This window comes from Myxocyprinus asiaticus, chromosome 28, assembly GCF_019703515.2.
Source record: "Myxocyprinus asiaticus isolate MX2 ecotype Aquarium Trade chromosome 28, UBuf_Myxa_2, whole genome shotgun sequence".
Classification (NCBI taxonomy): domain Eukaryota; kingdom Metazoa; phylum Chordata; class Actinopteri; order Cypriniformes; family Catostomidae; genus Myxocyprinus; species Myxocyprinus asiaticus.
In genome coordinates, this window is record NC_059371.1 from 24,687,790 (window position 1) to 25,740,677 (window position 1,052,888).

At 38.6% G+C, this 1,052,888-nt stretch overlaps 19 protein-coding genes and 3 pseudogenes across 50 annotated transcripts; 9 read left to right on the forward strand and 13 right to left on the reverse strand.

Annotated features, from left to right (window-relative positions):
• The window catches only part of LOC127418509 (inter-alpha-trypsin inhibitor heavy chain H6-like), a 7,373-nt pseudogene extending 7,035 nt beyond the window's left edge, over positions 1 to 338 (forward strand).
• Positions 339 to 4,706: 4,368 nt separating this feature from the next.
• Positions 4,707 to 15,370, reverse strand: gdi1 (GDP dissociation inhibitor 1). The gene is made up of 12 exons (XM_051660712.1): positions 15,143 to 15,370; positions 14,943 to 15,030; positions 14,027 to 14,134; positions 13,627 to 13,726; positions 12,222 to 12,356; positions 11,915 to 12,113; positions 10,945 to 11,076; positions 10,720 to 10,819; positions 10,001 to 10,172; positions 9,459 to 9,603; positions 7,703 to 7,757; positions 4,707 to 7,581 (listed from the first exon to the last, which is right to left on the reverse strand). The coding sequence occupies exons 2-12, from the start codon at positions 14,985 to 14,987 to the stop codon at positions 7,429 to 7,431; spliced, it is 1,344 nt and encodes a 447-aa protein (XP_051516672.1). The 5' UTR covers positions 14,988 to 15,030; positions 15,143 to 15,370; the 3' UTR covers positions 4,707 to 7,428.
• Positions 15,371 to 17,835: 2,465 nt separating this feature from the next.
• Positions 17,836 to 708,961, forward strand: LOC127419036 (V-type proton ATPase subunit S1-like). 3 transcript variants are annotated; one of them, XR_007893595.1, is made up of 11 exons: positions 17,836 to 17,971; positions 18,248 to 18,374; positions 20,719 to 20,793; positions 20,892 to 21,085; positions 24,266 to 24,297; positions 24,421 to 24,506; positions 24,696 to 24,940; positions 25,053 to 25,103; positions 26,022 to 26,259; positions 28,695 to 30,603; positions 708,945 to 708,961. XR_007893595.1 is itself a non-coding variant. In XM_051660069.1 (10 exons), the coding sequence occupies exons 1-10, from the start codon at positions 17,847 to 17,849 to the stop codon at positions 28,902 to 28,904; spliced, it is 1,383 nt and encodes a 460-aa protein (XP_051516029.1). In that variant the 5' UTR covers positions 17,836 to 17,846; the 3' UTR covers positions 28,905 to 31,507. The 3 variants fall into 3 exon arrangements, 1 of the variants encoding a protein (XP_051516029.1); XR_007893594.1 differs by lacking the exon at positions 708,945 to 708,961 and adding an exon at positions 174,075 to 174,114; XM_051660069.1 differs by lacking the exon at positions 708,945 to 708,961 and having other exon boundaries at positions 28,695 to 31,507.
• On the reverse strand, positions 46,080 to 69,728 carry LOC127419035 (complement receptor type 2-like). 2 transcript variants are annotated; one of them, XM_051660067.1, is made up of 15 exons: positions 69,408 to 69,727; positions 68,720 to 68,844; positions 63,599 to 63,790; positions 63,130 to 63,229; positions 62,928 to 63,007; positions 62,570 to 62,752; positions 61,459 to 61,632; positions 61,023 to 61,205; positions 58,904 to 59,095; positions 58,098 to 58,289; positions 55,364 to 55,411; positions 50,462 to 50,494; positions 49,287 to 49,332; positions 48,693 to 48,759; positions 46,080 to 47,953 (listed from the first exon to the last, which is right to left on the reverse strand). In XM_051660067.1, exons 2-14 carry the CDS (start codon positions 68,787 to 68,789, stop codon positions 48,705 to 48,707), a joined length of 1,548 nt encoding a protein of 515 aa, XP_051516027.1. In that variant the 5' UTR covers positions 68,790 to 68,844; positions 69,408 to 69,727; the 3' UTR covers positions 46,080 to 47,953; positions 48,693 to 48,704. The 2 variants fall into 2 exon arrangements, with proteins under 2 accessions (XP_051516027.1, XP_051516028.1); XM_051660068.1 differs by lacking the exon at positions 58,098 to 58,289 and having other exon boundaries at positions 69,408 to 69,728.
• Positions 76,917 to 80,534, reverse strand: LOC127419041 (uncharacterized; annotated as a pseudogene).
• Positions 82,205 to 120,573, forward strand: LOC127419029 (tyrosine-protein phosphatase non-receptor type 22-like). Of its 3 annotated transcripts, XM_051660055.1 has the most exons (26): positions 82,211 to 82,529; positions 95,202 to 95,310; positions 97,165 to 97,241; positions 100,050 to 100,145; positions 100,282 to 100,320; positions 100,702 to 100,773; positions 102,833 to 102,892; positions 102,991 to 103,133; positions 104,165 to 104,231; positions 104,618 to 104,695; positions 105,029 to 105,109; positions 105,327 to 105,442; positions 105,714 to 106,291; positions 106,400 to 106,489; positions 107,819 to 107,890; positions 108,004 to 108,075; positions 108,177 to 108,304; positions 109,117 to 109,144; positions 109,304 to 109,381; positions 113,102 to 113,164; positions 113,256 to 113,386; positions 113,769 to 113,796; positions 114,141 to 114,250; positions 119,132 to 119,162; positions 119,301 to 119,375; positions 119,891 to 120,573. In XM_051660055.1, the coding sequence occupies exons 1-26, from the start codon at positions 82,428 to 82,430 to the stop codon at positions 119,950 to 119,952; spliced, it is 2,586 nt and encodes an 861-aa protein (XP_051516015.1). In that variant the 5' UTR covers positions 82,211 to 82,427; the 3' UTR covers positions 119,953 to 120,573. The 3 variants fall into 3 exon arrangements, 2 of the variants coding, with proteins under 2 accessions (XP_051516017.1, XP_051516015.1); XR_007893593.1 differs by lacking the exons at positions 113,256 to 113,386; positions 113,769 to 113,796; positions 114,141 to 114,250; ... (1 more) ...; positions 119,301 to 119,375; positions 119,891 to 120,573 and adding exons at positions 112,072 to 112,238; positions 112,383 to 112,419 and having other exon boundaries at positions 82,205 to 82,529; XM_051660057.1 differs by lacking the exons at positions 113,102 to 113,164; positions 113,256 to 113,386; positions 113,769 to 113,796; ... (2 more) ...; positions 119,301 to 119,375; positions 119,891 to 120,573 and adding an exon at positions 109,620 to 112,059 and having other exon boundaries at positions 82,205 to 82,529.
• LOC127419030 (lysine-specific demethylase 9-like) lies at positions 119,891 to 133,056 on the reverse strand. Its single transcript, XM_051660058.1, has 7 exons — positions 131,734 to 133,056; positions 129,572 to 130,209; positions 126,611 to 126,748; positions 126,042 to 126,184; positions 125,757 to 125,924; positions 125,544 to 125,652; positions 119,891 to 124,172 (listed from the first exon to the last, which is right to left on the reverse strand). The coding sequence occupies exons 1-7, from the start codon at positions 132,323 to 132,325 to the stop codon at positions 123,594 to 123,596; spliced, it is 2,367 nt and encodes a 788-aa protein (XP_051516018.1). The 5' UTR covers positions 132,326 to 133,056; the 3' UTR covers positions 119,891 to 123,593.
• On the reverse strand, positions 133,569 to 337,135 carry LOC127419027 (membrane-associated guanylate kinase, WW and PDZ domain-containing protein 3-like). Of its 2 annotated transcripts, XM_051660052.1 has the most exons (21): positions 335,901 to 337,135; positions 212,456 to 212,572; positions 199,473 to 199,592; positions 191,016 to 191,222; positions 181,704 to 181,872; positions 177,376 to 177,455; positions 176,597 to 176,654; positions 172,212 to 172,336; positions 162,487 to 162,678; positions 158,085 to 158,657; positions 154,911 to 154,942; positions 152,105 to 152,294; positions 150,855 to 150,949; positions 149,040 to 149,232; positions 147,990 to 148,184; positions 147,640 to 147,825; positions 147,332 to 147,428; positions 144,305 to 144,410; positions 143,715 to 143,852; positions 140,801 to 140,939; positions 133,569 to 136,181 (listed from the first exon to the last, which is right to left on the reverse strand). In XM_051660052.1, the coding sequence occupies exons 1-21, from the start codon at positions 336,205 to 336,207 to the stop codon at positions 135,370 to 135,372; spliced, it is 4,131 nt and encodes a 1,376-aa protein (XP_051516012.1). In that variant the 5' UTR covers positions 336,208 to 337,135; the 3' UTR covers positions 133,569 to 135,369. The 2 variants fall into 2 exon arrangements, with proteins under 2 accessions (XP_051516012.1, XP_051516013.1); XM_051660053.1 differs by lacking the exons at positions 191,016 to 191,222; positions 199,473 to 199,592; positions 212,456 to 212,572; positions 335,901 to 337,135 and adding an exon at positions 181,955 to 182,055.
• LOC127418510 (tyrosine-protein kinase STYK1-like) lies at positions 336,317 to 342,385 on the forward strand. Its single transcript, XM_051659100.1, has 9 exons — positions 336,317 to 336,333; positions 336,772 to 336,947; positions 339,405 to 339,656; positions 339,817 to 339,976; positions 340,048 to 340,143; positions 340,249 to 340,467; positions 340,633 to 340,673; positions 341,454 to 341,550; positions 341,750 to 342,385. Exons 1-9 carry the CDS (start codon positions 336,317 to 336,319, stop codon positions 341,919 to 341,921), a joined length of 1,230 nt encoding a protein of 409 aa, XP_051515060.1. The 3' UTR covers positions 341,922 to 342,385.
• On the reverse strand, positions 343,207 to 362,056 carry tmem269 (transmembrane protein 269). 11 transcript variants are annotated; one of them, XM_051660080.1, is made up of 9 exons: positions 361,819 to 362,056; positions 360,720 to 360,784; positions 357,638 to 357,748; positions 355,547 to 357,466; positions 353,039 to 353,186; positions 352,671 to 352,768; positions 345,467 to 345,610; positions 344,684 to 344,884; positions 343,207 to 344,435 (listed from the first exon to the last, which is right to left on the reverse strand). In XM_051660080.1, exons 4-9 carry the CDS (start codon positions 355,626 to 355,628, stop codon positions 344,326 to 344,328), a joined length of 783 nt encoding a protein of 260 aa, XP_051516040.1. In that variant the 5' UTR covers positions 355,629 to 357,466; positions 357,638 to 357,748; positions 360,720 to 360,784; positions 361,819 to 362,056; the 3' UTR covers positions 343,207 to 344,325. The 11 variants fall into 11 exon arrangements, with proteins under 11 accessions (XP_051516040.1, XP_051516042.1, XP_051516039.1 ...); XM_051660082.1 differs by lacking the exon at positions 357,638 to 357,748 and having other exon boundaries at positions 355,547 to 355,595; XM_051660079.1 differs by having other exon boundaries at positions 355,547 to 357,748.
• Positions 363,196 to 373,892, reverse strand: si:dkey-205h13.2 (uncharacterized). The gene is made up of 12 exons (XM_051660070.1): positions 367,702 to 373,892; positions 367,496 to 367,531; positions 367,367 to 367,397; positions 367,225 to 367,251; positions 366,870 to 367,041; positions 366,668 to 366,774; positions 366,090 to 366,261; positions 365,757 to 365,863; positions 364,563 to 364,734; positions 364,328 to 364,431; positions 364,076 to 364,247; positions 363,196 to 363,586 (listed from the first exon to the last, which is right to left on the reverse strand). Exons 2-12 carry the CDS (start codon positions 367,505 to 367,507, stop codon positions 363,388 to 363,390), a joined length of 1,275 nt encoding a protein of 424 aa, XP_051516030.1. The 5' UTR covers positions 367,508 to 367,531; positions 367,702 to 373,892; the 3' UTR covers positions 363,196 to 363,387.
• hspg2 (heparan sulfate proteoglycan 2) lies at positions 374,029 to 545,817 on the reverse strand. 8 transcript variants are annotated; one of them, XM_051660037.1, is made up of 83 exons: positions 545,382 to 545,817; positions 490,918 to 491,032; positions 490,497 to 490,568; positions 471,717 to 471,826; positions 471,408 to 471,466; positions 470,853 to 471,013; positions 469,275 to 469,403; positions 468,934 to 469,107; positions 468,061 to 468,180; positions 467,709 to 467,840; positions 464,977 to 465,121; positions 463,718 to 463,875; positions 462,598 to 462,738; positions 462,226 to 462,389; positions 461,690 to 461,869; positions 461,239 to 461,435; positions 460,487 to 460,631; positions 460,247 to 460,374; positions 459,885 to 459,971; positions 459,696 to 459,757; positions 458,571 to 458,632; positions 458,321 to 458,461; positions 454,698 to 454,871; positions 454,368 to 454,547; positions 454,031 to 454,149; positions 453,758 to 453,869; positions 452,758 to 452,868; positions 451,377 to 451,501; positions 450,865 to 450,948; positions 446,289 to 446,356; positions 445,602 to 445,666; positions 445,352 to 445,492; positions 444,888 to 445,079; positions 430,204 to 430,296; positions 430,023 to 430,112; positions 429,480 to 429,710; positions 429,270 to 429,383; positions 427,706 to 427,833; positions 427,286 to 427,372; positions 427,147 to 427,199; positions 426,855 to 427,019; positions 426,526 to 426,636; positions 424,197 to 424,297; positions 423,879 to 424,059; positions 411,672 to 411,731; positions 408,045 to 408,167; positions 407,655 to 407,807; positions 407,408 to 407,562; positions 405,144 to 405,221; positions 402,993 to 403,128; positions 402,234 to 402,385; positions 401,980 to 402,115; positions 401,258 to 401,401; positions 401,032 to 401,166; positions 399,835 to 400,016; positions 399,519 to 399,714; positions 398,330 to 398,509; positions 397,626 to 397,886; positions 397,347 to 397,509; positions 394,931 to 395,028; positions 394,571 to 394,837; positions 394,066 to 394,178; positions 393,668 to 393,815; positions 393,105 to 393,221; positions 390,853 to 390,870; positions 389,786 to 389,870; positions 389,526 to 389,670; positions 389,288 to 389,390; positions 389,040 to 389,149; positions 386,181 to 386,289; positions 385,989 to 386,087; positions 385,674 to 385,895; positions 385,027 to 385,271; positions 384,607 to 384,778; positions 384,351 to 384,473; positions 383,277 to 383,333; positions 380,884 to 380,959; positions 379,522 to 379,600; positions 379,192 to 379,272; positions 376,831 to 376,901; positions 376,049 to 376,132; positions 374,539 to 374,642; positions 374,029 to 374,399 (listed from the first exon to the last, which is right to left on the reverse strand). In XM_051660037.1, the coding sequence occupies exons 1-83, from the start codon at positions 545,454 to 545,456 to the stop codon at positions 374,227 to 374,229; spliced, it is 10,635 nt and encodes a 3,544-aa protein (XP_051515997.1). In that variant the 5' UTR covers positions 545,457 to 545,817; the 3' UTR covers positions 374,029 to 374,226. The 8 variants fall into 8 exon arrangements, with proteins under 8 accessions (XP_051515997.1, XP_051515995.1, XP_051515999.1 ...); XM_051660035.1 differs by having other exon boundaries at positions 462,598 to 462,768; XM_051660039.1 differs by lacking the exon at positions 411,672 to 411,731 and having other exon boundaries at positions 462,598 to 462,768.
• On the forward strand, positions 551,876 to 567,536 carry LOC127418511 (ceramide kinase-like; annotated as a pseudogene).
• On the reverse strand, positions 578,439 to 595,211 carry galnt6 (UDP-N-acetyl-alpha-D-galactosamine:polypeptide N-acetylgalactosaminyltransferase 6 (GalNAc-T6)). Of its 2 annotated transcripts, none has more exons than XM_051660065.1 (11): positions 594,910 to 595,211; positions 592,707 to 593,207; positions 591,348 to 591,520; positions 587,649 to 587,798; positions 586,957 to 587,191; positions 582,604 to 582,721; positions 582,126 to 582,326; positions 581,846 to 581,977; positions 581,635 to 581,736; positions 581,306 to 581,464; positions 578,439 to 580,470 (listed from the first exon to the last, which is right to left on the reverse strand). In XM_051660065.1, exons 2-11 carry the CDS (start codon positions 593,183 to 593,185, stop codon positions 580,357 to 580,359), a joined length of 1,863 nt encoding a protein of 620 aa, XP_051516025.1. In that variant the 5' UTR covers positions 593,186 to 593,207; positions 594,910 to 595,211; the 3' UTR covers positions 578,439 to 580,356. The 2 variants fall into 2 exon arrangements, with proteins under 2 accessions (XP_051516025.1, XP_051516026.1); XM_051660066.1 differs by lacking the exon at positions 594,910 to 595,211 and adding an exon at positions 593,850 to 593,884.
• Positions 601,573 to 728,774, reverse strand: LOC127419028 (adenylate cyclase type 6-like). Its single transcript, XM_051660054.1, has 23 exons — positions 728,633 to 728,774; positions 718,649 to 718,840; positions 698,570 to 699,455; positions 657,638 to 657,787; positions 656,959 to 657,080; positions 654,545 to 654,656; positions 642,424 to 642,551; positions 642,164 to 642,322; positions 640,969 to 641,110; positions 640,570 to 640,698; positions 639,594 to 639,622; positions 625,116 to 625,263; positions 624,903 to 625,000; positions 624,724 to 624,811; positions 624,406 to 624,522; positions 623,249 to 623,404; positions 620,207 to 620,382; positions 617,759 to 617,785; positions 617,175 to 617,307; positions 616,785 to 617,048; positions 602,536 to 602,740; positions 602,305 to 602,429; positions 601,573 to 601,909 (listed from the first exon to the last, which is right to left on the reverse strand). The coding sequence occupies exons 3-23, from the start codon at positions 699,452 to 699,454 to the stop codon at positions 601,781 to 601,783; spliced, it is 3,522 nt and encodes a 1,173-aa protein (XP_051516014.1). The 5' UTR covers position 699,455; positions 718,649 to 718,840; positions 728,633 to 728,774; the 3' UTR covers positions 601,573 to 601,780.
• Positions 728,775 to 760,765: 31,991 nt separating this feature from the next.
• LOC127419038 (voltage-dependent L-type calcium channel subunit beta-4-like) lies at positions 760,766 to 790,594 on the forward strand. 2 transcript variants are annotated; one of them, XM_051660071.1, is made up of 15 exons: positions 760,766 to 761,155; positions 781,223 to 781,342; positions 781,419 to 781,541; positions 781,648 to 781,769; positions 782,362 to 782,417; positions 783,147 to 783,166; positions 783,599 to 783,679; positions 784,670 to 784,728; positions 784,834 to 784,934; positions 785,301 to 785,452; positions 785,686 to 785,781; positions 786,102 to 786,272; positions 786,355 to 786,403; positions 787,898 to 787,935; positions 788,058 to 790,594. In XM_051660071.1, the coding sequence occupies exons 1-13, from the start codon at positions 761,120 to 761,122 to the stop codon at positions 786,382 to 786,384; spliced, it is 1,167 nt and encodes a 388-aa protein (XP_051516031.1). In that variant the 5' UTR covers positions 760,766 to 761,119; the 3' UTR covers positions 786,385 to 786,403; positions 787,898 to 787,935; positions 788,058 to 790,594. The 2 variants fall into 2 exon arrangements, with proteins under 2 accessions (XP_051516031.1, XP_051516032.1); XM_051660072.1 differs by having other exon boundaries at positions 785,304 to 785,452.
• Positions 790,595 to 806,161: 15,567 nt separating this feature from the next.
• Positions 806,162 to 825,134, forward strand: rnd1b (Rho family GTPase 1b). Its single transcript, XM_051660089.1, has 5 exons — positions 806,162 to 806,394; positions 806,992 to 807,079; positions 821,160 to 821,269; positions 821,487 to 821,621; positions 822,066 to 825,134. The coding sequence occupies exons 1-5, from the start codon at positions 806,275 to 806,277 to the stop codon at positions 822,309 to 822,311; spliced, it is 699 nt and encodes a 232-aa protein (XP_051516049.1). The 5' UTR covers positions 806,162 to 806,274; the 3' UTR covers positions 822,312 to 825,134.
• Positions 825,135 to 856,942: 31,808 nt separating this feature from the next.
• Positions 856,943 to 870,641, reverse strand: dtx3 (deltex E3 ubiquitin ligase 3). 3 transcript variants are annotated; one of them, XM_051660074.1, is made up of 5 exons: positions 870,146 to 870,641; positions 869,945 to 869,992; positions 860,633 to 861,441; positions 859,611 to 859,828; positions 856,943 to 858,350 (listed from the first exon to the last, which is right to left on the reverse strand). In XM_051660074.1, exons 2-5 carry the CDS (start codon positions 869,955 to 869,957, stop codon positions 858,275 to 858,277), a joined length of 1,116 nt encoding a protein of 371 aa, XP_051516034.1. In that variant the 5' UTR covers positions 869,958 to 869,992; positions 870,146 to 870,641; the 3' UTR covers positions 856,943 to 858,274. The 3 variants fall into 3 exon arrangements, with proteins under 3 accessions (XP_051516034.1, XP_051516033.1, XP_051516035.1); XM_051660073.1 differs by having other exon boundaries at positions 870,185 to 870,640; XM_051660075.1 differs by lacking the exons at positions 869,945 to 869,992; positions 870,146 to 870,641 and adding an exon at positions 866,716 to 867,308.
• A 6,433-nt stretch (positions 870,642 to 877,074) lies between these two features.
• ptges3a (prostaglandin E synthase 3a (cytosolic)) lies at positions 877,075 to 884,105 on the forward strand. Its single transcript, XM_051660090.1, has 8 exons — positions 877,075 to 877,249; positions 881,006 to 881,119; positions 882,012 to 882,081; positions 882,158 to 882,256; positions 882,345 to 882,434; positions 882,571 to 882,627; positions 882,806 to 882,833; positions 883,057 to 884,105. Coding segments are annotated over exons 1-8 (480 nt in total). The 5' UTR covers positions 877,075 to 877,247; the 3' UTR covers positions 883,077 to 884,105.
• Positions 884,106 to 893,614: 9,509 nt separating this feature from the next.
• mipa (major intrinsic protein of lens fiber a) lies at positions 893,615 to 900,483 on the forward strand. The gene is made up of 4 exons (XM_051660076.1): positions 893,615 to 894,354; positions 894,961 to 895,125; positions 895,777 to 895,857; positions 895,981 to 900,483. Exons 1-4 carry the CDS (start codon positions 893,995 to 893,997, stop codon positions 896,164 to 896,166), a joined length of 792 nt encoding a protein of 263 aa, XP_051516036.1. The 5' UTR covers positions 893,615 to 893,994; the 3' UTR covers positions 896,167 to 900,483.
• LOC127419031 (signal transducer and activator of transcription 5B-like) lies at positions 894,183 to 940,519 on the reverse strand. 2 transcript variants are annotated; one of them, XM_051660060.1, is made up of 22 exons: positions 940,416 to 940,519; positions 931,099 to 931,241; positions 928,931 to 929,075; positions 927,752 to 927,835; positions 927,216 to 927,420; positions 924,143 to 924,234; positions 923,491 to 923,639; positions 920,009 to 920,143; positions 919,286 to 919,462; positions 914,543 to 914,630; positions 913,877 to 913,999; positions 913,263 to 913,355; positions 912,951 to 913,154; positions 911,529 to 911,623; positions 911,260 to 911,393; positions 910,646 to 910,795; positions 910,356 to 910,416; positions 907,032 to 907,121; positions 906,888 to 906,908; positions 906,574 to 906,651; positions 901,525 to 901,592; positions 894,183 to 894,303 (listed from the first exon to the last, which is right to left on the reverse strand). In XM_051660060.1, the coding sequence occupies exons 2-21, from the start codon at positions 931,227 to 931,229 to the stop codon at positions 901,526 to 901,528; spliced, it is 2,322 nt and encodes a 773-aa protein (XP_051516020.1). In that variant the 5' UTR covers positions 931,230 to 931,241; positions 940,416 to 940,519; the 3' UTR covers positions 894,183 to 894,303; position 901,525. The 2 variants fall into 2 exon arrangements, with proteins under 2 accessions (XP_051516020.1, XP_051516019.1); XM_051660059.1 differs by lacking the exon at positions 894,183 to 894,303 and having other exon boundaries at positions 898,044 to 901,592.
• An 8,017-nt stretch (positions 940,520 to 948,536) lies between these two features.
• Positions 948,537 to 1,035,562, reverse strand: LOC127419032 (fidgetin-like protein 2). Of its 4 annotated transcripts, none has more exons than XM_051660062.1 (3): positions 1,035,436 to 1,035,562; positions 968,894 to 969,035; positions 948,537 to 953,156 (listed from the first exon to the last, which is right to left on the reverse strand). In XM_051660062.1, the coding sequence occupies exons 2-3, from the start codon at positions 968,973 to 968,975 to the stop codon at positions 951,106 to 951,108; spliced, it is 2,133 nt and encodes a 710-aa protein (XP_051516022.1). In that variant the 5' UTR covers positions 968,976 to 969,035; positions 1,035,436 to 1,035,562; the 3' UTR covers positions 948,537 to 951,105. The 4 variants fall into 4 exon arrangements, with proteins under 4 accessions (XP_051516022.1, XP_051516021.1, XP_051516024.1 ...); XM_051660061.1 differs by lacking the exon at positions 1,035,436 to 1,035,562 and adding an exon at positions 970,726 to 970,820; XM_051660064.1 differs by lacking the exons at positions 968,894 to 969,035; positions 1,035,436 to 1,035,562 and adding an exon at positions 958,151 to 958,195.
• Between the last annotated feature and the right edge of the window lie 17,326 nt (positions 1,035,563 to 1,052,888).

The window sequence follows — 1,052,888 nt, forward strand, 5'->3', positions numbered from 1 at the left end:
TTCTTGAAGAGTTCTATGACACCACCAAGTACTTGAAAACCACTTCTTCCCAGCCAGCCAAAACAACAACACTAGCCACCTTAGTCAAAGCAGGACCATCTATGATGAAGGACTCATCCTTAACTGATGTTGAGAACTTTACTACCTTAGAACTTACATCTCTTCATCAGGGCCAGCAAACATTACCCTCCACCGCAGCATCTACAACAGATGCAAACTTAGATTTTGACCTGGAAGTGGCCACGCTGCTGGCTCCATCTTTTATTCCTTTGCCAGGAATGACAGGTGCACCTAAGTTGTGGGAAGCCTCTCATATTCTGGATGAGTTCACTTTATGAAAGTGAAGCTTGCCTTGCTTTGAGACTTTTGTTGCCAGTGTCATCTTACAACATCTCTTGCATATTATTGCCATTATTTAAGGACACAGTTCACCTAAAAATGAGAACTTTGTCATCATATACTCAATCTCATTTTGTTCCACACCAGTGTGACTTTCTTAGTGGTCTGCACAGGCCTTAAAATAAAACCCAAACCTGATCCATACTCGAGAGTGTGTGACTCGTCCCGAACTGTATCGTCAGATTTTAAGCCCGAACAAGACCCGAACATGAAATTGTTCATTCTCTTTATAATTTCTTCTCCTAGCAAGAATTGCTGGAGTAGGCTGTATTTTATGTAAGCATTTTAACGGTATTGCAATTGTAAACATATGTTGAATCTTTGTGACACCTGGGCTAAAAAAGCTAGACACAGTGCAACAAATGAAACAGAATGCAGGTGTCTGGACATTCCTTTTTGAAAACTGGTGTCTCAAAAATGTGGCAATCCTGCACGAGATGCTGAAGAAACAGTCAGATGCAATGCAATGGTCAAAGACAGCACGTGTTTACATAGGAAAACAATGGAAAACAGAGCAGAAGCACAAAAAGACGTTTGGTGTGAACGGCCCTTAACTCATCCGTTTGCGAATCTGTGAGTGAGAGTGTGTGCACAGCCTGTTTATTTTTTTCATTAACTACAAATGCAAACCCAAAGTTGTACTTAAAATAACTGACATATTTGGCACATATATGTGCCAAAAGTAATCATTTAGTCAACTTTTAGTAGTATTCGTGCATATAGATGGCTTCAAAGCTAATAGTCATCCATAGACTAATTTTCAATTATCAAAAATAATGGGTCACACTGTTACCTTAAACAATGTTGCTGTGATTTTCCAAGATTGTTGGTTTTAAGGGATAGTTCACCCAAAAATGCAAATTTTCTCATTATTTACTCACCCTCATGATATCCCTGGTGTGAATGACTTTCTTTCTTCACCAGAACACATTTGAAGAAATTTAGAAAAATATCTTAGCACAGTAGGTCCTTAAAATGCAAGTGGACGGTGATCCGATTTTTGAAGCTCCAAAAATCACAGACAGTCAGCAGAAACGTCAGCGATACGACTCCAGCGGTTACACTAATGTCTTCTAAAGCAATGCGATCACTTTTGGTGCGAAAAAGATAAATATTTAAGTACTTTTTAACTATAAATCATCGCTTCCAGTAAGCTTCCTGAGAGAGTGGAGTCCAAGTGGTCTCTCATGTGATGTATTCACGTTGCCATGATACAGAAGTAATCTCACATTCTCCACTCAGTTGAGATATCCAGGATAAGCACACAAACACACCATTGTGAGTAAACAAACAGATAAATACAAATCTAAACCAAAACCAACCAAGCTTTACAGTGTTCTTCCTTCTCACTTGTAAACAGCACTGCTCTTCCGGCTGTGACTCACGTGCCTCAGTTCTTGCTTGTTTTAAATGCCAATGCGATTATGTCACGCGCATACCGCTGCAGAACTGAAGCATGATTTAGAGTTTAAAAAAGTACTTAAATATTTATCTTTTTTGCACCAAAAATGATTGTGTCGCTTTAGAAGACATTCATTTAAGAGCTGGTGACATATGGATGACATTTATGCTGACTGTCTGTGATTTTTGGAACTTCAAATGTCGGATCTCCGTTCACTTGCATTTTAAGGACCTACTGAGCTAAGATATTTTTCAATTTTTCTGTTCTGGTGAAGAAAGAAAGTCATACACATCTGGGATATCATGAGGGTGAGTAAATAATGAGAGAATTTTCATTTTTGGGTGAACTATCCCTTTAAATCAAGTTGCACAGGTCACAATGTGTCCTAAAGTTTGATTTTATGAGTTGCAAGAATTTGAAAGTTATGTATTTATTGATTATCTTGCCTGACCAGACCACTTACAGTCTCAGGTATCATTGCTCATTATTGTCACATACACTTTAAATGAATAACTATAGTGCCTCTACATTTGTCACTGAATGTAATAATCTTTTATGTCCTCCATCTAAATAACATTCTCCCTGTCCATTAGATATCTCCTCTACCATTCAGATTCAGAAGAAAGGTACAGCAGTCCGCCTCAATCTGTTACTTGACTGCAATGAACTGAAACTACAATAATCCTGTAGCCTCTGATCATGTATTTTGTCAATATGTATAACATGTATTCTTTTCCTGAACTCATACAGATATCAAACTTGTTAAAGGTAAGGGTCACACTTTATATTAGGTGACCTTAACTACTATGTACTAACATTAAATACATACAAGACTATGTATTTACTGTATAACTACATGTTGTTCTGCAAAATGCCCACATTTGCTGCTACTGAGGTAGAGGTACGGGTAGGTTTAGGAGTAAGGCTAGGGTTAGGGTTAGGATTAGGGGTTAGAGTTAGGTTTTGGGGTAAGAGTGGGGTTAGGGGTAAAGTTAACAGTGTAACTACAAATGTAATTAAATGCAAGTACTTTAAATTCTTTCACTTTAATTCCAATGCAACAACATGTATGCACATAATAAGTACATTGTATCACACGGTTAAGTACATAGTAGTTAAAGGAATAGTTCACCCAAAAATGAAAATTTGCTGATAATTTACTCACCCTCAGGCCATCCAAGATGTATCTGAGTTTCTTTCTTCATCAAAACAGAATTTAAGATTTTTAGGATTTAATTTCAGGCCTCCTCCTTTAAACAATGCAAGTGAATGTCCTCCATTTTTTGACGGTCCAAAATGCATATTTAGGGTGCATCAAAATAATCCACACGACTCCAGTCGACAAATAAAGTTCTTCTGAACCCAAACGATTGATTATTTTGAGAAACAAAACAATACTTATATACTTTTTAACTCATGAGAGGGATGACATAAGCTTGTTGGTAAGGTCACGCGTCACGTGGAGGAGGAGGCAGGAAGCGCGTCATTGTTTACAATAGAAACTTGCACAGAGCACAGACCAAGCGCTGTTCACAAACCAAAACAGTCCAAAACAATTTCAAAACAATATAAAATAAAATAAAATAAATAATTTCCAAATAATTATTTTAAAAAAACAATGTAAACAATGACGTGCTTCCTGCCTCCTCCTCCACGTCTCATATGAATTATTATGACTTCTATCCTCCATTAGCTGTTTCTGCTTTTATTGTTTTTTACAAGATCACAAAAACTGCAGATTTATGTAATTGTAATTGTGATGTATGTAAAACTGACTTTGGAAGTGTTAGTCTCATAAAATTGTCTATTAAGATACTTAAGATACTGTTGTACAGCTCCCAAAGAAACCCCCCCCACCCCAAACATTGCCTAGTTTATGGGCTTAACCAATGCCGTACGCTTGAGGCAGGGACTATTTGTTTGCTGAGCAATGGCAGAGGGGAGGAGTGTTAGGTGAAACCTTTTTGAAAACATTTTTGCATGTCTGTTTGGTGACGCTAATGTTCAGAAGTAATCCACTTCAGCTTTAAATTCTATTCACTAAGACAATGTTAATATAATGTTGTTTTCAGAAGTATTTCTCCATTTCTGAGGATCTCAGTAGGGTATCTCTTTTCAGTCCTAGGCCAGTTTCAACATACCCATATGGAGGTGATAAGGGTAACAGACCGAGCTGGTCTCTATCATGCACAAACAAACAAGAATAGTTTGAAGGTCATGAGCCTGCTCAAGAAAGGAAACGAGCATGTTCCTGTCACCCTACAGGACAAGATTCTGAAGGACTCATCCAGGAAGCGACACTCAGCCCAATATTGGGAAGTGATAAAAAGTTGGATGTAAAGAGACTTCTGGGCCACTCCTATTAGAGCTATGTTGTGGATCACCAATAGATAAGACCCCAGTTGTAGCTCACATCTCCATATCTTTAGAATTACTGTAGGTATAAAAAGGACACTGGAACACTCTTGTGCTAACTGACAGTGAACAAACTTCAGAACAAGAGTATACAGAACAAGTACAGAGTGTTATACATACGCTGCAAAGGATGGTGTTGTATTGCTTGCAAAATCAATTAATGGTGAAAATAGTGCCTTTTGAACAGAATGGTATAGGCATAACAAATTATCATTTTACCAAGGAGATATTTAAATTTCTCACTGTGATATGACTTTAAAGACAGGGAATCAAAAACATTTCTTAATAACCAAATATTTTTTCTAAGCTTCCATTAAGTTGGCATAAAAATGTATGTGTATGAATGCTTCCATTTAAAATAAAGTAACAGTTAAGAATTGTGTACAGAAAATAGTGAAATGTATATTGGATGCTCTTTATCCTGTTAGAAAGCAAGGGTAAAGGTCTTCATGTGTGCCAATAATCAAATTTAGCCAAAGAAAAGTTTGAGTTTCATTGTATTCATATTTATTTTTGTTGCACAAGACTGCTCAAACACGAGATGAAATTCACAATTTAAAGTCATCAAGTTTGTGTGTCCATTTTTAAGATGTTTAGTTAGGGTGTTTAAAATAAATACAGTACAAAAGAACAGTAATACACTTAATCCAAACATATGCGACAATGTGCTGGAGAGGTGCAAAAGATAACGCCAAATAGTGATGCATAATTCTATTTAATTCCAGTTATCATTGTTATTTTGATCTAATTGTGTGCACTAAAGAAGAAAGTTCAAGACCTGTATGGTTCTATGTGAATCTAATAAGGCCATAAGTGACTTTGGCCCAATAAAAGTAAAAAATTTAATGAAATTGTTACTGTCACAAACTCCCTTGTTTTTCATTAAAACATTCAGAGGCATTATTCTCAGCAAGGTGAATATAAAAAACAAAGCATGACATACAAGCAATGCTTGCATATTCTACATGATAGCAGTACAGCAAGTGTTCAAATGACACATCATGATTAGCTGGTCCAGTAGACTATTGTCCACTATAACTACGTATGGCAATAGAAATAATCTGAAAGCAATAATGAGCATGATTAAGACAACATATAAGTATTGATGAAAATGACCAGTCTTTTGTCAAAAGTTTAAATTCAGAGACTGTAAGTGTCAATCACTGATTAAAAATAAACATTGATGCATTTTCATTGCATGGTACAGTGAGTTCACAAGAAGAGGCATAGTGTTCATTACAACTGTCAAGTCAGAGCACATTTGTATTAGTAGGTGTTCTCAGGTTTTTAGACCGGGGCCAGCCTAGTTTACAAAAGCTGGAATGCCAAAGGATATGGTTATTATTACATACCAAAGGATCTGATACTCAATAAATTCAAATTATCATAAACTGTCACAGCTATTGGAATGAAAATCGCTTCCACTCTTTTTAAGTTTAAGACTGATTAATCCTGCCTTTACTACTTCCTGTTACAAACTGTAAACTGATCATGATAGATCCATGTAGAATTTTTGCAATCATTTCATTCAATAACAGTTGACTCTATCAGCCATTACTCAAACAAATCGAAATCTTCCATAATAACTGGACAATGTAGACCAAAATCATTAGGTATTGTGACGCCATACAGTGTTTTCAAGTTAGCACGAAGACTTTAAAGTAGTTACTATAAAGCTAATGGCTTACAATTCACATCTATACTGCATATTATACATCTCATTCAATTTAGTTGCCAGAAAATATCCACCCATAAAAAATAATATAACTTTAACAACCATTTAGTGGTAGAAATGAGAGTTAGATCTATTAAAATGGAATATACCTATGAGTCTGTCGGTTCAATTCAACAACATTGTGTGAAACGGATCTTGATTGCAGCATACACCCAAGGGAGATTTATTTTCTTACTTCTGTGTCTCGTAAATATAATTAATGTCATATTACATCCTTTTCCAGGTCTCAAACCATAGTGTATAATGATATCAATGATTGGTGCTTGATGATTACACTAAATGTTTTGTGAATGACACTTCCCTGGAAGGCTACTGTTATAATGAAGCTGTTTAAGTCAAAGTGAGCAAAACTAACAGTCTGAAGACTCGAATAATGTGGAACTGCTGAGCACTGCTTCCAACCAACGAATCTGTTGGAGGGAATGCTTGGGGACAATTCACTTAAGTTCATAAGAAATCATATTACATTTCCTTCAATATTCAAGGAATTGTTCACATGTATGGGCATCAGTCAAAAAAATAAATAAATAAAAAGAAACGAAAAAGACACGTGTTTCTACTTCAACTGAATATTTGCACAAAACAATGCATACTGCGTTCATAAGAATCTAAAATAGCATGTTGCCGTGAGCCCACTTTGTAGTGCAGATAGGTGAGTTATGGAATGTGAGCAATAGAGCATTGTGTCTGTGTGCTGAACTGTATATATCTGAACAAAGTCACAGGTGGGTGTGGAGACAATGAGCAAAGAACATTGAGGAAAAGGACAGTTGAAAGAGATTTACAACATTGTTGTACTTTCTGTTCTGTGCGCCATAACCTCCGAACACAGACCATGTATATCAAATTCCATGATCTCAGTATATCGAAGATATTTGAACGTCACATTGACATACATTTTTGTACGTTTGGACAGACACTGAAACGTACAATATAAGTGTCTTCACAACATCTAAAACATAACCGCTTTTATGAGGGAATGTCAAAGAAGCTTTGTCTGATAAAGACCTTTTTAATGGCATATTTATGTATAAATAACATCCAGATGGGACTAATGATAGTATAATTATTCCCACTCTTTTAATGGCTGAACTTAATTACCATTATAGCTCCACAAGTATGAAATACAAGTGGCACACTGTTGATGTTACAGTGTAATATTAATGTGTTTCACTCATTTCCTGACATGTCTGTGTGCAATTGTAATTGTAGCAAAACTTTTAACCCCAAAGGATTCGTAAACTGTAATCCAACCATAAAAGGGTTTAAGTTTTAAATGCTGTCAATACGTCAATGTTGTACATTTCGGTCTCTATGCAAGCATCTGAAAATGTACATATGATAGAACCACATTTTACGTACGAATATAAAGAAATGCTTCTGAGATCACATTGCAAATCCAACCTGCCCTATCTCCCCACTCTGCCCTTAGATCATTGCCTCTCCATTCCCCCCTCATCCATCCCCTCTCCACCCCTCACTGCTCATCCTCCCCAAAGACGTCATTCTGTTTGCGCTTCATATTCTCAAAGTCGAAGTCGCTGCCTGTCATGCGCTTGTAGATATCTTTGATGTCATTACAAGTTGTTTCGAAGTGAGTGGTGGCATCATAAGACCGTGATGCAAATACCTGTCAAAAGAACACCAATATAGTTCATGTTTCTATGCTACACCCAGAGCTTTTATATATAACTGTTATAAGCACAGAAGTATCTTGTTGAAGAAGAAATGGCTATGAAAGTGAAGCTGACCTGACTCTCTGAGCCATCATCTGTGGGTTCATACATGTCACTGATGGCCACAAACCTGAAAAAAAATAATAAAAAGAAATCAAAAATGAAATATTATGTCTTAAAAGGTATTGTATATGTTTTCTAACATCAATGTTTTAACATGCCTTAGATGTCTAACATAATTCATATGATATGTGTTTTAAGATCCATCTTAAACACTGCTGGGGAGGTCCAAAATTAACACTCATCAAGAGCTAAATGTGAGTAAATTGCAGTATATTTTTTGGAGTAAATGTATTCACCAGTTGGCAAGTTTATTAGGAATAAATAATAAGTTTCTTAGGAACTTTAACATAACGTAAAAACACCATCTAGTAAGTTTTAATATGGAATATTTTTTTGCATTAAGACATCAAAGTGAAAATATGAGGAACAAAATCACAATGTCTTCACGTTTTTGTGACAAGTACAGTTTAATGAGAGACAGAGACTGGTTCATCTCATATGTGATGCTGTGAGTGAAAAAATAACCTGCACTGTTTGTCACAAATATGCAAGTAAAGAAATTAACTTTTGCATTAGGGGTAATATTTGCCCCCTTGATTTGATTTTCAGGGGCATTTTGTACCTTTTTTAAGGCATTTTTTTCTAACCAAATAAAAATGTTTGGTGTTATCCTTTTATGTCAAATACTTCAATGTAATCAGTCATAGATTAACACAAATATGAATGTATAGATTGAGAATGTATTACCTCTTAAGCATAAATTCAATCAACATCAACTCATACTATATACGATATAGCAATGTTTTATGGGGCATTTTTTTGCCCCTATATTTTGAATTTCGGGGGCATTTTTGTGACATTCAGTGGCATTTTTGCCCTGAGCCACCCTTAATTTCTGACCCTGTTTACTTATTACTTCATCAAAAAGGACTCACATTACTAAGTACTTTCCTTTTAAGTTACTTTCTAAAACAATATTTACAGAAAAGTTTGCTTTTTCGCTCAACAACTCAAAATAATTCAAATATTCAAAATAATGTATATTTCCTCGTACATTTTCGTTGTCCCTTCAACTGTCACAAAAACACAAACAGATGAACATATGAAGATTATTCATGCTTTAAATGTGTTCTACATAAACAATATTTTTTGTAATGTACTGAAAAGTAATTACTTTTTACTGAAAGTCAGTAAAAGTAATCTGATCATATTTAACATAAACAATATAAAAATATATCAAATATAAAAATGAATATAAACAATAATTTAAATTGTTATGTATTACACTACTTTTTTGTCTTAAAAGTAATTAAATTACTATAATTACTTTGTAATCAGATTACACCCAACACTGCCCACCACTGGGAGATCAAATGTTAATTTGGGACCCTACTGCTAGGTCTACTTCTATTTCCATTCTTTATGAGAAGATCTTTATGATTTCCATTAATCATATCTTTAAAAATGACTGAGTGCACCTGGTTCTGTGAGACCTCAACTCATAAGAAGAATATCTTATCTGTGTTTCTGGAACATCACACGTGGTTTGTTCTTAAAGAGAGGAGAAGTGAAACTGAGGTATACCGTAAAAGCAGCTTTGCATTCTGAATGTGTGACAGCTATTTCAACTGTCAAACAACGATTTCTCAAAGAGTTAAATAACAAAATCTTGCAATCTACATAATACTAGTAAAATTCTTCACTAACACAGAGTAAAAAATACCAGGTATAGAAAACATAGAAATGTAGGTTTCAGAAACAAACTGACTTTTGGTCAATGGGCTCAAGGAGTTCCAGAGCAGGTTCAATTTCAGCTTCAGGATCAGAAGTTTCCACAGTGGTACTTGCAATGGCGATGTATTTCCCCTGAGCCGCCACGTTATGGGCATAGGAAATCATGCACACATAGATATCTATGTGCAAACAACAAAAAATACACATTAACATTGAAATCCTTAAATTCTTAAACTTTTGCAACATGCAGCTCAATTTATTTTTAAAGTAATCAGCACCCTCCAGTGGTGAGTCTGGTGACTGTACTGAATGTACACATCAGTAACACCTGCTTTAGATGATTAAAGTGTTGGCTTACTGTTCTCACAAGTCCTTACAATTCCTGTTCTAACAAATCATCCTTTGCAAACCTTCTGCGGTTATTACTATGTTCTACTGATTACTATTACAGATTATTCTATGATTACGATTTCTATAACAAAAATCAAAGCATCAACAAAAGGCTAGCTTACAACCCTGCTGAAAGGACCAGTTTATGTTGTGTTATGGGGTGCTGGTTGAGTGTCTGCCACTAACCTGATTTGCGATTAACTTGGTTCTGAGGGATAATGATCTGGCAGGAGTTGGCATCATTAGTGTTTTTTATGGGATGGCTAAGGATGCAGATGACCCGGATCACCTGGCCAACTTTGTGCACACGGTCCGGGATGTAGCTGGGGTCACAGATTAGCTGTTTGCACCGCGCAACCTTGGAAACACACAATGATTGGGTCGAATCAGATAATAACAACACAAGATCTTGTATATGCACTTAGCAAATGTTAAACACCTCATAACTTTCATGATGCATGGTAAATGAAATAAACCAAATTTAAACTTAAATTCTATCACAAATTCATAAATAAATATTAGATGGCCCCATCGATATAATCATACATCCTCTCTTTAAAAAAAAAAAAAAAATATATATATATATATATATATATATATATATATATATATATATATATATATAGTGCTAATTAATTTATTTTAAATTGCAGTTGCAATTTTACTATTGTTTGTATGCGCATGTTTGCATGTGTCTATGTTTTGTAATGGCTGCTGTGCACCAAGTCTAAAACAATTTTCCCTTGGTGAAACATTAAAGTATATTGAAAATATTCAGATTATAATGTCAGCAGACCCATACACACAATGATTGACAGGTAGAAAGCATCTTCGGCTGTCACAGAGACAATTCACTTATATCTAAATGTTTAAAACATATGAGGGATATGGCTAGAAAAATGTACCTCTCCCTCAGATTTCACACCCACAACGTGGCCACCCTCCATCACTATCTCATCCACTGGTTTGTTCAACATGTAGGTTCCTCCGTAAATTGCACTTAACCTGAAAGTCCACAAGGGAAAAAAGTCAATACAGTATTTATTACAACAGAATAGCCTCTCAATGACACTCAATACATGATTCCTCGAGGATGACTGGGTTGCAGGAACAAATACTGAACGACTGACCTAGCAAATCCTTGAGGCAGCTCCCCTAATCCGTACAGGGGGTACAGGTAGGGGCTCTTTCCATAGCGTGCCAGAGATTCGCTGTAGAGTTTAATCCTATTGACGGTCTCCAGACAAGGCTGCTCAAGGTAACTGGGAAGAATTAAGAACAAGTGAAGACAACACTAAATACAAAAAGTATTTAGTATGAAACACTAAATCACTTGAATTTCAATACATTACTCACCAATGTAAAATAATGTGTTGTCAATTTCTGGCATAAATGATAAATAGATATAGCATAGGTAGTCAGATGTTTATCATAAAGCAATAATAAGACTCTATGACAAAACTCTAAATATCCTCTGTTTGGGGGGTAATTCCTAAGAATGAATTGACCCTTTGCTAAGCTCCGCCCTCCTTGGTTACGGTTGCTCGCTCTGACAAGCTCTGCAGAACTCCCCATTGGAATGAATGGGAGGTTTTTGGAAAAATATTCTTATAAATGGAGGGGATAATATTTTTACGTGGGCTGGTATGAAGAGTGACACTTTAATGCATATTTATCTGAAGTTTTTTTGTAAAAAAAAAATGGTTAAATAACACAGTAATATGATTAAAAACTGTGGAGACTGTGAATCAGAATCAAGGCAAACGTTATTACAGTCACTTGAAAAGAGAAAAAATGTATGATTACTGCAACTCTTGAAAATAAAATGTTGTTTACCTGTTATCTGATTTCTGAGGTAATAGTGAAATGTTAACTTCATGTCTTTTGTGAATAAGGCACAGTCTACGTACAATATGCCTAGTACGGATAGAAATGAAGCGTGTTTGCGCTGAAAAGAACAACAGTTACTTAATTTTAATTCAAATGGGACAGCCAGTGCAGGTGGATTAGTTTTGGTGCAGACATTCTGCACGCAAAAAGCGCTGCAACCTTTTAGTGAATTCAACCCAGTGAAGTTTTTTTAACAAAAGCGAAACTTACTCATCTGTCCTGTAGAGGGCCAGGGCATGTCCTGTGAAGTCTATGACATCCTGCCCTAAGTCAAACTTCTTGTACACTTCTCCCATCGTTGTGAGCTTGGGATCAACGCCCTCAAAGGTCTTGGGGTCATTCTCATCAAAGTTGGCCACAAAAACTAGGAACTTCCGGAAGCGTCTCTTCTCAAACATTCCCATTAGGTCTAAACAATGTTACGAGACAATTGAGCAACATAGCATTTTCAAAATCAATAATTCTTGATTTAGTCCCAAAGGCAAATCTAAAAAAATTAAATGCTAGCACTACTTACTTGAAGCTAGTGCTTCCGTCTCAGTAGAGGGCACTTTGTAGATTTTTCCCCCTTTATACACAAAGCTTCCCTCGACCACTTTGAAGTCAAGATATCTGGTCACTTCAGTGTAGAGAAGCATCTTAACTAACTGACCTTAAGAATGAAAGTAATGGCAAAATGTGACCTTGCATCATTATTGAGGATGTTATAAAAATTAGAATAGAATTGTCTAATTTCTTTTACGGCATGCAAGTGTCCCGCAAATAAGAAACAAGTGTTACTTAAAGTAGAAGTGCATAATTGCTTTGACATTTAAATAAATACTTTTTTCTATCTCCGCCTTATACACACAGACCACTACAAGTATTCCATTAGACTGATTTCCTGGAAAAGTGTAAATACTGTGACTCTTAACAAATGATTTCTCTGTTTGTTTGAATACAGAGATTTTTGGAACGTGTAAGTAAATGATTGCAGGGTAAACTTCAATAGCGTTAAATAGAAGTGAACTGGAGACCATGCCAAGTATACTTTTTGCTCACACATTTGCTCCCACATCAAAAGAAAAATGTCACTATTACGCTGTCCAAAAAAATTGGACAGCGATGGATTATGACTTTAAGAAGAGAGAAGATGGCAAATTTACTGCCACTCTCTCAGCAGCTGTACTAGAAACCTCATCGCGTTTTTTAAAACTAATTCCAGGATAATGTCACACTACGCATAATATTATAAATGTAGTTTACGGGGGCCTGGGTAGCTCAGCGAGTAAAGATGCTGACTATCACCCCTGGAGTCGCGAATTCGAATCCAGGGCGTGCTGAGTGATTCCAGACAGGTCTCCTAAGCAACCAAACTGGCCCGGTTGCTAGGGAGGGTAGAGTCACATGGGGTAACCTCCTCGTGGTCGCTATAATGTGTGGTTCTTGCTCTCAATGGGGCACATGGTAAGTTGAGCGTGGATGCCGCAGAGAATAGCGTGAGCCTCCACACGCGCTACGTCTCCGCGGTAACGCGCTCAACAAGCCACGTGATAAGATGCGCGGATTGACATCTCAGACGCGGAGGCAACTGAGATTCATCCTCCGCCACCCGGATTGAGGCGAGTCACTACGCCACCACGAGGACTTAGAGCGCATTGGGAATTGGGCATTCCAAATTGGGGAGAAATAAAAATTAATAATAGTAAAAAATAATAGTTTAAAAATGGCGACTATAAAAAAGTTTGCTAGATTTACACAGCTAAATAAAGTAGAAAAGCATCATCACAGTCTGTGAAAAGGGTCCTTGGAAGACGTAGGGAGTGTTCAGGAAACCTGTCGGATAACATATTTATGCAATTGCATTTGGTGTCACTAGAGGCACAGAAATTACACACTTCACTTTTCTGAAGTATTCTAAAGAGAATTTTTTTTTTTTTTACCATTGGCCATTAGAAATTTCGGGATAAGGTCAACATTCCAATCTCTTCCCCGGCCCATTGACTCTGGAGGGCTATCTGAAATTCCAAATCTCTTATAGAGCTGTGGGAAGGGCACACACAAAATGTTAGGGCATGCATAGAATATAACAATAACTAAATGCACTGCAGGAACATGAGATGGAAATATTCAAGTTTTGCATTGAGGATCTCAAATGATTGATTTCAAAAGACCGTCCACTTTGTATTATTCATATATTAAATATTAATCCATGCTAAAATACATTAACAGCATGTTTTATTGTGCAATTATTCTTGGACAAAACATTCACAGTATAGTTAATATGTGCAGTCTCTAGCAGACATCAGAACAGTGACATCGATGACTGTAAAGCATCCTCACCTCCTCCAGGGGTGTGATGGAGGAACTTTCCCCGCCGTAATACGGATTTCTGTCCATATGCAAAACTTTCTTCCCATTCACGGACATGATCCCAGAGAGAATACATTCCTATATAAATAAACAGCATTAATTCAAATCTTCCATAAGGAATATATATTTGGTTTGTTTGTGTTGTCCATTGCCCTGACTTCCGCGTTGAACAGAGGGATGCGAGTCACCCCACCCCACCCACAATACGAGCCGCAGCCCAGATCAGCTCCACTATTCTCCATGCAGGAAAAATAGAGGAAGGCTGACGGGGAAACCGCTTCTGCTTTGTTCTATTTTAATACTGTATTCGTTATATGTTTAATCAAATAGTAGGTTCCCAAGTCTGTCAATAAAGACGATGAGCGATTTACAACACTGATGCTCACTGAATACACCGCACAGCCACGAAAACACATTATATGTTTTTGTCGCTTGGTAAAAGGCTAAATAAGTGCAATAAACAGACATTTTTCCCCAGTTTTCACGCGCGAGCAAACGGGATACCTGATGCCACTCCTTCGAACAAGACACTGCATCACTCATTGCTTTTTAATAACCGCTTTCATGTCATTATAATGATGCACACTCAGTTGCTTTGAAAATTCACGGGAAGGTCCCAGAGGATAGATTGAACTGGTATACAGACAGAAATTGCGAGAAATGCTGCCTCACCGCGCGCGCGCACACACACACATACAGTTCTGGTCCAAAGGATGCGTCAGCAATAGGCCCTCGGGTTCAATTTAACGCGAAGCATCTATTCATACAGTGAGATCTATGTGAACACAAGTATTAGGCATCCATGAATTCATCTACAATATATTAATCTTGTTGCATGGAGGTCGTTTAACATGCACATCACCAGTGACTTCAATTAGTTACTCACTGTGAGTCCGGTTCCCAATACGATAACATCATACTCCTCATCCATGTTGAATTACAGTGGATCTCCTGCCTTTATAGCCAAATTTCCGCTGCAAAATAATCAGCAAAACGGTGTTGACGCTAGGATATTTTTATACAGAACGTCTAAACAGTTTGTTACCATACAAAGGAAAAATGTATCTCTTTGCAAACAGTTTTCACCCAACGTATTTGATAAGTATCACAATTGATGACTGCCTGTGGTCCGACCGGCGAGAACAACCAAAGATGGCCCTGACCGCAGCACACGCTCCAGCGGTGCTGGTACGTGCGCGAGATGATAGAGTGCAACTTCCAAAAAGAAGAATGTTGTTTTGAGTCACAGGTGAATGTCAGCAACCTAGAATTAGATATCGTATATAAATGCAGACTCTTCAAAAACATCAGCAATAATTCATCATCTAGGAAGTATTATTTACATTTTTTATACGCTCGGTGGCACTTTCATTTTCCCACCCACAGCTGAATTGCACCGGGCGCATTCACACTACCCGATATTCCTCCGCCAACAACATTGTGTACAGAGAACCGCTCAATAACACAGTATGTGAATTAAAGTGGTGATGATATCGATGAGGGCTGTTCTTAGTGCTTTCATAAACGCAAATTAGTATTCTGCTCGTATAATAACATTTTCATATTAATATGTGACTTGTCAATTCGTGATTTTAAAGACCGTGCTTAAAACAACGATTACATGACAGGCATCCTGTCAATATTCAGTGGTTTACAGTCAAAAGAAAGAAAGAAAGAACAACAAAGAAAGAAAGAAAGAACAAACAAACAAAGAAAGAAATAACCGGCAATTAAGACAAATATACGATTTTTTTATCATTGTTATTCTGCAGTGCGAATTGAAAGACAAACGCGAGATAACGAGTTTAAAACTTGAATTTTGACATTAAGAGTTAATTCATTAAACGTGTTTTTTCTAATAGTATCAGGATGCCATTTATAATGGTGCCTTTTAAAAGCAGTTGGGTGTTCTTTATTCATTGCTTAAAAACTTCCTCTTCTTTTAAAAAAGCGAACAATGCAAATTCAGATTATTAGGCCTATATGATGTTAAACGTTGCTGTTCTGCATCTTGCACCACCTATGCAGCGCAAGCTCATGCCTAGAAGGGAACCCTCGGGCTGGGGAAATCTCGCGAGAGTCTCACACGACATTAGGTGTGTTGGACTTGAACTGCACCTCGATTTGGCAATCAGCGAGATTTGCCGGCCCGGTTGCAGTCGGGGGAGGAGTTGAAAATAGAGCAGTCAAGCCGGACAATTGTGCTTCTCGTTGTCTGCTGAACCGACACCAGTCACAGAATTGGTTAAAACCAAAAAGATACAAAATTGCTGGCTGCAGAGAGACTTAACAGTCTCTTATCTAAAGCTGAGGGTATATCACGTTTAGTATATCTTGCTCTCTCACTATATATTGATAAAAAAAAAAAAAAAAAAAAAAATAAAATAAAAAAAAATGTCAAGTCTATTGACTCTTTGCTGTTGGAACATGATCAAAGGAAACCTTTGATATGAAGTTATAAGGAGGGTGGTCTTAATGCTTTAGATTTCCAAACAATCAACCAGGTGTTCAAAATTAATTGGATTAAGAAATGTATATTTCTGGCAGTGATTTACCCTGGTTTTGGATCCCTAACCTGATTTTTGAGCAGTGTGGTGACCTTAATCTTATTGGCTTATCATTTTAAATGCAGTAAACTACCCATTAAACCCATCAACATATTGTTGTATGTTGTGAATTGGTATAGTTGTTGCAATAAAACAATAATAAAAATAATAATAAACTGTGTGAAGAAAAAAAAAGTCACAGAAGATCATGCAATGTTTGTAGACGAAATGTGATTCAGATAGACAGATGCTTGATTTTTACACAAAAAAATCAGAAACATTATTCATTTGAAAAGGTTTATGTGCTGATTAATACAGTGCCTGTTGTTTGTACAAGAAGAAAGTCCAATAAAAGCCTGTATTATTATAATACCAATAAAGGAGTCAGTTTTTTTAATCACTTTGAATTGTTTTATGAATAAACATAATATTACTATGACAAACATAATATAGCATGATTTAAACATGATGTACAGTTATAAAAACACAGAGTTGTGAGAGCTTTCGCAGACCTGGAGGTGTCAGAATAAACACCATGGTAATGGCATACTACCACACTACTCTTATTTCTCCCACGGACTGACATAGCAGAAGTAGTACGAGTAGCATGTGAAGTATGCAATTGCGAACGCAGTCCATGAAACACGTGTAACTGTTGTCACGTTGAGTCTGGCCAATCATGAATGAGCTGTGTCGTCATTCAGAGATGTAATGCATCATCTTATTTTTATATATTTTTATTTTATTTATTATTTTATTTTATTTATTTTGTTTTATTTATTTATTTATTTATTTATTTGTGTTTCTTTTATTAGTGTTGTTGTTGATTTTATGTGCTGTATGTTTATTTTTCTGTATGTTCCCGTTCTCAGCAATAATAAACTATAAATAAAAACATTTTCGAATCGCTCTCACGGTACTTTGATGGCATACGTAACAGTGACGCGGCGGTCCAAGTTGGACAAAATTTCTAACCGAAATGCACTGCTTCAAGTCCAGCGCTGAGCGGTCTGCACAACGCTGCATGAAGTCGAACACACCTATTCATAAACTGAGTTTACTGTGTTTGTTTAAAGTCCCACAGAAACCCTACAGCTACACTTAACCCTAAACCGAACCTTCATAACAGCAAATGCAACAGCCCGAGGAACAGCTCGAGTCAGTAAATAATCACATGACCAAAGGGAGGAAAAAACAATCACATGATCATCACCGCTCTGCCATTCACGTGACTCCTCAGCAGGATGACGGAAGTCAGGTTGCGGTGTGGTAGTCTCTCAACAATGGCCTTCACTTCAGTGTTATTTGTCATATTCTCAGTTTATAGCTGTAGCGCACAAGTGCCGCTGCTCATGTGGACCAGTGACGGGTATGTGACGCGTTTGTCTCTTTAATGTTGTTCTTAGTTTGATTTTCAAATGTTACTGTACTCCTAGACACAGTCTAGATTCAGCTGTCACATATTGCTTTGCTTCATTTTATGTTCAGCCAGCTAAATAAGCTTCACTGATTTGCTACACTCTCTTGGTCTTAATCGCTTTAGAATTATTAGTAACAGTTTGGCAGAGTTCTTTATTACCCAAGTCTACTTAAACTCAACGTGTTCATACATTTGAGGGTGTTTGTGGTATTTTTGTCAATACAGGTACAGCTTGCCACATCTGACCCAGCCACCAGCTGGTCAGGCAGTCTCTGGTGGGCAGCTCGTATCTTATCTGAAATCTGCATTGACCACTGCTCCACACAATGTGTTGCTCTTTTTACAGGATAAGGTGAGAACCCTTAGTATGACAGAGTACAATATACATGCAGTTCACAATGCGATTAATGTAGACAAAGCATTTTTCAATGTGGAAACATTTGGACTATTAAAGAAGCTTCCCCTTCAGACACTGGTATTTTTACCCTAATATTTACTGGACTTGTCAGTATAATGTGACTTTGAGCCACAGTCTTACTTCCCCATCCATCTTCCTCTGGACATACAAGTATTGCATTAACCCTGTGGACAGTTGGGATCATCTGTACTTTTGTTTTGAAGGGTACAACGGGGCTACCCACATGGAACCCTATTGCAATATTTCTCTCTCTCTCTCTCTCTCTCTCTCTCTCTAACATTCACTTAACCCTCCTATTCTGATCAAGTAGGGCCACTTTCCAAGTACTGTCAGTCACATTCATTTATAAAGTACAGTACTGTGCAAAAGTTTTAGGCACTTGTGAAAAATGTTGCATAGTGAGGATGTCTTCAAAAATAATGAAATAAATAGTTTTCATTTATCACTTAATGTCATACAAAGTCCAGTAAACATAAAAAAAAGCTAAATCAATATTCGGTGTGACCACCTTTGCCTTTAAAACAGCACCAATTATCCTAGGTACACCTGGAAACAGTTTTTCTTGGTTGTTAGCCGATAGGATGTACCAAGCTTCTTGGAGAATTTGCCACATTTCTTCTATCTATATAGTCTCAGTTGCTTCTGTCTCTATGTGTAATCTCAGACTGACTCAATGTTCAGTGGGGGGCTTTGTGGGGGCCTTGACATCAGTTGCAGGGCTCCCTGTTCTTCTATTATAATCTTTTCTATTTGCAAAAGTAATGTTTTAATGTTGAAACACTAAAGCTGAAGATATAAACAGTCATCTTAAGACAAATGCCTTTGTGAAACATCTTATGTGCCTAAGACTTTTGCACAGTACTGTATATTTAAAATCAATAATTGTTGACCAAAGTGCTGTACAATAAGACCAAACTTAAAATAAAGCATTAAGAGACTTAACAAGATACACAAAGGGCAACATCAATTTGACAGAAAAAGTTACAGGTGTAACTTAAAAGAAAATAAATGATAACATTTCTTCTTCCCTGAAGTAAAAACAATTAAATTATGCTCTTCTTTTTGGATCTTATTTACATATACATTTCTTGATGTCACCATTCATTTGCATATGCAAATTTATGTAACTTCACGACAGTAAAAAAAAAAAAAAAACTGGTTGAAACATGAAGAAAATATGAGAACGTGTCCTGTATTAAAGGTAGATTGCTGCCATCTGGTGAAAATAGTAAAATAACTTTACTTAAAAGTAATGTTATGACATTAATAGCCAGTAGATAGCTTCAGTTTTCTATGCAGCCTCGTACACTGTAGTATTTCAAAATGTTATCAGAAATTATGCATTTAAATGGATTTAGACATTATCAAACTATTTTTTTATTTTATTTGAACTGTTTTGAAGTGTCAGTTTTTGCAATAATGTCACATTATGCTTACAGTCAAACCTGACCTGATGTTAAAAAGAGAAGACATAAAATAATAATATATTTCAAATATCAAAATGTAAAAACTTAAAGTAGATTAATAATAATGTAATGGAAATGAACAGTAATAAACAGAAATGAACCACAGTGGACTGTGAAAATTCAGTTAGTGTATAAAACTCACACTCAGACTTTGTTCATTGTGTGCGTGTGTGCGGGCGTAGAGTGTGTGTGTGTGTTGTATTCTGTGTTCTGCCTTCTGGCTGTGTTAGTCTCATCCATTTGTGTGTGTGTTCTGCATTGTATCTGATTTATAGATTTTATTTGACAAAATTAAAAAAATATAGCTTTCTGTTATGGTGTTATTTTTGTGTGTTTGTTCATTTGTATGTGTGTGTGTGGGGGGGGGGGGTTTGTTTATGTTTTGCACTCTGCATGTTTTGTAGTCTCACCTGTTCATTTCTGTGTGTTTTCTCTGCATTGTGGCTGATTTATACATTTTATTTGACAAATAAAAAAAAAAACTGCTCTGTTTTTTTTAGTCTATACCATTCATTCCCTATGGTCAGTTAAATTTGACCTTTTTTTTTTTTTTAAGACCACTTAGACTTATTGAATCAAGTCCTAATTTTGTGTGTGTGTTCAGGTGGCAAGTGGAGGAAAAGTCACTAAGTCTTGTACTGCTCAAATAAACTAAACGATTTTTATTACATTTGTCAAAATTGACCAAACAGAATAGGAGGGTTAAACAAGTGAGACTGGTACTGTGAATGTTGTAATGCATACCTGATGAAGGAAACATTTTAATATATTTATGCAGTCACATCTGACTATTTTTCATGCCCACTATACAGCTAAGTATAGATGACTTTACTATGTACGGTGGAGTGTTTGGGAACAAGCAAGATGGTGCCTTTTTGAACATAAAGGTGAGCTTACTCTTAAATTGTGATCATTTTTAAAAAATGCTTGAGAGATGACAACTAGAATTTAAACATGAATAAACATTTCTCTCTTGTTACACAAGTCAGCACTTCAGGCATCTTCCAATCCCTTGGTGTTGCCAGCCCTTGAATGGTCAGCGTCAGACTCAGTGCTGGAACTCTTCCAGGGAGAGCTTTATATACCAGCGGTCCACATCGACCCAAACACCCTGAAGGAATTCCAGCTGAACACCTCACAGCCGTCACTGCTGGCCATCCATCTCCCTTACTCTACTGGGTAAGTGGATAACTGAGACCTGCACTATTAAATACAGTGTCTTGCAAAACCAATCCATCACTTCCAGGTTATAAGGCATTAGAGCGCAGCAGTGCCCGTCCACTTTTTCAGCTGTCTTGGCTCTAGAATTATTTTTCCCATAGACCAAACCAACCAGCTCCGAAGTGAATCGCACAATAACAAACTTTGATTTGAGGCTTTAAAGTATTTGAAAATCAGACAAATAGGCAATGATGTAATCAAATAAAAAAACAATGGAAAAATATAAAACTCTTCATTTAAAGTTCATTCACATAAAATGATTATAAATATAGAAACAATATATTTTTATTTTATTTGCAAAATGTTCAATATTTATATATAAAAGTAGTTTGAGAATGAAGGGAGGCCGACTGGATTATAAGTTAACTTAAGTTAGTTAAGTTATTGTTAAAAATCAATCTGTCTGTGGAGAAAATTATTGGATTTTTTCTTCCGGAATGAGACTGTTGCTCTCTATTGGTTTCCTGTTTTTTTGTTTGTTTGTTTTTTGGGGGGGAGGGGGGTTGTTTTATTTTTTAATAAAGCTTCTGCACCACTGGGATTTAATACAGACAGCCTTTTTATATTTGTTTACATGAACAATGTCATGCCAAAATTATTATGGTAACACTTTACAATAATGTTCCATTTGTTAACATTAGTTAATGCATTGGGTATCATGAACTAACAAGTGAACAATATAATATTACAGCATTTATTAATTTTGGTTAATGTTAATTGATAAAAATAATATTGTTCATTTTTAGGTAGTAATGTTATTAACTAATGTTAACTAGGGATGCAACGATGTATTGGCTGCCGATATTTATCGGCTGTTGACCAAATTAAAACCATTGGTTAGAAGCATGAAAACGCAGATATAAAAATCAGATGGTTTATTTATAATCAATTAGTCACACATTTGTAAAAACAATGTAAATTAAAATGCACACTCCAGAATTAATATAGCCACAATATGTAGGAGGGTTGGCACTTCTAAGACCATGTATTTATTTTTTACTCTTTCTTGCTCTCACATTAATGCACCATAACCAGATGGGACCGTTGTGAAAGTGGCAATAGGAAAACCGTCCAAAATGGTTTGACACAGTAGACTGTTCTGAGACATATGTATGATATCCATCATTGCTGCATGATTGATTAAATTAAGATTGAAATTGCAATATGTCCTTAGTGATTACTAAACCTTAAAAGGCTGTGTTTTAAAAGATAATCTGCATTCAGCAATTCAGTCAGCGCTGTGTGAGCAAGCGATGCCCTCTAGTGATCGTGACAGCATTATCCATTATACCACTATAATACAGAATTTGAAAGGGCTTTTTTCCTCCTTTGGTTACTTTTTATTTTTCCATTATGTAGTTGACGTTTCTGTGGAATTGCCCAACATATGTGTAGGATGAATTTGTAATGTTCTGTCATATACAGTACATACTGTACATGTAAAATGTGAGTACTGTTGTTTTAAACTGTGCAAAAATGTTTTAGAAGTACAAAATATGTATTTTTTCATATCAATCATCATGTTATCATTTTTAGTTTTCTTTCTAATCGTATTTATCTTTTAATCATTTATTTAAAGGTGCTATATGTGAGATTGACAACAAGCATTTGAAATGGGTACTGCAGTCCAAATTCAAAATATCGGAGAGTTGTCTGCCTCGCCCCAGACTTGAAGCTCGTGCGGGTTGCCAGAATGAACGAGGCAGGAATGAGCGAAACTGAAAATGTCTCCAGTATTTATCCTTGTTTTACTACGTCTCTGGTCATGGTGGTTTTTAGATGGATGGCGAGGCTTTTTAGGTCGGGTGGAATTTGTTGGCTTCTGGCTTCCATGGCTGCAGCACGCAGTGTTGTTGCCTGCAAACTTGTTGAAATCTGGCAACCCGGTGGTGTCGAAATACTATTGGTGAATGGGCAGTGGGCGGGATCACACAGGCCAAAACATAAACAGAAATTCCAGCCCAGAATGGAAAATTCAAAGTAGAATATACTGGCTGTAGCATTGTTATCGGAGAAGCCAGTATTTCAACTTGGCATGTTTCCTAAATCTCTAATGACATATTATGGTCATTTTATGATTACATTTTTATGATTTATGATACTACATGTAGCACTTTTAATTTTCATTTTGGCTCTCTTTATAATTTTGTCTGGTCATGTGTTGAACAGATCCAATCTATGTTCAATAAAAATGATTTATTGTTAGAACAGTAAAGAAGCTTTTGTACCTCTTTGTAAATGTTTAAAGCGAAATTCCTAAGGAAAAAAGTAATCTGAAATATCAGTATCGGCCTGTAGTTCTTTGTTAAAATCAGTATTGGTATCAGCTAAAAATGTTAATATCATTGCATCCCTAATGTTAAATTTTTTTTTTTTTTTTAAATGTGTTATGTGTTGAAATTAAAGAGCACCTATTATGGTTTTTCTAATATTACCTTTCATGTAGTGTATTATATAGCTGTTTGTAAATGTAAAAAAGTCTGCAAAGTTTCAAAAATCAAAGTGCATGACAAATGGAGTTATTGACTCCCAAAAGAAAGAACCGATTCTGAACACCTGAAACGAGTCGTTAGTAATTCCAGACTTACTTCCTGTACTAACCTACGTAATTTGGTAACAAAAAACCCACCTCTGGTCTTCATTTGCTGCTCACGAACAGCTTTGACCCGCCCTCAAACACGACACTAAGTGGTAGACCAATCGGAGCAGAGTAGGCTCTCTGAAAGGAGGAGTTTAGAATGAATCCTTTAGAACGGATCATTGAACGAGTCGTTTTTGACACATTGGGGAAAAAAAAGGTAATGCTGCAAATTAAAGTGTTTTTTGACCTTGGATGCAAGTAAATCTATTGTATGAGACCTTTAAAACAAAATTAAGCATGTTTAAAAACCATAATAGGTGCTCTTTAACATAAACCATGAAATGTTGTAAAAGTATTTTTTATTGTTAGTTTATGTTAACTAATGTTGTGTTACTTCACTATAATCAAAGAATGGGTCAAGGATCTGAATGCTTAATTGCAAGACACTGCATTTAAAATGAAGATGAACTCTATTAATAATAAAGTTTTACTCATAACCGTAGCATGTTAACTTATTCTTTTTGTTGTGTTTGGGTTCACTTTGTATAAAATGGCAGTGCCGAGTTAAAGAAATTGCTCTTGAGTAATGGTGAGTAGCTGCATTTCTTTCTTGGTCATGTTTGATGGTGATTATTGTAATTCTTTTTGACCTGATTTTGAGTTTTTTTCAATACTGTTGTTCTGTAGCATCTAATATTTCTTCCCCTGCTAGATGAGATTATTGGAGACATTCTGGACATGTTCAATTCTCATGCTGTGCCTTACACTGCTGTATACACTGGCTTGAAGCCCTCTAGAGTAAGTAATCACAATGCTAGTGTGTACTGCACAACGCTCTGTTCTCATACACTTTGTTCCCCTGCAGTTCACACATCAAAGGACATCACAGCTTTGATGAAAACCTATATCAATCAGTTTACGTTCATCACATTCATATGAACAGAATAAAGAAAATATTTTTTTTTGTCATATGTGCATCTTCTGTAGGTCATTCAGGATACTCCAATATCAGCCAGAAGTTCTGTGGGTCGATCGTTACTTCAGGCTCCACTACAACCATCTGTGAAACCTCCAGTTACATTCAAGAACACAGAAGGACAACCATGCATCCTACTCTGGGCTGACACCCTCAGCATTAGTTACGCTCAGGGTCAGTGGGTTGATTTGGGCCCAGAGACCTTTAATTCTTCTGCCAACTTGACTGGCTCAACTTGCAATGAAACACTTTCAAGGTCAGAATGTAGCGAGTGTTATTTTTAAGCACAGTTCAGAGATTATCAAGCATTTTATAATTTTATTCAATATGTTAATCGTGGAAGGATGACATTTTGATTTATTTTTCAGACTCGTTCTGAATTACCAAAATGTTCGGAATTTTCGATCCTTGCGGCTTATGTGAGTATTCAATACACAATCAGTATACTTTCTCTGACATATTGTTACCCCAAAAAGTATTTGGACACTTATAAGTCACACTTGAAAATCATTGCATTAAATAACCAAAGATCAAAGCTAGTATCATTTATTGCACAAACACACTGAAAAGTGTAAAAAAAAAAAAAAAAAAAATCACACAAAGTATGTTTGGTTCAGACTTTTTTGTATGTATTGTGTTTATATATACATAATTACATAAAATAATGTAATGAATGTGATGAACTACACATGTGGTTACTCTGCTAGGACACCAATGTGAACTTGAGGGAAACTGACTATATATCCACTAAAAATATATTTACATTTTTAAAAAGCATTTGAAGGCATATCTTTTTTTAACTAGCTTTTCATTGATCTGTTTATTTATTTATTTATTTATTTTACTGATTATCAAGTTTCAATTTGTATGTTTATAATTTTGATTTCCCTACATTTTTTTTAATTCACTTTATTTTATTTTTTAATCTTTATACTTTCATTTTTATTGCAATGATTTGTTTTACTTTCTCTGAATTCGATGTTTTTATACTTCCAAGCATGAGGCACTTTGAGCTACATTTTGTGTATGAAAGGTACTATACAAATAAAACTTATTTAAATACAAAAAAAAAAAAATGTTCTGAGAAAAGTTCTAAATTCATTTGTTAGTAGATGCCACTTGTTTTCATATTTTCTGTCTAATGCAATGACGTTTAGATATTTTTAAGTGTGACTTAAGTGTCCAAAAAATTTCCAAATACTTTTTGGCAGCCACTGTACATAATTTGTGGATTTTAAGTACAGTATTCACTAAAATTGTTTCACTAAAAATGTGCATGCTGTGCCATGAGAAAAAATATCTTGCTCATCTTCTTTAATGCTTCCCCAAATCTCTAGCTTCTCTATGCGCAAGATCTTCTTTCCTGTGTCTGCTCGCAACTGGGCTATCATGGAGCAGGTGGTGCTAGAGTATGATGGGCAGACAGCGATCTTTAACGGCAGTGGTGGTATCTATGCTCCTGCAGAGTTTTCTTTCCACTGTCAGAACGTGAGCAGCTCTGAAAGCGCCCTGCTGGTGCCTCGCACTCTTACTGACAACGCTTCCCAGTGGAGACTGTCTTTCACTGATTTTCAGGTACTGTTGTAACGCACCGCTTTATAATGGTTGTAGTGACTACAAGTAAAATTCCTATAATTAGTCACTTCTTGGGTCAGCTGAGGTGTTTAGACGCTTCCTTTTGTTAATGATTCCATTGTCCACAAGCTTGCATCGAGTTCCTTGTTTTATTGACTTAATTTGTGTTACAGAATATTTAGAAAATAAAGCTGAATTGAAAATACAACATTTACCAAACAAATTAAAGCAATGCAAGCTACGGCCAAGCACAAACAGAAGAAGCTCTAAAGAGCGTGTGCTCTCAGCAAGCAACACCTGGGCTTTTAAGGCATCATCTGTCCTGCAGATGGCGCACAACTCAAGAAATACAAAGTCATAATATAATTAAAAAATTGAATAAATGGGTCCTAAAATGGTAGTGACTGGAAAGGGTTTAAATGAGTCTTGCATTGCATATCCTTTTTGGTGACTTCATATTCTTGTCATTGAAAGATTGATCTCAGGGCTTGTTTAATAAAGCTGATGTGTGTAATTTGTTTAGAGTTTAAATTCTATCCCAGCTTAATTTGCAGAGATAACTATGAGTAAGCCATTTGCTGGCTGATTTCCTTAAAGTGTAAACATTGTGGCGCTGACCTGCTTTCAAGACATTGTTCTGTTTGTTTGAGCATCCTGGCCAACCAGACTTGGCAACATTGGCTAAACCAATGGTGTGAGTTGGGGGTTGGACTATCTGTTTTCAGACCAATGATGGCAGACGGGAGAGGTTGGAAAACATGTTAAAAAACAGACATTATTTTAGCAATTCTGCTTGGAGACATTAGTGCTGCAGAAGTTTCAGCTTCACATTTCCACTTTAAAGGTGAGGTATGGCATTTATGTGCACTTAGTGACACCAGATGTAAAGTAATTTCTAACAGTAACAGTTAGCTAATACCTAAATAAACTAATGTTACAAATTGGTGACCTAGCCAGGCTTACTTTTCAAAAAAGGAACTCTGCAAATTTGGCATCTGTAAAGAATCAGTTTTGAACTGTGTTAATTTGTTTTACTACATTGTGAATGCTTTATGATTTTGTTTCTAGAATTTGATGAAAGTGACGTTTTTTTTTATTTATTTTTTTGGCCAAATAAGTCAATTCGCAGCTAATCAGCTTATTATAGGTAGTCCTGGCCCACGTCATTCCATCAATTGAACAGAAGTTTACATTTTGGACTGCTCCAACAAGCAGAGCAATTTTGCCAGTGCCACAGAGCCATAGTGTTTACTCTCTTTTGGGAAATCAACCTACAAATGGTTTACTTAGAGTTGTCTCTACACATTCAAATAAATTGCATAGTTCACTTTAACAAAGTGCACCGTGATCATTGTGTCATACATAAAAAGGGATAGTTCACTCAGAATTATTTAACTCATAATTTACTCACCCTCATGGCATTCCAAACTCCCCTGCGGAACACAAGGATATTTTGAAGAATGCATTATGTGTTTGGTTTTTTTCCCCCTACAAAGCAAGTCAATGGGGTCCAAAACGTTTAAGTTCCAAAAAGCACAAAGGTAGCATAAAAGTCTGTCCTATTTGAGTGGTTTAAATGCACCTCTTCTGAAGCGTTACGATAGCTTTGAGTAAGAATCAACCCAAAAATTCAGTCTGTATTCACTAAAACCTTCACTTCACACCAGCTCTCCTATGCGCGTTCACGAGACACTTGATTACACGCTTCCTCATACTTGATTCATGCACAAAGTGCTATACACAAACCATACAAAGTGTTGCCCAATTCGGATTATTTTTTTAATTCAGATGCGGGTTAAAATTGTATAATCTTGAGTTTAAAATTAATTTTACATTTTACAGCGGTCACCAGAAGGTTGATAGTGAACACTAGAAAATATAAATGTAACATCTTTTTGAGTATGACATTGGGATTGAGACCCTGGCAACCCCATTGTCTTGAAGCCTGCACTATGTTCCAATCAGGCTAGATGTCAAGATTTATAGTGAATAAGGACTTAAATGTTGGTCTGTTTCTCACCCAAAGCTATCATATGATTTCAGAAGACATAGATTAAACCATTCGAGTTGGAATACTTTTATGCTGCCTTTGTGTTTTTTGGAGCTTGAAAGTTTTGGACCCCATTGACTTGCATTGTAAGAAAAAATAAACACCTCATACATTAATCAAAATATCTTCATTCTTGTTCTGAAGAAGAAAGTTATTTGAGTTTGAGATTGGTATGAGGGTGATGGAATGATGAGAGAATTATCATTTTTGTGTGAACTTATTTCTTTAACTATTGTTTTTTTTTTTTTTTTTGTTTAATTGCATTGCAGTGACTGGTAGGATTGCAACCACCCTGCATTATTTACATAGTAGAGTGAAATACAAAAAAAAACATCAATTACAACTAAATGTCGGCTGACTGTGATATGTAATTTGTTTTCAACAGATCCAAGGATTCAACGTTACAGGCGAACACTTCTCATATGCAAGCGATTGTGCAGGTTTCTTCGCTCCGGGGATTTGGATGGGTCTGCTTACCTCTCTTCTCATGGTTCTAATTCTCACCTATGGACTGCACATGATCATGCAGCTGTGCACCATGGACCGATTTGATGATCCAAAAGGCCCAACAATTTCAGTGCCTCTTAATGAGTGATTTTAGCAGAAAAAAAACTATCATGTTAATTTACATGATTTGTAAAGGTGTCAAAAAGTTCCAGCTCTCAGTGTGGTTGGTACTGTAATCAGGAATTTATGGATCTAACGCAAGTATTTGAATGTTTGTAATTGTGTTTTGAATGTGCATTCTAAGGTAAATAATGTTTTTCAAATTCACTCTGGTTTTTGACAGAAAGTGGTGAAATAATCATTTACATACAGTGTATGTTCCTCTTTCTAGTGGAAAACTAGACTTGAGGGAAATTCCTTTTTTGACGTATTTTGCATTAGACCAACTTTCACTCATTTATTGTTTTTAGGACTACTATTATTTATCTTGTTTGTCTTTTAAATCTGTTTCTTTCATACTGTACTATATTTTTATGTTTGTGTATTTGTAAATTGAAGATTTGCCAATATTTAAATGCCAAATGTAGTAGACAAGTGCCTATGGTGTATGATAGTTCCCTCTCCTAATATAATAATTAATATACTTAAAAAGGACAGAGTGGGTCATTTTAAATATAATAATCTTAATCATTTAATCTTAAAGCAAGTAAATACATAAAATCTTCAAAGTTTGTCAAATGCCCCCCTGTAGCCAATGTAAAATGGCAACTCATTATGCAGGTATGCAAAAGTATATACAGAATAAATTATTTCCAGTGTATCTCCTGGCTAGAAATACATTCAGCTATAAACAGCCCTCTTAAAATTATCAAAACCCCAGATTTTCAATTCAGTTTTATTTCCATAGGGCTTTGGAAAAAAACACATTCCAAAGCAGCTTTACTGAAAATACAAAAATAGAAAGACTGTGGATTCCCTCCAAAATAAGCCAAAGGCTACAGTTGCAAGGATATTTTCTCTATGATGTTTTATAGGTGATATACAGTTGAAATCAGAAGTTTACATACACCTTAGCCAAATACATTTAAACTCATTTAAAAACATTTAATCATAGAAAACAATCCCTGTCTTAGGTTAGTTCACTACTTTATTTTAAGAATGTGAAATGTCAGAATAATAGTAGAGAGAATGAATTATTTCTTTCAGCTTTTATTTCTTTCATCACATTCCCAGTGGGTCAGAAGTTTACATACACTTTGTTAGTATTTGGTAGCATTGCCTTTAATTGTTTAACTTGAATCAAACGTTTTGGGTAACCTTCTACAAGCTTCTCACAATTAAGTTGCTGGAATTTTGGCCCATTCCTCCAGAAAGAACTGGTGTAACTGAGTCAGGTTTGTAAACATCCTTGCTCGCGCACACTTTTTCAGTTCTTCTCACAAATTTTCTATTGAATTGAGGTGAGGGCTTTGTTTTGGCCACTCCAATACCTTGAATTTGTTGTCTTTAAGCCATTTTGCCACAACTTTGGAGGTATGCTTGGGGTCATTGTCCATTTGGAAGACCCATTTGTGACCGAGCTTTAACTTTCTGGTTGTCTTGAGATTTTGCTTCAATATAGCCACATAATTTTCCTTCCTCATGATGCCATCTATTTTGTGAAGTGCACCTGTCCCTCCTGCAGCAAAGCGCCCCCACAACATGATGCTGCCACCCCCATGCTTAACGGTTGGGATGATGTTCTTCGGCTTGCAAGCCTCACCCTTTTTCCTCCAAACATAACGATGGTCATTATGTCCGAACAGTAAAATTTTTGTTTCATCAGACCAGAGGACATTCCTCCAAAAGTAAGATCTTTGTCCCCATGTGCACTTGCAAACTGTAGTCTGGCTTCTTCCTTGATGAGCAGCCTTTCAGGTTATGGTGTTTTATACTTGCAAACTATTGTTTGTACAGATGAATGTGGTACCTTCAGGCATTTGGAAATTGCTCCCAAGGATGAACCAGACTTGCGGAGGTCCACAATTTTTCTTCTGAGGTCTTGGCTGATTTCTTTTGATTTTCCAATGATGTCAAGCAAAGAAGCACTGAGTTTGAAGGTAGGCCTTTTAAAATACATCCACAAGTACACCTCCAATTCAGTACACCTATCAGAAGCTAATTGTCTAAAGGCTTGACATAATTTTCCAAGCTGCTTAAAGGCACAGTTAACATCTGACCCACTGGAATTGTGATATAGTCAGTTAAAAGTGAAACAATCTGTCTGTAAACAATTGTTGGAAAAATTACTTGTCATGCAAAACATATACACAAAATAATGCATACACACAATGATGGTCTTGACTATTTGTTGTTCAATTATATTTTATTATAATGATTTTTAACTATGGAATGCATACAATGTGCAGATATTAGGCATGTAAGGAAAGTATGTTAGACTCCGGTAATGGCTGGAATAGGGTGGGTGAGACTCAACTGAGATGTCAGCCTATGAGCCAAAAAGGGGGGCAGTGTTACAACAAACATACACATTCTCAGTTTACCAATGAACCTCTTAAACACATTAGAAAGTTGCATAGTTGCCCATTTTCTTACCTTGTGAGAATGTTATAACTCTCCCTCTTCATTTCTAGTCTTCAATATACAGGTGCATCTCAATAAATTAGAATGTCGTGGAAAAGTTCATTTATTTCAGTAATTCAACTCAAATTGTGAAACTCGTGTATTAAATAAATTCAATGCACACAGACTGAAGTAGTTTAAGTCTTTGGTTCTTTTAATTGTGATGATTTTGACTCACATTTAACAAAAACCCACCAATTCACTATCTCAAAAAATTAGAATACATCATAAGACCAATAAAAAAAAAAACATTTTTAGTGAATTGTTGGCCTTCTGGAAAGTATGTTCATTTACTGTATATGTACTCAATACTTGGTAGGGGCTCCTTTTGCTTTAAATTACTGTTAAATTACTGTTAGGTGATCAGTTTGTGGCACTGCCGAGGTGGTATGGAAGCCCAGGTTTCTTTGACAGTGGCCTTCAGCTCATCTGCATTTTTTGGTCTCTTGTTTCTCATTTTCCTCTTGACAATACCCCATAGATTCTCTATGGGGTTCAGGTCTGGTGAGTTTGCTGGCCAGTCAAGCACACCAACACCATGGTCATTTAAACAACTTTTGGTGCTTTTGGCAGTGTGGGCAGGTGCCAAATCCTGCTGGAAAATGAAATCAGCATCTTTAAAAAGCTGGTCAGCAGAAGGAAGCATGAAGTGCTCCAAAATTTCTTGGTAAACGGGTGCAGTGACTTTGGTTTTCAAAAAACACAATGGACCAACACCAGCAGATGACATTGCACCCCAAATCATCACAGACTGTGGAAACTTAACACTGGACTTCAAGCAACTTGGGCTATGAGCTTCTCCACCCTTCCTCCAGACTCTAGGACCTTGGTTTCCAAATGAAATACAAAACTTGCTCTCATCTGACAAGAGGACTTTGGACCACTGGGCAACAGTCCAGTTCTTCTTCTCCTTAGCCCAGGTAAGACACCTCTGACATTGTCTGTGGTTCAGGAGTGGCTTAACAAGAGGAATACGACAACTGTAGCCAAATTCCTTGACACGTCTGTGTGTGGTGGCTCTTGATGCCTTGACCCCAGCCTCAGTCCATTCCTTGTGAAGTTCACCCAAATTCTTGAATCGATTTTGCTTGACAATCATAAGGCTGCGGTTCTCTCGGTTGGTTGTGCATCTTTTTCTTCCATACTTTTTCCTTCCACTCAACTTTCTGTTAACATGCTTGGATACAGCACTCTGTGAACAGCCAGTTTCTTTGGCAATGAATGTTTGTGGCTTACCCTCCTTGTGAAGGGTGTCAATGATTGTCTTCTGGACAACTGTCAGATCAGCAGTCTTCCCCATGATTGTGTAGCCTAGTGAACCAAACTGAGAGACCATTTTGAAGGCTCAGGAAACCTTTGCAGGTGTTTTGAGTTGATTAGCTGATTGGCATGTCACCATATTCTAATTTTTTGAGATAGTGAATTGTTGGGTTTTTGTTAAATGTGAGCCAAAATCATCACAATTAAAAGAACCAAAGACTTAAACTACTTCAGTCTGTGTGCATTGAATTTATTTAATACACGAGTTTCACAATTTGAGTTGAATTACTGAAATAAATTAACTTTTCCACGACATTCTAATTTATTGAGATGCACCTGTATTTCCTTCATGTCTTGAGAGTCCTCATTTTCTGAGGTGCAATCCAAAAGTTTGTTGATGGTCAACATGTGTAAGTCAAAACAGCTGGGTATGTTAAACATCAGCACACCATCCACTTACAAACCCTCACCCCAATAACACACAGACAAGCCTTCCACCAAAACAAGGAGACAGCTTTAAATATAGGCTATTGTCACAGATGGTTGCAAAATTCAATCCATTTGCAAAGTTTTTCATCGGAACTTTTATCCACTGAGAATTTCACTAGGATTTTGATCCACATTGATTAATTTAGTTCAAGACGTTACAGTAAATAGTTTCCATTGACAAAATCGAGACAAGCTGTGACTGAGTACAGCCAGTACTTTTTTCCTTTGCAAATTATTTTTATTTAAAGTACTGTGCAAAAATGTAAGGCAGTTGTTTTATGTTGTATAGTGAGGTTGTTTTCAAAAAAATAATGGCATGAATATTTTTTATCTATTATTTGATTTCAAAGAAAGTGCAGTAAACATAAAAAACTACCCTATGCCTTTAAAACAACACCAATTTTCCTAGGTACACTTGCGCACAGTTTTTCAAAGTTGTTGGCAGATAAGTTGATCCAAGCTTCGTGGGAACTTGCCACAGCTCTTCTATCCATTTGGTTTGTCTCAATTACTTCTGTCTCTTCAAGTGATCCCAGATTACATCTCAATGATGTTGTGATCCGGTCTCTGTGGGGGCCACTACTGGCTTCTATTCAATTTGCAAAAGGAATGTTTTGAAATCTAAAATTTATATTTCTTATTCACAGACTAAAGCAGAAGATATACACTCAGTGACCACTTTATTAGGTACACCTGTACGCCTACTTATTTATGAGATTATATAATCAGCCAATCGTGTGGCAGTAACTCAGATAACCGCTCTGTACAGTTGTGGTGAGAAGAATAGCATATTCTGAGATGCGGATTGGCGCTGTTTTGGTGGCACGAGAGGGATTTACAAAATATTAGGCATGTGGTTTTAATGTTGTGACCAGGGGCAGACTAGGAAGAGAATTCGGCCCTGGATTTTAAATAGAAACCGACTCAAAAGTTGTTGAGCAGGGTGGGGTGGGGTGGGGTGGGGTGGGGTGGGGGGATTGTCCCTGTCTTTTTCTAAATTTCGCGGCCCCCTTCGGCATATCACGGCGCCGTTTTGCGACCCTGCGTCAGTCGCAGTCCGTTCGGCATAGCGCATTTCACCCATTTGGCCGCATTTCACGGCCGACCCACCATCCCGGTGTTGTGCCTAATTTCAACTGCCTGGCTGAAGCCTACCCCACTTAGCGTGAACGCGCACAGTACCGCCGTGTTTCCACTAGATGGCAGTAAAAAAGTGGGGATTTCGTCTTCACCAACCCATCCGAAAGTTCAGTTAGGATGACAAGTTATAAATTTTCCAGTAGATGGCAGCACAGACTCTGAAATTTAATTCAAAGGATTTCAAACGTCATTGTCCTATGTCCTTATGGAAACAGTTATCTGTGTTTCTACACAACTCGTGAAACAAGTCGATTCTAGGTCTTTTTTGTCTGCTATTTGAACGTTAAATCACTAGCCTACTGGTAGATTTTACACTAAGGTGTCACATGCTTTACAAAAGAAAATTAGTTTGGCAATCTTACACACTCAACTCTTGTAATGTTACAATGCTGTCCAAATGAACACATAAGTGTATTTAATTTGCATGATAATGAATAATGTTACAGGCATTATATCTAAAACACTTGTTAAAACTGTACATGTAGTAGATGTTGTAAAGTTCTGTAATTGGTTCTTGGTGGAAATAAATAATATAGCCTAGCTTTATTTCTACTGCACCTTTCAGCATTTAAGCAAAACGTTTTTAACAAATTAATAAGAGAAATCTACATAAATGAATAACAAAAACAACATAAACATACATGAATTATATATATATATATATATATATGTGTGTGTGTGTGTGTGTGTGTGTGTGTGTGTGTGTGTGTGTGTGTATAGTCATAATATTCAAGGGGGTATTAAATGGGCAGGGTCATTGCCTGATTTCTGCCTCCATCATTCTTCAGAATGAAAAGAAAGGTTTAGTGTACTGACACAAGCAACACTGTTTGTCCCATAACATATTCTATTTATTTAAACAGTTTTTCTTCTTGGTTATTTTGAAAACGTTTTAGCATACAGTAAGTGCACACACACACATCCCGTGTCAACCCACACAGTAATGGCATTGCCTTATATTATTTGAGCAGGCAAGACATAGAAACGCAACAAAAGGAAAAGAGAACATTAAACATGCAGAATTAGAAAACAAACATGACAGTAAAACAAAACATATAAAACATTAAGCCTTGCCTCGATCCTGCTTCCCTCATTATTCTGCATGGATGCCCAAAAAGTCATAAAAATAGGTACAGTGCATTGACACAAGCAGCACTGTATGTCCCATTACACATTTGATTTTATTGACTTAAACACATCTATTATTCAGGGAGGAACTATCTATGCAGGACAATTTTTACACCTCTGCCTGGATTCTACCTCCCTCATTATTCTGCATGGATGCCCAAAATGTCATACAAATACGTATGTTGCATTGTAACAAGAAGCACTGTATGTCCCATACAATTTTTGGTTCTATTAAGATAAACACTTACTATTCAGGGGGGTATTTTCCGCACAAACATTTAACATTATCCCACTTTCAGGAGAAACAAAATACTTAACATGTAGATTTTTATTTTATTTACAACAGCTTTCAGTGTTTGAAAAAATAACATAAATATTAATAATAAACAAATAAATAATAATAAAAAAAATCACAGATAAACATATTGAAGAGAGAGAAAAATACAAACAAACAAGTTTAGCCAATAACACTGAAGAATGTATTTCTGCCCAAGCATTCCCATTAAATAAACATCAGAAGAAACAAAATATGTACAAATATCCTAATTTACAAATAGCATCCAGTGTTTGAACAATGTACAATGTAACTTAATAAATAAATAGATATGTTTATTTTACAGAAAAAAACAAAGGTATTAAATTAACAAGAAACCACCAATAAAAACAGTTATTTCTTTGTTTTTTTTTTTTTGTTGTTTTTTTTTGTGTCTTTTTTTATGTCATTTACACAAGCCTCTTTGTATGTGTTCTTCATGTCAGCAGAATTTTAACAGGCAGAACACAGAAAATACAAATTTGATTTCCCCTGGACCCATGATTGGTGGTACCAATGATTGCAGGAGTCACAGGCGATCTAAAATTAAGCAAGAACTTATCTTTCAGCAATAAAAAGCACAGACTATAACTGTCGGTGAAATTGCTCTAGATAAAATGAGTGAACAATACTGAAAGCACCATGGGTTCATTTCCACCTGTTGGCTTTTGAAAAACAATGTATGATGGACACTTGCATTTGGTCAAGTAAAATTGTCAAGTCTTACCTTCTGCTCAGACATTATGGTTAACAACTTTGATATGTGTGGCAAATGTAATAAATGTTATTACAACAAGTGTTGGAAAACCCTTGAGCAGTCCAAAAAAGAATATTATTATTTAACTTGTGGCTATGATAATATCACTGAAGATATAAAAAATCCCTTTACATATCAATATACACTACCGGTCAAAAGTTTTGAAACACCTAATCATTCTTTATTATATTTTTTTTCTTTCACATTTAGAATAATAGTAAAGTCATCAAAACTATGGAATAACATAAATGGAACTATGGGAATTATGTATATACTACCGGTCAAAAATTTTTAAACACTTGACTGAAATGTTTCTCATGATCTTAAAAATCTTTTGATCTGAAGGCGTATGCTTAAATGTTTGAAAGTAGTTTTGTAGACAAAAATATAATTGTGCCACCATATTAATTTATTTCATTATAAAACTAACATTTAATAATAATAAAAAAAAGAGTTTTTGAAATTGATGAAAAGAAAAGCAGCCAATAAGTGCCCAGCATAGATGGGAACTCCTTCAATACTGTTTAAAAAGCATCCCAGGGTGATACCTCAAGAAGTTGGTTGAGAAAATGTCAAGCGTACATGTCTGCAAATTCTAGGCAGAGGGTGACTACTTTGAAGATGCTAAAATATAACACAGTTTTGATTTATTTTGATGACTTTACTATTATCCTTAAACACTATACTAATGTATTAGAGCATTATGAATGTCAATTGGTGGTGGTGAAGAAAGAAAGAAAGAAACAGAGACAGACAGTTTACATGTATAAGTGTAAATTGTACTTCTTTAATTGATGCTTTGGCAGCCTGACATGGCACACATTCAGCCACCTGAATAAAAAGGAAGTTACAAGATAGAATAAAGTTTTTATTAATTTTCTGAATTTTGATAAACATTTTTAATAGTGTATTTACCCATTTGTCAAGATATACTGACATCCCTGGCCAGTAAAATATTTTTGATATAGCATCTTTGGGTTTTTTCTGTCCACAACTCCTAAAAAATTTTGTTTGCATCCTCTGCACCACAAACAACCTTCACTTTGAGTTTACGTGAAGTGCCTTTATATCTAGTATAGTAGAGCTCACCATCTGCAAGATAAGTTTAATAAATTAATTTATTATTATTATTATAAGTAGTAGTAGTAGTAGAAGTAGTAGTAGTAGTAGTAGTAATAATAATAAGTGATTAATTTAAGCATCAAGAATGTATAATATGACATTCCTCTGTTCAAACTAGACAGATAGAGACAATATTTTTTTTTTAACTATTAGATCTGTTTCAATCTGTCATAATTAACTGCCTAATTGTTTGATTGTATGATTAAGTTTCAATGTAAATGCACATTATTAATACTAAACTGCAGTCTGGAGCCTTAAAATAAAAGGATGAAGTAGTAATATGCATTATGCAGTTATATGTAATTTGATAACATTTATTAAAGAAGTATTATTGGTAATATTAGTACTATTACTATTGGTAACCAATGTTAAATACTGTTAAATTTGATTGAATATTCATTTTTTATTATATAATTTCAAATATTTTATAATTTATTTGCTTTTTTAATGTTTATGTGGGTTATAATGGGGCTTCTCTCTGGAGCTCTAATCTGAAAGTTTGGGCAAAACAGGCATGGCTGAATCAGCTGATAAAACCAATTGTTTGAGATAAAAAAAAAAAAGAGCATAACCACTTAGATATGTTGAGATGAGGTTCAGTGGACATCTTAATCCACCTTCCCCTTCTTATAAAATCATTCACTTTTCAAATATGTGTGACAATATAGCACTTAATTGTTTGCTATTTCTGTTATTTTGTAAATATGACTGTATAAAACAGCAATAAGCAATCTGTCTAGTAATCTGTCGGTCTGGCTTCCTAACAGTTAAGAACAGTAATTAATTTATTTGTCACGTTAAATTGTTGTAAGATTGTAAAGTTTTTTGACTGAATCAAAGCTAACAAAACTGAAGAAGGAACATTTGCTACCATGTTTTTATGCATATACTGATAATGACAGTTCAAACTTGCACGAGTAGGGCACTATTCACTGTGTTACCACTGTACTCCAATACAACACTACTCAGTATACTCTATTTGGCAGGTCTTATTTGTGAACAAAAGGGGAGGGGACAGTGCTGATTCCAGCCATCTACATGTAAGATATTTAGCTACGTTTAAGACAAAGTGGTTCATTTTATGACCAAATACAATTATAACTTCACTTCCAATGACACATAGGTGAAGATATATCTGTGCAATACAGTATTTACCAATAAAAACATTTTGAATGAATACAAGTAATCTTAAAGTTGAACTTTATGCTAGATAAGTAAAAAAGTTTATGTAATACTCTTTTCTTTTTTCTTTTTATCCAGTTTTTGTAAGTAAAAAATAATGTATTTTTTTTCCAAGAGTCACGAAACTAGATTCCCTAAATTGTTTAATATGTTTGATTGTACTGTACAATGTATAATTAGTACAACAATCAATTTTAGAAATAATCAAGTCAACATTTGTAACGTAGTGTGATGGTAAACTAAACATCTCCATCAGGTCCTTTGAATAAACCTGGTAAATTATCAATAATAACATAATAGGGATTAATTAAATTAAAACAGCAGGCCTTCATGAAAGACTAATGTAGCCTTTAATAAAAAGGTTATTCCAATATATTGCTATATTGTTATTCTGTAAATGGTTTACAAAATAATAATAAAGTTTTAACAGAATTGTTTGATTAAGTTTACTCACCTTCAGTGTCATAAAGAGCAGCTTTTTTTTTTTTTTTGGACTTGGGACAATACCTGAGGGTAACCACCACCTGTTTTGTAGGTCACAATACCATGGTATGATGCGGGATCCATATTCTATAGACCAAAAGAGAAAAATTGACTTAGTAAGAGAGACTGAGGTTGGTTGGAACAGATTAAATTTCTGGTCATTTTCTAATTACTTTCACAGAAATGTAACATCTAAATGCTCAGCTTCTTGCTCTACAGTGATCCTGTTAGGGCATTTAAATGTAAAAAATCTCTTAAGGTGAAGATTACAAACCAGAGAAAGATTTAAACAATTCTTTAATTTTAGTTAAAAGTTATTGGTATAAGTATTATTTTGATCTAAGATTTACAAGTTATGCTAATGGACTAACATCATGTACAGAAAAAGTATGACTAGGGTTGGTTGGCAAAGTTTTTGAAAGGGTAGGGGGATTAGTGAGTACATTGCATATAAGAAAGAATACTTAACATTTAATTACCTTCAAACACACTGTTTACAAACTGTCTAACTGTACATACGCAAATGTTTCATAAAATGTATTTTTATCAAAGAACTTAAGCTTTATTTGATGCTGTGTTTCAAGCAACCCTCGTCATCCCCTTATGTAAGTCTGGCTATAATTTTGATGCAATGTAAATATATACCTCTCAAAGTGACAATTTTGAGGGGGTATTCGATTTCTTCACGTTCTACTGTTAACACCTGAATATTACCCTGCGGTTAAGAGAGCACTCAGCACCCCATCTTCTGCACACGGCATCAGCATAAGCTGAGTCTTGATTGGCCGATTCTCTACATCATCGGCGCATGGACAAAACATGGGGCTTCCACTTCTGCAGATTAAACAACTGTTTTGCTGTAAGCTAGTTGTTGAAAAATATGCTGACATTATTTACCTTTTAAGTGTTCTTGAAATAAAAATGTAGCATGCTCATTACATAATTTCACAATGAAGAGTAATAATTGAATATCTTAATAAAAATACACAAATAAAAATCAAATTAAAAAAGTCCCAGCTAAACAGACTCAGCAAAAAGTTAAACCTTTTCTAGTAATTTTAAACGTAACCAAACTGTGGTTAATAAAAGCTCATAAACGTGTTTAAATGATTAGAGGGATGATATAAAAATAAATATTCAGATTTAATTATAAAATTAAATTAACGTGTAGGTTTTCATGAACAGTGTACGTACATCAAACGCATATAAACATACACACACACACACACACACAATAATATTAATAATAATAAAACAAGCAAGTGGCCATATTTGGGCATCTAGTCAGATGAACAGAGAGGTAGAATCCAGATAGGGTGGAAATTGAATTGAATTGAATATACTTTATTGTACCAAAAAGCAATTTATTTCCCTGTTTATACATATTAAATTTTTTTTTGTTTGTACCCCTGAACAATAAGACTATGTCAATAGAATCAAATGTGTTATGAGACAAAGAGTGCTTCTTGTGAAAATGCAACATACTTATTTGTATGACTTTTTGGGCATCCATGCAGAATAATGAGGGAGATAGAATCCATGCAGAGGTGTAAAAATTTCCCTGCCTAGATAATACCCCCTAAATAATATACATGTTTAAGTCAATAGAATCATATGTGTTATGGGACATACAGTGCTGCTTGTGTCAATACATGTACCTATTTTGATGAATTTTTGAGCATCCATGCAGAATAATGAGGGAGGTAGAATCCAGGTGGAGGTGTAAAAATTGCCCTGCCTAGATAATAACCCCCTGAATAATATAAGTGTTTAAGTCAGTAGAATCAAAAGTGTTATGGGACATACAGTGCTTCTTGTGTCAATGTACTGTACCTATTGTAATTTTTTGGGCATCCATGCTCAATAATGAGGGAGGCAGGATCCAGGCAGGACTTAATGTTTTATATGTTTTGTTTTACTGTCATGTTTTTTTAATTAATTATTTATTTATTTTTTATTTATTTTATTCTGCATGTTTAATGTTCTCTTTTCCTTTTGTTGTGTTTCTATGTCTTGCCTGCTCAAATAATATAAGGCAATGCCATTACTGTGTGGGTTGACACGGGATGTGTGTGTGTGCACTTACTGTATGCTAAAACGTTTTCAAAATAACCAAGAAGAAAAACTGTTTAAATAAATAGAATATGTTTTGGGACAAACAGTGTTGCTTGTGTCAGTACACTAAACCTTTCTTTTCATTCTGAAGAATGATGGAGGCAGAAATCAGGCAATGACCCTGCCCATTTAATACCCCCTTGAATATTATGACTATACACACACACACACACACACACACACACACACACACACACACACATATATATATATATATATATAATTCATGTATGTTTATGTTGTTTTTGTTATTCATTTATGTAGATTTCTCTTATTAATTTGTTAAAAACGTTTTGCTTAAATGCTGAAAGGTGCAGTAGAAATAAAGCTAGGCTATATTATTTATTTCCACCAAGAACCAATTACAGAACTTTACAACATCTACTACATGTACAGTTTTAACAAGTGTTTTAGATATAATGCCTGTAACATTATTCATTATCATGCAAATTAAATACACTTATGTGTTCATTTGGACAGCATTGTAACATTACAAGAGTTGAGTGTGTAAGATTGCCAAACTAATTTTCTTTTGTAAAGCATGTGACACCTTAGTGTAAAATCTACCAGTAGGCTAGTGATTTAACGTTCAAATAGCAGACAAAAAAGACCTAGAATCGACTTGTTTCACGAGTTGTGTAGAAACACAGATAACTGTTTCCATAAGGACATAGGACAATGACGTTTGAAATCCTTTGAATTAAATTTCAGAGTCTGTGCTGCCATCTACTGGAAAATTTATAACTTGTCATCCTAACTGAACTTTCGGATGGGTTGGTGAAGACGAAATCCCCACTTTTTTACTGCCATCTAGTGGAAACACGGCGGTACTGTGCGCGTTCACGCTAAGTGGGGTAGGCTTCAACCGGGCAGTCGGAATTAGGCACAACACCTGTTCTCCCTATGACGAGTCCACTCCTGGTTGTGGCTGATCGGTGTATGTCGATGCACAGTACAGTGTTGTCTCCTGCGTTGTATCTCTGGGGCAAGCTGCTGTGCCCTCCGGGCTTCTGTCGTGCCAGGCAGACGTGCGTTTCTGTTTTGAAGCATAGTTAGCGCTTTTAACTTGCCGCACATTAAGGGATGTTATCGTTGTTTTACTTTGTAATTGTGGTGAAAAATAAATGTCATGAAGTTGAATACATTTTTAATCAACTAAAGTAACAGCACTATGACTACGATGATCAATTACACACAAAGTGATGCTACTGTATATACACAAGAAAAGCAAGAGATTCATCGCTTACAATCAAAAAAATAATTACTGAAATCAATATTATATCCACACTTGATATCTTTTATCTGTGATTGGTAACGAGGATAAGCAGCATGGACTGGTGGGTATTAGACCACTGTAGGGCTTACACCAATACGGGCTCAGCCAAAGGGAGTAAAAGAGTCACTCGTTAGCACCTTTCTGAGTGTTAAAATTACAAATGGGAAACCCACACGGCCTTGTAGACTTCGTAGGTGGGCGCAAATAAAGGCTGCAAGACCATATCAAGTGTGCTATTTGGGACAGGGCTTATGCAATAAATTCCCAATGGCAGACTTAAGATGTTCACTATTATAACGTTCCAGGCAGATGACAAAGGCGATGATTTTAAGAGAACCCAAGTGCAGTTTATTAAAGGAACTTTCATTTTTGGGTGAACTACTCTCATTTACTCACCCTCATGCAATCCCAGCTGTGTATGAGTTTATTTCATCTGCTAAACACAAATGAAGATTTTTAGAAGAACATTTAAGCTCTGTAGGTCCATACAATGCAAATGAATGGGTGCCAAAATTTAGAAGCTCCAAAATCCACATATGGGCAACAAAGGTACCCCAGACAACTCCATTGGTAAATCCATGTTTTCAGAAGCAATGACCGGTGTGGGTGAGAAAATATTTTTTATTATAAATTCTCCTCCCTGCTCAGTCAATCTCCACTTCAGTTTCACTTTCCCCTTCTGTTTTTGGTGACTCACATTCTTTGTGCATATTGCTCCCCTACTGGGCAGAGAGGAGAATTTATTATATAAAATGAATTAAACATTGATCGGTTTCTCATCCACACTTGAACACAATGTCTGAACACATGGATTAAACCACTGGAGTCATATCGCTTACTTATATGCTCACTTTGTGGATTTTGGAGCTTCAAAATTTTGGCATCCATTCACTTCCATTGTGAGGACCTACAGAGCTACATAAAAACAGCACATAAATTATTTGTTTATCAACATGATTCATTATTAAAAAAGTCTAATGGCAATTGCAAGAGTTCCATGTCTCTATTCTGGCTGTAATGCAACTCTCCCTTTACTTTCTCCTCTGCTCAGAGGGGAAAGGCCATGCAGTGGATGATCTGTATCATGCATGTCAGAGATAAGTTGTTTTGCAGTTTTCTTTGTATTCTTTCCAAGGCCAGCTCTTGCTTTTTAGAGCTTCCCACAAAGAGAACACTGGCACATTCCAGATGGGGTCTGATTAGTGTGAAGTAGATGATGAGAAGGTCTTCCTGAGGGACTTTTTTCCCAACCATCACAGATAAGAAATTAAGTCTCTTTGAGACTTTTAAACAGCCTAATCAATGTGATAGTCATTAGAGTGTCTGTTAAATGATACTCCAGGCATTTAAATATTTATTTATCTAAAGTTAGGGGAGGAGGTGAGGGAGGGATTTTAGAGTAGCAAATGCAAAGTTCAGCTGACCTCTTCTGATTAAGAAGCATGTTATTTTCAGAAGCCCATTTCTGCAAAGCCTCTGCTTCCAGTTGCATTCTGTTTTCTACACATAACTCAGAGACTCTCATGGGTTGAGACAGAGTGATATCTTCAGCATACTCAGTGTCTAAGGTATCAGTGAAGATACATATGCGGGTTGACATATGTAGCAAAAACAGGTAAGGAAACACTACCCCACCTTGAGGTACTTCCTTCCAGGACCTAAATATGCCATTTGCAATTACTCTGTTTTCATCCAGTTACATAGCTAAACAACCATGGACAAATCTCCATACTCTGTAGGTGCAGTATTAATATGGTATGGTCTACACGGTCAAAAGCTTTTTGATATATCAGCCAGTAGGACACGAACCATAGTAGGATCGGTTGAGTCGGTCTGAGTGAGCCATGTATGTGTGGACCATATGAGAGCATTTGTTGTGCTGTTCTTTGGGAGGTAAGCGTATTGATTTGCACACCTTTCTACCACTGTGGGCAAGAGTTTTTCTTCAAAATGAACTTTTTCTGTACTTTTCATATTGGTCTCCAATCATTTTTCACTGCTGGACGAGGGATTTTTGGTACCTGACACACATTAGCTTCTTTTCAAATTATGAGCACAATTCCAGTGTGATAGGAAGAGTTAATTAGATGAGCTATAACAGGGGTCAGAATGTCTGTATTATCTCTCAAAGGAGTGACAACACTCTCTTAAAAAAAAAGAAAAAAGAACTACATAGAAAGTGAATTAACCACTAACTAAAGCCTTCATCTGTTAAAAGGACAACGCATCTATGAGGACTTTAACACTAAAACTTATAGTTCATACAAAATCATTTTGTCTAAATATTGACCCACAACACAATTTAGTCATTTTAAATACTATTAGATCTAAACATAACTAATATTGGCATTATATTCATTCTTTTTCTGTTATAGCATAATTTCATGTACAGCTGCTTTGAAACAACCATACAAATAAATTTGTCTTGACTCGAAAGCCATGGTGGGATTCCATCAGGGCTGCAGGACTTGCGTGGATTGAGATTGGACAGAGCTTTCTCAACCTGTCCAATACTACACAGAGCAGCCTCACACATGGACACAGTTGTATTAGGAATGGAGGAAATTGATGGAGCAGTCCAGGAGTCAGTAAAAAAACTCATTCAATGTGTCAGCCACTTTGTGTTCATCGATGCCACTGATTCTCATTTTCCCTCCTGTTTTTTTTTTTTTTTTGGGATTGAGTCCCTTGAGAGCCTGCATTCTTTCTCGTAATAATCCTTCTTGGCTTTTATGATCAGCATTTGCACTCTGTTTCTGATTTGTTTCCATTTGTCTGTTTTCCCCCCAACCTCTTAAAGTTTTTTTTTTTTTCTTTTGATTTTCTGTCATCCAAGGTTTATCCTTATTTGTGATCATCCATTTTTGAATAGACATAAAGGTCTCAAGAGCTGTTTGTATACAGGTGTTAAAAACTTCCATCTTGTTATCAATGTTTTGTATTTGATACATTGCTGACCAATCTGTTTGATTAAGACATATGGCTGACACTTTTATTATTGAATAATTATTTTAAATTAATTGTGAAAATATTTAATTACATTTTAGTATTTTACATTAAATGACCAAATTACATTATTATGAATTTTATCATATGTGCATTATACATTCTGTACAAATCAGATGACATCTGGGATAAGTTAACCCTGTGGGGATCTTACCCCAGTAGGGATAAGATCTTTATGAAAAATTATGAAAAAGGACTCAAAATAAGCAATTTGTTTTTATTTATTTCCCATGTTAATATACTGTATGGTGCATCATCATCCTGTATATGCTAAACTCTAAATATGTTACAATTTATAAGAAAAATGCACATTATTATTAAATGAATAGTTGAAAATACTCTCATCATTTACTCTCCCCACTTACTAAAAAAATAAAACAAATACAAAAATAATCTACCTGTGAAGCAAGAAAGCGATGTAAAATCTGAATTGACATTTTCATTAACATTTTATTGACATTGTTTAGAGAAGTTGTAGCCTAGGTTGACCAGAACTCCTACTTAATATACTGATTTCTATCAAAGAAGGAAAAATGTATTTAAAATGCAACAGGAAATGTACTAGCAATTTTTATCATGTCTTTATTGCAATCAATTTCAGTGCAAGTAAAGACATTTCATCTTGCTTAGCAGTCATCCAGGAATTCTTTCTTGGCACATATACTGATTCTTATCAGAAGCACTTGCAGAGAAGAGGCAGTTATGTGCCCAGTTCAAGGCCACAGCAGAGTGTTAAGCTGCTCCCCAAGACTCGAACCCCAAGCGTTCTGTTCTTATGGTGGAGCTCTTATTTTTAGGCCAACCAGAGTTACACAGAGCAGAGTGAGCAACAGCATAAAAAGATGCAGAAGTGGATGATTGAAGCAATTTTGTTGTATTTTAGTTTGTATATTACCACAATGGCACTGGATTTCATATGTATGAGTACATTACTGTAGTTGTTCAGTGGTCTAAAACCATTAAACACAACAGGTAGTCACTACATCACTTGCTGTAATATACAAGCTTTTGATATTACAAGAAAGAAAATGCAATTACAGTGGCTAAACAGCCTTAATTTAACAGTGTAGAAAAAGCAATACAATGATTCAGTAGAAATCACTATTTACATAAATCATTCACTGAAAATGATGACAGAGCCTAACTGACACAACATTCAGGAATTTGGTAAGTGCATCCAAGACTTTCAATAACCTACTCAAACAAACATTTAATTTAGTCTTTACTTTCTGTTTAATGACTTTGGCTCAATCACATGAACTTTTCATAATATACATTTTGTGAAAACAGAATAAAGCCCCATGATAAATTTGTGCAGAAAAAAATTAATTAGGCATCTCAAAGACCTGAAGATATTTGGGGCTTGAGTTTGATGGCCAATTCTACAATTATAAATAAAACAAGAGAGACAGACAAAAGAAATCTTGACATTTAACACTTAAAAAGAACAAGTTTTCTCTTTTTCTTCATCAGACCAACAGCTTTAATCAAGGCTAACAGCATAGTGGTGTTTCTGCAACATCTGTACAATGCATAAAGCTAGATAACGCTGCAAAAATACCCTATAAGAATAAAAACAGCACGCTCCGTTCTACTTAAAGGCACTTTTAGTACAGTAGCAGGATTTATGAATGCACTACTTTAAAATCTGCCCTGCAAATCACATCCTTTATCAAATGTAATCAAAGGTCCATGCATTCACTTTTGTTTTAGCCAAATTAAATCTGAAAACAATGGAAAACTACAACACAGCCTCATGCTTAGTTTATACAATGCAGAATAAAAACACTGAAATGGTCAAGAATATTTCAGCACATAAATATTATGCTAAATGTGGCCCGCAACATGAATGGGATTGACTGCAGAGAAACCGCAGTTCTTAAAGTGAGGGCCTTTAGACTTGGCTATCCACTTAGGACAAAGAGTAATTGCAAAATCATTCTTAAGTGCAGAGGGATCACTCTGTTATAGGGATCACAGTGTTATAATTTAGAAGTTATAAATTAGAAGAAATTACTTTATAAAAGTGAATTCAAACTTATTTGTGTGGTACCAGATACTTTGAGTACAAACAGAGAATGCAGAATGCAATACAAAGCTGTCGACTGCTATTAGTGAGTGAAGTGAAATTAAGCTTCTCCACACAAATGTGGGTGTTTGATTATTCTGGTATGGAATTTGTTGGGAGGAACCTGTATGCCTCTACAGATTCTGGGACGTGCTTGTATGAACGGAATACATTTTGAGGAAGATTCATTTTGCATCTAAAATTTTCTTCATGAGAATTAAGGCTTGTTATTAGATCTGTAAAAGAATATGATAGAGTAGTTTAAGAAACAAAACTTGAAATGTACTAATATCCAGTAGATAAACATACATAAATGTATGCAAGTACATGGTCCTGAGGATGAAAAAAGGGGTCATAGAGTGAGAAATCACATTTTCAGAACTTATAACTACCTCCCAGTCCAAAAGACTATTTAGTGTTCAGAAACTTGGCCCGCCCAGTCACAGTGAGGTAATGGATAGCCTACTATTATTTCTACACACTAGAAAAACTAATAATAAAAGTAGAAGTGGGAAAGTCTGTCTATACATTCAAAAAGTTAAAAACATGTGGCAGAAGTTTATTTTTAAAAATGAAGTCAAATATTTCAGTCAGACTTTAACAGCTTATCGGGGCACATTTCAGTGCTGGTTGTTTTGAGATCCTGACACAATGTAATGCAGATATCTCAAAGACGCTGTTATTAAAGTAAGCAAGTAAATACATAAAATCTTCAAAGTTTTACAACTGCCCCCTGTGGCGAATCTAAAATGGCAACTCATTACACAGGTATGCAAAAGTATATTTACACCCTACTAAAATGATTTCCCATGTATCTCAAGGCTAGAAATATTCTGCTCCTTGCTGCTCTCTAACAATGATCAAAATGTCAGCCTATGTGCCAAAAATAAGGGCAGTGTTACCACAAACACATACATTCCCATTGAACCTCTTGATTGCTTAACACATTAAAGAGAAAGTTGCCTATTTTCTTACCATGTGAGGGTGTTATAATCCTCCATCTTCATATCCAGTCGCCACCTTTTGAGAATAATGTTTTGAGCTGCAACCCAAAAATCCGTTGATGATCAATATGTGTATGACTGAACAGCTGGTTATGTTAAACTTCAGCCCACCATCCACATACAAACTCTCACCCCATAATAACACAAGGACAAGCCTTCCACAAAAACAAAGCAGCACACAGCTTCCAATACAGGCTATTAACATAGAGGGTAGCAAGATTCTATCCACCACTTCAAAACATTTTCATGGGAACTTAACAGCATGTTTATGGACATTCTTTTTATATTAAATTATGTTTCCATTGGCAAAATTCAAGCAGTGAATAAAAAAGGAATCTACATTTCCAATGAAAAACCTCTGAAAAAGTTATTCAAACCTCCCACCTCTTTTGCAACCCTGAATATAAAGCATTTATTTATTTATTTAGCCTTTTTGGCCTCTTAATAGGTTTAAAGATCTGGGTGATCTCAGTGTCAAACTTCATATATAATAAAATAAAAACAGCCTACAAAATCAAACAAGCACATGCACAAAGAAACAAACAATACAGTGTATTAAACTTACTTTCTCTTTTTGATGTAAAAACATCCTCCAGCAGCTCCTAGTAAACCTAATAAACAAATAGAGGAATTTGACCACAGTTTAGTGTCACAAATGACTAACTGTATGTCAATTCCAGAACAACGTTTTGGCCAAAATGGACCGGAAGTAATTAATTTCCAATGGAGAGTCGCACAGGGGCAGCGGTTTTTAGAATGAGCTGAGCTTTAAAAGTTATTAGTGTATTGCTGTGCATGTAAACACTTGTGAACTGATCTTGAGACTGCTGAAAACACTATTAGGAGCCTGGATGTGCCGCGTCTTCATTTTGCAGCATGCCAAGCAGATGACAAATGTGTTTAATTTAATCACAGCTTTCAGCACTGTAACAACCACACTAGGCCACATTATGATTCAGATCTTTCCTTCCCCAAATTAAAAACCTCTTCAAATGATAATTAAGACTCTTTTGATAACATTTAAGAGTTTTATAGCCTTCAAATTTAAAAAGCAAATTTAAAGGGATATTTCACCCATAAATAAAAATTCTCTGATCATTTACTCACCCTCATGCCATTCCAGATGTGTATGACTTTTTCTTCTGCAGAACACAAATGAAGATTTTTAGAAGAATATCTCCACTCTGTAGGTTCTTGCAATGCAAGTGAATGGTGGCCAGAACTTTGAAGATAAAAGCACATAAAGGCAGCATAAAAGTAACCCATATGACTCTAATGGTTAAATCCATGTCTTCTGAATCAATATGACAGATGTCGGAGAGAACCAGATTAATATTTAAGTCCTTTTTTTACTGTACATTTATACTTTCGTATTCAGCCACCTACTGGTTGGGAACGATCAAAGGTGGAGATTTATAATGAAAAAGGGCTTGAATATAGATCTTTGTCACCAACACCTATCATATCGCTTCTGAAGACATAGATTACTTTTATGCTGCCTTTATGTCCTTTCTGAACCTTCTGAGTTCTGGTCACCATTCACTTGCATTGTATGGACCTACAGAGCTGAGATATTCTACTAAAAATCTTCATTTGTGTTCTGCAGAAGAAAGAAAGTCATACACATCTGGGATGGCATGAGGGTGAATAAATGTTGAGATAATTTTCATTTTTGGGTGAACTATCCCTTGAAGACATTTTAAGGACCCACAGGAACCCTTTATATATTGTGAGACTTACCAACAATCACTCCCAGCACTGATAGCACAATAACTAATGAAAAGAGGAAAACAAAATTAACATTACAACATATGTCTTTGTACGGTTACATGCATACAGTATATGCTTGTATTCCATTACATTTCACAAATCAGTTTGCAATTTTAAATTGTGCAAATTTTCCCTCAACTTTCATCCTTTTAAAACACTGTTGCAACAGCCATCAAAGCAGTGCTTAAGTAACAAATCCAACGCCTTCAACATTATAAACCCTAATTCCCCAAAAGTTGGTACAGTATGGAAAAAGCTAATAAAAACAAAAAGGAGTGATTTGTAAATTCTATTCACCCTGTGCTATATTGAAAGCACTACAACACAATGTTATGTTTTACCTAATGATTTATATATATTCACTTCAAATCAGATTATTGCAACACGCTCCAAAAATGTTGGGGCAGTCGAGTGTTTACCATTGTGTAACATCGCCATTTCTTATTATCACTTAAGTGTTTGGGCACTGAAGTCACAAGTTTGTTAAGTTTAGCAAGTGGAATTTCCCCCCATTAATCCATTATGCAGGTCTTCAGCTGCGCAACTGTACGGGTAGGGGTGTGACGATACGATACACGATACTGGGTTCATGAGAACGAGATGAGACAATATTTTAACACTATATACACTACCGGTCAAAAGTTTTGAAACACTCATTCTTTATTATCATTTTTTTTATTATTTATTTTTTATTTATTTACATTTTAGAATAATAGTAAGGTCATCAAAACTATGGAATAACAAATGAAACTATGGGAATTATACTGTGACTAAACAAAATCCAAAATAAATCAGAACTGTGTTATATTTTAGCATCTTCAAAGTAGTCACCCTTTGCCTAGAATTTGCAGACATGTACGCTTGACATTTTCTCAACCAACTTCTTGATGTATCACCCTGGGATGCTTTTAAACAGTATTGAAGGAGTTCCCATCTATGCTGGGCACTTATTGGCCACTTTTCTTTATTATTTGGTCCAAGTCATCAATTTCAAAAACTTTTTTTTTTTAATTTTAGTTTTGTAATGAAATACATTTATATGGTGGCACAATTATATTTTTGTCTACAAAACTACTTTCAAACATTTAAGCATACGCCTTCAGATCAAAAGATTTTTAAGATCATGAGAAACATTTCAGTCAAGTGTTTCAAAACTTTTGACTGAAAGTCACAAAATGCAAAACAATGCAGGTGCATTTTGAAATGTTTTAACTAATCATCTTGTAATGAATGTCACTTCAGTTCTACTTTCTGAGTATGAATTATCATATGCAGTAAAAGACAGAACATTATGCAAGCACTGTAAAAGGTTTTGCCACAAACTCAACTTACTGGCTTCTCTCCTGTAGGATTTCACATGAGTCTCTTCAGACCTGGTTGATTTTAGTTGAGAGCTGCGGTGGTTCTGTAGGTGTCTTTGCATAGTGCTTGTGTTAGCTGTGGTGTAAGGCACTATTTTCTGTACAGTGCAGACAAGACACGAACAAAGGCTGTGTCTCGTTTGGAAGGCTGCGTCCTCCGGAGGTCGCATTTATCGGCCGCCTACGTCAAGGCTGTCTCGTTTCATTTTTTTATTTTATCTATTGACAATGCCTTTTATGTATATGCACTTACATTTCTACAATTGTTAACCTTTTTTGCATTCCAAAAAAAAAAAAAAAAGAAACAAGACAGCCTTGATGACATATGCGGCCGACAAATGCGACCTATGGAGGACGCAGCCTTCCAAACGAGACACAGCCTTTGTTCGTGTCTTGTCTGTCACTTTGTCGCCATTTATCGTTTCCACCAGGTACCTAAAATGCTGCCACACAAACGATTTAAAAGTGGCTGGGGCATCTTCTATGCTAATTTCACCCTCACACTCCGTCATGCTGATATCGTGAAACAGCTTTTCACCTCAACAAGAAATATAGTCACATTTTAATATCGCAAGATCTCGTGGCACAAGATTTCGTCATACTCCTATGTACGGGGCCTTTTTGTGCTTCACAATCTGCAATACATTCTCAACTGGAGACAGGTGTTACATCCCTAGTCCACTGTTTGCTTTGTCTTTTTTTCCCCCTCTGTGTGTTTGTGATGTGATTGTGTTTAAAGGTGATTGCGCGCAGGTTTCCTGGTCTACTTAAACCGCCTTCCTCCCGCAGAAGAGGGGCAGATTGCATTCTTTCCTTGCTTTGCTTCAGTGCATCTCACCCATTTTTGTTTTCCCTTCCATTGTGCTCGAGCCAATATTCATTAGTTCCTTTTTTTTCTGTAGATACCTGTATGTGTGTTTAAAAATAAAATTGTATTTTGTTGATAACTGTACTCATCTCCTCCAGTTTTTGTTGCAACCACAGTGTTGGGTTTTGTAACACAGGTCAGGACTACAGGCAGGCCAACTGAGCACCCGCACTCTCTGCTTACGCAGCCATGCACTTGTAATCCGGGCAGTATGTGGTTTGGCTTTGTCCTGCTGGAAAATGCAGGGATGTCCCTGGAAAAGACGGTGTCTGAATGGCAGCATATGAAAAAAGCGTGGATGGTCCTCTTTGTCCCGGAGATCACAATGGCTTTTTCCAAAAACTTTGAAACGTGGACTCGTTGGACCACAAAACACGATTTCACTGCTCTACTTTCCATCTCAGATGAGACAGAGCCCAAAGAAGTCGGCAGTGCTTCTGGACATTGTTGATGTATGGCTTTCTGCTTTGTATGGTAAAGCCTTATGCCTGTTTTACACTGCACACCAAAGCAGGGCAGAAGCAGTGCAAATTTTTTTCGCAATCCATGTTAACAAATGAGTGTTTTTACAACAGAAGTAGAGGGCCAGTGCGAAGCAGACGCATCATGAGCAGCAGCGCAGCAATAGTTTCGGCACCAAGTCTATTTATGCCGCGCTGCTCACACTGAATTAAAGTGACAGTGCACTGTTGGTGAACATCATAAAGATGAGTTGACACGAAAATAAACAGAATAAGCATATATTTGTAGTCAGGCGCATTTTTGTATGAATAACAGCTTGTAGGAAATGAAATAAAAAAATTTAACTATTTTAATTATATAGCTTAAGCATACGTATGGTTTTATCATTTAAAACTACTGTATCCTACAAGTCATAGCCTTAAATAAACTAAATAAAACTGCCTTTTTATATATTATTAAATATCGAGTAGGTCTAAAGGGTTAACAGCAATGCCTATACACAGCCGAGTGCTAACAGCTGCAGTAAATAAATGCACGCGACAGCCCGTGTGGTCTGTAAATTCAGAACTTACCTCTGTCTTGTATTGATGATGGATGACATAAGACTGTTTGTGGAGAAACAAAGTGATCTATGACCCCCAACTCACCTTTTCATAGGGATTAATTAACAAAGGAAAAAGCGTGGGAAGCTACCTCAGCTGAGTTTGCAAATATTTTTGGAAATGCATCCTTTGTGTGAGGAAATTACACAACACTTCAAAGTTTTAGCTGGTGTTTGAAAAAAAGAGATATCGCTGGTTGTGCATAATTACATATTTCTCACTATATTATTAAGCGACATTATTAAGAGTGATCGAGCCAAATAGAGTGATCAAACCGTGCTCTGTAGCACAACAACATTCAAAGGCTCATCGTCCTCCCCCACTCACAAAAAATGTTAGAAATGAACAGAGCTTATTGTATTCACTGTCACTACATTAAATAATTCTACAAGACTATTTTAGATTATACTAGCATTATGTAAATACGATTTCACAGTGATCAAATTTGTAATACTTATCAATAGCTCACTCCTGATAAGCATTTTATAACTTTATTTTCTGTATAGAGCGCAGCAATTTCCACAGCAGAACACTGCTGGTGTAAAATCACAAGCGTTGTTTGCTGAGAAGGTCTCGGCTCATGCACTGCTTCTGTGTGATGTAAAACAGGCGTTAACTTGCATCTGTGGACGCAGTGGTGAAAGGTGTTGACTGACAAAGGTTTCACGAAGTATTCCTGAGCCCATGTCATGATATCTATTACAGACGAATGATGGTTTTTATGACAGCGACATCCAAGGAATCGGAGATCACGCACATTCAGAAGTGGCTTTCCGGCAAGACAAAGCCAAACCACTTCACTGGATTTGAAGTGGGATATAAAAAATAAATAAAATAAGTTAAAGGTAAAGGTAAAACATCAAATAATGTGTTGTTGTAGTGCTTTTAATATAGTGCAGAGTGAATATAATTTATACTCCTTTTGTTTTTTTCCCCATACTGTCCTAATTCTTTTTCGGTATTGAGGTTGTATTTCAAGACTATTACTGCTGAATTGAAATGCATAATCCGCAGGTCTCCATTTTTGGTGTGTACTAAGAAAGCTTTGTGGATACAGATACAATTGTTAGTAAGCCTATTTTTTGAAAATCTGTTATCCCTGAAATACCCAATTGAAGGCTGAGTGCTCCAGGATTCAGTGCACGTTGTTTTTTAAATGTTGGTCAGATTATACAGGGGTTCCTTAAGACCAACTATAGTTGACTAGTCATTAAATAAAACACCCACTGATGGACACATGGTCATCCCATACATTTGTGGAAATACTACAATTCTCTCATACTATCAGTTTCATTCAGATTTTAACAGGGCTCCCACACCTTTTGACCAATAAGATTTTCCAGTTGTTTGTGATTAGTGGACAAGGATTTTCAAAAAACATTTGATAAAAATTTCCATAACTTTACCTGGCCAGATTTTTCATGATTGTGAGAAGCCAATTTTAAGCAGAACAAGAAGCTATGTGTAATCTTTAGGAATCAGCTCTTCATTCAATTGTAAATTAATAATAAATTAAAAAATACTGACATCGATTGAGCATGAACTAGGTCTAAAGTATGATTAGAACAAGGAAACTCACCATATACAGGAGTTGGAGGAGGTGAAGTTGGTGTGGGGGTTGGAAGACCTTGTGTGGGGTACAAAGGGTAAAGTTAGAAAAAAAAAAAAAAAAAAAGACAATTTAACTTTAAAAATCGCCACTAAATTGCCTTAACACTTCATTAAATTTGGAGATTTAGGTGTAGGACATCTTGAAGGTGTAGACAGGAAAGGTAAAATGCACCAGTTCATTAAATTAGAGAGACACAGCACTATCAGTGTGAGTTTAAACAGTCAATCCAGCGTAAGAGCAATAATTACTCTCTTACATGCTACGACAATTAATGCTAACAATATCAAGATCTGGTGCGATAGAGATTTTACTGGCCGAAACATTCTATACTCCTGCTATTAAAAATGATATATTATGTTATATAATCATATTTCAGAGTTAGTAGAAGAAAATGTATGTTTAATTGGCAATGACACAGACAGTTAGTATCAATACAGTCAATAACAAAATTATGTTTTTTAGCTCATTTTAAAGGGACAGTTCACACCAAAATGAAAATTCTCTTATCATTTACCCTCATGCCATCCCAGGGACAGTATGCATAAAACTTCTCAGAACTGCTCTTAAGAATAGTCTTAAGCTTTGACTTAAGTGTCAAAAATTCTTAGCAAAGATTAGGACTTGTGTAAGAGAAGGAGCTTTTTATAAAGGGGCTAAAAGCATCTTTCAGCAAAGTCTAAGACTGATTTTTAAGTGTTGACTGAGGGGACACTTAAGTGTTGTGAAATAAGGACTACAGTGATGTCGACCCAAAATGGCCGCCCTCAAACACTGAATCAGCCAACAGTGAACCTGCACAAGTAATGAGTCCCAGCTGGTATGACATCATTAAATCACTCATGATTTAATTCAACACGTTATTAAACATTTTGATAATAGGTTATTTCTGTTGATTCATTCTTTGAATGAATTTAATTTCCTGTATTTTATTGCCATATTTCATGTATTTTAAAACATTATTCCACATCTTGCCGGATGTTGTCCTCGAACAATGTGCAAATTGAAGGTTACAAAAATCTAAATGCAAAATCTTGCAATATAAATTGCATATGCTTTTCACATTATTACAACAAAATTTATCGACAGTTTTAATGTAGAAGGACAATTTAAATCACAAAATGAAATAAAACAAACTGTTATAATCCCATTACAGTTACAGTTAAACACGGTTCAATTTAGTGATAAATTTGACGCTGAAGCGGCATTGGCGCAAACTCCAAGAAGTAAGCCTATTTTTAATTTTTAAAAATATTTTTTTTTTTTTTTTTTTTTTTTAAAGTAATAATGACTCACTTGCGGTTTTGGACATGTTGTTTTGCAAAACGAGAATGGAAACTTGCATGACTTTAGTTTATAATATTTACAAATAAGAATAAATCAATAAAATGTAGGTTATGAGCTGGGGCTAAACATCTCTCAAGTGCATTAAACAGCAGTAGGAATCTGTTAAAGCACCTGACACCCCACACAAAATAATGAGCTTATGAAACATTTTATGTAGTGCTTAAGTTGGGCTCTTTTCAGATGCAGCTCTGTACCATTTTTCAAATGTCTTTTCCCATCTAAACACGTTTGCGTCTCTGACGGAGACTGCAGTGCAAAGATATTCAACTAATCATAACTGAATTTATTGTTGATTATTTTTATCATTGATATTTATCATTTTAGTGATATTTAGACTTTATTAATTAGTTGTTGCAGCCCTCTGAAAGCTTAGGCATGTAGCTCATCATATTTTTCAAATGCTAAATTCACAACAATGAGTATCAATGTATTCAATAAATGAAAAAAATGTGCTGCAATTAAAACAATTATATTGATGGATTTCATTTAGCTCAACTACAAAACACATTTGCCCTGATTTCCAACTCATTCTTTCTTTGTTGTAGAGTGTGTTGTCTCCGGGGAACACAGTCATCGTGCTACTCCTAACTAGGTTTGGATACCTCTCCAGTACTCTTAAACAATTCAGGAGCTGAGACTAAATCTTAACACTTATGAACCTTTATAAATCACACTTATTCTTAAGTCTAGAAATAAGAGTAAAATTACATCATTCTTAGAATTTTGATACACTTAAGACTAAAATTTTACTTTAAGCGGCTTTATACATACAGAAAAAATGGCCTTAAATTCTAAATGAGCTAAAAGGCATCGGTAGTCGTTAAAATTGCTTTTTGTATCCATGTCTGTTACATACAAATGTTAATACATTGTTTTTTTAAAAGGAATAATTCAACCAAAAATTTAAATTCTGTAAACCTTTCCTCACCTTTCTTTCATGGAACATGAAAGGAGAACTTTAGAAGAATAATATCCTAAAGCTCTAAAAAGGCCAAAAAAGCAACATAAAAGTGGTCAATATGACTCGTGTGCCAAGTCTTCTGAAGCCATACCACAGTTTTAAAAAATGAGGAATAGCCTGAAATGTAAATCATTCAGTGAAATTCTTCATCCCCACCATAGCTCTCAAATGTCATTAGCCTGTGCATTCATTCAAATATGTCCCATCAAGACTTGGAATATTGCACACAAGTTGTATGGACTACTTTTAGAGCTAGACATGCCCTGCCACCATTCACATTTGTTGCATGGAATACAGCAGTCAGGACATTCTGCTAAACATCTCTTTTTGTGCACCATGGAAGAAAGTCAAACATACAGGTTTGGAACAACATAAGGAACATGTAATGACAGTTACCTTTGCAAATGAGCTGCAGTTTTGTCCACTGCTTTTCTACACAGGTAACTGATTTAAATGCTGTGGAGTCAACTGGCTCATGTCCAGGTTTACACTCAAATGTTACAGTGGATCCACTGGAGAACCATTCAGTTGAGCGGAATTTGTCTGATAAGACGACATTCCCACCAAAATTAGGCGCTCTACATTGTGCTGTGGAGAGACAAAAGCATATGCTATAAAGTCATCTGATACAAAACTCCACTAAACAGATACAACACTATTCTAGTCATCATTACTCCTCATTTCAATCTTAATTGTTTTTAAACAAATCATTGAAATGCATTGATCATCTAGAACAGTGGTTTCAAATGGGGGGGCACCTTACTGGGGGGCACCAGTGCATGTCAAGAGAGCGCAGAGAATGATAATAAATTCACAAAAGTAAAAACGAAAACTAAACAGACATAGGAATTAAAAAGAATTTAAAATTAGTAATATAATAATAATAATAGACAGATCATTTTCAGCATAGTAGACTATAGCGTTGTGTCTGTTCATTCATACAAATATTTTCCCTCCATGGATGTGGAAAAAGTTCCTTCAGAAGCTTATCTAGGATGTAGAAAAGATTTTTCTCTAGAACTCGCACGTCTTTATGGTGCAGTTTCACATAGAGACAGTGACTGACTCGTGCAGTTGCAAGTTTATCACAAATGTCATAAGGACAAAAATGTACTTTTTACATTTCATGGAAATAATGCAAGATACTGTTTGATATTACATACAGGTTTGGAACAACATAAGGAACATGTAATGACAGTTACCTTTGCAAATGAGCTGCAGTTTTGTCCACTGCTTTTCTACACAGGTAACTGATTTAAATGCTGTGGAGTCAACTGGCTCATGTCCAGGTTTACACTCAAATGTTACAGTGGATCCATTGGAGAACCATTCAGTTGAGCGGAATTTGTCTGATAAGACGACATTCCCACCAAAATTAGGCTCTCTACATTGCGCTGTGGAGACACAAAAGCATATGCTATAAAGTCATCTGATACAAAACTCCACTAAACAGATACAACACTATTCTAGTCATCATTACTCCTCATTTCAATCTTAATTGTTTTTAAACAAATCATTGAAATGCATTGATCATCTAGAACAGTGGTTTCAAATGGGGGGGCGCCTTACTGGGGGGCACCAGTGCATGTCAAGAGAGCGCAGAGAATGATAATAAATTCACAAAAGTAAAAACGAAAACTAAACAGACATAGGAATTAAAAAGAATTTAAAATTAGTAATATAATAATAATAATAATAATAATAATAGACAGATCATTTTCAGCATAGTAGACTATAGCGTTGTGTCTGTTCATTCATACAAATATTTTCCCTCCATGGATGTGGAAAAAGTTCCTTCAGAAGCTTATCTAGGATGTAGAAAAGATTTTTCTCTAGAACTCGCACGTCTTTATGGTGCAGTTTCACAGAGACAGTGACTGACTCATGCAGTTGCAAGTTTATCACAAATGTCATAAGGACAAAAATGTACTTTTTACATTTCATGGAAATAATGCAAGATACTGTTTGATATTACTCACTAGCTTATGACGCACTAGCTAGTTTCCATCCACTTTTCGACTTATTTTGTTATCGACAAAGTGAAAATGCGTAAAAAAAAGTTTAGGAAATTTGCCGTCTTCTGCCTGTTTCCATTCAAATGGACTTTTATCGATAAAAATGGTGTGCGTGATGTCATGCCTAAATTAAACAGTCGCATAGGTTTTGGTTTATCACAAAAGAAATCTGCCCTTAAGCCGTTTCCATACAGAAATTTGCGTTTATCGCTAATTGTGTACCTTTCACCACCGAGATGTCCCTAATTTGTTTTGTTTTTTTTATAATTATTTTTACTTAAATTTACTGATTAAGACTTAAAACCCCTGAACTAGAAGTTAACAAATGCTCAATTATTTATTTATTTTTTTCTCCCCCTTTCTCCCCAATTTGGAATCCCCAATGCCCTGTAAGTCCTCGTAGTGGCATAGTGACTCGCCTCAATCCGGGTGGCGGAGGACGAATTTCAGTTGCCTCCACGTCTGAGACCGTCAATCCACGCATCTTATCATGTGGCTTGTTAAGCGTGTTACCGCGGAGACATAGCACGTGTGGAGGCTTCACGCTATTCTCCGCAACATCCATGCACAACTCACCATGCACCCCACCGAGAGCGAGAACCACATTATAGTGACCACGAGGAAGTTACCCCATGTGACTCTACCCTCCCTAGCAACCGGGCCAATCTGTTTGCTTAGGAGACCTGTCTGGAGTCACTCAGCATGTCCTGAATTCGAACTCGCGACTCCAGGAGTGGTAGTCAGAGTCTTTACTAAATATTCTTAATAAATCAAGAAAAAACAACCTAACAGCAATTATCTATACAGTGCTGTTCAAAAGTCCACTTATGAATGCTTCTATTTAGAGTTTTTCTAATTTAAAATAGTTTTTTTTTCCATAAATTATATTATCATCATAACTGTTTGTGTGAAAATGTTAAATTATTTTAGGACTTTCTAGTTATTTAAATGACAGCATGCGCTTGAGCTGGCATGGACTCCACAAGTTTGTGCAAAACCTGATGATCCATATTATCCAGCATACTTCTAGAATGTTCCAACGAGCATCTTTAATGGTAGCAAGGAAATATGATCTTTCATACAAAGGGTTAACATGGTCAATGTGCAGAATTGCAAATATTTCTTATTCATTTTATATTTTTATTTATGACATTTTTTATTATAATAATTTTTTTTTTAAATGCTAAAACTTTTTAGATCCAGATTAGAAGCAGATTTTGAATCCCATATTTACTGTGGACTTGCACTTCAACCAGCACTATATTCAGACATTTAACTCTCCTCTGGAATCTCAACTGTAACTTACCAACACATTTTGGTGGCTCTGGTTGAAAAGTTTCATCTCCAGAACATCGAAGGACTGATTTTCCAATGAGAAGAAACCCAAGGTTACATTTGTAGGAGACAGATTGTAAATATTCATAACTTTCCAAAGGCACATCTTCAAGCTGCCCATTTTCTACTACTGGAGGTGGTGGACATTTCACCACTAAAGAGAAACAAACAGAACAATGTTTTGGTGAATATCTAGATGTTTACAGCATTTTTTACCAACTCATTGTGCCAAGCGAAGAGCTTAACATTTTGAAAACAAAAAATACATGTTTCTTATTCTAATTAGAAATGACTTTTTAACTCTCACACAACTCTTTCATAGACTGACTTTAATAGGAGATGAGAGGGTGTGCAGTCATACTTTCAGGCCATTAAAATACCATTATAAATCAGTATTTCTGTCTTACCAATGCACTTTGGTGGTTCAGGCTGCCATCCATTTTCTGTACACAAAATATTACTGTCTCCTTCCATTTTATAGCCATCTTCGCATTTATACTTTATAAAGTTGTTTAGATGGTAGGGGGGCGATTTTCCAGCGATTCGAAATGAATGTGGAATCTCAGGCTTTGGACACCCACCTAGAAAAAAAAATCACGCAGTATAGGGAGAAAATATAATCTCTCAGATTTACATGCTCTCAATATCAAATCTGTGGTATACATTACACAATTAAGAAAATGTATATGTTCTGTTAATGAATTTTGTTTATTAATATTTTTAATAATAAAGAGAAAAAACTACCTGAAGGGAATACAATTATTTATCGATACCAAGGTCTGAAATTAACATGTTTTATTAAGGGGCAATATTTGCCCCCTTGATTAGATTTTCAGGGGCATGTTATACCTTTATAGGTCATCTTTTTCTAACCAAATAAAACATTTAAGGTGTAATAAGGTGTGATGTAATACTTTTATGTCAAACATTTACATTTATTCAATTGGTTACTATACATTCTCAATATGAATAACTAGACTGAGAATTTATTAATTCTTACCAATAAAAAATCAACATCAACTCCTTTCTACAATAATACGTATTATTAGGTCTAAATAGAGGAATACATTATGGGTATTTTTGCCCCAAATTATAAATTTTTGCCCTGAGCCTCCCTTAATTTTTTGACCCTGATCTATACCATGCAGTTCTAAAGTCTGAGTTCACCAGTTGCAAAACCTGATGATCCATGTTATCCCAGCATGATTTGAAAATTTTCCAAGGAGCATTTTGTGTGCTTCAATGGAAGCAAGGAATTCTAACCTTTTGTACAAAAGACACATTGACATAGTCAATATCAACAAATTCACTTATTTGATTAGTGACCTGAACATAGTGAAGAATCATAAATAAATTCTTATTCATTTTTTTATTCATAACTTTCTTTGTTTTATATTTTTCAAAATCTTAAAACTTTCTTTGGAAAGTTTCAATTGGATTTTGAATCCCAGATTTTCAATGTGGACTCAAACAGGACTGTACAAGTTTCTCTCTCCACTAGTGTGTCAACCAACTTACCAACACATTTTGGTGGCTCTGATTGAAATGTTCCATCTTCAGAACAATAAAGTGTTGAATCTCCAACCTGAGAAAACCCACTGTTACATTTGTAGGAGACAGATTGTAAATATTCATAACTTTCCAAAGGCACATCTTCAAGCTGCCCATTTTCTACTACTGGAGGTGGTGGACATTTTACCGCTAAAGAGAAACAAACATATATTTAGATGTCTCCAGCATTTGTTACCAGGTGCAACCTACTGTGCAGAGCACATGAAAGTAACATACATGTTCCTTATACTAATCAGGAACGGCTATAAATGCATTTGTGCTGTTCAGTGTTATTTTATTTATTCCAACACAAGAAATGACAAACTTTCACAGACAGGATCTCTGCCATCCCAGACTCCCTCAGCTCGACACGTTCTTTGACTTTGACGGCCACTTAACATATATCTGAAATCAATGATTATCTTATTACCAAATGCTCAACGTAGACAGTGCATAATTTAAATTCCATACTGTTCAAAAGACACTTAAAACAGCATAAAAGAACTGATCTTAATCAATTCACTTACCCTTTGTTACAAACTGCTGTAACCGTGTCGCCAAATAAAGTTCCATTAGGTATTTCATATCTCCCATTAGAGAAATCTGGAAGGCTTCCACAGGACTTTCCTGCAATGTTTTAAAGGAATTATTGAATGGTTTAGAAGTGGGGGCATTACATTTGTGAACAGACTGAAGAAAATAATGGGAAATAATCTTGAGTCTTTTCGATAATAATAATAATAAAGTTGCTTAATTTAGGGCACATCAAGGCATTCTGAGGAAATAATCTATGATGTTTCCTGTATTCAAAACTGCTGTGATATTCAGCTACTTTAGGCTTGTTTACCTATGCTGTGTGTCCTCAAACTATCTAAATTGTAGATATTAATAAAAAAATTTAAAAAAAGTATAATTTTAAGGTATCATAGCGGAATTTACACATGTAGTGTGCTGCAATGTAAAACTACATTTCAAACATGTAATGACAGTAATTACTTGTGCAACTGAGGGCCAGATCTGTCCACTGGTTTCCCGAGCAGGTAACTGATCTTGATGCTTTTGCATTAACTGGCTTATATCCTGATACGCACACAAATGTTACGGTGGATCCATTGGAGAAACTATCAGTCAAGATGGAGCCGTCTGATAAGACGACATTCACTCTAAAATGAGGCTTTGTACATTGTGCTGTGGAAATAAAAACAAATCATATGTTTACAGTAATCTGATGTCATACTCTTGTACCAGATCCAGTACTTTTCTAAACATTCTTATTACAACTCATTTCAATGTTTTTATAACAAATAACTGAGATGTGATAATCAGCTAGAACAAAAACTCAAGACTTTCTCTACAAACTGCTTTCTGCTTTAAAGAAAAATCAAGAAGTCTACCTGGTAAAGTTACAGTAAGAAAGTTTAAGTGTGCATTTTTAATTTCTCAAGAAAAATGTGCAGTAGTAGGCCACTAGAAAAGTAAACATCCATTTTGTAAGCCCTCGCACATACTTCAGAAATTTACAGAATGGTTTTTTTTTTTTTAATTACTCTTTTTTTCCATATGCGTTCCTCAGAACAAGCAAGGGATGTTTCTTATAAATCTTGTACACTGGCTTTCTCAATACTGAAACAAAGGCAACTGTTTTGGATAAACATGCAGAAACAAAACGAGACCCATACATTTTCCACCGAAAACTCAAAACAGGAAATCTCTTGTCTAAAGCTACGCAGATTAGCTGTAACTGAAATGAATCAAGTACAAAATTTGTTGTCAAGAAGATACAGTGACAAAGGCTGAAGATGATTTCATACAATTATCATGGTAAGCATTACAGTATGAATAGATAAGCATTAGTGGACTGGTGACAAGAACACACCTGCTGGTTAAGTTCTTGATAAGATGGGTCTTGGTAGCATATAGCCTCCTCTGGAACTTATAAGTGCACAAAAGAAAAGCTGGCATATAGAATTCTAATGGCCTGTATGTCTGAACTGTCAATGTGATTGGGTCTATTACCATGATGACATCACTGCAGGCCATTTCAAACAGCAAAATTACTTCTGGGTTAAGCATGCATTTATTTCAAGATCAGAAGAAGCCTGACTGGGAGTCAGGTGTGTTTATGGGCATGTTTACCCAGTCAAGAATTGGTTAATTATGCGTGAAGTGGCGACATGCTGTAACCCTGACTAGAAAAATGTATATTCATTTAAGAAATGCCCATGATATTTTAAGATTTTATACATTTTTATGACTTTTCTAGGCCTGCAAATCACTGATAGTTGCCTTATATTTCCAGGTTTTCCATGACCATGGGAAACTCGTTTTTATATTGAAGCTAATATTCAGATGCCAAAGGCATGCTGTTGGAAGAATTTTATTTGATCAAACCCTACAATACCTTGAAGGACTAAACACTACATGAAACACATTTACCACTTACAAGTCTTCTTCTAGAGGTAGACTAATATTTTGATTTTACCAATTAATCGGTGCCAATAGTTGCTTTTGAAAAAAGTGTAATCGGCAAAAAATCTGTGCTGATAGTTGCAGGTAGTTTTATCATCATTTCAAATAAGAGTGCCCTGTGTATTTCGGTCTTGTTTTTAATTAAAAGTTCTGCAATATGCCCCAAATCATTTTTATTTATTTTCTCTGCATCTGAGATTTTATTCATTTGGGACTCTTTGTCTAAAAATGTATTTTAAAAACGATCAACCGATTAATCGGCCTTTCCCACCACCTTGGCTATCGGTATAGGCAAAATCCACTATCGGTTGACCTCTAATTTCTTCAGTTGAAAATGAACCTCACTCCTTTAATATTCCTTTTCCATTTTGCTAACCATTCTTAGTGGTTAGTGTCAACTAGTGCCTGACCGATATATCGGCCGGCCGATATTAGCCTTTCACTGATATATCGGTATCGGCGTATATTTTACCAATATGCGCCGATATGAAAACTTTTTTTCCAGAACATATAATGCAGAAAACAATGCTTTAGAATTGGTGTCATAGCGTAGTTTTTCCCAGCAGAGCATGCTCCGACTCCATCGTTTACAGAGCTGACTCTGAGCTGACGGTGGCTCTGCAGACAGGGCAGAGTTAAGCGGTGTCTCAGTAAGTTAACTAGTTTGTGAAATACATACTGGAAACTTAATACACAATGACCCCATCATTTTCCCTTTTCAATATAACTAATATAACATTAACCTTGTCCCTGACAACCATGTCACTCATGTCTGTTTGCTGTTAGCCAGCTATAGTTTGTCAGTAATGTAGCAGATTGAAAGGTAAGAGAGTATCTTTTTGCAGCTCAGCAGACAACGGTGCGGTGGTGGATTGTGTGTGGTGAGTGTTGATTTCACACTTCGCTGTTACCTAGTTGGTGAGACACAATGCTGGAAAGTAAATAAAGTCCGTCTTTTGCTCTCCGTGACAACGAGCTTATAGCTAACTAGCTAAACACATAGCTACTTTCAGTAACTACGTTTGCATCCAATGATTTTTTGCGTAAAAAGTTTTAGCGCATCAAAATATAGCTGATGGAAATGCAAATTATCGCTAAAATTTCACGTGTCGACATAATATTTTTCCGTTTAACTCTAGCGCATAAATTCTACGTCGATACATCAAATGTTGCAAAAAACTAGTTTGGAAACACTTTTTGTCGAGAAAATTGGCATTAACACAAAAATATAGTGTCACATGACAGAATTTACCCCAATCATTAGCCTGTGTTAATCATGACGACAAGGTACACATCCTTGAAAGCCAATTTATTGTACGTGATTATGGATTGATCTGAACGGCATAAAGATCCGATCACTGCAAACATGACACTTCCAGCAGTGCCAACACAAATATCTCATATCATGCACATCAACAAGTGCACAAAGAACATATGAATGGCCACTCTTTGCGATTAATTTAAATCGCAGTAGACATCCGTTTATTAAAGTTGCTTTTCTACACCATTCAAAATAATAGACGGCAATCACGGAATTAGCCCACAATACAAAAAACATATAATTTCTATGCACAAAGATGTTTTAAATTAAAAATACATACACAATACTAGGAGAAAAGCATCAATGTGCTTTTTTGAAACACTAACATACAGCCCAATTCTGTAAAATTATTGTTTAGTTTACTTTTGGAATAAATGCCGGCAAAATTCCCTGTTTTAAATTAAATAAATTACCAAATGAATAAAGCATTAAATAAAATAATTATCAAACAAACTTTATTTTTTATTTTTTGACCTATATATGCCTTTTCTTTACACAAACTTAAATTAGCTTTACCCTGTTCTGTAGATGAAAAAAGTCGGCTGAATGACATTTTCTACACTTCAAGACTACAAATTATCAGAACTATTTGTCCAATGCGGAGTTCACTTTCAGAAAATGAGCTTTTGAACCTTTTAAAACTTTTAAATATTTTAAATCTAACCCTCTACCTCGGATCGCATTTGCTGAGCTTCTTCAGAAAATGTAAATTGCATTATGACGCCAAAATTAATTTTAGATGATAATCAAGTTCAGTTGGTCGTTAAAAGTTGCTGGACAAATATACGGGACATAATGCAGTTGTGATGGTGATGCTTTAGATTAGATGATTGTTCAGTATAGCCTATTGAATATCAGGAATGTATCAAATGTAAACCCTGAAACTGCACCGCAACAGATCTTCTTTAATAGTTGTGCACACAGCATATAGACATCGATGGATGGTCCTTATATTATGACCGAAAATTTCCCCAGTACTTGGTGCAGGTTGCCAGCTTGAACAGGGCCATGACGATTCGCTTTCGGGTCAGAACCGGTGGCAACCTGCGATAGGTGCAACATCAGAACCAATATTACAGTCCTATCCGAAGGGCAACTGTTCCCTTTTGATTGCAATTCCTCGTCTTCTAATTGAATTTGTGAAATTAAAATGACAGTTAGCTGGCTAATTTCAATGAATTGTCTCAATACTCTCCCCATTTTACCAAAACTTCAGAGGAAAAAAATTATGGACATCTGGAGGTGAATTAGTGATAAACACACATTTCTGTATGGAAACGGCTTACGGGCAGATTTCTTTTGCGCTAAACCAAAACTTATGCGATTAAGTGTTTTTTTAGGCATGACGTCATCACGCACACAATTTTTATCAATAAAAGGCCATTTGAATGGAAACAGGTAGAAGACGGCAAATTTCGCAAAAAAAATGTTAACGCATTTTCACTTTGTCGATAATAAAATAGCGCGAAAGGTGGATGGAAACTAGGCTAGTGTTGTCAGCTGAGTGGATGAAAATGTGTAAACATGTATTCACCAGACAGTTTTGTTCAGGATTCACAGTTTGGTACCCCCTTCAACTGAACAATTCCAGTTATTGCATTTATAATACGTAATATTTAAAAGTCTGGTTTTCCACCGTTGAAAGTTTCCCCTGAACTTGTATAGCAGAACACGGTGTAACACCACTGCCGCTGTTTATCTTGACTCAGCAGTATTAATATAGTCAGCATTTGACTGATACTAAACAGTACTGATGTTTATTTAGCTATTTATTTTATTTGTATTTATTCTTTATTTTCTCAGTGTTGATTTCTAGAATTTGTTGACAATGTATAATAATAATAATGTCAAATATTCTTTGATAAAAATATTTGTTTAAGAAAGCAGCCTTCTGAGTACCTTTGCATAGTCATATCGGTGCAAAATCGGTGCAAAATGCACATAGAAAAACTCTGTTTTCATTCCTGCTCAAAAATTTAATATATTGGCCACCATATCGGTAATCGTTATGGTAATATCGGTAATTTTCCCTCTCTAAAATCGGTATCGGTCTCAAAAATCCCATATTGGTCGGGCTCTAGTGTCAACACTATGTTTACACTTATCTACTGTACGATCAGTGAATGGCAATGTCCTTCCATTGTTTGTGTAAGAGAGGGATCACAGTGAAAGTCCCTTATTCTATTTATTTATTTTTATACACTAAATAATATCATTGAAACTTAATGTAAGAAAGTAAATGTGGTTGGCACCTAACTGTGGCATATAGACTAATTTACAGCCACAGTGGATGTATAGACAGACAGACAGACAGATAGAGATCTCACCTCTGACATGTTCACCCTTCATTAGACACAAGAAGGCAACAACGCTGAGACACAGCACCTTATACCCCATCCTGTATGTATCTAGATGAATATTAGCTCCAGACAAAGCCCAGGTTAATTGTTTTCTGCGTTTAATAAATAAAAAGACAATAAAGAATGATGAACTTAACATTTTAAAAACAATCAACGTCAAAACACAAACATTTACTATAACAAAAAAAATAAATAAAAAATAAAAAATAAAAACAGATGTGCATGAGCAACTTCCTGTTAGCCTCTTAGCGTCTAAGTAATGCCAAAACGGGCTCTAAATTACCAACAGGTCACAACATTTGACAACATAAACATCTGACAGCTTTTAAATATTGCCTAAAGTAAGTTCAGTCCATTACCCAGTTTAGTTTGACTGTATTGTTGTGTAACGGCTGTAGAGGATCTGCTCTGCAGCGCGTCAGTCAGCAGGGCCTGATGGCCTCTATACTTCCCATTCAGTTAATAATCCATCAACCACATTACAAACAATACAGCAATTATAATCAAAGCACATTAGATTGTGCGATGACAACAGGCACTTTCAATGTATCTTTCCTGACATTATTTATCCAGTTATCATTTAAAGCGGAGGACTCGTTCATACAGTAGTACACTTCGGAAAATGAAAATAGCTCCCTGTTTCATGCAGCCTTACCTTTGATGGAGACCTGGTTTCTCAATGTTCAATGAATAACTCAGGCTGAGGCATACAATGTCAGGAAGTGTCGGCTGACTTCCAGGGAATGAAGAAAGGTGGAGATCAGACCTCACTCTGTGCTAAATTCCCGATAATACAGCCCTCTACAGACGTTCACCATGCTGTGGTTAACAACCTAGTCAGTTGAAATGTTATAAGATAGAAGTTGGTATGTGTTGGTGATGAGCACAATTTAAAAATGCTTGATTCCCTTGATATCAAGAACGACCACTACTAGCTGCTGTTTAGCGTGTTCGTGTGCAGTTTTACGCATGCGCACTGGGCGGTTTATTTCTTTCGCATGAGGGCGTGTTTTACACGGTTGTTTCCCAACAGTTCATATAAGGTTTACAGTTGGTTTTATGCTCTTTTCATGGAGTTTTCCAGTGTCTCAGATCTGAATCACTGTGCTTTATCTTTTAAGTTGTAATAGGGTTTAAAAATGTAGAGTCAATAGTCTTCCTATGAATAAACTGTGAGTGATATGAATTTGGCCCTAGAATAAGGAAAGGGTGTGGCATTGTTCGCATTGTAATAACTTCCTTTTGGGCAACAATGTAAGTGCTGTTCAAAATTATGAGGCAGTTAGTGTTTCTCAATGACAAAAAATGAGTGTTGTGTTTCTCAGGGGAGTTTTTTCTATTAGGCAACAAGTTTAACACTTTATACATATAACCTTAAAATTTAACAGAAAAATAGTATGTTTTAGTAAATAATTAATGCAAATTAACATACATAAATTATTAAGTAACATTTTTGGACATTTCAAGATATTCAGTGGGCAATCCAACCACACTTCTGTTCAATAACTTTCATGAAGCTCCCAACCAGGGGCGGTACCACACACTGGCCACCCCACTCGCAATTGCCGTTTTGGTCATTTTTTGTCTTGGGCACAGTTGTTTTTTTAGAGGTGGAACCATCTCTGTACAACCACAATACACAGGAGACTTTGTATCCACAAGCCTCCACTTTCTACACCGACAACCACCACCCGCCAACCCCCCAACTGTTTTCTCTCACTGTACATCTCATGTTTTTGAAGTTCTTGATTGGTGTAAATGGAATGTGCCAGTCATTGAGTGATCATAGATCCTTATCCTGCATGAAGATAATGGTCATCTTGAATGCTGTTGAATTCCTCTTGTACCAATGTTCGAAGAATGTGTCTTCCAGAAACTGGCAGTATTTTTTAGGTTGATTTTTTAGTCCATCCGCAACCCGAAAAGGTCCAATTCATTAATGACAGCAACCCACATTATTGCCTCTTCCCCACCCTGCTAGCATCTGACTCGAACTAGTGTCATGTATGCATTACACTTCTGGTCTGTCAAGAGTCACTCTCATTACATTACTGTCCATAAAACCTTGGAAAAAACAGTCTTTAGGTTTTTCTTGTCCCTATCTTGATACTTCAGCTTGGGATTCTTATTAATTGTGTGATTCAGCCTTTCTCCCCTTAGCAAAGACTCTGAGAACCAGCTCTGGTAATTGGCGGTGCTGGAAGCTAAAGTGTTCCTGATGGTTTCACATTTTATCTTTTGTTGTTAATTTGTGATTTTTATTTTCAATACATTATTGCGGCTCTTCCAGCTAAACAAAGTGTTTCATTGTCTGGTGGTCACACATCAATAGGATGGAAATTTCATGAGTGTTTCATCCTTCTGCATCCTCCTTTTTCATAACTTTGGATTTTTCTATGTCAGTAAGATCTCTTTTTTTGGCCCATTTTACCTGTAGCAAGAAGCTGCCTAATAATTATAATAATAACTTACTAAAGGGTGTTAGTAGCTTTAAGTCACATCCTCCCACATCAAGAATTAAATAGCACTTGAAAATAACTCTAGTAACTATTCAGGTTGACATGGTTTAGAATTGGAAAAATAAGCATGGAAATTCAATATGATAAGAATATTAATAATTGTGCATGCACTGTACAGTTATAAGAACTTAAACTGCACTTCCACCTTTTAAGAGCATCGGTGAGGTCAGGCACTGATGTTGGGTGAAGGAGTCTGGTTGGCTGTTAAGTGTTCCAATTCATCCCAAAGGTGTTCAGTGGGGTTCAAGTCTGAGCTTTGTGCAGGCCAGTCAAGTTCTTCCACACCAATCTCTGTAAATCATTTCTTTATGGACCTCGCTTTGTGCACAGGGGTACTGTCATGCCGGAGCAAGAAAAGGCCCCTTGCCAAACTGTTGCAATAAAATTGCATAATAATAATAATAATAATAATTATAATTATAATTATAATAATAAATTGTATTTGCAGCTCAAAGTGCTTCACATCTGGAAGTATAAAACATGGAATTCAATCAGAGAAAGTAAAACAAATCATTGCAATAAAAATGAAACAGTACAAAGATATAAAAATAAAGAAATTAAAACAAATGTAGGGAAATCAAAATTAAAATTGAACAAATTTAATATAATGATAATCAATCAAAAACATAAAATAAATTTGTCTTCAAATGCTTTTTAAAAATGTAAAAGCTTGGTGCTTGTCTAATTTCAGTTGGTAAAGTATTCCAGATTTTTGGCACATATGATTTACATTACAGTATGTAAGAAATTCAGCATTGGAAGACCTCAAACTGCAAGTTGGATAATTTGACAAACAATCAGAAATGTATGACAGTGCTAAAGCTTAAGTGCTTTAAAAACCATTAAAAGAACCTTAAAATCAATAAGCAATGCAAATCAGCTAAAACTGGTGTAATGTGGTCTCTCCTCCTGGATCTTGTAAGCACTCTGGCTGCAGCATTCTGCACCACTCTTAGGTACGCCAGTATAAAGTGCATTACAATAATCGATGCAAGAAAATCTAAAAGCATGAATTCATTTTTTCTTTTTTTTTCTTTTTTTTTTTTTGCATAATCAAGTGAAACAAAGGGTCGAAAAGATAATAAAAACAGTAACATAACATCTTAGTAACATAATTTATTTGAGACTGAATACACAGAATTCTCTAGAATGTCAATATATGTTATATCATTAAGATTTATCCTCACAGAAATGACTGGAATAGTCAAACTCTTTAAAAGTGGTTGTTGATATAGTTTTGGCCATATAGTGTATATTTATTTATGGATACATGTACATTGCATTAATGTGGCTAGGGATACCACGTTTAGTCTTTCCATCCACACTCATATTCTAATTCTGCAAAATTAGGTAAAACAAAAAACAAAGCAAAAACATATTATTTGGAAAATAATTTTTAAAATTCTATTTTGAAACACTTTCACTTGGTGTAAACTTTTTCTTTTACTTGAATGGGCCTTCGCTTCCATGTAGGCTATTCATCATATTGTCCTCTGCTCTTTTTGATATTGATTGTGGACATTTCAAAGGCAAACAAGAGCATTCTTTCTGTTAACTAATACATTTCTCCACAGTTCATAGAGACCCTCAATAATACTTAGTACTTGATAAAGTGTGGATTAAAAAGTTTTCTAATTAATGTATATGTGTTCTTTCCTGTTGACAAGAGCATCCTCAGTTCTGTTTAGAATGTCAGGGCTGTGTAAAATAGTTTCTACTAAGTGTTTGACTTGCTATAGTGGTTTGTGGTTTGCACAGCACTGTTTAAAATTGGTCTTCTAATAAATAGCAAGCAATAGACTTCCTCTCCACACACGATAAAATAGTAAGCAATATGTTTTGTGTTGAAATGCCACTGGTGATAGCAAGAGTGCCATAACTGGTTTCTCTTAAATAACCCCACAGTTCTCTCACCTAATATATCAAATCACCACAAATTAGAATCTAGAAATTCGACCTTAATTGATTTTCTAGTATTTGACTAACTGGGGCCCAGGTCAGGAAGCAGACAAACTGGCAAAATCGAACATCTGCTAGCTGCCTTGAGACATCCCACAGGTCACATAAACTACAACATATAGAGAATGAATCACCTATACAGTATATCATATAGAGACTGTGTCTGTTCCCTGACCTACCAAAAACAAAACCCTCATCAAGTAATTTAGAAAAAAAATTATTGATGTCAAACTTGAAAATAACAACAACAACAAACTGAAGATAAACATCATATAAAGGTCAGACTACTAAACATTAGAATCCTTTCATCCAAATAACCAAATTGTAAATGAAATTATTACAGATCATAGTTTGGATATGCTCTGTTTGACTGAAACGTGCATTATATTATATTATAAACAGATGAATATATTAGGTTAAATGAGTCTACTCCCTCAGGTTAATGACATAAACATGAGCCTCGTCTGAAAGGTCGAGGAAGAGGTGTTGCTACAATTTACAGTGATATTTTCAGTATTACTCAAAGGTCTGGATATAAGTTTAATTCTTTTGAACTGATAATATTTAATGTGGCATTGTCAGATATAAATAAAAAAATCTTTGTCATCTTTTGTTCTTGCAACAGTATATACTGTAGACCACCAGGGCCATATTCTGAATTCCTTCGATAATTTCCTGATTTTCTGTCAGATCTAGTGGTTGCTGTAGATAGAGCTTTTACTCGTCTGTGACTTCAACACCCACATAGATAACGAAAATGATATACCGGAATTAGCATTTATTTTCAACTCTGTTGGGGTTAGACAAAATGTGACAGTCCAATCCATCAGCAAAATCATACGTTAGATCTAATTTTGTCATATGGAAATGATGTTGATTATATAGAAATTCTGCTGCAGAGCGATGATATCTCAGATCATTACCTCATCTCTAGTACGCTGAGCTTAGCAAAGGTTACCCAATCTATGCAACGTTATCATTCAGGTAGAACTATTCTTTCAACTACTAATGATAGCTTCACTAATAATCTTCCAGACTTGTCTCAAATACTTAGTACGGCAAAAAATTCAGAAGAACTTGATGTTGTCACAGAAAATATGGACACAGTCTTCTCTAGCACTCTAGATTAGTCACCCCCCTTCGATTAAAGAAAGTTTAAAAAAAAAATCCTGCACCATGGTACAATGGAAATGGAGTGTAAGTGGAAGAATACAAAATTAGAGGTATTTTGCGGTGCATGGAAGGATAATGTCTCTAACAACAGACGGGCTCTAAAAACATCAAGGTCTACATATTTGAGCAAATTCATAGAAAATAACCACAACAATCCTAGGTGTTTATTCAGTATGGTGACTACATTGGTTAGGAATAAAACTTCAATTGAACCAGATATTCCATCGCAGCATAGTAGTAATGACTTCATGAATTTCTTTACTGATAAAATCTAAATGATCAGAAACAAAATTGGAATTACGCATCTGTCTGCCACAGCACTCCAGAAGACTATAATTATTCCCTACTAGCAACTTCAATCCTTTGCTGTTATAGGTCAGAAAGAACTAACAAAAATGATCAAAACATCAAAATCAACGACATATATGTTAGACACAATACCGACTAAACGGGGGTCATGTGACGCCATGTGAGAAGCAGACGTGTGAGCGGCTAGCGCTGCACACTTTGCTGGTTTTTTGATTATTTTCATGTTATAACCGGTGAGATTCGATACACCCAGTTACATATTTGCTCTTTGAGGTAAACATGGCAAAGAAGTCAAAATCCTCAGACTCTGGAGACATTAAAAGACACTTACGTGTTCAAGCTGAGTCCTCTGATGGGACTGCGAGCCAGGGACTCGATTTGGACGGCACGTCGGGAGATGAAATACAGCGTTAACTGTCCAACATCTCGGTGATGCTGACGAAGTTGGTCACGAGAGTGACAGATGTTGAGAAACTAATCGATTGTCTGGAATCATCAGAAAGGGAATTATCCGCTAATCCGCCCGCATCCAAAACAGACTTGGAATTTATTTAGAAAAACTGGAAGATCTCGAAAACAGGAATCGAAGGAACAATATCGAATTGTTGGAATTCCTGAACATGAAGAGGGCAAAGATATGGTGAAATTCCCAGACGAGCTCTTCCAGAGTCCGCTCGACATAACAGGCCATAAGCTGAAAATCGAGCAAGCTCACAGAGTCCCGGCTCACAGATCTGCTGAGGGAGACAGGCCCCGATCAATTCTGGCCAAATTTCTGAGATCATCCAATAAAGATCTCGTGTTGCGCCAGGCGAGGAACAAAGGAAAGCTTTCTTGGAAGAATTACAATATTTTCTTGTTCCTGGATTTTACAAATTTGACAAGAGAGAAACGCGATCGGTTCAAGGAATGTAAGAAACTCTTACATCAATGGAAGATCGCTTTTGCACTGATGTTTCTGGCCAAACGGAGAATAGGCACCAAGGACAGCAGCAAAGTATTTTTATGCCCCAAAAAGGCACTGGCATTCATACAAACTATGGGTGAGTAAACCATTGGGCGTTTCTTATGTGAGTGGACTGACTCGCTGTTGAATAACTCGACTATCTAAGGAAGCTGGGCGCCATTTTTTGTTTCTTTCTGCATTGGCTCCGCCTAGCGGCTGGAGTTTGTTTTGTGGCATGACACTCCAAGAAACTTTTGCATTGATGGAAGATCACTTTTACACTGAAGTTCTGGCCAGATTGAGAATGGACACTATGGATGACCGCAAAATATCTACATGCTCACATAAAGGACGTCTTTTATAAAGTTGACGGGCTGAGTAAGTTATGGTGTATTTTTTCTGTGCGGCCTTGGTGTGAATTTGACTCTTGATCATCCGAGGAACCGGGATGCCTGTTTTGTTTCTTTATGTGCTGGCTCCACCCAGCGGCTGGAGTTCGTTTTGTTGAATAATACTCCTTCGGGTCAGCTGTGGATGGATCTGATCGTTCTTTGTGCTTACGCCTCCTGTTGGCAGGAGTTTGTTTTGTGGAGTAATTTTAAAGGACATTAGAATGATTATGTCATCTGCTGCACTCATAACAGCCGGCTCACTGAACAATTGTCTGTCTGTCCGAGGAAACTGAACGGCTTTATATCAGCTGGAATTTGTTTTGTTGAGGAACACACCTTCAAGACAATTCTGTGAATTAATCTACATGTTCTTTGTGTTTATTCTGCCTGTTGGCTGGGGTCTGTTTTACAAAGTATTTTCTGTTATGTAATTTTGCCTCACAAAACCTTTGCAGAAGCACCATACTTGAGCAATCCGATGGCAAAGTTGTCGCGGGGGTTCTCGCATGTGTACATGGACCTTTTGAGTTTAGAGGGATTGACGCCGGTTGGTGCTGTCGTGTGTGAATCAGATTAGAGGACCGGAACTAGCTATTGTATAAATATTTTTTTACTGACAAAAAATTATTAACCTAAAATGTGTGCATGTAGTAAAATGAAAATTAATTCATTTTATTAAACTCAAAAATATGACTTAACATGACTGAATCAGCCTCAATACATTGTTACACCAACAGAACAAATTTTATGGGTTATGATCATGAATAAAGTGCAAGTAAACATTGCAGGTTACCACTTTTTACAGTGTATTTAATACAATCACAACTTACCCTAGTCGTCTTTTGATTGTAGATAAAGATGTGTGGAGAATATCTGCCATCTGTAGTACTGTAAAACTGCAAGACCTCTGAAATATCAGCTGACTCAGAAGACTTGTGATCCACTAACCAATGGTGGTCGATACCCAGATCCGTCTGAAGAAATATTATTCTGCTATGCTTTGTTTTAGACTGTTGAGTAAATAGCAAAGCAAACTAAACAATTATTCCATGAACTAGATGATTTTTGAATGATATTATGATTGTCTCAATAATTACTACTCAGAACAACCTCAACAAGAAAAGTTTTTTTATTTTAATCTTTGAATGAGTTTCATTTCAGTGTGATGTCAATTTCCTTTATGTGTTCTCCTGTCTAAATTCTGAACCATCTGAATAAACTCTGTTATCCCATGGATTATTTAATCTGCAGCCTGAGCATTTAGAAGTCCACTCCAGACTCCTATGCATGGTTTCAATTTTGAAAATGTAAAAATAGTTATGAGAATGAGTACATCAATGCTTTTCCAATACTTGCAACACACACACATGAATGTGAATGAAGAATGTTTTCTCACGTTTTGAAAGAATTTGCTACTTTAGTTAGCTTGCAAAGTTTGTGAAAACCAATAGCCATCTTAGTTAGTCACCTAGCTGTTAAACCTGAACTCAACCCCTGAGTCAAATTCTGTGTGAGTAGTTGAATAAACAGTTTTGGACAGCGGAGACAAAATCCTTACCTATTAAGTGATGACAGAAGAACATCAGGTCCTGGATTATCTGTCAACAAAAGTCGGGTGCAGTCATTTAATGTGCGTTTGCACTGTGAAACAAAATATATCGTTGGCGTTAATTATATGAATCCTCCGACTTGCCGTAGATACCTCAAACGCGATAGACCTTATCTACTCCAGGGGCACCATATCATAGCTGACCCTGCACCCAGGTTAGCTAGGATATGTGAAAACAAAGAAATTTCACTGTATATATGAAAATGTATAATGTGTGACAACAATAAAGGCTTTCTTCTTCATAGCTGAGATATATTTCTAAAAATCTTCATTTGTGTTCTGTAGTAGAAAGTAAGTCATTTACATTTGGGATGGCATGAGGGTGTATAAATTATGAGACATTTTTCATTTTTGGTTAAACTATCCCTTTGCAAGAATGGTTCACCCAAAAATGAAACTTCTGTCAACTTTACTCACTCTTATGTTGTTGTAAAGCAATATGACTTTCTTTCTTCCGTGAAACAAAAAAGAAGATGCTAGGACAAATCATAACCTTAGTCACCATTCACTGTGAAAAGTGAATGGTGACGAAAGAAAGTCATGCGGATTTGGAGCAGTATGAGGTTGAGTAAATGATGACAGAATTTTTATTTCTGGGTTAACTATTTCTTTAAGCCAACTGCCTTGACAGCTGTTACCTTATTCTGAATTTGGATTATTTATAGTTTTACCATGTTTAACACGCAAATGTTATAAATAACTAGCCTTTTAAATATTCTTACCATGGAAAATAGCTTTCTGTCCAGGTCTGATTAATATACAATGTCTGATTTTGACTTCCGGTGGGTTGAGACACTGTCGCAGGTCTCCAGTATATCTCAGTTGTTTGGATGGTTGTCAAGGGTGGAGTCATGCTACTTATACAGTCATAGCTTGTGAGAGCTGATCGAGAAAGAGAGATCTTGTCAGACTGCAAAGCCCATTTAAACCAAAAATATAACAATTATTGCAATGAAAGCATCATAATTACATAGATGATATCACAAAAAGAAGATTGTTATATATACCATTAATAATGTCAGATAAGTATTAGGACACTTTTTGGTTGTCAGATATTTGTGGAACATGTCTAAAGTTAATGTGATGAACTACACCTGTGGTTTCTCTGCTAGGGCTGTGTGAACTTAGAATGAAACTGACCTCATACATCCAGTAAAAATACCCCTTGGGCCAGTTGGCTACAAGTAATTAAAAAAATGGCTCAGAAAAGTTTTTGCCGTCTAGCATAATTTGTTTGCATATGCAACTTGGTTTGATATTTTGTTATATGTGTATTGAATTTCATACATTTTTAAGTGTGATCTAAGTGTCCACAAGTATCCAAATACTTTCTGGAGCCACTGTATAATCAAGGTTACACTCACTCTTTGATGTGATGAGATAAACACAGCCCTGGACTGCAGGCTGAAGTAGTTGCACAGAAACAGGTTTGCTGTTCTGGCTGCTGATCTCATTAGAGGCAGAGCAGAAAAAAAGGCTGTCTGCAGTGATCTTTGAACAGTGGAAATGAAGATCAGTTGCATGGTGCAAAACAAAGTTGTCTGTGTTTCCAACTCTGTATCAAGTGTACTGCACATCCGATTCTTTCTCACTCCTACAGCGCAACACAACTGGTTGTCCCCAACAAGTCATCTCTGGGGAACTGAGAGGCCAAACCATTAGTTTCATCATATCCACTGAAAATAAAACTGATACACTATGTTAATTCTACTTCTTAGTGCTGCTAAACATAAAAAAAAAAAAAAAAAACATCAGAAATTGGCATTGTTACTCGTTGTGACTTGATTTGTTTCATACAATGACTGGTGGACCTGTAGAAATGAAAAGATATTTTGAGGCATCATTTGGGGTTCCTCAGCATGCTACACTGGAGGAACCCTCAGGAGAAGCTCTTTTCAGGGTGCCTCAAATATATTATTGTGTAGGCTATTCAAGTAACTTCCAATTTTTCTGTTAGAGGAACTGTTGACAGTCTTTAGAGTTCTTGCAGGAACTTATGGGTTCCATTTCATAAGCTCCTTGGGGAACTGGCCTTTCTTTCTTGCGTGGAACACAAAAAGGAGATGTTAGGCAGGATGTTAGCCTCAGTCACTATTCACTTTCATTGTATGAAAAAAAAAAGATGTATTGAAAGTGAATGGTGACTGAAGCTAACATTCTGCATAACACCTCCTTTTGTTGACCACTGAAGAAAGAAAGTCATACAGGTATGGAACAACACAAGGGTTTTATTTTTTTGGGTGAACCAACCCTGTAAGTTACGTGAATAGTTTGATTTTGCATGGTGAAAATTAAGTCTTAACTTTTGTTACTGTAACTTGGATCCTGAGCATTATATAAGCATAGATAACAACCCAGTACATTCCAGTGTCGTCCAACTGAAGATCGCTTATAAAAACAATCAAGCCTTTAGAAAATGATTTTGGCCCGTTGTCGGTACCCAGCCTGAGTGAATCCAATTGTGTCCATTAGAACCTCGCATGTGTCTCTTGAGTGTCCAAAACACTAGTACTTCTTGCTTTTTTTTTTTTGTAGGTGCAGACAATAGTGAATGAGCTTCCAGTTGTGGCTTGAATCATTGTTTTATCACACTGAAGCTGAAAACTTGCTAGAAACAAAATCAGATTTTTGTACATTTGATGAATGAGGAAAATCAAAATGTGTTGTTTTTCCATGCGCATAAAAGAAGATTTCAACCTGACATAGTTATGAACAAAATTACAGTATATGTGACTATACTCTTCGACAATGATTCACCAGGTGAATTTCAGATAAACAATGTGAAGAATTAGGCATAAAAAAGAATACAGTCAGGAATAAATTAGTAAAACAGAGACTTGCTCTGTGCCAGCAGTTGAATTTACAGCACCTTCATGTTTCCGTGCCTGCTGATGTTGTTTAGAATGTTTTTGTTGGTTGTGTTTAGAATTTTAAGTCAGTGGTTCTCAGCTGGTGTTTGCAGGTCTGTTCCGATAGACCTGAAGACAGCAGCGAAAAAAAAAATCAATGTTAAATGTAAATAAAAAATAAATAAAACTAATGTAACTAACTATAGTTAGTGATCTTAACATGCATCTTAACATGCTTTGTTAAGATTGTAAAACAAGTAGGTCTCTATCAATCTATTGATTTGAAATAGTGTAATGATATTATATTTCTATTAACTAAACTTTTAACTAAAAGTTTAGTTAATAGAAATTAGTTAATTAGTTAACTTTTTAACTAAAATTAACAAAAATGTATAAATGCTGTAAAAATGTATTGTTCATTTTTTGTTCATGATACCTAATGCATTAACTAATGTTATCGAATGGAAAAGTATTGTAAAGTGTTGCCATCTGAATAATGCCATGGCAGTAATAGAGCATTTTTCTAGGAATAGATAAGCCAAAACAGAACAGGTAAGAGTCTGCACTTTTACTACCCAGCCACTAGATGGAATTACAAAGCAAATTTTGACAAACCAAGAGAACATTGTGGTGAATATAATCAGTGAGAAACAGATCAATATTTAAGTCCCTTTTTTTTTTCTTTTTTGTTTACTATAAATCTCCACCTTTGACCAGCCCCAACCAGTAGGTGGCTGAATGTGAAGGTCACTTCCACACTAGAATGTTGAAAGTGAAAATCATAGCACTTCAGAAGATATGGATTTAACCACTGGAGTCATATGTATTACTTTTATGCTGCCTTGATGTCCTTTTTTGGACCTTCTCTGTACTGGTCACCATTCACTTGCCTTGTGACCAACAGAGCTGAAATACTCTTCTAAAAATCTTAATTTGTGTTCTGCAGAAGAAAGAAAGTCATATACATCTGGGATGGCATGAGGGTGAGTAAATTATGAAAGAATTTACATTCATGGGTGAACTATCCCTTTAATAAATACTTCACAGGTGTCTAGGTTTTGCATGAGGCACTCATTTTTTGGATGTTGCTATAATTGCATATTAATTATTTATAATGCATTTGAATTTTTAATCCCTTAACAAATGAAACATTCATGTAAAGTGTTACCAGTACAAATATGTAGTCTCTTAAATAAATGGAGGCTATAAGAATTGCATGTGTAGGCTAATAATAATTAGAATTAGAATTAGAAAATGTTGTTCAGAATAGTTTTAGATTGTGTATACCATGTCACAACACAGTACACCACTGTCACTGCTTTACATGTCATATCAACCTCACAGTAACATTTGTTGTAAAAGTCTGCTTACCCACAAGGGTATCTCTGGTCTCACTAGATTTAGCCATGCTCCAAATTCTAGTTGTTCCTGAACTGTTGTGAATGTCATCAAACAAGCTTGGCCACTTTAAGCAATGACAGTCTTTCACTCTCGCACTATATCTTTTTCCAGATACAAACACACCCACCCACAAAAGCTTCCTGAAAGGGGGGTAGAGGCTCATAGATATTGTGCTTAAAAATATTGGGCAAAAACATAAATAAAAAAAAATAAATAAAGAGAGAGAGAGAGAGAGAGAGAGAGAGAGAGAGAGAGAGAGAGAGAGAGAGAAGTGAGAGAGAGAGAGAGAGGAGAGGGTCACAGTGATATTTAGATTTGACCACAGAACCTGTTAACTGTTGCTGCCACTGCTTCCGTGACGACAGATCAGATTGTTCCTCAACTCAAGTACAGACCCACAACAGAAAAGGACACACAGAGAAAAGAGAGAAAGAGAGTGAAAAATGCCCTCATTTCAAAAGCTCCTAATCACCCCTAATCTCTGACATGACGGAGGAAGTGTTGGTGCACATCATGCCATGGACACCCAAGTCCAGATTCTGAAGGGCATATTGGCTCAAATTGCCAGCAAGGAAGCAGAAGGAGAGGGGCCAGAGAATGGCTTTGCTGGAGAGTTTCTGGTAAGTCCATCTTAACTAAATATTTTATTTTGACAAATGTCACAACTGAGTTCTGTTAGAGAAAAAGAAAAGACTTAATGCAGCATGTGACTCCTTGACTTTAGTAAGTCAATACTGATCTCTCATTGCATAGTCATAAAGGGTGTCAATGTGCTCAAATACATTCTTTGCTTTTGTGTGGGCATTTGTACATTATTACGTTAAGGTGTGATGATGAAAATATTGGCACAGCAAAATTACATTATACTTTACAATAGTTCTGTCCACTGAGCTAATGCAATGGCGTAAATGTCTTAGTATAGACTTCCTCTCCTCAGTACAGTGCCACTCGTTGAGCTTTTGAAAAAAAAAAGTTTTCATGAGATTAAGTTTATTGTTTATTAATAAACTAATAGCATCATTTAAAATAATGTTCTGGGTTCAATACAAGTTCAGATAAATCGACCGTATTTGGAGTATATTGTTGAGTACCACAAAAAAAAAAAAATAAATAAATAAAAATAAAAAAAGTGTTTCTTCCCTCATTTATTTTAAGCAAAAATTGCAGTTATAATATAGACTCTTATAATAGAAGTGAACAGGGCCAGTCAATAAACATTAAAATTCACACCGTTTTAAAAGTATAGCCGCAAGACGTAAACATTATTAGTTTTAACATCGTTTTAGTGAGATAAAATCGCTTAATAACCTTATCTGTGTAAAGTTATATCCATTATTACAACTTTTTTGTCATGACAACATTACGCAGGTAAACCTTGTAGTGTAAATTCCTGATTTCATCGCACTAAAATCATGTGATCATGTATAATGTTAATGTCTTGTGGCTATACTTTTGTAACAGTGTGTATTTTAATGTTTATGGACTAGCCTCATTTACTTCCATTGTAAGTGCTTTACTGTAACTGGGAGTTTTGCTTGTTTTTAAACAAATGAGGGACGAATCGAAATTATTTTTTGTGGTAATCAACATTATGCCACAAATATTGTAGACTGAGCTAAACTTTTATTGAACCCAGAATATTTCTTTTAATAAGACTTTCAACAATGTGTGTCTTCTCAGTGTTGCTTAGCTGTGTTTCAGCAAGGACATACATGTGCTATTCTCCTCTAATGTCAGCTGTCAGATATTCCGTGGGTACAGTTAAGGCGGCTGAGAGGAAGTTATCCATGATTGGCTGACACATTCTGAACTGCCATGTTACTTGACAAACCCTAAGAATGCAGCAATTAAATTGTGTTGTTTTAACATTATATATTTATTCATATGGCAGATGCATTCAACCTATACATGTTCTCCTGGGTTTCCTGGTAACTGAACCCATAACCTTGGTGTTGCTAGTGCTATGGCCTACTGTTAGAAAAAAATCAACCTACATATGGCTTTCTTATAATTGCATATTAACCCTATAATGCCGTGTGTATCAAATATGATACACAACGTTTGACAGCTCCTGTTTCACTCTCTGTTCAAGCTGAAAAGCTAAAGGCGTATGGTATGTAAGTTTCACATGTTTGTGGCACCATCTAGTGGTTATTTGTGGAAAAAAGTTGTTTCAATGTTTGTATCAATCAATTTAAAATGGCAGCGTACTTGCACAAAAATTACTCTTATGTTGGGATAAATTACAGCTTATTTTAATAAAGTAAAAGTGACAGTAAGGATTATATTGTTACTGATATTTTAAAATGAGTATTTGCTGAATATGGGCAACTTATGCTTGGTTAAAATTTTGTATATTATTTTATTGGAAAAGCATGTTGAAATTACATGTATCAAATATGATACAACAGGCTTTTAAGGTATAGCTCTCAATCACCATTAAATTGCATTCATGCCCTGTATCAAAAAATAAAAAAATAAAAAAATCACGGAGCTTTGAAAATTCTAACATACTTTTATAAGATATATTTAAAGTGTGAACAATATTTCTGTGTATTTTCATATATGTAGCCTGCTCTGTCATTATAAAGATCTCATTATTTTACATTACAAGCTATTATGATGTCATCTTACCATAAGTTCCTGAGACCCAGGGAAAAAGTTTTACAATTTTCCTTTTTAAAATGTCAATAAAGTGTTTGGTGCATAAAATGCATATGATAAAAATTGTTTATTTAAAAAAATAATATTTTATTCGTATTGTATTTGATGTGCTGAATTAAACTGTGATATATTTCAATCCATATTTATAGACCAAGGAGAGGAAGTTATCATGGCCAAACTCTAAAAACATTTGGTATCTCTGAAAAGCCCAAGGAGTCCTTTGATAATACCCCAAGATTTACCACTGTAGCATGTATGGGCTAAGAAAAACTTAAATAACAGTTGTCCTATACAAAAATGGATAATGAAGGATAACAGAAGGATAATGACCTTTAAAGCCTAATGTATCAAATATGATACATACAATTTCTTTTTATAGTTTGTCTAATGGTACTACAAATAGTTTAATGTAAAAAAATTTGAATATTCTGACAATTCTTTCATATGTCAGGAACGTATTTGAACATTGAGCACGTTCTTACATGCATGCATGCATGTTCTTACACAAATTATGCTTAAATAGCACACAGCGCGTGTGGTCATGTAAACGCAATAAACAACTTTCCTTTAATGCCGTAAGAATATATAGATTGACACAGGTAGTTTTTTGCCCATTACGCAGATTTCGCATGGCATGTAAACACCTTAACTGGCGTTCTTACTGGCATTCTTATGTGCGCACGTTGAGCGCATGCCTCTTCACGGTTTGACGTCAAAAGCAGAGAATAATGCGATTGTTTCAAATGGCATATAAAAGCGGATTTCTTGATTTGTCATATTTTTTAATAAGCGGATTTTGGAGAGCAATCAGCGAATTGGTATGCATGTAAACGAGCTCATTGAAGAAAAAAAAACACTTCAGCTTTATATGTCTTTTACCAAGTCACAGGCTTGTTGCTATAAATATGATATCATGTAATGTACTAAGAAGTGACAATCCTGTAAGCATTTGCCACACCCTCACTTCTTAAGTGCCACCCAGATTGTGTCATGTCTTTGCCATCATGGGCTCGTACTACACTATGCAGAACAAAAAGTGCACTGTAGTCCAGCCTGAATGGTTTGAGTGCCTGTTATAGTCCTGGGCAGCTTCACTGTGTTCAGCAGACTGCGAGGCACAATTTGTGCCTTTATACAGGCTTTCCTAATCTGAATTCAAGCCAGAGGGAAGGCCCTGTCAGCCCTGTCTATTGCCTGTTTTCTCAATCGCATGAAGTGGGCTCTCCTTACTCTTAGGCCTGACTGAAATTACTATTAATGGCTTTTCACACTGTGCTCAACCAAGGGTATCATCTATTTAAACCTCTTTTAACCCTGGGTAAAGCAACGTTTCACATTTGTAGTTTTGAAAGAGGAATAGCACCTCTTTTAACCCTGGGTTCTGACTTTTGTGGTACTAACACACAATTGTGGTACCAAAGTACACTATATACTTTGCAAAAAAATTACAGGGCTAGGATGCAATAGCAAGTTATTTAGCAACAGACAACCAATCATAAACTGCCTCAGTGCTTACCTCATTAAATATTCAAGTGCTTTGTCCAGAAACTTTCAAGTGCTGGGTTTAATTTCCCAGGGTTTAGGTTAACAGTTTCTTTAGACATACAGGAAGCTTATTAACTCTATCAAACTGGCCTCCTGCCAAACAAGATTGTGGCGCGAGCCACAGCTAACCTCTGCCAGAATGAGTAATTTCAGTCACTCACTAGTCTTTACACTCAGCTCTTAACAGAAAAAGATAGCCAACTGTACTGTATATTTGGCAGGGCATGGAAACCTAAGTTCCTTTGACACTCATGAGAGCAGAACTACTGGTTCTGTTTAGGGGCTGTTCACAGGAAACACACTCTTGCTTACATAAGCTAGATGCAGCGCCACAAACATAACTGAATGCAATTATCTTGAGATGTGTTTTTAAAAGTTTAACTTCTTTTTGACCCAACACAGCGTCTAAAAAGGTTGGTTTGACATACTGAAAATGATTGCCTGACATTGTCTTTTCTATTAAATTACATGGGAGCTTTTATAGCAGTGTGCCATTCTCTCCTTGTTTTGTGACACGCTGAAAAAACAGAGAGATGAGGTGCAACGGCCAAATACATAAGTACAGCAAATGTTTACATAGGAAAACAATTGAAAAACAGCTCGGACAGACGTAAAAACGCCTTTGGTGCTGAAAAGACCAGCATATGTTGTGTTTTGGATGCTAGTGTGCTAGTGTCCCTACCAGGCTTCTTAACTAACCCAAACAGAGAGCCTTCATTGGTCAACCAGCTTCATCAGAAATGTCATGCTGGTTGAACTTGATCAGCATTTTTTGCTGCTGAATATCATGGTTATGGTGGCCCACCAGCTAGACCAGCAACAAACCAGCACTAACCAGCACTAAAAAGCATTGCTGGTCCAAGCTGATCATTTCAGCAGGAAATGGATATATGTAGGTAAATGTAGAGAATTGTATATGTCCAATCTCACTGTCTATGAAGAAGTAAAATTTATTAAAACACAAGGGTTTCCCATCCTGTGATGGTTTGTTCCTCATATGTAGCTTTGACTGTTTACACTCAAAGATCCCATGGTAATTACTCAGTTGGCTATATTTTCTCATTGCTTTTTGGGGTCATAAAATGATTTCTCATAATGCTTTGCAACAAAGCTAAGCTGTGGTCGGAAAGTCTCAAGGTGCTTGTGCTCACAGATCAGAGAAATGCGAAGAAGAGTGATGGCTCATTCCACACGCATATGTGGCAAACACATAGACTCACACATAACACAACAAAACATATCTAGTTTTGACAAATTTTTGCCACAACTTCATGTTGCAAATAAGAAAGCAGAATTTCGAGCAAGGATTTCTTACTCTGTATGCCAGTAACAGTGTTGAGTGTAGTCTGATTTCATAGTAATTATTTACCGTAATCGAATTACTCTTTTTGTCAAAACGTAGTGTTAATTTACGCATTTCATTTAAAATTCTTATAATCAGATTATACAGACTTTCAGTAAAGTGAATTACTTTTCAGTACATTACTTGGGGTACACATATTTCTAAAATAATAGTATTTATGTAGAATACATAAAACACACGTACAAATGCACGCAACAGATCCACACACACACACACAGCAATCCACAAATGCACGTAACAGATCCATACACACAGCGATCCACATATGCACGCGACAGATCCACACACACACACACAGATATCCACAAATGCATGTAACAGATCCACACACAGAGATATCCACAAATGCACGCAACTGATCCACACACACAGAGCGATCCACAAATGCACATAACAGGTCCACACACAGCCATTCACAAATGCACGCAACAGGTCCACACACAGCGATCCACAAATGCACACAACAGATCCACACATACATACAACAATCCACAAATGCACGTAAAAGATCCACACAAAGCCTTCCACAAATGCACACAACCGATCCACACACAGAGATCCACAAATGCAAATAACAGGTCCACACAAAGCCTTCCACAAATGCATGTAACAGATCCACACACAGCAATCCACAAATGCACGCGTAACAGATCCACACACACAGCCATTCACAAAAGCACACAACAGATCCACACACAGCAATCCACAAATGCACGCAACAGATCCACATACAGTAATCCACAAATGCACGCAACAGATCCACACACAGCAATCCACAAATGCACATAACAGATCCACACACAGAGATCCACAAATGCACATAACAGGTCCACACAAAGCCTTCCACAAATGCACATAACAGATCCACACACAGCAATCCACAAATGCACGCAACAGATCCACACACAGCGATCCACAAATGCACGCAACAGATCCACACACAGCGATCCACAAATGCACGCACCAGATCCACACACACATACAGCAATCCACAAATGCACGTAACAGATCCACACACAGCCATCCACAAATGCACACAACAGATCCACTCACACAGCCATCCACAAATGCACACAACAGATCCACACACAGCAATCCACAGATGCATGTAACAGATCCACACACAGCAATCCACAAATGCACGCGTAACAGATCCACACACACAGCCATTCACAAAAGCACACAACAGATCCACACACAGCAATCCACAAATGCACGCAACAGATCCACATACAGTAATCCACAAATGCACGCAACAGATCCACACACAGCAATCCACAAATGCACATAACAGATCCACACACAGAGATCCACAAATGCACATAACAGGTCCACACAAAGCCTTCCACAAATGCACATAACAGATCCACACACAGCAATCCACAAATGCACGCAACAGATCCACACACAGCGATCCACAAATGCACGCAATAGATCCACACACAGCGATCCACAAATGCACGCACCAGATCCACACACACATACAGCAATCCACAAATGCACGTAACAGATCCACACACAGCCATCCACAAATGCACACAACAGATCCACTCACACAGCCATCCACAAATGCACACAACAGATCCACACACAGCAATCCACAAATGCACGCAACAGATCCACACACAGCGATCCACAAATGCACGCAACAGATCCACACACAGTGATCCACAAATGCACGCAACAGATCCACACACAGCGATCCACAAATGCACGTAACAGATCCACACACAGCCATCCACAAATGCACATAACAGATCCACTCACACAGCCATCCACAAATGCACACAACAGATCCACACACAGCAATCCACAAATGCACGCAACAGATCCACACACAGCGATACACAAATGCACGCACCAGATCCACACACACATACAGCAATCCACAAATGCACGTAACAGATCCACACACAGCCATCCACAAATGCATGCAACAGATCCACACACAGCGATCCACAAATGCATGTAACAGATCCACACAAAGCCTTCCACAAATGCACGTAACAGATCCACACACAGCCATCCACAAATGCATGTAATAAGATCCACACACAGCCATCCACAATTCCACATAACTGATCCACACACAGCCATCCACAAAGGCACGCAACAGATCCACACACAGCCATCCACAAATGCACGCACCAGATCCACACACACATACAGCAATCCACAAATGCACGTAACAGATCCACACAAAGCCTTACACAAATGCACATAACAGATCCACACACAGCCATCCACAAATGCATGCAACAGATCCACACACAGCGATCCACAAATGCACACAACAGATCCACACACAGTGATCCACACACAGCGATCCACAAATGCACGCACCAGATCCACACACACATACAGCAATCCACAAATGCACGTAACAGATCCACACACAGCCATCCACAAATGCATGCAACAGATCCACACACAGCGATCCACAAATGCACACAACAGATCCACACACCGCGATCCACAAATGCACACAACAGATCCACACACAGCGATCCACAAATGCATGCACCTGATCCACACACACATACAGCAATCCACAAATACACGTAACAGATCCACACACAGCCATCCACAAATGCACGCAACTGATCCACACACAGCGATCCACAAATGCACGCAACTGATCCACACACAGCCATCCACAAATGCACGCAACTGATCCACACACAGCGATCCACAAATGCATGTAACAGATCCACACAAAACCTTCCACAAATGCACATAACAGATCCACACACAGCCATCCACAAATGCATGTAATAAGATCCACACACAGCCATCCACAATTCCACATAACTGATCCACACACAGCCATCCACAAAGGCACGCAACAGATCCACACACAGCCATCCACAAATGCACGCACCAGATCCACACACACATACAGCAATCCACAAATGCACGCACCAGATCCACACACACAGAGCGATCCACAAATGCACATAACAGGTCCACACACAGCCATTCACAAATGCACGCAACAGGTCCACACACAGCAATCCACAAATGCACACAACAGATCCACACATACATACAGCAATCCACAAATGCACGCAACAGATCCACACACAGCAATCCACAAATGCACACAACAGATCCACACACAGAGATCCACAAATGCACAAAACAGGTCCACACAAAGCCTTCCACAAATGCACATAACAGATCCACACACAGCAATCCACAAATGCACGCATAACAGATCCACACACACAGCCATCCACAAATGCATGCAACAGATCCACACACAGCGATCCACAAATGCACACAACAGATCCACACACAGCGATCCACAAATGCACACAACAGATCCACACACAGCGATCCACAAATGCACGCACCAGATCCACACACACATACAGCAATCCACAAATACACGTAACAGATCCACACACAGCCATCCACAAATGCACGCAACTGATCCACACACAGCGATCCACAAATGCACGCAACTGATCCACACACAGCCATCCACAAATGCACGCACCAGATCCACACACACATACAGCAATCCACAAATGCACGTAACAGATCCACACAAAGCCTTACACAAATGCACATAACAGATCCACACACAGCCATCCACAAATGTATGCAACAGATCCACACACAGCGATCCACAAATGCACACAACAGATCCACACACAGCGATCCACAAATGCACGCAACAGATCCACACACAGCGATCCACAAATGCACGCACCAGATCCACACACACATACAGCAATCCACAAATGCACGTAACAGATCCACACACAGCCATCCACAAATGCACGCAACTGATCCACACACAGCGATCCACAAATGCACGCAATTGATCCACACACAGCCATCCACAAATGCACGCAACTGATCCACACACAGCGATCCACAAATGCATGTAACAGATCCACACAAAGCCTTCCACAAATGCACGTAACAGATCCACACACAGCCATCCACAAATGCATGTAATAAGATCCACACACAGCCATCCACAATTCCACATAACTGATCCACACACAGCCATCCACAAAGGCACGCAACAGATCCACACACAGCCATCCACAAATGCACGCACCAGATCCACACACACATACAGCATATGAATAGCACCTGTACTGGGTCCGGCTAGGAATTCCTCCGCCGAATTCGCCAGCCACAGGGCTAGGGAGGAAAGACATCCAGGGTTCATGGACTCGTGTACTTGCATGGGAGAAAAGAGCGCACGTCTTCGCCTCATGGAGGGGAAAGGCGCTGTATGCAAGCAATACACCCGGCCAGCTGTCCTGCACACTTACCTGTTCGTACCTGACAATACACGGGACGAAACTGGCTCAACCCGGGGCCAGCTGTGTGCCAATGCGTCTGTCCCGAGGGGAGCCCCGTCAGGGAATACCAGAGCGGGCAGTGGGAGGATTCCTGGGAAGCAAACAGATCTACCTGTGCCTTGCCGAATCGACTCCAAATCAGCTGGACCACCTGGGGGTGGAATCTCCACTCTCCCCTGAGCGTCACGTTTGCTGTGGCGTTGAGGTTGCCCGGGATGTGAGTGGCCCACAAATGACTCCAAAGGAGGAGACGGCGGGCGAGTTGCGACATGTGACGTGAACGTAAGCCGCCTTGGCGGTTTATATATGCTACCGTCGCTGTGTTGTCCATCCGGACTAACACGTGCTTGCCCTGGATCAATGCCAAAAGCCTCCGCAGAGCGAGCAGTACTGCCAACAACTTGAAGAATTTAATATGCCAACACAGTCGCGGTCCTGTCCAGGAACCGGCGGCTGCATGCCCGTTGCACACGGCGCCCCAGCCTAGCTTGGAGGCATCTGTCGTGACCACCACGCACCTGGACACTTGCTGTAGGGGAACCCCTGCCCGCAGAAATGCAAGGTTTGTCCAAGGGCTGAACAAGTGGTGGCACATCGGCGTGATGGCCACTCGATGTGTGCCGCGGTGCCATACCCATCTCGGGACTCGAGTCTGAAGCCACTGCTGAAGTGGTCTCATATGCATCAACCCAAGTGGCGTGACCGCCGCAGAAGATGCCATATGCCCCAGGAGCCTCTGAAAGTGTTTCAGTGGAACCGCTGTTCTTCGCTTGAATGCATTTCAGCACCGGCAGTGCGTGTATGCTCGTGAGGCACGCTATCATTGAGACTGAGTCTAACCCCATGCCTAGAAAAGAGATGCTCTGAACCGGGGAGAGCTTGCTCTTTTCCCAGTTGACCCGAAGCCCCAAACGGCTGAAGTGACTGAGCACCAGGTCCCTGTGCGCACACAATGTCTCAAGAGTGGGCTAGAGCCAGCCAATCATCGAGACAGTTGAGGATGCGGACACCCACTTCCCTTAGTGGGGCAAGGGCTGCCTCTGTGATCTCCACAGGCGAGGGGGACCAGGGAGACAATCGCGTTGGACGTACCGGCGGGTGGGGCCTCGCGGCAGGGTGGAACCGGAGGTGCCACGTTGAGGGGGCTTGAACCCCGAACTCGTGGCCGTGCTTAGTTTGGGGACATCGAAGCACTTACCTGGCTCCAGGTACCCACCATAGGACCAGTCAGCGAGGGGGGAGGAGGGAACCATCCTCATAATCCGCCACTACTACCCAGGCATGTGTGTTGTACCACAGCTGGGCGTGCAGGGGCGGGGGGCCCGCCTCCGCAGCGTCGTGCCTGCATAAATGTGTGGTGTCCGGTGATCACAGTAACGACAGCCGTAAACACCATGTGTGTGACCCAGGAAATGAGGAAACCGTTCCTTTTCTGAACATGTGGGTACCTTTCGGGCATGTGGCGAATCAAAGAAAAGGCAAAGGATTCTCCTCCCGGCCATCCACCGGGGGATGGAGTGGTCTGCTTACCATCTCTAGGCCTAGAAGCCTTCCTCGGGTTCAGGGCGGAGGCGGCCTGTCCAGCGGCACCGTAGGTTTTAGTCACCAGAGACAACGTAAACCTACAGGCGCTGGACGGGAGTCTTGTGCGGTTCCACCAGGTGGCGGCGTTTTGTGGGCACAGGTGCACCACAACCACCTTATCCACCTGGGGAATTGCTGAGCTCCTGAGCACCTCATGAGCTCCTCATGCACCTCCGGGAAGAAAGGGACTGGGACGGGGCGCGGCCATGAGTGGTGCTCCGAGCCCAGGAACCAATCGTCAAGCCGCGAGGGTTCAGGGGGGAGTGGAGGGTTCCACTCAGGCAAAACTCTAGAGAGATGGAGATGAGAGATGTTACAGGTGTTTATCAGGATTATGAAGCTTCTCTTCACCCTGCAGCTGAGTAAGTCTGTTAGCATTACACAAAAAGCATTTTTACTATTTCTTCCTTTCCAGTCAAAGGTGCTGTTTTATGAACGAACAGCACGATTTGAGACAAAACTAGATCTCTTCAATGATGTGCGCTTGCACTGACAGCTTTGTTAATTATGAACAGGAACGATAGTTTTATCATGTCGCTCGCTTTCAGCGATGCGGTAAAATGGCATTTTCATGTCAAATTAACAGGCTTATATTTAATATTTATTGAACTTATATAAAGTTCTGCAAATACACAACAGTGCACTTCCTTTGCCCACTGTGCACTCACACTAAACACGACAAGCGTCAAATGAGCTGCGGAATGCTGCATGAGAGAGAGAGAGAGAGAGAGAGAGAGAGAGAGAGATGCATTAGTGCCTATTTACCAGAACTAAAAATGTTAATGAAGCTGTAGGAATGGAGAAAAGTAGTATTGCCATGGCAATACTGGTGACGGCAGCTATTGTGCTGTGTGTGTATCTGTTGTGTGCATGTGTGGATCGCTGTGTGGATCTGTTGCATATATTTGTGGATCGCTGTGTGTGGATCTGTTGCGTGCATTTGTGGATCGCTGTGTGTGGATCGGTTGCGTGCATTTGTGGATGGCTGTGTGTATGTTGATCTGATATGTGCATGTGTGGATCGCTGTGTGTGTGTGGATCTGTTGCGTGCATTTGTGGATCGCTGTGTGTAGATCTGTTGCATGCATTTGTGGATGGCTGTGTGTGTGTGGATCTGTTATGTGCATGTGTGGATTGCTGTGTACGTGTGGATCTGTTGCGTGCATTTGTGGATCGCTGTTTGAGGATCTGTTACGTGCATTTGTGGATCGCTGTATGTGAGTGTGGATCTGTTAAGTGCATTTGTAGACTGCTGTGTGCGTGTGTGGATCTGTTGCATGCATTTGTGGGAGGTTTGTTTTCACTCCACAGAAATGTGTAGTAGGCTAATGAGTGTATGAACAAAAAGAAAACATACATTTTTAATTCGTTGAGCAGAAAAACTCTTTTCCATGAAGAGTGTTTTAAAAAGTAACTTTGTGATGAGGAGGATGTGGCCGGGCCATGATGGAGCAAGTTTGTTTGTGCTGGTTTTAAGTTTACCATTAAACTTTTATGTTTACTGTTCAGCCGGTTCCCACCTCCTCCTTGCCCATCCTTTCTGTGTTACAAACTTCAACGTAAAGTAATTAGTAATGTGGTTACTTTTTTGATGAAGTAATGAGTATAGTAATCTAATTACAATTTTAGAGAAGTAATTAGTAATATGTAGTGGATTACATTTTTGAGTAACTTTGAGCACCTGTGCCCTGAACTTGTGGCTTGAACAACCATCAGTATACTATGAACTGAAAATAAAACTAAGCCAAAAGAATACAGAAGTTTGAAAGCACAGTTTGATAACTGAATCTTATGTAACATGGTCAAAACAGAAACTGAAGAGGCAGTCTACCAAGTATCGTGCAGAGAAAACCTACCCCACCACAGCTGCGGATAAACAAGATAATGTGAAGAAGAACAGATACAAGGACATTGTGCCTTGTGAGTATGACATTTTACTACATATTACTACTTTACTATCCTATCCTACCCTACCCTACACTATCCTGTGCAATCATAAAATAGCTAAGCATCTTACCAGAGCCTGTGTGACCTTGTCAAACTTTTGCCTTATTTTTCAAATGTTTTCATAAATATTTGTCGACGTTGACAAAAAAAAGAAGAAACACATTTTTGAAACCTTATAAAAGAGGTATATTTTAAAATGAACGTTTTTGTTCCTTCTGTCAAGACATAGAGTAGATGCAATTCTTCTTTTAAAGGTATAGACATATTTATTATAAAATGTATATTTATATTTCTCATATATCAAATTGTTCTTAATCTTTTGACATAAAAGTGGTCATTGTTCTATAAAAACATACTGTAAGTTTCAGAACTCAAAACTTCCTTCTCACTGCAAAAAAGAGCATTTGTTCAAACCAAGCTGCCAAAACGACTCGTTCTCTACTTCCTCCACATTGTGATGTCACAATGTGGTCGACATTTGCATCTGACCACCTCCACAACAACACATCATGACTAATTTATCGTATCACTTCCGTAACCCCACCCAGTAGCAGTGAGATGGCGAGGAGAGAGCTGGTCAGTCAAGAACCAATCATAACAGTTGGTGTTTACAGTCAAGTCTTAAAGGAGAAGCAGCACCAGAACTGGGCATTTCTGACAGAGGGTCAGAATGAGGGTGGAAAATGAAAATGATTTATATACACTACCGGTCAAAAGTTTTGAAACACTTGACTGAAATGTTTCTCATGATCTTAAAAATCTTTTGATCTGAAAGCATATGCTTAAATGTTTGAAATTAGTTTTGTAGACAAAAATATAATTGTGCCACCATATTAATTTCATTATAAAACAAAAAAATTATTAAAAAAAAAGTTTTTGAAATTGATGACTTGGACCAAATAATAAAGAAAAGCAGCCAATAAGTGCCCAACATAGATGGGAACTCCTTCAATACTGTTTAAAAAGCATCCCAGGGTGATACCTCAAGAAGTTGGTTGAGAAAATGTCAAGAGTTCATGTCTGCAAATTCTAGGCAGAGGGTGACTACTTTGAAGATGCTAAAATATAACACAGTTTTGATTTATTTGGGATTTTGTTTAGTCACAACATAATTCCCATAGTTCCAATTATGTTATTCCATAGTTTTGATGACTTTACTATTATTCTAAAAAAAATTATAATAAAGAATGAGTGTTTCAAAACTTTTGACCAGTAGTGTGTATTTGACTGTTTTTTGTGCAAAAATGTATCTTTACTAATATTATAAACCTAAAAAAACTTAATAAAGTAATAAAAAGGCATTTCATATTTAAGTTAAATGTACATTTTGATCTACAGTATGTGAAGTATTGAGTTAAGGTCTGAGGACAGGAGGTTTAAGGACGAGTGATAATGTAATATCATAACTGTGAGAAATTCAACATCACATGAAATTGGATATTTATGTTAAGAACCTTTTTATTTTTCTCTTTTGTCTCAAGAATCAGTGTGAAACTATACAGTATACTACACTATGCTATATTATACCATTTTAACAATTCAAGATTCAATAGGTATTTTGGCCATGTTTATTAAGCAAACTGGAATTCAGGGTTATCATTTACTGTAAATAATTCTGATGAGAGATGCTTTAATTATGTTCTATAAAGTGTCAAAAACACAAACATGGTTGGCAAACGATGTGACGGATTACAATGCAATGAATGTGGTGAAATAAGCAGTTTCTGCACTTGTTAAAAAAAAAGCCAAGAAGTGTGATGATTGTGAAGATTAGTATACAGTAGCGAGTCTCTTGAGTGTGCTGAAGATGCTTTATTTTCCTCACAGTTGATCACAGCAGAGTGAAGCTCACCCTCATTACATCCAAACATGACACAGACTACATCAATGCTAGTTTCATTAAGGTAAGCAGGTTCTGTCAGTCTGTTTCATGATAAATCTGCAAACTTGGATGAAATCTAAAACCTTTTGGTCTAAAGGATACCTGCCAACACTCCTGATTTTACCGGGTTTCTCCCGATTTTCCACCCCTCCTCCTGCTTTACTCCCAATTTACAATTTTTTACAATAAACTCAACATCCACACTTTATCCATGAGAATGTATTAGACCTCCAGGTATGGTTGCCACCCATCCCGTAAATTAGGGGATCATCAGTGCGGATTTAGGCATGGGCAACATAGGCAGTTGCCCATGGCGGCATCTTGTGGGAGGGCGGCACAAGGCACGAGGCGGTGTCCATGAATGAATTTCTATACATAATTCTAATTTTAATAAAAACAGTTGGACCAGATTATGAAGGAAAATTAGCCAACAAGTGCCCAGCATACATGTGTAACGATGCTGGCACTGGCAGTGATGATGATGATGATGAAGTGTAGAGAGAACCCAAGTGCAGTTTATTTACAAAGTGAGAACCAATAACCCTGACTACAAAACAAAACATGGACTAGACTTGACTATGGCTTGACTACAAAGTTACATTCAATACTTGACAAATGACAATGGTGAACATGAGGGCTTAAATACATGGACATGGGGGAACATAAACCAATGAAAAAACAGAACTCTAAGAAGATAATTAAACAATAAACCAATGAAAACATGACACATGAACATAGAGGGAAAACAGGAATCACATGACAAGGGAAACAGGAAAAAAACATTTCAAAATAAAAAGACATGAATCAACAAAATACACATGACATATCCCCCCCACTAAGGGGCGGCTCCCGACGCCCCAGCACAAACAAAACACGTAAAACATGACATAAATTCAAAGTTCTATAGGGAGCTTGGGGGGGGGGGGTGTCTTGAGGCGTGGGGCGTGGTGTGGTGAGAAAGGGCGAGGGGCATGGGACCAAGGCAGAGTCTGAGGGGGGTGGAGCCATGAGAGGCTCGAGGGGCGGAGCCATGGAAGGCAAGCCCAGAGAGTAGCCGAAGACTCGAAGGGCCAGGGTGGAGCCGATGGCAGGGAGGACCAAGGCGGTGCTGGAGGAGCAAGGTGGAGCTGGGGGATCAGAGGACCAAGGTGGAGCTGTAGGGAAGGAGGTCCCCGGAGGAGCTGACAGATCGGAGGGACGAGGCACAGCCAGAGGATCGGAGAGCCAAAGCGGAGCCAGTTGACCGACAGACCAAGGAGGAGCCGGAAGGATGAGGGACCCCGGCAAAGCCGACAGGCTGAAGGACCGCAGTGGAGCTGAGGGAACGCAGAGCTGAGGCAATGTCGAGGGACCGACAGGCCAAGGTGAAATCCAGGGCTTGGAGGGCCCAGGCGGGGTCGGAGGGCCAAAAGTTCCCCTTGCCTGCTCAGGAGAACTAAGGGTGGGAACCATCTCCAGGTCCAACTGTTCAGGTGTGGCTGTGACGTGGCATGGGGCAGGCTGAGGCGTTGCTGTGACGTGGCATGGAGCAGGCTGAGGCGTTGCTGTGATGTGGCATGGAGCAGGCTGAGGCGTTGCTGTGACGTGGCATGGAGCAAAAGATGGCGCTAGCTCAGCGACCATGACTAGGAACTCTGGTTTGGCGGCCATGACGTGGAACTCTGGCTCGGCGGCGGACATGTCGTGGAACTCTGGCTCGGCGGCGGCCATGTCGTGGAACTCTGGCTCGGCGGCGGCCATGTCGTGGAACTCTGGCTCGGCATCCGCCTCCCCCACAGTGAACGTGGAACCAATGAACTGTAGGGTGAGGTCGATATATTGAGCCAGGCTGAGGGAACTGCGACCGCCAGGCATCAAGGAGGAGATCGGCTCACTCAGACCAAAGCAAAAAATGTCTTTGAGGGCGACTTCATTAAAGTTCACCTGGCTGGCCAAATCGCAGAATTCCTCAACATAATCCTCCAGGGGACGATTCCCCTGACGTAGCCGTATGAGTCGAACTGCTGGGTTCATAGTCGGTCAAGTATTCTGTAACAATGCTGGCACTGGCAATGATGATGACGATGACAAAGTGTAGAGAGAACCCAAGTGCAGTTTATTTACAAATTGAGAACCAATAAACCTGACTACAAAACAAAACATGGACTGGACTAGACTTGACTATGGCTTGGCTTGGCTTGGCTTGGCTTGGCTTGGCTATGGCTTGGCTTGATTATGGCTTGGCTTGACTACAAAATTACATTCAATACTTGACAAATGACAATGGTGAACATGAGGGCTTAAATACATGGACATGGGGGAACATAAACCAATGAACAAACAGAACTCTAACCAGATAATTAAACAATAAACCAATAAAAACATGACACATGAACATGGAGGGAAAACAGGAATCACATGACAAGGGAAACAGGAACAAAACATTTCAAAATAAAAGACATGAATCAACAAAATACACATGACAACATGGGAACTCCATCACTACTATTCAAAAAACATCCCTCAGCTAACTAAATAGCTACCTCATGAAGTTGTTTGAGAAAATGCTCAGTGTGAAGAGCTGTAAAGGCAAAAGGTGGCAACTTTGAAGGAAGCTAAAATAAAAGATAGTTTTCATTTGCTTATTATTATTTTTCGGTTATTCCATTATGCCGATATATTTCATAGTTGTGAAGACTTTACTATTATTCTAAATTGCGGAAATAGTAATAGTAAAGAATGAGTAGGTGTCTAAACTTTTAAATGGTAGTTGACACAAAAACCAATACTGTAACCATTTTAAAGATACAACTATGCATTAAATGTTGGCTCAGTTCTTTATTTATTGCAGGGGGTATTGGGCACTAAGGCATACATTGCCACACAGGGCCCGCTGCCAAATACTGTACTTGACTTGTGGAGGATGCTGTGGGAATACAACGTGCAGGTGAGCTCTTCACTGTGCAGCCTATGACCATTTGACACACATACCACTACCTGGATAAAGCAGGTGCAAATTATTAAATGAGCTATTTTTTAAAAAAAAGTTAAAAAATGTTCGTTCAATATCTCTCTCTCTGCAGGTTATTGTTATGGCTTGCCGAGAGTTTGAAATGGGAAGGGTAAGTTGTAACTGACTGAGTGTAAAAACCTTGCTAGGGGGAAATGTTGAGAGTCACTCTGTCTTTAAGTAAACATTTTTATTAACCACATCTTTGTTGCGTCAGAATGGAAATTCAAAGTACCAGCATGACATTTTAACAACTTTTGAGCTATAGTGCTGCAATACACTCTTGATTTAGCATATAATATCTCATAGCCAGGGGCGGACTGGGAAGAGAAATCGGCCCTGGACTTGAAATAAAAACAGCCGTTCGGTCCCGTTCTGCCCTGTTTTGTGGCCGGCCCGGTTCTTCATGTCTGCCCCTGCTCATAGCATACAATACTAGACACATCTAAAGAGATTGGTTTAACTTGAATGCTGCTTTTCTTCTTTCTTTCAGAAAAAATGTGAGCGTTACTGGCCAGTGTCAAAGGACAACATTTTTGTGTGTGAGCCCTTTACCATACACTATGTAAGAGCTGCTTCCACCCTCACTCACACCACACTTCCCGTCCTTGCATAAGGAAAACATTTTTGGTAAGGGGTGCTGCAGTTTAGGCGGATGATATACACATGTATGCGCAGCGAGGGCATCAGAGAACCACGTGTCTCCCTGGGGATCATGTCTATCACTGCACACACACACACAATACACGATTAAATGTTTTCACCAGCAATTAAGTCATTCAGTATGCCAGCCAATGCATTAGTTATATTCTACCTTCTGGTATCGTAATCAGCAATAGCGAAAGTGTCAGGTGTTGCATCAAACTACTCTTCTTTCTTAATTAAAACGATTGATCACAAGAAATGTCATTATTTAGTAAAATCAATAAAAAAGAATAAAAGAATAAAAACAATCTAAGAAATGAGCTCCAATAAGATTAAACACATACAATATGAATCTTGCAGAATGGCCAAGAACCGCTGTCCATTGTGTGCAAAGTGTTTCAATTACACTTACATCCAGCTACTGTACAGGAATACAAATTTTTGCAAATAAAAGGAATAAAGGGAGAGTAAAAAGTTCATTAGTATCCATCACAAGGGCTCTTTTCAGTTCGGCAGAGCCCTGCCCACAAGACAGATCTCTCCGAAATGGGACGCAATTTTTATTAACATAAATGACAGATATATTGAAAGCAAAACATTTATTATATATACTGCATAAACACAATTAAAAAAATGAAATCTTGTGGTTGACACTGTTTTCCTATTTTGCTCACTAGCACCCCCCTTCTGGCGCCTTTGTGTCCTTGTATTTGGTTTGTGCTTAGAGACATCTTCTCCAGCCTGTTTTGCAGTCCTCGTGCAACAGCCCTGAATCTAAAACACTAAAATCTACAAACACTCAGTATGATGCAAATACTGTAAGATAATGAAAACATTGTTCTGAAGTTTTATTAGTGTTCTTTCACAAATATCACTCGACAGCATGATCAGTTGAGTTTCCATCAAGTAAAATAGTCATTTACACCATAAAAAACAATTGGCAACAAGATAAACACTGCAACAATATTAGAATATTTATTTCTATCTCATTATTAATCTGAAATCCAAGTTACGTTTTCTATGGAATGGTTAGCTAATACATTTAGCTACAATGTAATGTCTTCCCCCATTTTAAAGTCTCTCACATTTAACTCTTTGTGTCTCTTACCAGTTCCTTGCTCTTCCAAGCAATGTTTTCTTTTTCTTGGGGACTCTATAGAGTTTCTAGCTGTCTTATCAATGGTTTTATACCCATTCTGTACAGTATATTAAAATTAATACAGTTTTACTACAGTCAGCTAACAGAGTCACAAGACGCCGCCAATTTGTTATTAGAACTTGTGTTGATACAGTATGAAAGGAGCAAGATAATGGAGTGATATGCACGCCATGGAAGTATGAGACAATGAACTCTTTGGTTTCTTATACTTCTGAGTGACCTTTTCTACAGTTTTTATTACAGTCATCTAATCTTTTTGAGTTTTGAGCCAGTTAAAAATTCTAACTTGCGTAGACTGCGGAGTGATACAGTATGTTGCCGGATGCAACAAAATATTTGACCGCTCAATGCCACAACTGACCAATCAGAATCAAGTAGGGTACAATGGGGCTAAAGGCACTGGTAAGGAAAATGTGCTTTTCCAAGTGGTCTTTTTTTACCCCAAATACCACCCTTTCACTTATTGGATAGTTATTTGAAAAACTGAAAATGATTTTCATTAGCTATATAAATCTGCAAGCTTTTAAAAAAGATTAAATGTTAAAAATGTGTTAAAAATCAGCCTTTAGACATTATATGTGATGACCTCATGGATCAGGAAAATTTTGGGGTGCATAGTGACAAACAGGTGTTTATGAAACTGTTGTGGCAGTATTTGTTGCTACTTTGTGTTTTGGAAGAAAATAAAAATTAAAAATGCCTTTTACCCCATATGGAGCCCCATTGTACCCTATTCCAGAGAGCCATGTAATAATCCAAAATAATATCTGCACATTAATAATCTGATGAGCATTCCATGTACATGTTTGATCTTTTCTAGGAGTCTGATGACAATAAGGAAGAATATGTGACAAGGACACTGAAGGTGACATTTAAAAAAGTAAGAGTCTTTTGATTTAACTTGACTGATAAATATGATGGTTTTATGACCGTAAAACCCAGTTATTAGAATAAACATATAACACTGACTATTTCCAGGAGACCCGGACCCTGAAGCAGCTGCACTATGTGAACTGGCCAGATCATGGAGTACCTGACTCCATTCCTGCAATCTTGCAGCTGCTGCAGGACATGCGCATTTACCAGGATCATGAGGACCTTCCTATTTGCATTCATTGCAGGTGAATACCTTCAGCATTTAAATGAGCTGCCGATGAACGGTTTTTGTAATACTTGCAGTTGAGGTCTAATCAGCAGTCCAGAGGTTATAATTGTGGCCATGGTGGTCAGAAACATACACAACTGGGTGGAGCTCCACTTTCTGTTTGTATCTGTAACCATGGAAGCAGAAGCTCACCATACACAGTGCTCTCTGTTTAGAAAAAAAACAAAAAAAAAGAAATCTTTGTTCAAAGACCCTACCACCATTTTGTTAAAGGAAATGTGTAGGTGGTTGACCAACAACAAGCAAACAACCCAAAACTCATCTGTACTACTGCCTAACACAAGGTTATAATGACAGATTATGGTACAAAGAAAAACTCTCCTAGAATATACAGTATATTTGCTTAATAATTCATTATAATCTGCTTGCATAATTTAGAAATTAATTTTTTAATTGATTATTTTGATTGTTTATCAATTTTACATTGTAGCTTAATGTGCAAAGTCCAGACTCAAAAATAAATTAAAATATTGTATGTTGCTTTGTTTGTTTGCCAGTCAAATGCTCTGATCTTGATTTGATTATCATTTATATAATAACTTAGAATATATTTGTTTAGACTTCCCTCAACCGATTATCTACCCTGACTTAGCTTTAGACCATTAATTTAAATTAATACAAAACTATTCTGCTTGTTTGCCTACAGGCTCCAATGCCAGTTTTGCCACAAGTGACTTGCCACATATTGAAAAAGGAAATAAAATTGGTATTAGAACCCTATTTTATAGGCCTCAAGTTCTGCCTTCAGTATCACAATATTAGAAAAAAGCCACAAGAAATACAGTCACGCTTCTAGAGACAATAAAAGATAGATATCAAGATTCATTTTTCTGTTGACTGTTCAGAAAGATAAACCACGGTGCAGTGCAATATACTGTAGTATGCTTTAAATGCCACACAGTCCATCAATTCTAGCTATTTTATTGATAAAAGAGCATTGTGTTTTGACTGTGGCTTATCTTCTTGGGACTCTTTGGGGATTTGCAGTGCAGGCTGTGGAAGAACAGGTGCATTGTGTGCCATTGACTATACCTGGAATCTACTGAAGAGACAGGTAAGAAGCAAAGGCTGACTTTGTTAAAGATGCGCTTCTATGTGTCATGGCAAAGAGCAGACCTTACCATGCAAGCTGATAGAAGGAAACCATGTGAGCAAATTGTGTTTACAGAGAAACGCTGCATAGAACCAGCTAATCTGCAAACCTGAGTCATTTAAATGACCAAAAGAGACGATTACAATACAAAAGTGAGAAGTTGTTTGGCTACCCGATTACAATTCAAAGGACCAATCAGCTTACACCATGCGAGCCGATTGGCTAACAGATAACAAGTCAAAGAACCTGTCAACTTGCACCACTTAGTGTTGCATGGCTGATCTTTGGTCATTTCAGATGATACTCTTTATTCTGACAGGATGTTGATCTGATTTGCTCTTGTTTAGATGATACCAGAGAATTTCAGCATCTTTGATCTGGTAAAGGAAATGCGTACACAGCGGACCTCTGTGGTTCAGACTAAGGTAACCAACTTAGTTTCAACTCAAAGACACAATGAAGCACGCCATCTGTATGCTAATGTACACCTAAAAGACCAACTTTAAGTAGATATATTCTCTTCTGGGAAAACAGACCGTAAATACTGATGACTCACTTTGCACTCAGGGGTACATCCAATATAAATTTTTGTCCAATCAGATGCTCTCTGGAATGAGAATGTCCCTACAGCTTACTAGTAATAGCAAGGGACAAGTCATTCAATATTTTCTGCCCAAATGTCCTGTTTTAATAAGAATTACATCATCACAATAATTCCATAGTGCTTTCTTCGTTTGCCTTTCCTCTCTCTCTTTTAGGAACAATATGAGTTGGTGTACAGGACCGTTAAATTGCTGTTTGAGAGATATTTGGCTGCAATGGATGAATCAAACCAAGAGGTTAGATAACTCACCATTATTACTCAGCATGCATATATAATTACTTAAATTACATACATTAGACTCAGTATTTCCCACTGATTTAGCTTTCCATTTATGACACGCTGAAATTCATAGCCAGAACATTTGCTCACACTTTTGCAGTGTAGCAGTTATTGGTTGGAAATTTGGATTTATTGAGTCATGAGCAATTCAATAACTTTTATGATCAAAATAGGTCCCAACTTCCCCCTCCCCTATGCACACAACCAGTGAGAGTGAGCTCTCAGATTTCAGTGAACCAGATTTAGAGACTGGGACAGACTTCCGAGTGTTGCTTCAGACTGAACACAGGTAAGAGGAAACCTGTGCTTTGAACGCTATTTATCCAGATATTTAAACTGAAGCGTGTAATTTCTGTCCCACTAGTGTCACCAAACAGAAATCCCAGAGAATTTATGAAACTTTTCTTGTTTAATAAGAATGTTTAGATATTTTTATGGAAATTAAGACCAAAATGTTGATTACAATTATTATTATTAATTTTTTTAAATTAAAGTATATTCTTGATCATGATGCCTCATAATAAAATCTGTTGATTTGGTTGTTTTCATCATTCTAATAGGAATTGTGAAAAGAACATTCCTATGGATGACTGCAATCACATTACTCAGAAAGTCACTTATTGGCCACAGACTCATTTTCCACCACTCAACCCAGTGGGCGTTTCCGTCAAATATATTCCTGCAGACACACTTAATACAACGAGTGAATGGGCCCAGATTAGAGAAGACCAGAATCCATTAATAACACAGGCTTCTCAAACAGACTTCACGATCTATGGAACTCAAAGAACTGAGCCATTCACTAGCCACAAATCCGATCCTTCCCAAGCTGCATGTTCAAATTATCCCATCAGCCTAGTACAAGAGCTGAAGCCAAGTCTGAAGCATGTGGAGTGGGCAGAGAACCAAGATCTTAGACTTGTTGCCGAACACTTCAACCCTGTTATCCCCAGCAGCCTCTGTTTTACTGTGGAAGATCCATATTTTAGTCCTGAGTCTCCATCAGCTGGTGAAAGTCCCAGTATTATAGAATCTACAGCCCCTGGAACATGGATGGAGAGCCCTTGTTTCACAATACCTAGTTTAGTTCTTAATAATCAGGCTTTAGAACTGCCAAAACATGACTGCAGTGAAAAAGGTATGAAAACCTCAAACACAATCAAGTTGCAGATATCTGTGCAACTGGTTTTCTCAACAATGATTTAATTGAATCATGATCTTTTTGTGTATTTCAATTTGTTTTCAGGCATAAGTATGCCTTCACCGAATGAGAACTCTCCTCCTCCTTTGCCCGAGCGAACCCCAGAGTCTTTTATTCTGGCTGATGAAATCAACGGTTGGTCCATCCTAGTGTTTTTAAAGTGCCAGTAACTTACATGATTTTCCATTTACTGTTCTCACCTCTGTCTACTGACATTTCAAGCCATAAACCTATTCAATTATAGTTGCAGCCCTTGTATTCGCATTGAAAATTAAAAGTGATTTTTTTTTTATATATATTTTTTTTTTTCTTCTGTTGCATGGGTGATATGACAGTCCTTTTGGAATTGTACTGACACCGAGCATTGTGGATACAGCATCATGCAGAAGCAAGAGCAGTTTTCAGTTATCATTGCCATTAGCTGGGTTTCCATCCATGTATTTTTATGTGCATTTTGGGATATCGCATTAAAACTGCTGGATGGAAACACAACAATGCAAATTAAATCTCCAAATGAACATAAATAACTTATACGCTAGCTTGAGGTGGATACATTTTTTATTCAATAAGAACAAATGCGCATAAACTATAATATAAACATATTTACCGAATAATCTCCTACTGAATTTATTAGGAATTCAAAATGTGCATCAAAAAAGTTTTGTGACTGTATAATTAGTTAATAACTGGACTAAACAGCGGACCAATCATTTGAAATGTTGCTCTGGTCATCCTGAAATAACGGTGTCCTGAAAATCCAAAGCCTGCAAAGAGTTTGCACAGCAAATAAGTCAAATACAAACTTGATCTGTGCCGAAGAGCAGGTTTATTGATACTTTTGAAAACTATATTATAGATCAGTATGACAAAGTCATAAAATGGAGGAACGCACACACATAGCGCTCCCAGAACTGTGTGACGCGCTGTCGCTCCCAGACATGAGACAAGTTCTTTAGAGTATTTTATCTGTGTGCTCTAAACCGTGAATATTTTTTTAATCCAGTATAAGAGTCACAGTGGCTACAATTTCTCCAGAAGTGACAATTTTTTTCTTTTGAACACATGGCATGGAAGTGCGGCTTTATTTGCACATTGATTTTGAGATAATATGATTTTTTCGCATAAATTAAATTCGCAACTTGTATGGAAACATAGTTATTGTAGAAATGTGTTATTCACAGTTAGCCATGATGAATTTATTTTGTGAGTGAAAGTTTCTGATAATAGGTGGATTACTGAGATTTTTTTGTTTTAATATTTGGCTGGTCATGTGATCTCAACATTTCGGCCCCCATGAGACAGTCAAGCTCACTGTAAATTAAAATGGCTTTTATTAGACTACTAATATGACTGGAGTCTTACTTTAGTGGTAGAACTTTTTTAACGAGGAAACAAATTATTAAGTGCACCATTAAAAGAGGTTTATTTAATCTAATGGCATAATATGTGGTCTTCTGTTCCCAGATATCAGTAAAACCAGTGAGCTGTTGACATTGGTCATCCCAACCAGTTCAGACTCTGAAAGTGTCAACAAAGGTAAGCAGTAATCAGACCAGACAGCTCAAAATAGATTGCTCAAAAGTTGTATAAAAATTTTGTAGTGGTCTTCAGTGGACAGCAGCTGTAAATGTTCCTCTTTCTGCAAAAAGATAAACCCCCCTCACCTGCACCCCCACTGCCCGAGAGAACTCCAGAGTCTTTCGAATTGGCTACTGATGAGGGTATGGCAATGCTGGGAATGGGTGATGTAAAGGAATTAATCAGATAACTTCCTAGAAACACATTTTGGTAATTTATCTAATTCCGCTTTCTGTTTAAACAGATCTGGTAAAAAGTGCAACACAGGAAAATCCACAGGATGTTGTAATGAGAGTCGGGAAATCTTTAGAATGGTCTGGGAAGACATTTGAGGCTCAGACAGATTTGAAACGATCCTGGTCCAGGAGCAAGGTGAGCTGTTGCTTACCTGTTCATATATGAACTAATAAGGATCTGTTTGAATAAATACAGAGCAAATTTACACTTCATGGCCGAAAGTATACGAATACCCCTATCTAATTCACAGGTTTGGCTATTTCAGCTACACCCATTACTAACAGGTTCATTAAATCAAGCATACACACTGCATTTTCCTTAGACAAACATTTACAGTAAAATGGGCCAAACAAAAGACCTCAGTGACTTTCAATATGGCACAAGTAGGATGCCTCCAGTAAAATGGTATACTAAGTCTAGGATGGAAGAGCTTAATGGCCCTGCACAAAGAACAGGCTTGAACCCTATTCAACACCTTTGGGATAAATTGCGAGCCAGGCCCCATCGTGCAACATCAGTGCCTGTCCTCACCGATGTCCCAACATTTAGTGGAAAACTGTTATATCTGCAAAGGGAAGAAAAACTCCCTATTAATGCCCATGCTTTTTAGATTAAATGGACAACAAGAACATATTTGTTTGGTGTTTAGGTGTTCACATACATTTGGCCATGCTGTGTAGTGTAAAGCAATAACCAGGGCCCAGATTTATGAAAATCATAAGGAAAATTTAAATAAGATTTCTTAGAATAAGTTATAAGAAGTTAGTAAGAAGCTATTGTAGCTATGTAGCATCGGTGTATCAAAACATTCTTAAAAGAAAAGTAAAAAACAAACAAAAAAAAAAAAGGCTTCTTCAGTTAGAAAATAAGAACATAATATACAACACAAAATATACTCATAATGGTAACTAAAATGAAAACTAACAGGCTTGTTTTCTTTCTTTCAGAGCTTAAAACTCAGAATGTCACTTCCTGGTATGTCAGTCAAGTATATATCTCTATAATTCAGAAAACAATTGCAGCATTATTTTGCAGATATTTCTGAGATAAGATTATGCACCACAGCACACTATGAAGACATTTATCTTGGCTACTCAGGATCAGAATAATCCTGACAACTTCCTTGTTTTGCAGCCTCAGCATCTATTCCATTAAGCCCTTTTCCAATCACAAGTCACACCCCTCCTCCCCTACTGCACAAACACCCACAGGGTAAGTCTCACTTACACATGTCCAAGATTACAGGAGAATAGTGCATAGTAAAAGTTCAGTTCTCTTTGCAAGATACTTATTTAGTCATGTCAGAATGCACTCTGCAGGAGTCCACAGTTACAGCCATACACTGGTGTGTTTAGCTGGATTATGTCACCAATCGGAAACAAATGCAAAGCTGCAGTATTTAATGCAATGCTAAAATGCATCTACTTACAGTGATGCATTTGTTTTTTAGTCTAGATTTTTGGGGATCAAGTTCCGCTGACTGGTACTATCATACAAATTTGTCCTCACAGAATTCATGATATATTCACTCTCTCTTGAAGATAAATATAATTATGAGATAAGTATAAATATAAGTAATATTTACATTTATATTTATACAGTACTTACAGTTGAAGTCAGAATTTACATACACCTTAGCCAAATACATTTAAACTCAGTTTTTCACAATTCCTGACATTTAATCGTAGAAAACATTCCCTGTTTTAGGTCAGTTAGGATCACTACATTATTTTAAAAAATGTGAAATGTCTGAATAATAGTAGAGAGAATGATTTATTTCAGATTTTATTTCTTTCATCATATTCCCAGTGGGTCAGAAGTTTAAATACACTTTGTTAGTATTTGGTAGCATTGCCTTTAAATTGTGTCAAATGTTTTGGGTAGCCTTCCACAAGCTTCTCACAATAAGTTGCTGGAATTTTGGCCCATTCCTCCAGACAGAACTGGTGTAACTGAGTCAGGTTTGTAGGCCTCCTTTCAAACACACACTTCTGCCTACAAATTTTCCATCAGATTGAGGTGAGGGCTTTGTTTTGGCCACTCCAATACCTTGACTTTGTTGTCCTTAAGCCATTTTGCCACAACTTTGGAGGTATGCTTGGAGTCATTCTCCATTTGGAAGACCCATTTGCGGCCAAGCTTTAACTTCCAGGCTGATGACTTGAAAAGTTGCTTCAACATAGCCACATAATTTTCCTTCCTCATGATGCCATCTATTTTGTGAAGTGCACCTGTCCCTCCTGCAGCAAAGCACCCCCACAACATGATGCTGCCACCCCCATGCTTCACGGTTGGGATGGTGTTCTTCGGCTTGCAAACCTCACCTTTTTTCCTCCAAATATAATGATGGTCATTATGGCCAAACAGTTCAATTTTTGTTTCATCAGACCAGAGGACATTTCTCCAAAAAGTAAGATCTTTGTCCCCATGTGCACTTGGAAACTAGTCTGGCTTTTTTATGGTGGTTTTGCAGCACTGGCTTCTTCCTTGCTGAGCAGCCTTTCAGGTTATTTCGATATAGGACTCGTTTTACTGTGGATATAGATACTTGTCTACCGGTTTCCTCCAGCATCTTCACAAGGTCCTTTGCTGTTGTTCTGGGATTGATTTGCACTTTTCGCACCAAACTACATTCATGTCTAGGAGACAGAATGCGTCTCCTTCCTGAGCGATATGATGGCTGCGTCGTCCCATGGTGTTTATACTTGCGTACTATTGTTTGTACAGATAAGCGTGGTACCTTCAGGTGTTTGGAAATTGCTCCCAAGGATGAACCAGACTTGTGGAGGTCCACAATTTTTTTCTGAGGTCTTGGATGATTTCTTTTGATTTTCCCATGATGTCAAGCAAAGAGGCACTGAGTTTGAAGGTAGGCCTTAAAATACATCCACAAGTGCACCTCCAATTCAGTACACCTCCTATCAGAAGCCAATTGGCTAATTGGCTAATCATTTTCTAGAATTTTCCAAGCTGTATAAAGGCAAGGTTAACTTAGTGTATGTAAACATCTGAACACTGGAATTGTGATGTAGTCAATTAAAAGTGAAACAATCTGTCTGTAAACAGTTGTTGGAAACATTACTCATGTCATGCGCAAAGTAGATGTCCTAAACAACTTGCCAAAACTATAGTTTGCTAGTATTAAATCTGTGGAGTGGTTAAAAAATTAGTTTTAATGACTTCAACCTAAGTGTATGTAAACTTCTGACTTCAATTGTATATTTACATATTTATAATTATTTACAGATATATATACTATATTTTATGTATATTTATTTACTTACGTAAGAAAAATACATACATATAATCATAAGATTCTATAAATATAGTCACACAAGCTCTGTTTTTCCAAGAAGTCATTTTCAAGGAATTCCTAACATCTAAAAGCAATATACTGTAAGTATAAAAGTGTTATCAAAACACTAGGGATTCACTGATACAACATTTCTGTGCCAATACCGATATCTGATTATTTAGAAGAGCATCTGCCGATACTGATAGTTTGGTTATTGTGCTTTTTTTTATGTTACCTTGTTTCAAATCACTGATAATTACTTACACAACTTAAAATAAATGTCAAAAATAATTTATTCTCTATGTCTCTATATGTCCATGTTTCAGAGTAACTGGTCTTAGTTATAAAAATACACTGAAACATAAAGCATATTTTAACTCGCATTAACTGAATTCTATAACTTCTTGTTAGGCTCACAATAAATTGGTAAGGTTTCTTAATTTTTTTAATGTTCTTTACTCACATTAACTGAATTTGGAGTCCCTTTTCATAATCTTTCTTGCTGTGTCGAACTTTAAAGGGATAGTTCACCCAAAAATGAAAATTCTCTCATCATTTACTCACCCTCATGCCATCCCAGATGTGTCTGACTTTCTTTCTTCTGCAGAACACAAATGAAGATTTTTTGATGAATATCTCAGCTCTGTTGGTCCTTACAATGCAAGTAAATGGTGACCAGAACTCACAAGGTCCAAAAATGACATAAATGAGGCAATAAAAGTAATCCGTATGACTCCAATGGTTAAATCCATGTCTTCTAAAGCAATTTGATAGGTAAGAAAGTGAGAAACAGAGCAATAATTAAGTGCTTTTTTAGTATAAATTTGCTCCTTTGACCAGCCCCAACCAGTAGGTGGCTGAATGTGAAAGTGGAAGTCACTTCCACACCAGAATAAAAATTGTATTTGTGTTCTGCAGAAGAAAGAACGTCTTGCATATCTGGGATGGCATGAGGGTGAGTAAATGATGAGAGAATTTAAATTGTTGGGTGAAATATACCTTTAAGATTAGTAATCAAATTAGTTGTGTTATAAGTTTAATGGTAGTTCCGCCTCATGAAATTCTAGCAGTGAAAAGTTTTCAAATTGCTAACGGCCAATGTCCGAAAGTGCAAATAATTGCTTTTATTGGCCGATACTGATTTTGGCAGATATATCTGTGCATCTCTACAAAAACTGACATAAATCAACAAATCATCCAGGACTTAAACTTTTGTGTGGCTCTGTTATTGAAAAATTCGTTCTGCATAATATGTATTATGCTCAGTGGGTCAGTGTTTGTTTTTGTTTTTTTAAGCAATACTGAGGTTATATGTTTGTTAACTAATTCCCACAGTAGGCTTATTTTAATCAAAGTAGTGCAGGGTCTGACTTTTGTTCTACAACTGCTAAAAATACATCTAAGGAAGTTGGAAATTTCACTATTGTCCTTCTAGTTCATTCATTTAATATACAACAAGCTTTTTGTTTTATTTTTTTTATTTTATTTTTTTAAACATTACTTCTCCTGTTTTACTTCTGAATTGGCATGGTATCATAGCCTGACACCACATGAACAGACCACTAAAACCATCTTTAAACTTCACTCTTTCAGTACATGTAGACTCACAGTGTATTGTGCTGTTTTGTTTCATTAAGAATGTTCAACTCCCCTGCTCCCTGAAAGGACTCCAGAATATTTCATTTTTGACATGGACAAAGGTGCAGTATGTCAGCCTTTCATCATACAGAAGAACTGAATTGAGCAAATACATTTTTGATGAGAAAGTTGTTCTGTTTTTTTCTTTATAAGTGCCCAACAACAGCGCCCCCCGTTTGCCAGCTGAGACTGAGCAGCAGAGACTGAGAGTGGGCTCGTCATCTGAGTGGTCAGGCAGCTCTCAGCCCAGATCATTCTTGGATCATTCGTGGACGCGAAGCAAGGTTACTCCCCTTATACTCTCACTATATATGTAAAAAGAGGACAGAGGTGTATATATAGATGTATAAATGACAGATAAAAAGTAGCCCCAATAAGTATTTGTACACTTAAGCCATAGCTCAACTTAAAAATGTATAAATGTCTTTGAATTATATAACAAAATATCAAACCAAGTGGCATTTCTATACACATTCTTCGATTTTTCCACATAGCATAATGAAATTACAATAGCAACTTCATTTTGCATAAACCAGTGAAAAATAACTTGGCTATAGGCTACATAGGTTTACTGTGCTATGACTTTCCTCTTGTTTGATCAGTGCTTGACTCATTCCTGCCGAGTCTTACAAGCTTTGTATGCTACTATTTGTCATTTTCCAACAGAGTGTGAGATCAAAAAGTTCTACACAAGGTAGGTTAATGTTTCCACTGTCCTCCCTCTACACTAGTGTCATCACAACATAATGTGTACAAGCAAATTCCATCTCTGAAATCTAATACACTGCTGTGTTTGTGAGTGTGAAACCAATATATAGAGAGCACTATTATTTGATTAGTGTGTATGCACAGCTGTGTTTAATTTTACAGAGCCTCTATCTGTGGCTCCGCTAACTCTACCAGTATGTGTAACCACGGCAGTTGGAGGGCAAGTTGAGCGACAGCATAAACCCCTTGACTGACTGATATCAGTTCAAGAAACTGCATAACCAAAATTAAGAAACCTTTGTGATTTAGCTCACCCTGTGCCCAATACAGTAGAGAACCAAGCAGGAAACAGCAGCCAGCCAGAAGCAGGTGGACCAGCAGAGAACCAGTCAGACAACAGGGGCGAGAAGACTTCACTGGTCAGCAAGGCCAGGACCAAGGTTAAAATCTAAAGTCTCTGTCTGTATAGAGCGCACACGTCTATGAAGACCTTTTTCAGTCGTCTTGGTTCCGGAAGTATTTTTTTAGTAGGGATTTTATAAGATCCTTTATATAAGAGGTCTAAGCCATGAATCAAACAAACAACTGCAAAAAAGTATTTGAAAATCAGACAAAAAGATAAAGGTACAAGACTGTGTACTTCACCTACTGAGACCCGAGCAAGACTGTTGTGTACATTTTCCATTTCCCTTTTTGATTTGTAACTAGTAGCACCTAATAAACATGAGAAAGAAAAAAAATAAATAAAATCTAGAGCAAATACAGGTGCATCTCAATAAATTAGAATGTCGTGGAAAAGTTCATTTATTTCAGTAATTCAACTCAAATTGTGAAACTCATGTATTAAATAAATTCAGTGCACACAGACTGAAGTAGTTTAAGTCTTTGGTTCTTTTAATTGTGATGATTTTGGCTCACATTTAACAAAAACCCACCAATTCACTCTCAAAAAATTAGAATACATCATAAGAGCAATAAAAAATTTTAGTGAATTGTTGGCCTTCTGGAAAGTATGTTCATTTACTGTATATGTACTCAATACTTGGTAGGGGCTCCTTTTGCTTTAATTACTGCCTCAATTCGGCGTGGCATGGAGGTGATCAGTTTGTGGCACTGCTGAGGTGGTATGGAAGCCCAGGTTTCTTTGACAGTGGCCTTCAGCTCATCTGCATTTTTTGGTCTCTTGTTTCTCATTTTCCTCTTGACAATACCCCATAGATTCTCTATGGGGTTCGGGTCTGGTGAGTTTGCTGGCCAATCAAGCACACCAACACCATGGTCATTTAACCAACTTTTGGTGCTTTTGGCAGTGTGGGCAGGTGCCAAATCCTGCTGGAAAATGAAATCAGCATCTTTTAAAAGCTGGTCAGCAGAAGGAAGCATGAAGTGCTCCAAAATTTCTTGGTAAACGGGTGCAGTGACTTTAGTTTTCAAAAAACACTAATGGACCAACACCAGCAGATGACATTGCACCCCAAATCATCACAGACTGTGGAAACTTAACACTGGACTTCAAGCAACTTGGGCTATGAGCTTCTCCACCCTTCCTCCAGACTCTAGGACCTTGGTTTCCAAATGAAATACAAAACTTGCTCTCATCTGAAAAGAGGACTTTGGACCACTGGGCAATAGTCCAGTTCTTCTTCTCCTTAGCCAAGGTAAGACACCTCTGACGTTGTCTGTGGTTCAGGAGTGGCTTAACAAGAGGAATACGACAACTGCAGCCAAATTCCTTGACGCGTCTGTGTGTGGTGGCTCTTGATGCCTTGACCCCAGCCTCAGTCCATTCCTTGTGAAGTTCACCCAAATTCTTGAATCGATTTTGCTTGACAATCCTCATAAGGCTGCGGTTCTCTCGGTTGGTTGTGCATCTTTTTCTTCCACACTTTTTCCTTCCACTCAACTTTCTGTTAACATGCTTGGATACAGCACTCTGTGAACAGCCAGTTTCTTTGGCAATGAATGTTTGTGGCTTACCCTCCTTGTGAAGGGTGTCAATGATTGTCTTCTGGACAACTGTCAGATCAGCAGTCTTCCCCATGATTGTGTAGCCTGGTGAACCAAACTGAGAGACCATTTTGAAGGCTCAGGAAACCTTTGCAGGTGTTTTGAGTTGATTAGCTGATTGGCATGTCACCATATTCTAATTTTTTGAGACAGTGAATTGGTGAGTTTTTGTTAAATGTGAGCCAAAATCATCACAATTAAAAGAACCAAAGACTTAAACTACTTCGGTCTGTGTGCATTGAATTTATTTAATACACGAGTTTCACAATTTGAGTTGAATTACTGAAATAAATGAACTTTTCCATGACATTCTAATTTATTGAGATGCACCTGTAGTTCTCCTAAAAATGTATGTCCACATATTTGGACAGCGGGACTAAGTTGTGAAATTTTAACTAATACCAGTCTATAGAAAGTCTTTTTTTTTTTTATCAAATTGTTTATTATGTTTCTAGAAGTGTTGGTTATTCATGTTTTTGAGACATTGCAGCTGATTTTATGTAAAGCTGCTTTGGAACAATGTGTATTGGGAAAAGCACAAATCAGCATTTATGCCATTTTATGCCATTCGTGATGCTTCATGGGTTTGTAATTCATTCACTAATGACAGACATTAACCTCATGCAACCCCACATCCTTCTGCGTTGACATTGTTTTTTGCCTTTGCTATATGCAACACATAATTTAAATTCATTTAAACTGACTGATTTCAGTTCATTAGCCTCTGGGCTGTCAGTAAAGGGTTAAACTTTTGACGTACAGATTAATGACAAAAAAAAACATGGCGCTGATCTCAGCAATGTTTGTCTTTGGGAGAAAGGCCAACAAAACTACATCTAGTAAGAAACCTAATTAAGTTTTACATCAAAACCTGCTTGAGTAAAAAATGGCACATTGTTCAACTCAGTGACCACTATAGTGGACAATAGCGCTACTTTTCCATTAGAGATCCTATATTTACTGTGCATTTTCACATTGAGAAAAAATTGTTGCTTTCAGAGGCTTTATATGGAGTTAGGATGGAAATAAGGTGCATTTCTAACTGTTCTGAGACCATTGAAGACAGACTGCACACTGGAGGTTCAGTAATTCACTAAATCTTTCATGTCAAAAGATTAAGAAAAATTTGATTCCTCATGTCATGACCCTTTTAAAGGATTATAGGTTAACATTAATAATCAATATCCCTATGGAATTCACTAAATAGGGAGCATGGGAGAATCCTATAGCTTTCCGATGCAGCCAAGTGCATTCACTCCTTACATCTGACCAAAAGTTCAGTTTCAGGCTGCAGATGATTTTTGGACCACTCAACATGTTTGGCAGACATGGGACAATGATAATCAGTACATAGATTCAGAATTTTATAATGCAACATTTTATTTTAACATGGTTGGCCGTGATTGGATGATGCTGGCTATTACTTTAAATAAGAATTAATAATGCCAATTTCTGATTGGTAAAATGCTTCAGCACTGACTATCACTTGTTTGTTTGACAGTGCTAAAAGAGTACATACAATTTGTGTGGCAAAAGTAGAAAAAAAAGCCCCATTGTAACATAAAAGTCAAATTGATGCAAATAATTTTTATTTGTATAGTTTTTTTTTTTTTTAAATTTGTGCTTTTCCCAATACACATTGTTCCAAAGCAGCTTTACAGAAAATCAGCTGTAGTGTCTGTAACATCTTAAAAACACGAATAACCAACACTCCTGGAAAAACAACAAACAATTTGATTTAAAAAAATAATAATTCTATAACTATTATTAATACTAACTTTCTATAGCTTGGTATTATTTAAAATTTCACAACTTTGTCCCGCTGTCTCCATATGAGGACATACATTTTTAGAAAAACTATTTGCTTAAAAACATTTTTATTAGGGGCTACTAGTTACAATTCAAAAAGGAAAATGAAAAATGCACACAGCAGTCGTGCTCGGGTCTCAGGAGGTTAAGACTTGACAGTAAACGGCCACTGATATGATTGGCTCTCTGCTCTTGACTGACCTGCTCTCCTTGACCTCTCACTGTTCACCACTACTGGACAGGTTTACAGAAGTGATAAGGTAAATTAGGCACTGATGTGCTGATGTGGAGGCGATCATATGCAAATGTCGACCACATTGTGACATCACAATGTGGAGGAAGCAGAGAACGAGTTGTTTTGGCAGCTTGGTTTGAACAAATGCTCTTTTTGCAGTGAGAAGGAAGTTTTGAGTTCTAAAACTTACAGTATGTTTTTATAGAACAATGACCTCTTATATCAAAAGATTAAGAAAAATTTGATTCCTCATGTCATGACCCCTTTAAAGGATAAGTTAACATTAATAATCAATATCCCTATGGAAAATATGAATTGGATTTTTACTTCCAGAACCAGACTGCTCCATTTGATACACATATAGTATTATGTACAAATGTCATAATAACATACACTAAATGTTTTTCTTGGCCACAAAAAATCCTGTTTATTGATAGCCCTGATGAAAACAAAAACAGCTTGAAGGAATATTCTGGGTTCAATACAGTTAAGCTCAATCAACAGCATTTGTGGCATACAGTAATATTGATTACCACAAACATTTATTTTCACTTGCCCCTTCTTTTCTTTAAAACAAAGGCAAAAATCGAGGTTGCAGTGAGAAGTGAATGGGGACCAATCTGTAAACGCTAAAATACTCACTATTTCAAAAGTATAGCCACAAGACATACAGTAAACAGTATGCGTGATTTTAGTGTGATAAAATTGATTACTAACCTTTTGTGTGTAAAGCTATAATCAATTTACAACTTTGTTGCCATAATGATGTAATGTCAACAAACTTTTAAACCTGAAAATTACAGTAAAAAATACTATTTAAACAACATTACAGCTCAAATCATATTTAACAGAAGAATTGATGCAAGTGCTTAAAAATGATAAGCTTCACAATTCTGCCTTTAAACCCTCCAAAAATTGGCCACATTCACTTCCATTGTAAGTACCTCACTGTAACCTCGATTTTTGCTTTTTTTTTTTTTTTTAAGAAAAGGAGGGATGAGTCAATTAATTTTTCTAACAGACCAGCCTGACCAGGCTGGGAGAACTGCTAAAACCAGCATAACCACCAAGGCTGATCTGAGATGATTTTGCTGGGAGGGAGCAGGGAGCTTAAGCCATTTATAATCCTGTTTTGAGAATACAAAAATCCTGTTTCTCAGGAAATACACACATATTGATAAAATGTATGTAATATATGTAGCTTTAGATAAAAATGTCTGCCAAATGCACAAAATTTACAATGTAAATTCGTATTTCTCTTTTCTTACAGAGCATTAAGTTTTTGAAAGGAAGACAGAAGCGTATGTATAGTAACTCATTTGGTTTTACATTTTGACACTGCTAATTCTATTAAATTGTGCTGAGACTTTAAGAATGTGTATCAAATGAAGTATAAACAACTGGAAGTGACTACATGAATATGTAACTGTAATTTGCAGCAAAAACAGCCCTTCCGCCAGCCCCGCCTCAGTCTGCTCCACCCCCCTATGGTGCCCCTTCTGGATTCTTATTTTGTAAGCTTTTGTTCCCCTTGTCATATTTGTTTTAAAATATAAGTTTTCTTACCTTGAACCTGAATGTTACTAGCTGTTAAAGACCCCGTGGAATTAAACATTAGAGTTTTGTGGCTTATAGTCACTGTGTGTTTTCTTTGAGGTCATCTATATGCTAGATGGAAATGTGTGGATGATAGATATGTACTCCTAAAAGTTGATCAAATTTCTGTTGTCGTTTTAGTTTTAGCAGATATACACATTTAAAATGAATAGTCTTCCTCTTCCGGGAAAACAGACATAAAATATTAAAGACTCAGCGACTACTGGCTATTTCATAAATTTTTTTTTAAAAAAAACAAGCCCAAACTTCCTGTTTCACACAGGACAGAAAGAAACTTCTCAAGTGATTTCATGGGGTCTTTATGTATAGAGTTGAAAAGCTCTTGTGCTGCCACAAGATGGAGCCACTGTAATTCATATTTCCACAGTTCAGGTTTCTAGCTTCTGATAATGACACTGTTCTAAATCCACAGCTTTTGGATCACGTTTTGGAAAGCCAAAGGGGCCACGGAATAAGCCAGAACCTTGGGTCTAGTTCATGCTGAAGGTGAACTGAAAAGGAGTAGTCTTTCAGAACAACACTTTGGGGACAGAGAGAGTCATGAAACATGGCTGCTTGCAAAAGATTTTTATAAGCCTTTCAGGAAGAGGAGTGCAGTGGACTCTGAGGGAGAGTAACCCAACAACTGGCCTCACATTATACACATACAAGACTGTGCCTTAGATGACTTTATGACCTTTTATGGCCTTTTTAATGGGGTAAATTAATATATTGAGTAAACTGTATTTACGCAATCAATTATTAAAATGTATATGAATGAATATAATATTATGGCAACTAAACAAATTAATTTAAGAGATGTATTGTATTGGAAATGCATGTAATTGTGGAAACTCCTCTAAATGACATTGGTAACATTAATGTTAGTGTATTTTATCATAAGTACACCTGCAGATAACCAGGATCAATCAAGCTTTTGTATTTCACATCTTGTTTACCTCAGTAACAGCACATTTAATGGCAGGTCTGTCTGAAAGAGAACAGAATGACAAATGACTGTGGATAACTGCTGACAATGCATATTTTTGCATATTTTCAATCTCTGTTGCAGTGATATACTCATAAAATTGTTTTATTTAAAAAAATACAGAAAAAGTCTATGCATTCCATTGCATTTTTACACAATCGAAAAGATCCACATGACAGTCCTATTAAATGTAATTTAGCATTTACAAAACATTACTTCGACTATGTTCATAATTGACCATCTATTTGTCCTTAGAAATCAATGAAATTGAAAACTTTAATCCAAATAACAAACAGAGCAAATAAAGAATCAAACTCACACAGAGCATTCCTTGATCCATAAGTGGACTTTTCCTATATTACAAACAACAATCAAAAACCTGATCAGCACAAAAAAGAAACTAGCTGCCAAAATTCATTAGAATCATAGAACACTAAACATCATCATTTTTATTTTAATATACCGTGAAATCACCTGCGTATGGTATAAAGCATAATTGTGTATGACTGAGCAGAGAACATGTCCAAAGCCGTATGTAAGCTTAAAACATTAATGGATTGGTATTACTAACTTCAATAGCCATAACATCCAAATATTTTTGACTGATTTGGGCTTTATCTTCCAAGTCCATTCATTAATTGTAAAACCGTTAGTGTGCAGAATTAGGAACTGCGGAAGTGCCACTGAATGGTGGGGGGCAAAAACAGCTTTGATAATAGTTTAGCCATTGATGCCTGCCTGAATAATTGTAATACCAATTCAAAAACAGTGGGAAACACAAAAAGTAGGTATGATCCATATTGCACATGATTGACAAGTCTGTACAGGTCAGTTACTGCAAATGCTAATTTTTTTCCTTATGCATTCTCATCATTTGGTGGCCAGTGAAACTGTCCCCTTAAATTGCTTCTGGATTACAAGAATTTGTTACAGAAGGTAGGCATGAGTTTTGAGGTCTCATAGATTTTCTGAGATACAATAAAAAATCCCCAACCATTACTTATTGCCAGATTAAAAAATTCCTTCACAATCAATGTTTTCTCAAATTTGAAACATCAATTAGCGAAATAGCTGACAATTAAAGACGTGATAAAAGGCACTCATTTATGTGATGCATTTGATTACGGAAAGCCATTACATAATTTTGTTAAATCCATAATCCATGTAGACTGATTGGTTTGCTGGTGTACAATTACATTCAAATCAGTCACTTCCGTTACTCTGCGCCAATGCAGAAGCACAACTGCTGCCCATAACCCTATCAAAACAAACAAATGCCTGCTTTAAGACTTAATCCCATTTAAGAGAATGATACAACCACACATTGGCACAAAACATTGACACGTAACTACACTCAAACAGTGAAATCTAAATTGCACTCACCCAACTATCTCGGATAGCATAATCACATAGAATGCTTACCATACATTATTATGGACAACTTCAATTCTAACACATTGGAGCACTGGACATACCTTCTGATATTATACTCACAAATAATATCAAATGCTTTCTGAAGGAGAAGAACTGTTTGATTGGGGAAGCAACGTAACAGATGGCAATGGCAAAATGGGAAAAAATAAACCCTCTGATTACAGATAGGAATTTATTCATACCTTATTAATGTATATTGTTGAGTTAATTCATAGTTGCACTCTTTCACGTTTTTTTTTTTTTAAGAGATATTTAGCAAAGGCTTGCAATGGCTGATGCAACAGGATTAATCATTTGGGACATAAAAAAAAAAAAAAAATAAATAAAAAAAAGACATTACAAAAAGTCCAAAGGACAATAAAGCAAATCAACATATCAGAAAAAGTATAGTTTAAAAGTTCTCAAATGGTACATTCTGCACTCTAAAACTAATCTGAGAAGCAGGATAATGTGTGACATCTAAATGGAAGCTTGTTAAAATTATGCAACTGAATTTAGGGACTTTCCATACATAAAGCCCAAATTCATACACGTCAGAATTATTTTATGAGGATAGCATACGTTCAAAAGTGAGTGAATCAAATTCCAATAATTCTAATGTATGGGTTAGACCACTATAAAACTTTACAGTAAATGCAATAAGGAAGGAGACTTGACCAAATAAAAAGGCATTAGGATGTTGCCCCTGAGTGCAGGTTTGGTTATTGTATTTTCCATCTAATTTTCTGCTAACTTCAGATCATATGCCCATATTTAGATGGAATATGTCTTCCTGCTCCACAATAAAAATGTAAATAAAACAAACGCTTCTAAATACAATACAGACAGAAAACAAACATGGCAAATGAATTAAAGACTATGATATTAAAAAGACTGCCATGACTATTCTGGACAGAAATAAATAATTAAAATTAACAAAAATGAAAAACCCTCTTGCAGAGGCCAAATTCTATTTCCTGCATACATAAGAGGTGAATGCACACGTTCCTCTTTGATAATTGCTGCTATTTATTACTCAGTCGAAAAAGTAAAAAAAAATTAATTAATTTTCCTTCAAGCGAAGCAGTATAATTCAAAACCAGAGAACAATCAATGAAAAAGCAAATATCTCTCACTTTAAACTGATATCTACTCTCTAGTCTAGCATAAATACTTCAACATCAGACTACACCATGGGAAAAAATAAGACTATTTCTCTTTCAAGGAAATAGTTCACCCAAAAATCAATTATCATTTACTCAACTTCATTTTGTTCTTCATGTCGTGACTCAACATCAAGGTGAATGAATGAGAATGCAAATGAAAAACAGATTTTTCATTTTTGGGTGAACTATCCTTTTAAGATATGATTGCTGCTTTCCACTTATGACAGGCACTTTTTTTTTTCTTTTCCTTTTTTCATAAAAACCAATTAGGAGATGGACATGAAACACATGACACAAAACTGTGAAAAGAGGGGAGACCCTCCAGAGAGAGTTAATCTCAAATATATAAACAAATATAAAACAATACCGAGTATTCAGCAAAAATATATTTCAAATTAAATACTTTGGTTGAGAAAAACCTAAGAAGTACTTTCTTAACCAAAATCTAAAAAAGAAACAAATATACAGTCTTCATAATTTTAGGCAAAGTCCAAATATTCCATTATTTACTCTGCGGAATGTCAGTTAAATAAAGTTCCACCCCTCTGCAAAAGGAAGCATTTGGGAATTCATTTAAGGAAATCCGTGGACCTGTACTGGGCTCCACTGCCACTGCTGCTCAGTGGGGAGTCAGTTGCAGGCTCGACTGGAGCCTCTGGAAGCATTGGCTCTGGTGTGGGCGAGGACGCTGAGAGAGGGCTGATCTCAGAACAGAGAGCAGTGGCGGGGGTGTGGGCGGATTTAGCCGGCTGCGGAAGGGCAGATTGCGGCTCTCTAGGTGGCGTTGCGGGCCTCTGGAAGACCAGTTCGTCTGTTTTCGCCACTCCACCTTGTACGGTGTCCATTTGTAGCTGAGCACAGGAGGTGACTTTGGTGTTGGGGTGAGCAGGGGACGAGGAAGATGGGGGTGGACAGGATGTGGAGCACAGGTCATTTGTCTTTACCTCCACTGACTCCTCCTCGTCAGAGTGGTACTGCTTTAGGCGGATGTGCCAGGCGAGACTGCACACGGCCGAGACGGTTTTGAACTGGTGGATGACATTGCGGGGGATGAAGTAGATGTCGTCATCACAGAGCTGCACACGAACGTATCGGATGCCTTCCCTCCTTAACTGGTTGAGTTTGGCATCGTCCACCCACTGGACACACTGTAGAGAGAAATGGCATCATGGAAATGCGGCCCTCTTTTAGACATGCCTATTGTCATTCTCATGACATTTATGATAACGGTAACACTTTACAATAAGGTTCCATTCGTTAACATGAGTTAATGCATTAGGTATCATGAAGAAACAATTAACAATATATGTTTTACAGCATTTATTAATCTCTGTTAATGTAAGGTAATACAAATACAATTGTTGATTGTTAGTTCATGTTAACTAATGTTGTTAACTAATAGAGCCTTATTGTAAAGTGTTACCATGATAACTGAATAAAGATTTTTCAAAATAAATTTAATTTTGCACAAACAAATTTCACACATTTCTAGATGATGAAATACTTCAGAGCTGAGCATAACAAGAAAAATGTACAGTATACTAACTTTAGAAATTAGCAGGAGTTTTCCATGTCTTGAAATTGCAATTTTAAAATTTGCTTTAAAAGTTTTCCTGTCTGGTCACGTCTCCACACTCCACTATGATAATTTATTATTGCTTAACTAACAGCATATCAGTAAAACCAGAGACTGTGGTATTAAAATAACCATAAAGATGGATTATTAACAATTTAACCACAGCAATCCATTAATAATAAATACAGTAATATGAAATATATATTTTTAAGCCATTCTTAGTCTAGTTTAGAAGACAATGAGACTTCGTGATTGACATTATCACCAAAATAAGCCATGTAATTCCCGTTTAGAATGAAATATCTCAAACAGTCTGTACAAACCCTGTGTTCACTGAAACTTCTGTGAAGTCCAGTCAAATTAAAGCGACAATAGAAATTGGTTTTCCAATAAATTTACACAAGAGAAACAAAAAATAATATTGAAGTTAAAATAATAATAATAATTTCTAGAACATCAAAATGTAATTAAGTACATCAAAAACACTTTTGGGCCATATTCATAAAACATGAGAAAACACATTTTTTAACTAGTTAGTAAAACCATTCTTACATAAATTGCCCCATTGAATTTAAGTATGGATACATGAATGATTTACACAAATTCATTCTGCTTATGTTTCATGAATAAAGCTCTCCGTGTTTATAGGCATTTGTTCAAAAACTATTAATTTAGAAGCCATTTTATACTATATTTGACAGTGTAAAAACACCACAAATGGCAATATTGATATATTAATAAAGTACATATTGAGTATGCCATAAATATATTATGCCATTACAATACTGTTCCATGCAACAAAGGCAACTAAATGCCTCGAACTTATGTTTCACAGCCCAACTTATCATTTCAGCCACAGACTGATTCAGGCATACTTAACCGCCAAGTCTCAGAGACTTTTGTCCTGATAAGATATAATGTTTTGGAAGAACATAGCTCTTACCTGTGACACAGGTGGCTCATACAGGTCCAGCTGAAGCCTCTGAACCACTTCATTAAAGTCCTCAGCATGAAAACAGATCGCATCTTTGGTTATCCGTGGCCGGTCACTCCTACAGGAGAATGGATCATCAAAGGTCATTTGCTCTAGTCAATTAGACATTGCTTTTTGAGTCATGCACACGTTTTTGCATGGCAGATGGTTACACTTCCTCACCATTCCCCAAACTGCACTGCTTTCAGGACGCCTACAGCTGCTGTACTCTGCCAGTCGAAGCTCTGGCCGACGTGATCAGCGTGAGCTCTTGTCCGATCCTCAAACATAACCTCGCGTGGTTCACTGGTTCTCGGTAGGTAATGCAAGTTCTTGATCTCATTCATAGATCTGTAAAGACATTAGGTTTTTGAGGCATTTCTGTGTTTTAAAAATCTTGAAGAAAGGGCTTCTTACGGTCCATTTTCTGGTTTCATCAAGACAGAATGAAGTTTTAGGAGAGTATACCTTCGCCTCTTGAATGGAGACTTGGGCATATCGGCCGTTGGAACCATCTGCTCTCCAGGCCTCACCCACATAATGGGACCATCATCACTCTGGGACCTGCAGTCTAGCTTTAAGCTGGACAGACTGCCCCACGGCAAAGTCATCTGTACAGACAAACAGAACGTGTATAAAGATGTGAAAAACAGTAGTTTTGCTCTAAGCGTTGTCTGAATGTTGCACAAGCTACCTACTGCACAATAAAGACCCCATGAAATGGCTTGACGGGTGCTGTTTTCTTTCCATTGCTGACATATTTTCCCAGAAGACTGTACATTTAAATGCATATATCTGCTTAAAGTTTATTATATAAAATGTTAGGAGTACTTTAGCATATAAATGACCTTAAAGCATAAAGCTAATAGACAGATTAAAAGCCAGAAAACTTCATAAAAAAGTATTTATAAGCAGGACAGCACCATTTCGCTGTGTCCAAAATGTTAGAAACTAGCAAACAGTGAAATGACAGAACCATTAGCACTACAAAACAGCCAATCATCACAACTCACTCATTTGTGAGAACATTTTCTAACCTTCAGAAACGGAGATTCCTCCAGCATGTCCAAGAACTCTGGAAAATAATCGCCCACCTCCTCATCTACTGCACCCACCAGACTGATCTGCCTCATGGGGCCAGCTCTATACGTCCCAGAGCAATATGTCCGGCTCACCTGCAACACGAGTGCACTTCAGAGCAGGGAAACATATCCTCACATGCACCTTCAAACTAAGCGTAGCAAAGTGTACATAAAATAAATAAATAAATATATATATATATATATATATATATATATATATATATATATATACACACACACACACACACACACACACACACACACACACACACACACACACACACACACAGTACATATCTATTAATAATTAATTAATGTCAGGGTTCCTTTGAATTTAAATGTTGATTGCTTTTCCAGATGTTTATGATTAATATTTATATTTATGTTTTTTTAAGATTTATATAATATTATTATTATCATTTTATTGCATTCACAAAGACCATCTAGTCGATTACAATAGTTTGTTTTGGATTTAACGCCATACCAGCTTCCATGGCGAAACCCAGGTTAAAATGTAAAAAAGGTATCGAAAACATACACAAGGTTTTTTTAATCTATTTTTGACAAAAAGTCTTAAACTGATTATAGTCTGATTTACTTATTACCTGTTGTTTATTTTTTGGCAGACAAATAGAAACATTTCTAAACAATCAAATATTTCAGACTGTAGACATTTACATTACTTTTTCAGGACTGGAAATCATCAATTTAAAATTCCCTGATAAGCTATTGCCAGGTTTTCTGTCTTTTAATGTCTTTGTAAACTATATAATTCTCCTGCCTGTTTTTATGCAGAATTTAAGCCATAATGCCCATTTATTTAGTCTCTAAAACATTATGGAGGAAAAAGCTTCACAGTTCAGTACCAGGCAACATGGACAAATTTGGCCTGCATCAGTTGAGACTGTTAATGTACTTTGGACTGTGTCACCTTTTAGCCACCTGACTTAAGTAAATAATAAATGTGGCTGCTATCATGGCCCTCTAACAGTGGGAATAAGAATGAGTGAAAACATGTGATGGATTTGTCTCTAACCCTGTCAAGTCTCATAATGTATCCAGTCTAGGGTTGGGATAATATAACCAGTTCTTGTTCAGAACCGATTTTGTTCAGAACCATTTTTAATATTATTTTCATGACTTTCGGTTCCGTTAACGGTTCTCGAAAATGCAATTTTCCGCTGATGCTGGCCGAACACTGTACATAAATACTCTGGCAGTGTTTCCTGCAGCTCATTTCTGTGGCAGTGCTTCCCCCTACTGAACATACAGCATGAAACTATCAATGCATCCAGTGAATTCTGATCCTCGAACAAATGACTCTTAAGAGCCGGCTCTTATAACCTACAGCGTGGCCAGAGTTGTCCAATTCCTGAACGAATGACTCAAATGAGGTGGTTCTTTTCAATCTACAGCACAAAACATCGGCCACTTCTGGTGTAGTCCGATTCCTGATCAAACGACTCTTACGAGCCTTTTCTTTTTAGTGTATCAAAAACACTTATACATCAGTCAGAGCAGTTACTGATTTTTTTTTTCCTCCCCTTTTTCTCCCAATTTGGAATGCCCAATTTCCAATGTGCTCCAAGTCCTCGTGGAGGCGTAGTGACTCGCCTCAATCCGGGTGGCGGAGGACGAATCTCAGCTTCCTCTGCGTCTGAGACTGTCAACCCGCGCATCTTATCACTTGGCTTGTTGAGCGCGTTTCCGCGGAGATATAGCGCGTGTGGAGGCTTCATGCTATTCTCCGCGGCATCCACGCACAACTCACTCACAACTACCCCATGTGACTCTACCCTCCCTAACAACCGGGCCAATTTGGTTGCTTAGGAGACCTGGCTGGAGTCACTCAGCACACCCTGGGATCTGAACTAGTGGACTCCAGGGGTGGTAGCCAGCGTCTTTTCCACTGAGCTGCCTCCTGAGCAGTTACTGAATTAATAATATACTGATTTGTGTGTTCTGAATGTCTAACTCAAAATGAAAAGAAAACTGTCTCACTACTCTAAACCGTCTCTGGAACTGTTACTGTTATGTAATGTTGTACTTCAGACCTGTGAAACTTCAATCAGGCAGTGCACTTACTGACTGGTTGGTCATATGGCAATGTGTAGTAAAAGATACACATGTTTTGATGTAGGCTAATCAGTGGAAAAGAATAATTAAATTAATAAAATATGTTATCACATTTCTTGTTTGTTTAGATTTTTTTTATTCAATATACAGTTTAGTTAGGATCAATTATTGGATTGCATTTATAACTCTAAAAATGATGCGAACATGCCGTTTACAAAAATGTAATTGAATTTATTTCTCATTTGTAATATCTGCTCAGTAGAAATCTGAAATGATCTCATCAGTTGGCAATAGGCCGCTAAAGGCAGTAAATGCAATTAGAATTGCATTCTTATTTTCAAATAATTCTTCCTCAAAAGTACTGAAAGAATCTTTAAAAGGAATCAGAATCATTAAGAGGAATCGGAATTATTAAATTCCTCACGAACCCCTTTTCTAATCCCACCATTAGTGCAGTGCAGAAAAGACTTCAAAGCTTGAAAATATACAAGTTAACCCAATAAAACACTCAAAAATTGAAAGGATAGTTTAAAAAATGAACATTTTGTCATTTACCCACCCTCATGGTGTTCCAAACCTGTAAGAATTTTTTTGTTCCATGGAACACAAAAGGAGACGTTAGACTAACTGTTGGTCTCAGTCACCATTCACTTCCATTGCACGAAGAAAGAAACAAAGAAATTGAATGGTGAGGCAAGCATTCAGTCTAACATCTCCTTTTGAGTTCCACAAAGACTTTAGGAAGAAAGAATTTAGGAATGACATGTGGGTGAGTAAATGAAGAGAGAATTCCAATTTTTTAGTGAAACATCCCTTTAAGAGCACAAAGTGCCACCCTACCTGGGAGTGGAAGTTGGCGATTGTGGTGGTCTCAATGTCCTTCTTGCCAAGGATCTCCATTTTGACTGGCGTACTGGGAAAATTGAAGGCAAAATAGTCCAAGAAATCAGGCAGGTAAGCAGCCGCTCCGTGCACCACTGCGAGTGCATAGCGCGCCGCTCCTTTAGGCTTTTCAGCAAAGGCGAGTTCCAGAAACTCCTGAGCAAATTTCTCAGTGTCTCCCGGCTGCAGTAAGGACAGCTCATCTGCATAAGCGTGTAGTACCGATGCCCCTCCATTGGGCTGCTTTTCTTCATGGATGAGTCTACTGAAGGAGGTGTTGGTCTGAAGCCACGAGCTGCGAATGAAGTGGTCTCGGTGTGAGAGGAAGGGCATCTTCATACCTTTGGGAGTGTGGTACTCATCTAAGCCAGAGCTTGTGTGACAGAGCTTTTCATCTTTGAGGTATGTAATCACTGTGGGGTCTTCAGAAGGTGGAGGATTGCCTCCTGTCAATCCTGCCCACACCGTTTGGACCTCTTTATTGTGCATGCGCAACTTCTTGCCACGCTCATCTTCACGATGCCGCTTCTTCTTTTTCTTTTTCTTAAGGAGGTATTCCTCCAGCGTCTGGGTTTTGCCATTCTCACTATGGGACTCTGAAAATATCAGAAGACATTGCTAGTAGAACATCAGGTGATTTTCACATCTCCCAAGATTTTCAACTACATAAACATTGGACAAAATATGAAAAATCTGCTTAGAGCAAGCCGAGCAGTGGACACTTCTGTCTAATAATCTCATTATTTGATGAAAACTTTTTAGTTACTTTTGTGGGATAACCAAACAGCATAATACGATTCTAGACATCTGGTTTCTGCATGGTGTTTCTAATCGATATCTAATACCACCCTTTCATAAATGTACCATGGTGACAACAGTTTTAGCCAAAATACCATAATTACAACAGCTATAGGTTACACAGGAGCCTATTCAAACATTGGTAGAAGCTTGCCAATGACAGTGATGGTTATTACGAACTCTTATAAAAAGTACTATGGGGAATGATGGTATTGGAGCACATATCAAGGAACATTGATATTTACCATGGTACTGAATGACTACCATTGTGTATTACGGTATCTAGATGGTACTACAAGGTACTTCAAAGAATACCATGGTACTTGTTTGTTTGTTATGTTACTATGTAGTAAAGACAAGTAAAGTAACTAGAAACTACCCACCTAACAGGGAATGTTCCAACAACGTTGGCTAACATTATGTAAAGGTTAGAAACCAACATTCTGCTGATGTTACCAGTATTCAATATAAGTTCTCACAATATTAGGAGAAATCAATTTTAACATTGTTTGTCCTTTAAACTAAATTTAAATATGCACTCAGTAATTTTTCTTAATTAAAAAAAGTATTAATCCTAAAGTATAGTCATTAAGAAACATATGTATAAAATCATGAGCACTTACTTACATGTCACATGCATGTTACAGTCATATCAGTAACCTTATAAAAGCCGTTTTATTCTACATAGAGAGGGTCCCCTCATGGGGGCTGCCATGTTAGGATCACATGACCAGCTAACGCCCTGTTATTGGACACTTTCACTCATAGATTGAATTAATCATGGCTGAATATAGTGAATTTTTTCATCAGTAACTGAAAACGATTGCATGTAAATTAGATTGTTTTCGCCTGAAAGTAAAACTGATAAAGAAGCTGACAAATTAAGCTATCACGAAGGTTTCAGGAATGTTTTGGTAACCTTTAAATAACGTTCTACCCACGTTCAGAAAACTGGATATTTTCGGACACAGCCACAATGTAACGTTTGGAAAATGTTATAAGAACACACATTTGTTAGCTGTGTAAAAATCATTACTATAAATAATCATTAACTCTAATTCTCAACAGTACAAAAAGATTGCTTAAGATGAATTTTAATTTTCTTTCAGCATTTGACTTTCTCAATGACACTTTATAATTCTGCTTACGTTTCTCAGGTGCATGTAAACTGTACTTGTCTGAATGGGGGGCGTTCACACATGCATGCTCGGGCATGGGTTAGCAGCGGAGGCTAACAGCACCTTCTCTGCTGACTTCAAGTTGGAACCAAGCCAGGAATTGAAAACTTTACTTTATATACACACAAAATATATCAAAATTACCTTTATTCTTCTTGAATTGCCCCACTTTAACATTGACCTCGGCATTTTCCTTCTTAGGCTTGAGTTTCACGTCCTTCTCGGTGTGTTTCGGTTTGTTATTCAGGGGCTTGGCCTTCGCTACTTTGAGCGGCGTGAAAGTGAACAGCGGGGAAGGAGGCAGGACCGCAGGCACCGATGTCTTCTGCGGGACGTGGGCTGCTGGTGGCACTTTCCGCGGCGGCCAGCCCGGAGGTAACTCTTTCTTGGAGCTGTGGTGGTGGTGATTGTGATGATGGCGATGTTGCACAGGTGCCTGCTCTTTGCTGTTGCCGCTAAAGTTGCACGCTTGACTGTTCTGTTGTTGGTGCGGTGGATGCACTCGTTGTTGGGCATGTTGGTGGTGATGTAGCTTTATTTTCTTCGCTTCCTTTTCCGATCTCACGCGCTTGTCATCGGACGGCGAGCATTCGCGTTTTTTCTTCTTTTTCTTCTCTTTGGTGGCTTTGTCAAAGCTGTCCCTGCTCTTCTCCTCTACTTTGACGCGCAGCAAATCGACCTGTGCAGCCATTTTGCACATATATTTAAAAGGCTTAAAAAGGGACTTTTTGCGCATGTCTACTGGGATCTGTAGTTCCTTGGTCTATATCCAATCAGAGGCCGCTCGTTTGTAGCGTTCACGGTCAGAGTTCGCATGTGCGCTATCGGTAGCTTTGTGGGTAGTGATGTTTCCTGTTTCTGTTCGGCAATGGTTCATGAGATGCGTGCGCGACTGCACGCACCTTGTCCAGTGGCTGACGTAATACTGTAGCCAGATTCATGGACTGGGCGGTTCCGTTGCGTCGAGTTGAGGAGGGATTTCTGTGCGCTTCTTTGCATTCGTTGAGCTTATTAGCAACAAAACAAGGATCTAGAATTTGAAGATAAACTATAACAGTAATGTAATACACCACGATGATAATTATAATTGTGCTTCAGTATTTCTTAAGGGGGCGTTCACACCGGGCGCTTAAACGTACCGTTTTATCGATGTTTTGTAATATACACACGCGACAGAAGGACGTCTTTGCTGTTTTTTCCACTGTATTGGGCCGTTCCCTCCGAAACGTTTTCCGTCCGTCCGTGCCGTTTATAAATAGTTTTTCTCTGTTAAAATGCGCCAGACTGACGTCTTTGACCGTTGCGGCCGATTGTCGCTGTGCAGTAGCGCGTTTTAAGACGCCGTATCAAGTAAAAAAAAAACAATTTTAACTGTTAAAAGCGCCTCTCAAGACACCTGCGTTTCCATTCGTTGTGCTTTGTCGAGTTTTTGTTTTACACCTAGAACGCGTTCTGTCTGAAACAGCCCCTGACGCGACATAAACGTTGCGTTTTGAAGACGGCGTGATAAGTGAAAGTTCTGCTTTTAAAAATGCGCCATAAACAACGTTCTTTACCATTCCCCTGCCCCCCGTCTCGCTGTTTCAATAAAACTTATCCTGTGTGAACGCCCCCTCACACAATGAAACCAAATGCAGGGTCGCTATTATTTACTAGGCGTACATTAATTTGAACATTAAGTCTAAAGCTCAACATTACTGTTTTTGCCCATTTATATTTCATCCACAGCCCCTAAGCAATATCAGAAATATAAAGTCCAATTAAACAATGGAGGCAAGAAATTTTTTTCAGTAAATCTTTATTTAGCAGTGCATGATCAGAACGTCATGACCAGATTATTTTAATTAACCACTCTTCTCTATATGTTCATACTCTCAATTACTTAAAAAAATAATGGAGCGATTTATATATATTTTTTACTTTTTCCCCACATGAAGGCAAGTTTTATACAGGTGCTGTACATTGTTTATATATATATATATATATATATATATATATATATATATATATATATATATATATATATATATAAACATTTACAACTACCACAATGTAGAGACCACAAGGCTTTTTTTGTGTAAGATAAAGCAATGCAAGGCCACATTATCATACATACAACCTCATGACATGAGATGCACTAGAGAAACAAGCTGCAAAAACTGTTGAGATTCATGATCAAGAAGCAATCATAAACAGTTTAAAACGTATTCACATTTTTCAGCATCATATCACTCAATTTTGTAGCATATGCAATGTTTGACCGATGTCTGCTCTGCCCATATGACTGTAAGAGACACAGTTGCAAAAATACTGTTATGGAAAGTAGATCAGATACTAAAAAAGGACATTAATGCAATAGCTCACTCAAAAAAAAAAAACAAATAAAATGATCTTCATTTACCCACTTCATGTTGTTCCAAACCAGCTCGACTTCTATTCTTCAACATTAAGCTCAGTCAACATTTGCTTTTATTGCATCTTTTTTCAATACAATGAAAGTGAATGGGGGCTGTCAGTTTCTAAAATTCTGCCTTCCACTGAAAAAAAGGTTATACAGGTTACGTTTGTATAAGTCATACAGGTGTGGAATAACATGAAGGTGAGTAAATGATGACAGAATTTTTATTTTAGGGTGAGCCATCCCTTTAAAGTTTTATCTATAGTTAAAATCTTTACAGCGATTATGGACATTGGATCCAAAGAGCTACATTTTCCTTGGGTACAAGCGTCTTGACGATGTGCAAAGACAATTTAATTAAAAATAAACTGTCAATATTGCGATTACAATGCAGTACAAATCATTTGATAGAGAAGGGAATGTACTAAAAAGAATAGGATAAAATATAAATGTTAGACTGAATGCAAAAATATATCTGATTTTCTCCCAGTTCTGCTTTACCTTCTAATTATATGACCGAACATATGATCCCAGAATTTATGCCACATTTACACACCTTGCTAAATGGTCCACCAAAAATAACTTTAAAAGCTCTAGCACTGTGAAAAAATACATACCTTTTAAACTGTTTGTTAGAAAGCCTTAAGTGTTATCAGAAAGCTGGAACACTAATAAGTGATCTGGCTCAGAATGGATACAAATATCTATCTATACATGTACATTTTTATATTGTAATATTAATTTCAATAAATTACATTTGTGTTTTCATAAACACACAGGTAGTAAACAATATACTTAACCACAAGTGTCTGGTCTTTTATAGATGGATATGTGTCAAGCTTAGAAAATGATCAAATCAAAGCTGATTTATGCACAGCCTACACACAAAGTGAACAACCTCTGGTCACTTGTTTGGACTGGATCTTAAGGACAAAGAAAGTTGCATCATTACAAACCTTAAGTTGTTCTAAAGACATGCAGTAAATCAAAGTTCGAGAATTAATACAGAATTAATAGATACACATTTTTTATGCCTTCACACAAAAACATCCTTCATGTTTCCAGACATTTCAAAGCAAACAACTTCATCATACCCAATGGGGTTTCACAGGTCCAAGGAGACATGGACAAGTCTCTGTAGCTGCAGTCTGATTGGCACAAAACTGATGGCTGTTATTGTTGGTGGGACAAATACACCATCTTTTCAGTACACTGAATAAAACAATGCATGTTATCAGTGTAAATGCTATGTGTAGATACGAAACATCCAAAAAAAATCTAAAGTTACACAGTGATTCACAAGTTGCCAGTTTTTGACCATCATAACTGCACTGCCAATCCTGATGAGCCATAAGTACTTTGCCAACAAGCTCCAAAATGTATTAGACTCCATGCACCGGAGGCTGAATCCTAGCAGAACTGGGGACCTTCCATGGACCTGGAGTTATAGGGGCTTTCTTGGTGGTAGGGTTCCCATTGTGGGAACTCTCTTGAGGGGCACTGCTGGAACCCCTAGGATCACTCTTTACATCCTCTTCTGTTGACCCTTTAGGTCTACTCTCTTTCAGTGCCCTGTCTCTTCCTCTATGGTCCTTCCGGTTGAGGGTACTGCTTTCAGCCTGTAAGTGAGACCTCTGAGGTTCTGCTATCTTGTCTTTATGGTATTTGTCATTGCCATCTCTGACCTCAGGCCTGGTCTCTCCAGTTTCCCTGTCCTGTCGGTGCACAGTGTCCTCCTCTTTGTGTCTCCGTCCATCAGTGCCCTTTTGAGATAAATCCTGTCTGATCCCAATGTCCCGCTCCTTCTTAGTCTTTCTAGGGCTAGTGGATCGATCTCTCTCCCTATGACCAGAGTTATCAGTATTCATTTTTTTTGGACTTTGAGAGAGTTCCTTCCCATTGAAGTGTGATGCATCCAGTCTTCGAGGACTAGCAAAATTGTCATTGCTGTCATGAGGCATGCTTGAGTCACTCTTTCTAGTTTGGTGCTTGGCTTCTCTGTAATGTTGGTGAAGTTGCCCAGGAAAAGCAGTCACCGGGTTGAGGAGCTCCTCAGGTGTACTGGTTTGGACTGAAGAGGGGTTAATCTCAGTGGAGCGAGAGGTGGAGGATGGAGATTCTGGTGCTGACGGCTCACTGGATGCGGAATATCTTGGAGAGTTTGCAGATGGACTTGTCATAGTTTCCTTAACATCTGAAATGAATGCAAAACATGACAATGATCGGAAGTGTCAGAGAAGTGAAGGGTTAACATGAAGGGGAACATAGGGTGCTTGTTCACAATTTAGGCCTGAAACATACTCTTTCCGTGAATGGAAATGCATCTAGCTATGCAAGCTTAATTTCATGCATTGTTGCATGTCAAAATAGGTCAGAGCACAATTCAACATGCAGTCCAAGTATGTCTTGCGTTTTCACACTTGCCGCAAAAACTGCTGTAGATTTATAGTTGCACCAACTAGTCGACTACTCAGGTTGGTTTTGCGCCTAGTCGACGCGTTGCGTCCGTGCCAACTACTCATGGATCACATGATTTCAGTTGCGTTTGTTCTATATGGTGATAGCAAAAGGAAAATTAATGTTTTGAAATATATTTGAAATTATGTTAAAGTGGAAATTAAGTAAACAAGGAGCGCTTTGCATTACAAAGCATGTATGATGGAACCACGCTTCAAAGTACTGCAGATACTTAGTGTTCATTTTCACATAAAAGCCAAAATTCTTGCAAAGTGCCCTGAAACCTGAAACTTTTATGACAGATTGACACGCTATGGTTTAAATGGGTTTCTTTCTCAGTATCTGTAAAAATGATGGACATCATTTGGAATTATCTGTCAATGTTTATAAAATGTGGAAAATAGTAGAAAAATTTAGGGTAATGCAGCCTCCAAGTCACCTGCATAAGGTACACATTGACCCACCAAGTAACGAACTACTTGGCTACTTTTCTTGACATTTTCTACAAAAAATGAGCAGCCGTGCAAGCCCATGTCTTCTATGGTCAACTACTTTAACACATACAGTTTAATGGCACAAGCATTTGAAGCTAACTCGATCGCCCCCTTGAGTTCTGAGATTTGTTAAGGCGACAGTAATGCATAAACGCAAGTTAAACATGTAAAATCGGACCACACGCTTACAATGCGATGGCCAAGCATTCACATCTGAATACTTGTGAAGAGTATGTTTCTGGGCTAATTTATAAACATTTGTTTTTATCCCCTTTTTTTCCCAATTTGGAGTTTCCCAAGTTGGAGCACTACTTAGTAGGTCCTCGTGGTGGCGTGGTTACTCACCTAAATCCGGGTGGCGGAGGACAAGTCTCAGTTGCCTCCGTTTCTTAGACAGTCAATCCACACCTTATCACGTGGCTCGTTGTGCATGACACCGAGGAGACTCCCAGCATGTGGAGGCTCATGCTACTCTCCGTGATACACGCACAACTTACCACGTGCCCCATTGAGAGCGAGAACCCCTAATCGTGACCATGAGGATATTACCCCATGTGACTCTACCCTCCCTAGCAACCGGGCCAATTTGGTTGCTTAGGAGACCTGGCTGGAGTCACTCGGCATGCCCTGGATTCAAACTCGCAACTCCAGGGGTGGTAGTCAGCGTCAATACTCGCTGAGCTACCCAGGCCCCCTTGCTAATTTACAAACTTAAACATTAAACATTTTATTTTAAACAGTATATAATGGATTTCGTAAACCTGCAGAATACAAATGGTAGACCGAACATAATTACATTTCTGCATTCCAATAAAGACGTTCTCAATGAAACTGTCACAGTTTTCAGTCATCAGTGGCTTTTGGCCTTCTGACAGTGTGATACATATCAGCAGTTAAAGTAGCTATGAGAGAGAGTTAGACCCAAAATGGTAGAGTTTCAATTTCCCTTCAAGATAAGATCTTGCTACCAGACGTCAAAATCAGTGGCTCCTGACATGGGCTTCATTTTCTCAGAGATAACATTCAAAGGGGTTCATTTCTTTTATTTTCAGGTATAAAGACACACTTTGTCACTTAGTAACTGTACTGATGTCTGGTCACAAGAAATATATGTAGTAACATGTTGCCCACAGTGGGTATCAGACCACACAACTGTGTCAATCTATATATTAAGCTACAGTATATATGATCATGGAAATGGATATCTATGTTGGAACTGTGATTAATTGTATTTATTATTTTTATTTTTCTTATTTAAACTTTGGACATTTACAAGCAAAATGTTCATTTTAAAGCTGAAGTGTGTAATTTTGCCCAACTAGCATCACCAAACAGCAAAAATAATAATTGTTTTCAAACAGATAAAAAAAAAAAAAAAGCCCTTCTTGCATTGGTTGTACAAACAGATAGTTCCACCACAAACTCACAGCACTGGTCGAGTCAATATTACTGTCGGGCTGGACGGGCCACACAATCAAACAGAGGAATGCTTTAAAAGTGCCACAGTTTTAGGTGAAATCAACCTTCAAAAGGCTTACTTATAGTTGACTCTGCATGTAAAGTTGGGATATGAGTATTTTAACAGTATTTAAAAAATTACACACATCAGCTTTAAGGCAAAAGAAAAGGAAAGAAAGGCAGACCTGCACAAAACAAAAAAAGCATAGACGAGGAAGGCAAAATTTACCAAAGTTATTAGGGACAGACCGAGAAAAGCAGAGAAGCCTTTAGTGATGCTCTGGTTTCATGTGGAAGCACAGTGTGGAGGAGGAAGAGTTCAGACCTAAATGAGGAAGAGAGAGATGCATAGACCAGTGCCCAGATGGAGAGAAAGAAAAACAGAAATAGAGAGAGAGTGCGTAAGAGTGACAGCATTTTTGAAAGGGGCGATGCATGAAGATAGGAAGATCTGACATAACATGCATATGATTCCACATACCCAAATCACTCAGCTAATATCTGAGCATAGCTGACAAATTTTTGGAATTAGCACATTTGCATGCAATGTTTAGACAGGGGCGGTTTCTAGGGTCAGTAGGTATTCAGGGCTTAGCCTAGGCATCTATGGATACATATTTGATGAAATATCGGAATATAATACACTTTATAATAATGGTGTGTTCACGTCATGTTGGAATGACCGTAATTACGAGATTCCGACTCGTAAAAAGCATAAAAAGTCTCGGAATTGTATGAAAGCTCCAACCTGACAGTTGTGACGTCATGAAAAAAGAACCAAAATGGGAGCGGCCTCATCAGTTAACAACACAACAACATATGGCATCTTTTATTGCCATGATTACCTGCAGTGTTTTCTTTGTTCTTAAACATTTTGCAACAACATATTGAGGTGAATTAATGTAGTGATACATATTATGCTGTTATCAACAGCAAAGCCATTCTGGCGTCATGAGTTTTGTCATAGAAACGGATAACTTCCAAGTTCCCAGGACATGAACTGGTCCGAGTAGAACCTCCGCGCTGCCATCTCGTGATTCTAGTAATTACGGCACGACGTAACACAGCATAAAAGTTTAAATGTTACATCTGTGAGGCATCTTTAAATATTACTCAAACTACTAAAGGTCCCACTAACTGTTCTCTCAACTTCAGATATGCTCGAAATTCAGAAATTGCGTGCTTTTAACACTATGTGCTTAAAAACATTATTTAAAAAAATACAATATTTGTCCTTTTCGGCTTTCCGTAGGTCGACGCGGGTGCTTTAAGTCCATTTTTAGAAGCTAGCAGGCTGTAAATAGGCAAAAAGAGGTACTTATGATAAAAACAAACAGATTTGCCAGTATTTGCAAGGTATAGTGCATTGTGTCTATTTCATGTCAAGAGTGTTGCAATAGAACGTAAATGTCCTGGCACCTATCTTAAAGTTTGTAAAGTCCTTGAGCACATCTGTATATTACTCTTTATTTTCAGGGTTATAAATTTAAATATTCGGTACTTACTGAATCTGGATTGACCAACTCAATATAATTTCCAATTTCTTACCTAGACAGGTATGTTGGCCAGACACAGCCATAATTGTGTCTGCTGCGAGCACTGTTGCATGCGCGCACATACAATACATGAGATCTGGAAAGCAGCTGAGAAGACAGCACATTTGTACTGAATTGAGTCTGTATCTAGTGTTATTTATACTGTAGAAAGATAGCTATCATTAATTTATTTACTGTATATTACATAGTATTCAAATACATTGTTAAAATATTAAAATAGAAAATCTTTTAATATCAACTTAATTCTGAAGCACTGGTACTTCTGACATTGCTATAAAATGATAAAAACATTTGGGGCTTTACGGAAAACATTTGTGGCTTAAGCCCCGGTAGCCCAGCCCTAGCGCCGCCCATGTGTTTAGATGGTGTATAGGTAAGTATGATGATGATTGCATTTCTCAATAAATCAGCTTTTGTTGTTACATGAGTATTCTTTGTGTCGGCTGGTAATTTTGAGGTGAATGTCAACAGAATTTTTGAACAAGAGTATTGATGTAGTGTGAATGGCTATTGAAAGTACCTTTAGAAAACACAGTGCACAGAAAAGGTAATTGGCACAATACACTTTCAATGGCTTTTAAAACTAAAACCGTAGAAATCAAAACAGTCCCAAGAAATTGATGTGTTTTTGAAAGGGGAATGTGTAGGCTTCAGGGAACTGATTTTTTTGTGGTTCATGAAGCGGTAGGAATTTAAATGAGGGCTTCTGCACACCTGAACAGACTTAAAGAGCCAGTTTGGTACTGAGAGCATCTCTCAGCTATGTCCTCTTTTATTTGACAGCAATGCTTTTATTATTTACAGTTAGTGTGTGTAATTATCTCTGAGCGTTATATATACAGACTCACTATGATCAGGCACTAGGCCCAGTCCAGGCCTCAAAAGCAGCAGCACTTTATTGCCCCCTGCCTGGATGAGCTCAATGGCCCGTGTGTGTGTAATGCCCTGTGTGGTTTCACCATTGATCTCCACTATTTGATCTCCAACCTGTGAAGTCACAAATACAAACACACATACAATGTCATCAGTCACTTCTAGAAGAACTGATTCTTTAAGTGGAACAACATTAAAGTAAAATGAGCTGTTTCAATTATCTGGTAATAGTGTGAACATTGTAAAAGAGATATTCAAATGAGCTGGACATGGACTGAATATATGAAAAAAGTTATATATAACAATATTACATTAAAGGGATATAGTTGTGCTTAAAAGTTTGCATACCCTGGCAGAAATTGTGAAATTTTGGCATTGATTTTGAAAATATGACTGATCATGCAAAAAAACTGTCTTTTATTTAAGGATAGTGATCATATAAAGCCATTTATATCACATAGTTGTTTGGCTCCTTTTTAAATCATAATGATAACAGAAATCACCCAGATGGCCCTGATCAAAAGTTTACATACACTTGAATGTTTGGACTTGTTACAGACACACAAGGTGGCACACACAGGTTTAAATGGCAATTAAAGGTTAATTTCCCACACCTGTGGCTTTTTAAATTGCAATTAGTGTCTGTGTATAAATAGTCAATGAGTTTGTAAGCTCTCACGTGGATGCACTGAGCAGGCTAGATACTGAGCCATGGGGAGCAGAACTGTCAAAAGACCTGCGTAACAAGGTAATGGTTCTTTATAAAGATGGAAAAGGATATAAAAATATATCCAAAGCCTTGAAAATGCCAGTCAGTCCTGTTCAATCACTTATTAAGAAGTGGAAAATTCGGGGATCTCTTGATAACAAGCCAAGGTCAGGTAGACCAAGAAAGATTTCAGCCACAACTGCCAGAAGAATTGTTCGAGATACAAAGAAAAACCCACAAGTAACCTCAGGAGAAATACAGGCTGCTCTGGAAAAAGATGGTGTGGTTGTTTCAAAGAGCACAATATGATGATACTTGAACAAAAATTAGCTGCATGGTCGGGTTGCCAGAAAGAAGCCTTTACTGCGCCAATGCCACAAAAAAGCCTGGTTACAATATGCCCGACAACACCTTGACAAGCCTCACAGCTTCTGGCACACTGTAATTTGGAGTGACGAGACCAAAATAGAGCTTTATGGTCACAACCATAAGCTTTATGTTTGGAGAGGGGTCAACAAGGCCTATAGTGAAAAGAATACCATCCCCACTGTGAAGCATGGTGGTGTCTCACTGATGTTTTGGGGGTGTGTAAGCTCTAAAGGCATGGGGAATCTTGTGAAAATTGATGGCAAGATGAATGCAGCATTTTATCAGAAAATACTGGCAGACAATTTGCATTCTTCTGCACGAAAGCTGCGCATGAGACGCTCTTGGACTTTCCAGCACGACAATGACCCTAAGCACAAGGCCAAGTTGACCCTCCAGTGGTTACAGCAGAAAAAGGTGAAGGTTCTGGAGTGGCCATCACAGTCTCCTGACCTTAATATCATCGAGCCTTTCTGGGGAGATCTCAAACATGTGGCTCGTGCAAGACGACCAAAGACTTTGCATGACCTGGAGGCATTTTGCCAAGACGAATGGGCAGCTATACCACCTGCAAGAATTTGGGGCCTCATAGACAACTATTACAAAAGACTGCACACTGTCATTGATGCTAAAGGGGACAATACACAGTATTAAGAACTAAGGGTAAGCAGACTTTTGAACAGGGGTCATTTCATTTTTTTCTTTGTTACCATGTTTTGTTTTATGATTGTGCCATTCTGTTATAACCTACAGTTGAATATGAATCCCATAAGAAATAAAAGAAATGTGTTTTGCCTGCTCACTCACGTTTTCTTTAAAAATGTTACATATATTACCAATTCTCCAAGGGTATGCAAACGTTTGAGCACAACTGTAGTTCACCCAAAAATGAAAATTATATCATCATTTACCCTCATGCCATGTAAGATGTGTATGATTTTCTTTCTTCAGCAGAAAACAAAGATTTTTAGAAGAATATCTCAGCTCTTTAGGTTCAGTGCAAGTAAATGGTGGCCAGGCTTTTGAAGCTCCAAAAAGGAGATAAAGTCAGCATAAAGGTAATCCATAAAACTCCAATGGTTTAATCCATGTCTTCAGAAGAAATCCAATTGGTTTTGGGTGAGAACAGAGCAAAAGTGAAAAAGGAGTTACATTTTGGTCTGTTCTCACCCAATACCAACTGATGGATTATGTTAATGCTGACTTTATCTGCGTTTTGGAGCTTCAAATTTCTGGCCACCATTTACTTGCATTACACCTAAAGAGCTAAGATATTCTTTTAAAAATCTTCATTTGTGTTCTGCAGAATAAAGAAAGGCATACACATCTGGGATGGCATGAGGGGGAGTACATGATGAGAGTTTTTGGGTGAACTATCCCTTTAAGATTATTTAAATTAAAACAAAATTTAAATAAATAAATACAATAAAAATATTTTTTTTTAATATAAAACAATATTGCATTAAAATAATTGAAATAAATGTAATTAAAATTATAAGAGTTTCAGCGCTAAGAAAGAAAAAAAATGCACTTCTGTAACGCAACTATTAAATAAATCAAAAAGTAAATAAATAGACATTATTGGTTTGAAATGTGTAAATACTGAGTTGAAATGATTTTATTATGTGACAAGAAAGAGACCTGGGAGTGATATGACAGACATGACACTAGTACAGCATGTAGGATATCGGTTGCTTGGGACAATGGTCAAAAATATTTGAATGCAGAATAGTACGATTGACCAACAACAATAAAGTATTTTAGAGGGCCGTGTAATAAGTGCCGATATACGTGGCAGTGTTGTGAGAACTCACGTGTATCCTGCCATCTTTCAGTGCAGGGCCGTCCTCAGCCAGTCTGAGGATGAAGAGACCCATGTTATATTCCTTCCCTCCCCGCAGACTGAAGCCAAAACCTCTAGGCCCTCTCTCTAACTCTACAGGGTAACAGCCCTGGGAAACAGAGAGAATACAGCTGTTTTTAACAATGTTTTGCATTTTAATACAAAAATGAAGATTTTATGACACACTAAAATCTACTTACATTTGTGCTGTATAAGCCAGAGTAGCTAAACTATGCAAATATATGGTCAACACATTCTTACATTCACCTTAAACAGCAGAATGTTTTCATAGAGTGAAAATGCAAACTATTCTATCACACCTGTTACTGCTAACGAGAAATGACACTTGATTTGCATATCTTTATGTAGTTCTTTTCACAGATTGTGTATTTGCAGTATAGTACAAAACCTTAAGGTAACAAATATTCCCATGATCAAACTTGGGCTGCATAAAAAAAATTAAGTACTTAAGTGAGTTGCTTAATAATCTGTGAATTCTATTATTGTAACAATGAACATGAATAATTGCTCAGAGAACTGCTGCTGTCATGTAAATCTCACCTGCTTTGGCCCTGAGGTCATGGCAGTCCCCATATCACTATGAGGCAGGGTTTTGTACTTGGATCGGGCCATGCTGTCTTTCCTCTCCTCCGTCTCCATGCCATTTCTACATCACCACAAAAAAAGAAATATTGCTTTAGGGCATTAAATGAACCCAACCTGAGGGTGAGTAAATGATGACAGAAGTTTCATTTTTGAGTGTACAATCACTTTGATAATAATTATTTTGTTTACTTTTGACCAATAAACAATTGTTGTACTGTGTTGGGTCGCCACTTGCTGTGCAATGTAAAATCTGGGTCTTGAAGCGAATCCAGTTGTGCACCAATGGCCTTCATCATATTATACAGTACAGTTAACAGTGTTTTTGTTTAGAATAATGAGCAGTTCAGGCTTTAAAATGTTATTCCTACAAAAAGAGCCTCTCTTCAGCATTCTAGACCTCGATGGTCTGCTGAGCTCATTACATCCTTTTGTTGGACTTGAGCATGAGAGAAATCTATGACAATGGGCACCCTCTTATCTCAGCCCTGACTGTGAAGTGAGTTTACAACAACACTACTAAGTTTTACGCTGAAAAGAATGACCTGAACAATGCACTCGGGATTAAATAGCTGTCTTGACAGAAGAGAAATGGAAAGAGATAATCGAAAATTGAAGGACGTAGAATAAAAGAGAGCAGGATGCAGGAGATCAGAGCCGTTGTTATAAGAAACTATTTACAAGATAAAAGACATCATGCTTTTAGAGGCTAGGGAACTATTTCTTACATGTATAAGAGGCAAACTGTTTGACACTAAGGGGCTATTCACACATGACACGTTGTTGTGATCAAGAGTAAGCCAAAGAATTAGACACGACCTGCTGAGACTGTTGTAATCAAAGTTGGACTGCAGCAGCATGACATCTCAGTCAGCACGTTCACATGCACTTTAAAAGTTTGATTTCAGTCAGACTAAAACAATAATTTGTCTTTTAAAATGTCATGTAAATGCTTTACGAACAGATCAAGATAGTTTGATTGTGGCTCTGCTTTGTCCAGCATGTACTGTGCATGTACAGCATACACACTCATTGGACCATAATTGGCATTGTGCATGTAATCCAAAAAGATAGAGGAGCAAAATAGTGTTCTTGCACGAAAAACGAACATGCTAAATATGTCGTTAATGATGAATGTTCAGCTACCAAGTGTTCAATGTTCTGCTCAGAAAATATGGGCTGCCTTCTGAACATGCAAAATGACTCGCAGTACAGTACAGGCAGAAATTGTTTCAAAGCCTTCTGATTGGCTTAACAAGGAATCTGACCACAGCAGTGTGAATTTTTCCACTGTCTGTAGTTTTATTCTTAGTTTAAGTCTTTTGTTGAAAAAATGTCCTTTAAATTTACTCAATATTTAGTCATGCCATATTTATACATTTTAGTCAGTTTTACTCTGACTAAAACAGCATATAGATTTAGTCAACAAAAATAACACATTTCAGTTAATGTGCAAAATGACAAACATGTGTCAAACTGTAACAGACCAAACTTCAATCAAATATATAGAAAAATGCATAAACATGCATTGATTTAAACATGCATCACATACAGTACATAAAATATACAACAAAATCCAACTGTCCTTGTTTTGAAAACCAGAGCTACTGAAATAATAGCATTATATAAATAATACACTGAAGTAGCTAGCTACCTTTCAAGTTCTGAATTCTTCATGCTTTATAGACTATTAATTTTCCATGTTTTTGACAGTTTAAGGTATTGCATTGTGTATAGCACGTTTTATGAAAAAAGCGTATTCACAATGCAAGTTCCACATTATGACTAGCATGTAATTTACAAGTTCACCTGTTCAGTCTATGCAGATGTAAGTTGTAATATTAATATATAATTAGGATGTGTTTGAGTGAGGTAATTAAAAGGATAATTCACCCAAAAATGAAAATTCTCTCATCATTTACTCACCGTCATGCCATCCCAGATGTGTATGACTTTCTTTTTTCTGCTGAACACAAATTAAGATTTTTAGAAGAATATCTCTGCCCTGTAGGTCCATACAATGCAAGTGAATCGTGCCCATAACTTTGAAGCTCCAAACTCCATATAAAGGCAGCATAAAAGTAATCCATATGACTCCAGTGGTTTAATCCATGTGTTCTGAAGCAATATGATAGGTGTGGGTGAGAAACAGATCAATTTCTCAATTCAAATAAAGTATTTTTTTTACTATAAATCCTCCTCCCTGACCAGTAGGTAAAAACAAAAGAAGAAGAATGTGAAAGTGAATGTGGAGATTTATTGTAAAATGTTTAAATATAGATCTGTTTCTCACCAACACTTATCATATCGCTTCTGAAGACACAGATTTAACCACTAGAGTGGTATGAATAACTTTTATGCTGACTTTATATGCTTTTTGGACCAATACAATTCTGGTCACCATTCACTTGCATTGTATGGACATACAGAGCTGAAATATTCAGCTCTGTATGAAATTATGAGAGAATGTTCATTTTTGGGTGAACTGTTCCGATAACCAGTTTGTAAAGCAGTTCATTTTGCCAGTGTTCAGCTCTTTCTGTTTGTGCATCTTAAGCAGGGAAATATCCAACATACTGGATTATTGGATTAGATAAATCAATTCTTTCAAGATGTTTCTTCTTCTAAAAACAGATGTTTCTCTAGATGTTTCCTCTTCTATTTGTGCACTGTTCATCTCTTAGTATAATTTTTTTCTAGTCATATTTTCGAGAACAGTACGTCTGAATTAAAATCGACTAGTTATTGTCATGATACATCTTTTAAGTCTTGTCTTCATTATCATTGACTAACAGTAAAAACGGTAACAGTACCTTTGCCCAAAATGTACAAATTGAGGCATTTCTAAAATAAAATGACCTAGAAAGGTAGACCAAAAAACTTGTATATGGGCTGTTATACCTCCAAAAAAATTGTTTGTTGTAGACAAAAAGTATGAGTGTGTGTGTTATATGATTGAATGGGCCGCTGGGATGGCGCTTGTACCTGTCATCTCGGTTGGCAGGCTGCTGTCCCACGGCTCTGTGCTGGGCAGCTGGGCTCTGCTTTGCTGAACTTGTGCCTGATGGGGGGCCACTGTGTTCTGAAAAATAAATAGGATTATCAGTGTGGCAGGCACACAGATTTTCAAAACTCCATTCCAACTTTCAGTTTCAATCTCAAAAGCAAAAGGACTTAACAGCTTTTTCTGTCACAGCAAAAAAGAAATATCCTTTTATAATCTACTGCTTCCTTACACCAGCAAACACTGCACAAAAATAATGCAGAGAAAATGTATTTTTCCAGCAGCTCACCCTCCTCAGGCACCACAGTGAGGGTAACAGCATTTCCTGCTTCTTTGATAAGCTGCACAATGTCGTTGTGTGACAGTTCAATAATTGACTGGCCATTAACTGCAGAGATGCGGTCACCCACTTTAAGCCGCCCACAGCGGTCCGTGGGACTGCCATCGATGATCCGACCAATCTTATGGGGAATAACTGGGGAGAGAGATTAATTAATATTTATATTAAACATTTTTGACATTCCGAAAGACTAGAGAAGTACCACAAGTGCTGAGAAAGAGTGATAGAGAGAGAAAGAGACTAAGAGAGAGAGACAGATGGAGATGGCTGTGGGGAAAGCTATGAAATTCAATCCTAACCTCCCGGTGGAGGCTTGTTTTTAGAGGTTAGGATGACGAATCCGAAGCCCTCGTTGTCTTTGCGCTGCAGAGTGACGTCGTAGGGCTGAGGATGGGTGTGGCCGGGCACCTCGATGTGGGGTGGTTTGGGCGAGCCGTTTACCAGAGCAGAAGTCGGTGGAACCTGAGGTTGTGCTCCGTCATCTTCCTCTCTTTCTGCTTGTCCAGATTAAATAAGCAAACAAAAGTTTATGGTCAAACCAGCACTATATGGCCAAAAGTATTTGGACACCTGAACAAGACATTCATACTGTATGTGCTTGTTGATTTTAATTTAAAGGAATACTCTGTAAATATTTGTCTTTACTGGAATAGCCAAACCTGTTCATTAGAAGGGGGTGTACACAAACTGTACTTTTGGCAATGTACTGTAGTATATGACAAACAATATAGATTTGTATTGCTTGCTGAACAATAACAATCAGAGAGGTTATTCACATTTTGGTAGCATAGCTAAAATGATGCTGCATTAGTTGTAACGCAAATGTTCTCGGGTGATTATTATTGCTGAAAGCAAATGAAACAAACTCAATATGATGAACTAAAAATTCCCGGTGTGCTTTAGCAGCACTGCAACATTTACAGAAGTGTTGAAGAAATTGCTCAGAAGGATCGAGCCAAATTTTCTAATAGCTTCATAATTGCAAAATTTTTTCCAAATAACACAGTTTGTGGTGCCTCCAGGCTTTTCTTTTATGGTTACTCAGCGCTTCTGAGTCACTGTTATGTTAGCACATCAAGAGTCTCCTGCATTGACTGAGAATACTGGCCATTAATTTTTGATTTTGTGGTTATTATTGTATAGCTCCCCTCGCCCTTTCACTCATAATTAATGGAGCAAAACGCTCAGTGCTGCTGGGACTGGATCTTTTACCAGACATCAGTCCTGGATATGAATGAAGCCTGTGGAGAGTGTCTACAGCACTTAGAACATAAACGCACACATTTAAACAAATACACAACCACACAACATTGGATAACCTCAAGATTTTTAGCAGGAACAGCACAAACCTGGATAAGTCAGCTTTCTGCGCACTGTCAGCATCACCTGCCCATTGCGGGCAGCGTTGGTCATGAGCTCCAGAACTTGTTTGTGTGATTTGCCTTTGACGGGAACACCATCGATACAGATGAGCTCGTCACCAGCCCGGAGACGCCCGTCCTTTTCTGCAGCACCTAGAGGAACGATGGCACCAATGTACACCTAAAGGGACAGCAGGGCAAAGGGTTAAAATTTTACATACAGTATTGTGATATTGCAAAGTGTAGGCATAATAAGCTTTTGCTTCAGCCTATTCCTTTTTGGCAATAATTAAAAGATACAGTGTTGACTGAACTGTCATGAAATACAAAAATGCTGAAATAAATAAATGAAATCAAATATTGTGACAGCAGGATCCAAAATTGGCTGTCTTCTGCAATTATACAAGGTAAAAACAACTAAACAATTCCATTGTTGTACAGACTAAAGTATATTTTTATAGGAAATAATGCAAAATACAGTTTAATGGATAGTTTTATGCAGGGTGCGATTTGTTAAATAAACAAGGGGGGGACATGCGAATGTGAATGTCATCATTAAAATTTTAATGTGGAAATTCAGACGACAGTGTAATTTATATCAGACGCAGTCTCAAATTCTTTTTTTTTTTGTGGATTTTTAACCCCCTTTTTCACCCAATTTGGAATGCCCAATTCCCAGTGCGCTTTTAAGTCCTCGTGGTTGCGTAGTGATTCGCCTCAGTCCGGGTGGTGGAGGACGAATCCCAGTTGCCTCCGTGTCTGATACCATCAACCCACGCATCTTATCATGTGGCTTGTTGAGCGCGTTGCCACAGAGACATAGCGCATGTGGAGGCTTCACGCCATCCACCACGGCATCCACGCTCAACTCACCACGCGCCCCACCGAGAACGAACCACATTATAGCGACCACGAGGAGGTTACCCCATGTGACTCTACCCTCCCTAGCAACCGGGCCAATTTGGTTGCTTAGGAGACCTGGCTGGAGTCACTCAGCATGCCCTGGGATTTGAACTAGCGAACTCCAGGGGTGGTAGCCAGCGTCTTTTACCACTGAGCTACCCAGGCCCCCCTGCAGTCTCAAATTCTTAAACTGTATACTAAAACCACAGAAAATAATTATTGTAACAGAATTAACTGAATTTAATTGCATTTAAACAAACTGTATTGACAATTAACTGTCTTATTAACTGTAAATTATGTTAAACAATTAACAGGCCACTGAGGCATTAGGGTAAGCTGTCAAACATTTGTTGCAGGGCTAACATTAGCTATTTCTCAGATAAATAACAAATCTGATCATCAGCCATCTGTCAGTAGCCTAAGTTTTCTGGACTTTCACATTCCCATGCTGGTAAAGATTACAGCGTTTTTTTACCTTCTATAAAATGCCTCGTAAAATAATCCCAGGTTAATGTCTGATGGGTTATTTACATGTGACGTCAGTGTGTAAATGCAGTTTACACATCCATCTCTGGGATCTCTACAGACATCCCTTATTCCCTGTAAATCGACGGTAAACATTACAGATGTCCATGGTAAAAATGTATTTAGAGTCAGACATTTGTCCAAATAATTAATCCCATCCAAATAGGGCTTTACTTAATAGCACCATATACTGTTGGATATGGTAAATGCATTCAGTATGATTAGAAACAGGGATAAAACGTATCCCCTCCGGAGATAAAAAAAAAATTAACAATTAGAACGGGGTATATCAAAAGCAGAGGCAGGGAAATCCCCTCAGCAAATCGCACCCTGTTTTATATAATTATGTATTCATCAGAGCATGTCAAGATTTACTGGCTGATCCGGCCCTTCTCCGCCCAGCACTCTGAACCCAAATCCAGTCTCCTGGTTCCTCTTGATAAATACGTCCAGCTCTTTAGTGTTGGGAGCTGAAGATCACAGAGGAAAATTAGTTGTCAGCTAGAAAAACATTCATCCATTTCCAGTGTACTCTTAAAGGAATAGTTGACCCAAAAATGAAAATTCTCTCCTCATTTACTCACCCTCATGCCATCCCAAAAGTGTATGACTTTCTTTCTTCAGCAGAACACAAATGAAGATTTTTAGAAGAAAATCTCAGCTCTGAAGGTCCTCATAATGCAAGTGAATGGTGACCAACATTTTTAAGCTCAAAAAGAACAAAGGCAGCATAAAATTTAATCCATATGACTCCAGTGGTTAAATCTATATCTTCAGAAGTGATGGTAGGTGTGGGTGAGAAACAGATCAATAAGTCATTTTTTAGTATAGATTCTCCTCCCTGCCCAGTAGTTGGCGAATATGAAGAATGTGAATCACCAAAAACAAAAGAAGAAGGATTTGAAAGTGAAAATGGAGATTAATTGTTAAAATATTGATCTGTTTCTCACCCACACTAATGAACCACTGGAGTCGTGTGGATTACTTTTATGCTGCCTTTGTGTGCTTTTGGAGCTTCAAAATTTTGGTACCCATTCATTTGAATTGTGAGGATCAACAGAACTGAAATAATCTTTGTATTCAGCAGAATAAAGAAGACCATACACATCTGGGAAGGCATGAGGGTGAGTAAATGATAAGAGGGTTATCTATTGTCCAGTCATGCCAATAGTTTAGATTTTCACTTGCCCTGCCATCATTTTCACTGGCCCCACCACAAAAAATAAAATTTTTAGTAACATTATTATAAATGACAGGAAAAATACAAATAAAATGCAACAAATAATTTGTCATGTTTTTCATTTGCAATAATAGCTGGAAATTTGGCTAATTTAATGCTTCCAAGATCATCAAGTCATTCTCATATTTTCACCAACAGCTCATCTATGTCAGCCAGCTAGATAACGTTACCATGTATAAAATAAACAGAATTCTATGTAATTCAATATAACAACAATATTCAATTTAACACAGAAAAAAAATATTTAAGCCAAAAACATATATACATGATTAATAAACATGTAATAATGTAGTTACAACATAACGCTGGCCCAAAGGGGAAAGTGACAGTTCCACCATCAGGCCATCCTTATTGTTGAGCCCTAATATGCCTAAATTCAACTCACGTTTGCTCTCCAGCACGGCTTTAGACTTGAGGTACAGCTCAGATGGGTCCAGTTTTGGTGAGTTGGAGCGGATAGCATGAGGAGGAAAGGGGAGGGACTGTGGGGCTGGCTCAGATGGACTGGGAGTTTCAGTGGTGACAGAGCTGATGGCAATGTCCTGCTTTTGGGTAATGGGCATAGCAGGAGTGATCTACAACAAACAAATCACAACAGACACAATCAACAAACCTCACGCAAAGCTTCATCAACATTATAGCACTTCAATGAAAACTAAAAAACTACAGTAACATATCCAAGTAAACTATATGGCCAAAAGTTGTGGACTATGTGGACACCATATGTGCTTGATGAACATTTGATTTCAAAACCTTAGGCATCAATTTCCCCATTTGTTGTAGTAACAGCTTCCACTCTTTTGGGAAGGCTTTCCACTATACTGTATTTAGGGATTTGCTCTCATTCAGACACAAGGCTATCAGTGAGGTCAGGAACTGATGTTGGTCAATGGGGCCTGACTTACATTTGCTGTTCCAGTTCACCCCAAAAGTGATCAGTGGGGTTCAGGTCTGGGCTTTGTGCAGGCCAATCAATTTCTTCCATGCCAGACACAGTAAACTATTTCTTTATGGATCTCACTTTGTTCACAGGGGCATTGTCATGCTGGAACAGAAAAGGGCTATCCCCAAACAGTTGCCACAAATTTGGAAGCACACAAAGCCCAAGCCATTACATAAAGAAATATTAAGATTTTTCTTTACTGGATTTAATGGAGTAACCAAATTCGTTAATTAGAAGGGGGTGTCCACAAACTATTGGCCATATAGTGTACTTTTTGAACAACCAATTCCACAATCATTGGCATTAATGGAGACTTGGCCCTCCCTTTGCTGCTAAAACAGCTTCCAATCTTCAGTAATGGCTTTCTACTAGATGTTGGATGATGGCTGGAAGGATTTGCTCCCATTCAGACACAAGAGCTTCAGTGAGGTCAGGCACTGATGTTGGGTGAAGAGACCTGGCACAAAGTTGGTGTTCCAATTCATCACAAAGGGGTTCAATGGGGTTTAGTTCTGGGCTTTGTGCAGGCCAGTCAAGTTCTTCCACCCGACTTAGTAAAGCACTTCTTTAAGGACCTTGCTTTGTGGATACAGTACATTAATTAGAAGGTGTCCACGTATTTTTGGCCATGCAAGCTACTCAATGTTCTTATTTACCTATGAAGTCACTGCCTTTGGTACTGCAGAGCAAACATGTCTTAATCATGCCTTTATGACTCACATGTTTAAGCATGTCAGTGTGTGTGTGGCAGAAGCTGAATAGGACGCTATACAAACAGCTTTAAAATAGATAATCTTCTGCAGTAGTTCTTAACTGGTTTTGTTTCACCCTAGATTTTACATTGGCCATCAAGTGGTGACCCAACAGTACAAACATTGTGGATCATCCAAAAGTAATGTCCTTTAAATACATTGTAAATATGCTTGTTGAATATAAACCTAACAGACCTCTCAGATCATTAGGATCAAGTCAGTTAGAAATACAGAGGGTTCAGTTGAAACAAGGTGAGACAGCGTTTAGCTATTATGCCACCTGCAGCTGAAACCAGCTTCCTGAAGAGGTCAGATGTGCTCCAACAGTAGCCACATTCAAGTCCAGACTGAAAACACATCTGTTTAGCTGTGCATTTCTTCACTGAGCTGCACTCACTGATTGCATTGCATAATTTTTATTTCTGTATTCTTTTTCTGTTTTATTCATTTTTAATTGAATTGCCATTGTGTATGAAATGTGCTATATAAATAAACTTGCCTTGCCTTAAATAAAACACTGAAATGTATAACTATTGCCATTGGCCCAACAACATGCAAAACTAGTAACATGATTAGGAAAATCTAAACATTTTTGTATGTATAAACCACAGCAGAAGTGGGTTTTACCAGCCTAAGGGGCTGTTCCGAAGCAGTGCAACTAATGGAACAGAATGCAGCTGTCTTTAGATTTTTAAAAGATAAAGTTCTTTTAACTTGACACAGCATCTTTTAAATGTGTCGCTCTTGCACAAGATGCAGAAAAAACAGCAAGATGCGGTAAACAGTCAAAGACATCCATCTAGCGCATGTTTACATAGAAAAACAGTTAAAATTCAGCGCAGATGGATACAAAACGTGTTCTGTGTGAACACACCCTAACACAATTTGGTGGATGGTTTTCGAGGATAAGGGCATGTCATGCAACCTGTCCATCTTGGCATTTGCCTAATTAGGCTAGCTTCTACCTAGTGAACATAGAGTTTGATTGGATGCACAGTCTTTTGGTATACTCATGATGCACTATTATATGGTTAGTTGAAATTAATTTGCATTTATGAATGTTATTCCCTGCTGTCTATGACCCTATCAGAACATACCTGGCTGCGAGCCATTTTTGAATCGCAGCTGATTTATAGTAGAGCCTGTACGAAACTCATCACTTGAGAAAAACTTGTGAGAGCAGTCCAAAAGGAAGTGCTCCAGAGGGGCAGGGATGTTCCACTGCAGAGCCTCATGTTTGCTTTAAGGTGATTCACCACATTCAGCTCTTAAAGTAACATTAGAGCATTTGGCACTTGCTCTGTGAATAATGTAAAACTGCAAGGAACATGCCTCGCTGGAAAACCGTGAACGCAAGCGAGGGAGGATGTTAAATAATTCATCCTGTTCATCTTCATTACACACAGCTTCCTTTCTTCAAAACTCCCCAGTGTGTGTCTAAATTAAACCCCAACGATTGAGTAATTACAGACATTTAAGGTTTGAAACCAACTTACAGGTTTGAGAGACTTCACGGGAGAGGTCTGACCTGCAGGCAGAACAGAAAAAGAGAGTGATGTAATTTAATAAAAAGAGTAAATTAAGAATGAACCTGTACAATTAGAGAGGTATGTTCCAAGACTAAATACTTGGGCATTAATGGTTAAGAGAGGCCATAAATATCAATTCATTTGAACCTTTAATGGCAATATCAGGAGGTTTGCCACTATTAAACATTTGAACCCTCATCACTTGGTGGAAATCATTACACAGTTAAATGAATAGTTTTAAACCAAAATCCGTCCCTGGAGTTAGGTCTGGATCCAGTTTATAGTTCTGATATTAATACACAGTATTAATACTGTAGAACAAAAATGAAAATCAACACTGTCCACTAAGTGGCAATGTACTCCACACTGGGTTTATGTAAACTGAAGAAGTAAATCTGATGACATAATCTATACAATGCGAGGTAGGACTGCCTGAGGTAGGCATAAAGCAGTCAATGTTTATGTGCGTGTGCAATTGATGAATGTTAAATAGACAGTTCACCCAAAAATGTTAATTCTTTTAAATTCATTTACATGTTTTTCCAAACCCATATGACCTTCTTTCTTCCGTGGAACACAAAAGGAGATGTTAGGTTGAATGTTCAGTCTCAGTCACCATTCATTTTCATTGTATGGAAAAAAGATGCAATGAAAGTAAATGGTGACTGAGGCAAACAAACTTTCAGTCTAACATATGCTTTTGTGTCCCACATTGGAAAGTCATATGGGTTTAGAACAATGTGAGGTGAGTAAATGATGAAAGAAATGCCATTTTTGGGTGAACTATCCATTTAAGAGGACAATGACTATTTATATTTGGTTGGTTTGAGAGCATATATTAAGTTTTTAACCATGTTTGTGCACATCAGAGAAGAAAAGCTGGGTTACGAATCAGCTTGACCTTTATAACGCTAGTCTGACTGGGGCATTGGGACAGCTGAAACTTAGAAGTGAATGCAGAACCTGATATTTTCACTTGGGCTGCAGACAAACCACAGACCAGACACAATATAGATCTGTGTGTATAGCCACTATGTGCTCACTGAGTCCATCTCTCAACACAGGCTTCAATTAAATTCAAACACTGTCGGTGGTTTTGTCTACAAGTTCGAGAGATAGTAGCACTGGTCTAACAACCGTTTTGTGGCTAACAGCATGATAGTAAATTCAGAGGTTCTTTATAGTACATATCTACAGTATTTGGACTACACATAGTCTTCTAATGTTATACCACAAATAATTGACTGAAGATGAAGTTTGATTTTTAGAGACAAATGAAAACAGTGAAGATGCAAAACATGCCTAAATTCTAAAATATTTAAAGGGATAGTTAATCCAAAAATGAAAATTCTCTCAATTCTCTCGTATATCTTTCTTTCTTATGCTGAGCACAAATTAAGATTTTTAGAGGAGTATCTCAGCTCTGTAGGTCCACACAATGCAAGTGAATGGTCACTAGACTATAACTTTAAATCCCAAAAATCACATAAATCAGGATAAAAGTAATCCATAAGACTCCAGTGGTTTAATCTATATCTTCTGAAATGATATGATAGGTGTGGGTGAGAAACAGATCAATATTTCAGTCCTTTTTTTTTTTTTTTACCATAAATCTCCATTTTCACTTGCACTTCCAGATTCTTCTTCTTTTGTGTTTTGACAATTTGCATTTTTCGTGCATTTTGCCACCTATTGGTCGAGGCTGGTCAAAGGTGGAGATTTATAGTAAAAATTGACTTAAATATTGATCTGTTTCTCACCCACACTTATCATTGCACTTCAAAAGATATGGATTTAACCACTGGAGTTTAATGGATTACTTTTATTCTTGCCATTTTTGAAGATTCAAAAGTTCTGGTCACAATTCACTTGCATTGTGAGGACCAACAGAGCTGAGATATTCTTCTAAAAATCTTGTTTGAGTTCAGCAGAAGAAAGAAAGTCATACACATCTAGAATGGCATGAAGCTGAGTAAATGACGAGATAATTTCATTTCTGGGTGAACTATCCCTTTAAGAATGACATCACTTTATCTCAATTACTTCACAAATTGACATTATCACCCCAGTAATCTGCTGTAACGAGACAGAGCAATCCATTTTCAAGTGTCACCACAGCATGTAAGTGTGAATGCTTTTTGCTTCAGGCATTAATGATGTCATAATGATGTATGCTTAGATGATAGTTCTCCCTAAAATGTGATTTCTCACTCTCAGGCTCACACACTATTCCTCCATACCTCACACAAACACAGCAATCTTTCTTACTCTGAGCTCTCTCAACCTCTCTGCTATCTCTCACTCTAAATTCTCACTTTGTCAGCAGATCTACAACTTAAATAAACCATTTCTCTAACTCAACTTTATGTCTCTCAGTTTGCAATCTCTCTTTCTTTAACTGTCACAAACATACACAGCTGTTTCATTACACAATCCTTGGTTTTCTCACAGAACTTTTTTGACGCATCTGCATGGTGAGTGAATTGAGAAAATTGACTGGCCATACATATTACTTACTGGCCATGAAACTGTATTTTGCATGATTTTTATCCCATTTTGGGATTTAGGATTTATGGGATTCAAATGTTTTTCCTTGCATATTAGTGACAAACAGTGCAGGAAAATGTGTAACTCAAAGCTTCATAGAAAAGATCACTCTCAGTCTCTCAATAACAGTACATCTAACACAAAAATGTAAAGATACACCGTGACTTTGTTTCCTAATACAGGCCTATTCATTGTGGTGATTTAATGCAAGGAATATTACACAGATGTGTCACCACATGGAGTTGTTCTGGAGACAAAACCAACTTTAGGCATCCTAGATAAACTTCTGAGGTAAACATTGCTAAAAGACAGATGTTTTCTTTAGTAGAAGATTTGTATGTCTTTTATTTTAATTGCTTGCTTTGCTTACATCAGTAAAGGTCAGACTGTCATTCTTAAAAGTAATTGAAACCATATATTACATTGCAGTAAAGGCCACTGCGAGTAAGGGGTCGTTCACACCAAACATGTTTTTTCCTATGTAACATGCGCTAATGCTTTTTTAACGCAAGAACATATTTGGTCTGTACAGCCCCTGACTCTTACTTCCTGAGTGTTAATTTTGGACCCTATCACACTCTCTTTTCTACTCACCTCCTCTGAGTACCAGCACGTTGACCTCACTACCCACGGGCAGATCTTTGAGGATATCCACAACCTGCGTGTGACTGAGGGTCTGTACATTCTGCCTATTAATTTCCTTAATCACATCCCCCTTTAGCAGGCCTCGGCACCACTGCGCATCCAGAATCATTTTCACCTTCTGGCCCAGCGGGCAGTCGGCGATGGCAAAGCCGAATCCACTTGGCCCTTTCACCAGAGGCACGCTGACAAGCTCGGGCTGCAGTAAGGTGGTCTCCCCTGCTTCAGGGTATCGGCCATTGGGCATAGGTGCGGCCGGGTGTCTACCGTCAGGGGTTACATAATGGAGATCCTGTGGAGAGGGTGTGGCATCTAAAGGGAGGGGCTGCCCATCCATCAGTGGCATGGCAGTCACCGTGTCTCCTGTGCCCTCTTCACTGGAATTGGTGTCCTCAGGCAATGGGTATCCACGGCACAAGACCATATCCACATACTGGTTCACAGGAATGGACTGGAACATTTGGACTACATCTGCATGGGTCTTACCCAGCACGCATGTGCCATTAATGTCCACAATAACATCACCTTAAGGGACAGAAGAAAAATGTATGAAAAACATGTTGGCTGTGTTGCTTTCTAGTGCACTGCCCAACAAGACTCTAGTGCACTGCCTACCTAGACAGCATGCACATGCATCATAGGTATGCACCTACTGCAAAACTGTTCCAAACAGTAGGCAGCAAAATTACAAGATATATCGTTTGGCCAAAATCAAAGGCAGCATCACTTTTAACCTCTGTGGAACAGTGCTAGAATGCATTGCGTCAAACTAGATGAAAACATTCAAATTAAGCATATTTATTCGATACCAAAAAGTATTACAAGACAGTAGTTCAATCTAATTAAAAAGTACTCTTTCACTCAATATTAGTACGTGGTATGCATTTTTGTTTTGCATATTAGACTATTCAGCCTTTAGCTTAGCAAAATGCTAATATCAGACTCATTTGAAATCAATTTAGCCGAGTCTGTCATGCACTGCACGTGAGTTGTGTTCGTGTTGTGTGCATTAGTGACAGTTAAAGGTGTTGCTACCTATGTAGAGTGTTGCAAATCAGTCACTTAAGAGATTCCATTTTGCTTAGAATGCTGCCTTAAAAAAACTGCAGTGCAACGAATGAAACAGAGCGCAGGTGTCTCGAGACATGTTTATAAAAGTTTCTTTTTGAACTAGACACAGCATCTAAACAACACAGTGATGCTGAAAAAACAGTAAGCTGAGCCGTAACAGTCAAAAACGTCCATTTAACAGAATTACAAGTGCCTTTAAACTGTTTTGATTCCAGCAATGAAAACATCTTAGCTCCTTCTGTAGAGTTCACAGAAGAGTATGTATTAGTATGAGGTGCACTGATAAAGAGGCTGTGCCCACATAACCATTACTTGAGCTAAAGTCAATGATCTGCCTGGTTGGGTCAGTCTATCTAATGGCAAGTGTGTCTATTGATCTATGCACAGTCGTTGGGGGTTTCCTGCATCCGTTCTACTCTGGGCCAATCAATGGCATCCTTCCAGTCTTCACTCCCTGCATGCACTGTTAGCTCAGCAAGCAAAACGATCAATGCAGAGCAGGGCAGCAGGTACAGTACTGATCCATCTGTGGACTGGATCTCATTTCTTTCCAACACAGAGGCTCCTGTTAAAGCAATGGAGCTGCATTCTCTTGGAAGTGATTGTTTTAGCTCTGTCATCCTGCTATTCATAATACTGGCATAGAACACACATCCTGTCAAAGTGCCGCAGGAGTCAAGGTGTTTAGTGAGAGAACAACACCAGGAACTCACAAGGTACAGTTGTTTACAGTGAGTTGTTTCCAGGCAGGGTTAGGTCTACAGCAAACCATGATGGCCTTAGGGTGGGGTTAGAACTATACTAATACCCTGCTGAAAAAAAAAAAAAAAAAAAAAAAAACTTGAACCAGCCTAAGGTGGTTTAAGATGGATTAGTTTGTCTCCCATCCTAGTCAAGTTGGTTTTTAGCTGGTTTGGCTGGCCTCCCATCCTGGCCAAGATAGTTTTTAGCTGCTTTTCCTGGTCTCCCAACCAGGCAAAGTTGGTTTTAAGCTGGTTTGGCTGGTCTCCCAACATGGGAAAGCTGGTGTTCAGTTGGTTTAGTTGGTTTCACAGCCTGGCCAGTTTAAGTCCCTTCTAAAAACCTCTTTAAAACAAACCAGCTTAAAGGTATAGCAGAGATGGGCCATTTCTATTAAAATTAATGGGAGAAATTGGAACGCTCAACCAAGAAGCTCTAGCGCCCAACGGTCAACAGATGTAGAAAGGAAGTCCCGCCTTACAAGTAAAAGAGCCAATCACTTTTTTAGCAATACAAGCCGGGGAAATTTCATTTTTAGAGTAATATGAAGCACAATTTATGATTCCAGTATTATCAAATTTTATCGCTGATTTGAAATATGTTCTTTGATCGAAATCTTGACCAACCATTTTTTAGATTTCGGTCTTTCCCCATTCAAGTCGATAGAAGCTGCACTGTCATGACTGGAAATAGCCTTCTGAGAGTGTTCCAAAGATGGCCGACAGTGGACTGACGTGCTAGAAAGACTTTGGGCATGGTTCACCCAAAAATGAAAAATTCTCTAATCCTTTGCTCACCCTCATGCCATCCCAGATTTGTATGACCTTCTTTTTTCTGCAGAACAGAAAAAAGCTCTGTAGGTACATACAATACAAGTGAATGGTGACCAAAACTTTGAAGATCCAAAAAGCACATAAAAGCAGCATAAAATAAATCCATACAACTCCAGTGGTTTAATCCATGTGTTCTAATGTGATCCAATCGGTTTTGGGTGAGAACAGTCTAAAATGTAACTGCTTTTTCACTATACAGCTTGCCAATGCAGTTTCTAGGCACAATCATGATTTCAAACACGTTTACACTTCCTAGTGCCTGACACATGCACAGATTGCTAGAAGATGTATCGCTAGATGAGCACTAGGAGGTGTAATCATGGTTGAAATCATGATCGGAAAGGAGACTGCTGATGTCCAGATTTATAGTGAAAAAACATTTTGATCTGTTCTCACCCAAAACCGATTGGATTGCTTCAGAAAACATGGATTTAAGGTATGGATTACCTTTATGCTGCTTTTGTGTGCTTTTTGGACCTTCCAAGTTCTGGTCACAATTCACTTGCATTGTATGGACCAACAGAGCTGAGATGTTCTTCTAAAAATCTTCGTTTGTGTTCTGCAGAGGAAAGAAAAACATACATCTGGGATGGCAAGAGGGTGAATAAATGATGAGAGAATTTTCATTTTTGGGTGAACTATCCCTTTAAAAATCTATGCCATGCTGAGACAATTTTATTTTATTTTTTTACTGGTTTGGCTGGTCTCCCATCCTGGCCAAGTTAGTTTTGGCTAGTCTCCCAGCCAAAGTTGGTCTTCAGATGGTCTAGCTCATCATTCAGACTGGCAAAGCTGGTTTAGCGGGTTGGCCAGCTGGTTTCTTAGTCTGACCTGCTTAAGTCGCCAGCCTGACCATTTGGCCAGGCTTAGAGACTTGCTAACCACCTTAGGCTAGTTTAAGATGTTTTATCAGCAGGGTACTATATCAACATATATGTAAACGGTACATATAAGTAAACTGTGAGAATTGAAATGTATGCAATTAAAAATTGTTCAACACAAACACACTTGGATTAGTGTTTTATAACGTGTGTATTTATGTAGATTTGTAATGTCAGATATAGAGGAAGGGCTCATAAAAAGCCATTTAACCATTTTTGATGGCTTGTTGACACAATGTAAGAATTTGCATAAACAAACTAGACGCTGATGCATTTACCCCTAAGCATGCCTCTTTGAGCTGGCTGAAGCATGTGTATAGCACCAGAATATTCCAGAATTAAATGTACAGTTAACTTGTTAACTTGTTTTACAATTCTATATACAGACTGAAACACCTTGGGAGCTGAAGTATGGAGGCAGTTGTTTCCTCACATTGTAATGGAGGGTAGTGAGTGTTAGTCTAAGCTCTGTAATTATCGCAGAATGCAACTCTGCAGGAATGCCAGTTCCCCTGATGCTCACCCACCAATTCTGATTTATTCTACCACTATGTATGCAATCATGCTGTCTGTACTTTGAGAGGATTATTTACTGGAGGTCTGGCAGCCCGGCAATGCTCCAAGTAATGGAGTCTGGCCAAGAAATGCATCCCACATATCGTACCATTCAAGATTGCAGGGATAAACATGAATGAGCATGGGTGTTAAGTGGGTAAGGCTACTTAGATCAAATTAATTATGTGACAGCTTGAAGGATAGTGCTTAGATATTCATAGAATAAGCACAGGATGCCTCAGAGGTAAACGGATAGGAGCCAACTGGATTTACCTGAAGCGATTTTGTTATCGTGTGCAGCAGGTCCATCCCTCAAGACATTCTTGACCTGCAGGAATTCGTCTGGTCGATCTCCACCGATGATGGTGAAACCAAAGCCCTGGGGACTCTTCTTAAGTGCTGTGCGCAATATCGCCCCCTGCAGCTGAGACGGGTCCCGTGTGAATGCCCTCAAACCAGCTTCATCTAAACGAAAGGGGGAGTATATTATGTGCATTGAGACAATAAAAATGTTGAGCTTGTTGAGGTGAAATGTGTACTTTAAAAAAAAGTTAAAATACGTTGAGCTTGTTGAGGTGAAATGTGTATTTTAAAAAAAAGTTAAAATACTTTCTCCTATCCCAGTTTAATATACAGAGAAAACATAAGCCACTCATAGGTTGATCTCCCTGCAAACTATAAACACAGTCGTGCTTTCACAACATTGCTTTGTTTGTTTGAGCATTCTGACCAGCCCAATACTGCAACACTGGCTCAATGGAAGAGGGGGAGTGGTTTGGGAAAGCTGTTTGAAAACATAATTTTTGCAATTCTGCTTTGTGACACGTGTCACTAGCACAACATTTTATTCAATAATGTACTTTATGTAAGCTGTTAGTATAGAAATAATTTTCTGTGTCAAAATAAATGAAGTTCTCTTTTAATTTGAACTGTTCCTGCAGGGCTCTTATTAATGCACAACTAAAACCATTATGAAAACAGACTCTAAAAGAGACAGATTTGAGAATGTGGGACAGAGAACTACAAAAAAGAGTGACTCAGAAAGAAGTCTCAGAGGGAGGCCTGGATTCCATTAGTCATTTATTTTCAATAATGCAACAGAGAGAGAGAGAGAGAGTAAAAGATGTATTACTAAATGAGTGAATGATTGTGGGATTGGATCCAAGTAATCATTACAGTCCATTCATTACTCTCTCCCTAAATAACTGCTCGCCATTTACAACCACACCAGCATATTTATAAGAGTGTTCTGGTTAAGAATTCTGTTCATTAATAAACATTACATAAATGATCTAGCAACATTTGGTGACAATGTTTTCATCTGATAAAATGTTCCCTGATGAGGCAGTAATGATCTCATTTTTTCTTAAACCAATTTGTGGGGTTAGTGTGCATCTAGAAATTTGAGGGCTGTATAAATTATGTTGCCATGGTGACCCCTCCACGTTGAATTGCTTTACATAACTTTAAATATTGCACTGCAATAAACAGAAAGCTAAAAACAACTAGCAGGAATTAAATTTTCGGCAATTCTATGGCAGGCGGTATCATGCAGTAAAAAGAAAACTGGATTACACTTGATAATTCTTGGAAGGACATCTTTCATTAAGGAGATGGGATTACATGTCAGAGATCTCAGGTAGTTTTAGGGGGGGTTTGATTGGATTTAATAGTAACATATTTGTGATGAGAAGAATAAAACATTTCTCTATCCACCTGTTCTTTAAAGCTATCTAAATGTGTACACTATATATACCATAAATGTCTATTATTTTTTATTTATTTATTGATTTTTATAAAAAGATACATTTGAAATATTATAGAATAACCTTTTCCATTTTTTTTTTTTTTTTGTTGCTTTATTTATTAATCAGTTTCCCCACAATGATTTGTCAGATTTATCTAACTTTTCAGAACAATTCTGTTCTCAAACTATAGTTTAATACATAAATACACAAACACACACATTTGCCTTTTTATCATGGTTGACTTCCATTGATTTTTCACTAGGCTAATGATATTTCCTATCCCCTAACCCTACCCCTAAATCTAAACATAAAGAAAGGTTATTATTTTGTATGTTTAGTAAGCGGTTTTCCTAGTGGAGACCATTGGCTTGTCACCACAATGTAGGTGTTTTCAGGTTTTAATATCCTATATTTTACTTCTATTTCCCTTTTCATTTGACTATATAGGCAAAACCTGTCTGGTGTTAGATCAGTCTTGATCTTTTGCTTCTAATTATTTTTCTTCAGATAAAGATGTTTAACACTGATACTGGATTGGCAGTAAATGGCAGCTCGTACACTAATTACAGTAATTTATGTCTGAAATAGCGCAGCAGTATGATTTATTCTTGCCTCATCTGAGAGTGCCAACTGCATCAGATGAGACCACATCAATCTCATTAGGAGAGCAGGGATGGATATCTCACCATTTGCCATGGGAACTGGATTTGCATAATAACCACATTGATGAGTTGGACTGGCCCTATGAAAAGGATTATGTTGACTGTAATAACCATGACACGCATTTGGACTGTGCAACACCTGCACATGGGTGCATGCGAGTTGGTTGTTTAACAAGAGCAGAGTACAGTGATAGACACAGGTACAAGCGAATGCATCCTTGCATACTAGATTTATCCTTATCTCTCTTTGCCCTTAGTGCTGCTTTCACAATTGGTCGGTGAGGGAATTCAGGGAAAAGGAGGATTGCTTATGTTTATGTCCACTTTATTATGCTTGTCATGCATAAAGAACCACTGTCGCACTCAGGGCGAGCTGATTATCAAATGTCACAGTGTTATTAAAGGTGTAATATGAGCGTTGTATATACACTGAGTATGGGCACTGCCGCCCCATGGAGCCAAAATGTTTTTTATCATAGCTTAAGTGTATAAATAAAACATATAAAACACATAAAACATTTTAATATTATTATTTTTGAGGGTCAGATGGAGGTTCGATGAATGACATACTGTTTGCGAACATTCAGGCGCCCACCACACCGCTGGGGGAGTTGTTTAGAGGAGCATTTAAATATGAGGACACTCAAGACTACATGTAAAACATTAACTAATGTGATATTAAAATGACTTTTCACACAAGATCAGTAAAAGAAGCTGTTTAACCACTCCATGATGATTTAAATGAATATATATGCAGTAGATAATGTGTTATTTCTCATGTTTACATTCTACATATGATGCTAATGCGCTAACACACAATACGCGGCTATAATATGCGCTGATTACACTGATATGACACTGATACTACTGCAAATATGGGTGTATAAAAGAGTGTTAATGGCCAGATTACAGACAGAAGAATGATGATAGGCAGTAGCGGCTTGTGATCAAAGATCTAGATGGGGCAGATCTTACTCTGAGCACTATAGGTTAAGTATAACCAGGTTTTTTCTCCTTTTTTTTTCTTCACATAATTCAACTCATTCAAGTCATTATTCATATCATAATACATGCCATTTACACGATTTCACAATACTAAAAAACTAAATGCTTAATAATAATGGAAATAATAATAATAATAATGTTTTAAATCAGTTTCGAGTAGTAGATAGGTTCACAATAGAAATATTTTAAATCACATGCACCACTACTGTAGACTATACAACCCCCTTATCCCCCTGTAAAATAAGAATGAAAAAATAAATATAGGAAACACAACATTTTATTCAGTTTACACAAAGCCAATGTTTGCTGACCTTTGTCTTTTGATTTCCAAACAATTTTTCTTGACCAAGCTGTTAGATGGCAAATTTGTCTAAATTTGCAACAGAAACGACACACTGTTACACATACGTCCATCGATAGCGCTCGCCATGTTCGCAATCCGTCACACTGCTGGCACACACTAATACTAAAGTTACCTTCGGGTTGGCTCAACAATTATGGGCAGATATATTTCTGCACCAATGCATCTCAATGAGGGATTGTTGCAGTACCATATTTGACCACAGATTTCCATTGGGGAAAATGAGGGGCGCTGTGCAGTCTGAGAAGGCAGCGGATTCTCTGGCCCACATGCTCCTAAATATATATCAAACACAGTGTAACGGAGGTTTCGGCTACATACCGACTTAAAAAATAAAATAAAACTTATACTAGGCCTGCTTTTAAATACATATGTCAGCATTCTGAACACATGTAAGGGTTACATTACATTATTGTCAATTTATATTATAGATTTATGTTTTCAAGTGGATCAATATTTAGGTGGGGCTCTGCCCAACCTGCCCATACGGACGAGCCGCGCCTGATGATAGGCATATTTTGCTATGGGAGATGGCAGATGGGTGAATGGCTTTCTGCTCCAGATGGCACATGAGTGAAACAGCATTAAATAAAAAAAAAATAAAAATAAAAAAAAAAACATGGGCAGTGAATGGGCACTTAAGAGTATTTGAGTAGATTTTTTTTTCTTTTTTTTTTTTTTTAAGAAACTAATTAAACAAACAAACAAAATAAAATGCATGACATGTTTTTGGAAAATGTCTCTATGCGAACGATAGTACAGATGTTGGTAAATTTGCACCAGTTCGCTAATACCTCTGCACACCCGTGTGTTCATATTGACTAATCTTAACGGACTAAATAATGTAACTGGAATTAGCTGTCAGACTCAAAGTAGGTAGAGCTGAAGGGCACATCTACCGATGATGTGGACCAATGGCAGTAAGTATGTGTTTAGCAGCCAGTACAAAGTTTTTCCTGAAAGTTTGTCTTGGCGAGCTGTTACGAACCACTGAAACAAACTCAAAAACACCTTAGTTTCAGCCATATTTTGTTCTAAATGACATCACACCCATTAGTTCTTCGATTATAAGTAAAGTGTGATGGTGTCGAGTTGTTTTGTGTTCCACGGAAGAAAGTAAGTTATACGAGTTTGAAACAACATTTGGGTGAGTAAATGATGACAGAACTTTCGTTTGGGATGAACTATCCTTTTAATTGCTTCTAATATGCCCCCAACACAAAATTCAAACGTTTATACCTAAAGGAACCTGATTAGATCAGTAAAGTAAAACAGCGCACTCATCCCTGTCCTATTCTCAGATAGGCAGTCGCCATCCACTCATTAAAATTTCTTGGCCAGCTAAAAGAGCGTAGCATAAGAGGGCAGCATGTGCTTTCACTAATGAGACAAAACAGACATCCACTGCCTTTTCAATGGGGACAAGAGGACAAAATCAGTGCTCAGAGGACACAGGAAGACATAGGAGACAGAGATGCTCCGTGAGCCCAAACATCGAACAATCAGAGTCCTGCTTCTCACCAGTTTAACCTTCATCAACCTGAAACTGAACTCAGTCATGTGCTCAGCACACCAAATATAACACCCAACAGAAGCCAATGCAAACATTCATGTCAAACTGGAAATAATCCCAGGACAGATAGCTAGGTAGTGCTGATGACAGAGCAGAAATGTTCAGAGCAGCATGTCTTTTAATGGAAAGTTATTGTAGTTCTAAAGGGTGAGCACAAAATCAGTCTTCAACTCAGCTGAAACCAGTGTCCCCTGCTGTGTGTGTGTATGGCTGCATCGCGATTCGTAATACTTATACTATGCACTACAAGTATGTGGTCATGTTTTGCAGTTAGCCTCTGCTTATAGATACAAAAGCTACAAAAGTAGCTATGCATTCGGGCAAAATAATGTGTTTTACAAGGAACATATAAAACACATCCAATTATAGAGGCTGAGTGTTTTATTATGATTATTATTAAAAGCAATAAAAACACACAAAAAAGTTTTGGAAGTTAGTATGCTTTTCAACTCAAAAAGTTCTCAAAGAACCATTGTTGGCAATATTAGCTGAAAAAGCATACTGCCATGCACAAATGCACACATTAAAACATTGCCTGAAAAAAGTATTCCTGTATCATCCAGGCACATTTGGCATATTATTTTCTATGCACTATGAGTTGGGACAGACTATGAGTCCTCACACTATTTAGGACAGAAAGTATATGATTTAGGATGCAGGACATGAGTGTGTATATCAGAGAGGGGCTTGACTCTTAGCTCTAAGGGCCAATGGTTGAAACAGGCCACTCTGAAACCTGATAGATGAGCAAACACTTACTGAAAACAAGAAATAAGCACAGAGATAAAGAGAAAAAGAAAGTGAAAGAAACAGACCTAGTGCTTAAAGGGTTAGTTCACCCAAAAATGAAAATTCTCTCATCATGCCATCCCAGATGTGTGACTTTCTTTCATTTGCTGAACACAAATGAAGACTTTTAGAAGAATATATCAGCTCTGTAGGTCCATTCAATGGAAGTGAATGGATGCCAACATTTTGAAGCTCCAAAATCCACATAAGGGCAACATAAAAGTTCTCCAGACGACTGTGGTGGTTAAATCCATATGTTCTGAAGCAATATGATAGGTGTGAGTGAAAAATTATTTAAGTCCTTTTTCCTTCACTTTCTCCTTCTTCTGTTTTTGGTGATTCTCATTCTTTGAGCATGTCTACCACTACTGAGCAGGGAGGAGAATTTATGATAAAAAATTACTTAAATATTTATCTGTTTCTCACCCACACCTATAATATCATGTCTGAACACATTTAACCACTGGAGTCTTATGGATTACTTTTATGATGCCTTGATGTGGATTTTGGAGCTTCAAAATTTTGGCACCCATGCACTTGCATTGTATGGACCAACACAAATATTCTTCTAAAAATCTTCATTTGTGTTCTGCAGAAGAAAGAAAGTCATACATATCTGGGATGCCAGGAGGGTGAGTAAATCATGAGAGAATTTTCATTTTTGGGTGAACTATCCCTTTAATGTCACATTAGTGAATAGAACAAGGTTGTGACATTTTTAAATCAATAGTGAAACACCTACAGCACCAGAGAGGAACATGAGCATTAACATACAGAGCTGACGCAGGTGAGCTTAATTGAACAAGTACACGGTCACACATAAATACACAAACAGATGCTAAAACACACACACAACACGCGAGGAAAGTAGCTATGAGCCTCTAGGATTAGCTGAAGTCATATCAAGCACAGATGTTGCTTATTTTCTTCTGATGAAAGCGTTCTGCTTCAATATAAACAAACACCTGACCACCACTTACATCACTCGCTTTATGAGTTCACTTTACATTTAAGGCTTATTTACACTTACATTTACATTTATTCATTTGGCAGATGCTTTTATCCAAAGAAACTTACAAAAAGATGAACACAAGACATAAACATAAGAAAACATAAGTGATTAATCTTAAGGAGACAGTAGTATGAAAAGTGCTGCATTACAAAGTTTCAGCTGCATCAGAAAAATAATATCCAAGACAGAGATGCCATTATCAGAGCCTAGAACTTGATACGTCCGGCAAACGGCAGCCAGTGTAGAGAGACAAGGAGGGGTGTAACGTGCTCTCTTGGGTTCATTGAAGACCAGACATGCTGCTGCATTTTGGATCATTTGCAGAGGCCTAATTGCGCATGCAGGAAGGCCTGCTAACAGAGCATTACAGTTGTGCAGTCTAGATATGACAAGCGACTGAACAAGGAGTTGTGTGGCATGTTCAGAAAGGAAGTGTCTTATTTTCCTGATGTTGCAGAGTACAAATCTACATGATCTGGTTGTTTTTGAGATGTGGTTGGTGAAATGGAGTTGGTTGTCGATGGTAAATCCTAGATTTCCAACTGACTTACTGGGTGAAAAGGCTTCGTTTAGTTCACTAAAAAGTAATGACGAAATGCACTGACGTATTTGTTCTGCTAAGGTGTTCGTTTGGTGATATTTCTCCTGTTCATGCACATAGCTGAAATTAAGTAGAAGTATAAGAGTGTTGAAATACTGTATGTGTTTTGGACTTGACATTCTTTACTTATTTTCCTCCAAAAATGAATTTAAAAACGAAGGCGAGTGTAGTATAAACACTGGCATTGTTCGCCTATTGTGCTTTAGTTTGTTCAGTAAATTTGCATAAATTAGACTTTAAGCTGCTGTATATTGAATTAAAATTATTATAAAATACAAAGATGAAAATAAATATTCAAAACTGGGGGTTGCAACGGAAATATATTTAGTAATTTAGAAAAGATTTTCAGAGACCCCACAGCCCTTTTAAAAGCTGAAACAAGCAAATAGTACTTTATGACTTTTCCAAATCTTGTGAAAATTGTAACAATATTTCTACTTGAAAACTCGCTTCAATCATCCCCTATGAACATTTTTACATTACTTCTATTTGGGGTCTCAGAGTCCACAGATGTAAAACATAATTAAAATAAATAAATATATATATTTTTAATGTCAAGATTCTCTGATTGGTGTATTGTACACTGCAGCACTACTCTCTCCTGCCTGTTTTGTATTTGTTTTATCTGTTTTTTTTCTCGGTGTTTTTGCTGAGGTCAAATTGACCCAAACCATAACTTTATCGAATAAAGTAGAAAAACATAATGAACATTTGTTCACCATTAGAGTGAATAATGCTCTCTCTAGAGTAATGTAGAAGGTTGGGATCAGGTGCTTTTAGTGAGTGCCATCCATTACTGTTTCAGCTACAGCTTGTGAATCACATTCACAAAAGGCTATGGACACACTTGTCTGCTTCTAATCATGTTAACACTTATATTAGCTGTTCAAGTTGTCATTTTAGAGTACAGAGTACAACAATTTAGAGTCAGTATTTAAATAATCTTATTTTTATTACTAATGTAAAAATACGGCTCCTGACATTTAAAGGGGTCATATCATGAGAATCTGAACAGTTTGAGCAAGACATGGATGAAGCAATAAGCAGAGCACAGAACTTAGTGCTGTTGCTCATTACATATGCAATGGGGGTGCTTCTTAAATGAATATTCCGGGTTCAATACAAGTTAAGCTCAATCGACAGAATTTGTTGCATAATACTGATTACCACAAAAAATTATTTTGCCCCCCCGGCCAATCCGTAAACGTTAAAATACTTTTTCATAAGTATAGCCACAAGATGTTAAAAATGTGCGTGTAAACATGATTTTAGTGTGAAGAAATCCCTTACTAACGATTTCTGTGTAAAGTTTACAACTTTGTTGCCATGATGATGTAATGTCTACAGACCCTAAAATGACTGTTAAAATGACGATTTAAATTAACTTTACAGCTCAAATAATACATGAGTTTTAACAGAAGAATTGATGTAAGTGCTTTTCTAAAACTATAAGCTTCACAATTCTGCCTTTAAACCCTCCAAAATTTGGCCCCATTCACTTCCATATGAAGTGCCTCAACTCTAACCTTGATTTTATTTAAAGAAAAGGAGGGACAGGACGAAATTATATTTTGTGGTAATCATCATTATACAAGAAATGCTGTCGATTGAGCTTAACTTGTATTGAACCCGGAATATACCTTTAAAGACACAAAGTGTATAATTCTAAAGGTCAAATAAAAGGTGGACAATGGTCATGGAAACTAAAATGTGTTTTTGCCACAAATAAACTTGACTAACATTATAATTGGACCTCCCAGAAGAAAATAATAATAATAATAATAATAATAGTAATAATAATAATAATGGGTTTGATTCCCAGGGAATGCATGTACTGATAAAACGCACAGCTAAAATGCACTGTAAACTGCACAGAAAAGTGTCTGCCAAATGCTTAAATGTAATGTAATAAATTTGGCTTGTAACATTTCCTTTTCTCAATCCCTTTCTCTTCTCCCTTGTTTCCAGTCACCTCTCCACTCCTTGCAATTTAAGTAACAAAAGCAGAAAAAAACCTTGATGAAAAAAATGTAACCTGCCTAAGCTGGTTAGCTGGTGGTTCTTGGCCACTTTTTAGCTGGCCAGGCTGGGAGACCAGCTTAAACCAGCTAAGAGCAGCTTCAACCATCTTAATCTGGCTTTAGCTATTTATTTATTTTTAGCAGGGAATACAATAAAAAAAAAATAAATAAAACAGAGGTGGTAGAAAAATGAGGTATGGAGGAATAATGAAGAAGAAATTTTTACTTAAGGGCACCGGAACGGCTCCTGCTGCTGCTGCTATTGGCTGGTTGACTGGAGACGTGTCCTGGCTGAGTTTCTTCTTGGCCTCCAGCACCGGATTCTCAAACTGAGTCTTCTGATTGATGTGGCTGAGGGAAACAGTGAGACAGTGAGTGTGCAGGACTGGACTAAGCAAATACGAAGACATGCATGCTTGCACAAACACTCTGAGAACAGAACATGAGCAATGCTTATCTATTTATGCAAAGAGTCATTGTGAATAACAACAGAAACGTATAACAGCCAAAAGGTGAGGCATTGTACGCATGCGTCTCTTCCTGTTTGTCGTCTAAACAGCATTCAGTAACCAGGCAGTCACTTTTTCCTTTACCACAGACATGTAGTGAATCAACAGAAAAAATAAACACTATACTGAGATGGGAACTGGTTTGACTTAGAAAGTGTGTAACCCTTTCCAGTACACATTTTTATTTCTGAGGGTTAATTCTAAAAGGAATGTTGAGGGTTTAAAACAAGTTAAGCTCAATCGACAGCATAATTTAAACTTTTCGTTCATTTATGTAAAAAAAGAAAAAGAAAAGCAAAAATCGAGGTTACAGTAAGCTACTTACAATGGAAGTGAATCGGGCCAGATCATAAACATTAAAATACACATAAAAGTTTCATAAGTATAACCACAAGATGTAAACATTATAAGTGTTAACGTGATTTTAGGGTGACACATTGGCTTACTATCCTTATCTGTGTAAAGTTATATCCAATATTACAACTTTGCTGTCATGATGACGTAATGCTGGTAAACACTGCAATCTGGTAAATGCCATAGCACTGGTAAATCGCTGATTTTATCATACTAAAATCATGTTTACACATATAATGCGGCTATACTTTTGAAACATTTATGGACTGGCCCTTATCACTTCAACATTAACCCTTGTGTGGCCTTAGGGACATTTTTGTCTTTTTTTATTTTTGCTTTTTCTATCATTTTGGCTGTGTTAATGCCAACGGCATACAATTTGCCAAAGGTGTGTATTTTTTGGGGAATTTTGATATTTCAACCTCAGTTCCTATAATACATCTATAATACACTGTGTTCACAAAATAGTTACACTCAGGACCTTCAAGACAAAAATTGAAACCCATTAAAACTGCAATATTTGACCCCAGTGCCATTAAAGCATAAAATCATGAATTCTATGATATTATGCTTTCATTCCGGAGCCCTGGCTTCAAAATGTTTAGCCTATGGAGCAAATACATGCTTTTTTCCTATTTACTGTTTGCTGTATTATAGAGCACTGCAGCCCAATTGAATAAATGATGCAGCTAAAATTGTGTGGGTGTGTTGGTATGGATGTCAGAGTGTGTTTTGTGTGTGTGTATTGAGAAATTTGCGCGTGTGTGTAAAAAACAAGTGTCATTATGTAAACAAACTGGCATTTAAAGGGTTAAAATCCTGAAAATGAATGAATATTTGGTAGTTATGATCAGGACTAATGCTGGCAAAAAAAAAAATTAACCCATTGAAAATGGAAAATAATATTAATATATAATATTATTATGGTTTTTTGACATGGACATTTTTGTCCTCTAAGGACCTCTGAGTAACTTGAGATGTTGCTTCAATATAGCCACATAATTTTCCTTCCTCATGATGCCATCTATTTTGTGAAGTGCACCTGTCCCTCCTGCAGCAAAGCACCCCCACAACATGATGCTGCCACCCCCATGCTTCACAGTTGGGATGGTGTTCTTCGGCTTGCAAGCCTCACCCTTTTTCCTCCAAACATAACAATGGCCATTATGGCCAAACAGTAAAATTTTTGTTTCATCAGACCAAAGGACATTCCTCCAAAAAGTAAGATCTTTGTCCCCATGTGCACTTGCAAACTGTAGTCTGGCTTTTTTATGGCGGTTTCCTTGCTGAGCAGCCTTTCAGGTTATGTCGATATAGGACTCATTTCACTGTGGATATAGATACTTGTCTACCTGTTTCCTCCAGCATATTCACAAGGTCCTTTTCTGTTGTTCTGGAATTGATTTGCACTGTTTGCACCAAACTATGGTCATCTCTAGAAGACAGAATGCGTCTCCTTCCTGAGCGGTGTGATGGCTGCATGGTCCCATGGTGTTTATTCTTGGGTAGTATTCTTTGTACAGATGAACGTGGTACCTGCAGGCATTTGGAAATTCCAAGGATGAACCAAACTTGTGGAGGTCCTCAACTTTTTCTTCTGAGGTCTTGGCTGATTTCTTTTGATTTTCCCATGATGTCAAGCAAAGAGGCACTGAGTTTGAAGGTAGGCCTTAAAATACATCCACAGGTACACCTCCAATTCAGTACATCCCCTATCAGAAGCTAATTGGCTAATTGTCTAAAGGCTTGACATAATTTTCTGGAAATTTCCAAGCTGCTTAAAGGCACAGTTAACTTAGTGTATGTAAACTTCTAACCCACTGTAATTGTGATATAGTCAATTAAAAGTGAAACAATCTGTCTGTAAACAATTGTTGGAAAAATTACTCATGTCATGCACAAAGTAGATGTCTTAAACGACTTGCCAAAACTATAGTTTGCTAATATTAAATCTGTGGAGTGGTTAAAAAATGAGTTTTGATGACTTCAACCTAAGTGTATGTAAACTTCTGACTTCAACTGTATATAAGATTTTGCTGGAAAGTGAGACAAAAATAACTTTCTCGTTTTCATATTTTCTGATTAAGAAAATTATTATTGCAGTAAATCTCTTCATGACCTTTCAAGTAATCTTAAATAGCACATCCTTGGTTACAGGTACCATAGAACAGCCATATTTCAAAGTTTCCTCTGTAATTGTTGTGCATGTAACCTCTAGTCTATAAATGCCACATTTGTTTTCTTGTTTGTTAACTGCTGAAATGCATCAATATTGCCTTGGCAAGAATTTCAAGAGACACAAGCTTCACAGCACAAACTTCTTCTGCAGAGGTTAGCACTTGGTGCTGGGGTGTGTTGTTCTATCAACAGAGACGGCCCCTACCAGCCCACAGTTTGCACGTAAAGTGTAGAAAACTGTTCGTCTGCATAATTTACCATTGCTGGTTGTGACTGCACCTCGGGAGAACTTTTAACAGCCACAGATAACTCGCAAAATCAGTTTATGCACTGCGAGTTTGCAGAAGAAAAGTACTATTTGTGCTTTTGCAGTGTATGACTCATGCTGAGACTTACCCACCCAATCCACAGAGAGAGCGAGAGAGAGTTACAGTTCTAATATGATTGATGAAGTTTCAGCTTTTGATAATTCAGGGAGAGCATAGCGAGGTATTATGCCATGCTGTATCATTCAGAAAAAAAGGTTTTGTTGACCTTCTTGCATAAACATCCTCGCACGGCATGGATGACCTTACACATAATAATGGCACTAAAATTAAATCTTGCACTGGCTATCTTTGCTCTCTGCTGTCAATTTTCTACACTGCTAGTTTTTTGTCTCTCGTATCACTATGTGGTCTCTTTCTTCTCACATAATAAAATAATATCAACTCATAATTTTATGCCAATGTATGTATTTATTTGGTATGTAGCTGTGTAATAAGCAGGATAATGTATCATCATTACATCATTAGCCATCATTATCACAAATTAGGATGATACACAACCTGATCACTCTGATCACAAGTTTTGATCACCCAGTTGGGGCCTTAATTTTACGATAATGACAGACTGACTGTGAATTAGCCATAACATACACTGGGGAAAAAACAGTTAACCTAAGAAATGTGTTTCATGTGGTAACATCTAAATTAACTGGATTTATTAATGTTAAAAATATTATTTCATATGTCTGAATCAACCAGAATACATTAGGTTACACCAAAAAAAAGTATACACTTATTTAAAGTGTTAGATCAAATAGAAATAGCTCCTTAAAGTAACAATTTCAGGTGACCAATTTTTATAGAATAAATAAATATTTTTTATCAATAGTGTCACTTAATGAAAATGCATATTTCATGACCAATAGTTAGTCTGCAACAGCCTCAAATATTAAAATCTTGCTCAACACAGAACATGATGGTTTAGAATTGTGACTTGGCATTCTAAAGTCATTTATATAATACCACTGCCAAATCAAACAACTTATGTAAGTTGCATTACTTTCTTCTGTGTTGACTTTGATCCTTTGGCTTGAGGATGAGGGCTAGGTCGTTTCTAATTTGCTTTATTTTCTGTGCGACTGTTATTATTCCCCCAAAAATTAATTTTGAAAGATGAGATGAAAATTGAGAAAAGATGAAGCCAAATTTACGAGAGAAAACTTCTGTGTAAACCAAGATGTTGTGGACAAAAAACGTACCACCCACCATTCCTACGAGACCATAACTGATAAGCGCATACTCACTCCACGAAATAAGTCCCGTACTGCGGGTCTTCAATCTTCTCCCAGCCATATGGAAGTTCTGCAGAGAATCAGACAGGCATATCAGAGACAGCTGTAACAGATGCAAATCACCCAAGTGCTTAACACCAGGGGGTCTGATTTTTTAATGTTAAAAATTATGAGATGCCAAACACCAGGTATGTCAAGAAGGATTTACATGTGTATTTGGGCAGAGAAGAGATCAGAGGGTGGAGGTAATAATAAGCTGTATGGAGAATCATGCACTGACTTTTCTCTTGCAGTGTTGGGGAGTACTTTAACTAAAAGTGGTTACGATACTGAAACAACTGCATTTTGCAGTAGCATAACAATAGCTCAGCCTTCTCATATATATTTAAAAACACTAATGGTTAGGTTTAGGCATTGATTTGGTAAGGATGTCTTTTTTAAACATCTCATTTATATTTTAAAACACTGTTGGTTAGGTTCAGGCAAAAGTTTTAGGCTAGGGAGATATGTTTTAAAAACATCCATCTAAAATTCATCTAAAATTCACCTTAAAACCTCGTCTGAATACACCATTTTACTCGCTTTTGGCGCCCCCTGCTGGATATTTCACTGGAAAACTGCAGCCAAACGTGTTATACAGCACGTAAATTTTGAATTGCAAACATTTTGTCATGTTCACGTAAATGTAATGAGATCAGGCTAGGGCTGAGAGAGGATAATGTCTCACATCTCAGCTATAGGGTCTATTTACTCTTACTGTGTGTGTGATTCATGAACAGACTTGGTCTTACCTCCATCCTCACATTTTTCAGGGGGTTTAGCTCTCTTCGCCAGCCGCGGGTCAAGCCAGGTCGTGGTCTTGGTATTGTGACTACACACAGGGATAAAAAGCATACAAACAAACACTTAGCAAACAAACCCTATTTTGCATGCCCTAAATTTTTATCATTCCATCCCTACATTTAATTACACTGGAGTTCACTAATCTACTACTAAAAAAATAGCTCACACAGAAATTAATTACTTAAGATTTCAAATAATCAGCTCACTGGAGGGGAAGATTATCAGTGAATACATGCTTAAAATTCGGGCTGTTCAGCTTCAGAACACTTAGAATAAAGCACTCAAGTCATCCTGTGCTTTTTAGGCATTTACTGATTTAAAGATACATTCAGTAACTTTTTTGTTTGTGTCATCTTAGACTTACAGTGACACCTACCAGTGTGGATGCAGCATCATTCAAAATCAATAGTTTTCAGTTAAATATGCCATTGTAGAAATTTACTTTCACTCATGGATTAAATTAATCAGGGCTGACTGTGAATAGTGTCCAATAACAGGGCGGTTACTTAGATTAAGCGAGTTGTATTGGACTGGTCATGTGATCCTAACATGGCAGCCCCCATGAGGAGACCCTCTCCATGTAGAATAAAACAGCTTTAATAAGGTTACTGATATGATGGGAGTCTTCAAGGAAAAAAACACATTTTATTTTATTTTTGGTTGAACTATTCTTTTAAACATTATACAGTATTAACAGATTCAACAGTGGTTGCGACCCAACACTGCATAAAACTTCAGCAATGTAAAAATAAAGCCAACAAACAGCCAATAAACACAGCTCAACAGTCGCTAACAAACAGATGGCAAGCTTTTCTTTCGTGGAAAAATCTGGTCTTTCATACTGTTAGAGGAAAATGTCCTTTTCAAAAACTGCTTTTGTTGTCTCTCCTAGGGAGTAGTAAGAAGTCTACTTAAAACGTAAATGTGTCTTTAAAATCTGAAATATTCATGACAAGGTGTTGCTCATCTTCTAATACTCATGCAGATAGACACATGTGAGGAAGCAAGGCCCGTTGGGAAAGCTTCACTTAGCCGATAGTTTGCACTGTTCAGAGAATGAAGTAATGATTGGCTGGCTCTCTCGTCCTCTGTTTGGGCAGCAGAGATGCTTGCTTAAGGGCTGTGTGACCACAGACAAAGGTAATGGAAGAAAGAGAAAAAAAAAAAAAGAAGCTAGCGAGGAAGCTTCAAAGTCAGACCGCTGGAGAAGAGCCGTTTCTATTTCCACCAGTCTTTCACACTTGATGTGTCTGCAGGAGTTCCGGAGGTCTGTTTACCGAGTGAGCTCTTTAGCTGGAGAGCTGCTGTCTACATATGGGGTAGGTTACAGTGCATCACAGGCAAAACTGGAAAAGATGGACCCACAAATCTTTCTTTGTTCCGTTGTCTGGAAATACACCACAGTGGGTTCCTCGTTATGCAGCACAACTTGTGCAGTGTTTATGGGCAGAAATCGCCCTGTTGCATATATTCTAAAATAATATCTCTCCAAAAACTGCCTTGCAGAGTTTTGCCAGATTTTACTAAGGGCGTGTCTTCAATACACAACGCAGCAGAAATAGAAACCAAGCAATCAAACAAAATGTCCTGTCGCTTTTTGTAGTTGTGGCTGGTACGGCCACAAGAAAGAAAGAAAAAAAGAAAAAAAAAACATGTAGAAAGCTACACATTTATAATGTAATTCTAGGGGGCAACGAGTGGCCCATGGACACCCATTGTCAATATGGTGTTTTGTATTGCATTTAGCTGTATTTAGTTGTGTTTGTTTATATTTGCACTCAGCCTGGAGCTTTCTCTAAAAAAAAAAAAATGAAGAAAAGCAAAGCATTTTTCTACCTGGTACACAAAATGTACACAATTTAATAAAGCACATAATTGGACTGACTTCAAGAAGCACATAAAAGCGGTTTTCAGTCTCTTTAGTAGATTTTGCTAAATTGCCATTTGCAAAAGTAAAATTATTTTAAAAAATCTATTCTGCACACACAGTTACATGTAAATGTACAAATGAGGAGTTCATTCTAGGACCATGTCCAAACTAAAGCCCCGGGTATACTTTATATGGGTTTTTCTGCGTTCCATATCGGATCACACCCGGTCGACCGTGTTGCCTTTCAAAGTATACAATTTTGACAGCGAACTACCATTCCTTTTTTTTAATTTTCTCCCCTTTTCTCCACAATTTGGAATGCCCAATTCCCTCTGCGCTCTAAGTCCTCGTGGTGGCGTAGTGACTCGCCTCAAACCGGGTGGCGGAGGACAAATATCAGTTGTCTCCACTTGAGACTGTCAATCCGTGCATCTTATCATGTGGCTTGTTGAGTGCGTTACTGCGGAGATGTAGCGTGTGTGGAGGCCCACGCTATTCTCCGCAGTATCCACGCACAACTCACCACGCGCCCCACCAAGAGCTAGAACCACATTATAGCGACCACGAGCAGGTTACCCCATGTGACTCGACCCTCCCTAGCAACCGGGCCAATTTGGTTGCTTAGGAGACCTGGCTGGAGTCACTCAGCACACCCTGGATTCGAACTCGTGACTCCAGGGGTGGTAGTCAGCGTCAATACTCGCTGAGCTACCCAGGCCCCCACTACCATTTCTTTTTGATACTCTTTTCAGGGACTAAAAATGAAATGCTTTTCATTTAGGTTCGTTCTGAGCAAAAACTGTATTTTTTCGTTCAGAAGTTCTGCAGCCTCCTTTCCAAATGGTTACCGGTTAGAACAAAATAAAAGCATGGTTAATAAAGTCCTTTAAAAAAATGACAGTACTCTACGCTAAGGGTGGGTGAAATACCAATTGTAGTGTCATCAGATCTCACAAGTTAAACAAGCAACCTGGTCTGGAAAAACAAGCTCAAAATAAGGGAAGTGCCTCACCAAAATAAGCTAAAATAGGCAATTAATTTTTTTCCTGTGTGGTGGATTTATCAGCATAGAAATCATAACAAGCATACAGTTAATTAGCAGTTAAGTATAATTTTAATAACAGATCTGCTTCACAGTCAAAACCCGGCAGCATCAAATCTGTATTAATGCATCATATCTAACAATAATTCAGTGAAGACTTGGAAACAACTGAGATATTTACTTTTTACCTCTAATCATGTTTTATTTGTATCTGGATTAGCCATGCATGTACAATATACAGTATGTAGTAATTATACAATATGCATAGTTAAATAAATAAAATGTTGTTAAAAAGGTCTTCATTCACAGAATGCAACATCCACAACAATCAATTAGGCAAAGAAATGTGTTGCAGCAGTTTCCTTCAGGATCAAAACACATGTTTCATTTTTATGGGCAACATGAAGTGGTGTAGTTCCAAAAAATTACTGTGATAAACACTTTGGCCTTTGGTTTCATGAAAAAATTATTGGAATGAAATTACTGGTTATAACCAGTTACCAGCATTTAAAAATATATTTTTTTTCTCTGGAACAATTGTAAATCACTTTGTTCCTGTTTTCAGTTACGTTCTGCAGAAAAAAAATAGTTTGTTTTTTTGGTTTTGGTTTTCATTCCTTGAACCGTTTTTAGTCCCTGACTCTTTTAGTACAATCAATGGCAGGCACATGTGCAGTCGATGCTCACAGAGGGGGACTGTTCACGTGTAGAGAAAATCTGGGATGCACGCGGACAGTCAATGCAGACTTTGCTGATAACGAAATTTACATCACTTACAGTACACTGTGCGCAGAGCGATCAGCAGCGCGGACAACCGAAGTATACTTTGACCTTAATCCGTTTAATTTGAAAACTCTAATGTCATTTTTTTCTAAAGTATAAGGTAATGGAGAGCATCTTCGAAATGCTCCCTTTTCCAGTGGAAGAAAACGCCATTCCAGTGTGGACAAGAGGCGTAAACGTAGCGAAATCAATGCAGTTTCAAAAGAAAATGTATTAGTGTGGACATGGCCCAAGAATGTCACCATCCATCCATCATTGATGTTGGCTACGATTTTGCCTAGGACATGTTCCTGGAACAACATCTTTAACATTTATGCATTTGCAAGCCCCATCCTGCAGTTTTTAACCACCCTTACAATCAGAGGGAAATGATTTCTTAAGAATTGCAATGAAATGATACAAAAGTAGTTCAATCCCAAATCCCAGCCTTAATCCTCACTATAACTCTAAACCAAACCCTAAAACCGATTGCTTGATGAGCATGCTGGTCCTGCACCAACAAGCATGTTGATCCATCACAGTAAGCCATCACAAACTAACTGTGTGCCTAATTGGCCCAGTAAACTGCACAAGCAACTCACTCTATAAAGTAGACCATTCCCGTCTCTGTGTAGGCCATCTCCCAGTTCTTGGGCAGCGGGTCTTGGCCCTCATCACGTGGCAGTGTGTTCCAGTTGCGAAAGTCCATGCTGCTGCTGGACTGTGTGTAGCTGGGTACTGTCTTCCTCCAGTCCAGTCCCTCCTTATGATCTTTGAGAGGACAGAATGAGAGGACAGAGTGAGAGAGAAAAAGAGGTTAGGAGAACAAATTAGAAAGGGGAACAATACATACTTCAACTCTCGCTAGCACTGCAGAACAAAGTTTCCAACCTTCTTATGAGACGGAAAGAGAGGAAGGCAGAGACAGAGAGAGAGAGAGAAAGCAGACAACAAGCGCCACTGGATTTGCATGCCAGTACTGATGTTCAAGGGCCGCCTCTCAGGCAGGGCCAGAGCTGGACGATGCTTCCGTGAAGCTGATATCTGTCACACAAATGTGTGTCTGTTTGTCTTTGTGTGTTAGACAGATAGAGAGGGAATATGCTTGCATATGTGAACAGATGCAGAGCAGCTAGAGGGGGAGGAGACGGTACACTCAATATAGCGGCTTAAAGTCCCACCTTTCAGTTAAAGGAACCAATCGCCTTTTTTGTTTTAGATGTTTTGGACTTTCCTCATTCAGGTATGTAGAAAGACGCTGTACTTAAATGCCTCTTGCTTACATAGAAAGGGATTGCCTGGGGTTGTTATCTTAAAGGGACTTTGACACAGAAAAAGCCTGTAAAATTACGTACGTACTTAGCTTTAATTTGAGGACAAAATTGTAATAACAAAAATATTTCCTGACAAAACCTCCCTCAGGAACATTCACAGACGTTCTCATTTGGAAAAAAATAAATAATAATAAAATAAGCAAATAAAGTTTTTTGAAGGAATACTCTGGGTTCAATACATATTAAGCAAACTTGACAGCAGTTTATAAAAAAATAAAAATTATTAAGGTCAATTAACAGCATTTGCAGCATAATGTTTATACCACAAAATGCTTTATTTACAAAAGCAAGGTTGTTAAAGTAAGGCACATACAATGGAAGTGAACAGGACCAGTCCATAAACATTAAATACACACTTTCAAAGGTAGATAGAGCCACAAAACATTACACTGTATATGTTAACATGATTTCAGTGTGACAAAATCGCTTTAGTAATCTTACAGTATCCTTATTTACCACTAAATTACATCATTCCTTAACAGATTTTATGTTATCTTAATACATTCATACTAAGTTATATCATTATTAATAAATATTTAATGTCATACATTGGGGCAGATTGCTGCCATCTACTGAAAAAAACAATCTAATAAAATGACAAGTTTAAACACTAGATGGCAGCAGAGATCACTAATTCAACCCTAGTTGTACAGAAGATCATTTCTAGATATTATTACAAGCTCTGCATTTGGTTTGAGGTGTTGTTTTATAATGACAGTTTTTGCAATGATGCCACATTATGATTACAGTCAAAATCTGAACATGGTGTTACAAAGAGAAGACAGAAAAAGTATGTTGCCTATAATTTATTTCAAACATCAAAATTCAAAAACTCAAGTAAATCTATAAAACTGTCAAGAAAACAACCAACAAGAAACAGAAAGATGCAGTGTTTTGTCTGGAAGGTGAAGCTCCCATACCTAAATATAAACTTGATCTGTATATGTGTGCGCTTGCGTGTGTGTGTGTGTGTGTGTGTGTGTGTGTGTGTGTGTGTGTGTGTGTGCGTGTGCATTTGGGGTTGCTGCCAAAAATTACATAAACTGACAAGGATATCCATTAATGGCTGCAGAGGTTCACTAATTCATCCCTGGTTGTAAAATGAGGAAACTTCTCCATGAGCACTTAACCAGTCATTAAAATAAATAAATAAATAAATAAATAAAATTCCTGTTGCACTTATTCTGTTTTGAATACTATTCTGATGCTAGTGAAACTTTGTAATACAGCACTTTTCATACCACTGTCTCCTTAAGATGATTCGCTTACGTTTTCCTCTTTTGTAAGTCGCTTTGGATAAAAGCGTCTGCCAAATGAATAAATGTAAATGTAAATTTCTCTGTGTGTGTTCTGCATTGTGGCTGATTTGTATTACTTTATTCGATACATTTATATAAAATTGCTGTGTGTTATAGTCTTGCCAGTAAATGTTTTTGTGAGTGTGTGAAAGTGTAGATGTGTATCATTTGCACTCTTGATGTTTTATAGTCTCACCCCTTCATTTCTGACCTGCAATTTTGACCCGAAGATTACAAGTGTTTCTTTATTTTCTTTTTTTTTTACGACCACTTAGACTTATCGAATCAAGACCATTTTTGTGTGTGTGTTCAGATAACCAGTGGAGGAATAGTCACCAAGTCTCATACCAATCAGATAAAGGACACAAAAATGAAAAGTGTTAGAAATGACCCAAGGAGTGTATAAGCAGGGTTGTGAGGATTACTTTTGAAATGTATTCTACTACAGATTACAGAATACATGCTGTAAAATGTAATTTGTAACGTATTCCATTAGATTACACAAGGTCAGTAACGTATTCTAAATACGTTGGATTACTTCTTCAGCACTGGTAGATTTTTTCACTTGTTTCGACTATAAAAACTCTGCCAGTACAGTAAGACAAAATACATATGTTAAAAATACATTCTCTGAAAAACATAAATATCTTATGCAGTGTTGCTTCTAAAACAAGATGAATCTAATTGATCTTGTTTTAAGGATTTTAAGATTTTTTTACAGGAAAACAATACAAAAATTATGATCAAGAATATGATTTTTGCCCTAATATCAAAGGTCTTTCTAGAAAAAAGAAATTATGATCCAACGTGAAATTTCTTGATAAAAAAATATGATCGTGTCTGGTATCATGTGCATGTAAAATGGCTAGAAATAGCATTTTAGCTTAGCATAAAGCTGACAATTTACACAAGGTTTATTTCTATTTCTTCGTCTGCTCGTATGAATGTAACACATCATAAGAAAGTGTTTCACCGCTGTTCAAATGCACTTTGGATCTCATCATTTATATGTATAAATGTTTTCCATCTGAAAGGACTAAATATTAAATGAAACAAATGACAATAAAATGCAAAGTAATCTCTTCAGTAATTAAAATACTTTTTGAATGTAACTGTATTCTAATTACCAATGATTTAAATTGTAACTGTAGTGGAATACAGTTACTTATATTTTGTATTTTAAATACGTAATCCCGTTACATGTATTCCGTTACTCCCCAACATTGTGTATATTAATTATTTGAACCTGTAACACTCTAAAAAAATGTCTTTTAGAGGTAAAGTTGGGCTGTGGGTTAGGTCTATAGTTTTATTATTAGCTTAACTTTTTCATGAGTAGTGTCTAAATTCCCCTGCAGTGCCCCCTGAAGTGAGTTATTTTAGCAAGTGACACTGCACAGCCGGTAGAGGTGGGCAGAGTGTAGAGGAGTATTTTTTTATATTTTTTTTTTATTAAAATTTTTGATTTCTTGTCATAAAAAAATTACATAAAATACTGTATATAATATAGTAAACATGTGAAAAAATGGGTTATGTCTGCTGTACTGTATTTGTTTTATTTTTATAGCTGTAAAAAAAAAAATGAACAAATAATATCAGCAGTCCTGTTTGCCTATATGCACTGTTTGACTTCTCAGGCGTGTGTGTGTGTGTGTGTGTGTGTGTGTGAGAGAGAGAGAGACAAGCGCTAATATAAACAGGCTTGGCTGCATGCATCGGATAATCAAGGTCGATCAGCATGTTTTCACTGTGAGTACACAAGTTTTAAACTGTTATCGTGGGGCTTTTGTGATAGTTTGGCTATCACAAACTATCTGTTTTCTGTCTGTTTCATAAAACAAATGTATTATATGCCTGAAAAGACTGTTTGAGTTGCTGTTTGTATGAATGAAAACCGCATCTGCACCTAATAAGTAGACGTTGCTCCGTACATGGGAAGATCTCGTTTAGATATGATGGCTGTGCATATACAACCTGTGAACTGTTATCGTGGTACTTTGGTGACAATTAGGCTGTTTGTTACATAAAATAAACATATTATGTGCTTGAAAAGACTCTTTGAGTAGCTGTTTGTTTGACGAATGACAACCGCTACTAATGTGAACAAATGGCAGCACGCATCGGAGGAAGATCACGTTTGATGTATTAACTGTCATAATTATATTTCTCTTGACAACACACTGGCAACTGACTATCAACCGACAGCCTGAATATCAATACAACACTATACAACCTTACTGCACATTTATATATATAATTTTTATTGTATACTGTGTATTCTATATTGTGTGTATTGTATACTGTACATTGTATATTATTATTTGTATATTGTGTTGTGTAACTCTGATGTTTATTGTAGATTGATATATGTCTCATCACTGTCATGACTGCTATGTTGCTTTGAACTGCACCCAAGACTTTCATCCACTGTTGCACTTGTGTATATGGTTGAGTGACAATAAAGTGATTTGATTTGATTTGACTGTGCGTATAACAGCTGTAAACTTTTTTTGTGGTACTTTGGTGACGAGTTGGATGTATGTATATAAAATAAATGTATTCTGTGGTTTAAAAGACAGTATGAGTAACTGTTTGAGCAAATATAAATTACAGACACTTGACAATAGCAGCCTGTGTTGGTGCGAAAGCTAATTTGAATCTGGAAGCTTGCAGAAACACATATGTGTGTCGCTACTCTGCAGGTCACAGTTATTAACCGTATGTGACGGTACGTATGAAAGGGTTAATTGTCTGCTAAGTAAACATGTATGTGTGTGTGTGTGTGTGTGTGTGTGTGTGTGTGTGTGTGTTAGTGTACTTAGCAATATTTTGGGGACATTTAGCACCCAAAAGTGAGCCAAATCAGACAAAACATTCTGTTGGGGACATTTTGGGATGTTCTCATTAAAAACAAAACAACCCATAAATAAATTAAATAATGATTTTTAAAATTTTAATAATATAAAAAATTTTCTGTTAGGGTTAGGTTTAGGGTTAGAGTTAGTTTATAGTAATTAGCTTTATATAAAAACTATAGAAGTCTATGGTACATCCCCATTTACTGCTGAGCAAAAGTATGTGTGTGTGCTTCTATATGCAGCAGGGCTTGTGGGCAATTCCTCTATACTGTATGTAGATTTACTGGTTGTACACTTGCAAAGGAGGTAAGGAGATGGAAAAAGTGCATATATTGGCAAAAAAGATTTGATACGATTTTGCTGACATAGTCATGATCAAAGCCTGCTCGTCTGAATCATTCCACCCTGGCACTGGGACACCAGCATGTGTGGTGGATGAATCAGCACTTGAGTTCTGAAACTTACAGTGTTTTTATAGTACAATGGCCTCTTATATGTCAAAAGATCAAGGAAAATGTTATTCCTCATGTCATGACCATACCTGCCAACATCGGATTGTGAAAAATAGGGGGGGTGGGGGGGGCGTTGTTCATTTGTGTGAGGAACGGCAGCCGGAGGAGTTTCTGGTCCCCCCCAGCATAAGATGTTGCCCCCATAGGGAGTAGTTAAACCACGCAGACTACATAAGTATGTACTAATACTACATTGAAGATGAATAATACCAAGAAATTGACCATGTATTCAGACTGTCCCTTACCACGTACTTTACAATTTTAGCAATAAATGCTTTTTGAGTTATTAATAATGAAAAGTGTATCTCCTTTCTTATATGCTGAGAACTTTTTTTGTAAACAATTTATGTAAACATCTGTGTTGGTTTACATGTATTTTTACGTTTTTTTTATTTTTTATTATTTTATTTTATTTATTTTATTATAACTATTTATTTTCCTTCTTGTCTTTATGACTCAGTGATTGTATTCATACATTGTTGGATCTGTGTAATTTTGTACATCTTATTGAACATTTATATTGAACCTTCTGTTTTTCAATAAAAAACCCCCCACAGTTTTAGCACGATGTGTGGACTTTTCAGACGGTCCCTTACCACACTCTCCACATTATTAGCAAGTTTCAGCACAATGTGTGGACTTCTCAGATGACCCCTTAACACCGTATGAAAAATTTCCAACTCATATCAATGTTAAATTAACGATCTGGAACGATTTCGCCGTGGCGCCATCTGACCATCTTACGGGACATATCGCTTCTCGTATTGATTCGATATGGGATGCATCATTTCATATTTAAATACGGGATGATCCCGTAATTTACGGGATGGGTGGCAACCTTAGCTGGAGGTCTAATACATTCTCATGGGTAAAGTGTGGATGTGGAAAATCGTGAGTTTTTCGGAAGAAATTGTAAATTGGGAGTATAGCAGGAGGAGGGATCGAAAACCAGGAGAAATCCGGTAAAATCTAGAGTGCTGGCAAGTATGGTCATGACCCCTTTAAAGTTCAACTGTTGTATGGAAATAAGCAATCACAACATTCTTTATAATATCTATATTTGTGTTCTGCAGAAGAATGAAAGTCATATGGCTTTGGAACAACATGAGGGTGAGTACATTTGAGTACATTTGGTAAACCTATTCCCTTAACCAGTCAACTACTTTTCTGGACGAATCATAAAAATGAGTAGTAATGGAAGCCCTGTAGAAGTGCGTAACTGACTTCCTGAGTGACAGGAAACAGCATGTGTGGAAAGCCTACATCAGGCATACCATCCCCAAGCACTGGAGCACCACAGTGCAGAGTGCTCTACTCACTTTACACAACTCACTGCACATCCAAGGACTCCTCTGAGAAGCACTTCATGTTGTCCTCACAGGGGACAGCATCAAATAACAACTTAAGCTCTATCGACAGCATCTGCTGTTGATTTCCACAAGAAATAAAGTCGCTCAGCTTGCAAAAATCAAGGGAAAACATGTGTACAGTAATATACTTACAATGAAAGCATAGCAGGCAAACTGCCATGAGAGCAAATAACACTGTTTCGTTGAGGTACAACCATAACACTCACTAATAGTGCCTTTGCAAAGTTATATCCAATCTTTCAACTATGCAGAGTTGCATTTGTACCATTTGAACAGTATTGATTTTTTGATTCTCGTCCATATGATGTATACTATGGATACTATGAGGTGCATTACAATACTGTAACTACATACAGTGGGGTCAAAAGTTTGAAACCTGGATTTATTTCATTTAAACCTAAAAAATGAAAAACAAAGAAATATTATGGTGTAAAATTTGCACTGTCTAAACACTAATCAAAAGTAAGCAAATTAGTGGCATTGACCATGTTAACTAATTTGTACAAAAGGTCAGATTTCTTTCCTTCCATTCAAGCACACAAGATGCTGACATATCATCCAGTTATAACATGCATCATTAGGTTTTGCACAAACTTGTGGAGTCCATGACAACAAAACGTAAGCCACAACACAACCAGTGTTGAGTAAGTTACTCTAAAAAAGTTATTTATTACTAACTATTAATTACATCTTCTACAGTGTAATTAGATTACTGTACTAGTTACTCTGTGTGACAAGGAGGAGGGCGTGAATCAGCTGATCAGCGGGACAGCGAGATAAAGGGCAGACAGAGACGCTGGTTCGAGAGAGAGAGAGACACAAGCGGCCGCATTGCATATGTGTCTGTGTTTGTTTACGTTTGTTTTAAGTTGAGTTTCTCACTAAAACTTTATGTTTACCACTCTTCATGTCTACCGGTTCCCGCCTCCTCCATGCCCATCCATGAACTGTTACACTCTGTCAGAAAAGTAATTGCATTACTTATTACTATTTACTTTCTGAAACCCTTATCAACCTCGACCAGATGAAAAATACAAGGATAGAAACTGTTCTTTTAATTCTTTCAAATAAATCATATAAAATCAAATAAATGATTCATGAACTGGCCAAAGAATTTAAGGGGGCAGCGTTAAATTAGAAAACCTATTTTAACATTAGATGTTACATTTCTATTTTAAATTCACTATTGTTTTATATATAATTGTTCTATAGTCTATACAGTATTTAACACAATTACACCAGAAGTAGCTGTAACTAAATTACTGAAAAATTAAGAGTAATCCCTTACTTTACTTTTTCCAATGAAAAAGTAATTTAACTACAGTAATTAATTACTTAGTAATGCATTACACCCAACACTGAACACAAGACAAAAGCCACAACATAATGGAAATAAGCCACAACACATCAAAATTAAGCCACAACAAAACAGAAATAAAACCATATCACAACAGAAAAGCCACAACACAATGAAATTAATTCATAACACAATTGAAATAAGACAAAAACACAACAGAAAAGCCACAACACAATTACACTGCCATTCAAAAGTTTGGGGTCACTTGACTGAAACGTTTCATGTGATCTTAAAAACCTTTTGATCTGAAGGTGTATGCTTAAATGTTTGAAATTAGTTTTGTAGACAAAAATATAATTGTGTCAACATATTAATTTATTTCATTACAAAACTAAAATTTTATTTAAAAAAAAAAGTTTTTGAAATTGATGATTTGGACCAAATAATAAAGAAAAGCTGACAATAAGTGCCCAACATAGATGGGAACTCCTTCAATACTGTTTAAAAAGCATCCCAGGGTGATACCTCAAGAAGTTGGCTGAGAAAATGTCAAGAGTACATGTCTGCAAATTCTAGGCAAAGGGTGGCTATTTTGAAGGTGCTAAAATTTAATGTATTTTTGATTTATTTAGATTTTTTTAGTCACAACATAATTCCATTTCTGTTATTCCATAGTTTTGTTGACTTCACTATTATTCTAAAATGTGAAGAAAAAAAATAATAAAGAATGAGTAAGTGACCCCAAACTTTTGAATGGAATTAATCCACAACACAACAGAAAAGCAACAACGCACTGAAAATAAGCCACAACGAAACAGAAAAGCCACAACAAAATGGAAATAAGCCACAACACAACAAAATTAAGCCAGAACATAACAGAAAAGCAATGGCACAATGGGAAAAAAGACCCACAACACAACAAAATTATTCTACAACACAATGGAAATAAGTCAAATTTACGCCATAAAACAACTAAAAATTAATTATTTAAAAATATTTTTTCTGTTGATTTTATTGTATTGTTGCTTAATATTGTTTTGTTGTGGCTTATTTCCATTGTGTTGTGGCTTAATTTCATTGTGCTGTGGTTTATTTCCATTTTGTTTTCAACTTTTGCAAGTTTAGTTGTGTTGTGCACCCCTGGGCCACTGTATATATGCCTTTAAGAATCTATTTCAATTCACCAAAAAAATCATTTAGACTGCTGGCTATTCTTTCAACACACGTATGTAATACTAGTCTCACCTGTGAGCCCGTTAACCATGGCTGGCTTCTCTTCCTCCTCCTCTTCCTCAGGAGCTGCACTGTCCTTTCTATCCATTTTGCTGACAGATGTGGTGCGTTTGCGTTGAACCTCTGCATCAAACTCCTCGTCAAACAGAACCTGGTCCACCAGGTCCGGCTGCACTGGACTGGGCTCTGCTGGGGGTTTTGGGGTGCCATAGTAGTTCCCTGCAGAGGAAGAGATAAAAAAGGTTAACCTACAGGAAACTGCCCCACTGATATTCTCTAACCAGAATTTTTATCTCCTTTTTAAGCTAAAGTGTTTGTGTGTGTGTGTGTGTGTGTGTGTGTGTGTGTGTGTGTGTGTGTGTGTTTTATGTTAAAATACTATTGCATAGTATCACACTTTTGACACTAGTGGCACAGAAATTGCACACCAGCTTTTAGTTTTGCCACTTATTTTTTGCCATTATCAAGCCTCAATGTGTCAAAGCATGTGCACTGACTGCTAGACAATGGTTTGAGGTGGTACTGCCACTTTCCCAAATGTATTTCACAGATGTGTCATATGTGGATGTTTAATAAGATGTAAATAATAACTAAGCCAACCAAAACTCAATCAGACAGAAAAGGTATTCCAAAAGCATTGCATCTTACAGGCTTGGCCAATTGCTAAACTTGCAGAACAGCAACTATACCAACATCGATCTTGCAATATATCCTGCTGCCTCACACTCTTTGGTATGACTTACAAGTTTTGTCCGTTGTTCGTCAACACTGAAGCTCGACTCCCTACTGCTTTCCTCTAAACCAAGACGCAGCACTCTGCCATTTTATTGTTATTTATTGGCAACGGTATTCCACAAGAGATTAAGACTAGCTGCATGGGTTCTTCCACTCCCCAAAGAGGCAGGAGGTCTATCTTATAAGCTTTATTGCCCTGTGCCTGCATTTGGATGCCTGCCTGGTGTGAGAATGGTATCATGTCACCATATGGGAATCTACACCGGTGTAGCACTTTATGTCTCTCTCTGATGCAAGCTTTCTCGACAATTCACTGAAACATACATGTAGGCTACTTGACAGAATTAGAAGGGAGGACAGGAAAGAGACAACTCTGAAGAATACTGATTCATTTGATGTGCTCGACAGCTCTGAGATTTGGGGAGTTGGGAACATCAAGTACTCTACTATCACAATCATCTCCATCTTACAAGTGTTGTCATGTTCTAGACGTTTGGGGACATGCAATGAAATTAAAGAGAAGCATTTTTGCTTTAAATACAGCATGGCTCAATTTTACTGCCTGAAAGATGGTTTAACTATGGCTTTCAAAGAGGGGTGTATGCCTTAGGGGTCGCCATTGCATCTCGCCATTGCATCATGGAGGATGATGATCAATTTAACAAGTTAAAAACTACAAATAAATAAAATTCAATTTTTAAATGTATTTAAAGAGAAGTGCTATACAATACATAGCTTAAATCGAGTAGTAGAAATCAAATACTTCCGACATATACAGTTATATGTGGAATAAAATATTCCTTGGATTAAGCCACCGAAATATAAAGTAACAACAAAATCACAATTTTACATTATTGTGACAAGTGCAGGCACCGTCTTCAAAGTTTTGTCAGAGGGAAGGCCCACTGTCTTTATAAAAAAAAAAAAAAACTGGTACATTTCTTTGAAAATAAAAAATAAAATTAAAGTTAGAAGTGCTGACAATTGCCTTTAGCACTGCACTCTAAATACTTAATTAAGCAGTATTTACACTCTCATATGGCATATTGCATTATTTTCAAAATCTCAAGACACAGAGTTGACTTCAATGTATTCCTAAAAGAACTTAATTTAATTACATCTTTATGCCATTAATAATTTACCTGCAGCTGTGTTTGTTGATATTAAAGAGAATGCCAAACAGATGATATGTCTATGCAGCCCAATTAATTACACCCTTAACTTTAAAGTGACGATAAGGGAGCTAAAGACTTCACATTGTAAACATCTGATATCATCACTGTCAACAGCTGGGAGGTCATGTGTGTAATAAACCTGCTTACTTTTAAAATGCCTATAGGAACGTACGTGACTGGATAGAATGAAGCATCCAAAACTGCATAAGTTCAAAGGCAGTTATGCAGTGATAAGTGCAGGGGGATTCCTCCTTAAGTCCAATATCATCAACACTGTTTTGAATGTGTTCAGCTCAAGGTTGTTGTGACCGCACCAGACAGACAGCTGTTCAACCTCCCGTCTGTATGCAGAATTGTCACCGTCACAGATGAGGCCAATGACCGTGGTGTCGTCTGCAAACTTCAGGAGCTTGACAGAGGGGTCAAGATGCTGGTATCATGCCTGTCACACCATACAGTGGTATAGTAGTCCATGGGAGAAGGATCAGGTTGCACAATCAATTAACTCCTTATGCAGTTTTATGGTGTGGCTGTATAGAGTGAGTGTATGTTGTGACCACAAACAGCTTGTTATATACATGGCGGATTTACTGACATATTAAAGGATGTATGGCGCCCTCTAGTAAACAAGTTACTGTATAGACTATACATACAGTACACAGTATATACACAGTTAAACTACTTTTAACATTTTATGATGAAAAGGTGAGTGGTGCATGCCCATGCAAAAACTGTTGCCAAGATGGCAGGGTGTTGTGGGTGGTTGCCAGGGCATTGCTATGTGGTTACTAGAGTGGTTGCTTATCTATGATACTGTGATACATTTGTCAATGTAAGCCTACTGGACTGTTTCACCTGTTTAATCGTACAGTACACTGGGTGAAAAAAACTGGGTGATCGTAAGTCCGATCACTTGCAAAAGTAATAGCACAACTCTCCAAAACAAGCCACATGATTTGAGATATCATTCATACTGTATCTACAACACAAATGGTGCATGACGGGTTATGCACAGTTAAGTTTTATACACAGGGTTAGGGATTTGTTCAAACTTTAGCAACCATCACAAATAACGGTAACTTTAAAATAAGGTTCTATTTGTTAACATTGGCTAACAACATCAGTTAGCATGAACTAACAATGAACAATGCTTTTACAGCATTTACTAATCTTGGTTAATGTTAATTTCTATTTTTTTTATGTTAATTTCAACATATACTGTACTAACACATTTATTCAATGTAAAAATTGTATATGTTGACATTAATGCACTATGAACTAACAAGAACTTACAATGAACAATTGTCTTTTTTAACTAACATTAACAAAGATTGATAAATATGATAAAAATATATTGTTTATTGTTAGTTCATGATACCTAATGCATTTACTAATGTTAACAAATGTAACCTTATTATAAAGTGCTACCCTAATAACTTTACAATCTCATCTTACAATCAATCAATTAAATTATGTCACAGGGACAATGTACAATTATTTATATAAAATAGAGCACTAAAAGTTCTTTGGTTGGTGGAATACTAATGCTGTCGGTCATTCAGGGTCAAATTTTCTCACTTTTAACATTCCCGCCCTCTGTTTACCCCCCAGGAAGGAGGGGTCAGGAAGGCAGTCTACCATACAAAGGCAAAATTCAGTTAACTATGCCAATAATGAGTGTGTTTACATGCACGTTCTTACACCGATTATGCTTAATAAGCTGACAATGTGTGTGGTCATGAAAACTCATTAAACTGCATTCCTTTATCGATGTAAGATCAGAAACGGCATAAGAATAAACCGATTAACACACATACATTTTTGTCCATTACGCCGATTTCACTTTGCAAGTAAACACCTTAACTGCCGTTCTTTCCAGCTATATCCAAAGTGCGCACGTGGTGTGTGCATGCCACAGCAGGGTTTGATGTCAAAAGCAGAGAATAAAGCAAATTTTTCGAATGTCATGTAAACACGGGTTTGTGAATAAGCTGATTTTTGGGAGTAAGCAGCGTATTGGTATGCAAGTAAACTGGCTCAATAAACAAAATTGGAAAAAAGTGTGGATTTTTGTAGTTAAAGCAATTTTTTTTCTACATAAAACAATACGCAGATTTGGTTACTGTTAAAAAAACACTGTAAAATATCTGTATTTCTCAAAAATTTTCTAAAACCCCTTAGCGCCTCCTTTCTAGCCCCCAAAACTCAATTTTGACCAAAGGTATTTACAACATTTAGGCTTTGCACGGAAGCACTGTCAGACATATTTTCCAGTAAATGTCTTGATTATACCCAAGCACCTCACACAGTAGACAAGAGTGATCAAATCATGAACATAATCATGCCATGTCACAGCCTCCAGGTTAACCTGTCAAACAGCCACAGCATGATGGATCGCTCATAAACAGCGCACTGCGCCATCCTTGATGAATGGGCATTAAAAAAAAAATCACGGCACAGAGGAGGGGAGTGTCGTCCACTGAGATGCGTGATAATATTTGTTAGCATTAATCTGTGGGAGATGCCCGGGTGCTGTCAGAGCGATGGGGGTGATTTGAAACCATCTTCGTTTCACCAATGATTACTGAATGACACACAGGAGGAATGAGAGACAGCCTGATAGCAGGTAGTTACTTGAAATTTAAGTGTTTCATGTCAAATAAATAACATCATGTCTGCTCATGCGTACCCGATGAACTGATGGAGGTTGCCAATTCACCCGTGACGATCAACTAGCACAACAAATACAGACCTGTCATTGATATTTTCCATGAATGAGGTTCTCACAAACAGTACACCCACACAAGCGCATACAGGCACACACAACCTTAAACCTGAATGAAATGAGAGCTGACTCATCTTTAACCTTTTCCCACTCAAGTTCAAAACTTGCAGTGCAATTTCACCAAAAATACAAATCAAAACATGCAGTTCAGACACTATTATGTTGCATATGAGTCTGCTAAAGTTTCTAAAGGCCTGTATGCAGAAAATCTTACAAAGTTAAGCATCTTCATTTGACCATTACTGGTTTATGTGACAATTTATTCACTGATGCATAAAGGCAAGAGAAAGTCAAGCCATCTGCTGTACCAGAAACAATGCAGGAAGTATTTGACTAGGAAGGTTTAAATCAGTGGTTGAGTTTGCCTTTTCTTTGTGTGGGTGCAAAACCTGTGAGAAAACTGGTTAAGTACAAGCTTGAGATACTGGATAAAGCCTACAGTATGTCAGAAAGCTATGAAAAGGATATTGGTTGAAATGGGAAAATAAATAGATGTCATTAACATTTTAAGGCAACTTTTTTCCAAATCATTTTAACAAATATGTGGTTGCCCCCCCCCCCAGCAGAAGGGGCCTGCTCACAAAGAAATAAGAAAGGTTTGGCAGCAGTTCTCTGGATGTCACAGCAAACAAAGCCTCTCCAGAGAGGAAGACAAGATGACCCTTTGGTAACATGGGGATATAAGGGAATGAGTGTCTGATTGGCATCAACTGTCATCATCGCTCACTTCTCATGGAATGGTAGGTGGACGTGGTATTGTCTGTAATCTTTGTCTACATGCATCACTCTTAGTTGGGTGTCCTTCAATATTCAACATTGTAATAATCATTAGAAAAGTAAAGAAATTTGCATAAGACCTCCCTCGAGGGATTCCAGTGGCATTATCATTATTTTCAGTCACTTCTGTAAAAAGGTAGTTTACAGCACAAAACTTCAGTGCTGTCTGCAGAGAGCAAACCAGTTACCATTGATTACATCATGCTCTGGGAATGTCAAAAATCTGGTCAATTATTTCCTTATCCTCCACAGCAGAGTTTTGCTGTTTTCAGCCTCTCTCTCTCTCACACACACACACACACACAAATCGCTCCAACACTTTCCTTCCTGCAGGCAAAAAACATTTTCTCTAGCTTAGAGGTTTTGCTTGACTATGGCCTTGAATAGATAGTTTACAAGAATGGTGAAAGGTACTGGGGCCCTTAGAGAGTTTCAGCAAGCCTACAGGCTCAGGACTACATGGAGATCTTAAAAGACTCAACAAGGACTTCCTGTTTCTCACACACACACACACACACACACACACACAGTATAACCAGGACAGACTCTCTTCCTCTGCTTGTGAAGAGATGGAAGAACAGTTTGTTGCATGGAATGTTCCACTACACTACAATGTCGATTCACTGAGGACAGGATGGCCCATGAGAAAGTGTTTTGTTCATTGTAAAGATGGAAGAGAACACAGGGTAATGGCAACATTCCCAAACATGAGATCAAACTGTACTATTTTAAGGAACAAGTGTTTATGGGCACCAAAGTCAATTTATTGACTAGGAGAAAGCTGACTGTTTGGCCCAAGCAACATCTCAGCTCTGTAGGTCCTTACAATGCAAGTGGATGATGACCAGACTTCTGAAACTCACATAAAGGCAGCTTAAAAGTAATCTATAAGACTCCAGTGGTTAAATCTATGTCTTCTGATGCTATATGATGGGTGCTGGTGAGAAACAGATCAATATTTAAGTCCTCTTTTACCATAAATCTTCACTTTCAAAATGTGAAAGGATGTGAAAGTGGGGATTTATTGTAAAAAAAGGACATAAATATTGATCTGTTTCTCACTCACACTTATATCACTTCTGAAGCTATGAATTAAACCAAGTGGAGTCTTATGGATTACTTTTATGTTTCCTTTATGTGATTTTTGGAGCTTCAGAAGTTTGGTCCCAATTCACTTGCATTGTTAGGACCTACAGAGCTGAGATGTTCTTAAAAATCTTTTTCTGTGTTCTGCAGAAGAAAGAAAATGACACATCTGGGATGGCAAGATGAGAAATGATTTTTGGGTAAACTATCCCTTTAATAAATTTTAACATAGAGAGGAAAATGAAATATTTAACTGAACTTTAGCTTCATAACCTAAGCTTTGGTCGAAGTTGTTTTGGACATTAAACAGGCAATAAAATTCAATGTATTTTTTATTTAACACATACTTTAATTTTTACCCTTGAAGACCCTTGGTTTATTTTTCCCCTTGTAGACCCTTGGTTTTATAATCATTCCCCAAATGTATCATTGTAAGGATGTTCAGAACAAGTTGGTATAATGTAGGCATATTATACAATATACATTTATTGGCTCAATAAATCATGCTGGTTTCAAGCATCATATCTTGTGCAGTGTAGAGCGGCTCATGCCAGATGTCATGAGAAGACAAGAAATCACTGACCAGGATTGGTAAGTGTGAAATTATCCTTCAGGTTGAAATCATAAGAGTCTAAAAAAACAACTGAGATATGTCATGTAGATGGAAAGGCCCTAGTAAAATCACTCACTGTGACATCCACATTCAACAGATTTACTTTTACCCTGGGAACTACAATCAGAACTTCTCATTAAACAAGGGCACCTGGTGACTCACCTACGGATCATTAACCAAATCTGCCACCTTCCCACACAGTCATAGGCCAGTGTTGAAGTGTTGGTTTGCTAAGCATCTTCTGGGCTTATCAGTGAAAGACTCACAGACAGAGAGGCTATGGCATTAATAACTCAGACCTTGTGAGTCTCTAGACATACTACTGAGAAAACATGAATCGAATCGCAGTATGCTGAAGCCCTCTGGTTCACCTCTGGTTAGTCAGCAGAGGAATTACAGGTATATACAAAATATAAAAAGACTATGCAATGCCAACTATCAAGCACAAGAATACAGACTACAAATAACGTGGAACGGTGCAATGCTATTTGCTCGCTAAGGCCGTTATTAGACATTTCTGCACATTTAACCTTAAAACATTTTGAATGCAACAGGGTTGGCATAAAAAAATTTTTGCAAGACAAATGTCATGGGTTATTAATATAAATTGTTTCAATTATGTGTGATTTATTTCAGGGCACACTAAACATTAAGTGGTACTAGAATTAGAGGCCGTTCAGACAAAACACATTCTTGTGCTAGACAAAAGCTAGTTCTAGGTCAAAGAATATAACATAACGTAGAAGTCTTGAGATGCGTGTTTAAAAGTTGATGTTCTTTCTAAGTTGACAAGATGTCAAAAGAATGTGCCACTCCTGCACGAGACGTGGCACAATGGTTAAAGACATCCGTCTAGCACGTGTTTGCAAAGAAAAACAATTGAAAAAGGATGCAAAAATGTGTCCGGTGTGAATGGCCCCTACTGTAATTCTGCAAAATTATCTATTCAAAATTTAGCCTAAGTATATATTTTAAATTCCAGAATTTAGAATTCCAGAAAAATCCATATTTGTTCACTAGTCTGAATATTGGGGGCATCAACATTTAGCACAACTGACTACCTTAATTAACATGAAAACATGTTGTGATTCAGCAATTACACATTACTGTAACCCACATAAAGTTTTGGTATTGTAATCTAGAAAATAAGAAAGCAATAATTTTAGAGTGAAGGACAATTATGTTCTAACATCAACTGAGGTGACCTAGTTAAGAATGTGTTCTCCACAAAATAAAACTGCATAACATGCCCACAGGAATTATCCTTGGCACTCAATGTTCCTACACATTTTGCATACCATCATAGGTTCCGCTCTCAAGTAGCAGTCCGCTCTCCTCCAACACACGAAAGTCCCCCACACTGATGAAATTATAGTCCACTCCTGGAACCTCCCCTTCTCGAGGCTGCCTCGTGGTACCTGCCAAAGGCAAACAGTACAAAGAGTCACAAACTGTTAGATGAAATTGCTTCTTTTGTGTACACAGTATACATGTATGTACCGTACATCAAGTAAAGGAAACGCTTTTGATAAACAGACTATCTTAAGTTGTCAATCAGAGACAGAAGAATATAACTCTATAAATGGATTAGTGTAACCTCATTTCATTGTGGTAAACATGGATTTTGCCTTCCTGGTGAGTGTAGCAAGAGACAGTGCTCACAATGGCCATTTTTTTCACTGAAACTCAGACATGAGGAGTTTATTGTTAGTTTATGATTAGTAAACTGTTTTTTAAAATGTTAAAATGTCACCAAAAACATTGTTGTACAAAAAAAAAAAAAAAAGCCCAATGAAAATTGCCATCTGAAACCCAGCTGCTTAAGCACATTACCTTCCATCCCAGCACAATGCAGTCCACACCAGCATACAGTGCTTCAGAATGCACTGCAGCAGAAAGTCTTAAATACCTATGAAGAAAAGGCTGCCCCTGTCTGCCCCATCCTAAAACAATACTTTCATTTCAAAGATCAAGTAATTCTAAGTACCAATCATTCTAAGAATGTGAGTCAAACCTTGTGTCACAATTTACCACAAATGTAGGTGTGAATTATTTGAAGATTACTGTGTAATTGTGTGCCAAGTATTTTAATTATATAGTACAGTTTTCTGGAATAATTAATTCTGATAAATCAATTGCTGCATTCTGGGGTCAAATATTTTAAACAATGACTATACTATGATATAACAAAATATTAACCACTTTACTGTACATTTGACCATTGTTGTCGCTGACAACTACACTGTGCTAGTTTTGTCTCTGGTATCACTCTGTAGTCTCTCTCTTTTAACATATAAAATATCAATAATCAATATTTCATTAATCAACAATCAATATTTCATTATTTCAATATCCTGTCAGGGTTTATATATAACCACCGGCAGACAGTTCAGTATCCCTTGTATGTACTGTACATATACACAGGGCTGGAATTGAGGGGGGCTGCGAGGGGATGGCATCCCCCTTGTTGCAAGAAATATTAAAAAGCATTGCCCTTGTACAACCACCATCCCCTCTTACCATCCCCTTTAGATCAGTTGTGTCATGTATTACTTAGAACTAATCATGCAACTAAAATATTTAATATTTTTGAAAAATAAAAGACTTAAAAATAAGGGCAATTAGCCAGTCAGAATTAGATTTCGACATGTGTGAGGTTGCCAGATTTCTACAGGTGAAATCCCCCAATCAGATCTGGACACTTGTACAGTTTGGATATATTGTGGGAGGGCGACGCTTTAGTCACGCAATCTGGCAACCTTGAGTGCGTGAGCTCTCTCTCCACTGTGAAAAGACACCGGTTTTCTGAAAACACTGTAAAACATGTAGGCTATGTTGGAGTTTAGCGATGGGTTGACATGTTCTTCCTAGTGTTCACATGAAACTTACGCCACTGAAGGTAATGCACGATTTCAAAAGTTTCGCGGACTTTCAAATATGGCCAAGAGAACAGTTCAAGAAAATATTTAGTCTTTCATTAAAAAGAAGATAACAGAATGTAAGATATTGCAATGACGAGTGTACACTTAAACATGTGAATGTTTTTAATTCAAACAATTTTCAGGGTTTCGCCCATAAAATATGGGATCAAAATCCCGTCAAAAGTATTGTGGTCACGGATCCAAAAATAATAAGTGTGAATCAAAATAACAAGCGCGAATCAAAAAATAAAAAGTGCAGATCAAAATAATTAGCGCAGATCAAAAACTAACATGATATTAAAAATATATAAACATTTATATATTTAACAAATATATAAAAAAAATATTAAAATATGCTGAAAAAAAAACAACAGAAAAATTAAAGCAAAGTCATCAGAATTGCAAACAAAATCATGTTTTCCTTGTTTATATTACTGTTTTTTGTGCTCACAATTTTACTAATATTTTCATTTTTTTGAACGCTTACGCTGTATTTTTCTTTGTTTTTGTTTCCAAGTTCTGCGCTTGGTTTTCCAAAACTTGTGAGTAGAGTTTCATGTAAATCAGGGGGCGTTTTGCGTCCCCACTGGTCCACTAGTTCTTGATCGACAGCTCCTCCTCTAGCCAATCATTCGAAGAGGGGAAGTGACGTCACTACAATGCGACTCTGACGGCTGCTGCTCAATCGCAGGATGGTAGATGAAGATGGATAACCGTCAGTTGGTAAATCCTGGACAATCACAGGTACTTGAATATAAATATATTATCTGTGGTTGATAGATATGCTGCTTGTGTTTGTTTTGAATATTTTCTGCAAGCTCTAGGAAACAATGTGTTGTCCGAATAGGCCATTATCATAGTCCGTTAACACATGTATCTAGTCAGATGAATTTAGTTAGCAGAGTCTTTAGTTTAGGCATCATTTAAGACTTCCTTGTTTGTAGGTTATTGGCTGCATATCTAAAAAAACACACAAAAAACAAGGCTGGGTTGGTGTGGATGTTTGATGCATGTTTTTACTAGCTGTACCAATGTAGTCGTGAGTTCAGAACCCAACTTGATCCACTTTTCCATGCTGCTGAATGTGCCATTATGTACTGATCCTACTTTGGCATCGCTGGCAGGCTACATGCAGTTTCTTTTTCTACGATACTGCAGCGAAATCAGAAACGAGTGACCAAGCGTCCCCACGTCAATAAATAATGCAATAAAGTTGGCTTGACGTTGGACGTTCTTTATTCACAATTAGTTGCAAATTTAGAGACCGTATCTAAAGATACAGGCAACATTGGAGCATACACCCAATATCAAAAACATTTACATAACATGGAGTATACAACTTGTAGGCAAATGACTTACATTCATACAACTAACTTCAAGGTGTGCATGTAGGTGTCAACAATAATGCACACATTTTAGATTTTTGATATAATAATAAAAAAAATTAAAAAAAGCCCAATCATTTGTAAGCATTTATTCATCAGTATTGTAATAGGCCTTGGTGTCATAATTATTATCTTAAGTCAGGAAATACTTGTTTGTAGGTTGCTTTGCAGGATCTTTGTGCCTCACCCAAACAAGAGTAGCCTATTAAATTTACACAAAAATACATCAATTTTATGTACTGTAAACACAGTTACAGAAGTACTGAAGGTTGGGGGAAAAATTGCGTTCAATTACAAAAATGTGTTATATCCAAAAGGGTCTTATCTGGGGGCCAACTGACAGAAATAAAATCCAGATCCCGATACCAAGGCCTATTACAATACTGATGAATACAGAAATGCTTACAGACTTTTTTTTTATTTTTTATTATTATATCAAAAATCTAAAAGGTGTGCATTATTGCTGACACCTACATGCACACTTTTGAGTTGGTTGTATGACTGTAAGTCATTTGCTTCAAATGTTACTGAAGTTGTATACTCTATATCAGGGGTCAGGAAACTTTTTTCCACAAGGAGCCAAATTTTTGGTTGATGCATTTTTACAGATAGTTTTGTTAAATGCGCGTCTTTGTGTCTAATTTCTTGTAAATATATCATTCCGAGAAGTCTTACAGGTCGCCTTCCACAGTGGCTGGTACATCAGCAAAATACTCTGCATGAAAAATCCGCATTTGGCGGGTGTTCAGTTCAAACCTTGTTCACCAGAAGTAGGTTGTACGACAAATTCGGGAGAAAGAAAATCAAAACAGTTTCATTGACTTCAAGCTTTGCAATCACACCCACACTTTCTGCAGGAAACTTATCTCTAGAAAGTTTTAAACTATCATGTGTTGGTGAATGGTGAGACACCCAGCGAGCCACTTGAGGCTTGCGAGCCATAGGTTTTCGACCCCTGCTCTATATTATGGAAATGTTTGTAAATGTTTTGGATATGTATGCTCCAATGTTGCCTGTATCTTTAGAGACGGTCCCTAAATTTGCGACTGGTTGTGAATAAAGAACGTCTAACGTCAAGCCAATTTTATTGCATTATTTATTGACGTGGGGACGCTTGGACATTCATTTCTGATTTCGCTGCAGTATCGTAGAAAAAGAAACTGCATGTAGCCTGCCAACGATGCCAAAGTAGGATCAGTACATAACGGCACATTCAGCAACATGGAAAAGTGGATCAAGTTGGGTTCTGAACTCACGACTACATTGGTACAGCTAGTAAAAACATGCATCAAACATCCACACCAATCCAGCCTTGTTTTTTGTGTGTTTTTTTAGATATGCAGCCAATAACCTACAAACAAGGAAGTCTTAAATAATGCTGTGGCAGCGGGGGCATGGTCAAGCGTCCGTCTGGAGAGAGAGAAAGCGGTAATGGCGCTTGCACCTGAGCTAGATTATGTGTAACATCTGTCTCTAATTCCAGCGAGCATGGGGAGAGCGGCATATAAGCAGCCACGCCACCAGCAGAGGAGAGAGAGTTTGGTACAAGGAAGGCCATGGTGCTCCTGAAGCTGTTACGTTCGTTTTGTTGTATTTGTAAAGCTGATGTGTTTAAGTAGCAACATGCCTGTGAAAGCTAATGAGTTTGTGAAGTTGTAAAGCACTGAAGTGGCTGATTAAAAGTCTTACCTGAACCTGGAAAGCCCACCCCCTGATTTACATGAAACTCTACTCACAAGTTTTGGAAAACCAAGCGCAGAACTTGGAAACAAAAACAAAGAAAAATACAGCGTAAGCGAACAATTTTTTTAATATATTATCAAAATTGTCAGAGAGCACAAAAAACAGTAATATAACCAAGGAAAACATGATTTTGTTTGCAATTCTGATGACTTTGCTTTAAATTTTCTTTTTCTTTTTTTTTTTGCAGCATATTTTAAATGTGTTTATATATTTTTAATTCATGCTTGTTATTTTTTGATCTGTGCTTATTATTTTGTACTGTTCAAGCATCCTTCATAAAAATAGTTACTGGAGTAGAAAAATGCATGTCTGCAGTGGGTGAGTGATCTAAAAAAAAAATAAATAATGATCACAATGTGGATTCTTTTCACAAAATTAATAATAAAATACAATTACAGAGGGTAACACGTGCATATTATGGCCACGTGTTGTAAGGGTTAATGAAGTGACGCTCATTTTTGTCCTGATCTATTAAATTAAAAATACATAAAAAATGCAATTCACAAAAAACATTTACTTGAATACACCTCTTCTATGATGAAAATTTTTCAATTGCTGACTTTAAAGTCATATTGATATTTTTCTGGGGCTTAAAGCAAAAAATTTCATATGGTGTCCAGAGACAGCAAAAAAAAAAAAAAAAAAAAAAACATTTAATCAGTCTCATTAAAAAGGGAAATTCCTGAAAAAAAGAAATGTTGGCATGACTAGTGCAGAATAATCTTTTACTGTTATTTCTTTAAAAAAACAAAACAAAAAAACAAAACAAAAAAAAAAACAAACAAAAAAAAAACAGTGAAACAACTGTGTTTTAAAATATTTAAAAATGCTTTTGTCCACCAAATAAAAGTAACTGGGTGTAACCAAGTTTTAAAAGTTTTAAAAAACATCTATTTATTTTGACATTTTTATGAAAAAGCACATTTTGTTCAAATCATGTGGTGTAACCCTGAGAAAACTTCTTGGTATTTTTGACTCAAAAATTAATAATATTTATACATAATATATATAAATTAATACATAAATTATATATATATATATATATAATCTTGAAAAATGTGTTTGAAAACTTTTTGGAAATGAATAATTAAGTTGTTTATACTCTCATGTATTCAAGGTGCAAATTACTATTTATTTTAAATATAAATAAATAAAAATTGACTACACCATCCCTCTTCAAAAAATTTACAAATCGACCACTGCATATACAGTATATACAGTTGTGCTCAAAAGTTTGCATACCCTGGCAGAAACTGTGAAATTTTGACATTGATTTTGAAAATATGACTGATCATGCAAAAATTATTATTGTGCTCCTTGTGTTTCACTTGTAACGATACTTGAACAAAAATGAGCTGCATGGTCGAGTTGCCAGAAAGAAGCCAATGCCACAAAAAAGCCCGGTTACAATATGCCCGACAACACCTTGACACGCCTCACAGCTTCTAGCACACTGTAATTTGGAGTGACGAGACCAAAATGGAGCTTTATGGTCACAACCATAAAGCGCTATGTTTGGAGAGGGGTCAACAAGTATTGTGCTCCTTGAAACAACCACACCGTCTTTTTCCAGAGCAGCCTGTATTTCTCCTGAGGTTACCTGTGGGTTTTTCTTTGTATCCCAAACAATTCTTCTGGCAGTTGTGGATGAAATCTTTCTTGGTCTACCTGACCTTGGCTTGGTCTCAAGAGATCCCTGAATTTTCCACTTCTTAATAAGTGATTGAACAGTACTGACTGGCATTTTCAAGGCTTTGGATATCTTTTTATATCCTTTTCCATCTTTATAAAGTTCCATTACCTTGTTACGCAGGTCTTTTGACAGTTCTTGTTTGCTCCCCATGGCTCAGTATCTAGCCTGCTCAGTGCATCCACGCGAGAGCTAACAAACTCATTGACTATTTACACACAGACACTAATTGCAATTTAAAAAGCCACAGGTGTGGGAAATTAACCTTTAATTGCCATTTAAACCTGTGTGTGTCACCTTGTGTGTCTGTAACAAGGCCAAACATTCAAGGGTATGTAAACTTTTGATCAGGGCAATTTGGGTGATTTCTGTTATCATTATGATTTTTTGCATGATCAGTCATATTTTCAAAGTCAATGCCAAAATTTCACAATTTCTGCCAGGGTATGCAAACTTTTGAACACAACTGTATATACACTGCATATGTTTTTTTGTTTATTTTGTGACATCAAAGATGGATTGAATTACACTTACACCTCATTAAAGAGCACCTATTATTGTTTTTTGTCATACAATAGATTTACATGCATCCAAGGTCAAAAAACACTTTAATTTGCTCATAATTTAAATTGCAGCATTACTTTATTTTTTACCAGTGTCAAAAATGACTCCAATGATTCGTTCTAAAGGATTCATTCTAAACTCCTCCTTTCAGAGAGCCTACTCTGCTCTGATTGGTTAGATGTCTTAGTCTGTTGTGATTGGTCTACTGCTTAGTGAAGTGTTTAAGGGCAGGTCAAAGCTGTTCGCAAGCAGTCAATGAAGGTTTTATGTTACCAAATTACGTAGGTTAGTACAGGAAGTAAGTCTGGAATTACTAACGACTCGTTTCAGGTGTTCAGAATCGGTTCTTTCTTTTGGGAGTCAATAACTCCATTTGTCATGCACTTTAATTTTTGAAACTTTGCAGACTTTTTTACATTCACAAACAGCTATATAACACACTACATGAAAGGTAATATTAGAAAAACCATAATAGGTGCTCTTTAACTGCTCATGGTCAACCCCAAGATCTTATACAAGCTCAGGAAAAGTTTAAAAGGGCAGCCTTAAATCTGCTCAAGCAGAAAAAAGCAATCCTTAAAGACTGACCACCTAGAGCACTTTTTTTATTTCAGCATTCAGTCTTTTTTTTTACTGCGGATAACTTGTGCCAAGCCAAACGGATATTAATGCCAGCAGCAGGAGAAGGAAGGGAGTTGGAGGCTTCAGTTGAGCTTCAAGGATTATGTGGCAATTTGGACTCTGGACACTCTTCTTTCCCCCTTATTTTTCTAAGGAAAGAGCTTTAATGAATTTTCTGTCCCCGCGTCCAAAGGAACATATGTGATACAGAATCAGGCACAACGTGATAAAAGCTTTATCTTCCATGTAAATCTGAGTTTTTTGTTGTCGTTTTTTTTGTTTCGTTTTTTTGCGACCGCAAAAGTCATCGAACGCCAGGAAATTCTGTCAATCGCATGGTTCCTATTTCTGAAGTGCGATGCTGGTCAGCCCCACCCTCTGTAAAATCTCACTGGTCCAAAATCCTGCTCTTTGTAACTATACATTAAACATCATATTTCTTCTGATTGGCTGAGATTGTGTCACATCGCAAACCATTTTCACAATCACTGATCAATGTAACAATCACTACATTTGATTTGTTTTTGAAGGCAGCATAGATGTTCCTTCACTGCCAATTAAATATCACAATTCTGTTTGTTCTTTTGGTGGAAAGAATAAAAATGGTGTCCGAAGGAGTGGTTGAAAGGAGTACATTTATTTCTATATATATATATATATATATATATATATATATATATATATATATACACACACAGTATATATATACACATATATATGTATATATATTCAACTTTTACTTCAATTTCTACCAAGAAAGAAGCATTGTAGTCACTAATTATGTGTTCAGCTCTAAAATTCAGCTAACTTGAATTTGTTCAAGATCATTATACATGATGTTACGGTGCCTTGGGAGGCTGTCCGGTACCACTATCCTTTGGAAAATGCAAAGTTGCAAAATGCTGCCTGTTAGGCTATTGATTCACTGGGCAGCAAGGCAAGGCTTAAAGTTTTGAACACAACCTCAGTGCAACACTTAGATTCCAGAAGGGCTGTTAGCATTTCTGCTTTTAAGTTAATTTGGCACCATTTCATAGAAGCATTGCTGACCTTTTATAATGGGACGTAAAAAAGTCGAAGATTACAACATTTTAACAACACGGTAGAAAACATGTAATAGGAGTGGCCATGGATCAAGTATTAAGAGAAACTGTATGAGGGCTAAGAAATCAGAAAATATTTACACTGCCTTTACTATCTAGCCATGTACTATTAAATATTGACTGCAATAAAAAATGCAATAGTGAGGTCCAGGCTGTTTTTTACCTTTATTGTTATTAATATGCTACATCTAAATCATGATTGGTTAGTATACTAGTGTGAAGCCTGAAAGATGAACAATGACATTACAGCTACTATTGGTACAATTTAATATAATTAGAACTGTTCATCATCTAGCAATCTGCCGAATGCATATGGTTACACTGAACAGAAAAATGTGAATGGAGAATTGTGAGTTTATCCACAAGTCTGGAACAAAGAGGTCTATAATACCTGGAGAACGCTATCTGTTTACATTCCCATCCCAACTGACCCTTCGCTAAGCCCCGCCTTAAAAGCATTTCTGACCAATCCTGTCTTAGCAACTGTTGCCCCACCGCTATTACTCTGGCAAGCATTTGCCTTTTTACAATGACAGCCTACAGGAGTAATGTGTGTTTGAGTAGTTTTAAGCAGGATTTTATCAAAATGATCCAAAAAAAAAAAAAAAAAAAAAAAACTGTCACTGGGTCACTTGTAATGGTGACACGAGGTACCTAGAGAGGATACATGCAGTGTTATATCTTTCTTTAAAAAAAATCTTTAAATAAATATTGAGAAGAGCATGCTATGGATTAAAGTGTGCCATTCCTCATTCCCAGATGAGCATGTATAACATCAGTGAGGACACCTACATTTCTACGGTAAATTAAAGCTAACAACTTAACATTAGTTCATTTACGTATTGATTCAGATCTTAGTAAAAGTGATAGTAAATAAAGAGTTCACAGCATCAAAATGAGTGTGTTATAAGACGTTATACGCAGTTCTTTTCAATTACACTAATGTTATGAGGTTTGTAATCGCTATCATGTTACGCTTTTCTCTTTTTATGCGACTGTGATGATCGTTTGCCTCAATTCTGATTCACAGTCTGCACAGTTTTCAATCAAATGACAGTGTAATTTAACAATATCTTTTACAAAAAATGTCCGATAAATATGCTTTACAATGTCACTCTTCATTCCAGCCCATGTAATAATATTATTCATTCCGTTTATGAGAATATTTTGACAAATATCGCGCCATTCACGGCAATCTCCCATTCATTCCTATGGGGAGTTATGCAGAGCTTGTCAGAGCGTGCAACGGTAGTCAAGAGGGTGGAGCTTAGCGAAGGGTCAATTCACCAGAATGGCAGTTGCTCTGCCATTTTTGCTCATGGACACGCAGTCTGCATACAGGTTTTTTTGAGCCAATTTCCTGAGCCATAAATGCCATGTGACTAATAACTCTTGAGCTATAGTAAAGTGACATCATAACACTTCTGAATGACTGATAATGACACAACAATACTCACAGTCTGAAGCCCTTTACTAGCAACTATCCTGAATTTTGGTGTCAAAGGCAGCAGACAAGGAAAAAGTCCACAATTTAGCAGAATACACAGTTACTTTTGAATATTTGTCAATGGAGAAGATGCTCCTTCGTCATAGTTACGGCATTTACCAGCAGAAATTAACCATGCTTACCAGTCAAATCTTAACCAATTGGTCTGGATCGCCTGAAACAAGGACACTGGATGAGAATGACATTAGAGTTCACCGGTCAGGCCACACACTGAGCTTGCATTTTATGCAATGCTGAGACAGAGCAAATTCTACATTTTCTGAAGTCTGGTATCCATTCAGAGAGCTACATGCCAGGTGCATGACTACTAAAAAAAAAAAAAAAAACCCACTAATCACCTCAGAACCTGAGAGAGATTAAATAGAATTGAAAGATTACACTTCAACAAAAGAGAACAAGCACTAATTAAAGATGTGTGGGTAATTCAGGCATATGTTTCACTAATTCTCTGGTTTGTGGCCAGACGACAAATTCAGCAACAAAAGATAAAAACACATTAGTGATTATGTGCTGGTGTGTTGGCAAATCATGTCATAAAAATAAAAGGTGGTTGGTGTTCTGTTCCAGTAGGTCTATATCACACAAATGTTGCACACGAATTATGGATGGATGGATGGATGTTTTAAAGCTCAGGGCCCTTATTCACAAAAAAATCTTAAGGCTAAAATTAGCTCCTAACTCAGAAAGTTAGGAGTAATTCTTAAAAATTAGGGGCATTTCACTCCTAATTTTTGGACTAAAGATTCATTTTTAATTTTTTAGCACCATAGTGTTCTTAATAAAGTGTGTGTGCTCATAAAATGTGACACCATCCTTCGCAACTTTACTCTTAACTTAAGATTTCCCACTATTCCTTAGTAACACTTGCTCTTAGCTATTTTGTGAACAGGTTTTAAGCAAAAACTCTTAGTTAGGAACTCCTTGGAAAACTCCAGATAAGATAAAAATCTTTGTGAATACATGCCCTGGTTTATAGTTTATATATATATATATATATATATATATATATATATATATATATATATATATTTTATTTTTTTTTACAATTAAAATAGCATTTATTACAATAAAGCTCACATGAACAAATGGTTGAACAACTGGTCAGTAATGATACTGACATAAGCTACATGACCCTTTAGTACACAAAACAGTTCTTGTTTCATTTCAAGTCCAAAAGTTAATTAGTCACTTGTTACTTCTGTAATTGCTCTGATGGATTCAGTTGGTTCATTCACTGAAGGATTTGTTAGACTACTTCAAATTGATAACTCACGAGTTTGTGAGTCTCTTAAGTAATTCATTTAAAAAAATGCCATTTGTTCGTAAACTGGACTACTCTAGTCGCACTGTGTTTGCTTTTGATTGCACTGTAAAACATTTACGTAATTTTAATGGTAAAAGACTGTAAAAATGCTACAGTAAAAAAAGACACTGGTTAATGGGTAGTTACCTTGAAATATATGGTTAAAAAGTTATAATATATTTAAAAAGAAAATACATGTAATTTTACGGTTAAATGCTATAAAAATTTAAATTTTTAGATGTAAAAAGTATGATTTTCCTGTATAATTAACGATAAAAATGTATATTATGTTTAATAACAGAGTACATGTACTTTTTACAGTAAATTATTACTCAAATTATGGTAAAAAAATAAAAAATAAAACATAATCTGGTGTTCCCGTGACCCATTACATTTCATTTTATTTTAAGAGAATAGTTATGTTTCTTATTTTTAATATCAGTTATGTACTTTGGAGTGTTTTGTGTTATATTTGATGTAATTTAATTAATGTTTATTGTATTATTTTAATTCCACATGTGTTACCCTGATGGTGTTTAGTGTTTGTGTGAGTGACACTGAGCACTGTTTCTACATGTTCATTGGTTATTGCTCCTGGAAGGGCCACTAATATTGAACTTCATGTCATCATGTGCCCTACTGTAATTACTACGGTGACTAACAATACATTATAAAGTGAAAAGCAGATTTTTACAGTTTCAGAAGGTTAATTATCAAGTTTATCATTTAATAATTTAAACGGTAAGGCACCGTAAAATACACAGGCATCAAAATTGCATCCCGTAAAGACTGAAATGTGGTTACCGTATTTTTCACGGTAAATCCCTGGCAACCACAGCTGCCTGTAATTTACAGTACATTTTACAGATTTTTTTTCCCGTGTGCAGCCAGCAAAAATAATGCAATAGAGAGACATGTAGTATTGGCAGAATTCCGCCACATTTGATTGACACTGCAAACTCAAAAATCTAACTTCTTTTGCTGTGGAGCTGAAGATTCAGCAGTGCAAGAAACACTGTCATGCAGGCATCAGTGGACATCAGTCAGCTAATTGTTAAAGCAGCAAGTGACAGGAATAAGGATTAAGAATGGAGGAACTGCTCAGAATTATGATTTTCTCCTGCAACATATGTGTATCAGGGCAGAATTTAAGAGTCTCTGCTAATAGATGAGGTAATATGAGGGCAGAACGGAGTGGAAGAGCATGCAGATGACCCTGGAGGACACAGTGCTGAGTTCAACACATTCAGTCTGAAGCGTTCATACAGTCCCTATCAGGCCACTCTTAAGAATGAGGGACTGAAGACATGCTCCTGACATGATAATAACTGTCTGGAGCAGCTGGTGTCATGGCTGAATGTTCTCTGTGTGACCTGCACTAACACCTTTAATGAGGACAGAGAATCAGAGCAGGATCAAATATGTGAATGTGTGGGGTACTCACAGGGAATAGTGCGCAGGTACAGGTTATCTCTGATCACTTGCTGGAGCTTGTGGTCCAAAGAGCCTTTCTGAAACTGCAGGCTGAGGTAGTGACGCAGATCAGTGTTCAACACTTTACCTGCAGAGAAAAAATTACTGCAGGTTAACTTTGGATACACTATTGTTCAAAACAGTACAGGTAGAACAATTGTTATAAATTGTTATAAAAGGGGCTTCCACATGACTATTTAGTTTTTCTTGCCTAGTAAACTACAAAATGCATAATTACATTACACTATCTGCTAGTTTCAGAGACTAAGCAAGTTAAAAGCATCTTGATGAAAGTATACATTCAGTGACCACTTTATTAGGAACACCTGTACATTTACTTATTCATGCGGTTATCTAATCAGTCAATCATGTGGCAGCAGTGCAATGCATAAAATCATGCAGATATGGGTCAGGAGCTTCAGTTAATGTTCACATCAACCATCAGAATTGGGAAGAAAAATTGATATCAGTGATTTCGACTGTGGCATAATTTTTGCTGCCAGATGGGCTGGTTTAAATATTTCTGTAACTGCTGATCTCCTGGTATTTTCACACACAACAGTCTCTAGAGCAGGGGTATTCAATTAAAGTTCCAAGAGGTACGGTCTCTAGATTTCCTTCCCAGCAATGGTCTGGACAATAACATACATGGTGTTAGTAGTCAGCATAGCTATGAAATGACATAAGGAATGCTCATATTTTGAAATAGTAGGCCTAATTGTAAATTTCCAAGTTGGCAGTAATAGTACTTTGTATAAGAAGAAAAAAACCCCATCAAAGTCAAAACAGTCTCTTTAAAACTGGGTAAGGATTAGGACATTGGGGCTCCAGAGGTAAAGCCAAAGCAGTTGGGTTTGGGGGATCTTCTACCAAAAGATTAAAATATTTAAATGAGTTCATCAATCGAGAGCACTTTATTATAAATATTAAAAGATAAAATCAACTGTTCATTTTGAAGCTGAATGACAACAGTCCAGTATTTGTGTTTGAATATTTTTTAGATTCTCAAGGGGCATAGGAGGCCTTGTGACTATTAAGGAAATACAGTGGTGTGAAAAAGTGTTTGCCCCCTTCCTGATTTCTTATTTTTTTGCATGTTTGTCACACTTAAATGTTTCAGATCATCAAACAAGTTTAAATATTAGTCAAAGATAACACAAGTAAACACAAAATGCAGTTTTTAAATGAAGGTTGTTATTATTAAGGGAAAACAAAATCCAAACCTACATGGCCCTGTGTGAAAAAGTGTTTGCCCCACCTGTTAAAATATAACTTAACTGTGGTTTGACAAACATGCAAAAAAATAAGAAATCAGGAAGGGGGCAAACACTTTTTCACACCACTGTATATTGTTTGGGGGTTTAGGGGTATCCCCTGAGAGAACATTTTGAAAATGTAAAAGTCTGAATGGACCATTTTTATATTTTCCTTAAAATGAAAATCTACCAACAACAAACAATGTACAGCACAATAGTGAAGCTTAAAAATACTGTTAGCTAAAGTTAAGTAGGCCTATAAATGGTCAGACTATCAAATAATGGAAACGTTCTCATGAGAACTCCACTATGCTACTAGTAAAATCACACTTTTGGTTGTTTTTCCTTGCCATTTATGCGAGAGATGGTCTTTGATTAATTTTCACAAAAATAATATGTTTGTGAAAGGCTCGAAACATGCTGATTAATAAAGCTAATTTTAGATGGGAAAAAAACGTTATAGTTTAAAGGTGCTCTGGAAGCACATTGTCCTGTCACAAACCTGGATTATCTGAATGGTCTGATTAATTTCAGACACATGAAGTTAAATACACTTCGCTTCATTCTTGTTTTCTGTAGTGTGTTTTATGAAAGATGCCAGTATCTATCTATATTGCTGCTCACGGTATTTCTCCACTATGGTCTACTGTTGTAAAAATAATCGCGTCTGCAATTCTGCGCGTAGTGCGCGATTCACAATAGGGTATAAATGAAGTGTGTTCTGTAAAAGATAAAAGTATTCGAGAATACAGAGCTGAAAGATCAGTGCTATCTGCACCCGAGCGCTTGCGGTGTACACAGCTCCATTGTTTTGTCACGCTGATCACTTGAAGTATAGAAACGGTGAGATGGAGCAGCAAATGACAAGATGTCTCGTGGTCCGGATGGAACCAAGCTGAGGTCTAGACCTGGACCGCGGTCAGCTAATTGGTGACCGCTGCTCTAGAGTTTACTCAGAATGGTGCCAAAAACAAGTCACTACGCCACCACGAGGACTTAGAGTGCATTGAAAATTGTGCATTCCAAATTGGGGAGAAAAAGGGGAGAAAAAAAAAAACATTAAGTTGAATATTTTTTCATTATAAGAGTGTTTGCATCACTATCCACCCATTTGTGGGTGCTACGACCCAATTTGATTAAGAATAAGCACCTGGGTCTTTTTTTAACCACATTTGCATTTTATGGGGTTAAAGTTGCATATGCATTCTGGGGTTAAATATAAAGGTTCCGAAAAGAACCAAAACGGGTTGTTTTTTTCTAAGATTATTTGGAAATGCCTCTGTAGTGCTTTAAAGAACCAAGAATGTAACCAAGAACTTGAATTTTTAATCACCAGCATGCCATCTAAACAACTCCAGAACCATATACAGCCAAAAACATTTTTGATTAGAAGAGCATTCTTTGCTTAATCCAAGGTGCTGCTAAAACCATGTAAAGACCTTTAGGAGTGTAGAATAATATGTGTGACAGTAGTGACAGCTGTTTGGGTGACAAAAAATAAACAAAACTCAAAAATAATTTGCAAATGAGTAGAATATGACTAAACCATGCTAAATTGGCGGAATGTGGTCCCAATCTTCCTCCTAATTAAACAACAACTCTCAAAAAATGTTTATTGGCTTCTACTCGCATCCAGATGTTGAATGCATGACGAGCATTAAAAAAAAAAAGAAAAGAAATGCAGGTCCTATTGCATTGCTCTTACAGCAGAATCCCAGGGAGAGGAGGGGAGGGGAAGCCCCTCCAAAAGGAGAATGACAGAGCAGGAGCCAAGATTCTTGTGGCAACTCAAAGATAAGGAGGGGAAGAAAGCGCTGCCTGTCTGAGCTGCTCCAGTCTCCAGCTGTTGGTATTATGGAACTGACAGTGTCACACCATACTCTTTCCTCTGGGTGGGGAGGATGTGCTTTAAAACGGTGCCAGTCACATGGCTGCTGCTTCAATAAGCATAGTTTTGGCTCTTGCATCTGCTGAGCCAAACTTGGCTGTCCTCACAGACCTGAGTAATCAGAGCACAGCCCTGCTAAACACATACACAGATGAAGGTGTATGTTACAGATGAAGCAGCTCCTCCTGCTGCTTCAAAAACAGGCCAAGACTTTACTAGTGCTATGCAATGTCCTGACATTTGGAGCACATGCAGTTACATCAAAATTACCTCCTTGAGCTAATATAAGGGTGTTTCTTCAATTCTGAACATTTTAGGCCCTGTGGAGTTTTAGAAAAGAAACTCTCTTTAAACAAACTTTTCACACTCTCATTAGTTTATTTAATTTGATAACTAGGAATATCCAACAGAGTAAATACTTTAGAAAAGTTAAATACATAGATAATTTTGTCATATTTTAATCATGAACATTTCCACTACAATGTCATTTCCACCACATCTCAAATTATGTTTAATAGAATTATGTGGAGAAAATGACAGTGATGAAAATGAATTTTTTTTTTCAATCATGACAATACGGTCGTAATAACAAGACGGCAAAATAATAAGAAATCATACGAGTTGGCTCTTACAAAAACATTCGACTTTTACTCCCATAGAGAAAGATAAAAGAACCCAGTGAACGACATTATAAGACACTGATTCTTGAGATAAGGGACAAAACATGTCTTACATACAAAAGTCATCTTTATGTTAAAAATCAAGAAATTCATAATAATAAAAATACTGAAAAAGTTAAATCTAAAGGAAATGTGTATACTCAGGGCATTTATTTCTTACCTGTATATTTTTAAATAATTTCAGTAGAATTTTTACAAATTCATGCTCTGTACTTGGAAGCACATGTAACTCAACCTGTCCTCAGCAAAGTGTTTAAAAATACAACAAATTCATAAATATAAATATGAAATGAAAAGTAGGTATCTAGAAGATATCAAACAATACATAAAGTAAACTTCAAATTATATTTTCTATAAAAAACTACCAGTCAAAGTTGTGTCCTCACTTTGCATCAACTCTGTTATGCTACAACTTATGGTTAGCTTAAGTTCGAGTACCCCTTTCCCACTCATGGTGGATGCAACAGTAGGACACGTGGTCTGGTATGTTTAATATTTTTTCATATTTTAAACAATGTTTAAGTCTCTGCGGTCACAGCTTCAACGTGTCAACACAGTCACCCCATTATGATAATTTTTGTTAGAATTGTGGGATAAATTTGGGCATTATGGTTTAGGTTATAGGTTTTATAGAAAAAAAAACAAAAAACAAAACTAAATGGCTCCAGTGTACAACACATGGAAAAATACTGAATTTTGTGAACTGTCAGAATTTTCAGAATAGTGTGAAAACCGAAATAAAGATGTACAGAATGTATTTTATCACTTAACTCCTTTACCGAACACTATTATTAGATAATTAAAGACTTTACACTCTTTTTGGATAGATCAAATTAAATAAATAACATGCTTCTTTAGTGTGTCTGATGAAGTTGACACAAATTACAGTAAGATGTAAAAGTTATGAAGGGAATACATTTTCAGAAAAAAGCATTTTTATAAAAACATGTTCCCTGAGGGTAGCTCAATGGTAAAAGACGCCGGCTACCACCCTTGGAGTTCGCTAGTTCGCTAGTTCGAATCCCAGGGCGTGCTGAGTGACTCCAGCCAGGTCTCCTAAGCAACTCGGTGGGGCGTGTGGTGAGTTGAGCGTGGATGCCGCGGTGGGTGGCGTGAAGCCTCCACACGCGCCATGTCTCCATGGCAACGCGCTCAACAAGCCACGTGATAAGATGTGCGGGTTGATGGTCTCAGACATGGAGGCAGCTGGGATTCATCCTTCACCACCCGGATTGAGGCGAATCACTACGCCACCACGAGGACTTATAAGCACACTGGGAATTGGGCATTCCAAATTGGGTGAAAAAAAAAAAAAAAAACTTTCCCTCACATGGTTCGTTAGTTGAGACTTTTATCAACAAATATATCTTTTTCAAATTAATTTAGTATTAAAAAAATAAAAACTCTGATTTTAAACATGTTTTGTCCCTTTTCTCAAGAATCAGTGAACATTTTCTAAAGTTGAACCCCTGTCCCTAAACTAAATCTAACCATAAGTCTAACTCCTTACCCAAACCCTAAACCTAACCATGATTTTAATAAGAAAATAACTTAACGAAAACAAATGTATTACAGGTTATTGACATACATTACATCAGTCATTTGAATTGCATAGATATGGAAAGAGTAACCAAATTAGTTCACTGACATTTTTTTATTTTTATTATTAAGTTTTGTATTCACCTTATGTGCCAAAGAAACTAGAGCGCAGCCATCTTGAACATTTTGTCTCGGAGCTTCCGCTCTAGCGGGTTTATATAGATATCTATGGTGTTGATGTCAAAGTGTAATTAGCTAGTGATGTGGATTTAATGGTTATAGAGTTGTCAAAAGCTGTCATGAGTATTTTAAAGTATTCAGGGGATGTCATAACAACCGGAAGCAGACCGGGGAGATTTTAATACAAGAGTACTTCATTCATAAATACACAAGGTCCTACCTTCAAGTTGTGGACGTACTGATGTGCCTCTGTGTTCATGAAACTCCAAAAGACAACACAAACTCATAAAAAATATCTCTGTATGCATTATTACTAAGGTGAGCAGATTTTTTGAGTTTTAAACCTGGATGGGGGTGGGGGGTGACACTATATTTATACACACATACACATACACATGTGAAAGTGTATGCTTTATTTATATTCCATTTACAACTATTTTAATCACATTTAAGCCTCTAAAAAAATGTAAGGTGACAAATTAATTTGAAAAAGTACAACTGTAATTTTCTTTAATGTTGAACTTGCATGTGTAATAATATGAGCTGTCACTGTTGGAAATTTCATATCTACACATTTTGCATCACTACACTACACATTTTCACACAAATTATTAACAAGTTGAAACCTAAAAATTAAGCCGAATTACACGTACAACAATTAAACACTTTATTATGAAAAAGTGCTGTGTGTCACAGCTGTCTGAATGTGATCTGCCAGGTACAATTTACCTCCGTGGGTGTGGTAAAAAGGAACATTTACAGTGACACAAAAAACACCTCACTAGCATTTCCACGTTGAAAAGGGGTGCTGTAGACTCACACCATCAACTCTTGCTGAAAAATACTTTCTGTGCTCCCACAAGCAATCCATTTTGATCGACTCCTCTCAGTAGCTTCAATACAAACACAAAGTCAGATAGAAGTGCGGGAAAGGGGCGGGGCTGAATAAGGTGAATAGGAGGCTTGCTGAAATGTAATGCCTGTAATGAATCGATTAGAAAGTCTGTTTGATGTTTGGTTGATCTCTTTTGGCAAAAAAGTCGTAACTTTTCATTCATGCCAACCTGTAAAATATCTTATGATTTTGCCATCTCACACGATTTATTACAAGTTGTCATGAGGCTATGTTCGTTGTGATGGAAATGATGCCACAACTGAGGGACATTTGCAATTTGCATATAAATACATCAAGTTAAGTGAAAGTATAACTGATGTGGCCTTGAGAGCAACATTCTTTCCAGTAATACACCATTTCTGCCTCAAGACAGAATAAATACAAACATGTTGTGATATCTCCAGCTAATTTAGAGAACGAGGTAATCAAAACAAGTCTCTCTCCAAGCAATTCTCTCCCACCCTCATGGGGAATGAAATGGATGTCCCACTGTGATTGCAGATTAGCTTCATTCCATTGGTCGGCTTCAATGCATACTAATTTGCTCCAATCTAAATGTGCTCAAGAGGTCCATTGCTCTCATTTAGAGTTCTAGTATTAATACCACTTCCATGGCTGTTTAGCAGGACATTACAGCATGCCTTCCTGTATCATTTTGCACTCATTTTATACTGTGCTCATATCCAATAGTGTAAAACATGATTTATAGCTGGCATTCATTAGGGAGTGTCTTGGTCCAGCATGCTTGCTTACTGGGATGATGCTGTTGAGCTGCAGAATGAAGGACTGAACTGAATGAGGCCAGTTGCATCTGCTAGGGAGGCTCTGTGAGTCATAATTTGTGACCTCAAGAGTAGAGGCAAAAAGAGTAGAGAGAAGCCCCCCCCCCCCCCCCCCCCCCACTCCTCTTACACTGACTATGGCCAACACACACCTGGATGTCATTAGCTGCTCAAGAGCATTGAATACATTGAGGATGTCAGGACTTTTCAAACTTTCTAATGCCAAAGACCCTCAAAAATGATGATCCCTTTGTGATGGACCCCTTCCTAAAATTTTAAGGCAGCTATATATATTTCATGCATAAAGACCCATTCATACTTAAAAATATTAAGTGTGATATTAAAAAGACAACATGTTGTTTGTAAGATTAATTAATTGGCTTTTATATTGTCACTAGACTCAATACTCTGTCATATTTACCTTTGCACGTTGAAATTCTGCAGGCAAAGGAGGTGTGGGATGTTAAGCGCATGTAAAACCTGCAAAAACTACTTGCCAAGCAGCCACTTTTGCTCTTTATGCTGAACTTATCCCTGGAGAGTGAAGTTACAAAGAAACTCACAGCTAAAATATTTTCCTTGTCTATTGTGGATATACAGTGCAGCTATTTACGAAGCACCTACACAGAAGTCACTGAAAAACCAAGCATTGCTATTGGTCAATGTTGCGAATCTGCCTGTCAAAGTTTACCAAAGTTGTACCCCACTTGAAATTCGTGTAGGGTAATTTCCTCACCACTGGATGTCCACCGTTTCTAAAATTCCTGATCATGCCGATACCCATTGAGATGACTGTATTTCGCCCATGGAATTTGGCTGTGCAAAGGCAAATGTGATGAGCCTTAAAGCCAAAAGAAAAACATTGTTATCCAAAAATTATGTATTATAATATTAAAATTATTATCTGGGAAATATTTACTTCGTATTGTAGTACGTTGATAGTATATCTTTTTTTACGCCCACTATAAAAGTAATGATACATGTACGGTATATATACATATACACAGGGTTGGGAGGGTTACTTTTGAAATGTATTCCACTACAGATTACAGAATACATGCTGTAAAATGTTATTTGTAACGTATTTCGTTAGATTACTCAAGGTCAGTAATGTATTCTAAATACTTTGGATTACTTCTTCAGCACTGGTAGATTTTTTCACTTGTTTTGACTATAAAAACTCTGCCAGTACAGTAAAAAAAATACACATGTTAAAAATACATTCTCTGAAAAACCTAAATATCTTATGCAGTGTTCTTTCTAAAACAAGATCAATCTAATTGATCTTGTTTTAAGGATTTTTTAGATATTTTTACAGGAAAACAATAAAAAAAATTATTATCAAGAATACGATTTTTGCCCTAATATCAAAGGTCTTACAAGAAAAAAAGAAATTATGATCCAACATGAATTTTCTTGATAAAATCGTGTCTGGTATCATGTGCATGTAAAATGGCTAGAAATAGCATTTTAGGTTAGTGTAAAGCTGACAATTTACACAAGGTTTATTTCTATTTCTTCTGCTCAAAACTTACTTCAAACTTACTTCTCTGTCTGCTCGTATGAATGTAACACTTCATAAGAAAGTGTTTCACCGCTGCTCAAATGCTTTTTGGATCGCATCATTTATATGTTTAAATGTTTTCCATCTGAAAGGACTAAATATTAAATGAAACAAATGACAATAAAATGCAAATTAATCTCTTCAGTAATCAAAATACTTTTTGAATGTAACTGTATTCTAAATACCAATGATTTAAATTGTAACTGAAGTGGAATACAGTTACTTATATTTTGTATTTTAAATACGTAATCCTGTTACATGTATTCTGTTACTCCCCAACCCTGTGCATATATATATATGTATATCAATATATATACATATATATCTCAATTAAAATGTATTTGTAATATTTTTTATATTGTTTTCTTTCTCTTTCTTTCTTTTTTCTTACTTTCTTTTCTTTCTTTGTCTGTCTGTCTGTCTGTATGTCTGTAACCTTTATTACTTTTTTTAACTAGTGCTAAACTTTTAGACAAGGCTTTGTCAAGCCAGAATCAAAGTTTATCCTGACTATTTTTACCCATCTACAGTAGTTTAGTAAGAGTATTTTAGTATTTTTACAACCCTTGAACATCATTCTCAATACCTTCTCAGTGGCTACATTCACACAGTCCAGTTAATGCAGTTATCAGGAACGTCTCAAATACTTTCTGTATGAATTAATAACCAAAGTCAACCCCCTTATCTGTTCTGACAGCCGTAAATAATGTCAGTGACAATAGTGACAAAGAATAAAGTAAATTTCAAAGATGGTGAATTCCATAACACTGGAAAGTCTTATCACAATTAATTGACACAACATTATCTAATAAATGAGTCCAACTCTGGTATGAGTAACTCTGTCAAATCTTAAACTGACAAGGGCTTCTAATGCTGTTTTTATTTTATCTGAATGTAGAGTGCAGAGTTTGGGTCACGTACAGACCATAAAACTGATGGGAGCAGCTCCAGTGAAAAGACAGCAACAGAGCCTTGAGGTGTCACAGAGACAAATGTGATTTCTTAAGACACATATTTCAGTGATACCAGTAAGGTAGTGTAAGGCTGGCACCAGAATGTCTACAACCAAAAGGCGCCATTTCCATCTAAAAGTCAAAGAACTCTGCGAGAATCAACGTCACAGAACTCTCTCACAAAAGCTGAAATCTACACCTGAATATCACCACGTGTGATTAAGTGCAAATCGCCTTTTGCTGAGATCTACACCTGAATATCACCACAGTGTGATAAATTGCAAATCACCTTGCTGCCCCCCCTTCTCTCTCCCCTTCTCCCCTTCAACAGCTCTGGACCAACACAAAGACATAAGATTTATATGTAAAAAATATAACAAATAACATGAAAACAAAGAATGCAACTGTATGTGTTTGATATCATTTAAGAGGTCTCTGTGCGACTGGTATAATGGTCTCTTTCCCATGTTGATAAAACTAATGGTAACAAAGTTATAAGGTCTTTGCCAAATACTGCATAATTCTGGAGGTGGCTCCCCCTCATTGACCAACAATTGAAATTATCTCCTGTATGTTAACAAGGTTAAACCCCAGGAAGTCAAGAACCCATTCACCCCCAAATCCTCATTGTTCAAAGGATAATACCATTTGGTACATAATGTTTATTCTGTCTAGATATTTAAGGAAAGTTGGCATGAAGCTCTGGGAATCTGTATACAGATCTCCCATGCTGTACCGCTGCATGTAGTTTTGTCAGGTATGTTTCTTTGACTTGTCTTTTATTTTTAGTAATGCTTGTTTATTCTGATCATGTGAAATTGGCTTTGATTTGAATTTCTGCAACAATGTTTTATATCCTACCTGACAAATAATTGTTATTATTTGATTTATTCTGAATTCCTCTGAAATCATTACTGGAGATTTAACATAGGAGGAAGCCATTTAAAGACTCTCAGTTTGAATTTAAACCACTCAGGACAACCAGGTAGGACAACCACCTAGGACAACCAGGTAGGACAACCACCTAGGACAGCCGGGTAGGATTTGAATTTCAATAGACCAGGGTAGACCAAACTGGAGCTTTAATATAGGAGAAACCACTCAGGACAACCGGGTAGGAGAAAGCCATTTAAAGACTCTGTCACTGCTCACCGACTGTCTTAGCAAGTTGTATGTACGTGACTAAGCGGCAATATGGTCTGGTTATGAGAAAAGCCAAACCAGACGATATTAGTTAACCCTACAACCGCTGACTAAGAACGGAACTGGCTATCCATTTTCGGGAGGTTTACGTAATTTAATAACGGCCGGCGTAAGTCTCCAAAGATCAAAAGGACAATGAATAGAAGAGGATTTAGAGTAATAACCTAAAAATGTTAAATTAAAAGAATGATCAGAAATTAATTAGAGCTTAAATATAAATTAGAGGTCAACTTAAAATTGGAGTCAGATTAATATAAAATTGGAGTCAGATAAAATGAATAATGGAATTAAATGTGTGAATTAACAATAATTGATTTACTTCAGCGCTCAGAAAAGACAGAACAACGCAGAGACCTTCAAGGGCAATTTATTGAAGTTCCGCTCCGGAACGGATATGAAAATTATTTATATAGATTCCACTTTTTCCTCTTTTTTACAGTAGTATGGTCATTTTATTCTTTCAGAAGCTTGAAGGCATTTCTTTTATAAACTTCTTTTGAGTTTTGAGGACATAAATTAAATTGTGTTAGCTCATAAATGCAAATTTTTTTTTACAAAACAAGGACTCTTTATACAGGGAAGGCACCAAAGCTAGGAATGGTTTTCAAATTAAGCTGTACGACAAGGTCCAAGAGCTACATTGTGTAATTCTTTGGACGCTGTAAAAGCAGAATAAATTTGAGGAATTTAGGTCAGGCCACAATAGCTTTGTTTCATCCTTCATCAATAATTTTTGCACACAGGAATGCAGTCCATGTTCGCTAGCAAAATTCTGCACGCTTGCAATTCATAAAAACCCAGCCTGTTTCACTTTACTGTGTGCTAAATGCATTTTCCCCAGATCTAGCTGAAGTTCTTGTCTAATTTCGCATGGAGATGGCCAGGTGGGGGGAGTTCTCACAGTCTCAAAATGCCTAGTTTTCACTTTGAAACATGGGGAAAACTTTGAGTATTTTCATAAATAGCTTACAGAATGGGGGGAGACTTGGATTAGTCAAGATATGCACTGGGCCTAAAAAGTACAGTATTTGTACTCTCAAACCACATTTAAAAATGTCTGAAAGTCTTTGCATTATGTAAGAAATAATCCATGGCTAGGTGTATGTTAAACGATTTTAAATACACAACGTTTGCCTCTGCGAAATGCATTTAAAATCATTTAACGTACACCTAGCCGTGGATTATCCAGCTTATACCATTGTCACTTGCCAGAATTGATTAGTTACAGCTGTAATATTTTTTTTTAGCGGCTCAAATTTTGAGTGGAAGAATACAAAATAACGGTTAATTTTATCTAATGGCTGTTTTAGCAGCTCCGCCTGTTCTAAATCAGGCACAGAGAAAAAGAAGTGCGACCACACACTTGGTCAAAACTAGGGGTGGGTAAAAATATTGTTTTTCAGATTTATTGCGATCTTCATTTGAACGATCTCAATATCAATTCTTAAATCCCAAGATCGATCTTTCACTCAATGCACAACCTTCTAAGGGGGCCTGGGCAGCTCAGCAAGTAAAGACGCTGACTATCACACCTGGAGTTGCAAGTTCGAATCCAGGGTGTGCTGAGTGGCCCAGTTGCTAGGGTGGGTCTTAACCTCCTCGTGGTCGCTATAATGTGGTTCTCGTTCTCGATGAGGCACGTGGTGCGTGGATGCCGTGGAGAATAGCGTGAAACAAAAAAAAAACAAAACACTTTAAGCAAAACATTTCACCAAAAGATGCTTACGTTACAAATTACAATGCAATAAATATATTTTCCAAATTAAGACAAAGTGGAGATTTTCTGGTTGTCAAAAGTGTAACTTGTCCATAGTTAATGCGATGAACTAATGTGATTAATGTGACTTCATAGATCCACTAAAAACCACCTTGAGAACAGTTGGTTTGATGTCATTGAAAAAATGGCAAGTAATGTGAAGTTAGCTTTAAAAAAAAAAAAAAAAAACTTGGTTTGATTTTTGCATCTCATTCAACAACACTGAGACATATTTAAGCAGGGCCGTAATCACCATAGACATTGAGGGAGACATGAACTCCCCCCAATATTCATAATAGTGGTTTATCGATATGGGTTTTTTCCATGGTTGATTATTAAATTATTACATTTAGTACCCCCCCCCCCCCTCAATCCTGAATATGTGGTTAGATCCTTGTATTTAAATGTGACTTACGTGTCAAAAAGTGTCTTTTTTTTTATTTTTTTTTTGGGGGTGGGGGGGTTCTGTATACAGTACATGAACACAGCCATTGTTATTTTGGTACCATTCTCACACACACATACACTCACATATACACACTGAACCTCTCCCCCACCCCCCCAACACACACACACACATTCTATATCAGCCTCTGTCTTTGTTTACAGAACAAGTCACTCTTTGTGGCTATGCTGTCAGGTAGCGTTAGCGAGCTGTGTCATATCTCTGGGGTGCCATCCTCTGTCTCCCACGAGGCTGCACCAAGTTCCACTCACTGTACCAACAGGCTGCCCATGGGAGCAACAGGACACAATAGCACCTTTTGTGCCACATCATCAAGGCATCAAACCATTTTCATCAAGGTGGAGGGGGTTGGCCATGTGACTGAAGGCCGGACAGAGAAAAGAAACTATGACACAATTCAATAGCACTGGATTCTTCTTAAAGGCACCTAAATATGCTTTTTCCACCTTTATTTTGCATCTAACTCGCAGTGTTTCAGCTTCTTACACAACACCCTCAAAGATGTCTCTGATTTTCACTGCACTGGCTCCTCTCCTTGTATTCTTAATTGTCCCTTGGAATCCCTATGACTAACTCTCTGTATCTGACTTACAATAGCTCTGGTCTCATCTTCTTGACTAAACTGCATTAGTCATGAGGAAAGGTGATCTCTCTCCAGTCATGCTCAAATGTCAAAGAGTGGGAGTGTGGATCGGTAGTCTATAGACCTTAGTCAGGGTAGATGCCATATTTAATTAGAAGTGATTGAAAATGAGGCTGTGAGGGATAGAAGCAGAGTCCATTCAATATGTTGTACTGTTTTAAGGTCTCAGGTCATGTCTAATATTCTCAACTCATTTACTTTCTGGAGGTTTTATCCCCTGGAAGTTTTCAAAAAGGTGTATTTTTAATGTTAAATGCATATCTCATATCTCATATATCATATATGCATGAATGTTTCATGTATGAACAGCCACTAAAGTTTGTTCAGGAATGTTTAGGAATCTGCCAATAGTATTACTGGAAGAGTGAATCAACGCAGGAAGGAGTCCAGCTCAGCATATTGTCTAGACTCCCAAGCCAACTTCCCAATCAATGTGTACTTCAAAGTCTCCACAAGTCTCAGTATTGTTCTAGTCTCTAGAACAATACTACAAACCACATGCAACAACATGTTTGCAAACAAAGGCTTTGAGCTAAAGCAACTCAAAGTTTGCGCAACCAGTGATCCGCCCTTATGTCCATTCTTTATGTATGTTGTGAGAACAGCCAACTGGAACAACCTTATCGAGAATATATCTGCACATTCCACTTCAACACTTTCCAGCACACACTCAGGCATGACTCCTCCAATATTTGCCAATTTCAAACAAAGGAAACACAAATGTACTGTACAGCAGCTCTCACATGACTATTTTTTCTATTCTATCATATTTAGCCACGCACCCGACACTGTACACCTGAAGAGCACTGCTTACATATCACAGTCACATTAGCCCTAAGAAAATGCCACATGCAGAGACCCATTCTTTTTTCAATTAGGAGAGTCACATAAATGCCATAGACGAGCCATCACCGGAAAATAACAAGGCCATGTTATGACAGTGCTGCAGTGGAGATTCATGGAAAGCCCAGTGGAGAGTTAATTAGCAGCCAGAAAGAGGTGCTTGGCAACTCGGTCCCGCTTGCTCTCTGCTCGTTAGATCTGCAGGGATTTGTTGGCGCTCAAAATTTTGCATTGTCTGATTTTTTGGTAGTCAATTTTTGGTAGTTATCAGTGTATTGGTGTGCATGTAAACACACTCAGTAATGGGCTTAGCTGCAGTGCCCAAATCAAATATGGTGACAATAGCGCAGGTTTCTTTAAATATTCCATTAATATGAACATGTTCCATTAAGCTTTATCACCACAAAGTGTCCAAGTAAGTGCCCAACAAAGGAAGATGATGAAGATATTTTGGGCTGGCATGAGTTTTGCATAAAGTGGCAAAGACTGAAACTAAGACATTTTACATTGACAAACAAAATCCATGACCATGGGTCTCTAAATAATGATAATAATAATAATAACAACAATGTGACAATGTTTTATCCTCTCAAGGTTGAAATCACTGCTGGAGAGCATTGAGGAAACACCTCTACAGCTCAGCTGCCAGAATATCATATGTTACTATTTACCACTATGTGTTTCAACTCCCATGAATCTCAGATAGAGACTAATGCTAACAGCACCCTCAGGCCATAACTTGCCATGACAATATAAGACTCCAATGCCTGTGTCCTCAGTCAATGAGCCAGCAGTGAGCATACCCTGCTTGGCACCAGCACAATTCACAAACACAAGGACAAAAGGAGAAAAACTAGAGGGAAGAATCAAATATTCTCTCAATCTATCTTCCTATTTTAAAATTCTGTCCCATTCCTTTCACTCTACAGTTCATAACATTCATAATTGTACCCCTGATATTCATAACCACGGCCCTGGTGTCAAAGGAAGTCAATGAAGAAAGAAACAACAATCACAAAAAGCAGACAAGAACAGAGAGATCTGTCGAGATCTTGGTCCTGCAGCTGCCTCCTTCCTCAAATCATTCAGCCTTTGTAGTGTCTGATGCACCACAGTGTCCGAGATCGAAGTTTCTTTTCTCCTCCTGTACCATCAGATCCATGATGAAGCCACAGAACATCCAGGAGCTTTTGAAGGTCCTGTATGTGCCTTTGGGGAGACAAGGAGAGCCTGAGATAGCAGAGATAGGTGGAGAAGAATGAAAGCTTGTTTCCAATGATCCTGAAGCAACTGGATGTCTGGAAACATGTCCTTTGTACAAGAGCTCCTGCTGTGCATGGGAGATTTTTTTTAACATGGGTGTGAAACAGTGGCGGCATGTGCATTTTAAGTCTAGGCCTTCAATGCGATTCATGCCATTCATGCCGCTTCTGAATTCTGTACATTACTTTAATGCGTGTTTGCGTCACTCAAGGCCAGCTAGAAGGGCTCGACCGGGACATATCATAAAGACCACACCCAACAAGAACAAATAAATCAATCTGATTGGCTGATGAATCTGACAATCTGTCATTAGATGCCTATTTCACTGTACTGTTGAGGGATTCTGTAGAAATTCAGAAGGCCAAAGGGGGTGGAGCTCAGACTCACGTGCTACTTCGCTGACATACTTGGCTTCGAGTGTGCGATTTGTGAAACAGCCGTCAGGCTTCGTTTGTAAGCATCAAGGAATAAATTATGATTGTTTAAACTTTTCATTTTCCACTACTCATTTGTAGGTAAATTAGGAGTGGAAGGTGATTGAAAATAAATAGGAAAAAAGGTGAATGAGAATGAAAAGATGAAAAAAAATTATTAGGCAGCAGAGAAGGCTTTGCTGGCCTTAAGAATTAATAGCACAGTTCATAGAATTAATGTGAATTGTTGCAATCCCCCAAAAATTTGCTCTCCTTGACAAATTCATGAGAGAAGCTCGTTTACATGCCCTGCGTGAGAACTTGCATGGTTTTTCATATAACCAGAAATGCAGTGCTTTTTACAACAGAAAAGGAGGAATGCTATACAAAAGCTACATTTGTTACACTCTGAATTAGATTTGCATTAGATGTTTTTGTTTATTTTTCAAAATGGTGCATATGTGTGGTTTGGTTTAACAAGCTTCTCTTGTGAATAGGCTAACTAATATCTAATCATCATTACTAGATATTTGTGATCTGCTCCATCATTTTGAATCATTTTGACCCAGAAACATTTTATGCACAAAAGTAAAAAAAAAAAAAAAAGCTTTCTAATGACATAATAATTATACTTCTACTCCAAATCATTTCCAAGATATAATAATTTTAATTTCCTTTTTTACTGAAGTGCATTATTCTCAAAATGAGTTTCTAGGTCAAAATGGCACAAAATTTTGTTGCAGGTCACATTTATTTTTTCTGGTATAAGGTACAGTGTGCAATGAAGCTATAAAGCATCCACTGTACATAACAACTAGCAGCCATTTAGGAGCAGTGGTGCAGTGGTTAATAATTAGTGCTCTTGCAAGGATGGGGGTTCAAATCCAGCCCATCATTTCTTGCTGATTTCACTTAAAGATGCACACAGTAATTCGAATCCAATACACTTCTTGTCAAATTCTGCAAATATCTCCTCACAGTCTGCTAGCTGTCCGTTCTGTGGGTGGGCTGAAAAAAATCTAGTATTTGTACACAGCCCTGTCTCTGTAAAAAAAAAAAAAAAAAAAAAAAGTGGATCAGACCGATCCACTCAACACTACTCCAGCCAATCAGCAACAGGGGGTGGTTCTTGCACGTGCACAGGATGGGGGGTGGGGGCAGAGTGAGAGGGAAATTCATTAGAAGAGTGATGGCAAATCTGGTTGATGCAAACTTTCTAAACTCCAAGGAGGACAAATGAATGAGAAACAGACCAAGAGAAAAAGGTCAGACGAATATAAACTAAAACAGAAGGATTATGATAAGTCGAGGGTTAGGAGCCGCGTCAACATTGGCGAGGCTTTTCAGCGGTGGAGAGACCTCTGAGAGGTAAAAGGCCTGAAGACGGATGCAGAAGTTGCACTTTTTCTTCTCGATAGGTGGCTAACACAGATTTTGCTATGTTTCACAGAACCCATATATGCTGTTATTGTGATGTTATATTTAGTAGCAGGAGAGTTGTGTGTCTGGAGCGGGTGGAAGCTTCCAAAGGAGCATTGAAGGGAGAGGTGTGTTTGTTTTGGCAGTTGAGTTCGAATATCAATAGTGTTTCTCAGAGAAAATTCCCATTAAAAATTGCAGCATTTTTCCCAGCAACTAGGGAGTAACTATAGGCAAGGATGTAACCAAATGTTCAAGACATTATGCCAGCCACATACTATAGTTTGTGGATCCATGACCTCAGCTGTCCACCCGGCCTGTTGTTATGCCGTGCTTGTGCTGTCTGACTGGAACACAGCCTTGTCAGTCCACACGCTGTCCACTCTTAATGAGCACAGAGATGTCTGCGGGCCATCTCAAGTAGTTTCCACACTGATTTGCATAAGTGGATCTGTGATCATGAATACATGTCTGAGCATGTATGTCACCCAAGTGCAAGCTATACATCTATTTTTATATAAAATGCATGAATGTGATTTTGAATAGTATGTGATTTTGCATATATGTGCTTGTGTGTATGCATGGGTCATTCTTACTATGCAATACATCATGTTCTTGTCATACAGTATATATCATATAGTATAATATATTACCTAAAATAATAAATTCAAAATTTTTAGAGATGGAAAGCAGATTAATTTAGCCTTTATAACAATATAATAAATAAGTAAACATAGGGTCAATGTTAAGAGACATTCAAGGCATTTCTTTGTTTCTTTTTTTCTTTAATTGCTACATTTCAAACAAAACATGTTTACTTGGGAATATTGATTTAATTGGTAATCAATTTATAGGCTTCTCCTATGCCCTCAATAGAGTCACATGGGGTAACCTCCTTGTGGTCGCTATAATGTGGTTCGTTCTCGGTGGGGCGCATGGTGAGTTGAGTGCGGATGCCGCGGTGGATGGCGTGAAGCCTCCACACGTGCTATGTCTCCGTGGCAACGCACTCAACAAGCCACGTGACAAGATGCGCGGGTTGATGGTCTCAGACGCGGAGGCAAATGGGATTCATCCTCCGCCACCCGGATTGAGGCGAATCACTACGCGACCACGAGGACTTAAAAGCGCACTGGGAATTGGGCATTCCAAATTGGGTGAAAAAGGGGAAAATGGCGTTTTCGTTTTCGAAATGCTCTCCATCCACACTGCCCCCATTTTCAAGCGTTTTCCAAAAGTTGCTCATCCACACTGAAACGTATGAAAATGCTTAAATCCCTTTACTGCGCATGCAAAAAAATCTCCATTGCATGTACGGTCTGCATTGTCCTCTTGTTCAATCGTCGGACACCAATTCCGAGTAAACTTCCTGTTGTCTTTAAAGGAATGCAATGTGAATGTTGTACAATTGAAAATTGAATGTTATCAATGCTATGAAAGTGAATATCATGCACAGCAGCACTGCTATAACACGGGCCACAATCTTGATTGTTTTGGTTGAATGGATCACATGACTCCGTCAAATGACAACAAATACTTCACAGTTTTCAGATATATACATTTTCCCAGTCCAAACTACAACATGAAGACTGCGTTTTTAAATTCATCAACTTGGGAGAATGTTTCCAAAAAGCTCAGTTTTTACTGACAAAAACGCAGTCTCATTGTGGACTGAAGGCCAAAATTTAGAGAAAAAGATGTGTTTTCAAACAAAAATGTGTTAGTGCGAACATGGCCTAAAACTTTCCATTTTGATAAACTTGCAGAATTTGGTATGATGCGCTTAACACTTCAAAAGTTGATTAAAAAATATCAGCATTACCTTCCAGCGGACACCCTCATGTTTGCGAAGCTCAATCCCTCATCAAACAATGGAGAACCTCTTTTTTTTATTTTTTTTTATTTTTACAATTTTATCCCCTTTTCTCCCCAATTTTAGAATGCCCAATTCCCACTACTTACTAGGTCCTCGTGGTGGCACGGTTACTCACCTCAATCTGGGTGGCAGAGGACAAGTCTCAGTTGCCCCTGCTTCTGAGACAGTCAATCTGCGCATCGAACTCGTGACTCCAGGGGTGGTAGTCAGCATCAATACTCGCTGAGCTACCCAGGCCCCCAATAACTTTAGGTCTTTATTTTTCTATCATGTTAGCCATATTGTTAATTTTTGATTTGTTATGATTAATGAAGTTTAAGCACCTGAGATTGACCAGAGCATATTTCTGACAGGATAATTTACCATTTTATACACATCCTTCTTTAAATCAAAATACAAGCATATTCATTTTTTAAACATTACAGAACTCAAAAAGGATCTGCATAACACTGTGTATGTTTGATTTCAGTGAGTGTGTGTTCAGCCAGAGTATCAATCTCAAAACCACTTTTTTTTTCTTTTGTGGCACCACGCCACAATGCTTTCTAGCACGATGCAAAGAGGAAGAGGAATGTTTTCCACTGTCAGATTGACTGAATCTAGCAGTCGCAAGTCTAGGCTAGGATGAGATAGCACTGCGAGGGGCCATTCACAGTCATTAAAGCCATCCATCTCCTCTCTGGCACAGTGACTGCCTACAAGAGAAACCAACCAGTTGGCTGCTGTGAAGAGATCAGGGTGACTAAGCAACAAAGTTGATGTCCAACTCATATCAGTCTTGCACTCCTGGGAAGTGCAGAAGATCAGAGGCCACCGATCTAGGGTGGGGGGAAGCCAAGTGCTCAGGCATTCTCATCCTGGTGGAGACTGCCATTAGGCTTGTCAATAAGGTCCAGACAGAAGGGCAGAGGAGAGGTAGATGTCCATGCTGAATGAGGCAGAGAGGTATATTCGCTAGCACCAGAGTAAATTAAAGAGTCTACACAAGAATCTTGTATCCAAGCCAAGCATACATAAGCAAATGCTCTTTTTGCACTCCGTCAAACACACTTAACATGCGCTTCTGTGTTGATCTTGTGTTAACAAGGCTCAATACTCAAGATGGCGATAGAGTTACCTTTAAATGTCTGTGCCAAAATCGTATTATTCAGGAAGTTTATCATAAACATGTTGATGGTAAGATTCTCTTCAAACTGTTGCTTCACTATGGTCCATGACAGTAGTTGACTCTGAAAGAGAAAACTGGCCATAGATGGAGACAGTTCATGCTGATCACTATAGCGACAGTTACAGCAATGCTAAGATTAGCAGTCGACACATTCGGAATACAACAACACACAAAATCAAGCTTGTGTAGCTAGATGCATATACAGTCATTTATTCACGTACAGTGGGCCTTAAAGTGCAGCGATAACTATAAGTAAGCCATTCGTAGGTTGAAAAACTATGGTTACAGTCTACAGTATTACTATAGTAAAACCATAATAACCACAACATTAAGGTTTTTATTACCATAGTTTAAATTTTTCCTACTACGAATATCAAGGTTAAAATATGGTTATTGTAGTAAAACTATGATAAACTTATTGTGAGGGAACGCAAAACTATTTCGAGAGAACGCAAAACTTATTGTGAGGGCACGCCAAACTATTTCAGAATAAAAAAATCCTGCCCTGTCCTCTAAGGGGCTCTGTAGTGGGAATTTTAACACTGCTCTGTTTATTTGAGCAGTCCAACAAGTCAACATCTGGGTCGACCAATGGCGTAAATTTGGGGCAGGATTACTTGTTTGTGCAAAAAATGCTGAATGTCCATGGGCCAGAAGGGGAGGTGGGAGTGTATTCTTTTTTCAATTTTGTTTGGTGCTGCTAGTGGCACATAAATTATATACATCAGCTTTAAATGACAGTTCTAGTCAAACTCAAATAGATGAGTATTAATAGTTTTTATAGAGCGCTACAGTGCCCGCACTTTTCCAGCCATCTTGGTTCCGGAAGTATTTTTTTACCCTATGAAATATTCAGAATATATACTAAAATATATGTAGTTTGTGGGTGTAGGGAGACCGACTTGCATCATTTAAAGTGCATCATGGATGCACTTTAAATGGGTGGTCGCTTCTGTGCTGTACCCGCTCACTTTGTTTGACGTGATTCTCTAATTGGTCGATTTTTCACTGCAAGATCATGGTAGTGTGGTTCTTAACCAGAAGTTTAAAAATGAAGTTGAAATAACACAGACTGACAGCTTCAATAGAAGCTGAAGTGTAACAATTTTGCGCCACTGAACGGAATTGTAAAAATAAACATTGCTTAAACAGCCTTATGAATATGCATGCTACCTGCTGTTGATCGAAAAAACAGTGCCGCCACCAAACTCACGCCATTGTTCGTGAGCAACAATGTTGTTGTGTCGGGCTGGACTGGTTGCTCAAAACAAAAAGAGGAATTTTTACAGCCTGATCTCATGAAACTTCGTGATTGACATGCTGTATAACACGTTTGACTGCAGTTTGCCACTGAAATTTCCAGATGGGGGTGCCAAAAGCAAGTAAAATGATGTCGTATTCAGACGAGGTTTTAAGGTGAATTTTAGATGGATGTTTTTAAAACATACCTCCTTAATGTAAAACTTTTGCCTGAAACTAACTAATAGTGTTTTAAAATATAAATGAGACGTTTAAAAAAGACATCCTTACCAAATCAATGCCTAAACCTAACCATTAGTGTTTTAAAATGCAGAAGCAAAATGAAAAATCACATTTTCTGAATCAATCACATCATTCTATGACTCTATAATGTCACATGTCAGCTTGAGTCCATTGCTGGACTTACACCATGGTTCTCCAACTCTTAAGTCCATCGCCCTATCAGGTAAGATACCGCTTAAGTTGGAATAAGTGTATATATGTAGGTGGGTCTGTAATTCACCTACAAATGACTTCCTTTATGGTGGAATAGGAGAAAGCATTTAAATACTGAAAAGTTATAGTTAAAAATATTAGTCTGAATTAGTCTGAATTTTTACTTCTGGAACCAGACTGTTGTGCTCTATTAGCTGTGATCTCTTTACAACAGGATGTGAATTCAAGGTCTTTGAAAATAAAATAACCTCCAACTTGATAATTGTCAGAGGAATGCAGCACATTGATCACATCATTAATTCCAGCTGTTCCCAGGGAGTGGCCTGAAATATGCCAGTGCCTAAAGATCATCTGTGAAGACTTCTGGCTTAGTTTAAAAATGCCACAATTAAGTGTAAGAGGCTTTTTGTTGAATAAACGCTACATCTGGTATACTATGTCATCCTGAATTTAAGTATTTTAAGTGTTAATCTGGGGCAGTACATCATATCAAAACACAGCAAAAAGCTATTCTGCTTGAGATAGCATTGCACAGATCTGTACAGGATACTTTAATTAATGGAGACTTCAAGTCCAGGCCTGTGAACTTAGGGGGTATTTACACTTGGTCACTTGATGTGCTTTTACTGATCGGACTGCTTTTGGATCATGAAAAGACCAACAGAGGCACATTCAAGATGTATAGCATTAAAGACATGATACAGCCAAGAGTAAATGCAGTAAATGGTTGTCCACATACGTAACCTTTACTCTTCCCAAATGGAGTTACATAGCCCCGGAATCCACACATGAGCCAGCAATCATGGATAAGATACATGGATGGAGTAACGGTGAAACTCAAACACTATCTGCCATAAGGGGCGATGAGTGCGTCCAGCAGAAACTCTCTAAAATTTACAGATAGAAAATTATTAATTAAATCATAGCAAAATGTTTCACTGCCTGGTGTTCATCACAGAAGTGACTCTAATAATTGCATGTAGTGTGGGAATAGTAGACTGGATTTTACTCCGGTTTGCAGACGTAAATTAATTTGGCCATGTTTAAATGAAATTTGCATACCCAATCGGATAGAAACTCATTGATCAAGATGCATGAAGTGAGTGTGACCCTTGTATGTTGGATGTATGTTTCTTTCATAGCTCTACCACCACTAATCAAGGTAGAGCAAAGACCCAAGTTAATAAGAGCAAGCTGATTAGGGTTGTATTTTAAAGATAGGGATTGCTGTAGGGATTGAGTCAAATAGGGCATCTGGGAAAAAGGGGTGTGCTATTACACAAGCATATCAATAAGAGACAACACAAAGGGGAAGTTCAAAGACACACTGAATTATTAATAGACTTGGAGTGTATGTCCCTAACAAGGGTAAGGTTTCTTTCTAAAACATTTCTCAACCAATAATCCAACTTACATTTTTCATGGAACCAACTCAAGGTCAAGCCATTTCATCTTTTCCACATGTATGAAAAGAAATAATTCTGTTTTAATGCTTTAATGCTAGAATAAAAGGATATGTTTAAAAACAAATATGTGTTTGTTGGGGGAAGATTTAAAACAACATCTATTTTACACCAGTTGTGTTTAAAAGTCTGAGTTCACATTAATCTATGGGATTCAAAATTGTATTTAAACCTGGAAGTTAAAAAAAAGACTTTGAATTTTGACAAATTTAAAATATAAATTTTATGACATAAAATTAATAAATGAATGAATGAAATATTGAAGATTCTGCATCTCTGGGTCACATTATGACATAAAATGAATACGAAATATTTAGGACTATTACACTATTTCTAGGTCACTCATCAAATAAGCACAATTATGACATTTACCATGTTAACTCCTTTGTACAAAAAGTCAAATTTCTCATGAATCACACAAGATGATCTTTAGAACATTCTCAAATCATGCTGGATTATATGGATCATCAGGTTTGGACTTGTGGAGCTCGAGTGCATGCTGTCATTAAAGCAAAAGCAGAACATACCAAATACTATTCTGGAATAAATGTTATTGTTTTCAGTTCAACTTTTCATTTGGTTGTTCAAGTTGTTACACTGATGATATCTTTTGTAATGAAACTGTATTAAATAAGAAATCTACAACATTGAACCATTTTTATGTGAACTCAGACCTTGGAAGTGTTTCATATCCATATACTCCAATTATTCACTGATACTGTCTAACACTATCTGACACAAATACTTATAAGCCTCATGATAAGTAACATTCAAACCATTCCAGACATGTTCAAATTACAGAAGCTGCATGGGTGCAATCTAACCATTGAGACAAAAATGACAGTGCCCTTTGCATCTTCATATTTTATTGTGATATCAGAGCTCTAATGCCAGGGAGCCACATTGTGAGTTTATGTTTCTAAGCACTTGCTATCTCATTAAAAACTCAAGTGTCTACCAAGTCTTCCAGAGCACTTTCAGGCTACCCACAGTCTGTTTGCTGACCGTCTGAGGCATATTGAGTACTTTCTCGATCTGGCAAGCTCTAAGCTGAGCTAAGTTTACCTAACATCCGGGTGTAATGGCACATTTGGATTTTTATCAGTTCATCTGTAAACATGCTTACATTACATACCAGGCTGATACAACAAGTGCTTTTGAGGACAAAATAATCACTGCATTTGCTAAAGTTTACCAGGTTAGTAGATCAAATATTTAAACAATATTCAAAGTTTTGTTTGAGGCATTTAGTAGTAAGTAAACTAAATATCCACAAGCAGAACATTATAATCTTCTTTGTTATTATTATTTTTAAATAGTCTGTACGTAACTTTTGGACAGACAGAAATTGTGAGTCACTATACACATTTTATGGTATTTTCCCTGTGTTTTCTGTACATCTGTTTTAAGAGAATGCTACGGGATTATTTAAATTGTACTACTGTGGTCTATTATTGTGGTATTATCTATTATAGTCCACTATAAATCTGCCAGGTAGCGAAAGAATGGGACCACCGCTCACTCAAACACAAAGTGACTTTTGTCCCTCTGCATCATCAGGCTGACTGAAAAAGCCAATCTAGCTGTCAGAGCAGGAAACAGCAGCTTGTGACATTACGTGCCTGACATACAACATGAAGAATTTGCAGTGGGCTTTCGGGTTACCAAAGACAATTATGACAGGTCAACTTGACATTGACCTAAAATGCACTTAGTCATATTGTGAGTGCCCAACAGGATGGTTCTATAGACCAGCAGGGGTCAAGCAAACAAAGTCATGACTTGGAACTGCCACTTATAACTTGATATACTGTATGTCAGTGTTCATTTTGGGCGAGATCATGCTGAACTCTAATGTAATGAAATAGAAAGCATGTACAGTATGTTCTATTACAATAGGGTTCTACCCTCTACACTTGATCAATTGCAATATATCTCTGAAGCAGCTGATAGGGAATATTTTCTTGATAAGCCCATAAGCCTAGGGGTGTGGCAGACGATACTGGTGGTCTGGGAAGATTAAATCAATAATTCAATGCAGTAACACATGGGAATCCCTTGCTGAGGAAATACTGATACTCTTGAAATTGTCCCAGTGAGAGCACACCAATATATGGCTTCAGGGGTGCTGGTTTTACATGTCACAATGAAGAGCACAATACATGAACATGAAACATGAAGGTTTTGTGGTTTTTAGTCCATATCTTTTAGCTTTGAGGTCATATACTGTATAAGCTAGTGTACTCCAAAACATTAACCAAAATCAGTTTTAGCAGCTATACACATTTAAAATTTACAGTCATTTTCGTGTGGGTTCTATAGCTCTAAGAAGACCAAAAATATTGATGACTCATCTTGCACTACATACTTTTTTGTCCAATCAAAAACTTTCTTGAATGAGAATGTTCCTCCCCCTAAAACCACCAGCAACTAATTAGTAAGTAGCAAATCATGGTTCTTGGCTGGAGCCCTTTGATATGTCCTGTGTCTATAGGTAATATGTCAACACAAGAAAGATAACTGCCCTTGTAAAGTGAATTCACAGGGTTTTTAACATACATATTTTGCTTAATAAATGGCTAATATCACTATTGAATTCAGTCCATCCATAGTAGCCTCACAGTCTAGACTAGAGGTTCTGTTTTCCACACATTTTCATTGTTGGATTTTTTTCCACTCCAGAATCAGAGAGAGCCTGACCCATAATCACATTTCAGTGGCTGCAAACATTCTGAGAGTAAAAGACAAAAACCCAGGTGAGGAGAACCCATTAGGCTTAATTACAGTACCCTGACTCTTGTTTATTGGAGAAAATGTCCCAGGGAGAAGAATGCAAGCTTTTAGAAGACAATGATACATTTAATTAAGTGTGAGTGAACTGTGCGGAAATTCATAGTGCACTACAACATAATCCTCTTTCTCTGAAAATATTTCCAAACAGGATTAGCTGGAGGAACGAGCTGGAGCTAGAGTAAAGGGAATGAAATGGAAGAAGAGAGGGACCTTTTTTTTCTCTCAATTGTCTTCATCTCTCTCCTCTGAATCCTGTAACCAAGGAGACTGTTTCCACCTCAAAGACATTGGTATATGGGGTAAAGGGTAGTGAAAAAGGCATTAATTATGTGTGCTATGAAGTCAAATGTTCTATAATGCATTTCCTCATATTATACATATTCACAGTTGTTGAGTATTTTCCAGTCCTCTGATTAGATTGGATAAGCAGCATTCTAAGAGATAAACTGCCAGAGACTGTTCACTCTCAGAGAAAAAAATGAACAAAATAGCCAGGGCAGCTTCATGACAAAGACGTCACTGTTATGACTTTTTTAAAATTTTAAAAAGAATTTTATCCCCTTTTCTCCCAATTTGGAATGCCCAATTCCCACTACGTAATAGGTCCTCATGGTGGCGCGGTTACTCATCTCAATCCGGGTGGCAGAGGACAAGTCTCAGTTGCCTCCGCTTCTGAGACCGTCAATCCATGCATCTTATCCCGTGGCTCGTTGTGCATGACACCGTGGAGACTCCCAGCATGTGGAGGCTCATGCTACTCTCCGCGATCCACGCACAAATTACCACGCGCCCTAATGAGAGCGAGAACCACTTATCGCGACCACGAGGAGGGTACCCCATGTGACTCTACCCTATTAGCCTATCAGAAGATAATTGGCTAATTGCCTAAATGCTTGACATCATTTTCACTAAGTTACACAGTTAACATAGTAAATGTAAACTTCTGACCCACTGGAATTGTGATATAATCAATTAAAAGTGAAACAATTGGTCTGTAAACAATTGTTGGAAAAATTACTCATGTCATGCACAAAGTAGGTGTCCTAAACAACTTGCCAAAACTATAATTTGCTAACATGAAATCTGTGGAGTGGTTAAAAAATTAGCTTTAATGACTTCAACCTAAGTGTATGTAAACTTCTGACTTCAACTGTAAATTTAGTCACAATAATTTGTAATATTAGACTATAATATTGATATTTTTAAACCCTAATCCCATCACTATGTCTAAACACATTTTTAGCAATATAAAAGATTTAACAAGCAGTCAATAATTTATTTTAAAAAAAAAGACCAAAAAAAAAAAAAAAAAAAACACTCAAAGAAAACTAAACAACTCATGCTCCATTTAAAGTCTTCCAAAACCATACGTTGGAACAGAACAGAGTGAAACTTGAGGTTTTAATCACTGAAAATCTTCCTCTCCGTGAGGGCAGTCACATCTCATTCAAAAGATGCAGCTGAACTTTAGAAGGTTGCGATCAGTCAAGACACACAAGAGCGAATGGCATTTAATATCACTAATGTCAAAGTTGTCATAATGCTTCTTGAGGCAGCAATACTGGAATGTTTAAATAAGCACAGGTTGGGATCTGACTGTTACGGTGGATAGGAATGCTGATCATAAAACAAAGACTTAAATTTAGATCTGTTCTGTACAGAAAACCTTAACACAGCCTCGGAGGATCCAGTATACAGCACATGAATAGAGTATTACTTTTATGATCATTTTATGGTGCTTTTCTCATTATTTGAGCCACAGATCGGACATTTGGTAAACTCTCTGTGTCCCATGGCAATCAAAATAAACAATAAATGATAAAGCAATGAGCAAAGAAAAGACTACATGTAAAACCTTAACTAATGTGACATTAATATGTGTTATCAATGACTTAATGCATCATTCTATGAGTAAAATTCACATGAGATCAGTAATAAAAAGCTGTTATAACCACTCGATGATTTAAAGTAATATATGCAGTAGATAATGTGTAAATTGTCTTGTTTCCATTCTGCATTCATGGCGCTAATGTGCTAACACGCTATACGCTGTCATAATATGCGACAATTACACTCTGTTATTGTATTTTATGATGACACTGATATTACTGCAAAGATGGGTGAATAAAAGTGTGTCAGAATATAGACCAGGGGTTCTCAACGGGGCGGTACTGTGGTTCATCTGATTTTGAAGTCTAGCGACGCATCTGAAGTATCTGGTTTAACAGCATCAAATACACAGATATAGCCCTCCATCTGCTTGAATTCAAGAAACGCAAGGTTTGGTCTCACAAGCCTGCTGAATTTATTAACAAAACTTAAAATTATGCAATGCATCGAAGTTGCATTGAGCAAATTAAGCAAATAATACAAATATTAAGTTAATTAATATTGCATTTTTTGGGTACAACAAAGTCTCTGCTTTCAAATTATGTCACATAACTGGGTGCAGCTGGGGTAAGGGAATGAAGTAGGGGGGCATTCATCAAAAAAAGGTTGAGAACTACTGATATAGACAAAATAATTATTATAAGAGAGGCATAACTTACTATGGGCAGATGTGTGAATGGCTTTTGCCTGCAAACGGCACATGAAGCAGAATAGCAAACAACAGAGAAAATGGGCACCTAAGAGTTTTTGAGTAGATTTTACCTCTTTAGTAGATTTATTAAACAAACAAAAGAAAATCGCATGACATGTTCTAGGAAAGTAGCTCTACAAGAAGAATCTTACAAATGTAGGTAAGTTTGCACCAGCTCGCTTATAACTCTACACGCCGGTGTGCCCTTACAAAAATTGAGAGTTCACTGCAAATTTGCTGCAAACTTGCGGAAAATTTTCCATTTATACCAAAGGTTTGCCGGAGGTTCACCACTACCGGTGAAGAGCTGCAAACTTTTGGCAAACATTTTCAGCGAATCACAAGCTCATTTGCATGTGAAAATAACGAGCGACAAATTTGTGGCAAGTTTGCAGTTATTTAACATTTTTGGTAAGGGTATTCATGTTGTCTGAGCTCCAGGTCACACCTACAGATGACGTAGACCAAAGGCAGTGTTTGCAGAAGGTGCTTGAATATGAAGTTGGTATGAAGTTTTCTTGAAAGTTTGCAAGCTGTTATGAACCACCAAAACTAACTCAAATATATTGGCCAGATTTAGTTTTAAATGACATCACACCACACCCGTTCGTCCTTCGATTTCGTATGAACAATGAAGAGGCCTTAAATTATTACAGAATTTTCAATTTACTTCATTTTAAAAAGTATCCTTGTGCAAAGTACTAAAATCCTCTGATATGAGTTGTGTATGGCATCAGAGAGATTTAAAGAAAGGACCAAGGGCATAATGTTTAGGTGCAAAAGTTATTATAATGATAGAAATTTACTCGATTTTAACTTTTTGTTTATAAAACTGCTGTATAAAAGCAAAATCAAAAAAGCAATAACTCATAATTGTGCTTTTGTGCTGAACATCAGCATGGCCAAAGGTGAATTACGGACTAGGCCAATGGGGCCAGTGCCCAGGGGCCCCTGACTATCACATAATCCCAATGGGGTCAGTGCCCGGGGTGGCCCTGGGCTGCAAGGTCTCGTGTTCCATCAACCTTGAAAACAAATGTTTATATATGCTTAAACATGTGGGCGCCAGAGCTTATACAAGGCCCCCTCAACAGGTCCCTTTTGCCTTCCTGTTTCTAATTCCATTTTTTGAGCAACTCTTTAACCTTATTGTGGCAGCGGGGGCGTGGTCAAGCATCTCTCCGGAGAGAGAAAGCGGTAAGGGCGCTTACTCCTTAGCTAAATTATGTCTAACACCTGTCTCTAATTTCAGTGAGCACGGGGAGAGCAGCATAAAGAGAGCGACACAACGCTCAGGGAGAGACTGGATATGACAGAGCTGAGCCAGAGTGTCCATTCCTGAGTAGTGGAAGTTATTTGAAGAAGCAGTGTGTGTGTTAGTGTGGATAGAGTGTATGAACGTAACTGTAAAGTGGTGTCGAGGAAGAGGTGAAATAATAGTGCCACCTGAAAAAGGAAAACTGCTTCTCGCGTCTTCGGTTACACTTATAAAGCCTCGTATCATATTTGGTACATGACTTTCCAAAGCCTCTCCATCATAACGATGTGTATGAGATTTCTACTGTCTTCTGGTGAAAGTTTCAATGCTCTTCTGGAAGTAACATATGTTACCTTGTAACATAATTTCCAAAATAGCCACCTTCATGTTTTGATGCACTCATCTTGTTTATGTGAAATCTTTGCTGATTTTGATAAAGTAAAATTAACATTGTTACTGATATTTCAAGTTACTAAAAGAAAATTGGCCCCGGGACCTTGCTAGTGATAATCCGGCCCTGAGCATGGCTATGATTATCAGTGGCCGAATCACAGCTATGCTGATATTCAAAAGCACTTTTCCTCATGTGATATTGCTTAAATGTCTGGCGCAATTAAAAACTGATTGAATAACTGAATTCTAAACTCCCTGGCTGTTTAAGATATTTGGTGCCAATCCACATCAAAGTGGATCCTCGAGCAAGGAATAAAGAGAGAGAGAGAGGCATGCACCAGCTTTCTGTCTCTGACACATCCTATGAATTTGGCTGGTGCATAAATGTTTTGAGAGTTTTTTTTCTTTTTTTTTTTTTACAAAGCACATAAATCATTATAGAGCTGCACTTTTTTATTGGGTTAAAAGGTGAAAATGTAATCTTGCAGAGGGCAGCTTTAATACTGCACAATGTTACAATATCCCTGGCAGAAAAAGATAAACTTGCATTGAAAGGCCTTGCTTCGCATTTCTGACCCCCTCCCACGGACAAGGCTGATTTATAATGGCATGAACAGGTGTCTTCAGAAGAAAACCAACTATATCACCCTGTTTCAGCCACCCCAAGCCAGCCAGCTTGCTGGTCCAGTGACAGGATTTACAGTATACGGGCCACAACTATAGGTCTCTCTCTTTCTTTCACTACCCCTTAAAACAAGGCAGTTTTGCTATGGTAAAATGCAGTTTTCTGGGAAAGAGGTCTCCCTCACACATATATTGGCCATAAATATTGCATACACGCCATGAAACTATATTCTTTTAAAATGTATGTTTTATCCCTATGACTATAAAATTATAAGCAGTTTTTTCCTTGCGTTGTCCTTGCAACAATGATCTCTGCACAGTCACACAAAAAAAAAAAAACAAAAAAAAACATAGTGACCCATAGTGATATTGTCCCTCATATTTTCATTTTGGTAGCTTAATGCAAGGAATATTTCACATATGTGTCATTTTGGAGAAAAAAAATTATAAAACATTAGGCATTCTAGATCATTCTAAGATATTGCATAACTTACATAAGTAAGGGTCACACTATCATTCTTAAAATTTGATTGAAACTATGTAATGTTGATGTTCCTTAAAAAGTTCCCGCCAAATGCCCAGTGACTCGATTTTGTAATTTTTATAAGGATGTGCCACTTGGCGAGGGTTAATTATGGACCCTGCTTAGTTACATTTTGAACAGCATTACAGAGAGCAAACTGGGGAAAAAGAAAAACTGCTGATGCAATAAAACAAGTCACTGAACGATCAAGAATTCAGGCTGATGTGAGTTGATGTTGTCTGCAAGCTATTTCCTATTATCAGGCTAAAACGGTGCAGGGAGGAAATGCATGCATGAATCAGCATGTGTGTAAAAGCATATAGCATATTTTTCTTTCCAGTGTGACCGTCTGTTCTGTGGATCAGCATCGTTATCGCTGCTAGGAAAAGCACGCTCTCTCAACCCAACCTGCGATTTTTAACTACACTATGATATTAATATTAATTAACACACAGGTGGTGCTTCTAATTTGCTATATCATGTGAGATTGCATAAAGCTGTTAGCAGAGCACATGCTTTGGTGTGATGTTTACCTTCATCATATTAGGAAGGTTAATTTGGAGGGACAAAAATGGAAGTAAAGATCTGTTAATGCCCATTAAACATGTGCAAGTCTTGTGTACCATTCAGAAATTAATTGAGAATGCCTTGTTCCTGAATATGAGGGGCCGTTTCGGCTGTAACTCAAACTTTACTTCTCGTATACACACAAAACACTCTCACATTCATGTAAAATACCCACATATAAGCACAGAATGCATGCTGATACAAGCAAAATGCTTGCACATACACACAAAAAGCTCAAACATTCACTGCTTTTACCTCACACACACTGTACACATAAACACTCATGCTTTCACTACTTTTACCTCTCACACATACATACAAAAGCTCACACATTCACTGTTTTTACCTCTCAAACACACACATACAGTGCCCGCATATGAATCATTCTTTTGAGCTGGTTCTTTTTTTAAGGAATCACTCTAAACGATTCGCAAATTCGGTCCTTGAAAGAGACTCCTGAGCTGTCAGTCTAAATAATTTTGTGTAAACTGGACGTAAATGGATTTAAAATGGTATGCAAGCCTGCTTAAATACTCAACGATTTTGTATTATCCTGGATGGTTTGTAAAAACACTCTGTCTACATAGGACATGGGTGGAATTTCGCATCAAAAGTAACTCGCTCCCATTATAGTTAATGATGTTGCTTCCAGGGGCCTGGGTAGCTCAGTGGTAAAAGACGCTGGCTATCACCCCTGGAGTCCGCTAGTTCGAATCCCAGGGCATGCTGAGTGACTCCAGCCAGGTCTCCTAAGCAACCAAATTGGCCCGGTTGCTAGGGAGGTTAGAGTCACATGGGGTAACCTCCTCGTGATTGCTATAATGTGGTGCGTTCTCGGTGGGGCGCTTGGTGAGTTGAGCGTGGTTGCCACGGTGGGTGGCGTGAAGCCTCCACACGCGCTATGTCTCCATGGCATCGCGCTCAACAAGCCACGTGATAAGATGCGCGGGTTGACGGTCTCAGATGTGGATGCCACCCGGACTGAGGCAAATCACTACTCATTGAATCACCCTCATTGAGATTCATACTGCTCCTGTGACCATAAACAACATAATTAAAATAAAATTATATAGTCATGGGATTCACTATATAATAACTTTTTCTAATAAACAAGGCTCTCCCTAACAATACGGTGATTTGCAAATGCTAATCAACCGCTCACCATTGCACTAACTTTGTGTCAATTTATTTAAAATAGACAAGTTTCAGTTTTACACCCTGTCTTGACCGGAACAATCAGCTGTGAGCTCGAGGCTGAAATAGCTCTGCAGAGCAAGGCATCCCTCCATTGTGCCGCGGCACGTCGGACGCTTCCGGTGGAAACAGCATCATTAACTATAAAAGGATAAATAGGATAATACAAAATCGTCGAGTATTTAAGCAGACTTGCATACCGTTTTAAATCCATTCATGTCCAGTTTACACAAAATTATTTGGACTGACAGCTCGGGAGTCTCTTTCAAGAGCCGAATTTGCGAATCGTTTAGAGTGATTCCTTAAAAAAAGAACCAGCTCAAAAGAACGATTCACAGGCGGGCGCTGTATGTGTGTGTTTGAGAGGTAAAAACAGTGAATGTGTGAGTTTTTTTTGTGTATGTGTGAGAGGTAAAAGTAGTGAATGTGTGAGTGTTGTATGTGTGTATGAGATGTAAAAAAGTTTTTTGCGTGTGTATGTTCAAGCATTTTGTGTGTATATGCGAGCGTTTGAAAGTGTGTGTGTGTGAACATTTCTTGTGAATGTGAGAGTGTTTCGTGTGTATACGACTGGTAAAGTTTGAATTTGCACTGTGTTATTTTTCCAGTATGAATAACCAATAAACAAGTCTATCATACACAAAGCTTAACTTAACTTAAGAAATTAATAACACTGAGGAAAACTTTCCCACGCTATTACATATTTTTCAACAAAAAATATTTTTTGAATGTATTTGATGAAATCTTGTTGTACATACAAGTTGTCACATCTACTAGATGAAAATTTGTCAATAGCTATGTTTCCATCCACAAGTGCATTTTGGTATATTGCATAAAAAATTTAATAAAAATTTTTTTTTGAAATGCCACATGAGAAATTTGAATTAAATTGTTTTATTATTTCTTTTTATTTAATAAATTAACTTTCATTTTATGAACCATGGTGGAGGAACACTTTTTCCCTTAATTGCTCGAATTTACTCAATATATTATTTAGTCAATACATTTAAATTTTGATGTCAATATTTTCTGTATTTTAAAAAAGTTATCTAATAACTATTTGGTGGGCATTTTGTTGTGCTACATGGGAAAATTAATATTGGTTTTGATTGCCAGTTAATTGTTTAGACAGTATTAAACTTAAGATAAATATGTATTCTACATACCAGGAAATAAATAGGCAAAATTATTATTATTATAATTATTATTAATAATAATAATAATTATTATTAATATTATTACAAATAATTAATACACCACTTTTTTTTTTTTTAATTGCATAATTATTTTTTTTGTAAAAAAATCACTTGTGTACATTATATATGTTTTTTTTGCAAAACTCAATTTTCCATTTCCAATTCAACATCCTGTGGGGGCATGGCCAACTCAATTCAAATTTTTAAAATCTGAATTTTGCCCAACTCTGGAGCAAGGACCTTGAGCATTTTTGATAAACCACCACAAACAAAAATCTTTAAAAAAAGAAGTCTGGCCAGAGAGAAATGATGAGTAATGACTGCACAAGAAAACACAGACCAGGTAGAATATAATAGTCAGAGAGAGAGAGAGAGAGAGAGAGAGAGAGAGAGAGAGAGAGAGAGAGAGAGAGAGAGAGAATTTGAAGAACATTTCCCTCGGGCTGCTGTGTTGAGTACCACCAGCAACACCATTACAGGCTGTTCTGAACATCAGAGAGAATAAAGCGATCAGAGACGATCACAGGTTTATAAAAGATCTGTGAAGTCTCACACATTCACAGTGCTGAGCAGCTACGATGTGTCCTGACCTGGTGTCTTCTCATCTTACACAACAGTACTTACACTGATGACAACGACTACAAACCTGTGGTTTTGTACAGCGGAAGTATATGGGCTGATGTCATATTAATGGCTATCATTTTGTGTAGTGTGTGTGCAGGGTCCATTTAAAGTGTCTATTATGAGAAAGGCTTTGGCAGAATTAATGTGATTTGATGTCCAGCATATAAATCTGCAGAGGCTGGTGCCAAAGTCCCCTTAAAGGCAACTTACACTTTAAGTTTGTATAAAAGTACATGCCAAATGCATGAATGTAAGTGTACACTCTTAAATCATGAGTTTTGTGATGTGATCTCTGCTGGTGAATATTTAAAAAAAAAATGTATTGTGGTGGAACTATAAAGTGATGGTATCAGATGGTCATAGCATAAAACTCTGACATATACCATGAAACCATGGTACTATGTTTACCATATTCATATTCAATCCATTTACATGGTACTTAAAGGTACTTTAAAGAATACCACGGTACTATCATGATGCCATGTCCAAAAAACACAGTAATACCACAGTACATTTTTGTTAGTATTGTTTATTCTGCCACTGAGAGCATTTAATGGGAGACTGCTATATTATTTCCTGAATGTGATTCACCACATTGTGATAATCGCCCACATTGCAGTTTAATGCAGTTTAGTTTTCTTAGGGCAGAATGAGCATACTATGCTTTTAACAATGCCTAAAACCCCTCTCAATCCAGCTTTGCCAGCGCTGACTGCAAGACCAATGCAGTCCATTAATGCCTTGTCTTTCAGTCTGCTCATCTCAGGGCACAGAAAACAGGGCAAGGAGAGTATTACAAATCAGCAGGGCTATAGGCGCTCTCCGGCCCCGTCTAGTTCTGATTCTGCCAAAAGCGTAGAGGTAAGTAAGGGCTCCCCTCTCCCATCCAGATTAATCACCATGGAGACGAGCAGGCAAGCGAGCACACAGACAGGGCGAGTAGAGACCTTGAGAGCCAGGAAGACAAACACTTACAGCCAATATTATTAACAGGCATAGTGGGAGACTGGCAATATATACATCAAGAAGAATTTGCAAATTTTTACCTAACGGTTGTATTTCCTTTATTTAGAGGGGGATGACAAGCTGTTACTGGCAGAGCCGACTGGTCAACATACTAACTGGGAACTGATGCTCTGAAAGCTGAGGGCTGTAATTCGATGATTCTCATGAAACCGGTCATGAAAGTCCACATCTGCACTAATACATTTTCACCACTCATCCACACTTAAACGGCATTATCCTCCGCCAAAAATGTGATGTTTCGAAAACATTCTCCATAACGACATACATTGGAAAATGATGACTTTAGGAAACTTAAAATTGACTTTTCAAACTTAAACTTGATGGACTTAATAGTGTGGACGTTGTGCCATTTTTTTTCAGGACACTTAAGTACATTTAAGTTTAAGCCCACACCACACAATCAGTTTCTGTAGGGTGTGCAGTCAAGTCGATCGTGTACCTCCAATTTTAGCAACAGGAAGTGGGGGAATACATTAGGAAAGTTTCAGTAAGTGGAAAAAATGGATACTGCATTAATTGCGTTATTTTTTTAACACGTTAACCAGTTAAATTTCCCAGGCCTAATTTTAACATCGAAAAAATACACAATTCGGCTTTAAAAGAACCATTTTTGTGAATATGTGTGTAGCATCTGGACCAATCAGACAAACAATTATTCATTATTTAATGAATAATCCAACAGACGTCTCAAGACCTTAAAAAGCAAAGGTCCAAGTAGGCCAAAGCAGACTCCGAGATGTCTGCTCTCCCACTAATCATTATCGCTTTTACTCCCCCTTTGCTGACACTGGTCCAGCAACTAGTGGACCTAAGAGACATTTCAGTTGGGGGAAGGCAGCCACATGCAAAAGCAAAGGAATGTGGGGAGAAGTAACTCACTCCATTCCCCCATAGGAAAGACACAAAGCCCATAAAACAGACTTTTCTTCATTAATTTAGAGACAAACTGTTCTATAAATGAACATGCATATCCTCAATCATACAATGTATGATTATTACTGTCTCGTATAGTGTCTTTTGTACTGTATACCGTTTTGTGCATGCTTTATGACAGAACCACTAGATAATGTAAAATGATTGGTATCATGCTTCCTATTAAATTAATCCTTGTGTGATGCCCTAAACATTGGTGTATAGCACCCCCTTATAGCATGCATTGTATGCTTGTTGTATTAATCAGAGCATAAAGGGGTACAAACTGCCAGCTTACTCCAATCATGCAAATGAGTCAGCTTCCAAACAAAGGAACTTTTTCCCACTGGAAAATTGCATCTTTCTCATTGGTCAAGCCAAACTCGAGAGGAATGGCCTCCCTCAGGAGTTAAAGGGCACTGTCGGAGTGACCTCCTTCTCTCTTCCTTCTTCCCTCTCTCCCTTCTTTTCCTGGTTGCTGTTCGTGTGGGACCAGAAACATCCGGGCCAACCGCGAGGTCGCGGGCCGGCAGGCCTCAAACACATCAAGCCATGTGTAACTTCCTCGACCATAACGTCAAACTAACACCGCAAGTTCATCATTTCTTCATTCAATGCGGAAGAAATTGATTGCAACTTCAACACCATCGACTCAAGGAACCATCAAGACTTTCTCCTGAGACTGCATCCGGGCACTCTCTCAACAGCCAAGGCATTGCAAGTATCATACAATTAACTAACTAAACAGAGGTTTAGTATAAGCTGTGAACCCCTTTGTTAACAAAGGTGCTTTGAAGTAAGAAACTGATGGTTCTTTCAGATGGTTAAATGACTCTTTTCATAGCTTCATTCCCCTGTTCTATTCCGGTTTCATTCACGTTTCCATTTCACATGTATGTGTGATTTGTGTGTATGTGTTTGTTTAGATTAGTTATGTGTTCGTGATTTAGTTAAACAAAGCTTTTGTGTACATTCTTGTGAGTTGATTCTGGTCTGCTTGTAAATCAATGTCAATTTAACGATTTGATCACAGCTACATGCTAAGAAAGAGTTATTTTTCTATGGCCACGAAAAATATCCTTTCTGAGAGTTGATAGACGATCAATACTGAGTGTTCTCTGGATGAACAGATTAATTGATTGTAATGTTAATTCAGCTACATCAAGTTAATTCTATTAACTGATCCAAATATTTATAATTAATTATAATGAGTTATGATTAATTATTCATATTTCCCTTTTAAAGATAATCTGACGGTGGCATATTTTGATAAATAATCTCATCCCTGTTTTTAAAAGATTTCACTTCAAAGCTGTACCTAAATATGTGTAATATAATTTCAATAAGCCATGAGAATAATATTACTCCAATAAGAGAATTAATCAATTCCCTTTTTAAAGCTAATTCCTTACAATAGAAATTATGAGCGTATACAACGAGACATTGTATTACGATTTTAATGGTGGAGAATTTTATTCAGACAAATAATCTAGTTATTTGTCATTTATCTAATTTATAATGGTTGTCAAACGCGACTAATTCCATTATACATTTCCTTACATAATAATGTAGAATAAGGACAGTTTAATTTAACTCCTAGCTCACACATACTGTTTCCCTACATATAATGGTGGAGGTACGCGGGCACTTTAACCCATCCCGTGTATATTTATACTACCAAATTTGCTACATTTGAATTTCTAAACAAAATGTCTAATATGTTTTTTCAGTCTTACTACAGAGAGGCAAGTTGTAGCAAATACTAGTCTCGCAGCTCTGTTTTGAAAGCCAAATTCTTTGGAAACTTTATTGTGCTGCAGCTTATTCACTCAGCATGAGCAAACCTAATGCTTTTATTTCCTGTGCACGATGGTGAAGCAGACTGCACTGAGAATGACAAACCAAACAGTAGCTCCTGCCGTGATAATAATCCAGTCCTGAACAAAACCTCTGCTTGCTGCTATTAATAAACATTTGTAGCTCACATAGTCTTTTCAGATACAAAATTAACTCCCAGGTCACCAGTAACTGGTTTGCATGACATCATTACTCATAGGAAGAGGAAGAGAGGCCACATGACATTCCAAGCTGATGTAGGATTTTCATCCCTCTGTTACGCAGAAGAGAGACAAGCATGAGACAAGCTTCTTCCGAAACCACAAAAGGAGATGTTAGGCAGAATGTTAGTAACTGACAGCCTTAGTCACCATTCACTTTCATTACATATTTTTCCATTCAATAAAGGTGAATGGTGACTAAGGCTAACCTTCCGCCTAACATGGTGACTGAGGTTAAATTTCTGCCTAACATCTGCTTTTGCGCTACACAAGTCATATGAATTTGGAACAACATGAGGGTCAATGATGAGAGAACTTTTATTTAACAAATCTTGATTGATGCAAGTCATGTCTGTCTAGTTTTTTGCAGGTGCAAACATTTGCTGCTCTGAATCTGCCTGGAATTTCAAGTGTAGGCCCACTGATGTGGAAAATGACCATTTATTTGAGCTGCTACAAAGAAGCAATAATTGCATTTGAAATCAAAACACTTCGCAGTGAGTGTGAGTCCTGGCACAGATTCGCTGTACATAATTTAAGCTACAACATGTTCACAAGGGGAAAACAGGGGTGAAAAACTCTTTCAAATCCTCAGGGTCATTATAATCTTGTGATGGGGCAACAAGTCTGCATACTCAATGCTATTCACAGCAGTCTGCAGAGACTCATCTTAAAAATTTCACAGACTTAAAAAACCAACAGTGCTTTAATATTAATGATGATCATGATAATTAGATTCAGCTCATGCTGATGAAGTTGTATTGTTCTGTAGCATGTTTGCCACCAGCAAGGAGGGTTCGGAAACTTCAACAGTTAAAGGAGTTGTGTATCTGCATAATTGAGAAATGATACACTACCAACCCCTGTCAAAAGGGAGAAAAGACTCCACCATAGTGAGATTAGCATCTGAATGCTTTCTTAGGATTGTTTTCACTGGATAAGTTGAGGCCCCCTAAAAAATCTGGTAGAATGATAACTCGAGATAAAGAGCTAGAAAAGCAATCAAAAGGAGTGAATCAATCCAAATGTGTGTGTGTAAGTGTGTGAGGGAGACTTTTCTTCAAGTGTGAAGTTTGTCTGTGTTAGTGTACGTGTGCTAACCCTGAACAACAGGGCTTTTTTTCTGATATTCACGCACAACCAGTCAAAAGTTTAAACCCACCTTATTCTTTATTATTACTATATTCCACATTTTAGTATAAAAGTCATTATAACTATGAAATAATACAAATGGAAATATGGGTGTGACGAGGAGGAGGGCGGGGCCGGGCCGGGCCGTGACTACACATGCCCAGCCCCCAATCGGGCTAATCAGCTAAGGAGAGGGATAAGTGCAGCGGAATGCGGCAGTTCGGGAGAGAGAGAGCCAAATGCAGCTGCCTTGTGTGCGTTTATGTTTTTGTGTCTTTTTAAGTTCCTATTAAAATATTACTTTGATTGTTCAGTCGGTTCCCGCCTCCTCCTTTCCCATTTGAACCCTGTTACAATGGGAATTATGTAGAGACCAAAAAAATGAAACAACTCAAAAACAAATGAAAAAAATATCTACAGTATTTTAGATTTTTCAAAGTAATCACCTATTGCATATATAACAGCTTTTTCAACAGTATTAAAGTTGTATATTAATGTATACTGGACAATTGTTGGCTGCTTTTTTCCTTACTAAAATAATATACACTACCGGTCAAAAGTTTTGAAACACTCATTCTTTATTATAATTTTTTTATTTTTTATTTTAGAATAATAGTAAAGTCATCAAAACTATGGAATAACATAAATGGAACTATGGGAATTATGTTGTGATTAAATAAAATCCAAAATAAATCAAAACTGTGTTATATTTTAGCATCTTCAAAGTAGTCACCCTTTGCCTAAAATTTTCAGAAATGTACTCTTGACATTTTCTCAAACAGCTTCTTGAGGTATCACCCTGGGATGCTTTTTAAACAGTATTGAAGGAGTTCCCATCTATGTTGGGCACTTATTGGCTGCTTTTCTTTACTATTCGGTCCAAGTCATCAATTTCAAAAAAAAAAAATGTTTTAATTACATTTTAGTTTTATAATGAAACAAATTAATATGGTAGCACAATTATATTTTTGTCTACAAACTAATTTCAAACATTTAAGCATACGCCTTCAGATCAAAAGATTTTTAAGATCATGAGAAACATTTCAGTCAAGTGTTTCAAAAGTTATGACTGATAGTGTATATATATTTAATCAGGGGCAGACTGTGAAAAAAAACTGGCCCAAAGAAAATTTGTCGAGCAGGGGTAGGGGTGTTGGGGGATTGATGGATGTGGCAGTGTGTTTTGCTGTCCCCTTCTGGATATCGCGGCCACCTTCTGCATATCACGACGCCATTTCATGGCCCCCTTCATCATATTGTGACCCACTTTGGCATATCGTGGCCCCGTTTCGTGGCCGGCCCACCGGGAAAAGTCCTGGTTCTCCCGATGGCCAGTCCGCCTCTGTATTTAATAAAAATGTACGTTTTATTAACAAATTCATCTGTAGGCATAATTCCCAAAGGGCTGTTCAAAAGTCTAAATCCACTTGTGAAAATGTTTTTATTATGTATTTTTCTGATTTTTTTTCTTTTTTTTTTCTCATAAATGTTACTATCAGCATAACATTTGAGTTAAATGGTGAATAAAAAAGTTAACATGAATTTAAGAATTTCTTAGTACTTGGTTCAAAGAGTGTCTTAAGGTGCTTCAATGGAAGCAAGGAAATCTGACATTTTACAAATGAGTTAAAATGTTCAATGTCACAATATAGCTTTGTTGTTTGGTAAGTGACATAGAAATAGTGAAGAATCTTAGATATTTAGAGATACATTTTTTTGTGTTTGTTTTCAATTTCTCAAAATCCTTAAACTTTGTTTATTTTCAGGTTTACATTAGATTATAAATACCAGATTTTCAAAGTGGACTCTTTGAACCCCTTTTGAACCCCTCTGTAATTTAAATTTAAGTTTCATACATGGGTACAATTTATATGTGCCTACAAAACTAATTATAAGCATTTAAGCATAAGCCTTTAGATCAAAAGATTTTGAAGATCATAAGAAATATAAATTCAGTCATGCATGTCCAAACTTTTGACTGGTAATGTATGTGTGATGAGCATTTTCTGTTACTTGTGACATAAACAACAGAGAGTCCACCGAAATCATTATTGAGCTTTGAGATCATAAGCAAGTTCAACCTTTAAAGTCTGAACTGCTCATTTTAAGGCATCTCACGTCATGGTTTACTAGCTGCTATTGCATTCAGGTCGGTAACGGATACACCGGCAAGATAAGTGATGAGCTGATCCACTTCACTCACTTTAGTGATAACCTTGTACCAAGAATGGAATGTAAATGATTAGAGAGATTGGAGATGCACTTTGCGGAAAAACAGCACGGCAGGCGTGAAGAGTCACTCTTTAGACACTACGCCGACCTTGTTAACGGCTTTGATGATTTTGCTTCTACCACGTTTTCTCTTTCCCTATCATTTATCCTCTTAACATATTCGCTTCTTTCAACTCTCCCTGTTCCCCCTGCTCATTTTGTCTCTATATGAGCAGGTACATGCTGTCTGTAACCCTGGTCTTAGGGGAGCGTGTGTACTGGTGAGCTCCGTCTAGAGAGGATCTTTGAGCTCATGTGAGGGGTTGTCTGACAGGAGCTGTTCTCCAAGCATTGGACAGCAGGGATTACAATCCTGGGCTTCTCTCTTGGGAGCTGAATCTCACATTTAACCCCAAAATAAAAAGAAGAGAAAAATCTATTTTGCATAAATGAATAATTTTATGATCAGTAACATTTTACTGCATTGCGACATTATTTTAATGGCAATTAAGCACATTTCCCCCCAAATTCTCATTACTGAGTTGAGAAATGCATCCAGACGATTTTGTAATTCCCGTTATTCTCAATGGTGATTCACAATAGCCTCTCATTACTGTCATACAGTATTTTTTGCTTAGTGAAGCATCATCAAACAGAATTGCAAAAAGAATGACTGTTTCAAACAGGTTTATCAAACACTTGCCCTGTCTTCAAATGGTTGGCCAAACAGATAATCCCGCCCCATATCACACAATTGGTTAAGCCAATGTTGCTGTGTTGGCCTTGGTTGGGATGTTCAAACAAACAGGGCAGTTGGGGAAATCGATTTACACACTAGCTTTAACTGTCATAAAAACTGTTACAATTAAAAATATCTTATTGGTCCTAAAATAGGCTTCATTTTCTTTAAGTAAAATTGTATGATGTCTTATTTCTTTCTTCAAATTTTGGAGTGAAATATGATCCAGATATGTTTTTGGCAAGTTTTGTGAGATTCATACATTTATGTAGTTAAAAAATGAGGGAGAACTAAAGAAGGAACCAAGCAGGTTCACTAGAAAGAATAAATATAACATCCACAGGAGGTGTGTTAAAATAGCAAGCACAAATTAGCTGCATTACCATCAACACATAAGAAACATATGTTTGAAAATAAATGTTAAGAGGAAGGAGTTTTAAAATCTGGAAAAAGACAAAAATAATAATAATAATAATTTCACCCAAGTGCAAATTGCTGAAATAAATGCTTCCTTTTTATCAGGTAGTCAAGCTTGCCATTAGAGTTGCTGTTGTACTTTGACAGATCATGCGATTCAATAGGAGTGAAGAGGATTTCAAAAGGAATAGTGCACCCAAAAATGAAAATTCTATCATCATTTATTCACCCATGTTGTTCACCAAACCAGTATGACTTTCTTTTTTCTTTGGAACACAAAAAAGATATTAGGCAAAATGTTAGCCTTACTCACCATTCACTTTCATTGCATCTTTTTCCATACAATGAAAGTGAAAGATGACTGAGCCTGGACTTGACATCTCTTGTGTTTCATGGAAGGAAAAATAAATAAATAAATAAATGAAAACAGGTTTTGAATAAATGATGACAGAATTTTCATTTTGCGGTGAACTATCCCTTTTTGGTGGGTGTAAATCTTTAAAGCTGTCTGTATTTGTATGTGCTGTGTGACAGAAGCTTCACGAATAATGAGTCAAGACCTCCATTGTTCTCTTGCAGTGTCAGTTTTAGTCAGCAGCTTATGTAAGGAGTAAGGTCTACTATTCTGACAGTCCTCATTTCTGTGAAACAAAAATGTCTGAAGACTTTTCAATTGGCATGATAAAGGGCTGTATATCTTGGTTACATTGCTCTTTACAAATTCTGTATGTTGATACACATACTCTGCGGGTAGTTAACAAAATATATAAATGAATAAATGTGTTTTCATAATTTTTCTAATTCTTTTAAAAGTTTTATTGACCTTGTATACATTTATTTGTCACACCTCAGGAGCTTTTAAAAGAAACTACTGAAGGCAAAATGTGATTTTAAATGGTGGAAAAACTTAAAAGAAATGGTAACCCATAACATCACCTAAAATATTCACTTTCCCTGAAAGTTCTTATGCTGTACATTTTAACCTGAAATCTTAAAAATCTGTTGATAAAGAAAAAGGTAATGGACATGTTATGCGTCAACTTTCCATGCAGAAAAGTATATGCAGATTCGCAAGCAGACATTGTAAATAAAAGAAATCCAATTACCTGTAATGACGGGCGTCAGAGATCCATGTGTCCACATGAAAGAGAAGAAAAAGTTGCCATTAGATCAATGCTCATTCGGTGCACAGTGAGCTACTCTATAAAATAATATAATTACAATCAAGGCATTAAACAGCATTAATCTATGCATTTGTCAGAGGTTCACTGATTCATAATAACAGATTCAAAGATAAATGTTCTGTTTTTCAGCGACCAGTGCTCACTGAGACGCAATTGTATTTTCAGACCAGAGAAATCTATTGAAGCATGACTCAGTTCGACTGTTCCACTGTTTAAAGGTGATGTTGAAATACTTTCTCCTTTCACAACTTAAGGACATGTAAAAAACACTCTTAAGATACAGAGTAAAGTTTCAGATTTCCCAAAACAGCTTTTATCTATGAGAACAAATTACAAAGCAACCTACTGCACCTCAACTGTTTAGAGATCCATTTCAATGTGACAGGTAAAACCTACAAACTTCACTGTAAAAGTAACATTGCTGAGTGCAATGGCTCACTTAAGGTTACTTAACCTTATCACTGGCTCTACCACATCCCTTCAGGGCATAAACAGAGGATGCAGAAACAATATAAATCAGTTCAGATAAATGTGCCTACCGATAATTTGTCTATTCTGGCAGAATACTCGAAACAGTTGAGTCGCAGAAACTGAGTTGCATCTCAGAGAGTAATGGAACTCCTTCATGCAAAGCATATAAAACATGCATTACGGGATGGATTGAGTTTACATGCCATTCAACATGACCTTTTGTGGCTCAAATGCTGCTGATGCTGGCTGCCTGCTTTCTCGGAAAGCCGTACTGCTTTCCAACTCATGCCTGTAATCTCGATGTGGCTTTTGTCTAAATATCCTGTAGCTCCAGAGGCAGTCAGATATACGGGAGGTTGTCGCAGAAATGACTGTCAATAGACTATAAGACTAGGGATGTGCAAAACTACATATTTTCAAAATCAACTAGTCGATGGGTTGCCTCAATGGCTAGTCAACAAATCGGTCTTAAGGATGCTCTGTATATTTTGGCTGGTTCTGAGTATATGTAACCCCAATAAGATGGGTTTCTTAGGGTGTGTTTACATAAGAAACGATCTTGCATTCAAAAGCAGCTAGAAGGGCTATATGATTATGAAAAAAATCATAATTGTTTATTATTTCCCTTGATATTGTAATTGCGATTATTCATTTCAATTAATAGAATTTACAATAAAATATTTATTTTGTGTGGGGCAACTGCAATGGGTTACACATCCAAAACAAGCTGACAACTGTGTTCCTGAATTGCTTTATTATTTTAATTGCATGAAAAACAAAAGTGTTATTCAAATTTTGAATAAATCATACAAAGAAAGTAAGCATTGATTTGTCATTGCCTTCATGCATACAATGGACCAAAAAATATGTTGTAAATAGAAAAGACGCAATGTGAGTACACCTAAATGGAATGCTGTTAATGACATTTTTCATAATTAGCTAATTGTGGCAGCTGAAATTGTAATCTCAATTATTTGTTTAATTAATTGTGCAGCCTAAGCAGCTGTATAAAAATGGAACTATTTTTAACTTGACACAACATCTAAAAAATGCAAGGCTCATGGTACAAGATGCTGAAAAAACAGTGCAAGATGCAATGCAAAGGCTAAATGTGTATTTGTGTGTGTATAGGTGTAGTGGCAGTGCTGTGAAGTGGATGATGCAAAGATAAAAATTTTCAGTGTGGGTTTAACCATCCAAACTAACCGCAATCTTACATTGCTTTGTCAGCATGTTAATTAAAGCACAACCTTTAAAACTTTCAAAACAAATAAATAACAAATAAATAAAGGAAGAACAAAGTCTAAAACTAATTAACCTCATAAATTAAATAGTCAAACGTTGAATGACTAGTCAACTATTGTGACCCATTCGGCTTGTTGCATGGGAGGCTCTAAAAAGACATGCTGGAGACATGTTGCTCCCAACAGCACTCTAAATCTAAGAGAAAGAGCATTTGCTAATTTAAACTTCCATCTTTTTAAAACTATAAGCATAATAAAAAAGCAATAATAAAATTGCATCCATTACAACAACATTTCCTCACAATATCCATGCTAAAGGTAGGCAAATAAGCTTTCTCAGCTAAAATGACTTTTACCAGCTGTATAAGGTGGTAATTCAGACAGCCATGCAACATTTAGCAAGCACTAATTACTCTGGAGGGAGACGGAAGGCCTTCTGTTTGCCTGCCAGCAGCTGCAATCACAGAGCAAGGACAGATAACACGACCTTGTTTGTTTTTCACAGACTTTAACAACTCATTACGACTGCAGAACACTGAGAAATTACAAGCTACCGCTGCTAATATTTCTCCTCACACATATTAACACATGTTTTATAAGGCACTGTACTGTATACAGTATATCAGCATTTTATAGGACATTGGACATCCTGTTCCCTCAATATTGCAATAAGTCACTAAAAAATAACTAAATTGATTGACTACTATAGTACAAGATGTACCATTATGTGCAGGATATGTGCTTGAATGTGAGTGTTTGCATCTGTCAGTGCTGAGCACTTTGAAGACATGCCCTTTGCAGTGTTAAAGTTCTTTGCAGCCCAAAGTAACCCACAGTCATGCATTGTCTGATGCCTAGCCAGACATCATAAACAGCTGCCTTATACCCAGCCTAATTCTGATTCTTGAACAAGTCTGACACTGTAACATTCTTTCTCAATCATGGTTGGAGCCAGTGCTGTATTAGATGAAAGCAGATCAGGAGAGAGGAACCCCACCCTCTCTTCTCTCGTCCATCTTCTGTCAGGGGTTGAACATATCGTCCACTCTGTTTATGATCCAAGTCAGGCTGGACCGGTCATCTGATTCAGCCGCACCAGTCTCGACTCCCTTTCAGAAACCGTTTGTTCGACCATTACCTGAGTGTCATTATGAAGTGCCATCTTGAAACGGCCATCAAAGCTGACACTGTACAAGAAAACAGAAGGACTCTGCTAGAGATGGATGGAATGTTGTGCTTTTTATGGATGGAGGGAAAAAAAATCAGCAGAGCTTACCGACTGTTGGAGCATGCCGACTGCATCATTAGATGTGAAGCACCCTATTAGAGCTCAAAATTATCACTGTGACTGAAGTATTCATATATACATTATACTTAATATATGACATGCCTATAGACTGCCCAAAATGGCAAGCTCTGGCTGAAATCACAGCTCCAATCTTTCCAGGTTTGTGACTTGCTGGAAATTGGAACAGAGGAAATAACAGAGGTGACTGACATAGAAAGGCATTAACAGCATTTGTTGTCTCTGCACAGTGCATTCTGGCCAATGTTTGTGATTTAGAGATAGCAGTAAGATGCACAAATCACACACCACAAAGCCATACTACCCAATAAAGGCCAGCTCTTCCTCATATTTCACATCAGCAGATTCAAACTGTTCTCCAAATGCAAATGTGGCCTCTTCATATCTCTTAAAACACCACTTATCACCAAACACCACCCAACTGAAGAGGAATACTTATATATCCACCTGACTGGACTGGTGAAATTTGTTTCCATGATTATCATGCACTGTCACCATATTATGGGGATTATTCATCATGTGCCTACTTATCTGGGAAAAATTTGGGATTAAGTTACTAACCGTAGAGCAACTTGGACTTGAGTTCTTGCTCAAGGGCACAATGCTGACAGTGGATTGTCGCTTGAAGGGTTCAAACCTACAACCTTTTGGCAACCCCAGAATTTCAATTTCAACTTTCATAATAGACTACACCACCCATGTTATTGTAAGTTATGTAAAGTTCCATAGAGATAATGCTTTATTTGCTGAAACAAGACAACCAATGGACTATGGATTTGCCTGACCCAAACTCCAGGGGATTACATCACAGTTTTATGGGTAAGAATTACCCTGAATTGTTACAAACTAATCTCAGTCATATGGAAAAATGCAGACATTTTTGCATACATATTGTCAGGTTTAAACAGGTTTCCATGCTCTACTTGTCTTCCACTGGTTAGACAAACACACAGTCCCGCCTCAAACTGACTTCAATGGTTGAGTAAATGAGTGAACACTTTTCAGGGGAATCAACATACAAATGGCTTACTCATAGTTGTCTCTAGTGGTCGACCGTTATATCGTTGAGGCCAATAAATCAGCCGATATTCTGACTTTTTTAAATGATCATATCGGCTTATACATTTTCCTGTTTGGCCGATTTGTTTCTTGAAGGCGCCAAAAATCACCTGTGAAGCGACTGAGACATGTAAACGTCCAGTCATGGTTCGTTTTGTTGTTACGTGCAATCGTGTTACTACAATAACAGACCGATGTGCAACACGGTCTCATTTAAACGGTCCGCATATCAGAGCCACGGCAGAAGAGTTTGAGCTCATAATGTTAAAGTGCTCGCTTGTTTCATTCTCCCTCTCTCTCCTCAAAGAAAAAGGCAAATATCAATAAAACTAAAATCATATACCATCTGCAAATATGCACATATCTCGTTTAAACAGATGTAATAAACCAACCTCACACAATTTCAGCAGAATCAGCATCCTGAGGAGCGCTCATTTATTTACCTCTAAAATACGCATTCTAACAGTCTCTCCTCAACAGTTCCCTGTAACTTTTCTAATGATAAAAGGCAAATATCAATAAAACTTGTATTATATACCATTTGCAAATATGCAGATATCTCGTTTATACAGATGTCATTCACGAACCTCATGAAAATCCAGCGTTTTCTTCCCGTAAAGCGCTCATATAATATCTTCCTCTTAAGCGCGTATTCTATCTGCCAGAATCAAATACTTTAGGATCAGGATCAAAAGTTCCTCTGATTCACAAATCATGACAACAATCCAAGCAGGCGATCCAGGCCATTTAAACTGTCAGGAGATTGAGGCTCACACTGGAGCCGCACAAGCACGTGAGTGCAACTTCTAGGCTACATCTAAGACCAAGAAAATACTGCTGCAAGAGGCTGTATAAGAGGTACAATGAAAATAAGGTGCTTTTCAAACTGTTTGGAGACCAGTTTCCTTTAGAGTTCCATTCATTCAAAACAGATGTCAGTTAAGCCATTAACTGATTAGTCAGCAATGTAGCAAGTCAGCTGCCTAAGTTTTCGGATAGTAAAGGTAAAAGCGCTTCACGTGTGCTATAAGTAAATGTCTTATTCACTATGCACTGTATGTACAATTGGTTTGATTCAATATATTTTTTTTTTAGTAAATGCAATTACTAATGTGGACATGCCATCCACGGTTGCTGGACTACTGTATGTACTGTTATTTCCTAATATATTAACAATTTCTTCATGTGCAAATAAATTACTAAAATTTGATGACTAAACAGAAATCTAAGGAAACTGCTATCTATCATTTAAAATATAATATTATTATTTTTTAAGTTTTGTGTGAAATTGAGTAAATATAGTGCTAAATAAGAGTTTATTATTATTATTTTTTTAGCAATTTTATGTTTATTATATACTATATTAAATTGTGTGATATCGGCATTGTATTGGCCTATCGGCCACCCTGCTCTCTGGATATCGGCATCGGCCATTAAAAAACCCATGTCGGTCAACCACTAGTTGTCTCTGCACATTAAACTGGGATAGGAGAAAGTATTTTAATATATATATACTAAAAAAATTAAACAGGGAAAAGAAAGCCATACAAAGTATCCAAAAGAACAATAAATTTTTTTCTCTCTCTAATTGTAGTGTTTGTAGTCTCTTTATGCTAAACCCCTGCTTTATGCTCTGCAAACTATCATCATAAAACATTTAATCTAATTGCACGTTTGCAGGAGTTCAGCTGATTCAGGAAAGGATTAAACAGGATGATTAACTGAACAAACAGTGACTCAACCACTCAACAACTGATAACGCAGACATCCACAGATCTTCATCAGAGTGTTTAAAACCACCGTTGCGCTTGGTACGTGATCCTGCATCAGATACGGATGTTTCGTTGCTCTCAAGCAAGAGCTTTACCATTGCTAGAGTTGCCAGGAAGTAAGTACACCTGCATGTTATTGTCTTTTTCCACAATAGATTATGAATTTTCCACAAAAGGGCACAGAACCAAAAACTTTTTTGAGTGCCTTCAATGGCAAATGATCAAAGGAACAGAAAAAACCTAGAAGTTCTTCAAGGAACAGAAGAATTTCTATTCCTATTCCTTCAAAAAATCTAAGTCCATCTGATTCATGAGGTTTAAGTGCAAAAGTGTTGCAGAGATCCATTTTTTTCCCCCATCTTAAATTTAATATGGGCACTGTTGATGATTATAAGCACAGCCACAGAACAGTGACCTTTGAGGATTGAGCTCTAATGCACAACATTTCTGTAACAGATTTATGCGTGGGAGCATGGATTTTATAGAAGCTGATTAAAACACCCAGTATAACAAGATTCAGCCTGTATGACGTCTGTATGTGCAGCATTTCACCTGACTTATATCTCCTTCACTAAAACTGTCAGGAAGCTGGACCAGAGCTTCACAGGGGACACTAGCTTGTTAGGTAAGCATGCCATGTTTCATAACGATATCATGATGGATGATAGAATTAATTACATAGCATTTGTCTCATTAAGTGGTCACCTTTAGCGAATTGAAAACTACACAGAAAACTACATAAAAATGTCTGATGGAACATAACATTTACATGACTCTTACAAAAAAGTACTGTGGCTGTACCAGGGTGTAACTGTTCTCGGTAAAAAACTGAAACGTACGGTTCGCCACCCATGGTTTGGGAAGAATTGGCACTGCGATCGGTTCATCTCAAGTTTACTGATGCATCTGGAGCACAAGTTTTGGTCAAGACAACAAAGCGTCAAACAGACAGGCACAGTTACAACCTCCGTTAGTGCACCTGAACGGATCTGTAGATGGATACACTCCGCCTGTGTTTCACGTGGGTCAACTTGATGACATCACTGTTCTGCAAGCGTTGGGTGTAGCTGAAAATGGAAAGTGGAGAAAACGAGATGCTGATAGAGAAGCCCCCTGCGTTTCTCCTTTCTGGGAACATTTTCTTTTTGCAGTCAATTACAACAGCGATTGTCAAAAGACGTTTACAAAACAGGCACTGTTTGCAGACATCGCTCAGCGCAAGTTCCATATACTGGTAATACATGTCAATTAGGCGCGTGAGGGTTTATTTCAAATGCGCACACAAGTTCTTCCTGTTTCATTGCGTGGCTATAATCTATCGTGACTGTCAATAATGCACTTTGATTAATGGCATTAAGATGCCGTTATTGTAATACATTGATACATGATTAATAATTTACGCTGACATCACCCAGGGAAAGAGATGCAGGTGAGTTGAAACTGCACACACTCCCTTCCATTTTTAAGCAGGCACTCCGTGTTAATTAGGACAGACATGAAACAATAACTAAAGCGCTTGGGGTGTTCATGTGGGATTTCCACGTATTTTTAAAACACTCAAGCAGCATTCACACAACATCACTTCTCATATCCATTTTAATAGCAAGGTTATTCCTTCCCTCCCTATATATTGTAACCATGACAGTAACCATGTTTATATTGTGGTTACTATGATTTTACTACAAATACCATGGTTAAACTATGGTTACTTTAGTAAAACAATGGTTGTTATTTAAGGGCAAACCTGCTGAAGTGTTTACCAAATAGATTATTGTTTGGATTTGGCAGTAATATTCTGAAAAAAGCAAATACCAAACCGTACCGAAACCGTGACCCTAAAACCGTGATACAAATCGAACCGTTACACCCCTAATTCATACCCATAATGAGTAATCTTTAACAAAATACATATTATGAATTAAGCATAATGTGAAGTATTTAATTAAACATATTGCACAGCTCTCTGGAATACTCTATTCTGATTGGTCAATGGCACCATCTAACGGTCTGATATTGCTCAGTAACAACAGCACATCCACCTGTCAGACCGCTCATTGGGGTATTGCAAGCCATCGTTCCTGCTTTTCGGATCACTGTGCAATCTCTACAAGTAAGTAAATTAAATAATTTCAACTCAAATAAATGATTCATGTACATTTATTTATTTATTTGGCAAATAGTCTTGTAATAGGCTGGACAAGTGAGTGAGATGATAATTTTTACAAAATAAATAACAATAGAACTCCGATGCAAACCTGAGGTGGATTTCAGCTGTTTAGCTATTTATTTCTTCTCACATAATTACATAATTTTAATGCAAATCAATATTTTTTGGTCATGTATTTATTTATTTGGTTAGTAGCTGTGTAATCAGTGGGATAATGTACAGGCAGCCAGTTGTTCCTTTAGGTTGATACAAGATCTCATAAGTCCTGATCACGCTGTCGAGGTTCATTTTGCGATAACCACCAGCAGCCGCGGCCCTTGCATTTTAAGTCTAGGCCTTCAGTGCGATTCATGCCATTAAGAAAACACAGTTTCACAATGGAAAAGGCGGCGTATGCCCATCATACATCACGTGGCAGTCAACTAATAATACCAACTGACATTTTAAAAACATGTCCACGCACGAAAGCCAGAACCAAGGAGGTCTAATACCAAGAAAAAGCTCTAATAATATTTGCGATTTAAATTTTGCTTGCAATAAATTTTGTCTCGTCAGGGTACATGATTACTTTTCAAAACTTGATCTGACACTGAATGCTCAAGCAGCCTAATTTACACTTGGAAAACTCCTGATGTTGCTATAACAATGCAAAAAGCACTTACCAATTTGCTTGAGTGAAAAACAGTCCTCCTTTCCTGTTTAATTAATCAATCGTACGATCATGCAGAACATCTCGTGTTTTAAATCCATAAGGATCTCTTTCTCAACGGCAATAACAGCAGTGATGACAGCCAACTCGTCTTTCAAATTACATAAATCACTTAGTGTGATTGCGTCACTCAAGGCCAGCTAGAAGGCCTGGACTGGGACATATCCTAAAGACCACACCCACAAGAACAAATAAATCAATCTGATTGGCTGATGAATCTGACAATCTGACTTTAGATGCCTATTCACTGCAGTGTTGAGGGATTCTGTGGAAATTCTGAGGGCCTGACGGGGTGGAGCTCAGACTCACGTGCTGCTTCGGCTAAGGAGCATGACTTCAGGCATGCGATTTGTGAAACGGTTGTCACACTTTGCTTGTAAGCATAGAGGAATAAATTCTGATTGGATAAATTTTTTTTGGTTTTTTTGCTATTCGTTTGTAGATTAATTAGGAGTGGAAAGCGACTGAAAATACATAGGCAAAAAGGTCAATGAGAATGAAAGGATGAAAAAATATGTATTTATTAGGCATATGCCAGCAGAGAAGGCTTTGCTGGCCCTGAGAAATCACCACTGATAACCAGCTGACTGTACATTATCCCTTACTTAATTACATTTATGCTTTATTTATTTTAAATGTACATTATTTAAACATTTTTCTCAACTCATTTTGTTGGAACTTGTCATGATATCTTTTTGAGTGTATAAAGCTGGGAAAAGTATTTTGTCCTTGAATAAAACTGCGCACAATGATTTTAACACTTGCCCTAAGCATTATTTTTACGACAACAAAGGCTGACAGAACCACCTATACAAGTAAGAGTGCTCAAATTACAAGTGAAGGCCACAATAATAAGACATAAATCAAGGCAGTTGGATGCAAAGCAAATATTATTCAATCATATAATAATCTGCTGCTCTGATATTGATAAGATCATGACATTAAACCTGTTCTGAAACTAAATAGTGTAATTACCCAGCAATATCACAAACCACTCCCAACCTGTACCCTGCAGTAGTAGGGCAGTTGGGCTGGGAATTTAAGGACTGTTAACCACCCCGCGGGAGCCACAAGCATACACTCCTTACTCATTAATTACTTTGTTAATTACCTAGCCAGCCATTTTGGGAGATGTTGGGTGCCTTCAGCTTCATCTTTTAGAACTGATTTGTATGAAGATGCCATTTAGTTACAGAAATGCCTTTAATTATTCAAGACATTACACCATCTTTGCCTCAGCCAGCATGTTTTTTCTGAGTTGGAAATTTTGTGGCTGAGGTCAGATTGAGTTGATGGTGGATGTTTAAATTCTATTGTCTAACGTGATTTTACTAAATTAAGTGGAACCACTGTCCCATTGGCCCTCAGTAGCCAAAGCCAATGAGATTTTATCTTATCGACGTAGCCACCACATTTGATTTCACACAGTTATCAGATCTGCACTTATTCTCTTTCTCTCATTAATTCAAAAGCAATGCCGTTCCTCCATCTGTGCCTTATCACACCATTCTCATTTAATTTGTTGTGTTTACATGCTAACGAGATAAGTCCCCTTTGAGAATGCAAAAACACAAGAGCAACAGGGTAGCAATATACTTCTTGTTTTAAATGTTGTATATCCCCCAAAGGATACACTGTTGTTTTGTTACTTTGTAATCATCCAAGCCTCCATATTAGCTGTGTCATAGGGTTTAAGTCCAATGCTTTCCCTTTATAAAAAAAGCCTTTTTGCATAGTCTTTGTATTTCTCATGAGGACAGAGACACTCTCTTTCCACCCTGGACTGACAATGAGATTGACAAAGCCTTATTGAATGTTTGTCTCCAGTCGCTCACCTGCTAAGACAAATTTCATATAACGCCATCTACACCTGGGGAAAAGGTAATCAGAGGACTGGAGCACCCGCATACAAATAAAAGATCAGTACCTCTATTTCTCAACCGACATAAAGCAATCATATGGAAATGGGTTTGCTCTTCAGGCCAGGACTGAATAGGCTGACACAGGGTGGAGAGGATATAGTCTACGAAAACAGTTCACTCCAAAAAAGCTCCTTAAAGAGGAAGTTCACCCAAAATATAAAATTGTATTATAATTTACTCAGTTATGTTGTTTCAAAAAGCTTAGTCACCTTTTTCTTTTATTTAATAATTTTTCCATAAATGAAAGTGAATGGTGACTAAGGCTAACATTCTGCCTAACATCTCCTATTGCGTTCCATGGAAGTATAGTCATGCAGGTTTGGAACAACATGAGGGTGAGAAAAATGAAAAGCACTACCTTGAATTAGGGCTGGGTGACTATTTAATATTCGCTAGGATTTTGCTGGTGATATAAAATAATGATCAAAAAGCAATTATTTTAATGCACTTTTTATTTGGTTATTAGCCTAGTTTTCTAAAAAGGCTGTGTCATTAGACTGGTTTCGCAATTCCTTCTTGTTTCATGACTTGAGAATATTTTGACACTGATGTTTTAATACTGTAGCAACTCTGATTTAAAGTTGTAATGTTCAATTAATTTCTCTGAATAAGTTAAAACAGTCCATTTCAATTGATCGATTGACCTATTCTTTTGCATAATGACTCAAAATTGTTCACTGAAGTTTCCATGTGGCAATTTTAATATATTAAAATGTTTTAATAAAAATGCAAGTAAATATTGCCATTTATAATTATACTTTGTTACAACAGTGTATATAAATGACTAAATAAAACAATTCTTTCTTCTGTTCCTTTAGTGCCATGATTATTTTTAAATAGATTTTACAATCTTCTGGCTTTTAGATTAAAAAAATTTTAATCTTTACCTGGCAAAAATGGCTGTTTGTGTGAAATGGTTTCGTTGATTTAAAAACAAAAAAACAAAACAAAAAAAAAAACAACAAGATATACAGTAATATAGAATATATAGCTTAATATAGAATGTGCAGTCATAGATGGTGTGTTTTTGTCTCTTTTACAATGAGTTTAAAAGTGACAGATCCATATCACCAAGCTCTACCCTGAATGCTCATCACATAGTGCAAGTATACTCAGAACCACAGAGGAACTGTCCTATTGGCAATGGTACATCACTGCTCAGTCTTTGTGCTATAATGAGCGCTGCCTGGCCAGTTCAAGCCCCCAAAGTTCAGCTTATTGTGGCTAAGCTAAAAATACCACAAACAATATAAAGGTAGCCTTGAACTATGTGTTGTGAGGGCACTGCCAGAGTGAGAGCCCGGCATCCTTTAGAGTTTACAGCTAAATTGCAGATCCGACTGTGGCCCCTGCGGAGGTTAATAATAAACTGCTAGGAGAGCATAAACAGAGATTTCAAATAAGCCTTCTTGACCATGTTGACTGATCCTCTTAGACTGGAAGAATCGAAACACCAAGAATGCCTTGTCCAAAACTTCAGAATATGATGAAAATATGTATTCATAATATCCATATATTATCAATCTATTTCAGTTGTATTGGGCTAATAACCTGGCTTACCTTGGAAGCATTAAGGTATATTTGATATACCAATCCATGACACACATTATATGAAACATATAATCATCTAAGGGCCAGGGGCTTAGCCACACCAAAAGTGGTTTAAAGAAGCATGAGTCACCCACTCCTCTCGCTACCATAACTCGTTAACATAGATTTAAAAGAGGGAAGAAGTTCCAAAGTAGGCACTTATATGGTCAGAAACACTCTTACTCATTCACTTTCGCATAAACGCTTTAACCACAGAATGTCATAAAGTTAAAGAAATAGTTCACTCAAAAAATGAAAATTCTGTCAGCGTTTATCTTACTCTCATGTTGTTCCAAACCCATATTACTTACTTACTTCTCTGGGACAGACAAGGAGATATTAGGCAGAATGACAATAATGATGTAATGAGTAAAGGATGACAGAATTATTCTTATAAAAGACCCGCTGTAACCTCACCCTAGCCCTCGCCTCTCCAGTCCCACTTTGCTGTCATTCTATGTCTTGAGTTCTAAGCAGAGCAACCCCTTCCTTCTCAACAACATTCCAAATTCCTCAGAACCAATCAGACGACAGCAGCTGATGACGATGAGAATAAGAATGTGATTTTGAACGACTGCACTCTAGGGGGGATGGCAACAAACAACACTAGAGAAGTGATTCTTTGACCTCTGTTGTCAGGTTGTGATGTCAAACAGGAGGGGATAAGGGGATCCCACAGCAGGAAACACAATGTAGAGCTGCTACCCTTTGTATGAAAGGCCGTCTGGGGGCATGTTTACAAGCTTCTCCAAGTGGGCATGTGTTCAAGTTCGACAAGCTGTTTAATGAGGTGGAGGCAGCTGGGCAAGTAAAGGGCTGCACCACTATTTTTTGTTCTCTACAATTGCCAGTGAAATTTCTTCAGTGGGTTGACAAATTTCTTCATTAAACATCTTATTAAGAGAGAATGCACCTCACTGAAGTTGGTCGAGCGAATGCCAGAGTATGCAAAGCTGTAATCATGTAAAAAGTGGCTAGTTTGAAGTAGCTAAAATATAAGATTGCTTGATTTGTTTAACTTTGCTCACTTTCATTTGTTGTTTCTTTGTTTTAATAACTATTACATTTCCCCCTTATTTTAGAATAATGGTAAATAATGAATAGCTGTGCCCTAACCTTTGACTGGTAATGAATGACAAAAAATATATTTAGTAAGGGTTACATTGCTCTAAACATTTTACACAATATTGAAGTAAAATGAGCTGAAACAAACCATCTCTGTACCAAGTGAGCACAGCATATCTGCATTTGATGGTTCAAAGCCTAACAAGCCCTTTGATGCACTTAACTAACACATATGTGGACATCAAGCAGTGCTCTGAAAGTGAGGGGCCAGAGGACAGAGAACAGAAAACACTTTGCATCACTTCATGCTGTTTCTGATGCTTGCTGTAGGCTGGGCTTTAGAGGCTCTGCTTTAGTGGAAGGGCTGTAGGCTGGGCTTTAGTGGCAGGTTGAATGCAGGGCTTTAGCATCAAGGCTGAGGGCTGGGCTATAGAGGCATGGTTGAAGGCTGAAATTTAGAGTTAGGGCTGTGGGCTGGGCTTTAAAGACAGAGGTCTGTGTGCCGAGTGACTCCAGCCAGGTCTCCTAAGTAACCAAATTGGCCCGGTTGCTAGGGAGGGTAGAGTCACATGGGGTAACCTCCTCGTGGTCGCGATTAGTGGTTCTCACTCTCAGTGAGGTGCGTGGTAAGTTGTGCATGGATCGCGGAGGGTTGCATGAGCCTCCACATGCGGAGTCTCTGCGGTGTCATGCACGACGAGCCACGTGATAAGATGCGTGGATTGACGTCTCAGAAGTGGAGGCAACTGAGGCTTGAGCTCTGCCACCCGGATTGAGGTGAGTAACCGCACCACCACAAGGACCTAATAAGTAGTGGGAATTGGGCATTCCAAATTGGGAGAAAAGGGGACAAAAAAATAATAATAATAAAAAAAGGCAGTGGTGTGGGCTGGGCTTTAGAAGCAGGGCAGTAGGCTGGGCTACAAGCTCTTCTTCAGGGGCTGCACTGTGCGCAGGGCTTTGGTGGCACTGTTAAAGGCTGAGCTTTAGAGTCAGGGCTGAGGGCTAGGCTTTAGAACCAGGGCAGTAGGACTGGCTTTAAAGGTAGGATTGAAGGCTGGGCTTTAGAGGCAGGGCTGTGGGCTGGGCTTTAAAGGGAGGGTTGTAGGCTGGACTGTAGAGGCAGGGCTATATGCTCGGCATTAGGGCAGGACTACAGGCTGGGATTTAGGTGCAGTGCTTTAGAGGCTGGGCTATAACCTGGGCTTTAGGGACTGGTCTATAGGGGCAGAGCTATAGGTTGGGCTTTAGAGACAAACTGTAGGCTGGGCTTTAGAGGCAGGGCTATAGGCTTGGCATTAGGGGCAGGACTGTAGGCTTGGCTTTAGAGGCAGGCTATCCAGCTTTTTCCTGAATGCGGAAGTGTTCCGTGATTCAACTGTTTTCAATTTCCAGTCTGAAGTGTTTTCACTCACATCGGCATATATTCTTAGCGGGTAATGTGATATTTAAGGTATTAGTAAAAATTAATTTGTAAAAATTGTCAAAAAACATGTACAGGTGCATCTCAATAAATTAGAATGTCATGGAAAAGTTCATTTATTTCAGTAATTCAACTCAAATTGTGAAACTTGTGTATTAAATAAATTCAATGCACACAGACTGAAGTAGTTTAAGTCTTTGGTTCTTTTAATTGTGATGATTTTGGCTCACATTTAACAAAAACCCACCAATTCACTATCTCAAAAAATTAGAATACATCATAAGACCAATAAAAAAAAAACATTTTTAGTGAATTGTTGGCCTTCTGGAAAGTATGTTCATTTACTGTATATGTACTCAATACTTGGTAGGGGCTCCTTTTGCTTTAATTACTGCCTCAATTTGGCGTGGCATGGAGGTGATCAGTTTGTGGCACTGCTGAGGTGGTATGGAAGCCCAGGTTTCTTTGACAGTGGCCTTCAGCTCATCTGCATTTTTTAGTCTCTTGTTTCTCATTTTCCTCTTGACAATACCCCATAGATTCTCTATGGGGTTCAGGTCTGGTGAGTTTGCTGGCCAGTCAAGCACACCAACACCATGGTCATTTAACCAACTTTTGGTGCTTTTGGCAGTGTGGGCAGGTGCCAAATCCTGCTGGAAAATGAAATCAGCATCTTTAAAAAGCTGGTCAGCAGAAGGAAGCATGAAGTGCTCCAAAATTTCTTGGTAAACGGGTGCAGTGACTTTGGTTTTCAAAAAACACAATGGACCAACACCAGCAGATGACATTGCACCCCAAATCATCACAGACTGTGGAAACTTAACACTGGACTTCAAGCAACTTGAATGAGCTTCTCCACCCTTCCTCCAGACTCTAGGACCTTGGTTTCCAAATGAAATACAAAACTTGCTCTCATCTGAAAAGAGGACTTTGGACCACTGGGCAACAGTCCAGTTCTTCTTCTCCTTAGCCCAGGTAAGACGCCTCTGACATTGTCTGTGGTTCAGGAGTGGCTTAACAAGAGGAATACGACAACTGTAGCCAAATTCCTTGACACGTCTGTGTGTGGTGGCTCTTGATGCCTTGACCCCAGCCTCAGTCCATTCCTTGTGAAGTTCACCCAAATTCTTGAATCGATTTTGCTTGACAATCCTCATAAGGCTGCGATTCTCTCGGTTGGTTGTGCATCTTTTTCTTCCACACTTTTCCCTTCCACTCAACTTTCTGTTAACATGCTTGGATACAGCACTCTGTGAACAGCCAGCTTCTTTGGCAATGAATGTTTGTGGCTTACCTTCCTTGTGAAGGGTGTCAGTGATTGTTTTCTGGACAACTGTCAGATCAGCAGATTGTGTAGCCTAGGGAACCAAACTGAGAGACCATTTTGAAGGCTCAGGAAACCTTTGCAGGTGTTTTGAGTTGATTAGCTGATTGGCATGTCACCATATTCTAATTTTTTGAGATAGTGAATTGGTGGGTTTTTGTTAAATGTGAGCCAAAATCATCACAATTAAAAGAACCAAAGACTTAAACTACTTCAGTCTGTGTGTATTGGATTTATTTAATACACAAGTTTCACAATTTGAGTTGAATTACTGAAATAAATGAACTTTTCCACGACATTCTAATTTATTGAGATGCACCTGTAGATACTTCAGAGAATCGAGATGACCGTTTTTTTTTTATAGACAGTGCCTCACCTGAGTGTGTAGATGACATGAAGTGATGGTCAGAGGTTAGTTAAGTTGAGCCTGAAATTCATTTTTACTCCCAAAAAATTTTCTCCATCTGGATTGCTCGTTTCTGTTGTTTTTACATTGCGTCTCGAGACCAGAAACGGCAAACAGGCAATTGGAATCATCATGGCATTAGGGGCAGGAATGTAGGCTGGGCTTTAGGCGCAAGGCTTTAGAGGCTGGGTTACTGTATAATCTGGGCTTTAGGTACTGGTCTATTGGGGCAGGGCTGTAGGCTGGGCTTTAGAAAAAAAAACTTTAGGCTGGGCTTTAGAGGCAGGGCTATAGGCTTGGCATTAGGGGCAGGACTGTAGGCTGGGATTTAGAGGCAGGGCTTTAGAGGCTGGGCTATAAGCTGGGCTTTAGGGAATGGTCTATAGAGGCAGGGCTGTAGGCTGGGCTTTAGAGACAAACTGTAGGCTGGGCTTTAGAGGCAGGGCTGTAAGCTGGGCTTTAAAGACAAGGCTGTAGGCCGGGCTTGAGACAGGTCTGTAGTTTGGGCTTTCGAGTCAGGGCTGTATTCTGGGCTTCAGATGCAAGGCTACGGGCTTGGTTTAGAGGCAGCGCTGTAGATGGAGTTTAGAGGCAGGGCTGTAGGCTGGGCTTTAGAGGCAAGTTTGTTGGCTGGGCTGTATAGGCAGGGCTGTAGGCTGGGATTTAGAGGCAAGATTGTAGAGGTGTGAATCTTCACTTGCCTCATGATTCAATTCGATTACGATTCAGAGGGTAACGATTCGATTATAAAACGATTCTTGATGCATCAAGATGCATCTTGTCCTCCAATTGTTTTATTAATAATGAGCAGTTCCAGGGTATGGAGGAGGAAGCGAAAGCAGGTGTTTCCACGAACAAGTAAGGGCGGAGATCCTTTGCAATAAATGTGGCAATGGACTGTGTGATCTTCTTTGCCCTTTCAGAGTTCTGAGGTAAATTTGATACCATCGCTTGTTGTATTGTTGGCGGATTAGCTGCATTTTGTGGAGTTGCTGCTAACTTTAGCTCTGGGTGAAAAAGGGAGATGTGATTCCTCATATTTGTTGTGTTGCTGAAGTATTTAATCTTGGTTCGACATGTGTTGCACACAGCATATTTTTTATCAAGCAAATTTTTCTACTTATCTTAGTAAAAACCAAAATGTGCCCAAATATCTGCTTACAAGAAGTTAGGTGCATTTTTAAGCACTGGCTGCTGCTCTCCCTCCGCCATGTCTCCTCTCTAGGAACATCAGACGCAAGTGCTTTGATTCCAGAGGACATAGGCAATTTTTTTATTCATATTTAATAAGACTACTTACTTTATTTAAAAACATATACTGCATATACTGTATATGATATTTATTTTTTTTTTTAATCGATTATTTTGTTTTTATGCATTGATGCAGAATCGTTAACGTCAGCGTCGCGATGCATCGTAAAAACGATAATATTCCACAGCTCTACAAGATTGTAGGCTGGGCTTTAGGGTGAGGACTGTAAACTCGCCTTTAGAGGCAGGGCTCTAGAGACAGCATATTTTTCCGCAGTGCATAAAGACTTGAGGTTCGGCATAAATCAAGGCTTGGTAGAGTGGAACTCTTGAGGCCCGAGTCTGCCAGAGAAACGATACACCTAATTAACTTATGTCTGTAAGGAGGATCTGTACTGAAAGGCTTGTAATAGAAGAGATACATCCCGGTGAGCCTGCAGAGATATATGCAGTACAGAAAAAACAGTGTCAAGCTGTGGCACACTGCGTTCGAGACGGAGGGCTTATGCAACCCGATAGCACACTGGTCAATTACGCCACTGCAACGTGTCCTTCTGCATTAATGAAATAGGGAAAGATCTAATAGCTGTGAATGAGTAAAATCTTTAGAACAGTATCCTTAGCAGTGACTGCTATTTCCTGGGATAATGGGTAGATAACTTAGGCTACATGACAGCATATGACAGTCTAATTCTCTATGTGCTAAAGCATCACTATTGACTTAAATATGGTTCTCTGTGTATGGTACGTTGATAAGAATATTCTCAAGACCAATCGAGTATTCCTGTTTAAATAACATTGCTTACTTCCTCTAGTCTTTAGGGATGGGTGGATCGATCCTAAAGTATCGATACTTCCGATTCTGATGTTTAATCAAAAATATCGATCCTCACACAAAAATATAGATTCTAATTTTTTTTTTTTTTTTTACCATGATATTATTTGGTTACCATGAACAAGAACAATAATCTTCAAAGTGCTTCAAAGTGAAATAAAAAGGATTAGGTTATATTAGCAAATATTTGTGCAGGATGGGATCTAATTTCTTCTTCCGCTCATCTTAACATGCAAGAATGCTGAAAGACAAAAGCAGACAAGCGCTTGGCCATCACAAGACTCGTTCAAACAAAAGAGATCAGTGCTTTGTAGAGGTAATGATAGAAAATCAGAGAAACAGCTTCTGGAGTAAATTCACACTAAAATAATAACATGTATAAAGGTGACATTTCTTATAATGTGTTTGTGGATAATTGTTGTTAATGAATAATTAAATAAAATAGTTAACCATTGTTTTACTAAAGTAATATTGTAGTAGTAACCATGGTTAATTGTGTGGTAACTATGGTTTAACTAAATACTATGGTTAAACTATAGTTACTGTAGTGAAGCCATGGTAAATTTTTGTAGGGGTACACAAAACAGAAGCCTAATAGTTTTCTGTTTAGGCTCACAAATGTAAAAACTGGCTACAGAGGTGTGGCCCAGACTTTTTGCTGTTTACTGTCACAGACACAGGTGTGAAGTAAATAAATAGGTGAAAAAGTAGATAAATAAAATAAAACATTTTTATTTGTCACTCCACCGAGACAGATCCCATGTCACCAAGTAAGGCTCATTTCTCTGAGCTTGTGGGAAATTTGCTTTGCCTGTTCACACACCCTTGACATGCTCCAAATGGTCTATATTCAAATAAAACAAACCTCAACATTCACTTTCTGTATTACCACATACTTATTCACAAACAAATTCTCACTGGTAGGGGTAGATCTTTTCTTCCTTCCCTGCCGCTGTGTACTTCTCTCAAAGATCTTTTTGCATTGCATATTTTTGATTGTTGCGCTATGGCAGTATTTAATTATTGAGAAGATTGCTTCACGCATTGTGTCAGCCACACATTTTTTCGATCTGATTACAGCTCACTCAGATTCATCATAGAAAGCATTAAACTTTACTACTGTCTCAAGCCTGGTGTCACAAAGAATAATTCCCAACCCAGAGGAAAATAAAACATTAAAGCTCAGGGTGAGGAAGAGAGGCAGATAGTGGAGGAATGGGTAGAAATTACATGGTCAAGGTCGCATCTTTGGTAGGTGGCAAAAGAATCCCTGGGGCTCAAAAAAAAGTGCAATAACTCACACCACTCCCCTAAATCTCATCAAAACGACACGTGGAGGTGCCACCGGTGGAGGAGAAATCTGTTTAGCATGCTTGTATGCACGTACGATAAACACGGTTGCGTGTGCACATGCACCAGACAGCTTCCTTTACTTTAGCTTCTGGCTGAACATAATACAAGTTCCAGGTACAGGGTGTTACAGGGTGATGCACATTACAATACTTTGATTGTTTTGCCTGTACTTAAGAAATAAGTGGATTAAAATCCCTCACACTGTAGTGTTAATTCCACTGACCAAAACTATAAACAAAAATACTTTTTAGATGAACATGTGATAACAAAAATCCATGTTTCATTGCAACTAAATGTGCTTGATGATGCTATTTGTTTATTAAATGTTTTGGAGAATTTGATTATTTAACCAATTTTAAAATCTTTCAATTCATTTCACATATTTTCCCTAAACATCAGCTCCAAAAATGCAACAAAATCTGTATCTGGTCCTGGTTATGTATAACAAATAAACACAAAAAAATGCAGTGAACCAATAACTGGACATCGATACTATAAAACTGACAAAATATTGTATGGTGAGCAGCTCGATGGGAGGCCAAACTCAATTCTCCTGTTTTATACATTTCTTATTCTATTAACCAACAAGTAGACTAATGGAAGGGAACATTGATGGTGCACAATTTAGCCTGCATCAACATAAAAGAATTCATGTGACACATTAAAACTACGACAAAACACAATATACATAAACACGTGGGCTCTCATTCAAGGACTTCTGGGAATGTCCACTTCCAACATTGACCCACAACTGCTTCAGTATGTAAGCAACTTCTCAGGACTTTCAATCATTAACTCATGAAACGGTTCAGAGTTTGCAAGTCGTGTCCATGCTGATGATTTGATAAAGCAATTTTAATTTAAAATTTAATTTAAAATCCAATTTAGTCAGAAGTCTATGACTAAAACTAAATGCAGATTCACTGTTATTACATACATGGCTTTACTGCCAAAATGCATGGACAAGGCACAGATGATCTGGTGACGCACATGAACTGTCCTTTGTGGGATGAACATACACAAACATGCTCTAATGAAAGCTAAGTAATTTGAAGTATTAATCTAAAGTGAATAATCCCCATACAATAAAATATTTCTTAATGGTTATTGGCGCAGGCTTAGTCAATGTGTAGGACAAGGACATTTGGCCATTTTACTCTTCAAATAGAAATACACTTAACAAGAGAAATGTTCAAATTAATTTTTCCTTGGTTCCTATTTTGCTATTACCTTTGTTGTAGGTTAAAAGACAAACTGAAAAGAAATAAAAAGAAATGACACACTGCTGCTTCATTCAATTGCCCTGCCATCCAGCTACCTTGATCAAAGTGGTATCCTCCCTCACCCTGCACTTCTTTTAGTAAAGCACATTCATTGCACATCCTAACAACTTTTCTCTATATAACTGGAACAAGCCCAGGATCCTAAATGGACTTTCAAAATCATTTATCGGGTCATTTTGTTGGTCATTTTGAGACACTGATAAAATCGGTTCATCATTGATTAACTGACTGGATAAGCTGCGCTCCAAGAGTGCTGACATTTAGTTTAACATCAAGTGAATGGTGACTGAGACTAACACTCTGCCTAACATCGTCTTTGGTGTCATACAGGTTCATATGGTTTTGGAACAAAATAAAGGTAAGAATTTTTCTTTTTTGAGAGACCTATTCCATCAGTAAACTGATGATTGAACCATACTATGAAACTATGAAACATTTCTTGATGAGACTTTTCAAGCACACAAATAAGTTTAAAGGGTCAGAAAACAGTGTCAGGCTTGACCTCTATAAGTCAAAGGTAAGCCTAGGCAATTCTCTGTGAAAAGACTCAGTTGTGCCACGCTTCATCAGTATGACTGATTCAGACAGCGTGTTCTGATTATGCATCTCCTGAGTGGGCCAATTAATTCACATTATCTCCCCCACATCTGGCTCTCGGACAGGAACAACCTGCTGAGCGTAACCCTGTGCTCTGGATCTCATCAACAAGCCCGGTCAAAGCTCCACGTCATCCTGAACAGCTGTGAATGCACCATCCTGCCTCTACCAAAACATGCTGTGAAAGTGGGCTGCTTCACAAGCCGGATTTCCCACACAGGCTCTTACAAATGAGTGGATGGCAGGGAGAAAGAATGCTGTGGAGTAAAGGAGAGAGAGATGAGAGGAGAGGGGGAAGGGTGTGAGTAAAAAGGGGTGAGAGAAGACTGCGGTGCCATCCATCAACCTACTATATGTGGCTTTGTATCACATTACTTTTTGTGTTGCTTTTCTATAACCGACCTGTCTGTGCTGTTCTCTCCAGCAAAAGAGAGCAGAATTTGACCACCTGATACTGATGAGCCAGTTAACCTGACCACAATCAGTAATAGTACTGTTGAGTAACTAACTAAAAAGTAGCGATGCTACTAATACATTTTACAGAAGCGTGAAAGGACAGTGGTCTTTTTTCAAAAATGGATTTTCGAGAAACAAGTTACTTTTCCAAAAAGTATCTATATAGTGACAAAATGCAGTTTTTTTGTGTGCGTGTTTGTTATCAAACTGCAGTTGTTTGAAAGAAGGCGATAACCAAAAAGAACTCTTCTAGACTGTCTTGTACAATATGTGTTCAGAATCTGTCAAGTCTGATTCATGCTAGAAAATCCACTCCTTTGAACATAACTGATTCACTATTCACGTTCATAAAACAATTCACCAAGGTATTGCACAGTCCTGGGCCTTATTCAGGAAACAAAAGTAGAATACATTTCTGTGTAAATCATTTGAAAAAACATTCTTTCATAAATTGTTGCACTGAATTAAATTTAGGCAAGATTGGATTAAACTATGATTTTGTTCTGTTCGTGTTTAATGAATTATGGCGATGTGTGGCATTTTACGACTTTAGTTTATCTAAATTTTTCCATAAATGTTGTTGTTCATCACCAAGTTTTTGACTCGTAAATTGATGCATTGCGTTCACAGTGACAATTTAATCAAGACTGCATTAATAAACGTTTAACACAAATTCGTTCTACACTTGTTTCATTAATAAGGCCTCTGTGTGGCATTTTACATCTTGTGTATTGAAATGTTTTGTTAAATGTTGTTGTTTGTCACTATGTTTTTGATTCTTAAATTGTTACATTAAATTCAATATGACGATTTACACAAGATAGGATTCATTAATGATTTACACAAATTTATTCTGCTCGTGTTTCAGGAATAAGGCCTCTCTGTGGCATTTTAGGACTTTTGTTTATAAAAATTAATGTTAAATGTTGTTGTATGTCACTATGTTTTTGAGTCATAAATTGTTACATTAAATTCAATGTGACGATTTACACAAGATCGGATTTATGAACGATTTACACAAATTCATTCTGCTCGTGTTTCAGGAATAAGGCCTCTGTGTGGCATTTTATGATTTTGTGTTAAACATTTTTATAAATGTTGTTCGTCCCTTTTTTCTGACCCATACATTTTTTGCATTGAATTCATTGTGATAATTTATGCAAGATTGGATTAATTAATTATTTACGCAAATTCATTCTGCTTGTGTTTCATGAATAAGGCCTCTGTGTGGCATTTTACAACTTGTTATCAAAAATGTGCATAAATGTTGTTCGTCCCTACGTTTTTGACTCAGTTGTGTAAATTAGGGTGTTTTTCAGTTTTACTAGCTGTATTTAGTAAAACTATCTGTTCATCTGAAATGCTGTCACCCTAAGTTCTCACAGTTTTGTTCCAGATTAATAACGAAAAATTATTTTTCTCCCTTAAATAGCTTAAACGAGTTTTAAGCCCATAGCTAACTTAATGTTGCCCTGGAGAAGTTTTGACATGCCTTGACATTTGTGCTTTTTTCAGTTGCTTAAAAACATATTAATGGCTAAAGTCTGATAACACTGTATTCAGCACAAACTGGGCTACAATAATATGTGAAAACATGTATGTACATGTTTGTATTTTTGAGAAAATAACATTTATGTGTGGTTTTTGAAAAGTCACTGAAATAAGGCCATATAACACATACTAAACATTTGTTCACAAGACTTTTGAGAACTGGATCTTGTAGCCTAGAGTTTTTGCTACAAAAATGATGTGAAAACCATCCTGATCACTCATTCATACAAAACAATATAGTCATTTAACTTTTGTAAGACACTTTTAGTGTTAGAAAGGCCATATGCGAGGAGGCGTGGATGATCATGAATACTGATGTGATTCACACCTGAGGACCCCTCCCCTGAGAGAGAATGAATGTGAGGAGACTTAATGATTGAATGTATTATCTGACTATACATTTTCTTTACATAAAGACTTTACTTAAAAACTTTGGACCTATACTACCATTTAAAAGTTTTAGATCTGTAAGATTTTTTAATATTTTTAAAAGAAGTCTCTTCTGCTCACCAAGGCTGCATTTATTTGATTCAAAATACAGCAAAAACACTGATATTGTGAAATATTTTTACAATTTAAAATAACTGTTTTCTATTTGAATATATTGTCAAATGCAATTTATTCCTGTGATCAAAGCTGAATTTTCAGCATGATTACCGCAGTCTTCAGTGTCACATGATCCTTCAGAAATCATTCTAATATGCTGATTTTCTAATATGGGCATATTTACAGCACATTTTACACATTTACACCCAAACAGATATTTGCAAGCACAAGCTTCATTGATGATAATGAGGCAGCATAAACACTAGTTAAAATATAATCTAAACATTCATATTATTTTTATATCATATTACATATCATATTTATATCATACAGCATACAATTTAAATACCTGCTTTAGCCGAAACAATATTTAAATGTAACTAAAATTTGCCTATTAGGACATATTTCAAATGTCAATACTCTGAATCCAGGCTGGCAAGTCTGGAAATAATCCAACTAGTAAAATACATCCATGTTTATATAAAATAGCATGTCAACTAATATGTAAGTAAAACTAAATGAATTACTCATCCGAAAATGTATCCTCGGCTGGATCAAGTCGCTCTTTAAAATGCAAACGTTCTTCGTCTGATTCCCGCTCTTCTTCTGAGGAAAACGTGAACTCTTTGTCACTATCCAGGAGCTTCCTCACCCGTGTAGCGTGCCATCTTCCAAACGCGCAGAAAAGTGAATGAAATTGATGTATTTTAAGGCATTGTTGGGGGCGTTTACCATTTGCATTGATCACCTCAGCACATTACTGTATGAATAGCGCGCTCTGTTGGTGGGTGTGATCACATTAGGGATAATTAGCTGAGCCAGGAGAAACTGTACATCGCTTTGTTTCATACAGATTACATTGCAGGAGAATATTTGTTTTAAATGTGAATTGTTTTATTTAAAAGTAGACATTTTAAGCTTTCTTTAGACATATGTTTCATGTTTGTCCGATAAGTATTTGTGGAGTTTCTGTTCATTTTTGTGATGTGTTTCAGAAAGATGCTCGCGGAGACAGAGACGGCTGAAAGCGCACCCTGTTTATTTTCTTTATTTTACAAAAGCACAAGGTTTTGTTGTTATTGTGTGTACACAAATAAAAGTAGACCCTTTATAGTCTCTAATGATGTCTTACACTTATCTGTATGCCCAAAAATGATGGAGTATTTCAAGTTGTTTCCGCTGTTATGAGGAAAAAATCCAGCAGTACGCGCCGGCGCGTCCGTCGACCCCAGAGGGTTAACTACCTGAAATTCTGAATGGCTTGTAGTATGGAATGTTGCAGTTTCAAAGTAACTTAGCCACCACTAATCATAATATCACCATAAATGTGTATTAAAGTGGACTATAACAGTTCAAGGTTGGGCAAGGAGGAGGTGGGAACCGGCTGAACAGTAAACAAAGTTTCACTGTCAAACTTAACTTAAAACAAACATAAACAAACAGACACACATGCAAAGCGGCCGCGTGCGTCTCTCTCTCTCTCGAGCTGACCCTCCTCCTCATCACATGGACATATCATATTTCTGAGATTTCTTGTGATATTTTTTCCTTTTCTGCGACACAGATAGTCCATGCACACAAACTTATTGTTATTGTGTTTATGCAAGAGTCACCATTTGTCCTCTATTGTACACCATTGCAGAAGCCATGGCAGGTTTATAGAGCTAATCCCAAGCAAGCAGGCTGTGTGTTAAAAGGAGATGAGTGCAACAAAGGCTGCAGTGGTTGAAGGATGGGAAAGAAAATGCTAACTCAGAACTTCAGAGCCAATGACTAAGAGCTGCAGAAGCGAATGAGCTCTGGAGACATCAAGGTTGAAGAACAAAGTGAGAAAGTGTGTCTTGCATATTCAGTGAGGCTCAGGCAAGTGTTGCATGCATCACATGGAGCTAGTGAGACATTAATGTAGGATAGTTTCCAAGCAGTCTTGTCTTTCTGCAGAGCAGGAGTGGAAAAATAGCAGGGCATGGAAAATTCATAATATAGTTAATTCTGTTTTAAAAGCAAGGTACGGCAAAAGGTCTGTTCCACACTGCAGTTTATTCTGGCCAAGAATCACCTACTTAAAGGTGCATTCAGTAGTTTGGAGCCAATTAAAAAAGTTTTACACATTAACGAATTAATTGTGTTTTTGTGAAGTTTGATCCGAATGAGATGAAGACAGTTCTCATAATAATTTTCTATAAAAAGTGTTTTATTCTACATGGTGCGTCACCCCCTTCAATGTATTTCGCCATGTTGAAATCACATGACCTGTGGTGTTTCACTAAACGTCGAAGAAGAGAATCCTCATACTCATTGGCTGCCGCCTGTATAGATACTCTTGGTTATGCTTAGAACATTGGTGACACGAACAGCGAAAAGAATCAGAATGAGCTTTATTATGCTTTAGTATGCTTACACACACAAGGAATGAGTCATGGTGACAGAACACAATGGAACATACTTATTTATCGTGCTTTAGCAGCGGAAACAACAGAAGATCCAGTAGCTGTACTGCCGAAGAAGAAAAAAAAGGTCTGAAGCAACTTGCTTCAAGCAAGAAGACAGAAAGGTAAAAAACTAGAGTAAACATTGGTAATGGTAAGGCATCTACGTCTTCATTAGTTTAGTGCAAAGTAGCTTGGTACAGCGATTGTTGTGGATTTTGTGTAAACCATGATGTTGGTTGCTTGGAAATAAAACAGCATAGAGTTCTTCAAATACAGTATTCATGGACATGCTAAATTTGATCATCAAAAACAATTCTTTCTTTTACCTTGACATTCTGTATCGCTAGATAATTAAGGTTTATTTTACGCTAAGCAGTTCTCTAATAAAGGTAATAGCTGGCTTTAGAAATAACGTGAAACGTAGATAGTCTCCAAAATGTATTGATATGAGGGACAATAATAATCTATCCTTAACAGCAGAAGCATGTTCACTTGATTTCTGACGTTTGTTTTAGGCAAAGCAATTATATTATAGAAGTTATAAATAACTTTAGAAATGACCTCAAACTCCAACATTTTCCAGATGCAAATGATATTCCAGAGCTGGCTATCATGCTCATCCACATCGATAGATGACAGTACAGCATCTAACACCACTGTCACATCGGTACTTAAAGTGCACGAAGAAGAGCAATGCTAACGCTAGCTAGAGAACTACTGAATGCCCCTTTAAGAACAAAATTAACGTAAAATCAAAATAAACTGCAGTTGGTCACTTTATATATTAGTCAGTTTTGTGAGCAATATGCATCAGATGGTTAGTGAACAGACTGAGGATGTGCCGTCTGAGGCTGAGACTAGGTAAAGGATGACTTTCCCCACTGAGCCAAGTGCCAAACTGAGTTAAGTGACAGGAAAGCATCTCTTCCTATTAAGTAAAGTATTATGGGAGGAGATGACATATCAAAAGCCAATGCCGGAGGGACCACCTGCATTCTGATGCTCTGTATTATGGTAATGAGGTTGTATAGTTCATGGACATCATTTGGAGGGTGTCACTGGGAGGAATTTTCAGCTGTAATGAAAATGAGAAAGCTGTGACCCCTTAATTGTGTATTTAGCAGCTCTGTGACACACATCTTAATATTCTCAACAACAAAAAATAACAGACACAGTGTGGGAATGAATAATCACTGTACTTTGATGTTAGCACTGTAGACAGCTCAGAATGGCTGGGTTTTACACATTTTGTCGCTTATTAATGTCAGAGCAAGCTTGAAAGCCTGCCACAGCTGAGCCATAACATTTACAAAATTTAGTAAAAAGTCAAGGCATTTTGGAGGACACAGGGCTGTATTATTTGAGAACAAGAAAAGAATTAGCTGTTTGCTGTTTTGAGGTTTTATGATATTATTAATTACATAAAATCAGCATACATTTGGAGCTGTAGTTATGAATATCTCTAAAGTCTGCACAATTTCTAATTCACAGAAGCCTATAGTAAAATGTATACGTTTTTTAATGCAGCACCTCAAAATAACTAATAAATAATGGAAATCCAGTCAAATGGAGAGCTTCACAAATTATCTTAATTTACGCTGCTTGGCTTCCTCAGCTTACAAAATGTGAACTAGAAAAAAAGATCTGAAGCTTGGTTTTCCAAAACCCCTGAAATACCCCTTGTCAACTTCAATCACATTTCGCTCCTACTCTGAACTGTATAATCTACCCACTAGAAAAATGCTGACTTATTAATATTTCAACTTGAAAGCTGTCCAAGGTGATTTTAAAAGTAAACTGGTTTGCTCAATTGCCCATTTCATGTGTCAACATTTGAAGGGAAAACACAAGAACTCGCTAAAGGATTTGTATTTTTTTTTTTTTAAGTAAATGAATAACTCAGAGAGGGACAAACTCTTATCCAGACTTCCTCTGAAACATCACCTTTAAAACAAACAAAACCTGGAAGGAAAAGGTTCTTCTACAACCAAAGACACTCCCAGCTACCCGTTTAAGCCCCTCTGGAAAACAATGGCTATTGAGCTTGATATCATGAGGCCAATGGAAAACGGGCGGAGTATAATGCTGGAAAAATATGTTTTATCTATTCTACTAAAGTCTCTGCAGCATAAAATCTATTTTACATTGTCCAGCAGAATGGAAAATCGGTCTACAAGTAACAATACACCTTTTATGTACAACAATCAACACCTCACAGTACAACAGTTGGTATTTGGCACATTTTATGGAGGTTTCTTTGCTGTATGAAGGTATCATTTTGCATTTGCTGTCGCTTATTACAATACATATACTTTCATGCATTTGGCAGACACTTTCATCCAAAGCAGCATGCAGTGCATTCAAGGAAGGGACGCCCTACCTGTATATCAAATATTGATGATTTAATTGTGATGATTTTACTGGCAATAATTTTAATTCTAAATGTATAAGCAACATCATAAATTTGTAAGTAAATACTGCTGTTTATACTATGAATTGGTCCTTCTGGATTTCTGAGTTGAACTCTCTAGCTCTCAATGGCATGAATGAGGAGATGGACTTGGTTGGTTTTCTGATGTCATTTGTTGTTGTATTGTTTGTTGAATTTCTTCAACAAACAATGTGGACAACTTCTCTAGTGGATTTTGTATTGGTGCATATAAATTAAAATGATTAAGCATTATTAAACATTATTCTTTCATTAAACATTTTGAAAATACTTGGATACATAGGCTGTTATTATATATATATATATATATATATATATATATATATATATATATAGATAGATAGATAGATAGATAGATAGATAGATAGATAGATAAATAAACTCAGCCAAAAAGAAACGTCCCTTTTCAGGACACTGTATTTTAAAGATAATTTTGTAAAAATCCATATAACTTTACAGATCTTTATTGTAAAGGGTTTAAACAATGTTTTCCATGCTTAACAATTCATGAACATGCACCTGTGGAACGGTCGTTAAGACACTATCAGCTTACAGACAGTAGGCAATTAAGGTCACAGTTATAAAAACTCTTTCTACTGACTCTGAAAAACACCAAACGAAAGATGCCCAGGGTCCCTACTCATCTGCGTGAACGTGTCTTAAGCATGCTGCTTGGAGGCATGAGGACTGCAGATGTGGCCAGGGCAATTGAGCTTGTTGTCATTGCTGGCAATCTCAACGCTGTGTGTTACAGGGAAGACATCCTCCTCCCTCATGTGGTACCCTTCCTGCAGGCTCATCCTGACATGACCCTCCAGCATGACTATGCCACCAGCCATACTGCTCGTTCTGTGCATGATTTCCTGCAAGACAGGAATGTCAGTGTTCTGCCATGGCCAGAGAAGAGCCCAGATCTCAATCCCATTGAGCACGTCTGGGACCTGTTGGATCGGAGGGTGAGGGCTAGAGCCATTATCCCCAGAAATGTCAAGGTCAAGTGCCTTGGTGGAAGAGTGGGGTAACATCTCACAGCAAGAACTGTCAAATCTGGTGCAGTCCATGAGGAGGAGATACACTGCAGTACTTAATACAGCTGGTGGCCACACCAGATACTGACTGTTACTTTTGATATTGACCCCCCCCTTTGTTCAGGGACACATTATTCAATTTCTGTTAGTCACATGTCTGTGAAACTTGTTCAGTTTATGTCTTAGTTGTTGAAACTTTTTATGTTCATACAAATATTTACGCATGTTAAGTTTGCTGAAAATAAAAGCAGTTGAAAGTGAGAGGATGTTTCTTTTTTTGCTGAGTTTATATATATATATATATATATATATATATATATATATATATATATATATATATATATATATATATATATTATACACTTTTATTTGCTTTTATTTATTATTTGTATATAATTTTTTCATATTTTTTGCAATTGATATTTTAAAATACAAAAAAAAAAAACATATTTTTGCAAATACTAGTGGAATGTGAATACGGACATACTGTACATGCTCAAATATATGAAATATAATTTTATATATACTTTGGCCATATATATTTATATAACCAAAAGTATGTATTAAAAATTGTAAATAGTGTCAAAACGCTGAAAACTATACAGATTTAATTTTTATAGCTACTGTGATCGGTGGGAATCAAACCCACAACCTTGGTGTTGCTAGAGACTTGCTCTAGCTCAAGTTGAGCTATTGAAACAACTTCTTTAGAATAAATAGAGTTACCATGAGACACAGACATGCCAGCAACAAAATTAGACATTCATCTCAAACACAAGCTCACAAATTAATGAGGGTCATATAATGATGAGCTGGATAATGAGACAATTAACTCCTCCAATGACATTTACACTACTGTTCTTTATAAACACAGTTCTCTAGCAGAACAAAAAGAAGAAAAAAAACAACAACAACAGCCCTTCACCTCTTCACCAACAATCAAAGACAGAGATGGTGAATGAGTCTGAGCTCTCAGAAATGGGTGAAGAACACAATTTGGAGAGCGTCAGGTTTGGCAGCTGAACTGGGAGGAGAGCGAATGCCTGGGGACAGTGATGAGTTAAAAACAGCACGGGAAAGATCGGGGGCCAGGAGGTGAGGGCAGCGGCACAATTGCCTTTCCCAAACACTTTTTCTGCAGCCACATGGGACAGGCTGATTGGGTCTGGAGGGGGCCTGTCACGGAGAGACTGAGAGATGGCCCCTCTGAACCTGTCGCTCACAGGACTATACATTATAAGAGAACAGCTACAGGCTGTAGATGGAATTCTTTGTTTCATAAGAAAGCTTTCCACTAGATGCTGAAACATGGCTGTGAGGATTTGCTCCGATTCAGACAAAAGTGCATCAGTGAGGTCTGGCACTGATGTTGGGCGACGGGGTCTGGTTTGTATTCTATGTTCCAATTTATCCCAAAGGTGTTCAGTGGGGTTCAAGTCTGGGCTTTGTGTAGGCCAGTAAAGTTCTTCCATAGCAGCCACATTAAGCCACTTCTTTATGGGCCTCGCTTTGTGCTGGAACAAAAAAGGCCCTCCTCAAACTGTTGTCACATAGTAAGAAGCACAGAATTATCTAAAATGTCATTGTGTCCCATAGCATTAAGATGGCATCACTGGAATTACAGTTAGAAGTTTTGCCAAACTTGTAAATTAGAATGTGGTATCCGCATGTAATCTCTTACAGAAACTGTATAGCTTTTTTGCCATTCTTTCTGGAAATCTGAAAAAATATTGTCCCTATACGAATAAAGACCCATGTAGTCCTTGTAATTGTATACAGTACAGTCACTCTATACAGCCATTACAGCAGGTTTCAAAGATGATCATAATAATTCCTAAATCATTTGTACAAAGAAGACATGTCAATATAAATATTGTCGCTTAAAAAAAAAAGATCAGATTTATTCTGAAAAACTTCCAATCTCACAAACATCTCATTTTACCCATTGAAGGTCCTATCACATGTCTCCGTCACAGAGACGGTCTGTTACCCTGGAAACGCTTGTTTATGTGTGGCAGGGGGTGAGCCCAAATATAACAATGACAACAAGCAGTTAATCAGGTCCACATTGATGGACCATCAATCAATAACCTAAAGCTTTACTTGTGATGCAGTGACAGGTCAATTCACAGCCCTAATATGTAATCGTGTTTGCACGAGCAGTTGGGGAGAAGTGGTGAGTATCTAGCCGACACACAATAGGCAACATTGTTTTAATAAAGGCTAGGGTGCTGGAGGCTGTCGGAGTGAAGATTAAGAGCATTGATCTGTGTAAGGACAGACAGATTCAGGTAGATCTCACTCAATCTCAGCCCTTCTGGCAAACATGCAGTAGACATCTGTTGGCCTTAGGAAGACTCAGAGGGGACATGCAATGGAGACATTTCAGCATTGGGGTAGGGGGCCATGGAGTTAGACAAAACATAAACCGCTTCAGGTGAAAATGTCCTGTGATGATGAGCCAAAATAACATCATGATTTCTATAAACAGGTGGTAAAGGGGGGAATGTTACACAACAAGCAAATGTAACCTGCTCATCATTGCTCATTATGAAACCCTGGAGTGCACTTTCAAATCAGCTCTTTCCCAAACCATGCATGCTGAAATGGTTATGTAATCACATGAGGTTTTTAAGGTAAATATTTGATGGAGGTTTTAACAAGTAAAGCATACCTCCCTTACCAAAAACTTTAACCTAAACCTAACCAATAGTCTTCCAAATGCAAACTAAAGACAAACAGATATCCTCATACCTCAAACACCGAACAGATTGCATCCTAAAAGCAACTGCAACATGAAAAGCACAATTTCTGAAGTGACCATGTCATTTCTTGTCGCTTCCAAAGACCAACACTCTTATCAAGTGAGCTACCATTAAAGTTATATCACATTGGAATAAGTGTGTAAATGGGTCTGTAATACAGATGTTAAAATGTGTAGTTTTTCAAATGATGCATTATTGTAAAAGTATTTTGATAGCAAAACATAGCAGTGTGTGAGTAATAGAGCAAAAAAAAAAATATTTTTATAAATCATAATCAACCATTGTAGTCATGATTTGTGTGAAAGTGAATAAAACTTAAAGTTGTTGTAGGGCCTCTAGTATTTATTTCACCAGGAAACTGCAGCGAAACGTAGATCAGAGTCAGTTTGCAAAAATAATACTTTTTTTAAAAGTCAGTTTGCAAAAAATTACGTAGTTATAGGAACTTTCATTCTAAGAGACTAGGTTGCAAAAAAGCCACCATATCAACCACTCATTATTAATCCTTGTTAATTGTGAAAACAGGACAAAAACTACTCTACACCCCCTTAAATGCCCTTTAACTGAAACTCAGCCACCTGATCTCTATGACCCCACCTCCCCTCCATCTCCCACAGATTGCATATACACCCATTGTGGGTCATGCTTCCACAAGCCTGCTGCCAATTAGCCCAAGACACCAAAGCTACTTATTTACACAGATCAGGACATATGTTGTGGGCGCACATGAGGTGCATGTCTAGGGGATTTTGGCAAGAGTGGCTTTTGTAACCCTGGACCCTTATAAAGAAACAGAAGAGCTACTTAAAGAGGGTCAACATTTTTTTGTACTCAAGCCTCATTTGATTCCATTTATTACCTGTAAGTATATTTCACAAAGGCCAGGAAAGTAAAAGTCGACTTCTTGAATTCAGCTCTGCCTGTTTCTACCACACAATATGCTATTTGACAGTTGGCACTTCCCTCCCAAAAAAAGCTACATTTGAGAAGAATGTAAGTCTACAGAGCTGCTTGTTTGTAGTGAAGAAATACAGTATAAAATCTACCTTCTTTTTCTCAGTACTTAGAATGCTATATTCAGTTACAGCATCTCAATCTCAGTTTTGAATGCAGCTTACTTCTTTTTTGGGGGGCAGGGTATGACTTTCTTAGCCCATGGAACACAAAAGTAGTTACTATGATAATGTCATGTACTGTACAATGAAAATTTATGGTGACAACTGCCTGTCAAGTTCAGTTTTAATTTTGCTTGGTTTACTAAAAAAAAAAAAAAAGTACGGCTGGGAAATGAACCCGGGTAGACATATGCTAATTGAAAACTCCACCATTAGATTAGCATGTTTTACCCTTATATAAAGAGCTACTTCTTTAAAAAACTTTTTTTTTTTTAATGTTGTCCCACATCCGAAAAAAAAAAAACTCAACCCAGCCTGGCCGAAACAATCAACCAGGCATAGGTTGTCTATGTCTCCAGAGAGTTGGCACACATCCAAGATCAATAGACCCAATAATGGAAATGTCAGGTCGGAGATCTAAGGCCCATTGACCAGCCATCAAGGGCGAGAACAGCGTATCCATTCCTCCATTGAGCTGGCTTCAATATTGTTTACTCAGCAGGTGCCTATGGATGGTGCACTGGGGAATAAAATAAACCGAGATACCAACCATTCAAAGTCTGCTATGGGCTGAGGGCAGGACCTGAGCAGCCTCCATCCTGATGTTCTCTCTCCACATAAGTGACGGAGCTCTGTTGAGGGAGCAGCAGGACTGACTGCGGTACTGCATGGCTTCTTCTCCTTAGAGACAGGGATAATGTTATGCCAAGCCCAACTGTGCCAATTGTAAAACACTCGTGCCCTGCTGCGAGTGAGCATTCAAACATCAGCCAAAGCCATTGACGCCTTCAAGCGATGCTGTTGCTGTGGCAACCTAGCAACTGTTGCCTGCTCTACATTCACCTCTTCATCTCTCTGCCGGTCTCTGTCCACAACACAAAGGATCTTGGGAAGAGAACCCTTCAATCCCTTCAATCCCTCAAAGCCTCAATTAAAGCAAATAATCATTAGGCCATATTCATCACATCTATATTAATTAACAAGCTAGCATCAAAAAGGCCCTTGTCCACCCTTTTGTTCCACCTGTGTACCTGATGAAACAGGTTCATTGCTCTTTTATCTGAGACAGCAGACAAATCTCGATGTGATCTTATCAGCTCTCCTCAATGGCTAGGGTTAGGTTTAAGAAGCAAGACACTCCAAAAATAAACGTAATAGGAGACAGAAGTTGTTTATCAAACCGAGATGTTCACAAGTCTCTGGCACAGAGTCTCTCTCAAAATCTTTTGTCCAAGTAAAGTTTCAGTGGGTAACATTTAGGCTTGGGATCGATGCCTTTTTCATGCATCAATAATCAGGAAACTTTCCGAATGATTATCGATCTATATCTGCATTTATATATATATATATATATATATATATATATAGGGCTACTCGTTGCACAATAGTCTTTGTTTCTTCATGCATATTTCTCAATACAACTCTGGTGCGAGAGTAAGGGTAGCTTAAAGGGGGTCACACATTGTACGCATCTAGTGGGTGACATGGTGCATTCTAAAATTAGACAAAAAAATTAAATGAATGTATGCACACCGCCACTGCTCGCCATCTGTCGGCAGTACCCAGCTACGACTCCGAAGGCTGCTCAAAATTCTGAAGCGCCACAGAGCACAACTCGCATAGTTTTCCTTTAAATTCGAACCAAATCATTATCAGAGGACAGATTATTTACTCTAGCCATCAACGTTTCAACATTTTTCAATGCTTTTCAAACCTTCTTAACTTTTGTGTATATGTTGACTAGATTCACAACTTTGGACTGCCACCTGCACCAGATCGACACATCCTGTGTGTGATACCTGTGCCTTGTCCAACCTACGATACGGCGCTTCTCGTCCAGTGTGCAACCAGCTTCAGTAAATGTTATATAACCCCCTTGTGGTCTTCCAAAGCTATTACGCCAGACTACATTAAGCGGAAGGCCAACTGAATGTGAATTGGAAAGCACACAAATTAGGCCTTTTAATTTAAATGTCAGCTGATGTTAATATATCAATGCCTCAAAAACATATCGAGAAAATAACATGCAGATCAATAATATATGTATTGCTATTTTATGACATTCCAAGTAACGTTTCTATATGCCACAGATTCGTTTTTTAAACCCTGTGGCAGGGCAATTAATTGAATGGTTTTTTTTTTTTATTTCTAAAGATTTTCTAGAAAAAGTGAGCAAATGGCCAGATATTTTCACAGGAAAAGGCATCATTGCATGGGAGGCTCCCTTGCATCAAAACGGTATCTCAAAATTCAGAGAAAATATTTTTCCTTGTAGACATTAAGATTTGTGTTGTTCACAAGTCTCTATTTTGGAGTCAAAGTCAAAGCCTCAAGACTCATTTGCAAATTAAGTGCGACTTGAGTTTCCATCTCTGGTTTCAAATATTGTACAACACACTATGTATCCCTGACCAGTTAGTGTCAATTTTCGAAGGGTAGTATAGTCTTAGATGGAATAATCGTGCTTTGTTTTCTTCATCACAGATGTTTAGGTTGTTTTCATGTCCATCACCTTGATAATTTTTTGTCTGGCCTACATTGCGGCCAACTAATTCCACTGTGTAGGGAAGGCTGTGACGGTTTAGTGCCTAAAGTGTCCAACAATTCAAAATATCCAACAATTCAGATTTGTAATACACTACAACTCATTGGATATTTCAGTGTAAACACACCACTTTCACACCTTATTCTACAAAATGGCATAGAAAAGTGGGGGAAATGGGACAGATAATATAGTAAATACAGTATATGATGTGAAAAGCATGAGTGGGTTAGAGAACAGTGTCTGGAGTATGTCTCTGCAGTATGACACAATGAAGATTCATTTATCGATCTGCTTGCTTCCCTTGACAGTTTGTGCAGATTGAGAAGAAGCCAATTAAGAGCACAATCAATATCACACTTGTAATTTTCTGCTTTGAGGTATGCTATATATCTCTGGCCATATGGAGGTGAGGTGACAGATTCTTTGTCCCTGCCAAGGACTGAGATTCGGTGGCAACCAGGTCTGGGGACAAAATAAGCATTAAAGAGGCAGTAGAAAAACCTGAGCACTGGTTCTAATCCTCATTCAGATATTAAATCCTTTGGTGATATATGACATTAAAACATGATTGGATTTCTGAGTTTGGTTCCTAAATGGAACATACGAAGAACTGCAGGTATGCATGGAGGGAATTCACATACATTACTGTGGCCTTTAAAGGCTTACACAAAGCCCTTCACCAAAATCAATACAGGGCTTGTACAATCCCACCCAAGTACAATGTTTATAAAGGCCTCTCTCTCAGCCCATATTGAATCCAGTCATAAATGAAGTTGCTGAAACAGTGATATCGATCCCTAAGGAGCACCATCTCCAGAGGACAATTTGTTACTCTTTCATTTATACCTCATATTTGCTAAATAAACAGGTCGTCGGTGTTGCCCATTAGGAATTTACACGATGCTATGGTTCAGTGGTCCAGTACAATATAGTAGAGTGCTCCTGAAAATTTATTTACATACAGTTTTCTAAATCAGAGCACTAGTAATGGCAAAAGGTATTCTTTTTAGAATAAAGCTGCTGTATATTTTCCAGGTGACCTGTTGGCATGTGATCCAAAGTCATGTGATAGCAGTCCAATTGTACACTTTATTCCTACAGTAAGTTATATATGCTTACAGATAGGGCTGGGACGATTCATCGACGTAATCGACGTCATCGATTACAGAAATACGTCGATTTGCATAACATGCATCAGCGCGTCGCAATGGAGTAATTAAAATGGCAGCGCCCGGTTTAAGTATGGATTACCCCGAAGAACAAGCTGAGCTAAAAAAAACTCGCCTACGGTCATCTAAAGCTTGGGAGTATTTTAGCCAGAGACCCAACAATGTGGTTCTGTGTAAGCTATGCAAATTGGAAATGGCTTATCACAGCAGTATAACCACCATGAACGAACACTTGAAGCGAAAGCATCCCGGAGCACTTTGTCAAGATGGCAGCTAGGCAGCACCGTATGTCCTGTTTACTTTTTGTCCCCACCCAAGCATGACATATTAGTATTACAACACTTGTTTCTGTTAGTAGTAGTCACTTAAAATTTTCTAAATGTTTCGTCATCGCCCCCATGTTAAAAGTAATTTCTGCACCGCTGCTAACGTAGGGTGACCATACGTCCTCTCTTTCCCGGACATGTCCTCTTTTTCAGACCTTAAAAAAGCGTCCAGCAGGGATTTCTAAATTTGCGAAAATGTCCGGGATTCGGCTTTAGTTGCATTGTAATGTGCATCTGGTCTAATACTTTGTGTGTGCACGCAAAATTGCATTGCTTTAACCCCTCTTTGTAAGTCCCACCTTCTCGCACACCAATTGGTCGATTATAAGAGGCTTGCAGCAACAACTGGCCAAATTCCTGCCTGTCAATCTCTTCGTGAACGCGCGAAGCGCTGTTGTGTTCGGCGTCAAACAGTTGCATGACAGTAGCAGCAAATGACAGCTGAGTGGAAACAATGCCCAAACAAAAGTGCAAGATTTGCACAAAATTCCCATGCTTTCGTCCAGGTCGAGATCCGTGGGAAGCAGAATGTATGACATGTAAAGCTGGCACTTATGTGTCAGTTGCTAATAAAGATGCAAGTGATTTAGAAGCACACATTAGCTCTGCGAAGCATAAAGGGTCAGCAAAAGGTGAAAGTTCATCAGGTAAATTAACAGACTACTTTTTGCGCCCAGGTAAAATTGTTATCACTTTGCTTCATTTTCCATGGCCATTCAAAATAATAGTAATAGTAAATGAAGGCACACTCATGGCATCAAATATTTTATTTTAGTACATGGACATTCAAAAGAATGTTATAAATAAATAAAACTTTCCATATGTTTCTGTTATGCTAATAGAGTGTTTTTCACTGTTTTAAAGTTTGCATTCATAGTTGCTGTTTTGAACCCTATAAAGAATCTTTAGATTAATCGATAAAAAATAATCGTTAGGTGCAGCCCTACTTACAGAGCATATTGCAGGCAAGTAGGGTTGGGCGATAGGATGATGTAACCGGATATCGACGATATCTTAGAAATATGACAATGTCGACTGCGACACTCATTGTCAGACGGTGATCGACAATATCGGGAAATGGCAAAACCATGGATCTGATAATATAGTAGTTATAGTTATACATAAAACAGCAATGGTGAATTCTCAGGGCCAGCAAAGCCTTCTCTGCTGGCCTAACATGCCAAATAAATAAATATTTTTCATCCTTTAATTCTCAAATCACCTTTTTGTCTATGTATTTATAATCGCTTTCCACTCTTAATTAATCTACAAACAAATAGAGAAAAATGAAAAGTTTATCAAGTCAGAATTTATTCCTTGATGATTACAAGCAAAGTGTGACAACCATTTCACAAATCACATGCCCAAAGCAGCACGTGAGTCTGAGCTCCAGCCCCTCAGGCCTTCAGAATTTCTTCAGAATCCCTCAACAGTGCAAATGAATGGGCAACTAAAGTCAGATTGTCAGATTCATCAGCCAGTCAGATTGATTTATTTGTTCTTGTGGGTGTGATCTTTAGGATATGTCCCGGTCGAGGCCTTCTAGCTGGCCTTGAGTGACGCAATCACGCTTTAAGTGACGTACGTAATTTGAAAGTGAAGAGCACGAGATCGTCATCACTGCCACTATCGCCATTGAGAAAGAGATCCTTATGGATTTAAAAACACGAGATGTTCTGCATGACCGTGTGATTGCTTAATTTATTAAACAGGAAAGGAGGATTGCTTTTCAAGTAAATTAGTAAGTGCTTTTTGCATTGTTATAGCAACATCAGGACTTTTCTAAGTGTAAATTAGGCTGCTTGAGCATTCAGTGTCAGATCAAGTTTTGAAAAGTAGTGCTGCATTCCATTCAACTCGGAAAGTCGGATTTTACAACTTTCTACCAGGAAAAGTGCAATGGAATGCATCTTGAAGTCAAAATTACAACTTGTAGGCTCCGATTTCGCCGAGATGCAGGGGCATGATGTCACACAAACATGTTGTCACTCAGAGAGATATACAAAGTAAGTGATAAACATTCACTTTATTAAGTAATATCGATAAATGTGTTCGTTTCCACATTACATGATATTAAAGCATGCTTAACAAACGCCTGCAGAAACAGGTGTATAAAACATTATAATCTCTCCTGAAGCACAAATGCTAGTGCTGCAGCATTGTTTATCAGTTGGGTTGCTAGGAGACATCTCTAATGAGAGTCAAACCCCTGCTAAGCTAACGGGAGCGTTGCAGTTCTGAATATCGGGGAATGGAATACATTTATGGTCGGAGATATCAAGTAGGAATATCCCACATCCAACCTGAACGGAACACAGCATAACCGTGTACCCTGACAAAACAAAATTTATTGCAAGCAACATTTAAATCGCAAATATTATTAGATATATTTTTCCAGGTATTATAGACCTCCTTGGTAGATTCATATGAAAAATTATGATTTTTGACATTAATTTCACAAAACAGTTATGCTGCAGTTAAAATTAGGCTTGCTTGCGCATTAAGTGTCGTTTCAAGTTCTGGCTTTCGTGCGTGGATGTGTTTTTCAAATGTCAGTTGGTATTATTAGTTGACTACCATGTAATGTATGATAGGCATAGCATCTTATTCATTGTGAAACTGTGTTTTCTTAATGGCATGAATCACACTGAAGGCCTAGACTTAAAATGCACGGCCCACAGCTGTAAAACAGTATAGCCCATTGTGTGAAACTAGCACCCACCATACACCAAATGCGACGAGGCTGAATCCGGTTCGCAAGCTCCTCATCCAAATGCAGGAATGTCATGTGCGGGAATGCAAGACAAGAAATGCTGTTAGACACAAAGACACGTGCTTGAAGAAACACACTTTATTATAATTTTAAGAACAGACAATAGAAAAGCCGTCAATGCCCGTGTCTGATTCGCTGTTTGTTCAGAGGCGTGCAGCACAAGCCTGTCTCGTGAAACAGGTGCATGTAAAGAGTTATCACTCTTTTTTCTCTGTTTCATTAGTCTGAAAACTGTTTGCAAGAATAATGTCGTCTATGAGAATGCTGCAAATGATCTCCGATCATCTCAGGAGGTGCTGTGAGTTTTGTTTGCTTTATTTCCACAGAGCAGTTCATGATTAGCATGCAATGTGTACGCAACTATGCAGGTTTAGTAATGTATATCTTTGTATTAAAGAAACAAAGATGAAAGTGATTGAATCATAAAATCACAAAAGACACGTTCACCTTGAACTTAAAATTGAGTATTATTTTCTTTTCTTTAGGCAGCATTAACTGTATTATCAAACCGCAAGACAAACACAAATTCGATAAGAACACACATTTGGCAGCAGTATTTTGGGAACAAAATAGAATTTATTAGGCTTATGTATTACGATTATTATTATTGTCTTTACATTTACAATTGTCTTTAGTTCTTAATTTGTAGGCTATAAGTAATTTTGCACCTGTTGTCGTTGACGGATACTTGCGTGATCGTGTTGGAGACTATAAATGTTTGAATTTGAGGAAGTGGTTATATTAGATTTTTTGATCACTTCGTTATTTTAAGTGCTTTTTTCATACTGTTTAACGTGCATTTTAAATTTGTTCAAGTTTTTCATGTTTCAATAAATGAATTACATTTTTAAAGCAAAATCAATAAAGAAAAAAATATTCACCGACCCTCGGCAGGGAGGCTGACGATATAATCGGATATCGCGATATTTTTTAAGGCGATTATCAATAAAATATTTTGTACATATTGCCAAGCTCTATAGGCAAGGCACATGCACTTACAATGAAAGTGAACTGGGCCAGTCCATAAACATTAAAATGTAAACCGTTTCAAAAGTATAGACATTATACATGTTACTTTTACTAATGTTATCTGTGTTAAGTTATATTCAATAATACAACATTGTCATGACAATGAAACCCTGTATTCCTGGTATTGAATATAACTTTACAAAGATTCACACTAAAATCATGCTTAACATGTATAATGTTAATGTCTTGTGGCTATACTTTAAAAAAAAAAAAATATTCTAGTGTTGTTGGACTGGTCCCATTCATTGTAAGCGTCCAAAGTATACTTCAGTCAGATGTGAATGCTGAGTGTCCGCGTACAGGGCGTGCGATGCAATTCTCGTCATCAGTAGAGCGCTCGAGCATTGAACACAGCCCGATTTTTCAAACTGCGCGTCTTTGAACGCACAGAATGCGCATGCACCTGGAGTTATTTGCACTAATTAGTAGGTCCAAAAGGTGGCAATACTCTCATTTGATCCATTGTTGTCATGAAGATGAGCTAGAAGATCATCTAATCGCCAATAAATAACAGGAGACGAAGGTAAAACTTAAACAGTGGATGTGTATGTCAAGAGCGTGTGTGTGAAGTCTGGAGATATCTGCATTTGTTTAACTCAAGTCTGAAGGACTATAAAGTTATCTTCATGGCTGAAGAGGTATAGTCCAGTGTGTTGTACAGCTGTAGTGTGCATGTGCCAACCACCTGTGAAAGCATACAGTCAGACGTAGTATACTTTGATGGGCTCGCTTTCGACTGTACGCAGAAGCTGAGCATTCACGTCAAAATCGAAGTATACTTTGGGCTTTACTGTAACCATAAATAAAAACCACATATTGATTTTTTTTTTCAATAAATGAGGGACGAATCAAAATAATTTGTTGTGGCAATCAATATTATGCCATAAATGCTGTTGATTCAGATTGAACAAATATTGAACACAAAACACTCGTTTAACATTGCTTGAAGAGACTTTTACATTTTGTTCTCTCCTCAAACGTGAATATTGTGGTAGATGTAGTCCTTAATTAACAAATTATCAATGTTTGTTTTTAAAAAGACTTCAAAGTCCACATTTGACACATGACTGTGTAATTTATGGTGTGAACAAAACATGAAAGTCTCCTCAAGTAATGTTCGTAAATTGAAAAACACTTCTCTAAAATCCCATTTGAAGTTTCTTTAGGAACCTATGGTAATGCCAATTCTCTCCCAGGTTTTGGGACTACTACTCGACATCTCTATTAGGAATACATATTTTACAACATGCAAAACAGGATTAGAATGTTAGCCTGTTCAGCCTCCAGCATGTTGGTCAGACAGCAGTTGTGAAAGGTGAGGTCCACTGTGTTTGTGTAACTCCCTGAATCTGTGCAGAACTGTCATAGGTTGTGACACTCTGAGGTTAAACAAACCAAAATGGAGCCACACAAAGGGGACCCGTGGTGTCTTGTGCTAATTGCAGCAGCATTCTCAACTTAGTGCCCCTCATTTCCTGTTTACTGAGAGAAATATGGCACAAACTAACACGCACAAAACATCTATTGTTCTGATGAATGCACTAGTTTTTTTGTACTATGTTGGTGAAGGGGAAGCATTTGACAAATTACTGTATCAAGCAACTAAAATCCATTGATCATCTTGAACTAGTAGCTATCAACAGAGACAATCAAAATCCAGTTCATCATTAATCCACAGGTGACACAATGCTCCACAGTGCTATGTGACGGCAACAAGCTCAATCTACAGGAGACTCTCACACTTTTAATTGCAAAATGATTGTCTGAGTGGCCCTTAACCCATATCCAAACCCACAATCAAAATTCCAAAATCTATTGCCTGCAATGACACTAACACAAGAGCATCAAATGCTGTGTTGTACACAGCAGGGCGCATCTCTCTCTGTCGGAGCACTCTAATTAGAGCAGCAGGCGTCCGACAGGGCTGTAATTACCATAGGGGCTTGTCCTTCAGCACAAGTGCACCACTTGGGATTCAAGAGAGTCAAAACTTTATTGCAGTATTGACCAAGAGCAGGCCACTGTGCTGTAGTCCAGCATAAACACAGGACTGATGCCAGAGATCGATAGAACTGCTGGTAGCAACGCATCGCCTTGGTATGCATCCACACACACACACACACACACATTGGTGTGGCTATCCTTATGAGGACTCTCCATAGACATAATGACTTTTATACTGTACAAACTATAGATTTGATCCCCTAACCCTAACCCTAGCCCTAAACCTAACCCTCACAAAAAACATTCTGCATTTTTACTTTTTTATATCTATATTTTTTATATTTTTTTTATTTTTATCCCCTTTTTCTCCCAATTTGGAATGCCTGATTTCAACTACTTACTAGGTCCTCGTGGTGGCGCGGTTACTCACCTCAATCCGGGTGGCGGAGGACAAGTCTCAGTTGCCTCCGGTTCTGAGACAGTCAGTCCGAGCATCTTATCACGTGGCTCGTTGTGCATGACGCATGTGGAGGCTCATGCTACTCTCCGCGATCCACAACTTACCATGCGCCCCATTGAGAGCGAGAACCCCTAATCGTGACCACGAGGAGGGTACCCCATGTGACTCTACCCTCCCTTGCAACCGGGCCAATTTTGTTGCTTAGGAGACCTGGCTGTAGTCACTCAGCATGCCCTGGATTCGAACTTGCGACTCCAGGGGTGGTAGTCAGCATCAATACTCGCTGAGCTACCCAGGCCCCTGCATTTTTACATTTTCCAACTAACGTTTAGTATGTTTTAAGCGATTTGAATTATGGGGACACTAGAAATGTCCTCATAAACCACATTTATAGCATAATACCCTTGTAATTACCAGTTTGTAACCTAAAAAAATGTCCTTGTAAACCACCCAACCCCCCCCCCCCCCCCCACACACACACACACACACACAAACAATACTGAGTCTGTTGAACACTCTGTAAGGGATAGTTCACCCATAAAAATGAAACTTCTGTCAACATTTACTCATCCTCATGTCATTCCAAACCAGTATGACTTTCTTCCTTCTGTGGAACACAAAAGGTGTATCCTGGGCATTCATTTCCATATTATGAAAGTTAAAGACATTAAAAACATTGATTTGCACTGAAATTATGCAATTATGTGAGAAGAAATAAATCGCTGAACAGCTGAAATCCACCTCGGGTTTGTGTCAGTTCTGTTGGTGCTTGCTTTGTAAAAATGACCATCTCACTCCTCATTATTCAGCTTATTACAAGACTACTTGCCAAATAAATAAATAAATGCACATGAAACATTGATTTGCACTGAAATTATGTAATTACGGGAGAAGAAATAAATGCTGAACAGCTGAAATCAACCTCTGGTTTGCATCAGAGTTCTGTTGGTGCTTGCTTGGTAAAAATGACCGTCTCACTACTTATTATTCAGCTTATTACAAGACTACTTGCCAAATAAATAAATGCACATGAAACATTGATTTACGCTGAAATTATTTTATTCGCTTACTTGTAGAGATCACACAGTGAGCCGAGAAGCAGGACAGACAGCTCACAGAACCCGGATGAGTGGTCTGATATGTCTAAATCCAAGGATATGCGGTTGTTACAGAGCAATATCCGACTGCTGGATGGCGCCATTGACCAATCAGAATCAAGTATTCCAGAGAGTCGTGTAATGATGAACGTTAACAGATACAATCATTTTGTAAAAGGTTATTCAGACAATTTTGTCTCTATATCATTATTCTATATTCTCAATATGGAAATTCTATATATTGTCTCATCCATAGTGAAGAACCTTTTTTGTACATTTCTGAAGACTTGGAATATAACTCACAAGTCATATGGAAACTTACTTGCATGATATAATGTATGTTGTTGTTTTTTTTTTTTTTTTGTCATTTTGGAGTTTGACAGCACCAGTCCTTATATGGAAAAGAGTGGCCAAGACATTCTTCAAAATTAATCTTTTTCCTTTCACGGAAGAGAGAACGGTATACGAGTTTGAAACAACATGAAGGCATAAATGATTCCAGAATTGCCATTTTTAGGTGAACAATTCCTTAAAGCACAACAGCAGCCTCCCACAATTTTGCTATGTTAACCAATTTAACACATCTGACTAAACTGTGCCTTTGCTATTGGAAACTCCAAGCAACATAATGGGATCTGGCCCTTATCTCTAAACACATGCCCAGTTGAAGGACAGGCTGGGAGAATTTGATTTAGGTATGGCCTGCCCAGACAAACAACCGTGTCCAGTGCAGAGGAAACAGCCTCCTGAAAAGCCCTGAGAAGGCTGCCAACAGGCTGTGGGGAATGCAGAGTAAGGCATGCATGGAGAACCGAGTCTAAACATCGGCTGGATTAGCATGGCTTGTGAATAATGGGGGCATCCACAAGGCCGACATAAAACAAAACGATCCCTGGCAGGAATCTAAAGAAGCCTTATTAGAGTGGACTGCCCAGAAATGCACACAAGTGTATTCCCACCCTTCCTTAATACCACTGTCTGCAGCACACCTGTTGCAGTTTACAAGAGGAGTTTTGAAGGTTTTGTGTTCGTAATTACTTTTATTTGCCACCGAATCAGTTCATGCTAACACTAGTGTGACAAAACGACTCCATAAAAGCCATATAAATGGTTGAAACTGTGTAATTTTCAAAACAAAATATAGCTTAGCCGGAAACAAATGCCAACTCACATATTTAGTCTGGATTAGAGGACCTTTAGTGATGAGCAAAGCTTTCAAATGAAAATAATTTACTGTGCAAAAACAGTGTTCACTGTTAACCCTTACTGTGGTTTATAGAGTAAATAACTGTAAAATGACAAGTAAATTACTATAATATAATCATACAGTATTTAACTGTTATATGCATTGCATCATGGGTAATTTATGTGACGTCACTCATTAATAACAGTAAATTACTTTTCTAATTAATACAGTAACAAACTGTAAATAAATACAGCAAATTACTGGAGATGTATATTGGCGGGAATCCCACACCGTCTTTTCCTGAGGGATCTACATCTTTCTGTGTTCATTCTCTTTTTCTTTTTTCTTTTTTTTTTTTTTTTCATAAATCCCGGTAATTATTTGCATTAACACAGACATGATCTCAGGGCATTTCTAGAGGAAAAATGTGCCATCAGCGCCTGGTGTTACACTCAGTTTATAATGGAGTAGACACAGAGACAATTGCAGTTAAGTTAAACAATGAAACTTGCCTCTATAATATTCGAAATTCTAATGTTTTGTATTGGTAGTAAGATAAACTGTATATTTGTAACAATAATGAACTGTAATCGTGGCTCTGTCTCTCTCTCTGCCTCCCTCCACCCCCGACAGATGGAGGTGAAGTTTACCTCAGGTACAAGCATATGAGCAGAGCAGAGTCCCACGGAACTCAAGTGGAAAACATCAAATTAAGTAAGTACTGTACAAGCAGTAATAAGCAGTAATAAGAGGATAATTAAAGATTTTTTTTTATAGAGAAATACAAAAACTTGAATGTTATTGAAAGGATGCCATTAAAGTTTACTTTGGGGCTGTTCACAGAGGACGCTTTCTTTTCTTGCTTTCCGTCTGTTATTAGGTGTAAATCGGACGTTTCATCACAATACGATCTTGAATCGATTCTCTTGGACTGCGATCAGATATTTGCAGATACTTCAGAATCTGCTGCGATACCATTTGAATCAGGGGCCTGCGATCGATATTCCGATATTATGCGCCTGTATTACACAATCAATTACAAAAATTGTTTTGCCCTCAAATGCAACCAAAATATAATTTGATTATTTTCTTGAGCTCTCTGTATACACATTGGGACATCCACAACAAAATACGGTACTTCAGATATTGAAATAAAAAATTATACAAATAAATAATATAAAAAATAACGTCACACACAATTGATCATCACTCATTTGATGACAGCTAATTTTTCAGTTTAGTCCAATTCAAAGTACTTACATACCCATGACTTGTTTCCAACTATCCGTGCTATCCATGGTTTTCTTGGCTACAACTTCCACAGTTGTAATGAAAAATTTTGTTACAGTTAACTGGGATAAATGTTAGTAAGTGTGTTGATGTGTAGATGTGTACATTCTTATAGCTGATGCTAATGCTGAGCAGGTGTTTCTCTTTCCATTATTAGTGCTGTTCAGGATGTCGGCATTGTCAAAATGCTTCACATGATGGTTGAACTTCTCCATGGTACTTAAAAATAGCAAATTCTCATGTAAAATTCAAATGGGTCGCATGCGCAACAATATCGATGGAAGCACGAATTAAACGTGCATGTGAACCGCTCTGCGTTTGTCACGAGAGCTCGCATTTTAAAGAGCGCCCGGTTGATGCGCTCGCACTGATCCTGTCTGGAGCTTGCATTTCACGGGAAGCCCAGCTGACGTGTGCGCACAGATAGCAGAGTGCAATTTGGCTTCACAGACCCGGCGCACATCCTTGTCCCACATGAAAAGCATATTTAACACTCATAAAGTTAAATGAATGTAATAAGGTTGCTTCATCGCCTGATGGAAATGCATACGGACATGGCTGACATGAGTATTAAAATAAAGGGGCATCTCTAAAAAATTGTCTATATCGATATTTACGTGTTGTATTGATAACATTGGATCGTTGGTCATTGGATCGATAGATCCAGATCGTTGGATCGTTACACCCCTAGTAATTATCATATACAGTAAAAAAAAAATACAAAAATGGGTTACTGTAATATATAACCATATTATTGCTGTTGAATTGTTAATTTTTAGGAAAAAAGTTAATTAATTCAAATAAATTTATATTTAAAAATATATTTTATTGGTACACTGCAAATGTTTCATATACATACTGTATACCCTTGACGTTCTCTAACACAAATACCATATTCCACAAGCATGATCTGCATTTAAATGGAACATGGCACATGTTGTAGACATTTAAACATTGTCTTTAGAAGAGGTAAATATAGCTAAAGCAGCTGTCGTGAATGCTTCACTGTGTCCACTGCGCATCCTTGACAAAGCGATAACCCACTTTATTGTTTTCCCTGGAGACCAAATTGACAGCACAATAAACAGTGGAAACCATTCACAAGTCATTTTTCACATGCCAAAATGGCAACAGCAGGGTAGGTAGTAAAATGACTCATTGTGCTCTAGAAATGATAGGGTTGCTTGGCACTGCATGACACATTAAATATAAATGAAACACCACAGAAGGATTAAATGAGGAGAGAAAGTGATCAAATTCAAAGAAGGCATGCAAGTAATTATCATAAATGAAGTCCAAGAGGAAGTTACCAGAAGCGTGATCAACAAATTCAAATGGAAAGCTGTTTTAACGTTGTAGACTGCTTTTATCTAAATATTTTCACACTAGTTAATAATTAAAATGGCACATACTTTGGGTAGTAGCAATGGATGGGAAGGATGGCATTGATCTGGGAACGTGTGCATCACTAGTAAATGTCCACAGCCAAAAATCTTGATTTGCCAATCGTTTTAGTGGATTCACTTTTAAAGGTTCAGCATCAGCGTTTGTGGTCCTCATAGGTAGTTCAAGGTCCACTGCAGGATTTGTAGTGCTTTGCTGAGCTGCAGCTGCCTCCACTCAGTGTGGTTTTAAAGGCAGGTAACTGTGACATACTAAGGGAACTCACATAGAATGCTAATTGGCTTCTCTTTAAAGCTTTCCACTAGAGACACACCGATACTGAGTATTTGACATATTTTTGACTGATATTCACACTTCTTACTTAACTGGATACCACTGATAAATGGTAACATTTGGTAGGTCTCTAAAGAGCAATACATCTATAAATCTTGGCAGCAGTCTCTTTGGCGATCATGATTTCAAGCTCGATTACACTTCCTTAAGCACCATCCAGCGCTCTGAGCCGCGATGGGAGAAAAGTGCCTCTGTTTGTTCCTGGGAGGGTACTCAGTCTTACAGGCTCCATATGGTTAGGTTTAGGGTGGGGGCAGGGTTAGGGCATCTGCTGCCTCCCAGGAACAAACTGAGGCCCCTTTGTACAATGGCGCTCTGTGCATGCGTCAAGCACTAGGTAGTGTAATCAGGCTTGAAACCATGATTGTGTCTAGAGACTTCAATGGCAAAAGGAGTTACATTTTGTTTTTCTCATAACCCTGTCAATGACAACCATGTCACTCATGTTAATCACATCTGTTTGCTAAGTTAGCCAGCTATAGTTTGTCAGAGCATCTTTTTGCAGCTCAGCAGACAATGGTGCGGTGGTGGATTGTGTCTGTTGAGTGTTGATTTCATGCCACATTGTTACCTAGTTGGTGAGACGCAATGCTGGAAAGTAAATAAAGTCTGTCTTTTACTCTCTGTGACAACGAGCTTATAACTAACTAGCTAACCTTGTAGCTACTTTCATTGCTTGTCAGCTGAGTGGAAGCTAAAGTGTAAACATGTATTCACCAAACTGTTTTGTTCAGGATTCGCAGTTTGGTACTCCCTTCAACCGAACAATTCCAGTAGCTGCATTTACAAAATGTAATATTTAAAAGTCTGGTTTTCCACCGTTGAAAGTTTCCCCTGAACTTGTATAGCAGAATACGGTGCAACACCGCTGCCGCTGTTTATCTCTCAACTCGACAGGTGTAAATGCTTCTTGTTTTACAACCTGCCCCTAATTGACAGAAAGCTGTTTGACGGTTCAAAAGGCATATTTAGGCAGAAAAGTAATCCATACGACTCCAGTCGATCAATTAATGTCTTCTGAAGCAAATTGATAGGCTGGTTTAAGAAACAAATTGATAATTAAAATGTATTTAACTTTAAATCGTTATTTCCAGCCAGCGCTGGATTGCTGTTTGAAATAAACTAACTCTCGCGTGATGTTCATTCCTCTGTTGTATTCAAAGCGCACGCTTCTGACTTCTCGCGTGAACGCGCCATTGCGCTTATGCCACGCAAAGGTAATGTGATGCGTCGACTGCTGGCAGGAAGCAATTTTTAAAAATTAATAAAGTTTTAATTATCAATGTATTTTTTTAACACAAACCTCGATTAGGTTCAGAAAACATTAATTGATCGACTGGAGTTGTGTGGATTCATTTTATGCTGCCTAAATAAGCTTTTTGGACTGTCAAACAGCCAGCTGCCTGATGGCACCCATTTACTTGCATTTTAGGGACAAACAGAGCTGAAATGGGCTTATAAATTTCTTCATTTCGGTTCTGCTGAAGAAGAAAAATCATACATATCTGGGATGACTTAAAGGTAAGTAAATCATGAGAGAATTTTCATTTTTGGGTGAACTAATCCTTTAAGGAGACAGAAACATTATAAGTGCTACAATACAAAGTTTCAACTGTATTAGAAAATACTAGTCAAGTTTTCACACAAGTAGTTTTTTTTTTTTTTTTTTAGTGTAGGGTTAAGTGTTCATGGAAATGTTGTGTCTTTAGCCATTTCTTGAACACAGAGAGGGAGTCTGTTTCATGGATAGTGATCTCCTTGAACAAAGATCTCCATGGTCCGAACAAATAACCAAGGGCATAGGTTTGGTTTGAAAATTGGTAGGGACATTGCAAGATACACATTATTCAAAATGTTGCTAAGAATGCAAGAACGTATAGTGTCTATAGGCACAATATTTCCTCATATAACAAGTCTCATTTTCTATTCCTCTGCCCCATCATATTAAATATTAGCTTGTTTTTTACTAGCACTATTTTGACCATGAAGGTGTAATTTTATTTCCTGTATTTTATAGACAAAACATTCTTTTCATATCTACTCCAAGGTTCTTCACAAATGTGCAATAAATAAAACATGTATTGGTTAAATGTATGCTAGACATTGTGTGCAGAAAATATGAAATATTAGCTAAAAATGCAAACATCCGTGCGCTGACATAGAACGACTCATTTTGATGAGCTGCTTGCTAGACTCTCTCACACAAGCCTATGTCGTTATGAAAACACACACATACTAGATGCATGCCTAATATTTTCTGCTCCCTGTATCTTTATAAACTTTATGGATGAATGCATTAAAATCATATCACAAGTTACTTTGTGTGTGTATATATATATATATATATATATATATATATATATATATATATATATATATATATATATATATATATCTCGTGTAGCCCAACTGGACACCAATAAATTCTTAATTTAGGATGGCAATCAGTTGTCTGTGCATTTATACTAGCATTTTAAAATCTTGCACCTCTAATTTCCTACCTGGAACCTAACTAAATTGTAATAATTTACACATGAATAATTATACTGATAATTTTTATGGTCATTAAAATGAAAATACAAACATATAAGTACACATATAAATATTTTCTATTTTCTAAGTGGTAAAATTGCCCAAATGTTGGTCTGGACATTTTTTATTTTCTGAATGTTGATAGGGTCATGTCCCAATTGTCCCAATCTAAATCTATGCCTATGCCAACAACTACACAGACTTTGAGCTCACTTACTCCAATGGATCTGTCAAACTGCTGGTAATACTTGTGTGAGGTTCTAGGTTTCATTGCTGTGGTTCTAGGTTTCATTCCTGACTGAGGTATTTTTCAAACTCATTCCATCTGTCTAGTGTAAGGCGAGAAGGGTGTCTGCCTTGACAAAGCAAAGTAAAGCATACTGAGGTGCAACAGACAACAGTCGTTGGTTTGTTTTCATAGTTGATCTTTTCCATTAAAAAAAAGATACAAATTGTTGCGTTAACACCTTTAAGAAGAGAAAACCAACTCTATGTGTGAACACAATAATGATCTCCTTTTCAATCAGCTGTGAAGGAATGGTGGTGTTTGGATGGAGACTATGGAGGGAGCTGGAAATACAGGCTTTGTGCAGGAACACATTACTAAAAGTTACTCCCCGAAACCCACAAACTGGAGCAGCTAGTTTTCAGCCACAGTCATTTCTCATCCATCAGATGAAATGAATCAGAATGAGCTTTACTGCCAAGTATGCTTTACACATACAAGGAATTTGTCTTGGTGACAAAAGCTTCAAGTGCAACAACAGGAGATAAAAAAAAAATAAAAAAAAAAAAAATAAAAAATAAAAAGTGAATAGAAAATATAAGAATATATAGAAATACACGATAAGACTATATATATATATATATATATATATATATATATATATATATATATTACACATACACACACACGTATGTACAAATACAAATCTGTTATATACAGATGCAAGGGAATGTATGGCAGAAGAGGTAGGGTATGTTGGATAAATATAAATAGGAAGGAAGGAACAGGAAGGACTGTATCATTTAGTCAACAAGCATATGAACTGAATGCAGTGGAAATGAATGAAGTCAATTAGTTCTGGAACTGGTCGACGCATTGAGTCTGTGTCATGGATCATAGAACAGTCAACTTAGGTTACAGTTCTTATGTCTAAAACTGCATCCCGTTGTTTCTCCATCCAAATGTGTGTTACAATAGATGGATAAATGGATATATAGATGTAAAGGACAGATGGATGGACGGACAGACAGAAAACACAGGACAATAACTCTATATTATAAACAAGATACACAATTTACACAATATGCACTGTATACATAAGGTAAAAATCAACCCACAAAGTAATTTTCTAGATGACTCGACTAGTAATAATGGTTTTTCAAGCAAGCACTTTCTCAGGTAAATGAATGCAGAGGGTATGAATCTCAATGATCAAATCATCCGGGAAAGAGGAGTTGGTCTCTCGGATGACAGTCCTCCTCCATATTAACAGCCCCCTTTAACCCACTTCATCTTCCCAGAAACAATAGCCCAATTTATTCAGCTTCCTGTCTTTCCCACATCACAGGACAATAAACAATGGTGAAATTAAAAAGAGAGAGGGAGAGCGACAGAGAGCAAAAGAGTACAAAGACAAAAATGGAGAGCGAGATATGACAGGTCAAAAGAGATAAGAAAGTGAGGAAGAACAGATGAGAAAAGAGAAAGAGGACAGCAGAGTTATTATATTTTTTTATTTCGTTTTCGTTAATTTTCACTCTATGGCTTTTCTAGTTTCAGTTTACTCTGAAAAAAATGTCCATAATTTTAAAGTTGGTACAGTAAAATAACTTTAATTGGTTAATGAGTAGTTACCGTAAAATATACATTAAAATGTTTAATACAATACATCTAGATTTACGGTAAAATGTTGTAAAAAAAAATTATATTTTTTAGATGTAAAATGTTATTATATAATATATATATATATATATAATTAACGTAACATTTATATTATCTTTAACAAGAGAGTACATGTAATGTATATGTAATTATTGTTAAAATTACGGCAAAAAGAATTCCCAGAATTCCCTGCGTGACCCATTACATTTCATTATATTTTAATGAATAGTTATGTTTCTTCTTATTTTTAATATCAGTTATGTACTTTAGGGTGTTCTGTGTTATATTTGATGTAGTTTAATTAATGTTTATTGCATAATTTTAATTTCACATGTGTTACCCTGATGGTGTTTAGTGTTCGTATGAGTGACACTGAGCACTGTCTCTAAATGTTTATTGGTTATTGCTCCTGGAAGGGCCACTAATGATAAACTTCATGTCATCATGTGCCCTACTGTAATTACTACAGTGATTAACAATACATTATAAGGTGAAAAGCAGATTTTTACAGTTTCAGAAGGTTAACATATTAAGTTTATTATTTAATAATATAAACGATGGTACTGCACCATAAAATATACCATAAAAACAACAGTTTTAAACTGTAAAATGTACAGGTTGTTCTGTTGTTTACATTTTAACTGTATTTTTTAGTTATTCAGTATATTTAGTTTAAATATTCAAGGCAATTGAATGCATTTAATGTGTTAACTCATATGATTTAAATATGTTATACAGCATTATTACATTTTCAGGACCATCTTATCACTATCTAGTGGCATTTTCATGTTTACTGCAGGCGAGTTTGTAAAGATTTAAAATCGGATAAAATACTGTGTATCAAAAGCTAAAATTAATTTGTGGTCGTTTCTATTTTATTTTAGTTTTGGACTCTTGAAAAAGTATTTTACTGTAGTTTAGCTTCAGTTCTCCTATTATGTTTTTATGTTGGTACACTAAAATGTGTTCACTTAGTCTTCGCTTTAATACCCGTTAATGATAACACTGAAACAAAGAAGAGAAGCGTGTGTGGAGGGAATCCAGGGAGTTGCAGGCCGCTTATGCACCCTGCCACCCCACATCACAAGCCAGAGGTTGATGAATGAATGGAAGAGCATCCCAATAATAGAACTGACCAGAGCAGTTGGGATGATCATAGTGAATTTGTGTCTGTAGGAGGGGAGGGGGGTTGTGCGAGCCATTTGAAGAGGGAAGTTCAGGGTAATGACCTTGGCTGGCTTGATCTGAGCTCATTTGCTTGAGTTCAAGTGCTAAAACATGCAGAGGAAAATGTGCAGAAGATGAAAGAGCACCCGTAAATTCCTGGAGCCAAGCATGAGGAATTTAAAAACAATGAGGTCCAAAAGTCTGAGAACACTTGTGAAAATGCTTCTATTTTAAAGACAGCATGCACTCAAGCTGGCAAGGACTCCACAAGTTTGTGCAAAACCTGATCATCCATGATATCCCAGCATGATTTGAGAACGTTCCACAGAGCAGGAAATCTGACCTTTTATACAAATGAGTTAACAAAATCAGTGTCACAGATTGCTTATTCAATTAGTGACTTAGAAATAGTGCAGAATCGTAAATCTTTTTTATTCATTTTATGTCATAACTTCAAAATACAGATACAGGCTTACCAAATTCCCTGAAATAAGTGTTGTAAACCAACATCTCATTCCAAAATACTGCCGTTGAAAATCTCAACAAAAAAATAAACAGTTCGCACTTTGAGGCCACTGAGAAAAGAGAGTGGGCACCGTGCGGGGTGTTTACAACACTCAATCCCCAATTCTGAATACAAACCTCTGCTAACAGCAGTAAGTTAAAACAATAAAGCTGGGCATATATTTGCATATCACAGAGCTGGCTGGAGACAGGCGATAAAACGCATTCATAAATCTGGATAAACAAACCAAGGGCCTGACACTCACTGATACAAAGAGTGAGGGCTGCAGGTACTGTGGCTTAAGGCCCATCTCCAGTTTTTTCAAGCTAATCTAATCAGTGTTAAGTGTAATGAGGCAAAGTGGTGAGCAAGCCGGCAGGTCTAGATGACAGCCATTCACTTCATAAATCTAGTAAGTGAAGCTCCCCCTGGCGACAGTGATTGCTTTGTTGTTGTGATGTTGTTAGAATAAAACCTCTTGTACAATTAGCCAGCAGAAAAGCAGCACGCAAGTTTGCGTGCTAAATCATAAACTGATTTGTTTATTATTCACGTTGGACAGTCATGGGTATGTGACGGGTATGTTAACGACAAACAGGTCGTATCATATGGGTCCAAATCAACACTGAATCTGGGATTCAAAATCCAATTTAAACCTGAAAAACATAGAAAGGTTTAGGATTTAAAAAAATATAAAAAATCAATGTTATGATGTAAAATCAAAAAGCATTTATGAAATACTTAAGATTTCAAAGTCACTGATCAAATAACAACTGAGGTCAGATTTCCTTGATTCCATTAAAAGACACAAGATGCTCTTTGGAACATTCTCAGATCATGCCGGATAACTTGATCAGTAGGTTTTGCACAAACACGTGAAGTCCATGCCGGCTCAAGTGCATGCTGTCATTAAAGCAAAAGGGAGACATACCAAAAATACTTAGGAATAATGAAATTCATGCTCATTTGTCAATTCAAATCTTCACTCAAATTGTTATGTTAATAATACAGCTCATATTTAAACTACTGCATTAAATGAGAAAAATTCTAAATAAATACAGAGGACTTTTGAACTCCGCAGCATATGATTTAATGATGTCCTTAGAACTTTCTCATTATGTTTGCCAATTTTCCACAGCTATATTTAAAACAATTCCCATTTCTTGGCAACATACTCCACTGATGAATCTTTAAAATATGTTCAAAAATGCCATACGCTAAACCCTTCCCCTAAGAGAAAAAGGACAGCCACTGAGCAGAGTCTCGCTCTGTCAGACACAGTTCAGCCAGGCCCAAGACGATCATAAATTGTGCACTGGCAGTTGGTCTCACTATAGAGGCAGAGGAATGGGGCAGCCAAGGTCTGCTCCAACTGCACAAAGAGTCTCCCCCAGTGAGACACAAGCTGCCGCGCATCTGCTGGGATAAAAAGATAGCAGCTGGAGTCAAGAGGGCCATTCATGCCATCACACAGCATATTTAATACCATGATTCATTTATAAGAGAATTTGTGTTCACAGGATAGAAAGTGACAGCGGCTGAGTTGCTTGTTTGACTCCAGTGGGTTGGATGCGGTCCAGGAAAGAAGAAATTTGTTCAGTCCAGTCCTCCCATTCCAAACAGACACAACTAGTTTCGTATTTGACAGTGGGTAGAGTTAGAGTAAGTGTTGGGTAAATTACTCAAAAAAGTAATTCACTACAAATTACCAACTGCTTCTCTAAATTTGTAATCAGATTACTTTACTGATTACTTCATTTAAAAGTAATCACATAACTAATTGCTTTTATTTTAAGTTACCTTGTAGAACACACAAGGTTTGTTTTTCCACTCACTTCACAAGAATGTCTATATTCCCTCATTGTTTGTTGTCGCACATCCTTCAGCTGTCACAGAAATGCAAACAAACATACATGTGAACATATAAATTCATAAATTCAATATATTATTCATAAATAGTATTATATTTGAAATATGTATAACCTAAGTAATGCACTTATAAAAAACCTTAAATGAAAGTCAGTATCTGTAATCTGATAACAAGAATTTAAAATGTAATGCACTACACTCCTAATTTTTCTTAAAAGTAATTCAATTACCGTTTTCAGATTTGTAATCAGATTACATCCAACAGTGGTCACTACGGCCGACTAGATTCCAAAAAATAAAATAAAAATTCTAGATAGAGTTTTGAAATGTTTTATGGTGTTGCTTTAACGTGCTGACAATGCGCTTCAGCTGATTGCAAGGTAAAACCCTTTTGGAAAAGTTGCGTCTTTAAATTGAACCCCTTTAGAGCACCGCCGCTACACTCATACACATGCAGACGGACGTCTTAGGCCATTGCAACAATTCTCACACTGTCACGCCATGAGCGTGGTGTCTTTTAAAAATGCATTTCAAGACCCCTGCATTCTTTTCCATTCCTTTGCGCTCCATCTAGCGGTCAACACACTGCTCAACACCAGCGTCAAGTGTTGCTTTGACCTCCACATGAAAAGCGCCGCAGAGGATGTTTTTATTCTAGCACTGGCATCACCCATGTAATGATATACTGTATCATCTTAATTGTCCATTAATCACTTTTAACCCCATGCCAACTGAGTCAAGTTAAAATTGATCGAACTTTTAGCGCAACATATGAATGCTTGATGGAAGCGCTATACGTGCCGCCAGGGGCAACGCTGATGCTTCACTCCATTGAGCTAAATGTGTTCAGCAATGCTGATGGGAGTCATGTGGAAACCCCTTAAGAAACATGTCTGATTGGGGTGAGGTGACCTCGAAACCAGCCTATTAATATGCGTCTTCCTTAAAACCAATTAGACGATTAATCATTTAGGCAATCCACTAATTAATTTGAATTTGCACATCCCTATCAGCAGGCAAGCAGCGACCAGCATGCGTCCAAAGTGCCAGATGTCCAGAAGACCTCTCAATATGTCCTTAAATCTGGGTCAGCAGGATGTAGCTCTTGTTAGGGGGTGGCTGTCAACAACTATCTCAACTTTATCCATCATTGGGGAGGTGCTTGCAAAGCTGTAAAAGAGCCTGTGTAGAAAAAGTGTCGAATCAAGTGTTGAATCAGTGAAAGAGCTCAACCGTTTCAGTGACCCCCCAAGGAACTCATTTGCAGTCTTAGCGGTGGCTGTTTTCCCTGATGTTTGCAGCCTGTGAGAGATGCCAGCTCATGAGTCTGGGCCTAATACAGCTAATCAAAGGCATTTCCATGCAAGAAAGATGAGATGCTTTTTTTACCTCACACAAGTATATGCACACATTTTAGGAATTAAGCTTCGGTTGCAAGGTCAAAGCGGGAATGTTTAAGTTTAAAGATGATCTGCTATGCTTTTTGTCTTGTTTAAAAAATTCTAAACATCCTTAAAGGTGCAATATGTAAAAAATTTTTGCAAATGTGTGAACGGCTTGTAACGCAACTTAAAAAATGAGCCCTTCCCGGACTTCCTAGGTTGCCTATTAAAGCCTGTAGACTGATTTTCATGCGAAGGGAGCGGGTCGCTTTTGCCCGGGAAAATCCAAAGGATGTGACATTCATACGCGCTCCCGAGAGCCTTGCCTCAGTAATAGCTTCTCTTCCGCTATTCAACAGCGACAACAAATTACAACACTAGATAACGTTATCTTCGAGATGGAATCCAGCAAACGTCCGGCTCCCAGCACAACACCGACTCCCAACACAAACTCCAAGTAAGCCAAAAACAAAAGAAACAAAACATTTATCTACGGAATCACGAAAACTAGAGTGAACATCGGCAGGGCATTTGATTCCTGGAGGGACCTTCATTCGGTTTTGGGGATCAAAACCGACCCTGAATTGGCGTTCTTCTTACTGGACAGGTAAGCTTACATAACTGCAAAGCATGTGCAATATAGTGCCATAAGGATTGATCTGTGTAATTTTAGCTAACTTGATCTTGCCTGCTAACGCTGACGAATTGCAAGCTACCTTGCTTCGTAACTTTCAAATAATTTCAACGATCTTCTCTTTATACTAAAAGTCAGGTATACAGGATAAATTTAAGCAAATACGCTGGTTTCTTATTCATAGTACAACATATGACATACAAAACATACAATAGTGCAACATAACAGTGCAGTGCAACAGTAAACTGTGGTATAGTTCGGTAGTATGTAGCTGTATGTGTGTATCAGTATGCTATGTCAGCTGATATGTAGTTTTAGTTTAGTCTCAAAGTTTGTAGTAAAACAGTCATAACTGTGTAATTTAAATTATGCTACCTCATCTGTCAGCATGATGCCGGTGAATCACGTTCAGTCTCTTTGTATGTTACGTCATTGTTTTGGCCGATGCTCGCGTCCCTATGAATTGTGTGCACGAGCGTGAGCACGAGCAACAGGTAGCTGGCTGCAGTTCACTTAATGGCCACAGGTGTCATTAATAACAAGGGTTTCTGAATCTCACATACTGTACCTTTAAAAGATTTTATTTTACAAAGACAACTTGCTTTCTGAGAACATATCTTGAAATAAGTTTTTATTTCTTAACCCAGTTGCAATTTTTTTTTTTCTTGTTTTAAGCATAAATCTATACTTTTAGATTAAGCTAAAATTTTAAATAAAGCTAAACATAGAGATATTTATTCTTAAAACAAGAAAAAAAAAATTGTCAATGGGCAAAGAAAGATAAACTCAATTCAAGACATATTCTCTGAGAAATGTTACCATTTTATACAGTTTTTCTTTTGTCCATTTATCTTGTTTTAGGGATGTTTTAGATGCATTTGCTCCAAAACGACACAAAAATATTGATAAGGATAATGATTTTTGTTGTGTATACTACAGCTGACATTTACAACAATGTACATATGGATCTATCAAATTGTGACTCTACAAACAATGGAGGAAGCACAAATTTACGTCCCTCCATCAAAAGGTCAACATTTCTGTGATGACAGCACGCTAGTGGTTTAACCACCTCCTTCACCCCTGCTAATGAGCAATTCCAAAAGGTAGTACTTCTCAAGAATGAGGTTATGTATGTGTAGAATTAAAGGCATTTTTAAATGCCTACACTGAAAAGGTGCTGCAGGGCATGAACTCAAGCTTGTTGACCCCTGTCCAGAAATACCATAAAAGAGAGTAAAAAAATACTGAAAAAAAAAAAAGTGGAGAAATGCAAAGGCAAGGAAAAACAAGGCTCTCATTGCTTAGAGAACCTTAGAAAACATGGGGGAAAAAAAAGCTTTGAATGGTTAATGTTTATGGGTATTTTTTTTTACCTTGAATAAAGTTTGTCTACACCAAACCAATTCTGCTTGCAGCAACTCTAAAAGGAAGTCTTCAAAAAGTGACAACACTATACAACAAAGAAAATAATGACAGATTGTTCATTTTTGGGTGAAATACCCCTTTAAAGAGGTCTGTCATGTACATAACAGGGTACTGAATAAGTCTAAAATGGGAAAAGCATTGCTGTATGACATAGCCAGAGCAAACACCTGCTAACAATACTCCATTGTAAGCTCCTTCCACTAATGGTACAGTGTGTACAAACTGACATTCTTGACATTCCTTTATTATTTTGAACTCTTTATTCACACAAATACATGACCCATTAGTTAGACAGTTATATGCTGACATCAGTGTATTACATAGAATGGCTTTGTCTTTAAATACAATAGTCATTTTTTATTTGAACTAATTAATATTCATTCTGATAAACTTTGTCTGGTCAACACTGGTTTTCACATCATGTTCATTGTTATAACCCTGGTAAAGTAATGCATTTCTTTTGGTCTGTAACTGGAGACAATACATTTCTAAGTTCACTCCTCCAACTTTTTGTAAATAATCATAATTTAAGGGTTTTGTTTTCCTTAGCCGTGGCACAAAGAAAGAAACTGTAGGCTAGCCGACAGCATAAAACAACAGCATTGACCGAGGACTAAATGAATGCGTGCTAAATGGTAATCGGTAAGCATTAATCCTAATATTGCTAGCGCCCGCTTACCTGCCTTTCAGCAAATCATTTAAAACTACTGAGCAAACCTTACGTTAACTAATTAATATTCATGAGCCATGCTGATAAGATTTATAATGTGCCTCTCCACTCCCCTGCATAACACTAAGCCTGCTGAAATATTTCATAAAAACAGGAAGTTTGCCAGCCTGCAATTTATACTATATATATTAAAGCACACAGGGTAAAAAATCAGACACACTTGCAGATATTGGTGTAGACACATCTGCCTCTAAGCCTCAAATTCATTTTAATATCAAAGTACCATATTGCATCCAACTTTATTATCAGAGCACTTGGTTTTTATGGCTGAAAGAAAAGTCATGTTGCATACTGCACGTCTAGGAAGATGTGAAACTCACAAGGCTATGCTGACTTGAAGAACAGGAAAATCTGGCTTTGTGGCTATTCACCCATTTACAGCATGAGAAGAAGTCTCTGTAAAGAGATTCTTCTGAGTCCTTTAGAAAGGATATGGGTCTGGGGAGGTGAATAGGAAGTTGTTTCAAGTCAACAGCTGAGAAGAACTGCATAAAGAACAGGCACCAAAATCTGGTATTGAAAGAACTGAACATAATGACACTACATCAGATTAAAACTGATTTTAGTGCTCTGTGAGACCTTTTGTTTGAAATGTTGACACATTGTTCTGCCAAAATGAGAATGCACATGTGAATTTTTGACTGCCCAGACAGGAGCAGTGATTTTTGTTGATCCCATTACAAGGATTTGGCAGCTGTGTTAAATCCTTTATAGTGGAATAAAGGGATCAAATGAAACCAGACAAAAGAATATTATATAACAGTCTATATCAAGTGTAATTATTGCTACTCTGTGTAGATTTTTTTTTTTAAAAATGAATAAAGCAATCAGTTAACCATTAAAGCTGCACTATGTAAGATTTTTTGGTTAAAAATGAACAAATTGCCATTACTGATTAAGTACATAAACAATCAGTGTTCAAAACAATGTCCTTACACCGATTCATTTCGGTAAGCCAAATAAAGTATATTTTATTATCATTATTGCTCGTTTTATGTTTTTAGTTTACAGTGTTAATAGGCCTACAGTTTCACCTGCTTTATCAACTATTATAATTTGAAGTATTAACTACTTTTTAGAAGTTAGCCTGTATTCTGAATTTTTCATGATTTAGAGACTTGAAAGGACACATTGCTTGTAAATTGTTTCTTATGGAAACCGCATATTCACAACACAAGTTACGCAATGCAAATTACCCATATTCTGACTAGCGTGTCATTTAATTCAATTCACAAGTTCATTTGTTTCGTTGTGCAGATGTAAGTTGTTCCATAAATGTTGTGGAAATATTGATGAATCTCATGTATAAACAGGATGCGTTTGAATGAGGTATTTACCCCATTTAAAAAGCGGTTCATTTTGCCAGTGTTAGTGCGTTCAACTCACACAGAGAGATCCCCAATATATTGGATCAATGATTAGATGAATCCATATCTAATATCTTCTTCTATTTACAGATTCTCAAGGTGTTTCATCTTCTGTTTATATCTTGCACTGTTAATATCTTGCAGAATAATTTTTATCATCATATTTTCATCAACAGTATGATTATCGTCATGATATGCACCTTTTTTGTCTCGTCTTCATTATCGTTGACGAAATCAAAAAACCTTTGATCAACGAACGTTTTTGTCATGATTTCTTTGAGTCTCACATTGAACTGGAATCAGCAGTATTAAATTGATAAGTATAATACAATACAAACATTATTAGTTGACAAAACACTTGAATAATCATATTAATATATACTGGTAACTGGTGGTGATTCAGTGGAATATCCAGGTAACCTCAAATCATGAGATTCATACGCCAGAAGAGTAGTGTCGAAACACGACGGACGTAAAGTGTTAATCCTCAAACTGCTTGAAATTTTTTTATTTCAACCACAGATGTCGCTAGAGAGCACAAAGTTACGTAGTGCAGCTTTAAATTATGACAATTCTCATTAATAGACAAAATAACTAGACTTGCATTTCCTGAAGAAGAAAAAATAGATAATGTGTTTAAGGTAAGCTTAAGTATTAGGCTTTGGTTCTGTGTTAATGAAATGCCTCATTAGAGTCGCTTGTTTTGTGTTGGCTGCTCCAAGAAAGAATACCAATTGCATTAATGTAATACTTAGGGTTGGGGGTTTAGATCAAACATTAACCTGAATGTTTGAGGAATACCAATACTTGTAAGCACTGTAATAATTATGATGCACCAATTGGAAATATCTCTTAAATACTGCCATAATATAATTAATTAATCATAGAGAACCCATTTGACATTCCACAAGGTTTCTAAGCATTCCATGTGAACATAACATAAGAACACCTTTTAGCACAAGATGTCATTGGTCTATATTTTAGTGTAAACGCACAAGTTCAAACAAAAGGCTGAAAAGTCTAAATGGAAACACTGACAACAGGCACAATCTCTTTGAACTCTAAGGGTTTGTTCACAACATCAAAGGTTGTGCTGTATTTGGTTTAGAAGTGAGTCATTCCACTTTGATGGTCTACTATTATCCTGATGCTTATAGGTGACACTGAGGTGGGCTGCTAATATGGTTTTGGCCAAACGTCTTTTGCGTAGCTTCAGCTAAACAAGGCTGGGAAAGCCATTTGCACTTATCCTTTTTAAAGCCATGCAAAGAGCAAGTGGCCTTGGTTGTTCTTCACCTGGCCCTTAGTTTGGCTTCAAAGAAACTTGGCCTGAGTGCTGACTTATAGGATGGGGCTAAATCAATAAGCTGTTAACACACCTAACCGTAATGGCAAGCCAAATAGCTCGTACAGAGATCTACACATCCATGAATTCTGATGAGGACATGGTGTACTAATCTTGTGCAGGCAGAGTGTTGAGATGAGCTGCCACAATGAGATAAGTGGAGCGTTTACTGTATCCTGGCAAGGTTAGAAAAAAAAAACAATAATTCACTGCCATCTAAAGCTGGAGATCGTCTCTAGGCCATCCATTTCAGATTTAGATTAAGTTTACTGATAACTTATAGACAGCTGCCCAATCATGAAGCACTGCTGCCTTCGTTTAATGCAGACTGAGATGTTACAGTATGTTTCATTTAATGGTCTCCCAAATGCATAAAGATCTGTTTAACCCTGTAAAGCCAAGCTTATTCACAACAACAAATAGTTATGCAATTAGTCAGTCTCACATAGCCAGATTTTTCTAGTATCAAACTATCTACTATCTACTATAGCTACTATCGCATTAAGTCTGGTCCTCACTGCATCATAGACAAGAACTGCCCACTTATATAAGACAATAACATCTGATTGAAATGGAAATGTCAAGCAAACACTGTAGGGCTGGGTAGTTCCTGATATGATTCAATTCCGACACAATTAGATTAGATTCTGATTAATTTGGATATATTTCAGTTATAAAGTCAATGTGGCCTACGTATCAAAGAAATTCTCTCGCAGCTAATGATAAAAATTATAGTAGGGAACCTTCTAATTTGGTACATTACTGAAATATTAATTTAAATATTATCAACAGGGCCCAAACTATGTAGTGCAATTCCTATTTAATCAACAGATATAATAATTAACACAATTAACAAAACTGAAGTCAACTTTAAAGTAAAGGTAAAAGATAAATCTTGGGATTTTAAGAATTCATAACAGAATGATTCAAATGAAGATCACGATTAATCTGAAAATCTAAAATACAGTATGCTTTGTTGTTACATGCCATTTCATGGTGGGGTTATCTGAAATAGATTATACTAATAGTGAATATCTAGTTAACTTGCTATTAAATGCCACAAACAAAACTCTTTCTTGGAGGATCTTTCAAAGATTTGAATTTCCAATAACCTGGCAAACTTTAGCCAGCGATTAGTTCTTCCTCAAAAGTGCTCACTGTATTAACCTGGTACCTTGTAAACACAACTTTGTTTCCATGCAGACTGATAAAAATAACCTTAGTGCTTTTTCTCCAGGAAACTGAATGAAGCTAATCAAATTGAAACTGGTGATTTCAGGCAGCAGTTGCTATTTTTTTATGCAATATGCATCAGACTGTGGGCAGTCTGAGGACGTGCAGTCTGAGGCTGAGATTCACAAACTCTAGTAAATGAAATGCTGGGTCCAAACTGCTCTCTAGTCACTATGTAAAACCCACAATACAAATGCAGAATAAGCTCTCATCCCAGGTAGCAACTCTCTCAGCCTATAGTGCACTTTTGCTGGGACATAGGGTCTCTGGGAAAACACAGTGATACTGTGATATAATAATCTCAAGAACTAAACTCCAAGACCTCACAAGCAGCTGCTCTAGTGACATTAAATATGTGAGAGAGGCTTAAAATACTTCCATCTCCTCTAAACGTCCTCCAGGGACAGATGTTGGCTCTGCAGGAGAGCTGCAATGTTGAGGTAGACAAACACAGCAGCAGTTTAGGCTGTGAGAGATTAGAGCATATATCAGTCACTCAGTCAGTGTGTGGGACAGAATGTTCTTTTTTGGGGTGAACTATACCTTTAAGATTCACATTCTTGTCTTTGACTGCACTGCAACAAAAACAAAGGGGGTGTGAAAAAGAGAGGGAGATTGAGAGGGAATGTTTAAACAGGTGAGAGACGATTTCAGCTGTGAAACAACTATGATCAAATAAAATAACCTAAGAGACATGGCCAAAAAAAAATAAAAATAATTCTACAAATACAGCCATGTAAAGCACCTGTGATAACGGTGCACACAAACAGCAGGAAAGAAACATGTGTGGACATCTAAATTATCACAAAGTGAGCAAACAAATAGCTAACGTCAACACGGCCTTCAGGACCACACAAAATCCTATCAGTGTAATTACTTTTCATCTCAAAAGGGCACTAGAGAGGAACAATCCATATTCCTGTCCTAATTTCTCATTTTCATACATAAAGCATGCTCGCACACACATACCGATTGCTCAAGGGAAGGGCAAGTTATTTGCAGGCATTAAGATTTCAAAAGGCCATAATTTCTCAGTCTCCGGTGGTTTGCACTACATGCCAGCACAGGAATAATGATGACCCCATGGATCACAGAAATAGTCGTCACAATAATGCAAATGAGAGGGAAAATTATAGCAGAGACCACCCCTCTGTTCTTTGAAGCAATAAATTTGGTTCATTATCTTTGTTGCAGCTTTTGCTCTTCTCACTCAGGAGAACTTCAGGTCGTTACACTGTGATGTCTTATTGGAAGAGACTGATGACATAAAATTACTAGAAATCACCTTCATGGGTCTCTGATGTTCCTTATAAGGACAGTTCATGCAAAACATTAAAATAAAGCCCTTATTTACTCGCTTCCATGTTGTTCCAAAATCTGTGTGACTTTCTTTCTTCCATGGAACACAAAAGGAGATAGAAGACAAAATAACAGCCACACTCACCATTCACTTTCATTGCATCTTTTTCCCATACAATGAAGTAAATTGTGGCCGAGGCTCTCCTTTTACAGTATTTGCAAAAGAATGTCATACAGTTTTGGAAAAACAGGAGCGTGAACTATTAAGGTCAAAGTATACTTTGCGCATCCGCGTTGCGGATCGCGCTGCACACAGTATGCGTGACATAAATTTCGTCATATCCACTCTGCATGGCTTGACCGCGTACCGGACAGATTTTCTTGACTCTCGGACGCGGTCATCAACTGTACACATCGTAGCTGCATGCACTGGCCATTGACTGTAGTGGGCATGCATCAAACGTGTATGTATCCGCTCGCGGTCAGAAGAGTATACTCAAAAAGGCATCGTGGTCGACCAGACGAGAGCCGATCCGGAACACACAAAAATGAAGTATTCCGAGAAGGTGTCTCCTTATCGGCTCCACAACTGCTTGTCTCCCGATCCAGATCACTTTTCCCAGAACACCTTTATTCATCCATTAAAGCTCTTCCAAGCTCCCATGGACAATTTACAGTGTTCAGTGGCGTATTTCCACTTTAACTGAGCAGGATAAATAGAACAAACGTTTTTCTCTCTTAATGGAGTTTTAAATAAAGCTGCTGAGGCAGTGACAATAAATATGGCATCTTTCTCCCTTCTGACTGCTATAATCCCATCTCTCTCCTAATTTCTCCTCATTTGGAAAGTCATGGAAACATTATATTAGATATGCCCTTTTGCTTTTGGAGCAAGAGGGAGCACTGCAATATTATTTGCTATGGTCTCCTATTTACATCTATTCACCAGTGGTGCTGTTTAACTTGCTATAGTTTATTTATAAACCCAGAAATATAAAAAGGGTCCATTAACAAAAGTAAGTTGCTCAACACAAAAACTGAGATCAGGAGTGCTCAGCCTGATCTTACGAAAATTACATGACTTGTGGCGACGTTTTTGCAAGATGATATTACGTAGTTCAATACATGTTTCCCAGCAATTCCAGGATCCAATATCCACTGAGTGGCTCTAAAAACAAGTTTATTAAATTACTCCCAAAAGGATTGTATTTTTAAGGTTAATGCTCTTTCGTGTCTTAAATACAACAAAGCGTACCTCCCTACCTTAAACCTTAACCTAACCGATAGTGTAGTAAAAGCAAATGTGAATTGAAAAATGTAATTGTTAAAGCAACCACGTTATTTTGTGGTGCACACGTTGACTGGACTCCTACACTGGTCCTTAGCAATCACAAGTGCAACATTCTTTATTTTCTGCACAATTTAATCATGCTCATTAATCAAGCTTGTAAATGTAGTTGGTTATGTAATCTAAACGTTAAAATGTATCGTCTTCCAAGTCATTTTGATGTCACTCAATAGCATGGTGGAACAGAGCGAAGTGTTTACAAACTGATAATACGCCATTGTAGTAAAACTTGTTGTTGTAGTGCTTCTAGTGTTTATTTCAGCAGGAATCTGCTGCAATACATAAAACGAGCCACGTGAGAAATCCTTTTGCAAAAATATAGGTATAGTAACATGATTCTATAAGACCAGGTTGTTATCCCCTTGTATGTCAAATTCCTATTGTGTGCAAGCACACTTGGCCAATAAAGCTCTTTCTGATACAGATTGTGATTCACTCGTTGATGATGGGCATGCTCACAGTCCAATACTGTGTGTACATTTGACAATGAAAAAGGTTAATTATTCATGTTCATTCCACCTCACAGCAAAGGAATACTTTCATTTCCTGCTGCCCTATGAACCATCAAACTGTGTGGACGATTGCTGCGCATCAGACTGAAAATATCAAAGCCAACTCTGTTTGAAAACAACAATCCTTGGGTGAAGGGGAAAAGATCACCATGACACATCTCTCAGGCTGTTTAAATGGACCTGATCAGGCCACTGGCTGCAGTGTGTATTATAGCTGGAGGCTAATGTTCACCCATGACTGTCTGTGTTGGTCTGGGTCTTGTAGAGGCTAACCACACATCTCCAGGATGCATAAATACCAAGAATGTTGATGTCTCTGATGTAAGCCAATTAATGTCTCTGATGTAAGCCAATTAAGCCACATAAATAAGAATGCATGACTGGCTCTTATTCAAGAACATGGTGTCCCTGAGACTCAGAAAAGGCCTCTTGAGACTGTTCCGCTGAATGAAAACACTTTCTCATTCTGCAGCATTGTTCAGCAAAGATTCAACACATTTAAAGGGACGGTGTACCCAAAAATGTAAATTCAAGCATTATTTCATCACCCTCATTTTTTTCCAAACCTGTGTTTAAAAAATGACATGTCTGTGATCTCAGAAATGGCAACCCTGTGATCTCAGCCATAACAATACAGTGGAGATAAGTAACAGCGGCAGGCCTGCTGATGTGATGTCACTCCACATTTCGCCCAGTGTTCATTCCCATGGGCACTCTCCCATTTCCATGATATCACTCATCATTAAGACTCCACTGACAGATAAACAGAGCAGGAATGGTGGAATGTTCCACCACATCACAAGCAGTGACAAGTGCCTGTGCAACAACAGAAGCCCTCTGCTCAGCCTACTCCAGCTTCTGCCGACAGGAAGGCTGATAACAGGAGTTGAGAGTGTGAGATGGTTGCTGCGGGAGATGGGGCTCATCCGTGATGCAGAGGTTTGAGATATGCTTTAATATTCTGAGCAGATGCTCCTATGTTGGGGGGGGGGGGATTTCAGAGGGGCGATGCGAAAGAACGGTGAATGGATGCCAGATTTATTTTCATGTTATTGTCAGTTTTATTTTCATCAGTTTGCATGTACATATTGCATCTGTAGTCATTTAAAAAAAAAATAATATTTTGAATGAATTTTTATTTATTTTTATTTGTTTACAGTTTTCCATTTTTTGTTGTATTTTCCTTCATTCACACCAAATGGAATGAGGAGATTTAGGACATGATTGAATCTGTAAGTACATGCTGAATTTAGAGAGAAAGCCATCACTTAAAATGAAACTAATGATGTAGACACATCAAATTGTGCCATTTGGAATGGTAATTTAAATTATGTTTTACCCCATAAATGTCGTAGTCAATTACATGACAGGCAGTCTTCTACAGGTTTTACTGAAATGTATGTAGCTAATTTTGTTGCTTGTTGCAATTCCTCACTGTGGTGTGGAAAAACGGTTCTTAAAGCAGGAATTGTCCATGACAACATGATTTAACATCTCACATCTTCACAAATTACCTCAAAACTTTTCTTGAAATTGTGACAAAACACTCTAAGTGCTCACAGAAGCAATAATAATAATAATAATTGTATTTGCTTTAAGGCAGGTTGAAGCATGCGAACAAAACACACTTTCAATTACACTAGACTGCTAATAAAAAAGCAAGTTTGAAGGAAGGATGAAACAAGAATGGGAGAGAAATCCATTCTGCTTCTGTCAGATCCAAGTAACACCCACTGGGGGTGGTTACAGTGAAAAATGTATGTCTTATTCTCTACCATTGTATGAAACTTTGAGAGTGGGACTGAGGGTGTGTACACAAATGTATGCATATTGTTTGGTGACTAAGCAATGAGCCTGAGGCCCACAAAGAGAAAAACAGACTTGAACAGAATGTTAAAACAGCTGTAGAATGGTTTTATAGGTATATGTGAGCAGCAAATGTGTAAGTAAAGTTATATGACCAGAGCAGCTGGTTGTGACAGACCGCTCATAAGCTGCGAACATTTAAAAGGAAACCACAATAAAGCTTCCCCTCCTGCTCCACAAAGCTGATATTAAACTATGTCTGCTCTATAAACTACTGTAATCAACCAGCAGTGAATTAAAAATACTTACTTTACATGGCGCAGCAAAAGAAAATGTGGAGAAAAGTTCTTATGCAAAGCTGTAGATTTGCTGGTTCCTATGAGCAACAGGCCTAACTGTGATGGTCCTAAGGTACTGAGGGTGGTTACCAGGTGGTTGCTATGCAATCGCAAAGATGTTCAGAGTCGTTTTTAGTGCACTGATATGTAGTTGCTAGAATAATCTGGGGTATGGTTAGGTGATTGCTTGATGGCAACAACTCTATAAATTTTGGTCCCTAGATATGGCTTGTGTCCCTCGTCCAATGTAGCTTTGGGGGATATTTTTTCACCCGTTTGTCCCGAAACTAGAATGAGCAATACGGTAGTAATAATGCAACATACTGTATGACTACAGTTATAGTAAACAACATCATCAATGCTGTCTTTATCCTGTGGCAAAAGATATAGCAAATATACATTATCAGTAGCGGTTCTAGCTTGTATGGCGCCCTGGGAGAAACAGGCTTCAAGATGCCCCCAAAGTTGTTGTTGACCGGGGGGGGGGGTTGGGTGGTCGTGAAGCATGGGGGTGGCAGCATCATGCTGTGGGGGTGCTTTGCTGCAGGAGATACACAAACATACACACACACCCTGTATATTTATGGAATAATGTATTATTTTTTTAGAGTTGGGTCAAAACAACAATTTTCTCAACAACAACAATTACAGGTAAAAAAATAAAAATACCGTAGAAAAGATTAAAAATGTGTTGTTGAGTGCCTATAACTCCAAGTATGAAAGATATCTTAATTTACTTTTGGATTCTGGTTCAGGACAAACTTGCTGTTTTTCTGTATCTTTCTTCAGAAAAATAATGTACTAATCATTTCTGACATTTTGTTGATTTGACATGGAATGACCCAAAGGTAGTTACTACAACCCACATTCCAAATAAGGTCAAATAATGTTGAAGGTGTGGAGAAGTTAGTGAAACAATTTTTAGTTCAATTCTGAGAGCCCATGGATCCTTTATCAGGAGAGTTTAGTGCTTCCTGCCAATCCGGGCCAGTTGGCACAGTTACGGTTTCTTTTTTCACTGTGGTGCTGTGAAATCAGGATTAGAATGTACGTACCAAATACATCTGTAAGTGATGCTATGGGAGGTAAACAATGGAGCGAACAAATATTCCAGTTTTTAGACTCCTTTTTTCCCTGGTTTTTATTTTGCTAAAGCACAGACATTGCCCATGTCACAAAAAGGAAAGCATAAAGATAAAGGCGACTATCGTGAATCGCCACATACTAAAGCCATTAAACCAGCAGCTAACCGTGCTGAGAAATCAGGGTTTTAGAATGGTTTTTAATCATACCATGCCGAACCATACTCAAGTGGATATGCTACTGGAACCTTTCCTCACCATGCTCAGAAACGTTCGCCCGATGGTGGAAAAGAGATTTTTGTTACTGCTAGAATTGACAGTAAGTTCAACACAAGGAAAAGTTGCCATGATAACAATCCAACAACGCAGTATAAGTACCAAAACAGTTGTTGCTTCATAATGGCACACAGCAGCATGACAGAAGGGCTAATGTAAGTCAGCCTGTGACTCAATAATGATACACTCACTCACCCTTCCTCCACTCTCACATTACCACAATGTGTGGAAATTGCACCATTGTGGCCAACCAAGGCCGTACTGCTCAGACAATGCCTCTGAACACAATTTCACAAATCTATGACCAAAAAAAAAAAAAACTTCATCTGGTCCGGATGTATGATGGCACTGCTGTTAAATTCTGATGAATAAACATGTTTATGAAATTAATGGTAGTCTTGCAAATCTGACGATTCTCTGCTGGTGATTTAGTTCATACAGAGATGTTTTAAAGAGATAGAATTTTCAGTTTTGGGTGAACTATCATCATACACTCACTCTCATGTTGTTACAAACCCCTATGACTTTCATTCTTCCATAGAACACAAAAGGAGATGTTCGGCAGAGTGTTATCCTCAATCACTATTCAATTTCATTGCATCTTTTTTTCCACACAATGAAAGTGGTTGTTAACAGGATTAAGCAACTCAAAAGGGGAATGACAACCGTATTTATCTGTAGTGTGTACATGGCCAAAATGTGTTCACAGTTTTGTGTATTTACAGAAATCTTCGGTAGCTGTAAATGTAAAATATGTGAGAGAACACCATGGCAGAAGAGGTGTGGGGGTGAAGAACAGGAAAACGGAGGAGGAAATGACAGGTTTGAATGAACATGTGGGAGGGCAAGAAGCTTCACACCATGGGACAGATAAGACTGGAAATAAGACTGGAAAAGGTGAGTAGCGAGTCCATTGGGCAGCAGAGGACACAGCAGATAGGGAGTGTGCAGTGCACTGCAAATTTGCTCTCATCGGGACAGAAAACAAACTGGCACACAAAGCAAACTTTGCTAGCTAACCCCAGACCCCTCATAGAAGCCCAATAAAGATTTTGTGTGATTGTGAAGGGAAGAAACTTGGTCCTTAAAGAGACAGGTCACCCAAAAATGAAAATTCTGTCAGAATTTCCAAGCTGCTCTTTTTCATGTAACAAATGTGAATGGTGACCACAGCTGTCCCTGATCCTTTTGTGTTTCATGCAAGACAGAAAGTAATACAGTTTTGGAATGAAATGAGGGTGTCTGTGATTGTTTTTATTTCACCTCTAGAGGCCACTGTTATACTGTAGAACCAAGTCATTCTAACTGTAGAATCCAACATTTAGAGTAGGAATAAAAAATAAATATATATTTGGCAACTACAGCATAGTTGAGCACAGTCTTGAGCACCACCTGAGTGTAACTTAAAACTTGTCCACCATCCCAATAATTTTAAGCCTTTTTGCTACAAATTCCACACACAGGAGATGGTATAATGCCATCAACACCTCCATTGAGCCGTGTTTGGTGTCTGACCACTAGAATGGCCTGGGAGCTTTGAACCGAGCCTCAGAATGGAGAACCTTGAGTGTCATATCATCTGTGTAATGCACTCAGCCAGTGTTACTAGCAGCTCAAATTTAAGGCTAAATGGTCTCCTGGTAACAACCCTTGAGCTGGCAACTTCTATGAAGCACAGTGGACTCATCAATAATTGAGATGGTATGAATTAAACATAAAATGAAGGACAGAGAGGAAACACTCACACACATACACACAGAAATCCCATGGCCTCAGAGGCAGGAACTTACAAGAAACTTGGTTGAACTTTCAAAATAACAAGTTTGACGTTGTTGACAAATTCTTGATAAATTGACAATTTAAAAAGTCATTTTCAATAACAAAATTTCACTAGCTTTCTGGTGTCCACTTCTCTCCTGCTGAGTCACCACAGATATAAGAGAGTAATTGAATCAATTAGACTTGGATTCAGTTCAAACTGCAGTCTTTGGCAGCATTGATAAACTCAGACTACCTTAAAATAATCAGTGGGAGACATCTGATACTAACCCCCTTTACTAATGCCAATTTACCGTGATTAGGACGTGCAAGGAGAACTACTTTATGTTCAAAGTACAGAACATTTACGAGTACCTAATAAACAGATGTAGAGTGTCCATAGCAACATAATGACCTTTGATTAAAACATCTCCAAAATAACATTGTCATAAAGGAGCCAAATGGTGATCCTTCAGGCAGGCTAATATGCTAAATGAGGAGGACAGTGGAAGCAGGGGGAGGCTGGGAATCAGACGACATCTGTGCTGCAGGCAAAGAGGATCACAGGTTCATGACAATAAATGTTTTAACAGTTTACTGAATTCCCAACATTGGATCCTAAGATACCTATAACATGATCTGTGTGTCCTGCTCTTCCCAAAGTTCAGTTTTTGGTGGTGTTTAGTGACTCCAAGATGCTGTGAAGTCACAAAAAAAGCCTACAGACAAACAATACCATTCTCTCAATTTAACTAAAAAAGTCAAACACAAACACAATGGTTTTCATACTAAGATAATGAGATTACTGTCCCTCACCCTTAAACACATGGGTGTTCGCCAAACATTATTACATACTCAGGTCTTTAGCAACTAGGCATGTATTTCTATCACAAATTGATCAACAAAATGCCCAGATTGTGTCCAATTTTCAAAACATTAAGACAATTAGAAAATAATAGAATACATTATGATATTTTTTCTAATGTTTTATTTTACATATAAGAGATGATGCAACAAATATAAAACAGGATTCATTAATTTCACACTATAATTTCATGATATACAACTGGCTGTCAAACGCATACTGAGCTACACATAACACATACGCTACACATGAGATACACATGTATTTTCTCAAGCGCTTTTTGAGTCTAAATTTATGCACAACGTACATCATTTCAGTAGAACACCCACATTACAATAGCCAAATCATACTGTTCATGTGTTACACTTGCTATAGTTTTCTTCCGCGTTGCTTCTTCATCAAAAAGCAATGTCAAATGTAAATCAAGTCAATCACTGAAACATCAGCGCCACCTTGAGTAAGAAATAGCATGTTTAATATGTACAATGTATGTGTATGGAATACTGATAATTCACCATTGTCACACAGAAAATCAGCAGGATATAGTAGTCATTTGTGTGAATATAGTACTCGCACATGCATCAGTTATCAAGTGAACATGCCTACGCGATTACATCGCACGCGCTGCTGACCAGAAGCGATGGTACTTAAAAAGTACTTACATTTTATTTCTTTTTTTTTTTCCCCAAAGCGAGCATGTTGCTTAAGATGTTAAATTAACCCCTGAAGTATGGATGACATTTATAATAACTGTTTGTGATTTTTGGAGCTTCAAAAGGTCTGATAACCATTCACTTGCATTTTAAGGACCTACTGAGCTGAGATATTTTTCTATTTTTCTTCAAATGTGTTCTGGTGAAGAAAGTAAGTCATACACAGCTGGGATATCATGAGGGTGCGTAATGAGAGCATTTTCATTTTAGGGTGAACTAACACTTTAATGACCCTAAACACTTTTGGTAATTAAGTAGTTATAATATTATTTATATATATATATATATATATATATATATATATATATATATATATATATTGCAATTTTGACTATTTTATTTTTATTTAACTTTTTTTTTTTTTATGCATTTCTTTTTTTTTTTTTTTTACACTATTTAGAAGAGAATGGTTTAGGAATATTAAAGAGGTGTAGGCTTAAAAGGAATAGTTCACCCAAAAATGAAAGTTTCTTTCTTCATCAAAACAGAATTTAAGACTTTTAGGATTTCATTTCAGGCCTCCTCCTCTAAACAATGCAAGTGAATGTACTCCATTTTTTGAAGGTCCAAAATGCATATTTAGGGTGCATCAAAATAATCCACACGACTCCAGTCGACAAATAAAGTTCTTCTGAGCCCAAACAATTGATTATTTTTAGAAACAAAACAATACTTATATACTTAAACTACAAATTCCATACATCTGTGATGCGCACTCATGAGAGGGATGACGTAAGCTCATTGGTAAGGTCACGTGGAGGAGGAGGCAGGAAGCGCATCATTTTTTACATTGTTTTTTATTATTATTTGGAAATTATTTTTTATTTTATTTAATATTTTTTGAAATTGTTTTGGACTGTTTTGGTTTGTGAACAGCGCTTGGTCTGTGCAAGTTTCTATTGTAGACAATGACGCGTTTCCTGCCTCCTCCTCCACGTGAAGCGTGATCTTACCAACGAGCTTACGTCATCCCTCTCATGAGCGTGCATCACAGAGATGTATGGAAGTGAACATTTGTAGTTAAAAAGTATATAAGTATTGTTTTGTTTCTCAAAATAATCAATCGTTTGGGTTCAGAAAAACTTTATTTATCGACTGGAGTCGTGTGGATTATTTTGATGCACCCTAAATATGCATTTTGGACCGTCAAAAAAATGGAGTACATTCACTTGCATTGTTTAGAGGAGGAGGCCTGAAATGAAATCCTAAAAATCTTAAATTCTGTTTTGATGTAGAAAGAAACCCAGATACATTTGATCAGCAAATTTACATTTTTGCATGAGCTATTCCTTTAACTCCAAAATCTGGAGGTATAGGTGGTTTAACGAGGTCCCGGAACACTAAAGACCCAAAGTATGCATTGAAGTATACATAACCCTCACCTGTTGACATTATTACATTTGAAGCAAATCGATTTGGCCTATTTATGATCGTTTTAAATAGTGAGGACCACTTCAAATGTCCTCACAAGTACGTTTTTGGCCTGTTTCACCATTTCTGAGTACATTCTCAATAATTTGGCATGTATAGCCAAACCTTCACACACCTGATCCTAAGCATGCCCTGAAGGATCAAATCTCACTGCCTATTGCAAAGCCTCATTATTTCATACCAACAACACAACATTAACAGATACACACCTGTGAACACTTGTAACTCATCTTTAGCAGCTTAAATAAACCTTGAAACTCCAGATAGAAAGTACCTAGCGGCACGATAAATAAAATCAGTGTGGTTACCCACAAACAGAAAGCATTTATCTCTGCTTAGGAGTGGTACCAAAACCTGTCCATGATGGATAGTCATAATTTCCTTCTGGGAGTGGTAACTGATCAATGGCTTCCGTTAAAAATCCACTTTTCCTTAAGAGTCTTATTTAATAAAAGACAGATTATAAAATGCCAACTGCGTAATTTTAAGATACAAGGTTTTGAAATTGGCTGGGCCTCAAAAACCCAGTCAGATGCCTACCTACATAGACAGCATTTTGAACATCTAAGGGGTCGTCCACACCGAACGCGTTTCTGCGACCGTCTGCGCTGTTTTTCAATTGTTTATCTATATAAACATGCGCTGAACGGACGTCTTTGACCGTTGCGCCGCGTCTCGCGCAGAAGACGCCGGGTCAAATTAAAAAGAACGTCCACTTTTGAGAGAGCGTCTCGAGACACTTGCGTTCTGTTCTCTGGTATTTTAGTGCAAGAATGTTCGAAATTCGAAAATAATGCTGTCTTGAAAGGCAGCTCACTAGGTTTTGAAACGCAACCATTGGGTTAAAAAAAAACTAACCTGGCTTCACAGTCTTCAGACGGATGGACTCGCGAAAGTGGCGGATGACGGCGAGGGTGTCTCTGTTTGTCAGTCCGCTCACAGGCGTGCCGTTTACCTCCAGTAGCACATCTCCGGGACCAGGCAGCCTGCCGACATGGCACACTAACGCGTCCGACATCACCTGTCCCAGGTGCGGGAACTCTCCGTGCTCGGCTCCCCCGAGTATCTCCAGCACGGAGCTCAGCTCCCCGGCGTTACCCCACGAAACCGCGCATTCCTGCACTTTACCTGACCAATGTTTCTTCTTTTTCAGCGTCTTAGACATGGTTTATCCTTCGCGTGAATGGGCCTTTTAAGAAAGTAGGTTATTTCCTTTTTTTTCCTTGTAAGACAAACGCGTTTAGAGCACGGTGACGCACAGCGGTTTGATTCCCATGTCCTGGTCGAAAAGGTAAAAGGATTCAAAACTTGAGAGGCAGCATCACTCGGGTCTCGAATATTCCTGTTTTGAGTCTAAAATTCAAGCTGTCCGTGTAAAACAACAAACAACTCAAGCCAAGGCAGAGAGATTGTACCGCAGCTTCACACTATACCGAACTTATCACCCCGTAGTATCGCCCAATATTGTCTTCAGGATAGAGCTTTAAATGATCCAACAAACGCTTTCAAGGAAATAAAGACCAGGAAATAAGAAGCTGTACCATCCGTGGCCGGATCGCCTACTTTATCCAGGCACGTAAACACAATACAGCCTTGAAACGATGCGTAACACCGGTTAATGAATGAAACACAGTTTGGGGGGGGACACTCACATCCGTTGGTAATCCCTTGTGATATAGAGCGACTCTGTTGTTAACTTGAGTCTCGCGCACCTGTTCAATTACATCAGCTACCGGCGCGTGCACGGGAAACGAGGAACAACAATATACCTGGATCAGGAATACCCGACTAAAGGTGATGGTCCACTATCCATCGACCTTCGGTTCCTGTGCGAAACGCCCTCTTATGCGGGTTTTGTTGTAGGCGTAGAGCTGTCAGTGGCCGATGTCCTGTCGGGCATTAATTGTACGCACAGCTTTGCAACTTTGTAGTCATTTTCACCTTATTACTTGCTCCGAATGAGAGCACTGACTGTCGGTGGCGCACACTGACACCAACGCAAACAGAGAGAACGAGCGAAAGGCAGCCAATCAGAGCGATAGGGCGGGCTTTCCCTATTTTAACCATACAAAACATAAAGCCACATGACCGTCTATGCAGATAGGATTGTTTTGGCTGGGAAGAAATATAATTTTCCTTGCAGCCCTAACAACTTTTAAGTACCTACCGCATGCGCCCTTACACAGACCAGGAAAAATCTCAGAAAGTTCCCCTAAAAGTGTATGTATGGTTTCAATTTGGTTTGGTATGGTATTTTTTAAATAAATAACCAAATGGAGGGGGCAACTTCTAACGCTAAAAGAACACTCTTTTAAGGTTTTAATTTTCATAACCTTCCAAGAACGTTGCAGGGAACATCCTAAAAATAACAGTTTTTAGGTTTTTTTTTGCAGAATTACTTAATTTCATTACTTTTATTATTATTATTATTATTATTATTTTGTCATATTTTCATTTTCTTTTTTTTTTTCTTTTTTTTGGGGGGGGGGGGGGGGAACCAACTCCTGACGTTCAAGGACGTTCTTTTTAGGTTTTAATTTTTGTAACCGTAAATTAACCTTCCTATAACGTTGCAGGGAGGTTTTTGTGTGAAACCTAAAAAGAACGTTTTTAGGTTTTGATTTGCAGAATTATACAATTTTAATTATTTTTCATTATTATTATTAATATTATTATTATCATTTCATTATTTTTTATGGTCATATATATATATATATCTATATATATATATATATATATATATATATATATATATATATATATATATATATATATATATATATTTTAAGGGGGTCCTGTTTTTTAGGTTTTAGTTTGCAGAATTATGTAATTTCATTATTTTTCATTATTATTATTTTCATTTTTTTCCATAATTTCTTCATTTTTATGGTTATATTTGAGTTATTTTTCATAAACGTTGCAGAGAGGGGTTCGATAGTCAACAGTGACTGACACTAGTAAGTGGCCTTAACAATGTCAACGAAAACGTCATAATTTTGCCAGAAACATAGGTCTGCTATTATGGATCCATGTGTCGAACAGCTGTCCTGTACCTTCACAGTTCACACTACCTGTTACACATTTTGTACACATCAACGTATTTTGTATGTATCATTTTGCACTGTTTCTGCAACAACAACATCAACTCATATAACAGCTACACTGGAATTCATTTAAAATATGTCATGTTTTATGCATGAGCAGTAGTTTTAAAACAGATGATAAAATACAACATGATTGTAAACTATCTATTTCAGGAGTTAAACTGGATTAGGCCAAGCTGCATGGCTTGGTGTAGTATTATAGTGCCACCTACTGTTGAATTCTAGTTCATCTCTGCAAAGAAAACTTCAAGAGAGAAATGTGTGAAAGTAATCTGTCCCAGAGGTTGTGTTATTTGCAGAAAATCAATTAAGTCTTCTATTCCACAATTTACACTTCTTTACAAAATAGGAGCTGTCATAATTAAAGAAATAGAAAAAAACAATACCAAAACTCAAAATACTGTGCTCATGGCAACAGTTAAAAGTGTTCAGTCAGTCATCAACTGAAGTGTGCAGTCACCCACACGGTCATTGCTCTGAAAGTCAAAATCAAACCCTATGCTTAAAGATTGAGGTGGAACAAGAGATACAGTATGTGACTTGTGTTTCCCAAAAACAGCCAGTGTTCTTTAAAGACAAATCATCTCCATTCTAGTAAGGTAAGGACTCATTGGTGTCTACTCACAGTACATACAGTTTCTTCAGTTTTTCACACTATACATTGTTTTAATAAGAAAAACATGTTTGGAACAAGAGGCACCGCACCTGTATTGAGTTGATTCGATCAATGCACATTTCTGGTGTATTTTGTTGATATAATGGCCCCTAACATCTCTCCTCTCTAATATCCAACATAACAAATGTGTGATTTGTAATCAATTTGTAAGTGATTTCTGTTCAAATTATGCTGTTATGTTTTTTTAATGCCAGGTGTGGGAAATGGTAAAGGGACACCTCTATGGCAGTACAGGTGCAGTGCAACAGCTCTTCTGACCCGGTCTGTTGTACGTAAGAGTTCACTTTTCTTTCAGTGCTATAGCTTTTAAGACTAAGCCTTAGTGTGAGAATACAGTACCTCTAATTTAAGATGACATGATATTTGAAACAAAGCTCTTTCTTGTATTCAAGTAAGAAAGAAATTTACTGTAATATACTTTACATATAATAATTTTACAAAAAGAACTTTTTGAACTGTGCAACTATGATCAATTGATTGTATTGTCAGCAACCCTTAGTTAAGTCACCTTTCCTCCTCATCTTCTCAAGCAAAAACTATTTGATGTGCTTGAAGTTCTTTAATTTTTATGCTTGATTTGAGCCATTCTCTGCTCTTCATATCATGAGAAGTCATGCCTAATCAACCATCTTTCAGAAGGGGAACCAGTACCACTGGGCGCAATCTCTTGGACTCTTCAGTCTGCACAGGATGCACTTAGTCCATGGGAGATACCTGCTCAGTGCACTCTTGAAGGGGTGGAGCTCTTTCAGATGGGACACTATGGACCCATATGCAAGGGTCAGCTAAAACAAGACAGCATATCCACTGCTGTAGTGATTAAAAGTTTAAAAGGTAAAATAAGTCAATATAGGCTATCCTACTTTGGTCAGCACTACCACATGCTCAAAAGACAATGTTTTTCAGACAGGTGAAGAGGGCCTTACATTTTGAGGTCTTGTGATTGTACTGATTTTAAAAGACAGTGAATGTTATACATGTCTTCATGTTTCAGACATGTCAACTCAACACGAGGCTAAAGAATTTGTGGATTTGGTCCTTTTCCTTGCATCAGTAAGCAAACATAAGAATATAGTGAAAATGTTATACTGCCAGACTCACCGGACACCCATGTACCTGGTTTTGGAGGCAAGCATTCCAGGGAACCTTCTTACATTTTGACAAAGATTAGGCTATGCACATGGCACTGGCAAGTCATATCACTGATTTTTCTTCTGAATTCGACTTTTACTAAACAGGACAGATCTGAGACAGTTGATAACTTGCAGGGGCTTTCAGAGAGGTCTGTTTATCTAGTAGCTAAACAGGTAGCAGCAGGTCTGGGGAGTCTTTATCATTTGCAAATTCATTCTATAAAAATAAAGTAACTATAAGACAAATATTAATTAAGTTTGTTTCATGCATCTCAGTGTTGTCCATTTCTTTAGGATTACCTACACTCCTACCATAGAGTTGTTCATGGGGATGTTGCAGCCCGAAACATGTTGATTAGTTCAGGGTTCTCTGTCAAAGTCTCTGGATTGGACTTGGCTTTTCAGAGTCGACAAGCAAGGAACATTGACAAGGACATGGATGCCAATGTCCCATTAAAATGGCAAGCCCCAGAATGGATCATGAGATGTCCCCTAACAGACAGGAGTGATGTGTAAGTCTACCACCTTATTTTATCTCTTTTCAGTCAAAGAAAAATACACTAATGGCTTTCTAATGGTAACACTACTGACTTTAAAATAAAAAAAAATAAAAAAATAGCATACTGCATTGTAAGTTGACCAAGGCATTAATAAGTTGTGCTGTCTTACTCCTTCAGATGGTCCTTCGGAATTCTGCTTTATGAGCTCACAACCCTGGGTAATATTCTTAAAAAATCTTACATCTTGCATATTTTCTCTGATATGAAGTTATAATTTGAGAAACTTTGGCAAGCACAATATGTTGAATACTTTTTCCATCAAAGACCATTTTGAAGCATTGTGTTCAAAACATATACTGATCAACATCAACATTAAAACCACCTGCCTAATATTGTGTGGGTCCCACTTGTGCCGCTAAAACAGCGCAATGCTCAAACCTGCCCATTTGGCACCAACAAACATCCATGCGATTAACTAATCAGCCAATCATGCGGCAGCAAAGCAGTGCACAAAATCATGCAGATACGGGTCAGGAGCTTCAGTTAATGTTCACATCAACCATCAGAATGGGGAAAAAAATGTGATCTCAGTGATTTGGACCATGGCATAATTGTTGGTGGCAGATGGGCTGGTTTGAGTATTTCTGTAACTGCTGATCTCCTGGGATTTTCACACACAACAGTCTCTAGAATTTACTCCGAATGGTGCCAAAAAACAAAAAATATCCAGTGAGCGGCAGTTCTGTGGATGGAAACGCCTTGTTGATGAGAGATGTCAACAGAGAATGACCAACTAAATAAATTTGGTTCGAATGAACAAAGTCTACGGTAAATCAGATAACCGCTCTGAACAATTGTAGTGAGAAGAATAGCATCTCAGAATGCTATTCTGAGATGCAAGTTGGCGGCATGAAGGGCACCTACACAATATTCGGCAAGTGGTTTTAATGTTGTGGCTGATCAGTGTATTTACACATGCCTGGCTTCTCTTTTGATAGGCTCTCCTCCCTATCCTGAACTGGAACTGTCAGAAATGCTCCCTCAAACTTTAGCCCATTACAGAATGAAAAGACCAGAAAACTGTGGAGCTCCATTGTAAGCCGTTGTGCATTTCATCTGTGCTTTTTTTAATTTCATAACACAAGGGCATAACAAATTGCCCTTGTTTTCCTAGTCTTCCTCTCTGTGATATGTGAGAACACCTAAAAAATATTGGTTTCATGCTCAGTGGCTAATTGTAGCAGTGGATACCAAATAATGATAATAATCTGGTGTCATCTTGTATATCTTGCAGATATGAGCTAATTAAGTACTGCTGCATGTGGAATTTCAAGGACCGGCCTGTTTATTCTGCCATTATCAGACTTTTAGACTCTTACATATATCTCGCTGACACAAGACCTCATCGCTGTGGACAACAGATAGACATCTGTGAATACAGAAGGAAAGCAGGGCTAGCCCCATGAGCTCTCCACATTCAGAGACCAATTTCTTATTAATACAGTGCATTCACAATTGCACATTTTCATTTCATATTAAGCTACTGTAATTTGCATCCTGTGCTCTGATCACATCATTACGGCGAAACATCAATAGAGGTCTCCCGATTTTTCGGAACTATTAAAGATGAAGAGATTAACAAACAGTAATGGCCAATAGCACAGTGGCCTCTAGTGGTGAACTGAGATTAATTGCTTACTCTCTGACACTCAATGGTGCTCTCACCCACACCACGTGTTGTGTAGTAGACACTGATACTGAGAAGTATATCTCAGCTCTGTTGGTCCTCACAATGTAAGTGAATGGTTCCCAAAATTATGAAGCTCCAAAAGCATTTAAAGGTAGCATAAACGTTATCCATAAGACTTCAGAAGCGATATGAAAGGTGAGAAAGAGATCAGTATTTATTTATTATCAATCTCCGCTTTCACATTCTTTTTCTTTTGTTTATGCCAATTCACATTCTTTGTGCATATCGCCACCTGCTGGGCATGGAGGAGAATTTATAGTAAAATAAAGGACTTAACTGATCTGTAAGAAATGGATTTAACCGAGTCATATAGATTACTTTTATTCTGAAAGAAAGTCATTCACATCTGGGATGGTGTGAGGGTGATGATAATGATGAATAATGAAAGAATTTTCATTTTGGGGTGAACTAACCATTTAAAGTACTGAGAATGCCTGTACTTACATGTGTGCAGTCAAAATTTTACTATTAATTACAATTCAAAGTATTTAGACCAAACAATAGGTGATAGTTTGAAAAGTAAATCCCTAAGTATTGTACTTGAGTATTAAAAATTCTGTTAAATTAAATTAAATTCAGTAGCATTTAATTTATAGTGGTTTCACATTTGAGTAAGCCTGTAGTTGTTGTCAACTGACCATCTTCAATGATGGCTGAAACATTTTACATCAGATCGAATGAAATGGAATGATGGATGAAATGTCTCTTCTCAAGGACAAATGAGTAACCAATTACGTTTTACTTTGAAATGGATTTCAATGGCTTTTTTAAAAAAGTGAAGTAAAATATGTAGGATTTGATTGACTTGTTAACTAAGTAAGATGGACAAAATAATATTTGATCTGTGAAATCTATAGGCCTACTGGGTAATGTAAATAAAAGTAGTATAAAATACAAGTAGTACTCAGTTCTTCAGCAAAGCACACATTCCCCAAATTTCAGTAAGGTTTGTCCCAGCAAAATGTTCAAACTCAGTCTGAAAGTAAAAAAGAGATGAGACATTTTATTTTTACCACCACTAAATTTTAATAAAAGGTAACCACAAGTGGTGCACAGAACACAAAATAATGCCTTAATACTGTTATTTTGCAGGGTACCAATCTCCCATTGAACCTGTACACAGTACAAAGCAAATCTAATGGAAGATCACTCGCTAAACATAAGCAATAACTCCAAGATAACTGTGAGTGAGGAAGCAGGGCCCCTTAAAACAGAGACCAACATGCACAGACATACTCCAGCAAAATGCTTTGGTGGGATGCTAAATTCATTTGTCAAATTAAACTGCAAATTAAACTATTCTTGACACTGTTGCCTGGCATTTGCTTTGAAGGCCTACCTAATACAATATGGGACATACAGTACAGTATTTATCAAAGTCACATATGAACCAGGCACTAGATAAGTAAATGATAATTGCAGTTTTTATATGCAGCCTAATTACACAGATCAGGAGGATACAATTCCCTTTAGAGTAGTTAGATGTTCCTTCAAAAAAGTATCACAATTTCATTTCAAGGACAATGTAATATTATCAGAATAAATCAATAAAGCAGAAATGTGTTTCATGATTGAAAGCTGAGTTTTGAATATTCCCACACTGATTATTCCTATATTCAACTGTTTTAGAAGAATTTGCTTTTTACAAGTTATAAACCAAATGGAAAAAAAATCAGTTGATACCTTTGATACACATGAAAAACTTGTTCTGATCTACCTCTTCAACAATAACAGCAGCAATTCTACAAATATAAATTCCACAGCAAATTTGACACCCTCTACCCTGCTTCTTGCCTCTTCAGTTTTTCTACATTCAGTACACCTATGTGTACTGTGTAATAACATTTGATGCTCCGATCATTTAAACACATGACAAGATGTGTAATGCCGAGGCAAAGAGCATTTCTCATCCATAGCGATGAAACAAAAGCAGCTATTCAGATAAGGTAGATTTAATCAGTTTTATGTTCATCACCTCAAATTAAAAATGGTAAAAAAATGTTTTCAGAGTTTCCAAATTGGTTTTCAAGAAGCAGCAGGGGATTCCAACAAGCTGCACAGACCTTCTTCAAACATGAAGAGTTAGCCTTTAGGACAAGGCCTTTAAGGCCATTACACTTTTACACTTTGCAGCTCCACAGAGCTGTTGGAAACAATATGTAGGAAACAGACCATAACAAGTAGTACACACATGCTGGAGGGAAGGAAGAGCAAAACACCATGGCAATTCCTAGGGAAATAAAGGAAAAAGCCATATTATATTTATTCAATTACAAAACACCTTCTTAAAATTGTCCATGCTTACTTGACATAGGCAAGGCAATATGATAGCCAAAGGTCTTCTAATGTTGTTGAAGCATATAAATTACTGTACTATAATTGTTCAGCTTAAGAACATGTGCATCAAAATGTTTAACAAATTCTGTACTTTTGGCACACTGGAGTCAATCTTTAAACCAATACTCTGAGTGGCTTTACCTCCAATGTAGACCACCTTCTTCCAGGCCTGAGACTCCAGTATTCTGTCATGTGGATAAAAGTTCTGGCTGACCATAAAAAGAATCATGGCCAGTGCTATAATTCTCAGTACTGCCATATTCCCTCCAGTCAGCAGAGAGACACAGGCTAGGATGGCAGAGGAGTAGATGCATGGGAGGCCACGGTACATGAAGGGGATTCCTAAAGAAAATAGCACATATATACTTTTAACTGAAGAAAACAGCCATTGTATTCAGTGTTTTATATTGTATATACAAGATATTTTATGTACAGGAACCATAAAGTAACCATACATTAACCAAAACCAAAATTGCTGCACATGCCAATGGCAAGTGAATTGAGAAAATAAATATGTATTCATAAATATTTCTTATTGACCATAAGACAATAGGAGTATTGTTGTTTTTCTTTGCATTTTGGTGTCAAACTGCGCAGGTCATAGTGTCACAAATGTGATGGCACATGGAGTTCATGGACTTCAGGCATCAACAAACTTGATACATTTTGTTAAAAAAGAATGGATTTTGATATCTGTTGTAAGAAGGCATATAAATCATGGCAGATGTCTTATGCTGATGTACCTAATAAACTTGGTTTCATTGTAGCCCTCAAAGCATGTTTGTGTGCTTCTATTTATTTCCTTGGTAAACTCTCAAGAGTACTGAATTGTAGGATGCAGTTGGGTTTGGCAACTGCAATGTTTTAGCTAAAGACTAGTGTGATACGTATTTATTGTAACCAACACTTGTAGAAGTTCCTCACCACTAGAGAAGAAGCAGAGGCGAACAAAGACCGACATCACGTAGGACATGCACAGGATATTATCCAGCAGACTGGGTGTCCTTAAGAGTAGGGATGTTGCGATTCCAAATGTTGTAAAATCAGCAAAATCATCCAACTTTGCACCTGCAGTACACAAGAAACAAACACCTTGTCAGAGATTAATACATAAATCAAATGTTAATGCAAGGCCTATTTAAAGCTATAAGCCTTTAACCCCTTAAACTCTGGTGCATTTTTGTGCTAGTGCAGATCAGCTGTGCAGATCTGAAATTTAGGTGACGCTCTAATGCATCTCAGCCTCCACAGATGTGCTTGTCCATGGACATTCAGTGTATTTTTCAGTTCATGCACCACCTCCATTGTTTCATTGAATATCTCGGCCTCAGAGTGGACTAAAAATTCAATCTAGGTGTCAGAAAGCTGAGATCCTCCCCTTTGCGATGATATATAACATTTTATCAGCAATAGTCGATATCATATTTTTCAGATGATTTGTTTAGCATGCTTTCCTGATGGATGCATATTTTGTTCTGGACATCTAAGATATAACATTGGATTATTCACCCAAGCAAGCTCACAGACAAGTAAAAAATAGGTCATTTTGTAGAAAACTGCCTGAGGTAAGAGCACATATAAAGTTTGTGGCTATTTGAATCAAATGTTCCTTGATATTTTGACATATAAGAGGTATTAAACAATAAAAACATACTGTAAATTTCAGAACACAAAACATAATCCCCAATGCAATAAATGCATTTATTGAAACCAAGCTGCCAAAATGCCTCCTTCTCTACATCTGTATATTATGTCACAAATGGTACTCATTAATTCATGACCACCTCTACAGCAACAACATCAACATCTACTTCACGTCATCGCACACTTGGCCCCACCCAATGGTGACTCAGTTCGTAAAGAGAGAGTGAGAGAACAGGTTATAGGCCTACTGCTCTGCCTCTTGTTGTTTTGTGCATAAAATGCTCAACAAACTGTTATTTCATCCATCTGTGCTTTTTTTAATTGTTGGTGTATGTAAACATGCACTAGATGGATGTCTTTGACTGTTTTGATGCGTTTCCAATGATGTGCACCTTAGTACAGGATGATACTGGAAACTGGATGGGTGCGTCTTCAGAGTGCTTTGGACTGTGTATGTGTGTAATGTGGATGTTTCATCGGCGTATTTCAGCATGGACTGCATGTTTTGTCAACTGATATCAGCGTGGATTGCTTGTGAACCAGTCATAAACGATTCCAGCTTTGCCAAAGAATTGTCATTAAAAGGATATGAGGCAGTTAAAACACTTGGACCTGATCAAAAACATAAGTAAACAGTTCCATTCATTAAAGTATAAAATGTCTTGACTGTTTGATAGTTTATAGTGCTGACACCTTGTTTACACCGGGCATGTTCGATGACATGACACAAAGCAACGACTTGAGGCTGTTTACACCATGCACATCGACATGAACTTTCTAAACCATTTATTTGTGTTGTTGGCAGTACTAGCACCAACGCAAAATGGAACGGGATATCTGTTTACTATTGGCGTGACGCACTGCAACTGCCGCTTCCATGGTAGACAGCATCATTGATTATAATGGGTTCTATTGCTTTTGACACGCGCCTCTCGCATCTGGTGTAAACAGGGTGTGAGCGTTAACAGTTGTGCTTGAGATGAACAGTTTAATATATTCGGATGCAATGTGTTAGATGTGCGTTATATATAATCCCTGAAATGTAGTTTTATAATATTGTGTGGTTGTTCATTCTCTGCCAACTGAGCTTCAAATATGGCTGTATTTGAGGGGCTGCACAATGTTAGCCAATCAGAACAGTGGGTGTTTACATGAGCTGAGGCCAAAACCGAGCATTTAGACAGAAGGCCAGAAACAGGATAGAAAATTAACATACTGTATATTACTAAATTATGACTGTTTTGGTGGGGGAAAAAAACTTCACTAACATTTTCAATGGACCTCAGGGAAGATAATAAAAAAAAAGAGCACTTCATGACCCCTTTATGTGATGTGAAATACTTTTATATTCATATTAATATTTCTACTGATATACCCCTAGGTGGCGCTTATTTACGACATGTTTTATATAACATAAATGGAAAAGTGATGGTGTTCTGTGGAGAGTTCAGATTTTAAGCTTTCAAATGATTCCACATATGCCTGACTTATGTATCCGGAGACTTTTATGTTTTCAGTGTAAGCTTATGTCAAGTTTAAGGGGTTAATTGAATCTGAAAAGTGATAAATCTTCATGTCAGTCCAAAATAGCTCATCATCATCATATATAAACAGTGTTTCTTTATCCCTAGTGCATGTTTTCATCAGGTTGTGAACGTTGGCTGATTCAGATATAGGACTAAACAAGCAGACTGGAATTCCAATCCCATGGTCAAAAAATTTGAGCAATGTGAAATATGCAGGGGGTCCAAAGCATCAGGATAAAACAGACAATCAGAACATGATCCCCATGAATTAGCCTGCTTCATCACAATGTGACAAAACAGGGAGGGGACTGAAGGCAAAATAACACCTAGCATTGAGGTCATGCAGAACGACAGAGCGGGAACACAAAGCAGCTCAAGAGTGACTTGTGACTTGGCATTGTTCGAGCATTGCTGAGCTATTTCAGGCAGCTGGGTCAACGTGACCATCTGCACATAATCAACTGGTTTCCCGCTCAAGAGATTTAGCAAGGTTTTCTGTAGTTATTGGTTTGGAAGAGTTGCTTGTTCAATGTTCTACAGAAACTCAGTAACTGTTTAAATTAATACACCTACAGTGGGGTCCAAAGAATGTTCCAAGGCTGGCAAAGACCTATCACCTCCATCATGGCTGGGCAATAAGACTTCTGGTCTCGGCTAACGTGAAGGCACCCCGACGTCAGACGGAGCGACGAGCCAGTCGGTGGGATTTGTATCTCATGCAAGCAACTCAAGATTTGATTTGGGGTCCAACAGTCTGAGGCTACATGTAAAAATGCCTCTGTTTTGCAATTTTCTGATTTAACACAAAATATTTAATTATTAATTATATTATCTGCAAAACCAATTTGTATTGAATTTCTTAATATTTGTTATCGTATGTCCCAATTTTGTTTTAATGACAACATACACTCAAACCGGCATGGACTCTAAATGTTGCAAAACACCATGATCCACATGATCTATGCTATACCAGTATATTGAGAATGTTCCAAAAAGCATCTTGTGTGCTTCAATAGAAGCAAGGAAATATGCCGTTATGTGGAAAGGAGTAAACATTGTCAATGTCACAAATTTGAGAAGGAGTCATGTGACGCCATGCGAGGATTAGACGTGTGAATGGTGAACTCTGTGCACTTTGCTAGTTTTAACTATTTTAATGACATAAACCGGTGAGATTCGATACACTCTGTTCCATAATTGTTCTAGGAGGACAATATGTCAAAGAATTCAAAATCCTCAGGCTCTGGAGACATTAAAAGACACTTACGTGCTCAAAATGACACCCCCGAGCAGGCCGCAGGCCTAGGAGTCGACTTAGTCGGGGAAGTGCGGCAAGAGATGCTGAACATGTCGGCAATGCTGACAAAGGTCTTGCTGACTTAGAGGATCTTGCTGTGATACGTCGATCAATCACTGCCATGGAGGCGAAGTTCACGGAGATGGTTACAAGAGTGGGGGATATTGAGAAACATCAGAGAGGGAATTATCTGGTAATCCACTAGCGACCAAGTTGGATTTGGAGCATGTCTGGGAGAAGTTGGAGGACATGGAGAAATGTAGCCGGCGGAATAACGTCCATAATGTTGGAATTCCTGAGGGTGAAGAGGGACAGGATATGGAAATTCCTGGATGGGCTCCTTTCGAATCTGCTCGAAATAGCAGGCCATAAGCTGGAAATTGAGCGAACTCACAGGGTTCCTGCTCGGCGATCCATGGAGGGAGGCAGGCCCCGATCAATTCTGGCCAAATTTCTGAGATCATCCATAAAGATCTTGTGTTACATGAGGCGAGGAGTAAAGGAAAGCTTTCTTGGAAAAACCACAGCATTTTCTTGTTCCCAGACTTTGCGAATTCGACAAGAGAGAAATGTGATCGATTCAAGGAATGCAAGAAACTTTTACATCAACGAAAGGTCGATTTTGCACTGATATTCCCGGCCAAATTGAGAATAGATGCTAAGGATGTCCATAAAACATTCACATGCTCACAGCAAGCGATGTCCTTCATAAAGTCAATGAAGTAAGCCATCTTGTGGTACTCACGTTGCAGCCGAGTGGACCGGCTCACTGAACATTCACTTGACTGTTTGAGGAAACTGAACTTTTTTTGTGCTGGTTCCGCCTAGTGGCTGGAGTTTATTTGTAGAGTAACACACCTTCAGGACAGTTTTATGGATGAATCTACATGCTCTTTGTACTTATTCCTCCTATTGGTTGGAGTTTGTTTTGTGGAGTATTTCTTGCAAAGACATTGGAGTGATTAAGTCATTTGTTTGCACTCATGTTGCAGCCGAGTGGACTGGCTCACTGAACATTTGTTTGACTGTTTGATGAATCTGCGCACTTTTTTTGTGCTGGTTTCGCCTAGCGGCTGGAGTTTATTTTTTAGGGTAACACACCTTCAGGACAGTTTTATGGATGAATCTACACGTTCTTTGTGTTTATTCCACCTATTGGCTGGAGTTTGTTTTATAGATTATCTTTTGCCATGTAATTCTGTCTCACAAAATATGTATAGAAACACCGGACTTGAGTAATCCAATGGCAAAGTAATCACAGGGGTTCTTGTAGGCGTACATGGACTGTTTGAGTTTGGAGGGATGGACGCTAGTTGGTGCTGTCATGCGTGGGGTTAATGCACACGTTTTTCTTTTTTCTGTTTGTTTGGTTCTGGGGGATGTTCGGATTTTGATGGCTGCACTAATGTTGGAATGTGCTCATTATAATCTTGTTTTTGACACACAATCTATTTTTTCCTATATGTCAAAATGTCAAATGTTAATATGAGTGGATTGTCTCTCTCCACGTGGAATGTGAATGGGTTGGGGCACCCCATTATTGTTCTGTCTTGCCCTGGAACCATTAGCAGCTGCGATAAGAAAGGAGGATGATTTTCCAGGGGCGATGGCGGGAGGTGTGGCGCATAAGATTTTGCTTTATGCAGATGATATTTTATTATTTGTCTCCGACCCTACTAGATCTATGCCTTGCCTCCACTAAATTATTAATTCCTTTTCTAAGTTCTCAGGATAGTTGGTCTAAATCCAAAACTTTGGCTCTGACAGCGTACTGCCCGGTAACAGCTTTTCAGCCGGGCAACTTCCAGTGGCCCAAACAGGGCATTAAATATTTGGGTATTTTATTCCCAGCAAATTTGTGTGATTTAGTTAGAGTTAATTTTGACTCTTTAAAAAAAGGTTTGAGCAATGTGGGCAGGTGGGCTTCATTACATTTATCTATGACTGGGAAGGTTAATGTTATTAAAATGAATTGTATTCCGCCCCTCTTATTTCAAGCAATTTGATAGCATAGCGAAGTCCTTCATTTGGAATGGAAACGTCCCAGATTACATTTCAGTAAATTGCATAGGCCGATTGACAAATGTGGACTAGGCCTACTCAAGATTTTGTTTTATTATTATGCATTCGGTCTCAGACATTTGGCTCATTGGTCGCTTCCACCTGAGAAAGCCCCTCCCTGGTTTTGTATTGAACAGGAAGTTCTTGCCCCTATTTCACCATTGCAAAACCTTTCTATCAAACTAACCGGAGAAGTTAAGTTACACCCCGTTATCTCGCATTTGCACGCGGTATGGACAAAAGTGTCCAGAGTATTTAATTCGGATATTTATTTAAATGTTGCTTCGAGCATATGGCTGAACCCAAAATTATGTATTAATAAGTCCCCTTTCTCCTGGACAGAGTGGATTGTGAGAGGTTAATACGCTTGGTGACCTAAATGAGAGTGGAGTGTTGAGATCCTTTGAAAATATGGTTCAACATTTTGGGATTCCCAGGTCTCAATTTTTTAGGTATTTACAGCTGCGCCACCTGTTCTGTACTATTTTTGGGAGTAGCATATACTCCCCTAAAGTGGCAGATACTCTGGGAGTGGTGATTACTGCTTATGGAAAATGTCATGAGGCATCAGTGTATTACTCCCTGCTAATTCAGAGTCTAGGGGACGGAGCTTCAACTTCTCTCAAGAGATTATGGGAGAAAGATTTAAGCTTGATATTGGAGGAGGGAGTGTGGACTAGGATTCTAAAAAACATCAAGTCTACATCTAGTGATACAAGAGTGCGCCTTATGCATTTTAAGATTTTACATCCATTCTATTGGACCCCCTCTAGATTGTAAAGACACACCCACCTGTGGGGGGAAGGGTTTTAGTTTCACATAATTTGATTCCACATTTTCTGTTGTCTGTTTGGCTTGTTGTATGGATATAAAATTGTTACAAATTTTACAAATTTATGGATACAATTTTTTTTTTAATAACAAAAAATGTCACAAATTTGATTATTTGTTTAGTTATCTTGAAATGCAGAATCTTCCATATTTCTTATTCATTATATGTCCAAATGTTTCTATACATTTTTCAAAATCTAAAACTTTATGTTTATTTTGTGGTTTAAAATAGATTTTGAGTCCCTGATTTTCAATGTAGTCTTAAATTTTGGACCCCATTGAGTTTATCTTTGATAGCTGTTGCACTTACTAATTCAATTTAGAGAAAGTTAGGCATTGCAGTGACAATTTAAAAATGGAAAAAGGATACACGCAAACAACTTAAGTATTAAATAAATCTTTTTGAAAGTGCTTAAAATTCAACATTTAGAGTGAAGAATTTACATTAGAATGTCCTTACTGATTTTTGCCTAGATACAGTGGTTCCCAACCCTGTTCCTGGAGGCCCCCAACACTACATATTTTACACACCTGATTCAACTCATCACTTCATTAGTGGAGACTCCAAGACCTGAATTGGGTGTGTCAGAAAAGGGAGATATACAAAATGTGCAGTGTTGTGGGGCCTCCAGGAATAGGGTTGGGAACCACTGGCCTAGAAGGGGATTGTCATTGAATGCAGTATAATGTATCTAATCAATGCATCAATCATTTCTGATGTCAAGACTCACCCTTGGCCTTAATCATGAAGACATTCAACCCTACTCACCCAGTGCAGAGCATGCATTCAGTTGCCTAGCAACTGCTCCGTCTGCCAAATCCAACAAGTAACCGATCAAAACCAGCCAGCATGCGGCATGGTGATGGCTGTGAATAACAATGGTGGCAGGATCATAAAGTTAGGAGTTAAAATAAAGCACTAAGCTAAACAACAAAAAACAAACTAAACTAAATTTGACCAAACTATTTTCGTTGTTGTCCCTAAGATGAAGCAACTTTTATCTTTCCAAAACAAATGTATACAGAGTTTATATTCTGTCACCTAAAGTCAAAAAGAAGATTTTTCTCATGAAAATCTGAATTGAAAAGTTGAATTGATTATGACTTAAAAACACGATTGAAAACATGAGTGCATACCCGCTGAGACTGCAGAGGATTGAGGCCATGCCCATGACCATGTTCGCAACAGAAAGGGCATTGGCAGCATTTTTACGGGCAAACTCCTTCAGATGCAACCAATTAGCGTGTTCGGTTAGGAGCAGTTTGTTAGCGTCCTGGAAAAATGCTGTGACCAAAAAGAAAAATCAGCAATTACACAACAGTTTTGCCAGTAGCAGTGCATGGTTTGGGGAATTCTCAATTATGTGAAAATATCCTAAGGGAGTGTGAAGTGAGTGAAAGAATTCCAGGAAATCACTAGCAGCTACATTAGAAAGTAAGTATAATACTAGTTACACTTTATTTAAATTTCCTATTCATTTTTCTAAAGTACAAGTTCTTCCTTAGCCAAAACAAGCGATTTTTTTTTTTAAATGATTTTTTTATTCTCTCTACATAAATTTAATAAATAAATGACCCCAAATAATTCTCTCACTTACTTGCACACAGTTTTAATGACATGTTCATTGAAAAAAATTATAATAGCCCAATCGCCCTATTAAACCCATATTCTATTTTGAATGCCCAAACACAAAAATACAAACAAGCACAACAGTATGTGAAACAAAATCAAAATTTGATGCCATTAAAAGCAAGAGTAGATTAGAGTCATTTTTTTTCGCATAGTGAACACCCCCCCCCACCACATCTAATTCCCCTGAAAGTTAACTCTAAAAATACCCCCAAGAAGGCACCTCAAAAGCTCTATGCGAACATTAGATATGCCTGCAAAACAAAAATAATTTTACAAACTATAAAGTACTTCGTTTCATAAACACACATGCACACACACATTGTACAGTGAAAATATACAGTCAATTATTTATTTTTTCCCAATAATAAATAGCTAAGTAAAACATAAAATTTAATTTAGAAAGACTAGTGTTGAACAATATGTGTAAGGGTGATCAAAAATGGCTTAATTAGACAGTAAGCATTATATTTGAAAGGTAACTGGGATGTATTATAGACTATTAAAAAAAGACATGGTGGGGTAAAAAGGAATACACTTACCAACAGAATGAAATACTCTCCCAGTTATTTAATATTATCAAAACAACTAAATATGATTGCAAATGACTGTTCATCTGAATGTAATGCCATCAATGCGCTAAAACCACAAGGCAATATTAACACAATAATTAAAATGACATGGTTTAATACTGTAATAGACAGAGGTCTTGGGAGAAAACATCACTGGGGTTAAGGGTTATTATTCATTTAAATATCAAATGTAACAACAATCTACAATCACTAGTCCTCTAGTCTGACAAGCTAGTGACCTGGAAAAAAGGCTCTGTTCACACTGCAGACAATTCCGATTTGTTTTTCAAATCTAATCTTTAGGACAAATTGTCCACACTGTTATTTGTAAGCAAGCAGATCTGTGCATATCTACATTGGTTATAATAGTAATGATACAGAAATCAACATTTTGCCAAGTTACTTTTTTTCTCCAACAAGATGCACCAAACTGGAAGTATGGAGAAAGCAGCAAATTTGTCCTCTGTTTATGTACATCATGGTGTTTAGCCGACATCTCCAGAAATGGATTTTAAACCACCTAGGAATGTACTGTATTTGTAGCAATTTCATTCCATCTTGCTTTCTATAAATAATGTGGACTAAATAAAAATACTGTAATCAGATCTGCTAAAAAATCGGACATAAGCTGCCAGTGTGAACAAAGATTCAGCGATACCCGGAAAACCCCAAAGACAATTAAACCATCAATACCTCTCACAGCGAGAATCAGTCATTTGTATTGCTTAATTACTGTGCTCAAAGTATCTATTTCATCTAGAGGGCAATTTGAGTATGTTACACTTACGAAAGATGGTGAAATAAGAAAATTCAGATGGTGCTACATATTTAAAGAATATCTTATGTATATATTAACCAGGTAAAGGATCTAGAAAGTCTTCTTTAAATTCTAGTGCTTTTCTTTAAGTGTGCCCAAGACTGTTTTTCTACTGAAACGCTGCAGTGATTTTCAATGAAGTCCCACAAAGCGGTCTTTGTCCTGGAGCAAATCAGTGGGCATAAAATCTACAAGAACATCTCAAGTGGATAGAATTGTGCTTTGTTAGAGAAATTCACAAAGTATCATTTATGTAACATAACATTCATAATGAAATAAGCTATCAAAAACTCTCCATTGGGATTTTAGTGGAGAATTAAATCCCCCACTTACATATATTATATTGGTTTTAGATATTATAAAACATAATTTGTATGCATGACAGACCCGCCATTTTACTGGTCAAGATGCATTATGAAATTAAGTATACTTTCATTTCTGGTCATGTGCTGCTTTTCTATAAGGTGAGGGGAGCATGCAAGGAGACATGCACAATATTTGTCATTTAAGTATATGTTCATTAGCTGTAAATATTTTAGGTTCATTGGTACAATACTATCTTGCCTAGCATTTGCAAAGACATCAAAAAAGTTTAAGGCAGGGTTCCTACTATTGCGTTTTGTAACCTGAACTTGCTGTGATTCCAAAGCCAGTCGATTTCAAGCGACTCTTCATCTGAAAGAAAACAGTCAATGAGATACAGCACATGCCAATACACAGAATTTACCACAAAGCTAAGTTAACGTTTGTACTTTGATTCAGAGGCAATTAGACCATAATGTTATTGACCTACCATCTTTACATGTCTTCTATAAAGACTGTAAGAGTTATCAAAACATTGCATAATTTGATTACAAAACAATATACGATAGTAGGTCCAGTAGCAAGTAGCTTAATAATACGATAGCAAGTATTTTAATATTAATTGAATTACATTGGTGCTTAAACAAAAATCAAACAAAATTAAAACATTCCCAGCATACAAAAAATTGTCTCACATGATCGCAAAATTTTACTTTTGATGCAATTTAACAAGTACTATTAGGGCTGACAATATTATGAAATTTGGCTGATGATTAATTGTCAAAAAATAATTGTGATAATGATGATTATCTGTCTGTTTTAGGGCTCTCGTGATTATGATGATTAATTGTCATTAGGGCTGCCAAATTAACATGTAGTACTGTATATGTTTGCTAATACATAGTGAAATAAAAAAAAGAGAGGACTTGTGTGTTTCTGGTGTATAACATATTTGGCTTTACATAAAAGCCTCACGGTATGTTTACTGTATAATTATTATTGCTGATGCTTGAATTTAATTGGCTTTATTGCAGGAGCTCCAGTACATGAGGACAATAAAACATGACATGTTGGCCTTTAACCTGTACCAATCAGGACCAAAGAATGTTCCAGTCCCAAATACACAACATCAGACTTCTCTCTGCATTTATATAGATGGGTGTCTACTAGCATATGTTCACTTGAATTAGGTGAATGCAAATATTACTCAGTGTTGTGAAAAGCTGAATATTGCAAGAGTAAATAACTTACCTTATTTAACCTATTCAGACCCTGCGTCTATTCCAATGGACATCACTTTTCTCCAGTGTTTTTTAAACATTTTTGTCATTTGGTGACACCCAAACGACAAAGAATTATTAGATTAGATGCTGCTAATTCAAACTGTGAGTTTCATATCACAAATTGTTACTTTTTGCACAGAAAATCTTCCTTTAAAATGAAGCATGGTGCCATGAGACACAAGACAAAAAAAAAAAAAAAAGCATAATTCAATCGATTATATTTATATCTTAAAACTACATAAATAATACTTTGACAGTTTTAAAGAAAAGTTGAGATGTGACATTAGTAAGACAAGTCATAATATCATTTTAAACAGTTACATTATTACACAGGATTTTTTATTATTATTATTTGATGTCCATTGTGATGGACAGTGGGTCTCAATGTAAGGAAAAGAGTATACTACTGCAAAACTGATAGATGTCATTTCAGGAATAATTCTACAAATTTCTTCACCAAAACTGAGTCAGATTATCTTCAGAGCATGCCTGACAAGTGATCAAATTGGTATCATGAATTCAAAACCTGTAACAGCAGCAGCAGTAGGTTATGCCTTTGTATGCTCTTGGAAACAGGATTTTTTTGTAAACATAAAAGTCTGAGCTGCACACTGAAGGGTTGAAGGTTCGAAGCTCACAGAGGACAACCCAAGAGGCATCACCACTGAACCCTTAAAGCAGGAAAATAACGCAAGGAAACTATAGGGGATTGTACATGAAGAAAGAGTTATGTATACCTATAAACTTGGCCCCATAATCACTGCCAGACTGACTTTTACAGTGAAATTGGAAACAGTAGGTTGACTTTTCTTTAGCTAAAATCGGTCTGTTCTTACCGAAATTCGAAACACTGCCCCCAGTGGCCAAAGCGGTAAGTGTTGTTAGGCGTATGGCCACATGTGAACTCCATTTTCCTGGTGAAATGTCCACGGAGGGGTGCCAAAAGAGAGTTGTTTTCAGCTGTATAGAATGTAATACAGTGAAGAGGAATGCATTGTTTATAAACTGAACCCCCCCCCCCCAACCCAAACCCTAAATCTAAACAACCATCAATGGAGTAAAATTGTAATGTAAGGGGGAAAAATGCAACCTCTGAATCATGCTAGTCACTGATTATGCGAATGCAATTACTTCCTGGTTTCGATGCGGGCTACAAACCCGGGGCTCCCACGGTGCTGATGCAACACACTTCTGGCCGCACCACAAGAGAAGGTGAACACGCTGGAGCCGATGCAAAAATATCTGATGGGAGATGACGCTTGTCAGTGAGTCGGAAGAATGTCGATCCTAGGGTACTGGAACTTTCGGAAACAGCATGCCAACTTCCCGTGTGATCATGTTGTCACTGCACGCAGCATTATTTATTATTTGCTTCTTTGTTTGCTATGAAAGTTTTAAATGATCTTACACTGTTTCACTTGTTACAGTTATTATATTTTAGCTTTATCTACTTCCAACAATGGAATTCATGATCAATCCCTCAAATTCCAGCGTAGTCTATAAATATTTTAGAAAAACATTTGATTTCTTAAAAACAACCAGAATCCACAATGGCTTATAATTAACTTATATTTATTTCGTTTTCTTGAAATCATTTATAACAAATCCATAAGCATAATTATCTGGATGTTGCTACCATTCAGAAATGGACATCAGAAATACTGTAACTATTAAAACAGTACCACAAACTGAATTTTTGAATTGATTATCATTTATGACTGCATTTAGAGTAGAAATAAAACATGGTCATATTTTATTGTCCCCGGAAGTTAATAGAGGTCTGAAAGGGTTAAGAAATGTTAATTGCATTGAAATTATAACAATTTCACAATGTATCACAATGGATGTACAATTGATTTCAATGTACTAAGTTTGTAGCTTTGATTAGATTAGTTAAATTTGCTATAATTTGTTTACTATTTTACATCAGGTATACCAGTGTAAAGACATACAAAACATGTTTCCAAAATTGGCTATTTACTTTTAAGATTCCTTATATTCTTTGTACAATATTCCTTTATATTTTTAAACACATACCTGTACTGTAAGTAACTAAATGTGTTTTCTTATTAAATATATTTTCTATGCTGACAAAGGCCTATTTATTTATTTAGTCAAGAAATTTAGGATAAAATGCAAAATGAAATAAAGAAACAAGAATCTAAGGTCAACCCGAGTTATCTGCAGGAAAAGTGGTATTTAACACTTGACTATATAAATGCAAAGCAATGATAAACATACTGGCCACGTTGCTGGTACGAAAATACATTTTCATCAATTGGTATTGAATCACCACGTTTAAACAACATACAACGATATCGTCGCCACGGCGAATATGGGACTCAAAAAGTTATGTGGGCACAACGTAATTAGGTACGTCACTGCGACGAGTATGATCCGGTCTGGTTACATCGTCACAGCTTAACTGTGTTAGCTGGGCAGAAGAATACTTAATAAATGCGACAGGCCTAAATAAAATCTAACAGAGTTTTTGGGTTAATAGTTTATGTTTCTACTGTTGAGTTTAATTTGCATTATTTTAATTATGTGTTATTGTAGAAATGTGTTTTTGTGTTTAAGCAGTAGGCTAATTATTGTAAGTAATTAAAAACTGTCCTTATTTTGGGATAGGCAAGGGATGTTATGTGAATTAAAGAAATGTTTAAATGTGGGGGCTCAGAAATACATTGAAATGATTCGCATTACAAGAATTAAAGAGTCAAAATGGCATATTTTGTGTAATATATATGAAATACAATTATGCATAAAATTATGCAAAATACTCCACTATTAGACTAACAAACTAGTCGATGAAATATGATGCTAGTTTTGTGGTAAAATACAGTATAATAGCTTTTTTTGTGTGTGCTTTCTCTGATATATTTTTATATTTAGACTAAGTATGATGCCATTTCACTAGTGAGTTCAGAATTAGTGTGTTGTATTCCTTGCGAGCCACCTTCAACTGTTTCAAGTATCAACAGAGGATATAAATACACATGGAGATCCCAGTTTACAGTCCCTTAGATCAGTGGTTCTCAACCAAGGGGCCGAGGCCCAATAGTGGGCCTCAGCAAACTTCCAAGGGGGCCACAAGGTGACTTAAAATTATTTGAGAAATTGTATTAGAATAATCTAACTCAATAACTAAAATGCTAAGAAGCACTAAAACATCATGCCTACAACATATAAACTGACAACACCTGAAACTTCTGGAATCATAAAATTAATGATTCATTATTTTAATCTTTTAACACTTCTAGTTTCCGGGATAGGCTTTGGAGTCAAAAAGGTTGAGAACCACTGCCTTAGATAACACACACTTTGTCCAAAGTATAACAGGACGAAGTGATGCAAGTCAGGTGAACTTTGGGAACACCTCCTTTTTGTTGTGGAAATGTAATCTTAACAATTGTAAAGCATTGTATTGTATGCTGCGACACATTGCATGAGGCAGTTTTGCTTCAGCAGAACTATATTTAAGATCAGGAACATCAAAAAGCATGGCAAGTACGCTCATTTCTGATAAATGACCCCAGGAATTCATTACCAAACATCTACTGGCATGTCTGGCCCCTCTATTTCACATAACAGAAGCCCAGATAGACAGGATTAATGTTTATCTGTGTTTCTGGAACACTGGCTAATACACTGGACACATAAACGCTCAAGTTGTGTAACTGCACCTCAGTGTAACCTGGTAACAGTTCAAAACAAGAGTTAATTTAACCACTAGCCTAAGCACCATGGAACATATTCCGCCATGGTTATGTGAAATACATAGCTGGGGCACATATTTTATAAATAATGGATTAAATGTACAAGCCAACCTCTTGGCAACTACTGTACTGTTTACTCTAAACAATTACAGTTCAAATGTTTGGTAATCAGTTTGCATGTAAATATGTTTAATCGACCTCTGCGTTTTTATTCGGGACAAATAAATACTCCAAATGGGCTTAATTCCAACTTGAGTCAAAGTGCAACCAAGCCTCTAAAAGCTGTAGTGCTGTCCTCAGCATATAAGGAAGTCCAAACTTGTTTTTTTACACCTTCACATCCCAACCCTTCATAATTGACCACAAGAACAATTAGTGCATATTGCGACAATCCTAAACGTTCATCTAACCATTATAATCTGCCATTTTCTCTGTTATGGGAAGCAGCAAAGATGTTGCTCTTATACTTATAATGTGATGTTAAATCTACGTACCAGATGTGGGAGTTAGGAGGATCATGGTGGTCTCCAAATTTCTCAAGAGTCAAACAATACTGCAACTAAACCAAAAAGAACATTGGCTTTAAAATAAGGTAAACTGAACAATTTAAAAACCATATTGTATTACAGTGGGTAATTTGTACAAATGTGTATCTAGATTAATGAATTATACTATAATCAGATTAGGCATCAGAGCGAAATCTTTTTATTATTATTATTATTATTATTAATCACATTAGAAGCGCTCCTGCTTGAATTCATCACGCTTCTCACAAAGATCCGTCCAGTAATAATACAGCGACACCTGAAGGAGGGAGCAGACTTTAGAGGATCCAATCAGGACCACACGTCTATTACATAAGCATAAGTGACTCATTCTGGCTGCATATGAACAAGACATGCGTTTCGACGAGGTAAAACGAAAAATCTGGTTATCTCTAAAGAAGTTATTCACATAGAAAACGTTTTTGCGTCCGTCAATAGTTTCCATATGTAAACATGCGTTAGACGGACGTATTTGACCGTTTCGCTGCGTCTCGCTGTTTATGATTATTAGCGTCTAACGCAGGAGCGCCACGTTTTTTAGACGCAGTGTCAAGTTCAAAAGAACTTCACCTGCGTCTCAACACACTGCGTTCTGCTCTATTTGTGGCGCTGCGTTGCCTTTTTAGCGCAAGAAGAACGCGTTTGGTGGTAATAATAATAATAATAACAATAATAATAATAATAATAATAATAATAATAATAAAACCGAATCATATTTAGACATTCTTTAGGCATGACTTTAAGCATGACCAGCAATCCTGCGATCTGCGCATCCTTATCCGAAGGATGACTTAGCAGCAGATCATTATTTCTAAGGGCATGAAACCACTGTCTGAATGTTTTCTGTGGTTTATTATACATGCAAATATGGATCTCTTTATATTTAGACGTTCCTAACCTGCCCCATATTCTGTCCCTCAAAACGTCCAATATGTTTCTGTTATGCCAATACAATTAGAATTTTATCAATTTAGGCTAGTCCTTCAATATAACAAGATTATTACGCTGTTATTATCAAAGAGAAAGTCCATCATATTTTAAAACTTACCTTCGATGTCAAGGAAAGAGTGATGCGACACAGAATGAACGCAGTTCTACAATTGACGGATTTGATCTGGACTTTACTTCGATGACAAAATATTAGTATAGTTTAATTCACATACAGCGGTTTCCCACTAAACAGAAATGACCTTAGACGAAGATGACATCTATATTATGGACTGCACCTGTTTGTCAAAAAACAATGCTTTGCCCATTTTCAGCGCGTCTCTTTTAAAGGGATAGCGGGATTCGCTGGAATATTCCACCGGAAATGACGCCGAAATAGTTCTAGTTCTTTCTCAAAGCGCATCAGTGGACAGAGACTGTAGCAACAGCAGTCTGCAGGTCTTATTCACAACACTGCAATTTTTCTTACTTAAGAAAGCGTCAGTAAGGTATTGCACAACAATGAAATCATATCATAGTGAAAAAAGGGCATAAGTCTAAAGAGAAACCGCAAGAATGTAATCAGGGGCATAGATTTCAAGGGGGATGGGGAGTAGGTAACCCCCCCCCAATAATCAAAACAAGCAAGTACTGATCTACCAGGCTAACACGAATGTCCTTTTATTATAATCACATTTAGCAAGTTGCATTACGTTTATATCTATAAATCTATAATTTTTTAACATTTTTAAAGTCAAGATTGTCTAGATACTTTGCACACCAAAACAGTAGATTGCTGTGATTTATGAGGGAAAATTAGCATTTAAAGGGATAGTTCACCTAAAAATTAAAATTCTCTCCTCATTTGCTCCTCCTCATGCCATCCCAGATGTGTATGACTTTCTATCATCTGCTGAACACAAAGATTTTTTTAAGAATATCTCAGTTCTGTAGGTCCATATAATGCAAGTGAATGGGTGCCAAAATTTTGAACCTCAAAATGCACATGTAGGTGTGAGTGAGAAACAGATCAATATTTAAGTAAGTTTTTTTCCCATAAATTCTCCTCCCTGTCCAGTAGGGGGCAATATGCACGAAGAATGCATATCACCAAAAACAAAAGAAGGACTTAAATATTGAACTGTTTCTCACCCACACCTATCATAGCATTTCAAAAGGTATTTAACCACTGGAATCTTATATGGAATACTTTTATGCTGTGTTTATGTGAATTTTGGCACTTCAAAATTTTGGCACCCATTCACTTGCATTGTGAGGACCTACAGAGCTGAGATATTAAGAAGGTCATACACACATGGGATGGCATGAGGGTGAGTAACTGATGAGAGAATTTTCATTTTTGGGTGAACTATGCCTTTAAGAGCCATTGATTAGTAATGTATATTTAAATCTTGGCTATTATGGATGTAATTGATTAAAACAATCTATATAAAGACAAAGAAGTTTGCACAAGTTTGTTGAAATGCAGGCAGAGCATTGTCTTAGAATAGAGTCCAGAATTGAAATTTTGAGTTCCCTCCAATGTTCTCACAAATATGTCTTGTTCAGCATGTCACAACACAACAATGAATCGAGGTTAGGAAACACAAAGCACTGCAAACAAATGTTTATTTGTAAAATTTATGTTTCATTCCATCTAAAATCGCTGTCTAAATTTATATCAAGAGCATTAAAAATCCAATGTCAAGTTAACATTTTCAGTCATGTTTTGGGAAATTGTTGCATTCTCCCTTTCGAGGCTGGGGAATTGGGAAATGGAGAAAGTCTTGCAGAAACTCTTTGGACATGTGAAGCGGACCTTGTAGTCCTGACAGAACCCTCCGCTCTGCTGCGCATTCACACAGGCAAAGCCTTGTGTCGGGTTATACCTGCAGAATGAAAGCAAATGTATATTCACCATATTTAGAAAGTGGTCTTCATAACACCACTATAATAATACAATAAAAAATGCTTCCATTGCCCATACAGATACATCATACAGAGCAAACATAAGAAAAACAACAACAAAGTACACAGCTCATTAATAATAATAATAAAAAAATACTTTACCAATTACTTACTAAATATACTTTCCATATCTATTTTAAGGTTCACACATTTAACTTCACTATACTTAAAATTGGATTCCACAAGATGATAATAGTTAATTCCACCATTGTGTTATTGATGATGGTGCTTTTAGAGATTACTAATGTGTAAAGGAATTTGCAAAGGTGTTATTGAAGATGGAAGATTAAAGAAAACACAATGATTGCACTGTGCCAAAAGTTATTCAAAATTGCATATAATGTTGACATCATATTAATAATGCATCTGTCTGGTAATTTACTATGAATCACTAAAATATATTGCCATACACTTGAAAAACGTTTCCAGTCTGCAGTGCCGGGGTTCCACTAATTGTTGAGACCTCAATGGCAATGGGCTGAGAGCAGACCTGTTGTGGGTAAGTTGTCTGAATATCCACCAAAGTCTCATAATCTCCCAGACCTCCTGGGTTATCTCGGTCAATCCAAGATGTCCTACAACCTGATTAAGAAGATAACCAGCTGTGTAACCATCATCATCTCATATAAAATCAGATATTCTGTTTTGAAAATGTCACTCACTTGAACAAAATTTTTCTGGGCAGCTAAAGCGCACTCTATAATCAGCACACAGCACTCCTCCTTGGTCTGCGTTGGCACATGCAAATCCAGAGGTAGGATTATACCTTCAAACACACAGAAAATAGTATTAAAATTTCAAATAATTTTCATTTAAAAAAAAAAAAATATGGTCAAAATGTCACCAGAAGCACATGCCCTGTAAAAACTTGTTTTGTTATAGTTTTGATACACTCACACTTGAAAGATGTTTCCCGTTTGAGAAGCTGTTTGGCCAGAGATGGTCTGAGCCTCTATTCCTAATGGATCCGGACATATATACCCAGGGTACATATTGAGAAGGTCAGTCAAAAGCTCATAATCTCCATTTCCACCAGGGTTGTCGTGGTCAAACCATTGAGTTACACACTCTGATGAATACCATGCAGAGGAAAAATTTGTTATATGTGTGCTCTGCTACACAGTACTCAAAAAGCAATACATAATATCTGTGTCCAAAGTGCTTCAATATAACAATATTATTATACTACTAATTTGAAATTTAAAAAAACATAACATCCCTCGCATATTCCATCAGAATGCAAACAACTTCAAAACAAAAGTTGGTAAGAGAGAACTGTGAGCCTGCACTTTTCAAGTGATGTTGCTTCTCATGGTGAAATTATACTTGTTTAACAATATCCAAGTAAATCATTGACTTGTTAAAGGTTTAAACTAGCAAGATTGAATAGAATAGCTTTTTGTACGTCTTACCATTTGTTGACTACTAGGCTGAGATAACCTCAATGAAATGGTAAAACTTTACAATAAAGTTCCATTCATTAAAATGAGTTAATGCATTAGGTATCAGGAACAAACAATGAACAATATATATATATATATATATATATATATATATATATATATATATATATATATATATATATTTACAGCATTTATTAATCTTTGTTAACGTTGGTTAATAAAAATACAATTGTTCATTGTTAGTTTACGTTAGTTCATAGTGCATTAACTAATGTTAACAAATATATAATTTTTAAAAATGTATTAGTATATGTTGAAATTAACATAAACCAAGATTAATTAATGCTGTAAAAGTATTGTTCATTGTTAGTTCATGTTAACTAATATAGTTAACTAATGTTAACAAATGGAGCATTATTGTAAAGTGTTGCAATGACACTAATCAGTTCACATTCAGTACACTGAAGAAAACCATAACTATCATTAAAATATATTTTAGGCCGGTGTAGCTACACTAATCTGGGCAAGTGATTGGGCAAGTTTTTATTATGTTATTTGTCAACATACAAAAAAGAAAAACTAAAGAGGAAAATGGCAACAAAGAAGATGTAGTATGCCTGGAAATGTATGTATACTACACTGTGAAAATACAGGAATTTGGACACAACCAAAGATTATATATACCTACTTGGAAGGCAAAAACTCTTCGGACATGTAAAGCGGACTCTGTAGTCCTGACAACCCCCTCCACTCTGCTGCGAATTCACACAGGCAAATCCCTGTAACGGGTCATACCTGCAGAATCAGAGCAAATGTATCTTAACCATATTTACAACATGGCCTACATAGAAAGCATTTCAGTGCAAAGGATTTCAGTGTTATTAACAATTTGGAAACTGCAATATATTCTGTACATACATGGGATGTATACTTGTGCTTGTCTACTAGACATCATGTTAATAATATGTCCATATCATCATTTATATTAACTTAGCATTCTAATATAATGTTGGTAACATACACTTGAAAAGTGTTTCCGGTTTGTAGTGGTGGGGTCCCACTTATGGTTGTGACTTCAATAGCAATAGGCTGAGAACAAACTTGTAATGGGTATGTTATATGTATGTCTGCCAGGGTCTCATAGTCTCCTTTGCCTCCAGGGTTATCTCGGTCATACCAGGGTGTCCTACAACCTGATGCAGAAGATGACCAGCTTTTACATCACTAATATCAAAGAATATACCCAATACTAATGTCACAATAATTTCTATTGTAAAATAAGAAACTCTTTCATTTTGACAGATATCTACCTTTTGTACACTATTTATTTAGCTCAACTGGTTGCGCAAGATGCTAGCAACACCAAGGTCATCAGTTCAATTCCCATCGAATATATATACTGATGAAATATATATCTTGAACGTACTGTAAAACACTTTAAAAAATAGCTTCTACCAAACGCATAAATATAATGCTAAATGCCTTGGTAGCACACAAGTCTATCTAAACGTTATTAGTGACTGTCTCACATAAAATTCCAGTCATTTCAGTGTGCTTTCTTCCATCAGCTGCAATCTTTTGTTGTGTATTTTCACTCACTTGAACAGAACTCCTCTGGGCAGGTAAAGCGCACTCTATAGTCAGCACACTGCCCTCCTCTTCCTTGGTCTGCATTTACACATGCAAACCCATAGATGGCATTATACCTACAAAAGACACACAAAATCACTTTAGAATACTATAGAATCACATAAATGTTATTCTATCAGACTTTTTTTGTTTCTTGCTCTGATACACTCACACTTGAAACGTGTTTCCTGTTTGAGAAGCTGGTAGGCCAGAGATGGTCTGAGCCTCTATTCCGATTGGATTAGGACATATGAGCCCAGGGTAAATACTGAGGAGGTCAGCCAAGAGCTCATAGTCTCCCTTTCCACCAGGGTTGTCACGGTCAAACCATTGGGTTGTACACTCTAATTAAATGCATACAGGGGAACTAGTTATGCCAAAACATTGATGAAAACATATTGAAGTTGCAGTACAGTACAGTGTGAAAAATAAAGTAGAGATGAGTAGAAGTAAATAAAGGACTGAAGAATCTTTACAGATTTCAGTTTAACCAGTTGGCAAAGCATGCAAGATTTAAACACACTCACTTTGAGTGGAGACTGGCAAATATGTACCTGTGTAATGAAAGATAGATACAGGGGTTAGAGCAATTTTTATTACTTGGGAGCTCATACAAATTTCAAATAACAACAGCTTATTTTCAGAACAACACTAACATTTCAAACTTACTTGCAGCAAGAACAACCCAGGTTGCAAATATCTTGGAAAGAATATTTAAAAGATAGTTTAGCATTAATCAAATTGCAATTTCTTAATTCTATTATTTTATAAGGCAGAGAAGCAAAAGTAATGTCATACCTTGGTGATCATTCTTCTCCCTTTTCGATAGTATTGCTAGAAACAGGAATACATTTTCAAAAAGTTAAAAAACATTACAATAAAAATTTTTCTTCTATTTAAATTATCACATTACATACACTAAAAAAGGCTATAAAAGAAATAAACTGTATTTAAAAATGTTGACACCAAACACCAAAATTAACTTGATCTAGCATGTAATATACCCTTAGATTTGACCATCAGTAAATGCAGGAGCAGATTAAGTGTCTGGCCGTCTGTGGTTGACATTATCGGTGTTCTCTATTGAAATGGTCTCTTTTAAGCAGGTGGGCTCCTCCGAGTCCTCCCGTATCACCATCTTTATTCTTTTATCAACTCTGACCCACTTTCACAAGTTTTTTCACCTCCAGCACTCCACCCATCTCACATATCAAGGATAATTGCTGACTCTTCACACAAGTATTATCTTTCAAGAACACACTTGATATACACCACCCTTATGATATGCAATGATTAAATTTAATTATGGTAAAAACAAAAAAGATACTGTACATAAGGTAATCCATCCTAATATTTAGAATATACTGTATATTTAAAAAAAAAAAGTAAATATAAAGGCATGACCTATTACTATTATAACTGAACACAAAATTGCATGAAATCAGAAAAATCACTTGCCATTGTTATACTTTTGCCAACATATAAAACACTAAATAAAAACTTGTTTTGAACTCGAAATATTCTTTTAAAGATCACCAGTGCTTTCAACAGGATCATGTCAGATTTTTACAAAGAAGCAATGTTCAAAAGATGTTCTTACAACAAAAGAATGTTGTAAAAGCAGAATTATAATAGTGGGCTCTTGAGATTAGATTATTTTGGGATTAAACATATGTTTAACAGTGTACCAATCAAATGTATTGTACAGATAGATATGAAGAATTTACACTGAGGTCATCTCATGTTTATAATTCACAAATAACATTGAATGCACACATGAATGCATGGCTTGTTTTGTGGTGTAAGTCTTACTGCCCATATATACTTTGTTTTCTTTCCAATTTGGTACTTACATTACCTCCAGTGTAGTGCCAGTATTGCCATTTGTTGAAATATTGACATGGAGGCCCGAGGAACTGTGATTTGACAAATTTACATGTCTGTACAGTTTTTGCTGAACTGATGAATCTCAAAGCCATGTTATGCTAATATAATCTTGTCATTGGATTCTTTAATGTTTGGGATAAAGTTTAAAACTACATTTGGTATTGTATTCATTCTTGCAGTTGCAATACATAGCACAAGCATGCACAGGTATAAATGCATACATACCCATGCATAAAAGAACATCTGTAGATTTTATCATATTTTAGCATCATCATCATGCAGAATGATTGTCATTGGTTTTAGTCCAGACTACACATTTTTCAAACTGCGTAGACCTATCAGCTCATTACATCCAGAGATTTCTTGATAGAGAAACAGGCAAGGTGTGACTGAAGGTGTGACATGTTACAATAAAGTAACAATGCAGTTTAGTCTTGCAATACAGAGTTCAATCTTAGCAGAGACGGAGACAATGCAGCTATTGTGATCCCATATAGTATACATTACACAGTGAATCAGGTCGCATATAAAGACCTATTCAACCAATTGTACTTGGTTGACATTTCATTTAACCAGCTTGCAGACAGAGCCTGTGAATGAAAGTGATTGCTTACATAATTGTGTTATATTTCTGCATCATGCTACTATTGATTTCATAGTAGGTTTGTGTGCAGGTTCCATCTCATGCAACATCAGTGATAACATTGAAGAACATAAACCCTAATAAATGACATCAGAGAGAGTCATGGATTTACAGAATTTTTTTACTCATCTTTCAAGAAAACTCCTACAGCCACCAGGGTTGAATTAACATAAAACGTTTAGTAACCCCGTCCTTAAAAAAAAAAAAAAAAAAAAAGTTAGTTGTTCCAGTCTGCCCAAAACCGGCCTAACAACGTCACGTGGATCCCCCGGAACTGAAATCCTCTGCAACCTTGAAAGGCCGATATCAAAATTCAAACATAAAAGAAAAAACAGATAGAGGGGGTGCAGTAGCCATATCACACATTACAAAAGAGCAAAAGAAAAACTGCCAGCTTGTGTGATCGTGCATTAAAAGCCATATCAGGCCAGTAATCAGTGATGACAAACAACAGGATCAAAACAATAAATACAAATAAAGCAACTTTAATTTAAGCAGTAATGCTTTCTAAAGAAAGTTAACAAACAAGCCGTAATCATATAAAAAGTTGAAGAAAAAAAATACATGGCCCATGTGGGCGAGCATGCTCAGAAGAGCTCCAAGTAACGTATGAAAGAGGGGATATTGATTTCACAATAATACAAGGGTGTGTGTTCCACACATCACTTCATTGTAGACCTTCCATTGTGCCTCCTCTGTACTCAACTTCACTTCTCTGTTTCACTTCTGCTCATTATCATCACACGATGCGAGTAGCAAGAGAGAGTCGCTTCCTGCAACCCTCTGATTGAGCTAATGAACCTGAATGTGAAAGGGATAGTTCACCCAAAATTGAAAATCCTGGCATCATTTACTCACCATGATGTTGTTCCAAACCTGAATAACTTTCATCTGTGAAGTACAACAGGAGACACTGCAAATACTGTCCCCAGTGACCAAAGCGGTCAGTGTTGTTGGCCGTATTGGCACATATGTACAGGGTTGGGGAGTAATGGAATACATGTAACGGGATTACGTATTTAAAATACAAAATATAAGTAACTGTATTCCACTACAGTTACAATTTAAATCATTGGTAATTAAAATACAGTTACATTCAAAAAGTATTTTAATTACTGAAGAGATTACTTTGCATTATATTCTCATTTGTTTCATTTAATATTTAGTCCTTTCAGATGGAAAACATTTATACATATAAATTATGAGATCCAAAGTGCATTTGAACAGCGGTGAAACACTTTCTTATGAAGTGTTACATTCATACAAGCAGACAGAGAAGTACGTTTGAAGTTTGGAGCACAAGAAATAGAAATAAACCAATCAATTAGATTTATCTTGTTTTAGAAACAACACTGCATAAGATATTTCGGTTTTTCAGAGAATGTATTTTTAACATGTGTATTTTGTCTAACTGTACTGGCAGAGTTTTTATAGTCAAAACAAGTGAAAAAATCTACCAGTGCTGAAGAAGTAATCCAAAGTATTTAGAATACATTACTGACCTTGAGTAATCTAACGAAATACGTTACAAATAACATTTTACAGCATGTATTCTGTAATCTGTAGTGGAATACATTTCAAAAGTAAACCTCCTGCATGTGAGCTCCATTTTCCGGGTTTAATGTCCACAGAGAGGCGCCAAAAGTGATTTGTGAAGTAAGTTGTTTTCAGCTGTGCAGGCTGTAGAGGAGAAATGCATATTTTACAAAAATGTACTCCACAACCCAATCCTAAATATCTGCGGAGTAAATGTGTAATGTTAGAGGGAAAAATGCAACCTCAGAGACACTGATTATGCAAACGCGATTACTTCCTGGTTTCAATGTGGGATCCTAACCCGGGTGTTCAACACTGCTGATGCAATGTGCTTCCGGTCGCCCAACAGGGGTAGCTAAACACACTGAAGCCAATGCAAAAAATGTCTTGTAGGAGATGGCGCCTGTCAGTGAGTGGGCATATGTGGCCGATCCTAAGGTACCGGAACTCTTGGAAACAACATGCCAACTTCCTAAAGTATGTGATCACACTGGAAAGTGAATGGTGACCGACATTAACATATAGTCAAACAGCAGGTTTGAAACAACATTAGGATGAATAAATGATTACCGAATTTTCATTTTTGAGTGAACTATGCCTTCAAACTGTAGATGTGGCATGTGCTACATGTACACTGATACTGAATAAGTTTTCATTTTTTTTAAATGTAACAACAAAAGACTCCTAAAAAAACTTTCATACAAATCATTCATGCAAAAACAGATAAAAAGTAAGAATTACATAAGAGAGAGCCAATAAAAATAGTCAACATTTACAAATAAAACAGTGTTTGAATTTAGGTGTGAGTGTCCGAACCCCCCATAAGAGTTAATGGACTCTGCGCATGAACAAAAATTTGATTTTGTATTATTGAATAAAGAAAAGAAAAAAACATTGAAATTTTTTTTGTTGAATTATTGCTAGCCCCCAATTTTTCATAAGTCATTCGAAATTGACCCCACCATGAGCTCAGACACAAACTGAACGTTTATTGTACGTAAAATTGCAAACATATACTGCCTGCCAAAAGTTTGGAATAATGTACAGATTTAGCTGTTTCGGAAGGAAATTGGTACTTTAATTCACCAAAGTGGCATTCAACTGATCAGAAAGTATAGTCAGGACATTACTGATGTAAAAAAACAGCACCATCACTATTTGAAAAAAGTCATTTTTGATTAAATTTAGACAGACCCTATTTCCAGCAGCCATCACTCCAACACCTTATCCTTGAGTAATCATGCTAAATCGCTACTTTGGTACAATAAAATCATTTGCCATTATATCAAACACTGCTGAAAGCTATTTGGTTCGTCAAATGAAGCTTAACATTGTCTTTGTGTTTGTTTTTGAGTTGCCACAGTATGCAATAAACTGGCATGTCTTAAGGTCAATATTAGGTCAAAAATGGCAAAAAAGAAACAGCTTTCTCTAGAAACTCGTCAGTTAATCATTGTTTTGAGGAATGAAGGCTATACAATGCTTGAAATTGCCAAAAAACTGAAGATTTCATACAAAGGTGTACACTATAGTCTTCAAAGACAAAGGACAACTGGCTCTAACAAGGACAGAAAGAGATGTGGCAGGCCAGATGTACAACTAAATAAGAAGATATGTACATCAGAGTCTCTAGTTTGAGAAATAGACGCCTCACATGTCCTCAGCTGACAGCTTCATTGAATTCTACCCGCTCAACACCAGTTTCATGTACAACAGTAAAGAGAAGACTCAGGGGTTCAGGCTTTATGGGAAGAATTGCAAAGAAAAAGCCACTTTTGAAACAGAAAAGCAAAAAGAAAAGGTTAGAGTGGGTAAAAAAACACAAGACATTGGACAACAGATAATTGGAAAAGAGTGTTATGGATCTCAACCCCATTGAGCTTTTGTGGGATCAGCTAGACTGTAAGGTGTGTGAGAATTGCCTGACAAGACAGCCACATCTATGGCAAGTGCTACAGGAAGTGTGGGGTGAAATGTCACCTGAGTACCTGGACAAACTGACAGCTAGAATGCCAAGGATCTGCAAAGCTGTCATTGCTGCACGTGGAGGATTTTTTGATGAAAACTCTTTGAAGTAGTTTAAGCAGTTCTGAATTATTAATTTTTTTTTCAAATTGTAAGTAATTTTTCACGTTATTAATGTCCTGACTATACATTGTGATCAGTTGAATGACACTTTAGTTAATAAAAATACTTTTGGCCGCCAGTGAAAGAAAAAAAAAAGGTTTATCTGTGTTCATTTGTAACATTTGAGATTCACTAAATGAATTTTACTCATGGTGGTAACAACCTTCATACTTTCAAAAAACATATACATACATACATACATACATACATACATACACACACACACACACACACACACACACACACACATGGTATATATAAATATATATCATTCAAAACATAAAGATTAGAGGATAATACATTTACACTTCAATTCAATGCATGATCAAAAATAAACTTCAGTCTCACTACTTTGACTGGGGGTTGGCACTCAGTAAACAGTATTTTATTGTAAAGTTGAGGCTTTTGTTACTTAAAACAAACAAGATACCTCCACAGAAGTACATCTGAAAAGTATACTGAAACAGTGATTATATGTGATTTTGTCATGTCTGAATTTAGCACCATAGTTTTAAAAGACACATTTACCAGACAAAACAAGGTTACCAAGCATGGAAGGTATATCTTTTCAAATATATATACAGTCAACACCATATATATAATCTCCCAAATTTCTATTATCTTCAGCAACATTCTTCACCTGAGATGTGTCATTATGCCATCTGTGCTATGACCTCATGCAGAGACCCTTCTCATGGTATCTAAGTATCTAAGCATGCTCGCCCCCACCAGCCCTCGTACAGAGGAAAAGAAGGCAGCAGAGTCTTCAAGTATTAACACAGCCTCAGACACGCAGTATTAGAGCCTAGAATCACCTCTAGGAAAACAAATGAGCAGGTTATTGTTAGTTTGCATTACCCCCACAAATATATAATATATATATAGATTAAGAAGCTTATAAATAAAAATTCAGTGCTGTGAAAACATCTCCGATTCCATAGGATCTGACCCATCGTAGAAGGCTCATCATGTTTTTTTTTCATGGCAAAAAGCTACTGTTCGGAGCATGTAAACTTCTGTGTTAATAGTTCTTCATTGAACATAAAACACTGAAAAAGTGAAGACTTGTTAATATCGTTAATTTTTCTCACGCGTTCTCATTTTTTTTGGTTTAATGCCGCATAGAGCAAAGAATCCATTCTTGTGTTTTTTTTTTTTTTTTTTTTTTTTTTTTTTTGGTTGCAGTGAAGCACCAACAATACCTATCAGTGTCTCTTAAAGTGTGAGATAGAAACCATTGTTTGTCCCATAAGTGTCTGAGAAATGTATGTTTTTGAAATGTATGTGAATGAGGGGTTATTTTCTGTAGTCTTTTGATAGTGTTTCAGTACTGCGTCTATGTTAAGCAGCGCTCCACGTTTATGCCCTCCTCTGCATGGACCTGCAGGTTGATAGGTCGCGCTGACTGTTCTCCCGGTTGAGCATTCATCAGCGAGAGGTTCTTCACGCAGCCTGTGATGCCTGCAGAGAACTTCTGACCAGTCAATGCTTTCATGTCTGGAGCTCCACCTACAGTCAAAGTGCAAACATTATCAATTCAGATCATAGTGTCACATAACTTACTCCAAGACAACACTACTGGCTTTATGGATTTCCATTATAGTACTTTGGTCAGTAGAGGGAAACAAAGATCTAATGTTATACACACCCAGGTATATGTTGCCTTTGGTGTTCACCATGATGCTTTTGCCTTGTGACTGTCCACGTAGGATTGATCCTCCATCGATCTGAAGATAGCCCTGCTTCCCCGTTCTATTGAAGACACAATCCAAATCCAACTTGCTTCATAATTAACACAGATGAGTCACTTATATAAAAGTGTCCAAAGTATTTGGACACTTAAGCTACACTTAAAAGTCTATGATATATTCGCATTGTATAACAAAATAGAAAGAAAATAGCACAAACACGCTTTTAAAGCAAAGCATTTCACAAAAAGTTTGTTAGGTATGACATTATAAAAACAATAAAATTACAGTCCATACAGTGCAAGTGAATGGTGATCAGACCTTTGTAGCTTCAAAGGAAACATAAAAGTAATCCATATGACTCCAGTGTTTAAGTCCATATCTTCAGAAGCAATAATAATAAAATAGGTGTGACTGAGAAACAGAACAATATTTAAGCCCTTTTTTTGACTCTAAATCTCCAATTTAACTTTAACTTTCAGATGTAAAAGTGAAAAAAAGGACTTAAATTTTTATCCGTTTCACCCCACATCAATTATATCACTTCAGAAGATATGGATTTAACTGCTGGAGTCATATGGATTACTTTTATGTTTCCTTTATGTGATTTTTGGAGCTACAAAGGTCTGGTCACCATTCACTTGCTTTGTATGGACCTACAGAGCTGAGATATTTTGCTACAAATCTTTGTTTGTGTTCTGCTGAAGAAAGAAAGTCATACACATCTGGAATGGCATGAAGTGAGTAAATGATGAGAGAATTTTCATTTTTGGGTGAACTGTCCCTTTAATATGATGAATTGCTTGGAACCCTGTATGAACTTGAGGGGAACTAGTTTCATACATGCACTAAAAATCCCCTTGACACAGCTGGTTAAATGTAATTCCAAAAATGGCTAAGAAAAGTGAAGTTAGTTCTAATAAAATCTGTAGCATCATTTGTTTGGAGATGTGATTGGTTTGATATTTTGTCTCTAATGCAATGACATTTTTAATTGTGACTTAAGTGCCCAAACTTGTCCAGATAACTTTTGGTGTCACTGTAGGTCAAATTAAAATAAGGTTACATTTAATAACATTAGTTAATAACATTAGTTACCATGAACTAACACTGAAAGATACTTTTATGGCATTTATTTATCTTGGTTAAATTAATGTTAAAATCAACATATTCTGTACTTACTAAAATAGAAAGTTGTATTTGTTAACATTAGTTAATGAACTATGAACTAACATGAACTAACAATGAGCAATTGCATTTTTATTAACCAACATTAACAAAGATGAATAAATACTGTAAAAAAAAATATATTGTTCATTGTTAGTTCATGATACCTTATGCATTTACTTATGTTAACAAAGGTAACATTATTATAAACTGCTACCAATTGATCTTTCTGATATGTATTGATGTGAAGTGGTTGTGATTTACATTTTATTGTTTGTAGTGGTAAGGACTAAGGAGTATTACCGGACTGCAGTGATCTTGTGCCACTTTCCATCATTGACAGACTCTCTGGAAAGAATCTGAGCCTCTCCACTGCCCAGCTGGTAACTATCAGGGAAAACACAGCACATTATGTTTAGATCAGCTACAAAGATATGATCTAGATCAATCTACTGATTCCCACAGACCCCCTACATCAACCCCTACCACTAAATCTAACCCTAACCTTCCAAAAAGTAACCATTTAAACACGATTACTATATTAACACAATTTTACTGTAGTAAAACCATGGTTAATTGCATTAATACTATGGTTTCTGCCAAAACACAAGGTTACAACAATATTACTACAGTAAAACCATGGTTAATTTTACCTGGATCAAATCTTTCTCTCAACTCCCCGACCTTCACTGTGACAAAAACACTGCGAGGCAATCAACCTTTATATTCCTATTTATTTATTCTTTTAAGTGGTATTAAAGGAAATATTAAGAGTGGAGACAGGAGACAGGATGGGAAAAAGTGGGACAAAAGGTGGATTCGAGCCCAGGTCATCCACATATCTTTAAACCCCACGCCACTACAGCGACACCAGGGATGCAGTTTGTCTTAAATTTGTATGTTTCCACCAGACTATTTGAGCGCAAATAAACGCGCTGTGTGGCAGGTGCTTTTTACACCTAGTGCAAACAGTCACTCTTTATGATCTTATCTTCCTATTCGTGCTAAATAAATTACATTTTGAGTAGTTAGAATAACAGTGACTCACATCAAATTCATAGTGGTGGAACTGCTCAGTCACTCACCTAAACACAAGATGTCCGTTTTGTATACCAAGACTTATAAAGTCCTTGCCCTTTCCTTGTTCTCCAAGTTCCTGGAAAGTAATTTCAGTGGAAAATTAAAGTTAGTCTCTCATATAAGTCATTGGGGAGGGAATATGGTTGAAAAACGAAGGCCAACATGTTGCATGCCGGTCACAATGAATACATATATTCACGTGTGCCTTTGATTCAAGAGCTATACTAATATGACATTCTCATTTCAGACATTATTCTCATTGTAATATAAACTCAGCAAAAAAAAGAAACATCCCTTTTTCAGGACACTGTATTTTAAAGATAAGTTTGTAAAAATCCAAATAGCTTTACAGATCTTTATTGTAAAGGGTTTAAACAATGTTTTCCATGCAGACAGGAAGGACAGCTGATCGTCCTCGCAGTGGCAGACCATGTGTAACAACACCTGCACACGATCGGTACATCCGAATATCACACCTGCGGGACAGGTACAGGATGGCAACAACAACTGCCTGAGTTACACCAGGAACACACAATCCCTCCATGAGTGCTCAGACTGTCCGCAATAGGCTGAGAGAGGCTGGACTGAGGGCTTGTAGGCCTGTTGAAAGGCAGGCCCTTACCAGACATCACCGGCAACAATGTCACCTATGGGCACAAACCCACCTTCACTGGACCAGACAGGATTGGCAAAAAGTGCTCTTCATTGACGAGTCGCATTTTTGTCTCACCAGGGGGGATGGTCGGACTCACGTTTATCGTCAAAGGAATGAGCGTTACACCGAGGCCTGTACTCTGGAGCAGGATCGATTTGGAGGTGGAGAGTCCGTCGTGGTCTGGGGCAGTGTGTCACAGCATCATCAGACTGAGCTTGTTGTCATTGCAGGCAATCTCAACGCTGTGCGTTACAGGGAAGATATCCTCCTCCCTCATGTGGTACCCTTCCTGCAGGCTCATCCTGACATGACCCTCCAGCATGACAATGCCACCAGCCATACTGCTCATTCTGTGCGTGATTTCCTGCAAGACAGGAATGTCAGTGTTCTGCCATGGCCAGCGAAGAGCCTGGATCTCAATCCCATTGAGCACGTCTGGGACCTGTTGGATCGGAGGGTGAGGGCTAGGGCCATTAACCCCAGAAATGTCCGGGAACTTGCAAGTGCCTTGGTGGAAGAGTTGGGTAACATCTCACAGCAAGAACTGGAAAATCTGGTGCTGTCCATGAGGAGGAGATGCACTGCAGTACTTAATGCAGCTGGTGGCCACACCCCCCTTTGTTCAGGGACACATTATTCCATTTCTGTTAGTCACATGTCTGTGAAACTTGTTCAGTTTATGTCATAGTTGTTGAAACTTTTTATGTTCATACAAATATTTACACATGATAAGTTTGCTGAAAATAAAAGCAGTTGAAAGTGAGACTACATTTTTTTTTTTTTTTGGCTGAGTTTATAATGATACTGATGAAAGTGTCATAAGGATATAATTTCTCTTATATTTGGTTGAGCAATGGTAATGCATTGCCAAAAAAATAAGCACAGTGTTCAAACATCAATTTAGTATTTCCTCATTAGGAACAGTGATACATATTCTTTCCTCTAATTTTATAACATTGTGTGTAAGCCCTTAAAGGTCTGGTAAACCTGGAATAGGCTGGATTATTGATTAACTATAATAAATATGAGCTAAACTGTTGCGGGTAAACAGGTTAATTAACTGAACAGTTGGAAAGCAGGTAATACATATGAAATCATGAGGCCAATTCTGTGATAAATAAAGCACAGCTTTGAAAGCATGCATAAAACATGCAAACATTAAATGATAAAGTGAACTTTTAAGAACAAGTAAAATTCATTGATAATGTCTAAGCATGTTTTAGATTGGATAGTTCACCTATAAATGAAAATTCTGTCATCATTTACTCACCCTCATGTTGGTTGAGTAAACTCAATACAAAAGTAACGTTAGCCTCAGTCACCATTCACTTTCATTGCATGGAAAAAAAAATGAAAGTGAATGGTGACTGAGGCTAACATTCTAACATCTGTTGTATTCCATGAAAGAAAGAAAGTGATATGGGTTTGGAATAACAAGAGGGTGAGTAAATGATAAAATTATTTGTATTTTTAGGTGAGCTGTCCGTTTAAATGAGTACATTGAAAAGAGTGGTAGCAGCCAGTCAGTCACTAACACGGAAATTTAAAAAACACAGTAATGAGTTCAATGAAAGGTGAATATAAAGTGCTGCTTTTGAACGTTTGAAAGTAGCAGGTCAATCCAAGTGCTGTAATGTTCTGCTATATTGCATTACATGCCAATATATTCTGAGATAATGACATGTCCATGATAATGGTAATGCAGACATACTTGTGTGTCTGACTGCTCGTGGAGAGTGGAAACCTTTCTACTAGCATGCTTCTTAGGAAGGCTTAGAGCGCCTGCAGGCTCCTGAGGAGGATGAAGGTGAGTTAGCCAGACAAACATGCAGTGAAGCCATTAAAAACGTGCTTAAGCGGTGCAGTCACAACAGCATATTCCATCCAATCCAGAACCGAGCACACTCATTTTACTCATTTTAGTGAAATGATGCTGTGTATATACACTAAGTGTAAAAGACACGGTGCATGTAAGTTAGCAATGATCACAATGTGAGTGCATGCATCCTGAGATCCAGTGCACCCATGTGCACAAACATACCACTCCCTGCCACAGGATGAGGCCATCCCTAGAAACAGTGCTGATCTCTAACTCAATGGTCTCTGGAGAGTCAGGGGCACTGAAACAAAGCGAACAGACAATACTGCTTCACAATGCTCAAAAAAAAAAATTGAATAATAATTTAATGTTTACAATAATGCACTTATAATGAAAGACTATGGGGATTTCTGAAGGGTTTAAATGGCAAAAAAAAAAAAAAGTGCAGCTCTTATTTTTGTTTAAGACCCTACATGAACTCTTCTGTAAAGTTGTCTAAATTGTCCTTTTAGCCGTGAGACTACTGTTCTCGGCAGATGAACATCTGGTTCTATGTAACTCTGCTGGTATCCTTGGGCATATTGTGTGACATTTCTTTACATAGTCATAAGTAGAAATAGTGGATATAATTTTAGAAAGACATGATTAGTAAGCAATTTTATCAAACTAATCTCATGTAAATTTGGCCCTTCAAACAGTGTACAATATATGCTTATCCCAGTGCAGAGACTTCCACTGTAAGTGCATTACTGTGAACACAATTTGCTTGTTTTTACAAACTAAGGGACAAGTAGAAATTATTTTCTGTGGTAAGTGAAACTGTAACATTTCTTTAAATGGATGTTACTGTCTTTTTAAGGGATAGTTCACCCGAAAATAAAATTGTTCTCATCATTTACTCACCCTCATGCCATCCTAGATGTGTATGACATTCTTTCTTCTGCAGAACACAAACACATTTTTTTAGAAGAATATCTCAGCTCTGTAGGTCCATACAATGCAAGTGAATGGTGATCAGACCTTTGTAGCTCCAGAAATCACAATGTATACAGAGAAGTAATCCATAAGACTTCAGTGGTTAAATCCATATCTTCAGAAGTGATATGATAGTAAATGAGTGTAAATGAGAAATAGTTAAAAATGTAAGTCCTTTTTTTACTCTAAATCTCCACTTTCACATTTACATCTGAAAGTCACATGTGGTGCCTGTTTATTTTCACTTTCACATCTAAAAAAGGACTTAAATATTGTTCTGCTTCTCACTCACACCTATCATATCGCTTCAGAAGATATGGATTTAACCACTGGAGTCATATGGATTACTTTTATGTTTCCTTTATTTGATTTTTGGAGCTACAAAGGTCTGATCACCATTCACTTGCATTGTATGGACCTACAGAGCTGAGATATGTTCCTAAAAATCTTTGTTTGTGTTCTGCAGAAGAAAGAAAGTCATAAATATCTGGGATGGGATGAGTAAATGATGAGAGAATTTTTTCATTTTTGGCTGAACTATCCCTTTAAAGCCAAATTAACATTGTACATAGAGTAGTCCTTTATCATTTTGAGATACTGCACCCTCACCTTCGTGGGAACATGAGCTTTGGAAGGGCAAGATATCCATCATCATGGAAATATGCAGAATATTGAAAAGGAGAGTCTGCAAATGAGAAACAGAATAAACTTTAAACTGTGACTTAGTGCCTACTCTCTGTGTAATACTGCCACCTTGTGGAGCTTCCCCATATGATAGAATGCTTAAACAGCATACAAAAATAGTATAGAACTGACCTATGTCCTCCTACATTAAATCAGATCTGAACTGTTGCAGTAAAATACTATTGAGTTGCTTACTTTGGCAAAACTTTAAAGTTAACATTTTTTTAACATTCTCTCAAGATCACATATATCAGACTTGCTGCATTGTAATATAAAAATGCAAATACAAAGATGAAACATTCCTGTTCAAGTGACATTCACAGTTGGAAACAACATTACACATTCCTCACAAACCATTCTCTCCAACCACATAATAACCGGAACACCCTCAGGCAGTTTAGTGCTTACCCATAAGTGCTTCATGCTTTATTCACAGCGTTTCTGGCCTTAAACTCACCTGTTTGGCCAGCTCAAGTGTTTAAATTGAGGACATTTGGTTGTTAGTAGCTAATAACATCTGTTTGTTCACAGCGTGAGGACTTCTTTTTTGCAGAATTTGCTGTAGGTGAAAGTGATAGTGCGGAAAGAATGTTTGTTGTTGGTTTCGCAACAAAGAGAAACAAAGATTTGATGAGAAAGAGATCAAAAATTGAAACTGCAGAGGTCGAGTGACTGACCAGACAAGATGCCTCTGGAGATGCTAAAGGGGAATTCTATGTAACAGATGTGTCAGCCCTAAGAAAAAGTCACGAGTATTGCAATTATTTCATCGCAATTAAAAAAAAAAATCCATTAAACTTCAGCATTTTACAATGAGGACATAGAATTCCCCCTTTTCAACATTTAAACGTCACAGATGACACATAAACAATTAAGTGCAGATAAGACATTAAGACAATTAATTTGGTAGCACATTATTTCAGGGACCTATTTAAAAGGCACTAGTATCAATAAGCTTTTGTGTTATAAAGTGCCAGCTAATCATACATATTTTATGAATACTTTAAGAGATGGCGTCAATCACCTCTTAGATGTGGATTTTATTAGATATGATTTGGTGATATACATGATCACAAAATCATTATACACAAACATACTGCAAAACAATTCATAATCAGTATTTTGGTCTTGATTTCCAGTAAAAATATCTAAACATCCTTAAAACAAGATTTATTTATATTTTAATATATTTATTTTTATTTTATAGAAGCACAATTCCATAAGCTATTAAGACATTTTTGAAACAATATAGCTTTCAAAACAATTCAGTTAACTTAAAGAATTAAAGGGTAGTTCTCCCAAAAATGAAATTTCTCTCATCATTTACTCACCTTCATGCCATCCCAGATGTGCATGACATTCTTTCTCTGCTGAACACAAACAAAGATATTTAAAAGAATATTTCAGCTCTGTTGGTCCTCACAATGCAAGTGAATGGTGACCAGAACTTTGAAGCCCAAAAGGCAGTGTACAAGTAATCCATAAGACTCCAGTGGTTAAATTTGTATCTTCTGAAGTGACATGATAGGTCTGGGTGAAAAACAGATCAATATTTAAGTCCTTTTTTAATTGTAAATCTACACTTTCACTTCCACCTTCTGGTGTGGAAGTGAATTTCACTTTCACATTCAGCCACCAACTGGTTGGGGCTAGTCAAAGGTGCAGATTGATAGTAAAAAAGGACTTAAATATCGATCTGTTTCTCACCCACCTTAACCACTGGAGTCGTATGGATTACATTTCTGTCTCCTTTATGTCATCTTATGAGTTCTGGTCACCATTCACTTGCACTGTATGGACCAACAGAGCTGAAATATTCTTCTAAAAATCTTCATTTGTGTTCTGCATCAGAAAGAAAGTCATACACATTTAGGATGGCATGAGGGTGAGTAAATGATGAGAGAATTTTTCATTTTTGGGTGAACTATCCCTTTAAGTGTACTTCACTTCCACTGACAAATAGTTTTTTCTTGTCTTAATATTTTATGCAATTTTCCCTCTCACGATATTGCATATTGTTTAAAGGATGCTTACATAGTTTTACTAGGAAATCGACAGATTAAAATGTTTTCATTATTTGTATGATTTTGCCCCTGATGGTGCTAATAAATGAGCTGATAGCAGCTCTCTTGCACATATAACCATGTAAACAGACTCCTTAAAACAATGTGCATCACTCTTGTCTTCCTTATTTTTTCCATTGCAGTTGTTTGTTGTTTTATTTGTGGTGTTAAACGGGCTATGGAGCCCCAAGGAGGACACTCTCCTCTGGTTAGTGACGAGCGTGACAGGCAGACTCAGTATTTGTCATACTGTACCATTTCCCCCACTACCCTTCAAATTCCACAGCACCTCGGTGAAGCTGGAGTCCTGCCCTGTGTGTGTGGGATATATCCATGAGAGTGCAGGGGTGAGATACAGTCACATGTGGCCAACACGCTACTGCTGTTGTTAGGCAGTCTGACTGATGTCGCCACGGTATTTTATGGAGAATATCCCTGTGGAGCTTACTGGTGAATCACTTACAGCTGTGGTTCAGTCTAATGTAATGAAGCTGTGGAGAAATGCCTTTGCTCCCACAGAGGAAGTGAATTCTAAAGTGACTGTGAAATGATAAATGGGACTAAAGAGACCACTAAATTCTCATTAAAAATAATAAAATAATGTAACATCTTGCACACGTGGGTTTTAGATGGCAGTGTGCTTATCTCCAAACATTTTAACTGGCAATATTTATATGTAATGTATGTTAGATGTTTACTTAACTACATGGCCAAAAGTATGTGGACACGCAAATTTGCTGGTTGAACATTTAATTACAGTATGGCTGTGGGGATTTGCCACCATTCAGACACAAGTGCATCAGTGAGGTCTGGCACTGATGTTAGGCAATGAGGCCTGGCTCGTAGTCAGCATTCCAATTCATCGCAAAGGTGCTCAATTTGTGTTCAGGTCTGGGCTTTGTGCCGAACAGTCAAGTGCTGCCACACCAGACTCAGTAAACCCTTTCTTTATGGAAGATTGCTTTGTGCACAGGGGTTGTCATGCTGGAGCAGCAAAGGTATGCCCCATTCTACACAAAATGTTTATCTAAGGAGACAGCATGGCTATATGTTTGATTTGATGAACATGCTAGTAATGTTTCAGCTGAAATAGCAAAAAAAAGTCAATTAGAAGGTAGTGTCCAATATACATTTGGCCATAGAGTGCATTTCCTAAATGATGGTCACTTTGGGTATAAGCAGCTGACAATTGTGTAATTTTAATAGATTATACAATTATACAGTATAATAGAAATATACCGTAAAACGTGTGCAATAACAATCACTATACAGATAGCAAAGATCTTATGCAATAAGAAAATAAATTACGTCTAGAAGGTTTGCACCAACCTTTCTCACAGTTTTTGCCTGTGTAACCAGCAAGACACACACACTGGTTATTGACACAGCTGCCACCGTTCTGGCACTGAGAACCATCTCGACAGGTCTCCTTCACTATCTCACAACGTTCACCTGAGAAACACAAAAAAAGAAAGAGAAATTGAAGAAAGTGGAAAAACTTGAAGAGGGGGGGGGGGAACTGATGAAAACACAATATGGTTGCATTCTGTTGCTCAGAATATATATATTTTTTAGAACAACTCACCCTCGTATCCTTCTGCGCAGAGACACTGGTACTCATACTCAGCACTGGCCATACAGGTGCCTCCGTGCAGACATGGCCTGTGGTCACATGGGCTGTTATCTTGACACTGGCTGATGGCCCTGCTCTCAATGAAGCTGTATGAAAGATCCACCTTCTTTCCATTGATGAAGACCTGTGAAGAGAACACAGATAGGAGGTAAACAAAACAAAACAAATAATTTATATTTATTCATTTAGCAGATGCTTTTATCCAAAGCGACTTACAAAATAAGGAAGGATACAACATAAGCGATTCATCTTAAGGAGACAGTAACATGAAAAACAAAACATTTGTATTTCAATGTGTCATTGATTTGCTACTGGCAAATCATTTCATTTGACAGAACCAATGTAACCAGATAATCCTCTCATGGCACTCACCTCTCCTATGCATCCATCAAACAGCATGCTAACATTTGCAGGTTTGGGCAAGATGTCCATGCTGGGTACTCCTCCTAAGTACATGGGTGTGTGGATATTAAGGCCCTGAGCCTTGCCTGGAGAGGACCGTGTAATCTCTCGTGCATGATCCACCTTCAAGGAGCCGTCTTTATTGAGCCGCTCAGCAACAACATGATGCCACTGATCCAGAGACACAGGCTCTTGACTGCGCAGAACAGCTTGACCTGAAAGCCAGGAAGTGAATAGTATGTTAAGCCTGCAAAACTGCAGGAGATCCAGCAACTGTATAAAGTATTGTTATAAATTTTGCTATATAAAGTATCACATAATCTACATTCAGTCTTTTATTGTCGCAAAATATACTCTGCACCCTGATAGGGTGATCAGAACCCTGACAGAAAGCAAGGATCTTTTTGATTGCAGAATGCCGTGATTGACTAATCAGAATCAAGTATTTCAGAGAGGCATGTAATAAAGATAATTAACAACTCGGACCATATGACAATGTCAAAAAATGGTTGTTAAATTAATAGATGTTCAACGAATGAAAGCACAATGCTTCTGGCTTTCAACATATCTAAGATTACCTTACACTCATGGAATATCATGATATCATGGTTTATCACCTGTTCCAAGTTCATAACGGAACTCAACATGTCCATCCACCATAGATAAGGTCACAAAGTCCTCCACTTTCATCTTCTTGCCTCCACTAAAGAACATCAAGCCATCTGAATCCATGGGCTTGAATTCCATCTCAATGCGGAGGTCATTGTGAATATTAGTGAGAGGAGGATATGCAATGTAGGAATCTTCGCCATCAAACAATGGTGTTGTTACCAGAGTACCTGAGATTGCGACAAAGAGGTTAGTGAGAACCACAGTTTCCCTTAAAGTACTTATGGAACTTCGCAGAAAGTTCATCAAACATTCTGCTTTACCATCCATGCACTTGTCTCCAGACTTGCCCAAGTGACAGCGGCAGTCATAGCCCAAACCATTGGGTCTATTAATGCAGGTGGCATCTGGTCCACAGGCCTCTATTTTGGTTGAGGGCAAACAGAACAATGAATCAACTGCAAGACGTTGGTTGATGATTAGACAAATCCTAAAACTCTAGCAAACATGCTAACCTGTGTGACAGTGTATTGAGGAGTGGTGCTGACAGTTGCTCCCTGTGTATCCTCTCTGGCAATTGCATTTGTAAAGACTAGCTGCAGAGTCCTCACACAATCCACCATGCTAAGACAAACACATTAGTTAACCAATATGCCAAAATACACACAGTGTTCTAAAAAGTATTTGGAGACTAAAAAAAATTTCATCGCATAGATAAAAAAATATAAAACAAAATTTAATCTGCAAACAATTATATATATAGCTTTTCTCAGAACTACAAAGTCCAAGATTATCCTAGCAATAGCAACCAGGGGTAGGCAGCGGTGTAGTGTTGGGGTGTTTTTTTTATTTTTTATTTTTAAAACATGGATCTATATGCCTTATAATGCCTCATGTGGAGCAGTTTTGGAGATAATAGAATCAGAATCAGAATCAGCTTTATTGTCAAGTGTGCTCACGTACACAAGGAATTTTTTTTTACAGTGAGACACAGAATATAAAACAAGTTAAGAGTATAAATAGACATACAAATAATAGGACATATAACGGCGTATGTACATGTGCAAGTAGTAATGTATGTGCAAGGTCAGGGTATGTACAGTTATTGAATTAAATATGAGTGAATTTACATATGTACATTAAATTATTTATTTACATTATTGCACTATGGGGGAGCCCTGAAGGCAGTTTAATTGTTCATGTGTTAAATGGTCTGAGGGTAAAAACTGTTCTTGTGCCTGGATGTCCTGGCACTGAGTGCTCTGTAGTGCTGGCCAGAGGACAATAGTTAAAAAGGGAGTGGGCAGGGTGTGTGGGGTCCAGAGTGATTCTACCTGCACGTTTCCTCACTCTGGAGATGTACAGGTTTTGGAGGGTGGGCAGGGGGCACCAATAATCCTCTCAGCAGTCCTGACTCTCCGTTGTAGTTTCCTTCTGTCTGATTTGGTGGCTGAACCAAACCAGACAGTTATAGATGTACATAGGACAGACTCAATGACAGCTCAGTAGAACTGAGTCAGCAGCTCCACTGGCAGGTTGAACTGGTGCGGGGGGATTTCTCCTGAAGTCCACTATCATCTCTACAGTTTTAAGCGTGTTCAGCTCAAGGTTGCTGTGACCACACCAGACAGCCAGCTGTTCAACCTCCCATCTGTATGCAGACTAATATGTAATATATCTTGTTTTTTTTTTTTTTACATATCTACTGTGTGATGCTGAACCATCAGTGTGTTTTACTTGTGCCAGTGTTACGGTGTCAAAATTATCTGTTCATATCTCTATACTTTATTATAGATCAGGGGTTCATATCCATTCCATTCCATTCTCTCTCTTTCTCTCTCTCTCCCTGCTAGATAATTTCTCATTGCTTATCTATCGCAATAGGCTGACTTTTCTAAACAGAGAGCATGCACGTGAACTAAGGTTGAGATTGTCGCAACAAATACCAACAACACGTAAGCTCATCAGTCATTCGATTTATAGAACATCCATATGCACATAAATCCAACTCCTGATGGCATGCAGGTCAGTCATATTACTTGAAACACAGGGGGGAGCTAGAACACTGAAGAGAGCTGATGTTTTTTTGTGTCACCAGATGTAGAAGAATGTCACTAAAGCAGACTACAAAAGTTGCAAAAATTGTCGCTAGTCGCTACATGGCTCTTTTACTCGCTAAGGGGGTGAAAAAGTTGCTAAAATTGTTGGCAACACTGCAAACGCGTGTCAGTGTAATGGCGGCATGGCAACAGCTGCTAAGACAGGACTGGTCAGAAGGGCTTTAAGGCAGGGCTTATCGAAAGGTAAATTACCAACTGGTCTCAAAGTCATTTGGATGTACTGTATCCACAGTTTTCTTGAGCAACAACTGGGCGGCGCCATGATGATTCTAATGGTCTGTTTTGTATTTCTGGTCTCGAAACGCAAAGTAAAAACTGCCAAAACGAGCGATCCAGAGAAGAACAACAACCATTTAAGTGTTACTTGGTGTAAAAATTCATTTCAGGCTCAACTTGTGCCATTGTTGGCTGTCATAACAACTCGATGTTGATATCAACATAACTAACCATCACTTCATGTCATCTACACACTCAGGTGATGCAATGTCTATAATCAATGGTCATATCGACTCTGTGAAATATCGGCATGTTTTTTTTTGTTTTTTTTTTACAAATGTAATACATTTACATTTATGCATTTGGCAGACGCTTTTATCCAAAGTGACTTACAGTACACTTATTACAGGGACAATTCCCCTGGAGCAGCCTGGAGTTAAGTGCCTTGCTCAAGGACACAATGGGGTGGCTGTGGGGATCAAACCAGCAACCTTTATGTTTACCAGTTATGTGCTTTAGCCCACTACGCCATCACCACTAATACCTTAAACACTACATTACCCGCTAAGAATATACGCCGATGCGAGTGAAAACACTGGAGACCGGAAATTGAAAACAGTCGAATCGTGGAACACTTCTGCGTTCAGGAAAAAGGTGGATACTATCAGTCAGTTCCCTTCAAGTTCACCAAATAGCAGTGTAACCAAAGGTGTAGTTCATCACATTAGGACATATTCCACAAACTTTCACTAATGTTTTTACAACCAGAAAATGTCCAAATACTTTTCATTTTGAACAGTTCAGCTATTGTTTTGTCATTTCAAAAAATAACAAACCTCTTTTTATTAAATGTTTTGGTTGAAGAGGGTGCTTGTGCTGGCGTAGTTTAAAATAAAGGCCACATTTTTAGATATTTTGTTATAATGCAATGACATTCAAGCCTTTTTAAGTGTGGCTAAAGTGTCCAAATACTTTTTGGGCGCCACTATACAGTACATGTTGTTTTAATGTGGAATAATCTTTCTTAAAAGAGCTAACCTGACATGGGCGGTCCTTGCAGGTGGGACAATTCGAAACCCCGGTGGAACTTTTATTAAGGTCCTTGAAAATGACCTCATCACCTTGGATAATCAGCTGCTTGATACAACCTTAAAGGGGAGGAATAAACAAGACAAAAAATCATAAGGCGGCAATTGATAATAACATTGCAACTATTCATTCCTTAATTAATTACACAAAAGCTACAAAATACACATGGCACAGAATAAAATATAAGAGTTTCTCACCAACAAACCCTGTAGATAGGCCTGCAGTTTTGGCAAGCATGCTGTAGTTTGGATAACCTCCTACAAACAGCTCCTCGTTCAGATCCAGGCCCTTGAATTTTCCCTACTCATACACATTGTACGTTTCACATTCGTTTAATTTCCACGATACCACCATTTAATAGTCTATTGGTTATATGAGACCACAGAAAAACAGCATATATTGACTAGAGATATGTTAGGTGAAGGGAATGTGTACCTGTGAGGTTCCATTAAAAGGAGCTTCTCCATCCACAACAAGGGAGCCCAGAGTCTGGTTCCTATATAGCTCCACTGTATGGAATTCACCCAGTTTAATGGGAGTAGGGTACCGAATAGTTGCCATCCCAGAGCCCACATCAAACCTGTTGAAAACATTTAATAAAACCAGAACAAGAAGAGGTTTACATATAGTTTCCAAAGCTTACTGTAAGTACCATTTATATTTCATTGATGTAGCAATAATGAAATACAGTATACCTGAATTCAGGCCGACCGCTCAAAAGTCCAAAAGATATGAAATCAGCACCAGTGGTCTTCTTCTGTCCATTATAAAGGATCATACCTGGACATGAAGTGAAAAAGTTACTGTAAGTCTAACACTTGCATTTATCTTACCTAACCATAGAGCTTGCCAAATGCACACACACTGATAAAGCCTCAGTCACTTTCTCTGTCTGTAAAGCTAAAAGTAAAGCAGCATGCTGTGGGTGATACTGCTGGCTAATGGAAGCAGCATGTGCTGCCATGCTCAGCATGACACATTCAATCACTGCCAACACAAGCCACATGCTTAGGCACAAGCCATGACTCTGTTCTGTCTTCATCACATGGGCATAATGACTATTAGATGTTGAGAACTTGTAGTAGTACACACCATAAATTCTGGTTTATTAGTCCCTCTAACCAGCATTCAAATACAGCCACTAACCACCAACAAGCTTGACGTGTCATATTTTATGAAACACAAGAATCACTCTGCAATGGTTTAAATATAAATTGAGAATCACTGTTTATCACTTAATCACAAAATATCAAACCAAGTGGCATTTATTTTAATGAATGTTTGAAGGTAGATTTCAGAAAAGTTCTAGCATCATTTGTTTTTGGATGCCTCTTGGTTTGATATTTTGTTTAACATGTGTCCAAATACTTTTGGACCCACTGTAGCTCTAGATGTACAGTTTCTACTATAGATCTCTAGTTCTATACTGGTAAACAGTGGCTTTGCATTACTGTTTATACTGCACATCACATACTGTAACAATTGTCACTACAAGGTGTAAAAGCTTCAGGCGGTTCATGATAACATTCTTGCATCATGCTGCAACCGATTAGAAGAGAAGCAGAAGTGCCTTAATGAACATTCTAATGTACTGTAATGACTCATGCCTGTATACAGTATGTTCATGAGTGGCCTTCTGATGGCCTTCAGTGAGAATATGCTGAGCTGCACTGCTGCATGTGTAACAGCTCTCCTCTGAGTCCTGCTACAACATTATTAAATCTCACAACAGGTGCACTCTCAGACAAGCAAGCACACTCACCGGCATACAAAATGAGCCCTTCACACAAAGAGAGGTAAAGAACAAAAACAAACAGTTGAGTTACATACAGGAAATTAAAGAAACTGAACAGACTAAACATTTTATAATAAAAGTATAAAAGTGGTCTTTGCACACCGGGGGCTCTATTTTCTTGACCGCACAACACGCAACAACCACGCGCAATGCCTTATCTAACTTTCGTGAGAGCGCTTTTTCGTGCCAACTCAAGCACCACTGGGCATGGGTGGGAGTGTTTGCACTATTTGTGGGTGTATGCACACAAACTGTGAGTGTATTATATGTTAATTAAGTGGTGCCAAGCGTGATTTGCAATTTTTCTGAAAAATAGGTCATTGCCCCAAGACGTTTCAGAAGCAGTGAAATGTCTAAACTCAGTTCTATCAGAAAGACTCGAGGTTACTGGAATAATACGAACGAAAAGATACTCATTTGGCATAAGCCCCATCCTACGGTTCAGCGCTCTGATGCTGCTTGAACCGTCAGATCCTGCCAGAGGAAATGACGGCAGGGGAGCAGATCTTACCCCCGCCCAGGATGGAACATAAACTGGTGGAGATGGTGTGAGATGGGGGGTGAAAACAAGGAATTATGCATACAGTGAAAGGCAGCTGGCAGGCTTATAAAGCGGAGGCTGTATTGTGATTGGATGTGATGCCTGATGAATGAATCCCGAGATCTTCCTGCTAGAACTATGCTTACACTGACATTTCCTGCATTTGCAGTTTGGAGATTCCACCAGCAGGTGGTAATAAAGTTCATGTCCAAACTCTAAAAATACAGTGGAACAACAAATAATGTCCCTGACAATCACTGTTGTAGTCATTTTATGAAACAAAAATGTATGATATTTGTGTTAAACTTTCTAGTGGGCATGGTTTATTTTTCAATTAATATTCTTATTGTGTTTATTTTTACAACTGTATTTATGATCTAATTAGTATTAATATTTTTCCACCTGTTGTCTTAGTGACTTTTAAGTCACTGCAAAGGGGCTGGGGGAAGAAGTTAGAGAGGGTAAAATGTTTGGATTTGGGGATGTGTTTATATAAGATTTTTTTTTACCATTTAGTTATTTTTATTTTATTTTCGTTTAGTTTGAAATGTAAATTAAATGTAGAAATAAGTTTGGTTTAAGTTTTGTGTGTTTCAATAAATACATTTTTAAAGCAAAATTGACTGGTATACGCGAAGTGCGTGCGAAACAAAAACAAAACAAAAAAAGAAAAGGGAAAGAAAATCCTAACCTGGAAGGCCGATACAATCACTGTTAATACTAGCCATGATTTGTGTGTCAGTAGATCAGTGTGATCAATAATACTTACATTCTCTGCAATTTAACAGAGCCTACATTCAAATCCAGACGAGAAGTGCATTTTCCATGCATATAAAAGGATTGTGTCACTGTCATAGAAATATGCCAGATATTCAATTGCATACAGCCCATTTACACTACCAACCTCTTATGAATGTGCTGTCTGTTTATATCGCTGTTGCTTGACAGGGACTATTTAATAGGACGCTGACGGTGCAATAACCGGATTATAATAACCGAACCTCCGAATGAAATTGCACCTGACCCAGCCCATTAGCGCTTTGCGCTCGCAATTTCGGCAAATGTATTTGCGCCCAGACTTAGCATATTCTTGCTCGAAAATAGCAAATTTAATGGCAATGCCGGCTGACTTTGTCATATGACATACCGCATAGCACTGCGCTTAGCGCTCTAAAAATAGGGCCCCAGATTAAACATTGGCCATAATATGTATAGCTGAAGTGTGTAATTTTTTCAATGTTACAATCCTTTCTTCTTTCCCCATTAATATGCAGAGACAACTTTGTAAGTTTATTTCCAACCATAAAGAGTAAACACTGTGACTCTGTGATGCAATCAAAATATTACGCTGTTTGTTTGAGCATTCTGACCAGCCCAACATAGCAACACTGGCTCAACAAATGGCGTTACATTGGGGCAGAGCTATCTGTTTGTTGACCAGTGTAACAATACAAATACAATAGGATTGGTCCAATAACAAACAAATAGTTATTTTTGCAATTCTGTTTTGTGAAGCAAGTGGCACAGTAAATTACACAGTTCAGCATTAACAATTTTATTTTTTTTATTTTTACAAGTGATATTTAAATTTTTCAATTAAACACATTTTACACAGATTTGTGTATATTTAGAATTGTCTTGGTCCAGTGAAGTATGTTAAGATTTTGAGGATCCTTACCGTCAACATTGTCCGGCCTGAAGGTAATTCTGATGCTGAATGCTTTGTAGGAGTTTTTGATGGTGGGCAATGTGAGGTAAGAGAGAGGCTCCTGGGTAAAGTAGGGCATCACTCTCTCTGTGAAACAACATATACACAGAGTTATTGTTTTGCAGTACATTTATTTGTTGTGGTAAGGTAGTAGGTAATGACCTGGACAAGCACCTCAAAGGTTGGGGAGAATTTCCCTAATCTCCATCAAGAACTTGTCAAACATTTGACCTAAGATTAAGGCTCCAGAGAAGTCAGCAAGCAATGTTCTGCACAGTATGTCAATTGGATATGTGTCTACTAAGTGACACTTATCCAGGCGTGCAGTTACCATGGTGATGTTTGAACAGAACTATAATATGTCTACTTACAAACAAGGACCATAAAAACAGATAAAAACAGCACTGCTGTCACTGAGCCACAATTACAGAGTAGCAGCATTGTAACCAAAGGCCTACACTAGAAAAAACATTAGCTACATATATAACTGACAAAAGATTACAGACTTATAATCTCAGTTTCAAAAGACTCACCATGAACACTGAGACTGGTGAAGGCCTCAACTTTTCCCTGCTTATTGGCAGCAGTGCAAACATACGTCCCTGCATCTGAATGTGTGACATCAGGAACTGTCAGTACATGACCATCCTGTCTGCATTTAAAAGGCAACTCATTCTCCACCTGTAAGAACACATATCGTTTACATTTATGCATTTGGCAGACGCTTTTATCCAAAGTGACATACAGTGTATTCATTTTATCAGTTTGTGTGTTCAGTGGAATCGAACACATAATGTTGGCGTTGCTAGAGCCATGCTCTACCAGTTGAGCTACATGTTTCACTGCTTAATATAGAGGGCCTTCTATAAAACGCTATGCTATGATAATCATTTGTGGCAAAATAGGTCCAGCATTTAAAAAAAAGTGTTACCTTTGACCATGTGATGGCTGGGACTGGGTACCCAGATGCTATGCAGGGAAAGACCGCATCAGAGCCAACTGTCACTTCCTTTGTCTCAGGTTGTGCAGCAATCTGGGGCAAGGCTACAAAATGCACAGGTCACCTCATTAACTCTTCTACTCTAAAATCACCATCTCTTTGAGAGATTTCTTAAAGTACATTATTTAACATTATTTTACTATTTAATTTTTTTCCCCCTGGGATCAGCTTATAATGTTAGTAAAGGATTTTGTGTAGTCATATATTTGTAGTCATATATTTAGTTTCTCCAGTTTTTTCACCCTCTCCAACTCAAAGAATAAACCATTAAGTGTTAGGATTTTTCAGAAGCAAACGCAGAGCGGATGTTCATAGTACATCAACTGTTTTATCTCAAAATATCAAACACAATTTGATTCCTCATGATATGGCCCATTTAAGATATATCACATAATTAAAATTCTATTCAGTTTCATAAAGCCTGTAGTGTACTCACACTGGATATTGAGGACCACCTGGGACTGTACCGACCCTACATTATTGGTGGCAGTGCAGCGGTATTGTCCTGCATCTGTCTCAGTCACCTGCTCGATCCTCAGTACGTTGTCCTTTACTACCACATGATCAGGAAGAGATCCTCCCATCTTACTCCAGCGCACTGTGGGCTGAGGGTCACCAGTCGCCTGGCACTCAAACTCCACAGAGTTCCCCACCATCACTGTCTGTATTGATGTGCGCACGTTGATCATCACTTTGGGAAGAGCTGTTGTTAAAAATCAGTGAGCATAAAGTTAGACCTCAGGCACTGATTTTGTCCAAGATGGTACATAAAGCAGATTTTCAGGGGGAAGGCTACCTTGAATGGTGAGTTTGGCACTGTCCTGAGCCTGTCCAAATAGACTTGTAGCTCTGCAGGTGTAGATGCCCTCATTGCTTTGCTCAAGGTTCTCAATTCTGCACAAATAATAGTAAGGGTTATTAATAAAGAACATACAGCAAACATGAAGGGATAGTTCACCCAAAAATGAAAATTTTGTCATCATCTACTGTACTAACCCTCATGTTGTTACAATCCAATATGATTTTCTTTCTTATGCGGAACACAAAAGAAACATTTCAATGAATATACCAATCAGTTTTTTCACAGAAACTGTACTTGCATTTTGGGATGTTTTTCAACATCTTTATACTGTAAATGAAACACAATATTACACATAAGCCACATGGACTACTTTTATGATACTTTTGGGTTCTTTTTTAAGCTTTAAAGTGAGTCCTCAAAAGTCATTATATTGAAAAGACAGACTGGAATATTCATTAAAAATGTTCCTTTTGTGTTCTGCATAAGAACGAAAGTCATTTGGGTTTACATTGGTGGCCAAAAGTTTGGAATAATGTACAGAATTTGCTCTTATGGAAAGAAATTGGTAAATGTTTTCACCAAAGTGGCATTCAACTGATCACAATGTATAGTCAGGACATTAATAACGTGAAAAATTACTATTACAATAAAAAAATAAAATAAAATAAAAATACTTCAAAGAGTTCTCATAAAAAAAATCCTCCACGTGCAGCAATGACAGCTTTGCAGATCCTTGGCATTCTAGCTGTCAGTTTGTCCAGATACTCAGGTGACATTTCACCCCACGCTTCCTGTAGCACTTGCCATAGATGTGGCTGTCTTGTCGGGCACTTCTCACACACCTTACAGTCTAGCTGATCACACAAAAGCTCAATGAGGTTAAGATCTATAACACTCTTTTCCAATTATTTGTTGTCCAGTGTCTGTGTTTCTTTGCCCACTCTAACCTTTTCTTTTTGTTTTTCTGTTTCAAAAGTGGCTTTTTCTTTACAATTCTTCCCATAAGGCCTGCACCCCTGAGTCTTCTCTTTACTGTTGTACATGAAACTGGTGTTGAGCGGGTAGAATTCAATGAAGCTGTCAGCTGAGGACATGTGAGGCTATTTCTCAAACTAGAGACTCTGATGTTCTTAATCTCTTGTTTAGTTGTACATCTGGCCTTCCACATCTCTTTCTGTCCTTGTTAGAGCCAGTTGTCCTTTGTCTTTGAAGACTGTAGTGTACACCTTTGTATGAAATCTTCAGTTTTTTGGCAATTTCAAGCATTGTATAGCCTTTATTCCTCAAAACTAATGACTGATGAGTTTCTAGAGAAAGCTCTTTCTTCTTTTTTGTCATTTTTGACCTAATATTGACCTTAAGACATGCCAGTCTATTGCATACTGTGGCAACTCAAAAACAAACACAAAGACAATGTTAAGCTTCATTTAACGAACCAAATAGCTTTCAACTGTGTTTGATATAATGGCAAGTAAATATAATAATTAAACAAATAAATACAAATAAAATAAAAAGACTTTCCTGTATCTTTGACAATTAAGTTGCATGAGTTTTGTAGGTTAGAAAAAGTATAAAATTCTGTGGAAAAATGTATTTTTCGTTCAGAATTGTTATATAAATGTAAAAATAATATATATATAAATGATGCGATCCAAAGTGCATTTGAACAGCGGTGAAACACTTTCTTATGATGTGTTACATTCATACGAGCAGACGAAGAAATAGAAATAAACCTTGTGTAAATTGTCAGCTTTACACTAAGCTAAAATGCTATTTCTAGCCATTTTACATGCACATGATACCAGGCACGATCATATTTTTTTATCAAGAAAATTCACGTTGGATCATAATTTCTTTTTTCTAGTAAGACCTTTGATATTAGGGCAAAAATCGTATTCTTGATGATAATTTTTGTATTGTTTTCCTGTGAAAATATCTAAAAATCTTTAAAACAAGATCAATTAGATTAACCTTGTTTTAGAAGCAACACTGCATAAGATATTAATGTTTTTCAGAGAATGTATTTTTAACATGTGTATTTTGTCTTACTGTACTGGCAGAGTTTTTATAGTCAAAACAAGTGAAAAAATCTACCAGTGCTGAAGAAGTAATCCAAAGTATTTAGAATATGTTACTGACCTTGAGTAATCTAACAGAATACTGCTGCATGTATTCTGAAATCTGTAGTGGAATACATTTCAAAAGTAACCCTCCCAACCCTGTATGTATATATATATATATATATACACACACACATACCAGTACTATATACACATACATACTTCATATAAATCAATATGTGTGTGTCAGGAAATATGCAGGTATATGTAAGTAGGAATTTGAATCAAAGATCAACAAGTCTTATACTTATTTAAACAAATACTAAATTAAAAGTGTTAATGTCAGTCACCTGAGCACTCCATCTTTAATGTGATGATTTGGTGGAAGAACATCTCCCTCCCTCAGCCACTCAATCTCAACCTGAGGACCTCCTTTAGCAGCACAGGTGAACTCTACAGCGCTCCCAAGAGCCTTCACTTCCACCTGTGGGGAGACCTTCACTGACAGGGGTGCTGCAGGACACAGAAGTCAGAGGTCAAGCTGAATGCTAGTAAATATCCATTTGATGATACACCACATAATTTGTGAGACTGAGAGAATACATGATGGGTTGATAGACAATACTCACATCGGACAGAGACTTTGGCCAGTGCTTCACTCTTGCCAACCTTGTTGCTGGCTACACACTTGTACATCCCTGCATCGTTGGCTGTGGCCAGGTTGATCTGAAGGTCTCCTCCTTGCAGCTGAGCTGTAGGAGGCAAGCTGCCATTGACCTTAGTCCACTCAAAACGCAAGGGTGGAGTACCATGGGCCAAGCACTGCAGTCGGATTACTTCACCCACTCGCACCGACACGTCATCGGGCAAGGAAGTGGCATATGGTGGGGCTGCTCCAAACAGAGAAATGCCAGTTAGAAGATGTTGGGTAATTACAGCTGGCTCAGCTCAGACAGCTTTACAAGAACAGGAAAATATGTTAAACACTTGTTTGAGGAATTTAGATGGGAACACCCTGCTAAAAACAGTTTAAACCAGGCTAAGGTGGCCTGCTGGTCTGGTTGGTCTTCATGCACGGCCAAGCTGGTGTTTAGTTGGTCTCCCAGTCTGACTAGCTGACAAGTTCCCAAACCTCCCTAAAACTAGCAGAATGGACCCAGACCAGCCTAACCAGCTTGGCCAGGATGGTAAACCAGCAAAAACTGGTCTCCCAACTATTTTTTTCTTTTTCTTTCTTCAGCAGGGCAGCTAAAAAACAGAATTATGCTTGAATGTGGATGAGACAAACAAGGTAAAATAAAATAAAAATCTCTATAAATAACGTTAAGCTCACTGTCTACTTCAAGCATGATGGTGACTTCACTGGTGCCCATGTGGTTAGTGGCATTGCAGATGTATTGACCAGAGTCCTGACGGCCCACATTAGACAAGACCAGGCTGTTGTTGATGACCTTGTGCCTCCAGGGAAGAGAAGATCGCTCTTTAGACCATGTGATGGTGGGCTTAGGGAATCCTTAAGGTAAAAGAGGTCAGAAGTCATTTACAAGGCTGTTTAAGACTTACTTAATATGTACTAAATACTACTACTGTATGCTACTGAATACAGTATTTCAATTTTGGGATACAAATATCATAAGGGTCCATTAGTCTTAGACCACTAGAGAAAATGTTTCTAAGAAAACAGAGAAAAAGTTCTAAACTAAAGTTTGGTAGAAGCTCAATCATTCAGATCAGTCAATCACGGCACTAGCGTTTACAGTATAAGCAGCCACTTACTGTAATCCCTGGACAATTCTTCTGGCATCCCGCCTCCTCCCCAACTCCACCTTATTCTCCAATATTTTAACCTTCCTTACTCCATTCTGTGGTGGGGGGAGGGGGTTCCGGAGCTCAAATCGAGTCTCGATCTCAAACCCCTCCATCGGAGACAGCAAGCCAAATCAGTTTACCATTAAAATCCAAGTGCTAGACAGGCGGGCGAACTAGTGAATTTAATACAATTGTTTTTTCATTAAATTATATTATCAGCATAACAAGTTGAGAGAAAAGCTGAACCGCAAATTAACAGGAATTTGAATTTGGTATGTCCCATTTTTGCTTTAATGATAACATGCATTTGAGCTGGCATGGACACCATAATATTGCAAAACCTGATGATCCATGTTAGCCAGCATGATTTGAAAATGTTCAAATGAGCATCTTGTGTTCTCCAATTTAAGCAAGGAAATCTAACTTTAACTACAAAGGAGTTAACATGGTCATCAATGTCATTGCATCATTCAATTAGTGACTGAGAAATAGTGCAAAATCTTAAATATTTCTTATGCACTGCACATAATCAAACAACATCACTTTGTTGTAAAATTTTCTTTATTTCAAGGTTTAAATTAGATTCTGAAACCCAGATTTACAGCGTGGTCTGAGACTTTTGGACCCCACTGTATATACAACAAATATTTGCTTCTGTCATACCTACTGATTAATAATAGTCATATCATCAAGCAGTAAGGATTTGCACCTACCATGAGCATCACAATGTAGTGTGACAGTCGACCCCTCTACCACAGTTATCATAGGCTCACGCACACTGGCACGGGGAACAGTTGGGAATTGAGGCCCTCCTTCTACAAACACCTCTACTCTTGTCTCTGTTGTGCCTATGTTGTTCTGTGCCATGCACACATACGTGCCACTGTCTTCTGGGCGTGCAACTAACACCTGAAACCAGCAGTTATGATACTCTGATAAAGATATTGTTAACTAGGTCTTGATATAACATAGTTTCCAATGCAAATGAATGGAATTCCAACAAAGACTTGACAATGAATGCACGATTACCTGCATGACAGCATTGGAATCGGCAGGCACAGGACTGCTCAGCATTGTTTTGTGACTGTTGTCTAGTCTGTGCCATCTCACAGAGGGTCTTGGCTCTCCAGCGGCCTGGCATTCAAGATTGATGGGATCTCCGACTCTGACTCGCACGGGCCCTGTGGGTGTCACTATAGCCTTGGGAGATTCTAGTGGACAAAACATGCCAACTCATTAGAACAGAAAGTTTCCTTACATAGAACAAAGGCATCTGAAATGTACATTCAGTTTGGCCCAGCTACTTTTTTTAACATGTGATACTACAGTATGTACTATTGTCTGCTGTATATGGGCAGTTTACAGGAAGTACTTTTGGAAAGATGACAGGCTATACCAAAGTCCCTTTCAAGGCAAGTCAGTCCACGGGGTGGCGATCTTTGGAATGCTCTCGGGCAGGCTGGACCACTATTTTCTATGAAAACAAGCAGTTTTAAAGTGCAGCTCCTATCTAGTTGAATTGGGAAAGACCGAAATCTCCAAAATGGTTGGTCAAGATTACGATCAAAGAACATATTTCAAATCAGCAATAAAATCTGACAACACTGGTATTATAAATTGTGCCTCTTTACCTCAGATTACACTAAAAAACGCTATTTTTCCAGCTTGTCTAGCTAATGCGCATGTGCATTCTCAAGTTGATTGACAGGTGTGTCTGTATCTTAAAGGTGATTGGCTCTTTTACCTGTAAGGCGGGACTTCCTTTTTTAACATCCGTTGGCTGTTGGGTGTTCCAATTTCTCCCATTCATTTAATAGAAGTGGCTGGTCTCTGCTAAATAGTCTCTAGCTATACTTCTAAAACTATTTTAAATATCATTTTTAATGCTAATTCTTTTATAAATATTATGCACGCAGCTTTTATGAGCTCATATTAATTGAGAGACTACATAGAATATTTGTACTTTTAAAAATTAATTTGTCACACCATAGGACCATTTCAAAAAAAACTTGAAATGATGACCAGTTACAGAACCTGCAATATACACTTTCCTTTATACTGTACATTCACATAAATTGTAACCAAAATCTTGATGTTGATAAAAAAACAAAAAAAACAAAAAAAAAAAGTCCATGGACACGTTATGCATCAACTACTCAAATATTGAACACGCTACTTATAACAAACATGTCTTTTCAGACTAGTGTTCATAAAATGTTGCAATACCTCTCACAATCAGTGATGCGATGCTTTGAGCGACTCCAAACAAGTTACTGGCCAAACAGCGAAAAGTTCCCTGGTTCTTCCCCAGGGCGTTGGTAATAGTTATGACTGAATTGTCAGGGCCAATCTTCACATTATCTATAGCACAAAAACATCAAGCAAAATGATTTACATTCAGGCATCACATATATTATTTATGTTGACCTGAAACTGAAATGCAACTGTCTACCTGGCAGAGGCTGGTTGTTGGTCAATTTCCACTCCAAGCGCACTGGCGGGGCTCCATTGTGGACCCTGCATCTGAAGCTGGCTGACTCGCCCTGCTTCACTGCTGCACTGTGGGGCTCAATTGAGATAATTGGGCTCTGGAGGCCTACACCAAGATCAGACCACATCACTGGTTATGTCTCGATTAAATACAAAAGATTCACTAATTTGATCTATATTTAAAAATCACCAGACATTGAGACCAGGGTCAAAACTGAACCAGGCTCTGGGCAAAAATGGCACTGAATGTGACAAAAGTATCTCACATTATTTTAATGTTATCTAACACTTGATGCATTTCATAATATTAAATTCTAGGCCTATCTACAAGCAGTTTTGTGTTTACTATGTTTGTAGTGCCTCTGTAGACACAGTATTGACCTGTAGCTGAAGATTAGTTCTGTATTCGCTGTCTCAGAGGCAAGTGCTACTGAATGTGTAGCTTAAACACACTCCTAACAACTCTCCCCAAAAAGTGAAACACCGATTATTTCAACAGCAGAGAGCTATACATAATAAGATCAAATAAACTAATGACCATCTGACTGTACATTAAATCAAATCACTTTTATTGTCATACAGCCATATACACAAGTGCAATGGTGTGTGAAATTAGCCCTTGCTTGTGAAACAGTCTCTTTCTACATGTCACAGTATGGTTTCTCATTGCTCAAGGGAACTTACGAATGGCGTAGGAAGTCTCAGACACAGATACAAATACAGAAGTCTGGCGAGGTGATGGGCCGCCCTCTACCTGACAGATATATTCTCCAGCGTCATCCTGAGAGGCCTGCAGGATGCGCAGCTGAGTCCCAAGCACCTTGAGTCAAATACGCATGCAAAAGCGCATATAACATTGTTCATACATGAAGGATTAAACATGAGATCATGTAAATCAACCATGCTTCATTACTGTGTAGAGTCGACTGAGGTAAAACCTGATGATTGGATGACAGCAGCCTGCCTTCCCTACTCCATTTTACAGAGACTGGTGAGGTTCCTGGGACAATGCAGTTGAGATCTAAAGTCTCTCCTTCTTTTACAGAGGCAATAGAGGGCTGGATGGTGACTCCAGAAGGGATGATGTCACCTGATCACAGCGAGAGAAAAACATAAAGAAAATGTATATATTAAAAATACATAAAGAACAGTCCTGTTGGGAATAATTCCAAACAACACATTTAACTACAATGCAAAAGGAACAGCTCCTGCAGACATTAAAATGTAATTAAATACTCACACTCATGTCATTCGAAACCTGTATGCTTTTCACCCATAAAACACTAAAAGAGTTGTTTATAGTATAATGTTGTCTTTTCCATTCAATGAAAGTGAATGGTGACTATAGATGTCAAACAAGATATTCAGTCAATAATGACTTCTGTCTGTTTTTTCACAAAAAGCCACAATATGGCTTCGGAGGACTTGGAATATAGTGCACAAGTCACACAGACTACTTTCATGATGCTTTAATTGTGCTTTTTGTCTGTTTTGATGCTTGACAACCCCTGGTCACCATCCACTTTAATTGTAAGAAAGAGCACAGCTCAGAAATTCCGCTAAACTTCTCCATTTGTATTCCATAGTAGACAGAAAGTCATATGGGGTTGGAATGACATAAAGGAGATTTAATTTTTGGGTGAAATATCCATTTAAAGGTACAGTGTCTAATGGTTTAGTTTAATGACTTGTCTCACCTTTTTTGACAATAACCTCAATGTAAGCCTCTGAGGAACCAGCAGTGTTGGTTCCAACACAGAGATATGTGCCTGCATCAGATGACCGGATATTAGGTACTAGCAGAGTGCCAATGTCAGTGCGCTCCATGTGGGCCTAAGGAGGATGTGGATATGCGGTTATGACAGGTACATTTTTTTTATGATCAACAAACTGAATTTGGTCAATAGCAGCAGTAAAAGCACATACTAAAATAAACCACAGAAGACATAATCAATACTTACCTTGTCTAAGCAAGACTAAACTATTACAGATTACATTGATTTAAGACCTGGAAAAGAACTTTGATATAAATTACGTATAAAGATTTTACTGTTAAGTACTTTAAGAATTTTAGATTTTTAGTAATGAATCTAACTGAATGTTACTCATCATTGTTGTTACATTTATGGTGCTACAGGTCTATATTAGAAGATGATTAACCTGTATTTACAATGATTAATGGCATTGGTGAGGCTGATTATTTCACATAATGTGACATACAGTATAGTGACAATGACAATGGACAGTTAAAGCAGCTAACAGCTAAACTACATATTACCACGTGAAGGCATTCAGCTTATAAAGACACCAACCAACAATTATAGCTAAACACAACAAACTGGAGCATTAATGGTCTTCAACAGGGATCCACCAATTATTATTTATTCTCAAATTAACTTTTGTGGAGTTAAAAAAGAAAATATGCGTTAAATATGCAATATCAATTGAACTTCAACAAAGCTAAATAAGCTTTAGTAAATGTTTCACTGTCCCTCCCACATTAAAATGTAATTGTGGGCTCTATTTTGATAAGCGCACAAAGCACAGCGCTATGCGCAACAACCGTGCGCTATGTTTTATCCAATTTTCGTGAGAGCACTATGCAAGTGGGTATGGGTAGGAGTGTTTGTGTTATCTTTGGGTGTATGTGCGCAAACTGTGGGTGTACTGAATATTAATGAAGTGGCGCAAAGCACAATTTGCTAATGTCCTAAGAAATAGATCATTGCGTCAAGACGTTTCAAAACCTCCTCTGTTTTCAGCGCCAAGTTTGAGATTGGCAAAAGCCAATATTGCAGCACCTATGATGTCACTTTCTTCTTTAATACACATATCCAAAGTGACTCAAAAACAGTAAGTTACATCTAGTATAGTCTAAAGAATGATAACATGACTGTATCCAGAGGGAGGGAGCAGTGCTATTTTTTATCCAGGGGCAAAACCGCTTAACTCTGATCTAATGAAGCGTGGTGGCAGAAGAGCTGTGTTCGGACGGGTTGGTTGAATGAGCGTCTGACACCATTCACAATTTTTCAAAGCAGCTCATTTGCTAGAGCACACAGAATTTCTGCATCGTCACACGGCAGACCTGAGCATACCCTGGGAAAAGCTGACACAATGCAGCGATGCCCTCAAGCAGAACAAACCAGCCCACAAAGACATAAGTTACACAAGACACCAAAGCCCTCCAGCGGTATAGGACTAATTGTCCGTGCCTCATAGATCGAATAACCCAAATCTAATGGTGCAAAACATGTACCCTACCAGTCAAAAGTTTGCATTCACCCTACTCATTCTTTATTAGTACTATTTGCCACATTTTAGAATGATAGTAAGTCTTCAAAACTATTAAATAACACACATGGAAGTATGGGAATTATGCAGTGACAAAGCCATGTTAAACCAATTTAAAGCTATCTTATACTGTATGTTAGCTTATCCATTCAAAATATCAATCCAAAAATTTTGTTTAGTAAAGAAGGCACAATACAGTATATATTGACAAATCTAATTTCAAGCATATATCATAGAATCAAAATGTTTATGAGAAACAAATTCAATCAAGTGTGCCTAAACTTTTGACTGGTAGTGTACAGTACATACTGTACAATATGAATGCAATTCAAACTACGATCAACACACTCATTTACCAAAACTTTCTTTCAAACTTAGGTTCCACTTGCACAGGTATCTGATACTACTTCAAATTTTCCTTCACATTTTTTCCTAAATATCTAATGGATGTCAATGGAATCATGCATTTAGTTGACACTGAGTCTAGTGAGGGTGAGTGAAGCGAGACAGGTGGGATGGGACGTGTGAGACAGACATCAGACAAATGGACAGACCTGCAGCTCTTCAATACGTCTCTGTAACACATCGAGACTGTTGCTTTTAAACTGATGGAAACCGTGAGAAGGAATTGCCTGAACAAACATTAACACACAGGATGAAAAAAAAAAAAGGGAACTCAAAGGAAGAACAATATGCATAATATGCAAAATATGACCAGTGGCACTATTCATAAAGACCCCATGAAATCACTTGAAAGAAGACTTTCCACAATATCATAATTTTCACACCGGTGCGGAGTTCATGTGCAAACCGACTAACACCAGTATTACCGCTGGTTGGACGCTAAGTGGTACTACTGGTTAATTTCCGTTAATGAATAGCCTACACAATAACACAAGGCAGCTTGATTTCAAACTTTATTTTTTTATTTATTTTAACTAAAAATTCAAATGAAACTGAAATAAATGAAGTGAAATTAAAATGTGTGTTTTTCAATTTTTTGAAAGATGGCTTTTCAACAGTTGTGAAGGGCAACATCTCTTTGGCAACGAACCTACTTCATCTGTGCATTCTCTCCATCATGGGCTACCGGTCAGATATTTCGTTGTCCTGGCAAATACATCAATTACTGTGGGTTGTTGCGGGTTTAATGTTGGTGTTGTATTACCTTTCATCCCAGGACCCAGTTTAGCTGCTTCAGAAGGGTAATGACTTTGAATGTGTGTTAATAAATTTATTTTGTTCCCTCCTTAGGGCTGGGCAATATGCAAGAAATATGTTCACAATATTTTTATGAAAAAAAAAAAAAGAAAATCACAATATCCAATTACATCGTCAACACCCCGGCTGAGGGATCGGTGAATATACTTGCTTTTGTGATTTTGCATTAAAAATCAAAAACTTAAACCAAAGACATTTCTAAACTCAAATTGCACTTCAAGCTAAACGAAAAAGCAATTAAAATAACAAAGTGGTAAAAATAAAGAAAGAAATAAATAATAATATTTTATATATATATATATATATATATATATATATATATATATATATATATATATATATATATATATAAAACCACCTTTCCATTTACCATGAGGCAAGTATCCATCTATGACAACAGGTGTAAAATTACAAATACAAATTAAGATCTAAAAACAATTATAAATGTAAACATATCAATTATAATGATGATAATAATCACTGAAATATAAATCATGGTTCAAGGTGAATGTGTTATTTGTATTATTTTATGATTTAATCACAGATGTATAGGCTATACATGAAGTGACCCTACAGAGTTGTGCTCACAACGAACTGCTCTGTGGAAATAAAGCAAACTGAACTCAGAGCACCTCCTGAGCTGACATGGTCTGAGGTCATTTGCAGCATTCTCATAGATGATACTATTCTTGCAAAAAATTTCAGAAGACTGAAACAAAGAAAGAGTGAGAACCCTTTACATACACATGTTCCACGAGACTGCAAGTCTCAGACATGTGCATAAACGGCTTTTCTGTCATCTGTTCTTAAAAATATAATAAAGTGTTTCTTCAAGTGCATGTCTGTGTGTCTAACAGCATTTCTTGTGTCATTCCGAATCCGAGACGTCTTACAATTACCCACCATGCACATTATATTCGCTACCTGCAATTAAACGTCTTCTGTCTGTGCACATACTTTGCTGCCTGTGTAATTTGATATGTTGGTAAAGAACATCTGGCTTTCAATGCGTTATTTAGGTTCATTTATCATGGATCGCAAACTCGTCATTAGGCAACTATCCTTATTTAAGGCTATAATATTCGTTATGCTATTGTATTGATATTGGAAGTTCCATTCATAATGTTTCCCCCTTTTACCTGGTATAAAATTTCACACCGGTGTTGTCCCTTGTACCGAGTAAAACCGGTAATACCATACAACGTGGCAACCCTATTGACAAGCACCATTTTCTTTCCTGTGTTGATGTGTTTCCTAATAAAACAGGAAGTTTGGGCGGGACATATTAAAGGGACAATCCTTTGTTTCTTGTTTATGGACAAAAATCTGAGTAGTGCAACATGAGTCATCAATACTCTATTTCTGGTCCATTTTCCCTGAAGAGATGCTGTACATTTTAAATGCATATATCTGAAAAACGTACAGTATATTGTCAACTTTCAGGAGTGCACTAGCATATAGATGGCTACAAAGCTAAAAGACACGAACTAAAAGCAATAAAAATCCAATTTTGATTTCATGTGGTCTTTAAATCAATTTGATGGAGTCACAGGATTAATGAAATTAATGGTGAAAACAGCTGAAATTAGATTCTCACCTGTGGGGGTAGTGAACCACCTCTCTTCTTCCATGTAAGACCAGGAGTGGGGGTGCCAACAGCCCTGCAGTACAACCTTAAAGTCTCTCCCTCATGAATTTCGACATGCTGGGGGCTCACTTGTACGTGGGGGAGACCATGAGGTTGATTTGTACCTGTAACATCAATACAAAGCAGTGACAGATGAGGGCAATTCTGGAACTTTTTACACAGTAAATCATGACACATTCCTGAGTCGGACACGTACTTTGAACATGTAGAACTCCTCGGGTCATGTGCTCGCCATGTGTGTTCAGGGCCTTGCAGATATATTCCCCTTCATCAGAGTGCTCCACAGATGGGATGGTCAGCAATCCATTACGAATAATGGCTTTGGAGCTGATACGATTCCCTGGCCCTCCTGTTATTTGAGGGGATGGCAAAGCATTTTTTTTAAATGACAAATTAATGCTTTTCATAATGTTGCAAAGTAAAACATGTTTCAGAATCAACATCCTTTTTGGTCCCGAAACAACATTCCGATCAACCAGATTGTAGGAATAGGAAAGGGGTTAAAGGCTGAGGTTAGATACCTTCTCATAAAATCATACATTTATGTTGTAAAGGTAGGTTTTCAAATCAAGCTCAACAAGCTCACCTATCCATTCAACAGCAGGAGTGGGGTTGCCAGTCACTGTGCAGCGGAACTCTGCTTGTTGTCCTGGCTGGACTGTTAGCACAGGTGGATTTACCGTGGCCACTGGCTGGACCCCTTCAGCAGCTATAGTGAAGCAGAAACCAGTTAATCATAGGAAAGTGAAGAGCACTCCAAACTGGAGTACCACTCCTAACAAATAGTGCCTAATTATTAGAAAGAGACCTTGTTCTCTCTTGATTACAGAAGAGGTCAAGTATTCAGTAAAATTAATTTCTCATTTGTGGCAGTTTGGAATGTCATACAAATTATTTTAGAATTCAACAGGGACCGTTCAACCAACAGTCTGCACTGTTTTTAGAGGTATAATTTACCCCAAAAATGAAAATTCTGTCTTAATTTACTCACCCTCATTCCATCCCTCCTCTGCTGAACACAAATGAAGATTTTTAGAAGAATATCTCAGCTCTGTTGGTCCATAAACTTGCAGGTGAATGGTGGCCAGAACTCTGAAGCTCACAAATATTGAACAGTTCAATATTTAAGTCCTTTTTTTATATAAGTTCTCCTCCCTGCCCAGTAGGTGGCGATATGCACAAAGAATGCAAATCAACAAAAACAAAAGAAGTATGAAGTATGAAAGTGAAAGAGGAGATTTATAGAAAAAAAAGGACTTAAATATTGATCTGTTTCTCACCCACACCTATGATTTCGTTTCTGAAGACATGGATTTAACCACTGGAGTCATATGGATTACTTTTATGCTGCCTTTATATGTTTTTTGGAGCTTCAAAGTTCTGGCCACAATTCACTTGCATTGTATGGACCAACAGAGCTGAAATATTCTTCTAAAAATCTTCATTTGTGTTCCGTAGAAGAAAGAAAGTCATGCACATCTGGGATGGCATGAAGCTGAGTAAATGACAAGACAATTTTTATTTTTGGGTGAACTCCCCCAAAATATTGTTATTCTAAGTAAACACGCTCCAGATGGATGTCTTTGACTGTTGCAACGTGTCCTGCACCATGAACAACACGTTTAAGATGCATCAAGTTAAAACTAGGAGCATTTTCCAAACTGCAATTTTGTGCCCTTGATGTGCACTGCAAGAAGGCGATGCCATTGGAAGGGTCGTTCCAAACGAAAGAAAATTATTATTTTTTTTCCCATCAAGGGTACATTCGTACCGTAATGCCATGCTGCCTTCAGAGTGTCCACATCAAGAGCTCTGTCCTTCGTAGGTGAGTAGGGCATTGGGATGATCACTTACGATTGGAATTCGCCCCTCTCCTTTTAAAAGTGCACCTCTAAACACCTTCGTTCTATTCTCTTTGTGTTCGTTCACACCGAAAACAGCTTTGACCGTTGCGACGCCTCTCGCACAGGAGTGTGCCATTTTTAGACTAACTAAAAGGTGCACTCAGTAATATTTTCCTCATTACTCCTACCTAAATTAATAGCAATTTTGAAACATATGTATAAAATCATGAGCACTTACATGGGATGAAGACTCCAGTCATATCAGTAACCTTAAAAGCTGTTTTATTCTACATGGATAGGGGCCCCTCATGGGGGCTGCCATTTTAGGATCACATGACCAATCGAATACTACTAATCTCAGTAACCACATATTTATTACGTTTATTTTGCTCTGTTGTAATTACCCTGAGCCCTAAAATCCAAAGACGAAGGGGAAAAAAATAGAGGTCTTTAAATCTGAAGAGAAAATAGCTCTACATTCGAGAAAAGTCTGTGAGACTGATAATTAAATTATAGTGGCATGACAGTGTATACAGCATATGTTTGGTTGCCAGAGCTGATGGTGACTGTCAAGTCATGTCTCATGGCAGCCAGCTTGAGATGAGCAGACACAGATGAGAAATGGCAGACGGGGTTTGGCAGTGTGAGGCCCTCACTGCTGTCTGTGCCAACTTGGCTGGACGCTGAGCCCTAGACTCGATCTACAGGGATTTCAGGGCAACAAAGCAAAAGAAAGCTTTCTTTCACCAACTAAGGCAGACTACTGGCCTATGTAAGCTCTGTGTTAAGCTTCGTCTGTGTCCCAGTGATGGCACAGTGCTCATTTAACTGCCATGGCATATACTGTACAGTGTTGCTTTTCAATGATGAGGACTGAATTAACATTTTTGTTCATATTCAAGTCACTAATTATTTTCACTTTTCAGTAAAAAGTTTAATTAATCTATCCAATAATAATCTAGGTAATTCTGTAAATACAGTTAAACTATCTTTTAAAGAGTGTCTTAACATTTTTCCACATCAAAATACACTACCAGTCAAAAGTTTTGAAACACTTACTCATTCTTTATTATAATTTTTTTCACATTTTAAAATAATAGTAAAGTCATGAAAACTATGGAATAACATAAATGGAACTATGGGAATTATGCTGTGACTAAACAAAATCCCAAATAAATCAAAACTGTGTTATATTTTAGCATCTTCAAAGTAGTCACCCTTTGCTTAGAATTTGCAGACATGTACTCTTGACATTTTCTCAACCAACTTCTTGAGGTATCACCCTGGGATGCATTTTAAACAGTATTGAAGGAGTTCCCATCTATGCTGGGCACTTATTGGCTGCTTTTCTTTACTATTTGGTCCAAGTCATCAATTTCAAAAACTTTTTTTTTTTTTTTTTAATTACATTTTAGTTTTATAATGAAATAAATTAATATGGTAGCACAATTATATTTTTGTCTACAAACTAATTTCAAACATTTAAGCATACACCTTCAGATCAAAAGATTTTTAAGATCATGAGAAATATTTCAGTAAAGTGTTTCAAAACTTTTGGCTGGTAGTGTAGTTCCAATGGTAGTAGGTGAATCTTATATCATACTGTAGATAGAATAACGGATTGGTTATCACAGAATGTCTCTGGCAATGTACGCATGACTAATGGCCATTATACTGTAAATTAGGCACTGTATGATATTTGAAGAACAATGGTTATATACTGGAGTCTCGCATAACACAAGCATGATACTGGGCCAATGGAAAGTGTGGGGAACCCCTCTCTGTTGGGTGCCAAGTGTGATGTTTGGTGCTTTGATTATTTACAGTCCAAGTACATTCAAATAAAAATTAACAGAAACAAAAAATTATTTGCTTACTCAAATTGGGAACTGGTTTTGAAAGTCTTTGATGCTAAGAAATGTCTTTCGTATAGACTCTAATTGCCGCTAATCAAGTAAATAATCAAATGAAATACAATTTAACAACAGAGAGAAGTCCCTGTGTGTGGAGCATGCAGCTTCCCTGTTTCAATGGACCCATGTGAGCCATGAAAGCTTAGCCAGATCAAGTAATGCACATGTGTACAATCCAACAACTCATGTAAGTGAAATTTGATCTAATACAGCACTGGTTTTAATAATAGCAATTTATATATATATATATATATATATATAAACGAACACTGAAAAAGTTTTGGTGACAAATTAAGACAAAATCTTGTGATTACTGTTGTGCTCATATTCTGTAGTTTGGCTATACCTGTGCACTACTTGAGCTGGTAAAAGCATGCAGGGTGTGATGGTTGCATGCGTGAGAGAGAGAGAGCGGTCCCTCCAGGCCTGGAAAGAGAGAGAGCCATGTGGACTTACGCTTTCTATGTCCTTCAAACATCTCATAGGCTGTGTAAAACATCTGTGATTGAGATGCCTCTGTGAATGATGGACAGGCAAATACCGTCAAGTGAGTCTCTAGAAGATTCTGAGAGAGTGGCGCACTGGTGCCCTCAAACATTTCAATATTTTTTAGTACATCCCTGCTGAACTGAACAATTTAAGCCTGCCTTAGATGGTTTGTTGGTTTTAGCTGGTTTAAGTTGCTCTATCTGGTATTCCAGCTTGGTGAAGCTGGTGCTGAGCTGGTCTTCCAGGATGACCAGCTGGCAAACCCATCTAAAACTAGCAAACAGACCAGCCTGGGAAACCAGCTAAGACCATCAAACCATCTTAGACTTGTTTAAAGATAAAGATAGTTCACCCAAAAATGAAAATTCTCTCATCATTTACTCACCCTCATGAAATCCCAGATGTGTATGACTTTCTTTCTTCTGCTGAACACAAATCAAGAATTTTTAGAAGAATATCTCAACTCTGTTGGTCCATAAGTGAATGGTGGCCAGAACTTTGAAGCTCCAAAAAGGACATACAAGCAGCACAAAAGTAACCCATATGATTCCAGTGGTTCTGAAATAATATGATAGGTGTAGGTGTGAAAGATTAAAGTTGGCATGAAACGGAAGTTGCGACCGGCTTCCGTATTGTGACGTATTTCCGTGTGATTGAACCACAAGATCAAATTAACAGCTTATTGAAAAAAATAAAAAAATAAAAAAATAACTTTTTAAGGCAGGGATTTGAGTTTAACCATTGGTTGTTGATTGGATTATTAAAATATGGGCATTGCATAGCGGAACAGAGGCAGATCTGAAAGTGAGTTTGCAGTGGACACACACATCCCTACCACTCGATTCTCGATTGCTCGATTCAGAGCTGGTTATCTGTGAAATTGAGCAGTGATCTCAACACATTTATTATCAAACTGAGAACATAATCGCACAAATACATCGCAGTCTTTGCTTACGAAGAGGCTGTAGCCATTGAAAAACGAGTGAGTAAAAGATAACCATATTTTAACATTTGAATCACAATACACTAAATATAAAGAAAAAAAAAACACTTACTCGTGCTGTGCATCACAAGATAACTACTTTCTAAAATATAAATAAACTCCAGAGGCATCCGAAGTGTTGTATTCATTAGTGCACCTCACCAATTCAGGCTTGAAATGTCTCGAACACAACTGCGAATACGCTGTTATTCCTCCTCATTAAAAATGTAATTTCAAGCCAGCTGACCCGTAACCAAGGAAGTTTGGGTTAAGGAACGATATTTTTGAAGGAAAACAGTCGAAAACAGGGATGGACTGGCCATCAGGAGCACCTGGAGTTTTCCCGGTGGGCCGCTGGGTAATTTGGGCCAGTCCGTTGCTGCGTGCGCGAGTACTGGCCCGTCCAACAGGCGATATAGGCGGCCCCATTACAGAGTGAATATTCAATAAACTCCCTAAATTAAACCCAATACAATGGCTTTTATTTTGAAATGACTTACACATCATAGCGCATTGTATACGCATATTAGCCTAACTCTGTACCTCGCGTATACCTCATTATTTGACATATAAATCACAATAATGGTGACAACCAAAGACAACATATTTAAGTATAAGATGAGCTCTGAATAATCTCAAAATGACAAATAACTGCAAGTTACAAATACAATAACAGCAGCATATATAAAATCTGCAAACAGTAAAGCTATGAGCAGTACATAGTCATTTGCATAATTTATTCATACCGCAAGAGCTGAAGTGTGGCTTGCTGAGTAATGCTCAGGCCTGATAAAAATGCAGAAAATAAGTCATGAAAAGTATAATTTTGTGGATATTTGAGTCTTTGAGGCTTACTTTGTTTAAAGGATAGCAGAAAGGGCTTTTCACTTTTTCTCAAGTATAATCTGGAGAAGGAATTAAAAGACTGCAGATATAAAGAAGCAACAAACTCAAAGAGAGTGAAAATATGAGTAATTAATCTGCAAAATATCTGCAAAGATCTACACTTTAAGAGGTATGTTTATTTATTTATTTATTTTTTACATATATTTATATTTGTTTATATTTATATATGTACACATTCTGGCCAAATATGTTTTCATTAATTTTGTTTTATATTTTAAATAAACATTTACACAAAGTTATGTGGGTAATTGAAATGAAATTTTAAGCATTGTCATCAGTGACTTCATCGAAAAATTTTAAACAACATTTTATGATCTTGTATAGCTATATATACGTATATAATATATTATTATTATACTTGTTGTTTCTACAACCTCATATTAACTGTGACAATAGTTTATTTGCACTACTAGAAAAAAGTTGAAAGGTGATTAAGATCTTTAAAAACTTTGAAGAAATGCTGACTTGTCACAGCACCTAAAATACACACTTTCCCTTGTACTTTCATATACATTTTAACCTAACATCTGTATGTTGGGAAAAAAAGTTCTGTTTCATTCCTCCTGACCGCCAGAGGCAGTGCTTAAGCACTAGCGGATTATCGCAGAACCAGCTAGATAGGTCAAAAGAAAATACCAACAAAGTCACGTAGTGACATAGGCTGAGCCTCGAGGATAATAGCCACATTAGCTCAGCATTCAGCCTCTTTCGCTTTCTCGCCTAATAGAGATAGGTCGTTATTCTTCGTGTGATCCCGCACTGTCAAGTGCAGCTTACTAGAGCAGCGAAGTATCGTACTTGCAAGCAGCGACAGCACGCTCCTAAACCTTTTGGATCCGGATTGGATTATTTTGTCAGCATTTGGTGAGTTTTGCTTTTCATTGGATATACTTTCAAGATCTGTCGGTAACACTTCATGCTTCTCGGTGCTATCCGGTGGCTAGTGTTTACTGTACTGATAAGTTTGCGGTTCCCCGCTAACTTTTTATCTATTATCTAAATCTCTATTTGGATTTTTGTGATATGCTGTGATCCTCGGTGCAATCCGGCAGCCAGTTATCAGAGTATGGATATATAATTTTTTACGTTTTTTACCACAAGTATTCCTTGCTGAACTGCCTTCCGGTTCTATCCGGAGGAATTGTATTACTTTTTGTTCATCATCACATTATCTCCCCCAGGCTATATACCGCTCTGCTCGCCTTAGCCTTTCGGTTCTATCCGGGGGTGTTTTTAACGAAGTGATCATGGCTCGCAGTTCTATTGTCACCAGCCTCCAACTGACGTGTAAGCTGTGTCCTAATACTCTTCTCCCTGACGACGGCCATGATGTCTGTCCGCCTTGTTTGGGAATTCAGCATTTGAGAGAGGCTATCACGGAACCGTGCTTGCACTGTAGTCTTTTGCCTATGTCCGAGAGGTGGTTCCGTCTAGCTGGGTTCTAGTGGGGATTCAGTTCAGACATCAGAACAGGATCCATCCTCTTCGGATGGCACTTTGATTGTGCTTCAGATGGCGATTGCTCGTCTAGGGCTGGACAAGTCACCTATATCTTTTTCAACCAGGCCAGTCCAATATCTTTTTTAGACAGTTTTCAGTGGTGACTTACTTTGCTATGCCACCATGCAAAGAATTTGTGTCAGAATTCTCTAAAGCCCTCACAGGGTCAAGTGCGCCTAAACGGCGGTCAAAGACCGCTCATACGCTAGCATCTATGGCTGAAGCAGATTCCATCGGGGTGGGCCGCACTCCAGAAATAGAGCAGCCTTTCGCAGCCCTGGTGGTGTCACCTGATGAGGCCCTACGGGGCAATGTGCAATGCCCCAGTGCCCAGTGTGGTCGCACAGTCTCGCTGCTGAAATAGGCCTACGAATCTGCTGCCTATATAACCTGCGCTGAGAATACAATCTGTCAATTACTCCTCGCTACCTCCAGAACACTGGAGTTGGCATACGCTGACCCCTCAGTTTCTCAGTTCCTGCAGACAGGTCTTCCGACTATGAGCCATGTGACCCATGAACTAGGTACTCTTACCACCACACTTCTGGCAGCCCGCCGCAAAGTGTGGCTTGCTCAAGCAAAACTGCCTGAGGATTGTAAGAAGACTCTGCGGGACCTCCCAATCGTTCCTGGGCAACTCTTTGGGCCCAAACTTCCAAAACTGCTGGAAAAGAGTGAAATTGTCTAAGGCCACTCGCCAGCTTACACAGGTGCAGCACAATCCTGCCTTTAAGGTGCCAACAGCTCAAGCTTGCCATCGCTATACAACGGCAGAACAACACTTCTGCCAGCATCCTACTCCACAGCCTCAGAGGCACCGTACTGCTCATGATGCTCAAGGTTTTTGACCTCATCATTGGCAGTTGCCAGGGGGACCATGCCAGTGCCCCCCCACTGCCAATAAAAGTCGCACCCATAAAGCCTGAGATGCTTGGGCCAGCGGTCAATCATTTTTCAATTCAACACCTACAATACTGGAGGAGCACAACAGTAGATCCCTGGGTTTTGACTACCCTGAGCAGGGGGTATGCTTTACAGTTTCGATGCCGGCCCCCCAAGTTCTCAAAGATTGTCCCTACAGTGGTCAGGGATGCAGTTCATTCAGTGGCTCTCACTCAGTAAATTATTTCTCTGTTGGGGAAGGGAACCATAGAAAAGGTTCATCCCCTCATTCAAAGGGAGGGTTTTTATTCAACTTATTTTCTAGTTCTGAAAAAAGACAGTGGTTTTTATCCAATTCTCGATTTAAGGCATCTAAACTTGTTCCTGAAAACTTTGCCTTTTCGAATGTTACGTGCAGCCGACGTTCTTCGGCCTGTCATGAGGGAGGATTAGTTTACAAGCATCGACTTACATTGGTTTACAAGCGTCAACGCATAATTTCATGTTCCAACTTCACCTCAGCACAGTAAGTTTCTTTGATTCAGTTTCGAAAACCAAGCTTACCAATTCTAGGTCCTACCATTCGGTCTGTCTCTGGCCCCTCGTGTTTTCACGAGGTGCATGAGTACAGCTCTGTATCCTCTATGGTCCAGAGGAATGCGGATCCTTCCTTATTTAGACGACTGGCTGCTTTGTGTCCCCACAAGACATCAAGCTGTCCGTGACACCAGACTGCTTTTAGAGCATGTGCAGAAACTGGGACTGGCTGTAAATGAGACAAAGAGTTGCCTGATTCTGGTGCAATTGGTTACTGTCACTGGGATGACTCTGGAATCTCGTGCATTGTCTGCCACTCTGTCACATGCTCGGGCAGACAATATTCTGTAGCTCCTTGCTTGTTTCTGGCTGGGAACGATGTTGCCATACAAAGTGTTACTACAGCTTATGGAGATGATGACTGCCGCCACTTCTGTGATTCCACTGGGCTTGCTCCACCTCAGGCCTCTCCAGCGGTGGAACAAATGTTTGTGGTTGAACCCCACCAGGCATCATCATTGGTTGATTGCTGTTTCCCACCATTGTGTTCATGCATTAACACAATGGATTAGCTGGGAGTTTTTAATGACAGGTGTACCCCTAGGGGTCATTCATTCTCGTTGGGAGGTGGTCACAACTGATGCTTCCCTCATGGGGTGGGGTGCAACATGGAATCACAGGGGTATTTGTGGCCATTGGCCTCAAGATCAGTCCACGGACCACATCAACCTCCTGGAATTATGTGTGGTTTTCCTAGTCCTGCAATATTTCTTGCTGGTTCTGGCAGGCCGTCATGTGCTCATTCGGTCTGACAACACCTCGACGGTGTTCCACCTGAACCATCAGGGTGGCACGAAGTTGCTCAAGTCCTTGCATCTCACTCACAAGATTCTCACCTGTGCCTCATGTATAAAACTCTGCTTAGATTTCTCCCTAAAAGTGTGCGTAAGCACAAAAATCAGATTTTGCGTTCGCACAAAAAAATTCAGATTTATAAAACCGAACGTAGCCAGAACCTGTGTATAGTTCCCTTAATAAATCCCAGCTAGTGGAAGATTGTGTGTACATGCACGTGATTCATTCCCCACTCTGTCTCCTCCCAAAAATAGCCATATATGGAGTGTACAATGCCTGTTTTTACCATGCATATCCTCATCTGCATACAGTTACCATATGCATTTCACCATCCAGCCACGTGATTATTGCGTTTAACGGTACAATAAACTGTATTATAAGAGATAGGACTGTAAATGACACATGTGCCCAAAGGTTAGATGCTGCACCATGAAGAAGCATTATTTATAAAGATATGAACTTGTTTTCAAAGAATATATCTTGAACATCCCTTGGCAAAATGTTTTTATCTTTGCAGACATATATCTAACCAAGGCAATTTTGCTTCTCAGAAAACCTTTTAAATAATTTTAAGGGTGTTTTTATTGAGAAGTTAAATATTTAGTACTGGAAACAAAACTAAAATTATAACAATTCTTTGTGCAGCATTGTCTGATATCATCGGATTAATATTTTATATTTGACTGGTATTTTATATTCAAAAAACAGCTGAAAGGCAAATGTAATTTTCATTATGTTTTTATTTGACTAGAATGGGGGTTTCATTGCGATGAGGGTCAGGATGAAGTGGAGCAGGCAGCACATTTGATGTGCATATTATGTGCATTGCTGTATCTGTTTGCAGCTGTACAATACTGTTTCTGATAAGACATGTCTCTCCAATGGTCCATTTGACTACTGAATGTGGCCAGCAGTGCCTGTCTTTTAGCTTCTCTATGAGGACACGGAAAAGTTCTCCAAACGCAGCGCATCCCAAACCAATATTTCCCTGTTACAGCTTATATTTGAATGCCTTTTCAATTAGTTACATAAAAATAATATAGCCTACTATTGGACTGATAATGATTACTTCTGTTTCAGAGTATATAATTAGTCTGTTCAGTTCATTATTTGTCCAGCTGGAGTCGTCAGTTCACACACACACCAGTAAAAGAGTGTGCGCGCACAGTCAAGAGTGTCCGGATGGTGCGCACATATTTACGGCAAGTTTATTTTTTATAAATCCCGATATGTGCGGGGGAAATTGCGTACGCACATTTCAATGGCAATTTTGTGCTTACGCAACGTTTATACATCAGGCCCCTGGTCTCTTCCCCGACTAGCATCACTGAAGGCAGTTCACCTCCCAAGGTCAAGCAATCAGGTAGCAGATGCTCTATCAAGGGATCTTCTGCATCCGGCAGAATGGAGGCTTCAACCGGATGTGGTGCAGAGCATATGGCATCAGTTTGGCGAAGTAGAAGTGGATCTTTTCACGTCAGAGGCAACCAATCATTGTTGCTTGTGGTTTGCGAGGACAGACACATCTGGCCCGTAATGTCTCACCGTTGGCTGAACTGCCTACTTTATGCATTTCCTCCTGTTCCACTGTTGTGGGAGACATTACACAGGATCTTCCTGCGCAATCACAGGGTGCTCCTTGTAGCACCCCGATGACTAGCCAGGCCTTGGTTTCCCATACTTCTGAGACAATTGGTGGGCAGACCGTGGCACCTTCCACTCTGGAAGGATCTGCTATCGCAGATGGACAGCAGCTTAATGCCAGCCCGTAACCCCCATTTTCCTGTGTGGGATTTACCACTTGTGCTTAATGGCTGACCTTAAGTGGATATCTTTTAAAATTGTCTTTCTGTAGGCCATCGCTTCCACTAAGCGAGTCAGTGAGTTACATGCACTGTCTGTTAGTGAGTTATGCATGTGTTGGTTGCTGGATGATTCTGGCTTTGTGCTTCGGCCAAATCCATCTTTTCTTCCTTATGTTCTATTTCCTCAGTTTGTGAATCAGTCCATTAATCTGGCTGCATTTCAGTGTTCTTCCCAATCAGATGAGTCAAGGGATCACCTCTTGTGTCCTGTGCAAGCCTTGAGGTGTTACTTGGATGCTACCATTTCTCTTAGACAAACAGACCAGCTTTTTGTTTGCTGTGGTAGTGTCCGGAAGGGTGCCGCTGTATCTAAGCAGAGATTGTCACATTGGATTGTGGAGGTGATCACTCTGACATACAAGAAAGCCCAAAAGCCCCTGCCAGGAAGTATTTCTAGTCATTCTGCTTAAGCTGTGTCTACATCTTGGGCTGCCTTTAGAGGAGTGTCCATGGCAGATATCTGTGCAGCTGCTACCTGGGCTTCTCCATGTACCTTTGCTCGCTTCTACAAGGTCAATGTTGCTACCCCTCATGCAGTGAGTTCAGTGGTTGTTCAGGGACAACCTTGATTGTTTTTCAGGTGGGTGGCATTCCTCATGACTATGTTGGAAGTACGAGGCTCAGCCTACGTCACTACGTGACTTTGCTGGTATATTCTCTCAACCTATCTAGCGATAATCCACTAATGCTTAAGCACCACCTCTGGCGGTCATCCGGAATTCACAGAACCACAGTTACCTACGTAACTAGCATTTTTGGACATGTTATTTGTCCGAGCTATAAAGTGCTTATTTTTAGTGCTTTCTCTAAAAAAATCCACTCATCACATTTACAGTTGTTTTATATGTTTTAAAGTTATTAACATTTTTGCACTGCTGGGGCCTGTTATCTTGACTAGCAGTCAAAAGAAATGTCTTTCTTTCTTTTTTTTTCAAAACGAAAATGTGAAATTAAGCCAGAAAATGAAATCAATGAGCTGGTGTGTTATGATGTGGTGTGTTGCGGGCCGAGTTTGGTGGGCCTATCTGGGCCAGAAAGTCCAGGGCCACTTTTTAGTCCCACTCTGGCCCTGGACGAAAATACACCTTGCCATCTTCACCAACATGCGATTGACGCTTCGTTCAACTCTACGCAAAGTTGTGGTATTTATAAGAAAGTGGCAGGGTTTAAGTGGGCTAAATGATTGGAGAAGTCCTGCATACGTCACCAGAGAGAAGTCTGTCATTTCACTGGAAGATCGAGTCATTACATTTAGATGAAAGATTACGAGGTAAAAAATAAAATAAAAAAAATAAAAACATTTGCATGGTTGAATTACTCACAATAAGATCAATAACATGCATTTAGAAAATAGATAGGGTGAATTTTCATTTCATGCCGACTTTAATATTTAAGTCCTTTTTACTATATATTCTCCTTCCTGCCCAGTAGGTGGCGTTATGCATGAAGAATGTAAATTGCCAAAAATAAAAGACTGTAAAAGTGAAAGTAGAGATTTATAGTACAAAAGGACATAAATATTGATCTGTTTCTCACCCACACCTATCATATCACTTCTGAAGACATGGATTTAACCACTGGAGTCTTATGGATAACTTTTATGCTGGTTTTATGTGCTTTATGGACCTACAAAGCAGAGATATCTGCAGAAGAAATAAAGTCATACACATCTGAGATTGCATGAGTGTGAGTTAATAATGAGAGAATTTTCATTTTTGGGTGAACTATCCCTTTAAGTGGTTTTTGTCAGCAGGGATGCCACTCAAGAGCTCTGGGACTTTGAGCTACAAAACTGCTGTGCAACAACTTGCTATTGTTCTATGTATAATTGTGTTGCACTGCTGCCATGAAAATATACTTACTGTATGGAAAGATATCACTTAATGGGTGTGGACTAAACCTATTTCAGGACTGAGTCTCTAAATTGTGTTTCAACAAGTCTACAAACTGTGTTACCATAGTGATAAATTGAGTTTAACAGGCAGCTTTAAAAATAGGCCATTAAAATGCCAAAGGCTATATAATTCAAGATATACTCATTGCAACAGTACATGCCAAACTTTAGTCACATTTCAAAATAAAGAAAATGTTCATAAAATGTACAGATAAAAAAACTAATATCTGTTCACTTTTGACAGAGATATAATCAAGAAAACAGATAAAGCTGTGTTCTAACAGGGAGTATCTCATTGAGTTTTACTCAAGCAAATGAAATTCTTCCCAATTAGACCACTATGCTCCAGTATCATTGATTTACAGTATGTGAGATTGAAGTCAATGGTGGACAAGCTGTAGTTTTGCAAAGAAACATCTTGACCCTTTGAAAATCAGAAAGGGAACCCAGTTTCCTATTGAAAAATGAATGCACATTTATAGTACAAGACATTTAGAAGACATTTTAAAATGAGCATGAGTTTAGAGTACTCTGTGTAAATAAAAAAGGAGTAAAGGGAACAGTGCACACACACATGAAACCAAAGCATGCAGGTTAATACCATAACACAATACAAATGTAAAAGCTTTACTTTGACAGACATTCATTTCGCATTTTCTTTTAATACAGCTTGTGATTGACAAAGGTCTAGTTTATGTTAATTTTATAACTTGACATCTCAATTTCAGAATTCCATAAAAGAAATTGTTTTACCTATTAATCTTTTCCTATGTTCAACATTTGACGAATAAATTGTAAATACATTTCACAGTTTAGGTACATAAAGCACAATGAAATCATAATATAAAAATAATAATAATAATAATAATAATAATTTCTTTGTTTTAGACACAGCACCATATCAAAATTTTATAAAATTAAATATTGCTTTAATTCATGACATATCATGATTGATTTACATGCTTGATTAAAAATAAATAAAAATGATAAAGCACCATACGGAACTACTGGGGTATACATACTGAATTAGAACACAATTAAAATGCAGGGAAAAAAATTATATATATATACATATATATATATATATATATATATATATATATATATATATATATATATATATATATATATATATATATATATAAATGTCGTGAAACTTGAAATGTCTCTAATTCTGACATTTCTAACTTCTAAAATGCCTCTTTTTGTCCATGTGTACCCCACCAAAAATGCAACTAATAACAATCTACTAAAAATAACATTTTAGAATAGCAACTGAGTCTGTAAAGGAATGGTTGCATATGAAAAGCTCAATGTATATCTTGCAGAACATTTCACAATGCCTAAACCACTACCATTCACATGACCAAAAAAAAAGAAACAATATGACTTTGAAAATTCAGCACTGATGAAAATTTGACATTCAAACTACTACACAATTGATAGCACCATCAAATACAAAAATGAAAATATAAACATTTCTCATACAAAAGAGGTGGAAGTCACAACTTGGGATCGGGAAAGGGGTTGTGCCTGCAGTCCATTTGGCAGAGGAGTCCCAGTTTCTCTATATATTTTTCACTTAGAGAATACCTCATCAACCACTATCCCCCAAAAGACCACCCTCAGGAGGAAAATGATAGTCCACATGCCAGGAATCAAGACACAAATACCCACTAGTGGGAATGACATAGCACCAGAGACTCACAAAGAACAGAGCCACCAACCACCACCATTGAGAACATCCATAACACCAGCAGGGTACCCAAGAATTTGTTAATTTCCCCGACTGCTACCGCGAGAACATAATGCATGAACAAGCTGCATCCACTGCATATGAGAGTAGAAGTTAGTAAAATGATTGAATATAGGATCACTGAAAAAATTATTACTAAAAACAAACTGCTACCTAGGAAAATTATTTACATCAACACTTGTATCAAATATTTTAATCACAATAATTGCCCTCAGTCTTCATTATCGCACACTGTTTTTTTTACATTGGTGTTTGATATGCAAGACACACAACTGCATAAACATCTTCACTGGAAACATAAAAAAAAAGTCTTCTCATTCATTCTAAGAGCACTGAAGAATAAAGTCCAAGTTTCCAGTGTTCATAACCCCAAAATGTATCATATTTTTGATCACGGTTTATGTTATCTGCAATGCTCTTAGCTCATTCAAGCATTAATTTAGCCAAAAATGAAAATTCTGTTATTGTTTACACACCCTTTTCGTCAAAAACTTGTATGAATTTCTTCTGTAAAAGGAGATATTTTAAAGAATGTAAATGCTGAAAGTGAATGGGGACTATCAGTATAACTAGTGATTCATTTTTATGTATTTGTACTGACAGAAAAAAATTTATTTCTGAAAGTAAAATAATATTTTGGTTCTTTGATATTTTTGCTGGATTAGAATTGTCCCAAAAAATTATTTTTATTTTTTATTAACAATTCACAAGCTGTATCGTTTTGTTTGGCAAAGATTTTACACTGGCAATGCAAGCAGCTGTTAAAGTTGGAGGACGAAAGAAGAAAAACCAAACAGAAAACCTTTTGATTAATAATTTAAACAGAAGAAGAAAGGTTAGCCATGCTGTTGTCCAAAACACACAGCCGAATTTTGCACAAATAGCACAGTGGACAAAACATCAGGGTAAAGCAGAAAAGCGATAGAGGCATGCATCATGAGAGAGACTGCAAAACTATAGGCAGGGAGGCTTAGAGGATGTGGTGCCAATCACAAACCTGGGACATAGAGGAGAGCAGTGCCCTCATCCATGCCAAACATATTGGAGCCTGTGCAAACATAGATGCCAGCGTCCTTGTGCTGCACATTCTGAATGGTCAGGATGCCATTGAAATCCATGGCTCGGTTAGGCAGCTTGCCGCTGCCTTTGCGGGTCCAAACCAGGGTGTATGCTGGCAGCTATGAGGGAAGCACATGTCAGAAATATTTAATTTACAGACATTAATTCTCTGAGCCAAATACTGTTTTCTCTCCATCTGTTTTGGAGGTCAGGGAGGCTAAGACTATGATATGTGCACACATGGGCATGTTCACACCTTGCTTTTGGCTGTGCAGATGAAGCTGACTGTAGCTCCAACTGTCACGCTCTGTGCTTTGGGCTCCTCAATGAAGACTTCGATAGGTTTGGATGGTATGGCTGGTGAGGGGATAGTAGTATGATTAAGAAAAAGAATGTCACAAAGAAGTATTCCTTTTGTATTTTGACTAATTGTGCTATATCAAATACTGTATGTCATTAATATATTATAAATTCTTAAAGTATATGATACATCATATCTATCTATCTATCTATCTATCTATCTACAGTATATGGCTTAATAATGGGTTATGTATGGTGACAGCCAGTCAAATCAGTCTTTCGGTAAAAATCTAATCAAATTAGAAGTTTAAAATTACTATCCATGCCATTCATTGGGGTTTTCAATCTTTTCAGCCCAGCAAAAAAAAAAAAAATGTGGTTACAGTAAGGCATTTACAATGGAAGTAAATGGGGCCAATTTCAGGAGGGTTTAAAAGGCAGCAATGTGAAGATTAGAATTTTATAAAAGCACTTACATTAATTCTTCAGTTACAACTTATTATTAGAGCTTTTATAATTTAAATTAAGTTATTTAAATAATTGTTTTTACAGTCATTTTGGGGTTTACAGCATTACGTCGTCATGGCAATGAAGTAAAATTAACTTCACACAGAAAAGGTTACCAAGTAATTTTATCAAAAATCATGTTAACATGCATACTGTTTACAGTTTGTGGCTATACTTTTTATTTTTTAAGTGCCTCACAGCAACACAGTTTTGTTTTTGTTTTTTAAAGGAGGGACAAGTCAAAACAATTTTTTGTGGTAATCAACATTATGCCACAAATACTTTACCTGAGCTTAAAGCTCATCATTTACTCACCCTCATGTCATCCTAGACGTGTATGACTTTCTTTCTTCTGCTGAACACAAATAAAGGTTTTTAGAAGAATATCTCTGCTCTGGATGTCCATACAATGCAAGTGAATGGTGACCAAAATTTTGAATCTCCAAAAATGCCGCTCCAGTGGTTAAATCCATAACATCAGAAGCAGTGTTGGGCTAGTTACTTTAAGAAAGTAATTAATTACTAACTAATAATGAAATCTTCTACAGCGTAATTAGATTACTCTGCTAATTACTCTGTCTGAAAAGTAATTGCATTGCTTATTACTAATTACTTTCTAAAACCCTTATCAACCTCGATCAGATGAAAAATACAAGGATAGAAACTGTTTGTAAGGGGGGTTAGAGGGAAAGGAGGAGGCGAGAACCGGCTTGACAACTTAAATAATAATTTAATGAACAACTTAAACAAAAACAGACAACCATAAACACACACACAGTACAGCTGCCTGTAATTCTCTCTCTCTCGAACTGTCGTCCCCGGCCGCCTTTATCCCTCGCGCGCCCCATCAGGCTGATTGGGGACCAGCCGTGCGTCATTCCAGCCCGGCCCCGCCCTCCTTGGCTCTACACTGTTCTTTTAATTCTTTCAAATAAATCATATAAAATCAAAGAAATTATTCATGAACTGGCCAAAGAATTTAAGGGGGCAGCGTTAATATAGAAACATAAATTTTAACATTAGATGTTACATTTCTATTTTAAATTCACTATTGTTTTATAAAGAATTGTTCTTCAGTATTTAACGCAATTACATCAGAAGTAACTAATTAAATTATTGAAAAATTAAGAGTAATCCATTACTTGACTTTTTTCAATGAAAAATTAATTTAATTACAGTAATTCATTACTTAGTATGCATTATAAAGAAACTAATCAACAGTTAAGTCGTTTTATACTATAAATGCTCCTCCATCTCCCAGTGGGTGGCGATAGGCATAAAGAATGCGATTCACCCAAAAAACAAAAGAAGAAAAACGTAAACGTGAAAGTGGAGATTTAAAGTAAAAAAGGAATATTGATCAGTTTCACACCCACACCTATCATATCGCTTCAGAAAACATGGATTTAACCACTGGAGACTTATGGATTGCATTTATTTTGCCTTTATGTGATTTTTGGAAAATCAAAGTTCTAGCCACCACTTACTTGCTTTGTGAGGACCAACAGAGCTGAAATATATTTCTAAAAATCTTCATTTGTGTTCTGTAGAAGAAAAAAAGTCATACACATCAGGGATGGCATGAGGGTGAGTAAATGATGAGAGAATTTTCATTTGTGGGTGAAATATCCCTTTAACTTATATTTATCTTGGACACAGAATATTCCTTTAATTTATATAGTTAGAAACATCATTAAAATGAAAGAAAATTCAGGTAACTTAATCTTCTGGCTGACAACCCTGGCTATACAGCAACAAACTATGATCTAACACCTTACTTGTTACAACAATCTCAGCTTTGCTCCTATTGGTGCTGCGCTGGTCTCTACAGGTGCAGATATACACGCCAGCATCACTTGGCTGCACACTGGGGAAATGCAGCTCCTCTCCTGCAGGGTGGAAAGAAAGGTTTCTCTGATATTGTCAATCATGCTATTACAAGTCCTTCATCCTGCCTAGAACACGATGCAACATGTAGCTTGAACAGTCATTACATGACACTTTGATCCTATTTTGGTTCTTGGTTTCTCCAGGGGATAGCTGGAGAGATATCCTGTATTCATTTTCTTGTAAACATGCTTCCTGCTTCTAGGAATCTGGGCAGTACCTTGTCTGCGTCTCTCTGCTGTGTTGGAGATCAGGTGTCCATCCTCACGAGACCAGTAAAAATAGTGTGGTGGATATCCCGACACCTGGCATCTGAGAGTGACTGGGCTTCCCTGTGCCACCTGCACTCTTTCTGGGTACACCTTTACCACTAAGGACGCAGCAGCTGAAAACGATTAAACACACTGTATAACATTCTGTCCAACAGAAATGCTGCATCACATAAGCAATGGCCCACAAATGTGCCTCAACTGTTCATTTCAAAGTGACTGTGATAGTAAATAAATAGGTACCGCTGCGGCAGGGGATCCTTGCTTGTGGATTTCCAACATAACCAGGTGCACATCTTTAAAGAGAGACAAATCACATAAACAATTGTCGTGACTATTGATGTGCAACTCCAGTGTAACAATACAAGAGGTTTGAGCATACCTTTCACAATATTGGCCAGTATAGCCAGGCTGGCAGGCAGTGCACTGATAACCTCCATTCCCGAGACTCTCACAAGTACGAGAGAACCTAAACATAAAAGCTCTTTATTAAGAAACACTCTCTCAAACTGGATGCAGTAGCCCTTTAGCAAGTTGAACAATATTTTAAAACAGGAGCTGGGTTGATTGGATATACATTGTACATATTTCATAAGATTGTGAGTGTGTGTGTGGGTCAAGTTTGCCTACATTTTGGGAACCAAATGTCCCCTCAAGGATAGTAAAACCTGATATAACCTGCATTGTGTGGACCAACCAATGGCAAACAGCTTAATGTACAAAATAATATCTTAATGAAAATTTTAAAAAGAAGAAGGTTTGTGTAAGGGTATGTATGTGGTGAGTATGTGTTAAGACTAACTGATTGACAGGGTCGGTGCCAGGGCAGGCACAAGGTTGGCAGTCCTCTGGGGTTCCAGCAGTGGGATCTCCAAAGAAGCCATCAGCACACTGTTCACAGAGCTCACCCTTGGTGTTATGTTGGCAGCTCTATGGATAAAAAAAACAAAAAAAAAAAAACAGAAACAGGTAATCACAGCATGACAAAGACTAAATTCACAGTATTTGGTACTGACTACCGAATTTACTAACAGGTTTGACTCAGTGTTATTACACAGAGCTATTTAATGAAAACTGAATGACAAAATATCTATTAATTGCAATTTACATTTAGTCATTTAAAATACATTTAAAAATGACAAAATTTGAAAATAAAAACTAACATTGTTGTAAAAAATTGAAACTAAACTAAAATACATTTTCATGACTCTAAAATTAACAAATTAAGCCTAACAGAAGCGACGATTTAGAGTTAAAAAGTTCTTAAATATTGATATTTTTCACACCAAAAGTGACTGTATCACTTTAGAAGACATTATTTAACCGCTGGAGTCATATCGATGACATTTATGCTGACTGTCTGTGATATTTGGAGCTTCAAAAGAGATTTCTCCGTTCACTTGCATTTTAAGGAACTACTGAGCTGAGATATTTTTCTATTTTTCTTCAAATGTGTTCTGGTGAAGAAAGAAAGTCATACACAGCTGGGATATCATGAGGGTGAGTAAATAATGAGAGATTTTCATTTTTTTGGTGAACTATCCCTTTAACCTTGTTAACCATTTTATATGATATCAATTAAAGCATTACCTAAAATACAAAACAATAATATAAAAACAAACTAATCCATAACTAGAAAAAACTTTAAATGCACTAAACTCTAACAATACTACAAAATAAATAAATAAATAATAAAAAAAATGTATATCTATATATATCTATATATATATCTATATATATATATATGAATTAAACTGTAACTAGAATTTTTAATTTTTCTTAAGGGCACTAAACTCTAATAATATAAATAAATAAATGAATAAATAAATAAAAATACAATTAACAGTCAGAGTGAAAAAAAAAATGAAAAACTAAACTAAACTGGAATGGCAAATTACAATAACAGCCCTGTGTTCAAAGGTTATGTTCATACAGTAGCAAAATACAGTACAGTTTTTCAGTTATGAAAAAGATTGAAAAGTGCATTCTATAACCAAAATGACTGCCTTAAATTCTGAGAACTCACAACCTAATTTTAAGGGGGAGTTTGGTTAATATGTGCAGTATGAACAGAACCACATTCAACAACTAGTTCTGTCGTGTCACAGAAATAAAATTAAATGGGGAAATGTATGTAAAAATTGTTATACTAACAACTTGCTGCTCATTTTTCATGAATAAGGCCCACTGACATATACAATACGTAAAGAGAATAGTCACAGAATTATGGTTAAGGGTTAATCAAATGAAATCACCCATGATGGACTGGATATAGCATTACACCATGAATGGTTTAAAATTACTCTTAAAAATCTTTCCAGAGGGCACCATGCTTCAGAAGGTTAAATAAGAATTACTAGACATACCGTGCAGATGCCAGTCTCTGGGTGACAGGTGTCAGAGTGTCCGTTACATTCACACGGCTCACAGTGGCCCAGGTACAAGCCCCCTCCTGTGCGAGTGTATCCAGGAGAGCAGTCCTATACAACATGCAAGTTTTCATTATTGTGACATAGTAAAGAACATTTAATGTGATTTATCCAGTTGGGCAAAAAATAAATCTGCATTGTTATTACCTGGCAAGACAGACCGCGGTAACCAGGGGGACACTGGCAGTGCTCCACCTCTAAAGCCTTTGGCAGACCAGTATAATTAGGCACAGTGATATCCATGCGGACCCCTGAGATACTGGATGAGCTCATCTCTGTGTGGTAGGAGGCCCGGACCAAGATGTCATCCAGGTCTGCAAGCACCATCATCAGGTGTTCCCGGGTAGCTGGCATGCCATCAGGACGCTGCCAGTGTTCCTGCAGAGCACAAATCAGCCATGATTCCCATAATCTATCATTTAGGTTGTGATAAACCTCCTTATAAGTGTAGCTGACATGTCATGCAACATTTACAACCTCATATTAATTAAGAATTAACACTGAATATTTGCACTTTTAAAAATTAATTTGTCACTCTGCAAAAATGTTAACCTAAAAACAAAGTCCATGATCACGCTATGCGTTTACTACCCATAAATTAAAATCAAGTTCGCATTCTATACATTATAATAAATACAAATCCAAACAATCTCATCAAATAAAAAGTAAACAAAACAAATGAGGTCTCACCTCTCGAAAAAGTATCTCAAAATCATGTGACACTCTGGCACCCTGTCCTCTTCTCCACGTTTGCCGTGACACCAGTGTGATGTCATTACCCTGCGGAAATAGTCACAAATAATGGTAGTGAAACATCTATTTCATGGCAAGAAACCTTATATTGTTCATGCAAGTTTGTTGTCATACTCACAATAATCTGAATATCAGCATCCTCTATCGGAGAACCTCGAGGTCCTGGCACATAGGAGATTGTATATTTCAGCTTTCCACCATATGCACCAACCTAAGTAAGAATCAAGAATATACAATTAAAAAACACCAATAATAGTAGTTTTAGTTTTTTTCACCAGGAGCACCAACATTGATATAAAGTAGTAAACATGAGAATATTAACATGTTTCTATAGGAATCAGAAGACCAGATGCTTTCAAAACCTGTCCAAAACCACAATTTAAGATTTTATATTCCCAGAATATAATGTGTTAAATAATGTCAGCTTTTTTTTTATCTTATCTTATAATTTTCTTGCAGTTTTTTTTCTGTTAAAGGTGCACTCAGTAATTCGAATCCAATACAATTATTGTCAAATTCTGCAAATATCTCCTCACAGTCTGCTAGCTGTCCGTTCTGTGGGTGGGCTGAAAAAAATCTAGTATTTGTACACAGCCCTGGCTCTGTAAATGGGACAAAAACAATCGGATCGATCCACACAAAACTACTCCAGCCAATCAGCAACAGGGGGTGGTTCTTGCGCGTGCACATGATGGGGGGTGGGGGCAGAGCGAGAGGGAAATTCATTAGAAGAGTGATGGCAAATCTGGCTGATGCGAACTTTCTAAACTCCAAGGAGGACAAATGAATGAGAAACAGACCAATAGAAAAAGGTCAGACGAATATAAACTAAAACAGAAGGATTATGATAAGTCGAGGGTTAGGAGCCGCGTCAACATCGGCGAGGCTTTTCAGCGGTGGAGAGACCTCTGAGAGGTAAAAGGCCTGAAGACAGATGCAGAAGTTGCACTTTTTCTTCTCGATAGGTGGGTAACACAAATTTTGCTATGTTTCACAGAACCCATATATGCTGTTGTTGTGATGTTATATTTAGTAGCAGGAGAGTTGTGTGTCTAGAGCCGGTGGAAGCTTCCAAAGGAGCATTGAAGGGAGAGGTGTGTTTGTTTTGGCAGTTGAGTTCGAATATCAATAATGTTTCTCAGGAATCGCTGAGTGCACCTTTAATTGTTTGGGTAATTTTATAAAAAAATTAAGAAATACAATTTCTGAGTCAAGAACTCTTTTCTTATTTATAAATACATTCTAAAAAATAGTAATATTCAAAATAAATATCAACAATTATATTTAAGAACAAAGGCATCATTTAAAAATAATATCTCTAAATGCAATTTAAAACCAGCCCCAACCTACAACTTAAGATATTTTAACTCTATAAAATGTGTTTAATAATGTCTGCTATTTTTTGTAATCTTGTAATTCTTTTTTTTTTCTGGAAAGTTTTTGGAACAATAAATAAATATTAACATTCAAAAGAAATTTAAACATTTATATTTATAAAGAATGCATTATTTAAGGAATATTCCGGTTAAGCTCAATCGACAGCATTTGTGGCATAATACTGATTACCACAAAAATGAATTTTGACTTGCCCCTCCTTTAAAATAAAAAGAAAAAAAAAAGAAAAAATCGAGGTTACAGTGAGAAAAAACTCATTATTTCAAAAGTATAGCCACAAGACATAAACAATATGCATGTTAACATGACTTCAGTGTGATAACATCACTTACTAACCTTTTCTGTGTAAAGTTATATCCAATTTTTCAACTTTGTTGCCATGACGATATAAATGTCAACAAACCCTAAAACCCTTAAATGACTGTAAAAATGACAATTTAAACAACTTTACAGCTCAAATAATACATGAGTATTAACAGAAGAATTAATGTAAGTACTTTTATACAATTATAAGTTTCACATTTCTGCCATTAAACCCTCCAAGACCCCATTTACTTCCATTGTAAGTGCCTCACTGTAACTTCAATTTTTTATTATTTTTTTTTTTTTAAAGAAAAGGAGGGACGATTCGAAATAAATTTTTGTGGTAATAAACATTAAGCCACAAATTCTGTCGATTAAGCTTAACTTGTGATAAACCCGTAATGTTCCTTTAAAAAAATATTCATTATTTTTCACTCACTATTTCTCTTTATTTAAAAAAGGTTATTAAAACATCATTAAACAACTAAACAGTTCAGACATCAACACCCACTCTCAATTCCACAAACACCACTTTCCACCTTTCAGGGACTTAAAGTAATTAACACTTTAGGCATTAAGTGATAATAGATAAACACACCATGTTTGTTTGGATAAATAAGCCAATAATGTTTTGGCTTACCCATCCATCCCTCTATTAACTCCGGTGGTGCTTTAGTAATATCAGCGGGAGAACAGACAACCTAAGGATCAGTAATGGGTGGGCCTGAACCCATCCATGTGTTTACCTTATCCCCTTTGAACTGTTCCGGGAGCTGCCAGAAGAGCACATCATCTGAGTGCAAGCTGAAACCATTGTAGACCAAAACATACTGGAGCACAGGTGGAAGGAAATGCATAATAGCACAGGCGAAGGAGAGACAGAGTAGAAGATAGGCATAGCAAAGCATGAGACCAAGAAAGAGAATTAATCTGTTTCTGTCAATCACTGGTTAACCATTGGATAACTTCATAAGGATTTATCCATGTAATGTCTGCGATACAATCTCAGAATTATTCTTTTAAAAATGGTGTGAGAAACAATGAGGGCAACAGAACTAAGCTTGGCTCTACTTTACTAATACATACAAAAATAGTTACAGTGGGGTCCTAAAGTCTGAGACCACTAATGAAAATTATTCTATTTTGCATTTTTCCAAATATATATATATATATATATATATTATTTTTTTCACAAATTATATTACCAGCATAACAGTTTGGGTTAATAGCTAAATTGAAAAATTAACATGAATTTCATGATTTCTGAGCATTTGGCATGTCACCCTTTTGCTTTAATGACAGCATGCACTCGAGCTGACATAGACTCCACAAGTTTGTGCAAAACCTGATGATGCATGTTAACCAGCATGATTTGAGAATGTTTCAGATAGCATTTTGTCTGCTTCAATGGAAGCAAGGAAATCTGACCTTTTGTACAATGGAGTTAACATAGTCACAAATTTGCTAATTTGATTAGTGACTTGGAAATAGTGTAGAATCTGGAATATTTCTTATTCATTTCACATCAAAACATTTCTTTGTTTAAAAATGCTCAATATACTTAAACTTTCTACTGTATATATTTCCATGTTTAAAATAGGGTTTTAATGGGGTCTCAGATTTTGGGACACTCTTCATGTGTGTTTAGTGTGCACTACATGCTACAACCATAGGGAAAAAACACCCTTTGATCAATAAAACCTGACTAGCCTTAGCATACTTCCCTGCTCCCTCACTGAAAAGCAGACATCCTAAACCCATGCAGCTGTCGAACATTAATTTCTTTGATAAACATTCAACATGGCCTAGACTGGGACCTAGTTAGAAAAGCACTATCCCATGATATAAGTGGCCTGCAGTCACAGGTGACTACCTTTTTAGAAGAGTCCGGTCGTGGACCTCTAGGTCCAACTGTGTTTTTTCCCTCTTGCACCTGTCAATAAGACCGAAATCCAAACTAAAATTAAACAGCAGAACTTAATGTGAATACAAGAAAATGTCTGATGCAAATTATTAGTGTAAACCAGAGGTTGTGCTGCAAATAATCATCATTCATCATTTTAACTGACTGGGTAGTACATTTTCCTTCATGCTCTATTTTTTATCTATTGTTGTTTCCATTTTCTCTAAAAGTAGATATATGCTGTACAATTTTCCATTATTGAGGCCAGAATTAGAGTTTAAGTCTACAACAACCTGGACTTTACAAAACATATGCTAGAAAATGTTAATTAAAGATTTAAAATACTAAAGCCACGTCCACTAATACGGTACTTTTTCGGTTGAAAACGCATTCATTTTGCTACATTTACACTTCTCATTCACACTGGAACAGCTTTTTCCTCCACCATAAAATACAGCATACTTTGGAAAACGATGATGGCAGGGAACATTAAACATAGTTTTCAACCGAACACGTATTAGTGTGGATGTGGCCTAATATGATTTTGGTTGAATATGCATAGAGAACAGAAACGCTCTCTAGTGACGCATACTGTACTTTGGAAGACAATGAGCCCATTTACATACACTGATAACTCCCAAAAATCAGCTTACTTTAAAAAAATAAATAAATAAATAATAAAAAATAAAAAATAAAAAAAAAGGGGCCTGGGTAGCTCAATGGTAAAATACGCTGGCTACCACCCCTGGAGTTCGCTAGTTTGCTAGTTCGAATCCCAGGGCGTGCTGAGTGACTCCAACCAGGTCTCCTAAGCAACCAAATTGGCCCGGTTGCTAGGGAGGGTAGAGTCACATGGGGTAACCTCCTCGTGGTGCGCATGGTGAATTGAGCGTGGTTGCCGCGGTGGATGGCGTGAAGCCTCCACACGCGCTATGTCTCCGTGGCAACATGCTCAACAAGCCACGTGATAAGATGCGCGGGTTGACTGTCTCAGACGAGGAGGCAACTGGGATTCGTCCTCAGCCACCCGGACTGAGGCGAATCACTATGCGACCACGAGGACTTACAGCACATTGGGAATTGGGCATTCCAAATTGGGAGAAAAAGGGGAAAAATCCCCCCCCCAAAAAAAGAAAACCGCATTTACATGAGATTTATAATAATCGCGCTATTATCTGCTATTGACATCAAAACGTGAAGTGGCATGCACACAACACATGAGCATACTGGATAAGCCAGTGAGAACGCCAGTTAAGGTGTTTACATGCTACTCTAAATTGTGGTAGTTGGCAAAAAAATACCCATGTTGATAGGTTTATTCTTCAGCCGTTTGTGAACTTACACATTAAAGGAACTTACACGATAAAGTTCCCTCCATCTCAGGGAACCGAGGTTACGTACGTAACCGAGACGTTCCCTTACGACACAGTACACTTGACATTGCGTGCTAACGCATATGGGGAACAGAATCCCATCATGCCGCACTACACAACATAATCTTCCAGAGAGGAAACATGATGCAGCAGTCCCGCGGGACGGTGACCGACATGAGTATGCCGCAAGTGAGTGACCCTCATGTTGGCCAGTAGGGGAGCACTCAGAATGAATATATGAGCTATAGTCATAGAGTATGAATTAACCCCTTCACGAACCCAGTCGGGAAGGGAATTAATTTATAATGAAAGTGCTTTATAACTTTATGGTAATTTACAAAGGCCTGAATGCATGTGTAAAATGATGGGGAGCACGTACTTAAGGGGAGGGGCATATGTATATGTTTGGCAAACGAAATAGCAAGCGCTCTAAACAGCGAGGACTTGTGATGAGAGAGACGTTACGTCTAAGTTGTAAAACCTTGCGAATGTGTATTGAGAAAACCATCCTGCTGCAAAACATATGTCTTGTAAAGACACACCATTCATCCCTGCCCATGAGGAGGCCATGCCTCTAGTTTAGTGTGCTTTAAAACCAATTAGGCACATCTTACCCTGGACTCGTAAGCCAGGGCAATCGCATCAACGATCCAGTGAGAAAGTCTTTGCTTGGAGACATACATTCCTTAAGTGCATCCTCCATAGCACACAAAGAGCTGATTAGACAGTCTGAACTGGCGGGTGTGCTCAACTTATGCATGTAGCACCTGCACAAGCATAACAAATGCAAGGATTGTTCCTCATCCGAGTTAAATGGAGGAGCGAAGAAAGCTTGAAGGTGAACCACCTGCACTCAGAAAAGCGTGGTTAGAACCTTAGGCACACAGCCTTTTCTGGGTTTAATGGCTTTTGAATGAGCAGGGCCAAACTTCAGACATGAATTGTCAATTGATGGTGCATGTAAGTCACTGACCCATTTTACTGAGGCCAGAACCAGCAGTAGTGCAGCCTTAATGGAGAGCATGAGAAAATCAACAGAGTCCAAAGGGTTGAAGGGGGGGCTGCGAGCGCTTTTAGGACCAAATTTAGGTCCCAAGTCGGGACTGTAGCCGGCAGAGGTGGATTTAATCATCTTGCTCCTCTAAGGAACTTTATGATTAAATCATGTTTGCCTATAGTGGTGTCGGCTTAAGGTGCATGATGCATAGATATAGTCACCACGTAAACTTTGAGCATTGACGGAGTGAGTGCTGCATCTAATCACTCTTGAAGAATTATGAGAATTTCATGTATGGGGCAGTTTACTGGATCTTTGCCATGTGAAAGACACCAATCAGTGAACACTATCCATTTTAGCATGAAGAGGCGTCTCGTGGTTGGTACTCTCTCCTGTAAAATCGTGTTCATGACTGGATGTGTCAGTTCTGGTGCATTAAGCATGCTCCGTTCAAAGACCACACCTGTATGATTCACAGCTCTGGCTGGGGATGCCAAACTGTGCCTTGTGTTTGAGAGAGAAGATCTTTCTTCAGTGGTATTTGCCATGGAGACCCAGCCAGTATTTCTACCATCTCCAGAAACCATGACTGATTGGGCCATTTCGACGCAATTAAAAGAACTGTTTCCATGTCCACTCAGACTTTGCTGATGACAGAATGGAGGAGGCGCATCAGGGGAAGCGCATACTTACGTTTCCCTGGCCATACGTGACATAGTGACATATATATGCCACTATTGTTGTGATGTCCGAATGAATCAGAATGTGGTGATTCACAATATGAAAAGCTCTCAAAGCTAGAAAGACAGCCAGTAGCTCTAGGTGGTTGATATGTCACGGCCGTTTCACACCTGTCTCCAGGTGTCAAAAGTCGGGCATCCATTACACACCGTCCCCCAAACTGTGTTAGATGCATTTGTGGTCAGCATTTTCTTTCTGAAACTTGACCCAGCATAACACCCTGTTGGTAGAAGGCTGGCGCTATCCATGGTGCTAGAGCAGCTAGACAGTGGTGAGCTACCACAATGCACATGAAAATGAAATGAATTCAGTGGTAATGTTTTTTCAGTTTGAACTGAAACAGAAACCGAAGAATGGTCTGTATGCGCTCGTTCATGAGGTGCACACACATGAACTCCTAAAAAGGAGATTTACTGGCTGGGGAAAAGTGTGCTTTTCACCCAGTTGACATTAGACCAGATTTTCCATATGGCAAAGCAGCAAGTCTCTGTTTTCGCTCAGTAGTGCCTCTGATTGGCTAGTAATAACCAACCGCTGAGGCAGTTCAAAACACACACACACCGTTCATTTTCAATGGTATGAGCGCCGCATCGATACATTTCATGAATGTGCGGGGAGCCAGAGACAGGCTGAAATGAAGGACTTTAAATTGATTCGCAGTTCCCTTATCACATTAACACAAATCTAAAAATCCACCTGTAATGCGGTGCAGTTGGTACATGAATTATGCATCCTTCAGATCTATTGATGCAAATCAGTCCCAAGGATGGATGTGCAATAAGATCTGTTTCTGAGTTAGCAAGTTTCTGAGATCCATTGCGAGCGCACGATTCAAGCATCTCAGAACTAGAATGGGCCGAAGCCCACCTTCCTTCTACAGAATGAGGAAATGACTGCTGTAAATCCCACTGTGTGTGTCGCAGTCTGTGCACGCAATATCAGCATAACATGTGGTCAGACCAGAGATTGTTCTTGATCATTGCAAACACCAGCTCTGACCCGCCCATGAGGACTTGCCACGTAGTCGCACAGCGGGACAGCAGGCTTATTAATTCATATGAAACAACCTCTACTGCATTCTTTGCGAGAAGATTGTGTATTTCGGCTAGTAACACTGGCACATTTTCGGACAGAACCGTGGAAGACAGAACACCGTTTAAACGGGGTGGTCGACATGCAAACTGGATCATATAATCATGTTCGATCATTTTTTAGCACCCATTCGGAATGTCAGTAAGAGCTCACCACACGTCCGCATAACGGGACAGAGGGCAATTTGGTATGTTCAAAACTTTATATAATGCATCACTCACCATTGGGAAGCAGTTGCGCATAATGTGAGACTTTGAAGAGAGAAAGTTCTTTATTGAAAAAGTGTGAGCGTCTCGTGCACGTGCAACGAGTGCTGTAATCTTTTTGCAATCTTTGTAATTCATTACAAGATATAATCACCATTGGGAAGCGGTTGTGCAAAATATGTGGGCTTGAAGTGGGAAAAACCTTTATTGAAAAAGTGTGAGTGTCTCGTGCGAGCACGGTACTCTTTTTACAATCTTTGTATGATCATACATGATATAATGCACCGCTCACCATTGGGAAGCAGTTGTGCATAATGTGTGGGTTTTGGAGTGGGAAAGCCCTTACTGAAAAGTGTGAGTGTCTCGTGCGAGCACAGTACTCTTTTTGTAACCTTTGTATGTTCATACATGATATATATAATGCACCGCTCACCACTGGGAAGCAGTTGTGAATAATGTGTAAACTTTATTGCATGCGATTAATGTGAGACACAGAAAACAACATATTGAACAACATTTTGAACAACAATATTCCTTTCCCGACAAACAGCAGTGGGGAAGAGGGGAACAGTATTGTGTGTTAGGACCACTTTGCTGCATGGGGGGATTTTCCCGTCGGCGCAGGGCTTGTGCTGAGGCGGCTGTCTTCAAGCGAGCTGGTGGTGATGAAGTACTGCTCCGTTTTGGCATAAAATGTCTCATAGCCTGTGGGTGTTGCCGAGTCATGACATAGCGCTCAGCAATTCTATTCACAGAGCCTCTGAAAAGGCTGGCTGGAGACACCGAAGCATCAAATAGAGCGGCTTTTCCTGCGTCATGCATTTCCGTGAGAGTCAGCCAGATGTGATGATCTAAAAACATCAGGTTGCTCATTGACTTGCCAATGGCCTGTGTAGTGAATTTTGTGGCTCGCAGTGCTAAGTCCGTAGCGGTGCGGAGCTATTTGAATGTCTCTGGATCGTAGCCTTGATGTCCATTTATTTCAGAAGCTTAGCTTGGAAAACTTAGAGCAACATCATCGTGTGGAGTGCTGAACCAGTTTGGCCCACTGCTGAATACGCTTTTCCAGCCAGTGCAGACGTTAGTTGACACAGCTTAGAAAGATGAACGGGTGTGAGTTCCATGCCCTGCTACTCGCTGGGCAGAGATGTACCACTACCACCTCTTTCAGGGGGGGTAGTTGAGCATAACCGTTTTCTTCCCCATGATCCACATTTGAGAGGATGTAATCGCTGCGCAGGCGAGCTGAACAGAGCACGCACCAGGATTTTGACAGTTCATTATGAACTTCAGGGAAGAACAGGGCAGATCTACGGGACATGGTCGCTTGACGGCATCCGGACTGCAGGATCTATTCATCAAGACAAGAATGTGTAGGTTCCTCTGGAGGAGACCACTCGATAGAGCTCTGTGGCCACCCTTGAAAGGACACTAAGCATCTCTTTGTAAGTGGCGCGTACACCCTCCTCGCCGGGGGAAGGGGCGGTGTCATAATCCACTGACAACTTGCCTGATGCAGCAAGAGACATGACATCGTCATCATCCCCAGCGTCAGAACCACCGAACGAGATGAGGCCATGCACATATCATGCACATAATGTATCGGCATAAACACGTTGCATGGAGATCGAGGGGCTCGCGGGCAGAGGTCCTCCTCAAATTCATCCTGCTCAACCTCACGGCCCTGCGGGTGGGAGGGCGCGGGAGGCTGATTCGTCCCTCAGAACAAGGGTGATTCATGAGCGCAGCGTCTTGAGACTCATGCCCTCGCAGTGAGGGCAGTCTGTCTCCATGAGAGCTGACTCTGCGTGAGCACAGCCCAGACAGAGAATGCAGTTCTCATGCTGATCTGACGGCAGGATGTGCCTCTCACACAAGGAACACTTACGGAACGACATCTTTAAAAAGACACGAACATGTAAGCGACTCTTTTAAATATATATATATATTTATACACACAATATACAATTGCTTGATAAGGACACACAACTCCGGCCGAAGCGCTGCAGGGAATCAGGATGCTGAAGTGGCCCGTTCACCAGCGAAGCGTCAAGCGGCGAGGCGGAGTGATATTCGCCGGAACACTGCAGCGGAGCAGAGAGTCTTCTCGTTGCCATGAAGATTCCACCCGTGACTCGTGTAGTCGACGGCGAAGCAGTAGAGGGCTTTAAGATGAGAGATGAATCGCTGTCTTGAAGGAAGAAAATTCTGAGGAATGGTGTTTGTGCACCTGCTTTTATAGCAGACAGATTCGCTCCTAAAAAGGCGTGGCTCAAACACCATAGACAATATTAGAATATTGCCATTAATGTAGAGAGGTTTCAACTAGGTTGGGTGGAAGGACACTCCCCATATGTCAAGTGTACTGAGTCATACGGGAACTACGTTTTCAATCGAAAATTTAGTAGTGTGGTCATGGCCTGAAATGATGGACAACTGAAAAAAATTACATTTGTTCTATACCCTATAAGATCTATACTCAGTCATAAAAAATTATTTAATAAAATTCAACATTTAAATTATTGCATCTATGTGTAGCATGTCATTGTTTTGTAAAAAATATTGTTCAGTAAAATATTGTAACTGTATCAAGAACTTCTGTGACTAGAGCTCTTTTAGTCATACCAAGCAATGTGTTGTGGGTTCTTGGCCTTTTCTTTTATATTTTACTCTTGCATTGTGAATGTAGTGACCATATTTAATGTACAATATTGCATAAATTATTCCACTAAACTACTCTTGGAATCTCTCATCCACTCATACCAAATGCCTTATTTTTACAGAAAGCATTTTGAATTATCCATCAATGTTTTTAAAATTCTGGAAAATGACTGAAACACAGTCTCTGGTGTAAACCTAACATGAACCATTGTGAGAGTCACCAGTGAGAGCATACAGAACCTGAGTGGAGTCAAGGTGGAAGGACTGGTCTGAGTCAGCTGAGTCCCTTAATGAGGAAGTTAAACCAGAATGGAAGGAAGGGGCACGCACACTTGACTGAGATGGAGAACTCTTGGCCCAAAATGAAGAGTGGGAGGATGAGGTTTGAGAGAATGAAGAAGGGAAGGGTGAGCCCTGCCCATTAGAGAAATTAGAGATGATAGCCCAGATTTCATCATCAAGTTTGCGTACTTCATCAGCAGGGTGCTAGTGATGGATGGATAAGGAAATATAATGACTCAAAAAATAGAATGGAAAGACAGGGGTTCCAAGACAAAAGGGACAGTTCACCCGAAAAAAGAAAAAAAAAATCTGTCATTATTTACTCACCTTCATGTCATTCCAAACCCATAAATTGTTATACTTTTTTGTGAAAAAATATAACTGCATTCGGTTTTGGAATGACATGAGGGTGAATAGCTGACAGAACTTTCATTTTTGGGTGAACTATCCCTTGAGTTGGGAGGAATGAATGGAACAAGCAGCCAAAAAGATGATTTAATGCATGCAGGGTGTTGTTCAGGAAGTCAAAGCAAGCATCAGGTTACCACGTATGCTCTCACTTCAAGTGTTCATTCTGGTGGAGTTGTATTTTACATGCAGTTAGCAATAAACAGGAAAGTAATTAGCCTTTAAGCCTTAATGGCCTTTCGCAATTCTTTCTATCAGGGTGTTGTTTTCATTCAAAGGACCTTAACATTGTGTCAGTCTTCTACAAGTGGAGTTAATGGATGGAGACGTTTGTTTGCTGAAAGTTTTAAGGATGTTCCTGTTAACCTTTGCCGATTCTGGTGGCAGATCAGCCCTTTGTCAGTTTTCCAAAGTTTAACTTTCAGGTCAAACTCTCCAGCAGTCAGTTTATTAAAAAAGTGGGAGGATTAAAGAGGTTTTGTGCTTTGAGATTAATTTTCTAAAAGTATTTTTTGTTACTAAAGAAGCATCCATCAGTTGTCAAATGGGAAGGTTTCACAGTGTTAAATGTGACTATGGAATTCAAGTCAGTGGTGAGAACCAACAATTTAACTGAGCTAATACCTCAAAGGCTCTTTTGGATCTTGAAGGGTCTTTACCCATATCGCTCATTGACTGCCATACAGCGGCGTCCTTTCTCAGCTGTTCCTCTATCCATGTGGAGTCTCTCTAATTTTGTGAATAAAGCAAGATCTCTGAGGAACTTCTGTGAGCACTACAAAGAACTCTGTATGATTTATACTGCTTGTATTCCAGAGAATTTAGAGTATATACCAGACAATAAACTACTGACTATATCACTATATCAGTGGTTCTCAACTAGTTTTGCTTCAACTGTTTATTGTACGAAAGTAAACAAAACTGCCCCCCACCAAAAAAACTTCTGATGCAACCCCAGACAAACGGCAAAACACGATCAAGCGAAACCAACCCAGGCCAAATTATCAAGGAGGTGCACCCCCCGGTCCAACAAAGAGATAAAAAGAAGCCCACTCTAAAGATTCAAATGAAAAAACATCACATCCTAGTACCGCCCTTGCTTGCAAATCATTTTTGGGTCATGACTCACCAGTTGAGAACCACTGCACTAAATTATACTTACAATTGGCTAAATATTAGGGATGCACCGATACCACTTTCTCTTCTGATCCGATTCCGATATCTGAAATCTCAGTATCGGCCGATACTGATCCGATACCAGTGTTGTTTTTTCATAATCAGTTTAGAATATCTATACCTCACTGAGTGATGCTAATTATATGTAAAGAAACACAAACCTTTAACTACACATTATTATATATAAATGTACAAACTATTAAGAAAAACTTTATTGTTAACTAGTCTACTGGATAATGCTGCAGCAAAATTAACAGTAATTCCAGTCTAAGTGTTCAGTAGAAAAGAAGGCAGTTTTTTTTTTTTTTTTTTTTTTTTTTTTTTTTTTTGCAAAAACATTAACTTGTATCTGGACTTTAAAGGATTCAGATCTCTATTTTTGTTCAATTTAGTTGTAAGATATCAGTTCAATTTTCATTCACAGTTATTTTTTGGAACCCATTAAACTTGAATATTGTTATAATTTGTAAACAAATAATAATAATAATAATAATAATAATAATAATAATACATTATTACTATTATTGACTTTTAGAATATTAAATACAACAATAATATATTTAAATCGTAAACCTTTAACTTTAAAACCCTCAGGCTTTTATTTTGACATTCTGAACTCTCCAGGAAGTCCTGTATGTGTCTGTTTGTAGGCAAGTTCACAGTAGTTTAATTCGCTTCTTATTCAAATTCTGGTAAAATGCACCTCCGGTGCTGTTTTAAATGCATATTATAAGTGAACCAAACTATTGAGCATCTACATCAGAGATGTTGTTCGTGAGTAGTGCTCAAATGTTGCACAACGCGTGAAGGCTAAAAATAACCACGAGTGTGTGTGTAAACAGAGCAGCGCCATTCAATAACATGCTGGCGCTGCATGTGCATATTATATATTTACTTATTAAACACAGCCTTTTGTGATTCACAGAGCTATCGCACATCTTCACGTGGCTTTGAATAAAAAGCACGAGTCATATGAACTACTTCAGTGGTGTTTATATGGTTCTTTTATGTCATTTTTGGAGCTTGACAGGAACGAACATGACTAACACACAGTATCGGATTTGGATTGGGCTCGTCGGACCGATACCTGATCCATCTAAAAACTTCAGTATTGGAGCTGATACCAATCCAGGTATCAGATCGATGCATCCCTACTAAATATATTGAAATCTTAGTCTGAAAGTACGACAATTAAAGGTATAGTTAACCCAAAAATACTAATTCTCTCAAAATTTAAATAAAATCAATATGCAAGCCCTTTTTATTACAAATTCTCCTACCTGCCCAGTAGGTGGCGATATGCATGAAGAATTAGAGTCACCAAAAACATACCGCTTCAGAAAACAAAGATTTAACCCCTGGAGTTGCATGGATTTTCTGCTGCCTTTATGTGCTTTTTGGACCTTCAAAGTTCTGGCCATCATTCACTTGCATTAAATGGACCAACAGAGCTGAGATATTCTTCTAAAAATCTTTGCTTGTGCTCTGCAGAAGAAAGTAAGCCATATACATCTGGGATGGCATGAGGGCAAGTAAATGATGTGAAATTTCATTTTTGGGTGAACTATCCCTTTAACTGTTTTAAAAATTAAATGCATTCACCAAGAAGTCCCATGCAAAACAATTAACACTTCAAAGTGTTGTTTCAAACAAAGAAACTGAACTCGTAACTTGAGAAAATAAGAAGCAATGGATCCAGAACATTCTGAAAAGAATAATGCACAGATGTGACCAAATCAAGCATCAGGATAATTCTAAAAAAATGACAGGCCAAGGCAGACCATCAGAAACACACTATATAGGGGACATTCTCCTAAACATGATCAGAATAATAGCAGAACCTGCACATGCATTTGCATTTGCATTACCTCATTTGCTCGTCTAATCCGAGCAGAGTAACCCTTCTAAAAAGAGTAAGATTCAGAAACACTTAATTCAGTCCATCACATGCAAAACACAAAATAAATCAAAAATACTTAAGTTCAACTAAGACTATCCAAAAAAACATATTTACTTATCAACCTGAATTTGTTGATACTAGTTTAAGCCTTACTGTATACAGGCTTTTGTGTACACTCTGAGCCATTATGAACCAAGTGTTGACTAAGCCAATTTAGGGAAGAAAAGCAGTTCTGGAAGTGTTTATTTGCAGAGAAGAATGAGTTTGCAGAGTATTCAAGGTGAGAGAGAGGTCGCTTCACAATAGCATGTAGACAAACAGACACGAAGGCTTGTAAAGGTGATAAATAACGCTGCCAACTCTACCTTGTCTCCCTGGTAGGCGATGGGTAATTGCCAGTAGTGGGGCTCCTGTCCAAGGTAGTCAAAGTTTGTGTAGGAGAGTTGTGTTCCCTCTGTAGAGAGCTCTACAGAGAAGCCACTGTCAATGCGGTTGGTGCGCTGGCGATTCACAAGAGCAAAGCCTTGGTAGTTTCCTGGTGCAAAGCTGGTGGACACCTTAAGAAAAAGAGGAGAAAATAAACACAAGCTGATGAAAAGAACTCTCCAGAGTGGTAATGAAAGTTGTCTTAAGGGTTGTTCACACAAGACGTGTTCTTGTGGTCAAAGCTAGACACAGCACAGTGGAATGCAACAGAAAGCAAGGTTTGCAAAACACATTATTAAAAATAACTTGACATGGTGCCTTAAAAATGCTCATGCCACGAAATGCTAAAAAAAAACAAAAGATGTCCATTTAATGGAGTGACCCCTAATTCAGCAGGCCTTACCACATCTCTATAGTGACTGGAGCTGGAACACTGCTGCGTGACACCCATACAGAAACAAGACAGGCAGCCATCTTTGTTGGCAGGACTGAGGTGGAAGGTCCCTTGCTTGCAGGTGGAACATGTTGGACCATCAACATTCATCTGAATACAAACAAGTAGAATATTTTTAACATTGTAACTCTTGTAAATGCGAAGCATATAGCATGCCACACATTCAAAAATGTGCATTTAAAATCCTTTCTTTGCCTACCTTGCAGCGACAGACTCCAGTTGCACTACATCCCTCGCTACCGCTCTGGTCACAGCGGTAGCATTCTGTAAACACAAGAATTTTTAATACACATTTAATTTATAAAATATTGATAAAGACTACCAGACAGTAAAACAAAACAAAAAAAGTTTTTGGAATGTAGCTTTTTATATTTATTTTTATTTAAGTTTTATTAATTTTTGTTTCAAATTATTGATTTAACTGTTGATTTTAAGAATAAATGTTAGGAGGGGACCTGGGTAGCTCAGTGGTAAAGACGCTGGCTACCACCCCTGGAGTTCCCTAGTTCAAATCCCAGGGCGTGCTGAGTGACTCCAGCCAGGTCTCCTAAGCAACCAAATTGGCCCAGTTGCTAGGGAGGGTAGAGTCACATAGGGTAACCTCCTCGTGGTCACTATAATGTGGTTCGTTCTCAGTGGGGCACGTGGTGAGTTGAGCGTGGATGCCGCGGTGGATGGCGTGAAGCCTCCACACGCGCTAGGTCTCCGTGGCATCACACTCAACAAGCCAAGTGATGAGATGCGCAGGTTGATGGTCTCAGGCGTGGAGGCAACTGAGATTCAGCCTCCGCCACCCGGATTGAGGCGAATCACTACACACATTGGGAATTGGGCATGCCAAATTGGGAGAAAAAAAAGAATAAATGTTTTTTGTTGTTAATCTTACCATTATTATTGTTACTCTGAGTGCATCTTTGTCCAAGTTGGGGATTGCCAGTATATCCAGGGGCACATCTAAAGAAAAGTAGCCAACACCTTAGAAAAGTAGCCAACACCTTAGAAAAACTGTTTTAAAATGTCTGGCTGGAAAAAGAAAAGCATAATAGGAACCAAAAGAGACATGACAGGGCCTGCCATGAACATTAAGAGCCAGAGTCTCTTTTATGATCTGTGAGTATAAGCCCTTTGAGGAAATATTTATTGTGCTACGCTTCTTTAGCATGCAAATATTACAAAAATAAAGACACTTTGATTTGTATACAGATAATTGGATCATGAAAACAAAATTAATAATTGACAGTAAATACAATTGTGGTCATTTAGTCTATACCAAAACAACCTCATATCAAGTATATCCTTTGACAAACAACAAACATAGACACTATAATTAACAAATGACATAAAACGTCTGTGTTTATACAAGCAGATATTGTACGTCTGCCAGATTCATATTCACATTCATCATTTCCCAATAAAAAGCAAAGAAACAAACCACTGTCATTAGTTTCCCCTAATAGCCACCTCAAGACAAATATAAGGTCAAAATATAACAGGGGATAGCGTAAGATCTTGCATGCTGCCAACTTTAGGAGATGGATAAACTAGTCAGGAATTTCATCATCCAAATGATGTTGAGTCATTCTCTCTTTGAATACTTTGCTGAACAGTGGAGAAACAAAGCAATCCAGAATGCTCCTGCAATGACCCAATTAAATGCCAAAGCTAGTAAAACACCTTATGCCAAAGCCTGTGGAAGCTGAAACACTTGTCTCAAAGTCTTACCTGATAACTGAAGGTTCCAAGGTAGTCCAAATTAAATGCTATGCATGGCTATGATGAAATATTAATGACAGTAACTTTTCCAACTTTTGTTTTTTATACTCTCTCCAGCCAATTGACAATATTTTTCAAGGTCATTATAATGTACATTCAAAAATGTATACCGCTAAAATGACATACTGTAACTTTTGTCATGTTTTTTTGCAAATCGAGGTGTTAGGGGATGGAGTTCACAAATCAAACAAGGAGATAAGTTTATGAGTAGGTAGCATGGATAAATGAAGATAAAATACATGCAAAAATGTTTACATTTTTAGTACCATCGTGTGTAATAATTATTCAATGTCATGTCTGAACACATAGGTACATACAGTACACACTTACAAAAGTACACAAAGTAGTATAAAAACAGTTATAAAAAAATTAAAAAAAGATATCAAATAACAAGAACTTGAAATGTTGGACTCTTTAAAGCTGCTGCGTGCAATTTCTTTCAAAGGTAAACCGGTCAGAGAAATTGTTATTTTTGCAGTTCTAAAAATTCTAAAAATAGAAATTAGAATTGAGAAGGTTCATTACATCTGTTTGATACAAAACACTTGCTTACAAGAGGTAAATGACGACATGTAATACTCTTTCTGCACATCATAGCTTGCATTCAAAAAAGCTAGAATACTGTCCAAAAGCCAAGCTTTTACTTGAATGAAACCGTACCGTACTCTCTTCAGGAACAACATCATTCAATAAGTTTTGTATAGTTTTTGTGGTTCAAGGTAAATTTTTTTCTTCTACATCTATCAAAGAGAAATACACAGGTCCAGGGTAATGTAAACTGGTACTGTAATCCATGTCATATCTAGAAATCAGGAATTATTTTGATGGGAATGGCCACTCTTCCAAGAACAATATGAAGGTTTCCATCTTGTTTTAGTCTGGGCATTTTTAGTTTCTTTTGTCCTCTGTTGTTTTGCATGAATAGGTCTAAAATGTTTAAGGATTTAGAGGTCTTCCTCTCAGTAGATTTTCTCGCAGTAGTTATCTTTACTTTGGGTTTAGGCAACTGTAATCTCGTTTTGCCATCAGATTTACTGGGGGCATTTGTGTATCCAAACATTTTCTCAGGTTGCTTGGATCTTGAGGTGCCTCTAGTTTCAAGTGAAGGATGGTCTAACTGATTTGCCTTGGAGGGTCTAGTACTGGAATGTCTTCTATTTGTTTGGACGCTATGAGAGGGGTTCTTGATTACCAACATGTTTGTGGCGGTTTTGGACGGTATTATAACTGAATCATATTTTTGTGATTTCTTAGGTTTGTGTGGTCTTTTTGCAGGATTATTTGCCTCTTTCTGAGGCTCGCTCGATGACTCAAAAGATCGGTGTTTAGCTGATTCTTTTACTTGAGGGATTTTTTTATGAGATGGTGCGGGAATCTGAAATTTAGTTGCAGATTCCTCTTTTGTCTGCGGCCTTGGAGGTGAATGGGACAGTTGATTATGTGTCCTGGTCACCATTAGAGTACTCTTTGACTCTGTAGACTTAGCATTTTCTCTTGGACCACTTCTGTGATGTTTTTCAGATGTTATATTTAGTTTGTTACTCCTTGCCCATGAGGTAAGAGGAACTTTAACTGATGCCTTCTTTCTTTTTTGCTGACTGTGTTGAGTTTCATTGGAAGGGACCGAGACTGTACGCCTTCCATTCCAAGGAGAGTCCAACGTGGTATTGAGGGAATGGTTAGGAATATTTTTGGAAACTGTTGCTCTCTTAGAGGACTTGCCATGTTGTTTATTGTCTTTTCTTGTTGATTGGATAATTTTGGTTGAGGGCTTTACTTGCATTTTGTTTGAACTTTCAGGGGTTTGGGACTGTCCAACAGTCATTGTGGAGATGGTACGAGGAGTGTTTAGGGTTTTGGAGAGTATTGTCCCCCTCTGAGGTCTGCTGGTAGATGTCCTATTCATCCGAGTTGTAGTCAAGGCTGAAGCCAGCGTGGTAGCAACCACAGGAGCTTCTCTGCTTCTCTGGCGAGCACGTTTGACTTTGTCGAGCTCTTGAGCCAGGACAGTGAAGCCATCAATCAGTATCTCAAGCTTATGCTCTAGTTGACTCAGTCTTGTTTCAATGTCAGTGTATTTTTTGGTGAACTGACTGATTCTGTCCATCCTGTCTGTTGGAGAAAAAGCACTGGTTTTTGTCTTCAGTTGAGAGCTGAAATGACTCTGCTGCTTCCTCATATTTTCAAGGCTCTCCTTCATGTCCAGAGTGTTGCTCTCAAGCATACTCAGGCGCTGGTTAAAGCGATTTGTGTGCATTCTCAGTAAAAGCTGGAAGCTCTGCTGTCGAGCCTCTGGACTTGGCGTGTAGAGAGTGGGCCCACGAGTCCCATGGTGGCTCAAGCTACGAATGTTTGTTGGCAGCAACGATCTTGTCGTTCTTTCAGGTCTTGATTGTGTAGTGGTCATCTGCCACAAGGTATTATCTTCCCTACTGTCTTCATGTTTGCTTCGATCCAGCACTTTCTTTCTCCCAGGCCTAAGATAGAGAGCGTCATCACATGTAGGTGGGAGGAAACCACTCGAACCTTCAAGGCAGGAGTCTCCGCAGTTCGAAATGCTGAGAGCCATGATGGGACAGGGTTTGTTGGTACCAGATATTTAAAAATTAGCCACCTATTTTTCACCCAGACACCCAAAAGCTTTTGCCCTCCGAGCAAGTAACCAGATTCCAAAATCCATATAATTCACCTCATTGTCACCAATTTGTTTATGGCCAGTTGTGCGGCAGGCATAAACAATTCTAGAAACCCACAAATGTTTAAATGGCAGAGTTTGAAAAAAGAAAAAGAAAGTTGCATTAAATGTAGCAAGGGATTTAAAAGATTAGATTGCACTGCAAGAAATTATATTCTTAATCAGTATTTTTGTCTTGTTTACAATTAAAAATATCTAAACAGCCTAAAACAAGATAAACTTACTTAAGCATATACAGTATATATATATATATATATATATATATATATATATATATATATATTTGTTTTACGCATACTTCACTAAGTTGTGAGTTTAATAATAAAAACAAGAAAAATTGCCAATGGGGTATGAAAAATAAACATAATTCAAGATAAATACACTCACAACAAGTCTAATTTTTCGAGTAAATTTATCTTTAGATATTTTTTTTACTGGAAAACAAGACAAAACTTTGATTAAGAAATTTTTTAAGCATAAAAATGGTACAACTCAAGTTACAGGTGACAGTATGCAAATCTAATCATTTCAGCACCAATCACAACACCAAAAACAGATCTCAGCCTTGTTGACAGCTAGAAAAAATCCATATTGGAACTTTACTCACACAGTAAAGATCACTGAAGTAAAACCTTTATTCTACAACCCTATGTTATCTGAAAACGCTGCAGCTTTTGGAAGTACCATACATGAATTTTACAAGCTCTACAGCTTCCACATAAAACAAACTCCCCCAGAAAGACACTTTGGACAGACATTGACACATTGGTATGGGTGGCACTGATTCAAGCCTTGCTTCTCCCATACCAGCTGACAAAGCCATTCAATCACAGATGGTAGAAGACACACTGCAATGCAACAAATGCATGCTTTCTGGCAGGAGAAAAGGGATGCCAATCACCCCCATCACCAGCGTGGCCAGCCCAGCATATCTAGCCTACTGATTGAGTGGTTTACCCTCTCTGGCAGACCACAGCAGAGGACCAACACTTACCTTTCACAGCGTCTTCCAGTGTGACCAGCAGGACACTCACATGTGGGCTGTCCATCAGAGTCCAAGAAACAAGATGTAGCTCTTCTGCAGAAGAAGAACATTAGCTTGTATGAATGTCTGCACAGTTTGCAGAATTATGGGTTATGCCTTAAAGTGACAGTTCACCCAAAAAAGGAACACAAAAGATGGTGTTTTGAAGAATATCCTGGCCACTCTTTTCCATACAATGAATGTCAAACTCCAAAAAGTCATACGATAGCTTTGTGTGAGGAAAAGACCAAAATTCAAGTCATAATTTACAGAAAATCTTGCCACCCTAGCTCTCAATGGTACAATTCTTAAAAAATGTCATTGTGTATTCCACAGAAGAAAGAAAGTCATACAGGTTTGGAATGGCATAAAGGTGATGACAGGTGATAGTGATGATAGAATTTACATTCTGGGGGGACTACTATTCATTTAATATGAATAAAATATCTTTGTTAAAGTAAATAGAAAAAAAACAAACTCACTGATTATTGAACTGTCCCAGACAAGGACAGGGTCTACATGCCTGTGGACCACCAGTCTTTGGATTTCCATAAAAACCAGGGAGGCAATTTTCACAACGACGTCCGACTGTGTTATGCAAGCAATTCTAAAATAGAATGAACAGAGTGATCCAGATACATTTCCAAAACAATCATCTAGGACCAGAAATGACAGCACAAAAATCCTATACACAATCACTACTAGGGGAGTAACAATCCATCGATCAAAAAACAACAACGATGCAATGCCATTGATTCAACGTGTAAACATCAATGTATATTTTTTTAAGATGCACCTTTATTTTGACACTCTCATGCCAGACATGTCCGTATGCATTTACGTCAGGCGATGCAGCAACCTTATGATATTCACTTTGCTTTGTAAGTTCTAAATACGCTTCTCGTGTGTGACTCGGATGTGCGCAGGGTGAGGCATGAAGTTGCACTCTGTTCTATCCGTGCACGTGTGTCAACCGGGCTTCCCTCAAAATGTGAGCTCCGGTGACAGGACAGGGCAGAGCATCTCTCATGTGTAAATAAATTGGGCCGATATCGTGGCGCATGCGGCACATTTTAATTCTACATGATAATTTTTTATTTTAAAGCGCTTTGGAGCAATTCAGCCATGTCAAATGGCTAAACAGCCCCGACATTCTGAACAGCACTGACGAGGGAAAGAAAAATCACCTGCCCTGCACCAGTATCAATTACAAGACTTTTCACATCTAAACATCAACAATCTTACTAAAATGTATCACAGTAAACTGTAACAGAATTTTTCAATACAACTGTGGAAGTTGTAGCCGAGAAAAAACACTGACAGGACATACTTTCCTGTTGGAAACAAGTCGTGGGTATGTAAATGTTTTGGATTAAAAGACTGTTGTAGAAATGGCAAATTGTCACTGTAGTGTTTACCTCATTGCTCATTCAAGGCAATGAGCTGTCATCAAACGATTGATGATCACTTGAGTGTGTGAGTTTTTATTATTTATTTATCTGTGGCATTGTTTTTTTCAACAACTGAAGTACATTATTTAGTTGTGGATGTCCCAATCTGGATACTGGATTTGCACTTTTCAGAGAGCTCAATAAAATACTCAAATTAAATTTGTGTTGCATTTGTGAGATAATAAATGTAATTGGTTGTGTAAAACATAATATTGTAAGATCAATCGCAGGCCCCTGGATCGAACTGAAATCGCATCGTGGCAGACTTTGAGGAATTGGCAAACATCGGATCGCTGGCAAAGAGAATCAATATAAGATTGTATCATGATGAAACTTTCTATTTACACCCCTAATCACTACTACATATAATATACAGGGATACAAAGCAACTACAATGGAAAGTTTTACTCACCAGGCACTCTCCTGTTTCTGAATCACAGCCGCTGGCATGCCCATAGCAGTCACACTTCTCACAGATGCCAAGATACAGTCCAGGTGTACGGGTGTATCCAACATCACAATCCTGCAAACAATGGAGGTAAGAGGTGACTCGGTTCATACGATAGGTGTGTATGCTGAAGCTGTGCAACTCTGCAACCTTTGCTCTTTTAAGCAAATTTGAAGTAATTGACACAGAGCTTTAGCGCTACAAAATGTTCAATGAGCTGCTAAGAACTACTATTTATACATCAAGAAAAATAAAGTAGGCTTGTTATAAACCTTGACAGGTTATCAGAATTTCAGACCAACATGTGTGCTGGTAAAAGTGGTTGTTTTGCACTGACTTGACACGTTTGCACAGAATGAATGTTGGTGTCATAAGTTAAGCTATTTGAGCAGGGCGCAACAACAAGGATATTTTTTGCTGGCGCAGTGGGGCCAGTAGTTCAAATTTTTACTTCCCTGCCAACATTTTCACTGGCCCCACCAGAAAAAAACATAGCAATTTTATTTTTCAGCAATATGTTTCTAAAGAAAAATCAAGGTTTTAAATGTGCAATAATAGCTGGAAATGATTCAGATACAATGTAATTCTTTTACAGTTAATTAATAAACAACTTTTCTGGAAAACAATAACGTACAATGCAAAACATTACTGATTGGTTGTACTTTTCAACCCAAAAATATCAATTCTTCCAAGAATATCACAAGTCATTCTCACAATCCTCATCCTTGTCAGCCCGCTACATAATTTTAACTTGGCAACCAGTTTAAATCTGCAGATTATTTGCAACAATGTTCAAAACATCACAGAAAACCAAAATGTTTAAAAGGCTCGTTCACCCCCAAGGCATAGCTCTGTAATGTGAACTGTCCATTTTTAATTTGTAATTCATAAAAACACAAGATTTGGTAACATCACAGGAATGTCTTGACAGTGCTAGTGACAGTTCCTCCCAAAATATATATACCTGGCAGGAAGGTCCTGTATATCCCTGAGGGCAGGCGCACTCTTCCACCTCCAGCGCCCTGTCATTTCCTGTAGAGTGAGGCACTGCAATGTCCATTTGGATATTGGAGATGCTAAATGACAGAGATTTAGATTAATTCACTGTTTTTACAAAAAAATCAATAAAGTTAAGGGACAGATAGGATATAATAGGATAATGTGATGCCATCCAGAGGGTGCATAAAGGACATCAAAAGTCAAAGTGTAATGATTGTGTATGGGAAAGCATAAATACCTGCTCTCAGCCATATTGTCTGCATAAGTGGCTCTGATCATGAAGACACTGACATCAGCCAGAGCCATCAGCAGGTGCTCTCGGGTACAGGGCTGTCCATCAGCCCGTTTCCATGCAGACTGTGAGGATTACAGGGAGTAAGTTGAACACAATGGTTGAAGTAAGCTGACTACATGAACCCCGGCTATAATAAATGTACTGTACAATCCATCAAAATTGAAATCTTAATACTTGAGACCACATTATCTATATTTTTATCATTATATATTTAATTTATATACATATTATAGTTTATTCATATGTGTATATATAATGTTTATATATATTGCAAACACACCTCTCTAAAAGACACAGTGATAGTGGCTAGTACTCTAGGAAGTGGTTTGATCTGGGAATAATGCTCCAGGAAGATGCCGTTGCCTTGGAGAACCACATCTGGCTGTCCATCAATTACCAGGGAGCGTGCTTGCGGCTCATAACGCAGCCTGTACTGCAGCTCTCCGCCATATGCTGAAACCTTTACACAGGAAAGCAAAACATGTTTTAAAAAACAGTGCAATGACATGTGGCAGTCAGACAAGATCATAATTCTTACTCTTTCTAGGTCATATTACTTGACACAGGTCAAAGTGCAAACATGGCACCACATCATATGGAATGCTCTCACCTTGTCCCCTCTGAAATTCTCAGGCAGGACCCAGTAGTAGATTTCATTGGGGATACTGGAGAAGAATCGGTAGACCACCTCTGCACTTGCTCTCTGGGTGATGCCCTCAGTGATGGTCAGAGTGTTGGCGGCATTGGAAAGGGTGAAGAGCTGGCCGTTGACACCACCTCTCACCTTTACGTTAACCGAGAGACAAGTGTAAAGCACACATTAATACAATACACTACACGTTTATTTATGACCAAAGTGCTTTACAGGTAAAACACCGTTAAACTAGCTGAGAATAAAAAAGGAACTTTTTATATACTGTGTGAATATATATATATATATATATATATATATATATATATATATATATATATATATATATATATATATATATATACACACACACACACACACACACACACACACACACACACACACACACACAGGGTTGGGGAGTAATGGAATACATGTAATGGGAATACGTATTTAAAATATAAAATATAAGTAACTGTATTCCACTTCAGTTACAATTTAAATAATTGGTAATTAGAATACAGTTACATTCAAAAAGTATTTTGATTACTGAAGAGATTAATTTGCATTTTATTGTCATTTGTTTCATTTAATATTTAGTCCTTTCAGATGGAAAACATTTATACATATAAATGATGAGATCCAAAGTGCATTTGAACAGCGGTGAAACACTTTCTTATGATGTGTTACATTCATACGAGCAGACGAAGAAATAGAAATAAACCTTGTGTAAATTGTCAGCTTTACGCTAAGCTAAAATGCTATTTCTAGCCATTTTACATGCACATGTTACCAGGCACGATCATATTTATTTATCAAGAAAATTCACGTTGGATCATAATTTCTTTTTTTCTAGTAAGACCTTTGATATTATGGCAAAAAATCATAGTCTTGATAATAATTTTTGTATTGTTTTCCTGTAAAAATATCTTAAAATCCTTAAAACAAGATCAATTACATTTATCTTGTTTCAGAAACAACATTGCATAAGATATTTAGGTTTTCAGAGAATGTATTTTTAACGTGTATTTTGTCTTACTGTACTGGCAGAGTTTTTATAGTCAAAACAAGTGAAAAAATCTACCAGTGCTGAAGAAGTAATCCAAAGTATTTAGAATACATTACTGACCTTGAGTAATCTAATGGAATACATTACAAATTACATATTACAGCATGTATTCTGTAATCTGTAGTGGAGTATATTTCAAAAGTAACCCTCCCAACCCTGTATATATATATATATATTTATTATATGTATATATTAGTTGTACTCAAAAGTTTGCATACCCTTGGATAACTGGTAATATATGTAACATTTTTAAAGAAAACATGAATGAGCAGGCAAAACACATTTATTTTATTACTTATGGGATTCATATTCAACTGTAGGTTATAACAGAATGGCACAATCATAAAACAAAACATGGCAACAATGAAAAAAATGAAATGACCCCTGTTCAAAAGTCTGCATACCCTTAGATCTTAATACTGTGTATTGCCCCCTTTAGCATCAATGACAGTGTGCAGTCTTTCGTAATAGTTGTCTATGAGGCCCCAAATTCTTGCAGGTGGTATAGCTGCCCATTCGTCTTTGCAAAATGCCTTCAGGTCATGCAAAGTCTTTGGTCGTCTTGCATGAATCGCACGTTTGAGATCTTCCCAGAGTGGCTCGATGATATTAAGGTCAGGAGACTGTGATGGCCACTCCAGAACCTTCACCTTTTTCTGCTGTAACCACTGGAGCATCAACTTGACCATGTGCTTAGGGTCATTGTCATGCTGGAATGTCCAAGAGTGTCCCATGCGCAGCTTTCGTGCAGAAGAATGCAAATTGTCTGCCAGTATTTTCTGATAACATGCTGCATTCATCTTGCCATCAATTTTCACAAGATTCCGCGTGCCTTTAGAGCTCACACACCCCCAAAACATCAGTGAGCCACCACCATGCTTCACAGTGGGGATGGTATTCTTTTCACTATAGGCCTTGTTGACCCCTCTCCAAACATAGCGCTTATGGCTGTGACCATAAAGCTCTATTTTGGTCTCATCACTCCAAATAACAGTGTGCCAGAAGCTTTGAGGCATGTCAAGGTGTTGTCAGGCACATTGTAACCGGGCTTTTTTGTGGCATTGGCGCAGTAAAGGCTTCTTTCTGGCAACTCGACCATGCAGCTCATTTTTGTTCAAGTATCATCGTATTGTGCTCCTTGAAACAACCACACCGTCTTTTTCCAGAGCAGCCTGTATTTCTCCTGAGGTTACCTGTGGGTTTTTCTTTGTATCCCGACCAATTCTTCTGGCAGTTGTGGCTGAAATCTTTCTTGGTCTACCTGACCTTGGCTTGGTATCAAGAGATCCCCGAATTTTCCACTTCTTAATAAGTGTTTGAACAGTACTGACTGCATTTTCAAGGCTTTGGGAATCTTTTTATATCCTTTTCCATCTTTATATAGTTCCATTACCTTGTTACGCAGGACTTTTGACAGTTCTTTTCTGCTCCCCATGGCTCAGTATCTAGCCTGCTCAGTGCATCCACGTGAGAGCTAACAAACTCATTGACTATTTATACACAGACACTAATTGCAATTTTAAAAGCCACAGGTGTGGGAAATTAACCTTTAATTGCCATTTAAACCTGTGTGTGTCAGGCCTAGACAGGCCCCATTTCCAGCAGCCATCACTCCAACACCTTCTCATGCACCTTACAGTCTAGCTGATCCCACAAAAGCTCAATGGGGTTATGATCCATAACACTCTTTTCCAATTATGTTGTCCAATGTCTGTGTTTCTTTGCCCACTCTAACCTTTTCTTTTTGTTTTTCTGTTTCAAAAGTGGCTTTTTCTTTGAAATTCTTCCCATAAGTCCTGCACCTCTGAGTCTTCTCTTTACCGTTGTACATGAAACTGGTGTTGAGCGGGTAGAATTCAATGAAGCTGTCAGCTGAGGACATGTGAGGTGTCTATTTCTCAAACTAGAGACTCTGATGTACTTATCCTCTTGTTTAGTTGTACATCTGGCCTGCCACATCTCTTTCTGTCCTTGTTAGAGCCAGTTGTCCTTTGTCTTTGAAGACTTTAGTGTACACCTTTGTATGAAATCTTCAGTTTTTTGGCAATTTTAAGCATTGTATAGCCTTCATTCCTCAAAACAATGATTAACTGACGAGTTTCTAGAGAAAGTAGTTTCTTTTTTGCCATTTTTGACCTAATATTGACCTTAAGACATGCCAGTCTATTGCATACTGTGGCAACTCAAAAACAAACACAAGGACAATGTTAAGCTTGTGTTAACCAACCAAATAGCTTTCAACTGTGTTTGATATAATGGCAAGTGATTTTCTAGTACCAAATTAGCAATTTAGCATGATTACTCAAAGATGTGCTGTTTTTTACATCAGTAATGTCCTGACTATACATTGTGATCAGTTGAATGCCACTTTGGTGAATTAAAGTACAAATTTCCTTCCGAAACAGCAAAAATTAATATCCAGTTAAAATATCTAAAAACTCACTAATCAATAAACAAGGCTATTAGTGTGCACAATTCATTCTTGGTGAACTCATCCCTTAGCGTATTTACAGAGGATGTGAGACTGGCTCACCTGTTCTCTACTCCAGGTAGAACTAGCACACTGTTTAGTCACTCCCATACAGAAACACTGCAAGCAGCCATCAGAATTATCAGCTGCCAGATGAAAGGCGCCAATCTTACACTCGTCACATAGAGCACCAACCACATTGGCCTGCAGCACAGAAGATCAAGTAGTGTTTGAACATAAACATTTATGTTCTACTAAAATTACATGGTTACTATATTAAATGCTTCAGGAAAACAGTAGTGAAGCGTAATACCTTGCAATAGCATGGTTTGCTGATGGGGTTGATCGTTCCTCTGTTATCGCATTTGGAACTCACTGAACAGGGATAAAAACACCATATGGTTCACAATTACACCTGGAATGCTTTGAACATCCTGGTCCTAAAGAGCTGGCATACCAGAATACACTACACTGCATGTGAACCATTATCTAAAGCTTCCCTTGACTTTAATGTGACTTACAGGAATTGTTCACCTAAAAATGAAAATGTTCTCATCAATTACTCACCCTCATGCCATCACAGATGTGTACGAATTTCTTTCTTCTGCTTAACACAAATTAAGATTTTTAGAAGAATATCTCAGTTCTGTTGGTCCATACAATCCAAGTGAATGGTGGCCAGAACTTTGAAGCTCCAAAAATCACATAAAGGCAGCATAAAATTAATCCATACGACTCCAGTGGTTTAATGTATGTCTTCAGAAGCGATATGATAGGTATAGGTGATAAACAGACCAATATTTAAGTCCTTTTTCCAATAAATTCTCCTCCCTGCCCAGTAGCACAATATGCATGAAGAATACGAATCACCAAAAACAAAAGAAAAACTCTTAGGAGAGAAGATAGCACTTAAGAGGACTGGTGAAAGTAGAAAAAAAAGGACTTAAATATTGATCTGTTTCACACCCACACCTATCATATCACTTCAGAAGACATGTATTTATCCACTGGATTCATTTGAATTACATTTATGCTGGCTTTATGTGCTTTTTGGAGCTTCAAAGTTCTGGCTTCTAAAAAAATATTTTAGAAATCTTTGTTTGTGTTCTGCAGAAGTCATGCACATTGGGGATGGTATGAGGGTGAGTAAATGATGAGAGAATTTTTATTTTTGGGTGAACTATTAATTTAACAAAGAAATAGCAGGAAAAAATGTATCCAAAGCCAGTCATATAAATCTTGCCATTAAGGATGTGAGCACATATATTAAGGATTTGGGGGAGGAGCAAATGTAATAATTTAAGTCAGAATCAACCATTGAAAACATATTGTTCTATAAGTTGTCTCCCTTCTATGTCCAAAGTTGTTGTTACCCTGCTTGACATCAATTTTCATTGCATCAATTATTTACTACAATTTTAAGTGAAAAAATACTTACGGCTAGTAAGAATACATTCGCCATTAGGCTGAAGAGGGTTGCCGACATATCCTGGAGCACATCTATAAAGGAAATAAACATAATGACATGCAGTATCTCTCGTATGCATATACATGCAACAAATAAACACCATATAAGCAAAGTGTTGTATTAAGGTTGGACATATACAGAAGAGTGCTGTTCCCTTACTTCTCACAACGTCGCCCAGTGTAACCAGGTCTGCAGTTGTCACATGTCGCCTGATTGTCATAGTCCAGAAAGCAAGTATCGGAAAAGCTTTGAACACAACATTTTACATTTAAATGTATGCATTTGGCAGACACTTTTATACAAAGTGACTTACAGTGCATTCAACTTACAATGTATGACATTCTTGCCTCTGTTGAACAAAAGGGAGATGTTAGCCAGAATGTTAGACTCAGTCACCATTCACTTTCATTGTATGGAAAAAGATTCAATGTAAGTAAATTGTGACTAAGGCTGTCATTCTGCCAAACTTCTGTTACACAGAAGAAAGCAAGTCGTACAGTGGTCTGGTTATATATCCTTACCGGCGGGACGTCTCTGTGTATGGACAAGGACACGGTTTGCAGTCATCATATCGTCCTCGACTCGGGTCACCGAAGTAGCCCGGCTTGCATTTGTTGCACTGAGGCCCTTCTGTGTTGTGCTGACAACTCTGTCACATGACACTTTCACGTTAGTGTGTTGCGTACAACAATGTACTAGCTTAGACAGTGTATTAGTTATCTAAATAATGTATTTATAATGCTCAAGAAACCAGTCCTCACCAGACAGTGCCCACTAATAGGGTCACAGGCACTGGCATGGCCATTGCAGTTGCAGCCAGCGCAGGTGCCCAGAAAGGTTCCAGGTACACGTTCAAAACCGGGGGAGCAAGTCTCACAGGAAAGTCCCGAGTACCCCGGAGGACATCTGTGTGGGACATCAACCAGCAGACCTTCAACAATGTGCATACCTCAACACTTTCAAACTGAATTCCTGACTAGTGTTAGTGTTACAGATTGTTTTAAGGGGATGGAATTCGGCTGGAGCGCCCTCGTTTCAGGAGTGGTGCGTGGAGATGGGGAGGATGGCGGCTTTCGAGGAGGTGTCATGTAGAAGGCTGGGGATCTGGAATTCGTTTTATGGGGGCAGCTATTTGGCGTTTTTGGGGGGCTCTCGGGGAAGGGCAGTGGAGAGAGAAGCATAGTTTTAAATGTGTGTGATTATTTATTTATTTTTTGTGTGTGTGTATACTTATATGTGACCACAGGGATGTTTGTTGAGGCTCAGGGTGGGGTTGGGGGTTGGGGATTGGGGAGGGGGAGGGGTAATAGTGGGGGTTAAATGTTGATTCTGCATATATATGTTTTGCTTTTCTTTGTTATCTGTATGAATTAATAAAAAAAATGTTAATCAGAAAAAAAGAAAAGAACTGTCAGAGGTGATTTAAGAGTAACTTAACATTTTCTGACAGGTCTGTAATCCTTTCTTGATTTAACACACTACATCTACACTAGTAACATACAAGCACACTAACCTGCATTCCTCCACATCTTTCGGGTTCCCCTGCACACTGAACTCCATCGTGGTGGTATCCATGCTGATGTCACTCAGGCCAACGCTGGCCATGTGGTTGTCATAAATGGTGCGAATGTGGATGCTCTCCAGTTTGGCCAGAGTCATCATGAGGTCATCACGAGTCACTACCCGTCCAGAAGAGTGCTGCCAGTTTTTCTGAGACACAGAAAGTTGAACAACTTATCATAACAAACCAAATAAAGTAAGCATTAATTAACAATCAAATCGGAACAATCACTGATTTGAAAACTCACTGTTTTGTTGTATTGTTATAATAACAATACAATTATTTAAGAAGGATAAGACTGGAAATACTGCATTATTTATGGTTGACATTTTTGCAAATTTTTTTTTTCCTGACATTCGTTGTGATTGAATTTAAAATACTTTGTGAAATTGTGTACAATTACCTCTGTAAATTTGATGTCTCTGTGGTTGATGGTGTCAGGTAAAATGGGGTTTCCTCTGCGGTAAATAAGTCTCTGTCCATTGCCACTCAGCACAACATCAGGTTTCTCCTTTGGTTCCGAAGCACCTCGCTGCAGTGAGTAACTCACCTTATACTTCAGGTAACCTCCATATGTGTCAACCTGTACAACACAGACATGTCCTTCATCTTGACATTCCTGAACGAATCATTCAGACTGGTTTGTGAATCGGATCAACTGATTTGTTAAAAAGATCTGACCGAAAAGATCATTTCATTCCAATATCAGAAATCGCTACTCCTCATATGAATTTGACAAAGCGAACAAGAGCGGATGTGATGATTTTCAGTGAATAACAATTGAAATTTCGGTCTAATTTGCAACCAAAGCTATCGAACGGCCTCAGAAGACTTGAAATATTGCATCATTTCAAGAAAGTTAAAATAGGGAGCACTTGATTGGCAATAACATTATCTACAGTGTATTTGTAGGCACAGTATTGTGAAGGGGAGGAAAACCTTGTTGCCCAGAAACTGGCGAGGCAGAGACCAATAAGATTCTTGATCAAGGAAGCGGCGAGACAGATCCACTAGCTGGAACTCCTCACTCTCTGGATAGATCAACATCTGAGTGGAGGAGAGAGGTGGAGTGCCAGGCCGACTAGGAAACGTCACATTGACTCCTGTGAAGGGGGAAAGAGAGACAGACAGACAGATATATGATAAACTGTTACATTTGCAATATCCACAGTAACAACTTAACTTAAATAATAACTTATATAAATCTTGAACAAACATTATATACTGTAGCAAATGTATTATAAAGAAAGTAGACATTCTTGATACAATAAACTTAAAAGCAAAGAGCAGGACTATTAATAACGTGGGTACCTTTGAAGTCCTCCTCCTCAGTGAAGCGCAGTGTGATCTGGCTGCGGTAGCGACCAGTGCTCTGACAGTTCTTAGTGATGCCAAAACAGAAGCAGGGCATACAGCGCCCACCCACACTAAAGTGTCCATCATGACAGTTACCTGATAACACGTACAGAGAGGATGACACAACTGGACAAGACCAACATGAAAGACAAAGGATGGTAAGATCGCCACCGTCAGGTCTGAGATGCCAGTCACCATACTACAATGACACAACATGCAGTCATAGAAATAGAACAGCATGGATGACCTTTGTCTCGCAAATGAAAGGCATCTATGGTGTAATGACATGTTTAAAGGGCTCTTTGGAAAGAAAACATCAGCCGAGAACAAATATACAGTATTACTATTGTCTGTTGGCTATGGACAACATGGCAACTCCAGGGTTGCCATACCTATTACCAATGAAATTGTCTCATGACTTTTCTGTGACAGTTTGAGTTGTTTGTGATTACTGGATACAGAATTTTAATATAAATAATTTCAAAGAGATTGCACTCACAGAAGCAATTTCTAGCTGAGGAAATCTTTAAGAGCTCAGCATAACTAAAATAATATATATAAATTCACTATAGAAGTTAATTCAATTATTTTTTAAGATTGAACATATTTTGAGATCTTTTCCAGAACTGGAAATTACAATTTGAATATTCCCTGATATTTCCAAGTTTTCCATGACCAAGGGAACCCTGTAACTTAGAAGTGTAGTATTTGGGTAGTTGATGCATAACATGTTTGTAAACTTTTTTTTAAACCAACATCAAGATTTTACACTAATACTTATACAAAAGTATAGGTAAAGTGTGTATTTTACTGTAGATGCTGAATGGCCCTGAAAAATTTATTTGAAAAATTTTAAATATTTCAAACAGTCTAAGTTAATGTGGTCATAAAAACTGCACATATAATTATAAAAGAATGATCAAAATGCTGTTTAAAACTGCTTTAGTGAATGTCACATCGCATATTAGAATTCATGTCAACTACCCATTTACATACAGCAAAATGCCTAAATGAAACACTAAAAGAAGGTTTTGATGAACACGAACAATGCACCAAATTGAGCAAGGTGCTGTACCTGGGTTCGGTCTCTGAGAGAGGCTGAGCACTCCATCAGGAATGGCAAACACTAGGCCTTTAGCATTGATGGCCTCACAGGTGTACGCTCCCTGGTCTCCTTCCTTCACATCACGAATGATAAGTGTTCCTCGGCCATTCTCACTGCTCATTGTGAATCTGTCAATAACAGACTTACTTAGATGCTTGTAATTTCATACTCAGTACTCAGACAAGAACAACTTGGTGTAAACACAAATTACACAATGTTTTTTATATGGAGTGACTATTTGCACTAGGTGTAAATAGCACCTGCCACACAGTCCTGCTATTTGCACTCCAATAGTCTGGTGGAAACACTGAAATTAAAGACAAACTGTGCCCCCAAGCGTTGCTTCAATGGCGTGGTGTGATAAGATGCTGTGAATGTGTTTTTCTCGTATGGACAACCTGTGTTCGATTTCCCCTTTCCCCAAGTTTTCCCATCCTGTTTCCTGTCTCCACTCTTAATAATTCATTTAATATATATTTTTTTTTTATCCCCTTTTCTCCCAATTTGGAATGCCCAATTCCCACTACTTAGTAGGTCCTCGTGATGGCGCAGTTACTCACCTCAATCCAGGTGGTGGAGGTCAAGTCTCAGTTCGCTTCTGAGACAGTCAATCCGCGCCTCGTTGTGCATGACACCGCAGAGACTTCCAGCATGTGGAGGCTCATGCTACTCTCCGCGATCCACGCACAACTTAGCACGCGCACCACTGAGAGCAAGAACCACTCATCGCAACCACGAGGAGGTTACCCCATGTGACTCTACCCTCCCTAGCAACCGGGCCAATTTGGCTGCTTAGGAGACCTGGCTGGAGTCACTCAGCACACCCTGGATTCGAACTCAAGACTCCAGGGGTGGTAGTCAGTGTCAATACTCGCTGAGCTACCCAGGCCCCCTTGCTTTAACTAATGTTAATGAATGGAACCTTATTATAAAGTGTTAACGAAATACCAAATAAAAATGATGCACAAAGACAGCAAATTTGTCTAAAGGTAAAGTTTGTAGCTTCATGTTTAAATGCCATTAGCGGCAACAAAATGAATTGCAAAAATAACAATGTTTTCAAAAAGGTTTCTCCAAACAGGACTTTAAGACATTAGTTTCATAAAATGAACTATTTATATAAGATAGATTGCATTTTGCCATGGGCATCTTGATCATTTAAAAACTCTGTCAGTGATGCTTGATGTACTGTAAGCAAAATGACATATTAAGCCCACACAGTAACCTACCTGCTATTGGCTGGTATGTGTCCCCAATTAAGTCGCCATGTGATGATGGGGGTGGGCACACCAATGGCAGCACAAGTGAAGGTGACGGTGTCCCCCCGCGCTGCTATAATGGACTCTTCCGGTGACATGGTCACAGCAGGAGGTGCTTATATGTAATTAGAGTGAACAATCTGATCAATAATTTCCATCACAATATTCAGCTAATCAAAATACACATGATAACATACTCAGAAACACATATGGACACAAGAGATCAGACACACACATACACCCACACAGCAAATCTTTTATTCTAAACTGGCAGCCTGTGGCAGCAAAAGTTTTATTTAGCAGATCCAGTGAGCCAGAGAGACTGGAATTATGATTTAATTATACACTTTACGTTAAGATTATATACGTTAACACATGCAAATGTATCATGTATTACATTCCAAATTAGGTTTGAAGAAATAACAATGAATATTTTTTCACACATTTGTTCATATTGGAATTCTTGGTTAATGTTAATTTATACATACAATATTGTTCATTGTTAGCTCTTAATGATGTTACATTACTTTTTTTTTTATTTATATTAAACTGTATTAGTGTATGTAGAAACTGACATATATACCATGATTAAAAATGGTGTAAAAATATTGTTCATTTTTCACGTTAATTAATTGTGCAATGTTAATGTATATACACAACATAACCTTACTGTAACGAGTTTCCGATGCATTTAATAAAAATGAATGAAACTATACTTCCATGGATAGATTACCTAAATGTAAATATTATCATGCACTTTCTCAACTACTCCTAAACTAACTTCTCTTCACTAAATATTAAGAAAAACTTCCCTCTTTGTTCTCTTTCTCTGGCTCTTGTTGTCTTCACTGGTGATTGAAATCTTAGTACAAAAGGAAGGATTTATTTATTTGTTGCAAATATCACTCCATGTTGCTATAATTTGCTATCATTATATGGCTTAATTGAACTTTTTCTTGGTTCAAACAGTGCATTTGTGAGAAGGGTTGTTTCTTACAACATTACCATCAGGATATTTTAAAACAGGAAAATTAGTTGATTTTATTTATTCATTATTCTTAATAATGTTATACTGCGACACCGTTTTGGTGCCACGTAAAAAAATAATAATAATATAAATATTTTGAGAATAAAGTCAAAATTATGAGAATAAAGTCGTAGCATTACGGGATTAAAGTCGTAATTAAAAAAAAAAAAAAAACATTCGAGAATAAAGTCAAAATGAGAATAAAGTCAGAATATTTTGAGAATGAAGCCAAAATTACCAGAAATGGTGCGTCATTATCACAACGATAGAACGCTGAGCCAGCAGCTTCATCAATGCAAGAAATGGATGTAGATTATTTAGTTAAATCATACTTCAGTTTAGGATTTAGCAACAAAGAAATCCTTTCATCTTTTGGCACATCAGCATGAAGTTATTAATGGGATCCGGACACTGCTGCGGTTATGAATTTAATTTATTCTGGAGAAAGAACCAGACAGATGTTCGCACAGTCCCACTCGGCATGGGTGATGCTTGGGCTGGGTTTCCTGAAGCTCTAAGTTGAATATTAGTAGCACTTATTTTGTACTTACTACAGCCAGAGGCAGTTCTAGAGGGGGGGCCCCCCCGTGTGCCCCCCACTCGCATCACCACAGACTGATCACGTTACCATGCCCGGCCACCCCGGTGAAAAAATCCTGGCACCGCTCCTGACTACAGCACATTTCCTAAAAGCATCGTTATCTAAGTAGCATGTAAAAACGCTCGGAAATTAACTAGAGCTATGAACCACTCTTAAAGCAATTAAGTGCAACTACACATATTGTTCTCACATCTTTCACAGTTTATCAGATACAAAGGGATATTTATTAAATTATATTAATATATTTTGATCATTGGAAAGCCATTGCACATGGTTTCAGAGGATAAAAAAATCACAATGAAATCAACAGGCAGTCTCCGCAGTCTGTGCATGCGACGTGATAGGTGTAAATTAGGTCTAAATATAGATCTAAATTTGCATGACACCTAATACAGTATAATGTTTTATTGGGCTTCTTTGTTAAGCATAATTGTAATGGCAACAGAAAGATATGTTCTTATTAACAAAAATGCTTAGAAGACAAACGTGAGTAATGTGACTCTGCGGTTTAAAAATTAAATAGGCCAAAATAAATAATTAAAATATGGTTAACAAAGTAGGGTGAGAGTGTGCAATGAGTGATTCATTTTCCCTCTTCCTCCTCCTCTTCTTCCTCCCTCCAGTGGATGATTTAAATAGTCCTAGTCTGTTTACATGGCAGTCACAAATTGCATGCTTCATAATGGCAGTCAGGCTACAAGTTCACATATCCAATTACATCGCCAACCATCGTTTTTATTTTTGGGTAAACTATCCCTTTGGTCAACAGATGATTAAATGATGGAGAGCAGGATTATTACAGTATAACCAGGAAGGTACGCTAGATCACGACAGTCTGCTGCATATTCCACAACAAAGCAAGATCGGGAATTGCGCTATGCCAGCAATCAGCACAGATTTCTTGCATAATTCCTTTAGTGAATTGAGAGTTAAAACAAAGAAGACAGCACATATAAATGAATGACACTATCAGAGGGTGCAATTCATTTTTAGTGTATTCTAACCCAAGGTGTTTGGTATGTTATTGTAACAAAATGTCAACTTTTATAGATTAATTTAAATTTAATATCTTACAACAGCCGTATTCATCAGAGCGGTCAGGGCAGTCCGGCTCCTCATCACACTGGTAACTGGCAGGAATGCAGGTGCGGTCAGACACACACACAAACTGCTCTGGGAGACATGTGTCCCCTGGACCTTTAGTGGCTGAAGGAACGAGAGAGAAGACTGTTTAAAAATCACATCATTTCAAATATATCAGTTATCTGAAGCTAGAGTAAAAGCTGAAAAAATGGTTTATCTGATGTTAACCATTTAGCAATTGTTAATCAACCATTTAGCCATAGTTAATATTGGTTCAAAAAATTATTTCCACTCAAAGTATTTGGAAATGTAAACTGTGGATAGAAGCTTTGGTCTGACTTACGGCAGTTCATCTCATCAGAGTTGTCTTGACAGTCATTGTCTCCGTCGCATCGCCACAGTTTCAGAGCACATCGGCCATTCTGACACTTAAATTCATTGGGTTCACAGGGAGAAGGAGTTCCTGTGGGTTTACAAGTAAAGCCAAACTATAAATACTGAGAACATACATCTTCACAATTAATCATTCTGACTCATTCATTTTGTTTCACTATGACTTCATTTACACATCTATCGCAGTTGATACGAACACATGTGGACAGCGCTTAATAAATACAGGTATAAACAGGTAATAATTGTAATCTGTTCACTCAAACCACATTCAGAGGTAGCCAGAAAAGCATGTCACCACATTGCATTTGTAATGTAAACTCTAATCTGTCCTGATGCGTCCCAGACAACATTAAGGTGCTCCCCTGTCAATCATCCATTGTGCTATAAAAATGGTTTTCAACTTTGCAGGCTACATTCAGATTAAAAGAAAGCAAAGTCCGATCAGATAAAATGAAAAAGCACATACATCGCATGCTCAAGAGTTAACAGAACATCTTCAGCATATGTGATTTCAGCATGAATTGACACAGATTATGTGAAGCACATCCAAATTTTAGTTAATACAGCTAACTTGAATAAAACAACTGAGAATTCAGCTTAAAATTTCACACATCTTTTTCAACATGCAATAAATCACTGACGTACTAGTGATGTATTAAGTTGTAAATCAGAGACCCTGTGATTTGTGGTTAAATACATCAGTATGATGTTAATAACAAGTATAAACAGGGCCAATGATAAAATGCTCAGTTACAAATAAGTGTGTTTTGGGAGATTTATGTGGTAAAATTAAAGTATTGTAGCACGTTGCCATTTGTCCTACCACACTTAAACTCATCACTGCCATCAGCACAGTCCGTTTCTCCATCACATACATAATCCCGTGATATACATTGTCCATTCTGACAGGTGGCCTGGTCTGCCCGGCAGGGTCCCGGGCCGGGCGGAGTTCTGGTTTTGGGAGGTGTAGGTTGAGTAGGAGGTTCAGTTACAACCACTTTGAAAACAAATAAACAAGTGAATGCAGACAGAATGTTCATTTTTGGGTGAAGAAACTATTAACTATACCGCAAGGTGCATTTAGTGACGTTAGCTAGTCTAAAATAAGTAAATGATACATATTTCTGAGACAAGGAAGAATTCATCACATGCAATCTCACTCACCACAATACAGTTCATCACTCATGTCATTGCAGTCAGGCCGTTTGTCACACACATACTCCAGAGGGATGCAGGTCAGCCCATCCTGACACCTGAACTCATCGGGCAAACATTCCCTGGGAACGGGCTTCACTGAGGTGGTAGAGACAGAGAGGTATAGAATCTTTTGACCCATTGTACTGAATGTTATGTTATGGAGTGAGCCAAGACATTGTACAAGATGCCTTGATAAAACAATGCCTGTCTTTTACAGCCTCTCTTCAAGGCACCATGCTCAAATGTTATATTGGTCACTCTGCCTTTTTTTAATTAGTTTTGAATTATGTCCTCTAGAACTTTCATATATGGGTGAAAAATATTGACTCATATATGGGTGAAAAGGCTTGAGCTGCAAAATCTTGGGGTCTAGGCATCAAACAAACTTCAACAAAATTTCGACAAACATATACAACAAAACAAGATAATGCAATTACAGACCCGTCACATTGTCATGCCCAGACTGAATCACACTACAATTATGTCTGAAAAACTCCTATGTAGCTGCATTAAAAAAAGAGCATCACTTCAATCAATGACGAGCCATGCAAAGCTTTTTCGTTCTTCTCATCGAGGCCAAATCCGAGGGCAAACATGCAGTAAGGTTGCATTCTATGATGAGCCAGTATATATGCTGAGAATTCCTTTAGACTGCATTCTAATGGCACAACAGTCTTCATGCAGCAGGCCTGGTTGAGGACCAACCTGGCGAATTGATGGGCTCCACAGATGGGAGAGTATCAGCTATGAACCAGACACAAATATTATCTACTGTATATACTACAATTGCAAGAATAAATTGATTATATTTGTGATGAGGAGGAGGGCGGGGCCGGCCCGTGAGAACACATGGCCGGCCCTGAATCGGGCTAATCAGCCGGGAGGGGGATAAAGACTAGCTGGCAGCGACCCCTCCGTCCCCAGGCAGATGGCTGCGGCTGGCAGAGGTTGGACTCCACGACAGCGCATCCCTACTCCCTCCCGGGTTTTGGCACCAACGTAACAGTATAAGGATGGGCAAGGCGGAGGCGGGAACCGGCTGAACAGTCACAAATATTTATGCAAAACATCTCTCTCGAACTGGCGCCTCCGGCTAGTCTTTATCCCCATCCCGGCTGATTAGCCCTCCTCCTCGTCACAATATTATTATTATTATTATTACTATAATTATTAATAGTTTTATAAAAGTAATTAATATAATTCTGCCAAAGATATTACATGTTCATTCATAATACAATTCTTAAGCTTGTTTAATTTTTAAGAATGATGATGTATTGCTTTGTCAATGTTCCACTACTGTGCAAATTGTCTTTCAGTTACATATCTGTCTCCAGCATAGATTTGGAAACAATTATTCAAATAAATATTCAAACTGAATCAAAACAAACTGTGAAAGAATCTCAAGGTTCATGATGCACAATTTTGTAACTGACTCAAATAGTTGTCAGAGCAAATATTCACACCCCTAGAAAAAGTAACTATTGCAGTGTCTGAAATTATTAACAAATAAATGACAACTACCTCAGATTCACCCCAGAAACGTACCTTCTCCAAGCCGTCTGAACTGAAAGCCCACTACTGAGGTATCATAGGAGGCAATGGTGCCCTCCTTCACCACAGAGTAGAGAACTCCTCTGATCTGTATTTCATTAGAGTTGTTATCAGAGCCAACGTCCAGCTCCACAAATACATCTTTCCCAATTTTCCTGCAAGATGTACAAAGATCTCAGTTAATCAAAGGCAAGGGTCCGTTGATCATGGCGAGTTTAGGGAGGCTGAGGAATTAAAGACCCCAATTTGGAGTTTTGTGGCTTATTTCCATGTCTGTTGGCTTTGAGGCCATTGATATGCAAGTAATTGTCATAAAAGTTGACTGAATAAACTTCAGATCTGCTTCCGTTGTCCAGCGATTTCACTGAGTCTTTAAAGGCATGTGAAAAAAAGGTTGCACCAAAACCAATTCCATAATGCAAAAAGAGTTATGCATTTGATTTTACTGTAGGAATGTCCTAAAGAATATAATGACACTGACTATGCATTAAAATGATAACATGTATTATTAAATTAGTGTTTTAAGTATGAAATTAAAAAGGCATTTACTTAATCAGTACCACATTGACAGTCTGGAGTCCTGGTATTCTGTTGTAATCAGACTCGAGCTGTGGAGAATATAAACACCATTAATCACCACACACTGGCCTTGCCTTACAAAGTCATTAGGTCATTGTGTACTACATTGTAGTGTTACAGCTAAATACTGATTTAAACATTAACACAGTACTTACTAAAATTAGGGGAAAGGCATGCAATCAATAACCTGCCCTAATAGGCTGAGCACACCCTTAATGTGTTTTGTAACTCAAATGGCGATCAGTGTTAAGGTTATCGACCATAAGTGGAGGCATGTACCGTATCAACGACAGCAGCCGAAATCTCCTGGAAAGCAGAAGAGTAGATGTCATCGAGCTCTGGCCCAAACTGGATGGAGTTTGTAAAGTTCACCAGTGCTCGATAGTAGACTAGAAACAAAAGAAGGCCGTAAGACTCAACAACAAAGACAAAAGGACACCTGAGAAATAACTTCTGTTCCCATCCTTTTTGACTAATACATTTCCAAAACTTTACCATCACTTTACCAGTCATTTGTGATTTCTAAAAAAAAATAAAAATAAAGTAAAATAATAATAATAATATATATATTTTAAAATAAATTTTATTCAGACTGATTCACTACTAAATCATTCAGATTTGTGAACCATTTCAACCAATTAACTGAAAATGAAATCTACAAATAAAAAAAGAGGGATTCACCCACAAATCAGATATCACTAACACGCGAGTAAGTTCTACTCTACACAAGCTCTGACCAAAGGAATATTTATTTTATTTATTGCGCTCAAAAGTTTGCATACCCTGGCAGAAATTGTGAAATTTTGTCATTGATTTTGAAAATATGACTGATCATGCAAAAAAACTCTTATTTAAGGATAGTGATCATATGAAGCCATTTATCATCACATAGTTGTTTGGCTCCTTTTTAAATCATAATGATAACAGAAATCACCCAAATGGCCCTGATCAAAAGTTTACACACCCTTGAATGTTTGGCCTTGTTACAGACACACAAGGTGACACACACAGGTTTAAATGGCAATTAAAGCTTAATTTCCCACACCTGTGGCTTTTTAAATTGCAATTAGTGCCTGTGTATAAATAGTCAATGGATGTTTGCTCTCATGTGAATGCAATGAGCAGGCTAGATACTGAGAACTGTCAAAAGACCTGCGTAAGTAATGGAACTTTATAAAGATGGAAAAGGATATAAAAAGATTCCCAAAGCCTTTAAAATGCCAGTCAGTACTGTTCAATCACTTATTAAGAAGTGGAAAATCCGGGGATCTCTTGATACCAAGCCAAGGTCAGGTAGACCAAGAAAGATTTCAGCCACAACTGCCAGAAGTATTGGTCGGGATACAAAGAATAACCCACAGGTAACCTCAGGAGAAATACAGGCTGCTCTGGAAAAAGACGGTGTGGTTGTTTCAAGGAGCACAATACGACGATACTTGAACAAAAACGAGCTGCATGGTCAAGTTGCCAGAAAGAAGCCTTTACTGCGCCAATGCCACAAAAAAGCCCGGTTACAATATGCCCGACAACACCTTGACACACCTCACAGCTTCTAGCACAATGTAATTTAGAGTGACGAGAACAAAATAGAGCTTTATGGTCACAACCATAAGCGCTATGTTTGGAGAGAGGTCAACAAGGCCTACAGTGAAAAGAATACCATCCCCACTGTGAAGCATGATGGTGGCTCACTGAGGTTTTGGGGGTGTGTGAGCTCTAAAGGCACGGGGAATCTTGTGAAAAGTGATGGCAAGATGAATGCAGCATGTTATCAGAAAATACTGGCAGACAATTTGCATTCTTCTGCACGAAAGCTGCGCATGGGACACTCTTGGACTTCCAGCACGACAATGACCCTAAGCACAAGGCCAAGTTGACCCTCCAGTGGTTACAGCAGAAAAAGGTGAAGGTTCTGGAGTGGCCATCATAGTCTCCTGACCTTAATATCATCGAGCCACTCTGGGGAGATCTCAAACGTGTGGTTCATGCAAGACGACCAAAGACTGGAGGCATTTTTCCAAGACGAATAGGCAGCTATACCACCTGCAAGAAAAAGACTGCACATTGTCATTGATGCTAAAGGGGACAATACACAGTATTAAGATCTAAGGGTATGCAGACTTTTGAACAGGGGTCATTTCATTTTCTTCATTGTTGCCATGTTTTGTTTTATGATTGTGCCATTCTGTTATAACCTACAGTTGAATATGAATCCCTTAAGAAATAAAAGAAATGTGTTTTGCCTGCTCACTCATGTTTTCTTTAAAAATGGTACATATATTACCAATTCTCCAAGGGTATGCAAACTTTTGAGCACAACTGCATATAGGTGAAGAAATATCTTAGAGCAGAGCGTAACTTGAAATAATTACATTCACTATAGAAATTCCCATCACAAGATTTTGTTAATTTCCATTACTTTTACAGGCTTGGAAAACACATTTTTAAACTCCAGGATATTTAAAGGTTTTCCATGACTGTGGGAAACCTATACGCAGTATCTGTCAGTCACATTCACAAAAACCCACTTCAAATATACACAAATGGTTATTAAAATTACTGTAAAATAGGAAATCAATAGGTTGTATTCTTATTGAAGATGGAAATTACATGATGTTTTCAGCAAATAATCAGCAATAAATTTGGATACATCGGCTCCAAAACGTTTTTGAACACTCTGAAGACTTCAGTCACACTTAAAAAATGTATGAAGGTTGTTGCATTGTGCAACAGAATAAACAAGCCAAGTGGCATCTGCAATACAAAATCTATTCAGGAAAATATTTTGCGTTTGAAGTTCCAAATCTTACAGTTTTTTTATTCACTCTGGTGCCGTTTTCACAAGTAAGTGGTACACTTTCAAAACTCTTATTACTAATATCACAACAGATCAACTGTTGGGGGCCTGGGTAGCTCAGTGGTAAAAGACGCTGGCTACCACCCCTAGAGTTCGCTAGTTCGAATCCCAGGGCGTGCTGAGTGACTCCAGCCAGGTCTCCTAAGCAACCAAATTGGCCCAGTTAGTAGGGAGCGTAGAGGTACAGGGGTTACCTCCTTGTGGTCGCTATAATGTGGTTCGTTCTCGGTGGGTCGTGTAGTGAGTTGAGCGTGGATGCTGTGGTGGATGGCGTAAAGCCTCCACATGCGTTATGTCTCCATGGCAACACACTCAACAAGCCACGTGATAAGATGCGCAGGTTGGCGGTCTCAGACGCAGAGGCAGCTGGGATTCGTCCTCCACCATCCGGATTGAGGCAAATCACTACGCAACCACGAGGACTAAAAAAACGCATTGGGAATTGGGCATTCCAAATTGGGTGAAAAAGAAAAAAAAATGCAGTTTTTTCAAACATTTTAGCACATTTTCAATTGACTATACAAAACACAAAATCACAAAATAACATTTTCGCCAAACCAAATAAGTGTTTCATCTATATATACACAACTTTCATTGAAAGTAACAGCCTTTCATAATGCTATTAATATCAAACTTTCATTTGCATTTGTTCTCATTTATTTGAATACATCTGAGTATCATTTCATCCAACTGATCTTGATGGTTAATCAATGAAACATTTGGAATATCTATAGATTTTCAACTGGTTTTACTTTGTGTTTGTAAAATATCAATAAATTAAATTATCAGAACAGAATAAGCAAACATAAAGAATTTGTTACAATATTGCCAATTTACTGTATATAATACGTAACCACTTTTGTTTACAGTATGTACCATATGCAATCAGAGTGTGTGTTTGAGCATTTGAAATTTGTCAACATAGAGCAGGACAGACTGTAAGGAAGAGGAACCAAACAATTAATTTGTATACTGGAGGCCAGCCAGAGAGGTCACAGAGGTCACATAGGTGGGCATCAGAGGGAGGAAGAGGGCAGCAACTGGCCCATCAATGTCCACTATGTGATTCAGTAAACAAAGGCCTAACTACTGTAAAGTAAATTAGAAGACTGTGACAAATTTGTGAGTCTCTCTCATTTGTAAGTCACTTTGGTTGCTATAAAAGCATTTGCTAAATGACTAAAAGTAAATGTCATTACTCACCCAAATCTGAAGAGGTAAACTGTCAATTCATTCATACTGTACTGTAAGAGTACGGTACAGTATGGTACAGTAAATTACAGTATTCATTACTGTACTTGTTACACAATTCTTACAGTATCACGTAATGACAACATCAGGGCCATTTCTAGGCATAGGCAAACCTGGCGGTCGCCTAGAGCGACACTTGTTGGGAGGGCGCCCAATCCCCCAAATATTTTAGTCAAGTATTCTAACACAAATAAATTGATTACTTGAATTTTAGACTTTAAGTTCAAACTTTAATCATTGTACCTGTATTTCTCATGAAATAAATGAGCACTATGCATAAACAAAAAAAACTAGATAAAAAAAAAAAAACATTTTCACTAACACATAGAAACATACATTCCATACATTCCATTAATCGAAAAATCTTAATCCCTGTTTCCTTCCTAAAAAAATCTAACAGTTTATGCTTGCAGTCTAATAAGCAGATAGCCAATAGGACAACCTTTAAAAAGCTCCAGCCCTTTTACTGGCCTGCTGGCAGCTCATCTGGGTGAGTTTACCCGATTTCAGTTTGTCAAACGGAGTTGAGAGTGGAAGTCAATATTTGTGCTCTTTCAAGCAGTTTGTTGCCACTTACCATAGTTCCCCTGCTGCCAAAGGCACTGGCTCATTCATATGTCACACAGAGCAAACTCACACTTACTTTATATTCAAACATCTTAAACATACACATCTGACCTTTTACTCTTTTTAATGCCTTTATAGATTTATTCAAATTGACAATGTATCAGAGAGAAAAATGTACTTGTCGTATTACTTTTCACATCATTTGGACACCTTCTGTCACCATCCAGTCAAATAGATTAGTTTTGCACACATGGTTTATTGGAAATTAGCACTTAGTGCTGACAGTATTTGGGGAGGAAAGTGTCTCCGCTTTGGAACTGTTCTCAATCTCCTCTAATTACACAATGCATTGATACACGGCTGCCTGCTTTCTTAAATGGCAGCCTCCACTCCTGAGAAGAGAGCTCTCATTACAGCAAAAAGTTAACTTCGGTCATTAAAAGACAGACAAGGATGAAAACAAAGTGAGAGTGTCAGAAGGTCTTGACTGAGTGCCTTTGTCCAGGCTCTAATAGTCTGGCTATAGTTAAAAAATTATAGAAAATACCAACAGAGGGAAGGGAACATGAAAATTTCCCATCAAAGTGTTGGCACTGACCCGTGATTAATCGAATCACTTGTGTGGGCACACTGCAGAGGCAGCATACATCACCCCCTCTCTTTTGACAGCTCAGTCTGCCCCAGCGCCCGTGATCTTTTTTCAGTGACTCTCATTAATGAGGCTGCAAAACTCAAAGCATTCTTGCTTTGCAATGGAGCAATGCCCTTTCTCACTCTCTTCGATTAGGAAATGCCCGGTCAAATAGGAGTCGGAATCAGCAGGGACCAGGCGATACAATATTATGTGAATATCTTGGTTGTGATAAGATAATACTGCAATTGTGATTAGCCTGTTAAAAAAAAAAACCAGCTTAAACCAGGAAGTTGGTTTGCTGGTCTTAAGTTAATTTAATCTAGTCTTAGGCCGTTTAAACTGGTCTTCCAGTCTGGCCAAGCTGGTCTTGGTGGTTTTCAAGTCTGACCTGATTAAAAGTGCCCAAAACCCCTCTAATACCAGCCAACAGACCAGAATGGAAGATCAAATAAAACCTGCAAACCATCTTAGGCTGGTTTAAGCTTTTAACCACCGAGTATCATATTGCGAATAAAAACTGGATATATTGCAATGCATTTTTTTTTGTATTGTGAGGTAAAATATTGTAATACTTTGAAATACTGATATCCCCCACACACTAACACACAACCCTGCTGAAATAAACAGCTTAAACCAGTCTATGCTGGTTTGCTGGTCTAAGCTGGTTTAAGTTGGTCTCCCAGCCTGGTCGAGCTGGCCTCCCACTAAAAAAGAAACTGAAAAATGTGCCCAAAACCCCTCGTAAACCTGCCAACAGACCAGCCTGGCAGGATGGCAGACCAGCTAAGACCAGCAAATTAGCTTAGGCTGGTTTAAGCTTTTTTGTTCCAGAAGGCTAATATATTGTGATTAAAATGTTTTGATATATTCGCATTAGGCCATTTATACAGTATAGCGAAGTAAAATATTGCAATACTTTGAAACATTAGGGTTTCAAACCGCATGCGGACAAGGGGAAAGACAGGGAAATAAAAGAGGGGAAAAACAGCATTCCAAATTCTTAATTCATAAACTTAATAAGCTATTAAAGGGGCATGGCAGCTTTGTGGGCAGAGTCGCTGTTGGACTCTGAACACACGGAGGCCTGTCCACCAGACAAAAGAGCTGATTGAGCCCGCTTTGGCCCTCAAAGCCCAACTCTTTTAACTTAACCTTCATTCCCTCCTCCTTCCAAGAACCCTTCACACTGACTCAAACACTTGAATCCCTCTTGTCTTATTCTGTGGCTCTGTGGAATGCCTTTGGCTAAAGCTTCACACATATTTCTCCAGTCTATTCCTAGGCACTAATAACCCAAATGTCAAATGTGTATTAGCGAAAGTAAAGGCTCTTTCCACCATAATGCCATAAAACCAATTGGCAGGACATCTTGTTGTCATTCTGCTACTAAACAGAATTTCACACCCAGTCTTAAGCATGGCTGTGTGTAACTGGATCAGCTCTTATAACTGAATGTTTGAATCCATTGACTAGAGCTTAGAAATTAAGATTTGAGAGAACAGAAACAATCAAATTAATTGTAGATTCATGATCGGTTTTATTTACAGTTATCAGTGATGAAATTACACTGATACCAATAAATTCTTCTGAACTTCCTAGCAAACAATGTAAAACAAATTAACAAATGTTACATTTTGGTTGCAGTTACATGTAGGTAATGTTGCAGTACAACCAGGGCCGTATTAGGGTGCTCCGGGGCCCCAGGGCTTACCGTTTCACTGGGCCCTTGCCAGACGTCGGGGGGGGGGGGGTTGGGGTGTACACACGTTATCACTCGATGACTATGTGCTACACGGATGGGTTTAGCGTTGCGCCCCCTCTCTGTGTTTACAATAGCGTCTCCCACTGAACTCGTTTACATACGCACCCTCCGGAGAACGTTGACGGGAGAATACTGCGACTGGGCCACCCCCTGGGAGTTCAGGGCCCCTTGCATCCATGGGCTCCAGGGCTTAAGTCCCGGTAAGCCCGTGCGTTAATGCGGCCCTGAGTACAACCTTTTAAAAATGCTCTAGAAACCACACCTACAATTAAAAAATAATAAAACCAGACCAAACTGAAACTTTTGTGGGACATTTTATTTAGGTGTTAAAATAACATAATCTGCAGATTTGATTAAGATGTTTGTTTGCAGCTGTTTGTTTGTTCAAAAAATATCTTAAGTTTATTGATATCTCAAAAATCTCTATAACAAAGCAAAAATAAGAGTGCAAAACAGGTAATGAACATTAATATCCTAGCATTTGTTTGTTTGGCTGCAACATTTACAATGTAATGCAGAATAACGCAACAGTTTGTCTGAGGACATGACTTACTGTACTCAAACTGCTCAGAGTCAGGGCTGAAGATGTCCCCAGAGAGTCTCCACAGGGGGTGCTATAGCATATGGGGCAGGGACATGGACAAAGGGACAGTGGCATTGAGGATTGGAGTCAATGGGTCAAGGCACAAAGAAAAAAAATGATTGTTGTCAAAGGAGTGAAAGGAACAAGAAGAGAGTTAGGCAGGAGGTATGTGTAGGAGATTTTATTTCAAGCACATCAAGGATGGTGTGGGAACAAGAGAGACAAAAATAGAGAAAGAGAAAAGGAAAAAGTTATATCCCCCAAATTCTGTAAACAGAAGGAACAGATGCAAACTTAAATAGGATATGAAATACTTTTGTGAAGTTGTCATGTCCGGTGGTGTGACACGTATATACTACAATGTAAAAAAATTTAAACTTGCTAATTATTTTATAATTACTACGAGTGCAGGATTTATGGGCTCATATTAATTGAGAGACCAAACTGTATATTAAAAAATGTGTCACACCACATGTAAAAGGTGTATGAAATGGTGAAAGACTTAAAAGAAATGGTAAAGAAATTACATCACCTAAGATATACACTGTCTCTTATACTGTACATTCATATAATTTTAACCTTAAATCTTGGTTTTAAAAAGTCCATGATATTTCACATCAGCTGCCTTAAAATGAATAGCTATACAGGATCTGATGTTTAGATGTCAGGGATGCAGGTAAAAGAAAAAAAAAATCCCACACCTGGAGGTGTCATGGTTTAATTGATGCTTGTTTTCCATTTCGAATGTCAGATTGTGATTTGTGAGTGTTTAAAAGTCACATTCCTCTGGCACAGAAGAGCAATGACAGTGAACCACCGAGCCCAAAGCAACACTGCATTTGATCCACATCTATCATTCATCTTAGAAGACAAGAATCGCTGCAAGAATGCTCTCTCCAGTGTTTTAAAAGACAGTTACAATTCTCTTGTTGGGATCTCATATAGTCATTGTAGTTAGCAGGATTTCCTCTACTCTGACCACACTTCCACACTTGTCTGCTTTTAACTCTCTCTCAGAGATCCACCCTTTAAAGAGTAACTCGTGGGAGGAACACTTCCTGTTTTGAAGACAGTAGGATGATAATTGGTCTTGACGCAATAATGTTTTGGTTAACTGTTCCTGATTCCCACTGTGGAATTAATTATTGTTCATTCCACTAGTAAAATTAGATTAGTGCTTCAATACAAATCCCCTAACTGCACTTGAAGACTAACTAAGCAACTATGCAATCAATAATTAAAATCTATTTTGTGACAAGCTGAACGTTTTGCTATAAAATTATGCAAGCAATCTCTAAACAAGCACATATGTGAATACCAGAAAATACAAATACACGTACAAAACCACACACAAAAGAAAGATTTACTCAAACCATGCATGAACAAAGTGACAGTGGACAACCCTTCAGGTGAATCTCACAAAACCAATTAAGAACATGTCCAGGTCAAATTTGACCCAAAAATCAAAAGACTGCATAATTATATTTTGCATAAAAAGACTGTGGCCAATTTTAGGACCAATTTAGCCAGGGTTTTGTTTTTTCATAATTTTAGCCATCCTTTTTTTTCATTGTACGTAACATTTTCTGTGTTAAAATACTTTCTCCTATCCCAGCTTAATATGCAGAGACTACTATTAGTAAGCCATTATTTTCTCAAAAAATGTAGGCACATTGAAAATTGCTCTGTTTGTTTTAAGCGACCCACTAAGACCCGCCCTGACAACGTTACTCAACCAATGCACTGAGTTGGGGGTGGAACTATCTCTTTGTTTGACCAATGGAAGACGGGGTGATTTCAGAAAGCTTTTTTGAAAACAAAGTTTATTTTTGTAATTCTGTTTGGTCATGCTAGTGTGGCAGAAATTACTGCAGTGCAAAACAATTATAATTTCCATTACTTTAATACTACAAAACAATATATTATTTACATTTTTAATGTAATAACATACATCATGGCATTTGAATTCGTACAAGCCTTATAATTCAACTAGAAAAATAATTCTGACTGTAATACAATAAAATAAATAGTTAAAGTAATCAGAATCCAGAGAATTACTATTGAGACTAATGGGAATTACAAAAATTAAATAAATAAAACATAAAACAGCCACATAGATTATATTATTAAGAATTTGCTGGGAATATGTGCATATGTCATGAAAATAATGTGACAATGGGAAAATCTTATTTTTTTGTAATGTAAAATATAATTACTTTTTTCTCTCTTTTGACTTTGGCGTAAAATGTGACCTGGACATGTTCAGAGCAGTAATCTGGTACTCTGTTTGAGAGATAGTTTTTGTAATTGCTATGATTATGTATTGCTGTTCATTCCAACCCACACTAAGTGGCGTTAATGAGGTGTCCACAATTTCAAAGGCATCCTGCATCAAAATCAAAGTGCCGAGTTGAAAGATGCGACACTTTCAGAACTATCCTTTTATATACTGAACTGATGATTGCACGCTACAAAGCCCTCACTGTGCTATCAGAGAGAGACAAAGTGGGAGCTCTTTATTCCTTTATAGATAAAATACTTCATTATTTTTCTCTCTCCCTCTGTCTCTCTCACTATCTTTTTCCAAGTCTTTTTGATCACTTGAACAATGAATATTATTTATTTAGTTTAGCCACTGGAACCAAAGCTGTGAATTGTGTCATAAATCCCAAAAGATGGATAATTAGTGTATTATGGACACTCCCAGTTCTTTGGCAGGAAACCCCTGAAGCTCAATAAAACCCTAAGGATGTTTCCATTAGCAGCCAAATGAAATCACTCAACACTTCACTGACTGCGGTTCTACTATCATTATAACATATGCAAGGGATAATTCACACAAAAATAAAATTTCTGTCGTCATTTACTCACTCACCATTGTGAAGCATAATGTTAGGGCCTTGGTCAACAATCACTTGCATTGTATGGGAAAAAGATGCAAATAAAGTCAATTGACTGAGGCTGATATTCAGCCTAACATCCTCTTTTGTGTTCCATGGAAGAAATAAAGGCATACAGGTTTGGAACAACATGAGGGTGAGTTCATTTTTGAAGTGATCTATTGAACCTTTCGGGGTGCTATAGATCTGTTCAATCTGTTAGTATCTCAATGGCATTCAAATACTGTCTGTTTCTTTCCGAGTTTCATACTGTAATGACATTTGTGACTGCAAATGTTTCCATTGAGAGAACTGAAACAATATTTCCTATGGAGGAGTACAAGATTTTCCAAGGCAACGCTTATGTTGCTGCCATAACAAAGAGTGGCAATATGAAGCTGAAAACTAATGTTCAAGTGGAAGGATATTTAGACAGTCAGGAGTGATACGTGACATTTCAGAAGATAATCTGTTGACTTGCTTCAAACACTTACACACAGTCAGTCAAAAATTTGGACATACTTGAACAAACTGATGCTTCTCATTAATTTAATTTGAAGGCTGAAAGGAATATTCCGGGTTCAATACAATTTAAGCCCAATCTATAACCTTTTCTTTAAAAAAAGCAAAAATCTGTGTTACAGTGAGGCACTTACAATGGAAGTGAATGGGGGGCCAATTTTTGAACATTGAAATACTCACAGTTTCAAAAGTTTAGCCACATGTCAAAAACAACATGCATTTAAACATGATTTTAGTGTGATACAATCCCTTACTAACCTTTTCTGTGTAAAGTTATAGCCAATATTACAACTTTGTTGCCTTAATGTAATGTCAACTAACCCTAAAATCCTAAAATGACTAAAAAGGATGATTTAAACAACTTTAAAGCTCAAATAATACACACGTTTTAACAGATGAAGTAATGTAAGTGCTTTTATAAAATTATATGCTTCACATTTCTGTCTTTAAACCCTCCAAAAATTGGTCCCATTCACTTCCATTTTGCAACCTCGATTTTTTCTTTTTTTTTTTTTTTATAGAAAAGGAGGAATGAGTCAAAATTAATTTTTGTGGAAATCAACATTATGCCACAAATGAGTCAATTGAGCTTAATTTATATTGAACCTGGAATATTTCTTTAAATTTTAATACTTTAAATTAGTTTTGTACGCTAATATAAATTGAGTCTACATATTAATTTCAAATACAAAACTAAAAACAACATTAAAAAGTCCTTCAATATATATATAATTTTGATTTGTTTAACAATTTTAGGTATCTACATAATCCCCATACTTCCATTGTGTTCTTTCACAGTTTTGATAACTTCACTAATATTCTAAAATGGGGAAAATGGTAATAAAAAAGAATAAGTAGGAGTGTCCAATGTTTTCACTGGTACTGTATGTGGACTATTCTCTAAACAGTCTCTTCATTCCCTCAATTCTTTTCTCTTTTCTCTTTCTGACAGAATTTATACGACCACCTCATAGAAGGAGAGACCATATAAACAACAAAAAAATATAACAATAACTGCAGCTGCCCCTCCATGTCTCCCAATCTTGCTGTATAAATATCACCTTTGCAACTCTGACACACAACATTAAATCAACTGCACCACCAGGACAGAGTGGAGCGGGAAGCTGGGTGGCCTCTCCTCCTCTCTTGAAGGTTTTAGGACACACTTATGTCCCTTTTATCAGATATTTTGACATCTGTTCACTTTTGCAGAGCTCATAATCTAAGAGCCAAAAATAGATCATTCACTAAATTACTGTGTGCAAGGGACCTTTTCCTTTACACCAATGGGACTTAAACCTAAGAAACATACAGTATCTGTTTTAAAGACAACATTTTAATTTTTCTTCAAGTTTATTTGAAGTAGGCCCCCCATCATTTCGTGCCAATTCTATTCTGTCCTTTCACAATAAAGGCAAATGTTCAGAAAAGAATATAAATAAATAAAATAAATGATAATATAATATTATTATTCTAAATAACTAATAATTAAAAATACAAATAATGCAACTTTATAAGAAAAAGAAAAACAATATTATGCACTATTTCCTGTTTAATAAGGTTGAAATAGCATGCAAGTGTCTCATCACCAGCTTTCAAGGATACGTGTCCATGAGCAGATATGAATGAGATACATTTGACGATTGTGATTTCATTCTGGCTAAACACTCCTGATTACATTCATGGGTAGATGACTTAACAAATTAACAAGTTGGTCCTTCGAGTTTCTTGCCCAGTCAACGCCATATCAAACACAAATTCCTTGTGGAGGTGTTGAGAAGAGCATTCTCATGGCCTCATTCCAAAATAATCTCCCAGCTATTCCCTCTAACTGAAATGTCTGTATGCTACTGTAACCCTTTGTTCAGGGTCTGCATGAGGGCCTGTGAAACTTCTGAAGACTGCAGAATCAAAAGAGGGTGCAGAGATGTCTTCCATATCAGGCTAAAAACAAACAAACATGCCAGGAGTATGTACCAGCTCAGATAAAAGTCTCCTTATATGCCAAGGGGATTATAGACTGATAAAGAAAGGATGCTGGCTAGAATTACAATGGGCTGCTTATCCAGTGCTTTGTCAATGTGTTGATATGTTCACTTGTTCTGGAATGACTGTTTTGGGGACAGTTTGAGGGACAGTTCTTCTTGTGGAACCTGGGGCTAAGTGGCTTGCTCAAGGGCAGATTGGTGATAGAAACTCCAGAAACCTTCCAGGTCATATAACACTCTCCTTCTGCAACTTTAACAAACAGGCTTTGGTTACCAGGACAGATTTTTTACCTCCCAATTATATTATACGTCCCAATGCAAATGCTATCACGAGGTATAACTCGCCTTCATATCTCCATTATTTCACCTAGACAGCAATGTATCTAAATGGTGAGCACATGGAGACTTTTGTTTGAGTCTTCTGTTTCTCAGAAGACTCAAACAAAATCCCCAAAAAGACCCAAGAAATCTCACGTGTCATCTCTAAACTTTCAAAAGAGATCGCAGCAATGTCTCAAACTGTGCTTAGATTTCAAGACACCAAAATCAAAAGTCAGAGATTTCAATATGAACTTAAAAATGTTCCATCTAATACTCATCCAAGATCTGAGCTGTACTATCCACGTTAGTTTCTGTTTTTATTTCTCGACGATACTTCCATGAAAGATTTAGTACACTTTTTGGTTTTGAAAGAAATTGATGCTTTCGTTAACCAAGGAGGCATTAGATAGATCAAAATACAGCCAAAACATTAGTAATGTCACAAAATATTATTTCTGTCTGAAATTAGTTTTACACGTTTATTTTTATTTATTTTTTACTTATTATTATTACGTTTTTACCCATGATGGCCATGCCCCATTTTCAGAAGTCATTACTCTAATCTACTAAGAATATACTGTGTCACCAAACCTTTAAGAAATCATTTGAATGTGCTAATTGGGTACTCAAGAAAGTTTTTTTTTATTAGAATAGTTTAAAACTTTTCTGCTACTTAATGAAGTGTGGACATCGTAATACAGTGCCTTTTCAGTTGCTGAAGTACTGAGTGCACTTGCATTTCTTACAAGTCACTTAACACTTGCAAGGCGAAAGTTTTTTTTGAGAGATGAAGGCTATTCCATGCACTATTGTTTGAAAAAGGACATTAAACTGGATCTAACCAGGACAGAGTGTGAAGTAGATGGCCCAGATACACAACAACAAGAGGAAAAGTATATCAGAATCTCTAGTTTGAGAAACAGACTCATCACAGGTCCTAAACTTGCTGCTTCAATGAACAGTACATGACAAACACTTGCATTGTTGCAAGTAGATGATTCTTAGATGAACAGAAAGTTTGACGAATAAAGCATTCATTTAATTGGAAATATGCATTTGTAACATTATAGATGTCTTTAAAGTGATTCTTGATCAATTTAATGCATTCTTGGTGAACACAAGCATCCATTTCTTTCAAACTATTGAACGGTAGGTAGTGTACCTAAGAATAAACTGTGAAGATGACAAATAAACTGTTCCTATCGGTTGTCTTCAAAAATATACTTGAAATCACCATTTTATCAAATAGGTGTTTATGAAGGATCTAGTGTATGGATTTTTATATACAGTAATAAACAATCATAACACCATATCATTTAAGTTCAGAATCATTCTCCCCATCTTTATCACTTACAGAAAAGATCTCTTTAAGGTTACAGACCTAAAAAATACTTATGACCCATATGTAAAAGTGTGGAACAAGGAAATGCATTACAAAAACAGGACGCGCTGTGTAATAGATGCTAACAGGACATGAACTCTCATCAATGACAGGGAAGGAAAGGTGGTTACACAGGCCTCTGGAAAATACAGAGCACAAGTTGGACATCCACAAATGCTCCACTGCTGGAAACCAATGCTCCTTCCCAAGTGCTGTCAGGCATCAATTTATTAATGGTTTTAGAAAACAAAGTTCCATCCTATGACTCATAGCCTTAACCTACCAAGCCCACTTCATTAAGAGTAAAATTATTCTTGATTTCCAGCCTGAGAAATAAATAGCCAGATATCCTTGTTTAGCCCTAAAAGACCAGATATATGTGTTTGCCAAATCCACTGAGATCAGAAAGTTAGGAACACAAACTGCTTGGATAAATGGAGGCATCCTGACTTCAAACTAACCTCATTTGGTTTGTTGAACCTCAAAGATCACCACTGGGTCATAAGATCCACCATATGCTCCATTTCTAGCTCAGTGGGATGAATCAGCTAAACTTAGGCCTTAATATTCCCAAAACTATATATTTGTTTTGAGAATTTAGAGACTGAAAGTGGTCAAGTCATGGTCTGGATTATTAAGTGATCTTTAAGAGTGAAGTCATATTGTTCAAGATACACATACAGTATACCGTTTGGGTCAGAAAAACTAAAGCTAATTTAAAAGCCAACATATTTGTGTGGAGGTGTCCATGCTGTGCTATTTTGGGAGAAGAGCTCAGGTGTCAGACTGCTGAGCTCTTACCAAAACAATCATTCCACCATGATGTCATGCAAAACAATGGCCTAGACTGACACCAAAAGGGCAGATTGGGAGGCAAAAGTCATTCCAAAGCATAGTTCCAAAGATAGAAAAGTTTTAATGTAAAAATGCATGAGTTTTAACACTGTGGCTCAGACATTTTTTGTATCTGTAATCTCTAAATAATGCAAGGTCAGTTTCCAAAATTAGGCTGGATGGCAGGCAAAATTGAGGATATGACGTAAAAAAAAATAATTGTATGACTATGAAATGCATAGCCAGACTTCATGAACATTACGTGACTGTGGCAACATTTTTGCCAAATGAATTTACGTGCTTTATTACACGTTTCGCTGCAGTTTCCTGGTGAAATGTCCAGCAAAGGGCACCAAAAGCGAGTGAAATGGTTTCATAATCAGACGAGTGTCCTAACCTAACCAATAGTGTGCTAAAAAAGCAAATAAGAGTCCTTACCCTAAACCAACACCTAAACCTAACATATCGTGTCAGTTCTATGACACTTCTGTCTCTAACTTTGTCAGCTTTCGTGCTTGGCTTGAACCGCGGTCTTCTGAGTCCAAAGACCAACACACTATGAGGTGAGCTACTGCGGAAGCTAGTCACATTGGAATAACTGTGTTGTTGGGCCTCGTGTATTCAGATATAAGACAAAGGCAGGCCTGCACACAGTCGTAAAGCCTGACTGAGGCCTACACGCACAGTCATAAATCTTACTGATAACAACCGTGCCAAAATCAAACAAAGGGAGTCCAAAACAGACTACAAATCCTATGAAGCCTTGCTCACTTTACACCTATGTGTGAAATTCCAAAGGATCGAACTCTCAACTCCTATTGGATGAGGCGCACGACAGAACGCCCCTCAACCATGACGTCATCGGGAGTAAAAATACCTCTGAGATCCTTCTGGGCATCGCTTCCAGCAACTTTGTGTGCCGTGCGTAGACGCAGCTCATCGCTGCTCTCAGGTGTAGCCTCGTTGCACAAGGAAGTAACGTAAGACTTGAAACTGTGGCCATACAATCTTCATATCGCTGGACGAGTTGAGATTACTCTGTGTTCCACCGAACACTCTAACGGATCCGAAGGAGACTGCCAAGCAATCTGCATCTTCATCCGTTTGCCTGCAGAAGTGAAGAAAGATGATTTCTCTTCCCTCTTCAACCGAGTCACCCGCCGACAGAGCGAGGAAACGGCCTCCCGTCATCACCCGAGCCTCGAGGAGCCAAGTCAGAGTTAAGGATGGATGAACACACATTCTACCTGCATCCTCACACGATTCAAGTAAGAGGTTTACATCTGGGCAGTGATAGAATATTATAGTGTGTTATTCTTGTGTATCAAGGTTATTTGATTTATTTTTTTATTTTTTTATTTATTGAATAAAACACACAAATTAACAAGACATAGCAGCTTATACAAAGAGACCAATGACACACATATATATATATATACACACACATATAAGAAAAAAAGGGGGAAAAAACAAAACAAATAAAAACAAACAAACAAACAAACAAACAAACAAATATATATAGATGTATAGATATAGTAGTGTATACAGGTACAGTGATAAGTTTAAGCAATAGGTTAATTTAGTGTGATATAATAGTAATCATTATTATTAATTACATTTTTCTGGTGATGTTGTGGAGAGAGAAAAAAGATATAGATATAAACTCACTGAGTGATAGATAGATATCAAGACAATTTGAAACAATCATAGTAATAATAATAATAGTTGTAGTAGTAGCAGTAGTAATAATAATAACAATAACAATAATAATAATAACAATAATAGTAGTAGTAGTAGCAATAGCAGTAGTAGTAGTAGTAATAATAATAATAATAATAATAATAATAATAATAGCATCATCTCAGCTTTATGAGATTTTAGACCTGTCAATAAAATGACTGCAGATATCCACCACCGCCAGTGAGCACAACCAACAGAACCCCTAAGAGAACAATCTAATATTGAGACTGTTATACTGTCTGGTTATTAGTCCCTGATTCCAGGGTGGTGCCCCGGCGATATTAATCCTTATTAAAATTCTATTGATTTTGATAATTGATAATTATCTTTGATGATTGTTGAATTTGAAGGATCAATAAGCTAGTGTTAATTCTAATCAATGTTCCATTGATTTTAATAATTAATGATTATCTTTGATAATTAATATTCTACTGAATTTAACTGATGGTTGTCTTTGATGATTGTTGATTTAAAAGATTAAAAAGCTAACATTGTCAATGTTCTATTGATTTTTATTAATTAATAATTATCTTTGATAATTGTTAATTATTGCTAATTACCAAACCCGCTCCTGAACGTAGCACACTACAGTGTAAACGTAGGTAGGTCTGTAATACAAGTGTTAAAATGTGCTGTTTTTTTAAATAGCAGTGTGCGAGTAAAAGAGTGAAAAATAAGAGTTAATAAAGACATAATCAGCCGTTGTAGTTGTGATTTGTGTGAAAGTGACGCACAGTTGTTGTAGCGCCTCTTGTCTTAATTTTACCTGGAAACTAAAACGAAACATAGAACTCAGTTTGCAAAAATGTAGCTGTAGTAACTTTCATTCTATGAGACTAGGTTGGAAATGCAACAATACAAAACATCTATATCAATATCATACTATTATTTCAGACATCTGGGTTCATCAGAAGGACATGCAGAGCGACATAAAATACAGAAAGCAAGACACGGCACCAGGTTAGACAGATTTTCACACATTTTACTCTTAATATTAGTTCTTCTGGTGTTACGAGGCAGGCCATGTTGCATGTGATCAAACATACGTCTGACGTCAGAAAGTTGTGGAAGTACAGAACCAGCAGCTTAGATTCAATTCAATAAATACTGTCATCTTACTGCCCTGGGGAGGAATTTTAAGGTTCTTAAAGTTGCAGAATGTTTAAACAGTTTTTCTCAAAAGATGTAGGAAAATGAAATTTCTTGTGATTTGACCCCTTTAAATATAAATAAATCTTCCCTCAAAAGAGAATACACAGTATGTTTTGGTATTTGATGAAAATCTTCCCGGACCTTCGAAAGCCGAGAAATAGAATGTGACATCAGGATATCAATAAAGTATGATACAACAGTGTTTGTGTATCGTCTGCTCCAGGCTTTATTTTTTGCACTGTCTTTCATGTGTTTTTTGTTTACACCTCTGTGTCTCATCTGATGAAAGGAGATATGACTATTCTTTGGACCTCCGACACCAATCTGAGCCCCCTTGCTATGATGAGGCTGTTGTCTCATCACCGCGAGCACAGGCGGGTAACAGGATGTGACTGAGACACTATTCACACAGACCCAACTATTGTATATAATGCCCCAGTAGACGATTATAACAGATTCATGTTTTACAGCAAGATGTTGGCAAAATCTGTTGAGACATCTATTTCATCACACTGATATGACGTGTGACTACTATCCAGTCGTAATGTTTACTCTCCATAAAACCAAAGAGATAAAGAATGCTCTTACTTGTTATTGGTGTGCTTGGGTCAACCGTGGTTGGTTCAGGCGTGCTTCCATCCTCTTCTCCACTGATCACATCTGAAGAAAAACAAAAGATTAGCATTTTTTAGATAAAGGCCAAAAAGCTCAAATTAACAGCTGCTAAGCAGTTGTCATTTTTTACAGTATATGTTTAAACAAAAGGAGATGCTAGGCAGTATGTTAGTCTCAGTCGCTTTTCACTTTCATGGCATCTTTTCCCATACAGTGAAATTAAACATAGTGACTGAGGCTGTCCTTCATAACATTTCCTTTTGTGTTCCACGGCAGAAAGAAGGTCATATGAGTTTGGAACAACATGAGGGTGTGAAAATGATGACAGATTTTCATTTTCGGATGAATTATCCCTTTAAAAATATTCAGTGTTGCAGCAGTCAGATAGTCCTACCTCCTGAAGCATCATAGAACCCTTCATCATCAGCGTAACCCCCCAACGGCTTGTTTTCCTCCTCCAAATCCTCTGGAAAGGGCACTTCATCCCATACTTTAGAGCTCTGAGCCACCTGCAGTCAAACAAATGAAACCACAATTTATGGGATTGAAATCAGCATCTCATCGGAGTTATGTAAGGCCTACAAGAGGGAGGGTGCCAACAATATGGTGACTGGCTTCTGGCTCCTCTAAAGGAAGAAGATACACTATATGGCCAAAAGTTTGTGGACACCATATGTGCTTGATGAACATTTGATTTCAAAACCTTAGGCATCAATTTCCCCCTCTGCTGTAATAACAGCTTCCACTCTTTTGGGAAGGCCACTATACTGTATGTAGGGATTTGCTCTCATTCAGACACAAGGCTATCAGTGAGGTCAGGAACTGATGTTGGTCAATGGGGCCTGACTTACATTTGCTGTTCCAGTTCACCCCAAAAGTGATCAGTGGGGTTCAGGTCTGGGCTTTGTGCAGGCCAGTCAATTTCTTCCACGCCAGACACAGTAAACCATTTCTTTATGGACCTCACTTTGTTCACAGGGGCATTGTCATGCTGGAACAGAAAAGGACTATCCCCAAACAGTTGCCACAAATTTGGAAGCACACAAAGCCCAAGCCATTACATAAAGAAACATTAAGATTTTTATTTACTGGATTTAATGGAGTAACCAAATTCGTTAATTAGAAGGGGGTGTCCACAAACTTTTGGCCATATAGTGTATATATCATGCTTTTGTGTCGTATTTACAAAAAAATGCATATCTGGTCACACAGAAATGAAATGCATGTAAAACGGCTAGTGCTAAAAACGAAATGAAATTAAAATGTAGGGATGCAAACTCATGAAAGGTGAAAATGGTAAGAAAGTCAAGCAGGTGTTTCAGGGGAATATTTTCTGTTGATTTAAAGTACCCATTTAAATTAATTTAATATGTTAAATGTAAAAAATTAAAAAAATAAATTGCAGACAATTTCAGCAAATTAGGTTAAAAAAGATGACTTGCAAAAAGGTGAGTAGTTTGCATCCCTGAAATTATGGACATATTTGGAAACACTAAAACTAAACTAAATTACATTTACATTGTTTCAAAACTATCTAAAAATTAAAAAAACACCAGTGACCACTAATTAATTTTTGTTTTCATACACAGTATATTATAAAATTTGAAACAACCGGTCTTCATTAAACATGAAAATGACACCAGATAGCAGTGACACTAGACAGTTCTGAGAAATGTAACGGTGTTTAACACATTTAAATGGCCTCTGAACCCCCACTGTATATGGACAACTTACAATTTAAGACATTAGATATCCAAAGATCCAGGTGACAGGGACCTTTTTCTACCATGTTAAAACCATTTGTTTAACACAGGGCAGGTAGTCAGGAAATACTTTACCACGGAGAGACAACATATGTTACACGAGGGGTCATAAATTCATAGCCTTAACTCTAGTCTCCGATAGAGTATAATTAAAACCTTCTTGTAAATATTAGCCCTTATACTATAAACTATAGCATGTTCCACTGCAAATGAGTGCATCTGGATTTCAGACTTTCAGCCCAAATGGAGGGCAATACAAACTTTTGATTTGCAAGGAACGTGTTTAACATTTTTTGGTATGTTCTAATCCTATTTATACATCTGACTTTTGCCCTTTACTCGAGAAAAGTAAGATTTATTAGACAAAATGGGCATGAATAGGTACTCTTAAAGGGATAGTTCCCCCAAAAATTATAAAGTTATCATCATTTACTCACCCTAAAATTGTTTCAAACTAGGCGTGTGCATTTTCGAGTAATTTTGTAGTCGAGTACTCTAACCCACAAAAAACGAGTTCCCGATTACACGTCAATTTAAATGCACGTAAAAAAAAAACGACATGTACGTGAATCTTATATTTTGTTTCATTCAAAAACGTTACCAAGAACAGTTTCAAAATAAGATAACTCAATAAAACATCTTTGCACAATGAAAAAAAAAAAGATGCATAAAATTGAATGATGACTGAGACTACGTCTTTTTTGTGTTCCACAGAGAAAAGAAAGACATGAGGGTTAGGAATATATTATAATATTAATGTAATAAAAAATATGAACCAATCAATCGATCAGTTAGCCTATATGCCTCAAATTAGGCATCTTATTAGATGATTAAAATATGTTTGGCAACATTTTAGATACTAAGTATTTATTTCAAAACTTTCACTCTTCAAAATAACCAGGACTGTCTTGAGATTTTTCATTACTCCTGATTACACTGTTTTATGGTCTGATACAAAAGCTCTGATGATTTAAAAAAAATTAAACCATATTCCTTCTGATTGCTCCATCTCATCCTCACATTTGTATACATGTTTGGCAAGATGCCAGATTTGGCATTTTCTATCCCCATAGCCTGCCATTTCCCATTTCCCTGCATCTCAATCATGGCCATAGTTCCCATTTAAATGGCTCCCGCAAATACACAACTTGATCTCCCCCCAAATCCTTTCTCCCCCAACTGAACACTTTAAAACAACAATCCTGGGCCTTTTTCAATAGGAAAGCGCTGACTGGAGAAATTCTTTCAATCGTAGCTGCTCAGCGAACCTTTGGTGTGATCATCGCCTGCTTCCCTGTCCCTTGGGATGGAGTCCTCCCAGAACGAGACACACTGTCATTACTGTCATCCATAATTGTAGCGTCTTTTTGCTGAGAATCTTAGCAAAAGGGTACGTGCCAAATTACATTTCACCAGATATGACACAGCTCTGGGTTACAAAGAAAAATAATTACAGAATGAAAGAACTCACAACTCCTAATTGCTTAACAAATCTCTTAAAAGGATTTAAATACACTTGGATTTAACTGGATGTCTATATAAACTGGTAATGTGTTAAAAATTACACAAAAACTATTGTGTTCAAGATATAGAGACATGAAAACACCACATTGTTTGTGTGTCATTTGTTTAAGCAGACTGTGTCAAGATTAATGACTAATGTATGCAGAAATCCAAGTAAATCCAAAAGGTTTGCATACTTGTTTTTTCCAGCAACTGTGTCTATAAATGTACAATTCAAGGTATACATCCTGTTTTGGGTAATGGTATTGTTGCAGCATGGGAAGATATGCAATTCCGATCAGGGTATCATGAGAAAAGTTAATTATACTGTATACAAAATATAAATATATAAAAAAATAAAATAAAAAAAACACATATCTTAGCTTGCTCAAACTCTCAGGTCATTCACTATCCTTTAAAAGCTTGAGCTCACCTTGCTTAAGGAAATGATGGGCATGGGCAAACACACACACACACACACACACACACACACTGCATTCCACTGTAAAAGGAATCCCACTGTTTACTTTCCAATCATGCTGCTCACAATGCCAACTGTTTGTTCTGCAGTAACGCCAAAGTAGTACAGACAAAGACCAACATCAGATCCCATAGTTTTGCAAGTGACATTCAGGGCTTTATATTAATGAGTGCGCAAAGTGCAGCGCTAAGCGCAACAACCGTCTTATCCAATTTTCGTGAGAGCGCTAATTATAAGCGCATTCTCGCGCCACTAAAAGCACAAGTGGATTTGGATTTGGTATGATTTATTTTGACCATTTCATTATTATGATTATATTTTCCAATAAATGAATTTAATTTTTCAAAATCAACATCGACCTGTAGAAGTGAAGTACGTGCCAACACAATCATTTTTAATAGTAGCCATGATTTGTGTGTCAGTAGATGAATATTATTTATAAGTTATAATACTTAAATTCTCTATCATTTAACCATGCGTACATCCAAATCCTGACAAGAACGCATTTTCCACGCATATAAAAGGAGTGTGTCACTGTCAGAGAAATATGCCTGACATTCAACAAGGTCACAGTTAATGCACAAAAGAAGCAAGGTTGTAACGGTTCTCGGTAAAAAACTGAACCGTACAGTTCGCCACCCATGGTTCGAATGACGGTTCACCTCAAGTTTAATGACGTATCTGGAGCACAAGGTTTGGCGAAGAAAACAAAGCGTCAATCAGACAGGCACAGTTACAACAACCGCTAATGCACCTGAATGGATCTGTAGATGGACACGCTCCACCTGTGTTTCACGTGGGTCAACTTGATGACATCACTGTTCTGCACGTGTTGTGTGTAGTTGAAAATGGCATGTGCCAAGCGGAGAAAAAACGAGATGCTGATAGAGAAGCCCCCTGCGTTATTCAAGTCTCCTGTCTGGGAATATTTTCTTTTTGCAGTCAGTTACAACAGCGATGGTCAAAAAAGTTTACAAAACAGGCACTGTTTGCAGACATTGCTCGACGCGAGTGCCGTATACTGGTAATACATCGATATATGATTAATTATGTAAGCCGATATCACCCTAAGAAAAATAGCGCACGGCACACACAGAGCCGCAGGTGAGCCGAAACTGCACGCACTCCCTTCCATTTTTAAGCAGGCACTCAGTGTTAATTCAGACATACATGAAACAATAACTAAAACACTTGTGGTGTTCATTGCCATGAAGTTATGTTGCCATACTCCACTGATAAAGATATGGGATTTCAGCGTATGATTAAAACACTTGAGCCGCGACATCCCCTCTATATAAATTTCTATACTGTATCTATATTAATAGCAAGGTTCCTTCTATAGTGAATGTACAGCTTCCGAATGTTGAATTTATGTTGAGTTGAGTTTGAAATGCACTTTATGTTGATGCATGTAGCATAATAGTGCAGGTATTAAGTTAAAATATTGGTTTAGTAATTAGAGAAAGTTTTTTTTTTTTTTTTATAGTTAAGGTCCATAAAGAAAATTAACCATGGTTCTATAAAGTAATATTGTAGTAATCATGACTGAAGTAACCATGGCTGCTGTCACCAGGGCTTTCTTAGCAGAAATCATGGTTTTGATACAATTAACCACGGTTTTACAACAGTAAAACTGTAGTTTCCATATAGTAACCATGGTTTTACTACACATTATAACCATGACAGTTACCATGTTGATTTTGTGGTTAAAATGATGTTACTACAAATACCATGATTTAAATATGGTTACTGTAGTAAAACCATGATTTTTATTAAGGGCAAACCTGTTGAAGTGTTTGTTACAAACTGAACCGTGAGAACTTTGAACCGTTATACCCCTAAAAAGTATGTAAATGCATATTTCTATTCTTCTAATTCATTGCATCCAGTCCATTTACCAACCTGGTCTCATAGTGAAAAAGCAACTCTATATAAATTTTTGCAAAACTTGTAATACGTGTGTCCTGGTACAATTCCCTGCTGTTTCCAGGTGAAATGAACACTAGAGGTGCTACAACAACTGTGTGTTTTATTCACTTTCACTCAAATCATGACTTTAATGGCTGATTATGACTTAATAAACACTTATTTTTCTCTCTGTTTCTCAGACCCTGCTATTTTATGATATCGACACACATTTACTCTAAAGCATCTTTTGAAAAACAACTTTTTAATGAATGTATTACAGACCCACCTACATATACTCCAATGTGAACAGCTTGTGCGGTAGCTGACCTGATAGAGCGTTGCACCCTTGAGTCGGAAAACCAGCCATGAATTCAAAGCTGACAAGTGACACACCAGAGTCATAGAAATGGCAAGAAATAATGTGGTTGCTTCAGAAAATGTGTTTTTTCATTTAGCTTCTGCATTTTAAAACACTATTGGTTAGGGTTAGGCATCTTTTTAAAATGTCTCATTTATATTTTAAAACACTTTTGGTTAAGTTCAAGCAAAAGTTTTAGGTTAGGGAGGTATATTTTATAAACATCTAAAATTCACCTTTAAACCTAGTATGAATATGACACAATTTTACTCACTTTTGGCACCCCCAGGTGGACATTTCACTGGATAACTGCAGCCAAACATGTTATACAGCACGTAAATTTTGAATTGCAAAAATGTTGTCATGTTTACATAAATTTCATGAGATCAGGCTGCCATTTCCACTAGCAACTTCTTATCAAATCAAATCAAATCACTTTATTGTCACACAGCCATATACACTGAATATGTATACATATAATACATTATGAATGTGCTGTCATTGTTTATATCACTGGTGCTTAACAGAGAATGGACTGTATAACAGGACAAGATGGTACAATAACCAGAGAAGAACCTCAGTTTTAAGATGCACTTGCCCCAGCCCATTAGCACTTTGCACGTGCAGTTTCAACAAACCCACTTGCACCTAGACTTAGCACATGCTTGCATGAAAATACCAAAACTTCATGGCCATGCCCATTGACTTCGCAATGTATGAATTATGCATAGTGCTACACTTAGCGCTAGCACTCTTAAAATAGGCCCCTCGAATTGGGTGAAATCCTCAAGATTGCGCTACGGTTTACCCAGCTGTTGTTTACAAGGCAAGGAACCAAATCACTGTATCTGAGTCCATGCCATGGACAATTGATGAGCAGGGAGAGCAGAACGATAACAGAGGAATGAAATGATCTCGGCAAGCTCCCTCAGAATTCCAACATGGCTAATGAGTGACTCACACTCAGCCTCCAAACAGCAATAATGATGGCTAGAATGGACAGATGTGCACCATCGAAGTGTATTGGAGGCTTATCCGCTCCCACACACACCCCTCTGTGGCATTTCCAACCCCCATTCAGACCTACGTCCAATTTCCAAGGCTTTACAAGCCCAGCGTGAGAAAAGATTTTAGTATTTTGGTTTGCTTCACGTTGGAATGCAGCTGAGGAACAGACACTAAATCAGAAAAAAACTAGTGCAATGACTCAAAACAACTTTCACAACATGTTTTCAATGTGCTGTTTGAAACTATCAAACAATTGATTTAAAATTAATTGAAAAAAATTAATATTTGTCTGTTTTCACAATCAGTGAATTTTTATTTTAAATATACACTCATTTTAAACCAGATGATTGCAACATGCTCCAAAAATGTTGGGACAGTCGAGTGTTTACCTCAGTGTAACATCACAATTTATTCTAATAACACTTAAGCGTTAGGTCACTGAAGACAAGTTTGTTAAGTTTACCAAGCAGAATTTTCCCCTATTCATCCATTATGCAGGTTTATACCTGTGCAATTGTATAGCACCTTCATTGCAATCTTTTGCGCTTCATAATGCACCACAAATTCTCAACTGGAGAAACCCCCGCTCTCTGCTTACGCAGCCATGCACTTGTAATCCAGGCAGCATTTGGTTTGACGTTGTCCTGCTTAGGGATGTTAATGATTAATCGATTAACTTTTGCTAATAATTTGATCGATTAAGCTTATCGATTGTCAATTAATTGATTTCAGGACAAATGCCAGCAGACTTTGATAAGGCTGTCTATACAGTCATCCACTGCTAGAGGGTGCTTGCGCGCTGCATATAACGTCTTGTCCGCATACTATAAGACATACAGATTTAGATGAAACGGGCTAAATGGGCGAATTCCAAGTGGAGTTTTTGCGCCCTTGAAGGGCACTGCGGGAAGGGGACGCCACATGAAGGGGCGTTCCACAAGCCCGTTAGCAAAGGGTACATGCGATGGTAACTTTGAGGAAGTAATTTTGCCGTTTATAATCACGTGACCCTTGATGGCATGTCCTCACAATATACAGGTATTTTAAAGCAAGTTAGCCAGTAAGAACATATTACATTTTCAAACGTTCGACAAGCGCTACAGCTCTTTTGTAGTCGATATCTCCTTTTTCGCAGTTTACATTTGTCCTCATACATAAGATAGTAGACAGCAATAAGCAGAGATACTCCACAAACAGGGTATATTTTTCCTTTAGTCTAAACCGTGATGTAACCTAATTATAAAGACCACTCATGCACCAAATAACTTTCAGTGGGAAATGTTTATTGATTTATTTCATATATAGCCTATATTTATCTAGTACAGCTATATTACTATTATTATTATTATTATAAAAACTGCATGTGGGGAGAGAGTAAGCAATTTTAAATAAGACAAAAGGCAATGTTTGGAAAAAAAAAAAAAAAAAAAAAACTATTACAAAAAATATATTTACTTGCATCAACAAATTTCCTTAAGAGATAAGAGATTCCTTACATCAGTGATCGCGGGAAAGCACTTTTAGCTGACATCTCATCACCAGAGAAATGGTGTGTTATGTAGGCTACTGTGTTTACGCAATAAACAGTTTACCAAGTTTACCCAGACCACCTTTTCAAGCAGACTCAGATTTTTCTTTTTCTTTTTTTTTTTTTTTTTTTTTATGTGCACCGCAGTTTGGAAAAATCGCTTTCACACCAACCAAATGAATGGAACTTTGATGTCAAATAGACAAAAAAAAAAAAAAAAAAAAAAAAACTGTGCCAAAAGCTGTACATGTATGTAGTAAGCACATTTACTGTATTCCCAATAGCTGTAATGCGTCATCAAACAAGTCCTAAAATCCTGAATACTCATTCTCTGAAATTAAATTATATAGTAAAATGCTTTAAGATGGCCATAAATACCAGTGCATAATGACCTGGTCTTGCCACACTGCATTATGTAAGGTTGCATAGACTTGAGGAGGATAGCGGTTCTTGTAAACACACAAAAGGAATGCAGACTGCACAGAGGTAAGTGGGTGAAAGCTTAAGATATGTACTTTATACCCTCATCCGAGTCACAACTCCAAAGCACAGCCTGACACTAACACACTGGAGGGCAAACACCTTGACCTCCATAAAACAACTCACTGTATATTTTGGGGCCAAGAGTACTAGGAAACTTCCATTAACGTTCTCTTATCATACAGTGCACCTTTTCTGAAGATATGTGACAGCTTTGAGACTCGTCAGCCTCTTAAGTAGAGCCGGAAGGTTTCAGTGCATAAATAGAGTTGACAAGGTGAATAGAGAGGGAGCTGCTGTGAAATTCGCTTTTTACATATCTATTACACACAGGGGCTATAGAAAACACAGCCATCGGACAGCCAGAGATGTCTGAGGAGATAAGGCAACAGGAAAAGAATGTGTTTGTCTTTGTGAATGTGAAAGACAATAGTAAAAGGCATACAGGTAGGGACAGAGATTTCTCTGTGAGTTTAACCCCTAAGAGCAGCAGAATGCAAGGCGCTGACAATCTGCCACTTTTGACTTTTGAGCTGGAGCCCCTTTAGGATAAAGAACATGATGAGGGACCTTCAGCTCAACAAAGCACTTTGGACAGGATTTGACACATATGAACACCAAATCCTCTAAAAAAAAAAAAAAAATCTGCTTCCACTTTGACTATAGTGCACTCTCTGAGCTCTCTGGATGGGATACATTCTTTAACAAGTTTTTACGGTCTTCTACACGGGGTGGGGGAGAAAAGGGTGGAAAGCAACTGACAGCACACTTATAGCAACTTGAAATCTTCCCCCAGGTCATTCATTCATTCCCATGTAGCAACATAGCATGCATTTGGGAATGAATAAGGACTCCCACAGGGATTCCGTTGCGTACTGGCAAGATTGGACATACATGCTTTCAATTGTGCCCAGACCAGCTGTTTCCCATGTTTAAATGGAAGATGGGAGCTGGAAATATCACCTTGCCACTGTCTAAACAGTTAGGATTCAAAGCTAAAAATTGGAAATGCCTGCTCATACCACACTCCAATAGTCTTGTATGCTAACACTTACTTGTTGACTGAAGCACACCCACCATGTGGGGAAGGTAGCTTCATCTAACGGTGTACAATAGGAGAGTACTGTAGCAATAAAGAGTACACACTGAGGCACTCCAGTTGCCATTTGAAAGCCTTACTCACACTGCTGATATCCTGCAGTTGAAGGATCAGGGTTTTGTGGTCTCAGTCAGGTTTCTTAATCACTTTTGTTAACAGTCAATGTCTGACTCACCAAGTTAATGACACTAATCTCAAGGCCAAAACAGAGCATTCGGAAACGTAATTTCTAATGGGGTGTTTTTGTATACGTTGTCAAGTTGCATCTACCTCATTTCCTAAGCAAACCTCCCTGGAAATTGCCATGTAAGATGAGTTTGGCTAAACAAAATTTTATTCACAATAATGGAAAGTATGATTCTATGCAACTTTCCCAAGTAAATGAACAATGGAAAACGGAGGTATAGGGTGGCACCTAGTCCTGTGAGGGACAAAAAGCTTTTTTTGGCTGGTATAAAGATCCAACTTGGGTGGTCAGATGAGACAAATCGCCATTTACAACTGGTTTTAACATGCATCACCTGTGGCCACTTGTGACCAAAGGGAAGGTCTGATTTCATGACTATAGACATCGCTTATGTAGCCTGTGTTACAACATGTTGATAAAGAGTTAAGAAAGGAAGAGACAAAGAGTGTGAAAGAAAGAGTAAAAGGGTGTAAGAAAGACTAAAAGAGAGCAAAAGAAAGTAGACAAAAAAAGAGCAAAAGGAGTGAAAGAGCATGAAATCAAAGCATGAAAGAAAGAACAAAAGCGAAAAGGACGAACAAAAAGAGTGAAGAAAAATGAGTAGAAGAGCTAAAGAAAAGAGAGCAAGAGTGAAAGAGTGAAAAAGCATGAAAGAGAGAGTGAAAGAAAACATGAAAGAGTAAAAATAAAGTGCAACATAAAGAAAGGAGCAAAAGAAAGAACAAATGAAAGTGTAAAGGAAAGCGTGAATGGAAAGCACGAAACAGATGAAAACACTAAAGAACCAGAAAGAATGAAAAAAAGAGAAAGATATTAGGGACATATTAGCAGTCACTTGCATTTTCGAACAACTCCAAATGTGGTCAGAATGATTGAATCACACAACGTTTTGGACCCTGTTTACAACTGTATTTAGCACTGTCCACTTGTGATCTTGTGTGATCCATCGATCTAATCACCAACGATGTGATGTCATCGATTCAACGTGTAAATGTAGATGTCTGTTTTTTTAAGATGCACCTTTATTTTCACACTAGTCACATCCGTACGCATATCCATCAGGAGATGCAGCAACCTTATGATATTCATCACGCTTTATAAGCGCTAAAAATGCTTCTCATGTGGGATGAGGGTGTGCATGGAGTGATTGTAGCCTGAAGTTTTGCTCTGCTCAATCCGTGTGTGCATGTCAACAGGGCTGCGAGCTCCGATTACAGGCTCACATGCGCGATTAAATCTCGGGCTTCCTTCAGTATTGATGATGCATACAACCTATTTGAATTCTACATGATCATTTTCTATTTTAAAGCACTATGGAGCAATTCAGCCATGTCAAATAGCTAGAAAGCCCCGACACTGAACAGCATTGACCGGTTAATTTTGTCAGCTATTTTTTTATTTAGTCTTAGTCCTGTGTCAAATGTCCTTGTTAGTTTTTATCATATTTAGTCAACCTTATCCTGTTTTTTTTTTTTTCTTTTTGTTTTCTTTTTTTTTTGTCAATATTTAGTTGACTAAAAGTCTGGGCATTTTAGTCTTATCATAGTCGAAGTGTTTTAGTCTAGTTTTAGTCAATGAAAACTGTTGACATTTTAGTCATATTTTAGTCACATTTATACAGATGCAACATCAGGAAAACCAAGTGTTGCACTATAAGTATATCATTGCTATGATTTTAACTTAACACAAAACCTGAGTATCTGAAAAAAGAAAACTCTACACAATCAAAACTAGGTGGTATTATACTCATAAAGTAGGTACTTTATGCAGGTTATGCAAGCATATTACTGCAGACACCTTTGTTTGTAGGCAATTAGTTTTTATAACATATTCAAATTCATTTTGATGCCAAATCAAATTCATTTTTATGGTAATGTGAGGGACAAATAAACAGCATTGTCACCAAATACATGCCAAAATACATAAGTCATTGGTCTATACTCAGTCCTATGTTACATTTGCAGCTCATTTTCAGCTCATTCACGACAATTGTATTGCCTATTAGCTTAATGAGTTATTTAGCTATAAAGCACACCCTACATAATATAGCTTATTAAGTTGTCTAATATAGTTGTCACTATTTGTCTTAATATAGCTTTAAAAGAAACAACAACCTAACGTTACCACCAGGACGTTAACCTACCTCAATTTCTTTGTGGTTAGCCTTCATATGGCGGTTGAGGTTTGTTGTATTCTTTCCAGATAATGTGTGTCCACATTGCTTCCCTTCCAATATAACAAGGCATTTGGTTTTTTTCTCTGCTCATTATAGAGAAAATGGGCCCAAATATCAGATCCTCTCTTTCTCCCAAGTCCAACTGTTGCTGTCATTATTTAACAAACGTTAGCTTTCTGTAAATTACTTAAAAGGTACTTCTCACTGTGCTTGCTTAGTCCTGATATGCCGCGCAGCACAGGAAAGGAAACTGCTGCTCATGCCATCCAATGAACAGGATATTTGGATTGTAATTTAAAAAAACAAAACAATAGTCTATAATGTTTTGTCTCCTCTTTTTTTGCTGATGAAAATAAAGAACGATTTTGGTAAAGTTTTTATATTTAAAACTACATTTTAGTCTAGTCTTTTTTCGTCAACAATATTGCGTGTTGATACAGTCACAGTTAGTGTTTGATGACGTCGGTGCTGTCTCGTCTTAGTCATGGAAAAAAAGGTAATTGACGAACATTTTTCGTCATAGTTTTCGTTAATGAAATGAACACTACACTGATGAAGAGAACACACCTGCCTTGCACCAGCATCAGTTACAAAACATATCACATCTAAACATCAACACCCTTACTAACATTTAATCACAGTAAACTGTAACAGAATTTTTCAATACAACTGTGGAAGTTGTAGCCAAGAAAAAAACAAAAAACACAGATAGTACATACTCTCCTGTCATGGGTATGTAAGTATTTTGTATTTAAAGACCTGCCTGACAATTGTAGAGATGACAATTTGTCACTATATTGTTTGCCTCATTCCACAAGGCAATGAGCTATCATCAAACGATTGATCATCACATGAATGTGACTTTTTTATATTACTTATTTTTCTGTATTATATTTTTTGTGGATATCCCAATGTGGATACTGGATACTGTAAGACTTTGAGGTATTGGCAAACATCGGATCGCTGGCTAAGAGAATCGATACAAAATCGTATTGTGATGAAACTTGCGATTTACACCCCTAATCTTGTGATACCAGATGTAAACGGAGTCCTTGACACATACTGTAAATGTGTTCATTACACCAATATGACAAGAGTACTCTAATGTATTTTAAGCTGATAAGTGATGCATTTTGGCTTGGCGACACATAGGCCAGACAGAGTCAGGTGCTCTGCATGACATGGCCATGAAACAAGAGCCTAGATGTTGTGCCTGACACTTTAAACTAGCTCTAAACCCAGAAGGCAGACCATCTACAACACTACTAATGTCAACATCATAGATGGTGCCTGAGCTTCACAGCATGACTCAGACCATCAATAGAGCACTAGTGGAGAGAGTCAGCAGCTTCAAGTTCCTGGGTGTCCACATCACAGAGGAACTCACATGGTCCATCCACACTGAAGTCGTTGTGAAGAAGGCTCATCAGCGCCTCTTCTTCCTGAGATGGCTGAGGAAGTTTGGAATGAACCGCCACATCCTCACACGGTTCTACACCTGCACTGTAGAGAGCATCCTGACTGGCTGCATCTCCGCCTGGTACGGCAATAGCACAGCCCACAACCGCAAAGCACCGCAAAGGGTGGTGCGAACTGCCAGACACATCATCGGAGGTGAGCTTCCCTCCCTCCAGGAAATATATACGAGGCGGTGTGTGAATAAAGCTCGGAGGATCATCAGAGACTCCAGCCACCCGAACCATGGGCTGTTCTCACTGCTACCATCAGGCAGGCGATATCGCAGCATCAGGACCCGCACCAGCCGACTCCATGATAGCTTCTTCCCCCTAGCAATCAGACTTTTGAACTCTTGATCTCCCACGATCAAAATACATCAGCAATGCACTTTATTACTCTCACTCTTATATCTCACACCGGACTGTCATAAATTATATTATTATTATTATATATATTCTCTCTTAACAACTTACTATCAACCGACAGCCTGAATGTCAGTACAATACAGCCTACTGCATCCAAGAATTTCAAACACCATTGCACCTGTGTATATGGCTGTGTGACAATAAATACAGTTTGTTGAAAACATGATGCTATATGACCCAAAAGCATGGGAGTGGGTACAGTCAATTAAATTTGAATTATCTACCCTGACACAGTGATAAACAGGGAGCTGGTCAGTCTGATTGCATCTACTTCTAATCAACTATACTGATACTATCTTAATTGCCTGTGTGTTCTTAATGATGCATGTGGGTGGGCCAAATGTGTCATCGCATTCTAGTGAAGCAGCTTTCGCTACATGTGAGCGCTCAAATGGCACCTTTAGGAGAACTCTCCCCACAATTATCACCCCAGCAGGGGAGCCAATAGAGCTTCACACTTCCAGACCACCTATGAACGAAACCCTAAGGTTTCAATATTGCCAAAGACCACACTCAACACACTCCAATTTACACCATCAAAACAATCCGGAGAATCTACAGTCCCTCTGCTGTTCCAGCCTGGTCTTTTGACAGCTGAAGTTAATGCACCTCCTGTGTTTATGGACACTCACAATTATGCCACAGATGTGAGAACATAGGTTCTTACAATAGCAAAAGGGTTCTGCAAAAGTTTTAATCAGTAAACACTAATAATAGTTAAAGGTGAATTGTGTCATTTCTGTGACTGTAGCGACACCAAATGGATTTGCAAAAATAATGATTGTGAACAGGTGTACCGAACACTTCCCATGTCTTCCATATTTTGCTCTACTCAACTGGAAACTGGTAATAACAACATACTTAATGGCTAAGTTGATGTAAATCATTCAGAATGTACATGAGCGAGGTTCTTTAATCAGAAACACTATGCACCTTACCTAAAAGGGCATTATGCATGAAGAAATGTGTGGAATAAAGCTAACAGGGTAAGCTTGAAAGACTGAAAGCAAGCGGCCTGCACTATTTCAAAGTTAGTTTTATTAGCTTTAAGCATAATCACAGGATGGGGATCAATGAGAAGTAATCTTATCTTATTTTTGGTGGCAGGTGCTTATGAGGCCAAACTTTTCCACATTCATTTTAATAACGTAAAAGACAAAAGAAGCTTATTACCTTCAACCTAGATAAACTGGGTTTGGTGTCAGGGATCTACCCTTTATGGCCTCTTTTTTGTTGACTACAAGCAAACATAAACATGGCAGAGCAATTCAAGGGTCTAAAAATACAGCAGTATTTCCGGTAACAAGAGCTTTATGGTAACCTGCACTTTGGAAACCCAGAGCAGCTCCCCCAGACGACAGCTGAGCAGAGAGTTGCTGAGGCCAGTGACAGTTTGCAAGGGAAAAGCTGTTTATTTATAACGGGAAGGGCCTCTGCATCATAGCTATCTGTCATTTAAGAAAGAACCTCTTTTTCTTGTCTTAGTGGCACTGTCCGCTTGCCAAAGGAACCTTGGACTCAAATGACTACACATTCTTTGAAGAGTGACACCACACGGCTCCAGTGAACCGAGGCACAGGATAGACATAATCAAACAGAATAGTGTTGGTCACAGCAAGAAAGTACCAGATCAAGAGAGTAGATGAGAGTGCAAAATTTGAGATTTCAAAGACAATGACAGAAAGCCCATTTGGCAAAATACTTCACAACAGGGCACAAATAAAGTTGAAGTAAACAACAAAGTTCCAAGGTAAATAGGGATGGGGCACAATGGTCGACTAGTCTTCCAACAACCGACTAATCAATCAGTGAGGTCTACTTTTGGGATGGATGGACAGACAGACGGACGGGCGGGTGGATGGAATGGATCCCATGCTATTTTTGAGCTTTCTGCCACAAGCATTGCAGTTTTAAGACTTTAACAAAACACATTTTGAGTTCCCTGGATTTTGTTCAATTCCATTTGCTCAGTCTAGATGTTTTTGAATGCAAGAACACATCTTATTAAAATGTTCTCTAATGTGCCCAATTGGGGTCAGACTACCCTAAAACCCACAGCCTAGTTTATTTTGAAAATATGTAGTTTTCAAATCCCTGTCGTTGTAAATGTGTGCATTTGATTGCATTTACTAAACAGCACAGCAGTTCAATTCATATGTAGTGTATGAACATTAAAGCCTGGTCTGCAGCATCTATGGCAACTGATATAAAGGAAATCATAACAGATTTATAATTACTCTCATGGAGCTCCAGTTTCTCACAAAGCCAACATCAGTAATCTAAACTTCCTGTTCCTTGTACTCATGACTGTTTGAGCTAATCTGGCATCACCTGTTGTTTTGGCTTTGGACCCACTGTGTTACAGTGTCAGGTCAAACCCATTTAATAAGAGCTCCCTTTATTAAATGCCACATAGACATTCACCACTGGATGTGGGATTGCCATCTGATCATTCTGTGCAATTATTTTAAAAATGCTGTTCAAATGTCTGAGTCCACTGCTATTGGACTCACACTTCTTTTTGCATTTTAACAAATTCTATTTTTAGTTAAATAAAAAAAATAAAAATAAAAAAAACGGAATTTCAAAATGTCTTATTTGTAATGTCCTGCTTTTTGCTTTAATGACAGCATGCACTTGAGCTGACATGGACTCTGATGATCCATTTCATCCCAGCATTAAATGAGAATGTTATAAAGGGCATCTTGTCTGCTTTAACTGAATCAAATAAATCTGACATTTCGAGTTAACATAATCAATATAAAAAATAGCTTATTTGATTAGTGACCCAAAAATAGTAAGGAATCCTAAATATGTCTTACTCATTTTATGTCATGTTTAAAAATTCTAAAACTTAGTTTATTACCAGGTTTAAATAAGATTTTTCCAAATGTTCAATGTGGACTGTGGATGTTTGAACACCACTGTAGTTGCATCCGATGAACATTTTGGAGACAATGATAAAAAAAACTTTTTGCAACTTATTTTTGTTAAGTTATAAATTACACCTGTCTGGCCAAACACACACACACACACACACACACACACACACAAAATATACTATGATTGCTTAGGAGATCATGTCAGCCTGGCAAGAGACGTTTTAGGTTGAACAAATGCTTAAAGTCCGTTCTCAAGGTCATAAATTCTATTCAAGACAGCTATAGAATGTCATAATTAACTTGGATTTGGCCAGGTGGGACAGATATATAGAAACTTGATATGGTGGTTTCTAAGCTAGTCATTACAAGTGGGCCTAGTAGTGGGAAATAATAAACGGCAAGGGAGTAGCATGTCATGCAAGAGTAGCATGTCTCGTGTCTCAATGTGTCTGTTTTGAAAGGATTTTGAGTTCAAATCTAGATGATCCCAAACACATATTGAGGGGTCATTCCACACGTTTGCATGCCAAATTTGCCTTGCAACTGGAAAGTACGAAGCAGCTAATTTCTTTCACTCAAAATCACTTGTATCACAAATAAAGAGACAAGATATCTGGTGTTCCTTACAAAAAACAAACAAACAACAGATGCCATCTTAATGCTGAAGTGTGTCATTTTTGTGCCGCAAGTGTCACCAAATGGAAAGACAAAAACTATTGTTTTCAAACACACCATCCTTCTGACATTAGTGGGCAAATAAGTTAGGTCTGCCCCAAACTCACACCATTGGTTGAACCAATGTTGCTGTGTCCAGATGCTCAAATAAACAGTGTCACTTCATGTTAAGCTAAGACAATAGAAAGTATTTTATATTAAAAATAAATAAATAAATAAAACACACTTCAGCTTTAAATAATGAAAATACTCAAAGATCATAGACTCTTGATTAAGAAACAACAATGTGAACTGTCTGGAGTGATTGCCTAAGAAAAACATGTGGTGAGTTAACATCACTTGGATAAGAGGGTGTGTGTGTGCTTTAAGATGTACCATACTGAGATGAAATGAGCTGTAATTGAGTTATGCCCAAACAAATGTTCCCTAAATGCAGTCTATCGTTTTTGTATGATTTGCATTATCTTTTAAAAGCATGATCAAAAGAATCAAAAGGAAGTTCAGCATCTGCTGCAAGCTTCAACGACCTGCTGTTGGCTCACACTTGCAATATAAAGCCCCAGTGAGGTAGCTTGATTGACTATGAATGAAATATGCTCTGGCAGGTAATACACAGGGAACAGAAGATGCTACAGCTCCACTGACCACTTTTGCACCCAGACTGAAGGGTGTGTGTGTGGGTGGACAGAGGTGAAATTCCTCTGGGAGGTAAAAATACCACTCAAGCCAAGCAGCTGCAGGTGAAATTTCATCCTACTATCAAGCCCCTTGTGAAAATTGCTGTGAGCAGGATTGAGGAGGAGAATTGGAACAGAATCAAACAATCAACTAAACTTGAGCTACACAAATATTTGTTTTCACAGCAAATCTTGTATTATCATTGATTACCAACAGATGATTATCAGGGTCATCATACTATGAAAATGACAACTGATTTCACAAGAATATATTCAATAAAGAAGTGGGTGGTTATAATTTAGTTTTCACTCGAAAACATTGTTAAGATTAATGCATTTCAATTTCATAACAAAATTCCATCAACTGAACTAAGCTTTAACTAAATAAAAATAAAAATAAAAAATTAATTTTGTTAAAAATTACACAATTAAATTTTATAGAATTTTGTTATTAAATTTAAATGCGTAAATCTTAAAATAGGCTAAAATATTTGCACCCACTATATATTAGGTGTCTTTAACTACTATGTACTTAAGATTCTTACACAATGTATGTACATACATGTTGTTGCATTCTTACATTTAAAGTACCTGCATTTAATTACATCTGTAATTACATTGTTAACCTTATCCCTAAACCTAACTCTATCCCAGCCCTAAACCTTAACCCTAGTTACCCCAACCGTAAACCTAACCATCAGTGTAGTAAAAAATGTAATAAAAGGGAAAATGCAACCTCTGATTCACGCTTATCACTGATTATGTGAATGCAATTACTTCCTGGTTTTCATGGGACCAGAACCCGTTTCCTTGAGAGTAAAAGTTAAATACATTTTAATTGATGCAAAGATGTCTTAAGGGAGCTTGTCAGTAACATAGTAGAAGGGGGTTGATGTAAGGGTGCCAGAACATTCAGTGGCAACATGGCGATTTCCTGTGTGATCATGTAGTCATGGCATTCATTCAAATGCTGTTAGTCTTTCTATATCTGTTTACAGCTTCACACAGTCTTTTATAATTACTCTGTTCATAATCCGTCCTTGGCAAGAAGTGAAATTTGTGTACTCTGTATCACTTTATGAATGAATGAATGTTACATTTATATTCTTTAATACACTTTATTTCACATGAGCATCACATTGGAAACAATCTGTGCATGGATGTACAGTAGATGGCATGGTTTATGCTGGGTGTTGGAAGTTGTTTCTGGGTCACCTTCGAAAAGCCTATACATATTATTTTTAATGCTTTGTGTAAGGAAATGCTTGGTTTGGTCACTGTTTTGTTACCATGATAAAGTTCTCATGAGTGTCTCAGTCCCCTGAAAATTTTTATAGATGTCTGTCTCTTTGGAAACTTGTATGGGAACATCCTGAATGGCTCCTTTACTGCATGACTCGTGTTGTTGTGCACATCTTGGTGTAATAAAAATATCAGCAACCTTTTGACCAAAGTGAGAAGAAACCAATGCTTTCTTTTCCACATAACTATTTATGGAGTTTAGTTTTTGTGTGTGTGTGTGTGTGTGTTAAGTGTTAGCACATCTACAGTATGTCTGGAGTAAGCACTAAAATTTTACTTGGAAAGATCTCCCTAAAATCCCAAGCTGTTCCTCTGTATCACCAGAATATCATCCTGAGATGTAAAGGTGTAAAGACTGTCTTGCTCATGTTTTCTGTCTCGTGAATGATCTCTCAGCAGAGACCTCAACTTTCATTAATCTACCACATGCCTCAGCCTGCCCCAGAAAGAGACTACTTTCTGAGTCTCCTGAAACCCTCATAGGATACAAGTTCTCTCAAGCTGTTATTACACAACTGAGAGCATGCAGAGAAAGTGAAAATAATTTCAGTGCCCTAAGGTCACAGTGTGTGTCACAGTGAAAGGAAAAGTCCGCCAGGGGAGTCGGAGGAACCGCTGCCATCCGCCAGGGGACATGAGTTGCTGCCGGCCGCTGGGAGTCAAGGAACAGCTGCCATCCACCAAGAAGGGGAGAAGCTGTTCCGTCCGCCAGGGGTCGGAGGACTCGCTGCCGTCTGCCATATATATATATTATAGTTTTTTTAATATGTATTTTGTCTTGTATTCCACTAAAAAGCTAAAAATCCTTAAAACAAGATACATTTACTTAAGAAGCAAAACTACACAAGGCAGTGCCCACCACTGATCCGTTTTTATTTGAAAACATTATGTTCAGTTTTGTAATGTCATCACTTCCGAAAGTTTTCTATACCAGAGAGTGTTTTCGAAAGTCTGCGTTTATCGTGGAGGAAAACGTTGTTGCAATTAATACATTTTCAAGTGGAAAATTATTAGTGTAGGTGTGGCCTACAATAAAAGCACTTGATTTCAGAGAATATATCTTGAATTAAGTTTATTTTTTACTCTATTGGTGTTTCTTTTTTTTAAATGATACTCAATAACTTTACAATTTGCCAATAGGGCAAGAAAAATAACTTAATTCAAAATATATTCTCGGAACAAGTCTTATTATCTTATACAGTTTTGCTTTTCTTGTTTTAAGTGTGCTTATATTATATATTTTATTTGAAAAGAAGGCAAAAATACTGATTACAATTATTTTTATGTGCTTTCGTTGCTTCTTTTTCAGTCATTGCATTGTAAACTTTCTTTTTATCAATTTACAAAAAATGCAAAGCTAAACTTTCCATCTTTGTGGTCTTTTAGCTTTACCGAACACCAGACATAACAAAGACTTGCTCCACAGTGTTCAACCAAACAAAAGAGTAAAGGTGCGTCTTAGTGGCTGTTAACAAGAGTCACTGACCTAGTGTTCCCAGAATACAGTGATTCAGTGCAGTGTTGGTGATACGGTTTCTTTTGAAGTGCTTAGGGTTTGTCATGGTTTTGCAGTGCTGTGGTTGTCCCCATGGAGCACTGAGGCCTCTATTCAATATATCAGACAGCTTCCCACTCTGTCTGCTGGGTTCAACTAGAGATGCCACAGACAAAAACAGTTGAGCCACTCAAGAGGCTGATGTACATTTGCATGTCAACAGCTCCTCTAGGATTTGTGCACTTTGTCGTTTAAATTTGAGAGTCAGAGGTGAAGTAATTCTTTGTTATTTGGTTACGGGCGAGGGTGTGGTAATAGAAAGATAAGATCTCATCTGCAACTCACCTGACCTAATACTTGCCAATAATCTGTCATTGTGTAGAGCAGTACACATTTTGCCAGACTGGTAATGGGTGGTAATTGACAATTGGCAAAATTCTATAGTCAAAGACTACAACTCTGCATGCCACAAAAATAGAAGTCCACATGGGAAACTAGACTCACCATTGATTTCTATTGAGCTTGACATTTGCAAGTTGGCAGAATAGGCAATTTTGTCATTTTGAACTCTTCATTACGAAACGTGTGTCCCCCTTAAGTGTCTTGCCACTAAAATATGGGAAAAGAGCCCCATACGTCTTAATTTCAAAATACGGGACGTCCCATTTAATACAGTACAGTTGGAAATCCTGCTGCAGGCTTATGGCCTGGGTATACTTTGTTTTTGTGCATTCCAGATCAGATTGCGCCCGGTCGACTGAGGTGCCTTTAAAAAGTATTCTCTTCTCACCGCAAGTGAATACTAATATGTGCGACGCATGCCCACTACAATTGCTCTGTGATACTCTTTTAGTGCATTAAATAGCAGGCTCATGCGCCAACGATGGACCACATGTTGGGAAAATCTGGGCCACCTGTGCTGATGATGAAATTTGCGTCACGCATTCTGTGCGTGGAGCAAACAGCAACACAGACAACCGAAGTATTCTTTGGCCTTTACACATATACGTTTTTACTATCAGGCAAAGGCTTCCCATTATGTGCCTCATGTCTGAGTCCTCTAACTCTGAAAAATATTTTATTGGATTGTGGTGGTTTTGATTCCTTGAGGAAATTGTTTTATTCATCTTACACTTTCAAAAAGATTTTTAACAAAGTCAGACCAGATTCAGATTTTATCAAAAAAAGATTAAACACCTTAAATAGGGTTTTAATCACTAAACCTTTTTCCATTTTAACATGGTTTGGTCAGGACGCTGGTTTGATCAGCCTAGTTGTGCTTGTGTCTGTGCCGTTGTTCATCTGGAGCGCATGGCTGTCTTGTTTGTCCGCCCACGCGCTTCGGCGTGTGGTGTTTGTGTTCGTTCACCATGTGCTTCTGCACGTGTTGTTCTGTTGTGTTTGCCATGCGTTCAACTGTCAGTTGTCGCCCTGCCCTCTTGTTACCCTGTTAGTTCATTATTACTCTCACGTGTTACCCCTCATTAGCTTCCCTTTATATTCCCTTTGTGTTTTTTGTTCCATGCAAGATCGTGTTTATGCATCTTGTTATTCACGTCTTGCTTTTCATCTTGCCGTTCCTGGTAGTCTAGTTATCTAGTCAAGCCTTATTTTCTTCAGTTCTGATTTTGCTATGGATTCCATGTTATTTCTATTTTGCTTTTCTTTTGCTGTGTCTTGAGCTCTCTTGTTATCCAGCTTGGTTTTGATTTTTTAGTTTTATCCAGTTTATTTACTCCCTCCTTCTTCTACATTTTTACTTGGCTTACTTAATAGGTTTTTTCGTTTATTTTTATTTTGTTTTATTTTATTTTATCTCCTGTGGCTTGCCTTCAGTTTTGTCTTGTTTTTTCCTTTTTATTTTTTCTCTCCAGTCTCTCCGTCTCCCTGGCTGCTTATCTTCCCCATAGCCACCACTGCCCGTTGCTCCCCGTCTCACTCGCCATCGTCCTTGACCTCCTTTGCGGACTGCTCTTGGCTGGGCGTTACCATTCCATGGACTTTGTCTATGCTACCTGAGGCCGTCATTGACTGTGGACCTAATCCAGTCTAGCCCTTGCTTCTGTTGTCACCCCCTTGAACTCCCATTTTCCCAATAAACTGTGTATTACCCTGCAAATTGAATCCTCTTCTTGCTGAACCCTGACAGGTTTAACCCTCCATAACCAGCCATGGATGCTGGCATGGGATTAAATAATAAAAATAAAAAATTAGCATGTTGCTAGGCTAACAGTGTGATACTCTGCTATTTATTTTCATGCTTATTACACACAAATATTGGGTAAAATTATAAATTCTAATTACACTGAACTATTTTTTATCAGTTTTCAGTATTTAATTAAATAGGTTCATTTATAATCAAAGTTCTCTTGCCTTGTCTGCCATCTTATTATTGTTCACCGAGCTCATCAGTCCATTCTGTTTTTGTTTTTTTGTGTGTGTTTTTTTTTCCTAAAAGAAAACTTGGGCTGCTCCCTTCTTCTAAGATCTGTCAGGGGGCTACAAACTTCTGATGCTCTCTTCCTGACTGACAGCAAAACGATCAAGGGGCACTCCATCCTCCGGACTGACAGTAAAGCGGTCCTCGTTGCCCCCTCCCCCTAAACAACTGATATATACTGTATATAGAACTGGATCACTCATGAAAATGTAAACTGCCAGCAGTAGGTGAAGCCACTGGAAGTGTTCAAGCGGCCATCTTGGTGCCCTTACTGCCATAGAGCATCAATGACTGACAGCTGATAATGCCCCATTTCACCTTCTCCGACCTCCAGATAGGGCAAACTGTATTTCGCCCTCTAGTGACAATCATGTTTCATGTTTAATTTGCTCGTTATGGATAATATTTGTTACGAGGGAGAAGATATACACAGATCTCGATGTCAGAGCATCTACCTGCCCTGGTGTGCAACTATCAGTGCAGCATAAGATTCACCAAAGGAAGTGAGCGTGAGAAAATGGCACTTTTTTATGAAAACATAAAACAAGTAACTCTGAATGACCACTTGGATGTCCGTAATAAATATGTCTGAAAATGTCTGCTTGTATCTTACCTCAGTTTCAGTGAACTTGTTTACATTCAGCTGATATGTTTGCCACTGAGATTTGTTAGAGGTATACTGTTCTCCAGGGGCATAGCAGTCATTTAAAAAGTGTGTTTGTGTGTGTGTGGGGGGGGGGGGGTACGACACAGCTGTGAGTAGGTGGCTCCCACAAACCCAATGCTTACAGTGCAGTATTAATATTTTACAGTATACATTCATATATACTGCAAGTATGATATAAGTATTCTATTAATATATAAGTATTATATACTTGTATTTGTAGTATTTTAAAAATTTAAGTATTGCAAATTAATTGCAAGCTGGTCTTGAATAAATGTATTCAATTTGTTTCAATCAATTATCAATTATTTAATCAATTACAATAATGACAATTGTACATGTGCACAATTTTATTTTTTACTCTGTGCTTGTGCATTGTGGGATTTAAATTTATCCAAGTGGTTCGAGTGTTTTGCCTACATTCACCAAAATTCGTTCGGATCCATTTAATGATTCAGTGACCATTTCTGGTGATGCCAGAAGGTGGTGACAAATGAGTGTCTTGTGTGAAATGAGTTAGTCACTGAATCAACGATCAAAAGAAAATTTTAATCCTTTAAAATGTATATGTCTACAGACCTACAAAGATATTTTAGTAGAGGTTTTAAGCATTATAAGAACAAAGCAAATGTATAATTTCCTTACAGTTTGTGAGCTGCTGAGCATGACTTTTATCAAAAGTAAACAATAATAGTCTTATAATAATTATAATGAGTTTCAATAACATCTGTGAGTTTACATGTATAAAAAAGCGTGTCTACATATCTATTGACTTCAGTAAAATACACGTGTTCTAAGAAAACAGCAGATCTGTTTTCCTACAGTTTGTCAACTGCACACCAATATAGAGGTAAAAAACAGGCGCTGATATTAAAAATTGTTTTACATATGTAGACAAGTGGAGAAATTTCATGTAATTTAACTCGTCAAAAATTGGACGTGGCTCCTTTTAAGAGTTTTGCGACACCCACTTTCCAGCACTCTCTCATGTTACACACATATGTGCTGTTTAGAGACGTGAAAACATACAAGACATATGAAAAATTGTGCAAGAGAGCTCCCAGTTTTGTTCATCAGTTGATAATTCTTTGGGTAAATATAAAATTTTACACAAAATGCTTATAAATTACATTAAATATGTGTTCACAAGAGTCGTATGTTAAAATTGAGTGTTTGTTATAGATCATTTTTGATGGATGCATATGGATTGCATGTGTGTAGTTTGACCACACTGTGCACATGCAAGGACTGGGACTATCTTATTTAATGATTTATAGCCCAGAGTGTTTTCCAGTTCAGTGAATAATTGTAATACATGTTATATATGAAAATGTGTAATGAGAATTTTACTTTTTAAATGTTATATGTGTCCTTAAAGCCTGGTTAGAAATGCATAAAATGCTTTGAGTGATTTAAGCATGTGTTAAATGCATAAGATACTTTGAGTGGTTTGAGCAAGTACTTAAGTGAAGTATGCTGAAGCATATGGGTAGGCTAATGCCCTGTTTGTATTTTCTTTTGACATTAGCCTCTACCATATTTCATTTGTTGTATTTCGTTGTACCTTATTTCATTTTTGTATTTCATTTTTTGTAATTAATTTCCTTTTTTTTAATTATTTTTTTTATATACAGCCACATCGACCGCTGTTTTTTTTTCTTTTTCGTTTTTTTTTTTTTTTTTTTTTTAAAGCAGCCATCAGAATAAAAACCCAAAAGATATTTTTTGTATCCGTGGTGATTATTTACAACCCACCGGCTACACATATTTAACAAAGATTTAGTAATCTACTTAAATTGGCAAAAAGAACCAATCAAACTTTTACCTCACAAGCATAATGTAAAAAGAATAACTTAATGAAGACACAGGCGCTGAAATAAACCACTTACAATGTGTGCTTAAAAGAAGGATTGTCCTTTGTTTTGTTTTTACACAAAGATATCAAGAACGATATGCCGATAAATAACTCTCATTTGAGTGTTCCTCATCTCTAGATTAATTTAGATCAACATCAATGCCGATAAAATACATGGATAATCAGGCATTTTTGAAAGAAACTTAAATGAACGGAACCATGTTGATTAGACTGTCTGACTGACGGCCTATTACGTAAGGGATGTTTCGGCTCATGAAACTCACCTGTGATTGGATGGATGGTTGCTGAATCAGCCCAAAGTAACAAAATGCAAAAAAATACTGGATACAAATCCACCATTTGGACTCAGTATGGGTTTAGCTTGAAAAAGTGCAGGGTACCAGATCACCTTTTTAAAGAGTGCGGTTGTTCCCTTACAATTGAGTTCACTTGACATTGCGTCACTAAGTTGACGCTATGGGAGTGTCCTTCTACACAACCTAGTTGAAACCCTTCTACAATAACGGCAATTCTAAAATTAACTTTGGAGTTTAAGCCCCGCCCTTTTAGGCGTGAAGCTGTCCGGTATAAAAGCAGGCACGCAAACAACATTCCTCAGAATTTTCTTCCTTCAAGACAGCAATTCATCTCTTGTCTTAGAAGCCCTCTACATTTGTCGCCGTCGAAATACACGAGCCAGCATACCTCACCAATTGACGCTTCATTGGTGAAGGGGGCCTCACTTTAGCGACACACCTACTCCACGCAGCGCTTCGGCCCGAGTATCCTTCATTGCTATTGCTATATTATATATATCTAAAAGAGCCGCTTACGTGTTCGCATCTTTTATAAAGATGTCGTTCTTTAAGTGTTCCTTATGCGAGGAACGTAGACAGACTGCCCTCACTGTGCGTGCATGAGACAAGATGCTTCGCTCGTGAATCACCCTCGTTCTGAGGAACAATTCAGCCTCCCGCGCTCTCCCACCCGCCTCTTCTGTGACTCCCGAGAGATCACACGAGGAGGCACTGCGGGGTCACGAGTTCCAGCAGGATGAATTTGAGGTGGACCTCGTGCCGTCACATGCCCCTCAATCTCCTTGTACTGTGTCTATGCCGATACAGTATGTGCGTGATGAGCTTTGGCCCTCTGCAGGAGCGCATGGCCTCGTCAGTTCCCCTCAATGTGTCCTGTATGATAAGAGAGGAAATCAGCACTGTTCAACTAGGGGATATCTTCATGACAAAAAGTGGTACTACGTTGATTTTAAGGTCAGTGGTAAACCTCAATTGCCAACTTGGTGATTCATCATCCTGCTTGGGAAATGAAATTTTAAATTATCTATGAGAAGCTAAAGCCCACTTCCCTACAGCATAGTTTACTCAGGCTTTCCTGTGAGCCTTCCAGAGTGTTTCCTGAACGATTAATGCTCACAGCAATCTAAGGTTTTTTTGTTTTGTTTTTTTGGGTGTGGGGGGGTATTAAGTGTTACTCCCTGCCCTAAATTATATGCTTGGATTTTTTTGGATCTTCAGATCTGTTTGTGTTTTCTCCCAAGAACTTGTTCCAAAAAGGACTGCTTTTCCCCAACACTTCTGCACTGCATTTGTCAATAGTGTTTTAAGCTAAAAAGAAGGTATATGAAGACCAGTCCATAGAATCAACACATTCTGTTTTTGACTGTAAAAAATGTAGGCTGACAAATCAAGGTGTTAGACAGTTGGTTGAAGAGATCCATTCCCTTTGCAGCCACATGCTCAGATCAGTATCAAGCATACCTGGTACCAAAATATAAGAGCGAACATGTTCAAACTGGAAATGATAAAATTACTAGGGAGCCACCTGCTCTTGACAGTGCCAAAACTACATCCCACACTGCAATCCTCAGATCTTGCATTTATATTTCCATGACCCATTCGTTTCAGTGCTTGGCTGCAATGTTTTCCATGTAGGAATTTTGCAATTGACAGTACCAGACCACATTTTCTTGCCAAAGTTCTCCAATGGAAAAAATGCAATCACACTCTGAAACCTGTTATTGCAGACCAATGTGTTACGTAAGGCACATTACGATTGGTGTAGATTCTGCAGCTGTGTTCTTATCCCATAGCAAGGAAGTAGCTGATACCAGCAGCTCCCTTATTTCACTCTATTATTACATTCTTGGAGTTCTGAAAAGCTGAACTATGGTTGAATATTTTAATGCTTGTTATCTGAATATGCTTTTATGATTCTAGGTTTGGCTGGTTAGAAAAGCATCTTTTCCCATTGATGACCATTCAGAATAAGATAAATTGCAAACATTAAATTATATAATATTTAATATAATGTCGTTCCTCCATTGTTTCCTGTGCCAACAGATAATGGATTGCTTTCACCAGGTATTATAGACCTTCTTGTTAAATATACCTATCCCTTCCAATACCACTTACTACTTCTTTGAGCTCCTGTATGAATCTGATTTACGTTTTGACCTAGTCACCTATGTGATGAATGCTGGCATGAACAGTGGGAAACAAACCTGAGGTATTTTCTGATAAAGAAGGAATGTGAATCCTGTGTGTGTCTTAAGTACTTTGCCAGATTTGAATCAACACAGTGCATTGATTGCACAAATTGACATCAGCCTTCAACGTGCTCCAAGTGATCAAGGGTTTAGTGTGCACAGGTTCCGCCAGTAGTGGGCATTCGCGCAACATAAGCAATGACATACATCCGAGTCCATGAGACAGAGGGAAGTTAGCGAGGGAAGGGCATAAAAATTTGAAGTGGAACGTAGCCTGAGTCTCATTATTGCATTCAAACACAGACTGACTGAGCACAAATCCGAACGCAGGGATCACAAGACATGTTTTTCTAAGTTTCAAACTACGTTAAACTTGACACAGTGACCTAAAAATGGTATATTTATGATGCAACGTAATCAAAGTGAAAGCTCTAAAAGCATCTGTCTGACGCATGTGTACATTCATGCGTCCTTAGACAAGCCCTTATAATAAATCTTTCTCTCTGAATCTCTTGTCTTATTAATGTTTTACTCTGCCACAATAATCTAATGCATTTTAATTATCTGAAGTATTATTTTTTATTATATATATATATATATATATATATATATAAAATGTATAATTATTTAAATATAACTATTTATAATTAACAATAATTATATATTGAATTATTGTTATTTGAGGGGCTTTCTCAGCAAATATTTATACATGCTATTATTTCGATTAATTAATCAGCAAACCACGTATTTAATTAGATTACAATTTTTATTGATTGACAGCCCTACTTTAAACGCATTTGCGTGATGCAATAGAAGCCTGGTGTTCACGAGTGTGGCGCGAGGCATTACAGAAGCTAACGGAAGTGAAGCTCTCTGCTATGTCCTAGTGTATCTCTGGAGCGCTGAGAGATAATTTCTTTCATATGACAGCAAAATGGACATTGTAACTAAAATGAGCACTGTGGCGCAATGGATAGTGCATTGGACTTCTAAATTGCAAAATGTAGCCATTCAAAGGTTGTGGGTTCAAGTCCCAACAGAGTCACTGCCTTAGTCATTTGGGGCAGTGGTGGCTCAGTGGTTAAGGCTCTGGGTTACTGATCAGAAGGTTGGGGGTTCAAGCCCCAGCACTGCCAAGATGCCACTGTTGGGCCCTTGAGCAAGGCCCTTGACCCTATCTGCTCCAGGGGCGCTGTATCATGGCTGACCCTGCACTCTGACCCCAGCCTAGCTGGGATATATGAAAAGAAGAATTTCACTGTATATGTGCAAATGTGTGATAAATAAAGAAAAAATATTAATTAATTATTATTATAATTTATTAATAAAAAAAAAATTAAATGTACCCATATGAATCAATATCGAATCAAAATTCGAGTCGAAACGAGAGTTTGTCGATCAAATTGAATTAAAAAATCTATAATACCCAGCCCTTACTGTTTTCCTTCAACTTCTCTTATCTTCAGTTTATATTGGCATTTTTATTAGATTCTTAGCTCCTACAAGTTCATTACCTATACATTGTTCGACCATGGTTAATTAGACAGTGTTAGAATCAAGACAAAGAAGTATTAGACACTGATGGCAAATCATTAAAAGGAGACAATGATGAAACCCTGCCTTGTAGGCATTGACTATACTTCAAGAACAGTACCATTCATCCATGGTGAAGTCTCAGGGCCAGCAAAGCCTTCTCTGCTTTTTATTTGACCAACCTCTGGTGGTGATTTATGACAACCTGGAAGCCCTGCTGCCATTGAGGAGTGTTGTAGCCACTGGAATGGAGCCCTTCAACTTAAGGCCTTGGCTTTACCACTGGGCATCTATTATCATCTTGACATGGGCCCACAGGGTGGTGTCAGGGGCACAGAATTGTCGAGATTTGGCACAGAGGCGAAATTCAGTGAGTCAAATTCCTTGGCACAGGAACAAGACTTGCCTGTAGGCACAAGTTTAAATGTACTTTATTCTTTTGTGGGTAAGGCCTGCATTGTTGAGACTTGGAACACAAGAATGGGCACAGTCTTAATTACTAGCCTTTGTTGTATTGTCTGACATGACGAGACAGAATGAGAGATTTCATAATTACTCAATTCTATTTGGCAAAAGAAAGTAGAAATACTCATATAAGGGACTTAAACTTTTGAGGATTATTTTGCATTATTTGATCATAACATGGTACAAGAAAGAGCACTAGCCATCAAACGTTTGGACACGCTTTAGTGGACTTATTTATTTCTCATGATCTTAAAGACCTTTTGGTCTAAATTCTTATGCTTATATATATGAAATTAATTTTGTAGCCAAAATGAAATGTACCTAGGTATGCATGTCTTTACAAAACTAATATTTGGACAAGACAGCAAAAAAAGGAGCCAACAATTGCCCAGCATACATGGGAGCCCCTTCAATACAGTTTAAGAAGCATCCTAGATTTCGCAGAGCTGTAATCTAGACAATGGGTGGCTAGTTTGAAGAAGCTAAAATATAAGATAGTTCAGATTTGTTTGGCAATTTTTTGGCATTACAAAATGCTGCTTAACTTTCCATTTGTATTATTTAATAGTTTTCATGACTTTACTGTTATTCTAAAATGTGGAAAATAGTAGGAATAAAGAATGAAAAAAGTGTGTCCAAACTTTTAACTGATGCATTATGTCTCTGTATGAGTTATTATAGATTTTCTGTAATTGGTGGTTAAATTGTAAATCTTAATGATGGCGATTGATCATTCCATTTTAAACTGTACATTGGCATCTGTACACCACTGGATCCATCTCATAATGTATGATCGACTCTGTGGGATTCCACTTAGTAAATTATTATTAGCTGGGCCTCTGGTGACATTTCCTGTGCTCGGCACAACAATCTGTTGGGTGCCTTGATTCTTGAGTGCCTGTAATTTTCTAGAAGGAAATGAAATGCCTACATCTGCTTCTTATAAAATGGGCGGGTAAGTCCCTTCGCTTGCCTTTATTGTGAGATAAATCCCTTGTCACACAGATGTTGACAAGCTTCATTATTAAGTGATTGTTTATGTTGGAAGACTTAGGAAGACTGAAGAAGTTATGTTTAATTTTATTCTGGGAGTTTTATCAGGCTTTGCCTTGCATGAGTTCAAACACACGTGGTCTAGTCTAGGGGAATTCCTTCCTCAAGCAACCGTCATGGACAATAGAGTTATGCAAAGTATATACAGTGCTTTGACAATGGCTACCATCTTAACATGGCTGCGAGTGATTTCAGCTACTGGGATATTTCATTGTAGACTGTTTCAGTCACTAAAAGGCAAATTAGTTATCCAGGGCCTCTTTGAAACATTCAAGTCAGCCATTAAACAGCTGCTATAAATGAGACACACAACCAGTTATCCATAAGTTTTATGTTCTCTTGAAACTGGGCAATTAAATTAAGAGATTTCCATTATACAGCTGAATTGGAAGTTTTGACTCCTTTTATATCATAACAAAGATTTATAAATTAAGCACAGTCTTTGTGGTCGTGTCTAAATGGTAACCCTCATGGTGCAAAACTCATGAGAGTTTCCACAGCCCAAGGGATACCATAGACATTGAAAATGTTTTAAGGACATTACTGTAAGACAGTCTGTCATGACGTTTAAATGCGCAGTTACAATCGAGCCACAGTGGGTTGTTGCGTATTCGAGTCACGTTTTTCATCTGTCTGTCCAAGTGTACATGACACAGTGGGTAATCGAATATTTGAAGGGAGAATGTCAGTTGAGGAAGCTTTAAATACATGTCATCTCTGTCTTTCGGAGCACGTTCACAACACCAATGCCAATTTGGTTCCGATTATCATGTACAGTGTATGTGCTGGACCAATTTGAGTGACAATTATTTGTATTATGTTGATCTGTTTGTCCAACTATGCAAAAAATTGGACTGTGTATGATTTCAGTCATGATAATTATAATGATTCTCAAAAAAAAAAAAAAGAAAAAAAAATACAATAAAAAAATATACAGGTGCATCTCAATAAATTAGAATGTCGTGGAAAAGTTCATTTATTTCAGTAATTCAACTCAAATTGTGAAACTCGTGTATTAAATAAATTCAATGCACACAGACTGAACTAGTTTAAGTCTTTGGTTCTTTTAACTGTGATGATTTTGGCTCACATTTAACAAAAACCCACCAATTCACTATCTCAAAAAATTAGAATATGGCGACATGCCAATCAGCTAATCAACTCAAAACACCTGCAAAGGTTTCCTGAGCCTTCAAAATGGTCTCTCAGTTTGGTTCACTAGGCTACACAATCATGGGGAAGACTGCTGATCTGACAGTTGTCCAGAAGACAATAATTGACACCCTTCACAAGGAGGGTAAGCCACAAACATTCATTGCCAAAGAAGCTGGCTGTTCACAGAGTGCTGTATCCAAGCATGTTAACAGAAAGTTGAATGGAAGGAAAAAGTGTGGAAGAAAAAGATGCACAACCAACCGAGAGAACTGCAGCCTTATGAGGATTGTCAAGCAAAATCGATTCAAGAATTTGGGTGAACTTCACAAGGAATGGACTGAGGCTGGGGTCAAGGCATCAACCACACACAGACGTGTCAAGGAATTTGGCTACAGTTGTCGTATTCCACTCCTGAACCACAGACAATGTCAGAGGCGTCTTACCTGGGCTAAGGAGAAGAAGAACTGGACTGTTGCCCAGTGGTCCAAAGTCCTCTTTTCAGATGAGAGCAAGTTTTGTATTTCATTTGGAAACCAAGGTCCAAGAGTCTGGAGGAAGGGTGAAGATGCTCATAGCCCAAGTTGCTTGAAGTCCAGTGTTAAGTTTCCACAGTCTGTGATGATTTGGGTTGCAATGTCATCTGCTGGTGTTGGTCCATTGTGTTTTTTGAAAACCAAAGTCACTGCACCCGTTTACCAAGACATTTTGGAGCACTTCATGCTTCCTTCTGCTGACCAGCTTTTTAAAGATGCTGATTTCATTTTCCAGCAGGATTTGGCACCTGCCCACACTGCCAAAAGCACCAAAAGTTGGTTAAATGACCATGGTGTTGGTGTGCTTGACTGGCCAGCAAACTCACCAGACCTGAACCCCATAGAGAATCTATGGGGTATTGTCAAGAGGAAAATGAGAAACAAGAGACCAAAAAATGCAGATGAGCTGAAGGCCACTGTCAAAGAAACCTGGGCTTCCATACCACCTCAGCAGTGCCACAAACTGATCACCTCCATGCCAGGCCGAATTGAGGCAGTAATTAAAGCAAAAGGAGCCCCTACCAAGTATTGAGTACATATACAGTAAATGAACATACTTTTCAGAAGGCCAACAATTCACTAAAAATATTTATGATGTATTCTAATTTTTTGAGATAGTGAATTGGTGGGTTTTTGTTAAAAGTGAGCCAAAATCATCACAATTAAAAGAACCAAAGACTTAAACTACTTCAGTCTGTGTGCACTGAATTTATTTAATACACGAGTTTCACAATTTGAGTTGAATTACTGAAATAAATGAACTTTTCCACGACATTCTAATTTATTGAGATGCACCTGTATAGTCAAACATGATTTTGGTGTAAACTTATCTTAGTTTAACTCAAGATCAGAGTGAGTTTTGCAAGATGTATAAGGTCTTCTATTTCTGCAGGGTATGTATATTTAGATTATCATTTTCACTGTCTTATGAGTGTTAAGAACAGAAGATTGCATTATGCAGTATTTTGAGAGTGGCTAATATAACCACACTTCAGATTAGAATGCAAGATTAATTTGTATCCTCTGGGAAACATTGGATATGCAGTGCTGAGTTTACCCAATTTAAAACAAGAAGTTCATGTCTATGTAAGGCAGCAGAAATATTTTCATGAATAAAGACACTGAAACTCTTAATTGATTACTTTGAACTTCCTAGCTAAAAAGAAACTGCTTAAACCAGTCAAATGGTTTGCTGATCTCCTACCTAAATGGCCTTTAGAAGGGTTTTGGGCATTTTATAGCTGGGAGACCGCAGCTGGCCGACTAGCAAAACCAGTTGAAGTAAAGTTTGGCCAGGTTCAGGGACAACCTAGACCAGTTTAAATCAGTGAAGACCAGCAAAAACCATCTTAGGCTGGTTTAATTTTTTTTAGCAGGGTTATTTCGAGCCATTAAAACTATTTTGAAACAGTGCCTGCCATCAGATAAACTTGGGTTGGACAATGCATAAAGTTCAACAAACACACAAATCAGGCTCTTGCAATCTAAAATAATTGAATTTAAAAACACCCCAGACCATTTTAAGTTGTTGTGGTTGGTAGTAGTAGACTGGGCAAGAGTTTATCTCCAGTCTAACAGCTTTTTCCATATTTCCATCCACATTCAAAACTATCCAACACACGCAGAGTCCACTTGCATTCCACTCCATTGTATTCACTTTATACTATGTAGGATTTGGCTGCTGTGTCTAACTCAAGAGAATGGATATATTTGGTGATGTGACATGTCTTTTATGTGTCCAGGCTTTATATAAAGAGTAAACTGTCTTAAAGTATGTTTATTTTGGTAGTCATAATTTTAAGTAGATGTGTAACAGCTGTTAGCTGCTGTTTAATAGATCTTGAAATGGGAAACATATGGTGCACCACTTTATTGTAGGTTTTAAACAGACAATTATTTGGACACCTTTGTGGTCTTTTACTGTTTTAGTGTTCTTTACTGAACCAGGAAGAATAAATGTCTTTACTGAAGGACACAAAAAGGTCAAAAGTTCAGTTTTGCCTTGTTCTTTTTAATGCTCTAAGTTCATTGCCATTTTTTGAGACGCAATACCGTTTTCAATGTTGTCAAAAGTACTTCAAAGGCATGTGTTGGTGGATGTGGTATGAGGATGTTGGCTTCAATTAGGACACATATTGGCCTAACTATATGAAAAATTGTAGGGTAAGCCATTGTATGGAATTAAGTTTTAGTATTGTTTTTTTGGGGGGGGGATTTTCTAATAATAATTCTAATTAATGGTAACACTTGACAATAAGGTTAAAGTGGTTAACATTTGTAAATGCTTTAGGTAACTTGAACTAACAGTGAACAATATTTTTTTAACAGCATTACTTTGAAACACTTGACTGAAATGTTTCTCATGATCTTAAAAATCGTTTGATCTGAAGGTGTATGCTTAAATGTTTGAAATTAGTTTTGTAGACAAAAAAATAATTGTGCCACCATATTAATTTATTTCATTACAAAACTATAATGTAATAAAAAATAAAAAAAAGTTTTGGAAATTGATGGTTTGGACCAAATAATAAAGAAAAGCAGCCAATAAGTGCCCAACATAGATGGGAACTCTTTCAATACTGTTTAAAAAGCATCCCAGGGTGATACCTCAAGAAGTTGGTTGAGAAAATGTCAAGAGTACATGTCTGCAAATTCTAGGCAAAGGGTGACTACTTTGAAGATGCTAAAATATAACACAGTTTTGATTTATTTTGGATTTTGTTTAGTCACAACATAATTCCCATATTTCCATTTATGTTATTCCATAATTTTCATGACTTTACTATTATTCTAAAATGTGAAAAAAATAAAAAAATAAATAATAAAGAATGAGTGTTTTAAAATGTTGACCGGTAGAGAGAGAGAGAGAGAGAGTGTGTGTGTGTGTGTGTATATATATATATATATATATATATATATATATATATATATATAGCGCAAGTCCTTATTAACCTTATTTAGTTTAAAAACAATTCAGGTAATGTTGGGTTGAATCAAATATACACTAATTAGTGTACTTACTTAAAGGCTAGTAACTTTTCTCAAATATAATCCATTCTTGTACAATATATCAAACTTCACTAGCCAATAGCTCACCGCTGCTGAAGCTCATAGAAAAAAGAAAACTCATATTCTTGGCTCATCATTACATATACAGTAGTTAAATAGGATCCTTATCGTTATAGTTGTAGCTGATTCTTCTGCTGTCATAATGGCATAGATGTTGTTCAGATAATAATAGTCCAGACAGTTATAGGCATCATAGGTATTACTCCTACTTAGATTCAATTTCGTCCTTCTCATTATGGTCACAAATTGCTTTGAAAGCACAGATTCTGAGGATAGATGCCTTTCCTTCCGATTTATCTCACACTTGGTGGAATCCTTCCTGGGGCCCTCAAAATACTCCAGAGTCCTCTGCTTTGTGACCCAACCACTGTAAAGGTAATCCTGCTGATTTTGACTGGCCAGCTTCTTGATCCTTTGTCAGTGGGTGACAAGGGAAGGCTAAACCCAAGGATTTAAAACAGAGAATGGAGCTAGAATGAGCCAATCCGAAACCAAGCATTTCAAACAGACAAAGTGGGCACCTGATAACCTCTCACATGTTGAAACCATATAATTGGACACAGGAATGTTCATATTGCTCTAAATAGGTACTTGCGTGTTTTTTGGTGGCATATTAGAGATTTAAACCACAGATTATTATTGACTGACAAGATTAATGAGTCTACTTGGCAAAAAGGACCAGGCTTTTGAAAACTTTAGGCAACTTTTTTGACAGTACATGTTCTCATTAAAGGGATAGTTCACCCAAAAATGAAAATTTGGTCATCTATTCTGTGTTTGACAATGGAAGGTGACCAGAGGCTCTTAATGTCCACATAAGCCCAAAATCACCATAATATTTAATATTTTTGCTTTATTGATTTTGCTTTAAAAATGTAATTCATTTGTTGAAACACAAAAAACATAAAAGACATTTCTAAATTCCAATTGCACTTTAAACTAAATGAAAAAAGCAATTATAATAATGAAGTGATCAAAAAATCTTATTTAATCACCTCCCCAAATCCAAACATTTACCATCTCCAACAGCCCCATTTTGCCATCATCGCATCTGTCAAGACATCAGGTGTAAAATTAATAATAGCCTACAGATTAATGTCACTCCGAGACATCTTACAGGTCGCCTGCCTGTTGTGGGTAGATGAGCAAAATTACTTGCACATGAAATACATCTGTACGAGGAGCTTGCGAACTGGATTCAGCCTCGTCGCATTTGGTGGTGGCAGGTGCTAGTTTTACACAATGGCCATTGTTTAATATATTTGGCGACTTCCCAGATCCATGGTTTTGCCATTTCCCAATTTTGTCGATCATCGTCTGTCAACTGAGTGTCGCAATTTGCATTGGGATCTTTGTTAGACATCGTCAATATCCAATAACATCGCCCAGCCCTAATGTACAGTCAGCCGATTGTTATCACACAATAAACCCCGACAGGATGATCAGGACCCCGACTCCTCAATATTCAGCATATTACAAGACTACTTGGCAAATAAACAAATAAATGGACATGAAACATTGATTTGCACTGAAATTGTGTAGTTATGTGAAAAGAAAGAAATCGCTGAACAGCCGAAATCAACCTCCGGTTTGCATCGGAGTTCTGTTGGTGTATATTTTATGAAAATGATCATCTGACAGCTCATTATTCTGCCTATTACAAGACTACTTGCTAAATAAACAAATAAAAGGACATGAAACATTGATGTGCGGTTGTTAGAGCAATATCTGACCACTGCATGGCGTCATTGATTAATTCGAATCAAGTATTCCAGAGAGTCTTGTAATAATCTAATATAACAGCTTTGTTTGAGGACTGGACTAAAATTTAAGTTTCACTGAAAATCTTGCAGCCGTGGGCACCACTGACTTTCATTGTGTGGAAAAGAGAAGCTTGGACATTGAGCAATCAATATCTCCTTTTGTATTTCAAGGAAGAAAAATGAAACACAATCATGCAAATTTCAAAAGACATGTGGGTGAGTAAATTATGTCAGCATTTTCATTTTTGGGTGAACCGTTCCTTTAACTGGTTAGAGTTTCACAGCTCTTAAAGGGATAGCTCACCCAAAAATTAAAATTATCTCATTATTTACTCACCCTCATGATATCCCAGTTGTGAATGAATTTTTTTCTTCACCAGAACACATTTGAAGAAAAATAGAAAAATGTCTTAGCTCAGTAGTTCCTTAAAATGCAAGTGAACAGAGATTTCTCTTTTGAGGCTCTAAAAAGAACAGACAGTCAGCATAAACAGCATCCATCCATCTCCAGTGGTTCAATTAATGTCTTCTAAAGCAACACGATCGCTTTTGGTGCAAAAAATATCAATATTCAAGTACTTTTTAACTCTAAATCATCACTTCCGGTAATCTTCACGAGAAGGTGGACATCACGCAGTCTCTCATGTGATGTATTCGTGTTGCCATGGATACTGAGGTAATCTCACATGAATACAGATCTAAACCAAAACCAACCAAGCTACTGTACAGCGTTCCTCCTCCTCACTTGTAATCAGCGCTGCTCTTCCGGCTTTGAAGCACATGCGTCAGTTCTCGCGTGTTTCAAATGCCAATGCAAATATGTCACACGGATACCGCTGCTGAACGGAAGCATGATTTAGTGTAATAACATTTTTTTGAGTGTGTCACTTTAGAAGACATTAATTTAAGAGCTGGTGTCCTATGGAAGATGTTTATGCTGACTGTCAGTGATTTTTGGAGCTTTAAAAGTCGGATCACCATCCAGTCACATTTTAAGAACCTACTAAACTAAGATAATTTTCTATTTTTCTTCAATTGTGTTCTGGTGAAGAAAGAAAGTCATACACCTGGGATATCATTCGGGTGAGTAAACAATGAGTAGTGATGGGTTGTTTATGAACGATTCGTTCATTTTAAACGCATGTGCATTGCGCAACCTCCGTTCATTTGTTACGTGAAAACCGCATAGGCGCTGTACAGGAAACAGAAATGATTAGTTCACCTTTCAACTCTTTTGGTCCGAGTCATTCGTTCTTTTGTCATGTGACAGCCGTATACGCTATGCATTGCTCACAAAGGAACCAGAACTGATTAGTTCACCTAGAGTCTTCTGGTCCGAGTCGTTCGTTCTTTTGTCACATGCAGCCGTATACGCTATGCATTGCTCACACAAGAAACAGAAATGATTAGTTCACCTCTCGAGTTATCTGGTCCGAGTCGTTCATTTTTTTGTCACATGCAGCCGTATACGCTATACACATACGGTTGTCACGTGACAAAAGAACGAACGACTCGGACAAGAAGATTCCAGAGGTGAACTAATCATTTCTGTTTCTCATAATTTGTCCTTGGCTGCATTATCAATTTTTCCTTATTGGGATTATAATCAAAGTTTGCGTAAGTAGACGTGTTGGGGGGGATTTGGCTATTGAAAATGTAACATTTTAATTTAATTCTGCTCAAATGAACGAAATGACTTGAATAAGGATTCGTTCATTTTGCTGAATGAAACTCAAAGATTCAAGTCAGTAAAATGATCCGATCTTCCCATCACTAATAATGAGAGCATTTTCATTTTTGGGTGAACTATCCCTATAAAAGATTTTGTAGAATGCGTTTAATTGTTTGAAAGGTTTAGTAAAAACACCACCACCTAAAGAAAACCCTATTTTAGAGTCTCTTAGTCAATATTCTTTAATAAATACACTCAAACAAAATACTGCAGCTCGGATATTGAAGATATCATGTGGATGCTCATCATCATACTAATTGCATATTTTCCATAGTAACTAAAACAGTGACCTGCTGGTGAATTACATACATCTCGCCCTCCGATTTTATGCTGATGCAGTGGTCTTAACTCCTGAGCAATGGCAGGCTTTTCCCAGAACACCTTTACCACAGAAATGGTTATAGAGCCAGGCTTGTTTTCTTGTTAACTGACATGTGGCCAGAAACAACCTCAACTGTAGTGCAGCGCAGTCCGAGTAGTTGAATGTACAGTACAGAGTAAACATGTCAGGAGCCTTTAATCAGGAAATGGAGAAAACTGTAGCTCTAGGCATAAGCTCTTACAAAAGAGTCTTTCAGTACATTTACAATCATAGGTCCCACTTTAACTGCAAGCTTCCACTCATAAAAATGTAATATCCAAGATTGTATATAAAACTACATTTGCATTTCCTGAAAGTAATGCCAGTGCTTGTTTAACAGCAAAAGAATAATGTTTTGAAGTGTTAGGTGCTAAAGGTTTTATGGTTTGGTTCTGTGTATACAACTTTTTCCTGAATGAGTAAGTGTGCCATGATTCGCCTGTTTTCAATATATTCTTAGCAGGTAATGTGATTTTTAAAGTATTACATTTGTAAAACAATTAAAAAAACTAGGGCTGCAACTAACGATTCTTTTGATAATCGATTAATATTTGATTATTTCTACGATTAATCGATTAATCGGATTAAAATTTAATTTTATTTCCTGTATTTTATTAAAATATGATTTTTCAAAAACATGAAATGATAAAGGGCGTAAGGATTTGGTTTGCTTTACATTACTAAATTAACAATTCTATACTCTCACAAAACTTTGAACAAAGCCTGAATCATCAGATGCTTAAATTTATTATTATTATTATTACTTTCAGGACATATGTGAAAGTTCCTTTACTTGTAAACTTAACGAAATATGCTCATCATTAAAGAGTAAAATGATCCATCGGGGACGGAGTGGGACAAAAAATAAAAATAAAAAATCAGCCCAGCAGAGGGCAATAGTGACACGAGAATAGAAATGTTAATAATTCTGCCCAGCTGAAAAATACATAATTATGTTAGATACAGTATGCTTGTATGCAGTCACTGATTATATACATTAAGTATTTTAATATTATAGTTTTTTAAATAGTATTTTCACTGATTACATGCTTCTAAACTATTTCTTTTTTTTTTTTTTTTTTTTTGTGCGTGTGTGTATGTTTATCCAGTAAAATAATGTTTGCCATTGTATACATTTACTAGTGAAATCAGACATTACATGTTGTGGCATTATCAGGACCCTTAGCATTATTATACATTATATTCAGCATTACATACAGTTTAATATAGTACAATCATCTGTAAACCCTGTGCAAATTCACTCTCGCGCTTGAAAATACTCATCCCGGTGCTCACTGTAGGCCTATTACATACGCTTACATGAGCAGGAGAAAACACTTTAAAAACCGGCATACCTTGACTGCTGAGACTTCAGTCTGATATCCATGAAAGCTGCACAATGTTGGACAGTTTAATCAAAATGACTGCGCTCCCTTCCTTCATTGCGATCGGTTTGACTGACGCGGATGCGCACGCTCGCTTGCTCGTTAGAGTTTAACAGAGACTCGCTTGTGGAAAGAACAAACAGTTTTGCGAAATACGCGGCTAATTTTGAACTCATAACATGTTTACATTATAAAACATAGAAAACAGCAGTAAAATGTAAGTGATGCGCTGGAGAGAAACAACTCTCGCGCTTCAAACAGCACAAGCACTCTGTAAATGCACCTGACGCAGCAACCGCTCCAAATTAAACTGTAGGCTTATTATGATCTTCTTTGAAGTGTTTATAAAGTGCTCTCGTGCGCTGGACAACCTGGGTCGTGTTTTTTCCACTACAACTTGTCTCCGTTGTTTTTCAAACGAGCTTCATAATGCAACACATTTTTAACTGGGCTGTGAAGTGACGTCACTGACAGGGCTTCTCCATGCTTACTGCAAATATCCAACTAACTGATAATGAAATTCATAGTCGATTTCCATTATCGATAATTATTGATTTTATCGATTAGTTGTTGCAGCCCTACAAAAAACATACGACTGTATGGGGGCCTGGGTAGCTCAGCGAGTAAAGACGCTGACTACCACCCCTGGAGTCACGAGTTCGAATCCAGGGCGTGCTGAATGACTCCAGCCAGGTCTCCCAAGTAACCAAATTGGACTGGCTGCTAGGGAGGGTAGAGTCACATGGGGTAACCTCCTCGTGGTCACTATAATGTGGTTATCACTCTTGGTAAGGCACATGGCGAGTTGTGCATGGATGCCACGAAGAATAGTGTGAAGCCTCCACAGGCGCTATGTCTCCGCGGTAACACGCTCAACAAGCCACGTGATAAGATGCATGGATTGACGGTCTCAGATGCGGAGGCAACTGAGATTCGTCCTCTGCTACCCAGATTGAGGTGAATCACTATGCCATCACGAGGACTTAGAGCACACTGGGAACTGGGCATTCCAAATTGGGGAGAAAAGGGGAGAAAAAAAAAAAAAAACCATATGACTTTATACTGCTGATACTTTTTGTAGCTGAGATGACCGTTTTTTGACAGTGCCTCACCTGAGTGTGTAGATGACATGAAGCGATGGTCCTAGATTAGTTACATTGATATAATTAACTATTTATGTAATTATTACAACCAACAACTGTACAAAGGTGAGCATGAAATTCATTTTTTCTCCAAAAAAACACTTAAATGGTTGTTGTTCTCCATCTGGATCGCTGATTTTGGTTAGTTTTACATGCATCTCAAGACCAGAAACAGCAAACATGCTATTAGAATCATCATGGCACCGCTCAGTGGTTGCTCAGGAAAATGGTGGATAGGAAATTCTGCATCAGAATTGCCTTTTTGTTGTCATTGTAACAAATCAAATCAAATCAAATCACTTTATTGTCACACAGCCATATACACAAGTGCAATGGTGTGTGAAATTCTTGGGTGCAGTTCCGATCAACATAGCAGTCGTGACAGTGATGAGACATACGCCAATCTACAATAAACATCAAATTAACACAACACAATTTAAACATCTGTTATACATAATTAAACTCGACTTAAAACATCAAATTAACACAGCACAATTTAAACATCTGTTATACATAATTACACAACTTAAAACATCAAATTAACACAACACAATTTAAACATCTGTTATACACAATTACACTCAACAATATACAATAATAACATACATTGCACAGTATACAATATGCTGTTTTTGTTTTTTGTTTTTTTTTTTTTTTTTTGTTTTTTACTATATAGATACACATTATTCAATAAAAATTAAAATATATATGAAAAAAGTATATATATAGAATGTACAGTATTGTACTGTATTGACATTCAGGCTGTCGGTTGATAGTCAGTTGTTAAGAGAGACATAATATAATGACAGTAATATAATTTATGACAGTCCGGTGTGAGATAAAAGAGTAATAAAGTGCAGGGATGATGTATTTTGATCGTGGGAGATCAAGAGTTCAGAAGTCTGATTGCTTGGGGGAAGAAGCTATCATGGAGTCGGCTGGTGCGTGTCCTGATGCTGCGATACCGCCTACCTGATGGTAGCAGTGAGAACAGCCCATGGCTCGGGTGGCTGGAGTCTCTGATGATCCTCCGAGCTTTTTTCACACACCGCCTTGTATATATTTCCTGGAGGGAGGGAAGCTCACCTCCGATGATGTGTTTGGCAGTTCGCACCACCCTTTGCAGTGCTTTGCGGTTGTGGGCAGTGCTATTGCCGTACCAGGCGGAGATGCAGCCAGTCAGGATGCTCTCCACAGTGCAGGTGTAGAACCGTGTGAGGATGTGGCGGTTCATTCCAAACTTCCTCAGCCGTCTCAGGAAGAAAAGGCGCTGATGAGCCTTCTTCACAACGACTTCAGTGTGGACGGACCATGTGAGTTCCTCAGTGATGTGGACACCCAGGAACTTGAAGCTGCTGACTCTCTCCACTGGTGCCCCATTGATGGTGATGGGACTGTGTTCTCTGTCTTTTCTTCTGAAGTCCACCACAAGCTCCTTTGTCTTACTGACGTTGAGGGAGAGGTTGTGCTCCTGACACCAGTGTGTCAGAGTGTGCACCTCCTCTCTGTAGGCTGTTTCATCATTGTCAGTGATCAGACCTACCACCGTCGTGTCATCAGCAAACTTAATGATGGCATTGGAGTTATGTGTTGCCACACAGTCATGTGTGTACAGGGAATACAGTAGTGGGCTGAGAACACAGCCCTGCGGGGCTCCAGTGTTGAGGGTCAGTGATGAGGAGATGTTGCTGCCTATTCTAACCACCTGGCGTCTGCTTGACAGGAAGTCCAGGATCCAGCTGCACAGCGAGCTGTTTAAGCCCAGAGCCCGGAGTTTCTCATCTAGCTTGGAGGGCACTATGGTGTTGAATGCTGAGCTGTAGTCTACAAACAGCATTCTCACATAAGTGTTCTTTTTTTCCAGGTGGGAGAGAGCAGTGTGTATTGTAGATGCAATGGCATCATCAGTGGAGCGGTTGTTACGGTAAGCAAACTGCAGCGGGTCAAGATTGAGTGGTAATACAGAGCAGATGTAATCTCTGATTAGTCTCTCAAAACATTTGCTGATGATGGGGGTCAGAGCAACAGGACGCCAGTCATTTAAACAAGTTATTTTCGATTGTTTTGGAACAGGCACAATGGTGGATATTTTAAAGCATGTGGGGACTACAGACAAAGAGAGGGAGAGGTTGAAAATGTCCGTAAAAACACCAGCCAGCTGGTTCGCGCACGCTCTGATGACGCGGCCCGGAATGCCGTCTGGACCCGCGGCTTTGCGGATATTCACCCGTCGGAATGATCGGGTTACATCCGCTACAGAGACGGAGAGTGAACTAACCTCTGTAGCTTCGGCCGTGAGAGCTCTCTCCGCGAGGGCGGTGTTATTTCCCTCGAAACGAGCATAAAAAGTATTTAGCTCATCTGGGAGAGAGGCAGCGGTGTTCATGGCGGAGTTTTTATTCCCTTTAAAGTCCGTGATGATGTTAATTCCCTGCCACATGCTTCTAGAGTTGGTGGTGTTAAACTGTCCTTCAATCTTACTCCTGTACTGGCGTTTTGCTGTTTTGATAGTTTTTCGGAGGGCATAACTGGCTTGTTTATGCTCCTCCGCGTTCCCGGAATTAAAAGCGGAGGTCCGCACATTAAGTGCTGCGCGAACATCGCTGTTGATCCACGGCTTCTGATTCGGATAGATTCGCACAGTTCTGGTCGGAATCACTTCCTCTACACACGTTCTGATGAAGCACATTACGCTATCAGCGTAAAGCTCGATGTCGTCATCAGAGGCGGACCGGAACATCTCCCAGTCCGTGCGATCAAAACAGTCTTGTAGCGTAGAGTCTGATTGGTCCGACCAGCACTGGATCGTTCTGAGGGTGGGTGCTTCCTGTTTCAGTTTCTGCCTGTAAGCGGGCAGAAGCAGAATGGAAGAGTGGTCCGATTTTCCAAATGGTGGGCGGGGGAGGGATTTGTAGCCATCCCGGAACGGAGAGTAGCAATGGTCCAAAACCCGGTCCCCTCGTGTGTTGAAACTAATGTGCTGGTGATATTTTGGTGCGACTGATTTTAAACTGGCTTTATTAAAGTCCCCGGTCACAATGAACGCGGCCTCAGGGTGCGCGGTTTCCTGCTCACTTATACTCCCATACAGTTCCTTGAGTGCCCGGTCTGTGTCGGCTTGTGGGGGGATGTACACAGCAGTGATAATGACCGCTGTGAATTCCCTCGGTAGCCAGAATGGTCGACACAGAAGCATAAGAAATTCCAGATCAGGAGAACAGAAAGACTTGATAGAATGTATGTTCCTCTGATCGCACCAGGATTTGTTGATCATAAAACATACACCACCTCCTCTAGTTTTACCTGAGAGGTCTTTCGCTCTGTCCGCTCGGAGCATGGAAAACCCCGCGGGTTCAATGGCTGAGTCTGGAATCTCCGCAGACATCCAAGTTTCCGTAAGGCAGATAACGCAGCAGTCCCTCGTCTCTCGTTGGAAAGAGATCCGCGCTTTCAGCTCGCAGAGCTTGTTATCCAGAGACTGAATATTTGCCAGTAGAATAGTGGGTAGCGGGGGTCGATTTGCGCGGCGTCTTACTCTGATGAGAACGCCGGCTCTGTTTCCCCTTTTCCTCCTGCGTTTCCGCGGCCGTGCTGCCCAGACAAAGGGCTCCGCTTGCGTGTTTGTAAACAGCGGGTCGGCATTGAGGAATGTGAAGTCCGGTTTACGGTGTGAGATCGCTGAGCCAATGTCCAAAAGTGTTTGTCTGTCGTAGACAATAAGGCAGGCAACATCCAAGACAAGAAACATAAGAATTGTAAACAAAACAAACAAACCATTGCTAAGTTGTGTCGGAGCTCGCAACGCAGCAGCCATACTCGGCGCCATCTTGAGTCCTTGAGTCCAACAGGAGCCAGCTGGTACGTAATAGCAGTGCGGTATGTGTAAACCTCACTCCCCTAGCCTTAAGAGGCGCACTAGTAACTGACGCTAGAGGCTGCAGCCTTTAGTCTCCTCGTTAGCACGCCGGCCTCCCATGCCAGCTGATGCCGGTTCAAATCCCACTCGGAGGGGGTTGAGCAGAACTGGTTACATCATGACACTTCCAGCAGCACATTTTTGCGGGCACTCACGAATTCAAAATATAACTGTAAAGGTGACTATAAATGATTAAAGGTAAAAGAAATATGATTTGAAAACAAGCCCAATCACAATTCATAATGCAAACAGTTGTAAGAAAGACGACTAATTGCAATTTAGTATGAAAATATCACATTGTTAGATTTTCAAACTGTAATTTAAAGTTCTTTAAATGTAAATGTAAATGTAGTTTAACAGCCTACTTGTTTAAAGGGTTTGGAACAAACCCTAACCAGACTGTTTGAGGAATATCAATACATATGCTGCCTTGCACTTCAACAAATTTAAAGAAGCTTTTGTTTACTTTGACCAAATCTGCTACAATATATTCTCTTTGAACACTGAACTTTATTTTGAGTGTCTTTGTAATTTAACCTTAAACTCTAAACTCTAACACCCTCTTGCCTTTGCTGTCTTGGTCTCCTCTGTTCTTTTGTCAACTGCATTCATTGTCACTAAACCCAAGAGTGAACTGATGAATATCAATGGAAAAATGTGCTTTGTCGCCAGCCAGGTCAGGAATTCTGTCACAGATAACAAGACCTGGGCAAAAGTGTTTTGCTGTGGAATTTTACACCTGGAGAGAATGTTGCCCTTTGGCTATTGTTTTTTTTTTTTACTATAAATCTCTACCTTTAACCAGCTCTGACCAGTAGGTGGCGATAAGCATAAAGAATGCAAATTGCCAAAATTAAAAAATTGCCAATAGTAAAAAGGACTTAAATATTGATCTGTTTCTCACCCAGACCCTATTGTATTGCTTCTGGAGATACGGATTTTACCACTGCAGCTGTATGGATTACTTATTGCTTCTGTTGATACAGATTTTACCACTGCAGCTGTATGGATTACTTATGCGTTTTTTGGAGATTCAAAGTTTATGCCACCATTCACTTGTATTGTATGGATCTAAAGATCTGAGATATTCTTCTAAAAATCTTCATTTGTGTTCAGCAGAAGAAATAAAGTCATACACATCTAGGCATGAAGGTGAGTAAATGATGAGAGAATTTTAATTTTTGGGTGAAATATCCCTTTAAGTTTACCGAGTCTATAGTCAAGATGACTTTTACATCTAAAATATATTATAAAATTTAAACATACGTTTTAATGTCAACCAAACTTTTGTGTATTTTAGACCTTTTTATTCAGTGTACAAAAGGTAGTGAATAAATAGGCTTACATGTCTTTCTGAACAAGAACTAAGGAGCTGCAACAGGTAAATTCACAGTGAAATAATTGTCGTTTTCAGTGTTTCCCCTAGGGGTTTTTTCAGCAGCGGTGCTGTTGTGCATGCGTTCATGAGCCTGTAACACTGGACTCATATTTACTGGGGGCTTTTGACACTTGAAGGGCTCTAGAGGGCTCTGGGGGTAAAATTTATTGAAACATCTGAAAATGTACAACAATCTCACCTAAATCTCACAGGGGTTACTTATCTCAATTCTTACTGAAGTTTTATTCAGATGAAATTATCTTAAAGTATATAGCCAAATTATGATCCACCGCTTGTCATTTGTTTCCCAGCAAGACGTAATGCAATCACGTGCTGAAATGACCCTTTGCACGCACACCGTGTGAAAATATTAAAAAAAAGGACGTGTACGACCACGTGAAATGGAGCTTTGCGGAGGCCAGGCGACAGCCGCGATTACGTCACTTTGTGCTCGCGACCCCTCGCGAACAAGTGGCTGTTTCAAGTATAAAAAAAGCTTTAGAATGAGTGGTCAGGATAAGGTTACTACTTATGTTGCAACAAGCTGCACTGTGAGTACGTGTACTCGTGTCTGCACTTGCAAGGGTTACAATACCAGCTGAGATGCAGCTGTGTTTGGAGCCTGCCCCCCAACTCTATCATGGACAGCTGGAAAATGAAAATTGAAGATTCCCACAGTGACATACCACAAGTTACCTGCAGATGAAGCGGAAAGGTGGGATGAATTTATGTGTGCAATAGTATGATCTCCGACCTAGAAGCAAACGGAAACAATCCTTTTGCAATTTATGATTCCAAGCACTAACCTGTTGGCCGAAAAATCCTAAGTAACAATGTTTGTCATTTTGCATCTGTGTAATTGGAAAGATGTGTGCAGCTTAAAAACACAACAAAAATATAAAGATGGTTTCCTAAATGTTAAGTCAATACATCAGGGCTGAAAAATGTTGATGTTCCAGCCACTCTGACCCCAATCCAAACCTCAGTCACACTTCACTACAAAACAAATAACAGCAGCACAGGCTGCTCTCCATATGTGCCAACATGTTTGCACTTGGCCATATACACAAGCCGTTTACAACTACAGCTGAATGAGGAGCTAGACCAAACTAAATAACTGAAAATTACCTTAAAGGTCACCAAAAACGAAAATGTTGTCATCATTTACTCACCGTCACGTTGTTTCAAATCCCTATGGCTTTCTTCTGAGGAACACGAAATGAGATGTTGCCACAGAATGTTAGCCTTTCATTACACTGTTTTTCCATACAATGAATCTGAACAGTGACTGAGGACAACCTTCTACCTAACATCTTTTGTGTTCCACAGAAGAAAGATATTCATAAGTCTGGAACAATACTGTATGAGGGTGAGTAAATCATCTCAGAAATTTCATTTTGAGAGAGCTCAAATTATAATAGCAATAAGTACTTAATCTTCGCTGAACCATATTAGGTTGACAAGCAGCTCACAAACAAGATACATAAAAGCACACACTGAGCCCATTAATAATCTCCTGTCCTCAAAATCACATTGAACACGAGCCCAGTTTTCCAAGCGCTGTGCACTAGATTCCTCAGAGCTTACTTGGAAGTCCACGCGAGTGTTAAAATGACCCGGATGGCTGGACTATATCTAGATATTACATAAGATACAGTAAATGTGAGCATGCTACAAAGGCCAAGACGGTGACAGACAGAACAGAAATGTGTCAGCGACTTGAGCAGTAAGCTGAATGTTTACAGGAATCCAGACCTACTTCAAAACTCTAATAGCACTCCCCAGATGATGTCAGGGACAGGGTATACTTGCGATGCTATATTCAGCGATGTCTCAATCCAAATACGCACCATGTATTCTAGCACATTTTGGGTCTGTCAGCAGTAAATTAACCCTCTTGAACAGTTTCAGGATTTGTTATATGGAATTTCTGAGTCATCTTCACCTTTTTTAGTTTTACAAGCCAGTGTATAGACTTTATACAACATTTAGTTTCAATCCTCTAATATGATTTGACAAGCAGCGTTCAGAGAGTGCTGATATTTAGTATAACTACACTCTGATGCTTCACTGTTTGTATCACTCCTCTTGTCTTTGTTTGTGGCATTCTAGACAGACCGTTAGTCTATCTGCAATGCACAAAGTCTGATCCTGCCCTGGCTTATTTTGGAACAATTTTTTTTAGCGGAGCAAAAATAGACATAATAACTTACCATAATGTGTCTAAATTTGAAGTTCCATGCTGTTATCTTATTGCATTTGTGTGTGTGTATATATATATATATATATATATATATATATATATATATATATATATATATATATATATGTGTGTAAACAGATATACACACTCACACTCACTGAGCCCTTTATTGGGAACACTATGGTCTTAATAAAATGCCCAATGTTGTCTTCTGCAGTTGTAGCCCATCTGCCTCAAGGTTCGACATGTTGTACATCCTGAGATGACATTCTGTTCACTACAGTTGTACAGAGTGGTTATCCGAGTTACCGTAGCCTTTCTGTCTGCTCCGACCAGTCTCACCTGGTTCACTTTCATTGGTGCAATATTACTGTATTACGTTATGTAGACAGGACAAATATATTATTTCAAAATATCCATTCTGTGCAATGTGTAAATGCAGCTTATAGATGTGCTGCAGCTGTTATAAGCCTATCGTTAATATTTATCAAACAACAATGTTGACAAGAAGAGAAAAACTCTTACCGTCCTTGACTGAATAACTTCAGAAGATTTAACTCCAATAAACTTCAGTAACAGGTCTGCTACTCTGCTTTGCATTCAAACTCTGACTGTATAGACGAAATTACTCTGACGTCACACCGCAAGAAACCATGCTTCCGGGTTCTTTCGAGCAGCAGGTTTTCATGGTGGAAATAGGCAGTGCTGCAGTTTTAATAATCTTTTAAGCTTTAAAGAATGTAATAATGTCTTTTAATGTTAATAAAAGTTATTATAAATGGTTTATCTATGGTTTACAGTGAAGAAGTTATGTGGGTTCTTTTCTGAAATATCAGCAAAACAAGGTTAAACTTGGTTCAATGAGCCTGTATGATTATGTCAGATATGTAACAGGTTGATGAATACACATCCTCACGTTTACCACACTTCTAAAGCCTAAGCAATGTGATATATAAAAATAAAAACTACCACTAGCCGTGTCTTTACTGCTTAAATTATTAACCCACATACAATAACTAATAATAATATTACTTCAATATGATCATATTCCATATCAAACATTAATAACAGCGGTTTTGATTGAACAATATTATTTACTGCATTTAAAATAAATGCAAAGACATCATTTTAGCACTATGACATTATTTTTATTCACTTATCCTTTCACAAACAGTAGTCCATGCGCTGCTGTGGTGGAGATGGGATCTGTTATTCCTGTTATATCGTATATGGTGGTCTTGATCAGATAAGCTCATTGTTAGATCATATTTGACCTCATATCTGTCACAGTGACAGCACTTTGGAAATTTTAATAAAAAAGCAGTTTACAATCAGAGTTTACATTTCTTCATAGAAAAGTTTATATCGAACAACAGCTGCTGCGGGTCAATTGGGTCTAATAGTGCAGACGCGATAACAATGAAGGTGACCCGTGTATTATCATCATTTATGTAAAATCCTGTGTTTTTGCTGATGCAACGATCTGATGGAAATTTAAAGAAGCCACACTCTTCAATATTCTGTGGGAAACGGGGTGTTCCTACCCCACAAACAGCACTTTTTGGGCAGTTTCAGCGCAATTTGAGTGAAGCACCCATAGACAGCAGTTCTTTCTGGGCAAACAAAAGAACCCGGAAGGGACGGGGTGGAGCATTTGTTTGTAAGCAGTAACTTCATCTATTGAATCTTTATTAGAGTGCTTTCACATTAGCACTTTTGGTGCGCACCCGAGTTCAAATGACATCAAAGTTCGGTTCGTTTGGGTGGTGTGAACGCTGTTTTCCGAACTTGGTGTGCACCCGCGAACCGCACCCGAGTCCACTTGAAAAGGTGGTCTGGGGTACGGTTCATGTGAACTCCGGTGCAGTTCGCTGCTAATATGAACGCAATTGTACCAAATTGCGGAAGTGAACCCTTATTGATGATGTCATTGCAGGCTACCGATCGCAATTATTATGGTTTAATGAATTTCTCATACCAGCTTGTGTCCAAATAAATCACCTTCAGAGAGCAGAATAACCACACAGTAAATTACTTTTTTAATGTTTTTATATCCAAATTTTTAAATGATTAATAGCACTGTTGACTCTGTTCTCTTTTTTTATTACTAGCTCTTGAATAATTACTTTAAAAACTTGAAGCAATGTTTAGAACACTTGACGGCTACATTATTTTAATTTAATTTATTAATATTTAAAACAATATTAAACTTTGATGATACTCCTTTAGTTAAAATTGCATATTTGTTCATTTATTTATTGTTTCAGTGGTTGGGGTGCAGTGCGGCAAAAAACGCTTTAAAGGGTTGACGCAATTTCAAAAGGTTTGGGAACCACTGGATTAGATAATCGCATGAATAAGTAGGTGTGTGGTGCTCTGTGAGTGTATATTCTTGTTGTTTATAGGCAATATCACATTTTCAGTACAACAGTACAACTCTTGATTATGTGATATTGTTTAAGAAAAGCATTACATTTCACTTGGGGTCTCCACATGCCTGTCTGGTTTTGAAATGGAACTAAGTAAAGTTGGGGGGGAATGGATTTACTAACTTGACCTGACTAATAAATACAGATCTACAGCATTCAAAATTGTTGAACCACTTGCAACCCTTTTAACATCACACACAGAACCTCACAAGTAGCCAGTTTAACCCAAAAATGACATGCGTCAATAGACTGAAGAATCCTTGCTCAATTACCAGGCCATTGATAGTTAACTGCAGGGAGGGAGCACTTGATTGTGTCAGTAAACTAAAAGGTAATAAAGTGCTTTTATTGGGGTTTTGTCAGTCCTGATTGATACTTATGACCCTGAAATTCCAGTAAGACTTTAGGGATGCCGGCAGCAACTGAGGCTGCAGTTCTCGGCTGAATCAAATTAAGTCTTTGTCAAATCTTGGTCAGGACTTGTAATGGGGGAAAAAACCAGATGCCACTGGTTCTACTTACTCAGTCATAGTGCAATTGACACAGTGGTCCCTGAGACAAAGAAACAAAGATCTCAAATTACCCAAGGCAATGGGGTTAGCCCCTGCTACAGACCAGTAAGGTGAGAAGTGGCTCGTGTTCACTGGTGTTTGAATGATAAGAGAAGGATTATACATGGTATGCAGAGTGAACGCATAGTTGGGCAAACCGATTTAAAGAATTTGAAGTTATACATGACAGGGCGTTCCATTATCCTGTGATCCAGAGGATTTTTGGAGGATCCAACATCAAAGGTGGTCAGAGGATATATGTCAAAGGAAACTCTAATTTCAACTCACTTGTGACACTACTTCTAAAACAGGTGCTCATTATAAGTAAATGAGTCTCCAACCTACCAAGAAGCAACACAATACAAATTTTGTTTAGTTATTTATAAAATGGTTTAACTTTTCAGATCAGCAATGGCACACACAGAACTTTAAATGCAAAGTAGGCTAAGGCTAGAAAATTATTAAAATCATTCAACTCAATGCAAAACACTACGACATTCTTTGAAAATTTGGCTAATTTACTTTTCAATTTGTCGCATTAAGAAAATATCCCACTTTTCACTATCTCAGTAACTGTCCATCCACATAAGCAATGAGGCTAAATTAGTCTATCAGCAGGCTTTACAGAGTGCATGCAATCACCAGCAAGAAAGATGAGATGTGGGTATTTGTTTTTCACATTAACTTTGATACACAATCATTTGATCTGCTGATTTGCCTTATTCGGCCAAGTTTTTGTGAATTGTAATGTGTTTTATCTAATTTATGAGAACTCTTGCCATCTTTTTATGTAAACAAAAACAAAACATAATTTCACCATGAAGAGCCAACAAAAATGCAAAGACTTAGACAAGAGTCCTCGCAAAGGTATCCACTGTCCATTTTGGTGAACCAATAAACCAGTGCTTGTCTCAGAAATGATATTGATCAAGTATTCAAGTACACAGACATGCAAGACGCAAGTGAGATCAACTTTGAATAGCTCGTTTCTACGGATAAAATTAGACCAGGACAAGCACACAGGCAACACATTAGTCGAAGCTCAGATTTAAGCGTAAAAGATCAAAACAACGTAAATTTTACGTGATATTATTCTTCCCTCAATGTTCCATCATGAACAACACTGTTAAAATGAATGGATTGTATAACAACGTGGAGGAAACTTTTGAGAAAGTAACTTTTTACGTACCATTCCCATTGGTACAGATACCTACTGTGACAAACTTGCATCTAATTTAATTACACAAAAGTAAATACAGTGCCGTGTGATATATTAATGAAGAGGCTGATGAATCGGTGCATAAGAATCGGTTCACTTACTTTGAATGAATGCGACGTAAATATCAAAAGGAAGATAAGAACATAGTGTTTATCGGCACTTATCCGCGTCCACATTTTTCTGCCAACCCAGCACGATTATAACAACGCTGCTGGGGAAAATCAAAGTCCGTCACTTGAAGTTACTGAGGTAAATTATTTTCAAAATGTTTAAACTCTTTCTTCTATCGTAAGGCCGCCGTCGTTTCTCCGCCCCACACTTGGTGGGACTGCATTTACAAAAAAAAAAAAGAAAGAAATCCGTCTGTGGATTGAGTCCGTTTGAGAACAAATGCAGACAAACTGATGGTTGAGTTGTGAATATCCGTTTTGTTATCTTGGTCCCACTTTCCCGATGGGCAGCAGAAACTTCAGCGTGCACTAGCGGATCACTTGGAGTGCGATGATGTTGAATGGTGGAACGGTACGCAATGAGTGTCTCAAAAACTAGCGAACTGCCTACCTAGAGAGCATTATTTAGGCATTAGATTTCTGGGCACCATAGGCGGGTTCCGCGTCAGCTGAGCTATAGTGCTTAAAAATGCTGACTAGGAAGGCGGCTCACTAGGCTTTGAGACACAGCCTATCACATCCTGGAGTAAAACACGGACTGGAGTTCCGGGAGCGACTGCGCTCTTACAGTTTATTCGCCATTATTTAAATAGGGGAAACAATTACAGGTTATTTGTTTTCCTTTCAACAAAATAAAACTTTTTTTATAAACTTTTTATTTATTTATTTATTTATTTTACTTTTATTATGATTTTACTGGTTTATTTTATTTTTTTTATAAATCTACAAATAAAATGTGATTTTAAATTATGCAACTGTATTACATTTTCTAAATCAATATATTATGGCTAGAAATAAATATTTAACAGAAAATATAATAACCTTTTTTGTTTAATGTCATGTTTATGTTTTCATAATTGTTCTGTCTTAGAGGTGCTTATTTAAACAAAACAGTCGATAAAACACTTTGTGCATGTAAATAAACATGCTTCTTGTCCTGTGGTGGTATTGATCAAATATTTTCTCTGACAGTCACTAGTAACAATAAAAAGTAGTATTTTTACAAGGTATTTAGTTATTTGATATATGGTTAATATACACTTTCCATTATTTATTCATTTACATTTTAACCTCAAATCTTGAAAAAAAAAAAAAGAAAAAAAAAGTCACATGGACACGTTATGCATGAACCATAGGCTGTAGGCCTTTATTAGGACACATAAACAAGTCCTAAAAACAATTTTTATTTTTATTTTTTTAATCTAAGAAGTTAAACTCTATTAATGGACTATGTTCCCATATCTATATTTGATGTTGGACAATAAAGGCCTTTTTTTTTTTTTTTTTTTTTCAAAGTTAATGAAGATGAAAAAGTGAAAAGGTAACATGTTTGTGGCTGTAAACGTTTTTCAAAAATATTTATGGCCTGAGGTCATAAAAAACTATAATAAGAATTTATTGCCCCAATTTCAACTGACACCATATTATGTGTGTAGGCATGCTAAAATTCATAATCAAAATCACTTTTGATTATGATGCATGTTCATGGTTGCTCTTCTTCTGTACAGAATTGAGTATGCAAGTAACATTGTTGCACAGTTCCTATATGGGCCTAACTAAAATTTGGTCTGGTTCAAATCACTTTGTGGCAGTGGCTCCCTCTAATGGCGCAAAAATTGTGACGCTCTGAAAATATCTGCAGATATGTCAATGTTGATAACAGCTGGGTGTTTTTATTGTTTGGCCCACAAAGAACTCTCTCTCTGTTAATAATGTACATTTGCAGTTACATCATACTGTATTTGTTCAGTTAAGACATTTTTCAGATTTCTCTTGGTAATACATTAATGAAATACTGAAGCCATTATTGATGCTTTGATCAGAATTCTTATGCATGAATCTATTAGAAACTTATGAGTGACCCAAACATCACAGGGCATATACAATTTGTGATTCTTAGCTTTCAAGTAAAAAAGTGTCAATAAATGTTTCAAGCTCAGTAACCTATAATCTCAGTAACACAAGAAGTCTCCCACTGAAGACCAATACTCAATTATTGCTGTCATCTCTGTTCAGAATTTCCTCCATCCAATATCACAGGACATCTGCACAGGATCTGTTTACATTGCCCAGTCATATCCACAACAGAGACAAAATATGCCTCTGGCTCACAGTGAGCATGAAGAGCAGCTGCTTTCAATTTAGGGTTCATCTGCCCAGCTGGATCTCCTCTAGCAACATGAAAACAAGACTGTACAGAATGATTATAGAGAAACCCAATAAGATACATCACTGTAGCCTGTTAACTGTGAAAAGTTTGTGAATGTAAATGTACGGGTGTTTCTTTTGACACAAAATAAACGAATTCAGTTTAGTCAGATTTGGTTGATGACAAGTTGATGATAATCAGCTTAAAAAACTTTTGATAGATTTGATTTGAATTAACTTCCAACCCCTCACTGCCAAGTTGCTAAACTAACAACTTGAGAAGGAGAAAATAATTGTAATACTGGAAAGAAAACCTCAGAAGATTAGTTTAAATTTGAGTTAATCTTAAATAAGTTTGGCATGGTGGAACTAAACAAGTTATACTCATATTGATAAATTATATTGTAAGACGAAACCAGTCCAAAATCAAGTGTATTTATTTGCCGTACTGCTACAAGTCTAGCACTAAAATACATATCTAAACCATTGTCTCCATCTACTGGAGAGTTGCAGTAACTTGTAAAACAGAGGGAACAGCCTGCAAAACGCCTAATGAAGTGGGTAGTGAAGTAAGTAAATATCAACCAAAGTGTAAATATCAACCAAAAGCATCTTCTTCTTCTTTTTTTTTTTTTTTTTTTTTTTTTTTTTTTTTTTTTTTCCTCAGTGAGTGCAAATAGTGTTAGATGCTATTACCACCCCGGTGCAAAAAGTGTTAGATATTTGCACCCCAATTAAATACTAGCATACAGTATAGGGACATCACTGCAGTGTGTTTATTGTGTTCATTTAGAGTCCCACAGACACCCTACACTAACCCTTACCCCTAAATCTAACCCTAACCTTAATTTACAAAAAATAACCATGTTTTTAATACAGTAACCACTGCATCACAGTGGTCTTTTTGTAGTAAAAATTATAGTAACACTAACCACACAATTAAGCATGTTGCTATATTAACACCATATTACTGTTGTAACACAATGGTTAATTGCATTAAAACTATGTCTTCTGCCAAAAAACATGGTTACTACAATATTACTAAAGTAAAAACATGGTTATTTTTTTCCAGATCTTTCTCTGAACTCCTTGACCTTCACAGTGACCAAATCACTGCGAGCCAATTAATCTTTATATTAATTTTTATTTTTATTATTATAAAGAATATTAAAGGAAATATCAAGAGTGGAAACAGAAAACAGGATGGGGAAAACTGAGGCAAAAGGGATAATCAAAACCGGGTCATCTGTAAGAGAAAAACACATCCACAGCGTTTAATTTCAGTGTTTCCACCAGACAATTTGATTGTAAATAGCCGTGCTGTGTCGCAGTAGCTATTTACACCTAGTGGAAACAGTCACTCTGATAAAATATATTACCTTAATTCAAAATGTAAGATTTGCAAGTTATACTCCATATGCTAAAGGTGCTAGAACAATGTTTTGAATACAGTCATAAAGCTGCAATCTGTTGGAAAGTTGACAATGTGTTAAAACAATATGTCAGTAGTAGTCTGACAGTTTTTGTTTGTTTGTTTGTTTGTTTATTGGAAACACAGACCTTAGCAGTGTAACCGCTTATTGTGAATCTTCAACGACACCACAAGCCATGCCAAGATGATCACTTAGACTTTGCTATTCTCTTTTACCACAGTCGTTTATATTCTCTGCATTTCACGGAATGGTTGCATGTAGTAAATATAAGTAAGAAATATCAATATTAATTATTTATCAACTACTTATTTGGGCAATATAGTTGTGTGCATGTTTAATGAAAAAACATATTATCCCCATGTCAAAATGGAATGCATGCAACTCTTAAGAACTTTGTGCAGTGTCTTGCTTTGATAAGATATTTGTGTACACAATCTGATTAAAGGTAAAAGGTAGAACACTATTGTTTAACTTGATTAAACAAAAATGTATTTGCAATGAAAACTTCAGGGAATCCTTTTAGTTTTGCATTCAGTCAGGTTAAGCAGCTTATCAGGAAAGCCATGCTTCCTAGAATTTATATAGTAGGAGGAGAGACAATTTAAGAGAAGAACAAAACAGACCAAAGATGAGTAAGATGTGCTCAGTGCAGTCAAGCAAGAATAACAATTGTGTTTTTGTGTGATTTGAGGTTCATGTTTTGTATGTTCAGTTGGGCTAATCAGAGTTATTCTGTATGAAATTGCACCACTTCATAACACTTCAACTGTCATATGATCTCACTATACCTGTCGCACCAACATGTTGACAGTAATAACAAAAGAATGCAAAAATAGAGAACAAACTTACAGCATAAATGTAAGTGGTATTTCCATCAACTAGGCTATACAGTGATTTTGATGGATCCACATCTTATATTTCCCTACATACAGGTGCATCTCAATAAATTAGAATGTCGTGGAAAAGTTCATTTATTTCAGTAATTTAACTCAAATTGTGAAACTCGTGTATTAAATAAATTCAGTGCACACAGACTGAAGTAGTTTAAGTCTTTGGTTCTTTTAATTGTGATGATTTTGGCTCACATTTAACAAAAACCCACCAATTCACTATCTCAAAAAATTAGAATACATCATAAGACCAATAAAAAAAAAACATTTTTAGTGAATTGTTGGCCTTCTGGAAAGTATGTTCATTTACTGTATATGTACTCAGTACTTGGTAGGGGCTCCTTTTGCTTTAATTACTGCCTCAATTCGGCGTGGCATGGAGGTGATCAGTTTGTGGCACTGCTGAGGTGGTATGGAAGCCCAGGTTTCTTTGACAGTGGCCTTCAGCTCATCTGCATTTTTTGGTCTCTTGTTTCTCATTTTCCTCTTGACAATACCCCATAGATTCTCTATGGGGTTCAGGTCTGGTGAGTTTGCTGGCCAGTCAAGCACACCAACACCATGGTCATTTAACCAACTTTTGGTGCTTTTGGCAGTGTGGGCAGGTGCCAAATCCTGCTGGAAAATGAAATCAGCATCTTTAAAAAGCTGGTCAGCAGAAGGAAGCCTGAAGTGCTCCAAAATGTCTTGGTAAACGGGTGCAGTGACTTTGCTTTTCAAAAAACACAATGGACCAACACCAGCAGATGACATTGCACCCCAAATCATCACAGACTGTGGAAACTTAACACTGGACTTCAAGCAACTTGGGCTATGAGCTTCTCCACCCTTCCTCCAGACTCTTGGACCTTGGTTTCCAAATGAAATACAAAACTTGCTCTCATCTGAAAAGAGGACTTTGGACCACTGGGCAACAGTCCAGTTCTTCTCCTTAGCCCAGGTAAGACGACTCTGACGTTGTATGTGGTTCAGGAGTGGCTTGACAAGAGGAATACGACAACTGTAGCCAAATTCCTTGACATGTCTGTGTGTGGTGGCTCTTGATGCCTTGACCCCAGCCTCAGTCCATTCCTTGTGAAGTTCACCCAAATTCTTGAATCGATTTTGCTTGACAATCATAAGGCTGCGGTTCTCTCGGTTGGTTGTGCATCTTTTTCTTCCACACTTTTTCCTTCCACTCAACTTTCTGTTAACATGCTTGGATACAGCACTCTGTGAACAGCCAGCTTCTTTGGCAATGAATGTTTGTGGCTTACCCTCCTTGTGAAGGGTGTCAATGATTGTCTTCTGGACAACTGTCAGATCAGCAGTCTTCCCCATGATTGTGTAGCCTAGTGAACCAAACTGAGAGACCATTTTGAAGGCTCAGGAAACCTTTGCAGGTGTTTTGAGTTGATTAGCTGATTGGCATGTCACCATATTCTAATTTTTTGAGATAGTGAATTGGTGGGTTTTTGTTAAATGTGAGCCAAAATCATCACAATTAAAAGAACCAAAGACTTAAACTACTTCAGTCTGTGTGCATTGAATTTATTTAATACACGAGTTTCACAATTTGAGTTGAATTATTGAAATAAATGAACTTTTCCACGACATTCTAATTTATTGAGATGCACCTGTACATGTTTTATGTTAAAGTAATAATAGTAGTAGTCGTAGTAGTAGTAAAAATAATAATGTTTATTGGAGTATTTTTGGGTGAACTCCCTTTAAGAAAGTGAAATTCTCTAACATTAAACCTAGTGAATGCACTTTTTGTTTGTTTGTTTGAATGAATGAACTGTATAAACGAGGCAATACATAGGCAAAAGTTCACATAGAAGCCTGTTTCCAATTACCGTCTCTGCAAATTAATAGACATGTCCTAATAATCCACATCTAATTATAATGGTTTTATTTGTTCGCTTCAAATGTTAGACGCGTTTACCAACACGAACAGCTTCAAAATTCCTACATGGATAAAATAGACTACCGAATACTGTTGTGGGACAGCGTTCAACAGAGAAAGTGAACGAATGTGAACAGAAAGGCGATGGAGGTTGATACAGAGAGGGTAGAGTCGAGTCGAGTCTGTGGATCGGTAATAAACGGTACCGGGCTTTCCTGAGCGGATGGTACTTCTGCTGGGCTGAGATCGACAAGAGGGACCGGGAGAAGAAAACAGGTGCGACATTCATTGACCTATGTAGCCCAATAATGCTGTCTGTTTGATAGGCAGCTGTCTAGGTTTCGATACTCAGCCTTTCTGTCTGATATTAAAATCAGATCGCCTTCTTGGTGGGGAACCAAATTTATAAGCATTTGTTTAGCATAAGCTAAAAAAATAAAATAAAATAATAATAATAATAATAAAAAAAAAAAAAAAAAAAAAAAAAAGTGCGCTAAGGTCATATTATGGGTGGCGTATAATATTTCATGATGTAGGATATAATTGTCCTATAGTGAGGTAATGGGCTACATATGACACAGTTGTCTGGGAATGTCAATGCATTTACCTTCAGTCACTTTTATTTGTAGATGAATAACCACCATGATTCAGTGCATGATGTGCCATAGTTTAATTATTAACATTAAACACAAGGAAAGACTGAAGTGATATTTTACATTATTTGTGCCATATGCAAAATACGTAATTTACGTGCATTAAAATACACACTGGCCCCCCATATGGATGTGAAAGATTTATGTTTGTGGGCAATGGAGGATTCAGGAGGCAGCGAACTGCGGTGGAGCCACTGCAGAGGAGTGTGATCGGAACAGAGGGTGAAGGCCCACCCCAGCAGGTAGTCGCGGAGGGTAAGAACAGCCCAATTAATTGAAAGGCACTCCTTCTCGATGATACTATACTTTGTCTCCCTGAAGGAGAGCTTGCGACTAATAAACAGCACTGGCTGTTCCTCCACTCCCACCTCCTGCGAGAGCACCGCCCCCAGCCCAGTCAGATGCATCAGTCTGCAAAATAAAGGGGGGGGGGAGAGAGAGAGAGAGAGAGAGAGAGAGAGAGAGAGAGAGAGAGAGAGAGAGGGGGGGAGAGAGAGAGAGAGAGAGAGAGAGAGAGAGAGAGAGAGAGAGAGAGAGAGAGAGAGAAGTCAGGTGCATGTAAAAGCAGCCCCCCACAAAGTGTGGAGTTTACCCTCAGGAAAGCCTGTTGGCACGTCTCTGTCCACTGGATTGGATTGGGGGCCCACTTTTTAGTAAGGTCAGTCAGCGGGCTAGTGACATCAGAATAATTAGGCACAAACCTCCGGTAGTAACCAGCCAACCCCAAAAACTGCCTTACTTCCTTTTTGGTCTTTGGCATCAGGCAGGCCACGATCGCTGCGGTTTTGTTAACCTGTGGACGCATCTGCCCGTGACCCAAGTGGAACCCCAGATACCTAACTTCCACCCGCCCAATTGCACACTTCTTCGGGTTGGCTGTGAGTCCCGCCTGCCGCAGTGCTCTCGGGACAGTCCTCAGATGTTGAATATGCTGCCACCAGTCATTAATATAAATTATAATATCATCTAAATATGCGGCGGCATATGCCATATGCGGTCTGAGGATTTTGTCCATGAGGTGCTGAAACGTGGCCAGGGCTCCGAACAAACCGAACGGAAGCATCACGAATTGGTGTAATCTGAATGGTGTGGAAATTTTTTATTTTTTTTCTAGGGATATTGGAGTTAAAGGGATCTGCCAATAACCCTTTGTTAAGTCCAGCCTCGAGTAAAATTGAGATGTGCTCAACAGATCGAGTAACTTGTCAATTCGCGGCATTGGATAAGCATCAAATTTGGAGACCGCGTTCACTTTCCGGTAGTCAAAACAGAACCGGACCGAGCTGTTGCTCATCGGTACCAGAATTACTGGGCTGGCCCAATCGCTGTGCGACTCTTGTATTACGCCCATTTCAAGCATTGCCTCATTCTTCCTGAACAATCTTTTTCTTGTGTTCAGAAAGATGATAGGGGTGGCTACGAACAACCACCGCCGGGGTGGTCTCAATATGGTGCTCTATAAGGTTCGTGCGACACGGTAGGGGTGAAAACACATCCGTGAATTCCACTTGCAACCGGGCAGTGTCTGTAAGCTGCGACCAATGAGAGGTGGTCTCCACAAGGGACCGAGGTGAATGAATTGGGTTTGGGAGTCACCTCCGGCCCAAGCTCCAGCCTCTCTGGAACTACCGTCACCCAGGCTATAGGCACCGCCTCCCTCCATGGTTTGAGGAGGTTGAGGTGGTAGATTTGACGTGCCCTTCCCCTATCCGTTCGCTTAACCTCATAATCGAGATCTCCAACCCGTTGTGTGCCCTCAAAAGGTCCTTGCCACTTGGCAGGTAATTTGGAGCTTGAAGTGGGCAGCAATACAAGCACTTTATCTCCCTGTGTGAATTCCCGTAGTCGAGTGCCCCTGTCGTACAGTCGGCATTGACGTTCTTGCACTTGGAGCATATTCTCCTGTGTTACCTGCCCCAAAGTGTGGAGTTTTGCTAAAAGGTCAAGAACGTATTGAATTTGGCTTTTGCTATTTGAAGGTCCTTCCTCCCAAGCTTCCCGCATGATGTCAAGCACTCCGTGCGGCCGACGCCTATACAGTAGCTCAAATGGGCAAAACCCCGTGGAGACTTGCGGGACCTCTCGTACTGCAAAAAGAAGGGGTTCGAGCCACTTATCCCAATTTTTAGTGTCTTCATGTACAAACTTACAAATCATGTTTTTCAAGGTCTTATTAAATAGTTCGACCAAATAAACGCTGGTGCGAATCGATTTAATGCCTAATAATTCATACAGCCCGCGTAGTGTACGTGACATGAATGCTGTGCCTTGATCAGTGAGGATTTCCTTTGGAATCCCCACTCAGGAGAACATTTTGAAGAGTGCCTCCGCAACACTACGTGCTGAGATGTTGCATAGAGGCACTGCTTCTGGATATCGCGTTGCATAGTCCACCAGAACTAATACAAAGCGATGCCCGCATGCTGTCTGCTCTAATGGCCCAACGAGGTCCATGCCAATTCTCTCGAAGGGAAGTTCGATCAACGGCAGAGGGCGCAATGGCGCTTTTGGTGTGGCTGGTGGATTTACCAACTGACATTCACGGTACGCTGAGCACCATTTGCGTACATCGCCATGAATGCCCGGCCAAAAGAAACGGGCCATTAAAAGGTTCAAAGTCTTTTGGTGACCTAAGTGACCAGCCATTGGGTTATAGTGAGCCATCTGGAAGAGTGTTTCCTGATGGCTCTTTGGTACTAATATCTGAGTTGTATTCTCTTTTGTCTGAGTGTCCTGCATCACTCAATACAACCGCTCTTTAATAATGGAAAAGTACAGGTATGTGAGCACAACATTAGGCTGGAGCTGTTGATCATCAATTATTTTCACTTGGTCAAAGGCGTGCTTGAGGGACTCATCACGTGACTGATCCAGAGGGAAATCCCCCTTAGGGAAGCCCCTGAGTACAGGAATTCCCTCGTCTGTGTCATGATGCTGAGCAGACATTGACAGCCCTGACACCACCTCTCCAGCCATAGCATCGCACGTCACACACCGCGACACCACTTTGCAGGACCCATCCACACACATAATACTCAATACATTTTTAAAGCCAGGCCAATTGGTACCCAGAATTATTGGATGGGTTAAGCGGGAATTAACCACAGCCTCGACTCTATGCCTTTTTCCCCTGAATCGTATCTCAATGGTAACCACTGGATACTTGTGAATGTCACCATGCACACACCTCACCCTCACCCATTTATTCTTATCCAATGCTCCGTTTTGCAGCAGGCATTTGTGGATAGTGGTTTGGGAACAAACCGAACCCACCAAAGCTTGATGTGTATCCCCTTTTACCTTTACTGGTATCCAATATGCCCCCGCCCAATTGGGGGCAGCCTGCGGAGCATCAGGGATCCGGATTAGTTTCCCCACCTCCATCACCAGACATTGATCCTGGCATTGCCCGGCTTCCCTGCAGCTCTGACAGACCGGCCCAGGCCTTCCTTCCACACTCATGGGGGCGGTCTCGCCAACCTGGGGAGGAGAGCAGAGGGAGACAGGGAGTAGGAGGGAGGGGGAGAGAGAGAGAGAGAGAGAGAGAGAGAGAGAGAGAGACAGACAAGGGGAGGGGTCCCCTGAACTGGGGATGAGGCTTGGGCAGGGCTCCCCCCCCCCCACTTCTGGGGAGCCGGAACTGGGCGGGACGAGGGGAAGACTGACACACGGGGGTGGAGAGAGAGGAGCGGGAGAAGAAAAAACATTGTATTGCTGCCTCCTGGAAATGCCACCAAGTAGTCCTCTGCCAGCTGGATGGCCTCTTCCGGCGATGCCGGGCGGTGGCACTGGACCCACTTGGACATTCCTCGGAAGTTGGGAGACAAACTGTTCCAGCAGCACCACCAGATCGACAACCTCCATGTCGCCGCGGGTTCCCTCCGCCAGCAACCGTTTCCAGCAGGAATCTCGGAGCTGTTGGACAAAAGCGAACAGGCGGCCGTGCCTCCCAAAGCTCAGGGATCTAAAGAGCTGCCGACTCTGATCGGGGCTACGACCCACCCGTTGCTGGATGGCCTTCTTTTCAGTGGCAATTTTAGGGGGTGGCCTGTGGTGGCCTGGGCCACCCCTGAAATCTCATTGGCCACCCTGTGGCCACCCCAGAACTGATTGGTAGTTCATCATGTTCATCAACACAAGAACGAAGAACCAATAGAAACACCTGTCAATCAAAGATGACATCTCAGGTCATTTGTTGATTTAGAGCCACACTGACCCAGGGTCAGTTTTATATTTCTGACCATTATAGTAGTGGTGGGACTGAAGCTGTGTGAGCTGATCTTTGAGGGGCAGGCCGCGGGTGGCCAGGCAGGTGCCGCAGGTCGCGGGCGGTGGGCGCCAGGTCTGGATTATAATGGTCGGTCAGAAGCACGAAGCTGATACGAGCTAGCGTCTACTTCCAACTTCCAATGAGTTGACGACGTCAATTTGTGGTCAAAAAGAAAGCTGTTATTTGAGAGGTATGTTTATCTAATCTATCGTTTAATTTATCCCGAATTTCCATGTGAATGTGAAAACATTTTTTCATTGTTATAGTAGCTAGGTTAAAGAGTAAGCTAGACCCTACACCACATTCAGCATGTTATCTTTATATTGACATGAAATATGAAATGCCATGTTTTCTGATTTAATGACGGAGGTGTGTAAAGCATTTTACATTTGTATATGTTCAATAGCTAAAGTTTATATATATATATATATATATATATATATATATATATATATATATATATATATATATATATATATAATATATGGCTAACCTGTGTGTGAAATGGAAGGGTTTGTGCTGTGACTGTACTTTAAATCTTTACATGAGTTATTTATGAGCTCTTTATGTGTATTATTGGTCAGTCAGACCAATAAAATCTTCAAAGTTTTTATACCTTATTTGACATTTTAAATATGCAGAGGCAGGGCAAATTGCACTTAAATGCCGCAAATGATTTGACTAACTATTTTATTTGGTAATATTCAAAGTAATTGAAGCTATCAGAACATGTGGAAAATAAACCTGAGTAGACACTGTAAATAGTTTTGTTTTTTACTGTATTCAGAGCTCAATCTGCAATTTTGGGGTTTCCAGACAGACACCTATAAGCCCTCGTAGCCAATTTCACACACTGATTTGTACCCAATTTAACAATATTTCTGCTGGACAGTGCAGTTATAGCTAATAAATGAATGAATAATTGATTGAATGATTGATTGAATTGCGCCTCAATCAGTTATCACCTGTACTTGTATCTTTTTATGATTATACACTATACCTGATGTTATACGCAGATTAATTCTCTACAATGAGAATAGCTCTTAAAAATGTGCAACTGACTTTTCCTAAACAATTACTGATTTAAAAATGGATGTTATGTTAAAATAACCAGAGATTCCCAGAAACTGTAATAGGTTGAAATAGAACAGGAATAGAAAACTGTCAAATGTCAAAACAACAGTCTGATATTGAATACAAACAATTCAGTGAATGCTAACATGAGTTTAAGAATTTATTTATTCTACATGTGTAGATGTTGAAGCAAAGCAATGCGATATTTACACATTTTGATCATGTGCCATTCATAAAGGTTCTCCCAGTATTGCCACCCCACACTAGGTCTGTGCCCCATCTTGGCCACCCCAGTAAAAATGTCGTGGATACGCCACTGCTTCTTTTAAGTGTTGGTAGTCGAGGAGGCTGGCAGCGGGAAGCTGTTGTGCTGCAAGCTGCGCCTCCCCGGAGAGTAGGGGCCATAAGCAGGCCACCCACTGGTCAGGAGGCCACTTCCATACCTCCAACGTCTTCTCAAATAAATCTAAGAAGGCCTCCGGGTCATCATTCGGCCCCATATTCATCAGGGCAGTGGGTGTGGTGGGCTCTGGGGAGGTTGCAGCGCCACCCCCCCCCCCCTTTGGGGATCAGGCTTCAGAGCACCTGCCGGTCCTCCTCTTGTGCCTGGAGCAGGACATGGAAACGCTGTTCCTGCTCCAGGCGTATGTCCATGAGAGCTTGGTGTTGATTTTGCTGGATGCTGATGAGGGTCTTGAAGACTTCGCCCAGCGGTACGGACTCCATAACGCCGTTCTCCTCCAAAGCTTGGTTTTCGGCACCACTGTGAAAGATTTATGTTCATGGGCAATGGAGGAGTCAGGAGGGAGTGAACTATCAACGCGAGTATTTTTATTTACTCCTCAGGGTCACACAAAACTTTAACATAAATGGGGTCTTAGTGGCCAAACATAAACGAAAGAGTCTTGGCGTTTCTCGCTACAATATGACATGCAGACACTCTCTGCTGTCACTCTCTCACTCATTTCGATACTCTGGCATGCCTTATCAGATCTCCCTCCACCATCATTACAATGAGAGACAGAGTGATTACAGCCCGGGTGACGAGCCCTACCGCTTTCTCTCTCCTGCAGACAGACACATGCAAGCAAAATTTGTCTTTGTCTCCATATTTATGACCTCGAAATAAGAACAGCACCAGCCAGACTTGACAGTAAACACAGTACACTTTGAAGAGAACACATACTTGCATATGCACAGAAGGCCTGGGCAAGAGTGGTGGAATGTTTCTTGAGAAAATGAAAGACAGGTACATCACTTATGTAAGAGTGTAACATGTCTGTCTGTTGTTCTTTAGTTTCTGTGCCGGTGTCAGAGGTGGTTGGGTGAAGGAAGATCGGGTCGAGACCCAGCCCCAGAAGAAAGTAGAAGACACTGACCTTGGTTTTACATGTACGTTTCTGAAAGTAAGACGACTTGTGCATAAAGATAGAATAAAACCAAGTTAGACTAAACTTTGCTTTTGTTCCTCCCTAATCACATAAGTATTCTATGTGAAGTGCAACAGCAGAGGTAATAGCCAAGGAACGTTGTGGAGCCTGGGCAGGACCCAGTTCTGCTGCCCTAGCCGGGCTGTCCGGCATCAATGGATCACGCAACTCAGAACTGCACTCAAAACCCACAGTGAGTAAAGCAGTAAATACAGCTTTTCCACGTTCATGGAAAACGTGGAAATATCTGTGAATTTTTAAATGGTGATTACCAGGCTTGGAAAAGTAATGGAAATTAAAACATCCTAAATATTTTGTAGTTTTTAGCTCTAAAATATTTCATTGGCTAGAAATGACACATTATGAGTGTAATCTCAAGAAAATTATTTAAACGTTTAAAGGGTTAGTTCACCCAAAAATGAAAATTCTCATGATGTACTTACCTTTAAGCCATCCCAGATCTGTATGACTTTTCCTTCTTCAGCAGAACCGAAATGAAGAATTTAAGCACATTTCAGCTCTGTTTGTCCATACAAGCCATCAGTCTACTGGCTGTTTGATGGTCCAAAAGGCATATTTAGGCAGCATAAATGTAATCCACATGACTCCAGTCGATCAATTAATGTCTTCTGCACCAAACCGATAGGTTGGTGTAAGAAACAAATTGAAAATTAAAACTTTTTAACTTTAAGTCGTTGCTTCCAACCAGCGCTGTATTGATGTTTGAAATGAACCAACTTGTGCGTGATGTTCGTTCCCCTGTTGTATACAAAGCGCGCGCTTCCGACTTCTCACGTGAATGTGCCATAGCACTTACGTCACTGACTGCTGGCAGGAAGTGTTTTTTTTTATTTTATTTTTTTTATTATCAATTTATTTTTTACACAAACCAATCGATTTGCTTCAGAAGACATTAATTGATTGACTGGAGTCATGTGGATTAATTTTATGCTGCCTCAATATGCCTTTTGTACCATCAAACAGTCATCAGCCTGATAGTACCCATTTACATACACTGTATGGACAAACTGAGCTAAAATCTGCTTAAGAATCTTCACTTCAGTTTTGCTTAAGAGGGGAAAGTCATAGACATCTGGGATGGCTTAAAGGTAAGTAAATCATGAAGATTTTCATTTTTGGGTGAACTAACCCTTTAAGGCTGATGAGGATATGGTACAGAAATATCCCTTTAACTTGACTGTGTAAAGGTGCCTTGTATTTATCCAGACTCATTATTCTCTAATGACTCATTAACATCACTCTACATCTCTCCCTCCATCTGCTTCTCCTCTACCAGTTGTTGCTGTTCATTAATCCTTTTGAAGGAAAGAAGAATGGGAAGCAGATCTATCACTCTCTAGTGGCCCCTCTGTTTGAGCTGGCTGGCATCAGCTCTCATGTTGTGGGTGAGAAACTGAGACATTGTCTGTACCATTCAATAACCAAGCAGTTATCAAGTGTCCCTCTGCTAGGTCTCTGAAACACTGTGCACATCAGGTAGTGCAGTTCTCAAGTAACATTGTTAGATCTTTATCATGACTGGAGAAGACTGCTGAAGGAAATATAGAAGTCCATTTATATGGAATTGCATAACAAAATAGCGTGTATTTTTTGTTTTATTATAATTAAATATGCAATGCATTTTAAAGGTGCCGTATCTTAATTTTTTATTTGTATTTTTCTCTCTGAGGTCCACATTATTTTAGTCAAGATTTTTGGTGCCAAATTTTTTTTAATCCCATCCTTCAATAGTGGATTCCTAGCAATGTCTGCATTACATTACAAAACAATCCCTAATGAAATGTCACACAAACTGTTACAGTAATACTGAAATTATTTGAAATGACTTGTTATACTGTTAAAGATCAACTGAAATGACTTTGTTAAAAATAAACTTCAGGCACAATTTCCTAACACTGGAATCTATCGGAACAATCTCCTAGCACAAGTTGGGTGGAAATTCACACTTTTTACTTTTATTGTTAGTTCTTCTGCTATTTAGGAAAAATATAGTATCTACAATACCTCAATTACTTCACTTTAACTTTCTTAACACTGAAAAGGTGTTGTTGGTATATAGATGTGGGTGGTCATGTATTAATGTATTCTGACTGACATTAAAAGGTTAGTAGGATGTAAAGAAATGTAGGAAGGTTCCAGGAATAAGGAAGGGAGCGGAAGCGGGGTGGCAGTCCAAGTAAGTCAGTTTTTAATGTTTTCAGTTTGTCTACAGTTCGTGCATGTCAGCTTCACAACATAATTCAGCTTCCTAACTCAAACAGCTTCACAGTCTCAAAAGCTTCAGCTACAGGCCTCTGGATCTCTTTGTTCCCAACTCTCTCCCTCACTGGCACACTCGGCGGCCTTTTCAAGCCCATCTCCATCGTCATTGTAACGAGACACAGGTGTTACGTATCATTAATCACCAGGTGATGGTCCTTACCACTTCCTCTCTCTCCCCAGTGACAGACACATGACCACGTCCCGCTCCACAAGAAACAAGGCATTTTTGTAGCTTAGTTTCAATAAAAGGTTTTTTTGGACTGGGAAGGAAGTTTTGAGTTCTGAAAGTTACATTGTGTTTTGAAATAAAGCTGGGACATTCGTTTCTTGTTTTTAGTGACTGAATGAGCAAATCAGGCCAGAGACAACATCCTGAAGAAAGACTTAACAGGGTTTGATGGGCAAGTTATCCTTCAGCGGTCATTCCTCACAACTAAACAGTCAAGGATGTGCAGTAACAATGGCGTCATTGTAATAAATGTCATGAGATCCGGCCTTGTATTTTGTTGTTCAAGCAAAAGTGTTTTGTAACTACCGAACGTGCAATATTAGAATGTTAAACAAAATACCATGTATTTTTTGTTTTATTATATAATTAAATATGCAATGCATTTTAAAGGGGCCATATCTTAATTTTTCCACTGTATTCCAAGCAAGCCTATTTGGAATACTCTCAATTTAGATTTTAGGAAGTTTATATTAGGTTCATCCTTATTTTGTTAGTCAAATAATTTTTTCCATCTTTCAGTGTGATTTGTGTGGGTGGACATGGAATGTTCAGTGAACTGTTGCATGGTGTGATTGGACGAACCCAGCAGGAGGCGGGGATTTCAGAACACGACCCCACTGTAATGCTGCAGCTATGTGACCTCCACATCGGCATTATTCCTGCAGGTGAAGTGTTTATATAGTGCTGTGACTTACAGGTGTGCAGAAAAGGGTGGAGTCTGTGGTCTGTTTATAGTACTGTTGTGTCATTCAGATGTATGGGCGAGATGGTGAGAGGAGTGTTAGTTTACCTTCCTTACTCTTTCGTACAGGCTCTACAGATTGTTTGTTTCACCACAGTGGGCATAAATGACCCTGTTACATCAACACTGCACATTGTCATTGGTAATTCGACTAATTCTTAACAGTGCCAGAATTAACTTTTCTATTATGGGCCGATATTTGCATCCTGGAATTGGATTTGCATTGTTTGAGGAGGGCATTTTTTTTCTCACCATATTAAAAACGCAGCATGTCGTCCTTTTTATGTAAAATAAATTTGAATCAATTAATTGGTATAAATTCCCTAGCTATACCTATCAACATCAAATATAAAAGGTGTAAATAATGCTAACAATTTTGATGTAAATCACTGTTCCATGTTGTGGAATTGTTCATAAAAATATTTTATATATTTAGCTACACATTAAACGACACCCACATCAGTGAATACAGATATCTGACAGCCACAGGTCACTACAGTGTTTGTAGAGGGACTAAACCCATAACTAGATTAGTCTAGAATAGAATATTATGAAATAAATAAAATGCAATATGAGAAACTTTGTGGCATTTTTGCCCTGTGCCCTGGTTAATTTCTGACCCTGGTCCTTACCATTTATCTAGTTCACTGCAATTATGAATGAATGAAGTAGAAAAAATGGATATTTCCCTCTTTTACTAATCAGGAGACTTTCAGCCTCTAGACATGTGTACTGTTGAATGATGAACAGAACACACTGATGTGGTATTCTGTGTCTATGGTGGGTTATGGTTTCTATGGAGATGTTTTGGCAGAGAGTGAGAGGCACCACTGGATGGCCCCTCTCAGGTATGATTATTCTGGTTTGGACAACTGGTATAAAAATCTTTGTCATAAATGTGAGAAGAACAGACATAATTTCCCATCTGTGATCTCATACTTCAATGTCTGTTTGTTCTGCTGGTAGGTTGTATGGTATACTTGTATAACGGGAGCTATCTGGGACTAGTGCAATATCTCCCTGCTGATTCTCATATCTCCAGCCCACAGGACAACAACCGATGCATCTCGGGGTAAACACTGCCCAACATCCTTATACAGCAAAACACAGATGTTCCATCAGGCATGTTTTACATATATATTAGTGTATATACTGTATCTATTCATATAGTAAAAGCTCATACTAGACTTTGTATTTTCACACTGTAGCAAATCCTACATAGTTGATATAGATGGGTTTGGTGGAGTGTTCTGATTACTGTGGCCTCCCTCATCTTTTGGGAATAAAGTGTTGTTAGTTGTTAGCTCATCAACATGCCACCAGTGGCCTGAATTTCTCAATGTTTCTCTGAAATGGAGATGTGGCTGTTGCCTAATCTATCCAGAGGACCATTACCAAGACTGCTTGAGCATATGATCTCTATTCTCTAATGGAAGAAGAGTTGATTGTGAAGTGCTTGTCTCAAAGGACTGCTGAATTAAATACAAATTCTGGGTTGTTTTCAACTTGTTGTCAATCTGTGTCATGCTGTTGATTTACCACAGATATGTTTATAATAATGTTGACATGTCCCTCAGTTAATATAAATGAAAAGGACATGCATTTGTTCATAATGAAGCTTAGCAGGCAAGCACATATCACACCATTACATTACAGATCGAACGCGTTCTTGGGCTAAAAAGCTGGCAATGAAAATTACAGAGTGTCATGCAGGTGTCTTTAGACGTGCTTTAAGTTTGAAGGGTTTTTTTTTTTTTGTAACGACTCGGCGTCTAAAAATATGTTGCTGCCTGAGACACACAAAAAAAAAACATGGCGCAATGGTCAAAGAAGTCCGTCTAGCGCATGTTTACATAGAAAAACAACTGAAAAATAGTGCAGAGGGATGCAAAAAACTTGTTCGGTGGGAACGACGCACAGGTGTAATGTCCAGTCTTTCAACTTATGTCATGACCAGCCAAAAGAGTAAACCTGGTTACCTTAATTTGGTATCCATGCAAGCATACCAAGAAGGGACATGATGTAACTCCATGTGCATGATGTTCTGTAAACTCCACCTACAGGAATTATGTCGGTAATGCATAACTAGAACTTTCTCCACCTAGAAAGGTAGTCCCCACCTAGAAATTGAGACCTCCCTAATCGACCATCAGATCTGTCAAGCAATCGATCTGACCCATCCATAGGAGATCCTGTAGCTTAACTCAAAAGTATGGTGCTAGCAATGCCAAAGTCATGGGTTTGATTGCTGGTGAACACACATACTGATGAATTGCAACTATAAGTTACATTGGATAAAAGATTCTGCCAAATTTATGAATGTAAATGTTAATGCATGTGTGTTTTTTTTTTTTTTTTTTTTTTCTTTTAAACAGATGCAGAGTGTGTTCAGAGAGCAAAGAAAGGCTCTTCCCCCATTTTGACAGCTCCAGTTCGCTCTACAGCACCAATCTCAGTCAGTTTAGCAGCGAGTTGGAGGGTAAGATCAGTCTCAACCATAGAAGCATCTGCTGCCTAACAATGCTATTTGTATAATGACTGTCATCTCATTAGAGACCCTATCACTGCAACCGCAATGTGTTGTGTATATCCATGGGATTCATGGGATGTTTGTGTTGTGATGTTTTTGACTGTTGTCATGCAAGTACCAGTGTACACATTGGTAGGTCTCCAAAGCAGTTATGCACTAGTAACAAAGGCTTTTAAATTATAGTTCACCCCAAAATGAACCTTTGTCATAATTTGTTCTCCATGTTGTTTTAAACCTGTATGACTTTCTTCAGCAAAACACAAAGGAGATGGTGTGCATAATGTTCATGCTGCTCTTTTCCCCACATTGAAACTATATAAAGACCATAAAAGTAGTTCATTTGACTTATGTGCAGTATTCCAAGTCTTTTGAAGTCATACAATATAGCTTTGTGTGAGGGACAGAGCTAAATGTAAGTCAGTATTCGCTGGAAACCTTGCCCTGCACTGTTGATCTCATCTCATTTGTGCTGCCACATATTCACATATTTTTTTAATGTGCAAGCATAAAATATAAATATAGTTGCGAGTGGCAATTGTCAGGGGCCAAGCACATATGGAAAAATGACAAAAATAAGATTTGAGACTAAATATCCTGTGGAACCCTAACTCAAACCCTAACCTGACCCCTATCTGCCTTAATCACAGCAGCACAAATAGGATTTTCTTAAGTTATAGCGCCCCCTAGCATCACAAATGTAAGAAATTTTGCATGTGACCTAATACATGGTCAAGAGAACATTTTAAGTTTGAATTTTTCACTCAAGATACAGGCCAATTAGTAATTACAGGCCACACCCAAAAACTTATTCGCTTATATCTTCCGAACGATTTAACGAATCAAATTTATTTTGATACCATTTTGTCAGGAGGGTCTGTAGATTATGTATACTAAATTCCATGCGAATCGAGGAAACGGTCACAGGTTTGAAAAACTAGGTTTTTAAAAAAAATCTAAGTTGTTAAAACCGTATTCTTGTGGAAATGGAAATCCACGTGACCATATGATTTGGGGGCACTGTTGTAAGATTTGGGGAAGCTAAGAAAACTTATTCTAGCATATACAATTCTGGAATTATTAGCACAAACACGAATTAGCTTATAGCGCCACCGTGTGGCCGATTCTCACAATTTTATATACATCTTTGAGTATAGACCCTTCTTGTGTGTAATATGTTTCATTACCATCGGCCATTCACAATTCAAGTTATTAGGTGCTGTATTTTGAGTGGCTGCTGGTGGACATTTTTGTTTTTATTTTTCGAATTGATATGTTAATGATATGTTAGCACTTGAACAAAAGAAGGTGCATATTTAATTTGAACTTTGTCGATCAAACGACTGCAGAGTTATTACAGTTTGGTTGTAGCACCCCCTATGGGTATAATTGTACGAAAATGTAAGTGAATCTTCAACATGGCCTGTTGACCGTGTACCGAGTTTGGTTATATTTGGAGATTGCGTTTAGTAGATATTGATCAATGAATCAAAGTGCGTTCAACCGAAAGAATTGTATTGCTAATATCTTCTGAACTATTTCAGGTATCGAAATTGTTTTGATAACTTTTGTCAGGAGGGTCTGTATGTTATATAAAAAAATTCTAAATGGCGGAAGATTGTTATAGATGGAAATTAAATCGGAGATATACGTTTTGATTCTAGGAATAAAATAATTTTGATTCTAGCCCTTATGGTTCCAGAATTATTAGCAAAAAAACAAAAGTACTTACAGTGCCAGTCGTATGGAGGTATGTGTGTATGCCTGAGTAGCGGTGCACATTTGGAACCACCCTGCCAAGTCTGGAATCTCTACGACATATGGTCTCTGATGCCCAGACACTTTTAGGGCAGAAAAAGAAAATCCTAACAAATACAATAGGTTCCAGCATCTTTGGTGCTTGGCCCCCCCTAATTAGTTCATCTTAAAGGAATAGTTCACCCAAAAATGTATATTCTCATAATTTACTCATCCTCATGCCATCCCAGATGTGTATGACTTTCGTTCTTTTTCAGAACAAAGATTTTTAGAAAAATATCACAGCCGTGTAAGTCCATACAATTCAAGTGAATGGTGACCAAAACTTTTATGTTGCCTTCGTGCACTTTTTTTGTGCTTCAAAGTAATCCATAAGACTTCAGTGGTTTAATCCATATCTTTTGAAGCAATCCAACTGGTTTTGGATGTGAACAGACCAAAACATTATTTTATTTCTTTACTATAAATCATGACATCAGCTCATGATTACACAGTGTAATTGAGCTTGAAATTATGATCGTGCCTAGAGACTGCAATGGCAAGATGTACAGTGAAAAAGGAGTTATCTCTGTTCTCACCCAAAACCAATTAGATTGATTCAGAAGACATGGATTAAACCACTGGAGTTGTATGGATTACTTTTATTTTGGGTAAACTTTTCCTTTTAGTATCTAATTTTGTGTTCCACAGAAAAAATGAAGTTCGTCATATGGGTTAAAGATTGCTGCAGTCATTTCCGTGCTCAAGAAAACATGTCTTGATACCTCAATTTTAAGTAATTACTGGCCTACTTCTAATCTCTCATTCTTTTCTATAGTGCTGGAAAAGGTAGTTGCTTCACAGTTACAAACACATTTGCAGTGCATCCAGAAAGTATTCACAGCGCTTCACTTTTTCCACATTTTGTTATGTTACAGCCTTTTCAAAATGGATTAAATTCATTATTTTCCTCAGAATTCTACAAATAATACCCCATAATGACAACGTGAAAGAAGTTTGTTTGAAATCTTTGCAAATTTATTAAAAAAAATAAAAAAAAAATCAATGTACATAACTATTCACAGCCTTTGCTCAATACTTTGTTGAAGCACCTTTGGCACCAATTACAGCCTCAAGTCTTTTTGAGTATGATGCTACAAGCTTGGCACACCTATTTTTGGGCAGTTTCTCCCATTCTTCTTTGCAGGACCTCTCAAGCTCCATCAGGTTGGATGGGGAGCATCGGTGCACAGCCATTTTCAGATCTCTCCAGAGATGTTCAATCGGGTTCAAGTCTGGGCTCTGCTTGGCCACTCAAGGACATTCACAGAGTTGTCCCGTAGCCACTCCTTTGTTATCTTGGCTGTGTGCTTAGGGTCGTTGTCCTGTTGGAAGATGAGCCTTCGCCCCAGTCTGAGGTCCATAGCGCTCTGGAGCAGGTTTTCATCAAGGATGTCTCTGTACATTGCTGCATTCATCTTTCCCTCGATCCTGACTAGTCTTCCAGTTCCTGCCGCTGAAAAACATCCCCACTGCATGATGCTGCCACCACCATGCTTCACTGTAGGGATGGTATTGGCCAGGTGATGAGCGGTGCTTGGTTTCCTCCAGACATGATGCTTGCCATTCAGGCCAAAGAGTTCAATCTTTGTTTCTCATGGTCTGAGAGTCCTTCAGGTGCCTTTTGGCAAACTCCAGGCGGGCTGTCATGTGCCTTTTACTGAGGAGTGGCTTCCGTCTGGCCACTCTACCATACAGACCTGATTGGTGGAGTGCTGCAGAGATGGTTGTTCTTCTGGAATGTTCTCTCTCCACAGAGAAATGCTGGAGCTCTGTCAGAGTGACCATCGGGTTCTTGGTCACCTCCCTGACTAAGGCCTTTCTCCCCCGATCGCTCAGTTTGGCCAGGCAGCCAGCTCCAGGAAGAGTCCTGGTGGTTCCAAACTTCCATTTACGGATGAAGGCCACTGTGCTCATTGGGACCTTCAATGCTGCAGAAAGTTTTCTGTACCCTTCCCCAGATCTGTGCCTCGATACAATCCTGTCTCGGAGGTCTACAGACAATTCCTTGGACTTCATGGCTTGGTTTGTGCTCTGACATGCACTGTTAACTGTGGGACCTTTTATATAGACAGGTGTGTGCCTTCTAAATCATGTTCAATCAACTGAATTTACCACAGGTGGACTCCAATCAAGGATGATCAGTGGAAACAGGATGCACCTGAGCTCAATTTTGAGTGTCATGGCTAAGGCTGTGAATACATATGTGCATGCGATTTGTTTTATTTTTATTTATTTTTTATTTATTTTTTTTTTTTTTTTATTTTTTTGCAAAGATTTCAAACAAACTTCTTTCACGTTGTCATTATGGGGTATTGTTTGTAGAATTTTGAGGAAAATAATGAATTTAATCCATTTTGAAAAGGCTGTAACATAACAATGTGGAAAAAGTGAAGTGCTGTGAATACTTTCTGGATGCACTGTAATAACTATCTTCATGAACCTTTTCAATCTGGTTTTTGCCCTCACCAAAGTACAGAAACGGCTCTTCTCAGTGTTGTGAACGACCTTCTCATGTCATCTTATTCAGGTGCCCTCAGCATTCTAGTCCTTGACCCAAGTGCTGCTTTTGATATAGTCTGTCATAAACTCATCTCCCGTTTATCTGCTATTGGTATTGCAGGCACTGCGCTTAAATGGTTGACATCTTACCTCCGTGATAGCTACCAATTTGTCTGTATCAAGAATCATAAGTCATAGACTCTGTTCTTGGTCCCCTTTCTTGTCTATATGTTCCCTCTTAACCACATAAGACAACATGTGATGCTGTCATTACTTATGCTGACTACGCACAAATATACATTAGTTCTCATTCCCGGGTAGGTTTTCCACCTCCATTACTTCATGCATCCATGACCTAAAAGCGAGGATGGCTTCAAACTTCCAAAAATTAAACACTGATAAAACTGAAATCCTGCTAATTGGCCTCAAAGCTCGTCATCACACTCTGACATAGACGCCAGCTAGTGCGTCTCTTTGTCAGGGTCATCGAGGATTCAACAAGAGCTTGAATATAGGAGCTACAAAGAGATGTTAAACACCACAGATGACCTCAGTACAGCACTCCACGTGTGGGGGAATAAATTATGTAAATATGTATAAAGTTAAACTCCATGCAGTATAAATGTCTTAAAATGAGGGTTTATAGAACTTGAAGTGGAGCAATGATGTCATACCAGCTCATTTTATATTTGCCAGCAGGATAATTTAGTGATTCCTATATTTTCATGTAAATATCAAGAACAAGAATAGCATTAACATATATGTAGGTTGATTGACCACCTGCATGCAATTATTTCAGGTGTCATTATCTGTAATTGTTCATTTAAGTGATTTTATAGTGTTTTTGTTTTTTTGCAGAGCAAAAACATATTTATGCAATCTTTTATTGCAATCTAACAGAACTTTATTACAAAATTAACTTGCTTGTTTGCTCAATTTAATTTTTAGTCAGCCACTTTTGTTAAAATATTAAAGGGCTACAGTTAGAGGCACTACATCCTCTGGCTAGGGCATGTTAATGGGAATGCTTGACATGCTTTAAGAGAGTGGACTCATTCCATTCAACAGCATCACAGATGAAGTGATTGACTGGAGTGTGCACATACAGGATGTCAGTGAGTTTAAAATAAAAAAAAATAAAAAAATATATATATTATACAGTAGATGTTGAATGTGTGTTAATGCCATTAAAGTGTCATGCATAGAAAACAATTTTGTGAAGCCTTTGGAAAGAGCTATATTCTTTTTTAGAAAAGATTATTTAAGTAGAAAGTAACTTGCTATACTATTTCTCTCCTACAGTAGTCATTAAGAGGAAGACTCCCTCAACAGACATATAAACGGTAATCTAAAGTGTTTGAAAAAGGCACATCTTCAAAATATATGTTGTATTGTAAAGATGAGTGATAAATGTACATAGTTTTAAGATTCTGACTTAAGACATTGTCTTGGCTGGTTTCATGACCAATGGAGTCAAACAATATTTAGATCTATATTTCTATGTTTTAAAACATAAACATTTATAGATTAGAACACTAAGCTCTTCAACATGCCTGGGTATCTCAGCAAGTATTGATGCTGACTACCACACCTGAAGTCACGAGTTCGAATCCAGGGCGTGCTGAGTGACTCCAGTCAGGTCTCCTATGCAACCAAATTGGCCCGGTTGCTAGGGAGGGTAGAGTCACATGGGGTAACCTCCTCGTGGTCGCTATAATGTGTGGTTCTCGCTCTTGGTGGGGCACATGGTGAGTTGTGCGTGGATGCCGCGGAGAATAGCGTGAAGCCTCCAAACGTGCCATGTCTCCGTGATAATGCGCTCAGCAAGCCACATGATAAGATGCACGGATTGACAGTCTCCGAAGTGGAGGCAACTGAGATTCGTCCTCCCCCACCTGGATTGTGGCGAGTCACTACGCCACCACGAGGAATTTGGAGCGCATTGGGAATTGGGCATTCCAAATTGGGGAGAAAAAAAAAAAAAAGATAATAGCCAGCCAGCCCAAGGAACTGTCTCATCTCCTTTTTGGTCTTGGGCACCCATCCAATTGAGCACTTAGGGTTTGCGATGTCAGAACAGCCGCCAGATGCTGCATATGTGGCATACGCAGCGTGCGGTCTGAGGACACTGTCCGTAAGATGCTGAAATGTAGCCGGGGCCCCAAACAAACTGAGCGGGTCACAAATTGGTGTATACCATGCAGTGTGGAGAAGGCAATTTTTTTCACGAGACATTGGCATTAAGGGGTTCTGCCAATATCTCCGTCAAATCCAGTGTCTAATAAAAGCGAGCCGTGCTCAACCAATCGAGCAGTTAGTCAATATGAGGCATTGGATATGCATCAAATTTTGATACCGTGTTGACTTTCCTATAATTCACACAGAACCAGACCAAGCCATCGCTCTTAGGTACCAGAACCACCGGGCTGGCCCGATCACTGTGGGATTCTTCTTTACCCCCATATCGAGCATGGCCTTTAATTCTTCCTGTATGACCTGTTTTTTATGTTCGGGTAAGCGGTAGGGACGACTACGTACCACTACTCCCTGGGGTTGTCTCGATGTGGTGTTCTATGAGATCAGTGCGGCCGGGGAGGGGCGGGAATATGTCAGAATTCCTTTTGCAACCTGGCAACCTCCGTACATTGGGATGGCAAGAGGTGGTCGCCACAAGTGAACGGGGTGAACTGATTGGCTTTTAGATTCACCTCCGGTCCAAGCTCCTCCCTCTCCGAAACTACCGTCACCAATGTCACAGGGACCGCCTCTCTCCATGGTTTAAGGGGGGTTGAGGTGGTAAATCTGACATGCCCCACCCCTATCCTTTTGCACCACCTCATATTCGACCTCAAAGGACCCTTACCATTTAGCGAGTAATTTTGAGCTTGATACAAGGACTTTATCTCCCGTTGCAAATTCCCATAGCTGAGCTCCCCTGTTATACAGCCGGGACTGATGGTCTTGCGCTTGTAGCTAATTCTCCTGTGATAGTCGCCCAAATGTGTGGAGATTTGCTTTCAGGTCAAGAACTTATTGAATTTCATTTTTGCTATGTGAAGGTCCCTCCTCCCAATTTTCCTTCATGATGTCTAACACATCATGGGGCTTACACCCATACAACAATTCAAACGGGGAAAACCCCATGGAGGCTTGCGGGACCTCTCGTACTGCACGTAACGGGTTCGAGCCACTTATCCCAATTCCGAGCATCTTCGTGCATGAACTTACAAATCATATTTTTCAGGGTCTGATTAAACCGTTCGACCAAGCCGTCCATTTGTGGGTGGTAGACACTTGTCCGAATCAGTTTAACCCCCAGTGATTTGTACAGTTCTCGTAGGGTACGGGACATAAAAGTGGTGCCTTGATCGGTGAGGATTTTTTTCAGAATCCCCACTCGGGAGGAGATTTTGAAGAGTGCCTCCAACACTACGTGCTGAGGCACTGCTTCGGGATATCACGTTGTGTAATCCACCAGGACCAACACAAAACGATGTCCCTGTGCAGTTCATTCTAATGACCCAACGAGGTCCATACCAATTCTTTCGAAGGGAACCTCGAGCAAAGGTAACGGGTGCAATGGCGCTTTTGGGGTGGCCAGTGGATTCACCAGCAGACATTCGCGGCATGTTGCATACCACCTGCGAACTTCCTCGCGAATGCCCGGCCAATAGAAGTGGGCCATGAGACGACTTAGTGTTTTTCCCTGCCCCAAGTGTCCTTTTCAGTTCTAACAACTGGGTTGTATGTTCCTTCGAGTGTCCTGCGTCACTCGATACAACCGATAATTTTCCACTGAAAAAGTACGGATATGTGAGTGCGATGTCAGGCTGGAGTCATTGACCATCAGTTACCTTCACTTGGCCAAAAGCATGCTTAAGGGTCTCATCTCGTGCCTGTTCCAGAGGGAAATCCCCACAGGGAATCCTCTAAAGGGGGGGGGTTCAGGACTACCCCCCCGCGTAACTCTGACACGGAGCTGATGTAGACGTCCCTGGCACTGCCTCCCCAGCCGGTGTATCGCAAACCACACACCATGACACTTTGTTGCAGGACCCAACCACACATACTTCCCTCAACATTGTTGTAAATGCCAGCGAATTGGTCCCCAATATCAGTGGATGGGTGAGGTGGGAACTAACCACAACCTCAGGATTATGCTTTTGACCATGGTAATGATTAGAGACAGTCACTAAAGGGTATTCGTGAATATCCCCATGCACCCAAAGCCTCATCTTGAACCAGGCCTTGATGGATAGTGGTTTGGCTACAACCCGCATCCACCAAGGCCTGGTATGTACCCCTCATAATACTTGCAGGTATGCGGTACGTCCCAGCTCGATCGGTGGCGCGTCAGGGACCCAGACCGATGCCCCAACCTCCATCACCGGGCACTGGTTCTGGAAACGCCCAAGTTCCCCGCAGTGCCAACAAACCGGCCCAGGCTTCATGCCCTCACCTGTGGCGGTAGATCTGTCATCCTGAGGGCGAGAGTGGGGAGAGACAGGGGAAACTGGCAAGTTGTGCAGTCCCTGAAGCCAGGCAGCCGAAATAGGATGGAGAACTCCCTGTTTCCAGGGAGGGAGAACAGGATGAGGAAAAGGGGCGGGGAGAGAGAGATGACGATATAGCCTTGCCGGCCACTGGATATGCCGCCATGTGGTCCTGGGCCAACTGGACTGCCAATTCCACTGAGGCCGGTCGATAGCACTGGACCCATTCTGCAGTTCTTCTTGGCAGGCATGCAGTAAACTGCTCCAACAGCCACTAATCACCGCCTCTGTGTTGGGCTCCCTGCCGGCAAGCACCCACCTCCGACAGGCATCACGGAGCAGCTGGGAATACACAAATGGGCGGCCGGCCTCGCCAAGCGTGAGGGAACGGAAACGCTGGCGGTGTTGTTCAGGTGTGCGGCCGACCCGTTGGAGGATCTCCTCGTAGATCAGGTGGTGTTTGGCCAGCAGTTGCTGATCCGTGAGCTGGACTTCTCTGGAGAGCGGCATAGCAGATATAGCACCCACTGGGTTTCTGGCCAGCCAGAGGTGTTAGCAGCCTTCTCGAAGAGCCCAATGAAGGCCTCCGGCTCATCCTGGGGGCCCTATCTTGGTCAAAACGAGAGGGGGTATGGCTGCTGCCCCCAGGGATGCGGTTGTGGACCTGCCCGTGGCTATCAGGCTCCGCAATGTTGGTATTGTTCTTGAATGCCAGCGAGGGCACAGATGACTTCGCGCAGCGCTGAGGTTTCCAGAGTGGCTCTTCTTTCTCTGATTCCCGGGTTTCGGCCCCAGTGTAACAAAGTTCATGAAAGGTGAAAGCAGGAGCCATTTGAACAGTCCACGTATCTAGTTTATTCTTAATGCAAAACAAAAACAGCTTTCCAGCAGCAACATAAATTGGGCTTTTCAGCCACCTACACACTAACTCTGCTTTTCAGCTTAACATACACACACAGGACAGCCGTGTCAGTCTCTCTCCCTCTTCTCTGGTGTCTGGCTTCCTTTTAAACTCTCCTGCCCCCTCCCTAGACCAAGAAACAGGTGTTAGACTCATCATAAACAGGTAACAATCCTTACCGTCCTCGACAAACAATCTCGCTCACAATTCACACACTAAAGCTCGACCACACCCCCGCCACCACAAAATATTTTTCAAAAGGATGTAAAAGCAAATGAAAAAACTAATTAACATTCAAACATGAATCTGAGTATATTTAATGTAACGTGAGTTGCGACAGACAGTGTGAGGAGCGATAGAGACGATTTAAGAGATTGTGCGCTCTTAGTTTCAATCCTTCCAACCTGCCCACTCTCAATCTCTAATCACTCATTTATCCCAGCGGTATTTTGAGAACCCAGATTTAAATCAGATACAGTATGTCATTGGCTTTTACTGGTTGCTAGTATGTCACAATGATCTTTGATAGTGACAACAGAACTATTCATTACTCTCTTCAATTCTAATAAATGTTAGCATTTCACAATTAATGTAAATTGAATGTAAATTTGAAGTGTGGGACATTTGACATATAACTGCAGCATATAACTTGCAAAAATGTGGCAAAGGGAACTTTAAAAGAAAAATTTCTGATCGGTATCAGCTGATCACAATGTTAAAATATTGGTGATCAGTATCAGCCTTAAATTTCCTGATTATGCACCACTACAGGAACCATAAGCTTATCCTAATGCAGCTGCTTTAAAACTACTGTACATCTGTTGTTTGTGAAAAGTGCTTTACAAATAAAAATGACTTGACCTATGTTATCTGACATCATAGGTTATAGCACAACTAACCCTAACCTTAAATCTATCTGCTGTGGAACAATATGTATTGTTCACATTGAAATTAAAATTTTCTGGACAAAGCATATGTGAGAGCCTAAACATACATCCATTAATATATTTTGCACTAGGTTATCAGAGAACTTCACAAAACTTCTGAGAGAAATATAGAGATTCAATATGAAATATAGAAAAATAGAGATCCAGTACTACTGTATGACAAAGTTGTAACCATGCTGTAACATTTCTGGTCATTTATTTGCAGTAGGGTTTTGTAATGTGGTCAATGTTTTGGTGATGTGGCCTAGAGGTTAAAGATCTGGGTTGGTAACTGAAAGGGTTTGAAACCCACAAGAGGTGATTCATTCTGCCCTTTGAGGCACTCAACCTTAGGTTGCTCTGGGGGTACTGGCCCTGTAACAAGTGTACTTACTACAGTTTGGGATTAAAGTGTCTGCTAAATGACAGTATGCCAGGTTCAGTGTCAGAACTGAAGTACATTCCACTATTCTTAGTCATCTTTTTAGGCATATGTTTCCTCTGGCTACACTGGTACAACCAGAGTAACTCTTGTTCAAAGTGTTAAAGATGTCCCCAGAAACAACAGTGAGTGGTAGGTTCACCTACCTTTTTCTGGTACAGAGCTGCACTTCAGGTTTGTTTTTTTGCATCAACCTTTTTCTTGCGAAAGCAATTAAAAACATTCCTAAAACAACTGAAGATTAAGGCATATGGAGATTGATAGGTTATACTCGAGAACAGCTACATTTACCAAAGCAGTAGTTACAGCAAGAGCATCTTGCCTTCCCATCTCACTCCATATATAAATTCATAAGATCCACAGAAGCAATGCACTTCAACCCTGTTCCACTCTTCTGGTAAGCGTTTCTGCTAGATGCTGAAACATGGCTGCAGGGATTTGCTCCCATTCAGACATAAGAGCCTCCCTGGCTTGCAGTATGTTCCAATTCATCCCAAAGGTTTCAGTGGGGTTCAGGTCTGGTCTTTTGCAGATCAGTCAAGTTCTTCCACATCACACTTAGTAAACCATCTGTTATGGACCATGCAAGTTGGAAGCACACAATTCTCTAAAATGTAATTGAATGCTATAGCAGTAGGTCTTCACTGGAATAGCCAAACCTGTTATTTAGAAGGGGTGTTCACAATATTGGCCATGCAATAGATCTTTACAACAATACAACACCTGTGCATTTCTCACATAACCTTGACAAGTTCAAGTAGATGTTTGGCCTTTTGAGTCCGGTAGAGTCACTTAGTGAAAGACCCAACCACTCTAATTAATAGGTAAGTGTTTTTGCTTAAGAACATTGACAAATGTTCATCTTTCACCTAGATACACACATACAGGTGCATCTCAATAAATTAGAATGTCATGGAAAAGTTCATTTATTTCAGTAATTCAACTCAAATTGTGAAACTCATGAATTAAATAAATTCAATGCACACAGACTGAAGTAGTTTAAGTCTTTGGTTCTTTTAATTGTGATGATTTTGGCTCACATTTAACAGAAACCCACCAATTCACTATCTCAAAAAATTAGAATACATCATAAGACCAATAAAAAAAACATTTTTAGTGAATTGTTGGCCTTCTGGAAAGTATGTTCATTTACTGTATATGTGCTCAATACTTGGTAGGGGCTCCTTTTGCTTTAATTACTGCCTCAATTCGGCGTGGCATGGAGGTGATCAGTTTGTGGCACTGCTGAGGTGGTATGGAAGCCCAGGTTTCTTTGACAGTGGCCTTCAGCTCATCTGCATTTTTTGGTCTCTTGTTTCTCATTTTCCTCTTGACAATACCCCATAGATTCTCTATGGGGTTCAGGTCTGGTGAGTTTGCTGGCCAGTCAAGCACACCAACACCATGGTCATTTAACCAACTTTTGGTGCTTTTGGCAGTGTGGGCAGGTGCCAAATCCTGCTGGAAAATGAAATCAGCATCTTTAAAAAGCTGGTCAGCAGAAGGAAGCATGAAGTGCTCCAAAATTTCTTGGTAAACGGGTGCAGTGACTTTGGTTTTCAAAAAACACAATGGACCAACACCAGCAGATGACATTGCACCCCAAATCATCACAGACTGTGGAAACTTAACACTGGACTTCAAGCAACTTGGGCTATGAGCTTCTACACCCTTCCTCCAGACTCTAGGAGCTTGGTTTCCAAATGAAATACAAAACTTGCTCTCATCTGAAAAGAGGACTTTGGACCACTGGGCAACAGTCCAGTTCTTCTTCTCCTTAGCCCAGGTAAGACGCCTCTGACGTTGTCTGTGGTTCAAGAGTGGCTTAACAAGAGGAATACGACAACTGTAGCCAAATTCCTTGACATGTCTGTGTGTGGTGGCTCTTGATGCCTTGACCCCAGCCTCAGTCCATTCCTTGTGAAGTTCACCCAAATTCTTGAATCGATTTTGCTGGACAATCATAAGGCTGCGGTTCTCTCGGTTGGTTGTGCATCTTTTTCTTCCACACTTTTTCCTTCCACTCAACTTTCTGTTAACATGCTTGGATACAGCACTCTGTGAACAGCCAGCTTCTTTGGCAATGAATGTTTGTGGCTTACCCTCCTTGTGAAGGGTGTCAATGATTGTCTTCTGGACAACTGTCAGATCAGCAGTCTTCCCCATGATTGTGTAGCCTAGTGAACCAAACTGAGAGACCATTTTGAAGGCTCAGGAAACCTTTGCAGGTGTTTTGAGTTGATTAGCTGATTGGCATGTCACCATATTCTAATTTTTTGAGACAGTGAATTGATGGGTTTTTGTTAAATGTGAGCCAAAATCATCACAATTAAAAGAACCAAAGACTTAAACTACTTCAGTCTGTGTGCACTGAATTTATTTAATACACAAGTTTCACAATTTGAGTTGAATTACTGAAATAAATGAACTTTTCCACGACATTCTAATTTATTGAGATGCACCTGTATATAAAAAGCACTTGTATGTTAACTGGTGCACTGCAGTGTATTCTGAGGCAGGACTTAAAATTAAATGTGGCGGGAAAGGCGTTACACGCAGGTTTACGACACACGTGGTGCCCAACAACAGAAGTTGTACGTGCAACGTGGTACTTATATATTCAGCTTGTATTATCTTTTTTCCACATTGGTTCCACCTTACAAAGGAGATATAAAGAGTAGGCCTACTTGAGCTACAGACTATTGACCCTTAAAAATTTACCAAGGCCACCACGAGCCAAAACAGTTTACAATAACGTGTAATATATGGTAATACAACGGTGTTAACTCGCGTGAGAAATAAAATAAAATGACATTTACAAGCATCTTACTGTAGTAGCTTTGGCATTTTGGCAGTTATTTTTGGTTGTTTGAAATTGGATATTGGTTGAATAGAGCCTTAAGCACTAGACTGTACAAACAACAGCACTTTAGTTTGAAATTTGATAAGAAACCCAGCTAGTTAAAAAGATTGGATTATACTGTAGCCTATATGCTGGATAAACAGTACCAACTCTCACGCCACATAGAAGGATTGGGTTATCAGTGAAAGAAAGGATATTACCAGTATAAAATTTCCAAGAACCACAAACTTGAAGTTTATTTTTACAACCCTGCCAAGCCTATTTATAAATATTGCCTGCCACCTACTGGTGAATGTGAACATGCCATGCTGCAACCCTTTTGCCTTCCTGCCACAAAGCTAAAGTGATAATCACTTACAAATGTAATTGTATTTAAAGAGACAGGCCCCTCTAACTTGTATGTCTTACACAAAAAATAAAATAAAAATACAAATAAATAAATAAATTCCATGGCATTCATAGTTTATGGTTAAAATACCATAGTTACTATACGGTGATTTTTAATAGTGTAGAAATATACGTGATATACTTCAAACAGTGTATAATTTAAAGTGCAAGCGCAAGTGTTTTAATTTTGTTTCTTGATGACAGTGGTGGTTAATTCCAGCTGTAGTAACTATGGTATTTTGCAGAAAATATGATCACCATGGTATTTCTGTAAGGTTTTACATTTTTGAAAATCAAATCATTTGTGAATATGAATTTAAGATTACTGATCTACCTTTTCAAATAAATATTTTCCTCCCAGAAATCTGTGTACTCAAGATTTATAATGAATAATAATCTAAAGGGTCATTAAAAAGGTAAACCATTTAAGTTCAACTTATATTTTTAGAGTATGATTTTCCTCAAAAGAGCTTAGCACACTGAAAGAATCAAGTGATGGGAGTCACACAATGCTACCTCATACAAAATGATGGCTTTGAGGACCTGAAAACTAGTCCAGCCTTATGGCAATTTACTACCTCTGAAATACAGCCCTCATTCCTCTGCAGCAAGTGCAAATGATTTACTTCCTACAAATAACAAAAGAGTTGTTGGCAAGAATAGCCACTCATTGGTGTTAACACTAACAATGTTCCAAAAATAGTTCTTAAAGAAGTAAACCTACACCATTTTAAAAAGCAGAAGTAAACATCATCAAATAAGAAAATATATAGCTTTCAGTAAACAATCTTGCTGCCAGATTGTTCACTCTCCAAAGCTTCAGTGGATGTGCATGATTTCCCTGAGCATCTTGAGCACCACAGTCCGATCACAATGTCTTTGGAAGGCAATTAATGAGCAATCCACTCCCAGAGCATCTGATCAGGCTTACAGTGAGTTTGACAACTTTGAGTTTGATCAGCCTAAGCTGTGGCTGCTGTGCTCCATCTTGGGAGTGAACGTCCTTGATCCTTGGAAGAAGGGAGAGATCAACTGAAAGCCCAGTGCTGGTGAAGGTCTACTGGATTGCAAGGGCTCATTACAACTTGGTCACCTTTGAGATGTAGACACTTTCCAGAGGAGGGATTCTTCAACAGTTGGTCCTAAAATTAGTAAGAGAAAGAGCAAATAGTAGGATGTTAAAGGCATAGTTCACCCCAAAAATGAAAATGTGCCTCAATTTTGAACAGCATATCTATTGTTTAATAATTTGAAACCTAGCAAACATCTATTTGTGGAATGCTTTGCTTGAAAGTGTATTTGTGCTATATTTAATATGACTGCCACTTGGCTAGATATTTTGTTATATAAATGCATAGACATTCAAACATTATTTTCGTGCCAAGACTCCAGTGGTTTAACCAAATAAATAAAAAAGTACAACTGTAGGGGATCCAACTCCAGTGTTTTAATCAATGTCTTCTGAAGCGATCCAGTTGGTTGTGTGAGAACAGACCAAAATACAGTGTAACTACTTTTTCACTGTACACCTTGCCATTGAAATCTCTAGGCACGATCATGATTTTAAGCTCGATTACACTTCCTAGTGCTTGACGCATATGCAGAGCGCTAGATGGCGCTATAGTAAGTATAAATCGAGCTTGAAATTACAATCGACAAGGACACTGCTGCCAAGATGTATGGTGAAAAAAAGTTATATTTTAGTCTGTTCTCACCAAAAATCAACCGGACCACTTCAGAAGACATGGTTTAACCACTGGAGTTTGACGGATTATGTTTATGCTGCCTGTGCTTTTTGGAACTTCAAAGTTCTGGCCACCATTCACGGAGCTGAGATATTTGTGTCTGCAGAAGTCATGCACATTTTAGAAGGCATGAGGGAGATTAAATAATGAGAGAATTTTCCGTTTTTGGTTGAACTAACGCTTTAAGAAAAAAAATTATTCAGTAGCTGATGTGCTGTGACAGGACACTTACTTCTGTAAACAACCACTCTTGTTCAGGAGTCAAACTACTGCCTCTACCCTTCAAAGTACAGAGCTCAATCTTCACTTGCGCTGGAAAAGGAGTTGCATGCAGGCAAAGCTGCTTTCCAATGTTATGCCTCAGCTCATTGTGTGATGTATATTCAAAATACTGGGGGAAAAAACATATCAATATGAACTTCTGTTCTATTTGGAGCATTATAACATGCTAATGACCATCAAATTTTGTTGTAAGAGAACTTTCACAAAAAAAAAACTAAAAAACTTTTACATAAATCCACATATAATATCGATGTCATCATGACAAGATTTTAGCCATACCTGATTGCCACCCATGTTGTGACATATATACATAATCACAGGCTTTCCTCCATTGTTACTCTCTCCAACATCCAGACAACGCTGTGCCCCAAGGTTTTTGAGCTAAACATGAAAACATCTAATTAAAATGAATGCTTAGCTCCAGACTTTAAAAATGTATCATCAACATCATCATCATCATCATGAATGTTGTGTGTACAAAATGACTTACTGCTCCAAACTTGACAGGGGTCAGATCAGGTATAAATGCCTCTGGGTAGACATTGGTGAGGTACCAAGAAAAGTTCTTGCACTGCAGGCTTTCTCTGAGTTTCAGACGGTCAGATATATCACCATATTTGTTCTAAACAACCATACAGGAAACAAAGTCAGCAATTCTTCTTGGGCCTTTGCAAATAGCCTCAGATTCATAACCACGAATAAAAGGAGAAAAAAAAAAAATTATCTCCTGGGGTAATTTCAATGGTCTAAAAAGTAAATGTAGTTCTTACATCTTTGGCCATTTTAGCTGCATTTTGGTTGCGTCGGTAGTAAATCAGTTTGTAGTCATCCATCCACACCTCAGCCAGGCGCACCTGATTACGTGTAATGACCTCTGTACCTTTGGGGAAGGTGTGAGGACTCTTGGTGCGGAAGACATGACCCACAACTGAGCAGGGGATTATCTCTAATTGTCCACCACACTGCCACACCTAACATTACAAAACACACACAAAAAAATTAAAGGGATTAGTTCACCCAAAAAGAAAAAAGAAATAAAAATAAAATAAAAATAAAAATCTGTCCCTAATGACATTCTTTCATGGAACACAAAAGAAAAAGTTAGGGTTAGTCACCATTCACTTCCATTGCATCTTTTTTGCAATCTGGTCTGGCGATTAATTGGGTATGGAACAACAAGAAGGGAGAATTTAATTTAGAGTATTATTCCTCTTGGTTCATAAATACAGCTGCAAATTGATAACTAACCCTAAAGGACATCTCCACATTTTCACCACCCCATATCTCCATCTTGTCATCATAGGTTCCAATTTTCTCAAAGTACGCCTTGGATATGGAGAATAAGCCACCAGCAAATGTGGGAGTTCTAAAAGGGAGAAGAGAAACAAACAGGATGAAAAGAGCTGGAACTGTAGCCACAACTGAAGTTGTTGAAGATGACCACATGAATGTAGCATTGGCTCTTAATGGTGAATTACACTAGTATACCTTAGATTAGCCAAGGAGAAATACAATATCAGTAATCTCTTTAAATATTCGGTCATGGCAACCTAAGAAATGAAAGTTGTTCATTTGACACTTGAAGGAAACGTGATACAGCCAGTCTAGTTCTCATTCATAATAATATAATTCACAAAGGTGAAGAAAAAAATGATAAGAAATAAGAATTAACAACACACCATCTAATATCAAGGCAAACAATGTGCATTCTGATATTGACAACTCCGCTCCCATTATTCTTTTTCAGTTTTTTCCATAACTGCTTGGCATGGGGTGAAAAGTTTGTGGAAAGACGCAGTTTGTGTTACACTAAATAAATGTATGCCCTCTATAACGTGAATTTTTGGACAGCATTTTTCATTTGATAATAGCTCTAGAATTTGGGTTTCATCAATCCAGTGTAGTCATCGATAAATTGCATTTAGTTGATACCGTATGGTCAATGTTAACGCTGTTAAACCTATAAATAAACATGTTGTGAGCAGGTGCGGACACAACATAGAATTTGTTACACTGTCGTATAGCTTACAAATCTTTATTTTTATCTTACATTGTTTTGGTCAAAGACCTTCTTCAGACATTCTGTTAATTTCTCTGAAGATTCTTTCAATTGCTAGGGAAATACTTCACTGTTACCATCATTATTTGATGAGTTTCACCTTCTCAGGTAATGATGCTGGCAATGTACTCAACTGAACAGACATCCTGCTGGTGTAAACCGATTTTTTTTTTTAACACTAAAGTATTGTCAAACCATTTTTATTGACCTCTTGGACTATTCGATTCACAAAAGAACCTCCGATGCCAGAACATGCGATGACAACACCAGCATTGCTAAATCATTCTTGTGATTTGAATGCACTTACTTTTAAAACCCTTTCATTACAGGGTGGTAAAGACGCTGGCTACCACCCCTGGAGTTCGCTAGCTCGCTAGTTCGAATCCCAGGGCATGCTGAGCGACTCTAGCCAGGTCTCCTAAGCAACCAAATTGGCCCGGTTGCTAGGGAGGGTAGAGTCACATGGGGTAACCTCCTCGTGATCGCTACAATGTGGTTCGTTCTCGGTGGGGCACGTGGTGAGTTGAGCATGGTTGCCGCGGTGGATGGCATGGCATGTGTCTCCGTGGCAACGCGCTCAACAAGCCACGTGATAAGATGCATGGGTTGACGGTCTCAGACGCGGAGGCAACTGGGATTCGTCCTCTGCCACCCGGACTGAGGTGAATCACTAGGCAACCACGAGGACTTAAAAGCACATTGGAAATTGGGCATTCCAATTTGGGAGAAAAAAGGGAGAAAATCCATACACACACACAAAAAAAAAACCTCTTTTCATTACTGTTCCGCATATCCCATTCACATTTACTAGCACATCTGATGCTTTCCTTATAGGGCATTTTCATGGGCATGGATTATAATTGTGAATAAATGTTCACACGTGCCCCATTTACGGAATATTTGGAATCCACTAACATACACACGTTTAACTAACAAATATGGGGGGTACGAAGCATTTGTGAAACAGGAGAAAAGTTTTCGTGAGGAACCATTTCACGTGCAAATTACTTTGAATTCACACACGCACATGCGGTAGATCACTTTGTAAATGAATCAACCAATATAGGAATTAGTATTATACATCATACATGAAAAGGCAAGTAGTCTACTTGCTTCCATCAGACAAAAGGAACCTACAGTGCATTCATAAAGTATTCAGACCCATTCATTTTGTTCACATTTTGTTATATTGCAGCCTTATGCTAAAATGCTGTAAATTATTTTTTCATCAATCTACACTAGATGCCCCATTAAAATTAATAAATTTTCTAAGTCAAAAAATGTGTAAAGAAAAAAATGAAATCTCACATTGACCCTTAACTCAGTACTTAGTTGAAGCACCTTTGACAGCGATTACAGCCTGAAGTCTTTTTGGGTATGATGTGACAAGCTTTGCACACCTGGATTTGGGGATTCTTCTCATTCTTCTCTGCAGATCCTCTCAAGCTCCGTCAGGTTGGATAGGGACTGTCGGCGGACAGCCAATTTCTGGTCGCTCCAGAGATGTTCGATTGGGTTAAAGTCTGGGATCTGGCTGGGCCACTCAAGGGCATTCACAGAGTTGTCCCTAAGCCACTCTTGCGTTGTATTGGCTGTGTGCTTTAGGTCATTGTCCTGTTGGAAGGTGAACCTTCGGCCCAGTCTGAGGTCCTGGGAACTCTGGACCAGGTTTTCATTAAGGATAGCTCTGTATTTTGCTGCGTTCAGCTTTTCTTCAACCCTGACCAGTCCCCGCGACTGATAAAAGACCCCCACAGAATGATGCTACCACCACCATAATTCACCATTGGGATGGTATTGCGCAGGTGATGAGCGGTGCCTGGTTTCTTCCAGACATAACGCTTGGAATTGAGGCCAAACAGTTCAATCTTTGTTTCATCAGGTCAGAGAATCTTGTTTCGCACAGTCAGAGTCCTTTAGGTGCTTTTCGCAAATTCCAAGCAGACCTTCATGAGTCTTGCACTGAGGAGAGGCTTCTGTCTGGCCACTCTGCCATAAAGCCCAGATCGGTTGAGTGTTGCAGTGATGGTTGTCCCTTCTGCAAGTTTCTCTCATCTCCACACATGATCTCTGAAGCTCAACCAGAGTGACCATCAGTTTCTTGGTCACCTCTCTTACCAAGGCCCTTCTCCCCATTTAAGAATTATGGAGGCCACTGTGATCTTGGGAACCTTCAATGCTGCCAAAACGTTTTTGTAGCCTTCCCCAGATCTGTGCCTCAACATAATCCTGTCTGAGCTCTGCAGGCAGTTCCTTTGACCTTTTGGCTTGGTTTTTGCTCTGATATGCATTTTTAGCTGCGAGACCTTAAACAGACAGGTGTGTGCCTTTCCAAATCATGTCCAATCAATGGAATTTGCCACACGTGGACAAAGTGTAGAAACATCTCAAAGATGATCCAGAGAAATGGGATGCACCTGAGCTACATTTCAAGTGTCATAGCAAAAGGTCTGAATGCTTATGTCAATGTGATATTTCAGTTTTTTTTATTTTTAATACATTTGCAAAGTTATCAAAAATCTGTTTTTTGCTTTTTCATTATGGGCATGGAGTGTAGATTGATGTGAAAAAAATAAAATTAAAGCATTTTAGCATAAGGCTACAACATAAAATGCGAAAAAGAAAATTAAGGGTCTAAATACTATGAATGCACTGTATATAAACCACAGAAATACATGTACACAGACATACACTAGGCACGAAATGTCTGTAGAAACAATTGTTAAAAATCAAAGAAAGTGCAAAAAAGCAAGCATGGAAAACTTAATGCATAAACCTGTACTATACATATATAAATAATTATTATATTAGGCATTTACGCATGAAGAATTCTGTATGAAGCGTATCTGCTCATGTTCATTATAAAAATAAAAGCATGACATTTCTTACATTTATTTTAGAATTTTTATTAAGCCTATTGACCTATTTCAGTGATGTCACTTTTCACCACAGCAGCCATATTTGTGACTATCAGTGGGAGGAAACAATCTGGTCTGATTTAGTCACAATATTAAAACAGGTCTGTGATGATCTCGTCTGTACGAATGTGAGCTTCTTTTAACTCATGAAGAAGATTTTTGTTGCATCTCACAGGGCAGCACAATAAAGGTATATGGAATATTGGTCAAAAACATGGCGGCGTGGTCATACAGTGATGTCACATGAAACAGGTCAATAGGAAGGACCAATTATTGGACTGCATTAGATGCTCTAAAGGATCTTTGAAAAGTAATTAAATCTTTGAATTGTTTGTTGCAATTGTATTGTAAATTTTTCAAATTTGCTATATCTGTTCTGCTGAAATGTCAGAGGTCAGCAAATGCCAGAACTGCATTTCTTTTTCCAAAATATTTCTCTCAAAAGTAAAAGAATCAATGAATGGAACAATACAGAAACCAAAATGGTGAGGAATCAGAAATGGAACCACAATCGTTAAATTACATTCGATTTCCATCCTTAATTAATAGCTTAGCCACTTTGTGAAACTTTGCTATGGCACTTCTAATTTAAATAAAAGGTTCAAAAGAATGTGCATTACTCACTTTACTGGGTAGGTCTCATCCTTGCGTTTCGCATTCTCATAGTCAGGAATTCCCTCCCAGCCAAATGTGAGACTCCAGTCGAAGTTGCCTCTGTTGTGGGCACGGGCAGTTGACACGGGCTTGTGGAACTGGAAGGTGTTTAAGTCAATGGTTGTGATTTCGGGGCTCACCACAGCAGTAGGTTCCTCAACAATTCGAGCAAGGAGCGGCTCAAGCCAGCCATGGAAGCACTCACCTTTGACAACAAAAGAGATAAGGAGAAAAAATAACTTCACACTTTAAAAATGTGCTAATCAAGCATATATTTTGGGATGATGCACCACATTTTACCCTAAAGGTAAAATATTAGAAACATTATGCATCAGGTGTCATATTTCTTGGCCTCAATGCTTAGGCTAATTCATGTTTTTTGCCAACAAGGCTCAGTGAGATAAGAATCACATACTAGCCCCTTTGTCACACACGCATAGTTTGTACAAAAACAAAACATGAGTTAACCACCCCCAGCTCATGCCTGTGTAACTGAGCTGCAGGTTCCTGAAAAACTCTTTCATGCAAACTCATCTGTTCAGCCACAAAATATAACAAGACTGTCAGTTGTTAATGATGTGCAAACAGAAACCGGAATCTCTAGTGACAATGGAACTGTAAAAATTGGGCAGGGTAATTCTGATTTGTGATGCAATTCATACAGTGGGCATCCAGGAAGGTGAGGATTTCCCCCTGGGCTTTGCTGGCCCCAAGAAGCCTCGCCGTTATGAGGCCCTTCCTCTCCGGCTGACGTACAACTTTCACGATCTTCAGTGACTTCACATACTCATCCAGCTTACCATGTAGGTGGTCTGCAAGAACACACAAAACAGAATGTAGTAGAAAGATCATGACTTAACCATCAAAAAGCTTCTCAATCTACGAGGACCAGAATTTTAGATCAAGACTGTGAAAATGCTTTTAGAGAACCTATTCATAAAGAGCTTTTATAGGGGAATAATTGCTTAAAGTTGAAGTGTAATTTCTACAAGAGTCACCAAATTAAATTCCAAAAATTATGATTTACCCACCACAGTGGCAGGTGACCTGTAAGACGTTTCAGAGTGACATAACAAATGCTGTTAGACACAACGACGCGTGTTAGAAGAAACACACTTGCTTATTATTTTGAAGAACAAACAAAAGAAAAGCTGTTGATGCGCTCAGTGGAGCACTGCCGATCATGAGTGCAGCACAACGACTTCTTACGGAACACGCGTATGCATCGAGTTCTCACTCTTCTCCGTTTCAGTCGTCTGAAAACAGTTTGCAAGAATAGTGTCATCTAAGAGAACACTGCAAATGATCTCTGACCATTTCAGGAGAGGCACAGAGTTTGGTTCGCTTTTTCTACAAAAGAAGCAATTTAAAAACATATGTATGAAAAGTCAAAGTGCCTGGTAAAATTGGGCATTCACAGCCACTGTGGGCATACCCTGCTGGTCAGGATGCTCAAACAAACTGAGCAATGTTTGGATAACACAGCAGAGCCACTTTTTGGAGAAAATTAACCTATCAATGGCTTACTTATAGTTGTCCCTGCATATTCAAGCTGGAATAGAAGTATTTTACAAATAAATAAAAAAATTACACAATTGAGCTTTAAGGACACTTAGCAGTAACTTATAGACAGCGGCTCAACGTGACAAATGTCTTTATCTAAAAATATACACAGAGCTTCAGAGCATATGTTGCACTCATGAAACATTTCCTGTGGTGAGAGTTCTACAAGCGAACATTTCCTTTATCTTATTACTAGCTCTAACAATGACGTATCCTTTAAACATACCATCAGAAAATTCTGATGTACATCTCATAACTTCAGAGTATTTCACATCCAAGTGAAGAAACATCTAAATAAATACCATAAGGGAGAAGTGGCATTTTGCAAAGAACGTGGAATAATGTCAATGTCATCATACAGAAAGAGCAGGGGTCTTCAGCAGGAGGTCTGTCAATTACTGTTTGACCTCAAACTGATTTGTGAAATAAATGAAAGTGTAAAAAATACAATTTTAAGTTAACATCAACCAAAAAAAAAAAAATAAAAGTCCAGACACTACATTTCAGATAAATGTTTCATGACCCTTTCACAAAATACATTAGGTAAAATTAAATGAAATGTACATGCATATTAAATTCCACATCTACAGCGGCAAGAAAAAGAATTAGCTGTTTTTCTGCATTAATTGGTCATAAAATGTGCTCTCATCTTCAAAGTTGCAAACAATTATAATCTTTCACACCTTCATTGAACACATCCCATTAATATTCACAGTGCTGTGGAAATAGTGAACCCTTGAATTAAATAACTGGTCGAGCCTCCTTTGGCAGCAATAACCTCAACCAAGCATTTCTGGTAGTTGCAGATTAAAATTAAGGATTTAGGAATTTTGGACCATTTTTCCTTATAGAACTGCTTCAGCTCAGCCATATTCTTAGGATGTCTGGTGTGAACAGCTCTCTTAAGGTAATTCCATAGCATCTCTGTTGGGTTAAGGTCTGGGCTCTTACTGAGCCACCCCAAAAGGTGGATTTTCTTTTTTTGAAGCCATTCTGCAGTGGATTTACTTCGACGTTTAGGGTCATTGTCCTGCTGCATCACCCAAGTTCTATTGAGCTTCAGCTGGCACACAGTCACCCTAACATAATCCTTGAAGTAGGATATCTTAATAAACTTGGGAATTCATTTTTCCCCTCAATGACGGCAAGTGGTCCAGGCCCCAAAGTAGCAAAGCCACCTCAAACCATAATGCCCTCTCCACCATTGGGATGATGTTATCATGTTAGTAATGTATGCGATGCCCTTTTAACACCATACGTAGTGCTGCTTGTTCTTTCCAAACAATTCAACCTTAGCTTCATCAGTCCACAAAACATTTTCTCAGTAGCGTTGTGGAGTGTCAAGGTGGTCTTTGACAAACTTCAGGTGCGCAGCAATGGAAAGCAGTGGCTTCCTTCGTGGTGTCCTGACATGGACATAATGTCTGTTTAATGTTTTCCATATAGTAGACTCAGGAACAGAGATGTTAACAAGTTCCAAAGATTCTTTCAAGTCTTTAGCTGTCACTTTAGGTTTCTTTTTTACATCACTGAGCATTCTGCGGTGCCCTCTGAGTCATCTTGGCTGGACGGCCACTTCTAGGGAGAGTAGCCACAGTACAAAATCATCTCCATTTATACACAGTTTGTCTAATCGTGAAAGATGAATATCTAAACTCTTCGAGATAACTTCATAGCCCTTTCCAGCTTTATGCAGAGCAACAATTCTTTTTATTTTTTTTATTTATTTTTTTCCTCCTTTTTCTCCCAATTTTGAATGCCCAATTCCCAATGTGTTTTTAAGTCCTCGTGGTCGCGTAGTGATTCGCATCAGTCCGGGTGGCGGAGGACGAATCCCAGTTGCCTCCGCATCTGAGATCGTCAACCCGCGCATCTTATCACGTGGCTTGTTGAGCGCGTTGCCACGGAGACACAGCGCGTGTGGAGGCTTCATGCCATCCATCGCGGCAACCATGCTCAACTCACCACGCGCCCCACCGAGAACGAACCACTTTATAGCGATCACGAGGAGGTTACCCCATGTGACTCTACCCTCCCTAGCAACCGGGCCAATTTGGTTGCTTAGGAGACCTGGCTGGAGTCACTTAACACGCCCTGGGATTCAAACTAGCGAACTCCAGGGGTGGTAGCCAGCGTCTTTACCACTGAGCTACCCATGCCCCCTATAGAGCAACAATTCTTGATCGTAGGTCTTCTGAGATCTCTTTTTTGTGAGGCATGGTCCACGTCAATAGATTCTTCTTGTGAATAGCAAACTTAAAATGTTTGAGTGCTTTTTATAAGTCAAAGTAGCTTTAACCCACCTCTCCAATCTCGTTTCATTAACTGGATACCAGGTTTGCCAACTCCAGACTCTAATTAGCTTTTGTTGACATCATTAGCCTAGGGGTTCACATACTTTTTCCAACCAAACTGTGAATGTTTGAAAGATGTATTCAATATGTACAAGAACACAATAATTTGTGTTATTAGTTAAAACTTATGTTTGTTCATTATTGTTACTTAGATGAAAACCAGATTTTAAGACAAATGTATGCATAAATGCATGTAATGCCAAAGGGTTTGCATACTTTTTCTTCCACTGTATAATTATTTTAATGGTGTTGCATTGTAAGCAATACAAAAAAAATATGTTAAAACATGGTACTCTACATGTTATTATAGGCCAGGCTTACAATGTAACACTCAGTTCTATACAATATGTTAACAGGGGGTCCCTGATCCACCCAATGCCTCTCACCTCAGAGTGTGGTTAATTTTTACAGGAGATATAGATAATGTGATAAAGCCGTGGCCACCTGCTGTGCTGGCGTCATCCACCATTATGATTTCCTTGAGGAAGACTGCCGGGGAGGTGTGCAGCACACTGTACACAGTACGCAGAAGTGTTGACCATGCCTCATTGTGGAAAACAATGATCACACTGGTGGTGGGAAGAGGAGGACAGCGGCGAAACTTTCGCTCGACACACCTGTAAGACATGTATGGCGAAAAATTGAAATCATCTTGGAAAAGACATTGTACTTTCAAAAATTACTTAAACTTAAGTGTGTCATTTTTGTTAAAATACTTTACCAATCCCAGCTAAATATAAAGAGTAATCCAATTAAAATTAATCCAATGGTAAATTGTTTCCCCTAAAAAGTGTCAAGTTTGGGGCAGAACTAACAGTTTACTGACCAATGGCAGACAGTATTTGGTAAATCATTATAGTCAATTTTTGCAATTCTGCACCACAAGTTTTGAGCTGCTTGTGGCACAGAAATGACACACTTCAACATTAATCTTATCCAGAAACCTTGAGCTTTGGAAAGTTGCTGTATAAATAAAATCCATAAAGAAATTTCATCAAAATGTGGAAGGTAATACTCTGAAACACCATCCCCTAACACATGTTTAAACATTGTGTCTCTTAGTATTATTCAGACATATCAAAATGAGTTTTTTATGGCCTGTTACTCAGCACAGAGTATGAATATGATTGGATATAACTGGAAACATAATGCTCCACCTACTTTTAAGAGCACCTGAAATGAAACAGGTGAAGGTCTGATTAGAAAATTGCTTAAGCCGCAGAACAGCAAAGACTCTAATCTATAATGAGTGTTTGTTTATGCAGCATTTATACAGCCTCAGTCCCAGCCCTTGAATCAACAGGATAGTCCACACCTTAGAACTTGTGATAATAAATATAAAGGATCAGCACAAGTTAAAGGTATATAAACTGCCAGCAAACATTAGAAAGCACGTAATGGGTGCTAGCCAGATGACCTATAGTAGTCCACCCAGAAATGAAAATCTGCCATCATTTACTCACTCATGTTGTTCCAAACCTGGATGGCTTTCTTCTGTTGAACACAAAGGAGACATTTAGGCAGAATGTTAGCCTCGGTCACCATTCACTTTCATTGCATGGAAAAAAGATTCAATGAAAGTAAATGGTGACTGAGGTTTTCAACATCTCCTTTTGTGTTCCACGAAAGTAAGGGTTTGGAACAACATGAGTGACTTAATACTGACAGAATTTTAATTTGTGGGTGAACAATCCCTTAAATTCTATGAAGGGAATCATTATTATGCTGGATTGGTTGTTGAATTGCACAAATTGTTCGTATTCCTCATTTTCTCATGGTGTCAAACAATGCGCCCATTCTTACTCAGGCGGGCGGGTGTCATCTCCGAGACTGCGGTGCAGGGAGATCCGGTCGCTGGCAAACTGGTTAAAGCAGTGCCTGGTCATGCCCTCTTGTTTTTCCTTCTCCTCCTCTGGAGACATGCTGGCTTTCTGGAAAGCTTTACCATCAGCTCCGAGGCTCTCAGGATCCTGTGGAGGTCTCTCTATCCATGGTTTGAGTTCTGCTTGCATATAGAAGCCCGAGGGGCAGTTTCGGTTAAGGGTGGGCAGTAGCTCCACTGGTGGGGGCTGAGGGGCTCCAATTTGGAAAGCAAAATTGTTGACTGCCCCCCGAACCATCTCAAATACTCTCTCCTTTTTGTCTGAGAGATCACGCAGCCAGGGGTCCTGAAGAGAAGCGCTGCCAACGTCCCTCTGGAGCACCACCAGAACCACCATGAAAAGCGTTCCCCCTAGAACAGCCAGCTTCAGGGGGGACATTCGTCGCCTCATTAGACGCATTCTTTTCGTTGAACTTCAACACCTGTGAAATCAAAGTTCAAACATGGCTCAAATAGGAAAATCAATTGCTACTTAAAAGAATGGTATGAAAATTATTTACTCCAATGTCTTTCAAATGCTCTAGGACTTCATTCCTTGGAAGACAAATAGGGTTATATATAGCAAGGTTTATCTCAAGATGCTCTTTTGCATACAATGAAAGTGAATGGTGACCATGGGTGTAAGGCAATTTTGTCAGTTAATAACATTTCAGTCTGTTCCACACAAAAAGTTATCATACAGCTTCCAAAGACTTGGAATATAGTGCATGAGTCATAAAAACTACTTTAAGAATGCTTTTATGGTGCTTAAAGGAGCTTGACAGCTCCTAGTGTATGGAAAACAGCAGCGTGAACATTCTTCCAAGCTGCTTCTTTGGTGTTTCAAAGAAAAAAGAAAGTCATAATGGTTTAGAATAACACGAGTGACAGGAGTAAATGATCACAGAATTTGCATCAAATGACTTTTAAAGACCCTTAAGTGTCACTATCAGCAATAATCGGTTACACAGACCAACCAAATACACTCCCTGCCAGGGCAGGCCTGGCCCTACTTCTAATTAGCAGGTAAAGTCTGCACTGTGGACTCTCATGTGGAGCACAGCAACGGAGCAAACAAACCTCACCTGACAACAAACACCTTTCTGCACCTGATCCTTCCTTCGCCCTGCTGGATCCACGTGGCAGCGGGTGGCTCACTGAGTGCACACTCCCACTACCTATAATGGGTGACGTTGGAGGCTTTGCATAAACTTAACAACAGTGACACGTAACCTCTGATATGACTAACTGAAAAAGACATGGTTTGCATCTTGAGTCAGACAAGTGGCATGAGAGAATCACATTCATGCAATAGTGGGTCATCCTTAAGAGAGGACTGGTGTTTTTAAGAATAAAGCATTGCTATAACTGTTCACTTCAAAGTTATTTAATATTTTCAGACAAGGAAATGTGATGAAAATGGAAATTCCACATAGGGTTTTAAAATAAATCAGTAACTGGTGCTTCACAGCATTGACTTCCTCAGTGCCCATGGCACCAGTCTATTAAAAACATCTACATCACAAATCCCAAGTCGAGCAGGGGCCAGCAGAGACATTCAGATCAACTGGTACTGTTCATCTGCATAGGTGTCTAGACTTTCTTAACCTCTCAACCAAAACTGGTTCTCATACATAGGGGAAGGACATGCGTTTAAACGGACATTCTACTGGTACATTAACAAACTGTTACGTAAACGTACTTGGTAAAATTGCAGTTTCCCCCTGGGAATAGTTTGACACGATTTCGCAAATCGTTGACCTGAAACGACAAGCACTTCCTCAAAGAAGAAAAAAAGTATTGATGCCACGCAACATGCCAACCAAACGAAACTATCTAAATAAAAGGAAGTGTGTTACGCATAAGTTAAACATTTTTACAGGATTTAAAGCATAAACGATCACCCATGTGTAGTCTGGGCCTCATAAGCAAAATATTCAGGCTAATAACGATATATATATACAAGAGAGAGAGAGTCTTTATACTGCAATTGTTTATAACAATAAGATAAAGCGCACTTAAGTCAAGGAAGATACACCGTGGTTAGATTTCATTGACACCAATGATGGACAAAAATGTCTCACGTGTAAACATGTTAAGTCGAAATGAATAAAGCACTCATTTAATACAATATTTAAAGTTTACCTGTGATTAGATCAGTCAATCAGGTACTGCTTCCAGAAGGTAGATACTAGAAACAGTTACGCGTTTTATCACGGCGCTGTTTGTTTGAGCTGTGCTGAGTCGATGGACAGGTGTCTTCACTGTAACTTCGAGTTTCTTGAGGTATTGCGTTAACCAAGCGCGCGACAGGTTTCGCGCGTCCAGTCTCACTGGCCTACCGGCTTCCCTTTGAACGCAACAGGTGCCATTCGCTCATATGATTGTGAGTCTACAGGGTCTTAAAGCCGAAGGCTTCCTCTGGTTGAAGACGCCATGCGTTTTCTCTGTAATTGTCTTTCAATGGGGAGAAACGCTTTGCGCATGCGTTTTTATTCTGGGCTCATCTGTAGTATGAGTTTGCCTGTGGCATTGCCACTGCATGGAATATTGGTACATTGAGCTACATTAAGAAAAACGCTTAACGGAAAAAATATAGCCTTTCCCTTAGATTATGGTGTCGTTTTGGCAGTAGATTAATGTGTATGACAAGGGAAATTTGTGATAAATTTGTTTTTTCCTGGTCGTTGTTTTATGCTGCCTTCACATGAAACTGGGAAGCTCATATCTCCGAGTGGTTATTAGCCTGTCATGCATTTAAGTGGGAAACAAAATACGAAAGAGGCCAAACTTAAATAAATACACAATGAACGACAGCAAAAGCTCTTTTTCTGTTGTACCGGAGAACAAACTTAAGGGAATAAACTTGCATCACTTATACACAACATATATGATTTATTGCATGTACCGAACAAATTATTAATTAATTTGCTTAAAACACGCCACAAAGGGTGAGTCATTAGTTGACTGTCATATATATATATATATATATATATATATATATATATATATAAAACAAATAAATATTTTTGAAAGAAAGTACAGAAGTTAAAATATTTAGCTAAATCAGTGCTTTTCATCATCTTTCAAGGGCGCCGAGGGAGGAAGGTGCTACAGGCTAGCTGCTCAGCCTTTCAGGCTCCATATGATTAGGGTGGGGGCGGAGTAAGGGCATGCCAGGAAAAAACCAGAGGCACCTTTGTACAATGGGCTTTCAAGGTGCACTCAGTTTTTGTTCTTGTTGTCTTGGACACTGACACCAAGGGGCGTGGATGCAACATCATTCAAACACAAGAGTTTTAAGTTAAAGACGCTCTTGCAGAAATTCACTGTTCAAATTCAGCCATGATTAATTTAATCTATTAGTGAATGTGTCCAATAACAGGGCGTTTACTGAGATTAAGCGAGTAGTATGTGATCATGTGATCCTAACATGGGAGCCCCCATGAGTGGACCCTCTCCATGTAGAATAAAACAGCTTTTATAAGGTTACTGATATGATTGGAGTCTTCATATCCTGTGAGTCATCAGGATTATATACATATGTTTCAAAATTGCAATTAATTTCTTCAGGAGTAAAACTTTTTTAATGAGAAAAATGTACTGAGTGCACCTTTCATGTTGACACTCATCTTCCAAAGTTCCAACTCGGAAACTCGAGTATCATCTAGAATTCTGAGTTTCCCACTCGTAAATTTATGACTTTGCATGTGCTCGGAACTCATAATTAAGATTTTTCTTACTCCACTTGAAGGGCACATTAGTACATGAAGCCAAACGGTTTTCACATTATGGGTCATTCCAATAATTTGGTGACTGTCTGACATTTCGGCTTTGACCCTTTTGAAATATTAAACTTACTTTGACAAGTATCTCTATGTTTCATCACTGAAGATACATGTTAAAGATTTTATTAGTCATACTGGTCAAGCTAAATTACAAAAAAAATCAGATGTCCATCCAGTTAAAAGGGCAGCAGGGTCAGTGTGAACAATAACGGGTTGGACATTCAGTGAGTTAATTTGCCACTACATGGTCCGTGAATCTCTAGCAAACATATTTGTAAACTTATATTGATGATTTTATTTCTGATAACATAAATATATTGAAATTTTAAAATTACAAACATTTTCCATAGATCTACCCATAACTGGGTGGACATATTATGCTTGACCACATATGCCTAACACCACAAAATAAAGGAACAAAAATAAAAGGGTTACAAACTTCATATAACTCAAAATAATTTTGCAGAATGACTGATGTCCACCTCCAGTGTGTGTTATGTAATTTCCATATATCTTCAATTAAAGGTCGTAGTATCATCATAACAGGGTGGACCATAAATCAAGGGACACACAAAAACCCTCCACTATCAGTGTTAAAATGACACATTTACCACAAATGAATACATGTTAGTGAGAGAATGTAATACTAAACTCTTAATTATACGATTTAGCACTTATTTTTGTCAAAGATGTTCGGCTGCAGCTCTGGGGACATGAAGAAATGACGTAATTATTATTAATTTTTTTTCTTTGAGGCCCACAGCAGTGTTTAACATTATATATTATCTCAATTCTTTTTACCAAGCCTTTTAAAACTGTAATTGGGTGAAATTAAACAATATAAATACCACAACTTGTACTGGGGACTTAAATGTCAACAGATTGTAGAAATGACCCCTATAGCGTTCTTAGGGGCCATTCAGACTGAACGCATTCTAGGCGCAACTGCAACGCATAGGCTATAACAGAACGCAGGTGTGTTTTTAAAAGTTGACTTTTAAAATTGTATATTTTTACCTGACACTGCGTCTAAAAAACAAGGTGCTCCTACGCGAGATGCTGAAAAAAAAAAACACAGCTAGATGCGGTAATGTGAAAGAGCGCAGTCATTAAAACACTTTGTATAATCAGCCCTTTACAATGTTCCATTTAAACATTACTACTGTACTTAGGGGCCTTAGATTTTCACCAAGCTGAGATGTTTTTAACCCACTCTTGAATTCAGTTAAACGTCTAAAGACATTAACTGTATGGTGCTGATTACTTAATTAAAGCCCAGGAAAGGATGCATTAAGTTAACAAACTATACCCCCACATATATAAATTATTAACTGGGTTGCAATTAAATTCAATGCCTCTCATGTCGCATTCGTGTAACCGAATACAGATTTATTCAGACATTTGAGAAAGGCTTGCCAAGAGGAAATGGGTCGCTACTTTCTTTCGAAGAGAATCGTGATTACCACCTATATCGACTGACATGAGACTAGACTGCCACTGCTACTTGAAGAAAAGGTACCAAGCTGAGCATGAACAAAAGAGAAGCCATTAACACAACAATCACTAAGAGCCTCTTGCACCCAACAATGGCCTGCCTGTCTACCTGAGAGCTGTGCATCATTTTGAGGTAGCCTCTTACATTTGTTTTTTTTTTAAAAGGTGGAAATAGGACAGGAAACATCTGTGCAGTTTTTGTTGTTGTTTTGATAATGGTGATTTAATCCAGTTTACCCTGCCTTTTTCTGCACCATCATGCTGTTCCAAACCTGTATGACTTTCTTCTGTGGAATACAAAAGGAGATGTTTGGAAGAATAGGGACTGAAAACCTCAGTCACCATTCACTTTCACTGCATCTTTTTTCATACAATGATATTGAATGGGAACTGCAATTGTCATTCTCCCTATGATTTCCATTTGTGTTCCATGGAAAAAAGTCATACGACTTTGGAATGTCATGAGGGTGAATAAATGATGACAGAATTAAATTTCTGAGTGAACTACCCCTTAAAGACAAGCAGGCATGACATGCAGATATGAAAGACAAATACAATGTAAAATGTGGATCAGATATTGAGACACAATATGCTTTAATAAAACACCCAATTTATTGATTGCCACCTTTCCAATAAAAAGGTCTTGAAAGGTTGATGTACCACAAACATATTTTACCTAAAAAAAAAAATCATGTGTGCATTTGTATTTATGACAAGGTAAGAATGTTAAACAGCTTAATTTTACATTTATATTGGGAAATGCTTAAGGAGGGAAAGAATGTTTTTCAGCAATACAGTCATAGATGTGTCTGTACAGTGGGAATGGTAAACTATATGATACTCTGCAGCATTGCTAATGTTTGCTTTTGTCCAGTAGTTGCACAAGGTTAAGTTAGCATGTCTAAGGGCACTCGTGAGGAAATGCTGAAATTGATTTTGCCGAACAATGTTAAACAGACAACTTTGCAGTCTAGCCACTTTTGTCATCCTCCACTAACCCCTATTGGCCACTGGCAGCACATTTACACCTATTTACAAGGGTCTTAAGCAGACTAAACTGTTGCTGACCATACCGTATTGAAATTCAACAGCAATGTGGAGGTCTTGTTCATTTGTGCATTCATATTTTCAGTCATATCTGTAGGAATTAATAAAGAGAGCTGCAATTTGTAGAATACATTACTGAATTCAAATGGTAGGGAAATGACCTGTTAATAGAGAACAAACAAATAATTAAGCATTTAAATTTGACACACACTTCAGCACTTAATTTGGCAAAAAAAAAAATTTACATTAATTTTATAAACCTCACAGTGAGCTGTTACGCCCTTTGAAGATAGTACACTGTATTCACTCAGACACTAGTCCCTGCACACACACGCAAACACACTTACTCTCCCCATCCACACACATAAATGAACAAATGAGAAAGCTAAATATTTTTGTCCAATACAATTTCTTGACCTTCATTTAAGTTACTTTATTTGCACACACTTACTAAAATGGAAAAACATATGGATCAAACAAATCAAAGCCATTGTAAATACAAGTAACTGGAATTTCTCTAAGGCCTTCAGTGAAGACTTTTTTGCTTTAGTGTCTTGTCATAGAACTTGGCATTTACAGTAAAGAGTGAAAAAAGGTCAAACGAAAAGAAAAACAGACAACTGAATAACAGTTGTTTACACTTGTTCAGACATCTCAAACAAGTGACTAGGGTGTGTGTGGTGTTCCTAAATCAATGACTTTCTTTGGTCAGTTTCTTCTTGCTTCTTGATGCTTGCATATATATATATGTCTTTTTTTATTTACATGGTTTAAAAACCTGTCAAAATAAATAAGTCTTTCCCCCAAAATAAAAGAAACGAGGCCTTCTCCACAGTCGTCTCCATTGAAGGCAACAGTTCATGGATCATTAAATCCTTCAGGTAGCCTGTGAGCGTACCTCAGAATGGGAATAATTCTCAAGATGTGCATATATTATACAGGTGCATCTCAATAAATTAGAATGTCGTGGAAAAGTTCATTTATTTCAGTAATTCAGTTCAAACTGTGAAACTTGTGTATTAAATAAATTCAATGCAAACAGACTGAAGTAGTTTAAGTCTTTGGTTCTTTTAATTGTGATGATTTTGGCTCACATTTAACAAAAACCCACCAATTCACTATCTCAAAAAATTAGAATACATCATAAGACCAATAAAAAAAAAAAACATTTTTAGTGAATTGTTGGCCTTCTGGAAAGTATGTTCATTTACTGCATATGTACTCAATACTTGGTAGGGGCTCCTTTTGCTTTAATTACTGCCTCAATTCGGCGTGGCATGGAGGTGATCAGTTTGTGGCACTGCTGAGGTGGTATGGAAGCCCAGGTTTCTTTGACAGTGGTCTTCAGCTCATCTGCATTTTTTGGTCTCTTGTTTCTCATTTTCCTCTTGACAATACCCCATAGATTCTCTATGGGGTTTAGGTCTGGTGAGTTTGCTGGCCAGTCAAGCACACCAACACCATGGTCATTTAACCAACTTTTGGTGCTTTTGGCAGTGTGGGCAGGTGCCAAATCCTGCTGGAAAATGAAATCAGCATCTTTAAAAAGCTGGTCAGCAGAAGGAAGCATGAAGTGCTCCAAAATTTCTTGGTAAACGGGTGCAGTGACTTTGGTTTTCAAAAAACACAATGGACCAACACCAGCAGATGACATTGCACCTCAAATCATCACAGACTGTGGAAACTTAACACTGGACTTCAAGCAACTTGGGCTATGAGCTTCTCCACCCTTCCTCCAGACTCTAGGACCTTGGTTTCCAAATGAAATACAAAACTTGCTCTCATCTGAAAAGAGGACTTTGGACCACTGGGCAACAGTCCAGTTCTTCTTCTCCTTAGCCCAGGTAAGACGCCTCTGACGTTGTCTGTGGTTCAGGAGTGGCTTAACAAGAGGAATACAACAACTGTAGCCAAATTCCTTGACATGTCTGTGTGTGGTGGCTCTTGATGCCTTGACCCCAGCCTCAGTCCATTCCTTGTGAAGTTCACCCAAATTCTTGAATCGATTTTGCTTGACAATCATAAGGCTGCGGTTCTCTCGGTTGGTTGTGCATCTTTTTCTTCTACACTTTTTCCTTCCACTCAACTTTCTGTTAACATGCTTGGATACAGCACTCTGTGAACAGCCAGCTTCTTTGGCAATGAATGTTTGTGGCTTACCCTCCTTGTGAAGGGTGTCAATGATTGTCTTCTGGACAACTGTCAGATCAGCAGTCTTCCCCATGATTGTGTAGCCTAGTGAACCAAACTGAGAGACCATTTTGAAGGCTCAGGAAACCTTTGCAGGTGTTTTGAGTTGATTAGCTGATTGGCATGTCACCATATTCTAATTTTTTGAGACAGTGAATTGGTGGGTTTTTGTTAAATGTGAGCCAAAATCATCACAATTAAAAGAACCAAAGACTTAAACTACTTCAGTCTGTGTGCACTGAATTTATTTAATACACGAGTTTCACAATTTGAGTTGAATTACTGAAATAAATTAACTTTTCCACGACATTCTAATTTATTGAGATGCACCTGTATACTACACATGCCCATTAATGCTGATGTCGTGAGAAAGAGAGAGAGAGAGAGCGCTTGCGAGTGGTTGTATTTGGATCTGCTCAAGGTAAGGTCCAAATCCCATTAACAGCCTTCAGTTGTCCTTCCTGCATTTCAGTGCATTGAGAGGCATTTGGTCAGTATTAACTGCAGGCTGGACCACTATTGAGGAAGTAAGTGGTCATATCTCCTTTCCCCTTCACTTTTACAAGTCCACGGCACTCCAGCTGGTAGCCCTTACTTTCTAGTACGTGGTACAGGTCAGTTGTCACCTAAAAGAATAAAAAACCACTAATGGATCTAATATAATACATAAATGAAATGAAATAAAATGGCTGTATTTGAATTTTTAGAGCAAAACACACAAAATCCTACTATAAATTAGTCAATATTTTTGGTGTAACCATGTAGCTAAAAACTATACTATCAGTAAGTCCTGCAATATTAAACTGCAACTGCAGTCACATAAAGGTAGATGGCAGTACCATCTTTATAAATTCTATCGATGTGCATAATATTTTCATGGATTAATCACTTCTACAATTTTTTTTATTGATCCTTTATTAATGGAATGGGACATTCCAAAGGGGATTCTACACTGTGTTTTGCCAAAAATAGTCTTGTATAAGCATGACATAGACAACGTTTTTTTTTATGTTGTGGTTACCTGGATGCGATCGGGTACACCTGTGCTGTCCATGCGACTGGCCACATTCACTGTGTTTCCCCATATGTCATACTGGGGCTTTCTGGCTCCAATCACACCAGCAACCACTGGCCCAATGTTCAGACCTGTGATAAAAATAAATGTGTCATTTTCTGCCAAGTTATAACAACAGCATCAACTTCAAGAAAGCATATGGTGTTTTCAGGAGTCAATGGCAAAGACCTATCTTACCGATCTTCATCTGAAAGTTGTTGAATGAGTGCTCGTTGATGTACTTCATCTGTTCTCGCAGTCTCGTGGCATAGTCAGCCAAGGCTAGAATGTGTGTGCGGCCTTCTCTGTCATAGGTCGAGTCATTCAGTCCAGATGCTGCCATGTACGTACTACCGATAGTTTTGATCTTCTCTAATTGCTTATATTTCTCCTCAGAAATGATCTATGAACAGTAAAAATCAGGGAACAACACAAGTATTTAGAGTATTATAATGATGCAGGCAATGAGACAACAGAAAAATAGCTATAATCGATACAACAAGAGCATGAAATCTCAAATAAATACTTATAGATAAAACAGTTTATTAATGGATGTGAATTTGGACAGAGGTTATCTTTACTTTCAATCAGCTTTAAAGGTGCAGTATGTAATTTTTCCACTTAACCCTTAATCACTTAATTATTTATTTATTTAGTTCATCTGAGTGGTACAAGGTGTGGTGACTTTTCCTAAATTTTCCACCTGAACACACACACACACACACACACACACACACACGTTTATTACGACTTTTTATTAGTCAGCTTGGAATTTTTACTTTTTTTGTAATTAACATTTTTTGTTAATTCTTACAATAATAAAGAAAAGCAAAAACATACTGTATATACATACAATCAACATTTAACTGCCCTGAACCCCAACAAACATCCCTGTGGTCACACATGAGTATATACACCAAAAAAAGCAAACAAGCACACAAACAGAAATATATATATATAATAATCATACACATTTAAAACTATACTACTCTCTCCACTGCCCCACACTGAGAGCCCTCCAAAAACTCCAAATAGTTGCCCCATTTGCCAACAAACACATCCAAGTTACCCCATCTTCCAAATGACACCTCCTCAAAAGCCGCCACCCTCCCCATCTCCGTGCACCACTCCTGAAATGGGGGCGCTCCAGCTGACCTCCAAACCCTCAAAATAATCTGCCTGGCGATCATCACACTGGTCAGAACCCAATTCTGTATGTGTCTATTCCCCACATCAATGACCGCCCCATCACCCAAAACAAGTCTGGGGGAAAATGAAACCCGAGTGCCCAACACGTCACGCACAAAACTCTCAACCAGAATTTCTGGATCTCAACACACCAACAAAAAACATGGGCCACATCTCCATACTGCTTGGCATCACCAGCAGGTGGGTGTGTCTTTAAGACCAAGCCTATGCAATCTAGAGGGGGGTCCAATAAAATCTATGTAAAATCTTGAATTGCATAAGGTGCACCCTTGCATCTCTAGATGTAGACTTGACGTTTTTTAGAATCCTAGCCCACACTCCCTCCTCCAATACCAAGTTGAAATCTTTCTCCCATCATCTCTTGATAGAAGTTAAAGCTCTGTCCCCCAGACTCTGAATTAGTAAGGAGTAATACACTGATGTCTCATGACCTTTTCCAAAAGCAGAAATCACCATTCCCAGTATCAGCCGCTTTAGGGGTGTATGCTACTCCCAAAAATAGTACAGAGCAGGTGGCGCAATTGTAAATACCTAAAAAACTGAGATCTGGGAATCCCAAAATGTTGAACCAAATTTTCAAAAGATCAACACTTCACTCTCATATAGATCACTGAGCATATTAACCTCCCTCACAATCCACTCCAGACCAGCAGAAAGGGGACTTTTTAACAAATAATTTTGGATTCTGCCATATGCAAGGCAACATTTAAATAAATGTCCAAATTAAACACTCTGGACACTTTTGTCCATACTGAGCGCAAATGCGAGATAACGGGGTGTAACTTCTCTGATTAGTTTGATAGAAAGGCTTTGCAATGGCGAAATGGAGGCAAGAACTTCCTCAGGTGGAAGCAACCAATGAGCCAAATGTCTGAGACTGAATGCAAAATAATAAAACAAAATCTTGGGTAGGCCTAGTCCACCTTTGTCAATCAGCCCAAATGAAGGACTTCCCATTCCAAATGAAGGACTTCGCTATGCTATTAAATTGCCTGAAATAAGAGAAGGGGACATCTACAGGGAGAGATTGTAGCAGGTAGTTAAATTTTGGAATACAATTCATTTTAATAACATTAACCTTCCCAACCATAGATAAATGTAATGAAGCCCACCTGCCCACATCGCTCGAAAACCTTTTTATTAAGGGGTCAAATTAACTAACTAAATCACACAAATTTGCTGGGAATAAAATGCCCAAATACTTAATGCATAAGTTTACTTAATCGATTAGCCAAAATTTTGGACAATATTTTAACGTCTAGCTGGATCAGGGAAATTGGACGGTAACTCTTACACTCACATGGATCTTTGTCCTTTTTAAGAATCAGACTGATCCGGGCTTGCGTCATGGTTGGCGGAAGCTTTCCACTCTTTAATGATTCCATATAAACTTCTAGCAAAAGTGGAGCCAGACCTGTAGCATAAGATCTAAAAAACTCAGCAGCAAAGCCATCTGAACCCGGAGCCTTGCCTGTAGGCAAGGCCTTAATTACCTCACCAAGCTCCTCCAAGGTTATCTCAGAATCAAGAGAATTTTTTTGTTCAGTCATCAGTTTAGGGAGTTCCAAAGGTTCCACTAAATTTCTAATATCTTCATCATTAGATGAAGACGTGGAACTACAGAGATCAAGATAGAATTCTTTAAAAGCATTATTAATATCAATGGCCGAGATAAAACTTTCACCACCAGCAGATTTCACTGAGGGAATGGTAGAAAAAGACTCTCTCTACTTTATATATCTAGCCAAAAGCTTCCCTGCTTTGTCCCCCGACTCAAAGTATGACTGTCTTGCCCTGAATAGCCAAAACTCAACCTTCCGTTACAAAATAGTATTATATCTGTATTTCAATCGGGTCAATTCTCTGAGGCCATCAGACGACATTCGGCACTTCAGCTCTGCCTCGGCACTTTTAATATTCCCTTCCAACTCCGCGAGTTCTCGTGCTTTGGATTTTTTGATGAGGCATACTGTATGATCCGACCTCTGAGAACCTCCATAAGTGCCTCCCAAGCCACACCCACAGAGGATACTGAGGACCAGTTGGTCTCCATATAAACATTGATTTCAGCCATTAACATTTGTTGGAAATGAGGATTTTGCAAAAGGGATACATTAAAGCACCAACTATATGACTTCTTTTTCTCCATATGTGGCAACACCTCTAAAGACTAAGATGTTTCCAATTGAGCAATCAACAACAGATGAAATGAGGGACTTAGTTATAAAAAAAAAATCTATTCTAGAATAAATCTTATGGACTGATGAAAAGAATGTATAGTCCCTACCAGGTGTGTTCAAAAGTCTCCAAATATCTGTAAGATCAAGATTTTTATACATCCTGTGAAGCGTCAATGTTGCTCTAGCGGCTTGCACACCTTTGCTTTACTATGACCAAGGACTGAGTCCATCAATAGATTAAAGTCTCCTCCCAGTATTATATCATGAGCGGTGCCAGCGGCTTGCAACATCCCTTCAAGATCTATAAAAAAGCTCTGATCATCAGCGTTAGGTGCGTAAATATTAGCCAAAATCAACCTTTGCCCCTGAATTTCTGCTAAAACAATAATGACTCTTCCTAATTTATCTTTGCTCTGTTTGAGACATTTGAATTGTAGATGCTTACTTATCAATGTAATGACTCCCTTGCTCTTACTTGAGCCACTAAAGAAAATATGCCCACCCCATAGCTTCCCAACTTTTTCAGCTTCCTGTGGGGAGAGATGCGTTTCTTGAAGAAACACTATATCATATTTATTTCGTTTAAGAAAAGAAATAACCTTCCTTCTTTTTATGGGGTGCCCCAACCCATTCACATTCCATGTGGAGAGAGACAATCCACTCAAATTAACATTTGACATTTTGACATTAGAAAACATAGATTGTGTGTCAAAAACATAAAGACCACATTCCCACATTAGTGCAATAATCAAACCCCGAACTTCCCCCAGAACCAAACAAACAGAAAAAATAAAAACGTGCGCATTAACCCTGTGCACGACATCTCCAACCGGCGTCCATCCCTCTAAACTCAAACAGTCCATGTACACCTACGAGAACCCCCGCAACAACTTTGCCATCAGATTGCTCAAGTCCAGTGTTTCTATACAGATTTTGTGAGATAGAATTACATACCAGAAGAAAATCTATAAAATAAACTCCAGCCAATAGGCAGAATAAACACAAAGAACGTGTAGATTCATCTGCATAACTGTCCTGAAGGTGTGTTCCTCCACAAAACAAACTCCAGCCTCTAATGGAACCATCACACACACACACACACACACACACACACACACACACACACACATATAAAAAAGACGTTCAGTTTCCTCAGACAGTCAAACGAATGTTCAGTGAGCCAGCTGTAACATGAGTGCAGCAGATTACCTATTCCTTCCAATGTCCTTCAGAAAATACTCCACAAAACAGCCAATAGGAGGCACAAGCACAAAGAACGTGCAGATTCATCCACAAACTGTCCCGAAGGAATGTTACTACACAAAACAAACTCCAGCCGCTAGGCGGAACAGCACAAAAAGGCACCCAGTTTCCTCAAACAGTCAAGTGAATGTTCAGTGAGTCAGGTCCACTCAGCTGCAAAGCGAGCACCACACAATTACTTACTCATTCCATTGACTTTATGAAGGACAATGCTTGTTGGGGACAAGTAAATACTTTGCGGCCATCCTTAGCATCTATCTCAACCTGGCCGGGAACCTCAGTGCAAAAGCAACCCTCCGCCGATGCAAGAGTTCCTTGAAGGAGTGTTATTCCACAAAACAAACTCCAGCCGCTAGACAGAACCAGCACAAAAAGAAACAAAAAAAGGCGCTCAGCTTCCTCGGACAGACAAGTGAATGTTCAGTGAGTCAGGCCCACTCGACTGCAACATGAGAATCACACCATGCCTTACTCATTCCATTGACTTTATAAAGGACATCGCTTGCTGTGGGCATGTAAATATTTTGCGGCCATTCTTAGTATGTATTCTCAATTTGGCCAGGAATGTCAGTGCAAAAGCGACCTTCCATTGCTGTAAGAGTTTCTTGCATTCCTTGAATCGATCACGTTTCTCGTCGAATTCGCAAAGTCGGTGAACAAGTAAATTTTGTGATTCTTCCAAGAAAGACTTCCTTTGCTCCTCGCCTTACCCAAGATTTTCATCGGATAATCTCAGAAATTTGGCCAGAATTGATCAGGGCCTGTCTCCCACAGCGGATCTCTGAGCTTGCTCGATTTCCAGCTTATGGCTTATGTCGAGCAGACTCGGAAGGAGCTTGTCCAGAAATTCCACCATATTCTGACCCTCTGCTCACTCAGAAATTCCAACAATTCGGACGTTGTTTCGCCGGTTACGATTCTCAAAGTCTTCCAACTTTTCCCAAATGCATTCCAAGTCTGCCTTGGTCGCTAGTGGATTAGCAGCTAATTACCTCTCCAATGACTCCAGATAATCAATCCATTTCTCAACATCCGACACTCTTGTAACCAACTCAGTGAATTTCATCTTCATGACAGTGATCGATCGACATATTACAGCAAGATCCTCCAAGTCAGCAATGACCTTCATCAGCATTGCCGTCATGCTCGACAGTTGACACTGAATCTTTTCCACAGCACCGTCCAAACTGAGTCCTGGGCTCGAGGCCTCCGGAGGGGCTTCAGCTTGAGAACGTAAGTGTCTTTTAATGTCTCCAGAGCCTGAAGATTTTGAATTCTTTGACATATTGTCTTCCTAGAACAGTTATGAATCAGGGTATATTGAATCTCACCGATTTATGACATAAAATGTATTAAAACCAGCAAAGTGCACAGAGCTCGCCGTTCACACGTCCGAACCTTGCATGGTATCACGTGACCATCTAATGTGAATAGTTTTGATGAGTCTAGGTGGTTTATCAAACAGTACCACGTTCCTACTGTTCATGTCAAATTTGACACGCCATCTGAAATGAATGGGTGAGACTAAAACACAGAGCTTTGCCCCCCAATCAATAGTCAGACAAAATTCAGAACACACACATACTGTAAATGGGGTAAAAGTGCAGGGGTGAGACTATAAAACATCCACACTGCTGAAAACATACATACACATAGATGCAGGTTTTTTTGACTATATAAGTTGACTATATTATATTAGTACATTAGTTATCTCAAAGACTTTCATTTATTTCATATTAGCCTAATGATATTTTCTCTTAATGATATATTATCTTTTTTTGTAACACAGCTAGATTTGACTGTAGCAGCATGGACAGGTTTGACAGCACATTGAGGTGACATTGCAAAATCTGACACACAAATGTTTTATAAAAATGCTACAATTTGAAAAATTGTTTTTTATAATGTGTAAATATATATCCAATGCATAACTTGTGATAATATCAAGAAATTAAGTTTGTTGGGGGGCCTGGGTAGCTCAGCGAGTATTGACGCTGACTACCACCCCTGGAGTCGCAAGTTCGAATCCAGGGTGAGCTGAGTGACTCCAGCCAGGTCTCCTAAGCAACCAAATTGACCCGGTTGCTAGTGAGGGTAGAGTTACAATGGGTAACCTCCTCGTGGTCACGATTAGTGGTTCTAGCTCTCAGTGGGGCACGTGGTAAATTGTGCGTGGATCGTGGAGAGTAGCATGAGCCTCCACATGCTGTGAGTCTCCGCGGTGTCATGCACAATGAGCCATGTGATAAGATGCGTGGACTGACAGTCTCAGAAGTGGAGGCAACTGAAAATTGTCCTCCGCCACCTGGACTGAGGTGATTAACCATGCCACCACGAGGACCTACTAAGTAGTGGGAATTGGGCATTCCAAATTGGGACAAAAGGGGATAAAAATCAAAAGAGAAAAAAAAAGAAATTAAGTTCGTTACAACATTCGTAGCATTGAGCACTGAAGCCATCTACTGGAGATTTCATGTTTAAAACATGTTTTATTGTTATTTTTATTCCAGCAGAAATCACCAGAGACCACCGATGCATGACATATTTTGATGTTTTGACAATCTTTCAATTTACTGAAATAAAGGTTTTTATTAAAATGAAGATAACATGAAGGGTCACGTGATGCCATGCAAGGAGCGGACGTGTGAATGACGAGCTCTGCGCACTTTGCTAGTTTTATTACTATTTGTGTCATAAACCGGTGAGATTCGATACACCCTCAAGCACGATACACATGCTCAAGCTGACGCCCCTGAAAAACAGGCCGAAAGCCCCGGACTCAATTTGGACAGTGAACTGAAAGAAATCCGGCATGAACTGATGAATGTGTCTGTAATGCTGACAAAGGCTGTTGCAGACTTGGAGGATTTGGCTGTAATACGTCGATCGATCACTTCCATGGAGACAAAATTCACTGAGATGGTTACAAGATTGTTGGACGTCAAGAGACGGATCGATTTTCTGGAGTCATCTGAGAGGGAATTAGCTGCTAAACCACTAGCGACCAAGGCAGATTTACAGTGCATTTGGAAAAAATGGGAGGATTTGGAGAAACATCAACGAAACAACGTCCGAATTGTTGGAATTCCTGAGCATGAGGAAGGCAGAGATATGGTAAAATTCCTAGAGGAGCTCTTCCCGAATCTGCTCGACATAACAGGCCATAAGCTGGAAACTGAGCGAGCTCACAGAGTCCCGGCTCGCAGATCCATAGAGGGAGGCAGGCCCCGATCAATTCTGGCCAAATTGCTGAGATCATCCGATAAAGATCGCGTTACGTGAGGCGAGGAGTAAAGGAAGGCTTTCTTTGAAAAACCACAACATTTTCTTGTTCCCAGACTTTGCGAATTCAACAAGAGAGAAACGTGATCATTCAAGGAATGTAAGAATCTCTTATATCAACGGAAGATCGCTTTTGCACTCATGTTTCCGGCCAAACTGAGAATAGATACTAAGGATGGCCACAAAGTATTTACATGCCCACAGCAAGCATTGTCTTTCATAAAGACATTGGAGTGAGTAAGCCATTTGGTGATTTTCATGTGGCCGCCTAGTGGACCTGTCTCGCTGAAAATTCTCTTGACTGTCCGAGGAAACTGGGTGCCTTTGTTTTATTTTGTGCTGGTTCCGCCTAGCGGCTGGAGTTCGTTTTGTGTAGTATAATTCCTTCGGGACAGCTTGTGGATGAACTACTCGTTTTGGGTGCTTATGCCTCCTGTTGGATGGAGTTGGTTTTGTGGAATATTTCTTGCAGGATATTGGAATGAGTTTGACTGCCCGAAGAACTGAAAGGTCTGGGGTTTTTTTTGTGCTTGTTCCGCTAGCAGCTGGAGCTTGTTCTGTGGAGGCGCACACCTTCAAGAGAGTTAAGTAAGTAAATCTACATGTTTTTTTTTTTTTTGGTGTGTTTATTCCACTTATGGGCTGGAGTTTGTTTTATAGACAATTTTTTTTGCTGTGTAATTCTGTCTCACAAAATTTGTACAGAAGCTCCGGACTTGAGCAATCCGACGGCAAAGTTGTCGTGGGGGATCTCGTAGGCGTACATGGACTGTTTGAGTTTAGAGGGATGGATGCCGGTTGGTGCTGTAGTGTGAGGGGTTAATGTGCACATTTTTCTTTTTTCTGTTTGTTTTGTTCTGGGGAAAGTTCAGGGGTTGATTGTTGCACCAATGTGGAATGTGGTCTTTATAATTTTACTTTTGACACACAATCTATTTTTTCTCATGTCAAAATGTCAAATGTTAATATGAGAGGATTGTCTCTCTCCATGTGGAATGTGAATGGGTTGGGGCACCCCATAAAAAGGAGGAAGGTTATTTCTTAAGCGTAAGAAATGTGATGTAGTGTTTCTTCAAGAAACACATCTTTCCCTGCAGGAAGCTGAAAATTTTTGGAAGATTTGGGGTGGACATGTTTTCTTTAGTGCTGGTTCAAGTAAGAGCAGGGGAGTCATTACACTGATAAGTAAACATCTACAATTCAAATGTCTTAAACAGATTAAAGATAAATTAGGACGAGTCATTATTGTTTTAACTGAAATTCAGGGCCAAAATTTGATTTTGGCTAATATTTAACACACCTAACGCTGATGATCAGGGCTTTTTTATAGATCTTGAAGGGATGTTGCAAACTGTTGGCACCCCTCATGATATAATATCGGGAGAAGATTTTAATCTATTGATGGACTCAGTCCTTGGTCATAGTGAAGCAAAAGTGTGCAAGCCCCCTAGAGCAACACTGATGTTCACAGGTGTGTAAAAATCTTGATCTTACAAATATTTGGAGACTTTCAACCCATCTGGCAGGGACTATACATTCTTTTCATCAGTCCATAAGATTTATTCTAGAATATAATTTTTTTAATATATCTAAGTCCCTCTTTTCATCTGATGTTGATTGCTCAACTGGAAACATTTTAGTCTCAGATCACGCCCTGGTATGTTTAGAGGTGTTGCCATATATGGGGAAAAAGAAATCATATAGTCATATAATCCAAAGCATGAGAACTCGTGGAGTTGGAAGGGAATATTAAAAGTGCTGAGGCAGAGCTGAAGCACCAAATGTCGTCTGATGGCCTCAGAGAATTGACCCGATTGAAATACAGATATAATACTATTTTGTCATGGAAGGTGGAGTTTTGGCTATTCAGGGAAAGGCAGTCATACTTTGAGTCGGGGGACAAAGCAGGGAAGCTTTTGGCTAGATATATAAAGCAGAGAGAATCTTTTTCTACCATTTCCTCAGTGAAATCTGCTGGTGGTGAAATATCAATGGCCGAGGTAAATATTAATAATGCCTTTAAAGAGTTCTATCATGATCTTTATAGTTCCACATCTTCATCTACTGATGAAGATATTAGAAACTTTGTGAAACCACTAGAACTCCCTAAACTGACGACTGAGCAAAAACATTCTCTTGATTCTGAGATAACCTTGGAGGAGCTTGGCGAGGTAATTAAGGCCTTGCCTACAGGCAAGTCTCTGGGGCCGGACGGCTTTACTGCTAAATTTTTTAGATCTTATGCTACAGAACTGGCTCTACTTTTGTTAGAAGTTTATATGGAATCATTAAAGAATGGAAAGCTTCTGCCAACCATGACACAAGCCCAGATTAGTCTGATTCTTAAAAAGAACAAAGATCAAAGCGAGTGTAAGAGATACCATCCAATTTCCCTGATCCAGCTAGACGTAAAAATACTGTCAAAAATTTTGGCTAATCGATTGAGTAAAGTTATGACTTCTTACACATATAGATCAGGTGGGGTTTATTCGGGGCCGTAGCTCTTCTGATAACATTAGGCGTTTCATAAATATTATCTCGCTTGATGTTAAAGAGGCATTTGATATGGTAGAATGGGATTCTCTTTTTAAGATTTTGGAAATGTACAGGTTTGAGAATACTTTTATTGGATGGATTAAGTAACTTTATATACACCCGGTAGCAGCGGTTCAAACAAATGGATTAATTTCAGATTATTTTACTCTGGATAGGGGCACCCGGCAGGGTTGCCCTCTTTCCCCATTATTGTTCTGTCTTGCCCTGGAACCATTAGCAGCCACGATAAGAAAGGAGGATAATTTTCCAGGGGTGATGGCGGGAGGTATGGCGCATAAACTTTTGCTTTACCCAGATTATATTTTATTATTCGTCTCTGACCCTGCTAGATCTATGCCTTGCCTCCACAGAATTATTAATTCCTTTTCTAAGTTCTCAAGATACAGAGTCAATTGGTCTAAATCTGAAGCTTTGGCTCTGACAGTGTACTGCCCAGTAACGGCTTTCCAGCCGGGCACCTTCCAGTGACCCAAACAGGGCATTAAGTATTTGGGCATTTTATTCCCAGCAAATTTGTGTGATTTAGTTAGAGTTAATTTTGACCCCTTAATAAAAAGGTTTGAGTGATGTGAGCAGGTGGGCTTCATTAAATTTATCTATGATTGGGAAGGTTAATGTTATTAAAATGAATTGTATTCCAAAATTCAACTACCTACTACAGTCTTTCCCCACTGAAGTTCCCCTCTTTTATTTTAAACAATTTGATAGTTTAGCTAAATCCTTTATCTGGAATGGTAAACATCCTCGGATGCATTTTAACAATTTACACAGGCCAATTGACAAAGGTGGGTTAGGTCTCCCCAAGATTTTGTTTTACTATTATGCTTTTGGTCGCAGACATTTGGCGCATTAGTCGCTTCCACCTGAGAGAGCTCCTCCCTGGCTCTTTATTGAACAGGAGGTCTTTGCCCCATCTTACCATCGCAAAGTCTTTCTACCAAGCTGCCCAAAGAAGTAAAGACACATCCAGTTATCTCGCACATGCATTTAGCATGGACAAAAGTTTCTCGTGTGTTCAGATCGGACATTTATCTGAATGTTGCCACAAGTATTTGGTTAAACACTAAACTGTGTATTAACAAGTCCCCTTTCTGCTGGACAGAATGGATTGGAAGGGGTGTTACTACGCTGGGTGACCTTTATGAAATTGGAGCATTGAGATCCTTTGAAAATATTATACAGCGTTTTGGGATTCCCAGATCTCAATTCTCCAGGTACTTAAAGTTGTGCCATCTACTCTGTACTACAACCAAAGGTGGTACGCAGCCCCCTAAAGCGGCAGACACTCTTGAGATGGTGCTTGCTGCTTTTAGAAAAGGTCATGAAGCTTCAGTGTACTATTCCTGGCTAATTCAGAGTCTAGGGGATGGGGTTTTAACATCTCTTAAGAAGTTATGGGAGAGAGACTTGAATTTAGTACTAGAAGATAGAGAATGGGGTAGGATTTTTAAAAATGTCAAGTCTATGTCTAGTGATGCAAGGGTGTGCCACATTCAATTTAAGAATCTGCATTGTTTTTATTGGACTCCCTCTAGATTGCATAGGCTTGGCCTTAAAGACACACCTACTTGCTGGTAATGGCAGTTGGAGGATGGGGACATGGCCCATGTTTTTTGGTCCTGTATTAAGATTCAAGAGTTTTGGTCAGGGTTCAGAGTTTTATCTGTGAGGTCTTGGGCACTCAGATTATATATTGGGGGCATATATTGACAAAAGTTGATTCCGTGTTTTCATGTGTTGTTTGTATTTAAATTTTGGAATCAATAAAAATTGTTAATGACAAAAAAGTGAAGATAACATAAAATGTGCTTATTTTATATGAACATGAATGGAGTGAGTAATTTAGTGAAATAAGGTCAGAAATACAATAACAAAAAAAAAAAAAAAAAAAAGCATAACTTTATGTCTTTACATTAGTGAAGATAGTGTTATTACATTTCTTTAAAAAAATAAATATTTTAAAAATTGGGGGGTTCCACATTTGATGTTTCAGGTCAAATTTGACCCGAACAGATGGAACGGGGTTCCCTATTGATAATAGGGGTGTAACAATTTATCGACCCATATCACTGCATCAATCTAATAACCAACGATCCAGTGTTATCGATACAACGCATAAATATCGATATAGAATTTTTTTTAAGATGTACCTTTATTTTAATACTCTCCGTCCGTATGTTCCGTCAGGCGATGAAGCAACCTTATTACATTCATTTCACTTTATGAGCGCTAAATACGCTTTTCATGTGGGGCACGGATGTGCACGGGGTCTTTGAAGCCAAATTGTGCTCTGCTATCCGTGCGCACGTGTCAACCGGGCTTCCCGCGAAACGCGAGATCCATTGACAGGATCCGTGCGAGCACATCAACCGGGCACTCCTTAAAATGCGAGCTCTGGTGCCAAACGCAGAGCGGCTCACACGCGCTATTAATTCGGGCTTCCATCGATATCGTCGCGCATGCGACCCTTTTGAATTTTACATGAGAATTTGCTATTTTAAAGTGCCATGGAGCAGTTCAACCATCATGCGTCTTGACAACGCCAACATTCTGAACAGCACTAATGAGGGAAAGAGAAACACCTGCCCAGCACTAGCATCAGTTATAAGACTATGCATAAACACACCAACACCCTTACTAACATTTATCCCAGTTAACTGTAACAGAATTTTTCATTACAACTGTGGAAGTTGTAGCCAAGAAAACCGCGGATAGCAGGAATAGTTGGAAACAAGTCATTGGTATGTAAGTACTTTGAATTAGATTAAACTGGAAAATAAGCTGTCAACAAACGATTGATGATCACTTGTGTGTGACATTTTTTATATTATTATCTGTATAATTTTTTTCAACATCTGAAGTACCTTATTTTGTTGTGGATGTCCCAATGTGGATACTAAATGTGCACTTTTCAGAGAGCTCAATAAAATATTCAAATTATATTTTGGTTGCATTGGAGGGCAAAAAAAAAAGTAATTGATTGTGAAAAATAGGCACATATCGATCGCAGGGCACTGAATCTAATCAAATCGAAATCGTATCATGGCAGACTTTGAAATATCGGATCACAGGCCAAGAGAATCGATATAAGATCGTATCGTGATGAAACGTCCGATTTACACCCCCTAACTGATGTGTACAGGTGTCAAAGATACACTTAGTATTTTTTTACTCCTTTAAAAAGTTTTACTTCTAAAGAAATTAATTATAATTTTAAAATGTATGTATAAAATCATGAGCACTCACATGAGATGAAGACTCCAGTTATATCAGTAACCTTATAAAAGCTGATTTATTCTACAGCACATGGAGAGAGTTCCCTCATGGGGGCAGCCATGTTGAGATCACATGACAAGCAGAATGCTAATTGCTTAATCTCTGTGACCACGGTTATTGGACACTTTTACTCAAGGACTTTGAAAAGTAAATTTCAGCAAAGGCATCAGTAACTAAAAAACAAAAATATTGAATTATACTGCGCCTTTAAAGTTTTACACCAAAAGAAACTGAAGTGCATTTGCCTAATGTGTTTAAAATTATTCACATGAGATGAAGACTTCAGTCATATGAGTGGCATAAAGTTATTTTATTTGACATAATGTTGGTTCCCCTTGCGGTGGTAACCAATGTTGAGATCAGATGACCAGCAGAACACTACTTGATTTATCTTGGTAACAAATAAATTAACCATGGGTGACAAATATTCCTGAGAACAGGGTTTTTCTACAGCAGATATTTTTATATATACTTTTGCTTAATGCTCTATCCATGCCAATAGGAATCAATATAAATTCCAATACTAACATTAAGTCACACTGATCATTAAAACAAACAAAAAACTGCTTGGTTCACCTTTACTGAAATACTGAAAAAAATGCCACTGCTGTTACAGATGCAATTGGCATACATTCAGTCTGTCTTTTTATATTTCGACTATGACCCTTAACACCTTTTTACCTCATCAAAGTCAGCGATGATCTCATTGAGTAGTCTCAGGCATTCCACACCCTCATTGTTGGCTTCCAGCTCAGTGTAGAACTCAGAGAAGTTGCTGATGGAGGCAAACATAACGGCCACACATTCACACGACTGATAGTAAAGCTCATCGTTTCGACGTTCTCTTGCAAGGAAGTGGGCAGCCACATCTTTGGGCAGGATGTTGTGAAGGAGTCGACGATTGTAGGCCTGCAGCTCCTCCATCTCCTCTTTCTCCTCAGTAGCCTGGTGAAAAATGACACATTGGATGTCCCTTTTCTGTATCATGTAGCAGGCAGTGGCTTTGGCTAACATTGGCTTACATCAACTTGACCAAATAATCACTTCAGAGAAAAGCCAGTGGAGACCCACCTGTAGCTTCCATAGGAAGTCAAGGCGTGCAGTGGACTCGACCTGTTGTGCGTGTAGGTAGAGAGCCAGTACAAACACTGTGAGGATGACTGGAATCATCACCCTCATAGACACTTTAGTCACCCTCTCTGAGCTATGTGGAAAGAAGAACAAAGTCACATACAGTAGATTACAGATCTCTGAGAGCAAAACCGAGCTGCACTCACAAAGAACAATATCTAGTTAAACAAATATTTTTAGATCAATGAATATATTTTATTCACTTTAGAAATTTCCATTACTTTCAAATGTTACTTAAGTGGTTTTGCCAGGCTAGGAAATCACTTTTTTAAATTCCTCGATATTTCCAGGTTTTCCATGATCGTGGGAAGCCTCTGTCTGGTGTAACTCAAACTACAACAGCCCATACATTTATTATAAGATCTGTTATTGTGGTATGAACTGTCATATATGTTCAAAAAGCTTTCAAAACATCTCGGACTAAAAGAATAGCACAACATCATTTTTGCACTTATTTCGAAGCTGCTTCTGTCTTTAAACCATCTCATACAATCATTCAACAATAAAGTATGACATGAACTCACCAAGGCTCGGTTTCATTGAAAGAAGACCTGCGTAAAAATAGACATATTCCCATTAGCAACCAACATGACCCACTAAACATACAGTGCTATGAAAAAGTATCTGCTCCCATCCTGATTACTACTCATGCTAAATTGTTACAAAAATTAAAACAAAATCTAACATAAAACAAAGGCAATCTGAGTCAACACAAAATATAGTTTTTAAATGATAATGTTATTTATTGAAGCAACAAAGTTATCCAGTAGCAACTGGGCCTGTGTGAAAAAGTATTTGCCCCCTTAGTTACTAAATCCCCAAATCTATGAAACTGCATTCATAATGGGGTTCAGCTGGATTAGACACACTGGCCTGATTACTGCCAGCCCTGTTCAATCAAATCAACACCTAAATAGTACTTTTTTCAGCAGCATGAAGTTGGCTAAAAGGTCTCACCCAGTAGCACACTATGCCAAGGCTGAAAGAAATTCCAGAAATGATGAGGAAAAAAGTGACTGAAATACATCAGTCTGGGAAGCATTAAAAAGCTATTTAAAATGCTCTGGGACTCCAAAGAACCACAGTGAGAGCCATTATCTCCAAATGGAGAAAACTTGGCACAGTAGTAAACCTTCCCAGAAGTGTCCGACCTTCCAAAATTCCTCCAAGAGCACAGTGACGACTCATCCAGGAAGTCACAAAAAAGTCAAGGACAACACCAAGCATGGTGGTAGTAGTGTGATGGTGTGGGGATGCTTTGCTGCTTCAGGGCCAGGGCAACTTGAGGGAATAATTGATGGAAACAAGAATTCTGCTCTAACCAGAAAATCCTGAAGAAGAACGTCCAGTCATCAGTCCATGAGTTTGAGCTCAAGCGCAACTTGATTATGCAGCAAGACAATAATCCAAAGCATAGGAGTAAGTCCACCTCTTAATGGCTCAAAAGAAGCTAAATTAAAGTCTTGGAGTGGCCTAGTTAAAGTCCTGACTTGAACTCGATTGTGATGCTGTGGCATGACCTTAAACGGGCAGTTCATACTCAAACCCTCCAATGTGGCTGAACTAAAATTCCAAAACCAGAATTCCACCACAGTGTTGTGAAGCGTTTGGTTGCAGTTGTTGCTGCTAAAGGTGGCAGAACCAGCTATTAAGTTTAAGGTGGCAGTTAGTTTTTCACATGGGTGATATAGGTGTTGGATAATATATATATATACTGTATATATAATAAATATATATATATATATATATATATATATATATATATTTTTTTTTTTTTTTTTTTTTGCTTCAATAAATATATATATTTGAAAACTGTATTTTGTGTTTACTCAGGTTGCCTTTGTTTTATGTTATATCTTGTTTGAAGATCTAAAACAATTTAGTATGAAAAATGCACAAAAACAGAAGAAATCAGGAAGGGGGCAAATACTTTTCACAGAACCGTATACCAGTACACTGAATCAAATGCAAAGCATAACACACTGCAATGCAGAGTCATTCAAAAGCCTTTCAGGAAAAAAATAACTTCAATGAAAAAGGATAAATCAGCATAAACACCCAGAAAAAAAGAATGTAAAAATGATGAGCTCAGCACACAACACAAAAACACACATTAAAAATGGACCCTTTTCACAGACTGTGAAGAATCTCTACTTATTTTGCAGAGTAAATCTAGCAATCTTATATTAATTTATTTTGTGTAAATTTATAACATTATTCTTTGTGGTATATTACCCTAGCATAATAAACATAACACAGGGTTTCAAATACAGCTGCTGAGGGAGTGACAGTAAATTTGGCAACTTTCTATCTTCTGACTGCCGTAATGCAAGACTCTCTATTTTTTACCCTTTTGGAAAGCTGTAGAAATAAAACATTTTTAAATCTATTTTTTTCTTTTGCTGTTGGGAAAGCAAAAATAATATTTGCTATGGTCTCTAATTCAGTGCTATAGAAGTTTACCCTGGCTGTAGTATAATTCTGCATTCAAACACTGAAATGCAAAGGGTCTATAGATCAAGTAAAATTTCTGTACTTCTACACCAGTTTGGAGAACAGTGTGATCTTTCTCAAAACATGGGTTTCCCATTGTATTTTTGGTAATGGTGGTTAAAGTTTTACCAAGTAGGTCATGTTTCTGTATCGAAATCTGCTGTTGGTCCCGGAACAACATTACTGTAAAAAAAAAAACAAAAAAAAACACTCCTAACTTTACTCCTAAATCTTACCGTAATCATTAAATACCCCTCAAAATTTTAGGGAAATGATAGGTTGTTATGCTTGTTGCTAAAGCCCCAATCCCAGGCCTAAGCTTAACCCTACAATCTGATTGGTTGACAGGAATGTTGTTTCAGGACAAACAAGGATGTTGATTCAGGACCAACAAGGATGCTGATCCAGGAGCACGTCCTACTTGGCAAAATCAAGAATCCTGCTGGACTATATGAATAGATAACAGGAAGGAAACTTACAGTGCATTGGCAGTGACCAACAGGTCGGCGTTGTCTAACAGAGTGACCAGAGGCCACTCCACTAGCAGCAGAAAGCAGATCTGGATGAAGACCATGAGGATCAGTTTGCCTATACTGCTGATGTGCAGGAACACTGAGCAGCACAGCAGAGTCAGCAGCACACTGTAAGTGAAGTACTTAGAGCATAGGCAACACAACCCGTCAATAGAGCGCAACAGTGACCCACTTTTTCAGCAGCCTTAGTTCCAAAAGTATTATTCTCATTAATTCTAAGCTATGTACTAAACCAATGAGCTCCAACGTGATTCATAACATTACAAGCTTTGATTTGAAGCAAAAAGCATATGAAAATCCGAAAAAAGGCAACGGTACAAGCAGGGTCAGAATTTATTATTTTGTTTTCATTAAAGGCACTATGTGCACACTGAATTTCAGCTGCATTTTATACCTATGTAGGGCACACTGTTTTCTACCCAAATAAAAAATATACAGTGTCATCCTTTTATGTTAAATACCTAATTTAATCAATCGATTAATATAAATTCTCAATATGAATAACTAGATTGAGAAATTATGACCTCTTACCCATAAAATTCAAACAATATCAACTGGGGTTGATGCTCTTTTTAAAAAAAAAAAAAAATTATAATAATACAAAAGTTCTTAGGATAAATTATAAGAATTTCGTAAAAATGTTCTTAAGTGCAATTCTTGAAAAGATCTTCAGAAGTTCTCAAATTTTTCTTAGAACGTCTTAATTGTTTTTCCTTCAGAATAACATGAAAGACTTTGACATTGTCTGATTATACTAGCCTGCTCATGAGGCTTCTTTGTCTAATACAACAAATTCCATACTTCAACACTGGTAAATCGAGAGGGCCTGGGTAGCTCAGCGAGTATTGATGCTGACTAGCACACCTGGAGTCGCAAGTTCGAATCCAGGGCGTGCTGAGTGACTCCAGCCAGGTCTCCTAAGCAACCAAACTGACCCGGTTGCTAGGGAGGGTACAGTCACATGGGGTAACCTCCTCATGGTCGCTATAATATGTGGTTCTCGCTCTCGGTGGGGAGCGTGGTGAGTTGTGCGTGGATGCCATGGAGAATAGCATGGGCCTTCAAATGCATCACATTTGAAACAACCTAGTAAATTAATTTTACTTCTCTAGAAAGTTTTGTGAATCCGGCCCCTGGAACTTTATACAATAATATAATAATATACAATAATATGTCAAATTATGCCTAAATAGAGGAATTCATTATTCAGCATGCCCTATGCCCCTCTTAATTTCTATAATAACTATTGATTTATAGTCATTGGTTACAAGCGTTAAAACGTATACAGTACCAGAAGCATAAACCATCGATTAACAATCTTGTAGCTCATACAGTCTGTCTTTAATAGTTTCTACAGTATTTTTAAAAATCAGTTTCTTTAAGGCCACGTTCACACAGCAGCAGAATACGGTTGTCAGAACTGTTTTGAGTGCTTAATATGGTTACGTTCACACACATTTCGGTTATTTACGAGAGTGACAACTGCATTCTATAACTGACACCTGCAAATGTTCAGGTGTCACAACCGCATTCTCGGCAAACCTGTGCTGTGTGAATGGAACCGTACTGGACAACTAGTTGTTAATTACGTCATGTACAGTGAGAGGCATGCTGCACTGTACAAGCGTGTGTCTTGTGTGTTTCATGTGGGGTTTTGTTAATTCACGGAGATGGAGAAACGAGCTACTTGTCATCCGAAGATTCAGCCGCTGTTTTCCACTGGCTGTTCACTGGCACGAGCCACGAGACACACAAGCTGCACTCTGCACGCGGTTCAAAAGCATTCAAAGCCTCTGTCGGTTAATTATGATCTGATGGATGAACTCGCGCCTCGATTGGACTCATTTATTTAAAGCTACACTATGTAACTTTTGGCCCTCTAGCGGTTAAAAAATAAAACTGCATGTGTCTTGTGGAAGAACACTGTTTTGGTAATGACGTAAGTTGTGCTACTGCTCTGCTCCTCTGCGTGGATGAATGTGATTCGAGGCACCGGTGTACACAAGGATACAGGACATCTTATCACAGCGAATGGACAAATAAATAACGAATAAATTCAAATAAATAAAAACAAATAAAATAAATAAATTCTCTGTGTACGGATATGACCTCAACATGCACGGGCGAACGATGTTCGTGTGCAATTTCTCGCAAAATCCGTCGATAGCTTTAAAATATAAATAATTATTATAGGTTTATCAAAGTGTATTTGTGTTGAGTAAAGACATCATTTGGAAGATGGATTTTTGTTACACTCTCTCATTAATAACATTTTGTTATTTTTTAACAAAAAAACATAGTGTAGCCTTATTTAATAACGCAGCGTTTAATAACAAGCCGGTGTTATGGACGTCACCATCTTTGATATTTACTTCAGTCACTGTCACTACTAGTCACTGTCACTACGGTTACAGCTGTTAAAATACGGTTGTGACTTCGGATGTTTGTTCACAAAGACACTGTTGTATGAACAGGACATTTCAAGACTCACACCTGTAAGTAAATATGGTTGTCAATCCCAAACACTGACTGTGTGAATGTAGCCTTTTTGTCCAGTACGGTTCTGTTCACACAGCACAGGTTTGCAGAGAATGAGGTTGTCACACACATAAATCACTGTCCTATATGTGAATGTAACCATATTAAGAACTCAAAACAGGTCTGACAACCGTATTCTGCTGCTGTGTGAACGTGGCCTATGAAGAAAATGATTGGGATTTTTACTTTCGGAACCCTAGTGTTACATGTCATACCGCTACCATGGCAACATCCTCATAGCAACAAGACAAAACCCTAAATGGATAGAAATAACACATCTTTCCTTTTTGCATATGCTGTGGAACATCTATAAACAAATATCTACATACAAATTTGTCACTCAGCCTCACTGAGCAAAAAACAGAAGGTATTTGAATACAGTAGCGTAACATGAGAGCATATATGCAAAGTGTACACATAGTATACATGTACGGATCATCACACACTGACCTCGGGTAAAGCACATGGTGAAGTCTGGTCAGGACACAGGGTGAGGGGGTCCTCTGCTGTTTGAGTCAGATTATGCAGCAGACACACAGTAACGGAACCAGACATATTCTGCTGTATGGCCACACATTCTAGCAGTTTGTCTCGGTCACAGGTAAACTGAAAAAAAAAAAAAAAAAAAAAAAGGAAAAAAAAATACATTCTGTTAAAATTACAAAATATATTTGAAGAATAAATTGCAAATTGTCCGTTCTAGTTAAAAAGGCCAAGTATTCTGGGAAAGGGGCAATTTTCTTTCTACTAATACAGATGTTTAGGCAGACCTTATTCACACTAGCGCCATCTTTGTTTTTTGTTTTAAATTTTAATGGGAATGACAACAAGGATGTAAGGGATAGACTTACCTTCTCTTCAGTGGCACGAATGGTATAAAGCTGTATAAAGCTCCTAGATCACATCTGATTTTCCACAACTCATGTTGTTTGGAGTTCTTTGTATACTGAATGTTCTTGGACAGATATTTTATCAATGTTTTGTCAGCAGAACAATCCAAAAACACTTTAAACAGCAGTACAGCCCATTGAAGAGAATGTAAGTTTATCCCTCACAGCCTCGTTGTCATTCCTATTAAAAATCAAAGATACCACTAGCGTGAATAAGGTCTATAGGATTTATTTACGTACGGTATTAGTTTAGTTACATTATTAAGGGGTGGGGCACTCTCATTCTAGAGAGCATTTGATTGGACAAAAATCTGTGTAGTGCAAGATGAGTCATCAATATTTTGGTCTGTTTTCTCAGAAGAAAAAGACATACATTTTAAATGTGTATATCTGCTCAAAGTGAATTTATTCAACGTGTAGGAGTATGCTTATACATATGGATTAAAATCCTTAAACTGTAATTTCGATTTCATGGGTCTTTAATTCCATTTATTTGTTTTATTTTCATCTTTCTGCTAAATATAATCAGGTTTTTCCCTGTGTGTCAACCGGCGTTTAATGGAATGAAAAGAAGTAAATACAAATATTCACTTGTGGTACATAAAGTTTAACGGCGCACAAAAACTGAAAGGATTTTCCTCTGAGAGCGACAATCCTGTAAAATATTCTCAGCATTACTCACTGAAGTGAATTCACAGAGGCGGATCATATTCTTACCATATTAACAAAGGCAGAGATGAAGAGAAGCAGAATGGCAAAGACTCCAACTAGCGTGCTGTTGATACGGGATTGAACAATCCTCTTTGACACTGTCTGTAAGGTAACTGGGAAAAGCTGCAATAAGACACAAAAGTTAGAAGAGAGACATAAATTCACTCACAAAACGACCATTAGCACTTTGTATACTATGAATGACCCCAAAAAGCCAAAAGCAGGGTGAATAATGATGCTCCTTGATAGTGTGGTGGTTCAGCTTACATGTACAGATATCACATGTACAAATACGTCAGCTTGAATAAAGTAACAGTGACTGACCTTAACGCAGGAGTAAATGGCACTTAAAAAGAGGATGTGGACGAGGATAATAAAGATGCTGATGAACATGCCCAGCATTAAGGGTGTACTGAAAGCAAATATACCATAAACTCAGGTCTCAACGCTAATCCACATCCCTTATTATACATAATAATTGTTATTAATACAATGCTACTCACTGCGGGAAGACGATGATTTGAATAAAAACAACGAAGCAAAAGATGAGGAGAGTGCAGGCCACATAACTGCCAAAACGATCATCCACCATTTTGGAGTACTGAAAGCACAAAAATTGGTGTTGTATTACGCATTAGCAAATTTTCTTAGAAGTCAGAGTTTGTACGTAAATATGTTGTCTCATGGACAGTGTATTTTATAGGCTGTCTATGCACCTTTTTCTCCAGAAAAGGTGTTTTGAATGTGAGCAGGAATTTCTTGACATGGTCTTTGCGCAGCTGGTTGATGCTACGAGCATCTATGGCACGACCTAAAAACTCATCGACCTCATCTTCTGGATTTAAAGCCTCTTGTGCACAGCGGCTGGAGGAGAACAACCAAATGAGGGCCAAAAATGGTGCATTAATATTCTGTAAAAAACTGATAATGAGAGCATGACATTCAGCATTTGGCATGAAAAGCATATAAACATATTCACCATCTCTATCCTCAAAACACATTATATATCTGACAGTTTTAAACCAGGCTAAGATAGTCTACTAGTCTTAGCTGGTCTAGTTTTAAGGTGTTTTGAGCTCTTGTCAGCTGATCAGGCTGATAGACCAGTTGGCCGACCAGCTAAACCCAGGGTTCATACAGATGCTTCAAAGTGAAATTCAAGGACTTTCAAGGACATTTCAAGCTCATATTTATTTGTTTTCAAGGACTATGCAAGAGTAGTCATTCATCAAACAAATTCTTCAATTGTTCATTTTAAGTAAAAAAAAATACATATTATCTTTATACATGTAATTTATTTTGATAAAATGCCACTTATTACAACACAACTCTTAAATGTGCAGCCTTAAATGTACTTTGCTTTCTAACAAAAGTGAATAATTGGAACCTTAAAAAGTAGTTCATATGACTCATGAGCTATATTCCATGTTTTCTAAAGTCATTCAACAGCTTTATGTGATGAACTGAACAAAACTGCAAATGTTGTTAGCCATTACCTGTTTTCTGTGAGACACAAAGTTTTCTTTCCACATGTGGATGTTTGACAGAGAAAACCGAATCCTCAAATTATCTGCATTCAAACCTCAGAATGTTTTATATAGGCCTATCTTATTTTAGATATTTTTAATCTGGACTAATAGATTTCTTGATGTGAATTGAGCAGTAGTGCACAAAGCTGAATAGTGCTTCCGGAAACACTGTGGGGGGAATTCACTGAACAGTTGTGGCACTTTTGAGCATGGTATTTCAGGGCAAATACCTGGAATACCTGCATCTTATTCACTAACCACCCGTAATCTATTTTAGCAGGCGCAATCAGTGCTGAAATTGCGCTGCATCGTCAATATTTAAATTAAGTCATTGTCATTCCTTTCCACGCAAACACAACTCCTTTCTATGTCAATTAGTCTCATTGTAAATTGCGCGTCATTCACAAATATTGCCCTGCGCATCTAGCTATTACCGCCAAATGAAACAAGGTAGTAAACCAAATTTTGTTTAAAAGAGATGTTTGCGTACATTTATTATCGATTACTTCAGCAGTAATTCATCAAATAATGATCAAATGGAGTGGTGTTGTAACCTGCTGTGGAGGTGGGGCCGTGGTCAAGTGCTGATTTGTGAAAGGAGAGCGAGATTGGGAGATGACACCTGTGGGTGTTATCTCTAACAGCTGTTTGTGTTTTGCAGTGAGAGCAGAGAGGAACAAAAGGGGCTGTCCAGACCAAGATGGGAGAGAGAGAGCCGAGCCTGCACTTGTGTGTGTGTGTGTGGGCATCATTTGCGTGTGCTGAAAAGCATTGGAGTGAGAGAAAATAAAGTTACCTTTTGAGTTTGATTCACCATCTCCCACTTCCTCCTTGATAAAGTGAAAGAACCTTATTACAGTGGTGCCGAAACCCGGGAAGGAAGAAGGTTACGCTGCCATGATGTCCTCACCACTGGAAGAAGTCTTCAAGTCCCTCACCAGCATCCACCAAGCACAAACACCAGGCCCTCATGGTGCTGTGGATGGAGCAGAAGCACTTCGAGGTGCTCCTTCAGCCTCAAGTGGAGGACTGCCGGGTGTTGCAGAGCTTGCTGCCCCAGGAGGGGGCTTCAGTCATAACCCCAGCAGCAGCAGGACCCCATGTTCGAGCACAAGGCCAGAGCCCTGAAGGGGCTGCGCTCACAGTGGGTGGTCCATCTGCTACCGCTGCTGTCTGGGGAAGCCCAACTCGCGGCACACCAATTTCCGGTGGCCAACCTCCTGGGGTATTCTGGTTTGAAGAAAGCCATCCTGCTAGGGGTCGGCGGCAGCCTGGAACAGCATCGCCAGCGGTTCTGCACACTGACGCTGAGTGAGGTTGGCCGCCCATTCGCCTTCGCACAACAGCTCTGTGACGCCTGTGGGCAATGGTTGCTGGTTAAGGAGGAAGGCGACGCAGATGACGTCATCAACATCATGGTGCTGGAGCAATTAGTCTCCCGGCTGCTGAAGGTGATGGCAGATTAGGTCCAGTGCCACCGTCCGGCATCGCTGGAGGAGGCAATCCAGTTGGCGCCGTATCCGGGGACGGCGAGACATTTTCTCTCTCTCACTCTCTCTCTCTCCCTCTTTCTCCCTTCCCTCCCCTTCCCTCTATCCTGTTCCTGTTCCCCAGAAACGAGGAATTCCTTCCCCAAAACTGGTCCCCCAGTCCCGTTCATCCCATTGGCTTCCCCTAACCCTCTCCGCTCTCCCCCACAGTCTGGTGAATTCGTGGGTGTTAAGTCTGGGCCGGTCTTGGTGGATTCAGGTTGTAATCAAACCTCCATTCACCAAAGCTTGATTCAATCCGAGGCTTTGGATACTAGCCAGCAGGTGTAGGTAAGGTGTGTGCATGGGGATATTCACGATTACCCGTTAGTGACAGTCATCATTCAGTTTCAGGGACAAAAGCATAGTGTAGAGGCTGTGGTTAGTCCCCGCCTCACCCATCCACTAATTTTTTGTATAAAGTTTGAGGTATAATTTCTGTTTTACTGAGGGAAATTTGTGTGGATGGGTCCTGTAACAAAGTGTCTTGGTGTGTTGTGTGCGATTCACTGGCTGGGGAGGTGGAGCCGGGGCCATCTATGTCAGCTCCGTGTCAGAATGACGTAAGGGAGGGAGAAGTCTCGGCTTCCCCAGCCCTTAGAGGATTCCCTGCAGGGGATTTCTACGCAACATTTCAGCACGTAGTGTTACGGAGGCACTCTTCAGAATCATCTCCCGAGTGGGGATTCCGAAAGAAATCCTCACTGATCAAGGCACTACTTTCATGTCATGTACACTACGCGAGCTGTACAAATTATTGGGGATTAATCGATTCGGACAAGTGTGTACCACCCGCAAACAGATGGCTTGGTCGAACGGTTTAATCAGACCCTGAAAAACATGATTCATAAGTTCCTGCACCAAGATGCTCGGAATCGTGATAAGTGGCTCGAATGCATGTTATTCGCAGTGCGAGAGGTCCCGCAAGCCTCCAAGGGATTTTCCTCATTCGAATTATCGTAAGCCTTGTGGCGTCTTAGACAACATGAGGGAAAATTTGGAGGAGGGACCTACAGTAGGGAACCAGTAAGGCCATGAAGTCTTCGGAACGCTTATTCGGTAGCTCCGTGGATGCCGGTTCGTGGTCGCTAGACAAAATTTTTGACTTTCTCTTATCCTCTCGAAAATCACACCATAGAGAGAGGAGGCTGAGATGAGCACAGGAGTATAGATTTCAGCTTTGTAAGTCTGCCCAGAGCTGAGATATGCAGATCCCATGTACAATTTATCCCATTCAAAATTTTAGGTGGTTCATGGACAGTTGAATTTTGAGGTTTTGAAAGGTGTATGTTGTTCATAGGAAGACATAGAGTCACCTAAATGTGATTTTGAGTCATAAATTTGATCCTGGAGTTATAAACATTATGTCCACTAAACACCTATTTTAGCCCATTAGATAGATTGTAACTGGGACGGCCCATGTGCAATTTATTTTCATTGCCTGAAATAGTCACTTGGTGGACATCTGTTTTTTAATGTGTGGGATACAGCAGTTTACTGAATATCATATTTAGGTAACTGTATGACACCCCTGGAAAACATACACCCTTCAAAACCTCAAAATTCGACTGTCCACGAACCACCTAAAATTTTAAATAGGATAAATTGTATGTGGGATCTGATTTCGGACGAAATCATCTTTCTCTGATCCTCTCGAAATTCACACCATTGAGAGAGGAGACTGAGATGAGCATAGTAGTACAGGATTGAAGTGTCTAAGTTGTCCCAGTCTGGAGTTATGGAGATCCCACGTACAAGTTAATTAGTGTTTAAAAAAATGACTGTCCATGAACGATGTATTTGTATCCATTAAAATAAGTTGTATGTGGGCACTTTCTGTATGAATAAGAATAAAGATAGGAAGCGCCCACGTGCAATTTATTTGAAGTGCAGAAAATAGGTGGTCTGTGGACAATCATGTTTATGGCTTTTCTTGCCATTTGCATGTAATATTATCAATCAAACATCATGTATTACACACAGGACACTCCTATAAATACATGTATGGAACTTACAACTTTTACAAACTTATAATTAGTAAAAAAAAAAATTACTGTCCACAGACCACATATTTGGCGGTCTTGAAATAGATTGCACGTAGGCACTTCCTGTGTGAAAATAACCTTAAATTTGATTCTAAGACCTGGGGGCATCGAATACTTCATCATTGGGCCCTCATAAACAACATATTAAAAATATGTGTCTTTCACCAATTGGGAAATACTTAACAAAAAAAATCAAGAAAAACATTCTGGAAAATAATGTCCATTTTAGGTGCACAAGTCAGCTAATTAAGCACTTACCAAATTCATTCAGACTTTAAACTTTGCACACTGTCTATGGGCCTCCTGAGAAGCTAAAGATTTCAAATTGGAGTCATTTGGAGCTTTCTGAGTGGTGTCCATAAACAGACTACAGAAAAAAAATTGTTTAATTTGTTGGTTTAAATTGTATGTGTGCTTAGGCCTGGTATCGTGCCCGGAGGTCTGACAGATCCCAAACGGTGACATGTCAAGTGCCCTTCGACACCATATGAAGAGGACTAAGGCCTAAAATGCAGAAAAGTATTTTTCATTATTTTCATTTATTTCCCTGCTAGTAATATGGTTGAGGATCTTGAATTTCTTTTTTTAATTATTTGTTTATTGAGGCTTTCAGTCAGATACAATCATAGTATTACAGTTTCCAATTATTTAACAATCCAAGTTAAATAAAATTAAGTTGAGTTATCACATAATATCACAAAGTGCCTCATATATAGAAAGAAATTATATACATCCAGGGGATTGTTCGTTATGTCCATATAGGTGTATATATATACACTGAACAAAAATATAATGTTGGTCCCATGTTTCATGAGCTGAAATAAAAGATCCCAGAAATGTTCCATACGCATTGATTAGATTAGGTTAGGGCCTAATGAATTTATTTCAATTGACTGATTTCCTTAAATGAACTGTAACTCAGTAAAATCTTTGAAATTGTTGCATGTTGCATTTATATTTTTGTTCATATATATATATAATTATAGACATACAACTTGAAGTACAATCATACAACTTGTATTTGAAAAGGTAAATTATGTTTTATCCCAATTCTGCGTAGTTACCTTAGATATCATACAGTCTGTCCCTACTTATTCATTGAGGATCTTGAATTTCAAGAGTCTGTGACCTTTTGACCCCTCTTTTCTAGACATCCCACTTGCCCATTAAACCTATGAATTTTTCATAAAGGATCTGTGGATGACATCACTAATTGGGCCATTTAAGTGTAAAAAAAGGTCAAAGGGTAACAGAACTCTGGGCACAGCCTCAGAGCACCTTAACAAGATGCATATGTCAATTTCGAGGTGTTTGGACCTTTCTGAGCACCGTCCACCAACCACTTACCAAAAATGTATGGAATAAATTACAGCTGCGTGGCCCCCAAATTTTGCACGGTGGTAGTCCAATGTCCCTCGAAAGACATATTGAGAGCACGAGGCTCTAGAAAAATGGAAAACACAGGCCTCTTGCACTCACAGCTTGACAGAGCCTCTTGAATTAGATTAGAGACAAATAGGGTTAGGGTTGGAATCTACACTCATGAAGGTTCTAGAGTCCCCAAATTTTGGGTCCTGATTCGCAGGCCCCTGACGGTCGAGGATCTCAAATTTCAAGGTCCTGTGGCCTTCGGAACCCACTTTTCTAGACATCCCATTTGCCCATTAAACCAATGCAATTCCATAGAGGTTTCGTGGATGGCCTTAAATTTGAAGCTAAGACCTATGGCTTCGAATGCTTCATTGTTGGACCCTCAGAAACAACCTATTAAAAATTTGTGTCCCTCAGTGATTGGAAAGTACTGTAAAAAAGAAAAATATTATAGATATTTAACACTTTTCATTCACAAGTCAGCCAACTTAACAAGCACTTAACGAAGTCATTCAGACTTCAAACTTTGCACACTGAGAAGCTAAGGATTTCTAATTGGAGTCATTTGGAACTTTCTGAGTGGTGTCCACCAAGCCCCTAGAGAAAATGAATGGTATAAATGGTACAAGAGATTCACTCTAGCGTTGCTCGTTGAGGTCCCATGGACCCCAAATTTCACACTGTGACACGTCAACTGCCTCTTAACAACATACTCAGAGCACTAAGGTCTAGGGTGAAAAAAAGTATTTTTCATTATTTTCAATGGATCTCTATGTCTGACAGAGGAGTCTGAGACATTCTACCTATGAGGCCTGTGAGCAAAAGATTTTTCATCAGAGCTCATAATGCTCATCAAGCATCTAGAGACTCCAAATTTGGAGTCTTGATTAGGGGCTGCCAAGACTACTAGGATCCTGGATTTCCAAACCTTGTGACCTTTTAACCCCTCCTTTCTAGATGTCCCACTTTCCCATTAAACCAATGCATTTTTCATAACGGATTTATGGACACACCATCCCTAAATGGGCTAAATATGTGTATAAAAAGGTTAAAATGTCTTCAAACTTTGCACACTTACTAAGGGGCCCCTGAGAAGCTAAAGATTTCATATTGGAGTCATTTGGAGCTTTCTGAGTAGCGTCCACCAAGCCGCTAGTGAAAATGAATTGTATAAACTGTACATTGGATGCACACTAACATCGCTCCCTGAGGTCCTACGGACCCCATATTTCACACGGTGACACACTGAGTGCCCCTTATCGACATATTAAGAGCCTAGGATGCAAAATATTTTTTTCATTATTTTCAATAGATCTCTCTGTCTGCCATATGAGACAGACTGCCTGAGAGGCCTTAATGTACCAGTACACTAATCAGATAATTTATAGTTATCAGGATGAGTTTTGGGATTAAACCACATGCACGGCACTCAGGGCTTCCCATTGAACACATTTACATAACCCACAAGTCTTAAAAATGTTGATTTTGCATGAAAAATTACTGTCCATGGACCACCTATCTGGCGGCCTTGAAACAGATTGCACGTGAGCACTTCCTGTGTGACCTGGTGAAAATAACTTTAACTTTGGTGCTAAGACCTGGGGGGGCTTCGAATGCTTCATTGTAGGGCCCTTAGAAACAACATATTAAAAAGCCGTGTCCCTCAGAGTTTGGGAAGTACTTTTAAAAAATCAAGAAAAATATTATAGAAAAATAACTGTCACTTTTCATTCACAAGTCAGCCAATTAAGCACTTAAACTCATTCAGACTTCAAACTTTGCACACTATCTAAAGGGCCCCTGAGAAGCTATAGATTTCAAATTGGAGTAATTTGGAGCTTTCTGAGGGGTGTCCATGAAACACCTATAGAAATTAATGGAATTAATTGCTCATGGGATGCGCCCTGGCAGCGTGCCCAGAGGTCCCAGTGGGTGGGCACAGCGGGCACCTGCCGTGTGCCCAATGAGGAAATGGATTGAAAAAATGAAAAAAAAAAAAAAAAGAGTGTCAGGAAAGCCTAAATACACACTTTTAGGGGGCATGTGGGATGCCTGGGTGTTGCCCGGCATGAATTAGGGCGATGTATGGCATCGGGGGGCACACGGGGGGCAAAGGCATGCAAAAAATGGTATTTAGTGGGTAAGGGGACAAATAGTTGTTCTGTGGATGGAAGGAAGACTATGAGGAAAAATAGAGTGTAAGGGGGACAAAGGAAGTGAGTTTATGGACAACAGTAAGACCATTTAGAAGAATAGTGTGTAAGTGGGACACAGGAAGTGAGTTTGTGGACAACAGTAAGACCATTTAGAAGAATAGTGGGTAAGGGGGACACAGGAAGTGAGTTTGTGGACAAGAGGAAGACCATGATGAAGACTAGTGGGTAAGGGGGACACTGGAAGTGAGTTCGTGGACAAGAGGAAGACCATGATGAAGACTAGTAGGTAAGGGAGACACAGGAAGTAAGTTTGTGGACACAGAAAGACTAGTGGGTTTGTGGAAAAATAGGGGCACTGTGGATGCTGTTTACATTACTAAATGCCCCGTGGGCAACAGGCGGCTCATGGGCATGCCCCGAAGTGACCATGACAACTCAAGAGTGCCCCTAGAGGTGTCCATACGGCGAGGTAAGGAGGAAAATGAAACTTACCCAGAAGTAATGGCAAAGTGACAAATGGCCACCAAGTTAATGGGCAAGTGGGAGTCCACAGAAGGGGTGCATCGCCCCAACTATGGGTCCAATGGCAATTTAAATGAATAGGGCTTTCTCCCACGAACCACCTAGGTTCCCTTACCTTCTGTATTACCTCATGGGACAAGCCTTCACCCTCTGTTCAGACCATGCCTCACTCCAGTGGCTCCACTGCATGAAGGATACCAACGTGCGGATCACCCACTGGTATCTAGCTCTTCAGCCATTTAAGTTCGAGGTGGTTCACAGACCAGGGGCACACATGACTGTCGCTGACTTCCTCTCTAGAAATGGGGGGGGGGGGTTAATGGGCAGGCCAGATGGCTACCTGGCCTGAGTCGGGCTTTGGGGGTATGTGGGGGCGTGGTCGAGCGCCAAATCTGTGACTGGAGAGCGAGATCGGAAGATGAGAGCTGTAAGGAGTCCCAGCTGTGGGTGTTATCTCTAACAGCTGTTTGTGTTTTGCAATGATAACGGAGAGGGATAAAAAAGGGGCAGTCCAGACCAAGAGGGGAGAGAGAGAGCCAAGCCTGCACTTGTGTGTTGGCATAATTTGTGTGTGCTGAAAAGCATTGGAGTGAGAGAAAATAAAGATATCTTTTGAGTTTGATTCGCCATCTCCCACTTCCTCCTTGAGAGAGTGAAAGAACCTTGTCACACCTGCCATGTATCCAGATATGCAGTACAGTTGAGTACACTTTCAGCATGTTAAAGAGATGATAAGCGTGTCTGGATCACAATAGTGGTTCTGTTTCATTCCTCCTGACCAGCCAGATAGGTCAAGATAATATACCAACAAAGTCACGTGATGATGTGGGCTGAGCTCGTAGGGTTATACACCGTGATAGCTCAGCACTCCACCTCTTTCGCTTTCTCGCCTGTTAGAGATAGGTCATTTTTTTTTCCAGAGGCTATTCGCTGCTGTCAAATGCAGCTTACTAGAGCAGTGAACTCATTGTCCTCGCAGAGCTGTGACAGTGTGCTTCCACCATTCGACGGATTTGGATTTAATTTCAGATTGTCTTATTTTGTGAGTTTTTTACATCTTTCTGCTTGTCCGTAACACTTGGTGCCTTTCGGTTCTATCCGGTGGCTGGTGTTAGTTGCGCTGATAGTTAACGGTTTCCCCACTAATTTTATTATCGGGCTGTAAGGGTTTTTGTTGTGTTTTTTGCCGAAATTTGATACTCTGGGCCTTACGGCCCAATCTGACGGCTTTTTACAATTGAATATTGGATAGTGTGTTTTTATCAACCCGACATTCCCGGTCCGTTATTGCTACTTTTAGCCTTATGGTTCTATCCAAAGGTGTTCATTGCCGATCTAACATGGCTCATAATGCTATTGCTACCGGCTTCCCACTGATCTGTAAACTGTGTCCAAATGGACGATGGACATGATGTTTTCCTGCCTTGTTTGGGAATTCAGCATCTGAGAGATGCTCTCACTGACCCGGGTCTGCACTGCAACCTTTTACCAATGTCAGAGAGACAGCTCCGTCTCGCTGAATTGGATCCTAATTCGATGGTTAAACTCGTACAGCTGGAGTTAGCCACCCCCCCCCCCCCCAAACACTGAGGGAGCTTCCAATTGTTCCTGGGCACCTCTTTGGCCCAAACGTCCTGGAACTACTAGAAAAAAGAGTTAAGTTGTCCAAAGATACTCGTCAGCTGACACAAGTACAGCAAACTCCTACTTTTAGGGTACCAGCAGTCCAAGTCTGCCATCGTTTTGCTACACTGGAACAATGCTTTTGTCAACTCTCTACTCCACAGCCACAGACCCTTCAGAGACCTCGTGCTGTTGAGGACACTCAAGGTCTTTGACCACCGCATTGACAGCCACTGAGGAGACCACGTCAGCATCCCCCCACTGACACCAAAGGTCGCACCCATAATGCCTGAGGTGCTCCGACCGGCAGACGGTCATTTTTCAGTACAACAACTGAAATACTGGAGGGACACAACATCGGATCCTTGGGTCCTGACTACTCTGAGCAAGGGGTATACCCTACACTTCCATCGCTGGCCCCCCAGATTCTCAAGAATCATCCCTACGATCGTAAGAGATGCAGTTGGTTCGATGGCTCTCTCTCAAGGAATTCTTTAATTGTTGGAAAAGGGAGCCATTAAAAGGGACAGGTTGTATTCGAGTTATTTCCTAGTTCCAAAAAAGGACAGTTGTTTCCGTCCAATTCTTGATTAGAGACATCTGAATTTGTTTATAAAGGTCCTTCCCTTTTGAATGTAAAGCACAGCCGATGTTCTGTGGCCTGTGACAAGGGAAGAGTGGTTTGTGAGTGTCAACCTCAAGGATGCATACTTTCATGTTTCTGTTGCTGTTCATCACAGGAAGTTTTTTCATTTCAGCTTTCAAATTCAGACCTACCAGTTCAAGGTCCTACCGTTCGGGCTGTCCATCACTCCTCGTGTTTTCATGAGTGCGTGCAGCACTGTCTCCCCTATGGTCAAGAGGAATAAGAATTTTGCCTTATTTGGACGACTGGCTGCTTTGTGCCCCTACAAAACGGCAGACAATGTGCTACTCCAAAATGCTTCAATGTGCAGAGATTGGGCCTCTCTGTGAACAAGTCAAAGAGCTGTCTGGTCACAACACAATCAACTATGTTCTAACTTTGAATTCTCTTGCAATGTCTGCCACACGTGTGGGTGACCAGCATCCTGCGACTCCTGAATTGTTTCCGCCCTGGAGTGTCGCTACAATACAGAATGTTCCTGTGACTGATGGGAATGTTAACTGCTGCCACAGCAGTAATTCCGTTGGGCTTACTCCAGCTCAGACCACTTCAGAGGTGAAACAATGGTTTAAGGTTGAATCCTACCAGACATTGCCACTGGTTGATTGTCATTTCTCACCATTACATTTGTGAGCTGAGGCGGTGGAACCAGGGGGAATTCCTGACAGTGGGGGTGCCTCTAGGTGTTATTCCCTCTCGCCGGGAATTACGACCGATGCCTCCCTTCATCAGTCCAGAGACCATATCAATCTATCTGGAGCTTTGTGTGGTGTACCTGGCCGTACAGTATTTCTTACCAGTTCTGGTGGGCCGTCATGTGCTTGTTCGGTCAGACAACACCTCGACATTGTTCCATTTGAACCATCAGGGGAGCACGAGATCCCGCAGGTCCCTGGAACTCACTCATGAGATTCTCACATGGTGCCTGCCATGACTTGAGTCATTAAGAGCGGTTCATATTCCAGGGTCAGACAATCAGACAGCAGATGCTCTCTCCAGAGACCAAGTACATTCGGGGGAATGGAGGCTTCATCCGGATGTAGTACAGGAGATCTGGCATCGGTTCGACAGGGCAGAGGTGGATCTTTTTGCATCAGAGGTGACCACTCACTGTCGTTTATGGTTCGCAAGGACAGAAACATCCAGCCTCTTGGGTCAGGACTGCCTCACTAATGACCGAATTGCTTTCTATATGCTTTTCCTCCAATTACACTGTTGTGGGAGACGCTGCACAGGATTTCCAAATGCAAACACAGGGTTCTTCTGGTGTCGCCATGCCTTGGTTTCCTCTGCTTCTGAAGCTCTTGTTGGGCACTCCATGGCAGCTTCCCCTCAGGAGGGACCTCCTCTCTCAGATGGGAGGTTGCATTTGGCATCCAGATCCAGCTCACCTGGAGCTTTGGGTGTGGTCTCTGAGCTCAACCCTCTTCTAGGGGACTGCGATTTGGCAGTTATTCACACTATTTCCAATGCTAGGGCTGCTTCCACATGACAGCTTTATGCTGCATGTTGGAAACTTTTTTCTGCATGGTGCAAGGAGTGTGGGGTTGATCCAGTGAAATGTGAAGTTCCAAGAGTCTAGAGTTTTCTCCAGTGTCTTTTGGATGATGGCAAGGCATTGAAGGTGTATGTTGCTGCCATTTCTGCCTACCATGTTCCAGTTGATGGTTCTTCTCTGGGTTCTCATGGTCTTGTATGCAGTTTTTTTAAAGGTACAAGACGTTTGAGGCCAGCTCGCAATCCCCATTTTCCTGTGTGGAATTTACCACTTGTACTTGCTTTCTTGTGCTCCTCCCCATTTGAGCCCTTACAGAATGCTGATCCTAAGTGGGTGTCTTTGAAGATTGTTTTTTTACTGGCTATTGCTTCTGCTAAACGTGTCAGTGAGCTACACGCACTGTCTGTTAGTGAATTGTGCTTGCGTTGTTGCCGGAAAATTCCGGGGTGATTCTTCAGCCCAATCCATCTTTTCTTCCAAAGGTTCTCCTTCCTCAGTTCATAAATCAATCCATTGACATGGCTGCCTTTCAGCCTTCTTCAGAACCAGAGGATTCAAGGGCTTTTTTCTTGTGTCCGGTAAGTGCTTTAAGGCATTATGTGGAGGCTACCACTCATTTCAGGCAGTCCGATCAGCTTTTTGTCTATTATGGTGGTGCAAAGAGAGGTGGCCCTGTATCGAAACAGAGGTTGTCAAAATAGATAATGGATGTAATCACTCTGCCCTACAAGGAGGCCCAGAGGCCATTGCCTAGGGGTTTGTCCTGTCATACCACTAGGGCTATTTCTTCTTCATGGGCTCCTTTTAGAGGAGTCTCCTTGGCAGATATCTGTGCTGCTGCTACCTGGGCTTCTCCATGCACCTTTGCCTGGTTTTACAAGCTCAACATTGCTGCCCCTCATGCTGTAAGCTTTGCAGTTCTTTGAGAGCAACCTTAACAGGTTTCAGGTATGTGGTATTCCTCACGACTATGTTGGTAATAATCATCCACTAGTGTTTAACACTGCCTCTGTTGGTCAGGAGGAATGAAACAGAAACAAACTTAGTTACGTACAGTATTTAACTGTGGTTCTGTGAATTCTGGATGACCACCAGAGTTCTTGGTCACTTGGAATGCACGAGAAAGATTTCCGAGGTGGAGTGCTGAGCTATTATGGTGTATAACCCTCCGAGCTCAGCCCACGTCATCACGTGACATTGTTGGTATATTCTCTCGACCTATCTGGCTGGTGTGGCGATAATCCACTAGTGTTTAACACTGCCTCTGGTGGTCATCCGGAATTCACCTAACCACAGTTACATACGTTACTAGCGATTAATGCTTTTCAGTCTCGGCAGACTCAGAGTGTGTCATATTAAGGTAGTCTGCTGTGTCCTCCGCTGTAGCACTCAGAATCGACCTGCAAGATCAGAACTGCGTGAGCAATTTGCGTTCATCATAGATTTTGTGGCAGCATTTGCGCTGTTGGCTGATCTGCATTATTCATTTAGTGAATGGAGCGCTAAACCAGCACAGAGAGCGCGTGCTAATAGCGTATTTACCGGGTGCAATTCATCCTTAGTGAAATCCCCCATGTGTGTTCTGTCCGCACCAGTGGAAGAATGGCCATTTGAGAACTGTTAACAGAACCGAAAGTCATAAAATTCCTCTGGTATTTTTGTTTTGTTTTGTGGAAACGGTTCTGAATAAGAAGCATACACACACAATGAGGTATGCAATGACATATTCATCAAATAAATTCTTTATTCTCTATGATTCATGACATAAACAGTGTTGTGAGAGCGAGAAAAAGGAGAAGGGGGTGTGGTGTTTGGCTGTAGGAGTGGAGGTAGCCTATGTCTTTCTGTAACAGGATTGTATCCGTGGTTTTCCGAAAATAAATAAATACATTTAAGTTATTTAATGATTTCCGCAACATATTTTAAGTTTTTTACAATTCAAGCACTTTGTAAGCTCCTCTTGGCAAAACTTTTCTATTTTCAAGGTCTTAAATTAAAAAATCTAAATTCAAGTACTTCAAGCACTTTTTACGAACCCTGTAAACCAGCTGAACACCAATTGAGACCAACTTGGTCAGGCTGGGACACCAGGTAATACCAGTAAGGCTGGTTTCAGCTGGTCTTTTTTGCAGGGCTATTCTATCTAGAATATTCATTTTACATTGGCTCTTTCCAATAGAAACACACAGCTTCTGAAAACAGCCTTTGAAATATAAGCCATAAACTTGCAGATCCAGAGAGAATGGATTTGTGTCCTAATAAAACTGGAACTCACTTATCTTTGCTGGAGGCTTCATCTATGCCCTGAAAACAGACAGGTAGATTAGTTACAGCAGGCAGTAGAAACACAATGGAAAAGGAAAAACACATCTCATCTAAGACAGTTCCAAAACCATGCCCACAGAGCCACTGCCACTTTAATTAACACACATAGACTTCAAATTACACCCAGAGAGAGAGAGAGAGAGAGAGAGAATGTGACAGAGACAAAGTCAAGGAATGGGAGTCAAGCAATCAAACTTGCATATAAAATGGTTAAATCTTTTCAATGTCAAAAAATGTTCTTCTATCCTGACTTAATATGCAGAGACAACTATTAGTAAGTCCTTTGTAGGTTAATTCCCCTAAAAAGTGTAAAACTGTGGCTCTGTGACGCTCTCAAAACATTGCTCTGTTTGCTTGAGCAGCCTGACACAGCACAATTGGCTCAACCAGTGGCATACATTTGGGGCAGGAATATCTGTTTGTCGACGAATGACAGAGAGGGGGAGTGTTCAGGAAACCTGTTTGAAAAGAGTGAATATTTTTGCAATTCCGTTTGGTGATACTATTAGCACAGAAATCTCACACTTCACTTGTTTAACATTCATCTTATGATTACAATGTATAAATTTCATTCAAGGATTGTACAATTTATTAATTCATACATTTATGTATTAATTACAATATATTTATTTGAAAATGTATTAAAAGAATAAGCAAAACCATCATACTAAATTCTTGTCCTGTGTACATTTGTTTTCTGCAATATTTATATGTCATGTTATTAACATCACTGCTTTTTATTTTGACAATGATTGAAACCAGAAAATTGCCCAGAAAGGGGAAAAAATAATTCACACAGGCACTGCCAAGCTCTGGAGAAAATTGCTTCAATTATGACTTGTTGCTATACTCATAAGGAAGTGCAGGGGAGATCAGATGCTGAGAGCTGTCAGAGGCAGAGTGTTAGTAGACAGAGCCGAGCTCACCATCTGTCTGAAGACTTTGGAATCTTTCGTTCTGGAGAAAGATCTGTCAGGAACCCAGCGCGCTATCAGCGCCTCTGAAGAGTTGGCTCTGGCATGCTGCATCTTAGCCATCATGGCTTTCTCTTCTTTCTGCAGGGAAAACACAAACACAGGAAATTAAACCATACTCCAGCAGACTGAGATAGATAGATAGATAGATAGATAGATAGATAGATAGATAGATACTTTATTGATCCCCAAAACACAATTGCAGTCCCTCACACTCACAACCAAGATTTGCCCATTCCTCCATCAAGGTGCAATGATTTTGCCCAAAGCTAGGTTTCCCAAGCCTCCCAAGCCATTTAGCATTTGTGTGCAAAGCAATAAGTAACGTCCATATATCTTCATGTAACTGACCCTTTTCTGAGTACAGCCAAGCACAAAAAAAGTCTCAATGTTGTTGTCTTTCAGGTATGCATTTCTGTCCCCTCCAAAACCTGGTTCAACCTCATAGTCTCCATTTAAATACTGCAGCGTGGCTTTGGTGATGTGGATCCGCCTGTAAACATTCATAGTGTGACAGTTATAGTACAGTGATATATAGAGAATTCCCACACCTTTCGAGTCTTTCAGAATTACAGGGTATATAAGTATTTTTAAAAATAATTTTATTGAGATTGCTGGGGCAGATTTCCACATGTATATCAGCAGCTACCAATCATTTTAATCAATAGATTTAAACAGTTATACTTATTAGAGTAAAAATGTCTCCAATAAGCCCCATAACAGATTAATGTCATCATGCTGGGATGCAGGCAAGTTTTACCATACACAAGAACTCACAAAGTGCAAAATCTAGCCAATTAAGTATTTTAGAGCAAAGCAAACCTAAATAAAAAAGGAATATTCTCTATAGAAATTCCCATAGCATTTCCATGATCTTTTAAGATTTTATTCATTTCAATGACTTGGGAATTATTATTTGAAAATTCCCTAATTTCCAGCTTTTCTATGACAAGGTTTCCCACACTTTACTTTAATGACTTTTCAATGACCATTCCAGTTGTTTGTGAATACTGGATAAACATTTTTAAAAATAATTCTTAACAATCATTCAAATTCAGACTGATCTGCTGTTTAAACATTTACATTTAAAATGATTTGTGAACCAGTTCAACCGATTCACTAAAAAGAGCCAATTCCTAAGAATGATTTACTTACCAATCGGACATCACTATAGTTTGCAAGCAAATTTTACTCCACACAAGAGCAATGTTTAGCTGATGAAATATATTAGAGCAGAGCATTACTAGTAAAATTGATATTCATTATAGCAATTTCCTTTCCACAACTTTAAGATTTTGTTAATTTTCAAAAAACTATTTTAAAATTCCCTGATATTTCCAGGTTTTCCAAGACTGTGGCCTGTGGGAATCCTGTATGACCAATTGAACATTGTAAATAGTTAATGCTTTATTAACTTTCAACACACAAACATTGTGTACTTACCAAGATTGATATATCTTTTCAAGCCAAATTTAAATTAGAAAAAGACTAACACATCACATTTTCATAAATGAGCTTTCTGTATATGGGTGGTGTTCACTCTTACCCTGCTTGGCCTCCAGCCTCCATCTGGTTGGCCAGTGTGACATCATTTGACCAGACATCAAACTGCCATTTGCGCAGCCCGAGCACCCCACAGTGCACACGGCCGCTGTGTATACCCACACGCATGTTCACATTCACTCCTGTGACCTCGCGTACCAATCTGCAAGCAGCCACATGTAACAACATGCATAACACATTAAATAAAACATTTGATAATGAAAAGATGATATAGAAAAGGAGAATGATAAACGCAAAGCATACGAGATGGCCTCGATCATGTCCACCCCCATCTCCACACAGCAGTGAGCGTGATCTGCCCTCGGTTCTGGAAGTCCAGACACACAGTAATAACAGTCCCCCAATATCTTGATCCGCAGACAGTGGTTTTCCTAAGAATACAGACATAACACATCACACACACACATTAATAAGTATTATTTGCACAGTATCGCCAAAATCATTCATTGGCGAATTTTATGAAAACTGTCAAGAAATGTCTGTCATATTTCACCCCAAAATAAAATACAAAATAATTGAAGCCCATTTTAAAACCATTAAGATGTTTTTGTATTGTGACATAATTTTCGAGATAATTAAGCACATTCCTCCACTGAAATATAAAAAATATAGAAATGATTATGTACACATTATATACAAGTTTGTATAATGCATTCAATATTACATGCTGTGTATTGCATACTGTATGTTGTATTATATACTGTCTATATTATATGTACATCTATAATTGTATATATATATATATATATATATATATATATACACACACACACACACACACAGTATACAGTGCTGTGAAAAAGTATTTGCCACCATCCTGATTTCTTCTGTTTTTGTGTATATCTCATAGTAAATTGTTTCAAAAATTCAAACTAAATCTAACATAAAATAAAGGCAATCTGAGTAAACACAAAATGCAGTTTTTAAATGATAATGTTATTTATTAAAGCAAAAAAGTTATCCAATACCAACTGGGCATGTGTAAAAATGTATTTGCCGCCTTAGTTACTAAATCCACAAATCTATGAAACTGCATTCATAATGGGGTTCAGCTGGATTAGACACACTGGCCTGATTACTGCCAGCCCTGTTCAATCAAATCAACACCTAAATAGAACTTTTACAGCAGCAAGAAGTTGGCCAAAAGGTCTCACCCAGTATTACACTATGCCAAGGTCGAAAGAAATTCCAGAAATGATGAGGAAAAAGGTGATTGAAATACATCAGTCTGGGAAGTGTTAAAAAACTATTTAAAATGCTCTGGGATGCCAAAGAACCACAGTGAGAGCCATTATCTCCAAATGGAGAAAACTTGGCACAGTAGTGAACCTTCCCAGAAGTAGGGATGTACGCGAGTAGTCGAATACTCGAGTATTCTTTCTGCAATAATTATTCGAATAGTAAAAATACTATTCAAATTTTGCAAAGTTTTGCTTTACTAGCCATATATACAGTGAGATGCATGTTAAATCCTGAACACACAAACTAAAACTAGCAGTTATAACAGAATGCACTGGGTAGCATTGTTGAGTGTGGACACAAGCTGATCACATCTGATGAGCAAACCCTTCTGTCAGTACGTTTAGATGGACACCAAAAAAGCAGGTTATTGCCAGAATGTGGCTTACTACAAGAAAGCTGGTTTCCTGTTTAAATGTACTGGATAAGCGGTGTACACTTTAAGCTGTGTTAACACTGCCAGCGACACGCAGCGACAAAACGACCTCATCTCATTCATTTTCAATGAGAGCCGGCGACTTCCGGCAACACGAGCAACGGCGACCATTGGTGACCGGGTGTGGGCGTGTCCAGCAACACGACAAAGTTGAGAAATGTTTAACTTTATGCAAATGAAGAGCTACTTTCTGGAGTGACAGCCAATACGAGAGAAGACGGTAGAGCTCACGTGATTGTAAAGCCGAGGAGGGCGGGGCCGGGCTGGAATGAGACACACCCGGTCCCCAATCAGCCTGATGGGGCACGCGAGGGATAAAGGCGGCCGGGGACGACAGTTCGAGAGAGAGAGAGAGAGAATGACAGACAGCTGTACTGTGTGTTTATAGTTGTGTGTTTTGTTTAAGTTATTTATTAAATTATTATTTAAGTTGTCAAGCCGGTTCTCACCTCCTCCTTTCCACTGAACCCCCTTACACTGGTGCCGAAACCCAGGAAGGAGAAGGGATTCCCGTCGCAGAGTCCTCGACACTGCCGTCCACCCAGGGGAGCGCCGCTGCCGTCTGACGGGAGACGGAGTAGCCCGACCACCCGGACGCGGGGAACGGCGAGTGGGGACGGGACTCCCTGACCGCCTGGAGCAAGGGAGCCGCTGCCGGGGGCGGAGGAGTGCCCTGCCATCCCCCGGGAATGCGGAGGGGTCGAGAGAAGACCGCCGTCCGCGGGGGAGTGTAAGGGGGTTCAGTGGAAAGGAGGAGGCGAGAACCGGCTTGACAACTTAAATAATAATTTAATAAATAACTTAAACAAAACACACAACTATAAACACACAGTACAGCTGTCTGTCATTCTCTCTCTCTCTCTCTCGAACTGTCGTCCCCGGCCGCTTTTATCCCTCGCGCACCCCATCAGGCTGATTAGGGACAGGGTGTGTCTCATTCCAGCCCGGCCCCACCCTCCTCGGCTCTACACTCCTCCCGGTGTTGCCTCAGGCCGGGGAGCCCCCGGCATGACGTACATCCCCCACCCTTCCTCTCCGGGGGGGGGAGTGCCTTACGCCCCGACTGCCGGCGGGTCATCCCCACCTTCCTCGACCTGGGAGGAGACAGGAGGGGAAAAACAACAAAACAAAATGGAGAGGGAAAGGCCAACACGGAGCGACAGAGAGAGAGAGAGAGGAGAGAGAGAAAAAGAAACTCACCGGTTCTCTGATGCGCCGTCGCGTGGTCCTCGATCACTACTCCACCCTCTCAGGCGGACTGCAGCCGCTCCTCCCCGGGCGGACCGGTGTCAGACCTCCGACCCCCAGTGGACAGAACGCCCCTCCGCATTCCCAGCGTCCCGTGGGGACACTCCTCCGCCCCTGGCAGCGGCCCTACCGCTCCAGGCGGTCGGGGAGTCGCTTCCCTCCTCCCCCCGCGGACGGTGATCTTCTCTCGACCCCTCCGCATTCCCGGGGGACGGCAGGGCACTCCTCCGTCCCCGGCAGCGGCTCCCTCGCTCCAGGCGGTCGGGGAGTCCCGTCCCCACTTGCCTCGCGGACGGCGGCTGTTCCCCGCGTCCGGGTGGTCGGGCTACTCCGTCCCCCGTCGGACGGCAGCAGCGCTCCCCTGGGTGGACGGCAGTGTCGAGGACTCTGCGACGGGAATCCCTCCTCCTTCCCGGGTTTCGGCACCAGTGTAAAAGAGGTTCAGTGGAAAGGAGGAGGCGAGAACCGGCTTGACAACTTAAATAATAATTTAATAAATAACTTAAACAAAACACACAACTATAAACACACAGTACAGCTGTCTACCATTCTCTCTCTCTCTCGAACTGTCGTCCCCGGCCGCCTTTATCCCTCGCGCGCCCCATCAGGCTGATTGGGGACTCAGCTCCTGCAGTGACGGAAAGATGGAGGAAAGGCTAATCCTTGCTGTTAGCAATTTACCAGTGTTACATGATATGTCTCTGCCCACGTACAGAGACATATTTAAGAAAAATTATGCGTGGAAAGGTGTATCTGAGATCATGGGGATTCCAAGTAGGTTTAAATCATCAAATAGCCTGTAAAATTAACTATTAAATAATTTGTTTTGAAAATGTGTTACATGTATGACAGTAAATGAAACCATATTAATGATCAGATATAGTGAATAAATGTACCATATTAATAACCGTACTAATATTTTAATAATAATATTAATTGTAAAGAAACAGTGCTGTTTAAACTCTCCATACACACCACTAGCGACCTAACCGCCAGCCACTGGCGAAATGCAGCGACAAAGTAGCTGGCAGTGTGAACGCAGCTTTACTCTCATATATGTGCAGCTCATCAGAAAGCAGCGTCCCCGTAGCAACCTAATCCCCATGACGCTTTTGTAAACAACAAAAATGGCATCCGAGAAAGACTTTGCTAGCTGAGGTAAGGGACATTCCATCATTTAAACTGGTGTGTATAAATGAGTGTAGTTTACTGAGCATGTGGATATGCTTGTTTTTCTCAACAAAAACATGAGATACAATATAAACATAAATATTATATATTGAGTGTTTATATTTGTCCTGTACTTTAACTGCGTCAGTCTACTTAATTAGCGGTTTCTTTTTCTTCACTTTGCGTGAGCTTAAATGCTTTCATTCTATACTTTTTTGTTTTCACGCTTTGCTTGTTTAAATAAAAAAAATAAAAAAACACAGGACATGATATAAGCTTGTTTTGGATATAATTAGAAGCTTGTCTTTGTGTGACATAACTTTTATGACTAAAAAAATTATTTTACAACATCCCTTTCTCATTAATTACCTTCATTTAAATATAGAATATTCAAATATTCATTTTTTATGAGCTTTAATATTCAAATACCAAATTATTGGACTCAAGATGGCGCCGAGTATGGCTGCTGCGTTGCAAGCTCCGACACAACATAGCAATGGTTTGTTTGTTTTGTTTACAATTCTTATGTTTTTTGTCTTGGATGTTGTCTGCCTTATTGTCTACGACAGACAAACACTTTTGGACATTGGTTCAGCGATCTCACACCGAAAACCGGACTTCACATTCCTCAATGCCGACCCGCTGTTTACAAACACGCAAGCGGAGCCCTTTGTCTGGGCAGCACGGCCGCGGAAACACAGGAGGAAAAGGGGAAACAGAGCCGGCGTTCTCATCAGAGTAAGACGCCGCCCAAATCGACCCCCGCTACCCACTATTCTACTGGCAAATGTTCAGTCTCTGGATAACAAGCTCTGCGAGCTGAAAGCGCGGATCTCTTTCCAACGAGAGACGAGGGACTGCTGCATTATCTGCCTTACGAAAACTTGGATGTCTGCGGAGATTCCAGACTCAGCCATTGAACCCGCGGGGTTCTCCATTCTCCGAGCGGACAGAGCGAAAGACCTCTCAGGTAAAACTAGAGGAGGTGGTGTATGTTTTATGATCAACAAATCCTGGTGTGATCAGAGGAACGTACATTCCATCAAGTCTTTCTGTTCTCCTGATCTGGAATTTCTTATGCTTCTGTGTCGACCATTCTGGCTACCGAGGGAATTCACAGCAGTCATTATCACTGCTGTGTACATTCCCCCACAAGCCGACACAGACCGGGCACTCAAGGAACTGTATGGGAGTATAAGTGAGCAGGAAACCGCGCACCCTGAGGCCGCGTTCATTGTGACCGGGGACTTTAATAAAGCCAGTTTAAAATCAGTCGCACCAAAATATCACCAGCACATTAGTTTCAACACACGAGGGGACCGGGTTTTGGACCATTGCTACTCTCCGTTCCGGGATGGCTACAAATCCCTCCCCCGCCCACCATTTGGCAAATCAGACCACTCTTCCATTCTGCTTCTGCCCGCTTACAGGCAGAAATTGAAACAGGAAGCACCCACCCTCAGAACAATCCAGTGCTGGTCGGACCAATCAGATTCTACGCTACAAGACTGTTTTGATTGCACGGACTGGGAGATGTTCCGGTCTGCCTCTGATGACGACATCGAGCTTTACGCTGATAGCGTAATGTGTTTCATCAGAACGTGCGTAGAGGAAGTGATTCCGACCAGAACTGTGCGAATCTATCCGAATCAGAAGCCGTGGATCAATAGCGATGTTTGCGCGGCACTTAATGTGCGGACCTCCGCTTTTAATTCCGGGAACGCGGAGGAGCATAAACAAGCCAGTTATCAAAACAGCAAAACGCCAGAACAGGAGCAAGATTGAAGGACAGTTTAACACCACCAACTCTAGAAGCATGTGGCAGGGAATTAACATCATCACGGACTTTAAAGGGAATAAAAACTCCGCCATGAACACCGCTGCCTCTCTACCGGATGAGTTAAATACTTTTTATGCTCGTTTCGAGGGAAATAACACCGCCCTCGCGGAGAGAGCTCTCGCGGCTGAAGCTACAGAGGTTAGTTCACTCTGTCTCTGTAGCGGATGTAACCCGATCCTTCCGACGGGTGAATATCCGCAAAGCCGCGGGTCCAGACGGCATTCCGGGCCGCGTCATCAGAGCGTGCGCGAACCAGCTGGCTGGTGTTTTTACGGACATTTTCAACCTTTCCCTCTCTTTGTCTGTAGTCCCCACATACTTTAAAACATCCACCATTGTGCCTGTTCCAAAACAATCAAAAATAACGTGTTTAAATGACTGGCGTCCTGTTGCTCTGACCCCCATCATCAGCAAATGTTTTGAGAGACTAATCAGAGATTACATCTGCTCTGTATTACCACTCAATCTTGACCCGCTGCAGTTTGCATACCGCAACAACCGCTCCACTGATGATGCCATTGCATCTACAATACACACTGCTCTCTCCCACCTGGAAAAAAAGAACACTTATGTGAGAATGTTGTTTGTAGACTACAGCTCAGCATTCAACACCATAGTGCCCTCCAAGCTAGATGAGAAACTCCGGGCTCTGGGCTTAAACAGCTCGCTGTGCAGCTGGATCCTGGACTTCCTGTCAAGCAGACGCCAGGTGGTTAGAATAGGCAGCAACATCTCCTCATCACTGACCCTCAACACTGGAGCCCTGCAGGGCTGTGTTCTCAGCCCACTACTGTATTCCCTGTACACACATGACTGTGTGGCAACACATAACTCCAATGCCATCATTAAGTTTGCTGATGACACGACGGTGGTAGGTCTGATCACTGACAATGATGAAACAGCCTACAGAGAGGAGGTGCACACTCTGACACACTGGTGTCAGGAGCACAACCTCTCCCTCAACGTCAGTAAGACAAAGGAGCTTGTGGTGGACTTCAGGAGAAAAGACAGAGAACACAGTCCCATCACCATCAATGGAGCACCAGTGGAGAGAGTCAGCAGCTTCAAGTTCCTGGGTGTCCACATCACTGAGGAACTCACATGGTCCGTCCACACTGAAGTCGTTGTGAAGAAGGCTCATCAGCGCCTCTTCTTCTTGAGACGGCTGAGGAAGTTTGGAATGAACCGCCACATCCTCACACGGTTCTACACCTGCACTGTGGAGAGCATCCTGACTGGCTGTATCTCCGCCTGGTACGGCAATAGCACCGCCCACAACCGCAAAGCACTGCAAAGGGTGGTGCGAACTGCCAAACACATCATCGGAGGTGAGCTTCCCTCCCTCCAGGAAATATATACAAGGCGGTGTGTGAAAAAAGCTCGGAGGATCATCAGAGACTCCAGCCACCCGAGCCATGGGCTGTTCTCACTGCTACCATCAGGTAGGCGGTATCGCAGCATCAGGACCCGCACCAGCCGACTCCATGATAGCTTCTTCCCGCAAGCAATCAGACTTCTGAACTCTTGATCTCCCACGATCAAAATACATCAGCCCTGCACTTTATTACTCTTTTATCTCACACCGGACTGTCATAAATTATATTACTGTTATTATATTATGTCTCTCTTAACAACTGACTATCAACCGACAGCCTGAATGTCAATACAGTACAATACTGTACATTCTATATATATATATATATATATATATATATATATATATACTTTTTTTATATATATTTTAATTTTTAATTTTTATTGAATAATGTGTATCTATATAGTATCTATATAGTAAAAAACAAAAAAAAACAAAAACAGCATATTGTATACTGTACAGTGTATGTTATTATTTGTATATTGTTGAGTGTAATTATGTGTATAACAGATGTTTAAATTGTGTTGTGTTAATTTGATGTTTTAAGTTGTGTAATTATGTATAACAGATGTTTAAATTGTGTTGTGTTAATTTGATGTTTTAAGTTGAGTGTAATTATGTGTATAACAGATGCTTAAATTGTGTTGTGTTAATGTGATGTTTTAAGTTGAGTGTAATTATGTATAACAGATGTTTAAATTGTGTTGTGTTAATTTGATGTTATTGTAAATTGGTACATGTCTCATCACTGTCACGACTGCTATGTTGATCGGAACTGCACCCAAGAATTTCACACACCATTGCACTTGTGTATATGGCTGTGTGACAATAAAGTGATTTGATTTGATTTGATTTGATTTTTTGATGAATGCCCATTGCTACCCAGAAGTGGCTGACCTTCCAAAATTCCTGCAAGAGCACAGTGATTACTCATCCAGCAAGTCACAAAAAAGCCAAGGACAACATCCAAGGAACTGCAGGCCTCTCTTGCATCAATAAAGGTCACTGTTTATGACTCCACTATCAGAAAGACACTGGCCATCCATGGAAGTGTGGCAAGGCAAAAACCACTGCTAACCCATAAGAACATTAAGGCTCATCCGAATTTTGCCAAAACACACCTTGATGATCCTCAAACCTTTTGGAGGAATGTTCTGTGGACTGATGAGTCGAAAGTGGAACTGTTTCGAAGATAGGGGTCCCGTTACATCTGATTTAAATCAAACACAGAATTCTACAAAAAGAACATCATACCTTCGGTCAAGCATGGTAGTGTGATTGTGTGGGGATGCTTTGCTGCTTCAGGGCCAGTGCGACTTGCAGTAATTGAGGGAAACATGAATTCTGCTCTCTACCAGAAAATCCTAAAGGAGAACGTCTGGTCATCAGTCCATGAGTTGAAGCTCAAGCGCAACTGGATTATGCAGAAAGACAATGATCCAAAGCATAGGAGTAAGTCCAATTCTGAATGGCTCAAAAGAAGCAAAATTAAAGTTTTGGAGTGGCCTAGTTAAAGTCCTGACTTGAACCCGATTGAGATGCTATGGCAGGACCTTAAACGGGCAGTTCATGCTCGAAAACCCTCCAATGTGGCTGAACTAAAGCAGTTCTGCAAAGAAGAGTGGGCTAAAATTCCACCACAGCGTTGTGAAAGACTGATCTCCAGTTATCGGAAGCGTTTGGTTGCAGTTATTGCTGCTAAAGGTGGCGCAACCAGCTATTAAGTTTAAGGGGCAGTTAGTTTTTCACATGGGTGATATAGGTGTTGGATAACTTTTTTGCTCCAATATAAAAATTATATATTTGACAGCTGTATTTTGTGTTTACTCAGGTTTGAATTTGTTTACTCAGGTGTTATCTCATTTGAAGATCTAAAACAATAATATATATATATATATATATATATATATATATATATATATATATATATATATATATATATATATTACTAATAAGTAATTAGTAATTAGTAATATGATTACTAATATCAAACATTATGTAAAAATATATATATTAATAAGAATTGTGAATATAGTGAATTTATATAATAATTGTAAAATACATTTGTAAAGCACACCTGTATAAATATATATATATATATATATATATATATATATATATACAATTGTGAAATTTTGGCATAGATTTTGAAAATATGACTGATCATGCAAAAACACTGTCTTTTATTTAAGGATAGTGATCATATGAAGCCATTTATTATCACATAGTTGTTTGGCTCCTTTTTAAATCATAATGATAACAGAAATCACCCAAATGGCCCTGATCAAAAGTTTACATACCCTTGAATGTTTGGCCTTGTTACAGACACACAAGGTGACACACACAGGTTTAAATGGCAATTAAAGGTTAATTTCCCACACCTGTGGCTTTTTAAATTGCAATTAGTGCCTGTGTATAAATAGTCAGTGAGTTTGTTAGCTCTCACGTGGATGCACTGAGCAGGCTAGATACTGAGCCATGGGGAGCAGAAAAGAACTGTAAAAAGACCTGCGTAACAAGGTAATGGAAATTTATAAAGATGGAAAAGGATATAAAAAGATATCCAAAGCCGTGAAAATGCCAGTCAGTACTGTTCAATCAATTATTAAGAAGTGGAAAATTCGGGGATCTCTTGATACCAAGCCCAGGTCAGGTAGACCAAGAAAGATTTCAGCCACAACTGCCAGAAGAATTGTTCGGGATACAAAGAAAAACCCACAGGTAACCTCTGGAGAAATACAGGCTGCTCTGGAAAAAGACGGTGTGGTTGTTTCAAGGAGCACAATATAACGATACTTGAACAAAAATGAGCTGCATGGTCGAGTTGCCAGAAAGAAGCCTTTACTGCGCCAATGCCACAAAAAAGCCTGGTTACAATATGCCCGACAACACCTTGACACACCTTTGGAGTGATGAGACCAAAATAGAGCTTTATGGTCACAACCATAAGCGCTATGTTTGGAGAGGGGTCAACAAGGCCTATAGTGAAAAGAATATCATCCCCACTATGAAGCATGGTGGTAGCTCACTGATGTTTTGAGGGTGTGTGAGTTCTAAAGCACGGGGAATCTTGTGAAAATTGATGGCAAGATGAATGCAGCATGTTATTTGCATTCTTCTGCATAAAAGCGGCACATGGGACACTCTTGGACTTTCCAGCACGACAATGACATTAAGCACAAGGCCAAGCTGACCCTCCAGTGGTTACAGCAGAAAAAGGTGAAGGATCTGGAGTGGCCATCACAGTCTCCTGACCTTAATATCATCGAGCCACTCTGGGGAGATCTCAAACGTGCGGTTCATGCAAGATGACCAAAGACTTTGCATGACCTAGAGGCATTTTGCCAAGACGAATGGGCAGCTATACCACCTGCAAGAATTTGGGGTCTTATAGACAACTATTACAAAAGACTGCATGCTGTCATTGATGCTAAAGGGGGCAATACACAGTATTAAGAACTAAGGGAATGCAGACTTTTGAACAGGGGTCATTTCATTTTTTTCTTTGTTGCCATGTTTTGTTTTATGATTGTGCCATTCTGTTATAACCTACAGTTGAATATGAATCCCATAAGAAAGAAAAGAAATGTGTTTTGCCTGCTCACTCATGTTTTCTTAAAAAATGGTACATATATTACCAATTCTCCAAGGGTATGCAAACTTTTGAGCACAACTCTATATATATCTTTGTTAAATTTATTGTGCTGAATTTATGGTGATTTTAACAAAAACAAATAATTGTGTCTGGACAGGATGATTTTCATTAATGTATTACAGTGATAAGAATACGATTTTTTTATTATTATTATTACAGTAACAACAATTTGAGGGGAAAATATGATTTAATAGGCAACAAATATTATTGGTCCTAAAAATAAGCTTTAATTTTTTTATTTAAAATATATTTGGCATAAAGATTTTTTTTCCTTTTTATTTAGAGTGAAATATGATCTGTATATTTCTTTGTGAGATTCACCTTAATAGTAGTCAATAACAGTCATCATAACACTAATAGTGCTTTTCCACTGCACGGTACAGCTCAACTCGACTCGACTCTGGTCGCTTTTTGGGGGTTTTCCACTGTGAATAGTACCTGATACTTACTTTTTTTTAGTACCACTTCGTTCGAGGTTCCAAGCGAGCCGAGCCGAGCGATACTAAATGTGATGTCAGAACCCTGTGGATCACTGACTGGTCAGACAGAATCGTCACTACCAGCGTCACTGGATTTGCGACACGGGACATCAACCCGCTAGTTTTAAAGTTAGCAACAGCGACAGCAATATCATTTGTTCACGCGACTTTCGAATTGTAAAAAGAAATGGCTGTGCGCAAAACCATGCCGTGGTCAATAAATGAGGTGCAGACATTCCTCTCGTTAGCAACGAACAAAACGATGCGAAACGAAAAAGTCTTTCAGGAAGTGTCTCAGCTGCTGGCCGCACTGGACCAGTGTAGGGAAAAGTTAAAAAAAAACTTAAAAGTGACTACAGAACCATCAAAGACCACAACAGCCGGAGTGGTTCAAATAGAAGAAAGTGGAAGTGGTTCGACCAAATGGACGCTATCTATGGCAATAGACCGGCGAGCAATGGTTGGGAGAGTGCCCTGGACTTAGCGTTGTTGGAGTCCACGATGGAGGATGGTACGTTTTATTATGTTAACTCTATATTCTGCTTGAAAGCTTCACTTTATTTAGTTTACCAGCTACTGGAAAGCTTGCTTCTAAAACAACCAGGCCAATTTAACTGTTACACTTGTGTAAAATCACCATGCAACAACTGCTTTATGCAGCACAATGAGCTAGTAGCTAACAGCTAGTGGTCGTGTTATTGTTTATGGTCAGTAATGTTTGTGTCGCGTTTAAGATGATGTCACGGCAGTAGAGGCGGCGCAACTATGACGATCAGCCTATAATCCCACCCATGTTGAGGCGGCACTAAACTGCAGTGGAAAAGCAAGCTCAGAAAAGTAAAGAGAGCAGAGTCGAGTCGAGTCGAACCGTAACGTGCAGTGGAAAAGTGCCATAAGACTGAGTTAATGTTTGTTTTCGTACCCAAGCTAATTTATCAAAGCGAGCAAAAAGCTCATTAAGGGTCATCACCAGCTCCTGGGCTGTGCACTGCGATGCCAAACTGGTGAAGCCCTCTATGTCTGCAAACAGGATACTGTCGAGAGGACAGATAGAAGACAAAAAGGGAAAGACAGACAGAAAAAAATTAGATCAATAATCACTGAAGCCTCTTGTCTGGGTCACTGCAGTTGGTTTCATGGGCAAACGGAGAAAAACATTGATTATGTTCACTTTCTGAAAGGAGGGTGGCCACTCTCAATTCTTCAATTTATCCTTCAGTTATAAAAACCAGGACCTGGCTGATGTCCTCAAAGTCCTAATAGCCAGAAGGAGGATATATGGTCATCAACTACAATCTAAACATGACAGAATGTACACATGGTGAGGACACAACAGTATCTGACAACAGATGGCACTGTTTCCTTCATAAACGCTTGGCAAATTCAAAACATTTGAAAAGCCAGATCCCTACTCAGTCAGTTACATGCAGCATTTTCACACATGCTAGTTTTCCTAGCTAATGTGTAACAGATGCTTCAAGCTGGCTTGATTTATAAGAAATAACTCACACTTTCCATGAATTGGGCCTGAAACAGTAAAAACACTGTTTTTTTTTTTTTTTTTTTTTTTTTACAAATGATCAGTAGAAGGAGGTGCACCTTTAGAAAATGTTGAACGTTTTCATCTAAATTAAATAAATAAAATGTATAAAATAAAATAAAAACTAAATAATTTATTTTAAATTAATGTAAAAAAAAAAAAAAGTAATCTTTAGTCAAATTTTTATTTTTATTTTTTATAAATAAATAAAAACTATGCCAGAATGGGCAACAGGGTTGACAACTTAGGCTAAATTAAAGGAATATCTCAGGATCAATATAAGTTAAGCACAAAAAATTATCTTGACCTGTCCCTCTTTTAATAAAAGCAAAAATATGGGTTGCAGTGAGGCACTTACAATGGAAGTGAAGGGGGCCAATCCGTAAACGTTAAAATACTCACTGTTCCAAAGTTTCAAAGAACATGGATTTGAGCAACTTTATGGCTCAAATAATACACAAGTTTTAACAGAAGAATTAACACAAGTGATTTATTTTATTTGATTATAAGCGTCACATTCCTGCCTTTCAAACCTCCAAAAAAATTTGCCCCATACACTTTCATTATAAGAGCCTCACTGTAACTTCGCTTTTTAATTATTATTATTTTTTAAGTAGGGGTGAGTCGAAATAGTTTTTTGTGGTACTCTACATTATGCCACAAATGCTGTCAATTGAGCTTCACTTGTATTGATCCTGGAATATTTTTTAAGCTATCACTCAGTAGGGGCTAACTAGTTTGTGGCCAAATGTTGATTTGTTACTGATAAATTTCTCCAAAAAATTTAAAAATATTTGTTTGATCATTTTTTATTACAGTAAGTTTGGTAAAAGGGTTGAAGGGTTGAGCTTGAATGCAGTCAACAATACGTGTATAAATAAAAATGAAATGAGATCATACTGTACTTATCTTCCCACCATGCTGTAAAAAGCATCCAAATGATATTGGTTCTTGAGTGACACAATTTTAATCGGAAAAGCTACATTTTTTTTTTGTAAATAGGGTTAGGTACAACCCATGCCAAGGTAAATATTACATTATTGGTCATTCAAATTTGTTAATTAGTAATAGTTCATTAAATTAATATTAGTTCATAATAGTTCAAATAGTTCTTTTACAACAATAAATTGAAAATCATTTCGATAGATAAATTATGCAACCTGGTTGGATGCAGTTGAGAAGGTCAAGACCTCTGAATTGGAACAGGCCAAAACCCCTATTTTAAGGGTTTGATGCAGATGTGTTTTCATGCTAGGTTAATTTTGTTTTAGATGACCGTTTTTCTAACATATCTGACAGTTCAAAAACATGAGACTTGTGCCTCTTTAAAAACAAACAAAAAAACAAAAACAAAGGGAACACAAAAGTGTGCCATATTCATGGAATGTGCCAACTGCTGGTTCTTAAATGGGCAGTACTTGAGGCTTGAAACTCTGCTACTAAAGTGGCTTGCTTTCATTTCACACAGCTCTCTGTTATTTGGCTGTGTAACTTCTGGTATGTCATAACAAGTGGCCATATACCAACTTGACCCTCACTCTGACAAGCAAAGAAAACAAATTCACATCTCAAGGACTACGAATAAACTAATTTACGTTAAAGCATTCAACATATCTTCAGCCTTGGGAAAAATAACCTAAAGTAGTATCAGTGTAAAATATGTTTTACACACAGAATGTTTTAATCACACAGAGACTAAGTGTTATAACGGTTTTGTTTCACAGTTAGGAGGTGTAATGTCAACTCTGGCAATCATACCAGTTCGACACCATGTGCTGCTCTTGGCATTTGTGTACCTGACGTTGTCGTGTTTCTGGATGTAGATCTTGTGGAACATCATATCCTCTTTCTTGACATTGATGTCTGCCTTCATCTCCATGGCAACATGCCTTGGCAACACTGAGAGCAGCAGGCGCTCCTGGATTGGGTTTATGACATGACACCCGTGAGGTGTACACATGTATATAACAAGTATGCGGGTAGCTGACAAATACCATGGACATGAAATTTCATTTTAAAATAAAAAATGTAGGTAAACATTTATATACTCTATTTATAAGGGAAAGTGTATTGTTTTTAATTGTTTAACACGCTGATTTCTGGTCACTCTCTTTACATAATTCCCATACTTCCATTTATGGTATTTCATAGTTTTGATGAATTTACTGTTATTCTAAATTGTTGAAAACAGTAAAAATAAAGAGTGTGTTCACATGCATGCACGTAGTAGGTATTTGTGACTACAAAGTCATTTTAAAAATGGCTTCAACAGGATGAGAAATAACAAACTATTTTTTTTATTAACATGTAGTTACTGATCCCAGGAAAAACTGGTTTAAATCAAACAGAAATGGGGTGAAACCACAATGTGTGACATCATTCATAACAATGAAACGTGACCTGAGTTTATGAGGTGCTTCATGCACATTTATAAGAGGTAAGAAAGTGTGTTTGTGTGCTCAAGTGTTGGCCAACCTGCTGCTGGTTCTCTCTCTGAAGGTGTATTCTGGCCTGGATGTATCCTCTGGTCTCTTTGAAGGCCTGTCTCTGAGATACTTCAGCTGGGTAGTGTGTGCAGATGCCGATGATGTTGGTGCAAAGGAAAATCAGTGCATTAGCACATAACTGCACAGAGAGAGAGAGGGAGAGTAATGAAATTCTTGAAAGATGTGGAAAAGGTCTGACTGCTTGCTGTCTGTAAAAACCCTGTTTACACCTGGTGATCCGACCACAGGTAAATACAGGTGTAAACAGGGTCCAAATCATCTTTTGATCTGCTCCACATTTGGAAGTAGCTGAAAATGCATGTGAACAAATCACATTTGTAGTGTAAACACTAATCTGTCCTCATGTGTCCCGTGCATCAGCGAAGGATTGCCCACTCACCTGTCAATCAACCACTGCAGTAAATCAAATGTTTATACTTTCATCGATTACGTGTGGCTTTAAACTTAAATAACCGTCCGATCAAAACATTTCAAAAAGCCCATACATAGATGATCTATAGATTTAACAGAATATCTTCGATTTGCCTGACATCTACATGCAGTGAGACTGATCATTAGAAACATGCACATCAAAGTACTGTTAATGCAGATACTCCACTAAAATAACAATGAGTATTCTGCTTGAAATGTCACAGACTTTAAGTGCTTTTTTTTATTAATTTTTTGACTTGCACCGTGTCCTAACCAGAAGTGAAACGATAAAGCAACGCACAATTAAAGGTATATCTTCCATGTTAAAGGAATATTTGGGGTTCAACACAAGTTAAGCTCAATCGACAGCATTTGTGACATAATGTTTGACTTGTATACTCCTTTTCTTTGAAAAATAAAAAAAATAACAATGGAAGTGAATGGGACCATAAATGTTAAATAATCATTGTTTCAAAACTATATACCCCATACACTTCCATTGTAAGTGCCTCACTGTAACCTAAAATTTTGCTTTATTTAAAGAAAAGGAGGGACAAGTCGAAATTTTTTGTTGTTGTCATCAACATTATGTTACAAATGCCATCGATTAAGCTTAACTTGTTCTTTATATTCTTTTAATAAGAATTTTTGTTCTGCCTTGCAGCGATTGTGATGAGCAACAGGACATTCTGTCAATTGCTGGTTTCTATTTCTGCATCATGCTGGGTAGCCAGCACTGTGAACTCTAAAGCCAAAGTATACTTTGCGGGTCTGCGTTGCTGATCGCCCCACGCTCAGTGTGTGTGATTTAAATTTTGTCATAATCCAGTCCGTGCGGCCTGATCGTGCTGGACAGATTTTCTCGACTCGCGGTCAACGTCCGTGCGCATTGTCGGCACAGGCACCGGCCATGGACTCTTCTAAAAGAGTATCACAGAGTTGTTGTGGCCATGCATCAAATGCGTTCGTATATGCACACGGTCAGATTTATAAACTCAAAAAGACAACGTGTTCGACCAGGCGCGAAACGATCCGGAACATGCAAAAACGAAGTAAAGCTGAGCCTTAATTGTTCCGAAATCCAGCTTCTCAAAGCAGTACATTAAACTTCAAACAGTTTGTCTGTGATCTCGTTGCATCGCGCAACAGTGTCACGGTCAGTGTGGACATGTTGAAAAACTGCTTGTTGCTGGGATCTTATCACATAACGTTTGGTTAGGACACAGTGTTAGACTTAAGCCATGTCCAAACTAAAAAGTTCTTGTTTGATAACGCATTGAGTTCCCTACATTTAAGGCCAAAGTATACTTTGGCTGTTCGTGTTGCTGATCGCTCCGTGCACAATGTGCGTGATGCAAATTTCGTCATCAGCACACCGTGCGCAGCACAGATTTTCTGGACAGGCGGATACGGTCCTTGTCTGTGAGCATCGTCTGCGCATTCTCTTGCCATTGACTTTAATAAAAGAGTATCACATTCAAAAAAAGCAGCTGTAGTGGCCATGCATTGAATGCCTTCGTATTTACTCGCGGTCAGAAGAGTATTCTTTGAAAAGCAACGTGGTCGACTGGGCGTAAGCCGATCCGGAGCGCACAAAAACAAAGTACTTTTGCCTATACCCAGGCCTTTATACCTCTCAACCACACTAGAAGAGCATCTGTTTTTGAAAACACTCCATTACAGCATACTTTGGAATAAGATGACGTTGTGAAACTGAAAACTGAGTTTTCAGATTTAACAGAAGTGTGTGGCGGTGGCTTCACATTACTCATTCACATCCACACCAATATGCTGATAATTGCCAAAATCTGCTTATTAAAAAATATGCGACAACACAAGAAAACAGGCTTAACATGTTGTTTGAAATCATATCATGGCCATGTAACTCTGTCAGTTTGGGTTTTTGTCTGACAGGACCATGGCATCATCATCCCATGTCTGTCTTGTGTTTCATTTTATGTCTTTGTGTGAGTGCACGGTTTCGGTTGGATTCCCTGCCGTGCACTATTTGGTCTGTCTTGTTTCATGTCCGGAGCATGGTTATATCACCTTGGTGGCATGCGTCAATAGTTTGTGTCTGTCTCTCGTGAACACGGGTGCACCTTGCGTTGTGCTTGCGTTGTGCTGCACACCCAGGTCGCAAGCTGTCTTGTGTTTCATGTCCGGAGCATGATGTCTGGATCCTGACTTCCCTGTCTAGTTCTGTTTTCGGTCTGTGTCGGGATCTGGACACTCATGCTCCATTTTCTGTGTCTGTCCGAGCTGTCTTCACGTTGTGCTGAGGTTCGGTCACTTCGGTCTGAGATTTCGTGTTTGTGTGTGGCTGAACTCTCGCACAGGTGTCCTGTCTTGTTTTTGTCGCCTGTTGCTTGCATCTTGTGGCGTTTGCCTCACGATGTACACTCAGGTTTTGTTTAGTGTGAGAATGTATGGCATCGCTTTGTTTGGCGTTGCTACGCATTCTCTCTTCTTGTTTGTCGGCGATGTGTGCTCATGCGATTCGGTTGCTTTGTTGTCTTGTGAGAGCATGTGGCTATGTTTTGTTTCTGCATTGCCGCATGTCTCTCTGTCTTACGTCATTCCCTGCCTCCTTGTTTGCTTATTATTAGTTAATTTACCTCACCTGTCCCCTGTTAACCCATTTGTTTTCTCTCCCTATTTTACCTCCCAGTGTGTGCTGTCCAGTGCCAGTTCGTCTTGTGTAATCAGTCGGTCTTGTTTGTTGTCTGATATCGGTCCTGTTTTTGATTTCCCTGTTCGGTCCAGTTGGTCCTGCTTCCCCATCTGTCTGTTCCAGTCCATCTCCGAGAAGATACTCTGTGGTGGATAGAGTTTTTTCCCCTATGGGGTTGTTTATGTTTGTTTTCCCCCTTGTGGGAGTTTTGGTTTGTTTTTTTGCCCTTTTTGTTATATTAGTAAATCCTTTATATATATATATATATATATATATATATATATATATATATATATATATATATATATATATATATATATATACATATAACTCTGCACATTGGTCCTGGGCCTCATCATTCTCTGACCTTGACAATTCTCTGCTTTTGACATCAAAATGTAAATAGGCATGCACACAACACTTGGACACATTGGAAAAGTTGGCAAAAGGCCAGTAAAGATATTTATATTGAGAGCGAAATCAGGGTAATGAGAAAAGGGCACACCCTTCTATCTAAATGTAATCACATTGTGATTATTAAAACCAGGGCGAGGGGGGATGTTAATACCATGTGTAAACAGGATCTAACAGAGTGATTCAAAAAGAGTGGAGCTCAAGCCTCACCCCCCTCATGTCTGATTTTAAATGGAATATAAACAGTCAGCCAGCCAATAGGGATAATCAATTTTTTTCAATTCCACAAAATAAAAATCCAGAGGGAGACTGAGAAAGATAGATAGTCTTTCTAATTCAACCTTGTCAGCTACATATTATGATCTTTTTGCTTCTTTAACTTATGACAAGCAAATGGCTCTCATGTACAGCCCTAAATGTTAGCCACTCATTCTTGCCCTCAGTCCCACCTGAGAAAACAAATGATCTCTGAGCAGAGTAGCTACCATTTCCTAAGATCATCCTAACATCAATAATGAAAACAGAACACAAAGAGAGGAAAAACGTAACTGTGTAACAGCCATAAACACTGCAGAGGTGGGGTGGGGTAACTCAGACTGTCTCACTTTATGATTTACTGCCTGTATTACATCATTCGGGATTAAATCAATCACGTAAGACTTTAGAGACTTCAGTGTGAGGAATTGGGAACTTGAATGGTGTGTGGCGAGAGTTTGGATCAAAAAGTCACATAGCATGGATAAAGCTGCTTCCCAAAACTGAACAAAGACGATAGTCAAAGGAAGTCTATAATACGTGGAGAAATTAGTATAGAATTATATTATATTATATTATATTTTTTATTATATAAACACAACTTTTTTACAAGTCCATTTCATGTTTTTAAGTACCCTTCAAAGAAATTCTGAGCATAGTTAAACAATTAATATAATGAAAGATTTTATTTGTCTTTTTTGAGCACAAATCAGTTTAGTTGTGCCATTTACCAGCAGGTCTGGTGAATAACAGCTAATTGCCGATGCTAACCAGCCAAACCTTGACCCTCTGGGACAGTCAATATCTTTTAGGGTATGATTAAAATTTTGACTACTAAATAAAAAATATTTTCTTTTTAACCAGAAATAACAGCCACCTCATCCACTGTCCTCCAACTGCAATCAGTTTCCTGTTGATTATCAAACCACATAAAGAAATATTGATTCTTGTGAGCCAATCACAGGCTTCTCTTAAGCTGGTTATTATTTCCATTCATTATCTGTTCTGCCATTCATTATTCAGCATTTCAATGTCCTCCTCTTAGCAGGTCATATAAACTTTACACACAGTTTAAAAGGAGCAGAAAGCACAGTTGCAGTATGAGGTCATAATGGCAAGAAAAAGTATAAAGTATGAAACACCTGAGGGCTTATTCTTTTAAAGGTGTGAAGAGTTAGGCTAGAGTCAAATGAAAAGCATCCAGTTTCAGGTCTTCTTTTATCTCAACATCACTACTAGTATTTGAGGTTTAAATGGTATGCAGTAAAACCAGTGTTCTTAAGAGACCTTAACATAATGGTTTGTAGTCGTACTGCAGGTTAATGTTTTCGTGAAAATAGTTTTTGAGAGATGTGCAATTATGCAGATTGAATTAAAGGATTTATGTGATGACACAAAGACTGTCAGACAGATGTGAATACCAAAAATAAAATATATCATACAGACACACAATGGATTAATGAATCTTAAAGGATTTTTTTTTTGTTTTGTTTGAATGTTTTTTTTTTTGTTTTTGTTTTTTGGGTGAACTATCCCTTTTAAGAGTTAGGGTTATAATTTTGATAAACCAAGAAAGATAGTCAGACTGACAGAATTTTTTGTGGCCTAAAGGTGAGATACACACATTCTCACTTCCATTCACCGCAACAAGCATTTATGTTGTTGTTGTTATTGTTGTTGTTAAAGAGTCTTTATTGACAGTATTCGCTTGACAAGAAATGACAAGTGCATGGCTTCAGAAAAACATCTCCACTCCCTCATTTAAGTGTCCATCAGAGTATGTATTCATATGAGTCTAGGAAGAAGAGCCAAGTGCAGCAGAAATCCATCTGCTCAGATGACGTAATAGCTTTGGATTATTTTAGCAATAAGGTGGGTTGTGTGGTCAATTGCAGAATTTTTCCAAAACCAAAACAGTAGATCCATTCCAGGGACCCTCACTTAAGCCAACAGACAAATAACATGCAAAGATGTGGCCTTCAGATGTGGAAACCACAGACTGATGATTCTTGTTTTGTGGCTAGAAAGACGCTGCAACATGTTGTAAAAAGTACACAGTCTGACAGATCTGTCATGATTCCAGTGAGATACTGTGGTCGAGTGTATGCAAGACAGTAGAGAAGTTAAAAGGATAGATCCTACAATGAAAAATTCAAAGGTACACTTTAAAAAAGGACTTCACAGGGTTTATTAACAATTCTTTAACTGAATAGTGACTCTGGTCTGTCAAACTCAAAAGACAAGAAAAAAACATAAAACCACAGTAAAAGTAGATACGACTTCTGAAGCTGTGTGCGGTTGTGCTGCCCACCAATAACATTAGGACATCAAGCAGCAGGAACGCCAACTAGCGACCAACAATATAGCGACCTGCAATTTAAAGCGATAAAATTGCTGTTAGAGTGAACGCTCCTTTATACATTTAACCTGAATATACAGCAGGCCCCCTCAGTTTGACTGAATCACATTGACAGAGAGTGTATTATATCAGTGAAACTTTAAAAAGCATTTGACATTTGAGATGACTGATCTGAAAGAGCAAATGTCACATGCTTTTACCTCAGAACAAGAGACTGATTAAATGAGACTGTCAGATCACTCACTGAGCACAAGCATATGTGTGTGTGTGTGTGTGTGTGTGTGTGAGAGTGAGAGAGAGAGAAAGAGAGAGTCACCCTGCCAGTGAAAGTAGAGTATGTGTTTACTAGGGCTGTGTATTGAAACCAATTTAATCAATTTAATTACATGAGATCCCAATAAATAATCAAATTAACCACAATTAATCACGTATCGATATGTGCATAGAAAAGTCCCTAAATAAAGATCATTCAATAAATAATAATCAAAAAGTTAAATATAATATTACAAATATATTGTTTGCGATAAGCCTTTCACTGGCCCACAGTAATCCATTTTAAAATTGAGATCGTAAATCTGTTCGAGGTAGGCCAGGCTGTTCTCAAAAGAAGTGTTCTTGCATCTGTCTGAGCTATTTTTGTTGGTTTACATTAAGGGTGGGTGATATGACCAAAATCTTATTTCACGATATGAGTCATTTTATATCAGAACAACAATATACAGTACTGTATATATCACAATATAACATTTTTTATTTTTTTTGGGAAAATCGAATTACTTAATGTATTAAATAACCATATTGTAATGCCCATTTTTGGATATTCCAGTCAGTGAATGAAATACTTCCAAATTCTTCCTAATAATTTTCTCTTTATTTGTAACTTGACAACCATAGTCAAAGAAAAAAAAACATTAAGCCACATTCAGTCTGAAATTATGTCAACCAATATTATTATTTTTCCTCAAGAAACTCAGGACCTTCCCAAAGCAACGCAACAAAGAAAATAATGCATAAGTACATTTTTTTTTTTATCCTACGAAAATAAACACTTGTCCAAAATTATGTAAATATTTCTTAACAAAAATAAATATTACATAAATATTAACACTTCTTGCAAAAAAGTATGACTGAATTAATGCGCAAAGCATCTTTTGGCTTTCATATTATTCTTTCCCATGCTTCAAATTGAACAAATTGCTTGTATTACCACCAGTGGTTATCCGCGCACAGTTTACAGATGAAATTTTTCTGATTTGTGTTGGCTTTTGTAAACCTACACCACAGATGTTGCACCTGTTTTAATAAAAAGCTCTTCTCCATTTTATTTACTTGTTTGGGAGTTGTCCCATTCTGTGGAGATGTTTTTTCCGGGGTCAATAATGATTAAGTAGCACAATCGATCCCGCTCTGTGCTTTCCTGTAAATATCGAGAAGCCTGCTGGACTCCAGAAACAGTGCACGGGACACTTACATGATGATTGTGAAGCGCTGAACGCGAGATAAATGTCACTGATTTTGCTTGGCTGACTGCCGAAAAGCCCTTCCCACTGATAAATAAGCTCATGCTGCACACATAGATATTTACATATCGCGATATACACGATATAGCAAAATTTATATTGATTGACACTTTCGATTTATATTGTCGCCACAATATATATCGTCATTTTGCCCAGCCCTAGTCTACATACAGATGCGTCAGACTGAGCTTTTGGAGTGTCTTACTGTGCTTGAGTCCCATTTCACTATGATTGCATTTTCAGCATCTCGAGCAAAACTGCATTTTTTTTAGAACGTTGTGTCAAGGTAAAAGCAGTTTGAAACTTTGAAAGCACATTTCGAGACAGCTGCATTCAGTTTTCCGCCTTCAGCAGGCTTTCAACTCAACCTACTGTGACTCTTTTGTGCTGCTTGCTCTCAGTAAGTGAAGTTCATTGCCTGTACCACTGAGCTGAGGCTACGCTGACTGCCCCCTTCTGACAGAATTTACATGCAACATAATTGAGTAAATTTTTGTAATGTGTTATTTTTTATAAAATTAATCCCACTGAATTAGCACATTAAATCATCAGCCTTTATGGCTATTCACACCAAATTCGTGATGAATTTGCAGACAAACTGCAGATGGAAAGGTCTACAGAGACCGAGACGAAGAAAAATAACAACTTTTTACCCCTTTGCATTAGGTGACGCTGTTGCTGTTCTTCTGTAAAAACATATTTTATTTTCCTGCTCAGACCTTATTCAACTGTCAGTGCTTAAGATGAATATTTTAACACTTTTAAGGCATTTATTTAACTAATTTGGCATAACTGTTTTATTATGTTCGTTCCATGTTTTAACAGCATTTTAAGGAATACAGAATTTGTGTTTGTTTATATGATTGAGATCAGAGCTCAGCTCATAATTATATATACGTTCAAGGGATGGGCACTTTGATCATTTTGTCTACTCGAGTACTCAGTCTAATTACTAAGTACTCGTCAAGTACTCGAGGGGCAATGACATGTACATAACTGTATATATAATAACATGTCAGACAAATGTCTTTGGCTGCTGCAAGCTGCATTGCATCTTGTTGTTCCAGTGTATCGTCTATTCATTATATAAAAATAATCTGTTACAAAATGTACAAAAGATTGCATAATCAAAATATAATGCATCATGTTTTGTCATTATGTGAAGATTCGCTGCCCAACTCAATGAAAGAATGTGCACAACACACGTCTTTCTGTTCTTCCTTCAGATTACCGTAAGCACGCACCAGTTTTTTAGTGACTGTCTGAACCTTCTATTTTTAAATCACGGTTGGCTTAACAGGAGATGCCATTACCATCGCGTTTTTAATGTGTGTGTTAAGTTGAAGTTCAATTTTGAAGACGCTGCATTCTGTTCCATTTAGCTGCGCTCTGTCTAGCTGTTTGAAACACTCGCCTGCGGTATATGCGCTGCTTCAGCGCAGTGCATCCACTGCTACACGCCTAATGTGTGTGTGTCCAAGTGTTCGCTCCTGTGGGGAAAGCCGCGATGCTCCGTATTGTTTTTGCTGTGATGATTCATGAAGCGTTCCATTCAAATCGGAGAGTCGGAATTTCCACCTTTCAACTGGGGAAAGTGCAACGGAATGACACACTATGTCAGACTTCAGACTTGGAAACTCATGTATAAATCTTCAACTCCCATTTCGTCGAGATGCAGGTGTGTGTTACATCACACAAACATTTCGGCACCCAGGGCAGGGAGGTTTACAGTCAGTGACAAACTTTTACTTAATATAACTTAATATAATTTTACTTTAATATATTCACTTTTATGTGTTATTTTAAGATTTTAAAAGTTCTTACATTAAATGATAATAAAACGAGTTTAGCAAACGTTCTGCAGAGGCAGGTGTTCAAAACACGGTTAATTACACTCTCTTGTGATTATCGTAACGATAGCATTGCAGCATCGCATATCAGTTTGGTTGCTATGAGACGTCTCTGACAATCAATGTACCCCTCAAAATCACAACGTAATCAATCTCAAAATTAAAAATATGCTCCCTCTTTGACACATTTGTGTTTAGTTGTCAGGTAATTGTCACTAAATTTTGAATGAAGTGAAAAGTCACATCATGCATGATCACCATCGATCATCGTTTTCATGATCGATCATTGCTGCCACGTCCAAGTACCCGAGTACTCATGCCCAACCCTAATACGTCTTCTTTATTTTTGCATATGAATTTTGCTACGAGAATATTCCAAACAGACTCCTGAACCGAACCTCTCTTTTTTTAATGCCTGGATAATATAACACAAGATGCAGTGATATAAATACATGGAATAATGTACATTAACGAAAAACAGGTAAAGAAAATATGATACATAACATGAAAAAATATATAAAAGAAAACATGTGCTCATGGTCTTTTCTTTATTTAATTATTGCATATTTGTAAAAAGAGCAAAGGTTACAGGAATACTTTGTGTTATATTATCCTTGCAATAAAAATAGCAGTGAGGTTCTGCTATTTGTTTGTCTATACTTGCAGTAATCCATGTCAAAAGTATTTTTATGTGATATTTTACTATGAGCTTAGTCCAAACAAATTGCCGAACTTCACTGCTATTTTTAATTTCAGGATAATATAGCAGGCACAGTGATATACATATTAAATAATGTCCATTAAGACAAAAAAAAACAAAAAAACAAAAAAACTGGTATATTATGAAATATGACGTATCAGCACACTGTCCTACATCCAAAAGTCCTCATTTATGTTAAAAACCAAGAAAATCATAATACAACCCAAATTCCAAAAAAGTTGGGACAGTATGAAAAATGCTAATAAAAAAAGTGATTTGTAAATTATATTCACCCTTTGCTATATTGAAAGCACTATAACTAAACATTACATGATGTTTTACCTGTGAATTTCATTGTTTGTTTTTTTTTATTTTTTTTTTTTTTATGTACAGTAATTTCATATCAGATGATTGCAACACACTCCACAAAAGTTGGAACAGTCGAGTGTATACCACGGTGAAACATCACCATTTCTTCTAATAACACTTATTATGCATTTAGGCACTGAAGACACAAGTTTGTTAAGTTTAAAAAGTGGTATTTTCCCATTATGCAGGTCTTCAGCTGCACAATTGTACGGGGTCTTCGTTACGCTACACATTCTCAATTGGAGATGGTCAGAACTGCGGGCAGGCCAATCTAGCACCTGCACCCTCAGTGGTTTGAAATTGTCCTGCTGAAATTACCAGGACGTCCCTGGAAAAGATGGTGCTGGATGGCAGTATATGTTGCTCCAAAATGTGTCCATATCTGTCTGCATTAATGGTGCCCTCACAGATGTGCGAGTTGCCCATGCCATGACACACCCTTGGCACATACAGGCACTGGCTTTTGGACCTTACGCTGATAACAGCTTGGATGGTCCATTTCCTCTTTGGCCCGTGAACACGAAGGCTGTGTTTTTGAAAAATGATTTGAAATGTGGACTAAGATGAAATTGAGTCCAGAGAAGTTGGCAGAGCTTCTGGACAGTGTTGATGTAGGGCTTCTGCTTTGCATGATAAAGTCTTAACTTGCATATGTGGATGCAGCGGTGAATGGTGTTGACTAACAAAGGTTTACTAAAGTAATCCCAAGCCCATGTTCATGATATCTATTACAGATGAATGATAATTTTTAACACAGTGATGTCTGAGGGATCAGAGATCACACTCATTCAGAAGTGGTTTTCGTCTTGCCCTTTACGCACCGAAATTTGACCATTTTCCTTGATATCTTTTAACTACAGTGCATCCGGAAAGTATTCACAGCGCTTCACTTTTTCCACATTTTGTTATGTTACAGCCTTATTCCAAAATGGATTAAATTCATTATTTTCCTCAAAATTCTACAAACAATACCTCATAATGACAACGTGAAAGAAGTTTGTTTGAAATTTTTGCAAATTTATTACAAATAAAAAACTGAAAACAAATCACATGTACATAAGTATTCACAGCCTTTGCCATGACACTCAAAACTGAGCTCAGGTGCATCCTGTTTCCACTGATCATCCTTGAGATGTTTCTACAACTTGATTGGAGTCCACCTGTGGTAAATTCAGTTGATTGGACATGATTTAGAAAGGTACACACCTGTCTATATAAGGTCCCACAGTTAACAATGCATGTCAGAGCACAAACCAAGCCATGAAGTCCAAGGAATTGTCTGTAGACCTCCAAGACAGGATTGTATCGAGGCACAGATCTGGGGAAGGGTACAGAGACATTTCTGCAGCATTGAAGGTCCCAAGAGCACAGTGGCCTCCATCATCCGTAAATGGAAGAAGTTTGGAACCACCAGGACTCTTGCTAGAGCAGGCCGCACGGCCAAACTGAGCGATCGGGGGAGAAGGGCCTTAGTCAGGGAGGTGACCAAGAACCTGATGGTCACTCTGACAGAGCTCCAGCGTTTCTCTGTGGAGAGAGGAGAACCTTCCAGAAGAACAACCATCTCTGCAGCACTCCACCAATCAGGCCTGTATGGTAGAGTGGCCAGACGGAAGCCACTCCTCAGTAAAAGGCACATGACAGCCCGCCTGGAGTTTGCCAAAAGGCACCTGAAGGACTCTCAGACCATGAGAAACAAAATTCTCTGGTCTGATGAAACAAAGATTGAACTCTTTGGCCTGAATGGCAAGCGTCATGTCTGGAGGAAATCAGGCACCGCTCATCACCTGGCCAATACCATCCCTACAGTGAAGCATGGTGGTGGCAGCATCATGCTGTGGGTATGTTTTTCAGCGGCAGGAACTGGGAGACTAGTCAGGATCGAGGGAAATATGAATATAGCAATGTACAGAGACATCCTTGCTGAAAACCTGCTCCAGAGCGCTCTGGACCTCAGACTGGGGCGAAGGTTCATTTTCCAACAGGACAATGACCCAAAGCACACAGCCAAAATAACAAAGGAGTGGCTATGGGACAACTCTGTGAATGTCCTTGAGTGGCCCAGCCAGAGCCCAGACTTGAACCCGATAGAACATCTCTTGAGAGATCTGAAGATGGCTGTGCACCAACGCTCCCCATCCAACCTGATGGAGCTTGAGAGGTCCTGCAAAGAAGAATGGGAGAAACTGCCCAAAAATAGGTGTGCCAAGCTTGTAGCATCATACTCAAAAAGACTTGAGGCTGTAATTGGTGCCAAAGGTGCTTCAAAAAAGTATTGAGCAAAGGCTGTGAATACTTATGTACATGTGATTTTTTTTTCTTCGTTTTTTATTTTTAATAAATTTGCAAAGATTTCAAACAAACTTCTTTCACGTTGTCATTATGGGGTATTGTTTGTAGAATTTTGAGGAAAATAATGAATTTAATCAATTTTGGAATAAGGCTGTAACATAACAAAATGTGAAAAAAGTGAAGCGCTGTGAATACTTTCCAGATGCACTGTATATTGTGCACTGTAGAGGGTGAAATGCCCAAATCCTTCCAATTTGTCTTTGGGGAAAATTTTTCTCAAAGTGCTGGATTATTTGCTGAAGCATCTGTTGGCAAATTGACAAGTCTCGAATGATCCTTGCCCCTGAAGGACTAGGCTGTTTTGGAGGCTCCTTATATATTATGACATGATTGCCTCACCTGTTTAACATCTCCTGTTTCACATTGCCTTGTTATTTTAACTCAAATTGTTATTAGTCTTAAATTGCCCCTGTCTCAACTTTTTTGGAGCATGTTGCAATCATCTGATTTGAAATTACTGTACATTAAAAAAACAACAACAATTAAATTAAGGTAAAACATCATATAATGTGTAGTTGTAGTGCTTTCAATACAGCAAAGGGTGAATATAATTTACAAATCACTCCTTTTTGTTTTATTAGCATTTTTCATACTGTCCCAACTTTTTTCGGAATTGGGGTTCTAATAAAAATACTGAAAAGGTTCAATCTAAAGGAAATGTGAACACAGGGCATTTACTGTATAACTTATATTTTTTAAATAATTTCATTTGAATTTTTTTCAAATGCATGCCCTATACTTGGAAGCACATGTAACTTAACCAGTCCTCAGCAAGAGATCACAATGTTAAACTGCCAAACAAAGTGTTTAAAACTGCAACAAATTCATAAATATAAATATCAAATGAAAGGTAGGGAATGGTACAATATCAAACAATATATAATGCAAACTTGAAATTATATTTTCTAAAAAAATAAAATAAAATAAAAAACTGCCTATCAAATTTGTATCCTCACTTTGCATCAAATCTCAGATTTTTTTATTTTTTTTTATCCTGAATAAATCAGACAATGTCATGGTCAGTTATAACTCTGAGTACCCTTTCCTGCTTCTTGCTCATGGTGGATGCAACAGTAGGACACATGGTCTGGTAAGTTTTATATTTTATCATATTTTAAACAAACAGTGTTTAAATCTCTGTGATCACAGCGTCAGTATGTCAACACAGTCAGCCCATTGTGATCATTTCTGTTAGAATTGTGGAATCATTTTGGTATTTTGGTTTAGGTTATAGAGGCAGCTTCAACTGAGGAAAAAAGCAAAATTGCACCAGAGTACAACACATGGTTAAGATGGAAAAATATTAAATTTTGTCAACTTTTCACATTTTCAGAATTGTGTGAAAACAGAAAAAAACAAATAGAATGTATTTTATCACTCAACTCCTTTACTGAATACCATTATTTTTTTTCTCCCAATTTGGAATGCCCAATTCCCACTACTTAGTTGGTCCTTGTGGTGGCATGGTTACTCACCTCAATCCGGGTGGCAGAGGACAAGTCTCAGTTGCCTCTGCTTCTGAGACAGTCAATCCGTGCATCTTATCACGTGGCTCATTGTGCATTACACCGCGGAGACTCACAGCATGTGGAGGCTCATGCTATTCTCCACGATCCATGCACAACTTACCACGCATCCCACTGAGAGCAAGAACCCCTAATCGTGACCATGTGGAGGTTGCCCCATTAATGATGGTATTCAGGGCCTGGGTAGCAGGCTCTGCAGACTCTACCCTCCTTAGCAACCGGGCTAATTTGGTTGCTTAGGAGACTTGGCTGGAGTCACTCAGCACACCCTGGATTCGAACTCGTGACTCCTAGGGTGGTAGTCGGCGTCAGTACTCACTGAGCTACCCAGGCCCCAAATGCCATTATTAAATAATTAAAGACTTTATACTCTTTTTGGATAGATCAAATAAAAATAGCATGCTTTTTTAGTGTGTCTGACAGAGTTGACACAAATGACAGTAAGATTTAAGTTATGAAGGGAATAAATGTCAATTTTCAGAAAAAAGCATAAAAGCCTGTTCCCTTACATGGTTTGTTAGGTAAGACCTTTGTCTACAAATACAGTATAGCCATTTAAAATTAATTTAGTATTAAAACATAAAAACTCAAATTAAAAACATGTATTATCCCTTATCTCAAGAATCAGTGAGCATATTATATTACTATGCTACTGTAAAAAAAAGAAAGAAAGCTTCTATATAATTTATTTACTGCATATTTGCCTTGAATTCAGAGTTTTTGTGTGTGAAACGAGTAAAAACAAAATCAGAATGATCTCTGTAAAAAAAAAAACCTTCGGATTGTCTGCAGACGATATGTCAGACATGATGTGAATATCGCCATAGGAATTAATTGTTCCTATACAAAAACTAATTTGGAACGAACATTTACACCAAACAAACAGTCTTGGTGTGAATAAGCCTTTAGCATTTATAAATGTTAGAGCATAAAGGCACTGTTATTTTATTACATTATTTGCAATACAGCACTGTATTTATATCACTCAAAATTTCTGGTTAGGTTGTTTTAAACTGCTGATTATACAGCAGTTAGTTCCGGTCCTCTTATCTGACTGGACAAGCGGTGTTCCAAGAGTGCTGATATTTCGTAAAACAGCATTGAGACGCTTCATTGTTTCTGTACTGTACTCCCAAGTAAAAACTTCTTTGCTGGGAGAAACAGTTTGTTTACAGTACACACTATTTCTGCACTTTCCCACAATTTATCACTTGTAAAGTTGCTGACACACTGTGGAGGTGAGGGCGTGGTCGAGCGCCCGTCTGGGGAGAGAGAAAGTGGTAAGGACATCCACCTAAGATTCTTTGTGACTAATTACCATCTCTATGTTCACAGTGAGAGTCGGGGGAGATAAAAAAGACGGCCAGTTCACAGAGAGAGGAGAGAGACAGGCAGACCAGAGTCTTCGTGTCTGTTCCCTGAGGGAGAGTCGTGTGTTGTGTGAAGCTGAAATGCAGACTATTCATTTGAGTGACACTGAAAAGCGGACTGTTTATTTGAGTGACGCTGAAAAGCCGTCTTATATTTTGAGTGAAGCTGTACAGCGATTGCTGGTTATTTGTGAATAAAACGGACTCACGTGAACTGTGGAAACTGGTTCCCGCTTCCTCTATTTGCCCAACCTGAACCTTTGTTACACACACATTGCATGAAGCAGGGCTGGTGTGAGAAGAGTGAAGAGAGTAGGATGATGAGATTTTATTTAGAGAAAGACCTTGTGCCTTCCATTTTAACAGGGCTCTTCTTTACAAAGAGTGTAAACATTGGCTTATAAGGCTGAAGACTCCAACTGAAACTTTATTTGGTTGTAGTAAAATGCAGCTATGCCACAAAGGTAGCTTATGTGAGGGAGAGACAGAAAAAGGCTGAGAAAAAAAAAATGTAGTCGCACTGTGTGTTTGATCAAAACCAGGTCTCAACATCTTTCAACTCCTCTGAATTATGTTGATATATCACTTATAGCCTCCCAAATTAATATGAATTAGAGTCATTACATGTTTATAACTAATGGTGATGTTGCTATTGCCTTACAAAATTCATGAGAGGAAAATTCATCAAGATCTTGTTGCTGTCTTGGCAATCACATCCAAGTTAAATGGGGAGTGGTGTCACTTACAGACGATTAAATTTGTCAGACATGACTTGTGTTAGGGTGGATTTGCTGAGCAGGTGAGGAAAGAGTGAGAGATTGAAAGAAAGTGAAAGAAAGAGCAAAAGAAAGAAAGATCGAATGAAAGGAAGAGTGAAAGAATAAGTGAAACAACGGAAGAAAATGCGACTAACAGAAAGGAAGAGAGCAAAAGAAACAGTGAGTGAAAGAGCGAAAGAAAGTGGAACAAAAAGCAAAAGAAAAATAGTGAATGAAAGAAAAAGCGAAAGAGCAAAATAAACAGTGAAAGAGCAAAAAAGTGAGTGAAAGAAAGAAAGAAAGAAACTTGGACTTTGGCTTTATTGGCAGCAAACTATGTAATGGTTTGGGCCAAACCAAAATTGGTCACAGCTGAGAAGTGAAGTTACAGAATATTCTTGGAAAACAAAACAAAACGAAAAACAACAAAAAAACGCACCAAACACCAAGAGCTCAGCAGATCTGAACAAAGGCCATGCAATAGATGAAAAAGAAATACTTATTTTCAAATTATGTGGCAAATCTCCCAGAAAAATAAAGCTTTATGCTAATGGCCCTTCTCATCAACCCTCTCCCCTATTAGGATAATCTGGACAACAAACATGATGGGATTATGTATTATTCCCCCATTTTTTCCAGGAACCCCACCCATACAGCATCTTAGTCCTGGCACATTAATGCAGCGAATCCTCTGGGAAGAACATGTTGTGTTTCTTTTCACTGCTCTGAGCTATGGCATTCTGAAACTCCTCAAGCTACAAGGGCCCCTCAACAGGCTGACAGATCCTAATATCATCTCGGAGATAGAACCACTAATTGCAGCAACTTGTTTGTGCAATTTGTTGTCTTCTTTTTGACTTCCCAGTTGGGTGAAAGGCTTGTTCACACTGCACACAAATCAAATTTGGTTTTTCGATACATAGGACTGACAGCCCGCATCGGTTGCTGTAGTAATAATGCAAGAGTCCGCAAGATGCCAAGAGTCTTTTACATACCACAACTGAGCTGTTATTAGCTGTTAACATGCACTAATTTTTGTCAATCTAAATTAATTCAATCCGATTGCAGATTCTGAATGTACTGTTCATATGTACCCTAAACTATGCAATCCGATACAAGTATTTGTTTACATGTGCATTACATGTATTCCAAACAAAACTTCTGTGCATGCGAAGAGCATCAGTCGTTGCATTTTGAAGCAGTGAAAGGCTGAGAAAGCCAGTGCGAGCCTCAATCCAGGTAGCGGAGGACGAATCTCAGTTGCCTCCGCGTCTGAGACCATCAATCCGCGAATCTTGTCACGTGGCTTGTTGAGCGCATTACTGCGGAGACATAGCGCGTGAGGAGGCTTCACGCTATTCTCCACAGCATTCACGCACAACTCACCACGCGCCCCACCGAGAGCGAACAACATTATAGCGACCACGAGGAGGTTACCCCATGTGACTCTAACCTCCCTAGCATCTGGGCCAATTTGGTTGCTTAGGAGACCTGGCTGGAGTCATTCAGCATGCCCTGGATTCGAACTTGTGACTCCAGGGGTGGTAGTCAGCGTCTTTACTCGTTGAGCTACCCAGGCCCACAGTGTTTTTGCTTTGTTGAGAAATCTAAAAATATTCCAGAAAAGCTTTCTTCTTATGTTACTCACTTTACTCGGCAAACACAAAATTAGAAACAGCATCCAACATCCTGTTTGGCTAAACCATATTTGTCTCATGCCCATTCCTCCTCCAGTATAACCACAGGCATGTCTGGATATGAGTATGAAGTAAAGACAGGTGGGTGGGAGTTGTCCTTGTTGTCCTTAAAGGATTTTACAAATGTGGAATGAAAACAAAATAATAGGAACTTTAAGCAACAGCTGTGGATGCGACGCTTTTAAAAAATCAATAAGCAATAGTCAGTGTTGGGGAGTAACGGAATACATGTAACGGGAATACGTATTTAAAATACAAAATATAAGTAACTGTATTCCACTACAGTTACAGTTTAAATCATTGGTAATTAGAATACAGTTACATTCAAAAAGTATTTTGATTACTGAAGAGATTACTTTGCATTTTATTGTCATTTGTTTCATTTAATATTTAGTCCTTTCAGATGGAAAACATTTATACATATAAATGATGAGATCCAAAGTGCATTTGAACAGCGGTGAAACACTTTCTTATGATGTGTTACATTCATACGAGCAGACAGAGAAGTCTGAAGTAAGTTTGGAGCAGAAGAAATAAATGCTATTTCTAGCCATTTTACATGCACGTGTTACCGGGCACGATCATATTTTTTTATCAAGAAAATTCACGTTGGATCATAATTTCTTTTTTTCTAGTAAGACCTTTGATATTAGGGCAAAAATCATATTCTTGATAATAATTTTTGTATTGTTTTCCTGTAAAAATATCTAAAAATCCTTAATTAGATTCATCTTGTTTTAGAAGCAACACTGCATAAGATATTTCGGTTTTTCAGAGAATGTATTTTTAACATGTGTATTTTGTCTAACTGTACTAGAAGAGTTTTTATAGTCAAAACAAGTGAAAAAATCTACCAGTGCTGAAGAAGTAATCCAAAGTATTTAGAATACATTACTGATCTTGAGTAATCTAACGGAATATGTTACAAATTACATTTTAAAGCATGTATTCTGTAATCTGTAGTGGAATACATTTCAAAAGTAACCCTCCCAACCCTGCCAATAGTGACGGCGGAATGGAGCATTCAATCATTTAAGAAAAAAAAGGTTATTTAAAACAGCAAGAGAAGGGGTGCTTGCAGTGTTAAATAAACTGTCAGAAGAAGAGTTTTTACTCTTGTACAATACAAATAGCCTACATCTTAAACCTAGAAATATTATTAATAAGCTATTGATATTTTTTTAGTTTTTTTATTCAATGTCTATTCTAACCAACCATGGATATTAAACTTCACTTTAGTTTTAAGGAGGATATTTAGGCTACTACTGTGTTCATCATCTCTTGTAAAACATAGTCTAACATTTACTTTCCTAATCGGTCACAAAGTATCGATGGTCACTATACGGCAAAGAAGAAATGCTTTAGAAATTCTCATACACACAATGGAACACAGAATGCCGTATAGCTGCACCTGTTGCTTAAAGTCCCTATTAAGAATGACACAACATTATTTTTTGCTTTGTGATGTCAGGAAAGAACATATAGTATGTACTCTGCAGAATATTCAGTGCCAGCCCCCATACCCTTAATAATGCATGTTGTCGTTGCTTTGTATAAATTATGTTCCTGCAACAAGTATCATGTAATTAACAAACATACGCACCACTGCACTGCTCAGAAGCGCAAGGTATTTTAGAAAACAATTGAGAAAGTTGTCGGATTTAAACGTTTACATGGCTAATATTCTTATTTTAAACTGATTATTTTAGATCTACACCACCCCTTTCAGTCGGATGGAAATTAATTCAGATCAAGCTCAATCGGATAATTTTTTCCAGATTGAGGTGTTTACATGAAGGCTTTTCAATCAAACTGAGCTATCAGTCGGGTTACAAATTGATTATTTGGTTGCATGTAAGTGTAGCTATTGTGAAAATAGGATGGAATACTGTAAATTTCGCATTTGCTCATGCCATGACATCTCATTGCAGTGCTAAATCCACAAGATGCATGAGAGAATGCCTCCTTGGTGTTCCATGGAAGAAAGAAAAACACACCGGTGTGGAACAACATGAGGGCGAGTAAATGATAACAGTACTTTCATTTTTGAGTGAATCCCTATAAAAACTAACTTACAGAATAACTTCAAAATCAAGATTCAAACTATTTCATGATGGAAAGGTCAAAATCCAAACCAAGTCAAGACTTCCAGTCTTTTATCTTTCAGTCTGGCCTCAGGATTCACTGCACTGAGGAAACAAACAAGATCAGAGAGAATTAGAGTAGGGCGAGTGGAGCAGAATGAGTAAAGGTGAAAAAAGAGAGGAGACCGATCATCTAAATGAATAGATAAGTATGAGAAACAGTCAGTTTCTAGGAAGTTGCAGTTGAACGAAAGCTCTGATTTCACAGGGCTGAAACATAAGGGAACCAAAGCCCAACTTGCATTGGAGCTTGGCCCAGAAACGGAATATTATATAGTCGTACTTTCATGTAGGGCCTTTCAACTGGAGTTAGTTAAGGGTCCACTGAGGACTATAGCCAGCACTTATTCAAAATGTTTACTCAAAGGGAATGCCAGATACAGCTGGAGTGTCCACCTCATGAATGTGAAATCTTTTGAGTTTTAAGTGTGGTCCATGAGCTGCCTTACCAAGATGAATTCCTGGAAGGACAAACCCATTAAAACATTTACGACCTCAAATGAACTTGTCATCTCAACTGAGGTCACAGCCCAACATCAGTGACTAGAGTTAAAAGCAAGCATATGAAACATCTTGCTCACTACCATGCATTTTTAACTATGATTTATAACAAATACATTTTAGTTTATAAGGATTGAAAGTCCACTTGAAAAATGGGAAAAAACATTTGATGTTGATGTCCATTTGATGTATGAGTTAAAGGGATAGTAATGAAAATGAACTTATTACTCACCCTCATGTAATTCCAAACCCGTATGACTTGCTTTCTTTCGTGGAACACAAAAGGAGATGTTAGGCAGAATGTTGTCCTCAGTCACGAATAATTTTCATTGCATCTTTTCCCCATAAACCATCCCTTTAAAATGTATAATGTGTTAATTTTTTTTAAGGCATGTACTGATTAGGGATGGGCATTTTGGTCATTTTGTCTACTCGAGTACTCTGACTAAGTACTCATCGAGTACTCGAGGGGCAATGACATGTACATAACAGTATATATAATAACATGTCTGACAAACGTCTTTGGCTGCTGCAAGCTGCATTGCATCTTGTTGTTCCAGTGTATTATCTATTCATTATTATAGGCTGTTATAAAATAATCTGTTACAAAATGTACAAAAGATTGCATAATCAAAATATAATGCATCATGTTTTGTCATTATGTGAAGATTCGCTGCCCAACTCAATGAAAAAATGTGCACAAAGCGTGTCTGTCTGTTCTTCCTTCAGGTTAACGTAATAATCTTAGTAAGCACGCGCCAGTTTTTTTAGTGACTGTCTGAACCGTCTATTTTCAAATCGCGGTTAGCTTAACAGGAAATGCCATTACCATCGCATTTTTAATATGTGTGTAAACCTGAAGTTCAGTTTTGAAGATGTTGCATTCTGTTCCATTCAGCTGCACTCTGTTTAGCTGTCTGAAACACACGCCTGCTGTATATGCGTTGATATATACATGTTGAGTCCGCTGCCACATGCCTGGTGTATGTGTGTGTGTGTCCAAGTGTTCGCTCCTGTGGGGAAAGCCGCGATGCTCCATATGGTTGTTCCTGTGATGATTCATGAAGTGTTCCATTCAACTCGGAGAGTCTGAATTTCCACCTTTCAACTGGGGAAAGTGCAATGGAATGACATATTATGTCAGACTTTTAACTTGGAAACTCGTGCGGAAATCTTCAACTCCTATTTCCTCGAGATGCAGGTGTGTGTTATGTCACCCAGGGCAGGGAGGTTTACAGTCAGTGACAAACATTCACTTTTATTGAATAATATCCATTAATGAGTCAAAGTTACATTAAATGATAATAAAACTTGTTTAGCAAACATTTTGCAGAGGCAGGTGTTCAAAACACGGTTAATTACACTCTCTTGTGATTATCGTAACGATAGCATTGCAGCGTTATATATCAGTTTGGTTGCTGGTCTCTGACAATCAATGTACCCCTCAAAATCATAATGTAATCAATCTCAAAATTAAAAATAAGCTCCCTCTTTGACACGTGTGTGTTTAGTTGTCAGGTAATTGTCACTGAATTTCGAATTAAGTGAAAAGTCACATCATTCATGATCACCATCGATCATCGTTTTTATGGTCGATCATTGCTGCCACATCCAAGTACCCAAGTACACATGCCCATCCCTAGTACCGATTTGACATTAGATTCTGAAATTTTATTCAGCTTAGTGCGAGTTCTGAACACTGGTTAGAGGGTGATACACTTGTATACACACTACAAAGAAACACACAACAGTGAGTCCATGCCTGAGATAGGACCTCTTATAAAACAAGCTGGTGGGACTTGTGACAAAAGTTATATTCTTTGCATCTTTTGTAAGTCAGCATTTTACCACATAAGCATGTCAATTCTTACAAGCCTGCTGCGCAGCTTGTTCTCCCATGGGAGGGTCTGTTGATGCTCCGCTCAAATTTAACGTAATTTTAACTTTGTACTTGTTGCCGCCAAATTTCTGAAGCATCAGCTAACGATTAACAGTCAACTCGGATTAATTATATTTCCATCGGCATTGCCAGCGCTAAAAGCAGAACAAGACACACTTTTCATATGGAGTTCAACCCGGCGCTTGCTGCCCGGAAACAAATCGTGCATTCCATGTCCAAAGTGAAAAGACAGCCTGATGAGCATAAATATTGTGGAGGATGAGGGTTTAAGAGATTTTATGCACATTGCAATGAATAGTAGTTCCATCAATCAGTCAACATCCCACTTTGGTAAATGTTTATTGTTACATGAATTAGTGCTATTTTAGTGAATTTCTGTCTTTTTAATGTGGAGTTTGGAAAATGTTAATAAGCATTATTGTTACATATTGTTTTGTTCTATTGTGTTGTTCTTTCCAAAGAAGGAAATAAATGCATTTTGACAAGAAATAAGTATAGAGTCAATTTTTAGCACTTAAAAATCTGAGACTAATCACGATTAACTATGAAAAATCATGAGATTAATCGCGATTAAAAATGTTAATCTACTGACAGCTCTAATATATATATAATAGAGGTGAACCGATATATTGGGACTTAAAAAGGACTTAAATATTGATCTGTTTCTCATCCACACCTATCATATTGCATCTAAGGACATGGATTTAACCACTGGAGTTTTATGATGCCTTTATGTCCATTTTGGACCTTCAAAGTTCTGGCCACCATTCACTTGTATTGTGAGGACCAACAGAGCTGAGATATTCTTCTAAAAATATTCATTTGTGTTCTGCAGAGGAAAGAAAGTAAACCACATCTTGGACGGCATGAGGGTGAGTAAATGATGAGAGAATTTTCGTTTTTGGGTGATCTATCCCTTTAAATTATTTTAATGTACAACATGGAGGCGAAGAACAACAAGACAAGAAGTGCATTCAAATCTTTAAACAAATAATTGGAAAAATGGACATGAGTTTTTGGAGACCACCTCACTGTACAAAACTCTGTGAATTTAAATGCACAATCCAGAAATAATAATAGCCACATAATGTAGAAGGGTTGGCAGTTTAGCAAGTGCCTAACAGAAGTATTTTGGTTGAGCGAGCACACATTAACAAGAGCTTCTTTACCTCATTTGTGCTCTGAGTTTTTTTTTTTTTGTTTTTTTTTTTATCAACAACTGACTGTAAATAACAGAAAGGATTTTAGAGACATTATTCAATGACAAATGATTGCGTGGATCTTGTCTTTGAACACATTACACAGGACGAGTCAAACCAAACTACTCTCAACATGTAGTCAAAGGATCTTGGTGCTGAACTTCTTCCCAACTACACAACTCAATCACTGTTGAGTGAAATCAGAAATTTTACATCCATTGGCTAATCACAGACATTTTTAGTCACAAAACTTGGTCACATGATTTACTTTGCGAATTAGTGTTAAAGATCTATCTTGGGATTTAAGAATCAATATCGATATTGTAGCTGACATTAAAGTCAGTTTAGATTTATTTATGCTTATTTAATTATTTTTTTCCCAATATTTTGTGTTTAAGAAATATTATGCCTTTAATTTGTAAGGTGAAAGCCAATTAGGAAGGAACTGTTTAAACAGGACTTTTATTATGACACAGAAACATGGAGATAGACACAAGAAAGATGGGGGTTCCATATGGGGTACTAGACAGAGTGTGCTTAAGTTTTAATACTGTTTATTCAGGATTATCCTGCTTATCTGAAGTTGCAGAAGATGTCACGAGAATCAAGATTAAGTTCTCCCTTTGTAATAAGCAGCCAATGAAATAAGTTTTAGATTTATTCCTTCTGTTGTAAACGTAGTATTTGTTAATGTGGTTGATAATGCTTCTTATCGGATATAAGTCTTACTATGCATATTTAATGTGATTGTTCCATTGTTTTGTATATTATTTCATGTGAATACTTAATGCGTTCTGAAGAGTAAAACCTAAACAAAGAGTATACTGTAGTAATAATGTTAAGGTGAATTTAACTCTGTGAACACATTTTACAAAGACATTTATTTTGTTTATTTGTTTTATGTGCTTTATATTCTGTATTTTATCGTACGTTTCTTATATATTGTCTATATTTTAGTTCTCATGGCATCTTGAGTTGGATGGTGATCCAATGGTGAACCTTTCAATAAATTTCCAGTCATCAAAGAATCATCGTGCTCGTGAAATTACTGGGGGGTGCTACAGATATTTTTTAAAGAATTGCGATGCATTAGAAAAATCTATATTTTTACCCACCTCTAGTTACATGTTACAAGCACAGTTCCTATAGTTGAGAAAGACCGAAATCTAGAAAATGTTTGTCAAGATTTTGTTTCAATAACATATTATTAAAACCTGACAACCATGCTATAATATTTTTTATTCTTTTAGCTAAAATGATGCTTCAAAATAACTTTTTCTGGCCGGTCCTGCAAATGCGAATGTGCATTCTAGAGTAAACAAATGCTATCACAAAGGCAATTGTCTCTTTTTAGTGAAAAGCAGGACTTCCATTCCTACAGTCGCCAAATTGAGCATTACGATTTCTCCCAATAATATTTCTAAGTCTTGCCCATCTCCTCCCATTTATACGGTCTCTGATAGAAACCAAGCGATCACACAAAATGCCCTGTTGGTTTAGACAAAATTTGATTTATAGTTCATTGAAGAAAAAAAGCTGGTCGCATTAGCATGTTACATCTGGTTAGCACATGGCGTAACGATATAAATACAGATAAAAAAAGATAAGAGTGGAGCAATCGATAAAAGTTCCATCACTTACATAAAACAAATGTGTTCCACTCTTTTCTATTCTGAAAACTGCACTAATGTGCTCCAGGACTACACTGAGCTTTGTCTGTCACAAGCACACAAGGTCAGTCAAGCACAGTGACACACGTTACAGTCACACGACCGCCTCATTCTCCTTCCCGGCATGGAGATCATGTATTGTTTACATAAATACACAGAGATAGCTTAAGAAGGAGTTCTCACAGGGATCTGCCACGTTCCTGAGAGAATTCAAAGCACACTTTCAGGAATTTTGTATTATTATGATGAACTTGGGAAGAGTAAAATTACACTGGGTGGGTAGTGTTCAACACATTCAGTAACAGCAAACACAGCTGTGCTCCACACCTAAAATTACATGAAAACAAAAATGATATGAAAGAGATCAAAATCCCAATTAGAGATAGATGATAATTGGTTTGACTGATGTTTTTATTTATTTTTTTACAAATAAAAAACACAATTTTCTATTTAATAATTTATGGGTCCAATAAAAGTCTACTAATAAAAGCCAAATTTTAAGAATAGCATCCAATAACAGCATTAAAGCAACGTATGTTCAACCGAAATGTGTTTGTGAGTAAAGTAACTTCTAATATTATTCAAATTTGTACATAATAGCCATTCATGCTTAATTAAATGAGAGTAAGGGTAACTTAGGTTTTATGGAAATGCTTGACATGTAGCATTTAAAAATTATTAATATTGTTACACGTTTTATTTTTGCAGTATAATAATTATTATTGTGTTAAAAAAGTCACTTAATAAAAGTAAAGTTAATTAATAAAAATAAAATTTAAAATAAAAATTGGTTCTACATATTGATTAGTGGACACTTAATCATTAAAATAATAATTATCAGAATTTGTCATTAAAAAAAAAAAATTGGGCTCTTTTCCTGTGACTACAATTGTCAAGGCAAATCAAGGAATTTCCTAAAAACAAAGGAGCCACTCTGAAATCCACTTAAACCTTTAAAAGTTCTCAATCCTTGGGGGGCCTGGGTAGCTTAGCGAGTAAAGATGCTGAATACCACACCTGGAGTCACGAGTTTGAGTGCTGAGTGACTCCAGCCAGGTCTCCTAAGCAACCAAATTGGCCCAGATGCTAGGGAGGGTAGAGTCACATGGGGTAACCTCCTCGTGGCTGCTATAATGTGGTTCTCGCTCTCGGTGTGGCGCGTGGTGAGTTGTGCGTGCATGCTGTGGAGAATAGCGTGAAGCCTCCACACACAACGTCTCCGCGCAACAAGCCACATGATAAAATGTGCGGATTGACTGTCTCAGATGCAGAGGCAACTGAGATTCATCCTCCGCCACCCGGATTGAGGCGAGTCACTACGGCACCACGAGAACCTAGAGCGCATTGGGAATTGGGCATTCCAAATAAAAATTTAAATTTAAATTAAAAAAAATTCTCATTCCTCCAATGCACAGCAAAAAAATAAATAAAATAAAAAGCTCTCCACAATGGCCGGAATCCAAAAAAAGATGGCCTCAAATCCCACAAAACATCACTTGGTCCCTGTGCAATGAACATACACTGCGCTGAGAGAGAGACCTGGAGGTACATAGGTGCAGAAGATAGAACAGTGAAGATCAATAGTTTCCTCAGACGAAAAAAACAAAAACAAAGAGAAACACTACAAAGGTTTAACGATTCTTGAATAATCTGAGATGATTAGCTTTAGATATGATGACAGAACTTAAAAGCATGAGCAAATAAACCTGATGATCAGTGATCACATACCATAACAACAATAAAGTAAAAAAAAAAAAAAGACTCGTAAATTTCAATGTATACACTGAAATGCTGCATGTGGAGAACTTCTGACTTAGTGAGAATTCAGCCTTCTCTTTGAAGTATTTCTAAGTTTAAAAATACTCTATGCAAATACGTGAACGAAAACACTTATAGTTAATGGTGCTGTGATCTTTTTTTACTAAATGACAGGCAGAAAAGTTCTTTTCAGCTGTAAGATATCACTGAAATAGGTGGCATGGATGAGAAGTGCCGCGTAGTAGGTTGGACACCTGTCTCTATAACAGCAATAGCCTTGGTAAACAGATGGCAAAAGATGTCCGCAGAAGATCCTTTGTTTAGCCAATCAGAAGACTTTCTGCCTGTCAGTCATTGTGCTTTCTGTAACTGCTGATCTCCTGGGATTTTCACACACAGCAGTCTCTAGAATGTTCTTCGAATGGTGCCAAAAACAAAAAACATCCAGTGAGCGGCAGTTCTGCAGATGGAAACGTCTTGTTGATGAGAGAGGTCAACAGAGAACAGCCAGACTGGTTCGAACTAACAAAGTCTACGGTAACTCAGATAACTGCTCTGTAAAGTTGGTGAGAAGACAAGCATCTCAGAATACTATTCTGAGATGCAGGTTGGCACAGTTTTGGCGGCACGACGGGGACCTACACAATATTACGCAGGTGGTTTTAATGTTGTGACTGATTGGTGTATATAAGAGCTTGTACGGTTTCCTGCTCCCTGAGTGCTTCGCCATCCGACCATGAGCTTTTCATTGGAGCAGGAATCTGAACAGGCTCTTATACGAGCATACAGTATATGGGCCTGCCCTGTGAACAAGCACAATGATTGACATTGATAATTAATCAGCACACAGTTTTCTTGATACATTGTTTGAAGCATTGACGTATTAACATTTGCCGACATTTAAATTAGAAGCCTAATTTGTGCTTTCCAATTCACTGTCAGTTGGCCTTCCATTTAATGTAGTCTGGCATAATAGCTTTGGAAGACCACAAGGGGGTGATATGATTTATTGAAGACGGTTGCATTCTGGATGAGAAGCGCTGCATCGTAGGTTGGACAAGGCACAGGTGTCACAAGCAGGATGCGTAGAATCTAATCTCATTATGCACAAAAGTTACAAAGGTTTTTGTACTTCTTCAAGAAGTTACATTGATGAATTTGCAGGTAAGTGTGAAACTGTGTGCAAACTGAACGATTAGAAAGATTATTATGCAATATCTCTGTATGTAGCCTTGATTAGTTTCATTTGAGCTGTCAAATCACAGAAAGACATACTTGTAAATAAAAATACATTGTGTAGGCTATATGAAAGATACATATACACAATATATCATCCAGTGATGGCTAGAGTAAATACTCTGTGTCCTTTGACAATGATAAAGGTTTGATTTGGGTCGAATTTATTGGAAATCTATGAGAGTTGTGCTCCGTAGCGCGGCAGAATTTTGAGGTGCTTCCGATGAAGGAAATATTTATAAATATATATATATATATATATATATATATATATATATATATATATATATATATATATATAATATTAGTAAAGGTTTTTGCACAAAAAACAATCATATATTTGTGAAACATGCTCATTTTCCACCTCATTCTGACCCTCTGTCGGAAACGCTCTGTTTTGGTGCTGTTCTCTTTTAAGACTTGACAGTAAACACCCACTGTTATGACTGGCTCTCTGCTTACCACTACGGGGTGGGGCTACGGAAGGTAAAGTAGTCGTTGATGTGTTGTTGTGGAGGCAACATCACAATGTGGAGGAAGTAGGGAACGAGTCGTTTTGGCAGCTTGGTTTGAACAAATGCTCTTTTTGCAGTGAGGAGGAAGTTTTGAGTTCTGAAACGTATAGTATGTTTTTTAGTACAAAGTCCTCTTATGTGTTAAAAGAAATGTTGAAAATTGTATTCCTCATGTCATGACCTCTTTAAAGTGAGCCTCTATCAACTGCCACTGTATTGAAAAGACAAAACAGAATATTAATTAAAAGAAAAATTGTTCTGCATAAGAAAGAAAGTCATACGAGTTTGGAACAACATAAGGGTGAGTAAATTATGACAGAATTTTAGTTTTAGTTTAGAACTATTACTTTAAACACTTTTCTACACTAGTGATCATTTCACTGCTTTGTTTTCTGTTAAACGACAGACCTGTTATAGGTAAGCATTTGCCTTGCCTTTTTAACCATACACAGCTGCAGGTCCACACAAATAGATCAATTAAAGAGCTCCCCTCCCTGTCACCAACCCTAGCTTTAAGAGAGCAGCAGTATAGAGCTTTACAACACAGTGACCAACCTTAAGCCTTTGTGGGTTGCAGGGAATTCACACCAGTCCCAAAACCATGGGCCATCTCTTGTGCCCTGATGTGGAAAGGGAATTTATGACTACGAGTGGGAGAGAGAGAGAGAGAGAGAGAGAGAGAGAGAGAGAGAGAGAGCATACAAAAAAAAGCCTAGTCTGGCTGTCTTTTTCAGCCCTGCATGCCACTCTGGCATTATTTCATACTGTCGATCCTGGGCCATTGCTGTCACCACATTCCGCCCCACACCACCCCATCAGTGTGTATCCTCACAAAGACAGCTATTGTCCCTCTGGTGATCGCCCACTGACCTGCTCTATCTGCCCTGCACTGCTGGCCATCTCAGAAGAACACACAAACAGCACAGTGAGAAGCACTGCAGGGGTGTGAGAGGGATGGTGGGGGAAGAGAGAGAGATAAAGGGACAGAGACAGAAGTTGATGAGGTTTCTCATATTAGGCAGTCTAGCCACATGATGTAGAAAAAAAGCTTGTTGCTGTGGTTGTACACACACAAATATAGACTGTTTCATAGAGGCCTTGCCGCAGACTTATACTCATAAAATGACGGATAACGTTAAAGAATGTTAGCTTATGCACCTGACTATCATGTTCTCTATGTGTGAACTAAGGTTGGACAGATACAGAAATTTCGGCTTTGGTATGATACTAAACCAATACCTCAGGCAACAAATAAACAGCCGTGGACAACTGATGAAATTAAACTAGGCTGTCAATGGATTCGATAATTTAATGTAAATAATTCATGATTAAACTCATGTTTTTTGTTGTTAACTACTACAATGTGATGTGCGAGACTAGTCGACTGAACGGTTCTGATGCTGCTAGTCGACACTGGAATTACTAGTCTGATAATATTTTTCCCCATTAGTTCAAACATTTCAACATTTTTACACATTTATGTTTGGCTTTATATTTCTACAGAGGCTGCACTTAAATTACTGCCATATTAATGTTACACATTTTAAATATATTTAATAATACAAATATTATTAAAAAAAGAGGATATCTGGAGCAGATACAAAGTTTAATTTTAAAATCTGAGCATACTTGTAAGTTATATTCTTACAGGTTTTTTCAAGCGCAGGACAGTCGCCTCAGGTGAGTCAGGTCTCGTCTTTTACCAGACCATGTCGACGTGTTAATTTTGCTCATCAAAAAATGTATGCTTTTGAGTAAGTAGCCTAGAAAATGACTGTTTTAGGCAAGGAATGACATTTTTTAATCTGCTGGTTATGAAAGCTATTTTCAACTAGGTGCCGACTGCTTACTTGGTGAATTATTAGGGTTTCGCTGTTTGTTCTGCACTATTCATTCAATTGTTTTCAATAAATAAACCTGTATTCGCTAAAAGTGAAAGCGTGTCATGTTCTATATTTAATGTACAATGATGATAATGCAAAGCGAGCATGTCGCAGATAAATGCCCCTTTTCAACAGAATTTAGCGTCGGATTTGGAATAGATTAAGTATTTTAAATGGGTCGTATAAATTGTTTTTTTTTTTTACAGTTTTCTGAAGGTTGGTTTCTTTTTAGACTAGTTGACTTTAAACATCAGTGAAATTAGTCGTTCCACACACCCCTATAGCTAAGTTAACACAAAATAACATGTAGGTGTTAGGTCTGGCCTAGAGACAACCAATGGTGTGAGGTGGGAGTGAGACTATCTGTTTGTTCATTCAACAACAGATGGGGGCAGTTTTTGAAAAGCTGTTTGAAAACAAAGCTTATATTTGCTTTTCCATTCGGTGGCGCTAGTGGCACAAAAATTAAACACATCAGCTTTAAACATCCCATCGTAATTTTATTTATAGACAAATTACAGAATAACACCGTTATAATCTCAAATTCAGAAAATATGTTTAAAAAAAATTACGAGTCTCACAGATCAATGCATTAGCCTGTTGTAGAGCCGAGGAGGGCGGGGCCGGGCTGGAATGAGACACACCCGGTCCCCAATCAGCCTGATGGGGCGCGCGGGGGATAAAGGCGGCCGGGGACGACAGTTCGAGAGAGAGAGAATGACAGACAGCTGTACTGTGTGTTTATAGTTGTGTGTTTTGTTTAAGTTATTTATTAAATTATTATTTAAGTTGTCAAGCCGGTTCTCGCCTCCTCCTTTCCACTGAACCCCCTTACACCTGTATAGCCCCTTTCACACAGAGATCCCGAAAAGAATCCCAGAAAATTTGTTCCGGCAACTGTTCTGGCACTGCGAGATTTTGTAAATTCATACTGCCCAAACTTTCCAGTAATCTGTGCTTGCATTCACACACATCCCAGAAATATCCTGTAGAGACGTCTAATGTACATCGTGGTCTACGCAGGTGGCGAGTATTTTGTCTACTCGAGTACTCAAAGTAATTTCTCGAGTACTCTTCGAGACATGTATGTGTCATGTATGTAGACATGTACATGTATGTACAGTTTATGTCAGACATACAGTATACGTCTTTGGCTGCTGCGTTGCATCTCATTGTTCCAGTGTCTCGTCTATTAATTATTATAGGCTGTTACAATGTAATCTGTTACAATAAATACAAAAGATGGCATAATCAAAATATAATGCATCATATTTTGTCATTATGTGAAGACTCGCTGGCCAACTCAAAGAGAGAATGGAAAGCGCATCTCTCAGCTTTTCCTTCAGGTTACCGTAGTTATCTTAATAAGCACACACCACTGTTTCTGAATTGTGTATCTTCAAAGCGCGGTTGGCGTGACCGGAGACGCCAAAACCATGGCCTTTGCTGTGGTGTGTGTGTGCTCTCTAGAGTGTTGAGCGTAGTCTCCGTCCCGGACAGAAAGTCATGCTGCGCTTTATTGATTTTTTGTTGTTATTGTTGCTGTCCAACTTCCTACCAGGAAAAGTGCAATGGAACGGCAACTTGGAAACTTGTGCAGAAATCTACAACTCATATTTCGCCAAGATGCAGAGTGTGTGACGTCATGCAAACATGTCAGCAACCAGGGAGATTTACAGAGTTAATGATAAAAATTCACTTTAATTAAATACTATACATTAATGAGACAAAGTTTCTACATTACATGATTATAAAACACGTTTAGCAAATGTTTTTAGAGAGACAGGTGTTCAAAACACAATAAATTTTATTCTCTTTTTAACTATCATAAACCTGTTGAACAAATGCTAGCATTGCATTATCGTTTATCAGTTTGGTTGCTATGAGATCTCTCTGTTGACAATCAAGGTACTACTGAAAATCATAAAGTATTAAAAATAAAAATAAAATAAGGCACCTCTTTGACATGTTTGCGTATAGTTGTCACTGAATTTCAAATTGAGTGATCGATCATTGCTGTCACTACCGAGTACTCGTGCCCATCCATAAACAGTATAGATTTGCATGGTAGCCAATTTTATTGATTTTATTACAGAAGCTATTAGGCCTACTTTTATAACTAGCTCATAAAATCATTTTTGTATTGTTCGATGTTAATTGCTTTTGTGTTATTGGCTGCTGTTTACCTACTGAATTGCCTCTCGAGAAAAATAAAGATTGAATGTGAAAGTGATAACCGTCAAAAAAATAAAAAAATAAAAATTGCATTGCAATATTATTAATATTGAATAATAAAAAATAATAATACATGATACTATTAATATTATTTTAAAATTATATAAAAAATAAAAATAAAAAATAAAAAATAATTTGCAATGATACTGCTCTGCAACAGTTAAGATTTGCATTCAGTTCAGTAATTGCTTTTGTAATTTAGTTTGATTCTAAACAATAGACCTATCTACTGAAAAATAAAGAAAAATAGCTACACAGAGAAGATAAAAAAATATTATTCCTTCAGATATTATCATTTATTACAATGAAAAATAATTATTCATTTATTTGTTGGTGTTTTTTTTTTTTTTCAGTAGTTTCTATATTCTGCTCACTGATATATACAGGATATAGAACTGGATTGCTGATGCAACAGTAAACTGCCAGCAGGAGGTGAAGCCATCTTGGTATGCCCAAACTATCATAGAGCATCAATGACTGACAGGCGCAAACGCCCCCATTTCACCGTCTCTGACCTGCAGATACGACAGCAGCACTTCACCCTCTAGTGACAATCATGTTTAATGTTTAATTTGCTCGTTATGGATAATATTTTTTACGAGGGAGAGGATATACGCGGATCGCGATGTCAGAGCATTCACCTGCCCCGGTGTGCAGCTACCAGTGCAGCATAACGTTCACCAAAGGAAGCGGCAAAACTGTCTACAAGTTTGAATGTAAAGTAGGAAAAACTGTAATATCTGCTTGTTAGGGTGATAATATGTCCTTCCCTAAGGGGTCCTTAAAAGTGTAAAACCAGGATTTTTAAATCACCTATATAATGCCGAGATTTGCCTATTTTCAAATTGAAGCGCACTCTGTAGTCATACATGGATACATGTCATAAATTACATGTCCGTTTGCCATTTAAACCTAGCAAATCAGTTCAATTTGACTCATCTTTGCTTGTCTCCGTCACTCTCTGCGTGCCGCTCACGGTGAAGTGACAGCGAGAAAAAGGCACTTTTTGATGAAAACATAAAACAAGTAACTCTGAATTAACACTTGGATGTTCGCAATAAATATCAAAAGGTTTTCTTGTATATTCTTACTTCAGTTTCAGTGAACTTGTTTACATTAAGCTGATCTGTTCACCACTGAACTTTGTTAGAGGTGGATACTGTTTGGTATAGATACACATTACTCGCTCGGGCTTTCAAGAAACAGGAAAAATTCCCGACTTTAAATAAATAATTACATGTGTGGGAAGTTTGCATTTTAAAGATGCGCAGGCAGATTTCAGATATAAAATTGGTGTTGAATGACTAATGTATACTCGCTGAAAACAGAAGATTTCCTATTTAGTCAATAGGGACATTGGAATGTTTGGGCATAGCAATATGGCCGTGCAGTGGCTTCACTGATATGATGTCATCAGTAATCCAGTTCTATATTATAAATCAGTGGTTCTGCTATCACTGTCCATTTTTTTCTGGATGCCTTTAAAAACTTTTTTTTATTTTAAGTACTTCACAAATATTAGTAAATAACGCATTGTACACCTATTATTCTGCTGCACTTATGCAGTTTTGAGACACCTCATGGCAAATGTTTTTATCTTTTCAATGTTATTTTCATGATTTCTACAAGCTGTATAATTGAAAATGAAAGCAATACTTGGAAGAAAAACATGACCTAAAGTGTTAGAAAATAACTATAAATGAATTTTCTGAGGTATCGTTTTATTTTCTTGCCATTTTTAGGATTAAGAAAATAAATGTATGAACAAACATTTGGCCTGTTGTAAGGTTGCATGTGAGCACAGCGGTGAGTTTGACAGAAAGCACAAAAGGTCTACCTATAAACCTATTGAGTCATTACAAATCTTGTAAAAGTGTACTGCATCTGGTTGTGTTTCTAATGTAAAAGTGTTTATAATTTACAGTATAAGCCTATACAGTTGCAATCGAAATTATTCAACCCCCCCAAGAGAGTAAGGATTTACAAAGGTAAGCTTTTCTGATGACCCAGAATTTTTAAACTTTACATCTATATCAGCTGAGTGACACATTCAAAGTCATAGTGTGAATATATAACCTAATATTTCTAAATAGCAGGATTTTTTAAAAATACAGCCATGTCATAATTATTCAACCCCTATTGCATGTAGCTGTTTCTTAAATATGTAAGGCTACACAAGTAATTGTTTTAAAACAAAAATTGTTAAGTCATCAATCTGCAATGGCACTTATTTAAGTTTTAAAATGTAAGTTTAGCATTGTAAGCAAAAATTTATTTATATGCAAAAAATGCAATTAAAAATAAGATGTCTCAAAAGCTAATAGAGGAGTTTTTTTCCTTACACAAGAAAGGTCATGGCGAAAAGTACATTTCCAAGACACTTCAATTTCCAATAGACAAATTTGACAGCACCATTCATACATTTTTTAAATATGGTACAACAGCAACCTTCTTGGGGTGTGGAAGAAAGCAAAACTTCACCAAGGGAAATGTTGACTTGAATATTCAAGAAGTAATAGGAAAGAAGTAGGAAAGACCTGTGGAGTCCTGAAAGAAGGTTTTATAGACGTATGAAACTAAACTGAAAATTAGTTTTAGACCGATGAGTCAGCAGTATGTCTGGAGTAAGATGACAAGGTGATGACAAGAACAACATCATCCCCACAGTCAAGCATGGAGGTGGGTCAGTCCTGTTATGGGGGTGTTTTGCGGCTGCAGGAAATGGCTATCCTGACTACGTGACTGACACTGTGGATTCTTTCAGGTATCAGGCCATTTTGGCATGAAAAATGTGATGCCTTCAGTGTGTAAATTGAAGCTTGGTGATCACTGGACTTTCCAGCAAGACAATAACACCAAGGATACATCCAAGTTGTCCAAAATCTGGTTCAGGGATAGGTTGTGGAATGTCCTTAAATGGCCCTTTCAGTCCATCATTAAAATCCCATTGCAAACCTTTGATGGGATTTCAAGGAAGCAGTGGCAGCGCAGAAACCAAAGAATGTCAATGAGCTGGAAGCTTTTGCTCATGAGAAATGTGTAGAAATTCTAATAGAGAGGTGTCCGAAGCCTGAGAACACTTACCTGAAACATTTATTTGCTGTTATTAAGGATAAAGGATGCTCCACAAATTATTGACTTTGGGGGTTGAATATTTTTGACATGATATTTGTGGAGAGAATTAGTTATTCTTTATTTTAAAACTCTTTGTTCTCAAAATCACTCAAATGTGTATTAAAAACCTATTTTGACTGTTTACTGAGGTTTTAGTTGATGTGTTTTAATTCACATCACCAGAATGTATTGCTGGTCAGGGGGGTTGAATAATTTTAATTGCAACTGTAGCTATACCGAGTGTATTTTCACTTGAATTCATCTTCACAAATGAATGTGGGATGGTGCTCACGGAAAGAGTACATCAGGTTCCCTATCTGTCACTCACTCGAAGTTGTGTCGATGTAGTGACACTAGGGGTCACTCTTGGGAGCCCCAAACACCTCTGCTTTTTGAAAAAAGGCCAATGGGAATTGGCGAGTGGAATTTGCATGCCACTACCCCGGACATACGGGTATAAAAGGAGCTGGTACGCAACCACTCATTCAGATTTTCTCTTCGGAGCCGATCATCTCAAATTGTTTGATTTACGGTGCATTTCAGCGGAGTATAAAAGAGAATATTTCAATTCTAAAAGAGCAGCACACACAGAACATCTTTTTAAAGATGCCTGTCAGTTTGTGTGTTATTCCTGGTTGCGGTCGTTATCTCTCCGCTTCTGACGGCCATGATCGCTGTCTTACGTGTCTGGGCACTGCCCACGTGGAGACATCATTCGTGGATGGGTCTTGTCCTCATTGCGAGAACATGACCATGGCAACGTTGCGGCACCCGCCCAGGTTCAGCGGCGTCCACTTCACCTCGGTGAAGGACGAGAAGGCCGCTACCTTGCGTGCGGAGATCGCTACACTTCTATGGAAGGGTGCGATAGAGTCTGTCCCTCCGGCTGAGATGAAGAAGGGGTTTTACAGCCCCTACTTCGTACTGAAGAAAGGCGGTGGGTTGCGTCCAATCTTGGACTTGCGAGTACTGAACCGGGCCTTGCACAGACTCCCGTTCAAGATGCTGACACAAAAACACATTTTAGCGAGCGTCCAGCATCAAGATTGGTTCGTGGCGGTAGACCTGAAGGACGTGTACTTCCACGTCTCGGTCTTACCTCGACACAGACCCTTCCTGCGGTTTGCTTTCGAGGGCCGGACGTACCAGTACAAGGTCCTCCCCTTCGGCCTGTCCCTGTCCCCTCGTGTCTTCACAAAGGTCACAGAGGCATCCGCATCCTCAATTATCTCGATGACTGACTAATCCTAGCACACTCTCGGGATGTGTTGTGTGCGCACAGGGACCTGGTGCTCATGTACCTCAGCCGACTGGGGCTTCAGGTCAACTGGGAAAAGAGCAAGCTCTCCCCGGTTCAGAGCATCTCTTTTCTCGGCTTGGATTTGGACTCAGTCTCGATGACGGCGCGTCTCACAAACGGCCTGGTGCGCTGGCTACGAGGCACACAGCGGTCTGCCCATCTTGCACCGCAAGTCCACGTAACACAGTTCAACTAGTTGTGGCGTTTTTTATAGGAACCCCTAGTGTCACTACATCGACACAATATCGAGTGAGTGACAGATAGGGAATGTCCTTGTTACTTTCGTAACCTCCATTCCCTGATGGAGGGAACAAGATGTTGTGTCCCTCTTGTCACAACACTGAACTACCCGCTGAAATGGCCGGGACCTTGTCTCAGCTCCTCAGCACAAAACCTTAATGAGTGGTTGCATACCAGCTCCTTTTATACCAGTATGTCCGGGGGAGTGGCATGCAAATTCCACTTGCCAATTCCCATTGGCCTTTTTTCAAAAAGCAGAGGTGTTTGGGGCTCCCAAGAGTGACCCCTAGTGTCACTACATAGACACAATGTCTAGTTCCCTCCATCAGGGAATGGAGCTTACGAAAGTAACCAGGACGTTTGGAGTTCATAAACGTTCATGACGACACATTTTTTGACACAATTTACAAACTGGGTAACCATCATTAACATTGTAAATACCCAAAATATTCCTACATCATGGACTTTAATCGTACTGTAAGAGAGGGGGAAATAGAGGTTCAGGTTCTGACATTCAGTGTGCTACAATCTTTTAATGGAAAAGATCATTTTATTTATTTCATCACGTCCAGTTTGTAATGCTGTAAATGTAGCCGATTGTTTCTTAATTAAATATTTATAATGGAAACATTAATTCCTATTCCTGGATTTAAACCTTTTTTTAATTTAATTTTTTATTCTAACTTTATATTCAAGCAATGCCGTAAATTAGAAAATGTCAACAGTATAACAGTACAACAGTTTTTAAAAGCGGGGTACACAGTGAAACTGTTATATCTCTTGTCTGCAAACAAACTTTCTCCTTCGCAAGATAAATACATCATCACTATGACACACACCCTTCATGGTATCAGCTCTGCCTTTGTTCCCCCATAGACACATTCCGGGATTGATCCCAGCAATGTTACAAGGGTCTGATTCTGGGAACAAATTTTCTGGAATTCCAGCTCCATCTGGCGCTCACACAGAAAGCTCCTCAGCAATTATCCCAGAAAAATCCTGGAATCAAAGCCCAATGTGAATGCACCTTAAGCTTCATGTCACACAGTCTATGCTGCCGACCTCCATGATCCATGATCATGATCACCTATGATCATGCTGCTTCCAAATATTTGTGTACCCTAAAATCAACCCCATTCTGCCGAATTACTGACAACGCCATCCCCAACCAGGCATTTTTGCATCAATTCAAACATGTTTACCTTTCCTTGTAGTGCTTCGCATGATCAATCTCTGAGATACAAGTTCAGGTCCCAGGAAAACAGGAAGTAAATCGCTGTGATTTGAGGTCACATTTTTGCTCTAAAATTAGATTTTTACTCCACTGATGTTAAATTTAGGGTTGGGGTTAATAAAATATGCACACCTCTTGACTGTATTACATCATTTACGATGAAAACTACAACTCACTTTTGGCACAACCCTGTGGCCATTTCATTCAGAAACTGGTGAACAACACTTCCAGCTTCGGTAGTGGTTCGAATTTCGGTTAGCACAGACCGATTTCAGCAGCAGCACTTGCAACTTCCCGACACCGAATTGACAGTGTAATTAGTCTGTGTCTAATCTGTATCTGACAAATTGCTAAATGATGATATTGTACTGTGGTACTTTTTTAGTACCGGTATAATGGGACTTAAACCCTAATACTCTTATTTTTGCAAACCTGTGACCTTGGACTTCAAATCCTTCAGAGTTCCACCCTCAGCCATAACTTTGCTCAGTAATACAGTTTACAATCATTAGAGTTTGAAAGATCATGAAGCAAACCTGGATAGCATACCTTGCTTGTTGCATGCTTTTCAAACAGCATTTATATAAGGCACTAACCAGCCACACAACCAATGGACTTTTGTCCTGCATTGATTGCCCACAGGGCTAGAACCTATCCCAAATATCTATGACGAGAATCTACAAGTACATGCTCCAGGGCATGGCCTGAGTCAATTAGCAGCCATTATCCCAATCCATTTCTATCATGCTGAGTGCCTAGTGAAGAGCCCACAGCACAGCTGTCCAAGAAGCAAACAACAAAAGCGCAAGCTCACTGAACCAGCATTAACCTGGACAGTGTCAGATTAGTTCACATTGAGCATGAGGCTGACAGACACACTGGAGAGATATTGCATTGGAGATAATGCATGGAACGATTGCATGTAATATTTTGCTTGTGTATCCAAAACAGTAAAGCAAATGCAAGGCCATGAAGGACAAAACACATTTAAAATTGACAAGAGGAGAGAATTTTAGTAACAATGATCCATTTTCAAAAGGTCCAAAAGGGCTGACTGAAACTGTTGTGCCTGGCAGGCCTTTGTAAGTACTGAAATAATCAAAGATTTCAAAAAATAACACATTTTTTACAGAACTCTCTGACTCCAAAACAGACTGTGGCTTCAATTGTTTAGTTCCTTGGCATCTATTCATCCACCACTGTGAAAAGATACAACAGTAACCTTGTGGTATGAATAACAGAGTGCAATATGTTACGTTTCTTTGATTTCAAAAGAGCAAGTGCTAATAGCACAAAAAAAAAAAAAAAAAAAACATTTGCTAATGCTGTGCATTTTGCTGTGTAGATTAAAACTGTTTAAACCTGAAGTGTGCAATTTCTGTGCCACTAGCGTCAAGCCAAATTGCATAAATAATGCCTTTTTCCCAACAGAATTCCCCCAAACATTTCCCCCATCTTGCATTGGTCAGCCAAAAACATAGTCCCACCCCAGATTCACACTATTGCTTTATAAAAGTGTTGCATTGTCAAGTAGAACAATGTTTTGATAGCACAGAGTAACAGTGTTAAAATTTTTTGGGGAAATCAACATACAAATGGTTTACTTCTAGTTGTCTCTGCATAATAAGCTAGCTAGAAGAGGAAAAAGTGTTTTAAGTGGAGTGTTTCACACTTCAGAGCCCAGCTTTGAAATGTTTGAGATGTGTACACACATACCTGTTTCCAGAGGAAGCTGTCCCCAAGGTTGAGTCTCCATGCTGTAATAATGTGAATAGTGGAGAGCACAGACCCAGCAATCACAGCTGCTCTCATACGCACTGGCAACAATGTGTAGATGATGTAGATGAAGAATACTGTCCACCAGATCCCTTCAGATGCACTGCGTGGAGCCACCATCAACACTCCAAACACCTGCACCACCACTAACACCCCCATTACCAGGTAACTCATGATCCACATATAGTCCTGGTGAAAGCCATTTCTGTTACACACCACCATCGAGGCCAAGAATAGGCCCATAGCTACAGAGAGCACAGAGGCATACGCAACGCCAGGCGGACCTTGGATGCAGTGGAAAGCCAGCATGACCCCACAAACCACAACCAGCACGCCCATCAGCATTGTAAGAGAGCTCTGGTTTAACCGGAAGAAATATCGCTGATACAATCTCTCAAGCTTGGCTGATTGGAACTTCTTGGACTGAAAGACGTGAGCTAAATGCATCAAGCAACCAAAAGAAGACCTTTCGGGACCCTTCCTCTCTTGGCCACCATCACCCTGGCCCTCTCCATCTTTTTGCCTCATTTCAGCATCTTCAAAGGCCAGGTCCACAGCCCTCAGCCCCACAGCGCCCTTTCTGCCGTAGTGGTCTTCCTGCCAGACACAGCGTGTGCTGAAGTTGCTGCTAGAGGCACCCCCTGCTGCACGGGAGTAGTGTTGTGATGGAGACTCCATGGCCTCCTGGTCCCGAAGACAGCTCATGTAGCGTGGGTTGCACAGGGACGAGCCCCTCTTACGCCTCGACTTTCTGCCATTGTGTTCACCCCATGCTGTCTTATGGTGGTCCACTCTTACAGCTTTAAAGCCACTGACCCAAGACATCCTAAAGCGAAGAAGGACACAATACAGTTTAGTATTATTAACCAACATACTGTTATTGCTACATATGTTTTTGTTTTTTTATCTATAAACAAAGACCAAAATGATCAACTGTAACAAATGTAACTGTAACATAGAGATTTCAAGCTACATCCACCAAATTTGGCACAGACCTTCAGACTGTTCAGACTTAGTGTGCTAAATCTTTTCTAACTGATTGGACTTATGGTATTTGGACAGCGGACAATAAACTCTGAAAAATCCCACAGACTTACATCAAGGGAATGTACAAACGAGCAAAGACAATTCAAACACTAACTGTCAAAAATGTGAAATGTAAACAAACACATACAAGGCCTTTAATCTGCTTTAAAGGTGCTGTAAGCGATTTTAGCATTCTGAAGCTTTCACGTGACTGAGCCATTGAATTAGCCACTCCCCCTCATTCCAAAAGCTGCACTGTTTGTTCCTGTGGCTGTCAAATTCAACAGTGGCACAATAGGGCCCTTAAATGACAAACATTATGAATCATAGCCTCAATGATCCGCTTCAAATACAACACTATGAGAACGAGCAAAATGATTGACAGGTGAAAAGCACCAATGTCCGCGGACACATTTTTGTTTGCTGTTTACAAAGTCTACAGCTGTCACAGAGACTGGTGAGATATCTCAGGACACTTATTTCATTCATATCTTTAAGGGAGTAGGAACATTTTTTCCATACTTTTCCATGAAAAAATCACTTACAGCACCTTTAAGTTGCTCTCTCTTTCTTTTTTGTTTTGTCTGTCTGCCACTGTAGAGCCGAGGAGGGCGGGGCGCCTGGTCCCCAATCAGCCTGATGGGGCATGCGAGGGATAAAGGCGGCCGGGGACAACAGTTCGAGAGAGAGAGAATTACAGGCAGCTGTACTGTGTGTTTAAAGGTTGTGTGGTTTTGTTTAAGTTGTTTATTAAATTATTATTTAAGTTGTCAAGCCGGTTCTCGCCTCCTCCTTTCCACTGAACCCCCTTACACTGGTGCCAAAACCCGGGAAGGAGGAGGGATTTCCGTCGCAGAGTCCTCGACACTGCCATCCACCCAGGGGAGCGCCGCTGCCATCTGACGGGGGACGGAGTAGCCCGACCACCCGGACGCGGGGAACGGTTGCCATCTGCGAGGCGAGTGGGGACGGGACTCCCCGACTGCCTGGAGCGAGAGAGCCACTGCCGGGGGCGGAGGAGTGCCCTGCTGTCCCCCGGGAATGCGGAGGGGTCGAGAAAAGACCGCCGTCCACGGGGGGAGGAGGGAAGCAACTCCCCGACCGCCTGGAGTGGTAGGGCCGCTGCCAGGGGCGGAGGAGTGTCCCCACAGGATGCCGGGAACACGGAGGGGCGTTCTGTCCGTTGGGGGTCGGAGGTCTGACTCCGGTCCGCCCGGGGAGAAGCGGCTGCCGTCCGCCTGAGAGGATGGAGGAGTGATCGAGGACCACGCGACGGCGCATCAGAGAACAGGTGAGTTTCTTTTTCTCTCTCTCCTCTCTCTCTCTCTGTCACTCCATGTTGGCCTTTCCCTCGCCTATTTTGTTTTGTTGTTTTTCCCCTCCTGTCTCCTCCCAGGTCGAGGAAGGCGGGGATGACCCGCCGGCAGTCGGGGCGCAAGGCATGCCCCCCGGAGAGGAAGGGGGGATGTACGTCATGCCGGGGGCTCCCCGGCGGCCCCGGAGTGTAGAGTGTAGAGCCGAGGAGGCCGGGGCCGGGCTGGAATGACGCACGCCCGGTCCCCAATCAGCCTGATGGGGTGCGTGAGGGATAAAGGTGGCCGGGGACGACAGTTCGAGAGAGAGAGAATTACAGGCAGCTGTACTGTGTGTTTAAAGGTTGTGTGGTTTTGTTTAAGTTGTTTATTAAATTATTATTTAAGTTGTCAAGCCGGCTCTTGCCTCCTCCTTTCCACTGAACCCCCTTACAGCCATCTATCCATCTATCTACATTTCTTACATTCTTTCTGTCTGTATTTTTTGACCATAGGACTAGTAAAATATTCAAGCTTTTAAACCAAGTTTAAACTTTCAGACAAGGCTTTGTCAAGCCAACATCAAAGTTTGTCTTGACAAACTTTACCTATCTAGTTATAATTAACAAATAAAATGAAACACAAACTAACAAAATGAAATTTTACTAAACAATACATTTTTATGACTCCGAAACTAAATAAAATAATGACCAAAAATTAATAATAGACTTTTCTGTTAACTAGTATATTATTAGTATATTATTTATATTTTATATTTTTATATTATAAAGTTCTGCCCTCTGAAATTTAACATCACTAAACAATTAAACTCAGCAAAAAAAGAAACGTCCTCTCATTTTCAACTGCTCTTATTTTCAGCAAACTTAACATGTGTAAATATTTGTATGAACATAAAAAGATTCAACAACTAAGACATAAACTGAACAAGTTTCACAGACATGTGACTAAAAGAAATGGAATAATGTGTCCCTGAACAATTGGGGGTGGGGGGGGGGCAATCAAAAGTAACAGTCAGGATCTGGTGCAGCCAACAGCTGCATTAAGTACTGCAGTGCATCTCCTTCTCATGGACTGCACCAGATTTGCCAGTTCTTGCTGTGAGATGTTACCCCACTCTTCCACCAAGATCCCAGACGTTTCTGGGGGGAATGACCCTAGCCCTCACCCTCCAATCCAACAGGTCCCAGACGTGCTCAATGGGATTGAGATCCGGGCTCTTCGCTGGCCATGGCAGAACACCGACATTCCTGTCTTGCAGGAAATCACGCACAGAACGAGCAGTATGGCTGGTGGCATTGCCATGCTGGAGGGTCATGTCAGGATGAGCCTGCAGGAAGGGTACCACATGAGGGAGGAGGATGTCTTCCCTGTAATGCACAGTGTTGAGATTGCCTGCACTGACAACAAGCTCAGTCCGATGTTGCTGTGACACACTGCCCCAGACCATGACGGACCCTCCACCTCCAAATCAATCCCGCTCCAGAGTACAGGCCTCGGTAGAACGCTCATTCCTTCGACAGTAAACGCAAGTCTGACCATCACCCCTGGTGAGACAAAACCGCGATTCGTCAGTGAAGAGAACTTTTTGCCAGTCCTGTCTGGTCCAGCGAAGGTGGGTTTGTGCCCATAGGCGACGTTGTTGCCTTACAACAGACCTACAAGCCCTCAGTCCAGCCTCTCTCAGCCTATTGCAGACAGTCTAAACACTGATGGATTGTGCATTCCTGGTGTCCCGGAACTCACCTGCTCATACCTGACAATATGCGGGATGAGACCGGCTCAACCCGGAGATTGTAGAACCTCGCAAATGTGTTGGGTGATGCCCAACCCGCTGCTCTGCAGATGTCTGCCAAAGAGGCGCCATTGGTCAGGGCCCAGGAGGCCGCCACACTCCTAGTAGGGTGGGCTCGTAGCCCCACGGGGGGTGGCATATCCTGAGCATGATATGCCATCACGATGGCATCAATGACCCAATGGGCAATCCTCTGTTTGGAGACAGCGCTCCCTTTCCGCTGCCTGCCAAAGCAGACAAAGAGCTGCTTGGAGCTTCTAAAGCTCTGCATGCGATCCAAATAGATGCGTAAAGCACGCACCGGACACAGCAATGCCAAGGCTGGGTCTCCCTCCTCCAGGGGCAGCGCTTGCAGGTTCACCACCTGATCCCTAAATGGGGTCGTGGGAACCTTGGGCACATAGCTCGGTCAGGGTCTCAGGATCACATGAGAGTAGCCCGGACCGAACTCCAGGCATGTTTCGCTGACAGAGAACGCCTGCAGTTCCCCTACCCTCTTGATGGAAGTGAGCACACTCAGGAGGGCAGTCTTCAAAGAGAGTGTCTTAAGCTCAACTGACTTCAGGGGCTCGAAGGGAGCTCCCCGTAGACCCCAAAGGACTACAGAGAGGTCCCATGAGGGGATGAGGCGTGGTCTGGAGGGATTCAACCTCCTAGTGCCTCTCAGGAACCTGATGATCAAGTCGTACTTCCCCAAATACTTACCATCTACTGCATCGTGATGTGCCGAAATGGCGGCTACATACACCTTCAAGGTGGAGGGGGACAGCCGCCCCTCCAGCCTCTCCTGCAGGAAGGAAAGCACCAATCCGAATGCGCATCTCTGGGGGTCTTTGCGTCGGGAAGAACACCACTTAGCGAACAGACGCTACTTCAAGGCATACAGGCGCCTCGTAGAGGGAGCCCTAGCCTGAGTGATTGTGTCTACCACTGCGGGTGTTCCGCGTCCCGTCCAAGGGCCAGATGTGGAGATTCCAGAGGTCTGGTCATGGGTGCCAGATGGTGCCCCGTCCCTGAGAAAGAAGGTCCTTCCTCAGGGGAATTTGCCGGGGGGGGGGGGCTGTCGCGAGGAGTGCGAGGTCCGAGAACCATGTATGGGTGGGCCAGTAGGGTGCTACTAGGACGACCTGCTCCTCGTCCTCCCTGACCTTGCACAGGGTCTGTGCAAGTAGGCTCACTGGGGGAAACGCATATTTGCGTAGTCCCGGGGGCCAGCGCATCTATACCGAGGGGTGCCTCGGTCAGGGCGTACCAAAGTGGGCAGTGGAAGGATTCCCGGGAAGCAAATAGGTCTACCTGTGCTCGACCGAATCGACTCCAAATCAGCTGGACCACCTGGGGGTGGAGTCTCCACTCTCCCCTGAGCGTAATCTGTTGTGCCAGCGCGTCTGCTGCGGTGTTAAGGTCACCCAGAATGTGAGTGGCTCGCAGCGACTTGAGGCACTGCTGACTCCAGAGGAGGAGACTGGGGGTGAGTTGTAACATGCAATGGGAGCGTAGGGCGCCTTGGCGGTTGATGTACGCTACCGTCGCCGTGCTGTCAGTCCAGACCAACACATGCTTGCCCTGGATCAATGGCTGGAGCCTCCGCAGGGTGAGCAGTACTGCCAACAACTCGAGGCAGTTGATGTGCCAATGGCGGGCCAGTCCAAGAGCCGGCGGCTGCGTGCCCATTGCATACGGCACCCCAGCCCATCTTGGAGGTGTCCGTCGTAACCATGACGCACCTGGAGTCCTGCTCTAGGGGAACCCCTGCCCGTAGAAATGCTAGGTCGGTCCAAGGGCTGAAGAGGCGGCAACAGATCGGCATGATGGCCCGGATGATCTTTAAAAAGATGCTCTCCATTAATGCCACTCTTTTAGAAGGGAAAATATACTCTTTCAGTAGGAAGAATATACTCTTTTAGCTGCTGAAGCGCCAAGGGGCATTCTCTGCACTTCACCAGTGCAAGAGGGGGAGAAGCCACTGTAATGCGCCATAAATCCAATAGCTTTTTGAGGTGAATGGATCGGCAGAGTAATTCAGCTCCCTGAACACAACCGCTCAGCTCCGAAGAGAAAATCTGAATGAATGGTTGCGAGCCAGCTCCTTTTATACCCGTATGTCAGGGGGAGTGGCATGCAAATTCCACTCGCCAATTCCCATTGGCCTTTTTTCAAAAGGTGTTTGGGGTTCCCAAGAGTGACCCCTAGTGTCACTACATCGACACAACATTGAGTGAGTGACAGACAGGGAACTAATTATATTCAAAAACTACAGCTAAACTGAAACTAGAAAACATTGAAAAAAAAGCTACAACTAAATATGAAAACTAAACCAAATTGAAAAGACTGAAAATACAAAAGTTGAAAATACAATAGAAATAAAAACTTCACAGAAAATTTCTGTTAAGCAAATATGGTGTTAATTTTGTAAGATTTTACACTACTTTAGTTGTACATGTTAACAGTATAGTGTTCCTTGTGGGTGTTCAAATAAAATCAACATCTACCCACGTGCAAAGCAATTATAATTTTTTCCGCCCCTTCTTCATCAACTTGACTGGCTGGTGGTTGTACCTAAACCACATTTCAAGGTATTGTATTAACGTCATTACATCGCTAAAACACACATTTTATGTAGCCTATATTTTATATAATAATATAGAACGGTTAATGTGTGAATTCGTGATAGGACATAATGTCGGATAATGTGAACTGGATAAATAGACATTTTTTGACCCAATTTTTTTAATTAGGAGAAGAAATTATTTAAAAAATATAGTCCACATTACATGAAACCATTGATTTAAGTCTTTAAAATTGGAAACTTTTATAATTAATGGTAGTAGTCATTACTCTGTAGTCAGCTTTAAACTTGACCTCAGATTATGTGCTCGTCCTTTCTCGTTTCAGTCAGAATTTGCTGTAGACAGAGCAGCTTTTTATTTATTCTGAAACGTATACATGGGATAACTGAGATTATTTTTGTGATGTTCATTCTAGAATTGGTGCTTCAACGTTCAGTAACTGTCGAAACTGCCAAGGTAATGCTCATTTTTCCACAAAATGTGTAGGACAGCATCACCAAGGCAGATGAAAGCGAAGTGAGACTGCTACTCGTAATGAAGATCTAAAACGCCTTGCCCCTTTTTGCATGCTGCTAATTTGAATGATTATTTGAAATAACATAGTCAGGGCCGTAGCTAGTGGGGTGTATTACTGTATTATTTTAATAGGTAAGGGGCCCAGAGCAATATATAGTCAGGGGGCCCTGAACGTAGTAGTACATTTCTGTGAATGTAATAACACTTCGATGTGTTAATTTGTTATCCTGGAAGTTTATGCTCTGTCAGAGAATGCTGCGAATGCATTGATTTCAATAGGGTGGTTCATCTGGGGAAACCTCCAACGGAGTGTTTGACAGATAGGAAACTGTTTTTGGATGGTGTGGAAATTGTCATTTTTTGGTTGCATGACGAAGTGTCACTATCGCAAATCCTTGCGTTTTCCCTCTCCGTCCTTCTGACACACCATCCCCATTGACAACAATGCCTAGGCGGTAGGGATTGGCGGATTGATACTAAAGTATCGATACTTCTGATACTGTTGTGGTATCAAGAATATCGATCCTCACATTTAAAAAAAATCGATTCTGAAGGTTTTTTTTTTTTGCTACAGATTTCTTTGTTTTTTATCAATAAACAAAGACCAAAATTATCAACTGTAACTATAACTGTAACAAATGTAACTGTAACACAGAGATTTCAAGCTACATCCACAGACTTTCAGACTGTTCAGACTTAGTGTGCTAAATCTTTTCTAACTGATTGGACTTATGGTATTTGCACAGTGGACAATCTTGCAATGGCCCTAAACATAGTAGTACATTTCTGTGAATTTAATGACACTTCTATGTGTTAATTTGTTATCGCAGAAGTTTATACTCTGTCAGAGAATGCTGCGAATGCATTGATTTCAATAGGGTGGTAACAAATGTTACTGTAACACAGAGATTTCAAGCTACATCCACTAAACTTGGCACAGACATTCAGACTGTTCAGACTTATTATTACTGTTAAGAATTATATGAGCAAATTGTTGCATGGCACCGGAACTATTTTTTCTTCCGCTCATCTTGATGCGCAGAAATGCTAAAATACACCAGCAGTCACAGACAGTGCTCACTAGGGATGGGCGATACCACTTATTTTCTTTTCGATCCGATAGTACCGATACCCATTTAACTGAATTTTTATGATTTCTTTGGATCAAATTTGTAACTTAAATTATTACTTCATTATATGCCTGTAAACATTGTCACACAAGCCCATTAAAATACATGTCATGCACTGCTCCCTATGTGAATGAGCGCTATGACTGAGAGTGAGCTCTGTCTGTGACTGCTAGTGTATTTTTGCATTTCTGCATGTCAAGATGAGTAGAAGAAAAAATAATTCCGGTACCATACAACTATTCACTAATATAATGATTTTTTCTACTTCAAAGCTTATGAGATGCATTAATATTCATGTAATCTACGTAATAAGATCACTAGTTTAAAATATATTTTTATGGGAGGATCGATATTCTTGATACCACATCAGTATTGGAAGTATCGATACATTAGTATCGATCCGCCCATCCCTAGTGCTCACTCTTTCAGTCACAGCACTCATTCAAAGAGGGAGCAGTGCTTTCCTGAGGTAATGACAGAAAAACAGCATGTGGAGTTATTCACACTATGTAATGACAAACCTAGATGTAACATTTATTATAATGTGCTTGTGTGACAATTTTTACAGGTTTATTTAAATACAGAGTTGTTAAAACATTGATAATGATTTGTAATCCTTGTTGATAAACAATACAATTATGAAAACTTAGCATGGATTTGCTGTAGTAATATTGTATTAAACATCACTGTAGTAACCACGACTGTAGTAACCATGTTTTTTTTGGGGTTTTTTTGGCAGTAACCAAGGTTTTGATACAATTAACCATGATTTTACTACAGCATTACTGTAGTATCCATATGGTAACTTGATTTTAGTAATAGTAACTATATAATAATATCTTTGGTTAATTTTGAGGTTTTATATGTGGCATATACTAACTAAATTTTAAAGGGTAAACAAAGCAACCTAATAATTTTCTGTTTAGACCCATAAATATATAAAAAAATGTAAGTAATAATAAAGTTACTAATTTTATCCAAAGAATTCGTTAAAAATCAATTTAATAGAAGTATTGGTATTGGTATCGATATCGGCGATATTGGCCTAAAAGTACTTGGTATCGATCGAAAAGAAAATACGTGGTATCGCCCATCCCTACTAGGCAGCGATCTGTGACGCAGTTTAAATTCTAGCGTGAAGCCGCCCTGAATCTCAAAGCTAAATTGTATTTTAACGCAAAAGTTGAATAATAATTTTCTTTTAAAAATAAGCAAGTCTTTTTGTCTTTTCTGTAGTTTATTGCCATTCAAGTTTGTTTAACTCTCACAATTTGGACTAACTGAACTGTGAAGAACTTAATACAAAGAGACAAGAAAATATAGAAACATGCTTCATGGAGTCCATGACTAAAGGCAAGTCTTAGTATGAGTATATATATATATATATATATATATATATATTAGGGGTGTAAATCGGATGTTTCATCACGATACAATCTTATAATGATTCTCTTGGTCTGCGATCCGATATTTGCCAATACTTCAAAGTCTGCCTCAATAGGATTCCGATTTGATTCGATTCAGGGCCCTGTGATCGATATTCCGATATTATGTGCCTATTATACACAATCAATCAGGGCTTTGTAATGGCCACTCCAATACCTTGACTTTGTTGTCCTTAAGCCATTTTGCCACAACTTTGGAGGTATGCTTGGGGTCACTGACCATTTGGAAGACCCATTTGCGATGAAGCTTTAACTTCCTGGCTGATGTCTTGAGATGTTGCTTTAATATATCCACATAATTTTCCTTCCTCATGATGCCATCTATTTTGTGAAGTGCACCAGTCCCTCCTGCAGCAAAGCACCCCCACAACATGATGCTGCCACCCCCATGCTTCATGGTTAGGATGGTGTTCTTCAGCTTGCAAGCCTCACCTCTTTTCCTCCAAACATAATTATGATCATTATGGCCAAACAGTTCGATTTTTGTTTCATCAGACCAGAGGACATTTCTCCAAAAAGTAAGATCTTTGTCCCCATGTGTACTTGCAAACTGTAGTCTGGCTTTTTTATGGTGGTTTTGGAGCAGTGGCTTCTTCCTTGCTGAGCAGCCTTTCAGGTTATGTCGATATAGGACTCGTTTTACTGTGGATATAGATACTTGTCTACCTGTTTCTCCAGCATCTTCACAAGGTCCTTTGCTGTTGTTCTGGGATTGTTCTGCACTTTCCGCACCAAAATATGTTCATCTCTTGGAGACAGAATGCGTCTCCTTCCTGAGCGGTATGATGGCTGCGTGGTCCCATGGTTTTTATACTTGCATACTATTGTTTGTACAGATGAACATGGTACCTTCAGGCATTTGGAAATTGATCCCAAGGATGAACCAGACTTTTGGAGGTCCACAGTTTTTTTCTGAGGTCTTGGCTGATTTCTTTTGATTTTCCATGATGTCAAGCAAAGAGGCAATGAGTTTGAAGGTGGGCCTTAAAATACATCCACAATCCAATTCAGTTCACCTCCTATCATAAGCTAATTAGCTAACTGTCTAAAGGCTTGACATCATTTTCTTTAAGGCTGCTTAAAGGCACAGTTAACTTAGTGTATGTAAAATTCTGACCCACTGGAATTGTGATATAGTCAATAAAAAGAGAAACAATCTGTCTGTAAACAATTGTTGGGAAATTGACTTGTGTCATGCACAAATTAGATGTCCTAAACAACTTGCCAAAACTATAGTTTGCTAATATTAAATCTATGGAGTAGTTAAAAAATTAGTTTTAATGACTTCAACCTAAGTGTATGTAAACTTCTGACTTCAACTGTACATATGACTTGTTTCCAACTATCCGTGCGCTCCATGGTTTTCTTGGCTACAACTTCCACAGTTGTAATGAAAAATTCTGTTACAGTTAACTGGGATAAATGTTAGTAGGTGTGTTGATGTGTAGATGTGTAAAGTCTTATAACTGATGCTAATGCTGAGCAGGTGTTTATCTTTTCCTCATTAGTGCTGTTCAGAATGTATTGTCAAGACGTTTCACATGATGGTTGAAATACTCCATGGTACTTTTAAATACAAAATCCTCATGTAAAATTAAAATGGGTCGCATGCGCAACTATATCGATGGAAGTCCAAATTAAGCGCATGTGAGCCGATCTGATTTGCCATGAGAGCTTGCATTTTAAGGAGTGCCCGGTTGACGCGTGCACACGGATAGCAGAGTGCAATTTGGATTCACAGACACTGCGCACATCCTTGTCCCACATGAAAAGCGTATTCAGCACTCATAAAGTTAAATAAATGTAATAAGGTTGCTTCATCGCCTGCCGGAAATGCGTACGGACGTGGCTGACATGAGAGTATTAAAATAAAGGTGCATCTTAAAAAAAATTAATAAATAAATGAAAATGTCTATATCGATATTTACACGTTGTATCGATAACATTGGATTGTTGGTTATTGGATCGATGGATAGTTACACTCCTAATATATACATTTATTTATTTATTAAATGCATGAATGACTTTGCAAATAGCTTTGCAAATAGAGCAACATTTTACTGTTTTACATGTTAAAGGATACTTCTTAACCCCAATAGAACCTGAATGAAAATTGTATTTGGCATTATGTAGAAGTCATTATAAATGTACCCATAATAAAGAGTAATTACAGTTTTTATATATTCTTGTTTTTGTAATGCAGTAGTAATGAAGCTATTGTTTTACAGAATTGACACCTGTTACAATTATAGATGAAACATTTTGAGAAGTGGATGTTGATGCATTTCCTGAGCTTGTTGCAGAAAAGGACGTGTTTTAGTATATTGACACCTACACTACCGGTCAAAAGTTTAGGGTCAGTTACTTATTCTTTATTTATTTTTATTTTTTTCACATTTTTATTTATTTATTTATTTTTCACATTTTAGAATAATAGTAAAATCATCTAAACTATGTAATAACAGAAATGGAAATTTGGGAATTATGTTGTGACTATAGAAATCCAAAATAAAACTGTGTTATATTTTAACATATTCAAAGTAGCCACCCTTTGCCTAGAATTTGCAGACATGTACTCTTGGCATTTTCTCAATCAACTTCTGGAGGAATCACCTTGGGATGCGTTTTAAACAGTATTGAAGGAGTTCCCATCTATGCCTGGCACTTATTGGCTGCTTTTCTTTATTATTCGGTCAAAGGTCATCCATTTCAAAAAACTGTTTTTTTTTTTTTTTAAATACAATTTTAGTTTTGTAATGAAATCAATTAATATAGTAGCACAATTATATTTTTGTCTACAAAACTCATTTGAAACATTTAAGAATACGCCTTCAGATCAAAAGGTTTTTAAGATCATGAGAAACATTTCAGTCAAGTGACCCCAAACTTTTGAACAGCAGTGTATTTTATCGTTATATTAAAATTTTAGCGTTTAAATGAATGTGCAGGTGTTTGGTTGTGAGTGACATATTTTTATATATCCAGATTCCACTTCCGCATACTTTTTGGATCAGCTGTCCCTGTTCTGACTAATGGAAAATGTGTCAGCATGTCTTTAATCTTCACTGAATGTAATGGAGGCAACGCAACTAATGTCTGCCCTTCAAAGAGACCCAGGGTGGAAAACACGTGTGCAAAAGAGGCTGGTAGGATGAAGAATATAATCCAGTTGCCTCCAGTTGTTTATATGTACAGTTGAAGTCAGAAGTTTACATACACTTAGGTTGAAGTCATTAAAACTAATTTTTTTAACCACTCCACAGATTTAATATTAGCAAACTATAGTTTTGGCAAGTCGTTTAGGACATCTACTTTGTCCATGACACAAGTAATTTATCCAACAATTTTTTACAGACAGATTTTCACTTTTAATTGACTATATCACAATTCCAGTGGGTCAGAAGTTTACATACACTAAGTTAACTGTGCCTTTAAGCAGCTTGTAAAATTCCAGAAAATGATGTCAAGCCTTTAGACATTTAGCCAATTAGCTTCTGATAGGATGTGTACTGAACTGGAGGTGTACCTGTGGATATATTTTAAGGCCTACCTTCAAACTCAGTGCCCCTTTGCTTGACATCATGGGAAAATCAAACAAAATCAGCCAAGACCTCAGAAAAAAAAAACTGTGAACCTCCACAAGTCTGGTTCATCCTTGGGAGCAATTTCCAAACGCCTGAAGGTACCACGTTCATCTGTACAAACAATAGTATGCAAGTATAAACACCATGGGACCACGCAGCCATCATACCGCTCAGGAAGGAGACGCATTTTGTCTCCTAGAGATGAATGTAGTTTGGTACGAAAAGTGAAAATCAATCCCAGAACAACAGCAAAGGACCTTGTGAAGATGCTGGAGGAAACAGGTAGACAAGTATCTATATCCACAGTAAAACGAGTCCTATATCGACATAACCTGAAAGGCTGCTCAGCAAGGAAGAAGCCACTGCTCCAAAAGCCAGACTACAGTTTGCAAGTGCACATGGAGACAAAGATCTTACTTTTTGGAGAAATGTCCTCTGGTCTGATGAAACAAAAATCGAACTGTTTGGCCATAATGACCATCATTATGTTTGGAGAAAAAAGGGTGAGGCTTGCAAGCCGAAAAACACCATCCCAACCGTGAAGCATGGGGTGGCAGCATCATGTTGTGGGGGTGCTTTGCTGCAGGATGGACTGGTGCACTTCACAAAATAGATGGCATCATGAGGAAGGAAAATTATGTGGATATATTGAGGCAACATCTCAAGATATCAGCCAGGAAGTTAATGGGTCTTCCAAATGGACAATGACCCCAAGCATACCTCCAAAGTTGTGGCAAAATGGCTTAAGGGCAACGAAGTCAAGGTATTGGAGTGGCCATCACAAAGCCCTGACCATCAATCTGATGGAAAATTTGTGTGCAGAACGGAAAAAAGTGTGTGCGAGCAAGGAGGCCTACAAACCTGCCTCAGTTACACCAGTTCTGTCAGGAGGAATGGACCAATATTCCAGCAACTTATTGTGAGAAGCTTGTGGAAGACTACCCAAAACATCTGGCCCAAGTTAAACAATTTAAAGGCAATGCTACCAAATACTAACAAAGTGTATGTAAATTTCTGACCAACTTGGAATGTGATGAAAGAAATAAAAGCTGAAATAAATCATTGTCTCTACTATTATTCATACATTTCACATTCTTAAAATAAAGTATTGATCCTAACTGACCTAAGACAGGGAATGTTTTTTACGATTAAATGTCAGGAATTGTGAAAAACTGAGTTTAAATATATGTGGCTATGGTGTATGTAAACTTCTGACTTCAACTGTATGTAATATGTTTAAATGTCAAATTTATTAGTTGCATATTCCTTTTATAATGTTAAAACTGATTTACCTAGTAGTTTGTAGTTTCATTGTGGATTTTTCTTTTTCTTTATTGTTATTGCAGAAAGATGCCACTCAAATCAAGGAGAGATCCATACCTGTGACATTGTTACACTATTTTCAAACTTGGCTATGTAAGTATTTCTGCATAAATGTTGGTCAAGCAAAAATAATCTATAGTTAACAGCGTTCTTAAATATTAATCTCATGCATCAAGGAACTTTACTCCAAACTGTCTCTTTAACAGGATCAAAACTATGCACTAAGTGGAGTAACTCTTTCATGAAAGAATTTGGTTAAGAAGGCAAGCATTCTAGCTCCTTCGCCTTTCCTGCTGCAGCTACTAAAATCTGCTGAAAAAATTACATCGATAACGAAGATCAAGGTACTTGACACTACTCATGAAAGTGCTATAAATGCCATTTGTCACAGATGTACTGGATGAATAATGATGGAATGTTTTTTTTCCTCTCTCTCTTTTTAAGTGTCTTGTCAATGAAGGACTAGATAGTGACATAGCCTCCCTTCTTCTTGTGTTGCACCTACGTGCACCGCAACCCTCTGGAAAAAAGAGAGCTGCCAAGATCTGTTTGAGAGATGTTGTTGGTCGCCTGCTGAAGTTAGAAACTTTACGCTTATGATCAATTTCCCTCTTTGAATAATCTGTGTATGATACAAAAACTTGATTCACTGTCTGCCCAGGTAGGGGATTTTGTGGGTGGCATGAGGGGGGCCTGTCTATATCAAAACCACAGGATTTCTGCAAGTCTTACAGTCTGATTGTTCTTCACTAAAATTAAGGCCTTAAAGACTTACAATGGTGCAATAAGTCTTAATTCATTATGTAATCATTTAAATATTGTATGAGGGAATTTCTCATTGCATTAAAGTAAACAAGTTATCGTTTTGTTCAGTTCTGCAGAAGTATTGAGGATCAAGACAGGCAGCCCTGTGTACTGGCAACTGGAAGGACAAAAGCAGATGTGCTCAAGTACTACATTGTGGTCAACAAGAACCTCATACTGTTTAGCCATTACTTCACTTGAAGCATTTTATGAGGTTTTTAAAGCTCATTTTAATTTGTTTAAGAATATGACATGCTTACATTTACCTTTATCTAGACAACAATTTACATAATCAGTCCTGTTAAATCCAGCCAATCATCACGAGTGTAAGATTTAAAGGGATAGTTCCCCCAAAAATTAAAGTTCTCTCATCATTTACTCACCCTCATGCCATCCCAGATGTGTATGACTTTCTTTCTTCTGCAGAACACAGACAAAGATTTTTAGAAAAATATTTCAGCTCTGTTGGTCCATTTAATGCAAGTCAACTGGATCTAAATCTTTGAAGCTCCAAAAAGCACATAAAGGCATCTTAAAAGAAATCCATGAGACTCCAGTGGTTTAATCCATGTCTTTTGAAATGATCTAATCGGTATTACAGACCAAAATATAACTCCTTTTTCACCATAAATCTTGACCTCAGCAGTCTCTAGGCACAATCATGATTTCAATATCATGTGCAGAACGCTAGATGCGAGTGTTATTTCCCTCGAAACGAGCATAAAAAGTATTTAGCTCATCCGGTAGAGAGGCAGCGGTGTTCATGGCGGAGTTTTTATTCCCTTTAAAGTCCGTGATGATGTTAATTCCCTGCCACATGCTTCTAGAGTTGGTGGTGTTAAACTGTCCTTCAATCTTGCTCCTGTACTGGCGTTTTGCGGTTCTGATAGTTTTTCGGAGGGCATAACTGGCTTGTTTATGCTCCTCCGCATTCCCGGAATTAAAAGCGGAGGTCCGCACATTAAGTGCCGCGCGAACATCGTTATTGATCCATGGTTTCTGATTCGGATAGATCCGTATTGTCCTGGTCGGAATCACGTCCTCTACGCACGTTCTGACGAAACACATTACGCTATCAGCGTAAAGCTCGATGTCGTCATCAGAGGCGGACCGGAACATCTCCCAGTCCGTGTGATCAAAACAGTCCTGTAGTGTAGAGTCTGATTGGTCCGACCAGCACTGGATCGTTCTGAGGGTGGGTGCTTCCTGTTTCAATTTCTGCCTGTAAGCGGGCAGAAGCAGAATGGAAGAGTGGTCCGATTTGCCAAATGGTGGGCGGGGGAGGGATTTGTAGCCATCCCGGAACGGAGAGTAGCAATGGTCCAAAACCCGGTCCCCTCGTGTGTTGAAACTAATGTGCTGGTGATATTTTGGTGCGACTGATTTTAAACTGGCTTTATTAAAGTCCCCGGTCACAATGAACGTGGCTTCAGGGTGCGCGGTTTCCTGCTCACTTATACTCCCTATAGTTCCTTGAGTGCCCGGTCTGTGTCGGCTTGTGGGGGGATGTACACAGCAGTGATAATGACCGCTGTGAATTCCCTCGGTAGCCAGAATGGTCGACACAGAAGCATAAGAAATTCCAGATCAGGAGAACAGAAAGACTTGATAGAATGTACGTTCCTCTGATCACACCAGGATTTGTTGATCATAAAACATACACCACCTCCTCTAGTTTTACCTGAGAGGTCTTTCGCTCTGTCCGCTCGGTGCACGGAGAACCCCACGGGTTCAATGGCTGAGTCTGGAATCTCCGCAGACATCCAAGTTTCTGTTAGGCAGATAATGCAGCAGTCCCTCGTCTCTCGTTGGAAAGAGATCCACGCTTTCAGCTCGCAGAGCTTGTTATCCAGAGACTGAACATTTGCCAGTAGAATACTGGGTAGCGGGGGTCGATTTGCGCGGCGTCTTACTCTGATGAGAACGCCGGCTCTGTTTCCCCTTTTCCTCCTGCGTTTCCGCGGCCGTGCTGCCCAGACAAAGGGCTCCGCTTGCGTGTTTGTAAACAGCGGGTCGGCATTGAGGAATGTGAAGTCAGGTTTTCGTTGTGAGATCGCTGAACCAATGTCCAAAAGTGTTTGTCTGTCGTAGACAATAAGGCAGACAACATCCAAGACAAAAAACATAAGAATTGTGAACAAAACAAACAAAACATTGCTATGTTGTGTCGGAGCTCGCAACGCAGCAGCCATACTCGGCGCCATCTTGAGTCCACATCTGGGATGGCATGAGGGTGAGTAAATGATGCAAGTTTATATTTATGGGTGAACTATCCCTTTAAGAGCAAAACTGTTAAACAGTAATTGAGTGTAACTACAAATCCATGATGATATGTTTTATCTGCAACACATTCAGAAGGATACTTAATATATTATTGCTCATATATAGAGCACATACAGTATATTTTTAGTAGATTTCAAGGAAAATTTTATTGAACCTGTCCATGCATTCAGATTAATTGACTAAATGCCCCAAAAGCTATGGATAGTGAACTGGGACTGTTCTGTTTCTGCATTTGATAAACAGACATCTTATGGATCTGACACATTTACACACATAGTGACAAAGATATGTATTTTTTCAGCACTTCACATAGATGTTTAATTAATGATATGAAGGAAGTCTTAATGTGTATTTTTTTTTTACCTGAGAATATTTTAACTGTGTTATTGATGCTTTAAAGAATGACACGTCATCATTGTTTCAGCATTAAACATGAATTTTTAAATTTGAGGATGTTATTGGAGATTTTAAGGAAGACAAGCTGTATTGTTTCAATAAATGCATAACTCCCATTCTGATTGTGAGTTTTTTTTTCCTTTTTTTGATAATACACTTAGTTTACATTTGAAATATGAATTAATCATAATTGTAATGTTGCTGTTTTAACATCAAGTATAAAATATCAGTATTAAAACAAATTTCAGTACCCTGTGTAACCATATTTGGGATGCAACACCACTGAATGTTAATGGTAACACCCTTAAGTATTACATTTTCAACACCTGAAGTGTTTAAATTGTACACTAAAAGAGTGTTCATATACACTGGCGGCCAAAAGTTTGGAATAATGTACAGATATTTCTCTTATGGAAAGAAATTGGTACTTTTATTCACCAAAGTGGCATTCAACTGATCATAATGTATAATCAGGACATTAATAACGTGGAAAATTACTATTACAATTTGATATACTTTTTTTTTTTTTACTTCAGAGAGTAAAAAAATCCTCCACGTGCAGCAATGACAACTTTGCAGATCCTTGGCATTCTAGCTGTCAGTTTGTCCAGATACTCAGATGACATTTCACCCCATGCTTCCTGTAGCACTTGCCATAGATGTGGCTGTCTTGTCGGGCACTTCTCACGCACCTTACAGTCTAGCTGATCCCACAAAAGCTCAATGGGGTTGAGATCCATAACACTCTTTTCCAATTATCTGTTGTCCAATGTCCATGTTTAATTGCCCACTTCAACCTCTTTTTGTTTTTCTGTTTCAAAAATGGCTTTTTCTTTGCAATTCTTCCCATAAGGCCTGCATCCCTGAGTCTTCTCTTTACTGTTGTACATGAAACTGGTGTTGAGCGGGTAGAATTCAATGAAGCTGTCAGCTGAGGACATGTGAGGCGTCTATTTCCTCAAACTAGAGACTCTGATGTACTTATCCTCTTGTTTAGTTGTACATCTGGCCTTTACTTCTCTTTCTGTCCTTGTTAGAGCCAGTTGTCCTTTGTCTTTGAAGACTATTGTGTACACCTTTGTATGAAATCTTCAGTTTTTTGGCAATTTCAAGAATTGTATAGCCTTCATTCCTCAAAACAATGATTGACTGACAAGTTTCTAGAGAAAGCTGTTTCTTTTTTTTGCCATTTTTGACCTAATATTGATCTTAAGACAAGCCAGTCTATTGCATACTGTGGAAACTTAAAAACAAACACAAAGACAATGTTAAGCTTCATTTAACTTACCAAATAGCTTTAAAATGTGATATAATGGCAAGTGATTTTCTAGTGCCAAATTAGCAATATAGCATGATTACTCAAGGATAAGGTGTTGGAGTGATGGCTGCTGGAAATGGGGCCTGTCTAGATTTGATCAAAAATGACTTTTTTCAAATAGTGATGGTGCTGTTTTTTACATCAGTAATGTCCGGACTATACTTTTTGATCAGTTGAATGACACTTTGGTGAATTAAATTACCAATTTCCTTCCAAAACAGCTAAATCTGTACAATATTCCAAACTTTTGGCTGCCAGTGTGTTACACTTTGGTCAGTGTTAACTGAACACAATCAAAGATGGACCTGTAGGCTATGTTCACCCAGGAATTGTTAAATTTAACACTTACAGTGTCAACTTTCCCAATAATAATTTGCTGCGTAGGTATTTTACTCACAACACAACAGTCCAGTATTTGCTGGCCATTCTTGTTCTAGGGACGGATGTAATTATTTGATCCAAGCAACTAATGTATTTGCAGAGTAATTGTTGCCAAGCAGTTTGGTAAGGTCATCTTACCTGTGTGGCTTTCCTCTTGTGTGGTGGCACTGCTCTCTTTAGCAAGGCAATGCATTTACTCTGTAGAGAGATAATATTACCAGCTTTCTTCTGAACACATTCACAGGATTGTCTCTGAGTTCCGGGACACTCACTTAAGCACAGGATCAATAGAAAATTCTAGTACAGCGCCAAGATCTCAGACAGCTGAGTCTGTTGGTACAACACAAATAAAACACATGGAGCATGAGAAACAAAACAAAACAAAAGCACATGACAAACCTTGCTGAGATTATCAGTGTCTGATTACTGCAAATAATTTTCACTAACAATTGTTGCTGAACTTCTTTGTTGTTACCATTAATAAGGGTTTTTATGTACATTTCTCATTAGGTTAGTAACACTTTTAAGTAAGTTAATATTGAGTGGTAATCTGATTTACAGTTTTTCTCAATCACTTTGGCTAATTTTTTGAAACAGTCTTAAGAGTCTCTAAACTGTAAGTGCTATTGTCACAACTGTTTTATGGGACATCACAACTCTATTGCATGTCAGCAAAATGTAGTAACATGCCCAAAACTTAATTCATGCTTTAAAATCTAGTTATTGTGTCAGTAAATTGACCAATGCCACCAAGTTTTTTTGTCATCGTGTTAGCCGTACTGATCAAAATATTTAGATGTTTTTTCACCATGGCAGTCAACACTGGAACTCTTTGTTATATACAAATTAAATTTTTGCTCTACTTTTTTGTTGATACTGACTGCTTACTGTACTATACAAGAATGTCAGTTTTGTCTAGCTGAATGCTATTGTGTATCACACTGAGCTTTTTAGATACGGATGTCAACTGTAGGTAAAAGTTTACTTGGAAAAGTCAATACTGTACAATACTGTAGTACACAGAAAAAGGATATGCACATTTGTTTGTATACAGTAAATTTATTTTTGTAGCAATGTGTTACATGTAAACAGAAAATTCACATTTGCATGTACATTTTTTACACATTTCTTACATGTAAAGTCATGTATAGTGAACAGAAAATTGCCACAAAATAAAAAAAACAATTTAAAAAAAAACAACAATGAAAAAACCTGCGGTAATTCTGTAAAAAAATAAAAATAAAAAACATTCAAACTAGTTCCCATCTTCTTGGTGGACATCCTGTCGCTCTTGTTGGTCTGGCCAGAGATTTAGCAGACATCACAAACATTCCATGTCATAAATATTTATGGAATATACATGTATGTCTGACAGATTTTGATAATTTAATGGATTGTTTTGCATGTGATGGCTCACACGATGAAAAAATGTTTAGAAGCTGTGAAGAGTATGACAATTTCACCGAGAATCAACTCATCAGTTTTGATCAGCAAGCCATGTGCATTTAGTTATTGTGCAAATTGCAGACAATTGTACTTTTTTGCACACATGTGCTAATACACATGCAATTTGCTTAAATGAATAAGAAATTCAAATCTGGTGTGAACAAGAAACTAATTGTTCAGAGATCTGAACTTATTGTTTTGAAAAAAAATTATTATCCTTCGAGAATTGAGCCAAAGCGATTGATAAAAACTGTAAAGCAATGATGAACTGGCTATTCTACTGGTTTTGTGTACTTTGCCCTTCCTTTTTTTTCTGTTCATTTTGAGCCTAAAAATTTGGATCTTCTCAAAGATGAAGTGTGTGTAATCTTTTCAATATCAAAATACTTCCTCCTAGCCCAGCTTAATATGCATAAAAAGCTATAAGTTTGCCATTTGTGGGTTGATTTCCCCTGAGAAGTGAAAACACTGTGATGCTATAAAACTTTTGAGCATTCTAACAAGCCTGACATAGCAAAACTGGCTCAACCAATGATGTGAGTTAGGGGCGGGACTATCTTTTTTTTTCTACCAATGGCAGATGGGAGGAGTGTTGGGAAACCTTTTTGAAAACAGTCGACATTTTTGCTATTTTGTTTGATGACGCTAGTTAGACAGAAATTACACAATCTAATTCACTTTACCTTTACAAAAATAAAGTATGAAAAAAAAAACTGAAAATAAAATAAGAGAGGGAGTACTTTGCTATGATTAAAATTGCCAGAAGAAGAAAGTGTGCTTTCGACATATGCGCAAGAGAAAAACAGCACAAACACAAATGTTTTCAGGAACTCAGGTTAAACCGCCTGTCCAATTGACTCTGATCTGACTTGCAAATAGCTAACCACAATAACAGAGCATTTAAAAACAGGGAGATTTACCCAAAATGTAAACATAAGCCAGTTTTTAGTTTGCTGTCTGACAACAAAGGACTCACTGCCTGTGTGCAATCATAAGACAACAGTCTGTAACTCAGATTAAATTGTGCATGCTTCCCCAAATTTACTCAGATGAATCACCACTTTTCCTCATGTCAGGGGCATTAGTGACTTCAAATGATTTTTTTAATGACTAACTGTCTGGAAATAAAATAAGATGTAACCAACTCTTATTTGGATTTGAATCACTGATTTTACAACAAAGTCAACATTTTAAAGCTGAAGGCAACAACGTGTATTATTGCACACAGCTATCTAAATAAAGTAACAGTGGTCTGTGGGACATTTGGGTTGATTTTCCCTACATGAATCCCACTCTAAAGACATTGTGGCTTCACATTCTATTGGAAGCACTAATTTAACTTGGCAGGAAGACTGAACCCTTCATTCAGTGGTGGAGAGACCAGGAGCCATAGTAAAATTCTCCATAACTCACAGACTACTACAAATCTACCTGCAACGTTTTGGAATAAGAAACATACATATGGGCCAACAGTAACAGCACCATTAAAATATTTAAACTAAGAAAATGTTTAGCATAATATTCAATTTAACACAAGAAGTCACCATCACAAGATTGGGGCAATTGTATAACTTGAAAAAAAGAAAAGAAAGAAAGATATTTATCCACTGTATTTCTAATAAGAGCACAAGAAATTAACAAAAGTAACTTTTCACCATTTATGGTACAATAATTACTTTATCTGTTATGAATAATTTGCATCTAAAGCAAATTTTAATATATATTTATTTGAAATATAATTACATAATTTTGTTTACTCAAACAAGTTGGTTTTCAACAAAATACTTAAATGAAATACTTTTCATAGCACCTTTTCAAGATTTTCTATTTTTAAATTCAGTCTTACATTGTATTTTCATTATACTGACATTGCATAGCATGGTAGTGTAAGCATCTGTCATTCATGTTAACTTTTAACCAATAACTCAGAGACAAAATAACTTTCAGTTCAAAGGTATCAAACACTAGGCAGCAGAATTCAAAATACTGGACATCCAAAATTTAAATTTTATACCTTAAAACATCTTGGTTACGTATGTAACCTTGGTTCCCTGAGATGAAGGGAACAAGACATTGCGTCAGGAAGCTGATGCTGTGGGAAGTGTCCTTCTATATGACCAAGTTGAAACCTTTCTACAATAACGGCAATTCTAAAATTGGCTATGGTGTTTAAGCCCCGTCCTTGTAGGTGCGAAGCTGTCCGGTATAAAAGCGGGCATGCAAACACCATTCCTACGAATTTTCTGACTGAAGGACAAGAGCACATCGCTCGCACCTCAAAGAACTCTGAGTCTGTAGTGCGGACAGCTTACGTAATGTCTCATTCCCTTCATCTCAGGGAACTGAGGTTACATACATAACCGAGACATTCCCTTACAACTCAGTACTCTTGACATTGCATCAGGAAACTGACGCTATGGGGAACAGAGTCCCATCATGCCACACTTCACGACGTAACCTTCCAGAGAGGAAACATGACGCCACAGTCCCGCGGGATGGCGACCGACATGAGTATGCCGCAAGTGAATGACCCTCATGGTAGGCCAGGAGGGGAACACTCAGAATGGATATATGAACTATAGTCATATAGTATGAATTAACCCCTTCACGAACCTAGTTGGGAAGGAAGTTTATTTGTAATGAAAGTGCCTGTGACTTTTGGGAAAAACAATGGTCTGAATGCAGGTGGTTGTGTAAAAAGTCAGGGAGCCTGTACTTAAAAAGAGTATATGTTTGGCCAATGAAATAGCAAATGCTCTAGATAGAGATGAATTGCTATGAGAGAGATGTTATGTCTAGGTTGTAAAACCTTACCGAATGTGTTTTGAGAAGACCATCCTGCTGCAAAACACGTCTTGTAAGGACACACCATTTGTCCATGCCCATGAAGAGGACACACCTCTAGTTGAGTGTACTTTAACACCAATTGGGCAATTCGCACCCTGTGACTCATTAGCCAGGGCGATTGCATCAACAATCCAGTGAGAAAGTCATGGCTTGGAGATGGATATTCCTTTTGTGCATCCTCCATAGCACACAAAGAGCTGGTCAGACAGTCTGAATTGGCGAGTTCACCCAACGTATGTGTGTAGCACTCGCAAAGGGCATAACAAATGCAAGGACTATTCCTCATCCGAATTAAATGGAGGAAGGAAAAAGGCTTGAAGGTGAACCAGTTGTGCTCTACAGAGTGTGGTTAGAACCTTAGGCACATAGTCTTTTCTGGGTTTAACAGTGGTTTTTGAAAGACCCGGACCAAAATCCAGACATGAATTGTCAACTGACAGTGCTTGCTAATCTCTGACCCATTTTACTGAGGCCAAAGCCAGCAGTAATGCAGTCTTAAGAGAAAGCACACGCAATTCTACAGTCCAGAGGCTCGAAGGGAGGCCCCGCGAGCACTTTTAGGACCAAAGTTAGGTCTCAAGTCGGGACTGAAGCCGGGCGAGGGGGATTTAGCAGCACTGCCCACTTAAGGAATTATGATTAAATCATGTTTGCTTATAGAGGTGCCGGCTTCAGGTGCGTGATATGCAGATATTGTTGCCACATAAACTTTGAGCATTGACAGAGTGAGCCCTGCATCCAATCACTCTTAAAGAAATGTATGAATTTCAGGTATGGGGCAGTTCACTGGGCCTTTGCTGTGTGAAAAGCACCAGTTAGTGAACACATTCCATTTCAGTGCGTAAATGCGTCTCTTGGACGGTGCTCTAGCCTTTAAAATGGAGTTCATATCCGACTGAGACAATTCTGGCTCGTCCGTTGTGCTCTGTTCAAAGGCCACACATGTAGGCTTCACAGCTCTGGCTGGGGATGCCAAATCGTGCCTTGTATGAGCGAGAAGGTCTCTCTTCAGTGGTATTTCCCATGGAGGCTCTTCCAGTATTTCTAACATCTCCAGAAACTAGGACTGATTGGGCCATTTCGGCGCAATTACCAGAACTGCTTCCATGTCCACTCGGACTTTGCTGATGACAGAATGAAGGAGGCGCACTGGGGGAAACGCATACTGGCGTTTCACTGGCCATACATGGGCCAGCGTGTCCTGGCAACTTATATACGCCACTACTGTTGTGTTGTCCAAACAATTCAGAATGTGGTGATTCACAATGTCGGAATGAAAAGCTCTCAAAGCTAGAAAGACAGCCAGTAACTCTAGGCAGTTGACATACCACGCCAGTTTCGCACCTGTCCATGTGTCAAAAGTCGGGCGTCCATCACACACCATGCCCCAACCTGTGTTGGATGCATCTGTGGTCAGTACTTTCCTTCTGAAAATTTGACCCAGCATAACACCTTGTTGGTAGAAAGCCGGTGCTGTCCAAGTTGCTAGAGCAGCCAGACAGCAGTGAGTCACCGCGATGCGCCCGAGGCTCCAGGTGCAATGTGGAACATCGCTTGAGTCAGTGCTGGAGAGGTCTCATGTGTAACAGACTGTGACAGTTCTCTGGCTTTCTTGTGAAGGAGGAAGCGAGGGCCAGGTAAATTGTCCAACGTAAGACTTTATTTATTACCTTTTCAGTGTAACATAAACATCTGCTTTTCAGAATTACATAAACGATGGCACACACGATCACTGCTGCGTGGGTCTCTCTCTCCTCCGGCAGTCTGGATTGCCCTTTTTATCCCTTTCCACTCTCACTGCAAACACAAAACAGCTGTTAGAAGTGATTTCCAACAGGAATCAATCCTTACCGTTCTGTCTCTCCTGGTCTCGCTCTCTGCAAACGTCGATCGGCCATGCCCCACTTCACCACACAGACCTAACAGTATGACGGCGGGTGCTGCTGCCATAAAACCCAGCATTCTCTGAAATGACTTCAGTGGTAATATTTTTCCAGTTTGAACTGAGACAGACACCAAAGAATGGTCTGTACATGCTCGTTCATGAGGTGCGCATGCATGCTAACAGAGTCGAGACGAACACCTAAAAAGGAGATTTACTGGCTAGGGAAAAGTGTGCTTTTTGCCCAGTTGACATTAGACAAGATTTTCCATATGGCAAAACAGCAAGTCTCTGTGTTCGCTCAGTAGTGCCTCTGATTAGCTAGTAATAACCAGTCGCTGAGGTAATTCAAAGCACACACACCATTCATTTTCAATGAGGCGAGAGCCACATTGATACATTTCGTGAATGAGCAGGGAGCCAGAGACAAACTGAAATTAATGACTTTAAATTGATACGCAGTTCCCTTGAACATGAATCTAAAAAGCCGCCTGTAACATGGTGCAATTGGTACATGAAGTATGCATCCTTCAGATCTATTAATGCAAACCAGTCCTGAGGATGGATGTGCGATAAGATCTGTTTCTGAGTTAACATTTTGAATGGGCATGTCACGAGTGCACGATTCAAGTGTCTCAGAACTAGAATGGGCCAAAGCCTGTGTCCTTCTTCAGAACGAGGAAATAACGTCTGAAAATCCCGCTGTGTGTATTGCAGTCTGGGGCAGTCTCTATTGCATTTTTTTGTGAGGAGACTGTGAATCTCTGCGCGCAACACCGGCACATCCTGTGGTCGGACCACAGATTGCAAAGCGTTTTTCGTTTTTAGTACCCAGTCGGAAATGCAGGTAAGTGCTCGCTAAACATTTGCGTAACGGGACAGAGAGCAATTTGGATTGTTCATTGTATGATATAATGTGCCACTCACTACTGGGAAGCGGTTGTGCATAATGTGTGGGCTTTGAAATGGGAAAGCCATCTATATTGAAAAAGTGTGAGCGTCTCGTGCATGTGCAACTAGCGCTGTACTCTTTTTTGCATTCTTTATTGCATGTGATTGAATGTGAGACACAGAAACAACATATTGAACAACATTCTGAACATCAATATTCCTTTCCCTACAAACAGCAGTAGGGAAGAGGGGAACAGCATTGTGTGTCAGGAGCACTTTTGCTGCGCAGGGCAGGGGGTTTTCCCCTCAGCACGGGGCTTTCGCTGAGGCGGCTGCCTTCGTTTGGGCCACGGCTTGCGTGGCTTTACCAGCGGCTCGACTGCAACACTTGCCGGTGCTGAGGCAGCAGGAGTGGGGTTTTTAGCCGGGTGAGACAGAGCAGGAGCAAGCCAGTTGTGATAAAGTACTGCTCCGTTTTGGCATAAAATGTCTCATAGCCTGTGACTGTTGCTGAGTCGTGACGTAACGCTCAGCAAATCTATCCACAGAGTTGCCGAAAAGGCTGGCTGGAGACACCAGGGCATCAATTAGAGCAGATTTTTCCACGTCATGCATTTCCGTAAGGTTCAGCCAGATGTGAAGATCCAAAACCGCTAGGTTGCTCATTGACTTGCCAATGGCCTGTGCAGTGACTTTCATGGCTTGCAACGCTAAGTCCGTAGCAGTATGGAGCTCTTTGAACATCTCTGGATCGTAGCCTTGCTTGTCCATTTGCTTGAGGAGCTTGGCTTGGAAAACTTGGAGCAACGCCATTGCATGGAGTGCTGAACCAGCTTGGTCCGCCGCTGAGTATGCTTTTCCAGCCAACGCGGACGTCAGTCGACATGGCTTGGAAGGATGAAAGGGGCGTGATTTCCACACCCTGCTACTCGCCGGGCAGAGATGTGCCGCTATCGCCTCTTACACAGGGGGTAGTTGGGCATAACCTTTGTCTTCCCCGTGGTCCACTTTAGTGAGGAGAGTGAAATTGCTTCCAGGAAGAACGAGGCAGATCTGCGGAACGCGGTCGCTAGATGCCGTCCGGACTGGAAGAATCATTCATCAAGATGAGATTTTTCAGGTTCCTCTGGAGGAGACCACTCGAGACCAAGCTCTTCGACCGCCCTTGAAACGACGTGAAGCATCTCCTTGTCAGTGGCATGTGCACACTCCTCACCCTCGCTGGGGGAAGGGGTGGCAACGTTCTCCATTGACCACTAGCCAAATGCAGAGAGAGACATAACATCATCCCCAGCTTCAGAACCGCCAAACATGATGAGGTCGTGCACTCCTTCAGAGGGCCGAAGACGCAGTAAATGGAGTTTGAGGGGCTCGTGGGGCATGTGCTGGCATGAGGTTCAACTCAAATTCATCCTGCTCGTCCTTGTGGCCCCGCTGTACCTCCTCGTGTGATCCCTTGGGAGTCACAGAAGAGGTAGGTGGGAGGGCACGGGAGATTGAATCGTCCCTCAGAATGATGGCGATTCGCGAGCGAAGCATCTTGAGACTCATGCCCTCACAGTGAGGGCAGTCTGACTCTATGAGAGCTGTTTATGTGTGGGCGCTGCCCAGACAGTGAATGCAGCTCTCATGCTGATCTGATGGCGGGATGAGTCCCTCGCATAAGGAACACTTACGGAATGACATCTTTAAAAAGACGCAAACACGTAAGCGGCTCTTTTAATTATACATTATATATCATATATATATATATATATATATATATATATATATATATATATATATATATATATATATATATATGCCCGTTCACCAGCGAAGCATCAAGCAGCGAGGCGGAGTAAATGTTTGCCAGAACACTGCAGGGGAGTAGAGAGTCTTCTCGTTGCTGTGAAGATCCGCCCGCTGACTTGTGTATGTCGATGGCGAAGTAGTAGAAGGCTTCTAGACGAGAGATGAATTGCCGTCTTGAAGGAAGAAAATTCTGAGGAATGGTGTTTGCGCACCCACTTTTATACCGGACAGCTTTGCGCCTAAAAGGGCGGGGCTTAAACCCCATAGCCAATTTTAGAATTGCCGTTACTGTAGAAAGGTTTCAACTAGGTCGTATAGAAGGACACTCCCCATAGCGTCAGCTTCCTGACACAATGTCAAGTGTACTGAGTCGTAAAGGAATCTGTTTTTTATTGAAAATTCAAAAAGCTACACAATCACACTTCTCTGCAGAGAGAGAACTTTACTTAGGTTCTTTACTGAGTAAGTGTCATCACAGCTTGTTTGTGATTGAAGAAATTCAGTTCCAAAAATGTACACGAACATAAGAGATTATCTAAACTTCAAACCTTTAACTTTGTTGTTGTAAAGCCATTAAAATCAGAAGCAATGCCTGTATGACAGGAGATCTAATGCAAAAAGCCTACAGGTTTGACACTTCACATGACATCCACAAAAAAGCACAGAATTACACAAAGGACACCTGTTTTATGTGAACAGATTCCTACTTAGCCTGTGTGAAAGACAAGAACCTGAGATATGGGTCCACGCATTACACTAGGCAATATGACCTATCCAGTGCTATGACATGTTTTAGAGGAACTACATCTAAATGTTGCCATAGTTGTTAAGCAGTAGTGTAGTCTAGGGCATACGCGGTATGCCAACCTATCTTTCTTAGTATTTTGTGCATGTTCACCTTAAATAATTGATGACACGTATGGCCGCCAGAACAACGAGTAGTCTTTTGACCCGGAATTTTTTCAATCTACTAACGCGATGCCTCATCACCGTTGAGTTAATTGTGTATATATGTTTTTTTTTTAAGTGTACAGAGATTCTCTCTAGAGCGCAACTGATGGCACTGGCAAGACAGACAGTCCGACTGATCTTTCATAAATTCACAGTATGCCCACCTCTTCAGACACTAGTACACCACTGTTAAGCAATAAACACCATAAATCCAAACTCTAAAATGTGTCAAATGTGGCTGGTATCTAGTGCATTACACTGAAGAGCCACTTGAATTGGTGTTACTATTGCTGAATGCATGCTCAACATACCTGATCGAGAAGCGATTCATCCTGAGAGACCAACAGCAGCAGCTACAAATCCTATCCTTAAGTATTTATTCTACTGCTTTTTCGTCTTCATCAGCGTGACTTTAAAGACTGAAGGACTGGTGCAACTATAACATGATCGTATACACTACTGCTGCTGCTGCTGCTGCTAACAAGCCGCACAACACACTGCAAAACAAGCACACACACATTTCAAGAGTAATCGAAAACACATCCGTAGGGCAGCCAGCACTTACCAAACCATCCCATGAATCAGCAGCGAAACGCGCTTCGTGTCTTATTAGCAAAAGCGCAGAGTGAAACTGTCCCTAGTCCACCAGCGAGTGTGTACAGCGAGTGACTGGGCGATGGTTACATTCTTGCGCACGCTTGGCGATACAGTCACGCTTGTCTTAATGTTTCCTTCACACGCTAATACTACTCGTTGAAGTGTGTGTAAAAGGCCCCTAGGGGGTTTAAAGTGATATCGTGTAGATACAGGGGCAATAGTTATAGTGCAAAATTTGTCAACTAATGCAAATAATTTTGAGACACCAAGATGCTTACTCAAAGACGATGCTTACTCAAAATAACTACTTCAGAAAATGTCAACCATTTCCTGTTAATTTCAAACACATTTGGCATTTAATTACATCTCAAGTGTTCTATAAACAAACTAATCTCTATTATGACTGGATGAGTCAATGTGAGCCCTCTTTGAAAAAATTTCATAACAATCTATTCACCCCACTTTAAAAAACCCCTAAACAATGTGTTTAATAGAGGCCTTTAGCCCCTGCAACAGGGGGGCTTTTTATCCCAAATACTATCCTTTCACTTATTGGACAGTTATTGAAAAATGTTTGATTTAATGACCTTAAACAAAACTGAAAATAATAAATAAGTATTTTGTCTCAAAATAAATGTATTAATTTTAGGGATTTTCATTAGCTACAGAAATGTGCAACTTTTAAAATAATAATAATAATAAAAATTTAAAAACTAGATCAAATTGCCTCAAAATCAATCTTTAGACCCCACAGTCTTGTGGTAGTTTTTGTTGCTATTTAGTGTTTTGGGACTAAATAAAATTGACGGAGCCTTTTAACCCACAGAACCTTTGACCCCATTTGTGTGTGTGTGTGTGTGTGTGTGTGTGTGTGTGAGTGAGTGAGTGATTTGAAATTGTACAAAATCAAAATTTTGGGCTTTTTGAATTGTGACATTATTTTCAGGATACTTAAGCACGTTTTACCCCCTATTCTCATTACCGTAAAGCATTCAGACTTTTACTGTTTCAATTCACTACACGGGTGTTTAACTTTTACTATTCCCATTGTTTTCAATAAAGATACTCATTACCGTAACGCACACACATGTTTTACTATTCCCACTGTTTAATGATGATTCACTACACTGAATGTTTTACTATTACTATTCCCATTGTTTTCAATGAAGATTCACTACACTGGATGTTTTATTTTTTACTATTCCCATTGTTATCAGTGATGATTCTAATTACTGTAACACAGTCACTTTTTACTATATTACAGTAGAAATACATTATATGTTGTTATACAATTATTAATTTATTTTTAATTAGCCAAAATGAAAATCAGTAGCCTACCAAAGGATTACAATGGTGTATAAATACTTTTTTACCAATTAAATAAATACATAAAAATCACATTGCGGTAATGAAAATATCATAATGACTATTTTTTCGTATAGCGATAATGATAATTGAGTGGTAAATTGTGCATAACTGTCATTAAAATAATGTCTCAATGTAAAATCTCTTAACAGCCCTTAATATGGGCTTCATTTTCTGTGTGCAAAATTTAATTTCTTATTTGTATCTTTTGATTTGGAGTACAATAAGACCACATTTGAAATGGTACTCTACAGTGTTGTGGTAGTTACCCAAAAGCAGCAATACACTACAAATGACCAAATACTTCTCAAAAATGGTAATCAGATTGCTTTACTGATTGTTTCATTGAAAAGTAATCACATTACTTATTACTTTTCTTTTAATTTACTTTCTAAAATAATTTTCACAGAAAACAATTATTTTCACTCAAATTCAAATATATATATATATATATCCTCATTTTTGTCCCTTCAGCTGTCACAGAAACATGATTCATGTTTTAAATATATTCTAAATATTATTTTAGAAACATGTGCAACACGAAATATACTGAAATGTAATTCAATTAATTGAAAATCAGTTAGTGTAATTAAGTGATCAATAAATTAACAGTATTTAGGGGAAGGGTTAGAATATAGCAAATATCATTACCTCTGTATTACAACCATTGTGTGTATGAGATGTCCTCACTAACATAGTGAAATAAACATGTGTGTTTGTGTATGCTGAAGGGAACATCATACGCAGAGAATGTGAAAATGTTTCACACATTGGCCCGCCTGACATTAAAGAGCTTTAAATAGTTCTTTATTGTGAAAACATGTGTTTTTCATCAGAATAATTACACAACAGCTCATTACTTACAGGCTTGTTGCTTCACTATCTTTTAAAGTGGTTGTGGATCTGGACAGAGTTTTCTTTCTGTTTTGGTTTTCAGAGTTCCACTGTGAGGCTTGCCCGAGGATTCCACACAGATAAAAACAATGTGTGTGTGTATATGTGTGTGTGTGTGTGTGTGTGTGTGTGTGGTGGTGGCCCCACTTTGCAAAAAAAGCTTTATTTGTTCTGCTTACAACAGAACACATAACCTTTGATTGCAGTTTGTCAGAGCTATGACTAGTTTTCTCTGTGGTTTGTATCTGTTTTACCAAGTCAGATTTCACAGATCAAATAATTTCAAGTTAACAATTGTTTAATTTTACAACCATACATTTATTAATTTGAAACAGGCTTTCTAACAGGCTATGGGCAAACCTACGGCCAACTTTTTCCTGGTTGAACAGAAAATTGCAGAGATTGAATGACCTTGATGCTTTGAAGAAAACTGTGTGCTGACCAAAACATTCTAATTTAAGAGATGTTGAAAAAAATTGCGATAAAAACCCTGAACACTACCCTGTGAGAGTCATTAAAACTCTGGGTTTCACAATTTAAATGGCAACCACCTTTGTGACAAGGTATGATTTCCGTTAACTCAAGTTAACTCAAATCCTATAAACAGGCACAACATGACTGTACAAAATAAAATAAATAACAGAGATAGTCAGTGTATAAAGTCCAAAGTGTCTAAAAGTCCACATTATGTCAAGTGAAATCACAGTAGCATATTCCCAGGGTTGGGAGGGTTACTTCTGAAATGTATTCTACTACAGATTACATGCTGTAAAATGTAATTTGTAACATATTCCGTTAGATTACTCAAGGTCAGTAACGTATTCTAAATACTTTGGATTACTTCTTCAGCACTGGTAGATTTTTTCACTTGTTTTGAATATAAAAACTCTGCCAGTACAGTAAGACAAAATACACGTTAAAAATACATTCTCTGAAAAACCGAAATATCTTATGCAGTGTTGTTTCTAAAACAAGATGAATCAAATTGATCTTGTTTTAAGGATTTTTAGATATTTTTACAGGAAAACAATACAAAAATTATCATCAAGAATACGATTTTTGCCCTAATATCAAAAGTCTTACTAGAAAAAAGAAATTATGATCCAACGTGAATTTTCTTGATAAAAAATATGATCGTGCCTGGTAACATTCATGTAAAATGGCTAGAAATAGCATTTTAGCTTAGCGTAAAGCTGACAATTTACACAAGGTTTATTTCTATTTCTTCTGCTCCAAACTTACTTCAAACTTACTTCTCTGTCTGCTCGTATGAATGTAACACATCATAAGAAAGTGTTTCACCGCTGTTCAAATGCACTTTGGATCGCATCATTTATATGTATAAATGTTTTCCATCTGAAAGGACTAAATGTTAAATTAAACAAATAATGCTCAGTAATCAAAATACTTTTTGAATGTAACTGTATTCTAATTACCAATGATTTAAATTGTAACTGTAGTGGAATACAGTTACTTATATTTGTATTTTAAATACGTATTCATGTTACATGTATTTCGTTACTCCCCAACCCTGCATATTCCCCACTATGTTTTGAGTGTCACTTTAAATAAACACACTAAATACACCAATAAATCTTAAGTCCCTACCGCCCAGATCTTTAACTGCCACTTACACATACTTTAACATTCAAATAAACCCCTATCCCACTTTTTCTACAAGAGGGAGCCCTTTGAAGATATGAACTTTGAGTTACAGGAGCTGGGATGTGGCCTTCTCATCAACCCCCTAGTTTCACATAAGGATATCTTTTAAGTGTTTGTTGCATCTACACTCTCAGCACACAACACTTTTCTGTGCCCTATCTAAACTTGCCCCCACCATCCCCTGACTCATCCCTGCAGGAGATTTACCTTCTGTGCAGACTGAAGACTCTGCACTGTGGTCTGAAGAGCTTTAATTTCCTGTCCTAAACCTTTGACAACCCCAAGCAAACATGAAATTGGGGGTCAGAGGCAAAACTACACTTGTCTTCCAAAATGTTCCACCCATGACAAACCAATATCTTTATTGACATCAAAACAATCAATCACAATCTTTTTTTTCCTGACTTTTGCCTCTTTTGCCCCAATGTTGGTAGTCAAGTTGGCAATTAATGGATTTGCCCCACAAAAGCTACACATCCTGTCTCCTACTGTACCTCCTCTCACACATTTGTCCTTCACAGGTGATTCCGCATTTCCATTAATTATAATTTGTTATGCTGTGATTACAACACATTCATCATATTATTTTGAAAATAATATTAGTCTTCCTTTTGGAAAAATGCAAGAAATGAAAGGCAGACATCTACAGTAGTTAAAGTGCCAAACAATAATGAGTACTATTAGAATAGATGAACTAAAGTGCTGTTTTATTTTTTTTTTTTTTTTGCTAATGCTAATAAATGCAAGATATGCAAGAGACCCAATGACAAATCCCTGAGGGGAACAACAACATAAAACTTTTTCTGAAAGAAGCTTAGATTGCATAATTCATTAATTTATCATCTAAGGAGGTAAAATTAGTATGATTATTTTGCAGTATGATGTTTTATTTGAACTTGTTTTATTTATTTAATTTATAAGGGACCCACTTTATATTAGGTGGCCTTAACTACTACGTACTTAACCATTTGATACAATGTAATTAATATGTACATACATGTTGTTGCATTGTAATTACATTTAAAGTACTTACATTTGTAGTTACACTGTTAACTTTACCCCTAACCCAACCCAACCTTAAAACCTCAAAACCTAACAATAACCCCTAATCCTAATCCCAACCCTACCCTTGCTCCTAAACCTACCCGTACCTCTACCTCAGTAGCAGGAAATGTGGGCATTTTGCAGAATAACATGTAGTTACAGAGTAAATACATAGTCTTGTATGTATTTAATGTTAGTGCATAGTAGTTAAGGCCACCTAATATAAAGTGTGACCATAAGTTTTTTTTAAAAACTCTCTGCAACAGTTTTGTTGCCTACTACTAACATCTAGGGTTTGTAACATTGGGGCAAAATAATAATAATAAAAGAAATCCTTAGAACTTTAACCTTGAATACAGTTTTCATAAACAAGTACATTTTTAATATGTTTAAATCATTTCACACAATTTTAATGAAGCATATCTTTAACAGGCACAAGCAATGCAGAGCACAAAGTTTTGGCCTTCAGCACAGCCCTGATTTCTGATCCTAGTGAGGAAACAATAACTAAATACAATAACCAAAACAAACAATAATACGCTATTTAAATCATTTATGGACAGCCATTTAATTAATTAATCAAAAATAAATCATATATCACTACCAATCCTTCCATACAAATTGTTTCTTCTGTACATGTTCACCAGAGGGCACCATTAACTAACTTTTATCATGGAATGAAAACCCCACAAACGCTGGCTTCATAAATGAGTATTGTATTTCATACAAAATTCAGTAAGCACCAAAAGCTTATTAATATTAGATATGATGTTTAAAAAATATGATGTGAAGATTAGATTATACTCATTGGGTTAGTCGTAAGCAGTCAGTGTTTCTTTAGGTAAGTCTGATGAAAGTTGGAAATGCACAGGGAAAGGTCTGCGTGTGTGTATGTGTGTGTGTGTGCGTGTGTGTGTGTGTGTGTGTGTGTGTGTGTGTGTGTGAGAGAGAGAGAGAGAGAGAGAGAGAGAGAGAGAGAGAGCTTTCAAAAGTCTTTTTTGACATTGATATAACCTACCTCACATGTCAATAGTTCAATCAAAAAATAGACAGCACTGCAAGTCTTGTCCCCATCCAAAGAGCCAGATCAATGAAAAATGAGAGGAGCTATCCTTGTTTCTACATAACATAACCTAAGACATTGCCTTAACTGAAACATTAGGGAAAACAAAGAGACATCGTGAATTCTTGCTCTCTGTTTTTGAGTTGTTGGCATGATATTTCAAACAGTGACAATGTGTCCTACATTGTGTCATGCTAAACTTTTATGACCTTATATTAATAAAGAGACTACAGGAAATATTTTACTTCTAAGTACTTCTAAGAGCTGTCACAGACTGCAAGACTATTTACACAAAGGGCAAAAAAGCACTGTACAAATTGTGAAAAAAAAAAAAAGAAAAAAAAATGTGACGATGCAGCTACTGCATGTAAAATACACAATTTCACTTATAAATATACATAGATTTTAAACAAAACTCTTGTTTTAAAAAAAGTTAATCCATGTTATATCAACGACCCGCTTCCTTTCTTCTCTATATATGAATTACAAAGACCATGAGAGCATATGATAGATGGATGGATGGATGGATGGACGGATGGATGGAAAGAATGTGCTCCTGTGATGTACGCCTGTAAATGTGCTTCTGTGATGTGTGCCTGTGATGTTCAAAAATGCTTTACGTGCCTATGATACCCAAAGATGCCTTCTAGGTAGCCTACACACTAGGTTCTGAGACACAGCCTATCCACTTTTAACTCACTGAAGTTAAACTGAGGGGATTTTCTATACATACCGTAGATGTATCTTTCCAATTTAAGGATCTTTTTGCTAATTACATCAGAGTATTTAAACCTGTGCCTTATGCACCAGTGATAAACCTGTGCCTTATACACCAGTGATTAGTAACTTATGCAGCTACTGTATATGGATGACGTCACACGTATCCTCCAGACCGCTGCATGTACAAACAGACTCTTGAAAAGGCTGGAAGAGCTTTTGACATGGGCCAAGATGAAGATTAAGCCAACAAAACTGCGTAGCCTTACCATTCATACAGCCTTTACGGACAGTATGGGAGGGAACATCTGATAGAGTTTTAGGATGGGCTGACCCATGGAAGGTACCCCAGGCCAGGCTATGTTTTCTAATAAGATACACCTCTGATACCCTTCCAAGGCCAGAAAATATGTAACTTTGGTGTGGCAAAGAGAAGAGTTGTCCCCTCTATGGGGCCCCAAAAGCAAATCTGCAGCACACGTTGGCTTGGTGCAAGACCGCTTTGGCACAAGGACGGTACAGGTGGTGGTATAATCAGGTCCTGCGAAAGCTGGTGGAAATCCTAGAGGTGTATAGAGTAAAGGCAAACAAAGGTCATTAGCTCCTCAGAGGAAGTTCATTAACTTTGTTAAAAAGGGAGGCGCCGCACAAGACTCTGCACGGAGGGAAGCAAGATCAATCCAGGCGCATAGGAGTGATTGGTCAATAGTGGTCGATCTTGGCCTGCAGCTGAAATTTTCATCTGAGGTCGCTATTACCTCCTTGAGGCAAGACGTAGTGTTAAAGTTGGCATCAGCTAGAAAAGTCATAATGATTGAGCTTACTGTCCCATGGGAAGACGGACTGGAGGCCACCTATATGCTGATGCTGATCTGGCAGCCGAGTGCAGGGAAAATGGATGGAGGGCTGCCACTTACTCTGTGGAGGTCGGGTGTCAAGGATTTATGGGAAGATTAATGCAGCACCTATTGAAAGAGATTGGTATCATTGGATCAGCATTAAAGAAGTCTCTGAAGGAAATGGTAGAGGAAGCTGAGAAAGGGAGCTTTGTTACTGGCTGCATGATATGACTGGTAAAGGAGGAATGTCTTGATGGGAATGCAAGAAGCAATGGAAAGGATCCAATATCCAGTTGCGAGGGGTGGCAGGGAAACGTCCCTGACTGCTGCCCCACCACCAGGAGATGTTCTGGGATTAATGGGGTGAAACATCTATGATGGGTGGCTTCTGGCTGATGACCCCATAGCTGGATGACTGAAGGCACTGGCGGAGGTGTGGCAGGCAATAATGCCCAGCAGGTTTAGATAGCTATCTGTGCATCCATTTAGCCTAACTAAAGTTGCATTTAGTTAATCACTTTTTGGTTGTTATTGTTTTTTTTTTGTTTGTTTTTTTATTATTGTGATTGTTTTTTAATTACAATCTTTCACTACTTTTTTTTAATATACAACAGTCATTCCTGCCCCTGTTTTTTGTATAGTGTTCAACGTTTGTTCCCCACTGTCTTCCGTGTGTTTTCTCCCTCGAGAGAGAGAGAGTAAAATGACAAACACATATTATGCAACTCCTGTCTCAGTCCACATTATGTCTACTTATTTTTAGAATTTATTTTATACAGCAACATGGAACAGTTGTTTCATAAAAATAACAAGGTTAAAGTAAAACCTTTATTTTTATATTTGTACTGAATCTTTTTTTTTTTTTTTTTGACAAATGTACATTTTCTATTGCTCAAATGTGCTGTTAGGAGTGTGCCTGTCTATGATGAAGACATATTAATGAAATAAAGACAATATCATATATTTTAATCAGTTAGAACTATTCAGTTACTTGTGTAACCTTGGTTCTAGAGGTATGCTTTGGTCTTAAAATGAGGCCCAAATCCGACCGGTACCCAAGACTGTGTGACCCGACCTGTCCGGTACTGTCACATTTTAAGCCCAAACCCAAACTGAACCAGAAATGGCTCTATCTCTTTATAATTTCTTCTCAAAATAAAAGGATGTATGAAAGTAGACAACATTTGTAACATTATAGTAACAGTAAACACACAAGCAGTAAACTTAACACTGAAGTCCTTCATAATGTAAAATTTTTGTTACACATGCGCTAAAATCAAGCTAGAAGAAGCACAACACATGAAACAAAACGCAGATGTCTCGAGATTCATTTTCTCCAAGTTTTTTTAACTTGACATTGACAATGTGTCTAAAAAATAAGGCGGTCCTGCGTGAGACATTATGCAATGGTCAAAGACATCCGTCCAGCGCATTCATAAAAGAAAACAATTGAAAAACAGCGTAGACTTGCAAAACACATTCGGTGTGAACAGGTCCTAACTGTACACATTCACTGGAGCGTAAGTAATCTCCAGAAAGCTGCCGCTTTGGGTCGTGGTACAGCGAGTGCAAATTGATGTTTTTAGTTCAAAAGCAATGATATCATCTTAAATATGTGCAGTTACAGTTGGAAAGATGCCAGCTTCATGTCCAAATGCCCAAAGTATTTAAACAGTGTTGATTTATTACACTTTTGCTTAACCAGCCACAGTATTGCAGCAATGAATGCGTGCAATCATCATTTCAAGTCTGTTTGAAGACAGCATTTTTTGCATCCTCATCTGAATAAACTTGAGCATTTCTCAACTTTTTGACATTCTTGGCCGCTTAACGCTTGCTCCACACATGAATTTGAATGACTAAATGCTCATCTCTGCTTTCCACATGCCTGTGACTCGTCCATTCGTGGAGGTGAGAACAATAAACCAATGGTGCAAGGCTAAAACAGAGACACTAGCCATGCTGGGTAGTTGAGCAATGTCTCAACACATATATCCCAGTTAGCGGGAAGGAGGGAAGCAAATTAATTGCCTGGCCAAGGGCCTTGGCACAAAGACACTAGCCGACAGGGTAGTAAAACATTGGCTTTAGCAAAATGACACTAGACAACAGGGTAAGGAAACATTGTACATGTGCTCTCATTCACTTCAGTGTGAATAGAGAGAACATGGTGTTACACCAATACTAAACAATTGGTCAGTGATCAACATTCTTCCTCTGAAAAGATCTAGGAAGAGGAAAGGTACATGCAGGTTATAAAACCTGGCAAAGGTGTTAGGGGAAGTCCAACTTGTCGCCAAACATATGCCTTCTACAAACTCACCCTTTGCCCATGCCCAAGAGGAAGCCATACTCCTGGTAGAATGGGCTTTTATGGCCATGGGACAATGTATGCTTTGCAAATCATCCTGTATGCGAGCACAATAGCTTTCATGAACCCGTGGGAAATTCTTTGCTTGGAGATGGCTAAACCTTTTGTGTGGCCTCCAAAGCAAACAAACAGTTGTTCTGATATCCTGAATTTACCTGTTCTGTTAATGTACTTCCGTACAACCTGAGCCTTAAAGGGAATTGCCGGCACTTTGGGCGCATAGCCTTTCCTAGGCTTAAGAATGGCCTTTGACAGGCCTGGGCCGAACTCTACACAGATATTATTGACCGAAAGGGCCTGGGGGTCCCCAACATGTTTGACTGATGCCAAAGTGAGTAGTAGCACAGTTTTCAGTAAGAGTATGCATACGCTTACTGCCTCTAGTGGCTCAAACAGGGGACCCGTAAGCACAGTTAATACCAGCACTAAGTCCCAGACCATGTAACTAATGGGGTGAGAAGGTCTCAGACATCTCACACCTCACAAGAATGTACTGACCAGAGGATGTTTGCCTTCTGACAAGCTCTCAATGAGGTCATGAGTAGTTGCTATGGCAGCTACATATATTTTGAGCATGGATTGAGTCCTGCATCCAAACGCAATTGGATAAAAGAGAGTATCGTCTACACAGGGCAATACATTGGGTCCTCACCCCTGGGAGGAGCACCAATAATTTTGAGGCATACAGCCACTTCGTTGATGGGGCCCTGGCCTGTAGTATGGTGTTTAACACCAGTTGCGACAACCCTATTGTGCCAGAGCCCCATTCAGAGCCCAGACATGCAATCTATATAGGTCTGGCTGAGGATGCCAGATCGTGCCCTGAGCTTGCGAGAGCAGATCTGTCCTCAAAGGAATTGTCCATTGAGGAGCATCTAGCAGCTCTTCCATCTCTGGGAACCAGTGGCTGTTTTCATTTCAACACAACTATAACACTGTTTCCTTGTCTTCCTGCATCTTGCATAATACTTGATGTAGCAAGCGGATGGGGGAAACCCTTATTTGCATCCTGCTGGCCATTTGTGAGCTAAGGCATCCAAGCCTAGTGGAGCTTGCATTGTCATGAAGTACCAGAGGCGACAATGCGTGGTCTCCGGTAAGGCAAACAGAACCACCTAGGCTATCCCGAATACCTCCCAAATCCTCTGAACTGTTTGAGGGTGGAGTCTACATTCCACCGTCCTGACAGCCTGTCGCGAGAGTAAATCTGGCATATGCATGGCATGAATGGATAGGAGAAATAACTCACATCAGAGGAGAATTAAATTGGCCAAGTTCAGCATTGGGCATGACCTCACTCCTCCATGGCGATTTATGTAGGCTGAGTGGATCAGTATGACTCCAATGCGTCTGATCGAAAGGCTTTTAGAGCCAAGAGGACTGCTAGCAGTTCTAGGTGATTTATGTGCCACCCCACTTGTGCACCTGTCCAAGCAGACATCCCACGTAGAAGGATCCCCTGTGTTGGACACATCCATGATGACAATTTTAGAATGGACTGAATGTGCTCATTGGTCAAATGTGCCGACATGGAAACTGAGTCGATGTCATTCCTAGGAAGGAAACTTGTTGACTGGGCACCAACACTCTCGTTGTCCAGTTGACCCGTAGTCCCAACTGCTCCAGATACATGAGCAACCAATCTCTGTGCCTCTGACTGAGTAAATAAAAGCCAATCATTGAGGTAATACAATATGCATATGCCATATATGGAGCATTGGAGGTGCCCAAGGCTTGAGTCAGTGACAAATCCTCCTCAAAATCTCCATACTCTACATCCCTTCCTCATGCCCTGCCTTTGTGTGGTCCCTCAGGAGACACAGAAGGAGCAAAATGGGTGGGAGAAGGATCAGCTTCCACTTTCTCAATGAAAGCAAGCTGCAAACGCAGCGTCCTGAGCATCATGCATTCAAAATGAATACAATCAGACACCATCCATCGGATAAAGGGATGTATCACTCACAAAGTGGGAAACATCTGCAAAAAATTGTCTATCTTTACAAAGAAGTGTTGCAGCAAGCATACTCTTTTAGTTAGCTTAAAATTTGCTCTTTATGAAATTCAATGTAAACACACTCCAACATGGAATTGCTTGAAGCTGTGCTTCTTGCCATCTCTCGCAGAAAGAAGAGTAGAACTCGTCCCTGCTGACCAGTTGCGTAATGCTCAGCGAAGCGTTTGTTTAGGGTTCCAGTAGCACAAGAAATGTCTACGCTGCCCTGAAAAAAGAAAATTCACCAGCCAATCAAATTGCCATGATGGTATATGCTCTGAAAGTCCCACCACCTGATGGGTTCTCCCATTGCTTCAGCTTCTGATGCTGCATTGAAGGAACCTTCTTGAAAGGGAACTACAAAAATAGAGGATTTATGGATTTACCTTCATTTTAATGTTATTACAGTGGATAAAGTAAAGAGTTGTCACAGCTCCTTTCAAAAAAGCTTTAAATTCTAAACTCAATCCCTTAAAACAGGAGTTTAATACATAATGCATGGTAGAGGGTTCAACCCAGTGAGCAAGTCCAAGGGACAGACTGACAGACACAAGAACTGAATGAGCTCATAGGGCTGCAAACATCCTGCCAGAAATTTAGCCCGCTCTCTAACTCACTCTTTCTCTCTCTTTCCGTCTCTGCTCTGATAACATTGTGGATCTCTATTCATGTTTTATTCACATGCACCACTCATATGGAACTCAAATTGATGGGCCCCCTCTTTTCCTCTCCATGCCTGACTGTTCAGAGCAACATGTACTTATCTATTATAGAACTAAGATCTTCTAGACAGTGAAAATGAAAAGTTATATGAGAAGTTATATGATATTATCTCCATTTATCCACTATTATGGTCTACTGTCATTGGATGTGATGATCTTTTTAAATTTGCAAAAATAGGCAAAGTCTTGTGCTTAGAAGTACAACAAAGGAGAGATATACAGTGGGCCTAAAAACTACAGTGAGTACAAATCAAGTGGCATCTGCAAACAAATTATGTTAGTCCATTTCTCAGTACTAACTTCACTTTTCTTAGCCATTTCTGTGTTTACTTTTAGCCAACTGGTCTCAAAGTATATTTTAGTGGATGAATGAAGTCAGTTCCCCTCAAGTTCGCAGAGCTGTCCCAGCAAAGAAACCACAGGGGTAGTTCATCACACTAACTACAGTATATGGACATTTTCCACTTGATGACAAGAAAGTGTCAAAATAAATTTTGTCTAAATTTTGAACACTGTATCAGAAATTTACATTCATACTATGTGCAAATGTGCATTCTTTGTGCTGTCTGTCTTTAAAATACAATAATCCTATATAATGCAATGACAATTAAGTGTGGCTTACATGTTCAAATAGTTTTGGGGCCACTGTAGAAGAAATATCACTGTATTTTCTGAAAACTTTTTGTTTTAGTTTAGTACAGTTTAACATGCTGTTACAGTTTACTGTATTCATGTTGCGCACGTGTGCGTGAGTGAGTGAGAGTGTGTGTGTGTGTGTGTGTGTGTGTGTGTGTGTGTGTGTTTTACTTTCAAACTGAGGGCAGAGTACTTTTGGTAGCTCAGCTGGATGGTTGAAAGGTTTTTGAAGCCACAGACTGATCAGGAATGTTCTGCCATGCAGTTCTAGGCTCAGCAGCACAGAGAGTTTTTAAGACAGCCCTGTCTCATTACAATAGGCCAAACATGGGACATGTCCACATATCTGACATAAGCACAGAAAAAAGAGACACCTGGCAACTTAACATCCTCTCCCAAACCACAGCTCTGGCACTGGATCTGACATTACTATAAGACAGTATAGCAAACAGTGGAGGAAAGGGAGATAATTAGATGCTTCAGTAATGTTTAGGAATACCAAAATTGTATTGCCCAATGTTTGCTCTTTCATAGCTTAGGAGACATAATAGAGTTCTTCTAAATTATGTTATTTAAAGGTGCTGTGTGCATTATATCCATGTGAAAATACTTTATCCCATCCTTCAATAAGCTTAATATGCAGAGACATCTGCAAGTAAGACATTCTTTGGCTGATTGCCATGGAAAGTGTAAACACCACATTAACTCTATGGTGCTATTAAATTAGCTCTGTTTGTTTGGTGATGCAGTTTGGTGATGCTAGTAGCACAGAAATGACAAACTTTGTCTCAGATACTTCTCCTTAACTCCCTTTGGAGAAATATAAATAGACACAAATAAGATCATTATTGACATACAGTAAGCGGATAGAGCTATAAAAAAAAATAATAATGTAGTTTGAAGTATTTCTTGATTTCATATCGAAATTTCTCACCTTTGATTGCAGAACTTTGGTGTTTTGGCAAATCTGATCACAGTGTGTGACACTGTTGAAATCTCTATCTAGAGGAGGCACATGCTGAGATAAAGTCTTAGAAAGTCCGTTCTTTTTTTTTTCTTTTTTTTTTTTTTAATGGGGGGTGCTTACTGTACATTAGGAGAATTCATGTTCAGTAAGCAAAAGTCTCCATTTGCTCTTAGTTCAATCTCACTGTTGTCATGGAGAAACAAATAAGATATTACTATAAAAAAAAGATCTAATTTATTTCCGTTCTTCGTTATGTTTTGTTGCTAATAGAGGTTGGAGGTTCCATTACAACTGATTGAAATGATGAGTAATGATATGTGTTGTGACAATACTGTTACTGTAAGCCAGTGACACCAATATCTATTTGGACTGGAACTGAATCAAACTGAAAATGCACTCAACCAAAGCCTGACAAAGGCAAAGCAGTGAGCTTGATTGGATTTCAATGCAGTAAACAACATCATAGATCTCCTTTAGTCATTTTAGCTATATAAAGGGAACTGGCCTATGCTATGAGAGTTTAACCTGAGCCAGTATGATGTGAGAAAAATGAGAAGAGAAGACAGAGGCATAAGCACTTAGTGGGGTGAAATAGAGAGAGAGAGAGAGAGCGAGAGAGAGAGCGAGCGAGAGAGAGAGAGAGAGAGTGAAGGGGAGGGAGCAGAGAAGAGAATAAGACAGTGAGAATATGAGATAGATACTGCTTAATGTGTGGGGGGAGGGGGTGTAAGAGAGGGAACTGTAGACTGCTACAGTACACTTCACTTCTGCCCTGGAGAGGGAGTGCACCATGACCAGCTAGCTGTGAGATTGTGCACTCTCTCCACACCTCCAACTGAGTGAGTACACTTACTTCTCCAACCTATAGCAGAATGAAAATAATTGAAAGTATCAGTTTTAAGAATGTCAGTTTAGTCAGTTTTTCAGGCTTTAAGTTAAGTGTATTTAGTTTAGCAATACATTCTGAATGATGTCTGGAACATGAAATGTGCAACACAACAGAAACGGAATATGATCTAAACATGATAAATGCAAACCTGTAGCTACTTGGAGCTCAGAAATTAAGGCTTTTGACATGTTCTGAATGGCTAAATTACTTATAAAGGCCAGAACATAATTTTGAAATTGATAACAATTGGATCTGCTGAGGGTTTAAACTCTTTACCTCTATTTCATTTTAAATGGAGCTAAATGCAAGGAAAAAATGTGTTCATAATGGTGTTAACATGCAGTTTGGTTGAATATGCCAGTGGAGCTGTTGCCATACTTGCAGGCATTCACGCCGTTTCTTTTGTGTTGGGGGAAGGAGTGCATTTGGAACCACTGGGCTTCCTGTGAGGGGTCAATTAAATACTGCATGAGACTGGAGCACTAAAAGCCTGTCCCGTGAGGAGAGGAGTGCTTTGTGTTTGTGAGTATGTATGTGTGTGTGTGTGTGTGTGTGTGTGTGTGTGTGTGTGTGTGTGTGTGTGTGTGTGCGTGCGTGCGTGCGTGCACTTACTGAAGCATCACTGTGTAATGCCTTGAATAAATTTGATGAACCAGCAAAGTTTATACAGGTGAGGAGACTTAATACTAGTTTAACACTATAAACAGTTTTATAGAAAGAGTCACTGATTCATATATAACAGGAAACTGTAGAAATTAGAATGTAGTGGTCTATGGCATGGCATGGTACAATCTTGCATGTTATAGTGCTATATAGCACAGTATGGCATAGTGTTAAGAAATAATAATGTGTAGTGTAGCTTATAAAGTTTATGTCTAATAATCAGACAAATAAAATGTACTAAAATAACATTTCTTTTTATTTCATATACTGTAGTCACTGAATATAGAAATTATCGATTCAATCTTTTATTATTGGATTATTATTGAATTACTGGATAACATGGCGTAGATGTACACATTTTTTTATTTTTACAATATAAATTATAAACAAATAAATAAATAAATAAATTCCAAACAATAACATCTGAAGGAAATTCCTGAAATAATGTGGTGTATAAAGGTATAGTTCACCCAAAATGAAAATTCTCTCATGATTTACTCACCCTCATGCCATCCCAGATGTGTATGACTTTCTTTCTTCTGCAGAACACAAATTAAGACATTTAGAAGAATATTTCAGCTCTGTAGGTACATACAATTCAAGTGAATGGGTGTCAAAAATTTGAAACTCCAAAATCCACATAAAGGGAGCATAAAAGTAATCCATATGACTCCAGCGGTTAAATCCATGTGTTCAGAGACGATGTGATAGGTGTGGGTGAGAAACAGATCAATTGTCATTTTTTGTCATAAATTCTCCTCCCTGCCCATTAGGGGGTGACATGTAAGAAGGATGTGAATCACCAAAAACAGAAGAAGAATGAGAAAGTGAAATTAAAGTGGAAAATGACTGAGCAGGGAGGAGAATTTATAGTAAAAAAAGGACTTAAATATTGAACTGTTTCTCACCTACACCTATGAAATCGCTTCAGAATATATGGATTTAACCACCAGAGTCATCTGGAGTACTTTTATTTTGCCCTTATGTGGATTTTGGCTTCAACATTTTGGCACCCATTCACTTACATTGTATGGATCTACAGGGCTGAGAAATACTTCTAAAATCTTCGATTGTGTTGTTCAGCAAAAGAAAGAAAGACATACACATCTGTGATGCCACGAGGGTGAGTAAAGGATGAGAGAATTTTCATTTTTGGGTGAACTAACACTTTAAATCAAGTACTGTCCCTTGGAAATGGAATGAACTTTCCATCCTTCACCTTTAGTAATTGCAGTTGCACTTCTTGAAAAATTACACTTGTCCTTTGGATTAATAAGTTCTGGTTTTATTATTATTCTCATTTTAAAGTCTCTTTGTATGAAAGCATATGCTAAATGAATAAATGTTACCAGTGGTGTTGATTCCCAAGGAACCCACATACTAATAAAATGTATACCTTGAATGCACCATAAGTAATTTTGAATAAAAGTGTCTGCCAAAAGCATAAATATACTGTCCGGATATATTGGTTATATATTGGCCTTTCCATGCCATTTGATCATTAAGGGTCAATGTCATAGTTGCATTGTTATACTGTGTACTGTATGGGCAAAGCATGCCTAAAAGCCTCATATGTTGCTGTCGTGTCATTCTGATGTCCATATTACACTTTTACTGCTTGTGGTTGAAATGATAGATACCGGCTCTATTTTTATCATCCTGTGCATACATCAGAGGGTATTCATCTTTGATAGGAATCAGTGTCCTTGGTACAATAACAAGACGTCTGGGAATGCAGGATGAGCTGCATAATTAAGAGAGATTGTTTTAGAATAACAGAGTTGACAAGAGCTGTTTTTAAAAAGAAGCAGAAAGATGAAAGTTCGCAAGATGACCCGAGAAGAGAAGGACAGGAAGTTCTCAACAGGATGGGATGAGGTATCAGTCTATTTGCTGCTGGTATTGATTTACCCAGTATTGTTCTCATCTGGAATAGAAATGAGAAGGTACCAAATTTAAGTCTTCTCAGGGGATTGGTTTTCAGCACCTCAGCAAAACATCCGGAATGATCAGCCACATGTGAAATTAATTTGAGATCATTTAAACTATACCTTTCACATTGAAAAGGATCCTAAACAGAAAAGCCATTGAGCTTAATAACCAATTATGGGGATAATGTACAGTCAGCAGTCATTATGGGAAAATAAACTCAGACAGGGGGATTAGGATGCCAACTTTGCTACTTACCAAATAAATAAGAAAATGGACATTAAATATTATTTTTATTATTTTTTATTATGGGACAGTTTAACCCAAAACTAAACATTTTATCATAATGTGCCCACCCTCATGTTGTTCCAAACCTGTCTGACTTTCTTTCCTCCATAGAACACAAAAGTAGATGTTAGGCAGTATGTTCGCTTTAGTCACCATTCACTTTCATTGTATTGAAAAAAGATGATCTGCTTTTGTTTTCCACAGAGGAAAAAAGTTATATGGGTTTGGAACAATAATTTTTGTTGAGAAAATTTGCATTGTGCTGTTTTGCCCTTCCGAGGGCCTTCTACCTCACACAGCCCACCCTTCTGTTTATCATGGGTCATCAGCCCAGGCAGCCTGTTATTCACCCAGCTGACAAAAAGCAAGTAGAGTGCAAGAAAAGCTGTATTTGGATCAAGAGTACAAAAAAAATATGTATATATACTGTATCTTTCTCTATTTCTTAGGCCGAGTTGGAGTGATATCCTTCCTTTATGTCCCTCCACTCACCCTCATGATTTTGTTCACCTCAAGCTCTATTTCTTTCTTTCTCTCTTCCCTTTATACCTCCAAACTCTTCTGTATCTGTCATCCTTTCTGGACTAATTCTGATCTTCTTTATATGCTGATTTTACTTTAATACTGTAGTTTATTACAAGTAAATGGCAATAATAATAATAATAATATATTCTGTGATCCAATTATTAATTAATTCAAGACAACTTTTACAGTTCCCCATTAGAGCTTAAAAGGATAGTTATCCCAAACATGAAAACTCTGTCATCATTTACTCATCCTCATGTCATTCTAAACTCATATGACTTTCTTTCTCTTGTGGAACACGAAAGAAGAAATTCAGTACTGTATTATTATTTCCTTTGATATTGTAATTGAGATAATTTACATTAAAATACTTATTTTGGTGGGTCAGCAGCATACCATATTATTTTATTGCTGTTTTAAACATCAGTAAATCAAGACTAATTGCCTAAATGGTCAACTTCACATAGGCCTTCTTAGAAGCATAAAAAACAAAGTTGTTTTTCACATTTTTTATAAATTATACACAGAAAGTGAGCAACAGACTTGAGTAGGATTGGTTAAAGCTCAACCGCTGCAAAAAACACGTTAAATAGACAATTAAATAGAACATTTTGATGCAAAATAAAAATTTTGCATCACAGCCGTGGTCAACATTCACTTTCATTGTATGGAACAGAGCTGCTAGGACATTCTGCTATTAATAACTCCTTTTGTGTTCCATGGAAGAAAAAAAGTCATGCAGGTTTCTAAAAACATGAAAGTGAGTAAATTATGACAAATTTTCATTTTTTGGTGAACTATTCCTTGAAGCATGTATGTGAAAGCAGCCTTATGTTTGTCTTAAGTTTGCCCACTTGCAACATGTTTATTAAGTGTTTGAAAGAAAGCTCAATGTAACATGGCCTTAAGATATGCAGCTCTAAAAGCCACAGCGGAGCTGACTCACCCTGTGTTTGTGGAGCGTTCTGCATCATGCTATAGTCAGGACAGTAGAGTTGTGAAGGCATCCATCCCCAACTGGAACAGATTTATTCTCAGTGGGATCTGGCTGTGAGAGATTAGCAGACAGAGTGAGGTTGTCAAGATCAAACCCCCCATGGATTTTAGATGCATCGGCATGAATAATTTTTCAATGTTGTAAAATACACAATCACAAAGAGGTCATAATACCTGGTAAAATCTGTCCATTACAATAGCTTTAACATTTATTACACAGATCAGACTAAACCAGCAATCACCATTCTGCCAAACATGATGAATGATGACAGAACTTTTGTTTTTGAGTGAACTATCCTTTTAAGATGCCTAGTGCTGTTGCTTACGGGGATGAACAGTTCGATATGTAGTGTATGACATCTGCTATGAGACCAGTGAAAGAACTTTTCAAAAGTATTTGGACTTATTTCACCGTTTGTTCACTTTAAGTGTATTGTCTTTCATACTGGATAGGCATTATGAGTATAGTCCGTTTAATTCAGTGTCCCCTATTATAGGGCATCAAATGCATTAGTTTAATTGGTTTAACAGCTGTTTCTCATCAGGCAGATGTGTTTGTTTGGATTGTTAATTCATGCACAATAGAGCTTTCAGTGTCTGGTCTTAATTTTTTTGTCAGCATTAGCTTCTGGAGTCTTCCGTTGGTGTATTCATTGAAGCAAGGTGGGCATGAAAATGGTGGGAAAACAGACTTGATAGCCATAGAGGTAGGCAAACGTCTCCGTTTAGTGACTGTGAATGTCATACAACATGGAAAGGGCATTCAGAATGGTGCTACCAAAGTAACTTACGTCGATCTCTCCTTAATATTTTAATATTTAAATGGGAAGTGTTGGATGTAATCTGATTACAAATAATTAATTTCTGTATTCTAATTATTCTTTATCACAAAAAGTAGTGTAACGCTGTAACAGTTCAGTCGTTTTCTTTGAAGGAGGAAGCGGGAGCTTGATAAACAATCCAACATAAGCCTTTTTATTCAACACACTTTTCAGCGTAACACACAAAGGGGTTTGCTTTTCAGCAACAAATGCACACAGTCAGCTTCATGTGTCAGTCTCTCTCTCTCTCCCCTCAGGCAGTCTGGATTGCCCTTTTATCCCTCTCCAGCTCTCACTGCAACTCAGTACAGCTGTTAGAGATAATTTCCCACAGGTCTCAATTCTTACCACTCTTCCTCTCCTTGCCTCGCTCTCTACAGACGTTGCTCGGCCACGCCCCCATCACCACAAATGCATTACATTGTAAATTCTTGTAATCATATTATAGTTACTGACTTTCAATATTGACTTACAGTAATTAAGTAAATTATTTTATTATAAATACTTCATTTTTGTAATGTGGTGGAGAGATGATTTGAGAGTACAGGATCTAAATGCAGCTTTTAATTAAAGAAATTCAAAACAAACACTGGAAACACACACACACATAAACACTAGAGACACAAGAAAACAACAAACAATACATCCATGAAGGACAATATATACACTGGGGCAAACAAGGTTAACAAGTCACAGCTGGGGAACAATCAGAGGGGAACAAGGAACTGAGACAAGACACCAAAACATGACTTCAAATTAAAAGTCCCATGCAAAATTAGGTCCAGAACTTATGCTACAGAGCCGGAGCTGGAGTCCACAGGGAGCAGGAGAGGCCACTGCAGACCATGGGGGACCAGAGGGCACTGGAGACCAGGACAGTCCAGGCAACTGGGGTGGAGCTGGCAGAGGACCCAGCGACCAGGGCGAACCAGGTGACCAGGGCAGAGCTGGCATAGGACTCAGAGACCAGGGCGAACCAGGCGACCAGGGCAGAGATGGCGGGAGGCCAGGAGACCACAGCAGATCTGGTAGGAGGCCAGGGGACCAAAAAGGACCTGACGGACAGCAAGGAGACCAGGGCGGACCAGGCAAAGGGGCAGGAAACCACTGGCAATACGATGGATGGCCAAGAGACCCAAGCAGTTAAGGCAACAGGGGGTTCAGAGGTCAAGGCAACAGGGGGGCCCCATGGTCAGGGGGTCAGGACAGCAGGGGACTCAGGGATCAGGGCAGCTGGGGACTCAGAGAGTAAGGCACAGGGGAACTCAGAGAACAAGGTACTTGGGGACTCAGAGAGCAAGGCACAGGGGAACTCAGAGAACAAGGTACTTGGGGACTCAAAGGGCAAGGCACTAGAGGGCAAGGCACTAATGGACTCAGAGGGCAAGGTACTAGAGAGTAAGGCACTAGTGGACTCAGAGGGCAAGACACTACAGAGCTCGGCACTGGGAGACTCAGAGGACAAGGCACTAGGGAGCAAGTTACTAGAGAACAAGGCATTAGAGAACAAGGCACCAGGTACCTCTGGGGGCGGAGCCACTGGGGTGGAGTCACTGGGGACTAAGAGGGCAAGGCTGCTGTTGGTGGAGGATCAGGGGGCAAGGCTGCAGGATGTGGAGGCTCAGGGGGCAAGGCTGCAGGAGGCGGAAGCTCAGGAGGGCAACTGGAGCATGGTCAAGGCAGCTGGAGATGCAATGTTCAAGGCAGATGGAGATGGAGAGGCTCAGTCAGGTCAGATGGCGATGCAAAGGGCGTGGTCAGCCGGACCACCAAAGCGGGGACCACTGAGGATGAGACCACCAAAGCTGGGACCACTGTTGTTGGAATCACCGAATTTGGGACCACTGAAGCTGGGACCACCAAGATTGAGACCACCGGGACCACCGGAGCTGGGACCACCAAGGTTGGGACCACCAGGACCACCAGAGCTGGGAGCACTGAGGTTGAGACCACCGAGGTTAAGACCACCGGAGCTGGGAACATAGAGGTTGAGAATACAGAGGTTAAGACCACCGGGACCACTGAGGCAGGACCACTGAGGTTGAGACCACCAGGACCACCGAAGCTGAGACCACTGAAGTAGAGACCACTGAGGCTGGGACCACCGAGGTGGAGACCACCGGGAGCACCGAAGCTGGGACCACCGAGGTTGAGACCACCGGGACCAATGAGGCAGGGACCATTGAGGTTGAGACCACTGGGACCACTGAAGCTGGAACCATTTCCATCGAGTGAGTGTTGGGTGTCGCAGTGAGGTACTGCCATACCCCACTGTGTAGGAGGAGAAAGCAAGCCTTAAAGCGTAGTCGATGTATTCGACCAAAGAGAGTTCACATTTTCCACTTGGTAGACAAGACTTAATCCGCTCATTTAGGCCGAAACAAACAATGTCTTTTAGTTCAATATCACCCCAGCTCACACAGTTTGCCAGCACACAGAAAAGCTCTATATAATCCTCTATGGAGTCAGACTCCTGCTGAAGAGACAGGAGTTCCAAAGCCGCTAGATCCATCAGAGGGTCAGTTCTTCTGTAATGCGGTGGAGAGATGATTCAAGAGAACAGGATCTAAATGCAGCTTTTAATTAAAGAAATGCAAAACAAACAATGGAAACACAAGAAAACCAAACACTAGAGACATGAGAAAACAACAAACACGACATCCATGAAGGACAATAGCTGCATCCGAAACCAGTAAAATGCTGCCTCCGGAGGCTGAATACCGAGGTAGGAAGGGACCAAGGCACATCTGAATCCAATGTTTGTGTCACATCCTGTCTACAGAGATACCTTCATTTGATAGATTTTTGAATACAGCATAGTTGATCCTTTGCTGCCTATGAAATCCCACAATCCTATGCGCACCATTCCACAACGTTTGAACTGAAGAAAAAGATGGCGACTGAAGAGGTGATTGATAGCCAATTTGAGTATAAATTCATGTTTTTATTAACTTTTTCCAACTTTTGATTCCATTTCTAATGAGAAAGTAGCATTGTAGTTATTAAATATACACTTGGTTATGGCAAAAACTCTCTTGATTTTGTTCTAGATTATTAGACCATTGTGGTTCTGTTGGACTGAATGAAGCAAAGGTGTTACCTTGGACACCAGATGGTGTTAATCAGTCGCTGGTATCCTAGAAACGATGTGACGTTATGCTGCCTCAGTAGCCTGTCCGAAACCATTTTCTGGAGGTACCTTTGTACACGAATGCTGTCTGCTGAGTCATTGATTGATAGGGCAACGAGGAAACAAGACAGCTTTGGTCTCGGATGCAGCCTCCATATACACTTCTTCTTCTACTGTTTATTGGTGCATTAACCAACTTTGGTGCATTACTGCCACCAACTGGACAAGAGTGTGGAGCATCAATGGATAGGAAAAAAATAATAATCATAATCATAATAATAATCATAATAAGTTTTTATATGTATAATTAATTTAATTATAATAATAATAATAATTTTCTTTATTTATCACACATTATACATTTGCACATATACGGTGAAATTCTTTTTCACATATCCCAGCTAGGTGGTCATATATATATATATATATAGTGAGTATATATATATATATATATATATATATATATATATATATACATATTCACATTAATTACATTAAACCATGCACGCCATTATATTCTCTTGTCTAACCCAGTTGCTTTAAGATATTTTAAAATAGCATTGTATGCTTTTCCTTCCCCTCTAGAATATTTAAGCAGTCTACGTCAATTAAATGTGGTGTCACCCATTTCTCTTTATCTTTTAATAAGCTCTGCTCTTTCTTTCCCATATTCACTACACTTTAACAGTACATGCTCAACTGTCTCTGCTTGACCACAGTGATAACACTGTCCCGTATCATGTTTTCCTATAATGTATAAAGTGAGTGATTTAATCCAGAATGACCTATTTGAAGTTGAGTAATTATTGAATCTTCTTTCCTGATATTATAATCCATCCTCTCAATTCCTACTTGTTTCTGAATATTATACAAATGTCTGCCCTTAATTTCTCTATTCCACGCTTCTTGCCATATGTTATTAATGTATGCTTTAATTCTTCCTTTGATTTCAGCCTTGCTCAGTGATACTTGTTTATCTTGTTCTGTGTGTTTTCAGGCCTGTTTTGCCAGTTTGTCAACAATTTCATTGCCCTCCACTCCCACATGAGCTGGAACCCACAAAAAGGATATTAATACCTGCATATTATAAATTCTTAACAGACTTGCAAGAATCTCATGGGTAATGTCCTGTCTTACTGAATTTTGTCCACTTGCAAGGCTTGTCAACACTGCAAAGGAGTGTGTGCATATTACTACACGGGCTGAGCATCTTCAACCCACTGAAGGGCTTAATGAATAGCAATTATTTCAGCTGAAAACACAGATATATGATCAGTTGTTCTTTCCTTAATACTGTATTGCATTTTGGGAATATACATAGCAGCAGCTGTGTGACCAGAAAAGGGATCTTTAGATCCATCAGTAAAATATGCAGCGTTGAAGCATACCCCTGATCTAGGTGTTGTTGGACAATAAACTCCTTAGGGACACATTTATTATATTTGTTCTTAATTTAATTTTGCAGCTGAAGATCGATTATTGGCATAGAACTCCATATACACTGGAGCAAACAAGGTTAACAAGACACATCTGGGGAACAATCAGAGGATAACAAGGAACTGAGACAAGACAAGAAACCAAAACATGACTTCAGAATAAAAGTTCACATTCTGAATTCATGATGCTAATGTGCTAACACGCTATACACGGGCACATGCGCCGGTTTACAAAAAATTTCAAGTTGCTGCAAATTTGCCACTCATTATTTTCATATGCAAATGAGTTTGTTATTTACCGCAAATGTTTGCCAGAAGTTTGCAACACTTCACTGGTAGTGTTGAACCTGCAGCGAACCTTTGGTGACAATAAAGAGTTTGCTGCAAAGCCTTTTTTAATGTGCGGCAAGTCTGCAGCAAGTTTGTTGCAACTCTTGATTTTATGTAATGTTGTAATTTATGAAGACACTGATACTTCTAAATGGGTGTATAAAAAAAAGTGTTAATGGGCAGAATGCAGAGAAAAGAATGATGATAGGCATGTTACTTTGGGCAAATGTGTTAATGGCTTTCGGGTGCAGATGGCACGAGTGAAGCAGCATTTCAAAAAATTGAGTGACTGTGCACTTAATACAACCCCAATTCCGAAAAAGTTGGGACAGTATGAAAAATGCTAATAAAAACAAAAAGGGATGATTTGTAAATTATATTCATACTTTTCTATATTGAAAGCACTACAACTACACGTGATATGTTTTTCCTTATAAATGTAATTGTTTTTTGAAAATGTACAGTAATTTCAGATGATTGCAACATGCTCCAAAAAAGTTGAGTGTTTACCACTGTGTAACCACCATTTCTTTTAATAACACTTAAGCATTTAGGCACTGAAGACACAAGTTTGTTAAGTATAGAAAGTGGAATTTTCCCCCATTCATCCATTATGTAAGTCTTTAGCACACATTCTCAACTGGAGATGGTCAGGACTGCAGGCAGGCCAATCTAGCACCCACACTCTCTGCTTCACAGCCATGCACTTGTAATCCGGGCAGTATGTGGTTTGAAGTTGTCCTGCTAGAAAATGCAGGGATGTCCCTGGAAAAGACGGTGCTGGATGGTAGTATATGTTGCTCCAAAATTTGTACGTATCTGTCTGCATTCATGGTGTTCTCACAGATGTGCAAGTTACCCATGCCATGGGCACTGACACACTCCTGACCCATACAGACACTGGCTTTTGGACCTGATGCTGATAACAGCTTGGATGGCCCTTTTCCTCTTTGGCCTGGATAACACAACAGCTTGGTTTTTCAAAAACTTTAAAATGTGGACTCTTCAGACCCCCCCAAAAAACCAACAGTTCCACAGTTTTTGTAATGATGCTGGCACTGGCAATGACGAAGTGTAGAGAGAACCCAAGTGCAGTTTATTTACAAACGTGATAATCCAAAAAAAAAACCTAACTATAAATGTGAAACATGAACTTGACATAAATATAACATGGCTTGCCTTGGCTAGGAGCAAAACACATCCACATACATTCAATACTTGACCAGGGACAATGGAAAACATGAGGGCTTAAATACAAGACATGGGAGAACATAAACCAATGAACAAACAAAATTGATAACAAGCTAATTAAACAATAAACCAATGAAAACATGACACATGAACATGGAGGGAAAACAGGAATCACATGACAAGGGAAACAGGAACTTAACATTTCAAAATAAAAGACATGAATCAACAAAATACACATGACATATCCCCCCCACTAAGGGGCGGCTCCCGACACCCCAACACATGAACAAAACACGTGAAACATGACATAAACTCAAAGTTCTATAGGGAGCTGGGGAGGGGGGGTGTCGAGGCATGGGGTGTGGCGTGGCAAGAAAGGGCAAGGGGCATGGGACAAGGGCAGAGTCCGTGGGGGGTGGAGACATGAGAGGCTCGAGGGGCGGAGCCATGGAAGGCAGAGCCGTGTGAGGCTCGAGGGGCGGAGCCATGGAACTTGGTGCCCAGAGAGTAGCCGAAGACTCGAAGGGCCAGGGTGGAGCTGATGGCAGGGAGGACCAAGGCGGCACTGGAGGCTCGGAGGAACAAGGCAGAGCTGGGGGATCAGAAGACTGAGGTGGAGCCGGTGGGACTGAGGACCAAGGTGGAGCCGTATGGAAGGAGGTCCCCGGTGGAGCTGACAGATCGGAGGGACGAGGCGCAGCCAGAGGATCAGAGAGCCAAAGTGGAGCCAGGTGACCGACAGACCAAGAGGAGCTGGAGGGACGATGGACCCCATCAAAGCCGACAGGCTGAAGGACTGTAGTGGAGCCAAGGGAACGCCAAGCTGAGGCAATGTCGATGGACCGACAGGCCAAGGAGAAGTCCAGGGCTCGGAGGTTCCAGGCGGGGTCGGAGGGCCAAAAGTTCCCCTTGCCTGCTCAGGAGAACTAAGGGTGGGTATAAGAGTGGGAACCATCTCCAGGTCCAACTGCTCAGGTGTGGCTGTGACGTGGCATGGAGCAGGCTGAGGCGTTGCTGTGATGTGGCATGGAGCAGGCTGTGGCGTTGCTGTGATGTGGCGTGGCATGGAACAAAAGATAGCGCTAGCTCAGTGACCATGATTAGGAACTCTGGTTTGGTGGCCATGTCGTGGAACTCTGGCTAGGCATCCGCCTCCCCCACAGTGAACGTGGAACCAATGATCTGTAGGGCGAGGTGGATATATTGAGCCAGACTGAGGGAACTGCGACCGCCAGGCGTCAAGGAGGAGATCGGCTCACTTAACCCCACCCTAAAAATGTCCTTGAGGGCAACCACATTAAAATCCATCTGGCTGGCCAGAGCGCAAAAGTCCTCTACGTAATCCTCCAGGGGACGATTCCACTGACGTAGGCGTATGAGCCGAACTGCTGGGTTCATTATTCGGTCAAGTATTCTGTAATGATGCTGGCACTGGCAATGACGAAGACGATGACGAAGTGTGAGAGAACCCAAGTGCAGTTTATTTGCAAATGTGATAATCCAAAAAACCCTAACTATAAATGTGAAACATGAACTTGACTTGACATTAACATAACATGGCTTGACTTGGCTAGAAGCAAAACACATCCACATACATTCAATACTTGACAAGGGACAATGGAAAACATGAGGGCTTAAATACAAGACATGGGAGAACATAAGCCAATGAACAAACAAAACTGATAACAAGCTAATTAAACAATAAACCAATGAAAACATGACACATGAACATGGAGGGAAAACAGGAATCACATGACAAGGGAAACAGGAACTAAACATTTCAAAATAAAAGACATGAATCAACACAATACACATGACAGTTCTACTTTCCATCTAAAATGAGACCGAGCCCAGAGAAGTTGGCAGAGCTTCTGGACAGTGTTGATGTAGGGCTTCTGCTTTGCATAGTAAAGTCTTAACTTGCATATGTGGATGCAGAGGCGAGTGGTGTTGACTAACAAAGGTTTACTAAAGTTATCCCAAGTCCATGTTCATGATATCCATTTCAGATAAATTATGTTTTTAAGTCAGTGACGTCTGAGGGATCAGAGATCATGCACATTCAGAAGTAGAGATTTGACCATTTTCCTTGAATCTTTTAACTATATTGTGCACTGTAGAGGGTGAAATGCCCAAAATCCTTCCAATTTGTCTTTGGGGAACATTGTTCTCAAAGTGCTAGATTATTTGCTGAAGAATCTGTTGGCAAATTGACAAGTCTTGAATGATCCTTGCTCTTGAAGGACTAGGCTGTTTTTGGAGGCTCCTTATATACTATGACATGATTGCCTCACCTGTTTAACATCTCCGGTTTCACATCACCTTGTTATTTTAACTCGTCAAATTGTTTTAGTCTTAAATTGCCCCGTCTCAACTTTTTTGGAGCGTTTTGCAATCATCTGATTTGAAATTACTGTACATTTTCAAAAAACAATGAAATTCACAAGGAAAAACATCATATAATATGTAGTTGTAGTGCTTTCAATATAGCAAAGAGTGAATATAATTTACAAATCAATCCTTTTTGTTTTTATTAGCATTTTTCATACTGTCCCAACTTTTTTCGGAATTGGGGTTGTAGTATTTGAGTAGATTTGATTCCATTTGTAGACTAATTCAACAACAAAAAATCAAATGTCCCTTCGCGAATTATCATACAGATGTAAGTAAATTTGCACCAGATCCCTAATAAATGCATGCCTGGGTGTTCATGTTGATCTTAACTGACTGAATGGAAATTAGCTGTCAGCCTCAAAGTAGGTGGAGCTCCAGGTCACACCTACCGATGACGTGGACCAATGGCAGTAATAAGATGATTTGCAGCCAGTAAGAAGTTTAACTAAAAAGTAATTGTATGAACTGTTACAAACCACCGAAATAAACTCAAAAACACTTCGTTTTGGCCAGATTTTGTTCTATATGACGTCATTCACCCTTTCGTTCTTTGATTTCGCTGAAAGTGTGCAAGGGCCTCAATGAGTCATTGTAAGGGAGAAACACGAACTGCTTAGTGTATGACTTGCATGCGACAATGAGAAAATATATAGACAAAACATTTTTTTAGAAAGTAACTTGAAATTAGTAATGTCAATACATTTTCAAATGAAGTAAACAGTATAGTCAGTAATCTGAATGCCATTTAGTAATTAGTCATTTGTAGTGGATTACTTTTTGAGGAACCTACCTAACACTGTAAATAGGTGACCAAAATATATGTACAGACTTAAAAGTAATCAGAATCACTCTATTTGCCATTGCAAGAATACAACACAACACAACACAACAGTACAATGGAAAAACATTAAGAATTATGAATGTAATTAGTAGTGAAATAAGTAGATAAATATGTGGACAGACCAGTGATTTAACTTCTAAATGGCTTATTGTTTGCAGATAACATACACCTACAAGTAGGCTGAATGTCATGTTGCAGGACACAACATCATTTTACTTTTGCTCCGTTGCCATTTTATTGAGTGGTACAGTAGAGCAAGGAAAGAAAATTGTGGGAACAGTGTTGGGAAATGACGTGAGTCAGACTCAAACTCTCTTTGCCTCAACATTCAAACTCAAAAGAAAAAAAAAAGAATGTTTTTTTTTTTTTCGAAATTAATGCCTATTTTACTCTGTTAGGGCACCTACTGTATGTGGACTAAAAACGACCTTAGGACCAGTTGGTTACAAGGTAGGCCTATAGTTACAAAATGGCTGAGACAAGTTATTTCTGAAAAGATCTAGCATCATTTGTTTGCAGGTGCCAATTGGTTTGATGTTTTGTGGTCTATGTAATGAATTTCATGTTTATATATACACTATATTGCCAAAAGTATTCGCTCACCCATCCAAATAATTGAATTCAGGTGTTCCAATCACTTCCATGGCCACAGGTGTATAAAATGAAGCACCTAGGCATGCAGACTGCTTCTACAAACATTTGTGAAAGAATGGGCCGCTCTCAGGAGCTCAGTGAATTCCAGCGTGGTACTGTGATAGGATGCCACCTGTGCAACAAGTCCAGTCCAGAAATTTCCTCGCTACTAAATATTCCACAGTCAACTGTCAGTGGTATTATAACAAAGTGGAAGCGATTGGGAATGACAGCAACTCAGCCACGAAGTGGTAGGCCACGTAAAATGACAGAGCGGGGTCAGCGGATGCTGAGGCGCATAGTGTGCAGAGGTCGCCAACTTTCTGCAGAGTCAATCGCTACAGACCTCCAAAGTTCATGTGGCCTTCAGATTAGCTCAAGAACAGTGTATAGAGAGCTTCATGGAATGGGTTACCATGGCCGAGCAGCTGCATCCAAGCCATACATCACCAAGTGCAATGCAAAGCGTCGGATGCAGTGGTGTAAAGCATGCCGCCACTGGACTCTAGAGCAGTGGAGACGCGTTCTCTGGAGTGACGAATCACGCTTCTCCATCTGGCAATCTGATGGACGAGTCTGGGTTTGGCGGTTGCCAGGAGAACGGTACTTGTCTGACTGCATTGTGCCAACTGTGAAGTTTGGTGGAGGGGGATTATGGTGTGGGGTTGTTTTTCAGGAGCTGGGCTTGGCCCCTTAGTTCCAGTGAAAGGATCTCTGAATGCTTCAGCATACCAAGAGATTTTGGACAATTCCATGCTCCCAGCTTTGTGGGAACAGTTTAGGGATGGCCCCTTCCTGTTCCAACATGACTGCGCACCAGTGCACAAAGCAAGGTCCATAAAGACATGGATGAGCGAGTTTGGTGTGGAAGAACTTGACTGGCCTGCACAGAGTCCTGACCTCAACCCGATAGAGCACCTTTGGGATGAATTAGAGCGAACACTGCGAGACAGGTCTTCTCGTCCAACATCAGTGTCTGACCTCACAAATGCGTTTCTGGAAGAATGGTCAAAAATTCCCATAAACACACTCCTAAACCTTGTGGAAAGCCTTCCCAGAATAGTTGAAGCTGTTATAGCTGCAAAGGGTGGGCCGACGTCATATTAAACCCTATGGATTAAGAATGGGATGTCACTTAAATTCATATGCGTCTAAAGGCAGGTGACCGAATACTTTTGGCAATATAGTATATATATATATATATATATATATATATATATATATATATATATATATATATATATATACACTATATTGCCAAAAGTATACATTTACTGTAAAAAAAAAAATAAAAAAAATATATATATATATATATTTTTTTTTTTATTTTAGTTTTTTTTTACAGTAAATGTTGCTTAAGTGTCCAAATAATTGTTTAGTGCCCCTTTATCCACTGTTTTGCACTAATACATTCTAACTGAGCATCACTGAGTCCAACATCTGTAAGCATCTGAGCATCACACTTGAAAAACACCACTGTATATCTTGCTGTGGGAGAATGAGATCGCATTGTCTCTGAGGCTGGTGTGAGAGCTAAATATCTTCTGGCTGCATATAAAGGCACTGGCTGCAGAACAGCATCTCCTGCTCCAGAGTGCGGAGCAGCGGAAAATGGAGCCTGACTGAATGTTTGAGCAGGCGGAAGAAAGGCAGCAGCAGCGGCGGCAGCGGCAGTGGGAGGGTGTGTGCTCTTATGAGCTGAACTCCACTGCTGCAGTCCGGACATCAGTTTTGTATAGGCGTTGAGTGCAGTGCGTTGCAACCGTCAGGGCCGAGACTTCCCTCATACTGTTGACTATAGAGAGCTGCTCGCGACGGCCACAGAGCGATGGGGGCAGATTTGCGCTGTCTCTATAGGTATGTCCGATTCTAGTGCAGCGCTGCTCAGCTTCAAGGTAGGGATAGTTCTCCCTCTTTCGTTCTTTATTTCTTCCTCCCTCTCTCCCTCTGCACTTTATCTCTGTTACTCTTCTCTTTCACGCTCGCTCTTTTATTGCTCGCTCACTGATTCTGTCTCTCAGTCCCTCTCTATTACATTTTCACTCCATGTGATTTTGTAATCAATCTGTGATGCTTTGGTCGAGTGAATTAATTTTGCATGCATTCTGCCTTGGTCATAGTCTATTAATATCCTCATGTAAGCCTTTTTATATAAATAAATTATTTTCAGTCAGATGCACGCCTAGCATTGCGCCCATACTGTATGTGACTGAGCATGGACTCATTAAATGCATTTAGTTGCAGTGATTGTTTTATCAATACAGAAAACATGTATTGCTTTATTAAGTTAGCCTTTTTTGCAGATGAGTTCACCCCCATGTACAGTGTAATAAGTGAAAGTGTGCAGTTATTACATTAAGGGACAATTACTACCTGATCTAACCCTTAAGTATATATTGGTATAACCTAATTTATTCAGGTTGATTCAGTTATGTTAAATCATAATTTGACTTGAATAAAACCAGTTAATTCACTCTCAGATTTGTATTTTATTTTTTACTTGTTAAGGTCAAGGGTCATCACTGGGGTTGGAGCTACCCACAACGGGACAGTTTTTGTACCTGGCAAAATTATACAATTTGAACAGATCTGGCAGCCATTTGTCTTTTACTTCAGTGTTTTTCACTGTAAAAAGTAAAAATATGTTGTTGTTACCTTAAGGAGTTGTTGTTACCTATTTCTGCTTGACCTGACAAGACTTTTGCTTGTGTAATCTAAACCATTTACACTGAAAAAAATATTAACCTAAAAATGTGCTTCATGTGGTAACATAAGTATTAACTGGATTTATTAAAGTAAAAAATATTTAATTTAATGCCACTGAATCAATCTGAATACATTAAGTTACACCAAAAAAAAAAAAGAAAAAAAAAAAGAAAATAGGGTTAGATCAGTAGAAATAGTTCCTTAATGTAAAAATTGCAGGTTACAACGGCAACTTTTTACACCATATGTTGATACTAAATCATATTTTTGACGAATAAAATCAGTTTATTTATTATTGTTACCACATAAAGCAAATTTTTAGGGTAATTATAACCACCCTATCCTCCTCTGTCTACGTTCACGGGTCGCATATGTAAACACGTTCAGCGGGAGATAAATACACAGAGACGGTGCGCAACAGCGAAATCTGTCCATGTGGTGCATGGTCATAGAGGAACAACATTCCGCCCAACCACCCCTGCAAAAGAAATATATATAAACTCAGCAAAAAAAGAAACGTCTTCTCACTTTCAACTGCTTTTATTTTCAGCAAACTTAACATGTGTAAATATTTGTATGAACATAAAAAGACTCAACAACTAAGACATAAACTGAATAAGTTTCACAGACATGTGACTAACAGAAATGGAATAATGTGTCCCTGAACAAAGGGGGGGTCAAAATCAAAAATAACAGTCAGTATCTGGTGTGGCCACCAGCTGCATTAAGTACTGCAGTGTATCTCCTCCTCATGGACTGCACCAGATTTTCCAGTTCTTGCTGTGAGATGTTACCCAACTCTTCCACCAAGGCACTTGCAAGTTCCCGGACATTTCTGGGGGGAATGGCCCCAGCCCTCACCCTCCGATCCAACAGGTTCCAGACGTGCTCAATGGGATTGAGATCTGGGCTCTTCGCTGGCCATGGCAGAACACTGACATTCCTGTCTTGCAGGAAATCACGCACAGAATGAGCAGTATGGCTGGTGGCATTGTCATGCTGGAGGGTCATGTCAGGATGAGCCTGCAGGAAGGGTACCACATGAGGGAGGAGGATATCTTCCCTGTAACGCACGGCATTGAGATTGCCCCAGACCACGACGGACTCTCCACCTCCAAATCGATCCTGCTCCAGAGTACAGGCCTCGGTGTAATGCTTATTCTTTCGATGAAAAACGTGAGTCCGACCATCACCCCTGGTGAGACAAAACCAGTGAAGAGCACTTTTTGCCAGTCCTGCTAGTCCAGCGAAGGTGAGTTTGTGCCCATAGGTGACATTGTTGCCGGTGATGTCTGGTAAGGGCCTGCCTTACAACAGGCCTACAAGCCCTCAGTCCAGCCTCTCTCAGCCTATTGCTGACAGTCTGAGCACTCATGGAGGGATTGTGCATTCCTGGTGTAACTCAGGCAGTTGTTGTTGCCATCCTGTACCTGTCCCGCAGGTGTGATATTCGGATGTACCGATCCTGTGCAGGTGTTGTTACACGTGGTCTGCCACTGCGAGGACGATCAGCTGTCCTTCCTGTCTCCCTGTAGCACTGTCTTAGGCGTCTCACAGTATGGACATTGCAATTTATTGCCCTGGCCACATCTGCAGTCCTCATGCCTCCATGCAGCATGCATAAGGCATTTTCACGCAGATGAGCAGGGACCCTGGGCATCTTTCTTTTGGTGCTTTTCAGAGTTAGTAGAAAGGTCTCTTTAGTGTCCTAAGTTATTATAGTTGTGACCTTAATTGCCTACTGTCTGTAAGCTGTTAGTGTCTTAACGACCATTCCACAGGTGCATGTTCATTAATTGTTTATGGTTCATTGAACAAGCATGGAAAACATTGTTTAAACCCTTTACAATAAAGATCTGTAAAGCTATTTGGATTTTTACATAATTATCTTTAAAATACAGTGTCCTGAAAAAGGGACGTTTTTTTATTTTTTTGCTGAGTTATATATATATATATATATATATATATATATATATATATATATATATATATATATATATATATACACCACCTCTCGTATCCTGTATAAGTGCTTGCGAAAAAGACGTGGCAAGATCACCCAAAAGTGATGTCAACCCGCCTGAGGATGTCAGACATGCACTCCACCTTATAAAATGTAACCAAATGCAACCATTACAAATAGACATTTATTGACAAACAGCTGCAAATGTGATAGTTACTAAAAAAGTGATACCGTTTTCTTTTATTTATACTAACTGTTGGGGGGGGGAGGGTTGGTTGAATTGGGGTTGCGGTGGCTTACCTTTGTGCCCCCTCAAAATAATAGGTGCATAACACCCCTAGTTAAAGACACCTAATATAAAGTGGTCCCTTGGGCTTTATAACCAGTCAGCATAACTCATTCCTTTCTGATATTGGTAATATTGTTGTAACAACATGCAAAAACTGTACCATTGCATCTCTTTATTTCATATTAAGTCTGCATGTGTGCTTGGATAATGCATATAGTTGCTTCTTGTGGACTCCCACCCAGACCTTTCTGCACTCTCCTCACCAAAATCAGGTTCACTCCTTCCGAATGTTATCTCTGTGCTGTTCATTTCAAACATTGCTGTAGGCATTCAGGAGACTGCAAATCAGTTTCTGACAACATGAATGAAAATGGGGCATGATACGTTTTGAAGTAAGAAAATTAGTGACTGTTATCTAACAGCCTTGTGGAGGTTGATTGATATGACGCCCTCTGTTGACTGTAGACTGCTATAGCATGCGTTGCACAACAAATTTTGAATGTTAATGTTGGCAGCCCTGCATTTAACTTCAATAACTTCCCCCAGCCATGCACAGCACTTGAAAGAAAATACAACACCTTTATACACTAGTGCAGTGATTGCTGAAAATTGTGTTTAGGGCTGCTAAATATAAAAGGTGTTCCAAAAGTCTGATAACACATTGAAAATCTTAACACTGGAAGCTTCCTGGAAATAAACAGAAAGTTTAAGGATTTTGAAAATTTTTAACAAAGTAAAGTTGTGATGTAAAATGAATAAGAAATATAGACGATTTAGGACTATATCTAGGTCGCTAATCAAATGTAAAAAAATTGTGACATGAACAGGTTAACTCCTTTATGCAAAAGGTCAGTTCTCTTTCAAACATTTGTTCGGTATCTCACTATGGGGAAAAAGCCTTATGCGTGAAAACCATGGAAGCAATTTTCTAACACCACGATTGTCCAATGACAGACAAGTAACAGCAGTGTCCAGGAAGCCCCGTCTTCCTGATGTAAGCCGCTGTCACCTGCCTTTACATCATTCTCATTCTCTTCCCCGTGAAGATCGAGTTGGAAGCCATCCTTCAGAAGAGTTTTGGGATTATTGCCATTTAACTGTTTTCAAAGACGAGCCGTTAAGGTACGTCGCCACATGCTGTTATAATTTTCAAAACTGTAATTGTCAGAGATTTACCAGCACATTACGGTGGGTAATCTCCCTATCGCCTCTCTGCATGTTACCGATGGTCAAAGTTGGTGATATAAAGGCACCGTCAAGGTGATATTTATCATATTTAGTTATGATAAATAATAGAGAGAAAGAGTGAATTCTACCTCGAACTAACATGTCGCGGTGAGTCATGAGGATAATCACTGGACCATGGCCACTGCAGAAACAAGTGGAGCAAAAGTGAAACCTTCACGCATGTGTACTTATAGGGCCATGATTTCGGCCAAGGACTCACACCTCCTGTGCATCGCTTGCCTGGGGGTAAAACATGCACAGACAGCTTTGGCTAACCCTGAGTGCTGCCTGCACTGCGCTAGATTACTGTTAAGGGTTCGTGAAAGGTGAGTGTGAGTCTTGGCTGCGGGAAAAGGAGACCCTTATCTTCCCCGCTCCTGGTGGAAAATGAACCCTCAAAACCTGAGTCCAGTAGTTGGAGGGACATTATGGAGGAGGCCTTGACGAACCTCCCTCCTCTTTTCAATGTCTCCATCGAGGAGAGACGAGAAGAAGAGGATGACGATGACGATGTAAGTGATCGCCTTCCTGAGGACGATGAGGAGGATGAAGAGGATGAGATCCTTCCAACTCAACCATCCAGGCCACCGAGCGGGGGCTCCCCTTCCCCAACACTGTGGATGTTGACCTGATCGAGATGTGCCGTCGGGCGGCGGCCAAGCCATATATTGACTGGCCATCTCATCAGATGAACAAGGCACGGAAAGGGATTTGTGTGATGGGAAGAGGCTGCCGTCACGTCTTGTTCCCATTAAACAATTCATTCCTGCCGTTCCGGTATGCGTAACAGAGATGAAAAGGTTTTTGGATAAATCCTTTTCACACAGGGTGCCTGTCAAGGGTTTCTCACGCCTTGACATACATAATGTGCAGGAAATGGGAATTTCGGAACCTCCTCCGGTAGAATCGTCGGTGGCAAGCCACCTCCATCCGACACGTCGGGCGGCTCTCTCCTCCGCGAGCGCTTCTCTGCCAGGGAAAATGGATCGCTTTACTGTGTCCATCTTTCAGAAGATCTACAGGTCCTCGGCTTTTTCAATGAGAGCTCTGAATGCCACATCCCTCCTGATGGCATACCAAGCTGAACTGATGGAAGAAATGGGAAAGCAGATTGATCCGGGAACCCCAAATCCATCAGTGTGGGAGGAAATCTGCATTATAGCAGATTTGAATTAACGCACATCCTGAGGGGCAGTTCAGAGCTGCGGCCACAGGTGGTGGGAGAGAGGGCATTATGGCTGGGACTATCGGATTGAAGAATTGGACTTTCTTTTTTTGTAATTAACATTTTTTATTGATTCGAAGATATATAACAAAGAAAAACACCACATATATATACATTGAATCAACATTTATATTTAACCTCCACCATTACCCCTTCCCAATCACCAACCCAGTCACATATAAGAATACACACACACACACACACAAAAAGAAAAAAAGAAAGAAAACAAAAAAGAAAATATAATAATCATAGATAAATAAAACTAACCTTTTCTCTCCACAGCCCCTTGCCGAGAGTCCCCCATAAATGCTAAATAACTGCCCCATTTTCTATCAAACAAATCCCAAAACCCCAGCCTTCTACTTAACACCCCCTCAAAAGCTGCAACCCTCCCCATCTCTGCACACCACTCTGGAAATTAGGGCGCTCCATCCGAATTCCATCCCCTTAAAATAACCTGCCTACCAATCATCACACTGGACAGAACCCAATTTGTTATGTGTTTATCCCCCATATTGATGACCACCCATCGCCCAAAATACAGAGTCTGGGGCAAAATGAAATTTGAGTGCCCAAAACATCACAAATACAACTCTGAAACTTCAACCAAAATTCTTGGATCTTAACACACCACCAAAAAACATGGATTGTGTCTCCAACATCTGATTGGCATTGCCAGCAGGTGGGTGTGTCTTTAAGACCAAGCCTATACAATCTAGAGGGGGTCCAAAAGAATCTATGTAAAATAATGAATTGCATAAGGCACACCCTTGCATCTCTAGATGCAGACTTGATGTTTTTTTAGAATCCTAGCCCACACTCCCTCCTCCAATACCAAGTTTAAATCTTTCTCTCATAATCTCTTGATCTAATTTAAAGCTCCATCACCCAGACTCTGAATTAGCAGGGAGTAATACACTGATGCCTCATGACCATTTCCAAAAGCAATAATCACTTCTCCCAGAGTATCTGCCGCTTTAGGGGGGTGTTAACTACTCTCAAAAACAGTACAGAGCAGGTGGCGCAGCTGTAAATACCTGAAGAACTGAGACCTGGGAATCCCAAAATGTTGAACCAAATTTTCAAAGGATCTCAACACTCTGCTCTCATATAGGTCACCGAGTGTAGTAACCTCACTCACAATCCACTCTGACCAGCAGAAAGGGGACTTATTATTACATAATTTTGGGTTCAGCCATATGCTCAAGGCAACATTTAAATAAATGTCCGAATTAAACTCTCTGGACACTTTTGTCCATACCGAGTGCAAATGCGAAATAACGGGGTGTAACTTAACTTCTCCGATTTGTTTGATAGAAAGGCTTTGCAATGGTGAAATAGGGGCAAGAACTTCCTGTTCAATACAAAACCAGGGAGGGGCTCTCTCAGGTGGAAGCGACCAATGAGCCAAATGTCTGAGACCGAATGCATAATAATAAAACAAAATCTTGGGTAGGCCTAGCCCGCCTTTGTCAATCTGCTTATGTAACTTATTGAAATGTAATCTGGGATGCTTGCTATTCCAAATGAAGGACTTCTCTATGCTATCAAATTGCTTGAAATAAGTGAGGGGGACATCTACAGGGAGAGATTGTAGCAGGTAGTCAAATTTTGGAATACAATTCATTTTAATTACATTAACCTTCCCAATCATAGATAAATGTAATGAAGCCCACCTGCCCACATCGCTCGAAAACCTTTTTATTAAGGGGTCAAAATTAACTCTATAAATCTTAACTCTATATTAACTAAATCAGACAAATTTGCTGGGAATAAAATGCCCAAATACTTAATGCCCTGTTTGGACCACTGGAAGGCACCCGGCTGGAAAGCCGTTACCAGACAGTATGCTGTCAGAGCCAAAGCTTCAGATTTAGACCAATTGGCTCTGTATCCTGAGAACATAGAAAAGGAATTAATAATTCTGTAGAGGCAAGGCATAGATCCAATGGGGCCGGAGATGAATAATAAAACATCAGCGTAAAGCAAAAGCTTATGTGGCAAACCTCCCGCCACCACCCCTGGAAAATCCTCTTCCCTTCTTATCGCGGCTGCTAATGGTTCCAGGGCAAGACAGAACTATAATGCGGAAAGAGGGCAACCCTGCCGGGTGCCCCTATCCAGAGTAAAATAACCTGAAATTAATCCATTTGTTTGTACCGCAGCAACCGGGTATCTATAAAGTAACTTAATGCATCCAATAAAAGTATTCCCGAACCCGTATATTTCTAAAATCTTAAAAAGATAATCCCATTATACCATATCAAACGCCTTTTCGCCATCAAGTAAGATGGCCGTGACCAGAGTCTGATCATTCGCCACTAACCACATAATATTGATGAAACGCCTAATGTTATCAGAAGAGCTGCAGCCCTGAATAAACCCCACCTGATCTATATGTAGAAGAGGTGTCATAACTTTACTAAATCGGTTAGCCAGAATTTTTGACAATATTTTTACATCTAGCTGGATCAGGGAAATTGGACGGTAACTCTTACACTCGCTTGGATCTTTGTTCTTTTTAAGAATCAGACTGATCCGGGCTTGTGTCATGGTTGGCGGAAGCTTTCCATTCTTTAATGATTCCGTATAAACTTCTAACAAAAGTGTAGCCAGTTCGGTAGCATAAGATCTAAAAAATTCAGCGGCAAAGCCGTCTGGCCCCGGAGTCTTGCCTGTAGGCAATGCCTTAATTACCTTGCCAAGCTCCTCCAAGGTAATTTTTTGCTCATTCGTCAATTTAGGCAGTTCTAATGGTTCCAAAAAGTTTCTAATGTCTTCATCAGTAGACAAAGATGTGGAACTATAGAGATCAAGATAGAATTCTTTAAAAGCATTATTAATATCAATGGCTGAGGTAAATATTTCATCACCAGCAGATTTCACTGAGGGAATGGTAGAAAAAGACTCTCTCTGCTTTATATATCTAGCTAAAAGCTTCCCTGCTTTGTCCCCTGACTCAAAATATGACTGTCTTGCCCTGAATAACCAAAACTCCACCTTCCGTCACAAAATAGTATTATATCTGTATTTCAATCGGGTCAATTCTCTGAGGCCATCAGATGACATTCGGTGCTTCAGCTCTGCCTTTGCACTTAATATTCCCTTCCAACTCCACAAGTTCTCGTGCTTTGAATTTTTTTTGATGAATGAGGCTTACTGTATGATCCGACCTCTAAGAATCGCCTTAAGTGCCTCCCAAGCCATGCCCATTGAGGATATTGAGGACCAGTTGGTCTCCATATAGACATTGATTTCAGCCTTAAGCATTTGTTGGAATTCAGGATTTTGCAAAAGGGATACATTAAAGTGCCAACTATATGATTTATTTTTCTTTGTATGTGGAAACACCTCTAAACTCACCAGGGCGTGATCTGAGACTAAAATGTTTCCAATTGAACAATCAACAACAGATGAAATGAGGGAAATTTGTATATATACAAAAATCTATTCTAGAATAAATCTTAAGGACTGATGAAAAAAATGTATAGTCCCTACCAGATGGGTTCAAAAGTTTCCAAATATCTGTAAGACCAAGATTTTTACACATCCTGTGAAGCATCACTGTTACACTAGGAGGCTTACACACTTTTGCTTCACTATAATCAAGGACTGAGTCCATCAAAAGATTAAAGTCTCCTCCCAATATTATATCATCAAGATCTATAAAAAAGCCCTGATCATCAGCATTACGTGCGTAAATATTAGCCAAAATCAACCTTTGCTCCTGAATTTCTGCTAAAACAATAATGACTCTTCCTAATTTATCTTTAATCTGTTTGAGATATTTGAATGGTAAATGTTACTTATCTATGTAATAACTCCCCTGTTCTTAGTCGAGCCAGCACTAAAGAAAACATGTCCACCCCATATCTTCCCAAATTTTTCAGCTTCCTGCAGGGAAAGATATCATATTTCTTACGTTTAAGAAAAGAAATAACCTTCTTTCTTTTTATGGGGTGCCTCAACCCATTCACATTCCACGTGGAGAGAGAGACAATCCGCTCATATTAACATTTGACATTAGAAAAAATAGATCGTGTGTCAAAAATAAAATTATTACGACCACATTCCAACATTAGTGCAACAGTCAAACCCCGAACTTCCCCCCGAACCAAACAAATGGAAAAAAGAAAAACATGCGCATTAACCCCGTGCACGACAGCGCCAACTAGCATCCATCCCTCTGAACTCAAACAGTCCATGTACGCCTACGAGAGCTCCTGCCACAACTTTGCCATCGGATTGCTCAAATCTGGTGCTTCTATACAAATTTTGTGAGACAGAATTACACAACAGAAAATAATCTATAAAACAAACTCCAGCCAATAGGAGGCATAAGCACAAAGAACATGCAGATTCATCCACAAACAGTCCCGAAGGAGTGTTATTCTACAGGACAAACTCCAGCAGCTAGGTGGAACCAGCACAAAAACAAAAAAAAGTTGCTCAGCTTCCTCAGACAGTCAAGTGAATGTTCAGTGAGTCAGCCCACTCGGCTGCAACATGAGAACCATAAATAACTTACTCAGTCATTGACTTCATGAAGGACATTGCTTGCCGTGGGCACGTAAATATTTTGCGGCCATCCTTAGTATCTATTCTCAATTTGGCCGGGGACATCAGTGCAAAAGCGACCTTCCATTGAAGTAAGAGTTTCTTGCATTCCTTGAATCGATCACATTCCTCTCTTGTCGAATTCACAAAGTCTTGGAACAAGAAAATACTGTGGTTCTTCCAAGAAAGCCTTCCTTTACTCCTCGCCTCGCGTAACACGAGATTTTTATCGGATGATCTCAGAAATTTGGCCAGAATCTCTCTGTCCGTGGATCTCCTAGCTGGAACTCTGTGAGCTCTCTCGATTTCCAGCTTATGGCCTGTTATGTCGAGCAGACTCGGGAAGAGCCCATCTAGGAATTTCACCATATCTCGGCGTTCTTCGTCCTCAGGACATTATTTTGCCGGTTACAATTCTCCAAGTCTTCCAACTTTTCCCAGACTTGTTCCAAGTCTGCCTTGGTCGCTAGCAGGTTAGCAGCTTATTCCCTCTCCGATGACTCCAGATATTCGATTCGTTTCTCAACATCCGCCACTCTTGTAACCAACTTTGTCTCCATGGCAGTGATCGATCGACATATCACAGCAAGATCCTTCAAGTCAACAATGACCTTCGTCAGCATCACCGAGACGTTCATCAATTCATGCCAAATCTCTTTCACTTCACCTTTCAAACTGACTCTCGGGCCTGCGGCCTGCTGCTCAGGGGCTTCACGTAAATGTCTTTTAATATCTCCAGAGCCCGAGAATTTTGAATTCTTTGACACATTGTCTTTCTGGAACAGTTAAGAATCAGGGTGTATTGAATCTCACCTGTTTATGACACAAAATGTTTTAAAACTAGCAAAGTGCGCAGAGCTTGCCGTTCACACGTCCGAAATCTCGCATGGTGCCACGCAACTCCGGAATTGGGCTTTCTTGATGCCCCAGTGGAACCTAGTCTGTTATTTGGGACATCAGTCATGGCCAAGAGGCAGCAGTTCGATCTCTGAAAGAAAGAAGGAGAAGCATTTGAGACATGCCTCCTTCACAAGGTCATTGCACACCCATCTCAGCTGGCTCGTGCAAGCTTCACAGCACCTCAGAAATGGGGATAGGCAGGTTTTCGCCCCAGGCCCTACCCAGACGTAAACATGCAGCCAGGACCAGCTCAGGCAAAGAAGCCATCTTTTATGGCAGCCGCTACGAAACATCGCCCTGCCCATCCCATTTGTGCCCAGTTCGTGCCCTGCGTTTGTACGTAGAGAGGATGCGGATGCTGAGAAAGAGTAATCAGCTCTTTATATCCTGGGCTGACTCTCATAAGGGCAAGCCTATATCTCGACAGCGTTTGTCTCATTGGGTGGTGGAGGCTATTATATTCAATTATAATAGGGCCAGTATGCAGCCTACCGAGGTCCTGAGAGCTCATTCCTCAAGCGGCATGGCCACCTCGTGGGTGATGTTTAAGGGCATTTCAGTCCATGACATTTGTGCTGCGGCGAGCTGGGCGTCGCCTCACACATTTGTGAGATTTTACAGACAGGAAGTTACAGAGCCTTCACTGGCTCACACTGGCTCACAGCGTGAATACGTCTGATACTGAAGTATAAGCACACTCATACAGGCTCAGTTTTAATATGTTAAATTATCTCATTCCATAACTATTCCTTTATGGCAATATAGTTTGGAGATGTTTCATATAATATTTGAGTCAGTCTGCTTTGGATAGCAAATTTGCAATCCGGGAGTTGTCCACATCCCATAGTGAGATACTTATATCAGGAAGGCAGGGCTTCCTGGCCACTGCTGTGACTTGTCTGTCATTGGACAGATATGGTGTTAAAAAAATTGCTTTCAAGGTTTTCGCGCATGAGTTGTTTTTCCTGTAGTGAGATATCTCACTCCTGTTATCAGAGAGCCGAGGTTACATACGTAACCTTACGATTTCCATGCTTCCATTGAAGCACACAAGATGTTCTTTGGAACATAATCAAATCATGCTGGAATAACATGGATCATCATGTTTTGCACAAACTTGTGGAGTTCATACCAGCTCTAATGCATGATGTCATTACAGAATGGGTGACATGTCAAATAAAGAATTTATGAAATTCATGTTAAATGTTCAGTTCAACTTTCAACTCAATTTGTAATGCTGACATTTTAATTTGAAATGAAAAAAAAAAATTTTGTTCAATTATAAAAATGCAAAACACAAGCATTTACACTAGTGGTTTTAGAGTTTTGGGCCCTACTGTGTGTATTAAAGAAATGTTTTTGTGAATAAGGAATTTGTGGTGTAATGTTGATTACCATACAAATTTATCTCAACTCGTCCCTCCTTTTCTTTAAAAAGAAGCAAAAATGTAGGTTACAGTGAGGCACTTGCAATGTAAGTGAATGGAAGGTTTAAAGGCAGAAATGTGAAGCGTATCATTTTATAAAAGCACTTACATTAAAGGGTTAGTTCACCCAAAAATGAAAATTCTCTCATAATTTACTCACCCCTAGGCCATCCCAGATGTGTATGACTTTCTTTCATCTGCTGAACTCAACTGAAGATTTTTAGAAGAATTTCTCAGCTCTTTTGGTCAATACAATGCAAGTGAATGGGTGGCAAATTTTTAAAGCTCCAAAAATCAAATTAGTCAGCATAAGACTCCAGTGGTTATATCAGTGTCTTTAGAAGCGAAACGATAAGTGTGGGTGAGAAACAGATCAATATTTAAGTCCTTTTTTACTATAAATTCTCCTCACTGTGCAGTTACCACTTTAACTTCTACTTTCTTCTTCTTGTGTTTTTGGTGATTCACATTCTTCGTGCATATCACCCCCTAATGGGCAGGGAGAAGAATTTATAGCAAAAAAGGACATAAATATTGAACTGTTTCTCACCCACACCTATCAAATCACTTCAGAGCACATGGATTAAACCACTGGAATCATATGGATCACTTATACGATGCCTTTATGTGCTTTTTGGAGCGTCAAACTTTTGGCACCCAATAATGTGCATTGTATGGACCTACAGAGCTGAAATATTCTTCTAAAAATCATAATTTGTGTTTTGCAGAAGAAAGCCATACACATGAATGATGAGAGAATTTTCATTTTTGTGTGAACTATGCCTTTAATTCTTCTGTTAAAATTCATGTATTATTTGAGCTGTAAAATTGTTTAAATTGCCATTTTTCAGTCATTTTAGGGTTTTAGCGTTTGTTGACATTACATGTCAACGGAGTTGTAAAATTGGCTATAACTTACACAGAAAAGGTAATTAAGCAATTTCATCACTCAAATATCATGTTAACATATATTGTTTACGTCTTGTGAAGAGGGGCAGGTCAAAATAAAATTTTGTGGTAATTAATATTATGCCACAAATGCTGTCAATTGAGCTTAACTTATTAACTTACATATTAAATCTGGAATATTTCTTTAAGGTGATATTGTGAAGAATATTGTTCGAGGATGCTTAGTTGCTTGCTGACGACAAACACATTTTAAAACATACAGACTTCTTTACGGTAAACTGTGATATTTCCAGCTGTTGGGGTCATCCTGCATTATTCTCCTTACATAAGCATTGTGCACAACCATTTCTGGGAATGGCTGATGGTTAGAATGTGTGTTGTAAGTGGAATATCAGATGAGGTGTTGTGGAAATACTCTTAGTGGATGAGGTCGCCTTGTATCGTGTATAACTCTATCGATCCAGGTACTGAGAGAAAAATTGCTTAGTCTGTCAGGTCATCTAAAATGACTTAAGTTAATGTACACTGTGTGTGTATGGAATAGCCTATAAAATGTTTGTGTTGTCAGAGACATGGCCTTGTGAGTAGTGCAACACATTTCACATTATACTTTTGACTTTATATGTATAAATAAACAACTTAATATTAGAAATATACAATCATGAATGGAGCTTCATAATCTCTAAAGTGATCTCTAAAGATGATTAAATCTTATCGTGAAATACTTTTGGCAAGTTGACATGTCCTGCAGTGTGACAAGCTTGCTATTCTCTAAAACTATTTAAAACAGCATTTTTAAAGCTTTTTAAAAACAGTAGCTATCAATTTGTTTTATAATTATTATTCATGCATCTTTATGACTTAATAATAATTGAGAGACTGCATGGAATATTTTTACTTTTATGAAATTAATTTGTCACACTGCAGGGTATTGATACATAAAATCCATGCATCAATTACCTAATCACAGGTATATCTGTTTTGTGTTAATGAGTGTCCACATTATGGAGAACTCTGTTTCACGGTTACTTTTTGTGGATCTTATTTGTGTGTAAATGATCAGGGCAGTCTACCTCTTATTGCTTACACATTACCCCACTCTATCCTTCCTTTCATTTATTCCTGATGACTCCAAGAGTTTGTTCAGGATTTCTCTGTGATGGAGATCGTCTTGGTTACTGGTGTAACCTCTGTTCCCTGACGGAGGGAACGAGATGTTGTGTCGATGTAGTGACACCAGGGGTTCGCTCTTGAGAGCCCCAATCACCTTTGCTTTATTCAGAAAAGGCCAATGAAAATTGCCGAGTGGAATTTGCATGCCACTCTCCTCCCCGGGCATACGGGTATAAAAGGAGATGCCGTGCACCACTCATTCAGAGTTGCGCTGAGGATCCGAGAGAGAGTCCCGGCCATGTCAGTGGTCAGTTCAGCGCCGCGGCAGGAGGGACACAACGTCTCGTTCCCTCCATCAGGGAACAGAGGTTACACTGGTAACCAAGATGTTCCCTGTCTGTCACTCACTCGACGTTGTGTCGATGTAGTGACAGTAGGGGTTCCTATACGAAACGCCACAGGCGCTGAACCATTTTGCGAGGTACGGAGGATTGGCCACGGGAAGGCTGCTGCGTGCCTCGCAGCGAGCGCTCGACCACGTTGTGACCTTCCAGCAAGTTAGGTAAGGCATCTCCCGGGTCCCAACCAGGGTGGGAGGAGGCACTTACCCAAGGAAGCTACAGGCAGTGGCCTTTCCTGATTTTTGTATTAAGTAATTTCCTGCCGAGTACCTTCTAGAATAGCGCTGGGGAAGTGCTCTTCCCTCTCCAGGAGGGAGAGCACTACGGAGACCACATCCTACCAGAGCGAGGTTAACATGTGGAGAATACCTCACATGGACTTACTGACAGGGAAGTTCACATATGGAATGATGCCACTGGGGAGGACCCTATCTACGGAGAGGGTACACAGCAACAGTGGCCGAGGCAGAGCAGAGCTCTGATGAGGGGAGACACAGGGTGCACCTGAGGGGAAACCGAACAGTGGAAACACATCATACGGGATTACCGAGGGGGGAATCACCACATATGGAGCACTGAGCCCAAGTACACGGGCTCACCTGAAAAGGGGCATACCACGAGTACTGGGCCTGGCGGTGTCACTCCGCCGCCGAGTTCACCACCGAATAGTGCTTAAGGAATTAATGAGGCATCCAGTGTTCACCAGTTACGGGAAACTGTTGTGGACAAGATAGCGCACATTATCACTTGAAGAGGGGAAAGGCGCAATGCAAGCGATACACTGATCAGCCGCCCGGCCTACCTGTTGTTACCCCGTAACACTCGGGTTGAAACCGGTTCTATGCGCAGGTTGTAGAACCTCGCAAAGGTATTGTGTGTAGCCCAACCTGCTGCTCTGCATATGTCTGCTAGAGTGGCACCCCTCGCCAGTGCCCAGGAGGATGCAACACCTCTGGTGGAGTGCGCCCAGACGCCCAAAGGGCATGGCAGGTCTTGTGATTGGTAAACCAGTGAATTGGCATCCACAATCCAATGGAACAACCTCTGTTTGGAGACAGCTTTTCCCTTCTGCTGCTCTCCAAAGCAGACAAAGAGCTGCTCCGAGCATCTAAAGCTCTGCGTGCAGTCCAGATAGGTGCACAGGGCACAAACTGGACACAGCAATGAAAAGGCAAGGTCTTCCTCCTCTGAAGGGAGCGCTTGCAGGTTCACCACCTGACCCCGGAAGGGAGTGGTGGGAACTTTGGGCACGTAACCAGGCCGGGGTCTCAAGATCACGTGAGAGTGTGCCGGCCCGAACTCCAGGCATTCGCTGATGACCGAGAGCACCTGCAGGTCCCCCACCCTCTTGATAGAAGTGAGCGCCACCAGGAGGGCCGTCTTCAGGGACAAAGTGCTGAGCTCATCCTGCTCCAGGGGCTCAAAGGGGGCTCTTTGTAAGCCAGGTAGGACCACAAAGAGATCCCAAGAGGGAATCAGGCACGGTCTAGGGGGATTCAATCTCCTCGCGCCTTTGAGGAACCAGGAGATCAGGTCGTGCTGTCAAGATGGTCTCCCATCCAGTGTATCATGATATGCTGCAATAGCAGCCACTTACACCTTCAGGGTTGAAAGAGACAGCCATCTCTCCAGTCCTTCTTGTAGAAAGGACAACACAGACCTGACTGTGCATCTCCTTGGATCATCCCCACGAGAAACCAAAGACCAAACCAGAGAGACGCCACTTCAGAGCATACAGCTGCCTCATGGAGGGGGCTCTGGCCTGAGTGATCGTGTCTACAACCGCTGGCGGAAGGCCTGCTAGGTCCTCCGCATCCCGTCCAGGAGCCAGATGTGGAGATTCCAGAGGTCTGGCCGTGGGTGCTGGAGCGTGCCCTGGCCCTGAGTGAGAAGGTCCTGCCTCAGGGGAATGTGCCAGGGAGGGGCTACTGCCAGGAGCATCAGGTCTGAAAACCAAGTCCGGTTGGGCCAGTATGGCGCGACCATCAGGACTTATTGCCCATCCTCCCTGACTTTGCACAACATCTTTGCAGTGAGGCTCACTGGGGGAAATGTGTACTTGTGCAGCCCCCGAGGCCAGCTGCGCACCAAGGCATCCATGCTGAGGGGAGCCTCGGACAGGGGGTACCAAAGGGGGCAGTGAGAGGACTCTCGGGAGGTAAACAGGTTCACCTGTGCCTCTCCAAATCTCTCCCAAATCAGCTGGACTGCACGGGGGTGGAGTCTCCACTCTCCGCAGAGCGTTACCTGCCATGAGAGCACGTCTGCTACACGGTCGAGGACACCCGGGAGGTGAGTGGCTTGCAGAGACTTCAACGTCTGCTGACTCCAAAGGAGGAGACGGTGGGCGAGTTGCAACATGCAATGTGAGCGTACCCCGCCCTGGTGGTTTATGTATGCCACAGTCGCTGTGTTGTCTGTCCAGATCAACATGTGCTTGCCCTGAATCAACTGCTGAAGCCTCCGCAGGGCCAGCAATACCGCCAGCAACTCTAGGCAGTTGATGTGCCATTGCAGGCGGGGCCCTGTCCTGTCCAGGTCCACCTGTTGTGACCACGACACACCTCGAGACCTGCTCTAAAGGAACCCCTGCCCGTAGAAATGGCAGGTGTGACCAAGGACTGAAAGTTTGATGGTACCGAGGTGTGATAGTCATGTGCTGGGTGCCGTGGCGCCATGCCCACCTCGGGACTCGAGTCTGTAGCCAGTGCTGGAGCAGTCTCATATGCATCAACCCGAGGGGGAGTACCACCGCTGAGGATGCCATATGCCCCAGGAGCCTCTGAAATTGTTTCACCGGGACGGCTACCTTCTGCGTGAAGGTTTTCAGGCAGGCCAGCACTGACTGTGCATGCTCGTTCGTAAAGCGTGCCATCAGGGTAACTGAGTCCAACTCCATACCGAGAAAAGAGATGCTCTGCGCTGGGGAGAGCTTGCTCTTTTCCCAGTTGACCTGAAGCCCCAGTCGGTTGAGGTGCCGAAGCACAAGGTTCCTGTGTGCACACAATAGATCTCGCAAGTGAGCTAGAATCAGCCAGTCGTCGAGATAATTGAGAATGTGAATGCCCTTCTCCCTCAGCGGGGCCAGGGCAGCCTCTGCAACCTTGGTAAAGATGCAAGGAGACAGGGATAGACCGAAATGGAGGACCTTGTACTGGTATGCTCATCCCTCGAAGGCAAACCGAAGAAAGGGTCTGTGTCGAGGAAGGATTGATACGTGAAAGTATGCGTCCTTCTGGTCGATGGCCGTGAACCAATCCTGATGTCGCCCAGGGTGGGTGGTTCCCGGCAGGGCAGAGCAGATGCCCCACCAGGAGGATCGTCCAGGGGAGGCGTGCTGCTCTGCAAGCCCACAATGGTGACCGGTGGCTGGGGCAGGCGATGTTGAGCCACAGGTGCCGCTCTTGGACCACCAAGGTGGACATCGTCCGGCCCAGGGCGTGCGCTGTGACTTTCATCACCCGTAGAGCGAGGTCGGTCACGGTGCACAGTTCCTGCATAAGTCCTGGATCGGTCCTACCCTCATGCAGATGTTTGAGCGCCTTGGCCTAGTGGACCTGCAGGATGGCCATGGCGTGCAGGGCGGAAGCATGTACGGTCAGAGAAATTTGCCTTCCATGACTTCGCGAGCTCCTCGTGCACTTCCGGGAAGAAGGGCACTGGGGCTGGTGCGGCCGTGAGTCACGCTTCGAGACAAGAAACCAATTATCTAGCTGTGAACGCTCTGGGCAGGGCGGAGGGTTCCACTCCAGCCCGATGTTCGTGGCTGCCCGGGCAAGCACGGCTGCCAACTCAGCGTCTGCATCATCCTGTGCTCTACCACCCGAGAACAGGAGCTCAGAAGATTCGTCCGCTTCCGAAAGTAGAAGCCCACCCTCTGATGCTGCAACCGATAACTCATCCTCGTCATGAGCCCTGAATGAGATATTAAATCCGCCCTGATGCGGACCGCCTACCTCACTCGTGAACTCTACTGGGCAGAACGAGCATGCTGGGGGCTGGGAGGTACGCGGGGATTGAGCCGGTGGAAACATTCCCATATCCACATCCAGGTCACCCACGGCGTTCACCGACGCAGCCACCCGAGTTTCAAAATAGGACGGACCGGGTTGGGACACAGCCGCGGTGGCTCTCTGCTTCACAAAGAAGGAAGAGAGCCGCGACCACATCGTTCTCATAGGCATGTTCTCGCAGTGAGAACATGACCCCTCCACGAAAGCTGCCTTGGCGTGCTGGCGACCCAAGCACTTGAGACAGATCTCATGGCCATCCGGTGGGGAGAGATAACGGCTGCACCCAGTAGCACAAAGGTGAAAGGACATCTTTAAAAAGACGCCAATCATTTTTTGCGAGCTCTTTTAGAGAAAATATACTCTTTTGGAATATACTCTTTTAACACCTGTGGACTCAGCCGCCGAAGCGCCCAGGGGAAGCACAACACTCGACTGTGCGAGGGCGACCATTGATATGCACCGTAAATTCCAGCAGCAAGGAATAAGGTGACGAGACGAACACACAGACACATGCGCTCGGCTCCGAAGAACAAGTCTAAATGAGTGGTGCACGCCATCTCCTTTTATACCCGTATGTCCGGGGCGGAGAGTGGCATGCAAATTGTACTTGCCAATTTTCATTGGCCTTTTCTGAATAAAGCAAAGGTGATTGGGGCTCTCAAGAGCGAACCCCTAGTGTCACTACATCGACACAACGTCGAGTGAGTGACAGACAGGGAACACTTCCCTACTAGGGCTGTCTTTTATTTAACATGTTCATTTATTTGGGATATTTTTATCACACATACAAAGCTTATCTTAGTCAGTGTCTGCTTAATTAGCCTATGCTTTGTCTTCTCTGGTGGTGGAAGCTGCAGACGCTTGCACCCTGTGGCTGCCTTTGATATTTAAATGATATCCTCACTGTAGACTGGATTTTTGGAGGGGAAAGAGAGAGGAAAAGGAGAGAGAGAAGAGCAGGTTTTAAGGGTTGAGGGATGGGAGACATCACTGTTAAATTTCCTCAACCCATAAATTCACAACAGTGAAATGAAATACAGAATTACAGTAAGTCAAGTAATAATTGAGGAACGATCGAATGTAAGGCTTGCAACTGACCAATGCACATAAGATTTGCATTTGAAATGTCTTCTGTGTTCAGGTATTCAGGTTTGGTTTTCTGCACGTCTCTTTCTTTTCATCTAATTACATTCTCCCTCTTTCTCTCTGTCCATTTTTTTGTGTTTATTCAGAGTTCAGCTGATTCCTACACGGGTAGACCATCGGATTCCGACCTGTCCCTGGAGGAGGACAAGGAGGCGTCTCGGCGTGAGGCCGAGCGCCAGGCCTTGCAGCAGCTCGAGAGAGCCAAGGTGCACTTACTTAAACAGTCATGTACTACACATCTTCAATTGCATTGACTCAAGTTTTCCTCCTTTGTTTTTGCAGATCAAGCCTGTGGCATTTGCAGTGAGAACCAGTGTCAGCTACTGCGGGGCTCTAGATGAAGACTGTCCGGTTCAGGGTACTGCCATCAACTTTGAAGCCAAAGATTTTCTACATATAAAAGAGGTGTGATTTGTGCAATAACTGAAGATTGTTGAAAGGAGGTTAGTTTATGTTTGGTATAAGTTAAGTATTTGTTAATGTATTTTACACATTATCACCTTTCATACAGAAATATAATAATGATTGGTGGATCGGGAGGCTAGTGAAGGAGGGGGCTGACATTGCCTTCATCCCCAGCCCTGTTAAACTGGAGGCCATGCGCATCAAGCAGGAACAGAAAGCTGCTCAGAGGTCGGACCTAAGATTACATCCCATTATTATGAATAGTCATTACTGAATGCTGTGCATTAAAGGAATAGTTCACCCAAAAATGAAAAGTCATAATTTATGTCGTTCCACCGCAATGCCTTTGCAAACCTGCATGACTTTGTATTTTCTGTGGAACACAAAAGGAGAAACGTTGGAGAGTGTACTGACTCTTTTCCATGTAGTTGAGTTCCATTCCATGAATGGGGATCTGGGCTGTTGAGTTCCAAAATGTTAGAAAAATAAATGGGGGAAGAGGAAGATTATAAGTAAATAATTACTTAAATGTCAGTCTGATTGTCACATAAAGCTGTCGTATGGATTAACAAGACTTGAAATATATCGTACAAGAAATATGGACCACTTTTATGATGCATTTTTATAATTTTGGAACTCATTGGAGTCCCCATTCACTTTCATTATTTAAAAAACAGAGGCCAGTACTCTCTTTTTTTTTTTTTACATTTCTCCATTTGTGTTCCATGGAAAAAGAGAGTCATACAGGTTTGGAACGACATAGTTTATGATTAATCAAAGATGTTTGAATCAATTTCTGATGTGTTTGTGTTGTAAACAGGAAAGTGGGAGGGAATGCGTCATCTGGGGGTTGGAGGTCAACTCCTCCTTCTGCAGGTGAGAGGTATTTAAATTATGTCATGCATCACTGTCTTACTACTATTAAGCCACAATAATCTTATATCACATATACTGTAGATGTGTAATCTTTCTACATTTCCCTTTAGGGCATAAAATGCTTGTACACGTCATGTTCAGTATGATATACAAAAATGTTAGGCTATAGTGAGGCTCTGAAAGTCTGAGACCACTAGTGAAATGCTTCTATTTTGCTTTTTTTTATTTATTTTTTAGGTTTAAGTTATCATATTTTATATTTATCTAATTTTTACAAATTAAATTATCAGCATAACAAACAAAAATTCAGTTGCAAAATTAGCATGAATTTCAGAATTTCTTTGTATTTGAAATGTCTCCCTTTTGATTTAATGACAGCATGCACTCGAGCTGGCATGGACTCCACAAGTTTGTGCAAAACATGATGATCCATGTTATACCAGGAAGATTTGACAATGTTTCAAAATGTATCTTTAGTGTGTCAGTGGAATTGTACAAAGGAGAACATGGTAAAAAGAGAACACTTTTTTAGTAACATTTTTCTAAATCTCAAAACTTTGTCTCCAGGTTTAAAATACAATTTTGAATCCCACATTTTTGTGGTCTCAGCCTTTTGAACTCCACTGTACTGTATGTTTTGCCTGAAATTACAGGTATGCTTCTACTAATTTTGCACACAAACGGCCACCTTAGGTTTTTCTTAAACACTTTTCTCATGTTTTTAAAAAGCCAAACAGAAGCAAAAACAGGTAGGTGGCTCCACTCTCCCTCAAAAAGTGATATGACATATTTACAGTTTGTGTCCAGCCTCTTTATATATATATATATATATATATATATATATATATATATATATATATATATATATATATAAAGAGGCTGGACATATATATATATATGTGCTTATGTTTGATTATTTCATGCTGCACGTGTAATACTGTATTCTTCATACTGTTGCTGGAGTAAAGTATGTACAATGTTTTGTGTGTGTGATGAGACCAAAGACTTGGCTGAAGAATAAAGTAAACTCAACTCAACTCAACTTGAGTTGGGCTGTAAGCAATTTCAATGTTCTGTTATTGAAATTGCTTCCCTTAGGGCTACTCATTAGATGTGAGAGATGTTAGTTAAGTTTCAGAGTGTGTAAGACTTAACACTGTGTGTACACCACTCTATTACAGACAGAACATGTTCCACCCTATGATGTTGTTCCATCTATGAGGCCGGTTGTTTTGGTTGGCCCCTCACTTAAAGGCTATGAGGTAAAATCTTTCAATTCAATGTTATTATCAATGCCCCCAACATTTCTATTAGGGCAAGTTTTCAGATTTTTTTCAAATTCATACAATCTATTGATTACAATATTGTTTGTCCAAAACAATTGTTTTAGATTTTTGAATTTTGTTTTATACAGTATATCATTTTATTTTGTATTTTGTTTAATTTTTTTGCTCTGTTGAATTTGATTATCATTGTATTTATCAGACATGAAATGTAGGGGAGACTGGGGCTATTTGTTACTGGGGCAAGTTGTCATGTTCTAAATTATATAAATTCACACAATTTAATTTTTACAATGTTTGTTGTCCAAAATAATGGTTTGATATCTTCGGCATCTTTTAAATTTTTGCTCTTTCATGAATTTTGTGTTTTTGTGTTTTTCATAATGGTTCTACTCTGTATATTTATCTGAACAGCCTATAATAAGCTTTTTAATAACTGGTTCTATTGTGCCAACTTACCTGACTTTTGTTCAGTGAACTCTGGAGTGAAGTGTGTGTCAACTAGCCCCAGCCTCCCCTATATCTGTATGTGAATGCATAGACACTGTAAGGTTCTATTTTGGTGTGTGAGAGGATTCATGTATGTAAATATTTAAGTCCAGCTGTGGCACGGTGATCTGGACACATTTGTTAGCTCTTTAACGGAGACACCAGGGACCTTCTTCTTCTACCGCTGACTCTCCCCTCTATTTCTGGAGTCATTCATTTTTCACTCCTGTGTTTAAATAAAACCACATTACTTCATCCAAACCACATTATCCATTGCATAAGCATTGCTCATGTTTAAAATCACCAGGATAGGAAATCTTCTATTTAATCTATTTTCCCTTTAATTACTTAGACAACAAAATCACTGGCTGGATGTTAACGCTATTAATATCTCAGCACCTAAATTATCTCAGATTTAGCCCATCATTTATCAAAGATACAATGAGTGAATATGTTTTCTCATGATCTCCTCTTGTACAGGTGACAGATATGATGCAGAAAGCTCTGTTTGACTTCCTAAAACACAGGTTTGATGGAAGGTGAGTGCAGAGCCTGTTGGTTTCACTCGAGTTTGTTTAGATACCCATGGTTAGAGATTAAAAGAAGAAGCATTGCTTTTATCTCATTATGTGGTTTCTTGGCAGAATCTCTATTACACGGGTGACTGCAGATCTGTCTCTGGCCAAGAGGTCTGTACTGAATAAGAAAGCTATCATGGAGAGGTCTAACACACGCTCTACTCTCGGTAGGTGACATCATACAAAGATACATTTAAAGGGATAGTTCACCCCAAAATTAAAATTCTGTCATCATTTACTCACCCTAATGTTGTTCCAACCCACATGACTTTCTTCAAAAAGGATGTTAGTGAGGTGACTGAGGCTGTAAGTTCCTAAAATTGTTTTGTGTTCCACAGAAGAAAACAACAAAAGAGTCATATGGGTTTGGAACAGTGTGAGGCTGAGTAATTGATGACAGAATTAAATTGCTCATTAATATAGAGTAATAAAATAATTTTTGTCTGAAGGATATCATATAACCTTGATTGTTATTTCATGTTATCTGTGATTTCATTATTAATGTGTTTTCAATTGTCATCTTCCTTTCTCAGCAGAGGTACAGAGTGAGATTGAGAGAATATTTGAGCTGGCTAAAAGTCTGCAGCTGGTGGTCTTAGATGCAGATACGATAAACCACCCCGCACAGCTCCTCAAGACCTCCCTCGCTCCCATTATTGTCTATGTGAAAGTGTCTTCTCCAAAGGTACAACAGTCTTCAAGTCAATCAGTCAATACATAATTTTTGTGCTTTTTACAATTCACTTTTACAATTTTCAATTCTATCTTCAATGAAATAGTGTCAGTGTCATTTTAGCGGAAACAGCCTAATACAGTTATATCAGTACAGTGTACTACAGTGTATTGGTTCAGTTGTCTCTAAAGCATAGCTCCCACTGTTGCCCTCTCATTTTCTCACTGTTGCTCATTCTACCCCAGGTCCTTCAGAGACTCATTAAATCCAGAGGGAAATCTCAAAGCAAACATCTTAACGTGCAAATGATGGCAGGAGATAAACTATCACAGTGCCCACCAGTGAGTCTCAGTACTGCATACACGTTTACTCTTGCTAATGTACATAGATAAACCAAAGCTTTGATTCTGTAGTTCGGCTCACACTCTGATATCAAGATTTGAACTTAACAAAGGAAAGTTCAATAAGACAGACTTAGATGTTGGTTCATAAAAGCCTGACAGACAGGCAGGCAGGCAGGCAGGCAGGCAGATAGATAGATAGATAGATAGATAGATAGATAGATAGATAGATAGATAGATTCTGCTTGGAGAAAATGTCAAAATTATAAATACAATTCTTTTCACTCTTATTGTTTCTCACCCATATTATCCTGCATTAGGAAATGTTTGACATCATACTGGATGAGAATCAGTTAGAGGACGCCTGTGAACACCTGGCCGAGTATTTGGATATATACTGGCGTGCCACTCACCTACCAGGCTCTGCCCCGGTAAACCCTCTGGTGGAGCAAAATGTAGTTACACCACCTTCGGCCAACTCAAGCCAACAAGTAAGTTTTTAATTGTTAACTGCATGGATTGAATATATTGTAATGAAGCTCCATTAAATGCACCATCTTCCTTTCCCTCCAGTTCTCAGAAACGCAGGAGCTAATTGAATGAGCACTACCACAAATAAAGGGTGAGGGTTGGATTAATTGTCCTCTCTGTCTGTCAGTTAAAGGGATAGTGCCCTCATTCCATCCCAGATGTGCATGAATTTCTTTCTTCTGCAGAACACAAACAAAGATTTTTAGAAAAATATCTCAGCTCTGAAGGTCCATACAATGCAATTGAATGGTGGCCAGAACTTTGAAGGTCCATAAAGCACATAAAGGCAGCATAAAAGTAATCCATTTGACTCCAGTGTTTAAATCCTAGGTGCGGTATGATAGGTGTGGGTGAGAAACAGATCGATATTTAAGTTCCTTTGTACTATATATGTACACTTTTACCAGCACTCCTATGTGTGTTTTCAACATGAACGAGTTCTTCTTCTGTTTTTTAGCGATTCGCATTCTTTATGCATATCACCACCTACTAGGCACAGAGGAGAAAGAAAAAAGAAAGGGATAAAGCTAAGGAAAAGTATAAATAAATCATATTTGCACAACAGCCAACTAGGAGGCGATATATAAGAATGCTAATCGGCAAAAAACAGAAGAGGATGAACTCTCGTGAACGTGCACAGGAGGGCTGTTTATAAGTATATTTGTAGGAAAAAAAACATAAATATTGATCTGTTTCACACACACCTACCATATTATTTCAGAAGACACAGATTTAACCACTGGAGCTGTATGGATTACTTGTATGCTGCCTTTGTATCATTTTTGGGGCTACAAAGTTCTGGCCACTATTCACTTGCATTGTATGGACCTTCAGAGCTCAAATATTCTTCTTAAAATCTTTGTGTTCAGCAGATGACAAAAAGTCATGCACATCTGTGATGGCATGAGGGTGAGTAAATGATGAGAGAATTTTCATTTTTGGGTGAACTATCCCTTTAAGAAGATTATCGAGAAACATAATCAATGCTGTACAAAAAATATAGTTTAAAATATAGTTTAATTTTTTCAGTACTAAAATACTATTATAGTTCACCAAAAAAAGACATTTCTGTCATCATTTAGTAACCCTCATATTGTTTTTTTCCTCCACACACATATTTCAATCTATTTTTCATACTATGAATTAGGCTTAAACCTAAATAATTCACATTTATTTCCTAATTTACTATAATAATGTACATTATTGAAAGATTACTCATTTCAGTTTAGTGGAAATTTGTTATACTATTGAAATGCATTAATATTACAAATATACTGAAATATAAATTTTTCAAGTGCATGGAACACAAAAGGAGAAGTTTAGCAGAATATCCTGGGTGCTCTTTTTGATACAATGAAAGTAATTGGGGACAGACACTGTCGAGGTGCAAAAACTATAAAAAGTTTAATAAAAGTAGTCCGTATGAAATTTTCTTCTGAAGCCATAACTGGTATAATTAGGATATAAGGAAAAAACAAAACAAATTTAAGTTGTTATTCAAATAAATATTAACCTTGCACTGTGTGGTAGCTCTCAAATCTCATATCCGAGACATTCTTCTTTATGTCTTTTTATGTGTTCCAAGGAAGAAAGAAAGTCAGACTGGTTTGGAACGACATAAGGGTGAGTAAATGATGACAGAATGTTCATTTTGGCTGACTTATCCCTTAAATAACTGATGACCGTAAAGCTTGCCACTATAAGCTACCCAGCCATAATATCCGATTTCTCTACTGCTCCTGTAGAGTGGTCTGAGTGACAGAACATTCCAGAAAGCCCCCCAGAATAGGCCAGCTACTCATTGCCCCAGAATGAGATGGGGCTCAGAGCAGCTGACCCCCCGCCCCCCACCCCCAGGGGGATGGAGAATAAGATGAGGGTCAGCAAAGAAGTGGACCACTCCCTGCCTCACTGTAAAGGAGCCCTGACAGTGACGACACCTCCCATCCCCTGTGCTAACACACATGTCCCCTCTGTATCTCAGGGCCCCTCTTTTTGCAGGCCTTCAGACAACACACGCATCCACATAATGTAATACACATCCTCAGCTGGTCTGAATGTGCCTGCTGAGAGCCACACTGAGATCAACAGGGGTTTTCCCCAGCCCCTTGATGGTGCCGTCTGTCCACCAGGTTATGCCAGTCTGCCACTCTCTGTCTCTGGGGTGAGGCTGGCACTGGCATCAGAGAGTCCATACCAAGTGTTCACAGAGAGGGACATCCCATGCAACCAACATCCTCTCACACAACTGCCAGTCTGTTTTCAAAGCTCACCATGACAACAGCTTTTGCACAGTACACTGTGGTCAATTAAGCAATATTACACATCGATTATGCACGATTGCTATTGTGATATTGCTTTTATCCAACAGTACTATAAATAAGAAGTTAATGGACCTTTTCACAGCTTTTTGAGTACTGAAACGTACATTTTAGACACGATATTGCCATTTATTTTGTCTATTTTACTGCTCTGCTAAATATAATTTTTTTTTTTAATTGAAGCCAAAGCAGGATCAACCGTTGCGTTGGCATGCTGTGAAAACAGACAAGTGGAGAGTAATGTAAACAGTGAAGCATCCCTGTGCTGTATCAAATCAGCACACTTGAGACACAGCTTGCCCTATAAGATTAGACAACCATCACTAACACTATAAATATGATTTCATCATGATTAATAATAATTCAGCATGAGTAATAATCCCAACAAGCTTTATGTAGCACAACCCTCAAATGACTGTACTAACAGTGTAGTAAATCAGAGTTTAAAAGCAAGCCTCATTGACAGTCTCTTCCTTTCCTGTTTGACTTTTCATGTGTCCTGTCATTTTATATTTATGTCAGCTGAAGTAAAGTAAATCAATTAATAAAAAAGGGAAAGGAGACCACATGAATGTTTGTACATCTTTTGCCTGGATCTTTGTATTGCACTTTACAGCCTCACTACCTGTACATAATCTTATTTATACTCTCTACTCATTGTTCTGAATTACAGTGACCTCTACTGTTTATGTTTAAAACTACTAGTGACACATCATCTTAGCATCACCACATCACCTTTGCAAACACCATCATGCTTTCTAAAACCTCTTTAAATACTCTGCTAAGTATCACTATATACCATTATTTTTTCACACAAAGATATATCTGTAATGGTTGGATCATATTTGCACATTTAATATCAAATCACAAATAAACAATCCTTTCTATATTAACTATCATTAATTATTTGCATGATAAGTGATGGTTTTGCTGACATATCTGCTTGCTGCTGTAACTGCTGTGTTTTTGCTTGCCGTTCTTCCATTCAATAACAATGACATTTCCAAATATTAGCACATAACAGGATGACCTATGTCTTGTTTGCAGGACAATCTAAAAGATCACTGATTTTACTCTAGGCATTCATGCACATGCAGTCTCATTGTACATTGAATCTAATCATGACTATGCATGACAAACTTGACAGCATTTGTAGGAATACACTGCACTGTAAACTGAATAGGTAAATAAAATGGGCAGACATAGAAACTATCACAAACTGCTTGAGTATTTTCAGATTATATATTAAATCCATTGCCCTTGTCTATGTCCATATAATTGCACAAACAAATTACTAAATTACTTTCTGTTTGTTTAAAATGTACATATGTAATATTATTTACTTATATAGAACAAAAAAGTTATTTGGGACCATGCTGAATCTTTTGGCGCTTTTGCTTTACTGAAGTCACATTTTTGAATCAAATGCAAGAGACACACACAAGCACAATCACTCGATCATAATGATGGACTACAATGAGCTCTTCCCAATCAAAAATATGCCTGATATATTTCCAGGTGATTTGTACATAGTCAAGAACTATATCTTAAGTATATTTTCAATGCTAATTGTTTATTTTATCAGATGTCTATGTTGTTCTGTATATATCACAATTAACTGTACTGTATGCAACACTGGAGGAATGCAGAACACAATAGTTTGAACTCAAAAGTTCTGTCACAGAATAAAGGGAAATCAATTTGATTGCACTATTTTTTTTTTATTTATTTTTTTTTATTATTGTATTGGAGTTTTCTTCTGATTTACAATGCAATAAATGCACAATGTAAGTGTGTAAACCCTCTTCCAATGGTTACTTTAATATATTGTACTAATGTGACAGCATTGACACTAAGGTCTGGTAAAAGAAAAACACATAAAAGAAATGTATGCCCGATGATGAACAGAGGTACTTCGTGCTCTGGGGGAAGGAAAAATAACTCAAATAAAAACAAAGAAAATGGACAAAGCATGGTGTATTATTGTTGTTGTTGTTTTTCCTCTCTCACTATTGTGTCTTTCAATCTAACTTGACTAAATTGATTTTTTTTAGAAGCCTATATAACATTTGTGTTATACTTGTCTACATTATAGCTTACATGATTAAAACAATACAAGCGTTTAGAATTGTATGTGGTTTTGATATTAATGTTCTGACAGCTGCTTTTGAAAGAAATTCCAAATGTCCACCAGAGGGCAGAGCAGGAGCTATTGTTGTCAAATCAGAACTGCAAGGAACAGTGATGTCCTTTTGAATTGAATCTTCGCAAAGATTTGGTAGATCACCCAACTGCAGGGCCGTAGCAGGGAATTCTGGGCCCCCTGACTGTTTGTTGCTCTGGGCCCCTTTCCTATTAAAATAAAACAGTTTTGAATTTGTTGTGGGCCGCCCTGGACCTTTGGACCTAGAATCGTTACCACTTTTCACCCCAATAGCTACGGCCCTGCCCAACTGTGAGGAATAACTTTGTTTAGCTGTACAACTGTAAAATTGAAACAATTTTGTTTCAATGGGAAAAATACCATTAAAAATTAACATAATTATTAATATCGGCAATGCTATTGATAGTTAATATTGGTAACAATAATGTTGTTCACAACAATCAATAAACAACATTTGAGGCTATATATATATAGATATATATCTATATCTATCTATCTATCTATATATATATATATACACAGTACTGTGCAAAAGTTTTAGGCACTTCAGTAAAATGTTGCTTAGTGAGGATGTCTTCAGAAATAATGGCATAAATAGTTTTCATTCATCAATTAACATCATACAAAGTCCAGAAACATAAAAAAAAAAATCTATATTTGGTGTGACCACCTTTGCCTTTAAAACAGCACCAATTCTCCTAGGTACACCTGGACACAGTTTTTCTTGGTTGTTGGCAGATAGGATGTTCCAAGCTTCTTGGAGTACTTGCCACAGTCTATTTAGACTATTATCTATTTAGGCTGTCTCAATTGCTTCTGTCTCCTCATGTAATCCCAGATTGATTCAATGATGTCAAGATACGGGCTCTGTGGGGGCCAAACCAACTATTGTAGGGCTCCATGTTCTTCTTCTATTGAATTCTATTTGCAAAGGAAATGTTGAAATCTAAAATTGATATTTCCTACTCATACACTAAAAGCAGAATATATAAAATTACTGTTTGAAGACAAATGTTTTTGTGAAAAATATAAAGCGCCAAAGACTTTTGCATAGTACTATATATATATATATATATATATATAAAACCTAATAGCGAAAATAATGTGATTGAACAGCAATTTTAAAACAAAATTATGTCAGATAATTCTACCCTCTGCCTTGCTACCTGATCATTTCTGCTTAACCACCAGTGCTTTTGTATGAATGGGCCTCATAAGGAAACTGGTTTCAGAACAATTTGAAAGGCATCTTATTTTTATTCTACCTATGTATACAGGCTCTGAAGGCAGCATTTTCCAGCTGCCTGATGCAGCATTTGAGTGATGACGCGGTTGTAAATCGGTTTAATAAAAATGGACGTCCGAACAAAAAGATTCTCTAAAATGAATCGGATTTCCCAATGCTAGCAAGGAACTCAAACTGATTCAAACATTAATTCTGAGTCTAAACGGTTGAAATGGAATGTGGATTGAAATTTTTAAATATATCACTAACTTGAAGTATAAAAGTACTTTGACATCATTTATTTCAAAAGGAGGATCTTAAGGGATAACTTACCCAAAAATTAAAACTTTCTCATCATTTATTCACCCTCATGCCATCCCAGATGAGTTTGATTTTCTTTTTTTCTCCTGAACAAAAACAAAGAATTTGAGTCGAATATTTCAGCTCTGTAGGTCCTCACAATGCAAGTGAATGGGTACCGAAATTATGAAGCTCCAAAAAGCACATAAAGCCAGCATAGAAGTAATCCATAAGACTCCAGTGTTTTAATCCATATATTCTGAAGTGATATGATAGGTGTGGGTGAGAAACAGATAAATATTTAAGTCATTTTTTACTATAAATGATTCGCCCTGTCCAGTAGGTGGCGAAAGGCAGAAGAAGAATATGAAAGTGGAGATTGAAAAAGGACTGAAATATTTATCTGTTTCTCACTCACACTTATGTCGCTTCTGAATTTAACCACTGGAGTATTATTAATTACTTTTACGCTTCCTTCATGTGCTTTCGGAGCTTAAAAATGTTGGTACCAACTTGCATTGTGAGGACCAACAGAGCTGAGATACTCTTCTAAAAATCTTTGTGTGTATGCAGCAGAAGAAAGTCATACACATCTGGGATGTCATGAGGGTGAGTACATGTTGAGAGAATTTTCATTTTTGGGTGAACTATTCCTTTAACTGCCCTGCAAGTCTGTAGCTGTGACGTCATTTTGTAACTATATTACATTAACTAATGCAGTGCCAAATATAAGAAAACAAAGTATCAAACAGAGCCAAAATCCAAAATTTGTGGTTAAAAACATGGGCAGATCTGTAGATCTATGCTTGTTACTAAGTACTGTTGGCTGCACTAAATTTGCACTTTTGAGTTCCTAAGTATGTCAAACTTGTTTGAAATTGTGTTTACAAGCATAGTAAAGCAGACACGACATATCTCCACACTTTTCCTGCACTACTGAGTGGGTCACCCTGGCACAAGATCTCATTAGCACATGCTAATTAACTGCCTGCTGTGTCTCTGTCTGGTGCATGTGGGAGGTTGTGGGTCACGGGGTGTTGCTGGAGTCTCCAGGTGTGTTTGACTTGAACTGCATCTCGATTTGCCAATCGGCAAGATTTGCCAGTTGCAGTCAGGGGAGGAGTTGAAAATAGAGCAGTCAAGCGAATTTACACAAAATAATCAGAAACATTATTCATTTGAAAAGGTTTATGTGCTGATTAATACAGTGCCTGTTGTTTGTACAAGAAGAAAGTCCAATAAAAGCCTGTATTATTATTATAATACCAATAAAGGAGTCAGTTTTTTAATCACTTTGAATTTTTTTATGAATAAACATAATATTACTATGACAAACATAATATAGCATGATTTAAACATGATGTACAGTTATAAAAACACAGAGTTGTGAGAGCTTTCGCAGAACTGGAGGTGTCAGAATAAACACCATGGTAATGGCATACTACCACACTACTCTTATTTCTCCCACAGACTGACATAGCAGAAGTAGTAAGAGTAGCATGTGAAGTATGCAATGGCGCACGCAGTCCATGAAACACGTGTAACTGTTGTCACTTTGTGAGTCTGGCTAATCATGAATGAGCTCGTGCAGCCCAGAGCCATTGAAAAAGAGAGTTGCGACCACTGATTTAGAGAACTGGATTGCTCATGACGTCATATCATTGAAGCCACTGCACAGCCATATTGCTATGCCCAAACATTCCAATGTCCCTATTGACTTAATATCAAATAAAATCAATTTTACTGTCACACAACCATATACACAAGTACAATAGTAATAGGAAATCATCTCATTTCAGCAAGTAAACATTAGTCATTCAATCACCGATTTTAAATCTGAAATCTGCATGCACATCCCTACAACGCAAAGGTCCTACACATGTAATTATTTAAAGTCGGAAATTTTTCCTGTTTCTTGAAAGCCCAAGCAAGTTATGTGTATCTATACCAAACAGTATCCACCTCTAACAAACTTCATCAGCGAACAGATCAGCTGAATGTAAACAAGTTCACTGAAACTGAGGTAAGATACAAACAGACATTTTCAGATGTATTTTTTGTGATAATCAAAGAGTTTGTTCAGAGTTAGGCTACTTGTTTTATGTTTTCATCAAAAAGAGCCTTGTTCTCGCCGTCACTTGAATAATAGTGTGCGCTCTCTCCCTCTATCACACAAGCAGCCGGCACTGAGATTGAGGGAGACAAGCAAAGCAAAGATGGGTCAAATTAAACTAATACGGGTTCGACTGGAGGACAATGAATTAAACTGATAACAGAGAGCACTTCAATGTGAATACAAGCAAATCATTTAAGGCGATTTAGAAATCTGACTTTTTTAAAGTCCCTTTCAAATATTAACCATAACAAGCAAATCAAACATTAAACATGATTGTCACTAGAGGCTGAAATGCAACTGTCATATCCGTAGGTCAGAGATGGTGAAACGGGGGTGTTTTCTCCTGTCAGTCATTGACGCTCTATGAGATATACTGGGCGTACTGAGATGGCCACTCGAACACTTCCGGTGGCTTCACCTCCTGCCGGCAGTTTAACGTTGCATCAGCAATCCAGTTCTATTTATATATCAGTGGTTGCGACACTGCCATAGACTTCTGTTGTAATCGGAGGATGCGGAAGTGACGCGTGTTGCGGGGCAACCGATAGTTCCAAACACTGAATAGTTCCAGCACTGAATAGTTCCAGCACTGAACCCCATTAATTTCAGTGTTTCTCAAGCACACTCGCTGGTAAGTTGATGAAATGACTGCATTTTTGACATTTTAATGCATTAGCTGACCTCTCATGAATCTAGTCAATAGCAGTATTTTATTTAGCCAGCTCTAGTTAATGTTTATCGTTAGATAATATCTAGTTAGATTCTAATTGCAGTTAGCTAACATGAGCAACACTTCACTAGCCACCATAACCTGATGTCAGCTGGCCTACATTTACCTTAAATTAATTGCAGTTATTGCCATTTGTTAACATACAAATTTTATCTTCGGTGATTAGATTTGTTGTTAAAGTTAGCAACATTTAGTACAAGACTGTACCATATTAGTACACCTAATTTCACTGAATGGTAGCTAGCTCAACTAGATAACATGGCTAGCTTGTATCTAGCAAGGTTGTTCCTTGGTTAATTCAGTCATTACACACGTTGTTTATTAGACAGTATATCAGTGACAGGTGATAAGATCAGCAGCATAAATGTGGATAATCATTGTAAAAAGAAAGTATAACTGCAGATAGCTAATTATTTCACATCCCCCCCACCCTCAACATTGAATATTCAGGGGGGGAAAAAATAAATAAAATAATAATATGTAATAGTAAGAGGTACAGTATTTTTTATAGGCGCTGTCGTTTTATTTATCAATTTCACTCATCAATTTCAGCCTAATCACTTTCCAGGAATTGCATAAAAGTGTCCCATATTTGACTGAATTTATTTAATTTCCCTCTGACCACATAGATTGATATATAAAAGTTAGATGTTATGAATACTACTTCGATACCCCTGATGAGTTTGCACCCCATATAATGAATTGTTTATGTGTTGTTACTTTTGTTATTCGGGAGATTGCTTGTCACCAGCACACACCAGCATGGTGTTGCCTTGCAGTGGTCACGAGTAGAGGGAACTGCTGAAATGTTGCCAGGGATTAACCCATGATTCCTGATGGTGTGGAACACACCCCATGTCCACAATGTCTGAACCCTTGTAATTGTAGGAAGGAGTAGTTTAGGTGTTGGGCTAGCCTACATATGTATGGTTGGTTTGAGATTTATACAGATTGGTCAATGTATTTGGACAAAGACACAATTTTTGGTTATTTTGGCTCTGTCCTTCAGCACATTGGATTTGAAATGAAACAATGATTAGGAGTTTAAAATTCAGACTTTCAGCTTTAGTATGAGGGTATTATTTGGTCATCAAATTCAAAGAATCTGCAACCAAGTACTAAATATTATCATTTTATTTAGGTTTTTAGGAACTTGTGCAATAAATTTTGGTCCTCTGAAATTGGCAGTCTGTCAAATGGCTATAATTATTACATGGTTCACTTGATACATCTGCAAATAGCCACAAATTTAAGATGAAAGTTTGCACTTGAAGTCCATAGTACTGGACAGAAATCATGCCAATATCCAAATATGTATGGACCTAACTGTAGGTGTGTACTCTCAATTTTGTAATCTCTACCTCATTCAAATCTTAGGGAAACATTGGATTTTCGTGTGTATTTAATCTATGTCCTTCATTGTATTAACCTTAACACAGTTTCATCTTTCTTTACTACTCCCAGTTCTCTCCAGCAGCAACAGGCTCAACTCGACTCAAGACACGGTCTTCTCTGGGGCCTATGACATGGTCTGTTTCCAAATTTGAGGTAATTTACATTTAATGCAACTTTATACTTTTATTCCACTACATCTCAAAGGCAAATATTGTACTTTTTACTCCACTACATTTGTCTGACAGCTTTAGTTACTACAGTAGTTACATTTCAGTTGACAATTTTTCATACCCTTCCTGTCCAGTGAAAACCATGATCAAATAAACATCATCCAAATGTGGTGATTTTGAATATTTGTGATAAACTGAAAGATTAAGTGTTCCTTTAAGGGTTGAGAAAATTCTACTTCTTGAGCTAAATAAACTATTTAAAACCCCCTTGGATTAGCTAGAAAATGCACTGTCACAAAGATGAAAGCAAGGCTGTTTTTCTGAGATCATGAAAAGTTGACTTTTTAGATATGTGGTTCTCACAGGACAGCGACGCTATAAAAATGGAATGATAGAATATGATGCATTGCTGTAGATTAAACTACCCAACAGTATATAAAGTAGTTAAAATTAGCTCAACCTTAAACATCTACAGCATTCAAATGCAACATATGCATTAATGCAGCAGTAATATTAATCCAAAAACATCATATATAATAGTAAAACACTGACAGGGAACATTTTTCTGCAGAGTAAGTACTTTTACTTTTGGTACTTTAAGTAAATTTTGCTGATAATACTTACTTGTACTTAAGTAAGGTTTTGAATGCAGGACTTTTACTTGTAGTGGAGTATTTTCACAGTGTGGTATTACTTTAGTACTTAAGTAAAAGATCTGAATGCATCTTCCACCACTGTCTGCTTCTGGCAGTGGAATGCCCTCACCCAAATATTCAAGTAACTGTAGCATTACTTGTGGAGTGGAGTTTTAATGTTTTTGCTATCATTGTATGGATACAAATTTGACTCTGTGGTTCTTGCATGTGTGTCTGGAGATGTTTTGAGCAGTCATCATCCAGTGAAGTTTATTGAGCGCTCATGTCCAGGTGTCCAGATCTCCTTTTCTTCCTACTTTTGCTGTGAAAGAAAGAATGCAATGGCTATTTTGAACCCTTTTATGCCTTTCCTGGCCTGCTTTCTGCCATCTTTCTCTCCCTGTAGGAGGTCAAATGAATTTCTATGAAGACTGCCCATTCAAGGAAAAACTTAGCTACCCTCTCCCTGGATATATTATATAATAAAATGTTTTGTTGAATGCAATTGGTTGCCTTGTTTATTTTGCACTATTGACCAAACTTCTTTCTTGGGTTAAACTGAGCAGTTGCTTGCATTCATTGATATTCACTTGTTGTGCATGCTTACACTGGTGGCCAAAATTTGGAATACTATACAGATTTTGCTCTTATGGAAAGAAATTGGTACTTTTATTCACCAAAGTGGCATTCAACTAATCACAATGTATAGTCAGGACATTAGTAACATGAAAAATTACTATTACAATTTGAAAAACTACTTCAAAGAGTTCTCAACAAAAAATCCCCCACATGCAGCATGTCACCATGCGAGGAGCAGACATGTTAACTGAGTGGTGCGGTGGGAGAAATCCAGCATCAGCTGTCCAACATGTTTGTGATGCTAACGAAGTTTGTTGCTGACTTGGAGGATCTCGCTGTAATACGTTGATCGATTATGGCGATGGAAACAAAATTCTCTGAGTTGGTTACAAGAGTGGCAGATGTTGAGAAACAGATCAATTATCTGGAGTCATCGGAAAGGGAATTATCTGCTAATCTGCTAGCGACCAAAATAGACGTGGAAAACATTTTGGAAAAACTGGAAGATTTGAAAAATAGGAGCTGACGAAATAACGTACGGATTTTTGGAATTCCTGAGCATGAAGAAAGTTTGTTGCAAGCCCCTGGCACCCCTCATGATATAATACTGGGAGGAGACTTTAATCTATTGATGGACTCAATCCTTGGTCATAGTGAAGCAAAAGTGTGTAAGCCTCCTAGAGCAACACTGACACTTCACAGGATGTGTAAAAATCTTGGTATTGCAGATATTTGGCGACTTTTGAACCCATCTGTTAGGGACTATACATTCTTTTCATCAGTCCATAAGATTTATTCTAGAATAGATTTTTTTTTTTTTTTTTTATAACTTAGTCCCTCATTTCATATGTTGTGGATTGCTCAATTGGAAACATCTTAGTCTCAGATCACGCCCGGTTGAGTTTAGAGATGTTGCCACATATGGAGAAAAAGAAATCATATAGTTGCCGCTTTAATGTATCCTTTTGCAAAACCCTGATTTCCAACAAATGTAAAAGACTGAAATCAGGGTTTATATGGAGACCAACTGGTCCTCAGTATCTTCTGTGGGTGTGGCTTGGGAGGCACTTAAGGCAGTTCTTAGGGGTCTCATTTACCAAAAAATCCAAAGCACGAGAACTCGTGGAGTTCGAAGGGAATATTAAAAGTGCAGAGGTAGATCTGAAGCGCCGAATGTCGTCTGATGGCCTCAGAGAATTGACCCGATTGAAATACAGATATAATACTATTTTGTCACGGAAAGTGGAGTTTTGGTTATTCAGGGCTAATAGATAAAAAAAATATCTTGATTTGAGATAACCTTGGAGGAGCTTGATGAGGTAATTAAGGCATTACCTACAGGCAAGGCTCCGGTACCAGATGGTTTTGACACTGAATTTTTTAGATCTTATGCTGCAGAATTGGCTCCACTTTTGTTAGAAGTTTATACGGAATCATTAAAGAATGGAAAGCTTCCACCAACCATGACACAAGCCCGGATCAGTCTGATTAAAGGACAAAGATCCAAGCAAGTGTAAAAGTTACCGTCCAATTTCCCTGATCCAGCTAGATGTAAAAAAAATTTCTAAAATTCTGGCTAACCGATTAAGTAAAGTTATGACATCTCTTATACATATAGATCAGGTGGGGTTTATTCGGGGCTGTAGCTCTTCTGATAACATTAGTCGTTTCATCAATATCATGTGGTCATTGGCGAATGATCAGACTCCGGTCGTTACCATCTCACTTGACGCCGAAAAGGCGTTTGATATGGTAGAATGGGATTATCTTTTTAAGATTTTGGAAATGTACAGGTTCGAGAATACTTTTATTGGATGGATTAAGTACATTTATAGACACCCGGTAGCAGTGGTACAAACAAATTGATTAATTTCGGATTAATTTACTCTGGATAGGGGCACCAAGCAGGGTTGCCCTCTTTCCCCATTATTGTTCTGTCTTGCCCTGGAACCATTAGCAGCCACGATAAGAAAGGAGGATGATTTTCCAGGGGTGATGGCGGGATGTGTGGCACATAAGCTTTTGCTTTACGCAGATGATATTTTATATATCATAAAATCTATGCCTTGCTTCCACAGAATTATCAATTCCTTTTCTAAATTTTCGGGATACAGACTTAATTGGTCTAAATCCGAAGCTTTGGCTCTGACAGCGTACTGCCCAGTAACGGCTTTTCAGCTGCGTGCCTTTCAATGGCCCAAACAGGGCATTAAGTATTTGGGTATTTTATTGAGTTAATTTTGATCCTTTAATAAAAAGATTTTTGAGCGATGTGGGCAGGTGGGCTTCATTACATTTATCTATGATTGGGAAGGTTAATTTTATTAAAATGAATTGTATTCCAAAATTTAACTACCTGCTACAATCTCTCCCTGTAGATGTCCCCTTCTCTTATTTCAAACAATTTGATAGTATAGTGAAGTCCTTAGTGGTAGCTCAGCGGTTAAGGCTCTGGGTTACTGATCAGAAGGTCAGGGGTTCAAGCCCCAGCACTGCCAAGATGCCACTGTTGGGCCCTTGAGCAAGGCCCTTGACCCTATCTGCTCCAGGGGCGCTGTATCATAGCTGACCCTGCACTCTGACCCCAGCCTAGCTGGGATATGTGAAAAAGAAGAATTTCACCATATATGTGCAAATGTATAATGTGTGATGAATAAAGAAAATTATTAATTATTATTAATTATTTGGAATGGTAAGCGTCCCAGGTTACATTTTAATAAGTTACATAGGCCAATTGACAAAGGTGGGCTAGGTCTACCCAAGATTTTGTTTTATTATTATGCGTTCGGTCTCAGACATTTGGCTCATTGGTCGCTTCCACCTGAGAGAGCCCCTCCCTGGTTTCGTATTGGAACAGGAATTCCTTGCCCCTATTTTGCCATTTCAAAGCCTTTCGATCAAACTAATCGGAGAAGTTAAGTCGCACCCTGTAATAAAGGGTTATAAGTTGATTCCGAATGCATAATTCTGTGGTTAAATTTATTCTTGTCTGTGCTGGAATCAATAAAAAATGTTAATAACAAAAAAGGGATAGTTTACCCAAAAATCATTATTTACTCACCCTCATGCCATTCCAGAAACATGGCTTTCTTTCTTTGCAGAATACAAATGAATATTTTTAGAAGAATATTTCAGCTCTGTAGGTCCACTAAATGCAAGTGAATGCTGGCCAGAACTTTGAAGCTCCAAAAAGTCAAGTCAAGTGGCTTTTACTGTCATTATATACTGTATTCCGTGTAGATAATACAGAAATATGCAAAAATTGCAAAGGGAGTTGGATGGTGTACAGTTGTGTGTGTGTGTGTGTTTTGTCAGTCCAGTCTCTGAGTATTGAGGAGTCTGATGGCTTGGGGGAAGAAACTGTTACACAGTCTGGCCGTGAGGGTCCAAATGCTTCGGTACCTTTTGAGGGGTGCGTGGGGTCATCCACAATTCTGGTGGCTTTGCGGATGCAGCGTGTGGTGTAAATGTCTATGGTGGAGGGAAGAGAGACCCCGATGATCTTCTTAGCTGTCCTCACTATCCTCTGCAGGGTCTTGTGATCCGAAATGGTGCAATTTCCATACCAGGCAGTGATGCAGCTGCTCTGGATGCTCTCGATAGTCCCTCTGTAGAATGTGGTGAGGATGGGGGGTGGAAGATTAACTTTTCTCAGCCTTCACAGAAATTAGAGACACTGCTGGGCTTTCTTGGTTATGGAGCTGGTGTTGAGGGACCAGGTGAGGTTCTCCACCAGGTGAACACCAAGGAAAAGCACATAAAGGCAGCACAAATGTCCATAAGACTCCAGTGGTTAAATCATGTCTTCAGAAGCGACATGATAGATGTGGGTGAGAAACAGATCAATATTTAAACCCCTTTTTACTCTAAATCTCCTAATACACTTTCAGATGTGAAAGTGAAACTAAACAGGCATCAAATGTGACTTTCAGATGTGAAAGTGGAGATTTAGAGTATAAAAAGGACTTAAATATTGATCTGTTTCTCATGTTGTTGTTGTTGATATTAAGGGGGGTGCCACGTCGGATCTTGCATAGGGCACCAAGTAAGCCAGAACCGCCACTGCCAGCGCAGATCGGTCTGCGCAGCGCTGCATGAAGTCGAACACACCTTCTCTCTCTCTCCTTCTTTCCCTCACTCTCTCAGTTGGTGTTCTAGCAAGAGCTGATTACTGGTGTGGCCTGATATGCTCTTTAGTGTCACATCCCCTGACATCAGAACATAACAGAGTGTGTAGCAGAGCTCAAAGAGAGATTTGGCTAATGAGAGAGCAGGAGAAAGAGAGAGATAAATGTATGTGGAGAGGAGTGGTCTGGATTGACTGAGTAAAACGTAAAGTTTGAGAGCAATTCCACTGATCCTCTTGACCCCATCGCACTATTCATTGAATCCACACATGCCCCAGAACAAATGGGCTTTGCCATTTCCATATGCTGCTGCTCCTCATTTCTGCATGCTCCATTTCCCTCCTGAGAGCCTGACACTGAAAATGCTTTCATTTTTATCTGTAAATGACACAGCCATCTGTCACACTCTGTCTCTGTCAACAATACTGAAAGTCCATCTACGCACATTACATGCATGAAACAACACCAAGCCGCAAATAACAAACTAGCACCGCAATACATGTAGTAGGCATTTTTTCCTGCAAACCTCTTTGACTGCGTAAAAGACAATAAAAGACAACAGAAAAAAAAAAAAACAGAAAAAAACCCCAATAAATATATAAATTAATAATAGACTTTATGTGGAGCAAGCACATGCAAATCAAACAAATTTACAAAATTGAAGTGCAAATCATGATGTATACAAATGAGTAGTGAATGGTTATTGTATGATATTTTGAACTTACATTGCATTAGTAATAGTCATTAGACCAAATACACTAAAATGCAAACATAACTATTGGGGTCCTCTTGAAAGGAAATGAGGGAATTCACAGATCATTAAAAGTTAAAGCAGAGTCGTTAGGACACAAGACACGAATGTGCTAACAGTCCATTTTTCCTCATGACTGTGGCTAATGATGGCTAGGGAAACAATTTAATTGATTACTTTGGAGACAAAAAATATGTTTGAATATGCAGGAAATCTGGAAAGACAGCAAGTAGCATCCTTTAGTTTGCATGTGATAGACCTTCAAAGTAAGAACAACGAACATACACGTACACATATGGGGGAATCAACTGTAATAATTTAAGAATTAAAGGGATAGTTCACCCAAAAATGACAATTTTCTTATAATTTACTCACCCTCATACCTTCCAGATGTGTATGACTTTTTCTTCTGCAGAACACAAACAAAGTGTTTTAGAAGTAGATCTCAGCTTTGTAGGTCCTTACAATGCAGGTGAACGGTTACCCAAACTTTAAAGCTCCAAAAAGTACATAAAGGCAGCATAGAGGTAATCCATAAGCGTCCAGTGGTTTAATCAATGTTTTCTGAAGCAATCCAATCGGTTATGGGGGATAGATTAAAATGTAACCTTACATCTTGCCATTGCAATTTCTAGGCACAATCATGATTTTCAAGCTTGATTACACTTCCTTGTGCTTGACGCATTGGCTAGATGGTGCTAGGAAGTGTAATCAAGCTTGAAATCATGATTGCTAAGGAGACTGCTTATGTCAAGATTTATAGTGAAAAAGGAATTACATTTTGGTCTGTTCTCACCCAAAACCGATTGGATCGCATAAGAAGACGTGGATTAAACCACTGGAGTCTTATGGATTACATTTCTGCTGCCTTTATGTGCTTTTTGGAGCTTCAAAGTTTTGGTCACCATTCACTTGCATTGTGAGGACCAACAGAGCTGAGATATTCTACTAAAAATCTTCATTTGTGTTCAGCAGAAGAATGAACGTCGTACACATCTAGGATGGCATGAGGGTGAGTAAAAGATGAGAGCATTATAATTTTTGGGTGAACTTTTCCTTTAACCATTGAAAAACCCATATCTATTGACCATTAGTCTAAATATTGTCTGTGACTATGTTGGTTACATATCTCTCTCTCTCTCTCACACACACACACACACACAAAATGTGTAATTATTAATTATCACTTTTTCTTTTTTTTTTTTCACATGCCCTGCCATTTAATGCTATGTAATATAAATCCATATAAAGTATCTTGTTTAATTGGAAATATAGTGTGGTCATTTTGATCAGCACATTTATCAAAATTTACATTTTATCTGAATGTTTTTATTAGATCAGGATAAGACAAAGGTTGCCCAAAAGCCTAATTCATCAGAAAGTTTTAGAATTTTATGACTTCAAATAAATAAAAAAATTATTAAGATTCTGTGCTATTTCTAAGTCACTAATCAAATAAGCAAATTTTTGACATTGACCATGTTTTATATCTCCTTTGTACAAAATTAAATTAAATTAGGAAAAAAAGTATTTTCACAAACCGACACTTCTGAATGGCACTATATACAGGTACTGTGTATGTGTGTATGAAAAAATATAAATATGCACAATAAAGGTGTCTTTTTTTATTATTATTATACAGTGAAAAATAAACAGAAATTCTGAAATACATTGTCTGACATAACTATTTGTAAAAGATCCTGACCATGAACCTGAGAGGTTAAACAAGAGTCAGAAGCCATCTCCTACCTCCTGATACCTCCTTCCTGTGTCTCCTGCAGCAGATTGTGTGCTGACACTCAGAGCTGTTGATTATTCAGGTCCACCTGCTTTCCTGCGCTTTGTACCCTGCTGTTACAGCAAGGGAATTATTCTCTCATACATACTTCATGTGGTCTCCACCCTTGCTGTGGATAAAATGAATCTTATCCAAGACATCACTAACTGGTTCAGTGGGTTGGAATACACTACACACAACGTAACAAAAAGGGTTTCTAGTCAAAATAAAAACAAGAAGTTAAAAAAATTGCAACACCAAAAAATGTTATTATGTGAATGTGCATGATGTGTTCAACGTGTCTTTAAAGATGAGCATAGACAAAAGCATGGGTGGGATAGAATATGTTTATCGATCATTTATTTTCTAGTCTGAAACTATTCAGTGATATGCAATTAGACCATCTAATTTCAGTTGAAGTATAATCAAATTTGTGAGCATGGAAGGGAGGAGGAAAATGTTTGCATATGGTCTATTCCTCTCAGCCTGCTGTCCCAGGGGTGTTTAACATACAAAGATAACCTTGAAAGTGTCTGAGTAATGTGCTTGATCTAACAGGCCACTATAACCTTCTGAGACTCCCACAGGGCTGAAATCTTCGGCTGCCCCATCAGGCCAATAAACATGTAGGCTCACATTTGTCATTAAATAACTGTCTGTGTGTCCAAAACAAACACAGGCATGAATCAAAGAGTATATTGTCTTCTAACAGTCAGTGAGTCATGTAAGCCTTCATGCTCTCATGGTTTGAGTCAAGGGAATTTTGATGATAAGTCATGCAGAACACTTTACAGTAAAATATCAGACAAATGAAAATTGAAAATGAACCAAACATGCCTAAACAGATGTTTCAAAGTTTGTTGTTACCTTATTTAATGAAAAAAATAAATAAATAAATAGTCCTCATAAATGTAACCAAAACATAATATGTCCTCTTAAGGAAATTCACAGACTGCATTAAAGGTTAAAGTGGAGTCGATGGGAGGAGGGACAAGAATGTGCTAAAGGCTCTATTGTCCTAATGCCTCGGGCTATTGACACTTAGTGAAAATATTTTGATTAATTACTCAAGAGACAATGCAAGATGCAAAAATATGCAGGAAATCTGGCAAAGCTGGCATGATACAATACACATATGGAAGACAATAAGATTCAGATAAAGTACTACATTACTCATCCCACATAAAATTGCTTGATAATAAAATTATTGTTGTTGTTTATTATGTTAAAGTCAATTATTTATTACTATCCTCACATGGTATTCCGTCCTGTAGTTTAATTCAATGTGATAGGCCCACAAGCCTATAAATCCATGTATATTGACAACGATATATATTGTCAATATTGACAATATATATCGTCATTAATAAAAATTAGCAACTAACTGGAATTCACATTTCACAACGTTTTTCAAGTTTCCCAAAAGGCTGAGTCGTCGGGGAATTACAATGCATGATAGAGGGAAGAATGTGCGACGTCATGAGCATCGCGCGAGCTGATTGGCTATGGCGCGGCATATATATACACATCCACTGGCGCGGGTAAACGCAGTAAGCGCAGCGGTAGAAGTAAACGCAGAAAACATTGTGCGCTCGTGCGTCCTCTTTTTTTTGTGTTTAGTCTGTTTTAGGTTTTTGGTTTAGTTTTGTAAGTTTAATAGATTCCGCAAATCATGAAAGAGAGAAGAAATGCACAGCCACTGGTGGTCAGATGTAAACTGGTGCTTGTTGGGGATGTTCAGTGCGGGAAAACTGCGATGTTACAGGTTCTGGCAAAGGATTGTTATCCAGAGGTCAGTTAACCGTTTTATCTGAAGTTTTTTAAAAGAAATGTATCTCTCATTTTATGCTGTTTTGTAATGTAAGGGTTTCCCCCACCTGATATTAAAAGAAGAAAAGCAGACATGGCTTTGAATTCTTGCTCTCATGTAATAGGCATGTTGACAATTCCATGTTCATTATATGAAATGTATTATCATTGCAGTTAATGGAGGGACTGCTGTTACTTTGTAACATAACAGGTTCATAACCGACAATTAGATTGAATTGTAGTAATTTAATCCAATAAACATTAAGTTGTGTTGATATGACATTTGTTTACATGTTTTTTATTTACATGTTAGATCCTGTTTACATGTCCAGACTTTACATTACAGTGTTCATGTTACGGTGAACAAAATGGTAAACATGTACTTGTAATTATTTGGTGGAGGAATTTATTTATTTATTTTACATTATTGTTAGTATTATTGAATTTGCATTTAATTGTATATGCATGTAATTTATGCAACATGGGCACTGTAATATAAAGTGCTCCCCCGGTTTCTTTGTTATGTTTTCTTTGCAGCACCACACACGTTGATCAGTGTGATATGTTGCATTTCTTTCAGACATACGTGCCCACAGTGTTTGAGAACTACACAGCCTGTCTGGAGCTTGACGATCAGCGTGTAGAACTGAGTTTATGGGACACATCAGGTAAGAATAAACTGATGACTAAATGACATTAATATGGCTCCATAAAATTTTGCTTGGTATAAATAGTGGACTGGTATATTCTTATGACCTCAGAAGTGAGCTATTGTGGTATGGTCAGAATGCCAATATGGACGTGGTTCAGTCTCTTCCCCATTTTTACATCATATATTATATTTACAAGTAATTTAGACACTTTTCAGTCCTTGTATTACTTTTGCATCCATGTGGAGGTCATGAAAGTAGCAACATTAGTTGTTTATGCATTGTGGCTTTTGTGTTAATTTATTGCCTGGTTGATATTTTCTAGTGCAAACACTGGAAATTGAACATTTTCTTTATATCTGGAGAGTCTCTAGAGCCAATGGTCTGTCACTCTCCTTGAAGTTGTTACAAATGTTAAAATTATAGCTGTTTTACATCCTGTCCAGTAGTCTTGACTAGTTTTGAAGTACTGGGCCAATCTAGTCATGTTGATTTATAACAAACCACTGAACAGTGAACTGATATGAATATGAATGCTAATAATATTATCTATGCAAATGCTAAGCCACTGTATGAAAATGTAAATTTAGAATAATTGTAACAGATGTCCAATTTGCAATGCAACATCCCATATAAACAATACATTTTCCACCAAGCATATGTGCATTTTATTAAATATCAGAAAAGAGTGTTTAGTGGGCCAAATTGAGGGGAAAACAAGACATCTACGCTGTTTTAGTGTCACAACCTTTTCTGTTAATCTGTAGGAGCTCTGTATGAGTGTGCCTATCTTTCCATCAGCTCTCGTATGCAGTCAGGAGTCCCTAATGAGAGAGTACATGGGCACTGAGGCAGTTCACATCTCCCCACGGCTTTCCATTGTAGCCTACTGACCTGATTACAACGTGCTGTGTTTGTCTTCTCCGCACTACTATCTGAATCCCTAGTAAATGACAAACATGAAAATCTCATCTCCGCTCTGGATGTGTGTTAAATGCATGCCAATGGCAGCATTATAATTGGCACTCACGAACGTCTGTCTGCCAACTGACTGTGAAGTTTAGCTAATAAGACTAGGTTTCTGTGATGTTTTTGTCTGTCGTACGTGAGGGAAAGAGTTCGACAGACGTTGAGTGAGGGAGAGAGAAAGATAGTGGGATTCTTATTTCATATGCAGATATAAAAAATGCTGAATGAAATATGTGCTGTTAAGATATCTCAACCCTTTGCTCACGCTTTTTGATCTGATTAGTCCGCTTGGAGACAAGCCAGCCGAGAGGCAGAACGGTGATGAGCGATGGGTTATACAGGATAAGAGGGCAAACCAGAGATTCATTCTGTTTTCAGCCGTTAATTGTGGCTTGGACTGTAGAATTAAAACCATATTTGCACCTCACAAGTTTAAATACTTAAATTTCTCTCTATTACTCAGACCCTGCTATTTTATGGTATCGACACACCTTTACTCAAACACATCTTTTAAAAAACAATACATTTTAATTCTTGTATTACAGACCCACCTGCATATATACACTTATTCCAACATGAATGGACGCTTGTATGGTAGCTCACCTGTTAGGGTGATGGACTTTGAGTCGGAGGACCGCAAATCCAGCCATGAACTCAAGCTGATACATAACACAACATAGTCATAGAAGCAGCACAAAATTAGGTGATTGCTTTAGAAACTGTGTTTTTTCATTTCGCTTCTAGATTTTAAAACCCTAATAGTTACATTTAGGCATTGATAAGGTAAGGATGTCTCTTTTAACGTTGTATATAATATATATATATATATATATATATATATGTATGTATGTATGCTCTAATGGTTAGGTTTAGGCATTGATTTGGATGTCTTTTTTAAATATCTCATTTATATTTTAAAACACTATTGGTTAGGTTCAGGTAAAAGTTTTAGGATAGGAGATATGTTTTTGATTTTTTTTATATAATATATATATATATAAAATTCACCTTAAATACGACACTATTTTACTCTCTTTTGGCGCCCCCAGCTGGACATTTCATTTGAAACCTGTAGCCAAATGTGTTATACAGCCAGGCCCGGTTCCAGATCAAAATCACAGAGGGTGCTTCTGAAAATAGTGGGGGTGCTCTGTATAAAGTGGAGATGTATCATAATTGTAAAAAAATTTAATAGATTAAATAATGTTTAAATGCTACTAAAACAACATAAAGAACAGTTCATGTACAAAACATTTATTGCTTCTTTTTTTTTTTCCCACATGATCTGTCGCTGAATATGACAACAAAATGCTGCACCTGCAGATTAGGACATACTGATTTGCACATTCATACACATTTATAAATTTTGATGCAGCAATTGTGTGTTAACAAACTGCAGGGATTTTTGTGTGTTTGCTGGGATTCAAGGAAATCTGCTTGCCAATTTACAGTATTAGTCTTACATATTCAATTGATCAGAGGTGTGCAGTCGTTTTGGTACAGGGGCCACATCAGCTGTTAAGTAGAACATGGAAGAGAGAAGATATAGTTGTATCTTTTAACCCCAGAAGTAGAAGTGCACTCATGCACTCAATGAGTGATGCACAATTTTCTGAAGTGTATGGGGCCATTCTGTGATTGCTTGAAGTTTTGCTGCTACATTTCTATAACGTGTTAGTTAAACTGAATTAAGACTGAGTATAATTATAATTTTTTATTTTACCATACTTCAGTGCAGTGGTAATTTAGTATTCAAATTAACACTGTACATCAGGAGTCTGGTTTAATAGTAAAATATTCGGAAATTATAGATTCTAAAGGCTTAGAATCCACGCTCATGAGTCATGATGTGGGTCTCGTCAATGGTTTGTTTGACACCCCATTCAGCACACAACTGAATAAAACGGGCTGCATGACATTAATAAATGATTACTGCCAGAGTAACGTTCACATACGGGTGTGAGGGACTTTGGAATTTCACAAATAACACAAAGAACAAAATTTTCCTCTCTCACTTGGTTTTGCTCGTGTGTCCTCTCTGTGTGCGAATGGTGCAAAGATCTATTGGGATTTTACTAAAGTTCGTCACTGAAAAGGTTTGCTCACAGACTTGGCACTAACCAGCATACGCAGCCTCACGAATGGACACGGAGTGGCTGCATCACACTTTTTTCTTTGAGCATAATATTGCACTATTTTTTTTTTTTTTTAAGAGGAGAAAGCACGCACACGCATGCATGGTTGCCAGATTGCATAAATTAAGTATGACCTAAGGTGAAATATTTCCTATTTGTGCAAGTGTAAATCTCTGATTGGGGTGTTGCATCTATTATCTGGCAGCCCTGAGCATATTAAAAGCTTGTGGATGCGCGATAGGTCCCAAAGCCAGATAAATGAAAGCTCTAATAAAAAATATTTATAATAAATCGACCCGTGGGCAGCAGTTTGCCCTGGTCTGTAATGGGTCCTCTAAGGTTCGTTTGTCAAGCACCCCTGTAGAACCGGGCCTGTATACAGCACTTAAATTTTGAATAGCAAAAATTGTCATGTTCACGTAAATTTCATGAGACCAGGCTGGTTAAACAACATTAATAAAAAAAGAAAGAAAAAAAAAGCTAAAATCTCTAATTCCTTATAACAACGAATTAATGCCCCAATGAGTTATTTTTGACCAAACAATCATGCTTTAATTATTCAAGCGCAGGGGCTGATGGGTTTTTACCCACAACATCAGTTCTGTACTTGAGTTAAAAATGTTAAAAATATCTACGTTCCTGAGTAGAAGCAATTTATTTTCATTTGTTATGGTTGTTGAGCCAATGAATCATTCTTTTGAGTGTTATTTTTGATTGATGAAGCAAACAAAGCATTGAAACAGACTGTTTGTATTGATTGATGGAAATGAAGTGAACTTGCCAACTCTAATGCTGTGTTTGCTTCTGAAGTTTAAATCGGTGATGCTTTAAAAACATTTTTGTCTGAATTCTGGTGAGCTGCTAAGTCTTTAGGAAATGTAATGGTCAAATAAAAAGCATATTACAATCATTGTGATATTCACTACATTAATTTTATAATTGAAGTTAAAATTGCCTGCAAAGTCATATGCTTGTTGTTTATACAGAATGGCTAAATAAGATTATCACAATTGGATGAAATGTATTTGTTTTGTAACTGCTTGTTATGTGGTAGAATTTCCCAGTGTACTAATTATTCTTACAATTTGGCGCTGTTCAACTCCATGTCTGAATGAGTCTCCTTATTATTCTTCTGCTCATTGATTGAGTGGTCATCATTGGGTTTCCGAGCTACTTTCTTTGGGGCCCAGAAAGGATTTACAGGTGAAAATCAATAGGCTCACTTAATCAGCACATCCAATTGGACCTGCTGCATGCTCTTAGAAGATGGCTTCTGTATTCATAATATGGAGGCTATATTTAATTTGCATTGAGGTAATAGCAATGGATTAGGTGGCATTTGCTATTATGCTGATGGATGTACATTTTTGCAAATATTAATTCTGCTGCTTCAGTGTGGGATGAGTCCACAAGATGTTGTGCATTAAAAAAGAAAAGAAGGGGAAAAAAGTGCTCCATTAGCACATTAAAACAGCCACTAGATTAATAGGCTCTCCAGTGGCCATTGGCAGTTGATGACATGCACCGATGAGGAAATGGCAAAACAGCACTGAGATGGCCCCTGTTAAGGTGGTATTCCCTAAGGGTCGTGGCCAGCCCCACAGTGAGAGGGGGGATTCTTTGTTGAACTCGCATCAGGTTCTATGAAGGAATCTCTGCATCTTGGGATGGTGGGGGAATGGGGGGCGGGGGATGGAGAATGCTCTAGGTTTTGTTCCCATTATCTCTAATGGGCTTTCACTTTACTCTTGCTCTTTTGTGAAAGCTGACCTCTCTCAGCCCCCTGCTCGCATATACGTGAGCCTGGGAGTGCTGATAAATTCCCTGAGATTCAACGGGTCCATGACTCTATGGTGTTGAAGTTTTACTATTGATCAGCTTTTTAAATCGGTGTAAAATGTCTACATATTTAAATGTCAACTAGTGCTGGGCCCTATAGGCTAATCTAAATCTCTTGTACTTATTTTATTTATACATACAGTATATATGTTTTCAGTCAGGGGAGAAATAATTTTTAACAGACATTGTTGGAAAGATCTTTGAGGTATGAACTAAAATTATGTGAAAAATCTAGTTAATAATCAATGCATGTTTTCCCAGACTCATTTTGACTAAATAAACACAATAATATTTAATCATTTTTATTTAAAAGCAATTTAACAATGCATAGTAATAAACAGCTATATTTGCTTAGCATACTTTAGTTTTATTAAAATATTTGAATATATGAAAAATGCCACACAGGCAATTCAATTAACATTTTTTAAAGACACAAAGAAAAGTTTTGAATCAGAATTTAATTAATTTATTGAAATCGGTGTGAACTGATTCTTGGAAAATGAATCAAACTTATAATTATAATTTTATAATTAATTTATAATAATAATTTATAATTTTTCTTTATTTATCACACATTATACATTTGCACATATACAGTGAAATTTTTCTTTTTCACATATCCCAGCTAGGCTGGGGTCAGAGTGCAGGGTCAGCCATGATACGGCACCCCTGGAGCAGATAGGGTCAAGGGCCCAACAGTGGCATCTTGGCGGTGCTGGGGCTTGAACCCCCGACCTTCTGATCAGTAACCCAGAGCCTTAACCGCTGAGCCACCACTGGAAACAGGAAAAATTTTCATGAGATTAGTTCATTTTAAATTGCCAACAAAATCATGGCGACCATATTTTGATTATTTTATATATCATCCAGGCCTAATTTCAGCTTCTTGCAGGCCTGAATGTTCATCTAGGAACATTTCTTTTTTAAAACAGTACCAGTTATCATTGTTTCACTGAGACTGAGTTATGGCTTAGGTATGGGGGATCATAACTCTTGCCTTTTATGTGTGCTAAAGTGGAAGCCACCTCTTAAATGCAGCACCCACAAAACGCAACACATTTACAACACATTCCTTTATTCCGTTCCAGAACATGACTGATGCAACACAGCATTCCATTGTCTGGGTTAGAATCATGCCTAAAACTCCAATAGTTGTCCTCTTAAAGTTGCTGAAAGGGCTTAGCAGATGGAATACGCCACGGCTCTTGTCTGTGCAGCACACAAAAGCTGCCCACTCCACCTCCATCTGTTCTCCTCACCAGACTCTTCCTGTGCCCAAGGAAAAGGCCATCTCATATCAATCACATGCACATGTTGGCCCACTTTTCAGCTAGTTTGCTGCAGGCATGGCGTCTCTACAAAAAAGCATTTAGAGTTGTTGGAGCAATGTTGCTTTGCTCTTTTTTTTTTTTGTCACGCTTCACGAACCCTCCATCTGTTTATACACCAACGGCATAAGAGCGGCATCTTGTTCAGCTGAGGAACATGTGGCAGAGGGTTGGGAGCTGAGCAGAGGTTTGTTCACTGTGTGCGCAGGCATATACAGTAGCGCAGTTCTGTGATCCAAGACTGGAGGAGGTGAAAGATTCATGCTAGGAAGTGCTCAGTACCAGGAATGTAAGCATTACCCCATCCTTTTTACAGTTGTGGCCAAAAATATTGGCACCCTTGGTAAATAGGAGCAAAGAAGGCTGTGAAAAATATCTTAATTAAAATAATCTTTATTGTTTCTCCTTTTGAATTATCATTCAATATATATATATATATAAGTGCATATATAACCTTTTTTTTTGAAGTAAACTAATTGGGGGGGAGGATCTTATAATTAAATATTTTTCTCCAAAACATATTTTCCACAATTATTTGAGTAAAATATATCTGAAGAATATTCCAATTCATATCTTTAATTTTTATTACAGCTGGGTGACTAGGAAAATGAAATTGTTGAGCCATGACTTCATTTTTCACATGGCTATAAATATGAGTTAAAACACAGGCCAAATTCCCTTAGTCATCCATCACAATGGGTAAGACCAAAGAATATAGTTATGATGTGCAGTAAAATGTTGTTGAGCTTCACAAAATGGGAAGTGGCTATAAGAGAATAGCTAAAACATTGAAAATGCCCACTTCCACCATCAGGGCAATACTTAAGTTCCAATCAACTGGAGATGCTACAAATTGGCCTAGAAGAGGACATGTGTCTATATTGTCTCCACGCACGCTGAGGAGGATGGTTCAAGTGGCCAACAATTCTCCAAGGATCACAGTTAGAGAATTGCAGAAATTAGTTGGGTCTTAGGGTCAGAAAGTCTTCAAAACTATAATCAGATGTCACCTACATCACCACAAGATGTTTGGAAGGGTTTCAAGAAAAAAAGTCTCTGCTCTCATCCAACAACAAACTCAAGACACTACTGGAACTTCACTGGGACTGGACTGGGTTCTATGGTCAGATAAAACAAAAATAGAGCTTTTTTTGCAGCAAACACCAGAGATGGGATTGGCGCACTCCGAGAGGTAGCCATATGGAAAAGTACCTCATGCCCACCGTTAATATGGTGGTGGATTTAAGTTGTGGGGCTGTTTTCTTTTTTTTCTTTTTTTTTCTTTTTTTTTTTTTTTTTTTTTTTTATGCCAGAGGTTCTGGACATTTTGTTTGGATACATGACATCATGGACTCTATCAAATACCAACAGATAAAAAATTGAAATCTGACTGCCTCTGCCAGAAAGCTTAAAATGGGCTGTGGATGGATCTTCCAGCAGGCCAATGATCCAAAACAAACATCAAAATTAACACAAAAAATGGTTCACTGACCACAAAATCAAGGTTCTGCCATGGCCATCCTAGTCTCCTGACCTGAACCCCATAGAAAACCTGTGGGGTGAACTGAAGAGGGGAGTCCACCAGTGTGGACCTTGGAATTTGAAGGATCTGGAGAGATTCTGTATGGAGGAATGGTCTCGGATCCCTTGCCATTTGTTCTCTAACCTCATTAGGCATTATAGGAGAAGACTCGGAGCTGTTATCTTGGTAAAGGGAGGTTGCATAAAGTATTGAATAAAAGTGTGCCAATAATTGTGCCACACATATATTTTACGTGTTTTTTTTTTTTTTTTTTTTTATAAAACTTGTGTTGTGTTTGCCATTGTTTGATATCATTAGAGGATAGATTTTTGTGAATATTTTGAATGAAAGATCAAAAGGATAAACAATAAAGACTTATTTTTCACAGCATTCTTTGCTCATTTACCAAGGGTGGCAATATTTTTGGCCACAACTGGGCTGAACTATTTGGACAAAAAATGTCAATTGCGATTTGAACTACGATATGATAAACATAAAACAAAAAACGGAATTCCTTTTGACCAAAATTAAACCATGTTTTGCCCATGCTTTACTGCCGACTGGAAGTACTGTTCTAGAAAGGGTGTTCACATTTGAGTCCTCTAAAAGAACCAAACTAAATACAGGTGCATCTCAATAAATTAGAATGTCGTGGAAAAGTTCATTTATTTCAGTAACTCAGCTCAAATTGTGAAACTCGTGTATTAAATAAATTCAATGCACACAGACTGAAGTAGTTTAAGTCTTTGGTTCTTTTAATTGTGATGATTTTGGCTCACATTTAACAAAAACCCACCGATTCACTATCTCAAAAAATTAGAATATTTTGACATGCCAATCAGCTAATCAACTCAAAACACCTGCAAAGGTTTCCTGAGCCTTCAAAATGGTCTCTCAGTTTGGTTCACTAGGCTACACAATCATGGGGAAGACTGCTGATCTGACAGTTGTCCAGAAGACAATCATTGACACCCTTCACAAGGAGGGTAAGCCACAAACATTCATTGCCAAAGAAGCTGGCTGTTCACAGAGTGCTGTATCCAAGCATGTTAACAGAAAGTTGAGTGGAAGGAAAAAGTGTGGAAGAAAAAGATGCACAACCAACCGAGAGAACCGCAGCCTTATGATTGTCCAGCAAAATCGATTCAAGAATTTGGGTGAACTTCACAAGCAATGGACTGAGGCTGGGGTCAAGGCATCAAGAGCCACCACACACAGACATGTCAAGGAATTTGGCTACAGTATTCCTCTTGTTAAGCCACTCCTGAACCACAGACAACATCAGAGGCGTCTTACCTGGGCTAAGGAGAAGAAGAACTGGACTGTTGCCCAGTGTTCCAAAGTCCTCTTTTCAGATGAGAGCAAGCTTTGTATTTCATTTGGAAACCAAGGTCCTAGAGTCTGAAGGAAGGGTGGAGAAGCTCATAGCCCAAGTTGCTTGAAGTCCAGTGTTAAGTTTCCACAGTCTGTGATGATTTGAGGTGCAATGTCATCTGCTGGTGTTGGTCCATTGTGTTTTTTGAAAAGCAAAGTCACTGCACCCGTTTACCAAGAAATTTTGGAGCACTTCATGCTTCCTTCTGCTGACCAACTTTTTAAAGATGCTGATTTCATTTCCCAGCAGGATTTGGCACCTGCCCACACTGCCAAAAGCACCAAAAGTTGGTTAAATGACCATGGTGTTGGTGTGCTTAACTGGCCAGCAAACTCATCAGACCTGAACCTCATAGAGAATCTATGGGGTATTGTCAAGAGGAAAATGAGAAACAAGAGACCAAAAAATGCAGATGAGCTGAAGGCCACTGTCAAAGAAACCTGGGCTTCCATACCACCACAGCAGTGCCACAAACTGATCACCTCCATGCCACGCCGAATTGAGGCAGTAATTAAAGCTAAAGGAGCCCCTACCAAGTATTGAGTACATATACAGTAAATGAACGTACTTTCCAGAAGGCCAACAATTCACTAAAAATGTTTGTTTTATTGGTCTTATGATGTATTCTAATTTTTTGAGATAGTGAATTGGTGGGTTTTTGTTAAATGTGAGCCAAAATCATCACAACTAAAAGAACCAAAGACTTAAACTACTTCAGTCTGTGTGCATTGAATTTATTTAATACACGAGTTTCACAATTTGAGTTGAATTACTGAAATAAATGAACTTTTCCACGAAATTCTAATTTATTGAGATGCACCTGTAAATAAAATGGTGAAATAGAGGGGGAAAAACAACTTGTTAAAGGGTCAGTTCACTTCATCAATTTTTTTTTTTTAAACCCAGCCAGCATGAATATTATATTCTTGCAACAATGTTAAGAAATTGTTATAGAAATATTTTATTGTATATTAAGATTTATTATCATTATTCAATAGAAATGTATTTCTTTAATAATTTCTTAAACTTACTATTCAAACCTCCTTTATTTCGGCAGAAGCTTTTATTTTGAAAACTGAAGTGACTCCGCTCACATACTCCGCCCCGAACCGAACACAGAGCACATCTGTCACTCAGGGCACCAGATAGATAGAGTTTGTGTGTATGGAGCAAAGAACCACTCTGAAACCACATGTGTAATACACTGATCCCGTTTACATGCATTCAAAAAGCACTACACACTACAGACAAAACAGTTGTGCACAAAGGCACAGCACATCGGGCAGTGCGTTGAGACTATTTATGTATTTAATTAAATCGCAGCCCTCTCGGTTTGAAAATCGCACCGGGTCATATCGCAATTTAGATTTTATTTTGGTTAATCGTTCAGCCCTACTTTATACACAGCCAAAAGTTTGTACTGATTCTAATTTACTGGTTTGGCTATTCCAGTAATTCCAGTTTAGACTAATCATAAAGGGATAATTCAACCAAAGATGAAAATTCTTTCATTCACTCGCCTCTTCGACTTTCATTCACAAATGGAACACAAAAGAGATATTAGGCAGAATGTTAGCCTCAGTCACCCTTAAATTTTTTTTATATGAAAAAAAAAAAATGCTATGAAAGTGAATGGTGACTGAGACTAACTTTCTGCTTAACAATTTTTTTTTTTTTTGTGTTCTACGGAATAAAGTTATATGGTTTTGGAACAACACGGGTGAGAAAATGGTGAAAATAATTTCCTTTTTGGGTGAACTACCCCTTTAATGCTGTGCAGTACAGTGACAAAGAACTTGGAACTGGTAAGAACATGACTATCCTGCACAAAACCCAAAACTGAAACCCACTGAACACCTTTGGGATGAATTGGAACGCTGACTGCGAGCCAGACCCCATTAAACAACAGCAATGCCTGACATTACTGATGCTCTTATGTATGAAAGGGAGTAGTTCCCCACAGCCATGTTCCAACATCTAGTGGAAAGCCTTCAGAGTGGAAGCTGTTGCAGCAGCAAACAACTTCAAATTAAAAGTTCAAGTGTTTGGCTGTCCATATAGTGTATTTCAGCAGCTATTGTAAACCCTCGACAGCATTGAGTAGCTTGAGTTGAGTTGGTTTTGGTAAGATTACCATGAGAAGGTGATTCCTTGGCTTTAACCTTTCAGTTTTCCTCTCTGGCTACTGGGATGTGTCATCTGTCAAGATTAATTGAAATTGCTCCTCAATCCCCTGGTGTAGCTACATCTCCATCGATTGCTGCATCAAGATTAGTAACAATTTAATGCAGCCTCACACCCAGATCTGCATGTCCGTGGCTTCCCAGGAAGAAAAAGGCAGTGAATCTTTAGTCTGCAGATATGCCTGCAGTTTGGCTGATTCTCTCAGGCAAGAAACATACTTTACGAAAGTATGCTAATGCTAACGTAGAAATGAGTGCTTGGCTAATGCATTGCCAGTGTAGCAGTAACTGTTGTTCTTATTTGGGTAAATTGCTAAATACAACTTACTTGCTCAGCAATAATCTCTTCAAACTGTTGTTCCACCATGACAGTAGTTGACTTGAAAGACAAAACTCAATGTAGACGCAGTTTACTCTAATTTCCCTAATAGAGCCCCTTGTGGCAACACCCAACCAGTGAGTTTAACCTTAAAGCCAACATGAAAATCAAATTGACCCTATTTACTTTTAAGACGCATTCAAATTCCACCCTGCAATTATTCCCTGTTTGATTTGGTTTCGATTCCGATGTCTGTATCTAAAAGGTGATTGGCACCTGTTAGGTGGGATTTCTTTCGTATGTCCTCCATTTTGGGCATTTTAATTTCTCCCATTCATATTAATACAAGTGCTTCATCTCTGGCTAAATAATCTTTGGTTGATATACCTATGGCTTGTAGACTACAGTGCATGGCTAACCATTGTATGACTGACTGACGCATGCAAAGACTTGAATAAAGACACGTATTTGTAAGGTTCACATCAGACAGATGCAGAATTCTTCCAGACAAGGAGATTTGGCTACAGTTTTATAAGTATGCAAAACTGTTTACACCACTATAGTTCCACCCTAGCATCTCCTCCGTACCAAGTGGGTGGGCACATCTCTGTATCAAATGATTGATAGGCAGTGTAGGGACTCTTTTATAGAGGGGTAGGAGAACGGTGCTCTGCAGATGGTTGACTCCAAGGCTGTTGCTGTGGAAACAGGGGGACTGGAGGTATTGCATGCATGGGGGGGGGCAAAGGAGGGTGGGTGGCTTACTAAAGGATTCTGCACAAGAGCGCGAGGAAGTGCCTACCATAGCCCCATTCCTCCGGTTGCATAATCTACTGAAAAAAAAAATAAAATGAAGGAAGAGAGCGAGACGGATAGATCAATGAGGATTTAGAGCTCAATTGTAATTTTCTTCTCCTTTAAAATGCCAATAGGGCGAGTGGTGAGAGGAAGAGGGCTTTAACAGGATGTAAGCTGAGCTGACTTGAAATGAAGTGATGACCAGGGGAGCTCTACCTCTGCCCTTTGTCTCATTCTGTGTGCTGAAATATACAGCACATTCACAGTCTGTGAGCTCTGCTTTTCTGGAATGCCTTAAAGGGATAGTTCACCCAAAATGAAAATTGTCATTTACTCCCTCTCTTTGTTCCAAAGATGACTTTCTTTCTTCTGTTGAACTGAAATGGATATGTTAGTCAGAATGTTAGCCTAAGTCACCATTCACATTCGTTGTATGTAGAAGTATCATTCTACCAAACATCTCCTTTTATGTTCCGCTGAAGATAGCAAGTCCTACAGGTTTGGAAAAACATGTAAATGATTCATTTTTAGCTGAACTATCCCTTTACAGGCAACATGAAATAAAAATTGACCTTATTTATTTTGTTAATAAATGTCCCTGGTCTTATTGTGCATGATTCATCACAATTCATTATTCCAAAAAGAAAGAAAAAGCTATATATATTATTAAAAAAATTTTTCATCAAAATGTATTAATGCTCTCTGCCTCTGAAATTACTGTTCTTTTGACGATTTAAGGCTGTGTGGGTGGGGGAAATATCATGGATAAACACGGTCCAGTGTTCGCCGTCCAGTCAAATTCCAATGGAAAAGTCCCGTCCAACATTTTTCATGGAATATTGTGTTTCACTTGGAAATACATTACACTACAGAAGAAATGCATTGCTGATGCAGTTCATGTTGTCTTTAACCACAGACAAGTCATCGGTCATCCACTTTGGCTGTTATATTGCCTCTATAAACAATATACAGTTATGTAAATTATAGTTAATGGTAAAATGTCAGGGGGGCCTGGGTAGCTCAGTGAGTATTGATGCTGTCTACCACCCCTGGAGTCGTGAGTTCGAATCCAGGGCGTGCTGAGTGACTCCGGCCAGGTCTCCTAAGCAACCAAATTGGCCCGGTTGCTAGGGAGGGTAGAGTCACATGGGGTAACCTCCTCGTGGTCGCTATAATGTGGTTCTTGCTCTCGTTGAGTTGTGCGTGGATGCCGCGGAGAATAGCTTGGGTCTCTCCACGTGCTATCCTCTGTGGCATCCACGCATGTCTCTGCGGTAAAGCGCTCAAGCCACGTGATAAGATGCGCTGATTGAGGGTCTCAGACGCGGAGGCGACTGAGATTCATCCTCCGGCACCCGGATTGAGGCGTGTCACTACGCCACCATGAGGATTTAGAGCGCATTGGGAACTGGGCATTCCAAATTGGGGAGAAAAAAAAAAAAAGGAAAATGTCAGGAATACTCAAGCTGCAGTGGTGGCCTCTGGCCTTATCAGAAAGAACCATTTTATTTTGACAAAAAATTATTATAATAGTAGAATTTTTTTGTGTATCCAAGCAGGAAGAAAGTAGACCTTTCTCTGTCATTAATTTGGACTTGTGTATTCAGTAGATTTCTCCCTTTTGTTTCAGGATCACCATACTATGATAACGTGAGGCCCCTCTGCTACAGTGACTCTGATGCAGTGCTCCTCTGTTTTGACATCAGTCGTCCAGATATCTTTGACAGTGGACTTAAGAAGGTAATATAATTTTTTTTTTTTATATATATATTTTGTTCTATATTTTTGTAAAAAATTATCACAATATAATTGCCAGAAGTCCTTGGTGCTCAGGAATTGCCCTTATTATAATCATAGTTATGTAAGAGGGCTAGTTACAGAAGAACACCAATCATTTCTTATTTTCAAGGACTCATGATTTGTTTTCATCTTTATAATGGCACATTTCTGTCTGCAGTGGAGGACTGAGATTCTTGACTTTTGCCCCACCACACGTATTCTCCTCATTGGTTGCAAGACAGACCTTCGCACGGATGTCTGCACATTGATGGAGCTGTCCAATCAGAAACAAACACCCATCACTCATGAGCAGGTAAAGCCATTCTCTGTCACACTCTATTTCACACATTTACTCCATTCCATAACCAATAGAGCTGCCTGCCTAGACAACAATTTTAGCCATCATGGTACACTCCCACGCAAAGGCTGCTCCCTGTATGCAGTATTGGGTAGAGTTCTTCTGAAATGTAATCTGGATGTGATTACAAATTACAGAATGGAAATTGTTATCGGTAACAATCTTTTAGGTAATCTAATTTGATTACTTTTGGATTACATTTGAATCACAATGCATGTTTTGAAAATCTAATTTTAAGTACATTTAAGTACCAATTGGAACTCATTTCATGAAACATTAGTAAAACTTAAATCGTACCAAAATTTGCTTTATCTAACTTTGTCTATTCAAACACTTTTTATTACCATTGAAGAACCGGAGCCACAATATTGAGCTTTTGCCAATCTCTTCCCATTGCAGGGCTCTGCTATGGCCAAACAGTTGGGCGCAGAGGCTTATCTGGAGTGTTCGGCCTTCACCTCTGAGAAGAGCATCCACAGTGTGTTCCGCACAGCCGCACTGGCCTGCATTAACAAGCTGCAGCCATTGGCCAAGCCCAGCCCGACCCGCCGGCTGTCCAAACGCCTGCTTCACCTGCCCAGCAAGTCTGAGCTCCTCTCCTCTACCTTCAAGAAGGAGAAAGCCAAGAGTTGCTCTGTAATGTGAGTGTAATCTCAACATCCCCCCAAAAAGCTACACCATTCCCTGTGCTTTGGTCTGGGGAAGGGGGGTGGGTTCTGATTGCCACATCATTGAAGCGTGGAATCCTTCCTCACCCCCCAAAGAAACACCTTTTAGAACAAGTGGACACCCTGCTGTCCTCCTTGTCCTGAGCTCTTCACAGTGCATATCTGGGTTTTTTTTTGTTTTGTTTTTTCAGTACTGTATCTTGCATTTTCAAATAAGGATCAGTCATCAACTGTCATTTATTCACTCCTTGCTGTTATCAAGAGAATTGCTGTTGCACCGGTGTTATTGTGGCAGTTCGGAATGATTCAATTCAGTATATCGGAAACATACGTTTAAAAGTTCCAATAATGTTTTGTACAATGTAAGCCTTTTTGATCTATTCAGTGCAAATATATGAGCTCTCTTGTGTGAGGTGTATCTGAGATTCAAAATGAAACATACGTGCTTACAGTATGCACTATGGACTATAGCTGAGGGAATAGCTCCAGGGAATAGGCCATTGTGGAGCTGTGCACAAGGCCCAGGTCATGTAGAGAAGAAGGCTGCATCAGACACACATGCTCATTTGGCATTGTCATGCTAAAAGTAATGTGATTTTTAAGTGGGAGTAACATGCTCTTGGAAAGATGAAATAATAGACGTTAGAGAAGAAACGACAAGATGAAGGCCAAAAATCTTTGTTAAAATGGACCATTTATAATGCTACCAAAGTCAGTTTTCCAATCCCTTATTCCTTCTACCGGAATACTTTCTGATATATACAAGCTTCTATTTTTAGAGGCAATAACTATGTGAGAGATAGGAGGGGTGTGACTGAGGAACACAAAGTGATCTGTATCTACAGTTCCTGCTGCTCTGTAGTGTAGGCAACCAAGAATCTGTGAACCGATCCCTGGAAGAGTTCTCTGGGGACCCAATTGGATCGAATTTGGCCTGATTATTGTTCTTTTGTTTGTGAAAATGACCTCCAGAGAGATGTTGTAGCACTACAGTATGTTTTCGTGAAATCAATGAGACCAAAAATAAAAAAAAATTGTGCAGAAACCGTTTTAATTTATCAAATGACTTGATTTAAGATCAGACCAGCTTATGTTTGTTCAGTTTGTCATGCATATACATTCTAATGTAGCATTCAGTCATCCAACAATAGAATCTCCGGTTTCCTTGCCTCTATATACCTGCTCATGCATTGACCTCCTTCACAGCACTAGTACCAGAAATATTTGTGGATAAGTCCAATGTGTCTCTAAATGTTTGACTGAAAAAAAACATATTTACATGTATGCACTTGGCAGACGCTTGTATCCAAATGCATTCAGTGCATTAAAGATACATTTTATCAGTACTTGTGTTTCCTGGGATTCAAACCCATGACTTTATTGTTGCTTTGGTGTTGCTTGCACCATGCTCTATCAGTTGAGCTACTGGAACAAAACTTGAAGCTTTGTTTTTTTGTGAAAGTGCTAATCTTGAAGTTTGCTTTTCACCACAAAGCAATAATTATGATTCGAGTGCTTATAATGCAAAGTATGTCAAGTGGCAATAATAAAAATTAAAAAAAAGCCTAAATTCATGCTACTGCTTTGTGGACATATTATGTATGTGGATTTACATCACTGCTGCTGTAAAAGCAAGCCAATATATTGTGATTCTGTTGAGCATTTGTTAGAGTAATTAGTGACATCTTTGGATCACTGTTGAAAACAAACCACTGGAGTACAACACAAATATTTTTTTTTCCTTTTCAACCACATATGAATATTATATTGGAGGTGAATGCATTAAGAGCAATTGGACAGGAAGGAGATTCAGACTGGACCATTTTATTATATGGAACATCTGACTTGTGATAAGGGCTTTGATCATTTGATGTATGTGCGAGGTCAAAATGCATAGAAAACACAGACTTTGAGGGAAAAATGGAACAGGCTGGTCCTGTTTAATGACAGATATTTTTCAATTTTTTTATTTAAACTATTGTTTGTTTGTTCTCTTTATTTCCGTACACTTGAAATCAATATTTTTCATATTTTGTAAAATCACTAGTGGCGGAAGGGAAGAAATAGTCAGCCACTGTAATCTATGTGTTCAGGTGGCTATTTACAAGATTCGCCACTGTGATTACAACAAAATGTATTTGCATTGCTTAGCAACTGCATAAAAAGAAAGCTGGGGAGTGTGAACCATGTGTAAACTTGTCACATGACTTATCAGTCATTGTAGCTGCCGATAAAAACAGTGTTATCAGCCAACTTGTCTGAAGATTCAAAGATATTTGTATTGAGCTGTGGGTTGTACATAAAGTCTTTCTGAACATTCAGTAATTATGCTGCCATTGCACAATGCTGGGTACGATAACATTTCAAGCATGTCCTGTAACAGTTCTTCAGTTGTGTATATCCTGTTTTGTAATCTTTGTAAGACATTTCAAAATGTCATGAGATAAATATTTGTTCATGTCATGGATTGACCAAGATGTGCTTGATGTAATGTGCTTTGTCCTATTTATTTGGATTCATCATTTGAGGTGATTTTCTGTTTGTGTTTTACACCCGATTTTGTTCAGAACATTATTTTTGAAAAAATGACTTTACCTATGGTCTTTCGAGTAATAAAGCTTGCCTTTGTGTGGCACCCATGACTTTGAGTATTGGTTCATTTTAGTCACTGTAGGCTAATACAAACTCCATAGAACTCAGGCACAGCACTCATAAGTCCTTTATTAATATTTCATTATAAAGCAAAACAAGAACAAAATGAAGGAACACATTGTAAATAGTGCCACAAATGTGCTGCTGATAAACTTGAAACTATTGTGGTGGTCCAGCACTCATTAAAACTGCTGTAAGCATTTTCTTTTTCTAAATTTGAATATCACAAATAAAATGTTACTACTGTCTGACAGATATCACTGAAATAGGTGTCCTGAAATATCACACTGACAATCTTAGGCTCTGTAAAGGGCAAAAAATAATCTAGCCAATCAGAAAACCTGGAGCAGGCTCTGAGTTTGGGGCGGAACTACTGTAACACAGAAGAAGGGGAAGTGTTTGGTAAACCTGTTTGGGAACACTCACTATTTTTGCAATTCTGTTTGGTGCTTATAGTGGCTCAAAAATTGCTTGCAGTAGCCATAACAGTTTCCATTTTATTCATTTTTTTTTTTTTTTTTTATTTTTGCATTTGTGTATTTCTTATTGCAAGCTTCTAATCAATTAAATCAATAATTATATCACTTCAGTTTTTCAAAAATTGTGCCAATTTGGTCTAAATCCATCAGAGAAATGCTAGCCCTACTTTTGGGGTGCCAGGTGGGCTGTCTTGTTGGCATATTCCTCCTTTTCATCAGCCAGTGGCAAAGACATCTCTTGTCTTGGCAGCAAACTTGCCTGGATTCTTGGTTACTGAGCACTTGTGCACATCTGTCTCAAGACACAACATCTTGGAGGGGCGTGAGGGCTCAAGCTGCTGGCAGTGTCCAAAAGAGTAACGCTGCCATGAGCCATGTGGCTGAGGTGGAGACCCCAACCGAGCAGCCAAGAGAGTTCCCCACAGCCCAGTTTTGAATATCATGAGGAACCAGCTCTACAAAGACAACTGCAGTGAAGTACAAAATAGTAGTACCCATGGGATATATGTATAATGAGACATTGTAAACAATGTCTATTAAGGCTTATTCAGCAATGAGGAACGTTTGATAAAAGAAGTGCAAGTAGGAATGTGGAATGTTTCTTTACAGCAGGGCTATTTAAAGACACTTAACTCCCTTGAACATCTGTGAAATGACTTTTTATGCATTGAAATGTTTTAATCCAATTTGCAAACAAAGACAGAGGACAACCATGAATTGGAGTATTAAAGGAACACTTTACCCCAAAAAATTAAAACCAGAGGTGCCCAAAGCTTTTCCTACAAAGGGCCAACAATCAAACTTGACTGAGGGCAGTGGGCCGAAAGTAAACTTTACATTATATCAAACTGTTATATATTAAAATATAAATGTTGCCCTGGTTCCCCTCCTTTATGATTTCATTATATATATATATATATATATATATATATGTGTGTGTGTGTGTGTGTGTGTGTATATAGATATATCTGCTTAACTAATGCAATAAAGAGATGCATCAATGGTATATAGTTTAATTGTTTTTCCTCTTGTCATATATGGCAAGGCAGGCCAAATTAAAGGTAATCACGGGCCAACATTGGACCATGGCTGGGTCATATCTGCTCTTAAAACCCTTTATACTGTATTTCTTCCGTGGAAACAAAAGGAGAATTTTGAAGAATCTTTACAAAACTCTTTATTTATAACAACATTTTATAGTGACTACGTCTTTCAGGCTCCAAAAAGGACAAAACAATCACCCTAAATGTAGTCCATATGACTTGCGCTCTATTCCAAGACTTAGGCAATATGATAGCTTTGTTTCATGAGCAGACTGAAATTTAAAGGAATAGTGCACCCAAAAATGAAAATTCTCTCATAATTTACTCAACCTCATGCAATCCCTGATTCGTGAATTTCTTTCTTCTGCAGAACACAAAGATTTTTAGAAGAATATCTCAGCTCTGAAGGTCTATACAATGCAAGTGAAAACTTCGAAGCTCCAAAAAGCACATAAATTCAGCATAAAATAATCCATGAGACTACAGTGGTTTAATCCATGTCTTCTAAAGCGATCCAATCAGTTTTAGGTGAGAACGGACCAAAATATAGCTCCTTTTTCACAATAAATCTTTACATCAGCATCTCCTTGGCGATAATGATTTCAGGCTTGATTACTCTTCCTAGCACCATCTAGAACTCTGCGGATGCGTCAAGCACTAGGAAGTGTAATCGAGCTTGAAATCATGATTGCCAAGGAGACTGCTGATGTAAAGATTTACATTGAAAAAGGAGCTATGTTTTGGTCTGTTCTCACCCAAAAACTCCACTTGCATTGTACAGAAACAGAAACACCTCATATCTCCATCTAAATAACTTTGTGTTCCGCAGATAAAAGTCATGCACATTTGGGATGGCATGAGAGTGAGTAAATGATTAGAGAATGTTCATTTTTGGGTTAACTATTCTTTTAAATCATTATTCATTGAAAATCATTCCCTCTAGCAAGCTGTATGGACTAGTTTTATGGTGCTTTTTCCTTTTTGGAACTTGATAGATGTGGTTACTTGTTTGGAAAATAATATTGTTTTCCTTTTCTTCTATAATTTATAGCAAATTTGTCCTTTTGAGTTACATGGGGGAAAAAACACCATACAGTTTTGAAACAAAATGAGGGTGGGTAAATAATGACAGAATATTTTTTTGGGGGTGAACTAAAGCCCCAAAGAGCCACTTTAGTGGTGTCCAATGCAGGGACTAAAAACGGTTCAAGGAATGAAAACAAAAACCGATAACGAATGAATTGTTGAGCAGAATGTAATCGAAAACCAGAACAAAGTGATTTTCAATTGTTCCGGAGTGAAAATTGTATTTTTAAATGCTGGTAACCGGTTATAACCAGTTAATTTTGTTCTGGTTATTTTTTCATGAAACTAAAGGCCAAAGGGTTTATCACAGTACATTTTTGGAACTACACCACTTCATGTTGCCTGAAAAAATAAAAAATGTGCTTTGATCCTGAAGGAAACCGCTGAATCACATTTCTTCGCCTAATTGCCTGTTGTGGATGTTGCATTCTCTGAATGAAGATCTTTTTAACAACTATGTATAAATACTACATAGAGTATACATGCACGGCTAATCCAGATACAAGGAAAACATTATTAGAGGTAAAAAGTACTTTTCTCAGGGGGACTGGGTAGCTCAGCGAGTAAAGACTACCACACCTGGAGTCGCGAGTTCGAATCCAGGGCGTGCTGAGTGACTCCAGCCAGGTCTCCTAAGCAGCCAGGTTGTCCCAGTTGCTAGGGTGGGTAGAGTCACATGGGGTAACCTCCTCGTGGACGCTATAATGTGGTTCTCGCTCTCGGTGGGGCGCGTGAGCCTCCACTTGCACTATGTCTCCGCGGTAACGCGCTCAACAAGCAACGTGATAAAATGCGCGGATTGACGGTCTCAGACGCGGAGGCAACTGAGATTCGTCTTCCACCACCCGGATTGAGGCGAGTAACTACGCCACCATGAGGAATTAGAGTGCATATGGAATTGGGCATTCCAAATTGGGGAGAAAAGGGGAGAAAAATTATGATGCATTAATACAGATTTGATGCTGGCGGGTTTTGACTGAGAAACAGATCTGTAATTAAAATGATACTTAACTGTTAATTAACTGCTTGTTATGATTTCTATGCCGATAAATCCACCACACAAGGAAAAAATGTATTGCTTATTTTCACTTATTTTGGTGAGGCAAGAGGCTTATTTTGGACTTTTCCAGACCAGATTGCTTGTTTCTCTTGCGAGATCTGAGAACACAACAAATGGTATTGCACCCACCCTTTAGCATAGAGTACTGTCATTTTAAAAATAATGTTATTAACCATTCTTTTATTTTGTTCTAACCGGTAACCATTTGGAAAGGAGGCTGCAGAACTTCTGAACCGGAACGAAAAAATACAGTTTTTGCTCAGAACGAACCTAAATGAAAATCATTAAATTTTTAGTCCCTGGTTCAATGTGCTGTACATACTAAAAGGATCTAGGCTATTGTAAAATGCCATGTTAACCACGTGAAGGGAAGTACAAGCACCCTAGGGTCTAGTCTCAGCTCAGCCAGCCCTTGGCTCAAGTGTCCTCTTGCACAAAACCTGCCCCCTTAAATGTAGACAAGGGCACATACTCATACAAACTGAAGGGGGAATGTAATGCCATGCATATGTTGGCAGTCATGGCAAATTAGGCCAACATCTGGACAGGCACAGGAAAATGAATTGCTCACTCAACTAATAAGAGATATGGTTAAGGGCCACAGGGATCATGGCACAGTCAAGAACCAGATGGAATGACCAGACACAATTGCAGGGTAAGAATTTGACTTGTTTTCTTTTGAGTAGCTTACCTTATTTTAGATCTTTTGATTGTGTTGCAACTGAATTGACCTTGTAACCTACATTTCTGGTGACATATGATGACTCATTATTAGTAGTTGCTCATTATTAGTGGTGCTTGTTAAAGGGAATTAAAGGGATAGTTCACCCCAAAAATTTAAATTCTCTCATCATTTACTCAACCTCATGACGTTCCAGATGTGTATGACTTTCCTTCTTCTGCTGAACACAAACAAAGGTTTTTAGAAGAATATCTCATCTCTCTATGTCCTTACATTGCAAGTAAATGGTGACCAGAACTTTGAAGCTCAAAAAGCACATAAAGGCAGCATAAACGTAATCCATAAGACTAATGGTTAAATCTATATCTTCAGAAGCTATGTTATAGGTGTGGGTGAGAAACAGATACATTTTTAAGTCCTTTTTTACTATATATTCTCCTCCCTGCCCAGTAGGTGTTGATATGAACAAATAATGTGAATCGCCAAAAACAAAAGTAGAAGAATGCGAAAGTGAATGCGGAGATTAGTAGTAAAAAAGGTTAAAGACAGCTACTTTCTCACCCACACATGGATTTAACCACTGGAGTCTTATGATTTTATGCTGACTTCATGTGCTTTTGGAGCTTCAAAATGTAGGTACCCACTTGCATTTTGAAGACCAACAGAGCTGAAATATTCTGTTTGGTTTGTGTTCAGCAGAAGATGACATCTTAGATGGCATGAGGGTGAGTAAATGATGAAAGAAATTACATTTGTGGGTGAACTATCTTATTTCTTAGTGTCTCTGAAAGAACAATGAGCTGTAATCCTAATAACCAGATCGCTGTTTTGGTAAGAGTTTTATATATGTGTGTGAGTGTGTGAAGAGGGAAATGGGCTTCACTCCCTGATTACAGATGAGCTGTCTGCCTCTGCAGCATCCCCACAGACACTTCCACGCCTCTCGCTCTCTCACACACAGCCTCTGCCGCAGTGCAGGGCTCAGCCAGCTCATCAACAGCCATCAGTTTTTCCCCAGACTAGCATCTCTCTCTAACTCTCTCTCTCACTCTCATGTCACGGTCAGTAAGCCAGTCAAACACTCTTTGTGTGCCCTCTCAGTGTTGAGTATGTATCTGAGTGGAAATGGTGTTTTGATGTTTATTCATTGTGGTAAAACATTTAAGAGGTATATATAAATAGGCTATTCTCAGTTGTTTAATGGCTTTCGCCAAACTTAAAAGGTTAGTCCACCCAAAAATGAAAATTCCATACCCTTATGACTTTCTTTCTTACATGAAACACAAAAGGAGATGATAGGCAGAATGTCAGCCTAAGTCACCTTTCACTTTCATTGTATGGAGAAAAAAAAATCCTCAGTGTAAATAGCATCTGCCACACAGTGCAGCTATTTGCACCCTAATAGTCTGGTGGAACCACAGAAATGTACGACAAACTAGACAACAGGTGTCACTACAATGGCATGGGGTGTTAAGACAGTGTGAATGTGTAATGTCATCCTAGTGACCCTGGTTCAATTTTGCTTTTTGTCTCACTTTTTTTTTTTCATCCAGTTTCCTGTTTCCACTCTTAATATTTCCTTTAATAGCTATTACTTACAATAATAAATAACAATTAATATAAAAGGTTGATTTCATCACAGTAATTTGGTCACAGTGAATGTTAGGGAGTGCAGAGAAGAGTTTGATCTGGAGGCGTGGTCTGTCGATCGCACTAGTCCCCTTCCTCTTACTCCCGCGGCTTGGCATCACTTGTGTGTACGTAGATTGCATCACTGTATTACTATATTAATATTGTAGTAAGCATGTTTATTTGGCAGAAACCATAGTGTTTATGCAATTAACCATGGTGTTACTACAGTAATGTGGTTGTAATATAGTAACCATGCTTAATTTTGTGGTTACTCATATTTTATGGTTACTGTAGTAAAACGATGAGGTTACGACTGTAACTATGGTTCCCTGAAATTAAGGAATGAATGGTGCATCATAGCTGACAATATGGGTTATCCCCACAATCACTACCATGTGTGAATAAGTATAAATAAGAAACTAACCAAATGGTTATTGAAAACGTATATAAATTGACCACTAACTGCGGGTTATGGGATGACCGTGTATAAATAAGCTGGTAGTAAGCAGCAGGATACATAGTTTAACTCTGTTTCACAGTAAGCCCCTGAGAGGAGAGAGAGGAGACATCCAGGTTGTAAAATCTGGCGAAAGTGCTAGGGGAAGCCCAACCTGCAGCAATGCTGATGTCTTCAAGGGAAACACCATTAGACCATGAAGTTGCCATGCTTTCTGGAGCTTTTACTCCAATAGGGCACTGTATGCCTTGCGAGTCATATGCGAGCGCAATGGCATCCACTATCCAATGTGAAAGCCTTTGTTTGGAGACAGCCAACCCTTTAGAGCGGCCTGTGACGCAGACAAAGAGCTGATCCGAAAGCCGCATTTGCCTTGTGCGATCAATATATGCACGCAGTGCTCTTACGGGACACAGGTTGTGTAGCCTTTCCGCTTCATCCGGGGTTTAAGAACGGCTTTTGATAAACCTGTTCTAAACTCTAAGCAGGAGTCGTTGACCGACAGCGCTTGGAGGTTCCCGACACATTTTACTGAAGCCAAAGCGAGAAGCAGCGCAGTCTTTAATGGGAGTTTGCGTAAACTCACTGAATCCAATAGCGACATACACTTTGAGCATAGATGGGGTGAGACCCGCGTCTAAACATTCTTGTAGAAAGTGAAGTATAGGCTGTACAGTGCATTGTACAGGGTACTCGTCCCAAGAGGAACACCAATCCGCAAACACTCGCCATTTCAACTTGCATAAACGTCTTGTTGAAGGGGCTCTGGCTTGTAATATGGTGTCGAGCACCTGTTGCGAGAGCCCGTGCGCATCAGTTGGGCACCGTTCAGTGGCCACACATGAAGTTTCCACAATTCTGAATGTGGGTGCAAAATTCATTCAAGAGCTCTGTTAATTCTGGGATTCCAAATCGGAATCTATCCCATATAATCAGAACTGTCCTTTTATAATGGCCTGTCACAAGAGCAAATCTGCGCCGCGGTTTAGGTGACCTGGGTAGGGCTGCACCAGCTGTGTGTAAATTGTGACTTAGTGCCCATTTACACCACAACTAGGCTAAGTTGAAACTTACGTATAGCTCGTGCAACCGGCCCCTGGAACTGGAGACCTGGGTAGGGTTGCACCAGCTGTGTGTAAGTTCTCACGTAAGTTAGGACGTAGAGTTCACACAAAGGACTTAGTAACTACTAGTTAGTTTGTAACTAAGTCAGTGCTTAATTTGGTTGCACCACCTGTTCTTAAGGCAAGACTTAACTAGTAGGTCGTAAGCTCTCCGTAAAGTAATGCGTAGTCGCATATTATGACGTTTACCTGTTTTTATCCAATAAGCAGCCTTCAAATTTATACACAGAAGTGTTAAAAAGCAGTGAACTTCAATTTGATCGTTACGGTTGATATTCAAACCTTGTTTGCTCACGTAACTGTCAGCTGTAATAAATTATATGCCCATTAAAATACGATACGTAATAAAAGTAGATTTGATAAATAGTATATTTGCCCTGTGTAAATAATGATATTATAGGAACTGTATCTAAAATAAATGAATGGTGGTAAATAAATACTAATACATCAGGCTGGAAAAACAGACATTTATTCATTTTAATATCATATATATATTTTGAATGTGTTGAAACTTGACACCGTATGACAGCCTTAGATCGGTTTCATGCTGAAGAGCCGCTTAAATGTACGTTTTTTTCTCTCTCTCTCTCTCGTAAATGTCAACATCATAATGTATGTCGAAATGATTGATGCCTGTCACGCAAAACATGAGCTCATTGATGTCATAAAATATCAGTCTGTTTTTTTAATTCCATTCGTTATGCCTGGTCGGAGGCTTCCGTAAATATTTAGTTTATACGTAGGGTTACGTCCATAGGGTACGTTTACACAACAACGATGTACTAAAAACGGAAATGTTTTTCCTTTGCGTTTTTGAAAAGTTTTGTGTACAGACGACAACGTTGTCAAAACAATCCCCATTCACACGGATCCGCGAAAACGACTAAAAACGCTGTATTATGCATGCCACGCCAGTAGTTGGCGATGTCACTTTGTAAAGAAACACTACGTGCCTGCACACATAAGCATTCTTCCACAGAGCGGTGAATACAAACAATGAAGATGGCGAAAGCATCAAGCAATTTTGTCTGGACAATTACTTGGCTGGAGAAGCGTAAATAAACTCAAAATCTTGAGCAGCACAAACACAGTCCTATAATCCGCCATTGTAGTTTTGAATGTCTCGTGCGCTATTTTGAAGTACTCTCGCGCATGTCTATAGACTGAACACGTAATACGCGTGTTCAGTCTATGAACAGGTTTTTGTATGTTTACATGGAGACGATAACAGCATCATTTTCAAAAACTTGAAAAACTTTGAATCCAGTTTTCAAAAGTTTGCGTTTTCAGGCCCCAACACGCCGTTGTCGTGTAAACGAACAGCCAAAACGCATAAAAAGTTTTCCGTTTTTAGTTGAAAACTTTGTTGTGTAAATGGCCCCATCTTCTCCTGCCCACAATTTTCACATTTTGTCCCGCTCCCGCCAGCAAAAGCCCGCAGGTAAAGGTATGCGTGGATTTGATTCTGCCTGCTCCTCTGATATCAGACAGATTTTAAAAAGTAAACAAACACCACAGACATCGTCAGCTGAAAAAGATGATGAAGCATCGGTAAAAACTTCCTCAGGCTTGAGGCAGCTGCTGTCCGCACCTGAATGTTCATCTGACCCAGGTAGACTACTCAGGTTTAGTCCATAAGTAGTAATCTCAAGAATGGCCTGTGATGAGGGGCTATGTGTAAGTGAAAGTAAGTGTCTTTCAGGTTGATTGATACAAACCGGTCCATAGGATGAACGTGAGACAGAATTTGTTTCTGAGTAATCATTTTGAACGGAAACCTCACAAATGCTCAGTTCAAGCGTCTCAGATCCAAAATGGGGTGTAATCCTCTGTCCTTTTTGGCGACTAGAAAATAGCAGCTGTAGAATCCGTTGTGGACATCGTCCACTGATACCATCTCTATCACGTCTTTTGCGAGGAGATTTAATATCTCTGAGCAGAGAATCGGCGCGTCCCACACCAATACAGTGGAGGAAATAATGCCGTTGAAGCGAGGTGGCCGCCTCGCAAATTGCAACACATACCCTTGTTCTATCATCCTCAATTAGAAATGCCTGGAAGATGGTGCCATGAGTCCACGTAATGAGCCAGATGACACAGGAACCTCTCTGTGTCTGGCTACGTGCTGCTTGCCCTCGGGGAGTGGTCGCGATGTGTGTATTGTGCTGATGTATGAATTGGAAAAGAGCTCTTTATTGTGAATTGCTTGGGGATTGCATTCTTTACTGGTTCATGACAAACTCTTGGCACAAAAACCAACAACATTGGAAACATGAACACAATTTTCTTGTCGGTCCCGGGAACTGTCTGGGAAACATCTGAAGCTCTGCGGGGACTCGGCTGGAGGAACAGGGTTGGGAACCACCCTGTAGGGGTTGTTGTAGGGTGTCTGTGGGACTTTAAATAAACACAATAAACATGCTGCAGTGATGCCCATACTGTATGTTAGTATTTAAATATGGGTGCAAATAGTATCTGCCACTATTTGCACTGGGGTGTAAATAGCATCTGCCAAAAATAAAAAAATTAAAAAAAATAAAAAATTGCAATGAAAGTGAATGGTCCCTAACATTCTCAATCTTTTTTTTTTTTTGGGAGGGTTCCATGGAAGAAAGAAAGTCATACGAGTCTGGAACAACATGACTGTGAATGAATGATGACAATTTTATTTTTGGGGGAACTATCCTTTTAAATAACCTTTAAATATCTTTTTAAGAAAAACAATTTTGAAGCACAAAACAATTTATGAAACAGCAAAAACTGTAACAATATCAAAAGATCAAACCATTGTTTTGACCAACAGAAATTGTCAGTTAAACAGATTCTGTAAAATTACAACATAGTGTATAAAACTCAAGCGACTACTTGCCCCAATAAACAATATGACAACTTGCGACCCAACCTGACATTAGTCAGGTACCCTTTCCCTTGTCCTAAGAGAACCTCTTTTACATTTTCAGTTAAACCCTTACCTGAATGTATGCCAGTGTGGTTTTATTGTGTATTACTAAAATATTATATTGGAATTTTAGTTTGGATAATAGAATTGACCAAAATTATTCTAATTTAAGTTTTTAATCAGGTGTTTGGAAACACCTATAATCAAACAATCAAAAACACTGCATTTGTGTAATTGGACTTTTGATCCAAAACCTTTTACTGTAGTTGCTGATATATATATATACAGTATACACAACAATAATATGACATACAGTATTTAATCTGGCACTCCATTTGTGAAGGCTCATAAATGTGTGGCTGGCTGCTCTAGGCAGACTAATGAAGCAGACAGAGATGCAAGCATAACATGTGCCCTGCATTTACCCTAGTAACAAAAATTTATGAAAACCCCAAAGGGCAATAGTTAGCCTCTGCTATGGCAGAATCGCTCTTGTGCACTCTTGCAAATACTGCAAGTTTATTTTTTGTGTTCCAGCCTTAAACAATACAGACCTGCCCACCCCTAAATTTCTAAATCTTTGTTAGGTATAGCGGGGTCCAAATATCTGAGACTGCAAATATTTATTTTTTATTTTCCATTTTTCTAATTTACTAAAAATGTTCATTACATATAACATAATCAGCAAAACAATTTGAGTGAAAAGTTGAATCTATCTGAATTTCAGAATTTCTTAGTATTTGGTATGTTCCCAGATTTTCAATGCAGTCTTAGACTAGACCTTACTGTCTAGTATTATTAGCTATACATGCTAATGTAGGTTTTGTTTGTTCATTGTTTTATCCACATTCTACATGAAATATTATTTCAAAAATATCATAAAATACTATTATTATGAATTTCTTAAATGTAATTGTTCTAGATTTTATGTTCTGTTTGTTTATGTTTGAAGTGAAATCATATATTACATCTGATTTCATAAGTACCACAAATCACTACTAATTGCACAATATTATTTATAGGAAGACAAGTAATAAATGTTATAGGCAATTTTGTTTTATAACAGCAAAATATATTTTCAATGGATGCTCTTTAATCATACTGCTAGCAGCTGACAGTGGTTTGATCGCATATTCTCCCATGAGCACCCTGTCCACCCACTCACTCTCTATAGGGCAAATGTAGACATGATCAATTCTTAAACATTCCTGAAGCTTTGCCAGCAGGCTTGCTCTCTTCCTCTGTTTTGTAACAGAAGCGCCAAAATCTTCTCTTTGTTTCTTGGACACATTAAACGGCATTTCCTGACCACAATGCAGTCAAACAAATCAAGTGCTTCCGTTTATCCTGCCTGGATGAGTAATCACAAATTTAGGTATGTTCTTTTCATCTGTGTGTATTTATCGGGGTGATTCATACTGCTGCTCATATAATTGTCTAATTAAATATTTGTTCAGTTTATAACAATATCTGCATGCCTGCTTGGAAAAAACAGAGACAGGATACTGAGCAAAAATTGTCTCCCCAACCCAAAGCAGAGCCACAGAAACATACAAACATGTGCACACATTGTGCTTTGCTTCATGCCATCACTAGGCAACAGTGCATACAAAGGCTGAGGCAGTGGCACATGGTCTGATGTGTAGAATGTGACATTGTTGAAAGCATTGAGTTGGGCAGCCGAAGCAGACAGGAGCTGAAAAGCTATGGATTCAAGTCACAAGTCAGGTTTACTGTCATTGCCATCACTGTGTAAGAAAAAGAAGGAAATATAGTTGAGCACTCAAGCGATGACCAACTGTGTCCTACAAAGTAAACCTGCCAGACAATAGAGAGGGAGGGAAACTGCAGTGTACCCATGAACATGGCCTTGATGATTCTTTCTTGTCTCATCCAGTGCTACAAACATGTTAAATGCACATGGGCAGCAGACGCATAACGTGCCCATGGACTTTTTTTTTTTTATAAATCAGCATCATGATATTATGTTAATACATTTTTTTTTGGAATGTATAATGGAAAATGTATATCCAGTGCTATGTGCTTTTTTAAAATATGCTTTTAACTTATTACTATAACAGAAACTTTGGCTGTCAGTACATGAAGTTAATCATGATTAATTAAGATTTTTTTTAGGTAACATTTTAACGTAATGTTCCTTTTTTAAGGAAAGAAAACTATATGTATGTATCTGTTTGCTTGATGCGGTGGCAGTCCTCCAAATGCAGAATTTGTTACTGCGGACATAACATAAAACTACTTTGCTTGCAGACATTTTTAAAAATACATAACACAAGCAAATACCTCTGTAGAGTATTTTCAAAATAAATAATTAAATACAATTTGACAATACAAACCTTTTAGATGCTCTGACAATTGTCGAGGGGATGAATTTAAAATGTATTAATAAATAAATAACATTTTAGTAAACATATTTAGCAACATATTTATTGGCAATTTTTTTATTAAGCAATTTTTTTGTGGTTTTAGCATATTAATTGTTTAATTATTTAAAAAAAAAATAGTTGTCATTTATTATAAAGAGCTTAAATATATCTTGCGGCCCTTTTGTAAGTTTTGGAAGTATCCTATATGGTATTCATTATGTTACCCACTTGATTTTATACATAAAATAGCTGTTACAAAAAAATGAAAATGTGGGTGATCTTACAATGTGGCAACTCTGTACCACAACAGAAAATGATCTAAAATGTGTTTTTTCTTAAAAAATGATACATTTCTCCTTAATCAAAATATTAAATTAATATTTATTTAATGAATTATGCAATTATCCACTAGGAACTTCTTAAACTAAAATTTAGTTAATCATGCATTCCTAAATATTGTCAATTATTTTTTGGCACTAAAGCCTGGATCATCCTCACTGTTGTCATTCGGAAGGGCTAACCAAGCACTCTTCTTGCCCTTTCCACAAAACATTGTGTTCATTTTTGTCTAAAAATAGGAAATACAAATTTGTTATTTATGCATGACTGCAATTATATTATGGTCAACACTTAAATAAATATATAAATGTAATAATATAATTGATGCCACGACCTGTACAAATTCTCAATGAGAAAATGCATTAGTGCAAATCCATTGTGGTATAGTTGCCATATGGCAACATAGCAATTTGTGTGTGTTGTGATCTCACAATGTCCTTATTTTTCTGTCAAACTATGTTAAATAAAGTTGATCAGTAATCAACAACATCTATTTAACTGATCAAAGCTGCAGCACAAAAAAAAATAAAAGAAAAATGTAGATTTTACATCATTCAATTGCTCTATTAAACCCACTGCCATTCTTCTAAGAAGCATACCGAAATATGTTTAATAGAGCAATTTGTGGAGCACTTCAGCAGGTGTCTCACATGTAAGGCTAACCCCAGGAAAACAGTCTTGCAGACTAAATCAAATGCCATTTGGCTTAAAAATAGCATATTAATGGTTACTTTAAAAACTGCCTTTCATTTCCAACAATGCATTATATTGTTGCTGTTTTTTTTTTCTGAAGGGTGAGAAAGTGAAAGGAACGCCATATGGCTACAGTAAAATAATAACAGGTTTATTAAAGCTGAGAAGCATTCATCTTTTTGTCATGTAACATCCAATATACTAACAGCCAGAACAGTCTGTGTTGTGAAGAACCATAAGATGTTCTTTATCAGCTCTAGGTCCCTAAGTATCATTTTGTTATAAGTAAAAGGAGTCCAACTCTGACTGTGCATTATCATGGCAAAGCATTATTTGTGTCAGACTGTCTTCAACCTGCACCTCCACCTTAACTTGCCAGCTGCATGACTGACCCACCCAGTTCAAAGCACAAAAATAACTGATTGTCTTGTCTGACTGAAGTTAGATCTCAAAGGCTCAGCTCTTCTGTGGATCGAGGAATGGAACTGAAGAGCGAGGAGTGAGCTGACGTTAAAACCCAATGACAAGGCCACGATTAGCATTCACACTCCCTAGACAAGCACTTGGAGGATGTTTCTCCACATACTCACAAGAAATATGGGAAGTGAAGCAAAAGTGAGCTTGAAGGGGGTTATGTAAAAAAACACAAGGACTCTATGTTCAGTGCTGCTGACTGGATGCAAAAACAACTCATGTTCTTGGTATTTGGGAGTTGATGGAGCTTCCAAGTTGATTTAATGTTTTTTCCACTTCATGGGTTTTTCCGCCAGGCAAACGTACCAAATTACCATTTTTGGTTTGCACTTTGCAAATTATTTTAGGAATGGTACCATGGCAATACCATGTTTTTGGGCATATACTGTACCATGGTAATGTTTTTTTTTTTTTTTTTTTGGATATATATCATGGTAATACTATGGTATTCTTTTAAATACCTTGGATTACCATGTAAATATCACTCCCTACTGACTGGATCCAACACAACTCATACTTGATATTTGAGAGTTGATGTATCTTTCACAACTCTGAAAGTTTTTTTTTTTTTTTTGTTTTTTACTTAATAGGCTATTTGTTATTTTTGTTAGCTGGATAAACATGCCAAACTACCATTTGTGGACAAATATTGGCTTGCACAAAAACATCTCATGCTTCTCATGTTTTTGTGGAAATGGTACCACATTGACACCATGTTTTTGGTCATGTACCATGAAAATACCATGTTTTTTTGGTCACGTTCCATGGTAATTATAAGGTCTTCCCACCAGTATACCTGGTAGTACCATGTAAATAGCATGGTATATGAATATGGTAACCTTTCAGTACCATGGTATATATATCAAAGTATCATGGTATTTTCAGTGCACATTCAATATTAATTATCCCAACCTGCATCATGTGCTCTTGGATTTTAAATCCTCTATTAGTTTTAATGAACATTCCATCAAATTTAACAATCTATTGATAGGACAAATGCTGAGCTGTCTCATTTTGCTGATTTGTTTTCGGATAAACAGATATTACCCTAGTCTTAATGTATTTTCACAGTGGTAAGCCTGTTGTCATGGGAACATGAATGAGTAGACAGGGAGGACAGTTCCCCCTTCTTCAAATATCTTTATTGAACAAGATACAGAGAGTTACCCAGATTCTGCATCCATGCACATTTTGAATATTAGCATTACATTTCTGTGACAAGTTTTGTTCATACATCGAAATGCCACCAGCTAGCATATCCTCACTCCCAAAGATTGATGCTCCATGACCTGCAATCAGGACAGCTTATCACTTTCATTCACCTTAGCTAACTGAAAAATTATATTGTCTGGTCTAAAAGCAGTGATATATATATGCTCAGCCCAGACCCTCTATTTTACCCACACAGGTCTATAATTTGATGACATTTATATGGCCCCGACTCAGCACACGGTACATAGGTCATGGCATTTGAATTATTTGTGGTTGTATGTCTCTTAGTCTGACCTCTGAAAACACTGGAATAGATACAACAGATTGAAACACAAAGAGATGTATATTTTCTCTGTGATTTAGGAAATGAGAGATAATCAGACTCACCTACTCGGTACCGGCTCCTAGTAATATAGAGAACTTGTTTACAGTTCCATCAATACAGCTCCATGGGCCATCTCTCCTAGAGTATCTTCTCCTCAACTCATTAGGCTAAAGGCCTTGCTAATGGTGGCCCAGTAATTGGAGTCATAAATAAGGCAGCCTCCAGAAGTGTACCACCAGACTAAAAAAGGATGGAATTCCTAGAGTAGATAGAAGGGGACTTATTAACCAGGTATGGCCACAAAGAGGTTACTAATGGTATGCAGCATGAAAGCAAGGAGAAACTGACTAATTTGACTCGAAATGAGTCTGTTTGCTCCAAGGAGCTCTATAATACCTGGAGAAATCTATCCGTTAGCATTTCCATTCATCTTAAAGGCAGTTGCTCGAATGGCGCAGGACCCTCTGGAAGTATGACATTTGAAATCTGCCCTCTTTGATCATGGGCACTACAGTTCAGAAGTTTTAAAACCATGTGACTCAACACTCTGTAGGCACAGGAAAATGACATCTTGGCAGTACTTATTGGATGATGGTAAAATGACATCTTGGCAGTACTTATTGGCTGATGGCACCATAAGAATGTGCACAGTCTCAAGCCATATTCAGCAGACAGGGAAAAATATTCATTTCACATTTTTAAGAGCCCTCCAAAGTTTGGGCACTGATACAACATATACATATGACTGAAATATAATGAAATGTACAAGATTTATACAGTATGTTGCTTGCAAACAATTTATTTCATCAAAATACACTGCTACTGGCTGATGGTCGTCAATGGAGAAAGACGCAGATGTTTTTTGCAGTCAGATGTAGTTACAGCATCTACCAGCAGGGGCTACCTATGCTAATCCAACATGATCATACAGGAAGTCGGCATGTTGTTTCCTAGAGTTCTGGTACCCTAGGATCGGCCACATTATGCCGACTCTCTGACAAGTGGCATCTCCTATTAGACATTTTTGCATCGGTACCAGAATGTTTACCTTTCCCTGTGGTGCGACCAGGAGTGCGGAAGACCCAGGTTCAGGTCATGTGTTAAAACCAGAAATTGTGTTTGCATAATCAGTGACAAGTGTGATTCAGAGGTTGCAGTTTCCCTCAAACATTAAATTTTTATGCCATTGATGGTTAGGTTTAGGTTTGGGGGTTGGGCTGGGGGTAGGGTTGCCAACCATCCCATAAAATACAGGATCATCCCGTTTTTAAAGATGAAAAGTCGCCTAATGTGGGTAAGGGACTGTCTAAAAAGTCCACACATTGTGCTAAAACATTCTAATACTGTCCAGGGTGTGATAAGGGTCCGTCTGAAAAGTCCACATAAGCAACAAAATATGAACCACTGAATAACTATCTGTTAGGAAAAAAACAATTGTGTTCAAAGATAAGCTGCTTCAAAAATGATAACTCAACATCTGCCACCAATAATCATACCATCTTAAAAAATGCAATGATTATCTTGGTGGCTCTAGAACAAAGAACATTAATGGAAGCATATTAGTTTGAGTGAGCAGAATGTGAATTATTTATATAACATATGCTGTGATTTACACTTCTGGCATTTGCAGTGATGTTTGTCCCTCTGAAGTAAATTACAGACAGCAGAGTTTTTTTTTTCTTTTCCTATGACTCTATTGAAAATTATATGCCAGGCCACACTGATGAAGTGGAACACACACAGAAAAGATATAGAAGTGTCATATATTTGAATCTATTTAGTAAATCAGCTAAAACGTTAGCAAAGGAACCGAAAATCACATTCCAGCCATCTTCCAAAACGAATGTCATTATTTAAAGGTATAGTTTGCCCAAAAATGAAAAGTCTGTCATCATTTACTCAACCCCATGTTGTTCCATAACTGTATGACATTCTTTCTTCTGTGGAACACAACAGGAGTAATCTAGCAGAATGTCCAAGCTGCTTTTTTCAATACACTGAAAGTGAATGGTGACTGAGGCTGTCATTCCCTAACATTTTGCCTAAAAGCTGCTGTTGTGTTCCACGAATAAAGTCCTATGGGTTTGGAACAACAAGAGAGTGAGTAAATAATGTCAGAAGTTTCATTTTGAATGAAATATCCCTTTAAACCAAGTAGCAATTTTCACATGCATTTACTTAGTAACATCACAGCTCTTGCTCTTTCCATCCTGTTAATAATCTGTGCACAAGCAAAAGCTTCTTCTGTGATCCGTTTTCCTCCAAGAGCTTTCCACTCTGTCGACATTAGCCCAATATAGTTATATAAGAATGGGTCTTAGTGTTAATTACGGATCACCATTGTAATCCCTTCTGCACACAGTGGAATGATGATCTTAACTCTCACAAGTGGTAGCATAGGCTTGATTAATGAAGAACAGCTCGAGCGGAGTCTTCAGTCTGTCTCCTGGAAATCTAGCCAAAACACAGCCCTTGCCAGAGCTTCTCTTGTGCCCTAATCGTGAAATCCGTCTGTAAATCTGTCAGCTGTGTGTGGAGACAATCTAAGGGCCCCTATTGATAAATCAGGCAGAAAAAAGCCACACACTCTGAAGCAAAAAACAAGACTGATCACACAGACACAAACACACATGCAGGTGCACTCACTTGCATTACATCAGTGGTTCTAAACAGGTGGGCCGCAAGTTTGGTCTGATACAGTCTTCTTGGACAGTGTATTATAACACACTTGTGCTTCACTGTGTTTTATTGTTGATTTGTGTGTGTATTTTTGTTTTTGTTTTTACACATCAGCAGATTGACTACTCACACCAAGGACTGAATGAGCTAATGAAAGCTCTGTGACATCCAGTCTATAAAATCGGACAAAAGTGTGAGGCGATGCCCAACTCGCAGCTGCACAAATGTCCTGGACTGAAATGCCTTTAAACAGCACCCATGAGGCAGCTGTGCTTCTGGTAGAATGAGCTCTCAAGCCCTCTGGAGGTCACAGCCCCAGACTATTATAACTTAATATAATAGCCTCTACTACCCAATGAGACAGGAGCTGTTATGATATGGGTCTGCCCTTACAAGAATAAGCCCAAGAAACAAAAAGCTCAATACCTTCATTCTTTCCACAGACAAATGTAGAGTATAAACTGGACACAAACATTGAAGCCTCTTCACTGAGGAAAAAGTCGGCAAGTGAAAAGTTAGCAAATCCACCAGCTTACAGCTGAGTGCGGAGTAGTTCACGTTAGGCACAAAGGCTGGATTCGTTTTAAGAGACACTCTCGATAAATTCACCTCACAGTGCATACAAGAGTGATGAACTGAAAAAGAATGTAGTTCACTAACACGCTTTGCAGTTGTTAAGGCCAATAATAAAGCTGCCTTTAGCGAAAGGAGCTTTAATTCTATACTCTCAACTGGCTCAAAGGGAGGCCGAGAAAGCACGTTCAGGACCACGGACAGATCCTATGATGGAACCAGTGGTTTTGACACCCTGTTCAAATTTCTTGCGCCCCTCATAAATCTGCAAACAAGCGGGTGTTGACCCATTGTATTTGAGTCTATTCCTACATGATAAGCCAAAATGAAAGCGAGATAAACTTTGACGGTAGAAAAGGCCCTGCCTTTATCTAAAGTTCCTGCAGAAAACACAAAACATCTGCCACTGAACGAAAAATGGAACAATGTGTCTGTGTACACACCACTGCTCAAACACAGCCCATTTCCGATCATACGCGGAGCATATTGAAGCAGCTCTCACACTCTGAATCATTTCAATTACCCTTGGGGGTAAACCCATGACACTCAAATTTAGCCTCTCATGGGCCAGGCCCAAAGAGCTACTCGGTCCGGGGTGGGGTGAAATATTTCCCCCTGTGCTTGTGACAGAAGATCCTTGTGCAGATGGAGCTACCAAGGCTGGGCACACAAAAGTTTAATTATCTCCGTTAGCCACAGTTTCGTCGGCCAGTTCGGGATGATAACTGTGTGACCATATTCTATTACTCTTTTTAGAGTTGGAATGATCAGACTCAGTGGAGGAAACATGTAAAGTAGCGCGTTTGGCAGAGGATGCACTAGAGCATCCACACCCATAGGAGCACCGTCTCTCGCCAGAGAGAAGAACAGAGGGCAATGAGAGTTTCTGTGCGATGCAAAGAGATCTACGTCAGCTCACCTGTATCTTTTCCACAACTGACTCACCACCTGAGGGTGAAGTCTTCATCCTCCATAAAGAGGAGATCTGCCCCCATATTCATCTCCACACAATCAGCTTTTGTGCCAGGTTGTGTAACCGCTGTGAACGCGTGCCCCCCTGTCTTTTTATGTATGCCACTGTTGTCATTTTGTCCAATCTGACTAGGACATTGTGGCCTTGAAGGAACTGTACAAAGTGCTTCAATGCTAGAAACACTTTCAGTAACTCCAGAAAGTTTATGTGCGCATTTCATAGTGACGTGGGCCAAACCCCATTCACTATTCTGCCTTCGCACACAGCACCCCAACCTGTGAGTAATGTGTCTATCATCACCACTTTCCTCAGAGGGACCGCCCCCAAAGGTGTTCCACCATGAAGGAAAACAGGGATTCTCCAGTGATGGGAAGCGAGCATCCCCTCTGACGTCACTCTTACTCTGCGATTTAAGTGATGGGAGGATGCAAGTGCTGCGCTGCAATCCAATGCTGAAACTCTCTCATTCGCAGTAGTTCCAAAGGAATTACTGACACCGTTGAGGCCATCAGACCCAATAGGCGTATACACAACCTGAATGAGAATTTTTTTCCTTTCTGAAAAAGGGACAAACAACCAATGCATTCCTTGGAAACAGGTGAACAGATAATCATTGACAGGTATGGGGATTATGGGAAATGGAGTCCAGAGAGTTAAAGTCAATCTCCAGGTGATGGAGCCCTCTGGTGGTGAGTGGGAGGACCAACAGAGGCTGGATTCATAACAGAGCCCCCCTGCGAGTGGCAGGCGACGCCGGGGTCCAAAGGAACCAGGGCAGATCAGGTAGATGACCAGGGAACCAAGGGAGCCAGAGCAGAACAGGCAGATGTCCATGAGACCAGGGAAACCAGAGTAGGTCAGGTGGACGGCCAGAAGACCAAGGGATCCAGAGCAGACCAGGCGGATGGCCATGAGACCAGGGACACCAGAGCAGGTCAGGTGGACAACCAGGAGACCAAGGGAGCCAGAGCAGACCAGGCAGACGGCCATGAGACCAGGGACCATGGAAGGTGGAGCCATTACAGGCTCGAGGCTAAGAGTCCAGGATGACTGGGAAATGACCTCAGTGGTCATGGGCATGAACAGAGTCTCGGGAGCGACCTCTGTGGTCGTGGGCATGAACAGAGTCTCGGGAGCGACCTCTGTGGCCGTAGGTATGGACATAGTCTCGGGAACGACCTCTGTGGTCGTGAACACTGGCAGAGACTGGGAAACAACCTCGGTGGTCGAGAACACTGGTAGAGACTGGGAAACGACCTCTGTGCTCGAGAACACTGGCAGAGACTGGGAAACGACCTCTGTGGTTGTGAACAGTGGCAGAGACTGGGAAACGACCTCTGTGGTCGTGAACACTGGCAGAGACTGGGAAACGACCTCTGTGGTCAAGAACACTGGCAGAGACTGGGAAACGACCTCTGTGGTTGTGAACACTGGCAGAGACTGGGAAACGACCTCTGTGGTCAGGAGCATGGGCAGGGACTTGGAAACGGAAGCCTTTCTTCTCCTCCTCCAGACGGCCAACGTAGGCTCTGGGACGGATAAGGCTAGCAACGGTGGCTCTGGGACGGACAAGACTTTTGGCTCGTTGGCCATGGCAGGCATGGGCGTTGGCTCATTGGCCGTGGCAGACGTGGGTGCTGATAATTTGTGAGGAAGGGTTCTTGTGGCCCAATGCATGATATCAATGGCGGATCATTCAACTTGGAGACAGGGGCCGTGGGAGGCTTGGCTGTGATCTGGCATGGAGCGGACTCAGGCGTGGCTCTGACACGGCATGGAGCAGACTCAGGTGTGGCTCTGACACGGCGTGGAGCGGACTCAGGCGTTGCTCTGACACGGCGTGGAGCGGATTCAGGCGTGGCTCTGACACGGCATGGAGCGGACTCAGGCGTGGCTCTGAAATGCCGTGGAGCGGACTCAGGCGTGGCTCTGCCACGGCGTGGAGCGGACTCAGGCATGGCTCTGACATGCGTGGAGTGGACTCAGGCGTGGCTCTGACACGGCGTGGAGCGGACTCAGGCGTGGCTGTGACAAGGCATGGAGCGGACTCAGGCGTTGCTGTGACATGGCGTGGAGCGGACTCAGGCGTTGCTGTGACATGGCGTGGACTCAGGCATGGAAGACTAGGAAACCGGAACCGGGATTGAGAGAGGAGGATCCTCTGAGGCGAGTGTGTCTAAGATTAACATTACATATTCCTCCCATGTGTAGTCTCCGGTCTCCAGCAGTTCCCACCACCGGCGTGTTGGGAGTCCGATTCTGTAAATGGATTTCAGGTTTTCATCATCAATTCCTGTGTACGACAACGGTGGAGAAGAAATGAGAGTACTCTCTTATAGTTAAGCCCGCCTGGCTCAGTTGTGTGAAGTATGTCGCTAGATCCATTTGTTTTTTTGTTTTTTGTTTTTTGCGGTCAGTTGTTCTTGATGAGGCCAGGTGTGTTGTTGGGTTTGATGAAGGAGCTGAGATTTTGGTAGTTAGTTGAAGAAAGCTGCTGGATCGGTTTGTGGCGAAGTCTTCTATAACGATGAGTCATCGGAATAGAGATCCAAGTGCAGCTTTATTTACAATAAACATAGTAATGTAGACAGGCAGGGATCAATCACCAGCAATAGTAATATACAAGGCAAATCAGAGAGATAGTTATTAAACAGGAAAGAGGTCAGGGCAGGCGGCAGGCAATCACAGGTAATATCCGGGTAAACAGGGTAGTAACAGCAGGCAGGCAGCAACAGGTCAAAACAGGGTAAACAGTCCAGAATCATACACAGAAAAGGCAGTAAATACAGAGAACACTCAGAGATGTCTCAAAAGACTTTGCAATGACAGTGAGTAAAAGTGAGACTTAAATAGTTGGATGAATTGGAAACATGTGAACAGATAATCATTGACTGGTATGGGGATTATGGGAAATGGAGTCCAGAGAGTTAAAGTCAACCTCCAGGTGATGGAGCCCTCTGGTGGTGAGTGGGAGGAACAACAGAGGCTGGATTCAGAACAATATCCACCTTTAAATGGTGATTTTGGCCTATCCTACTTCAGAGGTCTTGACCTTCTTGATTGTATAAAAACATTTTTAATTTGTTTTTGTCATAAATTTAACATAATCTGTTGAAATTATATTAATTTTATTGAATTTAAAACCTAGTTTTAATTATTAAATAATTATAATAAATAAATATTTAGCAGTTTCCCACATTTTGTGTGCAACCATGTTTACACTTTTAACTAAAGCGACTTACAAATGAGAAACATAAGCAATTTGTCATACAAAAGCTAATAATATCTGCAGCATCACACTGCCAAGTTCCAAACATAATGCATGATTTCCCACTATAATACCAAAAATATATATATAGATATATATATATATATATATATATATATATATATATATATTATCCAAATTATAGAATTGTGACACCCAAGGAATACCATCATTTGGATCCTTTCTACAGCACAGTGAAATACAGTCAACAGTTTGATGATCACAGTCAACATTGTCTGAAGGTTAAGCACCTTCTTTCACTCACCACCTTGAATTTTTAAGAGTTTCAGGCCCTATTTTGTGTTCTCTGTCAAAAGTGCTGCAAATACTTTTACAACCCCCTCACTGCCATCATAAAGTATAAAGGCAATCTATCCTGTTGCAGCCGATGCTACAGAGAGGTGTTGAAATGAAATAAAGGGAGTGAGAGAGATAGACAGAGAGACAGAGAATCAGAGAGAGAGAGAGAGAGAGAGAGAGAGAGAGAGAGAGAGAGAGAAGCAGCATGCCAAAGATGTCCGAGTCCAGATCCTGTCTAATTAAAGAGCACAGTAGGGAGGGGGCCCAAGGTAGCTCAGCTGAGGGGAACACTTCAGTGAAAAGCACACAAATGTCAATACCAAAATCTCATAAAAGCACACTGTTGCACAGAACTGTTTTATGGGAAGACAGAAGCAGGGAAAAGTTTGGTAGCTGAATTTAGCAACCAGGCTCAGCCATCAAAAGATCAAATTGACATTCTGCGCTAGATTGGTTACATACTGTTGGAAGTTATATTACCTCCAATGCTAACATTTTTGTTTAATTGTTTTTCATTGTTCTTATTGTCATCACGTTTATTTTAGGCTTAGCACACTATTTTATTGCTATATTTTTCTTTTCAATATACAGACAGAGATGCTCACAATTCTTTCCCTGTGTTTGCATTCTGGCATATTTTCATTTTTTCCCTTCCCCCCGTCTATCTTCTAATACAGGCAGATGGATAATGACATGAGATTGCCCTGGGAAATAGACATGACAGGCAAAATCACAGAACACACAATTCTGCTGCAGAAATCATATTCACCATTTCACACACAATTTCCAAATAATAAATATATCCTAGTTGCCAAATTAATATTACATTGCTTAGGCAAAGATTATTATGTTAATGGCTGAGTGCAATGCACAAACATTTTAAAATGAATGTTTTATTATTGTAACATTTGTTTCAGAAAGCAGGTCATAGTGTGTTTGTGCTACATCATAAATCTCAGAATATCTGGCTAATTTTCATACAAATTTACTTTGGTGTTTTGGAGACTGGTGAACAGTCATTGTCCATGCAACTACTGTCTGAGCAAAGAAGCTTCCAAACAGTTTAGTTCTGCAAATCCTGATATATTCCTTGAGAACTGTGAACAATAATAACAAAAAAGAATGGGAATAGAAATGTAGTGAGAGATAATAGGATATACAGAGAGAGAAAAGCAGAGACAAACAGTGCTCCTGGCATGAGGAACAACATTATTGTGCAGAAGAAGGTCCGACTGGGTCAGATGGGCCTGCCTGACCATCAGATGGAAGAGCAGCAGATGTCCAGAGAAGCTTCTGTGCCCACACCACTGCAGATCCTCATTGTCCAGCCTTCACGTGGGCATTATACACCTGAGCCAGTTCAACAGCTCAGATCTGTCTAGATCACAATGTCATAAACAAGAATGGGAAGTTCTAACTTGGTTTTTGTATTACAGCTTATGAATTAATCCTAATCGATTATTACAGCTCATGAACAAAGGTGCAGAAATGTATTGTGCTATTTCTTTAATGCAATTCCTGACATTAAAATAAAAGCTTAAATGGTTATACATTAAAAAGCATGCAAGAGGAACGTGTGATTCTCAGGAATGATCGTATAGAAACAAATGACTCATCATTCATCCATCTGGTACTGGAAAACAATAAAGCTTTGTTAAAAAATGCTTAACATGTCAGACTCACAAAGTAGCAACCTGAAAAGTCTATACTCTGGCCTCTTTGTTCAGAAAAACAAATGCACTGCCTTTATTGTTATATTATATCTTTACTTAATTTATTTATTTAGAAATAAACAAAGACGAGAAATACAAAAACTACCTTTATTTCTATTTATTTGTTTATTTAAAATTAAATAATGAAACAGTATTTAAATAAAGAATGTTGAATAAAATTTAAATAATATCATTTTTTAAACTGTATTAAATAAAAACATATGTGATTTAAACTATCTATAAAGTTTTATGGTGGGATATGTAAATAGAATATTCAAATTATTGAATATTCACAAATATAAATATACATTAAAATATTCATATCTCACTGAATATACCTTAATATTTGTATCATGCCATCCCAGATGTGTATGACTTTCTTTCATCAGCAGAACACAAACAAAGATTTTTGGAAAAATATCTCAGCTCAGTAGGCCCATACAATGCAAGTGAATGGTGATCAGAACTTTGTAGCTCAAAAATCATATAAGGAAACATAAAAGTAATCTATATGACTCTAGTGGTTTAATCCTTATCTTCAGAAGCAATATAATATGTGTGGGTGAAAAACAGAACAATACTTCTGACTTAAAGGGTTAGTTCACCCAAAAATGAAAATTCTCTCATCATTTACTCACCCTAATGCCATCCCAGATGTGTATAACTTTCTTTCTTCTGCAGAACACAAATGAAGATTTTTAGAAAAATATTTCAGCTCTGTAGATCCATACAATGCAAGTGAATGGGTACCAACATTTTGAAGTTCAAAAATCCACATATGGGCAACAGAAAAGTACTCCAGATGACTCTGGTGGTGAAATCCATATCTTCTCAAGTGATATGATGGGTGTGGGTGAGAAACAGATCAATATTTAAGTCCTTTTTCCTTCACTTTCACTTTCTCCCTCTTCTGTTTTTGTTGATTCACAATCTTTGTGCATATCGCCCCCTACTGGGCAGGGAGGAGAATTTATGATAAAATTGACTTAAATATTGATCCTTTTCTCACCAGCTCCTATCATATCATGTCTGAACACATGGACTTAACCACTGGAGTCATATAGATTACTTTTATGCTCCCTTTATGTGGATTTTGGAGCTTCACAATTTTGGCACCCATTCACTTGCACTGTATGGACATACAGAGCTGAAATATTCTTCTAAAAATCTTCATTTGTGTTCTGCAGAAGAAAGAAAGTCATACACATCTGGGATGGCATGAGGATGTGTAAAATGATGAGAGAATTTTCATTTTTGGGTGAACTATCCCTTTAAGCAGATGGGGATTCAGTGCATTGCTCAAGGGTACTCTGGCATTATCCGAAGAAATGCCGTGAGTTAAATGTCAACACGGGTTTTCCAATTCATGGCACGGTACTTTTATCAATGCAACACCCGTCACTACATTTCTGCCAATAGACCCTCAAGTATCAAAATGTTGCATGTTTATAGCATGGCATTGGCTGTGGAAACTGATGACTCCTTGTGGGAATTAATGATGGAGAATTTGCAACAAATCCTTTAAGGTATAATTCACATAAAAATAAAAAAATGTAGCATAAATTATTCACCCTCATGTTGTTCCAAAGGTGTATAACTAACTTTTTTCTGTGCGACACAAAAGGAGACGTTAGGCAGTATGTTAGCCTTGGTCATCGTTCACTTTTATTGATTACATTTTCATTATTATGTGAACTATCCCTTTTCTAGAAAGACCCAGTTCAAAATCTTGCATGGAATGCACAGGACACATTTAAGGTAATATTTCTTTACTGTGTCCTAAATGTATTACAGGTTTGGGTACTGGAAAAAATTATTGAAAATATCAGCAAGATTCTTGGCTTCAATTTTGAGCTTATGGCTCTGTTGAGCTCACAGTAATGGCAGTTGAGTTTCATCTGTAAACCCTGCTGAAAAGAGCAGCTTGGACCAGCATGAATTTCCATGCTTGTCTAGGCTGGTTTAAGCTGGTTTGGTGCTGGACATTGGGAATGAGCCTTTGTTTGAAACCTATCTGCAATAGTTGGAAACACTTGCTCCACTTACCGGCAGGATGACAGAATGTTGTTTACGTCGCCGTCAAATAATTTAATATTTTTTGACAGGGTTTGTATGTTTAGTATCATAATAATGCTAAGATATTGTACAAATGACAATCACTGTAGGAATTTGAACAGATGATAACAACAACAAATCAAATGTTCTTCGGCAACCTGTATTCGGTAACGTGTACTCATTTCACAATCACATCAATTTAAGTTTAAAGTATGAACAAAGAAGCTGTGCAGTAGCGCCCTCTGTTGAATATCTTGCAAAGAACAACGCCCAAACTGCTTTCAAGGTGCAGTGCAGTGCAACTCCTGCTCTAGATGGGACCGGCGTGCCAATCCAGGGGATCCTCCCGGCGAATATGTATCAGCAAATTTGCTTGGACTGTTCAACTTTAATTAATAGTATATGGGAGACTGGTGTAGTTGTCACACTTTTTACTCCAGTGAATAGCATATTTCCTCAGGGAAGATTAATTTTTGAAAGTCAATTTCAACACTACAGTATATGAACACTTACACTGTTATTGTCCAGGGGGAAAAAAAGATACAGTTTATTGAATAGTATACACGTTGACCTTTTGTGACAACATGCAACAAAAGCAATAGCAGTTAATAGCAATAACATTTTTAATAGTAAAACAATTATTAAACAAAAATCATGAAATAGCACAAATATGAAAGGTAACATACAAAGATATTAAGCATTATTTTGGTCGATAGAAACTGTGATAAATACACTGCATAAAATTACAACAATTAACAAAAACATGTAACAACTTGCCCTGACCTGACATTTATGAAATATAGGCCTACCCTTGTCCTGAAAACACAGTTCAAATACAGTGCATCCAGAAAGTATTCACAGCGCTTCACTTTTTCCACATTTTGTTATGTTACAGCCTTATTCCAAAATGGATTAAATTCATTATTTTCCTCATAATTCTACAAACAATACCCCATAATGACAATGTGAAAGAAGTTTGTTTGAAATCTTTGCAAATTTATAAAAATAAATAAATAAATAAAATAAATAAATAAATAAAAAACACATGTACATATGTATTCACAGCCTTTGCTCAATACTTTGTTGAAGCACCTTTGGCACCAATTACAGCCTCAAGTCTTTTTGAGTATGACGCTACAAGCTTGGCACACCTATTTTTGGGCAGTTTCTCCCATTCTTCTTTGTAGGGCCTCTCAAGCTCCATCAGGTTCGATGGGGAGCGTCGGTGCACAGCCATTTTCAGATCTCTCCAGAGATGTTCAATCGGTTTCAAGTCTGGGCTCTGGCTGGGCCACTCAAGGACATTCACAGAGTTGTCCCTTAGCCACTCCTTTGTTATCCTGGCTGTGTGCTTAGGGTCATTGTCCTGTTGGAAGATGAACCTTCGCCCCAGTCTGAGGTCCAGAGCGCTCTGGAGCAGGTTTTCATCAAGGATGTCTCTGTACATTGCTGCATTCATCTTTCCCTCGATCCTGACTAGTTTCCCAGTTCCTGCCGCTGAAAAACATCCCACCACCATGCTTCACTGTAGGGATGGTATTGGCCAGGTGATGAGCGGTGCCTGGTTTCCTCCAGACATGACGATTGCCATTCAGGCCAAAGAGTTCAATCTTTGTTTCATCAGACCAGAGAATTTTGTTTTTCATGGTCTGAGAGTCCTTCAGGTGCCTTTTGGCAAACTCCAGGCGGGCTGTCATGTGCCTTTTACTGAGGAGTGGCTTCCGTCTGGCCACTCTACCATACAGGCCTGATTGGTGGAGTGCTGCAGAGATGGTTGTTCTTCTGGAAGGTTCTCATCTATCTCCAAAAGAGAAATGCTGGAGCTCTGTCAGAGTGACCACTGGGTTCTTGGTCACCTCCCTGACTAAGGCCCTTCTCCCCCGATTGCTCAGTTTGACCGGGCGGCCAGGTCTAGGAAGAGTCCTGGTGGTTCCAAACTTCTTCCATTTACGGATGATGGAGGTCACTGTGCTCATTGGGACCTTCAATGCTGCAGAAATTTTTCTGTACCCTTCCCCAGATCTGTGCCTCGATACAATCCTGTCTCGGAGGTCTACAGACAATTCCTTGGACTTCATGGCTTGGTTTGTGCTCTGACATGCACTGTTAACTGTGGGACCTTATATAGACAGGTGTGTGCCTTTCCAAATCATGTCCAATCAACTAAATTTACCACAGGTGGACTCCAATCAAGTTGTAGAAACATCAAGGATGATCAGTAGAAACAGGATGCACCTGAGCTCAGTTTTGAATGTCATGGCAAAGGCTGTGAATACTTATGTACATGTGATTTTTTTCATTTTTTATTTTTTATAAATTTGCAAAAATTTCAAACAAACTTCTTTCACGTTGTCATTATGGGGTATTGTTTGTAGAATTTTGAGGAAAATAATGAATTTAATCCATTTTGGAATAAGGCTGTAACATAACAAAATGTGGAAAAAGTTAAGCGCTGTAAATACTTTCCGGATGCACTGTATACCTTTATTATTTAGGTCATCCTTGCCTGAATGTATACCAGTGTGTTTTATTGTGTTCACCAATATCAAAAATGTGATGATTTTCTTCTTTCTTTCTTTTTATTTTTTTTTAATTAATTTTAATTTGTAGAGTTCACAAAAAGATTTTCATTTAAGATGTGTTTAGATTTAGTTTTTTGAATCCAACATACAAAGACACTTTTGACTTTAAAACCTTATAGTTACTGAGATATAGTACTTGTAAAACTTTCCTGTGTGACAATTAGCCCCAGTCTTCTATATTCTGATTGTTTTCCTTCTTGAATATACTCGAACTTAAATGGATAATGTTGACATTAAAGGTGCACTCTGTAATTTTTTTCCACATTAAAAAAGTTTTACTCAAATGTATTGAAATTTTGAAACGTATAAAATCATGAGCACTCACATGAGATGAAGACTCCTGTCATATCAGTAACCTCATAAAAGCTGTTTTATTCTACATGCAGAGGGTCCCCTCGTGGTGGCTGCCATGTTGGAATCACATGACCAGCCAAAAACTACTTACTTATGCTGTGTTCCATTCTATTCAAATGTGGGATATTCCTACATGATATCTCCAATCTCCAACTATAAAGCATTCCATTGCCAGATGCTCAGAAGATGACGTGCAAGGAAACAAAACTGCAATGCTCCCAATAGCTTAGCAGGTGTTTAACTGTAACCAGAGACTTCTCTTAACAACTCTACTGATAAACAATGCTGCAATGCTAGCATTTGTCCTACAGGTGTACTATTAACAAAAAAAATAAATAAATAAATAAAATAAAAAAATAATAATAATATAATAATAAAAAGAGTATAATAAACCATGTTTAATTCACCTGTTTCTGCAGGTGTTTGTTAAACAAGCTTTAATATCATATAATGTAGGAACATTTATTGATATTACTTATTAAAAGTGAATGTTTATCGCTTACTTTGTATATCTCCCTGGGTGCCAACATGTTTGTGTGACGTCACACACCTGCATCTCGATGAAATCAGAGTTGAAAATTTCCACATGAGTTTTCCAGTTGGAATTCCAACTTAAGAGTGGCTTTCCATTGCACTTTTCCTAGCAGGAAGTTGGAAAATCCGACTTTCCAGGTTCAAAGGAAGGCAGCATAAATCTCAGTATTCACATTGTTATTGGACACTTTCACTCATGGAAATTCATCATGGCTTACTGTGATTTGTGAATTCTTTACCATGGCATCAGTAACTGAAAAACAGTGTGTTTGAAAGATGCTGCATTCACACCCACAGGTGTCAGTGTAAGTCCAAGACGACCTGAACAAAAACGTCCTGAGCGCACCTTTAAGGTTAATCCATTTATTAGAGGTAATACTGTAAGTATACTCATGCTGACAAGATATTCTACTCATGGAAAAGTGTTAAAGGTCATCCTGAGAAGAAAAAAAAAGCATGCTGTTTCAGACAAGCGTGAATGCTTAAACTGCAGGCAGGTCATTCTGAGCAAGTAGGCCCGATTTCATTTCACTGTTCACAGAGATAAGCAGACTACCTTGATAAGTTCCATATGCAGTGCTGCTACTACATCAGAGTCATGTCAATGTCTTTAGGTATTAAGATTGCCCATCTAAATGATACAATTTCCATTTGGCAATGTTTCTAGCACAGTTCCAAGATTGAGCAAAAAGCATCCAGGTGGTTTAAGAGCAAAAGAACCCTTAAAGGTGGCATTAATAACAGAACACAATGTAACCGAACAGAATCCCTTTATTCAAGTATGAAAATGTAAAGCACATTTTTATTGTAGCATACAATTCAATTATGTAATACAAATCAACACAACTATAAAGGCAAATTCTTTACTTTAAACAATCAGTCATCCGAGGAGGTCTGTTTTATAAATCTGACTTTGAAGTGCATAGAATTTTGCATGACAGTAACACTTTATTCCTACAAATCCTGATTATATTGGTCCTTCATAACTTAAAGAGTGGGGGTAAAGGGAATATGGTATGGAAAGAAAACTGAAATCTGATACTCCTTTTTTATTTAATGATACTGTAAAACATAAGCAACCGCTAACAATAAAATACCTTTACACAAAGCCAATTTAACAAGTTTTGGTATGTGTTAAACAATTAGAAATCTGGGAATGAGTCTCTTTAAGTATGGTGCATTTTGCTTAAAGTTGAAATACTGCAATAAGGTTAATGCTTCAGACCAATAAGAACACAGCTTAACAAATACTAGCGAGTAGCGATTACCATTAGTAATAACAGGCTGCAACTGTCTGTGACCTTTAGAAGAAGGCACAATAACATTTCCATGAAAGAATAAAAAAATAAAAAAAACATGCTAGGCTTGTCTCCAAGCCTGAGGCATAAAAACAATGGTTACAGTTGTGTTGCGCTATTATGCTTTTAGTTTGGTTTAAGTGGTTTACACGCCCTTTTATTGTGACATCATTTTATATATGTAAAAGAAACGTGTTCAAATAAACTCGAAATTGAGTACATTAACATATAAGGAAAAATTAAATCAAACTCACATTAAGCAAGTGAATAAAAACTATTTTATGCACCTGATCTTGAAACGAAAGACCAAAACATTTGCTAGGGATGAGAGAAAAGGAACAAAGCTAGGACACACACTGAAAACAACCTGCATCTCTTTTACTAGGATATTATAATAATAAAGGCTTGAAATAACCTCTGTAGAGCCTGCAGTCTGGAAGATCAGGCAGAATACACTTTAAATTCTCATAATAAAAAGAGTACCTCCATTGCAAAGTGTCTCTTAGTGCTTTCGAGAGAGAGAGAGAGAGAGAAAAAAAGAGAGTTTGATGGGATTGTCCAAGCTGTACCCATTTGTCCCTCATTTGTCCTCATCCAGATGTTACCATAATGTGAAAAGGCCATTAAGCATAGTTTGGATGGAAGAAACATAGTAAGAAGAGGGAGGACATCAGGCTAGTGATTGGTTCTTACCTGAAACAGGCAAGTGGAAGGTTGTACTGCAAGATGTGGTAACGTGTACACCTTCTTGACATTCACATTTTAGCACTCCATTGGGTACCTTAAACTCAGCTTTGTATCTTACAATGAACAATCTGTCTCAAAGTGCACCCCAGTTTGTACAAAAACGTTTATGTAAAACACACTGCCTTTACTCATGTAACCCAAAGAACAAAGGTAAACATAACGACCGAATTAAACTGTTAAACATCGTGAACACAGCATCCTGATCAAACCAATGCTGCTGCAGATGGTTGTGGCTAATTTGACTGTGAGTTTAAACAAAGACTGTGGTCAAGTGCACATTTGCCATCCTCTTGAAATTTCTTAAGTGCTAGAAACAAATGATCAGTCAGCTGTTATTCCTTTCTCTCGCAGTTCCTCCGTCACCCGCACAAGGTAAGTAGGATCTGGATAACCAAAGCTGGAAAAAAAGAAAATGTGTAAACAATACGTAATACAGTATAATACAATGCAGCTACTGTAACTGAAACAGGTAAGTGGAAGGTTGTTGTTACGTGCCCCTGCTCTTTAGCTTCTATTTTTTCCTGTGTGTGGCTGCCAATCAGATGTGGGCGGAGACTCTAATCAGCTACGCCAAGAGTCCTGCTTATTTAAGAGGTGATGGCTGCACTTCATGGCAGCTGCTGCCCCAGGAAATCAGCTCCTGTGTTTGGTGTTTGTTTGATGTTGTTTTTGATTTCATTTACTTTATTTTAAAAGGATGGTGAGTTTTGTCTTGTTTAATTAAAATACTGTAGTTAGCAATAGACAGAGTAGGCAAACAAACTGGCCCGGAAGATTTATTTTCTGTGTTTTTACCTTATCGGGAGTTAAAATATTTATTTATTCTTAGTTATTTGACAGTTTAATTTAGTCCACTCACCTGTCCTTGTTTTGTTTAGCATGTGTTTATTTATTTTTGTCAATAAACCTTGCCTTTTTATTTATTTATTTATTTATTTTTGTTACAATGGCCATTGCAACATTTTTGTTTAACTTTTGACAGCTTCTTATGTTGGTCCCAAACATGGGTCGTAACAGTTGTATTCTGGGAAGTGGAACTGTTTCTTGAAGTGCTGATGGAGGTCTATGTTACTTAAAACATCTTCTGAAGTATCATTGCTTTGTAAATGTGTGTACAAACCAGAGTAGCACAAAACAATATTTTCATCTCATCCCTTGTTTATAAAAAAAAAAAAAAAAAAAAAAAAAAAAGAGAATAGTGGTTAAAGACACTCACAACTGTACAATGGAAGAGAATGGTGTCAGTCTATAAACTCTAAAATACACATTGTTTCAAAAGCCACAAGATGTTATCATTATACGTTTAAATTAGTTTAGTATGATAAAATTGCTTAAAGGGTTTAGTTTACTGTTCCGCAACGGTTGCATTCAAATTTTGGGTTATTTCCTGCCAAAACCTATAGTATCCCTTCAGAAGACTTGGAATATGACACACAAATATGAATGTGATATTGCTTAAAAACATCTTTTGTCTGCAGCATTTGTAAAATTTTAGTTCCAAATTAGCACACTGAATTGGTTGAAAGGCAATTTAACTGCTCTTGATTGATTGATCTTGACTAAATGTCGGAGCCAAAAACAATTCAAAAGGAGGTGCTTGTGGTATCACCAACCAAAACATCTAAAATAAATGTAGTTTTACTATTAAATTGTATACCATCGAGGTCCGCCCCATATGGAGGTCTTGTGATGGATATCATTCCAGGTAATGACATTATGCATGCCGGTGGTCATGGAGGTGCCTATGGTAAAGATAAGCCTCTGCTCGAATGCCCGGCGCAGCATGCATAGAACACGGTTTCCCTCAGGGCTGTCTGGCAGGTACGCCACACGGTCTGTGCCGGGGTACCGCACCCCAGGGTTTGGATGTTCTTGCTAAAAGAATTTCAAAACACAATGCAGCACATAACACATTTTATAATAAATTCTTGACAATATAACTTTTAAGAGATTACAGTTCAATTATGTGTTGGTTTTTTATGTGCTAGATAATGAAGATAATGAAATCTGGTCTGCTGTCTCCATTAAATGGTTAAAGGAATAGTTCGCCTCAAAAAAGTAAGAATTCTGTCATTCTTCACTAACTCTCAAAAAGTTTCAAATCCATATGACATCCTTTCTTATGTGAAAGACAAAAGAAGATGCTTCAATGAATATCGTAGGCCAGTACAAAGGCAGTGGACAGTGCCTCACTTTAAAGCTTAAAAGTAAGCTCAAAAGTAAGTATCATGAAAAAGTACATGAGACTCATTTTCTAGTCTTCTGAAAGCATATGATAGGTTTTGGTAAGAAAAAAAATAAAATGTAAGTAATTTTCAGCAAAAGAGAATGTTGTTTGCCTTGGCTCGCTTGTTCACATGAGAACTTCTGTTGTTAAGTGCTAAAAACAATATATATGCAAATCAATGTGAACATGCCTCTCATAGTGCTCATGAATATACAACGGGGCATTCAAATTTTGGGTTATTTCTCACTAAATACTATAGCATGCCTTCACAAGACTTACAAATATGAATGTGATATTCCTTTAAAACATCTACTTTTGCATTCAGCATAAGGAAGAAAGTCATATGGGTTTGGAATGACATGAGGAGGTGTAAATGATGGAAGAAATTTTAATTTTTGGGTGAACTATTCCTTCAACACTGCTTTTCCATTCTGCCTATAAACAGTACTTACCGCTTGAAAACCAGGAGGGAAACTGTAAATAATGCATATACAGCCGTGTCCTTCATGTCCAGGCAACTCCAGGTCTGGATCTCTTTCAACCATCATGCTCCCGTTGGCCGGCTGGTTACCAATTAGTTGACCATACACAAGTCTGCACACAGGGCATGCCTTCTTCACTCGGAAAGCCTGTTCTAAGCAAGACCTGCAGAATGCATGGCCACATTTGTCCAGAATTGTCTTTTCCACCATCTCCCCCATGCAAATAGAGCAAATGGTGCTCTCATCTTCATTTACTTGTCTCATGTTTAATTGAGGCCCCGTTCTTGCTGTGGCCTCATGTTGCATGGGTAAAACCACACAGGTCTCCATGTCTGAATTTTTCCTATATTTCAGCTGTTGCTTCTGGGAGCGCCGTGGCTGAGGCGGCGGCAAAGGCAGCAAGCTCCCCTCTCCATCAGGCTCCATTGATGTCACACAGGGTAACAGAGAACGTTTCCTCTTGGGAGCTGCCTCCTGTTTGGTCATCTCTTTCCGGGCACAGCGGCATAAGTCTATGAAGGCTTTCCGTCTGACGGGAGAAACCGGACTCTCCATCAGCCCAGTTCTGGCCCTGCTACTGCCCTCCACTGGGGAGAGCCGCACAGCACAGCAGCCGCCACGCTCCCCACGTCGGATGATATCTGCACTTAGTCCCTGCTTGTCCTCAAAGTCAACCAACCAGGGCCGTCCAGCGGCTGCAAGGTAATCCCACACCGCTTGTGACACCAGCACCTCGTCACTGCCCTGCCCCGCTCGCACGCTCATCTCATCAGATGAAACTGGGTGGGAAAGAGATCAGTTTGCACATCTCTTTGCACATGTCATTCAAAATGGAGCAAACATGGAGCAATCAGACTCATGTCTTTAAAGCAAAGTTTGCAATTATAAGGCTTCTTTTCCTGGGTTAAAAATTCTACATTTAGCATTCTATGCCTTTATAAACTTAAGAGGAATATTATGGGTTCAATTCAAGTTCAGCTCAATCGACAGAATTTGTGGCATAATGCTCATTACCACAAAAATGTATTTGGACTTTTCCCTCCTTTTCTAAAAAAAATAAAAAAAAAAAAAAAAAGCAAAAATCTGTGTTCCAGTGAGGCACATTACAAGTAAATGGGGCTAATCCAGAACTGTTAAAATACGTGTTTTTATTTTTTATTTTTTTGGGGGTTTTTTTAACGCCATGCCAGCTTCTATGGCTATTTCCATGGTGAGAAATGTGTAAGGAATTCTATAAAAGGTTTTTAAAATCTATTTTTCCTAAAAACTCTAAAATTGCATTCGGTTTGACTTTGTTAAAAATGTCTTCCAGAGTGCTGACTGAATAAAAAAAGGTTTCTCACGGGGTTAAGACCAGTACAATCTAATAAAACATGTTTCAGGGATAATGGATTCTGGCAGAAGGTACATGTTGGTGAATCTTCTCCCAATATTAAAAACTTGTGTGTCATCCTGGAGTGACCTATTCGACAGCGGGTGTAGACGATCTGGTCCCAGCGATTCGAAAACAGAGAGGAACTTCTTTTGCCAACAAAAGGGCTGATTTCATGGAGTTTGTTCATGGTGCATTGGTCCCACTCAATTTGCTATTTGTTTTTAATATATACATTTATTATGGGTTTTAGGTCAGTGGGAGGTATTGGACACTTTTTGAAATCCGCTGATAAAGCCTCTTTTGCAGCAGTGTCTGCTTCCTCATTTCCTGGGATTCCACAGTGTCCAGGTACCCAGCAGAAGCAGATATTGAAATTTTGGGCCTCCAGATCCAGAAGTTTGCATAGAATCTTAACAAGCATTGGGTGATCATTTTTTAAAGATGACAATGCTTGAAGACAGGATTTTGAATCTGAAATTATCAGAAATTTTCTCTGTTGCATAGTCTTTATGAAGTACAGTGCTAAGACAATAGCGTTTGCCTCTGCTGTAAAAACTGAGCTGTGATTGGGGATGGATATTCCTTTTTTTGGATGGTTGATCACAAATGCAGATGATACATGATCCTCAGATTTTGATCCATCTGTATATATAGGGATATGTGATGGAAATATTTCTCTAATGAAAAGGAGTTGCTGTTGAAAGTCATTTGGGTGGGTTTCAGATTTTTTGTTTCTTGTTAAGTCTAAGATTATTTTTGGTTTTTTAAAGTTCCAGGGGGGAATTTTACTGAAGTGTGTCTGTCCCAGTATGCTCAGATCTACTTTGAGATTTTGTAAATGTGGTTTGATCCGTAGTCCAAAAGGATGGATATGTCTTGGTTTTTGTTCGTATAGGCTTGAAGAAAGGGTTGAGAAAACAGGATGGTAGGCTGGGTTTTCTTTGTTGGTCTTCAGCTTTGTTGTACACTGTAGGGCTAGTTTGAGGCATCTGTTCTCCAGAGAAAGTTCATTTGCTCCTACATGCAAACTCTGAATTGGTGATGTCCTAAAGGCCCCTAAAGCCAGACGTATGCCTTGATGATGTACTGTGTCCAAGAGTCGGATATATGATTTCTTGGCTGATCCATACACTATACTTCCATAATCCAGGCGTGATCGAATTAGTGCTCTGTAGAGATTTAAAAGAACTGAACTTTCTGCACCCCATTTTGTTTTAGCTAAAACCTTTAAAATGTTCAATGCTTTAAGACATTTATCTTTTAAAATCTTTATGTGAGGGATAAAATTCAGTTTACTGTCAAGAGTTACTCCAAGGAATTTGGTTTCCTTAACAACTCTGATGTGTTCACCATCCATGAATATCTCTGGGTCAAGATGGAGAGAGTGTAGCTGGCAAAAATGTATACAAACAGCTTTAGTCTTTGAAAACTTAAAACCATTTGATACTGACCAGGACTGCATTCTGTTAATTGTCAGCTGGATTTTCTGTTCAATGTTATTCATGGATTTGCTTCTGTAGCAAATACCGATATCATCAACATAACAACTACAATAGATACCCGACCCGATGGCTTTTGCAATGTCGTTGATTTTGATACTAAAAAGGGTAACTGATAAAACGCTTCCTTGTGGTACTCCTAGCTCTTGTTTATGAGGGTCAGACAGGGTATTACCTACTCTGACTTTAAAATGTCTGTTTGATAGAAAATTAGCAATAAAAATGGGTAAGTATCCTCTAAAACCAAGTTGATATAAATCCTTTAAAATACTGAACTTCCAAGTGGTGTCATAAGCTTTCTCCAAGTCAAAAAAGACAGCCACTGCATGTTCTTTTCTGATGAAAGCATCTTATACGTAGCTTTCAAGGCTGATGAGGTGATCTACAGTACTTCTCCCTTTTCTGAGGCCACACTGAACTTTACTTATGAGATGTTGCGATTCCAGGATCCATACTAGACATTCCTTAACCAATCTCTCCATGGTTTTGCATAAGCAACTTGTCAGGGCTATTGGCCGGTAAATGTTGGGGTCATTATGATTTTTTCCTGTTTTTGGGATGGGAATGATTATCGCTTCTTTCTAAGAGAGTGGAATATTCCCTGATATCCAAATAGAGTTAAAAAGTTTTAAAAGTACAGACAGGATAATGTGAGGCAAATTTTTTTTAAACTGATAGTGTATATCATCTGGTCCAACTGCCGTATCATGTGCTCTGTTTATAGCTCGTGTCAATTCTTCCATTGCGAACAGTTGATTATAGGGTTCCTTATTATTAGATGAAAAATGTATACCTTTCTTTTCATCCTGTGCTCGAAAAACTTGGAAGGCATTAAGACAATTCTCAATGGAGGAGTTATTTTCAAAATGTTCTGCTAGGATATTTGCAATCTCTTGTTTTGAAGTTAGAATAGAGTCTTGATATTTGATGTGCTGAATTTGAGCTCCATCATTCCTGCCCTTCATCCTTTGAATCAGATTCCAGACTTTTCTTGTTGAGGTACTTGATGTCAGACCAGATACAAATTGTCTCCAACTTTTCCTTTTAGCTTCATTTATTATTCTTCGAGCTTGTGCCCAACTTATTTTAACCTTAACAAGATTTTCATTTGTTGGCCTTCTGAAGAATAATCTTTCCGCTTCTGTTCTTTTATAGCTGTCTTGCATTTATCATCAAACCATGGCATCCGTTTGCATTATTGCTTTTGATTATGTTTTTGGAATGGTCTCATAGAGTGTTGTGACTATTAAAAAATATGTGTTTTAACAGAAGAACTTTTACAAAATTATAAGTTCACGCCTTTAAAGCCTCCAAAAATTTGCCCCATTCACTTCCATTTTAAGAGCATCACTGTAACCTCATTTTTTGCTTATTTTTTATTTTTTCTTAAAGGAGTGCTGAGTCTAAATTACTTTTAACCAACATTATGTCACAAATGCTGTCGATTGTGCTTAAAGGGATAGTTCAACCAAAAATGAAAATCATCTCATTACTTACTCACCCTCATGATATCCCAGGTGTGAATGACTTTCTTTCTTCACCAGAGCACATTTGAAGAAAATTAGAAAAATATCTTAGCTCAGAAGAAATCCAAAAAGAACAGACAGTCAGCATAAACGTCATCCATACGACACCAGCTGTTAAATTAATGTCTTCTAAAGCGTCATGATCACTTTTGATGCAAAAAAGATAAATATTTAAGTACTTTTTTTCCATGCTTCCAGTCAGGAGCCGTATGCGTGTGTGATGTAATCGCATTGGTATTTGAAACATGCAAGAAGAGCAGTGTTGTTTACAAGTGAGGAGGAGGAACGCTGTACAGAAGCTTCAATGGTTTTGGTTTAGATCTGTATTCATCCGTTTCTTTACTCACAATGGTGCGTTTGTGTGCTTATCCTGGATATCTCAACCGAGTGGAGAGCATGAGATGACGTCTGTATCATGGCAACACGAATACGTCACACGAGAGACCGCGTGATCTCCACCCTCTCGTGAAGCTTACCGGAAGCGATGGTTTATATTTTAAAAGTACTTAAATATTGATCTTTTTCACACCAAAAGTGATCATATCACTTTAGAAGACATTATTTAACCGCTGGAGTCGTATCGATGACATTTATGCTGGCTGTCTGTGATTTTTGGAGCTTCAAAAATTGGATCACCATCCACTTGCATTTTAAGGACCTACCGAGCCAAGATTTTTTTCTTTTTTCAAATGTGTTCTGGTGAATAAAGAAAATCATACACACTTGGGATATCATGAGGGTGAGTAAATGATGATTTTCATTTTTGGGTGAACTATCTCTTTAACTTGTATTGAACCCAGAATATTCCTTTAAGAATGTAAGTATTTGGTAGTTGACAAACAACAAGCACATTTTATTTCAACATCAAGATTATACGTTATAATGTTTCTATAAGTACAAGGGAACGTGTAAATTTTTTATCAACTTTTTAAAAACTACAGTAAACATCGGTACGGCATACACAAAGTGAAAAGATTTGATGACGGAGAAAAACATGAGTAGTGATGCTGATGTTGCTTCTTGTTGGACAGGTAAGACATTATTAATTGTTCAGACCACTCTCTAAAATAGTATCAGTGGAATTTACAGAAAACTCATACATTTTTCCCTTGAAATTTTTAAAATTACACATGTAGTCAATGTATGTTAGTAATGGACAGTTTTCAGCTGTGTTTACAAACACAACTGGAAAGCAACGTGTAATTTATTTTCTTTGTTATCACAGCTATAGTAAGGGGGCCCATCTAACTCCACCTCTATGAAATGGCATATGTCTTCATTTGTTTAGTAGTTTGGTACAGCGATTTTGAGTAAACCATGACGCTGGTTTGCTTGGAAACAAAACGAATTCTTCAAATACAGTATTCTTGGACATGCTAAATTTGATCATCAAAAACAATTCTAATCTCTCCTTTACCATAACATTCTGTATCGCTAGATAATTAAGGTTTATTTTACGCTAAGCAGTTCTCTAATAAAGGTAATAACTGGCTTTAGAAATAATGTGAAACGTAGACAGTCTCCAAAGATTATTGATATAAGGGACAATAATGATCTATCCTAAACTGTAGAAGCATGTTCGCTTGAATTCTGATGTATGTTTTTAGGCAAAGCAATTATATTAAAGGAGTAATAAATAACTTTAGAAATTACCTCAAACTCCAACATTTTCCAGATGCAAATGATATTCCAGAGCTGGCGATCATACTCATCCACATCGATAGATGACAGTACAGCATCTAACACCACTGTCACATCGGTACTTAAAGTACACGAAGAAGAGCAATGCTAACGCTAGCTAGTGAACTACTGAATGCCCATTTAAAAAGTCCTGTATGTGACAAATACATTTTTTAAAACATCTAATATTAACATGTCTCTGAATTATAGGTCTCTCTATTAATATTAGGTCATAAAAGCATGTATAACAATAGGACACGAATTAGAAACATGCCGTTTAAAAGTATATCTTGTCACACTACGGTCACTGCTTACTTGACATGTCCCTTCAACTACCCAATTACAGTAATGTTGAACATCTACCCTTCTGATGTTTCCTAAGGTTAAACATTAGCCTGTGCTTGTTATCAGTTCACCACATTCATTGTGAAGAAAAGCATACGATGAGTAATCTGAAAAATGAGTCAACCCTGCATAAATTCACAATACTCAACACCTGGCAACAAGGGTGTAGATTTGTCTTGAACATTGGGGGGGAGGTATGAAGATGTTACAGTATGAAGAATTTACATGTTTTCATTGATCATGGTATAAATATTGGGGGGTGGGGGGGTTGTTCTTGCTTGTTTTGATTATTGGGGGGGGGTTGTTCATGCTTGTTTTGATTATTGGGGGGGGGTTGTTCATGCTTGTTTTGATTATGGGGGGGTTGTTGCTTGTTTTGATATGGGGGGAGTTTGTTCATGCTTGTTTTGATATTGGGGGGCATTGTTCATGCTTGTTTTGATTATTGGGGGGGTGTTGCTTGTTTTGATATTGGGGGGGTGGTGGTTGTTCTTGCTTGTTTTGATTATTGGGGGGGTGTTGCTTGTTTTGATATTGGGGGGCGTTGTTCTTGCTTGTTTTGATTATTGGGGGGGGGGTATGAAGGTGTTACAGTATGAAGAATTTACATGTTTCCATTGATCATGGTATACATATTGGGGGGCGGGGGGTTGTTCTTGCTTGTTTTGATTATTGTGGGGGGGGGGGGGGTTGTTCTTGCTTGTTTTGATTATTGGGGGGGGGGGTATGAAGGTGTTACAGTATGAAGAATTTACATGTTTCCATTGATCATGGTATACATATTGGGTGGGGGGTGGTGGTTGTTCTTGCTTGTTTTGATTATTGGGGGGTTATTCTTGCTTGTTTTGATTATGGGGGGGTTGTTCTTGCTTGTTTTGATATGGGGGTTGTTCTTGCTTGTTTTGATTATTGGGGGGGTTGTTCTTGCTTGTTTTGATTATTGGGGGGGTTGTTCATGCTTGTTTTGATTATTGGGGGGGTTGTTCATGCTTGTTTTGATTATTGAGGGGGTTGTTTTTGCTTGTTTTCATTATTGGGGGGGTTGTTCTTGCTTCTTTTGATTATTGGGGGGGTTATTCTTGCTTGTTTTGATTATTGGGGGGGGTTGTTCTTGCTTCTTTTGATTATTGGGGGGGTTGTTCTTGCTTGTTTTGATTATTGGGGGGTTGTTCTTGCTTGTTTTGATATGGGGGGTTGTTCTTGCTTGTTTTGATTATTGGGGGGGTTGTTCTTGCTTGTTTTGATTATTGGGGGGGTTGTTCATGCTTGTTTTGATTATTGGGGGGGTTGTTCATGCTTGTTTTGATTATTGAGGGGGTTGTTTTTGCTTGTTTTCATTATTGGGGGGGTTGTTCTTGCTTCTTTTGATTATTGGGGGGGTTATTCTTGCTTGTTTTGATTATTGGGGGGGTTGTTCTTGCTTCTTTTGATTATTGGGGGGTTGTTCTTGCTTGTTTTGATTATGGGGGGGGTTGTTCTTGCTTGTTTTGATTATTGGGGGGTTGTTCTTGCTTGTTTTGATTATTGGAGGGGGGTTGTTCTTGCTTGTTTTGATTATTGGGGGGGTTGTTGCTTGTTTTGATATTGGGGGGTTGTTCTTGCTTGTTTTGATTGGGGAAGTTGTTCTTGCTTGTTTTGATTATTGGGGGGGTTGTTGCTTGTTTTGATATTGGGGGGTTGTTGCTTGTTTTGATATTGGGGGGTTGTTGCTTGTTTTGATATTGGGGGGTTGTTCTTGCTTGTTTTGATTATTGGGCGGGGTTGTTCTTGCTTGTTTTGATTATTGTGGGGGGGGTTGTTCTTGCGTGTTTTGATTATTGGGGGGGTTGTTCTTGCTTGTTTTGATTATTGGGAGGGGGTTGTTCTTGCTTGTTTTGATTATTGGGGGGTGTTCTTGCTTGTTTTGATTATTGGGGGGTGTTCTTGCTTGTTTTGATTATTGCGGGGGGTTGTTCTTGCTTGTTTTGATTATTGGGGGGGTTGTTCTTGCTTGTTTTGATTATTGGGGGGGTTGTTCTTGCTTGTTTTGATTATTGCGGGGGGGTTGTTCTTGCTTGTTTTGATTATTGGGAGGGGGTTGTTCTTGCTTGTTTTGATTATTGGGGGGTGTTCTTGCTTGTTTTGATTATTGCGGGGGTTGTTCTTGCTTGTTTTGATTATTGGGAGGGGGTTGTTCTTGCTTGTTTTGATTATTGGGGGGTTGTTCTTGCTTGTTTTGATTATTGTGGGGGGGGTTGTTCTTGCTTGTTTTGATTATTGGGGGGGTTGTTCTTGCTTGTTTTGATTGGGGGAGGTTGTTCTTGCTTGTTTTGATTATTACGAGGGGGAGTTGTTCTTGCTTGTTTTGATTATTGCGAGGGGGAGTTGTTCTTGCTTGTTTTGATTATTGGGGGGGGGGGGGGGGATTGTTCTTGCTTGTTTTGATTATTGGGGGGGAATCTACGCCCCTGCCTGGCAAGACATGTCACATGCAGCAGGATAGCTCTCGGTTACATCTCAGTCATGTTTCTATCCTCATTCTAAACAAATTCCCAGTCCTTAACCTCTTATAAGATTGATTTCAGTCTTAGATATAATCACTATGAAATATCTCTTTCCATTTACCCTCTTCTAATCCATTTGTGGCTGTGCTGCAGGAGAGGGGAGGAATATTCTAGACAATGAAATTTCTTATACGGATAGGCTATGCTGAGTATTGTCAGGTCGTTCACACCAACAGGCAGTCGGAGTGATGTGCAGGATAGGATCAGCTGCTCTCTACTGTAATGTGTTCACTGTATAAACAAAGGATCATTCTGTTCCACTCATGAATGTCAATTCATGTTTGCAACAATAACATTTAAGCAAAATAAATTACCTTGCGATCCCATAAATTCCTTTCAATTGCAGTAACAGGCCTATTTCCCTGTTTCAGAAAAATAAACATAAGTTAAATACAGACATTGTTTATTTTGAGCGTATTCCAGCAATCTCACATAAATACGCGAAGAAAAGGATGCCAGTTGCTTTAACCGAAGCACTAACATAAATCAAATAATAAGGATAGGAAAACACATACTGATAAAGCCTATTGTGTTCATGTGATACATGAATTCACCTTCTGTAGTGACTTTGCCGGAAGAGATGAATGTAAAGGGAACCGACTGTAACTGGAGACTGCCTTCTTCTTCCACTCGATGAAGTCAACAGACGACCGCTGCATTGAAATTACCTTCAAAACTAAGACAGTTCTTTCGTATTTGTGCTTGGGATATCCTACTCAAGTTCCGATGATCATCTGACAGTTGTCAGCTCAGTCTCTTTGTGATTTTCCAATTCCCCGTCCTTGGCCAAAGGAAGACAACATGAATACAAAGAACATCGTTGACTGTCACGACCGAACGGTTTTCCCTTTAGCACCTTCGCGACACAAACACGATGCCTCTATGTCATGTCCCGTCTTTCCACACTTCCCCTTTTATTAATTATAGTGGAAAAATCCTGTGAACACTAGATAAGGTAGACAGGAAGTTCGTCACTCTAGTCTGTTGGTTTGAGCCGGATTAGAGATTTAAAGGATGTGGCCGCTGTGTGGCGCTTTTTAAAACCACATCAATAATTAATAATCAACATAATCACACAATCATAATCAGTTTCACTTCCTTTTCTTTATTTACTTCACCTTTTAGTCTTTCTAAAATGTTTGTTTTAGAAGCTGAAAGTAATTCACAATATTTTGCACACAGTATTCACATTTATTTTTTTTTTTATCTAATTCTTCATTCCTTTGGATCCTATATTACTTATATTTCCCTTTCTCTTATTACCCCCTCCATTTCTTGATTTACTACACCTTATTTATATTTTTATAATGTTTATTTTAAAAGCTAAAATAAATTCACAATATTTTGCTAGTAGTATTCACATATTTTTGTATCTAATTCATTTGGATCCTCTCGCTCTCTCTCTCTCTCTCTCTCTCTCTATATATATATTTTTTTTTTTTCTACGAGTTCCCTTTCACGTATTTCCCCCTCCATTTCTTTATTTACTACACCTTATTTTTCTTCATTTGTCTGTTTTAGTAACCTAAAAGTACTCTCAACGCTTTGGCAATATTGTAAATGTTAACAATCATGACGACAAAGCTTTGTTTACACTTGACTAGAAAATAAATTATTTCTAAAAGGTCCCGAATCAGTTGGCATCCTTTACCATCGAGGTGGAGCCAGAGATCTTTCAAACTGAGATCACCACCACCTTACCATGCTGGCGTAACGGTCAACTAGCGCGTTACGACAGTAAGTCTCCGTTTGCGAATACCATACAAATGATGAATGAGAGGAGCCGTAAACTAACAACTACCTGTCGCAAAATTACATACCTGTGTCTTCTCTTGTAAAACAACAATTTTATTGTAGTAAACTCCACACAGTTCATTTGAAAATGATTTTTTTGTGTGTGTGTGTGTGTGTGTGTGTGTGTAAAACACGTTGAAGGTTAGCGAACAGGCGTTCATTCAATTAAGTGATTAGCTGTTTCCCAAAAAATCAGTTTATTCAGCACACTAAAGCATCTCTCCCAAGACCGTAAAAATAAATATAAATAATAATAATAATAATAATAATAACGTCCTCCGGTCTCCTCGCCAGTATACCGCCTAATTAATGTCTATGGAGCGCCGCGTTAATCATTGCTTTGCTAATATTATAGGCTTGACTTGATAAACAGCTCTGGAACCATAGAGGCAAGCGAGGTTTGCGTTTCTTTCCTTTTTTTTTTTTTTTTTATTGAAAAGAATAACAAATTTACAAACAAAATAGGCATCAACAAACAATGTTAACCATTTACAGTTCTCAAAAGGCAGACACAGTTAACAATTATAATACGTGACAGCAATAAGTTTAAATTAAATATAAAGTAAAAAAAAAAAAAGCTATGGGGTACTTAACTCGTTGAAAAAGTTGGCTACTGTAATATCTTTTTCATTTGAAAGGGTACCAAGAGATGTGGCAACTGCTTTAAATTCATTAATAAAGTAAGGAAAGGAAGGAGGGGTTTTTAAAAATCTGCATTTGTGAATAAAGTATTTAGCAAGTTCAAAAAGGTTATTCATCAAATAGTGTTGTGAACAATCTTTCTTAAGTACACCAAACTTAATTTGTTTGTATTCAAGAGGATTTACACATGTAATAATACATGACATTTTACTATATAATTGGGACCAAAATCGCTTGGAGTAATTACAATCAAAAAAGATATGCTTAGTGGTTTCAATATCAGTTTCACAAAATTGACAAGTGTTCTCTCCAGTATCAAACTTTGATTTAAGGAATTCTTTAGATGGGTATATGTCATTCATTATTTTGAAATGAAGTTCTTTCACTTTAGGGAGACTTGGAAAAGTAAGATAATTCAGTCTCATTTCCTTCATCTCTTTCGGGTTAATATCTTTGGAAATATAGTGACGTTTAATTCGATTTGGATTAAATCTACCAATGAAAATACTTCTAATATATTTGTTGTTACACTTATGATCTCTAATAGACAAATTACCCAGACAAAGAGATGGGAGAGCGAATGTCACAGAATAGTGTGAAAGAATCCCTTTTATCAGTAGTATCATGTTTTTTGGTATGGCATTTATAACTGTATAAAATTCTTTAGGGTGACTTACAAATCCATGTTTTGAACAAAAATCATTGTAATTGAACACATTACCATAATTGTCCATCATATCCAATAGGGAATAAATATTATATCGAACCCAGTTTTCATAAAATAAAGACTTGTTATGGTGTACAATGAAACGATTGTTCCAAATACAAGTTTTATGTGGACTAAAATTGTGAGAAAATGCTAATTTCCAATAAAGGAGACCTGCTGATGGAATGCAGATAATTTAAGAGGCAATTTGGACAACACAAAGTCACATTTAATCAAAAATTCCAAGCCACCTACTTTCCCAAATATTGAAGAGGAGACCGTAAACCAAAGGCTGTTTGTATTACAAAGAAATGATCTTAACCATTGAGTTTTTAAAACACTATTCATTATCTCTAAGTCAATAACATTTAATCCCCCTTCTTCGTAACTATGAACTAAATCATTTTTGTTGATATAGTGATGCTTATTTTTCCAAATAAAGTTAAATATTGCAGTGTTACATTCTTTTACTAAGTGAGGTGGAATAGCTGAGGAGGAGGCTGGATAAACAAACCTAGAAAGTAATTCCATTTGAGTTAACAAGATTCTTCCATAAATTGAGATATCTCTTTGTATCCAAAAATTAAGAATATGTTTTGCTTTTAAAAGATTGTTTGCAAAATTTTCTTGGATGTTTTCATTGCTATCTCTAGTAATAGTTATCCCCAAATATTTAACAGATTTCTTTATTGGTATATTACATAAAAAGTCTAATTCACTATCATGAATTGCAATTAACTCACATTTATTTATGTTTAAGTATAGACCTGATGCCTTGGAGAACAGATTAATTAATTGGATAACTTTTACAATTTGATGTTGGTCCCTTAAAAAAATCACCGTATCATCAGCAAATTGGCTAATACCAATCTGTCTTCCAAATACATTAAATTTATCAAAGTTACTGTTTTTATCTATCAAGACAGCAAGCATTTCTACTGCTAAGATAAATAGGAGAGGGGAAATGGGACATCTTTGTCTAATTCCTCGAGAAATATTAAATCTTTGGGACGTCCCAAATGAAAGTGAGATAGAACTATTGATATCTTTATATAACATTTTTATAAAAGAAATACATTTGCTGCCAAAACCAAATTTTTCAAGAGTGTAAAATATGAAATTGTTCAATTGTATCAAATGCTTTTCTAAAATCTAAAAAAAGAATATAGCCGTCATCCTCAATCCATTCATGATAGTCTAAAATATCTAGAATTAATCTGATATTATTATGTATTGATCTGCCTTTTAGGAAACCAGACTGCGATTCACTAATTACCTGGTTTAATTTATTCTTGAGTCTATCGGAAAATATATGAGCTAGAATTTTGTAGTCACATTTAAGTAGAGTGATGGGGCGAAAGTTATCTATATGTCGTGTGTCTTTACCTGGTTTAGGGATAAGAATAATTAAACCTTGTTTCATAGTTGAAGATAGTGAATTATTTTGGATACACTCAGAAAAGGCTTTAAATAATAGTTCTCTCAAATCTTCTCTAAAGAATTTATAGAATTCGGAAGTGAGGCCATCAGGGCCTGGAGATTTCCCTGAACGTAATTTATTTATTGCTTTATCTACTTCCTCTATTTTGATATCAGCCTCACATAAGTCTCTAGTTTCCTGGTCTAACTGTGGTATGCTAGTGTGTATACTGTCAAAGAAAATATTACAGTCTGATCCAGAGAAGGATGAGCTATATAAAGAACTATAGAATTGAAAAATTTCTGAGGAAATAATTTTAGGGCTGGTATTTATATCTCCATTTACGTAAAGAGAATTTATAGCATTTTTTTCTTGTCGCTTTTTTTCAAGCCTACAAAAATAATTATTACTTTTTCCCCCTTTCTCTATCCATCTTGCTCTTGATCTCACATACGCTCCTTTAGCTTTTTGAGTATATAATTCATCAATTTTGGATTGTAAAGATAGAATTTGTAACTTAGTTTCATTGTCCATTTCACTTTTATTACATAAATAATTTAATTCTCTTGTTAATTCTAACTCCAAATTTGCCCTGGCCTTACTTAAATTTTTACTAAATTGTATAGAAAACTCTCGAATCTTGTGTTTTAAATATTCCCATTTACTTATGAATGACATAAGGTCCTTACACGGTGCCACATTTTTAATTAGGGATTTAATTTGCAAGCAAAAGTCTTTATTAGCATTGAATTTCCAGTAACCCTTGTTACGTGATTCTCTTTTGCCCGAGTAGAAGGATACAGAGATACAACAGTGATCTGTTAAAGGTGCTGCGGATATTGAGATATCTTCAATAAAATCAATTAGGCTAGATGAGGTTAACCAATAATCAATTCTTGATTTAGAAGTACCATTATGTTTGAACCAGGAAAATTGTTTAAGATTTGGATTCCCAGCCCTCCAAGCATCTACTACATTATTTTTCAAACAAAAGTTAAGAAGGTTAAGACTGGGGTGAGAGGCATCAAATTTAGGTGGAAAGCGATCTATCGCTTCATCCATAACCATGTTGAAATCTCCTCCTATGATAATATTATCAGTTGGATATACAAGTTTCAATTCAAATAGAGAGTCCGAAATTTCAGAAAGTAATTTGTTGTTTAGGGGAACATTATTGTAACCATACACATTGAACAAAATAAACAAAACATCATTAATGTTTAGAACAACTGAAGCCCAGTGTCCGTTTGAGTCTGTCTTTACCTTTATAACTTTGCCAGGCAAGTTGTTAAACAGTATTGCCACTCCTGCAGAATGTGTAGAAGCATGACTGAAAATGATTTTGTCTCCCCATTGACTCGTCCAGAACTTCACATCATCAGGGTTGGAGTGCGTTTCTTGCAAAAATATACAATGTGAGTTTTTACCTTTGCAAAAAAGAAAGAAAGTTTTTCTTTTGATAGAGTTACGGAGACCCCTTGCATTTAAAGAAATACATGAAAAAGATGATTTCACTGAAAACATTTAACAAGTAAGAGCAACAACAATACAACAAAATAAACAAATGAATAAAAGTAAAATGTGAAATAAGAAAGGACGAACAGTCAAATACGTTAAATGTAACTGTGCTCTATAGAACACAAAATAACGTTTCTCTCAAACAGAGCACTGTAACGAGATCTCGCTCAACAGCAAAAACATGGCAAGATATCCCATTTACACCGCTTGTCAACAAAGAAGGCGAAAGTGAACGGTTGTTGAAATCATCCGTCCTTGACAATCCGGGCGCCCTCTGTGTAGCCATAGGGACCACGGTAGTATGCTTTCTTCCCTGCAGCTCTAGCTTCACTGATCCTCGGCCATAGTGCAGCGCGGGCTTCTCTGTCTCCCTTAGATAAATCTTCGGTGAACTTTACTCCCCTGAGTTTACAGACATCCGAAGCTTTGGTGGAGCGCCAGAACTCATCTCTGTGTTTCCGCATGCAGAACTGAATGATCACCTGCCTGGATTTATCCTTCGTTTTGGGACCAACGCGGTGGATTGTATCCACAATGTCTTCAAGCTTGTGCTGCAGGTGAGGAGCAATTTCCGCTAACAGCGAGACGACTTCTCTTCCAATGTCTTCACCTGCTGTTTCCTTCATTCCGATGACTCTGAGGTTACATCTTCTTTTATAGGCGTTCGAGCTCCGACGTGCGGCTTATCAGATCTGCGTGTGATGTGCTAACAGAGGAGAGTTGTCTGTCGAACAAGTTTAATTTTGTTTTACAGTCCTTTATTTCCGTCGCATTAAATTCCACGGATCTTGTCAGGTTAACGATCATTAAACTGTTCTCATTGATCTTGCGCTCAATGCTGCTTAATTTCCCATCTAGTAGATCAAATCTGACAACTAAAGTTTCCAGGAGAGCTGCATTGGAAATCTCGGAGCTCTCGTCACCTTTCTGCTTCTTAGCTAAGGTTTTGGTTGGGGTATTCTGCGAGGAAGAAGATTCTTTGCGTTTCTCTTTGTAATCGTTGTAGTCGATTTCCATGGCGTATTCATGCTCAGCAAGAGTACCCGAAGTTTTTGTAACCACCACTTTGTGTCCTGAAATAACTATTTTCGGATGATTAGAAGCTTTTTTGCTGACATTGTCCATATACTCACTGATACGCGATAAATGGGATTATAAAAGGCTGAATATTAAGAAAAACTTAAAGGTTTGCTGGAGAGCTGAGAAAACTACATGTGCTTAGCCCGCCATCTTGTTGGCTCCTCCGAGGTTTGCGTTTCTATGGAGACGCATTTGCTTAGGGCGCGCGCATGGCGCGGAGCGCGCAGCAGAAGTCGCTAGAAACGTTGGGATGATGAGTCACTGCGCGCCAGTGAGTAGTACCAAAGATACGCAGACACGCGCTGTGCTTGTGCAGTCTGACAGCGGCGCATAAACAGCTAGCATTCTTCTTTATGCAGTCGCTTTAAACTGACAGCATACGTTCAACACACTATCTGAAGCGAGACGACGCAAGTGGCAAAGCAAATTTAGGTGGAAACCGAAAGAAGATATCGACATGTAAGTTTGAATGCCATTGATAAAGGTACACTAAATTATTAGCTAGTTAGCCAATGTGTATAGCTTCTGTCAGACAAGCATCATCGTGTCTTACCTACTACATAATAATAACCAGATATGAACATTTCAGAGAATAACGTTCAGTGTGGTGGGTGCTGTATTGAACAGCATAGAAAAACATCCAGTCGTCATCTGCACACGTTTGTTCCCAAGCAGAGCTTAGCTAGCTGGTTAGCAGCAGGTAAACTAGGCCTGTGGTATTGCACTGCTAACAGCTTTAGTTCATTTGACTCATGCAAAACTGTCCTTTATTGAATCATTTGTTTACTTAACTGTGGAATGTATTTGCAATTCGCAAGACTGGGATTTATCCGTTAACAGTGAATTAAGGCTAACAGGGTTTCTGCTGGTGTGTTATTTTGTTGAAAGCTGAAAATCTTCTTTCATGTCATGTCCAGAATTTCACTATGTTCAGTAGTACTTTTATAGAGAGAGCTAAACATGCGTTTTGCAACAGTCTGGCATGCTAGTTACTTAGTTTGTGTGATCAAATTGACTTGAATACAATGAATGACATGACCATCATTTTGACGTTTGCGCTCAAGATGTAAGATAAGAGTAGCTTGGATGGATTCGGGACATTTTGATAAATTCTTTTCATTTGCATGTCATAAATGTCATGGATTACACGTTTGCATTTTCACAGAGATCAACATGTATTAGTAGTAAAGGGTGGCTATTGCTAATGTTAGCCTATCTTCAGTGGCGTGGCCTTAGTCAGCGTTCATGCACGATTTTAAAATGCAGTATAAGATTGAATATGCGTTGTTAGACATTTTGCGAGCATGCCCTAATAACTAATATGTATTATATTTCCCGCTAGAGGGTGGTGTGTCTGTAGGTTCGTGCATGAATCTGCCAATCTATACGAACTTGGGTTGCCACGGTAACGTCATCATCATGCTCCACCCACACGCCTGAATTTAGACTAGAGCTGGACTTTGAGACTTGCAGACTATGTTCAGGAATAGTTTGCTTTAACCATAGAAAAGTGCGTGTCAAAATAATCGTGTGAATATAAGGATTGCCTCAGCAGCCCCACCCCTAATCATACTATCATTTCATTTACTATAATTATGTTTTTGTTTAATAATTGCTTTGTTAGTTCTTCTTTCTCTTCACATTGCAAAGTTTTTCTTAAGTACAATACCCACAGTTGTTGCTAAATTTGCCACGTTTACTCTATATTACTTACAAATTTCATGACATGTCATGACATGAGGAATCAAATTTTACTTGATCTTTAACATATAAAAGTTCATTTTAATTTAGGGCTGCAACTAACAATTATTTTTATAATCGATTAATCTAACGATTATTAGAATGATTATTCGACTATTCGGGCGATTATTGCAATGATTAATCGTTAGCATTTAACCGACTATTCAGCTTGTACCTTGACTTTAAAGGTTGTAATAAATGTGCTTACTAATAATAGAGGACAAAATCATCTTTTAAAAATACCTCTAAATGACATTCATTGAATTAAAGGGGGGGAGACTTGTTTAATTCAGTAAAAAAATATTTTTATTTTTTTTAAATCACTGCAAAAAAAATCTAGTTGTAATCAAGTGTTTTGTCTTGTTTTCCATTTAAAAATATCTAAAAATCGTTAAAACAAGATACATTTACCTGAGAAACAACATAATATATTTAGATTTGCTTTGAGAATGTATCTTGAATATAAGTGTATTTTTTCACTTGTTTATTCTTCTGCTATTGCAGTAAAGACAAAATATAATTATATTCAAGAGCTATTCTCTAAAAGCAAGTCTAAATATATTATATGTTGCTTCAGGTAAATGTATCTTGTTTTAATGATTTTTAGATATTTAAAAATATTTAAATATTTATTACATTCAATATTCTCAGATAGCACATTTTTCTTTTGCAGTAGAGCTCCTAAATTAAATGTTTTTTATGAGATTTAGATATTTATATTGGAAAATTGCAGTGTATAATGGGGCGAAGACTGCCCTCTCTCACGTTTTTGTTCACATCGATCCATCTTTAACTCTCAAAAAAACGAAATCTCTCTTCTTAATAGAGCTGCGTATCACCAATTTTCTTCACGATAATGTACACACCCCAACACCTATGTATTATGATTCACTATGTGGCAAGCCATCACGTTATAATCTAGCTGCAGCAAGCACGCACGAGGGACGAGCATCCCCGCACCAGGGTGTGCTTTAGCCGGGTGCAGTCTCAATCTCTCCCCCTTCACGCGACTCATACACATACTCTGACCGCACAGAGAAATGCCAGTTTCAGAGTTTATACTTATTTAAATGACCTGCTTCCTTATTATTTAAACTTTAATAAAGGATGCATTAAAGATATTACGGCAGAGTGTTTCCTTTAAAGGTGCTCTGACATGCGAGTTTTGCTTAAGGGATCGGCGGCTCCGCTGTATTTCACAACAAGAGTGCTTCTATATTTAGTTATTTGATATTTTTGTATAATTCACTCATACTTTGCGATCTACATCACTTCAAGCTGTTTGGACAGTTTAGAGTGCAGCTGGACTGTGAGCTGTGTTTTCCTCCTCTCCTCAATCAGGCGTGAGTGCTCCTCTCGCATGCCATCATTAGTTTCATATCTGATCTCATGTTGCATTAAATGAGATCAAATGACTATTCGACAACGGAAATTTTTGTCAACAATAATGTCGACTAATCATTTTAGCCCTGTTTTACTTTAAAAAGATACTGTAAGTTTCCGAACTCCAAGCTGCCAAAACGACTCGTTCTCTACTTCCTCTACATTATGTCACACTGTGGTAGACATTTGCCTCTGACCGCCTCCACAACAAATTTACCTAATTTACATTATAACTTCCATAGCCCAGCCCAGTAGTGGAAAGCAGTGAGATGGCAATGAGAGAGAGCAGGTCAGTCAAGAGCAGAGAGCCAATCAGAACAGTGGGCATTTACTGTCAAGTGTTAAAGGAGAAGAAGCACCAAAACTGAGCGTTTCTGACAGAGGGGCAGGATGAGGTGGAAAATTATCATGTTTTACAAATATATGACTGTTTTTGTGCAAAACAACTTTACTAATATTATAAGTGAACCTCAGGAAACATTAAAATAATAAAAAAGGCATGTCATGACCCCTTTAAATGAGAGAGTTTTCCCCTCAATGCTTTTGTCAATTTATTATCACGAGGACATCAATCCATTTGAATATCAGGTTGGTAAAGGATGCCCTTGCAATCTTAATACTTAAATGTTTTTTTTTTTTTTTTAAATCCTCTTTTCTCCTAATTTTGAATGCCCAATTCCCACTACTTAGTAGGTCCTCATGGTGGCGCGGTTACTGACCTCAATCCAGGCGGCGGAGGACAAGTCTCAGTTGCCTCCACTTCTGAGACAGTCAATCCACACATCTTATCACGTGGCTCATCATGCATTACACCGTGGAGACTCCGCATGTGGAGACTCATGTTACTCTCCACGATCCACGCACAACTTACCGCACGCCCCATTGAGAGCGAGAACCCCTAATTGTGACCACAAGGAGGTCCCATGTGACTCTACCCTCCCTAGCAACCGGGCCAGTTTGGTTGCTTTGGAGACCTGGATGGAGTCATTCGACCTCGTGACTCCAGGGGTGGAAGTCAGCATCAATACTCACTGAGCTACCCAGGCTTCCCGATACTTATATCACTTTTGAATGATTGCTTTTGTTTTACAGGCAGCCAGCAAGTGCCAAGTGGTATGACAGACGAGATGCCGTCTTCATTGAATTTTGTATAGAAGACAGCAAAGATGTCCATGTTAAATTTGACAAAACAAAGCTTGATTTCAGGTATGTCTCTGTTGCAACTGTATACTCTTCCACAAATTTCATTCATTGTCACACTGGGATTGCAAAATAGTATTACATTGAGTATTAAAATGAAAGGATATGTTTACCCTTTTATTTTCTATAAAATATTGCAATTTCAAATTATGGAATTAAACTAGTCCTTGAATATTATGTCATCTTTGTTTAGATCGCATGTAAATGTTAATGCTTGATTGCCTGCCGGGGATAGTTATTTTTGGGTAATTTTGTAATTAATTTTATTTAAATGAGAGTTTAAAATAAGTATACACGTGCATGAAATATTTTATAAACAAGTGGTAAACGTTGTGATTTTATAGAATTCACTCTGCCCGTGTTCAGCTATTTAACACACATATACACATACTGGTCTGATAATTTTGAGTTTCTCGTATCACTTTGCATTTTATTTCCATCATAAAAGCAGATCCCCATCCATTGGTTTGCATGACTCAAACAAAAACCATCTTTGATTTTTGACGGGAATGACAACGAGGCTGTGAGGAATAGACGTACAGTCTCTTCAACGGGCTGTACTGCAGTTTAAAGTGTTTTTGGATCATTCCACGGACAAAACATTGCAAAAATATCTTTCCAAGAACATTTGGTTGACAAAAAAAAAAAAAAACTCCAGACAACATGAGTTGTGGAAAATCAGATGTGATCTAGGATCTTTATACAGCTTTATACCGATCGTGCCATTGAAGAGATGGTAAGTCTGTACCTCACAGCCTCGTTTTCATTCACTTAAAAAATCAAGCAAGGCACAACTGAATAAAGTCTATTGCCTGCCTCTGTAGTACTATTGTATTTTATTCTAAATTGTTATATGCTATGTTTCTTTTTTTTCTTTTTTTCTTTTTTTTTTTTTTAGTTGTGTTGGTGGAACAGATAACATGAAACACCATAATGAAGTAGAACTTTTTGAGTCTATTGACCCAAATGTAAGTACACTTAACACCTCATGCTTTATGCTCCAAATTCAGGTTGTAAGTGCACTATCTTTATTTACTTTTGCAGGAGTCTAAACACAAACGCACAGACAGGTCTGTGTTTTGCTGTCTAAAGAAAGCAGAACCTGGCAAATCTTGGCCAAGGTTAACAAAAGAAAAGGCGAAGGTCAAGGTTTACTCATTGTTTAATCCATTAAAATATTAATGCCATTATGTAAAATGTTATTCAAAGTTTCTCATTGTTCTTTGCACAGCTTAATTGGCTCAGTGTTGACTTCAATAACTGGAAAGACTGGGAAGATGACTCAGATGAAGAATTGTCCAGTTTTGACCGCTTTTCAGAGGTGCATGTCTAAAAATGTATTTGAAATTGTAATGAAAAGTTATTTGAAGTGTATGAAAGAAAACACTTTCACTGTGAGTCCTACTCTTTTATGTGCATGCGTGCATGTGTGCGTTTCTTTCTTTTTTTTCTTAAAGATGATGAACAACATGGGAGGGGAAGATGACTTACCAGATGTGGATGGTGCAGATGATGTGAGAGAATAATATTGTCCAAAGCCATAATACTGCTAAACTGACCAGACCAGAAGAAAATGCTAATATAATGAGAATATAGATAGAATTCAGTGTTGGTTTAACTGTGTAAATATCTTCCAAATTTATGAATCTGCAAAACCTTCTGTGGTTCACCTGTTTGTATCTCCAATTTCAGGAAGAGTCTGCAGATAGTGATGATGAAAGTAAGTTTTCTTAAATGAGTTTTTCTCCTATGTCTGCCTTTTTTTTATTTTTATTTTTTTTATTCCTTGAGTAATTTGAGATAATGTGAGTTCTGAAAGCCCAGGTTAAAAAAATCAATACACATAAGCAACATATGATAGCTGTTGTATCTTTTATATATTGTTAGTAGACACCCTTGCTGTTTATTGATTTTTAAGTTTGTCAATAAATTTTTTTTTTCAGAAATGCCAGACCTTGAGTGAAGGAACCGGAAAACATTATGCAGAAGAAAGCAAGGATTTACACTTAACAGTTAAATGAAGAGAGAGACTAGGTTTGAGTTGCTAGCCATTTAAAAAATACTGCATTTTCGAAACAGTTTTTCAAGGTTTTTCTGCAGAAAGACACAATAATTTTTTACTGTTGTGTTGATGGCAATCTAAGCCCCTCGACAATACACTTTACTTATCTGTTCTGCATGGACAATTGCGAGCTCTCCATGATGTATTGTGGAAACCACTTATGATCAGTTTACTCTACAATGGCTTTTACAGTCTTGGGCTTTCTCCTCAATGTCAGTGGGGTTATTGCATCATATAATGTATACATTGTAATTTGTAGTAATGGAAAACATAGAGTGAATGACATTTTCAACACTTTCGGCCTACACCCTCTCCTCTTATTCAAACTGTACATTTTATTTAATTATATTCTTTTAGTTCTTTTATGTTGCGGCTAAAATTTCCGTGTGAGCGAAGCAAGCATTGTCTTAAGGCAGATGTTTCTTCATTTAGCTGCAAATGCCAGCCAAAACATTTGTTTGCATTTGAAATGGATCAAAATAGCATATTCAGATCCCTTGCACTGTTCCCTTGCAACTCATTTTATGTGTTTTAGCTGCAGTTTTAACCTTCAGATAGGTTTTTGTGTCAATCCAACATGTTCAAAGTACATAGTCCTGTCTGTACACGCTGCTTTATGAAATTATTTCAGGTTGGCAGTTAGTATTTGTTTTATATCACACTTAGACGTGTAGCAGACAATTGTACACTGGTTTCTTCCATATATGTAGAGAGGGGTAATTTAAAAAAAAAAAAAAACATATTCTGTACAGAACAAAAGGTTAACTTCTCAATAGATGACCAATTTGTGTTTGCACTTAATATCAATGCAGGTGTGACTAAAAGAAAACAATAATGTTTGTGGCCTGTCATTTCAGGTTTATAAATTTCCGTTTGTTAAATTCAGTGAGGTTTTTGTCTACATATTTCTAATAAACCGTCTCTAAACAACACTGCATTTTTGTCCTGTTTATACACATTTAATATAGAGGATTACTTAATGTGGTTTTAATTATATTTTGTAAGGATGCTAAATATATTCTTGGCCATATCGGTATCGGGTTATATTAGTGTATAAGCTGATATTGGAAGCAGATAATGCACTCTGCAAAATATTTAGCCTATTTTTAATATGTGCATTTTAATTAAAAAATGTTTTGTGTAAAGGAAAAGTTAATTAATAAAACTTAAATATTTCTTTTGTCTTGTGCAAGATTACTAAATTTTTATGTTTGTTATTTTTTTTAATTATTATTTTATTTTTTTACTCTATCAGGAGTTATTCAAATTGAAATGCTAAACTCTATTTTAATATACAAAAGTATTCAACTATTTATTGTATATTATGTTCTAATGCATGATCTCACTTAAGGTATATACAATTGATATGAGCCTTATTGGGAACACTTAAAATAACAGACTAAGCAATAAAGAGTCATAATATTGGCCATCATACATTTTTTTTTTTTTCTTTCTTTTTTTCTCTGTAGTATTGCATCACTAGTTTGGCTGCAATGTTCTTGGTGGTGGAAAGCAAGTATCAGTGTCACCACCACAAGGTGGAGCAATAGTTCCATCAGGCCACAAAAAGGATTTTATATATACAGGTGCATCTCAATAAATTAGAATGTCGTGGAAAAGTTCATTTATTTCAGTAATTCAACTCAAATTGTGAAACTCGTGTATTAAATAAATTCAATGCACACAGACTGAAGTAGTTTAAGTCTTTGGTTCTTTTAATTGGGATGATTTTGGCTCACATTTAACAAAAACCCACCAATTCACTATCTCAAAAAATTAGAATACATCATAAGACCAATAAAAAAAAAAACATTTTTAGTGAATTGTTGGCCTTCTGAAAAGTATGTTCATTTACTGTATATGTACTCAATACTTGGTAGGGGCTCCTTTAGCTTTAATTACTGCCTCAATTCGGCGTGGCATGGAGGTGATCAGTTTGTGGCACTGCTGAGGTGGTATGTAAGCCCAGGTTTCTTTGACAGTGGCCTTCAGCTCATCTGCATTTTTTTGGTCTCTTGTTTCTCATTTTCCTCTTGACAATACCCCATAGATTCTCTATGGGGTTCAGGTCTGGTGAGTTTGCTGGCCAGTCAAGCACACCAACACCATGGTCATTTAACCAACTTTTGGTGCTTTTGGCAGTGTGGGCAGGTGCCAAATCCTGCTGGGAAATGAAATCAGCATCTTTAAAAAGCTGGTCAGTAGAAGGAAGCATGAAGTGCTCCAAAATTTATTGGTAAACGGGTGCAGTGACTTTGGTTTTCAAAAAACACAATGGACCAACACCAGCAGATGACATTGCACCCCAAATCATCACAGACTGTGGAAACTTAACACTGGACTTCAAGCAACTTGGGCTATGAGCTTCTCCACCCTTCCTCCAGACTCTAGGACCTTGGTTTCCAAATGAAATACAAAACTTGCTCTCATCTGAAAGGAGGACTTTGGAACACTGGGCAACAGTCCAGTTCTTCTTCTCCTTAGCCAAGGTAAGACACCTCTGACATTGTCTGTGGTTCAGGAGTGGCTTAACAAGAGGAATACGACAACTGTAGCCAAATTCCTTGACATGTCTGTGTGTGGTGGCTCTTGATGCCTTGACCCCAGCCTCAGTCCATTCCTTGTGAAGTTCACCGAAATTCTTGAATCGATTTTGCTGGACAATCATAAGGCTGCGGTTCTCTCGGTTGGTTGTGCATCTTTTTCTTCCACACTTTTTCCTTCCACTCAACTTTCTGTTAACATGCTTGGATACAGCACTCTGTGAACAGCCAGCTTCTTTGGCAATGAATGTTTGTGGCTTACCCTGCTTGTGAAGGGTGTCAATGATTGTCTTCTGGACAACTGTCAGATCAGCAGTCTTCCCCATGATTGTGTAGCCTAGTGAACCAAACTGAGAGACCATTTTGAAGGGTCAGGGAACCTTTGCAGGTGTTTTGAGTTGATTAGCTGATTGGCATGTCACCATATTCTAATTTTTTGAGACAGTGAATTGGTGGGTTTTTGTTAAATGTGAGCCAAAATCATCCCAATTAAAAGAACCAAAGACTTAAACTACTTCAGTCTGTGTGCATTGAATTTATTTAATACACGAGTTTCACAATTTGAGTTGAATTACTGAAATAAATGAACTTTTCCACGACATTCTAATTTATTGAGATGCACCTGTATATATATATACACACACACACACACACACACACACACACACACACACACTACCGGTCAAAAGTTTTGAAACACTTGACTGAAATGTTTCTCATGGTCTTAAAAATCTTTTGATCTGAAGGCGTATGCTTAAATGTTTGAAATTAGTTTTGTAGACAAAAATATAATTATGCCAACATATTAATTTATTTCATTATAAAACTAAAATGTAATTAAAAAAAAGTTTTTGAAATTGATGACTTGGACCAAATAATAAAGAAAAGCAGCCAATAAGTGCCCAGCATAGATGGGAACTCCTTCAATACTGTTTAAAAAGCATCCCAGGGTGATACCTCAAGAAGTTGGTTGAGAAAATGTCAAGAGTACATGTCTGCATATTCTAGGCAAAGGGTGACTACTTTGAAGATGCTAAAATATAACACAGTTTTGATTCATTTTGGATTTTGCTTAGTCAATTATTCCCATATTTCCATTTGTTATTCCATATTTTGATGACTTTACTATTATTTTAAAATGTGAAAAAAATTATAATAAAGAATGTTTCGAAGCTTCTGACTGGTAGTGTGTGTGTGTGTGTGTATATATATTTTATTTTTTTATGATCTGAAATCATTATGTGGTGTCAATTTCTAACTTATATCTGTTTGATGCCAACAAGCTTTCAGTTGTTTTCCCAAAGACTTACCTTTGAGTATTAACACTTGAAGAATGTAAAAACTTAAGCGGACTTATATATCCTAATGTGTATTCAAGGAACTTCATTCTGTATTTCAAGTGCTTCAAAAATAAATAAATAAATAAATAAACTAATTCTAATGAAAGGTTATTGGAGAAACCGTTCATGGTCTTAAAAGATTTTGCAAGAGATTAATTGCATCTGTTTTTACATACAATAAAATAGAATGGTGACTGAGACTGATAATCTGCCTAACAACTTTTTGTGTTACACATGTTTGAAACAACATGAGGGTGAGTAAATTATTGTAATTTTATTTTGTGGGTGGACTATGCTTAAAGGTGCACTCAGTAATGTTTTTGAATATGTTGTCTTGAACTTACACTGACACCTAATGGCATGGATGCAGCATCATTCAAACACAGCAGATTTTAGTTACCGGTGCCACTGTAGAAATTCACTATTCACAGTCAGATAGGATTAATTTAAACCCTAAGTGGAAGTGTTGGATAACAGGATGGTTAATAAGATTAAGCAAGTTGTATTCTGCTGGTCATGTGATTCTGGACCATCTCCATGTAGAATAAACCAGCTTTAATAATTTTTACTGATATGACTGGAGTCTTTATCTCTAATGAGTGCTCATAATTTTATACATATGTTTCAAAATTACAGTTCATTTCTTTTAAAGAAGATTTTTTTTAAATAAGGAAAAAATTACTGATTGCACCTTTAAGCATATAGCTTCAGCTAAAAGTTTCTGAAAATTATATGGAGTTGCACCCGTGGAGTTGAACTAAGACTGAAGTTTTTAGTCTTAAGGGATATTATAAGACAAAAAATTGTATAGGATAAAAAAAAAAGTTTCCTGTTTTCCATATTGCATCTTATAAACAAACTGTTCTTCCACCTAACAACGTCATCTTGACATTCTGTGGATAGATCCTTGATCAGATTAGATAAGTTTGATTCAGCTTTAATGTTATTGTGGCAATAAATGGCAAATGAGGTATAAATGGCAGTGTAGTGCATCACTGTAGTGCAAAACACATGGTAGGCCAATATAGTGCAGCATGTGGTTCAGAATAGTAAAATGTGCAAAGCAATACATATATACATAGGGTGAATATAGGTTAAGTGGGACACTTTCTGATCATTTTCTATTGGCGCTATGTTAAAAAATATGATCCATATGGCCAGGGTTGGGAGGGTTACTTTTGAAATGTATTCTACTACAGATTACACGCTGTAAAATGTAATTTGTAACGTATTCCATTAGATTACTCAAGGTCAGTAACGTATTCTAAATATTTTGGATTACTTCTTCAGCACTGGTAGATTTTTTTCACTTGTTTTGACTATAAAAACTCTGCCAGTACAGTAAGACAAAATACACGTTAAAAATACATTCTCTGAAAAACCAAAATATCTTATGCAGTGTTGTTTCTAAAACAAGATAAATCTAATTGATCTTGTTTTAAGGATTTTTAGATATTTTTACAGGAAAACAATACAAAAATGATCAAGAATACGTTTTTTCCCCGATCAAAGGTCTTACTAGAAAAAAATTAATTATGATCCAACGTGAATTTTCTTGATAAAAAATATGATCGTGCCTGGTAACATGTGCATGTAAAATGGCTAGAAATAGCATTTTAGCTTAGTGTAAAGCTGACAATTTACACAAGGTTTATTTCTATTTCTTCTGCTCCAAACTTACTTCAAACTTACTTCTCTGTCTGCTCGTATGAATGTAACACATCATAAAGTGTTTCACCGTTAGTCAAATGCACTTTGGATCACATCATTTATATGTATAAATGTTTTCCATCTGAAAGGACTAAATATTAAATGAAACAAATGACAATAAAATGCAAATTAATCTCTTCAGTAATCAAAATACTTGATGATGAATACTTGAATGTAACTGTATTCTAAATACCAATGATTTAAATTGTAACTGTAGTGGAATACAGTTACTTATATTTTGTATTTTAAATACGTAATCCCGTTACATGTATTCCGTTACTCCCCAACCCTGCATATGGATACATCAATGTCAACCCATACTAGTTTATGATTAATTTTTAGTAATGGGAGACTAGACACATAATGACAGATAATGAAGCTGTAATTAAGCATCCCACATTATCAGTTGTCTCACGTTACCTGTATTCACCCAAATATGTATGTATGCAAAAAAAAGTAAGTAATAAAGAAGTACTGTTTATCTATGTAGCAATGATCTGATCTGCCATTGTAGGTATGCATAAAGTCAGTATATTATTGTGCAATTAAATGCAAATGGGTTTTAAATTAAAATAGGAGAACATGTTTTTCATGTGATTGCTCAAGGTAATTGAATATCGCTCCTGGTTTAATTGTAATTATAATAATTTAACTATACTCCTGAAGACATCTAATAAATATAAATATATTAAGTCTCCTTTTAAAATGAAAGATAACTGCTTTTGTAGGAGTGGAGAAAAAACACCTTTAAACATGTTTTAATGACAGAAATAATCAATAGTGGCTGAATAGTTATTGGGTGGACTGCATGTTCAGTGGACTGCATCAGCAGTTGATCTATAAGGCCTGGGATATTTTAGGGGTAGAGATCCCTGAGCTAGCATTTTGTTTAAGACAGTGGCAGTATCGGAGGTTGGGCTGTGATGGTTAGTTGTTTTGTGTTGGTGTCAGCAGTCTGCACTGGAGGTAATAGAAAAGTCTCCATGCAAGCGGGTTTAAGCTGTCTCTCCTGTGTGACAAAATGCGGCTTACCGACACATGAGCAGGCAGTGGCATGGAGTAATCCTGCACAAAAAATTGGTTACCCTCAGCCGGGCCTTGCAGAGCTACTGCAACTCATAACCAAACCAGAGTTGCCTGCTTCCAGATAAAAAAATTTGACCCGATCAGTTCTCTTGCCAAAAATGAAATTGGAGAATGAGAAAGGTACAGACATATGACACCTTCACTCTATAGTTAATCACCATCATTAGTGAAGGTGGTGCTGCCTTAAAAAATGACCTCGCATTACCTTCAGTATGATGAATGAAAAGATTATGCACTGTGCACAAGGATTAGCAATCTAAATAGATGATCTGAAAATACCCTTCATGCCTGCTATTAGTCTTCATATTATCTGTTTGGTTTTGTTCTTACCCTACCCCTGCTAAAAAAGACCAGCTTAGACAAGCATGAATTTCCATGCTGGTCCAGGCTGGTTTGGTGCTGCTCTTGCTGGTGGACTAGTATGGCTACAGTGATTACCAGCAAAGCTTTGATAGTCAACCAGCAAGGCTTTCCTGACAAAGCTGGATTACTTAATTAAAAGTCTAGTAAAGAAACCAGCTCACCAGTATCCCATGCTGGAACCAGCATCTAAAAAATATGCTAGTCACCAGCTATGCTGGTCTTTTTAGCAGGGACATCTTTTAAAGTATTTTTGGCATCTTTTGTCTCCAAGATATTCTACATATAGTTGGAGAACAACTTTCTTCTCTAAATACATCTGAATAAGAAAATTTAGAGTGAATTTGCCATGTTTTTTAATTTTATTTCAGACCTGTTGGCACTGTGCTGTTTGCAAATGGAACATTAATGTTCTAGTACCATTTAAGTAATTATCATTAGATACACTGCCCAACTACACAAAAAACTAATCAAAGAAGGCAACCAAAACTGTTGTGGCCAGCATTTTGTTTCATCCCAAATGAAAGAGCAAAAGCACAAGCTAAGCAGTATCCATTCACCAGAGTATGGCTCACTGCCATTGCCCAGAGAAGAGGCTCAGTGTTGCCCCCACCCCACCTACACCTGCTCTCCAAACATGGATTTTCCAGAGCTTTATTGAGCCTCAGTCCAGCAGCCCTGCCAGCACACACAATGTAAATCTCTGCCTAATCAGTTCTGCACAGAACCAACTGGCACTGCCCTGACCAGGGCTATTTGCTATGGTAAAGCCCACTGATTAAGGCTGTGGAAAAATCACACTTTCACATAAGTGAGAGTGTAATTGAGTGCAATTATATGCACAATCTTACACCGATTATGCTTAATAAGCTGATAACGTGTGTGGTTATGTAAACGCCTCAAACAGCGTTCCTTTAAGGTCTTAAATAGTTTAAGCATAAATCGAATGGCACACAGCTGATCCAAGTGTGCTCATGCCTGTTTACGTTTTGACGTCAAAAGCAAAGAATAAGCAGATTTTTTATAATTTTCTATGGTACCTTGGTCCCGCCATGGAATAAGAAAATAAAAAAGGCAATTCTGACTTTATATCTCACAATTCTGATTTTATTTTCAGCAAAAAGATGGAGTTTTCACTCACATTGGCGTATAATCTTAGTGGATATTTAGAATATCAAATTTGTAAAAATTGTCAAAAAAGGCAAGGTGGCTCCATAGTGCTATTACTTTAAACAGTCACAATCACAGTTTTTTGTCAGTGCCTCACTCAAAGTTTAAGGAGTGGGTGGATGATGCAAAACTACCCAGATGGCAACAAAGTTTGGCCCAAATCTGGCTTCATTTTGGTACTTCTGGTTTGGTTCTAGCAGTGGAATTGAAAAGCATTTGGCTGAAGTCTGGTGTAAGTCTCGGTCAACCAAAAGAAACAAAGCAAAGACAGAAATTCATTTAGCTAAATATTGGAGTCTGGTCAACCAAAATCGGCTGAGATCTGGGCTAAGTTCGGTTTGCCCAATGAAGAAAAAGACATGCTGAAGAACCGGTGTGTTAGTTGCGTTGATATTAACTGCTTACAATTATTGTTGCTCTCCATCTGGAAAGCTTGTATTGGGAGTTTCTTATGGAGAGAGAAACAAGAAAACAGTCTAGCAACTATTAGAATCATAATATTGCAGCCCATGGTTAATCAGGAAACTGTGGATAAAGTCGCAATTATGAGAAATAATTATTCTGCAGTTGAGAGAGATAAAATCACAATTGCATGCTATAAAGTGAGGGTAAATTTTACAATAATGACTTTATATCTCACAATTGTGACTATTTCTGACAATTTCAAAATTATATTTAGCAATTTTGACTTTCTCACAATTGTGTGATAAACCCGAAATTGCAAGATATAAATTCGCAATTGCGAGATATAGTCACAATAACATGCTGTAAAGTCACAATTTTGAAAAAGTTGGAATTGAGTGTAAAGTTTGCAATTGTGACTTAATAGTCTCAATTTCGAGATATCACGCAGTTTCGACTGTTTCTCACAATTGCATGATATAAACTTGAAATTGTGAGATATAAGCAGCACCTGCGAGATATAGTGGCAACTGGATGCTATTAAGTCATAATTGCAATTATGAGTGGAAATCTTGCAATTGCAACTTTATACCTCGCAATTGTGACTTTATTTCTCACAATTTCGACTGTATATTTAGCAGTTTTTACTTTTTATCGGAATTGTGTGATTATAAAATCTAAATTGCAATATGTAAAGTAGCATTTGTGAGATTATTGCAAGAAATAAAGTTGAAATTGTGAGAAATATCACAATTTCGAGATACAGTTTAAAGTTGCAATTGCGAGATATAAAGTCAGAATTATCTCTTTTATTTTTTTAATCCGTGGCCGGATCCGGCTTCCATAGTTTTCAGCATATTGGTGTGCATTTGTAAACACACTCAATGGTTTCAGAGGCATGAGATTTGTATGTGATACAAGACAGATATTGCCACAAGACAATAAGCAAAGCAGGGCAGTTGCCTGATTAGTCCCTCCCTGAAAACAATAATTTGCAGAATACTCCCCCAACAACACAAAAAGCAAAAGCCATTTGCACACTCTGTACTGTCTTATCAAAGTCAAAAAAGGAAACCAAACTGCTAAAATTTTCTTAAAAACTGTGTTGAAATCACTCTCAATGACATTCACACATCAGTAATGACAATATTTAGGATACAGTGTCTCTCAACAACCCAATTTGTTTCATATGCTCTTCTTTCCTCTGCATGCAGAGTTAGTTATGATAGGCTACATCCGTTTGAGGCCCCCTCTCTGTTGTATGAGAGTGGTTGTTTCTTTGTGTCAGCACTTAATCCACACTGTGAAGGGGACTAGACCATTTTAGGAGCCCCGGTGTTGTATATGAGTTCAGCTGGGGCCAGAAAAGAGGCAGTCCCCAAACACTGCTCTGTATTATGGGCTGGGATGGGGGCAGTGGTCCTCAGTGGTTCTCTTCTAAATGTCACCATCTGCTATGCCTGATTCAGAGTATAAAGCATTTCTTCTGTAAGACATATATCACCATAAATATTTTACATTATTTAAAGGCAATTTTATTAATATAAAAAGGGTTAATAAAAATACAGTGAAAGTTGTTTCTACCTCCCTTGATGCGAAGATGATGTGATACCTTTCAAATTTCACCACTAGTTTGTGGCAACTAGTTTGAGCTTTAAGGGCAATACCTGACCATGAGCTAGAAGCCAGGAAGCACAGGACAGAAAACGGTTAAGAATTTTTTATTTGATTTGTTGTTTTGTCTGCAGCCCCCTCCCACAATTCTGGATTAGAGTGTCACTGAGGGCCACGGCCATTATAAATAGCCCTGTGGCCTCTCTCTTCCCCATCAGAGAGGCTGAATGTCTGCAGGACATGCTCATATTTTGTCTACCCATGTCCTTTAATTAGAAATTATCTAGAACTTTTACATAGATGCAGAGATCACCTGACAGTTTCACACGTAAGGTTTTATTACAAAACCACAGGTCAGAAATCAAAAGGACAGATGATTTCAATCTTGTGAAGCAGTGCCGTTCTCCGCGCAAACGTATCTGTAGGTTAGAGAGGCATTTATGCTCAGTGTTTGATCTCTTATAAACCTTTGTTGTTTGTGTCCATTCACAAAAAATCAAAGGTACGGCAGGTGATTATAGACAAATCTCTTTTGGTTACTCTAAATTCACATCCCTCCATTTTTTTTGTGGTCGCTTCTAAATTATCACAGCCATGTGGGAGTTCCGGTCCATGTCTTTTTGGCGGGCTGTGTTTGCCGAGTTCTATGGCACAATGTTCTTTGTATTCTTTGGACTGGGAGCAGCTCTGCGCTGGACCACTGGACCACACAATGTGCTCCAAGTTGCCTTTTGCTTCGGGCTAGCAGCTGCCACACTCATCCAGTCCATTGGCCACATCAGCGGTGGTCACATCAACCCAGCGGTCACATTTGCCTACCTGATCGGCTCCCAGATGTCCCTGTTTCGTGCTTTCTTCTACATCTGTGCTCAGTGCTTGGGTGCTTTAGCTGGAGCTGCTGTGCTGTATGGGGTCACACCAAACAATATGAGAGGCAATCTGGCCCTCAACACGGTAAGGGCATGTACAGGATGATTTGATGCAATAAGTTTATTTGTTGAATTGATGGAACTAATAGACTATAGACATGTCAGAGCATTTCTTAAAGAGTTAGTTCACCCAGAAGTAACTGTCATTTACTCATCCTAATGTTCAAAACCCTTGTGACTTTCTTTTATCCACGGCACACAAGGAGACATTTTGAAGAATGTTGACTGCTCTTTAATGAAAGTAAATGGAGACTGAGGCTGTAGGTCCCTAACAGTCTGCATAAACATCTCCTTTTGTGTTCCACGGAAGAAAGTCATACAAGTTTGGAATGACAAGAGGTCGAGTGAAATGACAGCAGAAATTTTGTAATTTTTGGGTGAGCTATCCTTTGGAAGTCAAATGAATACTTTATTTATTTGGATAACTTTCAGGTGAGTGACAGTTCAGTCAGTCTATGGTGCACACAATAGATGTAATCTATCAAAAACTTGGGAGGCAGAATTTTAGAATTGCAGAATTTCTGACAGCTAGAATTATTTACACTCAATTTCACCGATACGTAAAGTCCTAAAAACCTAATAACAGATTTATAAAATCCTAATAATAACAATATTGTATTCCTCATTTCAGCTTCAGCCAGGCATCAGTCTGGGAATGGCCACTACCATAGAGATATTCCTGACTATGCAACTTGTGATCTGCGTCTTTGCTGTGACGGATGAGAGGCGAAACGGGCGACTGGGCTCTGCTGCCCTGTCCATTGGCTTCTCAGTGCTTGTGGGCCACCTGCTGGGGGTAAGAGACTGCACACAGGACAAATAGAGGCCCCAAAAATTATTTGGACATTTAAGCCACTCATAAAAATGCATGAATGTCTTTCCGTTTTAACGGAATCAAACCAAGTGTTGTTTATTGTAACGAAAGAAAGCATGGGCACATTTTAAGCAAAACATTTTAAAACAAGTTTAGACAAAAGTACTTGGACACTTTCAAATGTCAATTGAACATGTCCATAGTTGTTGTAAACTACCCCTGTGGTCACTACTACACCTGAGGGAACTTGAGGGGGACTTCATATATCCACTAAAAAGACTTTGAAACCAGTTGGTTGCAAGTCAATGCAAAAATAGCTCAGATAACTGAAGTTAGTTCTGAGAAAAGGTCTAGCATAATTAGTTTGCAGGTGCTACTTGGTTTGATATTTGACGGCATGAATTTCATGCATTTTTACATTATAGGCTACTGTAGATCTTTTTGTTATTCAGACATATATAGCGCTTGTACAATTGGTTAGTTAATTGACCTTTTAACTTCTGTATAGCTGCTCTGAAACGATGTGTACTGTAAAAATCGTTATTCAAATAAAAGTGACTTGACAAGTAAATACAATGTAGCTTAAAATGGCTATTTAAAGCATTTTGCATGAATGGTCAAATCCTGCTGCAGATGTATTACACTGGAGCTGGAATGAACCCTGCTAGGTCTTTCGCCCCTGCTGTGCTCGTTAGGAACTTCATTAACCATTGGGTGAGACACACTTTTCTATCATACACCCTTCAGATGAATTACACTTGTACAGAACATTTGAACTACTAATTGAATAATACATTTCACGGTTTTATCTGCCTGCTTTCTCTTAATTTCTGGTAGGTGTACTGGGTGGGACCTTTGATCGGCGGTGCGGTGGGTGCTCTGCTGTATGATTTCATGCTCTTTCCACGCATGCGTGGTCTGTCAGAACGACTGGCCATGCTCAAGGGCAATCGGCCTCCTGAGGCTGAAGCGCAGCAGGAGACCAGAGGGGAGCCCATTGAGCTCAAAACACAAGCCCTATAAACACTGCCAGGAAACGTTGGATCCCTTATGCAAAACAAGCAATAATTACGCACACCTTATCTCAAAACACCATCAACATACCAACTGCGTCAGCCTTAGTAGAAATCAAGCACACTTCCAAAGGCAATCAAGACACAAGGACCCCTTCAGAAGGACTAAGAATCATAAGAAGAGGAACTGAGGACTGCACTCTGTACCGGCAGGTATAGAGAGCGAGTTAGTCCTGCTGATCAGGTTGCTAACACTGCTCAGGCCAAGGGCTTCTCTGTCATTTCTAGTCTACTATGAGTGAATTACACTAGAAGTGGACTTATGCATACTTTTGTGTTTCACAGGGTTTAAAAATTACACATTTTATTTTTATTTTTATTATTATTATTTTCTTTGATATTTCAGCAACATGACATGTATGATATTATTAGCATTTTGCAATGGTTTACTTTGCATTCTACTTAAAGTCTACTTTACATTGCTCAGTTGTGCGTGTGTGTGTGTGTGTGTGCGCGCATGTGCGTGATGTGTGCGTGTTTTTCCGACAGTTTCCAGTTTGGCTCTAACATTTCCATCATCCACAATGTGCTTGTAAAAATGCGATGTTCCTTTTTCTGTCTCGCAAAATTAAGGAAACATTCCTTCCTTTTAAACCTTGGTTTAGGTAGATGTTGATTTACAGCTAAAAGTGACATAAATCATTTGGGAATTTGGATCCATCTTTGAGTCTGTTTCAAACTGTTGTATTGTTGAACTGTGGCCTAATGGCTCAGGATGTTTCTTTAAACGAAACATGGTTTCACCATCATTCATTTAAAAACAAAAAACCAAATAAAACAAAACTAGTCTATTGTTTGAACCAAACTTTTACCTTTTAGGCTGTTTGATTTGTACTGTTTAAGGAATTTTCATTGAATTTCATACTTTTTCTGCCATATGAATCTGCATGCAAAGATTTTCTGTTTAGATTAGTGGGTTTGGCATTATTGTGTGTAAATAGCAAGTTAGGGAAAAGCACTGAGATTTTGTCTCAGACAAGATAATTTTTGTTTAGTTCATTGTAGAAGAAATATGTAAAGCCTCACTAACTTGAGAAAAGTAAATCAGAAAAAAAAAAAAAAAAAAATTATACAGCGACATTTATCATTATATCGTTTCACTGGAGAGGTGAATTATTCTGTTTTTCTTTCATTTTTGGGGCATCTGTCTAAAAACGGGGTCAGTGTAAGGGGTAAATCAAAGTCAACTCTTCCTCAGTCTGAGGTTAAGGGATTGCTGAGTGACTGAAATGTCTGGATTTCTCTAGCTTATTTTGTATTGGGTGGTAAATGCACATTGATGTTCTTGTAACCTTTGGTTCTGATAGAATGAAACGGCGATCCCGGGTGTTCAGTCACAATTTCCTATTTGCTTTCCTGCACTGTTTCCACTCTCTCACTAGCCTCTTCTGATCCAAGACCTGACTGAAGGAAGGGAAGATCAGAATTGGTTGAAAGATCATCAAACCACACAGTCAGCTCCATAAGGCACTGTAAGCATTTACTGCTTAACTTCTTGATTTTCTACATAGACATGTCAATGTTTACATGAAAATCAGATCCCATTTTGTGCTCCAAGCGTTATGTAAAGTGTAAAGGTTTCTTTTTAAACGGAGTATAAATTATAATTTAAAGTTACTGAATGTCTCTTCTTTAGTAGTTTGATGGGTATGAGGATTGTAATGTGTGCAATAATGCCATAATGCTTGAATTTTATAAACAACTCTTGATTTGTTTTACAATCTCTAAATGAACACTAATATTTGTTCAATGGCCTTTTTACTTATGGATAATGAGACAATCATTTATTCTGGTCAAACCAGAACCATGTGATACTCAGGCAAGACATTGGCTCATGAGACATTTTTATTTATTTATCAGATGAAGATGATAAAACATGAATCAAATTCAAATATTTCTTTATAAAAACAGATTCTTATTTACTTGATTTACATTTTTGGTCACGTTGAATTAAAAGGGAAAACCTCATATTTTCAACTTAAATTTTTCATGGCTAAACCTCGGTGTGGTTCAGGGACAAAAGTAGAATTACAAAATATTTAGCATCAATGATCACGCAGGTGCAGGGTAAATACACGATTAATAAACATTTTATGGCATTCTGTATGAATTGTACAGTTACTGTTGGCCTTTGAAAAAAACATCCCATTTGATATTGTGCCTTTCAAAGCACTGAGTAGATGAAAGATTTATATTTTACAATATTTAGAACAGTATTTTTTGGAAGGCAAAATCACAGTTTATAGGAAAGAAACTAAACTCAGCAAAAAAAGAAACATCCTTTTTCAGGACACTGTATTTTAAAAGATAATTTTGTAAAAATCCAAATAATTTTACAGATCTTTATTGTAAATGGTTTAAACAATGTTTTCCATGCTTGTTCAATGAACCATAAACAATTAATGAACATGCACCTGTGGAACGGTCGTTAAGACACTAACAGCTTACAGACAGTAGGTAATTAAGGTCACAGTTATAAAAACTTAGGACACTAAAGAGACCTTTCTACGGACTCTGAAAAACACCAAACGAAAGATGCCCAGGGTCCCTGCTCATCTGCGTGAATGTGCCTTATGCATGCTGCATGGAGGCATGAGGACTGCAGATGTGGCCAGGGCAAAAAATTGCAATGTCCGTACTGTGAGACGCCTAAGACAGTGCTACAGGGAGATAGAAAGGACAGCGGATCGTCCTCACAGTGGCAGACCACGTGTAACAACACCTGCACAGGATCGGTAAATCCGAATGTCACACCTGTGGGACAGGTACAGGATGGCAACAACTGCCCGAGTTACACCAGGAACGCACAATCACTCCATGAGTGCTCAGACTGTCCGCAATAGGCTGAGAGAGGCTGGATTGAGGGCTTGTAGGCCTGTTGTAAGGCAGGTCCTTACCAGATATCACCAGCAACAACGTTGCCTATGGGCACAAACCCACCTACTCTGTTCAGGCAAAAAGTGCTCTTCACTGACGAGTCACGGTTTTGTCTCACCAGGGGTGATGGTCGGACTCGCGTTTATCGTCGAAGGAATGAGCGTTACATCGAGGTCTGTACTCTGGAATGGGATCGATTTGGAGGTGGAGGGTCCGTCGTGGTCTGGGGCAGGGTGTCACAGCATCATCGGACTGAGCTTGTTGTCATTGCTGGCAATCTCAACGCTGTGCGTTACAGGGAAGACATCCTCCTCCCTCATGTGGTACCCTTCCTGCAGGCTCATCCTGACATGACCCTCCAGCATGACTATGCCACCAGCCACACTGCTCGTTCTGTGCATGATTTCCAGCAAGACAGGAATGTCAGTGTTCTGCCATGGCAAGCGAAGAGCCCGGATCTCAATTCCATTGAGCACGTCTGGGACCTGTTGGATTGGAGGGCTAGGGCCATTCCCCCAGAAATGTCCGGGAACTTCCAAGTGCCTTGGTGGAAGAGTGGGGTAAAATCTCACAGCAAGAACTGGTAAATCTTGTGCAGTCCATGAGGAGGAGATGCACTGCAGTACTTAATGCAGCTGGTGGACACACCAGATACTGACTGTTACTTTTGATTTTGACCCCCTCTTTGTTCAGGGACACATTATTCCATTTCTGTTAGTCACATGTCTGTGAAACTTGTTCAGTTTATGTCATAGTTGTTGAATCTTTATGTTCATACAAATATTTACACATATTAAGTTTGCTGACAATAAAAGCAGTTGAAAGTGAGATGTTTCTTTTTTTGCTGAGTTTATGTATATTACATTTGAATTTTAAGAAAGATAACTTCAAGCACTAAAGACAGAAAATATGCCGAGCAGTGTTTTGTCTACACTTATTTATCATTCAGACATACAACCTTAATGTTATTTTGTGCAAAAAAAAAAAAATAATAATTTTGCATGATTATGATAGAAAGAGAGGCTTCCAAAGAGGCATTTTCTAAGGTCAAAATTGTCACACTAATGTCAAAATTGAGTAAGAGATCGTTGTGCCACTAAATGAACAGATGCTATGTGACAATGTAAAATCCACTAGTGACATGATATAAACTTGACAAACTGTGATTTATCTTAATCGCCAAATCTAACTGTAGCATCATAAGAATACTGAATAGTAAATATGCAATCACGAAACAATTCATGCAAATAAAACAGGCAAATGAATTTGAGATGAGTTTATATGGAAACATGGCCTTAAACTAAGATGTAATACATTGAATCATGGGAAGTTACTCTATTCACAGAGTTTTATAAAAACATTAAAAGAACAGATAAAAAAAAAAAAAAAACACGTTAAAAAAACATAGCTGTGATGATATTAGTCTCAGCTCACTTCTGAAATTAAGCCAAATAGGAGTGTCTGCTTCCCTTGATAATCAGTTTCGTTCAGGACATCAAGACTAAAATACTGCTAATCTGCTCGTGACACATATCCACATTGGTATCCTGTTTTCCATGCATTTGTGATTACAGAATAAGAATTTTTAAAAATATTTTTAGAGATTGTCCTCGCAAAAAAAAAAAAAAACTGATGCAATATTTTAGAGCAGAGCATGATTAGAAAAAAAATGACATCCACTATCGGAATTCCCATGACTTTTAAGATTTAATTAATTTTCATAGCTTTTTCAAGCCTGGAAATCACCATTTTAAAATTCCTTGATATTTCCAGGTTTTCCATAACTGTGGTAACTCTGTTTTCTGCAGAAAACTTCAGAAGTAAACTTACAAAATGTTGTTCCTAAATGTTTTACTCTGCACTAGGCAGGGAGGACAAAACTGTCTGGTAAGTTATATCTATTTGGTCTCTTTTGATACAATGGAAAATACTACCACATGATAAAGAAAAAAATAATTTCTTGTTTCACTTGTCAGTTATAATTTCTGCCGTGTTGCTGTTTTCAAGACTAGTCATAAGACTGAAACTTTTCAGGAATTACTTTTGAATTTAGATACTACATGCTAATCTGAAATAGCTTCACCTGCTTATAGAAATTAAATGAAATGTCCTCGATAAGTTGATTTTAAAAAACAATTCTCCATTTAACTGCATTAAGTTTAGTGTGTTTTCCTGGTGGGAGGAGACCTATACAACCCATGTAATTATTCCCTAAGACATCTTCTACCCACAGTCTCATTATTTACCAGTGATTCATGGATATGCCCTGTAGCATGTTCAAAACAAGTTTATCTAATATTTTCCTACAGATACACCTCTTTTGGGAACAAATGGGGTCATGTGTCCTTTTGGGATTTTGGTAAAACATGTGAGTTGCATTGGATGTCCTTTAAGCACCAAGCCTTTTCCACTAAGAACAGTGGGGTAGTACCTCAAATGTCCCTCAAAATTTCCTCCAGTGTCTCCATGTCCATGTCGTCACCTGAGGGATTTGCTGACCTGTTATAGAGTAAAAAAGGTGAGAAACACAACTTGTCACGTTTCAGGAAAACTGAAGGCACTTCTATAAATGGATCATTTTCATAGACTATATTGACGTTTCCGTTTTATAAAAAAAAATAAAAATTAAAAAAAGTCAGTCATCAGTCATACTGCTGTGAGAGTGTGTGCTCCTTTTAGCCGTCTGTGTGTTGAGCTAGTGTAATTACCCTACTCACTACCGGCTTGGGTAAGTAGAATATTAGATAGCATTGCTAACACATAATACTGTACATTCATTATATTCAATATTGTTATATAACCTAACCTAACATATATATTTGTGTGTGTGTGTGTGTGTGTGTGTGTGTGTGTTATATATACACATACACACAGGGTTGGGGAGTAACGGAATACATGTAACGGGATTACATTTAAAATACAAAATATAAGTAAATGTATTCCACTACAGTTACAATTTAAATAATTGGTAATTAGAATACAGTTACATTCAAAAAGTATTTTGATTACTGAAGAGATTACTTTGCATTTTATTGTCATTTGTTTCATTTAATATTTAGTGCTTTCAGATGGAAAACATTTATACATATAAATAATGTGATCCAAAGTGCATTTGAACAGCAGTGAAACACTTTCTTATGATGTGTTACATTCGTATAAGTACGTTTGAATTAAGTTTGGAGCAGAAGAAATAGAAATAAACCTTGTGTAAATTGTCAGCTTTACGCTAAGCTAAAATGCTATTTCTATCCATTTTACATGCACGTTACCCAGCACGATCATATTTTTTTATCAAGAAAATTCACGTTAGATCATAATTTCTTTTTTCCTAGTAAGACCTTTGATATTAGGGCAAAAATCATATTCTTGATAATATTTTTATTGCATTCCAGTAAAAATATCTAAAAACCCTAAAACAAGATCAATTTGATTTCTCTTGTTTTAGAAGCAACACTGCATAAGATATTTAGGTTTTTCAGAGAATGTATTTTTAACATGTGTATTTTGTCTAACTGTACTAGAAGAGTTTTTATAGTCAAAACAAGTGAAAAAAAATACCAGTGCTGAAAAAGTAATCAAAAGTATTTAGAATACATTACTGACCTTGAGTAATCTAACAGAATAAGTTACAAATTACATTTTACAGCATGTATTCTGTAATCTGTAGTGGAGTATATTTCAAAAGTAACCCTCCCAAACTTGTCTAATATATATAAGTACTATATACAGTTGAAGTCAGAAGTTTACATACACCTTAGCCAAATACATTTAAACTCAGTTTTTCACAATTCCTGATATTAGGTCAGTTAGGATCACTACTTTATTTTAAGAATGTGAAATGTCAGAATAATAGTAGAGAGAATGGTCTATTTCAGCTTTTATTTCTTTCATCACATTCCCAGTGGGTCAGAAGTTCAATTACACTTTGTTAGTATTTGGTAGCATTGCCTTTAAATTGTTTAACTTGGGTCAAACATTTTGGGTAGCCTTCCACAAGCTTCTCACAATAAGTTGCTGGAATTTTGGCCCATTCCTCCAGACAGAACTGGTGTAACTGAGTCAGGTTTGTAGGCCTCCTTGCTTGCACACTCTTTTTCAGTTCTGCCCACAAATTTTCTATTGGATTGAGGTCAGGGCTTTGTGATGGCCACTCCAATACCTTGACTTTGTTGTCCTTAAGCCATTTTGCCACAACTCTGGAGGTATGCATGGGGTCATTCTCCATTTGGAAGACCCATTTGCGACCGAGCTTCAACTTCCTGGCTGATGTCTTGAGATTTTGCTTCAATATATCCATAGTTTTCCTTCCTCATGATGCCATCTATTTTGGGAAGTGCACCAGTCCCTCCTGCAGCAAAGCACCCCCACAACATGATGCTGCCACCCCCATGCTTCACGGTTGGGATGGTGTTCTTCGTCTTGCAAGCCTCACCCTTTTTCCTCCAAACATAACGATGGTCATTATGGCCAAACAGTTAAATTTTTGTTTCATTAGACCAGAGGACATTTCTCCAAAAAGTAATATCTTTGTGCACATGTGCACTTGCGAACTGTAGTCTGGCTTTTATATGGCCATCTTGGAGCAGTAGCTTCTTCCTTGCTGAGCAGCCTGTCAGGTTATGTCGATACAGGACTTGTTTTACAGTGGATATAGATACCCGTCTACCCATTTCCTCCAGCATCTTCACAAGGTCCTTTGTACTTTTTGCACCAAACTACGTTCATCTCTAGGAGACAGAATGCATCTCCTTCCTAAGCGGCATGATGGCTGCATGGTCCCATGGTGTTTATACTAGCGTACTATTGTTTGTACAGATGAACGTGGTACCTTCAGATGTTTGGAAATTGCTCCCAAGGATAAACCAGACTTGTGGATGTCCACAATTTTTTTCTGAGGTCTTGACTGATTTCTTTTGATTTTCCAATGATGTCAAGCAAAGAGGCACTGAGTTTGAAGGTAGGCCTTAAAATACATCCACAGGTACACCTCCAATTCAGTACACCTCCTATCAGAAGCTAATTGTCTATTGACTTGACATCATTTTCTGGAATTTTCCAAGCTGCTTAAAGGCACAGTTAACTTAGTGTATGTAGACTTCTGACCCACTGGAACTGCGATATAGTCAATTAAAAGTGAAACTATCTGTCTGTAAACAATTGTTGGAAAAATTACTTGTGTCATGCACAACTTGCCAAAACTATAGTTTGCTAATATGAAATCTGTGGAGTGGTTAAAAAAAAAAAAAAAAAAAAAAAAAAGAGTTATAATGACTTCAACTGTATGTAGATATGTATGTATAATTCCTTACATTTATATAGCGCTTATCTAGGCACTCAAAGCGCTTTACAAAGTATTGGGGGAAATCTCCTCAACCACCACCAGTGTGCAGCATCCACCTGGATGATGCGACGGCAGCCATAGTCTGCCAGAACGCCCACCACACACTAGCTATTGGTGGAGAGGAGAGGAGAGTAGAGTTATGTAGCTAATTCAGGGATGGAGATTATTAGGGGTAGATAAGGGCCAATGGGGGAATTTGGCCAGGACACTGGGGTTATACCCCTACTCTTTATGAGAAGTGCCCTGGGATTTTTAATGTCCACAAAGAGTCAGGACCTCGGTTTAACGTCTCATCCGAAATGTATGTATGTATGTATGCATAAGCATTGGTATATAGATATACAATTATATTATATATACAGTGTACAGCTTATTGCCCGAGATGCAATGACAGCCAGATTGTTTCCGCTCGCCCTCCAAAAGTATGCTGTCCGTGTCAGCATGGAACAATTAGTTCATGCCTGCACTATGTGCATGGCCCCTCTCCAGACAGATGGACATGACTGGTGCCCCTCCTGTTTGGGGTTAGAGAACCTGAGACAGGGCCTCACAGAGGATGCTTGCATGAACGGTAGCGTCATGCCTTGGGAGCTGAGGACTTCCAGGTTAATGTTGGTGGAAAACTCTTGGGGAGTCACTATTACCACCACGTAAAGCAACTACTAAATGCAAGAGAGCTGAAGCAGCGGGTGCCTCCACTGGCAAGAGGCCTACGGAGGATCCTATAAACAAGAAAGTGGATGTGTTGACTTCTGTGTTTGCTTAATGGTCTGGCAGCACAGAGCGGTCAGGGGGCACTGGAATCCCCAGCTAGCTTCCAAAAATATAAATATTCTAGAGCTGCGAGCAGTGCTGCTAGCTTTGAGGCACTTTGGGCCATTCCTGAAGAGCAGACATGTCCTTATCAGGTCAGACAACACATCAGGGGTGCACCAGGTCCAGCCAATCCCTGTGGGTGGCACAGGAACTTCTGACTTGGTCCTTCCTTCGATTTACGAGCATCAGAGCGATGCACCTCCCAGGTGTGTCAAATTTGGTGGCGGATTTTCTGTCACACCACAAGCCTCCCTCAGGGGAGTGGAGACTCAACCAGGAGGTGGAAGAGATGATCTGGCAACAGTTTGGCTCAGCCGCGGTGGACCTCTTTGCCTCAGCGTCCTCGACCCACTGCCCCCTCTGGTTCTCCCTGATGGAGGAATCCAGCCCTCTAGATCAGGATGCGCTAGCTCATGCCTGGCCGGACCTGTTACTCCATGCCTTTCCTCCGACCCCCTTAATCCTGGTGACTCTTCGCAGAGTCCTTAAGGGACACCACAGGCTGTTCCCAGTGGCACCGAATTGGCCCGGGAGGCCATTGTTTCTAATACTGTACAAGCACCTCGAGGGGGAACCCTGGAGCCTACCAAGGAGGCAGGATCTCCTCCACCAGTTAGAAGGTCAGATTTGGCATCCGGATCCAGACTGTCTGCAGCCGTGTCTTTGGCATTTGAGGAGCCAGAACCACTTTTGAAGGCCTGTGACCAAGATGTGTGTAATCTTGAGCACCCTCCACCAGGAGAGTCTATGCTTGTCGGTGGAAGTTGTTCTCTGATTGGTATAGGGAACAAGCAGTGGCCCCAGAACACTGCTCCATACCCCTGGTATTACGTTTTCTGCAGCCTCTGCTAGAAAACAATAGAGAAACCTCTATCCTAAAAGTCTGTGTGGCCGCAATGTCAGCACATCATGTAAAAGTGGATGGTCAGCCATTGGAGTCTCATGTATTAATTACTCAGCTTCTTAGGGGTGCTCAGTGATTACGCTGATTGATTGATTGGATTAAGAGAATATTAATTTAATAGATTTTTATCATTTTGACACTGTTGTATAATTTTAATGGTTGGATACAATTGAGAAGGTGAAACAGACATCTGAGGTGTCTATCAAGCTCCTTTTCATTTAATGTTGGACAAAAGGATATCTAAAATATCTAATAGTTCTCACAAAATGGGGTTTGTGCCTCTAATGCTATGAAAAAACAAAATAGCAAATTATTAAAGAACCACATTGTGAGTGTGTTAACATTAAGTGATGTTGAGCCTTTAGTGATTCTTATATACCAGGGATTCTCAGAAAACATTACACATTGCTGTGACTCACATAGGTGAAGAATACAGATGCCCTGGAACAGAAATTGAATGCTCTGGCATATATGGGGGTGTACAATGACTGGGATGTCTGGGGAGCAAAACAAAATGACAACAGTACAGAGATGTGAAACAGTCATTGCAGCCAAACATAAGCACAATGGATACTATGGCTCATCCATAGTATAGGCACATCCGTAATCACAGTAAAAGCAACTCCATTCATACATGTTCTACATTAGCACAGACATGCTTCTCTGCATAATTCCCAAAGTTCACAGTCTTGTCTTTTTAGACCATGAATGATCAGAAACTCTTTATACTTACGGTGAGAACACATCCTGATTCCTGTGGAAGAAGAAAGGTATTTCACTCTCTGCATAATAACAACTTGTAAAAGACGCTATATTGTTACAGTGTGCATGTTTGTGGTTGTAGAGGTAGATGTGATTGTTCAAATACAATACATACATGTTGTGGAAAGTTGGGCCCACTGAGTAGAGATCCTGAGAGGGCTCAGTCGGAGGTGGTATGCTGGAGGTGGAGGAGCCATGGTCTCCTCTGAACATGAAAGAAAACATGTTCATTAAAACAGACAACAGAAATCATTTATGCTACGTACATTGTTAAAGCTAAAAACATGACATTTATTCATTCTCTGACATCCTTACTTGATGTAGAAACGGTTCTCTTTATACACGCAAAGTGAGTTACATATAAACTTATGATAGGATAAGAGGATTCAAGGTACTTCAAAGTGAAATAAAGGCTTTTTGTGCTCTAACAACAATCACTTGATGTACCAGCTTACACCAGTGGTTCTCAACTGGTATAAATAAGCTTACACTTTTAAAAAGCAAGGAGAAAGTACTTCCCGTAGCTTTTTTTTTTTTTTTGACGTCAAAGTCTCTGCCCAATCAAACTTTATGGCATTTGGGTGCAAATTTGTTAAAAGTTAACCAAATTAGGCAGATGCCAAGATGCCAGTACACCATTATCTTTTAAAAAACATATTCGTGATTATTGAGGGACAATTAAAGCTGAAGTATGTAATTTCCGTGCCACTAGCAAAACCAAACAGAATTGCAAAAATATACGGTTTTCAAAACAGCTTTCTGAATATGCACCCATCTGCCATTGGTGAAACAAAGAGATAGTCTCACCCCCAACTCACACTATTGGTTGAGTAACGTTGCTGGGGCGAGTCTAAGTGGGAGCAGAGCAATTTTCAAAGTGCCACAGAAAAACAGTGCTTATAGTTTTTGAGAAAATTAACCTATGAATGGCTTACTAATATTTGTCTCTGCATATTAAGTTGGGATATGAGAAAGTATTTTAACACAGAAAACAGTTAAATACTTCAGCTTTAAGGACTGCATTTCATCTACATAACATATCATGCCTCCGCCACATCATTAATCATAAGGATGCCAAAACACTAGTCCACGCTTATCACCACACGTCTTTACTACTGCAATGCCCTTTTAATCAGTTTACCTACAAATACAATCAATAGACAACAGCATATTCAAAACTCAGCAGCTAGTTCTCACTCACACTTTACGGTCTTCACACATCACCCACATTCTGTATACAGTAACCTACACTGGCTACCTGTTACATCCCGTATACAGTACAAAATCCTCCTCCTGAACTATAAAGCCTTTATTGGCATTGCCCCTCCATATCTTTCTGAATTTCTTCATCCTTATACCCCTGTACGCACTCTTAGCTTATCCGATTCAGATTTACTTATTGTACCATGTTTCCATCTCTCCATTATGGGTCCCTAAACTCACTTCACTCCCTCAGAACCTCTGTAACACTACTACTATCTCTGCCGTCAAGTCACGTCTTAAAACATACCTGTTCTCATTGTACTTCTGCTCTACCCCTGGAAACTGCTGATCTCTATCGCTTTCTTTTCATGATAATTGAAATTTCTTGATGTCTGTTTCCTGCTCTTTGTCTGATCTTGAGTTATGTACTTCTGTGTTATTAGGGCCCAAGCACTGAAATTGTGGAAGCCCAATTATTCTTCTAAGGATTATTAGGGCCCAAGCACTGAAAGTGTGGAGGCCCTATTGTTCTTCTAAAAGGATTATTATTATTAGGGCCCAAGCACTGAAAGTGCAAAGGCTCTAGCACATCCCTTTTGCCCTTTTGTGCTACAGTCACTAAACTTTGTAAGTATATAGATCTCATCAAGCTGGACAACTTTTGCACTGATAGTCATAAGCTCCACCCAACAGGAAGTCGGACATTTTGAACTGTTTGAAAAATGCATGCTCTGGAATTTGAAATACTCCTCCTTGGGATTTTATGTTACAGGTAACAAATGTGGGCAACATCATGCCAAGACATTGATGATGCTAAATTGCAAATGGATTTTTGATATTTCGAACGGTGTTACCATGGCAATGTGATAAATTAATGTCAAAAAATGGGAAAAGGGAAGTGTTTCATGTCTTCTAAGTGCATCGTGTGATTTACATCAAAATTGAACCAAATGTTTGGCCTTGCAGGCTGATCACATTGATGTGGCTATTGTGGGTCACGGTTGTAGCGCCACCAACTGGCGCAAGGAAGTGTGGCACTTTTAACAGACTTTTAAATATCCCTCTTATGTTTACCTGAATTGCTTACATTTTTTTTTAATAATATCAAGACTTAAGGGATTCTTGATATCTTAAATACTGTTGCCATGGCAATGCATTAAATGTCATTATTCCTTTTTATGCACATTCACATGTTTTTGAGGTATCTGGCATCCTTGAATTTTCACGATATTTTGCACACACAGAGTTGTCGACCATTAGGCCTTGGCAAATGTTAACACATGGGCGTGGCTGGGGAGCTCTGTAGTGCCACCTTTTGACAAAAGTGGTGGGGTCAGTTTCTTCTCAATCACCAAACTTGCTACATATACTGTTCTCATCAAGCCGGACAACTTTTAAACTTAGTCATAAGCTCCACCCAATAGGAAGTCAGCCATTTTTGACTGAATGTGCATTTTTTGAAAATTGCTGGCCCTGAACTTTTAAGTCCTCCTCCTAGAGGATTCATACAATTCTCACCAAATTTGGTCAACATGATGCCAAGACATTGTAGATGCTAAATTGTGAACGTATTTTTGATATCTCGAATGGTGTAGCCATGGCGAGGCAATAAATTTATGGCGAAAAAGGGAAATAGGAAGTGTCTCATATCTTCTGTGTGCATTGACAGATTTAGGTCAAACTTGAGCAGTATGTTTGGTCATGTCAGCTAAAATCGCATTGATGTGGCTATTGTGGGTCACAGTCATAGCGCCACCAACTGACAACAGGAAGTATGGCACTTTTAACAGACTTTGAAATAGTCCTCTAATATTTACCCAAATTGCTTCAATTTTTTAGAATAATGTCAAATGCATGTGTCCACCTTGCATTGTTTTCCGAAAGCCACCAGGTGGAAATGGACCCATGGTGCCTGGGCCTGTCATTGCTGCTTGCAGCTATATTTATTGTTAAATTTCATATTGTTCCTTTTTTCTCCTTTAAACATTCTAATTTGAGAACGTAAAGTGTCCTTGAGCTCTGGAGAGGTGCTAAATAAATCAAACTTGTTTTTACTATTTGTTTACTTCTGTATGATATATAATTTTGGTACTGTGTTGGGTCATGATGTAAAATCTGTGTCCTGGAGTAAAACCAATTGAGAACCACTGGTTTATACAATCATTGAAATACATGTGATACAAATTACACAAAAAAAAATAATTAAAAAAAAAATAAAAAAAATAATTGCACTTACGGGTTGACTACTGTTGTTAGTTTAAAGGGCAAGTATCCATCAGGATGCGGGGGAGTGGGCACTGTTTTAGGACAGGAGAGAACAGAGCATGTAAATGGCCACATAATTCTTGATCTGTTTCTCTTATATCTCACATAAAATGTGTTAGTTTATTTTAATGATCACCGACTTTACTTAGTTTAGTCCTTTTTAATGTAATTTCAGTAAAGCCTGATATTTCCCTAAAAGTCACATTTGGAGTATTAATGAACAAACACTGTCTTTGAGAATTTAGTTACTAGTTAACTTGCCTGTAAAGAATTTTTTAAATACATCATTCTTTGGTAGGTCTGGATACACATGAGAGATGCAGTTAATATCCCTTATGCGGTCACCGAGGCCAGCTGAGTCCAGATCCTTCTTGGTGAAGGGCTGAATGTTCTGGATTTTCCTGCCTCCATCTGAGCAGAAACAGCAATGACACAAAGCAAAAGTTTTCACTGCAAGGTCTCAATTTTCCCCAGGGTTCAAAACATTTGAACCTGTCTTATAGAGAAAATAAGAGCAAATCTAGATACTTATTTTCTTCATTGCTGATCTGTGTAAGGTAAATTAAACTTTCTTTACTCCAAAAGCTATACTCCACAGAAATCCACATAAATAAAAATTAATTTAACATAGTTTGCTCTATAATGTTAATAGGTGCACTTAGTAATTTTAGTTTGTTGCACTGGTGGATATGGCAGTTGACTTGGAATTTTACTGATATCTACATAGCATTATGCAAAAGCAATTGTTTCAGCAAGATTTAATTATTCTGTGAGCGAAAGTGTCCAATAATAAGGGGCTGTCGAGATGAGTAGTAATCAGTCAGTCATGTGATCTCAACATTATATACAATGTATTATAAAGCCTTGAAACTTACTATCACTGGGACCTACGTAGGCAATGGTGATGCCACCAATCTCTGAATCACTAAAGCGCAGAAGAAATGTGCCATTGGGTTTGTTTTGCAGGATGACATGGAGGTGTTGCTTCCCAATGAAACCAAAGATCAATCTGCAGAGGCAATGAGATTCTCTTATTATCTGATCCATCACAAATTAATGTATTCTATCTATGCATAAGACTCGATCGTTACTTTAAATAAAGGTAAACATAAGTTAAGGGGAAATAAAGTAATAACTACTGTACCCTTCACTCCAATACTCTTTTAGGCATTTCTTTGTAAGATCCATCACCCCCTCAAACCACTGCCAGAAGGTGAAGTTTCGACCAGGCAGAACTTCCTGTGTTAGTCACAGAGATAATCTCTCAATCCAATTCACCAATACACACCCCATGCTTTTACAGACGTGAAATGTAGCATTCAAACCTGTTCTGAATGTCTGAAATATTTTTGTATGTGGCCATTTTTAACACTTGTGTATTAAAAGAATACTACGGCTCAAGGATCAAGCACAAATCAACAGCATCTGTGGCATGTTGTCCAGAAAATAATTTTAGCTTGTAACACAGTTTGTAAAAACAAAAAATAAAACAAAATGTGTGTGCAGAAATGCACTTACAATGGAAGTCTACTGGGCAATTGTTGTGCGCTTATACTGTAAGAGCATAACTGTCAATGCCAAAAGAACGAAAATGGTTTGAAAAGAAGGCAAAGCAGGATCAACCATTGCATGATTTCACTCTGCATGTAAATATTGTACTGGTGTTCTGCCAGCTTATTCAATGTGTCCATGTGTCTGTTTACGTTTTGTTACCTTTTAAGAAATTGGAGAACATCTGTTGATTATTACATTTCATGTAAACAACATTTTCTTTGTTGTCAGGTTTTTATAATGAGCTTATTTTTTAATAGTTATCAGTTTTGTTGTACATGTACATACACCAGGGTCAAAAAAATTAACCAGAGCTTGGGGCAAAAATACCACTGAAAGAGACAATAATGCATCAGATATTTAAAATGTGGGGGCAAAATTTTAAATAGTATTTTGACTATTTAAATGACAATTTAAATTATTTGATTGTTTTTGAAATTATTTGACATAAATGGACACAACTTTGTGTTTTATTTTTATATATATATATAAAATCTTATAAAAGGTTAAAAATGAATAAATTCCAGGAGGCAAATATTACCCCTTAATAAAATTTTAATTTCTGAAATGGAAAAACACTCAATGAAACATTCCATTGCTGTAATACAAAATATCAGCGCCCTCAGAAAGCTGCTTGTCTCATCAGATTAGAGGACTGCAACTAGCTATTGTGACTGACACACACACACACACACACACACACACACTCTCCAATAACTAAAATCTTATGGAGTTTTTCATTCCTTGCCAGTCACCTTTGCTTGTTCAGTGAAGGCCTAAATACAAAAACATTAAGGCATGATTTTCAAAAGTTTTTCAATGAAACTGCTCAATGGGGACTTAGACATTACAGCATAATGTTGTGTAATGCTGCTCTGAAACGATATTGAAGTGTGTTGTGAAAAGCACTATACAAATAAAAAATGACTTGACTGAGTGTTAGCAGGAGTATTCTTTTAATGCACGAACATATTCAATGCTCTGTAACATACGAGTAAAGTCACATAAGTGGCACCTTGTTGAACTGAGCCCAGGACACAGGCATGTTGCTGAAGTCTTCAGAGATGTCTGGTTGATCAAAGATCTTCTGGGCGAGAAAGTGAAGGTTATATCGGTCCAAGCCACGCTGCGTCTGCACCTCAGACATGAATTTACTGCTGAGAGCATCACACATCTGATTCCAGGGCACTCGCTCCGGAACAACGAACGGTATCCTGTTCTGAGAACAGCACAGCACAAAGCAATTTTCTATTTGTTCACAAGACATCGTAGATGGTCGTCGACAGGAAAAAAAAACATTTTGTATGCTGTGCTGGGTGACACTTACAGGCTCTGAGAAGGCACAGTCCCATATGATAGTTGCCATGGCATTGATTTCCTGACTGCCATGTACAATTACAACCACAGGAAGAGTGATTGTCTAAGAGCAGAATAAAACAGAGTTACGTCACTTTCATACATATAAAAAAACAAAAAAAGCAAATATAATAGCAAAATATACACAAGTTCATAGTTGATTAAAACAACTAAGATCCACTGCATTAAGGTACAAGGTGAAATGTAATTTCTGTCACTTGTCACCACACGGTATTGCTAAACAGCAATTGTTTTCAAACAGGATTTCAAAACACTCTCCTTCTTCCGCCACTGGTCAATAAACTGATAGTACCGCCCCAAACTCACAGCATTGATTGACCCTATATAGCTGGTTGGGATGATCAAACAAACTGAGCAATGTTTTGAAAGTGCCGCAGTGAAACAATCTACGAGGAAATTAACCTACAAATGACTTACTTATAGATGTCTCTTCATATTACGATGAGACAGGAGAGTACTTTAACGAAAAATAATTTAATATTATGATTATTATTATTATTATTATTAAACAAAATTACACACATCAGCTTTAATTTAGATCAGCAAAAGTAAAGGGATAATCACCTGAATGCCAAAAGGTTTCTCACAGCCTGTGATGATTATTTCTGTGGTGAACAGCAAAGCAAACTTTTCCTCTGTCACTGATTCAGAGCCCTTCCTGTCCGCTCGTTTGATCTTCCTTATGGACTGAAGAGGAGGAAAACATGATTAGAGCAACTGATACGTAACCTTTGACTTTGTAATAAAACTTTCTCTTCAAATCCATTTAACCTAATTTATTACACAACAAAATCCTGGAATACTTTATACTGAGTGGTCAGTTGAGACATTCTGTAGTCAAATATTTTTTTATATAATGACTGCTAAACTGCATATTTGATCTGTGCTAGTTTCATGTCTTTAGGAGCACTAATGGTCACTTCTCACGTAATATAATAATTTAAACTCATCAGTATTTCTTGCCCAGGCATTTATTTATTTGGTAAGTAGCCATGCAATTAGCAATATAATGATTTGTCAGTCTGTCTTTATCACAAAATAAACCCAGACAGGGTTATCAGGATCCTACTTCCCAACACAAAGCAAAGGTGTCTTGTATCAACCCGGTGAGGTTTATTTTGGACTGTACATAATCAAAATCCAGATGAAAATCAAGATAAAGCAAAAAGCAACACTCAATGAAGTTTGGAACAGGACTTGGTGAATCCAACTTTTCACTCCGTCACCTACCATGTTCCTAAAGGTTGCACATGTGCTCTTGCTGGCAGTGTTGTGTTCTAAGATGGCTGTGCTGTTGATAAGTTCTCCTACATTTTCACTAAGTGGAGAAACACAGACAGAGAGAATGATCATAAAACATTTACATATTTTATAGGTTTATTCTAGACCTGAAAAGTGTTGTATGGCCTCAGTCAGTATGTTTAACAGCTCAACTGAAACCCTGATTCTGTTTGCTTATCTGGTTGTGCCTCCACTTCCTTTTTATATCTTAGGCCGGGCATACACAGTGCGAGTTCTGACATTCAGGAGGTCGTGAGCCTGTGCACACGTTACAAGTCAGTTTATCTGAAAACCATGCAGGTGCAATCGTACAAGACATGACACGACTTTAAGACCTGGCGAATTCCAGAGCAAATCGCATTGATTCTCGTGCTATTTATCATTATAAGACATAAAGCCAGATGAGGACATTGCTTTAATTCCTCGTAGCTTGCGATTTAGAAGTAAAATAGAAGGTTGACATGGGGGCTGCTTTAGCTGAAAACTCATCTGCCGATTTAAAAAAAAAAAAAAAAAAGTATACTTATTACAAATGCTGTCCATCAGTTGACAGATTCATATTTCGAAGGAAGGCTGTGTGATTTCATGACTGCATACATCGATCATAATGTCAGTGTGTTGTTGCCAGTTACTGCATGACAATAAAGTGCACAAAATGTACAAAATTAAAAAGTGCGAAAAATTCACGTATCGTTTCTGTTGGTTATACTTGGATTTGATTTAAGCGCAAACATGGCAATTAGTGTTATTTTAGTGGAGTATAGGCTTCCTGTATTATTCAGCTTTAAATGTAGGCTGCGTCCTTCTCATCCGAGTCACTGCTTGCATGTTGATAGCAGACATTCTGAAGAAGATCCGTGAGGTCTCGTCCATGTAAATGCGCTTTAAAGCCGCACGTAGTAAAATCTTATTAGCACAGCGGTTGATTGACAGGTAGAACTTTCAACCTAGAAGTCCTTTGTTTCACTAGACAGAAGCTTTGAGTAAAAAAAACAAAACAAAAAAAACTTCTATCACATATCCACTATCGTGTGCATATACAATTATAACAGATGCTATATCCCCTAAATGAAACCCTAGAACTGAAACGAATGCAAGTATGACGAATAAAATAGACCATGATGGAAATGTGAAAACTGTCCATCTGAGTGATAAAGACTGTTTTCGCAACCCGTATGGCAAATTATTTGTTTGAAGAGCAGAGAACAGCATGGCATTTCTGTAGAATCCTTCCCAGTAATGTGGTAATGAATAATATGGGGAAAACAGTTTTAACACGACCATTTTCTCCAAATGGGTAAAAGCTTCATGAACACTCAGTTTACATTGATCATGTGAGTTGTAACACCTTCTCTTGACTGGTCAGCTTCAGGTAGATCGCCAAATCGGCCCGTATTTTTTTTAACATTTGTAAAAATTATCAGGAGGTCGTGAGCCTCTTGGCTCCGCTTATAATTCCCCCACACACGATACGAGCCGCGACCACACGAGTACCCACGATTACCACGTGATCTCTCCTGACTGGAAGAAATCGGTCGGGAGCTCACATGACAGCCAAAAATAAATAAATAAATAAATAAATAAATCACACCGTGTACGCCCACCTTTATAGCAGCACTGCAAAAAAGACTGTGAAGTGTTTAACATATATGACAGCTTTTATAGACATATTTCATCATACGCCAAAAACACAAAAGTGATATTACGACACGATGACACTAAAGTTGTATGTAAAATGTTTCAGCATCAGCATTTTTGGCGTCATGTGTTTAGTTAAACTTTCTTTGGTGTGTATTGTGTACAGTGGCGATTTCTCAGGGCCAGCAAAGCCTTCTCTGCTGACCTAACATGCCTAATAAATAAATACTTTTTCATCCTTTCATTCTCATTGACCTTTTTGCCTGTGTCGCATTCCACTCTTAATTAATCTACAAACGAATAGCAAAAAACAAAAAAATGTATCCAATCAGAATTTAATCCTTGATGCTTACAAGCAAAGTGTGATAACTGTTTCACAAATCGCATGCCTAAAGTCATGCTCCTTAGCCGAAGCAGCGCGTGAGTTTAAGCTCCACCCCGTCAGGCCTTCAGAATTTCCACAGAATCCCTCAACACTGCAATGAATAGGCATCTAAAGTCAGATTGTCAGATTCATCAGCCAATCTGATTGATTTATTTGTTCTTGGTGGGTGTGATCTTTAGGATATGTCCCGGTCGAGGCCTTCTAGCTGGCCTTGAGTGACGCAATCACGCTTTAAGTGATGTACGTAATTTGAAAGCGAAGAGCACAAGATCTTGCTGACGAGTTCGCTGTCATCACTGTTGGTATTGCCGTTGAGAAAGAGATCCTTATGGATTTAAAAACCTAAGATGTTCTGCATGATCATGCGATTGATTAATTATACAGGAAAGGAGGACTGATTTTCACTTCAAGCAAATTGGAAAGTGCTTTTTGCATTGTTAAAACAACATCAGGAGTTTTCTGAAGTGTAAATTAGGCTGTTTGAGCATTCAGTGTCGGATCAAGTTTTGAAAAGTAACAGTGTATCCTGACGAAACAAAATTGATTGCAAGCAAATATTATTAGAGAGCTTTTTCATTTTTGCAAAAAATGATGATATACAGTAAATAGTGTAAGTATTTATATCATGGCTGACCCTGCACTCTGACCCCAGCTTAGCTGGGATATGTGAAAAAAAGAATTTCACTGTATATGTGCAAATGTATAATGTGTGATAAATATAATTAAATTAATTAAAAAAAAATAATAGTACTACTTGTTGTACTGCCTTTATGCTGATTTAAATAAAAAACCCAAAGTAATCAGTTTACAATAGAATAAAAATTGCTGTATTACAGTAATAATTATTTAAAGAGAATGGGAATTGTATAAAAACTCAAACATAAGATGTATTGATGCATTATGGTAACATTATTGTGTGGCTGTAAAAATTTGCTTAATTCTCATGAAAATAAACATAATGCTTACAAACTAAAGGTTCATGTTCTTTATACAATACATACATTAATATACATATATATATATATATATATATATATATATATATATATATATACACACACACTTTATTTTAAGAATGTGAAAATGTCAGAATAATAGTAGAGAGAATTATTTATTTCAGCTTTTATTTCTTTCATCACATTCCCAGTGGGTCAGAAGTTTACATACACTTTGTTAGTATTTGGTAGCATTGCCTTTAAATTGTTTAACTTGGATCACACATTTTGGGTAGCCTTCCACAAGCTTCTCACAATAAGACAGACAGAACTGGTGTAACTGAGTCAGGTTTGTAGGCCTCCTTGCTCGCACACGCTTTTTCAGTTCTGCCCACAAATTTTCAATCGGATTGAGGTCAGGGCTTTGTGATGGCCACTCCAATACCTTGACTTTGTTGTCCTTAAGCCATTTTGCCACAACTTTGGAGGTATGCTTGGGATCATTGTCCATTTGGAAGACCCATTTGCGACCGAGCTTTAACTTCCTGGCTGATGTCTTGAGATGTTGCTTCAATATATCCACATAATTTTCCTTCCTCATGCTGCAATCTATTTTGTGAAGTGCACCAGTCCCTCCTGCAGCAAAGCACCCCACAACATGATGCTGCCACCCCCATGCTTCACGGTTGGGATGGTGTTCTTCGTCTCGCAAGCCTCATCCTTTTTCCTCCAAACTTAATGATGGTCATTATGGCCAAACAGTTACATTTTTGTTTTATCAGACAAGAGGACATGTCTCCAAAAAGTAAGATCTTTGTCCCCATGTGCACTTGCAAACTGTAGTCTGGCTTTTTTATGGCGGTTTTGGAGAAGTGGCTTCTTCCTTGCTGAGCAGCCTTTCAGGCTATGTCAATATAGGAATTGTTTTACTGTGGATATAGATACTTGTCTACCTGTTTCCTCCAGCATCTTCACAAGGTCATTTGCTGTTGTTCTGGGACTGATCTGCACTTTTCGCAACATCATCTCTAGGAGACAAAATGAGTCTCCATCCTGAGCGGTATGATGGCTGCATGGACCCATGGTGTTTATACTTGTGTACTATTGTTTGTACAGATGAATGTGGTACCTTCAGACGTTTGGAAATTGCTCCCAAGGATAAACCAGACTTGTGGAGGTCCACAATTTCTTTCTGAGGTCTTGGCTGATTTCTTTTGATTTTACCATGATGTCAAGCAAAGAGGCACAGAGTTTGAAAGTAGGCCTTAAAATACATCCACAGGTACACCTCCAATTCAGTACACCTCCTATCAGAAGCTAATTGGCTAACTGCCTAAAGGCATGACATCATTTTCTGGAATTTTACAAGCTGCTTAAAAGGCACAGTTTACTTAGTGTATGTAAACTTCTGACCCACTGGAATTGTGATATAGTCAATTAAAAGTGAAACAATCTGTCTGTAAACAATTGTTTGAAAAATTACTCGTTTCATGCACAAAGTAGATATCCTAAACAACTTGCCAAAACTATAGTTTGATAATATGAAATCTGTGGGGTGGTTAAAAAAATTGTTTTAATGACTTCCACCTAAGTGTATGTAAACTTCTGACTTCAACTGTATATACATAGAATGGATATGGGACCTGGACATGTTCTCCAAATTGGATATTAATGTTCTGGTTCTGCGAGACTATTATATACAATGTGTGCATTTAAGGAAGGCAGCATTCTTACTTAGGTACGACCCCTTGTTGACCCATGTTCTTCACTTGTGCTTCAGTAATAATCTGAGCCTTCAACATGACAGGTTTTCCAGGAGCCATCTTCTCTCCCAGCAGACATCGCACAGTGGTGCAGAACTTGGACTGAGTTTTAATCACCTGGGGTGGCTGCTTATCTACCACCAATGAACTGAGATGCCAAGACAAAGAAAGCAGATGATCAAACCATTGAAGTAAAGGCACTGCCATTTTATCATGTTTGCACGATCATCTGTTGTGATTGCATGATAGCTAAGAGCTGAGGCAACACAACATTCTTAAGAGTTCAGGGGAAATGAATACATATATGTAAATAAAAGTAGAACCAAGATGCAAGGCACCTAACGATCCTGTCAGAGCAATCTTGTTTGGACTGGCAGCAAAAATAAGAGGTTTTGGTGTATCCAACTCAAATCATTTTTTTTTTTTTTTTTTTTATAGTCTGAACAGCAAAAACCATTATGAAATACAATCAGATTTTTGGAATCGTGTATGGAAAAAAGATGCAATGAAAGTAAATGGTGACTGAGGCTTATATTTTGCCTAACATCTCCTGTATGGCATGGCAGAAAGTCATATATGTTTGGAACAACATGAGGGTGAGGGTTTATCAGATTTGATAAACAAATGGGATTTATGTGCAGAGTGAACAAAGCCTAAAGAGTCTTTCTTGGAACTGGTGATGAGGCCTGCATACCTCTGAATGAGAGTCTGGACAAGACGGTCCAGACTATCCTGCAGCGTGTGAAACTGCTCAGCACCTCCATGGTCTCTCTTCAGTAACATGAGCTCCTGCCTTAGATTACCATTCACCCCGAGCAACTGCTCACACCTGCAATCCAACAGAGAGAGGGAAGAAAGAGAATGTTGGAGTGCTGCCTTCGCAGGCAATATACGAAGGTACCAAGGCATGTCCGAATTCAATGGTTGTTTAACATCCTTTCAACTAAGACGCCTTCATGTGATTGGTTACAGAAGGCAGCATAGATGTATATTTCACTGCCTATGATATCCTACAAACATGTGTGTGCTGTTTAGCAGTTGGTGGAAAGAATAAAAATTTATGTTTTATTGAGTGGTTGAAAGAAGTAAATTCCTCAATGTAAATTTTTGTGTTTTTTTTTTTTATTTTTTTATTTTTACTTATGATTGCAATTCTACCCAGAAATAGCCATTGTAGTCACTAAATATTCACTTATATCTTTATAAGTTTATAATAACTTAATACTTACTGTATATCTAAAGCTCACTTGAATTTGTTCTAGAATGCATTTTGCATCTGTCTGCACAGTTTGTTAATTGTCAAATCTTTTTCAGATTAACAATTTTTTATTGATTCACATAAATGAACATAGAAAAATGAAACATATATACACAGAATCAATATTAACCCCCACTATTACACTTCCCCCTCCCAATCACACCCTGGCCCCAACAACATCCCAGTGGTCATAAATGATAGACACACACAAAATAAATAAATAAATTTTGTATTTGTTTTGTTCATTTATCACACATCCATAAATGACATATACCCGCCCCATTTCTCCACAGACAAGCTGTACTTCCCCATTCTTCTAAATGAACCCTCTTCAAAGGCCACCACTCTTCCCATCTCTAAGCACCACTCCTGAAAAGAGGGTGCTCCAGCCGACCTCCAGCCCCTTAAAATTATCTGCCTGGGGATCATGACACTGATTAAGACCCAACTATTTATGTGTCTATTTTCAATATCGATGACTGCCCCATCGCCCAAAATATAGAGTATGGGGCAAAATAGTACCAGAGTGCCCAATACATCACGCACCAAACTCTGAACCTTCAACCAAAACTCCTGGTCTCAACACACCCCCAAAAGACATGGGTTATGTCTCCATCCTCCGATTGGCATTGCCAGCAGGTGAGTGTGTCTTTAAGACCAAGCCCATACAATCTAGAGGGAGTCCAATAGAACCGATGAAAAATCTTGAATTGCATAAGGCGCACCCTTGCTTCTCTAGATGCAGATTTGACGTTTTTTAGTACCCTAGCCCACTCTCCCTCCTCCAATTCCAAATTTAAATATTTCTCCCATAATCTCGTGTGTGGTTGAGGCTCTGTCCCCCAGACTCTGAATTAACAGGGAGTAATACATTGATGCCTCATGACCTTTTCCAAAAGCAGTAATCACCACTCTCATAGTATCTGCTGCTTTAGGGGGGTCTATGCTATTCCCAAAAATAGTACAGAGCAAATGGCGCAGCTGTAGATATCTAAAAAACTGAGATTTGGAGATCCCAAAATGTTGAACCAAATATGTTCAGCCATAAACTCAAGGCATCATTTAGATAAATATCCGAATTAAACACTCGACACTTTTGTCCATACCGAGTGCAAATACGAGATAATGGGGTGTAATTTAACTTCTCCGGTTAGATTGATAGAAAGGCTTTGCAATGGCAAAATAGGGGCAAGAATTTCCTGTTCAATACAAAACCAGGGAGGGTCTCTTTCAGGTGGAAGCGACCAATGAGCCAAATGTCTGAGACGAATGCATAATAAAACAAAATCTTGGGTAGGCCCAGCCCACCTTTGTCAATCGGCCTAGGCAGCTTACTGAAATGTAATCTGGGACGCTTACCATTCCAAATGAAAGACTTCGCTATGCTCTCAAATTGCTTGAAATAAGAGAGGGGGAAATCTATAGGGAGTGACTATAGCAGGTACATGAATTCTGGAATACAGTTCATTTTAGTAACATTATCCTTCCCAATCATCGATAAATGTAATGAAGCCCACCTGCCCACATCGCTCGAAAACCTTTTTATTAAAGGGTCAAAATTAACTAACTAAATCAGACAAATTTGCTGTGAATAAAATACCCAAATACTTAATGCCCTGTTTGGGCCACTGGAAGGCACCTGGCTAGAAAGCCGTTACTGGGCAGTACGCTGTCAGAGCCAAAACTTTGCATTTAGACCAATTGACTCTGTATCCTGAGAACTTGGAAAAGGAATTAATAATTCTGTGGAGGCAAGGCATAGATCTAGTAGGGTCAGAGACAAATAATAAAATATAATCTGCATAAAGCAGAAGCTTATGCGCCATACCTCCCGCCACCACCCCTGGAAAATCATCCTCCTTTCTTATCGCGGCTGCTAATGGTTCCAGGGCAAGATAGAACAATAATGGGGAAAGAGGGCAACCCTGCCCGGTGCCCCTTTCCAGAGTAAAATAATCTGAAATTAATCCATTTGTTTGTACTGCCACTACAGGGTGTCTATAAAGTAACTTAATCCATCCAATAAAACATACTCCCAAACCCATACATTTCCAAAATCTTAAAAAGATAATCCCATTCTACCATATCAAACGTCTTTTCGGCGTCAAGCGAGATGGCAGCGACTGGAGTCTGATCATTCATCACTGACCACATGATTTTGATGAAATGCCTAATGTTATCAGAAGAGCTGCGGCCCCGAATAAACCCCACCTGATCTATATGTATAAGACATGTCATAACTTAATCGATTAGCCAAAATGTTTTACAATATTTTGACATCTAGCTGGATCAGGGAAATTGGACAGTAACTCTTACACTCGCTTGGATCTTTGTCCTTTTTAAGAATCAGGCTGATCCGGGGTTGTGTCATGGTTGGCGGAAGCTTTCCATTCTTTAATGATTCCGTATAAACTTCTAACAAAAGTGGAGCCAGTTCTGTACCATAAGCTCTAAAAAATTCAGTGGCAAAGCCATTTGGCCCCGGAGCCTTGCCTGTAGGCAGGGCCTTAATTACCTCATCAAGCTCCTCCTAGGTTACCTCAGAAGAGATTTTTTTTTGCTCAGTCATCAATTTAGGGAGTTCAAGAGGTTCCACAAAGTTTCAAATATCTTCACCAGTAGATGAAGACCTGGAACTATAAAGATCAAGATAGAACTCCTTAAAAGAATTATTATTGTTTTAAACATCTTTAACTGTTGCGCAGCTTCTCACAGTTTTTTTTTCAGCATCTCGCGCATGAGCCACGTTAAGACATTTTGTCAATTTAAAAGAACTTCAACTTTTAAAACGCATCTTGAGACACCTGAAGTCTGTTCCGTTTGCTGCACTACAACTACCGTTTTTAAAGCAAGAACAAGTTTGGTCTGAACAGCCCCTTAGTGGAGGTACAGGCAGAGGTTCAATGGGCTGTCCTCACCATGTCTGCAGAGGGCCAAGGTTGTCATTAAAGTGCAGGCCAATGGTTGCTCTGTGCTGCTCCCACCTCCAGGACTTTATTCTGTGAATCAGACAGGATTGGCACTGCTCCAGAGCACATACGGCCTCCTGAAGCAGCTGTACACGCTTCTGTAAACACACACAGAAACAAACACATGACAGGATTTCAGCTAAACAGATCCATTATGGGAATAGTTCAACCTAAAATGTAAAATTCTTATTTACTCACCCTCACGTTGTTCCCGTAATCTGTAGGACTTTCTTTCTTCCAATTAAAAACAAAAGGTGATGTCAGGCTGAATATCTGCTCTGTTCCATATAAAGAAAGTGAATGGGGACTGGGGCTGTCAAGCTCCGAATAGGACAAAAAGCACCATTAAAGTATCATAAAAGTAGTCCATTTGACTTGTTCACTGCCTGGCATCTCTTTTGTGTTGCACGGAAAAGAGAAAGTCATACAGGTTTGAGACAACATAAGCATGAGTAAATGTAGACAAAGGTTTACATTTGTGGGTGAACTATTCCTTTAAAACCGTTGATGTTTTCAACTAGTCTTTCTCAATGTCTTTATTTTTCTCTGTCATGTGAGGAGTGCTTTATGATGTTTAAGCTTGGTCATTTTGTGTGTTTACCTTCGCACAACCTGAATAGTTGTACTCAAGTTGCTGTATACGATTTTTTCTAGTGACTTGATCTGGATGTTGTGGATCCAATTCATTTGGTCCTGTATGGAGGTAAGACACAAAAAAAAATATAAACCATCATTTGAGAACCTTATTTGTATGCGATTATGTGAAAATCTATCCCTTAAAGGTTTTAAGTCCTTTACAGTTACCTTGCTGTCAGCTAAAGCCCTGGATCTGATAACTCAGTCCAGTGGTTAAGAACAGTTTACCCTTCTTGTGGTTCTTCATGATGTATAGTACATTTTATGTTCACAAATTCAATGTAAATTAGTAATCTCTGGTTATCGCCTACTATAGAGTACTTGTTTATTAAACATGCCCCTAACAGTACAAATTAAAACAAGTAGTATTTCCTTATTATACAGTAATCATAAAATTACCCCAGTTGTCTCTGATAAACAGGGTGTATCAATTTATGTCAATTAGTATAGGTCATCAGTAGAGGATTTGTAACAATGTTTCTAAATCTGTTATAGTTGTCAGTTGTTATATGACTGTAAACATGTCTGTGTACAAGAGTAAGAGTTTATATACTGTAGACAGTTATTATTATATTATTGTCACTGACTTGAAATATCACAAACTATACATTTCTGACAATGTAAGGCATATACAAATCACATAAAATCACCAGTTAATTATTTTAAAACAATATATAGTCTTTGATTAAAATGCAAAATAACCAACCAATGATTCAGGTTAATAAACTCTGAAAATCATCTAGAAGTGCAAATGGCATTTGCAAGAGTTGCACTTGTTATAATGGATTGTAATTGAAATAACACTGAAGGCTATCACTGAGAACATATGTCTGTCACAGATATCTACATTTAAAAGGAATAGTTCTCCTAAAAAAAAACACATCTCTCATCATATACTCACCCTCATGTTGTTCCAAACCTATGTCGCTATCTTCCTTTTTTTGTGGAACACAAAAGAAGTTATGCAGCATGTTTACCTCAGTCACCATTTACTTTCATTGCATGTTTTTTTCTGTACAATGAAAGCAAATGGTGACTGAGGCTATAAGTCCTTGACAGTCAGCCTAATATCTACATTTGAGATTTACTGAAAGAAATTAATTTAGGTTTGAAACAACATTAGTGTAAATTATGACAGGATTTTCATTTTTAAGGTAACCTATTCCTTAAGTCTGTCTTCAGTGTGTTATATACAAAGGCTGCTCCAGAAGGACAGGAAAGTTAACTTATCATTCATAAGTTCTTGTTGATATTTTTAGTTTAATCTTATGAGCATAAGATATTTTGCATTGATGTATTGGGCCATCAAACAGTCAGCCACAATGCAAATCAACATGAGACTTGTTGGATTCTTCTAAATGAAAATTACTGTTTAAGCATTTGCTTTGTCTGATTGCAGTCTATGACACGGTTTCTGTATAGCTTCCTCTTAAAAGGAATGTTCAGTTCAGTTAGCCTCAGTCACACTTCACTTTTACTGCATCTTTTCTCCATACAATGAAACTGAATAGTGACTGAAATTTTACTTATTATCTCCTGTTGTATGCCATGAAACAAAGAAAGCCATAAAGGTTTGAAGCAACATAATGGTAAGTAATGATGACAATTTTCATTTCTGGGGGAACTATCCCTTTAAGGTCTGATATTAAAACCAATTTTTACAGAGGAAAAAGGGGATTTTACAGTGTGTTAACACAGCTGGCATCATAAAGCATGCAAACTTTACATTTTTCATTTCTGTGAATAAAAAAATAAAAAAACTCTGCCTATCAAGATTTTAAAAATCCCAATTTTAAAGAAATTTTACTATCAAAATTATTATTACTATTAAAATATTACTAACTCTTAGAAGCTGTAAAGCTGTAAAACATTGCACTGGGTTTTTTATATATTTGGCAAGAATTATTACCTTTCTAAAGCCCATACACACACATACAGTATATATAAATTAAAAAAACACTTGATCAGGAAACCTAAAAATATTTGTTTTACGTGGGAGCATCTAAATTAACTGGTTTTATTTAAGTCATTACTTAAAATAACTAAAACAACTTCACCATGGCGATTAAGACTACACGGGAAGCATGGCTTCCCTTAAAATTTCATTAAAATTATGCAATTACATTTATCAAATTGCATATCATCTCTTTAAAATTCAGATAATTACTGCCCCAGTTAAATTTTTTAGGTAACAAAAATGTGCAATAGTGTACAACACTTGCGCAATGCTCTTTCCATCGGGCCCAGCCCGGATGGCGTGCGTCTCTGGGGGTCTACGGGAGCTTCATGAGCGCTATTTGCATGAGGGACATGATCTGATTGTTGATTGGACAGTGGGCCTTCAATCAATGTATTTTTATATCACCTGAAAGCTTCTCTATATGCTGATTGGTCAAGCTCTCAAACGAGCTAAACCACGTAACAAACCGCCAATCACTGAAATGGAGATGTACATGACAGCATTTTGAATTATCAAATGAACAATACCTGTCATTCAATATTTATTTAACACAATTCATTTAGTGATTATAAATCTTCACTTTTGCCATTGGCATATGTACTGTATATGTTGTAAATAAAATTGCAAACATAATGTTCGGTATTTTGGAATATAATATTTTCGTTCAGTAAGTTCACTAGTTAATATTTTTAGAGTTTTTTTTTTTTTTTTGGCAACATAGCTGCTTTTGGGGTCAAAATGGCAAACACTGCTAATGTTGTTGACTTAATTTTGGAGAAATCATTTGATACTCTTACCTAGGAGGAGCAGACTTCACACTAAGTAGCCTAACTAGACTAACACTGACCCCCCTCCCCAAAAAACACAACAAAGAACATACAGAATAATGAAATAAATAATAATAATAATAATAATAATGAAAAAGATGCGAGTTCACATTTTCCCCTATTTTGAAAAGCACCAGCCACCACTGATTTTGACAACATTAGGTTACACCATCCAAAGTCATTTTTAAGGGTCAAATCAGGAAGAAATAGCTCATTAAGGCTCATCAATAACTCCACGTTTTCACTCTTACCTGACATAGACTCGGTCTCCTGTTTTTCCCAGTTCAACTCCTCTTGTAGCTGATGAAGAGATTGGCGACAGTTCTGAATTTCCAAAACTTTGAGCACTAGATTGTCCACATCAGTGTTACTTTCCTCCCTTGGAGGGTGTGGGGTGCCATTGGCAGCTGGAGGACCCTGAGGCATTGGCTGGTAGGGTGTGAAGTTGGGCATACCCTATATACAAACACACAGATCCCAAAAGCATGACATTCTGAACATTTACATTACCAGCACTGAATTTTTTTTGTCAGATGACCTAAAAATGTGCTTCATGTGTTAACATCTAAATAACTGGGTTAATATTATTTAACATGATTTCATCAAAATTAAAACGGACTGCACCAACAAAACTCATTTTAAGGGTTATATCAGGCAGAAATAGCTCCTTACAGTCACAATTGCACATTACCACTTTTCACAGTGATATATACAGTAACAAAGAGGCAAAATTTCTGTTCCATTTCCCAATAAATCCCAAATATTGCAGTAAAAGAGTTGTCCTTACTTGCTGTCCTAATAAGTGTCTCTCTTTCCTCAGAATATCTCGCACTGTCCTCACAAGTTGCAAGGGCTGTGGCTGAAACACGCTCTGAAAAGCAATTCATGAGGTTACATGTGGGTTACATTAGGGCAGTGGTGGCTTAGTGGTTAAGGCTCTGGGTTACTGATCAGAAGGTTGGGGGTTAAGCCCCAAAACTGCCAAGATGCCACTGCTGGGCCCTTGAGCAAGGCCCTTGACCCTATCTGCTCCAGGGGTGCCGTATCATGGCTGACCCTGCACTCTGACCCCAGCTTAGCTGGGATATATGTGAAAAAAAAAAAAAGAATTTCACTGTATATGTGCAAATGTGTGATAAATAAATTAAATTAATTAATTATTTAAAAAAAATAATTAATTAATTAATTACAAATTAAATTACATATAGCAAATAGTTACAATTACAAGCAGAGCGCTTGTCACATGTCAAAAATCAACATGGTAGGCTGCCCAGAGTAATAAATTCATGATCCATGCTTGTTCACAATGTAAAAGAGCTGTAACTCAACATGAAACATGTCATTTCACAAAAGCATGAAGTTTCCATTGGTGGGCCAATCAGAGTTTAAAGGCAAACAAAAAAACTGTTCAGCATCATTCAACCACTGTGATACAGGCACCTGAACTGACTGTTTTTAAATGCAAAAATAGGAACTCAACCACACTGTATGACTGAATATATGGCCGGTTGTCTCTTCTCCATCATTTGTTTAATTACAGCTGCCATGATCAACAGAAAAGTACACAAAAACACATCTTTTTAATAAAATTCAGTTTACTCCCTGCTTTCCGCAGAAAGTGCTATTTTAATCAACCCAGACAAATAATGCTGAGTTTTGTAAATACAACAAAACCCACAATAAGCCCAATATAAATAGAAATTAGTTGTTTGTACTAAAAAGTGACAACTTTAATACTCAAGCCACTATTTCAGTGCATTTAAGGCTTGTATTAGAGAACAGTATGCAGGTTTTGCGCTGAAATACGGCGCACAAATGTGGCGCAACTGTTTAGTGAATTCCCCCTAAAATGTTTGCTGTTTAGAGGTACCACAGTATTTTTTGTGATTTGAAATGATACAGCAGCCTTCAGCATGCCACTAAGCCAGCAAAAATAAGAAGTGTTTGGAACCATTTTTGTACACACCAAGTTCCTGCTGATGTGCTGTAATTTGACCTTCTCCACCACATTAGGGTTGCGTGTGGCCAACTCCTGCAGCAGGTGCACCATCTGATCCAACAGCCTTCGGGCCTGAGGCTCCTGGTCCATGTTGTCTACATCAAAGTTCTCCCTAAATCAAACGAACATCGCACAGTCATCACAGTCAGTGTTTGGGATTGACAACCGCATTTAATAACAAGCGTGACTCTCAAATTGTCCTGTTCATGCAACATCTCAGAAGAGCAGTATGACCAAGTAACCAAAGTCAACTCACTTTTTTATTCTCACAATAGCCATGAATAACACTCGTAACCACAGTGACAGTGTGATTTAGGCAAATGGCGAATTACATAAGACTGGAAAGTCTTCTCAGAATTGACACTGTTATTTAATAAACAAGTTTGTCTGTAAAATCTCAATGTACAGTAAGTAATGCTTCTAATACTTTTTTTTTTTTACGGGATTGGGTCGTGGCCAGACTACAAAACCTATGGGAGCATGTCCAGTGGAAGACAGCCACTGGATCAAAAACCTTTGAATTAAAACAGTTTGCATTGTATCTCTGTGAGTTAACGTCATCCCAAAAAACGCAACACACGAGACAAGACTGTGCACAGTTGCTACCACATTCTAAGACATGACAGAAAAGTAGCTGTCTACAGTGGTTCCGTTCACACAGCACAGTTCGAACTTACTCTCAAAATTGATTTGTGAGTCCTGAAAATTCAACCCTGGAAAACATATGGAACATGACCCCCCTTAAATGCATAAGTGAGCTGAAAAAGTCCCAGGTGAAATCTAGATGCTTATTCCTTATAAAACTAATTTTAAAGTAAATAATTTATCATTTAAATTTTTGAATGGTTGATATATCTTTTATTCAATTCTGAAGAGTTTCCAAAAAATTGAAAATGTATGCGTTTTGGGTGACAGTGTGAAAAAGGCTGTATAACAGAAATATGGGGAATTTCCATGTTTGGTGGTAAAATATGAAATGTCTAAATAACACAAACACATACAGCCTATATAAAAAGTGGTCCATATAATTCCATATATGGGTCACATATGCGTTCTAGGGGTACTGATGCAAATTCTCTTATAATTAAAAAAATATACAACTAAATGTTTAAAAAAGTCAATGTAACAGTCTGAGGTCGACACCCATCCTCCCAACCACCAGAGGGAGCCCCTCTCCCGAATACTGATCATCACACATTCCTTCTCTGCTCATTTCCTGTTTGCCATGTGTATATATAGCCATGCATTTCCACTGCTCATTGCGAAGTATTGCCAGCTAACCCCTGTCCTACAAATGGTTTACTATTGTCTACTGTTTATGACTCACGTTATGACCATTGTGCCTGTTTATCTGGATACTGTCTTTGGATCACGGTTCTGCCTTGTTTACCTGTTACTGGATCTCTACCTATTATATTGATTACGTCTCTCCGCTCAGCGATTTGGATTTGTTTGCTTATATTGTTTAATAAACCTCCTGCATATGGATTCTAAAGCTGCCTCCATGTTCAGTTCATAACAGTCAGTTCACAGAGTCAAAGATACCATAATTCAGGAATACCTGGAGTGGCAGATCAAAAAACCACTTTATGTAAAAAATTATAAACAAAAAGTAAACAAATTTTATTTTTTTACCCAAATATCCTTTCTAGAGTTAAGGGATTCACTTCGGTTATAGACTGTCATTCATTTATAACTGAACCATGTGTGAACGTAACAGTATTTAGCACTGTAAAAGGGGACTGACAACAGTATTCTTCTGCTGTCATCAATGGCAACTGTTACAAACTGACAAGAATTGACATTTGAAATTACAGCTTTCTCCAACTGTCAACGTGATTGTGAGTCACTATGAGAGGACATGATTCAGCATGATTCTCTTTCACATAAATGGACATTCCGGAACAGGAAGACTTTCCTAAATAGTTCATGCCATAAAAGCACTGTAATCACTTTCTAATACTCAGATTAATTTTACTTCTCAACAACAGTGTAAATCTTTCTATATTAAAATACTTCTATCCTATATTAACAAGCAGAGACAATAGTTCAGGAAACCTGTTTGATAAGTCATTATTTTTGCAATTTCATTCGCTGAATATCTATAACTGCATATTTTGCCAGTGACACCATACCATGCCTGTTCCTCTATCCAGTGGGCAAGATAGTGCCTGATGTCCAGAGGGAATGTGTCCGGGTAGAGTTCATTCAGCGTCTGAGTTGGCAGGTATTGCAACTGCTGGGTCATTTGCTTCCACAGCGCCATAGTGTGCAAGCACTGCAACAGTATAAATCACAACATTTATTAGCACAGCACTGGAATGTTGCAACTTCAGTTTACTCTCTTCCTTCTGTAAGGAAGAGAGAAATGCCAATTCTTTATGACTTCCTTCTGTGCAACACAAAATAAGAATTTGAAGAATCTTCATGCAGGTCTTTTCCATACAATGAGAGTTCACTGTATCCATGTCTGTCAAGATCCCCCCCCCCAAAAAAAAGAAAAAGCACCAAATAAGCACCACAAAAGGTATTGTAAAAGTACCTTAAAAGTAGTCTATATGACTTTCCAAGTCATACGATAGCTTTATGTAACAGATCCAAATTCAATCTATATGAAAAGGCCCCAAAAACAATTTGTTCACATATCGAGTTAGCTTACAGTAACTGAAGAATATCAGTGAATAATGACTTAAATTTGAGTTTGTTCCTCACACAAAACTATTTTATGAATTCAGAAGACTTGGAATACAGTGCATGAATCTTAAGAATTGCTTTGAGGATTTCACAGTGCTTTGTCCTTAATGGTGCTTGACAGACCTGGGACCTCATGGATAAAACTTTTTTTAGATTTCATCCTAAAAGTGTGTGTATGCTCAAAAGCCAGATTTTGCGTACGCACAAAAGTTTTTTTTTTTTTTTTATGGTTTTTATAGATCATTAAAAGAAGCAAAACAAATATAGTGATTAAGAAAAATATTTTTGCATATTTTTATAAAACACATATCTGACATCATCTGGTCACAGCCTTTTTTAAATAAATAAAATGTGCAACGTTTAAGCTTAGCTTTTGTTTTGTATGGTATTTTTCATAGTTTTTTCTTCATCAGGCTGATTGGGGAGCGGGTGTGTCTCATTCCAGCCCGGCCCCGCCCTCCTCGGCTCTACAACCACATACACTCTTCAGACCTGTCATAAGGTTCCCTAACCAGCTTTTTCAAATATGTAGCTTAGCCAGTACACCGTACAATAAATAGGTGGGAGGAGTTTCAGTAGTAAATTCCAAAATACTGTATTAACTATGAGATTAGGCACTAGTTTCAGTCTGCAACGCATCTGCTGTAAAATCGTAGGGGGTCATTTTTGGCATATTAAGAATTTAATATAACCAAAGATAAGGTACTGCTCAATAAAGCAGCAAATAACTACTGAACTGAATTACTTCAGTATAATCAGGACGAGCGTCCCCGTGACAGAGTGTGCATCAGCCGGGTGAAGTTTCAATCTCTCCCCTTTAGATCGGGACATTCGCGCAACTCATAGAAGAGACGCTGACCGCACAGAGAAATGCCAGTTTCGGAGTTTGTAGTTATTTACATGATCTGCTTCAGTATAATTTTAACTTTAATAAAGCTATAACACATTAAATATAACTGCATTAAAGATGTAACGCCAGCCTTTAAAGATGCTCGACATGAAAGTTTTGCTTTAGCGGAGCAGCAGCTCCACTTATTCCACAACGAGAGTGCTTCTGTATTTACTTATTTGGTATTTTTGCATTATAATTCTCTCATACTTTGCGATCTACATCACCTGAAGCTGTGAAAGTTTAGAGTGCATCTGGACTGTGAGCTGTGTAATTCTTACTCAGTCAGGCACGAACTGCAGTGCTGCTCTCGTGCGTCATCATTAGAGTTTAATGTGATCTCATGTTACGTTAAATGAGATCAAACGAGCGTTCGGCAACGAAAATTTGTCGACAGTTTTTTTTAATGTCAATGTTGCCGATAACGTCGACTAATCGTTTCAGCCCTATCTGACAGATGACGAAAACTGTTCACATTTGAACAGGATATAGGGTGCAAGGACCTCTGTACATTCCAGGTCATGCTGAATAAACCTATTACCCCATGAACTGTATTAGATATGTGACAACAACTAATTCAATGTAAGCACAGAGTCCAGACTTAGGGGTTACATTTCAGTTTTGTGGACACAAGCACTGCAGGAAAAACAGGTTTGGTAAAAGCCTTGTGCTTATTTATGTAGCACACAGAACAATCCAAACATATAAAATTACACATTTAGAAGATAAAGAACGGCAAATTCATAAATGCAGAGGCTTTATGGCTTCTGACTATGCCAGTTATATGATTTAACAAAAAGTCACAAATTACAGCTAGCCACTGTGCAGCGATATAAGTGACTGCAACAGCACTGCAAATATACTTTTATCATTGTTAAATTAAAGGGTAATAGGTGTATTCTAACAATCTGTTATCATTATAATCCTAAACAAGTTTTTTCTGTAATATAGCAAGGAATTTATTATGTTTTAATTATATTTATCACCTCTCTGAACTTTGACATGGCATGGAGCTGGCTCCAGGACAAGGTCATCTTCTCATAAATATCCCCATTCTTAATTAATATCAGACTTTATATATATTTCCAGAAAAATATTTTGTGTCTTAAATTAATGGTACAACTGCAGAAAGTACAGATCATTTAAGTATCAACCTGGTCTCACATGTTTCTTACCAAATAAATTAGGAGAAATAAAAATGACATGATTGGGACAACTGTACAGTGTGTGCATCAAAGGTATGGGAAATAGGAGCCAAGAGCAGAGGGAAAGTTCAGTGGAATTTATTAAACAAACACAAAAGGTTCTCAAACAAAGCAAAGACAGGCGGAGATCTGAGGAATTCTCCTCCACACGAACTGGGCACCAAACTGGCGAGGGCGGCAGCCAACAATCACAGAAGGAACTCCACTTCTGCCACAAGCTCCAACTGTACAAGAGCACAGTTCAACAAAGAGCAGCATGCAAACACGACAGAAAAAGTCACAATGATCCGACCTCGGACATGACACACGTGGGGGTTTAAATAGAAGAAACAAACGAGGCAGGTGTCGCTCGCAGCTGAAGGTTGTAATGATCAGCGTTCCCATGAAACACACACCCTGGCACATGCCATGACTGTGACATCACCAGAGGGCACACGGAGGCAAATCGCGCACAGGAATAACCCACCGCCAGACCCGTGCTCCCATACAAAACATGAACACGAAACACAAAACAGACAGGGGACAATGATGTCATGGTCCTCATAAGACAAAACCCAACCTGACCGGTTGACAGAACCATGACATCACCAGAGAGCGCACGGCGGTGACATGCACACGGTGGTCCAAACAACTGGACCCGTGCACTCACACAAAAAACAGAAGGCAGGCCGATACTGCCAAGGTCCTGTCAGGTAGAACGTAAACCAGACAAGGTGACCAGACCACGACAGTGTGAAGCTATATAATTAATGTGGATAGCATAGCTCAGATATTTTGTTCTTGGAGGAACTTCATGAAAAATATTTATATTAGTTTATATGAAAATCTCTGACTTCGACTAGGACATTTTTCACAATTAAAAAAAAAAAAAAAAAAAAAAGAGCAGCAGCAAAAATCTCCATTTGCTTTCCTTTCGATCACATTGATCAAGGAGAAACAATTGAAATATTAAAGAGATCTCATTTGTGACTTTTCTATGGGTTAATTCCATGCACTGGAAAAGAAAAGCAATCTCATAACCTCACATTTTTTCTACAATGCATAACAGCAGCATCACACAGCAAATCTGTGTTCTTGAGTTCTGATTTTTTTTTTTCCCCCATCTAAATTTGGATCCGAGGTGCTGAATTCTGGACACATACCACTTATGCAACAGTTGTTATTAAAGGGATGGTTCACCCAAAAAAGAAAATTATTTAATTATTTACTCACACTCGTGATATCCCAAGTATGTATGACTTTTTCCTCACCAAAACATATTTGAAATAAAATGGAAAAATATCTTAGCTCAGTAGGTCCTTAAAATGCAACTGGATGGTGATCTGACTTTTGAAGCTCCAAAAAGAACAGACAGTCAGCATAAACGTCATCCATGACTCAGCTGTTAAATTAATGTCTACTAAAGCGACATGACCGATATTAAAGCACTTTTTAACTCTAAAGAATCGCTTCCGGTCAGCAGCGGTATGTGCATGTGACATATTTATGTATTTACACATTTATTAAACTTACTACATTTTGTAACATGTTTGTCTATATACACTTGTGCGATTTACAGTGAGTTTACATTGATATGTATAACAAGCGCTAAATTGGTACTGTCTCTTTAAGAGAATGGCTGGTCCGTGCAAGAAGTCCTCACTGCGGACTGTAGCACGATGGTATAGTGGATTTCACCTACTACGTCACGGACTAGGGCTGCAACTAACGATTATTTTGATAATATTATTTATGATTATTAGAATGATTATTTGACTATTCGGCGATTATTGTAATGATTAATCATTAGCTCTTAACCAATTAATCAGCTTGTGCTCCACCTTTAAAGGTTGTATTAAACATGCTTACTAACAATAGGAGGACAAAATCATCTTTTAAAAATACCTCTAAATGACATTCACTGAAAAAAAAAAAAAAAAAAAAAACTAATACAGTAAAGAAATTCACTGCTAAAAATCCTATTGTTATCAAGTGTTTTTGTCCTGTTTTCCATTTAAAATGGTCTAAAAATCCTTAAAATAAGATACATTTACTTGAGAAGCAACATAAGATATTTAAACTTGTTTTAAGAGACAAATAAGTGTATTTTATAAGTGTATTTTTTCACATTTGTTCTACTTCTGCGAGTGCAGAAAAGACAAAATATACTTATATTCAAGATCTGTTCTCTAAAAGCAAGTCTAAATATCTTAAATGCTGCTTCTCAGGTGAATTCATCTTTTTTAAAGGATTTTTAGATATTTTAAAATATTTGTATTTTGAATATTATATTCAACATTCTCAGATAACAATTTTTTCTTCTGCAGTATAGCTGCTAAAGAAAATGTACATTGCTATAAAGGAGTTTTAGATATTTATATTGGAAAACAAGCCAAAAAAATAAATAATTTAAAATTAAAAAACATAAAAAAGTATATTCTTGCAATGTATAATGGGGCGAAGACCACCCTCTCACCTTTCTGTTCACTTCAATCCATCTTTAACTCACAAAAAAACAAACTCTCTCTTATTAATAAAGCTGGATTGCCAATTTTCTTCACGATAAGAAATGGACAGTGACACATATTATGATTCAATAAGTCGTGAGTCATCACGTTATAATCTAGCTGCATTAAGCATGCAAGCTTGAGGGATGAGTGTCCCCGCGACAGAGTGTGCATCAGCCGGGTGCAGTTTCAATCTCTTACCCTTAGATCGGGACATTCGCGCAACTCATAGAAGAGGTGCTGACCGCACAGAGAAATGCCAGTTTCGGAGTTTGTAGTTATTTACATGATCTGCTTCCATATTATTTGAACATTAATAAAGCTATTACACATTAAATATAACTGCATTATAGATGCAACGCCGGGGTGTTTATCATCGATATCGAGGACATCTCTCTCTCTCTCGCTCTCTCTCTCTTTTTTTCAGATAAACATCAAGATTGTTTTATCACCCAGCCCTATTGATAACATTGCCTTAATCTCTCACATCAACCCAATAATCTCAGTGATAGATAGCTAATTTACAGGCTACATTATAGACACAGAATTTAGTAAGCAGAAATATGAAATTTACCTTGATGTTTCTTCAAATTAGAGGCAGGATTAATGCTGATATCTGGCTTGAGCAAGTTAAACTCACATGACACAATCAAGCAATTGGCCTTTTTCACTGCGAAAAGCCCTTTCAGTTGCGGCCGTGATGTTCAGGTGTTGAAAATGTGTTTGAGGCATCCTCCACATCCATAACAGTTGGCGCCGCCTGATCTACAGCTGCCATTCAAGTTTTTTACGTGTGATTTGATTTGACGAGTCACGAGACTCTCCCTAGCCAATCATGTTGATAAAAATAAAATCAGGACAGGGAAGTAGCAAACACAGACGGTGGGAAAATGGTGCATTAAAAGTACAGTTACAGCACTTAAAATGTACTCAAGTAAAAGTATACAATTTTTAAACTACTTAAAGTACAATTCTTGGGAAAAACTACTTACAGTAACGTGAGTATTTGTAATTCATTACTTTACACCCCTGAGCAGTAGTTAAACTACTAACTTTTAGTTAGCCACTAGGCTATTATAACCTGTCTAACAAAATTCATATAGGCTATATGCCGTGCTGACAACACTAAATAACATAATATTGTAAAGAGAATCTAATATAATATGTAGCTGTGGGCATGCACATTAAAAACATCCAGTACGACACGGAAATCGACTACGTAGTGGATTAAATCCATAAAGTCACCGTGCTACAGTCCGCAGCGAGGACAGTCTCGGTCCGTGAGCAAGTGTTTACGGTTGAATGTGCGCAGTGCACATTACCGAGAGAAGTTGCACGACTGTTTTGCCCTTATCCGTGCAATGTATGATTAGAAATAATGTTTCTTTTATCCGTTTGATCACCAACTGACTGTAAATAACAGAAAGGATTTTAAAAGAGACATGAAATGAAAATGGGGTGCCTGGGTCTCGTCTTCGGATACAAAATGCATGGAACGAAGCAAAAGGAAACTTTTACTTCTATAATGTGCATGACTTTCTTGTACAAAAATGTATTGTACTCATTCTCAAATTCAGATCTACAAGTTCTCAAGTTTTGCAACACTTTTACCTTCTAACGTCCAACAGGCACGTTACTAGACTGTATCTATGCTTTAAAACTGAGAATGTTGTGAAAACAGTCCAGGGAAAAGTTTAACCAAAGTCAGAGTTGACATCGTTACATGCAATGTCAATGCCATTCCATGGCTCAACTAAAGCGATGGTGACAGCCTGATCACGACAGATCCGGACCCACTGCAGCCAAATAAGGTCAATTTCCTTCGCTCACAAGACACAACACACTGCAAAAGACGAGGCTGAATCCAGCTTCTTAATCGCCGGCTTCTTATTCAGTAAAAGGATTGCGCCACTCAATTTTCTTCTTCATCACTACACAATTCAAGCTCCACCGAGTAAAACTGTAATATTTACTCACCAGTGGCTAATAAAATACATTATTTAGTCACATAGCATGAAATTAGGTTGCACATGCGAGTGATTTACTCGCTATGAAGAGGGCTGAAAGTCTGATCACCATCCAATTGCATTTCAAGGACCTACTGAGCTGAGATATTTTTCTTCAAATGTGTTCTGGTGAAGAAAGTAAGTCATAAACACCTGGGATATGAGGGTGAGTAAATGATGAGAGAATTTCAATTTTTGGGTGAACTATCCCTTTAATTCCCCCAAAGTTGCCTGCCCTGTGCCTTTGATGTCATATACCTTTTGATCTATGACTACAGAAATACTACATTTGCACAGAAGTGAAAGAGTGCTGTTTTGGTCTCAGTACTCTTTAAGGGTTTAGAATTTGGGTTAGGTCTATATTAATGTAACAACTACTCAAACGTTTCAGCAAATTGGAAGCGTTTCACATCACATACATTCAATGGAGTAGGTGCAAGAATGCAGTTTGGGTCTCAGTACCGTTGCACATTTCATGTGCACAACTGCAGTTCCAGCTTCGGCCACTGGGGGCAGTTTAGACATTCAGAAAGCACTGATTGATTTCAGCACACAAAATAATCGACCTTTTGTCACCGGTTTTCCGCGAGATCAGTCTGCACACCAAACCAGTCTCATGCTGAAACAGAGTGCAGTTAGCATACTTTAGAGCAGTGTATCTCAATCCTCTCCTGGAGTACCATTAACACATTTTGGATGTCTCCCTTACTTGACACACTCAGTTCAGATCCAGGAGCATTCTACTAATGAGCTAATCAGTAGAATCAGGTGTGTTGGATAAAGAAAACATCCAAAATGTGTAGTGTTATTGGAACTCCATGAAAGGAATGAGAAACACTGCTTTGGAGAATGGATGACTGCATCAATCTACATCACTGACAGACGTAAAACACTCAGCAGTTTTTTTTTTTTGTCTACACTGCCTATCCCATTCTCTCACACTTCAGATCTTATAAAAATCAGCCATTTTTACACCCCTCAAATTAATGTTGCTAATAACACTGCAACAAGTAGCACAAAAATCTTAAAACTTAAAAGGATTGCCTTATTATTCCTTCAGTCCACACTGGGGAAGAAGTGGATATCATGCATTTTCTTTTCTGCTTTCTATTGTTCTCCCACACCACCAGGTCACAAGTGGTAAACAAAAAAAACGTTTTTTTTTTTTTTTTTTTTTTTAGAAAAGAAAGAACATGGAACTGCAAAAAAAAACAAAACCAAAATAAAAAATAAATAAAAATAAAACCAAAAAAAAAAAAAAAAAATATTTAAATACATGGCAGCACACAAACATATTGATATGCTCGATCTAAAACACATTTAGCAAAAAAAATAAACACCTCACCAAACCTTTAAATGCACATGGAAAGGTCACAGCAAAACCATCCATTAGTATTCATATAATATTTATGAAAAATAACAGCATGGGGGTGTTACATCTGCACAAGCAACGTTACAATAACACGGAGGAGGGTTTATAAAGAACAGGCCTTTCTCTAGAGCACAAAAGAATGCAATACACCAATTTTACATACAGTACAGCCTATGGGGAACAGAAAGTATACGGGAATGAATCTAGTCACTTTTGTTACACAATTACCCCCCCATTAAAACTAATAAACTCAGCTACTGTATGTTCGTATGTACAAGAACAGCATTAACCACACCACAAAATATCAACTTAGAGTTTGCTATGCGTTAAAGCCATATTAGTAGGCCTTCCTCCTTACATATTTCCAATACATTCCAAGGACAGATACAAGACACTTGCAGAATATATATGAGAATTCACATGAGAGAACATAAAGTTAACATCCCGCATACATTTTGTCAAGGAGTAATCGAATAATATCGTGACGTTTTCATTTCGGCGTCGTTTGAGTAACATAATGGCCCAGCTAAAATACACTTCAAAACTATACTGAGATTACATTTTTATTAAGTGGCAATTTCAACCACAAGAGCACTTTAATACGGGATTTGCTCGCGAAGTTCGCGAAGTTTTCGTGTACATATGAGCCCAGTGCGTTAGGAAATGGTTTAGGCTATTGCACAACCCGTATTTCTTCCTTACAAGGGTATTAAACGATAAACAAACGCAAGACCTGACAAACTCACGGCCCGTTGTACTTATCGCAAATAATGCAACGCTATTATTAAAACAAAACTTACCTGGTTTTGCCGCCAGCTCTTTACCACATGAGAAATAAGTCTGCGTCTTCCGTGTGCGTTTGTTTTTTTTTTTTTTTTCTCGTTTCTATCCACCTACTTTCACTTTAAACAGAGAGCTGCCTATTGGCCACCCTGAGAGCAGCTCTTCCACCAGGTGTATGAGAAGTTCTTCTAGCGTTACTGAAAAACAGATTTAATATAGGACTATAACCAGAAACCAACATATGTTAACGTTTGCAAATAAATAGTTGAAGATAGAGACTCCAAGCATCTTCTTTAAACACCTAAGGATACACAAGTCACCTAGGACATTAACTTGTATTTTAATATTATTTTTAAAATATCTTATTCTAAATTTTACAGAGCCTAATAATAAATTCTTAAACACCTAAGAATAAATCAAATTGCACATCTTTATATGAATGGCACTTTGTTTGGTCTACTATAAGTAAGTAACAGCGATGCACTGCTTGTAGTACATCTGATACTGTAGCATATATTTACTGAATACAACTGTGCTGAAAATCAGTGATCAACCAGAAAGGGACAAATTCAACTTTTGTTGTAATAAAACCACCACCAATGGGCTGGTCCACAACTGGGACAAATATATCTTAAGCATCTCTTTGGCTGTGTCTCAAGACCTGACGAGCTGCCTAACGAGTCAGCTTTTTGGGCAGCATCGATGCTGTGCCTGTGAGACCCTAAAATGCGGCAAAAAAACTGAATCTCTCTAGATTTCGAGACAGAGGTCCTGTTCCAATACTCACACTTGCGGTTTTGGTCTTGCCCACTTGTCTTTCGTATTTGAGGTGTTTGGCCACTAGTGTGCAAGTAGACGTGAAGACTGCGAGTGTGTTGATGACTTTTGATTGCATGTTGGGACACTCGAAGACTTAACGATGTTGGTGCTGGTTGTGACAGATGTTTTTGTCTTTTCACTCAGCTGAAGGTTGATTGTTTTTGGTAGTGGTGACTGTTATAGCCTACTTAAAATAATAAATAACTGAAAGATTTACCCATCTTTTCATTTATTAATACACTAGTACATACACACTGGTTACTGGAAGTGTATTGTGCTATAGAAAATATGTAAGTACATTTTTTTTTAATAATGTTTTGAGAGAGTGTGTGTGTGTGTGTGTGTGTGTTTGAAAATAATTGTAAAAGTGAATTACTTTTACTCATTTTGATATTCAATACTTTGGACATTAAAAACTGTTTAACTGTAAAATTGCGTTGTCCATAACTGCTGTAAAATATGAAATATAAGCAATTTCTTTCTACTTTGTTTCTCACAATGCATAAAACTTAATTAAAAAAAATAATTATAAAAACTTTATTCTGTAAACCTGTGATTCATAGCTACTAATACAAACCATTTAAATGATATGCTTCAGCTTGTCATTTATATAAGACGACCAAAGACTGCTTTGCACAAATTATCAGTATGTGATCATTATTATTAAATACATAAAGATGAGAAAGAAACCGTGGTAGTATTTAATAATTTTTTAATTTTAAAACAACATTTACTAAACCGTATATTGTATGACACACTTGCTGATAAATTTTCCAAAATCACCAGGAGTATTAGGCAAGAACAAACTAAATAATGTGATTAATGGGTGAGAAGGATAACAAAGAGGTATATAAATATACACATAAATAATATTTTGTAATTATGATGCTGTTATTAACTCATCCCAAACACGTTATATAATGTTGAATATTTTAATTTATACTCAAATAAATATATGCTTCACTTACGTTTCACTATCAGATTATACATTTTTTTTAATGCTTTACTGAATCAATGCCACAAGAACAAGAGGTATTACATATCCACATAATCAAATTAACATTAGCTGCCAGAGAGAGAGAAAAAAATACAAAATAAAGGAAGAAAATTACATAAATTTCAATGCTTTCAGAGCATTACATGTTTTCAGTGCTTTTTTTGTTTTTTGTTTGTTCCAAGAGATTTACATATAATTTAAAGTCATTTAAAGACATTGAGCCCACTTCTTTTATTGTATATGGAATTTTCCTAACAAAATAAACATTTGTATAATATGTTGTTCTTTACAATTCAAATTTTCTTTTTCTGTATAAAAAAGTACATCAAATATACAAATTTCTATCATACACTCCATTTTTCTGTTAATATAAAATTCCAAATCCTTCCAAAATAATCTTGAGTAAAGACAATGAAAAAAAGATGCAAAATAGTTTCTTTTTCTTGACCACAAAAATCACAGGAATACGAAATATTAAGCTTAAGTCTTTTCAAAACATGCTTAGCAGGATAAATTCTATGAAGTATTTTGTAAGGCACTTTCTTAACTTTGTTATTGATACAAAACTTATTTGGCAGTTTCCATGCTTTAACCCAAGAGATATTACCGAATAAACAAGACTAAAAAAATCTTGCTGCCGGTAAGGACACAGAACAGAGAGCATTCCTTATAATCTTATTGCTACGCTGTTGTTTTAAAACATCAACATTTTCAATGAAAATGTTTCCACAAAGATTAACCATGCTGATTTCTTCTGAGTTACAGTTTTTCAAAAGTAACATCACACTTTTTGGAATTGCGTCAAAAACAATAGCAAATTCTCTTGGTTTAACTGGTAATTGAGATTTCTGAAGAAATTCAGTATATGACAAGAACCCAAGGGAATTAGCTAACTGTCTTACTAAAAGAATACCTTCCTTGAACCAAGTATGATAGAATAAAGATTTGTTTTTAAATAATATGTCCTTGTTATTCCATATGAAATAGTTGTGGGGTGAAATCAGATTATAATAAATAACTTATGTTGAAAAGCTTCCCTCGACGTCATCATGGCGAAAACACACTGATCGCTCGGGTTGGCGGGGTGTGACTCCTGATCGTGATGAACTCTGGGATACGCTTAGCTGAAAGACCGCGCCGAAGCGGTATTCGCACTAGTGTGCATTTAGTGTGTGTTTAAGTGCACTGAGCTTTGGCATGTTTTAGACATGGGGCAGTCTTAAACACTTACTTCCTCAAGTGGTCAAGACCGCAAGTGCGGGTTTTGGTCCAGGACTAGGACCAGGACTAGAGCCACTGTCACTTGTAGGCGGGGAAACGACGCCATTTCTGTTAGCTATGGCTCGGTTTCCAGTAAGGAGTTAAGAAATGTGTTTCCGTTTTCTCAAAGAAGCTCGGTTTCTTGCTTGTTTACAGGAAAGACGAAATGGAGAGAAAGAAGAGATGAATGAAAGAGTCAAATAATGAAATATAATGTTTATGTTTTTAACCGTGGAAAACTGAGCCGTGCATGTTTGCTATAAAATAATACATTCTGATAATTCATTCACTTTTGTGTCTCCTGCGGTCAATCTTAGTTTAGACCAGGAAATGTTGAAGTCAGGAAACTGCGTCGTCATTGCTGTCTGCGACTATAATCATTTCTAATCTCACACCAACATACACTTATATAAATAAATATTACATGTACACAATTTCAACTCTAGCTCGTCGATATCTGAGAAAAATGTGGGCGAATGGAATAGTGTGATTTTCAATAAAATAGGATAAAGGATAAAGAAAGTCGCTCCAAATATTTGTGATTATTAAGAGATCTAGATTCCTAACAACCACCAGAAACAGGAGCGACTTATGTGTGGCTATAAAAAATATTTTGTATTTTATTATATTTTATTTCCTGGGAAAGTTGTTGGAACACCGGTTGGAACACCGTTTCCAATAATTGCATTATTTTGTAAGACCACCAGAGGGCAGTCGGTAATTGTGTCATTCAGTCAGACAAAGTTATTCATTGGTTAAAGGGTTATGCAATAAATGTGCAATATAACTAAATGGGCATACATAAAAAGACAATATAGATTTGAATATGAATTTACAAAAGTTTAAGACATTGTAGTGTAACTCCAAACTCATCCCTTATGCATGGTGGTCATCCAAGCTTCAGGCATTCCTCATATCAGAGCCCATTTCCTGGCTGGCCATGATACATTTGCTGTGCGTTTGAGGACTGTTGAGATGTCAGCAGAATGTAGTTTGAGCTTCAGCGGCTGTTTTTGATGTCCAGCTTTAACTTAAAGTCAGAGTTGACTTGATCAGTCTCCTGCTGATCAAGTTTGACAGGTCTGAAACTGAAATCTGAAGTTGCAAATGTTATCAATAAAATTCCGTAACAGTTATATAAAGTGTTTAAGTGTTTACCACAACAAACCATTCACAGATGTTTTTCAAGTCCAACCTTTTAAATAATGTGAGTAAAAATACTTTTGTCCAAGAAGTTATCACAAGGTTTGTCAAGATCACAGTGATGCCAGTTAATATTTTTGTCATTTTTAAACCTAAAAATAGCAGACAGACAAACAGATTGTTAGTTGATTGACCCTTGTAACTCATCTATTAGTTTTATTTATATTGATGTTTGCTCTGCTTGCACATTTTTCCTCCCCTCTTTCACAGTTTGCGAGGTTGTTATTATTTTGGGGTCCTCTTAGGTAAAGACCCAGCACTGACCAGCACCGATGGCAGCACATCTGGAATCAATACAGCTGAACTAGGTAACTGGAGGGTTGGGGGGGAGTTAGGGCGAAGGGTTGGGCTGGTTACGGGTTTGGCCCTGGGGGTCCATGTGTCCCTGAATCTCAAACAGACTTGATTGCAACCAGCTGGCAGCCTTAACTCACCCTGTGTCAGGGATCTCCTCTGATGTCAACCTTGTCAGTATCAAGGCTAGACAGGACAAAGGAGCACAAGAGACAAGCAGTTATGAACAGAGGTGCAGGCAGAGACAGGGTCTAAGCCATGGGAAATCTTATTGCCTGCTGCACTTCACATGAACTCTCTGGTTTCCATCATGATAATTTCTACCTTTATGGGACCATATGGAAGACCATTTCCATTTAAAAGTACAACAAAATAGCACAGATTACTGGCACACTGAACCTGGTGTAGTCATGCTTTTTGTGGGGACTTAAAAACAAAATGATGCTCTTGAAAGGCTAAAATCAAATTTAAAATCATGTTATCAATGCAGATCCCAATGCAACAAGTCATCAAAGGGAATGAGTGCAGAGGACATGAAAGCCAAAACTCCTCTGCATTTGCAATTGTCTTTCAAATCCTTTTGTGTATTAAACCAACCTGATGCAAATATACTTGACCTTTAAAATCAAACTATGGTTTTATTATCTGCCAAGTCCACTTAGTGGTAATATACTGTATTTCGTACTGCCATAATTATAAGAAATATATATATATATATATATATATATATATATATATATATATATATATATATATATATATTGGATTATGTGGTATTTCATATTAATTATTGTATAGTAATATCATTTTTAAAATAAATGTGCATCTGGCTTTGTATTTTGTCACCAAAATGGCACAACATTATGGAGCACACATGCATATTTCCCTTTGCTATTTTAACAGTTTTACTAAATGCTGCCTTGAACAATTGTAATTTTTAGCCTTTCCTTCTGAATCTGTACACTTGGTTATTCTGTAATTCAGATTTTGCTTCAGCTCTGGAATCAGAGAGGTTGAATTCAAGCTGACCAGGTCACATCCCTCAGTTGCTGTGGTGAGGGTTATGGTGGAAGATACACTACCGTTCAAAAGTTTAGGGTCACTTACTCATTCTTTATTATAATTTTTTTCACATTTTAGAATAAAATTAAGTCATCACAACTATTGAATAACATAAATGGAACTATGGGAATTATGTTGTGACTAAAAAAATCCAAAATAAATCAGAACTGTGTTACATTTTAGCATCTTCAAAGTAGTCACCCTTTGCCTAGAATTTTCAGACATGTACTCTTGACATTTTCTCAATCAACTTCTTGAGGTATCACCCTGGGATGCTTTTTAAACAGTATTGAAGGAGTTCCCATCTATGCTGGGCACTTATTGGCTGCTTTTCTTTATTATTTGGTCCAAGTCATCAATTTCAAAAACTTTTAATTACATTTTAGTTTTGTAATTAAATAAATTAATATGTTAGCACAATTATATTTTTGTCTACAAAACTCATTTGAAACATTTAAGAATACACCTTCAGATCAAAAGATTTTTAAGATCATGAGAAACATTTCAGGCAAGTGACCCCAAACTTTTGAATGGTAGTGTATATGAGGACTGATAGGGAATTTATGATTACTCAAGTACATTTTCCAATACACTGAACAGGAAACAAAACAGATACAGGTCATCTTATACAGATGAGCTGTTTTAGTGTTTACTATTTCATGTACTGAGTTCAAATTGAGTAAAGATGTACATAGAAACACTGCTGAATTAAATTGTCATTGTGTTATGAGAATAAGTAACATGGATCAATGTGTGAATAGTTACAACAAATGAGAGCATGTCTCACAACAGTAGACAACCAAACAGAGGTAGAGCCAGAAAAAAAGCTTCTCATTGGTAAATAAAAAACTTCTGAGTGTGCTAATTAACATTGTGTAAAGTAAACAAATTGTAAACTGTTCCTGCCTCTAACTGTCTCTGAATTATTGGCCTGTAAGAGCACACAGAACTGATATTGAGCAAACTAGCTTAATAGTGTATGTGTTTATTTATTGAGTCTGAGCTTTTTAACCCCACAATTACAGTTGAAATATTTAGCTTGCCAGCTGACACTAGCAAAAATATATACTTATTACCTATCTCATTTAAAAGCAAAATAAATAAAATGCATTTTATTTATTAGATATTCAGTTGTCAAATTAAAGAATTGTGTAAAAGTGACTCCAAATTTATGTTCATTGTGGCTCCCTACTAACAGTGTTGGGTGTAATGCATTACTAAGTTATTAATTACTGTAATTAAATGACTTCTTCATTAAACAATTTAAGGGATTACTCTTAATTTTCTAGTAATCTAATTACAGTTACTTCTGATGTAGTTGCTTTAAATACTGTATAGATAGACTATAGAACAATTCAATATAAAACAATTTAAAATCGAAATTTAACATCTAATGTTAAAATATGATTTCTAATTTAACGCTGCCCCCTTAAATTCTTTGGCCAGTTCATGAATAATTTATTTGATTTTATATGATTTATTTGAAAGAATTAAAAGAACAGTTTCATGTCTATCTGTGTATGTTTCATCTGGTTGAGGTTGATAAGGGTTTTAGAAAGTAATTAGTAATAAGTAATGCAATTACTTTTCAGACAGAGTAATAAGTACAGTAATCTAATTACACTATAGAACATGTAATTAGTAGTTAGTAATTAATTTCTTTTTTAGAGTAACTTACCCAACACTGCCTACCAAAGATTTAGTTTCAATGCAAAACTACCTATGCTAAATTCTCTCATCATTTACCCACATTTATGCCATCCCAGATGTGTATGCCTTTCTTTCATCTGCTGAAATCAAGTGAAGATTTTTAGAAGAATTTCTCAGCTCTTTTGGTCCATACAATGCAAGTGAATGGGTGCCAAAATTTGGAAGCTCCTAAAGTCACACAAGTCAGCATAAAAGTAATCAATAAGACTTCAGTGGTTAAATCCATGTCTTCTGAAGTGATAGGTGTGGTTGAGAAACAGATAAATATTTAACTCCTTATTTTTACTACAAATTTTCCTTCCACTTTAACTTTCACATTCTTCTTCTTGTGTTTTTGGTGATTCACATTCTTCATGCATATCGCCCCCTACTGGGCAGGGAGAAGAATTTCTGGCAAAAAAAAAAAAGGACTTAAATATTGATCTGTTTCTCATCCACACCTATTATATCGCTTCTGAAGATATGGATTAAAACATTGTATGGATTACTTTTTGCTGCCTTTATGTGTTTTTTGGAGCGTCAACATTTTGGCACCCATTGACTTGCATTGTATGGACCTACAGAGCTGAAATATTCTTCTAAAAATCTTAATTTGTGTTCTGCAGAAGAAAGGAAGTCATACACATCTGGGATGGCAAGAGGATGCGTAAATGGTGAGAGAATTTTCTTTTTTGGGTGAACTATGCCTTTAAATCTGAAATCTTCAGAGAATTGATGTAGATTGAAGGCAATTCACCTTCACAATCCACCAGCAAGGAAAGCTGAGTAATAAGAGAATTTTTGACATAATCTCTTTAATAATGTGTAATACTTTTTTCTTAAAATACAGTCTTTTTTGAGGTAGACCATTACAGTTCAAGAACATTATCATTTTTAAAACAGACATAAAAAAAAAAAAAAAAGACATGAAATAAATATTTTCATGTACAATATGCTGCAAAAATGAGGTAGAAATGGTTACAGAAAATGTACAAGAACAATATCCAAGAACAAAGTTACTGTACTAATAGATTCAAAACAGCTAAGTAATGCCAATTTTGTTGGACAAACTACCCAGTATCTTTGCGTTCATGTTTGAAAATAGGCAGAATCAGCATTTCCCTTGATGTTTGAATAAAACCAGTGACATGTTATCAAATCTTGTCTCAGTTTGGGTGAGGAGGAATTCCTGCCGCATTTTGATATCTACGCTACATGTGTTTGTGTGCTCTGGATGTCCCTGAGTCTGCTAGGTTCTGTAGTTTTCCGCCTCTTCGCCAGAGATCAATATGTGCTCCTGGGGTCATTCTGATTGACCTTAGTGGCATGAGTGAAGCCACCAGCTGTACTTGAAGAGCCGAACAGTGCTATAGGGTTACTGGACATCAATCAGAATATGGCTTCTCTACAAGGCTATGGTGAGATAGAGGAGCGGGGGATGGGAGCTCAGCTCACCACAGGGCTGTGCAGGGCCAGCAACCAAGGGTAAAAACCATTGTGCTGAGAGCAAGGGGTAGGCTGGAGGAAAAGGGGTGAGCAGTAATAAGCCAATATACTGTATATTCTGTATTTAAACTTTTTAAATGGTGAACAAATTTTAGGATATTTAGGTGTTGATCACTCCATGGTGAAATACAGCTAAAGTTGTGAGTTCCATTTTTGTACCTTACTGACAAAAAAGCTGAAAGATTTAAAACACTGGTAAAGGCTGTTCCATCTGGATTGTCTGTATGATGAGTGTGTTAGCAATTTGCAACTGATGGTATAACACTTTTGGTACAGCTTATGATTAGACATGATTAGCTGGCAGTTACATAAAAACATTCTGATTCTCAATCTTTGGATTATTTAACTTTTCATCTTAGAATACTATACTTACTTGGGTTATTTTACAAAAGACATGGTTATATACTTTCATAATGTTCAAGGTTGCACATGTCCATACAGTATGGTGAATTCCAAAAGTCTGTGCATATCAAAATATGCTTCGTACCTATAGGAGGGTTTGAACACCATGTTTCTACAAACAGTTTGTCCAACAAAATCAAATGTGGTCTGCCATCTACAATAACACTTCATGAAGACAATCATCACTCCATCAAAATCTACATAAAAAATAAAGGGTAAGGATAAGAGAAAATGTTTTCATAGAGAGTTAAAAACATGGATCTATGGCATCAGATTTCCTCTGAAATACCTGCATTACATTCATTGTTTGTCTTTGTAGCATTTTCAAGTTTCACCTATGAGGTAATAGCACAGATGCAGTGTGTTTACAGGTCTGTTGCTCACCTCCAACCTCAATACTTACTACTAAGACCCTAAGATTACATACATTCTTTATTTATCATTTCTGAGGTAAAGAAATTCTTCCTGAGTATTTCAAACAAGACTACATATAGTAAGATAAAATAAAACTGAGTAAAGCAGAAGAAAGAAAACAGTTATTCGTGGACCCGTGCTTGTTTTTGTGTTTGAGGGTCCTGAGTAAAGGTGCCAGAAAATCATATTGTGAGGAATGTGAGTGGGTGTTTACATATTGTTTTGTATGGAAAAATATGTGGCAAAAGATGTTGCAATATGGTGCACAATACCTTTAGAGAACTGTTGTATACAATGCTCTGAATGAAGTGTGCCAACAGTAATAGCCTGTCTCTTTCTCGTCTGACTTCCTATGGATTTTAATACTACTTGGGTAGCAATGTATACTCTTTTGGTAAAATGACCATGTTTTAAAAAAGTGCACAAGATATGACCACGGTCTACCAATTAACTTGTTAAAATACTGCTGCTTTCTTTTCTAAGAGGTTGCATAACAGTAGATACCTTTTGGTGAATGCTGTGACTTGGGCAATATAATGTTGGTGAGCATTTGATTTTCTTAAGTTTTGATACATCCTAAGCCCTTTAACACCAAAAAAATATTTTAAGTAAATCAATGCAAAGGATACAACACCACTGGAGTGAACTGGCAATAAATAGGATCCTGAGAGTTGCAATTAATGGGGGTATATTTAGAAAAACAAACAAAAAAAAAAAAGATCTATAACCTCCAGGTTTAGTCCAGGATCAAGGCTAATTGGAATTCTAGCGAAATTCCAAAATATAATTCAGACTTTCTATCAGATAAGCCAAGCAACTAATAAATGCCCCTTCAAAAAAGGCCTAATATTTAATTTCTTAGGGAAAAATAAAGTATATGTATATTTATAGAAAAACAACACACCATGGCATGTTTCCTAGATTAAATGCATTCAATCCAAAATGCCTCCCCACCACCCCAATGTAACGTCTCAACAAATCCCACTGTTTTGGCTGCAACAAGTAGTTTAAAAAGAAAAGAAAACAAAAATAAGAACATTAAGCAGTGGCTGACTAGTTTCTCAGCGGCTATAAACTTTGCTCCACTCCATACAAGTGTCCAGTTCTTTGGGGGTGCTGTGTGAGCGTACCTTACAGAAAGCATTTTCAAAGTCTTGAAAGGCAGGGGAGGACAGGGGCGCAGGGAGGCCGTGCAGAGGCACGGGTACAGAGGCAGAAGCTGATGCCAGGGCCTGCTGGCAGAGCTGCAGCAGCTCCCAGATAGAGAAGCCTTCTGAACGTTGAAGCACTGCTGCCATCTCCCTTTCGCTTAGACTGCAGCCTTGGGGCGCCAGCGCCTGCAGAAGGACCTGTCTGCGTGTGCTCCCATCTGGCAGGCCTACATGGTAGCGCTTGGAGAAGCAGCGCAGAAGGGAATCTTTGATCAAGTCAGGCCGTCTTGTGGTGCATACCACCAGAACCAGGTTGGTCTGACCATGCTGGGTCTTCTCTAACTGGGCCTGCAGTTGCTGTCTAAGCCCTTCCTCCTCGATGGACTCCACCTCACTCAGCAAAACCACTGCAGGCTGTCGGGCCACTGAGAACAGGGTGACCAAGAGTTGCTCTGCCTCTCCCTTCAATTTAGAGGCCAATGTAGCACCACTTAGCCTGTAGAAGGTGGCACCCAGTTGAGATGCCATGGACCGCACCAGTTTGGTTTTGCCCCCTCCTTGTGGGCCAAACAGCAGGACGGTTCTGGGTGGCCGGATGGCAGGGTTGGACCGCAGGACAGGCCACATGAGGTCCTCTTCCAGTGCAGCTTTGATGTGACAATAACCAGCCAGTTCATTCCAAAGTACAGCTGGGCTGCAATCCTGCAGCTCCCTGCTTACCAGCTCCAGCATACGGGGCTCCATGTTTTTCAGGGAATCCGAGCGCTTCTGTGAACAATGCTGGGAGAAGGCCTGTTCTCCACCTCCATTCTCCCCAGTCATGCCTGCTGGAGGGCTGTAGTCCCCTGCCGCTCCGTATGGTGGTGAAACCAAGGGCTTTAGTCCACTGTACTTTCCCACTTCATCTCCTTCTAGACTAGACTGAGATGATGGTTTGCTTGGTTTAAAGGCTTGAGGATCCGTGCTGGCTGTTCCAAAGCTATTCCCGTGGCACTCTGCTTTATCAGTGACACCATAAGGAGAATCTCCCCCATCTTTCATTGGGTCATAGCTATATTTCCTATAGCGTGAGCTGTCTCCATCTTCCTCCTCCAGGTTCATCTCAAATGCTTTTCTTTTCAGAGAGCCCCCAGGCTCTGAGCCCCCTAGACTGCTGTTCTGATAGCCATAGCTGCCTCCAACCACTGTGGGTCTTGAGGGAAGTGGAGAGGGGGCAGCTATGCCAGAGGGGATGTAAGGGGCTGGTGGGTGGGAGTAGCTGGGAGCAAGGCTAGTTTGGTGTGGGTAGGTGCTAGGGGGGTAGTTGTACACAGGGGTCGAAGGCGTATAACTGGGGAGAAGTGTGGGGTTAGGCTGAAGGGCATGTAGCGAGGCTGGTGGAAGTGCTGAGCTGGGTTGGGGACAATACCCTGATGTGATGTAGGTGCCGTTGTAACTAGGGGGGTAGTCACTGGAATGGGGACCACTGCAGGAGCTGCTCCCACTGTAGCCTGAGTCCGAAAGGTTGCTGTTAACTGCTGACACACTGCCTGAGCCTGGTGGGCCTGCTGATGTGGGTACCACCTTTGGCCCCGTCAGACCACTGTGTGAGGAAGGAAGCACTAAGGGGTATGGCCCGTCAGTGCTGTGAGTGAGAGGCCAAGGTTCAAGTTCACTTTTCTGGCCTCCGTTGAGGGCCCCGAAGGCCCCAGGCTCAGGGTATGCGCCCACAGCAGTGCGCTCATACGGTGAGTCTAGCATGCCTGAATATTTCTCAGCATAGCGTTTTAGCAGGTTGGAGGCTGTAAGGGCTGAGATGTCGTCATTGGCCCAAGCATAGCTGTAGGAGCCACGGCTGCGGCTGGGGTACAGCTCAGACTTGTGGGCAGGGGATGAAGTGGTGGAGGACACGTCCAAATGCTGCTCAGGCCACTGGCTCAGGGGCTGGGCATGCTCCGGGTTCCAGTGCATCTTCAACAAGCCTGCACAGCAGAACAATTTATCAGATTATGGAAGAAATTTACATACAGTATAAAAGAAACAAACTTGCTTTGTTTCACCTTTTTAATTTTTTTTCTTCATCCTAACACTACTATAAAGGCCATAGTATACTTCTGTTGTCCGCACATAGAGTATGCAAATAGTCCGCCCATACAGTATGTGTGAAGCCCAATATTTCTAGACATCCAAACAATTCATGTCTTTCCGCATTATCCACACATGCCCCTGGCATTGACTTTCCTAAAGAGAACACAAAGCAGTCGAAGTGTGCATGCGTTAAACGCATTCTCACAGGGTTGCGGTTAAAAGAGTATACTTTGAAAGGCTCAACTGTGCATGAGACGAATGGCACACAGTATACCTGACACAAAGTACTGTATACCCTAGCTAGCCACTAATACTCCACCCACTAAATGTACTAAAATTGTTTATTGATGGCAGGGCTGATTTTTGGATGCTACTTTGATAGGTGAGAGGACAATTTGGTATTGTGTGCATGTATGCATATCTGTAACAGTATTCTTTAAGTTTATTAATGTCTTATTTAATATTTATTTAATATTTTACTTTATATTGTTTATTTATTATGTATAAAGTTTTATTACAGTTATTTTTCAATATTTATTTTATTATTATTATTATTATTATTATTATTATTGTTATATATTTATTCTTTTCTTGTCACTGTCTGTGTTGTATGTATTGATGCTTTGGAAATATTGTAGGTAAAATAAAGTAATTTGAGTCTTTTACTATGCTGTTGTAAGTATAGAAAGGGAAGGCTGTGAATTTGCTCTTTTTTGAAGCCCTCAGCCATGTAGAAGCCTTGTGTTGCCATCTGCAGCTCTCCTAGAGGAGAAACTGTTATCACCCTGTGCATGTTTCCCTCTATACAGCCCCTCCCACCATCACAGTCCATCCACAAAGCAATTCTCCAAAAGCCCTCCATGGCAGGGAAGGTGGGAGGTAGAGAGAGAAGGAACCAATTGGGAAAGGGAGGGGAAGATGTGGGGTAAAAGGGGGTTGGGACGGCTGGACGGAATAGTTGTGCTATTCATTGACCCTTTCCCATGAAGCATAGACAGAGTGAAATTCCCTTTCCTCTGGCTATCTCCAGACCCACTTTCTTGTGATTAATTATGCTGGCCTAATACTGAGGGGATGAAAGAGATCTTAATGCATGCAAGAGGAGGGAAAAATAAATCACAGTAAAAACCAAAATCTTGTTTTTCCAAATCCAGACAGTACCATGTCCCTTCCCCCTTGGAAAAACACATTATCTTCTTTATGTGCATTTTGAGTTTCTAGGGGTATAATAGACTTAGGAGAGCCAATCAACATGTTCAGAATCACAGATTAAAGGGACTGCATAATAATATCAATCCTTAAAATTCAATCACGCATTGTATCAAAATGAACCATAAAAATATCAAAAGTGATTCAGAGGGATAGTTCACCCCCCAAAATGTGTTTTTTGTCATAACGTTCCAAACGCACATGACTTTCTTTTGTTCCATGGAACACAAAAGGATATTTTAAGCAGAATGTCATTCACTTTCATTGTATGGAAAAAAGATGCAATCAAAGGGAATAGTGACTGACAAACTTTTTAACTGGGTCATGCACTATTGCTGGCTGTTCATACTACAAAGATCTCAATCTTTTGGTGAAAAATGCCTGTTTGATCTTCAGTTTCATGGAGCAGAGAATATCTTTAAAACCAGCCGTTTCATGATGGTTTTCCAACTGCTCCTTCCAGAGGCATTAGCTTGAAATTCCTCACATAGCTTGGCATTATTGAACTGTCAGGAATCAGCCTGGGGTGAGAGCTACAGGGGAAAATTGGGGAGGTAAAGGAATAAACTGCAAATCTCCATAACAGAATGCAATCTGGGGAGAAAGTGATGATTCGATATTCACACTTCTGTCACTCTGCGAGCTACTGCTTTATTGCATTCAACCTCGACCCACTATGCCATGTTCCTCACTCCACATGTTCTTTTTTTCTCCTAAAAACTTGTCCCTCCCTCTTTGTGAGCTCTTTCTGTTTCTCAGACTCTCCCCCTCCCATTGCCAAACCTTCCCATGTGTGTCTTCAGATTATGCCTGCTATTTATTCCGAAAGTTCACACCAACAGACCAGATGGCCATTGGATTACCATGTCCTTCATATTCAAATCTAGAGCCTCAAGTTCTCCATGTCCAAACTAGGGCCTCTACAAGGACTCCCAATCTGATATCTAATATACCAACAAGAAACACCCCCCCACCCCCCCCCAAAAAAAATGATTATGAATGGATTTTAGTCAGGGTAGAAGTCATATTTAATTTTTCATGATTGAAATCAAGGCTGTGAAGGATGTACAGTCTGTCCAGTGGGTTGCACTGTATATTTGTGCCATTGATTTAACCGATGAAACATAACAATGTCATGCCAAACATAATCCAGTTGACAAAACGTTCCAGAAAACATAAGGCATGATAATTAGACATGACCTAGAACAATTACAACCTACAAAGAGACTTCCCCTCACAGCCTCATTTTTAATCACAAACATTAATATGTGCCATTTACCATGACTAAGGTCAAAAGATAAACAAGATGAAAACAGGCAAACTTATGGGTCATTGTCCAGTCAGTAGAAACCATATACATTCAGCAGGACATTCCCATCTGCAGGATGGTTTGTGAAGTGCTGTATGGAGCCCAATAATGGGGCCAGTGTGTGACAAAGATGGATGGCAGCCCAGGGGAGCTCATAAAACCTGCAGTGGGAAGGCAGGGAGGAGGGGGAGTGGACAGCAGGCACTCCGGCCATCATGTGTGTGCATGTGCATGCACTCACATGAGTGTATGCGATAGGATGGGGTGTGACATTAGGGAACTCATTCAGGCAGCCAAACTGCTGTCCACACCATCAATATAAATCAGTGTGTGTGTGTGTGTGTGTGCGTGTGTGTGCAGCAACACATATGGAGAAGCTCCTCCTAACCGGACATGTAAGTGACATCTCTGTCAGGTATTCCTGTTTACTTGAAGTCAAGGATGAGTGTCACTGAATAATTGAACAATTTATCTTTCATAATGTTGCTAGTTTGTGTTGTGTTAGCGAAAAGTGCTACCTATTAGAGTGAAATCAACTGCAAATGAGTTGGTCTGCAATTAGATCCTCTCCTCATCAGGGACTCTCTTATAATCTAGATTTAATTTATGTTCCTATTTAAATCACCACAGCTCAGCAGAGATTAACTCATTAACTCATGGGAATAGATAGTCTGATTAAACTGGTAGAAATGGGAATGACCACTGAACGCTATATATATTAGATAATAAATTAGAATAAATTCCAAGGAATCATTTACAAAATCAAAAACGAGAGAGGAGATGATGATCATGTGAGTTTTGAGAAATATGGCACTCGTCACAAAAATTAGACAGATATTGAGCTCATCAGGTTCTTGATCTCTTAATTTCTCTCCATCTAACCCAACCTAATCTGAAAATCTAACCTGAAAATAAACAAAGTTTTAGAATTTGTGTAAGTTTACAAAGGAATATCGTGACATAACATGAAGAAAAAATATTTAAGATTCTGCACTATTTTTAGGTCACTACTCAAATGTAAACAAGTTAACTCCTCTGTATAAAAAAAAAAAAAAAAAAAAAAAAAAAAGGTCATAATTTTTTGCTAACACTGAAACACAAAATGCTCTTTGGAAAATTCTCAAATCATGCTGGAATATCACGAATTACCAGTTTTTATACAAACTTGAGGAGTTCATGCCAGCTTGGGTCCATGCTGTCATTAAAGCAAAAGAGGGATATAACAAATACTAAAAAATTCTGAAATTTATAGAACAGATTAAATTCAAATTTTCACTCAAATTGTTATGATATGCATTAAATGACGAAAAATGGAAAATAGAAGCATTTTCACTGTGGTCTCAGACTGTTGGACCCCAGTGTACCTAAAATAATATATAAATAGCCATGTCCATATGACCTCTAATCATGCATCATTAACACAAGAGGCTGGTGTAAACACAGATTGTGGTGGGATTAAGAAAAAAAGGGCCCTTTAAACAAACCTTCATTGTCCACATGGGGACTTCTGGCCATTGCTTTGTGTGAGCCAGGACAAGTGGCTTGCGCTGGTGGCTCTGTGAGAGTCCGAGGCTGGCAGGGAGACAGATGTTTCCACTGGTCGCCTTACTGTCTGTGTGTCCATTGTTGGGCCGCCCATCCAGCAGACGTCCCACTGGCCTGACAATCCCGTTGGTCCTGAGACAAAAGCTGAGGGATCCTATTGACAGAGGCCTGCCTAATTATGGAAATCTTATTAATCTATTCAGCAGCAGTGCGCTGACAGCCTTTGTGCCAGCCTGGGATTTATTGAGGGACTTTTGCAGATTGTTTGTGTGTGTGTGTTTGTTTGTTTGTATGCTCCATCTTGATATTTTGCACATACGTATATGCTGAAGAAATAGATTTGCCACCAAATAAGATGCAGACATGAAAGTCTGCTTGGCTTACTAATCAGTGCATTAAGAAACACAGTTTGCATAGTCTCACTCTGAGGTAGGGATGGGTCATGATGGTTAACTAGTCATCCAACAACTGACTAGTCGATTAACTAATAGTTTCAATTTAGCTGTAAGACAGTAAAACCTTCCGAAAAGTAATTTTTTTTAAATTAATCTCCTTTAAAACACCATCGGATATGGTCATGATGAGCATTCTGTCACAAGTATTGCATTTTTAAAACAGCATGTCAATTGTATTACAACTAAAAACATGTTGTGAAACATGTTGCTGCACGGCAGGCGCTGAATCAGCTGATCAGCGGGAGAGCGAGTTAAAGGGGAGCTGGAGATGCCAGTTCGAGAGAGAGAGAGAGACGTACGTGGCGGTGTTGCATGTGTTTTTGTGTTTGTTTTATGTTGTTTTAAGTTTGAGTTTTGACATTAAACTTACATTTACTGTTCAGCTGGTTCCCACCTCCTCCTTGCCTGTCCTTATATGGTTACTGTGGTGCTGAAACCCAGGAGGGAGGAGGGATGCGCTGTTGCGGAGTCCTCGCCGCTGCCATCCACAAGGGGAGCAGCCGCAGCCGTCTGTCTAGGGACTGAGGGGTTGCTGCCAGCCGCCGAGAGCTGGAGGAACCACTGCCGTCCGCCGAAGAATGGTGGCGCCCTGGCCTGAATTGGGTGGGGGAGGAGTGTGATGAGGAGGAGGGCGTGGCCGGTTTGTGAGGCTGCACGGCTGGCGCTGAATCAGCTGATCAGTGGGAGAGCGAGATAAAGGGGAACTGGAGATGGCAGTTAGAGAGAGAGCCACGTTGCATGTGTGTCTGTGTTTGTGTATGTTTTATGTTGTTTTAAGTTTGAGTTTTGACATTAAACTTACGTTTACTGCCCATCCTTATACTGTTACATATGTCTAAAGACAACTGCATTCTGTTCCATTCCATTGTGAGCTTCATCTATCCATTTTATAAATGTTAGAACTAGTGATGGGTCATTCATGTATGATTCGTTCATTTTGAACAAATCTTTTATGTGACTCAGAAGAATTAGTCTCAGAGAGTGATTCGTTCATTTTGTGTTGTGCATTGCGCAACCTCCGTTCGTTTGTTACTTGAAAACAGCATAGGAGCTGTACAGGAAACAGAAATGATTAGTTCACCTTTCAACTCTTTTGGTCCGAGTCATTCGTTCTTTGTCACATGACAAATGAACGAACGACTCTGACAAAAAGATTCCAGAGGTGAACTAATAATTTATGTTTCTCATAATTTGTCCTTGGCTGCATTATCAATTTCTCCTTATTGGGACTATAATCAAAGTAGATGTGTTGGGGGATTTGGCTATTGAAAATGTAACATTTTAATGTAATTCTGCTCAAATGAATGAAATGAACTAAATGACTTGAATAAAGATTCGTTCATTTTGCTGAACGAGACTCAAAGGTTCAAGTCAGTAAAATGATCCGATCTTCCCATCACTAGTTAGAACGGCCCTTATGTAACTGCCTCATTGGGGTCAGGTAAACCTGAAACCAGGTTAATTATACAATGCTGTAGTCGAGTAGTTGATCAGCCATCTTACTGACTAGTCGATTTTTAAAATGTATAGTTTTGCACATGCCTTCTCTGAGGAATGAATATCAGCAGTTCCACATCAATAAACCAGTGAAAAAAGTCAGGCATCCAGAAACATTAGTTATAATATGGAAGCGGCCATGATGCTCCTACAAGCAGGTTGCCAGAGCAGAAGGTTGTGCAATGTGAGATCAGAGCAGGCCAGACTGCCAAGGGATGCTTGGCTTTTCACAGCTTCCCAGGGGTCTGTGTGCACTTTCAGGCCACATCACTTTTGTTTTCCTACACTGAGGAACAAAACCTACATGGATGCAACAAGCCTTCTGGGACACTGGGCCATTAAACTAGGCAGATTGCACAGAGGCCAGTTGTAAACAGGAACAGGCTGAATCAATCCAATCAGGTATTATTGTGGGTACCCACTCCCTAAACCCCACACATAAATTTAAGTAGGTTTACCTACTCAAGACAACCTCTCATTGCCCATTCAAATATCAAATCCAACACACACTACTTTGCATCTTCAGCTAAATAACATTCAGACATTCAACTTACATTCAGTGTTGAAATAAGATACAACTTTAAAGGGATAGTTCATCCCAAAAATGAACATTCTGTCATCATTTACTCATCCTCATGAATTCCTTTCTTGTGTGTAACACAAAATGAGATGTTTAGGGACTGGCTGCCTCAGTTACCAGTTACATATCACCTGTATTGGGGGGAAAAAAAGCAGCAACATGTTTCAAAAATGTTCCTCTTGTGTTCCATGGAAGAAATAAATGCAGGTTTGGAAGGACATGAGGGTCAGGAAATGACAATAGAATTTTAATTTTTGGGTGAATTAACCCCTTAAAAGGAAGGGACAAAAATAACCACCACCACACACACAATTGCTCAGTCCAGAGTTTTTGATTAATTACTACCACTTTCTATCAGTCAAAATGGCAAAACAACTGAAAAGAAGTTGTATGGATGAATAGTGGACATCCTTTTAGGAATTACATAGACTACTGAAACACATACAGCCCACAGTGCTGGTATGTGTGGAACTCCCTTTGAAGAACACAGATGCCACAAAAGAAGGCTTCTTTTAAGAGAGCAAAATTCAAAAGGGAGAAAGATGAGAGAGATGGAAAGAAAGACAAGATCTAGTTGAAAAGATTGCGGGCAGGAGGATTGTGTTTACATGAATTAATCACATTGGTGCAGATAAGATGGCACCCTGTGTTCAAATTATCTGCTGATTTGTATTCTGTTCAAACATCCCTGAATCAATGCTTTAGGACGAGAGGCCGTAAAGGTGTTAGCCTGCATTTTTAAAGTCATGCAAAGCCTTTATGATTGTTCTCCAAAATACATTTTTACATCAAGCTGTACTGTAACAAGCCTATTTAGAAAGATAATCATCCATTATTGTTCTGAGGGATAGGCCTCCCAAAAATGAAAATTCTGTCATTATTTATTCCTCCTCATGTTGTTTCAAATTCCGTATGACTTTCTTTTTTGTTATGCAGAATCTTTAGCCTCAGTCACCATTCATTTTCATTGCATATTTTTGCCATAGACTGAAAGTGAATGGTAACTGAGGCTAACGTTCTGCTACAGAAGAAGGCATACAGGTTTAAAACTACATAAGGTTGAGTAAATGATGACATCATTTTTATTTTTGGGTTAGCTATCCCTTTAAATCTTAAAAGTGGAGTGACTTTGTTCACACACTATAAGTGGAGGAAGCAGCAACAGTCATAAGAATATTGAACAAACTTGCGGAAAGAGACCCCAAAATGTCTAATTTTGTGCCCCTGTGACTAACAAGGCACATGCACAGCTAATAGTACTACAAATAGATGAGTATAAATGCTATAACTGTCACATACCATGTGTATTTAATTATTTTATTATACATTATTAATATTTTTTTACAATTAAATCATTTTAGGCAAAAAAGGGAGAAAAAGGCACACCAGCGAGGATGTGTATTCCTCTAAAAATCTACAAGTGTGCTGTAGTTCCCCACGAAGGCTTTGAACGAGAATAAAGATACACGCATACAAGTGTGAAGTCTTCCTGTACATAACCATCGGATAATTCTGTATTAAACAACAGCTCAAAATGTATAGCCCATGCATAATAGGGCATTACTAAGACAATTATAATAAATCTGTATGCATTAGTTAAAGCACTGTGGTTAACATGATCGCTCTCTCTTTCTTTCTGCTCATCTGCTCCTCCTTTCATGGGGCTAAAACAATGTAATAGCAGAAGAGGCCGAGGGCTCTCACGAGTTTTCACACCTGCTCCTCAGTGCACTTCCAAACACCATGGCTCATTTCAGGCGGGCCCCGTGGGGTCCCTATAGGAAGGAGTGTATCTGTTAGAGTGGCAGTGAAGGATCTGAGTTTTTCCCCCCTCTCTCTCCAAATAGTCTTCTATGTGAGCTGTCCGTAATCTCTTAGCTTTGAAGGTGCTTTTGATTCACCATATGGGACACTGTAAATGTCACCAGCCACAGGTTCATGTCGACAATTCTTGGTCCTGTTTGCACACTACTGTAATTATTGTGCATCTCACTCCTGAGGTATTGCATTTTCAAGAAGGGGGATCAGCACTTGTGCCGAATGTATTACTTATTGGAATTGTTTTTCATAATAATCCCTTTTTTTTTTTTTTTTACAATTGTATTATTTAATATTTAAAAAAATGCTTAGGACTCCAAATAATCGCATAGCAACATAAGTCTACTTTTAATTAAACACATATGAGGTGTGCTACCATTCAAGCATAACAATTATCCATTGAACAGCCAAATTAAGGAAAATATTAAAATGCAACATTGTCAGAAGTGTCATCCATATAATCTCCATTTGTCATATTTGGATGATGACTCATGCGCATGTTAGCTGGTCAGTTTATCTTGAACTTTACGCTTGGGGGATCCCATTGGCTCACTGGAGCTAATTGGGTTTGAATGAATGATTAGATGTGTGGCTAGATGCTCATAATTTTAGAATCCACTTCCCCATCCCCCTGGTCAGCTAATTCTTGTCCACAAATGGCCAAATGCCCGGCACCCCCTCCTTCTTTAAGAAAAACAGGGTCCCTATTTTCTGCGGCCGCAGGCCAGGTTTAGGTCATTGTGTCCACTAATATATCAAAGAACAGCTGTCCTAAGGCTCTGTGATGACCAATCACCCCCTTCCATCTGTCTCTCTTACCCAATCTCTCCTCCATCTCCCCCTTTTTTTCCTCCATCCCGTTTCTCCAATCTCTCTCTCTTCACCCACCCATCGCTCTTTCCCCCCACCCTGCCCCCTCATGAAGTTTCATGACTGCGTAGCGGTGCCCTTTCTCAAATTCCCCAGCCGCTTTATTTTATGACCCAACTACAATGTTGGGATTTTGTGTTTATACACTCACAAATAGGACTTTGCATTGGCTCATAAGTAGATCATTTCCAACCTGGTTTCATAGAATCGAGATAGTATACCTGCATTTTTGCAAAATGATTTTTCCGTTGCTTGTTGTACATATCGCAGCCGTTTCCTGGTGAAAATAACACTAAAAGCGCTAAAACACATTTTTCCCTTTCACACAAATAACGAGTAAATTGGTAGATTATTAGTTCATAAACACTTAGGTTGTGTTTATTCTTGGCAGGTTTGGTTCGATTAAAACGAACTCTGGTGCGATTGCTCTGTTAGTGCGGTTCATTTGAACAAGTGTGGACGCTGCCATCCGAACCTTGGTGTGCACCAAACAAGCGGGCCGAGACCGCCTGAATAGTGGGTCTCGGTCCGCTTCCAAACGAACTCTGGTGCGGTTTGATTGATATATGAACACAGCATGGACCAAAGATGTCTAAACGGACCAAAAACAGGAAGTAATTTGCCTAATACTGACCTCAAGCATACCTGGTTCTGCTCATCATAGGAGCTATTTTGCCCATTACAGTTCAGTTCACCGTCAGCCGTCCTTGCAGCATAACTTCGTTTGTGTCTGCAATGGAGGAATTCCTGGTGCTGTTTTGACTCCTTTACACATTTTATTAGCTCTTCATTTGTTCTCAGCTGGTAAAAATACCACCATATATACATATATAAATATAACGAGCACATTTAGCCCAGCAGCCAGTATTGTTTTGGATGGTTGGCAAGTTCCGTCAAAAAATATACATCATAAAAGCTGTCCAATCAGGTTGTGAATTTTTTCTGATGCCTTTGGCTTTGTATCATTAGGTTCGGTGTTAAAAATGCCAGTGTGAATGCTAAGCGAACCAGGACTAAATGTATCATTTTCTTTTTTGGTCCGGACCATGAGGACCAACTGAACCGAACTACAAGTGTGAACACACCCTTACTTTCGCTTTGTTCCTCACACAACTCTATCAAATGATATTTAAACACTTTTACTATAGCACATGACTTTAAAGCGATACATTTTAACTAGGGCTGGGAAATTGAACACGTAGTCTTTGTTTAACGTGTAAAAAAAAAAATATTAACGCAATTAATCCTTTTTAATTTACTTCCTGAAACATCCTAAGGCTTCTCAGCCTTACAGGCTCCATATGAATAGGATGGGGGGGGAGGGGGGTGCATATTTATGCATGTCCTGGGCATAATAAACACAGGAGCAGATTTACTGTACCGGGAATGGGACTTTACATGCAAAAGGTGAACCAGGCGTGCCAAAGATAAGGGCAAGCTGCTGTATCTCTTATCTGTATCTGTAAATTCGCAACTATTGTCATCTGAACCGGTGTCAAATGCGAAACCACGTGAGAGAGGCCCAGCGTGTGCGTGATAGAGACTGAAAGACTTGGCCGTTCAGAAAGCTGCAGCAAGGTTTTCTTGTAGAGACTGAATGGCAGCAGCAGAAAATAATAGTTTTGAGATTTTAAACTTCAGAAAATTAAACTTCAGCATTCAATATGTTTTATATTTGTATGTTTAGTGTCTTATTATGCATTGGCAATGTACACTTAAGTTTCTCTTGCCAAAAAAGTTTGATGTGAATTCAGTCTTCCCATTTGATCCTATTATTAAAAAAAGTCCACTGGAAAATGGCAGAACATTATGCCCAAATTTTAATTACAGCATGTCCACTGATTTTATGGCATGTATCAATGTAGTTGTATCAAATATCTATACCTGTAAAAATTTGTCTAATTAACTAAAAAAAAAAAGAAAAAAAAGAAAACTGTACATACTTATTTAACATACATTTTTAAATAATTAAAATAAATGATGATCAGCCAAATTCTTGCAAGTTCTTTCAGATGAAGTAAAAAGTAAATATACTGTATTTATGATGATTTTTTAAATGTTTGTTGTAATGTACAATGTACCTTAATTTAATCACGATTAATCACAGAAAACTGTGTGATTATTTAGTTTTAAAATTTTAATCGATTCACAGCCCTAATTTTAACGTTCACATTACACAAGTCTACATTTACAAGCTTGTTTGAGCACTATCAAACTGAGCGACAGCTCAACTGATTCAAAGGACTGGGGTATAAGTCCTAAAGAGCATGTGAGTCAAAATTTTTCCAATCGGATGTTTATTTCCTTTTAAAGCTGCTCGTAACAAGCAAAGTTTAAACTCTTGTTTTAGCTCAGCGGTTGACTGACAGGTGAGCGATGGCGCTTCACAGCTGTCCAGGACGCATTCAGGATGGATTAGCGTTCACACCTCAATTGTGATGTGGTCACATGCGTTTTTGACTACCTCTGTATGTGGTTTTAGTGATCGTTTAAGTTAAGGTTTAAGGTTTAGGGGAAGGAGGTTGGTTTTGTTAATTTAAAACTAAATAGAGCATTAACGATAAAAACCTCATCTGTTTGGAATCAAATTTAACTCGTTTTTAGCGCTACTCAGTGGACATTTCACCTTGGAACTGCCGTGATACGTGTAAGAGACCAATGACGTAGCAACAGTCACATAATTTTTATGAAATCAATCTGCTCATTTCCAACCCAGCACAGCATGTGGTTTGGTCCATGCAGAATGCATTTCAAACAATACTATGCTGTTATGAAAATGTGATTCCAAACCTCCCTCAAGCAAGGGTCTTAATTAAAATTTCCAAAACAACTCAGTTAGACCCAATTACAAGCCAGTGGAGGGATATCTTAGGATATCTTGGCTCCCTTGGCCAGTCAACCACTGAAGAAGTGGAGAGCAGAGGGTGAGCTTGACACTCAGTAAGCCTCGGAAGACCTGGTCTTAATTGGAAGTGTAATTGTGGCAGCAATGGGCCTAATGAGCTATCTTTAATGATGCTGGGGGGGGGGTCCCAGGCAGAATGTGTCTCTCTAACCCCCTTTTCCTATGGGTGCCGTTTCACTTCCATCTCACTGACTGCACTGTGGGCTAATTAAAGCCCTTTACACCCGCCGCTAATGACCCCTGTGCTCATTCACACAGACACTTCAGCACCTTGCCTGTTTACCCATGCCCCTCCAGAATGGTATTCATCCTGATGCTCTCATTAGAATAGATGTGTTGGATGCCCGTTGTTACATCACTCCTTCAGAGGCATGCAGCTCCTTCCTATAGAGCGGACTCAAAGCCTTAATGACTTAACAGATGCTATCAGAGTGTGCTTCTTTGGTCGGGGCCTTTAGTGTGGAGAAGGGAAAAAATTAGGTCATGATAAAAGAGAGCGGCTGGGCAGGAGCTGGGGCTGGAAAAGGGGCTGGATATGCTTGTTTCTCTTTAAACAAGGAATATATTGGAAAGCAGGGCCCCCCCCCTAGCAACAAGAGTTAGAACACTCATGGGCTGCTGGCCTGGGACTGATTTAAGGGTGTGTTTGAAGTGCAGATTACAGATTCTTTGCACCGATTCCCTCCAGGAGAATCCATGGCTCCAGGAATCTCTCTCAGATTTCCTTCAGGCCTGGCTCTGACTGTTCCTGCTCAGCTTGTGGCCCCTATGTACTCAGAGTTACGGAAAGGGCAGCACATCTAATTGTTTGTGGATGCAATGTGAGCGCGTGTGTCTGCATGTGACAGACATCCCTAAATAACTAAATGCTAAAATGCACATATGAGAGTTTGTGCATGTGTGCGTTTCTGTGCACAAGGGATACAGAAATGCCTGTCCTCTCGAGTCAAACATAAACACTGATGTCAGAAATACCCAGCCATTTCACAAAGAGAATTCCAGCACGGATGTGACACTATTCACATCTATACCATATAAGCTGCGCTGCATTCACCTGACTTGGAATAGAGGGCTTATGAGGCATACAGAACAGAAAGGATATATCAAGAATGGCTAAAGAGAGCAGAAGGAATTTGCCTGTGTTTAAAAGCTTTAAGGGTAAACAAGAGGGACATCTAACTCCTTGGTGTGCTGTCCTAATATCACACTACACACTCAGGAAAATATTCACTCTCTCTCTCACACACACAGAGACATACACACATCATGTAATCAGCAAACTTTAGGCAACAACAAAAAAGACCAGTTTCTAAATCCAAATGCATGCTGCAACACTTGAAAATCAGGATCAGTCACATCAGCCATCTTAAACCAGCAGCTAGCATACAAAAACTGCCCAGATCCTGAAATAATTGTAAATATTCTATCAGGGCTTTGTGAATTTAAAAAAAAAAAAAAGTGTGCTCAGACATCCTAGACAGCAAAAACACTACAATTTTTTTTTTTTTTTTTTTTACATTTTTGATAACACTACAATAAGGTTGTATTTGTTAACATTAAGATTAATAAATGCTGTTAAAGTATCGTTCATTGTAAGTTCATGTTAACTATTGTGTTAACTTAACGAATACAACTTTATGGTAAAAAGTTACATTATTGTAAATACATAATACACATACTGTATATTGTATATTAAATATATACAAATTCGAAACAGCAAAACAAGAATGTGGTTTGTCAACTGCTGCTCTTCGAAAATTTGCTGAGAAACTAAATTGGCCGGTCTATACATAAGCCGTCATTTGTGTTCCAGCACAAAATGCTTCTTTGTACTCCACTTCTGAGGAATGTTTGACTCAACTTCTGAGGAACATCTAACCAACTTCTGAGGATATCATCAGTATTGATTATAAAAGATAACCATCTGTCAAAAGAAGTTTACTATTTCGATGTGACTTCTAAAACTAGGTACACCTACTGGGAGAGCTTTAGAATTTTGAAACTATTTGCACGACAAAAGGAATTTATCAAAACAAACACAAAAAGTAATTATTTTGGCACACATAACAAAGGTCTTCTGAATGCCTTGCTAAATGGAACTATAACACCATATTACACATCAGTGGTAATCACTTGAAGCAACAACCTAGCCGCCGACTCATTAATACATGATTACATCTCAAATTGAGGTGACTTGGTCCTTAAGTTTGATTTCCCTCCCTCTTTTTATGTTACTGTCATGCCTATAAAGCACAGAGAAGAAGAGCTAAAGACTTGAGAAAAAAGCATCTCTTCAGGCAGCATTGAGGGAAGAAATCCCCTGCTGGCCTACAAACAATGCTGTTTTGGAGAAGGCCAGCGCAGAGCTCGAATGAAGCCTGGCAGGGGGGTTAGGAATGGGGGCTAAAACTGGACATGTCAGTTATTAGGTCAATTGAGAAGAGATGGGGGGGGGGGGGGGGAGGAGAGCCCGAGAAAGGGAGTCAGAACAGAAGAGAAAGAAAGAGATATAGAGAGAAAAGGACAGAGAGAGAGAGAGGAAGTAGCTGTGCTAGTAAGCTGAACACTGGTGAGATGACACTGTCAGGACCACAGGGTTTTTGCTGGTAGAACCATCAACTCACCCCCCAAATCCCTTACCTTTTTCCTTCCAGTCCAACCATGACAAAAACATAAACACATTGTACAACTTCTAAAGCCAATAGTATGACTTAAAAGTATAGGTCACACAAAAATAAAATAAAAATATGTCACCATTTACTCACCCTCATGTTGCTCCAATCCCCTATTACTTTCATTTTCCACGGAATCCAAAAGGAGATGTTAAGCACAATGTTAGCATCTTTTTTCCATGCAATGAAAGTGAATGGCGACTAAAGCGAACTTTCTGCCTAACATGTCCTTTTGCATTCCACGGAAAAAAGAAAAGTCATACAGGGTTGGAACAAAATTAGGTTGAGTTAATGACATGATGGGTAAACTCTTGGTGGGTCTCTTTAACCCTAATATTATTTTGAGGTTGACATTATGGGACTTATTTTATGGGATTGGGATTCATGTTTCGGGTCTCAGGGACCTCAATTATGCAGGTGTAAAAATAATAAAGTGATTTAAATTTTAACCTCTTATTTTTCTTTGTTATGTGTTCCTCTGACCTAATTAAAACTTAGTAGGGAGATACAATTGAAGGTTTCCTCTTCTGTTTTACCACAAATGTGACTTCTTTTAGTTAGACTATTCTCCATTCTTTTAATATTGCATCTGTTCGGGTTCAACTTGGGTGAAAGACATATTTTTGAATGTGTTATTGCTCAAACAAACCAAATGCAATAGTAATTGTAACCATAGGGCAATTTTTAAATTAGTCAAGGGCTGACAGTAGGTGTATACATTAAAGTTGCTGCACAGTCACTTGATAAAAATAAGAATGTGGTTACACTTACTATAGGGGACAATAGGACTCAGCATTCTGTGGACCTGGTCTCGATTATGGTTATAGTTCTGCAGGGAAACCCAGCTTAGCATCTGTACGGCTGTAGTCCATCACTGGCCTGTACTCGCATTTGGACTCTTAAAAATGTATTCCTGTAAAAAAAAAAAAAAAAAAAAAAAGAGGAGGGGCATTCAAAAGGGGTGAACAGTCATCGTATACACATAGAGAACATTGCAAAATCCATGTGATCATTATGAAATGTAAACAAACACATTTTTTTGATGCATGAATTCATGCCCGCAAGCATGCAACCCACAATCAAGACCTTCAAAACCGTCATCTCAATTTTAGACAAGAGTGAAAGTCATGCACATAAGCACTCTCACTGTGGGCTGAACACACACAGGGGTATTCATTAAGAGCCTGCTAACAGGCATTAAGCTGATTGTATGGCTGTGTCCAGCTTCTAAAGGGTGCTTTCTAAATCTCCCTGACAAAAAGCACCACACATACCATAGCCATTCTCCTTGCCTCATAACAGCAGCAGAGAGCATGCTTTCACAAAATTAAGCTAATTTAATCCCTATCCACATACTTCCCATGTTCAGTTATCACTCTTTTTTCAACGACAGATGCCAACTATGATCAATTAAAGTAGGATATATTTAAAAAATCTTTCCAAGTCAATATACTACATAAAGAATGAAAAATGCAAATGCAAAACATGAAAATAATTTTTGATTCATCAGCTTTTTGATAGTAAAACTAAAAAATAAAACAATTACTCTTCTGATGTGGGGAATAATGTTATGAAAATTACTAAACCTAAGCACATAAATGGTGAAAAGTCTTTTTCTGACCATGCAAAAGCTGACAACTAATTAATTGATTACAAATAATTGGCTAAAAATCCAAAATAAACACTGAATGAATTTAATATATACAGAATATGATTTTTTTTTTTTAAGTGCGACTGGAAGGACAGTGTCATTCCTTTTCAAGTGAGCGTCTAGGAAAGCTCACACATGAATGAAAAATATTACATAATAATGCTTGTCAAACAGAGCGCCGTACAGCCGCGCTGTTGGGAAATGAAATGGCAACTTTACTCTGACATGCTATTCATTATACAATTAGATTTGCTGCACTGTATCAAAAACCGCAATAATGTACAGAATTAAATATTCATGAATGTGTACTGTAAATATTATCCGAAATTGCACAATTATACAGAATTAACAACAGTTTATTATTGTTACCTAAACTGTTCAAGTTAAACATATGCCAGTAAATGAGCAATAACACCCAATTTCACTAAACAAAGGATAGTTAATGTAATATACTTTTCTGTAGATGCTCTATACAGTCCATATAGTTTTTTTTTTTTTTTTTGAAATTGCATGATATAAATAATGTCAGTCTTCAGACATAGATTAGCCAAAAAAAAAAAAAAGAAAAAAAAAGAGAGAGAGATATTTGAACATTTTTAACTATATACAAATGTTACATTTTGCTCACTTGCCGAAACCATCAACCTCTCAACTTGCCCAGAATGAAAGCTGACACATTGTATATACCCAGCTCACATACACATGCAAACATCAAGAATTCCCTTAACTGAGCAATACGCTTAAAAACAGACACCTGCTCTAAGTGGAATGCAGAAGAGCTATTTCGCATTAAAGGAAAGAGAATGCAATGAAACGCAGAAGAGAGTCCAAGCTATCAGAAGGAGTTTAGAAGACATTGCATTTCAGGGTTAAAACTTTCAATCATTTACAGCTACAGACAAGAGCAACACCAAACTGCAAATATACCAGTTTAGTATTAGGGTAGACATACCTTCTCATGCCTGCATTTAAAAATCAAATTCAAAACCAGTTAGATAATCCCTGGAGCAGACAGGCTCGTGTGTGCTGTACTATTCTTTTTCCACATATGGGACACGACTCTCTCTCTCTCTCCCTCCAAACCAGTGACAACAGAGCACCCATACACACAATTACCCTCCCCCACCTTTCCCATCCCCCTCTCCCTCTCTCTTTCTCTCTCCTTCGCTCTCTTTCTTATTAAAACTATTTAGGCAGAGAGAGAGAGAGACAGGGGAGAGAGAGAGAGAGAGAGAGAGAGAGAGAGAGAGAGAGAGAGAGAGAGAGAGAGAGAGAGATGGACTGTGGGTGGGGGCAGCTGACCAATCATGCTTGTATTCTTTTTCAGAGATAGAAGAGAGAGTGGGAGAGAGAAGGCTAGTTTTGGTGAAAGAAGAAGCAGAGGCTTAGCAAGTCCATGAGTGTTTAATATGGTTTAATTCAGAAATTTACATACACTTAGCCAAATACATTTCAACTCAGTTTTTCACAATTCCTGATATTTAATCATAGAAAACATTCCCTGTCTTAGGTCAGTTAGGATCACTACTTTATTTTAAGAATGTGAAATGTCAGAATAATAGTAGACAGGATGATTTATATCAGATTTTATTTCTTTCATCACATTCCCAGTGGGTCAGAAGTTTATATACACTTTGTTAGTATTTGGTAGCATTGCCTTTAAATTGTTTAACTTGGGTCAAACTTGGGTCAGACATTTTGGGTAGCCTTCCACAAGCTTCTCACAATAAGTTGCTGGAATTTTGGCTCATTCCTCCAGACAGAACTGGTGTAACTGAGTCAGGTTGGTAGGCCTTCTTGCTCGCACACGCTTTTTCAGTTCTGCCCACAAATTTTCTATCAGATTGAGGTCAGGGCTTTGTAATGGCCACTCCAATACCTTGACTTTGTTGTCTTTAAGCCATTTTGCCACAACTTTGGAGGTATGCTTGTGGTCATGTTCCATTTGGAAGACCCATTTGCGACCGAGCTTTAACTTCCTGGCTGATGTCTTGAGACGTTGCTTCAATATATCAACATAATTTTCCTTCCTCATAATTCCATCTATTTTGTGAAGTGCACCAGTCCTTCCTGCAGCAAAGCACCCCCACAACATGATGCTGCCACCCCCTTGCTTCACGGTTGGGATTGTGTTCTTTGGCTTGCAAGCCTTACCCTTTTTTTCTCCAAACATAACGATTGTCATTATGGCCAAATAGTTAATTTTTTGTTTCATTAGACCAGAGGACATTTCTCCAAAAAGTAAGATCTTTGTCCCCATGTGCACTTGCAAACTGTAGTCTGGCTTTTTTATGCCGGTTTTGGAGCATTGGCTTCTTCCTTGCTGAGCAGCCTTTCAGGTTATGTCGATATAGGACTCGTTTTACTGTGGATATAGATACTTGTCTACCTGTTTCCTCCAGCATCTTCACAAGGTCCTTTGCTGTTGTTCTGTGATTGATTTGCACTTCTCACCAAACTACATTCATCTCTAAGAGACAGAATGCGTCTCCTTCCTGAGCGGTATGATGGCTACATGGCCCCACGGTGTTTATACTAGCGTACTATTGTTTGTACAGATGAACGTGGTACCTTCAGACATTTGGAAATTGCTCCCAAGGATAAACCAGACTTGTGGACGTCCACAATTTTTTTTCTGAGGTCTTGGCTGATTTATTTTGATTTTCCCATGATGTCAAGCAAAGAGGCACTGAGTTTGAAGGTAGGCCCTAAAATACATCCACAGGTACACCTCCAATTCAGTACACCTCCTATTAGAAGCTAATTGGATAATTATTTAAAGGCTTGACATCATTTTCTGGAATTATCCAAGCTGCTTAAAGGCACAGTTAACTTAGTGTATGTAAAGTTCTGACCCACTGGAACTGTGATAGAGTCAATTAAAAGTTAAATAATTCTTGTCTGTAAACAATTGTTGGAAAAATTACTCGTGTCATGCACAAAGTAGATATAATTTGCTAATATTAAATCTGTGGAGTGGGTAAAAAATTTGTTGTATGTAAACATCTGACTTCAACTGTATATATATGGTAAACATTTTATAATTAAACTGGATGGTATACATTCAGTTTAATTTACTTAAACTGGAACCTGCCATCGATGAGAGAAGTTTCCGATAACATGTCCAAAAATACATTTCCGTACAATTCAACATCACAGGCTCTCATTTTTGTAGCTGTTAAATTGACTTGCATCAGCAATGGTTATGACAACTATACAAACACTTTATTGACACCAAAGTCCAGTCTGACATGCTTCAACATGTCAAAGATCTGCTTCTGAACATACATATCACAACATGCAGGAAAAGAACAAAACAACTGAGATATACTCATTGCCTTACATTAGACACTAGAAAGCAGTTTCACTTTGGTGGTTTCAGCTCACAGCTTTAGTTCCACTGTTCCACTGACTGCAGCTGCCATGCTTAACAGATAGCATGTTAGCATGGGAGGGGCCTTAAGTAATGGAACCTACATTCTACAGACTCAAACATTTTCACAGGTGGACTGGTGGTGCTCATCAGCAATTTGTGAGCTGAGTGTTGAAGCTGTGTGTGAGTCTGTGTATGGAGAATTTCAGCACAGCTGAAGATCTGTTTTAAGAGTGTTGTGCCATATGCATTCAACTCCTGGTCTTGTTGCACAGGCTCCTAAATATGTCACATGGCATTGGTGGCATAAACCTCCATCATATTGCTGTATCTCCGAATAAACAAACAAGCAGCAAATGGAGGGTTCCTAGTTTAAAGGGATATATCTCCCAAAAAAATTAAGATTCTGTCATTATTTACTCACCCTCCTGTTGTTCCAAACCCATCCAACTTTCTTTCTTTAGTGGAAGACAAAAAAGAGATGGTTAGCAAATGTCTGAACTGCTCTCTTCCATACAATTAAATTGGATGGTGACCAGAGGCTGTTAAGCTGTTTCAAAAAGCACCATGTTAGCATCATAAAGTAGTCAATATGACTCATGAGTTATATTCCAAGTCTTTTGAAGCCGTATGATAGCTTTGTGTGAGGAACAGACTGAAATTTAAATCATAATTCACTTAAATCTTAAGAATCTTGCTTGACTGCCGCTGTCACCATTCACATATATTGTATGAAAATGAGCATGGTTATTCTGTAATAAATAACACCTTTTATGTTTCGAGGAAGAAAGAAAGTCATATGGGATTCTTAAAAGATATGAGGGTAAGAAAATTATGACAGAATTTTTATTTTGGGGTGAACTAATCCATTAAAAACAGTGGGAAATTAATGGTCATGAGTGTTTTAAGTGCAAACTTCTGTAGCGTGACTCATTTTGTTTGGTGCTTGGTAAAGGGTCTGACAACCCCTAAGGAAAAAAGCCAACCATGCAGACAGTAACCAAGTCAACTCTACGCAGCAACTTGCTCCATCAGCATCTATAAAACTATCCTTTGTCCAACAAAGGTCTTTTTATCCCAAAGCTGCCATTCAGCACCACCCCCGTTGAAAAGAAACTTCCTCACAAAAAGCCTTAACCAGTACTATTCTTAGTGGTGCTCCAGTGGAAATCACTGTAGCTCAGCACAAAGGTTAGGGTGAAATGGTAGCCAGCCATTTTCATCCTTTTATTTATACTCTTTGTAGCTTAAAAGCATGAAGGCAACCATTTAAAAAGTGGAAATGCTAACTACTTTAATGTGAACACTCTCACCATGCCACGTGTGCTGCATCAACACAGGTCTTCTGCAACACTGTTTAATTGTGGATCGGTCTCCATTAATGGTGTAGTTTTTCTTTCTAGCCTGACTGTAATTGGGAGATTATAGTGACTGTATGGGAGTAGATTGGCAGGCCCTTGTGAGGATGCTACTGGCCCATCACTCTGTCGCCTACCAGAAGAGGAAAACATTAAACCATTAATGCTGAGGCAAGCAGTCTGTCTACGGCAAGCCTGCTGAGTGCAGCACTAATGACCACAAAGCAGCCTTACTTCAGAGGAAAGAGAGACAGACAAAAAGAGAGAAACAGAAAGAGAGAGAGAGAGAGAGAGAGAGAGAGAGAGAGAGAGAGAGAGGAAGAGTGAGTTTGACAGGTGTCATTCATAAAATCAACCAGTGAACTCAACACAAGTGTGTAGAATTCCCCACCCAGAATTAAAGACTGAAAACTAAGGCAGCCTGAAAGCAAGGCAAGCCTGGGTAGCTTTCTGCCCGGATGGTCAAAGACTCAAAGACAGGCAGCGTTTTGTGTATGACAGTACCTATTAAGTGGTGTTAGATTGCTACATCAGCTAGACCGTTAAATCAGAAGATATTTGGCCATTTTGAGATTAACACATTGGCTGACAACCGTGGCTGCTTACACTGTTAATCATCAGTTCTCCCTTGTGTCATTTCCAAAATATACCATTCTGATGAAAAATGGAAAATGCAAAAAAAAAAAAAAAAAAAAAAGTGTAATACTACACTTACAATTTTGAGTAAATATTACATAAAAAATGTTAATATCAGGATAAATGTACATATCTTAATTGCTACAGTGTTATCAGCCTATAATACATATGGGTGTTTTTTCAACTTAGGGCACATTCATGTCCAAGGGTTTGATGTTTATTAAAACAAACCAATTTTTTTTATTTTTGTTATGTGAAGGTCACATTAAAACTGACTTGGAAACTTATAACCAGGCCTTCATAATTTATTTTTTTGGTAGTTTTCAAATGCTTCTTATGTTTAGATTTTACTGTTTTAGCCTTGTCCCAGACCCAGACTTTCAATATTAAACTTTAAAAATACACTATAAAACTAAAAATTAATACATGTTTAAAACTGTAATAATCTAAACAGAGTAAAATAAGTATACATTATTTAAATATTTATTTTGTGAAAATTATTTCTATAATTTTTTCCCAAAATTACATCAGATAGTTATTGCATCATTTCCACCACACCAATACAGTTTTGCCCCTAATAAAGGTTTTTTCAGTGTACTTGTTAACCAAGTTGACAAAAGTGTCAGTATCACGCTTAAGCTGAACTATAAGACAAGTGAAGTTGATGGAAAACATAGAAAATTCAAGGTAAATATTACTTAACAGAATATTTGTACTATATTCTGTGCCAATCAAGCTGTCACTTTCCTGATTATGAAAAAAGTATAAAAATATTATTTAATTGTGTGTATTTAGGATACATAAAATTTTAACTTTGAAATTAGCCTCAGCAAGACAAATGAGTTGGCCATTTTAATTCAAAAACATGAAAAATTCTAGTAAACAAGATACAGAATTTGAGATATAATGGAAGGACACTGTGCAGGGGGCGGACTGGCCATCGGGAGCACCGGGCATTTTCCAGGTGGGCCACTGGGTAATTTGGGATGGCCCGATGCTGCGCAAGTACCGGCCTGTCCTACAGGCGATATAGGCAGCCACCCTGGCTCCGACATGCCTGCGCAGACCCCATTAGAGAGTAGGGATGGGCGGATCGATACTAAAGTATCGATTCTTCCGATACGGATGTGGTATCAAGAATATCGATCCTCACATAAAAATATCGCTTCTGAAGTTTTTTTTAACTAGTGATCTTATTATTTAGATTACATGAATATTAATGCATCTCATAAGCTTCAAAGTGAAATTTTTTTTTTTATATTATTTTTTCTTCTGCTCATCTTGACGTGCAGAAATGCTAAACTACACTAGCAGTCATAGCGCTCGTTCAAAGAGGGAGCAGTGCTTTCCTGAGGTAATGACAGAAAAACAGCACCTGGATTTATTCACACTAAGTAATGACAAACCTAGACGTGACATGTATTATAAAGGGCTTGTGTGACAATATTTACAGGTTTATTTAAATACAGAGTTGTTAAAACATTAATAACGATTTGTAATCCTCGTTAATGAATGATACACATCTGAAAATTTACCATGGATTTACTGTAGTAATATTGTATTAAACATGGCTGTGGTAATCACAACTGTAGTAACCATGTTTTTTAAAATCTTTTTGGCAGAAATCAAGGTTTTGATACAATTAACCATGGTTTTACTACAGCATTACTGTAGTATCCATATGGTAACTTGGTTTTAGTAATAGTAACTATATAATATCATCTATGGTTAATTTTGTGGTTTTATATGTGGCTTATACTTAAGGGTAAACAAAGAAGCCTAATACTTTTCTGTTTAGGCCTGTACATATATATATATATATATATATATATATATATATAAAAATTTAAGTAATAATTTAAGTTACTAATTTTATCCAAAGAATTAGTAAAAATTCAATTTAATAGAGGTATCAGTATTGGTATCGATATCGGCGATATTGGCCTAAACATACCTGGTATCGGATCGAAAAGAAAATAAGTGGTATCGCCCATCCCTATTAGAGAGTGAATATACAAAAAACTTTGTAAGGTAAAGTCAAATAACAGCTAATATTTTGAAAATCTGAAATTACTTTTATTTTTAAATTACTTACACATCATAGCACATTTCTGTATGTGCACATGTACTCCATACCTCTCGTGGACCTCATCATTTGACATACAAATCACAATAATGGTGACAAACAAAGACAAAATATTAAGTATAAGATGAGCTCTGAATAATCACAAAATGACAAATAACTGCAAGTTACAACAAATACAATAACAGCAGCGTATATAAAATCTGCAAACAGTAAAGCTATGAGCAGTACATACTCATTTGCATAATTTATTCATACTGCAGGAGCTGAAATGCAGCTTGCTGAATAATGCTCAGGCCTGATAAAAATGCAGAAAATAAGTCATGAAAAATATTACTTTGTGGCTAATTGAGTCTTTGAGGTTTACTTTGTTTAAAGGTAAAACAACAAACTCACTTAGATTGAAAGTATGAGCAATTAATCTGCAAAATATATGCAAAGATCAACACTTTAAGAAGTATGTTTATTTTGTTTTACATATATTTATATTTGTTTATATTTATATATGTACATATTCTGGCAAACTTTGTTTTCATTGTTTATTTAAAATAAATATTTACACATAGTTATGTAATTGACATGAAATTTTAAGTATTGTCATCAGTGTCCTGCTGTGTTATACTTGTTCCACAACCTCATATTAACTAAAACAATAGTTTATTTGCACTTCTAGAAAAAACCGGAAAGGTGATTAAAATCTTTAAAAACTTTGAAGAAATACTGACTTGTCATAGCACCTATAATACACACTTTCCCTTGTACTTTCATGTAAATTTAACCTAATATCTGTATGTTGGGGAAAACAGTTTTGGGACATGTTATTTGTCTGAGCTATAAAGTGCCTATTTTTAGTGCTTTGTCTGGAAAAAAAAAACACTTGATATGACAATTTTTGCACTGTGGGGCCCATTGTCATGACTAGCAGTCAATAGAAAAGTCTTCCTTTTTTTCCAACACAAAAATTTGAAATTGAGCCAGAAAATGGAATCAATAAGCCGGTGTGTTATGGTGGGGTGTGTTGCAGGCAGTGTTTGGTGGGCCACTATGGGCCAGAAAGTCCAGGGACACTTTTTAGTCCCAATCCGCCCCTGACACTGTGGTAGGAATTTTAATGACTTTCACAAACACAGGATTGTTGGACATAATAGGCATACATGAAGGATACATCTATGCTGCCTTAAAAAAAATAAAAAAAATAAAATAAAAATAGTCCTTGTTGCCTTCCTACCTTCGTATACTGCCTGAGAAAGCAGCATTTGTCAGCTTTTGGACACAGCCCACATGTCCACCGAGTCGGTGACATCTTAAGCATATTAGACAATAAACACTAAAGAATAGAGCAGCTGAGCTTACTTAATGCAGGACTCCATAACACAAATATAGTCCATGACGCTCTGCTGCTAATGACCTAAAATGCTGAAAATCACAAACTGACCTCATTGTTAGAGGTCATGCAAGCCTTTTCTGCATTTAGCAGCTTTATTCGTCTTCTGCCTGTACAGTGCAGGGGGTTCAGGTGCACAAATGTCGGCCGAGTGATGAATCAGGGTAATAAGTAATTTGGTTGAATGCGAAGCTGCAAGACTTGCACTCGTCCCCCACTGGTAGTGAGCAACAGAGCAGGATTACTCGAGCACAGCCCTTAATGGAGAGGACATGAGATGATTTTCAGTTTACAATTAAAGCTAAAACAAAAATAGGCTGCAGACAGCAGTGTTAATTTAAAGGTATAGTTCACCCAAATATGAAAGTTCTGTCATCAATTACTTGCCCTCATGTTGTTCCAAATCCATATGACTTTCTGTCTTCCATTGAACATGAAAGGAGAATGACAGCCTCAGTCACGATTCACTTTAATTGCATGGAAAATACATGCCATGAATGTGAAAACTAATTTTGTGTTACACAGAAGAAAGAAGTCATATGGGTTTGGAACAACATGCAGGTAAGTAAATGATGACAGAATTTTCATTTTTAGGTCAACTAACCCTTTAAGTTAGCTGTTTGGTCCTATTAGTGTGCTGCTCCACAAGAGCACCTTTTTAATGGACTATTTTTTCAGCTCCCAGTATAGGTGACAGCTGTAGACTGCTGAGTGGTATACACAGCTGGGACAGGAAATATTGTCATGGTTTTTTCCAGCAACCACCTAAAATAAAATGAGCCTATAATAAGGCAGCACCATTCAAGAGCAGGAGAGAATGCCAACCCTTAAGACATGTGTTCATTCTCTGCTGGTGCTGAATTAATATTAAATATGTCAATCATCTAAAAAACCAAACAAACAAATGTGAATTCCATGTTGTGTACAAGAGTATAGCCCCTCATAATGTAATAATGGAAAAACTGGGAAATGCACAATCTTATAAAGCTAAAAGCAATAACTTAGGTTTGATATACTTGATTAATAACATAATCATTACAGTAATGAATATTCTAAGCAAAGTACATCCCTAAAAATTATATATATATATATATATATATATATATATATATATATATATATATATATATATATATATATATATATATATATATATATATATATATATATATATACACATACATACCGCCTATTTTAAAGTGTCTTATAACCGATATGTAGAACGTCATGGTTACTTGTGTAACCTCCATTCCCTGATGGAGGGAACAAGATGTTGTGTCGATGTAGTGACACTAGGGGGGTCACTCTTGGGAGCCCGAGACACCTCTGGTCTTTGATAAAAGGCCAATGAAAATTGGCGAGTGGTATTTGCATGCCACTCCCCCGGACATACAGGTATAAAAGGAGCTGGTATGCAACCACTCATTCGGGTTTTATGCCGAGGAGCCGATATAAGGTCCAGCCATTTCAGCGGGTAGTTCAGCATTGTGGCAGGAGGGACACAACGTCTCGTTCCCTCCAACAGGGAACAGAGGTTACACAAGTAATCATGACGTTCCCTATCTGTCACTCACTCAACGCTGTGTCGATGTAGTGACACTGGGGGTCCCTATACGAAACGCCACAATTGGCTGAACTTTGTTACGTGAACTGGCGGTGTGTGGTGGGCAGACTACTGTGTGCCTCATAGCCAGCACACCAGGTTGACACGTAACCTCCCCCGACATAGTTATGAGTGTCGAACAGCCCTTTTTGGGGACAAGTCGACTACCCAAGAGATAGAGACAGGCTTAACCCAGTCGTGGCCTCTTTTCCCCTTCTCTTTTTTCCACTCCCTAAACAAGAAGGGGGATTATCCGACTGGGCCGCCAGGTCTAGTCGGGGGGTGTCCCTCCCAAGGGGAAGACCACACCTCGCCCAAAGAGAGGGGGGATATTTAAGTGGAAGGAATCGTCACATAGTCTTTCCAACCATGTGGAGAATCGTCAAGGTAGATCCTGCCCAATGGGGGAGGAGTGACTACAAACATGGGGACTGGGGCAGAGGGGCTCTGCCCAAGGAAGACGCAGTTTGCCAACAGGGAAACGAATTAGCAGAAGATATATATCGCATGGGGTTAGCCTTACAGGGAACCGCCACATGCAGAGCACCTACCCCAGAACAGGACTCTTAGTTAGCACGTGTACTGGGCCGGCAGCGAATCTCTCCGAAAACTCGACTGCCACAGGGCTCAGAGGAAGTCAACCAGGGAACAAACTTGTGAACACTACTGGGAATTAATGGCACACGTCTTCAGCTCAAAAGGAGGTGGAAGGCGCTATGTGCAAGCGATACACCCGGCCGGCTATCCCGGGCTTATCCGCTTGTTTTGTGTGCCACTACCTGGGACGAAACCGGTTCCACCCGGAGGTTGTAGAACCTCACAAAGGTGTTGGGTGTTGCCCAGCCCACTGCTCTGCAAATGTCTGTTAGAGAGGCACCCCTGGCCAGGGCCCAGGAAGCCGCTACACCCCTGGTAGAATGGGCTCGTAGCCCTACTGGGGGCGGCATGTCCTGAGTGTGATATGCCATAGTTATGGTGTCAGTTAGCCAGTGGGCGATCCTCTGCTTGGAGACAGCACCTCCTTTCCGCTGTGCACCAAAGCAGACAAAGAGCTGCTCAGAGATTCTAAAGCTCTGCGTGGGATCCAAATAGATGTGTAAAGCGTGCACCAGACACAGCAACAACAGGGCTGGGTCTGCCTCCTCCTGGGGCAGCGCTTGCAGGTTCACCACCTGGTCCCTAAAAGGGGTGGTGGGAACCTTGGGCACATAGCCTGGTCGGGGTCTCAGGATCACGTGAGAGTAACCCGGACCGAACTCCAGGCACGTTTCGCTGACAGAGAACGCTTGCAGGTCTCCTACCCTCTTGATGGAAGTGAGCGCAGTCGGAGGGCAGTCGTCAAGGAGAGTGCTTTAAGCTCGGCTGACTGCAAAGGCTCAAAGGGGGCTCTCTGTAGACTCTGAAGAACTACAGAGAGGTCCCATGAGGGAACGAGGTGCAGTCTGGAGGGATTCAGCCTCCTGGCGCCTCTTAGGAACCTGATGATCAGGTCGTGCTTCCTTAAGGACTTACCGTCGACTGCGTCATGGTGTGCTGCTATGGCGGCAACCTACACCTTCAAGGTGGAAGGGGACAGCCGCCCTTCCAACCTGTCCTGCAGGAAGGAAAGCACTAATCTGACTGCGCATCTCTGGGGGTCTTCATGTCGGGAAGAACACCACTTAGCGAACAGATGGCACTTAAAGGCATACAGGCGCCTCGTAGAGGGGGTCCTAGCCTGAGTGATCATGTCTACCACTGCATAGGTCTTCCGCGTCCCGTCCAGGGGCCAGACATGGAGATTCCAGAGGTCTGGTCACGGGTGCCAGAGGGTGCCCCGTCCCTGAGAAAGAAGGTCCTTCCTCAGGGGAATTTGCTAGGGGGGAGCTGTCGCGAGGAGCGTGAGGTCCGAGAACCACGTCTGGGTGGGCCAGTAGAGTGCTACCAGGACGACCTGCTCCTCGTCCTCCCTGACCTTGCACAGCGTCTTTACAAGTAGGCTCACTGGGGGAAATGCATATTTGCGTAGGCCAGGGGGCCAGCTGTGTGCCAGCGCGTCTATGCCGAGGGGAGCCTCAGTGAGGGCGTACCAGAGCGGGCAGTGGGAGGATTCTTGGGAGGCAAACAGGTCCACCTGTGCCCATCCAAATCGACTCCAAATCAGCTGGACCACCTGAGGGTAACCTGCTGTGACAGTGCGTCCGCTGTAGTGTTGAGGTTGCCCGGGATGTGAGTGGCTCGCAGAGACTTGAAGTGCTGCTGACTCCGGAGGAGGAGACGGCGGGCGAGTTGTGACATACAACAAGATCGCAGACCGCCTTGACGGTTGACATATGCTACCATTGCCGTGTTGTCTGTCCGAACTAACACGTACTTGCCCTGGATCAATGGCCGGAACCTCCGTAGGGTGAGCAGAATTGCCAACAACTCGAGGCAGTTGATGTGCCAATGCAGTCGCGGACCTGTCCAGAGGCCAGCGGCTGCGTGCCCATTGCAAACAGCACCCCAGCCTGTTTTGGAGGCATCTGTCATGACCACGACACGCCTGGAGACCAGTTCTAGAGGAACACCTGCCTGTAGAAACGAGAGGTCGGTTCAAGGGCTGAAAAGACGGTGACAGACCGGCATGATGACCATGCGATGTGTCCCGTGGCGCCATGCCCATCTCGGGACTCGAGTCTGGAGCCAGTGCTGAAGCGGCCTCATATGCATCAACCCGAGCGGGGTGGCCACCGCCGAGGATGCCATATGCCCCAGGAGCCTCCGCAAAAGTTTCAGTGGAACTGCTGTTTTCTGTTTGAATGCCTTCAAACAGGCCAGCACCGACTGGGCGTGCTCGTTTGTAAGGCGTGCCATCAAGGAGACTGAGTTCAACTCCAAACCGAGAAAAGAGATGCTCTGAACCGGGAGGACCTTGCTCTTTTCCCAGTTAACCCGAAGCCCTAGTCGGTTGAGGTGTGAGAGCACCAGGTGCGCACAACATGTCTCGAGAGTGAGCTAGGATTAGCCAGTCATCAAGATAGTTGAGAATGCGAATGCCCACCTCCCTTAACGGGGCAAGGGCAGCCTCTGCGACCTTCGTGAAGATGTGAGGAGACAGGGACTGGCCGAAAGGGAGGACTTTGTACTGATACGCCTGACCTTCGAATGCAAACTGCAGGAAGGGTCTGTGTCGAGGAAGGATCGAGACGTGGAAGTACGCATCCTTCAGGTCTACCACCGTGAACCAATCTTCATTCCGGATGCTCGCCAGAATGCGTTTTTGCATCAGCATCTTGAACGGGAGTCTGTGTAAGGCCTGGTTCAGTACTCGCAGGTCCAAGATTGGCCGCAACCCACCGCCTTTTTTCGGTACGATGAAGTAGGGGCTGTAAAACCCCTTCTTCATCTCGGCTGGAGGGACAGGTTCTATCGCACCCTTCCGTAGGAGGATAGCAATCTCCGCGCGCAAGGTAGCAGCGTTTTCGCTCTTGACCAAGGTGAAGTGAATACCGTTGAACCTGGGCGGGCGCCTGGCAAACTGAATCGTGTAGCCGAGTCGGATGGTCCGGATCAGCGATCGTGATGGATTGGAAAGCGCGAGCAAGTTCTGTGGAAGGGGGACCAAGGGGACAACGTCGTCGGACGTACCGGCAGGTGGGGCCTCGCGGCGGGGCGGAGCTCGAGATGCCACACCACGTCGTGGCCGTGCTGAGTCTAGGGACATCGAAGCACTTACCTGGCTCCTTGTGACCACCCCCGGAACAGCCTGGGACGGGGAAGGAAGAGGCCTTTCCTCGTAACCCGTGGAGACTGCCACATCGGGGGCGGCTGTGTGCCACAGCTGGGCGCTCAGGGGCGGAAAGGCCACCGCTGGAGTGCCAATCCTGCAAGAAAAAACCCGTGGACGGTAGTCGTGGTGACGAATGTTCACACCGGGTATGTGACCCAGGGAGGAAGGAAGCCGCTCTTTTGCTGAACTGTTGGGTACCGCAGCCACTTGGGCATGTGGCGAAATCAAACAAAAAAGCAACAAAAGATTTTCCGCCCGGCCCTCCACCGGGGGATGGAGTGGTCTTTTTACCAGCTCCAGATGAGTGGGTTCCCTCGTCTCTTGGTTGCCGTCTCAGGGGCGCTTTGCAACCTCCGTGGGTTCTTAGGCGCCGGCTGTGAGATGGGTGGCGTCTGCTTCCTGCGGTAGGCTCCATGCCGGGGCCGGGCTGAAGGGGTGGGCTGCGGTGGAGCCGGTGCAGTCACCACAGGGGGACGAGTAGACGGGGTGCGGGATCTTGAGCCGTGCCGGGGCAGGATGTGCCGGATTGCCTCCGTCTGCTGCTTCACCGCCGAGAACTGCTGGGCAAAGTCCTCGACGGTGTCGCCGAATAGGCCAGCCTGGGAAATGGGGGCAGCAAGGAACCGTGTCTTGTCGGCCTCGTCCATCTTGACCAGGTTGAGCCAAAGGTGGCGCTCCTGGACTACTAGTGTGGCCATCGTCCGCCCGAGAGACCGCGCCATGACCTTCATCGCTTGGTGAGCGAGGACGGTCGCCGAGCGCAGTTCCTGCATCAAATCTGGGGCGGAACTACCCTTGTGCAGTTCTTTCAACGCCTTGGCTTGGTGGACCTGCAGGAGAGCCATGGCATGCAGGGCAGAGGCGGCTTGTCCAGCAGTGCTGTAGGCTTTAGCCGTCAGGGACAACGTGAGCCTACAGGGCTTGGACGGGAGCTTAGGGTGTCCGCGCCAGGTGGCGGCGCTCTGCGGGTATAGGTGCACCGCGAGCGCCTTATCCACCGGGGGAATCAACGTATAGCCCCTGGCCGCCCCGCCATCGAGGGTAGTGAGAGCGGGGGAACTGCGGAATCGGGGCTGGGGCCGGGCAGTAAAAGGTGCCTCCCACGATTTCGTCAGCTCCTCGTGCACTTCCGGGAAGAATGGCACTGGAGCGGGGCATGGCTGCTTTGAGCGGCGCCGCGAGCCCAGGAACCAATCATCAAGCTGTGAGGGTTCAGGGGAGAGTGGAGGGTTCCACTCTAACCCGACGCTCGTGGCTGCCCGGGAAAGCATGTCCGTCATTTCGGCATCGGCCTGTGACTGGGCAATCGTCCTCGAAGGTGGAAGCCCAGCTGAGGCTTCTGCGTCCGACTGGACAAGCCCGCTCTCCGATGCTGCGCTCGAGAGCATCATCTTCTTCGCGGGCTCCATATAAGAAGCCAGACTCGCTGTGAGATGAGCCGGCGAACTCATCCGGAAGCCCGATTGGGGCAGACGAGCGTGCTGGGGAATGGGAGGTCCGCGGGGGGATACCCGGCGGAGACGATCCCATTGGGGTCCCCAAATCGCCCCCAGTGCTAGCCGCGCTGGCCTCATACCCGTAGGTGGAAGGACCGAGGAGGGGAGCCGCTGGGGTGGCTTGCTTTCTTACGAAAAAGAACATTTTTGCCATGGTCATGTTCTCGCAATGAGAACATGAACCATCCATAAAAGCTGCCTCCGTGTGGGTCGCGCCCAGACATGAAAGACAGCGATCATGACCATCCGAAGTTGAGAGATAACATCCACAACCAGGAATAACACACAATCGGAAAGGCATCTTTAAAAAGACGCGTCTTTAAAAAGACGTTCCGTGTGTGCCGCTCTTTTAGAGAAATATATACTCTTTTAGAGGAAAATATACTCTCTTGTTTTCTGCCGAAGCACCCAGGGGCGTTCTCTGCAGTGCACCAGTGCAGAGGAGGGAGAAGCCGCTGAAATGCGCCATCAGATCCAGCAGAGGTGAATGAACAGTAGAATTCAGCTGAATGAGCATGACTGTTCGGCTCCGAAGAGAAAATCTGAATGAGTGGTTGCATACCAGCTCCTTTTATACCCGTATGTCCGAGGGAGTGGCATGCAAATACCACTTGCCAATTTTCACTGGCCTTTTATCAAAGACCAGTGGTGTCTCGGTGACCAGAGGTGTCACTACATCGACACAACGTCGAATGAGTGACAGATAGGGAACCAATTTTTTATTATTATTATGATTGTGTCAAAGGCAGAAATAAAACATTATAATCGTTAAAACAATAAAAACATAACATGCATTATGAATCATTTAATAATAATTATGAATATAACAATAGCAATAATATTGTTGGCAATTATCACAAAGTATTTATTGTTTTTATTAAGTAGAAAAGTGTGAATATCTGTAAAAATATTAGTCAGACTAATTAACTATTATCTCTAATCTCATGTTTGTGTTAGATTTCACAGCATTAGAGACTGGGTTATGATTTCATAGAAAATATTAATTGCATACATCCTGTGACACTCTACATACACTATTGTCATTGAGTTCAAAATGTGTGTGTGTATGTGTGGTTGGGGGTGCACATGAATGTGGTGATAATCAGTCCCAGGCTGCTCAAGTTTGGCGATATGGTTTCATTAGCTGGCTGGGTGAGTGCAGAATCTTTGGCAGAGATTAGGACGGACTGAAACTCTAGCTGGGCTTCGGTGTCCATACAGAGGAGGGGAGAGGGGTCAGATGGATTATTGCTGGCTGTTTCAGATGTTTATTATTCCTTTTCTGGCTCTAACAGCTGAAAATTGGAGAATTAAGCAGCAGCCTGGAGCAGCCTGGGGGATCAGTGCAGAGGGGTTAAATCCAGCACTGTGGCTCCTCAGAAAAGAGGTTTCTCAGTTATTTACGCTCGGTGCTTCTACACAGTTAAGGTCTGAATCAATGGAGAATGATAGAATGAAAGTGAGAAACAGAGAGATACTCGCTGGGTGGGAATTTTTGTTCACTTTTGGCTTTCCCTGCTTCTCTTGCATCAACACATATATGAAAATTCACAATTGAGACCTTTTTAATGTCTCCATTTTTCCTCTGAATCTCACAGAAAGCAATGATATTAAAAGGAGAGACTCCCTCTTGTCAGATTTGTCTCCACACCAAAAGACTCTAATAATTAAACATGTGTCTCCTCTAGAGTTTCAGAACATACCTCAACATTGTGACAGACTATGCTCAGATTTACCAAGGTACCAAAGTCTACAATCAAAAATCAGAGATTTCATATGAACTAAAAAAAACAAAAAAACAACTCATCTAATTATTTCAAGATCAAATGATCAGACTAATGCTATCCACATTAATTTTGTAGCTCTATACACTTACAGATTATAATTTGTTTCTTTGTATATTTCTCCTTGTTGATAACTGAATAAAACACAGAACTCCATTAAGCCTCAGCAATATCTGAGAAACAATATCATCAACAGAACAATATCATCAAGGTCCACAGCACTGAAATAGGGTTAGGGTGGAATTCATTTCAGGCAACAGCAGCAAAAGCAACTGGGCTCCATTTTTACGACTGCCTTTCCCACAGACGCAGGTCACGTCCATGCAAGGCTGCTAATCTGGCTGTGGACATGTGACACAGCTCACGGAGTAACATGAATGTTCTGTGTTGCACAGGCATGGCGTTTAGGGCAGCCCAAACAGGCTGTTGTGCACACAAAAGGTCACCTATGATGAATTTAGATTTTAATGCCATTCCAATCTCAATTACATACATTCCTCTGATTTATACTTGTGTGGCCTAGGATGCAACGAAAGGTGAACAAAGCACTAACAAGTGGGGGAACATTTCCTTGTTACCATTCAATGAGACACTGCTCACATTTGGTTATATTGTGTTTCTTAGGAGCTATGGGGAACCAGCTAACATAGCAAGCCAGATCATTGCAAATTATATAACCTGCAAACAGTTCAAGGGAAGTATGTGGTTTTAAATGCTCTTGATTGGACTGGCAATGCTCTTCTGAAGCTGAAAGAGGAGTCAGATGAGAGTGCTTTAGAACTCTAATTAAAGACAGTGGTGGGCTAATCCACTAGCTGCAGGGGCGAACTCCGGCTACTGTGGCTAACCACTAGCATCGTTGTTATTCATGTGTGGCTAAACTAGACTGCTAGAGTGTGATGTAAGCAATTTTTTACCATTTTAATATATTAATTCAGATACAAGCTTAATTTGCAGAGTCAACTATAAGTAAGACATCTGCAGATTGATGTTCCCCAAAAGTATAAACACTGTGGCCCTGGAGCGCTATCAAAATACTGCATTGTTTGAGCATCCCAACCAGTCCAACACAGAAATATTGGCTCAACCAATGGTGCGAGTTTAGGGCGGGCCTGTTTGTTTGTATGATCAATGTTATATAGGGGAGTGTTCCAGGAAACCTTTTTAAAAACAATCATCATAACAATCAACTTTCACTGTACAAACTTGTGTTGTTTCAAAATAACCCTAACCAAAGACCACAATTTCGGACTCTATGAGCTTTCAAGCTACATCCACCAAACTCGCCATAGTCCTTCAGTGTGTTCTGACTCAGGCTGCTATGTATTTCCTAATTGTTCAAACAAAAATTTGTCAAAAACTTCTGACTATAACTCTTCCTAGAGCTTTCAAGCTATGTCCATCCATCCAGGCTATGCAGCTCTTACAATACTTGATACTTTAACTTTTAAGCTTTCAGAAAATGCTTTGTCAATCCAACAGGTCATTTATGCAATTCCATTTGGTGCTGCTAGTTGCACCTAAAAATTAAAATTCTGTCGTCATTTACTCACACTCATGTCATTCCAAATCCTTTCTTTCTGACGTTTAATCACACTACATGCAAGAACCAATGAGGTTTGATGTTATCAATATCACTGCCATATTTAATTCAGCGCTATTCATATAGTTTATCAATTATTTGATTTGAGTTGAGGTTACGGTCTGTTCAAAGCGATCATATGCCTTCAAACGACTTGGAATATGATACATGAGTCGCATGGACTTTTTGCACATAACTATTGGGTGCTTTACTTTTTCGCATGTGAGTTTCTCCTGTACTGATGGACCGCAGCTAACTGTGTGTCACATAGGCTCCTCTGTCTACTGGGCCGTTGTGTCGGGATAACGTTTCCACCAGCCCTTCTCTCACCTTGCCTGATGTCAAGAACTCTAAATATAGCTGCAGCTCTGAGTTGGCATGGATGAGTCACGGACAGAGAAGATGGACACATTCCAGCTCGCATACACAAACACACCAGCACATTCTCATTTTCACACTTGCCACTCATCTGATCAATATAATTGTACTTGGCAAATCACAAAGCATCTCCGTTTACCATTCAAGGTGTTTACATTGTTTACATTGACTTTAAAGGCACAGCGTTATCTAGCATTGCTGATTTCCTTTATGTTTCTCGCTGATTGATAGTTTCAGAGCAGGTAGTCAGCTGACGTATTGATCAGAACTAGATTCAGTTTGCAAAAAAAAAAAAAAAAAAAAAATGCATCTGTCAAAGGTTTATCTGACACACAGCGTTAAGCAGCAATGATCAATGACTGCAGAATGTGTGGTAGAACATATAGTGGCCACAAAAAGTATTCAGACACTTAATGCACACTCAATATCATTAAATATCCTAAGTAAACATTCACTTTAATTCTATCATTTTTCTATACAATGAAAGTGAATGGCGACTGATGATAACATCCTTCCTAACATGTCCTTTTGAGTTCCACAGAAAAGTCATATGAATTTGGTACAACATGAGGGTGAGAAAAATGATAATTTTTAAAGGAAAACTATCCCTTCATGTTTCCAATAGGGATGTGCAAGACTAGTCGACTGAATGATTCTGATGCTGCTAGTCGACACTGGAATTATTAGTCAGTTAATATTTTTCCCCATTAAACTGTTCAACATTTTTACACATTTATGTTTGGCTTTATATTTCTACAGAGGCTGCACTTAAATTACGGTCATATTAATGTTACACATTTTAAATATAATTAATAATACAAATATTATTTAAAAAAGAGGATATCTGGAGCAGATACAAAGTTTCATTTCACCTCAGGCTGCGCGAGCTTCTTTCCTCTCTCACTCGCAGCATGTGCAAGAAAATGTCCTCTCACTAGAAAAGAAAACTCAGTAAAGTAGCTATGAAATCTCTTCGGTGGTGGTGCGGGAAGCGGATTTCCGAAATGTTGGTTTAAAAGTCGGATGTTTTCACATTTGAGTCTTCTTTAAATCTGCGTGTGCTTGTAAGTTATTTTCCAACCAAGCTGGCCTTTTCAAGCGCAGGATAGTCGCCTCAGGTGAGTCAAGTCCCGTCTTTCACTGGACCATGTTGACGTGTTAATTTTGCTCATCAAAAATGTATGCTTTTGAGTAAGTAGTTTTAGGCTGGGTAGGCTATGTAATTTTTTTAATCTGCTGATTAAGAAGGCTATTTTCAATGAGGTGCCGACTGCTTAATCTTTTATTCTGTGTGCATATCATGTTTAGAATACATTGGGTTTATTGTAGGCTACATCACAGGCCTATTTTATCTATCCTATAGCTACTTTTTTTTTACATCGTAACTGTTATTGGGTAACATTCTTTACCAAACAGCTGTCATATTAGATCAATGGCTAATGCATGACTGCACTTTGTGAAATACGCGCAAAATTTCAGCGCATTGTTTTTCTCTAATAGATTTGGCTTAGCCGACCTGTTAATTATTTTCAACTATGTCCTAAATGTTTTAATATGTTAAATAAATTTTACTTGGTGAATTCCATTTAGAACAGGCTATTAGGGTTGCGCTATTGGTCCTACACTATTCATTCAATTGTTTTCAATAAATAAACCTGTATTCGTTAAAGGTGAATGCGTGTCATGTTCTATATTTAATGTACAATGATGATAATGCAAGGCGAGCACGTCGCAGATAAATGCAATAAGTGGAATTTAGCATCAGATTTGGAATAGATTAATTATTTTAAATGGGTCACAAACATTTTTTTCTTTTTTTTTTCTGTAGGTTGGTTTCTTTTCAGACTAGTCGACTGCAAAATTTTCGCTTAAACGTCAGTGAAATTAGTCATTCCGCACATCCCTAGTTTCTAAATATGTTTTATTCACGTCTAAATATTCCACTACTCTGCCTTGGTACCAAGAAGAAATATGAAAATTTTGACTGACATCAGGACAATTTCTCTGGCAGGGTGAGGTTTGGTACTCTAGCTGAGAGCCTGAAGCTTCAATAAATTGTACAGGCAGGAACATTTTGGGGGAGGGGGGCTGGAGCCAGAATGGCGTCTAGAGAGAGAGAGTCTGAGACACCGTGATTCAACCCACCCACAATGCATGGAAAACTGTGGTGGGCCATATTGCTGGAGCCTGTTAGCCTAAGGCTGTCAGTAAAGCTGACATCAGCGTGTTCTTTATAGTCTATCAATAAATGTGTATATGTAATAGAACAGGGTCCTATAGACTGCATTTTAGCCCAAGAACCAACATGGAAATACTCTGGAAAAGCCTCTGAATTTTCCAGAATGTGTAGTAGACACAACTGAGCAGCAACAAAAGCTATGTCAGTATCTTCAATGACAATGAAAGCCACAAACAGGTGCCTTCATTCAGGGTTTTGTTTTCAATTCAAACCATGATCAGAAAATAAAGGGTTTAGGACAAAAATGTCAGTGAAAGTGATAAAATGACCCCAAAATTCAAAATCTGGCAGCAAAAAATGCCCTGCAATGAATTCCCTATTTTTTTTTATATATATTCTTTTTTATTTTGATATATATTGTTTTATACAAAGCCTTATGCATATCATCGCAAAATATTGTTGATGCTTATTTAAATTTATAGGTAACAGCCTTATTGAATTTATAAGAAATGTATTTTAATAAATTGATTAAATTAAAGTATTTGAACTAAAAGATGACATGATCCCAGGGGCAAATAATATCCTATAATAAAAAAGTTAATTTCTGAAACGGGCAAAGTCCTTGTACTTTTTCTTACATTTAGTATTTAGCAGCAACATGCAAAATTAGCTATAACCAGAAATGTTGTGGATGTGTGTAGGTTAATGTCTGTGTTGTGTATAGAGATTAGAGGAGTACATTTTTACTTCTCAAAATTAATTTGTTACAATGCAGGACCTTTTAAATTAAGCTAGTAGTGAGGGCAAAAAGGTGTTTAAAATTGTGATAAAAATAAAAGAAATGGTGACCAGTTACAGGACCTAAGATATGCACTTTCCCTTGCACATTCATATACACATTAGCCTAAAAATGTTATGTATTTTACAGTAGGCCTGTGTCAACTACCCAAATGGATTTCAGAGAAAAGAATCTGAGAAAGGGATAAGGAGTTCCCTCTGTGCCTCAGTAAAAAAAAAAAAAAAGCGTCTGATGACTAAAGCAAATTGATCTGTTCAATATAGGTGTTCCTCCATATCAGCAACCTTTTTTCTTTTACTTTCAATTGCTGACCAACAGAAAAAGATAAATGCTTCCAATTCAGCCTCTAGCTCTTTATCCTGAGCCCACATTAACTTTGTAATAGCTTCTTTCCTTGGGAGGCAAGATTCCAATTCAGTGCATCATGTTATATTAATGAGATTCCTATAAATACCAATATTTATGCACATATATTTGTAGCCTGTCTCATTTTTGCACCTATTGAAACTCAGATGGGGCAGCTGCAACAGACACATTCAACAAATGTGCCATGGTCTGTGCACATAAATGCATGTAAACATATCCATACACATACTGTATGCGTGCATGTATGTAGCTCCATATTTACACTCAAACACTGATGCTTTTTCAATTTGAATATTGGCTCCTCTGGTTACATGGTGCCTTAAACTACTAAATACTTACATTGTATCACATACTTAAGCATGTGATACAATGTACTTATTTTGTACAGACATGTTGTTCTGTGAAACTACCAAGAGATTTGCATTTGCTGCTACCAAGGCTAGGGTTAGGGGTACTAGGTTCGCTTAGGCACTTCAAATTGCACAGTGTATGGATATCACTTGTAAATCTCAAAAGATTTTTTTGCAGAATAAGGGTTATCATCTAGCCATCCACCCTAAATGTATGTAGAGTGTAACAACACAGACTGTGTGAAACACTAAGTTTATAGTATTAAATGCTTAAAGGGACAGTTCATCCAAAAATGAAAATGGTACCACTAATGACTTACCCTCATGTTGTTCTAAACTCATATGACTCTCTTTTCTTCCATGGAACACAAAAATAGTTGTTCACCGCTCACCTTTATTGTATCTTTTTTTTTTTTTTCCATACAATAAAAGTGAATAGTGACTGAGGCTGTCATTCTGTCATCTCATTTTGTGTTCCATGGAAAAAAGAAAGTCATACAGGTTTGGAACAACATGAAAGTGAGTAAATGATGACAGAATTTTCATTTTTGAGTGAACTATTCCTTTAATTTAAGTACATGGTTGTTAAAGACACACAATTTAAAGTGGGACCTAATATTGTTTTACACATTTCCAGCACAATAAACTCAGCTATGTGGATATGCAAATACAATAAAAGACAATAAAAGTGAAATATATAAAATTCCTTTTGAAATTTGCATGAAATGGGCCATTTCTCTCAAAGGAAATTATAATTTGTCCAACAAATTTCCTTGTATACACACTGCATCTTGGACCTGCATATATAGCGCAGAAAGGAACATGAGAAGTCAACAGAAAAGGCTTGAGGCATTTGTGATCCCCAGGTGGTCGTGGAAAGAGGGCTGGCTCTGAAGGACACTTTCTCTCTGTGCGCAGGTGCTAATTCAATCAGGCCGCCGGCCTCCTAGTGTCCACCTTCCCCAGTAATCTTCCTGTAATTGAGTTCCCAATCAGCTATCCATCAATAATTTATTTGATCCACAAATTCAGTGACAACACAGTGGCCTGGGAGGAGATGGGATCCATTTTGGCACTGCACAGAATCTATTAGTGCTCCCAGCCCTGTTCATCAGCTCCCTTAAGTGCCATCACTGGGTTTGAGACTAGATCTTTAAAGCTTCTGTTCTACCTCAGACATCCTCAAAAAGATCTTAGTCATTATCTGTCTCCACACAGAAAAAAATAATTTGTTTCAATGTTCCTGTGGAATTCAGCAATAAAATGTTTATTTAGTCCAAAATCTTCACTGATTGTCTAGAAGAACTAAGATATTCAATGATGACATTGAATGTTTTTATATGCATACCAATACGATACTGATAAATACCAAAAATCAGCTAATAAATTAAAAATCCTAATGCAAGAAAACTGTTTACATGACATCAAAAGCAGGGAATAATCTGATCATTTTAAGACTCAAAACGTAAACAGGCATCCACACAACACTTGTGCATGTTAGATAAGCCATCAGAATGCTGGTAAAGATGTTTACATGCAGAGCGAAATCGGGGTAATGAACAGAAATCTATGCATGCTGATCGGTTTATGCTTAAACCAGTTATGAACCTACAGGGATAAAGAAAAACTGTTTAAGGCATTTACATGACTAAACACGCTCAGAGATCTAAACCTTTGAGGCCACACTGAAAATCTGGGGTTCAAAATCTAATTTAAACTTGTAAAAAAAACATTTAGGTGTTAAAATGTAATAAATGTCATGACGTAAAATAAGAAATATTTAAGATTTAATTAAGAAACTCTAATTAAATAAGCAAATCTATGACACTGACTATTTTAACTCCTTTGTTCAAAATGTCAGATTTACTTCCATTGAAGCACTCAAGATGCTCTTTGGAACATTCTCAAATCATACTGGATAACATGGATCATCATGTTTTGCACAAACTTGTGGAGTCCATGTCAGCTCGCGTGCATGCTGTCAGAGATGGACTGGTCATCGGGAGAACCTGGACTTTTCCCGGTAGGCCAGCCGCGAAACTGGGCCATGATATGCCACAGTGGGCCGCGAAATGCCAAAGGGGGCTGCGATAAGCTGAAGGGGGCCATGAAATGCCAAATGGGGCCGCGATATGCAGAAGAAGACAGCGATACACAATACCACATTGCCCTGAATAATTTTCAATTGTATGCACAGCAGACCCTCCTCCCACACAGACCTGAATTTCATCATTCTCTTTTCTCTGCTAATGAAGCGGTTCATACACAGGCGGAGATTGACTCACAGGTGTAATATATATTTACAATGCAGTTGCTTGAAGAACATGATTAGATCTTCAAGCAATACACATACTATCTGTCCAAATCAATGTCCTTAATGATCACCCACAGCAAAGTTACATTAGCTGTTTCCTTCATCCCTTTATCCTTCAGCAAATTAAGTAATACAGAGCTTTTCAAAGTGTGGGGCATGCCTCCCCAGGGGGGGCGTTAGTGCATGAGAGGCGCGGAGAGTGGTAACATTTTTTATTAAATAATTAATATGTATATATATATATATATATATATATATATATATATATATATATATATATATATATATATACATATTCTGTATATGTATTGAGTTGAACTATTATATTATATTTAAAACATTATTTAAACAGTTCTGAAAATAATAAGCAAATATATATATATATATATATATATATATATATATATATATATATATATATATATATATCAAGAATCTTTGTGAAGATTCTCTGATATTTGTCAAGCCCGCCAATAAAGCAGACGTGACATATTAGTCTGTAATTACGATGGAGCAGTTTCTGAGACCACCAAATCAGAATCCTTCAGTTTCAGGGATCAAACCCAAAAGACAATGATACGATGAGCAGTATTTAAGTTTAGGATTTACATGGACAGGATCAGTTGATGCACCACGACCTTTATGTGTCTTTGTCAGGAGATTTTAGCTAATGACAGCATGCGACCTGCTAAACAGACACCTTGACACCAAGCATGCTGAGGTAGTGGGAAAACCTCCTGAGTTTTTCCAAAGAAAACTTCAAGCCTTTCAAGGTCAGAAAAAAGTTGTTGGAGAATTTGTCAAATTAAATGTAAAGGCCACTGAAGCCTCATATCACGTTGCGCTGCGTATTGCCATGGCGGGCAATGCACATAACATCGGAGAGACATAGATTCTGCCGCCAGCAAAAGATATGTGTTCCTTGATGGTAGGAGAGGCAGCAGCTTCTAAGCTTGATCCTATTCCACTCTATGACAACACAGTGGGTCGGCACATCTATGACATGACACAGAATGTGAAGGAGCAAGTGTTAGACAGCATAAGGCAAAGACTATTTCTGGCACTCCAGATCGACGAATCCACTGATGTGGACAGCTGTGCACAGCTGTTAACATATGTGAAGTGAAAAACATGGACATTCAAGAAGAGTTTCTATTCAGTAGTCCTTTGCCTGCCTGCCCGCCCACACACACACACACACTGTTACAGATCTTCTGACTGGTTTGATTGAGATGGACTGCAACTGGAATTTCAAATTATGTTATTTTTTTTGTTTGTTTGTTTGCTAGGAACTAGATTGTTTTTGTTGCATTTTGTCTCCACCATTGTAAAAATGATATAATATAAAAAGTTTAATATAAATATATATAATATATAATGTCATAATTCGGTTAATAACTTCTGCACATTTCTTGTTAAACAATGAATGATACAAATGATTAAACAATGTCAAACAATTGTCTGACAGTCTGTTCAGATGTGTTTGTGTGGGTGTTGGGGGGGAGGTTATGTCACAAGGGAGGCCCACTGTCTTTGACTTTGAAAACCCCTGAAGTAATAGTTAATTTTGTCTTCCATTACATGACCAATTATATGGCTCATCTGCTTTACACTGGAAACATTATAATAGCCATTAAAGGGACATTAATTAATCGGGTGTAAGTAGCTTTATGTAAGGCACAGAGTGTGAAATGAGGTAAAGGAGAGACTGCAGAAGGAAGGGGTAGGGAGGAGGTTCTTACAGTAAGGATACTTTAAGATACACAGATTATGACAGTAAAGAGAAAATGTCCATTGATTTCTGTGTCAGTGAAGTGCAAATTCATTAGCCCTGGATTCGGTCCTACAGTGTGGTTCCTGGCATTTGTCCAGTTTCAAACAGTAATAGTTTTTAAAAGAAAATGAAAGCTTACAGAACTTGCAGAAAGATACTGGGAGATATGTGCTATGTTTAAATTACACCTGTTGAAACCGTGGCCTAGTGGTTTGCTCACAAGACACATTGAGATGTGGTGCTCATATGGGCAATCCAAGTTTGAGTCCAGTTTACACCAATCCCATTGACCCTCTTCTATCCATAAATTCCAGTCCTTTTCCTTTCTGTCCAATTAATGCAAAGTGGTAAAAGAGTCCTTATGTGCTGAGACAGCTTTTTGGAATTTGTCTTGTAACGGGAGCCAACTGGTGCATGATAGTTGAGCAGTGTGTGTAAACCTCACTCTCCTGGCCTCAAGAGGCGCACTAGCGACTGACACTAGGTGCTGTAGAGTTTAGCCTCCTCGTTAGCGTGCCTGCCTCCCATGCCAGCTGATGTCGGTTCAAATCCCATTCAGAGTGGGTCGAGCAGAACCGGTTACAGTGGTGCTGTGACCCGGATGGGAATAAGGTCTAGGGGGTGAGTGTAACGGGAGCCAGCTGGTACGTGATAGCTGTGCAGTATGTGTAAACCTCACTCCCGTGGCCTCAAGAGGCACACTAGCAACTGACATTAGGGGCTGTAGCCTTTAGCCTCATCGTTAGCACGCCCGCCTCCCATGCCTGCACAGAGCGGGCCGGTTACATATGCAACAAAAAACATGTTTGCTCTTGGAATTAATTAGGATGATGCTGAGATTTTACCCCAAAGTTATATTGTGCACTTGGGAAAATGCTTCTTTTTAGCAATTTTCTAATTAAAAAAAATTATTTTCTGTTTATTACCAACAATATTATCAGCATAACAGTTTGAGTGAAAAGTTGAATTAAAAAAAATATTTCAGTGAAAACATTTCTTAGCATCCCACTTTTGCTCTAATGACAGCAAGCACTCAAGCTGGCATGGTGTTATGCAGCATGATTTTAGAATGTTCTAAAGAGCACCTTGTGTGTTTCAATGGAAACAAGAACATCTGACCTTTTGTCCCAAGAAGTTAACATGATCAATGTCACAAATTTGCTTACATATGATTAGTAACATAGAAATACATAATCTAGTAATTTTATGTCTTAACTTTTTTTTTGTTAAACAAAATTTAAATCCCAGATTTTCAATATGGACTATTTTTATACAATGTATAATGTATACAAAGAAAGAAAAAGAGAAAGACAGGGAAAAAAATGGGACGTATCTGAGATTTAGACAGCTCTATATCATCCCTCACACCCCAGACAGAGGCAGCAGTGCTGCAGCAGGATAATTCAATCTCTAAACTACTCATTCTTTAGCTGCTGTCAGGGTTGTGTCTGTTGTGACATTGTAAGGCTGCCGTAATTGCATTTGCAAAGCCAGAGATGCAGCATCTACAGGCTCTATATCAGTCAGAGGAATGTGCCTCTCTCTGGTCAGACTGGTCCAGTGGATCCAGAAATGACATACTCAGACAAACAGATGGCTCGATGGTCACCCCCACAGCATACAGAGCTTAAAGGTATAGTTCAACCCAAAAATGAAAATTCTGTCATCATTTACTCACCCTCATGTTGTTCTAAAGCTTTATGACTTTTTTTTTTCTTAGTGATCTTTAATCTAAATGTATTAACTTGCTCTTCCTAATGTAAACTTTTCAAGATCCAATCAATTCACGATGGACAAAAATGAGTTCTGCCCTCTACTTTCTTTTATTGAATATACTGTTTCACTCAGAAATGTGTTGCAAAATGGCAACTCACATTGACTTTAAAATGAAAATAGGGGCATCTCTTCATCATAGTATTCATGATAAAGCGATGCCAACATTTCCATATTATTATTTTACATGCTAAAAATAAAATGTTTGTCCGCTTGAGTTTTACATAATGTATAGAAAGGCACAAATTGCATGCTATTAAGCTCATAATGTTCTAAAGCCATTGTGCCTGACCTATAATTTCAAGCACCTTGAGGCTCTATTTTCGGATCCTGCATTACAGGTTCTGACAAGCTTTAGGCCTGCTCTGAGGAGTGCTTGCAATTCTCACTTACACGAATTGTGTAATAGATCAATCTCCTTCAACACAGTGATGTCTGCAATTCAGGTCTACTTTTGGACTGAAGGGCTGACAAACTGGTCCGTGGCGCCCATGTCAAGCAAATGTCCATTCTGTTGTACTTTGCTTGAAGTGCTTATGAAAGCATGCGTGCACTCAGCACATGATACTATGATACTAAATGTATCCACTTCGACAGATGACGTTTTAGTAATTTTTAGAGCATATAGCTTCATATGACACATAGAAGTCCAAAAATCTTTTAATTCCAACTTAGTGCTGCACAAATAAAATTAATAATAATAATAATAATAAATCTAGATTATAATTACAGTTGCCACAATTAACTAATTGTGAAAAGTATCAATTACAGTATTCGTCTACTCTCATTGAATCAGAATTTTATATGTGATGTTTTGCAGTGATTGAGCATTGTAACTAATCACCAATTTCTGTGTATAAACTGTGTATGTTTTTCCTGCTGCTAAAAGGAACAATGTGAATTTGACCATTTAGGCATTTCTTGATTTACCGATGTATAAAACAGCAATAAAGAAATTCAGGAACACAGTTCTCAGCGTGTTTTGGATGGTGTAGCCTACATAAAGTATATCCACACAAAATAAGTATTTTTATGTAAATTCTATGAATAATATCACAATAACAATATCATGTTGAATAATCATGTAACAATTCGAAGGAAGTCACAAGAGCATGATCTAGGAGCGGCTAAAGAAGTTTAATAAAGAAATAAAGTACAAAAATAACAGAAAACTCAGCAACAAGGCTGAACTAAGAACTAGGAAATAAAACAAACGAAACATCCACGATGGTAACTGGTACATGTGAACAGGAGAGAGAAACACAACAGTGAATCATGACTGTGATCAGTGGGCGGCTCCTGATGCCCAAGGAAGGCTGTTAAGGGAGGCAGGGCAAAGACGGAGCCGGAGACCAAAGAGGCCAGAGCAGATCAGGCGGATGGCCGAGAGACCAAGGAGACCAGAGCAGACAAACTCTTACTACAAATTTGTTCACACATATGCAGCATTTCTGCTACATAACAGAGCTGCGGCTATATCCAGAAAATGATTTCTGGGTTACCACATTAGGTATTTTCTTTAGTAACAGTCATACATTCTATAATGTTATCAGGAGTGGGCCACTGAGAATTACTACAAATTTGATTGTTGTGAAATTGAATTTCCATAAGGAGGGAGATCATCTATACACTATCATAACTAATCTATACAGAATGGAATCCAAACTCCTTAATCATCTGGATTCAGCCAGATTTACTGAATAAGTCTTTGTTGCCGCCCACTGCATATGCAGCTCACAACCAACAGATGTATGTTTTCAAACAATGGGTGACTAGTTTGTTCCAATATTTTATGTTGTTTCATAAAAGCCTATATTGCAAAAGATTGTGTTGATAAAATTGGTTACAGTGCATTTTTAACATGTTTTCTACTTGAAAAGCAAGGTGCAACACATGGCAAAAACAGGCTCAGAGCATTTTGATATGCAGAGCTGTGCTGTTTATGTGGACAATGTGAATGTTGTAACCTGTTAATATTGACACTGAAATAAATATGCACCATAAGTATAAGCTATTCCTTTGAGCAGATTTTGTCAACATGTACGACCTTCTACCGGCTATTACTGATGCACCCTAGGCAGCCCAGTTATTGGCCTTGACAATTAATATGCTGAAACCCTTTGCTTATACTTTTACATTCATGTGTGCTGCTCTTGTACTTGTTCATTGTGTGGTATTGATCAAGCCACTGTAAAACTTGTGACTAAAGCTCAGTCTGTGCTTTTTGAATAAATCACTCTATTGACCATACACTTATCAATATGGGTAATGACAAACATCTGTCCCCATTTTTAATGAAATCGACAAGGCTTTACTGGCAGCCCACCAACAGTGGCCATTCCTAGATTGATAATCTTTTAGAGCTAAGCAGTGAAAGTAAATAGAGCAAGTGCCTGCAACTGATGCTGTAAATCAAGAGGTATTCTTAAGCAGGTATTCATTTAAACTGACATGGCATAAACAGACCTACCATGCAAGTAATAGGTGAAAAGGATTTTTTTTTTTTTTTTTTTTTTTTTTTTAAGATCATCAACAATCTGATGTGTCAGTAAATAAAATATAGTGAGAATGGGGATAGTTGTCACATGGGGAAGTTACAAGTATACAGTAACATACCTCCGTAACAATAAGGTCATTTTTTAAGCTGTATTAACTTAAATATCTTTGTCAAAATAATATTTTGTTATTTTTCCATGCTGCCTTTTACATTTTTGCTGTTTCGTGAATTTTGTGCATTATTGTTGTACCGTTAAAGGCTGAAAAGCCTATAAAAAGCAATTTAATTCAACATAGTCTCATGACAACAATTTGTACAAGATGGTGAAATCGTAACATATCGTTTTATTCCCATATACACCAACCAATCAACAAACTGAATTTCAAACAGATACAATACAGGCATCAAATATTAGCTAGCCTCCTATCCAAAACTATATTTAAAGAAAGGAAACGTCAGAGAACAAATGTGGTTACGGATTCCAGATTTAGCTATACTACACAAAAGATTGATGTATGTCAATAATGTGCAGTTTCGCTTCCCTCGTTCCATTCCAATCCCAAATGTTTTCTTCCATGATACACTTAAGTTATTTTCCTATTAAAGTCATGGTTAGGTTTGGTTTAGGGGTTCAACTTAAAAATTGTTATAATATAGTTCACTGGTTTGTTAATTTTTGTCTATGGGAGTAAAAGTCAAAGGTTTTTGAACGAGCCAACTCATACGATTTCACAATCTCAAACTAATTATGAGACTTGTCACAAGACCAGTTCCCATTTGGATTTGTTTCACTGCCTACATGTGTAAGTGAGAGGAACATTCAACTTACCCCACAGACCTTATTCACAGTAGCACCATCTTTGATTTTTAATGGGAATGACAAGGAGGCTGTGAGGGATAGACTTACCGTCTCTTCAATGGCACGCACGGTATAAAGCTGTAAAAAGCTCCTTGATCACATCTGATTTTCCACAACCCATGTTGTCTGGAGTTTTTTGTCTACTGAATGTTATTAGAAAGATATTTTATCAATGCTTTGTCCACGGAACAATCAAAAAACACTTCAAACTGCAGTACAGCCCATTGAAGAGACTGTACATCTATCCCTCATAGCCTCATTGTCATTTCTGTTAAAAATCAAAGATGGCACTGCTGTAGATAAGGTCTATATAGTGTGACAACATGCCCACTTTTTATTGTCATAAAAGATCAACAAATGTTCACTGAATTGTATCTTCTTCTTGGGCAATAACTGGAAATGCTCAATAGCTTTTTGAAGCCAAGATTGTAGGGTATGTGTATTTTGAAAGTGACTTTCAAAAGTAAATCTACCCTGAAAAATATTTACTGGAGTAAAAAAGTCTGGCAACTAGCCCCAATTTTCCCTATATAATAGAGTAATATCAGTCAAATGTGACCAGGAAGCTTCTCTGTGAGTTTACTGTCTAGGCAGTAAGCTCATGTTCCACTGCTTGTCTGAAACAATACAAGCAAGTTGATGATACGCTTCACCGGAGACAAGAGCCAAGCATTGAGAGAAACTCTACCACCAGTTAGATCAATAGACAGGCAGTTTCTCTGCATATCCTTCTAATGAAGAGCTTGTTGCAGTCAGTTAGCACAGTGGTCCATGAGACAGCATTTGCATGCATCTGTGCACTTGTAACACGTCAAGCCTGTAGTCTCTGATGATGGTGGATACCTCTCCATGTCTTGCCAGTGAAGTGACGTGAGACAAGGAGAAGAGCATTCAGTCAGAACAAATACCTTCCTTTAAAAGAACAGTTCAACCTAAAAGGAAAATCATCATTTACTCACCCTAATGTTGTTCCAAACTCGTATGACTCTTTCTTTTGTGAAACTTAAGTGGAACTTTTTTCCACACAATGAATGGTGACTGAAGTTAACATTCTGCCTAATATCTCCCTTTGTGTTCCCATTTTGGGTGTATGGGCACATGTGAGCTCCACTTTCCAGGAGAAATGTCCATGGAGGGGCACCAAAGCAGGGTTGTGAAGTGAGTTGTTTTCAGCTATACAAGCTGTACAGTGAAGGCTAATTTATACTTACTGAGCAAACAGGCTTCGCTTAGTTCGCCTACAAATGATGACGAAATGCAGTGACATTTTTGTTCTGCCAATGTGTTCGTTTGGTGATATTTCTCCTGTTTACACACAACTCAGAGCGTTTATGATTGGTTAAAACTAAATGTGGGTGTGGTTTGGACATTTTTATTTTGTTTTTTATTTACAATCACGCATGCCAGCTGAGGAGTCGTTACCTAGGTTACTGTCATTAAAATGGATAACTTTGAAGCCCGTCTCTCAGAGATTGTGCAGAAGTATACTTTTTTCTATGATCATCAGCACAAACGTCCTGGTTACTTTTGTAACCTCCGTTCCCTGATGGAGGGAACGAGACCTTGTGTCGATGTAGTGACACTAGGGGTCACTCTTGGGGGCCCGAAACACCTCTGATCTTTGAAAAAAGGCCAATGGGAATTGGTGAGTGGTATTTGCATACCATTACACCCAAACATACAGGTATAAAAGGAGCTGGTATGCAACCACTCATTCAGGTTTTGTGCTGAGTCGTCGAGACAAGGTCACGGCCATTTCAGCGGGTAGTCCAGTGTTGTGGCAGGAGGGACACAGCGTCTCGTTCCCTCCATCAGGGAACAGAGGTTACGAAAATAAACAGGACGTTCCCTATCTGTCACTCACTCGAAGTTGTGTCAATGTAGTGACACTAGGGGTCCATATACGAAATGCCACAACTAGCTGAACTGTGTTACGTGAACTGGCGGTGCGAGATGGGCAGACCACTGTGTGCCTCGTAGCCAGCGCACCAGGCCGACACGTAACCTCCCCCGACACTGTTATGAGCATCGAATGGCCCTTCGGGAACAAGTCGACTGCCCAGAAAATAGGGACAAGCTAGCCCAGTCGTGGCCTCTTATCCTCTTTTTTTCTCTCCCCCCCCAAAAAAAAAAAAAAAGAGTGAAATTTGTTAACCGACTGGGGCCACCAGTGTCTACGTCAGGGAGGGGGAGGGGGTCACTCCCAAGGGGAAGACACCGCGGAGACCACACCCTGCCCAGAGAGGGGGGGCAGGGGTATTTTGAGTGGAAATACGTCACATGGTCTTGCTGAGCCTTGTCGGAAGTATGTCGTGTGGAGAAGTCCCATGGTAGGTCCTACCCAATGGGGGAGGAGTTTCTACAAACATGGTGACTGGGGCAGAGGGGTCTCTGCCCAAGGAAGACGCAGTTTACCAACAGGGAAATGATTTAGCAGAAGATATACGTCGCATGGGGTCACCTATGGGGAACCAACACATGCGGAGCACCTACCCCAGTACAGGGCTTAGTTAGCACACGTACTGAGCTGGCAGCGAGTTTCTCCGCAAACTCGTCTCCCACAGGGCTAGGAGGAAGTCATCCAGGGAACACACTTTGTGAAAACTACTGGGAGTCAACAGCGCACATCTTCAGCTCAGGGAAGGTGAAAGGCACTATGCGCAAGCGATACACCCGGCCAGCTGTCCCGGACTTACCTGTTCAACCTAGCAAGACACAGGATGAAACCGGCTCAACCCGGAGATTGTAGAACCTTGCAAAGGTGTTGAGCGTTTCCCAGCCCGCTGCTCTGAAAATGTCTGTTAGAGAGGCACCACTGGTCAAGGCCCAGGAGGCCGCCACACTCCTGGTAGAATGGGCTCGTAGCCCTGCAGGGGGCAGCACGTCCTGAACGTGACCCAGTGGGCGATCCTCTGCTTGGAGACAGCGCTTCCTTTCCGCTGTCCACCAAAGCAGACAACGAGCTGCTCAGAGACTCTAAAGCTCTGCATGCAATCCAAATAGATGCGTAAAGCGTGCACCGGACACAGCAACGTCAGGGCTGGGTCTGCCTCCTCCTGGGGCAGCGCTTGCAGGTTCACCACCTGATCCCTAAATGGGGTCGTGGGAACCTTGGGCACATAGCCCGGTCGAGGTCTCATGATCACGTGAGAGTAGCCGGACCTAACTCCAGGCATGTTTCTCTGACAGAGAACGATTTCAGGTCTCCTACCCTCTTGATGGAAGTGAGCGCAGTCAGGAGGGCAGCCTTTAAAGAGAGTGCCTTAAGCTCAGCTGACTCCAGGGGCTCAAAGGGGGCTCCCCACAGACCCTGAAGAACTACAGAGAGGTCCCATGAGGGAATGAGGCGCGGTCTGGAGGGATTCAATCTCCTGGCACCTCTCAGGAACCTGATGATCAGGTCGTGCTTCCCTAAGGTCTTACCATCCACTGTGTCGTGGTGTGCCGCTATAGCAGCTACATACACCTTCAAGGTGGAGGGTGACAGCCGCCCCTCCAACCTCTCCTGCGGGAAGGAAAGCACCGATCTGACTGCGCATCTCTGGGGGTCTTCATGTCGAGAAGAACACCACTTAGCAAATAGATGGCACTTCAAGGCATACAGGCACCTCGTAGAGGGAGCCCTAGCCTGAGTGATCATGTCTACCACCATGGGTGGTAAGCCACTTAAGTCTTCCACGTCCCATCCAGGGGCCAGACATGGAGATTCCAGAGGTCTGGTCGCGGGTGCCAGATGGTGCCCCGTCCCTGAGAAAGAAGGTCCTTCCTCTGGGGAATTCGCCGGGGGGGCTCGCAACAGGGGGGGCTGTCGCGAGGAGTGTGAGGTCAGAGAACCACGTCTAGGTGGGCCAGTAGGGTGCTACTAGGATGACCTGCTCCTCGTCCTCCCTGACCTTGCACAGGGTCTGTGTAAGTAGGCTCACTGGGGGAAAGGGGGCCAGCTGTGTGCCAGCGTGTCTATACTGAGGAGTGCCTCGGTCAGGGTGTACCAGAGCGGGCAGTGGGAGGATTGTCGGGAAGTGAACAGGTCTACCTGTGCCTGCCCAAATCAACTCCAAATCAGCTGGACCACCTGAGGGTGGAGTCTCCACTCTCCCCTGAGGGTAACCTGTTGTGACAGCGCGTCCGCTGCAGTGTTGAGATCACCCGGGATGTGAGTGGCTCGCAGCGACTTGAGGTGATGCTGACTCCAGAAGAGGAGACGGCGGGCGAGTTGTGACATACAACGGGAGCGTAAACCGCCTTGACGGTTGATGTATGCCACCATTGCCGTGTTGTCTGTCTGAACTAACACATGCTTGCCCTGGATCAATGGCTGGAACCGCCGCAGGGCGAGCAGAATTGCCAACAACTCGAGGCAGTTGATGTGTCAACGTAGCTGCGGGCCCGTCCAGGAGCCGGCGGCTGCGTGCCCATTGCATACAGCGCCCCAGCCCGTTTTGGAGGCATCTGTCATAACCACGACTCACCTGGAGACCTGCTCTAGGGGAACGCCTGCCCATAGAAATGTGAGGTCGGTCCAAGGGCTGACGAGGCGGTGACAGACCGGCGTGATGGCCACATGATGTGTCCCGCGGCGCCATGCCCATCTCGGGACTCGAGTCTAGAGCCAGTGCTGAAGTGGTCTCATATGCATCAACCCGAGTGGTGTGGCCACCGCTGAGGATGCCAAATGCCCCAGGAGCCTCTGAAACAGTTTCAGTGGAACCACTGTCTTCTGTCTGAATGCCTTCAAACTGGTCAGCACCGACTGTGCGCGCTCATTCGTGAGGCGCGCCGCCATTGAGACCAAGTCCAACTCCAAGCCGAGAAAAGAAATGCTCTGAACCGGCAGGAGCTTGCTCTTTTCCCAGTTGACCTGAAGCCCTAGTCGGTGCATGAGCACCAGGTCCCTGTGCGCACACAACACATCCCAAGAGTGAGCTAGGATTAGACAGTCATCGAGATAGTTGAGGATGCGAATGCCCACTTCCCTTAACGGGGCAAGGGCTGCCTCTGCAACCTTCGTGAAGACGCGAGGGGACAAGGACAGGCCGAAAGGGAGGACCTTGTACTGATATGCCCGACCCTCGAATGCAAACCGCAGGAAGGGTCTGTGTCGAGGTAGAATCGAGACGTGGAAGTACGCGTCCTTCAGGTCTACTGCCGCGAATCAATCTTGATGCCGGACGCTCACTAGAATGCGTTTTTGTGTCAGCATCTAGAACAGGAGTCTGTGTAAAGCCCGATTCAATACTCGCAGGTCCAAGATTGGCCGCAACCCACTGCCTTTCTTCGGTACAATGAAGTAGGGGCTGTAAAATCCCTTCTTCGTCTCGGCCGGAGGGACAGGCTCTATTGCACCCTTCCATAGGAGGGTAGTGATTTGCGCGCGCAAGGTAGTGGTGTTCTCGCCCTTCACTGAGGTGAAGTGGACGCTGCTGAACCTGGGCGGACACCTGGCGAACTGAATCGCGTAGCCGAGTCAGACAGCCCTATCAGCCATCGTGACGGGTTGGAGAGCACGAGCCACACGTCCAAGCTACGGGCGAGGGGGACCAAGGGGACAATCTCGTCGGACATACCGGCGGGTGGGGCCTCGTGGCGGGGTGGAGCCTGAGGTGCCATGTCATGCCGTGGCCGTGCTGAGTTCAGGGACATCGAAGCACTTACCTGGCTCCTTGTGACCACCCCCAGAATAGCCTGGGACGGGGGAGGAAGAGGTTCGTACTCGTGACCCGTGGAGACCATCATATCGGGGGTGGATTTGTGCCGCTGGAGCGCCAAACGTGCCGAAATGGAATGGTGGACGGTGGTCGTGATGACGGCCGTGCGCACCGGGTATATGACCCAGGGAACAAGGAAACTGCTCTTTTGCTGAACTTTTGGGTACCGCAGCCACTTGAGCATGCAGCGAAATTAAATGAAAAGGTAACAAAAGATTCTCCTCCCAGCCCTCCACCGGGGGATGGAGTGGTCTACTTACCAGCTCCAGAGCAGCGGGTCTCCTCGCCCCTGGGTCGCCCGTCTCAGGGGCGCTTTGAAGCCTTTCTCGGGTTCTTGGCAGCTGGCCGCGAGACAGGTGGCATCTGCTTCCTGTGGTGGGCTCCACGCCGGGGCCAGGCTGTGTTGGATAGCTTCCGTCTGCTGCTTCACCGCCAAGAACTGCTGGGCAAAGTCCTCGACGGTGTCGCCGAACAGGCCAACCTGGGAAATGGGGGCATCAAGGAACTGTGCCTTGTCGGCCAAAGGTGGCGCTCCTGGACCACCAAGGTGGACATCGCCCGCCTGAGAGACCGCGCTGTGACCTTCATCGCCCGGAGGGCGAGGGCGATCGCCGAGCGCAGTTCCTGCATCAATACTACCCTTGTGCGGTTCTTTTAGCGCCTTGGCTTGGTGGACTTGCAGGAGAGCCATGGTGTGCAGGGTGGAGGCGGCTTGTCCAGTGGCACCGTAGGCCTTGGCCGTCAGGGGCGATGTAAACCTACAGGCCCTGGACGGGAGCTTCGGGCGCCATGGGCCCAGGAACCAATCATTGAGCCGCGAGGGTTCAGGGGAGAGTGGCGGGTTCCACTCTAGCACTGCCCGGGAAAGCATGTCCGTCATCTCCGCGTCAGCCTGTGACTGGGCGACCGTACCCAAAGGGGGAAGCCCAGCTGAAGCTTCTGCACCTGACTGGATGAGTCCACTCACCGATGCTGCGCTCGAGAGCTCATCACCTTCGCGGGCTCCAAACAAGAAGTCGAACTAGCCCCGAGACGAGCCGGCGGACTCATCCAGAAGCCCGATCGGGGCAAACAAGCATGCTGGAGAATGGGAGGCCCAAATCACCCCCAGTGCTAGCCACGCTGGCCTCATACCCGTAGGTAGAAGGACTGTGGCGGGGAGCCGCTGGGGTGGCTTGCTTTCTTATGAAGGCAAGCCGCGACCGCAACGTTGCCATGGTCATGTTCTCGCAATGAGGACATGACCCATCCACGAACGATGTCTCCACGTGGGCAGCGCCCAGACACGAAAGACAACGATCGTGGCTGTCAGAAGGTGAGAGATAACGACCGCAACCAGGAATAACTCTGTGTGTGCTGCTCTTTTAGAGAAATATACTCTTAGAATATACTCATTTATTTCTGCCGAAGCGGCCAGGGGCGTTCTATGCAGTGCACCAGTTCAGAGGGGGAGAAGCTGCTGAAATGCGCCATCAGATCCAGCAGAGGTGAATGAAAAGCCGTGGGAATTCAGCTCAGTGAGCATCGACCGTTCGGCTCCAAAAAGTGGTTGCATACCAGCTCCTTTTATACCCGTATGTTCAGGGGAGTGGTATGCAAATACCACTGGCCAATTCCCATTGGCCTTTTTTCAAAGATCAGAGGTGTTTCGGCTCCCAAGAGTGACCCCTAGTGTCACTACATCGACACAACTTCGAGTGAGTGACAAATAGGGAACTCCACAAAAACAGCATGGCCACGACAAATGCGTGGAGAGAGATTGGAGTTTTTATGAACTCCGAAAAACAACTTGTCGCCAAAGTGGAAGGGGCTCCATGACAACTTTGATAAAGCAAAGCGGTGCAGTGCTAAAAGCACCGATCCACGGAGAGAAAAACCTGCATTATTGGCATTAATTCCGTGGCTGGAACAATATGTTAAACATCGTGACATCACCCTCAACAAACTAATTGTAAAACGACTTTGCATGTAGTATAAACGCCAGCTTCATTCACCTAGGGTGCTTTAGTTCATCCAGGAGAAGAAGAAAAAAAACTGTCGTCTTCCACAGTTTAAATCAGGCTTGAGGAGGAATGCATATTTTATAAAACTGTAACCCTTCACATGGGGAGGTCACAAGGTATACAGTACATCTCAGTGACAATAAGGTAATTTTATAAGATGTATTAATTTAAATATCTTTAAAGGTCAAAATAATGTTTTGATATTTTTCCATGCTGCCTTTTACATTTTTGCTGTTTCACGAATTTTGTGCATTATTTTTGTACCATTACAGTTTTACTGAAAAGCCTATAAAAAGCAATTTAATTCAACATAGCCTCATGACAACAATTTGTACAAGATTGACAACTTTTTTTCCCATATAAACCAAACCAATCAACAAACTGAATATCAAATAGTTACAATACAGGCATCAAATTTGAGCTAGCCTCCTATCCAACACTATATTTATAGAAAGGAAAACACAGGAGAAAAAAAACCGGCTTCTCCCACAGTGTAAATCAGGCTTGAGGAGGAATGCATATTTTATAAAACTGTAACCCCTACAACCCAGCCCAACACCTAATCATCAGAAGTACAAATGTGATGTTAGAGAGAAAACTGCAATCTCCAAATTGCATTTATCACTGATTATGCAAACACGATTACTTCATTGTTTCAACATGGGATCCAATGCCAGGTCTACTACGCTGCTGATGCAAAGCGCATCCATTCACACCACAGGGGAAGGTAAACATGCTGGAGCCAATGCAAAAATGTCTTATAAAAGATGCCACCTGTCGGAAACAACATGCCGACTTCCCGTGAGATCATGTTGGAACAACATGAGGGTGATTAAAATTGACAAATTTATTGATGGTGAATTATTCCTTTGAGGTTGTCTTCCACTCTTTACTACTGAGCAAAGGAATATGCAGATATGGCAGGAGCAACAGAGAAACAATCATCTTTCTATCTACCAACAACGACAAAAGAATCAATACCTCTTTCTATAATAAGCATTGATTACTAAGCACATATGAAGTCCCTTCGTCTCCCCTAATCGGCAGAAAAAGGTTTCGTTCGGATAAAATAATGCAATATAAATATAGCTAGAGGCAATAGGAAAATGCCAATATTACACATTACTTTAATAACTCTCTCTGTAGAGTGGACACACTGACTGCATATCAGAAAAATGGAGATACCAGATTACATTGTGGGTCAGAGAGTCTTTAACACAAACTGCAATTACCAACACTGCACAATATGATATTGTCTCCGAATAAAGTGTTTTGTTTTTTCATAAAAAAAATAAAATAAAAAAAAAGGCAGTATAAGATATACAGTCTCCATAATTCAGCTGGATTTATAGACCTACAGTATATTTCACTCCAGTGATTTCACACCCTCACCTGATTCAAATGGACACATTCACAAGCTAAAGATCTTTCAACATGGAGAGGAGATGTCAGGATTGTAAAATGCAAACCTTTTAAATGTTCATTTTATCAGAGTAGATATTTGCAAAGTGGACAGGTTTTAAGTATGGTAGTGCTCCTGGTTCCATGTTTATATAGAAGAATGCAAAAGGTAAAGTGAAATTCTGCTAAAAAGCTGTAAAGCTCGCCCAAGCATCTTCACGGTCTCATTGTCACTCTCAACTGGGTTCTCAATTCATTTAGTGGATGAAGCCCCACACAAAATGAAAAACTCATAAACGAGCTCCCCCTGAAATATAAGAGAAACCTGAAGGCTTTAAAAGCACAATTTCATTATAGCAAGCTTTAGGACCTTCTGTGTTCAATGGAATCGATTTATTTTTCTCTCAAACAGGAGCATACATTTTTTTCACCTCAAACAAGAGCCTCTTAAAATAAACCAATACACACATGCACAATTATAAATCTGTATTGTGAACAAAACCACACAAGCAGAACCCTCGGCACATTTGAGCCTGCACTGCCTCCAACCAAATACTTCAGATAACTGCATGACTCGCACTAAGGAATGTATATGGTCCAGATATGTGTGCAGTGGGGTTTGCCACACCTAACTCATCACAAGAACACTGCGCAGTGTCTTATCTGAGTGCAAACACTGCATGGACCAAACGTGGCAACCTAAATCTGCCCTCAAACCAATACCCTCTCAAAGCCTATGCAACAAATACTCCAAGGCCAAAGGACAGCAACAAAGATGGCTTACTGTCAACGATACATTACTGTGGTGAGCCACACAAATAGGGCTTGCATGATTATTAGAAAACAATGACTGTGTATTTCACCATGATAACACGATCTCTAGATGGGGAAATCACAAACTCTTGTAAACTTTATTTTCCATTTAAGTGGCAAAGCAGACTGTAACAGTTAAAGGATGGGCAAGGAGGAGGCGGGAATGTATGTAAATGTAAATTAACATAAAACATAAAACATAAGGACACACAGACACACATGCAGCACGGCCGCGTGTATCTCTCTCGAACTGGCGTCTCCGGCCCCCCTTTATCTCGCTCTCCCACTGATCATCTGATTCAGTGCTAGCCGTGCACCTTCACAGCCCGGCCACGCCCTCCTCCTCGTCACACTCATCCCCCGCCGAATTCAGGCCGGGGTGCCACCGGACTGACTTACTAACCCCCCACCCCTCTCTGGAGGGGAGACACTGCCCTTCTGGCCATTCTGTCAGCCGGTGGTCCACCCCACCTCCTGGGGACCTGGGTGAGAGGCAAGGGGAGGGAAAGGGTGAGTGGGAGACACGCAGAGAGAGAGAGAGGAAAAAAAAAAAAAAAAAAAAACACACTTGTTCGCCGGTTCCCAGACAAGCTGTCGCCCGGTTCTCAACCACTCCTCTGCCCTCTGGCAGACGACAGCTCGCTCCTCCCCCGGCGGGCGGCAGTGAGCCCTCCGACCCCTGGCGGATGGAACCACTCTCCCCTTCTCAGCAGACAGCAGCAGTTCCTCCGGATCTCGGTGGCCAGCAGCGACCCCTCCGTCCCCAGGCAGATGGCAGCGGCGAGGACTCCGCGACAGCCCATCCCTCCTCCTTCCTGGGTTTCGGCACCACTGTGACAGTTAAAGGATGGGCAAGGAGGAGGTGGGAAATGGCGGAACAGTCAACGTAAAGTTGAATGATATAAATGAACTTAAAGCAACATAAAACATAAGGACATACAGTCACACATGCAGCACGGCCACGTGTATCTCTCTCGAACTGGCGTCTCCGGCCCCCCTTTATCTCGCTCTCCTGCTGATCATCTGATTCAGTGCCGGCCAGGCACCCTCACGGCCCGGCCACACCCTCCTCCTCATCACACAGACGAATAGGCCTTCTCACTCTCAGGCAATCCTGTTACCACAGGGATTTGTTCTGGCAGCCCTGTAAAAGATTAGTCCTCCAGGAGAGTGAATGGACTTGATTAGCTAGACAGCATTATAATGGGATTGTCAGAGAGGCAACAATAAATCAGCCTTTGTGATTAAATGGGTGCTCCAGTAAAAGTTGTATGTCCACAGATCAATAATTATCGAATGTTTCTCTCTCTCACACTATGAAGGCGGTGAAACAAATCCCAAATTTTCAGCAAGCTAATAATCATGATAGACGGCAGTGCACAAATTCACCTTGTGCTACTGTAGATGTGTGTGTGTGTGTGTGTGTGTGTAAAAGAGAAAACAAAAAGGTACATAACATTACTAAAAGGAATATATATATATATTTTCCTTTTGAAAAATTAAACTGAATTTTTGTCTTGTTTTCCAAAATAAATATCTAAACATCACTTAAACAAGATTTATTTACTTGAAGCAAAATTGCTTAAGATATTAAAACCTGTTTTCAGAGAAAATGCTGCATTTAGCATTTTTGTGTTTTAAGCTTTAAAAAAGTTTTTTTTACAATTTGATAAAAAAAAAATCTTCTAAACAGTATGAGGGTATTTTAGTGCCATGTTAAAATAAAAATGAAAAATTCAACACTTTCGAGAATAAAGTCACGGTATTATGAGTAGTCGAAATGTTTTGAGAATAATCTCACAACATGCCTTTTTGTACATTTGAGAATAATGTCATAAAGATTCAAGAATAAAGTTGTAGCATTGAGATTAAAGTCATAATATTTTGAGAATGTCAAAATTATGAGAATAAAGTTGTAGCAATAAAGTAATATACTTGTAAAAATTAAAAAATAAAAATCACAATATTAAACAGGGCGTTATTATCACAATGATAGAATGGATGCCAAGACAACAGCTTCATTAATGCAAGAACTGGATGTGGAGGATTTGGTTACATCATACTTCAGGATAGAATTTATCAATTAAGAAATCCTTGGTCTTTTGGTGCATCTGCACAGAGTTATTATTAGTATATGGACACTGCAGAAGTTATGTAGGACACTGAATTTATTCAGGAAATGAACCAGACAGACATTGGCACAGTCCCGCTCGGCGTGAGGGATGCTTGGTCTGCATTTTTGTTGGTTTTTGCTCTCAAAACAATCCAAAAAATGAGAGGATGTTACCACATACCTTGAAATAGGCCTATATAAATTCACAGCCATTCCATTTATTTTTCGCTTCACTTGAATGTAAGCCTATATCTTGTGCCTCCCTTGACAGGTGCTCACAGGTTGAAAACTCTAGTAGTAATGCACACCTCATTCATGCGGTGTGCATTAATTCAGCTTGCAAAAACTTCCCACAAATTCAGATCAGCTAACTTGACAAAGTTGCCCAGTCAGTCAATGTTATCTCCCTGGTTAGTGGTGTTTACTGTATGTAAAGACCCAGATGCTCTTTGCTGTTGTCCACATCACTTTGATGTTACTTTCCTTGCCACTTATTCTCAAATAACTGTTTGATTGATCATTCTTTCATAATGATAAGTCTTTATTCTTGTAATTTTGACTTTATTCTCAAAATATTATGCCTTTCCTCATAATGCTACGACTTCATTCTCGTAATTTTGACTTTTCTCAATACATTACGACTTTAACCTCATAATGCTACAACATAATGTTGAGAATAAAGTCAAAATTAAGCCTTTATTCTCATAATGCTATATGACTTTATTTGTGAAACTGTCTTTTTTTTTTTTTTTTTTTTGACGTGGCACTGAAACGCCATCGTATGAAAGTCTTGCTTCTTAAGTACATTTATCTTGATTTAATTTAAGGATATTTAAGAATTCAATCGTTTTATCAATATACTGCAACTTAAAGTTGCATCTGGGTCCATTGAGTTTGGTGAGCACAAATATTGCAACAATGAAGAGCTGCCATGAGCAATCAAGACAAACTGTCTACTAGCCAAGCTCTCCATAATAATTTCTCAATCATGTCACTTCACAGCTGAAGAGTAAAATCCTTGCTCAACCACTGTTTTCTTATACAAGGACATGTATTCTGCTCCTCTTATGAAGAAGCGCTGAGATGAGGCTATTGTGAAGGTATCCCTAAAACACTTAAGGTGAGTAATTACAAACCCACAGCTTGCATACATAAGACAGATGGCAAGTGCAGATCTGCAGATGCAGTCACAACAGCATTACATTTCTGATCAGAAAGCTCTGTCTGGATAAACTGTGTAAGACATACTGCAAACAGCTAAGGTAGAGCAGAATGGGCTTATTAAGGTATCTTATTTCTATTATTGTCATGCAGTAATTAAAATATTTATGACTAATATGTAATTTATTGCTCAAATTCTCTTTCATAGCTCAGAAGTTCTCAGTTTGTTTAACTGAAGTATCAGCTTTGTCTCAGATGTTTTCCCTAAAATTCCTTTTAAAAGTAATTCCCCCTATACTATGTTAAGCGCTTTGAGTGCCTAGAAAAGCACTATGTTAATTAATTAATTAATTAATAGTATAAAGCTATAAAATTAATGTGGATAGCTTAGATCAGATAATTCGGTTTTGGATACATTTTATGATAAATGTTTCAGTTCACACTGAAATCTCTACTTTTGACCACAGACTGGTATCTTTGCACATCAGAGCATAGTTTATCACATTACCCACTCTTCCACCATCGGGCCAAACAGTTCCAAGCACGGTACGGAACGGTTTCAGTAGTATTTCCACTTGAGCACGGTTCGGCACGGCACGATTATAAACCGTTCTCGGCCCGGAATTCTTGGCACGGTTAGCTAACCTTACTCAACCATGCTCAACCGTGCTGGTGGGATGGCTTTAGTATGTGGCGACTTGTTTAGTGTATCTTCATGATTCATATTATGATGGTGTAACTAGTATTGTAGACTACATTTATTTTTCTGCATGACTTTTTTGTCAGGGAAGTAGATTACTAGCTCATTTAAACTCAAAATACATCAATATATTCTCATATACTATTATCATATAATTCTTATATAATATTTTGTTTAGCTAATCTGGGAACTTTTAACTTTCTGCATGTTTGTGTCTGGTGGTAAACACTAGCCCACAGCAAATTATGGTGAACCTCGCGCCTTTTTCTCTTTACTTTCCTTTTTGTGACTGTACGTGTCTTTGCTGTTTGTTAGCAGAGTAAAACCAGGGAAAAAAGCAGTGGTAAAAACTGGAATATGCAATCATCCTCCATAGCGCACCACACTCGCTCCAACGTTTACCACTCACGGCACTGACAAAAGACGGATCTGTTGCATACCACAGTGGAAAAAAAAAAACTTTAACCACGCCAGCTGGTCTTGATCAGCACGGAAAGGTATGGTTTTGCGATAATTTGTAATTTTTTTTATGGTTTTGCCCAATTGTGGATAAACAGCTATTGTTGTGATGTCTTCTGAAACTCTAGATGGAGACACGTGAAATTACTGGTGACTTTTTCTTAGAAGAAACATCTGAAAAATAGGAAGCTTAGGGAAACCTCTCTGACGGCACTTTTGACAGATAGGAATGCATAAGCTCCCTTTTGATGGTTTGGAAGGAGCCATATCAGTTTGAAATCAATTGGGAATCCAGTAAATTGGATTTCTGAAAACACAACTGGGCCCACACATCTGAACGTCTCCTTGGTTAATGGATGCATGCATCAGAGAGCATTGCAGCAAAAGTTGAAATGTTCTCTAATGTAGTGCCCCTTAAGTCTCAAATTGATCGCCTTTTATTCCCATTGCAGGGAAATGACTCCGGAGAAATGACTGAGATGTTAATTGTGATCTTATTTGTGATTTTCCTTTCTTATGGGACAGTTTCCAGCAATGGTGGCATAACTGCTGTGTGGAGGTCATTGAATGGGCAGTGTCTCTGTCTCTGGGCTGTTGGTTGTAATTAGGTGTTTAATGGACAGGCCGGACTCCAGACTGCATCTGCATTCCTTTAGCTTTGATAGCACACTTTTCCCCACGTCTGCCCCTCATCATCCTATCACATGCCCCTCCCTATGTCTATCCTCCCTTCGGCATGCAGGAATCCTTTGGCTCTGGACAGTGTTTCTTTAACCACAAACCCAGTCCGTGATAGCTTAATGGCCCCACACAGAAGAAAACACGCAGGGAGAGAATGACAGGGGTGTGAGTCAACAAAGAAGTAATTTTCCATATGATTCGCATTTAACTGGGGCCTGGTCCATTTGGAGCATTGTCAGATGGAATTGCTAAGACATCAGAGGACTTTTAGGCTTGTGAGAAGAAAAAGGCTGCAAATGTAATTGTCATAGTGAATGCCTGTGAAATGAATGATGCTGTTGTTGACATAAGGCCACAGGATAATGGGGGTTTGTCAAAAGAAGGGATGAAAAGAACACTTCAATTTCATTTATTTATTCATTCTTGTAAGGAGCTGGAATTCATCTTCAACCATTGATTTCAAACACGCATGCAAGGAGAACTGAGGTTTGTGCATGCTGCCTGTCTGTTGAACGCACGCACGCTCAGCCTGACAAAAACACAATGGAAAAGGTGGTCAATCTTTTTTCCTGTTTGGCCTTTATTTGGGCATGTTTATTATGACACTTGTATTAATGCTGTCTGTTTTGTCTGCGCTAGAAGGGCAAACCTTGCAATCACTAATTAATTTATATACTGTACAAAGACTAAATTTAAGGATTAAAAACAAAGTGTTTTAAAAATGTTCCTTAATTGTGAGAATGAAATTGAACTGTGCTTAAATTTTTTTATATATGACTAGGGTGGCCAGATGTCCCGTTTTTCCCGGGACAGTCCCATATTAAAGCACTTTTTCCTAGTGTCCCAACTTGTTATGTCCCGTATTTCCCCTCTCCTAAAATTTCCCTATTGATTATGTGGCTTTCTCAGTCATGTGAGTACTCTAATCAAAGCTAGCCAAGGATATATTTTGTAAAACCAATAAAAATCACACCGTGTTATTTGAAGTACATTGGATTAAACTATCCAATCACAATCCCCTATCAATAGACGTCCAGTTAGTGTACTGATTGAAGAGTCAGTTTGAAAGAGTACACAGATGAAATTGCGGCTGGAAAAATGTCAAGGAAGCGTGAATGTACATTTAATGAGGATCTTCAAAAGAGTTTAAATTTCTTAAAGAGTCACAGACAGAGCCTAGTAAAGTAAGGTGCGAGATTTGTGGAGCTCGCTTTTCCATCGCCCATGGAGGCCGCACAGATATCACGCAGCCTGTTCATACAAAAATGCATGTGGATGCTGCTAAAAGTAAGTGTGCCACACCAAGTGTTAGCAATTTTATTGTGAAGCAAAGTTCAGAATCTGACAAGGTGCATGCAACTGAAGGACTTTTTGCTGATCATTTTGTTGTGCACGGCCATAGCTTTGCACATTCATGACCTAAGAAAAGTCTTGCAGGCCAGGCTGGAGGAATCATTCATACCCTATGACATTAAAAAGCATTTGGATGCCCTGGTTGAAGCTGGTGACATGTGAGCGGATGATTTCTTTTGTGCAGTGAGAAACTTTTATTCAGCATCAGTGGATTACCTCCAAAATTGGAGCCGCTCATTGGAGAACAGAGAAAAACTTGAGTGGGCCCTACTGAGAGACATCCCAGAGTGGAAAGACATTCAGGGCAGTCTAGAACACTTCTACTCTAGAATCCCCGCTCTCGGTTTTATTGACAAAACCACGCTCTTTGAGTGGGCTTGCGTGAAAAACATTGTCACTCGTCGCATCACTGAGTGGGAACAAGATGGCCGTGTCTGAGAGATGGACAGACGTTTTTCATGAGCTGGAGAGCAAGACCATCAACTTCGGAGTCTTAGCCAAGGTCGTGGATTTTGTTTTATGCCTGCCTGGGACATCTGCATCTGTGGAGTGTGTGTTCTCATTAATGAATGCAGCACAGACATCTCGACTTGACTCATGAAGGCAATGCTTTTCATATGTCTTAATTTTGGACTGGACTGCTCTGCATTTTACGATAAACTCTTGAAAGACAAGCGCACACTGAGAAAAATTGCTGCCAGCAAAAAGTACAAAGTGACAACAGTTACAGATGCGGATGCACCCTCTACTTCACATTGATCTGCGCCTAGGTAAGGATATGTCAATTTCATTTTTGCTGGGAGGTGGCTGTCCCGTTTTCCACAAGCAGGAATCTGGTCACCCAAGATATAACAACACTTGGATTGTATTTCCCTCAAATATTCAGTTATCTGGCATCATTAAAATACATTTTTATCCTCTCTTGTCCCTTCCCTGAGGCATGTTTCATCTCACCTTAAAGCTGTAAATGGTGTAAATGGGCAGGGGCATCATCATGAGGCCAAAGTTGCCTGACAGCCCTGCGCTACGGCAAACAAACAATGAATATACAGATTTGATAAGAAAAAGCCATACAACAATCTTGAGGTCTTTCTGATGCTCTTTTGCATGGGAAGTAAAATATATCAACAAAAATTAATATATATTTTTTTCTTAATATCTTTGGTATATTTATTGTTTGAATATTTTAAAAAAAAAATCTTAATTTTATTGCAATAAAATGAAATTATATGATGTAAATGGATCTTCAGCTGGATTCTCTGAAAACTTGTGCTCAAGGTGGACTGCTGTGTTTATGATATTTACTGGCATGTAACTGAACATCAGTGGACTTAAGGCAAGGGAAAGGGCAGTATTATGGATACGGGAATGGGAATAATCACAGGTATTGTGGCTGGGTAGTGTTTTATTATGAAGCCGTGGCTGTGCAGATGTTATAAAGGATAATTGCTTTTGGGGTTGACACAGATGGGGCAGCTTCAGCTGTTTAACCAACGCATTCCTCCTATTGGGCCATACACCAAGACTATCTCCCTCCTTGCAAAAGACCTTATTCACAGTAGAATCATATTTGATTTTTGTCAGGAATGAAAATGAGGCTGAGGGACAGACTTACAGTTTCTTCAATGACATGCTCTGTATAAAGCTGCTACATCACATCTAATGTTTTCTCGAACGTCAGTGGAATAGTCCAAAACACTTTAAACAACAGTCCAACCCATTGAAGAGACTGTAAGTCTATACTTCACAGCCTCGTTATCATTCCTGTAAAAAAAATTAAAGAGGGCACTACAGAGAATAAGGTCCACTACCATTATTCAACCCTATTACTGACAAAAAGGCACCATGGTATTACCTTGTTTTTGCTGGTTTTCGATCATGTACCATGGAAGTACCATGTTTGAACTTGTAAAATGTAATTTCATGGTATTCTTAACCTAGTACCTTGATGAGCCATGAAAATACCATGGTACAGTATATCATATGAATCTGCTAATAATTCAGTACCATCTGAAATCACTGTTCCATGGTACCGCCACAGTGCTATTTGTAAGAGATATTAAAAGCTGATTGTTTTAAGCTGCAGGGTTAGATCATGTAGAAAAGGACCAGCTAAACCTGTGTGAATTCTGAGGAAAAAAAGTCACCTACTTCTCTATTGTTTCACTGGCTCCCATACCAGTGCTCCAGTTCCTGTTTAAACACCCACACTATACTGGATATTGACACCCAAGCCTGGACTGATTACTCGTGTTGTCTTACCTTCTCTGGTTTCAGTTTCAGTTTCAGCTGCAGTCCTCTTCATTAAAATCCCTCCTCTGTCTAAACTGGAGCAACACAATGCACAGGGCCAGTGTGCTTGGAATGAGGTCATGTGCTTGTAAATGTAGGACACTACACTGAATATAGAGGCCCACTCACATCACAGTAAATATAAATTATCAAGTCTATCAATATGAGTGTCTCTTTTATCTGACTTCCATCAGCTGTAAACTGTCATGTCTAACGTGACTTCACATATACAATTGATCTGGGAAAACACACAATTAATCCAAATGAAATAATGACACTAAAGAGAATCTGTAAAACTACATCTATACAATTTGTGAAGAAAATGTGAGTTGTACTAGCCTGAGCAAAATTTTCCACCACATACTAAGGTGTCCTGAGTCATTGTCAAGGCATTGCTATACAGCTTATAAGGTGTTCTTAGTATTTGTGGGGGTGTTGCTAGGTGGTTGCTAGGGTGTCTTGGGTAGTTGCTAAGTGGTTCCTCACTGGTCCAAGTCAAAAGAACCCTTCCCAAAGTCTCTATGATTTTCTGGTCCCTAGATATGGCTTGTGTCACTCCTTCAATGCAAGTCTATGGGATCTTTTCATTTTTTTTTAAATTCGCCCATTTAAACAACCATCAGGCAGACATTGACAAGTCTGTTTGCTTAACAGTAAGTGTAGCACACCTCTCCTCAACAAGTCGCACGATTTGAGGTCCTTAGTATCAAACTCATTCAGCACCATTTGTGCTATGGATATTAATAACACTGAAAAAAAAATCTTACCCTTAGTTTGAGCCAAAGTAATACTGCCATTAACCATTACAGTGTGTGAAGTTTGGAAAGCAGCAGAATTGTCCTAATTTTCTTTTTTTGATGTTCTGAGCAAATTTAAAGCATCTCCACATCTTGAGAACAACAAGAAAAGAATGTCTGCTAAAAGCATTTTAGCTGCAGTGTCTGTTCTTTTCTTCACTTTCACAGCTAATGAAGGCCACAGCCATGTCAAGACATGCAGCAGACAGGCTGTCTCATCGTGAACACTGGCCTAAAAGGAAAGTATGGACCAATCACCCAACTCTAGAATGTGAAATCTCTCTCTCTCTCTCTCTCGACAGCCAAGACTTCTCCACGTCTTCCCTCACTCCCAGAGAGAGATAAGACAGTGATGACTTACTGACAGCCTCTGTTAAATATTTAAACTGGTGTGAAGAGAGAAGTGAGTAGAGTGTCTTCTACATGTGGCTGTGCTTCTATGGATCTGGCTGTACTCACTCAGGTCCTATTGTCTTCTGTTCCTTTTTTGTTTTTACCAACACTTTCCTTCAGATGCTCGTACAAGTCACTTAGAAAGGAGACAGAATTGTAGAGAAATACCAGTAACTAAAAATGTTACACCATATACTGTAGTTCCTATTAATTATTAAGTTTAATTTGCATGTTATGTTGTAACCACTGGCTGCAACTTACTATATTAAGGGCACCCACACACTAGAGAATGCTCTGACAGAGCATTTGATGGATAGGTTCATGCAAGATGAGCCGTGCAAGTTTAAAATAAAGCAGAAATACAGTGAATTGGATTTCCAAAAATCAGAACTTCATAGTGTGTAGGAGCAAAAGTAACTTTTGTTTTGCTTTGTTTTTTTTTTTTTGTATGTTTTTTTTGGTTGCATGACAGAGCATTACTTTCATGAACAAATTCTTTTTTCTTCTTCTTTTTTTTTTTTTTTTTACGTCTTTGCAACAAAACCATCCCAATCAAAAACAATAGATTTGCAGCATTCTCTAACACAAGTCTGAATCTTGTGGACAACATCACCATTAATAATAGTCTCCTCACACCTCCAAAAGCACAAGTGAATCTCAATTTCTCTTCTTCACTTCCTTTTTTTATTGCCTCTGAAACCTGAACAACATACACTCTGATTTGAACAAACACGCACACAGATGAGCCACTGTTGTTACAGTGTGTGTGTGTTAGCCCTGGGCCACAAGAACCAGTAATGCCACCTTTCCCGTGATCCACATCCCATTAAAGGAAGTCAGGCTGGTGCCCCAATCAGCAGATCACATTTTCAAATGTGTCTTTGTTTCGCAGAGCTAAAACAGCTGGGAACAATTACCTGCCAGTACACAGCAGCAGGGGTTGCCAGTCGGTGTATTATAGTGCCTTGCCTGCATGAGACTCAACTTGCACTCTGAAAGCAGTAAATCAATCCACCGTAGTTTAATCCAAATTTCTGCATTCTTTAAGCATTCTTTCTTATTATTTCACTACCTGACATAGTCTGATGTTTCCACATGTAGGAACGTAGCCAGAAACAAAGCGTTGGCTAAGAGAAAGACAGATTTCCAACAGATTTGAGAGTTTTCACAAAGCAAAGCATGCCTTATGGTTGTTGTGAGGTTTGTGTAAAAATTCTCTCATCTCAGCTTTATATGTAGAATCCACAATAAATAAATTGTAGGCTGATTTGACCTAAGTATAACACAGGGGCACTATTAAAACTTATTAAATTCCTCTGTTTCTTTGAGCAGCCCATCCAGCCCGACACCACAATATCAGGTCGACCAGTGGTGTGAGTTAGGGGTGGGACCATCTGCTTGTACCACAAATGGAAAAGTGATTTTTCTGGAATATGTTTGAAATCGAAAAATGATTATTTTTGCAAGAGACCTTTTTCACATTTCCGGGTTTTGGATAGCATAAGTAAACAATTGCACTGTAAACTTCTACAGCGGTGAATGGGAGATTTTCCACAACAAGAAAAAAAATAAAGTACTGTGGATAACCACAGTCAGAAGAGAGAAAATGCAAAATTTACTGTCATTATCTCGGCAGCTGTATGGTAACTAGTTTTTCATTTTTTTTTACTAGTTCCAGGGTAATATAACAAAGCATAATGTTATAAATGTACACTAAATAATAATAATAATAAAAAAAAAATGAATATATATAAAAAAGATTGCTAGTTCCCTATCTGTCACTCACTCGACGTTGTGTCGATGTAGTGACACTAGGGGTCACTCTTGGGAGCCCCAAACACCTCTGCTTTTTAAAAAAAAGGCCAATGAGAATTGGCGAGTGGAATTTGCATGCCACTCCCCCGGACATAGGGTATAAAAGGAGCTGGTATGCAACCACTCATTCAGATTTTCTCTTCGGAGCCGAGCGGTTGTATTCAGTGCACTGAATTCAATTCCCTCCAAAGACACACCTCAAAACTGCTGGATTTATAGCGCATTTCAGCGGCTTCTCCCCCTCTGCACCCATGGAGTGCAGAGAACGCCCCTGAGCGCTTCAGCAGAGCGAAAATAAGAGAGTATATTCTAAAAGTGTATATTTTTATTCACAAAAAGAGCGGCACACACACACGGAACATCTTTTTAAAGATGCCTTTCCATTTGTGTGTTATTCCTGGTTGCGGTTATCATCTCTCCGCTTCTGACAGCCACGATCGCTGTTTTACGTGTCAGGGCACTGCCCACGTGGAGACATTGTTCGTGGATGAGTCATGTTCTCATTGCGAGAACATGACCATGGCAACGTTGCAGTCGTGGCTTGCTTTCGTAAGCTTTTCGGCTCCCCACACCGGTCCTTCTACCTACGGGTTCGAGGCCGCGTCGGTTAGCACTGGGGGCGATTTGGGGACATCAATGGGACCACCTCCGCCGGGTATCCCCCCACGGACCTCCCATTTCCCAGCACGCTCACTTGCCCAGATCGGGCTCTCACACGAGACCACCGGCTAGTCTCAGCTCGAGTTCAACTTCTCATTCGGAGCTCGGGAAGACGATGAGTTAGAGCGCAGCATCGGAGAGTGGGCTCATCCAGTCTGATGCAGAGGCTTCGGCTGTGCTTCCTCCTTCGGGAACGGTCGCCCAGTCTCACGTCGATGCAGAAATGACGGAGCGTCGGGCTAGAGTGGAACCCTCCACTCTCCCCTGAACCCTCGCGGCTCGACAATTGGTTCCTGGGCCCCCGTTCCTTTCTTCCCGGAAGTGCATGAGGAGCTGACAAGATCGTGGGAGGCACCTTTTACTTTCAGCTCCCCCACTTTCACTACCCTCGATGGTATTCGGTGATCCCCCAGGTGGATAAGGCGCTCGCTGTGCACTTGTGTCCACAGAGCGCCGCCACCTGGCACGGGCGCCCGAAGCTCCCGTCCAGGGCCTGTAGGTTTATGTCGTCCCTGACGACTGTGGCCTGTGGTGCCGCTGGACAAGCCGCCTCCGCCCTGCACGCCATGGCTCTCCTGCAAGTACACCAAGCCAAGGCACTAAAAGAACTGTACAAAGGTAGTTCTGACCCGGGATTTATGCAGGAACTGCGCTCGGCGACCGAACTCACTCTTTGGGCGATGAAGGTCACGGTGCGGTCTCTCGGGCAGGCTATGTCCACCCTGGTGGTCCAGGAGCACCACCTTTGGCTCAACTTGGTCGAGATGGGAGAGACAGACAAGGCACAGTTCCTTGACACCCCCATTTCCCAGGTTGGCCTGTTTGGCGACGCCGTCGAGGACTTTGCCCAGCAGCAGCTGTCTGCTCTTCGCAAGGGCGTCCTCCTGCAGCAACAACACCGGCTCCGCCACAGCCTGCCCCCATAGCCTGGCTCCAGCGTGGAGCCCTCCACAGGAAGCAGACGCCACCCGACGGCCGGCCGCTAAGAACCCGAGTAAGGCTTCGAAGCACCCCCGAGATGGGCGACCCAGGGGAGAGGAGTCCCACTTCTCTGGGGCTGGTCGACAGACCACTCCATTCCCCGGTGGAGGGCTGGGAGGAGAATCTTTTGTCGCCGCATGCCCAGGAGGCTGTGGCACCCATAAGTCTGACAAAAGAATGGTTCCCTTGACTTCTGGGTTACATATCCGGTGCACATGGCCGTCGATACGACCACCGTCCACCATCCCATTTTGGCAGGTATGGCGCTCCAGCGGCGGACCTCCCGCCCCTGTGCGCCCAGCTGTGGCACAAACACGCCCACACGAGATTGATTCCAGTGGACTACGGGGACGAGATTCCTCCTCCCCCCTCCTCGGCCAATCTTATGGTGGGCGGCAGGAGCCAGCCGTGACCCTGCCACGAGGCCCCACCCGGAGTTTGGCCGCATGGCTCGTGCTTTCTAACCTGTCGCGATGGCTGACCCAGACCGTCTGATTTGGCTACATGATTCAGTTCGCCAGGCGCCCACCCAGGATCAGCGGTGTCCGCTTCACCTCGGTGAAGGGCGAGAATGCTGCTACCTTGCATGTGGAAATCACTACCCTTCTGCGCAACGGCGTGATAGTGCCTGTCCCTCCAGCCGAGATGAAGAAAGAATTCTACAGCCCTTACTTCATCATACTGAAGGCAGTGGGTTGCGACCAATCCTGGACCTGCGAATACTGAACCGGGCTTTGCACAGACTTCCGTCCAAGATGCTGACGCAAAAATGCACTCTTACGAGTGTCCGGCGTAAAGATTAGTTTGCAGCGGTAGACCTGAAGGACGCGTACTGCCACATCTTGGTCTTACCTCGACACAGACCCTTCCTGCGGTTTGCCTTCGAAAGGTTCAGAGCATCTCTTTTCTCGGTTTGGAGTTGGACTCAGTCTCGATGACAGCGTGCCTCACAAACGAGAGCACGCAGTCAGCGCTGAACTGTCTGAAGGCATTCAGACGGAGTACAGCGGTTCCACTGAAACTTTTTCAGAGGCTCCTGGGGCATATGGCATCCTCAGCGGTGGCCACACCGCTCGGGTTGATGCATATGAGACCGCTTCAGCACTGGCTTCAGACTCGAGTCCCGAGATGGGCATGGCGCTGCGGGACACATCGCGGGACCATCACACCGATCTGTCACCGCCTCTTCAGCCCTTGGACCGACCTTGTATTTCACAGTCAGTAAAAAGGTCATTTTAGTTTGGTGAGGCTAGTGCCATAGAAATTACACACGTCAGCTTTAAATAAAGCATTTTTTTACAAGGCTTTCCATGTAAGAGTAAAAAGGTTTCCAAGATACTTTAACTGTCCTTGTATAAGCAAGCCAAAAGCCTTTAGTTATCGCCTGTTCTTGAAGATTTCCCCTTGAAAATTCTTACAGCAGACAGCAATAACACACTGCGATCTTACTTTAATGGTGGACTGTCTAAAACCCCTTAAGTTCTTAAGAATGGGAGGCAGGCTGAGAAATCAATTTGCAATTTACATGAGCAGCAGTGTGTTGAAAACTTCGCTTAGAAGGGCTGTGTTAATTAGAGGCCTCTCGCTACAAACACCGCTGGATTGAGTAATCAATAGTGTTCAGGACAGTTCTGGCTATATCTGCAGGACTGCCGCTCATATGCATGCAGTGGTCAATAAGCTGAAAGCTATCAACCAAGGAGAAATAACTACAGTTGTGTGTGTAAAAGCTTGTCCATAATGAGACTTTCCATACAGATACACAGAGAGAGAGAGAGAAGAATGGATAGGGACTTTTGAGGATATACAAAACAGCAGCAAAATCAAAAATTTTTATCAAAACTATAAACTCAGTCAAAAATCAAAATTCAAAATGTAATTTTAAAATTCAAAAAGCAGTATTCAAATTCTTCATCTAATTAAAGAAAAATAAAAACAAATAAAGTCATTTAAAGTGATAAAGCATAAACATTTACAACTAGATTTCTAAATTTTCTGAAGACAGCCTGTGCAAAACTTTGCTGCATTGCTGTGTAGTTTCTAAAATGTTTTGAGTGGTTGGAGGTGAATTGCTTTGCTGTGCTAGGGCATTGCCAAGTCAAAGACAAAAGTGCCAAAATATCAAAAGTCTCTTTAATATTCTCATCCCTATAGATAGATTTTGCTCATTTTAGTACCCATCAGGCAATAATTGTACGTCACATAACGTGGAAAAGTAATAGGACACCACCTCCCAACAAGCTGCACAATTTGAGGTATTCTTCATGTTTGTAGCATGGTGTGAAACAAACTACATGCAAAATGTTACACTTTCAGTTAAGGGTTTGTTCAAATCCACAATGCCAAGTATGATCATTAGTAATAGTGACTTGGCAAGCACCAATAATTACATTGTTATTAACAATTTTATTGATTCCATATATATATATATATTATATAAAAAATAAAAAAACAGAATATTTGGAATCACTTTATACACTTTACACCCCCCCCAACACAAACAGATACTCCAGTGGTCAAATGCCAATTGACAAAGACAAAGACCATAAAACAGTAGAAAATATTTAGAAATCTATAATAAATAAAAAAACAAAGTATACGTTCAAAAACAAAAAGGCTACAACATGCACTTTTAAACCAACACGTCTCCCACCACTGCCACTCTCTGAGAGCCTTTTAAAAAGGCTAAATAGCTGCCCCATTTCTTATTGAATAAATCCATTTTGCCTAGCCTTCTATGTGACAAATATTCAAATGTCGCTACCCTGCCCATCTCCGCATACCACTCACGAAACAAGGGTGGTCCAGCCAACTTCCATCCTCTAAGGATGACCTGTCTGCCTATCATAACATCAGCCAGGATCCAGTTCTTCATGTTCTTATCCCCTACATCAGTGACCGCCCCATCACCTAAAATACAGAGTCTGGGGCAAAATGAGACTTGAGTACCTAATATGTCACCCATAAAACTCTGGACCCTCAACCAGAACTCTTGTATCTTAACACCACCAAAAAATATGGGTTGTGTCCCCATCTTCTGATTGGCATCGCCAGCAGGTGGGTGTGTCTTTAAGACCCAGCCTATACAATCTAGAGGGGATCCAATAGAATCTATGTAAAATCTTGAATTGCATAAGGCGCACCCTTGCATCTCCAGATGCAGACCTGACGTCCCCTAGAATCCCAGCACACTCCCTCCTCCACACCAAGTCATGATCCCTCTCCCACAATCTCCTGAGCGAAGCCGAAGCTCCGTCCCCCAGACTCTGAATTAGCAGGGAGTAATACACTGATGTCTCATGGCCTTTTCCAAATGCAGTAATCACCACTTCCAGAGTATCTGCCGCTTTAGGGGGGGTGTATACTACCCACAAAAATAGTACAGAGCAGGTGGCACAGCTGTAAATACCTAAAGAACTGAGATCTGGGAATCCTAAAATGTTGAACCATATTTTCAAAAGTTTAACACTTCACTCTCATATAGGTCAGCGAGTGTAGTAACCCCCCCTCACAATCCACTCTGACCAGCAGAAAGGGGGCTTATTAATACATAATTTTGGATTCTGCCATATGCTCGAGGCAACATTTAAATAAATATCCGAATTAAATACTCTAGACATATTTGTCCACACCAAGTGCAAATGTGAGATAATGGGGTGTAGCATAACTTCTCAGATTAGTTTGATAGAAATGCTTTGTAATGGCAAAATAGGGGCAAGAACTTCCTGTTCAATACAAAACCAGGGAGGGGCTCTCTCAGGTGGAAGTGACCAATGAGCCAAATGTCTGAGACTGAATGCATAATAATAAAACAAAATCTTGGGTAGGCCTAGCTCATCTTTGTCAATCTGCCTATGTAATTTATTGAAATGTAATCTGGGACGCTTACCATTCCAAATGAAGGACTTCGTTATGCCGTCAAATTGCTTGAAATAAGAGAGGGGGACATCTACAGGGAGAGATTGTAGCAGATAGTTGAATTTTGAAATACAATTCATTTAAATAACATTAATCTTCCCAGTCATAGATAAATGAAATGAAGTCCACCTGCCCACATCGCTCGAAAACCTTTTTATTAAAGGGTCAAAATTAACTAACTAAAATCACACAATTTTGCTGGAAATAAAATGCCCAAATACTTAATGCCCTGTTTAGGCCACTGGAAGGTACCCAGCTGAAAAAAACGTTACTGGGCAGTATGCTGTCAGAGCCAAAGCTTCAGATTTAGACCAATTGACTCTGTATCCGGAGAACTTAGAGAAGGAATTAATAATTCTGTTGAGGCAAGGCATAGATCTAATGGGGTTGGAGATGAATAATAAAATATCTGTGTAAAGTAATAGCTTATGCACCATACCTCCCGCAACCACTCCTGGAAAATCATCTTCCTTTCTTATCGCGGCTGCTAATAGTTCCAGGGCAAGACAGAACATTAATGGGGAAAGAGGGTAACCCTGCTGGATGCCCCTGTCCAGAGTAAAATAATCTGAAATTAATTCATTTTATTTTTGTACCGCCGCTGCTGGGTGTCTATAAAGTAACTTAAATCCATCCAATAAAAAGTATTCCCAAACCCATACATTTCCAAAATCTTAAAAAGAATCCCATTCTACCATACCAAACTCCTTTTCGGTGTCAAGTGAGATGGCAGCGACCGGAGTCTGATCATTCGCCACTGACCACATGATATTGACAAAATGCCTAATGTTATCAGAAGAGCTATGACCCCGCATAAACCCCACCTGATCTATATGTATCGGAGATGTCATAACTTTACTTAAACAGTTAGCCAAAATTTTTGACAATATTTTTTTAAGTCTAGCTGGATCAGGAAAACTGGACGGTAACTCTTACACTCACTTGGATGTTTGTCTTTTTTAAGAATCAGACTGATCTGGGCTTGTGTCATGGTTGGCGGAAGCTTTCCATTCTTTAATGGTTCCATATAAATTTCTAACAAAAGTGAAGCCAATTCCGTAGCATAATATCTTAAAGTCAAAGCCATCTGGCCCGGAGCCTTGCCTGTATGTAAGGCCTTAATGACCTCATCAAGCTCCAAAGTTACCTCATAATCAAGTGAATTTTTTTGCTCAGTCATCAGTTTAGGGAGTTCTAATGGTTCCACAAAGTTTCTAATATATTCATCTGTAGACGAAGACGTGGAACTATAGAGATCAAGATAGATTTCAATCATTATTAATATCACTGGCTGAGGTAAATATTTTACCACCAACAGATTTCACTGAGGGAGTAGTGGAAAGACTCTCTCTGCTTTATATATCTAGCCAAAAGCTTCCCTGCTTTGTCCCACGACTCAAAGTATGACTGTCTTGCCCTGAATAGCCAAATCTCCACCTTCCGTGACAAAATAGTATTATATCTGTATTTCAATCAGGTAAATCAGATGACATTCGGTGCTTCACCTCTGCCTCGGCACTTAATATTCCCTTCCAACTCCACGAGTTCTCATGCTTTGGATTTTGATGAATGAGGCATACTGTATGATCTGACCCCTTAGAACTGCCTTAAGTGCCTCCTAAGCCACGCCCACAGAGGATACTGAGGACCAGTTGGTCTCCATATAAACATTAATTTCAGCCTTTAACATTTGCTGGAAATCAGGATTTTGCAAAAAGTATACATTAAAGTGCCAACTACATGATTTCTTTTTCTCCATAAGTGGCAACACCTCTAAACACACCAGGGTGTGATCTGAGACTAAGATGTTTCCAATTGAACAATAAACAGATGAAATGTATAAATAAATCTAAATCTATTCTAGAATAAATCTTATGGACTGATGAAAAAAAAAATTATAGTCCCTACCAGATGGGTTGAAATGTCTCCAAATATCTGTAAGACCAAGATTTTTACACATCCTGTGAAGCACCAATGTTGCTCTAGGGGGCTTACACACTTTTGCTTCTATGATCAAGGACTGAATCCATCAATAGATTAAAGTCTTCTCCCACTATTATATCATGAGGAATGCCAGCGGCTTGTAACATCCCTTCAAGATCTATATAAAAAAAAAAAAGCCCTGATCATCAACGTTAGATGCATAAATACATAAATCAACCTTTGCCCCTGAATTTCTGCTAAAACAATAATGGCTCATTATCCTAATTTCTCTTTAATCTGATTGAGACATTTGAATTGTAGATGTTTACTTAATTTAATGACTCCCCTGCTCTTACTTGAGCCAGCACTAAAGAAAACATGTCCACCCCATATCTTCCCAAATTTTTCAGCTTCTTGCAGGGAAAGATGCGTTTCTTGAAGAAACACTATCATATTTCTTATGTTTAAGAAAATAAATAGCCTTCCTGGTTTGGGGCACCCCATAAAAATTCACATTCCATGTGGAGAGAGACAATCCACTCATATAAACATCTAACATATTAGAAAAAAATAGATTGTGTCAAAAATGAAATTATAAAGATTGTATTCCAACACTAGTGCAATAATCAAACCCCGAACATTCCCCAGAACCAAACAACAGAAAAAAAAAAAAGAAAGAAAAACGTGTGCATTAACCCCACGCACGACAGCGCCAACCATCCATGCACACCTACGAAAGCCCCCGCGACAACTTTGGATTGCTCAAGTCTGGTGCTTCTGTACAAATTTTGTGAGACAGAATTACATAACAGAAATATAATCTATAAAACAAACTCCAGCCAATAGGCAGAATAAACACAAAGAATGCGTAGATTAATTCACAAAACCGTCTCGAAGGTGTGTTCCTCCACAAAACAAACTCCAGCCGCTAGCGGAACCAGCACACACACACACACACACACACACAATAATTGTTCAGTGAGCCAGCTGTTCATGAGTGCAGCAGATGACCTAATCCTTCCAATGTCCTGCAAAAAATACTCCACAAAACAAACTCCAGCCAATAGGAGGCATAAACACAAGGATCATGCAGATTCATCCACAGCTGTCCCGAAGGGGTGTCATTCAACAAAACAAACTCCAGCCGCTAGGCGTAGCCAGCGCAAAAAAGGCACTTAGCCCCCTCGGACAGTCAAGTGAATGTTCAGTGAGTCAAGCTCACTTGGGAGCAACATGAGAAACACACCATGACTTCCTCAGTCCATCGATTTTATGAAAGACAATCGCTTGTTGTTGGCATGCAAATATTTAGCAGCCATCCTTAGTATTTATTCTCAATCTGGCCGAGAACATCAGTGCAAAAGCGATCCTCCGTCAATGCAAGAGATTCTTGAAGGAGTGTTACCACACAAAACAAACTCCAGCCACTAGGCGGAACCAACACAAGGAGAAACCAAAAAAAAAAAAAAAAAGGTGCCCAGCTTCCTCAGACAGTCAAGTGCATGCTCAGCAAGTCAAGCTCACTTGGGAGCAATGTGAGAAACACCAAATGGTTTACTCACCCCATTGTCTCTATGAAAGACAATGCTTGCTGTGGGCATGTAAATATTTTGCAGCCATCCTTAGTATCTATTCTCAATTTGGCCAGAAACATCAGTGCAAATGCAGTCTTTCGTTGATGTAAGAGGTTCTTGCATTCCTTGAATTGATCACGTTTCTCTCATCTAATTTGCAAAGTCTGGGAACAAGAAAATGCTGTGGTTCTTCCAAGAAAGCCTTCCTTTACTCCACGCCTCACGTAACAATATCTTTATTGGATGATCTCAGAAATTTGGCCAGAATTGATCGGGGCCTGCCTCCCTCCGTGGATCTGTGAGCCGGGACTCTGTGAGCTCGTTCAGTTTCCAGATTATGGCCTGTTATTTCAAGCAGACTCAGGAAGAGCTCGTCTAAGAATTTTACCATATCTCTGCCTTCCTCATGTTCAGAAATTCCAACATTTCGGACGTTGTTTCGCCGATTACGATTCTCACGGTCTTCCAACTTTCCCCAAATGCGTTCCAAATCTGCTTTGGACGCTAGCGTGTTAGCAGCTAAATCCCTCTCCGATGACTCCAGATAATCGATCCATTTCTTGACGTCCCCGATTCTTGTAATCAACTCAGTGAATTTCGTCTCCATCACAGTAATCGATTGACGTATTACAGCAAAGATCTTCCAAGTCCGCCATGACCTTCGCCAGCATTACAGGCATGCTGGACGGCTGACATTGAATCTCTCCCGCCGCACCATCAAAATTGAGTCCCTGGTCTGCAGCCCTGTCTGGGGTATCAGCTTGAGCACATAAGTGTCTTTTAATATCTCCAGAGCCAGAGGATTTTGAATTCTTTGACATGTTGACTTCATAGAACAGTTATGTAGCAGGGGGTATCGTATCTCACTGGTTTATGACATAAAAATAATTAAAAACTAGCAAAGTGCACAGAGCTCGCCACTTACACGTCCGACCCCCGCATGGCGCCATGTGACTCCCAATAATTACATTTTGAAAGTTCTAAGCAGTGCTATAATGCTGACATGACAAACATATACTGTATCTCTGATGTCCCGAGCAGCAAAGCTGGAGGGATGTTCTCTAATTTTGCTTTCTTTTTCAGGACCGTAAAAAAGGCTGGCAGAAAAGGAGCAGATTTAAAGGGTTAAACACTGGGAAAAAAAGCAGTGAGGGGACAAAAGGACCATTGTGAGATGCAGAAGTCTCCCCAGAAAGGAGAAAGAAGAAAAAAAAAGGCACCACTCGCTAGTCCCCTCTCCATTGTGAGTGGACGGAATGCAGCCACCCATGACAGATGTCTTGCCCATTGTCCCCCATCAGCCTCCTCTCTGCCTCATGGAATTCCAAGAGGCGTGTTCTGCATGTGCAAGAGTGTGTGCTTATGCATGTGTGCGAGTCAAACCCTGATGCTGCTGCACTCCCAGAGTCTGTGTCGAGCCTTGTTTGAGTGAAGGGGTGGGGGGTGTTACGGTGTATATGAATAGAGGCTCCGAAATCTGAAGTGCCAAAGTTAGCTAAACTTTGTACTCAATACAGCTCCCACGGTCCTGTCACTCAAATGCACATTCAGGAACGTGCTGAGGCGCACTTTCACAGATTTCTGCACACACATTCGACAGCTCCCCAATATAAAAGGCTTTATCACAGGCTCAGATGAAGATATCTACATACTGCCTAAAGCTTTTACACACACACACACACACACACACACACACACACACACACACACACTTGAATAAGCAAAAGGAGGCAAAGTCACTTTATGGGTCCAGATCAATTGGATTGCTATTCTATGTATTGGGTATGCACATCCCATTTACAGTTGGGCACGTACATGTGTTTCTGAAAAATGGATACAAAAATCACATCTTCCTGCATTCTATGCAAATATAACAGAGTTCACTTTCATGATGATGCTTATGCTGGGCAGCAAAATTCTGTTGCATGTGCCAAGATTCATAAGACCTAAAAATCTAAAAACAGGAGGCAGCTAAAATGGCTAAACTTGCTCCTTAGATTGCGGAGCAAAAGGCAACAACTCTTATGTGCTGTATTTTCCTTTGTACGCTGATGTAGATCTGTTTATGTAAAGTTTTCGTATGTGGTGTGAGCAACTAGATGCTTCTAGACTTGAACAGATTGCACCTTGAATGTGTCTCAAACCACATAGATGCAACTCTAACACGTGTTGGAGGGCATTTCCAATTGGTCTTTTCATGATCAGATAACCATCAATGAAACTGCATGCAGTGATACCCCATTAAACACCCCAGAGTCATCAGTGATGTGTGGACGGGAAGCTCTGTCAGGAGCATTGATGCACTACGTTCTCTGTTAAGAGACGCACCATGTGATAGCTCTGCTTGTAACAACTGATTGAACTGAGCGAGTGTGCTTGTGTGAAAATAAAAGAGACAAAAGAGAAATACCAGTTGAAGGTGTATTTACAAAAGTATAAACAACAGACAACAAACACTTTACAATATTAAAATGTATCCACAGTCTGTTAAAATGAACACAGAATATATACAGATTTTAAGTATATATGAAGAACATTCTTTTGTGTTGTTTTAGTGTCTGAAGTCCCAAAGTTAGCTCACCAGTGTATTTACAATCCGATAGAGTTTGTGAAGGAGGTAACCATAATCCACAGTGTGAATAGTCTTGGCAAAGTAAATCCACAGGGTATAATCCACAGAAGTACTCCAGAGTCCAAGCATATCCCAGGGATAGGTGATACCACTTAGCCTTCCCTAATGTGCCATGTTGGCTCCTTTTTATCCAGTCCTACTCACTTCCTTCCTGTCATGTGATCTCTCATGACAGGTGGTTGCACAGTTCTTAAAGACATACCATGTCATTTTAAAAGAGATATAATATGTTAAACATACTATTAAAACACTATAACAACAATAAAACATTTTTTTGTACAGAGTATAAAATGTTAAAACATGTCCCTATGTGGCTATGTTACATCCTGTCAGCTGTCAGTCAGCAGGCCACAGCACCAGTGGGGTTGTATCAGGCACATAGATACTGAGTTAATGAATGAAGGGGAAGATAACAGATATTCTTGCATCTTAAAGACCAGCTGGCACTTTCCCTCCATTTTAGTTGGTATATTTAACAACCAAAGTCTTAATTACAGGAATTGAGAGCACAACACAGAACAAACATTTGCAACTGCATTAAAATTAAGACATTAATAGAACTTTTACAATATGTTTAAAATAATGTACACTTGTATAATGATTAGCCTAATAAATTCTAATAAGACTAGCCTAATAAAAGCTGTTTTATTTTACATGGAGTGGGTCGCTGTAAGGTGGCTAGCATGTTGAGATCACATGACCATCCAAATACAAATCCCTGTTAACCCCACCAATTATTGGACATTTTTCGCTCACAGAATAAATTAATCCTGACTGTCTGCGAGTAGCACATTTCTACAATGGTATCAGTAACTGAAAACATTGCATGAGGCCACATCCACGCTGCTAGGTGACGTCATAAGATCCACGCTGCTAGGTGACATCATAAGTCCAAGACAATTGCCATATTTGCCAGTGCAACTTAAAGAAAAAAATGTGTGCACCTTTAAATCACGTTTTTGCATCTGTTATTAGCCTTAGTTTTGTTCCAAGAATAATTAAGGATTAAATAGGTAATCACCATAATCAAAAACCTATATTGCATGTCACCAAAACAAGAATGTGCTGCAGCATTCAAATGCAATGCAAATAAAGTGTAAACATACAGTGGTGACTCTTGTAATATAATGTCTGATAAGAACATTATGGTGTTCAGGATCTAAGTGTTGATATTCTGAAACCGTGCATTACATTATGTGTTCTATTTCAACACTGTTTCAATGGGGCTATTGTGCTCACTGCTGTGAATCTCAAAAGGAGACAAAGACTAATGAAAGGAACAAGGACAGGATCACACACACACACACCCTCTAAGACCAGGCAAAGACATGCATTCATGTATCATGACTTTCGATACTGGAAGACCATAATATTTGCACACACACAAAAAAAAAATTACTCTGTGGGGGGGGGGTTGATCGATGCTAGGTAATAACTTCATGGTAACTTACATAAAACACAATTTAGAGGATTGTGGTGAGCAGGGCGTGGCCAAGCGATAATGATGGACGGCTGGAGGAGAATTATCGCAGTCAGTCGGGAGAGTGATAGAGAGGAGCCAGAGCCACAGTTCGAGAGAGAGAGAGAGAGAGAGAGAGAGAGACGCACAAAGCTGTCTGTCTGTGTGTGTGTGTGTGTGTGTGTGTGTGTGTCAATGTCTTTAACGTGACTGCTGAAAAGCAGTGTTTGTATTTTATGTGATGCTGAAAAGCAAAGTTTTGTTGTACACTGAAAAGTGTCATTAAAAGTCTTACGTGGATTGTTCACCCGGCTCCCGCTTCCTCCTTCCTAAGAAAGACTGAGGCCTGCCACAAGAATGTTCAGTAATCTCTTGCTTGCTCCCTCAAAAATCTACTTCTCACTTGACTTCCAGTGAGGACCGTCTAGAATTCATGATGGTTTATTGGAAAACTTCACCTCCATAGATTTCAGATCAATAGATCAATGGCTGGGGGCCATTGCCAGCCCACATGCATCTCTAATCTTAGTTAAGGACCCTGGCTGTTTGTTGGCTGTTGTAATGTACTAGCAAATGTAGTAGAGGGCATGTGTTTTTGGGGGATGTACTAAACACACGAAATGATACGGCAACCTCAGTGTCTTTGTGTTTGATGCTACATGCTAGGGAATGTTTAAAAAAAAAAAAAAAAATCACAGTAATAAATATTAAAGGAATAGTTCACCCAAAACTGAACATTTTCAGATGCGTGACACTAATCTCGTCAGCAGCAGAATGCTCGAGCACTGAACAAGCGCGGCCCGATTTTTCTAACCGCGTGTCTTTGAACATGCAGAATGTGCATACCTGGAATTATTTGCATGAATGAGTGGATCCACAAGGTGGAAATACTCACATTTGAGCCATTGCTGTCACGAAGAAACGCTAGAAGACAACATAATCACCGGTAAACAACAGGAGACAAAGGTAAAAATTGTTAAGAGAGAGTGTGTGAGGAGGTCTGGAGATATCAGATATCTGTCTCGTACAGTCGTTGTGTGCATGCGCCAACCGCCTATGTATGCGCACACAGTCAGATGGAGTATACTTTGACAGGCTCGCGTTCAACTGTTTGCAGACGCTGAGTGTTCACATCAAAATCGAAGTATACTTTGAGCTTTACTCAACCTAATGTCTTTTGGAACCCATATGACTTTCTTTCGTGGAACACAAATGGATTTATTTTTAGCAGAATTTACAAGTTGCTCTATTCCATTCAATGAAAGTGAACGGTGACCATGGCTTTCAAATGAGATTTTAAGACTTTTTATGAAATTTGACTTAAATCTCATGCAGTCTGTTCCTCACAATTCTCCTTTAGTGTTTCACAGAAAAAAAAAAAATTCAGTCAGGTTTGAACGACATGAGGGTAAATGATGACATAATTTTTGGGTGAAATATCCCTGTAAGGGTCATGTTTTGATGTATACACATACACATTTTATACAGTTAAAACTATATGCATAAAAATTCTCCTTGTCTATGGTATGAAGCATGCACACTTCTGTGGACTGCTGTCTCTATGTACCCTGGCATGCGCTTGTGACTTTGCAAATGTGCTCGTGCTTGTGTGTTTTTAAATGAATGCATGTAAACGTTTAGCCCCGTGTGCAGCACACCATGCCTCCCAGCACGGGCTTAGGTGACCCCAGTCAAAATCAATCAGCCTAGCACAATGGGAAGAGGCACACAGGGGAAAAGCTCGGGTCAGTGACGCATTTAATTCTTCGGCCCGATTGTCATTGTTCCAGCAGATCGGCCTTTTCTTTACGGGCCCGTAAGCCGGGTACTTCTGCTCCTTTAACGCCATGCTGCAATTATGAGTGCTCTTCAATGCATGAGACACTGAGATGAGTGGATTATCTACTTGGGGGATATAAACCTAATCTGCCATCCCTGGCCTTGAAAATCAAATCACAAAGAGCCACATGTGTGTGGTGACCACTTTGATGTCGGTTTCCATATACCACCTGGATTGAAAGAGTTTGTTAATTATATATATATATATATATATATATATATATATATATACACACACACACTGGCAGCCAAAAGTTTGGAATAATGTACAGATTTTGCTCTTATGGAAAGAAATTGGTACTTTTATTCACCAAAGTGGCATTCAGCTGATCACAATGCATAGTCAGGACATTAATAACGTGAAAAATTACTATTACAATTTGAAAAAAAATTTCAGGACTTCTTAAACTACTTCAAAGAGTGCAGCAATGACAGCTTTGCAGATCCTTGGCATTCTAGATGTCAATTCAGATACTCAGGTGATAGTTCACGCCATGCTTCCTTCTCACGCACCTTACAGTCTAGATGATCCCACAAAAGCTCAATGGGGTTGAGATCCATAACACTCTTTTCCAATTATTTGTTGTCCAATATCTGTGTTTCTTTGCCCACTCTAACCTTATCTTTTTGTTTTTCTGTTCAAAAGTGACTTTTTCTTTGCAATTCTTCCCATAAGGCCTGCACCCCTGAGTCTTTTCTTTACTGTTGTACATGAAACTGGTGTTGAGAGGGTACAATTCAATGAAGCTGTCAGCTGAGGACATGTGAGGCATCTATTTCTGAAACTAGAGTCTCTGATGTACTTATCCTCTTTTTTAGTTGTACATCTGGGCCTTCCACATCTCTTTCTGTCCTTGTTCGAGCCAGCTGTCCTTTGTCTTTGAAGACTGTAGTGTACAACTTTGTATGAAATCTTCGGGTTTTTTTGGCAATTTCAAGCATTGTATAGCCTTTATTCCTCAAAACAATGATTGACTGATAAGTTTCTAGAGAAAGCTGTTTCTTTTTTGCCATTTTTGACCTAATATTGACCTTAAGACAAGCCAGTCTATGCATACTGTGGCAACTCAAAAACAAACACAAAGACAATGTTAAGCTTCATTTAACGAACCAAATAGCTTTCAACTGTGTTTGATATAATGGCAAGTGATTTTCTAGTACCAAATTAGAAATTTAGCATGATTACTCAAGGATAAGGTGATGGAGTGATGGCTGCTGGAAATGGGGCCTGTCTAGATTTGATCAAAAATGACTTTTTTCAAATAGTGATTGTGCTGTTTTTTACATCAGTAATGTCCTGACTATACTTTGTGATCAGTTGAATGCCACTTTGGTGAATTAAAGTACCAATTTCCTTCCGAAACAGCAAAATCTGTACATTATTCCAAACTTTTGTCCGCCAGTGTATACAGTATGTGTGTGTGTGCGTGCGTGCGTGTAAATATTTTTATATAAAGCAAGCAAAATTGCAACTAAAAATGCAGTGATCACCATGCATTTATATTGTATGCTAAAAAAAAATCTTACATTTAAAGTGTAATGGGATGAAGATAGAATTTTCAGTTTTAAGGCAGAACGTACTACTTGATTGGACTGACCAAAGAGGTTGTGGTGGGTTTGCAAAGCACGGTGTAAAAGTGCAGCGCAAGCTGATCATCTCTGTCCCACGACTGCTATCGAGTCCTTCAATAACGTATAATGTGTGGGTAAAGGCAGCCGGTGGGGTTTCTGGTGCACCCCTACCCCCCCACCACCACCACCACCACCACCAGGGAGTTGGTGCCCTACGCAGACTGTGTAATATGCATACAGGGAGTGGCGGTACTGAGCATTATAATTCCATGTCATCACTGAACAAAATATCAGAGGCACATACGAAGAGCTTGCCGATTTTCATGTTCCACGCTAATAGATGTAGATCAGTGGAAATTATTAAGAGACACAATAAACAAGTTTCCCTTATAAACATTCTCAGCACAGCTTAAACTGTCCATGGTAAAACAGCGACAAAAGAGATTTACTTTTCTCCTACCCAATTCAGCAAGAGACTTTGACTCTAAGTGTTGCATTGTTTCACTTTTGATTTTAGTCCCTTCCAACACTTCACTGGGACAAGTGATGGGTCATTAGTTAACAGGATTTTAGCTCAGGGAGGGTCCGCAGTCCCTTTTCTCTCACTAGATAAATCTTAACACAGGAAGTCATCTTTGGAGGAGGAGCCTCAATTTCACATGCATTTAAAGCTGAAGTCATTTCTTCTATGGTAGAACACTTTCTGCAATCCCAACTATGCAGAGACAACTATATATACAGTATGTAAGCAATTTGTCCATTGATTTCCCTGAAAAATGTAAACACTGTTGTACTGTAAAAACCATTGCTCAATTTGTTTGAGTATCCCAACCAGCCAACACAGCAACACTGACTCAACCAATGCTGAGTTTGGGACGGAACTACAGTGCATTCATAAAGTATTCAGACCCCTTCATTTGTTTTTTCACATTTTGTTAAGTTGCAGCCTTATGCTAAAATGCTTTAAATTATTACTTTTTTCACATCAATCTACACTCCATACCCCATAAAGACAAAGCAAAAACCAGATTGTTGATAACTTTGCTAATTTATTAAAAAGGAAAAAGGAAATATCACATTGACATAAGTATTCAGACCCTTTGCTATGATATATGAAATTTAGCTCAGGTGCATCCCTTTTCTCTGGATCGTCTATTAGATGTTTCTACATTTTGATTTGAGTCCACCTGTGGCAAATTCAATTGATCGGACATGATTTGGAAAGGCACACACCTGTCTATTTAAGGTCTCACAGCTGAAAATGCATATCAGAGCAAAAACCAAGCCATGAGGTCAAAGGAATTGCCTGCAGAGCTCAAAGATAGGATTGTGTTGAGGCACAGATCTTGGAAAGGCTACAAAAACATTTTGGCTGCATTGAAGGTTCCCAAGAGCACAGTGGCTTCCATAATTCTTAAATGGAAGAAGTTTGGAACAACCAGGACTCTTCCTAGAGTTGGCCGACTGGTAAGAGAGGAGACCAAAAACCCGATGGTCACTCTGGTTGAGCTCCAGAGATCATGTGTGGAGATGAGAGAAATTTGCAGAAGGACAACCATCACTGCAACACTCCACCGATCTGGGTTTTATTACAGAGTGGCCAGACAGAAGACTCTCCTCAGTGCAAGACACAAGAAAGAATGCTTGGAATTAGCAAAAAAGCACCTAAAGGACTCTCAGACTGTGAGAAACAAGATTCTCTGGTCTGATGAAATTAAGAACTGTTTGGCCTCAATTCCCAGCATCATGCCTGGAGGAAACCAGGCACCGCTCATCACCTGCGCAATACCATCCCAACAGTGAAGCATGGTGGTGGTAGCATCAAGCTGTGGGGGTGTTTTTCAGCAGCAGGGACTGGGGGACTGGTCAGGAAAGCTGAACACAGCAAAATACAGAGATATCCTTAATGAAAACCTGGTTCAGAGCGCTCAGGAGCTGGGACGAAAAAGCTCAGACTGGGATGAAAATTCACTTTCCAACAGGACAATGCACACAGCCTAGACAACGCAAGAGTGGCCTAGGGCCAACTCTGTGAATGCCCTTGAGTGGCCCAGCCAGAGCCCAGACTTGAACCCAATCGAACATCTCTGGAGAGACCTGAAAATGGCTGTCCACCGATGGTCCCCATCCAACCTGACAGAGCTTGAGAGGATCTGCAGAGAAGACTGGCAGAAAATCCCAAAAATCCAGGTGTGCAAAGCTTGTTGCATCATACCCAAAAAGACATAAGGCTGTATTTGCTGTCAAAGCTGCTTCAACAAAGTACTGAGTTAAAGGTCTGAATACTTATGTCAATGTGATATTTCAGTTTTTATTTTTAATAAATTTGCAAAGTTATCAAAAATCTGGTTTTTGCTTTGTCATCATGGGGTATGGAGTTTAGAAAACAAATAGTAAAAGCATTTTAGCATAAGGCTGCAACATAATAAAATGTGAAAAAATGAAGGGGTCTGAATACTTTCTGAATGCACTGTATCTGTTTGTCCAAGCAATGGAAGGCTGTCACATATTCCCTGTTTTTGTGTTGACTTTTATGTTGAAATTCTTGTTTAGTTCCTGTTTCCTTTTAGTTTGTAGTCCTTTTGTAGTTTCCTTTTATGATTGGTTTTCCCCTGATTGTTTCCACAGGTGTTCCTCGTTCCCTTGTTTGCCCCCATGTATTTAAGCCCTTGTTTTCCCCTGGTTTCTTCGTCACTCTTCACATGTGTTGTCTTATTCTGTGCTTGGTTTCCTGTGTTTTTGTTTCATTCTATTCTGAGTTACTTTGTTTATTTTTGGTTTCCATTAAAAGCTGCATTTAGATCCTCATTCGACATCTGCCTCGTTACAAAGGCAGTGAAAGTGTTTGGGAAACCTGTTTGAAAACAGTAATTGTTTTTGACGATTCCATTCAGTGATGCTAGAAATTACACGCTTCAGATTTAAAAAGCTGGCTTCGAAAACTAGTATAAATAAGAAGTACAACAACAGCCTGTTACAACTGCATATTTAAAAACTCAAGTGTAGAGTCTCTGGATGAGAGAGAATGGGAACAAATTTGAAAAATGTGATTCGATAACAAGAGGGACCTTGGATGATAATGTTTGAATAAGTTAACTGTGTTTAAAAAGGTAGTAATTTCTCTCTTTCTTATACACTTCATTTTTGTCCCCAAGATGTGACCTTGGGATGCTCCAGCACTTCACTAAGGGGTGTGGCCTTGTGACTGTTCATTTGAGAGATCATTTGAACCTGAGACAATAGTTCAGCTGCTTAAAACTTGCATGCACTTCTCATACAATGTGCCCTCCACCCCTGTAGAATGATGGCCGAACAAGCGATGGCTTTTTCTTCTGCAAACCTTTGTTCACTTTTTATGACCTTGTTACAAGACAACCAAGCCATTTTCATTTATCTGACCTCCTCAGTGGACCTCTGGACCACCATGTCTCTGCAATTTTCAATAAATCTTTCTGCACAATCCGAGCCAGAGATTTGCTGCTTCATTTACACAATCCAACCTGAAGATTTCTAACTGAACCAGGGGAGAGAGCAAGAGGGGTGAAAGGTGAGAACAGAACAAGATGAGATGACAGAAGAGGAAGGGTGTGAGTTTAGGGAGGAAAAAGGAGGAGACGTGAAAAGCAAGACTTAAGGTGCTGTTTTGATAGGACCCATCCTCGCTACCGCCTCATGAGGGCCAGCAAGCTGTTGCCGTGCATTCGCTGGACTGCAGGGCGCTACATAAAGGGCCCCATTCAGTAGGCTTCCCCCAGATGCTTGCCACAGTTTCACACTCCTCCAGGCTATGGCAGAGAGCAGGGGAGTGAAGAGGGGCCACCACAGGAAAAAGAGATTGGAATCTGATATCCTATCATTAACAGGCCAAATAAATGGAGAAAAAAAGGCCCAGCTAAACTACTGACCTCAGTTACAGTGTTTATTGGCAGGAACATAAGCAACAAAGGTGTAATTAGCTCACAGCTCTCGCCATGCAACAGCATCTGGAGAGAAACCAATGAAAACTACTCCAGGCTCTAAAACATGTTTATTTGAAAAGGAGCAGGATCTGTTTTCAGGGCTGCCTGAGACACACATGAAAGAAATAACAGTGGTTTCATTTTTGCTAATTAATTCTGTACATCATGAAACACTGAAAAGGTCATTTATAGATCATATATATAGTGTACATTTTTACTGGAAAACTAGTTGTGCTTTTTTTTCTTTTTTTTTTTTTTTTACATTACAAATGACTGTATATTATCAGCAGAACAATGTGAGCAAAAATCTAAACTGATGTATTACAAATTAAAAGTTCAGTGTTTTTTATTATTTGGCATGTGGGTCATTGACACTGTAAGGTTGTCCGAGGTGATAAAAATGAGAAACCTTCTAATATTCTAGTTAAAAAAATATCATTTCAAATTTGTAGAAATGTAATATTTGGGTCCATGTGGGTTTCACAAATGTTTGGAAAACATTTATAGCATTTTCTACAAAATAACTGATTTACTGACTTTAAAAATGTCATGTGGTGCAACCACAATACTTTCTTAGCACCTTGAATACATGTGAGTGTACACAACTTTTTCTAATGCTAATCATTAATTTACAAAAAAATAAAAAAATAAAAATAAACATATTTTCAAGGTGAAAAGTATTTTTTGACAAATATGAATTTTTGAGTCAAGAATATCAAGAAGTTTTCTCAGGGATACATTTAATAAAAAAAGTGTAATAATATGAAAAAATTATGATTTGTAAAACTTCACAAACAGTCTTTAGTGTCTAAAAGTGTAAAAACTAAATTGTTTCACTGCTTATTTTTTAAGAAATAATAATAATAGATTTTCTGCACTACTCATGCCAACATTATTATTTTTTTTTTTTAAGAATTTCAGCTTTTAATAAGACTTTGATATTGTTTTAATTGTATGCGGACGGTTACACCACATTACATTTTTTAACATCAATCCCCAGAAAAAAATATCAAAATGATTTTGAACTCAGTGATTGAAAACATTTCATAATAGAAGAGGTGCACTCAGGTAGTGTTTTGTGTGAATTGCCTTTGTAATGTATTTTTTAATAATTTAATAGATCTTGAGTTGAGTGTCACATCATTGACCCATGCCCTTCTTTTGCTTTAATTCGAGCTGGCATGGTCTCCAAAAGTTTATGCAAAACCTGATGATCCATGTTATCCAGCATCATTTGAGAATGTTTCAAAGAGCATCTGACCTTCTGCACCAATGTGTTAACATTGTCAATATAAGATATTTCCTTATTTGATAAGTGACCTAGAAATAGTGCATAATCTTTACAAATATTAAAATTAAAAAAATATATATAAAAAATATTTCTTATTTATTTTGTCATGATATTTCTTTGATAAAAAAATAAAAAATCCTAAACTTTTAACTTATTTCCAGGTTTAAATTAGATTCTGAATCCCAGATTTCCATTGTGGTCTCAGACTTTTAGACCCCCACTGTACAGCAGCTCCGAAAAACAGCTAATAGATTAGACAAATAAAATACATAACCACCAACCACATAACAGAGAAGAACATTCTAACATTACAAGGTTGCAAATCTCATCCAAGAAATTTTATCTCCAAATTAATGCTCTGTCAATACCTCTAATGTAAAAGAAAATTCAGAAATAAAATAAAACGGGAATGGGCACAATCCAATTAAACAGTGTTTTACCTCTCTGACCCCTTCAGATCAGTGTACATGAAGAAAGGTGACATTGCTGTTTTACGACATAACAGGAATGAATGCCTAAACCTGTATCTAGTCCACCTCTGAATTCTGCAGAGTGACCGCTACATAGTGACCCCACGGTACACACCATTCTCTCCCTATGCATTTTAAGGGCTGTGCTATGGGGATATAACAAATAAAAATAGTAATTTAGGCGTCCAGTCCCTGGGGGACGGGCCAGGACGAGCGAGCATAGAGCATAATGGGACCTGTCCACATATCCCTGAATAATACATGCAGCCTGCTTATTACAAATACAGCAAGGACATCCAGGCGCCGTGTGCTAATATTGCTATAACACACACACACACACACACACGCGAATGCTAGCACAAGCACATACAAGAATGCGTATAATGTATAGATGCAAGCGTACACATGCACTGACAGAAAAAAAAAAAAAAAGATTAACCACAAAATAGTCTACCAATACCTGAACAAATAATGACAACAGCTACACACTGGATAAATAAATATTGTACTGAATAAGTAAATATATCTGATAATTTGGCATAAATATTTAAGCTCTGCATCTACAGTTAGAACAAAGTTAGCAGACTCGTGCAAATGAATCAGCCTTTCCGTATTAACCTCGGTGTCTTGGCTGGACAAGGAGAAACAGTCCAAAGTACAGAGACAGTGTCGAGGAACAATCTTGCCATCTTCAGCTCGTTTTATGAACTGCACCAAGACCTCACACACATCTCCTGTCATATCACACAAGATTGCAATAAAAAATATGAAGATATAAAGGTATTTACTTTGGACTGGAGCGTCAACGAAATTCCAAAAATAAAGTCATGAATAAAGTCATGTTCATATCATCATTCTAGAATAGGCTACTAATAATATATTGTGTAGCACTGATATGTGGCTTTCAATGACACAGCACTACTTCAAAATTACCTTTCAAAGTGGAAGTATACCGAACGGTTACCGTTTATATATATATATATATATATATATCATGGTGTTTATATGGTACTTCAGTCCAAAGACCTGTCCAAACAAGAGCAATGCTTTTATGAACTGTTACTCTTTTGATACCGTTTTGTTTGCAAATACATTTACCTGCAGTAAATACACTGCAGTAAAGTTGTTTTTATATTGGACATTCGTTAGACATTCGGCAGGCAAAGTTAGGGAGTGTCTCTAAAGTGTGAAACGTACTAAGGCTGGTGAAAAACAGATTACTCTGTGGCTATAAAAACATGTGTAGATTTATCCAGATGTAACTTAATATTGTCAAACAAGTAGAAATATATAGTACAAAAAAACAAACAAAAAAAAAAAAAACAAACATTTAAAGCCATAAATGGCTTATTCCCTAGGATATGTAATGATGTTATTACAATGTAACGTAGACGCCTTGCGAAGGGCAGACGTGGAAGAGACAGCTCTGCGCACTTTGCAAATTTTTTAAATTATTTTCATGATATAATCCAGTCAAATTTGCTGTTTGGGGTAAACATAGCAAAGAAGTCAAAATCCTCGGGCTCTGGAGACATTAAAAGACACTTATGGGTTCAAGATGAAAGCCCAGACAGGCCTGTGGACCGGGGTCTCGATTTGGATCACACGGCGGGAGAGGAGATCCAGCGTCAACTGTCCAACATGTTGGTGATATTGACGAAGGTACTTGCGGACTTGGAGGATCTCGCTGTAATACGTCGATCGATTACGGCGATGGAAAAAATATTCTCTGAGTTAGTCATAAGAGTGACAGATGTTGAGAGACGAGTCGATTATTTGGAGTCATCAGAGAGGGAATTAGCCGCTAATCCGCCCGCGACCAAAGTTGATTTGGAACGTGTTCTTGAAAAGCTTGAAGATCTTGAGATTAGAAGCCGCAAGAATAACATTAGAATTGTGGGAATTCCTGAGCATGAGGAGGGCAGAGATATGGTGAAATTCCTAGACAAGCTTTTCCCGAGTCTGCTCGACATAACAGGCCACAAGCTGGAAGTCGAGCAAGCTCACAGAGTCCCAGCTCACAGATCTGCTGAGGGAGAAAGGCCCCGATCGATTCTGGCCAAATTTTTGAGATCATCCGATAAAGGTCTCGTGTTGCGCCAGGCGAGAAGCAAAGGAAAGCTTTCTTGGAAGAATTACAATATTTTCTTGTTCCTGGACTTTGCGAACTCGACAAGAGAGAAATGTGATCGGTTTAAGGAATGCAAGAAACTCTTTTATCAGCGGAAGATCGCTTTTGCTCTGATGTTTCCGCCAGACTGAGAATAAACACCAAGGACGGCAGCAAAGTATTTACATGTTCCAATCAGGCAATGTCTTTTATTGAAACAATGGGTGAGTAACCACTGGGTGTTTTTCTTGTGAGTGGATTGACTCACTGTACATACTCTGGCTTTTGGAGGAAGCTGGGCGCCATTTTTGTTTCTTTTTGTGTTGGTCTGAGGAAACTGAACGGCTTTATATCGGCTGGAATTTGTTTTGTGAAGGAACACACCTTCGAGACAGTTCTGTGAATGAGTCTACATGTTCTCTGTGTTTATTCTGCCTATTGGCTGGGGTTTGTTTTACAAAATATTTGATGTAATGTAATTTTGACTTACAAATTTGTGAGGCAAAATTGAGCAATCCGATGGCAAAGTTGTCGTGGGGGCTCTCGTAGGCGTACATGGACTCTGAATTTAAAGGGATTGACGCCGGTTGGCACTTTTGTGCGCAGGGTTAATGCGCATGTTTTTCTTTTTTCTGTTTGTTTTGTTCGGGGGAAAGTTCGGGGTTTTGTTGTTGCATTATTGTTGAAATATGGGCTTCATAATTTTGTTTTTGGTACACAATATATTTTTTCTATTATATCAAAATGTCAAATGTTAATATGAGTGTACTATCTCTCTCCACATGGAATGTAAATGGGTTGGGGCACCCCATAAAAAGAAGGAAGGTTTCTTAAACGTAAGAAATATGATATTGTGTTTCTTCAAGAAACGCATCTTTCCCCGCAGGAAGCTGAAAAATTCGGGAAGATATGGGGTGGACATGTTTTCTTTAGTGTTGGCTCAAGTAAGAGCAAGGGAGTCATTATATTGGTAAATAAACATTTACAATTAAAATGTCTCAAACAGATTAAGGATAAATTAGGAAGAGTCATTATTGTTTTAGCAGAAATTCAGGGGCAAAGTCTGATTTTGGCTAATATTTACGCACCTAACGCTGATGATCAGGGCTTTTTTATAGATCTTGAAGGGATGCTGCAAACCGCTGGCACCCCTCATGATATAATTTTGGGAGGAGACTTTAATCTTTTGATGGATTCAGTCCTTGATAATAGTGAAGCAAAAGTGTGTAAGCCCCCTAGTGCAACATTGACGCTTCACAGGATGTGTAAAAATCTTGGTCTTACAGATATTTGGAGACTTTTGAACCCATCTGGTAGATACTATACATTTTTTTCATCAGTCCATAAGATTTATTCTAGAATAGATTTTTTTTAAAATCCAAATCCCTCATTTCATCTGTAGTTGATTGCTCAATTGGAAACATTTTAGTCTCAGATCACGCCCTGGTGAGTTTGGAGGTGTTGCCACATATAGAGAAAAATAAATCATATAGTTGGCGCCTTAATGTATCCCTTTTGCAAAATCCTGATTTCCAACAAATGTTAAAGACTGAAATCAGTGTTTATATGGAGACCAACTGGTCCTCGGTATCCTCTGTGAGCGTGGCTTGGGTGGCACTTAAGGCAGTTCATAGGGGTCGGATCATACAGTATGCCTCATTCACCAAAAAATCCAAAGCACAAGAACTCGTGGAGTTGGAAGGAAATATTAAAAGTGCAGAGGCAGAGCTGAAGCGCCGTATGTCATCTGATGGCCTCAGAGAATTGACCCGATTGAAATACAGATATAATACTATTTTGTCGCAGAAAGTGGAGTTTTGGTTATTCAGGGAAAGACAGTCATACTTTGAGTCAGGGGACAAAGCAGGGAAGCTTTTGGCTAGATATATAAAGCAGAGAGAGTCTCTTTCTATCATTCCCTCAGTGAAATCTGCTGGTGGTGAAATTTTTACCTCAGCCATTGATATTAATAATGCCTTTAAAGAATTCTATCTTGATCTTTATAGTTCCATGTCTTCGTCTACTGATGAAGATATTAGAAACTTTGTGGAACCATTAGATCTTCCTAAACTGAAGACTGAGCAAAAAAACTCTCTTGATTCTGAAATAACCTTGGAGGAGCTTGACGAGGTAATTAAGTCCCTACCTACTGGCAAGGCTCCGGGGCCAGATGGTTTTGCCGCAGAATTTTTTAGATCTTATGCTACAGAATTTGCTTCACTTTTGTTAGAAGTTTATACTGAATCATTAAAGAATGGAAAGCTTCCTCCAACCATGACACAAGCCCGGATCAGTCTGATTCTTAAAAAGGACAAAGATCCAAGCAAGGGTAAAAGTTACCATCCAATCTCCCTGATCCAACTAGATGTAAACTTTTTGTCAAAAATTTTGGCTAACCGATTAAGTAAGGTTATGACATCTCTTAGACATATAGATCAGGTGGGGTATATTCGGGGCCGCAGCTCTTCTGATAACATTAGGCGTCTCATCAATATCATATGGTCAGTAGCGAATGATCAGTCTCCGGTCGCTGCCATCTCACTTGATGCCGAAAAGGCATTAGATATGGTAGAATGGGATTATCTTTTTAAGATTTTGGAAATGTATGGGTTCGGGAGTATATTTATTGGTTGGATTAAGTTACTTTAAAGACACCCTGTAGCAGCGGTACAAACAAATGGATTAATTTCAGATTATTTTACTCTGGATAGGGGCACACGGCAGGGTTGCCCTCTTTCCCCATTATTGTTCTGTCTTGCCCTGGAACCATTAGCAGCCGTGATAAGAAAGGAGGATGATTTACCAGGGGTGGTTGCGGGAGGTGTGGCGCATAAGCTTCTGCTTTACGCAGATGATATTTTATTATTTGTCTCTGAGCCTACTAGATCTATGCCTTGCCTCCACAGAATTATTAATTCAAAGTAAATTGGTCAAAATCCGAAGCTTTGGCTCTGACAGCGTACTGTCCAGTAACGGCTTTCCAGCCGGCACCTTCCAGTGGCCCAAGCAGGGCATTAAGTATTTGGGGATTTTATTCCCAGCAAATTTGTCTGATTTAGTTAGTGTTAATTTTGACCCTTTAATAAAAAGACCCGTTTTCAAGCGATGTGGGCAGGTGGGCTTCATTACATTTATCAATGATTGGGAAGGTTAATGTTATTAAAATGAATTGTATTCCAAAATGTAACTACCTGCTACAATCTCTCCCTGTAGATGTCCCCCTCTCTTATTTCAAGCAATTTGATAGCAAAGTGAAGTCCTTCATTTGGAATGGTAAACGTCCCAGATTGCATTTTAATAAGTTACATAGGCCGATAGACAAAGGTGGGCTAGGCCTACCCAAGATATTGTTTTATTACTATGCGTTCAGTCTCAGACATTTGGCTCATTGGTCACTTCCACCTGAGAGAGCCCCTCCCTGGTTTGTTATTGAACAGGAAGTTCTTGCCCCTATTTCGTCATTACAAAGCATCTCTGTCAAACTAATCGGAAAAGTTAAGTTACACCCCGTTATTTCGCATTTACACTCGGTATGGACTAAAGTGTCCAGATTGTTTAAATTGGACACTTAAATGTTGCCTCGATCATATGGCAGAACCCAAGATTGTGTATTGGCAAGTCCCCTTTCTGCTGGCCAGAGTGGATTGTGAAGGGGGTTGCTACACTCAGTGACCTATATGAAAGTGGAATGTTGAAATCGTTTGAAAACTTGGTCCAACATTTTGGGATCCCCAGACCTCAGTTTTATAGGTATTTACAACTGCGCCATCTGCTTTGTACTATTTTTGAGAGTAGCACATACCCCCCTAAGGAGGCAGATGCTTTGGGAGAGGTGATTGCGGCTTTTGGAAAAGGTCATGAGGCATCAGTGTACTACTCCCTGTTAATTCAGTGTCTGGGGGATGGAGCCTTAACTTCTCTCAAAAGAGTATGGGAGAAAGATTTCAACTTGGCATTGGAGGAAGGAGTGTGGGCTAAGATTCTTAAAAACGTTAAGTCTGCATCTAGATATGCAAGGGTGCGTCTTATACAATTCAAAATTTTGCATAGATTTTATTGGACCCCTCTAGACTGTATAGGCTTGGTCTTAAAGACACACCCACCTGCTGGAGATGCCAATCGGAGGATGGAGACATGGCCCATGTTTTTTGGTGGTATGTCAAGATCCAGAAATTCTGGTCGAAGGTTCAGAATTTTGTGTGCGACGTGGTTTGCACTCGGGTTTTGTTTTGCCCCGGACTTTGTGTTCTGGGCAATGGGGTGGTCATCGATGTGGGGGATGGCTATATTGAGAACTGGGTTCTGACCTGTGTGATGATCGGCAGGCAGGTTATTTTGAGGGGTTGGAGGTCAGCTGGTGCGCCCCCATATCCGGAGTGGTGCACGGAGATGGGGAAGGTAGCGGCTTATGAGGAGGTGTCATTGGGAAGATGGGGTGATTTAGATTGTTTGTCAGGAAATGGGGCAGGTATTTGGAATTTTTGGGGGGCTCTCGGGTGGAGTGTGGAGAGAGTATTGTTGTACAGTTTTTTAAGTGAGTATGATAATTATGTGTGTATATGTATATGTGTGTGTATGTGTATGTATATATTTACTTATGTGTGATCACAGGATTGTTTTTTGGGGAGGCGGGGTTGGGGGTTGGGGGGGGGGGTTTGTGGGGTTTAAATGTTGTGTGTGTGTGTGTATATATATATATATA

What these genes read in the sequence shown, in the direction of transcription:
- LOC127419030 (XM_051660058.1), bottom strand. Translation starts at nt 132,325, where the DNA reads ATGCGCAAAAAGTCCCTTTTTAAGCCTTTTAAATATATGTGCAAAATG. An exon ending in TCGCCAACTTCCACTCCCAG is followed by an intron (nt 126,749 to 129,571) that starts GTAGGGTGGCAC and finishes CTCGTGTTGCAG; the next exon opens with GTGAGCCGGACATATTGCTC. An exon ending in ATGAGCCACCTGTGTCACAG is followed by an intron (nt 124,173 to 125,543) that starts GTAAGAGCTATG and finishes TTCTCTCTACAG; the next exon opens with TGTGTCCAGTGGGTGGACGA.
- LOC127419036 (XM_051660069.1), top strand. Translation starts at nt 17,847, where the DNA reads ATGACGGAAGTCAGGTTGCGGTGTGGTAGTCTCTCAACAATGGCCTTC. An exon ending in CATCTCCCTTACTCTACTGG is followed by an intron (nt 21,086 to 24,265) that starts GTAAGTGGATAA and finishes ATAAAATGGCAG; the next exon opens with TGCCGAGTTAAAGAAATTGC. An exon ending in TGTCTTTCACTGATTTTCAG is followed by an intron (nt 26,260 to 28,694) that starts GTACTGTTGTAA and finishes TGTTTTCAACAG; the next exon opens with ATCCAAGGATTCAACGTTAC.
- ptges3a (XM_051660090.1), top strand. An exon ending in TAACAAAAGAAAAGGCGAAG is followed by an intron (nt 882,257 to 882,344) that starts GTCAAGGTTTAC and finishes TTCTTTGCACAG; the next exon opens with CTTAATTGGCTCAGTGTTGA. An exon ending in GTTTTGACCGCTTTTCAGAG is followed by an intron (nt 882,435 to 882,570) that starts GTGCATGTCTAA and finishes TTTTTCTTAAAG; the next exon opens with ATGATGAACAACATGGGAGG.
- LOC127419031 (XM_051660060.1), bottom strand. Translation starts at nt 931,229, where the DNA reads ATGGCGCTGTGGAAGCAAATGACCCAGCAGTTGCAATACCTGCCAACT. An exon ending in AGCACATCAGCAGGAACTTG is followed by an intron (nt 927,836 to 928,930) that starts GTGTGTACAAAA and finishes ATTGCTTTTCAG; the next exon opens with AGCGTGTTTCAGCCACAGCC. An exon ending in AGAAACCTTTTGGCATTCAG is followed by an intron (nt 913,356 to 913,876) that starts GTGATTATCCCT and finishes TTCTGCTCTTAG; the next exon opens with ACAATCACTCTTCCTGTGGT.
- LOC127418510 (XM_051659100.1), top strand. An exon ending in CTAACAGACAGGAGTGATGT is followed by an intron (nt 340,468 to 340,632) that starts GTAAGTCTACCA and finishes TTACTCCTTCAG; the next exon opens with ATGGTCCTTCGGAATTCTGC. An exon ending in TTATGAGCTCACAACCCTGG is followed by an intron (nt 340,674 to 341,453) that starts GTAATATTCTTA and finishes CTCTTTTGATAG; the next exon opens with GCTCTCCTCCCTATCCTGAA.
- LOC127419027 (XM_051660052.1), bottom strand. Translation starts at nt 336,207, where the DNA reads ATGTCTAAGACGCTGAAAAAGAAGAAACATTGGTCAGGTAAAGTGCAG. An exon ending in AGCCGTTCCGGTGCCCTTAA is followed by an intron (nt 162,679 to 172,211) that starts GTAAAAATTTCT and finishes CCTTTCGTTTAG; the next exon opens with ATGAAGCTGGTTTGAGGGCA. An exon ending in AGCCGTGCTGGAGAGCAAAC is followed by an intron (nt 150,950 to 152,104) that starts GTGAGTTGAATT and finishes TGTGATCTTCAG; the next exon opens with CTCCCAACACTAAAGAGCTG.
- galnt6 (XM_051660065.1), bottom strand. Translation starts at nt 593,185, where the DNA reads ATGCGTCTAATGAGGCGACGAATGTCCCCCCTGAAGCTGGCTGTTCTA. An exon ending in CCCCTGTCAAGTTTGGAGCA is followed by an intron (nt 581,737 to 581,845) that starts GTAAGTCATTTT and finishes TTTCATGTTTAG; the next exon opens with CTCAAAAACCTTGGGGCACA. An exon ending in AAGAGTGGTTGTTTACAGAA is followed by an intron (nt 580,471 to 581,305) that starts GTAAGTGTCCTG and finishes TACTAATTTTAG; the next exon opens with GACCAACTGTTGAAGAATCC.
- rnd1b (XM_051660089.1), top strand. Translation starts at nt 806,275, where the DNA reads ATGAAAGAGAGAAGAAATGCACAGCCACTGGTGGTCAGATGTAAACTG. An exon ending in GAGTTTATGGGACACATCAG is followed by an intron (nt 807,080 to 821,159) that starts GTAAGAATAAAC and finishes CTTTTGTTTCAG; the next exon opens with GATCACCATACTATGATAAC. An exon ending in TTGACAGTGGACTTAAGAAG is followed by an intron (nt 821,270 to 821,486) that starts GTAATATAATTT and finishes TTCTGTCTGCAG; the next exon opens with TGGAGGACTGAGATTCTTGA.
- LOC127419038 (XM_051660071.1), top strand. Translation starts at nt 761,120, where the DNA reads ATGTCCGATTCTAGTGCAGCGCTGCTCAGCTTCAAG. An exon ending in TAACACACGCTCTACTCTCG is followed by an intron (nt 784,935 to 785,300) that starts GTAGGTGACATC and finishes TTCCTTTCTCAG; the next exon opens with CAGAGGTACAGAGTGAGATT. An exon ending in CGGCCAACTCAAGCCAACAA is followed by an intron (nt 786,273 to 786,354) that starts GTAAGTTTTTAA and finishes CTTTCCCTCCAG; the next exon opens with TTCTCAGAAACGCAGGAGCT.
- si:dkey-205h13.2 (XM_051660070.1), bottom strand. An exon ending in CCCAGAAAAATTTTGTTCAA is followed by an intron (nt 364,248 to 364,327) that starts GTGAGTGACATT and finishes CTTCTTAATCAG; the next exon opens with GTTGTAGGACATCTTGGATT. An exon ending in ACTGGAAACGTTTTTCAAGT is followed by an intron (nt 363,587 to 364,075) that starts GTATGGCAATAT and finishes TTCATTCTGCAG; the next exon opens with GTATAACCCGACACAAGGCT.
- dtx3 (XM_051660074.1), bottom strand. An exon ending in TCCCTCCTGGTTTTCAAGCG is followed by an intron (nt 859,829 to 860,632) that starts GTAAGTACTGTT and finishes AAATTCTTTTAG; the next exon opens with CAAGAACATCCAAACCCTGG. An exon ending in ATATGGGGCGGACCTCGATG is followed by an intron (nt 858,351 to 859,610) that starts GTATACAATTTA and finishes CTTTTTTTCCAG; the next exon opens with CTTTGGTTATCCAGATCCTA.
- gdi1 (XM_051660712.1), bottom strand. Translation starts at nt 14,987, where the DNA reads ATGGATGAGGAGTATGATGTTATCGTATTGGGAACCGGACTCACA. An exon ending in CCATCACACCCCTGGAGGAG is followed by an intron (nt 13,727 to 14,026) that starts GTGAGGATGCTT and finishes CCCTTCCCACAG; the next exon opens with CTCTATAAGAGATTTGGAAT. An exon ending in ATGATGGCTCAGAGAGTCAG is followed by an intron (nt 7,582 to 7,702) that starts GTCAGCTTCACT and finishes TTCTTTTGACAG; the next exon opens with GTATTTGCATCACGGTCTTA.
- LOC127419028 (XM_051660054.1), bottom strand. Translation starts at nt 699,454, where the DNA reads ATGTCTTGGGTCAGTGGCTTTAAAGCTGTAAGAGTGGACCACCATAAG. An exon ending in CAGAAACACGACAACGTCAG is followed by an intron (nt 654,657 to 656,958) that starts GTACACAAATGC and finishes TCCTCTCGACAG; the next exon opens with TATCCTGTTTGCAGACATAG. An exon ending in TTGGTCACTGCCAATGCACT is followed by an intron (nt 617,786 to 620,206) that starts GTAAGTTTCCTT and finishes ATTTTTACGCAG; the next exon opens with GTCTTCTTTCAATGAAACCG.
- hspg2 (XM_051660035.1), bottom strand. Translation starts at nt 545,456, where the DNA reads ATGTGGACGCGGATAAGTGCCGATAAACACTATGTTCTTATCTTCCTT. An exon ending in AGCTGAGATTGTTGTAACAA is followed by an intron (nt 424,298 to 426,525) that starts GTAAGGTGTTAG and finishes TCCCCTCACCAG; the next exon opens with CCATACCATCCAAACCTATC. An exon ending in TCCTGCTGTTGAATGGATAG is followed by an intron (nt 407,808 to 408,044) that starts GTGAGCTTGTTG and finishes CTCAAATAACAG; the next exon opens with GAGGGCCAGGGAATCGTATC.
- LOC127419032 (XM_051660062.1), bottom strand. Translation starts at nt 968,975, where the DNA reads ATGCTAAGCTGGGTTTCCCTGCAGAACTATAACCATAATCGAGACCAG. An exon ending in GAGTCCTATTGTCCCCTATA is followed by an intron (nt 953,157 to 968,893) that starts GTAAGTGTAACC and finishes TCTGCTGTGCAG; the next exon opens with GCTTGTTGAAGATGCACTGG.
- LOC127419035 (XM_051660067.1), bottom strand. Translation starts at nt 68,789, where the DNA reads ATGGGGTATAAGGTGCTGTGTCTCAGCGTTGTTGCCTTCTTGTGTCTA. An exon ending in ACAGCAGTTTGTAACAAAGG is followed by an intron (nt 63,008 to 63,129) that starts GTAAGTGAATTG and finishes CATTGATTTCAG; the next exon opens with ATATATGTTAAGTGGCCGTC. An exon ending in TCCTCCAACTCCTGTATATG is followed by an intron (nt 50,495 to 55,363) that starts GTGAGTTTCCTT and finishes TCTTTTCATTAG; the next exon opens with TTATTGTGCTATCAGTGCTG.
- mipa (XM_051660076.1), top strand. Translation starts at nt 893,995, where the DNA reads ATGTGGGAGTTCCGGTCCATGTCTTTTTGGCGGGCTGTGTTTGCCGAG. An exon ending in TTGTGGGCCACCTGCTGGGG is followed by an intron (nt 895,126 to 895,776) that starts GTAAGAGACTGC and finishes ATCCTGCTGCAG; the next exon opens with ATGTATTACACTGGAGCTGG. An exon ending in GGAACTTCATTAACCATTGG is followed by an intron (nt 895,858 to 895,980) that starts GTGAGACACACT and finishes AATTTCTGGTAG; the next exon opens with GTGTACTGGGTGGGACCTTT.
- LOC127419029 (XM_051660055.1), top strand. Translation starts at nt 82,428, where the DNA reads ATGGACACCCAAGTCCAGATTCTGAAGGGCATATTGGCTCAAATTGCC. An exon ending in CCTATTTGCATTCATTGCAG is followed by an intron (nt 103,134 to 104,164) that starts GTGAATACCTTC and finishes GGGGATTTGCAG; the next exon opens with TGCAGGCTGTGGAAGAACAG. An exon ending in GGAATCTACTGAAGAGACAG is followed by an intron (nt 104,232 to 104,617) that starts GTAAGAAGCAAA and finishes GCTCTTGTTTAG; the next exon opens with ATGATACCAGAGAATTTCAG.
- tmem269 (XM_051660080.1), bottom strand. Translation starts at nt 355,628, where the DNA reads ATGTGCTGTATCTCATTGACTGTTTTCTTTCAGATGAAGAGTCGCTTG. An exon ending in TGGAATCACAGCAAGTTCAG is followed by an intron (nt 353,187 to 355,546) that starts GTTACAAAACGC and finishes TTTTGGTCACAG; the next exon opens with CATTTTTCCAGGACGCTAAC. An exon ending in GAATGCATGCTCTGCACTGG is followed by an intron (nt 345,611 to 352,670) that starts GTGAGTAGGGTT and finishes TGTGTACTGCAG; the next exon opens with GTGCAAAGTTGGATGATTTT.